This window comes from Canis lupus, chromosome 9 (genome assembly GCF_048164855.1).
Source record: "Canis lupus baileyi chromosome 9, mCanLup2.hap1, whole genome shotgun sequence".
NCBI classification, from domain to species: Eukaryota; Metazoa; Chordata; class Mammalia; order Carnivora; family Canidae; genus Canis; species Canis lupus.
This window is the reverse complement of record NC_132846.1, coordinates 25,158,948-26,312,380: the sequence shown is the minus strand read 5'-3', so window position 1 is coordinate 26,312,380 and position 1,153,433 is coordinate 25,158,948. Positions and strand designations below refer to the sequence as shown.

At 35.1% G+C, this 1,153,433-nt stretch overlaps 1 protein-coding gene, 2 long non-coding RNA genes and 2 pseudogenes across 7 annotated transcripts; 3 read left to right on the top strand and 2 right to left on the bottom strand.

The window, feature by feature from the left end:
• Window positions 1-154,312: 154,312 nt before the first annotated feature.
• On the top strand, window positions 154,313-156,075 carry LOC140640665 (pyruvate kinase PKM pseudogene; annotated as a pseudogene).
• A 13,449-nt stretch (window positions 156,076-169,524) lies between these two features.
• On the bottom strand, window positions 169,525-199,273 carry LOC140639908 (uncharacterized). Its single transcript, XR_012036560.1, has 7 exons — window positions 199,147-199,273; window positions 194,917-195,076; window positions 192,519-192,692; window positions 188,093-188,194; window positions 185,562-185,764; window positions 174,232-174,294; window positions 169,525-169,683 (listed from the first exon to the last, which is right to left on the bottom strand). It is a non-coding gene; the product is annotated as an uncharacterized lncRNA (long non-coding RNA).
• Window positions 199,274-220,167: 20,894 nt separating this feature from the next.
• On the top strand, window positions 220,168-1,004,662 carry MDGA2 (MAM domain containing glycosylphosphatidylinositol anchor 2). 3 transcript variants are annotated; one of them, XR_012036556.1, is made up of 18 exons: window positions 220,168-220,595; window positions 553,461-553,600; window positions 633,829-634,003; window positions 700,832-701,028; window positions 732,380-732,512; window positions 753,497-753,766; window positions 794,125-794,454; window positions 820,919-821,212; window positions 884,783-885,052; window positions 911,143-911,291; window positions 950,658-950,835; window positions 955,436-955,456; window positions 965,744-965,899; window positions 966,384-966,542; window positions 982,301-982,431; window positions 994,381-994,486; window positions 997,340-997,866; window positions 998,143-1,004,662. XR_012036556.1 is itself a non-coding variant. In XM_072838458.1 (17 exons), the coding sequence occupies exons 1-17, from the start codon at window positions 220,316-220,318 to the stop codon at window positions 997,426-997,428; spliced, it is 3,078 nt and encodes a 1,025-aa protein (XP_072694559.1). In that variant the 5' UTR covers window positions 220,168-220,315; the 3' UTR covers window positions 997,429-1,004,662. The 3 variants fall into 3 exon arrangements, 1 of the variants encoding a protein (XP_072694559.1); XR_012036555.1 differs by having other exon boundaries at window positions 998,112-1,004,662; XM_072838458.1 differs by having other exon boundaries at window positions 997,340-1,004,662.
• Window positions 524,367-553,920, bottom strand: LOC140639907 (uncharacterized). Of its 3 annotated transcripts, none has more exons than XR_012036558.1 (6): window positions 553,811-553,919; window positions 553,570-553,645; window positions 552,275-552,439; window positions 527,427-527,484; window positions 526,927-527,019; window positions 524,367-525,110 (listed from the first exon to the last, which is right to left on the bottom strand). It is a non-coding gene; the product is annotated as an uncharacterized lncRNA (long non-coding RNA). The 3 variants fall into 3 exon arrangements; XR_012036557.1 differs by having other exon boundaries at window positions 552,275-552,377; XR_012036559.1 differs by lacking the exon at window positions 553,570-553,645 and having other exon boundaries at window positions 553,811-553,920.
• A 123,450-nt stretch (window positions 1,004,663-1,128,112) lies between the features above and the next one.
• On the top strand, window positions 1,128,113-1,128,856 carry LOC140640611 (ER lumen protein-retaining receptor 1 pseudogene; annotated as a pseudogene).
• Window positions 1,128,857-1,153,433: the final 24,577 nt, after the last annotated feature.

The following is a 1,153,433-nucleotide window of genomic DNA, read 5'->3' as shown; positions in this document are numbered from 1 at the left end:
AATTTTCTGAGTTAAACACATGCTTGATGTTTCGAAAATTTATAGTAGTACAAGAAATGGGTTGAGATCAATAAAGCCTACTATATCAATAGTGGATCTAAGCTCCTATATAAATTCAATTGATTAATTATTCATTCACTCATTTGGCATGAATGCTGAGTTCCATTTTGTGCCCATCACTTTTCTAAATTTGAGGAATAGATCAAGAAAACAAAATAGTGGGGCACCAGGATGGCTCAGTGCATTTGGCTCAGGGGGTGATCTCAGGGTCCTGGATAGAGTCCGCATTGGGCTCCCCACAATGAGCCTGCTTCTCAATTTGCCTCTCTCTCTGTGTCCCTAATGAATAAATAAATAAAATCTTTTTAAAAAGAAAAAGAAAACAAAATAGAGGTGGAAAATCCTTAATTTTATGATAGAAGGAAACAGGTGATACATAATGCATAAGTCAAACAAATAGCATGCACATTGTAATATTTGTTTTCAGAAAAACATAACAGGAATGAAAGGGCAAGGAGTGCTTATTCTTAAATGGTAAATGAAGGGGATAAGTGATGTTATTAGAAAGAAATATCTTGGTCAATCAAACATAGGTTGTGGGCACTTGGGTGTGTTCAGGAATATCATGAAGACTAGTGAGTTTAGAGCAGTTTGAACAAAGGAGAGAGTAAATAAAGCCATTATCAAAGGGAAACAGGGAGGATCGATTATGTAGGGCTCTATAGGGCATTATGGGGCCATTGGTTTTTCTTTTGAGTGAGAGGAGAAGTTATGAGTATTTTAAACAGAATATTTTTAATATTACATGTTTTTTTTTAAAGAATCACTCTAGATCCTATGTAGAGAAGAGTCTATAGAAAGATAAGAGTGAAAACAACAAAACCAGTTAAAAAGCTATCACAAAATTTCTATTGAGGAATGACAGTGCTTGTATCTCTTGCAGAAGTAGAAATGAAGTAAAGTATTCAAAGTCTGAAAAAACAAAACAAAGTCTACATAAATCTTGAAAGTTCGGTCAACAGGGTTTGCAACTGGAGTAGAAGTTAAGTACAAAATGAAGAAAAATCAAAGAAGTTGCTGGCATGAACAAATTGGAAAGATGCATTTGACAATAACTAGGAATAGAAAGATTGTGGGAGGGACAGATTTGGGGGAAAAGTAAAGAGTTTTATTTTGAACGTGTTAATTTTGAGACAACTATTAAATCTCCAGTAGAGTTGTTATGTGTGTTTTTGGATATGAGAATCTAAAATTCAGATGAAAGTGCCTATATGGAGATATAAATTGAAGAGTCATCAGAGTACAGATGGTGTCAGAGGCCATAAAACCAAATGAAATTGCTGAGGGAATTAGTATAGAGATGTAAGAGGTAGGAGGATTGAGGTCTGGGTCACTCAAATATTAGGAGGTTAGGGAATAAGGAAAACCAGCAAAGGAGACTGAGAAGACACAGCCAAGAAGGTAAGAGGAAAACGTGGAAAATGTGATACAAGTGAAGATCGTATTTCAAAAAGGAAAGAGTAACCAACTCATAATACAAGTGAAGATCGTATTTCAAATAGGAAAGAGTAACCAACTCTTAATTCCTCCTGATAGATCAAGTAAAGATTAGAATCACCATGAGAGGGGCAGTAGGTGGCTCAGTAGGTTGAAGAGCTGGATGTCTGACTCTTGATTTAAGCTCAGATCTGGTTCTCAGGATCAGGAGAGTGAGCCCCACACTGGGCTCAGCACTCAGCAAGAAGTCCCCTTATCCCTCTCGCTGCCTGGCTCCCCTCCCCTCCTTCTCTCCAATAAATAATTTTTTTTAAAGGATCACCATCATACTTAACAACATGGAAATCATCAATGATCTTGAGAAGCATATTTTTTGTAGAATGGTGAATTTAAAAGCCTGATTTAAATAGTTTGTGAGAAAGTACAAGCAACACTTTGGAGGAGTTTTTGTTGTAAAGTGGTAGATAATAAATCAATAACTGAAGGGATATGTGAAGTATTAAGAATGGGATTTTCTCATTAAATATGGAACCATGTTTCATTGCTAATAAAAATGCTTTTGTAGAGAAGACAAATTGATAATATGGAAATTAGAGAGAAAAATTGCCTTCAGATGGTGAGATGGGGCTAGAAGCGGTGAACCAGTAGAATATTGCATTAAATAGAAACACAAAAGCTTCTATATTAATAGGAGGAAAGGCAGTGTATAAGAGCATGAGACTAAACAGATGTGTAATATGTTTAATATAGTTGTGGATCGGGCGTTGCAAGTTCTCTTTTCAGTGGAACAGAAAGAAAAATGATTTACTGAGGGTAACACTGGGGGAGGATGCATTGAAGGCTCAAAGAGAAAAAGGATATGATATGAGATAGTTTTCTAAAAAGATAAGGGAATAAGAGATTAATAATATCTGGTGCCACTACAGCTCCACTGGTAACTGATATTTGGTTTTCTCTAAGGTTGTGTTTTTGCTGTATACATACAAAACAGGAAGAAAAAGGCAAGGGATTCCAATGATTGTGCATGGAAGTGATTAGTATGACAAACCATGGACCTAAGTTGTGCATGATGATGGGAACAATTCATTTTTGCTCAGCTATTACATCAAAGGTTAAGCTTAACAAATTTTATTTAGGCACTGTCATGGTATTTACACACTAGTAAGTTTCTAATACGAGAAGCAGATATTAAAAAAATAATCAAAAATGTAAAGTTGTTATGGTAATAAGTACTACAAAGGAAACATGCATACATATTCCTATGAAATAATATAGTAGGAGGATTTAAACATTTTGGAAGTCCAGGGCACTCTTGGTAGTCAGGTTGTGGTCTGAAGGACAAGGAGAAATTGTTTAGGCAAAAAAATAATAATAATAATAAAGGGAGAGATGGAGAGGCCAGGGTAATGGAGTCTTAGACATAGCAAACAATACAGGCAAATGCATTGTGGGAGGAGAGTGTGGCCGGTACCAAGGAATGAATAAAAACGGGAGCTATGAGAAGAAGGAGCCAATTTCAGGATGGGACTTAAGACATAGAAAGAGGCCAGACAATAAAAAGTCTTATAATTAGGGTAAGCATATAATTTATTGTCCAAACTATGTACCGCTCTGAACGAAAAGGGATGTGAATAAAACAATTACACACTCACATAGCATGTACAGGCCCTAATATTTTATACTAAGAGTAACAGAAAATCATTGAGCATTTTTAATGCAGAGAGGTAATGTAAACAGTCTCAAATTTACAAAGATCACTTTGTCCACAGTGTAGAGATTAAAACGGATAAAATGCAGATTGGCTTTTTAAAAGGTAATTTAAGCAGATCATACAGGAAATAATAGAAAAGTGTTGATACAAATAGAGAGAAAGAATCAATTCAAGATATCTTTTTAAAAATTTTATTTATTTATTTATTCATGAAAGACACAGAGAGAGAGAGAAGCAGAGACACGGGCAGGGGGAGAAACAGGCTCCATGCAGGGAGCCGGATGTGGGACTTGATCCCAGGACTCCAGGATCACGCCCTGGGACGAAGGCAGGCGCTAAACTGCTGAGCCACCCAGGGATCCCCAATTCAAGATATCTTTATGAGGCAAAATTGATCCAACTTTGGAAATGTATGGTGTCAGAGGGTGTTAAAACAGACGACTGTATTTATGGCTTCAATAACTGTATGGGTTGTAGAAATATTTCTTGAAATAGGCAACATTAAAGGAGAATAAAATTAAGAGAAAGGCTACAAGACTAATTTTGAAAATGTTGCTTTGGGGGTGTTCTTGAGGCATCCAGAAATAGATATTTAGTAGACCGTTGGATATATGTGTGTAGAAAATAAACTCAGATTTTACACTGTATTAATTTTATCTGCTTCTTACATCAAATTAATTTCCAATTCTAAAGAGTAGAGATTACCAAAATGCTAAGAAATTTAATCTCTAATAGTAGAGATTACCAAAATGCTAAGAAATTTAATCACTAATAGTAGAGATTACCAAAATGCTAAGAAATTTAATCTAATATTTCTGCCATTTTCCTTCATTACTGGGTTTTGCTGCCCTTTGCTTCAAATATTCAACCACCTTTACCCTCCACCTCCATCCATGCTCATCACACACACACACACACACACACACACACACACTCTGAACCCCTGCAATCATTTATTCCTTTTATGTCTCTATAATTTTGTCTTTAACAGACTATCACAAGAATGGAATTACAGAGTAGTTAACGCTTTCAGACAGGCCTCTTACCTACAAATATGCATTGAAGTATATCCATGTCTTTACATGGCTTAATACAGTTCATTTCTTTTATCACTAAATAATATTGCATTATTATGCTATACACATAATAATATATTATGTATTACAGTACAGATGCATCAAAAGTTGTTTATTCGCTCATCTATTGAAGGACATATTGTTTGCTTCCAATTTTCGGCCACTATTAACAAAGATTCTACAAATATTAACATGTAGGTTTCTGTGTTGAACATACATTTTCTAATCAGTTGGGTAAACTCCTGGGTGCACGATGGATGGATTGTATGATAAAACTATGTTTAATTTAGCCTCATAAGAAAATGCCAAGGAGTCTTCCAAAGCGGCTGTACCATTTTGCAATCCTACCAGTAATGAATGAATTTCTGCTGCTCTATATCATTATCAAGAATGAATTTGTCCATTTGGAGATTCTACCCTTTCTGAGATAGTTGGTTAGTTCTATCTCATCGTTGGTTCAACTTACATTACCCTAATTTCAAGTGATGTTGAGCTTCCTTGGTGAGGTCTCTATTCAGACTTTTGTACACTTTTAAAATTGGATTCTTTTCTTGTTGTTGAATTTTAAGAGATTTTTTTCAATACATCTGGGGTACATGTCCTTTATCAGTTAAGTGTTTTGCAAGTATTTTCTCCAAGTCTTTTCATTCTCTTCACAGTGCCTTTCAAAACATAGACCTTTTTTAAAAAGTCTGACTTCTCAGCTTATGTTTTCATGCACCATATTTTTGGTATTTAAAACCTCATCATCAAACCCAAGTCCTCCTTCTAGAAGTTCCATAGTTTGCATTTTATACTTAGGTCTATAATCTATTTTGATTTAAATTTTATGAAAGATGTAAGATCTGTGTCTAGGTTCAATTTTTGCAAATGGATATTCATTTGTCCCCAATGCTATTTGTTGAAAAGACTTTCTTTTCTCTAATTTTGAAAGAAATTTCAATTTCCTTGAATTGACTTATACTTCTTAAAGATCAGTTGAATATACTTATGCAGGTCTATCTCGTGTGTGTGTGTGTGTGTGTGTGTGTGTAGGTCTATTTCTGAGCTCTCTATTCTAGTGCATTGATCTATGCATTAATTATTTTGCCTGTACCACATTGTCTTAAATACTATAACTTCAAAAGAAGTCTTGAAATCAGATGGTGTGACTCCTTCGGCTTGTTTTTTTTTCACTACTGTGTAGACTATTTTAAGTCTTTTGCTTTCCATAAGGACTTTAAAATGTTTGTTATTGTCTACAAAATAATTTTCTGGGATTTTAATTAGAATTATATTGAATCGGGGATCCCTGGGTGGCGCAGCAGTTTGGCGCCTGCCTTTGGCCCAGGGCGCGATCCTGGAGACCCGGGATCGAATCCCACGTCGGGCTCCCGGTGCATGGAGCCTGCTTCTCCCTCTGCCTGTGTCTCTGCCTCTCTCTCTCTCTCTCTGTGACTATCATGAATAAATAAATAAAATCTTTAAAAAAAAAAAAAAGAATTATATTGAATCTATAGGTGAAATTAGGGAAAATGTTAATAATACTAATGACATTTAACCTTCAAAACCATCAGAATTATTTATTTGAATTTTTTTATTTCTTTCATCAGTATTTTGTAATTTTCCATATTTAGGTATTCAAGTCATGCACATATTTTGTAGATTTACACCATAGTATTTCCCTTTTGTTTTTTGGGGTTACTATGATAAGTGGTATTGCTTTTTTAAATGTAATTTCAAAGTGTAATCACCAGTGTTGGTATACAGGGGAAAAAAAATTCCAGGCTTGCATATGTGAATTAATCCCTTAATTATACACCAATTATCTATGCTGTATAATTTTTTAAATCATTGTTGGATTGAATTTGGTAATATTTTGCTGAGGTTTGTTGCATCTACAGTCATGAGAGATACTGGTTTATAGTTTTCCTTTCTTGTGATGTCTTTATTTGTTTTTGATATTATAACACTGACCTCATAGAATGGATTAGGACATGGTCCCCTAGGTTCTATTTTCTGAAAGAGATTGTGAAGAATTGGTATTTTTTTTCTATGAATGTTTGGAAATATACATAAGTGAAAGCATCTGGACCTAGAGCTTTCTTTGTTTGTAAGGTTATTAATTACTAATTCAATTTATTCAGTAATAATAAGGCAATTTATGTTATATATTCTGTGTTAGTTTGGATTCTTTGTTTCTTTCAAGGAATTGTTTTTTTTTTTTAAGATTTCAGTTATTTATTCATGAGAGACACACAGAGAGGCAGAGACACAGGCAACGGGAGAAGCAGGCTCTACACAGGAAGCCCAACGTGGGACTCGATCCCACATCTTTAGGATCACACCCTAGGCCAAAGGTGGTGCTAAATGGCTGAGCCACTGGGGATACCCTCAAGGAATTGTTCTATTAAATCTAAGTTATCAAATTTGTGGGCTTAGAGGTATCCATTCTATTCCTTTATTATTCTTTTAATGTCCATGGGATCACTAGTGATGAACTTCTCTTTCATTTATGTTATTGGCAATTTGTGTATCATTTCTTTTTCATCTTATCATCAAGAATGAATTTGTCCATTTGGGGGATTTTACCCTTTCTCATAGTTGGTTAGGTCTATCTCATCGTTGGTTCAACTTGCATTATCCTAATTTCTAACTATAGGTCTACCAAGTTTATTGATCTTTTTATTTTTTATTGATCTTTTTAAATACCAGCTATTGGTATTGGTTTTGTTGATGCTCTTATGTCTTTGTTGTAAATTTCATTAATTTTTCTCAAATTTGTATTTTATTTCCTACTTCTGCTTAATTTACATTTTAATTTCTCTTCTTTTTCTATTTTCCTAAGACTAAAGGTTAGGTTATTTATTTTATATCTTTCTCTTTCTAATATATTCATTTAATGCTATGAATTTCCCTCTAAATATGGCTTTCTTGTATCCCAGAAACTTTAATAAGTTGTATTTTTGTATTGATACAGTTCCAATTTGTTTTAATTTCCTTTAAGACCCCTTCTTTGATCCATAAGCTATTTAGAAGTATGTTATTAATTTCCACATATCTGAGAATTTTCCAGCTATTTTATTGTTATCGATTTTTTGTTTAATTCCACTGTGGTCTGAGGACATATTTTGTACAAATTTTATTATTTTTTTAAGATTTTATTTATTTTAGAGAGAGAGAGGAAGAGCTTGAGTGAGGGGGAGGGGCATATAGAGAGAATTTCAAGCTGACTCCATGCTAAGCATGGAGCCTAACACAAGTCTCAACTTCATGATCCGAGCTGAAATCAAGAGTTGGATGCATAACTGACTGAGCTACCCAGGCACCTCACAACTTTCATTATTTTAAATGTATACTCGTGTTATAGCCCAGTCTATTATGGTGAATCTTCCAAGTGAGCTTAAGGATAAAGCATACTATGCTCTTATTTGATGGAGTATTCTATAAATGTCTCTTAGATCATATTAATTGACAGTGCTGCTAATGCCATCCATGTGCTTAGTAATTTTCTTCTGGCTTGATCTATCAATTACTGACAAGAATGTTGGAATCTCCAACCATAATTTGCCCACTTCTCCTTTCACTTCTATCAATTTTGCTTCATATATGTTGATGCATAGTTATTATATTCATTCACATTAAGGGTTGTTATTTCATTTTTTGAGAATTGACCCCTTTATGATTATCCTTGATAATATTCTATGATAAATCTACTTTGTTTCAAATTAATATAGCTAATCCAGCTTTCATTGATTAGTGTTATCATATTATATCTTTCTTCATCCCTTTGCTTTTAACTTATCTTTGTTCTATTATTAAATTAGGGATCATATAGACAACTTACAGTTGGGTCTTTTTTGTCTATTCTGATCATCTCTTTCAATTCATTTATTTATACTATTCTCATGTAAAATAATGGGTTACATATATTTTTAATTAATGTATATCATATTTGTTATTGCTTTCTATTTGTTCCATTTGGGGGTTTTTTTGTGTGTGTTTCTTTCTCCCTCTTTTTCTGCTGTCTCTAGTTTTAAGAGTATTTAAATAATTCTATTTTTCTCCTATTTGATCATATCATACTTCCTTTTGTAAAAAAACAGTGGCTTCCGTACAGTTTATAACACACATTTTAATCTAAGTCCACGTTCAACTAACACTATATCACTAGAGGTGTTGTATAGGTGCCTAATAAGATCTTTCATGTTTCTGTCACTCATCACTTGTAATAATGTTTACATTTATTTCACCTATTTATATGCTATAATCACCCAATAAATTGTTGCTGTCATTATATTAAAGTTACCTTATAGATCAAGATAAAGAAAATTCAAGGTTTTATTTTGCCTTTATGTAGGCCTTCTCCAATGTATTTATTCTCATTATAGATCCAGATTTCTGATCTTTGTCATTTTCTTCCTGCCTAAAAAGTTCTTCTAACATTCCTTTAAGAGAAGGTCTGCTGGCCATAAATTTCTTCTTTTTATCTGAGAAATATATATATTTGTTTTATTAGAAGATAATTATTCTAGCTCTAGAATTCTAAACTGCTTCTTAAAAAATGTTAAATATGTTACTCCATGTTCTTCTTCCTTGTGTTCTCATAAGAAGCTATGAGTCTTTTTCTTGTTCTTTTATTGGTTATATTCCCCTTCACTTTCCTTTCTGGCCTCTGACAAGATTTTTCTGTTTAAATATGAGTCTGAGTGTGGGGTCTTGGGTATTTATACTGCTTGGTCTTCTATGGTCTTCCTGTGGTTTTATGTCCTTCTTTGAGACCTCTTCACCATTATTACTTGAATATTTCTTCTGCTCCATTCTTTTTTCTTTCTGATATTCTGATTATATGTCTATTACATACTTTGAAATAAGCCTACAATTCTTGGGTGTTCCTTTCCTTCATTCTTTTTTTCTCTTACATTCCAGTTAAAAAGTTTCTATTGGTGAAGTTCACAAATTCTTTTTTTAACCATGTTAAGTCTACTTATGAGCCTGTTGAAGGCATTTTTTCATCTCTCTTGTAATGTTTTTAATTTATAACGTTTCATTTTAATCATTTCTTAGAATCTCTATCTCTCTGCTCACATTACCCATTTTTCCTGTATATTGTTTAGTCTTTCAATTAGAGCCCATTTGTTGACATTCATAAATGTTTCTCCAGTGATGTAGCCTTCTTCTCTATGTCCATACTCTTCCCTGACTGTATCATCCTTAATCTATTTCTTTGAATACCTGATATCTCTTAACTATCTTCCCCCTGCCACTTATTAAATGAGATAAAAAGGCTACAGGAGGCTGAAGTGGGAGGAATTTCCTTCCTCTTCCTCCAGTGAGCTAAGGTTCTAGCAAAGTCTTTTCTGCTGGACACTAGTCTTTTGTTAAGGACAAGGTTTGAGGGTATTTTATAGTGATTTCTCTTTCCCTCCATGAGGGGGTATTCTCGAATCTTCCTTATGAGGATCTGGTGAGGTTCTTTGAGAGAAAGTCTACAACAGCCTTGGGTCCACCAATAACTAAAGTCCACAGGATTTTCTCACTCTCATTCTCATCTACATGCAGTCTCCAGCAAGTCATTAATTAAAATTACCATTTAGTGCTAATATAAGTTTATGGCACCGGAGGTTTTATTCCATATAAACAGTTTTGGGCTGATTTCCTAGATGTGCCTGTCTTTCCAAATTCTGGAGTGGCAGTTTTATCTGAAAACCAAGCTCTCTTCTGGCTCAAAAAAATACATATTGCTTTTCATTTGTCCAGCTTTTTCTTGTAAGAATGGAAATGATGACTTTCAAGCTCTTTACATATAAGAACTGAAAGCAAATTTAAAAAATTTTAAATAATAATATTCGTCAAAATGTTAAGTAGTTCTGTAGTGATAGACCTTATGAATTATTATATTTTGTTATTTATATATTTTAACACATTTCCAACTTTGTTCGCTGAGCATCTAAAAGCATTAACAATAATGGGACAAATATTCCAAATTTATGAAAATAATTTGATATGGAAGTATCTCTGGGAAACTGTATTTGGAGCATATTAACACATAAAAATAATAGTATTCCTTTTAAAAGCAGGATGTTTTAACTTTTTATTATCTCATATAAAAATAATGGATTTTACATCTTAGTTTCCCTCTACTTTTTGATAAAAGACTATTATCCAAGCATCTTCAGAAATTGTTTCTACCTTTTAACACATTGTTGCCCAATTAAGATGTTAGTCAGTTTTATGCATAGGTTTTGTTTCTTTTTAATTACTTTTCCTCAGGATATAAAAAGTTATTGTATAACTAGAGGTAAAGTTATTGTATATCTAACCAAGACACAATGGAAAATACAGAAGTACTGAGCAGAATGCAAAATACTTGTAAACTAACCTAAATACATTTGAGGTGTGACTATACGAATTTGCTTCTGATTACCACTTTTCCTTTACCATTGCCTTAGATCTTTTAATATATACAATCATAGCATTTCCATGTGAATATCTGATTCCAGACTTTACTAGGTATTTGAGAATTCTTTACTAGATTAATGACAGTATTTACTTTCCACTGGTGATAATATGACTGCCAACACTTCCCAATTACCAGTTCTTCACAGGGGTTCTTTTGAACCAGAAATGAAAAAATATAAACAAATAACTAGGATTTTTTGCATTAGATGTCATGAGCAGAATGAGCATTCCAGGTGTATGTTTTCTCATGTGGCCTGTAACCCAGATTATAAGGTTTTTCAGAGGAAAATTAGATTTCATATTGTGAAATCAATCATTTCCATGTCTCCAACACATATCCACAGTTCACAAAATAAAGTAATGATCTTAGATAAATCCAACCAAACATTTTATTATAAATTTTAATGAGGCAAATGCAAGAGACTGCTGAGTCAAGCACTATATTTTGTTTGTTTGTCATTGCTTCAGTTATCAGCAAAACAAGATTTTGTGAGTGAAGATTGTTCAAAGATTTAAAGCTTAACAGCAGTTTAACAAGGGATGTTATTAAAGATATATATGCAACAATAGGCATCATGGATTTCATATTTGTCCCAATAATTGCTGTAGATAAAAACCATACCACTTGTTCTTTCATTTAATAAATATTGATCATCTAGTAAGTACCATGCAATATACATAAAGGATTTAGCACTTGTAAAAACCAATATAACCTCTTCTATCATAATTTATAGTCCTGGTTGAAAATAAATAAAAAGGAAATAGGCAATTAAAATATAGTCTAAGTGCTCTTAAATAAGAGATAAAAGCTCACCTAAATATGTCTTTCATTTTATAAAATATTCCTAATGATAAAGACTACACAGAAAAATCACACAAAACTATAAGGAAAAATTTCTTTTTCATTTTCAAAAGTGAAAATATACATACAATACAAAGTATATGTTAGGAAGCCAACATAGATTAAAATGATATGTTATTCTAGTAGATCTTATTTAATTACATAGAAATGTCTTAAAAATCAAATGTTTTTTATGTCAAACACTGCACTTAATTTTACATGTTTAATGTTTGAACTCTATTTAGTGCACATTAATAAATCGTGAAAATAAACTTTAAAAATAGAAAAATATTTGAGATGTTTTGTGAGTCCTTAGATACTAAAAATATATATGTAACATAGATATAGGTTGTGATTACCAGATGGAAAGAAGTAAATATTGGGCCATAAAGAGAGAATGATGGGGATATATGGTTGCTTGAGGCTTCTCCACAGAAGCAAATTTTAAACAGAAATTTGAAGAATGAGAATAAACCTGTCATTGAGACAAATGATGTAACATATTAAAGAGCTTAATGCATTTCTCAGAACAAAAAAAAAATCAAAGCGAATGGGAGAGTGAAAGGAGATGAGGTTGGAAAAGTACAGGAACTTCAAATCATGTAAGCAGTGTAGGGCACAGCAAGGAGTTCAGAATTTATTCTGAATAATAAAGAATGGAATTAGTTTAAGCAAAAGTATGTCATAATTGTATTCATATACTCAGACAAATGAGTGAAGAATAATGACAATGGGAGGTAGAGAGAAGAATAGAGGCAAGGAGACCAAAAATTCTTGGTGAGAGATGATGGTTGTTTGAAATCGGATGGTGTCCATAGGGACTGAAAAAAATGGTAAGAATTTTTAAATGTCTCTGGGAAAACTCATTTGTTTTTCACACTAGTAACTAGATAGGAGATGGTTCCATTAATTGAATTATGGAATCTTGGGGAATGGCTAGGTATGGAGATGAGAGAAAGAAATCTCAAGAATTTCAATTTGGGTATACTAAGTTTAAAATATTTGCGAGATGAGAGATCAGAATTCAAGTAGGCAAGTGTGCATCAAGTCTGCAGCTTGAGGGAGACATCAAGGCTAAAGATATTAAGTTGAAGTACTTAGCATATAACTAGCACTCAAACACTTGGGAATGGATGATAGTACCTAGAAAAGGAGAGTTAAAGTAGAGAAGAGCACCCATGAGCAAGACTTGATATGCTCCATTCAGAGGCTATGGGGGTAAAAGAGATTAAGAAGCAGTCAGTGAGCTGGAAGGAAAATTAGAATGAAGGATGTTCCAGAAACTGAGAAAAGAAAATATTTCAAGCACAAAGGAATGAACAAATAAAGTTTTTGGTTTAAAGCTTTTTTAGAAGAGATATTTCAAATTTTTTTTAATAAAGACTATGTAGGCTATTATACAAATGTTATCTTCCAATAGTAGTTTTAGGGGTAGATTAAGATAAAGAAATTGTAATTGAAATTTTTACATGACAAAAATTGTGAAAATATTAAGCTGCATTATCTCAAAATGAAGTATTTCCATTTTTTTTAAAGACTTATTTATTTATTCATGAGAGACACAGAGAGAGAGGCAGAGACATAGGCAAAGGGAGAAGCAGGCTCCATGCAGGGAGCCGGATGTGGGACTCAGTCCCGATCTCGGGATCACGCCCTGAGCCAAAGACGCTCAACCGCTGAGCCACCCAGGCTCCTCGAAGTATTTCCATTTCTATATGAATTTCTGTTTAGAAGATTTGGTCATTCACTCAACAAATATTTATTGAGCATCGTGTGTGTGGGTGGGTGTGTGAACGCTGTTCTGGACAAAAGCAAATATACCACCAAAGAAACAAGCTAGATACCCTTACTACTCTCAAAAATTTGTATGTTTTAATATATAGGCCTGAAGGGAGTGAGATATGTGTAATTCTCAGTCTACTTCCCTAAATCACTAACACGCATAAATCTCTCAATTCTATAAAAATGCTATTAATCTGCAACGATAAAGAAGCTATGAGCCGGGTGCAAGAATTGACAGATCAATGGAACAGATTATTTAAGCAATTACCAATAAAAATGATCAAAGGAACAGTCTAAGTAGGCCATATAAAATCAACAAAAATACTTACATAAAAGTCAAATGCTATGAAGCAAACAAAGAAATTATGCAAAACTAAAAAAAAAAAGAGAGAGAGAATAATGTGTGGCTATGTCCCACAGAGAAAGCTATTTAAATTATGAATTTAGAAAGTAATTTTTAAAATGTTCTTTTTATTTACCTAATTAGAATATTACAATTTCATTTCCTATTGACCAAAGTGGAATTTCACAAATAGTTGAAAGAGTGCAATAATAATTACAACCCATAAAACCCATAAATTTATTTCTAAAAATATGCCTATGCCCAATTGGAAGGGGGAATATCCATAACTTCTCAACTACATGTATAAAAAAGAATGAGAACCAGAGGTTAACCCCAAGTTAAGCCCAACTTCATTATGTATTAGCATTGACTTGTGATTACCCATAGAGCAAGTGCAACTGAAAGACATTCTGATAACTGCTTAGAGAATAGATGAATACACAGTTTAGTGTCAGTTCTGCAACTCATAACTCAAATTTGGAAACAAGTTTTTAAAAATTATTTTTGAAAAATCCGGGCATAGTTTGCATAACACTAATTTCCAGTACTCAATAAATGCAAGCATCCTTGCATTCATATAGTAATAGAATGTGTTGCTATATACACAAGGGGTTCAGTTATTTCCACAATATATCATAGGTATTTTAAAATTAGGACTCTAAATTGGTGTTAAATTCCAATAAAAAACTTAAAATTTTTTACTTGAACAAGACAAAATGACTTAAAATAAACCACCAAGGTAACAAAATGCTAATATATTTTTTTTATAAAGCAGGCAAGTAAACCATAAAAGTTAAAAATTCTTGAGTAATTACTGGGTACCAGACACTGTAATGAGATATCTTATTTCAATTAGTATGGCCTTACGTCTAGTGTGCCAGGCACACTCCTGGTTTATGCTGTTGCTCCAGCATAAGAATAATAGTACCCCCAGACACTGTCAAAATGTCCCAGCTTAGATAATAAACTGTATCACAATCAATATTTAATCTCTATCAGATAGATACTGCTATAATCATTCTCTTTTTTATAATAAGAAATAACTGAGGCTTAGAGAAAATTTATCCAATGTTCACACGAAAGATAAAGCTAGGCTACAAACCCATGTAGAAGCAAATCTTCCCCAAGTTTCTCAGTGCTTCTGTAAAAAGCCCTAGCCTACTGAGATACTGAGATGTATATGAATAGAAACATGTGTCTACACTTCCTCTGGAAGTATTTTTTTTTCTTTAAGTATTTTGTTTTTAACATACTCTGAGGATTATAATGATCTGTAACCACTTGTTTAGTTAATTATGCTGATCAAAAACATAGTAAAATGGAGTACCTTGGTGGCTCAGTTGGTTGGCTGTCTTGATTTCAACTCAGGTCATGATCTCTGGGTTGTGAGATGGAGTCCTGAGTCAGGCTCCATGCTCAGCAAGGAATCTGCTTGAGATTCTCTCTCTCTTTCCCTCTGTCATTCCCTCTGCTCACTCGTACTTGCACACACACACACTCTCTTTAAATTAGATAAATATTTTTTAAAATGTAGTAAATTTTTTGTTCTCTCCCCAAAAAGTCCAAGTGGTTATAGGCTAGGCTTGACTCTTAAACTAATCTCTTAAGGGGCCACAAACATGGGGGCTCTATTTCCTTAGATATTTACATTTCAAAGAAGAATGAGGTCCAGAACCTTGGAAATATCTCTAGGTCATAAAAGTCAGAGACACTGGAACTTATCATGACCTTGGAAGGATGAATTTACATTCCAGAAGGTTAAAGTGGAAACCTAGGATCCTTCCCACCCTATCTCCAAAGATGAAAGGGGAGGAGGAGGCTGTTGCCTCTCATCCCTGTACATTACATGCAAAAAAAGAGAAAATCCATGTTTCTCCATCTTTTACCTATGGGGTAACTTTCACTCATGTAGGGGATTATTCCATCTGGCTTTCATCATGTCACCCTAGAAGTAAGGACCAGAACTAGGGAAAGCAACACAATTATTATTATACATGTAATTATAATAACTAATATATATGTCTCCTATCCAGAACACCCTATGTGCACATTTAGGATAAAATTAATAAAGATGAATATTAAAAACTCAACAAATCCAAGCAGTGCAATTCAAGAATTTGTCAAACCACATTCTTTACTCATAAAACTAAAAATGCCATAAAGCCACAATAAAATAATTAATATATTAACAAAAAAGAGAGATTAATTGAACAAAACACATGAATAAGATATAGACATTAGCGTAAGAGAATTTTTAAAGGAATAATCCACTTTAAATTGATAGATATTTCCATTAATACCTTTGTATTAACTAACATTTTTTAAATATCAACTTAGACACTTATATATTGGATTTTTTTTATTTTGGATATTTTATAATAGCTTTTATGCATTAAGCCACAGAAAAAAATTAAAGGCAACTGGGTAAATTGTAATTAAATAGGAAGGAGTAAGTTATAGGTTTAGGAAGAATAAAATAAATTATAAAGCTAAAACATAAATTTTACAGCAAAAAATAATATATATGAAGAAAATAAAGATATATTAACATTTTACATTTGCCAAGTAAATGTGATAGTATTATTAAATAATATCTATGCAAAATAATATAAAAATACTTTAAAAGACAAAAACATAAACTTACAAAATGGTGAATTGTACTAGCCATATAATATGTGAATTAAAACAATAATGGAACAATACTATTGCATAGTAAACAAAAAGTGATAGAATCAATTTTTTAATTAACAGTAAAATTAGTACATTAATTCATAATTACAGAAATATGATCAGAATATTGTTTTTGAGAACAATATATACAATATTTAAAGACAAATAAAATATGTATAAAATTTAGACCAGAAATCTCATTTTTGTTATCCTAATAGAACAATAGATCTAAAATATCAAAACTTGAATTTTAAAATTATATGACCTATATCACTCAAGTTTGCTTGGTATTTATTGATGTTAACTTTGTGGTCTAATAGCCACTTTTTAAAACCATCACATGTGCTTTTGAAAAAGGATGTACATTCTCTACTTTGGGGCATAGAATTCTATGTCTACTGTCACATCAATGTCCTTATAGAATTCTATGTCTACTGTCACATCAATGTTCTTAATGTGTTACTCATTTCTCCCACATATTAATTATTTATCATTTTTTAGGGTTTTTTTAAGATTTTATTTATTTATTCATGAAAGACACAGAGAGAGAGAGAGAGGCAGAGACACAGGCAGAGGGAGAAGCAGGCTCCATGCAGAGAGCCCAATACAGGACTCGATCCCAGGTCTCCAGGATTGTGCACTGGGCCAAAGGCAGTGCTAAACTGTTGAGCCACTGGGCTGCCCCATTTTGTTAGTTTCTATCCATTTCTGACTTATATTAAATTCTTTTAGTTTGATTTTTTTTTAATTCTCCTTATAGGAGAATTCTTCTATGTTTTTCTTCTTTGGAGGATTCTTATTCTCAAATAGGAAATATACACTGTCATATGTATATGCCTATATATCATATATATTATACAAGCATTTTAGATGTTCTCATTACTCCTTGGTGTTCTGATATCTCAGTCAAGAATGTATTAATATTTTAATACTACTTAATACTTAAGGTTCTTATAATTCAAGTATGTGTCTTATTCAGTTTTAGGCACTTTTCCTCCATTGTGTCCTTGAGGTTTAACCTTATCTTCATTTCCTATTCTGTCTTTCTCAAAGTTCTTTTTACTAGATGTTATCAGTTTGGAAGCCATCTCTCCCATCCTTAACTTTTCTTCCATGCTTTCTATTTTACTCTTTCATTGTTGACTCAGTAAGAGTTTTTCCTATTGACATTACTGTTGATTAGTTTTCTCTTCATCTGTTCCAGTTGTGTTACTAAGCTATGTTACTGTTGCTGCTATTCAATTACAGTAAATGAGAATTATGAGACAGACCTGATGAAGCCACTGGAAGCATCCGTAAGATCCCTAGAATGTAACTCAGGAGAAAGTCAGAATTTCCTGGGATAGCATTAGAAAAAAAATTCCAGGATAATAAATGTACTATAAAACTGAAAGAAAGTAATTCAGGCAGAAAAAAATCGAGACTTCAAAAGGGAATATCTCCAAAGGAAAAAGAAAGAAGAAGACCTATTGTTATAGGGGTTGAGCTGTGACACCTCCCTCTTCAAACATGTTAAAATTCTAACCTCCAACACCTCAGAATGTGACTTTATTTGGAAAGAGAAGTGTCTTAGTTGTATTTAGTTAAAATGAGGTCATACATAAGTACAGTGGGCTCTTAATCCAATATAGCAGATGCCATTATAAGAGGAAGAGAGACACTGGGATACACACAACAGGAGGTGGGGAAGGAAGGTTGCAAGAGGGTGGGAATAGAAAGCCATGGAAGGAAGTAGAGACTGAAGTGCTGCAGAGGCAAGCGATAAATAAAGATTGCCAGCAAACCGCCTAAAACTAGGAAGGGGCAAGGAAGATTCTCTCCTACAGGTTTCAGAGGGGGCATTGGCCCTGCTGACACCCTGATTTTGGAATTCTAGACACCATAATCATAGACAAGAAATGTATGTTTTAAGTCACTCAGTTTGTGATAAGCTGTTATGGCAGCTTCAGGAATCTAATACATCCCATCAATCACATAATTGGAATACAACATGAAGAAAAAAATATTTTAAGAAGGTACTGAAAGTTATAAAAAAGTTAACAGTGAATACAAAGAAAATTAAATGAATTATGAAATAAGGTGATTATTAGCTAAACCAATAGTATTAAAGAATTATACCACAGCACACAAAAATGTTTAGCTATAAATAATGTTTGAATTATATTAACATAAACATTCAATATAGATTTAACACAAACAATATAATTACAGTAAGATACTGGGGGGGAAATGCAAAAAGAATAGCACTGCCAAAGATCTAAATCCACATGTACCATAATAGGAATTTAAGAATATGAAAGTCATTGTATATATATACCACATCTTCTCTATCCATTCATCTATAGGTAGACACTTGATTTGCTTCCATTTCTTTCTACTATAAACAGTGATGCAATTAATATAAGGGTGCATATATCTTCTTAAATTAGTGTTTTAATATTCTTTGGGTAAATATTCAGTTGTGGAATTACTGGATCATATGATACTTCTATTTTTAATTTTCTGAGGCATTTAATTTTCAAGATATTTTTTGATTTCACCTTTGATTTTTTTCATTGACCCATTGATTGTTTAGTTATTATGTTATTTAATCTCCACATATTTGTGATTTTGCCAATTCCCTTCTTGAATTTGATTTCTAGCCACATAACATTGTAGTTGGAAAAGATACCCAATATGATTTCAGTTTTCCTAAGTTTATTGAAACTTTTTTGTGGACTAAAAAAGTCCACAAAAGTCTGCTGTTTTGGGATGGGACGTTTTATATGTATCTACTAAGTCCATCTGTTTTGATTTTTTTTTAATTTTTTAAAGATTTTATTTACTTACTCATAGAGACAGAGAGAGGCAGAGACACAGACAGAGGGAGAAGCAGGCTCCATGCAGAGAGCCTGACGTGGGACTCGATTCAGGGTCTCCAGGATCACGCCCTGGGCTGCAGGCGGCGCTAAACCGCTGCGCCACCGGGGCTACCCTAAATCCATCTGTTTTAATGTGTCATTTAAGTCTGAAGTTTCTTAATTGATTTGCCATTCCCTACAATATGATCCCTGTGAGCACATCAATAGCATCTAGATATGTGGCAAACCTGAAGTCTGTCCCTCAGGCTAAAGCTCCAGGACAAGTAAGTAGGACTTTTTCACAGAAAGACTGGTGGTGCATTTCAGTCTGCTGTCTGTGAAGTGATCTGGGGATGGTAGCCTGCCAGGAACTGTCTTTCCAATTGTTACATTCCCATGGAACCCAAGAACACAGGTTCCCCTGGCCACCCATGACCGGTGATCAAGAAGTAACCCCTGTGTGGACTGCACACAGCTGCTAGCTTTAGTATGGCAGTGAGAGAACATAGCGTCATGGCATGCTCAAAGGCTTTTGCAGGACAGCGGGCAAGCACAAAGCTATCAATATAGAGAAAGTCATATCAAGATAGAGGAAGAGCATAAAAATGGCACATGCCAGTGCTCTCATCCACGGAGAGATTCCCAACAGGTCCCTGCCTCTCGGGCAGATGCTTAAAGATCAACAAATGAATCTTCTTCACACATAGCCTAGATGCATTTCAAACTGCTGCTTTAGCACTGGTCCTCAGGGCAAATGAATCTGTCTACAAGCTCTCTAACAGAAGTTTCTCAGTTCCTTATAGCTCTTCAGGCCTTCTGGATATGAGCCCCAGCGGTTTTCAAAGGCAAATGTTTTGAAGGCTCATCTCTCTGTTGCAGATCCCAAGAGCTGAGGTGTCCATTGTGGAGCACTTCAACTCCTTGCTCCTCAGGGAGAAGCTCTGGTCTTATGGGATTCTTCGCAATTGTGGGTTTCCATGCCAGGAGTGGAGTTTTGGAGAAGACCATGTCTCTGCCTCTACTATTCATCTTCACTTGGCCCTTTCACCATTTGTGGGGAAGGAGCTGTTCAGCTCCTAACCATAAATTTGGTAGGTCCACGCTAAGAGGTGAGTTCAGAATCTTCCTATGCTGCCATCTTGAACTGCCTCCTCCCATTCCTTAATTTTAAAATCAGTGGTTCATCATCATTTGTATACATCTGAAAAGAACACATACATCATGGTTTTGGGTTTCAAAACTATAATACCCATGAGCTATTACTGAGGGAAAAATGTCACGAGAGATAGTATCACCTAAAAGAATCACATTTAGAGCCTTATTCTTTAGACTAAAATATTCTTTTTAAATTTTTCAGGTAATCTACACCAAACTCATTTTTGCTAATTATTCAGACTGTGCCAAATACCTTAGAATACATATAAGGCACATTATTATTGTCTTTTTAACTGACAATGATTAATATATATATATATATATTAACTTCCTTGAACAAAAAGATATGAAACAAGGATAATATTGTATTTTTGCCCTTCTGTCAAAGCTTTTTCAGTCTAGTATATCAGATTTAAATTCAGCTCAAGTTCTTAGAATGTCTGCTTGCCACCTGGGAATGGTATCCCTGGGGATTCTGCAGATACACTGAGAGATTGATATAATGATAAAGTGCTCTGAGCATCTCAGAAAAATATTCTTAGATGGAAATAAAAAGAAAAGGATAAGCAAATAAAACACTTTAAAAAAACAATATTGGGAATGCATTTACATCTAAGCATATAAATACACCCGATTACCTAGCACTCTTTTGAATCACTGTCTGAAGAGTTGAAAAATAACTCAGAAGTGAAGACTGAAAATTCAGAACTCCTTCTTCATTGATTGCTGTTTAATAGTTACATCCTCATTTACTTTAACACTCTGAAAACTTGGTGCTCCCATTCCAAACCGGTCCTTAATATGGACATAACATTTTAAGGGAAAAAAAAAAAAACACTTTGGAAACTGAATTTATTTTTCAATGATTTCATTTTCAGATTACTTCTATGAGAGGAAAAAACAAGGGTTTATTTACTTTCTTAATAAAATTGACTTTCTACAGATTTGTAAGTAATGTTGATGAACTAGATCTACATATTTAAGAGCATTATCTTCTAGATATTTTAATTCATGTTTTGAATATATTCAGGTGACACATTTGTTTCAAGGATAAGACATACACATGCTGCACTTCTTAAGATATATTTTATATATTTTATCAATTATTACTAATTTGCAATATAAAGAAAACTATACTATACCCCTTTATCTATGCCTAATAAATACTATGGGCCACAATTAATATGGAGATATTTTCCCAATTTAAACTGAATGGCAGCAAACAATTGTATAGCTACTTTTCAGGAAATTCTGGCTAAACCAAGTCAAGTTAAATCTTTTATATTTTTAGATTATCAGGGCCTATTACAGCTCTCTGTTAGTCATAGTTTATCTTATGTTTATTTTTTAAAAGCATCACAAAAAAATCAAGATTCTTAAATGTGTTTCTAGTCTTTATATATTTATCTGAAAGACAATGTGAAGTACAAATTGACTCCTTTAAATGAGCCACTTGGAAAGTAATAGGGACTAACTCCAAATAGTAAGAGGTCAAATTCTGTCCAGGAAATATGTTTACTATCTTATGTTTTTAAAACTCTTTTTAGAAAAGCCTGTTAGATTGGGACCCACGTTAAGTGACATGTCAAATGCAAAATGGGAGTTTCTGCCAGAGGCACAGTGGTGAACTGGAACATTAGCTAACTCCAGGTATAAAAGGAAACTGGCATTGCAACCTGTATCCTCTACCTTGACAGAATGTAACATTTTGAAAATGCCTAAGGGGCCCCTGGGTGACTCAGTTGGTTAAGCGTCTGCCTTCAGCTCAGGTCATGAACTGGGTCCTGGGATTGAGTACCACTTAAGGCTCACTGCTCAGCACGGAACCTGCCTCTCCCTCTCCCTCTGCCTGTTGCTCCCCCTGCTTGTGCTCTCTCTCTGTCAAATAAAATTTCCTAAAATGCCCAGTAAAACATTTGTATCAGTGAGAAATGTGGAATTATAGGAAAGCTCCATTTTCTTATTACTACTGGAATTCAGCTCAATGAGATTTTGCTTACCAGATTGAGTTAAAAAAACTCAAATTTAAAACTCATGTTCAGGGGATACCAGGGTTGCTCAGTGGTTTAGCACTTGCCTTCAGCCCAGGGCATGATCCTGGAGACCTGGGATAAAGTCCCACGTTGGGCTCCCTGCATGGAGCCTGCTTCTCCCTCTGCCTGTGTCTCTGCCATTCTCTCTGCATCTCTCATGAATAAATAAATAAAATCTTTAAAAAAATAAAAATAAAACTCATTTTCATTCATATTAACTGGTTAATTAATCTACAGCTAGGACAGTCCTCGTTTTTCAAACTCATTGTTATTTTGTTTTCACTGATTTTTCTTTCCTTAAGATCTAAAATGGTATAATGTTTTAACAAGTGTTTAGGAGTTAGTACCTAAAAGTGGTGTAACATTTTTAGGTATTTTTTTTTTAATTTTGTTATTTAAATTCCAGTTAGTTAACACACAGGGTAATATTCTTTTCTGATGTACAATAGAGAGATGGCATTTTAAGGCTGCAATCCAAATGGCAGCCATTTTTGCCATTTTCTCCTCTTTTTGAAAATTTATGACTGCAACACACCAGTGGGCTCTATTTAGGATGACATTCACTATCAGATAGATTTTTAATGTTATTTTGCTCTTTAGCCAGTTATTTTATTAATATTGATATTAACCAGGTCTCATCAAAACATAAATGCCTTTAGCAAAAAAGCAAATAACTGAGCAGTAATTGTTTGTGTTTGTACTCCCAAGACTTAACACCTATTTAATAGAGGCTATCTATTATCAAGACTGTGAAAGTGCTGGTTGATCAGAGTTCTTCTCCTCCTGTGAGATACACATCATGAGTCACCCAAATGTTCAGGCCTCATGAACCTGTGAATTAATATAAAGTCATGTTCCCATATTATAACACCTTAGTCCCCTCTCATAATCGTGGCATCTCAAACTTCTCAGCAAAACAGAAGACTCTCTCAGTTTTACTGGGAGCCTACAAAGGAAGGTGTCACTTGTTTTTACAGTGCCGCAGTCCCCCAGGAGTTGCAACTCAGGGTCTTCCTTTACTACTGATCCAGTTCCTCCTTCCTTCCCATGGCCTGTTGACCCTTAAATCACTCTAAAAAATAGCCTCATTCCAACTTCCAACAGAGTTTCTTAAGAAATAATTGGCAGAGGACCCATGAGCATCTGCCTTTTGCTTCAGAGTGTAATACTGGGGTCCTGGTATCAAGTCCAGCATCAGGCTCCCCACGGGGAGCCTGCTTCTCCCTTTGCCTATGTCTCTGACTCTCTCTGTGTGTCTCTCATGAATAAATAAATAAAATTTTTTTAAAAAGAAAAGAAATAATTGGCAGGGCCATGGTATGAAGATGAACATTCTGAATTCTGAATCCAGAAATAAGTAATGTCCTTGCCAGAGATGTTTCTCCTGAAACCCTGAAACTTCCCACTCTCTGTGATAGGAGAGAGTGCCAGGTTCTGAGTAGAGTTGGAAAAAAATGGCTACCTTCTCAACTCAGAACTAAAACTATTTGTATCCGTCTCAAACCACAATATTTGGGCCCAAAATCGCAAGAAATTTCTCCCAAAAGTGAGTCTTTCTGCCTCTTCTCTCAGCTTCTCAGCTTCTGCAAGGAACTCTCAAAGTTAAAAATCAACAACAAAAACCATTCATGAATAAAAATCAGAAACAAAAACCACACACTCACTACAGAAATAAAGATTCTCCATTCAACCACACACAAAAATGTCTTTCTCCTACCTTCCCACTCTACTTCATATAGAAATAACACACACTCCCTGAGACATGCAGCTCCAGCATATCTACACCTTACTCTGGTATACATGTTATCTTCTGATTATCTGTAACCCTAACAAGTGATTAAAGCTAGAGGCTATTCAGGTAATTTGCCTAAAATGAAGGGACACCCTGCTCCAGATATAAATTGAAATACCTACCTCTAGAGACAAAAGAAAATACAGCTTTCAAAGCTTCTTTTGTCTATCTGTATACCACAAATAATAGGTTACAATCTCATCCAATGTCCCACTACAGGTGGAATTCAAATGCCATTATTCAACTGAAGTAGTTTCATTGGTTATGACTCCACCTGGTTTAACTCGCAAAGTGTGCCAAATATTTGTTTATCCTTGCATTAATAAAACACTAGTTCAAATCATTCATTGTAAATTATTGTATTGGAATACAATATATCTAACAACTTGACTATTTTCAGGAGGACTGCACTAAAAATATAAACTAGAATTCATCAAATATTTAAGCATATGACAAACATTGTGCTAATAGCTTTCCAATATTATGAAAAATACATGAAAATCACCAAATGAAATGGTGATTTGTGGAACTTGAAATGCAGTGGGTATGAGAAATTGGAAGTCATCGGGACACCAGAAGTAGGAACAACAAACATAGGGCAGCACAGAAACCAACAGAAAACGGCATGAATGTCAGCTTGTTATTATTGCTTCTAACTTAATTGCATCATTAACAAACATGCTAAACTTATACGCTACAAACTTTTTGTGATTTTTTTTTATTAGTCCAAACCACTTGCTACCCTTGAAGCACTATCTCACAGAGCTTCACCTTGGAAGACTGCTTTCCATTTGCCCACAGCTCACTGATGTTCTCTTTTGTTAAGTCTTCTTGCTCTGAATGTCTCATTTTAGATAGGTCTATTGCTGTTTCCTTTTATAGCGTTTTCTTCTACGATTTCTAATTTCTCATTAATTGCAATCAGTATATATTTCATCCCACTCATTGTAGTTTTTATTGTTTTTTAAGATTTTATTTACTTAGGGATGCCAAGTGGCTCAGAAGTTGAGAATTTGCCTTTGGCTCAGGTCATGATCCCATGATCCCATGTCCGACATCAGACTTCTCATGGGGAGCCTGCTTCTCCCTCTACCTATGTCTCTGCCTCTCTCTGTGTGTCTCTCTCTTCTCATGAGAGAAAGGGAGCAGGAGTAGAGGGGCAGAAGGAGAAGGAAATGGAAAAGTAGACCCCTTGCTGAGCATAGAGCCCCAGCAGAGCTCCCACGCAGGGCTCCAACCCAGGACCCTGAGCCAGTCAGATGCTTAACCAATTGAGCTACCCACACTTCCCAGTTTTTATCTTTAGAAATTCAATTCAATCTTCCATTTCTCTATTTAGCATATTGAATTACTCTCAGCCTTCCAGAACATATAAAATATAGTCATACTGTTTTAAAGATCTTTTCTACTAATGTTATCATTGTTATCAGTTTGGGCAGGTATTTCTCAAGTGAGGATTATAACTTTTTTCCCTTATTTTTTTCATGCCTGTAAATTTTCATTGCATGATAAATTTGGCTTTGTTAGGTGCTGGATATTTTTGTATTCCTTTAAAATTTTTGAAATTTATTCTGGAATATAGTTAAATTTCTTACTTGGAAATAATACAATCTTTTGGGGCTTTGTTTTTCAACTATTTTTGGATGAGACCATAGCAGCATATATTTGAAGTCTCATTTTTTCCTACTACTACATACTCTAGAGTATGTCCCACGAATTATAAAGTTTCCCACTCTGACTTATAGACAAAGGCACTATTTCTGGTCATGTGTCAACTGTGGAGATTATTTCCTTTAACTGTTTTTGGCAATTACTTCCCAACTTTAGGTAGTTCCCTCACATGCATGCCTCCATCAGTGCTCAATAGAATACTCATGGGGTACTGGCATCTCTGTATTTCTGTCTCTGGGCAATTGTCCTTTTTGGTACTCTAGGCTGCAAACTCCAGCCATCTTGGCTTTTTCAAACTCCCAGTTTTATCCCTTATGCCCAAGGACACTAGCAGGCCCCATTTATTTACTTTTGCTGTGCCAACATCTGCTCTCTCTAAGCAGTAAACCAGAGCAATTGAAATGGCTAAAGGGTTAATCCTAAAAAGTTCACCTCATTTGTTTTCCATCTTTTAAGAGATCATGGTCTTGCTGCCTATGTTCAGTGTCCTGAGAACCATTGTTTAATATATTTTTATTGTTTTTTACATTGTTTTAGACAGTTCTATAGACTGAATGTGCCCCTAAAATTCATATATTGAAGTCCTAAACCACAGTGTGGCTATTTCAGGACCTCGACCTCATAGGAAATTTTTAAGGTTAAATAAAGTCCTAAGAAGGGAGCCCTACTCTGACAGGATTCATGTCCTCATAAGAAGAAACACCAGGGGTTCCTGAGGGGCTCAGTCAGTTAAGTGTCTGACTCTTGGTTTCAGCGTGGGTCATGATCTCAGGACCATTAGATTCCTGTGTCTGACTCCACACTCAGCAGGGAGTCTGCTTGTCCCTCTCCCTCTATTCTCCTGGTTTGCACTCTCTCTCTTTCTCTTTCTCTCTCTCTCAAATAAATACAATCTTTTTAAATTTTTTCAAAAGAAGAAACACCAAAGCACTCTCTCTCTTTCTTTCTCCTCTATCTTTGTCTCTGTCTCTGTCTCTGTCTCTCTCTCTCTCTTTCTCTCTCCTTTCACAGGTGCAGAGAGGAAAGGCCATGTAAGGACACAGTGAAAAGACGGCTCTCTACAAGTCAGAAAGAGAGCTCTCACCAGAAACCAAATCTGGTAGCAACTTGATCTCAGACTTCTGGCCTCTAGAATTGTGAAAAAATAAGTCTCTGTTGCTTAAACCACACAGATTGTGATATTTTGCTGCAGTAGAGCAAGCAGAGTAATCCAGGCAGGTAAGTAAACCTGCTCCCTGTTACTCTATCTTGGCTGAAAGCAGAGATCACAGTTAGATAATCTAATCACATGCTCAAGACACAAAATATAGAAGCTATAGTGATAAAGAGAACATGGAAGTGAAAGCATGGATCTTGTATCAGCAAAGATCACTAATAGGAACACTAGTAACATTCATCAAGTTTTGAATCATGTATTCAACACAATGCTAAGTGCTAAGTGTTTTGCTTTCATTATATCACTTGTCTCTCTTCAAAAATCTATAGAGAAATCAAGAACTTCTACTCTAAATGAGACAAACTCTTCCTGGACCTCTAAACCACCACAGCAATAGTGAGAAGAGGTCTTGAGACTTTTGTGTGCCTCTGGTCCCGGCCAAGATCCATATGCTTGTTTTTATCTCTCATTCTTGACATTAAAATACTGCCTTGAGATATACAAATTAGTCTCTAAATAGCCAATTTCACCAAAAAATTGCAATTAATAAACTATAGTCAAGTAAATGTGTTAGAACTAAAGAAATGTTTTGAATTAGGAACTCAGCAGATAGAATTAACAGCAAATTAAATACAGCAAAATACAATTGACCCTTGGACAACATAAGTTTGAACTGCATCAGTCTTCTTACATGTGGATTTTTTTCAATGAATACAGTTCTGTACTGCAGTGTATTTGTACTGTAAATGTACTCTACAAATGTGTTTTCTGTTTCTTTTCTTGATAACATGTCTTTTTCTTGAGTTGAATTTATTATAAGAATATAGAATATAATACTATAACATACAAAATATGTATTAATCAACTATTTATGTTGTCAGCATGGCTTCTGGTCAACAGTGGGCTAATAGTTAAGTACTTGAGATGTCAAAATTTACATGGGAATTTTTGACAGCATAGAGGTCAATGCCCATAACCCATCTGGTTGTTCAACGGTCAACTGTAGCACATTTAAAAATGAAGTCAGAACAACAGAAAATATTGAAACAGCAGTAAAAAAGAAAAAAAGTATGGGATTAACATAAAAGTTATAGGATCTTGCTTCCATGTTCATGGCTGCTGACTGGTCAAGAATGGTAGCTGTCAAAGGCTGTGGTGATTGTTGCAATTTCTTAAAATAAGACAATAATGTTTGCCACATCCATTGGCTCTTCCTTTCATAAATGATCTCTCTGTAGCAGGGGATACTGTTTGATAACATTTTATTCACAGTAAAACTTTTTCCTAAATTGGAGTCAATCCTCTCAAAGTCTCCTGCTGCTTTATCAACTAAGTTTATGTCGTATTCTAAATCCTCTGCTGTCATTTACATAATATTCATGACATCTTCACCAGGAGTAGATTCCATCACAAGAAACCACTGTCTTTGTTCATCCTTTTGAAGCAACTCCTCATCTGTCCAACTCTTATCTTGAGATTGCAGTAATTCAGACCCATGTTCAGGCTCTACTTTTAATTCTAGTTCTCCCACTGTTTCTGCCTCTTCTGTAGTTCCTTCCTTCTCTGAAGTCTTGAACTCCTCACAGTCATCCATGAGGGCTGGGGTCAACTTCTTCCAAATTCTTTTAATGGTCATATTTGGACCTCCTCCAATGAATAATAGCATCTAGAATGGTGAATCATTTCCAGAATATTTTTAATTTACTTTGCCAGATCCAACAGAGGAATCATTACACTTAGCAGCTTTAGACTTAGATATATATATTTCATAAATAATAAGACTTGAAAACAAAATGATGGTTTTGCAAAATGGATGCTGTGTTTCTAGATATTAAAACAACATTAATTTCATTGTACATATTCAACAGAGCTCTTTGGTTTACTAGGTGCATTGTCAATGAACACTAATATTTTGAAAGGAATCTTTTATTCTGAGCAGTAGTCTCAACAGTGGGCTTAAAATATTCAGCAAAATTAGACTGAATTGTGTTTACTGTAGCCACCTTCCTTAATTATCTTAGCTAGATCTTTTAAATAATTTGCTACAGCTTCTATATCAGCTTGTGCTGCTTTACCTTGTTATAAAGACAGCTTCTTAAATGTCATGAACCAATCTCTGCTAGCTTCACATTTTTCTTCTTCAGGTTTTTCATTTCTCTTAGCCTTCGTAGAATTCAAGAGAGTTGGAGCCTTGCTCTGGATTAAGCTTTGGCTTAAGGGAATGTTGTGGCTGGCTTGATCTATTAAGACCACTACAACTTTATTGCAGCAACAAGGCTTTTTCACTTTCTTATCATTTGTTTATTCCCTGGAATTTTTAATTTCCCTCAAGAATGTTCCCCTTGCATTCACAACTTGGCTGTTTCACACAAGAGGGTTAGCTATTGGCCTATTTTGTGCTTTTGACATGCCGTCTTCCACTAAGCATAATCATTTCTAGCTTTTGATTAAAAGTGAGAGACTTACAACTCTTCCTCTCACTGGAGCACTTAGAGGCTGCTGTACGGTTACTAATTGGCTTCATTTCAATTTTGTTGTTACTCAGGCAATAAAAAGGCCCAAGAAGAGGAGAGAGATGGGGAAAGGGCTGGTCAGCAGAGCTTTCAGAACACATATATTGATTGATTAATTTTACCATCTTATATGGGTGCAGTTTGTGGTGCCCTAAACAATTACAATGGATCATAGATCACCATAAAAATATAATAATGAAAAAGTTAAAAAAAATTGTGAGAATTACCAAAATGTTACAGAGACATGCTGTGAGCAATTGCTGTTGAAAAAGTTAATTTTTAAAAGACCTTTTTATTTGAGAGAGAGAAGGAAAGAGAGAGAGTGAGTGGGGGGAGGGGCAGAGGGACAGGGAGAGAATACCCAGCAGACTCCCCACTGAGTATAGACCCCAACAGGGGATCAATCCCACAATCCTAAGCTGAAACCAAGAGTCAGATGCATAACCAACTAAACCATCCAGATGCTTCTCGAAAAGTGACTCTTACAGACTTGCTCATCAACACGGGATTGATATAAACTTTCAATTTATAAAAAAATACAATACCTGTGAAGTGCAATGAGGTAAGCACAAAGAATGAAGTATGCCTGTATTATCTTCAAAGAAACAAGATAGAAATAGAAAATATATCATAGAAATTTCTTAACAGAAATTATGACAGCCAAAAGATACTGGAGGGATCCCTGGGTGGCGCAGCGGTTTGGCTCCTGCCTTTGGCCCAGGGCGCGATCCTGGAGACTCGGGATCGAATCCCACGTCGGGCTCCCGGTGCATGGAGCCTGCTTCTCCCTCTGCCTGTGTCTCTGCCTCTCTCTCTCTCTGTGTGACTATCATAAATAAATAAAAATTAAAAAAATAAAAGATACTGGAATGACACTTTATAATGCAGAAAGAAAATAACTGTCAATCTAAAAGGCATGATCAATGGACTAATCCTTAAAATTATAGGTGAATTAATACATTTATGACAAACTAAACAAAGGAGAAAGTTTTTTTGTTTGTTTGTTTGTTTGTTTGTTTGTTTGTTTGCCAGAAAACTAGTACTAAAAAGTAACAGACAAAAACCCACTTACGTGAATTATGCGGGAAGGAAGCAATTGTCCAGAAGGAAAATAGGGAATGAAGGAAGGAATGCAGAACATAATGTTAGACGAGTAGGTATTAAAAAATCAGTAGGCATGTATTGGTCATATAGTGTATATGCATAGGACCATTCCTCCAATATGAGTGCCCATATAACAAACTTTTGTCTCAACATCTTAAGTCTAATATACATCTCAAACTTAATTTGTACAGAACTGAAATCATGGTCTTCCCTCCAAATGATGGCTTCTTCATAGTTGTCTGTATCTTAGCAAATGGAAACTCCATCTTGCCAATTAAATATCTTCAAATCAACTTTTACTCTTGTAATTTTTCTTTTACATCAATAATCCAAACTTTCAACAGATTCTACCTTCATACTATTGCCAAAATTGGATGATGTGACTTCCACTTTTACCATTCCAATTCATCTTTTATGTATCCCAGTAGCATTTTAAGTGGTATCTGTCTCTCCCTTTCCTCCAGTCTATTTTCTAAGCAAAAGCTAGAGACATTCTTTTCCAAACCTACATCAGACCTTGACCCTGCTTAAAACTTTTCAGTAAGTTTCCATTGCATTAGGAGCAGAAGTAGGGCAGCCCAGTTGGCTCAGCAGTTTAGCACTGCCTTCAGCCCAGGGCCTGATCCTGGAGACATGGGATTGAGTCCCACGTCAAACTCCCTGCATGGAGCCTGCTTCTCCCTCTGCCTGTGTCTCTGCCTCTCTCTCTCTCTCTATCTCTCTCTCTCTCTCTCTCTCTCTGCGTCTCATGAACAAATAAATAAAATCTTTAAAAAAAAAAAGGAGAAGTCACTTTTTTTTCAGTGGTATACAGCATTCTCTTAAATATACTTATTATTCCATTATCTATCTTGCCCTCTCTCATGAGGTATCTCTCTTTTGCCATCTCTGCTCCATTCACAATGTTCCCTAGCCTTAATGTTTCCCTGCTTTTTTTTTCTCAAAACTCCAAAACTGTGCTTGATTCAGAGCCTTTGCAAATGCTACTTCCTCTACCTGGAATGCTCCTCCCACAGGTATATGCACAACTACCTGTCTCTCCCCTTTCATCTCTTTCAAATCTGTCCTAGGATATCTTCTTTTTGGGCAAGTTTCCTCACCACCCCATTTTTTTCTCACCACCCCATTTTTAACACCAACCATACCCAGCATTCCCTATCTTTCTTCCTTATCTTATTTATACCACAGGACTTACCACCATCTGAGGATCTATGTATTCTACTTCTTGTGCTATTGTTTTACCCAAATAAAACCTAAGTCCCATGTAGGCAGTTATTTGACATATATATTATTGCAACTAGTGTATCCACACCATGGTATTAAAGCCATGAATATTTTGGCACCCATCTATATTCTTTCAATTAAAAGAAAGTCTTAGTAGGGCCCTTGAGTGGCTCAGTAGTTGCGCATCTGCCTTTGGCTCAAGTCATGATCCTGAGGTCCTGGGATAGAGTCCCACAGCAGGCTCCCCACAGTAAGCCTGCTTCTACCTCTGCCTAGGTATCTGCTTCACTCTCTGTGTCCCTCGTGAATGAATGAATGAATGAATGAATGAATGAATAAATAATCTAAGAAAAAAAAAGAAACCCTTAGCAATCCTAGAAAATAAGTATTATTTTTATAATATACATTTTACAAATCAGAACACAAAGAAAATGTTTTAGTTAGATTCACCAGAAAATAAGTACAGAAGCCACAAGTAATACTCAAAATACTATAATTCCTAGTCCTTTCTTTTTACCAGAATATAGTCTATACTATTTCTCCAAACCTCACTTCAAACTTTTGATAGGGAGACTTTAATCAGTCCTTACCAGCTGAAGAAAACCTGAAAGCTAGTGTACACAGGGGGATTTTAAGACAACGATGCGGTACCTATATGTTACTTTTAATCATTTTATCCCAGAGAGCTATTCTCTTAGAATATCTCTACTGAAATGAATCTGCTCATTAAGGTCTTTTGAGGAGAGAAACAATAAAAGGTATTTGAGGGACTTCCTAGTCTCAAGCTGAATTAATCAGAAAGTTTCACTGGGATTTTTGAATTTGACACATAGTTAATGGTGCCTAAAATTTTAAGTGATAAGCCTTGGGAGATATAGTAGCCATGTTTTCCACAAGAGAAGCTAAACGAAATGGCCTCCAGAACAAAAAACTAAAGGTGAAGCCGAATCAGAAGGGGTTGGGGGCACAGGAGAATCCTTGATTAAGTTTGAAATGTACTAGAACAGGATCCCTGGGTGGCGCAGCGGTTTGGCGCCTGCCTTTGGCCCAGGGCGCGATCCTGGAGACCCTGGATCGAATCCCACATCGGGCTCCCGGTGCATGGAGCCTGCTTCTCCCTCTGCCTGTCTCTGCGCCTCTCTCTCTCTCTCTGTGACTATCATAAATAAATAAAATTTAAAAAAAATAAAAAATAAAAAAAAAAATAATAAATAAAAATAAAAATGAGATGTACTAGAACAAACAAGATGCTGAGACAAAAGTTTGATATATGGCACTCAAATTGGAAGAGAGACCCTATGCATATACAATATACTACCAATACATGCCTATTGATTTTTAATTTTACTCGTTGAACATTATTTACTAGAAATATTTCTAGCGTGCTTTTCTTATGCTTAGCAGTTCATAAAAATTTTCATCTCTAATATAACCTAAACATTTTTGAGGTTCTTTATATATTAAATTGGTGTTGGTTTGAAATCTCTTTATTTGCATGAAATATATATAATTTTATATATATGAAAGTCAATTGCCAAACTATCATTTATTAAATTGTTTATATTTTCACAATGATTTGATATTTAATCAAAACAATTTATGTAATAAAATAAGCTTTACACATTTTAGTATAATATACTTTCTAGATAAGAGCTGAGGTACTGGATAGAAAGAAGGATTTTTTGTTTGTTTTTCTTCTTTTTTATTCTTGGGCATACAGTGGTTGTTTTGTTGCCCCGAGAACTTTAAAAAACCTATGTTTCAAAGCAAAATATATTTTTAAATTATTGAACAATAATCTTGCACATTATAAAGGACAATATATTCTTATTTTTAAGCTGTTTAATGAATCTATTATATGATTAAATTTATCCATTGATAGAACTAGGTACATAATAAAATGAACAGTTTTTTTTTTTTTTAAGGTTTATCTATTTACTTGAGAGAGAGAGAGCACTGAGAGGAGGGCCAGAGGGAGAGAAGAGAGAGAGAATCTCAAGCAGACTCCCTGCTGAGCACAGAGACCAATGCAGGGCTCAATCTCAGGATTCTGAGATTGCAACCCTGATATCATGACCCTGAAATCATGACCTGATCCAAAATCAGGAGTCCAATGCTTAACCAACTGAGCCACCCAGGTACCCCTGAACATTTTATGTTAAATAAGCTTCACCATAACACTTATGCACTCAAAATAAAAAGGAAAAAACTTAAAGCTTATTAAAAATGTAGATTATTCCATAATTAAGTAGTGATAGGCCTGTTTCTATATGTGAACTTTATGATAAAATTCTTGTTTTCTATCACTGTAAAAAACTTTCTGATTTCTCATTAATGCAGATATGAAATTTTAAAAATGATAATCATAGAAGGAAATGGTAGTGAGTTGTATATTTCCACATTTTTAGCACATATCTTACATTACATCTTAAGAAAATATAATATAATTAAAATGTATATAATATTTACTTCTGTAATAATTATTCTCTATTTGGAATAGTATTTCTTATTGTTTAAAAAGAATATCATGCTACTATTATTTCCAGAAATAATATCATTTCCTATACATCATTCAAGAAAGTATTATCTGAATATATACCCAATAGTTAGATGATAACCAACCTGTAATACCAAATGGAATTTGACCTCTAAACGTTGGAGAGGTCTCTTATCTAGGTTTAGAGAAGGGGATGTATTTATGATTAATGCATTTTCAGTTCCCTCTGAAAATTTCCAGTAGCATTCAATCAATATTCATTAGGTTCATCAACCAAACAATTTTGTTTAATTTATACATTTCCTCATATCTCCTTAGCCATCTGTCTTCTCAAAGATATGTTTTATCAAAAACAAAAGTAGGTCTTTATTATCCTCTTTTAGAGATAAGATTTGTATGAATTTCTATTTGTTTTTTTCAGGTAGATGTTTCTACTTTAAATTACCAAAGAGAAGAAACACTGGTTATATTTGATCTACCTGTATTTGAATAACAATGCATGTAATCTTATGACAATATTGATTCAAAATTATACAATTGCTGAAATCCAAGTTAATGATGTTCATCCAGGTGTTGCCAAATACCTTTAAGACATAGAACACATTTTTCAAGTGAAATCAGGAATATCTCAAAATATTTAACAGAGAAAAAAATAGATTATCTCTCTGTGAAACAGACTAGGAGAATGCAGGTCTGGGAATTTTTCTCCATCTGTATCTCCAGACCTCCAGCACTTACCTCACAAACCCTAAGGCACCTCCAGAGAAATTTATATGGTGAGAAAATCAACTTTGTTTCTTGGGAAAGTGGGTATGGAGATGTATGGGTTAGAGATACACATTCAGAGGCAAATGTATCTCTAATTCACATTCAGAGGCAAATGACTGGCCTATGCCAAGTGTTAGTAGAATGGTGGTTAAACACACACACATACACACACACAGGCACACACTGGTTCTGGAAGTATTCTGTAGATACAGACCTGCTCCCAAGGAAGATTTTACTCTGCTAGCTATGATATGCCAAAGCACTTTTCTAATGGATTTAAAAATCTTCTTTGATAAATCCCATTTGTAATTAATTCCATATTGTGATTTACACACAGGACATATGAATCATTTTTGTGCTATACTTATTTTTCAACTGAATTTAATGTGTTCAACATGATAATAGGTTTCATATATCATTGGAATAAATCATTATTCTAAGGGTGCTTTATGAACAAAATTTATTTTCCTCATTTTTCAAGTAGCTGTACTAGAAAATCCTAAGCTAATACTTAAGTGAATCCAAATAAAGAAGTAAAGTACATAAGAAAAGGACATTTTTGAGAGAACTTCTCTGATATCTTTTGAAACTAGAAGCATGGAAAAGAATATAATTATTTTATTCTTTTTCTTTAAAAGAATTTTTGTAAGTAATCTCTACATCCAATGTAGGGCTCGAACTCAAAACTCTGAGATCAAGAGTTGCATGCTCTACTAGCCAGCCAGGCACCCCAAAATAATTCTTTATCAATGTAAAATTAGGAGATCCCTGGGTGGCTCAGGGGTTTACCACCTGCCTTTGGCCCAGGGTGTGATCCCAGAGTCCTGGGATCCAGTCCTTCATCGGGCTCCTCACAGGGAGCCTGCTTTTCTCTCTGCCTATGTCTCTGCCTCTCTCTGTGTCTCTCATGAATAAATAAATAAAATATTTTCTAAATGTAAAATTAAATAATAACTGTATTTATACAATGAGATTATATAAAAATATAGTTATTCTCATATATAAGTAAATGTGCATAGTTAATAAACAGTGGTTTAGAAATATGTTATCATTTTTAGGAACATGTCATCAATTTCTGGATTATGTAGCTTTGCAAACTTAGGTTGTTTGAAAAGTATATTACAACTTTCATTGAAAGTTAAGTACCACATACTTGGCAAACTAAAAATGTTCTATTACAACTCATGTCATTTTGTATGTTTTCTATCCTGAACACTTGCTTATTATATTTGACAAAGCTTTGAAATTAGATGTATTCTCTATGTAAATGCACATATTTAGTTAATGACTTTAATTATTCAGGACGAAAGCTAATTTTTTTCCTCTTAACTGTAGTCATAGTTTGGAAGTGAAACAAACATAATTACTAGATTTAAGGTTTTTTGACAATATTGTTAAGTCTATAATATTAAGGTTTATTAGTCGGGGCCTCATTTAGGCCAGGGAAGACAGGCACCCACTGCCCTGGGGCCAGTGCTTTAGAAAGCCTGGATCTAGCTTTCCTTCACCCATGACTCTTACCATGTCCTTCTCTATAGTATAAAGAATCTTAAGTGTCAAGGATATGATATTCCCATCTGAAATCCTGGCCCCCTTTTATTTTTATTTATTTTTATTTTTTTTTCTGGCCCCCTTTTAAATCCTCTCTATGGATTTACAGAAACCTAGAATTTCCTGTCTCAAGGACTGTTGCCAGTGCACTCTGACTACTGCAAAGCTGTGCATATCTCTTAATCTCAAAGTACCTAGGAGGCACCTGTTGGTGAGGGTAGAGTAATTGGAGGTGGAGAGTAAAGCCCTGGGAGTATAAAAGTAGCAGGAGCACAGTAGAAGGCCATAGGAATTTGTAGCAGTTCTTCCTTAGCATTAACTCTTTGGCATACAACCCTGAAAAGTTTCAAGCAGTATAAATTCAAGTCAGAACTTCCAGGTTTTTATGAAGATGTCTATCAAAGTTGAAGGATAATATATATATATATATATATATATATATATATATATATAATATTTTATATTGTAAATTGTTGCCTTAATTTATAACTTTCAAATATTTATGAATATAGTATGTGGGCCTCCATATGCACTCTGGCCCTAGGCACTCCAGTATTGGACATGAACCTGACAATGACGACAGTCTACAGAGCAAATAAAAGAAAGAAAACATTGAGAATAAAGCATCCTGACAATGAATTTGAATAATTTAGTCTCCAAATATTTATTTTTAGCTTTTTTCCTCTTTTTAGATGAACTTAATTGGAAGTCCACATGATCTAATATGGATGGATAATCTCTTGTTCTATTTCAGAATGGGTGACAATTAAATGAATAATATAAAATTATTCCTTATTCTTTTTAATTTTTATAATCATATATAAATATACATATATCTCATGATAGTTAATATATTTGAAGATCTAATGTATTTTAGAATGAATTTTTCATAAATTTTATAGTTTAAAAATCTGAATAAAATTATCTTGATCCAAATGGTAAAGGTCACTGAGGAAAAAATCTCAATTTACATGAAGTCTTACATAAGAAAATAGAAGAATTATAAAAGATGATATTACTAATATATATCCTAGTAGATATTGAGTTACTCTTTAGAAAATAGGAATTTTAAAAATATTTTCTGAGAAATTATTCATGAGGTAATAATAATTTATTAATATAAGAATTCTGAATGATGATATAAATACTTCTAGTCTCAAAGTATATATATAATAATCAGATTTTGTTGATCATGAATCATATATGATTATATTTTCATGGATATTGCCAGAGCTCCAATTTCATGTATGATTGATCTTCAGAATGTGTTGAATGGAATACATTTTCAAGGTCCATTTATTCAAGATGAGGTTCAATTCACATAAAACATAATTTCTCATGAATTATAAAGACAATGGAGTCCCCTAAAACACCAGTTCATAAGGATTCCTATTAATAGAGTTCCTTTATTAAATGGTATAATATTTTTAATCAATTCTTTTTAAAAGTTAATACACATTTTTAAAAGTGTACTCTATAATCTGATTGTTTAACTTAGTTTCCTCAACCAGCATCCAAGAAACAATATTTGTTTCCCCTGAATCTTTCTGCACTGAATGAATATACCAAGGCTGCCCCATTTCATTCATTCATCTATTCATAGATCTATTCATTTACTGAACAGATTGTTAATTGAGACAAATTGTTAATTGTTAATACTGGACACTATTCTAGGTGCTGATATATAAACACATGTATACATATATGCACATGCACTAGGTTATTAAATAAGTTGAGAATGTAGAAAGATAGATAAGTATTGTAGATTGTTAAACCTTTAAAAGAGGAATGACCCTATCCCCAACAATGTCTCTATCTGCTATAAGTAACCAAAGTAACCTCATCCTCTCTTCAACATGGACAATATTATGTCTTTCGGTACATTAAATTTACCTCGTGGTTGTATATATTCTATACTTATATTCTGAATTTACATGCACACACCACAACCGCAAAACAAATGAATCAACTGAAATTAACTGACTCAGATTTGACATACATGTTAAAATTAACAAAGGACATAAAACAGTTATAACTATATTCCATATTTTCAGAAATTTAGCATAGACATGAAAATTTTTTAAAAGATTCATTTATTTATTTTAGAGAGAGAGAGCATGAGCAAGGGGAGGAACTGAGAGCAGACTCCCACTGAGTGAGGAGCCCCATATGGGGCTTGATTTCACAACCTTGAGATCAATACCTGAACCAAAATCAAGAGTCAGACAACCAGCTGAGCCCCCCAGGCACTCCCATGGAAGATATTTTTAAAAGCCAAGCTTATAAAGATGAAAATTTCAATGTCTGTTATAAAAAAATACTAAGTGGGATTAATAGATTAGAAATTTCAGGAGAAAAGAATTAACTTGAAGACATAGTAATCCAAAAGACAGAAAAAAAATGCTGTCTTGTGTTTAATAGCATTTGTTAGTTCTGGGACAAATTTAAGTGGCCTAAAAATTATGTAATTGGAGTTCCTAAGGGAGAAAGTAGGGGGAGAGGGATGTCAGAGAGGAAAATACATGAACAATCTTTTATTATGAAGAATATTATGTTTAAATATTTTTAAAAATCCAAGAATCCCCAAGCACAACAAATAGAAAGAAAACTATACCAAGGCACGTCCTAATCAAATTAGTCAAAACTAGTGATTTTGAGAAAATCTTATGGCAGGAAAAAAACATAAAGGACATACATAAAAACAAAGTTAAGAGTAGTGGCAGATTTCTTGTGGGAAACACTAAAATTGAAAAGAATTTGAAGTAGCATTTTTAAAATACTGAAACAATTTGCATAAACCGAGAATTCTATATCCAGTGCAAATATCTTTCAAAAACAAAGCTGAACTAAGGGACATTTTTGGATATTCCAAAGATAAAAGAATTAATCTCTAGCAGATCTGCACTATAAGAAATATTAAAGGAAGTTCTTTATGCAGAAATAAAGTTATACCACATGAAAATACAGATCAACATACAGGAATGAAGAATGCTGAAAATGGTAACTATGTAGCTAGAGATAGAAGGGTTTTTATTATTTTTTAACGTTAAGATGAGTATTTAACAAAAAATGATTTAACAATGCATCATGGGAGATTAACATATAAAGAACTAAATTGCATGATAACGAGCAAAAAGCTGGAAGAGAAGGAAGAGAAGTATACTGTTATAAGATTTTATAATATATATAAAGTAGAATAATATATTTTAAAGGTTAATTGCAATAAGTTAAAGATACATACGGTATACCTTAAAGCAATCACAAAAATAACAAGAGCTATTGCTTATAAGCCAACAAAAAGGTAGGCAGATGGAGTCATATTCAATTGATCCAGTAAAAAAAAGGAAGCAAAGAATGTATAAGACAAATACAAAACAAATAGTAAGATTATACATTGACTTGTATAATTACTTTAAAGGAAAAGTGATCCATCTATCACATTTAAAAAGCAGATATGTTTAGATGAGATTAAAAAGTAAGGCCCATCTATATGCTGCCTACGGAAAAAAAAACCATTAAATACACAATTATGTAAAAAAGTAAAAGTGATATATATTGTTGGCTCCCCTGAAGCTCAAATGTTTAATAAAACCTGCCTTGTTTTTTAACAATGAAGACAGAATCTGTGGTTTACCATAGAACCCATTCCCACAGGTAAACGTCAAGCACATAACTAGCAAGTAGGTAACATTGGCCCTTTACCTATTGTTCCAAGTAGACTTAAATGTATTTGTGCATATTCTGGGCTTGGCACTGAATATATCTAGTGACTGAAGTCAATGCTTGATATGCTATAAAGGACCAGAAATATTGAACCAATTTGAAACTCTTGGGTACCTTTCATCAGATCCAGGCACTTACTTCACTGCCTACTCAGTGCAACATGGGAGAAGAAATATCACATTCAATGGACTAATTATATTCTTTATTACCCTCAAAGCAATCAATTAGTAGGGAGATGGAATAGACTAGTGAAAATCTGCTATAAAGGTGGTGCTATAAAGGAGTAAGGGGAGACAAAGGATCAAAGAGCTGGCCTAGAAACCTCCAGTGTTATATGTTACAATGTAATGTGAAAGCATCAACATCATATAAATTATTAGATGTACATTATATGAATTGTTAAGCTTCTATTGAAATTGGGGCACAGGGGATGAAAGATGATACAGGAATATAGTAGAAATCTTTCTTACCTTACCATAACTGTTTTTTCAATGCAGATCTAATATTCCTTGTACCCAGCTATCATTAAGGATCCCAAAGGCTAGCACTTTTTAAAAATAAGGGACTTGTTCATTAAGCTGAACTTCTAACACTCGAGTTTTATTTTTATTGATAAGGCAACTTTTTAAATTTTTGAATCTAAGTATACACAACACAATAAAACAATGCCAAGGGATCCCTGGGTGGCTCAGCGGTTTAGCGTCTGCTTTTGGCCCAGAGCGTGATCCTGGAGTCCCGGGATCGAGTCCCACGTCAGGCTCTGGGCATGGGCCTGCTTCTCCCTCCTCCTGTGTCTCTGCCTCTCTCTGTCTCTATGTCTATCATAAATAAATAAATCTTTAAAAAAAAATTAAAAAAAAAATAAAACAATGCCAAGTGAAGAAATATCAATCTATTTCACAAAACGTGTGACCTAGGTAATAACACTGAAAATCATATGGAAATCAATCTGTGCACATAACACAGATTAAGTATCTAATAAAGTAAAAGCACACGGACTTTGGAATGAGAGAAGCACTGGAGACAGACCCAAGTCCTTTGCTCAGTAACTCTTCATTCATCTGTAACAATTAAAATCATGATATTTTATTTAGTCACTTTCCAAATGCGGTTACAACAGAACTTCGTATTGCACATGCTCTTTGGCAGGGTCTTTTCCAACTCTACCTTCAGGAGGTAGGTAGAGATTCATCCCTCTCCACTTGAATATGGGCCCACCCTAGTGACTTGCTTGTAACCAATATCATGCAACAGAAGTGATGCTATAAGATTCTTGGGACTGGGTCAGGAAGAGGCTTACGGCTTCTGCCTGGGTCCCATGGAATGTGGTTTCATGCTCATGAGAAGCCTGCCTCATGAAGAGGCCCCATGTGGGATCTCCAGTAGACAGCCCCAACTAGCTTAGACTTTTACTTACCCTGGCCCAGGAGCCAGACATTTGAGTGAAGCCCCCAGATGATTTGCCCCAGCAGTTAAAATCACTCCTGTTACTGAAGCAGAAAGCCTCAGAGGCCTCAAGTCATCAGAGAACAGGCACAAGCCCATATTCATGCCCTGTCTGAAATCTTGTTCCAGAGAATTTGTGAGGGTAATATAATAGTTGTGGTTTTATATTATCAAGTTGGAGGTAGTTTTGAGGATTGAAGAACTAAAGATAAATTTTAAAGATATCTAATTTATTAAACAGCCCAATGGTCAGCCTTGTTAAGGGTTAATCTCCTTTTACTTCCCCTTTGATCAAGAGCTTAGCCAAATTAGAGTTGGTAATACATTAAAAATGTGAAAAGTCCAAAAAAGAAATGATGACAAAATATACATCTATGGGTAAACTACTACATACATGAACGAGAAAAAGAAAAAAAAAAAACTACTGTTTTCTTAACAGCTAATAAGCTTGTTATTTTAAAGTATACAGAATGAATGAAATAAAAAAATCAGTTTAACCTACACTCAATTTTTCTATGTAGTTTTGCACTCTCTCTCTCTCTCTCTCTTTTTTTTTTTTTTTTGGAAAGACTGTTTTCTTTAGAATGTTAGAAGCCAGTAATAGCACCAACTTTGTTAGTTACACAGTTCAGGGAGTAGGCCTTGATTCATAGGAACAGTCACAAGCTAAGTTGGGAGCCTGCAATTTTCTCAGCGTGATCCTTGTATAGTGAACTCTTTGGGACAACATGCCATTTCATTAAATCATTTCTCTTCTAACCAGCTTAACTCCTATTTTCCCACACTGCTTTCCCTAAAAATGCAATCATTCTGTTACTTTCCATTGTATATACTTCTCAACATATAATGTTTGAATTTAAAAAAAAAAGTTAGGTGGCATCAGTTTTGTTCAGGATGGAAGACCAGTTCTAAGACCAACATGAACTGTCCTTTCTGTAAAACAGGACCTGACAGCCCACATTTACTCTACTTCTTATATTCTGGAGTCACAGTTAAGTTTATACTTCTTAAGAAAATGTTATAGCAGAATCTGAAATTATTGATGTTTATTAAATTTGAATATTAACATTTGTGCATGTTGGAAAAGACTCAACTTCCTAAACATAGGTAAAATGAAATGGTAAAAAATTAAAACTTACCTTGAATAAAAATAAAAAGAGAGAAAAGACTTTAATTAATATCAACTTTGGAAGTGGATACTTTCCTATAGTTTCTTTAGGTATCAAGTAATAATTTGTTAATATTATAAACAACTTTATGCTGGATAAATTCCAAATCTTTGATGACTTGGACAAATTTCTTGGAAGGCACAAATTAACTATGACTGTTCCAGAAAAGTCCAAAACTCTGAATAGCTCATATTAATCAAAAACCTTGGATTCATAATCAAAAACTTTCTCACAAAAAAAAAAAAGAAAAAAAAAAAAACTTTCTCACAAACAAGACATGGATTTCTGTTCACACTGTTTCTATCCTGCTTTGTACTGAAGATGCTAGCAGAAACAACAGAGGAAACAAAAGGTGTGCAGAATGGGAAAGAAATAGTTAAAGTGTCTTCTTCACAGATCACATGATTGACTATATACCCCAAGGAATCTATAACAAAAGGCATGTGAGCCTCCAAATGAAAATACAAACAATATTGTTAAGGGAAATTAAAGAATATTTAAATGAATGGGAAGTTATACTTTGTCCATAAGTTGGAAGATTCAGTCATTAATATGTAGATTATCTGCAAAATTTTCTATAGTTTTGATATAATCTCAATTAAAATATCGACAAGTATATCTATAGACAAACTGATAAAAAAGAGTTGGTAGAGTTGATAACAAAAAATGTCTATGGCTGTGAGAAGGACCTAGAATAACCAAAATAATCTTACAAAATAAAAATGTTGATAGACTTACACTATATCATTTTAAAATTTAATTAAAGCTAGAGTATTCAAAACAGTGTATGATATTGATGTAAAGATAGATGAATAGATCAAATGAACAGAATATAGAGCCCCTAAATGGACCTACTTATGTAAAGTAAGACAGATTCCAGAGCAATGCAGTGGGAAAGAAACTCTGTTCAACAAATGTTGTGGAACATCTGCATAAATGCAAGGTCATAAATTGCTTATCAAAAGTATTAAGGAAATGACAAAAAAAAATCTCACAGACTGAGAGAAATATTTACGATGCCTATAAATGACAAAATACTTTCATCTAACATGTAAAGAACTTCAGCAAATCACTTAAAAACTCCAATTAGGGGGGATATCTGGGTGGCTGGGGGATCCGTGGGTGGCTCCGCGGTTTAGCGCCTGCCTTCAGCCCAGGACGTCATCCTGGAGACCCCGGATCGAGTCCCACGTCAGGCTTCCTGCATGGAGCCTGTTTCTCCCTATGCCTGTCTCTGCTTCTCTGTGTGTGTGTGTCTCTCATGAATAAATAAATAAAATATTTTTTAAAAAACTCCAATTAGATTTGGGCAAAATAATTGAAAAGATATTTCACAAAGAGATATTTAAATGGGAAATAAGTATATGAAAAAGAGTTCTACATCTTCAGTCATCAGTGAAAAGACATTAAAAATACAATGACATAGCACTTCACACCTACTAGAAAAGTTAAAATTGAACGTCAACACCCATATTGGCAAAATTGTGGAGCAACTGGAGCATTCATACATTGCTGAAGCAATGTAAAATTGTAAAATCATTTTAGAAAATTGATGGTTTTTGAATCAAGCTAAACATGTATTTAGCTTATGACCCAGCAATTCTACTTGTTGGGCTTACCCAGCCTTCCCCCAAAACAAAACATATACAAGTAAAATAACTGCATAAAAAATATTCCATTCGTTTTATTATTTATTGCCAAAAAACAAATGTCAATCAACAAGAGAATGGATAAACAAATCCTGATATGTTCAGAGAATGAAATATTTAGAAAAAAAATGATCTGGTGAATCATGCACCATGTGTGAACCTCAACATTAGGTTAATATTATGTTGAGCATAGAAGCTTGCTACAAGAAAGTACACACAGCATGATTACATTATACAAATTTTGAGAATTGGCAAAATTCATGTGTTTTAATAGAATCTGTGTGATTGCTCATAGAAGTTGAGATTAAATTGTAGAGTCAAAAGGAAACGTCCTGGCATGATCGAAATACTCTATACTGTAAAATTCCTCAAATAGCATTAAATTATACAATTAAATATGTGTTATCACTCAAAGTTATCACACAAAGTTTCCCTCAAAAACATATGAAAAGTTCATGTGTTGGTGAAGAAGGTGAAAAACTGCATTTCTGTACATTGCTGGTGGGAGTGTAAACTGAAACAACCAGTTCCAGATACTCTTTGCCAGTATCTACCGAAATTAAACATACACAGACCCTATAATCTAGCATTCCCACACCTAATTATCCAAGAAATATGAATACATATGTCTCCCAAAAGAGATCTAAAAAATGTTCAGGAACGCCTGGGTGATTCAGCAGTTGAGGGTCTGCCTCCGGCTCAGGGCGATCCTGGAGTCCCGGGATCGAGTCCCACCCACATCCGGCTTTCTGCATGGAGCCTGCTTCTCCCTCTGCCTATGTTTCTGCCTCTCTCTCTTTCTCTCTCTCTCTCTCTGTCTCTCTCTGTCTCTCTTTCTCTCTCTCCTTCTCTGTGTCTCTCATGAATAAATAAAATCTTTTTTTAAAATATTCAAACTATTTCTTTATAATTGACATAAACAGGAAACAAGCCTAATATCCACCAAAGAAGACTAAAATTTCTCAAGAGTAGCAATATTGACATTGTAGATCAAATAGTTTTATGTTGTAGAAACTATCTTGTGTACTGTAAGATGTTTAAAAGTATCCTTGGCCTTTATCTATTAGGTATCATTAGTAACCTCACCGTTAGTGATAATCAAAAATATCTTCAGACATTGCCACATATACCCTGAGGGGGGAAACTTCCTTATTTGAAAACCTCTAAAATAAACAAAGATAGCATATTCACCCACTGGAATATTACTCAGCAATAAAAAGGAGTGTACTATTAATAAACATTTAACATGCATGGATGTAAAACAAAGTAGTATGTTGATAAAAGTTTAATAATTCCTCTCTGAGATAGGGTGAGGAGAGGCTGTGATGTAGCATTTGCCAAACTCTGTGGTTTCCACAACTATTCCGAAAACTAGCTTTTTTTAGTGGTATCAGATTTATGTTTTTAGGGAGAACATTTCTAATAATTAGGCTATCCAAAAATATTTGGAAAGGTGGCATACCTTCATTAGTGAGTTCACAGATACTGTGTGACAATCTACTGAGGATATTATATAAAAACATATGAATCCATAAACTTTGGAATCTTCTAATTTTGAAATTTTATAATACTAACATTTGTTTGCAGTATCCACTGCTCGTTTTCTATTTATGAAACTAAATGGACTTAACTTTTACTGATTTATTTTTTTAATTTAAATTCAAACAGCCAACATATAGTTTCATTAGTTTCAAATGTAGAGTTCAATAATTCATCAGTTACACATAGGACTCAGTGCTCATCAAATCATGTACCCTCCTTAATGTCCATTGATTTATATTTTTAAACATGTTCTCTTTATTTGTAAATTGAATATGTATTCTTTTCTCTCAAAAGAAATTACTATATATTTTCATAAAAGACATTTATTTATTATATACGTGTATGTACGTAAAAGAGTCTTTTTGTACTTACAAGTAAGTAAAGGTCATAGGAGAAAGGGTCTTATTCAGAAGCCGAAGATAACATTGAGGCCATGGTAACTATTTTTTCTTGAGACTATGGTGCTGGGCTGCTAGTAATAAGGATATAAAATGTAACACCTGATTCTACTACTTAGAGATGCGCTAATAATAGTAAAAGGATTCAAGAATGGTGATATAGTTTTTGACTCTAAAACATCTGGCATCAATTTGTACCTCAAGTCCAAATGCCAATAATCCAATGAAAATTTTGTTATATGGGTATACTATTTAGATTTTAAGTAAATATCACATGTGGATTCTTAACATTTGTCTTTCATTTTCTATGTCCAGTTCACTACTTTTTTCCTCCACAAACTTAAGATAGATGCTGCTTACAAACTACGTTTAATAACTAAAGAATTATTTAGTAAACTATGGTATTTGAAAGGTTCCCAGGTAGAGTCTTTTAGTACCTACCTCATAAACAGTCAATGAAGCCACCAATGTTAATTTGCAAACTGAGGGTTATTTTGTTACATAACTCCACATCAATGTCATTCAGTAATGAGATGTGGGGGCGGGGGGAATCCCTCTCTATAAACTACATTCACTCACATAACACCATGTACAATTTCTTAGAAAACAAAGGAAATATTGGGGTCCACCCTTTTCTTCATATTAGTTGGAGAATATAAATTAATATTAGTAAAATAGACTTGTGAATGACATTTGAACATCTATGTTACAGTCTTCAATAGAATTAAAAATATTTAATTTCAAGAGTATTTTGTAAAAGTTCTTTAAATTTTCAATAATGGTTTAGGCAATAGTTGTGTATCTATTTTCAAATACCTTAAGTTCCACTAACGGCCTCTACTGTCTCCTCAATTAAATTAGCCTCTTGTGCATTGAATAACAATGCACATGTTTTTATTTTTCTAATTTTAAATGTATTTTTATAATTGTGAAATATTGTTTATAGTTCACCAATAAGTCAAAATAAAACATAAGAAAAAGTCTGGTGATTTTGATTACACTGAAGTAAAGATATCTTTATTAGAGAAGACAGAGTAATCAGAATGAAAACTAGGAGGAAAAAACTGCAAAGCAAAAAATTCTCACAAATCTAATAGCAACTGGCCATAGCTACTTCCAAATTGGCTTTCAATTCTAATATTTCATTGTATACTCACCAATATTATATGAGAGCATATGTTTAAGTCCTCACATTATTGAATATTACCAAATTTTAAAATTTTTGTCAATCCAGTAAATGTTAACAGACATTTTAAGTGTGCATAAAAATAAATATCTTTTCACCTTTTATTTGGCATCTATGCTGTATCTCTATGAACTGTTTGTTCACTTTGAGGTATTAACTTCATGATCTCTTCTGATGTAACTTTTGTTTCTAGATGGATAAAAAGCTATAATTTACAATGAAGCATATATTAAGGGGATAATTGTAAGCAAGATGCATAATTCAATGACTTAAGTATATCTTTGGGAAAATGTGTAGGATTTGAATTTTATCCGAATTAAAGGTAAATGATATTTTTTGCTGTTCTTTAATTCTTTTCTGTAACTTTGAAATGAATTTGAAATAAGTAGTAAAAAAAAAAAAAGGAAAGCAACAACACAAAATGTTTTTAAAAGGAAGGAAATTGACATTGGTCTGGAAGTAACACTTCACATAGGTATATGGATATTTAAGTGTCTTTATTAAGGCAAGGCTAAGTTTGTCATGAGAGTAAAGTGTGAGCCCCTTCCAAATAAGGGAACATAGATTATTACACCTGGTTATAGATGTAACAGCATGCACTTGATTTGTGTTCAGAGTACCATACTATAGCTATAGTGAGCAGATTGATTTCTTTGAAAAACTTAGTGCCAGGTGATTAAAAAATCTTATTTCGTGTAACTTTTTATGCATTGTAAATATTAATTTTCACCTTTGTCATTGCATGCATAACATAGTTACTTAGCATTTCTTAAAACTTTGTAAAACTCACAATATTAAAATAATTTCAAAACATTCTCAAAGATATGAAATGCATTAAACTTTCTTATAATTCAGACCTAAATGCAATTTGCTTTATTCGGGGTCTTTCTGCCTCAGTTCTTCAGAATATGACCACAATGTCCCATAATTATGAAGTATTTCATACATTGAGCAAGTTTTACAGCCCACTAAAAAGCTAATTAATGTTAAGTTCAAATTGGTTCTCTTACACTGACATTGCTATGAGTAGTTGGCTTGGCTCAAATATGAAGTGCACTTTCCTTTTTGACCTTATATAACTGAATGCAAGGGTAGCTCATTAAGAGAATTTTAGCATTCCTCTTGCATGGATATATTACTAATGCTTGGCTTTCAGAAGCAAAAAGGAAAGTGGGGACAGGGGTGCAAAATAGTGAAAGTTCAGACAAGGGCAAATACCACATGGAGTTTAATGTCTTTATAGTTTGCTCTTGACATTGGGCAGGAAGCAACTCTAGAAGTCAGATCTCATAAAGGAAAGTGCTTATGGTCTTCCCTGTGCCGATCTTTCTAATTTTGGTCTCAGAGCATTCAACCTAAGGTTATTTAACCTTACTGAGAATTTACACAAAGCAGTATTCTTACTGTGCCTTCTAAAGAAATGTCTTTATATATATATATATATATATATATATATATATATATATATATATATATATATGATGCATCTGATGGCCCCTTCAAATCATCCTGGTCCCATCCTTCCTCCAGCCTATTCCTGCTTACCATTTCTTCGAAGACTCTGACCAGCTTTGTGAAGATAAAATGGAAAGAACTTTACCTCATGCTATTGCCCTGTATTTCTTCTGTTCTCCTCTCGGATGCATAGGTTACCTAGAACCCCGAGGAACTAACATTCATGAAACCACTCTACTTAATGAGAATAAATTATTCTCCTTTTCTTCTAGCTGCAGGGAGTTGTGCACTAATTTCATGAGACTCCTCAAGATGTCCACCTGGATAGAGCTCATGTGGCCAGTAGCAAATGCCAACTTAGTATTGCATCCTTGGATGATTTTCTCATTCCCCTGTTTTGTCTTGTTTTGTTTTGTTGTTTCCTTATCTTCTGTTCCCTGAAATCACTTACCACATAATCTGCATACATGCTAGAGTTTCTCTTGGTCATAGCTTTCAGGAATTACAGACAAGACATAGAGCAATGGACATATAGAGAGATTTTATTAAACATAATTATCTTGTGTCTTATTGTACGGCAAATATTCTGAGTGTAGTTTCTAAGGTTTTTTTTTTTTTAATTTCCTTGAATGGTAATCTTTCAAGTAAAGGATTAATATAGCCTTGTCAACATTTTTTAACAGGTATGGATATTTAAATATCTTCCTAAAACCCTAGATTCTAAAATTTTGCCTAAATGTGAATCTAAGAAATGCCATTTGCTAGAGGTATGACTTTGGCAAGCTGTTAATGTCTCTGAGCCTCTGTTTCCTCATTTGTAAAATAGAGATAGTAATAGCATACTAGAAAGTTATATGATGGTGGTCTCCCCTTATCCACAGGGGGTATGTTTCAAGACCACTAGTGGATGTCTGTAACTGCAGATATTACCAAATTCTATATATGTTTTTTTTCAAACATTTATGCCTATGATAAGGTTTAACTTACAAATTAGGTTCAGTAAGAGATTGGCAATAATAACTAATAATAAACCAGAACAATTGTAACAATATATATAATAAAAGTTATGTGAATGTGGTCTCTCTCTCTCAAAATATCTTATTGTAGGGGCACCTGGATGGCTCACTGCAATAGAGCCCCACATCAGACTCTTTGCTCAGTGGGAAGCCTGCTTCTCCTTCTCCCTCTGCCATTTCCCCCACTTGTGCTCCGGTTCTCTCTCTCACTCTCAAACAAATAAAATATATTTTTAAATATCTTATTGTACTATATCCACTCTTCCTGTGATGATGTGAGGTAATAAAATGCTCAGGTGATGAGAAGTACGGTGAAGGGAGGTAAATGACTTAGGTGTCATGACAGAGTTAGGTTCCCACTGACCTCTGATGATACACCAGAGGAGGATCACCTGCTTCCAGATCGCTGTTGAAACCACAGAAAGCAAATCCACGGACAAGGGAGAACTGCTGCAGTGGCAAATAATGATGTATATTATATAGCCCCTGTTGCATAACAAACCACCCCAGACTAAGGGGCTTGAAAGAGTAACCGTTCAGTTTGCTCAGGATTCAGCAAAATATTCCTTTTGCCCTCTCTCCTGGGATCATTCATATAGTTCATCATGTCATCATCAAGAAGTTGCAAAGCTAGGTACTTCAAGACGGTCAGACTCACATCTCTGGTGGTTATCTAGGGTACTTTGGTCCTCTCCCTGTGCCCCTTTGGAGGACCACTGGAGGCCCTTACATTGAGGAAAGCAGCATTTCAAGTGAGAGAGAGTAGAATCTATAAAAGCACCTTGAGGCTGAGGCTGGGAAGTAACAAAAATATTACTTCTGCCACTTTCTATTGGTCATAGCAAATCACAGAGATTTCAAGGAAAGAAAGTAAACTCCACATCTTAAAGAGAGAATCAACAAATCATATGTGGCCATTTTTTAAGATATTCACCTCCAGGCTAGTGTTTATAAAAAAGCTAAGAACAGTGCCTGGAACATAGGCTCTGCTATTTAAAAAAAAAAAAAAAAAACAGCTATTTTCACTACTTAATTTTTTACTACTATTTTATAAAAGAGTGATTTATTTTATTAAAATACAGGCAATTCATTATCTAAAAATAAAGAATAATTCTTTATATTTAATAAATTTACTGAATATTGAGTATATTTCTTTTTCACATTTCATGCAAAATATTAAGTACATATTCATAGATACGTAGGTATATATGTATGTGCATACACGCACACACACGCACACACACACACACACACATACAATTAAGACTAGTCCCAGCACCAGTGTTTAGTAGTTACTGGTCAAAAGCATCATTTTTCCTTTTAAATCCAGTCACATGGAGGCAAGTGTCCTAGTTTTTGAACAAAAGTTCTTATCACAACATGGCCATTCCCAGGATCCCCATATAATTTTCTGCCTCATCAGACCTATAGTATCCAAATATAAGAAGAGCACATCTATCCTGCTTGGGAATGGAAACAAATTACAGGGTTGGAGTTGTGTGTTTTTTTGTTCCACAAATGTTTCTGAGCTTCCTGTGTGAGTTCAGGCATTCACTTAATTCTGGTGATGAGCACGAGACACGTAAGCTTTTGCCTCAGAACACACAGTCAAGTGTCAAGCTCCATTCTTGTTCTGACTTCTTGCTTCTCTCCTCAATGTAAGAATAACATCTTCCTTGGGTGGTTTTAAATAATGGATGATAAAATTATCACAATGTGTGGTGTCTTTGAGAACATTTCATTGTATATGAAGTGATATATATAGATATCTGAATGTCAGCTATTTTTACTATGCAGTAATAATACACTCCATGCCTGGTTGTGAGTTGCTGAGTTCTCAGACTATGACATGAGCTCTTGACTAAATGGGGAATGTTGGTTCACCCATGTTTCCCGTGGGCATTTGATTTCTGCATCACTTGGTTTGCCTAATTTCATACTTCATATTTGTAGCCCTGAGTGCCTGACCACACCTTCCTGTCATATAAACCTGATCACTAGCTTAGATAACCTGTTTTACCTGCTAGCTTCCCCTTGGTTAAGTTAAACACACCTTTTGCCCCGTCCACTCCTGCTGGATGACCTTGTATCATCTGTACGGCGGGAGGATTCCGGGGACTTTGGCACTCAGGGTGGATGACCTTGCCACTCCACTGATATCTGTTGTATGTAGTGTAGATAATAGGATTGGCTATGCAGAAGACTTACTATAAACAGCAATAAAAATCCACCAGACACTCTAGAAAAAAAAAATCCCCCAGACACTCTAATTCTTATCCTAACACTGTAAGTCTTGTGATCTTGGTGGAAATCAGTTAAAAATCTTCTATACTCTAAAGAACCCACCTTTCAATTATTTACAATTCAGAATTTTTCCAGGGCACCTGTATCTACCTTCCAAAACTGATATAAAGCTGATAACATGCAAACTCCAAATAATATGTGCCTATTCACCTGGTTCTTGCAAAACAAAACAAACAAACAAACAAACTGGAAGAGTCATATGACTCTAATTCCAAATCAGCCACGGTATTATCTAACTACATTTCACTTTTTGCTTTAAGTGCTTATTTAGTAGGACTTACTTATCCAGAAAGTTGGACTTTGTGAAAAGTGTTCAGAATTCCTACAGTTTTTTAATGACCCTTATTTTATCTGGTATATATTTTCAAAATAGAAAAGCAAATGGGTCAGGCTTTTCCAAGTGTAATTTATAAGGGGATTTTTTTTAACACTTAGGGAATTTTAATCAAATAATACTTTTTTACGTGTGTCTATGCAGAGGCAACGGGGAAAGAAATGAAAGAGCTAGCAATTCAAATCATTGAAGCACTCAGATTAAGAAATCTGGCTCTTTACAAATCATTCCTGGTTATCACTAGTAAGGCCTTACATGGGTTTTAGTTATTGAAAAAAATTGAAGCTTTGTATTATTTTTCAAACTTCATTACTAAGTTAGGGCAAATAATTTCTATCAGGAATAGTCACAAAGTCTTATGTAAGAAAGGTGAACAGATGTAAATGCAGGTGGATAGCAGAGAATTAAAAAGACAATTCACCACATTGGCATTTCTGTCTAACAACCTTTCAACTACTTATGTAAAGGTTCTTGGAACAGAAGGTGGTTTAAATTTGAGGAGGAAAAAAGCCACATGAGGACGGTTGCACAGATTTTGAGAGAATTTGTTTTCCTCACAGGGCTTACTCAGAAATAAAATGTTTCCTTCTAAATATTGAGGTTTTTAAAGGAAAAGAAAGGATCCTTTACAAGATGAATGGAAACAGAAAGTAAAATACCAGTACAAGAAGCAAAGTTATAGTGGGAGCAGATGACTGTGGATAGAAAAGCAAGGAATGAAAGTGAATTGTAGGTTGTATAGAAGAACAAGAAAGCAACCTGTAAGACAAAGTGCAGAAGAAGTGGAAATCAGGAAAAAATTAATCTGGAGGACTATGTTGCAGGTGTAAGAAAACCTTAGAAACTGTGGTGATAGTAGGACAGCGAGACATTTGTGGAAGCAGCATTTAAGCCTTCTGAAACAAGACAAGAGGAAAGACTACAGATAAATCAACACAGTTCTTGAGGGACCATTACTACAGTCCCAGTGAACAGCACTTGGAGGCCAAAATTTAACTCACCTCTGAGTACTGCTGTAATTGAATTTGGAATATTTGCGGTGATAAATAGTCTACTAAAAATATTGATTGGAAGAATGGTGCAAAATGGAAAGCCCTAGGAATGTGCAATATGACCCAAAAAACTGGGGCTTAAATTCCAGCTCCAGCTCTTAATAACAATGTGACCCTGGGCAAATTATTTCAATTTTATGCACCTCAATTTCCTTATCTATGAAATGACATTTTAAATGTTGCATTCTGTTGTGAGTAAAATTATTAAGTCTAGTAAATTGAAATAATTAGAGATGCCCTATCTGGGCACTGCTTGGAGGAGAAATACTTGAGAGAATAGAATATTCCTTCAAATCAGTACTGTGTTGTTCATCACTAGAGATTTCATCTTCCCTCGTGTTTCTTAAAATTAGGAAAGTTTAAATAAAAATGATGGAAGTGACTGAATCTAATATCATTATCATTAGAGTATTTAAATTTGTGGAATGATAATTATATTACAGAATTTAAAATAGATTTTTAGGAATGCTAGGCAATAAACTACTTAAGTCTTTATTCCTTTTATAGTTTAGCCTATAATACAGCAATTTGCTATTTTATTTTCTCTCTGTTTTATTCAGTATTCTTAAAAGACAAGTGAGCACAAAAAATCCTATTAAATAGTTGCATAATTAATTTTCAAAGGTTATATTTTACTTTCTACTGTAAAACTTTTAGAATCATAGTGACTTAAAATAATTAGAAAAAGACGTTTTTCTAAATTCATAAACCAAATGTTAACCTTATGAAGAGTTTCTTAGAGCTTTGCTTTTCTTTTGAGTCATCAGTATCAGATAATCAAACAGCCCAGAGATTTTTCCTATAAGAGAAGGTATTTTGTTTTTCTTTACTCACTGCCCATTCCGCAGCACTTCCAGTTGAGAAAGGAAGAAGTTTTAGAACAACCTCAATACTATTTATCCATCCATAATGGAATTTTGGTAATTCAGGAAAGGCACATGTGAAAATTATTGGGTTGTGACATGATCAGATCTATATTTTTGTACTGTCACTGTTGGTAATCCTCAGGATAAATTACACTGGTGTGAAGATGGGTAAAAAGGGGCCAGAAAAGAGATGATACACTAGTATAGGAAGGAGACAGACTAAATCATGAGATCATTCATAACATAAGCAGCATATTACTCAGCCTTGTATTTCCCTGTACAGAATCAATATAACAGTTCTTCCATTAATCTATTTAAAGACCGAACTAGAACTACGTGAGTGGGATTGCAAAGAATCTGAGGTTTAAGAAATGGTAGGATTCTTGCTAAGGAGCATCTGAAAAGATGCAGTGAAATGGCAGGACACCTGCACCCTAATGTTTATAGCAGCAATGTCTACAATAGCCAAACTGTGGAAGGAGCCTCAGTGTCCATCGAAAGATGAATGGATAAAGATGTGGTCTATGGATCAATGGAATATTACTCAGCCATTAGAAATGACAAATACCCACCATTTGCTTCGACGTGGATGGACCTGGAGGGTATTATGCTGAGTGAAATAAGTCAATCAGAGAAGGACAAACATTATATGGTCTCATTCATTTGGGGAATATAAAAAAATAGTGAAAGGGAATAAAGGGGAAAGGAGAGAAAAAGAGTGGGAAATATCAGAGAGGGTGACAGAACATGAGAGACTCCTAACTCTGGGAAACGAACAAGGGGTGGTGGAAGGGGATGAGCACTGGGTGTTATATTATATGTTGGTGAATTGAACTCCAATAAAAAAAAATATATACAAAAAAAAAGGAGCATCTGAAAAAATGGTTAGCTATAGGTTTCCTCATCAAATGGAAAAGACAGTTGATTATGAAGCTTCAGGAACATACAAGGAAAATCAAGTGAATGAAGAGACTAAGATTAAGAAAAAAAAAAAAAAGGAAAAGTAGAACCAAGAATGGGTATGGAGAATGAACTATTTTTACAGGTTGAATTTGAGACACCAAAATATTCAACAAAAGTGTCTAGCATGGAGTTGGGAAAAGGTTAAGACTAGGAACATCCTTACAAAGTTAATTTATCTAGAGCTAGTTAATGACCTAAACTCCTTTGATCTGACTCAATGCTCTCGAGCAATCTCCTCAAATGTCTTGGGACTACTTTCCCTGTTATCATGATTAACATCAGACTATCAGTTCTTAACAGAAAAGTTGAAAGGAAAATGAAAACTTATTCTCAAACAATGTAATATGTGGATGTCCCTAAGCCACAGAAATTTCCCTTCTGTCTTCTTCTCGTACCACATATAAAATATAAATACGATGTTTTTCTTTTTGGCACTTTTAATTGTCTCACTCAAATATAAAATACCCAACTTTACTGTATATTCCATTAATGACTTTTATGAACTCCAAAAGCTCCACTTTTCCTGTTTTGAATACACCTACTTCCTCAATCAATTACCCTTTATTAGTTAAAATAAATTATAGCGCAATATAATTCTCATGACTCCCCCTATTTTCTAAGATAACTTTTCTCTGAAAGATGAGTCATTTGTGGTTTCCTGCCTTGTTAATTTTCCCCATTCTCACTGGTGTGAGGTGGTACCACAAATGTTGGAGAGGATGCGGAGAAAAGGGGACCCTCTTACACTGTTGGTGGGAATGTGAACTGGTGCAGCCACTCTGGAAAACTGTGTGGAGGTTCCTCAAAGAGTTAAAAATAGACCTGCCCTATGACCCAGCAATTGCACTGTTGGGGATTTACCCCAAAGATACAGATGCAATGAAACGCCGGGACACCTGCACCCCAATGTTTATGGCAGCAATGGCCACGATAGGCAAACTGTGGAAGGAGCCTCGGTGTCCATCGAAAGATGAATGGATAAAGAAGATGTGGTTTATGTATACAATGGGATATTACTCAGCATTAGAAACGACAAATACCCACCATTTGCTTCAATGTGGATGGAACTGGAGGGTATTATGCTGAGTGAAGTAAGTCAGTCGGAGAAGGACAAACATTATATGTTCTCATTCTTTGGGGAATATAAATAATAGTGAAAGGGAATATAAGGGAAGGGAGAAGAAATGTGTGGGAAATATCAGAAAGGGAGACAGAACATAAAGACTCCTAACTCTGGGAAACAAACCAGGGGTGGTGAAAGGGGAGGAGGGCGAAGGGTGGGGGTGAATGGGTGACGGCCACTGAGGGGGGCACTTGACGGGATGAGCACTGGGTGTTATTCTGTATGTTGGTAAATTGAACACCAATAAAAAATAAATTTATTTTTAAAAAAAGATGAGTCATTTGATTTCTGCTTCTGCTAAGTGTTAACTCTACTAGACTCCTTATTGTGTAGTAGAGCATATTGTTTAAGACCATCGCCTTGGGAGCTAGATTGTCTGGGTTCCTTTGATCCCATCCTTTGCTTAGCAAGTTGGTGGTAGAAATTATACAACCTTCTTTGTGGAGTCTTTTTTCTTCTTCTGTACCTGAATCTAACAATAATTCCTATTCCATAAAGTTTTGTGCTATGTATCTTATGTTTTCCCACCAGATTCCCCTCTCACATATCCCTAGCCTACTCTGTGCTTAGAAAGGCCTACTCATATGAACCAAATCATTGAATTCGCTTGCCTTCTACCTTAGACCAGAGATGGAGATGGTGGAGTGTGATGTGGGGACATTTCTCCTCCTCTCTTCTTTCCATGTAACTATAGATTGGCTACAGTCCCCTATCAAAAACCACAGTTTCTGGTTGGCAGCACTCTTTATATAGTTACATGTACTAGGTCCAAGTAACTCCATTTGCTCCTTCAGGTCTAAAGCTGGTAAAAATACCTTGCTATGCTAGCCCTATAAAATCCATATTCCTTAATAAGGTAGATTCAACTATCCTTACATTATGTTTCGAATCATGTTCCTGTTGGCAACTAGAAAGTAATTGAATGGATTAAATGAGGTAATATATGTCAAGTGCCTGGCACAGAGTAAGTTCTACAAAAAGTGTTACGTATTATCAATATTCCTGGGTATTTGAAGTACTTCTGACATAATTACAACTGTCATTTCTATAGAACAGGTAAGTTCTCAATGTTTAACATTAAATAAATATTTTAATACTATAACCCAATGAGGTAGCTTCTATTATTATATTTTACCAACAGGGAAATTCATTTAGAGATACAAAGATACTAAATCACTTGCCAAAGAACATACCTCTAGTAAGTGGGCAAACCAGAATTTAACTTGTGAATCAGACTTCAAAGTCAGTTCTCTTAACACTGCCTATTTTGTCTCATCTATATCCTCTATAGAGCCAGTAATTTCATCAAGATCAGAGTGCTGGTTATAGCAACCCCCTCCCCCTTTCCCAGTCACAATCAGATTCCTCATGGTCAAGCCCCAGAGAGTCCTCTGGAATTTCTGTGGAATGAGAATGGATTCAGAGCTCCCAAGAAGTAACCCACAACACTGGGGAAGCTGGATGTTTACCCTTGGCTCTCTTTTCCCACTGGAATACCTGTATGCTCAGAGAAGACCTCAGCCTGGGGTAGAGAAATGTCATCATGTGTAGCCACTCCTCTTACCTTTTTTTTTTTTATTTTTATTTATTTGAGAGAGATAGCACAAGCAGGGAGAGGGGCAAAGAGAGAAGAACAAGCAGACACCCTGTTGAGTGGAAAGCAAGATATGGGGCAACATGGGGCCAAATCCTAGGACTCCAAGATCATGATCAGACACTCCCTGATCTAAGATAGTCTGTCCTGGTCTTTGTAGCAGGAGGGTGTTTCAGCCTTACCCCTGGGTTCTAGGATTCTCTCAGTGGTGTCCATGTTCCTTGTCCTCCACCTAAAGAGGAGTCAATTCAGGAAAGAACTAGGTCTCCCACTATCTTGATGATACCACTGCCTTCTAAGCCAGTCATTTTGAAGTCTATTTTCACTCTGAGTGTCTTTAGTATTACTCTATTCCTATCTTCATTTATCTCCACAAAAAAATAAATAAAATATTTTTTTTGTTTTCATGCACCCTTGGAGTTAATATGTGCGCTGATATAAAATTTATTGACCAAATTCTAAATTATTGTGCCTTCTAAAAAATCAGGTGATATGAATGTATTCATACATCCACAGTGCACCAAAGAATAGAAGCAAGATTAAGTATTGTAAGCTCATGTTTTAGTAATGGACCTTGAACATGAACAAAAAAAAAAATCATATAACATTAAATGGTATTAGTACAGGAAAAAAAGAGTTACTGAGTTAATTCAAGCATCTTAGAGAAAAGTATTAGAAAGAAATTTCCAAGTGCAGAGAACTTCTTGCCATTTCAAAATATTAAACACCATAGCATGATCTTAGACATAATTCCAAAACTCAATTCTAATATCTTACTGTTTTGAAGTAAGGAATATCATTTAATTTTTATTGCATTTAGTTTAAGTAAGATATAGTTATCAAATAATAGCATATGTTTATGGTACATATTCAGCATGTTATTAATTCAAAAGTATAATTCTTTTATTTCCTAGGTTGATTTGTACTATATTTGTCTTAGTAATTGGTGCTTTTTGTGTTTTTCTCCAGTAGAATCAACTTCAGAATTTTAGACATGAAGGCATACTTGCTTTTATGAAATAATTCTTTACTTAAAATATAATTTTCTTTACCTTTAATTTAAGGTTTAACACACAAAGATTTATATAATTATTAATATTTAACAAAAATAAATGTCTTTTTTACATTTGTTTTTATTTAAGTATGATTTGCCAACACATAGTGTAACACCCAGTGCTCATCCCATGAAGTGCCCTCCTCAGTGAATTTAGTGTCACCAATTCTTGGAAGCTCTTTATCTCTCCTTCTATTCTGAATGAGAGTCTTGCTGGATAAAGTATTCTTGGCTGCATGTTCTTCTCATTTAGTACCCTGAATATATCCTGCCAGCCCTTTCTGGCCTCCAGGTCTCTGTGGAGAGGTCTGCTATTAATCTTTCTCCCCATATAAGTTAGGGATCTCTTGTCTCTTGCAGCTTTAAGTATTTTCTCTTTATCTTTGAAACTTGCAAGTTTCACTATTAAATGTCGAGGTGTTGAATGGTTTTTATTGGTTTTGGGGAGGGATCCTGTCTATCTCTTGGATCTGAATGCCTGTTTCCCTCCCCAGATTTGGGAAGTTCTCAGCTATAATTTGTTCAAATATACTTTGTGGTCTCTCTCAGCCTCTCCTGGAATCCCAATTAGACATATATTCTTCCTTCTCAAGATATCATTTATTTCCCTAAGTCTTTTTTTTTTTTGTGGGCTCTTAATCACTTTTCTCTTTTTTCCTCAGCTTTCTTTCTTACCATCAACTTGTCTTCTATGTCACTCACTCTTCCACCTCATTAACCCTAGCAGTTAGATCATCCAGTTTGGATTGCATCTCATTTCATCTATTTTTAATTTAAGCCTGATTAGATCTCAAATCCTCAGTAATGAAGTCTCTAGAATCATTTACACTTTTTTTCAGAGCCACCAGTAGCTATGTAATTGTACTTCTGAATTGAATTTCTGACATATTTAAATCTAAATTCCGTAGCTCTGTGGCAGAGAGTATTGTTTCTGGTTCTTTCTTTTGTGATGAATTATTCCTTCTAGTCACTTTGTCCAGTGCAGAGTGGCTGTATGAGCGGGCTGAGTCAAAAATATCAACCATGACATAGTAAAATACATGCTAAATGATTCCAAAGAGGTCAGAGACCAGGAAAAAAAAAAGAAAGAAAGAAGAAAGAAAGAAGAAAGAAAGAAAGAAAGAAAGAAAGAAGAAAGAAGAAAGAAAGAAAGAAAGAAAGAAAGAAAGAAAGAAAGAAAGAAAGAAAGAAAGAAAGAAAGAAAGAAAGAAAGAAAGAAAGAAAGAAAAAAAGAAAGGAAGAAAGAAAGGAAGAAAGAAAGAAAGAAAAATAAGGGCAGCCCGGGTGGCTCAGCAGTTTAGCACCACCTTCCGCCCGAGGTGTGATCCTGGAGACCCAGGATCGAGTCCCACATTGGGCTCTCTGTGTGGAGCCTGCTTCTCCCTCTGCCTGTGTCTCTGCTTCTCTCTCTCTCATGAATAAATAAATAAAATCCTAAAAAAAAGAAAAAAGAAAAAGAACAGAACAAAATAAAGCAAAGGACCACTAAAGTGAAAAACAAATTTTAAAACAAAGTAGTAAAAGTAAAAAGCCAAAAACCAAAAACAAAGAAGAAGAAAAAAGTAAAGAAAAAAAATGGGGGGGGGGATGGTGGTGGTGAGGAAGTCGTAGTGGAGAGAGTGTAGTCTACATGAGGGGTCCTAGAAGGTGATCCTCTTAGTTCTGAGTGTATTTTCTTCTGTGTGTTAGAAGATGCTCAATCCCAAATTTATATAAACCAGCAATACTTATATAAATCCCCAACATTGACCACAAAAACATAAAAAAAGATAAAAGATGGGGGGCAGAATGGGAAGGAAGAGAGAATATAATCTCACAGAATGAAGCAACATAGTGTTCTACTTGGTTCTGGGTATATTTTGGTCGTGGGTTAGAAGGTACTAACTTCCACCATTGTAAAACAAAGCGAAGAGAAAAAACAAAAAGCAAAAACAAATACCCACATCTTGTATTATCTACCAAAATTAAATTGAATACTTTGAAGGGAATACAGAAGTGAAAAATATATCTAAGACATATAATTGTAGAAATATTAAAGTCAAAAAGGAAAAAAAAAACTTAAAAATGAAGAGTTGGTAAAATATTGTAAGTAAGGTGAGAAAAGAGAAAAAAATATTGGATATTTTTAGTCTGATATAAAAATGAGTCATAACGGAGGTCAAAGAGGAAAAAGAGGAAGACCCTGTACTTCTATATACTATTTTCCCTCAGTTCTGGAGCTTTCCAATGCTACTTGTTCAGTAAACTTGCTCTTCCCTTGTTCTCCCAGCAGTTCTTCTGGGGGAGGGGGCCTGCTGTGCTGATTTTTAGGTGTCTGTGCCTGGGCAGAAATGCTCCACCCTTGCCAGGTGCGGGGCTCAGTATGAGCTATTTATCCTCTGAGGCCTCTGTTCCTTGGGGCCCCGCCTCTCCCAGGTACAAGGTGAAACAAAGAGGAAAAAAATGGCGGGAGCCAAATCCAGCTCTGGAGTCCAGCTCCCCGCAGGTACCTAACCAGAGTCTCCCAGTCCTCATTGGCCTAGATACTCCTGGGACCAGGCACAGGTGCACTAATCTGCACAGCTTGCAGGGCGCTCAGTGCAGGAGAGTTCTCACTTTCCTGTGCCCTCCCTGTTTCTGCCTGTCCCAGGGGGAATGGAGGATTGCCAGCCTTGCCAACGTGGGTACCCTGGTATCCAGGGCCTTGCGCAGCTGGACTCACACTCCCAGGGACCGCCTCTCCTGAAGGGAACAGAGTAGCGCCACCTCTGTCCATTGCTGGTCTCTATTGTAAAGGCGGCTCCAGAGCCCACCCACCTAACTGACTGGCTTCTCCCAAATGCCCTAGAGGGCTGCGGCACTCCAGCCCTTTACCAATATCGGACCGCAGTTTGCGGTGATCTTTCCTTTGGGGGCCCCTTCTCTTATAGTGACTCCAGGAATCTTGAGGCTTCACTGTCCCTCCTGCGATTCTGTCCGATTTTCCTGCTAAGCACTTTTCCATCATAGAAAACTCTGGCCTGGATTTTTAAAGTTCCCACTTCTCCAGGGCTGGGCTTTTGTGCCGCAGAGGCTTTCATGGCTCAGCTTTAGCCCTGCTAGTCAGGGTTTCCGTCCCCCCATTTTATTCTTTTTTGTTTGTTTGTTTTTTACTGCCTTCCTACCTTGTTAAAAGCAAAAACTTAGGACGCTTGGATGACTCAGCAATTGAGTGTCTACCTTTGGCCCAGGGTGTGATCCTGGAGTCTCAGGATCAAGGCCCACACCCGGCTCCCTGTGTGGAGCCTTCTTCTCTCTCTCCCTATGTCTCTGCCTCTGTCTCTGTGTGTCTCTCATGAATTAATAAATAAAATCTCAAAAAAAAAAAAAAAGGAGCAAAAAATTTTCCCTCTGTAGCATTCCAACTGTTCTCTCTTTAAATCTCAGGTTGAATTCGTAGGTGTTCAGGATGTTTTGAAAGTTATCGAGGTAAGTTTGTGGGACCAGATGAGTTGAGGACCCCTACTCTTCCACCATCCACCCTCCCTCCAAAATAAATGTCTATTAAAGACCTACTATGTGCCAGGTATTTTGCTAGTTATGGTGGTAAGAACTAAAAATAAGATTAGGGGGGATCCCTGGGTGGCGCAGCGGTTTAGCGCCTGCCCTTGGCCCAGGGCGCGATCCTGGAGACCCGGGATCGAATCCCACGTCCGGCTCCCGGTGCATGGAGCCTGCTTCTCCCTCTGCCTGTGTCTCTGCCTCTCTCTCTCTCTCTCTCTCTGTGTGACTATCCTAAATAAATAAATAAATAAATAAATTTTAAAAAAAGATTAGGGATCTGCTCCACAAAGCTTAACACCCAGTAGGGGAGATTAGATATAATAATAAAATATTTCAATAAAGGAAGAATGAAATACCCTGTGGGAAGCCCCAAAACGAGACACCTGAATAGTGACTGAAAATTATCCTGGAAGTTTAAAAGAATTGATCATTTGAGCTGTGGGGTTTTTCTTGTTGTTTTGTTTTGCTTTGCTTTGTTCTTAAAGATTTTATTTGTTGGGATGCCTGAGTAATTCAGTGGTTGAGTGTCTGCCTTCAGCTCAGGGGATGATCTCGGAGTCCCAGGACTGAGTCCCACATCAGGCTCCCTGCATGCAGCTTGCTTTCTCCCTCTGCCTATGTCTCTGCCTCTCTCTCTGTATATCTCTCATGGATAAATAAAATCTTTAAAAAATAATAAAGATTTTATTTATTTATTTGTTTATTTATTTGAGAGATAGACAGCATAAGCAGAGGAGAGAGAGCCAATCTCCAGAAGCCTCCCTGCTAGGCACAGAGCCTGACACAGGGCTCCATCCCAAGACCCTGAAATCATGATGTGAATCAGACCCAAAATCAAGAGTCAGATTCTTGACTGACTGAGCCATCCAGGTGCCCCTCATTTGAGCAGTCTTTAAAAGTTTAAAAAGATCTCAAAAGGAGAGAGCATGGGGATGACGAGAGAAGAACTATAGTTCTTCTACAGAGAGAGAGCTTAAAGCACAAGGACAGTGTCAGGGAAATTAAGGACACATTCAGCCTGACCAACCAAACTCACCTTCTTCTGAGGTTCATGGAATACTAAGTGGAAGAGTGGAGAGTAGTCCAGAACAGCGGTATAACTGACAAACCTTCTAGATTCTTGAATGCTAGCCAAGGGGCTTAAATATCCTTGTTGAAAAACTGACTGTTTCAGCTTTGGAAAATGTGTAACATCATTAGTATGTGGAATAAATTGAGGGTAGGAGAAAATAGTGGCAGAGATATTGGTAAGAAAGCCACTGCAATAAGCTCTTGAGTTCTTATAATGTCTTTGTGAATGTAAAGTAAGGGGAATGTGTAAGAAACATTAGTATGTCCTGTTCAAAGAGCCCATAAAGACTACATGGAATAAACTAGCAAAACTTCTCTCAATTAAGAAGTTTATTATTTGACTAGATGACTTTCTATTTTTCACTCAAGAACCCTGATGTGTAATTAGTTTGTATTTACTAAGGCAAAAGTGAAGAAAAACTGAGTAAGAAGTAGAGAGCAGGGATCCCTGGGTGGCGCAGCGGTTTAGCGCCTGCCTTTGGCCCAGGGCGCGATCCTGGAGACCCGGGATCGAGTCCCACATCGGGCTCCCGGTGCATGGAGCCTGCTTCTCCCTCTCCCTGTTTCTCTGCCTCTCTCTCTCTCTCTGTGACTATCATAAATTAATTAATTAATTAATTAATTAATTAAAAAAAAAGAAGTAGAGAGCAAAGTTCTGGGAATAAAATGATTTTAAGCAAAGGGGCAGGTATTACAAAGAATAACCATATGGACTTTACTCAAGAACTAAAGAGCTCCCTGAAGTGAAGCAAAGATGATGCTATAGGAGGGCCTGTGCATTTATGAATACTCACTCACTCTCAGGCACTAGAGCACAGTGGCTTGCTTGGATGTTGTCACTCAGACCCATTGTATTTCTGTAGGACCAGCGTTCACATTCTTTTTTGGTCTTTTTCTAAGATTTTATTTATTTATTCATGAGAGACACAGAGAGAGGAAGAGACATAGGCAGAGGGAAACAGCAGTTCTTACCTCTTAACAACCATTATGACCCTGAGCCCATGCCATGCATGAGCCTCAGTGGTTGGCTTCAGTACCCTAAGCCTGCTCTCAACACTTCTCTACAAGTCATTTTTCTGGACATCCATTATCTTCCAGCACTTAAGGAATTGGGATTCTCATGATACCAGCAAATAGGGAGGTGAATGTCTTGCTCTAGGCAAGTCTTATTAAGACACTCAGAGCAAACCCACAACCCTTAAAATACAGAGAGCAGATAAAAATAGTCTTTAGTATGGTTAATGAACAAGTGCATTCTTTGCATTCAGACAAATTTTTATTTCTTAGGAGGAGAGTAAGCTTCGAGAGTTTAAAGACCTACTTTAAGAAAAAAAAAAAAAAAACACCAAGCTGTAGTACTATTGTTTATTTTCCTATGGAAATTTTTAAAATCACCCACCATTTTAATGTTTATTGAAAATATGTTCTAATTTCTTTATATTCATAGTAATATGATGTATGCAGCTGTTTATTCATTAGAGACAGTTGGCTTATGATCAGTTTGTAAATAAATGTGAAAAAACATAGTTTTAACAACAATAATAGAAAAGAATATAACCTATAAATTAAATTTATGATTAATGCATACTATGGTTTCTCTTTTAAATAACTATTTTAATTAGTTGTTTATAATACCAAGAGTATTTAAATTCCCTTTATTATGGAAATAGATAATGAGAATATTTTCCATAATTTTGTAAATATTTAACTTATTTTTCTATCCAGTTGTTACTTTATTTTTTTATTTATTTTTAAACCATGGATTAATTTTTACATACAACGTTATGTTAGTTTCATGTGCACAGCATAGTGATTCAATGATTCTATACATTACTCAGTGCTCACCACAAGTGTAGTCACCATCTGTTGCCATATAATATTATTATAATATTGACTATATTCCTTATACTGTACTTTTTGTCTCCATAATTTATTTATTTCACAATAGGAAGTTTGTATCTTTTAATCCCCTTTACCTATTTTGCCCATTCTTCTAGTCCCTTAACTTCTTTTTTTTTTTTTTTAAGATTTTATTTATTTATTTGACAGAGAGAAAGAAAGAGCAGGCATAAGAAGGAGGAGCCACAGGGAGAGGGAGAGGAATAAGCAGACCCCCATGGATCAAGTAGCTCAATGTGGAGCTAGATCCCAGGATCCAGGGATCATGACATGAGCCAAAGGCAGACGTGCCTAACTGACTAAGCCACCCAGGTGCCCCATTAACTTCTTATTAATAAATAAAAGTTTGACTATTCCCAGTTGAGTTATTGTTCAAATACAGTTTACAATTCAAACACTCTAAAGATTACCCTATTTCTTAAAAATAGTTATGTTACTGTTATCACCATTATCAAACTTAATTGCATATATTAAGACAGATGAAAATAACATATGTCAAAAGACCACTCAAGTCAAAAAGTAGTCCCTCATTTGAAATGAAAAATCAAAGCAAAGATTTCTACCCACCAAAATGGATATGTTTGCTAAAATGATAGAAATGAAAGAGCAATAATTTTTACATTGATTTTCATTCACCATACTCAAATTTATAAGAATTTGAGAGTGGAAATGGAAAATAGAAATTGTATGTAAATAACATAGACATAAGAAAAAAGAATACAATATTTCCTAAAAAAGATTATTTTACCTTACAGTAGAACCTACAATTTTCTTCATAATCTTAAGTACATCATACAAACATCCATAGCTAAATTAAAAACCTAAAAATAAAATGATTCCTCAAGACTAGTATACAAAAAAACTTCATATTTTATATTTCGAATTCTCCAATGACATATTTTAGGACACTGGGCTGTATATAAATAAATTTTATAAACATACATAATATACCTCACTAAAATTCTTTGAATATTTAAGGGGATCACATTATTACATAAAGGAGAACTCTTCAGTATGGCATTTTCAGGTGAAAGAGTTTATTTCCCACATTCTAATATAAGTATTCTGGGAAAATCTATCTATTAATTCAGTATTTTCAAAATCTCCTTGTATGAATTTGTCTAATGTATAAGATTTATGTGATATCACTTTCTAGAAATAAGCTAGGAAGGAAAAAGTAATATGATTTTACTTCTTAAGTGAAAAAAATAGAAAAAGTTAAATAATGATGTTTAAAAATATCATAATGTTGCCACTATTAGAGTATCTTACAAATTATGTGAGGATAAAGTAGAAAAGAAAGTTAATACTTACAGTCAGAGAGGAAATGCAAGAAAATCAAAAAGTCAAATATATAAAACAAAATGACAGTAGACCAAGAAGAGTTATAGCAATGAATGTAAATCTGAAATTATGACATGAGCTGAAGTCAGATACTTAATGGATTTAGGCACCCAAGTGCCCCAATACAGAATTATAATTATATCACTATGAAACAAGTGGAAATGAAATATCTGGTAAAATGTCTAATATCTAAAAAAAGGAATCCACCTCAAGATATAGTTACTAAAATCATGTCATTGAAGTAGATGTAAGTTATAGGAAAATTCCCAAAATATGACGAGTAAGAGTATCCTAATGTTATACATTATATTATATTATATTATATTATATTATATAGAGAGTTCAACTGTAATGTATATCTAGATACTGTAGATAGCTCAATATGCAGAGAGATATGGATATAAAGAGTATATATTTATATAACAAGGAAAGCAATAAAGACACACACCAAAATATTAATGGTCATCATATCTGAATAATAGTAGTCATCTTCCTCATAGTTTCCTAATTATACTTCCTGCAAAATTTTTTTTTTATGACAGACCAAAGGGTGAGGAAGGTACAAGTTTTCTTTGTTTCTTCTTTAAAAAGGGAAGAAAAAAAACCATAATCATTTAAAGAAAGAATTATACAGTTATATCCTGGACTCAAAATTTAGTGACACTACTTTGTTTTGTAGAAAAACGTAAGCCACTAGTGCTTAGCCACTAATGCTTAAAACAATTAAAGAGAAAGAAATTACATTTTATTTTGCCCAAATTTTCATTTGTTGATATTTGGGAATGTTAGATTTCATAATATAAGCTGCATTTTTCTATTGGTGACCGTAGACATGTCATAACATATTTCTACCATTACTGGTCCCCACTTACACAGATAATTGATAGAATCTTTGTTTCAAATTTACTGCTTATACCAAAAAAAATTTTCTTGCAGAAAAACATAGTATTTCAATCTAAAAAAAATCAAATTTAATTATGATAGTTAAAATATCATATATGTATTAAAGGATAATTTTGTAATGTATTATAATTTAGATCTCACCTTTAGTTTGAAAATAAGTAGAGTTATACTATATGTTGACTAATTGAATTTAAATAATTTTTTTAATGTAAAAAACATTCTTAACTTGCAAGTCCAACAAAAACAAGAGTGGGCCAGATTGGGTCCATGGGGCATTGTCTGCCAACTTTTGTTTTATATGACAGCACTTCACGTGTTTGGAGAAAATTGTAATAGACTTTCTATAATTTCCAGTTGCTAATAAATATTCTTTTTAAATAAAATGTTTTGAATTGGCATGGGTATCAAGTTAGCTGAGGTGACTTACTACACAGTTATATAAGCAACTGAACTATAAATAAAAATGTAAGTTCATGAGTATAAAAAAAAGAAAAGAAGTGAAGTTATGTCCTTTCATAAATACCACTTTAAATCAGAATTTCCCGGGGACGCCTGGGTGGCTCAGCGGTTGGGCGCCTGCCTTTGGCTCCGGTCGTGATCCCCGGATCCGGGATCAAGTCCCGCATCGGGCTCCCTGCGAGGAGCCTGCTTCTCCCTCTGCCTATGTCTCTGCCTCTCCTCTCAATCTGGGTCTCTCATGAATAAATAAGTAAATCTTTAAATAAAAAAATAAATCAGAGTTTCTCGATACTGACACTATTGACATTTTGGACTGAATAATTCTTTGTTGTGGGGTGCTGAGTTAAGGATAGAATGATAAGAATTAGAAAAGGTTTCTTAGATATAAAAGATTGTGGAAGAAGGATTTGAGAAGCAGTGATTCATATCATTTACTAAACCATGTAGATTTCAAGGTTTCTAGAAATCTAACAACCATGCTAGGGTTTGAATTTTGATTTAGTAGATTGATTTTACCAGGAAGATTCCTTCTGACTCCAGGCCGGGCTTCCATCTGATAGATCACCAAAGAAGCCTGTTAATAATACATTATTATTAATACATCCAAAAATACATCCAAAGTGTTTTTTAATAGAGACCATCTCCTTCAGAATTGCCTAGAGTGGAGGCAACCATCACACATAAACATTAATGTTTGAGAGCTGATACTTTAGAGTTCTCTCTCTAGGTATGCCAAGGAACACCATTTTATGCATGTGTCCTAAAATCATTTTAGAAACATGCAGAACACCTCACAGGACCACTAAATAGATTTGGAGATGAACCTCATGAAAAAATATAGATAACAAGAGTTCATATGTATTTATTTCACTGCCAATATGAGTCATTTCGGTGATGTTGTGGTATTATTTTGAAAGCTCTTCTAGGATTTGCAACACCAATCAGCATATCGGTGATCCTGAATTTTTGACTTTGGAAGTTTACCCAAAATATAAAAAGTTCTCTGTGTCTACTTACATCTGTACCAGAGCACGATCACTGCAAATGAAGACATTTTATGACAAAGTATGGTAACAAGAGACCCTTCTAATAGTTCACCATCTATTATCTACCAAAAGTAAAGTCTCCTCGAGAATAGCAACATCACAAGAAGATAGGTCACATGGCTGTATACTCTAGAAAAGCTGAGAGGAATCACAACATACCTTTTGAATCTAACTCCCTTTTGAGTCTTCTATTTTCAAAGATTACAGAAAACTGATGTAAGCTTTTAGCTCCTTGCCCTGTATCAGTCCTAAATATACAATGTAAATGAGAAGACATTGATAGGTCAAAGAATAAAATGTTTCTCAGGGTGTGTAAAAATGGGCAGCACAGAAAAGTTGGCTAGTTATCCCAGATAAAGAATACTTGGGTGGATCCTTCAGTTTTCCTTTCCCTATATTTGCTAGAGAAGTCACTGCCTTCTTTAAAAATGAGCAGGTGGTTGTGATGGCTAATTTTATGTGTCAACTTGGCTAGGCTAACAGTACCCAATTATTTAATTAAATGCTAATCTAGGTGTTGCTATGCAGGCATTTTGTAGATGTGGTTAACATCTATAATCAGTCAACATTAGTAGAGGACATTATCCTCGATAATGTGAAAGTTTCACCCAATCAGGTAAAAATCTTAAGAGGGAAAACTCAAGGTTTCCTTGACAAGAGATTCTGCCTCAATACTGTCGTATCAGCTCATGCCTCAGTTTCCAGCCTGCCAGCATGGCCCTACACTCGGACTGGCCAGCCCTCCCACACAACCTACAATGATGTGAGCCAATCTGCCCTCTCCCTCTGTGTTTGTTTCAGTGTTTGTGGTCTCTTGTGCCTGTGTGTGTAACTCCTATTGATTCTGTATCTTTGGAAAACCCTGACTGATACAAAATATGGTACCAAGAGTGATGTTTCTAGAAGAACAGAATCTTAAAGATGAGTTTTTCTTAATTGGTTCTGTGAATTTACAATTGGTTCTCATTCTGATTATATTTAAAGATACTAATGACTATGTTTCCAGTGGCAAAGAGGGCACTGACTCAATAGAGGCAGAGAGAGTTATAGAGAGATATCCTATTCATTCTGCTTCTCTGAGAACTCTGTCTTGATACGATAGCCTAATATTAAGATTGCAATCAGCTTTGTTGAGCTAGAAAATGGATAAAATGGTGCAGGCAGATTCAGTTGCCTTTGATCAGCCCTCCACAGCCCCCTCCAGGCTCAACAATCTGAAAGATTAAAAACCCTATGATAAAAGCCTTAGAGGAAAGAATTTTCAGAGAAGTTTCAAATGAGGAAATTCCGATTAGAGAGAGTGTCACGTGGATCGTGGAAAATGGAAGTATGCCTTTCTCTTCCAGACTCTCTTTTCGGGCCATGCCAGCAGCTGAAAACTCAAGAAGCAGCTGATACTACAGTATTGAGGGAAAATGTCTCCTTCTCAAGGAAACCTCAATTTTTCCTCTTAAGGCTTTCAACTGATTGAGTGAAATTTTTCCATATTATCAAGGAAACTCTCAAATTTCTAATGTCAACCGATTATAGATGTTAACTCTAATATGCCTTCTTCATTCACCATCTTCAACTCCAAACTTATGCAGAAATGTACCAACCACAGATCAAACTTTAATTCATCTTTGCTCTTTTCCTCAAAGAAATATAGTCTAACCAGGAAAACTAATGAGACCTCTGAAGAATAAAACCTCTACAGAAGACCATAAGCTGAGCAAAAATAAAAGGTGAAGAAAATCAATGAACCGGTAAGAATAAAAAGTTAAAATAAGCAAAATGAATATCCTCAAAGAGATCAAAAAAGTTATAGTAACATGAAGCAAGGTCAGATCTTTATCCAAATGGACAAAGTGTTATATATAAAACACATAATAGCTGAAGTGAAAATATCAAATATGAATTTAATAGCAGAATAATAGTTACGAAGTTAAAAGATCAGGTCAAGAAATTCTAGAAAATACCAGAAGTGGATAAAGATAAATAATGTAAAAAGGAAAAAGTTAAGGATATAAATGGTAGAAGTATAAGAAAAAAACATAAGAGAAAATTTTTAAATAATAAAACCTGATAATTTCTAAGAAATAAAGAAAGACTAAGACTTTAAAAAGACTCTCATACACAAACACAAATCAAGAGAAATTATAACGAAATTCAAAAATATCTAAAATAACATGACAATTCTCTGGGTTTCTAAAGAAAGTAGATGTGCCTTAAAGCAAGCATCAGATTGCCATAGCAAATTATTGACACAGTAGGAGAGAAAACAGTATTACATTATTCTTAAATTACTGGAGACAAATAAATTAATGCCATAATTTTATAATAGCAGATGCTCATTTAAAGAAACACACAAAATAAAAATGTTTTCTAATACACAAAGTTTCAAAGTTTTCAATATAAAAGAACCTACTTGAAATTCTACATGGGAAAAATAGTCATAAAGGGTAGAAATAAATCCAGGAGGATGCTAATGCATAAGTGGTAAGGGTGAGTAATTAAATTACTGAACTGACTACTATCTATGTGCAGTAAACAAAAAACATTTAAAAGAACACATAATCAAACTCAAAATAGTACCAAAATTATGGTTTTGGATGTTGGGATAGAGAATGAGCAATCAGAAAATAAATTCATGCCAGGTATATAGAGAGGAAAGAAAATATTATAATGTCAAGAAATTGATAGAGAGCATGCTTTTAAATGATCTTGATTAATTAGACACCAGATGAAGCACAAAAAAGAGGAATTTATAAATTCTGCATACCTGCAAAAGAAAATTATATCTATTAACTTTTACACAATGAGGGGAGAGTGATGGATTTAAAAAGCTTATAGTAGGGGCACCTAGGTGGCTCATTCGTTTAGGCCTCCAACTCTTGATTCAGGCTCAGGTCATGATCTAATGGATACTGGAATTGAGCTCCATGTTGGGGGGGAGGGGACGGGTCCCTGCTCCTCAGGGTCCTTCTGCCCTTCTCGCCACTCTCTCTCTCTCACTAAAACAAATAAATAAATCTTTAAAAAAGCTTAATAGTAAAGGAATAGAGGAAGACATGCAAGGAGAGAGGAATCAATGGAAGGCAAGAGTAGAAATTTTAATAATAAACCCTCATTTTAAAAAAACCTAATAGTATAAGTAATCCTTAATATAAAGCTTCTGTAAATAAGCAAAGGAGGAATTTTTGGGACCTTCACTTTTTAAACTGTAACCATTTTCTTACAGGCCACAAAAATCATGAATCATTAAAGTAAAATCCAGACTATATAAACAATTCTTGCAATTCACTAATAAAAAGACAAATTCAATTAAAACACATGGGACAAAATCTCGAATGGACAATTCAAAAAAGAATGTATAAAAATGGCCAATAAGAATATGAAATATGCTCGACCTCATTAGAAATCAGGGAAATCAATTAAAACCTCAAAGATCTCTTTGTAAACATCTAGTAAAATGGCTAAAATTAAAAAGATTGACAGCACCAACTGTTGGCAAGGATTTGGAGCAACCAGACTCAAGTATAAACCATACAACTGCTCTGTAAAACTGTGGCGGTTAAACATCTATTATTTGACCAAGCAGGTTCACTCCTCGATATTTACACAAGAGAAAAGAAAGCATGAGCCAGAACACATCTAAAGGAGTTTCACAACAGCTTTATTCATATTTCTGTAATCTGAAAAGAGCCCCAACAATTGTCAACAGGACAATGGATGAGCAAATTATAGTATATTCATTTACTAGAACATTCTTCAGCAATAAAGGGGACAAATTACTAATACAAGCCAATGAAGATTTTCCTGCTGTTTTTATTGTGAAGATTTTAGTGGGTTTTTTTTAGCGTTCTTTCTTATTTTTTGATGATTCTCAAAAAGATTACACTGAATAACAAGACAGATACACTAAAGAACAAACGGTGTAATATCACTGTGTGTCAACTGCCTCAAGTGACAATTCCAGATGAGGCAGAAACGGCTTCACAAGAGGGGGAGTGGTTGCCTCTGCTGGCAAGAAACACTCACTGGACTTCTGACTGCAAGTACTAAGAAATATCTGAATCTACCAAAGTTCCCATTTCAATTCTTACAGTACTACTCATTTTCCACAAACACCCCAATTTTAAATAAGACCTTAAAGGAAGCTATGAATTCAACTTACTTTGGAACTCAGCAACCCAGAGGATTAGACTCTGTTTCTGGTTTTTTATATTACCATAAGTCTTCAAGGATAAGATTCTATCAGGAGGATAGAAGATCGCTCATCTTCTGATAATTCAGTGAGCAGAGATTTTAAAGCTTTAAGCTTATCCTTTTTTTTCTAAGTCCTCTAAAGGAGCTAAAAATATCCAGCCCATCCAACACACAGTATTTATATTACTTAACAAGCACTTCATTCTAGATGATTCCGGCCCATGACATAAGTAAGTCATTCACAGTTATGTGCCATAAACTACCATTGCATTACTCTCTGATTTTAAATTCTGGAATCTAGAAGGATATTTACTATTTTAAAACTCTACCAGATCAGTTCAGCTATCTCAGCCTTCTATTTTCTTAAGAATCTGACCTCTAACATCTCCAGGTAATATTTACTCTCTCAGTCTGTATTTAGTACAAGAAAGAAGAATCCATTCTAAGTTATTTATATAAAAAGAGATTTATTGCAGGGTATTAAGTGGCTTAGAAAAATTTTGGAAGGGATTATAAGAACCAAGTTTGAGCTGGTAGGAGTGAGCCAAAAGCCATCTCAAAGAATTAGACCTCCAACCACTCCTTTAGCCAGGATCAGGTGGCTGCCTGTCAAAATGGAAGCTGCCACAATGTACCCTCTGCTATACTCTGTGTTTCCATTGCATGAATCTGCTTATATATTAGAGTTAAATTAGGTAATACAAAAAGTATAGTATAAAAATTGCATTGGTTTACAAGAATTTTTCCCAGTTTATTAATCTTTCATACCAAACACCTGAAGGCCAAGTACACTTAACAAGTCCAGTACAGCAAACACCAATAGGTGGCACTCTCTCCCTGAACATACTATTCACCCCATCTTCTTCCTCTTGGGCTCAGTTTGCTAGGTATTCTTGGAAGGCTCTAGTGTGGGATTTTCTCCTGTTTCTGTGTATGTTACCCTTACTTCAATAACATAGCATAACACAAAAGGTTTGAGGAACACATAGCCATTTTATATCAGAAAATCCTATTCAATAGCCTCTGTTAGAAGACACATTATTAAAGTGAATGCCATTACACCTATTATTCTATTCATTTTTTGCATGACGCTTTGGATTGCTAGAACCTGAATCATATCCAGAGCACGAGAAATGAGACAGCTGAGCTACAGTCATTTTAGCCCTTTTGTTTGTTTGTTTTGTTTTGTTTTGTTTTTGCATATGAGAAAGCAGGGGAATGGTTGTTGAAGCAACCAACCTAAAATATCTATCAAACAGGGGGCTGTTGCCAGCTGGAACCAAAGAAATATAGAAAACCACAAGGAAAGAACTCTCAAAAAAAAACTAACTAAAATCTTCACAATAAAAAAAAAAAAAACAGGAAAATCTGCATTTGTCTCACAAAAGAATCTGATGTCATATCACTACCATATTGGTTATTTTGAGATGTTTTCTGTCCCCTACTTCTCCATGACTTCCATCAATCCTGAAAGCCTTCAACTCCACCAAAAAAAAAAAAAAAAAAAAAAAAAGCACCTAGCAAGTAAGAGAATGTGGGCAAGAAAGAGATGTCAAACATCAACTCCTCCTTATATTCCAGACTTCTATTTCTAGATAGGGTTTCCCTACTAAGGAGGGAGAAAGATTTGAATTATATAAACGGTAAGGTTACTATCTTAGATGTCATGTTGACCAAAAGAAGCATGGGATATATCTAATATTTCACCCAAAGCCAAGAAAAGTTTCTGCATATGGAAATCACAAAACTTGGAGGGGAAAACATCATCTTTTGCTTGGACCCTACTATGTACATCTCATTCAACAAATCTCTTATGTTACTTTAGATGATATTTATCTTAGATAACAGAGTGTTTTCAATTCTTTACATTTCTATGCTATAATCATGCAACTATGGCCATGATATAGCTTCCTTATGGGTAAAGTATACTTGCCTTTATCTTGACATTGGATTTGGACACGGAATTTCTTTGGCAAATGGGATGTTAGTGGAAGGTATAGAAGTAGAGACTTGAAATATGATTGTGGAGTTTGGCTTGCCTTCCTTAACTCGGGTGATGAATCATGAAGTAAAATGACTTTAGCAAGCCATTTTCTTTCAAGCTGGATCACAGAACAGAATACATAGAGATATCCACATGCACTGAGTAATTGCTGGAGCCAGAACATTGAGCATCATGGGGAACAGACCTGAACCCAGTCTGTAGTCTGAGTTGGAATCCTGAAGCCTAGCTTCTGGAACACAGCCTAAACCAGCCATGTGTTGTCACTCAATGACTCATGAGTATGAAAATATTTTTTTCTTTTCTTTTTTTTTATCTTTAAACCATGGAGTGATGTGTTATAAAGCATTATTGCAGTAATAGCTGACTGATACACATCAGTATTTCAATTAAATAATTTTATTCCTTACCAAAATACATTGTGATGACTCATCTTAGTTTATAAAATCAACATAATATATTTGGGTAAGGAGGTATGTTAAAACCACTGTGAAAGAAATAAGTAGAAAATAATAACTTTTCATAAGTAAAAATGAGAGTAAGACCACCCCACGGTGAGTGTTTGTGATGGATGCCTAGGGCACTGCTGCCCTCAGGGGGACTTGCGCGGCTCCCAGACAGACCGTCCTGTCCCTGGCTGAGTGAGCAGCAGGGCCATGACCTCTCTAAAAAAAAAAAAAAAAAAAAAAAAAAAAAAAAAAAAAACTGACAATACATTTTCTAACCTTGCACAAATATTTCTTGCTTCTGCAGAGTATCTCTTTTTTGTTAGTTAGAAGATCAGGTGAAAATGTCTTCACAGAAAAAAAATCTGAACTAATAGTAATAAATGTATAGGGGGGATTTGTTGTTTGTGGGGTGAATTTTATCAAAAACTGTCTTTACATAGAACTTATATTAATTATGCCAATCATCAAATGCCATCGAATGAATGCCAATCATTCATTTATTTATGAGATAAAATATATGCAAATTTCATGTATACGTTAAATTTCATATATTTTTTCTTTTGATATTTTATTACAATGCTGAGAAATTCCTCTTTTAATAATGATTCCTTTTTCACAGACAGGAAGACTGAGGTTAAATATTTTTGCCAAAAATGTTAGTAAACAGGCGGGGGCGGGGCAAGATGGTGGAAGAGTAGGGTCCCCAAGTCACCTATTCCCACCAACTTACCTAGATACCTTTCAAATCATCCTGAAAACCTATGAATTTGGCCTGATATTTAAAGAAAGAACAGCTGGAATGCTACAGAGAGAAGAGTTTGTGCTTCTAACAAGGTAGGAAGATGGAAAAATAAATAAATAAAAAAGAATCAAGTGGCAGAGGGGCCCCCAGGAGGAGCCGGGCTAAGGCCAGGCCGCCAGAGCCTCCAGAAGAGGAAAGCCCAGTCCCGGAATGCAGAAACTTTAAAAATCTTCCCGGATGATAAGGCACTCACAGGGCTCGGGCAGGATCCCAGGAGGCACAGTGGAGTCCCCAAGTTCCCAGGGTCACTAACAGAGGAAGCGAGCCCCAGAGGAGAGCGCACCACACACCACAGGCCAAGAGCAGTAAAGGGCAGGAGCCTACTCCTGGCGCAGCCCCAGAACAGCTCAGGTGGCAGCTCCACGCAAAGGGGGGTGCATGGCCCCAGGAGTGCGATTCCAGCAGCGCAGGCCCCAGATCCCAGGACGCCATGAAACACAGTCCAGGATTTTGTGCTCCCCTTGGGACAGGCGAAGGTGGGGAGGGCACAGGACAGCGAGGATGCTCCTGCTGCCAGGTGGCCCCGAGCTGAGCAGGTCAGCACCCCCCACCGCACCTGGGAGCATCCAGGCCAGTGCGGACTGGGAGCTGCGGTTGTTACTGCAGGAGCTGACTCTAGGGCTGGAGAGCTGGCCACTGCCACTTTTGTTGTTCTTCTAGGTGTCACCCTGTGCCTAGGACGGAGCTGGACCACCAGGAAGAGATGCCTCATGGGATAAACAACTCCCACTGAGCCTTGCACCTGACAGGGGCGGGGCAGCTCCCCCAGGTGCACACACCTGAGAATCAGTACAGCAGGCCCCTCCCGCAGAAGACCAGCTGGAAGGACAGGGGAAGAGCAAGTCCTTGACCAAGCAGCACTGGAAAGCTCCAGGGGAAGTTAAGGGATTTACAATATATGGAACCAGAGGGTACCCCCTTCTAATTTTTTTCTTTTTTTCTTCCCTTTTCCAAAACAACTCGTTTTTATATCAGACTCTAAATTCCCAATTTTTTTCTCTTTTCCCACCTTAACTACAATAGTTTACCACCTCTTCATTTTTAAGATTCTTCCTTTTTGACTTTCATATTTCTACAATTACAGGTCCTAGATGTATTTTCTACTTCTAGATTCCCTTCAACATATTCAACTTAATTTTTGGAGATATACAAGATACTTTTGTTGTTGTTGTTGTTGTTTTGTTTTGTGTTGTGTTGTTTTCTATGCCTCACTGTGTTCTACAATGGCGGAAGTTAATTTCTAAAACATGACCAGCATGCACCCAGAACCAAGTGGTATACCGTGCTGGTTCATTCTGTGAGATTCCTCATTCCCATTCTACCCCTTCTTTTATCTCATTTATGTTTTGGTGGTCAATGTTGGGGCTTTCTACAAGTATTTCTGGTTTATATAAATTTGGGACTGAGCATCTTCTAACATACAGAACTTAATATACTCAGAACCAAGAGGATCACCCTCTAGAACTCCTCAGGTAGACTACGTTCTCCCTCTACTTCAACTTGTTCATGACCACCATCTCTCAGCCCTCCTCCCTTTATTCTTCTCCTTTTTTTTTTCCTTTTTAACTCTTTATTCCTCTTTACTTTTACTTTTTTCTCTTCTTTTTTGTTTTCTCTTCTTCTTTGTGATTCTTGGCCTTTTATATTTTACTACTTTGTTTTAAATTTTATTTTTCACTTTAGTGGTCTGTTTTATTTTGTTCTGATCTTTGTTTTCAGTTTCTGGTCTCCAACTTCAGCAGAATCATCTAGGGTGAAGTTTACTTAGGTGATGGTTGATATTCTTGACTCAGCCCGTTCATACAGCCACTCTTCACTGGACAAAATGACTGAAAGGAAGAACTCACCACAAAAGAAATAACCAGAAACAGTACTCTACGCCACAGGGTTACAGAATCTGGATTACAATCTGATGTCAGAAAGCCAATTCAGAAGCACATTTATAAAGCTACTGGTGGCTCTGGAAAAAAAAGCATAAAGGATTCAAGGGACTTCATGACTGCAGAATTTAGATCTAATCAGGCCAAAATTGAAAATCCATTAAATGAGATGCAATCCAAACTGGAAGTCCTAACGATGAGGGTTAATGAGGTAGAAAAAAAGAGTGAGCGACAGAGAAGACAAGCTAATGGCAAAAAAGGAAGCTGAGGAAAAAAGAAAACAAAAGATCATGAGGAAAGGTTAAGGGAAATAAATGACAGCCTCAGAAGGAAAAATCTACATTTCATTGGGGTTCCAGAGGGCACTGAAAGGGACAGAGGACCTGAAAGTGTATTTGAACAAATCACAGCTGAGAACTTCCCTAATTGGGGAGGGAAACAGGCATTCAGATCCAGGAGATAGAGAGATCCATCCCTAAAATCAATAAAAAACGTTCAACACCCCACCTTTAATAGTGAAACTTGCAAATTCCAAAGATAAAGAGAAGATTCTTAAAGCAGCAAGAGACAAGAGATCCCAAACCTTTATGGGGAGAAGTATTAGGTTAACAGCAGACCTCTCCACAGAGACCTGGCAGGCCAGAAAGGGCTGGCAGGATATATTCAGGGTCCTAAATGAGAAGAGCATGCAATCAAGAATACATTATCCAGCAAGGCTCTCATTCAGAATAGAAGGAGAGATAAAGAGCTTCCAAGATAGGCAGAAACTGAAAGAATATGTGACCACCAAACCAGCTCTGCAAAAAATATTAAGGGGGACTCTGTAAAAGAAAGGGGAAGTCCAAAGAAACAATCCACAAAACAGGGACTGAATGGGTATTTTGATGACACTAAATTCATATCTTTCAATAGTAACTCTGAATGGGCTTAATGATCCCATCAAAGGACACAGGGTTTCAGACTGGATAAAAAAGCAAGACCCATCTATTTTGTCAACAAGAGACTCATTTTAGACCTAAGGACACGTACAGCCTGAAAATAAAAGGTTGGAGAACAATTTACCATTCAAATGGTCCTCAAAAGAAAGTTGGGGTAGCAATCCTCATATCAGATAAATTAAAGTTTATCCCCAAAACTGTAGTAAGACATGAAGAGGGACACTATGTCATACTTAAAGGATCTATCCAACAAGAGGACCTACAATCTTGAATATTTATGCCCCTAATGTGGGAGCTGCCAAGTATATCAATCAATTAATAATCAAAGTTAAGACATACTTAGATAATAATACACTTATACTGGGAGACTTCAACACGGTGCTTTCTGTAAATGACAGATCTTCTAAGCACAACATCTCCAAAGAAACGAGAGCTTTAAATGATACACTGGACCAGATGGATTTCACAGATATTTACAGAACTTTACATCCAAACTCAACTGAATACACATTCTTCTCAAGTGCACATGGAACTTTCTCCAGATAGACCACATACTGGGTCACAAATCAGGTCTTAAATGATAGCAAAAGATTGGGATGTCACCTGAATATTTTCAGACCATTATGCTTTGAAACCAGAACTAAATCACAAGAAGAAATTTGGAACAAATTCAAACATGTGGAGGTTAAAGATCATCCTGCTAAAAGATGAAAGTGTCAACCAGGAAATTAGAGAAGAATTAAAAAGATTCATGGAAACTAATGAAAATGAAGATAGAACCATTCAAAATCTTTGGGATGCAGCAAAAGCAATCCCAGAAGGAAATATACTGTAATACAAGCATCCCTCAAAAATCTGGAAAAAACCTCAAATACAAAAGATAACCTTGCACCTAAAGGAACTGAAGAAAGAAGAGCAAATAAAACCTACACACAGCAGAAGAAGAGAGTTAATAAAGATTCGAGCAGAGCTCAATGAAATAGTGACCAGAAGAACTGTGGAACAGATCAACAAAACCAGGGGTTGAAAGAATTAATAAGATAGATAAACCATTAGCCAGCCTTATTAAAAAACAAAAAAGACTCAAATTAATAAAATCATGAATGAAAAAGGAGAGATCATCACCAATAACAAGTAAATACAAACAATGTTAAAAACATATTATGAGCAGCTATACACCGATAAATTAGGCAATCTAGAAGAAATGGTTTTCTGGAAAACCACAAACTACCAAAACTGGAACAGGAAGAAATAGAAAACCTGAACAGGCCAATAACCAGGGAGGAAATTGAAGCAGTCATCAAAAACCTCCCAAGACACAAAAGTCCAGGACCAGATGGCTTCCCAGGGGAATTCTATCAAACATTTAAAGAAAAAACAATACCTATTCTACTAAAGCTGTTCTGAAAGATAGAAAGAGATGGAATACATCCAAACTCATTCTCTGAGGCCAGCATCACCTTAATTCCAAAACCAGATGAAGACTCCACCAAAAAGGAGAATTATAGACCAATATCCCTGATGAACACTGATGCAAAAATTCTCACCAAGAGACTAGCCAATAGGATCCAACAGTACATTCAGAAGATTATTCACCATGACCAAAAGGAATTTCCTCCTGGGATGCAAGGCTGGTTCAAAACTTGTAAAGCAATCAATGTGATAGATCATATGAACAAGAGAAAAAACAAGAACCATATGATCCTCTCAATAGATGCAGAGAAAGCATTTGAAAAACTATAGCATCCATTCCTGATCAAAACTATTCAGAGTGTAGGGATAGAGGGAACATTCCTCAGCATCTTAAACGCTATCTGTGAAAAATAAAGCCATCTATGAAAAGCCCACAGCAAATATCATTCTCAATGGGGAAACACTGGGAGCCTTTCCCCTAAGATCAGGAACATGACAGGGATGTCCACTCTCACCACTGCTGTTCAACCTAGTACTAGAAGTCCTAGGCTCAGCAATCAGACAACCTAAAGAAATAAAAGGCATTCAAATTGACAACGAAGAAGTCAAACTCTCCCTCCAAGCAGATGACGTGACACTGTACATAGAAAACCCAAAAGACTCCACCCCAAGATTGCTAGAACTCATACAGCAATTTGGCAGTGTGGCAGGATACAAAATCAATGCCCAGAAATCACTAGCATTTCTAAACACTGAGACTGAAGAAAAAGAAATGAAGGAATCAATCCCATTTACAATTGCACCCAAAAGCATAAGATACCTAGGAATAAACCTAACCAAAGAGGTAAAGGATCTATACCCCTGAAAACTACAGAACACTTCTGAAAGAAATTGAGGAAGACACAAAGAGATGAAAAAAATATTCCATGCTCAGGAACTGGAAGAATTAATATTGTGAAAATGTCAATGCTACCAAGGGCAATTTACACATTCAATGCAATCGCTATCAAAATGCCATGAACTTTCTTCAGAGAGTTGGAACAAATTATTTTAAGATTTGTGTGGAATCAGAAAAGACCCCGAATAGTCAGGGGAATTTAAAAAAAAAGAAAACCATAGCTGGGGGCATCACAATGCCGGACTTCAGGTTGTACTACAAAGCTGTGATCCTCAGGACAGTGTGGTACTGCACAGAAACAGACACATAGATCAATGGAACAGAATAGAGAATCCAGAAATGGGCCCTCAATTCTATGGTCAACTAATATTCTACAAAGCAGGAAAGACTATCCACTTGAAAAAGGACAGTCTCTTCAATAAATGATGCTGGGAACATTGGACATCCACATGCAGAAGAATGAAACTAGACCATCCTCTTACACCATACACAAAGATAAACTCAAAATGGATGAAAGATCCAAATGTGAGACAAGAATCCATCAAAATCCTAGAGAAGAACACAGGCAACACCCTTTTTGAACTTGGTCACAGCAACTTCTTGCAAGATACATCTATGAAGGCAAGGGAAATAAAAGCAAAAATGAGTTATTGGGACTTCATCAAGGTAAAAAGCTTCTTCACAGCAAAAGAACCAGTCAACAAAACTCAAAGACAACCTACAGAATGGGAGAAGATATTTGTAAATGACCTATCAGATAAAGGGCTAGTATCCAAGATCTATAAAGAACTTATTAAACTCAACAGCCATGAAACAAACAATCCAATCATGAAATGGGCAAGAAACATGAACAGAAATTTCACAGAGGAAGACATAGACATGGCCAACAAGCACGTGAGAAAATGCTCTGCATCACTGGCCATCAGGGAAATACAAATCAAAACAACAATGAGATACCAACCACCTCACACCAGTGAGAATGGGGAAAGTTAACAAGACAGGAAACCACAAATGTTGGAGAGTATGTGGAGAAAGGGGAACCCTCTTGCACTGTTGGTGGGAATGTGAACTGGTGCAGCCACTCTGGAAAACTGTGTGGAGGTTCCTCAAAGAGTTAAAAATAGACCTGCCCTATGACCCAGCAATTGCACTGCTGGGGATTTACCCCAAAGATACAGATGCAGTGAATCAGCAGGACACCTGCACCCCAATGTTTCTAGCAGCAATGTCCACAATAGCCAAACTGTGGAAGGAGCCTTGGTGTCCATTAAAAGATGAATGGATAAAGAAGCTGTGGTCTATGTATACAATGGAATATTACTCAGCCATTAGAAATGACAAATACCCACCATTTGCTTCAACGTGGATGGAACTGGAGGGTATTATGCTGAGTGAAATAAGTCAATCGGAGAAGGACAAACATTATATGGTCTCATTCATTTGAGGAATATAAAAAAATAGTGAAAGGGAATAAAGGGGAAAGGAGAGAAAATGAGTGGGTGACAGAGGGTGACAGAACTTGAGAGATTCCTATGTCTGGGAAACGATCAAGGGGTATTGGAAGCAGAGGTGGGCGCGGGGTTGGGGATGACTGGGTGATGGGCACTGAGGGGGACACTTGACAGGATGATCACTGGGTGATATGATATATGTTGGTAAATTAAACTCCAATAAAAAAATAATTAAAAATAAATAAATTAATTAAATTAAATTAAATCACACCAACCCTTAAAATAAAAATGTTAGTAAACAAAATTTATCTGTTTGCTACTTGGATAAAATATGCTCTTAATATGTTTAATAGATATAATTGAAAACATGTGAAGTTTTTTAAATTGTTAATATTATTTTCACCCTTTTAAAATCTATTTCAGCCACTTCCTAAACTTCAGTACTCCAGATGTATCAAGGTGATGATGGATAAAATATACTCTAAAATTTCTATCAAAGAAGTTCTTAGAAAAATTCTTCAAAGTAAGAATATAATGCCTATCTTTAAAATAAAAACAACAAAAAATAACCTAGAACTATTAGTTCCTTCAAAAACATGAGTGTTCTCCTCTGTAAGGCAAACATTTTAAGGAAATTAATACTGCTATCATCTTTACTTCTGTCCATGAAACTGACCCACGTGATCTAAAGAGAAAATATATTTAACTTAGAAATCTGTGAGCAAGTCATAAAGCCTAACAGGCAAATGGCTTCATGTGCTAAGAGCAAAGTGAAAGTAAAGGGATGTAAGAACGACAAGTTTTGGAGGACCAATGTAATTGGTGTGTGTATCTGAAAATAGTGAGGTTCTTTGCCTTTGAAATGTAACTACAGCCTTGTCATGCTCTAGTACTCCACAAGGCAGTAGAATGATTGGAGCCAATATTAACTTGGACAGTTCTGGGGAGTCTCTATTTAGCAACAGCTGTATGACTAACACAAACCTAATATTCTACAACCAGATAGATAGTGAAACAACACATAATCTTTTGGTCATAGGGCATTGTTACATAAAAGCATCTATGTTGTTCATTTGAGTTCTGCCAGCAATGGTTTATTAGATTAAAAATAAAGGGCCAGAGTAGAAACTACACAGCATGTGACTGTAATAATCTTCCCTTCCATCCTACACAGATGTGTTAGTGTAGAGCATCATCTGTCTGTTAAAAGCCCATTTTCTATTTCTTTGTGAGGTAGTGTATCAATGCTTAGGATCAAAGATTTGAGAAACTAAAGATCTGAGTGTGATTCTCAACTTAGCTATTTACTACTGATCTGACCTAAGACAAATACCAACTTCTTCAATCATAAAAGGGGAGAAACAATTATAGTTTCTTCAAAGAGTGTTTTGAGATATGTCAACTAATATGTTAAATCCTTAACATAGTAACTTAAACATAGTAAGTACTTGAATGTAGTTTTTCTCATCTTTTCATTCTCATACTATAATTAATCCTCTTTTTATGCTTTTCTCAGTATTTGAAGTCTTTCTCACTTCATGTTTTAGACCACTTAATTAGAAGACATTCTGATGTGCTCAGGAAAAAAAAAATGTGAAATGGACAGAAATGATGTCAAGAGGAGAGAGAGAGAGAAGAATCAAATAAAGAATGTCAGTGTAATAGCTGTAAGGTTTTTGCTATGTTCAGATTGGCACTGATGTAGTAGTTTAACAAATCTGGAAATCAATCAGTGATTCTCTCATTAAAACACAGTAAAACATGCCTTGTTCTTCCTGCCTCATACAGAAGAAAACCACCATTATTGTATTCACACAGATCAGTGGTTCCAAACCATATAACAAGTATTTTCTTAAGTTCCTTTATTGCCCAAAGACATTATCAGAAAACATAACCTAAAACTGCTCATTAGAATAATTAAAAGTCTCACATTATTGATGCAAAATCATACATTATATTGATTCTCCCGAATTTCCTAACTGTGAAGGAAAGAAAACATGATGTATAGTAAAATAATTGGCTGCAATATAAGCACCTAATGAAGTACTTACATTCCTATGCCTCTTTACAGCAAGTTTGGACTTTAAAGAAAGATTTTAATATAGTAAGTTCAGGGAAATAGAAGATCAGGGATGTGTGTGGATAGTAAAATAAGAACTATGTTAGGCTGACTAATAGTTGTTCATTGTTGGGATGCCTGGGTGGCTAAGTGGTTGAGTGCCTTCAGCCCAGGGCATGATCTCGGGGTTCTGGGATTGAGTCCCACATCCGGTTCCCTGCAGAAAGCCTGCTTCTCCCTCGGCCTGTCTTTGCCTCTCTCTTTATCTCTCTCTCTCTCTCTCTCTCTCTCTCACTCTCTCTTCAATGAATAAGTAAAATCTTTAAAAAATAGCTTTTCATTGTTGGTAAGAAAATGGATAATAGTAATAAACTAAAACTATAGACCAGTGATGTCCAATTTGGTGACCAATAGTCTTGAGTGGCTATGGAGCCCTTGAAATATGGTCCAGTGTCTGAAGAACTGAATTTTGTATCAAGGTGAAACATTATTAATTTAAATTAGGCTTATATTAAAAAATAAATCAGTGAAAGTATTTCCATAATGTTTACATTGATTATAGGTTGAAACAATAATTAAGAGATGTAGTACATTAAACATAATATATAATTAAAATTAGATTCCCCAGGTTCTTTTTACTTATTATAATATAGCTACTAAAATTTTGTAAATATATATATTGTTCACATTTATGGCTTGCATTATGTTTCCGTGGCACAGTGTTGCTATACAAATGGAATGGTAAACCCTTGAGGGTAGTACAATGAACAATTAGAAATCTTTCTAATTTACTTCAAAATATAATTTCTATAACCAAGACACATCATTTCAATAATTATTTTCTACAACCTAAATTTATTTCCGCGTTACAAAAAGTAAATTACATATATATAATTTTAAAACAATTATTAATGAAATTCAGTGAGAACCCTGAATTTTATATATATTATTGAAGTTGTTCAAGGTGTGTTAAAAGGAATCTCATATTTCCTTTGTTCTATATACATATTGGTGATAACACTTTTGCCAGAATTACACTACAGCCTGACAGCCATTTTGACCCAATATGTTACTGAAAATCTTGAGTAATTTGCTTCCAAAGAGTGTGTATAAATTTTAGCAGCATCCAAAATCTTCATAATTAGATTGATTAAAGTGTGCCTTGGCCCCAACATTGGATTTCAGTTCAATTAAAATTTTCTGAAAAATTTTGGCTAACATGTTCTTCATCTGCTTCAAATGGATTAATTACTCTATCCAGTTTTGTAAATTAAACCAAATTCTTAAAAAAAAAAAAATCATCCTCTTTTAGTAGCCATTCAAATGAAAGCAACTTATTTACATTCATCTAACTTCCGCAAAGATAAAAGGTGTAAAAATGTTTGATGCAAAAAAATCTTAAATAATACATGTTTGTTGAAAACTCCTATGATAAAAAAAAAGAAAACTCCTATGATTATTCTGTTCTCTCTGAGATTGATCTTAATTTCTAGCATCCTACAAAAGATCCCATTTAACTTTGCAAATTTATATCTGTAAGATAAGTCGTATCAATTAAAGATATTTGAATTATGATGCTTATTTTTTGTTGAATAATCAAAAATTCTTTGATTATTTTAAATAATAAAAAATTAAGACTGTACACTGAAAAGTCAGTTTAGTTTCTAGTACAAACTCTCTATATTACCAATTTCAATTTATTCTTAATTTTATTACTAACACTGAATACATTTACTGACTTTGGAGTATTTCTTTAGCATCCCTGATGTCAGTAAAAAAAAAAAAAATGAATTACTAAAGCACCTACAGCCGTTAATGTCAACTTTAAACTCCCATTTTAGACTCATCGTAGCTGCTATTGAAGCAGTGATATTCAGAAAGCTGATGTTTTCGCATGAGATATTTTTAAGGACATTGTTAGTTGACAATCACTGTGTGTCCATTCTCAGTAATTTTGAAAGCTACATTCTCTTCATGTTTTGACTTTTTACAAGCCCTACATATATATGAGCTATAATGATTCATTTTCACATAGGATACTTTTACATATTGTATGAAAATTTACTTGACTGCTGTTCATTACACAGCTGATTTTCAACATTTTCACAGTCTCATCAAGCCTTCTTGATAAAATGTCATTGCTCAGTAAAACACAAACATTTTTCTCATTTGAACTTCTTTCTATAAACAAAAATAAACTCTTAAACAGCTGTAAAGATTAATTTTCTTTAATTTTTTAAATTTTACATATCTTGTAATACATTGTGCTATTCTGTAAGAATTAATGAGATCTTTATTTTCTGATTAGGATATATTTAAAACAGTCTGGTTATAGTAATCCAGTTTTCGAACTTTTCCTATAAAGTTCATCAGTATGATATATCCTTGCTAATTTAATCAACATGTTCATGAAATTTGTATTAAATTTCACTAGTTTAAAGGCTTCCTTTTAAAATGTGTTGTTAATATTAAGATTATTGGGGTACCTGGGTGACTCAGTCAGTTAAGTGTCTGAGATCTGCACAGGTCATGATCCCAGAGTCCTGGGATCAAGGTGAGAATCAGGCTCCCTGCTCAGTGGAGGGTGGGCTTCTCCTTCTGCCCTTTTCTCCTGCTCATGCTCTCTCTCTCAAATAAATAAATAAGATATTTTAAAAATAAATAACTAAAAATTTAAAAAATGTGTTGTTAGATTAGTAATATGAGAAATTGTTACCCGATAAACTATAAAACCCAATGTTAAATGATCAACTGAATATCATTGATATTATTCAATATATATATTTATTGAATATATTTATATTGGCATTTTAAAATAAGAATTTTAAATAGTACATTTATCTTTATATAAGGAATTTCTATAAGAATAATAATTCTAAATATAAATTGACACAAGTATTTCACGTTGGTGACTCAAAATATCACAAGCAATATTATCTTGTAACCTAATTTCCCAAAATGGAGAGTGACTTCTGGCAAAATTTGAACAGGACAGTGGATAATGTCCCTTTAATTTATAATTTATAAATGAGTTCCAGAAAAAAATGGTATATATAAAACCATGGAAAATATTTTGTATATTCAATGGAGTTAGATTTTAGGCAATGTGAGACATTCAAAATTTGTCCTCAAACTGAATTATTTTTAATTATGCAGGACTTCTCCAAGCTTTACAGTATAGCGTTCTTGGTCTCTACCTACTAACACATCGGTACCTCCTAATAATTTAATAATTGAGGAAATGCCTCCAATAAATTTCCAAAATGACCACAAGGCGTGTACTTCTGCCAAGAGAGCACTAAGAAATAAAACTGAAATCTGCTACCCGTATGCAAACTATTGCAAACCATGTCTTTTATCCGCTATTTAGTGTCCTTTTATATTTAATGAATAATATTTGGTAAATCTCAATCTGTTTCATAAAAGCAGGAGTCATTAAAAATTTAGCCTTTGAAAGAAACTTAGGGATTTGTCACTGAAAGATGATATTGGGGGAACTTTTAACAAGTTCATGAAAATGAATTGTTTTTCTTAGATATCTTACATGAAATCTGTAGTGCCAGATTTATCTTTTTATACTGTTATACATAATGTATAGGTTCATCTTTATACATCTTTTAGACAAAGACAATAATTTTTAGCAAATGTTGCAATGATCACTGTGTGTTTTAACATGAGAAAAATCAACATGCCTTTCTCCTATGACACATATATAAAAAAGAATCATAGACTTGCTTCTGCAGGCAATATTTACATCTTTGCTTCAAACAGAGAAAGGAAAACTAACATTTAATGTGTACCTCATATTGACAAAAATTTAAAATACTTATTTAATTCTTACAATAGTCTCAGGTTGCTTTTTTTTTAATGAAGAAATAAGTCTCTGGGAATTAAATTACTGTGATGAAGGCATAGTGAAAATCAAGTTTAGTTCAGCCTTTTTACTCTACCACCTTGTCTATCATCTTGAATCCTTATAAAGCACTCTAAACTTTTCCTTTTAAAAGATCCCCTTATACTTGTAAAAATACCAGAATTCTTTTTCCCAGAATATCAAAATGATTTGGGAAGTAGTATTTTAGTATATTCGGTGATGATGATCATGGTGACGATGATGATTTCCATGTTTTACCCCCTTTACTCATTGTCCTTCTATTTAAAGTGTCCCCTGGTGAAGTATCCTGCTATTCTTAATTATGTCCTCTTCAATATAATGAGCACTGAGGTTATGGGATAAATGATATATGCATATGCGCCCTAAAATATGTTTAGTATAGTCTATGGATTAACAATATGGATTTTGAAGATAGAGCTAAGGTTACTGTGTTTTCTATATACATGTAAATATTGATTTTCCTTTAACAGGTAAATTTAAAAGTTGTACTACAATGGAAGAATTTTAAAGATCTTGATGATTTCATCATTAGAACTGTGGGGAAATTCCATTTGTGAAGGCTCATCACACCTCTTCAACAGTAAATCTCTTTACATCTTTTTAGACTCCTGCTTTTCAGTATTTTATTCTCCTGAGATCCCATCTACAGCCACAATTACTTTGGAATACCCATAAATCATCTATTCTATTTGCATTAGTCTCATTGACAAGCACATATATGATGGGATAATTTGGAAGGCTATTTCTCAACTTCCTGCGCTCACTCAGGCTTTTATCCCTTTCTTGTAGCCACATTTCTTCTCACCTTTATAGGGAAAGTTTCAGCCTAACCAGGCTATTCATTAGTCCCTGTATAAATTTGGGTTTTTAAGTACTTGCCTCTGTGAAGATTTATCCAATTTCTCTTGCAGTTTTATTCTGCTAATTGGTCCAGTCAATGTTCCTTCCCACAGCCTCTTTCCCAATCATCTTCCCTTAAATTTCTCACCACAGAGTAATTTTCCAATGTTACAGAATAATAAGCAAGTCCTCCCTCTGATTCTGATTCTGCTGTCAGTTCCTTAATACCTAAAATACTCCACATTCTATTCCTAGGCAAAATTCTTATCCTTTAAAAAAGAACCAGTCAACAAAACTAAAAGACAACCTACAGAATGGGAGAAGATATTTGCAAATGACCTATCAGATAAAGGGCTAGTATCCAAGATCTGTAAAGAACTTATTAAACTCAACAGCCATGAAACAAACAATCCAATCATGAAATGGGCAAGAAACATGAACAGAAATTTCACAGAGGAAGACATAGACATGACCAACAAGCACGTGAGAAAATGCTCTGCATCACTGGCCATCAGGGAAACACAAATCAAAACCACAATGAGATACCACCTCACACCAGTGAAAATGGTGAAAGTTAACAAGACAGGAAACAACAAATGTTGGAGAGGATGTGGAGAAAGGGGAACCCTCCTGCACTGTTGGTGGGAATGTGAACTGGTACAGCCACTCTGGAAAACTGTGTGGAGGTTCCTTGAAGAGTTAAAAATAGATCTGCCCTATGACCCAGCAATTGCACTGCTGGGGATTTACCCAAAGATACAGATGCAGTGAAATGCCGGAACACCTGCACCCCAATGTTTATAGCAGCAATGTCCGCAATAGCCAAACTGTGGAAGGAACCTCGGTGTCTATAAAAAGATGAATGGATAAAGAAGATGTGGTCTATGTATACAATAGAACGACAAATATCCACAATTTGCTTCGAAGTGAATGGAACTGGAGGGTATTATGCTGAGTAAAATAAGTCAATCGAAAAGGACCAACATTATATGGTCTCACTCATTTGGGGAATATAAAAATTAGTGAAAAGAAATAAAGGGAAAGGAGAGAAAATAAGTGAAAATATCAGTGAGGGTGACAAAACATGAGAGACACCTAACTCTGGGAAACGAACAAGGGGTAGTAGAAAGAGAAGTGGGCGGGGGGGAGTTGGGGTGACTGGGTGATGGGCACTGAGGGGGACACGATGGGATGAGCACTGGGTGTTATGCTAAATGTTGGCAAATTGAACTTCAATTAAAAAGATTTAAAAAAATAAATAAAAATTAAAAAGTAGACTTAGATCCATTTCTGAGGGAAATAAAAAGATAAACTATTCCTGGCCTGGGCATCCTGGAGTAAATATCTATGTTGGTCGGAGTTTAAGATTGTCTTCAAGGGCTGACTGGCTAGCTCTGTCACTGGAGCATGTGACTCTTGATCTTGAGGTTGTGAGATAGAGCCCCATGCTGGGTGGAGAGACTACTTAAGAAAGAATAAAGTCTTAAAAAAATTAAAAAGGTTGTCTTCAAGATAACTGATTATCTTCATTATCATGCTTTCTGGTTTCTCATTTTCCTCTCCTCCAAAAAGTTAACAATTTACCAGTCTCTCAAATCCATTGCGGGGGGGAAAAATGTCCTCTTTTTCCTCAGCCTCTTTTCCTCAGCCTAGTATTGATACGCTTAAGATTCTCTTTGTGCATGCAAGCATCATGAGGCTAGATAATTGCTTTTTTAAATTCTTTATATCTATAAAGCTCCTTTATTCAGTGCATAGTCCATATGTGTTTGATTTTTATTAAAAAAATTAATTAGAACAAATACAAGTAAAATTACAAAACAGCTTCTATCATTTTCCACCTTAAAAATACTTATAAATTGGCTTCTGTGTGTATATTTTGGTTTATATGACATTGACTGATGAAAGAAGGGATGTGACAAGTAGAAATTGGAGGGGGAAAGGTAATTCCTGTGATTTTTAAGGATAAAAGGAGAAACTAATAAGGAAGGGAATTAATACAGCCTATTTTGTCCATAACACAAAGCAACTAGTGTGGTTAAAAAGGAGAAAAGAAGAAAAAGAAAATCATATTACTGACTTGATAAGTTAGGTATAATATCAAATTCTTTATAGGAACAAAAAGTCTCATTTAAGATATATAGCAGAAAGTAGGTATAGAACTCCTAAAATTAAACTCACATTTATAATTAAAATATAATGTAAGGTAACTAAAAGCAAGAATCAAGAAAATAACTATATATATATATATATATAGTATATATATATAGTATGTATATATATATACACATACTGTACAAGAGTAAAAAAGAAAAAGAAAAAAAAAAGACTTGAAATGTCAATTCACTTTATGTTAGCAAACACATACATTGGGATACTTGTTTTCACATAATTAAAAGCAAGAACTGAAAACAATTTTAAAACATTTTATGCTGCAAACAAAGGGCTGTTCATAATAAGAGGACAGTAGGAAAACAAACATTCCAGAACAGATCCTCCACAAATACACCTTTTACTAAACCATTTCCACTTCTTACTTATATTCACGTTCTCTGCAGTTTTCATTGATTTCTGTGGAACAGAGAAAACATACATCTGCCTGTTAAGGTACACTTCATTTCAATGACTTCTGGAATGAAATGTGCTTGGACAACCAAACCTATGCAATACATTCAAAATGTTTAACTTCATTAAAAAAAAAAAAGAAAAAGATTAAATATCACTAAAATAGCAAAGATCTAAATGTTCAATATCACAAATAAACAAATACATGCACATTAAAACAATGAGATAACATCATACCCTATTAAATTAATTAAATTTAAAATACAATTTATTTAGATTTAAATGATTTATTTTATATATGATTCTAAATAATGTTTGTAAAATATTATAGCACAATATTGCCTTAAACATATATATTAAAATTGTCTATAGTATCAGAGTAAAAAAAAATTGTGTGAATCTCCAAAATTGATGCCAATAAAAATAAATGAGTAACCAAGGAGACCATGTGCTGTGGATGGTTTCTGAGTGGCTGTGGAGCACAGCCCCCTGATTATCCATTAGGAACATGTATCCTCAGAGAAAATTCAATGTAGCTTCCACACACTGAAATTGTGGGGTTATTTCCTATTATGACTCAGACTCCTGAAATGAGAGTTTGAAGCATATGTGGATATGCACTACTTCCTGAAGCTCTCCAACCAGAAGATCCTGTCCTTTCCTCTCAAATGAAAGAGCAGGACCTTACTGAGATCATTGCTATTTCTAAAGAGTTAAAGTTAGGATTAGTCGTAAATTTAGGGTTTAAATTAAGTCTTAGTTTAAGATTCTCACAACTTAATAGGCCCTCAGGGAACAACAACCTCAGAGGTACATACTTCTAAGTCTGAAGATAACATTAGGATATTGAAGAAAAATATACCTGAGTAGTTAGAAGGGTAAGTTTTGGAGTCAAGGAAATATGGATTTAACTATTTATCTCACCATGTATGAGCCTTGGCCGTGTGAACATGAACCTATTATAAAATATCTGCAATCTCACTCTGCTTACCTGGAAAATAGGGATAACAAATCTGTTCCCATGCAGCTGTTATTTAGGTTGAGTAAAGTAAAATAGGAAAGTGCTTGGCACAGGATCTAGTGTGTAATAAGAACAAGCAGTCATCATGTGCTTACTAAGTGCTCAATAAATAGGAAGTATTATCAACATACCTTGATTCTTCCACAGATTTTGTTCTATAACTCATATGTGTTGTAAAGAATTAGTTTTATTCTGCCTTTTCTCTTCTCCTTAGAAGTCTGAGAGAATATTAATTTTTATGTCATTCTAATTAATACTTTTACAGATTTCAGACTTGTATAATAAGATTATTACATGTTGGTAATTAAATATTTAATGTGGTCAAAGATTTCACAAAACTTAGCTATGATTTTGGCTATGAGTTTAACACAGTTTCTGGCCCATGGTAGGATTCAAAAAGGGTAGCTTTATAAACAAGTCAATGAATATTTTACTTGCAATTTTAACACATTAACTGAATAAATGGACATGATATCCTCTGGCTTTCATTATTCAGCATAACCTCAAGATCTCAGTCAAACAAAACAATAACCCTCTGGACTTCAAGTGGGGAGGTGGGGGGAGGGTTGAACCAAGCAGGAGTCCTTTTTGAGAAATGAGGTAAGTGAAAAAAATTCTAATTAGCAGATCTGTAATCTTGAATCATTTTCCTGTTTTGTCCAACAAACTTCTCTCACTGCCTGCCATTGAGCTGTGAGCCCCACTCCTCTTCTGAGACCTGCTTTACAACAAACTGAAAGTGTCTGGGTCACCTGTGTCTTTTCTCTACTGTCCCATTTATGACAATTTTCAATGATCCATCCATGTCACATTCTCTATATGTGACAAACTAGCACCTCTCACCTACAAAGCTATTTAAAGTCTCACATTATTCTAGAGTGTTATTTCACTTCCACAAAACACAACTCATATTTCAAATGGGATCACTGAAAGGCAAAAACACACAGTCACATTTTTTTTCCTTTTCTTTCTTTTTTTTTTTTTTTTACTATAAAATGTGTGCAGGTTCTAGATGGCAGTGTGTAGTCTCTTGAAAATCTGCCATGTTTTGGAGGAGTTTAATGTCAAATGATTTTGTCAACAGAATCTGGCACCGCCCTGGGCTGTGTTACATGTTTGTACTGAAATACAGCTCTGAAACATTCCGGGAAAGCAATCACTTCTGTATTGTCTGGCCTGAGGAATCTACCCTTCTTGTTTCTCTAGCTCATCTCTTACCTGCTGATTGTCATTTCAAGAAGGACCTTGATTACAAGTGGCCTTCGCGGCAGGATAGCTCTGGAGATATATATTTTTCTGTTTCTGGTATATGTTTTCTATCTTCTAGTTTTTCTGTATACTTTGGATTCCTGGGGGAAAAAATGAATATACATGATATGCTGTTGGGAAGTTAAATTATCATGTTTACATGATCACCAAAAAAAAAAAAAAGTTTTACTTTTTGTTTTTTTTCCCAATCTCATAAAAACAATCTTATTTTGAATTCTCTTCAACTTGAGTTATTCCACTTCTCTTTTAATTCATTTAGGAATCACAAAGCTTCCCAAATCTCCCTTAACATTTTTTTTTTTTTTTAAGATTTGTATGTAGGAAACATAGTCAACAATGTAGCAAGTAGGTCAGATGGAAACTCCCTGGAGGAAGTAGAAAACATATCTATCAGTTTCATATGCTTATTACCAGGAGCTCATCTGAAATCTTATTAGTGCTGAGTATGGGGATTTTTTATTTCCTTTTCCCTTTGGCTAATGACTTATTTACATACTGACTTATCCCATGGGATTCGGGAGGTGAAGGGGGGCATTAAATGGGTATTCGTCTGAAGAATATCACAGCATTCAAAAGTGTATTCTTCTTCTAAAATCCTGCTTTTGTTGCATTAACAACTTTGAAACGATCATTGTGTCATGAAATAATCACTAAATGACATATGGCTCCTTAATCAGCATTGTTCACTGCTGGCAGGATCATGGAGTCATTGGACTTGCAAATGCAGGTTTTGACTTATGGTGGCTTAGTGTAATGTATGAAAATCGGTGATGGGGTGTTTCAAACCAGGAAAATTCAACTCTGATTTTACATGCATGGATAGCACTGGCCTGCACAGCAAAATGAAATCCATTACCCATTTTATTGTTTTCTATTTTGTGTGAAGTTTGGTTCAAAATTTTTGTGTGAGATTTTATATGGAATGAAAGATATATATATATATATTTTTAATTCTGTATATTTGAAGGTAATGCTGCTAATAATATAGTTAACATCACCATAATGTTGATTCTCCAACCTACATACATTCTTCATATGATTTATAGAAATGCATTTCTTTCCAGGAAATATCAGCTCCCAACATTGGTCTAAGGTTATCACAAATAGAAATACTGTTTTTGATTAAAGACATTATCTCCATAAAATCAAATTTTTACCTAGATACAGTAAATATTAGAATAAATTGAAATATTATCCATCTCTAATAACTTGATGCTAAATACAGGAGCATTATAGTTTTATTTTTAAATGGCAACTGTATTACTGATATCAATAGCTTTTACAAAAAGATATTATTGATATAAAAATATATTAAGGATTATTTCAGTAAAACAGCATTGCATATATATTTATAAGGTGAATAGAAACTGCCTAGCACAAAACATAAATTTTGCTTGTATTACAGATACAATAAACAAGGTGATAGCACAAACTAGAGGTTACCTCAAAGTTGCCTCGATTAATTTGCAAACATTTTTGAGATAAACCAGGCATTATGAACATATGCTTGTTTTAATGTATTTATCTTATTTAAATTTCAGTTAAAACACCCAGAAATACTTTGTTTTTAAGAAAAATAAACTTTCACCAAGGTTAAGTGACTTTCAGAAATTTATACAAGTAGTCAATGAAAGAGTGAACATTATCATCAGTTCTGTGTTCTTTTCTAGCACATTTTCCATGAGCCTATTGCAAATTGAAGGGAGTAAAATCAATCTACAATAAGAACACATCAACTATGTCTATAATAAACAAAACTTGTATTTCCATTAAAATCTCTAAGAAAAATATCTTTGTGTAATGAGACAAATTTTGGCTTGCTGGCTTCCTGGATTACTTTGTTGGAATGGATTTTAAGAACTCAGTTTATTGCCATAGTTTAGAGTAAATATCTGGACACATATGCTGCTCCCTGGATTTGTTTCAGGGCCACAATTTGGCAGCCTGAGGCCTAGCTGGGATTGGTAACAAATTAAGAATGCCGTTATGGTAAACTTTGTTTGTAAGCTTAGGGAGAAGAAAGAAATAAGAAGTCTGTGAATTCGTATCCTTATTATTCTGTTTATTTCTAACTAATAATCTCTGAGACACCGTGGTTCAAAAATATCTATCTTACCTCCAGTAGCATTTATGCACACAAATCATGGAGTACTGGTCATGAGCCACTTATAAAAACTTTCTTTTGATATGTCTTTCACCTTTTCAGACTATAAGCTTTTTGATATCACAACAGTATTTCATGACTTTTGCCATTCATAGTATACCTAAACAAAGACTTTTCACAGATTTTTAAATATTTCGTGATTTAATTTTTGATTATTTGATTTTTGGATTTGACTTAACTTATTTAACATTTAAAAATTTATCAACAGGGATCCCTGGGTGGCGCAGCGGTTTCGCGCCTGCCTTTGGCCCAGGGCGCGATCCTGGAGACCCGGGATCGAATCCCACATCAGGCTCCCGGTGCATGGAGCCTGCTTCTCCCTCTGCCTATGTCTCTGTCTCTCTGTCTCTCTCTCTCTCTCTCTCTCTGTGACTATCATAAATAAATAAAAATTAAAAAAAAAGATGTTGTTTAAAAATTTATCAACAGTTTGGAAACATTGTTATTTTATCATGTATATCCAGATAAAATTGTTTAAATCATATTGCCTAATTTTTCCAATGATAATTCTCTCCATTTGAACTAATTTCAATATTTCTTTATTTCCAATTTTGTTAATTTGGTAATAAAACTATAATTTATTATCCTTTGCTTCACTAGGACTCTATTCATGTAACTATAAGAAATGAGTACCGTTAATTTACCAAAATTTTATACATATCTTCCGAGATTCGATTTTAATTAAACAAGTCACTATTAACCTTTAAAATTATATTTTAGTGCATAATTTATATAGCATACTTATATATTTTCAAATCAGTATTCATATTTTCCTTCACTAAATTACTCCATGTTTATTTATAAACATTTCCTATAATTGTATCTTAGGCATAGCTTTGAACAATTTATATCTTTTGAGATCTATTGCCCTAGAAGGGCCTGTTATCCTGCTTCTGATTCTATTTTATAAAACAATGAGATAATTGATTTAAGGCAGCAAAATATCCAGTGATACTTTTGAGCTTCCACAAATAATGTTATAAAGATATTCTTCTTTTTATTCCTCAACAGGCTTTTACTTTTAGCTCTTGTGTTAGATTTGTTATTCAAATTCTATTAACTTGTGAATGTGCAATAAGACAGAAGTCAAGGTTCTTTTCTAAAAATATGTATGGATACACAGTTGTTCAGGCACAATTTGTTGAAAAGAGTTTTTGTTTCTACACTGACTTGCTTTGGCTACTGTTTTATTTGAAGGGCTTTTATGAAGGTATTTTTTTTAATTTTCTTCTATTTTATTCATTTATTCTTTCACCAGTATCACACGATCATGATTAGTATAGTGCTATAGTTAATCCTGAAATCAATTAAAGTAAGTCCTTAAATCTTCATTCTTCATGTCAAAATTATTTTGCCTCTTTTCTATATAAATTTTAGAAACAGCAAGTCATTATCTTCAACTGTGCTTGCTAAGATATTGATTGTAATGATATTAAATCTATATAGCAATCTGGGGAAAATTGAAGCGTTAAGATATAAACCCTTTCATCCATGTACATGGTATACCTTTCCATTTTATTAGGTCTTTTTTCATTTGTCTTCCATCCCTAAAATGCCCTTATTAGATATTGATTGTAATGATATTAAATCTGTATAGCAATCTGTGGAAATCAAAATATTAAAATATAAATCCTTTCATCCATGTACATGGTATATCTTTCCATTTTATTAGGTCGTTCATTTCTCTTTCATCTCTAAAATGCTTACTTCATGCTCTAAACAATGAGTTTTCAGGGAATAAGTTTGCATATCTTTCACTAAATGTACAATGAAATATTTTATGTTTGAATGTTACTATAAATGCTATTTGTAAAATGTGTTTTTAATAGATTATTACTAATAGTAGAAATTCAGTTGATTTATGGATATTGACTTAGTGACTTGAATTGCTGCTTGAATTCACTTACTACTTCTATTGGGTATTTTGCAGATTTCATTTTTTTCTAATTAACTGATTACATTAAAAGATAATTAACTTTTATGTATTCACACTATGCCCTTAAGCACTGGTAAATTCACTTTTAATTCTTCTAAGTATTTTTTTTATTGTTAGATTTTTCAGGATTTCCTATATATATAGCAATAGGTCATGCAAGAAAGTCAATTTATCCTTTCTTTTTAATCTCTATGTCTCGTTTCTTTTTCTTGCCTTATACTAGCCAGTATCTCCTTACAGTGTTGAATTTTAAATTGACAGAAAAATTATTTGTTATGTTTCCAATTGCAGGAGGAAAGCATTTACTATTTCTCATCAAGTATGATATTAGCCACAGAATTTTTTAATCATTTCATTTAAGGATATTTCCCCATATTTATAGTTTGGTGAGACATTTACCCAAGAGAAGATATTGAATTTTGCCACATTTTTTAATCAGCTGAAGTAACTATATGATACTTTTTCTTTTTTTAATTAATGTGATGGTTACATTAAAATATGTTTGAATACTTTTGTTCGTTAGATGAATCTTACATTCTTGGGCTGAACCACATTTCCTAGTAAAATATCTTCTCATGTATAATGTATCTTATTGCATTCAATTTGCTAATTTTTTAAAATAATGTTTGATTCTCAAAAAAAAAAGGTTGCTCTGTATTCAGGAGGGATATTTGTCAGTAATTTTTCTCTGTTGAACATCCTTTTCTGGTTTTTGAAAGCAAAGATATACTTGCCTGATAAATTCAAAATACTTTTCCTCCTCTATTTTCTAAAATTATTTATATAATGTTACCATTAATGTTTCCTTAAATCTTTGAAATTTACTAATTAAGCCTAATGGCCTAGAGTTATCTTAGTGGAGAACTTTCATAATTAAAATTTTTATGTCTTTAATATATTTAATGCCTTTGAGATTTTCAATATTTTATTTTGGCAATTATGTCTTTCATGAATTATTCCACATCATTCAAATTGTTTAATTTATTCACGCAAAATTGTTTATTACATTTTTTATTATCCCATTAGTATATGTAGTATCTGTTTTGGAATCCATAGTTTCATTCCTTATCTTGGTAATTTATGGCTTCTTGCTATTTAGAGGATTCCAAATTTTTAATTTTTTAGAATCAGCTCTTCACTTGAATATTCTGTTTATTCAATTTTAGTTTCATTGATATCTACTCTTATCTTTATTTTTTGCCAGCTCATAAAATGCCAGCTCATAAACACAGTTCATAAATTTTACATGTTTTTAATTTTTAAACATAATTATTTAAAGCTTTAAATTACCCTGTAATGAATTTTTTGCTGCATTCCACAAATTTTGATATTTATGTTTTTACCACTATTCATATCTAAATATTTTCTAAATTTCCTTGTGATTTTTCTTTTATATAACACATGGGTCATTTAGAGGGTTTTATCTAATTCCCAACAAGTTGTAGTTTTTCAAAATATCTTTCAGTTACAGACTTCTATTTTAATTCCCATGTGGTCAGAGAGAACATATTGTGTTTATTTCTGCTCTTTATAACTTATGTTAACATATTTTGTTAGATTTACATCTGAGTGCCTCATTATTTGTACTTTTGCAAATTGTATTTCTTTTTCATTTCAAAGTACACAATGGTATCCATTTGTCAAAACTCATAGACCATTACAGCACAAAAGTAAACTTTAATATATGCAAATTTTAAAAAATTAGCCAGAAGACTATATCTAACACAACAAATACCTTGACAAAAAATTCTAACTGTACTACGAATTTATGCATATGCTCACTAAAATGGATAGGCAGAAAAGGAGCCAATCTAAGTAACTTTGGAAAATGGTGTTCGATTGGAAACTATAGGACTTAAGATAAAAGAAGCTGTATGTAAATGCTGTACTCCAGTTGTTTCTCTCAGGGACTTGGGTTAACTATTCTGAAAAAGCTGTATCTGTATAGTAGGTTTGAACAAATAAGGAAATAGATGGTGGATGCCATCTATTGGACAGGCAAGTTACACATAAGCAGAGGGAAGTGTGACTAGAATGAACCTTGTGGTAATGGATTTAGTGAGAGACTAATATGCTTAGCTTAATATAGATACAGAAATACAGAGTAATAATTGTATATATTTGTGTATACATGAGTCAGTGTACATACATATTTTTTCTGGTCCTGTCAGGTGAGAGGGCCTAGAAGCAACAATGCCCCAGAAGATTGAGCCTGATTCCCAGGTCTTGCTTTCTAAAACATTCTCCATGGGATCCCTGGGTGGCGCAGCGGTTTGGCGCCTGCCTTTGGCCCAGGGTGCGATCCTGAGACCGGGATCGAATCCCACGTCGGGCTCCCGGTGCATGGAGCCTGCTTCTCCCTCTGCCTATGTCTCTGCCTCTCTCTCTCTCTCTCTCTGTGTGACTATCATAAAAAAATTTTTAAAAAAATTAAAACATTCTCCAATAAAAGGTATCAGGATTCCTCAGAGAAATGGCCCAATCTAGGGATGGGGCAGGAAATATACAAAATGAACCTGGAGCATCTCATAGTGCTAGAAAGTGAAGAAATGATCAGAAAACCAAAAGGACTGGTACCTACAAAAGGGACACAGCTGCCAACATTAAAAGGCTCCCAGTGGCCAAAGCTGGAATAATTTGAGCAACAAAATAATGGCATAGTACTTTAATTAGATTGGGGATGGTAATACAAAGTATAAAATAAATATCCATGAGTCCATATTGATATAAATAAGTAATTTAATGAATGAATGGAGGATAAGACACAAATCTATTCAAACTAAGAACTCCAAATAATTTATGTTGATATTCCTCCCTCAAGGAGGTGCAGCTTAACTTCCCCACACCTCTTGAATGTGGGTTGTACCAAACAGTAACTTGCTTTTAATAAAGCAAAGTATGGAAGAAGAGAGAGTACTTTTATAGTGGAAAAACTTGCCAAACACTACCTTAATGAAGGTCAATACCATCAAGAATAAGTCATGTTACAGGCACCTGGGTGGCTCAGTGGTTGAGCGTCTGCCTTTGGCTCAGGTCATGATCCCAGGATGCTGGGATCAAGTTCCACTTCGTGCTTCCCATAGGGAGCCTGCTTCTCCCTCTGCCTATGTCTCTGCCTTTCTCTGTGTGTCTCTTATGAATAAATAAATAAAATCTTTAAAAAGAAAAAGTAAGTCATGTTGCATGTGCCCTTGTTATGATGCAAAGTAAATGATACTTCACAATCTGAAGCACTTTTTACTTAATTCCACTTCCTTTTATTTCTAGTTTTACTGGTATTAAACATATATTGGCAACATGAAGACCTTTCTTACTTACTCCTAATGACTCTCCCTTTTATTATTCACAGGTATTGCCATGAGTAAATATTTTGAGCTTCTAACTCTGTCTTGAGTAAATTTCCTGGAGGAACCAAATGACATTTACTTCTAATGTAATAATTGATATGTTTGTATTTAAGTCTACCAAATGGTATTTGTTTTCTATTTGCCTGTCTGCTCTTTCTTATTCTGTTCCTCTTTTCCTGCCATCTCTGGAGCGAATTGATATTTTTAGTATTCCAATTTACCTCCTCTGTTGACTTTTTAGTCATGTCTTTTTGTGTTATTTATTTTGTAGTTTCTCTTAATACATTTTTAATTTATCAAGTCCACCTTCAAATATAATCTACTACTTTACAAACAAAGCAAGAATCTTACAAATGTATCCTTCAAATCACCACCCTCCTGTTCTGTGTGCTTTCATTATGCATTTAATTCTACATATGCTATACATCTCACAATCTTTTTTACTTTAGAAAGTGGTATCTTACAGATATTTAAAGAGATAGATACAGGCATTAACACAAAGACATGGGCATATGTGTAGATATTTAGAAATATTTTTAAATATATGTTTTTTATATTTACTTATATATTTTCTTTTTCTGGTGTTCTTTATTGCTTCATTTTCTGTAGGTTGAAGAACTTCTTTTAGCATTTCTTATAGTGCAGATTTGTAGGTGATAAACTCCATGAGCTTTTGCTCATCTGAACAATTATTTATTTTACCTTTATTTCAAAAGGATATTATATTTGAAAGTAGAAATTTTTGTGCATAATATTTACTCTTCTGACACTGAAAGGATGCCATCCAACATCTGCCTTTAATCATGTCTGGTAAGAAATCAGAAATGCTCTTAATGTTGTTTCATTGTAATTTATTTTTCTCTATAGGTATTTTTACTTTTTTTTCTTTTCCTTTGGTTTTCAGAAGTTTGACTATCATATGTCCATGTATAGTTTCATCGTATCTATCATATATATTATGCTTAACTTTTGAAGTGAGGCCATGTCAATCTTGCAAAAATGTTTGCTATTATCGCTTTAAATTGTTTTTTCACTACATTCCTTTCTCCTGGTTGGGCTCCAAATAGAGGTGTTTAACCATTTTATATTCCTATAAAACTTGCAAGCTTTCTTCTCTCTTATTAACTCATTTTACTTTTGGGATTTCAATTTGGATACTTTCTACTGACCTATATTTAAGGACTCTGATTCACTGATTGTTTTCTCTGCTGTGCTCAGTCTGCTGATAAGCTCATCAGATGAATTGTTTCTGTTACCATATTTTTCATTTCTATTTTGACTCTATTTTTTAGTATCTTTCCCTCTGATGATATAACCAGTTTTTTCATGATTGTCATCTGCATTTTGCTCTAAATCCTTTCATATATTTATCATAGTTAATTTAGTATAGCTGGCCTTTTCCATAAGACCCTTTAACATTTTTATTAAGTTACTTGTAAATTGCTGATTGATAATCCCAACAGCTCTTGACTGCTTCTTTGTTGGTTGTGAGTCTCATATTCTTTTTTCTTCATTTGTCTAATAAATATTTATATTTTTAAAGGTGTTTTTATTATAGCACCAGGACAGGACCTGTGGACAGAAAGAGCTGCCTAAAGGGGGAGAGATTTTGTTTTGCTTTGTTTTTCCCCTTAGTAGGCTCCATACTCAGCATGGAGCCAAATGCGGGATTTGAAATCAGGACCCTGAGATCAAGACCAGAGCTGACATCAAGAGTCAGACACTTAACTGATTAAGCCACCCAGGCACCCCATGTCTAAAAAATGTATCTTAAATGCCAATTTTTGAAAAAAATATAGACATAATATTTACGTCTACAGAAGAGCACTTCCATCCTCCTGAGTCAATCTTATCTGTTATTAAACTTCGTCTTGTTGCTTTAGTTAGATTTAGTTCACCGAGTCTCAAATCATTTGAGGGTAAGTTCAGAACCTTTCCTTTAATGGAGTTGGGATCAAAGTATCTGCCCTATTTCTCTACTTTCCTGTCCTGAGACTTCAGCAGGCCCCATGATCATGCAATGCTTATGTACTCTAGAGAGTTTCATTTCCTCGCTCTTTCCCATACCCAGCCACACTTGACTTTTGCCTCGTGCTCACTGTAAGACATAGATGGTCTATAGAGATCCCCTCCATTCTTCTGCATGGTCCTTAAACTGTAGAAATCTCTGTGCACCCGCACCTTAAAAGTTACTCCAGCTCTCCCCCAGGCAGAGACAGATATGGCTCCTGACTCAGTATAAGGCATGGAGGGGCTGGAGGCTCTTCCCCTGCCTTCACATGTTAGCAGGACCTTCTTATCACTGCACAAGGAATACCTGAAATACCTAAGGGTTTCTCACAGTTTGATCATCCTCCCCCTCTGACTTCAGCAGCCTCTATACACCTGAATTTCCTGTGAAATCTGTTTCAGAGCTCCTGTGTTATTCACAGTGTTTCCCATGAGGGCTCTGTGAAGCTTGTGCAAAAGAGTTGGCAGGTAGTTGCAGATTTTCTTTGTCTCTGCCTCCCTGGGATTCTAAACTGTCATACCAGCCCATTATCAGTCTTTAACTTATTATAAGTATAACTGTTTTCCCTTTAGTCACAGCTATGATGGCTTCTTCCTCCTCCTTTTGTTTCACAAGACATGAAAACAGCCATGGATCACTTCTCTTCTAGGAAAGGTTAACCACTTAATGGGTTATAATTCATATCTCTGATGTGCTTTAGAAACTATGATTTTAAGATTCTTATTACCAAGGTGGAGGGAAATTCTCTTGCAATTCTATGTATCCTATCTGGAAGCAGAAATCCTCATTTGTTTGTTTATTTGTTTGTTTGTTTTTAAGATTGTATTTATTTATTTGAGAGAGAGAGTGAGAGCACAAACAGAGGGAGGAGCAGAGGGAGAGGGAGAAGCTGACTCCCCACTGAGCAGGAAGCTGTGAAAGCAGGAAGCTCAGTAGACCGCTTGACCCCAGGACCCCAAAATCATGACCTGAGCTAAAGGCCAATGCTTAACCACTGAGAGACCCAGGTGCCCCCCTCATTTGTTATTTTGAATGGACTAGTTTCTTGAATAATATCTTGAACAATGATTTAAAAAAGAGATTTTTTAAATATTAAAATATTTGTAATTAAAATATCTTACTCCTAGAAGTTTATTACTTTTAATTTCTCCAATAGCATTATTAAGATGTCCACCATTGGGATTTCTCAGAGAAATATACAATTTCTAGATCCTAGGTTTATGAAGCCTCAAATCATAAATCCAATATACACTAGCTGAGTAGCATACATAGCTAAATGCTGAGAGAATCCTTATGAGGGATATTCCCCTATATGTAAAACTAGAAAAAACTAGAAAAATATTGTTATGGAACTAAGAGAAGATTATGAATTCTGAAGTGTAAGTACAAAGGTTCAGGTGAGATTAAGGTAATTGTGGAGACGGTAAAAGTCTTGTTGAATACAAAGATTTATTTCTAAGTCTAATCCTAGGATAATAGAAAACCAGTGCAATTTATTTAAATAATAAAGGGCTCATTTCTTAGACCTCATATAAAGTGATGTATAAAGCTTAAGGGAAGCAAAACAATATGCTTGACATAACCTGAATATAAAATATTGTCTGCATTTTGAGATACAGTCACCTTGAATATAAGCTTGAACACTTAAAGTTGCTAAAAAATTAATAAATGGTTTGATCATCAAAATACATATTAAATGAATTCCAAAATGCATGAAATCACCCCAATATAATAACAAATTGATACTGCTGTATTTCAACATTGTTACTAGTTGTAAAGATATCTAACTGTTCAATCAAATCAGGAAAGTTCTGAGTTACAAATTAACAAGTTAATTCAGAAACAAAGCAAAGACAAATACTTGATTAAATATGAGTATAAATATACAACAAATGTTGACTGAAAATCACATTTGTTTTTTCAAGATTTTATTTATTTATTCATGAGAGATACACAGAGAAAGGCAGAGACATAGGCAGAGGGAGAAGCAGGCTCCCTGCTGGGAGTGCGAGGCAGGACTCGATCCCAGGACCCCAGGATCACACCCTGAGTGAAAGGCAGACCTTCCACCACTGAGCCACTCAGGTGCCCCAATTACATTTGTCCTTAAAAACCCCGATGAATGAGACCTTCAATACAAAAAGACTAATTACAGGGACTGCCTGGGTGGCTCAGCAGTTGAGCATCTGCCTTTGGCCCAGGGCATGATCCTGGGGTCCCAGGATTGGGTCCCACATCGGGCTCCCTGTGTGGAGCCTGCTTCTCTCTCTGCCTGTGTCTCTGCCCCTCTCCTGTGTCTCTCATGAATATATAAATAAAATCTAAAAAAAAAAAAAAAGACTAATTACAAATACAATAGGAGTAAAAGGGAAGTAAAATGTACTTACCTAAAGTGCATTTTATGGAACTTGTGGCTCAGAGGTCAGTGTCCTGGCTTAAGTTAAACACAAATAGGGCTTAGTTTCGAAATCAGGTAGGTATTGACTTTTAATTTCATGTCCTGAGAGAAAGAAATTTGGAGGTGATAGTATCAGAAAGAAAAGTAGAGAAGACCTAACTTCAAAAGTAGGAAGTTCCTATGAAACCACAGAAGGCATACATCAGAATGAGTAGAGCCATGTCGTACAGTACTATTCTCTCAGGTAGCATAAATCAAGTTTCGACCACAGAGAAAGCCGTACAATATCCTGGCAGCTCTATACACTGGTCATCTGAGAGTGAAACAGCTTGTGCAGGACTTCAAGTGTCACCAAATCACTGAGGGTTATGACCAGAAGCATCAGTCCAAAGGTGGCATAAAGAGGCCTCCTCGTTGGGTCTAGGGACTTTTGATAAAATAACGTTTGGTTAAAACACAGCTAGAAATGAGCAAATAGCTTGAATATCCTCCAGCAACACTCAAGGCAATTAAAGAGTTGACTATGTTCATATTCAAGCTTCAAGATGTCAGAGTAGTAGCAGTAAAGCTAGCAATTTAAAGACAGAATGACCCTGAAATACAAATCAGCTGGAAAAGAAAATGACCTTTTACTTTTCTGAATACTTGTCTTCCTCCTGCCACTTATTGCCTCCTGAACATTCTTTATGAAATTAATTAAAAGTTAACTTTATGCATATTGATTTTATCAACTCGGTTCACAAGCCATAATCTTTGTGATATACAAAGGCTCAAAAGAATGCTCTACATTTGGATCACAGATTTTATTGATGCCATTAAAATGTAGATGTTTGGGAAAAAATTAAGAGCTTTTTTCTGGCCCATATCATAGAACAAAAAGCATAAGTGACTAGAAATAGAATTTTGAATATCAGAATTCAAGCACATAGATAAATACACACATACATATGTAAAGTCAAGGACCAAATTAAAAGGAAGCTTTCCCATGATGCCAGAAAAATGCATAATATATCTAGGTTTATAACTCTCTCTGGAGCTTTCCTGGTGTAATCTGAAAATAGCCCCCACATGCTGAGGGCAAAGAGAGCCTAAAGAAAGAAACAAGCCACTCCATGTTAGTAGGTGGCAGTTTCAATAACAGCAAAAGAGACTTACACACAAGGCTTGTCCTGGGCTACAATAAGATGATTAGATTTCCGTACCTGTCCTCCAAATCTTAAAAGCTTATAAAGAGGCCCTAACTGGGCTCAGTCATGTGTATGGCACAGGTGTTTCCAACACCACATCACCATCTCAAGTTCCTTGGAGCAGGCTCTGGGATCAGGAAAGGCAAGTGGAACCCACATTCCAAGGACAGAAGAGCAGGTGAGAAGCCTCTGAGTGCCCAGGTCTAGCTCATAGGTCAATCTATGGTCATGATTTCTTTGATCATGTTCACCAACATGCTATGAAATATGGAAGTTTAAATACTATCTTTTAAGCAGACTTATTCTCCTTAAAAGCTTTGCCTGTAAAAATAGGCAAAATAAGTCAATAAGTTCGTTTTGAAGTATGGTTCAAAATGTATCACAGGAGAATCAAACCTACTAAGTTTTTGTCACAGTTCTTTTTCTCACAGAGACAGTTTGTTAATACAAATAATACTAATTATCAAAGTCTACGGACAGATCTGTGAAGATTTTTTATTTCTAACCATGGTAAATTATTTCCCTGCAAATAATAGAAAAAATAAACAAGATGCAAAACCATACTTATTTCACTTAGTGAAAAATTGCAGTTAAGCAGTTACTCTTTCCACGATGTGACAAAAGGATCAGAAATCTGAGTCAGCATCAGTATAAGCTAAGATTAGTTTGGATTTAAGGACAGAAAACCCAAAATAAAATGGGGGGTAAAAATACAGTACATCTTAAATACATAAAAACTCAGGTACATGGTCCTTGGCCAGGAAAGCTCTTATGGAATTGGAAATCTAAGCTCTTCCTGTCTTGTACCATTTTTTATATGGCTTTCCTTCCCAGTTCACCTTATAGAGGATTGTTTTGGCTGGAGCCATATAATCTGCATTCCAGACAACAATAGGAGAAAAAAGGGAGAAAGAAAACAATCAAAAGTTGCCAATCTTTAGTCAGAGTTTAATGGTGCAACAGTGACCAGCATCAAGAAAAGTTGGTAGATACAGCCTTTATTCCAAGCAGTCATGAGCACAGCTAAAAGTCAGAAAGTCTGTTATAAAGAAAAGGTTGGAATAGCTGTTTTGACTACAATATTCCTGCATTTTTTCATGTTTTTCCCTGAAATGTTAAACGATTATTCCAGCAACCACATATGAACAAGACTTTACTCAATGGCAGGAGTCTGGAGAGGCAAGAGCTATCTGCACATACTTATCCCTCTATTCTCTAAAGGGTGAGGTTGTATCTATTATCCTTTCCCGGTGCCAATTGCACACAGCCAATTGCAACTCATTTGGACAGAACGAGGTCACATGTTCACCTGTACATTCAAGGACTTCTGGCAGAGCAAGGGTCTGTCTAGGAGAATGAGAGGGGCTTTTTTGAGCAAAAGCAGTAATAATCCCTTTAGACTCTGGAGTCAGAACAAAGTTAGAGTTTTGTTAGTAAACAAGACTGGAGAATGGCATTGGCTAAGTAAACCATAGCATTCACCATTATAACCTGGTGTTTTGTGTGTGCTGTTAAAAATTAAAGTAAAACTCAATACCAGTTAAGGTGATTGTTCTCAGATACTGTTAAAAATTCAATGACATAATAAAGCCAAGAATAAAAATATTCAGCACACATTTTCAGTTTTGGAAAATGGTATTAGAAAATGGAAAGGAAAAACATAAAGAAAGAAAATCAATTTTTTAAAGTTCTTCAAATTTGCTTGGATTAAATAGGAAATCAAACTGTATTGTAAACTATTAGAATTGAACAAAACTGGGAATACAGCATATAAAATTACTACATTTTTCAGAAGGAAAGTAAAAATCTTAAATGTTATTGGAAATTAAGAAAGAATGAAAAATAAACTAAACATTTCATTTTGGAAGTAATAAAAACAATGTATTGAATCAAATTTTTTAAAGATACACAAAGATGAAAGTGAAAATTAGTTACTTAGGGGATAAAATCCAAGAACGTTTTAGAACTAAACATCTATTAGCCTAATTTAATATATTATTAGGTCAAAAGATAAAAATATTGAAGATGTCTCTTGCTACAAGAGAATTTAAAACCATCAATATGCATTCTTGATCTTTTAAAAACAATTCTTTGAAAAAAAAAAACAATCCTTTGACAAACTAAGAAGAGAAAAATACGTTTAAGAGTATTATGAATCAATAGGAAAGACCTTAAGGGTGAACAAATAAAGCCTCAAATTATCAATTATTATTCACATTATTGTTCTAATAAATATAGTATAAAAATAAGAGAATTTAGTTATCTAGATAATGGAAAGTTAATAAAAATGATAATTGTTATTACCATTAACAATAGAAAATAGAGGTACATTATAGGATATAGTATCATATTTGGGATAATGCTTGTTTTTCTGGGTGTCATTCTTACAATTTCCTTTTTTTTTTTTCATTCTTACAATTTCTAAAGGTATAAACTTGTGTACCACATACTCATGCTTCCAGAGATCCTTGGGAGCCCAAGAAGCAGCCGAGAACATTCAGCTATCTGGTATCAAATCAAGTTCCACCTTAAGAACCTGAACTGTCAGCCAATGCCTGGTTATAAATCGTAGATTTAAACTGAATATCTCTAGGTCTCCAGCTTTATTTTATACACCATTCTCAAACTTGAAATAAAATTCTAAACACTGAAACAACAGAAGAGTTTGATTAGCATAAAGTAGTCAAATTTACAAGAGAACTCAGAAAGATGCAAGACAAAAATACACCATACTCTATATTGTATCTTTGCTCTATACCATGGATCTCTAAAATTATGAGAAATAATCATTTTTTTATAAAGGTAATGTAGAAGTATTTTACTCACAATACAAATAAATAAGAGTAAAACAAACTCAACGTTAAGATACAACACTTCTATGAAGAAATAATAAATCTTTACTTTAAAACATACAACATGACCTTGAATAGAGAGATATCACATTTCTAGAAAAAAAAAAGAATCAGCGTGGAAAAGATTTCACTTATCTTCAAATCTATATAATTAAAGTACAATTAAGTCTTATCACCCAATAGGAAAGCTTATCACCCTAAAATATAAGCTTTACAGAGTTCCTAAAATTTAATTTGCAGATCCTGGGGAGCCCTCAATAAATAGCTGATCTGAGAAGCAACAAAAAACTTTGCAAGACTGCCAATTTCAAAAAAATGCATTAAAACATCATAGTTATGCAAAATAAGCCATGATTTCTATTATCACCACCACCCCTCTCCGCTACCATCCTTGCATGCACAAAACACTGAAGACCACAAGTCCAATATTCATATATTGTAATAATTTGAGATATAGCTGCTGTTCACAGTAGCTGGCTCCATATTGAGAAGCCATAGGACTTATTTTCAATAGTGGGTGATAGTTCCACTGAGCCAAGCCAACTCAGTAAATAGTAAGTTTAACATAACACCAATGGCAATCTCAAGATAATTTTTTAAGTTGAAAAAATGATTCTAAAGTTACTCTGGAAAGAGTAAATATATACATTTTAAAGAAAACTCACAATGGGCCATTTGCCCTACCTGTTAAATTCTATGAAGATACTGTAAATAAAAGGTTCAGTCACAATACCAGACAGTGGGACAAAACAGAAAGCACAGAAACAAATTCATAAGGAAATCTAGGATTTGATGAAGCATTGAAGTTAATGATATTTGTTCATAAAATAGTGTTGGAACAGACAACCACAAATTTGGGGAATAAAATCATTTATATCTGTTCTTCATATCATAACCAAAGATATAGTAAAGTAATAAACAGTTAAGAAACAAACAAAACACAGGCAAATTTTTAGAAAAAGTTATGCCAAATATTCTGATGGAAGTTTTTTCTAAGCATAGATGATCAGAGACAGCAAAGGGAAGACAACAAAAGAATATAAATTTCCAGACCCTTAACACTCTCTAAGAAAGCTCAAGATAAATCCTTACAGGAGATATCCCAACTTTTTTCTTTCCTAGAGCATGATAATTTGAAATTTTCATCAGCCCTTTAAAATACATATCAAATTATCTGATGAAACAAATATTTGGTGTTAGAAGTCAGTATAATGGTTTCCCATAGCAGAAGAATAGGAAAGAAAGAAAGAAAGAAAGAAAGAAAGAAAGAAAGAAAGAAAGAAAGAAAGAGAAAGAAAGAAAGAAAGAAAGAAAGAAAGAAAGAAAGAAAGAAAGAAAGAAAGAAAGAAAGAAAGAAAGAAAGAAAGAGAAAGAAAGAAAAGAATCAGTAAGCTCTTCTTTAACATTTAGAAATCATTTTTCTTTTTTCATCCTGAACTCATATTTCCATTTTATTTCCACAACTAAATTGCAAGCTAATATCATTTTATGATTAAAGATTTTTTATTTCACCCCTTCTTAATTCTATCACAAAATATGTATATGCACTAAAATTTTACATTTTATTATAGAAATCTTTGCTAAACTGTATTTCTTCTGGATTAAGTTGCATTACAATTATTTGTAGTAAATAATTGATCTTAGTAAAAATATTACAGATTTATTATTTTAAGATTTTATTTATTTATTCATGAGAGATACAGAAAGAGAGAGTCAGAGACACAGGCAGCATGAGAAGCAGGCTCCATGCAGGGAGCCGATGCAGGACTCGATCCTGGAACCCCGGGATCACGCCCTTAATTGAAGGCAGACGCTCAACCGCTGAGCCACTCAGGCGTCCCTATTACAGATTTAAAAGTAATTTTAACATGAAATTAAATATTTTAGAATGCATATGAGATTAATAAAGTGATTTTTAATTACTGAACTTATCCATGGATATGTATGAATTATTGCTAGAATATGAGTGTTTACAATTAATCCTACTGATATTTTTCATTTTATTACTTGAAGTACTAAAGAAACTTTTATATGTATATTGATAAAAATGAAAAAGTTTGTAATAATGTCACCCAATTCTCTGAACTCTTCAGAATTACATGCCAAAATAAAATAATACTCTATGATCAAAATTGTTTTAATTATAAGTCAATTGGCAAATGGATTAGGTAATGCTTCTGATTTGTGGAAAGCAAAGGACATGAAACAACCTTAATTACATTTTTAACCCAGATATTTTTAAAAATATTTTATTTACTTATTCATGAGAGACACAGAGAGGCAGGGACACAGACAGAGAGAGAAGCAGGCTCCTCATGGAGACTCTGAGGCGGGACTCATCCCAGGATCCCGGGGTCACACACGACCTACACCAAAGGCAGACATTCAACTACTGAGTCACCCAAGTGCTTCTAACCCAACTATTAGTATCATTCTTATCTTGAGCTGAGGGAGGTATGATGCTTAATTTTAGGTATCAGCTTGACTGAGTTAAGGGATGCCCAGATAGCTGATAAAACATTATTTCTGGGTGTCTTTGAGGTGTTTTTAGAAGAGATTAGCATTTGAATTGGTAAAGATTGCCCTCAACATTGCAGGTGGGCATCACCCAATTCACTGAGGACCTTCATGAATAGAGCAAAAAGGCAGAGGAAGAGCCAAGTTTATTCCCTTTGCTTGAGCTGAAACATAACATCTCCTGCCCTCAGATAAAACTCCTCAGGTTGGGGGCACCTGGGTGGCTCAGTGGTTGGACATCTGCCTTTGGCTCAGGTCGTGATTCCTGGGTCCTGGGATCGAGTCCTTTGTAGGGCTCCCTGCAAGGAGCCTGCTTCTCCCTCTGCCTATGTCTCTGTGTCTCTCATAAATAAATAAAATCTTTTTTTTTTTTTTTTTAAGAAACTCTTTAGGTTCTGGGGCCATAAGAATTGGATTGGGACTTACACTATCAGCTCCCCTGGTTCTTAGGCCTTTAGCCTCTGGATTACACCACAGGCATTCCTGGTTCACCAGCCTGCAGACAGCAGAATGGGGGACTTCTCAGCCTCCATAATCATGGGTGCTAATGTCTATGATTAAACTCTTTTTACATATGTCTATGTATAAATTATTGACAATGCTTCTCTGGAGAACCCTAATACATCAATACAATAAAACCCTAGGTTTAAAATCATCATAAAATGAGGAGTGCCTGGGTAGCTCAGTTGGTTGAACATCCAACTCTTGGTTTGGCTCAGGTGGTAATCTCAGGATCATGAGACTGAGCCCTATATTGGGCTCCGTGCTCAGCGTGGGGTCTGCTTAAGATTCTCTCTCCCTCTCCTTCTGCCCCCTGACCCCACAAGTCTCCTCTCTGATAAATAAATTCTTTTTAAAAAATCATCATAAAATGCTTATGGTTTATGCACTTGGTTAAATTAGTCATGCACATTGGGTGAGTTAAGTGGGAGAACGATCAGGAAAACAACACCGGCCAACAGAAACAGTAACACAAAACTTTTATTAAGTTAGGAATTGTATATCCATTTGAAACCAACACTCAATGGCATTTTGAACTATGAAACACTAGGAGCATTCCAGTTAGAATCTGAAACATGGTATCACCAACATTTCTTAGTTTTATAACAGAAGTTCCTGCCAGTAGAATCTCACAAAAAGAGAAAAGTAGGGATGCATTACTAGAAAGAAGCAATTGATATTATTCTTGCAAGCTATATGATTCCTCCTTGCTGGTAAACTTAAGACAGGAAAGAAAGAAAAGAAAGAAAATAAAAGAAAGAGAGAGAGAGAGAGAGAGAAGAAGAAAGAAAGAAAGAAAGAAAGAAAGAAAGAAAGAAAGAAGAAAAGAAAAGAAAAAAGAAAAAAGAAAGAAAAGAAAAAAAAGAAAAAGAAAAAGAAAAAGAAAAAAAAAGAAAAAGAAAAAGAAAAAGAAAAAGAAAAGGAAAAGAAAAAGAAAAAGAAAAATAGACCTAGTAACTGATTTCAGCTGATTACCCAATAAAGTGATTTGCATCAGACTGAGTAAAGAAGATTACTCTCACCAATGCAAGTGGTCATCATCCAATCTATTGAGGACGTGAATAGAACCAAAAGGTCAGAGAAAGCATAAATTTGTTCTCTGCTCCAGCAGGGACATCCAACTTCTCCTGCCCTCATACTGAGTGTTCCTAGGTCTCAGTCCTCAATATTGGCCTGACACTTAAACAACTGGCTCCCCTGGTTCTCAGACTTTTTTTTTTTTTAAGATTTTATTTATTCATGAAAGACACACATGGGGGGCGGGTGGGGGGCGGGCAGAGAGAGAGGCAGAAGGAGAAGCAGGCTCCATGCAGGGAGCCCAACATGGGACTTGATCCCGGGTCTCCAGGATCATGCCCTAGACCGAAGGGTGGCAATAAACCGCTGAGCCACCCGGACTGCCCAAGGTTCTCAGACTTTAGCCTGGAACTACCCACCAGCTATTCTGGGCCATCTTGCCAACAATAGAATCTGAGACTTCTGAGACTCCACAGTCATGTGAGCCAACTCCTCATGATAAAACTCTTTCTATATATTTAAAAATAAACAGATAACCTATTGGTTTCTCTGAAGAACCCTCACTAATACAGGAAGGATACCCAAAAATGCTTTATCCCGATTTTGCAAAGCAATTCATTGTACCTGTTATTCTTTCCCTTAGATGCATCTTGTTGAACTTGATATATTAAGAAAGGCCTTCCATTAGGTAACTTCTGTGTACCTTCAAAATTTATTCTCTCCTCTTTGCTCTGCTCTCTGTTCAGTTGTACCAAGTAGTCAGTGGACTTACACACCTCTTAATTTCTTTCTGCTTTGGCTAATAGGAAGCCTTCACAAATTATCTAAAAGAGAAAAGTGAGTGAAGTTAGGGTGTTTATTCTCCAGGATTTTTCCCCTTCAAGGCTGCCCCGGACTATGTCCCTGACCAAAAGTCAGTGCTAACTTCCAAAAGGCCTTGTCTACAAGATTAACTCTCTTTCCAGGTTCCAATAAGCTCTCTCTTCTTTTGTCCCCTGGGCTAAGCGATGGCAACAGCTTCCCTGCTCCCTGGCTCTAGTTCCCATTTTACTCCATTGTTTCCTTTATAACCCTGCTTTTCCCTCTTTAATTAGTCCCTTTGTAAATGAACTCTCCTCAAAAAACTAAATTCTGTGTCATCTGTTGACATCTTGAATGATACAGAATTGGAACACTGAAGATATTTTAACTATATTACAATTTTATAAACCTAGCATTTTAAAATATTCTTGAACTTGAAAGATATTTTTGTCAAGATATATTGGAGCTGCAGATTAAGTTCATTTAATCTATTAAAAATATCCATAATACAACAGAATTAGCAAAGCCAATTCTCATTTCTAAGCCAAATATCCAAGTCTTTGTCACATAAAGTCTGATTTCACTTATCAATTTGCATAAATATGTTATATGTTTCAAGATATATTATTAACAATACTAAGAAACTAATAGTGGCACACATCTTGAAAGATAAGTTGGCAAATGCTGCGCACTCAAGATTGAAATGTTACATATATGATAAAAATTAGTTTATTCATTCATTAAAAATTATAAAAATTAGATAATATATCAACATACTATCATATATATACAACAAACATGCAATCCCTATCAAAATACCATGGACTTTCTTCAGAGAGCTGGAACAAATCATCTTAAGATTTGTGTGGAATCAGAAAAGACCCCGAATAGCCAGGGGAATATTAAAAAAGAAAACCAGAGCTGGGGGCATCACAATGCCAGATTTCAGGTTGTACTACAAAGCTGTGATCATCAAGACAGTGTGGTATTGGCACAAAAACAGACACATAGATCAATGGAACAGAATAGAGAATCCAGAAATGGGCCTTCAACTCCATGGTCAACTAATATCTGAAAGACTAGCCACTTGAAAAAAGACAGTCTCTTTAATAAATGGTGCTGGGAACATTGGACATCCACATGCAGAAGAATGAAACTAGACCACTCTCTTTCACCATACACAAAGATAAACTCAAAATGGATGAAAGATCTAAATGTGAGACAAGATTCCATCAAAATCCTAGAGGAGAACACAGACAACACCTTTTTGAACTTGGCCACAGCAACTTCTTGCAAAATACATCCATTAGGGCAAGAGAAACAAAAGCAAAAATGAACTATTGGGACTTCATCAAGGTAAAAAGCTTCTGCATAGCAAACGAAACAGTCAACAAAACTAAAAGACAACCTACAGAATGAGAGAATTTATTTGCAAATGACCTATCAGATAAAGGGCTAGTTTCCAAGATCTATAAAGAACTTCTTAAACTCAACACCAAAGAAACAAACAATCCAATCATGAAATGGGCAAGAAACATGAACAGAAATCTCACAGAGGAAGACATAGAGATGACCAACAAGCACGTGAGAAAATGCTCCGCATCACTTGCCATCAGGGAAATACAAATCAAAACCACAATGAGATACCACCTCACACCAGTGAGAATGGTGAAAGTTAACAAGACAGGACACAACAAATGTTGGAGAGGATGTGGAGAAAGGGGAACCCTCCTGCACTGTTGGTGGGAATGTGAACTGGTGCAGCCACTCTGGAAAACTGTGTGGAGGTTCCTCAAAGAGTTAAAAATAGACCTGCCCTATGACCCAGCAATTGCACAGCTGGGGATTTACCCAAAGATACAGATGCAGTGAAATACGGGAACACCTGCACCCCAATGTTTCTAGCAGCAATGTCCACAATAGCCAAACTGTGGAAGGAGCCTCGATGTCCATCGAAAGATGAATGGATAAAGAAGCTATTACTTACAACGGACTATTACTCAGCCATTAGAAATGACCAATACCCACCATTTGCTTCAACGTAGATGGAACTGGAGGATATTATGCTGAGTGAAATAAGTCAATCGAAAAGGACAAACATTATATGGTCTCATTCATTTGGGGAATATAAAAATTAGTGAAAAGGAATAAAAGGAAAGGAGAGAAAATGAGTGAAAATATCAGTGAGGGTGACAAAATATGAGACACCTAACTCTGGGAAACAACGATAGTGGAAAGGGAGGTGGGCGGGGGGTTGGGGTGACTGGGTGATGGGCACTGAGGAGGACACTTTGTGGGACGAGCACTGGGTGTTATGCTAAATGTTGGCAAATTGAACTCCAATAAAAAAATTAAAAATAAATAATAAAATAATAAAAATTAGATAATATATCAACATACTATCGTATATATACAACAAATATCATTTAACTTAAAATAAGGCTATGTAATATATGTAGCCAAAATGAGTCATTTATGAAGCAAAGAACATGATAAAATATATCATAGTCCTCTGATATGAGTACATATATTTTTGGCTTTTAGAATGACTAAGAATTAAGAATAAAAAATAAGAAATAAACCCATTAAGTTTGTTATAATCAGGATCAAAATTTCTTATGTATTTAGTGAAAGAAACCACATCTATTGCTAAAGCTAATAGATCTGATAGCCAGAATATAATTTAATTTTTGCAAATTAGAGGTAAAAAATTAAATATTTTATAAGTAAGAATAAGATAAAAGTTACTTGTGATTGGAGATAGGGCTTTTGATATGGTTTAATAAAACAGATTTTAATTTCCTTATTAAATAATCTGAAACTACAAATCAGAAATCTCTCTCTCACACACACATACCACACACAACCACACACACACACACACACACGTTTACTTTAAGAACTTTTACCTTGAGAAATTTGTTGTACAACATTGCAGATTCATTTACATTGATTTTACAGTTTGATAGTGCTTTCATTATAAGGAAGAGTATTGAGAATAGCTTATAAAAATTGCTTATGTTTAAACACCTAGGGCCAGAGAGGATCGAAGATGTTGGTAGCATTCAGTAATTTATTTATGCTTTTTCTGTGCTCACAGAATTCTCCCTTAAGTATGATGAATTCCTTACTAGTAGCCAGTGGTCAGAAGAGGTGACGTTATTAAAGGAAATTTGTCATCATACAGACCACCCCATTCTACCAAATATCAGATTCATTACATTGTATCAGAGGTCAAATGTCCTCTCGCAATAAGCATGTTTTGTATGCTTCATATACTTCACTCTTAAAAGGTATATTTATGACAGAAGCAGACAGTAAGACCTTTGGGTTTGGGGTGTATTAATTAAATCATGAAAAGTAGTTATTTTTTTGTATCAAGTTTTTATTGAAATTCTGGTTAATTAACATAGAGTGCAATAGTGGTTTCAGGAGTAGAATTTAGTGATTAATCACTTACATGTAACACAACATTCAGTGCTCATCACGACAAGTGACCTCCTTAATACCCATTGCCAGGTATGCCTGGGTGGGTCAGTGGTTGAACATTTGCCTTCAGCTCAGGGCGTGATCCTGGGGTCCTGGGATGAGGTCCTGTATCGGGCTCCCTAATGGGAGCCTACCTCCCCCTCTGCCTATTTCTCTGCCTCTCTCATGAATAAATAAATTAAAATAATTTAAAAAATACCCATTGCCTCTTTAGCTCCTCCCCCACCTCCTCCCTCCATTAACCTTCGATTTGTTCTCTGTATCTAAGAGGCTCTTGTGGTTTGCCTAAAAGTCATCACTTCTGTTTGATGTCCTGAAGATTGTCAAATAATACATTTTTACAGTTAAGTAAATTCTCAAAACTATCTTGCCAGATTACATTTGAAATGTGTGTAATAAAGGGTTTAACTTTAACCTAAGAGAGGTTTGGCCTCTACCTTCAGCTATTGGGCAGTAGAAGGTGATCTACAGAACCTTAGAATGTCCTCCCTGATAAAAGCATCTTTATTTACTTGGAGATCTTTGGCACTAGACATCTAACAAAGTGAATTGTGATGAGGCCTTTGGGCCATATGGTATTCACTCTGCTTCCAAAAAGCTTGAGACTAAAATTTTGCTTCAGTAGAAACTCTGGATACCACCTCTCATATGAGCTTACCTGTTTGGCAATATTCTGGTTGTACTATTGCATGTTGATGCCAGGAGAGCAATATATCCTAAAGAAAATGAATGCTTCATGTTTAGAACCCTCTCTGACTCTGCCCTATCTCTTCCCTTAACTGATTGTAACCTATATTTTTTCCCTGGAATAAACCATACTGTGTGTATACCTTTGAGTAAGTTCTATGGGTCCTTCTAGTAGTATAGTAAACCTAAGAGTGGTCTTGGGAAACACCAAACTTGTGATTAGTTTTAGGTGTAAGAACAGTCTTGTGGACTGTGCTTCCTAGTTTCACAAAAAAATATCTTACAGATTCCCCCTCACAAGTGTTCCCTTTGATGACATTGTACTATAGGATATTTAATGCATGTAAATTCATGCCTAACATACATCCTTAGCATGTTGTTAAGAAAGTAATAATTTGAGGTGCCTGGGTGCCTCAGTTGGTTAGGCGTCCAACTCTTGATTTCAGCTCAGGTCAGGACTTTAGGATTATGAGATTGAGCCCTATGTTGGGTTCCACGCTAGGTGTGTCACATGCTTAAGGTTCTCTCTCTCTCTCTCTCTCTCTCTGCCCCTCTCCCATGTCTCTCTTCCTGTCCAAAAAAAAAGTAATAATAATAATATTGAGCTGTCCAGGTACCAAGAGATCATAAGGTGTAAAAAGATTTTCTTAAAGTCTTGTTCCAAAGGTACCAGTTACTAGAGGAAAGAGGAAACACTAGATCACAGAAGATACTGCTAGCAACTGCTATAACCTGTGCTGCTGGTATTTACTGACTGGGGCATCCACTGGGAAGACAACAAGCTAGAGAGACATTATTGACTGGAGGAGCCTGGTGACGTCCATCATCCCAAGGTATAAAACAATGAACATCCGGGGGAAAGGCTAAAGATGCCTGGGCTAAAAAAACATTGCTTCACAGAGGAAAGCTTCACCCTCCAGTAAGGTTGGCCTTGGGAGAATTGTACAAAATCACAGAAACAAGGTTGTAGCCTAATATTTAGGTTTTTAACAGATGATGTGGTCTACTAAAAGAACCCTGTAGTGCTATTTTCTAATTGGATTTCATATAAAATTAGAAATGCATTCATCTGGAAAATAATTTCCTCCTAAGAATTACAATGTACTTAACACCTTATAATTAAGTTAAAATTTAAAATTTACATACATGCATATATGAATATACAAGTGTTTAAAAATAATTCTAATAAATTAGTAATAATATTTAAGTAGCAATATGAGCTGTAATTTACATTTGGCAGAGTGGCTAAAAAGTCTAGACAAATCAATATAAGCTCAACTAAAAACAACAAAACTGAACTAAGTTCCCTTTGAATTACCTGACTTGTGTGACAGATGGTGAACATGTAGCATAGTCTTTGGTGGATCCTGTTTAATTGTTTCTGCAATGATGGGTTTTTACTAAGAAGAAATTTACTTTGGGCTTAACAGGGAAATCAAAATGCTGTGTCAACAATAAAAGATAGGGCTTTACTACTGTAAGGGAAGTTAAGGAAATAATGGGAGAAACATTTACTTTCAATAAAAGATAGGGTTTTACTACTGTAAGGGAAGTTAAAGAAATAATGGGAGAAACATTTATTAAAGTATGTGAATTTTTAAATATGTGATATTGACTCAGGCAACGCATATTTAACCAGGCAATGTTTAAAAATCCTATGACAGTGTATGTCTGAGTATTGTTTCCATATAGTAAGGTATAATTCAGTATTCCTAACAAACTACAAAAGTGAGGAAACCTATAGATGAATGTCATCTATCAACTTATTACCCAAGAATCCCCAGTACCGAGGCTGAGGGGAAAAAATTAGCCACTGAACGTGGTATTCAAAGAACCATTAGGAGAGGAAGAACTGGAAATACATTTGTAATATTTAGTAATAATTGATCTCTGATTATAAGTGCATTCCATGGGCTTCACACACACACACACACACACACACACACACACACACACGCTATTAATAATGACATTTGATCGAACTGGTAAATTATATGGAGTACTAGTTAGTGGCACAATCTGACTCTCCCACTCTCCAGTGGCAAGAAGAGGGATAAGAAATTTGCATTTGCCATTTTGAGAGCTTTCAGGGAAAGTGATCTTTGTCTTTTGATAAAATTAAGAACTGTATAACTTCCTATTATGCTAGGGGTTGCGGCTATCTTTCTTGGACTTCTGGAAGTTGTCATTTTAATCGCAAGGTCATAACCAGGCATAATACATGTTTCTGAATGGGCATAGTAGATTTTTGCAATGTTCTCATACTTAGAGATATAAGGCCATGAATGACAGCAGAATGACAAGGGTTGCTAAGGAATAGCTCACCAAAAACCTTCAAGGCAATCAGCTAGTGAAGAAATGTGATCCAATATTTCCACTGGGCTCTTAAATCATTGCATTTCGGCAGGAGACTGGGGAGAGAGGGAAAGAAGGAAGTGGAAAAAAAGAGCAATGACACAAAGACCAGAAATAATGAAGCTATAGGCATCTTAAGTGATTTTAAATAACTCCCTTTTATCAAATTTCACCTGTGTATGCAAGGCAATGTTGTCTAAGGTAACAGTTGAGAAGTAACTGTTTATTATTGATCGTCATTCAGGCTCTTTCAGAGGGAGGCAAATCTGAGCACTTCTCCAATGCAGCCTTATCTCTGTGAAGCAGCAGCCCTGAGAATATAGGCGCTCCATCTGTGTTATAGACTCTGATCTTTGCAGCTGAGAACAGCAGGTGATAGACTCTTAACCTCTGGGGAGCTGGAGCAATCAGACAGCAAAGAAATAAATACTCGGCACAAATAACTCATTGCATCATCACTGTTTACCTACCTAGAGCTCTTTAGAAATTATGCATTATCAGTTTCAAATCATACACCTTAAGTTGCCTGATGTTGTGGTGCTTGGCTGGTAGCCTGAATTTCAGTGGGTTATAGATTCCAAGTGTTTTATGAATATTGTGTCTTTGAGGCTTGTTTCATTTCATTATGAAGGACAACTCTCACATTATTTACTGCATTGCATTTTACACATTTGCCCCGTGTGACAAAATGTGATGTTTGGGTGAACATTTTTTGTAAAAGTAAAAGGAAGAATTGAAAAATAATTTTGGTTTTAAATTGCATATTATTATTTGTTCAGTTATTGTTGCTTTAATGAACTGTTTTGATTTTTGTCTTTGCTTTTTGCCTATTATTTGCTCTGTTTGATGAAGAGAGGAGCAGGTGTTTTTTTTTTTCCTTCACACATAAGTAGCCTGATAAAACATCCCAGCTGGATCAGGGAGAGAATATAGAATGCCTTGGGACTGAACAGTGGGTCTCTGTAATTATTTTAGGTACTCATTTTACTGATGTCTGTGACACAGAAATATATTGAATACTTTTTAAAGGGATACAGATTGCTATTTGTGATGTAAAAATTATGCTTTCTGGGTCATGAAAAATTAACAAAATGAGAAAGAGTAATTGTTAACTATGAGCTGGTGATAGTGAGTAAAGAATGTTTTAGTATGTTAGGACTGGTATGTCAAGCTTTTCCCTAGACAAGTGTTCATATCTCACTGGCTTCCCTCCATGCGCTAGCTCTGTGAACTTGGGCAAGTTCCATAATCTTTATGTTATCTCGCAGTTTCCTCATATGAAAAATATGCAAAAAGAGATTAAACAAGATTTTCATGAGGAGTAAATGAGATAACCCATGTTAACAGCCTACAATCATACCTGAGACATGGGGAGTGCTTAAAAAATGCTAGCTATTATCTCTGTCCAAATTCCCTTCCCCAGGTCACCAAGAAACTGATTTAACCAAATTATCAATCCAGTCATTCTAATTATTGGGATTTAGTAACAGGAAAATGTTCATTTTGTTCACTAAAGTCTTTTTTATTATGCTGTTCATAAAATTTGTATATAATACCTAGCATTCTATGTTCTTTCTAGTTTTTAATGACAATCATTCAGTTTTCAGGGAGTATAACATATCCATCGTGAGAGAATAAATTTTGTGTTTAAATTGGTAAACATTTGACATATGAAGAGATTTTTGAAGTTCTTTTGTAGTATTGGCACACATTGCCTATTTTGGATTTAATTAAAACTTCAAAATGTAATTTTCTTAGAAGTGGTCTTCTGAATGTCCACTTCCAGATACATTATTTTTATAAGTAAAACTCTTGGCTTTGTAGGATAGCAGACTATGCCACCCTAAAATATGCCACACTGGCATAAGGATTATTTTGAGCACAAGACAATTGAGAAGCACATATAAGAAAAGCTCTCTGCCCTCCCACTATATGACCCAAAGCAGGCCATAAGCTTGCAAAGGTGCTCCCCTTTCCCTCTCCATCAGGAAAGACAGAAGTTAATTATCAGAGATAACTCTATGTAATTTCTGAGGAAACCAGTTACTGGAACAATCTTTTTCTCTTTCTTTCTTTCTTTCTTTCTTTCTTTCTTTCTTTCTTTCTTTCTTTCTTTCTTCCTTCCTTCCTTCCTTCCTTCCTTCCTTCCTTCCTTCCTTCCTTCCTTTCTTTCTTTCTCTTTCTTTCTTTCTTTCTTTTCTTTCTTTCTTCTTCTTTCTTTCTTTCTTTCTCTTCTCTCTTTCTTTCTTTCTCTTTCTTTCTTTCTTTCTTTCTTTCTTTCTTTCTTTCTTTCTTTCTTTCTTTCTTTCTTTCCTTTCATTCTAGTAATCTCTAAGCCCAAAGTGGGGCTTGAACTCACAAGATCAAGAGTTGCATGGTCTACTGACTGAGCCAGTCCCACATCCCTGTTAGAGACAACTCTCTACTCTTATCCACCTGAAGTTTGCACCAGGGGAATCTCCGTCACAAACTGACGGAGCCCTAATCTACCATTAGTTTTCTTTTTTTATACATTTGCCTTCCCACAATTTGACTCCCCAGAAATTCAAAGTCCTTTCCCTTTCTTTTCTCAGTTCTCTAAAAATATGTTATTCTTTTGTTAAAATGCTACCAAGCCCAAGTTCTAGCCATCCCTTAGAGTTACTCAACTCTGGCTATTCTCAGGTGTATGCATGATGCACATGCTAATAAACTTGTGTTTGTCTTTCCCTTGCTAATCTGTCTTTGGTTGGTTCCATTACAGAACCCTCACAAGAGATCTAATTGGGTAGAAGGGAGAAGAATGCTTTCCTCCTCTGCAGCTTTTTAGGAAAAGTCATTATGTGTTTATAGTTTGTTATATTCCCAAATTGACTTTGTGCAGAGTTCAAGAAAAGGTAGCTGTTACAAAATTTTAAAGGGTTACAGGAATTTATTAAAGGCTTTATATGTTCACCAACCAGCTGGCTTATACTTCAGATTTAATATTTAGGGTTTTATTTTTGCTAGCAAAACTTTAACATTTGTAAAACAGAAACTCTTTCTGTACAGAGTACATAAAGCCCACTCAGCTGACATAGACTGTTTATACTTCAGAGTGAATGAGTTTATTCCACAAATTTCTTCAATGTTTAAAGTTGATAAGAGAGTAAAGTACTATGAAAAAAAATGTGCATCAGTGAGTGGGAAAGGAGCATAATTAGGAAGTAAAGTGATATAAAGGAACATGATAGGAATCTGAAATACTATAAAACATCTCAGCCTAGTTCATAATTCCCCAGGTCTGCCCTTCTGTACTTTGAAGGTCAGGGGAAGGAGACCCCACTGGCTACTGCAGAGGGACAGTGCTGGGAGGGAATCAAATCTCATAAATTTAGGTCATTGTGGTATAAAGAAAAGACTGTGGATGTAGTCCAGGACTGGGAAATACCAGGGACAAGGAGAATATAACTCATCATCAGTGTCATGCTGAGCCATGCCTGTGCTTGACATCCCTGATATGCACTCATCCAAAATATTAACAAATTCCACTTGTTAAACCAGTAAAAAAAGGCTCTACAATAAAAATTATAATTAGATACAAAGCCCTACATTGCCCAATGTGGTCCTATGATATTGTCAACCCTTATTAGCCCAATTCATGTGATGTGAGAGATCTGAAGCTCTGGTTGGAATTAGGGCTCATTAGAAACAACTTTTCCTCTTGCATAACACAGGGTGTTGAAGCAAACGATAGCCTGTCTTTATAATGTATTCACCATAGTTTTTTTCATTAACTTTTATTAATAAAATGTTGCATTAAAATATTATTTCTCTGCCAATTTTTTGGTTCACTCTTACATTTTAGGTCAAGTTGAGTGCTCCACCTGACTCACCCTAATCACGGCCCTGCTGCTCACATACAAGTTTCCAGACTAATAGAGGTAAGGGTAAGAGATTAGGACAAAACAATTACATAATTTGTGACTATTATACAACAAAGATATATCTATATCTTTATAACATGATTCATGTTTTTTTTTCCCATCAATACTTTTGTTTTTTTTATTCTTGTTTATTGTATTTCTGTAGTGATTAGGACTCCTATTACCATATTGATTTGAGGCTGACTTACTGCATCTTTGTCATATTCACAGTATTAATAAAATGTTTCTATTTTTCTTTTAAAGATTTTATTTATTTATTCATGAGAGACACAGAGAGAGGCAGAGACATAGGCAGAGAGAGAGAGGCAGGCTCCCTGCAAGGAGCCTAATGCGGACTCGATTCTTGGACTCCAGGATCACACTCTGGGCCTAAGGGAGACTCTCAACTGCTGAGTCATCCAGGAATCTCTAAAGAAATGTTTCTAATACCACTCACCATTAGAAATCATTATTACTGTAGGATATTGTTACTGTTTGTCAGGTTATGGAAGTCTACTCTTATTTAGCTAACAGTTTTCATCAGACATAAGTGCCAAATTTTATCGTTTTGCTTTTTATTTGGCTACTAAGTGATATTTCTCTTTAATTTATTTTATAATATAAATTACAATAATTGATCTTGTAATATTAAACAACCCTGTCACTGTTTTGAATCATGCTGATTAAATTTCCCTGTATTTTATTTAGGATTTATCCTTCTAATCAGCTTGTTATTTTATTTTCTCATACTCTCAGCTGATATTTATATCAATGTTACACTGTACTCAAAGGAGTTGGTAATGATGGGGTTTAGGGCAGGCTGCCCCAGAATGTTCCACTTTGGCATGCAGATTATTTCCAGCTGAAGACAATCAAATCACAAGGGAGTCAAGAAGAGCCTTTTACTTCTCCTTTAATTGCTTAAAAGAATTTAGATAGAGGGCCTTTACCAGGAAGAGGGCTATTACCAAAGATAAATTATTTTTTTTAACATCAAAAAGACTTCTCTCCATTGTTTGTTGCCCCCATCGTCCTGTGAGTTGTTCCCCTCCCTTTTAAAGTCCCAGACCTCCACTCCCTTCCCCTTAGCTCAGGGTGCCATATAAGCCTCATTTGCTTGCCCTGTGGTGGGTGTCTAAAGGGAAGAAGGCTTTCATTCATGCCAACCCCTTTGAGACTTTAAAAATAAATAAATAAATAAATAAATAAATAAATAAATAAATAAATAAAGGGAAGAAGGGAGAAGTTTTCCCTCCCTACAGAAAGCATTCTTTCATTTTCTGTCCTCTAGAATTTTGTATGCAATTTAAATGATTGATTCCTTAAAATTTTGGTAGAATTTACTATAAAACCATTGAGTCTCTTATTTTCTTTATGAACATATTTTTTAACATTCTGATTCTATTACTTAAAGTTATGTCTGTCTATGTATCATTTTTTCTGTTTTCAATTTTTTTTTTTTTTTTTTTTTTTTTTTTTTTTTATTTATGATAGGCTCACAGTGAGAGAAAGAGAGGCAGAGACACAGGCAGAGGGAGAAGCAGGCTCCATGCACCGGGAGCCTGACGTGGGATTCGATCCCGGGTCTCCAGGATCGCGCCCTGGGCCAAAGGCAGGCGCTAAACCATTGCGCCACCCAGGGATCCCTGTTTTCAATTTTTTTAGTGAAGTTCATTATGCTTCTATTTCTTTTAACATCTGTTTTGGTAAATTATGCTCTTCAAGAAGTATGTCCTTATCAAATTAAAAATTTTATTAGGATACAACTGTTCATAATACCCTCTTATTATACCTTTAACATTTTCAGGCTCTATAGTGATGTCCCCTAGTCAATTCCTGATACTTTAAATTTGTGTTTCTGTATTTGTTGGTCAGTCTTGTTAGAGGTCTATCATTTTGATTAATCATTTCAAAGAAAGGACTTGTTCCCTTGTTGATTCTCAACAAGAATGTTGTGTTGTGTCAAGTTTTGTTGTGTTTGTTGTCAAGTTTCGAAGTTGGGGATCATGGTCCCTGGAAAGCAGACTATATACAGGTGAAAGCACTAGAGGTTGACTGGGTAGTGTTTATAGAATTACCAGCTGCAGAAGGGAAAGGATTTAAAAACAAAGAAGTTGCATGCTGCTTCTTCCACAACAAAGACTTCAGTCAATCCCACAGAGAGTTCTGTGGATGGCTTTTAGAGTTCTGAGTTGATAAAACTGGGCCAGGATTTATATCCTGCTTTCCACAAATGTTGGATATGGTATGCTTTTGGGAAGGAGTAAAGACTTCCAGCAAGGCAGCTTTACCAGGCAGCAGGGCTCCAACAGCTCACAGAGTAAGAATCTTTTGGTAGACAGGTGATGAAGTACAATGTCCACTTTAGACTTTAGAATGTCTACGTTTAGAATTTATTCTTCTCTAATCTACCTCCACATGTATGTATGTTGGAAGCAGTAGCTTCTCCGTGGTTCTGGTGTGCTTTTGTTTTTGTTTGTTTGGTTTTTTTTTTTTTTTTTAATATTTACTTATTTGAGAGAGAGAGAGAGAGAGATCATGCAAGTACATGCATAGGAAGGGGAGAGAGGAGGGAGAGGGAAAGAATATCCAGGAAACCCCTTGCTGAGTAGGAGGCATATGGGGGCTTGACCTCAAGACCCTGAGATCTTGACCTGCACTAACATCAAGAATGCAGTCAGACCCTTAACCAACTGAGCCACCCAGGCCCCCCAGGTTATGTTCTTTTCTGTTGCAGATTCATAAGAGAAAGGCACCACAGCCATCAACTTCACAGCAGAGTCAGAGGCTACAGTTGATATTCAACATTACCTACCTTGTTATGGACTGAGCATTTGTGTCTCCCAAAATTCATGTTGAAGCCCTAACACCATGTGATGGCATTTGGTGGTGGGGCCTTTGGGAGATAATTAGTTTTAGATGAGGTAATGAGGGTAGGACCCTGTGATGGGGTTAGTGTCCTTATAATAGGGGGAATGCCAGAACTCACTGACATTCTTTCTCTCTCTCTTTTTCTCTTTCACTCATATTCTCTTTCTTCCACCATCATATGAGAACATAGCAAGAAGGCCTCTGTCTGCAAACTAGGAAGAGGACCCTCACCAGGAACCAAATCTGCCAGCACATTGACCTTGAACTTCTGGCTTCTAGAATTGTGAGAAATAAATATCTGTTGTTTAAGCTAGCCAGTCTAGGCCTTTTTTTTTTTTTTTTTTTTTTTTATAGCAGCCAGAACTGACAGGCACTCAACTCTCCATTTGCATTCCCTTCAGTCTTAAATAGCACCTCCTTTGGTCCAGATGGCCTAGCTTGGGATGACTCAGAACGTTATCCATGAGGGTAGTCCAGGTCGCTGTATCTTCTCAGGCCATGGCTGATGTATTATTACATTTACTCTTCTCTTATACAGGAGCTCTACTTTTTCCTGACATTCAGATCAATTAGCCTTATTAGTATGGGAATTCTCACCTGGCTCCTTGAAAAAAATTGCCTGAGAAGAGGCCATAGCTTAAGTTCATTAGCATTCTTGTAGGGTCCTGGGATCAATACATTTTATCTTTGTCAATCAGAACTTCTACACCATTCGAGCTCTAGGATTGTTCACCTGAAAGCTCCCAGTTTACTGAGTTTCTTCCATGGAAGTGCAATGTAGTATTTAGCAACATACTCAAGGGGACCCCTGTGTGTGATCCTGGAGCTCCTCCTTCAGATATTCTTTTTCTCTTTGGTTATCTGCCTTACACACTCCTCATTGCAGATATCTCAGCATTTCCTTATTCTGTAACTCAGTGTGATCATGCTAGGGATTATCCTTCTGCACCACTGTTTGGAAAATGCTTCCAAGCAGGTCATAGGGCTCACCTTGTTTGTTTCCTTTTCCCTTGGACTACAATTCTATGTTGCCTATTGTCTTGTTTCTGAAAGGACTTGACTCATACTTTTTCCATGTTTCCATATTTATAATTTTAGGAAAATTGTTATGCATCACAACCAGAGCAGAATTCTGTATCTTCTCATTCTCTATAACATTTTATAGTTCACTGATTTTTGTGATTTCACCCTTTGTTTGTTTCAACAGCTTATACATGGTCTTTTTGTGTTCTATTTGTGATCATTCCAATATCTGAAACCCTTAGGAATCTAAAGAGGTGTTTGTTGTTTCTACTGTTGCACTCACTTTGGCTTGATTTATTTAATTTCAATCTCTGGATATTCTAGGATCAACTTTTTCTCCAGGAATTGTTGGAAATGATTTATTCTGGAGACCTGGTCCCAGCTTACTAACATAATGCCAGGTTCCTAGACAGCTTCTTCAGGTTTAGTCTCTAGAACACAATGTTGATATCAACTTTTGTGTCGGGCTGGCTCCTTCTTCCCCTTTTATGTCTTGAAGGCAGTTCACTATTGATTCTTTCCCAGGATTAAGGTCATTTTCTGTATGTTTATTAGGTTATCTATTTTGTACGTTGATTAGGTTATCTAATTTTAGAGATCTATTTGTTTCTGTCTAAGCACAGCAATACACTGAAATGTAAATTTTATGAAAAATCTAACAGTTGTCCTCATGGGTGATTTATGTTGATTCTAAATATCTCCTTTATGTCTCGAGTGTTCTGGGTTTTCTACAATATATATGTGTGTGATTTTATTTATTTTATCTATGCTTCTCAAAGCTTAAGATTCACGCAACTTAACAATTTTGAAAAGATCATAATCTTTCTTTCACTTGTTGCATCTGTTCTATTTTAATCTGTTACTTTTTTTGTGTCTTTTCTCTCTCAAACTTGATTTAGTCTTTGTAAAACTTCTTGGCTCTTTTTTGCTAATGATCTCTTGTGAAGTGTCTTATGTGGTTTTTAACCATTGTGTCAGAGACACAATAGTCACATTCCCCTTTGTAGTAATGCAATTTCTACATAATTGAACACCTGCCTTGAGACATTTCCCAGCCTCAACTGCAACTACTTTATGGCCATAACAATGGGAAATAAGTAAAAATGATGTGCAAAACAACAATCCTTCTGTTTTTCTCTACCACTCAGGTACAGTGGGGTGCAGATGCAATGGCAGGATGTGAAGCAACTTTGCTGGACACAGATGTAAAAGCTTAATGGGAATGTTACACACACACACACACACACACACAAACTGGTTTGTTTGATAATGTAGAAATGCCTTATCAGTCACAGGAGCCCTGAATTTCTTGCATTTATGAGAGAGAAATAAATATCAATCTTATTTGAATTACTGTTTATTATAGTTTCCTATACCCTGTTCAAAGTGTATATCTTACTATTACACCCATGTATTGGAAGATTCATGTTTATTTAATATATCTTTCATTTTTATAACTTCTATTTGGCCTCTTTTATGCCATCGTATCTCTTATAGTAATTGATTTCTTCTTTCCTGCTTCATTCAATTTAAAGACACTTATTTTATAGTCTCTGTGTCAGTCAGAGTTTGATCTGAAAAGCAAAACCACAAGATTTGGGTATAATAAGGGATTTATTATAAGTATTTGCCTTTACATATTCGTGGGAGTTGGTTAAACAATCTTTGTGAAGCTGTCATTCCTGTGTCTTGTGCTAAGCCTGAAGTCATTGGGACATACAGTGAGGAAGAAAAGATGGGTATGAAATGAGACAGCAGGGACAACCTACTACCTGCAGGAATAAGCCAGAATCCATCAGAACAGACTGGAGCCAGGTTAGTCTTTTACTGCTTCTAAGTCTCCAGCCTCAAATTTGGGGTAAATTGCAGGAGGCACTGATGCCAGTTAAAACACATGTCATTCTGAAGGCAGAGAAGTTTCAAGGGGGTATCTGGTAGGTGTGTTATTACTGTGAGCCCAGCTTATTCCACTTCAACAAGGTAAGACAGCACATAAAAAACAACCTGCTCCAATGGCAGTAGTGCCTCATTGATTTCTGAGAATAAAGGGAATATAGCTCCTGCTTCATTTCATCCTTCCAAATCTCAAACAAAATATCTCTCATGGCCCTCACCAATGCAGAACTATGCTGAGAGAGGAATTCTGGGGAAAAATTGAATATAATTTGGCATAATACAAAACTACCACAGTTTCTGGGTTTCCCCAATAGTCATTGCCTCTGAGTATTCACACCCTTGTGAAGTCCCCTTGCACATTTAATAGGACTGACCAAAGTCAGAGTGTGTGATTTACTAGCTTAGGTCATTAAATACATTATAAATTTCCTCTTGGTTTCATCTCTTAAACTGATCCTTCTGGGTTACAGCTAGCTACCACATCATGAGGACACTCAAGCAGCACTATAGAGAAGACCATATGGAGAAGAGCTCAAGTCTCTTGCCAACAAGAACATCAGTTTCCTAGCTTTGTAAGTGAACCATCTTGGAAGCCTCTCCTCTAGCCCCAGTTAAGTTGCTATGGTGTGTGAGTGTTTGTGTCCTCCCAAAATTCATATGTCAAAAACTTAAAGCCCAAAGTGATGAAATTCTAAGGTGGTGCCTTGGGAGGTGATTGGGTAATGCCTGTGGAACACTCACGAAGGGATTAGTGCTTTTATAAACAAGGCCTCACAGAGTTCCTTTGTCCTTTCTACCTAATATGAACAGAGGGAGAAAGTGCAATATAAGTGGGCCCTCACCCAACACTGAATCTGCTGGGACCACTGACTTCCAGCCTCCAGAACTGTGAAAAAGAAATTTCTGTTGTTTATGCACTATTCGGTCTATGATATTTTGTTGTAGTGGCCCAGACTAAGCAAGTCTTCAGGTGGTTCCAGGTGTTGAGCCCCCAAGGCTTCCAGCTGATACCACAAATGATTTAGAAGCGGAGACCAAGTGTCTCCTCTTCACTGTGTTTGTAACCTATAGAAATTGTGAAATCATATGCAACAATTAAATAATAATTATAATAAATAATAAGCAACAATTAAATAATAAAATCCTTAGGTCTCTATACTGCTTTGAATAAATCATATCTTTTCATGCTTTATAATTTTGTATTTTGAGGGGCTTTATCTGAAATGACCTTAGATGGCTTGGTTTGAGAGTGTTTACCACTAGAATGTTTTGCATCTTTTTCTGTCAGGTGAATGAAGGGATTCACTGATCTGATAGAATTTGACATTGACACTTAGCTTGAGAATTCACATGAGTTGCATATATTTGAACCCCAAATTTACATGAGGTGAAAATCCATTGTTTTAATTTTTATTTCTCTGAAAGCATTACTTAATACAATAACTTGTATATCAATGTCATATTTGGGAGGCAAATATCTAGGCAGTCAGATTGAAGGAGTAAAGACAATAAGGCAAGGAAGGATGTAATACCGGTAATGGGCATGCTAGTGAGTGACAGTGGTCCATGGAGGCAAGTCTTCGATCTTCCTGGAGGGGTGGTCTTCTAAGAAACAAGGTGGGATATTCCTCAGAATCTTCCCTTGGAAAGGAAGGAGTTGAGAAATGTTTTTCCTGGCTCTCCATCTATTGATTAAGGATGGCCAAACATGTGCTATGAACTTTAGAGAAAAGCTGGGGGTAGGGAGCAGTAATTTGAGGTGGGAAATCTGCTAAATGCATGGAAACTGAATAACACAGTTGAAGCTGAAATTGAAGACAGGCCCAAAGCATAAGATATAAAGCATCTGCTATATAGATGATTTCAAATTCTAAGGGGGATATTTTTTTTACTCTCCACCAGAGACCAATCATAACTTTAAAAGTTTTTGGATTATCTTATTGTGCCAGTCGGAAGATTGTTTTTCAATTCCATTATCTCATTGAAGATTTAGTACTTTATGGATCCCAGTTTTACATGGCAGACTTAGCTGCATTTCCACTACCATCGTCCCTACTTCATCTATTGTGATGTGGACACTGAGAACCAAGCTACTAAATAAAGTTCCTTTGTTCCCTGACAGTAAAGCTGCAACATTGGCCTATAAATTTACCACTCTAATATCTCATCCCATCATCAATCTGAACCATAGAGATGTTCTTTACTGAAAGTTCAGCTATACAGGTACAAGATTTGTTTTCCAATATTTTTATCCAGTATTTTAAGTGTTTTGCAATAGGAAGATATTCAATACATCTAGTCCAACACATTAGTAGAATGGAAAACCCCGGTCTTCTTGATTGATTGTAGTATTGAAATTGTCTGGGGAAAGAGATACTACTCTGTCAATAAATTCTAATCACTCTTCAGTGATGGGGAAGGCATTCTATAAATAAAAATCCTCATATTACCCATGAAATAAAATTTTGGTTAGCGGGGAAGTTGAGAGGGAATGGACAAAAGCTGTTTTGGCTGCAAAGTTACTTCTCTAATGTTTAGCCTAAGATTGAAACCATACACAATGTCAAACTAAATGAAGTAGAACATTGCAGTGATCATCTAAATAATTCATACCAAAATAATACATAAATATGTTTTACATATACTATCTATTTTTAGAAAGTCATGGCACGGAAAAAATTATCTCATTGCTCTAAATTTCTACAACTATATTCTGTAGTCATATTTTATATAGTTATAGTATTTAGTTATATAGTTATAGTCTACATAATCATACTCTATAATTATATTTTATTTCCTTCTATCAGGATATAAGTTGAAAAAAGCACTTACTTTTCTCCACTTCATTTTATATTTGCTCAAGGTTCTTAGCCAAGTGTCTATCTTCCCCTCTTCCTTCTGTAGCTAAGGAAGCTTAGATCTCTTTACTAGGTCTGAGAGGTTATCTTATCTAAATTGTTAATCACAGTTGAGGCTCTCCTTTGAAGAAATGCATATCCTTGATCCTATAAATTGATGCAAATCCACCTTTCAATATTTTTCTAGTTCTTACTTATTGCTTCTAAAGAAGTCCTAAAGCTCAAAAATGACCAGTGGTTCCCAAGACTGCCCATGCATTAAGTATCAGCCCAGGAAACCTTTTTAAAAATGAAGGATTCCCCACCTCTGATAGGAATTAGAATTTACAAGGAAGTGGATCAAGAACTGATAATTTTAACAAAACTTTCCAGGTGATACCTCTAATTTCCTGTTGGTCCTAATCCTCAGATTAGTAGTGAGAATCAATGAATTAAAACAGGTAACCTATTGTCCCTCAAGGATATAGACTAAATCAGGTAGGTATTCTAAAATCAGAGGTTTTATACAGACTTAAAATGTCCTAGTATAATGTATTCTTGAATGAACAAGGGAACTGTGGCTTAGAGGAAAAAGTCAGAATTATTAGTGTCAAAAAAGGGTCCAATCACTAAAAAGATTGTTTAAAAGAAAGCAATCATGGTCATTTTTAGATAGAGTAACTAATTTGCTGCTTTATTTCTCTCTATAGTGTTGAGACTTAAATCATATTAAATTATATGAAAACATAAAAAATATTCCCCCAGAGCAAAAAATTCAGGTCAATTTCAGTCATTATTATATGATCTAACTGGATTTATATGTGAGCACAACATATGCATTTTTAGAATTAAAAGGCTGATTTTTTCCTTCAATTTTGAGGTATAATTGATATATATCAACTGCATGTATTTATAGTTAAAATTTATTTTTAATTAAGTTTTTAATTTTAATTCCAGTACAGTTAACATACAGTGTTATATTAGTTTCAGGTGTACAATATAGTGATTCAACAATACTATTCAGTGTTCATCATAATATTGTACTCTTTAATCCCCATCTACTATTTCACCTATTCCCCTACCTGCCTCCTCTCTGGTAACCATCAGTTTGTTCTCTATGGTTAAAAGTCTATTTTGGGGGTTTATCTTTTTTCTTTGTTGGTTTGCTTCTTAAATTCCACATATAAATGAAATCATATGGTATTTGTCTCTTTCTGACTGACTTATTTTGCTTAGCATGATACTCTCTAGCTCCATCCATGTTGTTGCAAATGGCAAGATTTCATTCTTTTTTATGGCTGAATAATATTCCTGTGTGTGTGTGTATCCTCTTCTTTATTCATATTTCAATGGACACTTGGGCTGCTTCCATAATTTGGCTATTGTAAAGAATGCTGTAATAACCATAAGGGTGCATATATCCCCTTGAATTCATGTTTTTGTATTTTGGGGGCAAATGCCCTGTAGTATGATTACTGAATCACAGGGTAGTTCTATTTTTTAACTTTTTGAGGATCCTCCATACTGTTTTCCACAATGGCTGCACCAGTTTGCATTCCCACCAAAAGTGCACAAGGGTTTCTTTTACTCCACATTCTTGCCAACACCTATTGTTTCTCATGTTGTTGATTTTAGCCATTCTGACAGGTGATAGGTGATATTTCATTGTTGTTTTGATTTGCATTTCCCTGACAATGAGTGATGTTGAGCATCTTTTCATATGTCTGTTGGCCATCTGTATGTCTTCTTTGAAGTAATGTTTATTCGTGTTTTCTTCTCACGCTTTGATTGGTTTATTTGTTTTTTTTTATGGTGTTGATTTGTTTAAGCTCCTCATATATATTTGATACTAACCCCTCATTGGACCTGTCATTTACAAGTATCTTCTCCCAGTCAGTAGGTTGCCTTTTAGATTTTTTTACTGTTTCCTTCACTGTGCAAAGGCTTTTTATTTTGATGTAGTCCCAATAGTTTATTTTTGCTTTTATTTTCCTTGCCTTGGGAGACATATCTAGAAAAATGTTGCTATGGCCAATATCAGAAAAATTATTCTCTGTGCTCTCTTCTAGGATTTTTATGGTTTCAAGTCCCACATTTAGGCTTTTCATCCATTTTGAGCTTATTTTTGTGTATGGTGTAATAAAGTTCAGTTTCACTTTTTTTTTTTCTTTTAAGATTTTATTTATTCCTGAGAGAGACAGAGAGAGAGAGGCAGAGACACTGGCAGAGGGAGAAGCAGGCTCCATGAAGGGAGCCTGACATGGGACTCGATCCTAGGTCTCCAGGATCACACCCTGGGCTGAAGGCTGCGGTAAACCACTGAGCTGCCCTGGTTGCCCCAGTTTCACTCTTTTGCATGTAGCTATTTAGATTTCCCAGCACCATTTGATAAGGAGACTGTCTTTCTGCCATCATATAATCTTTCCATGTTAAAGATTTATTGGCCATATAATAGTGGGTTTATTTCTGGGTTTTCTATTTGTAGCATTGTTCTATATGTCTATTTTTATGCCAATACCAGACTGTTTTGTTTACTAAAGCTTTGTAATATAACTTGAAATCTAGAATTGTGGTTCCCTCCAGTTTTGTTTTTCTTTTTCAAGATTGCTTTGTCTATTCGGGGTCTTTTGTGGTTCCATACAAATTTTAGGATTGTTTGTTCTAATTCTATGAAAAATGCTGTTGGTATTTTGATAGAGATTGCATTAAATGTGTAGATTGCTGAGGGTAGGATAGACATTTTAATAATATTTGTTCTTCTAATCCACAAGTATGGAATATCTTTCCATTTCTTTGTGTTGTCTTCAATTTCTTTCATCAATGTTTTACAGTTTTTAGAGTTCTTCACCTCACATCTTTCAGCTCTTTAGTTAAGTTTATGCCTAGATATCTTATTGTTTTTTTTGTGCAATTATAAATGACATTGCTCTCTTAATTTCACTTTCTACTGCTTCATTATTGGTGAAATTATTAGTGAAATCTGTTGCATTGGAATGCAACATAGGATTTCTGTACACTGATTCTAGTTGTTCTTTGCTGGAGTCTTTAGGGTTTTCTAGTAAAATTTGAACTCCTTAAAAACTGAGATATATTTGGCATACATTATGTAAGTTTAAGTTATATAACATACTGATCTGATACATTTGTATTGAAATATGATTCCCTAATGGAAGCTCTAGTAAATGTGGATTAGAGCACTATAAACCAGGAAATCTCACTTAAATATGTGCCTAATAAGTTTGGAAGGGCGACAGTAGAGAAAAGGCCAATATATTAGCACTGTAATGCCTCAACAGTATTAATTAATAACTATAGAAATTAGGAACATCCATCTATATTGGGTTGCTATGAGAAAATTTGGGAGAAAGCAAGCAGGGAAATGTGGAAAGGCTGACAGAAATGGATTTTAGAAGATTTAGAAGAACACGGAATTTGAAAATGGTCAGTAAGATTTTCTCCTTTCCTAATAAAGGGCTAAGGGGAAAAAAAGAAACTCCTCACAGTTTGGTTATCTAAACTATGTTATTTACAAAATTGCAGACTAGTTCAATTCCATTAGTAATTTACAAAGTATTGTCACATTTCCTTAGTTCATGTTAGCATCATAAGATTGTTTTGAGCTAGGAATATTCAAAATTACAAATCTGGCAGTAATTATAGGTTCACATAATCAATGATATCATGTTTCAATCTCACTTAGACACTTTAGAAATAATATTTTATTTCATTCAAACAAACTGAGCTGATTGGTTAGTAGGGAAAAAAATCCCTTCATCTGCTTAATTATTTGATAATCACTGTAATTATTCCCTTTAAATGTTAAGAAGGCTCTATAATGTGATTGATCCATTCTAACTAAACTTTTCATGTAGCAAATATTCAATATATTTCATGCCATTAAATTTATTCTTTCGTTTTTCTTTATATTCCATGTAATCATTTCATCTCTATTTATTTTTCCCAACATGTTTTTCTCATTAACAAATAGCCACATGGAGGGGCTTCTAGGTGGCTCAATCTGTTAAGTGTTCAACTCTTGGTTTCAGCTCAGGTTATAAACTCGGGTTGTAGGCAACCCCGGGTGGCTCAGTGGTTTAGCGCCGCCTTCCGCCCAGGGCGTGATCCTGGAGACACGAACGGGATCGAGTCCCATGTTGGGCTCTCTGCATGGAGCCTGCGTCTCCCTCTGCCTCTCTCTCTCTCTCTGTCTCTCTCTCTCTCTCTCTCTCTCTCTCTCTCTGTGTGTGTGTGTGTGTGTGTGTGTGTGTGATGAATAAATCAAACAAACTCGTGTTGTGAGATTAAGCCCTGTGTAGCGCTCTGTGCTCAGCAGAGATTCTACTGAAGATTCTTTCTCTCCTTCTCCTTTTGCCTCTATTCCTCTCAAATAAATGAAGAATAAATCTTTAAAAAGCCATATGGAAATCCAAATAATATTGAAAAATATAAGGAAGAATGTGAAATACATAAATATAAAGAATAATGCTAAAACTACCCAAAATTTCAAAATTGCAAAGTTTTTAATGATTTTTCTATACATATATAAACTCTGTCCAGAGCCAAACTATTTTCAAATAACGTGATCTTAGTACTAAGTATAGCTAAAAATGTTATGTCTTCTTTAGAGTAATTTTCTTCTTATAGGCCTCTTTGAGTTTTCCTTCACAGGTCATTATGATTCTACTTATCAAATATAATTTAGTATATTTGAACCTCTACTGGGATGCAGAAGAGTGTCCATTTGTAGTCCAGAAGTCTTTTAAACTTCACAGATGCAAAGACAGAAGAGGAGCACCTCCATACTTTGCATGGCAAGACCAAAACCACCAAACTCCACCTATAGAAAACATGTCTAAACTATGCCCTCAAAATGGTGGGGAGGAGCAAGCAATAGAATCAGTGTCCTTCTCCACTGCCTGTCTCCCTCTACTCCCCAATCTCTAAATTTCAGTCTCTTGGAGCATCTTTAATGATTTTTAGAGCAAATACATTTGTTGGTTGCAAATTTGGGGCTTACAGTTAACAAGCATTTTCCTAAAAGACACCACAGTGAAACAATCTTTATTTTCTTTTTTTTTAATCTTTATTTTCTTTAACTATCTTTGTATGGTAATTTCAAACATCAGGAAAAATAAGAAACTTTCTGTTTTGTTATCTAATCATAACCTGAAATTTTGGCCAATTTTTCCCCAAGAATGTTTATTTTCTTAGGAAAATAAAATTAAAGGGTCTTTCTTCTTGGCTATACACATAAAATCTGTTATTTAATTTATGTTGAATTTAATGAGGAATTAGCCAATGTGTTATAACATAGTCTGCTGTTAATGGGGAATGGCAGTTCTGTTTAATGATTATTACATAGCTTTATTGCCAAAATGCATCATTAATACACATTACTAAATTGGCATGGAATCTGAAACACAAACTGCATTAATCGTTTTCTTTTCATCTTCTCCATACTTTCCCTCTGCACCATTGCAAACAAGTGACACCTACAGAGAGCTGGTTGCAATGTCACCAGCTTTTTTGAAGCAGATGTCCGCCACAGCTTGGTAGGCACAATATCACTCAGGTTCACTCACATATCATATTCCAGAAATTAATCACAGAGGATGGGAAAGTAGATTATATGTTTTTTTTTTCTCTCTGGAAAATTTAAGTTCAAAAAGAGAGTTAATGCCAACATCATGCATCACCCTCCCAAAATAAGAAGAAAGGCTAATAACTAAATATAGTTTAGGAAAAGAGTTGATTCCGCCCTGCAGCATAACTGCTTGCAAGTAGCAGGAAACTATTTCCAAAATATGAGAGTCATGACAAAATGGAGTTGAAATACTAATTTTTTTCCTCTTGTTGCATTATTGGTACTCTGTTAGAATTCTCGGTATTTTTTCCCGGTGCTGTCATACTTCTGTAAAATGAAAGCAAATATGATTCAATCATTATAAAATAAGCACAACCACAGAGGGTAGCTAAAATGATATATCAGGGATGACATGGAAATGTGATTTAAGGAGAAAAAACTTACTTGCTTTTAAGCAGTCATTGTCGAATATATTGGTGAACAACGACAGCTTTCTAGTGTTTTCCATGGCTTCCATTATAAACTTCATGTGAGCTCTCCAACACTCCCAGCAGGTTCCTTCCAGTTATTGTTACTTAGTGTTTTTATGGGACAGAAGGTTAAACACATACCATTCTTCACTTTTCACTAATATATAAAAATGCAATATAAAGCTGTCTTATCATTGTTGTGAAGCAAATAATATATTAAAAGTTGAGAAACATTTTCTTTGTGAATCTGGACCTGAAATCATAGGACAAAAACAGCATTCTAAACTTTATTGCCAGATAATAGTAAATTATGAAATATTTATACTTCTCTTTCCCTCTCTTTCTCTGTCTTCTCTCTGTGTCTGTGTGTGTGATGTATAAAATTGTTTATAGTTTTGCTTTCTTTTCATTTCCATATTTCCATTAAAATGAAGCGGTATTTCCCCAGAAGACTCTATAGTTTGTTAGGAACTCATAAAATTAGAGACTAGAAGAACTGAAAAAGAAATGAGGAGAACCACATTTAGCTTCTCTTTATTGCCTATAACAGCATCACATAATACCAGTGATGAAACAGCAGTTCTCATTTCAATCTTTTGAAGTCCTATATGTGTACTGTATCTCAGCTTTGGCAATCATAGTTGTGTTTGCTAAAGATTCATTATGTTCTTTTGAGTAAATAAATACTATAATTTGACCCAAAATTTTACTTTACTTGTATTCAACTCTTATTGTCTTCAGTGATATTCTATAGCAAAATGGAAAGCATATCTCTGGGTTTACTGATGCCCCAATGATAGTATAAAAAATGTTGGGTACATTTGGATGTGAAGTATAACTCAGTGATTATTATTACATTTCGGATTGTAGTACACCTTTTTCTACACCTTTTTGCAACTCATAAATGTAAACAGTTTGGATAACTGGATTAATGTCATTTTAGACCACAGGATGGAGATAGGTTTCTATCTAAAAAAAAAAAAAATATTTCCTGAATGATAGCAACTAACTATTATAAAATAGGAGGACAATTAAAGCACCCCTTTAGTTTAATAATGTAGATAAATGAGTTTGATATAGATACATAGATGATGGATGGATAGATAGATAGAATATATATAGACAAGTTTCTAATTCATTCCCTTAACTCAGTCACTCTACAACTACTTCCTAACTTTGTACCCAGGTTTAAGTAATCAACCAATATATTGAGATGAAATGCAATCCACTGTAGTTATCTCTTACCTGACCTGTCTGCTTTGTTTCTAATGTACCCATAGAGTGAGATCTTGCTTTGACACCAGAACTATACACTATCTTGAAAGTACAATTTCCATGAATGAGTACCCCAATGCCTGCTGCAAATCTCTTTTGCTTTAACATATGGCTTTCTGTTGTCAGGTCTGCTATGCTTTTCTCTGTCCATTTTAGGGACATGCTTCTTGCATACTGAATAATTTGACTAACTCTAACAGCTTTTCTCCTAGAGAAAAGTTCTAGACTTCTGTGTAATATTCATATAACCTTTGCTAATTAGCTGCCCTGGAGTTGATAAAAATTCTGTCTGGATTAGTTTTCAGAGACTTCTAAATCTTTTTCTTAGTTCCTGACTGAGCCTAAATTCGGTTTAACTACAATCATGCTTGTTATTATAGTCTTTTATCTTACAGAGATGTTTACCAAAATAGACAATGTTTATGTTAATAATAATAGCAAATGTTTATGTTAGCCCTTTTGTTTTAAATATAATTTATCATGGAAAAGAAGATTTTTTTTGGAAGTATTATCCCATTGCAGAAACCCTTTCTATATTATAATGTTTTGTCTCTACATTGTACTTCCCCAATTTAAATACAAACACTTTTAAGAAAGAGACTATAGTAGATGAATATGAAAAAAAAAACATGTTTTGTATTGGGTCATATGGAAAGGCAGATTTCTGATCACATAAAAAGCGTTTTTTAATGGCTAGAGATACTTTAAATGGAATGAGATAGTTCAAGAACAAGTGGGCGAACTTGAGGAAATTAAAATATGGAATAGCCAATTACTAAATGATAATGCTATATGTGAGCCTTAAAATATTAGAGCGAAAATAGTTTAGGATATGATTTCTAAGAAAACTCTAATTTGATGATTATATAATATTGTGGAATGGTAAAAGTATAACCAAGATTACAAACCAAGTTTTTTCCACATGCTATATAGTTCTTTGCTCAATCTGCTAAGCTTTTCTGATCTTCCACACTCTCATGTGCAAAAATAATGCTTTCTTTCAGGGTTGTGGTGAAGATGAAAGAGTTTGTAAACTTCTCAGATACATTATTTGTAGGCAACATTATAACTTCATTATAATTGTTATTGAGTGTTTGAAGGTGTTTAAGGACCACCTAATTCAAATACTCCTTTAAGTACTTAAATTTTCTTTACAGCATTACTGCCAGATGATTATGTAATTCGGTAGCTGTAAAATTTTAAACCATAGATTTTTTTTTCTCTTTTAATCTTACAAAGGCTGGATACATAAAATATATAAATGTGGAATTGTTTTTATTGAGTTAGGGATGGAGGTCCCTTGTCCTAATAATTTGCCTCCTTAGTTCCATAATATTCTCTAAGCTTGAAATTATTAACTATTAATATATTTTCACAGCAGTATAACACTCACTACTTTTTAAGCTAGTCCTTTCCTTATTTGAATAGCAACCAGTATTACGCTTTTTCATGTGGTAAAAAAAAAAATCTGCCTCTCAGGCTCGTCCTCTTCATGATGGTGGCTCAATAATTTGGGGACAAACAGGACAAGTCTACATGTCCCTCCAGTGAGCATTCTCAAATGTTTGTAAACAAAAGTTAGTTTTCTCCCAAGTGTAATTTTCAATGGTAAAATTTCTCAGTATTAAGGAACATACTTCATACACATTTGTAAATGACCCTAAAGACTATCAACATTCTTTTATTTTGTTTTATTTATCTTATTGTTGTCACTCTAACACCTAGGACATTCTGGGACAAAGTATAATAAGACTATATCCTTTCTTATTCGCAAAATACAATGTAAATGTGTATTCTTTTTAGTAAGCATATACCATTATTGAGTAATTTTGAGTTTCTGTCAACTAAAAGTCCTAAGATTTTTTTATACACTGTGTGGCTAAGATTCACCTGTCTCATCCAGAATAGGCAGGTTATTTTATTCTTTTGACCCAAATCTACTTTATTTTTTTTAAATCTGTAACTAGGATAATAAATATGATAAACTCTTAACTCTAATTATTGATTAAAAGTGTAAAGACAGATGTAAATGCAAAGCTCACAGTGACAACCTCTGTCCGGGGTGACAATGAATGGTTCTGAATGTCATTGAACATGGTTATTTCAGCCACCCAAAGCATCCATGAGCATTCAGCTTTTATTTCTTCATCTTATGCATAAAGAACAAAAAAAGACATGTCCATAAGTTGATTAAAAAATGTTCATGTATTAAATTTGTTGTGCCTTCATCTACTTGTACTATGATTATTGATAATGACAAATGCAAAAGGTCAGCCCAAGTAAAATCTACTAACCATTTGTTAAATATTCACATCTTAGACTAACACAGAGTTAGAACATTTATTATGTGAGTAAAAAGCAAGGATGCTGAACTTTTGACATATATAGAATCTGAGACATGATCACTGGAGGATGATACAAATGCATATTTTGTATTCTAACACAACATTCGAGCTCAATCATTTATTATTATATTAATCGTTATGTATATCTATAATAAAAGCTTCATGTGAGATAATTGCCTTGTTAAAAAGATGTCTATAAAATAATTTCAATAATAAAAGTTTTTACCATTGCTACAGAATTAAAATTTATAGAGGATGGTCAATAGGTATACAAAAAAACCTTCAAGTTAACTCTAGTACTTAGGAAAATACTAGAAATATTGCATCTCTATTCCTGAGTAAGAAAATAGGCTGTGAGACCAATGGTCAATCATTTGAATTTAGATAAATAGACTAGTTCTGAAAACATCATAAACATGTAGAATATTTCTACAGAACATCATGCTTCACCTTTTGAATGATAAACATTCATTTTCTTCTTCTAGTGGAAGTAAAGCAAAGCATTTTTAAAGAAAATAGTTGTCAGGATGGAAATATAGGTGTCTGGGCTTATGCAAAAATGTATGTCAAAATCCAAGAAGAAAAATTGAAGATGTCTGATGCCCAAAAGGATATATGCTTTAAAATCACAAGTGAAGCCAATGGAGTTTATTTCCTCTGCATTAATGATGATCTTTATGCATAATTCATTTCAAAAGATCAAAATGTCAATCAAGCTTAGTATGTAGAAACTATTATTTCTAAAATTCAGAATGATAAAATTTTGTCATCTTTGAGTCTGTTTTTAAAAAGAATATGTCACAGGTTCTGAATGTAGTTTATCTGAATATAAAGAAAACATTTAAAATAGTTAGATCAACATTATTTTTAAATGTATTTATGTATAAATACATATATTTAATTTATTCTTGTTTCCTTTTCCAAAAATCTTTAAATGCAGGAGCAGCATTTTTTGAAGACATGAATAGTCTCTCAAAGTGCCTGATACCTTGATAAACAGTTTTTAATGATATAAGCTTCTGGAAAGTCTATTTTTAAAAATCATTGGCATTATTTCACTAAAATATATTAATTTCTTTAATTACAATTTAGAAATAGTAAACACCATAGAGACAATTTTTATGGTTGAATTAATACGGATTAATATGCATTAATTTATATTGTCAGTAATTTATTTTTTCTTATATTATTATGAAATTAGAAAAAGAGTTTATGCCATTTAAAAATTATGTGACTTCAATAACTGTTTATCTTCCTTTATTTAAATAATTTCTGAAATGGAATTTACTATTTTAATGGACTTCTGTAGAATTAGTTTTTAATAATCTATTTTTAACTATAACTGAAAAGATTTTATTTTTTAATAATCCACAAAACAGACAAAGTTTCAACATAGTAATTATTCATGTGGCATTTCATTATGTATTCCATTTTATAAGAACTGGCCATTTTATTCTGATGGGCTATTAACATTAGGGCAGATAAATTGAGTGTTATTACTAAATGTGTATATCTCCATGAAAATAGGGTAGATTAAGGAAAAAAATGTTATGACATGAATATTTGATATTTTTATGCAGTAGTTCCAAGCAAACTATTTTATAACCAAAGTGTTTAAGCTGCTCTATTTTGTCGTCTGTGTTCTTTAACCCTCTGAGTTACAATATAATATAATGGGACATAGAAAAACATTTGAATAGCAGAGTTTGCTTGTCTTGAAATCATTTATTGTTATATTAATTGTTTTATTTTAATAATCAAGAAGATTATATTTTGGGCAGCCCGGGTGGCTCCGCGGTTTAGTGCTGCCTTCGGCCCAGGGCTTGATCCTGGGGACTCGGGATCGAGTCCCACGTCGGGCTCCCGGTGCATGGATCCTGCTTCTCCCTCTGCCTGTGTCTCTGCCTCTCTCTCTCTCTCTCTTTCTGTGCCTCTCATTAATAAATAAATAAAATCTTAAAAAAAAAAGATATTGTAAATTCATTCAACAAATCTTACCACTAACTGCTATGTTTTTGGGATCTGGAGAAACCTCATGAATGAAACAATTGAAAACATTCCTGTCCTCAATCTTACATTCTAGTGTGTATGTTTGAATAAATGGGCAGGAAGTGTATGTCACCTTCCTTGTACACAATAAATATTTTGATGCTGTTGACAACTCCACTTTCTTGATAGAGTCTCTCTTGGATCTACTTTATTGCCAAGCCTCATTCATGGTTCTTCTTTTCAACCTACTTGATCTTAGTATTCTTTGCAAAGTCCTTCTTTCAGTATTGTAAATACTGGTGGTTCTAAAATTATGTCCCTTGGTACCTTTGCCCCTTTATACTCTTGCCCCAAACATTTCCATTTACTCCCAATACTTCATTTAACATCTTTTGCATGTGATGTACAATTCTAATCTCTTTTCTAACCTATGCTTTTTAATTCCAGATCATTGTTTTCCTGATCATATTCCCCTATGTATCCCAGAGTAAAGTTCAAGGCAAAAGCATGCTGTGAGGCAAATAGGGTAACTATAAGTGATAAATAGTAAATTTAAGAGAACCTTAAGTACCTAACAACATATCCTATGTAAAATACAAAAATTGACAAAAATATATGCATGTATTGAAAGGATAGCAATAAGTAGCCTTTAATATATCCCTCAATCTGTGATAGGCTATACTAATAAATGATCAGTACAATTACCAAACATCAGAATCCATTAATTAGGAGAAAGATATATATTTGTCAAATATTGTAATAAAAAGATACTAGATTTTTTCAAGAACTTGCAATGCCTTGACAAAATTTCAAATATAGAAAATGTGTTCCCATAAAAATCTGTAACTACAACAACAAAAACAGAAATTATATGTGAAAATTAATAACAAGATTCTGCTACATAAGAAGTTTTTTTTACAACAATTCCATTTCTTTTTTTTTTCTTAAGATTTTATTTATTTATTCATGAGAGACAGAGAGAGAGAGAGAGGCAGACACATAAGCAGAAGGTGAAGCAGGCTCCATGCAGGGAGCCCAATGTGGCACTTGATCCCAGGACTCCAGGATCACACCCTGAGCCAAAGGCAGAGGGTTAACTGCTGAGCCACCCAGGCATCCCTACATGGGAAGTTTTAAATATTCTCTAAACAACATTTAAGTCATGGTTAGAAAACTAAAGCCCTTAATAATTAAAATTAAATACTAACAAATTTATCTCAAAAATGTTTTTTTTTAATTTTTATTTATTTATGATAGTCACAGAGAGAGAGAGAGAGACAGAGACATAGGCAGAGGGAGAAGCAGGCTCCACGTACCGGGAGCCCGACGTGGGATTCGATCCCGCGTCTCCAGGATCGCGCCCTGGGCCAAAGACAGGCGCTAAACCGCTGCGCCACCCAGGGATCCCACAAATTTATCTCAATAATGACTTAAAACACTAAGATATTAACAATTAGAATCCATTATTGAAGTTAAACAAATGTACTAGTGTTATTGATCATATCTATAGTGAAAGTAGAATAATAATTTTTTAAACATTAAACTTAAGTTTGATTAAATTTATCTATTCCTCATAAAACTCTTGACTGATTTAAAATAGAAGGTAGGGATCCCTGGGTGGCGCAGCGGTTTGGCGCCTGCCTTTGGCCCAGGGCGCGATCCTGGAGACCCGGGATCGAATCCCACGTCGGGCTCCTGGTGCATGGAGCCTGCTTCTCCCTCTGCCTGTGTCTCTGCCTCTCTCTCTCTCTCTCTGTGAGTGACTATCATAAATAAATAAAAATTAAAAAATAAAATATAAGGTACTTCCATAATACATTAAGGAATAACATTTAAGACATGTAAGGAAGGCTTGTCTTCTCCTGCATCCCCAAAACTAGAACAGCGCCCAACCCAAAACAGGTTTGTAATAAAAATATACTGTGCTAGTCATTAATCAATATGTCTAGACACATCTCATCTCATAACTGGTTGGTGAAATCTCTAAAAGTTGATTTGTAGATCCACTGGTTGAAGGAATGTAATATCTAAGCCTGGGAAGAAAGAGTAGAGACTGGAGGAAAACTGGGTCTGTTTTGAAGACTACTCCCAGCTAGTCCTCACTTCTGCAGGAACCTTTAGGAGAGAGAAACTGAATGCTGCATCTGAGATCACTTTGGCCAGGAGGGACTCTGAAACACAGGCTTACGGATTGGTACTTCAATATTGTGGTGAAAATGTACGTGAGAGAAAGAGAGAAAGGAGTTGTCCATGTGTATGCAAAAAAAAAAAAAAATACCGTGTGTCCTTGGCAGATTGAGAACTCTCAGTATTTGAATATTGTTTATAGTGTCTTAGGCTTTTTAAATTTTTCAAGACGTAATAGACAACATACCTGGACTAGCTGTCGTTATCAAAGCGACTTTAGACAAAATAAGAATGAACGCATGTAGCAGGTAACAGCCATTAACAGCTTCTAGTGAGGTACACGTATAGCAAAGAATCCAGGAAAGCTGAAAAACACTATGCCAGATATTTTAAAAGTTATATGTGATTAACAAACTACTAGAAAAAGTTCAGTTAACAAACCACTTCAAAAACACATAGATAATTTGTATAGCCTATAACTATTAACAAAATAAGTTAGCAAGTTAAAGTCTTCCCACAATAACGCACCAAACTTACATGGTTTTATTTGTGAGTTCTACTAAATATTTAAAAAAAAAATAGATGATGAGTGGTGCCTGAGTGGCTCAGTGGTTGCGTGTCTGCCTTTGGCCCAGGGTGTAATCCTAGAGTCCCGGGATTGAGTCCCACATCGGACTGCATGGAGCCTGCTTCTCCCTCTGCTGGTGTCTCTGCCTCTCCCTCTCTCTGTGTCTCTCGTGAGTAAATTAAAAAAAAATTGTTAAAAAAATAGAGGATGAGGTTTTCCACAAAAAAGAAAAGGAGATATATGTCACAACTCATTTATGGTATTAGTATAATACTAATAACACAGATTGGGACACCATGAGAGAGAAAATTTTCAGATCAATCTCATTCTTGAATATAGATATAAAAATCCAAAAGGAAAATCAGCAAACAATAGAAAGCGTGATGAAGAATTTGAGGTTAACCCAGAATTTCAGGGTTGCTTTAACACAAAGAGTTTGTTAATGTAATTCACCACATTAAGAAACTAAAGGGAAAAATCTAATCATTTTGATAAATGCAGAGAGAAAACTGTAAAATACAAATCCCTTAACATAAGGGAAAAAAGAAACTTTCAAAGTATAATAATGAATATTTACCCTAAACTTACACAAAAATATATTTAAATAATTTATTCCAGATATTATAAATCCAGACTATGAACTTCCACTGTGAACAACAACTGAATCCCATCTTTTACAGAAGGTTCTGGCAGAGTAAGAGGAGAAAATAAAAAAAATAGTATGCAAGAATTTGAAAAGAAGAAACAAATATTCCAAAATGGGCACATTATGATACTTTCAATAAGAAACCAAAAATCTACAGATATTTATAATTAATATCCAATTCAAGGTATTGTCAGGAGAGCAAAGATGAGAGAGAGGGATTCAATGCCAGCAATTAAGTTACTAAATTGTTGGGTGGAGTATAGAAGCAATGGGAGTTTACGCAGAATCAAGAAGAGACCAGGCAGGACAGGGAAGGAAATCAGGAACTATAGGAAGCAAGTACTACACCAGAAAGAGATATGATGATCTACCCCAGTGGTGGGCACTCCTGTAGGAGACTCCAGCCCTTTGCTACCAGCCCTGCCAAAGTCTACATTCTTCTGAGCCCAAGTGCCTCTGCCCCAAGATACTATCTAGTCACCACAGAACCAGAATTTGCTTCTAGTTACCACCACCACCTTTGCTAGAATCCACAGTTTCTTATTAAAGTCATTCATTGTTCCTATGGCTGTTGCCATTATGAAAGTTTGCAGTTGCCTGTGGAAGCCTGTGGCTTCTACTTTACCCCAGCCTCCTTCTGTCTCCTTTCCTGACAGCCTTGCCTTTGGCAGCACCTAATCATAGCCTGGTTCTCACAGCATTCTGGGAAATGCATTTTTCAAGCATCTAGCTCCAGCAGTAGAGTAAGTATAGAAAGGTGAGTGTGGGCCTAGAACCAACAGAAAATGACAGGTGGAGTTGATAAAAAAAGATGAGGACGTATGGCTAGATTAAAGTCACCATATGAAAATAAATAAAATTTTCATATAAATCATCAGAAATTAAGCACTAAAATAGTATTTATAATACTAATAAAAATAGCATAGCTATGGAAGATGCTAAAACATTTAAAATAATTGGACTAAAACTAAAATTATAAAACTTTATTATAAGACATTAAGGACTATCTAAATGAATTTCAAATTATGGCAAGATTAGGCTCATCACTATACCAGCTATTTTGTCCGGGTTTTTTATTTGTTTGTTATAACAACTCTAAAATTCATATGGAAGATCTAGGTCCAAGTCACACCTGGAATAGAATTGTGAAATTGTTCTGCTATATGTTGACATGAGATATACATAGATATAGATAGACATAGGTATACAGATATTAATTCAGACCAAGTTATATGTGTAACAGACTGCAACTAACTGCAACTCCAAATTTACAGATATATGCCAAATTGATATATTATAGAACTATCACTCCCAACCAATAGGAAAATTACAGACTATTAAAAATATGCTAGCAAGATTAGCTAACATTACTTTAAAAACTAATTGAGATTCCTATCTCACATACTATACAAAATCATTTCCATGAAGACCAAATACATAGCAAAATTAAAACTTTTAAAACGAAACATGAGGTAGAGAAAAAATGATGCCTGTTAATCAAAAGTCACTACCAGACAAAACGCAAGTTGAAAAAACAAATATTTTAACAACAGCTGACAAATATTGGTACCCAGAAACTACAGAGAATTTTTACATATTAAATACAAATAATTGATTCAATAGAAAATTTAAAAAAAGCATTTCATGAAAGAGAAAATACATCTGTTCTTATAAACACATGTGAAGACACTCAACCTAATTAGTCCTTGTAAAATGCCTCTTAGAGCCACAATGTAATACAATCTAATACCCACCAGACAGAAAGTATTTAAAAGTCTGACAATATTAAGTGTTTGTAAGGATGCAGAATGAATGTTGCTAAAATGTAATTTGACAAAATAACTTTGGAAAATGATTTGACATTATTTGGTAGAAATCAAAGATCCACATATCCCCTGACACCAATATTCAACTTCTAGAAATAAAGTCTTGAGAAACTCTTGCACATATACATAAAGAGACATCATACAGATGTTCATGGAGGTCTGGTTTGTCTTAGCAAAACCTGAAAACAACCAAAATGTTTATTGAAAGGAAAATGGTTAAGTAAATGTTTATACAGTTGATGTACTGGTTCACTATAAAGCATAGAAAATTAATGATGAATAAATTTTCCAGGAATCTAAGACACTAAAATGCAGGTGTAGAGAAAATATATTTTTCAGACAATGACAGCAGAAGTACATATGGTTAAAGAATAAACTTAGATTACTTTATCCTATGGTCTAGCCATGCCAGATAATTTTCCGCAACTCCTTCCCCCCCACATACTCACACCCTGATCCCATCCCAAAATGTACTTTTTCACTGGTGGCAGCAACAAACTCTACCTCAGTTTTCTTTTTTAATTTTTATTTATTTATGATAGTCACACAGAGAGAGAGGCAGAGACATAGGCAGAGGGAGAAGCAGGCTCCATGCACCGGGAGCCCAATGTGGGATTAGATCCCAGGTCTCCAGGATCGCGCCCTGGGCCAAAGGCAGGAGCTAAACCACCGCACCACCCAGGGATCCCTACCTCAGTTTTCAAAGGAAGACTACATTTACCAGTCTCTCTCCCAGGAGGGTTAGTGGCCATGTGAATACATTCTTGTCAAAGTCCTTACACTAATTTTCACAGCTGTACACATTCTAACCACCATCTATCTCTTTGGCTCTGATTTCAACTCTATTTCCTATTTAGCTTTTTCTGTTCTATATTACTCCTCGAACCCACTCGGCAAGCTGCCAGCTCAGGGCCTTTGAACTGGCTATTCCTTGTGGCTAAAAGCTATCCACAGGCTCGCTCTCTGACTTTATTAAGGGCTTTTCATCACCACAATAATGCTTCTTTGATTACCTGATATAAAGTTGTAACTATATCCTTCATCCTCAAGAGTCCGTATACCACGATCAATGCTCTATTTTTTTTTTAAATATTGCCAGTCAGCTTCTAACTTACACTTTTGTTTTCCTTTTTACCTATTTATTCATTGGGTCTCTCTTCCAATTACAATATATTTGTCATAAAGTCAGGGATATTTTTTTTCCTCTTTGTGTAATGATGTATCCTTGCTCTACTTTAAAAAGTATCTTAATGTTGAATGAATGACTTATCAAATAGATATGATTATACCCTTATTAATTCTGGCTGTTACTATCAAGAAATGCCATCACTGTCCCTACTGCAATGAACAAATACAGCTATTCTTTATGTATATTTAATGTCACATTCCCATATTCTGGGATTATGCCAAATTACAAACTCAGTGAAGCTATTTTGCAATCAAAATTTGTTTGTTTCAGTCTTATCATGAATCACAAATCCTTTATCTGTAAAATTATCTGGCCCACAGATCTGGGCCAGAACATACTCCCCACTTGATGAACTTACTTGCATGCTTGTTGAAACACATAATGTTGGGCTACAATGCATTCTGTCCATGGGAAGCATTTATTCCAGTATAAGAAATAACTCTTCTGCTTACAATTTTTGAGATAATAGTTAGATTGCCACATGTCTATTTTCCCATGTATTGGAAAAAATCCTCCTAGGAGAAAAGTTCAATAAAACTTGCTCATCGCAGTAAAAAAAAAAAAAAATAAATAAATAAATAAATAAATAAATAAATAAATAAATCCTTGGCTTTGTTTATTTTTTGTAGATAAGAGAAATGAAACCTATCTAAGTTATCAACAACAGAAGTGCTAGATGACAAGTTGAGAACAAAACTGTAATAAATCTGTGTCATAGGGTGGCATTTATCTGAGAGTTTTAAAGATTCTAAAGTACAAACACATGTGCCTCCTGGACATGGACTCCCCATCCATCACGGCCCGGGACACTGGCATCATCTGGACCATTGGACCAGCTTCCCGATCGGTGGAGACGTTGAAGGAGATGATTAAGTGACGGGCACTGGGTGTTATTCTGTATGTTAGTAAATTGAACACCAATAAAAAAAAAAAAAAAAAAACTGAGAACTGATTTCCTCAGAGAAAAAAACTGTCCTGCTGACCTAAATCTAGCTCATTAGGAGTAAAATAAAAATTGGCTTTAGTAAGTTAGATTGAGAAAAAAAAAAAAAAAAAAAAAGTTTGGAATGAATGTGGCTCGCCTGAGCTTCTCTCATGGGGAGCACGAGTACCACGCATTGCCCATCAAGAAGGTGCGCGCAGCCACAGAGAGCTTCGCTTCTGACCCCATCCTCTACCGGCCAGTGGCTGTGGCCCTGGACACCAAAGGCCCTGAGATCTGAACCGACCTCATCAAAGGCAGCGGGACTGCAGAGGTAGAGCTGAAGAAAGGAGCCACTCTCAAGATCACCCTGGACAATGCCTACATGGAAAAATGTGGCGAGGACATCCTGTGGCTGGACTACAAGAACATCTGCAAGGTGGTGGAAGTGGGCAGCAAGGTCTACTTGGACGATGGGCTTATTTCTCTGCAGGTGAAGCAGAAAGGTGCTGACTTCCTGGTGACGGAGGTGGAGAAGGGCGGCTCCCTGGGGAGCAAGAAGGGTGTGAACCTCCCCGGGGCTGCTGTGGACCTGCCTGCTGTGTCGGAGGAGGACATCCAGGATCTGAAATTCGGGGTGCAGCAGGACGTACGTAGGGTGTTCGCGTCTTTCATCCGCAAGGCGGCTGATGTCCATGAGGTCAGGAAGGTCCTGGGAGAGAGAGGGAAGAACATCAAGATAATCAGCAAAATTGAGAATCATGAGGGAGTTCGGAGGTTTGATGAGATCCTGGAAGCCAGCGATGGCATCGTGGTGGCTCGAGGCGATCTAGGCATTGAGATCCCTGCAGAGAAGGTCTTCCTTGCCCAGAAGATGATGATTGGGCGGTGCAACCGAGCGGGCAAGCCGGTCATCTGTGCGCACAGATGCTGGAGAGCAAGATCAGGAGAGCCCGTCCCACCGGGCTGAGGGCAGTGATGTGGCCAGTGCAGTGCTGGATGGACTGACTGCGTCATGCCGTCTGGAGAGACCGCCGACGGGGATTACCCCTGGAGGCGGTTCGCAGGCAGCACCTGATTGCCCGTGAGGCAGAGGCCGCCATCTACCACTTGGCAATTATTTGAGAGACTCCGCTGCCTGGCGCCCATCACCAGTGACCCCGCAGAAGCCGCCGCCCTGGCGCCCTGGAGGCCTCCTGCAAGTGATGCAGCAGGGCCGTAATCGTGCTCACCGAGTGTGGCAGGTCTGCTCACCAGGTGGCTAGACACCGCCCCCGCGCCCCCATCATTGCTGGACCTGGAACCCCCAGACTGCTCGCCAGGCCCACCTGTACCGCGGCATCTTCCCTGTGGTGTGTAAGGACCCAGTGCAGGAGGCCTGGGCTGAGGACGGGACCTCCGGGTGAGCTTGGCCATGAATGTTGGCAAGGCCCAAGGCTTCTTCAAGAAGGGAGATGTGGTCATTGTGCTGACCGGGTGGCACCCTGGCTCCGGCTTCACCAATACCATGCGTGTGATGCCTGTGCCCTGGCGGCCGACAGTCCTTCCTCCAGCCCCTGCCCCACCCCCTTCTCCCAACCCATCCATTAGGTCAGCAATGCTTGTAGTGCTCACTCGGGGGTTGTCACGTGGCACTGGTGGGCTGGGATGCCAGGGAAGATGAATGCCTCTGTAAAACATGACTTTTTTAGGACCCTGTTAGGTGCAGGTGGCCCAGAGCTGGGCTGCACATCAGGTGACCTCACCCCAGCAACCAACGAGGGAAGGGTGCAAGACTGGAAGCCCCAGAGCTTTAACACGGAGGGCAACAGCTCCTGCTTCTCCTCCTCTGTGTACTCCATTCGGTTCCTGTAGAAAATGGATAAGCAGAGAACTCCCAGCCCTGGCCGGGTCTAGAGACAACCGGCAAGAATCGCAGCCCAGGGCAGTGGTTCCAGTTACACTGGCTCAGGCCCTTACTTGCTTCTCCATCCCCCTGTGTCCCCCACTCCCACCTGCCCTTCTGTTCCTATGCTCAGCTGTTGCTGCAGGCAAGAACACCACCCTCCATTTCCCCCCTCCTGCAGCTGCCTCCAGGCCTGTTGCTATAGAGCCTACCTGTGTGTCAATAAACAACAGTTGAAGCAAAAATAAATAAATAAATAAAAGAAAATAAATTTCATGATTTCTTAATGAAAATATGAGAAAATAATTAACCATGCACTATAGAAAGTCATTGATTAAATACTAACTGAGAGCTACAATACAAAACTAAAACCATCAACTAAACCCAAATTGGGAAAAAAAAATAGAATAGCATAGCAGTCATAGTCTCTATATTTGGGCTTCAATTCCTAAATATGAATTTAACACATGTATATATCTCTCCACCATGTATATTGAACCTTTAAACATATATGGTAATATTTGTTTAAGGACATTACATAAAATTATTTAGTTTCTCTCTTTTCTTAAAAGATTTTATTTATTTATTCATGAGAGACAGAGAGGCAGAGACATAGGCAGAGGGAGAAACAGGCTCCATGCAGAAGCCCGATGTGGGACTCGATCCAGGAACTCCGGGATCAAGCCCTGAGCCAAAGGCAGACGCTCAACTGCTGAGCCACCCAGGCGTCTCTAGTTTCTCTTTTATGCATTAAGATTATTGTATAGAATAGTGAAAATAACAAGTTTAAATAGTTCTTAAGTTCTTAGTATAGATAAGTGTGGTAAGCAACCTTTTAAGATGGCTCCCAAGGATTCCTGCCTCCTTATTCAAGTCCTTCTATAATTTCTCTCCTTGAGTAGGCTGGACCCAGTGACTTGATTCCAACCAATGGAATATTGCAAAAACAATGGGATATCACCCCTTCGATTAAGTTATAAGAGATTGCGACTTCTATCTTGCTAGCATATGTTCTCTCTCTATTGCCTTCTTGGCTTGTGCAGTTTGATGAAGCAAGATGCTATGATCAAAAGGTCCATGGGGGTAGTCCCAGGCCAACAAGCAGCAATAAACAGAAACTTTCAGTCCATCAACCTTTAAGGAGCTGATTCTTGCCAACAACCACCTAAGTAACATTGAAAGTAGCTCCTTTCCTAGTCAAGCCTATATGTAAGGACCCCTCCACCCACAGCTGACATTTTGATTGCAGATTTGTGAGAGAAGCAGAAAACCAATATAAGCTCTGTTGAGAATCTTGACCCATAGAAATTTAAGGTAGTAAATGAATTTCAAGGTAGTAAATTTTGAGGCAAGTTGTTATGTTCAACGGATAACTAATGCAATAAAAAATATTTATTTAACATTTATAATGTGCCAGGTATTTTTCTAAATGTTTACATCATTAAACTAATTTAATCTTTTAAACTCCCCTGTGAGATGGATACAGTTATTATCCCAAACATATGCTGAGACAAAGACACATAGATGAAACATCCTCAAAGTAGCATTCTCAGTTGTCAAGCAGAAGATAAAGAATGCAAACTCAGATTATCTTGGATAATCTGACTTTGTTCATTAAAAAAGACAGACATAAATATGTGGTCTTCACTATTCTATAGCACCATTCACTTCACTCTGACATCTGACATTTGTATATTTCCTTGTGAGAGATTAAATTATTTAGCTTATTTCATTCAATCCATGAAATAACTGAGTATTTTAAAAATCCAGTTTAAATTTTTTTTATTTATGATAGGCACACAGTGAGAGAGAGAGGCAGAGACATAGGCAGAGGGAGAAGCAGGCTCCATGCACCGGGAGCCCGACGTGGGATTCGATCCCGGGTCTCCAGGATCACGCCCTGGGACAAAGGCAGGCGCTAAACCGCTGCGCCACCCAGGGATCCCAAAAATCCAGTTTAAAGAAAGATGGAGGAGCTACCCTACCTGATTTCAAAGTTTAAGTTAACAGTAATCAAGATAATGTGGTAATGCTGAAAGGATAAATAGATCAATCAGAAAGAAAGAGTACAGAAAGGAATCCACAGGTATATGTTCAACTGATTTTTCACAAAGTCACCACATGAAGTCCATAGGTAAAGGAAAGTCTTTTCCACAGACACAAATTCTTGAATAGATAGATAGCATTATAGAAAACAATTATCAATTCCTATTTCACACCATACCATACCTAAATATTAATTTGAAATGGACTATTGACTACCATGAAAGTCAAAACAATAAATCTTCTAAGAAAAAAAATAGTGAACAATGTCTTCACAACTATGGTAGGTAATGATTCCTTAGGTCACCACCAAAAGAAAAAGTAAATTGGATGTATTCATCATGAAATTTTGTGTTCATCAAGAGATACCACTAAGAAAATAAATAATAGAGCCGCAAACTAAGAGGAAAATACAACACACAGAAATGTCAAAGGATTTAGATCTATAACATAACCACTATAACTTATATCCCCCAAATAAAAACAACCCCCATTTAAAAGTGGGCAAAACCACCTCACACCATTGAGAATGGGGAAAATTAACAAAGCAGGAAACCACAAATGTTGGAGAGGCTGTGGAGAAAAGGGAACCCTCCTGCACTGTTGATGGGAATGTGAGCTGGTGCAGCCACTCTGGAAAACTGTGTGGAGGTTCCTCAAAGAGTTAAAATAGATCTGCCCTACAACCCAGCAATTGCACTGCTGGGGATTTACCCCAAAGATACAGATGCAGTGAAACACCGGAACACTTGCACCCCGATGTTTATAGAAGCAATGTCCACAATAGCCAAACTGTGGAAGGAGCCTCGGTGTCCATTGAAAGATGAATGGATAAAGAAGCTGTGGTCTATATATACAATGGAATATTACTCAGCCATTAGAAACGACAAATACCCACCATTTGCTTCAACGTGGATGGAACTGGAGGGTATTTTGCTGAGTGAAATAAGTCAATTGGAGAAGGACAAACATTATATGGTCTCATTCATTTGGGGAATATAAAAAGTAGTGAAAGGGAATAAAGGGGAAAGGAGAAAAAATGAGTGGGAAATATCAGAAGGGGAGACAGAACATGAAAGACTCCTAACTCTGGGAAACGAACTAAGGGTGGTGGAAGGGGAGGTGGGCGGGGGGTGGGGGTGACTGGGTGACGAGCACTGAGGTGGGCACTTGACGGGATGAGCACTGGATGTTATTCTATATGTTGGCAAATTGAACACCAATAAAAAATAAATTTATAAAAATAAAAAAATAATTTAAAAAGTGGGCAAAAGCTTTTGACAGAAACTTCACAATAAAAGGTGAACAAATGACTAACAAGCACATGAATAGAGACAGCATCATCAATAGTCAAGAAAATGTAAATTAAAAAAAACATTACAGAGTATCTTACAAATACTACATTAGCTAACTTTTTAAGTTTGAAAATACTGAATATTTCTGGGAACGTAAGCACCTTAAATCCTCATGTTTTTGATGAGAAAGTATAATGGTTTAACCACTTTTACAAAGTGTTTGGCAATTCCTTAGATATTTCCTACATCTCACCTGTGATCCTGCAATTCTGTTTCTAGATATATATCCAAGAGAAATGAGTGCAACTGCCTTCCAAAATAAAAAGGCTTGTGAAAGAATGCTTGTGGCAATTTGCTTCATAATATACCCAAACTGAAAATGTTCATCATTGCAGGAAAATGAATTAACAAATTATGATATATTTATACAATGAAACACAAAGAAAAGAAACAAACTACTAATCACACAGCATACATGAATTTCAAGCACCTGGAGCAAAAGATTATTTGCATAAACTATGTAAATATTGTATGATTTCATTTATATAATTTTCTTTTAAAAAAAGCAAACTAGTGTGCCTGGGTGGCTCAGTTAGTTGAGCATTTAACTCTTGATCTCAGATTAGGTCACCTAGCTCAATGTTGATTCTTCTTGAGATTCACTCTCCCTCTCCCTCTGCCTCTCCCCCTGCTCATGCTCTTTCTCTTTTTCTCTCAAATAAGTGAATATTAAAAAAAAAAAAAAGCAAACTAGTCTATGTGATAGAGAGATAGAGGTAGCAGGTGGATGGGATTCACAAACAAAGTGTCATCAGGAAAGTTCTGGAGTAATGAAATTATTCTAATATTGATCAATATGGTAGTTGCATGATCCTAACACTTGTCAAAACTTAATAAAATATATACTTAAGATCTGTGCATTTTTATGTGTTAATAACACACACAAAAAAAACAAATAAACAAAAAGCTTTTCATATATTAAAAAAAAAAGAAACTCTGATAGATTAAGTAATTTGCCCAGCATCATACTGCTAAAACATGGCAATGTCTGGCCTGTGTCCTAGGTCTGCTGTTTCTAATTTATTGATATTTCTTATTGTACCAGTTGTTTTCTAGTGTGTTTTAAAATAAACACTTTTCACATAGATCAATGGAACAGAATAGAGAACCCAGAAGTGGACCCTGAACTTTATGGCCAACTAATATTCGATAAAGGAGGAGAGACTCTCCATTGGAAGAAAGACAGTCTCTTCAATAAATGGTGCTGGGAAAATTGGACATCCACATGCAGAAGAATGAAACTAGACCATTCTCTTGACCATACACAAAGATAAACTCAAAATGGATGAAAGATCTAAATGTGAGACAAGATTCCATCAAAATCCTAGAGGAGAACACAGGCAACACCCTTTTTGAACTCGGCCACAGTAACTTCTTGCAAGATACATCCACGAAGGCAAAAGAAACAAAAGCAAAAATGAACTATTGGGACTTCATGAAGATAAGAAGCTTTTGCACAGCAAAGGATACAGTCAACAAAACTCAAAGACAACCTACAGAATGGGAGAAGATATTTGCAAATGACGTATCAGATAAAGGGCTAGTTTCCAAGATCTATAAAGAACTTCTTAAACTCAACACCAAAGAAACAAACAATCCAATCATGAAATTGGCAAAAGGCATGAAGAGAAATCTCACAGAGGAAGACATAGACATGGCCAACATGCACATGAGAAAATGCTCTGCATCACTTGCCATCAGGGAAATACAAATCAAAACCACAGTGAGATACCACCTCACACCAGTGAGAATGGGGGAAATTAACAAGGCAGGAAACCACAAATGTTGGAGAGGATGTGGAGAAAAGGGAACCCTCTTACACTGTTGGTGGGAATGTGAACTGGTGCAGCCACTCTGGAAAACTGTGTGGAGGTTCCTCAAAGAGTTAAAAATAGACCTGCCCTACGACCCAGCAATTGCACTGTTGGGGATTTACCCCAAAGATTCAGATGCAATGAAACACCGGGACACCTGCACCCCGATGTTTATAGCAGCAATGTCCACAATAGCCAAACTGTGGAAGGAGCCTCGGTGTCCATCGAAAGCTGAATGGATAAAGAAGATGTGGTCTATGTATACAATGGAATATTACTCAGCTATTAGAAATGACAAATACCCACCATTTGCTTCAACGTCGATGGAACTGGAGGGTATTATGCTGAGTGATGTAAGTCAATCGGAGATGGACAAACAGTGTATGTTCTCATTCATTTGGGGAATATAAATAATAGTGAAAGGGAATATAAGGGAAGGGAGAAGAAATGTGTGGGAAATATCAGAAAGGGAGACAGAACATAAAGACTCCTAACTCTGGGAAATGAACTAGGGGTGGTGGAAGGGGAGGAGGGCGGGGGGTGGGGGTGAGTGGGTGACGGGCATTGAGGGGGACACTTGACGGGATGAGCACTGGGTGTTATTCTGTATGTTGGTAAATTGAACACCAATAAAAAATTATTTTATTAAAAAATAAAATAAAATAAACACTTTTTTCCCAAATGAAATCTTATTTTAAGACTTCGGTCATATATAATTTTGAAGAGGAAAACACAGCTCTTACATGTGTGTATCTATGTGTGTGTGTATGTGCAATGTGTAAACTAGCATAAACTAGTAATTTATCATCTATATATGATGATAAAGAAATATCCCTGAGACACAATAAGTGAGAAAGCAGAGTGCTTAAGAATTTCTGTATGGCAACTGTATTCAACTGGATATATAAACACACGGGTATATGTAAATGCATAGAATACTTCTGAAAAGATACAGAGGTTATTAAGGGAAAAGAATGGAAGGAGGACTCATTTCCACTGGATGACTTTTGGCCTGTTAAATATTTTTTAACAGACTACGCATATTTTTCTTTTGCAACAACTAAAAGAACACTGAAAGTTTATCCCAGCCAGCTCATAAACAACGGTTTCTTTTCTGGGGGGAGGAGTGTGTTGAGGTGGGTCACGTTCATGAGAGCAAAGGAGTCTCTAACAGCCATATGACGTGTTCCTTTCAAAAGCAAATTGAAAATATGTTAAAGATTGATTATTCTAGATGATGAGAATAGGAGTGATTGACATTTAATATTCTATTGTCCTACAGTTTTTTCTCCAAACTCAGGAAGAGAAGGAATGAATAAAAGAAGAAGAAAGAGGATAAAGAGGGAGGTAAGAAAGAGAGGACAGAAGGAACTAAAGAGAGGGAGAGTGGAAGAGGCCTATCAATAAGGGAAGAAGACAACGTGAAAGGGAGGAAGAGAGAAAGAGGGGAAAGGATCTTATGTGGAACTCCATGCAAAACAGTACAGAGCATCACGGTTCTTATTGAAGCTAGGAGGAATTCAGATCCCCAGGCTCTTTATCTGGTTCTATTGCAGCCCCTATGGTATCTTTCAGAATTTCCACACTCTTCAAAGCACAGTAAATAACCTCTGTTCTGTACTGTAGCACCTCTGTGTTTGTAGTTAGCATTCAGTCACTGGACACGCTAATATGGATAGCACTGGGCGATCTCCAGTGATAGGAGACTTGTTTACATGCAAATTCTGATCTTGAGAGACCACATTGGAGTTGCTTACCCTCTGCATGTATTAAGTTTTCCATTGGAAAGTTAATAAGGTACGCAAGGTCACACATTCACCTCATAATACTGGGGCTGGGGGAGAGAGGGAATAGAATTAGATATAATAAAAATTATAAATTCTATAATATAACCTCTATGGGGAAAAATGATTGCCTTTAGTTTGAAGGATATATAAGTTAGCATTTACTCATAATGGTCAATTTACAGGAGAAACCACAATCTGCTGAATTTTTAAACACTGGATAGTTGTAGAAAAGTAAAGAGAAAGAAATTTTATCTCAAGTAAGTGAGTTAACTGCTGACTTAGCTGGATCATAACCTGAATAATCCCCAGATTCAGCCATTTTTAGAACACTTTTAAAGAAAGCTTTCCTAGAGCCCATTTATATAAGAGTCTGAGAAACTTTCCTGAAAAGGAGTCATTCTATGGGAACATGAATTCAATTTGTACAACATCCTACAAGGTAAGTAGCTGGCCAGTACTGTGATGTTCTTGCTTGAGTTTTAGGGCAAAAAGTCTTCAATAAAAACACAGGCAGGGGCACCTAGGTGGCTCAATAGGTTAAGGGTCTGATTCTTGATTTTGGTTCAGGTCGTGATCTTAAGGTCCTGGGATCAAGCCCCACAACCAGCTGTATGCTGGGATGGGCATGTAGCCTGCTAGAGATTCTCTTTCTGTCTTTGTCCCTCTGCCCCTCCCCCACCTCCTCACCCTCACCCTCTCTCTCATGCACACATGCACGCTCCTTCTCTATTAAAACAAACAAACAAACAAACAAGTAAAACCTTTCTTACTCTGATATTGAGAAAGCAAAGAATACAACAAAAAATGGGTTCAAGCAGCTTCTCTGCAAGAAGTGGTAATGCTGGTAAAATTTGCTCTAAGGAACTGTGTCCAAAATAGCCAACAATAAGCCTCAGTTATAGACAGGCAGCAGGAGGGGGGCAAGATCAGTGATGGCAGCACCTTTGATGGGCTCTGGCAAGAATAGTTTCTTTGTTGCATCACTAGAAACAGGAAGTATCACTACAGAATGTTGGCATGAGAGAAGGATAAAATGGTATAGGTGCTAAAGGGAAAAATTAAAAGTTCACATCTGAAAGATTTAGTTTTAAGCACCATTCCATGGAGATTAACGATACATAAATAGAAATATATTTCCTTACTTCACATAATTAAATTAAAATTAGGGGAAGACTAGTATACAATAGATAACAAATATTAAAAATGAAGTGTTTGCATAATAATGTAAAAGAAATATTAGTTTACGGTGCATTGGAAATAATTTGTTGAAACTTGTAAGAGATAAAGCATCAATGAATGGTGGCATTTCATGGATATCTGATATCCTTTTCCAAACAGACAAGTTTTTTGCTTAATTTTATAGTTCCTAAGTCCCTGGTGTTTCCTCTTTACTCTTTCCGTAGGGAAATGCATCCATAGCCCTGCCTCATTTTCCATCTGTCCTATGACTTTAAAATGCATACCTTTACTGCAGGCCTCTCCTGTCTCTCCTCTGGAGCATTGTGGGCTCCAGACCCATAAAGCGAAATATCTATATTTCAGATACTAAAAAATATTGTAAGATGATATGTAGAATAATTAAGATCCTTCCCATACCTTGAAGATAGACATCTTCCAATGTTCCTTCCTTAAGTTGCTGATGTCGCTATATTTCCTGTGGTTTATGCTATAAACCTACAACCCACTTTTGGCCCCTCTATCATTGTTATCCATTGCAAACTCCCTCAGTACCTTTCTCTATCTCCTTAGTCTAAGCTAAATGTATCCCCTTAGTTTAAGCTAAAGTATCTCTCACCATGAATCTTTTTCCAGCCTCCTGATTCATCTGCCCTCATCCATCTTGGCCCCTCCCACCAATTTTTTTTTTCACAAATTGCAAAATATAGAATTATATTTTCAAAATTCAAGTATAACCATATTCCTGATATTTAAAACCCAACAGTAGCATCACATAATTTTTTGGATAAAGACCAAAATCCTTAACCTGGCATGACATGGCCTTGCATTGTCAGCTCCTGACGAGTTTTCAAGACTTACCAACACTTGCTAATCATCTGCTTGTTCCAGACGGTCTGGTGTTCTTTCAGAGCCTTAGATTCAACACTTTGCTCTCTACTGCAAGACCATTTCTCAGATTCCCTCTTCTGTTGGGAACATTCTCCCCTCCCCCAAGACCACCAGGCTTCTATTCCCAATTCACTCTAACTCCTCTATAAGATCATGGCATATAAAAAAAATATATATATATTCCTTGAGCTTTCCATTCTAAGCTAAATACTTTAATACATACTTTCAGAAGAAAACACAACTTTCCTCTCAAACATTTGTGCAAATGTGAATTATACATTAATCAATCTGACCATTGGTTTAACGTGTGCCTTCCCTATGAGACTGTAAGTTCTACAAGGGCAGAGATGTCCTCTGGTGTTTATATGAGCAGTAAATACCCACCATTGCCGAAAACAAGTCTTTATATAAGTTATAGATAGATATCATAGAAACTACTTTGTATTAGTCCTCATAGCTTCTAGAATAGTGTAGTAATATGAAATAGATCCTCTCTTTGTCTTTGAAACAGGGCCGTACACATAGTAAAGCATTCAGCACAATCCATTCCAATAGAACCTGGTGGCTTTCCTTTATTCCTCTCTGTGCACCAAATACATAGTTTTCTGTTTTGTGGATTTATATATTTCTTGAACCATTCAAAATTAGATATGCATAGAGGGTGATTCAAATGGTTTGCAGCAATTCTTAAAAGTCAGGCAGGTACTACCTCTGATGAACAATCCATAAGCAACATTCAGGCAACTGTTGATGATGACTGTCACTAGGCATAACCAGCACAGCTATCATGGCTTCTCAAAACAAGTGAAATATAGAACTAGCTTCCATGGCATTGGGCCATCTGCAGATGTCTTACAGATATCTCAACTTTTCTTAACTTCCCAATAGTACCAAACGAATGTAGAGACACTTCTCATTGCTGACTTTGTCTGCCTACATGGTCAATCAGATCCAATCCTTTGGGGTAGCCCAGAGGGCTCAGCGGTCAGCGCCACCTTCAGCCCAGGGCATGATCTTGGAGTCCCAGGATCCAAGTCCCGCATTGGTCTCCCTGCATGGAGCTTCTCCCTCTGCCTGTGTCTCTGCCTCTCTCTCTCTCTCTCTCTGTCTCTCTCTCTGTCTCTCATGAATAAATAAATAAAATCTTAAAAAAAAAAAAAGATTCAATCCCTTTATTGCTAGACCCACTGACCATATAGTCATTCTTGCCACTTCTCAGTCTAGATGATACTTACCTACTCTTCCTGGGGTCAATGCGATATTCATCTTATTCTATGCTAATTTCAAATCTATCAGATAATTTGACTTTTTTATTTTCAACAGCATTTTTCCCCTATATTCAAATACTTGTAGTTTTGTTTTGTTTTAGCGGTGGGGGGGGGGGGGGCGGGCGGAGAAGCATGCATTTGTGCCGGTAGGGAGGAAGGAGGGGCAAAGGGAGAGGGAGAGATAGAATCTTAACCAGCTTAGCTCAGCTCAGCTTGGGGCTTAATTTCAGGACTCTGGAATCATGACCTGAACTGAAACCAAGAGTTAGACACTTAACTGACTGAGCCACCCAAGCATCCCTATATACCTGCTTTTTTTTTTTTTTTAATGAAGAGTTTCGACTTTCAGAATGATTATATTGATGTGGCTTCTGGAGCTTACTTTAGAATTTTAAAACAAAGTATTGACTGGATCTTTCTCTTCACATTCTTGCCATAACAATTTTATTCTCCTACATATGATTTAAGTATCTTTGCACAGAAAAGGAAAAGGTATTTGCAAGTATTATAGTGTATCATCTCACTACATATGTTCATTAAGCACCCTATGCCAGGGAAATGGGACATGAATCTCAGGAATTTCCTCTCAATGAGTTTGTTCTCCTTCACTCACATGGTCAGCAGGGTAATACTTATGTGAATGATTTTAAAACTGAAAGTAGCCAGCCTTCATTTGCCACATGTGTGACACTTACAGCATGAATAAATGGAATACATTAAAAGAATATTCCTCCAAAGAGAAATTTAAAGACCATTTAAGTTACCATAAACAGGAAGAACTGTAATCATCAAGAACATTACATTTAGATTATGAGGTGGCATGCTCTATTTTTTTATATTAGCTTCATTTTAGATTTCATTTTATGTTCCTACTTTTGTGTTTTCATATTTTTCCTGTCTCATAGATTTCTAAATTATGTTGTATATATTATGTGTGTATCTTATGTTGTATAGTCTCTGTATTATTATAAATTTTAGATTTCCTTTATATATTTTTGGAACAAGAGAGTATATAAGTAACTAGGCCTTTGATACATAAATAGCTTATTCCAGAAAAAGTTAAATATATACACATGTATGTTAAGAGTGGAGAAGCAGATGAGCAGCAAATCTAATTGAACAAATCTTTGGTATATCTTACCCAAGTAATTACTGTCCCTGGAGGGACAGTATCCTTTCATAAGGGTACTTTTTATTCTTTCATAAAGTGTACTCTCAACCAAAATTTCTCAGTATGCATGGGACACCTGGGTGGCTCAGGTGGTTAAGCATCCAACTTTTGATCTTGGTTCAGATCCTGATCTCAGAGTCATGAGATTGAGCCCCACATTGGGCTCCCAGCTCAGTGAGAAGTCTACTTGACATTCTCTCCCTCTGCCCTTCCTCTGCTTATGCTTTTCTCTCTTTCTATCTCTCTCTCTATCTCCCTCTGAATCTCTATCTCTCTCTCAAATAAACAAATCTTTTAAGAAAGTAGTTCTCAGTATGCATTAAAAGCAGATGCAGAGATGACTGGGTGGCTCAGTGATTGTCTGCCTTTGGCTCAAGTCATGATCCTGCGGCCCTGGGATGAAGTCCCATGTCAGGCTCCCCACAGGGAGGCTGCTTCTCCCTCTGCCTATGTCTCTGCTTCTTTCTCTGTGTCTCTCATGAATAAATGAGTAAAATCTTAAAAAAAAAAAAAAAGCAGATGTGGACAAATTCACATGGGCTGAAATATATGAAGTAAGTTGAGAAGAATGTCTCCACATTGGGAACCTGACAAGCATTGCAGCCAAGAGAATAACTATTTGACAGGAGTTTAGGTCACTGGAGAAAGTAAAAGAAATGTTGATATCAGATCATCAAGAAGAGAAACATCAATGTCGGACATATACGGAGATAACAAAAAGAGATTGCCAGACTGTTGGTCAGAATGATGCACACCATCAGAAAAAGTACAGAAAACAAAACAAAACAAAAAAGTAAAGAGAAGAATACAATTTCAATTTCTTTTTATTGGATTAAATGGTGACAGATACAGCACAGGGTTAAAGAAAGGAAAATGGAATAATAATTGAAAATATTTAAAACATGTCTTAGCTCAGACTGCTCTAACAAAATACTGTAGACTGAGTGACTTAAATGACAGACATTCATTTTTCACAGTTCTAAAGACTGGAAAGTCCAAAATCAAGGTGCTAACAAATTCAGTTCTTGGTAAGGACCATCTTCCTGGCTTGTAGAAGGCTGCCTTCTCATGTATCCTCATATGGCACAGGGAGGAAGCTCTGGTGTCTCTCTTCTTGTAAGGACACTAATCTGATAGGGGCTCCACCTACAGGATCTCATCTAACTCTAATTACCTTTCAAATCCTCACTTCCTAATGCAATAACATTGGGGATTGGGGTTTAAACTAATGATTAGGGACAGGATCCTTCAGTTCATCACAACAGAGCATGTTGCAAGAAAATGAGGTAAAGATAATGAATCAAGGCAAGAATCTTGGACACTTACAGAAAACATCATGGGAGAAATGCCAAAATGGGTAATGTTGTAGGATACTGACAGCATGTATCTTTCAAAGGATCAAAGGCCTGAGAACACAGTGAAGTCTTTCAGTTTGAACCTAGACTTCCAGAGAGCAGCAGAGCTGACTTTAGCAACAACAATTTCCCTGGAGTGATGCAGGAAGTAGCCAAATTGGGCAAAATTGTAACTGTGAAAGAAATTTAGCAACAGCGAGAAGGAAGATAGGAGTAGAGAGAAGTACTACTCACTAAGTAACATCTTTGCACCAAGTTCGTGCTCAATACTCTGCTTGTGCTTCTCAGTCATGTCTCAAATATTGTAGTCACTAAGAATATTGTAGTACTAAGGGGGTAGAATCAAACAAAAACATTTATAAACTAGGAGACAGTTGGAATGTCACCAGTAAGAAAATGATCATTTATTTTTAATATTTAAAATAAATTATCAGTCAAACCAGGTTGAGGGTTCAAAAAACAACTGACCTAGAATCTTTAAAAATGCTAAGGTCGTAAAAGACAAAGACAGAGGAATGGTTCCAGATTAATGGAGACTAAGGAGACATGGCAGCTAATGGTCTCAGAGGGTTAAATAAAATACTGGAATTTTTCTAGTTTATGAGATCCTGGTAGTATTTTTAACTTTTTAAAATTTGTAATTTGTTATGATTTTTAAAATTTTGAAATAAATATACACTCACATATTTTTTTGTAATGCTGTATTCTTTTTCTTCTGTGGGGCCCCTAAAAATATCTGAGCTTCAAGCCCTCCACGGCCTTAATCTTCTCCTAGAAAAGGAATAAAAGAACATAATAAAAGGGGAAATGTTTGTATAGATAGTCATGTAGTGTAGTAAAGAAGAAAATGGGGGTGTTCATCCAAAACATGTGTTCATCTTCTGGCTAAAGTGATTCTAGACCTTGAGATGGGTATAGTAAATTCTAATCCTGAAGATCAATGCACAATATTTAAATGATCAGTTAATGTATACAGAGAATTTACAGATATAGTAGAGAACTATTTACCTATATTAGAGAATAGTTTTACAGAATGGCGCTTTCACTTAAGTGGAATGAATCATTAGGGCTCTACTGGAGTGTTTAAACTGTAACAGAAAAGAACTAATTTAAGGACTGCAGAAGTTAAAAATGCATAACTATAAAGTAGGATTACCCCAGATATTTGCATTTAATTTTCTAGGCTCTCTTTTCATCCTTTTCATCTTGTATTAGCCAATTCTATAAGGACCATGTGAGCATCTATACATATAGGCCCCACACAGAGGTTTAGTTACCCAATGTTTAAAAAATGAAAAATTTTCATCAGTGATTATAACTGTTAGCTTTCCTCTTTTATACAAGTAATCAAAAGAAGATCTGGCTTTCTTCTATTGTCAAATACTTTTTAAAAGTTAGCACACATGTTCTTTAACCATTTTAGTGCTAGTATTGCTCAGTAATCATTTTGTCCTTTTGGATTCTTGAGCTGTATCTTGGTGTTATTGTCCTAAAAACTAGGCAGCATTTATTCTTCATTGACAGAATTGCATATTACAGAATCTATAAAAGTTGATATATAATAGATTTTATTGAATTATATTTTTGTACACAGATTTCTGTGTTTTGCCCAAGTAAATGAATACTTTGAGTTTCAATAGCTTCTTCAGGGCTTTAAAATTACACGTGAGCCCCCAGAAGATATTCTTATACAATATTATGTCTTAGTCACCTGTAGGAGTGTTGGAAAGATTTGAGTATAGTTTCTAAGAAACAGTCACTCATTATCTTAAATATGTGGTGCTAAACTTTAAATTCATCAGCCACTCCATGAATGTTGTCTTGTTCAAAGAATGTCTTGTTCCTGGCTTTTCCCCTGAGTAAATATGATACCAGTAGGGTATTAGTACATTTGTTTGTGACATCAGCCATCAAACTCACCAACAAACTGTGACTCTGAAGGAAGAGATGGTCCTTTAGAAAAGAGCATTAAAAGCCTGTCAAAATTCCATTAAGTACTGATTCCTCTGGGAAGGCTGCCTTTTTAGCATCCACTCTCTGACATTGATTAGAAGCATGGGATCCAAGGGCAGCTCACTGTTAGTTAGCCCCAAAATTGCACTCTGGAAAGAGATACACAGCATCTGGCTGAATTCTGTCAGAAATTCTTTTAGAGCAGGGCCAGAAAGAAAGATTCTGTATCTTATTTCTGTGGCCAACACACTGCTAATTTCTAATCTGGTACAAAGATCTGATTAGTCAATGAACATATTTTGTTGATAAAAGTTCCAGAAAACAATTAAAATGCAAACTACTTTGTTTTGGAAACTATTGATGCTGTCTAAAAGACTTGCATCTGGCACCCTAAACATTTCAGCTTTCATCAGACTCCGCATGTCCCAGTTTTTTGGCTATCCCAGTTCATGATTATTCTCAAAATTTTTGGAAATAACCAAAGGACTAATTAGGTCATTTGTAGCTTGGCTGCAGTGCCAGGTCCAGGATCCCAGCTGGAAGTGAAGGCACTTAGGAGAGCAATCACCATGTCTAACACTGCCGCCTGGCTTTGGGGATGATTGACATTTCAAGAGCTGAACAAGCTTAACATTGAATGAAATGCATTGAGGCAGAGCTGACACTAGGAAATGAACACATTTGTTCTACAAATATTTGCCAGGCATTTGCTATGTGCTATCCATTGTTCTAGGTGCTGGAGATAGAAAGGTTAAAATGAAATACCCCTGCCCAAAAATAACATAGCTTATGGATTCAGACAAGTATGTGATTTGCAAGTTAGTATGATAAACGTCACAACTGAGGCAAAATGAAAAAAGGAGTGTGACCAGGATATAAAAGTAGGAGCGTAAAATTACTTTAAAGGAAAAAAAAAGAGGAGGGTTCTGTGGAGGGAGAAATATCATTAGGGGTAGGGGTTTGCTAGGAAGGAACAACACGTTTGTAAAGAAGTGTGACAATGGAAAACATGGCATCTTCTGGGGAATCAAACTGTTTATAGAGTATGGTGTACAAGCACCTTATCATGACTCTTAATGCTCTGCATTGTTCACCAGTTTCTCACATTTTTAGCATCCTTTAGCTGTTCACTATTCTTGAGTTGCTCAGGCCTTCCTGCAGATCCTCCAACACTTCATGCTCTTTGCCCACGTGGTTCTGCCATGACTGAGTCAATCTTATCATTCACCTCAGCTTATATATCACTCCTGCAAAAACATATTTAAGTAATAAAATCCCCCTTATGTTATTCTCCAGCATGACAACCTAAAGAATCCCCATAGTACCTGTATCTCATTTTGTAATTACTTCTTTTTGCATTTACTTATTACCTATTTAATGAAAATCTCTATCTGAAACTTGGCCTTGTTGCTTTCTCTCATACCTCTAATTTAGAGCAGTATTCAGATAAATTTTGAAGATTGACTTAATGGTCCCAGATGAAATGATCTACTGTTTTGTTATGTCCGATAGAGATGGCATTCTGGTTGTATAGTTTACTTAATATAATGTACATTTCAGCATCCACTGTAACAAAAAATAGTGACAGGTTCCCTGAAACTATCAATTTTTAATATCTAGATAAGCAGAAGAGAAAGTTATAAGACTGTATATAACTTTTAATCTCTTTTTTAGGATACATGTATATACCATGTAAGTGTGGTATATGACCAGAATTTCATAACAAGTTAGCAGTAGAGCTTAGGTTTGAAAGCATAATTCTTGTACATAGACTTTGGTTTGGTCTTAAACCAGGATTGGTTTCTCTTCATTTCTCTTTGCTTAGTATCTCCCAGATTCATCAGAAGAAAGAAAAATAAATGTGTCTCTCAAAGCCTTCCTTATTTAAAGAAGTTCTTTTTGCATTGCAGATCCTAAGTTTTTCATATGAGCATCTTGTAAGAGCTGGTGCCTAAATAAGCTGCATAGAACTATGTATTTATAAATCTCATTGTCTCATAAAAATTCAGAAGTCCTTAAGTGTGATTCAAAAACAACAAGTAATCAGGAAAGATACTTTTAAGTAAACAGTAAGAAAAAATGATATAGCAAGTGACTAACAACAACAAAACAGTAAAATTTGACCTACCAAACTAAAGTAAGATAAAATCGAGAATATCTTAAAGATAACAATTTTAATAGCTTTTAATTGTTACAAATCTTCCATTAACAAAGGATATTCGCTCATTTTTTAATTTGTGCTTATATGATCCATAAAATTAGAATCTGCTTTCCATAAGCTAAAAAGAAGACATCAGGGCAAGAAAACATTATGACTATGCACTTTTGATGTTCTATGACCTTATTAGAATATTCTAATTCTGAAAGGCAATTTAGTTTTATTTACTGCTATTATTTATACATCATTGATTTCACTTGTCAAGATCAAGTTCATTGACAGAAATCTTTACAGGATGGCTAAGCACCTCCTAAGGAACACAACCTGAAAGTGTATCCTACAGTTCTAACACAGTGCAAACACAGAGAAGATTGGACCTAAATGTCTAAACGTCTTTTGTCAGGGACAAAATATCATAAGGCAGTTTTCCATGGAGACAAGAAAATGAGTTACTGAAGCAGTAAGTCAGCCATATCACCCTTCTTTACAGACAATCCATATTTTATTGTCTGTCCAGAAATCTATAGGAACAGTAACCTGAATTAGGGCTCATGATCTATTTTGTTGTTGCATTTACTTTCTGGCTTTTTATAGTAAAATACAGCTTTTAATTCCATTTAAAGAATAATAACCTTCTATCTATTTTTAAGAAAAATAAAATTTGCCAAAAATAATTAAGCAAGAAAGTGGTTTTTATTGGATATTATTCCCACTTTTTGTTATATCATTGATTATTACATTTAAAAGACATTAAGAAAATCAATTAATAATACGGTTTAGGTGGGGGGAAGAGTTTCATACTGTTTCTAAAGCCTGTATCCTGAATTCATTTCTATGCCACAATAAAATGTTGTGATTGACTGAGTATTACAACTCTTAGGAGTGCAATCTAATGGGGCAGAGGGCAACAACTGGACAAGGGTCTTCCCTGTGAAGTCTAAACTCCACTCTTTTCCCTGGAAGAGAGGCAGAGTCAAACCACCACAGTGTTTCCTTTCTTGGAGAGTTCCCCCACCTAATAAAATAGAAAGATTGTAACAATATACCATAAGGAGAGTAATGTGAATGTGGTCTCTCTGTCTTCAAATATTCTACTGTACTCATCCTTCTTATTATTACGATGTGAGATGATAAAATGCCTACACAATGGGTTGGAATGAAGTAAATGGTATATAGTCATAGTGATATAGGGTTAGGCTGTTATTTACCTTCTGAAAATATGTCAGGAGAAGGATCATTTGCCTCTGGACCCTTAGTTGCTCCAGAGTAACCTAAAAGGCAGAAAGCAAAACTGTGGATAAGAGGGATAGCCACATTCTAGGGATTACTTCACCTTTCAGTTCCCAGCCAGCAGAGTACAATCAAACATATCTTTGCTGGCAAAGTTCTCAAGAAACAACTGATACAGTTCTACTACTTTAACAAATGCTGGGTTTAGATGGTGGAGTGTTTAGATGGAATACTGGTGAAATACACAGGTGCTTTCTTTTTAAACCAAAGGGAGCATTTAATACCATTGTTGATGTATTGTTTAATATGTATTCTTCTTTCCTCTCCCTCCATCACACTACCCACACCCCAACATACATACACCATTATTTGTGGCCCACCTCAGGTTCCATGAATCAGAATTTTGATAGATTCAACTGAAGGAATCTGACATTTTATTAAGGAAATAAAAATTTGAAAATCCACTGCTCCAAGCTTTTAGTAGACAATAGGCTATCTGCCTATGAATTTTAAGAATTTTTTTTAAAGATTTCATTCATGTATTCATGAGAGAGAGAGAGAGAGAGAGGCAGAGACAAAGTCAGAGGGAGAAGAAGGCTCCTTGCAGGGAGCCTGATGTAGGACTCGATCCCCAGACCCAGGATCACACAATGAGCTGAAGGCAGACACTCAACAGATGAGTCACCTAGGTGTCCTTCTTAAAGGTTAAATTACCACCAAACACAGAATGAAAGGATTATCTTACATCCCTAGTTAAGTTCTGAGAATATTATAAAATTTACATAATCAATGAATAACCACAATTTAAGCCATAACAGAACCAAATTTATTATATAATCTTAATGACAATACTACATATATTGACTTTATGTAAGTTTTCCCAAATAATAAGATGCAATCATGTAATCATAGTTCTTTAAGTTATCAGAAATGTGAACGCTTATGTCTATCCTATCCACTAACATCTAACAACTGATAAGTGTAGTCATTTTATTTTGCACATTTAAATGTGATCCCATCCTTTTACCCATCCGTTGTCCACTATCAGTGCAGTACTCCTAAATGAGCAACCTTAAAATGTTCTTTTAAAAATTTTAACATCATGAAGTTCATTCTATTTATTACTACATATGTTTTGAGTGAGTATAAAAATGGCTGCTAGCAGCTATTCAAGGTTTAATAAAACAGAGCGATTGGGAAAATGGTTTAAAGTTCACTTGATTTGACTTGATTTAGATAAATGGGATAGATTAAAAAATTAAAAAGGTGATTTTTATGTTTATGTGAATTGGCAGGAGAGGTGAAAGGTAACTGACCTGTTTAACCTTTCTGTAATAGACTGATAACATGTTGTAGTTGAATTAATACTGGCAGGCACAGGAGGCTCATAAACACAGGATGATTTGAACCCTTAATATTAGAAAAGTAAATGGCACTGTAAAAACAAACTCTTTTCAACTTTTAAATTTAGAACATACAAACGATTAATAAATGAAAAACATGCATTATACATAAAGAGACCAAAACGTTGCATTAAGAAACAGTCTGCCTTGTGGAGGCGGGGCAAGATGGTGGAGGAGTAGGGGTCCTCAACTCACCTGGTTCCACCAGCTTACCTAGATAACTTTCAAACCATCCTGAACACCTACAAATTCGACTTGAGATTTAAAGAGAGAACAGCTAGAATGCTATAGAGAGAAGGGTTTTTTCACTTCTAATAAGACAGACACACCTGAGAATTAGCACAGCAACCCCTCTCCCAGAAGATCAGCTGGAAGAACAAGGGAATAGCAAGTTCTTGATCAAGCAGCACTGGAAAGCTCCATTGGAAGTTGAGGGATTTACAGTATATAGAACCAGAGGGTACCCCCTTCTATTTTTTTTCTTTTTTTCTTCCCTTTTCCAGTACAACTCGTTTTTATATCACACTCTAAATTCCCAATTTTTTTCTCTTTTCCCACCTTAACTACAATAGTTTACCACCTCTTCATTTTTAAGATTCTTCCTTTTTGACTTTCATATTTCTACAATTACAGGTCCTAGATATATTTTCCACTTCCAGATTCCCTTCAACATACTTAATTTTTGGAGATCAAGATATGTTTTTTTTTGTTTTGTTTTGCTTTGTTTTGTGTTGTTTTCTCTACCTCACTGTGTTCTACAATGGCAGAAGTTAATACTTTCTAAAACATGACCAGCATGCACCCAGAACCAAGTGGTATATCATGCTGGTTCATTCTGTGAGATTCCTCATTCCCATTCTATCCTTTCTTTAATCTCATTTATGTTTTGGTGGTCAATGTTGGGGCTTTCTACAAGTATTTCTGGTTTATATAAATTTGGGACTGAGCATCTTCTAACATACAGAACTTAATATACTCAGAACCAAGAGGATCACCCTCTAGAACTCCTCAGGTAGATTACATTCTCCCTTCACTACAACTTCGTCATGACCACCATCTCCCAGTACTCCCCTTTATTCTTCTCCTTTTTTTTCTTTTTTTCTCTTTATTCCTCTTTACTTTTACTTTTTTCTCTTCTTTTTTGTTTTCTCTTCTTTGGGATTCTTGGCCTTTTATATTTTACTACTTTGTTTTAAAATTTCTTTTTCACTTTAGTGGTCTATTTTATTTTGTTCTGATCTTCGTTTTCAGTTTCTTGTCTCTGACTTCAGCAGAATCATCTAGGGTGAAATTTACATAGTTTGTGATTGATATTCTTGACTCAGCCTGCTCATACAGCCACTCTGCACTGGACAAAATGACTAAAAGGAAGAACCCACCACAAAATAAATAACCAGAAATAGTATTCTCTGCCACAGAGTTACAGAATCTGGATTACAATCTGATGTCAGAAAGCCAATTCAGAAGCACACTTATAAAGCGACTGGTGGCTCTGGAAAAAAGCATAAAGGATTCAAGAGACTTCATGACTGCAGAATTTAGATCTAATCAGGCCAAAATTGAAAATCCATTAAATGAGATGCAATCCAAACTGGAAGTCCTAACGATGAGGGTTAATGAGGTAGAAGAAAGAGTGAGTGACATAGAAGACAAGCTGATAGCAAGGAAGGAGGCTGAGGAAAAAAAAAGAGAAAAAAAAATGAAAAGACCATGAGGAAAGGTTAAGGGAAATAAATGATAGCCTCAAAAGGAAAAAAAACTATGTATAATTGGGGTTCCGGAGAGCACCGAGAGGGACAGAGGACCAGAAAGCATATTTGAACAAATTATAGCTGAGAACTTCACAAATTTGGGGAGGGAAACAGGCATTCAGATCCAAGAGATAGACAGGATCCTTCCCCAAAATCAATAAAAACCAATAAACACCTCAAAATTTAATACTGAAACTTGCAAATTCCAAAGATAAAGAGAAAATCCTTAAAGCAGCAAGAGACAAGAGATCCCTAACTTATATGGGGAGAAATATTAGATTAACAGCAGACCTCTCCACAGAGACCTGGCAGGCCAGAAAGGGCTGGAAGGATATACTCAGGGTACTAAATGAGAAGAACATGCAGCCAAGAATACTATATCCAGCAAGGCTCTCATTCAGAATAGGAGGAGAGATAAAGAGCTTCCAAGATAGGCAGAAACTGAAAGAATATGTGACCACCAAACCAGCTCTGCAAAAAATATTAAGGGGGACCCTGTAAAAGAAAGAGGAAGCCCAAAGAAATAATCCACAAAAACAGGGACTGAATAGGTATTATGATGACACTAAATTCACATCTTTCAATAGTTATTCTGAGCATGAATGGGCTAAATGATCCCATCAAAAGATGCAGGGTTTCAGACTGGATAAAAAAGCAAGAGCCATCTGTTTGTTGTCTACAAGAGACTCATTTTAGACCTAGGACACCTCTAGCCTGAAAATCAAAGGTGAGAGAACCATTTACCATTCAAATGGTCCTCAAAAAAAGCTGGGCTAGCAATCCTCATATCCGATAAATTAAATTTTATCCCAAAGACTGTATAGTAAGAGATCAAGAGGGACGCTATAGCATACTTAAAGGGTCTATCCAACAAGAAGACTAACAATCATGAATATTTATGCCTTTAATGTGGGTGCTGCCAAGTGTATCAATCAATTAATAACTAAAGTAAAGACATACTTAGATAATAAAACACTAATAGTGGGAGACTTCAACACGGCACTTTCTGTAAATGACAGATCTTCTAAGCACAACATCTCCAAAGAAATAAGGGCTTTAAATGATACACTGGACGAGATGGATTTCACAGATATTTACAGAACTTTACATCCAAACTCAACTGAATACACATTCTTCTCAAGTGCACATGGAACTTTCTCCAGATAGACCACATACTGGGTCACAAATTAGGTCTCAGCTGATACCAAAAGATTGAGATTGTCCCCTGCATATTTTCAGACCATAGTGTTTTGGAACTAGAACTCAATCACAAGAAGAAATTTGGAAGAAATTCAAACACCTGGAGGTTAAAGACCATCCTGCTAAAAGATGAATGTGTCAGCCAGGTAATTAGAGAAGAATTAAAAGGATTCATTGAAACTAATGAAAATGAAAAAAGAACCATTCAAAATCTTTGGGATACACCAAAAGCAGTCCTACAGGGAAATACATCACAATACAAGCATCCCTCAAAATATTGGAAAAAACTCAAACACACAAGTTAATCTTGCACCTAAAGGAGCTGGAGAAAGAACAACAAATAAAATCTACACCAAGCAGAAGAGAGTTAATAAAGATTTGAGCAGAACTCAATGAAATAGAAAGCAGAAGAACTGTAGAACAGATCAACAAAACCAGGAGTTGGTTCTTTGAAAGAATTAATAAGATAGATAAATCACTAGCCAGCCTTATTAAAAACAAAAGAGAAAAGATGCAATAAAATCACAAATGAAAAAGGAGAGATCACCACCAATACCAAGGAAATATAAACGATTTTAAAAACATATTAGGAGCAGCTATACACCAATAAATTAGGCAATCTAGAAGAAATGGACGCATTTTTAGAAAACCACAAACTACCAAAACTTGAACAGGAAGAAATAGGAAACTTGAACAGACAAATAACCAGGGAGAGAATTGAAGCAGTCATCAAAAACCTCCCAAGACACAAAAGTCCAAGGCCTGATGGCTTCCCAGGGGAATTCTATCAAACGTTTAAAGAAGAAACAATACCTATTCTACTAAAGCTGTTCCGAAGGATAGAAAGGGATGGAATACTTCCAAACTCATTCTATGAGGCCAGCATTACCATAATTCCAAAACCAAAGACCTCACCAAAAAGCAGAATTATAGACCAATATCCCTCATGAACACTGATGCAAAAATTCTCAACAAGATACTAGCCAGTAGGATCCAAAAGTACATTAAGAAGATCATTCACCATGACCAAGTGGGATTTCCCCCTGGGATGCAAGGTTGGTTGTTTCAACACTCGTAAAGCAATCAATGTGATAGATCATATCAACAAGAGAAAAAACAAGAACCATATGATCCTCTCAATAGATGCAGAGAAAGCATTTGACAAGATAGAGCATCCATTCCTGATCAAAACTCTTCAGAGTGTAGGGATAGAGGGAACATTCCTCAGCATCTGAAAAGCCCCAGCAAATATCATTCTCAATGGGGAAACACTGGGAGCCTTTCCCCTAAGATGAGGAACATGACAGGGATGTCCACTCTCACCACTGTTGTTCTACATAGTACTAGAAGTCCTAGCCTCAGCAATAAGACAACCAAAAGAAATAAAAGACATTCAAATTGGCAACAAAGTAGTCAAACTCTCCCTCTTTGCAGATGACATGATACTGTACATAGAAAACCCTAAGGACTCCACCCCAAGATTGCTAGAAGTCATACAACAATTTGGCAGTGTGGTAGGATACAAAATCAATGCCCAGGAATCACTAGCATTTCTAAATACTGAGACTGAAGGAAGAGAAATTAAGGAGTCAATCCCATTTACAATTGCACCTCAAAGCATAAGATACCTAGGAATAAACCTAACCAAAGAGGTAAAGGATCTATACCCTAAAAACTAGAACACTTCTGAAGGAAATTGAGGAAGACACAAAGAGATGGAAAATATTCCATGCTAATGGATTGGAAGATTTAATATTGTTAAAATGTCAATGCTACCCAGGGCAATTTACACATTCAATGCAATCCTTATCAAAATACCAGGGATTCTCTTTAGAAAGTTGGAACAAATAATCTTAAGATTTGTATAGAATTAGAAAAGACCTCAAATAGCCAGGGGAATATTGAAAAAGAAAACCAGAGCCAGGGACATCACAATGTCAGATTTCAAGTTTTACTACAAAGCTGTGATCATCAAGATATTGTGGTACTGGCACAAAAACAGACACATAGATCAATGGAACAGAATAGAGAATCCAGAAATGTCTCTCAACTCTATGGACAACTAATATTCAACAAAGCAGGAAAGACTACTCACTGGAAAAAGGACAATATCTTCAATAAATGGCGCTGGGAAAATTGGACAGCCACATGCAAAGAATGAAACTAGACCATTCTTTTACACCATACACAAAGATAAACTCAAAATGGATGAAAGATCTAATTTTTTTTTATTTTTTTTATTTTTTTTAAGGTATTTATTTATTTATTTATGATAGTCACAGAGAGAGAGAGAGAGAGAGGCAGAGACACAGGCAGAGGGAGAAGCAGGCTCCATGCACCGGGAGCCCGATGTGGGATTCGATCCCGGGTCTCCAGGATCGCGCCCTGGGCCAAAGGCAGGCGCCAAACCGCTGCGCCACCCAGGGATCCCATCACTCTGAATTTTATTTATCCAGTCTTATTCTGTCTGGAAAAGCTTCCACTTTCCAATCCTGGTCCCATCTACCATTGATCGTTCTCCGACTACACTATCCCACTTAGATCCCATCCTTTGAGCTTTTCTTGCATTTGTTTTTCAGTGCCTTATGGTTTAGCACTTAATTGTTCTCTATTTTTGGTTACAGTTGTTCACTGAGAAGCTCTAAATTATAGCAAAACAAAATAGTCAACATGAGAATTATGTTTTGGCCTCAAGCCCAACAGCTTATGAAGATTTCCAATAATGATTCTCAGTAGTCATTTGATCAGCTCACTGTATTTTTGGAGGATATGCTTCAGTGTCATCAACTTTGATACCAAGATCTCATTCTCCTTTGAATGCAAAGTAAATCAGTCTTGTCATTGGTTCAGCCAACTTCAGCCCCTTTCCAGGAGACCCTCCCATTCTAGAAGCTATAGAGCATTGGATTATAGACCCAATGAATCATAAAATCATCAAGACCAAGGCTAGCTCCACTGAGTTGTTCTTCATACTCTGCAGAGCCCATTTCTCTGTCTCCTGTTTCTCACTTAGGTAACTATTCAGAGCACCATTCAGGCTAATGATCAGGTTGTTACTGATTTGCCCCCAGACAATGGCATAATCTCTGTTGCCTGAAAAAAGACAGTGAAATGTCCTCCTTATTTTTATTGTGAAATGTCTCCCTTATTTTTATTGTGTCTCCCTTATTTTTATTGTACAGGAAAGCCTCAAATACAGACTTGAAGAACATGGTTCTTTCAGAATTTCACACAGCAGCTTATACCCATGGCATATACCAGCTTCCAGAAAGTCTAGGTGAAGACTGCCTCAGACCATGTTGTTAAAGCTGCCTCATTGTGCAGTACCTCACACATTCCAAGATAGAATTCTCTCTGAAAACTCACAGTCTTGCCCCCGACCTCCATTCTTATGTCTCAACCTATTCACTTTATAAGTCTACACATACCACTTTTCTATGAGGCATTTCAACTTCCATGTAAATCAGAAGTAAACATAGTCTAGGTGTCAGGAAGATAGGTGAGAGCAAGTCATTACTCATTTCTATAAGCCATTCTTAACATTCAACTATCCCAGTGCAAAAGAACTTCGCTGCTACAATGTACAAAGAAATATTTACAAATGAGTGTTATCAACTTAACAAGGTTTGTGTTGTTGCATATACAATTTTTTAATCTCTTAGAAAAGAAAATACTTACCTTGCTCAAAAATTCACCTGGAAATTATTTTCATGGTACAATGTCATCATCATGATTTTTTTAAATTTATTTTTTATTGGTGTTCAATTTACTAACATACAGAATAACCCCCAGTGCCCGTCACCCATTCACTCCCACCCCCCGCCCTCCTCCCCTTCTACCACCCCTAGTTCGTTTCCCAGAGTTAGCAGTCTTTACGTTCTGTCTCCCTTTCTGATATTTCCCACACATTTCTTCTCCCTTCCCTTATATTCCCTTTCACTATTATTTATATTCCCCAAATGAAAGAGAACATAGAATGTTTGTCCTTCACCGACTGACTTACTTCACTCAGCATAATACCCTCCAGTTCCATCCACGTTGAAGCAAATGGTGGGTATTTGTCATTTCTAATAGCTGAGTAATATTCCATTGTATACATAAACCACATCTTCTTTATCCATTCATCTTTCGATGGACACCGAGGCTCCTTCCACAGTTTGGCTATCGTGGCCATTGCTGCTATAAACATCGGGGTGCAGGTGTCCCGGCGTTTCATTGCTTTTGATTATCTTCTCCAACAACATCAATGAGAAAAACAAGCTTTCTGGCTTATACTGTTCTTTCCTCCATGGTAATAACATTTCACATATATTTTAGGATGCTCTGCTTTGCAACATCCCATTTTCTGGAGCTAGGAACATATCTGGAGTAGAGTGGACATTCGCAGTAAATATTTTTGAAATAAATAAATGAATAAACTCTGTCAGTTAGCCAGGTGCACCATAATAAAATATTACAGACTAAGCAACAGAAATGTATTTTCTCACAGTTCTAGAAGCTAGAAGTCCCAGATCAAGATGTTGGCAGGTTTAGTTTCTCCTGGAGCTCTCTCTTCTTGGCTAGTAGATGGTAGCCTTCTTGCTGTGTGCTCACGTGGTCTGTTCTCTGTGCACACATCACTGATGTTCCTTTGGGTATCAAAATTTCTTCTTCTTATATCACTAGTCAGATTGGATTAGGGCCTACCCTACTAGCTTCATTTTAACTTAATCACTCCTTTCCAGGCCCTATCTCCAATTACAGTCACATTCTGAGATATCAACAGTTAGCACTGCAACATATGAGTTTTAGGACACAATTAAGCCCATAACATGAACTATCAACATTTATACCATCCACTCAAATGTTACGATTATAATATGAGAAGCAGATACTAACTTCCTAATTAATATAATTTCATTACTGTTTGGTCAATATGCAGGCATATTCTACAAGAAATATTAACTATTTCAACAGAGAAAAAATTCAGTAAATATAATGAAAATTTAGTCCAAATGCCAATGTGCATGCAAAGAAACCAGTTAATGGTTTTTAGCAGTTTTCATAAGAACCCTTTACAAGTATATTAAGAAAGTAATCCTGGGAGAAATTGTGAAGAATGAAGAATACTAGACAAAAGTGGAAAGTGAAAACAAAACTCTAGGGCATCTAAACCCAAGGCAACATTTATAGCTCAGAACTTAATTATGTGCATGGGTTTAGTAAAAAAAAAAAAAAAAAAAAAAAAAAAAAATTCCTGAAAACATTGGGAAAGAGAAGCAAAATCCTGCAGTGCTTAAAAGCAGCCACAGGGGAGACAGCAGACCTGTGCCTGAATCCCTGACCTACCATACCTGGCTGTGATTTGGAGAGCTGTTTAATCTTTCTGAAACCATTTCCTTTTCCATAAAATAAACAATGATTGGAAATTAAGGAAAGAAGTTAAGGGAGGAGTTTGCATAGTGGCTAGAAAACTATGAATATTCAATGAATGACAGTGAAAAAGAATGGAATGTTTAGCATTCCATTTAACTTCCATCCATTACGCCATGCTAACATGATTATGGACATGTGGTTCATTTGACACATATGTAGCTCTGTAGCACAGGTACAGAGCCAGAGATATAACAGATTGAATCATTGTCTTCAGCAGCAGCAGCAACAACAATCTTTGTATGTGATTTATATGTATTGAAGATTTACTCTGTGACACAACATTCTTGAGGTTTTTACATGTTCTAATTTAATGCCATTTCTCTCTCTCTCTCTACACACACACACACACACACACACACACACACATACACACCCCTATGAGGTAGTTACTACCATCATCCACATGTTATAAATGAAGGAAAGCGATTTTCCCAATGTCATACACTTATCTGCAAATTAAGTCTTTATAATTACAGACCCCGAACTTTGGCTCAGCATAGTTACTGAACCAATATTCAGATTGAAGCATAATAAGCCAACCACAAAGTATATTAATCAGATTATTTAAAATGTCCAAGTTTAAAATATATCTAAATTCTCTCTCTATTGGAAATTTTAAAAAAGTCAAATGTTTTCTCTTGTGTCATATTTTACAAAGAAAACATATCTCTCAGACAGAAGAGTTCACTTTGGACACATACTTAAGAAGGTAACTAATCTAAAGCTCTTTCACTGAATTGGAATGGGCTATGGGACAATCCTCCTAGAGGAACTGCCTTTGCTATTCACCTTGAATAGAACCTTTGCACTAATAAAGAGATAGCTAGTCAAAGAGAACCCACACCCTTTCTTCTTGCCATCCTTGTTCACTATTTGGAAAGACAAGATGCTCGGAGAGGCATGAATGAGCTTGTCAATTGTCACTATGATAGGTAAAGCCAAGAGCTTCTCAGAGGTGTTGAATTCAAAAACTCTGAAACAATAGGTATTAATTTAATTCCTAAATTAATTGTCCTTATTTTTTAGGCCAGGTTTAATTGAGTTTTCTCTTAAAGAGAGCTAAAAACTTCCCTGAATGACCCAAGTTTGCTTCTCTGTTCAAAAATATTGACTAATCAAATGCGAATTAATGGTGATAACTCTGTATATTGATTGATTTTTCTCTCTAATTCACATACAAGCTTTCTATATTCCTTCCTGGGGAAAAGTAGATTATAATTTTAGAAAAGAGAATATGGAAAATTGTTCTTACACAAAAACTATTTTTATATATGATTAAATTAACAGAAAGGCCCTGGGCAAAAAATGAAAAATTTCAGCAAAAATAATTTCATAGATGATGTGAAAATTTTCCATGCAGCTCTAATTATGAGTATATTGCCCATAAAACAATTGTCATTTTCCTTTTTTAGGTCAATACCATGCCACAAAATAAAAAGCAAAGAATGCCTCTTGCCAATATTTTAGATAGTTTTGCTAGCAAGAAATTTAGTTTTGTATATACTGTCTCATCATCAATAATATAAGAATCCACTCTACCTTTCTGCAAAAATTGTCACACAATATATTCTCAGTGCAAACTGTTCAGAATTCGAAGGCTTGGTTGCCTATGAAACGTGTGTAATGATACTGCTGATATTCTCCGTGGCGCTTATTATCTCTGAAACACTTTCCGAAGTTTTCAAGCTATCATCACAGAATGACTCGACACCATGGCCTCTGCACCATCATTGAAATTTCTTCTAAGGGCAATAGAAAGAAGAGAAAACATTCAGAAGCCAAAAAGACATTCTTTTTCCCCTAAGAGGTTTAAAACTATCACAGATTCTCAAGCAGAACTGGGCACACGCAAATACATAAAAGTGGAAACGCATCACAGATTTGAAGTGTATATCACCCAAAAGCTAAATAGCTATTTTAATGCAAACATTTAATATACATTAGACACCCATGAGAATTTTCATAATTTACCACTTTCAAAAATGGTAGACTTTCTTTTTCCCCTCAAACCCTTCCCAAACTACATCCATGGTATACTGTAATATCCCTGAAGATAGGTAATGTGCTGTAATACAAAATAAAATGTTATGTGTTCACCTGTCTGCAACTGAGGTTTTAGACGTTTAGGATATATTCTTTTATAACTCTCTGAGTTTGACAACTCTTTATCAGGAGAGATTTTCCTTTATATTATGATTATATTTTCCTATTACATATTCAAACATAATTTCCTTTATGTTAATTATGGCAATACTAGCTGGCAGTTTGAGTGAATTGAGGCCTGCCAATAACCATGTGAATGAGATTGAAAGCTGATTCTTCAACCCTAGTCAAGTCTTGAGATGAATGCCTATCTAGTCGACAGCTTGACTATAACCTCATATGAGACCCTGAACCAGAATCTCTCAGCTAAATTGCTTTAGAATACTGAAACTTCAGCAGCTGTATGGGATAATAAATACATTAAGCTGCTAACTTTTGAGGAATTTGTTACACAGCAACAAATAACTTATACAGACAAAACAGGAACTATTTCCTTGGCCATATTACTTAAGAATAAATTAAAAAGGACTTGATGACTGATAATCACATTATAGCATTCACAGTTCATGGTGAATGGGTATTGGTAAAAAAGTGTTTATTTTAGTCTTCAGATTTGATAAGAATCAACATGTCCTTTTGTCTTTGCACAACAAAGCCCCAAGGTAATAAGGTATTATATGTTTACTTTTCCATCTAGTTGGTTTTCTGCCTATTTATCTATCTACCATCTATTTTTTAATCTATCTATCCATCAACTGATCTAAATTTCTGTCTAGATATTTGGACCAAGTGAACCCTACCTGAATATTAGTCAGGATTATTGGGTCTAGAGAGGGAAAAATCTTTTTGCATTACTGATTCTATCTTCAAGAGTTTAAATTCTTAATGTACTAATCATTATATAGTGATACTTTATGGTGTTAAGTGGCAAAATCATAGCATAATATCTTGGGCAAACAAAATGAAAAAAAAAACAGTTGAAGATCAAAAATATTCTAAGTAATAATAAAAATATGGCAAATACACCTGATCAGTCTTATTGAAGCAGGTATACTATGGGATCTTTGCTAACATAGAAGGTTTCCTTTAACCAAATCACATTTTATTTAAACTTTTCCTGTTTAAATAATATAAAATGATAATTTTAGATTCATTAATGTTAAAAATGCAGAAAACAAAGCCCTGAATTAATTTTTTCACTGCTAACATTAGCTCTCAATTGTATATTGCAGCATGGCAAGCCAACACAAAACTTAACAGCTTGAGGTACCTGGCTGGCTCAGGGGTTAAGCACCTGCTTTTGGCTCAAGTCATGATACCAGAGTCCCCGGATTGAGTATTGCATTGGTTTTCACTAGGGAGGCTGCTTCTTCCTCTGCCTATTTCTCTGTCTCTCTCTGTGTCTCTCATGAATAAATAAATAAAATCTTTTTAAAGAAACTTAACAGCTTAAAATACTAGCAATGTATATATTATTTCTCATGATTCTGCAACTAAGGCTGGGTATATCTGTTTTATTATTATTATTATTATTTTGTTTGTCTGTTTGTTTGTTTGTTTTGGTCCATAGTCATATGGTCTGACTTTTATCCAAGATGGCTTTACCACTTAGGATGGGCACAACAGCTAGGAATTGACAAGGCTTCTCTCTTTCATCATAGAGCCTCTAATATGCCTAACTTCTTCACTTAACAATGGTCTCCGTGCAAGATTTTTCACATTAGGGCTGACTTCCAAAAAAGAGGAAGCGGAAGCTGTCAGTCCTCTTCAAGGCTAGATGTGAAACTGATAGCTTCCTTTTTCATGAATTCTACTAGTCAAACAAGGCCAGATTCAAGGAGAAGGGTAACAAACTCCATCTCCTGATGTGAGGAGCAGTATGTACATGCAGAGAGGGAAGGAATCAATGGTAACCGTCTTCAGGGAACATCTACTGTAGTCCATCTGACCACACAATTCATAATCCTCCACATGCATAATGCATTCTTTGTATGTATATACAGAAGACATTCTAAGTCCTCCCAAACCTCAGTCCATTGTGGCATCAGGCTCAGATATGCTCAACCCAGCGTCTCATTATCCATGTTAAATGCAGAGACACAGAAATGCAATTCTTCAGGATCAGAGACCTGTGAAGTAAGATAAATTAGCTTTCGTCTCTACCCAATATACAGTAGTAAAACAGTGTATTAGTTTCCAATGTCTTCTGTAACAAATTACCAGAAACTTAGCCGTTTAAAACAACATAAATATATTATCTTACCATTCTGGAGATGAGAAGTCCAAAAACAGTTTCATCAGTTTCATAAAATCAAGGTGTTGGGTGGCCTGCCTTCCTTCTGGAGGCTGTAGGAAAGAATCTACAGCTTTGAATCAAAGCTTTTTCCAGCTTTGAGAGCTACCTGCATTGACTGGCTAGTGGCCTTTCCCTCCATCTTTAAGCCAGCAATGTGATTAATTCAAATCTTTCTCTCCTTCCACTCCCTTCTCTCTCAAATCTCCCTCAAAACCCCTGCTTCCATTGTCACATTCTCTTTACTCTGGCTCTGACCTATTTGCATCCCTTTTAGAGTTTGGCTGACCTGATTAATCCAGGATAGTATTCACACTTTATGATCTTTAATCACATCTTCTAAGTCCCATCTGCTGTATAAGTGAACATAAGATGCCATATGTTGAATAGTTATGATAACTCCCATTTAAGAAGGGGAAAGGAGATGACTCATATCAGTCTCACTAGACCATAGCAATTCTGAAATCCTGCAGGGAATATTTCCCAAGTTTTCTCTGTTCCAGAGTCAGTATACAAGGTATTTCCTTGGCTGGGGTCTCTGTATGCTCTCTGCAAGGTTTTGCGTGGCTCTTTAGTTCTTCCTGCATGTTGTTGGTCCTACCCTCTGAGATATTTTTTTTTCTTTTTCCATATGAAATGGTTTGTGCTTTCAACTAAATAACTTTCTCAATCTGTTTCCCGCCCATAGAAGTTTTCAAGCCCAAAGATTTTTTTCCTTTTTTTCTGCCTCTATCTCTTTAAGTCCACATTTGTTGGCAATTTGACCAATAAAATTCTCTTGAAAACACTGTGGATATTCTATAAGTCTTAGTGGGTTTTATTTCACTAGATCAAAATTATACTCAGATCTTTTTTTGAGGCAAGATCTTTTATACTTCATTTTGTGAGATATGGTGCTGAAGATCTGTGACCTTAAGATGGTTAGAAATACCTTTCTCTAGATAAGAGGTTTTAATTCTAGGCACTGCCTTAAACTTTTCTGAGATCTTAACTCTCAGTTTGGAACTGATGCTGCCTGACTCCATGATTTACTACTAGCAGCATCTTGGATTGGGTCTTTGTTCTAAACTCATTTTTGATTTGAAAATCTTTTGCTGTCTGGAGAAGATGGTGATTTAACTCAGAAAATTCTTGCATAGTCTCCTTGACTACGGAAGTATACCTTCTTTATGTCATTTTTCTTCTGTAATATGCTATCATAGGCAGTTAAATGTGGCCAGGTTTAGTTGCAAAACTCTGCCTGGAAATATATGCGTCCAGATCCACAACTTCACCAGCCTCAATTTTTATTTTCCATATCACCAGAGATGACAGTCTCAGCAGGTGTTTCAATAATACCTAACATAGGTTTCCCTGCATTCCAGTTATGTCTTCCCTTCAAATCTCCAGTTTCTTTGCTGCCTTTCAGACCAAAACTAATTCTATATGTTTCAGGGTTTTGTCATGACAGTATCCTACTTTTAGGTACTATTCTATCCCAGTTATCTAATACTGAATAAACAAACCCAAAACTTAGTTCATTTTATTTTATTTTATTTTTTTTCTTTTTTTTTCTTTTTTTTTTCAACTTAGTTCATTTTAAAAAGCTCAATTTATTATTTCTCATGATTCTTCAATCTGACCTAAGCTCAGCTGTGCAGTAAGTCTGTTCCATATGGTATCTCATGGAGCTGGATCACAAAAGATGGTTTCTTCATTCTCAAGTCTCGTGCCTCAACTGGAAAGGATTGTATGGTTTGCAGTTGACCACTCATTTTTCTTTCCCTGTTTGGACTATTCAAATGTCTAGCTTAGGCTTTCTAAGAGTATAGTGATAACAGACTTCTCATATGGTGTAAGATTATGGAAATTGGGGCAGACCTGGTGGCTCAGCTGTTTAGCGCTGTCTTCAGCCCAGGGCATGATCCTGGAGACCCAGGATCGAGTTCCTCTTCAGGTTCCCTGCAGGGAGCCTGCTTCTCCCTCTGCCTGTGTCTCTGCCTCTCTCTCTCTCTCTCTCTTTTAAATAAGATTATGGAAATTGAAGCAGCTGGTATTTTTAAAAGCTAGGTCCAGAACTGACACTATGTCACTTCCATCTCATTTGATTCCTCAAAAAAGTCAAAGGCCAGCTTAGATTCAAAGGGAAGGGAAGTAGTATATATGACTCTTTCATTTTCTAGCTTCTAATTCGCTCAGATTTTATTTAAGAGAAATATATGTGGTGGATAAACAAAATTGTAAGGAAAACTAACCCCAAAATTCAATCCACCAAGTTTTAGAGAAAGTCCTATTTGCCATCATTCTATTTTACATAACTGCTTATGACAATCATTTTAATTGCTGCCCACTAGTATCTTTTATTTAACTAGAGTCTCGGAGAACACAGTTCTCGTGTATTGAAAATAAACCTGAGGGGCACCTGGCTGGCTCCTTAGAATCTGCAACTCTTGATCTAGGGGTTGTGAGTTCAAGACCCACATTGGGGGTAGAGTCTACTAAAAAAATAATAATAATAATAAATACATCTAAGCAGTTGTTTTTCTTTTTACCTGTAATGTGAGTTTGTTGATTTTTTAAAATTAAGCAACAGCTAGACAGTCTTTCTATTTTATGTTAGTGTTCATGAGAAGCAGGGACTATGATCAATCAAATGTTTCCACTTGGGAGTTTGAATCTTGAAATTGTGAAGAAAGAAAAGAAAGAAAGAAAGAAAGAGAAAGAAAGAAAGAAAGAAAGAAAGAAAGAAAGAAAGAAAGAAAGAAAGAAGGAAGGAAGGAAGGAAGGAAGGAAGGAAGGAAGGAGAAAAAGAAAGAAAGAAAGAAAGAAAGAAAAAAAGAAAAGAAAAGAAAAGAAAAGAAAAGAAAAGAAAAGAAAGAAAAGAAAAGAAAAGAAAAAAGAAAGAAATTGTAAACTAAAATCTCAAGATGGTAAAGATAAAGTCTCAAGTGGAAGTCATTTTGGTGACAATTCAATTCAAGGGCCAGTATGAAGAGTTTAATGGTATATGGCAGTAGTAATGTCCTAACCAATGATTTCCATGACAAGACCTTAAGCATGACCTATGCTACCAGTTTCCACTAGAATTGACCTAATTTCTGAACTTCCTACCTTCTTTTTCAGTTTTGCTGAACAACCCAATAATCTTCCAAATTATTTTCTGCTTGAGTTACTAAAGATAAGTTTTCTTAGCCTGCAACCAAGAAGCCTAACTAATACACATGCTTAATCACAGTTTAACCCAATTTTATGTATTAATACAAAACCAGAGTATATCCAAGATGTTTCCTTTAATAGCTACACATTGTTCTCCAAATATTATTAGTATATTCTCTAACCGGTACTCTATTGTACCAGCAGAGCCATTGCTAAACTGTGGTGAAGATTTTTTTTTTACAAATCTCAACGGTTTTATTTATTTTCAAGTGTCCTTAGATGAAAAGACCTCAACAGCTATTATGAACTAGTGATCAGCAGTAAGATGTTAAAAAGAAGCTAACCTTTGGCAAGTCCTATAAACTCAAAAACAATAATGAAAAACCTTTGTTTATTTAGACATTCAGTAAATTAATTATTAAATTAGTAGAATTTTCTGGAAAGCTAAGTATGTATCCTTTCCCTTCAAAAGCCAAAATATTATTATTTTTATTATCATTATTACTTATCATTTATCTTGAAGTATTTGTTGAAAAGTACACCAGTCATAAGTATTTAGGTCAGTGAATTTTCACCAAATGATCACATCTTATAACCAGCACCAAAATAAACAAGCAGGCTGTTAGAACTTCACAGTAACCTTTGAGTAATCCTTGAATAATCCTTGGTTACTTTTTTGTGTCTGATTTTTATTTCTATGGTTGTTTATTCAATTTGTTTTCTTCTCTGCTTAACTATAATATATGTGAGAAAAGTAGTATTTTGCTCCCTCATTTTTTTTTCACTGTCAAATAGGACATGCTCAATAAATGATTAATGAATGAAATAATATGGTGGGGAGTGGATGGAGGTTATATGAATATTATAAATTCCCTATTACTATTCAAAGAATATTTGATTCCTGATTTTTACCTGAGTCTCTAATAACTAATTGCTATCTTAGTGTCTTATCTATTGGAAACCCTGTTTCTGTACTCATCATATAGTAGCAGTTGTTATTTGTAGACATATATATGTGTATGAACCTGTTGTCTTGTGGTCAGTAGAGACGACTTTTCCCCCCTCCAGGCCCCACTAAATCTGTGCACAGTGAGTGTATTTCAGTTAGTGCTTTTTAACCTTCCTCCAGCAAGTCATTATTTTCTTCAGGTTTCACGAAGTATCTGTTTCCTCCAAGGACTTTTTTTTTTCCTTAATTCCTAAATTTTAAATTAAGTTGAAAAAAGTAGAATGTAAGTTAGAAAGCATGCTTCATAGGAAACATTCTCATTGCAATAAGTGAGTAACAGAACCTCTTATTATTATTGTGATATTTTTTCTGATGCCGTATTATCTTTTCTGATTATTTCCAGTACTAATACATTCCATACTGGCAACACCAGGTAAATAGTCACATATGTCAAAAGTAAGAGGTGTACAAGTCACCATTTTATGCTGACTACAAAAATATTATATTGATTCTGTATCACTAAAGCCAAAATGTATCAAAATGCATTACCTCAAATCATTCAGGATTATATTATTCAATCGACTGATTATCTAATTACTCTCTTTGGTAATCAGAACAGATATCCTGGAACCATATTATGCAGTAATTAATATACACTCATGTTAATAACAAGTGTGGCTAACGATTTTTTCATACTTTGTTATTTGACTAATGAGCCCATACCTTAGAGATTTGAATAGAATTTGTTCAATATTTCTGTAAAAAGATTTCCAAAATAAACATATATGCATAGCAGGCATTTCAGTATCTGGGAAGCTGCTTAGTATCTGAGTCCTCTTCCTAATTTTTGGAGACTTCTCTATGAGTCTTGACTTGGTTATATTAATTAATTCTCAAATTCATTTATAGGTCTGTTGGACTTACCTTAGGATTTATAAAGATAGATACCTAAGTATCTGTCTATCTACATATTTATTTATCTACCTATCTATATACTTTCACCTTCTCATTCTATAAAGTTCATTGAAGGTTAACTCTTTAAGTCTTCAAAATATATATTATTTCTATAATTGACCATGACGAAATACCTATGAATTCATTCTCCCAAAACTATATTTTAAATTTCCTTTCCAACCTCAGGGAGTTTTGGTGCTTTACCTAGTAAGGTACATCAAATTGTCATTTCCGAAGGATCTGAGTACTTAATGGTTTTGACTTTTTGTTGTTTGTAGTCAGTGCTGTCATTTTCCATTAGCATTTATTTACCCGTGGTCATAGAAGCATTGAAAGTCCCCTCAGAGACTCCCCTGTTGTGTGGCAGCCAACTAATTTCTCTTTAATAATTAGGATCGATCCAATCACTCCACTCAGTGATATCAGAAACCTTAAAATGTGTGGTCTTCTCCTCAAAGTGAATGGAAGAATTATTGTGTTCCGTGGTGAAAATATTCTCTCTCTGGGAGCTAAGATCTCTAGTCCAGAAGATTTCAAGGTTTTCAGGATAGGAAGCAAACATTCTGTGACTGGATTACTAGGTAAAATAGTTAGAGCCCCTTCCTACCTTTGATTGTTGGAGCCATGTACTCTGGCTATGGGGGAGACACAATCATATAATATTGTGTTTAACTCAAAGTGTATTCTACATCCTATGAAACTATGTCACTTTAAACTGGTATCTTACAACTGCCACCATAAATGACTCCTCAGTAAGCCATTTCATCTTTGTATTAGGTCAACTGTGTCTAGGTGAGAGGGTAAGTAATAAGAACAATTAATTCCACAAGACAATTGTAGCTCATGCTGAGAAATTAGTTTCTTGATCAGAATCAATGCTGTGTAAAATCTCATGACAGTGATTAAGGTACTCTGTGAGTCTGCAGATGGTAGTACTAGAAGCATGATGGGTGTTGAAGGAAAATTCATATTCAGAATATATTTCTATACCAGTAAAGTTAAATCTTTCCTGCTTTCTCATGGTGAGGGTTCAATGTAATCAATCTACTTCCAAGTGGTAGATTCCCTATGTGAATGGTGCCATATAGAAAACTCAGTGTTATCCTGTATAACGGGCAGATTGGGCACTCAGAAGTAGCACTATCAATATTAACCTTGGTAAAAGGAAGCCCATGTTGTTAAAGTTTATATTTCATCCCTACTGTCATGATCTCTTTGTTCATGGGCCCATTGAGTAAGCACTGGGTTAGCTGGGGAAGAGTTTACTGACATTCATAGAGTGAGTCATTTGTCTACCTTATTATCTTGAGTGTCCTCCAAAGAGTCTGACTGTATAGGCATCCACAAGTAAAATAAAATATCTTCACAGTCTATGCCCTTTCAGAGAGTTCCACACATACTTCTTGACCCAAAAGCTCCTTCTTACCAATCATTCCTTCTTTTTTCTTCCAAGTTTGTATTCATCCAGCCAACCCATGAACAACCATTGACAACTATTGTATCAATGATATAATACATACCTCTGCTTATCTCTCAGTCTATGCAAAGTAAAATACATTGTCTAGAATTCTGTCTAGTGGGATGTTACACTTCACTACAGTCTTCCAGGGCCATTGTTGTGGTGACAGTAAATCCTAAGTGTTCATTTCCAGGTGACATGAGCATATTGTCCAGAATCATCTACAAAACAGTATAAAGAGATTTTTTTTCCCCTCTCAGTCTAAGAATCATAAAGAACTCCTCATTGGGACAAAAAAGTGATTGAAAGAGTAGATTGCAGTAGGAGTTGTTTCAAGTAAGTCTGAATCACCTACTCATATAACTCTTTTGTATCTTCGGGATCCACTTAAGCCCAGTCTCTTCTATACTATTTCCACTTGATAATATATTGTTTTTGTTCATGCCCAGCCTTTAGTTTTATAGATGAGAAAACAACAGTTCATGACTGAAAACCCAGACTCCATGGTCACCTGCTATCCCACGGTTAGTATTAAATCTCTACCAAAGCCAAGTAGCAAGTCAGAAGTTGTTTCTCATAAGAATAGTTATCTGCTAAATGCATGAGTTATGTCCAAAATACTTAAGGCTTATATTGCAATTATGCTCTGAATTCTTGCCAGATTCTCCATACAGCATTCTTAGTTGCCACAAATAATTTGAGTATCTTTGGATCTCCAGGATTATAAGGCCCAAGGGGAAAAGCAGATTGCATTGAAACCTGGACTTGTTTCAGAGCCTTCTTTGGGCCTGAAAGAGCAAATTTTCAGGTAATTTGTATATCGGTTAAAGCACAACACACAAATATATGTTTTTTTTTAATTCAAACATAATGCCTCTTTTGTGTGTGTGTGTCTGCGGTAGGTTGTATGAAATAAAGTAAACTGTGTTTCACCTTAAAGGATAAATCTTGTGTTCCAGGCCATTGGTCTTCCAAAAACTTCACTGAGGTGATAAGCTCCTGAAATTTTGTGGCATTTGTCTATGATGCTTTGACTCATATTTGTCTTATTAAGGCATCTAAATTATATACTACTTCCAGCTCATCCAAGCCAACCAGAATAATATCAATTTATAGAAACAATGTGATATTTTATAGAATGCCAACATGATTAAGATCTTTGCAGACTATGTTATGGCGAAAAGCAAAGGAGTAGACATCACTATAAAGTATAAAGTATACATACTATAAAGTATGACCCTGAGAATGTCCTAAAAAAAAAAAAAAAGAAACTTTCTAGTGGTCCTTATAACTTTTTGTATGACAAAAGAATGGATTGGCCAGGTCTATATTTGCAAACCAAGTCCCAAAAGCTGTGTTAATTTCGGCCAGTCAAAATGCTATAGCTGTATTATTGGCTACAAACAGAGCCACCAAATTCATTCTCCAAGATCTATCCAACTTTTGCACAGGCCAAATAGTCAAATTAAGTAGGAATGTGATAAGTATAACCATTTTACATCTTTACAATCTTTGATGACAGTACAGATCTTTGCAATTCTTTCAATGATGTAGTACTGTTTCTGGTTTAATATCTGAGTAGAAAGGGAAAGGCACAAGGATTTACTCTCATCATGGCCTATATACCCATGGGTCACAAAGCTAATGTAGAGATTCTGCCAGTTGCAAAGTTGTAAATAATTTTTTTTAATAATTCTAATTATATATTCATGAACCGGAAAAATTCCTTTAGGATTCATATGCTAACCATCTATGTGTCTATGGTGAGTTAAACTTGGGCTAAGAGTTGAGATTTCCCCTAACTACCATTAGCTTCTGATTTGACTGGTGAACCACAGTGGTATTTAGGATGGAGGAGAAATTTTCTACAGAGCGGGGGTTTCAGAAAAGCAATGAAAGTTGCTGCTATAGGATGGAAAAACTTCCCAGAAGGCATGGACTTCTAATCCATGAGAGCTGGTGCTGTGGTGAATCATCCCAGGATCTTGCATACCAACTCAGTGGCTGCCATGTTGAATGTAGCACACTAGTAAAGGAAAAGAAGTCCCTTCCTCCTGCTCTGATCTGCAATGGCCTTCCAGTGCCCTCTATTGGAAAAGTCTAACATCAAGCCAACTGGCAAAGTAGAAATGTCCAGAAGGTCCAGCTCCAGGATCACAAAGCAAAGCAAAGAAAGGTGAATGTGAAACTGAGAAGTAAAAAATAAATGACTGGCACAGGTGGCAAGGTTAATTGAATGTAAATTGTGTGAATAGATCTCTCATAATAGATTTAGAAAGTAAGAATAGATATATCCCAGGTAAGTAATAACCCAAAGACTCTCATTGCAGTAATTATCAAGTACAGAAAGTAAGCTTCTGTGTGGATATCATTTGATCTCTCTCCCCTGCCAACATGATATTTTATGAAATTTTAGGGTTTTTTTGTGTAACACACACAAATGAAATATCTTTTTCAATCCTTTAGCTTTCAGCCTATTTTGTGTCTTTGTATCTAAAGTGAGTCACTTGTGGACAGCCTACAGTTGGATAGTTTTTTATAAAACCCATATCTGCTTTTAATTTGGAGGGTTTGCTAGACATTTAAGCTAATTACTGATAAACAAAATCTTATTTCTGTCATTTTGCTATTTGTTTTCAATAAGATTTATATATTTTTATTTTTTCAATTCTTATTTTGCTTTCTTTTGGCTAAATGCCCTCTGGTATACCATTTCAATTTCCTTGTCATTCTTTTTACTATATTTAGTTATCTTCTTTAGTAATTGAACTGAGGATTACAATAAACATTAGTGATAAAGGAGTTTTTTAAAAATCACAAATTTGTGGAAATTAAACAACATACTCCTAAAAACCAATGAGTCAAAAAAAATCAAAAGGAAAATTAGAAAATACTTTTATATGAAACAAAACAAAACACAACAAACAAAAACATATGTAATTCTTCAAAGCCAGTACCCATAGGAAAATTTAGAGGTTAAATACATGCATTGAAAAAGAAGATCTCTAATTAATAACCTAATGTTCTACTTTGAGAAACTAGAAAAATGAAAGGCAAACTAAACTCAAAACATGAAGAAGGAGGGAAATAATAAAGATTAAAGACTTTACACTAAAATTTCTCAAACTCTTCAAAAATTTTTTTAAAAACAAAACAGAGAACGCTTTCTAATCATTCTATCAGGCCATATCACTCTGATACCAAAGCCAGATGAAGACAAGAAAAAAACCACAGACAAATACCTCTCATGATGATAATCCAAAAATCATCAATAAAATACAAGCAAACCAAATACAGCAATATATTAAAAGGAGTATACATCACAATCAAACAGCATTTATCCTAGGAATACTAGGATATATGAAAATAAACCATTGTAAAAAACCATGCTAATAGAATGAAGGACAAATCCACATGATCATCTAAATATATGCAGGAAAAGTATTTTACAAAATGTGACATCTTATCATGATAAAAAAAAAAAACATTCAACAAACTAGGAGTAGTAGGATGCTTCTTTCATTGGACAAAAGGCACCCAAGAACATATACTAACATCACACTTAACAGTGAAAAATTGAAATCTTCCCTCCCAAGATGAGGACAAGGATGTCTGCTATTGCCACTTCCAGTCATATTGTACTAAAAGTTCTAGCTAGAGAAATCAGGGAAGTAAATGAAATAAAAGACATCTAGATGTAAAGGGAGGGAAAAATCCTGGTTTGCATTAAACATGATCTTATACATTGAAAATTCTTAAGAATTCACACACACACACACGCACACACACACAATTTAGAGCTAACAAACGAGTTCAGACAACTGGCAGGACACAGGATCAAAATATAGAAGTCAGCTGTATATCTACACAATTTATTTTTATTTATTTTTATTTTTTTATTTTTTTTATCTACACAATTTAATTGAACAATCTGAAAATGAAATTAAGAAAACAGTTCCATTTACAATAGCATCAAAAGAATAAAATGCCGAGAAAAGAATTGACCAAGGAAGTGCAAGACATACACCAAAAACTATAAAGCATTATTGGAAGAAATTAAAGAAAAAATAAACAGGTGGAAAGATATCCCACATTCCTGTACTGAAATATAACATTGTAAGTTGACAGTATTCCCCCAAATTGATCTCCAGATTCAATGCAACACTTACCAAAATCCCAATTGCTTTTTTTGAAGAAGTGCACAGACTGATCCTAAAAAAACATGTGAATCTTAAAGAGACACTAAGCAGTTAAAACATACTTGAAAAAAAGAACAAAGAGTCACACTTACAATTTCAAAATTCATGGGATCCCTGGGTGGCGCAGCGGTTTGGGGCCTGCCTTTGGCCCAGGGCGCGATCCTGGAGACCCGGGATGGAATCATGGAGCCTGCTTCTCCCTCTGCCTGTGTCTCTGCCTCTCTCTCTCTCTCTCTGTGACTATCATAAACAAATAAATAAATAAAAAATTTCAAAATTCACAAAGCTAAAATAACAAAAAGATGGTGATTCTGGTACAAAGACATATATATAGGTAATAGAATAGAATTGAGAGTATAGAAATAAACCTTTACTTATTTGGTTAATTGATTTTCAAGAAGGATGCTAACACCACTCTTTAGGAAATGAGGAAGAAACAATGGATATCTACATGGAAAAGAATTAATATGGATCCCTATCTAACACCACAAAAAGTAACTCAACATAAAGATTTAAATGTAAGATCAAAATAAAAAAATCTTAGAAGGAAACATAGGTGAAATCCTTACAACCTTGGATTAGGCAACAGTTTCTTAAATATGCATCCCTTCGCAATTTTTGCTTCTTCCAATATAGCTGAGGGACATTGCCTTCAAGTTTCCTAGAGGCCATAGTGTGATTGAGGGGACCTTTGATGAACCCCTTATCATTCAGAGTCATGTTGTGTGATCTATATACACAGTCATTGAGATCTTTTGATGTCTCTGATGTTTTAAAGGAGGACTTTAGGGTCATCCTTAGTATTTACTCTAGAGTATTCCCTGACAGCATATTTCTTAATTTTGACTTCCTTTGTTATCTTGGAGGACCCATAATTTTCCAAATTATCACTTTTGGGTTTTATTTGTTTAACCATTTTCTCAACTTATGTGTTCCCTCAAATTTTACTAGAAGCCTAAAATAAATGAGGCCACATTTTCAACACTTAGCTTGAAAATCTCCTCAGCTAAATATCAGACAAATACAATAGTTTATTCAATCAGTCCCTGTTAATGGATATTAAGTTTTTTTCTATTCTACTATTACAAATATTACTGCAGTAGAGTTTCTTGTATATACATTTTTTTATATATTTTGTCAGTAGGTATTTCAGATGGATTTCTAGAAGAATTTGTTGATAAAGGAAAATTGCATAAGTAGTTTTGCCAAATTATTTAATTTCCATCCATATTTTTTATGTGATTTTGTAGTACATGTTAGTACCTATTCCACAAGTCTTGCTTACAAAACATTTTCAAACTTCAATCAATGTTTGGCATTTATTTATTTATTTATTTATTTATTTATTTATTTATTATAAGTAAAATATGAAAAGTTAGTGCAGTTTTATCTTGCATTTTGTGTTATTGTAAGAGTAAATATTTTTTTATTATCAAGATCTCTTCATTTCTCCATTTTTTAAGAGTATTTTCTCTGTGTATAGAATGGTTAACTTCTTTTGATACTTTGAAGATCTTATTTCCTCATGGTATGGCTTCAATTTTGTTTTTTCTGTTTCAGATATCTAGCTTCAATCTTATTGTGACTGTTTTGTGGGTACTTTTTTTTTCTGGATGCTTTTATCATTTGTCTGTCTTTTCGTTGATTTCTTTTTTTAGCACATTTACCTTGTTATGTGTAGGTACACTTTCTTTACTTCTTTTTAATCTGAGGCTTTATATTACCATCAGTTTGTTAAGTTCTCAGCTATTATATACTCAAATATTTAATATTTTTCTTTCCCCTTGGATCCAGTTATATTTGTATAGATCTTTTTTCTTCTTATTCACTTGTTTCATATGATTTTTTCTGTATTTTCCATCTTTCTTACATTTTCATGCTTCATTCTAGATTTTTTTTCTGAACTTATATCCAGTTCGATTTTCCATGTCTATATCAAATATGTTATTACATTCATCTCTAAGTTCTTAGTATCAGTTTCTGAATTTTTCAATTGGCTCAGCATAATAATTTTTTTATTTTAGTTCTTTGAATATATTAAGTTTAATCTTTTTTTTAAGTAATGGCTGAAACTCTACTATCTAGACTCTAGATATACTGTAGATATTTCTGTCTTATATTGACTTTGATCATTGTAAGGGTGTGTGAGGGCTATCACAAGAAAATGTCATAGACTGGATGGTTTACAGAACAGAAATATATCACCTTATAGTCATCTAGAAGTCCAAGATTAAGACGTTGGCAGGTTTGCTTCTTTCTAAGCCTCTCTTCCTGGCTGGTGGATGACCATCTTCCTCTGGCATCTTCACATGCTCTTTCCTTTGTATGTGTTTACATCCTAATCTCTCTTTCTCATAAGGATAAGTTATATTGGATTAGGGCCTATCCAAATAACTGCATTTTACTTTAATTACCTCTTTACAGACCAGAACCTATCTATAAACTGTTATATTCCAAGGTACTAGAGATTAGGACTTCAAAATATGAATCTGCAGGGACACAACTCGGCCCATAATTATCTCTTTGTCTTATTCTTCATATCTTTATAGGACTTATTTGAGACCTAAGATGATAGTGCCTTTCTCCAGAGGATTTATAGTTGTCTCTGGCATGCAGCCTGTGCATTAGCAATTCTAGATCACCTAATCCAATATGTGTTGGAGTTGAGTCAAAGCTGTGATTTAGTGAGGGCTGTTCTATTTCGATTTCATCCTTACTCCTAACCTGCAGTCTTTTGGGGTTCCAATTCAAACCTGGTATTTTATCAGTCTCTATTTTTTGGTGGCCCAAATTCTGCCCCTTCTTGGTCCTTGAGTTTGTTGAAATTTTTGCTTAGCTTTTCAGTTTCTCAGCCACTTGTTTAGGAATATGTTATTCTTCAGGGAAAGTGGATACTAATGTTGGACTTGGCTACACTGGGTTACCATCTTTTCTCAGCTCTTGGCCTTGAATTCTCACTGTACTGCTAGTTCTCTGTTGTCTACATAGACAGACAGATAGATATAGATAAAGATATCAATATGCAGAAAGTCACATTTCAACTTCACTTCCACTGTCAGTGGAAGTACTGATTGAAATTACCTAGACTGCCATTGCCAGGAACAAATTTCTACCCCAGCAATATCACTTTTAAAAAAAAAATTATCTTATATTTTTCCAGCAATATCACTTAACAGGCTCAAAGTAGACATACAAAATGATTCTTAGAAAGAGCAAAAACATTTAAACATTAATTTTATTTTTCATTTATATATAATCCAGTGTTAAAATCATTATTTGAGAGCTAGAAGATTAATGCTAGGGACTTTTACCATATCACTCTTTTTTGTGTATAACATCCCTGGAGATGTATATTCTTAAATATTTTCTTCTTTGGTTGATTTAGATGGACAGATTGGATGTCTGTGAGTAAGTAAATTTGGTAGAGACATGTGTATATTTTAGATATTTGATAAGCTTAAAACAATAAATGGCAAGTATATGTTATCTGCAGAATAAACAAGGTAAATGAAAGAATTTTCAATCCTGTATGCTGAAAGTCTGTTTCTGAGAATGAAGTCCTTAGATAGTTTGAACGTTAAGATGAAAATAATAGTTACTATAAATTATTTTCAATAATTAATAAATCTTGTGTACTTTGTACTTATTAATTTTTAACAATGCATAAGAAATCAATATTTTGTGTTTACTTGAATATTTTATTAACTAAAAATGATAATGGTATTAATTTAATAATGAGGAAATACATTTGTTCCATATAATTAAAGGAAGAAAAATATGAAAATTTTATTATGGGCCTAGAATTTCCAAAAGGGTAATGATTAGTCAGATATGTTTTTATCAATTTCTTTTTGTTTTTTTTTAATTTTTTTAATTTTTATTTTTTTAATTTATTTTTTATTGGTGTTCAATTTACTAACATACAGAATAACCCCCAGTGCCCGTCACGCATTCACTCCCTCCCCCCGCCCTCCTCCCCTTCTACCACCCCTAGTTCGTTTCCCAGAGTTAGCAGTCTTTACGTTCTGTCTCCCTTTCTGATATTTCCCACACATTTCTTCTCCCTTCCCTTATATTCCCTTTCACTATTATTTATATTCCCCAAATGAATGAGAACATATAATGTTTGTCCTTCTCCGACTGACTTACTTCACTCAGCATAATACCCTCCAGTTCCGTCCACGTTGAAGCAAATGGTGGGTATTTGTCATTTCTAATAGCTGAGTAATATTCCAATGGCCACGATAGCCAAACTGTGGAAGGAGATTCGGTGTTTTTATCAATTTCTTATTTATAATTTAATTTTTCTTTTAAAAAATTACTAATTCAAGATGTAAAAGGAACATAAAAGTTGGGCATTATTCTGAAATGCCAATAAGTAGCTTGATAAAGTTTCCTATCAGTTTTTCATTTCTGTATTAACAAGAAAGAAGTCTATATTTTATCAGAAAAAATAGTACACTGAGTCAGATGCTGTAATACTTGTTTCTTTTTGACATTTTTCCATAAGAGAGTACCGGGTGAATATGGAAATACTTTCTTGAAGAGAATGACTGCTACAGAAATGTAGTGCATTATGTTACTGTTAAAATTAATTACTTTGAGCTCTTCATAAATTTAAAACTAGTTTTTTAATCAACAGATGTATCCTAATAAAAAGGAAATTATCATTCTGAAATGCCTCTAGTCATCCTAAAATAAAACTGTCAACATAGATTATGACTTAAATCCAAATTAAACAATTACTTGCAAACCTAGGTTAAAGCTAGAATGTAATACTTCAATATTAGAAATTATTAATGAAAATAGCAAAATAATCCAGTTCAAGGTGGGAAGAGGTAGGGACTCTTAAAAAGTCTCTGAATTTATTGTATGACCTTTGAATATAAGACACAACTTCCCCACTTAGTTCAAACTCATAGAGTGAAAACATATTTTTTTACTCACTTATATATCTCTCTTCAATTCACTAAATCCAGGTTTTAGTTCATTTCTAATTGAGGAACGCATACTCCGACGACATTTTTGGAAAAATTTTATTATGTTTATATGTAAAATTTGGTGGGGTGGGAAGCAGGTACATCTTTAGATTAGATTTAATAATATACAATAAAGCAGGAATGATATGAAGTTAAAATGACAGGATGTGTGTTACTTGTTTAAAAGACTCATGCAAGGCAGAGGAGTGTGTATCTTTGTTAGTCTGAGTAGTAACTGAAAAGGAATGTGTAAGTTGGGAGGGGGAATTGGGGGGTGCTAGTTCTATTTATTTTATCTGGGCACTTCCACAAGTGTGTTCAATTTGAGAAAATTCATTCTGCTATATGCTTACAATACGTGCAGTTTTCTGTATGTATACTGCAACTCCATGAACATTTTAAAAAACAAATAGGATAAGATATGTAAATCAAGCCTGGTAAATATTGGTATTTATTGAAATTGGGTGACAGTTGCAGCATTATTCCCAATACCCAACAAATATCACAACCTAAATGTTTATCAACAGATGAATGGATAAAAATATTATTCAGGCTTAACAAAAAGGAGATGCTGCTACCTTTTGAAACAACATGGATGAATTTGGAGGACACTATGTGAAGTGGAAAAAGCCAGACACTGAAAGAAAAAAAAGAACTGGATATGTGGAATTTATATTTGCTTCACTTAAATGTGGAATCTATAAAAGTTGAATCTGTGAAAGCAGAGAATAGGAAGAACAGTGGTTAGTAGGGGCTAGGAGTGGAGGAGAAATGAAGAGATGTTTGTTAAAGGATACAAGGTTTCAGTTATTATGTAAGGTGAGTAAGTCTAGAGATCTAATGTAAGGTATGATGATTATAGTTTAATAAAACTCTACTGAATACTGTAAATATGCTTAGGGAGTAGTTATAGGTGCTCTCATTACCAAAAATAATGATAACTATGAGGAGATGATATTTTATTAGTTTGAGCGCAGTAATCATTTCATTGTATACATGTATATGAAATCATCATGTTGTACATCTTAAATATATTTGTTATTAAAATAAGATAAAGACTAAAAAAGAATTGGATGATGGAATATGTATTTCTACTCTACATTTAGAATTTTAAAGTAGTATAGTTTTCAAAATAAAAAGATTGTTTGTTTATTTATTTATTTATTTATTTATTTATTTATTTATTTATTTATAAATTTTAAATAGGCTCCATGCTCAGCAGAGGGTCCAATGCAGTTCTGGAACTCCTGACCCTGAGATCAAGCCCTGAGCTGAGGTTAAGAGTTGGACACCTAACTGACTGAGGCACTAGGTGTCCCAAAATAAAAACTTTTAAATGACAAAAGGCAGGTAGCTGATTCAGCAACTGTTGTTGACTTCCTGGTGAGAAGCTTTTACATGGAAGATTAATACTACTGTAATTGTGTAAAACAATGACTTGGAAAGAGAAAAATAAAACATTTTTAAAACAATGACTTGGAATAAACATTTGGTAAAACACTTTATGCTTTGATTGATGCCTCCCCCTAGTATTTATTTGCTATCACATATGCTTCTTGGACTTTCCTCCCTTTTTTGGGTGGGGTTCCCCTAAAAGCAGTACTAGGAAGCACTTTTAGGAAACTGAGATTAGAAAGGAAAGAAAGTCAATAAGAAATGCATTCATGAATGGGCCCTGCTGTGGACAATTAGAACTCAGACTCACTAACTATTCACTGAGAGAATTTTCCCACCAAAGAGCGAAGAAGCCGAGGTATTTCTCTACCACCAAACATCCTTTATTGTTGGGAGGCTGCTTCTATGGTCATTAACTCCCCCACATCTCTGACCTGCTCCTTGGCAGAACTAATGTGTTTCTACAGCAATAGAAAGTCTTCAGCCTGAGGTGTTTGAAGCGGGAAGCCATTCATTCCTTCAATGAATTCTTCTTTATAACAGCAGGTGACCTCCAGAGTGGACCAAGAGCCTAAGGCCGGAGCCTTACACAAATATTACACTTTCCTATATATAGGTTTAACAAACATTTGGAATGAATGAATATCACTCCCCATCCAATAACTTTTAATTCATGCTTTGTGGTTTTGATTCCTTTTCTTTAATACAAAGCTGATAAAAAATAAAATAAAAATTTAGAGCATATTAAGTACAGGGATTTTGCATGTCTTTATGGTTCTGAGTATTTTCTCCAAGGATTTGAAATAAGAATTCTCCCGCTTTCAAAGCTGATGACATGGACTGACTCCTCCTCCATTTCATTTCTGTTGCTCAAGAGTCAGATTTGTATTCCAAAGGATTTCACTTGTGATTCCATCATTCTCTTTATAGGTCTCTTGTAAGCAATAAGAATAGTTTAATTAACAGAATTCAAAATCACCTGAGGAGTAAAAACCAAAGAAAACTCTTTATGACTACCAAGTAACATTATGAAGAATGATACCAACTCATTCTAGGTTGCCTACAAAATGGAAGTACAGAAAATAACTTTAAGTGAAATAAGTTTAGAAAATTAAATGTGATAATCCCCATTTAAATAACATTTGGCTAATAGGCACTAATACAGCTTCCTTCCTATGGGAAAACATGCAGAAAAAGACAAAAATTAATAAGTAAGTAAAGCAGACACTTAACCTCAGGCTAGAATCTGGGAGAAACTGGCATACTTAAAATATAAATAGAAATAGTTGAGGGGGGAAAATGAAAGAAAGTAAGAAACTTACTGTGGATTTAATTCTTCATGTAAGTTAAGAGACTGACTGAAAGAAAGAAAAAAAGAACTAAGAAAGATGCTTTATCTGTTCCCTAACTAAATGGCACATTTCAGGAGCTATTTGGAGACAAAGCACCACAATATATGCATTTGGAAAGTATAGCTACTGCAAGCAAGCACTGAAGAGAGGACAAATATTAAAAAATCCTGTTGGGACTTATAATCTTTACCTATTTTTTTTGGTTTAGAATCACAGAAGCAGATTACGCAGGCAGGAGAAAAATCCTTAAAGTAGTGGGGAATTGCATGACCCACTCCAGTAGTATGTCCTTTGCTATCACTCTCAGATGAGAATTCCACCATTACTCAAGTAGAAAGGGAGAAGGACCTAAGACAATCCCTATCTTCTGTGAAGAAAATTACATCCTGATGGATCTAAACTCATTTAAGAAAAATAATCATCATTGGGCTAATAAAAAATTACTGCAGCAAAAGAGAAAGGGAATAGTGCAAATACGAGGACATCTCTGACAATTTATTGCAAGATCTAAAAGAAAATTACAATTACTTATATGAAAAGGCTTAGAGTCTCACCAGTGTCAGGTGAAGACATGAGAACATAGGATGAAGAAAAGAAAGCTACAAATGAGTTATCAGAGGGCTTTAAGGACAATTATAAATTAGTGATAAAGGTAAAATTTCCATTTGACCCTGGTCTGGATATCCACTGCTGTGGAAAATCAAAGCAGTGATGTGGACCAGAAGCATGGGAAGTCTTCCCAGGACACAGAGAAAAATGACAGATTTGATGAAAGAAAGTGAATACTCACGTAATATACATATATCAAAATGAATGTATATGGAGAGAAAAAAGAGAATAAAGATAAAGCCAAGAGAAGTTGCTCCCCAAACAATATAACCAGTCTAAACAGAGAAGACATAAATAAGAGAAAATAGTTCAGAGGTGAGAAAGGACTTACTACATACAAGGTATAATTTCTGGGAAAAAAATCCTCATCCAGATACATTCTGATAAAACATATGAATCACGAATGTAAAGTAAAAACACTGAAACCACCTAAGGAGGGAAATCAAATGTCTATAGCTAATAAAAAATCAAGTTCACCACAGACCTCTCCTCTACAGTAATGAATGACAAAATACATTGGTGCAACAGGCATCAAAATATTATTAAAATATAAAACATGTAAATAATCTAATTGAGAAGTTTGGTTCTATATATTTAAATGTAAAAACTTTGTGTCTTACATTTAAGATTACACAGTTATTTTCAGAGTCCATAAAATATTTACTTAGGAAAGATCTTCTAAATGGCCACAAGGAAAATTTCAACAAACATAAAAAAGTAGAAATTGTATAGTTCACATTGTCTTATTATGCAATAATTAACAGATATTTATGCAGATAATTAACAGATATTATGCAGATAATTAATCTCAGGCAAATATTTAAAAATTTTTCCTTGGCAGCTCTTTAGTCAACCAATATTTCAAGACTATAATTATTGCAATCTACATTGAAACTAACGAAAGAGACAACATGGTATGTCAAAAACAGAATGAAACAGCAAATTCTATACTCAGGACAAAAGGTATAAATCTAAATACTCTCATCAGTAAATAGGTAAGAATAAACATAGATAAACCAATTATTCAGTCTAAGAAGCTAAAACTGATATGCCAAAGCCATCCTAACTAATTTGAGACATAGGAATAAGAACAGATGAAAACTAACACAAGACTTACTTAATTATAAAGCATACAATGATATGATTGACAAATCTGAAAACTACTAGACTGAAGGGACCAAAAAAAAAGGTGAAAACTCGAGAACTCACAAAACATATACAAGGATACACATACACACAAAGAAAAGTATAAGTTTTAAGAATAAAAAAGTCATATAAGCATAGATTTAGAAGAGCTATTTATTAAACTTTAAAACCGTGCTACTCATAAAATTATATTTTAGTAAAAATTAAAAAAGACATGACTTACTATGATGCCACAAATTGAACAGACTAACAGGGAGTTCCCTTCAAAAATACGCAGGTCCAGAGGACTAGCAGGTGAGCTTTTTGAATCTTTGTGTAATAATTTCTATGATATTCTGAAGCTCATAAAAATTATAAATTCCCAGTGAACCTAAAAAGGAAATTTCAAACAAGTTTGAAATGAGAATATAAATATGAGACAATTCTAAATAAAATTATTAGTAACTCTAGTACCTTATTAAAGTCTTAATACAGTATTACAAGTTGGGTTCCTTCCTGATACACAAAGATATTTCAATATAATAAGCCCTCTGTGCCTCAGTTTCCTCATCTATGAACTTAATAATGAGAGGTTTCTACCTTTATTGTGATTTCAAAGACTGAATGTATTAAGTTTAAATGGCTTAGATATTTTATATGTGTGTGTGTGTGTGTGTGTGTGTGTGTGTGTTCTGCTTCTCAGGAGAACCCTAACAAATAGATCATTACAAGAAACCTAAGTTTAAAATGATTAAAAAAATAATTATAACTTATACCAAAAAGGCATTTGCTTAAATTCATTAGTCATGTACATTGGGTGGGTTAGTTGGGAGACAGCCTGGAAAAATCAAACCTAGAGCTAGAAACAATAGCACAAACCTTTTCATTAAACTAGGAATTGTATATCCATTTGAAACCAAGTCAATAGCATTCTGAACTATGAAACACTGGAAGCATTCCAATTAAAATCTGAAATATATAATCACTATTTTTTTTCAGTTTTATGACACAAGTTCCTGTTAATGAAATCACACAAAAAAGGAATGAGGACTCATGACTGCTGAAGAAAAATCAATAAAAATTATCACTATTGGCAGATTGTTTCACTAACTAATAAACTCAAGAAAATTGAAGAAAACTATCAAAATTCTACTACTGAAATTAATATAACACTATAGTTAAGTAACTAGAATGTATTTATTTTTTAAAAGATTTTATTTATTTATTTATTTATCCATGAGAAACAGAGAGAGAGAGAGAGAGAGAGAGAGAGAGGCAGAGACACATGTAGAGGGAGAAGCAGGCTCCATGCAAGGAGCCTGATGCTGGACTTGATCCGTGACTCCAGACACCCTGAGCCAATGGCAGGCGCTAAACTGCTGAGCCACCTAGGGATCCCCAGTAACTAGAATTTAAACAAAAACTTGAAACAAACAAACAAAAGAAACTAAAATCATAAACTCTGAAGTTGACAATAAGTTTTATATGGCCAGTACCCAAACTGATTCATTCATCCATAACCATATCCAGTATACTTGTTGACTACAGGCTTTTTTCTGTCTTGGGATAATTCTCTTTCTCTTCTCTCTTTCTCAATCTCTTTCTCTTCATCTTCTCTTTGTTTCTCTGAGTTGTCTAGAGACTTTCCCCTGCATGGAGAATAAAACCTTCTTCATGAGTTCTCCATAGTTGGTCTCTAACTACTTCTCAGAAAGCTATCTTCCTATTCCTTCAATGCATTAGACTCCTCGAATCCTTGTTTTTCCCTGTGTCTGCAGATCTCTACTTGTATCAGGTCACTCTCAAAATCCATTTTCTGATGATATATCTAATATAATCCCCAATCTTTTCATACTCTATTACATCACCTTTTCAAAAAGTACTTCTTGCAATCTGCAATTTTCATGTGGTTGGTTTGTTTGTCTGATTATTGGTTATTATCTGTCTCACCCTATTAGAATGTAAGCTTTTGAAACAAACCAAATGCTCAACCAAGGGAGCTTGGTTAGATGATTCCATTGCATTTACACTTTGGGATTATTGTTCAGTCATTAAAAATGTTGCTAAAGGGGCATCTGCGTTGCTTAGAAGGTTAAGTGTCTGACTCTTGATTTCAGCTCAGGTCATGATCTTAGGGTCCTGGGATTGAGCCTCAAGTCAGGCTCTGAACTCAGCGCAGAGTCCACATGAAATTCTTTCTCCTTCTCCCTCTGCCCCTCCCCTCATTCAGTCTCCTGCTCACTCTCTCTCTCTCTCTCTCTCAAATAAATAAATAAAGATTTTATTTATTATTTATTTAAAATGGTTTTATTTATTTATTCATGAGAGATAAGCAGAGGCATGGACAGAGGGAGAAACGGGCTCCTCACAGGGAGCCTGATGCAAGATTCAATCCCCAGACACCCTGAGCCAAAGGCAGACACTCAACCACTGAGCCACATAGGCATCCCTAAATAAAATCTTTAAAAATTCCTGCTAAGGATGATTGCTTATTACCAATGAAAGAAATGAAAAAGAAAGAATACAAAACAGGTAAAGAAGTATATCATTCAAAATATGTATCTTTAACAATGATCCCTTTTCCAAAGGCTAACCAATAAATTTTTTGTTTCAGGACATGAGAGATAGGATATATGCTCTTTTCAGAATTTTTCATTAGAAAGAGAAACTTTTTATTACCATCTTTAACAACATTTTTAAGCAACATTTCAGCATGTCAAAAAGACAGGCAATTTGCACTAAATATGCCGCGTTGCACATTAAAGAGTTATAGAATAAATTTAGTATGATTGGATCATACTTTTTAAAAATAAAATAATACAGAAAAGAAAGGAATTAAATAGAATAGAATATATCAAAATGTGTTGCTGCAAAGGGGAATTGTACTATGAGGAAAAAAGGTGGTCTGCATGTGTGTGTGTGTACTGAGTCAGGTTATAAAATATATTTATTATTGTGGGTTGAGGTAAATAAATGGCAAGAAAAGGAAGTTTGAAAGCTGCTGCTGTGAGTTTCACTTAAGGAGGGTTAGATGGGAAAAAGAGGGAAATTCTTCTCTTCTGGTTATGGGAGAGTAAGGAAAAGAGTGTGAAAGGGAATATGAAAGGTTTCCTCTATCCCGGGCTTTTGCTAAGTAGAGTGATAATGTTATTAGATACATAGAGAACAGAGGACAGAGCTACCCCTGCTTCTATTCTTTTCCAGGAGATCCCAGGCTTCCCACAAATATCTGGGAGTAGTTGCATCAGATTGAACTTGGAAAAGGAAGACTTCAAATCTAGTTTTCCTAGTTCTCTCTGGTTTCCTGAGAAAGGGCATAATCACCCACGTTTTACTAAGCACTATTCCATTTAGCTCTCACCAATATTATTATTATTCCTTCCTCTATCTTATTGTATTCTTCCTGGTTAGCCCTCCGACTACTTAGCCACATGTTTGGCTGGTCTTATTTTCTTTGCCACTTTGGTTGCAGGCTGGGATACTTGCTTGTTCAATCTCCTAGTTACCACTTTTCTGCCGACAGGGTTTTTTTTTTTTTTTTTTTTTTTTTCTTCCCTTCCTTCAAGGCACCTTTCATGAATTCCCCCTGGAAACCCCTAACCCTCCACTTCTTTGGATCTGCTCTCGAACTTTGAACTTGGCTAATAAGGCTTTGCTTCCTTGAGCCCCCTGTAACAGGCAGGACCTGGTCGTACCTCCTTGCTGACCTATTTATAGAGGGTTGGGCTATACTAAGCTGTAAGTCATATTTTGAAGTATTATCTTATATTCAACTTGTTTCTGATTTCCTGTAATTCTTTCTACTCTAAGGTTCTACACTTATCGAAGCTGAGCATACCTTCAGGGAAAGGGCAGAAGCCAGGGAAAAAGAAGTGTCAGGCATTTGAAAGAAAAAAGATTTTTTTGGGAAGACCTAGGCTTTAAATTATTAAGCTCTAGCTTGGAGAATTCAGACCACAGCAGTTTTTCTATAAAGCAAAGAGTAAAGGAGAATGCAAGATTCAAATGACTTTCATTTTTTCCTTTGGAAGGATAGTCAACTTCCCTCTGGCCTGGTGGGAGGCTTATGCCCAGGGAGAACAGAAAGGGTCCTACAGAGAGGAAGGAAAAAGTTGGCAGAGTTGGAAGATAGGGATATGTATGTTCCTGAGGAAACTTCCCTGTCCTCTCTCATAACTGAAAGGGAAAAATAACCTTCATATACTTTAGGGATTCCATGATATAAAAAGCTTATTTTTTTAATCTTGCCTTAACTACTATTGGATGAAAATGCCTCAGAGTGCATATCAGGGAATCTACAAGGGAATATAAAGATCAACATGGTATATTCAGGTAAAGAGAGAATGAAGAATAATACGGGATGGTTTCCCAGTGTGAATGGTGTAGAGGAGATTCAGACTTTCTTTATGGCCTCAGAAAAGAACGAGAAAGTTTTTCAATGACAAGAAGGCTGGGAGAAGTCTGAGGTCAGAATGAGGCAGGCACTATGTTCTTATCACTGAATGCCATTCAGTGAAGAAATGAGCATTGGATGCAGTAGGGCAAGTGGCAGACACCCAAAGATCAAATGGAATACTACCAATGGAAGATAAAAGAAGATACCTCTCTCCAATATAAGGACAAAACATGAACCAACCATTCATGGGGTGAGGACAAAGAGACATGTATGTTAGAGAAACCCTGAAAAACCAGGTACTTAGATAAAAGGTATTATTGTTATTTTTTTTTAAGAGAGAGTGTGTATGTGTTAGTAGGGGAAGGGGGAGTGCAGAGGGAGAGGGAGCAAGAGAATCCCAAGCAGGCTTCATGCTCAGTGCAGAACCTGGCATGATCCCATGACCCTGAAATCATGACCTAAGCTGAAATTAAGAGTCAGACAGCCAACTGATTGAGCCACCCAGGTGCCCCAAAACGTGCTAAATTTTAAACCAGGAAAAGACTGTGCTTCCTTGGGTTTTTCCAAATACTAGCTGATATGGGCAGCTTGTTAACAGGTCGTGTTTAATTACAAGGTTTAAAATTTATGTGATGTTATGGCATATTATATTGTATTGATTGTATTGGTGTTGTGAATCCAAATTTTGAACCTACTACCTGATAATGACCCAAATTTCCTTTCCTTTATTTCCTATTACCTGTACATCTATAAATTGCTCCAAATATAGAATCATGGGGATAGTTTTAGTTCAACTCCCTTTTAGTCCTTTTTATCCTATCTATAGCTTAATCAAATCACTTCCTTGTCAGAAACAGTGAGGCTTTTTATATTTCACCACAAAATTGCTAATCCAACTTTGATGTTGATCTTTATTCTAGTCTACTGGGAACCTAGAAGTGTAAGCATTACTTCATACCAAATATGTTTTTAAAAGATTGTAAACCAAGAAAAATGATAAGAAGAAAGTTCTCTGTGTTAATATTTAAACTGTGGAGTTTTCCAAAGAGACATCCATGTGGTACTTTCAAAAATAATCTTGAAGTAGAATTGTACTCGCAAATTTTCAAGTTTTCCGAAGATATCAAGCTATTCCTAAGTACCGAAATGCCAAACCACTACAGATAAATTGTAGAAAGACTTCAGAATTCAATGTGACTGGACAGAAATGGGACAGAGGAACTTTGAATGCAAGCAAGTGACATGATGCTTTTTAGAGAAAAACACTTAATCATACTTATGAAACTGAAGGTTCTGAGCTGTTAGCTAACCTCAAAATGGCAGAGATTCAAGTTACTGGCCCCATATACTAGTGATGCTCTCTAACAACCAACACATATTATCAACAAAAATATTAAGAGAAATACTGTATTATTTGAGCACTATGTGCCAGGTGCTATGTATCCTATGTGTATTACTTTAATTAAAACTCTCAATAAGCTCTTGCTCATTTTGTTTTATGAAATAAGGAAAATGTCAAGGTCAAACTGACGTCAGAGATACAAGCCCAAGGCAGTCTAGTCTGATGTCAAATATCAGACATTTACCTACTATGTGACACTGCCCTGAACTGAACATCTTCTACTCTGGAACAAATCTACATCTTTTCTGTTCCTGAAATAGTGTCAGAATCAAGGGAGACGTGCCAGAATAAGAATAGATCTAGGGCAGGGCTACTAAAATTGTCAAGGCTATGGTATAGGAGGGTAGGCTTTTTAAAAAATAATTATGAGTTCAAGATACAAACTATAGAAAACATGAGCAGTTCACAAAATCCTGGAGGTCTAGAACTACAGACTAGCCTGTATGTCTTAAAGAAAGAGGCTATATGAGAGAGAATTTTCTTTACCAACTCTCAGAGATTTGCTGCTTTTAAGCTGAAGATAGAATAGCAAGACTCTAAAGACCCTTGCCTCATGTTTTCTGCCTCTGCCTCTACTTTTCTGAGTTTGTCAGGTACTCCTCACTTGCAGCCACAATGTATCTGAGACCTTAGCCCCATCATCTGGTAACAAATTACCTTGGCATCCTCTCAAATCAGCCTTTCCTGGGTACTTCCGTTTTTACTTAGACCCTGGATTTGCTACCTCTAGTGATTATCCTTTGGGTATTTTGCTACTTCCTCAAGCCATATATCTCTCCTTGACTTCTCTCAGTCCATACAATGGGGATTTGATGTGCATCTTTATTTCTAATTTAGCAGTTGCCTTTCTCATTCCACTTTTTGTTCTCACTAAAGCCCTGTTGAGGGACAATCCTGTTTCCCAAAATGAAATCCTTGTCTCATACTTAACACCACCGTCTGAATTCTGCTGTTTATGAACAAGTGTCTCTGGCCTGCCTCCTAGAGTTGACTACATCGGCAATGCTATGCTTTGTCTCTCTGATAGTAAATCATGTCTCACTGACATCTGAAACAGTCAATTCTAGGTGACGCTGCTTAGGTTTTTTTTTTTTTTCTAAGCTTATGTGTTGCGAAGCTATTACTAAGTAGGAGGAAATGAAACTAGGTGGACAGGTATTTGGCTAGAGAAAACTTATTAGGATAGAAAATTCTATACCCTACAAAAATGGTTCCATTTTAGGGTTTAATCAGACCCTGTTATAATCTGGGTTAGCTTTATTTATTTTTTTAATTTTTTTATTTATTTATGATAGTCACACAGAGAGAGAGGCAGAGACACAGGCAGAGGGAGAAGCAGGCTCCATGCACCGGGAGCCCGACGTGGGATTCGATCCGGGGTCTCCAGGATCGCGCCCTGGGCCAAAGGCAGGCGCCAAACCGCTGCGCCACCCAGGGATCCCTGGGTTAGCTTTAAAGAGAACTGGTCCATTGGGCAGAAGTTGAGGAAGTCAAAGTTTGGGGTCCCAGATTCATGTGTGAGCCACAGAAAAATGGAGTTTGCCTTAGCTGATTTTGGAAATATCAGAAGTAGATTTAGACTCAAGATAAAAGGATTAAGCCAGGGGTCCATATACACAGACACCTGAGGTATGATTCAGGGTGGGTTATAGTCCCAGCAAGCTGTGATATAAACCAGGAATCTGTGGCCAAGAAGAATAAAGCAAGCACAAGGAAGTGTGGGGCAACAGGTTAGGATGTACAATTTCTGAGGGATTACCTATATACCTGATGACTTCTATATTCTTGTTTGGTTTTATAAAATGGACAGGGTATAGTGTATGTATGATTTAAAGGACCCAGAGGGGGGGGAAAACAGGGAGGAACCATAAAAGTACACAAGACCTCGTATTTACTTTGTGGGAACAAGCTAGGTTAGAAAGAAAGGGCAGATTTGCCATTGATAGTCTGCCTTTGCCCTATCCAGCTGTATCTCCAGAGTTACTAGTTTTCCTCTTTCTGTCCCACTACCTTGGGTGTATCTTGTACCAAGCCCTGACTCCCTCCATGACATTGCCTCCCTCTCATTACCTAGGTTGGAATGTCACACTCATACTGGAAGATGGGAGATAGACATTAAAGAGAAACCATAGTCAATAAAACAGGTTATTAAGATAATTAGGGTTGTCAGAGGAGAGCCCCTAAATTTTCATGGCCCTGTAATCACAAATGATAAAATGTTCATCGCTGCTCCTGTTAGAATACTCCTGAGTGGTGCCTGGCAATAATGCAATGTGGGGTTCCTTTGGGCTCTATGCAACATCCATATGCACATGCTAAATCCAAGAAGCTAGTGTTCCATAAAGTTATTTATACTGCTCCTATAGGAAACTACTCTAATTGGGCTACAGAGCATCTTGGGTTTGATTTCATTGCAGCATTTGGATGTGTTTTCTAGAGCTCCTCTCCTTCTTGATAAACCATCTCCCTGCCAATCCTTAAGCCTCAGCTCAGGCTCACCACCTGGAGGCCTTTAACAGCTAGTGCTATAGGTGTGGCCGTATACATCATGCCTGGTTGGTCAGGGCAGGTAAAAAAGAAAATGTTGAATTTTAAGAAGAAGAAGGAAAAAAAAAACAAGAAACAAGAACCTTGATTGGTTGAACTGGCCATTTGTTTCCATAAGTTATCTATCCGATATTTTCATAGAAACAACAACGAAAACATATTAAATCCAGTGACATTTTTATTCTCATGTCTTGTTACACAATTAATGGCTGCATGTAAAATCTGCCACCCTATGCCCTGCGACTGTTTATTTATATAATACTCATAGTGTCAGCAGAAGTGCATGTGTTGACCAACCCACCCTGTCCACTACGAGTTTCTTAAAGGAAGGAATTCCATCTTATATACCTTTGCATGTCCAACATCCAGAATTAGGCCCGGCCCAGCACAGATACACCTGGTTGTTAGCTCAACTGAAATAAATTCTACAATGTCCGGGTTCTCTAAGCTCTCTCTAAGCTCCAAGTAGTTCATGCAGGAGCTCCTGAGGGTTCCATGGATTTATGGTCCTCCCCAAGGCAGAGACGTGCACTACGTGGAAAATAAAGGCCCTGGGTTCCTGAAGCTTAGATCCTAATATGGGAGGTTAAGGAAAATAATCCCCATTAGGGATAGTCACTTAGTCTGGATTCCTTTGTAAATGCGATACCCTGACATTCTGGGATAACAAGACATTTCAATCTAGAATCCTGCAAACACTCAAAGAGCCTATGATTCCATAAATATGAGTCCCCCTCCCCCCAAAAGGGACGGTGCCAAAATGCAGGTGAAGTACTATTTGCACAACACGAGCAGCTAAAATCTGGATGTGCCTCACCGACAATACGCATTGTGAGCTGCCATCTGAGAGTTGCGGCTTACTGTCCCTTAAAGCTGCTGTGTTGTACTATGCAGGAATGATTTACTTTTAAAAGACAGATCTTCAGAAACTTAAGACAATTCCTATCCCTCACCCTTCCTACACAAATGACTAGGGAGAACTCCTCCTCTTTTCTCTTCAGAAATGCTATATGTTGAGTTTTACTTCTAAAATGATAATTAATTCCATCCACGAAAGTGGCATTTCATAAAGGGGTCCTCAACACCATGTGAGGCATTCATCGAGACCCTCTCAACAACCTTGATTCCTCCTATCTTGGAAATCCAGAGGGTAAGCACTAGATCGCAGCCTATAAAGATAATATACATATTTCACTTAAGTGAGTTAAAGGACCTCGGTGGAGACAATGGGGACTATTCATTTTTCTGGTGCTTGGAGTTCCCTCCCCACAGCAGAAGTAGCAGGGGAGGGGAGAGGAAACTGCAGTGTGTTATGCTAATTTGTTATGGGAGCAGATAAATGAATACTATGCTCCAGGTTTTCCATAGCAATTGCTTTTGTTTCACATGTATAAACGCACATTTTTAGCTATTTTAATGACTCCCCTATCCGTATGCTGCTTGAATGGTGAAAAAAACATATTCAAGAAAGTGAATTGCACGCAGGAAGCACTAATAATTGTGGTCATAGGAACAAATCACAAACCACTACCATATTCCCAGTTTTTCCCTATCAAAATTTGGTTAACTATTTCTACTCTTGCTCCAGGATAAATCAAAGATGCCTCGAATCTTTGAATCCTTTCGTAACTGTGAATTTCTTAACGCTCAATAGCAGAGCCAGCCAGCTTTGCCCCAATGAGAGACTGTCTCTCACAAAAGAGAAAAGATTTCCAGAGCGGCTAACTTTAGGAGGAGCCACTGCATATTAAATAAACTAAGCTCTGAACTCCCAGTGTTTCTCCCTAGGGAGGAGAGACACCTCATTGCCACGATGCCCACATTTCCATTTAAAGGGACGGAAACGGGAAAGCAAGCCAGCCCCTCGCAGGCGCCGTGGCCTGTTCTGCGCGCTAGTCAAGCAGCACGGGTCCCGGGAGACCCTGGGCGCGGGGAGCGTGCGCGCTGTCATTACCCGGGCCTGGGGTGGCCGACGGCCTTCGGCGCGCGAGCGCACAGGCTCATCACCGGAGCGGGTCCGCCGCGCCGCGCCGCGCCGCTCCCAGCGCCGGGGAGGGCCTCCGCGGGGGAGGCTGGAGGCCGGGTGCCGCCGGCCTCGCGGGGCCTCTCGGCGCCGTCCGTACAGCTGAGCCCCTCGGCCGCCGCGCGCAGGCGGGGCGCGGGCGGAGCGGAGCGGAGGCGGCCGACGAGGCGCGGAGGCAGGCGGCTGAGCCGCGCACCCGGCTTTGACGTCGCCCAGCTGCGGCTGGCAGCTCGCGCTCTCGGCACGTAGCGCACAACGTGACCACACACAGCCTCCCTCTCCGGCAGCCCGGCCGCCCGGCCGCCCGCTCTCCGCGTCGCCCTCCTCCTCCTCCTCCTCCTCCTCCTCCGCGGCGCGCACCCCCGCGCACACCCAGGGATTCCGGCCGGCGTCGCCACCCGGGCGCTCGGCCGCCCGGCCCGGCACCGCTGCCGCAGCTGGGGCCCGAGCGGCGGCCACGCGGCCCGGCGTCCTCCTCCCGCGGCCGCTCCCGCGTCCACCTCCGGATGCCACCGCTACGTTAGTCCAGGCGGGGAACCCCGTCGGCGGCTCCCTCCTGCAAACTCGCGCCCGTCCCGACCGCCCCCGCCCCCCCACCCCTCCACCTGGCGGGGGCGGCGCGGAAGCGAAGAGGACGCGCGCGGTGCGGGTGGGCACGCGTGGACGCGTGTGCGGATCCGGTCTCTGCTTGGCGTTCTCGCTCTCTTGCGAGCGGCGGTGCCTGGACTCTGCTCTCGGCTCCCGGAGTCGGTGCGGCCGCCCGGAGCCCCCCTCGGCCGGCGGGGCGCTAGAGGCTATTTTGGAGAACGGCGGCGGCGGCGGCGGCGGGTGCCGGGGAGAGCTCCAGACGCGCACTCCGCTCCTCGTCGCTCCCTCTCCTCCTCCCTTCCCGTCCTCCCCACCCCCGTCCCCAAGCCCCACTCCTCCTCTTCCTCCTCCTCCTCCTCTTCCTCCGCTCCCCGCTCGGCGATGCGAGCCTGTATCGTGTAACGGGATTGGCGTTGCAATGGCAACTGATGGAATGGGGGAAGGCAAGACAGCAGGGCTGGGGGCTCCGGACTGCGGGCGGGCGGGCCGCTGCCGCCGCTTGACGCTGCTCCGGGGACCTTCGCGAGTTACTTTGTAAAGGCGAACCGAGGCGAGGAAGCCCCTGCTCGGTGCCCGGAGTCCGAGGCCACTTCCTGCTCCGCGGCTGCCCGCGTCAGGCTCGCAGCGCCCGCGCCCCGGCCCCCGGCCCGCGCCCGCCGCCGCCGCTGCGGAGACTCGAGCCCGCTGCCCTCCAGAACACTTGGGCTCGCGGCCGCTCCCCATCACGCCCCCCCGCGCCTCCCCGGCGTCTGCCATCCCCCGGCGCCCGGTGTGAGTGCGGCGTGCGTGTGAGTGTGTGTCAGGGCATTGTGTGTGTGTGTGTGTGTGCGTGTGCGCGTGTGTGCATGAGTGCGGGGCGTGCGGGGCTCCCGCGCTCCGCTCACGGCCGCCGCCGGGGAAGGACGGACGGACGGCGCCTTCCGCCTCGGCGAGCGGTGCCCCGGCACCTCGGCTCGGCCCGGGCGCGAGTGGGGCGCGCTCGGCCGGCCGCCGGCCTCCGGAAGGTCCCGCTGCGTGCCCCCCGGGCTGGATATGTTCATGTTCACGTGAAGATGGATTTAGTGTACGGTCTCGTGTGGCTGCTGACAGTCCTCCTGGAGGGGATCTCCGGCCAAGGAGTCTACGGTGAGTGGAATCGCGACGCTATCGTGACCTTGTGCTTCTTAGGCGATCAGGCTGGCGAGCGAAAACGCACGACTCGCGCCGCGCCGCGCCGCGGCCCCTCCCGGCGTGCGGTCAGATCTGCACCCTTGGCGGGGTGCGGAGCGGCGGGGAGGCGGCGAGCGCGCTGCGGATTGGGCTGCGAGCCGCTCCCCCAGCGCCTCGGCTCGGGCCGGGACTTGGGGCGAGCCGGCCACGTTGCGCTCCTGCGAACGAGCGGCTGGCACCGGATCTATCCCCGCCGGGGGCCGGAGCTCCAGCAGTCTTTGATTTAATAATGATTTGGCTCCTCGCGTCGCCGCCGAGTCGGTGCCGCGGTTTCCCCTGAAGGGAAGCCTCGAATGTGACCCCAGTGAGCTCCCCGTCCCTCTCCGTCTCCCGCCCGCTCGTCCTCTCCACCTTATCCTTTTCTTTTTCTTTTTTTCTTTCTTTCTATTATTATTATTATTATTATTATTATTATTATTATTTATTATTATCATTATTTTTTGACGAATGCCTATATGACTTGATTTTCCGGCCCAGGAAGTGGGGTGACAGTTGAGTTGCGTTCTGCATCAGCGTTGCCATGAATACTGACTCGGGGAGGGGAAGATAGCGGGCTAGATTCTCGGTGCCAGACACAATTAAGGGACACGTTTGTGTGAATGGATGAGCAAATGCATGAATGAACGGATGGCCAAGTCCGCGCGTCTCGGCTCCGGGGCAGGACACCAGCTCGCTGCAACAGGAACACAGCCTCAGTTCTCTGGAAAAACCCAGATCTGGGCAGGTCAGGACCGAGAGAAGGGCGAGCTTGTTAATTGGGAGATTTTTAAGTCCTCAAGAGCAGATCCAGGTTCCTCTGCCTGTCAGCAGTTGGCACCCTTGGCTTTCAGGACTGAAAGACACACACACACACACACACACACACACACACCCAGGCTCTGGTTGAAATGTGCGCCTTTTCCTGGGTGGGACAAGCAGCCAGTGCCACAAAGGGAACATAACTTTTGTGATCTCAAAGGTATGGTAGCGAGGTTAGGAGAACGGCTCTTGAGGGTACAGCGGGCCGAGAATCTCCCACAGTTCCCCTATGTGTGCTGGAAGTACAACCTACTGCCTTTAGTATCTATGGCTGCTGGGTTTGGACCCCAGCCCTGCAGTAATGCTAGGTCAATGGCTCCCCGGGGCAAAGGGCCTGAGCATTTGTGGAAATGTCAGAGCTTTCCCTGCAGACCCTAGAACTTACTGCAGAGAGGGTTGTGGGTGCAAGGGGACCTTGAATACTCAAACTCTGTGGGAATGTGGAGTGTGTCCTGGGTAGGTTCTGGGAAAAAGATGTGGAAGATCTGACCAAACCTTCACTGTCTCCACTGTGTTCTTCCTGGGCTGAGCCAGTCGGAGGGGGTGGTAGGGAGGGGGTCTGGAGCATTGGCGTTCTGGCCCCTCCAGCAGCGGTCCATCTGCCACTCCTCTTTCCTGTCTTCCTAGTTCCCTTTTTGGCATGGGCCAGGAAAATTTCACTTTCTCCCACTTACACACATCTCAATTTCCTGTCTCTACCCACCCCCTCTTTGCCAGATGAAAGAGAACTTGCTTGATGGTGGTAGTGGTGGTGGTGGTGTGATGTAGAAAAGAGTGTTGAGACTCCAGCAGATCTTACTGCATGGCTGACAGGGGGAGGTGGGGCATTGAGGAAGGAAGGAATTCATTTAGTGCTCTTTTGACTTCTGCTGGACTCCGGTGTCCCTGAGCATCTGAGAGTGGCTGAGAGTCTAGGGAAGGAGGAATGCTGGCTATAGAGCCTTCTCCAGGAGCTATTCCTTAAGCATAAGGCAGTCTGGATTCCTTTTATCCCATGTCTAAGTCTTTTCTTTCTCTTCCATTTGTTCAGGCCATCCCAGCTAAAAGGATTAAAACCCCTACAAACTGTGTGTATGTATTGGTGTGTGTGTGTGTGTGTGTGAGAGAGAGACAGAGAGAGAGAGAGAGAGAGAGAATGAGAAGTTAGAAAGATGGGGGTGGGCAGGACGTGCTAGAACTGTCTGGATTAGAAAAGCATGGTACCATTTTCCTGTCACTTTTTGTCATTCAGATTATTGTCCTGGCAAGTTTCCTGTTGGGCAGTGGAAAAGGTAAGACCTAGGAGTGGAGATAGGAAACAGTTGCATTGAAATAATGACCCTGTTGCTTAACAAAGGGGGATGTGATGAAAGTGATGGTCTTTTTTCCCTGTTTTCTTTTGATATTGATGTGATATTAGGCACCTGGCTTGGAATAGAATGGGCTTTGTGTGAAAAATAATCAACATCCCTAGTCGTTACAAATGTCACAGCTAGGAGGTGGGTGAAAGAACATATTTATGTATTACTTTTTAAATATGTCTTAGCACAAGTTAGATTCTCACAGTATGAACCCCTACCCTTCAGCATCAGCATGGCTTGTTAGAAATGCAAATTCTTAAGCCCCTCCCAGACTTTCTAAATCAGAAATTCTGAATGTGAGACCCAGAAGTCTGTGTTCATTACCTTAGGCGATGACTGTGATTCTTGCTGAAGTCTGAGAATCACCAATATGGACTTCAAATTTCATTGCTTTGACTTTGTAAATCATGAGCTTTCTTAGTCTAAAGTAGTTTGAATTTTGTTTGGGAAGGTGTTTATAGTGAAGAGAACAGTTTTTTAATTTAGGTATAAAATATTGATGAATTATGAAAAGGATGTAGACATAAGATTAGTGTAAGGTTATAGATGTGTTTTGGACATTTTACTTGAAGAGCAATTATAATTAAAGCAGGGCAATTAAAAACAGAGACTTTAAAGACCTACATAGGAACTTGCTACCATAAAAATCTGTATCCCTTATCCCTTTGTCTGTATTTACAGATGTAAACTCATTCATGTTACACATAAAGTATTATTTCTTAATATTGTCTTCTAGTAGCCAAGTTAAAGGAGAAATAAAAATTATACATAAGCAAAGCAAAATTATTTCATTGTATCTTCAAATTAACGTCGTGATTTAGTAATTCAGTTTTTGTGTGTGTTTGTTTTTGCATTTAGGAACTGAGAATATTTGTTTTAGTACATGGGTTATAGTGTCTTGAGCTACTATGAATCTTCTTTCTCTTGTGCTCGGTCAGCTTGGTACTACTATGTGCAGTACTTATGTGTAAAAGCTTGTGCTATAGACCTAGGAATTTACTGTCATTTATCTTGGAATATTTTCTTAGCAAACTAACTGCACAATAGCTAAGATTTGCACATGTGTGGCATTTGGATAATGCCACCAATAATTCTAAGGTCATTTAAAAAAGACATTCAAAAACTGACTTTTTCCTATATATTATTAAAAACTCCATATCAGAGATGGCATTACAGTGATATAAATTGTTTGAAAACACTCTGAAAGGAAGATTGCAAAAAAAAAAAAAAGAATTCTTTATAATAGAGAAGCATCAAAAAACTTCATGTGGACTTCCTAAAACAACTGTTAACCGATTTGATGGGTTATAGTCATTTGGAGATATCTGTATTTGTATAGGTTTTAAAATCCATTTTCTTCAGTTATAGTTTTGACTTTCTTGAATTTTAGAAAGTTACTTGTATTCAACATTTTTTTTCCTGAAAATACTCTTGGAATTTTAGTGTCATGTTTTAACTTTGAAAACCAAAGTCATTAAATGAACAACAAAAGATATACATTTTTGGCATTATTTTGTTGGACCTCCATTGTATTAGGTTTAGGATAAGTGATTAAACATAGCCTCAAGGGTCATAATAAACCTCATCTATGTGTATAGTTAACTGTAATACCTAGAATCAAGTGATCCAAAACATTTTCCTAGTTTTGAAAATTTTCTTTGTAAGTTATTCTATAGTCATAAATTGGGCTATTTAACTATGTTTGCTTTTTTTTTTTTTAAAGATTTTATTTATTTCTTTAGCAGAGTTGGGAGAGGAGCAGAGAGACAGAGGGAGAGAGAATTTCATGCCAACTTCATACTGAACATGCAATAGGTTGTGAGGCTTGATCTCATGACCCTGAGATCCTGACCTGAGCCAAAATCAACAGTTGGATGCCTGACCTACTGAGCCACCCAGGCACTCCCTAACTGTATTTTCTAGAGGTCCTGTTGATAATGGCATCATATTGAGAATTGTATCTCCCATAAACTTCTGAGTTATTTTGCTAAAAAAAGAAAAAAACTGCTCCATTGCCACATACTGTATTTTTACTTCTGACCCATCATGCCCTTAATTTCCAAGGAGGCTCATAAAAGATTATAACTGCATTAGCACAAGACATATCTATAAATGAAAAAAAAATTAAAGTCTAAGTCTGAATGATTTTTAATGGAAGCCAAATCAACCAATGACTAGGTATCCTGAAATGGTTAATGCACCCTCTCTATAAATAGCTCCCAGGATGTGCTGGAAGCAATAAATAGAGTGAGTTTATCAAACATATGTCTATGACAAACTAGCAAGTTATATTCAGTCAATTCCGGTAATATTAATTAATATCATGTAATTTAGGAATGACATCCCAGGCAGTAGCTATATAGAGAAGACTTGGTGGAATTGAGAATCAGGGAATAAGCCAGATAGATAGGAAGGATCTGGAAGGTATTGCAGACTGTCTGTAGGTTGAATCTGAACGGACAGATCAACCCAGAAGGATAAGGGTGCTCTGGAATGTCTGTTGACCATTACATCCAGTCCCAGGATGTTGCTGTCCTCATGGCAAGGTTATCCCAAGTGCACTGAATTGTGATTTTTGCCCAGTTTGAATTTGGAGAGACCTGTTATCATATGCTGCTTTTGACTGATTTAGAGTTTCAGCCTATGGGAGGAGAGGGGGATATGACTTTAATAAATGTTATTGAAAAAATTGAATTGAAGCTGTACCACATATAGTCAGCTCTTTCTGTCTTTCCACTCCTCACCCCACTGTTCCTACATGCACCTGCACGTACACAGACTCATACTGTCACCACCTTGGCCACCATCACAAGGAAAAGTGGGATGTCTTTTTTATAAGGATTATTTTTGTCCAAAGTTGTCTCTGTTGGCCATGTTACTGAGAATTTGCATGGAAAATGGGCAGATGATTTTATATATGATATTACTTGCTCATGTCTTGTAAGTCCCTGGTAAAGTCCTTAAGTAGGCTATTAAGTATTTTAGATGGAGCAGGTTGTACATCAAGCCTAAGGAATAATTTTCTAGAAAATAAGTTGGAAAGGATACCAGGATTCAGGTAATTCAGAATCAGAAGTAAAAGTTTAGAGATGAAGTTCTGGTGAATAGATGTCACAAAATTGAATTGAAGGCACTTTTGATAATCTTGATTTCCTGGCCTAATTTTATTGTCTCTAGTTCTGACTCTTCATATTGATACTGTAGAATTACTTTTGTTTTTGTTTTATAAAGTGAACCACCTTCAGTCTTTTTTGAAAAGCAGGATACAAGCAAACTTTTCGAGAAAAAAAAATGCTCTGTATTATTTTAAACTGTACTGTTTTACTGTGGTTGTGGTAGGACTCACAGAGATGAGAGTTACCAGCATGAACCTTAGGAGTTTATGTCTTTTTAAGAGAGTGTTAGAAACTGTGGGCCTGGGTTGCCTTCCACTTGTAGAGGTGATTCGTCATTCACATCATCTGGCCTGGTCCTGGTGCTTTCGAAAGAGTCTTGAGAATTAGTTTTGCAGCTAAGGCTTGCTCATTCACATCATCTGGCCTGGTCCTGGTGCTTTCGAAAGAGTCTTGAGAATTAGTTTTGCAGCTAAGGCTTGCAACCCAAAAAGGCAAAGGCAAAGAGCCAGATATACCCGCCTGGTCCTGGAACTGCTGCTCTTTGGCAGCTGCGGTAAACTAAGAGTATGTGCTATCAGCTCTGAGTTAAATTGGAGTGTGTCTTACTCTCCTTTTTGGTTATTTTGGAAAGACAAACAAAGTATTATATTGAGTGCAATTCACATATGAATAGGGTGAACATTTTCAGCTTCATTGTAATTGCCGTTAACTGAATAGTCCCACAAAATGAAATTTCATTTCTTTGTTTCAGTAACTGTCAGCGTAAATATGTAAATATACTGCTTATAGCAGACTGAAGAAATGATTGCATTCATAGAAAACTGTATCCTATTTTTATCTTCAAATCCAATTAATAAACTTTTAGGCCTATATAATCATAAAGTAGTAAATGAGAAGAGACTTTAAGATGTTGTTAAATCTTCCCACTAATTTAAGGTACAATATGGCGGTCAAATGGTGGTCCTATATAGTTGGTGAGATTTCTTTACAGAAAGAAATTTCACAACCTTTTTCCAGAATCCAGGCACATCCATTGGATGGATATTTTTTTCTCCAACTTATTAATAGAGTCCCTCATGCTCCCTTATTGGTGCTTGCACTTATCTTCCATTTTATACTAGTATAATTCCATTTCTTTCCTAACTATACCACCTTGCAACTGATCCCAGGTAAGATCTTCTTATAAAGGTTTCTTACTACTATTCAAAGATACTATGCCTTCTCTAATCTTTGTTTTAAAACACTTTATTTCCTTTTCTGTTGATACCATTGATTGAATTCAGTAAGAAGATGACTTGCATTTCGAAATCTAAATCATGTATTCCCTACAAGTTTATAATCACATAAAAGGATTTCAAATATTAGGAACATATTTTTGGTTTATTATACATTTACTATAAATATGTTAATTAAAGACATATTGGTAGGTAAGGAGCAAGGGTACTGAAAATTATGATATAATTATGATGTAACTGATATATCAGTTTCTTACTGTTCCCACTCAAAACTATACTAAAGATTACTGTGTGGTTGACAGATGGGGTCAAGCATGTATACATGTTACCATATCTACAAGTAGAATATTTTTTGTCTTGTTTTGGATGAGAATGGGAGGAATAAAAATAATTGAGTGATTCTGTGGAAAGGGAAACACATCTGTCTGAAAGAGGAAAAGTTGGTTCATAGCCAGGCCTCCCAGAGTCCTAAAGGACAGCACAATAGGCAGCTGAGATCTCAAAGAGGTAAGTAGAAAATAGGATGTCAGCTTGAAAATTCTGTTAGAAAAATGTATCTGCCCTTTAAACAAATCATTTTTTTTCAAGATTTTATTAATTTATTCATGAGAGACCCAGAGAGAGAGGCAGAGACACAGGCAGAGGGAGAAGCAGGCTCCATGCACTGGGAGCCCGATGTGGGACTCGATCCTGGGACTCCAGGATCATGCGCTAGGCTGAAGGCAGTTGCTAAACCACTGAACCACCCAGGCGTCCCTGCAAATCATTTTTTTTTTTTCTACAGTAATCAGAACTTTGTTCATGTGTGTCAAACAGAAGAAGTAAAATGCTTGCTGTTTGACTGAAGGACATCTTCTGGGAGATTTTTCAAATCTGAAAGGAAAAGATGAGGAACTCTTAAATAGAGCCTGTGGTCCCTGTGGACCAGATTATCCTGCCTGCTAATTAATTGTATGACTAGGGTATATAAGGAGAGATAGGCACAGATGAAGGATCAGGGCATTCTATCGGTTGTTCTTAGTAGAACTGTGTACTGAGTCTTGTCTCAGGTAGATTTCCTCCTGAAGAGTAGGAGGCCCCTGTGAATATCCCAAGAAGAATAGAAAAATCTGAAGAAGATGTGCAACTTCTCAGAAACTATGGCCAGTGGGAATTCTGCACAGATTCTGGGCAGATGTAGGGTAAGTTCTGGTAATTCAGTCAACAAATTAAAGTATAACTGCTGTGGATGACACATGTTCAGCTGTGTAGTATGAGGGCTGTGAACTCAGAGTTTACAAGTTAATTGAGACAAAGCTAAATAGGAAAAAAAAATGAAGTAAGACTGTGAGAATTTTATAAGTTTGTGCCTAAAAAAGAGAGAGCAATTAAAATTTGGAGGAAACCTGGAAAAGCCAATACATCATAAGTCGAGCCTTGAAAGTGGATTGGCATGATATAGGTAAAGAAGAAAGAAAGGACACTGCTACAACATGGATCCCAGGTGTAGGAATAGTGGTGTAGAAGAAAAAATAACTCTAGAATGCATATCTAAGAAAGCCTGAGCTATTTCTCCGAAGTACAACCCAACTAGAAAGATGTTATCTGTCAAAAGTCTGTAAGTCCTGGAAATAAATTTCATTGTGTGATACTCTAGAACTTGCTCAGTTATTTAGGTCCACCAAGATTTTGGGTTTGTTTAGTTTGAAGCCAACTGACTACTCATTAAAAGATAAGACAGTTGTGTTTAAAGTTCCTGGGGAATACTAAGTCCTCCCCAATTCTAGGCAACCATGGAAAGCTTTGAACCTACACAGCCCTTCCTCTTGGACTTAAAGTCAAAAGACTTTCAAAGCCTTTTTAGAGTGTCTACTACTTAGAAGCAGAGGACTATGCATCCAAAATGACTTGAAATAGGGACCCCTGGGTGGCTCAGCAGTGGAGCATCTGCCTTTGGCTCAGGGCATGATCCCAGGATCCAGGATTGAGTCCCACATTGCGCTCCCTGTCGGGAGCCTGTTTTCCTCCCTCTATGTCTCTGCCTGTCTCTCATGAATAAATAAATAAATCCTTAAAAAATGACTTGAAATATCATGTTGATTTTTATAAATGTATAGCCTGGTTGATGAATGCATTGCCCTTAGGAAAAGAGAGGTGTGTGCTTTCACTCTTGTTTTTTTTCATCATTTTGCAGAGCAGCATAATGTGGTTGAAAACTGTCAGGGAACTTGGGCTCACTTCTTGTTCAGCTATTGCTTTACTGGATGACCATGGACAAAAGTCTTAATCTCTCTATCCCTTAGTTCCTAGGGAAGGGAAGCTGAGCTGTTACATAAAAGAAAGCAAGAATAAAAATGTATGGTGGCTTTTTTATACCTGGGATAGAGGGAGAGTGCATGGAAAGTGATCCTCATCTTCTTTTTTAAAAATATTTTATTTATTTATTCATGAGAAACACACAGAGAGAGGCAGAGACATAGGCAGAGGGAGAAGCAGATTCCCTGTGGGGAGCCTGATGTGAGCTAGATCCCAGGCGCTCTGATCATGCCCTGAGCCAAAGGCAGACACTCAACTCCTGAGCTACCCAGGTTCCCTGTTCCCTATCTTCTTCTTAAGAAAGTATACTCAGGTGCTCTAGCAATTGGACCTCATAACAGGGTGGCCATTTGGTTCTTAGAACAGTGTAAGGGGCTAGAAAATAAGAGAGCAAGTAATTTTTTCTGGAAAAAAAATATTCCAGTGCATCAATCTAGTAGAAAATTAAGTGGTATATTTTAAAACAGTGTATCTAATATTAAGCTGTGCATGTAAATGCTACTTGATATTGCATCTCATATGCCATGTAGGGGTATTGCTCTTCAGGCTAACCTTCTTCCCAAGTCTGCATAACCCTGGAATTTCTTCTTCTCCTTCCTACTAGTGAGGGTGGCAGTGGGAAACTGCTATCCCTTCTCATGTAAGAGCTCCACTGAATATTAGTTTGACCTAAACTTTATGAGTTTATTTACATAATATGTGTTCAAATGTATATATAAATCTTTTTTTTATGTCAAGGAGCAAGCATATTTCTAATGTCCTGTCATTTTGAGTCTAATTGAAAATTAGCAGTTGATAAATGAAAACTATCCAAGTGGAAAAAAGTAGGAATTATTTGTAAAAATATAAATATTTGATAGTGTAGGGAAAATGAGAATAAATTATTAACTGAGGCTATCATACAATTATTGTGTGGCATCTAATTTTGATCCCAAAGTGACCAAAATTGCTGTTTCTCACCTACTCAATCATTAAAAAGTCTTCAGAATCAACTGAAAAGCTCGGGATCTTTTCAACATTAAACTATGACATATATATATATATATATATGAAAACATTCATATATATATATAAAAACATTTTTCTACATAATGCATTTTAATTATACTTGGAAAACATTGTTTTTTGTTTTTTGAGGGTGAAAGATAATTCACATCAGTAATCCCTATTCATATAACTAATTACATGGGAAAAATTAATTAGGCTAGTCATTTGAGTATAAGGATATTAGGTATTTCTTGGGAAAATCGGTCAGATATTTCTGTAACGAAACCAAAAGATCATATTTTCTCACGACTTTAAATAAACAACAAAATTATTAGTTTAGAATAATTTTCCCTCTTATGTGGAATGAACAATACTAACTTTGTGAAGGAAGGCACCATAAGTGTTTACATGCAGTAGGTTCAGTAATGTGCACAGATTTAACTGATGTGTAGTTCTGCATAGTTTTGGAGTTGTCAGTCTTTCCTCAGTATCTCAGAATTAGTGAAGTTATTGTCAACATGCAGTATAATTAATATTTTTATCCTGGTTCTGAACTTGCTCCTTGTTTTTCATGGTTATTCTACACTGTGCTGTGATTCTCCCCTTGTTCTTTTAGTCACTTATATTTATCATTTGGTTCATTGTTCATACTGGACCATTCCACCTGTACCCTTTCCCTGTACAGAGCTGCTATATTAATTTTAAAGTTTTCAGTTTTATTTCACAATTAATCAAAGTGTCTTTGGCTAATTTTGTTCTCACTTTGTCATACATAGATTGATCTATGTATAATTGCATAAGGAGATGCAGCTCTCTTCCATTATGACCATTTCCTACAATATTGTAAGCTACATGATGACATCATCACTGTGAAAATTCGGGTTTAGAAACTTTCCATTCTTTATTTAAGACAAGAATATCTCCCAATGGGCTGCAGCCTTTTTACTCAGAGGCGACTTATTCTCTGATTATTTCCTGTGCTTCTCTACAAGCATCCCTCCTCTTGCAGCAGCTGGGATTGAAAGTGGCCTTCTTTCTGCTCACTGTGATTTCATAATTTTACTGTTGAACTCTATTCTAATTATATGTGATCTTGGTTAACATTTCTAAAAGCATTTAAGTTTTTAGTTTTCTGTCATCATTAAAAACTGGCTTATTAATGCCTCAATTCTTTAAGTTTACCTACGCAAAGAAGTACTTTGAAACCTTTATGCTTAACCACCAGTTTCAGAGAAAGGTTAAAAAGAGTTTTATCTATCAATCAATGTCTGTCTAGATATAAATAGTTATATAAACACTACAAATATATATTTATTTGTAGAGTATATATGTATGTGATCTAAAAATATATTCACATATATTAACTATATTTAAATATGTGTATATGTGTGAGTGTGTTTGTATATACACAGACTGGATGTCCTGGATTAGTAGTTACACTTTTGATTAAGCTGGGGTAATTGGATGGCTTTCCTGCTTCCCTCCAAAGGTGACTCTGATTCAGTATTGATAACAGGGCATGCAGTCTCTTACCTAACCAGGGTGCCTGGTGGTTCAGTCGGTTGAGCATCTGCCTTCAGCTCATGTCATGATCCCAAGGTCCTGGGTTAGAGCCCTGCGTCAGGCTCCCTGCTCAGTGGAGAGTCTGCTTTTCCCCCCGCCCTTCCCTCCTGCTTGTGATCTCTCTTTTTCATGGGCTTTTTCTCAAATAAAATCTTTAAAATAAATAAATATTCTTTTGTGATACTTTTATGTTCTTGTTGTTCACCAGTTTACAAGACTACCTCTAGGAACTTTATACAAGTTATATAAGAAGTTATACACTTCTCTTCACTCCTATTTTTTGCAATGGTTAGAAGAGAAATGTTTCTTAGCTACATTGCATGTGCAGCTTATTTTACTTGTGGTACAGTGATGAATACACTTGAAGCTCAGTGTCACTGGTATACTAAGAAGACCATCCCACTTGTTTGTTAGCCAAATTTTTATAGTAGGTCTTTTCCTCTTTTCTAGTGAGCTTTTAGAGCATCGGACATATCTATATTCAAATGAGGATGCTAAAATTCATGCATAAACTAAATTTAAGTAACTTGGATTATCTGCCTTCTTTTTCCATCTGTTATTGAGAAATAATAAAAAAGATATAGTAATTGTTTCATAAAATTATTGCTATTTATTAGGTGCCTACTATTGCTACACCTTGTACTAAGAGTTTTATATATATTGTGCTATGCTCTAATCCTTGAGATAAATGAGAAATTAACCATTGGTATAGTTACTGGTGGCTAAATTAGGAATCAGATATGAAGTATATGTAAAAATAAGTATTTGCATACATATGCGTATTATTAAAGTACATCACGTATCTGTGTGTTTATAACTTACTGTGATGAAAACATGCAGGTCAGGTCATGTTGTGCCATACATGAAACTTACCTTAGTGTATTTGGAATGCAAATTGGGTGGTAAATTCCAGCCTTTTGCCTGAGAAAAACATAGGTAGCTAATGTCAGCATTTTATATCATTCAGTTTTCTTAGAAAAGATAGGATTTATAAGTTGGGTTTTTTTTCCCCCTTTCTCTTTAGAATCGAAATGCCCATACTGAGGGCTCTCTCTGGTATAATTTATTTTTGGACTGGTAGGATATTTTAAGTTTATTCATAATTAGTGACCTGTAAAAATGAAGACATGGTTCTGCTAGATATTCTGCAGAAGTAGTTCTTTTCTTCCATGTAAAATAGTAGGCATGTGCTTATAAAAAATAACCACTGTCAAGTGTACTACTTTATTTTCCCCCAGGCTGATTAACAATCACTGGCCTTGGTAAGATTGATAGTTAAATGTCATATTTGGCCTGATTTTGCCTTGAGTTCCCTCCGGGTATTGCTTGGGCATTTTTCGCGCAGAGTTAATTGAGGAGACTATATCAGCGGGTTCCTTTTCTTAAAAATCTTGTTGTGCTCAAGAGGACAGTTGATTGCAAGCTCTGTCCTTCTCTTAGCTGCCAGTGAGTTCCTCAAACCTCAAAGCTTACAAATTAGTGCAGTTTAGCGATTTGTTTTAGGCTTTTAGCTACAGCATTTGCTTCCATAAAAGCCATTTTTTTCCTACGCTTTTTGAATGCAGTGATTGTGTCATATAGTATAACCCTGTACCATTCTGGCTATTGTGTGATTGATACAGAAACTGCTTCGATAGGAAACCATTTCAAGAGAGAACAGGAAAGGTATTATATTCGGCTGTAGTGCCATGCATTTCTAAGCAGCTGATGTTTTCTTTAACTGATAACCACCCCCTAAATTTTCAGAGGCAATTGAGCCTTTAGAACTTTAACTCTTAATTCATTCTGGCTGCAAAGAGCAATGCTCTGAAGTTCATTATACATTCATATTTCATTAATTCATTAACTCATTCTGTAGTATGACTTGTTGTATTTTCAAGTCAAACCTCTTAAAAAACATGCAGAAACATTAATTTAGTGAATTTTTCTCTAAACAGTGACTTCTTCATACCTGAGCCAAATGCTTGAAACTCTTGAGATACGACTTTTTGCACACGGAGAATTGTGATAATATTGTCAACTAGAGCGGGCCATCATATGTAGTCTTTCTTTAATTTTTTTTAAAGTAAACTCTATCGACAATATAGGGTTTGAACTCAGCTCCAAGATCCAGAGTCACATGCTCTACCAACTGACCTAGCCAGACACCCCATGTGTTTTGTAATCTAAGAATCTCAAATTAAACTGCAAACCTTTGTAAAGGCATAGAGTCAAAGATGAGTCAAATCAAATTTTGAAAGAGTTTAATCATAGATTTTATATTTTACTAACTCAAACATTTAACACTATATTTGGGAGTATTTACAGAAGATAGTACATCCTATTTTTTGTCTTTCTCCACTTAAGATTTTTGTATTTTGTGATCCCTTAGATACATACTTTATTGTGGATGAAGGTGGATAGTGTCTTAATGATTAAGATATAAAATTATATACCGAACATTTAAGTGCATCTGTATGTTACAGTTTATCATTTATTTCAATATTATATAATATTAGCAATTAATAACCATTCAGTTGAATGTCTAAAGAAACAGGAATAGAGATTATTAAATAAAATAAAGGCTGAAATATCTTCTGATTCAGAAAATGTCATTTAAATATCTTTGTTGTGACAAAAGTTAAAGTCTAGATATTTTCAAAGATTATTCTAAGATTGCTTTAACAATATTTTCTGGTGGCTTAACTATTGACTGCTCTCATTCACTGTACGTAGCTGTCCTCTTCCCAACAATTTTGATGACATTGCAGAGGTTTTCTCATTAGTAATGAAAGATTCAGCATTTCTACATATGGGAAGTTATTGATAAAGCAAATAAATGAAAGCCATTAATGCAAACTTCCAACATACTACTGCATGCTGCTCTAGGGGATTATGTTTCAACTTGCATGTGGAGAAGCAAGTATTTTAGACTGGTCACAGTGTTGGCCTAGATATAGGCAGAATGCACTGGAATAGATTTACTGTTATTACAAGAGATAGTTGGGCCAAGGTCATGGGAACTAGTAGGATGGATCAAGGCAAAATGAGGTGTTTACATATTAGAGACTGGTTTCCCTAGGAAATGAACACTGAGAGGAAGACTTACGTGCAGATATTTCGAGTGTTCTTGGAATAACCCCTGTGAGATAGGGAGGGAGCCTAGATTGAGTAGGAGAAGTTGAACTGTGATTCAGTTGCAACATAGTCCTAAATTGAGCTAATGGGACTCTGAAGCTGAGATTGACCTTCACAGATGTCCCAGATAGAGGAAAGGCCCTTTGTACCCACTTTTCTACCAGTTGTTGGATGTATGCTGCCTCTGGGTGAGGTGCTCCTTTTGGCTGAAGGCAAATCCTGGGAGGAACTCAACTGTAAGCAATCAGCAGGTAACACTCTCAGAAGCTGGGAGAATGAATCTTTTCATGCATGTAGAAGGGATGCTGAATGATGCATCACATTTTCTAGATGTCATTCTTTATGGTGTTTGTATTTGGTTGCTTATGGGAGTTCATTGCGTTGGGAAACTGGTCCTCTAGAAGCAAGTTTTTTTTTCTTAAGGAAACAGAAGAAAGAAGTTAGTGGAATGAATTTCAGCCGTTGCTGCTGTGCCAGATCTCAGAACCACTCCTGATGTTCATCACCCCTTTTTCTACCACCTCTTCTAGAACTCCCTCTACCCACAGCTAGCAACTCTGAAGTGACCAGGAAGGACCTGGGATCCTGGTCACGATGCCCATCTTGGGCTACTTCTACAGATAATGCATTAGTCATTTTGCTTTCAGAATCAGTAGGGGAGCATAAACAAATATTTAGGCGTGTTCCTGTGTACCAGCTATCATCCCCCCTGCCCCGTTGTGTTACAGCAGTTTTGCCTTTTCTTAATAGTCGGGGTTAATTATCTCTGTGTGAAAGGTGTCTCTTTTCTTGGCATATTTGTCTTTAGCCCATAGTGGCTAGGTGGCAGTAGTCACAGGAGTTCAGAGCTCTTGCTGTTGTCCCTGGGGGAAATGTTCCCTCTTTGGGAAACAGGGGGGAATTTAGAATTATGGGTATGGAAAGCACAGGTACCCCATGTAGGTTACTAGGAATGAAGTTAAATGAGGCTCTTGGATTTGTGTATTCTATTTACTAGGGATGCAGCTCCACATAATGCTCATTAATTTAGGGTTGTACCATATACTGGGCGAATGGTGCCCAGTTCACCCAGGGCATTGTCTTCAAGCTGCTATATCAGCTGCTCCTTCATAAGGCTGTTATATTATTCTTTCAGGCCAACAGCTTTTGAGTGGCACATGATGTAATATAGCCAGTGGCTTTTATGATCATATATTCATTGCTGCACATTTTTATCCTCTTCAGTGGATCCCTTTGTTCAGTGCAGTTTTATTAGGGCTCCTGTTTGGGTTGATCACGTATCCAGAAAGATCTTGGATTGAGGTGCTTGTAGAGACCCTTGAGGCAGTAGAGATAAACCCATACCCAGAATATGTGTCAATTCTAATCAGGATGACTCTGCTCCTTAATATATTAATGGCATCCAATGTAGTCAGTTACCACCAAATGGCTGGTGATTTTCCTTGAGGAATGGTGTATATTAGAGTCTGTCTTACTGCTTAGTTGGATACTTAGCAGTAGTTATAGCTAGGAGCTTATGTTGCACGGTATATGCCTGTTGCCCATACTTTTCTCTATGGCTGCTTCCTTCTTGCACCTATTGAACCAACACTGTGGTGACTGATGGCAAGCTGACTAATTTCAGCTGGTCAAGTCATTCTGTCTATTAGGCTGTTTATTGCTTTACCCTAATTACAATTGCTCTGTAAAAAGCCATCCTAACTTAGTGGTATAAAACAGCTATTTCTGTATATTCATGGATTGTGTGGGCCAGGAATTCATACAAAGGACAGTCAGAATGGTTTATCTTCTCCCCATAGTTCTTGGGCTCTTACCTGGGAAGACTTGAAAGCAGAGAAAGTCTCCATCTGGAGACTGGAACCATTTGGAGACTTCATTCATGTGCGAGGTAGTTGGTTCTGGCTGGCAGCTGGGCCTCCCAGCTGGGTTGGCAAATTGGAATGTGTATAATTGACCTCTCCATATAAGCTCTCTCATAGTTTGAGTTTCATCACAAGAATGATGGCTGAATTTTAAGAGCATGTATCCCAGGAAGTTAGAAGTGATCTTTTGATTTTATTTGAGATGTCACATGCATCAGTTCCATGGTATTCACTGTTTAAGGCAGAGACAAAGGTCCACCGAGATCGAAAGGAGGGGACTGTAGATCCTACTACTTGATGGGAATAGTGGCATGTTCTCATTGGAACATTAGAGGGATTAGAGAAACTGTTATAGGCTTGATCTTGTATGATTTAACTGACAAAATAGCTTATAATAGACATTTTTGATTCTAAGGTCTCTTAAAAGCCTATGGTCAGGCATTCTGCCTAAATAAGGCCTAGGGGTACATCATAAAGTAATTTTCAAATGATTTATAATTCTCTATTGCAAACGGCATAGGCTTGCTCAAAAACCTTAGGTGTCTATGTTGTGATTCTCTTTCTGGGTCTTGCCATGAACTCTACATGGTAACTTCTCCCACCAAAAATACTTCTCATATCATGGAGTTTATGGGGTCTTATGGCCCAAGCTTCAGGATGTCTTCAGTGCAACGTATATCTCCTGTAAAGTCTTTGATTTGCCTAGACCGTATTCCTCGCCCAATTGTGGTTAGCATCCTTCTGTGGCATATGGTAAGTGGGTGAGAGTAGTATTTCTGGCATGGGATATGTCCCTCCTGAATCAAAAGAGTCCTGTTAGATATTTTGCTTCCTTCTTATTGATGAGCAATGTGAGATGCAATAATTTGTTCTTTGGAAGAGCTGTCCTTGCATTACTGAGGCTTAGATCCATAAAACTTTCACTGATAAGGTGTTTGTTTTCTATCCTCAGGTTGCATGTGTCTTACGAAAACCTGTAAGATACTTGCCACTTTTTGCTTATCTGGCCCCCTAAATAGGATTTTATTGAAAAAATGGATTACTGTAATATTTTACACCATGTTCAGTAAGTTCAAATACTTCCAGAATATATTATGGCAGAGGATGAAAAACTTATAGTTTGAGTCAGCATGATAGTTCACTGCTGTTTGCCCTATACTGGTTCTGGTTATCTGTTTGATAGAGATGAACAAAAATGCATTTGCTAGATCGAGTTGCCAAGTACCATAAAGTGGTATCAGTCTGCTTTAGGAACAATACCACAACTAGCCAAGCACTTACAATTGGGGCTTATGCTTGGTTGAATTTTTGGTGGTCCACTCTCATCTTCCAGGAACAATCTGGTGGTTGTATTGACCAGACTAGCAATTGAAATTAGGACATAATGCTTCCTTTTAGGGTTTTAAGAGTGGTAATACTATCTTCTATTCCTCCCAATAAATAATATATTTGTGATTTGCTATCTTGATATAGGGTGGGGATAATAGGCATTTTAGAGAACCCTCTCACCCTGGCTGCCAGTCTGCTGCTCTTATGACTAATGGTGCCAACATTGCTTCTGATGCTTAAGTGCTTCAAACTGACCCATGTTATTTAGAGACCCTGTTGATCCTGCTGCCATGAGGATATCCAGTTCCTTTTTTTAAAAAAAGATTTTATTTATTTATTCATGAGGGAGACAGAGAGAGAGAGAGAGGGGCAGAGACATAGGCAGAGGGAGAAGCAGGCCCCATGCAGGAAGCTCCGTGTGGAACTTGATCCTGGGACCCTGGGATCACTCCCTAAGGCAAAGGCAGACGCTCAACCACTGAGCCACCCAGGTGTCCCAAGAGTATCCAGTTCTGTATGATACTTACTGGTGGTCATCACCTCAGCAAAGTGGAGACCCCCCTCACTAGTCTCTTACTAGTCAGCTGGTGAGTTGTCTGGCTTTAAGTAGAATATGTACTCAAACTTCACCACTTTCTCTTGATCTTTTAAAAATAGTCTTTCTTAGTCACTCTATGATAATAACAAATTGGTTGGTTTGTCCCATTTATAGAAATAAAACAATAATAAATATAAAAGTAATAAACTAATACTTTAAAGTATTAAAGTAATAAAACAATAATCATACCCCCTTTGCCCTCCTCAAATAGCCAGAAGTCTTGGTAAAGTTTTAAAATGTTTCATAGCCTTACACTATATTTCTACATCTGACCAATCATACTTTTGATTTCCAAGGGGGTTGTTGTGGACCAAATCATGTCCCCTGATTTCTTATGTGGAAGCCCTAACCCTCAATGTGACTGTATCTGGACATAAAGCCATTAAGGAGATAAAGTTAAATGAGGTCGTAAGGGTGGGACTCTCATCCAACTTGGGCTGGTGTCCTTATAGGAAGAGGAAAGACACCAGGAAAGTGTTCACACAGAGATGAGGATACAGCAAGAAGTGGCCATGTGCAGGCTAAGAACAGAGGCCTCTGGAGAAGCCAACCCTGCCAACACCCTAATCTTGGATTTCCAGCCTCCAGAACTCTGAGAAAATAACTTTATAGGTCACCCAGTCTGTGGTATTTTGTTATGGTAACTCTTGCTAATACAGGGGTCAGTAAAAGAAAGTGACTACAATTGCATAAAGCCATCCCCCTTATTAGGACTAAAACACACTCTGTCTTATGATCCCATTATACCATTGCCTGGATTTCTGTTTCACCACTTTCTGGATTTCGGTGACAGTGTCACTTGCAAGCCAAATTTGCAAGACTTTCCTACCAGTATCAATGCACCGTTTCCTGGGGTCCTCACAAGGATGTTAATAAATCCTTTATCCTGAGAGGATTCTCCCATATAAAAAAAGTCTCCTTTATCCACCTTTTTATGCTTTCCCATCTTAATCCAGCATCCTCAGGACCCATTTTTGTACATATGCTCCCAACTCCTGCTACATTATGGGCTACATTCATTTCCTTCAGAGCATATGTCTTTTTTTTCCCCCCTTGGCAGCATTAACATGCCTCCATGGCTGGGCTGTGCAGTGTTTGAACCCTGGTTATTGGATTGGACACCAGTAGGGGATTTAGGAGTAGATGCTAAGGGAGAAAAGAGTTGTATCGCTAGGCAGAAGTCTCAATCAATGAACTCTCAGTTTTCCAACTTTATGTTCCATTCTCTGTTGCCAGCATCTTCACACTCAGTCCCAAAGTTACTCTACTGACTTCAAGGGAAGTGTTCCCTAGATCCTGGAGCTCTTGTTGGGCATTGCTTGTTTATTCCTTTGCAGGCTTAGCATGTCCCCAGCCAGGTGTGAGTGACTCCTAGGTTTTGGCCTGTTAGGCGGGAGAGGACATGGTGGCAAATCCTGAGTAGAGCTTGTGTTCTTTTGCAGAGAATTGTCATCTGAATTGTCTTTGAAGAGGTACCAGGAAGCACTAGCCTTGGACAGGAGGGAGTGTACCACTTCTGTAGGCACATAGAGTCTAGGGGAGCCTGATAATAAGATTGTTGGGTGTATCAAACCCAATGTTCATTTCCTGAATTTCCAGGGCTCCATATTTTCCCAGTTAAGCCCTTTATTTTGGTGTAGCAGGCTTTTCAGATGAATTCAATTGTATCCAGAACTCCTAACCTTATAATTAAGTTCTGGACATGATCCTCAGGATTTTTTTTACTCTCTGTAGGAAATGAGATTGTTTTCATTTACTGACAATCATTAAACTGATGATTGTATTAGTTTTCTATTGCTGTTGTAATAACCAGGAACTTAGTACTTCAAAGCAATACAATTTTTCTTATAGATCCGTAAGTCAGAAGTCTGATATGGGTCTCACTGGCCTAAAATCAACGGGTCACTATCATTGATTCTAGAGGCTTTGATTGATTCTAGAGGCTTTAGGGGAGATTCTACTTCCTTGTCCTTCCCACCTTCTAGAGGCTTTAGGGGAGATTCTACTTCCTTGTCCTTCCCACCTTCTAGAGGCTGCCCTTATATCTTGGCTCATGGCTCATTTTTTTTTTTTTTTTTCATTTCTAAAGCTAGTACTGTTGCACCTCTCTGTTCCTTTCTTCCATAGTCACATCACCCTTTGATTACATTGGTCCAACCCTGATAATCCAGGATATTCTGTTTTAAGGTCAGCTAATTAGCAACCTTAATTACACCTGCAACCTTAATTTCCTTTTGTCATGCAACCTGATATAGTCATAGTTTCTGGGAATTATCAAGTGGACGTCTTTGGGGAGAGACAGTTTTCTGCCAAACACAGTAAAAAAAAAAAAAATAAAGTCAGCTTCCCAGTGTCTTTCTCAAATGCATTGGTAGTCTTGAGAAATAATCATCTAATTCTGAACTCCCTGATAATTAACTACTTACCCTAACCTCTCAAGTACCTAAGACATTATACACCTTCCTCTGGTATATCATTTCAGTTCAGCTAGGTAAGACATAGATAAAATTTCGTGGAACTCAGGCAATCTCCATTGTAGATCTCAGCAAATCTCAGCAAAAGGCTATTGCTTCCGCAGTGTTCACCTTTGCAAACAAATTTATTTTTTTGGGAAGCTAACTATTATCTTGTTTATATTTTTTGTGCTCTATAGAAAATGATTTTTTTTTTTACCTCTAAAGAACCTTAATTGTGGCAACTTCAGTTCTTATGGTAAGAATTTCTTTTTGTCCATTTAAGATTTTTACTGAATAATAAGAATCTGCCAGTATAGCACTCATTACCACCTGTAGCTCCATGAATTGGTTGTTAGAAGTTAGGGAGATGAAAATGGAGAGAAGATAGTCTGTCAGATAATACCTGTTTCTTCTCAGCCTAAATCTGGCTCAGACTTTCAGCTACTCTCTCTATGGTGTAGTGATATGTTGGCCACATGTGCCAACTCCTTAGGGATTTTTAAGATCCTTATTTCTGAGTTTGAGTCATAGTCCTTATTAATTTTAACTTTATTGAAAAAGTTAAAAGTGATATATTTTCTTTCCACTATCAATTAACAATTTCTGGAGGTGTGTATGTGTGTGTGTATTATGTGTGTGTATTATGTATGTGTGTGTGTATTATGAGAAAGATATTTGCATTTTTAAAAGTTATTTAAAAATTCCAAGATATTGTTTTCTTACCCAACCTCCATTTTTCTGGCTTGCTAGTATTTGACAGGACTTGTTTTCCCTCAAGAAATAATCATATGAATTTGAAACGATTTTAATGCCATCTTTACAAGCTTTACACTTACAAATCAGAGTTTAATTCTGTTTAAGAACATGTAAATATTATAAATGTTGAAGAAATTAATATGTGAAGATAAAGGAAAATCACTCAGTGAATTTCCCACCATTGGAGGTAGTCTTCTTTATATATAATTTAAGAACATTTATGTGTCATCTGATACTTTTATTGGTTGTTATGTATATATAATGAAAGTTCAGGTTTCTCTGTGAATAATTTATTATGTCTAATAGAACTTTTGATCTCAGGGATAATAGATGAGAAGAATATCAGCCATATTTAAGTTTTCTGTAAATAACTTTCCTTATTCCAAAGGAATTTGAGATGTCCTAATAGTACTTTATAGGAAAGGGAAATAATATTACTAACAAGAAATTCTTTCGTAGATAATGCTTCTCTGTATCTTTAGCTAGTTCTTCCTCTTCTTAATTGCAAGATATTGCTGATTCTCAGAGTTCTGTCCTTGTCCTCTTTTTCCTCCTCACTCTGTACCCTGTTGCCTTAGGCATTTTAAATACCATCTCTGTCTGATGACTTTCAGACTTGCACTCCATATCAGATCTTTGTTCTGGGCTCCAGACCAATATAGGTAATTGCCTTATTCACATTTCCACTTAGGTTGCTTAAAGGCATCAAAATTAATATGTCAAAAGTTGGACTCTTGATCTTTGCCTAAATCTTTTTCTTCAGCCTTCCTCTTCTCATTAAAGGTCACCTGTGTCTATACAGTTGTTCGTATCATCTACCTGGAAGTCATGCTTTTGACCTGGCTTCTCCTTTATGCCCTATAACTAGTCAGTCACCTTTGTTGTGGATCAGGCCTGCAAAACAGGTCTCAACTCTATCACTGTCACCACCCTGATCCATGCCATTTTTATATTTTGTCTCTGTAGATGCAGTGGTTTCTTAACTGATGTCTCCCAACCTCTGGACAACCTCCTGCCTACTCCATACACCTCCATACGGACATCACATCCATACATAAAGCCTGTATGATTTTTGAAAACATAAGTCAGATTATATCATTTCTCTACTTTAAAAACCATTCTACAGTTTTTCATTTTTCTGAAGATAAATCTGAAACTCTACTCTCATCCTTACACATTTAAGATGTGCCTACCTCTAGCCTCATCTTGAATTGCTTTCTTTCTCTATGAACTGTGCTGGAGACAGAATTGTTTTTATTTCATCCTGTAAAATAATTAACTCTTTCCTGCTTTACAGTCATTGTACATGCTTATCTCTTGCTCTTACATTTTCTCTCCTGTATTAGTCAGGGTTCTTCAGAGAAGCAGTCCCAAGAGAATGTCTGCATCAATATCTGTATCTGTATCTATATATCTGTATCTTTATCTATATTTTAAGAGATTATTATAAAAAGTTGGTTCATTTGATTATGGAGACTGACAGATCCTAAGATCTGCAGTTGGTAAGCTGGAGACTAAGAGAGCAGATGGTATACTTCAAGTCCAAAGGCCAGTAGCCTTGAGACCCAGAAACAACCAGTATTTCAGTTTGTATCTGACGGCAGGAAAAAAAAAAAAATGAAACTGATGTCCTCAAGGACAGTCGGACAGAAGGATTTCCCTCTTGTTTGGGGGAGAGTTAGCCCTTTTTTTATTTTTATGTGAAACTTTCAACTGATTGGATATGGCCCACCAATATTAGAGAGAACTCTCTGCTTTACTCATTTTATGAACTTAAATGTTAATATCACAGAAACACCCAACAGTGTTTTACCAAATAATTGGCCACCCAGTCAAGTTTACATATAGAATTAATCATCACATTTTCTTCCCCCCTCCCAGTCCTCTCTGCTTAATTCATTCTGATTTTTCAATTCTCAGTGTAAAAAGAGAGCAGCCTTCCATGACCATCTACTTGACTAAATTTAAGTCCACTGTTAAGCCTCTCATAGCTTTGTATATTTTATCTGAGTGCTTTTCATGGTTCATTTTCCTGTATTTATTTGTGAAATAATTTGTTTGATACGTATCTTCCCCACTAAATTGGGTGACCCAGAAGGACGGAGACTGCTCTGACTTATTCACCATTTATGCTACATAGAGCACTTTGTAGTTTGCCTGACACAACAGTTATTTTATTGGGGCTAGAGAATGAATGGATAGATATGAATGAATTCTAAATTTGTCATAGACATGGTCATCAAACAAACAGGAGGATAACAAACAGTAGGAAAGTTTTTCCTAGGTCAATGATTTTCTCCCTTATTCCTTAAGAACAAATTACCACATAGGTCTTTTAGTGAAAATTTAAAGTTACTCTGAATAACTAGGACTATAGTAATAATGATTAAGTCATCCAATGAATATACAAACATTTTGTAGAATTAATTTTAGAAATTTTCTAATGTATTAATATGTCTAAGGAATTAAGTGATCTAGATATAAAACATGAGGTTGGAAGACCTAGATAAATCATCTCTGTTAACATAGTGGCTCTAGAAATGACAACTGTTATTGGTATATTTTTAGGTAAAAATACAGTATCTTTCCTCCATGTCTGTTTGCATTCTAAAGAAAATTTGCCTAAGATGGTTTATTAAAGGAATATTGAGCACACATTAAAAAAACAGAACATTAGGAAGCCTAATTTATGAAAACTTCATTTGGGTTGAAATACACTTTCCTAAATGTGTTCTGTGGAGATCACTCTGAATTTTATTTATCCAGTCTTATTCTGTCTGGAAAAGCTTCCACTTTCCAATCCTGGTCCCATCTACCATTGATCGTTCTCCGACTACACTATCCCACTTAGATCCCATCCTTTGAGCTTTTCTTGCATTTGTTTTTCAGTGCCTTATGGTTTAGCACTTAATTGTTCTCTATTTTTGGTTACAGTTGTTCACTGAGTAAATCATTACTAGACATAGTATGTTGCTTTCTAGACATACAGGAAAATGTTCTAAGACTAATAAGAATGATATTTGTCCTCTAAGAACACATACTCATATTGAAGAGGCAAAGAAGTTTATAATCATGCCCATAATAGTACCAATTATTGCAAATGAACTATGTGGTAGAAACTTTATTTTGTAACTTCTCAGAATACTTCTTTAATAGTATCCCAGAATTCAGAGGAAGAAGCTGAGTCTCAGACAGATTGTATAGTTTGTGAAAAGTTGTGCAGCTAATAAGTGCCAAAGCCCAGATTAGAAGCTGAAATGTCTAACTCTACAATCTGTATTCATATCTCTTTAACGGTGTGAAATAGCACATCATGACATAGGCAGAGAATCAGAGGATTCACATAAAACATAGTTGGAAATTGTGTTATGTGAGTGGGTATTTGAGGACACAATCTGACATGGTAGTCATAGCATATTGTTTTCTAGGCTTTTAAAAATGTGTCTATATTAATCATGTGATTACTTGAAAGAGTTGAAGAAAAAATAAAAGGATGACAAGGTTGCTGCAATGCATACAGCTGATTCTCTGTTTCATTATATTCCAAGTTTAATGTTCCAGAATTTTTAAAACTGCTTTAAAATATGTATTCACGACATGTAGATATTAAATTTCTATGTTATTTTATATTAATAGAAAAGAGGCAAGCCACCATATCACACCAATATTTTTCTACACATAGGATGGTATAATTAAGTGTCAAAATGGGTATATGGCTACCTTTGTCCACAAAAGGTGATCATTTGGTCTGCAGTGTTTATAAAAGATTAAAGTTTGTTACTCAAGTTCAGTTTTACTCATACAAAATGAGATATCTTATATCCAGTCCCTAAGTCAAATGGTAAAGTGGAATTGAAATAAATTGTGATTTTTTTAACCTTATTAGCTTGTATCCAGTTATTGCATACTATTATAGGGAAAAGCTATCCCAAAGATGACATTACAAAGATGCATGCAGTGCAATAAAACAAAGAATTCCATGAAAAAGGCCACATGTTACTATTGATCATCTAATATAATGCACTGAAATTAATAAGAAACCTTTGAGACAAATTTCATCAGGTGAGGCTTTAAATTACACATGCAGACTCAAAAGACACTTAAACAATTAAAAATAGACTTTTAAATCTTCCTGGTTTATGAGTGGCATGCATTTTGCCAAATGGATGTGACATTTATATATTCTTTTGAGATATTGGAATACCATATGTAATACTAGAGCTAGAGATTAATCCAAACAACATTTTCTATCAGCAGCCAAATTTCCCGTGAGAGGGCAATGCGTTTTATTAGAAATCTCTGATTTAGATATCCATGCAAAATTGTAGTGCAGTAGCATATTCCTAAATAGTTGAGTTAAACTTAGACCAATGGAAACATGAAATTCAAACATAATTCATCAGCTATATACACATTAGAGAATGTAGACGTAAGAAACTAGTAGATTCAAGCTTCAAATTTCAGATTCATGGCTCAGCTGTTGAGTGTCAGCCTTTGGCTCAGGTTGTGATCCGAGGGTTCTGGGATCCAGTCCCACATCGGGCTCCCCGCAGGGAGCCTGCTCCTCTCTCTGCTTATGTCTCTGCCTCTCTCTGTATGTCTCTCATGAATAAATAAATAAAATCTTAAAAAAAATTCAGATTCACGAACAATTCCTGCTCTGACACTTCTGCCTAATTCTTAGAGGAATCCTTGTGACTGTAGGATCCTTCCATTGCAAGATAATCCAGGATAATCTTTGCATCTCAAGATCTTTGAATTAATCACATCTGCAAAGTCTCTTTTGCTACATAAACTAACGTATTCATAGGTTTCAGGTGTTAGAATGTAGACATCTTTGGAGGACTTTATTCTGTCTACCACAGCCAGTTACTAAAATATAGACTAAATAATTGTTTTCATATAAAAACATATCTTTGTAATTCTTATTGCATGTGTATAGATGCTCTAATAAAGTAATTTAAAATTAGCCGTGAGAAAACTCACCTGCTCTACACTCTGATCTACTGAATGACCTTTTAATGGCTCATTTCCTCCTTTTCACTATGTAAATTATACCCAACAAGGAGAGTGCTTGGTAATGAGCTTTTAGTGATTACTGCATTAAAAAAAAAGACCCATTTAATCAGTTTCCCTCACATTTTTTTTTCTGTTTAAATAAAGAAGAATGGAGGATCAACCATTCCATTTATATTTTGCATAGAATTTTCTTTTATAGTAAAACAAAAATGTAAAAACATTTTTGGTGTTCTGTATAAGGAAACTGCCAGTCAAATTATGACTTCTTGATATTTTTATGTGTACAGCAGAGCTTTTAAGGAGAGATTAAGAGTTTCCATCAAGTATGCTTATGGTACCAGCTTACATCCCATATTTTGAATGGCTGGTGATAAAAAGATGCAAGGTTTTATTCCAGTAACTAGGATGCTATTCCCTTGCATATTAAACTACTTCTGAGCGATGAGTATTGAGGAATTATTGGGAAGAAATTGCCATTTCATATTTACATCATTAGCCTCTCTACAGTAAACCTGACAGGCTTAGAGAAATCAGTGATTTGCATATGCATGTAGAAAAATGGTGAATGCTGGTGATTTCTGCATCTTTTTTATAATGATTGACAAGAAGTACCAGAGATGCTAAAATAGTCTGCTCATTAAATATCTTTTCAACTCGATAGACATTTATTAAAATGGTATAATGTAGTACTTTAAAATATTTTCCTTTTTTTTTCCCTTTTGCTTCGTGAACAGAATTTAAAATAAATGAACATGCACAGAATCCATAATGTATTTGGCTGGATTTTTTACAAGTAGAATATGATTTCTGACCAACAAAAGGAAGGAATATAGTCATTGTGCTTTATGAAGAATAACAATCATGCTAATAACAAAAGCTCACTTAGCACTTGCTATTTGCCAGGTAATATTCCAAGTGCTTTATATACATACATCCATACATATGTACGTACATACGTTGTTATCCTCATTTTATATATGAGGAAGTGAGGCAAAGACAGGTTAAGTCCGAGTTTCATAACTAGTAAATAATGTAGCTAGCATTTGAACCCAATGTGTCTCAAGACTCTGAACTCATAAGAAAGTAAGTCATTATTATATTTTTTAAAAATATTGTTAAACAGTAATTCTGTAAGAGATTTTTAAAAAATATTTTATTTATTTATTCATGAGAGACACAGAGAGAGAGGCAGAGACACAGGCAGAGGGAGAAGCAGGCTCCATGCAGGGAGCCCGTTGTGGGACTGGGTCCTGGGACCCTGGGATCACAACCTGAGCGTAAGGCAGACGCTCAACAGCTGAGCCAACCAGGTGTCCTACTAAACAGTAATTCTAATGAATATGCAAGTAGTTCCCTCCATATAGAAATCTTCTCATTATTAGATTTACAAAGTTAACTTTATTTAGTTAGCAGAGGTGAGAGCATGGAATTTACAATGTTTATGGTACCATGCAGTTATTCAGGAACTGTGAGGAGCAGTGAAGGCTCCATGAATTCTATGTGGTAAAGGTGCAGGAACACTGGAAGGAAGGATATGTTGTGTTTGCCTAGCAATGTGTGTGAGGTTGAAAAGATCTTGATTTTTGATTTATCTGATGGATAATGAATGGGAACTAAATCTCTAAGCCCTCCTGCAGAATTGCTGCTGGATGTAGGTTCTTGCCTGTTTTTTATCTGTTGAAAGTCATGTTTTGAGCTCATTTTGTTATCTTAAAATGCATATATGTTTACTTAACACACATAGTTGTATAGTGCTCATTAAGTACCAGGGCTGTTCCAGTTGCCTTGAGAATATTGATTTATTTAATTCTCATAACATCCAATGAGATAAGTACAATAATAATCCCCATTTTACTGGCAACTGGGAGAAATTAAAATACTGCCCAGGGTTGTCTGGGAAGATCCAGGATTTGAGTCGAGGCAGTCTGCCTCCAGAGTCCATCCTCTCTTTATAAATAAAGTAGTCCAAATCTTGAGAATGATGAGTCCTTTTAGGAGAGGAGTCTTTCCCCTTCTGATTTTACCCCAGGTCACACTTTTTCCTACTTTACTGTCTCAACTGGAATGAGATAATTAAATACTATGGCACTCTTCACCCACTCTTTACTCCTTCCTTGGGTTCTACTGTTTAATGGTACTGATTCCTTTCTCTCTTTTCTTCTCCTTTTTCCCCTATCTTTGCCTCTCCTTTTCTCTTTCAAAAAAGTTGAAGAAACTAAGGGGCTGGTAAATGAATTTGTAAACAGTAAACAATTTTACAGTGGTGTTCTATGTAAGGTACCTGAGAAGCTTCACTAAAGTTGTTGCATGGGGATGAAGAATTACTGTAAAACTTTCTGTTTCCTGTCAGGTTTGTAGGGTTATCATAATACCAACTTAAATTGATTTGTAAGAGGATTAAATTCTTATGATGACAAGTAACTAGTTAGAGGACAGCCAGCTGCCCATCGGTCTTTCCATTGATCTCTTACTGAATGTGATCTGGACTTTTGAACTCTTAGTCATCCTTCAGCTTGCTATTCAAATGCTACTTCGTTTTGGTATCACTTTCCTCCTCTTGAGTTTCTCTCACAGTCCCCTTTTTCTCTAATACTTGATCCCTTGTTATAGTTTTTTCATTAATTTACCTACTTGAGTCACATTTGCCTTTGGGATCAAGTAAGTAGCAATAGTGAGGCATCCTTAGAACCTTAGAAGCATTCACTGATCAGAGATTATACTCTCAGGGTGGGAAGAATTGATAATGTAAGTGAGGAAGTAATCTGTCATCTCTGGAATCAGACTTACCTATACTTGACAAAGGGACCTATTTTATTCTTTTTAAAAAAATATTTTATTTATTTATTCATGAGAGAGAGAGAGAGAGAGAGAGAGGCAGAGACACAGGCAGAGGGAGAAGTAAGCTCCATGCAGGGAGCCTGATGTGGGACTCGATCCCAGAACCCCAGGATCATGCCTTGGGCCAAAGGCAGGCACTGAAACGCTGAGCTACCCAGGGATTCTGGGACCTATTTTATTTTTTGCACCAGGCATGGTAATAAAGGAATCAAGGTAGTGATCCATATCTTTGATTATACTATGAACTTCTTGGCTTGACTTCAAGTATATCAAGATGAGACATACTTAATTTGCATTAGATGTACACATTTGTATAGGTGCATTCATCTACTTTTGCGATTTCTTAGTTGAATGAATTAAAAAGAATTGAATGCCTGCTTGTTTCATTCACTGGGAATAATGAAATGAGTATCTCGCCTTGAAGAGCTACTTGAAGAGAGATAGAAAAGTACAAAAAAAATTGCAAATTTGTTTACTCAAGAAATGTTTGGTATATATTTTAGGGGTGCAAGTCATACTAAACTTTGTATATGTAGTTGAAACCAGGGAGATAGTACTCCTGCCTCTGTTGCACATATGCTGTGATTTTATGTCATATGTACAATAAAAGAAATGCACAATGGGATTGATGATAGCACAAGACAGGAAGGCTTTTTCTTTTTTTTTAAGATTATTTGAGAGAGAATGAACAAGCAAGCATGCACATCCAAGTGGGGGAGGGGCAGAGAGAGAAGGAGGAGAGAGGGAGTGAGAGAGAATCTCCAGCAGACTCTCTGCTGGCCTGAGATCATGACCCGAGCTGAAACCAAGAATTGAACACTTAACCAACTAACAGATCCATGTGCCCCTAGACAGGAAGACTTTTTAGAAGAAATGATGTTTGAGCGAGTGTTTCTAAAAGCATCAGTATTATTGAGTGGGGAGAATGTATTTCAGACAGAGGAACAGCATGTGTAGTAAGTTGGCCTTTGGGAGACTGTAAATGGGAAAACTACTGGGGAGTGGATGGATGTTGGTGATTGAGAGAGCAGGAAAGAGACATGGGAGATGGCTAAAGAAGAGGTGGGGCCCTTAGGATGTGGGGCTTTATGTTGTATGCTAAAATCAAACTAGAAGCATTTTAGGAGGATGTAGGAAACTTCACAGATTTTTTTAGCAAATAATATGACATAATTTTACCTTAAAAAATAGTAGCAACCACAACAACATAAAGAACAGCCAAGTGGAAGATGATTAGGGTATAACTAGAGTCAGGGAGGACGCTTAGTCATTGCATAAACCTGGTAATAAGTAATTAAGGCCGTGAATTGACATATTTGTGTCAATGTTAAATGAGGGAGGACTCACTGAAAAAGCAATCAGAAGAAAGAGCCTATTAGAAGTTGAAAACTGGGTATGCATAATTAGAGAAGAAAGGTGATTCTTCAGGGCTTGGTGTGTGTGGATTTCATTTCTCAAGATGTGGGATGTAGAACAAGGGTCCATTTGAGGTTAAACCTAAGGATGAAGGAAAAAAAGAGTTGGGTCAATATATAACTTATTTTTGAACATGTTGTGTCTTACATGTTCAAGAACATTCAAGGTAAAGTCAGAAGACCCAATCAGTAGGAGCTATGGCTCTGAAAATCAAGGGAGAAGTCTGGCTTTGAGTTATGTAAAATTAAGCTGAATAAATCTGAAATAGTCTGGGAGATCTGTGATTCCTACTCCTATATGGAGGATTGGGGATTGCAGGCATTAGAGAGCCTCACACATGGTAGGTATTTGATGAATGTTTACATTAGATTCATTTTCACCATCAAGGAAGCCAGAAGAGAAAGTTCTGTTTAAGGTGCTAAGAATCACTCTAGGTACTGTTCCTTGTTGAATTCTCTCATAGCAGAATTGGATTTCTAAACTGTCATCTTCCTATGAATCCTCTCTGCCCCTCTCTCCTATTGCTCAAATTAAATTTATTTCGAATGATTTCAGCTGCACAATGGATTTTACATTGATATCTAAAAATTATGTCTGCACACACATCTGTATGCACAGACATATTTTGTGGATGTGCATTGAGTTATTGGCACTAATTTCTTCACTACTGAGTATTTCTGCCTCTGGAAGTCAGGGGCTTCATCTAAATTCTTTGTGTTAAGCATCATTAGGCCAGCTTCTTTGACTCTGTTGTAGCTTTGAAGACCGTAATCACATGTTCAAAGCCTGGCAGGATTTGATTGAGAATGATGATGACAAAGGAGACAGTAAGCAAAAGAATCAGAGTTGTGTCATTTCATCTCCTTGGGTAACCGCATAGACATTTAATCTGAACGTGTTGCTGTTTGCTTTGCCAAAGGCAGTGTGGAACAGAACTATGCAATTAGCATGATAGTTCATTCAAGAAGAACAATGAAATGAGATCAGCTAGCATTTAGGATTATATATATCACGTCTGGAATCTGACATTTGCCCTATCTAAAACCATCTTGCAGTCAAAATTTGAATAACACTTTCTGTGGTGACTTTATACTAGTTTATATTTCATATAATCACTACATGAAGGCATTTTTATGCAGAGCTGCACATTTAAAATAACAGTATTTTGATTTCTTGGAGGTAGGAGTGGTGTGTCCTTTTTAGGGCATTTTTTGACTTTTAAAAGTTCTTTCCGTAAAGTCTTTACAAGGATATTATTCTTAGAAAAGTATTTAAAATTATTATTTATACTAGTTATTTTAAATGACCATTTTGACTATGTTATTCCAGCGGGGACTAAACAATAGAAGATGCCATTTTCTCTCAAGGTATTTTGATATGTCTCTCACATTCATTTTCTTTATTGACATTTATGCTGATCAGTTATTTTAAATAACTTGGTGCCCAAAGTTAGATAGTTTATCTCTAAATTAAGATTGTTTATACTGAATTTTTAACTATGAGCATCTTAATTACATAGACAAAATCAGCACTGCATACTGCATAGAGTTAGAAGTTCTGGGCTGTTTTATTTGGATTTGAATTTTCTTTGTACATTTAGCCAGCTTGGTGATCTTGGGTAAGTCATTCAACTCTGTGTTCTTATCTGTGTGTATGCATGTATTTTATGAGACTCTGTTCCCGTACTGTTTCTGTTCCCATACGGATAAAATGTGAATATAATACTAGATTTTATAATGTTGCCATGTAGACCGAAATGAAAACAATCATCATTCTTAGCACATTGCAGGTACTTGGGAATGTCTTCAGTTGTTTGGTTTACAGGTGTACACGTTCATTTATTAAGGCTGATTTGTGGGAAATAATATCTTCAAATTGTGTAGATGTCTCTAGCTTTACAATAATTTTAGTAGATTTTGCTCTGATGATTGATTCAAATTTAGAGGTCTCTAGAGGGAGCAAAAGCTCCCTCCCTAATTTGTATTCAGTGAAGGCAGATTGGGCTATGTTGTGGTTTCATATATTTTCTTTTCACTTTTACTTAGAAGTTGTTGCTTTTAATAGTAGGATTAATATTCTGTGTTATCTTTTTGTTGAAGTTCAAGTTATACCTTTAGGAGGATATCTTTGTTTTCGGAGTTTTTGAGTCTAGGGGAAACAAAGTACTTGAAAATACTGTATTACCATGAAAAGATCAGATGTAGTAATAAGATATCCATGTTGTAAGAAATTATTGTTCTTCACTGGCGAACCTTATTCCCTCAGCAGCTTTTTGAAAAATATTTCTATGTATCATGCTTTCTCTTAGTTGCTCATGGAGAGTTTTAAAGTAAGCAGCTTTTCAAATGAAGATTTACTAGCACCTATGTTTTTTTTGTCAATAGAGTTTAACCTCTGACCTCCATTCCTTTAGATTGTGTATTGCATAAGCTGTGTCCGTTTTTTACCTTTTCTAAAGTGATACCTTTCCACAATTTTCTTGGATGTCTTATTCACTGCTTCGGATGAAACTTCTACCCTCTGGAAGGTAGCAACAAGACATGGATATTTTTCCTGACCAAAAAAAAAAAAAAAAAAAAACAACAACATTTAAGGCGCTTATTTTTCCTGAAAGTTTGAGTTGCCAGATTCCAAAAATTAACACTAGTGATTTCAAAGACCATTGAATTTTGAGGGCTAATTGTCTTCTGTAAAGATAGATTTAAATCAGATAATGACGACAGCCCTCTCTGTCCACCTATTGATATTTTTTTATATTCTTAAAGGAAAGTGTTCACACTCTGGCATCAGAGTACGTTAAATATGTAAGGGATAATGACAAGACAATTTGACTGGTTAAAAGTTTTTGAAAAAGTAAATTATATCCATGTCCCCTTGATAAACTATGCTTTTGCACATGTAAACCTCCTTTTAAAAATTATTATTTGCAAGCCATCTGTTCTTCATTAGAACCTATGCTAGGCCACATAAAATTTAAGAAAGAGTAGATTGATTACATTGCATTGACTTCTGTTATATGTCGTATTTAATCCTATCTGAAACTTATGATGTGGTATTTATCCCGTTTTATTAATGAGGAACCGGATTCTAAGTGACCTGCTTAGGTCAACTTTAAGATAAGTAGGGTTCTAGGGGTTTCTCTTTGTACAACAGCATAAAATTTATTTTTTGCTGTGTACTTTGTAGAATACTTTATTTTATTTTTTTTTAAATAAAGAAAATTTATGTTACTTACGATAGCCTGTTACTGTTCTAAGTGCTTTCCATCTAAAAACTATAGTTTTATTTTTTATTTTTATTTTTTTTAATTTTTTATTTATTTATGATAGTCACACAGAGAGAGAGAAAGAGAGAGAGAGAGAGAGAGAAGCAGGCTCCATGCACCGGGAGCCTGACGTGGAATTCGATCCTGGATCTCCAGGATCGCGCCCTGGGCCAAAGGCAGACGCTAAACCGCTGCGCCACCCAGGGATCCCTAAAAACTATAGTTTTAAACTATAGTTATTAAACTCTAGTTTAATAATGAGTAGGCATTATTATTATGCACAATAATAATCTGAACAAGTAATTTGAAACACAGAGATGTTAAGTAACTTGCCTAAACCTCACACAGTTTAATAAGTGAGCTGTGATAAAGTTTCAGAACCTGTTCTTTTTTTTTTTTAAGATTCTGTTTATTTGAGAGAGTGTATGAGTAGGGGGAACTGATGGGGGAGGGGATGGGCAGAGGGAGAAGAAGAGGGAGAAGCTGACTCCCCACTGAGCACAAAACCCAAAGCAGGAGCTAGATCCCAGGACCCTAAGATTAAGATCTAAGCTGAAGTCAGCCACTTAACTGAGCCATCAGGAGCGCCTCAGAGCCTGTTCTTAAATTTATTTTCTTTTCACATTAATGACTTCTTTTGAAAACAATTCAGTTAAAGGACAAGTACATAATAATGATTTTTATAGAAGATTCTGTGAACAGTGTGTCTTTTACCTAGGATCCTACATATTGTTCATTTTCACAAAATCAAAAAACAAAAATAGTTTACATGCTGTATAAACTGTGGCTGAATAACTCACAAAATTATATGAACTGATATTGAAATTAGCCTTCTTAGATGAATCAGTCTATGGTTTATTTATTTATTTATTTATTTATTTATTTATTTAAAGATTTATTTATTTATTCATGAGAGACACAGAGACAGAGAGGCAGAGACACAGGCAGAGGGAGAAGCAGGCCCCCTGCAGGGAGCCCTGTACTGGGACTCCATCCCAGATCTCTGGATCAGGCCCTGAGCTGAAGGCAGACACTCAACCAATGAACCACCCAGGTGTCCCGAAGTCTATGGTTTGGACATGAAATATAGCAGTGATCGTTTTATTTTACAAAATATGATTTCTAAAGCTAAAATAACCTTTTTTTTTTTTTTTTTTTTGCTGGAAACTAGGCTTATAAACTACTTTTTTTTTTTTTTCAAAATAATCCTATAGGGCTGATTTTTACATTTGGGGAACTTTAAAAATGGACAGATATTATAACAAATATGCATATTTTATAGAATTTATTACAAATGGCTGTTCACAGTTATACAACTCTAATAAATTATTGCTATCCATATTCTCATCTGTTCCTCAAAATATATCATTTCCACATAATTGAGATCAGTATATTTAAAATATGCTTTCTAAAAAAAATATGCTTTCTATTTGAGAATACATAGCAACATAATGCTTATGATGTAGACATAATTTTAATTTTAAGGGCTGCATATTTTCTGTCATGATACAAAACTGTTTCCTCATTTTAAGTATAGTTTCTAGTTTTTTTCCCCATTTTTGATAAATACCAAAGTAAACTTCTTGATGCATTTGGCTTTTTATTGTTTCAGAATATTTCTTATTTTTTTAAAATTTTTATTTATGATTATGGTAGTTACACACACAGAGAGAGAGAGAGGCAGAGACATAGACAGAGGGAGAAGCAGGCTCCATGCACCGGGAGCCCGACGTGGGATTCGATCCTAGGTCTCCAGGATCGTGCCCTGGGCCAAAGGCAGGTGCCAAACCGCTGCGCCACCCAGGGATCCCTCAGAATATTTCTTAATGTGAATTTCCTGAGGGAGGAGGACCGGGTCAGACTATACAAACATTTTCCAAGAAGACATGTACCTTATTTTCTTTCTAAAGGATCCATTTACTGGCTAGGTATACATTACTCTGTATTTCATCTTAGAAAAGGATAAACAAAATACAGAGTTTCTCATTTGAAATTCTCACCCAGTTAATATAGTTGGCACTATCCCTCAAATTACAAAAGCTCAGAGATCTTGTCTCTAACCTACAGGATGCATTATTAAAGGTGATTTGGGTAAGAATCCTAGGAAAAGGATCTGCTTTTACATTTCTTTACAAAGGACAACAGAACTGTCTTGCTCTGTGACCAACAGCAGTTACTTAATGTTTCCGTTTCAAATGTTGAATGGTCCTATAGGTGGGCAAACAGATTAAAACAGCTAGCAAAATCTTTAGAACATGGTAAATTCTCATAAATATAGGTTCTGTTCTTTGTATCCAAGTAGAAAAGAATCTTAGAAATGTGTTTTATTTCTAGTATCTGGCTGTTTCAGGTATTCAGGACATTAAGACAGCTATATTGAATGAAGGGAACAAATTCTGGATGTTCCTCCTCTCTTTAGTACTATTATAATAATCCATTTTCAGACTTACACAGCGCACATGTATGTATGACTTGTTTTGATGTTTGGCTATGTTTTTAATATTAGGCTCTTTAAAGTATAGATTTCTTCTTAGAAAGTCTCTGTATTGTATAGATAACTCCTTAAGCACAGAAAAAAAAATGAGATTTTTACAAAACAAGAGTAGTTTGTGAGTAATCAACTTGTACTGTCATTGTATCCCATAACATTTGGCATACAAAATTTGATACACACATACACACCATACATATATATCCACATTTCATCTTGAAAAGAGTTTCTGCACTATGAAAATAAGCTCCTGAAGTTCTTAATTGTCCCATGTAATTCATACTTTTAAGACGTAAATTTTTGTGGTTTACATTAGAGAAGTGGTTTTCATTTAGTCCCCACTATTCATTAAGGCTGACTGGGTTTCTGGTGTATGCATTTTTTAAAAAGATTTTATTTATTTATTCATGAGAGACACAGAAAGAGAGAGACAGAGACATAGGCAGAGGGAGAAGCAGGTTCCCCACAAGGAGCCCCATGTAGGACTCAATCCAGGATCCTGGGATAAGGACCTGAGCCAAAGGCAGACGCTCAACCCTTGAGCCATCCAGGTGTCCCTGTTTTATAAATTACAGTTAAGTCGCTAAGTGACTTTTTTTTGATATATGCTTGTTGTGTATATGTGTAATTTTTTCCTTCAAAAAATGTTATGTATCCTTTTTTCCCCACTGAGCAGTATATCAGAAATACTGTCTTCACATTCTGTGATCCTTAGTCGCATGTTTTTGCATTTTTGTATACCCTGGCTTCTCCAATTATGGTCCAGAGACCAGCAGAATCAGGGTGTTTGTTAGAAATGCAAGCTCTCAGGTCTCACCACAAACCCCCTGAATTTGAATCTGCATTTTAATGAGATCCTTTGGGTGATTTGTGTGCACAATAAAGTTTGAGCAGCCCAATTGCCTCAAGGGAAACCTGTTCTTCCCAGGTAGACATTTTCTAATGAGTCGCAGAAGAAGAGTGTATATTCCTTTAGAAGAATATGTGCCTAATTTTAATTGCTTAACTACAGAATATGCATAATTAAGGTACAAAACAGAAAGTAATAAGAGTTAAATTTTAGCTTAGCTAGCTTGCAGAAAAACAACTGCCAAAGTCAGCTGGATAATTCTTTTATAATAATAAACACTTATATGTTTTTTCTTTTGTGTAAGGAATCCCTTCTTATTATGAAACTAGTTACATCTTTATCCCACCACATTTATGCCTTTATAAGGGTGACCTTTTATTTTCTGGAAAGGTAAACAAATCACTGTGGTATGGTACAAATATGGCATATTTATTCTCTGTTATTTCCTCTCTTGACATGAAACCATCTTCAAAAATGTATTTGTTCTCTTCAGGCAAATACAGACCTCAGTGCCTTAATATTAAAGAAATCTTAAAGAAATCTTGACAGTAATGTTAATATATCTGTAAACATCCATTCAGCTCAAATTAATCCAAATTGCTATTGATATCATGCTATTGAAAGAACTTAATGGTATCCTGCTAAGAGCTTTAAACATTCTTTAGTAATAATATATACATCTCCACAACACTGATATGCTACATGTTCTTTATCTACCATTTTTATCCATATAGAATGCTTATGTTTTTTCTTGTCACAAATGGGTTTGCTGTGAAGTAGACCTTGAAATGGAGTTCAGTATGCAGGATGTATGTATGTTTCACATGCCAAGGTAATGGTCCAAAGGGGCCTAAATGAGGATTCCATTTAATTATGATTCTAATAGAAATGTCTATGTGGATGAAGGTAAAGTCAGTTTGTACAAAACCAACTTACCCTGCATTTGAAAGCAGTTTCATATGGTGCCTGCCATGTTATCTACTTATTTCTATGTGGTACAGTCTTTGTTTTATCTGAAAAGCATTTATTAGGTGTAAAGAAGATAAGCAGAAGTGTTTATTTCCCAGTTTGAGATCAAAGGAACTAGATTGGGTTTTGACTTCCACCAGTTCAGTGTGACCTCAATTTTAATTTAAAATTAGAAGCATGTAGGAAAATTGTTTACCATCTATTTCATAGCCTGGAGCATTTTTCAACTGATTGGATATAGGAATATTCATTTATTTTCAGGTCCTGAAACCAACCCCTTAGTTCTATTTATATCCTTATAATTTGATAAGATGTATAGATTTTTTTTTCTTAAGGGAGAATAAAAAGATCTCTCAAGCAAAAGGAACAAAGATCTTGAACTTTACAGGTTGTAGACACATTTTTAAAAGTTTACGATGATGAAATTAAAACACTATTTGTCTCAGAAGGGTAGACATTAAGGCAAAATTAGTGCCTCAAAGAGGATGTTAAAACTGACATAGATTAATAACTTCCTGAAGATACAGTGTGTATGAACACATTTATCCCTGGAGTGACCAGAAGCCAGCCATTGGCCTGTGGTTTGGGATGTGTTTGAGGTGATGGGCAATTTCAGTTTATACTAGTTTTTTTTTTTTTTCAAAGATTTTATTTATTTATTCACGAGAGACAGAGAGAGACACACACACACACACACACAGGCAGAGGGAGAAGCAGACTCCACGCAGGGAGCCCGATGCAGGACCCCATCCTGGGTCTCTAGGATCACATTCCCCGGCCGAAGGCGGCGCCAAACCGCTGGGCCATTGGGGCTGCCCAATACTAGGTTTTTGTCAAATGGTTAGTCTTCTGCACTTGAGTTTTCTCCAAAGATTTCTGCTTTGGGGGGCATGTATCAAGAGTAATAAGCTTGACTCATAATCTATCACAAACTCATCTTGGGAACTTAGGCAAGTTTTAAAATTTGCCTAAAGCTCAGTTTTTACAAGTTACAAAATGGAGATTTAATATTGCTCTTCCATTTCTCACAACACTGTAATGACAGTCGAATGAGGTATTTTCAATGAATGTTAAAGCACTTGAAATAAAGAGAAATGCTATGCAAGTAAAGTAATAATAGTCTCTTAGATCATCTAAGTCGTGCCTGTGTTTGATGGTTTACAGAGAGAAGTGTTTAACATATCCTGATGATACTGGTAGATAGCAATTCTGTTAGACAGTGTATGGAACCTGAATTAAAACAGAAAATCCATGCTTAAGCTTCACTGAGACCTCTGGTTCCTTGAAACCTCTACTTTTGCCATATCTAGGAGTAGAAATGCCTTTCTTAGTTTCCTGGCTTAAACGTCATGGTCCATAGCAGCAGCCACATTTGCCAGTCTCAACAATTCCACTTCCTTGTTGGCTTCAGTGCAACCATCTGGCATCAGAAGCTAGTCTGGCACAAGCCACCTGCCTGCTTCCCTGTGACTAAAACCAGTTTGAGTGCCACTTTCAAAAATCATACCACTCTGTAGATCAGTGCTGCTCTAATGCTATGCTTTCCAATAAACCAGCAACAGTGCCTAGAAAACTTCTCAGTCACCAGTCGCTTTCTCACTCATCACCTGTAATGGCAACCTCAGACCTTATGTATAATTTCTAGAAGATCAGCTTTATTTCCTCCACCCCTTTTAGTGACAACAGATGGTTTTCTCTGGGAAATAATAACCATCAACTTTGTTCTGCTTGAAACATTGTTTCCATATCCACATTTTCTCTCTTTCATCTCTCTATCTCCCATTTATTCTTGAGGCCACAACCTGAAGAAAACGTCCTTGATCCCTCTGTAGGTTTCTGAGTCACTGCTTTTCCACATGGAAGAACACATATAATTGCTGATTACTTTTTATTATTTTTGCATCTTAGTGAAGGCACCCTTGCCTCATTCACAGTTGTCTCCTTAATGCATATCACTGTATTTGACTCGTAGTTAAGTGTTCAACAAATATTTATTGAATAAAAAAGTGATGTCCACAGTCTTTCTTCCCTCCTGCCTCTAAATGTTGTTATTCTTCCTACTGTGGCTCTCTTCGGGTTACCTTTTTTTTACTTTCTACTTTGACTTTATTTAATACGTATTTATTAAGTACCTGTCACTCTTCTAAGCATATCTGGAATTACTCTTTACACAACACAGTTCTCTTTGAAGAATGTGGAAAAATGAAACAGATACCTCTGGAACGTTGCCAACTTGACGATAGCTCACATATATTGAATATTTCTTGTGTCACCAGCATAGTGCTTATTACCATTTACATTATCACATTTAGTTATCACTATAAATCTATGCAGTAAGGTACGAGTTTCCTCTAAATTATTCTGTACTAACAGATAATCCCAAAATTTCAGGAGCTTACAACGACACAAGCTTATTTTTCACAGTACATGGTGAGTGTGGTTTGGCTGTGACTCTGCCCTGTGTTCTCTTCCCTTTGGAGACTAATTAGGAGGAGGAGCCCCTATTTGGGACATACCTTCCTTGTGCTCAGAGGTCAGTGGCTAAGGCAAGTCACATGGCCAAGTCTTGATACCTATGTTTTGATGTGTTGTACGTGAAAATAAATACTGTTTGCTAGAGGGACAAGGTCGAGAAAATTTCAGGAAAAGAAGAAAGAATTTGTAATGAATAGGGGTTTGGCAGGATCCTCTGGGTATCTGAGTACTGAGAAGAGTAAGCTGGAAGAATGGAGAAGAATAATTGCTAAGGACTAGATTTTACACATATCTGTGGGGGATTATAGGGAATCTGTGAAGGGATTAAGAATAGTGAAAACGGGAAATTAAAGTTCAAATAATGAATGTTTAGGTCTGAATTGTGGGAAAGGAGAGTTGGAGTTAATGAGAATAGTAAGTAATGACAAACGTATGGATTCAGACATCAAGATTATTGAATTTAGCAAGTAGGAGGGTGGCCAGATTTTCAAATGATTTGCTCCATTTAATCTTCAAATATTTGTTACATTAAAGTATGCTAGAAATAAGTGACTGAACCTAATTCTCAATATTGGGGATGTTCAGTGATTATAGTTGTACTTAAATTTTAGGTGACAAATAGTGTGGACAGTTTTGCTGCACATACTTTTCATTGCCTTGATTAGGATGATGAAGCACCTCAACTAGCCTGACCCAGACAGAGTGAACACAAATATCCAACCATGAACTGCTGGGGGAAATTCATGTTTGCTATTCCAAAAGACTTGAAAGCTACTGCCTTTAATTATTTCATTCTCCCCTCAAAGCTTTATCCTGAATGCAAGCCATAAGGTTGTGATTTAATTCTTATATTCTTTACAAGTTTTGACACTTAAGAGCTAAGTGTATATTTGCTAATCTTACATTTTAAGATAAGCATATACAAAATTTTAAATAAGTATATACAAAAATTCTGAGACAAAGTTTACAACACATTAGGCATAAAGCATTTAGGTTCATCTGCTCTCTTATCATTATTTGAAGGAGGAAAAGCAGTCATAAGCATGGAACATATACCTATAATTAAGTGAAATGTATGTACATAGAAGCAGATCTTTATGATTTACAAACTTAGAAGTCAAATTTAAGAAATTTAAAAAATTATTATTCATATAGAATCAGTAATCCTTTCTCCATTTCTTTTGAGAAAGAAGTATATACTGCATTGATTTAGTATGATACACTGGGAAAAAGGGGAACTAAATGTGTTACTTTTAAAATTCAGAGGCTTTAACTTCATGGAATAATTTAATTTGCATTTGCCTTTATATGCGTTAACATCATTATATAGTACACTATATATCATATTGTTCCATATGGCCTTGAATAGGCCACAGTATGTTAACTACTGTTGTTCTAATTCAGAAACTGAGAGCAATTAATATTTATCTCTCCAATCAGAAACAATGATTAATAGTTTGTTAAAACATTGATATTAGCTTCTTGATAATTCATTTATTTTTAAAAGTTGGCATTTATTTGGTGCCTTGATTGTCATGATATAGTACTGTCAGAGCTTACTTCGTTCCATTGTCTGTTATTTAACTCTGGGTCTCAATCATCAGCATTAAGACAAGGATTGTATATACATCCATCCCAGAGCTTCCTGGGAACCTTTTGTCAGGGCCTCATTCATGGCCAAGATATAAAGGAAGGTTGAAGGAAGCAGAATGAAGTAGATGGCTGTATGCTGTGATGAAGACAGCAACAGATCAATCTGTGTATCAATCATGTTCCACTGTGGAGAGTGGAGCATCTGTGGCTAACAAAGTAATAAGTGAAATTGCAATCACATTGAGTATCAGTGTTGAAAACCTCATCAGATATTGACTGTGTGAGGAAGAGTGTCCAATCAGATGGCTGAATTTGTCATAGGAAAAAAAACATAAAATTGACAGTCTTTTTAAACGTCAGTACCAGGCTCAAAAAGGGCAATGTAGTTCCTTATGCTCAACCTGAGTACAAGGAAGTACCTACTCAGCTGTGAGTTGTGCTGTGTGGTTTCTTAAAAACCTTTCCAGTCATTCTGAGATTCTATCTCTTCCAACATAAAGCTTGAGCAGTGTTTCACTGTGTTCTTTATCTACCTCCTTATACACATTCCTACTGAATACACATCCCTGATTCATGACTACTTCCGCCTTTCACTTGATACGTAGTTTTAGAGAAGCCTTTGATTTACCTAAAATTACTAGTATTAGCTTTAATGTACTTCAAGCTCTTTGCTTACTCATTCAAAAAATCAATCACCCTGTTCTGTTAGCAGCCTACTTCATAGTGATGACAATGCACCTGATCACTATTCCATGAATAATACAGTTTTTATTAGTGTGACTTATATTTTGAATATTGTTATTATTAGGCACTAAAATTATTAGGTACTATTTATGAGTGTCTACTTAGAGTCTGACACAATGGTGGGCGTTTTACATATATTTTTTCAGCCATCTCAGTGCATTCCCAAAGTATTGCTATATATAATTAAAATTATTAATGTATCAAAAGTATCTAACTCAGATATTTCCATTTTTGGCTTTGTACTAAGACCTTAATTCTTTGAGCCTTTGAACATCAATAGAGAAGCCTGGGGAAGCCAGAGCCCCTGGATGGATCTCACTTGACTACCACAAAAGAGTTTTTTTATTACGTTCACTTGCTTTACAGATGTGGTCCTTCTCTATGAATGCCGTCAATAGAAAGTTTGTAAAGCTTCAAAACCTGCTAGGTTCTGGTACTGGAATTTCAGCTTAAGCCTGTCTAAATTCAAAGCTGCTTTATTTTGCCCTATCATGGCCAATTTTGTTTTTTGTTTTGAAACTCTAACTTTGTTTATGCTCTGAGTTTAGGACTCTGATTTTAAGGCTGATTAAAAGTCCTGGACCAGCCCTGTTTGTATACCAAAGCAATGAAAAGAAGAGACCCAAAGTAGTTAGAATATGTTCCAGGCATTCAGAAAGATTGCAAAGATGAGCAAGATAGGCTGCCTACTTACAACAGATTGCAAATGTATGATTTAGTACATGTTGTGTTAAGAAAGGTATAAAGGTTTAGAGTATTGAGAAAGGGTACATCACTTTTAGGGAAGGGATTGATTGGTGGAAGCATCTTGATTGATATCCAAACACATACATATCAACTTATATTAGAAACTGTTTACATTTAATGTTCTTTAGGCTCTTCCCCAATGGCGGCATTGTTTTGATATAAATTTTGCATTAATCCATTCATTTGTGTACAATGGATATGAAATGACCTGCTACTCCCTCCAGTTGAATTGTTGTTCTTCAGGCTGTTCCGAGCTCCATTCCTGTGTCTATATAGTATTTGGTGTGCACACACATGTTGTATGCAAATATGTAAGCATTATGCATCTTTTTAAAAAATATTGTGTTTATTTATTCATGAGAAACACAGAACGGCAGAGACAGAGGCAGGCTCCATATAGGGAGTCTGATGTGGGACTCGATCCTGGGAGCACGGGATCACTCTCTCTAAGCGAAAGGCAGATGATCAACTGCTGAGTCACCCAGGCATCCGAGCAATATGCATCTGATCTAAGAAACAGGCAATAACTATAAGTTAGTTTGCACCAAGCAATCCAGTAACATTTATATTTTTACAAGTCACCCATAAATTGTCTTAGGACAGAGACAACAAAGAACCTCTCTCTTTGCACCTCCACTCTCTTCGTATAAATATACATATATATATATATATAGTAAAATCTATAGTACTTGTGATAACTATTGATAGAAGCATTCAAGTTTGCCATTTCTTCCTTTGAAATAAACTAATAAAATTTAAATTAGAAAATTAGAAATGCTTTAGTATTCACCTAGCTTGTCAGTTTATATCCACTCTTCCCTATATATAAGAATGTTAGATCATTTGGAGGCATAAGAGTTGAACTCCTTCAAGTCTGTCATTTAACAATTAGGTTATTCCAACGATTAGGTTAAAATCAGTGCTGTTGATTAGAACATATTTTGATGATGAGTGTTTTCTATGTATTTACTGTCCAATAGGATAGTTGCTAACCACACTTGGCTTTTGAGCACTTTAAATCAGGCCAATGCAACTGAGGAAGTGACTTTTAGACTTTATTTAATTTTACTTATTTATTTACTTATCAAAATTAAAAAAAATTACTTGAGAGAAAGCAAGAGAGAAAAGGAGAGAGAAAAGAGAGAGAGAAAAGAGAGAGAGAGAGCACTCAAGTGAAGGGAAGCGCTGAGGGAAAGGGAGAAGTGAACTTCCTGCTGAGTGGGGTCCTGATGCAGGGCTCAATCACAGTACCCCTGGGATTATGTCCTGAGCTAAAGGCAAACACTTAAGCGACTGAGGTACCCCTAAATTTTGTTGAGTTTTAATTACTTTAAATTTAAGAAGTCATTTGTAATTAGTGACTACCTAATGGATAGTGTAGCTTTAAAGTGATAGATAAGGTCATATTTATAAGGCTTTAGGACAAATGTGTGTACAAATGAGGAAACTTGCAGTCCATTTTCTTAAAATTGCTGTGTTTGTAGGTTCTGGTTACTTAGGTACAAATTTTAGAAAACCAGTGGGGTTTCATTTACTCATTTGTGTAACAACCTTCAAAGTAACAGAAGCCACTGTGTGGCCCATTATATTGTGCTTAAAGCAGACTCAGTAATTAGCAGGAGAAACATAGAGAAGAGTATTTGGAAACTCAAACATGCCTCAAGCAAAAAAGGTTTCTGAGTTAAAGTGGTATGAACCTCAAAACTACACTGGCAAGTGAGGAAGAAGGAATGAGTTTAATGGCATTATAAATTTAGAATTTTTTTTGGTCCTGTTAGTCCAATGTCTAGATAAGTAATAAATCGCCTGTCTCAGAAATTTTATAAAGTAACCAATGCATAAGCAGATATTATTAAAACAAACCTTTTAAATAGCTAATGCAGAGTTTACTGCCAGGAACAAAGTAATCTGGGAATTTTAGCAGTACATCAAAGGAGGAGCAGAAAATGCACAGATACTCACTTTGATTCTTCCGTCAAATGTGACAGTAATGCCCCATCATATTTTATTGTCTGCTTCAAAAGTCAGAATCAAATGTGTTTTAGTGATAACATTTAAATGCATAATGCTTATTGGTCTTAGGCTGAGATTTTAGTGTCCTGATCGCTGCTCCTTCTCTCTCACTCCTCCCAGAAGAGATGGGGTGATTTCTCTTCTTGGTGAGATTTGAAGGAGAAACAAGGTTTATTCTTTTATGTTCTCAGGTCCTCCACTCTAATGTCAAAACCCAGCTCAGAGGGTGGAGGCCCAGACTGTTCCACTGATGTCAGTGTGGAGATGGTTAGCCTGTTCAGTTCTGGGGTCAGCCTCAGGAAGCCCATTTGCTGGCAGATCTCAGCTACATTTTTCAGTTTCAAATTTATCAATAGTAAAGATGAAGTTTGGTCTTACTTCTCAGTTCATAAGTCAGGTGGGAAAGAGAAGATATTTATTAGACTCCTTTGAAATCCAGTAGTTCTCACCTGTGCTAGGAAGGAATGAAGTTGAAGGTTGGAGATTGTCCATTAAAATCACTGGAGTTGCTTTTTCAAAGTGTATTTGTTCTCTTCCTTCTCTCCTCTTATCAACTAACCTCACTCCACTTCAGCCCCTGTACTGCCCCCATTGAGAACTGGCCTAGATATTGAGAAGACCCAGTTACAATTTTGCTTAGAGTAGATCTGCACACCCCACAATTCCTACTACACCAGGCTACTCTGCCATGAAACATCCTGTCTTGTTGGCTTGGGCTGGTCAAATATGTTAGGTTTACCTGGGCAGCCCCTCAGTACTTAACATAGCCATTGATCTAGGTAACTGGAATTATTGTTAAAATGTTCATGAATTTCAAATCCTACACTTATTTTAAATAACTAAGCATTATTATAGAATGGTTAAAATCATTATTTTGGTAGGAATTAAAAGCACCTCTAAGTCAAATACTATTCTTTTATATTCTTAATAGTATCATTTTATATTAATTCAGGGTCTATTCCTGAGGAAGTCAAGACAAATAAAATAAGTGCACTTGTCTTTTTGATGGCCATAAGTACATAAAAGAGAACCTAAAAAATAAAACAAGAAGTAACACACCAGGAAGATGGATCAACCTTGCTATAGGGTATTTTTCTAATGTATATAAATTTTTTTTCTAAATGAGTTTTTAGTAAGTTTTTAATCAGCCTACCAATTGGAGATTCCACTTTGTAACTACCAAATGATGATGATGATGATAATAATAATAATATTAAAGTCATGGGGAACCTATTGTGTACAAGATGTTGAGCCACCTTATAGAGACAATCTTTTAAAAATCCGAACCACACTTGAATTGAGTACTGCAATGGCAGTTTTATGGAAGAGAGACACAGAAGAACTTTGTCACGACTAAGCCTTTTAAACACATGAATGTTAACATCTTCCAGATGTTCTGAATGGATTGATATTTGAGATACATTAAAAAAAAAAAAACTGCTACCCTTATGTACCATCTCCTTCTCCATTTGCTCTGACTAGGTTGTGTTTTAGATACTCGCTCTACTAGAAGGTTCTAAATCAGGAAGCTTGACATTTTTTCACCTTTGGTATTTCTGAGGATTATCACTTAATGGTGATCTAATTAATATGGAGTCATGAGAGGATATTATATTAGAATTAATCCATAATTGATCTGTTGACTGGCACAATGAGTATGAACATAAATAACAGGAATATGCATAACAAAGCCAGTATTGGCCTTAAGTATGCTTTCTGCTCTGTAAAATTGAGTGGAATGCATCTGAGGAAAACATTGATTTAAAAAGTGAATAACTGATTTCTGGCCATACTTATCCAAAATTTTATTATGGGGAAAAAAAGAATTTTTCATGGGTCAACTTTCATCAGTTTTGTTTGTATACTTTTTACTATATTAACAAGTTTGTATACTTCTGAATAACATATATATATATATGGATATGTATATATATCTATAGATATAGATATATTTCCTCTAGACTGGTACAAATTATGTTCTCAGTTGCTCCAATAAAGTTATAGAAGCTACATTTAACACAACTTCAAATATAGCAAAGATGCTTTAAATGTGTTCATATCTGATGAAAGGAATTTAAAATATTTCATATAAAAGTACAAGTAAAATAATCCTAATAAATGCATGAAGGTTTATTTTTAGTGTGATATGAGAAGTTAAACATATGAGATTGAGATCTTTTACTAATAAAGAAAATAATATTGTTAACTTGTGTGAAGAATATTGACCTGGCAGATATGTATTATTCACAAAGGAAATTAGGAAAGCTATGTATGAATAAATGTATGTGCAGGAAACATACAGTTGACTTATGAGCAATGTGGGGATTAGGTGCACCAATCCCCTTGTGCAGTGGGAAATTGGTTTATAACTTTTGACTTTCTCAAACCTTAACTACTAATAGTCAGTCTATTGTTGACCAGAAGCCTTACTGATAACACAAATGTGTATTTTATATGTTATATGTATTATGTACTATTCTTACAATAAAGGGAGCTAGAGAAAAAATGTTAAGAAAGTCATAGGGAAGAAAAGATACATTTACAGTGCTGTATTTATAGAAAAAAAAAGTTATGTATAAGTGGACTGCAGAGTTCAAACTCATGTTGTTCAAGGGTCAACTATAAATCCATATTCTAGAATGGTTGGATGATATTGACCCTAACAGTATGAAATGAATCCCTCTTTCATGATAAATAATACTGTAGCAAGTTCAGGATTTGCTTTTTGGTGTGTGGATGTTTTATGTGTGGGCATGCATACATGTGTAATAAATTAAAGTTGCCAGCAAAATGTGAATTGAGAACATCTCTTCCAAAATAAGTATCCTCATCTTCTGGTGAATGTTTGAAATTCTACCACACAGCCTGCTTTATTTCTTTAGTTTAAGACTGTCCTAAGTGGGATCCCTGGGTGGCGCAGCGGTTTGGCGCCTGCCTTTGGCCCAGGGCGCGATCCTGGAGACCCCGGATCGAATCCCACATCGGGCTCCCGGTGCATGGAGCCTGCTTCTCCCTCTGCCTGTGTCTCTGCCTCTCTCTCTCTCTCTCTCTGTGACTATCATAAAATAAAAATAAATTAAAAAAAAAAAAAAAAAAGTTCTTAAAAAAAAAAAAAAAAAAAAATAAGACTGTCCTAAGTGACTAAAATGCAAAACTCATTGATTAGGAGACCCTTTAGGCAGTTTGCTATCTAATGAAAACAAGGCCATTAGGGTCAGATAGGCTGGCTGAATGGCCATAGGCAAATTATTTATTGTATAAAGCCTTTAATTTTCTCTAGGGAAATAAGGAGCAGTAGTTATTCAGATTTGGTGTGAAAAAGAAATGAAAAAAACTGTAACAGTAATCACTAGCTGGCATGTGGATGGTGCTTAAAACTCACTGTGAATGGCTGTCTGAAATTCTTGTGACTTGGTTTCAAAACTAGGTAATAAGGGAAAGAAAACATGGTATCAGGTTTTCAAAGGATGCTCAGAAAGAAATGTTAGCAAGGCCCTGGAAGGGGAAATCCTATAGTCAAATTTGGTCTACTTTTAAGTATGGTCAGGCAGATTTATAAGAATACATTTGCCTAACAAGTTGTGAACCAGCCCCATGCTTTAAACTAGATGTGAATCTTTGAATTTTTTTTTCCTGTGGAAATCGAGTATGTTAAAACTACACTTTATTTTCTGTGTATAACATATTTTCTGAGTCAGAAATGTTATTTTAACACCTTGTTTGGAAATGTTAACCTTAAAAATAAAACTCTCAATTATGTTACCTGCAGAAATGGGTTTATTTGGGAATAGGGACTCATAATTCTAGACAAGAAAGCTATGGTAAAACCCTAGGCAAGTCCAACAAACAAAGGAGAGCAACCTTATTTTACGGAGGAGGAGGAGAAAGCTGAGAGGGTTTTACTTTGAAGGAAAGTCCATTGGAGGAAATCAAGCTTTTGGGGTAATGATGTAGAGTTGCTGAGGTCATTGATTTCTTGTAGGAGATGCAATATACATCCTCTCCTGTTGTGACATGTAATTGATGATCCTCTCCAGTTGATCATTCTTTTGTTGTTTTCTGTAGCTGACAGTTCTTTTGTAATTGGCATTGGGTGGTAAGGCCCTTCTGGCCTTGGGACTCCACGATAGTGAGGTTTCCCTTTATTAATTTTCGCAGAAAAAAATACAATACAAATAGTGCTTAAAAGGCATAAAGAGTGGGAAATTGCTTGGAGAAGATTTAACACTTCACAAATAGAAGCACACTCAAATAGTTTTGCACAGCCGGTAGTGAAAATAATTGAATAGTAAACGCAGCCTAGGAAGCTTAAAGACAATTCACTCTTTGGTGTTAATAAAATGTAAAATTCACCTGTCAGCAGTTATAACCTTGGACATCTTGAAGTTTGAACAGCTTAGAAGAGTTATAGAGCCTGATTTTTTTTGTTGTTGTTATGACTTATATTTGATGAACGTTTCTATTTTAAAGTATTTCTTATATAAATTATTCTTTACACCTCTGATCTTTCTTCAAAGGTGTGTAACCTTTTAAATTACTTATGTGAAGTCTATGCAATAAGACTTTATCCTGCACTTAGTAGATGTTACATTGCATTCCAGAGACTGGCAACTAATAAAACACATAAAACAGGTACATAAACATATATTTAAAATATAAAATAGAGGGGTACCTGTGTGGCTCAGTCAATTAAGGATCTGCCTTTGGCTCAGGTCCTGGGATCAAGCCCAAGTTGGGTTCCCTGCTCAGTGGGGAGCCTGCTACTCCCTCTCCCTTCGCCCACACTCATGCTCCTTCTATCTCAACTAAATAAGTAAAATATTTAAAAATTAATTAAAAAATATATAATAGAATGTGGTGAGTGCAGTGCAAAAATAATATTGGTTTACAAATTAGAGGAACCATTATATCTTCGATTAAATATTCATTTTGAGACTTGGAAAATATTTCCAAGTAAGATAGCCAGAGTTTTTCCCTCTAAACGCTGTGAAGATACCCAAATAATGTTTTATATTGTCTGTTCTATGCTACCAGTGTCTTGTGAAGCACATGCTTCTACTCTTGGGAAGTAATAGGCTATGGTGTATCTCTCCTCACTGTAAAGGTACTATTTTACACGGGTGAGACACTGCTTGCTTTCCAAGATTGCTGAGAGCTAGCAGTTTTTGCCTGCTATGTTGGGTTTGTTGACCAAGAAGGAGAAGCTGTAAAACAACCAAAAGTGTTTATTTAGGGTTTTAGAGATTGCAATCTGGGAGATACAGAGTGGACAAAAATTGAAAATGTGCTCAAATGGCAAGTGAAGAGTATAGGCTTATAGAGGCAAAAAAACCCACAAGTTACATAACTTGCTTTGCAGGAATTATGATTGGTGCTGACTACATGATTGACTATTTAGCTAATAGGTGTTACATTATCCTTATTTCACCCAGAGTACAAAGGTGTGTTCCAAAAGTGTGTTCCAAAAGGTGGTCATAGGTGCAACTTGCAAAAGTCAAAAGTCCAGGACATTATAAAAATTGAAACCGATGTTCATGGGTCTTCCCTAGTATCCTCCCAGCCCTATTTTGAATGAATTTCTTAGCATGCTTGCTTCACTTTGGAATCTTCTTTTGCAGGTTTTTGGCCAAACAACTTGAAATTAAATTGTTCTATTATTCCTGTGCCAATTAAAATTTAGGATGATTTGTTTATATTAGTGCATGTGTTTTGTTTTCTTTACTCAAGCTTCCTTGTGTTATAACCTCTCCCAACACATGACATTCTTCTTATTCATTAAACTGCTAATAAAATGCTGGAGTTTAAGCAGTAGGCAAAACTGGTGAATTATTTAAAAAACAAAAACTAATTCTCAGTGGTTCATGGAGCAAGGCAGTTTAAATTTGCACAAAATGTGTGCTTTCTGACTCATTCACAGCAACTCTTTTTGTCCTACAAACCGTTTCTTCCCAGTGGGAAACAAATCAGATCATACACCTTTGTAAGTGTATTGTGTGCTATAGGGAAAGGTGTTGTCTATTCACAGTGATGTGGGTGGATCTGCTGACACAAGGCAAATAATACCTTTAGTATTTAGCCTTAGATGTAAGGTGTGAGCTAAAGGCCATGATTCTGGTGTTGCTGTGTGCAGTTAGGTCTCAATTACTTCTGCAAATGGAGAGGGGCAGGGGTCTCATGCCTTGACACAGTGATTACTAAAATACATTTCAAATATACAAGGTGTATATTTAGTTTTTGGATTCAATTATGTCTTTTTCAGTAGATAACATTTAAAAATAGTTTTGTGGCCATGTCAAAATTTTGCTTTCTTTTCTGAATAGTGGTTAGATAGAAAAGGGAAGTGATTCCAAATGGTGTTATGTGGTAGAAACTACATGGAATTGATTTTAGCCTGGTTATGCAGCCGACTCTGTACTTCTTATGTAGTTCATTTACCCATTCATTCAATAAATGCATGTATTCTCAGCATTAAGGACATAGTAGGGAGCAAGTCTCTAATTTCATTAACTGTATCATTTAGTTGAAAATAAAGAGATAAAATAACAAAAATACAACATGATTTCAGTTAGTCATTTGTGCTTTTGTAAAATTTTATAACCAGATTAATATGTACAACACTAACTGGGAGTGGGGGCACCATTAGCTAGAGCAGTTGGAACTGGCTTCCTTGAGACAGCAGCATGAAGGAGGTTTAGAGGGTCTTCAGGAGACAGTGGTGCAAGTGGGCTGAGCATATCAGAGAAAGACCATGACCTTGAAAAAGAAGGGCAGAGTTGAAGGACAGCAGGAGAGAAGGGGAAGGAGCTAGCTTCCTTAAGGTGTGACATTATGGAATACATATGTACCATATAAATCACATAGCAATGGAGACTGTGGGAACCTACTGGAAAATCTGTTTTTCTTTGTACAGGGGATGCTTAGTCTTCAGTTTGTGAGAAGGAATTTCACAGATTCCCTCAGAATTCATGTTAAAGTTATTTTTGGGTATTCTGAAATTCATTTCTTTCATTGTAGTCATTATAAAACTTACCTAGGCTATGGGGACATTGCATATTATTCTAATTTTGTTTCCTTGAATATTTGGTGGATTGATTTGATATGGTTTTCCCCATTCTTGTAAATAATGTTCTATCTGTAATGAAAAATAAGAATAAGAAATAAGAAGGATACAACAGTTTCTAATACCTTTTCTATCAGGTGACTCATACAAACCTGTATATCCATATGCCCCTCCTATAGATAGAACTTCCTATGTTTTACATAAATTTCTTACAGCTATAAGCAAAAGTGCATGTGTGTATATGTGTACATAAACTCAAGCACACATGTTTTGCCACATAACTATTTTTGCATCTTATCTGTTAAGTGGAAAAGTAGTGATTGCTTTCATTCTATCTCAGTGAAGTTAAATGTATTGATGGGTTTATGATTAATGCTGTGCTACTCATTAAAAAATTATTTAGGGGATCCCTGGGTGGCTCAGCGGTTTAGCGCCTGCCTTTGGCCCAGGGCGCGATCCTGGAGTCCCGGGATCGAGTCCCACATCGGGCTCCCGGCATGGAGCCAGCTTCTCCCTCCTCCTGTGTCTCTGCCTCTCACTCTCTCTCTCTATGTCTATCATAAATAAATAAATAAATCTTTAAAAAAATTTATTTACCAAAAACAAAGAAATAAATGCAAGGACACTCTTGTGACTAGACACATGTCAATAACATTGGTAGCACAGGGCATTTTAAATCACAGAGGAATAAAAAGAGAGCAAGAATGAAAGAAAAGACAGAAATCAGAGTGTAGTAGTTGTATGTACCTCTGTAACAAACCACTCCCCAGTGCAGTGGCCTGAAAACAATTTATTACTACTCGTGACTTTGTGGATGGTGTGGTGGTTCTGCTGTTCTTGCCTGCATTCTGTTATGCACACGCATCAAGCAGGCTGGTCAACTGTGATGGTGGTCCTCTCTCTGTGTGGCCTTTCAGCCTCAAGTAAGCCCGACCAACCTTTTCAAGGCATAATAATCTCAGGATTGTGAGAGGATGAGGACGAGACCTTCTTGTAAATTGCAGGATATCATTTCCATGGAAGTCACAGAGATGGCCCAGATTCAGGGGTTGGGAAAATAGACTCCCCTTCTTAATGGAAGACTCAGCTAACTTTTTAATCTGAGAGAGCTTGAATGAGATCATGATTAAAGAAGAAAGAAGGAACATGGTGAGTAGTATGGGGTAGGGAGAAGAGGGAAGAAGGGGGTGGGAAAGAAGTGAGAAGGGTGACATTTAAAATACTAAAGTGAAAGTTGCAAATATTTCTTCCATGTTTCATCCTGATTTGGCTCAATTACATGTACAAAGTCTTCCAAGGGTTTGGAGACTGGACCTGGAGCAGAAAAAGGAAATGAGAAAGGGGGTAGTGGGCAGAGAGAGCAACAAAGGGAGAGAGTTACTGAGAGATGAGTAGGGGATCTAGAAATGAACCCACATCTAATTTTAGCTCAGTCCTTGGACAAAATCAAAGCATTTGCTAGGCAGCATATTATAGAATACAGATCTCTTGTTCAGAGGAGCAACCTGGCACAGGAACACTTTTCAGTGTGACATCAAATAGTACCCTTTTTTGAAGTAGCTTTTCTTTGAGCAGTGATGATTTTATGTCTACTGTACATAATTTGAGGATGGACTCTCATGCTTTGGGCTAATGCATCACTACATGGAACTGGTGCAAACTGATGTATTAGTTTGATAAAGCATTCAAATGGAATCTGATAGTTTCATTAATGTCTGAGAAAGGACTATAAAAGCAAAATCAATTAGTAGTGAGGCAGAGGAAAAATTAGGATCCTTTTATTTAAATCATTGAAGATGGAAAGAGTAAAAAATATTGCATGTCTCTGTTTGTATCTTGGCAGACAGACTGTATTGTTGCTTAGAGAGCAGTGGTCCTCATTCTCATTAGGGTAGATTATATAATAGACCCATTAATCCTAACCCTTAAATTGACCAGCTGAATCTGTGAAGATAAACAGGCTCCTATGGCTTTGCGTGGACAATCACTGGATGGAAGTCGTATTTGGATTCTATTTAACATATTACTTATCTTTTTTCTTTCTCATTTCTTTTTCTTTAAGCTTTCAGACTTACCAAGTACTTCACTTGGACTCCAGAGAACCAAGTTCAAAAGTCTTAGGCAGCATTCAACCTCACTTTCTGCACTCTGGGGCCACTTCTATGTAGCACAATATATTTCACAGTCCCTGAGTCCTGTGCAAGGGAAGTATGGTTGTTGGGTTGTTGTTGTTTTTCCTTCAAGGTCTGTTTTTCATCAGTTTTGCATACTACAGACAAACTGTTGGTAAGTTTTTCAACCATTGGAGATCTCAAAGCAAAAGTCCGATATGAGAACTTTGTCACTTTTGTCCCACAGGGACAAAAATAAATTCCTGTTTAAAGTCTTCTTTGCTGGAAATAGTTTTCCATAGAGATATGATAGGAAACTAAACATATACAAATTTCAACCTAGTAAGAGAGGAAATATAGGTAGTCACCTTTCCTCCAGCTACAATTCCTACTGGAGGAATTGTAATTGTTTGTATTTTATAGTGCTCCCGAGCTCTGAAACACCCGCAAAAAATAAAGTGGAATTATTCTATCGTTTTAATGAGTGGTTCATCTGATCAAGATGAGTGCTCACCCCTCTTGGCACTATCTGATCTAAAACCATGCAATATTTCATGCTTCCACTGCATTCACTCTGTATTGGGCTTCTTGGTCTCCACTATTCTTTTGGATTTGAAATAGCTGGTATTCACAAGACACCTTTGTGATTGGGCCTGTCAGTTTGTTGGCTGGTTGTATAACATGATCATTTCATTAAAAAAAAACATTAAATTGCTGATACAAGAGAGAAGCAAAACGTGTGCCACTTATTTAAAAAATATTTTCTATTTAGATTTAAAATAGTCATAAAAAATAAAAATAAAATAGTCATAGGTCTCTACAGTCTTAGAGGAGCTTTTTTAGATTACATATATTAACATAATTATGGCATTCTTGTTCTTTCTAAATGAGTGAATTTCTTATCATTATAGGAAATTCAGACCTAAAACAGTAGTTGCTGAGTCCAGGAGAATAATCCCAAACTAAAACTCCAAAGCCACAGGAGAAAATATAATTTTTGTACATGCATGAATTGAAGAGATTTCAAGTTCAAGTTTTATTAAAGAGGGCTCAGACATACACAAGCTTGCTTTTATTCCCAGAACTACGTATACACTGGGCTAACACATCCAAGCACTATTCATTGATGTTTCTGGATCATGACCTTTGACCTTGCCTTAGATGCCGCTGAAACTGGAACAAAAAAATCTTTTACTTTTATCCACACTTTAAGAACAAAATTTGAGTTTCATCTCAGCTATGCATGTAATTCTGATTGAGTACTTTCTTTTTTAAAGAAAGATTTTTTCATAAAGCCATTTAATTTTAATGTTAAATAATGGACAAGGAAATGAATATAGCTATTTTATTCTAGACAAGTAGCTTAGTAATAGAAAATAGGTTTATATGTAAGGACCCTTTATAATTTAAGGGCCATATCTTAAACTCTTGCTCCCTAACCTTTTATAATTTTCTTGGATAACAACTGCCCTGGATCAATACATTTATTTTTTCTTCTACCCAGGATGCGGAGAATTGTTGGGAAAGTCACAAGTGTTGATTTCTAGTACAGTAGACACATATTCTTCTCCTCAAGTTCTTGATCTTACTCTGTAACCAAACCAAAGCTGTTCAAAACAATGCCACCTGATTACTCTCTGCAGCTATGAGACACCTTCAGTGTTTTTTTAATGCCTTCTGTCTGACTCCTCAGATCTAGCTGATGGCGTCAACTAGTATTTACTCTGCAGAGTAAAAAGACATCATCAATATATAGCATTTTGGTGCTCAAAAACACGTGTTAAATTAAATGCTTAATATGCCTGTTTGAGTTGAAATCATGTATATGTCAGCCTGGACTCTCTTTGAAAATCTTATGAAGGCAGGCTTATCCTATTACTTTCTATAGCTATACAGTCTTATAAATTGTAGGTATTCAGTGGAATGTATCTCTGTATGTTTTAAGAAGATGCTAGTAATAACAGCATGTAAATTTGCTACCCCTAAGTTAAAATTTCTTGTTAAGGTTGCCCATTAAATCATGGAAGACTTACTGGCTAACATGACATTTTTCAGTGTTTGAAGATAGCTATCAGAAAGACCCTTAATTTAAAGGTATTTTTTTTTTTTTTTTTAGCAGCCATAATGGATTTATACCAATTTGGTGCAGTCTTTCCTGCTCTTTTCTTTGAGGTGATGTACAGACATACATAGTGTGGTTTGCAAAGAGGACAATCATAGAAGCTGTGTATCCCCACTGATGGGTTTTGATGCATTTCTTTTGTCCCAAAAGTCTGAGACTTTAATGAGTCAACTACTGACAGCCCTAGAGAAGGTGTGGATAATAATTCCTATTATATACAAAAGCAGATATATCATGAATTCATAAGAGCTATGTAAAGTATTAAACTATCTTTCTGGGGCAACTGTATACAATGTTAAAGAAGAGAGAACCCACCAAGCCATGTAGCCAATATGACCACAAATCGAATATATCTCATTTCCTTGTAAATTTGAATTGTAGCTCTTTATTCCCTGTTGTATAAACTAAAAGTTAAGTCAATTATTATTTTCTCTCTGTGGTAGTAATATTACTTACTCAGGATATTCAGAACATACAATAGGTTATCCACCTAAATTTATATTAAATTTTAACTTTTATTTGAATGTATTTTAATTTTTTTTTTTTATTTATGATAGTCACACAGAGAGAGAGACAGAGAGAGGCAGAGACACAGGCAGAGGGAGAAGCAGGCTCCATGCACCGGGAGCCCGACGTGGGATTCGATCCCGGGTCTCCAGGATCGCGCCCTGGGCCAAAGGCAGGCGCCAAACCGCTGTGCCACCCAGGGTTCCCTTGAATGTATTTTATATTTCAAACAGATTTATTCTTTATTTCAAAACACAATGAGGTGAGTTTAAAATGACACAGAATAATTCCTCAGTGACTTGATGCCTAACCTAGCTCTATCCTTATCTAGCTGGGTGATTTTGAGTATGTAATTAATCCTCTCCTGGCTTGATTTATATGTGAAAGGGGGTAGGAGCAAGCTTATCTCTTAAAATCCATTCCAATTATAAATTGATAGAATTTTAAAGCACAGGGTGTGAAGTGCATAAAGGAGGTATTATATTTTCCAGATGGGGAAATCAAGGCAAACAAAATCATTTTTTTATTTAAAGCCATTTTTTTTGGGTGTGTAGTAAACTCACTGATGGACTTAAATGGAAAAAAAAAAAACCAAACTCATGACTCTTTATTCCAAGCACATGTCACTTTACTACTTCTTGGAAGAAATATTGAATGCAGTAAAGTACTCAATCTCAGCTGTGTGTAAGTGCTTTGAGTTCCGTGTATTGCCTTTTCTTTTTGTGCCTAAGTATACATCAGTAATTATCTTAATTTGATTTGCTGCCATTTGAATAAAATGGAAGAAACCAGCACTTGTCTTAGTTTCCAACTGACTTCATTCTTTCCTGCTAGCAGATTTTCTGTCTGGTTGTGTTTCAGATGGAATGACTTGACAGATTCCTTTTAAGTTAGAATCATTGACTCAATTATGGAATATCCTTCTTGTGCATAATGATGTTGTGAAGCATACTAGCAGAGGACAGACATGATGTCTTCACAAAATGATCATATTATCTAGTTTAGCAGATGAAACAGACGGGTAGGAAGCAAAGGCTGACACACTACTGGTGTAGCACCTCAGTTCTGTGCTTTGAACGGAGATTCCTTCTACTAACCTGCATTCTGTCCAGCTATTAAAAATAACTCTTCTCTCCAACGACAGCTCATTCTGAGTTTATTGTGTCTGTGGAGAAAGGCTCTGAACCACATTTGGGTAGAGAAGAGTCTGGAGCTGATTGTGTCTTTCTTTTTTAAAATTATTATTGTGGTAAAATTACATAACATACTATTTATCATTTTAACCAGTTATAAGTATACAAATTCAGTGGCATTAAATATATTCTCAGTGTTATATAACCATCACCACTATGTATACTAAAAACTTTATTGTCCCCAACATAAACTCTGTACCCATTAAACATTAACTCCCCTTCCTTTTCCTAGCCTCTGGAAACCTCTTCACTTTCTATCTCTATGAATTTGTCTATTTAGGTTCTTTATTTAAGTGAAATCATACAATATTTTCCCTTTTTATGTTTGGCTTATTTCACTAATTAAGCATGGTTAGACCTATTCATGCTAAGAATGTATCAAAATTTCATTCCTTTTCGTGGCAGAAAAATGCCTCATTGTGTGTGTGTGTGTGTGTGTGTGTGTGTCACATTTGTTTAACCATTCATCCGTGGACTGACACTTGGGTTATTTCTATATTTTACCTATAGTGAATAATGCTGCAATGAACATCAATATACAAATATTTGAATTCCTGCTTTCAGTTATTTTGTATATACCTAGGAATTACATTTTTGGGACATATAGTATTTCTGTGTTCAATATTTTGAGAAACTACCAAACTGTTTTCCACAGGGTCTGTACCATTTTACATTTCCACCATTAATATATGAGATTTGCAGTTTTTTAGCATCCTTGCCAACATTTTATATATATATATAAATGGCCTTCTTAGTAGGTGTGAGGCAGTATTTCATTGCGGCTTTGATTTATATTTCCCTAATGACTAATGATATTGAGTGCCTTTTTATGTGCTTATGAAAGCCTTTTTTTGTAGCATGTATAATAAAGCATACTTTGTGTTTATGTTATATAGATACATTACTTGATAAGCTTTATACACACTCTTGATGTCTTAATCAATCAATATCTGTCCTTTCCCTGGGCTTGGACAGTTCTATCTGGCAAGTCTAGACTCTGTGATTTTTTTTTTAAGAAATCTTCCATATATTTCATTTTCTTGTTGACTCTAATCTACTATATTGGAACCTGATGTGGGGCTTGATCCCAGAACCCAGGGATCAGTACATGAGCCAAAGGTAGAAGCTTAATCAACTGAGCCACTCAGGCGCCCCTACTATATTTTGTTAAAGAAAGCCATCTGTAGCAGCTCTTGAACCCAACCAAAGATATGTGAAAGCATTTTAAAGTTTTTGTAGTAATGATGGTTAGTGAGAAAGGTGTTAAGCAAGGGTCATTCATTTTGAATCAAATAACTATTAACCTGTCACATTTATGTTTATAAAATATCTCTTTGAAAGGGAGACATTATAAAATTATTTTTCCAGGTTTCAATATCTGAGATACAAAAATACAAGGTGAAGGCTAGTCATATAATAATTGGAATATTTTACCAACATTAATTATTTGTAGTTCATGTCGGAAAAGCGTGTTGGTGAATTTTTAGAAGAGAAAAAGAATGTGGGAAAGTTTCATCAAGGATATTTTTCCCCATTGATTTGAATTTTACTGAAGGAAAAATATACAATTAAAATATTCATTTTGTTTAAAAAATGGGCAGATAACTACATAGATATCATTTCTTGATAATGGAAACAGATAACTTTGATAAATCTATAAGGAATATCCTTAGTAATTTGTTTATTTTGATGGTTCCTTTAGTTTTTTTTTTTAACTGACTACCTAGAAAATTTAACCTTATAGGGAAAGTTTATGACCTCAGTTTCATAGTGATAAGGTCTCCTGACTACTTGAGTACACCTGTCTCTCAGAAAACATTTACATTTTCTTTCGAAGACCTTGTGGGATTTTAAGTGTAGCTTTAGTGTAGTAACACAGTGAGACACTGACACATTAGCGTGAAGGCTTTATTTGGTATAGCTACCACTTAATGCAGAGTAGAGCTCTTATAGAATGGGCTTAGGCATCAGAACACTTTGGTTATGGATACAGGCTCTTGATTTGAAGTTGAATCAAGATTCCCTAACTTACTAAATTTTAGAAATTTGGGAAGTTGCTTAATCACTACGTAACTAGTTTCTTCATCTTTATAATAGGCATAACAAAAATACTGACTTTGGAGGGACATTTTGAAGATTAAATAAATGAATCCAAGTAGCAGAATGCCTGATAAATATGTGTTGAGGAAGCATTAGCTGCTAATGAAATAGTAATAATTTTGGTAGGGGTATAAAGAGAAGAAGAAAGGGTATAAAATGCAATTTCTAGGCACTTGCTATTCCTTCATTCCAGTTGGAGCCCTACAGACAAGACAGAAGAAATGGATTTCCTGGGAGGAGACGGTGTAGAAAGTTATGCTAGAGGTGGAGCTGAACGGTGGGCAAAAGCAGACTTCCCTGCTATAATAATTCACCACGGGCCTGAGTATATGAAACATTGAAAACCATACATAAGGAAAAACATCATAGAAAATGACTTTCCAAAATGAGTCAGAAATGCTTTCTGAAGATGATGAAGAAAAAATCCACATGTTTTTAGGTTTTGGTTCTTAGAGTGAATCATTTGCGTGAATTTCTCATCAAGTCCTGTTCCTTGAGTATAGAATTACAAGGACAGAACTGAAGGCCTTGTTTTTTTTTTGTTTTTTTTTTCAACTTTAAAACAAATTTTGTTGAACTATAATTAATGCACAATTAAATCCAGCCCTCTTGTGAGGTACCTAGGTGGCTCCGTCAGTTAAGCACCTGACTCTGTTTTGGCTTAGGTCATGATCTCAGGGTTGTGAGATAGAGCCCCATGCACAGTATGGAGAGTCTACTTCAGATTCTCTCTTGCTCTCTCCCTCTACTCCTCCCCCTCATGCTGTCTTTGTCTCTCAAATAAATAAATGAATAAATAAATAAATAAATAAATAAATAAATAAATAAATCTTAAATAAATCTTATATATACCTGTGTAACCACTTCAACAATCAAGATATAGAAGTATACTTCTATTACTCCCCAAATTATCTGGTTTTACTTTGTAGCCAGTCCTCCCCACCATAGTTTCAGGCAATACCTGATCTACTTTTTGGAATTACAGACGAGATTGGATTTTTTGTTGTTCTAGAATTTTATTTAAATGGAATCCTATAGAATATACTCTTATATTTGGCTTATATCATTCAGCAAGGGAGTCCTATTAAAGTAAGTTTAAAAAAAATAAAGTAAGTTTTTTTCCTGTAGAAAAGGCATTGTACCTTATACAAATTCAAATTTTTAGCTAAGGCTTTAAAAACTACCAAACTGTGCAGGAAAATTGAAAATTAAAGGACAGAGATTACTATATGCCTGCATGGTTCTATGTAGCATGGGTATGGCCTTGGTGACTCATTCCAGGTGTTAAAATGCATGGCGGAGGGTGGCTTCTTCCAAGAGTATAATTAATGCCTCTCCCTCCATTATGCTGTCATGTCTAAGTAAATTCTTCACTTGAATTCAACTGGAAACATGGTAGGATGAGTTTCTGTGGTTTGCTTCTCTTTATTTCTTAGAGTTGATCAGTTTTGGTATTTCCCTTTGTGCTGGGATCAACAAGGGAAATGTCTAATCATCTTGAAATTCCCAATTATCATGTTGGGTTGTGTCCAAAATAATCAGTGCTCTACAGTATGCATAATTTTTTGTTAGGCACTTCAGTTACAGGCCTTGCTCTAGAAAAGCATGTATACATTGGGATGGGATTTGTGAAAGAAATTTAGGGATTTACCTAGACCTTAAAATTGATAATGTTTTAATTGTGACAAATAAGGAGGCATTCTTAGATGAGGGGGAAAAATAGCAATAAAAGCTAAAATGTTGGAAGGATATGGAAGAAATTGGCAAGACAGGTAATATATGATGTATACCATATAATCTGTTTTATCCATTGTACTGGAAGTAAATTGAGAATGGAGATGCTGCCTTCTTCCACTTTATTTGCAGCATTTAGCACAGTGCTAGGTACATAGTAGGTACGCAATAAACATTGTTTGAAGAAATGAAGGAGTGCATGGAATTTCATGGCAAGCACTGGGCCTAGTGGGGAGTAGCTCTGTCTTTACTGTGCCTATACAGTTAAGAACCAAGACCATAAGATACCTAGGAATAAACCTAACCAAAGATGTAAAGGATCTATACCCTCAAAACTATAGAACACTTCTGAAAGAAATTGAGGAAGACACAAAGAGATGGAAAAATATTCCATGCTCATGGATTGGCAGAATTAATATTGTGAAAATGTCAATGTTACCCAGGGCAATATACACGTTTAATGCAATCCCTATCAAAATACCATGGACTTTCTTCAGAGAGTTAGAACAAATTATTTTAAGATTTGTGTGGAATCAGAAAAGACCCCGAATAGCCAGGGGAATTTTAAAAAAGAAAACCATATCTGGGGGCATCACAATGCCAGATTTCAGGTTGTACTACAAAGCTGTGGTCATCAAGACAGTGTGGTACTGGCACAAAAACAGACACATAGATCAGTGGAACAGAATAGAGAACCCAGAAGTGGACCCTGAACTTTATGGTCAACTAATATTCGATAAAGGAGGAAAGACTATCCATTGGAAGAAAGACAGTCTCTTCAATAAATGGTGCTGGGAAAATTGGACATCCACATGCAGAAGAATAAAACTAGACCACTCTCTTTCACCATACACAAAGATAAACTCAAAATGGATGAAAGATCTAAATGTGAGACAAGATTCCACCAAAATCCTAGAGAAGAACACAGGCAACACCCTTTTTGAACTCGGCCACAGTAACTTCTTGCAAGATACATCCACGAAGGCAAAAGAAACAAAAGCAAAAATGAACTATTGGGACTTCATCAAGATAAGAAGCTTTTGCACAGCAAAGGATACAGTCAACAAAACTCAAAGACAACCTACAGAATGGGAGAAGATATTTGCAAATGACATATCAGATAAAGGGCTAGTTTCCAAGATCTATAAAGAACTTATTAAACTCAACACCAAAGAAACAAACAATCCAATCATGAAATGGGCAAAAGACATGAACAGAAATCTCACAGAGGAAAACATAGACATGGCCAACACGCACATGAGAAAATGCTCCGCATCACTTGCCATCAGGGAAATACAAATCAAAACCACAATGAGATACCACCTCACACCCGTGAGAATGGGGCAAATTAACAAGGCAGGAAACAACAAATGTTGGAGAGGATGCGGAGAAAAGGGAACCCTCATACACTGTTGGTGGGAATGTGAACTGGTGCAGCCACTCTGGAAAACTGTGTGGAGGTTCCTCAAACAGTTAAAAATATACCTGCCCTACGACCCAGCAATTGCACTGTTGGGGATTTACCCCAGATACAAATGCAATGAAACGCCGGGACACCTGCACCCCGATGTTTCTAGCAGCAATGGCCACGATAGCCAAACTGTGGAAGGAGCCTCGGTGTCCATCAAAAGATGAATGGATAAAGAAGATGTGGTCTATGTATACAATGGAATATTACTCAGCCATTAGAGAAACGACAAATACCCACTATTTGCTTCAACATGGATGGAACTGGAGGGTATTATGCTGAGTGAAGTAAGTCAGTCAGAGAAGGACAAACATTATATGTTCTCATTCATTTGGGGAATATAAATAATAGTGAAAGGGAAAATAAGGGAAGGGAGAAGAAATGTGTGGGAAATATCAGAAAGGGAGACAGAACGTAAAGACTGCTAACTCTGGGAAACGAACTAGGGGTGGTGGAAGGGGAGGAGGGCGGGGGGTGGGAGTGAATGGGTGACGGGCACTGGGGGTTATTCTGTATGTTAGTAAATTGAACACCAATAAAAAATAAATTAAAAAAAAAGAACCAAGACCAAGTCCTTGTTTCAATAATGAGCAGAATTGTATATGACTTCTGAGAATATGAAGACCATGTAGGAGGCAGCAATGCCCCCTCTAAACTCTGAGGAACGCTAAACCTAAAAACCTTATTTGAAAAAAATGACAGAGACCTACTTTTTTATTCAGCCTGAAACTTAATGTTTATATTAACATATACATTTCAATTGAAATAACTTTATGGGTCCTTCCCAGGAATCTCTGAAACAATCTATACTCCTATTGCAAAATTGAATTTATTTACGAGTTCTCAAGACTTAAAAAAAAAAAAATGAGCTCCACACCCAGCATGATGGAGCTCAACAAGGAGCTTGAACCCACGACTTGAGATCAAGACCTGAGCTAAAATCAAGAGTCAGACACTTAACCAGCTGAGCCACCTGTGTGTCCCTCTCAAGGCATTTTACTTTCCAACACTTTAAGAAAAAAAAAAATCAGAATAAGATCAGTCATCAGAAATAGTGAGTTATTGTAGAGAATAAGGTAAAATAGAGAAGAATATCCGTATCTGTGTCCTTACCATGTCCCAACAAGCTGGCTCTTTAAAAAATATGACCACTTAATTTAATGTTTATACTAGACAAAACCATGAACTCCTTGAAAGGAAGCAAGCCTTAATTTAGGAGTTAATTATACTTTGTCCAATGACTATTGTTTCCAACCCACACTAAATCGGCATTTCTTACTAAGAGAGAAAAGTACAGTGATTAATTTATTTTGAAAAATTTGTAAGTTTCAGTTTAAAAAAACCTCCTGGCACTTCTATAATTTGACTACTGTTTTTAGTTTAATTATATATATATATATTATATATTAAAGATTTTATATATATAATAATTTTATATATATAAAATGTATATTTATATATAATTTATATATAATTATTATTTAATTATATATTATATATATTAAAGGTTTTATTTATTTATTCATGAGAGAGAGAGAGAGAGGCAGAAGGAGAAGCAGGCTCCATGCATGGAGCCTGATGTGGGACTCGATCCCAGGTCTCCAGGATCAGGCCTTGGGCTGAAGGCAGTGCTAAACCGCTGAGCCACCCAGGGCCTCCCTAGTTTAATTATATTTTAAATGCCATTTAGGATGTGCATGTTACTGATAAAAGTCTCTCCTCTAGAAAGTATCTGGAGTTACTAAACACAAATAATGAAGCAAATGAAACAGAGTCTTTGGGGATCCCTGGGTGGCGCAGCGGTTTGGCGCCTGCCTTTGGCCCAGGGCGTGATCCTGGAGACCCGGGATCGAATCCCGCGTCGGGCTCCCTGCATGGAGCCTGCTTCTCCCTCTGCCTGTGTCTCTGCCTCTCTCTCTCTTTGTGTGACTGTCATGAATAAATAAATAAAATCTTAAAAAAAAAAAGAAACGGAGTCTTTTTTATTTTAAAATTTTTAATTTAAATTTTAGTTAACATATAGTATAATACTGGCTTCAGTATTCAGGAGTAGAATTTAGTGCAGGGTCTTAAATAAATTGCTGCCTTTACGTGAGACCGAGTGTTTAAAATTATTGAAATTAATCTCAAACTTTAGCAAATAAGTGTGAGAGCATCAATGGCAGATGCCCAATCCCAGCAGTAAAACCTGGGAATTTTCACATCAGAGATTATCAGTTTTCCTTTGCCATAAGGATGAGCAAAGAAAGAAATTTTCTTTTCTAAAACCGGCACTAAAATTTTATAAGATTTCCGTAGAAAAGAGTAATTTCTTATGACATATGAGAGTACTAATCATTCTAAGTATAAAGATGAAATGTCCTGTCCTATTCCAAAATTAGTTTGTAATTGGGTTAAATTTTCTTCAATAGTTCATCATTATTTGTTGGTTAATCATCATATTTCAAAAATATTTCTTTGTGAAGTCACTGGAAAAATTTCCTCGTCCTAACTGTGGCTGGTCAGTGAGCATATTATAAATATTGCTCAGTGCAGTATTGTCCCAGATACTGCATATGAAAATTACTTGGTTTAAGTAATCTGTACTATTTTCTTGGTATTTTATTTTATTTTATTTTATTTTATTTTATTTTATTTTATTTTATTTTTATTTTATTTTATTTTATTTTTATTTTATTTTTTAGATTTTATTTATTTATTCATGAGAGACACACACACACACACACACAGAGGCAGAGACACAGGCAGAGGGAAAAGCAGGCTCCCTGCAAGGAGCCCGATGTGGGACTCGATCCCAGGTCTCTAGGATCACACCCTGGGCTGCAGGCGGGGCTAAACCACTGCGCCACTGGGGCTGCCCTCTTCTTGGTATTTTAATAACCAAATTTGAAATATTGAAGACAGACCTTCTTTTTCTCTGTTCTATAAAAAATTCAGATATACCTAGTGTTGTTCATAGTCATGCCCTATACCTTTCTCCCTAAATATCTTTGCTTACACTTTTGCCTCTGCCTAGAATGTACATTACCTTGTCAAAATCCTACTCATCTTTTAAGATCCATTCATATTCTTTTATTCTTACTAATAAGTGATAACTGCTCTCCTGAAACTTTAGTTATTTGCATTTTCTTTTGACAATTATTGCATTCTGCTTTTCATTTATTTGTATTGAACATCAGCTATTAACCATACCATGAACTAGGCCACTGCTGAGTTTATATTGTGATAGGAAGGGTGGTTAACTTAACATACTATTAAAATAAAGGATGATATCTGCTGTAACAGATATCTGCTGTTCTATTCAAAATTAGGGTCTAGCTGGAGCAGTTAGTCAAGAAAAAGAAATAAAAAGCATCCAGATTGGAACTGAAGAAGTGAAACCATCTTTATTTGCAAATGACATGAGTTTGTTTGTAGAAAACCCTAAGAGAGACGCCTGGGTTGCTCAGTGGTTGAGCGTCTGCCTTTGGCTCAAGACCGGATTCTGAGGTCCTGGGATTGAGTCCCACAATGGGCTCCCTGGGCAGAGCCTGCTTTTCCTCTGCCTATGTCTCTGCCTCTCTTTTTCTGTGTTTTTCATGAATGAATACATAAAATCTTAAAAAAAGAAAACCCTAAGAAATAGATGTATAAAAACTATTAAAACTAATAATTGTATTCAGCAAGGTCACAAAACACAAGGTCAACATACAAAAATTAATTGCATTTCTGTAAACTGGCAATGAACAATCTGAACATGAAATTAAGAAAGTAACTTCATTTATGACATCATAAAAAAGAATGAAGTATTTAGTAATAAATCTAACAAAAGAAATGAACACTTAACCACTGAAAGTTGTGAAACATATTTGAATTCCAGGTCATGCCTCAGCTGCTCAACTACCTGAAGGCCGACAGACTGGGCAAGAGTGTCGATTGGGGTGTCCTGGCTATCTTCACCTGTGCTGAAAGCTGTAGACTGGGGATTGGCTACACAGAGGAATTTGTTTGGGAGCAAAATATAACAGATATACCCTAAAGACCTAAAGACACTGTAAAGCCTCACAGATGCTCTTAATCTCTTAGACCTTGCAAGTCCATTTCTACACTTTATCCTAAGAGACAAAAGTACAAAGTTGTTGTTTTAGGCGATGTGTAAATATTAGTGAAACAATAGTGTCCAGTGACAGGTAATTAAATAAATGTTGGTGAATCCCTTAAAAAAATAGTGAATAAAAGACAAGTGAAATAGATGAGAAAATGTTTGATGTTCATGGATTAAAAGATTTGCTATTGTTAATATGATAGTCTGCAAATTGATCTACTGATTGAACACAATCCATCTCAAAACCTACACTGCCTTTTTGCAGAAATTGACAAGCTGATTCATAAACCCATATGGAAGTTTAAAGGAACCAGAATAGCCAAAACAGTCTTGAAAAGGGAGAACAGGGATCCCTGGGTGGCGCAGCGGTTTGGCGCCTGCCTTTGGCCCAGGGCGCGATCCTGGAGACCCGGGATCGAATCCCACATCGGGCTCCCGGTGCATGGAGCCTGCTTCTCCCTCTGCCTGCGTCTCTGCCTCTCTCTCTCTCCTCTCTCTGTGCATTCTCATAAATAAATAAAAAATCTTAAAAAAAAAAAAAAAAAAAAAAAAAAAAAAAAAAAAAAAAAAAAAAAGAAAAGGGAGAACAAAATTGGATGACTCAATCTACTTGGTATCAGAACTCACTATAAAGCTACAGAAATCAATACAATGTGCTATAATATATTAGTATAGACCAAGGGAGTAGAGTCTGGCAATAAAACCTTATAGTTTTGGCAAATTGATTTTTGACAAAGGTGCTAGGACAATTTTTTGGGGGAAAGAATAATCTTTTGAACAAATGGTTCTGGAACAACTGGATATGTATATGCAAAAGAATGATGTTGAACCTTTCCTTCAGACCATATACAAAAATTAATTCCACATGAATTATAGACTTAAATATAAGAGCTAAAACTGTAAAACTCTTAGAGGAAAATATAGGCCTAAATCTTTGAGATCTTGGGTTAGGTAATGGTTTCTTACAAATGATACCAAGAGCACAAGTGACAAAAGAAAAAAAAAAATGTGGTAAGACATCTCCACAAAGATTTCGGTATTCACATCCCAAAACCTGTGGTTACCTCAACTCACATGATAAAAGAGACCTTAGAGATATGATTAATTTAAGGATCTCAGCATGGGGAAATTATCTTGGATTATCTGGGTGGACCCAATGTAAACACAAGGGTCCTTATGAAGGAAAAAAAGGATGCAAGAGAGTCAGAGGAGGTATTGTGAAGACAGCAGGGGAATTTCAAGTGATGTGGGACTATGAGCCAATAAATGTGTGCAATCTCTAGAGGTTGGAAGAAGCAAAGAAACAGATTCTCTCAGGAGCCTCTAGAAGTAATGTAACCCTGCCAACACCTTGATTTTTTACCCATTGAGGCTCATTTTGTACTTTTGATGTCTACAATTGTAACTCAATAATTTTATGTTGGTTTAAACCATTAAGTTTGTGGTAATTTGTTATAGCAGCAGTAGAAACTTAATACATAGATAAAATGGACTTAATTGAAAGTAATTTTTTGTGCTTCAAAGGACATCAAATAAGTGAAAGACAGCTTCCAAAATGGGAGAAAATATTTGCAAATCATATATCTAATGAATTGTATCCAGAAAATATGAAGGACTCTTACATTTAATCATAAAAGACAAATAACTCAATTACAAAATGAACAGAGGCTCTAAATACACATTTCTCCAAAGAAGATATAAAATAGTCAGTAAGCACATGAAAAAATTCTCAACATCATTAATCATTAAAGAAATGTAAAGGAAAACCACAACGAGATACCACTTCATAACCACTATAATGACTATAATAAAAAAGATGGGCAATAACAAATGTTGGTGAAGATGTAAGAAATCGAAACCCTAATACATTGTTGGTGGAAATGTAAAAATGAGTCAGGTATTTTGGAAAATGGTTATTTGTTCCTCAAAACGTTAAACATGGAATTACCTATGATCTACCAGTTCTGTTGTTATATACCCGAGAATTTAAAACCTATTTTTATACAAAAATGTGTACATGAATATTCACAACACTTTATTTGTTTAAGGCAGTACATATTTCTTTCCTTTTGTTTTGCTAAGTGGTTTGCTAAAATTGATGTAACCCTGGAACTATGGGATAAGAAAGACATATACAATGGAAAAGAATTGGAACAATGTACAAAGGGATATAATGAAGAGAAAAAGATGGCGAGGGGTAGGGAGAGGGAAACTGATTCTGAAAAAGAAAGAGAATTAATAAATTATGGCAACTTATTAGGCACTCTGTACTTCCTGGTAATAGGAACCAGTCAATCAATTCTTTTTGGCTTTTGTTTACATCAGTCTATGAATTGCTACTGAGAGTCCTACCTATCAAGTAGCTATCTTTCCTAAGCACCTACTGTGTGCCAAACTGTTTTCTTAGTACTGTGTATATATTCTCATTTAATCCTTAAGCAGCTTTGTGAGATATGTACTTTATATTCTCTATTCTGTTGATAAAAAGACAGGTTTAGAGATCAGTAGTTTGCTCAAGCTTAGAGAGTTGTTAGTGGTGGAAGTAGGCTATTAAACATAGAGTGCAAGTTCTTTCACTTGCATTTCACAGCATTGTTCTGGGATGAGTGGTGCTAATGCCTCACAGAGAATGTTGGCAAACCTACATCTGGAGAGTTGGAGAAATGGCAGCCATCACAATTCATACATATTTTAGTTCTCTATAGTACCTGTATGCTGTCTTTCAAATAGTCATTTATTCTTCAACATATTGTCATTGAATGCCAGATTACCCATGTAGAAGAAAGATCCTAACTCCAACACATTTATTCAACCAGGAAGGGATATACTTGTGTGCATATATATTTAAATGTATGTTAGAGTCTGAGCATTGTGATTTAAATCCATATTAATGTTTATAAGGAGCATTCGGGAGGAAATACGTTTTTAATTGAGAAGGGAAATAGAATTCAGAAAAAAGCTTTATCGAATGGAGTCTTGATGTAAATAAATCTGTGGTATTCAGGGTGAAGAGGAAGACATTCCAAGGAGAGAAAGAGTAAGTGACAAAAGCATGAAGCCATGAAACAGAATTCACATTATGGGAACTGTAAGGTGTCAGCTTGGCTGAGTTGTGGGGCATTGATGGGATGTAGACAATGATTAATTCATGGAGGAATGTCTGTGTAATTCTAAGAAGTTTGAACTCTACTCAGTGGAAAAGAAGGAAGGATTAAAAATTTGTATTCACAAAGATGGCATACGGAGATAGACTTAACAATGGAAGGTGATTTTGACTTAAGATGCTTGATGAAGAAGTCATTTAGAAGACTTTGTGATAATCCAGACAAGAGACTCAAAGTTTCTGAATCAACATTGTGGGAGAGGGAAGGAAAAGAGGGGATGAATGCAGATGTGAGGAATTTAACTGTGGGCTTTTATTTCTGAAATGTGGAATTTGGTTATCTGTACTGCAGTAGAACAAAGTTTTCCTCCATATACTTGTGAGTAAAGCTATATCATATTTGTGGTTCCAATACTAAGATTATATCTACATAGCAAAATATTATCAGTAAGCAAGTACTGACTGAACAACCATCCTGTGTCAGGTTAAAGGTTAATCTGCAGCAAACATTTAGATGGTTATTCACAGGTGTGATCATGTTTTACACTGTATAACATTACATTAAAAAAAAATACAAACAGTGATTGCCAGAAGAGACTACATTTAGTTCACGTTTGTGTCAACAATGCTTAACAGTGTCTCTGGATAATAGACGCTTGTCCACTGAAAGAGAGATGAACAAAGTTTTTGAACTGCTGCATTAAAAAAAAATGAAAAGTTTTATAAAAAATGGAGTGTTTCACTCTTTAAATAAACACCTATAAATTTCTTAAATATCCAGCCTGTTGTTATCAGGAAGGTAACTAGCTAAGGTGGTTACTTTCTATACAGATACTTTGAAACTATGAAAATACAGACTAGGCTAATCAAGAATAAGTAATTCAATTGCCCAGTGCCTCAGTTTACTCATTAGAATAGTTGGGATAAGATTGTTTTCCCTCTACATTACTAAGATGTGTTGAGGATTATTTGGGTTTAAAGTAATTAAAAATAAGTCTGAATGGATGACTAAGCTCTTCAGAGAAAATACTGTTTACACACAAGGTAATCATCTCAATTTCTAAAGTTGTCTAATAAAGAATTTGTCTTAGAAAATAATCACATGTTATCTGGGGATCATATCTTGGCTTGAAAACAGATGCCGTTTTATACTATTTTAATCCAAGATCCAAATACAGGGATTTAAATAAGTAATAGGTAGCCATTAATAAACATATATTTAAAATCTCCCATTTTCTCCATCCTTCTGAGAGTTAAAGGCAGGTAATTTTGTTCTTGGGACCTAAAATTTTCATCAGTTTTTCAAGGTAGAGAGGATTCAACATATGTATTTGAAATACAAATATACAAATATGTTTCAATAAAATCTTGATTATTCAACGCTCTAAAGGCTGGTACACTAAAGTCTCCAAAAATAAATTAGAAATCAATTATATAGTTTTAAAAAAGAATTGTCAAGATGAATCAGAAGCTCTAGTTCACATTTAAGCCAGGAGTTGTAAAACTGTCTGTTTCCACTGGATAGCTGAGCTGCTGCTTGTCATTCAGAGCTCAGTGTACATCTCACCTCCTGAGAGAGATGTTTTCCTCGGCCTTCTAATCTAATCTAGTTGCTCTCACAGCATTCTGTCTTAAGTTTCTACATCACACTACATTTATTCATTTATTTACTTGCACATCTGTTTCCCCTCAAGCTCTGTGAGACTGGAGACCTTGTCTGTCTTGCTTTACCTCTCTCTCCATTTCCCAAAACAGTGCATTGTGGGTTCTTGGTGAAGGTCTGTTGAGTTAATGAAATAGAATAAAAATCACAGCTTTGGATCTGTTGTCTTTAGAATAAATATCTTAAGTTTTCATAAGATGGTGTTATTTATCCACCAAAGAGAGTGCTGTGGCTAGTACAAGGAGATGCACAAGATGCTCAGTTGCCATAGTTAGAAGTTTATGGGAAACTGAGTTGAATAAGTCCAAGCAGCTGAAGTGGTGACTAATTCTAAATTAAGAGAAATATTTTGAATGATGCTATAGTATTAAAGGGTACTGATAAAATATAATTTTATTAATAATATAAAAGAACTTCAAAGAATACTGATTGATCCTTTGATTTACTAATTAGTTTGGGTTGAAAGATAGTCGTATGGTAGCAGAAGTCTAGCAACTATACATGCTGCACTCAACTTTCATCTAAGGTAAGCAAAGGAAAAGGTGTTATATAGAGTGTATATAGGAATGTAAGTTGTACCATCAGTTCTATAATCAGCATTGATGTCTCAAATTTATATTAAGATATAAATTATTGTAATTGCTAAAAATAAACTAAGACAGTCATGAAAAATGGTTAAAAACTTGAAATCCATATTCAAAGGAAAGGAGTTTAGCATATAATTAGAAACATTTCTATCAAAAGGATTAAAACTCAGTGGGAGAGAATTCATATTTAATCATATGTGAAAGTCATTTATTCCCAACATCACATTTTAAAAGTGCAAATTTGGGTGCCTGGGTGGCTCAGTCGGTTAAGCGTCTGCCTTTGGCTCAAGTCATGATCCCAGAGTCCTGGGACAGAGCCTTGCATCAGGCTCCCTCCTCAGTGGGGCGCCTGCTTCTCCCTCTCCTTCTGCCTGCCACTCTGCCTACTTGTGCCCTCTCTTTCTCTCTCTCTGTCAAATAAAAATAAAAAAAAATAAAAGTGCAAATTTATTATGATTCCTTTTTTGTTGCATTGTTTATGGAAAATCTTGAATGAAGTGTCCATTCTCATTGTATGGCCATGGAAGATTGGCCATTGGAAAGATGCCCAGCCCTTCCTTCCTCCTGCTTTCACTTCCCATTTCCTACCTAGGCCCTTATGCAGCTTGTGCCACACTAGTGTGTCAATAATTAAGACACAAGTAATTAAAAAAATAACAATACTGTACCTAACATTTTTTGGATGCCTACTGTATACCAAGCATTATACTGGAGACTCTATTATCCGACTTAGTCTTCACAATAATAATAATAACAATGAAATACATACTGTTATTATGCCAGTTTTACAATTGAATACATAGGTGTGCAGAAGTTAGCTTACTGAGGGTCCATCTTATTTCAGAGCTTGCATGCTTAACTGCTGTTGTTTTGCTTACTGGAATGAATGTAGCTCAAGGCAGAATGAGAGAAATGAATATGGAGAATAATTCTTGAAATACAATGTTTATTAGTCAATTTTATATAGTAATGGGCCCTGACTCACAACTTCAAAATTTCAGAGACTTAGAAAAACAAGAATATTTATTTTCTCCTTATGGTCAAGTCCCTCCACATGTTTTTATTTGGGAACTGGTAGCTGCTGGGGCATACTCTTCCTGCGGAGGTGCAAAAGAGCAGAAGAATTTTATACTAACTGCAGCCTGTGGTTTAAATAGACAGACTGTCACTTCTGTTCAGATTCCAGTGATCAACACAAGTCATGTGACCAAGCCCAACATCAATGAGGCAAGAAAGTACACTTCCCCCACAGAGTGAGAACTGTGAATGGGGTGATGTCTTCTATGTATTTTCATATGGCAGAACCTTCTTTGTTCTCTCCACATTTCTCTGTTTTGTGGGTCCCATAAACCTTCTCATTCTTTTTAAAAGACTATTTGCACATATTCTCATAAAAATTTGATTGCTCACAATCCCCGATTCTCATCTCCTTCAGTAATCAAAATAGTGGTCCTCAACCAGGGGCTGGAAAATTGGAAATTTAAAGATTGAGCAAAAGTATCAGGTGGAAGTGGTATGGAAATGCTGCTTCCACATCCTCCTCCTCCTCCAGATTTTGTTGAGTACGCTTTCTTAAAAAATACTACTTTTATCAAGTCAGGAAGTAGGTCCTAATGAAGAAAGTAGCATAGGATAGCTTAGAGACAGAGTTTTCTTTTTTATATGTCCATGGAGAAACACGGGTAGGGCTTTTATTAGCTTGAAAGCTGAATTAAGGGTCAAAGTCTTATGAAAAGCAAATTGCTAAAGAAATATGAAGCAAGGTGATAAGTTTTAAGTGCTTCCTGATTTCAGATGATCGAAATCTTGCTTTACCCAGTTAATGAGTCATCATGGCTTTAAATTTATTAGCAATCATTTTTCTTTTCTAAAACAATATGAATTAGAGAATTCTGCTAAGCCAGGCAGCTGTTGATGTGCCTCTTTGACCATTGTTGATAAGTTGGCTAAGAGGTAACAGGCAGCGTATTATGTAGCAGAAGCATTATTTCTCATAATTGCAAACCCATGGTGCAAGAAATCCAGGGCCTTGTTCTGACTTAAAACTTCAGGAAAATATAAATCTATATCGTTTCAAAGAAAAAAAGAATGGCTTCCCAGGAGCACATTGGCATTTTTCTTCTTTGTGCTTTCAAATATGTAGAAAACCCATATATTCTACTCTTTTCAGAGATTACTGGTAGGTGAATATTTTCTCTTTATATTCCTTTTCCACAATTTAATATTATTTCTTGATATGCTTTATAATAGTGTGTTGAGTGGAATCCTATTTATATGGTTACATATTGTGCAAATGAACTCTCCAAAACTTGAATTTTGGAGAATAAAAGAAATATAAAATAAAATAAAAAATATAAATAAAATAAGTTAGAGCAAAATAAAATAAATATAAATATAAAATAGGGTAAAATAAACATAAATACAAATACAGTAGAAATGTGTTCATATAATTGCTCTATCATTTAATTTTGATGTGAATTTAACAAAGAAAAGCAATTTCTTTGGATCTGCTTCCCCATCTGTTATATGAGAATTGTAATTTCTCCCTCTTGGACTTTACCTTATAAATGAAATAAAAGCATATTGCCTTATATATAGTGATAAGTGTCTAACTGTCTAACTTCTGTCTCTTCCTTAAAAAAAAAAAACTGTTTTAACTAGAAAATGAACATATAGGAAGAACTATCTATCCTCTGTAGACCATTAGGGTCCATTGGATCCAATTTTAGATTTTAGTGCCTTTTAAGAGGAGTTCTAACTCTTTATAAGGATTGATATATCATTATTTTTACTGTTTCTGAGAGGTCTTCCAAAGGAAAAAGAGAACATTTACATTTTTTAATTAAAATAACACTCATCCTATCTTGTAATTATCATATGAATCCATTGAACCCTTTAAGATATACTATGGGGATTTAGTGATATTATTTTTTTCCATATCTTGAAACATTTTGCTATTTCATCATCCCAGGAATTATTTCACCATTCATCTTTTATTCTCAATAACTCCAAAAAAAGACTTAAAAATAAAATTAAAAGGGAAGATATTTCACAATTAAGTGAGTCAGAAGGTGAATGAAAAAAGAGTGTACTATAGGTTTTAATGATGTTGCTGAAATTTTTTATGTACGTGAAATCTCAGGGCATGAATCTTCAGATTATGATATTTTATGTAAAGTTTCTCCAAATCAAGAATAGGTGTATGAATAATTCATTTTTAAGGACACAAATATGGCATTCTCACTTCATTAGCTATTCAACTGGAAGGACTTAATCATACAATACAACAAAAACATGATCCATCCCATTTCGATAAAAGTTTATTTTTTATAATATTTATATTCCAAAATTCACTTAAGAGGTTGATATGTTTAAATTCTTGTTATAAGTTATAATAAATTTTTCACTATTTATGCTTCTGTAAATTATTCATAAAACTTAAAAATATATATTAAAAAATTGGATGCAGATGGTAAATGGTGATGACTAATTTTCCTGGCATGGTGAGGGTAAAATATTCATACAGTAGTGCCTGGGTAGCTCAGTCTTTTCAGGGTCTGATACTTTATTTCAGCTCAGGTCACGATCTCAGGGTTGTAAGATTGAGCCCTGAATTGGGTTCTGAACTGGTCATGGAACCTCTTAAGATTCTTTTTCTCCCTCTTCCTCTGCCCTTTCCTCTAAAAAAAGGGTATTCATATACTTGGACCTAATATAGTACCCTCAGAAATTTGACCTGAGAAAATATTTCAAACCAAGCAAGAAGAAATTCACTGTGCCACAAAATGGAAACAAGTTAAATATATGACATAGAAAATGCTTTAATAAATTATGGTTTACCACAGGATGGTACATCATGTAGTCTCCAACAATAATAATTATGAAGATCATGGAAATTTTAAAAAATATTTATGATGCTAAAAATCCTACAGTATGTTAATGGATACAAAATTATTATAGATGGACTAAAAAGGCAAATATTAACCATGCTGTTCCAATTATGAAAAAGAAAGCAAATTATCAAAATTACCTAAGCTTAATTCTGCTCTTAATTATGTCTTACTATCATTGCGTGTTTGGGGAGCTGAACTCAGATTTTGAAAATTTCTACAAAGTAGAACTTCACCATATTTTTGGGACATTATTTATGGTTAAGTAGGTGATTCTACTCTTCACTTCTGTCTCCTCATTGACTTCCTTCTTTCCAGAGATAGCACAGTAGCATGAGTTATTTTGCAAACTTTCTTCAAGAATACTCTGGCTTGGAAAAAAAAAAAAGAAATAATCTGGTTAGGCAGTAATGTGGATGGACTTTCAAAGAAGGCCAGCATCTTTTTCTAAATTTGAGAACCTAAAGAATTTCATTTGATGCACAATAATGTATTCTGGCCTGTTTTTTCTGCTTCCTAATTAGGTTATATGGTTTTTGAGGGTAGAGATGGTTTCCTGGTTCGTATATGACACATGATTAAAACACACACAAATATTTTTCAGATTGAATAAATGTTAATGCTTCTGAGACTATAAACCTAGTGTGATGAGAACAATACATCTTGAGACAAGGGAAAATGACTGAAGAAAACTGAGATGTCTTGAGTACTTGAAGTGAGCCAGCCATGAATATGAAAATTCTGTCTCTTCTTCCAGTAATCTTCACTAAAATTTGTAAAATACATATTTTCATCTATATTTTTAATAGATAAAGTTTTGGTTCAAAATGTTATATGTTAAATATCACACTGTTGTTAAGCTTCTGAGCCAAATTCCTAATACCAGTCTCTATGTTCCACACCGTGTACATACTATGCACTGCTCCATGCTGTGAAAAAGTAGAGAAACAAAAATATTGGTCACCATTCTCTAAAATTTTGGCTGTTCTCTAAGATTGAGGACACTTATACCATTAAACGTTAAGTTAGCTGTCATTTTTTAAAATAATGACAAAAACCTAGGAAATGTGCAATGAATTTGACTAGCCCGAGGTTGTAGAATTGGCCACTGCGGGTTTTAATTCCCAGTTTTATGTCCTATAGAATACTAGACTCTTTGATCTTATTAAACATACACATATACACACACACAAATACACACAGGCCACTGTGATATCTTTACAGTGAACCATCTTGTTATTACTTAAAGCTGTTAAGCTGGATGTAGCAGCTCTATGGACATATGTTGTTCTGTGATAAAGTTCAAATAAGTGGGAATGAAAATAGGCTATAACTAGGTTACTACGACAAATGTTTTGGGACTTTTTTCCCCATTCTATTTTTATTTGGAAAACGTATAGCAGGTCATGGGTTTGTGTTAGCATTTTTACAGTCTGCACTCCAGAGAATCCAGTCACAAGTTTACAAAGCACTGACCTTGCAGTGGAGTCGGGAGTGCATTTATGGAATCTCACTTATAAAGAAAGGAAAAACTATGAATGTGGTGATTTGGAATAAATAAAAATTGGGAAATACTTCCAAGTTAGTTTTTCCTGACCTTACTACATATTATCTTCCTTTCCTTTTTTTTTTTTTTTTTTTTTAAATCTTCCTTTCCTATTGGATTTAATACCATTTCCCAATCTCCATTTGCCTACATAGAGCTTCTGGTTTGGGGAGAATCTCTGTGATATGAGCATTTTTTTCTCAAGACTATAATGCTGAGAAAGAGGAAAGATGAAACATACTGATGGAGAGACTGGAGTTAGCAACCATAATCTTGCATTCTTTGGAGTCGGCTGATAAGAGGTTATCAGTTAATTGAATATTTGGCCCACAGTAAGCTATTGGTGCTATTGCTATTATTGTCAGTACTAATATTTTATTTTCTTCCCACAATATCCATCCAGTATATTTATGCAAGGCTCTCTTCTCATATTTGGTTGTCATTGGCTCCTTTTTGTTTGTAGTCTTTCCGTATTTCCAGGTTTACTTTGGGACTTAACACACTGGAACTATGGCTCTTGGGTTTTTATACTGATTGAAATGGTATTTGTACCATCAAGTATAATTTGATTTTGTGATAAGTATAAATAGATGAAGAGCCAAAGTTGCAAAAAAGAAGGATCCTTCTATTTTTAGTTCTTAAGCTCGTATCAGTTATTCATATTAAGAGTACATTATAACAGCAGTTCTTAAAATATTGATCTGTATTCTAGAAAGATAGATTATTTTTAGGGTAAACTTATTTTTGCATTTATTTATGTTAAGGGCATCCTGTTCATTAAAGCTCTGAAGCTGGTGTTAAAAAAAATGAGAATCTGTAAAATATAAAGATGCCAAATTAGAAGCATACGGATACTCTCTGTGATTGACACTCAGATTTTGTTCTTAGCTTCCAGAAAGCAGGAGTTTGGGTTTAGGAAAAAGCAAACGTGGTATAATTATGTAGTTTATGATACTGAACAGAAATTTATATACCAGTTCTTCAGAGAAAACACAGATTTCTTTAGGACTGAATTCCAAAATGTAACATGTGGGTTTTTAATATTCTTGGATATGAATTTATATAATAGAGCCCTGAATTATATTTTATGTAATATTCAATATTAAATTTCATATATATTTTATATGCCACTCACAAAATTGTTAGGGTCACAATATTAAAATGTCTTTCAGGAAAGCTGATTCTGTGAGGGGCATAATGGATGTATGTCAAATATACATACTTACAGGAGCTAATTTTGATTTCTAATAAAATGTAAGGTACTGAAAAACAGATGACTTATACATCTTTTTCTTAAACATCACTTCTCATCCTTGAAGGTTTATTTCTGATGATAACCTATGATGCTGGCATGACAGAAGTAATTTTTTTCCTGGAAATACTTGAAAGTTTATATTAACAGTCACCATGTTCAGCCAGTTGATTAGTGGTTCCAAGTGGTCTGGTCCTCTTCTCTGTGAGTCTGATTAGTTTTTAACAGAGACCAAATGATTTTAGATGTTTGCTGGAAATAATGCTTTTTCTTTTTGATGGGATTCATGTTGAGCTATTACCTCTTTAAATATTTCGATATTGAGACTATGTTCGTATTTTTCGCTACTTTATTTGAAAGACATCCATTATGATAAAAAGATAAAGCATAGCAGTATTCAAAAGTGTATGATTCTTCACTATGACAATTTTTACTGTTTTTTTAGTTACTTAACAAAATGTTTCTGTATCCTTTCATATACTACAGTGGTGTCCTCTACAAAGTTAATATATTGATTGCCTTTTGTATGTTGGACATGGTAATTAGAAATTATCTTAATCCACTTACTCAGAAAAATAACTTGGAATGGAAAAGTCAGAAGCCACTCTTACTGACAGAAATAGCTAGGGGTGTTCTACAAGAGAAGACTGTTAGCCCTGCACACACACACACACACATACACACACACACTCATACACTCACGTACTTCTGTCCTACAGTGCCATGGCATAGCCTCAGTCCCTGCTGCAGTACAAGTAAAGAAGGAGTGGTGGATAGCCGTGCCACGTAGCAGCTGGAATGGAGTGGTGAAGAGCACACACACCGTGGCTAGACTTGCTGGATTCAAATTCAGCTCCGTGTGCCAACTGCATGACTTTAGGCAGGCTGTGTACTCTCCAGTGTGTCAGTTTCCTCACGTGTAAAAGGAGATGCCAGTAGCAACTACTTAGAGGATTAATGTCCAGATCCCATATTTAGCACATATATGTAAACTGTGTCGATCCACAGTAAGCATTCAGTAAATGTTAGCAGTTGTTTCTCTTAGTAGTAGTACTAGAAATGAAGGCAAAGAATATTGGTTATTTTAAGAGAAGAGTGTAGACAGTACAATTATGCTGTCATGCCTAGATTAACTAGAATTGGGTTACAGTTCATGATGAAAAAAAATCAAAGTAAATTGTTTAATTTTAAAAAGAATCATTGTAAGTTGTAGTCAGGCCATCAAATTGGAGTCATAAATACAAAATTGGGCTATAGGGATAAATGAAGTAGGCTGAGAGATCAGGGGAAAACAGGTGAAAAGTCCTGTTGCCTAACTAAGGACAATAACCCAGGGGAGCAGAGAGGTACTTCTGAAGCTGGCTTATGCACAGGATTTGGGCATGGGGATCTTATCTTAGGAAGGAACCTGGGAATACGAAGGAATAGGGAAGTATCACAACTTAGGCTCATGATATGGTAAGGCCACAGATGCCAGTCTTTAGCATCCTGAGTTCCTAATACATGCTTGGGTTTAATCCATTCTCCTCTTGATCTAACTCTAGTTTGCTAAAAAGCCACAGTGCACAGAATCCATCTTCTCCTCCCTAATAATTTACCCAGTGTCTTTGCTTGTACCAGTATACATCATCTGAATTTTATCAGCAGAACAAAGAAAAAAGAAACAGTGAAAAACCACAAATCATGTCAGTTTGGGTTCAAAAGCACTTTTGGTAGAACCCATGGAATTCCAAGTATTTTTTTCCTGTCAGTGTTAAAGCTTTACCCTCCACAAGGTGGTAAAGTTTCACCTTTCCGGAGTTTTAAAGATAGCAACATCGTACAATGAAAACACTTCTTAATTTTTAAAACAATGTTAACAAATTCACGAGTTGTAAACACTCCTTCCATGTCATTTCCTCCAATCAGCTCTTCACATGCGTTTAGCTGATTTCCTACCGCTTATTAGGAGCAGCTGTGTTTAAGCAGCTGGCACACAAGTTGGCCAGTAAATGCATGCTATATAGATATTTAATGCCACTTAGTGCTTTATCAGGCTTTACAGCCTCTAATTAGTTAAACCACAGAACACCCGAGCACATTAAGTAATTATTACTTTCCTCCCATTTCACAGATAAGGAAACTGAGCATGAGAAAGATTTGCTTCCTACCAGATTCTAATAAATGAAGATGCACATAAGCCGCACATCGGGTTTGTGAAAAAATGTGGTGTCTAGTGAGATGGCAGTCCTTGGGGCTCTAGCAATGAGAGGTATAATAACATGTCTCCTGCATTATCCAAGGATTTTAATGTGATTAATAACACATTACTTTTCCAGGGCTAGAAATAGTCTATGTCCATTATGCTCGATTCTCTACCCAACAGTTCATGCTTAACTGCTTGGAAAACACTCCCCCAAAAGAATAACGCTCATTTCTTCAGTGTTGTTATCTTAATTAAGTCTCATAGTATTTTATACTTGCATTGATAATTTGATGGAATTGATGTCTATTAATGTTTCCAGAGGTATAAAATAAAGAAGCATATTCCTTGATGAATATATTCAGTTATAGAATTATGTGTTAAATGAGAGAAATAACCAGTTGTAGAGGGGATTGGTGCCCTCTACAATCAATGGGTCATCATTTCAAGGGACCAACATGTTCAAGGAAACAAGATTATGGTAAATGAATTAAATTCTTGATTCTTAGCACTATTTCTGCTTTTAATTATAGCTTTGTACTGGAGACAATATGAAAATAATCAGGAGATAAAGAACGTTTGTATCAAAATGCTAATCAAAGTTGAGTAAACTTCTTTTTTTTTACTAAATTTATTTTTTATATAAAATTTAAAAGAACCTGTTGGTGTGGTTGATTTACACTATTGAGTAGTGCTGCTGAGACTAGAATGTCCAGTCCCATTTTTATATTGACAGGTTAATTTTCACTGAGGAAAAAAGAAAACTTTTCTGTTTCAGTAGTTTGTATCCCCAACTCCAGCTCTTCATCTTCCCAGGAACATGTCCTGAGCACGGAGGTGTTGAGATCCCCCAATGAAGAGGATTAAAAAAAAATGATATAGTGCCTATTACAGGTTGGAGGAATTTCTACTAGAAGTATGTTGTCACCTCAGCAAAAGCAAAGTATTCATTGGGGGAATACTACTAGTTCATCAGGTGAACAACTTAGTGAATGAGTCTAATGTTTTAATCAGGTCAGAATTTTAAAAATTTGTCCAACTAAAGCTGGAATCATATTCAGATGATCATTATAATTAATAAAATTATCACACATATTTCTAATTCAAGCAAAATATATGGCTAGAAATTATGAGGCTTTTACTGCATAAAGTATGGCTCATGATTTATATAGCTTAAAGTTTATATAGGGATGTTAAAACTATATAAGTGATTTTTATAAAGTAATGAGTGACATATAGAGGTCAGAATTATTGCTCATGGTGACTATCCATACACATGCTTTGTATTTAGTAGAGAAGGAACTAACAAAGTAATGAATTATAAATATCAGACACAGTGTAAGAATTCAGAGGAGCAAGGGACAGGCTTGGCTAGCCTAGGATTCTGTTTGAAACTTTCTAAAGTAGAAAGTGAAGTGAAAGGTGTGAGATGCAGAGGGAATAATCAGAGTAAATGGTGGAGGCCAAAAACCAGATACTGTATTATTGCTCCATTGCTTTTTAGATTTGACACATGAAAATGTATATGTGTATGCATAAGAATGTGCTATGTTAATGTGTGTGTGTTGATGTATGCTGTACATTTTTAAGAAAAGATGTGTTTTCTTTTGAAAGTTTGAAATAGAAATGTGGAAAAATACATTTTGTCTCATAAAGTGTGATATGTCATTTAATCTTCTAACAGAACTCCATAAAAGAGAGGATATAATCCTGATTTTACACGAGTATGCTGAGTTTGAAGCATTTTTTGTTCATTTTTTTTGTTTGTTTTGTGAGAGATAGAGAACCTATTCCCCAACTATGAAATGTAAATCCTCTCTTTTATGTGACTGGGCCAGATTAAAAAACAGTTGCCATGTTAATGCAGCACATTGGATAGCTCAGAGTAATCAAGATCCATTTCCAGGAGGCAGTGATGGAAAGGATATCTGAACAAAATTAGATTACAAAGAGGAAAACAATTATTAGATTTGGCTCTGAACACTACATATATGCATTTTTAAAAATCTGGTATCAGTGTTACTCTGATATCTACCCAGTTTTTCTATAGGATCTGTGATTGTGAAAGTTATTTTGAAAGGCAAATGTAGGCATTAACAACACAAGGAATACAGGATTAGGTTTTATTGTTTATTTCAATAATCAGCCAAGTTTATGTCAGGAATGGCAGTACTTTCATGTTTTAGATAAATGTGAGAGGAGAAACTTAGGTAGCAAAAAGAAGTAATAATCTCCAAATACTGGCTTAGTTCATGAGCATCAGTGCTATCTTGAAAGGTGTATTTCTTATAACCAATAAAGCAAGTGCCATCTAAAATTGATGATATGATAATTCTGCATTTAAAAAAGTTTTTTGATTCCAGTAACAATTTCAAATATGCCAGGCTTTTCTTTTTACATACCATACCCATTGACAGAAAGACAATTTTACCAGTCTACAATTATTTCTTAACAGCAGTTATCTAAATGTTCTTCATCTTTATTCTTCCCAAAGAAAATAAGTTGAATAGTTTTGGGGGCAGTTTTTATGATATGGAAATTGGAATAAATGACCATATAAATAGACTTCCAGTGGTGTTACTCATCTATGTACCTTCTCCAAAGACACATTTTAGAGTTTTCCTTTTTTTTTTTTTTTTTTGCTAAAAATTGTTAGTCTATATCTTGTAGTGTCATATTCATTACGTAGAAGTGGTTGTCACAAGAAAAGGATTCACAAATAATTGCATTTGTTACATTGGAGTGATTCATTCAGTTTTATATTTTATTTTAAAATAACCAGAAATGACTGATGGTGAATACTTTAAGTGGACAGGAATAAAGGAAGTTGAACAGCCTTCGTACTCTGACTTGTAGTACCGGAGTAAAATTCCCTAGAACAGCAGTTGGTTGATGACTTTAGTCTATATAGATGGCATGAGGTCCATAAAATCCACATGTGATTTTCAAAACTTTTGACTTTAATGACCTTCCTTGTGTCATTAACTCAGGCAGGCGGGAACATAATCCATACTGTTAGGGCCCCAGCAGTACTCACTAGTGAAGAAAGCAAGGGAACCAGGATCCTTTTTGGAAACATGGGAATGAGCCCAGGAAAATTGAGGGTTGGCTCTGTATGGGAGTAACCAGGAAAGCCCATAGTATCCAGGTATTTGGTGCTTGCCAACAAGCAGAGGGACAGGAAGTTTTAGTGAATCTGACAATTTAGAGCAGAATTCCAGTCAGATGTGGGAGTGCAGCAAATAAAATATACCTCACCGACAAAAGGGATTTCATTTGTTTATATATATGTGTGTGTAAATAAGTACTAAATATATTATATTTATATAATTAAATATGTTTATATTACATATCATATTTAACATTTAAATATATATATATATATATATATATATATAAATAACATCTAAATACACACACACACACACACACACACACATATATATACATGTATATACCCATACACAGAAAACAGAAACAAAGGTACAGTGTCAAGTTAAGTGGGCTGCTCTAGGATCAGACCTCCTGTCCCAGCTAGAATTAGAAGCCTAGGCATTCTTTGGGTCAATCAAGTGAAGATGGTAGCAGCTGCCTAAAGGGAATGTGTGACACTCAGTTCTCCCACCAGTGCTAATGCTGTGAGCACTGGATAGCATAAAGCAAGACTCTTAATGTCACCTTACCCATGAGTATTGACTGTAAAGGTGCTCCCCGTAGTGGTTGGGATGTGCTCAGAAAGTGGCTGAAATGTCACTTCTTGACAAGGAGTACTGATGCTTGGGCAAGCAGATGTTGAAGAGTTGCTAGAGTTTCACCATTTGCTGTCTCTGTGATAATATATAATATATGTTTGTTTCTCTAAGTTGATGTGTACCTCATTTTAGTAGTTATAGGTAAAGCTTACCATCTCATTCTACTGCAGACACTGATTCGGGACAGAATCTAACATAAGGATACATTGCAAATGCTTGTATGTGATGGATGTCTGAATTACCCTTTTAAATATTTTAAAATAGGGCTTTATTTTAACCTTTTATCTATAATCTTGGTCATTAACATTTAAAAATGCTTAAAAACTTGAAATATTTTGTGCAAAGCTTTTTTTTTCAAAACTGTATATATACACATACATGTGTAGAACTTTTAAGAACATGAAGTAAGATTTACAAATTATAGCTGCCTATTTTACTCTCTTAAAAAGGATAATATCTCCAAGCAGGAAATTCTCTAATCAGTTTCCATGAAAAGTTCTATTATAACTGTCATTATGTAATGTATATTCCCAGTCTGCCCTAAGGGAAAGAGTAAATTTATATGCACTTATAAAAATGCAAGCATATTACCATTGACTGGCATGCAACACTTATTGTAACAGAGGCAGAAAACTCATCGAAATGGACAAAGATGTGCATATATATGTTGTCCCTGAAGACAGAGGCTAATTATAAAATTCACTACATAAGGGCCTCTTTTCTTTTGTTCACATCATTTATTCCTGAAACCCAGAGATGTTTACTCATTATTTTTGGAATCTTGACAGTTGTTCTTCATTTTGTTTAGGTACAAATAATGCACTCCCCCAGAAAACTGCATGGTGAGTCAGTCATTTTCAGTAAACATTACTTTTCTATTGAAAATATAACTTCCTCTAGATGCTGGGTTAAAATCAAAACTGGCATTATACCAGACTAGACCTAAAATTTGAGGATATCAGAGTGGACTTATTTTCCAACCCCTCTCCACCTCTACTGCAGATCTCTTTAAACCAGGATTGGAAGTTATTTCAAGAATAATGTTATTTTTGGAAAGCATTAACTTTTATCCCAGGCATAGAGGAGAATAGTCAGAATCTTTGCCCAGTTATTAATCTTGTTTTCTGGGGGTTCTGGAATCATGGTCTCATTTATTCATCTATTCTTCCTGGCCCTGCTCTCCACTTGTCTTCTTGTTCACTGTTAGCTATGCCATAGGATTCCTTTTTTAAAAATTCATGACAATTCCTCTTTTTTTTTTTTTTTAGCAATTAGACCATTCTGATTGGTATCTTAATCATATAAGTGAAAAAAAATTAATGAAAATTGTGGACAATCCAGAAATCAATGTACTTAGCTTACAGATGTGTTTGTAATTCTTTTGATATGTGGAGAGGTGGGTTTTGCATGTATAAGCTATCAAAGTGAAGCCAAATCAAAATGGGTTATTTTTTTTAAAGATTTTATTTTTTATTTATTTATGAGAGACACAGAGCGAGAGAGAAAGGCAGAGACACAGGCAGAGGGAGAAGCAGGCCCCATGCAGGGAGCCCAATGTGGAGTCCCATCCCAGGACTCCAGGATCACACCCCGGGCTGCAGGTGGCAATAAACCGCTGCGCCACTGGGGCTGCCCTCAAAATGGGTTAAAGATCACTCCCCAACCACACACACACACACACACACACACACACACACACACCAATGGGTGGACCCTAGGGTAAAGCATACTGCTTCCTAACAAACAGATCTTTTGTTCACTGTTATAGCCATAGTGTCTGATACAGAATGGCACATGATAGGTATGTAGTAAAATTTTGTTGAATGGATGAATCATTTAACAGATTTAGTTGGACACAATATAACATTTGTGAAGAATTGTCTCTGATTTGAAATTTTGAAAGAAGACTCAAGCTTCCTAGTATTATGTCTTTCTACCCTCCTCTGGTCCCCCACCCCAGCTTGCCCAGGAGCTGGAAATATAATCTCTCATTCTCTAGTTCTTAAAGGCCTATTGTACCAGCATCTTTTCTCACATTTGATTTGTGAGCCTGAACTATCAGGAAGTTTTATAGACCTAGGACCCCAGATTAGAGACCCTAAAACCAAATTTACCAGGTTTATAATGGATTACATACTAAAATGTGTCCATCCTCATTTTTTTTAATTTTACCTCCATTTCACTTCCATTTCTATTTGTAAATCTTACCTCAATCACAACGCTTTTTGTTCCTATTTTATCACTGAATAATAAGTAATTCATGAAATGTGTATTACGTACTTGCTTTGGACAAAACAATGAGCTATGTGCTATGGGGAATAGAAAAATTTGGAAAACATGGTCTTTCCCTCTCAAGGAAGCTGTGCCATGGGGCAGAGTTTGTTGAGACAGGAGTCAGGGTGTGTAGTATTAATGAGGTATGTGTTTCATTGCATCAGGCACTTGATCTCTTGGAATCTTAGTTTTACTTATTGGTGAAATGGAATAACTTGCAGATCACAGCTATTATGTGGATAAAACTTTTTTAAAATTTGGAAATTTTCCCAACTATAAAATACCACATAAAGGTATTAAATGTCCTAGAAAAGCTTAGAAAAGGAGAAAAGTATTGTATACCCATTAACGTGTTTTATTTTTCTTATAGTAAAAGTATCTTAGAGATTTAATGTTAACAATAGCAAGTATTTATTAGACAAATGTTATATGCCAGACATTTTTATTTTAAACTCAGATTATCATTCCCAAAACTCTATGAAGTTGAGATTGTTACTATCTCTACTCTGCAGATTGGAAGATAGAGGCTAAAACAAATAACTTGACCAGTGTGTTCCAGCTGGTATTCTAGTGGACAAGCAGGGATTCAGACATAGATAGTGTAGTTCAATGCTGTTTTGCTCAAGGTGGGAAGGTTTTGGTAAATGAGAGTTTCCTTCTGGGTGTACTCTGGAAAAGTGGCCTTTTGCAATCTAGCCTTGAAAAATGTATGGGATTCTAACAGTGGAGATGAAATTCTGACAAGGGTTTTCTCAACTCAGGGAATTGTACAAGGGAAGCTACAAGGTGGGAAAGCTTGGGCAGAGTTTGGAATCACTGAGGCAGTTGTCTGGAGAGAAGTAGGGAGGAAACAAGTCATAGGTCAGATTGTAGAGTCTTAAATGTCAGTGAATGGAATTTTGTTTGATTTAATGGGCAGCATGGTCCCATACACTGTGCTTTGTGGTACTTGCAATGACAGAACCAAGTTTGGAGCCAAAGATAGGGCACAACCTAATGACCAATACTGGGAAACGCAAGTGAGCCTACCCACTTGAATGCAGCCCTGGTGAAAGTAGAACTGGGAGTCAGATAACAGGTATTTGGATGGAAATCATTCAGCAAGAGGAATTGTGAGAACCTGAGCCAAAGAGAGGCTTTGAATTCCAAAATGTCAGGATGCAAAGCAAAGGAGATCTTTGAAGTTAAGCAGCAATTTTATTAGGTTGCAGCCTGTTTGCTGAGCCAGTGCCTGCTCTCAGTGATGGGCGGGAAAATGGAGGACTTCTGGGGTTAAGAAATGGGGAGACATGGAAAGGAGGGTAAATGATAGAATTGTGTCTGTGGAAAAATTAACTAGATTATGAGATAGGAGACATTGAAGTCAGAAGGAGCAATTTAAAAGGTAACCTAGCTAAGTTTTGGCCAACTAAGTTATTTCATTGTGGTTGGTGGAGAAGATATCGTAACTCTCATTTTCATTGGCTCCCTCTTGCTCTCTTCTTTATGAGAAAAAAAAAGTGCCTTGCAGTATAGAAATAATCATTTAAAAAACTTAAAACAACACTGCAATGGATTATTACTTACACTTCTATACACTCCTATTTTTGAGTCTTCCTCCTGAAGATGTAGTCAAGTGTCCCAGCACACATATTGGTCAGAGTAAAAATGCTGTCCTTCCTAGAGTTAGGAGTATATATTCTTAGCTCCATTTCATACCTGATTTGAACAGTCTCTCTTAAATACAACTCACAAATTCTCCACAGCCCCACACCCCCAGTTTTCATGAGTATGAGAGTCTAGTGACTGAGAATGTCACAGTATTGATGAATGAAAAGTAATGGAATGTCAGGGTTTCTGGATTCTAATTCTAGTGCTAGTGCCGGCTAGTGTATGACCTTGGCTAAAAACATTTGCCTTAAGTTTGCCAGTTTAAGCCAGAGAAAGCATTAGTGATCCCTTCCCCCCCCCCCCCCCCCGTGAGAACACACAAAATACTAAGCCTATCTCTTGTGGCCAGCCTGTACTTGGACAAGGCCAACAGTCCTGCTGCAATAATCTTCTTCCCATAAGAGATATAGGACATAACTGAGCACTCAGAAAATTGCTTTTGGCTAGGTTGAACTTATTTATTTGTGTAGATTTGGCTTTATTCTGTAATTCTACTGGGGGAAATTAGAAAAGAGAAATATGAGAATAAGGAAAAGAGAGGTGAAATAGTGCCATGGCAGCGTGTGGAAATAACTTTTGGCCTCAGTTTTCACATCAATTAAAAAAGGAACTAGAGGTGATTGCTCAAGGCTACTCCCAAGTATAAAATTCTAATATTCTGTATTTGAATATAACAAAAGTGTCCTGAGAATAGTGGTTTGGGATACAAAGAGTCCAAGTTCAGTCACTGACTCAGGTAAAATGAAAAATGAATTTCTTTATTTTTAAAATTAGAAGATTGGATGAGCTTATTATTAAAACACCTACCATTTATAAAATTCTTTATAATGAATCCACTTAGGGAAACACAAATGTATTGAGAGTACTGGTAATAAATATAACCTACTCCTTGGAAAATTTTCCAAAGAATCATTATTAACTTCTCAGCCACCCAGTGTACCAGTATATGCACATCTTCATCCATCTGGGATAGTTTATTCTAATGTTGATGGGGTGGTCTGTAAAGACAAGATGATTTTCCAGATTTTTATTCCATTCTTCTGAGCTTATTTTTCCATTCTTATGTGCAAATATAGCCAAAAACAAACATATATTTCAAAAATAAGTTATTTTTTTCCTAGCAGCAAAATTTCCATCCATATCTCTGTTTCCCTGTGAAATAAAATACAAACAAACTGCTAGGTGTGCGACATACTCATCAGACAGTCAGATGGCAAATGTAGAGTCTGGCTCAGAGAAAGGAACTCAGCTCAAATCAATAACACTCGTAATGGAACTCCCACACTGAAACACAGGACACAGGCATCCAGGGAATCAAATGCTCTTCCATAATGGACAGTGATTTCAGCAACTGAACCCTTACTGAAAGTAAATGGATTTCTTAAATGATAATAGAAAAAAAAAAAAAGGAAAAAAAAATAAGAGGAAGGGTTAAAATAGCAAGACCCAAACTAAAGTGTATAGAACTGCCATAACTCTACCTGAAAATCAACAGAATGCTTGACTTCATTTTATCTGTGACTTTGATATTAGGAAAGCTTAGGGTGTTTTATGTTATGTTTATTACTAGTAAATATGTATTGAGTACTTAATATGTAGAAAACATTGGAAAGTTCTAGAGATGTAATAAAGTATAAAAAGGCCTGTAACTTCATATGCTATGAATAGGTAAATTATAGTTCTGGGAAGTCTTTGATGAATGATTCTAAGTGAATACAGACCAATTTGGAATGGTACAGTTAGCAAAATTATGTGGAAGGTAATTGGACTTGAACTGGTCTTTCAGATAGTGAACTTTCAGAAATGGTCTTTCAGATAACCTAAATTTCAACAATGTGAGATTGCCTAAATAAATTATGTCATTCAATGGACTTCTGTGGCAGTATTAAAATTCTTTTTTAGAAAAAAGATTTATTAATTTATTTCAGAGAGAACGTGAGCAGAGGGGCAGAGGGACAGAGAGAGAATTTTTAAACAGATTCTCCTTTAAACTTGGAGCCTGTCCTGTGGCTTCATCCCCAGACCCTGATATGACCTGAGCCAAAATCAAGAGTTGGCCACATATGCAACTGAGCCACCCAGACACCCCTATTAAAATGTTTTTGACAAATAGTTAAAGACCTGATAAGGTCTTTAAAATTCATTGTATTTTTCTTATTATGTATGAATTATATCTTACAGTATTGATGTAAGTATATAAGTATATCCACTTATATGTGTATGTGTGTGTATGTATATACATATATGCATGTGTAAGAGAAATAACAAATATTTCAAATTATCAATAATATTAAGAGTGACATTATCTTTTTACCTTTTGCTATTTTCTAAAACTTTTTTTTAAAAGAATTTATTTATTTATTCATGAGAGACAGAGAGAGAGGCAGAGACATAGGCAGAGGGAGAATCAGGTTCAATGCAGGGAGCCTGATGCAAGACTCCATCCCAGGAGCCTGGGACCACGCCCCGAGCCAAAGGAAGATGCTCAACCATTGAGCCACCCAGGTGCCCCTCTAAAAACTTTCTAATGATCACATAGTTTGAAAAAAAGGAGCTATTTATAATTCTTTGAAGATTTTATTTATTTTGAGAGAGAAAGCTCTCATGGGTGAGTTCATCTGAGCAGGAAGAGGGACAGAGGGAGAAGGAGAGAATCCCAAGCAGACTCCCCACTGAGTGTAGAGCCCAACTTGGGGCTCAACCCCGCAACCCTGAGATCATGACTCAAGTGAAACTGAGATCCCACACTCAATGGACTGAGCCACCCAGGTGTCCCCTAAAAAAAGAGCTATTTAAAAATTAAATAATAAAAGTTGTATATATTTCAATATAACTTATATAATTATCTATTTCAGTCACATAATGATACAAATTGTTGAATATCTAGCAGTGGTTAAAAGTGGCTGACCATAATATACTTGTTGACTTCCAGATGTCTCCATGCCTCATCACCATAGTTTATTGGGCATCTCCTTTCTGTCAACCCCCCCCCCCTTTTTTTTTTTCTGAGAAGCAATAATATAAATAACAAAATAGAATCCTTTGCCACCAAAAACTTCACATTCTAATGGAGAAAGTTAGGTACTGATAATTTAGAACACACAACAAAAAAGCCACATTAGATGATAAATATACTGACAAAGCAATAAAGTGGCACAGAGAGTGCCAGGAAAGAGGTCAGGACTGCACTTTAAAATAATGTGATAAGGGAAGGTCTCACTGAGAGGGTAATATTTCAACAAAGATCTGAATTGTTTGAAGGAGCCAGTCAGCCAGCATATAGCTGAGGGAGAAGAAATTCATAAAGGAAAGTGCAAAGATCCTGAGGCAAGAGCTTGCTTACTGTGTTTGATGTATGGAAAAGAGCCAAATGCAGAGTGAAGAAGACTAGGTTGAGAGTGGTAAGATTATCTAGTGTTTCATAAGAAACTGTAAAGAATTTGACAGTTACTCTGAGTATAATAAGCCATTGGTGGACTTTGAGCAAAGGAGTGACATGATCTGCCTTTCTCTCCCTTTCTTTTTTTTATTCTTTAAAGGCTAGAAAGAGAAAAACCAGTTAAGTGACTATTGCAATAATATGGTGGGGAATGGGGTGGTGATTTTAGGGCTTGCACCACTGTGGAAGTTGTGGGAATTAACAGATGTAATCAGATTCTGAATGTGTTTTGGTATAACATATAGGATTTGCTGAAGGATTGGATATAGGTCAGAACAACAGAGAGGACGTAGTTGTAATTTACAGAGGCCAGTGAAACTAGGGGAGAGCTCTTTCTTCCCTATTCTTTTTTTATTTTCTTCTCCCTTCCTTTCCCTTCCCTTCCCTTCCCTTCCCTTCCCTTCCCTTCCCTTCCCTTCCCTTCCCTTCCCTTCCCTTCCCTTCCCTTCCCTTCCCTCCCCTCCCCTCCCCTTCCCCTTCCCCTCCCTTCCCTTCCCCTCCCGTCCCCTCCCCTCCCTTCCCCCTTTCCTCTTCCTTCCTCTTCCCTCTCTTCCTCCTTCCCTTCCCTTCTCCCTTCCCCTCCCACCATTGATGATATTTAAAGCTTAGAATCAAGATAAGATCTCTGGTAGAGTGAGTGCTTATCCAGTAGTAAAGAAGGTCAGGGCTGGTTATGGAAGCACTATAATCTATAGGGTCACTGAAATGAGACGAAAGCAAAGGAGACTAAGATGGAATGGCTGGGGCGGGTGGGGGGAGAAGAAAATAAGGAGAGTTGAAATCTTGAAATATTATTTTTAAACAAATGTAAAAATAAACTCCAAATGACTGTAAATCTTTTAATAAATGAAATATACTTTCTTATTGGAAAACAATAACTTGAGTCCTTTTGTAATTGCTGTTGTGGATGTTATTTTTGCTGCTGCTTCTCCCTTTCCTCCTACACATATAATAATTTCCTCCTACTGCTCCAGTAATATAAAGATAGATTATATTGGGAAAGGACAGATGATTTTTTACCTCATAAACATTCCATAAAACATAGAAATTTTTAAAAATATGCTTACAATTCCTTTTGAAGTTTTGTTTTCCACTATGTCAAGGAAGAGATGTGAACATGTTGTAATATTAAGATCTTGGGAAGACAGGATGTTGAATCTATTTCTATTATTTTCTATTTTGTGTCTTAATTCTTGAGAGATGCTAGATTGTAAATATAGAAAACATCTGATAATGCAGAAACCTCCTCATTGGAGTTTAGTAAGAATCAGATTGGGAGAATAGTTGGAATTCTTACAAAACAGTGTCAGGGATACCTTTAATTTAAATAAAATGCTGTCAAGGGATTTCATGGCTACTCAGAGGAGCAATATGTATCTACTTAGTTGGAGTGTGAAGAAGTGAGAACATCATAGTATTCAGCCTGAACTGTAGCTGAATTCAGTAGAAATGTTTTAATAGAACAGAAAAACATAGAAAGCAAAAATGTGTATCCTCAGGCAAAGAGCAGGCTTAGCGATTTCTGAGCTGGTAATCAGAAATCACTCAGTAGATTAAAGGCTGGTTTGTGATAAAAAGTAAAATGAAAACCAGCCACGTATCTGGAGACAGGATTTAGAGGTATATGTATTTTGAAATATTTTTTGAGTCAAACACAGTCTCCTCTGCATTATATTGAATAATTATTATTTAGAAGATGTCATACTGTTTTAGTTTCTTTAGAAACTGGTTTTGATTTGTATCTTTATTGGAAATTTAACTAAATATATATTTTAATAATACATAGTTTAATAGAAAATGAATGTCTCTCATTAAAAAAATAGCAAAAAATGAGTAAGACTGTACCTTAAAAGGACTGGGTTGGCTTTCCTCCTTGATACTTCATAGGTACCACTTGGGTGGCCCAGAGTTAGCTTGTAAAGGGAAAGAACCCCTCAGGGAGACTCTACTACTCTTTCAATGTGTACCTTGAGCCAATGTATGAGCTTTTTTAAATTTAATGAGAGAATGTTTCTTGATAAATGCAGAACAGGGTCTATTTACAAAGGAACAGTCTTATGAAGACTATAGTAAGGTAGGAATTTGGTCATATTTATTATGTGTTTTCAGAAAAAAGTTAAAAAGTGGAAAAGAGAATCAATAAATGAAGCATGTATTGACTTACATAGCAACTAAGGTTTGTTGTGATTTTTATTCTTCACCAAACTGTCAGTTTTACTGGTAGGTTGTTTGGAGGTGAATAGATACACATTTAATATTAAGTCCTCATATGCATTATTAGTGGTGGTGATCACAGTTTTTGCCTTTGTATGCTTGATGATATTGATTCTGAAGACAGTGGTGGAATTATTAACATATTGAGCTGTCTTGCCAAACACATCATACTGTATCTTATAGCCATAGCCTCCAACATGGGGGAGAGTGTGCTCATTTTTTTTACTAAGAAGTCACAAGAAAAAAAAAAAGTGCTATGTAGCCTTTAATCCCCTTTTTTAGAAGTGGTCCAGTGGTCTCTGGAAAACATTTTTATAAAATCACCTCTGCTACAGTAGGAGTCTGGTTAGCTTAGAGTGAGAATCATTAGTAAAATTAGGAAAGGCAAGAAGAGTGCTGATTTACAGTTATCCGTTCTCGTTGGAACATGCTGAGATTATGAGACCAGAAGGACATGGAAGAAGTGATACCCAGCAAGAAGTTAAAAATATATGCTGGTAATTTACAAGTGAGTTTAGGAGCTGAGAAATAGATTTGGAAGATAGTTATATTCATCAGGTTGGGCTCCCAGAAAAAACTACCACAGACTAGGTGGCTTGTTTTCTCATAGTTCTGGAGGCTGGAAGTCTGACCTCAGGGTGCTAACATGGCCAATTTCTGGTGAGTTCTCTTCCTAGCTTGTAAATGATTGCTTCCTCCCTGTTGTGCTAATATGGCTTTTTTTTTGCACACACACACACGCATACATTTGTGTGTGTGTGTGTGTGTGCGCGCGCGTGTGTGTATGGAGAGAGCTCTCCATGGTGTTCCTTCATATTAGGACACTAGTCCTATTAGATTAGAATTCCGCTGTTATGTCTTCATTTAACCTTGGTTACATCCTTAGGGGCCCTGTCTCCTAATAACAGTTGCAATGGGAGTTAGGGCTTCAATATATGACTCTGAAGGGATGTAGTTCAATCTGTACCAGCCAAAGTCAGGGAGTAAGTGGAATCACTAATGTTTTATGTATAAAGAAGTAAGACCCAAAGAAAAAGTCTGATAGCCAAGTATACTGAAGACTAAAGAAAGCCATTGACTATAGATATTAAAGTGTCATCATGAAAGAAGCACTTTTGGAACGGCAAATAAGGACTACTCTACCCCCCCCACCACCACCACCAAAAACAAAACAAAACAAAATCCTCTGCTATTCTATTAAGGGAAAGAGAGAGTAAGAGATACACAGAGAGACACACAGAATAAATACTGGCAAAAACTGTCAGCCTGAACTTTTTCAGAATTTACAAATCAAAAAGTTGCAATAAACTGAGGAGTATTTATTCAAGAAAGATCATTGAATCTCTCTATGAATAGAGAGTTTTGTGGTTATTTTTTTTTTTTTTACTTTTTCTGTATACATCCACCTCTCTGTAGCTCCACAAGAGTTATGAAAACCATCAGCTTCCCAAATGCAGTAGCTATGAGAACTAGCAGCCTATTAGCCACTGGAGGGGGAAGACCATTTTGGAGCCCCTCAAATGTTTCCATCCCTTAAAACAACAATGATATACTACTATACATCTATTAGGATGGCCAAAAACTGGAACATGACAACACCAAATACTGGTGAGGATCTGGTTCAGTGGAAACTCTCATACATTGCTGGTGGGAATGCAAAACGGTACGGCTAGTTTGGAAAACATTTTGGTTGTTTCTTACAAAATTAAATATACTCTTACCATATGATCAGCAGTAATGCTTCTTGGTATTTACCCAAAGGAGATGAAAACTTATGTCTACACACAAACCTTCACATCAGTGTTTATAGCAGCTTCATTCATAACTGCCAAAATTTGGAAGCACTAACATGTCCTTCAGTAGATGAACAGATAAATAAACATTGGTACATCCAGACAACAGAATGTTATTCAGTACTAAAATAAATGAGCTATCAAGCCATAAAAAGACATGAAGAACCTTAAAAGAATATTACTAGATTTTAAGAAGCCAATTTGAAAAGGCTACATACTGTATGATTTGAAATATATGAAATTCTGGAAAAGGCAAAACTATGGTGACAGTGAAAGTATCAGTGGTTGCCAGGGGTTGGGGAGGAGAGGGGAAAGAAGGATGAATAGATGGAGCTCAGAAGATTTTTAGGGCAGTGAAAATATTCTTCATGACACTATAATATTGGTTACATGTCATTATACATTTGTCCATACTCTTAGAATGTATAACACCAAGAATGAATCTTAAGGTAAACTGTGAATTTTTCATGATTATGTGTGTTATTGTTGGACCATCAGTTGCAACAAATATACCACTTTTGTGGGGGATATTGATAATAGGGGAGGGAATGCATGTGTGGGAGCAAGGGAGTATAAGTGATATTTCTGTACCTTCCTCTCAATTTTACTGTGAACTCAAAACTGCTCTAAAAAGTAATGTGGTTTTTGCTTTTGTTTTTGTTTTTGTTTTTGCTTTTTTTAAAGTTGTATCAGCACTGAATTGCCACTATCTGACCTGTCTGGTAGATTCCTTGAAAAAGTCCATTATACGGCCTGTCTTTTTTTTTTATTTTTTTTAAGAATCATTTATTTATTTTAGAGAGAGAGATAGAGTGTGTGCAAGAGTTCCAGGAGGGACAGAGGGAGAGAATTTTAAAGGCTGCTGAGCCCATAGCCCAATGTGGGGCTTGACTTGGGGCTGGGTCTCAGGACCCATGAAATCATGAACTGAGCCAAAACCAAAAGTCCAGTGCTTAACTGATTGAACCACCCAGGTACTCCAATAGGACCTGTCTTTATTTGACCTGATTCAGAAGTTCCTTGGTGAGGAAAACCCTATCACCAAGGAGTCCGTTGAAAAAAAAAAAATTCAACTGCACTTGTTAACAATTGAGATGATGATACTAGTTGGGTAAACCAAGAGGCTGACCAAAATCTATAGAGATAATCTGAGGAAGAAGAAGTCCATAGGGGATATGAAACTCTCTTACATACTTCTGGGCAACTAGAAGCTCACAACTATATGTAAGGCTGCATGTGTGCTGAGGAAGTAATTCAGGAGACCTTAATTTCTTACCTCTGGCTGATCTTTAGGCTTTGCATAAAGAAGTGAAGTCTAAGAAAGAGTTTAAAATTGCTGTAAATTTTTTTTAAAAAATTTATTTATTTGTTTCAGAGAGAAAGAGAGTGTGAGTTCAAGCAGAGGGAGGGCCAGATCAGGGAGAGGAGCAGACAGAGAGGAAGAGGGAAAAGCAGACTCCGCAAGGAGTCCGAAGTGTGACTTGATCCCAAAACCCTGGGATCATGACCTGAGTTGAAGGCAGACACTTAACTGACTGAGCCATCCAAACTGCTGCAGTTTTAAAGGCATTCCTCCAATGTACATACAAAGCCTATCTTCAAAGGTTTAGAAACTTTATTGGTTCAAGGCATTTAAAGAAATCTCTATTAAGTTGAAACTTCAATGGCTACATATGACAAGGAATACAGACTTCCAGAATTAGTTTAGGAGATTCATTAAACAAATAGCAACAATAAACTGTGGGAATGAGGGATCTGATTTCTTAAATAGTATAGTATAGTTTCAATAGCAATATGACATATAGTGGGAAAGCATGACCCATATACAAGTTAAAAAAAAAAAAGTTGAAAGAAACAGTCCCTGGGGCACCTGGTTGGCTTAGTCAGTAGAGCATGCAACTCGTGATCTTGGGGGTCATGAGTTCAAGCTCCATGTTGGGCAAAAGATTACTACCAAAAAAAAAAGAAAAGAAAAAAAGAAACTGTCCCTGAAGAAGTTCAGATGATGGGCTCACTAGAAAGAAACTTTAAACCAACTATTATCAATACATTTATCAAACTAAAGGAAATCATGCCTAAAAAACTAAAGTATGAGAATGATGTTTCACTGAATAGAGAATATCCAGCAAAGAGATTAAACTTAAAAAATAACCAATTAGAAATTCTAGTGTTGAAAGTATAATCAACTAAATTGAAGAATTCATTGGGTGGGGTGGGGAGGTGGTGGTGATTGGCTCAACAGCAGATTTAAGTTTGCAGGAGAAATAATGTGCAAACTCAAGAGATAGGTGAATTGAGATTATTCATTCTGAGGAATAGAAGAAGAAAGAAACATGAACAGAGCCTCAGAAACCTGTGAAACACTATCAAGTATTCCAAGATACACATAGTGGAAATGCTATAAGGACAGGAGAACGGAATGTAAGAATATTTGACAAAATGATGGCCCAGAACTCGCCAAATTTGAGTAAAAGCAAAACAAAACATCAGTCTACACACCAACTCCAAGTAGGATAAACTCAAAGAAATTAATACCAATACACATTGTAATTAAACTGTTAAAAGCCAAAGACAAAGAATCCTAAACACTCCAGGAGAAAACATAACACACACAGAGGATTCTTAATAAGACTTTCAGGTGCTTTAATTAGGAACAATGGAGGCCAAAAGAGAAGGACATATTCAAAGTGCTAAAAGAAAAATATCAACCAAGAATTCTAAATCTTTAAAAAACTAAGGTGGAATTAAGAAATTTACAGAGAAGCAAATTGAGAGACTTTATCAAGAGTAGACATCCTACAAGAAAAACAGAATAAAGTCCTTTAGGCTGAAATGAAAGAACACTAGACAGTAACCCAAATCCATATGAAAAAATAATGAGCACAGAATAAGGTTAACTACATACATATAAAAGACAGTATGATTATATTTTTTTTGTTACTCTTCTGTTTGACTTAGAAGACAAATGAATAAGGCAATAGTTTTAAAATTGTGCTGATGGGTTTATACTATATTAAGTTTATACATATTATTGTATGACAATAATAGCACAAAGCCAGGAAGGAATCAGCTATCTTGGAGAAGAGTTTTTGCATACTGTAAAATTCAGCTGGTATTAATCCTGACTAGATGGTTTTAAGTTAAGACACTAATTGTAAACCCTAAGACAACCACTGAGAGAATTATTCAAAAATATAAAAAACACCAAGGGAATTATAATAGTCCACTTGCTAATGTCCATTTACCACCAAAGAAGAGAGTAATGTAAGAATAGAGGAAGACAAAAATATAAGATGTGTAAAAAGAAATAGCATGATGACAGATGTAACTTCAATCTTATTGATCATGACATTGAATGTAAATGGGTTAAAGATTCCAACCAAAAATAAAAATTGAAAAATGTAGCACAAAGGAAAATAGAAAATACCATGAGATGAATGAAATGAAGATAGAACATACCAAAATATACTGGATGCTCCTACAGTAGTACTTATACAGAAACTATAGATTTTTAGTTGTGAATACCTATATTAGAGAAAGAAAATATTGTCAAGTCAACAACCTTTCATCTTAAGGAAGCAGGTAAAGAAGAGCAGACTAAATGGAGAGCAAGCAGAAGGAAAGAGAAAGAAAGATTAAAATGGCCATTAGAAACGACAAATACCCACCATTTGCTTCAACATGGATGGAACTGGAGGGTATTATGCTGAGTGAAATAAGTCAATCGGAGAAGGACAAACATTATATGGTCTCATTCATTTGGGGAATATAAAAAATAGTGAAAGGGAATAAAGGGGAAAGGAGAAAAAATGAGTGGGAAATATCAGAAAGGGAGACAGAACATGAAAGACTCCTAACTCTGGGAAACGAATTAGGGGTGGTGGAAGGGGAGGTGGGCAGGGGGTGGGGGTGACTGTGTGGCGGGCACTGAGGTGGGCACTTGACAGGATGAGCACTGGGTGTTATTCTGTATGTTGGCAAATTGAACACCAATAAAAAATAAATTTATTAGAAAAAGATTAAAATGGAACTAAGTGAAACAGAGAATGGGAAAACACTAGAGAACTTCAACAAAACCAAAAGTGGTTTCTTTGAAAGATCAACAAAATTGGCAAACCTTTAACTAGACTGACCAATGGAACAACAATAACAACAACAACAACAACAACATAAAGGGGAAAAAAAAAGAGGAAACTCAAATTACTAAACCAGGAAATGGAAAAAAGAGATATCACTATCAACATTGTAGAAATTAAAAAGATTCTAAGGAATGCTTTGCATTGGGCATATTTGGTTGCTGATTCAAATTACCACAAATTTAGTGGCCAGGAAACAACAGAAATTTATTATCTTACAGTTCTGTAGTTCAGAAGTCTATAAGGAGTGTCACTTGGTTAAAGTCAAGGTATCTACCAGGCTGCATTTCTTTCTGGAAGTTTTAGGGAGAACTAGTTTCCTTGCTCTGTCCAGCTTCTACAGGGTACCTACATTTCCTTGCTTGTGGCCCTCTTCCATCATCTTGAAAGCCAGAAACAGCGGATGGAATTCTCATATCATAGCAGTCTGACTTCTTCTGCCTTCCTCTCACATTTATGTAATGTGGCATCACCCAGATAATCCAGGATACCTTCCCTAATTTTAAGGTCAGCTGATTAGCAACCTTAATTCCATCTGCTACCTAATCCACTTTGCCATGAAAGGTAAAATATTCACAGATTTCAAGGATTAGGACATGAACACCTTTAGAGGACCATTATAATGCCTACTAATTTTGTAAACAACCATATGCCAACAAATTACGTAACCTATATGAAATTGACAAATCTCTAGAAAGACAGAAACCACTGAAACTGACTTTAGAAGAAACAGAAAAACCTGAATAGTTATATAACAAATAGATTTTTACCTGTGGGAAGAATTTTTAAAATTCCCACAAAGAAAAGCCTGGGTACATATAGCTTCACTATGTATCTACTAGACTTTTAATTGATAATTATATTCCTTCACAAATTTCTTATCCTTCCAAAAAGAGTAGGAAATACTTAGAAACTGATTCTATGAAAACAGTATTATTGGTTACTAAAACCAGATAGATACCACAAGAGAACTAAAGGCAAAAATCGCTTATGAATGTGGATGAAAAAACCAACAAAATGCTAGCAAACCAAATCTAGAAACATTTATAAAAGATCAGATAGCATGACTAAGTGGGAATTATCATAGGAGTTCAAGGTTGATTCTGCTTCTGAAAATCAATCAATATTAGTAAACAACAAAAATTACATGATCATTTCAATAGGTAAATTCAACAGTCTAGGAATAGACATGAATTTCTTCAACCTGATAGAGAAGATCTACAAAACAAACAAACAAACAAACAAACAGAAAAGGAACTAACATTATACTTAATCATCAAAGATTGAACACTTTTCCTTTATAAACATAAGCAAGAATGTGTGTTCTCATCACTTCTATTCAACACTATTGAATAGGACTACAGGTCCTAGGCAGGGCAGTTAAGCAAGAAAAGGAAATAAAATACATTCATATTGGAAAGGAGGAAGTAAAACTATCTCTGCAGAGAACTTGATCTCATTTTTGGAAATGTGTAGGGAATTCTCAAAAATTTAGAGCTAGTAAATGAACTTAAGATTGTAGAGTACTAGATCAATGGAATATATGTAGATCAATGGAACAGTATTGAGAGTTGATATATTTTTTTAAATTTTTATTTATTTATGATAGTCACAGAGAGAGAGAGGCAGAGACATAGGCCGAGGGAGAAGCAGGCTCCATGCACCGGGAGCCTGATGTGGGATTCGATCCCAGGTCTCCAGGATTGCGCCCTGGGCCAAAGGCAGGCGCCAAACCGCTGCACCACCCAGGGATCCCGAGAGTTCAGATATTAACTTCTACCTTTATGGTCAATTGCTTTTCAGCAAAGATGTCAAGACAATTTTTTTGTGGGGTGGGGGAGAATAATCTTTATAAAAAATGATTCTGGGACATCTGAATACATGCTAAAGAATAAAGTAGGACCCTTACTTGACACCATATACAAATATGATTTCAGAATTGATCATAGATTTAAAAGCTAAAACCATTAACTCCTTAAAAGAAAGAAGTAGATTTTCTCAACTTTGAGTTAGACATTAGTTTCTTATAAACAACACTAAAAACAAAGCAACTTATTAGTAGGTACATTTGACGTAATTAAATTTGTGTGTGGGGGGCAGCCCTGGTGGCGCAGCGGTTTGGTGCCGCCTGTGGCCTGGGGTGTGATCCTGGACACCCGGGATCGAGTCTCGCATCGGGCTTCCTGCATGGGGCCTGCTTCTCCCTCTGCTTGTGTCTCTGCCTCTCTCTTGCTCTCTCTGAATGAATAAATAAATAAATCTTTAAAAAAAAAATTGTGTGTGTGTATGTTGTAAGCACAACATCAAAAAGAAAAAAAAAACATAGAATGGGAGAAGATATTTGCAAATCATATAGCTTACAAGGAAATTTATGTAGAAAAAATACATTCCTTACAATTCAAAAATAAAAAGAGAAATTATCCAATTTTCAGTGGGCAAGGGATTTGAATAGGTATTTGTCCAAGAAAATATATAAATGATTAATATACATGAAAAGATGCTGAAGAATTAAGTTCTCCGGGAAATTGAAATGAAAATCATGAGATACCACTTCACAACTGCTAGAATGGCTTATAAATTAAAAACGAAACAAAACAAAAACATAGAAAATAAACAATATTACTGAGAATGTGGAGAAACTCAGATCCTCATAAATTGTGAGTGGGAATGTAAAATGTTGCAGCCACCATGGAAAAGAATTTGGAAATTCCTCAAAATATTAATCAGTTATTGACCACATGACCTACAAATTCCACTCCTAGGAATATATCTCAGGAGAGTTAAAATGTATGTCCCCATAAAAATGTGTACACAAGTAGGCATAGCTCTGGTATTCATAACAGCCAAAAATTGAGAACAACCCAAATAGCTATTAACTTATAAACTGGTAAATAATATATAGTATACCAATACAATGGAATATTATTCAGCAGAAAAGCGAACGGAGTAATGATACTTGCCATAACATAAATGAATCTTGCCAATAATATGCTGAGGGAATGAAGCTAGTCACAGAAAACCACGTTTTATGATTCCATCTATGTGAAATGTCCTAAATACACAAATCCAGAGAGAAAGAAGTTCTATCAGTGATTGTCAGAAGCTTTGGGAAGGAGAGAATAGGGAGTGACTGAATGGGTATGGGATTGGTTTTGGGGGGTCATGAAATATTCTAAAATTAAATTTTTATGATATTTACACAATTCTGTAAAATTACTAAGAACTCAGTTGTACAATATAAAAGGGTGAATCTTATTGTATGTAAATTGTATCTTAAAAGCTTTCGGTTGAAAATGTCATCATAAGACATTTGGCTAAAAGGATGGTGAAGAGAAAAGGAAAATTGCAGAGAGGTTGAGATTGAACCAGAATAAAATATACTATCACCCTTTTAAGAATTTTCTCTGTAAACAAAGGAGAAAGAGGATGGTAAAGTTTAATGGAGAAAAGGAATCTTTGATAAGTTCTGAGGAGGCTGAAAAGTTTGCAGACAGAAGAGAAGAAACTAAGCAATGGAAAATGTAAGTGAGAGCGCATATTTTGATCATTTTATTTCATGTGAAAAAATCCCAACTTTCTTTAATACAGATACACTGCTTCTAATTATGATTGATTGCTGATGTTATCAAAGTAACTTATCTAATTATATAATTTATGCTTTTTTTCCCTAAAGTTTGCATGACATGTAACCCAAGCCAGATAGGTGAGCTAGGTCTATGCTGATGCTGTGATTAGAATATTTTAGAACTGAGTATTTTCAACCTTGACCCTCTGAGTCATGAGAGGTGGCCATGCCTGGTTAAAGTCTTCATGGTTTTCTCATCTTTCAGATATGCTGGTTCTTCAGCCTTTGTTGAATGGTTAACAGTTATAAAATGTTGAAAAAAGGAATATGTGAATTTCATTCATCTACTTCAACAATTTCATTGTTCACTTTAAAACTCCTATCCCAATGCTGTTATTTTTTGTAAATTCTAGGCAAAAAAAAATATATTAAGTATTTATTATCTTATTAGAGTGTGTGACCTTTGTATGTTTAGTCCCTGATATCTACAAACCTAAAATTTCTTGAAATCCAAGAAAATATTTAGAGGTTTGTGGCTAGCTGTATTTTCAATATATCAAAAGGACTAATGGAAGCCTACATTTACCTCTCATAAAGCTACAAAGAATACCTAAGGAACCAAGATAATTTGTTTAAACTGGAAATATATCCATGCAATGTGGCAATGCAGTCCTGTGGTTACATTCTGCAGAATAGATGCCTTGATTGTGTGTCTAGCTATCTTTCTATCAATATATTTAAAATGGAAAGTTTGTATGTTATTTCAAAAACAAATAAGTTGGTTAAAAACCCCTTTAAATCATTTTTAAAAAGACAATATAGAAGTTATATAGGGTGCCTGGGTGGTATAGTTGGTTTTGGCTCAGGACATGACCTTAAGGTCCTGAGATGGAGTCCCATGTCAAGCCCCATGTAGCATTGAATTCCATGCTTAGGAGAGAGTCTACTTAAAGATTCTCTCCCTCTGTCCTTCCCACTTGTGCACACTCTAACTCAAAAGAAAAGGGAATATAGAAGTCATAAATGAGAAGCTTCAGATATTGCAGTGATATTGCAGTACCTACCTTTTTAGAATGGAGAAAATGTGGACAAGTGTATCAATATGTAAATCAGGTCTAATTTTTAAAGAAATGATTGGCAACCACTTTTAAAATTAATACATTTTTGACATAATGAGTTCATTAAATATTTCTGGAGTGTCATGGTAAATTTATAAATAATGCATCTCAACCAGTATTTTTGGTTTGCTTGTGAAGTTTTTCAGTTGTAGTATAGTTTCTGTTATCTATGTTTATTTATTTTTATTTTTATTTTTTAAATATTTTATTTATTTATTCATGAGAGACACAGAGACCGAGAGAGGCAGAGACACAGGGAGAGGGAGAAGCAGGCTCCATGCAGGATCACATCCTGGGCCGGAGGCGGCGCTAAACCACTGAGCCACCCAGGCTGCCCTGTTATCTATGTTTAATGATAATGAATAGTTAACAAAAATTGTTCTCCCCAAATCTGGAGAGATTATGTAAGTTTACAATAAAAGCAATAAGAGTTAGTTTATACTCACCAGACAACATTCTAAGCATTTTTCTTTCCTTGTTAGCTCAGAAAATCATGATAGCAACCCCATTATCAAATGAAACATGGAAGACCAGAGAGGTAAAGAAGTAGTGAAAAGCTTGCCGCTAGTAAGTGGCTGAGGTGAGATTTGAATCCAGACAACCAGGTTCCGGTGCCTTCCTTCATAATCATTATTATGCATTGCCATTTTTTTCTTTGCTTTCATTAAAGCAAAATATTTTTCTCAATCCTCATTCCTCTCAACTTTACCAACATCCCCAAAGTAAATGCATTAAAAATATGTTAAAAGTGTGATTATGTATTCTTTTTATTCTTATAGGAAAAGTATTATCTAAATTTTATGGCATTAAAATTGTTGAGTTAGTCACATGATTTCATTTTATTTCTTGCCCAGTATAACACATGCACATTTAATGTTTAAATTACTCCAACAGATGAGCAAGTTCAGACCTTTTTTAGAAATACTGTGTGAAAGTGGGACTCAAATGTAATAGATTCATTTTTCATTCTGCACATGAAAATCAATCTCATTATTAGCATGACTGTAGCAATAGTTGATTTTAAAGGACACCACTGATTATAGAAGTATCTTTATATTTAACTTCTCTAAAGAATTAAATTTGACATAATTTTAAATTATAAAATAATTTTGTTCAAAGCTTGTTTAAAAATGACCATGCTCCTTTGAAACTCAAAACATTGTTATTCAAGGAAATGAGGGCATAACATTGGCACTATATTATTATCTCATTTTAAGGACAATGTGTGTATGTGTGTATTTTTAAAATTTAAATTTATTGAGCAGTTAAATGTTATGATTACTGTTAATCAGATATAAATTCTTATATTACTGGTAAGATTACAAATATGAATTTAGCTTTAGAAAATATACTATTAATAGTTTTTTAAAATATTTTATTTATTTGAGAGAGAGAGAGAGAATATGAGTGGGGGAGAGAGGCAGAGGGAGGGTGAGAAGCACTGACACAGGGCTTGACCCCTGAACCCTGAGATCATGACCTGAGCTGAAGGCAGCTGCTTAGCCTACTGAGCCACCCAGGTGCCCCTACTATTAACAGTTTTTATTCTGTATATTAAGACGGGACATTAAACAGTTTTCTAACATGAATAACCATTCTTTTAGATCTTGAAAACTATTGATAGCACTCATACATGTACCATAAAGTAAGTGAATTGTGGTTTCATTTTGTTTGTTTATTGGTTTTAACCCAAGTGCTTTTGCTCTCATCACATTTACTCTATGACACAAATTTCTGACCTTGGAACTAGGGACGTGGTTTATAACCAACAATTGAACACAGATTACTGGTCCATCTATTTATTTAACTGGTTTTCTTTTCATCATTGTTAAGTGTTACATAAATGTATTTTATTAAGAATCTGCCATAGAAGGGAGAAGAAATGGGTAGGAAATATCAGAAAGGGAGACAGAACATAAAGACTCCTAACTCTGGGAAACGAACTAGGGGTGGTGGAAGGTGAGGAGGGAAGGGGGTGGGGGTGAATGGGTGACGGGCACTGAGGGGGGCACTTGACAGGATGAGCACTGGGTGTTATTCTGTATGTTGGTAAATTGAACACCAATAAAAAATAAATTTATTATAAAAAAGTCTGCCATACATAAAATATAATATATAAGCTAAACTTTCATTGTCAGACATGAATCTTCATTTAATAACCACATAATTAATGTGTTATCCCTTTTTTTAAAGGTTTTATTTATTTATTTATTTATTTGAGACACGCAGAGAGAGAGAGGCAGAGACATAGGCAGAGGGAGAAGCAGGCTCCATACAGGGCGTCCGATGTGGGACTCGATCCGGAGTCTCCAGGATGATGCCCTGGGCCAAAGGCGAGCGCTAAACCGCCACAGTATGATTATATATTTATGTTAATGGACAATAATAGCAACAATATGTAATACGTGGTGTTAGTGCATTCTCCTTCAGTGCTACATATTTTAGATTAATCATGTTTAATAACAGCATGTTTTTTTAAAAAAAGATTTAATTTATTTATTCATGAGAGAGAGAGAGAGAGAGAAACAGAGGGAGAAGCAGGCTCCATGCAGGGAGCCCGATGTGGGATTCAATCCTGGGTCTCTAGGATCATGCCCTGGGCTGAAGGCGGCACTAAACCACTGAGCCACCCCAGCTGCTCAATAACAGCATGTTTAAAGTGAAGGATATGTCCATTTACAAATACTCAGCTGATGCTTTTAGAATTTAAGTAACTTGCTCACAATCCTACCAGGTGGAAATAGGGCTAGATTTTCTATCGAAGACTTCTTATTCCAGAACCTCTATGTTTAACTTTTTTAAACTTTAAACTTTGAAATAATTTACTAAAGCAGTAGCCAGCCTTCCTTCTTTCCCTTGGTTATACCTGGGAATGTCAAGTAGTTATGAAAATACCATTTCTCCCTCAGCCACAGCCAATTTATCTCCTGCTGTCACCTTACTTGGCATTCTGATTCCCAATTCCTACTCTCCCTTCTTCATTCTCTCTGTAGGCCAAATCCTGCATGGAAACTTGTAAGAACACCTGGGAAAAGAGGAAGATGAGGAATTTGAGGAGATGAAATTAGTTGAGTTTCCTCATTCACGTGTTGATTCTTTGGAGCACTTGTGATAACAAGTGGAGGTAGTGGGATGCAATGACAAGGGGCAAGTGTTCAGGGGTTCCACAGTCTGTAATTATGTAGGCAGCAATTGTTGACTGCAGTTCTGTCCATGCTTTTTATTGCCTGCTTGCATAGCCCTGCCCCTGTTCGGTCCTGAAATGACTAGAATACACCGAGCCCAGTTTTTCCTCTGAAAAGTAGCTGAGTCTTCATTCATTCTTGAATATACAGAAGCCCATGACAAGAATTTTTGCATTATTTGACTTCCACTATCTTATTAATAAAGAAAAAAGTTAGGTTGGGATTAAACTGGAGCTCTTTTATTACAGAAGCTCTTTTAGTGATGTTTATGAAACACTCTCATGAAAAACCTAAGGACCTAAGTACATGCTTCAGGAGAATATGCCTTGGGAAGAATTTGTGAAAGCAGTCTGTGCAGTTCCTCTGTGAGTAATGGAGGATAAATAATTTTGTTTAATATAAAAGTGAGACCTTCAATATTAATTCATTCAGTTTACTTTTTTGTCTAAAATGAATTAGGTACTGTTCTAAGCACTAGTTCTTAAAGTGAGCAAATTAAAGTCTTTGACTGTTTGGGAGTCTGCTAAAGAAATGAAAGAGGATAACCCAGGAACCACAGGGATCAAAAAACACTTTTGAGGTTTCAAAGTAATAGAAGCCTCAGACACTTAGTCCCAATCCTAGAGCTGTCCATCCCTCCTCTGGGATGACTGGGTCCCTGGTGAAAACCAGAGGCATTTTCTATATGCCTTACTTTGAATAGTTTCCATTTCTGATGTACTTTAGGTAGAGTTGGAAACAGAAGAAACAGAAGAAAATAGCCCATAAAATCAGTCCCTATTATTGGTTGATGAATAATTGTGTGTTCTATGCCTTCCCCATTATGGCCACCTGATACTGTTCAGTGCTCTCTGCCAGGACTCTTCCCAGCATACATGGTTACATGCTGCTCTCAAGACTGTGCTTTATTAGTTTCCGTTTTTTGCCTTTGCTAAATTGTCCCCCCATAGTTAATTAAACTATGTCATTTTGAATGAACCGTGTTTTCCAAGTTCCCATCGAAAGGAACTTTCTCCTTAAACTATTTCCCTCCACCATCTGTAACTCCTTTTCTTCTCAAGAATTATACAGTTTTGTTTGTATTTATTTCAGAGTAGTGCTCATATTCCATTTGATTAATACTTTTTTGTTCTTTTAGACTCCATGCATTTTTCTTCATTTCATCATCATACTGGTCATTTAAAAGGCAGGGATTGTGTTTTAGACATCTAAAATTCCCTCCAAGTGCCTAGCACAGCATTGTATACTTAAGTGAACACTTGAAACACAGCCTTTTCATAAACTGTGCTACGTTAATCCTAGGAAAATATCTCAGTCAGCTCACAGCATTCTTAAATCATTCACGTCAATGATGGACATGGCTGGCTTTCAAGTCTCCCCCAGAACTGTCGCCTTTATTTCTGTTTGTAGCATACTGTTGTACCTGAGACTGCTGCTGTTTTTTCTTATTCTTAGTTTTAAAGATGCATTGTAAGGATCCAAGCAGGGTTTTTTTTTCCACTTTGACCATGACAGAGTTGTTAAATGTCATTTATTGACACCGCAGATTTGAAATGTATTTTAAGGAAGAAAGCCTTGTTGGCAGAAAGTCACCTGTGTAAATAATATATCATAACTAGTACCCTGCATAGTTTTCATTGGCTTTTGGTGTGTACAGAACTTTAATCTATGGCTTTCATTCTTGTTTACAGGGTATACCAAATCATGAACCTATTCCTTTTTGAAAAATAAAGTGTTACCTAACACAGGATCTCTGCCCCCTCTCTAATCTTTTCTAATCTATAAAAACATGAGATGCTTTCAGACCAAATATTGAGTTTAGCTGACCACAAAATGGAGATTTCCTCTTTCAATAAAACTGTGTGTTGATGGATTTTATAGTGTGCAGTTTAAACTGCTTCCCAGCCATTAAATATGGACACTTAAATACATTTAGAGCTTAGCCATCAGCTTTTAGTGGTATCAGACTTCTTTTTTGTTCTTTTATTTGCGCAAATATTATTAAACACAGCCAACAGTGGCTTAGAATTAATTCATGGATATGAGACTCATTTTTTACAGAATTTGACAGATTTTCACAATACCAACACAAGGCCAAATTTTTTCACTTAAATATTGAACTTAACGTTTCATAGTTGAATAACAGAAATGATTCTTCTCTGGAAAAAATCAATTTTGGTTGGCAAAGATCATATAGATCATTATTATTATTTTTTCTAATAAATTTATGTTTTATTGGTGTTCAATTTGCCAACATACAAAGTGCCCCCCTCAGTGCCCGTCACCCAGTCACCTCCACCTCCCTTCCACCTCCCCTTCCACCACCCCTAGTTAGTTTCCCAGAGTTAGGAGTCTTCCATGTTCTGTCTCCCTTTCTGATATTTCCCACTTATTTTTTCTCCTTTCCCCTTTATTCCCTTTCACTGTTTTTATATTCCGCAAATGTATGAAACCATATAATGTTTGTCCTTCTCCGATTGACTTACTTCACTCAGCATAATACCCTCCAGTTCCATCCACGTCAAAGCAAATGGTGGGTATTTGTCATTTCTAATGGCTGAGTAATATTCCATTGTATACATAAACCGCATCTTCTTTATCCATTCATCTTTCGATGGACACCGAGGCTCCTTCCACAGTTTGGCTATCGTGGCCATTGCTGCTATAAACATCGGGGTGCAGGTGTCCCGGCGTTTCATTGCACCTGAATCTTTGGGGTAAATCCCCAACAGTGCAATTGCTGGGTCGTAGGGCAGGTATATTTTTAACTGTTTGAGGAACCTCCACACAGTTTTCCAGAGTGGCTGCACCAGTTCACATTCCCACCAACAGTGTAAGAGGGTTCCCTTTTCTCCTCATCCTCTCCAACATTTGTGGTTTCCTGCCTTGTTAATTTTCCCCATTCCCACTGGTGTGAGGTGGTATCTCATTGTGGTTTTGATATGTATTTCCCTGATGGCAAGTGATGCAGAGCATTTTCTCATATGCTTGTTGGCCATGTCTATGTCTTCCTCTGTGAGATTTCTGTTCATGTCTTTTGCCCATTTCATGATTGGATTGTTTGTTTCTTGGCTGTTGAGTTTAATAAGTTCTTTATAGATCTTGGAAACTAGCCCTTTATCTGATACGTCATTTGCAAATATCTTCTCCCATTCTGTAGGTTGTCTTTGAGTTTTGTTGACTGTATCCTGTGCTGTGCAAAAGCTTCTTATATAGATCATTGTTTTATACCCACCGCTCTTCATACCATTTTTTTTTGAAGAATTAATCCAAATTTAGAAAAACATTGGTCTACCTTTAAAAGTAAACCCAGCCTGAACCTACAGATCTCTGCTGATCTAAAGTAATTATAGGAATCACTTCTTTCATATTGGTCCTGGGATATGACTCTTACATTTATTTTTCTAGACAGGTTTGATTCCATTAGATAATCTTTGTATTCTCCAGTACAGATGGGCTGGAAGAACAGGACTGATTAGTTTTGCTAATTAGCTTCTTTCCTCTGGTGGGAAGGAAGAGTCCCTAAAGCCCAATACTTAGAAGATATTAGTCTGGGGATTTGGGATTTAGCGCACACCTCTGGACAGATAGTGACCATCCCTCTGTGAAACAAACAAACTAACAAATTAACAACAAAGCAAACACAAAGAAACCAAAAGCTCAGCACTAGATACAGTAGGAGGCAACTTAGTTGGGGGGAGATACTAGGTTTGGCAGACTTATGATTGATACATCCAGTGTACCCACTCATTCAGAAGTGGATTTGAGGTGGCTGTGATTATTTCATGTTATTTTTTTTTGGCTATGTAAAAAAAAAATCTGTGCAATTCAGGAAGCATGTATTTTATTATAGTGTGAGCCCATGACTACATGTTTGAAGTACACAAATCATGCATTTTACATCTAGAAAGCAGGTTAATAAATAAAGGCCATTCTAACCTGTTAATGCTTTTGTAAAAATCAGAGGTGCCTAAACACTTAGTTTTATAACTGGTTAAGCCAGTACATAATTACATTTTTGATTACTGTTATTTTCTCACTGGTGGTATTAACCCTGGCATTTAGTCTAGGACACATTTTCTATAATCTTTATATTTTAAATCTTTGGACATTAATTTATTTGAATATATTTACTATTAGAACTTTATATGAACCAATTTCAGACCTTGAAGATATTCCTAAAGAGTAGTGAAAGCGTTTGGCTAAATGGTTCATGGTAAATATAATGGAAAATATACTGGATTAAGTAAGTGGTTTATCACATTTTCTCAGAGCCTTTTTATGTTAATGTACTTTGAGACTCTTGCAGGGTTAATAAACTGTCCCTGACTTCTCACCTTTTTTTTTTTTTTTCTTAGAAAATCTCACTGGACTATTCTGCAGTATTCACTTTGCTGAATGATATTTTAGTGCTTAATATCTTACATAGCATCTTTCAAACACATCTCTCTGGTGAATTATAGATTTTTATGAGTCTGGTAGCTAGATTAGATGATTTAAGACTATTAACTCTAACAGGCTGGATGAGAGAACTCAAGATACTTTTGAATTATCTGAATAAATTCTGAAGTGCCAGAATAAAGGTCATTAACTTATTAACCACAGGAGAAAATTGGAAAATTAATGGTGTCACCTGCTCAGAAGTTATATTCCATTCACTGTTTTGGACCATGTTTATGTCCTTAACTTCCTTAAATCAGAGCATTATCACCTTTACCAACTTTCTCCTGTTTCAGAGTTAATGCTTACTCTCTGCTTGACCATTTTAGGGCAGTAAAGTGTTAATTATAGTAACTCATGACACAGCTTTGTATCTGAGAGGATTTTCTTACACTTTTGTAATTGAAATTATTAATCATATTATTTTCAGCATCTTTTTAATGTTTTTCTACTTCTCATACTTTCTTTTTTAAAAGATTTTATTTATGTATATATTTATTTTTAAAACATTTTATTTATTTATTAATGAGGGGCAGACAGAGAGAGAGGCAGAGACATAGGCAGAGGGAGAAGCAGGCTCTTCACAAGGAGCCTGATGTGAGATTCGATCCCCAAACTGGGATCATGCCATGAGCTAAAAAGGCAGACGCTCAACTGCTGCGCCACCCAGGCATCCCAAAAGATTTTATTTTTTTATTCATTAGAGACAGAGAGAGAAAGAAGCAGAGACATAGGCAGAGGGGCAGGCTTCCTGTGGTGAGCCTGATGTGGGACTTCATCCCAGGACCCTGGGATCATGACCTGAGCCAAAGGCAGATGCTCAACCACTGAGCCACCTAGGTACCCCCTTCCCATAATTTTTTTTAAGTGTGATGCATCACTTTTATAACCTGAAAAAGTGCTTTTATAAATCTATTTTTAAAGGTTTTATTTATTTACTTATTTGATAGTGAGAGCGAGAGCGAGAGCACAGGCACAAGTAGGGGAGTGGAAGAGGGAGAGGAAGAGGGAGAAGCAGGTTTCTCACTGAGCAGGGAGCTTGATATGGGGCTTGATCCCAGGCCCTTGGGATCATGACCTGAGCTAAAGGCAGACACTTAACTACCTGAGCCACCCAGGCACTCTTATAAATTTGTTTTCTAATTCAACTCTAAAAATGTCACATCTTTGCATTACCAGTTGTCAATATCCAGAAGTTAATAATATACAATATAAGAACATTTTTAATAGCAACACTTTAAAAATTCCGTCTCAAAAATATTTTAATCTAATTGACTACAGATAGAGAACAATTTTTCTTAAACTTTTTTTTATCAACACAAACTTACTGTTGTTAAACAAACCCTAAATGATGTCCTTATGTTTTCCGCCTAGGCATGATTTTAAATCATGTCACTCTTGACTGTAGCTATACTAGTCAAAGGCTGTAATAAGTGTTGATTCTGAATTTAGCAGCAATAACATGAAATATCTCCAAGGTGAAAGGAAAGCTGAAAGAACATCAAATAGACCTGTTGTAATCAACCTCTGACTTCCCTTGTGTGCTAGCAGTCTAATCAAATTTGCTTCCCAGAGGTTTTTACAAAACCCATGGAGAATTTGCTACTTGCACATCTTTTCAGAAATAAACACAAGTTTTTAAATGTCTGTTAAATGCATAATAAACAAAAGATATTGTGAGTAGAATACCCTTTTCATGGACTCTAAAGGAGAAACAGCTACTTTGTTGAAGATAAATATTTTGGCTCTATAAAATACTATTTCCTCTCAATTAGTTATTATGACCATGTATTCACAGAACCATGGAACACAAGTAGTGCTTTAACACCATGGAATCCATTCTTTTGCTTTTAAAAGGAGCTACTTTGTAAGAAAATAATTACTGATTTCTTCTCCCCCCCTTCTCTCTCTTTCCGGTCTGTCTAGTTGTCTTGTGTTAAGTGTTGAGGAAAGTAGATGATAATGAATTGAGAGAAGAGTTTGATAATTCTCAGTGTTAGTTGGTGGAATGGAGTTATAGTGCCAGATAGTTGACTTGTATAAGAGGACAAGCCTTCTGTGATTCTCTTATTAAGGAGAAATGGACTTAGGTTCCTCAGGGGAAGAGCAGACAGTGGCCTGGGGGAAAAACTAAAGGATTACATTGGGAAGTGATGGAAAAGCTTGAGAACAAAATGGCAAAGTTTCCAGGGGAATTCAAATACTGTGAGAATATTAAAGGTTGGACATAGAGAAATTTATCCAGGTTCTCATAACAATCAAGAGGTAGAGCTGTAAGTCAATTTCTTTAATCCCAAATCCATGTTCCCTCTGAAAATTTACTAAGTGTAGGCTACTGGTAAAATAATACTGAAAGAATCAAGGATATAAAGAAGTCAGAGGGAGAAACAATGCTGTCTTTATAGTGGAAAAACTTATTTGATATGAGAGAGGGTTGAAACATTAAGAATTTGAGCGTAAGTACAGAAAGAATGAATTTTGAAATCAAACATGGAATTTCCCTAATATATCAGTGAGAGAGAGACCTATGTGGTCTCCTGACTCTTGTGACTGCATTTTGCCTCCAGGTATATTTTGCTTATCTTTGAAGTGTTTAAGTTTTATTTTTGGTTTCTTTTGTTCTTAAATGTGTTTTTAAAAAGATTTTATTTTCATTTTTATGAGAGAGAGAGAGAGAGAGAGTGAGAGGGAGAGAGCCAGCACAAGCAGGGGAGGGGCAGAGGAAGAGGGAGAAGCAGACTCCCCACTAAGAAGGGAGCCAGGTGCCAGACTGGATCCCAGGATTCTAGAATCATGACCTGAACTGAAGGCAGATGCTTAATCAACTGAGTCATCCAGGTGCTCCTGTTCTTAAAATGAATTAGCACCTACTACATTTATAAGCCAAAAGATTATGCCTAAAAGTTCTTATTATTTCCTGCCTCTTTAGAAAAGTCTGAAAATGGCAAGACTTGGTTCTAATTCTTGTGTGGCTACAATTTCCAATAGATATGATGGATAGCTGCTCCCTTTGGACAGGATGTGCTATCCTCACTTTACCCAACTACTCACCTCAGCCAGTTCATCTATAGTACCTGTTTGGCATATGTACACATTTGGATTTTTTTTAACCTGTAAAGTAAGGAGTGAACAATAATCTGTGCTTAGATTATAGAATAAAAGTCATTCCACATGTATTTATTGATTACCAAGCATTTGTTAGATACTAATCTGGTACCTGAAATACAGTGTAATGAAGACACCAGAAAAGTTCCTTATTGGAGGTTATATTCTAATGGGGGTGGCAAGCAATTCCCAAAATAGTCAACTAAAATATGTGGTGTGTTGGTGATATACGCCAAGGAGAAAAAAAAGAGCAGAAAAGGGGACAGTTGGTATCAATGGGTTGCTATTTTAAGTAGGGTAGTTTAGGAGTCTAATGAGAAGAGGACATTGCTCAGAACCTGAAGAAAGTGAGTGAACAATTCCTGTGGCTCTTTGAGAGGTGAGTGTTTCAGGCAAAGGGAAAAACCAAGTGTGGTGGTCCTGAATGGATTTCTTAGTGTGTTAAAGGAAACTTTAAGAGGCCATTGTGGGGGGCATGCAGTGAACCAGTGGGAGACTAACAAGGATTTGAATCTGATCAAGAATGTTGTATAGATGATTGTTAGTGTCCCACCTTTCACTCTGAATATGAACTAGATGACCATAAATAGTAGGCCCTAAAGGAAGTGAGTTTATGCCAAACCTGCTCTAAGCTACACCATGAAGCTGGACAGGATTTGCCTTATCTGAGTACCCCCAGTTCTCTCAAATACAAGTAAAAGTAACTTGTGCCCTTTCAACTACCTAGATACACCATTGCTATAGATTTGTTGGAATGCCAGTAGGTCCAAAAGATAAAAGATAAAAGAATCAAAATGATCTGGTGCTAATAAGAGGTTTTTGTTGAGGACAAAACCTCTGGTGTCTGGAATTCCTCTTTTGTTAGTGATGTTCCAGTTTTTGATTCATTACCTCTGCTTTCAAGTCCACCCTTAATCACCTGCTCTGCGATAGTGGAGTTAGACCCTATAAGTATTTTTTTTTTTTCTTTCACAGTGATCTCAAAATTAAGCTTTGTCAGTAGAGGGCACTAGAGCAAAGTTGCAGAAGGAAGAGTGTTTCCTTTCTGGTTCTAGTATGAATCTGTTTTCTTCTATTACAAGAATGCCGGTTTAGGAATGTGCAGTGTTACTCTGCTTCAGCTACAAACCCAGAGCATGTGGTCTGATGTACCACTTTGCTGTGGCTCTCCCTGTGGGATACCATATATAGTGGTCTCCTGCTGATCTGCTGGTAAGCAGGCTTCTAGTGCTCTGACTCCATCTGTATACCCAACTGCATACACCTCAAGAGATGTATCCTGCTTCCCTGTCAACTGTAGACCAGCTCCGGTCTGGACAACTCAGCAGATTTCACTATCTAACAGGTTGCTACCATAAGTACAGAAAGGTATGGTTGCAACTGAACCTTTTCCACTGAGATATGAATTCCAGACATGAGGAGTTCTCCTCACCTATACAAATTGTGCCTTCCTTGGGTACACTCCCTCAGCTTGAGAGTTTTCTTTAGCATTCTTGTGACACCTTTAGAGTTAATTTATATTTAACAATTTTTATTTGATAATTTAAAAATTATTTAATTTTTCTTTGCTCTACAAGTAATTCTTTTACACTTTGCCTATTCAAATCATGTTATTTCTGAATCCTGATTAGATCCTGAATAATACAGATGGTTAGAGCAAAAAAATAATTCTGAAACTTACAGACACATTTTTATTTATTTATTTATTTATGTATTTATTTATTTATTTATTTATTTTAGTATTCTCAAGGGTGCATAAAGTTGAAAAACTCAGCCAAAGTGTTATTTGAGTTATAGTTATCAGAGAAGTGAAGAGTGAGACTAGCATGACAGGTAGAGTATGAGAGGCAACTGACATAAATGCAAAGGACTCTTGACTAGCAAAATGTTGTGCACTTAATAAGGGATAGATAGAGGTGGTTTAATTCAAGACCGTGCACATTTATTGAACAATTTTTTATATGCAGAGCAACTGTGTCACTTGCTTTGAAATGTACAGTGATCCATTTATTCAATATACAGTTGACCCTTGAACTGTGTGGATCCACTTATACATGGCTTTTTTATAGTGTATACTAAAAATATGTTTCTGTTCTTTATGTTTTCTTAATAATATTTTCTCTATTGTAAGAGTATGGTATGTAATACATATAATATACCAATTATGTATTAATAGACTAATAGTATTAGTAAGGTCAACAGTAGGTTATTAATAAACTTTTGGGGAGTCAAATTATACATGGATTTTTGACTGCATGGGGGTGCCAGTATCCCTAACCCTTGTTATGGTTAAAAATCGACTATGTATTTATTGAGTGTCAAGTAAGTTCTGGCACTGGATAAGTACAGGGTAATTACTATGATAATCACACAGGGTAGATAGGGAATTTTTACCTTTCAAGTAACATAGAGTTCTATGGGGGGGGGGGGAAGAGAGAGAGAGAGAGAGAGAGAGAGAGAAATAATCTCATCATAATATGATAAGTAATGATGGAGGTGACAGAGTAGAAATGTAATAGAAAGGTCGTGTATGCCTGTTGCTAAGACTTAGAGATATTTTAAGTGCAAGCAACCCTTCCATTAATGACCCTAGTCTAGAGATACTGCATTGTCATCTTTACATGGTGTAACACTAAACTTCAGTGAGAAAGGTAATTTGTGAGACCACTTACAAGACTTGGACCTTTTGATGTACCACTCACTGTTCTAGAACAATAATTTATTGAACCACCTGGTAGTTGAATAAGAAGTCAACTTCTGGGATGCCTGGGTGGCTCAGCGGTCAAGCGTCTGCTATCAGCTCAGGGTAGGATCCTGGAGTCCTGGGATCCGCATCGGGCCCCCTGCATGGAGCCCATTTCTCCCTTTGCCAGTGTCTCTGCCTCTCTCTGTGTGTGTCTCTCATGAATAAATAAGTAAAATCTTAAAAAAAAAGAGAAGTCAATTTCTTAGATGCTACTCAACACACATTGACAATTTATGGTCCAGATTCTGCTAATTGGAGAAAAAGATTGATTCACAAATTTGAAATACCATGCCAATCAATCAGTCAAACTTGAATGAAACATGAGTGCAGGAGAAGCTTCTAATAATTTTGTTACACCAATAAAAAAAAAAAATTAAAAAAAAAATTAAAAAAAAATAATTTTGTTTCATCAATAAGCCATGTGTATCCAAGGCATACATTTGCTTATGGTTAAAGTATTCTAGCACAGACTCAGAATATCATATCTTTATTTAACTACTGTCTCTTTTAAATAATTAGTACATAAAACAGTCTAACATTGTAATTTAAATTGCAATTAGAAAAACACAGAGGACCTATTTATCTGAATCTGTATTGTTTTAAACATCAGTGCTGGTAACAGTGCTTTTCATTTAACAATATTTTTTCCTATCATATAAATAATACATTAGAATATAAAACTGCCCACCTGTGTTATACATGGTTATTATTCATTATGTTATCCTGGGAAGTGTGGTTCCTAAATATTTATTAGTATGAACTCATTGAGTTGTTTTAATCCTGAAGGAGTGTGTTGAAATCTTAATCCTGTTCTTTTAAGACTCAGCGAACCCTAGAATTAATGTGGTAGCCAAAATAGGGGGAAGTTTAAATTGCAGTTCTTTGGCACAGGATCAATGGATCTGTTCCATTGTAAACAAAGGTTGGTTTAGTCAAATCAGCCATCTGTCTCTGATGAATTTAAACAGTTATGTGACATATTTCAGTAGTGTTACAAGTTTTGCTTATTTTTATTTTTATTTTTTTATAGAGAGAAGGTATCAATGGATAACAGGGCCCAGGTTTCTTCTTCAGATTAATTCTTGAATTGCATAGTGGCATCCCTCTTCTATGTCAACAATTGGTGCAGTTTTTTATGGTTACATGTTTGAAGAAACTTCCATTTCTAGATTCTGCAGTCCTTAAATTATTTCAGTCACTTCTCTTTAGTCTTTTTTCTCTGTGGATTTAACCAGTTAAGTCTGCCATTCTTTCATGAAGTGGTCTATAAGCTTTAATTACATGCTTAGATTTTAGTGCCATATTAAACTTATGAATAAATAGCAAGAGCAAGAAGGTGTTTATTTACTTTGCTCAATGAATAACTTTGGGGCAAGAGCATATATTTAGAGAAATTAGACTATCGAAATACCATGATGGCCAAGATATAGGGAATAGCATACTGAGCTGTCAGTATTGTTGGTGCTTAAAGAAAAGCCTTTTACTTCTTATAAAGAAGTTAGTAGTAGTCGTGGTTTGTCTACTGGAGGATTTTCACTTTGTAATCAACTTTCAATTATATCTCACAATGATATGGATGTATTCTGCTATTTATTCTATTCCACTGTTTCAACTGGTATTATTGACTAGTGTGATTAATCAATGGAGTATTTGTAAAATCTCACTCTGAGTAATAGAACACTTGGAAACTCTCACGTGATCTAGAAATGTAGAACTCCCAGAAACCTTATACTTTAAAATAGACATATGTAAGACAATTATTACTTTGTGTGGTTAATGTTTACATTAGATTTGTGCATATAACACCCAAGGTTATAGCTGTGCTTTATAAATATTGGACTACCTGCTGGAGGAGAAACCTATGTTTTAGTTCATTTGGGGCTACTGTGGCAAAATACGGAAGATTGGGTGAATTTTATTTTATTTTTATTTTTTTTAAAGATTTTATTTACTTATTTGAGAGAGAAAGAGAGTGAGCCAGTGAGAGAGCACAAGCAGGGGGAGGGGCAGAGGAAGAGGGAGAAGTAGATTTCCCGTTGAGCAGGGAGCCCAATGTGGGCTTAGTTCCAGGACCCTGTGATCATGACCTGAGCTGAAGGCGACAGTTAACCCACTGAGCCATCCAGGGCACCCTGGGTGAATTTTAAACAACAGAAATTTATTTTTCACATTTCTGGAACAAGATCAAGGTGCCTGCAGATTTTGGTGTCTGGCAAGGGCCCACTTTCTGGTTTATGGATACTTGTCTTTGGCTGTGTCCTCAGATGGCAAAAGGGGCATGGGAACTCTTTGGGTGTGTTTTATCAGACACTAAAACTATTTATGAAACCCACCCCTTAATGACCTAATCACTTTATAAAGGCCCCACCTCTAATTACTGTACATTGGGAATTAGAGTCAACATATGAATTTGTGCAAGTAGGGGAAACACATTTAGTGTAGAGCAACATTTGTATACCTTTTACTTGGTAATTTTCATTCATTTGACTATGTTTTTGTGGTAGATTAAATTATAGACCCTGATCCTTCCCTCTGTCCTATGTTGTCTGGTTCCTGGCCCTGAGATGATTAAGGAACAGGAATATTGTCTCCTGGGATTCAGTGGTCAGGTATAGGAGATATGGCTCTGAATTACCTTGCATATGGAAGGCATGCTCCTGGCTCAGCCTTTGCTGTTTCTAAGAAATGGCTAGCCCAGGAAGGGTCATTCTTTCCCCAGCCAGGAAGATTTTCAAAAACGTGAAACCATTATAATATATAGAGAGAAGAGAAAAAAGAACACACATACAAGGTACACTAGTTGTCAAGTCTTCAGGAATAAGAAGGTCTAGTTTTAGCATATCCTATTATATGAAAGAAATTGTGTAAGTGATATAAATGGAGTTTATATGACTACTTTTTAATTTTTTTTTCATTTTGCTAGACATAGCCTAAAATATAGCCTGAATCAATAGACAATACCTGGCAATTCTGATGATGACAAATAGATTCTAAAGAAACAACACTGAAAAAAACATGTTGTCATATTCATATGGTTATCTGGCACATGACTTTTCACAACTCAGTTTCTAATTTGGAGACACCAAGCTGTGTTTCCCTAGTTCTTACCTGAGTGGCATTCACAAAGGGCTACCATAAGAACAGCAATATTGTGTTTTTTGAGCTCTCTCCAAACTTATCCTTGAGACATCCAGGCACTTCAGTTTTTCTCCATATAGTTTGGGAGTTCCTGGGGAGATTCTACATGATGTGCTTCAGTGCAGTCCTCTAATCTATTAAATGTTGTTGTCTGACATTTTCTGCCTTTCCTGCTTTTGGTGCCCAATACATTCTCTAAAAGTCCACAGACCTGGTTCAGAGAGCCAGTGTTCTAACCAAGACAGACTGTGCCTAGGAAACTGCTGTGTTTGTTCTTGCCAAAGCTGTTGAACCCAAAGTCACCCCTTTTCATTGTTACTTGCTTTTTTATTGAAGCCACCAGCCTCCCAGTCGCCCGCACCTGCACTTTGGGATTTATGTGTGAATTCATGAAGAGTTGACTATAGATCAATTACAGAAACAGAATGTTTTCCCCAGTTTAAAGCACTCCAAACTCTTCAGCACTATCTCACTGCCCTTGAAACTCTTCTGAACCTCACATCTCCATTCATAAGATATTTTTTCCCTATTTTCTCAGTTCCATGAAGCTCTCTAGGCATATCCACACCCATTTGATTATTACGGTATAAGATTAGGCGGCTTAAACTAGGACCTCTTGTGAAATACAAAGAATATCTCCCAGGGATCAAGATTTTTGACCATTTCAGCTATATTTACTTGATTAATACAATGTCAAATGGTACTCTTTGCTTTTTGTCTTTACTAATTTAAAGAATAGAATAATAATTATTATTTAACAAATAGGTATTTGGGACTGATTATGCACCGTGTCTTCTGCTGAACTCTAGAGCTAACAAAATAACCAATAATACATGATTTATTCTTCTAAATATGTGTACTGTCTACTAAGGACACATGTACTAAGGATACATGTATGTATTTAAAATATATGGAAGTGATACAGTGGGTATCAGGGCATAGGCAATGTAATGAGGTCATAATTCTCAAAATTCCAAATTAGAACACAGGCATGATAGTATATACTGTTTTCAAATTATATTCTAGGCGTCCAATTGTGTTTTGAGCATCCTTCCTGTGTTTCTGGAGGTGGAAAAGATGGATGGACAGACATACACTCTTCAATTCTCTTGTTCCCCCAAGCATCTAACCTAGTCCTAGATGGATTTACATAAACCATTTGCTCCAAACATATCTATAGGTTGGATATTGTTCGATCCAGTAAATCCCGGCATATGTATTAAGAATCAAGTAATGGATGCTCTGCAGTATTGAATATTGTGGGAATGCAGGAGAAGTTTATAAGAGGGAAGGTTAGGATTTATACATGACCTATGTTCAGAGTTTTTAATCTGATTGGTACGTCTCAGACATGTGTTGTCTTTTTTCCCAGTGCCTGTTTCCATTTCTTTCAACACAGTATCCAGATTTTCCTTTGAGGGCTCCATCTGTTTCCATTCTAAGCCTTGTGTTGTGGGGAAACTTGAAGCTGCTTCTGACTTAGTAGACCCGTCTCTGATCTCAGTGATTGATTAGGGGGTATACATGTGACCTAAATCAGACCAAGAGAGAAATAATCCTAGGATTTGTGTGGAGGCTGTCAAAAAAGGATGCAAAATTCTGCTGTGGGGAGTGTGATGTGGGAATTGGGGACTTACAGCTAATGCAGCCACATTGCTACCATGAGGAAGGGTGTGCTGTTGCTTTAGTAGCCACAGTATGAAGGCTCTGATGTAATTCATTCTGTGAAAGATAGAACAGGGAAGTGCAGTGAAATCAGATCCTTGATAACACTGCTTGAGGCACTGGATGAAACCTCAAACCAAATCAAATAATTTGCTTGAGCCAGTGAATTCACTTAGTAAAATGAGTTTGGATTGGTTCTACTGTTACTGGCAAGAGAAAAAATCTTAGCTCTCAGAAAGAAAATATATTCAGAGGTATAAATAGTAGATAAGAGCTTAATATCAGGAAAGTTAAAGAAGAGAGCACCCCTGGAAAATACAAATTAATTCTAATGGGACGGTGCATGGAGATGAGTATGATGTAGTAGAAACAAACTAAAGAACATTTGCTCTGCCAGTCCCTGGAAATATAGGACTGGAGTAGGGATGATGGCAGGGCTAGAGATAAGGATTTGTGGGTAACAATTAGGATGATGCTTAAATTCATTAGAGATGAACTCATAGAAAAGAAACAGTAAAATGCAGTAGACTTCGAGAGGGGACTTCACTGCTAAGGCAAAACTGGAGGGTGAGAAGACCATGAAGGCAATAAAAAGAAGGAGGGAAAGAAGACAAAGTCAGGAACTGTCAAAGTTATAAAATTCAAGGAAGGAAGTTTTCATTTCCTGGTAAAACTGAACATTATAATGCCAGTTAAAAGGAATAGACCTAATGCATTTCTTTAAAACTATAGCTGTATTAGTAATTGACTTGGATAAAAACTGGATGATCTTCTTTGCCTTCAAATCAGTGCAGAGGGACTTGTAATCAATCCTAAGTGTGTCAGAATCAGAGGCTGCTGGGTGAGGTACAGTATAGGCTTCTATAGCTCCTCCTCACTCATTGTGCTCTGTTAGCCTCAAATTATGTGAAAGGCTTCACAGCCTTGAAATCACCAGCTCTCTTCCCCAACCTCCATGTCCTACAGACTCCAGAAAGGGTGATTTGTATTGAATAACCCATAAAGTGGTCAATTTTCTACAACACTTATTTTGATCATAGAACTATATGTGCTGGCCTTGTCTTCAAAAAATCACTTTCAGGATCTATCTCCCTTGATATGTCATTCTTCTGAATATTTATGCACACAATTTCCTGAACCACCTGGGGTATTTAACTTCAAACCTAAATGGTTTTTATCTAGATGGAGATAAGTACCACAGATAGGAAACCATTATTTCCTTAATTTCAAAGGGTAAATAAGTTCAGTGTTGCCATCAACATTTGACAAATCTTTACCAACGTGTCTTATGTATAAGCTCCCCAGTGTCCCAGTAAGATGAAGCAATACTGCTTAGTTTAATGCCTTAGAATAACAACACCAGGCATACTGTGTCCTCAGCACTGTTGTAAACGCTTCCTATACATTAATTCATTTAATCCTCATAACTGTTTTAGAAGGTGTATTATAATCACTTTTTATAAGCAAGGGACTGAAGCTCAGATAGGTTAGGTCACACATCTCATAGTATTGTTTTTATCCAAAGGCAGCAAAAAATAGTTCAGATACTTCCCTTTGTCTTCTAATAGGAGTCTTTGTTCATACTGCCTTTGAAGGACAGTGTAACAGGTACACATTTTGTGATTATACATCTTGTATCATTTTGAAAGTGATCATGTTTGAAGTTTTGCTAAAAGAGAGGTATCAGACTCTGAGAGTGGCATCTTCTACCCTGGAATTCAGTGTAAATTTCATGGGCATTTTTTAACCTCCTTTGCAAAATTAATTTTAGTCTGGAAACTTGATAGAATATGGATTACATGGGCTTAATTAACATAACTTGGATAAGGAAACCTTTAAGGTGAATGCTATAAGAAAATTACTCTGTTTTATTTTAACTATCATTCTGACTGCTGCTCCAAATTTCTAAGCAGCAAAAATTCAAGCTAAGGAAAATATGATTCACATAACATGTATGGGAGATGCTTGGGATTGTCTGTTATAGCCATACATACCCTGCAACTTCTGTGCAACTGTACAATTGTTTTTTTTTAAGATTTTTATTTATTTATTTGAGAGAGATAGCACACAAGCAGGAGCAAGGGGAGGGGCAGAGGGAGAAGCAGTCTCCCCTCTGAGCAGGGATGCTTAACTGACTGAGCCACCCAGATACCCCTGTACAATTGTTTTTCAGGACAAGATTTTCAAAATAGAAAAGTCTCCACCTGCATCTTGTATGACAATATTTAGTTAAATATAAGAAATGACTCCTACATGCCAAAAAAGATTGCCCTTCTAAATGTAGCTCTCCTTGACCATTCTCAATATTTTTCATGAAAGAGAAGAATTCAGAAATTCAGGTAAGGAGTTCAGAATGCTGAAATAGAGCTCTTTGTTGAAGGTCACTAAAAGTATGGAAATAATGAAAAAGAGGAATAACATTTTCCATTTTACCTTTAGAAAAATACTTTTTATTAATTAAACATCTTTTAAAAATGTAAATAATAAATATTCATGGTAGATTTTCTAAGAAAGGAGGCACCTGGGTGACTCAGTGATTGAGCGCCTGCCTTTGGCTCAGGTCATGACTGGGGTCCTGGGATATAGTCTCACATCGGGTTTCCTGCTGGGAGCCTACTTCTCCCTCTTCCTATGTCTCTGCCTCTCTCCCTGTGTCTCTCATGAATAAATAAATAAAATCTTTTTTAAAAAAAGAAAACTTAAAGATTTTCTAAGAAAGTATGGAGTTCATATTTTTGTCCGATTTGTAGTTTTTCTGGAATGATTATCCACGAGGGACTCTATGGCTGTACGGTAATAGCTGTGTTTCTGATGTAGTTTGTTATCGCTGATTTTAAAGGAGGTAATGCTAATGGCCCCTTGCTCAGAATCCTTTCTAAAACTTTTTCACGGAACACACATAGTTTGTCCCCAAGAATGGATGTTTAGATAGATTATTTTCTCTGTGTAGTAGAGAGGTTGTTTTACAAAATAAAAGCTATTGGTAATCCTTCTTCATAAGCTTTCCCATTAGATGCAAAAAGAGCATTTTATTTTAAGCTAGGTAAAATTATAAGAGCATTATTTGATTTGGCCAGTTCAGTCTAAAAACTAATGCATTTGAGAGAAAATAGATATTAACCTAATTGAACATTTCTATTACAAAAATCATTTAAAAAATCTGTAATTGTAACGTTTTAGACATTTGTGTCACTGAATAATAACTATGATTTTATTTTTCTAGTCTTATTACCTAAACATCTGCTGGAAACCTACTCTCAGGCAATGACAGAAGAGACCATAACTTCTTTCTATAATTGGAAGATGGAAAGTTGCTACTGGTTTCCACAGTCAGTGACTCAAGAGCTTCCATATTTTGGACATTCCTCAATATGGTGGTCTAATGGGAACATATGCCATTCTATAAGTGCTAGAAGGGCAGGAATGTGTCCATTTTGTCCATTACTAGATTCTGCATGCTAAGCATCACGCTCTGCTTTTAGGAAGCACTGATGAAATATTTCTTGAATGAAAGTACTAGTCGGGCAAGATGGTATTTAGCAATGCTGTGTCTAGTTACAAGAGAAAGAATGTGAACCTACTTAGGCACAGACAGATGGGGAAAGGCCTGATTTAGTAGCAGTTCTTCTGAAAAAGATGTGGTTTTATTTAGTGATAAGTTTGATGTGCACCTGCTCTGAAATGTGTATACCAAAATAAAACAAAACAAAAAGAGAGAATCATGTTCTCTATTATAACATCCAAAGAAAGGATCTTATTTGGTGAGCTTTGTGTTCTCTCTCATTCATTTTCAGTTTATGCCTTCTGATTGTTCCTTGTTTTCAATCTTTAAACATGCCCACGTCTCTCTTTCCAGAGTAAGAAGTAAAGAAGTGTTTGGGCTTTTACCCACTGCTTTGATCTCTTTCCTTTTTCTCAGGTCCAAATTATGAAGGGGAATCGTCAATGGTTGATGTCTTTTACTTCTCCTGTCTCATTTCTTCTTACTTTTCTCCAATCTAGCTTTGCCACCACTGCCCTGCTTAAAGTATTTCCATTTAAGCCTAACATTGGCATTTTGAGGGTCAAATACAGAGGGTATTTGTCAGCAGTTGTTACTATGCTGGAGTCTTCTGCTCATGTCCTCTTTCCTGAAATTACTGTCCTCTTGCTCACCAAGCACCTTCATAGTCTTCTCTATCTACTTCACCCTCACCACTCCCCAGGGTTTCCCAAGATTCTTCCCTGAGTTTCTCATGCACTTGTGCTTCAAAGATAATCCTCTCCACTGTGAGTATGTTCAGCACATCCTCTGTGCTTTTGGCTGCTCTTTTCTTCCTTCCATACCTCCTACCCTTTCTTTCTCTTTTCCTTCTGTCCTTCCTTTTGTTCTTTCCATGCATCTAGCTGTAAGAGTCTTGGTGCGTAGAGGATAAAACAGTGCCTATCTCCTAGTGGGAATTAAGAGGTGATTTCTAGTTTCTTTTTCCTAGTTTTATTCATTTTTCTGGTACTTTCACAATGAATATGAATCACCATTTTATCAGAAAGAAAAACTAAAATTATTTCTAATTAGAAACAAACAAAAAAAGAGAATCTGCTCAAGAATAAATGCTTTTCTGGACTCACCAACAGTCGCCTCACACACTTAACCTTGCTCTCTCTCTGTTAAACAAAACGAAGAGTGGGTGGGGTCCATATTGTAATCATCTTTGTAGATTGTTCATTGCAATGCTTAGGAATTAGTAAATGTTCATTAGACATTTTCGAACTATGATAACCTCATTGCATGCTGCACAATTAAAATAACATTAAAATCTTGAAGACACGAGTAAAAACCCAAAGCAGATAGAACTTGGGCCAATATTCTAGAGAAGGGAGACCATCATGATGATCCCAACAATCATCCTACTTTTCTCTCTCATAGAACCTGTAAATTTTCAGTAAAGAGAAGAGAGACCAAGGAGCAAGCCCCAGCCAAAGAATTGTAACAGATCTGCTGGTCTAGAGGGAGAATCTAGCTTTCAGGGCTACCAGAAAAATAGGACTTGATACAAGAAAGTGATCTCTGAAAACTGAACTGAAATGATGTTTGTGGTTTCCACTAAATGCATTTTCAGTTTTTAAGCTATATATTTGTAGGGTGAAGCTCCTAGAAATCAAGGATAAATCTGTTCCCAGGAGACCAGAGGGCTTCATAGGGATATTGACAGCCTGGTGGTCTTAGGGAGAAAACAGTGAGGTTAGGACCCAAGAAAGTGGAGCAGCCTTTGTAAATTCCACAGGCTTGCAGTCTTGATCCTAGAAGTACTATGACCTAAGAAATGAAGACAAACTGGAAAAAAGGTCAACCTCAACAAAACCCCAAACCCACACTTAGATGGACATGCCAGGATTCTTCTGTCCTTTCAGAATAAAATAATACTCTCCGGAAATTGTGCCATCCTTGAGCCTTTACAATATTTTATATATATTTAAAGTTAGCTGGCACGTGCAAAAACAAGTCCAGATCACCGAAAGTGAAAACAAATTTCTATAGACAGAGTCCCAAAAGATGATTTAGATATTGGAGTTATCATATAGGAACCTCTAAATAACTATGATCAATAGGTTCAAGAAAATAAAGGGAAAAAATGTGAAATTTCCCAGAGTCCTAGAATCTGAAAGATGTAGTGCATAAGAATTAAGGATTCGGTGGATGGATTAATAGCAAATTTGAAATGTCAGAAGACGGGATTAATGAAGTGAAAGATAAATGACGAGAAATATCTAGATAAGATCCTAGAGGGGAAATGAGGAAGAATATAAAAACATATGTGATATGTGATGATATTTGGAAGTTTTGGGGTTTGTGAGTTAATGGCCAAGAAAGAATTCTTGAGACATTTTTGGTGGAAAGAGGTGATTTCATTATAGCATAGGGCAGGACCCATGGGTAGAAAGAGCTCCCCTGGGGTTGTGAGGAGTGACTGATTATATACTTTTTAATTAGTGGAGGGGGGGAGTTAGGGACAGTGGAAGTCTCTAGAGAATTTGGAAGCAAGGTTTTCAGGACCCTGAGGGGCTAGCTGCTGTTAAGGTAAGGTTACTTTTAGTCTTTAGTAAAACATAAACATTAAGGCAATGAGGCAGCCAATGAGTTCCTTGAGGAAGGTCATGTTCTGCATGTTTCATGAAGTAAGCTATGAAGACACAGATTAAGACACAGATCCAAAACTCCTCAAACTCCAAGGGGTAGATACAATGAAAAACCACACCTAGATGCATTGTTTTAAAACTGCAAATGAAGAGGAGACTTTCCTTTTTTTTTAACGACTTATTTATTTATACATGAGAGACACAGACTGAGAGAGAGAGGCAGAGCCATAGGCAGAGGGAGAAGCAGGCTCCTCGCAAGGAGCCCGATGCGGGACTCAATCCCAGGACTGCAGGATCATGACCTGAACTGAAGGCAGGCACCCAACCTCTGAGCTACCTAGGTGTCCCAAGAAGAGAACTTCTTAAAAGCAGTGAAACTACATTTTAATTTTGTTCATTTTTGAGCTCCACATTTATAAGTGATTGAAAAACTGGAGTGTATCCAGTGCCAAGTGAATATGGCAACTGTCCAGAAATCATAAAAGACGTAGAGACTGGACCTGGAGGAGAGAAAATAATAAAAAGGCGAGAGAGATAGGAATGTTAAAACCAGAAAGGAGTAAGAAAGACGATTTTGGGAGTCTTAAAAAATTTGAAGTGTTGTCAGGCTGAAAAGGCAATTTACTTGTTCTGTGTTATCCAGGGGACAGAGCTACGATGCAAGTTGAAATGAAGCAGTTTGTGAAGTTCCAGGGTGACTAAGTGTCTGCCTTGGGCTCAGGTCGTGATCTCAGGCTCCTGGGATTATCCCTCAGTGGGGAGTCCGCTTCTCCCTTTCCCTATGTCCCTCCCCTCTCCTACACTCATGCTCTTTCTTTCTGTCTCTCTCTCCCCCCTCTTTCTGTCTCTAATAAATAAATTCTCTTTTTGAAAAAAAAAAAAAAAAGAGATGAAGCAGTTTTTGACTTAACAGATGAGAGTAATAAATAGACCTGAATGAAAATGGAACAGTGAACTCTCAATCATTGAGATTGTTAAACCGAGATTTAGATGACCCAGCTTCAGAGGGGAAGAAGGTATTCTTAAACTGAGTGTGAGTTTAATGTGCTCTCCTATAAGACTCTTGGTAACTCCAAGGTTAAATAATTCTGTAACGTGCATTCTGGTGAATGATGGTTGTATTTTCATGACTGCAACTGATTTAAGAAGCTGTTCATTTAATCATTAACTCGGCAGATGTTATTGACTATCCACGTCATGTAAGGCCCTATCACAGACAGAGGAGCTACCAAGAGACATAAGACCCAGTCCCTGCCATCATCTTGATCGTGGCACATTGAGAAAAGCCAATTCTGGAGAGTTTATAACTTATTCAGGTCACTATAATATAACTTAGTACAAGGGAAGACAGGACATATATTATCAAAATGGAGCTGAATAGTGTAAAAGAATAATTCATCTCCACTAAATGGGTATTTTATTCCTTTTTACAGAGGAGATTACATACTGTTTGTCAAATTGAACACAACTGCTATAAATATAACCCTTTTCAGGACAACTAGATGATTTTAGCATACTATTGCTTCAATGCTCTAGAAGGCATCCTTGAAGCCTCAGTGTTGTTGAACCATCTTGTGTATTTTCAACAGTCCCTAGTTTCTGTGTCAGTTGTTAATGCAATGGTTCCAGTTCTCTGTCATGAAGTGATCAACTATGTCCTTAGGTAATGGTAGAAGAAAGATGTTATTAATAGTAATTTTTAAATGCATTTTCTGTGCTGTTAAATCAAAAGACACTGCAATGTTTTCAACCCCAAATATTTTCTCCTAAGTCTAATGGGATTGAGGGTCTTTGATCCTATCATTTTAATAACCCAGGCTGAGTGGTTGGCTTACACTGTAGTCTAAAAAGAGAATGACACATATCTTCAAAAACATTTCATACCAAATTCTGTCTTTAAAACTATCTTCATAGTAGAAAATATATTTTATGTTTTAAAAGCACCTTTTTAACTAGAAGGGGAAAATAGGTTGGAAATATCACATGCTTTAGGGCTTTTTTATCTGTCCTTGATTTGCCCTCAAGCATTACTGAAAAATATTGTCCGTTCCACTGCCTGAAGATTGTTTTCTGGGGAAAATAAATGTTTCAACTGTGACATTGTGTTCCCATTTGATACACCTTTCAACTTGTAAACTGCTGAAGAAAGAAATAGGGATATTTTGTTTCAGTCACAAACTAAGGCAAAGGCAGCCTTTGATATGATAGATAGCAAAATAAAAATGGAGATGTCCTTTTGTTGGAATCATGTGCTGAAGGCTTAATGAGCCTATGCATGGTCCAGCCATATGCCCGTGTGCAGGAGACATACAAACTAGGAATTCCTGTGGGACACAGCTCCACTGACAGGGTGTCTGGAGATCAGAGCAAAGGGCTCTTGCCTTCCCTTCCTTCTAAATGAGACTTTCCCGTAGTCATCTCTCTAAGTTCAGGGGAACCTTGGTCCAGAGCATCTGACAATTCTGTGGCCTAGTTACAGATGTAACCTTTGTGTGTTCCCATTTTAGTCTCTATCATCTCCATTTTCCACTGCAAATAGGAGATTATGCTAAAACTGTACTAACCTAAGGGCCTTTTCTAATACTTCAAATATTTAAAAAGTTAAAATAATAGCTGATAATTTAGGGTCAGTATCAATTAAATTATATTCCCTCATTGTTTGTGTTAACCCCCTATTGTATGTCCAAAATGATTTTGTTGATTCTGATGAATGTAGGTTTTACTTTAATAAAATTGTGTAATTTTGGAGTGCTTTGTCATTTCAAAACTCAATGAGCAAGATAAATAGACTTGATTATATTTTCATCATTTTTTTTTTGTCCTCCTTGGCCTTTGCTTAATTGGCATGCCCAGATAGGGAGGACAGGCTGTTTCCTATTTCAGGAGCCTGTTGTTAGTGTTTGATAACTATATAATGTACACAACAATACTGATGAGCCAATGAAATTAAGCTTTTCAAAGGGCAGCTTTAATTTGTTGATTTGGAGCTTGAAAATGTGGGTTATTTTATGATTGAATAACATTCTTGAATGTTTAATGCATGGCTCCATTTACCTTGATTAGCTCAGCAATTCCCTACGCATTATTTCCAAAGATGCTAATCAATTTTAAATCAAAATAGATTGAATTGCCTCTGAAATTGTGAAGATTGCCCGAAAGTGTCAATCTCTTTGGGAAATTGAAATTCTGGCATCTTAATGAATACAACCTAGTTATGGAAGTACTGTATAAGAATAATGGGTTTTGGAAATACTGTAAGCCAGGGATAAATTTCTGAACATAATAGTTAACAATAAGTATCGATTTCATTCCACTTGCAGGAAATACCTATGGTATTGTTGTAGATCTTAGTCCTTGTAATTGATAAAATATGAAATTTAGAATTGTCATCTCACTACTTATTTGTTACCTCATTCACTTCTTCTGGACTGTTTAAACTTTATGATTCTAAATATTCTCCTTTATCAAACATCAGTGACATTGCTCAAAATTGCACATTTAAAATTAAAGCAGAAAGAGGAGACAATTTCTTTAGTGAACATATCCAACTGTGAATATAGCATTTCTTTTTTTTAAAAGATTTTATTTATTTATTCACAAAAGACACACACAGAGAGAGAGAGAGAGAGAGAGAGGCAGAGACATAGGCAGAGGGAGAAGCCTGATGCAGAACTCGATCCCAGGACCCTGGGATCATGACTGGGGCCAAAGGCAGAAGCTCATCTGCTGAGCCACGCAGGTGCCCCTGAATATAGCACTTCTAGTTACAATTAAATATAGCATTTAACTGTTTGTACACATATATATGTATACATATGTATATGTAAATACACATATTAACATATTTGGGGCATTCAAATATGGGAAGACAACATCAAGCTTTTTTATTAATCTATTTAGCATCTTAAAGATAAACATTTATACTGCAAAAGAAAATAATTTACTTGTCTATAGAAAGAAATGGCAATGCAAAAGCTTCTGACCATGACCTTATATTAGTTCATGTGTTTATTTTAGTTTAGAATATTTAAAATAAGAAGGGAATGAAAAGAGAGAGTGTGTTCCCACTGAAGATTTATTCAGGGTCTACAATATTAAGAAGTGGAAGGACAGGTTTATCAATTTCTTGAAAGATTTTATTCTTAAGTAATCTCCACCCAGTGTGGAATTCTAACGCCCAAACTCAAGATCAAGAGCCACATAGTCCTCCGACCGAGCCAGCCAGACACTCCTTGCTTTTCTTAAGTTTGGAGGTATTCTGAAGAATGGTTGTAGCATTTTGGAGTTCCTAAAATCCCATTTTAATCTTGAGCTCCTCTCATTACTGTCTTTGTTGCTTTAGTCAAATTATCAAAATCTCTACACCTCATTTTTCTCACCTATAAAGACCAATTATAGTTCTGTATAGTTTGCATGTATGTGCATGATTTTTCTTTCACTTTTTTGCAAGAGAGAGGATAGTGGCAAGATCATGATTTAATACAGTATATGTAAAGAACTTAGCACTGTAGCTGTGTAGATGTTCTTCTAATAAGTGCCCTTAATGCATGAATGATGAGCCAGGGAACTTTGCAAAGTAGAGTGAGTAAGGTAGAAAAGAAAACGTGTGCGAGCATCCAAGAAATAATTCTCCAAATCCAGTTTCTGTGGTCTCATTCAATAATTGAATATTAGGAATAACAGTCATTGTGCCAATCATTAAGATTCTCTGGAAGGAGGAAGCAAGTCTTTTCATGAGAAGATTGAGAATAGATTTGAAGGAAGTGGGAAATCAATTTTGGTTTTTGTGTATGTATGTGCCTGCAGAGTGGAAGTTATTTTTGTTAATTATTATATCTATGGCAGGTTTTGCTATCCTTGAATTTAAGTCACTGACAAAGTATCAATGCTTATCAATAAACATTAGAAAACAAATTTCTGATGTGAATTACAGTTCATTCTGTATTAAATATTCTTACAGATTATTTTTCCTTCTTTCTGGATGACATGATTTCTATACTTTAGGAATGGTTAATACTTTAACTTGGACTCATCTTTAATTTGGGGGAAATTTATTTGTACCTTTCATATAATGGATCCAATAGTTTGGAATCATATTTGAAGGAATGGTCACGGATTCCTTCAGTGTTCTGAAGTGTACATTCATTTCTAATGTGTCAAGTGCTTAATTTAAAACACTTATTGATTCTTGATTTTTGCTTGGCTGTGAGCTCATTTATTTTAATGGAGTTGTTAATAAAATGTCAACTTTCTCCTGTTCTGTGTTCTGTATCTATTTTCTGACTACACTTACTTGTGATCTGTCATAGAAAAAAAATGATTAATACAATTTCTCAGGGCTTGCAAACTACTTGCACTTTAATGTCCATCTTATAGATTTTTACATTAGAAAGTTCACATGGGTTCAGAACAGGCAGTTTTACTTATCATTGACATCAGCCTTTTACGGGAAATTAATCCCATGAGTAGCTTAGTGTGCTAATAGCCACTAAGGTTTTGGACAATTATTTTCATTTTTTTCAGATTTTAGACTTATTTATGTATTTATGTATGTATGTATTTATTTATTTTCAGGTATCCTTGAGTGCACTGTGTTTAGCAGGTTTCTGGAAGGGCAAACTCATTGAGTCTAAACATCATTAAAGACAGAATAGTCCTCAGTGCATGCAAATCCTTAAAGAATTCTTAGTGCTGAGAATAAGTGAAATAGGGTGATTCAGTGGAGTGGTACCTCACAAGGAGCATGGCTTAGCTATAGACCCTTCATAGATCTAGAGTCACCCTATCTATCAAGCCAAGTGCACAGACATAAACAGCCTTTGCCAAATCAGAAATGAATTTTTAAAAACTATTAGTTCTGGTATAGTGCTCTTCTTCTCACAGAGTGAGCTCAATTGTTTTAGTATCTGGCTTCATGGAGAGAGAGGGTGTGTTATCAACCAGAATGATGGCCTTCCAACTCGGTCAAGTGAAATAAATTTTAGAGAGATAGGGGGGAAATAGTTGGAGTTTTGAATTAGTTTAATTCCAGAAAAGAAGTAAAAAATAGTTCTTACTGAGTCAGAAGTCATTATCTCACCAACTATATAGCTGATTAGAGACCCAAAAGTAAAAATGCCTATAAATGGTATAAATTCATGATTTGTTTCCAGCTAACAAGCTGCCTTGAGAAGGTCCAGGCAAAGGGACTTGGAAGGTAATCAGAAAGATTAATGAGGGATAGAATACCTCCCCTGCTCTTCTGACAAAAGAGAAAATAAAAAACGTCAAGTGAAATCTTGGGAGAACTTAATCTTTGCTATTTCTGTACTTTTAACCACCCATTTTTCAAAGAAAAGAAGTTTTTCAATTAGGCATAGATGTAAAATCAAATTCTTTCTCTTAAAATGGAGTTGGAATTTATTTGTTCAAAACGAGGAGTATTTTTTTTTAAGATTTTATTTTTTTATTCATGAGAGATACAGAAAGAGGCAGAGAGAGAGAGAGAGAAGCAGGCTCCATGCAGGGAGCCCTATGTGGGACTTGATCCCGGGTCTCCAGTATCTTACCCTGGGCTGAAGGCAGGTGCCAAACCGCTGAGCCACCCAGGCGTCCCAAAACAAGGAGTATTTTTAAACCATAAACATAAAGTTGCACTTGAGAAGAATTACGTGAGAAAACAAAACAAACAGGTGGCCCAAGGCATGTCCATCTCCTATTCTATGAAAACCTGTGGAGAAGACTGAATAAAAAAATCTAGATCAGCTCCTTAAAGTAGAATGTAGTTATACATGAAATACAAAGCTAAAAATAAAATTGAATAAAATATTTTTAATTTGAAGGAATTTTAAAACTACTAGAGTAATGATGTTCTATGGTTTTGAACATTCTACATAAAATAAAAAGGAATATTTCATAAAGATACTCACCAGTACTTGCTAAATATGAAGCAAAATAGCACTAAAACATTTGGGTCTAATAGCGTGTTTTTCAATTAAAAAAATAACATGTGACCACCAGAACAGGCAACAGCAAGTGAAAACAGTAAAAATGATGATGGCTTAGCACATGGCCTGTGTGTCTCCTGAACATGTGTTTGACAGCTTCCCCTATCACCAGACCTTATAGAAAGCAGATTGCTGCTGTAGGTGGCTTGGTAGTTTTAAGTAACTATTTGTCAAATTCCTTTAACTGTTTTTAACATGTTCTGCTTATTTTTGTAAAGAAACCTTTTCTATAGGGATATCTAATGTTGTAGAATATCAGATAGAAAAAGCATATAGGCAGTTGTAAGATATCAATTATGTTTTCTTGGCAAATGCACTTGCAAATTATGCACACTTTCACATCTGTTCTGGTGTGTGATGTGTAGATCAAAATAGAAAGTCTAAATAGTGTTTTGTTTTGTACTAAACAATTATTGTCATGAAACAGTTTGTACCTATTTTTATACCTATATAAACGTGTATCTATGTATATATATGTGTGTATATATATATATATATATATATATATATATAATTTCAGCATGCCTTTTCTCCAGAGATTGTCATGTAGATATGTTTAAAAAATTGTTGCTATTATTTTCTTTTTGTTCAAAGGGAATTAACCAAATCTTTTTTACCTTAGTATCTATGCAGATTGTTGACCTTACCACCACCAGCCCATCCTCCACAACCACAAATTTAATATGATTTTTGTAGGTAGAATATTCTAGAATTCTGGAGTACCATCAGTTGGTTGCTGGGGAAAGATTATTTCTTTGATCAAGAATTATTTCTTGGGGATCCCTGGGTGGCGCAGCGGTTTGGCGCCTGCCTTTGGCCCAGGGCGCGATCCTGGAGACCCAGGATCGAATCCCACATCGGGCTCCCGGTGCATGGAGCCTGCTTCTCCCTCTGCCTGTGTCTCTGCCTCTCTCTCTCTCTCTCTCTCTCTCTCTCTGTGACTATCATAAATAAATAAAAATTTAAAAAAATAGAATTATTTCTTGATAACATAAACAATAAAAATAATTTGACTTAAGTACCTACAAAATAAGTGATTTTACGGACTTTGACACAGTTTGATTTGAATGTTCTCAATGTCATCCTGACTTTGGCTTTGTTTCTCTGTGATTCTTTAGCTGTGTACACCCTGTCTGTAGGCATAATACCCAGGTTAGCTTCCCACATGGTGATACACAGAAGTCAGATTTCATAACTTCATAGTGAAGTCCAGAGAAGAGAAGTTTCCCCTAAAAAAAAAAAGGAGGAATATTGCTCTCCTGAGAGCCCCGGCAGATGCTTCCTTTATGGATCATTGGCTTATAGTCATTCCCAAACCAAAGTTTGCAACTCAGAGTATAGAATTTACTATCTGGGTGAAGCAGTGTGCCCTCCTGAACCTGTGACTCAAAAGGCTAGGGGCAAGGGCAAGGGAATTTGCCAAGTCTGCTGAGAGAAATGGGGCTTAGATACTGAGGAGGCGACCGACATGTGTGTGCTACAGGTCTATGTATAAAAGACTGTTTTATATCGCTGCTTGTGAAAACCAATCACTGATGCACTAATGGTTTTACTTGGTAAAGTGTAATGCAGAGGGAAGATAGGGTTCCAGTACAGGTATTATTAAGACTTCGTGAGTATGTAAATGGAAGCCTTCCACAGTCATAAGCTTCCTCTACAGGATAAATCTCATTTCCAGTAAACTATGGATAAATTCAGTCAGTGTGTAGGAAAATATACTGAGTCTTTCAAATTGGGGTTGATGATTGAACTATGCTTCTTTTCCATTGACTCTAGCAATGAGGGGTTTCTAACTATGTTTCAGATAATTCTATTTAAGTTCCTAGCAGTGGAATTCATGCAGTCTTTGCCTTAGTAATTGGCTTTGATAACAAGATATATTTAGAGGTTCAGAACTTGTAATGAGTATGCCATTATTGATTCTGTACTATTTTCAGATGAGAAAACTGAGGTTCAGAAAACTTAGTGATTATGCCCAGGGTCACAAAGCTAGTAAGTGGCAGAAACAGTATTTACACCTGTGCAGTCTGTCCTGTTATTCAGCTGCATACACTGTCCTTCAAATGTAATGTGCTTTTCTCCTAAAAAAAATAGGTGGTACTTGATGATTCATATTTCCAGATTTGCCTGTGATGGCTTATTTATTTCTTCATAGTGCTAAAGCATGCTTGCTATTCTAAGACTTGAAATTAACCCTCCCCTCAATAAAGGAGACTCTCATATCTAAAGTATTTGTTGATATTTGGCACCTCGTTACTATCTATTTTATTTTTGCTGTGTCTGTGTGGATTCCAAAAAAGTCAGGAAGCATGCCCCACTGACCTCTGTGCAAAGACAGCAGGTATTTAATTTCCCTGTTTTCTATTTGCTGGAGTACCATTAGGTGAAGCAGCTTTGGCCCATCCACTGTGAATTTTGTATCTTGATTGTATGCAGGTTGTTCACAGGTTATCCCCGATATGGTGACTTAATTGAGAATCCGGCAGCACTGCTGTAAGTAACTGTATTGATGGTAGTGGCAGGGTCCTAAATATCCATTCCTGTGACATCACCTTTCTGTAAAATCAACTACGGAGCCCTCTTATCCAGGCCTAATTCTCTAGTCTTGTATGCAAGTCTTTGAGCCACCTGAAATCCTGAATTTCTTTCTGCTTCAGCTCATCATCGTTACTTTCAACTGGCAGAACCACTTTTTGTACTCCCTGTTCTTCAACTAACCTCTTTACGCAAGAAGCATCTATAAGTAAATAAAAAGTGAGAATATTTACATGGGTCAAACTTTGCATATATGAAGACATAAAGTATAGTTAGTCGATATTTCAGAGATAATTATATTTAGGTTATCTAGAGCATTTCATCACAAGAGATGGAATGAGCTACTGGTTTCTTGGGACACCAGAACAACTAGAGAAGTGAAAAAAAAGGAAGAACGTGGGAAGAATTTTTAACATTGTTTGGAGTCCTGATAATCACAAGTTTCTGCTGATAAAAGGTTTATCTGAGAGTTGCAGAGACGTAAATGGAGAGGAGAGGTGAAATAAGGAGAGGGAGACAGCTCTTCACTGGGACTGTTATTCTTAGGTGGCCATTCAGTCCTAAGGGAGAATTTACCTTATGCAAGTAGAGGTTAAGTACCAACCATATAAAATGTGCTGCAAGACATGGGATAGAACAGAAGATACTGATGATAGAATTACAAGGTATTCAGACCCAGTTCCTGGTGTTAATAGGTTTATAATTTGGAGCGGGGGGAGGAACATTTCATGAGTTTTCAGTGTTCTCATTTGTAAAACAGAGATCAGAGTCATCCATATAGATTCTTCCTTCTGGAAAACTCAGAAGAAAAACAGAATTCCAGAAGTTAATTTTAGCTTGGGAGGGCTTTGCATCTGAATTTGCTTGCTTTCTAAACCCACCAGAAGCTCACAAGTGAAGGCTGGCTTGTACATACCACCTTCCTCAGGAACTTGGGGACATTACCCATCTCTCCTTTAGACTTTGAAGAAGGCACGTTGTTAAAAGTGGGAAAATAGGTCAGGTGGAGTTTTTTTTCTTACCCTGCAGCTAGTAATGATAACAAATACCCTTCCACCTTTTGTGAAAATCAAAACAAAACAAAAACTTAGTAAACATATGTTAAGGTGCCCTGGCTAATATCGGAACTCCTTAAGTGTGCTCTTGGTTGCTTTGTTTCTGAGGTGCACTTCCCCATACCAGTGTCACTACATTCTAAACCACCAAGGTTTGTTGAGCATTTGCTGTATTTCAGATATTACACATTATCTCCGTATATCCTAATAGTATCGAGATAAAGAGGAAAATACATAATACAGGTATGCTGAATTGATTTACAAGTTTCTGTTTTAATTTGGACAAACCATATAAATATTATTTTTATAGCATTAGAAAGAGAGGTCAATTAATTCCTAACTGAGGACACAGGGAATGCTAACTTAATGTGCTTTTCAGTTCTTTGAATTTAAAACATTCCGTGGCTATCACTTATGTATGGTTATTAGCCTTAGGGACAATATGTATTAGAGCTTACATGCTAGGAAATGTTTACATCATAATTGATTCTGCTCTCCATTACTGATGAAATGCTCACTTACCCATTGATTTTTTAGACCCCAAAATTGCCACTCTATTTTTCTTTGTGGGTAGAAAAAGGATCACTAAAGATACTAAGTGGGAAAGAGCTTCATAATTCAACATTTTTTATATCAGGAGCCACAGAACAAAAATATTAAATTATTTCATGAGGATATTATAATAATTGTTTTAGAATGTTTCCTTCCTTGGAAGCTCCATTAGTACATAAACTATACTATTGCTGTTTCGTTCACTGCTATATTGTGCATAGAGAAAATTCTCAAAAAACATTTGAAGAATTTGAGACACTAGTTCTCTTACATAATTTGTTGAATTTCCTACTTTCAATTAGCTAGCACGTTCTCCCATCGCAGGTTTTACTTTAGTAACACAGCTATCTAAGAAAACTATTTTTGTACAATTCTTGCAGTGTATTAGATTTGTTTCAAAGAAATGTATATACTACAAACATTGTATGAATGGATATATCAGGACAACATAATAGGGTTCTAACCAAGGTGTACATGACATAAATTATATAATAATTAGGTCTTGGAATATATAGTATTATTAAAATTTTCTTTGTGATGACATTTAGTCAAATTTTTCATGCCATGTATAGAAACGAAGCAGAGTTTCAATAGTCAGCTCTGAATTGTGGTGAGCTTTAGAAAAGAAGATACGTTAAGTCATTATAATAACATGGACCATATTTTCTCCCCATTCTTTCATCCAACTCAAAGATGGCAGACATCCTCACAGTGAGAGAAAGCCATGGATTTTGAGTGGCTGTACAGAAAATCTGCTGTATAAGAGACTGACATTAATAATTTCAACATTATGCTGTCATCTCTTAAGAAAATCATTGAACTGTGGATTTAAATTAGCATTTCACAGTTGAAGTACTGTTAACTATGGACCTTGGCATAGACTATGATAGATTTATGATGTCGATAGAACAAGGCATCTCTTCATAAGTCATTCAGATCTTTGGCACTTGAAAGGTTGATACCGTTTCAGTAAGTAAAGTGGATAATTTGATTTATGATTTTGTAGTCCTCTAATTTTGGAATCCCTTAGAATCTTTATGAACAATTTTGAACTATAGCCAGATTGAGGTCATAGTAAATGTTTATATCCAGTGAATTACTATGCATACCAAAATTTTTAGTGATGTTTCTAATGTAGAAAATCAGGAGGAAAAATCTACAAGAAGTAATATACAAATCTGCCTTTTTTTTTTTCCAGTCTGACACTTGATTCAAATTTGAATCATTGTTGGGAGGTCAAAGTCAGATTTTGCACTTTAATATTTTTATGTGTCTGAGTATGTTACCTAAACTTAAAAAGGAAATATTAAACCAAGTAATATGCTGTGTTCACTGGGCAGTTTTTAGTAGGTCCCATGGTGTCCGATGAAACAGCAATGCATACTAGCTCTGTCTTTGGCCAGGACTTTACTAAGCCCAAGGTTTATTATTTGTGTGTTGTCCTCATGTATTCAAGATGGCTAGAACAGTATGGGGTATTGCAGGTGTTCATCATAAAAAAAAAAAAAAAAAAAAAACCAAGGAAATAGAAGAAAAAACCTTCTGTTTTACCGAGGAATAAATCTGATTTTGTGCACCCATAACTTGTTTAGCTGTAAACTTTATCATCATCCTTTTTCCTGATCTTCATGTTTTTCCTGCATACTCAGTACAATGAAGATATAGACTTGCTGCTTGAACTGGTTGCTTTCTCAGTTACATTGATATTTCTCATTTGGAAATAAGTCTGTATGTTTATGTGGAGTATGTGTGTCTTTCCTACCATTGCCTCCTCTCTCCCTATGCAATATCCAATAGTTACAAGTAAAAAATTGGTGGAAACATTTTTATTTTCAGGAAAATAAATGTCATGATTAGTTACACTAGAGTTGAAACAGTCAAGAAAGGGCAAATGAAAACAAAACCAAAGTCTTCTAATATTAACTGCTTGTACATCGAATATTTTTTAAAAGATTTAAATATGTAATAGATGATTCCTGTATTGTAAATTGTTAGATTTTTATACAGATATATTTGATACTCACTTTATGGTTGGTATAGTCTTTCAAAATTCAGTTTCCTTTTCTCCAGTAATGAGGTTTCCATTGGGCCGTAGTTATAAGTTGGCTTCACTTATTTTAAGCCATTTTTACATGATTTGTTTATGGAGGGCTTTCTACTTGTTCAGTACTACTCCAAAGTCTGGAAATATCCTAATGAATAAAACACAGTCCTTGACTTCATGGAGTTAATGTGTGTAGGTGGATTGCTAGACACAAATGAAATGAATAAAACTCAGGAAATTGTAGATGATGATTATATCTGCCATAAAGATTTTAAGATGGGGTACTGGAATAGAGAGTGACAACTTGTAGGGGGAAATCAACTTTGGCTAGGATTATTTGTGCCAAGAAAATAACATTTGAGCTGAGATCCAAACTATAGGAAGAAAGCATTCACATTCCAGACTGAATAAACAACAAGTGCAACATCCCTCAGGCAGGAATACGGTGAAGTATGCCAGGGACAGAAGAAAGGCATATTTGATGGAAGGTAAAATGTGATGAGATCAGAAAGGCAGGAGCCAGATAATGTAAGGACTTACGGACAACCACAAGGAGTTTGGATTTTATTGCAATAACAATGGGAAGACATTGGAGGGCTTCCCATTTGTCCTTACATCACTTGGATGACATCAGTCTTCAGTTCCAAAGAGAAAAGAGGAAGGAGGAGTAACTAAAGGAAACAAGATTGTTTGAGGAGGTGCTGATTATGTCAGATTTTTAAAAGAGACAGTGAGGTAGAAAATAAATAAAATTGCACAGAACTCTCAAGCTAACATCCATCAGAAAGGCTAAAGAGCAAAATAAGATGAGGTTCTTAAAACTGCTGACAAAAAGGGCTTTTTTTGAATCTTATTTATGCATTTATTTTTAAAAGATCTATTTAATTTATTAATGAGAGACACACAGAGAGAGGCAGAGACAGAGGCAGGGGGAGAAGCGGGCTCTCTGTGGGGAGCCCAATGCGGAACTTGGTCTGGGACTCCAAGATCACGCGTGGGCGGAAGGCAGGCACTTAACTGCTGAGCCACACAGGGATCCCCTTTCAAATCTTATTTGAAGCAACAAGCTAAACAAGGAGAACTTTGCCTCTTCTGTCTTTTTTCACTATCTGCCTCTCTTCCATATTTCATTGCCTTCCCACTTTTGAAATACAGGGACTACCCCAGCCTCTCTCTTCTGTGCACAACACTGCTTCCCTTGAATGAACTGATCCACTCTCATGGGTCACAATTGTTTATAATCCCCACACTGGTATCTTTACCTTATTCTCCTTTGTTACAGAAAAAGTATTCTAGGGGTGTTATTAGATATAGATATATCCACAGTCAGTCCCACCGTGTCTCAGAAAGCCTCTTCTAGCATTCTCTTCTCTGTGGTACATTTCTATTTAAGCACATTATATAACAAAATGGCTTTTGGATTAATTTGCTAATATGGAAAAATAATATCTGGATGACAGTGCATTAGGTTGATTTCATAAGTAGTTTGAATTGCTATACATGAGCTCTTATGAATGAATGTAGGTCTTCGGTGCTATCCTGGGTTTAAATTTCAATTTTGTTGTTCAAAAAATTCTTGTTTATCATTTTGAAAGGAAGATTGTTAGCATAATGGTAAGATAGGCGGATAAAGCAGTAATGAATAATCTGGGTACAAGATTGGGGTCCACCTACTTTGTGAATAGTATGAAATCATTAGAATGAGTCATCAAGGTAAAATTGAATAAGAATAAATGTATTTTCCTTAGCTAAAAATTTAACTTTACACATACAGTCTAGCATCAGCATATGTTTTAAAGACCTGATAATTTAAAATGAGTATTTTCCTTGTGATGTTATTTGTTGTTATACAGGAAGAGCCCCTAGTAAGTTTTAAGGGTTGCGAAATATTGAGCTGGTTTTAGCATAATGGTTTGGTAAAATAATGATTCCTAACTGTCCACTGATCAAACTCTCTTTCAATATCTGAATTGTAGTCATGTTGAAAGAGAATTATTTTTTTACTGGGAACCTTCTATAGAGGATTGAAATGATTACCACTTACTCTATCAGGAAAACTTCCTAACAAATAGAGCCATTTGAAACTAGGATTCTCTTTCTCTGATGTCAGGAAGTGACTGGTGATATTTAGACAGAGGCAAGACTTATCAAGAGAGGTGTAGAGGGATTCAAGCATGAGGAGGAGTTGGACAACATTAGATTTACAATCACTATTTCAATCACTGCTTCAGTGATTGCAACATATTCTGTGTTGCAATGGAGTAAAGAGCAACCTAGGCAATAAACTTTAAGCCAAAAATTTAATTTTGTCAGTCACCGATGTAATCTTGGCAGCCACAAAAAATTTGTATGAATTATTTAGGCAGTTCTGACAATGAAGATAAGGCCTATGTGAGTATTATCTGGAAATAATCCTTTAGGTATAAAGAACACTGAGAGAATAATGCATTACCTTTATCACTAGGGAAAAGTTGAAATCACTATTCAGCACCTTTCCTCTGCTGTCTGATAATCTATAGCTAACATGTTACAGCTACTTGAAAGGAACTTAAAGTGAGAGGTTTATCAGCTCCTTTTTATTTAGGATCAGACATGGATAAGTGAAATCTTGTCCTCTTCCCTATTCAGATCTGGCCTGGCTTATATGCTGTTTATGTTTGGTTTTATACTAAGCTTATTTTCTCAACTTATTTCCATGCAAAGGGTTTCTAAACTGACTTTTCAGTCCTACTTTGTTCTAGTTCCTCTTCTAATTTTTAAACTCACTATTGAAATTTTTCATGAACTATATTAATAATTCACTCTTTTAAGTCCTTTTCCCTATTCTGTTACCTAATCTGAAAGCAGCTGAATCTTTCTTATCTCCTAGGTTAAAATCCCAGCTAGATTGACCATGTGTTACAACCACAATTCTGAATCCCCTAGTTTCCTACTCTCTTCCTTCTTTTACACTCTCATCTGTGACATTAACTTAATTGATCTTGTAGTCTATCCTCACTTCACTTCATTAAATACACAACTGCCAACAAATGGTTTATCAAATTATAATGGAGTGCTAGGAAGAACACAGTGATGACACATTGTAAGGGTACAAAAAATAATTAACTACTTTGTTATTTCTTTTTCATCTACCTATTAAAAACTACAAAACAGAAAGAAGATCTAAACTTAGCCTGGCACATCAAGTCTGGATATCAGAGGTCTAACTTGGCTCCAGGGATCTTGGTTCCATTCTTCTCATGGCTCCATTATTTTAGAACATTTTTCTCACATATGTTCTTGAAGCCTATTCAGATGCCAGAAACTTCTAGCCGGTGAGAAAGAGAGAGTGAGAAAAACAAAATTTAGGGCAAGAATTTCATTTAAAGTAATGAAAAGGGATTTGCACATGATGATTGTATTTGTGTGCTATGAAAATAAGTTGGTCACATGGCCACATCCAGCTGCAGGTCAAGAAATATAGTTTCTAGATGGGTGGCCAAGGTAAACATATATTTTTCAGGGGACAGTTGACTGTGTGCTCTGTCCTTCATCAGTTCTATTTTCCATGTTTCTTTTAATGTTTATCTTATTCCAGTTCTATGTCTTTGGTCATTGTGATCAGTCTACTTGAATGTAGTCTCTGACATCCAAACTCTTATTTCCTAAGCACCTCAAACTGAATGCTACTTTCCCCACCAAGAATATGCTGATCATTGCAGACAATAGTAATCTTTTGAACTCCCCTGGTTCTTTATCTGTACTTTCTCACTACTAAAACCTTTTACGTTGTATTAGTTATTTATGTGCATATTTTCCCTTTCCTACAAGATGTTTGTTCAAAGATAATATAACCTTTGTCCTAGTAATAATTTTCTACTACTCCACTGAGAAGAGTATGCCATGTATATCATTTCTGCTCAATATTCGTTCAGGGAATACGTGAATAAGGTGACTTTTTTTTTTTTAAACATGGGTTCAACAGAAGGAAAAAAATAGTAAACAAGACACATAATAGAAATATACCGAGTAAAGGAAGACCTTTCTAGAGATTGGGAATTATTCTACAAATAAATAACTCTGGGTTCCAATTCCAATTATATACCAACATTAATTCTGAATAAGTGTCACAAAAGATTGTACTATATATAGGATGAAATTTGGAGTTTAACTGAAATAAGGGCAGGATTAGTCTGCATTTTGCAAATAATGGCATAAAAATCCCTAGCATTTTTTTACTAGAATGGATTATAATAACCTATATTATTCACTTGCAGGTTCATTAATTTATTCGTTCAACAATTATCGAGTTGATGATGCAACAGGCATTTTTTTAAGTGTAGTGATCTAGCATAAATAAGACAGATGCCATCTTTGAATTCTCCTTCTTAGATTATAATGTGATATAGTATGAGGGAGGATAGAGAAGATTGGCATTAGAGGATACATATATATATATATTTTTTTCCACCTTAATGTTGTGAATGTTATCAGAATCAGTGAGTGTAGCAGTTTCTTAGTTCATAATCTAGTACTCAAAAATGATTTCTGTGTCCAAAGAATAATTTTGGGACTATCTACTAAAAAGACAACTTTCAGAATGCAATAGTGAAAAAATGAAATCACTAAACCAGTTAAAGCACCAAAATCTTGGAAGAGTTGATGTAGAATTTTTTTTTGAATGAGTTAACAGAAGTCCTTGGCCTCCCTCAGATATATTGGTTTTATTATAGAATAAACATTAAAGCACATCATAAAGTTGCTGTGTATACTATGTTATTAAGAACAATTTAGGGTTATACAATTTATGCATTTCTTCTTAGTGCCAGGCAGTATAAAGGATGAGAACCTTTATTTGGACACAAAACTTAAAACTAAGTATTCACAAATGGGACATAGGCTAACTCTATTTTAAAAGAGAGTCACAGGTAAGTAGTGCAAAAGAAGGTGGTGAACAGGACATTAAATATCAGTATGACTCAGACATATTCCAGAGAACATGTATCGGTATTGACACCAGAGAGGGATGAAAAAAAAGCACTAAAACCCCAGAATGGGCTTGAGATAGTAGAAGGTAGAGTAGTGGGAAAGGGATGAATCAATTAATTTTGTTAATTACATTCCTTATATAAGACTGTTTTGGCTAAGCTACCTAAACGTGCCTTAAAAAAATGTTATCTAAGGCATTTTTTTTCTCTTTGACCCTTTGGTTGTCTTGAAACTTATTCTGAACATTCAACTCACTGCTATATTGTCAATAAAATTTTAAAACAGCATTATATTTCATATATATATATATATATATATATATATATATATATATATGAAAAAAGAGGGAATGGTCTACCTCTTTTTAATGTAGTCTGTTACCACAGTGGAGAATTGTCAGGGAGCTCAGTATTCCTTTGTAAGTTGAACTTGAGTCTGTATATTTTTAAAATGTTTCTAGTTCCTCTGAAGCACTCCAGAATGTTCTTTATGAAATAAAATTTAATTAGAAAAGTGTCTTTCATATTTAGTGTTTTGTAATGGATTGATAAAATATCTAAATTTTTTTCATAGTATTTGTAAGAACTTTTTCAGAATGTGAGTTACTAGAGTCAGCTTACCAATATTATAAAACAAATGGATTTGATAAAAATTGTTGTTATAGAACTAACAAATGACACTTTTCTGGCTAAATTCTTTGGTTTTATGCTTTTATCCTATACACATGAATCCAAATGGAGTTCAGGAAGGAAGACTTAATTTCAGCTGTATTTTGATGTTTTATCCTTTGCTTTTTAAAATCTTTGTTATGGATCTTTTAAATCACACCAAATAAAACAATATAGTATAACTAATCTTATGTACCCATAACTCAGCTTCAATAATTAAGAAGTTTTCTTATTTCAGTTCTTCTCTCAGCACATGTTTGCCAGATTTTTAAAAATATTTATGTTTATCTGAGAGAGAGAGGGAGAGGAGGTGAGAGGAAGAGGGAGAGAGAGAATGGGGAGAGCAGAAGGAAAGGGAGAGAATCCCAAGCAGACACCCCACTGAGTGTGGAGCCCAACGCAAGGCTCCATCTCATGACCCTGGGAGGATTTGGGGAAATTTGTGCCACATGGTTTTTACCCTAAATTTAAAATGGTATGAACCTCAGACTTAATGTGTAATTTTACATATTTTCACGTGTATTTTGTCATGCTTTATGATTATCTGCAAATGATTTTTCAGTAGACTAGACTCACAGATAAACAACAAAAACAACAAAACTTTAAACACTTATAGTATTGGTGTATTTTCCAACACTGCCTACCACTAAATTTCACATTTTCTGTCATCTTTGCTTTAAATATAGGTGAGTATTTCCCTGTGGTTATCTGGGCAAAGATAAATGCCAAAACACAAAACCAGATAATGCACAGTTTTCATAGACTAAATTAGATCTGATTGAAAAAAATCTATTTGTAAATTCTGAAGCCTGGATATGTGGTGCCTATGAACTATCTTTTTTCAGAAGGCAGTTCTTGGCTGTCCCGATTAAGTAAATACAAAAACTCATCAAAAGATAAGTGTGGGTTCTGCTTCCATTGTCCCTCTCATTATCTTTGGAATAGCCAATCTGTGCTCATCTTTGTTGCTGGGAGCTATAGGGATATAGGCTACAGTGGTAGGGAGCTGTGGCACAACTGCACAGTTAAGATTTTAGTAAAGCACATTAAAATTGATTAATTATTTGCTCACAATTTGTAAAACATTTTCTTGGTCTAGAAGAATAGAGAGGAATAGTTTATGTATTCTGTAGGTATAGATAGAAGGGCATTCGTCTGACTGGTTATAACTGCATAAATAGGAGAAGGCAAAACTATCTTTGTATATTGGACCAGAAAAATAAGATAATTTGTCAATAATTTTTCAACAGTAAAAGATAGATATACAAGATCTACATATAAAGGACAAAGCTCCCCTTGATAGCTCCAATATTCTAGGATTTGCTATTATGGGTCTAAGATATCTCAATCTAGCAAGATCAACCAGTGGGAAGAGAGCCAGGCACTTTTATGCAACTTTATTCCATTATATTATGGACCAGCTCCAGCTGGAATGATTAGGAAGAAATATGCCTAAATAATGAACATACACCTTTGGTTTTAAAACTGGACTAAGATTAGTTATCCTGAAGAAATATGAACATATTAGCACATGATACAATGAAAAGAAATCTTACCCAAGAGAAAAAGTGCCAAATTGCTAAGTATTAAAATCCTGGGTGACTCCTTTCCTGCTACATGATTCAGAAACTGTGGTTTCATAAACTGTGGTTTCATAAACTGTGAATGGTGATGTCATGACAATGAATAAGAAAACTCTTTCTTTCTTTCTTTCTTTCTTTCTTTCTTTCTTTCTTTCTTTCTTTCTCTCTCTCTCTCTCTCTCTCTCTCTCTCTCTCTTTCTTTCTTTCTTTCTTTCAATTTCAGACCAAAATATGTGATGATACATAGGATATTTGTATGCCAAAACCACTGTACTGGAATCCTTCCCTTTATAACATTTTCTCATCTTCCAGTGCAAGTCTTGACATGTGTATTTCTTAGTATTTTTATTTTGCTAAACATTGGGCACTCTTATTTCATATTTCATTTGCTACCATGGAAATAGTAGTTCCATTGCATTTAATAATAATTTAAATAATGCTATTATTTTTTTCTGATTTAAGAATGTATTTTAAACAGATACTTTATTAGGGAACTCCTGATGGGAAGTTTTCCTCTGTTCCCTTTATGAAACACTGTTTCACTTGTATCTACTATGGTGGGAAAGGCATTGTTAGCTCATGTTTTTATTTTTATTTTTATTTTATATTTTATTTTTTTAGCTCATGTTTTTACTAACACTAGATTATAAGAATAAGAATTCCTTCCTAATAGTACAAATGTGACTAAATGAAGATCTTCTATATCTATATTTTTCTAGTAACAGTGTCACTATAAAAAGCTTTTGTTTGCTCTTTGCTCAGGATTTTATAGTAGGAGTATTAGCTAAATTAACAGGTTAGCAATACATAGAATTGATAAGAGGGGGTAATTGTCTCTAAATACTCCATGGAAATGCAACAAAAGTAGGTACATGTAGGTGATGCTGGTATCCAGATGTTGATATATAAGTCAGAGATTTACAATTACTGTATCAGTTATCCTGGTCCATGTCCTGTTTCATCTGTACTCCTTCTGTCATTTGTTGTTTTCTCCTAATGGAGCTTATTGGATAATTAAGTAACTTTTGGAAAGCACACTCCAAAGAGAATATTATAACTGATTCTTACTTAAGAGAATTTTTACCAAAAAAATAATATACAAAATGCATTACTGTGAATTACCTTGTATTTTTCTGTTGATCTACACCCATCAGACCTATTTGTTAGCATTTGTAATTTATCCTCAGTTTTAAGAGCCTCTGACCCTGTATTTTTATAGCTTCCCCAGATTTGCAAACATCAGAAATTAGTGGTAATAGATAGTTCTTAGACAATACATAATTGATTTAAAGAGATTATTCTGATAACGTAATCATAAAAGAAAAATAGTCACACTAGTAATTTTACACTAATATTTTTACTTTTTAAAAAAGATTTTATTTATTTATTTATTTATTTTTTAATTTTTTTTAATTTATTTATGATAGTCACAGAGAGAGAGAGAGAGGCAGAGACACAGGCAGAGGGAGAAGCAGGCTCCATGCACCGGGAGCCCGATGTGGGATTCGATCCCGGGTCTCCAGGATCGCGCCCTGGGCCAAAGGCAGGCGCCAAACCGCTGCGCCACCCAGGGATCCCTATTTATTTATTTGACAGAGAGAGCGAGCATGCACAAGTAGAGCAGCAGGCAGAGGGAGAGAGAGAAGCAGACTCCCCGCTGAGCACAGAGCACCATATGGGGCTTGATCCCAAGACCCTGGGATCATGACCTGAACTGAAGGCAGATGCTACCAACTGAACCACCCATGTCCCCTAATATCTTTATTTTTAAATTTGAATTTTAATACCCTGTTGTTTTAAATGGAGCATATCCTATTCATAGAATATAAAATCAAATTTTAAGCCCTCTATTAAATTGAAGCACAAGTAAAGTCAGTGAATTATCCAGAATCCCTCACAAAGCCAATGAGTGGTAATGAGTGACTTGTTTTTTAATTGAATTTATGCATTTAGATACTTGATATTTAAAATTTCAAGAAGAGACAAATCTCATTCTCAATGAACAGTTTTTAGGGTTGCTAAATTTATGAAACAAAAATGACCTGTGGAAAGATAATTGAAGCAAATTTCAAGCTTTTCATGTTACTGAGATTATTATGCTTAATTAAAAGAGGATATGTCAGTGTATTTAATTTCTAATTAGAATGCAAATCAAATGTCTTCCTTTTAAAATGCCTTGCATAAATTTTCTCTTTACCTTTTCAAAACTAAAAGTTAGAATTTTGTAAAAAATAAGTAGGTAATAAGGATACCATTTGTTCCCTCTGCTTGTGATCCTAAAAATTCCTTACAGGCACACATTCATTCATTGGATCAAAAATGTTTGACTCAGGAAAGAAAAATGATGCCAATTATTAATATATTTAGTATATAAATACTAAAGATATATACCAATTAGTAAATGTACCAAGTATATGAAATAACAATTTACCCCAAAATACAAATATTGAATAAAACCTTTGAAAAATTAGACATCTGACTAATTTTTCAAAGAGGTTACAATTAAAATTTTAAGTAAGTTTTCAACCACCAAATTAACAAATGTTTTAAAAAATATATAACTCAGGGCCCCCTGGGTAGCTCAGTCGGTTGAGCATGGGATTCTTGATTTCAGCTCTGGTCATGATCTCAGGGTCATTAGATTGAGCCCCACGGGGAGCCTGTATGGAGCCCCTCCTCGGGCTCTGTACTCAGTGATTAGTCTGCTTCTCTCTCCCCCTCCCTTGTCCCTTCCTGCTGTGCAAGCGTATGCACACTTTATTTCTCACAAATAAATAAAATATGTAACTTACTGATTCTGAAAGAACAATGAAATGGACATTTGTATACACTGTTACTGAGAATGCAAATTTGTTTCCTCTTTTGATAAACAACCTGGAAATATGGATCTAAAGTAATGATAATTTCTCTGTCCTATTGAATGATCACCATCCTTATCACGTGTACTGTAAAATAACTTGAGTAGTTACACAACTACTTGAGACATAAAATAATGTTTAATCATCACAAATGCCATTCCATGATAATAAGGATAGTAGCTCTATTCCATTTTGGGGATAGAAAACTGAAGCCATGAAGAGTAAGTAAAATTGTTCAAAAAAATGAAGATGATAAATAGGGAATACATGATTTGAAAATAGGGTTGTTTGATTCCAAATGTGGTTGCTATGGCTTACTAGGTAATTATATGTGGAGGACTTATAGATAAAATCAAAACAACCTGGTACCTAATTTACCATAGCAGTATTATCAACTGTCTTTCCTAAATTTTGTTCATGATCCTCTGAAATAATGTAACATTGGCCATCAGCTGTAATTTCAAAATAGTAGGATAATTACCCAACTATGATCATTATGGAATGAATTTTGGGGAAACTAAGTTTATATAACATCCCTTACATGGATTTATGTAAAACTCAATTATATGTTTCACAGTGATCCATACCTATACTTTTCTCTTGAATGGCTTTCTTTCTGAAGCCTTGCAGTTTATATTTAAAATGTTTAAATCACAAGTTCTATTGGATATGTCTCATGTATTGGTAATGACAAAAATAACCAGTAATGTAAGTGTTATTAAATAATCTATGGGATAGGAAAATATTCCAAGGTAGAATTTTAAAAATTCGAGAGTTACTTTTTGAATTATAATTTTAAACAGATTCTTAAAATCTATTGTAGATGAGTTTAATATATCAGTGTTCCAGATACATTTTAATATAAAAGTATTGTACATGTGTATTGAACATCTGAGGTGGAGAAATAATTGGATAAATTGTAAGTACTCTGTATTTGGCTTTCTTTAGAAGTCTTACCTGAAAGTATTGAAGTAATTCTATTAAATGTTTCATTGATAGTTTAAAATGTAGAATTAATGAATTAAGTTAGGAAGCCACATTCATGAGAGCTATCACTGTATTATCATGATTCTGGTGATAAAATGTTATTGTAAGAGGTACAGTGTTTCCAAAATTTGTTTTAAGAGTGTAAAAAGCAATTAAATGACAAATGTCTGCAGTTTTGAGAAAATTAGAAAGTGAAACACAATTTCTCTAGATTCATGTAAAATAAGTATTATGCAAGTGTTTTCAGTTTGATTCATTTAAGATAGTGCTAACTCACCTTGAATTATAAACTAAAAGACTATGTGTTACATAAATCTCGTATCATGGAAATAATATTCTGTTATTACTGATATAATTCAATAGGGTTTTACATGGGGTTGAGAACATTTTTTAAAGTTTCTTATATGTTTTTGATAATCTACTTACAGAAGGAGTTGTATTCAATGCTTATTAAAAAATGACCACATTTTAACTTATATACAGTGATGACAAATCACTTAAAGGCTAACCTTTATTTAAATGAATGAACAAAGCCAACAAGCCATAAATGATCTTGGCTTCCATTGAAGTACCATTTTCTCTGAATCTCTTTTGTCCCTTTTCCATTCTCTGTTCCTGAATTACAGATTTGTATATATATATATTGTGACCACTCTTATTATAAGCTTGTTGAGAGCATGATCTTTTGTCAGATTAATGCTTATATTGTATGGAGAACTGAGCTTGAATGTTGTATTTAAATGTGATTAAGGAGGTACCCTATTCCAACATGTGAAAGTGGGTAAAGTTTTCCATACAAAAGCAAGCCAATTCTTCAACATCAGCTGGTTGTCCTACAGTTTAACTCCATTCTGACACTCTCTAACTGGAGATAATGATAGATCCCACAGGTTAAGGGGTCCTACAAGACTTCCCCCTGCATTAAATGATAATTGCAACCCCAGATTGTTACTTGTGCTTCTGTATGATCGACTGGCTATAGACTGGAGGTTCTCATGAGTTTCTCTTTGGGTTTCAGATGCCAGTCAGAAGTCCTGGTTGTTACTTATACTTTGACTGACTGGCTATAAATCAGAGATTCCCATGACCCCTGCCTTGGGTTTGGTTAATTTGCTAAAGTAGCTCATGGAACCCAGAGAAATATTATATCTACTAAGTAATTGGTTTATTATTTTAAAAAAAATGTAACTTAGGAACAGCTAGATGGAAGACATGCATATGGCAAATAGGAGGGAAGTGCAAGGAGCTTCAATAATCTCTCCCAGAAAGCCATTCTCCCTTAAATCCCTACATTTTTACCACCTGGGAAGCTCTCCAGACTCCATCCTCTTACGCCTTTCTGGAGCTTCATTACAAAGGCATGATTGATTAACTCATTGATTCAACCATAGCCCCTCCTTTTCCCAGAAATCAGATAGTGGGACTGAAGATTCCAATTCTCTATTCATGGTAGGTTCTTCAGGAAACCAGCCCCCATCCTTTGGTGCTTTCCTAAAGTTACTTCATTAACATAAACCCAGTTGTGGTAGAAAGAGTCTTGTTATGAATAAGAAGTTAGTCATTTCATCTCTATGGCTCTGGAGGAATTTTAGAAACTAAGGACAAGAGGCCAAATATCCTAACGAAAGATGCTCTGCTCTTATTGCTCTCATCAGTCAGAAATTCCAAGAGTATTTGGGATCTATGAGCCAATAACTGTGGATGAATACCAAATAGATATGAGAAATATAATTTGATCATCTGAATGGCCAACTAGAAATATCTTATAAACCATAATATTTCAGAGATAGAGGATTAATACAATTTTTAAAATAGGTGAAGAAATAAACTATTTCCACCTTCTGTTCAGCTCTACATGTTAGCTTTGAGACCAGAGATAGCACATTTGATTGGCATCTTTGGTTCTTTATAATAAAATCAACATTATTAATATATTAATACTGAAATAATAAAAATTAAATGAAAGTTGGAGACAAATGTGCAATTACAAAAACTCATTTGGGTGTTCTTAGCATGAAGAAACATTAGAAGGAAAGAGGAATTTATGTTTTTGTATTATCTAGGTCAAAGTGTTTAAATGTTCTTGAATGGTCACAGATTGATAGAGACTCTGTGGACAAATCCACTTGCTGATCTAATGTAGCTTCTAAACAATGTCATTGCCATAAGTAGAACTATTTATTTATTTATTTATTTATTTATTTATTTATTTATTTATTTATCTATTTATTTATCCAATGAAGAATGGATATTACCAGGAATGCGAAAATCCTATCATCATTCTGTGGTCTACTGTGGTAACATTTTGTTAGATTTTCTGAAGTGAGACTACTGTAAACTTTGAAAATTAATAATAGCTTTAAGATTTCTTTAAATCAGATGTATTACATAGCAACTATAGTATACACATAAAATAATAATTGTTCAAAGTTACTATTTATTGACAACAGATTTATCACCTTGGTAGTATTCCTGGGGAGAAAACAGATCATTGTTTCTTAATCATTGCTATACATCTGGGTCACAGTTCATCTTAAAAAACAAAACAACAACATAAAAACAACTACATAGGGTGCCTGGGTAGCTCAGTGGTTGAGCATCTGCCTTTGACTCAGGTCGTGGTCCTGGGGTCCTGGGGTCCTGGGATCGAGTCCTGCATGGGATTCCCTGCAGGGAGCCTGTTTCTCCCTCTGCCTATGTCTCTGCCTCTCTCTCTGTGTCTTTCATGAATGAATAGATAAAATCTTAAAAAAAAAAAAACAAAAAAACCAAACTACATCTTCTTAAGCCTTCATTTTGAATTGATCTCCATGTTTGTCATCATGAGGTCTGCCTTATTTAGGCTAAGAAGCAAGTCTCTTGCTTAAGTAGAGATTCTGGAAGATGAAGTGTTAGTCTCTCCTCTGCGTAAGCGCTTAATTTTCACGATTGATATATTGGTGTCCTTTCTCACCTTTTTGTAGCGGAAAGCTCCTCTCTTCCTTTTTTCCCAGAGTGAAAAGAAAATCTTTCTCTTTGTGAAACCTGCATTCGTCACAAGACATTCTAAGAAACTCTGGGGAAAAGTTGGTGCATTGGCATTTAGTGGTTGTTGGTCCAACTGTGCCCTCCTCAGTAAACTCAGTATGACATTTGGTCCTGACTGTTTGAGTTCTTGTGTAATCTTTAGAATGTAAACTAATTAATGACTTTCATTTTTAGCTAAATTTCATTTTCAGTCATAATTCTAGGGTGAGAGAAAAACTTTTCATCAGTATTCTGCTATAATTATTTCCTAAAAATCAGCCTTTATTTAGAAAGTGATATGAGGGACACCCGAATGGCCCAATCGGTTAAGTGTCTGCTTTGGCTCAGGTTATGATTCCGGTGTCCTGTGATTAAGCCCTGTGGTGGTGGTGGTGGGGCGGGGGCGACATGACGGGGGTGTCCCTGCTCATCAGGAAGTCTATTTCTCCCTCTTCCTCTGCTCTTCTCCTCCTCTCTCAAATAAATAAATAAGATCTTAAGAAAAAAGAAAGTGATCTGATTTGTTTATATAGCTATTCATCTATCTGTAAATTATCCTACTGTCAAAATACAAAGGGCCAGTTGTCCCAGTTTTTTTAACAGACAAATAAAAAACATGTAATTATTAGTCTCTAAACAAAGAGGATTTTCAACGTGAATCTTGTCACAGACCCTGTGAAATGTTTTTCTCTCTTATTGGATATTTCATTTTATCTCAGGAAGTGGCACCTGCACTAGACCTAACTAACTATCTGATTAGTATAGGAAAGGGAAACATTCTATCAATAGCAGAGAATTCTCTCAAAAGTGACAAGGTGATATTTTGCTTATTACATCTAATCTGACTTTCTTCATTGCCACCTAAGTCATATTTTTAGATTTTTGAGGTATTTCTTTTGTAAATTCTTATTCTATATTTCCTTTTACTTAAATTCTAACTCTACAGTGCAATAATTCCTCTCTTGTTCCTATTATAGCTTTTCAGCACCTCTTTCTTGTTCCCACAAGTACACATAACATTGTGAAAATGAGATTTGGCAATTGTTGAGTTAATAATGTGATCTGCATAGAAGAGATAGACTATTCTATCTGATTTGGTTTTAAAATGAATCTTCATTTAGTCCTCAAAGAGATATTATATGATGCTGTCAGTCACCAGTTATTGAACAGCGGCTTATTTTCTTGAAATGTATTCAAAATAAGATTCTTTCTCACAGCTTTTTGATTTCTTTAGGTTTCCTGATAGTATTTTCTTTAAATAAAATGTTTGCAAATCACGGAAAATAATTTCTCTCTATGTATAACGTATACTATTGTTATGGTAGTTACTTAGAGTTCAACTTTTCTGCAAATAGGGAAGTAATTTTGTATAAATAACAGTAACAAGTACAGAAAGCTGAAATTCAAAATATTTCATATTAGCTAACACCAAGTTAGAATTTATACACAGTTTATGGGCAAAAAGCGGCTCACTAGGTATTTGTCAGGGGAATAGATCTTATCCTGCTGTTGAGAATACTATTTCTCATTAAAGCAGCTATCAGAGTCTCATTTTCATTTTCCAAATTAAAAGTAGGTACACATAGTCATTCTTTGTTAAAATCCCTGTAGGAAACAACTTTCTGCAGAAGTGTATAAGAATGTGAAAACTGCTGAGTAATTTCTGATCTTCAAAGTTGTGTAGTTTTCAGATAGTAACCCATTAAGTTGTAAAGAACACCGACGATTAGCTTGAGCAATGTAAAACCCATCCCGATGAAAACTAAAAACTTACTGAAACTTGCTAAAATGTGCAGAGAACCAAGTGCTACCCAGCTCTTTCATTGAGTGCTTGTGTGACTTTGCCAGCCTTAGCTTTCTGTTTATTTTATTTTATTTTTTTAAAATTTTTATTTATTTATGATAGAGAGAGAGGGGGTGGGCAGAGACACAGGCAGAGGGAGAAGCAGGCTCCATGCACCGGGAGCCCAATGTGGGATTCGATCCCGGGTCTCCGGGATCGCGCTCTGGGCCAAAGGCAGGTGCTAAACCGCTGCACCACACAGGGATCCCCCAGCTTCCTGTTTATAAGATGGAAATAACTGTCCTGAATGCTTACAGACTTTTTAGTAGATAAACAGCATAAAAAACTAGAAAATTTTAAAATTATATTATGCAAATATTACATATGTAAAGTACTGTTTGGATTATCGTCTCATTGCCTCTCTTCTTCCGATGGTTTAGGCATTTCACCAACCACTGTGACCTCTCTGGGCAGAGAGTAAAAATGATAACCAAAAAGTAGCATTCACAAAATGTCTTGTCTGTTCTTGTCAACTAATTTACTTAGCTGTCATTTTTTTGGGTAAGATGCTCAAGGATGAAGCAAAAAGTGAAAGGCTTGTTCACTTTGTAAATGGGTGAATCCTTAAAGATATACCAAGAGAAGATGATTGTGCATTCATTATGTGACCTAATTTAATGAATCTAGAGAATAAAACATTTAAGATGTTTTGTTTTGGTTTTATAAATACTAGCTTTTGTTAAAGTCATCATCCTAGATTTCTCTAGAGTTACAGAAGTGCTTGTTTCTCTCTCGATATTTGTTGTTAAATCCCATCAATCTCGAAATTGTTTTAGCATAACAAGGAACTTCAGCTGTCCATATCTCTAGATATAGTTTTAACTAAACCCACATTAGAATAAATACCAGGACTGGTAAGCTTAACACAAACTACTCAGAAAATGCACAAGAAGAACCATATTTCCTAATTATATTGTTTGGTCAATTATGAGATCATAACTTTGTCTTGTCCCCTATGTGAGGGACACCTCTTAACAGCTAAGAAGAAATACTTTAATCATTTCTTTATGATATCTGTTTTTCATGGCATATTTTTTTATTTTTTCTAGTAAACCTGTGTCATGCAGAAGTGGATTAATTATCATCCTTGGTTCATTACATATTTTCAGTATTTTCAATGCATAGCTTGTATTTACTTATTTATTGTTTATTAACTTTCTTATTTACTTCTAAATCTTTTTTATAAGTGCTCACTAACTATACTTCAAATGAAAACTAGGACCTTGACCATGACCTACTTCTAGTTATGTGGTCCTCCATTATCCCATTCCTCCCGTATGTTTATTTTTCTCGTTCTTTTTCATGTAGTTTTAAGTTCATTAATATGTATGCATTAAAAATCCATTTATGTCAATTGTTTTTAACTTCATAAAAGGAGTAGCATGCCTTTTCATGGTACATTAATCATAAGAAGTTTTCAGACTTGTTGCAAAGCACACCTGTAAAGCAGTAAAACCATAGGAGGCAGGATGTCAAGAGCATAATCATTTCTTTGAATTTAATCTATAAACAAAATGCACAGACCAGATGCTTCATTGGGAGAAAGAGCTAGCCAGTTTATGTCTCATGCTTTGGAAAAGATGGCTTTGCAAACAGATTTTACTTACTGTAGTTTTGAAATTCAGGGGGTTCTATTTCTTCTCTGGCCAAAGCATATTCTGTCTTGGCTTGAAATTTCACATGTCAACTCATGGCATCTGACTGACAAGACAGCTCATAGAGTGACCTACTGGATTCACTAAAATAAGCACTTATACTTAGAATACACAAGGGTCTAACTAAGGTAAAGAATGAGTGGCCTGGAGCATGAAGATAGCCCAGAGAGCTCCTAGGACTCTATAGCATTAAATAATTCCTACAAGGTGATATGGATAGTTGGTATTCAAACAGATGTTCCTAACCTACCAATAATTTTATTTTCCTGCTATAGAAATCAGTACCCCATGGATAAGAAAATCATTGCATGATATATGAAAGTAAGAGGTAATTTTAAATCTCATTCATTCTCTAAAGAGCAGTGCAAATTAGACTTTTATAATGGACATTTTTGAATTATTGCCAATACTAAGTAAAAGAAGAATTTTTAGTAAAGCTAGGAAGAATGGTTAGTTATGAATCCAGATTCATGAATCAGCAAATGTGAAGGGTTAAACATTTTCTATTTCTGGTACTGCTTCTAAATTTAGAAATAAGCCAACAATGCATTTGAAAAGTAACATTAAGGACTATTAGGATCAAATAATTGTGTGATGTTCTTTTCCATTATTCCACTCTTTGAAGAGGACATTTATTTTTTATTTATTTATTTTTTAAAAGATTTATTTATTTATTTATTTATTTATTTATTTATTTATTTATGATAGACACAGAGAGAGAGAGAGAGAGAGAGAGGCAGAGACACAGGCAGAGGGAAAAACAGGCTCCATGCCAGGAGCCCGACGTGGGACTCAACCCCGGGACTCCAGGATCGTGCCCTGGGCCAAAGGGCAGTACCAAACCACTAAGCCACCCAGGGATCCCCAAGGACATTTAGCTGACATAATAATGGAGCCAAAGTGCTACAAATAAAACAAAAACAAAAGCAAAAAAAACAAAGTGCTACAAATCTGTGAATATTAACCACCTGCGAATATTTAAGTAAGAGTGATAATAAAAGTTTTCATTTACCATTGAGTCTTTTCTGTGCCACACATTCTACTTAACTTACTTCATTCAAGCCATACAACTGTGTTGGTTATATTGTATAATTTTTGTTTCCCACATGAGGAAACTAAGGCTGAGAAATATTTAGTAAACCACCCAAGTTTTAAATTTTGATAATGTGTTACCCATATTCCTTTTTATGGAGAAAATGATGATCTCTTGAAAGTCAGACCTAAATGGTTATAGCCTTGTGTCTGATTGAATGTGATGTACTGTATCTCTCATGATCATCCACGGTAATGTTGCAATGCCTGAACATCTATTTGGGAGATTTAAGTAAAGCAGTATTGCATAAGGTACTTATGATCCTTGTTTTGAACAGACTCTGTGATACTGTTTGTTTTCTCAAGGTTTGCCTTAGGAAGACATGATTGAGATGAAATTAGCAATCATTCAAACTGAGCAGTTATTTTTCATAACATATTGTAAACACAGAGATTTTTGTGTTTCTAATGTTGTGAATTGATGATGAATGCATCAACATTCTTAAATACATTTACACATGAGAGTGAAAAAGGAAAACAACAACAACAGCAACAACAACCCGTAGTGTTAATTTGGTATTTTTATGTTAGTTTTATTTTATTTATTTTTAAATATTTTATTTATTCATGAGAGACACAGAGAGAAAGGCAGAGACACAGGCAGAGGGAGAAGCAGGCTCCCTGCGGGGAGCCCAACGTGGGACTGGATCCCAGGACTCTGGGATCACGCCCTGAGCCAAAGGCAGATGCTCAGCCCACTGAGCCACCCAGGTGCCCTCATGTTAGTTTTAAAGAGCTGACTTGGACTGCAGAAATAGCCATGAATTTAACAACAAACAGGAAAGCAAAATTATTAGATAGTATTACATCCATTGACAATTTGAAAAAAACTTTGTTTTTAAACACTCCTTAAAAAAATAGGAGGGCGGGGGATGGGAGTGAATGGGTGACGGGCACTGGGGGTTATTCTGTATGTTAGTAAATTGAACACCAATAAAAAATAAATTAAAAAAAATAGGCCTATCCACAGATTTTTAACATATCTTCCCTTTTCTTATTAAGCATTAGTTTATGAATCATTCCTTTTTCAAAAATATTTTACTTATTTATTCATGATAGAGAGAGAGAGAGAGAGAGAGAGAGAGAGGCAGAGACACAGGCAGAGGGAGAAGCAGGCTCCATGCCGGGAGCCTGACGTGGGACTTGATCCGGGGACTCCAGGATCACACCCTGGGCCAAAGGCAGGAGCTAAACCACTGAGCCACCCAGGGATCCCCCAAATCATTCCTTTTTATTAACCAGTTTCCATCAAAAGCTGCTCTACTGAATGGACTTGAATGCTGTACTTTATTTTGCAGCCATATACAATATACCTCTATAAATGTATGAAAACTGAAAACCAACATGCATTGTTTCACATCTACATGTATCTTTGGTAGTAAATATTTTGGAAGTATATAAATATCTGACCCATAATTTTTGTATCATATTTATGGTGGCTTGGTATGATAATGCCAGAATTTTGTTAAAAACAATGGCTAACTCCAAAATATTATAAAATGATAAATGTATGTAGACATATACTTTTCATTTTGAGGTTTCTCCCACTCATTTACCCTTGAACTTATAGTTTAAAGATTAAACTGAATTATTAAAACAGTTAAACAACATTTAATTTTAAAACTAATGAAATATAGGTGCAACAGCTGCTGAATAGAGGGAAATTGTACTCAAGGGTTTTGACACAACAAACATGTATACTTGTCATCAATTCTGAGCAGTTAAACAAAAAAGTTGCTGAGGAGTGGGAATACTTGAATCCTTCTTGGGGGCTAGGATATGTCCTTGGCACTTGTCTTTATAATATCACACTGTTTAGAAAGTGGAGACTCAAGAACTACTACATGATGAAAATAGATGCCAACCACGCACTGCCTGCTGAGATCTGCCAGTGTGAGTGGAAAGTAAGGAGGAGTACTTGTAGGAAAATGAGGTAAATATGAATATGTTAGCAGATGGAAAGCCACTGTTATTTTGACTTCCGTGATGTACTCACGAGCTTTCAGCTTTGTCTGTCGCCATCTGTACTTCTTGGTACATACATGGTAGACCTCAGTGCTCTGTGAGAGGAGATCTAGAGCAGCTTCGTGTTGCAAATGTTTGAAATGTGGTATCTCAGATAATTAGAATAATCCTTAAAATTGAAGCCTCTCAGAATTGAAAGTTGGCTTTGGATGTGAGAATTATGGGGTAGGAAGAGTTAAAAGAAATGAACAAAGCAGCTGTGGTGGTCATGATTATGATGATTGTGTGTGTCAGTTGGAGGGAGGCTCTTGTTCATCAGCATTTCTGATTGAGGGTTTGACAGAGGCAGAACAGTTGGTGTAAAGGGAAGAGGAAGAACAACATGGAACATACAGAGTACATGGTCATTGAAAGTAAATGCAATATGGAATATCAGTAATACAAGAGAGTTAAAAAAAATTTTGAGATGTGTTTTAGAATTTGGAGAGGGAAAGATGGGGTCAGTAGAGAACCTGAAAATGATTGTTCTCTGGGGTTCCATCATGTAATGGTGAGCACTCTTGACTCTAAAAATGATGTTCTCATCCTTATGATTGCCATGATCTAAAAAATGTAAGTGAAAACCTTTTTAAAATGCTATTTTTTTTTTTACTTTTTAAAACTTGAAAGTATGCCATGAATGTCAGTCAATTCAGTATTGCAAAAAAATACTGTCATCAATTTGTAAACCTGAAAAATAAATGTCTGTAGAAGAGGAAGGGTTGGGATTGTAGAAAGGGACATTGTGGTAATATCCTCTATTTCTTTCTTTCTTTTGTTACCCCACATTCGGTCCCTCAGCAAATCTTATTGGTTGTATGTATCTTCAGAATATCTCAAGAAGCTGACCACTTTCTCACCACCTCTGTTAGAACGTCCTACTGCAAGCATAGGGTTGCACTATATATAGCCTCTTATTAGGTCTCCCTGATCCCATCATGCTTCTTATAGGCTATCAACACAAAAGTCAGAAAGATAGTAGCAGGAAGTCAATACTATTGAATGAATGATTAAATGAATGAATGAAAGGAAAATGAAAAGAATGATATTATATCTTGTATCTTTGATATCTTTCTTTTGTTTCACAATGTAAAACTTAGTTTCAAATTAAGTTTTGTGGAACAAATTAGTGTTACTTTATATTTAAAAATGAGAGATATCTGGACTTTTCAGGATTGGGATGAACTCTAGTCCTATGCTCTCTGTGCTAAATGAGGAAGCTGAGGGCCATTGAAAGAGGTATATGTAATATGTACTATGTCATAGTTTTATTTTTATCATGGAACTAATATCCAGTCCAGTGTTCCAATATGTATAACCACTACCAATATGGAAATGAAAACTGTTGGTAAAAAACTGGTTGGTATCCTTCCTGTGTCATGCAAAATACTGCTTTTGTATATGGTTCTATTGTAGAACTGTAATCCTTTATATAGCTGTTTGTTTTTAAATCTTACGGAAACTTTTGTCTATTCCTTTTTTTTCTAAATGTCTGTCATTCCTGAGACCATGTAATTTTTTTCCAAACTTGGGAGTCAAAGTTTCCAGAGCCAAAGGCTCCTTTTTGGTTCTTACATAGGAAAAATAATGCCTTTAAGAACCAGCTGTGGATCTACATTTCACTCACTATTACAAACCCATGATAAATTCTAGCTGTAAAATCTAGGTTCACCCTACAGAATCTGTTAATTAATTATAATATTTTACTAAAATGATGTCATAATAAGGCCTACTTCTGTACTACAGTTCATGCATATCTATAACATTATGAAAGTGTGGGGTAACAATATTATCATTCTTAGTTTTTAACTGCTTACTTCTGACAGTTTATTATTATTCCTTCATATACAGTACATGTTGGATATTTTCTTTTTTTATTTCTTAGAAATAATCTATTGCACATAGATTAGTAAAAGTTCTACATTTTCTGTGATGTTTTATTTTTCATCAATGAAAAAAAAATAAGTGTGATGCAACATTTTCATTACAAAACTTCGGAGTCAAATGTAAATTATTTTTGAGCCATAGGTCTTTCTCTGTTATTGAAGGCTTTCTCCTTAGAATGGACAAAATAAGCAGAATTTATTTTATGAAATAATAAAAAGGACTTAAGCCATTTGGTGTGGTAAGTGATTATATAAATTGAGGATAATTTGGTTACTTTTGTCTGTAGGTAGACTGGTTATTTTTAAAGCAGAACTATTTTGCACGGTGTTAAGGCACAAAGGACACATACTCACAATTAAGGATATTAGTATCTGTTTGAACTCATTCCTCTTGGCTATTAATATTTTGGACAAATACCTTGCATCTCTAAACCTTCTTTTACACTATGGTCAGCCATATCATTTGCAAATTTCATTTCCTGTAAACTAGTGTATCATGTAAACACTGTCAAACAGAACCCTGATAGTCTGCTCAGTTAGATGTTGTTTTTAAAATTTCTAAGTTGAAACTGTTTTCTGCACCCTGGAAATAGTACTGGTTCCTTGCCAAGTCAGATTTCCTCCTACGCTTACCACTTTTTATGTGGCAAAGGGAGTAAAAGAGTAGGAGGAATAAGGCTGGTATCTTTTCTTAGCATCACATTAACTTAGGCAAGGAATTGGATCTACTTAACTCACATTTGCAATGGCAGTGTCATTACTTATGTACCTTTTAGGGATATTACTAGTTCTCAAATGTTAAGGTGTTCTTATATAAAGACTTAGAATATCTTGGTTTTTTTTTCCCCTTCTTTATCCATTACTGCCCTCATACAATGTGAAATTACCAATATAATAGTGAGATAATTATTGCTATTGGAACAATTCTCTGGGGTGCTTCTGCCTATCAGAGTAAAAGTGAATCATATAATCATCCTATAGTTTGAGAATTTTTACAATAACACGTTGCCCTAATTACTACAGTAGAATTTACAATATCTCATTCTTCTTAAAGATTCCTATTAGGGGAAAAAAAAGAGTCTTTCCTAGTTTTTCTTAAAACTAAATTTCAGAAGGCAAAATGAATGTTTGGGGACTACTTTTGGTGGACTAAGTTTATCTATCTCTTCCTGTTTTGTGAATGATAGTTAAACAACAAACAGCATCTTCATCAATTTTTTAAAAAAAATGAGAAAACAGTATTTTTTCCATTCTCTTAATATGAATATCATAGTAGACAATCCAAACTGTTTTTGATTTAAAACATGGATTACTAGGGGGCATCTGGGTGGCTCAGCCAGTTAAACATCTGCCTTCAGCTCAGATCACGATCCCAGGGTCCTGGGATTGAGCCCCACATTAGGCTTCCTGCTAGATGGGCAGCCTGCTTCTTCCTTTCCAATGCTTGTGCTCTCCTTCTCTCTCTCTTTCTCAAGTAAATAAAATCTTTTTAAAAATTGGATTATTAGTACTTGTTGCTTTAAAATGTTAATTCTTATCATTTTTACTAACTGATAACAGAACTGGGGACTAAATGTTAATGCTGTTGGCAAAAATCATTTATTGTAGATACACTATAGATATTACTTAGAACTATGGCTACTTAGGCTTAAAAGATGTGTGTCAAGATCATTAATTATTTGTTATATTAAAATAGTCATCCAATACTTAGGGTAAAGGCTACTAGAGGCTATTTTACCTGAACTCATACAGTTCCTAACTCAACTATAAACATTAATATGTTAGGTTCTTTTTTCTGGGAATGTTTGACTTTATGTACATGTTTACGAATTGATTTTTATATGTGTTGAAGTTTGGCTAATTTTTGAAGAGTTGTCCATTAGAAGTTTTTAAATAAATGTTAAGGAGGGAAATGCACTACATATGGTATAATTTCCAAATAATGAAAATATTTGAGCCTTTTATTCTGTAATGGGTCTGCATTTTTTACAATTTTTTATGCCTAATTGAACATACACAATTTAAAAGAGATGAGCCTGGATGGAGAGAGAACAGAAAGAATGTTACTGCATAACCTTTGGAAGATGAATTGTGAATCTGAACAGTGAAAAGGGCCGTAGAAGTGGAGCAGGCGTGATGTGATTTGAGAAATAGTGCAGGAATTTGGAAATACTGCAGAAATACTGCAGGTATAAACTGGCAGGTGTAGGAATAACTCTGAGGTTTTTGTGTGGTTAGCTGGAGGCGTGATACCATCACTGGGGGAAAGAATATAGGATATGTTACAAACAATTACTATCTGGAATAATTTTTTCTTAAGCTATGTGAAATTGTTTCCTTACTTGTGAGGTAGTGAATGTTTACAGTGGTTATTTAGAAAGAAATTTCACCAAAGATAGTGTTTATATCAGTAAAAATTTTATGTTGTATGTTTTGGACAAGAATTGCTTCTAGGAAATATGCCTGTAATTAAAATTAGATGCCAAGAGGAGGCAGAGGTCCTTCATTAGATTGGATAGCTTGCACTTTGGGTTTACAGGTGATAGCATTAAAAGTGTTGTCAAAGTGTTTTCTTACCTAGAAAAAGCTAGACCTAGCTTTTGAGTTGATTAGAGTTTCATTTGAAACTTTTACGTTTAGCATTACAAATTATTGTTTAACTTATCGTCATTCCATTCTATATCTCAAAGGAGATGTTATTAACTTTAAGCTATTTCTTAGTTCATATCAAGATCTAAAAAAAAGATGTGCAGAGCACTTTGAAATTCAGTTTAGTTGGTTAAAATCATATTTATAGGTATGCTACTATACAGATCATGTATATAGTTCCTACTGTTATTATTCTCAAAAAAAAAAAAAAAAAAAAAAAACAACCCAAAAACAATTGTTTTAAAGTGAGCAGTGTGGATATTTCTTTCAGATGGAGCAGGGTACAGGGAACGACTGCCAAATCTGACTTACCTAGAAAGAGCCAAAGGTGAGGCTCTTTAGAAATTAGTTGCCATTTCAAAGGCTTCAAGATGTCAAAAGATCTCCAACACTTCAAAGCCGTTTCTTTTCCTCATCTATTTAGCATGATCTGTCATCCCCTGGTGAAATATTCTCCACTGAGTTCCTAATTTATGAGAGATATTTCTTAATGTATTCTCTATCAGAAAAGTGTCCTTTGGGCAGCCTGGGTGGCTCAGCGGTTTAGTGCCACCTTCAGCCCAGGGTGTGATCCTGGAGACCCAGGATCGAGTCCCATGTCAGGCTCCCTGCGTGGAGCCTGCTTCTCCCTCTGCCTGTGTCTCTGCCTCTCTCTGCGTCTCTCATGAATAAATAAATAAAGTCTTTAAAAAAAAAAGAAAAGAAAAGTGTCCTTTGAGTTGATTGTTGCTAGAGAGGTACTACTCTTGGATATGAAGACATATAAAATAATATTTGTAAATACAATGGGATTTCAGCTAAAGTATCACTTAATACACTTTTTGATATTGCATAACTGTCTTTACTTTAGCCATCAATGTATCCATGTAGAATATATGCACTATATCTGTGTTTTGTTCTTTTTTTTAAGATTTTATTTATTTATTCATGAACACACACACAGAGAGGCACAGACACAGACAGAGGGAGAAACAAGCTCCCTGCAGGGAGCCTGATGTGGGACTCGATCCTGGGTCTCCAGGATCACACCCTGGGCTGCACGCAGCGCCAAACTGCTGAGCCACCTGGGCTGCCCTATATCTGTGTTTTGAAAGATACGCTTCCCACAAGAAAGTTCAGCAATGAATTTTGGTTTATTTAGTATATGCAAAGCAAAATTTCTACCAAGTAAACTGCAACTTTTTAAAGCAGAACTAAGTTTTATTTTCTTCAGAAAATATATATAGGGTTCTGCCTTAGGCATTGTGAACTAGAATACCAGAAGTCTTGTCCATTTTTAAAACAAAAGCAAAGAGTGTGAGTTATTTTTAAGTTGCTTAAAAGCAGAAAAAAAAAAAAAAGAAAAAGCAAGATATTGGGGGAAGTGCAATGGCCTGGGAATAAAAGGGCCTGAACTCAGATCTCTTACTAATTAGCTGTTTAACCACAGATAGGATGCTTTAAATTTAGGGGCCAAAGTTTTTTTTTTTTTTTTTTTTTTTTTCTGTAAAAGAAACAGGTTGTGCTGGATGGTCTGTCAGGGTTCTTAGCCCTATATGTATGTTTCATATGTATGGAATACCATGGATATTTTTTTCTTTACTATAGCTAGGCAAGATCCTTCTAACACATAGAGTCTATTAGGAATTCTCTCTCTTTGCTTATACATGAATGAATGTCATTCTTCTATCTTAGAAGATTAGCGCAGAATGACAAAAGTTGCTACGATGGAGGGATGTTAGTCAAATATCACATGTGCTTCAGTGTACAAACTCCATGGTGGAAATCAAAGTTGAGATCCAGTAGTTACTTAAATCAAGTGAAGACAAAACCCTTGTGGAGTAAAAAATTCAGAGAGTCATTAATGAAAGTTTGGGTAAGAATCTGCAGAGTCAAAAGAATCAGGTTATGGATTTTGGCTAAGACATTATATGTGCCAGGAGCATGCTTTCCATATCATGTATTCATTTTTTTTCTTCCACTTAACAATTTTTTTTCCATTTAACAATTAATTACACTGTATTTGATACTTAATACTTCAGGATCCAGGGATTTTAAAATTATTAACATATTTCCTAACATCCGAAACTTATATTTCCTAACATATTTCCTAACATATTCGAAACATATTTTCCTAACATATTCGAAACATATTTCCTAACATCCGAAGCTCTTATAAATCAAGTGCCTAAAAACTGAACAAATATTTATTGAATAGTCAACTGTATGCCAGTCATTACCTCAAGCACTTTACATGTATTACCTCATTTAATATATATATGACTCTATAATATGGATGCTATTAGTATATTTTTTTAAACTGAGCTTTAAGTAGATTAAGAAGATTGTCGATGGTAAGACTCGCTCTCAGTGCCTGATTTGACTGTGTCCAAAGATCATGCTATTACGCCTTCAATAATATTTTGTCTATGATAAATTTATGTACACATGTCCACATTTATTATTAAGACTATAGAACAAAACATTAATTAGGGAAATCTTTCCTGCGCACACATTTATATATAATTTATGCATAAAAAACAAATGCCACTAGGTGTATTTTCTAATTTCCTTTCTTCACTTGAAAATATCTATTTTTATATGTCAATAAGAATTTATAAATTCAAGTTCAATATTAGTAAGCATTTATATTTTAATAAATATAATAAAGATATTATTTAGTAAGCTTTTCTAATAAAGTTCTAAGTATATTGCCTTTGTATTTAAACCTTTAATAACATCCTTATTTTACTGTTTAGGATACTTTAGATAAAGTTGCATGGTTACTTTTAAGAGCTTTGTTACATTTTGTCAAATTGTGCTAAGTATGACTGCCTCTTTCCTCATGTCCAACACTAGAGTTTTTATACATTCCATATTTATGCATTTTTGATAATATGCAATTTTTATGTTCATGGACCTTTGACTATTACTCAGGTTGAACATTTTTGTCAATGATTTTTTGTTACTCAGATTTTTTTAAATGAATTTTGTCCTTTAAGCTTATCCATTTTTCATTTTTTCCTTCATCTTTTTTCTTCCAGTTTTTTATTTAAATTCCAGTCAGTTAACATACAGTATAATATTAGTTGCACTTGTAGGATTTAGTTATTCATCACTTACATATAATACCCAGTGCACATCACAACAAATGTCCTCCTTAATGCTCATCACCCATTTAGGAATCCCTCACTCACCTCCCCCCAGCAACCCTCAGTTCTCTCTAGTTAAGAGTCTCTTTTATGGTTTGCCTCTCTCTTTTTTCCCCCTTATGCGTATCTGTTTTGTTTCTTAAACTCCACATATGAGAAAAATCATACAGTATTTGTCTCTCGCTGACATATTTTGCTTAGTTTAATACTCTCTAGCTCCATTGACATTGTTGCAAATGGCAAGATTTCATTCTTTTTGATGGCTGAGTATTATCTGTGTGTTTGTGTGTGTGTGTGTGTGTGTGTGTGTGTGTGTGAGTGTACCACCTCTTCTTTATCCATTCATTGTTGATGAACATTTGGGTACTTTCCATAATTTCAGAACGTTCCATAACATCAGAGTGCATATTTCCCTTTGAAACAGTATTTTTGTATCCTTTGGGTAAATACCTAGTAGTGCGATTGCTGAATCATGGGGTAGTTCTATTTTTTACTTTTTGAGGAATCACCATACTGTTTCCCGGAGTGGCTGCACGAGTTTGCATTCCCACCAACAATGTAAGGGGGTTCCCTTTTCTCTGCAGTTTGCCCATTTTTTCTATTGGAGTATTATATTGGAGCATTCATTTCAGAATTTGCTTTGTAAGTCTTTTTACATGTGATAATATTAACCCCTTGACACATTATATTCCAGTCCCCTCTCCCAGTTTGTCCTTATGCCTTTTAAATTGTCTTCATGATGCTCTTTTCAGGTGTGAAGGAAATCAAAAGTAATGTAGGCAAGTTTGCTGAGGCTTTCTTTGAAATTTCTGCCTTTGGTTTCTAAGAGTTTTATTTAAAATTTGAAAAGACTTGTTCTCTCAAAAAATTGTTCTAGAGGGATCCCTGGGTGGCGCAGCGGTTTAGCGCCTGCCTTTGGGCCCAGGGAGCGATCCTGGAGACCCGGGATCAAATCCCATGTCGGGCTCCCGGTGCATGGAGCCTGCTTCTCCCTCTGCCTGTGTCTCTGCCTCTCTCTCTCTCTCTCTGTGACTATCAAAAAAAAAAAAAAAAAAATAAATAAATAAATAAATAAATAAATAAAATTGTTCTAGAATATACGCGTATTTTATTGGGCACTGGTAAGGCTATTATATATCCAACTTAAAAGTCTACAAAACTAGACAGTTGTTACATCCATGGTTTATTGTAAGAACTATCCCACTCCATGACTTGAAGAAAAATTCTGATGTCTTAACTCAGATGAACAGAATTAGGAGTGGCCAGCAGAGCTACCAGCTGACAGAACTGGTGGCCTTTGCCTGCTGTTACGGGTTTCTTGCTCTGATCACTCATCCTCCCTATTGGTAACTGCTCTATCATATCCTCCCATTTATTCTGCTGATCTCAAGGTGTGCCTTACGTTCAGGTGTCCTGTATTATGAGTGGGTTTTCCTCTCATGTAAATTTGCTTCTCCTCACATTTCCTGAAATGAACCTCCTGGTTTCTCATGCTCAGTCATAAAACCCTAGACGTGGCTCTTAAACTGACTGAAGAATACTACCAACAACAACAATGAACATTTTTGTTTGTTTGTTTAAAATGCTCTAGAGACTCCAGGAAGCACCCTTGATGAATAAACTTGTTCAGTCTCATGACCATTCAATGAAGTAGGTATTCTAAATTTATTTTCATTCCACAGTTGAAGAAATGAAGGCTTAGGGCTTTGAAGGTTGCCTGGCTGGTGAAAGAAGTCTTCCCCCAGCTTGTTGGCCTGAACATCTTTATTCCTTCTCCATATACTTATCCTGCATGAGGATCAGTTTACCCAAACCTTACCTTGCCCTTTGCTTCTGCTATTTCTAGGCCATCCCTGGTTAAAATACTAAATCCCCTTTAACCATCCCATCCTTCACTACCACTGACATTAACTGAACATATCCTACCTGTTAACGGCTGTATAACTAATGGTATACTTCCTTGCTTTTGTGGAATCAATTACATATGTGTTTTGAAGAATTTTGTCTTACAAATTATTTTACCGTCCACTGTCCCTAAAATTAAGCAGGCATTATATATATATAATATATATTATTATTATATATTATTATATTATATAATATATTATATATTATTATAATAATATATATTATAATAATATATATAATTGTGTGTATGTATATGTGTATATATATATATATATATATATACATACCAGGAAAAAGAATAAAAATCTGAGCATCTCTGACAGCCACAAAAATGTTAATGATAACATATGGTTTATGGCTACAAATAATCAAGGAACTATAATTGCGTAAACGTTGCATTAAATTATCATTATGCTTTTAAGCAATCTCATGTTTTAGTTAAACACTTATAGGCTAGTTATTTCATAGAGTAGTATGTAGCTATTATTAATGGCATTAGAACATGGAAAAGCAAATGAAATAAATATTAAGTGAAAAAAAACTCTAATATTGTATATATACTATTACTGTAGCTAGATATTTGCAGCTAAAATATAGGCATAGCTAAAAACTGAATAAGCAATAATAAAGCCATTGTATTGGTATAATAGGATTATCCCCCCATTTTCTGGATTATTATTTGTTTTGATATGTTACTTTTACAATTTTAAGGGGAAAAAAGGAATTATATTGTTTTTTATTTATTTCCTGTTCCTCAGTATAGCTTCCTACATTACCTTGAATAAAATGAATAACCTTGAAGAAAATATAAACATAAACATTTCACTTGTAGAAGTTTGGCCTGTGACAAGCTATAAGTTATTTGAAGAAAGATATAAATGTTTTCTAAGCTCTCATCTTCCAATTAAGTAAATGATTTTCTGATAGAAAATTAGAACTCATGGAACAAAAAATTATTGTACTTACCGAGCCTTTAAAGTTTTCTACATTCACAAAGTTTATTACGAGGTTAGTTCCCAAAGAATAAATATGCCACTAAAAATATTAAGGCAGTTTTAAAATTTGGAATTGCATGAACATTAACTGAACAAAATTATTTAATACTAGTTATTTTATTTTGATTTGAATAAATCAATTTAACTAAGATTAGGTGTTTCTAAATGAGAAGTAGAAAACATTTTGCCAGAGAAGATCATTCTAAAAACGGAGAAGAGCTGCCATGATATAACTATTTTTTTAATAAATCAGCATTTTGCTAAATTATATTTCTTAGACTTGTTCACACGATAATTTTTCCTCCTCATTTTGCCTTACGTGATTTTAAAACATGTTTTAACTAGTTTAGAGTAAAAATAAGGTGATACATCTTTAAATGTCAAGACAGTTTTACAACTTTCTAAAAGACAGAACGAAAATCCAAACAAGCAAACATGCAAACAAAAGGTCTTTAGTTAATGTTATTAGTCACATGATATAAAAGAATGCTCAAGAATATCTCTCTCTTTGGGGGGCCTGACTGGTTCAGTTGGCTAAGCAGCTGACTCTTGGTTTTGGCTTAGGTCATGCATGGTCTCTTAGGGTCATGAGATCAAGTCTTGCATCTAACTCTGGGCTAAGATGGAGCCTGTTTGGGATTATCTCTCTTCATCTCCCTTTGCCCCTCCCCCTGCTTGTGTGCTTGCACTCTTTCTCTCAAATAAAAAAATCTTTAAAAAAAAAAAAAAGAAAGAAAAAAGAAAAAGAACATCTCTTTCCTTCTCTTGTATTCTATTCTGAGAGCTGTCCGGCTTTTACCTGGCAATATAAAACAAACAAACAAAATCCCCGAAAAGGGGGGATCCCTGGGTGGCTCAGCGGGTTAGCACCTGCCTTCGGCCCAGGGTGTGATTCTATAGAGTCCTGGGATCGAGTCCCACATCGGGCTCCCTGCATGGAGCCTGCTTCTCCCTCTGCCTGTGTCTCTGCCTCTCTCTTTCCCTCTCTCTCTCTCTCTGTGTCTCTCATGAATAAATACATTAAAAAATCTAAAAAAATAAAATAAAAAAATAAAATAAAAAAAATCCCGGAAAAGAACCCAACTTACTTGTTTCTCGCACTATTCACCCATAGTATTTGGGGATATTAAAACAGTGGTAAGAGTGATCTAGAGCTACCTCTCCAACACCACCCCAAGTAGGAAGGACAGTAATCTTCCCTCACTCTTCCCTCACCAACTTTGAGATGAGACATACTGCAAACAAATCCACTGTTGCTGGTTAATTCATAACACAGGAATTCACTCCATGAAAATTTCTATTACAAACTTTTGAGAAAAAATGCTTTCTCTTTAGCTAAGTATAAAATCAGCTTCATTTCTATGCTTTCATTGATGCCAATATGGCCACTAGATATGTCTACTCCTGGGAGAATTTTTCATTCTTAATCTTGACATACATACTGGCTAATCCTTTAGTGGATGTCCCCCCAAAAATGAAGAAACCAGTCCCATGAGAAGTCTCATAAAATCCACCAGCTGACACAATGATGGAACCAGACCTTAACAGTGAGCCTGGCTTTTGTTCACTGGATATTTTAATTTCATACAGAGAGGGGAGGAGAGTAGGAGGAAAGACTTTAACTACCTTTATAGACATTAATTTTTAGGTTGCCCTTCGAATATAACAAGAAGATGCTAACTTCTTCCCAAATCTAATTCAAAATAATGCTAAATAAGCCTGTTGAGATAGCAGTTTTTGAGTATTTATATCATGCTTTCATGTAGGTCATTGTATGTGATTTTCATATTTCTCTGGGGTATTTTACATATATAGCAATCAAATAGAATAGAATCATATTTATTTCTAGAGATCTCCTATGGGTGTAAAACCTGAAAAAGTTCTTTTTTCAAATTTCCAGTCCTCGGTGTGAAACAGATTTGACATTTCAAAGGCAATTTTAAGTGATTATTATTTGCATAGTAAATTCGCAAGATGCCCTATATGCTCAGACACTTTGCAATGAGCTGAAGTCGTTTGAAAAGGAATGCACCTGGCATTTATATCCAAAAGAGGTGCCAAATTTAACTAAAATATACTTTTAAAAATTTCCCCATTGGTTTAAGCTGGATTATGATATTTAAACTCTTTTGTTAAGGGAAACAGTTACCCCAAGAAATTCGATTTTTGAGGTCAGGAGAGCCTCTGCTGGGCATGGCTAAGGACTCCGGTCTACCTTTGTTTTATCTGATCAAGTATCATTTAGAATTGGATTAATTTTGGCCTCCGCTGCCAACCCTCATCACAATCAGTTGGTATCCACCTAAGTCTTTCCTTGAAGAGGTTTCAGGAAGAAAAACTACTTATTCCACTCAGCTGTGATTAAGAGTTTTCTAGCATATAGGGACAAATAATCAGTGTCAAGCTTTTCAGGTTAGAGAGAAGATGTAAGGGCAACAAAACCAATATGAGTGCCCATCTGCTTTGAAGCTACCGTAATTGTATTCAGTTTGTAATTTCCATAAAGAACACATAAAAAACAGGTCTGCTTATCTTTTGTGTCATTTTCTTTCAGACATCATTTGAAGATCACAAATAGGTAAGGGCTTTAAAAATTGGATCGGGTCTCATGACGTTAATTTGAGGCCATCCTATGACTGCATCCTAGGACTGCTTTTGTCACTTCTACCCGCCTAGAAGTGCTAGGATTTAGAGTTTTTGCAACATTCTCTTGATGGCTGTCACTCCTCAGCTATTTGCTTTCCTGTACCTAACTGATAGCAGTGTAAAAGCAACATTCCTTTCACTATGCCACCACTGTAAGCTACTAGCCCTCATGGATACCCTTATGGTGGGATCAGGTCCAGTTTTCTTAGCTGCTTATCTAGTGTTTCCCATTTTCTGCTCCATCTTTACATAAACATTTCATTATGTGAGAGATAGTGTGTTAGAATTTTCAACATCTTAGTCATCTATTAAGTATGGAGCTGAAATTTATTTTATATACATTATGTATAAGATGAATTAAGGTTGAAATACTAAATAATACTAAGTGATATATATATATATGTAAATAATGTTTAAGATGTATTAGGCTCTGTTCTAAATAGACACACACACATTCACTTGATCGTTAGAACAACCTCATTTATTCCTCATTCTGCAGATAAGAAAACTGAGGCAAGGAGGGCCAAATACCTTGCCCAAGGTCAAACAGCTGGTAAGTAGGAGAGTGTGGTTTCATACCAGCAGTATGGCTCTAAGAGACTCTCCATTTACTTACTGCATTATGCTGCCTCTTGGGCTACTTTTGAATATTTAAAACCATGCCAAGCCATCCAAACCTTTAAGTGATGCCCTCATTCATGCCATTGTAGGGCACATTGGTGGAGGAGGAGGATGAAAGAAGACAGTCTCCTTCCCTGGAGTTCTTATCCAGAACCTTTATTGCATGTCATGCTACAAAATTGGTGTCTCTCCACTCCCAGATTTCCTGTTGACACTTGATTGTGATATGTTTGCATTCCTGTAACACATGTACTTTGTCATTATTCTGATCACTCAGCTACCAACAGCCACTGACAAATACTAATGCTTAGTCTTTGAGGAGGGTAAAGGAAATCTTTCTCACATACTAAGAGGCTTCATTTTTTCCCCCTCTCTTCCAGCCTTATTTTGGCTTCTCCTTTTTACTGTTTTTGCAAGTGTTTATCATAAATCTTCGTGGCTTTTTGTTGAGAAAGTAGGAATTTATGATCATGGTGCCATTTTAAAGAATAGAATTACTTCCTTAGTGGCACCTTCACTATCTGTCTTTAGTATTAATTGCTTCAGTTCACACCCTCTGAGTTGTTGGCATGTCCCAAACATTTGGCTTTGTTCCTTCTAGAAGTGATTCAATTGCCCTTCCTCCTCCTCTGCAATTCTCTCTACTACTTACATTGTGCACAGTCAGGACTAAAGCTTTAAAGAGTGAAATTGAGGAAACCTATAGAATGAAGGAATGCATATGTGTGTATATGTATCATGTTATATGGTATTATGTTATTAATATACATTAGTAATATATTATTAATATATCAAATATATATACATCTCATGTACATGTGTATATGTACAGACTAACATATTTCAGAGGAAGATTTTGAGGACTTCGTGTTTTTAAGATTTTATTTATTTATTCATGAGAGACCCACAGAGAGAGAGAGAGAGAGAGAGAGAGAGAGAGAGAAGCAGGCTTCATGCAGGGAGCCTGATGTGGGACTCCAGGATCATACCCTGAGCCAAAGGCAGACACTTTCACTGCTGAGCCACCCAGGCATCCCTTGAGGACTTTGTTTTGAAATGACTTTTCTCTACAAGTATCTCTGTTATTCAAGGAACGGAATCCAGTCTTTCTAGCATAAGTTGAAAGATGACAGCAAGTTATCTCATGGACATCCACTTCCTGTAAGTACAGCGCAGACTTCTTAACAGAATGACTGAAACTGAAATTGGAAAATCAGAGAAGCCGACTCCTCCTTCTACCTCTTAAGGATAATAGCAGCACTCATTCTCTTTCTCTCTCTGTCATCTGCCTGTCTCATCTCTCTCCATCCTTCACTCTCTGTTTTCACACAGTCCCAAGTGACTATGTAAATCCCAGTCTGAGTATCCTAAGTCTGTGAGTATCAATTAAAGTAGCAAGAGAGAGAATTGGATTGATTTTTCCTAACCTCTGGGTTGTTTCCTCTTGGATGTCATGTCCACCTTTGGTCCATTGGTGGTCCAATGAACTGTGGCTCCTGTTTGCTGTCAACAGCAAAGCAACAGAAGCTGTGGTGGGTGCATATGCATAGTAAGTTAGAAATGAGTTTTAAACTAAACTACCCAGTTTATCTTGCAGTAAGTGTTCTAGGGAGAATTTGTAAGTATTGTTATAAAATTCTTATATTAGGTAGTTTGGGTGATCCGTCCTAGTGCAGTCCTCTCTTCAAGCATTTCGTTATTAAATTGAGCTATTAGGTACAGTATTATACTCGAAGTCATACCCATTATAGACTAAAAGTATATCATTAAATAAGGAATAATTGGAAGAACACTAGAGCTTCCATGCTATTGCACGAAAGGAGTCAAAACAGTAATATGAGGATTAAATGAGATGAAAATTACTTGGCACAATGCATGGCATTTAACTGGTGATCCAAAAAATAGAGCTATCATTTTAACAATGCTGTATGTATATATTCCTCTCCCTAGAAGTTTGCTTGACATTAAGAACTCTTAATTCCAGGGGCACTGGGTGTTGCAGTCCATTAAATGTCTGACTCTTGATTTCAGCTCAGGTCATGATCTCAGGGACCTGGGATGGAGCCCCACATCTGACTCTGGGCTCAGTGAGGTGTCTGCCTGAGGATTCTCTCCCTCTCCCTCTGCCCCTCACCAATCTCTCTCTCTCTCTCTCTCTCTCTCTCTCAAATAAGTAAATCTTTTTATAAGAAAGAATTCTTAATTCCAAAACATTCCTTATTCATCTGTTTGTGTATATGAATTTTCACAATTTTCAAAATTCACCTTTCCTATGTGAAGATTTAGCTGATCAGTAAGGCTCACATATGTGAAACTCCGTTCATTTTATTTTTCATTAGATGCCTCATTTGGATGATACGCAGTGTTTATATATTTAAACATAATATATAATATTCACTATAATTTGTTCGTATATAATTATTTGGAGTCTTGTGTTATCATTGACTGTTACTGTTATTTTAGTGTCTGGATATCTGTGCCTCCTTTTTCTCCACCTAAATTATGAACACCCTGAAAAAAAAAAAAAGCTACGGGATTCCCGGGTGGCTCAGCAGTTTAGCACCTGCCTTTGGCCCAGGCATGATCCTAGAGTCCATGGATTGAGTCCCACATCGGGCTCACTGCATGGAGCCTGCTTCTCCCTCTGCTTCTCTCTCTCTCTTTCTCTCTCTCTCTCTCATGGATAAATAAAATCTTAAAAAAAAAAGAAGAAAAAACAAAGCTAAAACCTATCCACACAGTATCCACCATTGCACCACTTGCTTGAAGCAAGCATTAACATGATTTCTTTCAGGAATTATACATAAATCATACTCAAAATATCACTAAAATGGGACAGAAAATATTAAAATAATTTTAATAGAAATTCAGTTTAAGATTCAATTGTTGAAAACTATTGTCTATGACATAATGTTTATTTTCATCAATTCTATGCTTAGTTTTTAAGGAATTATAAGTTTACTGAATTATTCATGATCTTTTTCATGTCGTAGAGTTTAATTTACTTTTTCAATACACACACAAACACACACATATGTATATTAGAAATTTCTTTTCTAAATCTATCATTAACTTACCTAGGATTTTTTTCTGTCAAACCACAGCTATGAATAAATGCTTTGATTTTACTAGTAAAGTCCAGTTTTGAAGTCTTACTCTATGTGCTCTGAGCATCTGGTGATATATTGCTAATATGTTTACTCATTTTAGTGTGGGAGGTGGGAAGGGGAGAAGCCAAAATAATCATTTAGTATGGAAATCTTCTAGGCCAAATTATAATTTACATTAGTTGATTATTTCCATTTAAAACATTACATTATTGGTATCAAGTAAATATTTCCAAAACTTCCATGTTGATGATACTTTCTTGGGGCCCTGAGCATTCAGCTTTTTGTCCCTTCCTGGAGGATTCTGAGTCAGTGTCTCTCTCAGATGGAAGTTGCAATTTTAACAAGAATTTGTATTTTTAACCATCATTTCTATTCTGGTAGAGTCTTATATTTTTAAAAATTACTTCAGGCAATTCTTATCATCCAGGAGGTTTAGAAAATCTCTGTATGAAGCAGTTATTCTCCTTGTCTGCTCCCCTTCATTCCTACCTACAAATCCTTGTAGACGTCATCTACCATAATCACTGGTTTTATTAGGAACATCTCTAGTGAGTTGGATTTAAAGGTGGCAAAGTGATTAGAATTTATTAAACTTCTTTTTATGGCAAAGACCTAAGAGTGCTATTAGCTGGTGAATTGTCTCATCACTTTTAATATTTTTTTTCTTTTTTTAAGATTTTATTTATTTACTCATGAGAGACACAGAGAGAGAGGCAGAGATCCAGGCAGAGGGAGAAGCAGGCCCTCCGTGGAGAGACCAATGTGGGACTCCATCCCAGGACCCCAGGATCATGAAATGAGCCAAAGGCAGACACTCAACCACTAAGCCACCCAGGCACCCACTTATGAGATATTTTTAATTAGAACAATTTACTGTCCTCCATAAAACACATAGGGATCCCATAGGTTTGAATTTAGGGACTGTTACTGAAAACACATTACTCACCTGTGAATTTCTTTTGTTCTTGTTGTTTCCGTCCTTTCAAAGAAGAACACTTTGAAATAACTTGAAATTGGGTTTCAGGAAAAGTGAATGGCTTTGAACTTCAGTAGTATCGTTCACTTCACATGACAATAAGAAAACCAGGATCATGTGGTATTCAAATCTCTTTTATATTAAGTATCCATCTTTGGTCTTTTTTTTCTTTTTTCTTTTTTGATGCCTTATCGTGGTTCAGTCTGTAGTCTACAATCATTACAGGTATTTGTGGGGCTTGAATATGTTTGAGCCTCCGAGCACAGAGTCTGTGAAGGAGGGAATGCTCACAGTGGGAAGCCACTTTCCTGAGAAATAACTGTACCACAGAAAATTTAAATTGCTTCTATTTTTTTTACTGTGCTATTCTGTTTATAAAACTAAGACATGCTCTCCGTTGTTATTTCCAGGTCTGAATTCCCCCTGTTCTAAGATTACAATTCTCTTTCTTATTTCTATTTTGAATAAGAAGTTTGACCAAATGTTCTTCCTGGCACAGCTGCCTAGACCCTGCTGGCTTTCTGCTTCCATCTCACACTGTAGATATTTTTTAACTTAAGGTGCAAGGAACAATAAAAGTACTTAATTTTGACTCTAAAGGAAATAATTAAGAAACTCTGGGGTTTTTCTGATTGGACTTCATGTTTAGACTCCTCCCTTCACCAACCTTAGCTAGAAATCGGGGTAGCAGAGCCAACTGTGCAGGGAGAGCTCTTCAAACCGAGGTGTAACTGATAAGCAGTTTTACGCTTGCATGACCAAGGTTTATTCCTTCAGATTTGGAAATATTTCCCCTCCCCCCTTTTTAAAAAATCAGATTGGAGGCATATCTTTGGTAGAATGTGAAGCTATGTGAAATGAATAACATTATACACACTCTTCTTATTTACATGTTTATAATTAATGTTTAGACAATTCTGGGGCTGCCTGAATTTCTACGGATGTGATTTGTGGACCGCTGTAGTTGGCTTGGGAGGTGTTCCTAGATGAGTAGATATGGATCAAGAATACTCACATTATCCTTTGTTCTAGACCATTTGACGGTCCCCATGTCAAACCAGTAGCTTCCTGGGCTCTGTGCTCAGTGCATCATGGCATGCCATTATCTAATAGTTCATCTTCTCACATGATTAATTATTAAACACTGCAATACAGTGCTTTTTTTTTGTATATGCTTTCAATTTTAGCACATTTTACTTCATTCCTGTTTTATTTTCAAACTATTTTGAAATAATTTCTAAGCTCCAAATTGCTTTTTCTTTCCTTACATATTCATATTTGCAGGCAGAACAGTGAAAGTATTAATTGCATATGATTCAGGATCATTTGGAGAATCAGACCCAAAACAGGAATGAGATGCCCTCAGAACATGTTCTGTATTAGGGATAGCTAAAATAGAATATTAAATCTCTTAGGAGTCAATTTTAATAATGACTGTGGATGAGAATGAAGAAAATGGCATTACCTTTTTTTCATAAAAGATTAGAATCAGATCAGGTAAAAATATTTCATTTTGTAATTTTGAAGTTCAAAATAAGAGATTCAAATTAATGTACACAGCGTCTACTATATTGAAAAATCTATTTTGGATGACACAATAATAAATTATCTGGGTTTGCAAATTATGAGCACATTCTTTTCCTTTTCCTATTTCTTCCCCCTACTCTGAAAATAATTCTTTTTCTTTGCATCTTTAACAAAACTTGGCAAGAGTAGCTACCATAAGACTTACATTAGTTCATCTTTGTATTAATTAACTTTCATAAAATTTTTGGTAAGATCAATAGAGTTTGAGACTTAGAAAATTATGAAATAAAATACATTTAGATTTCTTGGCATTTTCTTTTCAATGTATCATTTCAGTTTAAGATAATATACCCTTTCTACAAGTTTCTCCTACTGAGGAACACATACACATACACTAGAAAAGGAAAGAAAACAGGAAAGAAAAAGAAAGAAAGGTGATTGAGAGATAGATCTATGTCATAATTCTAGAAAACAAATGAAACTAATCATTGCACTGTTTGATAATGTACAGTGCCATAATCGAGGAGGAGTTCTTCACCTTTTATAAGATATTACACCTAGAGGTGCCTGGTGGCTCAGTTTGTTAAGCATCTGCCTTCAGCTTGGGACATGATCTTTGGGTCCTGAGATTGAGCCCAGCGTTGGGGGGAATCCCTGCTCAGTGAGAGGTCTGCTTCTCCCTCTCCCTCTGCCCTCCACTTTTGTGTTCTCTCTTTCTCCAATAAATAAATAAATAACATCTTTAAACATATGAAATAAATAAATAATATAAATAATAAAAATGATAAATAAATAATATCATTAACTAGTCCAGCCTAGTGCCACCAGCCTCCTGTAAGTAATTCTTCATGGGGATCCCTGGTGGCTCAGTGGTTTAGCTCCTGCCTTTGGCCCAGGGCATGATCCTAGAGACTTGGGAATCAAGTCCCCCATTGGGCTCCCTGCAGGGGGCCTGCTTCTCCCTCTGCTTGTGTCTCTGCCTCTCTTCCTCTCTCTCTCATGAATAAATAAATAAATCTTTAAAAAAAAGTAATTCCTCATTGGCAAGTCAGAGAAGTTTCCCCTTTACTCACAATCAATAACTGAACAATTCAGAGATATTACAGAGAATAATAGAGGGGGATTGATGACATCACTTTGCCTTCTGGAGGTATTTTTCCAGCAAGTTATGAACTACAGAACAGTAGAAATAGGCTGGGCCATGATGATTTAGACATTCTTCTGGTCAAAGAATATAGTCTGCCTTAAATTCACTAGGACATAAATATATCTCCTCCTAGTTAAAAAAACATCGGAAAGCAGAAGAAAATATACCTTCATTCCACAAAACCATACTAGTTGAATTCCTGGCCATTACTGGAAATTGAACTGGAAGCTCTGCATATCAACCCTGCCAAAAAGTGGAATATTCTTGCAGTCCCAGAGGACAGTGGATGTGAAAAGATTGATTCTGTTAGAAGACTTTCCGAATATCATTAACCCAGGATATCAGAGCAGGATAACAAAAGTTGAGTGGTGTGGTCTTATGGAAAAGAGAAAATGGTAAATATTAACTGCATAAAATGGTTAATATCTTCTTAACCACTTGGAAGAAGAATACACTTTGAAAATAATAATATAGTAAATCACTATAGTAACAGTGGGTGATTTTAGAAAATATCTGCCTGTGCCATTTGAAAAAAGAAACCAACAGAATTCAAATGAAAAGCAAAATAAAACAATAAAGATGACCATGTGACCTAAGAATAGGTGTAGCTATAATAAAAGATATATTTAAATATATATATATAAAAATATATAAAAATTATATTTAAAAAACATAGCTTGACTGAAGCTAATTTTTTTTAAGATTTTCTTTTATTTATTCATGAGAGACACACAGAGAGAGGCAGAGACACAGGCAGTGGGAGAATAAGGCTCCATGCAGGGAGCCTGATGGGGGGCTCAATCCTAGGACTCCAGGATCGTGCCCTGGGCCGGAGGCAGATGCTAAACCCCTGAGCCACTCAGGATCTCCTCAAGCTAATTTTTTTTTTTTTAAAGAAAAAAGCTAAATGTTTAAGGTAGCAGCAGAATTAAATTAAAACAGCATAACTAACTACAATTATGGGGCAAGGAACAGCACAGTTAACAGAGCAGAAAATCAAGGAAGTAATACAGAGGAATACCGTAAGAAGCTTTTCAGTCTTCTTCAGAGAAACTATTATCTTCTCCCTGTCCAATTTGTCCCCTAAGTTACTGTTTATAGCATTCCCAAACCACTTATCCCATGGCAGCTTGAATTGGAATTTCTCATTTTCATGTATTAATTCATTTCATGTATTAATTAAGCTATGGAAGGTAGTGAGTTTGCATCGGTTCATGTACTCTTCACTGCATTTATCAGATAGTTGCAGAAAGCTTGTCTTCTGAAATGCATGCTGATTACTAAAATATGATTAATACTTTCTCTTCTGGAAAACCACATACCAACAAAGAATGCTAAATTTTTTCAGTCTGAAATGGTTAAACATTTTAAAACATTTACAGTTAGTACAATTTATCTAACTTTACCAAGCAATCCAGTTCCTTTTGACTATATACCCCTTTGTTAATTCATGTATGCTTTATCAGAATATTCCTCATTCATCCCTGCAGCAATTAGATTCAGCCAGTTGTTGCAAGATATCCTATTTGGTTCTAAATATCTCATTATACTGGCTAATCCAGGACATCTGTAGTGCTGACATATTTTTATCCAGAGTCTACGCGTGGCATGACATTTTTTAGTATGTTTTAAGCTTTTCTTAAGTAAACTTGCTCAGTAAGGCCTAGTGCTGTTTTTAAAAAGAACACATCCATAAGCTGAGAGTCGTCATATTTCTACTGCTCCTGTATAAAACATTAACGAAAGAATGTCCTTGAAAATTTTCAGACATCATATTTCTTTCCTAAAAGAGGTTACTCCATTTAATCATTTGCATTTATTTATCTCTCACATAGGGACATTCTAACTTGCCATTTGTCTTCTGATTCATCCCTCACCCTATGGTTTCACATCTCTCTAACTCTTTAAAAATGTATACAACTTTCTTGCTAACGCTGACTCAATTGTCTATTTTAGTAGAAGCGTTAAAATATGTTCTTGAAAACTTTTCCATGAGCTCTTAATATTCTAAAATGTCATACCCTCTAAAACCTTGTAAAAAACATTTGAGCTTGAAGGCTTCTTCTTCCCTACTCATCTCCTTTCAGTTACAATATTTGATAAAAATCCATTCAAGCAACTTCATATTTTATTTACCAGAGCCCATTCTGACTCATATTCTAATATTTAACCATAAGAGTAAAATACAAAACAAAAAATCCTGTGTTTCTGTGGCATGTACTCAAGATCCTAACTTTGTGCATCAGAATTATTCAGTATATCATTTTATATTGTTTATATTTATATTATTTCTTCCCACTTTTTAGTGTAATGTGTACCTCTTTAATACACTTCTATTTCTATGAATTCTTAAAATCTAGAGAATATGTATCTATAAATACCTTCATAGTCATTTCATTATTTTATACTACAGAAATGTTACATCTTGCTCTGTCATTTTTGTTCTTACATATTGCCCATGCTTTACGTAGTCTAATGTTCATAGTTTTAAAAGGTGTTACATAATACTGTTTCCTCATCTTTTTAGATTGTTGAAAAAAATTGAACAAAATGTACCCATGCATCTTCAATCATATAATTTAGTTCACTTCTCCACTTCATTCTTAGTGTTCATTTGTTAGTGCTACCTCCCAAAGTTCTGCATTTCCAGGTGTTAATGTCTCCTGATTCTTCACATTATATCTTTTCTTGGTGAAGTGCAAAATTATCTTACTCAGAAGAGTGAATTCCAGATCTGAAGAGATCCTGAAAGATACCGTATTTTTTCTCATTCATTACTTAAGGCAGTCATTCAACACCCTTTCAGGTCCCCTAATTCCAGCTGTCATAATAGGTGCCCACTAGCCAGCTCCATATTTGAAATCTTTTTATCTAGACCCCACTATTGAAATGAGAAATGACTATATAGCTCAGAGGATCAGGCATATATGTAAAATCTTACTCTTACTGGGAATGAAAACTATATACACAGTTTAAAAAAATGGGAGAGTGAATAATAATTTTCATTGATCCCTTAAGGACATTAAGTATTATAGAGTTAGCTTTTGGATAGTTTTGGTACTACATTTTATATACTTTAAGTGTTAAAGAAATGCTGAGGTTATAAATATACTACAGACTACTCATTCTTTCTCAAAAGCAGAATGTAAAACTTCATGATTTATGATAAGCAATATTGCTTTTTTTCACCCAACTTCCCCTTCATCATAAATAAATGTTGATGCAGTTTGGAAGGGAAAATAAAGTCTGTCACATGAATTTCATTTGCTCTGTCAGACATCAAAAATTACAGAGTCTGCTGCCTACGACTCTCTCCCACCTCCCCGAATGAAATAGAAGCTTCAATCAATCATATGGATCAGCAATCTGAAGAACAAAGCAGCTACATTTATTAAGCTAAACCTCCCTATTGGGGCCTATTTCACAATTCTAGTAACAGAGGGAGTGTGTAGCCTATAATATGACAAATCAAAGATTTTCAAATACTCTATACTATAATTTCAGCATGACATTTAGCATCTGTTACCTCATCTTCTTAAATGTTCATCTATGTGGCTTGACTTTTCCATGGGATTAAAAGGCTGGCAGAAGTAGAGATAGTCTTTCTTCTACCATCAGCTAATAACACCTGTTTAGGGAGCTCACTGCACCTGTGGGGTGTCAGCTCCTGCGCATAGTAAGATCTTATCAGATGTTTCCAGCTCTTTCCAGCTCTTCAGGCTGTTTTATAAATTGGCTAGGGGTTGCACATTTATTTAGTGGTTACAGAAGTGTTTCAAACATACTATAACTCCATGATTTAAACAACTCTTATCAGGAGGTCTCTTCTAAAATTTAGTTAACTAATATTCCAAAGATTGTTACCCTTTTGGCTTGAAATTGTATGGGATTTCAAACCTTGCATTTTTCAATCTGGCCGATAGATGAAGGTAAGAGATGAATTTCCAATAGGGAGGGAAGAGAGTAGTAAGTATAGTGAGAAATACAAGTAGACAATTTAAAAAAAAAACACAAAAAATAAACAACTTCTAGAATATTCAAGATTTAAATTAAATACTTTGTACTTAATACATGAGGAAGATGCTGTAAAACTTGTTTCTTATCTTTCACTGAGTAACAAGTTACCCCAAATTTAATAATTTACAACACATTTTTATTATTTTCCAGAATTCTGCAGTTCAGATCTTGAATTTGTTAAAAACACAGCCCCCCAAAATATATTGAAACTCTACTGCATTCCTTTGTCAGGAAAATTTTTACTTTAAAACTAAGAAGGCAAAGACAAGGAAAATTAATATATAAGAAAGCTATAATGACCAAAAGCTAAACCCTAGCCTGGTCAATAGTTGACCATACTTGAAGAGGATAGATAGTTTTTACTTAAAATTACTCTTGACATTTCTTGCATTGGCATTATGGTGCACAGTAATAGAGTACCCAGTACATTGCAATATTATTAGAGCAAGCCTGTGTGAAATACTTTAAACTTTACTAAAGAAAGGAAAATTTTCTTGATTTCTATTACTCAAGGTGGACTGTTCTAACAAATAAACCCCAAAATGTGAGTGACATAACAGAAATGTATTTCTCATTAATGTAACAGTTACTATAAAATGCTTGTAAAGTTGGTGGCCTTCCACAATGCCTTCAGTTTTATGTCCCTACCATCCTCATAGTGTTGGAGTTTTTGCCTTTCTGCCAGAGGACAGGAAATAGGAGCATGGGGAGGGAAGGCATTCCAATTTCTTAGCCTTTCATTTTAGAATTGACATATATCACTTCTGTTAAAGTTCCATTAAAGAGAATTAGTTCGGGATCCCTGGGTGGCGCAGCGGTTTAGCGCCTGCCTTTGGCCCAGGGCGCGATCCTGGAGACCCGGGATCGAATCCCACGTCGGGCTGCCGGTGCATGGAACCTGCTTCTCCCTCTGCCTATGTCTCTGCCTCTCTCTCTCTCTCTGACTATCATAAATAAATAAATAAAATTTAAAAAAAATAAAGAGAATTAGTTCTATGATCCCATGTAGACACAGTGGGGCTGGGAAGTATGCCCTTGACTGAGTTGGTATTTTATAGCAACAGTTATTATGGTTTTTGGAAAGAAAACACAAATCTTTGTAAGACCCCTGTCATCACTGTTGCAGTATGATCAAATCTGTTTTAGGAAGGATCCTAAAGCCAATCTAATATAAGTCTGATACTTGAGTCCTTTATATGGAATTCAGTAAAGTGGTCACCTGTCTCAGAAGTTCTCAGTGAGCAGAACCTACTGGTGTATATCTATCTACCAGTCAGGACATAAGTTGAAATCAATGTTGTAAGTAAAAAAATAGTAAAGTACTGAAGTTTTCACAGGATTTACTTATGTTATAAAATTTACTTATGTTATAAAATGAGTGGATAGATTCATGGTTACTTTCACTCATATTTGTTCATGTTCTTTCTTTATTCATGTAACATGGTGGAGAGTCTACATAGTTTATAGGCTGCTTAATCTGTATGTTGGTTTCCTTCATCAAAGTCTGGGGAAGTTTGTGAGCATTTTGCAAATATCCATTTATATGTGTGTGGTTGAGGGAAACACTGAGAAACTTTTAACCTACCTATGGTAAATACCATACATGGTTGCGTACTTATTATCACTCAAGACTTTTTTTCCCCATTTTTAAGAAGATTATTTGAGGGGGTGGTGAAGGGGCAGAGGAAGAGGGAGAGAGAGAATCCCAAGCAGACTCCTTGTTGAGTGCAGAGCCTGATGTGGGGCTCAATCTCAGGACCCCGAGTTCATGACCTGAGCCAAAAATCAAGGATCAAATGTTTAAGTGACTGAGCCACCCAGGCACCTCTGTTTTTTTCCATCTTTAAAGGATTTTACTAGGTGACTGGGTGACAGGCACTGAGGGGGGCACTTGATGAGGTGAGCACTGGTTATGCTATATGTTGGCAAATTGAACTCCAATAAAAAGAAATTTTTTAAAAAGGATTTTACTAGAAAGTTATCTTAGTGATTAAAAGGCCTTTTTGAAGTCTTTGGCCCCAAATGTATACCATGTTTAAAACTTCTCCACTTTGGCCTTCTTCAGATATTTCCAAATAAATTATCTGTGTTCCTTCATCCTAATACATCTTATCCTCTGTCTTCATTATTTTCCTCTGAACCTTGGCCAGTCTTTCCAAGATCTTCTACTATTGCTCTATGTCTCTGTTTGGTTTTGTGTCAGTGTGAAAATGGCAAACATTTTATTATGTTATTCAGCCGTCATTTACATATGAAAGGATAAATAAAATCTATTGGCCAGGATCAAAATCTCATTACATTGAGCAGTGAACTGCCTAATGTATCAACTGTCACTTTTATTAGTTAACAAAGAATAGATGCATGGAGAAATCTGTGACTAAACTCTTTTTTATTCTAGGTTTTTGGCCTATTTTCTGCATCCATTTTCCCCTCCTGGTAGCCTGGTTGACGTATATGTTAGCATCACAGGTTCCTTTAGGTCAAGATTAGAAGGAGGTTTCATTGAGAGGTTCCATATTGCCTTTCCCCAGAACCAAACCTTGCTATTTCTGTGACTTTCAAATGCAGGGAAATGCAGGTGGACATTTTCTCAGTCTATGTGGTAACATCAGGTACCTATAGTGGAAATTATCAGAGTGATCAGAAAAAAAGAAGAGAAACCAAACCAAACCCAACCAAAACACAGAAAAATAATATATGCCGCAGTTGCGAATTATATGTTCCTTTATTACTCCCACAAAACCACTGTACTTTCTCCCTTTATCACTGTGGTCCACTTTGGGTGTTCTTAAAGAATTCTTGGTGGGCTTGGTCCTAATCAGGGGAGCTCCCTTCCTAGGTAGGAGAGTTTCAGCTTAAGGTTTCAAAGTGTGCTGTTCTAGCAGGTCTTTAGAATCTGCAGATAATAAGCATTATTGTCATATTTATGGAAGGGAATTTGGGATTTGGTGGAGTGATATGGTGAATAATCTCCTGAGGTACTTTCCTAAAGTGGCTATCATTTTAGATCCTTCTGTGGTAAGCTATGGTTACTGGCCAATGTATGTCTCTCTCATATTCCTGTGATGAATTAGGGAGTAAAAGAAGTTGAGAGCACCTGCACTATAAAAATGTTAATTCAGTAGTGCCTCAGCTAACTATGAATTTTGAATTTGAATTCTTAAGGTTATTTGAAAAGCAAGTCCTTAGGTTCTCTATTCCATTAACCTTTATTATAAATTCCAATAGCAATCACTTGAAAAAAATTATACTACTCACAATTTTGTGCAACAATTGCGCTTCCCTTCAGCTCGAAAATAAGCAGTCTTTATTCATATTCACTAATGCGACATTTCTTCCATTGTCATAAAAGCTATATGTAACTGCTCTGAATATTCTAATGCATCACACTGGAGTCTGTTCTCAAAAATGTCTTACTAAGTACTGGTAGATGAGATAAGAAAAATCCTAAATGACAGGCAATAAAAGATCGCATTATTTGACATTGGCATTTTTTAATTTTACCCTTACATTTATTCTGGAGGGTCTCTTCAATGGCTTTAATGGTGACAAATGATGTCCATGTAAATGTAACTGCTGGGAAGTTATTTCCCAATTTCTGGCCCAGCAACTCCCCTCTGCAGCTTACTTTAGGCTGGAAATACATGATGTTCCCTTAAGTCTGATCTGTGAGATAAACCCCTTCTCTACTTGCTTAGCTTGGAGGCAGTTAGTGTGTCTTTCAAAGGACTTTGCTCAGAGAAAGTAAAAGAAAAGTGCCAGAACCACAAAGCTATGTTTAAATACATTGAGAATCTAATATTTACTACCAAATATTAAGAAGCTCATATTTAAGTAAGGTGAGAGTAAACCTCAATAAAATGAAGAGCAATTTATTTTCAGATCTTAACAGGAAGATATGAATTAAGAGCATGTTGGTTGTCTTTCTGTCCATGAGGACTGCAAAAGCAGTATGAAGTGATTTGAATTTATGAAGTCCTGTTTAGACGGAGTAAATAGTTCTTGACATTTTTAGATAGTAATTGTTTTAAACCACTATTATTATTATTATTAATTTGCATAAGAAAAAACACATTTAACAGAGAACAACTTGGTGGTTCCCAGAGGGAGGTGGTTGGGGGCTAGCTGAAATAGGGTGAAGGGAATTAAGAGTACACTTATGGTGATAAGCTCTGACAAATGCTTAAAATTGTTGAATCACTATATTGTACATCTAAAATTAATATCATACTGTATGTCACTTATACTTGAATCTAAAAAAAGAAAAAAAAACACATTTATAGGAAGTTCTGATCGAGATCTTTTCACAAAGATGAAAGGAGTTGGTGTCAGTATCAGCCAGGAGCTTTGCTTCTGCTCTGCTGTTATGTATAATTAGAAATTTTGAAACTTAAAAAAAAAACAAAACAAAAAAAAACACAACTTTTTTCCACCCTTATTATTCTTTGGCTCTGTGATTGTTAATGACAAAATAATGTTATTGATCTTTCGAGTTTTCACTTTTTTAGGTAAATCTAAATTATTAGAGGAGGTAAACTAATTATTTCTAAGTTCACTTCCATTTCTAATCAAAAAGTTGTGTTCCTTTGAAACAACACACCCATGATGGGTCCCTTCTCATTTGTCCCTACCAAATGAAAAGAATTTGCTTGGCACAAAAATTAGTTAAGAGCTTGTCATAAACTTATTTGTAATAGGAAAGAATTTAACTGTATTTCTGTAGCAAAGGTCTCATGTATTCCTGCTTAAGACCATGTAATTTGGGATCCCTGGGTGGCGCAGCGGTTTGGTGCCTGCCTTTGGCCCAGGGCGTGATCCTGGAGACCCGGGATCGAATCCCACATCAGGCTCCCGATGCATGGAGCCTGCTTCTCCCTCTGCCTGTGTCTCTGCGCCTCTCTCTCTCTCTCTGTGACTATCATAAAAAAAAAAAAAAAGGCCATGTAATTTATAATATGAGTTTAAAATATGAAATACTCTTTCTTTGGTGTAATAGACTTTTTGGATATAAATAGGAGTGAGGTTCAGAATATAAAGAACAAAATAAGTTTCAAGTACCTCCACGTTATTAAGAACTGGACTGGACTGCTATTTCAGGACAGGCAAAGGCAGTGGCAAAATACCAGTTTTGTAAGTCTTCACTGCTCATCTTCTTCTGAGGTATATAAGAAGATGAAGAACCAAATAGAGTTAAGATCTCTTTGGAAAGAATTGGGGCAATGTTACCTTCTCACTCCCAATGAAATGAGAGGGTTTTTAAGGTATCTTTCATAGATCTTGCCATGGGTCACCTGGAATTTAGAGGAGCCCAAAGCCCTGATATTCTGTTTCTGACTGAGCAATTTGTAGGCAGTAGGTTCTGACTCTGGGTGCTGGCTTGACTGCCTCCCAAAGAGATTACTTATAGCATAAGAATGAAATCACTTCTACTAATGGTGGGAGCAAAACTCCTCATATTCTATGAACTATGGTGGAATACAGAGGAGGGGATCACTCCAAGGTGAATTTAAAAGGGATTTTTCTAGGAGTGCAGGCCGTAAGTACAGTTTCTGTGGAGTGAACTCCTGTATAGCCTAGTAGAATGATAAGGATTGATATCAGAAATGGCCAGCTGGTCAAGTACATTGCCGCATCTCCAGTCACAGTGGGGGATTTCCATGTGACCCACTTAAGCATCCAATAAGACTTGGTATTAGTACTGAGAAAGTACCTTGGAAGGGAGCCCCATCGCCTGGTGGTATGTGAGGCAGAGAAGGCCCCTCCTTTAGCCTTTTCCTTCCCTCAGTGTGACTCCCAAATAGATTCAGGGAGTAGAGGGAGGTAGTAGAGTAGGCATGAGAGAAGATTCTGACTTTTCCTTTGTCCTCAATGAAAAAGGCTAAGCAGTACCAAACTGAGATGGTGGAGATTTCAAGGGAAAGCCCTAAATTCTGTTGAGGAGAAATTAGGAGTTCCCTGGACTGGACATTGTTATTACTAAAATGGTGATATTTAGCATGTAAGAGCAGCATGGAAATATTTTATTATCTGGAAGTAAAAGGAAAATATTTCATCTGGGGGTTAGGGAAGCATGAGTCCGTGGATCAGGTTTAAGAGAAAAGTAAATGGTTTTCAGATTATGTTCCATGGAGTTCACCCCATTCTGTATAATGATTAAAGTCACTATAAAGATGCATGAGGTTCAGTCATGGTATGTAAATAGAATTCTGGTCTGCCATACTTATGTCTACAATAGAGGGGGATGAAATAAATGTGATGGATATTAACATCACGTACTGAAATTTGACTTTGGAAAGCAGCTCTCCTTCAATCTGATGCTCCCCCCTTTGTTTTTACTTCTCTATTTTGTATACCCATGTATCCTGGTTCAGGCTCTTTAATTTAACTTAATACTGGGTCAAAGATAAGGAGATGCAAAAGAAGAGCGTGGATGATATCATTGACAAGTGGGGAGAAACATCTTTTTGTAGGTTATATATATTTTATTTTACTACAGTCTTTCAGGTCTTCATGAAGTGAGAATGTTCTCTTTCCTTTTTTTTCCCTGACCACACTCTCTGCTTTCCTTTTTACAGAGAATTATCATTTAGGAGAAACTCCAATCAAAATGTTTCTATTTCCACTTCTTTTACTTGAGCCACACCCAAAATGGAGGGAAAGTTCACAGTATAGCTGCTTAGATAGAAAGCAGCAGCTTTCTATCCATATTGTGAGTTGTATGGAATTTGTATAAATTATGGATCATAAACACATTATTATTTTCCAGTAGCCACTGACTGCGTGATTTTCCACTCAGATTTCCTGTATAGTCTGCTCAACCATAATCACGAGAAATTTTTGCTTTGTTACAGCAAACCAGGTGTTCATACACATCTTCATATAAAGTTTCCTTGTTGGCAAACAATTTCCCTTAAAAGCTCCACACTGGGTTGACTCTGGTACGAGTTCTTTCTTTCTTTCTTTTTTTTTTTTTTTTTAAGGCAGTAAATATAAAATTGTGGCCAATGATTTTTATATATTATACTATTAACAAAATTTTTTTGAAAGTTGTAAATAATTACTTCCCCTTCTTTTGGCACATGGAAATAAACTCTGGGGCATGGAGAAGGTAACCTTGTGAGAGTTTCTTGAAAAAAAAATAACTAAGTGATTTTTCAGACTAAAACCACAAAGCTATGCATTTGTCACATGAACAAAGTATTGACTCACATTGCTTTCTGTGTCCTTACGAGGGTTATGAAAATAAATTATATTTTGCTTCATTGTGTTCCTTTCTTTTCTATTTTTGCTCCTTTCTTTCCTATTTGTCAGCCATCATGCCCTCTACTATTGTGGTATCAAGAAATGGAATTTCATTTCTGACTCATTGCTTTGCTTTTCCTATTTGTGCTTATCATTGTCCCAGACCATTTACAAAGGAACCACATGGCTTCCACTGAAGCTGGTGTGCAGCAATTTTGCTCTTTTCCTATCCTTCTCTCTTATCCCCCCAATAACTTCTTCATTTTCTTATTTTCTCTATTTCTTATTGCCATCTCCCTCTGGAATTTTTTTTTTAATTTTGTCTTATTATGTTTCATGATCTCAAAGGTTGAGAAAGAATGGGTAAGAATGCAAACTGAGAAATTAAAGTTCTGTTTTTTAATAATACTTTTCCATGAAGTTTTTCCTTGCCATCTAATAATAAAAAAATGAAGTTGGTGAAAATGAACTCAAATAATTAAAAAGAAAAAGTGTTCTTGTTACAATGTAAATAGAATTAGACTACACTAGGTGTGATTTGCAATCCTAATCATTACACCTTTTATTCTTTCAAATTGGGGGGGGGGTTATGAGGGGAAAAAATTTACTTTCAGAGCACATAGACTCTTATTACCTGAATGACATGCATACAGCAAAGGTAGCTATAGTCAAGTGATGGTGAGGTGGCCAAGAGCATATATTCTTTCATTGTCATTATGGAGCTTGACTGTGAGTACCAAATGCCCCAACCCCGAAATTCACTTATCTTCAGAAAGGGAAATCCAGTAACAGTGGAATGAAGAGATGAACAGAGCTATGCTTCTTCCCCTCAATTTTGTCCATCTGAACCCCAGATGCAGCACTTACTGACTTTCCTCCCTTCTTTCTCCATGCCTACCATATAAAGCAAATAACTCATTGTAGAGCAGATATAGTGAAGACTGTTTTATTCTTTGAAATATTCATCTTCTGGTAGCCAAACTAGGTATTATGACAATACTCAATGAAACTGTGATATATAATTATTTCAATGTGTAACTAGTACTTTAAATTTGAGAAAGGTGAGGCTTAGGTGATAAATCCAGTCTTAGTGACCCTTCCTGTAGTGTATGATTGCATACTGTTACAAGGTAAAACTATGAGGCTAAGTTCCTAGTGTATTTAAAACCTGCTGTCACCAAGTATGCTCTTCCTTTTGTCTGACAAGTCTGGTAAATAACCAAAGCTCCAATACAAGGAGACTCTTTGGAAAACTCACATGCATGCTTTACAGGCAATAAACCAAGAAGTTTTCATCTTCAGCAAGGAGATTCCAGGAAGGGAAGCTACCATCAAACGTAGATTGATCTCTTAAGGCAACTCGGTAGCTCAGTCAGTTAAGCATCCAATCTTGATTTAGGCTCAGGGTCATGAGATCGAGCCCTGCATTATGCTCTGTGCTCAGCATGGAGTATGCTTGAGATTCTCACTCTCCTTTCCCTCTGTCTTTGCTCTCTCTCTAAAATAAATAAATAAATAAATCCTTTTTTTTAAAGTAGGATGATCTGTCCTTTAGTAGATACTTCTTTGGTGTCTCTAATGTCACAGAACCTGTGCTATGGGTGGAAAAAACCTGCCATCACTGAGGTTGTGATCTAGTGAATATGTAATAGAAATGAAACAGAAAGGGTAACTCTAGAACCTATGTAGGGTGGAAAAGAAAGACTGCCAGGGAGAGCCTGGTACTGAAGAGTGTCCCCAGGTTTCCAAAACAGAGGACTTGGACCTTCTCTCTTACTACGTAGATATCTGAATTCCAACCTGTGCAGGAGACCCCCTCATCTGGGGCATCCCTAGTCAGTTGCAGGTGAAAGGTGTTTTCCCTTGCTGGGAATAATTTACTGGTATCACAGTTTTGACTCTGGATTTATTCTTCATCAAAACATTGTTGTATAACGCTGGTAGTTTCTATAGAATTTCCAAACCATGAAATAGTGAAATTTCATATTCCATATAATGAAATTTCAATACTGAAGTGTTTAGAGAAATAGAAACAGAGACAGAGAGTCTGAAAGAGAGAGACAGAGAAATGGAATCCTTTTCATTTTATGAGCCTGTTAACACTGCTATCATTTCCCAGTCTATTTTGAAGCTAAAAATCTCCTAATGCTTTATACACAGGCATGGTACCAACAAGGAGGTGGTGACTGTGGGGGTTAGGGCACATAGTCTTCACGCCATCCCCTGTGCCACTTATTTCATGTCTTTAAGCTTTTGTCCCAGTGGAAATATGTGATATAATAACACCTTTTGTACAGAATCATTGTGAGGATAAATACGTTAATGCTCAGCTCCTGCCTTCTCTACCGACTCATAGGCTACTCACTCTTCTTGCTCACAGCACCCCTGAGCACAGACCTTCAAATTGGCCTTTGGCCAGGTCAATGTGTCCCTTACTCCTGGCTTTCCCCCCTCCTCTTCCCTCTCAGAAATGCTGAGCCTTCAGCCTTCCTTCCTCTTTCATTTAGGTCTCTCTTTATATCTTCAGAATGGCCTCTCTTTGCCTCCGATTGACTCATTATTCTCTTATCCTACTCGATTTTACTTTCAGTGCACTTGTCATTGGAATGAAATTACATGCTTCCTCTTTTAAGTATTTCTCCCTCTCTCTCTACCACTAGAAAGTAAGCTCCAAAAGGACAGGAACTTTTTGCTGTTTATGCACCATTATATTTGCAGCATCTGTGACAGGGCCTGGCATTGAATAGACATTCAATAAATATCATTTCAATGAATAAAGGAATGAATGTTTAAGTATTCCTGAGCAGAATGCTTGTCATATAATTGGAACTCAAATTATGTTATCCATTACCTTTATTACCAGTATGATTATTACAAATTGATGCCAATCTATGATAAATCATATGATGAATCTTGTGTTTGATTCTCAACAATTTCTGCACATGCTCCTGTTTATCTTTACTATCTGGAGTTTTTTTTTTTTTTCTAAGTGAAAACTGGAATCAATATATTTGACTGGTTTATATATTTTCTGAAATCAAATAGAAAAATATTTATTCTGCTGCACAGAATGTGTGTATCTGACATTGTGAGTGTATACTGGGATAGACTGTGGCAGTTGCTTTGTTATTCTCAGCTTTGCACTTGTGGTATTGTGTCTCCTTGGTAGGTTTCATTTAAATTTCAGATACTGGTTTATATTTCCGTTAAGGCCATTCTGCCTATTAGCATAATAACCTGTATGCATATATATATGGTTTATCCACCGATTATTTATTTTGCTACTCTGCTAATTGTCATATGTTGTACCCATTATTAACCTGATTTTTGCAAAACTGTAAATTCTATGAGAAAAGGGAGTCTTTCTACATCAACAGTTGAACCCTAGTGTCTGTACTATAGGTGTTTAATATATGTTTGTTGACATAGTATTTGATGCTGATTGAGGTGTTTAAAACTAAATTATCCCTTAAGTTTTCTAATATATTCTTCAATGTAGCCAAAAAATGTCTTGCTTCAGTTGCTTATTTGACTATTTAAGAGATTTACATTATCAAATGATTTTCTGTGTTTTATGCAACTTTACTTTCCTCACGTTTGGAATTAGCTACCAAATGACTGTGGTATTAGTTATAGTTATAATTTCTCATCACATTTTAATTGTTTAAAATTGCTGTAATTTATAACTGATAATTATTTTGTTGGATCCACGAGTTTTTCCGTATGAAAAAAAAAAAATGGTTAATGTGAATTGCTAGTGTTTACTATTCTTCTCTTCTTCATCACAAGGAAGAGTACTTTATGTGTACATTTTGCTTTGTTATTCAATACAGTTTATGGCTATTGCAAATGCCTGGATGAAACTTTCAAAGTTTTAAGTGTGTAAAGTGTGTTTTAGGTTCCCCTGACTCTGTTTACTGCCTCACAATGGCCTAAGGAAGGAGTGACTTCATCAAATCCTTCCCTCTATCAAATCCAGCTGTGACTCAAAATATTTCAGAAATCATTCACTCTAAGATAAAAATCAGAGCTATGCTAAAATTACCCTTCTTTGCATTTGTAATAACCTAAGGTCAGTGGAATTCCAGTCACAGTGAAATTCAGCCAGGGAAGTCTTTAATGCATTCCTGAAAACTTACTACAGCTGCTGCCCTGACTCCAGTCTTGCTTAAACATTTTAAGCTGATGCTACCCACATCACCCATTCTGTCTCTGCTCTCAATATTTGCCTTCCCCCACCTGCTGCCCAGTTTCCATGCATCACATCATGTCATATTATTCTCACCTTGGATGCCCTCCTTGACTCATCTTGACCAAATCTCTTACATGAAAGGACTTGGAGAGCCATCTTGGCCATGTTGCTTTGCCTGACTACCCAGTTGTGAGTTCATCCATCTCACCTTTCAGTTCCCATAAGCATTTATTTGTGTTTCTCTGTGAGGTGTGTATTTTCTTCCTTGCTTTATAGTCACTGTGCACAAATCTGTCTTTCCTATTATACTGTAATACTGAAGGTAGGCAATGCTTTAGAATGTGAATGTGCAGTCCCCAAATGGAATCAGGGCTTGCCATACATATTCTGTTATTGGCTGTGACCTTGGATTTAATTCTACCTTTGGAAGAGATAAGGGGCTGAGATAGAAGAAGTGATGAATTTCTATAAAATAGTGCTTTGGATTCCAGGGAAAACAATCATATCTTTCCCTCATCTATGCATAGCTATGGAGGCAAAGGGCACCCTCAGAATGAGAGGAAGGTCTGTTTTCTTTCTTCCTTTCTTTCTTTCTTTTTTTTTTTTTTTCTTTGACACTTCTCTTCCCAGGGAGTCTCTAGAAGCCCACAGCAAAGGTAGAATCATGCTGAGTAAAATCATGGGGTTTATATTAGCTTTTCTTTTATGAATTGGGAGCTACCAAGATATACACTAGGATAGTCTATTCTTTTTCACTTTCCTCTAGAACAGAAGAGGATAAAATTGTCCAGTGATTCTTAGTTCTGCTAGGTCTTGGTGTAACACTCATGTGTATCTAAGTTTGCCTTAATTCTCCCCAGACGCAGACCCTAAGACAAGGTTTCATGAAAAAGGGAGTAAGAAATGGCAGAGAGATAGGAAGGTCAATAAGGAAAGATGTGAGATCAAACGGCCCCAGGACTGTGGAGGAGGGAGCCTAGACCCCTGTCTACTTGGCTCTCCTGCCTCCAGATGCTACTGAGCCTCATGGCCAGCTAGTCCATGACAAAGTCATCCTAAACTGGTGAATGTCTGCTTTGGTGCTCAAAGCTTAATAAATGTCTGTGGGCTGAAAAAAAAAAAAGTACCATGGAAAGTACCTTGGACTCAGGTCCCTCAGGGGGCTCTGGAGAGTGGAGATTACATTTCAGAGCTGTCCTTTCAGGGCATGGTATCTATATGTTCTCACTGAGATCTGCCCCCAAGGGTTTATCTCTTCCTGTGTGCAGGCAAAGCCAAGTCCATAGCTTGAGGCCATCTCTTCTATCAAGATCCACAGGTGCTTGCTGTTGGGAGTGAAAGCACATTGGAGCTGATGTACAGGACGGTAAAAGAATCCGTAGCAGTGTAGGTAGAGCAGTGGCATTGCCTAAAATACCCAGCCTGTCCCTGCTTTAGGTCTGTGCAGAGAATCCTGGCCCCAGGGGAGAGCTGATGGGAGCAGTGCACTCTAATGGGGCGGTGCAGGCAAGAAAGATGTACACTGTCAGTCAAGAATTTACAAACAAAAATAAAATAAAATAAAATAAAACTGGCCAACAGTCAGTCAGCTTTTTATTATCACCATGCACCAGCAGTTCCCAATACTTTAGCTGATAAACCATTTCCAATTTCCTTCTCCCCATCCCTCATACATTCTCTTGGTATGCCACTGTCCTGGCTTCCTATTAGGTACCCAGGGGTATCGAATGTGAATCCTGCCATGTTTAAAAATATTTGCATAAAATATCTCTTTAAAATTGTCACTCATTTAAAAAAGGTCAATAATTACCCCTATAGTTACAAATTATTTAGTATTCTTTTAAACCACATGAACAAAAGGAACATTTTCTTCTGTATTTCTGAAGTAAAATGTGTCTTCCCACTGCTGAATCATTGCAGGGATAGAGGGGGCAGGGGTAGCAGAGAGGGAGGACCTATTGACTATGTGGGAATGTTAACCTAGCATTTCAGTTCATCCATTTCACAAGTGTTTCTTGAGCAACTGCTGGGCAATTGCTGTGCACATTTGTTTTAAAAGATTATGTAAGTATAAATTATTGTATAGATGTGTATAGGACACACACAACATATATATGTACACCAATTATGCACATTTCCATCTGAACTGTGGTTCATTTCCTTATTTGACTTAACTCAATGCTGTGTCTCTCAATATAGCCTGCTATATTTATCTCCATCATACCAAAGTCTTCTAAAGAAAGACTCTTCTTGCCTTTGGAATAACTTTTCTCCTTTTTTTTTTTTTTTTTTTTAATTAACCAGAGCACTACTGCAGTTCATTTCAGCATCCTGAGCAAGACAAAAGGACCTAATTCACTACAGAAACCTAATGCATAGTTAAATTCTGCAGATTATTTGCTAGTGAGTCAGCCTATTTACCAAGATAATTCAACTTGCAAATTAGTCATGTAGAAAGATTTAGTTGGCGAAGATAGAGTAGGCACATTTGCCCTAAAAATAGACACACTATGCTTGTTCCTAAAGCAGTACAGTAGCACCACACATAAGAGACAGTGAGGCAGCGAAAGACTTTTTTTTTTTTTTTTTAGCTTATCTAAACGATCAATTCGTTTCCCTGATAGAGCTTGGAGCACATTGCCAAGCATTTGTGCCAGCTTTTCTCTACACTGGAAAATAACCCCTGGCCCATGCTAATGAATCAGGCACTAGCAGTACCAATTGGTCTGGTTCTTCTTTTGCTTTTTGCATTGCTGACATTTCCTTCTTCCAGCTTGTGAATCGCAGCTGCAGAGATAGAGACACAGCATATTCTCAACTCCTGTCTCTTGAAAATGGCATCATGGAGCTAGAGAAGTGAAGTAGCTATACTGGCTTAAATATCTCAGTGGTGGAAACTGTTTAGAGCCTGATTAGAAATATTTGAAATCCTTTGTAAAAATGTATTGTGCTGGGCTGTAAAGGTCAAAACACAGGGTGCCTCTACTGGGTTCTATCCAGTGGTATTTCTTTCAGGGTTGTGGAGTACATCTGAAGCTTCACGGACAAAGGTGCCAACTCTTCTTTCTGGAGCAGGACATTTGCTCCTGGTATGCTCTTGGCTCTTCTTCTCTGTGTCACTGCAAAAACTGTTTTTCTCATCTTGGAGATGAGCTAAAATATTTCCCTTTAGATTATTTTTTAGGCTTTAGGTTTGCAAATGTGGCAGGAAATTAAATCAATACACAAACAGCTAATAACAGAGTGCAGTTGGTAAATGGATAGGCTGTATGCATCCATCCATTGGTATGTCTGAGTCATGTCCAAATGTGGCCTGTAATGTAACAGTTCAGTTGAGGTACTTCAGGATGGGGTGCTGACACATGGCCCCATGTGTATTTGATAAGCCATCTATAATGGGAAACGATTCTTGACTAAAAAGACTGGTATTTTATGGGGAGAGACACTGTACGTAAGATATGACCTTATGTAGTACGCAGGAAAATGTTGCCTTTATTAGAGTATAGCATGACTGCTCAGAATAAACCAGTGCTAGAGCTCATTAATGAGGCTTCTTCAGTAAATTACTCCTACTGTGGATATGCTTGCATATTGCTGGACCAAAATATCAAAATTTGCATGTGTTTTTCCAGCTGTGCTTGTTTGTTTAATTTAAAAGATCAGCTGCAAAAGAAATTCTGATCATATTCTTAAATTACAAGAATGGTCTCAGTTCCCTGATCACATTTAAAGGCTGATTTGTTTCACTCAGTGCCTTCCTGTCATTTGTTGCCTCCACTTTACCCTGTACTCCATTTGAAATTTGGTGAATCCATTCTATGTACAAACTATGGATGTGTGTATGACTCTGATGAACACACAGAGGAGCATGAAAAACCCAGAGTAAGCCCTGTTCTCCTGGCAGGTGTAGATCAATGAGCTTGGATGGAGAATTCAGATCAGAGCCAATGCTTTCTTTAAGAGATGATCTGTCTGTGGGATACTTTGTATTGTTTCCCTGGAAACCTGAGGTATTACAAAGAAATGTGGAGGGTTGACCCATAAAGTATAGTATACTGTAGCAGATAGTGTATCCACTTTCCTGACTTTCTCCTTGCAACTCTACATATGAACTCCACTTGGGGGTTCCTTCTTTATAGATATTATATATAAATGTATATGTAGAATTAGGTATCTATGTATACAGTTTTATATTTTTTTTAAATACAATTTTTTATTTATTTATTTTTTATTTATTTATGATAGTCACACAGAGAGAGAGAGAGAGAGGCAGAGACACAGGCAGAGGGAGATGCAAGCTCCATGCACCAGGAGCCCGACATGGGATTCGATCCCGGGTCTCCAGGATCACGCCCTGGGCCAAAGGCAGGCGCCAAACCGCTGCGCCACCCAGGGATCCCCAGTTTTATATTTATATAGTTAAATTGTATAGTAATTCTTAATATACAATGTATAGTAAGAATTACAGTAAGAATTATATATAGCAATATACAGTGTAAGTAATATTGTATATGCTATACAAAAAAACAAACTGCCATCTGCTCTGTTTTTCCGGACTACTAGAAATAGGCTACAGTTCATACATAAGCATGAAGTGTATATAGTCCACATTAGACCTATTTCTAACCCCCATTCCTCTCGAATGCCTGAAGTGTTCATCCAGGACTGAAACCTCCAGCCATTTTTTCAAACCTTATCTCTTATCTTTCATTTATCTATATGAGAAGAGCAAACTTTTAAGTAGAGAAAAGAGAAGGCTCTGGATATTAGAGATGTATTCATGGACGTCTTTTCTGTGAGATGACCCAGTTTAAAGAACACCATAAGCTATGTTCTTAATTTTTGAAGTAATGGGTGCTCAGAATGCAGAGTCAAGCTTGAGGAGTCCTTTCCTGACAAGGATAAGCTGTCAGACAGAAAGAGACCAGCTTAGGGAGAGAGAAAGAGAAAAAGTCTAGAAAATGGCTTTTGATAAGTCAGGTGGGAGCAGTGTAGATTTTCTAGAAGATGCTGAATGATACAAAAACTGTTTAATGGGCCATGTTCTGCTAAGTTCATAAGGAATGAATTTGAGAGGGGTGAGTCCAAAGCATAAAGCCTCAGGGAAGTTTTTTCAGTAACCTGGTCATGAGGGAATGTGGTCCTTTATCACTGCATAGGTGGCGGGGACATAAAGTCATGTGCTCCCCAGTGGAAGAGAGATTCAAGATGCCTAAATATGCCTTTGATATCTGCCAGTTGTTACCATGAATACAAATGGCAACTTATGGTGACCCTAGAAAGTTTTACAGAGCAAATTAAACATTATTAAGGCAATGGCAGCTTTACTTCATAGGTCACAGAAAATGCTAAGTCAGGTGGTTAAACGGACTAAAGAGTTTTGTGAGTGAAAATAATTTGATACTCAAGAAGGCTGATGACCAGGTGTGCTAAGACATGCTGGTCTACATGTCATAGCCCAAACTTTCACTAATGTGTGGGTCTAGTGAGGTGAAAATCTGCCCAGTTCCCCATTTAAGAAATGATGGAAGCTCTGGGGAGAAATAAGCAGCAGCCAATACTTGCATTTCAGAAATGCATTCAAGAAATGTCTGGCAATACACAAAGGAAATCTTGGCTAAAAATTAAGGGAATCTGGTATTTTTAGGAATGTGCAAACACTCTTCCTCGTGTGTGACACTCCTGCTAGAGCTAAGTATAGTAACTGAGTGCATTGCTGTCATAAAGTACAATTTTATAATGCAGGATTGGTTTTAATCAAAAATTGCTTTCCCTTTCTTACTGGGTGTTGATGTATTGATTGGGACCTAGAGTAAGTATAAAAAATTTATATATCCCATACTCAGATGTTGCTCTTCAAATACTTATCTGTGTATGTGCCATACATAAATAGATGATAGATAGATAGATAGATAGATAGATAGATAGATAGATAGGTTTTACCTGTAATTAACACCAGATGATTACCTTGTCTTTTTCTTATCACTCATAAGTAAGTGGCTAGTCCTCTCTTTTATGAATGGGGAGTATATTTTTATGATTAGGCACTTTCTTTTCTGGTATTAAGATATATGGATCCCCTTTTCTGTACTTTTTTCTTCCAAATGACTCCTATATATATTTTTTTTTCTCCTTTCTCCACACTAACTTAAGTATACTCAATTAGCTATTTGTAATGACTCAGAAACTAGTATGTATTAATACTAGTACCCATGTACCAGATAGTAGCTTTACATGGATTGTTTATCTCATTTTAATATTCAGAGCAATTCATTTGACAGGTGAGGAAAGCGAAGCTCAGAATTTATAAGTCATTTGCCCAAGATAACACAGGTACTAATTGTCAGAGCCTTGATTTAAACTCCTCTCTCTCCCTCTCTCTTTTTCCTCTTCTCTCCTTCTCCATCTACTCGTCTTCCTCTGTCTTTCTCCCTCTTTTCCCTCCTTACTCCAATACATGTATATATGCTTTTCTGTCTTTCTCTTCTCTCTGTACTGTTCAACTTCAATATGGAGATTACATGGAAATGCAAAGTTAAGGATATATTCTTTGTATATGAAGATGCTTTATTTTCCTAAGTAGTTTTTAAAAGAGTCATATGGTAGAACTCAATATATTATTTTCTACTGAATTTTTTCAGTGACTGAGATTGTTAAAGCCAAATGTTATGTGTGTATATGTGTACACACATACGTACATACATGCATATACACATGTGTTCCAAGAATACTCAGTTTATCTCCTTTCACCAATTTAACCTTTATTTAATTTTAGGAGAGAATATAATTGAACTCTAGAAATATTATCCAGTTTTCCAGAGATCACTGAGTAAGTAGGTGGACACTTGAACCAAAGGCTCTTGACTTAAGTACTCTTTCTACTACCTAACTTCTCATGTGCATCAGGACTTTATCATCACTGAAACAATATAATTATATACATTAGAAACTGGAAGTACATCACTCCTAAGCCTTAAAATTGTGATCATGGTGATTATGATTATTACATAAGCAACTGGTGAAATTCTAGATGCTACATAGACTCTACAATAGTGTATAGTCAATGCAGTGTCGACCTACAGGCTCTTATACAAGAGCATTTCATATCTATGTGGTTTGGGTAACTGGTTTCTTCTTGTTTCTGTTTTCATAAGTTAATTAATTTCATGATTTCATAGACTAACCTGAAAGCTCACATCCTCCACTTGTCCATCCATTTCCCAGCTATCAATAATCCAGAGCAAACAACAACCAGTAATCTCATAGCTTTAATTTTTATAACTTTAAAGAAAACTGATGATGAAAAGGCATTATGTGTAGGTAAGTTGCAGGAGAAGCCAACCTGGAGTGTGAAGAAAGAGGTGGGGTATAAGAACATAGAGAGTTAGGGAATGCAGCAAAGAAGTAGCCCAAGTGTGATGGGAATTATAGCAGCTCCCAAGGTAGATCCTCAAACAGAAATTCTCATTTAAAGTTATCAGACGATTTAAATTTAGCTTATCTGATAAGTCTCTTAATCCCTTGTGTATTTCTGTAAATTTGCAAAATCCTTGTCCTTGAAAAATATGGTTCAATGTTAATGTCTTATTGGGAGAGGCTGCACCAACACTGACCTTCACATCACAAACTTCAGATTTGGGGATAGATCTTTTAGTACTACCTGAGAAAACTGGTTTCAAATAAATGTGTGCACATCTACACAATGAAAATAAGCAAATAAACCTTCACTTAATATTAGTAGGAAGTAAATGTAGAAAAAGTCACCTAAAAGGACAAAATAATAGTAAATTTCATTATAAAATCCTCAGAAGAGTTTCTAATGGGAACTGTTGAGAACTGGTCAATATCATGTCAATAAAATTTCTAGCAGTAAAGGCAATATCAAATACACACACAGAAATACCACAGAGGTGAGAAACTTCCAGGAACAGGAAGTAAAACTGTATAGGGAGGTAGAAGGATGTGAAGATATTTTTCACTAAACTGTTACTTTAAAAAGCCCACTTTCTTCAGAGGATTTAAGAAAAAATGTTCATTTTAGTGCAATTTTGACATAATATTCTGAGCCACTGTATATGTATATGTGTATGGATATGTATGTGCATGTATATATAAATTTTGACATGTTAGACTTCTAGAAGAGTTGAGAAATAGTGTAGTGTTCCCATATGCCCTCCACCCATGCCGCTTGCCCTTATGCTAACATTGCCCATAGCCACAGAATATTTATCAAAAATAAGAATATAAGCGTTACATGATACCAGTACTAGCTAACAAAATTATAGAACTTACAAAGATTTCACCTTTAAAAAAAAATAATGCCCTTTTTGTGTGCTAGAATACAATCCAGTATCCCACATTGAATTTAGCCATCACATCTTTGTCTCCTCCAGTCTTTGATGATTCCTTGTCTTTCATAGCCTTCGTACTTTCAGAATATTGCTATTTATTTTATAAGTATCAATTTTGGTGTGGCTGATGTTTTTTCGTGGTTAGATGTAAGGCTATGCATTATTAGAAGAATACCAGAGTGATAATATGTCCTTTTCATGACCTCATATCTGGGGGTGTACGGTGGTGGTGTGCCTTAATGACAATGTTAATCTGGATCAATTAGCTAATTTGCCAGGATTCTCCACTATACACTTTTTTTTTCCTTTTTGTAATTACTAAGTATATCTTGTTTTTAAGTCACTGCCATAATAGAGTACCACAAACAACTTAAAACAAGATACATTGATTGTCTTACAGTTTTTTAGTATTATACATAGGTCTCACTTGAATAAAATCAAGGTATCAATAGGACTGTGTACAGGCCCTAGAAGAGAATCTGCTTTCTTGCCTTTTTTAGCTTCTGTAAACCATCCATGTTTCCTTGTTTATGACCCCATAGCTTCCATCCTCAAAAGTGGTAAAAGTGGATCAAGACCTTTTTTTTTTTTTTTTTTTTTTTAAGATTTTGTTTATTTATTTGAAAGGGAGAGAGAATGAGCAAGAAAGAGCACAAGAGCGGGGAGGGAGAAGCAGACTCTCCTGAGCAGGGAGCCCTATCTCAGGACCTGGGATCATGACCTGAGCCAAAGCAGATGCATAACCAACTGAGCCACCCAGGCACCCAATGAAGACCTTTTCACACTGCAACACTCTGACCTCTTCCATTTTCAAGGACTCTTGTGATTCCGTTGGGGCACACCCAGATAACTCAGTATAACCTCTTTAGTTTTAAGGTTAGCTAATTAGCAACTTCAATTTCATCTGCAGCCTTAATTCCTCTTTGTCATGGAGAATAACATATTCACAAGTCTCGCGATTAGGATGTGGATATCTTTGATGGATTCTGCTTAGTGCGCAGAGTACTTTTTAGATGTCCTGCCCACTAAATTCTTGCTCACTAATTTAACTTCCATCAAAAGATCAGGCCTATGGCACTTAATTACAATGGTGATATAATGATAATTTTTAAATTCTCCCATTTCTTCTACATTTTACTAATTGAAATTTTATTTAAGAAATAATTGTCATTTCTCTTCATTTATGTATTCAGCTTTTTATTGACATAAGTAGAGAATCATGGGTATTTATTTTATTCTTTGGGTTATAATCTAAAACCATCATTATTAATTTTCTTCATCAAGTTGTTTCAAATCTGATCAGTGGGATGTGTTTCAGGTTGGTTTCTGTGCCCTTTTGATATGCCCACACTTTACCTTTTTAGCACTTTTTTTCTTTGACCACTTTGTTACTTTTTGGCATCACAGGATCATCTAGATTTGAAGTCCTTTTAATACAATTATAGTGACCCTTTGAACTGTGAAATTGCTTAAAAATGGAAGTTTCTAGAGCTAAAATACAGAACCTAAAATTAGTTTCTATAAAGGCAATAGGTTAATACTTTGGAAAAATATATCTTTGAAAAAGTCTCTCTCTCTCTCTCTCTTTCTGCATATAAATTCTATGAACAATCTAAATGTCCAATAGAAGATTAACTAATTTATAGTATTTGATACATGTAGCCTTTAACTTATGATAAAGATCCATATTTACAGAGAAGAAGGACATTCATTACATGCTGTTTGGGTAAGAATAGCAAGCTCTGGAATTCTCTACCTATTGCAAATTATCCTGTTACTTTTGTAACTTAGAATAAAATGTCTGGAAGTAAACACACCAAAGTAATAATAGTAGACCATGGCTGGTGAATGTCAGCTCTTAAAACTGTGTGATAACTTAAATAAGAATGTTACTGAATTTGATTGTTTTTAGATTGGCAGTATTTAAATAAATCTGCTCTTAACAAACAACCTCCCCATAAACTGCCATCATGCCACCATTTGTCAATATAGTAAAATGTTATGAAAAGCTATTACTTTTTTTGTACTTTTACAGAATGTCTCAGATGTGTTCTCTGAAGGCAAAAAAGAAAATAGCACCTATTATTTCTCCCAAAAGAGACTGATATTGAGGGGAAAACAGAGAAAGGTTTAAAGAAAATGGCATTTTTGGTTACAGAATAGCAAGAGAGCGCTGAGGGGTGGTAGGTAAAGGGAGAGGGGGGGATTACTGTGATTTCCCAGGGTTAGGGTTTGCAGAAAATATTTGGAACGCTATTCTAAATACTCCTAGCTCTCACCAATTTGATAGGTGTAATAAGGAAAAAGAAGTCTTTGGACCTGCTTCTCCATGACACTTTGTTACTATCTGTCCAAACATAAATTCCAAACACACAATCTCCTCATTCTCTGAAGTCTTTCCTCTCCCCCCCGCCCCCCAATGTTCTCATTTTAAGCAAGACTTAATTGCAACTGAGTAATTGTCTCTAAACTAGGGGAAGAAACAGAGTCAGAAAAGCAGAACCATTTTTCTCTTTCCTGGGACTTAATGTGATGCCAGATACTTCCTCAAGTGGTGAATTTGTTTCAATTGTCTAGCAATTCTTTTCCTTAGATAGTGCCAATGAGCGGTGAGTTAGGGGGAGCTTCACACAGTTCTACTAAACATTTGATTCAGCGCAGATTGTGTGAGAGATGTTCTTCTCATTATTGAGAGATCTATCGTTGGAACATGCCAGGATTAAAATTTATCATGCAGTTACTCTAGATCTATGGATTAGCTGCACCTAAGAAAGAAATAAACTGGTGCTAAATGCCTAAGAAAGATAAATTATTCCTTGATTTGACTAAAGTAGATTTATTGATCTTGCCAGATTTTTCTTTCCTTTTTTTTTTGAATTGGTATTTTAATTTGATGATCAGTTCACAGAGAAGCTTTTTAAGGGATGTGTTGCATTGAAAACATATCATTCTATTTTGTGTGCCACTTCAAACTGAATCCTTAATTGGAAACTGAAGAGAAAAATTTAAAGAGCCCCCCGCCCCCGACACTTTGTTGTTTGTTATTACTTATGAGTTAGGATAATTGATCAGGAGAATACTATATCAGTATTATCTAGTCATTCTCATAGTTGAAAAGTTTAATGTGCAGTTCTAAAGTTTGTGTTTCACAGAAATTGTTGTTACGGATTGTTTTTAGTTTTCAGTGAGGTATTTTCTCCTTACATTAGACAAGTACAGAAATTTTCGTGATGAGTTATCATGCATTCTCACCCCCAAATTAGGAAATTCTGGTTAGCCTGTATAAAGATTAATTTTCAGAATCAAGTTTATAAAACCAGAAATCACCATCACTTCTGAATGTCTTGTTTTTTTTTTTTAAGATTTTATTTATTTATTCATGAGGGATACAGAGAGAGAGAGAGAGAGAGAGAGGCAGAGACACAGGCAGAGGGAGAAGCAGACTCCATATAGGGAGCCCGACGTGGGACTCGACGCGGGAGTCTGCTCCTCCCTCTGCCTATGTCTCTGCTTCTCTCTCTGTGTCTCTCATGAATAAATAAATAAAATCTTAAACCCAAAATAATAAAGGCTTTTTAGGCGTAACTCAAATCACAAATTGGAATAGGACCATCCATATGTTATTGTATAATATCATTGAGGAAATCATATAAATATAAAATACAAGGATGGATGTATATATAATGCATATATTTTTACATATATACCTACATATACACACAAATCTCTATATATATTATCTATTAGTCTCAGATAATGGTGAGATAATATAAAGAGATAATATAGAGGTCTTTAATGTTCATTTCTAATTCTTTCTCACTAAGGAAATTGTAAACATTTTTTGCAATTGTATGTCAAGGAATGATTTTGCATCTTCTGGATTTCTCCTTTATTCATGTGTAGCATTCTTTTCTAGGACATTCACATTTTAGAGTATTCTGTTCTGGAATGAGCTTACTCTTGTTATAAAGCATGCATCATCATCTGTGTCTGTGCATTATGGGTTATCAAATGCTCAAAATTCACTTTAGGTACAATCTTTCTAAATTAATTTGTGCAGACTTGCTTTTCCAGGCAAAATTATTAATGCAGTCTCATTTATTACTCACAAAATGGTGTATTCATTCATTGTGAGAATTTTTATTTCTTTCCTCAATTTCCCAGGCACCATTCTTCATACTGAGGATAAATCAGTGAACAAGAGAAACAATATTGATATCCAGTGGGAAAGATGGAGCATTAGCAAATAATTTCGCATAGCAATGAATCCTAAAAAGAAAAGAAGATAATGTGATAGACTGAGTAGCTAAGTGGGAAATGAAGGGTGGGTATATCACAGGATAATGTAGTCTGAGGCCTGAAGATTGATTGGTGACCTGAACATTAATAACAAGAAAGAGCATTCTGGAGGGAAAAGCAAGGACAACATCTCTGAGGTGGGAAAGCAATAAGGACATTATATCTAGAATTCTCCCATATGTGGGAGAATGGAGTAGAAGTAAGAGGAGGTAGGCAGGGTATAGATTCTGTGCCCTTTGTTGACTCTACTAAATATGGTTTGTATTTGACTCTAAAAAGATTTAATATAGTTTTAAGCAGAACAGTGACATGATCTGTGATACATTTGTAAAAGACTGTTATTCAGGGAGAAGCAGTTAGGAGATTGTGGCAGTAGTTTGGGTGATAATTCAGAGATATAAAGTGATTCAGAATATATTTGGAAGTAGAGCCATTAAAACATGATGACTAATTGAATCAGCATTCATAAACGAAGAAAGGAATCAATTTATTTATTTATTTATTTATTTATTTATTTATTTAGTTTGAGCAAATGAGAGATGGTGGTACCATTTATTGAGATGGTGAAGACAATATCAAGTTTCCATCCTTGTCATTAGCCAAGTAGCATTCTGTGACCAGATTTGTCTTATCTTGCATATGATCTCTGCCGTGATCTGTGTTCCTTAATACTAGGCTGAAGAAAGTGCATATTTAGTTGATTAGAATGGGAAGCAACATTTTTATTGATGTTAGAATTTTTATTTTATTTTATTATTTTTGTTTTAAGATTTTATTTATTTATTCATGAGAGACATAGAGAGAGAGAGAGAGACAGAGATACAGGCAGAGGGAGAAGCAGGCTCCATGCAGGGAGCCTGACGTGGGTCTTGATCCCAGGTCTCTAGGATCAAGACCTAGGCGGTGCTAAACTGCTGAGCCACCAGGGCTGACCATGTTAGAATTTTTAGATATCTAAATAAAGGAGATTTATTCTCTCTGGGGATGAAAGTGAAAGCAGTATCATTATTTAAGGGAATCATGATTCAAAATCCTGCTCTAGACCACATAATAGAGCTACTCAAAACTCATTTCTGTTTAAACATGTAAGATACTGTATAAGTGTTGAATGATACTCTTTAAGTTTAAAGTCTCATTCAAATGATGGTGTCCCATCCATTCAAATAGTGGCAGTGCACAAGATGACCAAGTGTGAGATTATCCAAATTCAAATCTTGGTATCACCATTCTAACTGTTCAGCCTCAGACACATTATTTCATTCTGTTTCACTTTCATCAAGTGTGAAGTGTTATCTGTCTCATAGGGTTGATTTGAACACTGCATCAGTGCACATATGTGAAGGGCTTATAATTATTCATAGAGTAGAAACTCATCAGGCATTTGCTGTTGCTATTATTGTTTTAATATTATTATCTGTTTTGATTTGAAACTGTCTGTGTACACACACACACAGATACACATGATCTCTAGTGCAAATAGATAGTCATTAAACAAACAGAGGCTAAAAATACCAACATATGCAGTGGCAACTCATTTAATCTTGAGTACTGATTCACAGTGTAAGTTGCTGTTTTTTGTAGATTTTATTTTTTTTACAGCAATTTTAGTTTCACAGCAAAATTGAGCAGAAGTTAAGCAATGTAAGTTTTAATTACCTGGTTTAAGGAGGAGGAGGAATAAAGTTACCATGCAAAATTTTCTAACTTTAGTAATAATATGCGTAAAAGACATTTATATATATATTATCTTATCAGTCAACATAAATATAGAGTTATGGTACCCATATCATATGTGTATTATGAGAATTTTATGTGGTGATACATAAAATGTTGATCTTAGTGTCTAGCACATTAGATTTCATTAAATATTATGTTTTTATTGTTGTTATAATGGAAAAAGCATAATATTAGAGTTAAGTTCAAGTCCTGGCTTTAGAACTAATTATCTCTTAAAGAAATGTGATCCTAGGGGTGCCTGGGTGGCTCAGTCAGTTAAGCATCTGCCTTCAGCTCAGGTCATGTTCTCCAGATCATGCGATCAAGTCCCATGTCTGGCTTCCTGCTCAACAGGGAGCATGCTTCTCCCTCTCCTACTCACTTGCTATCTCTGACTCTCTCTCTCAAATAAATACATAAATAAAAATCTTTTAAAAATATTTGCCTAATGCAGCTTTCTACAACATACTTGACTAAACTCATCTATTTCAAATACTGTTGCTAACCTCCTGATCCATTACTACTTCAGGGAACAAAGAGGGAGATAAAAACATAGCTAGTACATTATTTATATCAACATTTTTTATCCAATGAAGATTAACATAAAGAGCCAGCTCTTGAAAGAGAATGTCCATTATGTCTAAATACTCTAAATAGTTTAGCCAGTCTATGGGTGTTTGTGCACATTTCTGTCTCTGACTTTTTAAAAAAGATTTTGTGGAATAATGGAGTTTCATATGGACATTTATACCTCATGATTTTGTGATAAAAGAAAATTATTAAAAGTCTATGACACAAAATAAAAGTGTATTTAATATTTAAAGTTGAACATATACTTGAATTAACTTCCATTTGTGATGATTGAGGAAATCTCACCCCTTATGTAAGGTCACAGTTCTTAAATTTTGCCCAGCAGTTGAAATGTCTCATATTATGTTGTCTCATGTATTTCTGCCAAATTATATTTATAAGCTCTTGGAATAACAATCTGTATATCCAAGTGATTTCAATGTGCACTTTCTGGCTCCTCCTCTTTCTCCATTATAGGAGGAAGGGATTTCTCCACAGTGTATCTGGCTGAAAATACATGCCAAAAATTGATAGGATCTCAGTTTACCAATATTTCCATTTTCACTTTATGAACAAAGGCCTTATGAACTACTTGATACTCTGTGTCTCTCTGAAAAAAAAAAATGAATGCTGTCTCAAATAAGAAATGTGAAGAGAAAAAAATAATATGAGTACTTTGAAAATTGCCCTCTCCGTCTCAGTATCACTAATATATGTACCAGTTAAATAAATCATATTCTAAATAATGGGTTTTTGGAGGAAGACATTTTGGAAGCTTTAGTTTAATAACTTATTTTATTTTGTCAGATGACTTAGGTAAATGCAGATAAGATTTTGAAAATTAATGATTATTGTGGGGGTTGTTTGCAGATCAGAAGGCAATTATTAACATAATTTTATTCATTCATTTCTTTCATATGTTTTGAGTACCTACCATGTGTCTGGAGTGGGGCCAGGTACTGGAATACAGAGATGAAGAGGAAGGACCCATTTTCTATTCTCTCAGGGAACTGTCCTCCTGGTTATGTGAGGAAGAAATGTACTAAGCCAGCGATTACAGATATAATTACTTTTTTCAAAAGGGAAAGGACAGGAAAGAACAGAGCAAGGAACTTGTAGAGCAAAAGTGTTTGAGGAGAGATATTAATTCGAGTAATTAAAAAGTGGTCACAGTGACAACAAACAGTTTTTCATTAAAAAGCACTTTGACAATATTAGACATAGAAAGCTTAAAATCATCAGAGATGCCTTTCTAAAAATAGATTCACCTCTTTATACCACGTGGTATCTTAGTCAAGACTGTCCTCTGGCAACATTAGACACCAATTGAGAAAGCAAGCGGCCTTCAACCTGATTGAATTTTTTAGAGAGTTTTCTTTCCCCCAACTAAATGCATAAGAAAATTCAGAAGACAAGAGGACTACAATAATTTAAAATCACTTTGAAAAATATTTATAAGTTATAAAATAATCAACATGACTATTGCCGGTTTTGAAGTAAGTAGCCTGATATCTTAATGGAGATATTCCCTAAAGCTTTACAAAACCTAACTCAGGACTGAAAAGACATTTGGAAAGCTATTCACTAAGGGCAATTAGAAATTCTGGATTCAAGACATCAGGGAATTGAAGTGTCATGGGGCCAGTGCTACCATTTACATTGTTATTCCATGAAAATGACATAAAGCTGTAGACTTGAATTGTAAGCACACTGAGAAAAATGAAATCATCATTTTGTTATTCAAAGCAGACAGAGCATTCTCTGCTATTTAAGTATCTCATCTGTTGTGCAGAAAACAAATGCATGTGCTAATTCAGGAATGTGTTGAAGTTTTACAGAGCATAGCCTGAGATATGGTCAATAAAACAGTTCTCAGACATTGTTGAAGTTTTGCATGTGTCTGAGAGCCATGGTGGACATATCAAAAATTAGCATCTGTACCCATGATTATTATTTTCAAGGTAATTTTGTACCACTGCTAAATAAAGGCAAAGTAAAATAAACGTATCTATTAAAAGATAAATAATAGACCTTTGGTACCTGAAGAGGAATCATGATATACAGAAGTCCCTATGCTAGCAAAAAAGGAGCTCCTTGGCTGTGAGACTGCTGTTAAGTTCCTCTATTTTAGGATCATTTAAGAACAACCTATCAGTGGGGCACCTGGGTGGCTCAGTCTGTTAAGCATCTGACTCTTGATTTCAGCTCAGGTCATAATCTCAGGGTCCTGAGATTGAGCCCAGTATGGGGCTCCATGCTGGATGTGGAGTCTGCTTAAGATTCTCTCTCTTTCTCGGGAATCCATGGGTGGCTCAGCGGTTTGGCGCCTGCCTTTGGCCCAGGGTGTGATCCTGGAGTCCCGGGATTGAGTCCCACGTCGGGCTCCCTGCATGGAGCCTGCTTCTCCCTCTGCCTGTGTTTCTGCCTCTCTCTCTCTCTGTCTCTCTCTCTCTCTCTCTCTCTGTGTGTGTGTCTCTCATGAAAATATAAATTAAAAATCTTAAAAAAAAAATATTTTCTCTCTCTCTCCCTTGCTCCTCCCTTCCCAAAGAACAACCTATCATTTATTGAATAGAAATATCCGTTTTTTCCTGCCAGATGGCTCCATTTTTTCTATCTTCAGTTTTGACCAAAGTTCAATTGTAACAATAGTATTCAGATACAGACTGCCTTGAAAATGTTACTTAAAACACCTTCCAGTAATTTGCCAGCTGTAGATGTCTTATGCTACTGGGACTATCACTGTTATCCTTTAATTTGCCTCAATAGTACAACACTACATTTTATAGGATGGAGATTATTTGTAGCATTATGAAACTCTCTTTTGAGTTCATAGATTTCCAATTGACTTTTCAGTTGGAATTTCAGTATATGGTTTATGCATTTATTAAATGTTTCATTTGCTAATTTTAGACTATCCACTTAGGTCACAGAGAAGGCAGTATATATCCTAAGTGTGCCAATCTGGATTTTTATATTTACTGCCTAAACAGTATTTTTCCCAGATAATGATAGTGTCTCCTAAGGATGGCAGGGATGTTCATTGAGCACACCACAAAGATATGTGGGAAATGGAGATATAGCCACTTGTGTTGGATAGGCTGATGTTCTTTCTATCTCCTAGACTCTTTCCTCCTGCGCATTGTAATTCAATCCTTATAAATGGCCTGACACAGAAAAGAGGCAGGAATTGTGGCTTTCATGGTGGTGGCATTTGAAAGGATCGGACTTATTTTTTATGCAAAATTTTTAGCTAAATGCTTTTAAACTTTATGTGTGGTGTAACCTGCTGAATGGAGACCTCGGAATATGAAAGTAGAGACTGAGAGAGATACAAAAAGTGTATCATAGAAGTTATAACATAAAAAGTTAGAAAACTTCAGGCCTAATATTTGAATGAGGGAAACAAACCTCTGCTCAATGTAAACATGCCTTGAAATAATTTGAGCTACTTTTTTGCTTGAGCCATACTTTTCAAAGTTCTTAAGATGCACTTCAGAAATATCCTGGCAGTGTTGTCATTTTTGGTGAGATATGTTCGTCTAACTCATTTTACCTTTGATAACCTGAAATCTGAAGAAGGGAAGTGAAGGTGGCCGGGAGACCAGAAAGGTCTGCCACATTTGCCTTGCTAATCGAAACCAATAGAAGACCTGGGTTTCACTAGTAAGAAAATTAATTGGACCATCAACATCACTCGTATATATATTTTTTTAGTCAACAGGAACTTTGCTTATGAGTAAACTCAAATCATGAAATTCATTGCTATTACAAAGTGCCTAGAACGCTTATTGTAATAGAGAGCATAAAATGTGAGTTTAGAGATAAAAATCAGAAAAATGCATGTCTGGAAATGTAGTAAACAGAAGAGAGAAGGTGAATATCTGTGCCATAGCACATGGAGGGAAACTTCTAAGTTTTACAAAGAGATGAATATTTTGTTTAGTGACACTACAACTTCAAAGGATAATGTAAAAGTTGTAAAACGCTTTATTACAGTCATCACACCTCCAAAATTGTCTGGTACGTGATTTCTTTTAACTCAGAAAGATGAATTGCAAAGTCACCACAATTTGCAGACAATTTAACACCAAAGCAAACACATAACAAAACACACATTCTGAAATATTTGACAAAATTAAGGATGTTTTGGAATAATCTGGTGTTTGCCATGGAAGTATTCAAAATGGTCTTCAGAGAAGATGCTCCATATATATTTCTTCTTTCCGGTGAAAGAAATAGTTTGTGCTCTTGTGACTTTATAATCTTTCATTTGTTTGTTTGTTTATAGACATTGCTTTTACACCTAAGGAAAAATAGGAGTCCTTATAAAATTAGTGCCTGATATTAAAAGTAAGGGCCCTTTTCACCTCTCAAAGCCTATCATCCCTGTGACTTCATGAAAAATGAGTTACAATGAAAAAGGATTCTTAAATGTTCATAGTCTTTGAATTCTTATGGCCATAAAGTTTACCTTTTAATCTGCTGTAAATGCTAGTGTCTTGTGTTTTATGACACCAAGAAGAAAGTGCCATTACATAATCAGATGACTCCTCTTCCATTTCCTTCCCATCCGTACCCCTCCCAGCCTCACTCCTCCCATGTCATCTCCCTTTTTTCTCTTTTCTATTATCCTAAGGTTCATTGAAAGACCTAAGGCACTTTTCATACTAATTCGTTATGTGATTTTATTCCAAAATACAGAATTTTTTTGAAATTGCAATATTGTCATGCTTACATAACATAGAATAGTGGGAGCTGTCTTAGACCTAGTCTGTTTCTTTTTATATTTGAACTTTTTATCATCCATCTTTATTTTTTTACATGGACAAGATTTATTTTTTGAAATGATTTATGTGAATGGATGAGTTGTTATTTGTCAAACTTGAATTCTTTATTGACTTTCTTTAATGATTAAAATAATCATTCTGTAAGTAATCTTTAAAAAATGGTTATAAATATATATTGTTACCATACATGTTGTATGTGAGTGCTGTACAGATAAAAATGGGCAACCTTTGGATTCTCTGATTACATATCTAGTACCTGTTTTGTTGCCCTTCCTTCTGTCCAACCCCACACTTACATAGTCTGTCCTGTTATCTTCCTTATAATCAGAGCTTGTCATCCTTTTAATACTTGAATCATTCCTTATACTAGCTTTTATTCACACTAGAAGGCTTTTTTTCTTATTACCTTTGTATAATTTTTGGATTATCCTTCTTCACATTTGAATGTTCTATGTGTTCCCTTACAGAGATTTCAGGCTTTAGTAAGTATGCATCCCAAAGAAATGGTCCTGATGGAAAAAAAATTTCTTATGCCTTATTGAATTATTAAATCAACTCTACATTTATCAATCTAAAATTTAAATTTAAATTCAAATTTAAATTTGAATATATGGTACATTTTGCTGAATAATAGACTTGATCTTGATCTTTCCTGTGCATATGGTATATTTTCTTTCCAAGATTTAAAAAAAATTAATTAAACAAATTCACTTGATGCTAGAATCATACTAAGCATATGTACATGAGCAGTGATCCTGTGTAAAGGATGTGTAAGGAAAGGCCAGGAGTAGTGGATATGAGAATATGAGTATTAAATTCAGTTAATCAAATCCATTCTTCTGTGCTCAGGTATGTTATTTAGAAAAGATACTTTAAAGAGATATCTCATACATTTTTCTTATGATTACTGAAAGCTTAAACATCTTTCTTTGCATTGTGTTGGTATTTCAACATCTAAATCCTTGATAGGACCAAGAGAGAGGACCCCATTTTGCTAAATCTGTCTCTCAAGTGAGCAATAATGATAACATAGGACAGTGGTATTTATTTATGGTCCTGTGCCTTTGCATTTAATACTTCAGCTTGGAATCCTCTTTCCCTTACAGATATATCTTTGGCAATCCCAGTAGTCTTTCATAGCATAGGGGTATTAACATAAATACGAATTCCAACACTGGCAGATGGATAACTGATATACCTATGTAGAGTGAATGACTTGCTTAAAGCTGTGCTTCCTAAAAATAAATTGGAATTACTTAGTTATGTGCCCGAATCTCTCTTTAATTTTAATTTCCCTTTAATATCTCTTTAATCCTTTTTAAATCTACAATCTCTCTATTTGGCAGAAAAGAAATATTACACTACTTTTTGTCACCAGAATTCATAGGGTGCTTAAAGTATAGTAACATGATTTTTATTGGACAACATTTCTGACCTAATACTCTTCCTGTTTTCTCAGACCTAGTTTCTGTTCCTCTAATACCAGCTAAATATAATGTGAAGTAGGAATGTTAATTGCAGTAAGATGTTAATAAAATACGTCGGAATATGTTTTTCTTATTAAAATTATGTTTGTTTTACTTTACCAGAAGTTGGGCTATTTAATTACAAGGGGTAAATCTCTACTGGTGAAATTTCAGATAGTCTGATAAACTGTCCATGAAGATAGTTTGATTAAATGAAACCTTCAACCTGGAAATTCTCCTATTTTTCCTCAAATTCAACCAGGATGGTGACAGCTTACTTCATTTGTGCATGGTACTTTTGGGATGTTTCAGTTTATGAAGGAAGTTCATTTTGCACAATGTCTTGAGTGTGTTCTGTTAAGATTTATACAATAATTCTTAAAGGGTTAGCAAGATTGGCATATCTGCAATGAAAGAAGAGTCTCATAGGTTTAGAAGAAAAGTTGAAAATAAGTCCTGAAGAGGGAAATATTTTAATTTACAGTATTTAGTAAGATTATATTTATATACATAATTATCTAAATTTTTTTACTTTTTTCTAAATTTTATACAATATATATATACACAACACATTTTAAACTAGATATTATGAGTAAAATTGACTAAATTGTAGAATATGTGAAGGTGTTTACTGTCTGTGACTATGAGGCAAATATAAATTACTGAGTTTGTCACTCGGAAGACAACTCTGCTGATTAATCCATATTTCTTCTTTATATGCTACAAACTAAGATCATATACACCCTAAAAAGATTATTGGTGTGTAGATTTCTCTGCACTTGGATCCACTGGGTTTTATCAACCCAAGATTTTCCAAAATAGGTTTCATCATGCCAGACTTTATGACATTAGTTAATTAGTTTTAAAGGGAATGCGTGAACTAAATAAGTCACACTAATAAAAATACTCTATATTATATGTAACTTTATACAAACATTTACATTTTAACCAAAGATTCTTTGAACAAAAATGAGTTCCTTTTTTTATTCATCATAGAATTGAATTTGAATCCTTACAGCCTTAGTAAAAATAATGATTGCATTAATCTTAATGATTATTCTTTTGACTTGCTTTTATCTCTTTTTCAATATCTGTTTTGTTGTATCTAAATTTTTGTTGGGTCCTTGTTACATGGTATGAATTTCAATCAGGATGGAACTTCATAAATCTTTATAATGGTCAAATGTTCAACATAGTAGTGATGCACACAATGAAATATGAATCTGAGAAAGTACTTTTGAAAACCCAAAGCTTGGCAGGGTTTATATCTACAAGTACAATGTGCATTAGCATTTTGCAATGCTATTTTTTTTCAGTTTTTACTTGAATTAATGTATTAGTAAGTATTTAATCTGGCTATAGTTATTTCCATTTTCTTGTGTTTCTGTATATATATCAAGAAATTTATTTCTAGGCACTGATTTGTAATTTGGCAAAGAACATTATCCTTGCTATTAGTAGCTAACATTTATTAAACACATTGATATATATAGGTATTATTTTTATGAATTATATAATTTAATTATAAAAATTAACCTATGGAGTATAAGTCTTATTATTCTCATACTATGTTGAAGATAACTAGTGTTAGAAAGGTTAAGTTATATGGCCAAGGATCCATCTTAAGGGATGGATCTTGAGTAATAACAAGATGTTATTTGTTGTTTGTCAGAGGTCTTGATTACCATGTTCATAAAGCTTATGGAGATGAAGAAATTTGATTCAGAATAAGCAGCTGATTATTACCCTAGGAACATAACTTCATTTCACAGCCCAAATCCACACTACCTTGTTTCACTGGGATTTCACCTTAATTCCTGTAATACAGCTTATCATTTTCACCTTTTGGCCTTTAAGAAATGCTACTTATCATTTGATAAATGCCATCTCCTGAATACTTTCAAGTCCTAGAGAGTCTGCATCATTTCTTCTTGTCTCCTTGGAACTTTAAAGAGTCTGGGATATAGGCCCTCTGTATTGTTAGTGATGCTGATAACACAACCAGAGCTTAACTTCTCTCTGTTCACCAAATTATTATTATTATTATTATTATTTTATTTTTTATTTTTTTGTTCACCAAATTCTAAAACACTGGTAAACTTGCTGTTGCCACAACCGACACACTTGCTCCGTCTCTATTCCCTTGTTTTCATAAAGTCCTTTTGCAGCATAGGTTTCTTTGAGCAGGTAATTTTGTTTTTAGTTCAAGCCCAATGAATTGGTATGATGCTTTGCTTTTTCAATTTTCATTTTTTTTAGTGTTTATTTTTTATTGACTATTGCTTGTAATAAATAGGCCCATCAATCAGGCTGACCAGTCTGTGTTATCATGTGTTTGTGGTTTCCTGGTAAGTGTTTGAATTGATCCAATTATTTTGAAGGCATTTTATAATCTTTATCGCATAGAATTGTTGAGAATATAGGCAATGGCTTTAATGATTTTTTCATTCCCTCTTTCCATGTAGCTTCTGTTGTTACCACTACTCTCCCCTTAGAAGCAGAGATGACATCTTTTCCATATATTCTCAAACACCTAATACAATGCATAAAACACTATAGGGGCTTCAGAATAATTTTCTGAGCTTAGCTTTGATAAAGGACATGTTCACAACCTCAGACATTTGGCAGGTACAGGTTCTAGCCTGTGTACCAAGAGTTTTAAGAATGTGCTTTCCTTGAGGTCTCATGTTTACTTCCAGTCAAATATTTTACAGTCTTGTGAAAACTTTTGTTGTTTGATAGATGTTTAGTATTGGCAGGCCAGGTTTAATAGCACCTAAAAACCCTGAAATACAGTTCAAATGTATAATCAGTGTGATGGAATGGTATTACTCACAGGGAGTAAAAAGGTTTTGACACAATACAATTTTCTGGACTAACACAAAAACAGTTCTGAAGAAGATCAAATGAAATTTTGATGAAATGTTGATAGTTTTCAAAAGCACATTAATAAATCTCTGGGAGATCAGTTTCCTTAAATTTCAATATTTCAACTTTTAAAGAACACATGGATGAAAATCTATGACTTATGATTAAGGATGAATGTAAAACTGTTTAGCTCAAAAAGCTTTTTTTCCCAAATCTCACCTTGAGATTGTGTGAGCAACATGTGGTTTGGTTTCTGTGTGCAGATCAACAGCAACTGGAAACCTTGGGTCCTCTTTCCCAAGGAAGTTTAGGAATCTGATATTGATGACAGCCTCGAGCACTACTTTCATTCCAGCCTGTCCTTCTTTAAGCAAATCTACTGTCAAAATAATTTATTTTACTGCATAATTTATACATTATCAGCAATCTACAACATTTCGAAAGTATTTTTGCACCTTCAAATATTTCCATTTCTATTTTGTTTATCTTCTAAATAATTGAAGAGCTTCCTGTCTCAGGCTTTCCCTGCCTCACATTATTCATCCTACTCCTTTCCCATGAAGATTGACAGACATATTATATCAGACAAACTGAAGATTATTGTGAATGCTTTGATGGTTGCATTTTCCTCCTTCCTTCAGAAAATATTAGCAAACTAATGGGAACTATATTGTATTGGGTTACTAGCTGTAGGACTTTAGGGAAGCTTCTTAATTTAGCTTTGAATTTCAGTTTCCCAATCTGTAAAATGGTAATACTGCTAATAAGGGTATTGCTAATAAGAGTACCTACTTCTTAGTGTGATTTAGTATGTGCAACAGTGCCTGGCACATAGCCATATTCTGTAGGCAACATGTCAGACCTTTAGAATTTTATCAAATGCCCTGGCATGATCAAGGCTCTGGTTCAAAGATAAGAGCCTATGTCTGAGGATCCATCCTAGAATATACATTGATAAGCAGAATGTACAAACATAAAAGAACAATAGAGCAGATGGCTGTGATCTTCCTGCTTTCCACATTGATTACTGTTGACATTTTTCTTACCTGCTCCTTCATGAGCCTCCCGCCAGTTAATATTTTTCATTTTCACATGCTTTATTTTCCTGTTTTCCAGTCTTCCATGAATTTTATTTTTTCAGATGTTGTTTCTTATTTCCTAAGACCAACTCTTATGGTCCCACAAAAGTAATGAAATTTAAATGTTAGCAATCAAAAGTTTGGATAAACTTATACTTAATCTTTTTAGGGCACACAACATGTGGCCACAGTCTTCCTACCCAAACTTAGAAGTAAATGGCCTTAATTCTCTCCATAATTATTTTATTGAGAGTTCCAGGGCATTCTGGAATCTTCCAATCCAATCCACATGTGCCTTTTACACATACTTTTGCTTTCTTTTTCCAAATAGCTTTATATTCTGTAGTGTACTTTCAAGGCTTAGGAGTAATTTTTGACCATTTCTGTCTAATCGCTATATATATACACACACATATATGCGTATACACATATGTGTACATAAACATGCATGCACACATCACATCTTCTTTATCCATTCATCAATCAAGACTAATTTGGGCTCTTTCCATAGTTTGGCTGCATATAATGCTGCTATAAACATTGGGGTGTATGTACCACTTCCAATCTCTATTTTTGTGTCCTTTGGGTAATAACCTAGTAGTGCAAATGCTGGGTCATAAGGTAGATCTATTTTTAACTTTTTGAGCAACCTACATACTATTTTCCAAAGTGTCTGTACCAGTTTGTAGTCCCACCAATAGTGCAAGAGGGTCCTCTTTCTCCACATCATGCCAACACCTGTTGTTTCTTGTGTTGTTAATTTTAGCCATTCTGACAGGTGTGAGGTGGTATCTCATTATGATTTTGATTTATTTCCCTGATGATGAGTGTTGCTGAGCATCTTTTCATGTGTCTATTAGCCATCTGGATGTCTTCTTTGGAGAAACATCTATTTATGTCTTCTGGCCATTTCTTAACAGGATTATTTGTTTTTGAGGTTTGAGTTTGGTAAGTTCTTTATTAATTTTGGATACTAACCCTTTATCAGCTATGTCTCAGGAAAAAAAAAAAAAAAACTCAAAACACAACCTAACAGTATACTTAAAGAATCTAGAAAAGGAACAGCAAATAAAGCCTAAAGCCAGCAGAAGAAAGTAAATAATAAAGATTAGAGAACAAATAAATGATATAGACACACACACACAAAAAGAAAACCCAGTAGAATAGATCAGCAATACTAAGAGCTGTTTCTTTGAAAGAATTAATGAAATTGATAACTTCTTAGACTTATCAAAAAGAAAAGTGAAAGGACTCAAATAAATAAAATCAGAAATGAAACAGGATGGATCACAACCAACATCACAGAAATACAAACAATCATAAAATAATATGACAAATTGTATGCCAACAAACTAGGCAATCTGGAAAAAAAACGGACAAATTCCTAGAAATATACAAACTACCAAAGCTGAAACAGGAAGAAATAGAAAACTTGAACAGACTCATAACCAGGAAAGAAATTGAATCAGTAATTAAACTCTGTCAACAAACTAAAGTCCAGGGCCAGATGGCTTCCCAGGGAAGTTCTATCAGATATTTAAAGAAGAGTTAGTACCTATTCTTCTCTAACTGTTCCAAAAAATGGAAATGAAAGGAAAAGCTTCCAGACTCGATTTCTAAAACCAGCATTATCTTGATTCCAAAACCAGACAAAGACCCCATTAAAAAGGAGAATTACAGGCCAATATCCCTGATGAGTGTGGGTGCAAAAATTCTCAACAAGATACTAGCAAATTGAATCCAATGGTATATTAAAAGAATTATTTACCAAGATCAAATGGCATTTATCTGGGCTGCAGGGGTGGTTCAGTATTTGCAAATCAATCACTGTGATACACCACATTAATAAAAGAAAGGATAAAAACCATACGATCTTCTCAATAGATGCAGAAAGAGCATTTTACAAAATATAGTATTCATTTTTTATAAATACCCTTAACAAAGTAGGGTTAGTGGGAACATACCTTAACATCATAAAGGCCATATATGAAAGACCCACAGCTAATATCATTCTTAATGGTGAAAAACTGAGAGCTTTTACCCTAGGGTCAGGAACAAGATAGGGATATCCACTCTCACCATTACTATTTAATATAGTACTGAAAGTCTTAGCTTCAGCAATCAGACAGCGAAAAGAAATAAAAGGCATCCAAATTGGTAGGGAGGAATGTCCATTTTTTTGATTACTCCCATTTCTGGAAGAGATTTGCTCTTTCTCCCTCATAAACTGATGCATCTCTGTCTACGGGGAAAAAACTTATACCCCACATATGAAGGAGCCCTAAACCAAGTTAGTCAATGATCTGCCAAATACATTATGGTGAACTTTCAAGCCCCATAGGACTTATATTTCACCCAGAGTTGAAAGCTTATTTACAGACTACTCTCAAATTAGAAAACTTGAGTTCATCAAAGGCAAGGCCTATATCTTAAACATATTTCGTTTAATTACTGGCATAGCTTGATGAATAGTAGTCATTGTATAAATACTTATTAGTTCAATGAAAAATAAGTAAATTCAATATTAAAGATTTTTTTTTTTATTTTTATTTATTTATGATAGGCACACAGTGAGAGAGAGAGAGGCAGAGACACAGGCAGAGGGAGAAGCAGGCTCCATGCACTGGGAGCCCGACGTGGGATTCGATCCCCGGTCTCCAGGATCGCGCCCTGGGCCAAAGGCAGGCGCCAAACCGCTGCGCCACCCAGGGATCCCGTAAATTCAATATTAGACCAATTTTATGTATGCTTTCTAGTAAAAGCAATGTTTACTACATAGAAAAATCAGGAATGGAGACACTTTGCAAATATTTTAGAGTAATATGCTTTTGAAAGTTCTTGCTCTCTGAAATGCAAACTTTTTCTATCTCTTCACCCATGTAAAAACAAAAGGAAAACTAGTAAATTCCAGTATCAAATTAGTACAATAAAGATGAAAGAAAAGGATATGGATGTTTTCTTCATCTCTTTAAATGGCTTTTAACATTCTTGTTCATAAAATTTTCAAAGTAGTGATAATTTTCTTGTCTTTCTTTCCTTCTTCCTCTTTTCTTCTTTTTTTCTTTTCTTATCTTTTCTTTCTTTTCTTTTCTTTTTTTTCTTTTCTTTTCTTTTTCTTTTCTTTTCTTTCTTTTCTTTTCTTCTTTTCTTTTCTTCTTTTCTTTTCTTCTTTTCTTTTCTTTCTTTTCTTTTCTTTTCTTTTCTTTTCTTTTCTTTTCTTTCTTTTCTTTTCTTCTTTTCTTTTCTTTTCTTTTCTCTTCTTTTCTTTTCTTTCTTTTTTTCCTTTTTTTTTCTTTTCTTTCTCCCTACCTTCTCTCCCTATTTCTTTCTTTCTTTTCATATTTCATCTTCCTATTAAGTAAGCTATAAAAAAGACCAGCTCTGGATTAATGCTTCTCTGGGTACTACATGGTTATAGCTGTTAGTGCCGGACATTAATTTATAAGTATGTCTTCTAACCAGTGAGTAGAATGCAAAATAGTGCTTATTCACATCCTGACAAGCTTCCTGTTTGAAGATAACATAAATTAGTTGACTTTTGTTATTGTTAGATTATTGGCAGGGAAAAAAAAAGTTTGTAAAACAAAATGAAACCCATAGACTATGTTGCTTATGATTGAGCAGTAATCTGTTGTTACATGTATTTCAGAGACTTCAAACATTTTTTGTCCTTGACTCCTCAGGGCTAGGTAAACATTGTGCTACTGCCTACTTTTTTTGTTTGTTTGTTTTTCCCTCCTGGGCTTTTTCTTCAGAATGCTCCAATCCAAGGAGGAGAAAATAGTGAATTGAAATCAAGGAAGCAGTATCCCATTTGGACTCTCTACTGATGATTATACTAATCTTGAGGTTTTCTTCCCCCTAAAAACAAATCAAAATAATACGAACCTGGTTTTGATATCTAGGCTCCATCTAAGTTGTTTGCAATGATATAACTTATGAGAGAAGAGGCCTGGAGGACTTCTGGTGCGTCATAAAAGATCACTCTTCTCAGAGACCTGGGCTGTACCTACAGTACAGATTAAAAATAGAGATGGATGCATGCAGCTTTTTATTAGGCTCACCTGAAAATACACATTAGGCTTTTTAAGGGTCCAGTATGAAGTTAAGAAAGAAAGAATAAACAGGTAATTTTAGATCAGTGTGATATGTGCTATGATAATGGTGTGATGTGTTAGGATAATTAAGTAAAACTGTGTAGAGGTGTCATGGAGGCTTCCAGGAAAAAGAATCTCTTAAATGTTTTATGTAAATTTAAAAAATTATTTCCTGAGTGGGATCCGTTCTCATCTCCATTTTTACTACTTTAGTTTCAGCCATTGTTATCCTTTGTGTGGATTAGTGAAGTAACCTCTGAACAAATCTCCTGGCTTCTGCCTATCCTCTGTATAGAAGCTTGATTGTTCTAGAAACATTTAAGTTAGATCATATCACTCATCCACTCAAAATCTTTTATTAGCTTCCTATTTCACTCAGAGTAAAAGCTGAAAGTTTCCCAAAGCTGAGATGGCACATGATACTGGTTCTCCTACTTCTCTGGCCTCCTCTCCACCTACACTGTCTAGCCCTAACCCACCCTACTTCAGCCACACAAGACCCCTTACTGTTTTTGAGAGATACCAGGTCTGTATTAAAGTCTTTCTTTTAGCAGGTTCCTCTGCCTGGAAAGACTTTTCTCATATGTCCACTTGGCCAACATCCTTACCTCCTTTTCTCAAATTTCACCTTTTGTGAGGCCCAACCTGGCCACCTATTTAATGCTCCATCTGCCCACACAAGCAGTCCTGATCACTATGACCTTGCATTAATTTTAATTCTTCCTAGAGTATTTGATGCCTTCTAATATATTATCTAATTTACTTATTTTGTATTAGTTTTGCATCGCTGTCAGGAAAATTACCACAGGTGTAGTGATGGCTTCTAAGAATACCAATTTATTATCTTGCCATTTTGTAGGTCAGAGGTCTAGATTGGCATGTTCGTTTCTCTGCTCTGGAATGCATGAGACTGAAATCAAATTGTTCATCACCTGGGCTTTTTTCAGATGGCTCTGGGCAGAATAGACTTCCAAGCTCATTCAGGGTCTTGGCAGAATCCAGTACCATGTGTTTGATGGAACTGAGGTCTCATTGACCTTGCTAGCTACCTACTTGGGGCTACCCTTAGCTTCTAGAGTTCTTTCTCCAGTTCTCACAAGTGGTCCCCTACCTCTCAGAGCCAGTAATTGCTTATCAAATACTTCTAAGGTGTAGATTATCTCTGACTTTCCCTCTGCCTCATCTCTCTTCCACTCCCAACCAGAAAGTTCTTTTTTTTTTTTTTTTTTTTTTTTTTTTAGGGCTTATCTGGATCTGCCAGGTAAATCAAGATAAATTCTGTTTTAAGGTCCAAGACCTTAATTATATCTGCAATGTCCATTTTGCCATATAAAGTAACACATTCACAGGTTCTGGGGACTAGGTTATGGACCTCTCTGGGAAACTGTTATTGCCTACTAACCATGTTGGTTGTTGACTATCCCTACTAGAATGAAGCGAAAACTCAAGCAGACAAGAATCTCCATCTGTTTTGTTTATTGATGTACTTGAAGCACCTGGAAGGAGGTCTTTCACTTATTAGCTGCTTACTAAATACTATTGCATGCATGCATGGAGAATAATAACTATCATTTTTGCTATAATACTAAATTATTATGCAGTTGCTTAATGGTGAAAAGAAAGTTTTAATTAGCATATAGAACATTTAACCTTACTTTGAAAATATGTAGAATTTGATTACAGAAATGGTAATCTGATTACAGAAATCTGATTGGTAGAATCTGATTACAGAAATGCATTCTCATACTTTTGTCTAAGAAAAATTAATATAAGAAAATCTAATAAAAGCCAAAACACCTCTAGAAATCTTGTTTTTAAGGTTAAGAACTATTTTTGGTAACATTTGAAGATATCACTGTAATCTATAAAGAATTTACAAAAATTATAGTTGGAAAGGCAACATATGAATAAACAATCATAGAATTAAAAGATACCTAATAAAAATAAATGATTAACTGCATTATGAATTGAATGATTAAAAAAACAAAAGAGTTCAAGTATCAAAAGTAGTAAACAACTTGTAAATGATTCTACAAAATTTTGGTTATAGTGCAATGAATATATAACAAGTAGGAGTATAATTTGCTAGATTTTACAAGGAAATAAAAAGAATATACCCTGAACCTTTGAATGACTCCTAAGTTTAGCCTATAATGCACAATGGAGGAAACATACCTAATGGAACAGAAACTTGAACCAAAATTAGTATGCAGATCTATTCATTGCAGTGTTCCAAGAAATTAGAATCAGCCTACATCATGTTCTGTTAAGTGAATGAATGGCATATTACAAATAATGCAATAGTTTTAAGTGACTTGAGAAAATGTTCAGAATATAATGTTAAATTAAAAATATAGAATTAGGGATCCCTGGGTGGCTCAGCGGTTTGGCTCCTGCCTTTGGCCCTGGGCATGATCCTGGAGTCCCAGGATCGAGTCCCACGTTGGGCTCTGGCGTGGAGCCTGCTTCTCCCTCTGCCTGTGTCTCTCTCTCTCTCTCTCTCTCTCTCTCTCTCTCTCTGTCTCTCTCTCTCTCTGTCTATCATGAATAAATAAGTGAATCTTTAAAAAATATAGAATTAAAAGTGTATATATAGTATAGTGTATGTTCTTCTTATTTGTATATCATATGTAACAAACAACATCAAAATGTCAAACTGTGTGACTGTCTCCAGAGAGAAAGATTGTGAATGCTATTTATGTTCTTTTTACCATTATGAAACTTTGTCATTCTCTTCATTGAGAATGTATTAACTTAATATTCAGGGGGACGGATGTTATTTAAAATATCGACAGAGAATACATATTATCTTCAACATAGGATGGAAGATTTATTCATTTAACTACATATGTTTCATCAGCTAAGTGCAAAGAATAAACACAGAGGAAACAACAAAATTATTAAGTAAAATATTTTGTAGCTATTTCTGTATCTTCTGCTTAAGGAATGCATGGAAGAAGAGGAAAAAGAAATGTAACAGGATGCAGAGGCTAGAAATGTCATGTTTTCTCTTTGTTTCAGCCTTTCTCAGGTAACTTCTGTTCCTCAGACTTTTTGTTTTTGCTTCCATGTTACTGCCATTCTAGTAATAATCTAAGAAGGCTTTCTAGATTTGTGCCACAATTAATTAAATGGATACCATACTGTCAGTCATTTGCACCATATATAATCAACACTTATCATAGTTTCAAAAATTTATATTGTTTTCATAATTTTGCTATCTTAAAGGATGCAGTGATGAATTATTTAACTTATATATGAGTTTCTGATTATAGTTTTGCTAGGACAGATTTCTTAACTGGGTAAAATTTATTAGGTTTATTGAAAATTATTTCCAAATTTCTCCAAAATGAAATACTAATTTGCACTCCTCGTGCAGTGTGAGAATATAACTTTTTCATGTTTTTGTTAATTCTTACAATTACAATTAATTTCTTTCTTGATCTTGGCCATGTCTTGCATGAAACTACTTGTAGAGCATTTCCTCATGAAGAGATTAATGAATTTCAGTTCCTGTGGACCACATAACCCACGTTTGGAAATTTATACGTTATAGGAGACTGTTAGTTTGTACTGAAAACTGTTGAAAAGCTGTGCCCAAGTTTGAAGTTCTTAATTATTTTTCTTTTATTCAAATATGGACTGTATAGGTGCTGTTAAAGTTAAGTCATGCATGTTCATAGGTTAAGTTTTTAGGAAGCTTCTTTATAATGATAAATCTTTTGACTGAATTTATGTGATTACTCCATGTGTCGTTTATCCTCGCATAATTCAAACATTTTAAATCTCCCTCTCATTGTCTTCCTGCTCTAAGTGCTTGGAAGATTATGCAAAATGATGTGACAAAGGCAAAGATTCTAAAATTAGAATCTGTAACTGTCAAAGTGATTTTGCAGTTCATAATTCAGGAAAGGTGCTTGAAAGAGACTCTGAAATTGGACAAACTATTGCACCTTCAAATTCAAGTGTGTAGCTTTGTTTGGGGATTGATAGTTCCATTTTCTTCCACTGGTGAGGATAGCAATATTGCTTAACATTACTCCTCGCCTTATCTTTGAAAAACATGCAAAGCATAAAAGACATGTCAGGAAAGGGAAATAAATGATTAATTCTCAAATATTTTTTTAAAAAACAGCATGTAACCATTTTTTTCATAGTCCAAGACTTTGTGGAATTTATAGATATGATAGAATATTACACTCTAGCAGTAATGCATCAGAGTTCATATTCATCAGGAGAGAGCCAAGTGGAGAACACAGGATGAGGATAGGACTTAAATTTTATTTAGGAATTCAGTAAAGAACTGTAAGATGAAGGATGTGTTACAGTTCCTTGATTTAAAACGTAGTTTAATTAATTACTTTGTACCCTTGACAAAGCTGCATCGAAGCACACTTGTTATTAATCATTTTTACATAAACACAATACATGTATACATCAGAGAATAAATATATAAAATAAAAAGTTCTTTGAGGTAATTGCTTAGTGCTGTTTAATTAATGATTGCTATAAAGATCAGTCATTGCTCAGATTCCAAAACTTAGGAATTATTTTTACTATGTACAGAAACCAAGCTGAAGATTTTGTTTTTGTGGGTTTTTTTCCCCCATTATTGCTGTCTTGGTTAAAGACTTTATGACACAAACAGATTATGTAAGATTCATTTTGGGATAATATAACAAGTTTGCTTAAAATCCTTAAAAGATATATATCGTAATTGCTTTTGTCAAAATTTATGGGAAAGTTAAATAAACCAACAATTCCATAATAGATTAAAAATGGTGAAGGACCCAAATTCAAAATTCAATTTAGGAATTGAAAGCTTTGATAAGGATATGGCAGTTAAGCACAGGTCTCTGAACACAAGTAATGGAGAGGACGTTTCTCGTCTTGAAGACATGAGGAAGGAACATGACGCCCCAGGGGAGAAAGACGTTTAGGTGAGTTAGACTAATGATGGAGGAAACTAAAAAGAGAGAGAGAAAGAGAGAGAGAGAGAGAGAGGAATAAGACCTTAGAAAATTTGCTTGCTATTTTGAAGAGTTCATATCTTGATTGCCACATAAAGTCGGAAACTAGTCATTTTATTTGGATCTGCACAGAGGATAAATGAGTGGCATTGATGGTTGGTGGTGTTAGAGATGGTTGAGAAAAAGCAGGAAGAATGGTTAGCAAACCATATAGTGGTCCCAGTGATAGAGGGTGATCAACTGAGCTATGGCAATGGTAGTGGAAATAGGGCAAATTGCAATTTGAAGTGATTACCAGTAGAATGGATAGTCCCTGGTGATCAGTTGTTTGCAGTGGAGAAAGGGAGAGCAACCCGGACTTGAATGTGATTTAACTAACATTCATCTAGAAAGCAGAGATATGGGAGTTTGCAGAAGAGATTGATAAGGAGTGTCCAATGTGGGGGAAAGGTGAAGAGAGTGGTTTTCAGATTCTGGGATGGCAAATGAAAAAGAGTTAAAGGAGGACCGCATTAAATGAAGCAGAGCAATCAATGCGGATAAGAAATGAAAATGCAAAGTTGAATTAGCAGTTAGGGAAGCTTTGGATTTACCAAGAGTGCTTTGATAGAATCGGGAAGGGTGAAATGGAGTTGCAGATGAACATGTTCCAGCGTCGGGGGATGGTGACTGGAGGTGAATCCCAAAAAGTTCTGAAGGCAAGAAGGGAGCACATGGCATGATAGCTAGGGAGAGAGAGTTGAGAGGAAAGGTGTTCTTTTTTTAGCAAGCTTTAGAAAATGCTCGAGGATGATTTTGTATCGAGGAGAATAAAGCGTCAAGAGGGAAAAAGTACATATTGGAAGAGAATTAGATGGTGCCGAGTACCTAAAAAAGATAGAAAGGTGAATAATATTAACCCATAGGATTAGGAACTCTTTTTTTATAGAACAGAAGAGAATGAGTTTTGAAATTAGCTCTCATTCTTAATGGACACATTTTTAATATTCCTTGTGTTTTAGTCTCCTCATTTGTAATTTCCCTATTGCATTTAGTTTTTAAGGCCAAATGAAATGTGTTTATATAATATTTTATAAATTATATAATGCTATAGGAATGCAAAATACCATTTTTTAAAGATTTTTTATTTATTTATTCATAGAGACACAGAGAGAGAGAGAGAGAGGGGCAGAGACACAGGCAGAGGGAGAAGCAGGCTCCATGCAGAGAGCCTGACGTGGGACCCAATCCCGGGTCTCCAGGATCAGGCCCTGGGCTGCAGGCGGTGCTACACCACTGAGCCACCCGGGCTGCCCGCAAAATACCATTTTTAAGGGAAAACAATACATACTCTTCCTTCTAATTTTGTTTGTTCTTTTATTTTTTACAGTCTCCTCTGCCATTTCCTTTTCCCATGTTGTTCCAGAAGTATTATGGAATAAACATGCTTTGTAGTCAAAAAGAGAGATTCTGTATCTTTTATGGAATTGCATTGGAGGGATAATGTACTCCTTGGTGAGATGGAAATGTGGCACCTGAGGACAATTTTACACCCTCTGCTTGTAGCAAATAAAAAGGGTGTGTTAGTATAGCAAGCTTTTTTTTTTTTTTTCCCCTTCTTCTTTTCCTTTTGTCTGTAGGACTTATGTCCTAGCATAAACCGGTCATTTATTTTCGGGTTTGCAGAATTATAAATTTTGTGGGTTTGTGGAAACATAGTAGTAACAATACCACTCAGTTTGTGATTTAACTTTCTCCTGACTTTGGAAGTATACTGGAGGCCCCTTGAGACCTTGAACTCTTGTCTTTAGTCGCTTTTTAAGATATGCTGATGCTACCCAGTGCAGATCTGTGAATCTGGGTGTAGAAACAAAGTTTAATTTGCTGAATGAGAAGCAAACCATGGGAAAGGCTTAAGTACTTCTCCTGGCCCCTGTAAGATAGACATTGATAAAATACATGTTGTGATCACTTTTGACCAAAAACTGGAACGTGATGGCCATTGATTTTTCATACATTTATGCCATATCCTAAAGTCAGACTGTCACTTGTTCTGAGGAATTCGAATAGTGTTTGTTCACTGTCTCTCACCTGTCATTTCTTGGAGATTCATTGCATTAAGTCTGCTTCACAGTAAAAGAATTTTACCCCACAGCAGACATCATAATTTATTACTTAATTAAATCAAAGAGAATATGCAATCAGTGGCCCAGCCAGGCCTAACATTGGCTGTCATGGGTTTCCAGAATAAGATCTCTCAGATGACTGTGCTGGAGATGTGGCTTAGGAAGATGGACCTCAGGTTTCTGAGTGAATTGATCTAGTTGAGTACATAGAAAGGCCACTCAGCAACTGTGGGATATGATCTGTGGGTTATGGTCATTTGCTGCCATGTAGCCTGATACCTAACATGATCATGACCCAAACTCATAGTTTGATTCCATTTATTCATTTAATGTTGACATGTAAACATAACCAAACTATAGGAATTTATTGGTAAAAATCCAAGCATTTTAGTTAGTGAGTACCTAACACTAAGATTAATCATGCTGGTTGTAGATGATAGGCTGCCTTATTGCCTTTCTTTGGCAAGCAAACAAGACCTGGTTTGCGCTCTCTCTCTCTCTCTCTCTCTCTCTCTCTCTCTCCATAACTCCCATTTATCTTATGGCTCTTAATATACCCTAAGCTTTCCATGTCTATTTTAATTATACATATTCCTGCCTTCTTCAATAATAGGCTTTCACTGCTTCAAAGGCTGGAATTCCATTCTCTCTTTTTATTCCAATAGTCCTGTTGGAATAAATGGATATGAGAATTAATGATACCTAAAAGATGAAACAAAAATGAGCAATTGTTTTGTTATTCTATTTATTTGGCATGTTTTGATTCAGATTCTGCTATTTATTAGGCAAGGAGAGCACTCAGAGCAGTTACTGGGAACATAGAAAAATATTTGCCTTGCTATCCCACTTTAAAACTGATTTTTTGTTTTGTTTTGTTTTTTTTCCCCAATGTTCTGTCCATTGTTGTTTTCACCAATATAAACGTATAAGGTGTATTGTATTACTGGCTAAACAAATATCATTGGTAGATTTCCAGTTGGAGCCAAATACAAATGTAGAAATACAGGGGTACACACGGAAATCTAAAAGTCTATTCTGCAAGTGATGAGAGAGGAGTTGCAGAAAGTAATTTTAAACAGATAGTCATGAAAAGCAGAAAGTTAAACATTGAGTATAGTGTTGGATGAGTTTGGGGGAGAATTCAGATTAAATGGTAACTTTGGAAGCCTGAAGCTAGGAGAATATATACTGCTGGAAAGTAAGATTTTTAACATTAAATTGTGAAAGAAGCAGGGGGGGGGGAAGGCAGTATAAGAATATGAGTATTTCAATAGATTTTTTTGTGATAAATATGCATTTTTAAATGCTCTAGACTTTGACTTTTTTCCCCTGTATATGATTGTTCTGTCAACAAGATTATTTTTACCAGAGCATTATGCATTCAAACTGGCAGAACATGGTCAGGAAAAAAAGGAAGTAAATTGGAGATACATGCTATTCTTGTGCCATGGGTCAGGCTTTTAGGTGTCACAGCTTAATTATATATTCCCGGTACCACACTAAGAGACTTGAATGATGACCAGACCCACCTCCTTATGGATGCCTTCTTTGACCATGTCAGCTGACCCATGGTGATTTTCCTTTCCTCTGAATCCTAACGCTTACTATTTTTACATCCCTAATTTGATACTTGCCATATATTGTTACACAGCATTGTTTCCCTTCTAAATAGGACATAATTTGTTTCCTGAAGTCTGTATAAGCTCCTCCTGGAAGTAAAGAAACATTTCTTGAACATCTAGGCTTTACTGGGCACCTCTCCCTGTAACATGCTTGGTCAGTCTCCTCCAGCACCTAATTAATATGCTCTGTGTGCCCTTGGGGAGAGAAAGGCATTTCCCCTAGAGCTGGACGCTGCAGTGGTATCCAGCTGTGGTGTTCAAATGTTTTAGAATCAGAGTCAATCATATTAAGAGTTTTCTAAGGTCTCTAAACAGATGGAAATAGATCTACTTCTAAGATAACAGAGAAGCGGTTACTTATTTTGAGAACAAAAAGGCAAATGCTGGATTATTTATTATTCCCCATTCTCCCTCTTCCTGCAAGGCAGATAGACATTCCCAATCCCAGGTTTCTTTACCTGTTTCCCATTGTGTAATCTCTGTCATTCTTTTATCTTCTAATCCCCACATGGTTGTGTACGATGCAATTCCAAGTAACACCTGTTCTTCCTTCTGTTCCTGTCTCCTACTCCTTGCTTTCTCGTCATGGTCCTTCTTTATGCTACTCTTTAAAATGGATGCTTCTTTCCCTCTTTTGTCTTTCTTTTGACCTTTTTCTTTTGCGTGTCTGACTGAACATTTCCCTTCTGTGTTGCCCATGACATCTGAAACTATTTTCAATAACAAGATTCCTGGTGTAACCAGGTATTCCTTCTTGGCTGGAGGGGAAGGAATGTCTGGAGACGCAGAGGTCCAGTCAGATCAATTCAAGTAGACCCACACTGTTGGTGGAAAGAGTAAACATTGTTCTATAATAAAATATGGTAAAGTTACTTGTTGAGTATACAGGTACCGTTGTGTAGAGATATCAGTTATTTTTCCCTTAGGAAATTTGCAGTTTTATGGCAGAAGCAACACTATACAAAGCTGCAAATAACTTAAGTACTAAATTGTAACTTTATAAACTGTATATATTACATAAATATTCAAAATCAAGAAAAAGTGATAGGAAATTAAATAAATAAGGGAGAGAATGAAAAAGATGAAGTTTATAATTTGCACTGAAGGAATTTTTGAAGCCATGTGGTGCCCTACAAATAGCATGGAATATAGCATCAGAGAACCTGAGTTCCAAACCCACAACTCCTACGTAAGAGCTGTGTGCTCTTAGGGAAATCCTTTAAGCTCTCTGGTCCTTGATTTTCTCATCTATAAATGGTAAAAATAATGATGGTTTAATAATAGCTATCATTTATAAAATATTTAGTTCTGTGCCAGAAAATGTATATATAGTTTCTCTAATCTCCATAACAACCCTTCTAAGAACACATTTTCCCCATATAGTATAAAATGGTAAAATGAGGCTGAAGAAGGTTAATACATTTAGTTGGAGTAATATGCACGTCTGCTGGGTTTCATTCTGCCTCTTCTAAGACTGTGGGGAGAATAAATACAGATGAAACTGCACCTCTCAGAATAACTTCAATTTCTGTACTTCAGTAGTTCCTTAGTTATAAAAAAACTGGATACAGTATGTTTTTTTAAGTTTTTATTTATTCATGAGAGACACAGAGAGAGAGAAAGAGGCAGAGACAAAGGCGGAGGGAGAAGCAGGCTCCACGCAGGGATCCCGACGTGGGACTGGATCCTGGGTCTCCAGGATCAGGCCCTGGGCTGAGGGTGGCGCTAAACTGCTGAGCCACCCAGGCTGCCCTGGATACAGTATGTTTAAACTCTAGGTCTGTATCATGAAAAATTTGGGTGTAGACAGTTAATTGAGGGACAATATAGCATAATGGTAGAGAGCATGGACTCTGATGCCAAATCACTTACGGGTTTGATTCCTTACCAAGGACCTCAGTAATGTTGCTTAAATTAATAGTGCCTCAGGTCTTCTTTTGTAAAACTGAGATATTAGTGATACTGTTCTCAAAAGGGTGCTTAAGATAAAATGAGAAGATGTAAAAGTGCTTAGAGCAGTGCTCAGTAGATAGTGTTAGCTACTGGATACTACTAATTGTTGTAGCATCTAAATAATTGAGAAAGATGCCCATAACTGATAATAGGAACTACATTCTTTGTATTACACCTTCTTAAGCTGGGTCTCTTCAACCAGCTCCCAATGCTACATTGTTGCATTTGGAACAAAATTATACAACATTGATTTTAAAAACAAGTGTGTGTGTGTTGTCTGCATTTCTATGAAAATATTTATCTACATTTGCATATACAAAATGAATATATATTTATATAAATATCTATTGAGATATTTATCTATTGATCTGTAGAGAGAAGAAACTCTTGATTTGCCTACTCTCTGTTTTATTTTGGCTTTTGAAAATCTTCTAGATAGTGTTGTAATTCAACGTTAGGTCTTAGTTCCATTACAGAATACATATAAAAGTCTTGTGAGTACAAATTGGATTACAATAATAAAAGCCTTCTGAAATATATAAAATATTAATAAAAAAAACCTTTAAAGTACCTTAACTTCGATTACCAGAAAATTTTTTAAGTGTTTAAAGAGGCCTAAATAAATGACAAGATATAACATTAAATTTTTTTCTTAACTTTGAAAATATACTTAAGAAAAGTTTGCATACTCACTTCAAGTTATAGGCTGTGTTTGGTACTGGAAATTGATTTGTGCACCCCTCTTACGAATATTAACATACAGTTTACTATCTCACCTCGATTTTATCCAACCTAACACTTATGAAACATGTAAGTTACCACATTAGTTGGAAGATATTTAAACTTTGCGTTTAGTTTCTTCCTTCCTTGCTCATTATACACAAAAATAAATATGGCAAGTGGTGTCAGAAATTGCTGCTTACCTCCCAGTTAGGAGAACAAGTCTTTTATTTATTTTGTAAGTAATATACGATTAAACATTCTGATTATTATAATGAATTTAACTTAAAATGGGTGACTATGCTGTTTTTATACATCAACATGGTTTAAAAGTTATGATTGTATGTAAGCTAATTTTTAAGTCTCAGAGAAAATCTACGCAGTGGGTATTGCTCACCTGATAATTTTTAATAAGTGAATTATTTTTTTTTATTTTTTTAAGTGAATTATTAATATATATATTGTCCATGATGTGGTCATGTTTAATGTGCTGTCATTCTGTATATTTTTAAATTGTCCTACAGTTTTCTCTGTAGTTTCTAAGAATTATATTCATATGGAATAATACCATTTTCTAATAACTCACTATTTATTTTAGACTAAAAAATTAACAATTATTGCTCACCAACACATTTAATATTGTATTTGTTAAGTATCTTAAAATAAGAAATTTAAGTGTATTACAGACAAAATGTTCTATGTAAATATATATTGTCATGTGACTCAGTGTTTACTGGTTCTATGCAGAACACTTCAGAGAAATACATGTACATCTGTACTTTGAGACAACTCCACTTTGGGAATTTATTTTCAAAACTGTTAGAAATTTTTTTTGTATATTTTTTTATTTGAGTTCGATTTGCCAACATATAGTCTTAACACCCAGTACTTATCCCGTCAAGTGCCCCTCTCAGTGCCCATCACCCAGTCACCCCATCCCCCCGCCCACCTCCCTTTCCACTACCCCTTGTTCAGTTCCCAGAGTTAGGAGTCTCTCATGTTCTGTCACCGTCTCTGATATTTCCCACTCATTTTCTTCCTTTCCCCTTTATTTCCTTTCACTATTTTTTATGTTCTCCAAATGAATGAGACCATATAATGTTTGTCCTTCTCCGATTGACTTAGTTCACTCAGCATAATACCCTCCAGTTCCATCCACGTCGAAGCAAATGGTGGGTATTTGTCGTTTCTAGTGGCTGAGTAATATTCCATTGTATACATAGACCACATCTTCTTTATCCATTCATCTTTCGATGGACACTGAGGCTCCTTCCACACAAAACTGTTATAAATAATTAAAAATATTCTTTTTATTCTGCACCAAGCTAATTTGATTAGGGGCCTTATTCATTAAGTCTGACATTTACGTTGCAATATATTAATATCTAGATATATCAGAAATTTTTTCAAGCCATTTATACATAACTTTACATTTGTAGTCAGTAATGTTTCATTTTAAACTTCTGATTAGTTGTGGTTTTCAGCATAATTTATGGTCATAATGTATTTTTGTTCTAATTGGCCACTTTATATTTTAATCATTTGAGTAAGTCCACACATTTTAATAGTTATGTGGTTATCAAATTCTCAAATAAAACTGTTATAATTTTTTAAGATTTTATTTATTTATTCATGAGAGACACAGAGAAAGGCAGAGACACAGGCAGAGGGAGAAATCCTATGTGGGCCTTCATCCCAGGACCCCCGGATCACGACCTAAGCCAAAGGCAGATGCTCAACCACTGAGCCATCCGGGGGCCCCAAACTGTTACAATTTTAAAGAGAGGGCAGCCCCGGTGGCGCAGCGGTTTAGCGCTGCCTGCAGCCCAGGGCGTGATCCTGGAGACCCCCATCAAGTCCCACATCAGGCTCCCTGTATGGTGCCTGCTTCTCCCTCTGCCTGTGTCTCTGCCTCTCTCTCTCTCAGTCTCTATGAATAAATAAATAAAATCTTTAAAAAATAATGATAATAATAATTTTAAAGAGAACCACTGAACACAAATAGGAAAACATGAGTATAAGGGATCCCTGAGTGGCTCAGCAGTTTAGTGCCTGCCTTCCATCCAGGGCGTGATCCTGGAGTCCTGGGGCCGAGTCCCACATCAGGCTCCCTGCATGGAGCCTGCTTCTCCCTCTGCCTGTGTCTCTGCCTCTTTCTCTCTGTGTGTCTCTCATAAATAAATAAATAAAATCTTAAGAAAAACATGAATGAGTATCAGAATGTATGAAGGGAAATAATATGTATTTTTTGCATTCAGTGTCACATGTATCCACTCAAATGGCAGTATAGAGCTTCTCTGGTTGGGGTTAATATATGCTTTGAGTTGTAATGAAATAACCATTCGATGTGAAATGTTTTCTGGTTTGGTTAAATGGCTAGCACAGTTGAGATTAACTTTACAATGATTTTTAACTGGTAAATATTTGGAGTTTAGGACATTTTCCAGGATGTATCAGATGACTTGTTGCTAATTTGTTGTGTTCAAGAAGCTTTGGTTCTGGTCCAGGCACTAATTAAGCATCATCCTTCAGTTGGTCATTCAAAGCCTCGATAATTTAGTTGCCTTAATATTAAAAACAAGTACAATGTATTGTTCCTACCTTGATAGATTGTTCATAAGCTCAAATTAATGAACAGATGTAAAAGCTATTAGAAAAAGAGTGTCAGATGCTAACAAATACATGTTTATTACAAATAAAGTTTGCTTTTTCTTATGATGTTAATTATCTTTGCAATGGAAGAAGTTGGGAGCTTACATTTTCATTCTCATGGTGGAGGGTGGTGGATAGAAGGCCAGAGAAAGGCAGGTTAACAACAGTTTGTTTTTGGAGAGCATGGCTAAACAGATTTAGTTTTCCTCTTTCTTCTTCCTAAACTTCTGCCCAGCCCAAAGGTGTAGTGACCAACTGGCCTAGTTTTTAGCACTGAATGGCTCTTTTCCTGAGAACACTCTCAGTCCGTGGGAAGGCAATAGAATGAGTCAGGGTGCGGATACATTTGTTCACTTCCTGTTCAAGCATAAATCACAGGAAATTCACTTTTGAAAGATAGACAAGTAGCAGAGGATCATATAGGTAGAATGTTAATTCATCACAAGTATCACATTCAGATTTTATTGGTCCCTGAAGCTTGCACAATTTTGAAGTTCAGAGGGAAAAGCTCCTGTAGAAATTGCATAAGGGCCTGTATAAATGAGGCATCTTAAGCTTAAGCTTCATGGAAAGTTTGCTTTTGTGGATAAATCCACATTTTTCCTCCTTCCATACACCCAGAATTTAAAGGAAATAGCTATTATTTGTGGTGTTTAATTTTTAAATATTTATTTTAGTATTTTAAAGATTCTGGTCTGAAGGTTACAGCGGTATTATTTAGAAGTAGATTGCATTGCTGCAACATGTATACAGATTCTTAAGGGGTAAAAGGAATGAATGCTTTGTATTTTGCAGTTAAAGCAACTCTAAAGTTACTTTTTTCCTCAAGCCTGTCAATTTAGAAAACAAAGTTTTTTGACACAGTTAGCTATTTGCATAACTTGTTGTAATTCTTTATTATTGTCTAGTCTATTTAGCTAGTAGCAATTTAAGGCTTATCTAACCAACACTTAAGTTTCTAAGACTTTGGAAGACCAATTTCCCATTTGCCACAAATGCTTTTTAGGTAACACTGGGCTCATCTGGTGTTTCTCTCCAGAATTTTCTTGGCTGATGAAGATATGAATAGTGAGACCCCCAAACTCACATTATTCCCATGCTCCTGAGACTTCATTTCTCTAATTTCATTTGCACAGGAACAGACTTGTGTTCTTTTTTTTTTTTTTTAATTCAGAAGTCTCATTCATCAGATTTTTTTTAAATGTTTTTTGTTAAAAAAATATACCTGCTTCTGCATAGTAGGCTTATATTTAAGTGGAAATATAAGCTAAGCCAGGCCACCATGCATGGCTCCTCTTTCTCTGCTCTCATGAGATGCTCACAGATCTTCACTCTGGCACTTCTTGTGTGCCAAGTCGAATTGAAGGGCATATACAGCTCAAAAGGCCTCTCTGGACTTTTTGTCCTGAAAATCCACCTGCTTCTTAAAGGCAGGGTCTATATTATCATTGTATTTTCCACTCAATGATGTTTATTGAAAGAACAAAGCTTTTTGTTGAAAGCTGGTCAGTGTTCAAAGGCCCAGTTCCATGAATCTATATTATAATGAAGGCAAGACACTCAATCACTGAGCCACCTAGGTGTCCCCGGGGGCGGGGGGGGGGGGGTTTCATAGAGCAGATAGGGAAGCAAAACACGGGAATTATTTGATTGGCTGTGGCTTGCTTAAAGGGGTTGCTTTAGTTGAGAAAGCCTTGTTGACTGTGACTTGCTGTTCTTAAATGTCATTGCCTCAGATTCCAGGGCATTGACACTGGCTTGGGTTTTGGTTGCTATCAAGGCATGAGAGCCACCTCAGTCTAATAACCTCTTGTTAATTACTTTAACATCACAAAAGTGGAAGGGAAAGAAAACAGTTTTAGTATCAAATAAGCATGAAACCAGAATGTGATGTACATCACAGGCAATCTGCTAAGAGATTGCAAAGACAGAAAGAAGTCACATACTTTTAGATGGCTCTTGCATACATGCTGTCAAGATAAACAATAACTGGTCCTTAAGTAAGAAGACTTGACAATCCCACTTGGCTCACACAGTTCATCCTAAATTCACTTGGTAATTGAGGTGACCATATGTTAAATGACTTGGCTCTATACAAAGGAAAAATAAATATTTCATTATGACTTCAGGAGTTTTGGTGCTAGGCACATGCCAAGGTTAGGCTTCTATCTGGCCAGAGACTAGGGGATAGGGATGCTATTTCCTTGATGATTACATTTCAAAGAGTTGATTCCCAGGTCCTTGAGAAAGACATTACTGGGTTGTAGAGCTGGCAAGAGGCTTATCTAGATTTAAAAAAGAGTTGCATACATTTCAAAGAACTTTGAATAAGAACTTAAAATACAAGTTTTCTAAAGAAAATACTCTAAGAATAAAGAGTGGGAAGCAGTGTCTTCCTTATATTCAATTGGGAGAATTAAGCCCTTAATTTATATTTGCCCTTAAGGGCAGGAGAAGGTATATAGTTGGTCAGCTACTTTTGGCTGATGTACAGAAATTTTAAAAATTGGGAGGGACAATAGAGAGACTCAGAGAGAGTCCTATTTCCAGTTCAAAAGAGGTCCATCCTTTGCTTCTGTGAGTATTGCATGAGCTTACTAAAAGAACCAGACTGCATTGTTTCTCTGTAAGAGCCAAAAAATTTACCACTAAATTAAATGGCTCTTTTTTTTTTGACTTTTTAAAAATCTTTTTAAAGTCATTTGGATTAATTCTTAAGATGTTATTTGTATTTGAGGGCATTATGTGGGAATCCTCTACCCTTAGGCATTTTGAAGTACTTGGCAGTGGCAACAATCTTTATTCACAACTCCCTGGGAAATTCTCTCCACCCCCCTTTTCCTTACCCTGAGGCCCAGGGATTGCAAAGTAGGGCAGAGATCTGCCTTATTTCTACATCTGCAGGGGGGGTGAGTAAGGCTGCTTTGCTGTCTGAAGGCTTTATTTTTTCCCCCAAAAGGGAAATCGTCAAGAACTTTGTAATTGTTCACACAGCATTTTATTTTTCATTTATTCCATTGTCTAAACACAGTCGTAGACAGCAGTTTTTTCAAGCCCCCATTACAGCATTAATGATATCAAAAAGACTCTCTATTTGGTTGAAATAATTATTTCTGTATGCCTTTAGAAATAACAAAAATTAGTAAGATCAAACTAAGAAACCTAAGCAGTGTATTATCACTTTTCTAGTCACTATACGTTAGTTTGGAGACTTTAAAAAATTATTTGTATAATACCTCCTCTCTTTTAGGGGTCAGAAAAACACAAATGGTTTTTTATGCAAAATTCCTATAACATCTATGTTTCCATTTCATCAATCAAATGTTAACCGTGAATATTAAAAGCTATTATGAAATAACAACTATTTGCTAGTACCATGATGTGTATATTGAGAAATAGAGAAAAGTAAAGACTTCATGTTGGTGGCAAAAGCTTATAATCTAATGGGTGAAATGTGACTACTAGATGTAGACTATGCATAGCCTTGTATCATTAATACAGACTTTTGTGACTCAAAGCCTCTTTTGCAATGGAATTTCCAAGACTGAGGAATCAATAAGCGAAATCCAGGAAACTTCATACAAATGGTACCTATGACCTTTAGTTTGAATGATAGTCAGTGCCTATTTTGGGGTGCATGGTTATAACTAACAAGTTGACTCAGCAGGTTTAGGCAGAGTAGGTCTTTGTGTGACCTGAAGTGATGATTAGGCATCAGGAGCTAAGAACCAGTACAACTCTGCTCTGTCCTCTTTTACTCTGGGGCCACCTGGACTTTTCTATGAATACTCTTCCACTTTCTCTTTTTCCTGGAATCAGTTTTGTTGACTTTCTGCACATGTGGTAGATTACAACTCTCCTCTCATCCTGAGTTTTTGTATCCTCAGTTTAAGTGCCTATGCAAATGCTGACTGGCATCGCACACTTCTGATTTAGTATCCTGAGACAAACTGGGTGTGACTTGACCCAGCAAGGTCGAAGGGGCAACAAGATTGGGTGGATACTGATGTAGGAAAGACTTTACAGTTCAAAACCAACTGCCAAGAAAGAATTCTTGAGATGTCTTTGGTGCAAAATGGTGGTTTTATTTAAAGCACAAATACAGGACACGTGGGCAGAAAGAGCTGTTCTGGGGTCATGAGGAGTGGCCTATTATAGACTTCCAGGCTGGAAGGGGGTTAGGGATAGTGTAAGCCTCCCAGGTTGTTTGGAAACCATGTTTCCAGGATCCTGAGGGGGCTAGCTGTTGGTAGGAAAGTCAGTTATTACTGTTTAGTAAAAACTCAGTCATGACACCCTTCAGATGTATATCAGTGGGCCATATGCTTGGGGATGTTTGCCAACATATATCTTGGGAGGTAGAGATAAAGGAAGTTTTCAAAGGAATTGTATATGTTAAAGTAGACTTACAAGATCCTGGGGGTTGGGCTAAGTAAGATTACCTTTTGCCCATAGCAAAGTATCAAGATGGAGGAGACAGTTTGAGCCTTAGAGGAATGTCACTCTGCCAGTTTCAAGGACTTGTCAGTGGGCTGTGAGTAGTAAGGAAAGTGAGGTAGGCAGGAGACAGAGCATTCTGGTAGAGATAGAAGTTGTGGGAGTGCAAACAAGCAGGAGGAACATTGATTGGGATGTGTGAGGGAACATAGCATTGTAAAACCCAGTATGCCTTTCTATGAAATGTACGAATCTTTCACAGAAGAATATCTTATTGAAAGTCTGTGGAATCTGACGATGTTCCAAGCTGAGAGACAAATAACAAAGTCCATTAAGGAACAAGGTGGTACAAGTCTTCTCCACTATTGCCTCTCCCGAGGGCCTCTTAACACTGCCCCTTTGCCCCATTTAAGAGCAGAAGATACTGGATTGTTTGAGTCTAAAACTAGAGACCAGGCTCTGGGAGGGAATTGGGCTTTCTTGAGTATAAAACAAAACAGGGTCTAAGTCAAGGTTCCAAGCAGATTCAAAAGACTTAAAAGATAGATTTGAACTCAATAAATCAGGCTAGTCAGTGTGTGAAAATAATGGACTTAAAGTTACTAAGATCAGTAACCCATATGAGAAGTTTTGTCCATAAGGGAGATAATCCAGGTCAGGATTGAGCAGCCTTTTAAGTGTCCTCTGTTAACAGCAAGAGACGATCTTCATGGCCTGAATGAATCATTGGCTCATGGTTTTCTTGGCTGTAGAATGAAAAGTAAAGGGATGAAAAGCAAGATATTTCCTGTTGGTTGGTAGAGCCTGATAATTCAATAGAGTTGAGAATCAGCATAAAGACAAGGGTTGAAATCATGAAGAGAAATAAAATATACATTATGAGTAGGGGCATGCAGAGCAAGAGGAATAAAAGATCTAGGATTAGCCTTGAGGAATGTTCATAGTTAACAGGGAAAAGAGGACACAAATCTTACAACAAAAAAGGGATTTGTCAAAATGTCAATGGAGAATCAGGATTTGAAACATCACACACACACAAAAATGTAATTCAAGGAAGAGGAGAATATATGTGTAATGCAGCAGAAAGATGAAGAAAATGAGATTGGAGTAAAGGCTATTGCATTTGGCAGTAAGGAGGCTGTTAATGACCTTTGGGAGAGTAGAATCAGGAGACTGATTTGTTCAGAAACCAGGTTTCAACCTGGTTAAAATGGGTTAAAATGATGAATGGATGTGAAGAATGAAGGCAGCAAGTAAAAATCAATGGTTTCAGATACTTGTCAATGTAAGGAAAGAAATAGGGAGTAATAGACTTTTTTTTTTTTTAAGTAGATGAAACAAATATTTGAAAAATGTGTCAACCTAGCTCCACCTTCCATAGTGTTCATTGTCAAATATCCTAGATTTCTCTAATAAATTGTTAGTAGTACAAAGAAGGTGGTTCCGACCTTCTTTGTGCTACTTATTTCTCTACTGGTTTGTATGACCTCCATTTCTCCATTACTGATAAAACTTCAAAGTCAAATTACTAACCTATACATTTTTAGGAGGAGTTGGAACAAAGTTTCAAACAGTTGATTTAGTGCTACTAAGGAATTACCTGAGGATTCAATTTAATTTACTACTCTTAGCATGGAAAATTGTGTGTAGTATTTAATTTCAAACTAGATTTAGAGAAGAAATTCTCACTAAGGAATCATTTGTACCACTACTTATTACGTGTATCTCCATATCCAGTACAATTTCAACTAGCATTCTGGGAATACTTAATGGAAGAAAGGTAACAAAAAACAAATGACAGCAACAGACTCTCAAAGCATCTAATGATGAGTTCTCAGGATGAGAAAGGAAAATATGCTATTACTTACTCTAGTTTGTGGTCTGTCAATAACCAGATATTGAGAATAGGGGACACAAGCAGAGTGGATGTGGCAAATGTTCAAAATTATGGTTTATTGATCAAAAGGTGTGTCTGATCCACATGTTGTTTATCATTTTCCCTCATAGTAGAGACAGTAATGTGCTTGAGCCAACACTGAATGCAAACTGGCTTAGAAAGAGACAAGGAATCTGCTTATATATAAATATACCCTCAATCCAGAAAGATAGTAATATCAGTGACTTTCAGAGATGTCATATACATTCTACAGAGGGCCTGGGGTGTGTGACATAAGAGTACAGGGTGTGTTTGCCCTGACACAAAGATATTTGAAGTACAAATATGTTAATCAAAATTATGCCCACATGATGACTTTTGAACAAAGACATGTTTTCTGTTGCAAAAGTTTTTAAAACAACTGAACACCAAGATGAGTTTACTAAACTCAATTTAGAGCAACTTTTAATATTTTTCTTTTTAACATTTTATCTGGCTGAAATTATATCAAGAGAGTAAAAGAGAGTAATACAAAGAAAGTTTGGGTCAATATAAGACACAACTGGTAGACAGTGATGAGAGACAGGGAGAAACAGTGAGCTGCTCTGGTATATTGATTAGAAATGAGGCAATAAAATCAAAACATTCTTAGTTCCCACCTCCAGCCTCTAACCATTCCCCCAAATGGTGGCATGAGGTATGGAAAGCGGTGGTGGGGCCAAAGCAACCACTTTACTTGTTTGTCTTGGTCTCAAAGTATCTGTTCATGAATTGAGAAAGGAAGCCAACTACAGAATCAATTTGGCCTACAAAATTTCAAAATACCTATTAGAGAAATCCTTAATATTTCCTGAGGTTGTACAGTAATGAATTCCTAAAAAAGGAACTCTAAAAATAGTATCAAAAATGGCAAAGTTTGCCCTTGGAAGATGACTTTGAAGAACGGAACTTACAGAGACATATAGTCTGCTCATACATGTTTGGTTGTTGTTTTGAATTCATTATGTATTAAGAGATGTCATTTATTGAGTGTGCTTTTCATGCATCAAATATACTTTCTGACATTTAATCCTCATTTAAAACCCAGTGAAGTAGGTTTTAATGTCCTTATTTTGCAGATGAGGAAAGTAAGACACTTTCCAAGATCACATGGTTAGTGAGTGGGGAGCAGGATTTGAAGCCAGGCAGACTTCCTTGTGAGTTCATCCTTAGCACCACTTGTTTACACTGAGCCATTCCATGATTCATGTATAATCTCTGAATCATCTAGAGGCCATTGTGGATAACCTCAACAGGTATTGGTAGCGTTGATACTTGACTGTTCATTTGTTTCTTTTCTCTTTACTTTTTCATTCTGCTTCTGCAGCTAATCAGTACCTTTCAGCAAGGTTCACATTTTATATTGTCATTTCCTAAGGACTCTTTCCCCTTGTAATTGTTACTTTTGTTGCTATTTTTTCTGAAATGATTACTACGTTCACATCTGTGAGGAATGGTGGCCATTTTATTGTGAAACTAATGGTGATGATTATCTCTTCGTTAACTGCATGTTATCAATCAATGGTTGCATTTTTTCCTTTGATAGAATCAACTATAATCAGTTCCTATGAAATCAGAATTATTGAAAAGATTATAAATGAAATCTATATTTTTTAAATTAAAAAAGTAACTGATGGATATAATATGGGTACCCTTATTTCATCATACTGTTCTGAATGATAATCTGCATTTATTATTTTCCCTGGGTCATGCATATGAATGAATGGATACAGCCCTGGGATTTATTGACATTATACAGATGAGGCAGCTGCTACCATTGTAATCATCACTGACTTTCTTTAGAACATCGTAGGGATAATTTGTTTCTTCACTGTGGTCACACAAAGCTCTCCATCTCTCCATTCCTTCTTTCTTCAAAAGAAAGCAAGTGTATGATTTCTCTGCTCCTAGTTTTTAGAGAGGGAAGGGGAGAGTATTGCTAATGGGCAAGTGAGGGGAGCATGAAGGAAGAGTCATTGATGGCCACTTGCCTTTCTTTTGAACTATCTAAAACACTGGAAAGAAAAAAAAATAGCTATTTAATTATCATTGTCTGTGTCTTAAGTTACCATATTATAGCCCTATCTTTGAAATGATGACCTAAGGTTCATTCTTAAAAATATTTCTTTAGGGATCCCTGGATGGTGCAGCGGTTTGGCGCCTGCCTTTGGCCGAGGGCGCCATCCTGGAGACCCAGGATCGAATCCCACATCGGGCTCCCGGGGCATGGAGCCTGCTTCTCCCTCTGCCTATGTCTCTGCCTCTCTCTCTCTCTCTCTGTTTGACTATCATAAAAAAAAAAAAAGAAAAAAGAAAAAAAATTCTTTAAAAATTTTTAAAACATTTTATTTTTTTTAAGATTTTATTTGTTTATTCATGAGACACACACACACACACACACACACACACACACACACACAGAGGTGAGGGAAAAGCAGGCTCCATGCAGGGAGTCTGATCTGGGACTCGACCCCAGGTCTCCAGGGTCATGCCCTAGGCTGAAAGCGGTGCTAAACCGCTGAGCTACCCGGGCTGCCGCTAAAACATTTTATTTTTAAGCAATCTCTACACCCAAGGTGGGGCTCCAACCCACAACCCCTTCCAACAGGAGTTAAAGTATTCAGCTGACATGACCGTGAGTCAACACTCCACCAATTAAGCCTGCCAGGCACCTCTCTTGAAAATATTTCTGAATGTGTTTGAATTTTCATCTGATAAGTGCTTTCATTTGCAAAATGTATGCTGTTTAATGTTACTCAAAATCAATTACCCTTCTCACTTATTTAGAAATTCTTTTTCAACTTTTACTAAAAAACACCTTATACTGTCTAAGGGAATGAATAACAACTCCTAATCTCAGTGTATATGACCATTTTGTTTGGATCCAGAAACTATCAGTGACAGTGTAGGTATTTATATAGTTAAAATCCTTAGGTTTAACATGCAGCTTACTAATAATATTTATAAAAACTCTTAGAATTTAAAAGTGTAATTTTATACTTCTAATTGGTTCCCACAGATTACACGTGCATTATATATGTGAGATGGGTCAGTATTATCACCTCCTTGGACTCTGCAGATTGCTCAGTTACTTTGCCCGAGGTTGTACAAACAGCTAATAATATAGCTAGGACCTTAAATCATGTCTTTTCACATCAAGAACAGTATTTGCTCCCTTTTAGGAAACCCTGGCAAGACAGATTTGAAATAGCCAAAGGCATCAGAAGTGTTCATTGTACGGCTCCTCCATTGTTACAGGCTCAGCTATCTTTGTGTTCCCAGGTTACATAGTTTCCTGATTAGCTCTGCAGTGTTCTGTTCATCTGGTCCACCCCACTGGGCTTTAACACCCCCATTTGTTCAGTGACTTTCAATTTGTTTTGCAATATTTTCTCCTGCACTGGGGAGTCTCTAAGTGGGTTTAACAGGTGGGATGGAGCCACTGGGAGCTGTGTGGAAGTACTGTGGCACCCACCCCAGCAATCAAGAGCAGTGATTTTGATGGCAGTAGGTGGTAAACTCGCTCTCTCAGCCATACTGCAGAACATAAAAATATGAGATATTCTAGGTTGTAGAGGAGGGGATGCAAATAATGGTAAATCTGATTAGTAGTTCCAAGTGTCATCACTACAATACCAGAGAGAAAATAGAAGGAGCAGGGGAGGAGAGGAAAAGTAACACAATCTAACAGTTCTATGAGAAATGATCTTAGAAAGTTAATTTGAAGAAAAATAAGAAAGAATGTCTACATTCAACTCTTTCTAGGTTTTAAGATTATGGAGTTTAAGATCATTATGAGTTTGCATTAAATGAATTAGAAAAGTGAAGGGAATTTACTTAGCTTTGGTACAACCTAACACAACTTCGGAGTTGTTTGGATATTAGAGCTCTTCTCATAGCTTGGCAGCAACTCTCGTAATATTCCATCCTCTTGACTCAGTCCCAATGCCTCTGTCAGAGATACCAAGTCTGAGGTCTCTACTTTCTTCACTGCTTCCTGAACTTTACTGCTATGACTATAGGATTATCAGTTTCCATTTTGCTGTTATTTATATGCCTCTGGGTATGTTTCTTATATTTAGATATCTGAGAGACTGATGGACTAGTAACTAACCAATAGAGCACACCGTATTATGTCTGTTAGTCTATGGAATACTATACAAGAGTACTTGCTGTTACGCTGCCTTTAACCACTGGGCAGTCCATAGATCACAGCGTTTTATCTGAGGCATGATCACAATCAGCTGATCATCCACCCAATGATAGAGTTACTTGTGCATAAGAAATTCTTAGCAATCTGTGTTCAGGAGGATGTGTTGTCAACCACGTTTCAAATAGAATTTTATTGTTTCCTTAAGTAATCACAAATTGCATGCAGTGGTGAGTTAATTCATAGACCTTATTAGACAAACATTTAATATGTACCACTAATTAACCTAGTATGTTCATCTTCAACTTTATCATCTTTGATCTTCTGAACTTTCTGCTTTCACCAATTAAATGTGTTATGCCCTAAATTTCAGTTTTCATATTCCTCCTCTCTACTTTTTATATACCTTCTCCCTCTAAATAGCCATCTCTTCCTTCCACAGAAAATCACAGCTTTTTTGTCATGTTAATTTATCTCATTAATTGCAGGGCTCACTACTCTAAAATTTCCCTCTTTAAATCCAAAGAAACTAACCTTTTCTTTATCCAGTTCTTTATGTCATATTTCACCAATGCTCTTAATGAAAAATTATTCATGATGCTTATTAAAGACAATTTAAGACAGACTTTATCCAAGAGGCCCAGTACATGCAGTTTTGTGTTAGAGGACAGAGATTGGGCTCAACTCCAAATACAATAAGAGTAAGTGGGAATTACGCCACTAAATAAAGCAAGGCAGGGATCAGTGGATGGAAAAATCACTAAGAGGAAACATTAGGGGTAAAAGGTAGGGTGGATTCTGGCTAAATAACCTAATAGAATTCTTGCTAAAAAGCAGGCCAGGAAGACCAGACATCACCTGGAAGATGGTAGGGAATGAGGAACTTGTTCACATATTATAGATGGGGGATTCTGGTTGAACTGACTCAGCAGGATTCTTGCTAAAATTGAACAATGCAGAGCCAAATATGGAAGCTAAAAAGTCAGGGCCTAGTGGAAAAGAGAATGCAGAGGAGCCTAATTTGACCAGGGAGAGACTGAATTTTCATTGTTACTCTAGATATTAAAATGTTGGGTTTTTCAATTGCTTAAAATTAATCTTTAGGAAAGTCCACGTTTGCTTGCTTATTTTTTTTTGCCCCAGTTGAATTTGAAAGCTATTCAAGACTGTGCACTTTTATTTTTCTTGAATCCTACAGTACCTAAGTCCAGTTCCCTACACAGAGTGACTGCTTAGTACTCTTGCTTTGGAAGTAATTACATGCTTTGCTGGAATGGCGTGGTATACACAACATGGCAACAAGGAAATGTACTGCCTTTTTTTTTTTTTTTTCAGTTTAACTCTTGGTATTATGCACATTGATAATCGAAACAAAATATGAGGGACACTTGGGTGGCTCAGTACTGTGGTTGAGAGTCTGCCTTTGGCTCAGGGAGTGATCCTGGGGTTCTGAGATCAAGTTCCACATGGGGCTCTTCCCCCCAACCCCCATGAAAGGAAGATGGGGAAGATGGAAGGGAGCCTGCTTCTCCCCTCTGCCTATATCTCTGCCTCTCTCTCTCTCTATTATGAATAAATAAATAAAATCTTTTAAAAAATGATGAAAACCCTAAAACTAATTAAAATGCAAGTAACATGAAATAAAATTGATGAACATGCTTTGAGATTGAGGCATTGGAATAAATTGTATTTGCTGTTCAAGTGAAATGTGCAAAATGCCTTTTCATCATTTTAAAGATATTTAACAGAATCTTCTCTGTCTTATAAAGTGAATGCAATGGAATTTTATTTTTTTTTGCTGGTCAGAAACATGCATTACCACTTCATCTGGCTTTGAACTGAAAGGAAAAAGACAAAGGAAGAGAAAATCAGGTTTTCCAAAAGGCCACTGAGCACAAAGTACTTTTTCTATGTGTGTTGTGCTTTGTGTCTGTGTGCGTATGAAAAACACAGGGATGATGCCCTTCGGCTCAGGGCATGATCCTGGAGTCCCGGGATCAAGTCCCACATCGGGCTCCCTGCATGGAGCCTGCTTCTCCTTCTGCCTGTGTTTCTGTCTCTGCCTCTCTCTCTCTCTCTCTCTGTCTCTGTCTCTCTCATGAATAAATAAATAAAATATTGAGAAAAAAGCACAAGAAGACACAAAAATGAAGAGAAACTATAGAAAGAAAATAACTTCTGAACACTTAATAATACAAAATTAACTTATGAACTCTAAAAACTACCATTTTAGAAGTTAGAAATAGAACATACGGCTTCTGGTTAGGATAATTAGGACGAGTTTTACAAAGTAGGTAAAACTTGCAATCTGGATAATTGTGATGATTGTTACAAGTAAAATGTCATTATATTGTTTAAGGGAAAATAAAATTGTAAAACATATGTAATCACAGAATTAGTGGTAAACAAATTAAAAGTTAATATTCCTTTTTTTAAAAGACTGACATTAGGAAAATGGCAGATTTAGGGGAGAACAGATTATCTCAAATATATATCAGTTTTACTGAAATGAAAGGAAGATGAAGCCAAATTAAGAAGGATCTTAAAGGTCAAGCTAAAGCATTTCCAGTTTATTTGGCAAGATAATCTTATAACCTGGCATTGAAGATTTTTGAGCAGTGAAGACATGAAGTATATTTTTAGAAAGATAAAACTCACAGTAGTATGTGGTATAGACTAAAGATTAAGTCAAGTATAAGATTTGAGTAAGATGGAAATCACAGGCTAAGGACTTAAGAAAAAGAGAATTAACTACATTTGAGTGATTTTCTGGGGGAAGAGACACTGTATTAGACTTTTTTTTATTAATGGTGAGTAATTTAACCCCTTTGCAGAACTACAGAGTAGTTCTAAGATCCCTAGCAGATACCTGAGACCAATGGTAGTACTGAACCCTATGTATACTGTAGTTATTCCTATACATGCGTACCTGCGATACAGTTTAATTTATAAATTAAGCATGGTAAGAAATTAACAACAATAACATAATAAAATAGAAGAGTTGTAAAAATATATTGTAATAAGATTGATGTGAATGTGGTCTCTCTCTCAAAATCTTACTATAAAGCAACTCACTTGGGTCACCTGGGCGGCTCAGCGGTTGAGCATCTGCCTTTAGCTCAGGTCGTGATCCCAGGGTCCTGGGATCGAATTCCACACCAGGGAGCCTGCTTCTCCCTCTGCCCATGTCTCTGCCCCTCTCTGTGTGTCTCTCATGAATAAATAAATAAAATCTTAAAAAAAAGGCAACTCACCCTTCCACTTGTGATGACATGAGATGATGAAGTGCTTACGTGGTGAGATGAAGTGAGGTGAATGATGGACACGCTGTGATGTAGCGTTTGGTTTCGGTGTACCTAACAATATGTCAGAAGGAAGATCATCTGCTTCGGGACCACGGTTGACCGCAGGTAACTGAAACAAGAAAGTCATACTTTGGGTAAGGAAAGACTGCTGTAGTATCTTCTCCATTTTTATAATGAGGAAATACATTTGGGAACGTTAAGTAAGTGATCAAGTAAATGCTTGGATTCTAGCTGAGCTAGAATTCAAGAGAAACTCTATTGGACTTCAAAATTCAAGCTCTTACCACTAGAACACACTAAAAAAAATTTTTTTTGTGGAAATGTTGATAAATGATTAGTTATGGGGATAAGGTCAGGTTAAAAGAAAATTGAATTGAAGATGACTGTGCCTGGGAGGGGGCACACTGGGACAAGTAATAGGTTTTATATTTAATACGTCTGACTTCTAATAAATGAATAGGTATGTGTATACATTTTGGAAGACATACAACTGCAAGTACAAAATTGGAACAGAAAGGGTCACATACATCAAATTCTAAATAATAACTTACACCAGCTTGAGGAAGCAATGTGCAGGAAACCATAGAAGCAAATCCAGTGTGTGTTTTTTCCAGCACCTGCGACTTTTTCTTGCTCACGTATAACACCCCTAAATTGATCTGTCACAGATTTTGAAACCATTTTGATGTTTAGTTTGAAAATGTTAGTGGCTGAATTCATTGCTGAACAAACCATGTTTTGAAAGCTGCAGTCTGAAAGTAGATATCCTGACAATAATTTTAATCCCTCAAGAAGTAAAAATAGATACGAGTATTTTAGCAATTTCAATACCAGACAATATCAGGAGCCTTGCCCAGATTGAAAGTTGGGATACTATATTCCATTTTTCTTATCATTTGACAACCTTACTTACACAAAGCAGAGAAGAACCACAATTTGAGGAAAATGACATCTGAATAATCAAAACTAATCACATAATATATTATGCATTTAAGGTCAGGTACATTATTTGTGGAAACTTGGGCTTTCTCTTAAATGAGATTTATTCTTTTACCCTTATTTAGATGTATATTTAATCAGCTCTACTATCAAAGAAAATTAGTGGGAAATCTTAGGGGAACTTTTTTTTGTAATCTTTATATTAATAGATAAATGATATATCTTTTATTTATATTAATATATAAATGATATATCTTTATTAGACATTGTTTAAGAAGTCAAGTAGGTTTATAACAAAGTTTCAAAATTTTCATAACTAAAATAATCTAAAATTGAAGAGAAAATATTTATATTTCAAGTGGAAGTGTTCAATCAACAAGAAATTTTACTTATATGGAGTACTTTATTCTTGTTTAATGTCAGTTATAGAGTATGTGGTTTAATGAGCATGAACATTTAAAACTTAATTTGTTACGAGACATTTTACATATTCATAAAAGGTTGTTATTTTTTCAGCTTTCTTTAGCTATCTTTTGAATATCATAGAATCCACCTACTAATGCGTACCTTTGAATGTTTTTTATATATTCACAAAATTGTGCAACCATCACCACAATCTAATTTTAGAACATTTTTATCATCATCAAAAGATACCCTCAACCTTTTAGCAGACTCTCACCATCCTCCTCTTGCCATCCTCCTCAGTCCTAGCCAAACACTAATCTACCTTCCTGTACCTATAGACATGTCTTTTCTGGACAGTTCACATAAATGGGATAATATACTATGTGAACTTTTGTGATGGGCTTATTTCACTTAGCATAATGTTCTCATGGTTCATCCATATTGAAGTGCGTATCAAAACGTTATTGCTTATTATTATTAAATGATACTCCATTATATGGATATGCCATAGTTTATTCGTCAAATTGATGGAAATATGGTCTACCTTCTGGCTGTTACAGATAATGATGTTATGAATGTTTACAAATTTTCATATGGATGTATACTTTCATTTCTCTTGGATATATAGCTAGGATCATAGATATTTTTGAACTGATATCCTGGGATTTATATACTTTATCTTTTACAGTCTTAATTTTAAAGGTGTCAAAATATTTTCCAAAGTCATTACATTGAATTAGTGTTGATACATATAAAGAAAAACAATAATCTCCCTCACTCTTCCTTTTCATCAGACCCTCCAAATAAGCAAAGGTAATTGCCTATTGTATGTCTATCCCATGCTGGTCTCACATGCTTACAAACATATAAAACAAATAAACTTATAAAAATACAAATTAATACATGCACACATATGAAGGGTTATTATATGACTTTTTAGAATGGGATAAAGATGGTGTTTGAATTACTCTGCAATGTAAATTGTTTTTCTCGTTTAAAAACATACCATGTGTATTCCTCCAAGCCAAAAAAAAAAAATGTCATAATTCATTCTTAATAATGACACAATATTCCATAAAGTTGGTATAACAAAATTAATATAAACATTTGATAATCAAAAGTAGTTATTTCACCTCTTAATTTTTTGCAACTGTAAGCAAAGCTACAACAATTATTCTTGTACATATGCTCTTTATAAGTAATGTATATATTTCTATAGGCTAGACTCCCTGTTTCTCACAACTATAAACAAAGCTACACAATACTCATCCTTGTATATATGCTCTTTATAAGAATATATTAATTTCTATAGGCTAGATTCCTTAGAGCAGGGTTACTGAATCAATATTATCCTTAATTGTAATATATGTTGCTAAATTGATTTTCATGAAATAATTAAGTAATTCATACTCCCAACCAAGAGTTCACGAGAGTAACTGTTCCACAGTGTCTCTACCAACACTGGATTTAGTAAATTTTCTTAAGTTTGCCAATTTTATATGTATTTCACTGTTGACTTAATTTACATTTATTTCTCTGACTACAAATAAGAGGGAACATTTTTCATGTTTTTCATCTTTCATATGTTGATTAGCAATTTAAAAGACTTCTTTTGTGAATTGCTAATTCTTTTCCTTTGCTCTTTCCTATCAAGTTTGTTTGCTTTCTTCTTAAAACTTATTGGAGCTGTTTATATATTAAGGATATTAACATTTGCTTATCATTTGTGTTGCAAATATTTTATCATTTTTTTACTTTGTTTTGGTTGTCTTTTAACATATAAATCTTAATGTACTCAAATATATACCTATTTTTTTCTTTCAGTCATTGTAGTTTGATCTTCTACCCATTAATAATAGAAATATTTTCATGCTTTTTTTTTCTTAAATGCATTTCAGCTAACATTATGTTTAACAAAGGGCATGGGGATCCCTGGGTGGTGCAGCGGTTTGGCGCCTGCCTTTGGCCCAGGGCGCGATCCTGGAGACCTGGGATCGAATCCCACATCGGGCTTCCAGTGCATGGAGCCTGCTTCTCCCTCTGCCTGTGTCTCTGCCTCTTTCTCTCTGTGTGTGACTATCATAAATAAATAAATTAAAAAAAAAAAAAGAAACAAACTAAAAAAAAAAAAAAACAAAGGGCATAATGTTTCTAAGGTATTCACTAATTAGAGATAATGTAATCACCACCATTTTCTTCACAATTCTTTTCTAAGTATTGAATGCTTTATAAAATCTTAGAATATTTTGTAAAATGAAATTATATATTTTTATGTAAATTATATTCAAAATGAATAATGTAAATTTGCATCATATATTATAAATGTTAAATTCAAAAACCAGAGTACTTAAAATGTTATCAGACATAAAATAAAAAAAAACAGACATTTTATCCAAAAAAGGAGAAATATGATTCTGTGATATAAAATAAAATATCAAGTTATAGACCTAGAAATTACCTTGGTTTATATTATTTTCTGTTACTCTTTCAATGAAAATGAGAATACATTGTTGTTATAATGTATTCTTAATGGTTGGAAAACCATTAAGGCTATGGAAAATTTAAAATTCAAATGCAGCCTCTCAATTAGCACATTTTGGGGATGAGGAAATTGCAGGAATATTACTATCTAGGCAACTACTTTTTGCATTATTATCCTCAAGCTATTTATCTGGTTCTGTGCTTCTCTTGGTTCTATTTAGAATATAAAAATGTGCCTGGGGCCAAAATGATTAATTACTATAATGTTAATATTTTATGAGAATATATTAAATTCTGCCTTGAATACAATTCATGGTTGGAGAGAGTCAGTACATTAATTTAGATGACTAAGAGAGATTGATATTTCCAAATAAGGAACTTGGGTGTGTGTTTGAGACTTTATGTACTAACTTTAGATTTTATAATTTTATACTATATTTTAGTAATTCATTGAATTAGAAAGGTCAGTATTTGAAAATGTCTTATGCATAATTTTAAAAGGTCATAATTGTACTCTAATAATACAATAAACTAAGTTTAATTAAACTAAACTTCCTGTAGGAAAAATCCAGTGTCATATCACTGACTTCTGGCTTACAATTTTGTTTGAGAGAAGAATAAAGGTATCTCCGACTTCCCAAGTTTATTTTAAATTGTAAAAATCATTTTTATTTTATGTGACTCCTTTTTCGCCTATTTTATTTTGGTGTCTTTTAAGGACTATTTCAAGTCAAGAGGTATTTTTTTTCCCAAGCCAAGACATATTTTTAAATTTCAGTTTTGCTGTCTACTAGATAAAGGTTATATCCCTAACTCTTGATGAATTTGTTATAAGGTTGGAGATAAAAAGCATACCCTCAGGAAGGTATTAACCAGAAAAACAGGAGACAAGATTTTATAAGTGTTTAGGTAGTATAAAATCAACTTAGTAAAATGGAAATACAGAAAAGTATGTACCATTTGAGGTTTGAGGTTTAAGTTTAACTGGAAACTTAAAGCAAGTATATGATTTTCATTAGTGTTTACATAAGGGGTGTCTTACACAGTGGGTATTGCCAGAGCAAAAGAAGAAAAGAAGAAATGATTAGCTACTATGCTGAGAAGTTGGAGTAGGTAGGATATTTGAGACTAGTAGTTTGCAAAATTGCAGACAGAATTCTATGAATTTAGCAATGGTGAATATTTCAATGACTAGAATTAGTTTGAATAATACACTATTCAAACTATTTTGTTGAGTAGCACATTATTTAAATTTATTTGAGGAGATTATTTAATACGGAATATGGTAACTAGTATATAAGTTTCCCTAGTGTTTGTACACAAAATTTTACACACATTTATACAGACATAAATAAGAAATAGACCTACAAAATATTTACCCAAATAGAGATCAGTGATCTAATCTAGATGGAAGAAGTATTTGATTTGTGAATGCATTTTGGTAAAGTCAGCATTCGCTAGGTCTGAAGCATCATTTATTCATCTCAGTTTCAGATTTTTTTTTCCAGTTTCAGATTAATGTGGCGTAACTTCCTTTTTTAAAGAGTGTGGGTAACATAGGGTAATTTACTTTGATCCTCAAGGGGAAAATAATAAATCTTACATTTCAAGAATATCTTACCTTCGCAAAGATATATTTTTATTTTCCCTAATAATAAGAATATCACCTTCGTAATTGACGGTCTTACTTAGAGTCATTAACCTGAAGTCAGGTTTGGAGAAATGCCAAAAGGAAGACTGGCCAAGCAAGGAAACTGAATTTCAGAAGGGGATTAGGAGGTCAAGATGCACATGCATGTAATTGTTGCTCTTGTTTAAATTAGATTTGTTTTGGTGTTAACAAACCGCAGAAGAAAAAGAATAACAATTTTTAGAGTGGTTCCCTCACAGAGGTCTGGTAGTTAGTTTATGACCTATCATTCTGTAGTTTTACTTTGCGAATGTGTTACCCACAACTAGAAAATCTACATTTGCTTACCTTAGAAATAGTATTTTTTTGGTAGTACTAGAATCAAATTAATTCTGTATGAAAAGTAGAAACTAATTATAACTTTAAGTTAAATGTTTTCCTGGCTAGTGAAAAGTTTGCTACACATTAGTCCTTTACAAGCATTTTGGTATCTGTCTTCTATTATTTACTGGAAAATGGTGGATTTCATGAAGAGTTTGTTTTGCTTTTGTTTTGTCTCTTAAATTTAATTCAAAAGCTAGTCTATTTTTCCAGAATGAGAAACTTAAAACACTTTTCTGCCCTTTCTGAATGTTGTTTAAGACGGAAAGTATTTTAGGACTTTATATTGAGTAGTATCTACTCCTAGTCAAAAAAGTGAGATAAAAATTGCTTCAGCAATTGACATCTGTGTACCTAAATTAAATGGGAGTCAAAAGCACATGATTTATGATTCAGAAGAGGTGGGTTGCAAATGGAGTAATACTGAATAAAATATTACTGGCTTGAAGACATTTTAAGAGACATACATCTGTAGGAAAGATATAAATGATTTTGAAAACTCTAGGCTTTATTATATGCTGAAGCAAAGATGGATGGGCTGTTATTGCAAAGACACGAAATTTAAGTTTATGTGAAATTACTCAAATAGTTAATGGATGAATTAATCCCACTGTGTTTCATCTGTTCCTGTAAAGTTAAGAACAATGAAGATAGCTCAGTTATGTTTGTATTCCTTGGTGATGTTAGCTCATCAACTCCAACTGAGTTCTTATTTACATCTCTCAGTCCTTCATTTGATGACAGATGATTAGATTCTGGAACTCATCTTTTATCACAGTTCTGATAGATTGAGGTTTCCGTATAGATTGAGGTTTCTGTTCATCAGTTCTTATTTTTACACACAGTTTGTTTTCTTCCTTTTTTTTTTCTTTTTTCCCCTTAGAAGCAAAACTAGTGGGCCAAAGTGAAACTGAAAATTATTGCAATATACCTAAATTTGGTAGAATACTCTATCACATATAATTTTTAAGGAGTTCAAATCTGCTTAGACAAAAGTATTGTTATGTGGATGGAGGTATATATAACATTTTTTAAAGCTCTGATGAAATAATATGTTCACTTTGCAAAGACAAATAATAATAATAATAATAATAATAATAACAACAACAAAAGACCTCAATCTGTATTGATTAAAGATAAATTAGCTGGAAGGTAAAATTTAAGTAATTATATATACTTTAAAAATATATTACATATGGGATACCTGGGTAGCTCAGTCGATTATGTGTCTGACTCTTGGTTTTGACTCTGGTTGTTCTGATCTCATGGGTTGTGGGATCCAGCCCAGTGTCAAGCTCCACACTCAGCACAAGTCTGCTTGGATAGTCTCTCTCTCTGACTCTTTCCCCAGCTGGGCTCGTTTTCTCTCAAATAAATATATAAAAATTTTAAAAAGGAAAATTTATAAAAAATAAAAAATGTATATTACGCAATATTTGTAACAGATGAACATGTTATATGGACCATTTTATTGGCTAATAAATAGACCACTTACTACCATATAACTTTCTGATATATAAGTAACCAGGTGAAGGATGAAGAGAATTAGGAAGGAATATCTATTTGACTGTTATTTTAGACTTTACTAAGAGAGACCATGGAAAACAGTTTCATCCTGGTCAATCCTGAGATGAGAAAGAACCACTCTCTCTAGGGAAACTCTGGAACAGATCCCTTTTTTCTTGGATATTTTGTGGACTAATAAATCATACCCAGAGTCCCTGGGGGCATTGTCATTTAACAACACCCTCTCTGCTGAAAAGATACTCTTACCCAGGAGGGATTGATACATGGGACTCTCCAATCCAGCACTCCCTAGTCGTTTTCCTTGCCTCCCTCATAGAGCCCTAAAGCCTTCAATGTGGGAAGTTCTCTGCTATGTGAAGGGACACTTGAATGCCCCTTGTGCTGCGGGAAGAGGTTGTGTTGCAATGATTGCAGCTACTGGAAGTATGACTTTTAAGAATGGTTTGGAGCTGTTTTTTGTTTTTTTTTTCCCTCCCCTTTTCTTTTTTCCTGCATGCATGGTTATTGAGATTGCCTTTGTGATTGAGTTTTTGGCACCTCAGCTCTAAAAAAGATTTAGATAAATTAAAAGAGCTTCCGAGAACAGCCACAAAAATGATGAAAGAGTTGGAAGTATTGATTTATAAGGAAAGATTAAAAGAATGAATATGTTTTGGCTTGGCATCAAATTAGGCTGTGGTGGCATACTATAGCTATAAATATTTGTAAACAGAAGGAGTAGGGAAACTTCTTTACAATGGGCCAGTGAAGCAATATGCTATGCAAGAAAGAGAAGGTTAAGACCATGTTTAATGCTCTTCCTTCTGGGTCTCCTTTCTACCATGGTCTGGTGATATTTCTACTTAGAGACAGAGTAAGTGACTACTTGCTATCTAGAATGACTGCCTTCTGTTGCCTAACGTGGGGGAAATAAGAGACTAAAACTGAAGAAATTACTATTTGAGTAGAAATGCTGAGCTTTCTTGACCTTTCCCAAGTTTCTGCCACCAGGGCTGGTCATGGCACCAAGCAGCTTAGCAGGAGCAAGGGGTCATGTGGTCAGCAGCATGGCTCTGGTGGTGCTGCCCATTCTAGCACAGTCAGCTCTTTGCGTTTCATGGAGTGAAGAGCTTCACTCATTTTATTCTGGGCAAAGTTATCTCTCCCTCAACAGCTATGCATACTGCCAGCTACAGCTTCCATGGGTAAACCTGAGCAGACGGGAAAGGCAGGGCTGGGACACCAAGAGGCACATTTTCCAGCTGTGCTCACAAAGGCATGTCTTTCTTCTAATCCAGAAGGAAAAAAAAAAAAAAAGAAAGAGCTCCATCTTGTCTTTCAGAAATAATATACTATTGAGGAATGGATGGAGGTGAAAGAATTGAATTTCATTTGATTTCTATGATAATATACTTGAGCACCTGTTTAGTTGAGATCCCACTGAATAGTGTAGAAAACAAACTGCAGATTCCCCCAAAGGAACTTTATTGTGTTTACAGTTAGATTTTGTTCAGATTTTCTTAGTTGTTTCTTAGAATCCATGCATATTATGTCATGAAAGCTGTGTTATACATGCTAATTCAGTTTTTAGGTGAAACCATGAAATCCCATTTTACCTATAAACTACTAATAATTCCATTTTGACTTTACTAGGCAACTCTTCTCACACTGTTTATATAAAAAAGTAAACTCCTAAGATCCAACTTAGAAATCAAGGAGGACATTTCTCTGGAGGGCTAGTACCCTCACTGAGGATTTGTGCAACATAGATTAGCATCAGTCACATTTGCTTTAAGGGAGGACCTCATGTGGTTGTCACTCAATCAGAAAATTGTACTATTCTAATACAATTCAGGAATAGCAGAATAGTGGGTTTAGTATACATATATAGAATTATATATACCTACTCTTTAGAGATGATGCATCCATATTGTTGAAATAGAATTGATAAAACTCAGAGAGATCACCACAGTAATTATGTGAAATAAAGATTGCAAAGTCAAACACTTGGTATGTCCAGATTCTATTTGAACTTCATCTGTAATCAGGTAACTTGATATAGGTGATTTTTCTTTTTTCTTTTTTTCTTTAATTCAGAATTTTCAAGAAGCTCATTTTTGTTCAGGCAGCTACTGTTTTGAAATATGTGAATATTTAGGTCCTAGGTTTAGGTCCTTCCTTCCTTCCTTTCTTTTTTTCCCTTCTTCCTTCTCCTTCTGCTCCTCCTGTTTTCCTTTGTCTCTTTCTTCTTCTAGTGCCTGTTTATTTTTTTTATTTTTTATTGGTGTTCAATTTACTAACATACAGAATAACCCCCAGTGCCCGTCACCCATTCACTCCCACCCCCCGCCCTCCTCCCCTTCCAACAACCCTAGTTCGTTTCCCAGAGTTAGCAGTCTTTACGTTCTGTCTCCCTTTCTGATATTTCCCACACAATTCTTCCCCCTTCCCTTATATTCCCTTTCACTATTATTTATATTCCCCAAATGAATGAGAATATATAATGTTTGTCCTTCTCCGACTGGCTTACTTCACTCAGCATAATACCCTCCAGTTCCATCCACGTTGAAGCAAATGGTGGGTATTTGTCATTTCTAATAGCTGAGTAATATTCCATTGTATACATAAACCACATCTTCTTTATCCATTCGTCTTTCGTTGGACACCGAGGCTCCTTCCACAGTTTGGCTATCGTGGCCATTGCTGCTATAAACATCGGGGTGCAGGTGTCCCGGCGTTTCACTGCATCTGTATCTTTGGGGTAAATCCCCAGCAGTGCAATTGCTGGGTCGTAGGGCAGGTATATTTTTAACTGTTTGAGGAACCTCCACACAGTTTTCCAGAGTGGCTGCACCAGTTCACATTCCCACCAACAGTGTATGAGGGTTCCCTTTTCTCCACATCCTCTCCAACATTTGTGGTTTCCTGCCTTGTTAATTTCCCCCATTCTCACTGGTGTGAGGTGGTATCTCACTGTGGTTTTGATTTGTATTTCCCTGATGGCAAGTGATGCAGAGCATTTTCTCATGTGCATGTTGGCCATGTCTATGTCTTCCTCTGTGAGATTTCTGTTCATGTCTTTTGCCCATTTCATGATTGGATTGTTTGTTTCTTTGGTGTTGAGTTGAATAAGTTCTTTATAGATCTTGGAAACTAGCCCTTTATCTGATATGTCATTTGCAAATATCTTCTCCCATTCTGTAGGTTGTCTTTTAGTTTTGTTGACTGTATCCTTTGCTGTGCAAAAGCTTCTTATCTTGATGAAGTCCCAAGAGTTCATTTTTGCTTTTGTTTCTTTTGCCTTCGTGGATGTATCTTGCAAGAAGTTACTATGGCCGAGTTCAAAAAGGGTGTTGCCTGTGTTCTTCTCTAGGATTTTGATGGAATCTTGTCTCACATTTAGATCTTTCATCCATTTTGAGTTTATCTTTGTGTATGGTGAAAGAGAGTGGTCTAGTTTCATTCTTCTGCATGTGGATGTCCAATTTTCCCAGCACCATTTATTGAAGAGACTGTCTTTCTTCCAATGGATAGTCTTTCCTCCTTTATCGAATATTAGTTGCCCATAAAGTTCAGGGTCCACTTCTGGATTCTCTATTCTGTTCCACTGATCTATGTGTCTGTTTTTGTGCCAGTACCACACTGTCTTGATGACCACAGCTTTGTAGTACAACCTGAAATCTGGCATTGTGATGCCCCCAGATATGGTTTTCTTTTTTAAAATTCCCCTGGCTATTCGGGGTCTTTTCTGATTCCACACAAATCTTAAAATAATTTGTTCTAACTCTCTGAAGAAAGTCCATGGTATTTTGATAGGGATTGCATTAAAAGTGTATATTGCCCTGGGTAACATTGACATTTTCACAATATTAATTCTGCCAATCCATGAGCATGGAATATTTTTCCATCTCTTTGTGTCTTCCTCAATTTCTTTCAGAAGTGTTCTATAGTTTTGAGGGTATAGATCCTTTACATTTTTGGTTAGGTTTATTCCTAGGTATCTTATGCTTTTGGGTGCAATTGTAAATGGGATTGACTCCTTAATTTCTCTTTCTTCAGTCTCATTGTTAGTGTATAGAAATGCCACTGACTTCTGGGCATTGATTTTGTATCCTGCCACGCTACCGAATTGCTGTATGAGTTCTAGCAATCTTGGGGTGGAGACTTTTGGGTTTTCTATGTAGAGTATCATGTCATCGGCGAAGAGGGAGAGTTTGACTTCTTCTTTGCCAATTTGAATGAGAAAGGAGAGATCACTACCAACACCAAGGAAATACAAACGATTTTAAAAACATATTATGAACAGCTATACGCCAATAAATTAGGCAATCTAGAAGAAATGGACGCATTCCTGGAAAGCCACAAACTACCAAAACTGGAACAGGAAGAAATAGAAAACCTGAACAGGCCAATAACCAGGGAGGAAATTGAAGCAGTCATCAAAAACCTCCCAAGACACAAGAGTCCAGGGCCAGATGGCTTCCCAGGGGAATTCTATCAAACATTTAAAGAAGAAATCATACCTATTCTCCTAAAGCTGTTTGGAAAGATAGAAAGAGATGGAGTACTTCCAAATTCGTTCTATGAGGCCAGCATCACCTTAATTCCAAAACCAGACAAAGACCCCACCAAAAAGGAGAATTACAGACCAATATCCCTGATGAACATGGATGCAAAAATTCTCAACAAGATACTGGCCAATAGGATCCAACAGTACATTAAAAAAATTATTAACCATGACCAAGTAGGATTTATCCCTGGGACACAAGGCTGGTTCAACACCTGTAAAACAATCAATGTGATTCATCATATCAGCAAGAGAAAAACCAAGAACCATATGATCCTCTCATTAGATGCAGAGAAAGCATTTGACAAAATACAGCATCCATTCCTGATCAAAACTCTTCAGAGTGTAGCGATAGAGGGAACATTCCTCAACATCTTAAAAGCCATCTATGAAAAGCCCACAGCAAATATCATTCTCAATGGGGAAGCACTGGGAGCCTTTCCCCTAAGATCAGGAACAAGACAGGGATGTCCACTCTCACCACTGCTGTTCAACATAGTACTGGAAGTCCTAGCCTCAGCAATCAGACAACTAGTGCCTGTTTATAAAGTAATTTAAGTATTTACCATTTCATTTACCATGCTGTGTGAGTTTCTGTTATAATTTAATAAGCAGGAACTTTGAAACTCAGATCTGGAGTCAATATTTGGTGAGCATACAAATTCGATAAAACCCAGATACTAAAGCATTCTTAATAAAAGTGAAAACCGGGGATCCCTGGGTGGCGCAGCGGTTTAGCGCCTGCCTTTGGCCCAGGGCGCGATCCTGGAGACCCGGGATCGAATCCCACGTCGGGCTCCCGGTGCATGGAGCCTGCTTCTCCCTCTGCCTATGTCTCTGCCTCTCTCTCTCTCTCTGTGACTATCAAAAATAAATAAAAATTAAAAAAAATAAAAATAAATAAAAGTGAAAACCTGAGAGTGTATATAAAAATATATGAAAATAAGGTACATACAAGTGGAAAAAGACATTCTTGCATAGCTTATCCCATCACCAAGATGATAAACAAAGACTGTAATATCTTTAGCTCCCACAGAGTTTTTCCTAAAGGAGAGAAAAGGAGGCTTTTTTTGTGATCATATGAAGTTGTGCTACTCTGATCAAATTTTTAACTGTTTTCAAAAGCTTTATTAATTGCTTTCACATCAGATGCATATATTTAATTCAAAATAAAAGCTATCAGACAGTTTTAGTCCTAAGTGCTCTTCCAGAATGTGAGAATACTGTTTGTTAATGGTATTCAATCCATTAGTGCTATAGTCTTTGATGCACTTATTTTGAAGTAATTCAGAATAAGTAAAATAAAATAATACATATTTTCAAAACTTGAAAAAAACTTTTGAGAAAGCTTGCACCTTGAATATTTTAATAACAAACAAAATGTCATATTGATAGATAAAAAATATGAAAAATAGTTTTACTAAATATGATGAATTTTGGGGAATACTTAGCAGCTGATGACTTTTAACTTTTTACCCAACAATTTTATAACATTATAGAGTCAGATAAATCTTTTCAGAAGAAAAATACAAGGGAGGGAAAATCTGTGTAGGCAGGTCAAAAAACAAAAGTGAAAAGTAAATGCACCTAATGCAGTCAATAACTAGATTTTATTAAGCATATTAAAACTATCAATACTCAAATTATCATTTCTTATAATATACTTAGTATGACTAACCCAGGTACAGTAAAGATAATAAACACCATATAATCAATAATTTGATTGAAAAAGTAATAAATTACTATGTCATTGTGTATGTACACATTGAACATCTTCAAAAGTATTTGATTTTTATTATTTTAAAAGTCTATAATTTCACTCTAACACATATGTGGAAAGGAGTCTTGCTTGAAGGACAGGAAAAATAAACTAAGGATACTTCAAAATTCAAGGAGATGTTAGTACTCTCTTTATGGGATTCAATTTAGTGATGCAAATGTCTTTGAATGAGCATGCATTAAATCCAAGGCCGCTTGGGACAGAAGGCCAAACCAGGCTTCTGGTTTAGGTCTAAGGACTATTGAATTTAATGGTAAAGTGATATATATGCAGATATATATTCTGTCTGTCCTGAGGTTTCATACTATTTATTTAGCTAAGTACGATGTTAAAAACAAAAACAAACCCTACTTATGTCCTTTCAAAGAAAGGACACATTTTATCAAAAAAAAAAAAATTAAGTAAATAGAATTATAATATCTTGGAATAAACAAAAGTATTTCAAACTGTATTACTAGATTTTTAAAAAAAACTTGCAATATTCTTATTTTTGTCTAATTTTTCTGTATTCTGGTGAAAATCTTCCCAGAGAGGACGCCTCAGTGGCTCAGTCAAGTTAAGCGACCTACTCTTGGTTTCCACTCAGGCTGTGAACTCGGGGTCCTTGGATCGGGGTTCTGAGATCGAGTCCCTGGTCAGGCTCCCTGCTCAGTGGGGAGTTTGCTTCCACTCTCTCACCCTCTTTCCTTTCCCCTGCTCATTCTCTCTCTCTCTGAAGTAATAAATAAATCTTTAAAAGAAAAGGAAAATCTTCCTGTAAATGAGACCAGGTGTATAGATTAGTGATTCAGCCAAACTTTTACTTATCTGGTTCAAAATCAAAGGATTCAAGAATGGCAGCTTGTGTAAACAGTCTGAGACTCAACTGGTCTAATCTCTTAATTTTAAGAGTGAGGGAACATGTTCTGAAGCTCATTTAGAAGGCATTGGAGAACAGTCATGCTTTAAATCTGAATGTGATGAATCACAGGTATGTGGGACAGAATTAGTTATTTTTGAATAAAGTCAACACGCCTTTTTTTTTTTTTTTTCCTAACCTGAAATCAGAAAGAACATTAAGAGTTTTAAATGAATTTACAACTTTCACTTCTTTTGGGCATGGTTTATTAGTTTGCTAAGGCTGCTATAACAAAATACCACACGTGAGGAAGTTGACAAAAATCTATTTCCTTATAGTTCTGGAGGCAGGAAGACCCAACATGAAGGTGCTGGCAGAGTTAGTTTCTTCTGAGGCCTCTCTCTTCTTGGCTTGTAGTTGGGCACCTTCTTGCTTCTCTTCACATGGTTGTCTCTTTCCCCAGATTAGTCCTTGATATCTCTCTGTGTGCCTTACTTTCCTCTCTTACAAGACTACCAGCAGTTTGGATGAGGATCCATAACAATGGCTTCATTTTAACTTAATCACTTTTTTAAAGACCTTATCTCCAAATATGATTACATTCTAAGGTACTCGGGGCTAGGACTTTTAACATATGAATTTGGGAGGGAAAGAATACAGCCCATAATACATGGTTTATATGATTATTTGCTAAAACATGAGGCATTGTAAAATAAAGGATTTCTCGAAAAGGGCTTTGAAATATTCACCACTCAGTATTAAAATTTAATGACAAAATGGGTGATATTAAAATGTAGGGAATAATATAGTTACTTTACTAAAAACTCTCATTAATATCTGTTTCGTAATTTATAATCTACAAAGAGCTTTTATATACATAATCTCACCTATTCCTCACAATAATCCTGTGGGATAGGTAAGCTAAGTTACGGATATATATAAAAAATATGACATTTATTTTTTGAAATCACCGTGTCGGGCATTATGCTGGGCATTTTATAAATGTTATCCCGACTATCCTTTTTTTTTTTTTTTTAAAGATTTTATTTATTTTTTTATGAGAGACACAGAGAGAGAGGCAGAGACACAGCCAGACGGAGAAGCAGGCTCCCCATGGGGAAGCCTGATATAGGACTTGACCCAGGGACCTGGGGATCATGCCCTGAGCCGAAGGCAGAAGCTCAACCACTGAGCCACCCAGGCATCCCATCTCAACTAATCCACTTAACTTCTTATCTCCACCTCCCATAATAAACCAAGACTGGAACACCTGGCTGACTCACATGCTCATGGAAGAACATGTGACTCTTGATCTCTGGGTCCTGAGTTTCAGACCATGTTGGGTGTGGAGATTACTTAAATCAATAAATAAACTTTTAAAAAAAGGAATAAACCAAGACTCAGGATAGCAAACAAATTTCTTTCCTAAAATATCATACTTTGAATTATAGGTCCTGTGGAATTATGTATTCATTTTAAGGGCATATAATATTGATAAGTCCTGTAATAAGAGGCTTTGTGTGGACATGATGAGGCTTACTAGTTACTGTTGTCATTTGTAGCTTCAAGTGTTTTGGAAACATCTGATTTCCCTAAAAGCTATGAAGTTATTTTCTTTGTAAGTCAGTTGGCAATCCATCACAATTAAAGGAAAGCTCAACTTATTCTTAATATGAAACCTATGATGAAATGACATAAGCAATGAAGAGCTTTTCAGATACAAGATGGGGATGATGATTATACAAGAAATTCATCAATTTATTTATTTATTTTTTTAATTTTTTTTTTTTTTTTTATTTATGATAGGCACACAGTGAGAGAGAGAGAGGCAGAGACACAGGCAGAGGGAGAAGCAGGCTCCAAGCACCGGAAGCCCGACGTGGGATTCGATCCCGGGTCTCCAGGATCGCGCCCTGGGCCAAAGGCAGGCGCTAAACCGCTGCGCCACCCAGGGATCCCGAAATTCATCAATTTAAAGATGTCTATGAATCTAAGCAGATGATATTCAGCCATTTGTATCTCATTTAAAACTGTTTTTGAGCCTTAACCAAGTAAGGTTATAATCTTAAAGATATTGAATCCTTACCCTTGAGAAGTTTACAGTTCACTAAGGTGAAAGAACAAAAATCCAGTCATAATGATAGACTTTTTTTTTGGCACCTATCAGCTTGATACAGACTATGAAATTCAAGAATACCTGATCATATAATAGAAATCTACATGCATAGGGCATCACTCTTCTTTCTCTGATTCTCATTTTCCCACTACACTCTGAGAATTCCCTTATCTTCTATTGAAACCTCTGATTGAAATTTCTTCCTGCTCCCCAGACCCAGCAACCAAATGAAACCACTTAGGAACTTGAGAGCTACTGAAATGGAAATTCATTAAAATTATAGGGTTATGTGTCTTTACCTTAAAGACATATTCTCTTGGTAGGATTAGGGAATTCAGAAATTCTTTGGAAAGTTTTCTGAATGAAGGCTTTATGTATGTAGGTATGAGGAATGTCTATATAATATATATTACAAAAATGACCAATGCATTTTGAAAACATGCTCTATTTTATATATTTGGAATTTGATACATGACATGATGTTTAAATATGTAATTTTGCATAGTTCAAATGTTCCATCAATGTTCTGACTCCTTAGAGTCTTAATCTTCTCACCCTCTATTTCCAAATCTCTGCCTATCTTTCAGCCTAACTAGAGAGCTCTACTTAGTCTAGAAAATGCCCTGTTGGGACACCTGAGTTGCTCAGCGGTTGGGTGCCTACCTTGGACTCAGGTCGTGATCCTGGGATCTGGGATCCAGTCCTACATCGGGCTCGAGGAGCCTGCTTCTCCCTCTGCCTATGTCTTTGCCTCTCTCTCTCTCAGTCTGTGTCTCTCATGAATGAGTAGATAAATCTTAAAAAAGAAAAAAAAAAAAAAAAGAAGGAAAGAAAAGAAAAGAAAATGCCCTGTCTTCTTTGACTTTACTATTACTCTTGTTAGAAAAGGAGGGCCAGTAGATAGAAATCTTCACTTTTTTTACTGAACCAGAAAATGCACTAGTGCCCTTGAGTGGATTGCCATATAAACAGGGTTGCAAATCATGGGTCAGAGGGGCAGTGACAAGTGACTGTTTAAAAGAAGGCAGATTCAGGATCCCTGGGTGGCGCAGTGGTTTAGCTCCTGCCTTTGGCCCAGGGCGCGATCCTAGAGACCCGGGATTGAATCCCACATCGGGCTCCCGGTGCATGGAGCCTGCTTTTCCCTCTGCCTGTGTCTCTGCCTCTCTCTCTCTAATTGTGTGCCTATCATTAAAAAAAAAAAAAAAAAAAAAAGGCAGATTCTTAGAGAAGTGATAAAGTTAACAAAAAAGATTTCCAGAATGGTATCAGAGCAGAAATAGAATAAAGTCAAGCACATATTCAGAGGTTCATATGGACACACAGTCATCTCTATGCTGACTTTAGGATATTAAGGTCTAGGTCCCAATATATAAAAAGAGGCTTAAATCAGGACAGGTGCTATCTTTGAGACATTGATATATCTAACATGATGTCAAAACAACAAGGAAACCATAGTAATTGCTTAAACAACCATGGCAAAAAAAAAAAAAAAAAATAGCAAATGACCTCAGCAAGGTAGAACTATCTCTGTGGTGAAGAAGCTAGAAGTCTGTTGAGGATTAACATAGTTCTTCATGATGTCAGAGACCAAGAATTATTTCATCTATTCTCAAAGCCATTTGTTATCCACGGTAGCTGTGGGAACGCTGATCATTGTTACCTGTTTTTTAGTCATCAGGGTGGAGGAAATCATGAAGAAGGGCTTGCTTCCACCCGGTAAAGACTTTCTTGGAGGCTATATTTGTAACTGTTACTTATATTCCATTGGACAAAACTTAGTTATGCAGCAACAGATAGTTCTAAAGGAGATTGGGAGATGGAGTCTTTTGTCATATCTAGTCCAACATTTCTGTGGCAAGTTAAAAAATAAATATAAAATCTGAAGAGAAAAAGGATAGGAAATAATGAGACTAATTGGCAGTTGGTCACATGAATGAGATAGAAATCACCCTTCTAGAAATAAGATGAGGCTAACCTAAGGCTGAGTCATCTGGCTCAGTCATTTGGCTGATCTAGGTTTTTAAAATTTTCCCCGGTAATAAAGGACTAGTCTCAGAGCTTGAAACATACTGAATTTGTAATCGGAGATCAAATATCTATAACTGGACAGTAGAGTTTTATGGAAACAAGAAATCAAATAACTCACTTCTAAGATCTTCCTCTGGGATTGGGATGATCAGAAATAGCAAAATCTTTTGGAAGAGGGATACTTAAGAGACCTACAAATTGGCATCTTTTATAAATAAATCTTAATGAATCGTTTGCTCTAGCCACATCTGTTGAATAGAATTTCACATTAAATTCTACTTTTTATTCACCAAAATAGCAAGGATAGGCTTTCTGCCAGAAAACGATTAACGTTTAATAAGGTCTAGTTAAAAGGTCAGCATATTTTGCATACTTTCAGATGTGACCTAATGAGTTCCCTAAATCTAAATGGATAAAGCCACCCTTATGCAATATAGGGTCCCAGCAGAGTTTATTCTTTAGTGTCTGTCCCATCTTTCAGGGCTATCACAATGTTCTGACAGTCTAGACTTCTAAGATCATACCTCATAACTCAATTATCCAATAATAAAGCAACTGTTACCTCTTTTGTTGATTATTTACTACATCTAAAGAACAGGAGTGTGTATTGATAAGAATCTCAGCAAGAAACAGATGGAGCAAACAGGGTAATTTTAAAAAATTAATAAAAAGAGTCAAAATAAAGAGGGTGAAAGATAGCTGGCCCTGATAGGACAGGAGAAAGAAGTGGTTCTTGCCAGCGTGTGAGTGCCATAGCTGAAGGGGAGTACTGCCTAACAGGAGTTCTGGCCTTTGGTAGAGAAACCACAGCCAGTACAGAGGAAGCCAGGAGAATAAGTTCTTGGGTTTGCCTCTTCTCCTGCCCTCTCATATCCTGCCAGTACCTCCCACTGGCTGAGCAGAGCTAAAAGGCAGAGGAGAAGGGAGAGCCAGGTTGATGCCTGAACTGAAAGATCAGCCTTCTGGAAATACTGCACCACGTGAGATGGGGAAAAAACAGGCATGGAGAGGTCAATTGTTCTTTTATAGCTCAGAGAAAAACACAAAGAACTGATTTTATTACTCATTTTTCATTTCTAACAGTGCATAATTTATCTTTAGGTGATAAGACATCCCCCCCATTCCATTAGTCACCAAAATTAATGATCAAACCTCTTGGATTATCTCCTGGATTGCAGTTGATTTGTAAGAATCAGGATGCAAACAAAGCCCACATGTTTCATGCAGTTGATATTTCACTTAAGTCTCTTGTGATCTGTAAATGCCCCTTCTCTCTCTCTCTCTAAAAAAAAAAAAAAAATGTATTTGTGGGAGGACTTGGGGAAGTTACCTTCTAGATTACCCCTGTTCTACATTTTGTGTATTTCATGTGTGTGAAATTTAGCATGTCCTCTATCCTTTGTATTTCCTGTAGACAATAAGTTAGATCTATTGCCATGAATAGATTTAGGTTTATAATTTGCTGAAATTACTTCCTAGGGAGTGTTGTGAAGCAGTGATTCTATCACATCAGCAGTGAGATGACATCTGATTATGACTGAGCCTTTAATGGGAAATGTCTGGAGATGGTGGCATTCTCTGATCTCGAATTATGCCACATGGGTTACTTGCAGTTTTTTGCAGGAGCTCTTCCTCAGAAGTGGGCTATTAAAATGTTTGTTAAAAATGACTTTTGGGGACACCTGGGTGGTTCAGTGGTTGAGTGTTTGCCTTTGGCTCAGGGTGTGATCCCAATCTGGGGATCGAGTCCTGCATCAGGCACCCTGTGAGGAGCCTGCTTCTCCTTCTGCCTATGTCTCTGCCTCTCTGTGTCTCTCATAAATAAATAAATAAAATCTTTCAAAAAATTACTTTTGTTTAGGTAGATAACATGTCAAAGGTCAGATGTGTACATTTTCCTGAGTTAAAATCATGCCTTTGTATAGGCATTTCTCTTGCCAAATGCTTTCATATAGATCATTTGATCATCATAATTAGCAGATAGGGTGACAGAGAGTCTTACTTTGATGCTAATATCGTTTAATACAAATCTGCTCACTTGCTTGAGTCTTTTTAAAATACCATGTACCATATTTGACACATATATTTTTATATATTTTCATAAAGAGGGATCTCTTTTATTTTGTAAACCTTTGGTACCACAAATCCTGAACTGGCTATTGTTGATGTGATGAAAGATGAACATGTTTGGTTACTCTCTAGAATCCCTGAAAGTAAAAGAAGACTTCTTTACCTTAAGATTTCCTAGGTCTGGAAGGCATCCCTTTGCACCTAGTAGAAGATGGTTGTTGAGAGAACTTCACTTATGTTCTAAGAAAAATCTAATAGTCTTCTCTGATACCACTGTTTTCAAAAGACAGCTATCCTCCAGCCTTTGCAGCATCTGGTCTCCAACCCAGGCACTGTAGCCCTGACTAGTTGGCTTTGCCTTCTATACCTGCATTTTTCACAAAAGCAGTGAAAAATGCCAATTGTCCTCGTCCCCCAAATGGGATTGCTTTTGTCATTGTTAAATTATAGTTCAGTCTGTAAGACCATGCTCATGCTGAAATTCTACCCTCCCTCCCTCCCCCCTGTCATGGCCATTGATGAGAATGTGGCTATTAGTGCTTTTTCCTTTCTCTCAGAATGCAGACATTGCAATTTTGTCATTATGCTCTCACCACTTTCAACTGACTAAAGTCAGTATATTTTATTCTGCAATTCATGTTATTAAAAAAATAATTAAAAAAGAAACCGGGGATCCCTGGGTGGCTCAGTGGTTTAGTGCCTGCCTTCGGCCCAGGGCGTGATCCTAGAGTCCCAGAATCAAGTCCCATGTCGGACTCCCTGCATGGAGCTTGCTTCTCACTCTGCCTGTGTCTCTGCCTCTCTCTCTCTCTCTGTATCTCTCATGAATAAATAAATAAAATCTTCTTAAAAAATAAAAATAAACCAACAATCAAGTCATGACATTCTTCTAAAATAATGTTGAAGCCAAACAAGAAAAGTCTATTATTTTGAGGAGATAGCATAATTTCACTGAATGGTTACATATGTTTTTCTAAGGAGGGAAGCTTATGTTCACTTAACTAGTTGGCATTTGGAGATACTTATTACATGGTTTCTATTAAAAACTTCCTTTTCATTGGGACATTTATGATGGTATTGACTTTGTCAGCAGCAGTAATGATGGTAATCTTTGTTGAATGTTTGTTGTATGTCAAGCACATAACTCTTACCTAATCCCTGTGTTGCAAAACTGTAGGGGCATTTTCCCATAAATTACATGTTATCTTACTTAATCTCATAACCACCTTATTAGATAAGAATTATCCGTCCCATTTTTCACACCAGAGAATTTACAGAAGTGTTAGTCCACTCTTGCAGGTCCAACAATTGGAAAGTGACAAGGAGGCTTTGAACTCATGTCTTTGTCAACCCAGCTCCAGTATACCTTACTGTGCTCTTATGGCCCTCTCCTGGTATTCCTTCTCTCCCTGTCCTCTTTAGATGTCTTGGTCTGTCACTTCAGGTAGGCTCTTGGAATACTTTCAGCTCCATTTCCTATTAAAAACATCTAAACATGTTAAGGATTCTACTGTCACAGCTGCTTGTCGATACCTGAACCTTAGATCAATTCAAGAACTTAGTTTCTTCACTTTTACACCATTAGTTCTGTATATAACCAGTGGGAGTCTAGTATACAAAAAATCTGATTTCTGTATGAGTTTATTTTCTCCACTTGTTCAATCTCAACCAGATTCTCAGTACATAGGAATTCTTTTGTATTTCTCAGTGATTTTCTCTCTTTCTTCTTGGGAGCTTTTTCAAACTTCTTCAACTTTTCTCTGCTTGCAAACTAGTTTCTTACTCTATCATTAAGTTCATGCCACCATATCTACAAAGATTTGTGTTTCTGTGCTCTTTTTCCCTCCCCCCACCTCCCTCCCGTTCTGTTAGAGTTGAGGAAGTGTTCTATTACTTTCTAAATCAAATCCATCAGCTGTACTATGGATTTTATCCTTTCTCTCTTTCTCCAGGGAACTCTCTCAAGAAATTATCTTGGACCTTTCATTCTCCTATTTCCCTAATTATCACTTAAACATGCTGAGGGATAGTCCTGTCTTAAACCCCCACAAACACACACACAGCAATAAAATGATTTCCTTTAATCCCAAATATTCCTACAACAATAAGAGCACAGTTTTTCTCTCCCATCACAGCCAGGCTTATTCAAAGTATGTTTACGTTCTAACTTTATTTTCTTACCTTGAGTCCCTACTCAACCCTCATCAGTTCATGTCTTCACCTAAATCTCCACTCTTGCCTTTTTCCTAGGGACCTTTCTTTTTTTTTCTTTTTTTTTTGGGGGGGGGGGGACCTTTCTTAATTCTTATTTTACTTGATCTCTTCCTAGCATTGGATACTGTTGAACATTTTCTTTTATCTTGGATTCCATAACATCACACTTTCCTCATTATATGCCTATGTATCAGACTATTTCTTCTCATTTTGTGGACTCTTTCCTTTGCCCATTCTATACATGTTGATGCTATTCATAATGATGTCTTTAACACTTTTTTCCTTTGCTTCATATACTGTCAATGAACCATTCGTTAAATTCCCATGACTAACTTCCACTGTATGCTGATGATTTTCAGTCTCTATCTTCAGTCCAAATCTCTAGCCTGTGCTTCAGGTTGAGGGGCTATATATGCATCTTAAATGCAAGATATTGAAATTTGAACATATAATCTTCACCAAGCCTGTATTTCCTCTTCTGTTCTCTGTCTCAGTGAGTGAATGACAACACCATCCACCTAATAGTCTAAGCCAGACACCCTGGGATCGTTTGTCCATTTGACTCATAACTGATTCTTCCCATCCCTTATGTCCTTTCCTACTCATAATAAATAATAATGTAGGTTCTTTAATACTACCATCATTTAAACATCTGTTAATATTTGTCCCTTTTATGAATTCACACTGCTACTTTTTCTGCTTTTTTTCTCTAATACCTACCACCCTCATTTCTTACTGGAGTTATTCCCATAGTTTCTTTTCTTTCTTTTTTTTTACTTTTATTTTTAAATAATCTCAACACCCAACATGGGACTCAAACTTGCAACATCACAATCAAGAGTCACATGCTTTACTGACTGAACCAGTCAGGGACCCCTGTTGCCATACTCTTAAATAGTGTCCTGACCTTCACTCTTACTGGCTTAACTTATTACCTACACTTGCTCTCAGAATGAGTCTTAAACTTGAAAATCTGACTCTGTCACTTATAACCTTAAAATTCATTGCTCTTAAAACAAAGGCCAAACTTTTTATTATGGCCACTGTGCTCTGTTTCGGTGGCTGCCTGCTTATTTCTGATAACTCCCCATTTCTTCTCTCTACACTTCAGAACCCACTGTGCAGACATCTCAGTTCCTCAAGTGTATAGTCTTATGCTCACTCTGGGCCTTTTATATTGAATGTTCTCTCTGCTTGTGGTGCACTCCCCCAACCCACTTCTCCCTCCACCAGGCTCATCATTCCATTCTCAGACATTAATTTCTTCTCAGCCTTCCTTGGGCTCAAAGACATGGAAAACTGCTCAAAGACATAGCAATACTGCTTTATAATTGCCTATTTTTGGTGTTTATCTTATTTGAATTGATTCTTTATGGATTATAAGCCTTGTGAGGGTGGAAAGTATGTCATTTTCATTCACCATTAAATTCCCAGCACTTAGAACCGTGCCAGGCACAATAAGTGCTTAATAAATATTTTTTGAATGAATTCATAAAAATAAGCTATGTGTCATAATCCAGTTGGAGGATTCATGTGTCATATGTAAAGTGTTTTATATACCTTATAACATGCATTCTTAAAAACAGCTTTCTGAATAGGAAAGACTGCTGTTTTACACGAGGACTTAGACTTTTAAAATGTTCACTGTCTTGCCTAAGGTCGAAAAGAAAGGGATTTAATAAAAGAAGAAGAATTAGAACTCCAGACTTCTGGTTTAGTGTTGTTTTGCTGTATCACACTGGCTGAAATTCTGAAAGTACAAAAGTTGAATACATTGTTCCTTTAGACAGATTTATATGATGCACAAAACTAGTGGGGCCAACTGATTACTGGTAACATTAAAATAAGAGTAATAGTTACCATTTATTGAATGTTTCCCATGTTACTTGCCAGTTGTTCTCTAATAGATGTCAGCTTAACTATTCGAATAGAATGACTTTCAACTTACTAAGTTAACTATATGCAAATGTATTTGTTTATATTGAGAAGAAGACAGACAACACACACTTCACTTCTGCAGAATATAAAACATCTAGTATTTGGGTTAGCTAATTTATGACTATTCTTTGAGCCTCATTGTAATTCATCTGTAGTCTTACAGTGGAAGAATTCTCATGCTGTGGAAATTGCCAGATCTCTATGGTTTTACAGTTTAACCAAGTAACTCTATTTGTTGGGAGATGGTTGTGGATGGGTGGGGTGGATTTACATTTGTAAGTTGTAAAGGTACTATATAGTTGAGAGTTGTCATCCAGAAATTACTAGAAGTGGGAATTCAAAAACATCTTTGAGATTTTTAAAAATCTTTTATCCTTGTGATACTTCACTTGCAAAGGGATAATGTAAGCTGTTGTTTGGGGAGATTTTTATTTGCATAATGACTATTGATTCAGTCCTTAAACTTATTGTTTTATAGACTGAGGTTGTAATTCTCACCTTCCTATTCATAGCACGTGTGGGAAGTATATTTTAATAGAAAAGGGACAGTCTGAAGACCATCTTTGTTTCCTGTTGGGGCATTTCCAGATTGGATGAAATTGAAGGAGAGCCATCTGTTGAATATTTAGTATTCAGAACAGTAGAACTACTCCTGGCATCTGGTTTTGCCAAGTCCTCGCTAAAAATAAGTATTAAATAGAACTTGCTTCCTTTTTTCATTGGTTTTGAACTCTTTTAGAAAAGGTTGTAAATTCCCAAAGGAAAGAAATGTAGACATTTAATTTTCATTTTTGTTTATAAAACATTAGGTTGAATTTTAGGATCAAATATGTTAAGACATTTCTACTTTCATTTCTCTATTTCTCCTGTGAGTTTTTTTATAAGTTGTTATGAAATAACGGTTACCAATTCATTGATACTGCATATATCACACTGACACACCTTTTCCATAGTCTTACATTAAATTGCAATTCCATGGTAATATAATAAATATTTCAAATTATGCTATTTTGCTGGTTTGGGGGAAAGTATTTTTCATATTTAACTCATGACCATTAGTTCATTGTCTTAACTACCATCTAACTTACATAAACCCCTTAAGACATTAAATAAAATGCTTTATTAATAGAAGTATCCCACTAGATGTGAAGTTACATATAAAAATAAGAGACAAACTGAAATAATGCATATGTTTATATAGGTTAGTAGATACTGAACTCCTTCTGTACAGAATAATAATCTTATATGCTGCAGAAAAATTAAGAAGTTTCATAGAAATTATCTGCTCTCAAGGAGCCAAGGAGATAATTTGTTTTTTAAAAAGTGGTACAAAAATATTTGTATTTTCCTGTTTTATACCAGACTGTATATAGTTTGTTGATATTAGACATCATATACCTTGAAAAATGTTCCCTCATATTGACTAGGGCTTTGATAATAGAATTAAAAGAGAAAGAGAGTGGCTCACTCTTCAGTCATCTTTCTAGGATACCAACTACTGTTTAAAGGAAGAATAAACTATTTCATAATTGGCTGTGGTTTTGCTAGGCAAAACATTGCATCAAGACTGATTGTTCTTGTATTATTGAGGGGAGGTTCTTTACACAAAATAATGTCATAGGCCCCATCCTCGCTAATCTTTAACAGTAGGGTGAGAGGCAAAACATTTGTCCTGACAATATGGCATTGTGAAAAATACTTGGCTTATGCTCATGCCAAAACTAAAAATGCTTTCCTCTTTATGAAATAAAGAATTTTCTTACTCCTCTGAAGAAATGTTTTTGATAAATGCCAAGGATAAAGAAGGCAGAAGGAGATTGGGAAGAACATGAGGGAAACAATTGTGGTTGAGCATGATTGTGTGGTAAATAATAATCAGCTGTTGGCACTCAGGGAGGCTAGCAATGACAGTTTAGTTAATTCAACAAGTGCAGAGGTACACACTCTTCTGATTTCTCCAAGAGTCAGGTTGTAAAGTAGTGGATTCCACTGTTGAGTTGAATACTGAAAAAGTTTGTTGAATTTTTAAATGCATATGGCTATTTTATTCTAAATTATTGCATATTATTATAACCATTTTAATGCATTTTAAAATGCATACAAGTCATATAATTCTGCAATACTTCAATACACAGGGGGTAAAACAAAAATAAAGACACAAAGCACTAGAGAAAGCTTTAACAAATCAATTAGCAAAACAATATGAAATTATCATAACCTAAATGCAAAACTTTTTTTTTTAGGAAGAGAAACAACTTTGCTGTTGTGTCATTATAGTTAGATAAGGAGTGAAAATGGCATTTTTGTTCCTTAGGGTCTGCCTTCTTTGTTATAGAAACTATTTTCATTCTGTGGCAGTTAATAATGCCATATCAATTCCAGATAAAACTAAAAAGAAATCGTCGTGAAAACATTAGGAGCAAAATGACACAAAGGAGAAAAGAATAGGAATGGTGGTTTCTAGATGAGACTGATAAGTGAAATCCACTGATGTTGATAGAATGGATGTATTATTTGGGTTTTAGAGTTGGGATTTTTTGCTCAAGGTTATGCCTTCCTTTGAAATGTGGACGCAAATTCATTTCATCACAAATTCACGTCTCTTTGGCTAATAATATATGGCTACTCATAATTTAGGTGACATTGCCTTCCTGATGTAATGCAGTGCCCAGGATTCATTAGTCTGTCCCTTAAGAATTAGACCATGTCTCCTTTTAGTATCCTAAGATGTTACCAGAAGGATTATCAGAAATAGTCCTTGTCAGAGTAACCTCAGTTATTTCATTAATCCATCCACAATATCTTGAGCACCTGTTCCCTGAGATGTGACCTTTCAGTTCAGTTAAGGATCCCTTCAGATCTGTCCTTCACCTGCTAGCCAAGCTGCCTGCTTTTCCCACTCTGTGGCAGGCTCCCCTGAGGGAGTGTTCTGCCAAACTGAGCTTTTCTTGCTCCAGCTACTCTGACTTCAGAGGAAAGGATGTGGCTTTTACTAATCTATATCAAGTATGAAAAAAAATCCTCCCCCCCCCCCCCACAACAGCAGAAAATAGCCTTTAAATCTTTCAGGAATTTTTAATGGATAATAGAAGTACAATATGGAAATGACCTTACTAGTACTGTTGTGAGTGGCTCCTTTCTGGCCACCTGAATCCAAACCCCTTTTCACAGTCTCTTAGGCTGCCCTTTTGCTCTGCTCATAAACTACTTCATGCTTAGGTTTAGGAACTTTTAGCTCCTCGAAGGAGGATAGCCTCAATCAAGTGACCATTCTCCAAACTGCAGGCCCTCCTGAAAAACATTGCTCCCTTTCTCCATGTCAATACTGTCACAAGACTCCACATGTTCTGTCCTTTGATAGACTTTTTCCTAGTAAAATAGGTAATGCTCTCTTGAGAGGAAAACCATCACCAGCTTCATCTTCAGATGAAAACAAAACAGTAATCTGAAAGGAGTACCTGTTTCTAATTCTGGGTTATTCAGTAAGAGGCACCAGAGAATGTAAGAATTTGAACTTGAAATACAAAGGTTTGTATTGAGCTCCCCTACTCACCAGCTATGAGCCTCATTTTCCTCATCTGTAGAAAGCTATTAATTATTATTCATTCCACACAGAAATACACATATAAAATATTTTGTCTGATGGGGCACCTGGGTGGCTCAGTGGTTGAGCATCTGCCTTCGGCTCAGGGTGTGATCCTGGCATGATCCTGGCATCCTGGATTGGTTGCAACATGGGGCTCCTCACGGGCAGTCTGCTTCTCCCTCTGCCTATGTATCTGTCTGTCTCTCTGTGTCTGTCATGTGTAAATAAAAAATTAAATTAAATTAAAATGTTTTATCTGAGCTAGGCATACATTTTCATGAACTGTCAGCAAATTTAAATAAGTAAAATCTCTAGGTGGGAACTCAGAGTGTTCTTATGAATCTCTAACTAAACCAGGTCCTGATCCTAGTCCCAGCCTCTCCTGCAGGGCCTCCATGCTGTTCTGTCCACTTCAGCTCTCCATCTTCTACACAGTGCTGCCCAAAGAATAACTACACAAGAAAAGTCCCTTACTTCTGGGGAAAGAGAAGAAACAAGTTAACACTTTTCCCCAGGGAAACATCAAAGCTTGCTGAGATAAAATTTTAAAACTCTTAAGGTAAGGCTGATTTGTCAGGTATATCCTAAGGTAATGAAATATGCATTATCAAAACTAACCTTATTTGCACTGAGGTATCTTCCCTTTTTCAGACTTTCCCAGAGAATTGAGTATATTTGTTGCATTTTTGTGATACAAAAAAAAAAAAAACCCACCCCAAAACAAAAAATGACAAAACAACAAAACAAAACAAACAAAAACTTGACTTATGATTTACTCCAAAGTAAAAAATTACATATCAAGGAACAGATATTTCTTATACTTTTAATATGATTTATTTTCCATTTCATGATTACCAGTGTTGAAAAAAATAGCATTAATGACTCCATGACATTTAAGGAAAAGGCTTATTTGGCCATATACTATTGTATCAAAAAGCTCAGAAACTTTGGATTTTTTTTATGGTAGATACTATACAAGTGAAACTTCACTTGTATTTCCTTAAAGATAGTTCCCCAGTCCAACCTATTATGCAGAATTCAACTGTTCCTTTGCAGATCATTAAATCGCGATGTTCCTTAAAAGGAAAATTTAGAATAAGATCAACGTGGGAGGAAGTGCAAGATTATGTGATAGCAGATGGTACTAAGTACATAGAAAGCAACAGTCAGCTGCCCCCCAAATTTGAAGATAAGACATTCATTGAAAATGAAGTTACAGAGTATTAAATATAGAGGGTGAGAACAACTATGTGTATAAGAGGAATCAATATTCTGTGAATGATGGGTCTGTAATCACAGAAACAACATACCACAAACTCGGAGGATTCCATGCCATTGAATCTTGGGTGTTTGAATACATAATGCATCTGAAACTGAACTCTAACTCTGGGATGACAATTAAATTTCAAAATGACGTTTATAATCAAATGATAGAGATTCCTTGCTACTGTGAGAGAGTCTAAGACTAAGTCCAGATTTATCAGAAAAGAAGGCTGTAATTAACATCTGCTATGCTATAGCATCAAAGAATGGCAGCAAACAATTAGCTTATCCTCTTGACTTTCTCTCTTATAAAGGTTAAGTTCACAAACTCAAGGAGATCAGTAAGATTTTGTAAGGCAATTTTGAGATGAATTATTGGTTGGATTCTAGTGCTAAAAAATGAAAATGCCATTACTATTAGAAACCCTCCTGGAAGGTTATATCCCTGTGATTAAAATGAATTCCACAAAATGGCATAACTAGATAGTACTAACTACTGATGTTATCTAATTACCTTGGGTTCTGAAATCATGATTAAAGTCAGTACTCTGGATATTTTTTATACCCCATATTGGTTTACTCAACGGGAAAGACCATTCTGATCAAGTATATATAATGAGTATTTAGTTCGTTTGACACTCATATTTCTCATAATACATTAATAAGTAGGAAATATATTTATACCTTGGTTCATGATGAGTGTCTTTAGAGTTTGGTTACCCAAAATGCTTCCAATTAAGTATACCCTGCTTGATCTCTGGTTATGTGACAAAATCATGAAATCTATGAAACTGAGGACCCGAAGCTATGAGTATCCTGTCCAGATTGTCTCTGAAAACCTCCACAAGTGGCCAGCCAGTGTCACTGCAATAATATCTTTATTTTCTCCTAATAAAATTCTAAAATCAAAAGCAATTCATTAACTGCCCATTTTTGGAAGGCATATGTTTGATGAATTCCATTATTACTATATAAATCATGGTATTTGATTTACATAGTAGGCATCAGTAGGGAAAACATCTATGTGTATACAAACTTATTATTATTTATGTACATGTACATCTGGTTGTGTAAATGTAGTCTCATAATCTTGTTTTCTCAGTTATAAAAGTTTTAATGTATACTATTTCCAAACTTTTATTAACTTATGTCCCCTCTTTATGAGAAACATGAAATCTCCTTTAATAATATTAACTTATTTGATATCTAATAAAAATACTAAAATAAAAACTATCCCCCAAATAGTGATTCATTTTCTTACTACTCATGCCAGTTCTCTCATTCTGTTACAACCCCTAAAGATGCTATACATACCCATGAACTGGATGATAACAAAAGAAGACATTATAGCCTATTTTAAATGGACTGTCCCTATAAAAGATATGGTGTTTTTTTTTTTTTGAGATTTTATTTACTTACTCATGAGAGACAGAGAGAGAGAGAGAGGCAGAGACATAAGCAGAGGGAGAAGCAGGCTCCCTGTGGGGAGCCTGAGGAGGGACTTGATCCCAGGATCTAGAGATCACAACTTGAGCCTAAGGCAGACACTCAATCACTAAGCCACCCAGGTGCCCCCAAAGATATGTTTATTACCAGTGATTAGTTTCAACCAGAATAAACTAGACATGATCACGATTTTTCCCCTAAAATACCTAATAGACTTATAGAAATTTTCAGAATATGCACCTCCTAGTGAAGGTAATGGCTGTGTTAATTAATTTAGAATTTTGTGAGCCAGTCATAAAGGACTGTACATATATGAACAACAGTGCTTCTCCTAATATTGCCTAACACCAAGTTTCAGGAATAAAATGCTTACTTTTGGGCTTCATATATTTGGAAATGTTTCAGAGTTAAGGATATCAATCATAGTATACCATAGATCAAAAAGCCTATGTCTTTCAAATTGCAATGCTTCTATGAAATGCCCTTATTTGAGTCAATAGATATCTTTTGTTTCTGCACAAAGAAACTGTCCTGTTGTAGGTAGAATTTTGAGGTATGCATGAACCTACAACTGCACCTCCACAGGGACTCTTGACTCAACAGATTGACCAAAATGGCCACTCCTGTTCACCAACTGGTTTGAACATTTTCCTAGACTTGGTTCTTTGTTTAGGTGTTATGTGACCACTGCCTTATGTTGTTAATTCCAGCATACAACTGGGTTAATGATGTGACCTTTTAAAGACAGAGACTAATATTTATGACTCTCAGAAAACAAAGAACTGGAGCTTTAGTAACATCATACTACTGTAGAGCAAAACCAATCTGCTAACGCAAAGAGGACAGCTTTTCATTTTCAGCTTTGAGCATGAGTCAGTGGATTTCTGAATGATAGCTAACACCACTACTATCAGAGTCTGTAGATGTGCATAAGCTGTTTAGGATGTAACCAAGATTTTTGCTATTTTCTTAAAACCAAAATCTAATAAATATGTCAAATCCATCTCCCTTGCAGTGCTTGAAAGCTTTACAAGCTCTGAAGCACTTAACAAATTTTATTCTTATTTAATTGCACTATAAATTTGCATAAATCATTGAGAGTGTGATCATTCTTTTATGCTCAGAATTGAATATCTGGAACACACACACACACACACGAAGATGTTGTAGTTCACTTACATATATATTACTAGTGACTCTATTCAGATATACCTTTTGTCTTTTTAGCAACATGTTCCTTCCTCTGATGCCATCAAGCTCGTAAGAGAGTTCTTCAGAAACTGTATTTGATATATTCTATCTAAACAATAAAATTATTTCCATATACTTAAACAAACTGCCTGTTTAAAGCAGACCAAGTGAAATACAATAAAATCTAATTTACTCTGGTCCTCATGATCTAGTTTGATGACATGCTAATTAAAAGGAACAAATACACCATTAGGGTATAACAGTTACTGAAAACTTGGCTTGTCTCTCCTAGATTATTTGGAAGAATAAAGTAAATATACAGATTATTTTAAGATACTTTAAGAACAAAATTGTTCTGTTACACCATAAAATTATTTAAGCAACTCCCAAAGGAAAAATCAGACTATGTAATAGAAACTACAGTATAGAGTTCTGGGTGTGTATATAATTTAAAAAATTGTATCATGGGGTCTGAGACATTTTAAAAATGAATGTTTATAGATCAGCTTATTTCAAATAATGGGGAATATAGTGACATATTTCTTGATATCTCCCAAAGTATAATCATACAATAATATGTGAAATCTGATCATGTGCTATTGAATACTGTGTAATCCTAAATCTACAGTGTTCGATATCATAGATTATGACATTGGGGGAAAATTATTGATGGTACCTAGGCAATGGCTACCATATGAACAATTTATTTTCTCCTTTTGTTTCTTTTTTTTTTTTTTTACTATTTCCCAGCTGTTTTATTTTTTATTTTTAAATTTTAAATCCAGTATAGTTAAGATGCAGTGTTATATTAGTTTCAGGTATACAAGATGGTGATTCAGTATTTCTATACATCACCCGGTGCTCATCACAAGTGTCCTCCTTAATGCCCATCACTACTTCACCCATCCTCTCCATCTTTCTCCCCACTGGTAACCATCAGTTTGTTCTGTATAGTTAAGAGTCTTTTTTTTTTTTTTTTTGGTTTGTCTCTTTTTTGTTCCCCTTGTTCATTTGTTTTGTGAACATGGGGGAAAAAGTTTTACTGAAATCATATGGTATTTATCTTTCTCTGATTGACTGATTTGGCTCAACATTATACTCTCTAGCTCCATCTATGGTGTTGCAAATGGCAGGATTTCATTCTTTTTTATGGCCAAATAATATTCCATTGTATACTCCACATTTTCTTATCCATTCATGAGTCAGGCATTTGGGCTGCCTCCATATCTTTGCAATTGCAAATAATGCTGATATAAACATAGAGATGCATATATCCTTTTGAATTATTGTTTTCATATTCTTTGAGTAAATACCCAGTAATGCAATTACTGGATCATAGGGTAGTTCTCTTTTTAATTTTTGAGGATCCTCCATACTGTGGAAAACAGTGGCTGCACCATTTTGCATTCCCACCAACAGCACATGAGGATTTCTTTTTTCCACATCCTCGCCAACATGTGCAGTTTCTTGCCCCCCTTTCCTTTTTATTATTTTTTCCTACCTCATCAAAGTTCTTTATGATTTTTCTCAATTTTATTTTTGCAGCTCCTTCCCCAGTAAACAGTATTGTATTATCAGTTGCTAGGGCTCATATGTTGAGAAATTTAAAAGTATCACTCCTCTTTCCCATTATTTTCTTTACATATTTTTCTATCTCTTTTTTACTTAATTTAATTGGCATGAGAGGTTGTTATTCTTGTCAACTTAGTCAGATAGATGGGAACTTCAATTTATAAGCAGATTTATGTCCACATTGGTCAGAAGGAAACATGGCCAATAAGGCAAGCTGGTACCTACTTTTCTTCTTTTTCTCATGATGTGAGCCTTTGTTTTTTGGTTTGTCAGTGGAACCCAAACCATGTTCTAACTGAAGACTCTCTATGTTGTAAATACTATAGGTGGAGAATGTGGGCAAGAGAACGATGAACAGCAAAATTAATTGTTTATTGTTTGGAGCTAATATAATTCTTTGGGCAGATGCTTCATAAGTAAATTCCTGTGAATAATTCTTATTGTGGCTGTATATGTAATATTGTTTAAAGTGTTATCATTACTGAAGTTCTAGAAAAATGAACTAATTTTAATGTCTGCATGTCTTAATTTAACATATTCTATTGACATTTCAAACATTTTTCATTTTTTTTGTACTTTTACTTTATTTCACTGGTTATTTTTTTGAGAAGCTGAGTGAATAATAACAGTTTGTATAAAAACATTATCTCTATAATTTAATGTAATGTCACATTCACAACTAGTATTATTGTTTGAAATATAAATGAAATCAGATTTTAGAAGAGAACTAATAAAAATTTGTAATTATTTTTTCTGCTAAAGATAAGATAGGTATGTATTCCTTTTCTCTATATTGGCATGACTGTGTCTGGAGTGAATAAAGGAAAGTTATTAGTTATTCATTCAGTGAATGTTTACTGAGTATATACTAGCATAAGCATCGTGCTAGGTACTGTGAAAAAAAAATATGAGCAGGTCTGAAAAGATTCCTGAATTCATTTATATTTGGGAAACTAAGTAAATAAGCAAAAAATAAAGAAGTGAAATAGCTGTACATTTTCTCCAGTACTGCTACAGAAGTGTAGTCTATGATGTGGTGGAGTTTTGAGAGGGCCTACTCTTCTTTAAGGTGTGACATTTAAACTGAGTTCTTAAGTACCTACCGTTTTAAAGATTTTTATTTGACAGAGTGAGCAAGAGAACACAAGCAGGGGGAGCAGAGGGAGAGGAAGAAGCAGGGAGTTGGATGTGGGGCTGGATCAGGACCCTGGGATCATCACTGAAGCTGAAGGCAGAGCCACCCAGGCACCCCAAGCATCTACCATTTTTAAGCTATTGCATTAACATTAAAACTCTCTCCTCAAATCCTCACATGCTAAGACTCTAAATAATTTATCTAAGGTGGTGATTCAATGTAGCACTTTGCTTTTTTATTTTTATTTTTTAAAGATTGTAATTATTTATTTTGGCAGGGGGGAGGGGCAGCGGGAGAGAGAAAATCTCAAGCAGTCTCCATGATGAAAGCAGTGCCCCATGTGGGGCTCAATCTCACAACCCTGAGATCATGACCAGAGCAGAAACCAAAGGATGGACGCTTAACTGACTGAGCCAACCCACGTGCCCTTCAAAGTGGCAATTTAATTTAAATAAAATAATTTGTGGTTAGATACTGTTTCAACTTACTGGTTTTGTAATTTGGACCATGTTACTTAAACTTTGTCAGATAGGAAAAATAATGCCAACGTCAAAGGATTTTTATGAGCATGCAATTATTTCTTCTTCTCAGTGATACCTTTTCTACCATATTCTCCTTGTTCCCACTCTCCATTTTCTGTTTCTCTACTCAGCTAAATTCTTGAGCAGCTCTGTAGTTGCTGATGTTAATTTCTCTCATTCCTTTCTTTCTCAAAATCACCACGGCCAGGCTTTATCCCTCTCCACTAACATTATTCTGTTGAGGTCAGTTATGACTTCCATGTTAAATGTAAAGGTAAATTTTTAGTCATCATTTTACTAATTTATGAGAATCACTTAATATCATCAAGTCAATCATTGGCTTCTCTCTGGTTCTTGTTCACTTGACCTCCAGAACCCATGAGTCTGTGTTTCTTCAGTACTGCTCTTTATTATTATTTTTTCCTTTATTTCTTCTTTACTTTTGCTTCCTTTCCTCCCTCTCTCCCTTCTGTCCTTCTTCCAATATATGCCTCCTTTAGTGATGCCCCCTCATTTACCCAGGATGCAATCCTCTGACCTCTTCCCTCCTCTGCATGCACTCCAGGTCTAAAGAGAATTGATACATGAATAACAAACATCTAAACACATTTCTTCAGCCTAGACTTCTCTTGGAACCCCTGAACCATAGATCTAGCTACTTCCTTGGCATCTCTCTGTGAACTCCAAAAGACATCACATCAATGCTGATGCATACTTACCGACCTTTCCCCTTACCCTGAACCTTCCTCTCCTACACTTTTTCTTATCGGTATTAATGGAAACTCCAAAACTTCATTGTTCAGGTAGAAACCTTGGCGTTATCCTTGAATTCTCTGAGACTGTTAACCTGTGCAGTCACACCAGGCTCCATGCTCAGAAAGTCTCTGTGCTTGGTTTAGTGTTCTGATATCACTGTATTAAAATGCTTCAATTTTTTTTCAACAAAGACCTTACATTTTCATTTTTCACTGAGCCCCACAAATAGCTGTCTACTCCTCTTGCTTATACTCTATATTCAACCTATACATCCACTATCATGTCTTGTCTGGATAAAACTGACAGCATCCTAATTGGTCTTCCTGCCTCAAGTTTTGTCCCCCTCCAGTCTATTTTCAACAGAGCAGCCAAAGTGATCTTGCGTGTGTGAATCATATGTAATGATGCATATATAATGTGTGTTACGTGTGTGTATTACATCATCCCACTGTTTAAAATTATTTAATGACTGATGGTTTCCCATCGTGTGCAGAGTCAATGTGGTTAGCAGAGAGTCCTAAGTGACCTGATCTCCCATAACTGTTGGCTTCATTTGATATTACTCTCCTCTCAGCTGGCCTCATTCTATAAACACTCTCCACCTCAGGGTTTTTGCATTGCTGTTTCTGCAGCCTGTACGCTCTTCCCCTACATACCCATGTGGTGTACTCTTTCATCTACATTAAGACTAAGTTCAAATATCTTCTCTTCAGGAGAGTCTTCCATGATCACTCTATTTAAAATTGTAATCCCGGAACCTCCTGATATGCTTTTCTTTTTTTTTTTTTTTTTGCCTTTCACAGTATGGATCATCACCAAATCATATAGCAGATATTTTATTTATTTGTTAGTTTGTTTAAGATGTCTGTCTCCACTACTACAGTGTAGGAGTTATGAGGGCAAGGATATTGTCTGCTTTTTCACTTCTGCCCCTCACTATTATAAAGAGTAAGGAGTTCACACATGATGGATGTTCAGTAATAGCTTTGAATTAATGACATTAAATGAGGCAAGATACATAAAGGGCATGCTATTTGGTTTATAGTAAATATAATAATATATGACAATAATAATTTGATACTTTCTTTAAAAACATCCAATTTTAAAGCTAAATGAGATCAATTTTGGCAATTATGGAGCCCAACATTCCTAACAGTCTTCTATGTGGGAAAACCAAGTGTTAAAGATTTTAAGTGCTTATTTAATGGATATTGCTCACTCACTGCTGTCAGATCAGTTCTTGACTCTCCCTGTAGGAATCCTTTCACCACATCAGACTAGCTTTCTGAGCACTCACAATCCCTTGCCTTTGATTCTACTTGAATGATCAATCATGCCACAGCCTGAATTTTTCTGACCCTCAAAATATGCCATGGAAGACACTAGTACAATGTTTACAGAATTAGCAAAATATAAACAATTCAAATAAACATAATTTTCATTTGTTTTTAACATTGAGATAATGAAAAATATTGAGTAATGTATTTAAGTAAACCTGAAAATATAGCCACTATTCATGGTATGCAGTTCGAAGGGATTATCTCATTAATCCTATTAACTATTCTATAAGGTATCACTATTTCCCCACTAAAGCAGAAACGTGATACGTAGGGATGTTCAGTGACTTTCTTTTTTTTTTTTTTTCAGTGACTTTCCTGTGATTATTTAAGTAGTAAATAAAATTTGAACTTACAACCATGCTACCTTACTCCTTGCATTTTAAAAATGACATTAAACAAAACAGATTCAATCCACTTTAGATGCAGATTTCCTACTAAAAGGATTTTTAGAATGCATAATTTGTGTTTTATCATGGATGAGCCAAATTCGTTTGACCCAGAGTTTGAAAATCTCTGCTTGCTATATCTCAAATCTACATGATTTTTATATTTTTCCCCTTTTCTCCAATGAGTCTGTACTATAGAGCTTTCCCTCAAAAAAACAGGAAGATTTTTGCTTTGTTTTTATATGTCACCTGAAGATTTCAAACAGTTCTAGGTATCACCTTTTGAGTGTGATGAGTCATAACTCCATTATGGACTTATTTTTAGGTTGTTATTATCATCCCAGTTGAGAGCTGTGATTCCCTCAAATTCTGAACACCAGCATATTGCTAGAGGGAATATCTTAACCATAACTTAACCTACACAGGAATCCAGAAATTTTAATTATTTGTTAACCTGGAACTGAGAAATCCTTTCACATACAAACTATTACAACTAATATAATGAATATTTTAAAATGTGGGCTTAGGATACTCTTCTCATTCATTTGTCAGATCAAAACAGAATTGAATATATTTTTTTGAAGATTTTATTTATTTATTCATGAGAGACATAGAGAGGGAGGCAGAGACATAGGCAGAGGGAGAAGCAGGCTTCCTGCAGGGAGCCTGATGTAGGACTCGATCCCAGGACTCAGGGATCAGGATCTGAGACAAAGGCTATCCAGTTAAAGGCTCAACCACTGAGCCACCAGGTGCCCCAACAGAACTGAATATAAACATTAACACATTTTGCTTCTTAAATAGATTTGGAATGATTATATCTGTGAAATCACTTTTTTAGGTTATATAATAGTGAATTATTGAATTTGTGTATGTGTGAACATCAAGGCTGAGGATGGAGATTGGGAGAAATGAAGGAGAAAGGTTATTTTTGTCATTTGATTTATCATTGATAGAAAAACTATAATTAAATTCAGTAACTCTAAAAGCTAATTCTGTGTTATATCACTAAATCAAAAATTCATATTGTTGAAATAAAAATTGTTAGATCATTGGATTCTAGTGATCAAGACATCATAGCCAAAATAAAGGATTTTTTTTTTCAAAATAAAGGATTTTGATATTTGCTATACCTTGGAGATAAAGCACAAATCTTATTCTGTTTGAATTATCTGCTATGGTTATATATTAGAATGTAACTAAATTTAAAATTCTTGGAAAAAATGAATCCTTTACTATTATGATACTTTGTGACACTTTATCTTCTTTTTTTTGTTTGTTGCTATCAAGTTTTTATTTAAATTCTAGTTAGTTAACATACAGTGTAATACTGGTTTCAGGAGTAGAATTTAGTGATTCATCACTTATATATAACACTCAGTGCTCCACATAGCAAGTGCCCTTCCCTTCTTAATACCGTCACTCATTTAGCCCATTCCCCACTCACCTACCCTCCATCAACCCTGAGTTTGTTCTTTATTATTTAGAGTCTGTTTCCTGGTTTGCCATTCTCTCTTTGTTTGAGGTGGGGGGTATTGAGTAGAGGCAGAGGAAGAGGGTGAAAGAGAATCTTAAGCAGGCTCCAAGCTGAGCATGAGCCCTGCACAGAGCTTGATCTCAAGACTCTGAGATCATGACCTGAGCCAAAATCAAGAGTAGAGCACTTAACCAACTGAGCCACCCAGGCGCCCCTGCCTCCCTCTCCTTTTTTTCCTCCTTTCTCCTGTGTTCATCTGTTTGGCATCTAAATTCCACATATGAGTGAAATCTTTGACTGACTTATTTCACTTACACTCTAGCTTCATCCATGTGGTTGCAAATGGCAAGATTTCATTCTTTCTGATGGCTGAGTAATGTTTCATTGTATGCATCAGTGTGCATGTGTGCGTTTATATGTGTATACACATGCACATCACCTCTTCATTATCTGGTCATCAATTGATGGACATTTAGGCTCTTTTCATTTGGCTATTGTTGGTAATGCTGCTATAAACATTGGGGTGCATGTATCCCTTCGAATCAATATTTATGTATTTTTTAAAATTTTATTATTTTGGGCAGCCCTGGTGGCTCAGTGGTTTAGTGCCGCCTTCTGCCCAGAGTGTGATCCTAGAGACCCAGGATCGAGTCCCACATCAGGCTCCCTGCATGGAGACTGCTTCTCCCTCTGTCTGTGTCTCTGCCTCTCTCTCTCTCTCTTTCTCTGTGTGTCTCTCATGAATAAATAAATAAAATCTTTTAAAAATATATTTATTTATTCATGAGATAGACAGAGAGGCAGAGACATAGGCAGAGGGAGAAGCAGGCTCCTTGCAGGTAGCCCAATGCAGGACTTAATCCCTGGACCTCGATCACTCCCTGAGTCAAAGGCAGACTCTCAACCGCTGAGCCACCCAGACATCCTTGTATTTTTATGTCTTTGGGGCAAATGCCAATAGCACAATTGCTGAGTTGTAGGGTAATTCTATTTTTAACTTTTTGAGGAAACTTCATACTGTTTTCCAGGGTGGCTGCACCAGTTGTCATTCCCACCAACAGTATAAGAGGGTTCCCCTTTCTCCACATCTTTGTTACCTAGACATTCTGATAGGTATGAGGGTGTATCTCATTGTAGTTTTGGTTTGTATTTCCCTAATTATAGTAATGTATTTGTTGGCAATATGTATGCCTTCTTTGGGAAAATGTCTGTTTGTGTCTTCTCATTTCTTAACTGGATTATTTGTTTTTTGTGTGTTGAGTCTGATAAGTCTTTTATTGATTTTAGAACTTTAACTTCTTAAATTGGTTTTTAATTTAATTTTGACTTCAAATTTAAGACTGACAATGTTTTTCATTTTTTAAGTTTTTTTTTCTTTTAAATCTCTAAACTCAATGGGGGGTTTGAATTTATAAGCCTTATAAGCCCAAGATCAAGAGTCACATGTTCTACCAACTGAGCCAGCTAGGCAACCTCACAATGTTTTTTGAAAGAAATTTTACATTAGTGTTGAACTGGCTTTGTATTCAGTCTTGGATTCCTTTAAAGTACTTTACACCTTTTTCTTTGCATATGACTTGGTGAGGACCAAACTTCCCTCTCTTCTACATTGTAAGACATGTGCTGTTCTTTTTCTTGACAGGGTCACATGTCTGAATTTTGATAATGTGTGCTTACATGCAGCTGCCAAGATTGACTGGAGTAAGGCCTATGTGGTTACTTGGCCAATTACTGAATACCATCTAATCACCGATTAACTGAATGTGAGAGTTTATGGAAGACTTCAGAGTTGTCTATGCTTCAGCCTTCCAAATGAGAAAACTGAGGCTTAGTGAATATAACCAGCTTGTAGAGAATCAACAGAGAGTTATTGGAGGAGTTTTGACTTAAATCTAGGATTTATGGGATGACCTAAATGGGCATAGGCAAACTTAATTATGTGCAGAAGACGTAGAAGATTTTATGACTAGTCATGAGAACAACTGGATTTTATTTCCTCTTATTCCATTATCTGTGTCTCCTTAGTTAAATTGTTTGACTTCTTTATGCCAAAATATCTCTTTATACTAAATGAGAGTTGGAAATTAAAGTTCACTAATGGACAGAATTAATCATTAGTGGAAAATTAATCATTAGTGGTGTCATTGATCCAGTTACTAAGTATATACAAAATAAAGCACTTATTAATGGTCTTTATTAATCCTATTATCAAATACTCTAATAAACATCTCCCTCTTATTATCCTAATAGACTAATTTGTTAGCAAAAATCAAGCAGTGTTAAGGAGACTCCCAGAAAAGTATTAACCCAGAATAATGTCAAGTGATTTGAGAAAAGTGAGGAAATATGTTTGCTTGAGGTATGAGATGAGAACATAAGAGAGTTTACAAGGTGTGTGTGTGTTTATCAAGAGGAACATTTTTGTGGAATAACTTTTTTTAGATATCTCTGTTTATAAAATAAACAGTATATGAGTAGATTAAATTTTAATTTCTACAGTATAAATTTTATTTTAGCGCCTTTTCATTTCTTGGCATAATGACATATAGAGTAATTTTTCTGTTGATTTTTCTTCCATGCTTCACACCAAGCTGCTCAGGGCTAAATACAGAAAATTACATTTTCTTTCTAATCTGAGTATTTGATTGAAGAATTATGTCATCTTATAAGAAGAGTGTTTTTTCATAAAATATGATTTCTTTTAATGTTGGAAACAGTTGCTTTTTAATTTTTAAAAGAATTTATATAAGTAATGCAGCTATGTATGTTCATCTTTAAAATAACATAACTTTTTGTCATTGATCTTTAATGAAATTTTTCATGGACTGGTACAGCAATTCACAAAACTTTCATTATAAAAAGAAAACTTTGATTAGTAAACTTATCCTGCATTAAGAAGAATTGGATTTTTAAAAGATTTCATTTATTTATTCATGAGAGACAGAGAGAGAGAGACAGAGACATAGGCAGAGGGAGAAGCAGACTCCCTGCAGGGGAGCCTGATGTGGTACCCAATCAAGGGCCGCAGATTATGACCTGAGCCGAAGGTAGACTCTCAACCACTGAGCCACCCAGGTGCCCCAAGAATTGGATTTTTAAACATCAATAAAAACAAGGTTGGCACATTTTTGAGGCCCCTTTCTGCCCTTCCTCACCTTCTCTCCTCCCTGTCAACCACCATTGTATTTTCTGCTTTTGTGAATTCGACTGTTTTAGATATCCCGTGTAAGTGAAATCACACTGTATTTGTCCTTCTGTGATTGGCTTATTTCACTCAGTATAATGTCCTACTGGTATATCCATTTTTTAAAGGCTAAATAGTATTTCATAATGTGTATATACCACATTTTGTTTATTCATTCATTTGTTGATAGACACTTTGGTTGTTTCCATATCTTGGCTGTTGTGAATATTGCTGCAGTGAACATGGGAATGCAGATTTCTCTTTGAGATCTGATTTCAGTTCTTTGGGATATATATCCAGAAGTGGGACTGCTGGATCATATGGTGGCAGAAGGGAAATGGAGGGTCATTGTTCTGTGTGTATAAAGTGTCAGTTCTGCTATATGGATAAGTTCTAGTTCTGTTGACTATAGTTAACAATACAGTATTATACACTTCATAATATGGTATAAGAAGACATCAAATGGGGATCCCTGGGTGGCGCAGCAGTTTGGCGCCTGCCTTTGGCCCAGGGCACGATCCTGGAGACCCGGGATCGAATCCCACGTCAGGCTCCCGTTGCACGGAGCCTGCTTATCCCTCTGCCTGTGTCTTTGCCTCTCTCTCTGTGTGACTATCATAAATAAATAAAAAATTAAAAAAAAAGAAGACATCAAATGTTAAGTGGTCTTACCATATGCGCACCAAAAAAACAAAGGGACATAAGGAAACTCTGGAGGTGTTGGATATGTCTATTCTCTGAATTGTAGTGATGACATCATGGATATTTGCATTTTTCCAGATTCATCAAATTGTACACATTAAATATGTACATTTCTTTGTATATCAATTATATCTTGATAAAGTTGTTTAAAAAAATCCTCTAAAATTAGCCCAGTCTAAAGTTCAGTAATAATGGCCAAATATAGGTCTAAAACTCACAAATATATGCAGAGAGGTTACATAGTCCATAAATATATAATTCTTTCATAAAACCTGCCTTTCTGTCTTTCTTTTCTTTTTGAAAGATAGGAATTTAGATAGGAAAGAAATCTGGAAAATGTCCAGTAGAACTATTTGAGTTGTTTCCACATTTCACTCCTATATATTTTAAGTGTCACAAAGGAAATACATTCTACAGAATTATTTGAGAAATCATTTACATAGGTTTTTGGATCTAAGTATCATATCTTTGATTTTTTTCTGGTAGCTGCAGTGAAGTATGAATCATTATGATTTGGTTCTCTGCCTAATGTCAAGACTGAACTTGACCTGGGAATACAAGTTATTCTGATTATATCTTGTCGTAGATGGAGAAACACACATGGCACATTTAAACACCCTTTTCAAAAGCATAACTGCATTTCACTATCAGAGTTCTGCTTTTCCAATTTAAAATTTACCAAATGTGTGTGGATTATTCCCTTTGACGTTGTGTTGAATTATGAGGCATGTCACGTAAATACTGTTTGAAAGATATATCCTTCTTTCTCTGTATTTCATTGTATATTCCAGTTATTTAAAGCATAGTCACATACCTGAAACTATGGCAGTTAATGCTTCGAGTAGAAATTGCGTTGTAGACTAATGTATCACAAACAATAGAGGAATAATAGTGATTCCCAAAGTGTATATAAATTTAAATCTAGGTTTGTAAAAATAAATCAAATTGACGTATAAGGTACCTGATGTAAATTAAAATTTTGATTAGGTAACCTGTAACTTGTAAAAATGAGCGAAATTGAACCCATTTAAAATCACTATTAATGAAATATACATATAGATGTGGATATATTCATTTTACTATTCTTCCTTTCAAATTGCTCTGCCTTAGTATTTCTGGTCCAAGTGGTTTCCTGGCAGCTATTTCAAGAAAATAAAATAGAAAAATAGCAGTTTGAATAGTATTGAAACATTTGATTTGTGCATTAAAAGTATTTGTTTTTTTCTTCTCATTGTAAATATAGAGAAATTCTTTCACCTCCTATTTAGCATTTTGAACTTTTAAAGCCTATACTGTCAAGTCCAAAGGAGTGACTTTGGGCAAATCACTTAATTTTCTTTGCTTCAGTTTTCTCATTATGCGATGATTGCTAGACTTCTGTGATTCTTGATTTGATATCTGTTTCTGACTCTCCCTTGACAACAGGTTGTACATTGTCACTAGCAGCAATTAGTTCATAATTGTTAGCACCCAGCATTTTTACTGTGATAATTTAAGAATGTACAATCCAGTATTCATGACTTGTATAGTTTTTGAAATTTCTTAGAGGTCACAAAAAAAAAAAAAGAAGAACCTATTGAGTGACTATAAACACCTCTACTTTTGTATCTGGAAGAAAAGAAACCACCCATGAATCTTATAGACAAGCACTATGTTCATTATCGGGATGTTTTGAAGACCATCAACCTTGAGCAGCTTGTACAGAAGCACCTATTTTTCTATGCCAAGAACTATGTATAGAAGGTTCACTGGAGCCTTCTTCTAAGCAGATTGGCACCCTCACCTATGTTCTTATTCTCTTCTTTTTTCTCTTCCTCTTTTCCTCCCTCCCCTCTCTCCTTCCTTCCTTCCTTCCTTCCTTTCTTCCTTCCTTCCTTCCTTCCTTCCTTCCTTCCTTCCTTCCTTCCTTCCTTCCTTCCTTTCAAAATAAGCCATATTTAAGAAAATAAAACCCCCATGGGATGCAAGTGCTAGTCTAGCGATGCTGCACAGTTTGACTTTAGAAAGGTCTTACATGGAATAAAGAGTGCGAGAAATAATGATAACTGAGTCACCTTGAATCCAATAACAAAAGCAAAATTTTGCTTACCTTAGACTGTAAATCATGTGAAGAATGGTTTGATCCAGTTACATAATTTGTTAACTCAAAGTGAAAATCAACCAACCAACCCACAACAGATTGTGGAGGTTTGTTACTGGAAGATAATCTGAAACCTAGAAATCTGAAATGGAGAAAGTTACCTTAAGAATCAAGAAACAGGGCAGCCCTGGTGGCGCAGTGGTTTAGCGCCGCCTGCAGCTCAAGGTGTGATCCTGGAGACCTGGGATCGAGTCCCATGTCAGGCTCCCTTTCACGGAGCCTGCTTCTCCCTCTGCCTGTGTCTCTGCCTCTCTCTCTCTCTGTCTCTCATGAATAAATAAATAAAATCTTAAAAAAAAAAATCAAGAAACAACCAAATGACAGAGAAGACAGTTGCAGACATAAGAATGATGTCTTTTATTTATAATTGAAGGCACAGCTGGGGGTCTGTGGACTATTGCCCACCTGCACATGTGTGTGGCTTAGAGTACTGAATACTTGTGTATAAAGTGTCTCAAACATTTTTGCATCAGTTGCCAATATTAAAATGGGAAGTTTCCCAAAGAATATGTATATATCTTTCTCTCTTCTTAAAAAAAAAAAAAATCTGTTTCCTGCATTCCATCCATTCTGGTTCTCAGCAGAATCCATCTCTCTCTCCTTATTGTTTTTAACGCCTAGTCTCTTCCAGATGATACCTGATCTCTTCCCTTAGGCTTGTGAATTTTTCCTCTAGTTTAAATAATATACACCATTTTAAAAGTATTGATTAGTTTAATGGGCTATCACATATGTGGTATTTATCAAGCAAGCAATTAAGATCAAAACCAAAAATAAAGAAGTGTGTAACACCTCCTCTGTTTACTTTATCCAAAACGTGAGTTACCCATGTTGCCATAATTCTTATCTTCTTTTTTTGGAGGACACAGCATGCTCCAAAACACTTCTATTCTTCACAATCTGAGTTGGTTAATGGGGCAGCAGGTCCTAAACAAATCCTTAACTTCTATTTCAAAAACACTGGAGTTGTATACTTGTAGTTTTTGTCATATATTTATAATGGGAAATGACTCCAGTAACATATTTTGTGCCAGGCTTCTTCTTTGATGATTGCTTGCTATCAATCACATCTGATACCTGGAAGAATAAAAACAAGGACAAATTTAAAAATATCAAAACCAGCTGCATACATACACATTGAGGACAGGGTTCTTTCAGATAGACCAATGAATTCACAGTTGCCACTTTGTTCCAGGAGGATAGGCAGTGAGAATGTAGTGTGAACAGCGGCTCTTCCAGGAGCACATAAAATGTGCACATTGTAAAAATTGAGTTGTATTACTTACCATCTTTAAAATGAAGCATGATATTAGCATATATTTAGATTGTAGACTCTAGAAGAAAAACAATAGATCCCCTCATACGTGATTATCCTCTCTTCACACTTTTTTCTACTGCATCAGCTGATCATTAAATTTTCCCCGGGTTGATGGAAATACTGGGTTTCACAGTGAGTGACCAACACAGGGTGGAGAAAATCTTTCCCTTTTATTTCCTCAGGAATTTCTGTCTAAATGCACATTGTCTTCCAGATGGTGATTTTGTTTATTTCTTTTTGCTATGGTGGAGTACTCAGATCAAAAAAATAAAAACATGTAAGGTGATGTTTAAATAATCACTTCAATCCTTTAATCATGAAAGAGATTTAAGAGAAGACTGAATTTGTTTTTGTTATCATAGGGTAAGCAGCATTTTTGTTTGTTGTCTCAGAAAGAAAGGTATGATAGTACATTTCTCTATGTGATTCAGCAGTTATAGGTGGGAAAATGTTGTGACTAAGAATGCAACTTAGCATTAGGTTCCTGTGATTTGAACTCTAGCTTCCACCTTTTCCTGAACTTGTGAACTTTTTTTTTATTTGCTACCTTTCTTCAAGCATCAGGATTCTTCTGTGCTAACTATAGATGATATACATTATCCAGAGTTATATGAACAGTGAGTAATTTTATGTGAAATATATAACAGAGAGCTGGGTATATTTAAAAACATGAAAACATTCATGCACACACATATATGTACATATATTATATGTATATATAATATGTATATATAATATGTACATATATGTGTGTAATTATATTTACGTCTTGTGTAGTAGTTTATATTATACAGTGTGAATAAATTATCTCGGTAGCAATTCTAAGAGCCACTAGGGGTAAAGAAAGTGGTATTTCTGGAAGAGGAGTACACTAATCTGGTTTTGCTCTGCATTACGATTTATTTGTTGGCAGTAAGCATTTATACATGTCTCTACCTGCCAAAAATCCTTGATTTTTGTGTAGGTGAGAGGCAAGACGAGTCTAGCAGTAAGGCAAATGGGAAATGGAAGCCCAACAGGCCTTTCTATTGATGAGTGTCAGATGCTATGCTTGTTTCTTATATTCACATAGGCCTTAATTTACATTATTTATTTTTTTAATTTACATAATTTAATGTCAAGAACAAGACTGGCATATATCAAAAACAAATGGCTGGATATTCCTCCATTAGTGACTCCATTCACACTCTCCACTGTTGTCTCCCTTCCTCTGTTCCTTGAGAAGCTGACCTGTGTGGGCTGACTCCAGTGGGCCCCCTTATCTTCCAGCTTCTAATTCCATTAGACTAGTGAGACCAAAGGGGATGAGATTGGTTTGTAGGAGACTAAGAATTTATTCACCTAGCTTACTCTCTGAGGAAGCCACAGTTTGTTAGTAGCTCCATTCCTCTGCCTTAACAATGGCCCTTGTTCTGGTGCCCTGTCTGGCCACTGGTCTAGCCAGGTGTAGATATCCTTGTATCTTCAGACCCCGGTTAGGGATTGGCTTCCCACTTTCACTAGTCCCACTCTTTTACTTCCTTGCTTTTTCCTTATCTTTGGCCTTTCCTTGGTAAACAGTCTCTTCATTAATACCTCTTTAATCATGCTTTTTGAGAGCGGCATACGATTCCTGACAGGACCTTGACTGATAAAAATATCCTCGGTGAAACAAAATTAATGATTTCTCTGTAGAAAGAAACGAATAATACATTATTCTACTCCAGGGATCGTTAACACTTAATATCTCTATTTTTAAAGCCAAGACAAGCTATAACCGATTTGCTTGAATTTCTCTCTGTGATTAAGAGTTTATCAGAATGCTACAACGGTGTGTGTATGTGTATACTATTGTATTCGCCTAAGGGCAGAGTAATGCTGCGGCTTGCATTTCAGAACAGCTGATGTAACCGCATAATGGAGAGTGGCTTGAGAAGGGATAAAAACTAAAGGCTGAACAGCTATTCAGAGACTGTTGTGTAGTTTAGGTAAGAGATGAGAGTAACTTTGACTAGGTCAGTGGTAGGAAAATGTAGTGGAAAGGAATACTTTAGAAGGTATCTAAGGCAAAGAATAGTACAGTGGTTACTTCTTACCAGCTCTGTGACCCTGGGCAGGTTCTTTTACTTTTCTGAATCTCTATTTCTTCTCTATCTGCAAATTGAGGAGAATAGTACCTCTATCAGAGAAGTAGTGTGAGGATTAAATTGATATGTATAATGAACATAGAACAGTTCCTGGCACATGGCAAGCATATAACATCCACTTTAAATATTACTAGTAGTATCTTTATGGATGCCGAATATGGGTGGAGAGAATGTGTCTGGATAATACAATTCAGTGGAGTATGTGATTTTCGACATCATTCATCATTCTGCTGAATAGATGATTTAGCAGAAATTTGAGATCTTTAAGTTTTTCTGTTAATTCCACATAAATTTATTTTCAGATTCACATTGCTTCCATCTTGCATTACTGTCTGTTGCTGTCATCCCCATGCTTAACATATAGCTAAATAAAACCCACATTCCTTAGTCTAGAATTCCAAATGCATTTGAGGGATCTTCCACACTGCCTGTGTCTTTTTAAAAAAAAAGATTTTATTTATTTGTCACAGGGAGAGAAAGAGAGAGCACAAGCAGGGGAAGAGAGAGGAGCAGAGAGAGAAGCAGGCTCCCCACAGAGCAGGGCGTCCTATCTTGAAGGGCTCAATCCCAGGACCTTGGGATCTTAACCTGAGCCGAAGGCAGAGGATTAGCTGCCTGAACCACCCAGGAATCCCTTGACCTGTGTCTTAACTGAGCCTTTTATCCCCAACAGAATCCCCCACAGTGGTCAAGGGCATTCTCTTGCAGTTCGTCTCACCTAAATTGGCCTCCTTATAACTTAATCTGATTTAGTCGTATGTATCCTCAGAAACCTTCTGTGGTTCCTTGTTTGTCCAGAGTATATGGTCTTAGATCCTGAATCCAGAATTCATAGCCCTCACTAGTTTGGCCTACCTGTCATATTGTTTGATTTTCTCATTCTGTTCCATTATTGGATATTTACATATCCTTCAGAGTTTTGATTTATTTTGTGGTAGCTATACCCTACACCTGATATCTATCCTCCTTTCCTGCACGTGCCCAATGAAGTTCTACTTGTCTTGAAAAGGTCAGCACAGTCCCAGTTTCTCAGAGAGATCACCTTCAGAATTCCTCCTGTTTTCATTGTGTTTCTTCCTCCCTTTTCCCTTTGCTATGCTAAGTGAAGATCTATTACAGTACTTTCCAAAGTGTTTTTGTATTAGGAAACAGATTCTCAGATTTTATTGTGAATGTCAGTCATTAATACAGCTTCTTGGGTCACCCGATCCAGAAGATAGACTCTTTAAGTCTGCAGGTTTAAAAAAAAAAAAAAAAAGTCTGCAGGTTTTAATGCAGATGCTTATCTTAGGATGATAAATGGAGAAATATCAGAAAGGGAGACAGAACGTAAAGACTGCTAACTCTGGGAAACGAACTAGGGGTGTTGGAGGGGGAGGAGGGCGGGGGGTGGGAGTGAGTGTGTGACGGGCACTGGGGGTTATTCTGTATGTTAGTAAATTGAACACCAATAAAAAAAAAAAAAAAAAAGACCCCAGGTCAAAGAGAAAAAGGATTGACCCTGCCTGTCACCCAGCCCCACAGCTTCTTCTCATGGCATGAAGCCATGATTCTCATGATTGAGATGTCTGCTTTCTGGGATGAGTGAATGGTACAATCATCCCAGTGACAGATTCATGACTAAGCATTGCTGAATTCTCCATTTCAGTTTCTTAGTTAAGGGTAATTTGAGAAATCAAGTCAGATCCTGAGTGTCCAACCCCCAAATCAGAATCTGTGACCTGTCATGCCCATATCTTCCATGTGATTTCCCGATCTCATTCTTAGCACATTCTACTTCTTATTCTTTCCTATTCCCTCTGCTGCTTAGGCTCGCCTGTACTTCCAAAATTTTGCTGGGACACTGTTGTCATGCCCTGTTATTTAGTCTTGTAATAGTACTCTTCTGTTTTTTCTTAAGATACATGAGCCTATTTTTCCTTGCTCTGTCTCCCCCAAGTTTGCTTTGCCATATATGGAGCCTGCATCTTTTTTATTTAATTATTCTGAAGGCTGTGTAATTTCCCCTCCCTCCCTTCTCACTCTCCTCTCCTTCACTTCTTCATATGATGCTGAACATTGATAGCACTTTGCATCATTTCTTTTCTAACCAAGGTAAGATAACTAGTGAGCAGAAATCAAGACAAAACCCTTCACATTTTAAGAATTTCAAACAACTTCTAAAAGATGACAATTTAAACAACTTACAGAACTTACACAACTTAAACAACTTATATCTGAATCTAAATGAGGCAGACAGAGGTTCCTGGTGAAAAAATAAATGTGAATGAATTTCCTTTGCATAATCATCATATTTGTCAAGCAAACCAGAAAGGAAAAAGTCATGAAAAAATTTCTTGTAATAATTTTGGTAAAACAATGATTTGGTTCAACACTTCTTGGCCAGAAAGTCCACAGAAAATTCCAGGGTCTGTACTAATTTGCACTGAAGAAAGAAAATATTCTGACTTTCTCTAGATAAAAGGTAACTGTAATATTTTCTGAGTGAGGGATCCCTGGGTGGCGCAGTGGTTTGGTGCCTGCCTTTGGCCCAGGGCGCGGTCCTGGATATCCAGGATCAAATCCCACGTCAGGCTCCCGGTGCATGGAGCCTGCTTCTCCCTCTGCCTGTGTCTCTGCCTCTCTCTCTCTCACTGTGTGCCTATCATAAATAAATAAAAGTTAAAAAAAATATTTTCTGAGTGATTAATATAATGTCATTTTTAACATGCATTCCCAGTGATTCTGATACAGCTGGTCCATGGACAACAATAATGCATTTACTCTTCTTTCTTTTTAAATTTATTTTTTCTTTTTTAAAAGATTTTATTTAAATTCAAGTTAGTTAATATATGATGTATTAGTAATTTCAGGGGTAGAATTTCATGATTCATCAGTTGCATTTAACACCCAGTGCTCATTACATCACATGCCTTCCTAATGCCCATCACCCAGTTACCTCATATTTGTCTTTTCTAATTATATTTTGAGCTACAAGAGAAAATGTTTTATACAATTTTGTCTTATAGATCTTAATACATTTTGGATAAAGTATCTGCTCAATTAAGTATTTCCTACATTGAATTGAATGGAATTATTCGGCATTGAGTTTTTCTAATACCTATTTCTTTCATGCTATTTCATGCTCTTATTCTTACTACATTCCTTTCTAGTTAATTTTACATTCCCTCTGTTCCTATTCCCACCTCACTTATGCCAACCTCCACTTTCAAGACTGCATTTTAAGCTAATTCTAACTGAGGATGCCATTTCAGTTGAAAATGTTTAGCAATTCTTTTAAAGTTATAGGCAACGTTTTTTTCTTTGTCTTTTTTCTTTTTCTCCTATTTAGGGAATGAACTGTTTATTTTATCACATCTATTAATCAAGTCTAGGCAAAGGTCACTTCAGAATAACTATGATTGAGCCCTTTATTTTGAATCTTTGCATAAAGTCACTCAAAAGTGTTATATGGAAGTATATGCTGTATACTATATACACGACTTAACAAAATTCATTCCAAAACAGTGGCTGGAGTTAATCTTTGAATGAGGAGAAGAATCTTATACTACTCCAGAATTTGCCCCTATGCTTCTCTGACAGTCTTAAGGCTTTCTCTCATTTATTATTTGAGGCAACCACAAACTTCCTATTAATACTAAGCAGTTCCCAAGGGAGAGAGATGTATGTGTTTGTGAGAGCAAGTGAGAGTTGTGCTAGAAAGCATGGTGACGAGGAGTGGTGTGGGGAGCGGTTATGCTAATATAATCCAATGCTGGTAAAATATCTCATGTATTTGTATCATGGCTCACGGTGCTGAAAAAATATCAGATTTTAGTTAAATAAACAAAATTTAAAAAATAATGCTAGTCTACACTTCATAAAATCTAGAATTATTGTACTCTGTCAATCCAAATGGAGAATCTGAATACCCACAGATGATGCATAAAATCTGAGATATGGATATGGCATTGAAATTACTTTTTTTTATATGCAAGCCATGTTTTTTTTGGGTAGTGTTGCATTAAAAGCCCTGCCTCCAAAAAAAATTTAAAAAAAAAAAAAAAAAAAAAAAAAGCCCTGCCTCCTCTATTCCAGCCTGTTCCTGAAGGATAAAATCAGATTGAGTTGTTTCTCCAGGATCTGTATCTCCTTATCAGGTTGCTTGAGTTCATTAAATTTTAGCAGTAAGTTTTATTTTTCAGTCTGTTATTTTCTTTCTAGAGATCACTAATACTAAAATAATGATAATGATGATGATGATGATGATGGAGCAGTAACAAATTACATTGCAAACCTATTTCCCAAAACTGCTATCAGATGCTGACCTAATTTTGACACTTCAAAACATGTCAGTAAAGGAAGATTAAGGAAGAAAAAATATTATTTTATATGTAGGGCCCCTTGGCTCCTCCCCTTACAACTGGTTAGTCTGCCATTTATGGCAATTTCTGCTGCCTAAGTTTTTAAAAACACATGCTTTGTGACATATGGGCCCCTGTCTGATCAGTCTGTGTCTCTGATGACAGGGAATCAATCCAAATAGAACACTGTGAATAGAAATACTTTTCTTTATATAGAATATCTTGGAATCTCTCTATTTCTTTCCTTACTCACTTTACTATTACATGTGAAGTTCAGTATTTTGGAAAAAAGTCATTTTTAGCATTTTAATAACAAACAACCTAGCTATTTCTGTCTAAGTAAAATGCATCAGGCAGTTATAAAATCATTATTTCCAGAACTGAAAGGGGCCTTGTTAAATCATTACAAAACAAATTATTAAACAATTGCTATTCTCTTTCTGAAAATAGTGATCAATAGCTATTAATGGCAGAGAAGATGAACAAAGGAGATATCAATTTTCCAGACTAAAATATTGTAGAAGCTTATTTTGGTAATGTAGTGTGACTACATCCTTATAAAGATCTTGTGTCCTTTTTTATAAGCATCTTTAACTTGTATAGCCAAACTGTTACTTGTTACATAGTATGGCAATTTTTCCTTTTTCTCTGGCTCAGATAAAATCATAGTAAGTTTAGTACCACAGAGTACTGGATAACTGTTAGTTAGCTTTAATAGTTCTTGCGAGATCTTTCTGTAGTACAGGAGGATCCACTCAAAAGGAGAAGATAACCTCATTCCCAGTTTGAGGACAACTGGCATTGAACACTGGCAAGGCCAGCAGCCTGATGTCAGGTTTCAGTTGACAGTCTTTAAGGCAACCAGGGTATGACAACTAGCAGTGGAATGCATCTTTTGGTCAAGACATTTCATTTGATAAATAAAATTTGTGGTAATTATTACATGTGATCTTAATGCTCTATTGAATACAAGCTATGTCAAAAAGCAATGAATTGAAAGACAAGTAAAAATACCAATAAACTATGTCCTAATTGCCATGACCTTGGTTAGTCCTGCCACCACACAAGAGAGAACCTCAACAGCCAATGTATAGGATTACCTAGAACTAATTGAAAATTCACCTTGGGGTTTGTGTGTGTTTGTGTAGGTGTGTGTGTTTGTGTAGGTGTGTGTGTTTCCACTCTCAAGCTAAGAAAGAAGAGCCAGCTAATCACTCAGAACCACAATCTACTCTATCTGCTTTCTTTCACCTTCAAATATGTCATTTTGAGACACATATGTGTTTTCTGTTTTTCCTGGAAAGGTGTAATCATTTCCATAGTATTCCATAGAGTGTTCTTAGAACTCCTCTGACAATGAAATCTGTGCTTATGTCCCCTTTGGCCTTTAACTCTTATAAGTTTTGGGTTAGTTTTATATGGGTTAAGTGTTTTATGAGTAAATGGCAGAGATAGATGGCTTTCTCCTAACTTTAGTATAAATACAGATACTCAAGTTAGTCTTAAATCTCTTAAATCCAGGCTATTCCCCTCCAGGAAAAATAGAGGAGAATTTATGTTTTTGATAAAATTTTTAGATTTTAACTATTTCTCCTTTATTCTTACTGCATTTAAGGATAAAATAATGGACTTCTCTACTCAGAAAACTCACGTTTCTTTTTTAATAGCATTCTTGGAGATTGAGACTGTGATATTCATCATGCTATCTAAAAGAAGGAAGGAAAGAAGGAAGGAGAGCAGAGAGAAAAAAAATAGCACAGGAGGGAAGGGAGAGTGGAAGAAAGAAGAAAAAAGAAGGGGACAGGGAGGAAGGAAAGATGAATGGATGTGTTGCTATCCCCTATCCATTTTGGTGACTGTATCATCACATTATCAGGGAAAATGCCAAGTTGTGAACATCTCACCTCTCCCATTAATTGTTCAGTAATGTATTAGTTTCCTAGGGCTGCCATAAGAAAGTACCACAAACTGGGTGGCGTGAGTAATAAGAAATTTATTGTATCACAGGTCTGAAGGCTAGAAGTTTGAGATAAAGGTATTGGCAGGATTGGTTCCTTCTGAGGGCTGTGAAGAAGAATCTGTTTAATACTTCTTCCCTAATTTCTGGTGGTTTGCCGGCGATCTTTGGTGTTTCTTGGCATGTCTGGATGCATCAATCACCTCAATCTCTGTCTTCCTATTCACATGGTGTTCTTCTGGTGTGTATGTCTGTGTCCAAATTTCGCCTTTTGATAAGGACATCAGTTACATGAATCAGGGCTCATTCTAATGACTTCATTTCAACTTGATTACCTCTGTTAATTTCTACCTCTAAATAAGGTCACATTCTGAAGTATTGGGGGTCAGGAATCCAACATATTTTGGAGGGGTTACGCATTCAGTCTATAATAAATAACATCTTTTTTGTTATAATACAACAACTTTGAAAGCATTTGAAGTATGATTCTTTTACTGCTGTCATAACCCAACATAATTCAAGGTAGTAGGCTATAATGTTACCTTATCCCCACCGCCCCCCCCCACATCAAAATTAGTAGTTTAAGACATCAGTGAATATATCCATCATTGAAAAATAAACCTCTGCTAATTTTTAGCAGGTCTACAGAAAATGTAGAGATGAACCTGAAGAGATGAAATATCCCTGACACCTTCTTTCTGAAAATTGGAGTTCAGTAGCATGTGCTGATTGAAAATGGGGTATACTTTCAATTTTTTAGTTTATAAGATATTGATGTACTAGAAGGACTGACATAAACTTAACAGGCTAATAAATATCTAACTCTAGGTAGAAACCATTTCATTATTTGAAAGCCGATAGAATTTTGTAGATTATAATAGATATTTTACAGTTTGTGTGCAAGTCGGAAATGTACCATTTCAAAGACTGATTGGGAAGAGATGGTTGATTTGAATTTTGTCAAGCTCAAGGATATTATTTATAAATGTCAGTATTTGTGCTTTGCCTTCATAAGGCAGATAGTCTGTTGTTCTAGTCCAGAATAACAGATGACTGAAGATCCACCAACCAGTAAGAAGGATATTGTAATGTAACACTTAGTAAAGATATTATATTATAAATCACAATATGCATTTTAAGCAGCACATTCTAAGATATTTCATATGTAGAAATAGCCACATAATAAAGAGACTATGGGGAAGATAGCAAAAGGCTGTGCCTTCAGGCTAAGGAAAATTATGATGTAAATTATTTTATCAGGAAAGATATGAACCTAAATTAGTCCCATTTGTCAGAATGACAATCAGTGAGGAAAAGATAGAACTTTTGAAAATAATCATCTGAGTAATCTGTAAAATTATACTTCTAGAGTATGTATATAGTCAGGAATTATGTGTAGCTTTTTTGCAATGACCTTCATTCCTTCCTCCCTTTCCTCCCTCTTTTGTACTCTATGTCTTTCTATGCTGTTGTTTTTCACTGCATCATACATTTATTCAGTAAACATTTAAAGAAATGTATCATGTGCTAGACACAGTGGTAAGCATTTGGGATATAATGCTGAGTAAAATAAGTCACAGTTCCTGCTATTATGGAGTTTACTTCTAACTGGAGGAGACTCACATAATTAATAATAACCACATAATTACATTATGGAAGTGTATGTAGAATTGTATCTATGATGAGTGCTATGAAGAAGAGGCCCATGTTGTTCTGAGGGCCCATGAGTAAAGGATTTGATTTATTCAGAGGAGCCAGGGAACATGTTCCTGGGGTGAAAACACTGGAAGGAGTTGTAAACAATAACTAGCATAAGGTCAGAGGAAAGGACTTTGGAACCAGAGAGAACAATATGGGCAGAGGCTTTGGGCCAGGATGAAATCCGGCAAGTTCAGGGACTGGAAGGGAGAATGAGGAGAGTTTGAATGCCATGTGGAAGCAGGGAAAGAATTATCAGGGTTTCCACAATCCTAGTCATAGCCATTTTATTTTAAAAGCATTAGGGAACCACTGAGGATTTTGTTTTGTTTTGTTTTTCTGAGGATTCTTAAGTAAGGAATTGATACAGTCATTTCAAAATACCACTAATGTGTTGTCTGGAGATGCAATTGGAAAGGGGTCATCAGAATGATTTTGTAGTCGCCTGCATGACAGATGATAGTGGCTTGGGATGGTATGCTTGTGCTGAAACTGGAGCAAAAGAGTCAATTAAGAGGAAAAGTCAACAGCTCTTGGTAATGGTGTCAAGGGTGAGGTCTAGGTATCTAGTACAGGAAACTTTTCTGATGGTATTGCCATCCAATGACACAGAGAAAGCTGAAAGAAGACATCTTTTTTGAGTAGTGAGAGGTGTTGAGTTATGGCTATATTATATATATTATATAATATAGGTAAATTAATTTAGGTAATACCTAAATTATAGGTATATATTATATATTTTGGATGTATTAGAATATATTAAGATATTCAAGAGAAACTGTCAAGTAGACAGTAAGATTTAGGGACCTGGAGGGCAAGACCACAGTCTATGTTGGCAGTTTGAATTTGTGAGCCATCATATAGATGATACCTTGGCCAAATCATAGGTTAATGCTTGTGTACTCTAGAATAAGAATAGATGAGAAGAGTCTAGAGTAGAACAGGCCTTACAGTGTTTGACACTTTTTCCTAGATAACCAAATTGAGACCCCTCCGCCTGTAAATGGCTTATGGAAAATAAGATTGTTCCAGGGGAAGACTTCCTCAGTGCTGACAAGCACTATAGGAAGCTTTTCTTGAGAAAATATAATTGGAAGCTTTAGACAAACTCTTTCAGAAAGTATAAAAGCCCTTACCTCCTCAGCATGCTGTTTAGCAGTCTCCATTTCAAGAATGTTAAAAGGTCACATATCTTAACCTGTCATCTTATATGAAGAAGAAAAAAATAGGGACAAACGTCACGCCAACCTGAATTTTTATTTGAGGTTCTCGTGGGCATATGTATACATATATCATATCAAAGACTTTGTACTTAGATCTCTCAAAATTATTTTTCATTTACTTAAAGAGAAAGTTTAGCCTCTGTACTAAACCCTAAGTAAAAGGAAAAAAAAAGATTCTGAGCATCTCTAAAAATATTTATTATATTCAATTTTTCTCTAATGTCTCATCAAATAGAGTTGAAGCAGAGGTATTCATGTTTCAATGCTATTGAGGTGCTCTTCTAAATGTTTGACTAGAGATTGTAATCTGAATTATTATTGTGTGAAGCCATTAATTTGCTGTCATATTTGATATACTAATGTAGGTCAGTGACAAAACACCACTTAAAGGTACTGGTAGCTAATAGGAACATATCGACATGAGAACCTGTCAAAAGGCCTTTAATTGGAAATTAAGGAACATTTGATATATGTCAAAATAGCTCTGGATTTAGACCCTCAGATCTCTTGTTCTAAGCCCTTAATTAAAATAGAGGCTTCATCTGCATAATAACATTTTTGGCTTGTGTCATTCCTCCATTATTCATTTTAGTTCTTGAAACCTCAGTATTGAAAATGTCATTTTATAATTGTTTGGTATGTCTTTGAAATTTTTGCAAATGTTTGTGGGTTTTTTTTAAGATTATCGTAGCAAAGCAAATGCATGCTTTGCACTTTGAGTATTAAAATATATTTCTAAGAATGCTGATTAGGTGATTAATTAGATAAAAGCCTATCTGAAATACTTCTCTGTAAATATACCTACTTGTTATTCACTAAGTTTTTTTTTCATTTTTATTTATTTAAAAATGGTTTATGATACTAAGTCAATTTATTCTTGAAAAGCACCAGTTTCAGTTGAAATTTTCAGCTATAATTTTCATTTATTTACTTTATCAATGGGCCTCAAAAAGAGACGTTTAGATTTGTTGACAAATTTGATCATTTCATTATGTGGACAGTTTATCTAAAGTTAGTATCATTTTTACAGATTTTTTTCATTTTGTTTTAGGTAAATTACTGGGAAGAAAATGTAATGATTTTACTAATTAGCAGTAATATTCCTTCAACGTTTGTTGCATACATGGAAATTTCAGGCTGCCAACAACTAAAACTTTGAATGCTTAGTGCTATGAGCCAGGTGCCAATGTAATCTTCAGATACACATTATCGAATATGATTGCTACAGCAGTGTGAAGTAAAAAGTTTTATTGTTCCCATTTTATACACAAGGAAGGCAAGACTACCCAAGATTTTATGCTAGTATTTCCAACGCAGGAAACCCAACTTCAAACCCAGTACTTTATTTATTTATTTTTAAAGATGTATTTATCAATTTATTTAGAAAGAGAGTGAGAAAGAGCATGCAGGCCTACACTTAGGCGGGGGGGGGGGGGGGCGGGGGGGCAGAATGGGAGAGAGAGAGAGAGAGAGAATCTGAAGCAGAATCCAAGTGCAATGCCAATCCCAATGTGGTGCTCGATCTTACGACCCTGAGATCATTACCTGAGCTGAAATCAAGAGTCCTAACACTTAATTTACTGAGTCATCCAGTGTCTCCTATTTATTTATTTATTTTTTTGAGGTTGGGGGGAGAGAGAGAGAGAATGCACACATGCATGCAGGAGTAGAGGGGAAGAACAGAGAGAGAAGACAGAGAATCTTAAGCAGACTCCATGACCAACATGGAGCCTGACTTGGGGTTTGATCTCATGACCCTGAAGATCATGACCTGAGCTGAAATCAAGAGTCAGACATTCAACTGACTGAGCCACCCAAGTGCCCCCAAACCCAGTACTTTAAATTAGCAACATTAGAAAGATTAAACTTTTTTATCTCTAGGAACATTTTTTTTTAGATTTTATTTATTTATTCATGAAAGACAGACAGAGAGAGAGACAGAGACAGAGACATAGGCAGAGGGAGAAGTGGGCTCCATGCAGGAAGCACAATGCTGGATTTGATCTCGGGACTCCAGGATCACACCCTGAGCCAAAGGCAGACGCTCACCCGCTGAGCCACCTAGGCATCCCTAGATACTTTACTTAATAAAGATTTTATTTATTAATTAATTATTAGAGAGATAGAGAACAAGCATAAGCAGGGGGCAGGGGCAGAGGGAGAGGGAGAGGCCTAGTATGGGTCTTGATCCCAGGACCCTGAGATCATGACCTGAGCCAGAGGCAGCCTCTTTACCTACTGAGTAACCCAGGCACCCGCGGAGACTTTTTAATTAAGGGGATACATACACATTCATTGTTTTTATTTACCAATAACGTTAAACAAGTGTGGGAGAAATTACTTGTGGCAGAAAATTGCTGTTGAAAGAATAAATTCCAGTTTTCTTTTCTTAAATCTTTGACAGTTTTAGTGATTTATTTAAATTATATTGATAATGTAAAATTATAATATTTGCCTTGGTAAGGTAAATCCCTAAGGAGAGTGGGCCAGTAAAAGTTGAGGTGTAAGATAATACATGAGTGATGATTCATTATAGGGCACCTGGAAAGGTGGACACAGCTAGTGATCTGAATCACAATTAGCTTCGTCATTCATTGGAATTTATCTATCAAACGAACTTGGCAGGGCAGGGAAGACAGTGGGATATTTAAATCCAGAAACATAATTTAAGAAAAATCAGAAGACTCTAAATCAATTTTTTTAAATGGCCCTAAGTTCATGAGGAAAAAAAAAAAAAAAAAAACAGATAAATAAGCGCCACCTTTATTCATTGAGATTAAGAGAATTAGTGCAATTGTGAAGTAGAAGCAAAGAATGTATGTTTTTGAGATTGCCAAAGCTTAAGATTTAAAGAAAAATATAAGGTGAATGATATTTACTAAGAATTGCTTATGTTTCACATTGCATGATTTAGACAGATGTTTTTACTTTGGCTCTTATGGTACCAAGTAATTTTTTTTTTAAGATTTATTTATTTATTCATGAGAGACAGAGAAAGAGAAGCAGAGACATAGGCAGATGGAGAAGCAGGCTCCTCAAAGAGAGCCCAATGTGGGCTCAATCCGGGATCCCGGGTTCCGGGATCATGCACTGAGCCAAAGGCAGACGCTCAACCACTGAGCCACCCAGGTGTCCTGGTACCAAGTAATTTAATAAAAATATGTTTTTCCTATCAGTATATACATGGCTGATAATTTTATTTCTGTATTCCCTTCTTTCTTCCTAAATTCCAAAGATATAAAGGAATATCTGGCCTTTTAAAAATGAAGTTGCAGCATGGCAAAATGAAACAAAACAAAATTTGTTTTTTAGAGTAAAATTAAAAATAGACTTTGAAATTTACTAAGCCTCACTGTAAAGTGTCTCATTTTGTTAAATGGAAATAAAAAAATATATACATTTTTGAGTTAGAGAACTAGAGATTGTCAAAATCACATGTGTTACCCATGTTCTGGTGTTTGCTAAATTCTCAGTCCGGGAGAGTGGAGTCTGACTCATTCTTGCTTAGTGATAATCACTCTTCTGCTCTGTTTAGAAGGGGACTTTGGGTGTGGGTCACTGTCACACTGATTTCTGCATTCTGGGTTCTGAAAGGCATTTTTCTGACAGGCTGGGGACGTTGTCCTTCTTGGGGTTAGTCACAAGCAGTGGCAGTGATTTCTCAGTGGAGAGAAACATTGGGGAAATTGGCAGGCCAAATCCTAAAGATTCTCTGCCTGCCATTGCCACTCTGGAAGAAGCAAATTGAAGTTTTCATTTTTGGCATATTCTGTAGTAAATCTCATTTGTTTCCTTGATGAGCTAGACTGGAAGAAATAATGGCCATCTCTAAATACCCAATTTGTGATTAAGGTAACAGCACAATGATGAGATAAATTTCATTTTAGTTAGTATTTGCTGCATGTAGCTTTGTTAAGTTCTTTCCAAGAAAGCTGAAAAACTCTTAATTTCAGATAAGGACAAGTGTATTTAGGTATACATTTCAGCCTGAAGGGGTAAAAAATGATGTAATAATACCTGTAGTTTCAGGACTCCTGATCTCATAAGATGCAGTGATAATTCATAAGAGGCAAGGAAGATGTGGTTCAAAGAACCTTGGAGGGTTCACTGACTGCATGATACATGGCTTCTGACATTATTAGGAGGAAGCCATTTCACAAGTTTGATTTAGAGGGAAAAGACCTAATCAAAGGTTTTAAAGATTAAATGCTGCTCTCTCTTGCAGTGTTACAGTAGTTTCTGTCTCCTTCACTGTGCCCCCACACTGACTCAATGCCCATAAAGAACAGTGCCATCAAAGCAAGAGTGTGTTTATTTCAGATTTTTGTTTTTGTTGTTGATAGTCTAAGGCTTAGCCCTAGAAGTTTCTGGAGTAGTTATTTTTTATTTTTCTAAAATATACTATTTGGAGACATGATTCAACTTTTAGTCAGAAACCATTTGGGAAGTACCATAGGATCCAATAGAAAAGTTGTGTATAGAGTATCTCATTCATACCCTGGGGCTGGGGATGCAATTCCCCATAATATTTATCTTCAAGTTGAGGTACCCAGCTTAGTTCATACAAATCCCTGTGAGCAAATTATGAGATTAATGAAATGTTTGATGGGCTTTCAAATATTCCCACTGTGCAGATCAGCTGCCCCTGAGAAATACCAGGAAGAATATGGTGAAGGGTTGATGTGAGAATGTCCATGTAGATACAGGAGGGTGTAGATTACTGGTGGCTGACTCAGACTGGTTCCTCTCGGGCATACACACATACAAGAGGTCATCAGATGTTCTATTTTGAGAAAAAAAAGTGTTAACAACCTTAGATTCAGTGAAATGTGTATTTTTTCCATCTATAAAACATACAAGAGTATTTAAGGTTTTAGCTGTAGATATTAGTAGATTATACTTCCAGGTGAAAACAATGAAAAGTATATCTGATGAACTTCAAAGTTGCAAATGTAGAAAGCTTCATGTAATAAAACTTCAAATTTTTATACTATTTCCCTTAAGAAAAATAGGACACAAAAATGTCATTTTGTGGAAGATATTTAGATTAATATTTTGCTGTTATGTGTTCAGTTTTCTATAAAGTTAAGACCTTGATTGGAGAATGACATTACAAGATCGTTCTTTTATACAAAAACATTATTGCTTTTACTGTTGTTTTAGCATTACATTTTAAATTGCACTTTGCATTACTGCTTTCTTTTTTTTTCTGCATTACTGCTTTTTGTATTTAACTTCAAAGTTTCTTGTACATAATTATATTATTATTATTATTGAAGGTGATTTTCTTTTCTGTTCTTTTTTTGCTCTTCTTCATGTGTTTCACTGTTTTTCTACACACCCCACTCTGGCCCCCAGCAGTTTGTCCTCTGCATTTAAAAGTCTGGTTTTTTTGTCTCTTTTTTCTCTTTGTTCATTGTTTCTTTTTTTTAATTATTTTTAAAAAGATTTTATTTATTTATTCATGAGAGACACAGAGACAGAGAGAGAGGCAGAGACACAGGCAGAGGGAGAAGCAGGCCCCATGCAAAGAGCCCGACGTGAGACTTGATCCCTGGTCTCCAGGATCACACCCTGGACTGAAGGCGGTGCTAAACTACTGAGCCACTGGGGCTGCCCTCATTTATTTCTTAAATTCCACATATGAGTGAAATCTTATGGTATTTGTTTTTCTGTGGCTGACTTATTTCAGTTAGCATTTCACTCTGTAGGTCTATCTGTATTATTGCAAACAGCAAGATCTCACTCCTTTTTATGGCCAAGTAATATTCCTGTGTGTGTATATGTGTGTGTGTATGTGTGTGTATACCACCTCTTTACCCATTTCCATTTATCTAGGGATGAACACTTGGGCTGCTTCCATAGCTTTGTTGTTGTAAATGCTGCAGTCAACATAAGGGTGCATATATCTTTTCAAAGTGGTGTTTCCATTCTCTTTGGGTTAAGTATCCAGTAGTGACATCAGTGGATCATATGGTAGTGTTATTTTAAATTTTTGAAGAACCTTATTATTCTCTTCCACAGTGGATGCACCGATATGCATTCCCATCAACAGAGAACAAGGATTGCTTTTTCTCCACATCCTCACCAACACATATTATTTCTTGAATTTTTGATTTTAGTCATTCTGACAGGTGGACGGTGATATCTCATTATGACTTTGATTTGCATTCCCCTGATGATGAGTGATATTGAGCATCATTTCGTGCGTCTGTTGGGCATCTCTATGTTTTCCTTGGAAGAATATCTGTTTAGATCTTCTACCCATTTTTAATCAGATTATTTGTGCTTTTTTTATTTTGAAAGAGAGAAGGGAGGAAAAGAAGAGGGAAAGTGGGAGAGAAAATCATATGCAGGCTCCATGCCTAGCACAGAGCCTGATGGAGGGCTTGACTCTATAACCCTGAGGTGAGGAGCTGAGCCAAAATCAAGAGCCAGATGCTTAACTGACTGAGCCACCCAGTGCCCTATTTATGCTTATGTTTTTTGATGTCAAGTTGTATAAGTTCTTTATATATTTTGGTAAGTTCTTTATATTTTATAATCCCTTATCAGGTATAATATCATTTTCAAATATCTTCTTCCATTCAGCAAGTTATCTAGTTTTATTGTTTTCCTTCACTTTGCAAAAGCATCTTATTTTGGTGTAGCTCTAGTAGTTTAATTTTGCTTTTCTTTCCCTTACCTGAGAAGACATATCTAGAAAAGTGTTTTTATGGCTAATGTTAAAGAAATCATTGCCTTTGTTTTCTTCTAGGGTTTTTATAGTTTCAAGTCTCACATTTAGGTCTTTAGTCCATTTTGAATGTATTTTTATGTATGGTGTAGAAAAGTGGTCCAGTTTCATTCCTTTACACATAGCTGTCCAGTTTTCCCAGTATCATTTGTTGAAGAGACTGTCTTTTCTTCATTATATATTCTTGAACACTTTGTAATAGATTAACTGACCATATAGACTACGGTTCATTTATGTATTCTTTATTCTGTTCCATTTATCTATGTGACTGTTTTTGTGCTGAGGTACTATTTAGAGTAGTCTTATAGTATATCTTGAAATCTGGGATTGTGATACTTTCAACTTTCTTCTTCTTTTTTTTAAAAAGATTTATTTATTTATTTGTAGAGTTTGGGAGTTGAGGGACGGAGGGAGAGGGAGAGTGAATCTCAAGCAGATTCCCACTGAGCACAGAACCTGACATAGCACTTGATCCCACAGCCAGGTGATCATGACCTGAACTAAAGTCAAGAGTTGAAAACTTAACCAACAGACCCACCCAGGCTCCCCTAACTTTATTCTTCTTTCACAGATTACTTTGGCTATTCAGAGTCTTTTGTGGTTCAATACAAATTTTAGTAGTATTTGTTTTAGTTCTGTGAAAAATCTGTAATACAAATTTTAGTAGTATTTGTTTTAGTTCTGTGAAAAATCTGTTGGCATTTTAATTAGGGATTGCATTAAATCTGTAGGGTAGTATAGATATTTTAACAATACTGGCTTCTCTAATCTATGAATATGGAATATCTTTCCATTTGTTAGTGTCATCTTCAGTTTATGTCATTAGTGGTTTAATGTTTTCAGAGTACAGGTTTTTCACCTCCTTGGCTAGGTTTATTCCTGGTTATTTTATTATTTTTGCTGCATTTGTAAATGGGATTGTTTTCTTAATTTCTCTTTCTGCTACTTCATTATTCATGGATAGAAATGCAACAGATTTCTATATATTAGCTTTATATTCTTCAACTTTACTGAATTCATTTATCAGGTTTTGTAGTTTTTTGGTGGTCTTCAGGGTTTTCTGTATAGAATACCATGTCATCTGCAAATAGTGAGGATTTTACTCTTCCTTACTAATTTAGATGCCTTTCTTCCTTGTTCAAGTGCTGTGGCCAGGACTTCTAGTACTGTGTTGAATAAAAGTGGTGAGAGTGAACATCCTTGTCTTGTTGCTGATCTTAGAAGAAAAGCTCTGTTTTTCACCGTTGAGTCTGATGTTAGCTATGTTTTTTATAGATGGCCTTTGTTATGTTGAGGTATGTTCCTTTTCAACCTACTTTGTAGATGGTCTTTATTATGAATGGATGTTGTACTTTGGCAATTTTTTTTCTGTATATATTGAGATAAGCATATGGTTTTTTAACCATTTTCTTTTTTATGTGATAGATCACACTGACTGATTTGTGAATATTGTACCACTTTTGCATCCCTGGAATAAATCCCACTTAATTGTGGTGAACATTTTTTTAATACATTGTTGGATTTGTTTTGCTAATATTTTGTTGAGGACTTTTGCATCTGTGTTTTTCAGAGCTATTTCATATACATAATTACATTGTTATTGAAGGTTATTTTCTTTTGATGACAAACTTTCTTCCATCTTAAATAGTATCTATTGCATATAAACAGATAAGTTTAAATTTTTAATTCATACTGCTTTAAATTCCTGGCTAACATTAACCTAAAAATATCAACACCTGTTATTTAGAAAACATTAATAGCTCCTTTCTAAAACTAAAGGCTTCAAGGTTTAATTTTCTTACCTTGGGCTTTGGAGTGTCTCTCAGGGAAGTTCAATTAATTTATAACAATGCTACTCAACATGCACTGAAGAAATGATGCAAATATTCAAAACTTTTCAAAATATTAAGAGTCTGTTACCAAAATCATATGAGATAGATGTGATATCTTTTAAAAAGATTTTATTTATTTATTTCAGAGAGAAAGAGAGAGCATGTATGCATGAGTGGGGGAGGTGCAAAGGGAGAGAGACAGAGAAAGGGTGAATCTTCAGCAGACTCTCCACTGATCATGGAGCCTGACATGGGGCTGAGTCCAGGATCCTGAGACCGTGACCCGAGCCAAAGTCAGCTGCTTAACCAGCTGAGCCACTCAGGCGTGCCTAGATATGATTTTCTTTTGAGTAAATCCAGCATAATCAATAGGATCTTAGTACTTTTATTTTATAGGTCATCAAATTAAATGTGAAAAATTATTTCTCTCTAATAATATGGGACTATTGTGTTAACCAAATATCAGGGTTGAGGGGAAAGAGGTAGGGAAATAAGTTCACATTGATGCTGAAATAGAAGCTAATTAAAAGTAACTGATGAATCAGACAACTCAAATGAGCTAAAAGGTAAATTATTTATTTTCTTGAGCTAAAAGCTGAGTAAAAATAATCTGTATGTTGTTTTTGTATCAAAATATTGCCCTATTTGGGGTTACTTAAATGACAATGACAGAAGGATTTTAACTATTTTTTGAGGACTATTAGAATATACATACAAATTGAACATTCTGTTTATGTGCATGTTTGGATGTGTGTTTATATTCATAAGTGTGGTAAGTATATTAGTGGGATGTAATAAGTTTATATTGTTTTGAAATGTAGAGTAAGAGTATAATTTCCTAAGATCTTTACAATTTCATGGAAGCAAAGGCAGATAAATTAAGATTGAAGGAGACACAAAAGATCAAAATAATGACAAAAAAATAGCACTTTACCATCTCCTCTTTTCCTGCCTTATTCTTTTATAAATACAAGCAAAAGACAGAATCCAAGCTGCTGTGGTCTGAGGATTGCAAAGCAGGTGCAGAAGGATGGCTTACAGAGTGTACCGTTATTTCTGATCACTAAACTGTAAAGGAAAGACAAGAGGAGGCTGCAGTGGGAGGAAAAAAAATGCTGTTGTTTTATCTCTATATTTAAAATATGGGTTCATGTAAGCATATTTATATGCTGGGGCAATTAACCTTGATTGTATTTTTATAGAAGGGATTCGATAGTTTTGCAAGAGATTTCTGCATATGTGGTACAAAAGTTGGCAAAGCTAAACCTGTACAAGAGGAAACAGGAAAAAAAAGGAAGGAAAAGAAAAAAAAAGATGGAATTTTAGGGAAGTTAATTTTAAAATAACGATGAACGACAGTAGAAAATAATATTGCAAAAATTGGGCCTGTGGGAAATACAAACATTATGGTTTTATTCTTACACTGTAAATTGTCTTTGTGATACTGAGATGGTGGTATAATATTGTTAAAGTATTCCATTTTATATTTGCCATTCTATTTTACACATAGGTAAAACTCAATAGCAGTTTTGCTTTTTTCCCCACACTTGATGACCTACTAAGACTTTTCTCCTTCTCAATCAAACCTTATTATCTCATTTGTCTTTTGCTCCACTACTCTACCACCATATCTCACTCAAAATTCACAGACGCCATCCTAGCTGTCATAGGCAATGACCTTTTGCCTGTGATCTTCCTAATTTACAACTTTGTTGTGACAATTTTGGACAGTTCACCATGCTTCAGCTTCTCTTTATGTAACTGTTAAAGCCCTGCTTTTTCTTTGTTTTCCTTCTATTTCTGTGACTTTAGAAACATAAGTCTTTTTCTATCGCCTTTATTAAGAATTCATGCTACTCATGTTTCTATCATTATCCTCTTAATTTCTCATTCTACATTCTCTGTTTTAGAGATTTCTAGTATTCTCTTGTCAACCACCCACTATTATTTAGAAACTCTAAATTTTTGTGTCCAGAACTGATTTTTCGGCTAATAATCAGCTTATCATCAGCATCTTCACCTCCTCTCTCAGCTCTTCCTACTTTCTTCTTCCCTATCTGTGTTTGTGATATCAGAATATGTAATATAATGAGCCTAAGGAGAAGGATATTAAACAAAGGGTTATAAACAAGAAGAAGAATAATTATGGACTATGCCTATAGACACAATATTTAATTTAAAAGTTGAATTGGGAGATCTTTGTGAAAAAAGGTGGGAGGAGAAGACTTATCCAGTACCTTAAACTAGTAACTCGGGTAGGAAAGACAAAATAAGAAAGGAAAACATCATGTTTTTATTTTTAGAATTAGTATTCAAATGTACTATATTGGAGATTGTGAAATAAGCAGAAGAGTCCAATTATTGGCAATGTTCATTAGCTAAATGTAAGATATTGCAGAAAACTGAGAAGTGTTTTATGAAAGCAGGTAATCACTTAAATCAATAGAAGAATGGAAAGAAATTTGGTTATTGTTATGTTCACTTTAAAAGCATAACCGAATACTTGCTGAGAGAATGGTGTTAGTAACAGTGTCAACTGTATTATTTCTTGCCGCATGAAAGCAGTAAGGTGTGAGACATCCCCTGTGTCTCTCTGTCTCTGTGTCTCTGGGTTTCTGTCTCTTGACAGAAAGTGTGAAGGATGCTTGTGCAGAGTGGTTCACTGATGTCTTCTGACAGTGAGCATCCCTCTCTCTACACTGCCTATCCCAGGAGATCTGTGACCTATGTCAAAAATAAGCTGTCTTGACCTGGTGTTGAAGAGTGTCAAGATTATATTGGCAACTTGAATTCCCAGAGAGTTGTTGCATCAAGGATTTGAGGGATTTATCAAAGTACAAAGCTCTTACTTGGGGTTCTTAGATGAGAGGAAACTCCTAATACCAAACCTATTTACTGGCTATTAACAGTGTATCCTTCAGGAACAGTGCCTGCTGCCTGAAAAAGTGTTATCTTTCAAAAAAGCTCACCCTGATTTGGACTCAGAATTCCTCATCTCAAAATCACCCACTTGAGAATAATGTGGAGTCCGTAGTGATCAAGAGAGCATTTTCTTTCTTTCTTTTTCTTTCTTTTTAAGTGGGGTCTGAGCTCAACATGGGGCTCAAACACATGACCCTGAGATCAAGAGTTGCATATTCTACCAACGAGTCAGCCAGGTGCTCAAGAGAACATTTTTCTCTTAAAAACATGATCTTTTCGGGCATCTAGGTAGTGCAGTCAGATAGGCATCTGACTCTTGGTTTCGGCTCAGGTCATGGTCTCAGGGTTGTGAGATCGAGCCCTGCGTTGGACTCTGTGCTCAGTGTGGAGTCTGCCTGTGATTCCCTCTCCTGCTCCTCTCCCCTGATCTCTCTCTCTCTCTCAAAAAATGAATAAATCTTTTTAAAAAATCATCTTTCACCTAGTTAACTGAGGTATAAACTTCAGTGTCATCTTAACTCCTCTTCCTTCACCCCACTTCTGTTAACCTTCAATTCCTGTCTTACAAAACCTCTAAAGTAGGTCTCTGCCCTCATTTCCATTCCCAGAGCTATGCAGCATCTCTGCTATGTCTGGAGACATAATGGCAACTTGAGAGAGTGGCGCCAGTGTCAAAATTCAGAGTAAGTTATAAACTACATGGACCACATTTTAATGTAGTTATTTCCTAAACACTGCAGGCAGTCTCTTACAGACGTGCCGTGCCTTTGAACACACTGCTTCCTCTCTCTGGAATGCCCTTCCCCTTTGTTTCCAACCACATGTATCTTTCCAGTCCTATGTTACATGTCATTGACTCCGTGAAACAAGTTAGAACCCTCCAGGCAGATTTAGGCATCTTCTGTTTTGTCCTCTTACACTACTCTTCACTTCGTTCTGTTAAGTACATACCCCATTCAACTTCAATCTTCCTTCCTTCCTTCCTTCCTTCCTTCCTTCCTTCCTTCCTTCCTTCCTTCCTTCCTTCCTCCTTTTTTCCTTCCTTAGAAATTGTATAGACCCAATAGGCTGTAAGCTGCTAAAAGGTACAGCTCAAAGCATTAATTTTTATAGCCCCACAACATAGCCTCAGGCCTTGTCTATAGTTGTTCAGTAAATATATGCTTGAAAGTCTATGTATGAGAATGAAAGCCTACAAGTGCTCCTGGTTGTTGCCATTGGAGAATAATTTATTTATTTGTGTTCTTTCTCTGACAGAATACAGAGAGAATTTGGTTTAACTTTCGAAAGTATACACTAACAAGGTAAAAGAATATCTCTCTTTTGCCCTTTTAGGCTGACCTTTTGAACCCAAAGCCAATTCACTCGAATTAAGGGAGTTGATGTGATTAGTGTTAAGAAAGATTTTATGTAATGGGATTTGGTTTACTTCAAACAAATGTGGATGAATATGAGTCTCATGCAATATTTTAACATTTTAATTCATTGCTGAATCTATAGGGCAAAGGGGATCATAACCCTTAGTCCAATTGCAGGATGATGAATTGAGGCTTTTTTCAACAAAGCAGAGGATAAAAGATTACTTGCTTCGGTTATAGTACTGGAAATTGCATTTATATTTAGAGTAAGTAAATTCAGTATGTAATAGTTGATATGTTTCCTAAAATAGGATGTTGGTGTCATTATAGTGATATTTACTAAAATATAGATTACAAATTAATTATTAAATTAAATTATTAAATATAAACCTAGTCTGTGCTCTGAATCATGTGATATGAAGCAGATGCCTAAAGGGGTGCTCATCCTGGCAATGATGTGCTTAATATACAGTTAGAACGTTAAGAAAAAGGAGAATAACTGGACAGTACCTATCTCCGGAAGACAAGAAAAGAGAATCATTGCTAAATAATCCAAGAAAGTGTCAGGAGCATTGATCTAAATATCAGTCTGGGAATTCTAGATGGGAGAATATTGTGAGTAAAGGCTCTCATGTCTTATGTATAGTAATTGCTCAAAAAATATATGTTTGGAAGTCTGTATATGAGATCAAAGGCTTGAAATCTCATTGCTTTTTACTTTCCCACTGATGTTGGGCTGATGTTACAGAAAAGTAGGATTTGGGTTCTATAGTCAGTTTGAGGACCTTTACAGAGCACCTAGAAGCATTAGACCTCTGGGAAGTGTCATAGAGAGACATCAGGAATCCTTAGGCAGGAAGAGGACATGATGAAAATAGGAATTAGAAAATATTTTGGCAGTTGTGAGATTTTGTGGGTTTGTCTGGGACTGGAGGCAGGATGGTGAATTGAAACAATGTTACATTGGTTGTTTGCAGCAATTATGATATTTATATTGCTCATCTACTTATGGTGCTCCAATGACATCATAAACAGTTTCTCAGTCTTTTTTTTTTTTTTTTTTTATTCTCCTAGTCTATTGAATGTCTAGTTTAGGAGTTATTTAGAATCCTAATCTAACTATGTCAGACATTGTTTTAATAGCAAGAAGTAGTGCAAAAGAACAAAGGACCACTGGTTCTGCTCTCTTTTAGGCCACAACTAGCTACAGGCCTGTGAGCAGGTCACTTGATGTTCTCAATTTGGAAATAAGAGCGTTGACCTGGATGAGCTAAGACCTTTTCAGTTGAGCTTTCTGCACACCAAAGGAGTCTTTGGAAGTTTCCAAAATATTCACCTTATCATTGAGCAGCGAAAAGTACTCAGCACATACTTAAATGCATACTAGGAAAAATGTATCTTCTACTCCTAAAATTTGGCAGAATATTCCATCCTCCCATAAGAGAGATGGTAGGTTCTTAATGATTACAATATATAGGCAATTCCCTTTCCAAGAATGTGTTAAAATATAGACGAAAATAGCTGAAAATTAACCCTTCTAAATGAACACAATGTGCTTCCTGTATAATTTAAATGGTTTAAATAAAGCTACTTATTTGCATAATGATACTTTGGAAAGATGTATCTTAAAAATAACAATACTATTCATTGATTTGAAATTAAAGCAAAGATAACATGTAAATTTATCTGGAAAAAATGTGTGTCATGATACTCTATAATTAGAAGCATTAGTAAACATGTGCTATCACTTATGAAGCTAAATTTGGCATATTTCAAAGTAATGAATCTGTATTATCTATTTATATTTTGCAGATGTTTTGATTGTCATCAGTTTGTTAACCTCTATAATATGTATACAGTTTGTATGATAGATGTTTAAAAATAAGTAGCTCTCTAGTATTACTTATCTAAATTGAAGTTTAAATTTGATTACTGTAGGCAATGATTTATAGGAAACATTGTGTGAAATATATCAGAATGCTCAGAAAAACATTGCAGATAAGGATTTCTAAAGTCATAAAACTAAACAAATTATTAGTGTCTAGACAGAGTCCAAAGACATGGTAAAAATTTATTTGATAAGTAAGTTTTATAGACCAAACAAAACATTTGATTTGTTTGAGCATCATTTAATTTTTCAAACCAGTAAAATAATGCATAACATGAAGTTTAGTTACTTGAAAATATTAAAAGGAAAAGTATATTTTACCCCTTGGAGTATTTTCTTTAGTCAACAAATACTTACAAGATTTAGAAAATTATTCCTAGTATTCTGGTCTAAGCACTGGTATTGTTATCATTTTGGTGTTTGGCAAAAATGCAGATCCCTGGGTTTTTCTGTATATATATTTCTGGCCATGCCACTGAAATCTGTATTTTAAGCAAGTTTCGGGGGAGCTTTATGTGCATACTGAATGTAAAAACTACTAAATCCTCCTCTTATTCTTCTTCTGGAAATTTTTCCATCATTTGCTATGGAGCATTGGAGAATGGGATCCTGAATTTGAAAGTTGAAGAACAGAACTCTGCTTGGATATCCAAGAAAATCTTGAAATACCCAGTTGTTTTATTATCTATAAATAGGATTTTCTGCACTTCATTTCTGCTTGAAATTGAGAAGGATAATAAAATCTGTTCTTTTCAGTTGTTAAGTGCTATGAGTGTTCTATACATTTGGCTGCATAAAACAAAGCATTAGATATTGGAAACTTTCTTTTGTATTACTTACAGGATGCAGATTTTTCCAGTTTTCCCATAGCCTGGACTTTATATTCATTTTATTTCCTCCATAGAATCACCAAGTTTATCCAAATTCTGCAACATTCATGATCCTTTTAATGTTAAACAAAAAATTCCAAGTGTGTTCTCATTAATTTTTAAGCAACCATGGCCTCTGCTGACAAAAATGATGTTTAGGTTAAGATTGCTATAGGAAATTCTAGAGATTATTGTCCTTTACTTGTAGATCTAACCTTTCCACTAGCCTTTAATTAAAATAATCCTTTATTCTCCACTCCCAAATGTATTTTTTACAAACAAAATTGCTGAATTCACAAATGGGATGATATCCACTTTGAAGCTAATAACTGACAGTCATCCCTTGGGTGACAGGAAGCATATCCTATTATCTAATTGTTACTCCTGACCAAAAGAGTTTTCATATAGTGGATTTCCAATGACATGTAAATCACTGAATGCTCGTCAAGTTTTATTGGCCTTTGTGGTATTAAAAAAGGAGAATTATACTTAGGAATTTAGACAACTTCATGAAAACTAAATCTCTCCAATCACAATTTTATACTTGGGCATTAATGATTTATTGCCTTCTTCAGTGGCTTAATTCAATGATCATCTTTTGCTCATAGCAACACAGGAGCCTATAAATATTGAAAACTAAGTTGGCTTCAATTCCTACTATAACCAAATCTTCTCATTTGTTAGCTCCCTATTTGCATCATGAGACTTATTAAATGAATGGAAAACTGCCAATATCTTTCATTCAAATTCCTTTTTCCTTTCTAATAATCTTTTGAGTTTGCACTACCTAGATTTTGGACAGCATCCTTTACTATATTAAATTTTGGGTTTCAGAAATAAAAAGACCTGTCACATTTTAGCAGTCAGATTTTATCGTGTAGTCTTATAATGATGATGATTTCCTAAGTTACCAGTTTTCTCCCACCATCCTCTTCCCCTTTGCCATTTTCAGATTGCACTGGTGACTGTTAGATAAATTTGAAGCTTTCTGTACAGCAATATCTTTAATCCCGGGGGGTTGCTCAAAGTGTTAAGACTGATGGATCTGACTGTGGTAAAGTCTAATAAGAATTGCTCTTACAACCAGGGTGATTCATGGAAGGACGATTGACTTATTTTTTTAATGTATCTTGTCTCTCTTCTTCCTGACTCGACAGCTCCCCCAACGGTTCGTATCGTGCATTCAGGATTGGCCTGTAACATTGAGGAGGAGCGCTACTCGGAAAGGGTCTATACCATACGGGAAGGAGAAACCCTAGAACTGACCTGTCTGGTCACAGGACATCCACGTCCACAGGTGAGTCCCGAACCGTGTCATTAAGGGAAACTCTTTTTGACCTTTCTTGAAATCAGAAATGTATATTTTAGAAGATTTAGCTAATCGTGTGTGTGTGTGTGTGTGTGTGTGAGAGAGAGAGAGAGAGAGAGAGAGAAATTCAAGTAATTGTGTGTGTGCAATGCAGGATAAGGGTGGTGATATCTGAACATTCATGCTTGATCTACTCACTTGGATAAGATGAAGAAAGAAATTTTTGTTTTGGTATTGTGAGAAATTTGGGAGACACTTCTAAGGAAGCTGTTAAAAGACAACTACAAAAATATCTCAGTAAGATAACAATTCATATGGCAATGAGTTTATTTTAGAATGTGGAGCATGATTTCATGATGACATAATTGCAGCCAAGGAAGCATTTGTTCTGAAGAATGTGGTGCATGAGGTCACATGTACTTTCCTTACTCCTAGTCATTATATTCACAGAAAACTTTGAAAAATAAATGTTTGCAAGTGTATGCATTCAGGCTTTCAGAGTCATCTACTACAGCTTTCATAAGCTACGTTAGTAGCAGGAACAGAAATTGAGACTTTCAAAGAGCACTAAAATGATAAATAATAAGCAAAGTAAAAGTTTGTAGGAGTGAAAGAAAGAGTTAGGCAGAAGGTAATATAGTCTGTGTATTCATTATGTAAAAATTTAATTCCGATGTAGTACAGAATATTCAGGATATCTTAGTCATTAATTGGCAATTCTTATTGTTATATATTTAACCTGAGTAGTTCAAAATATACACAGATAATCAACACAAACACTATGATGGAAAAGAGGTCTCAATTGGTAGAGAAATTACATATTTTAAATATTAGTGTTGCAGGAAGAAAAAAAATCCAGCTAACACCACTACATAGAAGAAAATAAAGAGCAATATAGAGATTTTATGAACTCATTATTTTAATCTTGTGTTTTGCTCTTACCACCCTTAACTCTGATACTCAAAGATGTTTGACCTTACCATTTTGACAGAGCAACAAATAAAAACAAACATCTGGACTTCACAGAATGAAGCAATAGATTGATAGATAAGACTATGACTACAACTAAAAGGGTAAAATATATCTAATAAAACTTTACACTGTTGGTAAAAAGTAATATATAATAATATTAAAAATTAAAATTCACAGTGGCTGAGATTGCAAATTATACCATTTGCTTTTAACTAAAAATTGCTTAAAGAATAAAATTATTTTAACAAAATTGAGTTCTATAAAATTTGACCTATTATGATTAGATTATGTAGAAAAAATGATTGTAAAGCTAAACATATAAGGACAGAAACAATAGTTATTAAAATTTGATATAGATGAGTTGATATGTAAAGCATTTTTATTTTAACATTTATACAGGAAACAATGGAGTCCAGTGAAAATGATTTTACTTAAATTAAAAAAAAGTGATAGCATTAACTCAAGAATATTATCTCAAAGAAAAAATTTAGTGTTGTTAAGATTTTATTATAATTTTTCAATTCATATACATAGTGCAAAAATTCCAAGATCAAAAAAGGATTGTCCAAACAAACCTAAATGAAGCCACAGACTGCCATATGAGAGGCAGTTTATGTCAAGAGAAAACCCATTAATGCTTCTGTTATTCCTGCACTGAATGTGCCAAATTCAGCGTCTTCTAAACTACAAATTTTACTTTAAAATACCACTTTTTATCTATTTTAAGGTTGCCCCTGCTCTCCCTCATCTCCATCCTTATGTTCCCTTAATATTAGGAATTTCTTATTTTCTCCATACATTTTCTCTGTGATGATTCATTATCTGGAATGTAATCTCTGATGTCTGGCCAACTCAAAATAATTCTAAAACAAAGGAATAGGGATGCCTGGGTGGCTCAGCGATTGAACGTCCACCTTCAGCTCAGGGCGTAATCCTGATCCCAGGATCGAGTCCCACATTGGGCTTCCTGCATGGAGCCTGCTTCTCCCTCTGTCTGTGTCTCTGCCTCTCTGTGTGTCTCTCATAAATAAATATAAATCAATTTAATTAATTAATTAATTAATTAATTAATTAAAATAATACAAAGGAGTAGATTATTGCCCTATTTATTTTTTTCTAAGCAATTCCATTGCTGGAACCATTTCAGTGTGTTCTGATGCTAAGTAAAATTTATTTCAGTATTGTTATTTCTTCATTCCTAGAAGTAATTCAGGTATTTACAGGTGAATCAGTTTCAGTTTATATTGCCTGTTTGAAAAATTAACTGGGCCTCTTCTTTGTCAACAAACTGTATAAAGAAATCTGACAGAACAGCTGGGCCTGGCATCCTGGCCAAACACTAAAGGGCATGCAGGTGGCAGCTGGTCCTGAGGATGGGTTTTCTTGGCTGATATCATGAAGCTGGAATGCCTTTCTTGCTGCCTTGTCTAACCTGGATTTGATCATAGTTGGGGATGCAGTGGGAGAGAGAAGCTCCTCACTGCACTCTTCAGGAGATTTCTCAGTTTGTTGCCTATTCCTGTGGCAACAATAATTAAAGGTCTCCACTTCTAGAAGGATTCAAAGGCAGCATTTTTTTTTCTAGATTTAAAACATTTTTCTTCAGAAATACATCATCTGGCTATGTGTAATGGCCTGAAGATATTATTGTCTCCAAGGGAAATTAGAAGTTACGATGCAGTAGTTCATAGTGTGGCACTGGAACCAGACTGCCTGGATATAAACCTGGAAGCACTGGGCCTACTAGTGTGACTCTGGGAAAGGTCCCCAACCTCTCTGCTCTCTCTGCCTCAGTTTTCTTATCTATATAAAAGGTAATCATCATGCCTAGATCATAGACTCCTTTTGAGGGTTAAATGTATATTGTAAATATATAGGGGCATGTATTTTGTATATACGTACATATACATATGTACTTAGCATGTAATGAGCATTGTATTGACACATAATAAAACATATGTTGGCATTTTATTATTTCTAAGTAACTTATACCTAGACTCTAAGGTTTAGAATAGAATGTGCAAGTATGAAAATAAAATAAGTAGATTGAAAAAAATGGTTCTTAGCATTCTACTTTAAATTAGATGCATTTAAATAAATTTCAGTATTTTTGTATTGAAATAAAATACTGATTTTTAATACTCTTTAGAGCCTTTACATCTCTGTTAAAATTATCTTTTGTTTTAGCTTGCAAAGACTGCAACTATGTTCAGACTACTTCATTTAATGAGGGTTTATTATAAAGATAGATGGAGAGATAAGAAAGAAAGGAGGTAAAGATTTGTTATTTTTTTTAAACTTTTTTTTTTTTAATTTTTATTTATTTATGATAGTCACACAGAGAGAGAGGGGCAGAGACACAGGCAGAGGGAGAAGCAGGCTCCATGCACCGGGACCCCGACGTGGGACTCGATCCCAGGTCTACAGGATCGCGCCCTGGGCCAAAGGCAGGCGCCAAACCGCTGTGCCACCCAGGGATCCCAAGATTTGTTATTATACCTACCAACCTAATAGTACCTCTCCATGCCCATAATTTCAGGATTCAGTTACCCATTCTCTTTCTCATCCTTTGTTTCTTTTCCCCCCTCCCTTTCTCCCTCTACTTTCTTTCCTTCTCTTCTTCCTCAATATTACCACTTCAACACCGAATGAATTGTGAATATAATTCTCTTGTAAATGATTTAAGCAATGAGATATTTAACCTGAATGTTCCCCATTACTCTCCCACCCACCTCCCAGAGGTTAATATTAAATAGTTTGATGTAATGTCTTGTAGTCCTTGTTCAGTGCATTTCTATAAATATGATTATATATGATTATATTTTATTTTAATTTTTTAAATTAGATAATGAAGAGTATTATTTATTATTCTGTGACTAGAATATTTCACTTTGCTATTTGTCCAAATCACCAAGTATGGATCCAGCCTACTGGTTCTCAATGTGTGATCCTTGGAGACAACTTGTTGGAAATAAAAGTCCTTATGCCCATCACATCAGGAACTCATGTGTTTGGGCCAGCAATCTGTTGTCACAAGCCCTTCAGGTGATTCTAATGTACACTAAAATTTGAGAGCCACTGACTTAGATAGTAGCATTATCCTCACAAGGGCTAAATTGTACTCTGTACGTGTGCAATAGGTATATGTAATTGCTGCTCTTTTGTTCAAAATTGAATTACTTACAGATATTTACTATTACAAATAATAATTCAGTGAACACTTCTGGAATATGAATGTGTTTATGCACATCTTTATTATACATATGACAGCATCATTATAGGATAGTTTTCTTCTTTAAAATGAAATTTAGCCAGGATCCCTAGGTGGCTCAGCCATTTAGTGCCTGCCTTAGGCCCAGGGCCTGATCCTGGAGTCCCAGGATCTAATCCATATCGGACTCCTTGCATGGAGCCTGCTTCTCCCTCTGCCTGTGTCTCTGCTTCTCTCCCTCTCTCCGTGTCTCTCATGAAGAAATAAATAAAAATACTAAAAAAATAAAATTAAATTAAAAAATAAAATGAAATTTAGGGCATTCCAGGTGGCTCAGGAGTTTAGGCACCGCCTTCAGCCCAGGGTATGATTCTGGAGACCCCGAATTGAGTCCTAGGTCAGGCTCCCTGCATGGAGCCTGCATGGAGCCTGCTTCTCCCGGTTGGCTGCTTGACTTCTTGAGGAACTGTGGGGACTTTCTAGGTACTATAAAGATAAATTCAGTATCTGCAAAATATGTTCCAAATTTTATCTATGAGGATATATTGGTCTTTTAATATTGTTTATATTACTTTAACCAGAGATTTTGTTTTTAAAAGATGAATCATTATGATTTTTCAACTTTAATTTCTAAATTTTGTACCTACTTTAGTAGATCTCTTTCATATCCATGTATCTTACATTTTATGCTTTTTTCCAATAACAGTTTATATAGTTGCTATATACTTGATAATTTAATCATTAGGAAACATATTGTCCATAATATGAATATTAGTCTAGTGTTCTCTCTCCTTCTTCTTCCCTCTGTTCTGATCCTGACAGGGTAGTCAGCATTCCATTTTACAGCTTTAAGGTGCTGTTTTTATTCACTTTTTTAAAAAATCGAGGTATAATTGACCTATGACATTATACTAGTATCAGGTATACGATGTAATGATTTGGTATTTGTAAACATTGAGAAATGACCACAGTTAAGTCTAGTTAACATTGGTCCCCAAATGTGGTTATAATTTTTTTTTCTTGTGATGAGAACTTTTAAAAACATTTTAACATTATATAATGTTTAATGTTAAATATTAAAACATTTTTAAAAGTTCTTAAAAACTCTATTTTTATCATTTACAAAATTGTGTTGTTCTTTCATTCTAGTTATTCCTTCTTATACCATACCATGCTATTTTAATTTCTATAACTTTATTTTATATTTTGCTATATAGGAAAACAAGTTACTCCTTTGTTGTTGTTTTCAGTATTTCCTTGCTTGGCCTCAAATGTTTTTCTCTTCTCCTTGATGTTGAAAATGAGCTTTTCATAACCCCCCACCCAAATAAATGTTGAAATTTTAATTACATTTCATTTATCTTGCTATGAAACCATGTGGTAGAAAGTATGGAAAATTTTACAAAGAACTTTTCAGTAGGACACTATTTCAGACTTCTCAAAAAGGAAGATAGTTTTATTATAATCAGTATAATATGAAGGTCTTTGAATTTGTTTTAATAACAAACATGGGTATGCATAGTTGGGAGGCTTTCTTTCTCTTTTTAAAAACAAAACAAAACAGAGAAGAAAATATGCATCTAACCAAAATAGCTCTGCATTTATATGTCTTGTATGTTGGCTTTCTGGGTAAGATTTCATTTGAATATTATTTTTCATCACTAAAATATTTTTGAAAATGATTCTTTAAAAAGTAATTATGTATATCCAAAATGTTAACCTAAGAAGCATTAAAATTGTCTACTAGTTTGTTACAGTTCATCTTTAGGGATTGTTAATTTTTTAGATTAAAAGTAATAAGGATAAGACCATTTCTCAATTTCAAAAAGGGGTAATATTCAGTCATTTGATTGTTTTATACATACATACATATATATATATATATATATATATATATATATATATATATAATTCTTGACTATCAAGACTCTGCTGAGCTTTGGTGTTTTTATCCTTGTTAATTTTGTATGCATATTTTAAAGTGATAAACTTACCATAATGACAATCTTAGCAAACCTTGGTAACAGGTTCTTTCATTCAAAACCATTACTACCATCTGTGTGGTATACTTTGCAAATATTTTGTACATGATGTTTCATGTTTCTGTATATTTTTTCTAATTCAGTCTGTTAAATTTCTTACAATAATAGTAATGGATGCACATGAAAAATTGATGTATTAGATTTTTTTTATTTATGTCCAGTGAAATGGGCAGAATTGGAACTTGTTACCTAATCAGAAATCATCAAATATTACACTTATTCCTTCTCATGGTTTATGGAATTCAATACAATTTACTATTTTCATCTATAATAAATCTATCTAGACTGGATCTATCTGCTACATCATGTAAGAGACTCTCCAATTAAAACAACTAATATTTTTTCAGTGAATCTTTGGATAGGTTATAGGAAAGGCTTAAGGATTTATCGTATTCAAAAATAATCACAAATTCCATTATTAATAACCACCCACCTTCACAGTCTGTCCTACACATATACACACACCTCTTATTTTCTCCTGGCGATCTACATCTTCATCAAGTTCATGGTTACATGACTAAATGTACTCACCATAGCTCATTTAGGAGGAAGCACTTATAGTCTTTTTGATCGTTGAAGTCATACCTTCAAATAGTTTTGTTGACACTGATTTTTATACAGAATGTGGGAAATCTTTTTTGGTTCAATACTTTCTAAAACTGCTGATACCTTTTATTCCCAGTATATTAGCAGTAACCAATAATTTTTTTAAAAATTTAATGAAAAAATTTAATGAAAATAGTCATTACATGAGGATTACATTACAAATAGTCATTTTTGCTCCTTAAGACATCTGAGTCTGTTTACAGTTATTTCAGAATTCATCTTTTGTTTAATTCCATGGACAGTCTTTATACATATAAGAAACATTTATCATACGTTCTAGATGGTTACTAAAAAAGTGTTAGTTAATATACTTAATGAAAGCTCGAGGAGAATGTTAGCATAGATTTATTATATGAGATTTGTTTTAGAGTTCCCAAGGAATGCTCCTGTTACTATGAGAAATGCCCTGGTCAGATGAGCACTGGCATCTTTGAGAAGCTCAGGGGTGACAGTCCATGGGAGACCAAGGTTGCAGTAGGGGATGCTGCCATACAAGTAGGATCTCAAAAATTAGCAGAATAATAGGATTCTAGAGTGGCAGAGGTTGGGTGGTACACTTCACCAACAGACTCAATGTAGATATAAATAGTGTAATGAGCAGCAAGGTTGGAGTAGCAACCAGATGCCTTTATCTACAGGGCTTTGTGATGAATGATAGATTATGGTGGCTTTAGGGGTAAAATAGGGGTAGCTGACTAGAGTGGTACTTGACTCATAAACAGACAAAAAGGAGATGAGGAGGTTGATATTTTCCAGTGTAATAAAAAAAAAATCACAATCACTCATTCAGTTTCCAAATCTAAGTTAACTCACAGAGCCAACACTCATTGTTTGAAAGAGAAGCCAGGTTTCTTCGAGGAAAGATCTACACATATTACTACAAGCTTACACCAAAAATAGTATCTAAATACTTCCTTAAAGGGATTTGTGGCCATTTGTCATAGTAATTTACATTGGAGAAAGAGAAATATCAAGACTTCCTGAGGGCTTTTCAAAGTACAGAGATTGACCTGGCACTGAAATCAGTGGATTTGTAATACCCACATAGAGTAGAGGCTTCAGAAGCCAGATGATAAATGGAGTCCTGGCCCAGAGAAGTGCGTTTATGGTTATTTCTCAAGACTCCCAAATGCATAATTGGGAGGAACATATTTAACATCTGGCAGGATCCCCACATTGATTACCTGATCTGTGGAGTAAGTCAGAGTCATTATGGTAGGAAGGACCCAGTGGAATCCTATAAAATTGCCCCTCCCAAACCAAAATATTCTGCATCTCAGAAGAAACTTCAGAGCATAGGTACTGCCATCCAAGCTTTGACAAGGAAGGAGCAGTAGTCTCTATCATATTCTGATTTCTTTCACTTATAAGGTACCTAAAGAGCCAGGCAGATTATGGCAGATGATGATGGACTATGGTAAAGAATCAAAACACTGCTGCTATGCCAGATGTCGTGTCTTCATTGGAGCAAATGAGCTGGTATGCAGCTAGTCATCTGACAAATAGATGCTTTTCATTTCTCAACAAGAAGATTGTAAAGTTTGCTTTTATGTGGGATGGACAGCAATTCATATCTCTGCCCTGGGTCAAGATTAACTCTCTCACTCTATGTGACGTTATAGTGCACAGGGAACCTGACTGTCTTGGTAATCTACAGAACATTATATTGACCACGTCATGTCATTTTGACCTAAAAAGGAAGTAACAAGTACTTTGGATGCCTTAGTAAGATTGAAACATGCCAGAGGGTGAGAAATAAAGCATCCCAGATTTTACTGATCTGTCAAATTGGTTAAGATTTTTGTAGTCCAATGACGCATGCTAGGATCATTCCATCTAAAGTTATAAAAAAGTTATTGCTTCTCACAGCCGTACCACTAAGAAAGAGGCACAGCATATGGTGGGCTTGTTTGGATTTTAGAGTCTCCATATATTACTTTTAAAGTTATCCAAAACAGTGACTTGGAACAATATTTCCAAAAGTTACCAGTTTCAGAGCAAGATAGGGCTCTGCAGCAAGTCCAGGTTGTGGTGTAAACTGCCTTGCTGTTCAGACAATCCTACATTCTAGCAGATTTTGTTTTGGATGAGTATGCTTTGTGGATTCTTTAAGTCGTAAGAAGAGGTCACAGCTCACAACTTTAAATTCCGGAACAAGACTAAACTTTCTACAGCAGAGTATTAGTCCTCTTTGAAAAGCAGCTCTTCAGTCAATAGGGAGTAGGATTCAATTGATATGTTCCTTCTTGGTCAGGCAGTTCTGTGACACATTCTACATGGCTCCTCAGAGGGTCATGGTAGAATGGAGCCCCAGTCACTCTCAGCAAAGACTAACACAGCAGTTTGTTGTATGTTTTTTCTTCCTCCTCTGTGCCACTATTCACAATTCCAGAATTCTGTTTACTTTGTTTACCCAGAATTAATTGAAAAATAAACTCTTTGTAATCGCTTATCTCAGACTTTCTTTCTCCCCGGGGCAATTCTACAGACAATACACATTTCCTGGACTCAAACCTAATGAGAAATGCATTTACTATCTAACCCTAGATTCTTCTTTGCTGCTAACTTTATTTGCTTAATTGTGATTCAGAATTATTGCACTTTCCCTGAAGACTTGCAAAAGAAAGCCACAAGTCATTAGCAAAGGTAGGATGTTCAGTCAAATTTTACTTTTATTTCTTAAGACTTTAATTAATATAATTAGCATGGATATAGACTATATCTTCATAATTTATTCTCCTAATCTTTAAAAAAAATGTATCTTTTACTTGAATTAAATCTAAGCAGTGAAAATTTGCAAGTCCCTGCATAAGGAATTTCATGTGATGGTGATTGACTATAAATGCAGACTGAGGACTTGTTTGGTTATGACAGCTTTACCTCTCATGGTCAAAATTTGATCTTCAGAGAGATCAGAAAATGGATCTCAAAACAGAGTCAAAATTTTAGGTGTATAAATCATATACAAGTTTGAAATTGGATATCTTCTTTTGAAATCTACATATTTAATGAAAATATTATAAGTAGTAGTGATAAAGCCATAATTGTTATTTTATTGTTATATTTATGTCATTGACATAAAATAAGTATTTTTAAATTATCAGGGCACTTCCAGGAGATAGAAGGAACTCAATACTACCTATTAACATATAATTGAGAATCTGTTGGTTGGGTTGTTCATAGTTGAAATGTATCATTTTAAGGTAAACAGTTGCAGTTCTTTTACTGTAGAAGTTCTGAATAATTACATGGACATTGATGAATTGGATTTTATATGTTTATTATTAGAATAACACTCCTATTGGAATGTTTTCAGATAGTCTTATTTAGCTGGGGTGGTCTCCAAATGGTAGATATCTCACAGTAGTATTATTTTCCCCTCAGATTTTACAATCTTTTTTCCTAGTAGTTATTGAACTGTCAACAAATCTAAATTCACAAACCTTATATAATCTGAAGTGAAATTTTTTCATGGTGCAATAACTAATTTATCTATTTTTGGGTCTATATTAATTATATACATATGTATGTATATCTACACACACATACTCACTACATATATGTGTTGACATATATGTACAGATAAAGATAAATCTACAAAGTATGAGTCATTTGGGCATGTTCAACATGTTGTAAATAATCATTTATAGTTATATCTGACCCCTACTATTTTCAAAAGGTAGCATGTGGGATCCTTGGGTGGCGCAGCGGTTTGGCGCCTGCCTTTGGCCCAGGGCGCGATCCTGGAGACCCGGGATCGAATCCCACGTCGGGCTCCCGGTGCATGGAGCCTGCTTCTCCCTCTGCCTGTGTCTCTGCCTCTCTCTCTCTCTCTCTCTCTCTCTGTGTGTGACTATCATAAAAAAAAAAAAAGGTAGCATGTAAACAAATATAGTAGCTGTCTATGTGTGATCCTATTGAGTGAAATTTATTCTCTGCACTTATGGCTAGGACATTAATGATACCAATTAAGAGAATTGGATTTACTTAAATTTTCAAACTCCAATCTAATGGAGCATTCCTTAAATTGACTTTAAAATGTACAGGTTTCAGGGATCCCTGGGTGGCACAGTGGTTTGGCGCCTGCCTTTGGCCCAGGGCGCGATCCTGGAGACCTGGGATCGAATCCCACATCAGGCTCCTGGTGCATGGAGCCTGCTTCTCCCTCTGCCTATGTCTCTGCCTCTCTCTCTCTCTCTGTGACTATCATAAATAAATAAGAAATTTAAAAAAAATAAATAAAATGTACAGGTTTCAAATTTAAGTTTAATAATTTCAATAAAATAATAGAAAACACCCCCTATCTACTTCTATGCTAAAGAATAACCTGTCACTGGTAATTAATAATCTATATCACTGCTGGTTGTAAACATGACATATTTATTCTGAATTAGGCTCATCAGTGTTTTTCCTGAAATGCTCAGAGATGCTTCCAAAAAATCAATAAAGAATAAAAACCTTTCTGTGATCTGAAAAAGTTAACTGAAACTACACAAGGAAAGTGCTTGTAAAATATGTGTATTTCCAGGACTGAAAAATGAGAAAACAGTTATTAGGAATGACTCAATCAATTCTTTTTTTAGGAATTATTAATCTTTTATTTTTATTTTCTCTTGGTGCCAAAGTCTTAACAAAAACCTAAAAATAACATTTATTTTCCTGACAGTTTTATCTTTTCCCATCAGCAAACATTGATTTCTACCTTTTTCTGCTCCTCATGGTACACAAGGAAACATTATCCCATACAACCTGGCACCTTCTTGTTTTCTTACTTGCCTTTGGCAGAAATCATTAAATGATGTTGGATAAGCTTGAGCAGAGCAAAATCCTTAGTTAATTAGTACTTTTTCTGTTGAGTGTCTGTATTTTTTAAGATTAACTTTTAGTCATCCAGGTCTGCAGCATAGTGTCAAATCTAAGTGATCATTTGCATTGACACCATGTATAATTAGAACTGACCATTTTAAATAACTTTTCACAGTGCCATCAAGAAGATAGATTATGGCCAATCATTTTGGAAGGAGTTTTCTGAAATAGCACAGGATCTCTGCATGTTGTTATTATATAAAATGCATGTAAACACATTTTATGAGATCTATAAATTCTACATCAGCTAAATGCGTAATATGAGCCTAAACAGTCCCTAATTCCAAAATGGTACAAGTGCCTGAATTGCATGATTGTATATCTTTAGGTTTCTAAGGCTGCCATAACAAAGTACCACAAACTGGATGGCTTAAAACAACAGAAATTTATTCTCTCACAGTTTTGAAGGTTAGAATTCTAAAATCAAAGTGTCAGCCAGGCCATACCTCCCTCTGAGATTCTGCATAGAATCCTTCCTTGCCTCTTCTAGCTTTGGGTGGTGGCCATCAATCCTTGGTGTTCTTGTCTTTCACCTGTGTCATTCCAGTCCATGCCACTGTCATCGTGTGTGTCTGTCTTTGAATAAAGAAACTAGTCATATTGAGTTACAGACCCAACACTCTAGTATGACCTCATCTGAACTAATTACCTCTGCAACAACCCTATTACAAATAGCGTTACATTCGAGTTACTGGTTGTTAAGACTTCAGCATATCTTTTTGGGGCACACGATTCAACTCATGACATATGTTCTTTTAACTTAAATAGTTCATACCTTCACTGGGCATGTTTGGGGCTGCCTTTAAAGGGCACATTATCTATATAATGATTGCTGCATACCATTGATCTTGAAGAAAGCTGCAGTGTTTTGCCTACAGATTTTATATGTGTTGTGCCTTCCACTTGTCTGCACCCCTTGCTATTGACTAATTGAATAAATGACTTATTTGTCACCTCTTCCTGAAAGCCTCACTTGGTCTAAGAAACTTGCTTAAATGCCATTTCTATGTGGCCCCAGAATACCCAGCCATTTCTTACCATAATGAATGCATCATAGGATGCTGCTTCGGGAAGTGAATGAGATTTTAGGCTCCAAACGCAAACTGCATGGTTTTGAATGCCACTTTCTCCACTTTCTAGCCCTACGAATGAGAGTAATTTATTTAACCCCTCTTTCACTTATTTTCATCATGTATAGAATGATGACGATAGTAATGATACAGTAAGCTTCTTACTGTATCAAATAAAATCACACAAGGGAAGACTTTTAAAATATCTTGAAAAATGAAAAGGATTATAAATATAATAAAATAGAATAAGTGTATTGTTTTTCTATTTCCTATATTACTTAGTCAACTCCTAGAAATGAAGGACGGAGTCTTGCATTCTCATTTTCTATCATCTTATAGCGAACCTATGTTATGATTTGCCTGAGATGGTGCTATTTTATGGCTACTGTGCTGATACACTTACTAGTGTTATTCTCGTTCAATCCCTAAAAATGTCCTGTTGTGGAGAATAAAATGTATGGGACATTAAACATAAAAGCTTTACACATAGAGGATCTCAACTAGTTATCAAATGAGTGAATGTGGCAGGCATTATCACTTTGGGCTAATTCAATATTTCAATTAATTCTGTTCTCATTTAAAAAATACTAAGTTTTTTTTTGCCTGTACCTATGCCATTTACCTCTTAGTATTAGGCATTTAAGGAAACCTTCAGATTCATTTGTGTAGGCACCGTTGGAAACCATATACCTCAATACCTGCAGGAATGCATTAAACATTCTCTTGGTGGTCTTGAAGACTTAACATGTGTTCTTATTTTACTAGCCAGCAAGAATTTAAAGACACTTGGAAAATGGGACTCAATAATATGAAACTATTAAAGTCCTTCAGTAGGAGAAGATTCTAAGGTTAAACACTCCATGCCACTTTTGACAATGGTATACATATTTAATTACAGATGTTACAGTGCAACAATGGGATCTCACATGACTGGAGCAAACTCACAAAGTATAAGACAGAAATTCAATTCATTGCTTGGAATTTGTTGCTGAAAACCAAACTACAGAGTTGTAACCCTATATTTAAATAATATAAAGATGATAGATCCTAGTTTTCAGTAGAAAAAGGGAAAAATCAGTATCAATAGAAAGTAGAACAGAGTTTGAAAAAGTGTATGCTAAGACAGGTTCAACTTCATTTTCCCAACTAGTCAGAGTTAATTTTGCTAGAAGCTTTTCTTTTAGAGGGCAAGCAGAGGGAGGGGGAGAGAATAAGCAAGCAGGCTCTATGCCCAGCATGGAGCCCATTGTGGGGCTCCATCTCATAATCCTGGAATCATGACCTGAGCTGAAATAGAGAGTTGGATGATTAACCTACTAAGACACTCAGGCACTCCTAGTAGCTTTTGAGGAATATAGCCTCTGTTGTTCATTGGGGTCTAAACAGAAAGTCCAAGGATAGAGTTACATACTTCATAAGTGCAGGGAATCTGGATGCATGAAGTAAGATGGGTGATCTAGAGATTTTTTTTTCTCACATATCTTTGAATCCCCTGCCTGGAGGCCAGTTAACTTCCTTGGCCAATATGTTAATTAATCAAAGTGGTAAATGTCCCAATATTGTGATCATATCCTCTAATACCATGTTTATCAGTCTGAATATTGCCAAACATTTTAGACTAGCTCTCTAGTGATATAATATGCTTACAGATTAAACTAAAAACTTCATTTAGTTTGTTATTAGACATACACATAATCTAAGTCTGCCCTTACAGTCTTTCGTCTACTTGAGATTTTTTTAAAAGATATATATATATATATATATGTATATATATATATATATAGAGAGAGAGAGAGAGGCAGAGACACAGGAGGAGGGAGAAGCAGGCTCCACACCAGGAGCCTGATGCGGGACTCGATCCCGGGACTCCAGGATTGCGCCCTGAGCCAAAGGCAGGTGCCAAACTGCTGAGCCACCCAGGGATCCCCCTACTTGAGATTTTGATTCTCTCTGACTATTCTTTGATCGCCACCATGAGCCACATACTTGGCTCTTGACTACTTAATGTGACTGTCTAGTATAATTTACCAAAAAGGTACAAACCAGAATTTCTACTGGTTTATATGATTTTATAATGAATCTCTATGTGTGTGTCCATGGTCACATGGGTTGCACAAGGAAAACAGAAACCATTCTGATTATTTAAAACTCTGAGTTTAGAACCGAATAAATTTAATGTAGGAAATGAGTTACATCAGGATAGCAGAGGCTGAGAAGTGGGAGACATATACTTGGCTTTCATTTTTCTGTCTTCGGGTTCCATGCTACTCCTAATTCATTGGTTAAAACCAGTGAGATTCTGGGGAACATAGTCTGCAAGTGTTTAGTCTTTCCCAATGATACATAGTAGAGCAGAGGAAGGTTTAAATGTTTAAAACATGGATTTGTGGGCAAACTGGCCACAACCAGCCCTTATAGCAGTGCAGAGAATACCACCTGGGGAACTCTGGGTTGCTTTCTAGGTAGTCATTCACAAAGGGACACTTTTGCCTTGGTAAGTAAGGCCATTCAGGTTTTAAAACTCATTTTGCAGGTTCATACACCTGATTTTGTTAGTATAATGAAAGCAGATTATGGATGACTTTGCATTTTTTAGGCTCATAAAGACTCTACATGTACAAACAATGCAAAAATCAGGTTAGACATTTGTAATGGGAAGTGTAATTGGAGATCCTAGCAGATTGTTCCACTTATAAATCAGTGTAGGTAAGCTATAAATAAGGCTAGATTATGATCAAAGTGCCCCTTTTTAAGCCTATAATGGCAAATTGATTGGATATTGCTCTTGTCTAACAGGTTCACTTCCCTGATAGGCAAGCCAATGAAGAAGCCAAATAAAAATCATGTTGGTGGGCAGCCCCTGTGGCGCAGCGGTTTAGCGCCGCCTGCAGCCTGGGGTGTGATCCTGGAGACCTGGGATTGAGTCCCACGTGGGGCTCTCTGCATGGAACGTGCTTCTCCCTCTGCCTGTGTCTCTGCCTCTCTCTGTCTCTATGAATAAATAAAATCTTTAAAAAATAAAAAAAATCATGTTGGTGAGCAAGGACATTCAACTGAGGTAGCTGAAGGCCATCTAATCTATTATGGAGTAGAAAACCATAAGGCTTGAGTCCAATAGTTACGATTTCCCTTTTTGGACAGTTCCCGAATAGTTATCACTTGCCAATTTATTCTCCTGAAAGCTTATTTTTCCGTTCCCAAGGCTGACCAATTCCTGTTTTGATTGGCACATTCTTTCTTTAGGTATATTAATATTAATACATTCAATCACATTATAGTCAATTCCCAGAGATGTGTTAACAATTTGCCTTCATTATGCTGACTTTGCATATCTCTATTCTGAATTGCTGTGCTTAATTAATTATAACTGCATTCTCCAGGGAGTCTTAGTTTCTATATTTCTAATTTCTTTAGAATGGGTGCACCTTATTATATTTTATTATAACCCTAAAACTCTGGTGAAACTTCGAATATCGCTTATCCTTTCTTCTGTAATGCACACATGTGCAGGTTGAGGCTGGAGAAGAGTGACTAAGCCCAGGCCCCCTGGATTGTTGGGGTTAGAGGCTGGATTACTAGGTGGTTGTCAAACCACTGACTTCATACACCTCCACTCTACCTGTCTGTGTTTTTGGAAACATCTGTACCCATTCTCTCCCCTTTTAGGAATTGCACACTTTTCAGCTTGGTAGCCTGAAAGTGATCTTACTTGATCATTACTTTGATCAGATTTTATTGGTACTCAACCTAAGTTATGGTGCCTGAGACAATGGTATCAGTATCATTTGGGAACTTGTTAGAAACACAAATTCTTGGGCCCCAACCCAGATTTACTGAATCAGAAACTCTAGTGGTGGGGCACAGCAATGTATATTTTAATAAGTCTTTGAGTGAATCTGATGCATTTTAAAGCTTGAGGGTCATTCATTTAATGGACTTTTATAGTGATGTATCCCAGAATATCTCCAGAGATGCTCATATGTATTATCAGAATACCCCTTAGACTACAGGTGTATACAGGCCCTAGATATTTACTTACCTTGTAAGAGTCACAGGGTGGTCACAGCTTGCATCGGTTCATTTCCACATGCGTGCCATTCCCCTGCAGTCAGGGATGGTCCTTCTGCTGCTAGAGATCAGCCCTTCACAGAGGTCCTCCTACTGAGCACACTCATTGGTCCTTTGGAGGCACTTCTCTTGCAGCGCACAGTTAATGCAGGATGACACTTCATAGATTGTTTCAGACTTACTCCCTTGCACATAGCAGAGTGCAGTGGTTCATTACAGGCTGTAGGGAAAGATAGATTTAGATTCTAGTTTTTACTTTGCCTCTTAAAAGGTTTATATGAGGATTAAATTACATAATGTGCGTAGGAAATTTTAGCATAATTCCTGGCAAATGTTAGGCACTAATGTAGATGCTAATGTCATTACTGCTATTATTACTAATACTACACAGAGCGCATATTGCTACTGGAAACTACTGCTGTCTTTGACACCTATGCCTGCTTTTGCAGCTGAATCACGGAGATTATTTTTTCTTGTAGCCCCCAATGATGTTGCCTCAAAAACGTATTCTCTTATATATTTATTATGATCTCAATAAAAAAATTAACATGTTTTTTAAAATTAGGCAGGTTTATTCTAAAATATATGTGGAAATAAAGAAGAAAGCTAAAATGGCTAAACATTTCTTAAAAAGAAAACTAACTTGGGAGGATTTAACCTACCACTTTTTAAAACCATATAAATAATGATTAAATAACATGTTGGTCTGTTGCATGAATAGACAGACTGATAAGCAGATTATAAAATACTGGTAAAGAATTTTACATAGTAATGGAAAATAAAAGCAGCATTTCAAATGATTAGAGGAAAGTTCTATCATTTAATAAGTAGTTTGGGCATAAAATGCTATCTTTCTAAAAGAAAATACATTTGAATCTTTACCTCAAATTTTACACTACTGGATAAAATATGGTCCAACTATTTAGTGGAACTCTAAGCATCTATGAAAGAAATGAGGAAGATCTCCATATATTACAGTAGAGTGATCTCTTACTGAGATCTATCTATCAATCTATCATCGGTCTATCATTTATCTGTATTAATTTGTCTACCCAAGTTTTTTTATGTTTTTAGAAAAAAATAATACAAAAAAAAAAAAACTAATGAAGATTGTTACCTTTAAGAAATAGAAGGGAACACGGTTGAAAGAGTAGAGATTAAGCTAGATACCTTTGAATGTATCTTATTTTATTTTATTTTTAAATTTTATTTATTTAGTTCAATGATAACACATAGTGTTATATTAATTTTAGGTATGCAATATAATGAGTAAAATATTCTATATATTACTCAGTTCTCATCATGATAAGTATACTTTTAATCCCCTCCATCTATTTTCACCCATCCTGCCACCTACCTCCCCTCTGGTAACTACTAGTTTGTTCTCTGTGGTCAGGAGTCCGTTAATTTTGGTTTGTCTCTTTTATCTTTGTTCATTTGTTTTGTTTCTTAAATTCCATATATGTATGGAATCATATGGTATTTATCTTTCTCTGACTGACTTATTTCACTTAGTATTCTACCCTCTAGATCTATCCATGTAGTTACAAATGGCAAGATCTCATTGTTTTTTTTTTTATGGCTAAGTAATATTCTAGTGTGTATATTTGTATACACACAGACACACACACTACCTCCTCTTTATCTATTCATCTGTGGAAGGACCCTTGTGTTGCCTCCATGTTTTGACTTTTGTAAATAATGCTGCAATAAACATAGGTGTGCATGTATCTTTTTAAATTAGTGTTTTTATTTTCTTTGGGTAAATACCCAGGAGTGGAATTACTGGATCATATGTTAATTCTATTTTAAATTTTTTTAAGAAACTGCCATTCTGTTTTTCATAGTGGCTGCAGCAGCTTGCATTTTTACCAACAGGGCATGATGGTTCCTTTTTCTTCACAACCTTGCAAGCACTTGCTTTTTATTTTAGCCATTATGACTGTGTGAGGTGGTATGCAGATATGATTAAGTTAAGGGTCTTGAGATGGGAAAATACTCTGGATTATCTGGATGAGCCCCATGTAATCATAAGAATCCTTAAAAGAGGAGGTCAGAAAAAAGAGAAAATGTATGCTGCTGGCTGTGAAGATGGAGGAAGGTAGCCATTATCTAAATGATGTAGGCAATTGCTGGAAGCTGGAAATAGCAACAAGCAAACAAACAAAACAAGAAAAACCAGATTCTCCTCTGGAAACTTCAAAAAAAAAATCAGATTTGTAATTTATTTTTTCCCTCCAGAAATGTAAGATAATAAATTTGTGTGTATTTTAGCCTCCAAGTTTATGCTATTTTGTTACAGCAGCAATAGGAAACTAATACAATAGGCTGAAGAACATATAGAAGAGATATGTAAATATGTACCTAGGCAATTTAAATGGAAACTATGGTTTTAATTTTAATTGGCAATGTCAGTATGAACTCATTATTTTTCTTTTCTAAAATATATGCATTTCCTCACTCAGTCTAATGAAAAGTTCTAAAAGTAATGTAGTGAAGAATGCTCATGGCACCTGGATTTCAATCTCTAAATACAATTTTCCAGTAAATGGGACCAAGTCTCCTTGGAAAAGTGGTTGATTCCTTTCCTAGGGGAGAAAATATATAAGGTGAACCTTAGGTTTTTATTCCAACCATAAAACAAGGAAACAATCAAAGATGACTGCAGATCATTTCCAAAGAACACAAAAGCCTATTGGAAAGGGCTTCCACTGGTAAAATAAGAAATAATATGAATCTTAGAATGATTGTATTAATGCCAAAAGAAAAAAAAATCTTTGATATATAACGATACTGACATGCTGAAACAAGCAACAACAAAATGAAACAACTAAACCAACAAAAACTTAATGGTACATTCTGAATTTGCTAAGGCATACACATGTTTTTCTCAAAATTGAAAATAGTTGAGCATTTTTCTTGATTTTCTCTACAAACTGCATTTCAAAGTAAGCAAATACTTGTTGACAAAAATGTCTTCTTCAGAGATGAATTTCAGCTAATACATGCTGAAAAATGATAGAGTTCAAATATTACCATTTGCAACTGCCTCAAAAAATAATTGTATAGGCAGGGATCATTTACAATGGGTAACATCATTAGGTGAAATATGTTGAGGAAATTTAAAGTGGATGACTCAGTATAACAACACCTGCACTCTCTGATCAGTCTTAACCTAACTAAAAATAGGACAACAAATATTATATGCCTCTTGATGAGAAGGACTAGGAAGTACACAGTGCCATCTGTGAATTATTCTTGCTGTTTTCAAATAAATTACGAATGAACCTATATAAGGAAGCTTCTAGAACTAACTAGCAATTTCTAGAAAATATAGGGTTAGAGTGAACAATGCTAAATGACATCAGGATGCAGTCACCTAGATACAGAATATAGGAAAGTGTACAGGACAGATCACCTAGTAGACAATATGGGGTGGGGGGAGAGGGAGAAATGTTACTGATTAAGATAACTAAGGGTCATATCATTCTTATGCAATATATAGACTTTTTCAGACTCTGACTGAAAAATACATATATTTAATATGACGTTTTGAGGAATTCAAGGAATATTTAATACAACCTAATTATTTTATATTCTATTAAGGATTTTTTGTTAATATTACAAGGTGTAATAAATGGTATTATGGTTATATTTTTAATGTGCTGTTTGATAGAGGTAATATGACATATTTCTAAAGAATATGATACATCTGAAATTTGCTCACTTCAAGAAAAAATTAGTGATTTTTTCTTTTTTTAAAGATTGTATTTATTTATTCATGAGAGACACACAGAGAGAGGCAGAGACATAGGCAGAAGGAGAAGCAGGCTCCCTGAAGGGAGTCTGATGTGGGACTCGATCCCAGGGCCCCAGGATCACACCCGAGCCAAAGGAAGGTGCTCAACCACTGAGCCACCCAGGTGCCCTTGATTGTTTCTTTAAATGAGAAGGATAGGAGAAACTGAATGGCAAACTATTGTTTGTTGAAGCTGTGTGATGGATATATACAGATTCGTTAGACCATTTTCTTCACTTTTGTGAAGGTTTAAAATTTTCTGAGATACGATAATAAGCATCAAAAGTAATATTGTATTGCCTCTAGTACACAGGTGACCAGAGACTGACCGTGCAGAGTCCTATAACTCGGAGCTTGGCAGTCAGAGTTTTAGCCTGGAAGACATTTTAAAGCAGAAAATGCCAAATATCTAGAACATTTTTTAAAATTGTGATATAATTGACATATAACATTGTGTACATTTAAGACGCACAGCGTATTGATTTGACATACGTATATATTGCAATATGATTTCATTCACAATGTTAGCCAACACCTCTATCACATCACATGATTAAATGAAAGTCCATCTTTTTTTTTTTTGTGGTAAAAATACTTTAAAATCTAGTTTCTTAGCAACTTTAAAGTGTATGATATAGTATCAATACAGTGACTACAATCACTGTGCTGTGTATTAGATCTGCAGAACGTATTTATCTTCTAGTTGCAAGCTTGCACCCTTTACTAACATCTTCCCAATTCCTCTACTTCCTCTACTACCTCTCTGGTAACCACTGTCCTGTTCCCATGAATTTGCTTTCTTTTTTAGATTCCTCTTGTTAGTGATACCATACAGTTTTTGTTTTGCTGTCTTTCTCTATCTATTCTGTCTCACATAGCTTAATGCCCTCAGGGTTCATCTATGATGTAGCAAATGGCAGGATTTCCTTCTTAATTCACCATGGGTGAATAACATTGGTAGATAGGGAGAAAGAAAGGGAGAGAGAGATAGATACCATATCTAGTGTATTTACTCTTCTCTTGATAAACACTTAGGTTGTTTCCATATCTTGGCTTTGGTAAATAATGCTGCAATAAACATGGAAGTGCAGGTAGCTTTTTTGATATCCTGTTTAGAAAATATTATTTTTAATCCCACTAAAACACTCATAACAGTTTTAACCTAAACATAGTAACTTCCTGTTACATTTATCATACAATGAATTATAAAATATTTAATAAATTATATGCAAGATTTGACTTGCTTTTTAGTAACTAGACAGGTGGATGTCTGAAAATATCTTTCGAAAAGTAATTAGGACTTTGGATTTAGAAATAATTATTCTCTAGTCAGTCCTTTTTATTACTAATAACTAAATAGCAAGAAGACCTTTTTGGTAAAGCCATATCTAGAGTCCAAGATAAACCATTTCATCTGAATTTTTAAAAAGGAGGTGTGTCTGTGTCTGTATGTGTATTCTGAAGCTATCTAAGAGCTAAACATAAAAAAAAAGAAAAAAAAAAAACGAGAGGAAACCAGGAGGTTTTTTAAAAAATCTCAGAATAGATTAAACACTGATAACATTAAACCCTGAAGCCATAAATAAAGACTGTTTAGTTTGAGTACACTAAATATGAAGATGATGATGGTAATAATAATACAAAGTAAGTTTGAGGGAAAATCCTAAATTAAATTAAAGGCAAATGTCAAACAGGAAAATATTACAATATTTACAATTTATATCCAAAATAATGTTTCAAAAAAAGAAAGTAAAAGCACAGCATATATAAGAAAAAGTACTACAGCTGAAGAGAAACATAGTCAAAAAAATGTGAATAGACAGAAAAAGAAAGACAAATGTCCCTTAAATAGACAAAATTAGTTTAGTCTGACATTTATATAATAAGGTTGATGAAAATTGAAAATAGAGACTTGAAAAAAATCCATTAGATTGACAAAGATAAAAATCTACATGATAATGCAATATCTGACAAAGATAAAAATCTACATGATAATGCAATAACTGCAATATGTGTGGGAATGAAGTCTATATTGCTGGTAGGAGCATAAATTGTTAAATTTGTGGTCAGTTTGGAAGTGTAAATAAAAATAATGCACCTAGATTTTGTCAGTTACTTCATTTCTATATATTCATCTTACAGACACACTCACATGTGTTTGTAATATTACATATTACATACATATATCTATCAAGGATATACATTACAACACTTTTGTAGTAGCAAAAACATGGAAACAACTTAAGTATGCAATAGAAAAGAACTAGATGAAAAATCTGTAACAACAACAACAACAAAACCCCACATATATAATGGAATACTATGCACTTATTAAAAAGAATGAGGTCTTCATATATATTTTGATTTCAAACTGTTGCAAGATACATTGTTAAATGGCTTGGTGGGAAGAGGAGGTCAGACATGTAGAAAAACAGTGCTGGCATTTGTTTGAAAAATTCATGAAATAGCCCCCAAAAAACAGAAAAACTAAAACAGTGTGTATTATCTTAAGCAGGAGAGCTGTGAGGCAGAGGATGCAAGGAAGAGTATTTATTTTTAACTGTATATATTTCTTGTTTCTTTTGAATTGTGTCTGTATGCATATATTAACTATATAATAAATTAAAAACAGGTAGTATTTCCAAAGGGGTTGCCGGGAATTAGAAAAAGAAAAAAAAAAATCTTATTCTAATATGACCTCCTTCAGTAAGCTCACTACCTAGTGCAGGTCTTCAGAAGATTGGACCAATGTTTGGGGTCCCCTTTGAGATTTCATTGAGGATCCCAGGATGCTTGGCAAGTCTGAGTCTGTCTCTAGGCTACTATAGGCTACTACTATTTTTTTTTTTTTTTTTTTTTTTAGGCTACTACTATTTGTGAGGGAAACTGGTCTCTTATATAGGACCTCTAGGGGGCAGTGTTTCCTAACACCGCTGCAAGGCCTAGGGTAGCAGATCTAGCCTTTTTTTTTTTTTTTTAAAGATTTATTTATTTTATTCAGAGAGAGAGAGAGACAGAGACAGAGGCTGAGAGGCAGAGAGAGAAGCAGGCTTCATGCAGGGAGCCCGACATGGGACTCGATCCTGAATTCCCAGGATCACACCCCAGGCTGCAGGCGCCAAACCGCTGCGCCACTGGGGCTGCCCCAGATCTGGCCTTCTCAAACAAAATATCTTCCAAGAGTCATATTTTCATTGTTACTACTATTATTTTGCATATATAAGTCATTCAGCTACTTCTCTGGTTTTCCACATTCATTCTTCTAGCTATGTAGATTTTAAACCTTAGTTGATTTTCTTTCCCTTCTCTAGCCTTTACCCACTTTGATAGCTTTGAGTTTTCCTTCTCAAACTCTGCTTTCCCCCTTTGTTAGCAGCTGCCTGTAACCTCCTTCCTCTTTTTCTTTCTCTTCGCTTCATCCCTGGGCCAGACCGGAGTGACTTCTCACTTTATCACACAGCAGCACAAATACAGATAATTTTTTTTTATTTTTATTTATTTATTCATGATAGACACACAGAGAGAGAGAGGCAGAGACACAGGCAGAGAGAGAAGCAGCCTCCCTGCAGGGAGCCCGACATGGGACTCCATCCTGGGTCTCCAGGATCAGGCCCTGGACTGAAGGCGGCGCTAGACCACTGAGCCACCCGGGCTGCCCGAAAAATTCTTTACTTAGGTTGAGGTTTAGAGTAATCAGCATTTCCAGGAAAACGGGGTGATAAAATTGTCAGCATGCTCAAGGCTATCTAATTCCTGGTGCCAAAACATTCAGGAATGGTGCATGAACAATTTAGACTTCTCAAGTTTTGAATTCATCTTAGTCCACTTCCCACTGTTTCTTGCTCCTCTAATTTCTGGGGGAGAAACATTTCATAGTTCTGACAGATTAAGTCCGAGTGATCTGTATGCTTTACCGTAATTGATACATTTAATTTCCACTAATTAGTATTAATCCTGCCTTCTGCAGTTAAATAGATTTCTTCTCTGAAATCCCTCTTGGTCAGTATTGCTCAATCAGAGGCATAGGGTGTAGTCATCGGGTATACATGTTTTATAATTGTACGTGATTCTTCACCCCACACAGACTTATGGAGCATCTGCTAGTGTAGTGCTAGTTAAAGCAAGAGGATAGATGGCCTCATTGTGCAAAGAGTTCTCTAAGTCTAGCTTCCTTGAAAAATGTAAATCTGTCTTGTTTGTTGTGTATCTTCATGGGTGGATCGTGTTTCTATGTTTTTCCTCTATCATAGGGTCTTAGTTAAATTCCCTAAAAGCAATTCCCGAGGTGAGGTTTGGTGTGTAAGTGATTTGTTAAGGAAATGCTCTGAAGGAAGACTGGAATGGTGAAGCAGGGTGGGCGGGGGAGGAAACAACTCCAGCCTGTGATATCAGGCAAAGGCCCTTTAAAGGGTCGCTTTGTCGAGACCCTGAGGGGAGCTCTGCAGTGTAAGCTATGACTCCATTTCCCTGGCTCTTGTGGCGTTCAATCTGACTTTGTGCCCTACACACAGTGATTTAGATCTTATAAATATTTATTTGTTAGATAAATGAATGGAAAATAGACATGCTAGGAAATATCAAGGAGCTTGGACTCTAATCAAAGGTTAAGATCAGGAGGAGTGTGATCAAAGCTGTAAGAGGAGGACAAATAAATATTGGGTTCAGAGGTAGAACAGATGTCTTTTCTTACCTACCATCTTTTTCATATAATGATGATATTTTTTAAAAGCTCTTAAGGTATACTTGTCAGTCTCCTAGATATAGTGCAGAATCCACAATTAAAACTAAAGATATGTAAACTGGGCTTCGCCTCTGGGCCTCCAAATTAGAGAACACAAATCTTTTAATTATTTGAAGAAATAGAAATATTTTTTTAAATGTTTACATTATGTCGACCTTCTTTCCACATGTCTTGTGGAAAAGACATTCACTCCTTGAATGAGCGGAACCTGCAGGTAGCAATAGGATAATGTCAATAATATCCTTCTGGGAACCACATTGTACATCCTAAAGCTGGTATATGGTGTGCCAAAGTTGCTCGGTATGGCTCTGTGGGACTCTCCTTTATTCTAAACAAACAGAAGAGGATTTCAGTGTATTGCTTGTTCTATTACCTCTCCCTGGAATGTGCTTCTACTATTCTTAATCTGATTCTTTATGCAAGGCCTAATCTCAGATATTTTCTTAGGACATCAAAAACACAAGTAACAATAACAACAACAAAAAACATAAATGAGACTGTAGGAAAATTAGAAACTTGTGTGTTGTAAATAAGATCAAGAAAGTGAAATGACAACCCACAGAGCTGGAGAATATTTGTACAAATTATCTATCTGGAAAGGCTTTTGCATACCGAATCTATAAGTAATTCTTCTAGGGGCACCTGGGTAGCTCAGTCAGTTAGGCATCTGATTCAGTTTCAGGCTCTGGCTCAGGTCATGATCTTGCATTCCTGGGATCAAGCCACATGTGGGATCCCAGGACCCTGAAATTTTGACCCACGCTGAAATCAAGAATCTGCCACTAAACTGACTGTGACATCTAGTCTAGGTGCCCTGACACAGATGTTCTTAAAGTATTACTTATTTCCATCCCCCAAATGGAAACAACCCAAATTTCATTAATAGTTGAATGGTTGAATAAACTAGAGTATATCCATATGATGGGAAGTTATTCAACAATAAAATAGTAATAAAATACCACATGCTACAATGGGATGAACCTTAGAAACACTATGCTAAGTAAAAAAACTCAGTAACAGAAGACACATAGTGTAGACTTCCATTTATATGTAATAGCAAATCCCTGGAAACAGAAATATTAGTAGGGGGTCAGGGCTGGTGGGGTGGGAGTGGAACCTGGTAGTATATAGGAAGAGATGATAAGTGACTGTTAGTGGCTGTTGGGTTTCTTTTAGAGGGACAGAAAGGTTCTAAAATTTGATTTTGGTGATGGTTACACAGCCATGGGAATATACTAAACATTGAATGGTAACTTTTAAATGAGTGGATTGTATAGTATGTGAATTATGCTGCAATAATATCTCATAGAGCTCTTAAAAAAAAAAAAAAAAACCTGAACCTTAAAGTATCCCCTAGAAAAAAGTTTTCTGAGGGGTGCCTGGCTCCTTCTCTTCTTCCTCCTTCTCCTCCTTCTACTATTGGTATGTTTTCAGAGTCTAGAGTAGTTTCTCATGTATAGGAAACAAACAACAGAGTTTATATTATTCCTTACATTTGTACAGCCTTTTGAGGCTATTTTGTAGTATTAACACCAAGTTTAAAATGCTTGTAGACAGGAAAAATCCCTTCCTAAATGTTAGAAAACGCTATGTACAGTACTCCTTTTTCTTTCTTTGTTTCTTTCTTTCTTTTTTTTTTAATGGGGGAGCTTTTTGCCTTGAAATTGGTGATGATAAAGACAAATTACAAGAGTATATAATCAATATTTGCATACAAAAAGCACAGCATGTACTGGGCCATTAATATTATTTTATGAAGGACAAATCAGATCAGACTCATTTTACTTTCTTCTCATAATACATACCTTATAAATTAAAAAGAACTTATGATTATTTTATCTTGTTAAAGGACTATTAAGCTTTTTCAAACACTTATTTTGCTCTGACTTTGCCTTGTGTCAGTGTACTTCAGTGAAAGAGGCAGATCAAACCACTAAAACCTTGCTACTTAAATATTATTATATGGTTTTACTAAAGAGTTCATTGTCATCCTGGTTTCATTTAACACCAGAATATAATTTGATGGGAGCTTTGAAGACAGTGTTAAGTAACAACTATTAATTGGTTTTATATTCAAAATTATGTTTGGAGAAAATGAAAGTCCCTTACCTCAGTGATTTTCAAGATTTTTTGAACTGAACGGTTTCTTAGCCAAAATCTTACTCAAATTCTGGTATATAAATCATGTAGGAACAGAGTCACTCTGCTAATTAGAGATTGAAAAAGAGGGTCAAGAGACCCAACCTCTAGCTACAGTTGTTCCCTAGGGCACCTCCAAAGATTGCTTATGGCTCCTGAGAGTCAAAATCACTGCCTTAGTTAGGTGGAAAGTAGGTCTACGCATCTCCCTGCACCTGGGGAATTATATTTTTTATAGTAACCAATTACCTTGAACTAAGCTAAATTAATGGCATTTTGCTAACTGATTAGCAAACACTGGAACCTACCTCATATGCATATTGTTTAATATAGACTTTTTTTTAAGATTTTATTTATTTATTCATGAGAGACACACACAGAGAGAGGCAGAGACACAGGCAGAGGGAGAAGCAGGCTCCATGCAGGGAGCCCGACGTGAGACTCGATCCGAGGTCTCCAGGATCACACCCTGGGCTGAAGGCGGCGCTAAAACACTGAGCCACCCAGGCTGCCCTATATAGACTTTTAATAGAAAGGCAGTATTGGTTAACTCTATGGAACACACTGAGGTGATGGAAACAGCTATGAAATGGGTTAAATGTAATTAGTTACTACTAGTGATATTTAAAGTGCCAATTTTTGCAAATGGTTCACTTGAAAAAAAAGAAAATTCAAGGTTATTTCTATTAAAATTTTCATTCTTTTTATTTTCCTTCACTGAAAGCACTAATTGGAGAACAGAGAAAGAAGCAGAATAACAGCTGGCGTGGGAATTGCTTATAAGTTGAATATGAATTTGGAAGTGGGGGAAGGAAGTGAACAGTCCATCCTCTTCTTATCTTCATCTCCATCTCAATCTCTCTGTCTCTCTCTCTTTTCTCTTCTGGATCACATACATGGCTATCTGTGTAGGTCTCCCATTCACCCACAATGGAATCTTCAACAAGACTTAGCTTTCATTTCAGTTTTCTTCTCTAAGCAATTTATAATCATGTTGCCTTCCACTTGGGGGAGTGTAGGAACTATATTATAGTCCATGGAAAGCACTTAGTACAGTGTATGGCTTGTAATTGGGGTTCATTGAATAGTAATCATTCAATGGTTGCTTAGCTGCTTCCATTCCCTTTGTCCTCCCTTACTTCCCTAAATTTCACTTGAACATTTCTTTTACTTTATACTTACTAAAGAAAACAAAAGCACTAGGCATTTTTGTTTGACTCCTTAAAGTTTTGGTTTTGGTGTGTTTTAATTTGTAAAGAGAAAAATACAAAATTGTGTGCATGATTTATAAGAGAAGGACAAAGCATTGTTACTCATGAATGTCTAGATTATAAAAACTAGGAGAGCACAAAATAGTAAAATATCAACAGAGATTAACAAGTAGTGATTTTCAGTATACTGTGACTCATCTAAGAATTAGGTCCTAGATTAAACAGTTTTTATGGGAGTCCATCACTCTTAATGGAGCAAGAAAATTATTTCAGACATCCGGGGAAAAATAAGGAACAAATATTTGCTTGCAGGGGGAATCATTTATGAGCACAATTTTATTAATAATTAAATTATATATAATTCCAATATTTCTTTCATTTTTACACTTTTTATTTAAAGTTGTATATAGATTACTTTATCCCTACATCTCAATTGTTTCTTCCTTATATTTGCCCTTTTCCTCTCCTTCTTGATGGGATTTGGCTTTATGTTCAAAGATCTTTTTGTGATCTCTGTCCAGTTTTAGTCTAGTGATACCACTTTGCTGGAGTGAATGCCCACATGGTCAGTTGCACCATTTGCCTTCTCTCACTGTACTCATTCCTATAATCCTGGACTACTTTATACCAATTTGCTGACCTTTGTAGTGTCCTCACACTGTGTGTAGTTCTATCAATCTTTTGGATAGTCATGGATCAATGTTTCTTCTGTCTCAGCTTTTTGTAAAGGGAGGAAGACAACATATTACTGCAAATGTGGAAAGGTGCATTGAAATGCCTTTTATAGTTTTTGTTCCCATCAGAAAATCACCAAGGGATTGAACTTCACTTTGGCTACTGGCACTTCAGCGATGGTGGCAAAAAGAAAGAGAAATTTTAATAAGTTTTAAATAATTATCTTCTAATATTATTGGTGTTGCTGTTTCTAAAGTGAGAAAATAACGGTCTCTTCAGCTTCTGTGATTTATCCACAATCAGGAGATTGTGGAACCAGCCACAGGGCTGGGGAGGGAATTCTGACTTTATCATTTCCTGTACTACCTGATGCCTCTATACAAGGTGGTTCTTCTAGCATCTTCGCAAATTGCAGGCTCTGTGTTTTTCCAGGTTCTACTCGTACTCATTTCTCATCCTGTTCAGAGATGAAGCTCTTGCTAATATCAGTACAGTGAGGATTGAAAGGGGGGTTGAGCCAAGCCTTTGGGAGAAGGAGAAGGTTAATTGTGTAGATATTGATATTTGGAACCATTTTGAATTTTGATATCCTCTCTGATAGTGAGGATATCCAGATTTAGACTGACTCCTATCAGAAATATGACTTCACTTCTAAGGAGAGGAATCCCACATGGGAAAGAAAATGGGCAAGTATGACAGAAAAGGAGAAGTAACCTCATCTTCACCTCAAGAAAGCATTAATCCTGCTAAATATAGATTTTCTTCACACAATTATTGTAGTGGAAGTCACTTGAATAAACAAATCTCCAAATCTCTGGTTTTGAAAATCAAATCAAGTAACATATCTTCCCTAGATATCTCTATTATTTTGAGTGTATATTAACACACACTCTCACATACGCAGTCTGTCTCATGCATAATCAAATATATACTAGTTTACTAATTTGAAATATATATATCAAATATATATATATATATGATTTGTAGTGTTCTTGCTATGATGATTACCCTCTATAAAATATTTAATATTTAAGTAGCTTGGTGTTTTTCCATCACTAGATTTTGTCTTAAAAACACTATCAAAAAACTTCATCAGATCTCACTTCTCATCCAAGGCTATCTTGTCATTTGAGTGACACATAAAAGAAGAATAGATGTAAAATAGTATCATAATTCCCTTTCCCTATTAACATTAATCTATATGCTTTGAATATATTTGACTTTTTTTTTTTTTAATTTTGTACTTCCTGGGCCTGTTACATTACAGCATCTAAAGCTTTTTTTCTCTCTGGTTTCCTAAATGGCATGTGCCCATATTACCAAACATGAATATTAATGCTTCCCTTCTCAGTTCTGCCTCTTTAACATAACTAGTGTTCTCTAGTTTATGTAACCAGTTAGTCTGTTCTATAAGGCAAAATCTGGATTGCATATACATGTGATAGAAAATTCTCATCTTCTGGAATGAGAATAAAAAAAAATTACACAGCCTTTTTTTTACAGCACGAATAACCTCAATATAGTGTTTAAGTGTTTAATATTGCTTAATGGAAAAATCCATGGTACAGTTCAAACTAAATGAAATAATGATGTAAGTTAGGGTTCTCCTTCAAACAGCATCTTAAGTAGATACTTATGTAATTCTGAGTTCAACCACACAGCAGCCATGCAGCCTTAGAGCTTGTTATGGAATTTCATATTCCTTTAATGGAGATGGCCCCATGCCGGGCTTTTACTTTTCCAACTGTGGCAATAATAGTTAGTAATCAAGTCATAATGTAATAATCACAACTACAGGGAAATGCTGGCTGATGTAATAGGTTGCAAGACAAAAAAATATTGGTGTTTTTCCAGACCTTATCCCGTCTTTCTTTTTGTTGTGTGTTGAAAGAATCTAGGCTTGTAGGTGTAAACAGCCCCTCAAAAGTACCTACACAGATAAGACTATATCACTTGCATAATCCTAGTGAATTTTTTTTTTCATTTGTGTACTCACAAAGAGTCATACACATGGGGATTTTATGTTGAAATCTGAAGAGTCTGCTCTGAGCAACAGCCAGAACATTCAGAATTCTCAAGTCCCTTGCATATTTAACTGATATTCTAATGAAACAGTCATCAATAAAATATTTATAATCTGTATCTTGAAATCATCTGACTTTTATTAAAAACTGCTTTGATTCGTATAGAAAATTGCTACTTGTTGCTTAGAAAGAGTTATTACTACTGCTTCTTATATTCTGGTCCCCAAAATTATCTCAATGAAAGTACAAAGTCTTCTAACTTAGAAATGTTATTTGTGCATTCATTCTGTAAAAACTGCCTGGTCCATTCTTTTTTTTTTTTTTTTTTTTGATAATGGCCCCTGGGAAGTTAAACTATCCTTGTGTTTACTTGCAGAGTGATACTAATGAATATGGTTAATTAGATCATCATAATGGATCATTTCAAATGGCTGATAGCTTCTCTCCTATAAGAACAAATATATGATATAATCTAGCTGAAGAAAATGTTTGTGCAAGGGTCCACTGAATTCCTGCCATATGTAGTGCTTGGCACCAGAAATTTTAAGTTCAAATTTCAATAATTAACCATATCAAAATGAAAGTGTCGGGGAAGGGTAGGAACAGAAGATTAGCCCCTCAGGTGAAGAATATTCTTGTTTAAAAGCCAGTTGGTAAGAGCTTGGCATCTTCCGAGAACTAGAAGGTGGTCACTATAGAAGAGGAAGTTGCAATATCAGAGCCTGAAAAGCATATCCTGAAGAGCTTGGAGAAATCCTTTTAAGGACTTTGGTCTTTGCTCCAGCCCTCCCTGAAATACTTTAATGAATATATTGACATAATCAGACTTTAATTTTAGAAAGATTATTCTAACTTCATGCTGAGAATGATTGAGCAAGAAGATGCAGGGGATTGTGGCAAGATGGAAGGAATGGAAACCAAGCAGAAGATTATGGTAGTTTGCTAGGCCAGAGAGGAGGGTGGCCTGGAACAGGATAGGAACAGTAGGGACAAATAAATTTGAGACCTATCTGGAAGTATAACATATTGGTTTTAGTGATTAAGTGTAAGAGACAAAAGACTACACAACATTAAAAAGTTTAGGGTTTCTAGTTTGAACACGGGGTGGAGTACAAATGAGATAAAGATCACAGGGTAGAATTAAGAAACATAGTGGAATTAAAGAAGTGCTTGGGAGTTAGGTAAGCCTGGGCTTGGGTTTCAGCTTTATTCCCAGCATTATTTAGTCTAATTATTTAATCTATGTAAACCTCACCTGTTTGCTCACCTTTACAATGAGGATGATAGGGAGTGCCTGGGTGGCTCAGTGAGTTGATCATCAGATTCTTGATTGTGGCTCAGGTCTTGATCTCAGGGTGGTAAAGATTGGCCCTGAATCGGGCTCAGTACTCAGTGTGGAGTCTGCTTGAGATTCTCTCTCCCTCTGCCCCTCTCCTGTGTTCTCTCTCAAATAAATAATAAATAATAAATAAATAAATAAATAAATAAATAAATAAATAAATAAAATCTTTTAAAAAAAATCAGAGTAGCAGAAGTACCTCTTCCATGTGGTTATGAGGATTAAATGAGGTGCTATATATAATAGCCAAACCAGTGCTTAGCAACAGTGTTTGCTACTAATAGCATTAGTTGCAATAATTATAGTAAAGAATTTTGGAGTGTGAAGATTATGATTTCTGTATACTTTATGAGGAAGATATTATGATTTGTGGCTTTCTTTTTAAAGCCTTGGAAAATGCCTGATTAGAAAGTACTGAACTTCTGTGCTAATAGGAACTTGAGCTCATTAGTTTAGTTTGTATTGACATCGAAGGCTTCTGAAGTGAGAAAAGATTATTCTGATCATCATTGATCCTCACAGTGGCATTGTGATTTTTCTGGGACTTTTCAGAGATTTTCCCAGCCAGTTTTATTTTTTTAACAACTTATCATATCATAAATCAGCCAAAGAGAATGTAATTTCTCAAACAAAATCAAACATTGACTTCCACAGTAATATCAAGTTCATGTCCTGCATTTAGTCTTTTCCTCCATGAACTTGAAAGAATATAGCAACATATTCTAACTATCATGAGTAGAAATATAGCAACCAATAAAAAAAGTGTATAGTATATTTAGATGAATGTTTAAAATATGGATTTTACTATCATGAAGAGAGTATAAGCTTAAATCTTGATTAACTGTCATAATAGAAGAAGTGGTGTACTGGAGCCAGCTCTTAATGGCTTGTGAAAGATGATTGTTAAACACATACATTATTGAGAATTAAATATGATCTTACAATTAAATAAATTATATGAAAACGAAAGGTAATACATCTTCAAAATTAATCACTTATTAATTATTTTATTACATCTTATCAACATTTTTGACATTATTTCTGTTGTACCTATATGGTAGAGATATCTCTTCCTAACTCTGCATTCAATATCATTATATTGGTAATTTGAAATCAGCTCTGTTGGAAGTATCTATACCACCGGAATTGGCAGATGTTATTAGTGAAGGCTTTATGTTTTATTGTGTTTGTTTTTGTTTGGAGAACTGGTTGTTAAACATTTACTAGCACACAACTGAACAAAGATAACCACTTGCAAATATAACCTGAAAGATAATAATTTGCCTTTTCCTTGAGGCAAGAAATGGAAAGGCACTAATCATGAAGAAAAAGTTGAAAAATTCTTTGGAGCTTCCTTAGAAGATAAAACTTAGAATGCAGAACACTTAGGTAAGTCTTGTGCTGTAGGTAAGATGGAGAATATATTGGACATCAAACATTTTTCAAAAGGTACCCTCTTGGGATCCCTGGGTGGCGCAGCGGTTTGGCGCCTGCCTTTGGCCCAGGGCGCGATCCTGGAGACCCGGGATCGAATCCCACGTCGGGCTCCCAGTGCATGGAGCCTGCTTCTCCCTCTGCCTGTGTCTCTGCCTCTCTCTCTCTCTGTGACTATCATAAATAAATAAAAATTAAAAAAAAAAAGGTACCCTCTTTCAGCAGTGCCAGAGGACGAAAATTTTATTGTGTTCAAACGCTTCAAAAAATGTAAAAACTACAGTTAACCCATTATTAACCTACTTGGAAGAAAAAATTATGAATTTTAATAACAGTTACTTTATTGGTTTTCGTTCACCACCTTTTGATGGTGATTTCTATAAAGACATGACAATTTGCAGTGATTTGAAAGCAGAGAAGTGAAGATTTCTTTGTGAAGTCATTTTCAGCAAGACATGAGTTTTTTAGTGAGCACCATAGAGATGAGGCTCAGAAGTACAAATATAGGGGAGGTACTCAGAAATAGGACTGCTCTGCTCCTTGAAAGTAGTCATGGTTATTAAATTATTTATTAAATTATTCTCCAAGGATATCTTGACTTAAAGAGTTTGCTTCTTGATTTTTTTCACGGGTTCAAGGAATGGTAATAATGGTAAATTCTGTGAAATAAAAAGTACTTCGAGTATCACCGCTTTTAGATAAATCTGTTACAAAACGGAACATGACTTTGAGAGTTTACATAATGAATGCCACAGAGGCAGGCTGACTTAGTTACAAGTTAGTGTTTCTTAGGGTTTTTGAACTCAGGGTCATATTGTTATTTTTCTTTGTAAAAGAGAAAAAGAGACATCGTGACCAATGACAAATCATAAAACTTAGGATAAGGTGAATCTTTGTTGATTGTAATGTACGGATAGCTTACAACATAGGCTGTGAGTGGATGTTCAGACAACTGTAAGGCAAATGTGAATGCTTTTGCTGTGTTGTGATCGCTGCAATGATGTGAGGTCTGGAAGTTGGCCTAAGAGGGTCTGATACAGTACCAGTGACCTTGTTGGAGCTTTCTAGCTCCTTTCCATGTGATGACATCGTAGTAATAGTCCTAAATATAGAGCATCATCAGTCATTTTACTGTATGTGTTTTTAAAAGATATCTTTTTTTAAAAAATTTTTTAAGAGATCTTTCTAATACAAAGGATGACCTCTCACAAGAAAGGATTTTCAGGGCCTTGAAAAATATTGTTCAATATCATTATTTAACCATGGCTGCCTATTTTTCTTTAGCTCTTACCACAATAAGATTATAAAACTGAAAAAGGAAAAATAAACTTTGTAATTTGAATCTACATACCTAAATAAATCTAGATTCCTTAAATTCTAAAGTTTGAAACTACAGAGTGTCAGTTCTCTACAATTCCACTTACAGGAATTTAAGGCAACTTAAGGTATCTTAGTAGCTAGGATGTCACCAGGAAGAGGCAGCCTGGTTGGTGAGCTGGCAAGTACCACTAGGAGGGATTACCCTGGCAAATTTGCCCCCACCAGGGGTTTGCCCCACAGCCTGGTAGGCCCTAAAACTCAAACTTTTCAGTGAATTTGGGAGACTGATTCATGCCCACAAAGATCACAATAATTTGAAGTTTATAAGCAGAGTGACATTAGATTTCAGAAATCTATTCTAGTCACATGTGTGAGTGAAGTCCAAGATACCAGGTACTGTCAGGACAAATATTAGCACCTTTTTGTCTTATCTTTCCTGGTCATTGCTTGAACAGGGATGGGCATCTTCATCTTTTGACTATCCTTTGTTCCCAGGTTAAACTGTCCCTCAGATTGTTGTCAAAGGTGGAGTTGTGCAAGCAAATTCAAATATTAGAATTTTCATTTGTGCTTATCTTCATTATGTACATAATATATAATGGTAATATAAATGGTTTACGGTGAACAGTATGTATTGGTCACTGTTCTAAGGACTTTAAATCCATTAGCTCATTCAGTATTTAGAATAGCTTTGTGAGAAAACATGCAGATGAAGCTCAGGTTAGTCACCTGTTTTGTCCAGAATAGAGATGCTCAGATTCAAATCCAGGTTGTCTGGCTCTACATTCCATGCTCTTAACCACTATACCATGCCACTATTCCAAGGTAGTCCCTAGGCATAATGTATACATGAATAATAAATCCAGATCCCTGGGTGGCGCAGCGGTTTGGCGCCTGCCTTTGGCCCAGGGCGCGATCCTGGAGACCCGGGATCGAATCCCATGTCGGGCTCCCGGTGCATGGAGCCTGCTTCTCCCTCTGCCTGGTCTCTGCCTCTGTCTGTGTGACTATCATAAATAAATAAAAATCAAAAAAAAAAAAAAATAAATCCATATATGTTAGTGAATACTATTTATTGATAGGGCCATACAAGTGAATCATTCTATAAATCTCAGACTGTTCTTTCTGATTTGGGAGATTTTTTTCACATGTCTTTGCATTTACCATGCTTCGATCTGCTTGTTGTGTGCTGGTCTTGTAATAGAAATATCTGTGGGTGATCATAGCTCACTGCTCACACCCATTCCCATGTGTGTCCATGTTCTTGAAATGATTTCCTGGCATCACCTTTAATAATCTTAAGGTCACTCCAGCAACATTTACTGTCACAAGAGATAATGAATGTTTCTTTCTTCATAACTAATTCAAAGACCAGAGAATTCTCCAGTCAGCTTGTTTAATGTACAAAAAAATTCTCTGTAAGAGAATTCTACAGATAATTCTCTGTAGCACTTTCTTCTAGGTTGTGTGTTTAGTTTCCTCTTGTTTATCTCCATCACACAGGTAGGCTCATAAGATAAGGAGCTCTCATTCAAGGAGAGAGGTTAGTTTCTTTCATCTGAGCATGGCAAGTACCCAGATGCTTGAACATATGCAACAGACCAAGAGTAATTTAGAAAATAGCATCAAGTGTAAGGGGGAAAACCTTTTTCTGAAGTGAGATTCTTCCTAAAGGTATTTTTGCTGCTGTACTTGGCATCTTGTTAATAAAAATATTACTTGGGCTATTTTAGTTCTTGTTTCCATACTTATGTGATGTAGCACTGTGACTTAGGCCATCTGTTTTTAACATCTTATATCATTCTTTGCCACTTTTAGCAGATGAATTTTCCAAATAGCAGTTCATGAAACTTGATCCTTTCTTCTTTGTTGCATCACCTTTTTCTTTGTTAAAATCCTCTGGATATCCGAGAGCTAACTCTGTATTCCACCCTTGACCATGTGCGTGAAGATTCAAACAAGGAATAGTTAATAAGGTGAAGACCATAGAGTTCTAAAATATTTTAGCTAAGTATCAATTTTTTCCATTCCATTTTGACTATTTTACTTTGTTTTGTTTAAATTCTGAACTTAGATTTTTTTTTTTTAAGATTTTATTTATTTATTCATGGCAGAGAAAGAGAGAGAGAGAGAGAGGCAGAGGGAGAAGAAGGCGCCATGCAGGGAACCCGACATGGGACTCGATCCCGGGTCTCCAGGATCACACCCCAGGCTGAAGGTGGCGCTAAACCGCTGAGCCACCGGGGCTGCCCTGAACTTAGAATTTTAATGAACATGAAGAATATGGTAGGCAGAAGACGTCAATAATATGCCATAGGTTTCTAGATCTACTGATTGATTTGTCCTTTTAACTATGTTTCTCCAAACCCTCTTAAGCCCACATGACTTTCACTGTCATTGCTATGTGACATGACATTGAAGTAATTTGCTTTGCTTAACTTTTATGCCATTCTTGTCCGTATTATTAACTCAGTGGGCTAGAATGCTAATAATGTTAAATAGCCCATTGGTTGTCATAGTAACTGATATTAAAGCTAAATATAAGTCTGTCTCTTGGATTTCACATTTAAACCATTACTGGGATTTGCATTCTTTAGGAACTCATTGGACTGACGAGAGGACTTTGTACAAAGGGGGCTTTGAAAATTTAGGTTTGAATTAGGAAATGATTCAGTGACATCTGTTTTCAGCCCAGTTTATGATTTGTTTAGACTCAGTCCAGTTCTATCAGATATATGTTCATAGAACCCTAAGAAGGATGCTCATCTAAATATTACAGGGGTTATATAGACAAAAGTGTTACTTTTCTAAATTGTTGCTATTCACTGTGGGTATTTTCCATGCTGTTTTTTTCTTTTATTTACCAGTGTGATGATTTCTATAATGTTCTTAAGCGATTTTTAAAATGACACTCTAAGAAGGGGCGCCTGGAAGGTGCAGCTGGTTAAGCATCTGACTCTTGGTTTCAGCTCAGGTCATGGTCTCAGAGTCATGAGATCAAGCCCCATGTTGGTCTCTACACTTAGTATGTGTCTGCTTAAGACTCCCTTTCCCTCTGCTCTTCCCTCCCCCTATTATCCCATCATACTCTGTCTCTCTAAAATAAATAAAAATAAGTCTTTAAAAAAATAAAATAAAATCACAGTCTGAACACTGAGATGTTCGGTGTTTAGATGGCTGCTAGATGCAACCTATGCTTGTCTTGGGTGGTTTCTGTTCCTCCTATCTAGGGGCTTAGTAAAGATTTCACCTCTAGCTTAAAGCCTGACTGTCCTCTTTCACTTCTCTTGTGTCACTCTTTTCCCAAAAATATGTGCACTGCATTGAGCACACAAAATTTTGTTATAGTTCTAGGCAGTTTCTGAGAGAAAGCTGACTAGATATTAATTTATGTTGCATTAATTTAAATAAATCATTACTCTCATCCTGATTGTGTAATCTTTCTTTCCAGGTAGTTCACACATAGCATTATATTTTGGGCTGTGCTATCCTTTTTTTCCCCCCGAAATTAGCATTTTTTCCCCACCTAGCACCAGTTTGAGGCTGAATGAATTTTCTCCCTTAATCTCTGGAGATGCAGAGTTATTTTCTGTCTAGGTTCCCACCCCCAGCTTCCAGAAGAAAGAACACTCTGTTATCAGCAGCAGCTTATCTGTTGAATATGTATGAAGCATCCTAGATGTTGGACAGTCTTGTCAGTCTCTTATATAATAATTTGGTGGTGACATTGAATCTTCTCCCTTCCCCCATATTTCTTGAACTAACCCTTTTTCTGTTCTGAATATGCAATATCCTGTTCTGCTCCTGGGTCCCCATCTACTCTCTCAGATTTCTTAGTTGCCTGAACTCACTTTTCAGTGGCAGCAAGATCTTATTTTCTAAAATGTCAGTTTTTTTTTTTTTTTTTCTCAAAGTTCCTATTTTACACACACACACAGACCCATGTCTTTCATTAGCAACATCTAGCATACTGTTAAACATGTATCAATGGAATATTATATCTGTGGGTTGTCAAATCATGTTACAGGGGGAAAAAGTTCTGTGTTCAAAAATGATTTAGAAAACCTGAGTTAAAAAAGGCAAACAGGTTTCCTCACCAGAGATCAATGAATATTATGAATCTCTTGAGAGGAGAAGAACAAAAGAATTTCTGAGACATGTCTACCTCATAAACATTTTAGGGCTTTGATTTCTGAGATTTCGTTTTCTTTCCTCTCTCTCTCTCTCTCTCTCTCTCTCTCCCTCTCTCTCTTTTATTGGAGCAATCTTCAAACAAGGGTCTGTGAGTAGAGGGATAGTTTTAAGGGAATCAGTGTTAATATTCTCAACTTCCCTAAAATTGCTATACTTCAGAGAGGATTGGTGGGATTTAAGTTTTCCCCCCTTACCACCCTTGATAATCACTCTTACCTTTTTATACAAAACAAACAGCAAAACAACACCTACATCAACAGAGTTAACAGCCTTAATCTTATTATGGGTGCATTACCTCAGGGTGAAAAAAAAAATGGAAATTAGTTCTGGAGTTGAAAAGGTGTGTGCCTTCTGTTTGGTTATGATTCTTTTGCAGCTAAGATAGTTTCCAGTTTTTTTTTGCTTTCAACAAAATTGGAGGTGATCTTAATAAAGTTGTCAGTAGGCAGGCTACCAGAAATAATTTTTGATGGTGTAGCATGGCACTGTATGATATTCTTGCCAAAGCTAGAATTTCAAAGAGTTAAAATTCTTATATTCTTATTTATATGAGCACATTTCTCCCATGTGAATTAGGAGAATGAAAACTACAAATAAGAATGATGTTGAACATTTAGTTTAATTCTAGCCATAAGTGGTGATCATTTAGTATATGTGGATTAATTTGGAGAAAAAAAAAAGTAGCCCTGTTCATCAAATTAAGAGTTGTAGTTCCAATAAATACTTTTCAAAAAAGTAAAATATTTATATTGTTAGATCAATTATGTACTAGTATCATTTTAGTGATAATTCAAAGAACTTTAATCTCAACCTCAAAAAATATATTCCATTTCTCCCACAGGTAATATGAAACATTAATCAGTGAATGACTTTCAAGCACTTAAACATATTACTTCAAGATAAAATTATCTTGAGAAAAGTGGATTGAAACATGATTCAAGGAGAAAATGAAATGGTGTAAAATGTCTATTAGGAAGACCATGTTTTCTTTTTGTATTTTAATAGATGATATTGAGCATCAAATGGTTATATATTCATGAATCCCTTTTATTTTTCCCAATAAGTCACAGCCTTTTATTGAGCAAAAAGTTGTTACAAAGCCTTTTTCATCTCATCTGGAAGAATAAGTCTTCCTAAATGTAAAATATCAAAGATGTTATTGTTAAAAGTGGTTGCTAAAAAAGGGAAAATAATGAAAACATAAATGTTCTCTTTTAGTTATGGGTGAATTTATTTAATCTCAAAGTCAGAACTAGCTTTATGTTGGCAGAATTTAGTTTGGAGGCAGGCCCAATGCATACTTGCTTAGTCTTTTTTTATGTTAAAAAATTTGAAATTAATGTATATTTGATATTTCATAAAGTTCACCCTTTTAAAATGCAACAATTCAATGGTTTTAATATCATCACAATCCATGGATCCCTTTAATTGAATGGTATAATCATTTTATTCTCAAATCTCAATAGTTAGAGTGCGTCTTTGCAACTAAGCTTATGATATAATGTTAGAAGTTAACCTGAAAATATGTGAGAGATACCTGGATTTTCAAGTCTTTTAAGAGACATGTGGGCCAAAAATGTTTGAAGGCCACAATTCTGCTCAAGATTTGGGAAGCATTGATCTGAGACTCCAGGTTATTGTTCTGGTTCTTAGGTTTTCCATGTCCTTCCACTCTTTTCAGGCTAAGTAACTGTTTCTTTGTAGAGCTCCTGAAGGACCATAATGGATTGATTATGCAGTTTATTTTTTTTAAGGTTTTATTTATTTTTTTGACAGAGAGAGAAAGAACACATAGGCAGAGTAGCAAACAGAGGGAAAGGGAAAAGCAGGCCCCCCGCTGAGCAGAGAGCCCAATTTGGGGCTCCATCCTAGGATCCTGGGATCATGACCTAAGCCAAAGGCAGACACTTAATCAACTGAGCCACCCAGGTACCCTGATTATGCAGTTTATATAACAGGTAATAGATGTAGGGTTCAACCATTACAAATATTTTATTAAGCAACCCAATGTATCAGGTACAGTTCTAGGCACTGGAAAAACCAGAAGTGAATAAAATGACATGAATCCCTGTTCTTAAGAATACTCTGATAAGGGGACACAGATAATGCACAAATACCTAAGGAAAGTGTAAGAGTAGGAGTTGTGGAGAGCTAGAAGAGGTATATTTCAAGTTGCAATAAAATGTTTAGGGAAAGCCTCAGTGAAAAGCAGATTTTTGAGCAAATACTTGAAGGGAGGTATCAGGGTGTACCAAAACATTTTCAGAAGAGGACATAGCAAGGACACTATCCCTGAGATGAGATCACACCAACTGTTAATGAGGAAAAGGTCAGAGCGGCTGGACTGGTATGAGCTACCAGAGTGTAAGAGACAAGATCTGAGAGACAAGAAGGGCAGAAGCACAGGGTCGTATTGGCTGTTGAAAGGACACTGCTCTTTATTCTCAGCTAGGAAGTTATTTCGAGTGTTTTGAGCAGAGGAGTGTATATGCTGCAAGCCACAATGTCAATTATCACTAAATTTATTTTAAACCTAAGCTTTCTTATCCTAACACTATCTTTATATATGTCTTTTTCTCTCCCTGTCTTTACCTCTCTATCCTACTACTGTCTCCTTTATTTTTTCCACTTGTTCCCCCACTCTTTCTCTTTCCCTTTTTCATATCTCTGTCAATATGTAACCAAATTTTTAAAATTTATTACATTTAATAATATTTTGTGTCATTTTCTCCCACGTTAAACAGCCAATGACTTTGAAGCCAATCAAATATGAAAAAAAAAATACTCTATTTAAAATCACAATTAAGTAGAATCACTTCTTCCCCTAAGGTGTATCAGATTTCTCTTCTAGAGAAATGATCTTTGTGTAGCAATATTATCTTTCATAAGTATATAATATGGGCTCTTGCACGCCTGGTTTGGTTGGAAGGAAGAAGCAAATAGGTAAATTGTTCTACTAGAGAAATGCACTAAAATTTGCTAGTAAGGGAAGCCAGAGAAAAGGAGGAGGGGAGTCAGGTGATGAGGCAAAAGGAGAGAGCAAATAGAGACAGATGGGTCACTGAGCATCAAGGGAGAGGAGGGCAGTGTGGGTTAGTGACAGCTACTGATAAACTCCTGATTGGAATGGAGGGAAAGTAGCTGAAAGATTTTTGGAGCTATGAGTATTTAATATTTTATTTTCAGCTCTTTGCTTGGTAATCCTACAATGTAACCAGTGCCTCTTCTCCCAGTTATTCCAAAATTCAGTCTCCTCCACATGTTCTATATGAATCATTTTAACATCAAGGTAAAGGGAATGTATTATAGGTTGGTGTGGGGCATGTAGAAAAAAAAAAAAAAAAGGCCATGGGAGTGAGATATAAGTGAGATCAGGGGTTCAGAAAAACCTAGAAATTTGAATTAAAAAAACAAAAACAAAGAGCTAAAATAAACCAAGCCTTGAATTCATGGAAATCTGACAATGAGCCTCAAAATTCCCACTAAACATAGATGGAGGAGTGAGGAGACAGGGTAAGGGTCAATTTAATTTTATGTAAAACTCTTAGTGGGCAGAATGACCTCAGCTGGCATCTGGGCTACGTGTACAATATAGTAAGTACTTGCTTCCAGTTAACACCTATTCTCTAATCTCATGTACTAGACAAGCAGGATTAACATGAATATGATGCTCAGACACAAGAATAGTGCCCTGGGAACTTGATTTATGTTAGAAATGCATTGAATGAAACCAAGAAATGTGAATAGGAGAAGGTATAACTAGCAGATGCCAAAATGTGAGCCATACAACTATGAAACCAAATTGCTATTTTTAAGTAACAAGGAAAAGAAAAATCCAGTTTCAATGACATCTTGTCTTGTGAAAATTGGAGAAGTCAGCAAAAAAGTGATCATTAAAAAGAGGATAAAGAGGGTAGATTCTGGAAAAATTCCTTTTGGAGATGGTATTGCAAATACATTTTAAAAAGTTCCTGTAGATGATGGAGGTATAGGCCAGGTGGTTAAAGCTAAGTGCTAACAACCTGGACCTAGACACATATATACACTAAATAAACACACAGATCTCATGTCAATCCTTGCTTAACAGCACCTGTTGGACCCACACCTGTGGGTGACAACTCTTCCTTCATCCCTCATGACTCTGTGTTCCAATCAAACCCATTGCCAGGCTCTTCCTCTGACATCCAGTTTTCCTTCACAGTGCGGTATTTTGGCTAATATTTGGAATATTCTTCTTTGGCTATCTATAGCGTCTTTAACACCTTAGGTATTTAAACATTTTGAAATCTTTTGATGTTTTAATAATTTGGAAACTTCAATTATTTACTAATTTTCAAGGATCACAATATTTGAATTAAACTTTTTCTCCACCATTTACTAGCTGAAGACCAGAATCAAGTTACTCAACCTCTATAAATCTCTCAGTTCACCTAATTTCCTCCCTTACCAACTGCAGTGGCAAATTCAATTTTATATAATGTTGAGATAATTAAATGAGATAATATATATGAGGATCCACCAGAACAGTACTGAGAAAACAGTGCCTACTAAATAAATGTTTGTTTTCTTAAATTACTGAATTGCCATTTTTCAAAGATGACATACCATTGACCAACAAATATATGAAAAAATGCCTTATACCTCTAATCATCAGAGAAAGTCAAGTCAAAACCACAATGAGGTATCACCTCACACCTGCCAAAATGGTTAAAATAACAACTCAGGAAACAACAGATGTTGGCAAGGATGGGGAGAAAGGGGAACCCTTTTACACTATGGTTGGGAGTGCAGACTAGAAAACAGTATGGAAGTTCCTCAAAATGTAAAAAATTTAACTACCCTCTAATCTGGCAATTGCATGACTAGGTATTTATCCAAAGGATACAAAAATACTGATTTGAAGGAATACATGCACCCTGATGTTTATAGCAGCATTATCAACAATAGCCAAATTATGGAAAGAGCCCAAATGTCCATTGACTGATGAATGTATAAAGAAGAAGTGGTATGTATATATGTTTTATATACATATATATGTATAAATATATATATATATATGTATATATATGTATATATGTATATATATAATGGGATATAACTCAGATATTAAAAATAATGAAATCTCACTATTGGCAATGACTGAGTAGAGCTAGAGAGTAGTATGCTAAGTGAAACAAGTCAGTCAGAGAAAGAGGAATACCATATGGTTTCACTTCTATGTGGTATTTAAGAAACAAGAGAGAAAGGGGAAGAAAAAAGACATGCAAATCATAAAACAGGCTCTTAACTATAGAGAACAAACTGAGGGGTGCTGCAGGAGAGGTGGGTGGAGGATGCACTAAATGGGTGATGGGTATTAAGGAGGGCACTTGTTGGGATGAGCACTGTATGCAAGTGATGAATTACTAAATTCCATACCTGTAACTAATATTACACTATGTGTTAACTAACTGGAATTTCAATAAAAATGTGAAACTAAGAAAAACAAAAACAAAAGAATAAACCTCACACTTATTTGGATGACTGCTACTTAAAATACAGAAAATAACAGGCATTAGTGTGGATGTGGAGAAATTGGAACCTTTGTGCACTGTTGATAGGAATGTAAAATGATGCAGCCTCTATGGAAAACAGAATGGAGATTGCTCTAAAAATTAAAAGTATAATTGCTATCTGATCAAACAATCCCACTTCTGAGTATATACCCATAATAATGAAAGCAGAATCTCAAAGTAGTATTCGCACATCTATGTTCATAGCAGCATTGCTCACAATAGCTTAGAAGTTGAAGAACCCAAGTGTCCAGCAACAGATGAATGGATAAACAAAATGTGTGGTATATACAGGGGGATATTATTCAGCCTTATAAAAGGCAGGAACACTTGCCACATACTGCAATATGAATGAAACTTCAAGGCATTATGCTTAGTGAAATAAGCCAGTCACAAAAAAGGTTAATACTGTATGATTCCACTTATATGAGTAATCAAAATCTCAGAAACACAAAAAGGAACAGTGGTTGTCAGGGGCCAAGAGTAGGGATGAATGGAGAGTTGTTTAACAGATACGGAGATTCAGTTTTGCAAGGTAGAAAGGTTCTGGAGATCTGTTGCAACACAATGTGATTATGCTTAATAGCATTGAATTGGTAACACCTGGGTGGCTCTCTCTATCTCTCATGAAAAAATGAATAAAAATCTAAAATCTTCATTAAAAAATATCATTAAGCTGTACAATTAAAAATGGTTTAAAAAATTAATCACCAAAAAATTGTTAGTTTTTCTACTATTTTGATTTCACTCTTACCTTGTCCTGTTCTAATCCCTTTGAAAACTCCTTCTTCTTTATTAGCAATTGTTCTTTTTTTTTTTTAAAGATTTTATTTATTCATGATAGACATGGAGGGAGAGAGAGACAGAGAGGCAGAGACACAGGCAGAGGGAGAAGCAGACTCCATGCTGGGAGCCCAACGCGGAACTTGATCCCGGGACTCCAGGATCACGCCCTGGGCCAAAGGCAGGCACTAAACCACTGAGCCACCCAGGGATCCCCTATTAGCAATTGTTCTGATGCATAATAATAACCTCTTTACCTATTGTATTTCTCACAAAAATCTAAGCTTCTTGAAGGTAGAATTCAAGTCCTATTTCCCCTTGCATTTCCATAGCTTAGAAATGAATGACTCATAATACATGCCTAGCATTATCTTGATGATAAGTGAATGGCAGTAAAGAATAAAATCATCAGCCATTTGCCATATCAACCGTCAACCCAGATTTTTTTGAGGATTTATTTATTTATTTGAGAAAGAGGGTAAGTGGGCCCTGTACTAACAAATGGAGATGTCCTAGGTAGACTTTTCTTTATATTCATTATATTTGTTGGCCTGAGGTTGTGTTTTGTTTTTATATGGAAATATTCTTTTGTCTTGAATGATATCCCTTTATTTCCAAACACCTTCAAACCTAGCCATAGACTTCTATGCAAATATGAAAGTCTTAATGGTTCACTGGTAACCTAAGCCTCTTGGGGTGCTTTGTGTGAAAACAATGAACAAGTAACATTTACTTATAGTCCCCATGTGATAACAGTGCGAAATTTATATGATAGTTCACTCATTTTCAGAATAACAGTGCCCAAGGTATGGCATATATGCTTCAGGGCTAGTGAGTCATACTAGACAAAATACTGTGTTCCTTTTATTCATATAATTGGTATTATTGAGGGCACAGACAAAAGCTTACATTTTAGTTGAGGAGACAGTGGATAATGAACAAATACAGTAAGTCATAACTTGGAATGGTGCTAAGTAGAATAGAGTAAAAAAAGTAGGGGAATGAAGTAGAGAGGGATTGGGGAGTGGACAGGGGTACTACTCCAGATGGGAGGGCCAAAGAAGGCTTTCAGAGATGGTGATACCTTGCTGAGATCTAAGTGATGAGAAATTGCTGAGCCATGTGAAGATCTTGGTGAGGTATATGAGGCAAGAGATTGAAGGGAGACTTTCTAGATAGATGAGCTAGTAAGCAGAAAGGCCCTGAGACAGGGACTGGCATTAAGAATTCTAGGAACAGAAAAGCAAATATGTATGAAAACAAAAGGTGCTATAAGCACTTTAAAGCTCCATTACAGGTAGGAGTTATGGGAAGAGCATAATAAACGTATCTTGGTAAGTATTTAACAGTGTTATTTTTCTTTCTTGGTGTGTGAAGAATGGAACACAGGGTGAATGAATTTTTAGAAGATCTTAGTTTTCAACCTAACCATTACTAGTTTATTGTGATCTTGAAAAACTCATTTAACTTTATCCTCCCCTCCCCCTGCAACATGGGGCTTGAACTCAGGATTCACATGCTCTACCTACTGAGCCAGCCAGGTGCCCCTCATAATAAAAATGATCAAAATATTTGAGAATAATAACATGAAGGAACTAATTGACTTTCTGTGCATTCTTTTGGATCCAGAGCCCAATCAGAAAACAGAATTATATCCAACTACAGCCAATCAGAGAACTCATGTCAATGATACAAATCCTTTTTGATACTGATGGTCATGCATGAATACCTTACCAATGACCCTCAAAATAATTTATAATATTGGGGCAACTGGCTTAATCGGTTGAGCATCTGCCTTCAGCTCTGGTCAGGATCCCAGGGTCCTGGAATCGAGTCCTGCATCAGGCTCCTTGCTCAGCAGAGAGTCAGCTTCTCCCTCTCTCTCTCTGCCACTACCCCCTGCTTATGTGTACTCTTTTCTCTCTCTCTCTCTCTCTCTCTCTCCCTCCCTCTCTCCATTGGGTAAGTATATAAAGTCTTTAAAAATACAATTATAATCTTATCAGTGGAATAGAACTTTGGGGTTTTAATCACTCATTCATTAGGGCAGTAAAGCAAATTTAGAAAGTGAATCTTAGCCCTGTCCATAGATTTCTCTGTTCGCTTTCTGGTAGAGGTGTTTTCCCCTTTCTTGAGACATAGACTTGCTATACTCCATAATTTTCCTTAAAGAATGTCAAACAATCTTGGCTTCTGTTGGATGTTAAAGGATATATGTTAAACCATATAGGAACATATTTAGTTTGCAATGTTAAATAGGTATACACTGGACCTTTGACAGGCAATAAAATTGAATTCACTGCTCCTTATCACCATCCAATGTATTTATCCAAAGATACATGAGAAAGCTTTGTTTTTTAAAGATTTTATTTATTTTGAGAGAGAAAAAGAGAGAGAGAGAGAAAGCATGTGAGGAGGGGGGAGGGACAGAATCAGGGGGAGAGAGAATCTCATGCAGACTCCATGCTAAGTGCATAGCCCTATGCAGGGCTCCATCTCATGACGCTGAGATCATGACCTGAGCCAAAATCAAGAGTCAGACACTTAAGTGACTGAGCCACCCAAGTGCCCCAAGAAAACTTTTTAAAGCCATTTTAAGGATTTGTTTTCAGTAATACATTTATTCCATTCTGTCAAAAAGTATATATTAAACAGGTATTCTGTGGAGACATTGTTCTAAATGTTGAGGGTATAGTAGCAAATAAGTTGGACATGACTAGGACGCTTGTGGAGTGTGGAGTCAATAAAGGAATGTAAGGACATAAGTGTCTCATGTTCCTGCATGTATTAAAAGCAGAGGCAGAGTGTCTGGGTGGCTCAGTCGATTGTGTCCAACTCTTGATTTCAGCTCAGATCATGATCTCAGGGGCTTAGGATCCAGTCCCGCATTAGGCTCTGTGTTCAGCAGAGTCTGCTTACGGATTCTCTCTTTCTCTCACTCTGCCCCCTCACCCCACTTGTGCATGCACTCTCTCTCTCAAATAAAGAAATAAGTCTTAAAAAAAAAGCAGAGACATTGACACCTTTTGTTCCAGACTATCTTTTCAAAGGTTTTTATATAGCAAATAACCTTGAAAATGAGAAATAGTGTTTGTCTGAAATAATAGACAGACATGCTTACTATCTAGTATTAAAAATCTGGGTTCTTTGGGACAGGAAAATGATGTGGATCAGGGAATTTCTCCCCAAATTCTCATGGCCGGTTGTTCACCATATGGGTGAAACCTGGGGAAAATGTGATGTTTCTTCATGAGAACATTTATATGTGTCCAGTCCTCAAGTGCTCAGAAAGGCATCCTCTCAACCACTGGCCATTCGACCAACTCTCCTCTCCATGGGACTCCTACCAGGCCCCAAAGCACTAGATAAACTGATGGATAAACCCATAGGTAGCCTCACTGTGCCCGTTGGATAACTGATAGCATTTGTCTCAACATAGAAAATAAAAAGCATTTCATTAGGTGAAAAACAAACAAAAACCTGGACCTCCTTGTGCCATTGTCCTGTGGGAATAAATACTCAGGGAACTGAAGCAAATATGGGCACACTGATGACTGCTAATGCTGTAATAGCAATATTGGGCAATTAATTTCTTTGTCTCTTACCCAAGGGTAATAATGCCTTTTGTCTCTTATCCAGGAGCCTTTGTCTTCTGCCAGCATTTTTCAAAATGTAGCAGGCTAGTTGAGCTTGTCAGTTTGCAAGTAGGGTAAAATAGTAGCACTTCTACAGATCTTGATATCAATTAATAATACTGAAGAGTTTGTGCTATGCTACAGAAGAGAATAGGGAAGACCAAAGTTTGGGAAGGGCACTCGTGGAAAATAATATTAAAGTTGAGACATCAAGGATAGGGAGCCTAAGAATGATAGGGTCTTGATGACAGTAGTGGTTCCAGACAGAAGTAGGTAAGTAGATAGATAGATAGATAGATAAATAAATAAATAAATAAATAAATAAATAAATAAATACAGTGCCATCCAGAATTCACTAATAGAAGTCCTGCTGCCTGAATCATGCATGGCCTGTTCCATGTTATCTGCCACAGATGTTGAGTACTCTGCCCCCTAAAAGTCAAGAGACTTGTCCTGTCAGCAATAGGGTGTTTTCATGGAAAGGTTCATGCAAGCTTTGCATTCTTTGCTATACCCTAGGTAGGGATCCATTGACTTGTTAATATAATATAAAATGTTGTGATGCTGCAGATACAGGTACAGTGTTAACAGTGATAGAGACACTGCCCTTCCACCCCAGAATTTCCCTACATAGCCCTGTGTCTCTGACACATCTTCCTGAGGAGTTTAAAAACATTTCTTAGGTCCTTTAGATATGACCATAGTAGACTGTGAGTATTCTCTTACAGCTCTCACAGTGTCAAAGTCTGTTTCCCTGCCAGAGAAGTGCCAGGTTATAGGTGAGTGTCTTGCAATACCTTGTCTAGTTAGCGATTCTCCAGGAACAGGATCTGCTACACAAAGGGAAATATAAAGATCAGTTTTTGAAAGTTTTTTTTTTTTTCTTCAAATAAGTGAATGTCTTATTCCTCAGCCCTTGAGCTGGTTCCTGTCCTACTTTTTACAGGAATATCTGGAGCTGTTTCTTAAAAAAAAAAAAAAAAGCCTATGTTAATCCCTTTCTTGTCTTAACAAACTCTGGAGAAAGTAGAGTGACCACAAGATTTTGGTAGAAAAGATTAATTGAAACATAGATTTAACTTGAGTTTCAGACAATGGTTTTAACATCAAATATACTAATTTTTCTAAATTCTTGTAGCAGTGTTAATTGTAGTTAGTCTAACAGTGGTAGTTGAAATTATTTAGCTATTAGAGACATAAAAACAAGATTTTTTTATTTGATAAGTTTGATATTGTGTTGCTTTGAAGCAAACTATTTTGTTTTCCAGCCACTAAAAGCAAACATAAACAAAACGGAGACACTATTATTTTCCTGACACCAACTGGTTGCCAAATATAAGACTCATTTTGTTACTATGAAACTATATAACTTCAAAGGACATTAGGGATTTGTCACATAACTTTATAAACTGATGTTCTTTTTGGCATTTGTTTGTTCATGTTCTGAATGGGCTATAGAGTGGCAAGTGTATAGCAGTGTGGTGTAGTGGGTGAGCTTGGAGGGCTCTGGACTCTGAGCCCAAGTACCTTCGGCTAAAGCTCACCTCCACTCCTGTGACCTTGAACAACATACTTGATCTCCCTTTCCTCAGTTTCATCACCTGCAAAATAGAGGTTACAAAGACAACTACTCCATCGTGTTCTGAATATTAAACGAGTTAATTTTATAAAGATGTTTAAAAAACACCCTTTCAGGGAATTATAGCTTTATAAATGATTGCCATTATTATTTTCTTTAGGAAAATGGTTGCATAGAAGGGCAGAACATGGTAATATTTGCTGGAACTGTTGAGTGGGTGATGAGCTATTTTAATGTTTCACAGAAGTATGATATTTTATATTGGAAGTAAGGATAAACTTAAAATCCTATATATTTACAAAAAAATATAACCCCTCTGTACCTACAGTTTTACAGCTTTTTTTTTTTTCATTTAAAATATATCTTTGACATTTTTCCATGTCAGAACATATAAAATTTTCTCTACTTTCATAGTAGTTTAGAGTTTGGAAGGAACTTTGAGATAATTTATTTTACCTTTCTCTCTCTGTATCATGGATTGATTGTACTTCTTGAAGGAACTACAGTTTTTCAGATTTTGTATTGCAATACGCAGTTTGCAATTCTCTTCAATGTGCCATAGTCAGCATTCGGTTCTTTCATTGTTTAGTGACTCCCCAGCCCCTCCCGAAGAAGAGAAAATGTCTGTTGTTATTAATAATACCCTGAGTTCTTTGTAGTGGATCAAGCCTAAGCCTGTGTAATCACCTGATATATTGCACACAGAGCAGTGGCAAAAGTTAATGTGGTGCAATATAATCTTTTAAAACCCGGTTAAAAATAATGGATTGAACACGTGCATTAAGACTGTTTTGTTAGAAGGTTATAAAAATGACAATCAGAATGAAGAAGGAGATTTCAGCAAACAAACCATTGGAATATAAACAACAGCTTGTCAGCAGAAAGAGGAAGCTAGAGCTGAACTCTGAGCCAGCAATGTTCAAACAGTAGGGAAATGTGATTTACATTACAATGTCCCTCCACACCATCAAAAGCTTACAGGAACTCAACTCACAGCACCCGGTACTTGTGAAAGTCGGAGATAGCAAGGCTACGAAACTGGGAGAAGGGGATAAAAATCTGTTGGAAAAGCCATTGGACCCTGATTCTCTCTCCTTGATTCTGTGTATTTGAATGATCACTCCTCTCATGCTCTGAAAGAAGATGAAGATCTTATATTCTGGAAAAGGTAAAAGAGAAGATCTCTTTCTAGATAAATGAGAGGGGGCACTAAATTAAAATAGGGAGAGTAAGTGACCACTGAGGTGATGAAGTTGAAATACCTGGTGCCCTGCCCTATCCTCCTGCCACTTCACACCAGGATGCTGGAAACATGCATCCTTCAGGTATGAAACTGGAAGGTAGTTTCACTGGGAGTCTGAGGTGGGTGGGGAGAGAATCTGAAATATACTTACTGACATCAGAGATCCCCAAGCAAGTGGCCCAGGAAATCATCATATAATGAAGACCGTAGTTATTAAGTCCCATTCATGGGCATGAAATTTCCAGGCAGTTTTTTGGTGTTCTTCTCTTAATATGAACAAGCATAATGGATCACTACATATTTATGGAAGTCATCTGAGATGAAAAGTGGAAGCCAAAAACCCACAAACCCTCCCCCGCCAAAACCCAGAAACCCATGTGGGAAAAAAACATGCTAGAGAGTGAAGATATCTTCAAAACTTTTTTATTAGTAATCTTGAGTGATAAAACATATTATAGCATCCATAAAAATAAGAATAGTTTGCTATTAAAAGTAGTTATCGGGATCCCTGGGTGGCGCAGCGGTTTGGCGCCTGCCTTTGGCCCAGGGCGCGATCCTGGAGACCCAGGATCGAATCCCACATCAGGCTCCCGGTGCATGGAGCCTGCTTCTCCCTCTGCCTATGTCTCTGCCTCTCTCTCTCTCTCTGTGACTATCATAAATAAATAAAAATTAAAAAAAAAAAATTTAAAAGTAATTATCAAACATAAATGAGTTCTTGGCAATTAAAGATCAAATAGTTGTGAGGGAAGTCTCAGTAGGAGGTTTGGAAATTAAAGAAATCTCTCAGAAAGAGCAGATAATGAAATGGAAATTAAGAGACAAAAAAAATGGAAAATTTTTCTAAGAGGTCCATATCATTTGAATAACATGAGTCTCAGGAAAAAAAGTAAAAAATGAAGATGGAGAAAAAGTGATTATAAAGAAAGGGCAAGAGACCTTCCCAGAACATAAAGAAAGAACACAGGAGAGAAGCAAGTTGAAACTGATAATGGTAAAGAAATATCTAAGATTACAGCTGCTAAGCAGATTCAGAAAGCAACCCATGCAGACAAGAGACATAGACTCTTTTGGCAAGGATTTATTTCACAAGAAGAAATGAATGAAATACTTAATGTATTTATATATACTGAGACACATAAGTGCTCTGATGAGAGTTGAGAGTGAATTAATGATAACTGTATTTCAAAAAAGGGATCAAACAAATAGAATCACAATTATTTATTTCAAGGAAGACCAGAAGCGGTGCAAGAAAGAAGATATTTCATAGTATACTATATGGCTCAGCAGTGAATAGCATCACCCAGTCGCAATACTACAAATTCTGAGTAGTGATTAAAACTATGATATAACTACATTTGGGAACATAGGGGGATAAAGAAGTGCATTATGTGTACATCTGTGTATCTTTGTGGTGGGGTGGGTGAGACCGGACAGGATAGCAAAGTCCCCATTGTCCATAATGGAAAGCCAACACAGAATGCTCCAAACAGAAAAACCTAGAGGAAACAATATGAATATGTTGTATAGATTTATGGAGGCAAATATCATAAAAATATACTGAAAGAGTTTGAAGTTATTCCCTCTGGAATGCAGGAAATGAGTTTATAGGACTTTGGATGACATTCCAATTTTACAAACAAATAATGTAAAAATCATTTGATGTTAAATTGTATATATAATTTTGAAAAATAAAATTATAGGAGAGAAGTGGTTGGCTTTCTTCAACTTTATAATACAGATTCCTCATAATTAGATTGTAGGAACAAAATATGAAGGGGCCCTTCAAAAATTTTTTTCACTTATAAAAAAGGGCCTTCATTTTCTGCTGTCCTATTCAGGAATTTGAGGAAAATACCACAAGAAAAGATTATAAGAATTCTCTATCATCACTTACACCACTGTTGGTCCCAGAACTAATTTCTTTAGGAAGTGAGGGAGAGAAACTTAAATATATTTCTATAATGCATGGGAGAAACCCTGGCATAAATGTGGTACTAGTTTACCTGTCAACATATGTTTAAATCTGAGACTACCAATGGTAAATCTCTATAAAACTTAGTTACAAAATAGTAATTCATATCCAGCAGTCATTGTTCTCTGCTCCCTATTCCTCATCTTGATGATGAAGAGACTATTTGTGCTTAGTCTGTTTTTATTATTTCATAGTATTATTTTTAAGACACCAAGGGAACCAAAGACTGTTTGGGAAGTGTATATCAAAATATACAGAGAGCCCACATTTTCTTTTTTTTTTTTTAATTTTTTTTGAGCCCACATTTTCAATTGCTTTTTCACAAGATAGCATAGTCTACACCTTTAATCAAGATGTCATGTCACTGAAGAATGCCAGTTGGTCTGTGTGCTGTAAACTAAACAACACTTTTTGCCATAAAGACTTGACTCTATTTTATAGCAGCTTTGAAAAATCAGTATTGACATAGATACAGGAATCAAATCTGAAGGATAGAAGGAAAATGATCTTAAAGGATTATTATAATATTTGTACAGATGTAAATAAGATTTTTTTACTGAACATTCATTATTATATGTGGCCAAAAATCATGTTAGATACCAGAGGCCAAAAACAGGCTTTCAAGGAGCTAAGCAAGTCTAGTATAAAAGATTGATATATAAATTACAGGAGTATAATATTATATATATAGTCTTATTTATTTTATTCCAGGAAATACATGACTTCTACTGAAAATAGATTGCATTATGGCAAGTAGAAGAAATAACAGCATTGAAATTAGTAGACTTGTATTCATCTTCTCTAATATGTTAGGTGTTTGTTCATTCATTAAACTATTTCTTTATAATTCTACAGGTAATTTTTAAGAACCTACTATGTGTCAGACAGTTTGTTGGCTGCTAAGGATAAAATATAATCAAGGAGAAAGTTAGGTTTCTTCCTATAAAGGCAGAATCACAAGGGAGAGACAAATAAAGAAGTGATTATCAGACTGTGGTAAATGCCATTAAGGGAAAGTCATCAGGATGGAAATGGATTCTTTATGGACCTTACATTTTTGAATTTTAAAGGTTATATAGAATTAGTGTATAGAACCATGGAATTGTAAAGAGCTGATGTGGTCATCTAATTTTTTACAGACCAGTAAAATGAAACCCAGAAAAAGTATAGCTAAACAATCACATACATGTTCTGATACCACTGTGATGTGGTCTCCAGTCACCACTTGGAATGGTTGGAATGTTTGGCTACATAAGAGTTTAATATCCGCTATGTAAGGTAATATTTTATCAAGCTATTCAATAATTACATAATTACTGAAAAACAATGGCAAGTATGTGTGGCAAGGGATTGCAGTTTGAATGAAATGTTAGCAGTAGTAATTATTAGAAGAAAGTGTGAGTTTTAGTTAAGTGCCAGGGAAACAGTAAAGATACTAAAGTGAATAAAAGTATGTCTTATTTTCATTTTCCATTCTCTATCTCATCTTTTTTTCTTCACAGTAGTCCTATGAGTCAAATATAATTGTCTCCATTTTACTGATGTGGAATGTGAAATTCTGGAGAATGGAAAAAAGAGTAATTTTCCCAGGATCACAAAGCAATTTCATGGTGGACAAGGGATTTCAATCATAATATTAGCAATGTTTTATTTTGTTTTGCTTGTTCCCCTGTTTAAAAAATGTGGGCACACATAACTTTGTTAATTTGAATACTGTGTATTGTGACCCCAATGGAAAAATCTTAGAATGTATGCTCTAAGGTATTATGATACAATGAAATATTCTGGAAAACAGGACAATTAGAGAAAAGAAGGTTGGAGGATGGGAGGTTTGAAGAAATCTTCATATTCCCTCCCTGTAGGATTTCATACAAATACTTTTGGCCACGGGCACCTGAGTGACTCGGTGGATGAACAACTGTCCCTGGCTCAGGTTGTGATCCTGGGGTCTTGGAATCAAGTCCCGCATCATGCTGCCCACAGGGAGCCTGCTTCTCCCTCTGCCTATGTCTCTGCCTCTCTCTGTGTGTCTCTCATGAATAAATAAATAAAATATTTAAAAACATACTTTGAGCCAAAAATAATTCACAGGATACCTAGTCTTTTAGTTCAAGGACTGATCAAGGACTGATCTTCAATAAAAAGAAACACCCTTTGTTAAAGACAAGCAACTAAGACCTTTTCCATCATTAACAAAAATCAATATTTGAAAAAAATCCTTTTTGTTTCTATTGACTTCAGAAGGAATTGACATTTTAATGGAGAAGATAAGATTTTTCTGAAGCTAGATGGGAGTGTACCCAAGAAGACAGCCTGAGATAGTATGAAGATGTTTGGTGTGTATCAAAAAAAAGAGATGGGAGGCTGAAGACGAGCAGTGGCTTTATTATTTTGCTTGTTGTAAGCCAAACACACTTGTTTTTGTTATCATCAACACACTACCCAACCCCCAATACATAGTAAAGGTCCCAATAGTTGAGTCACACCCGTTTTTAAGGAAGTATTAAAGTAGCATTTTAAATGCTTAATCCTGTGACATCCAATGACTCTGAATGCCCATCTCCTGGATTGGGCATCCAGTGATAAGCATTAGGTGAATAGAATTTGAAAACCCTCAATGATTATCACAATACCACACACACACACCTTTTCACACTCTCTATAGGTATAAAATTACCTAAAATCAGCTGATTCAGTGAATGTTCTGAAGAAAGCATCTGATTAAAGCAATTGGCAATAAAGTATGAATAATCAACTGACACCAGCCTCCTTAGCGGCATTTGCTTTCAAGAGGTTGGCTAAGTGCTCACTAACTGGTGGATCAGGAGAGAGCAACAGCAATTTAGCTGGCTGCTTCTGCTCTAAACTGTCCTTTCTGGATAGCGTGCTTTTATCTAAAACATCTCAGTTGTGTATCTTCTGAAACATGTACTACCTCCATAGCAATAATAGTTCATTCATTTTTGTCATAATTTTCATTTCTTTTCAAATATTTCTTTTTTTTTTTTTTTTTCCCACTGCCACACTGTGCTCCTTCTCATTTTCAATTTGTACCTTCTTCCACATGGGATATCCACAGAGACAGGCACATTTGATGGTTCGTTCCTTGACACTGCCAATGCACTATGCTTATTAAATCCTTCTAATTACCTACTCATTGTTGTGATACTTATTTTATTGAGTATTCACTAACTGAACAGATTCTTATGACCTGAATTGAGAAACAGAACATAGCACATTATTCTCCTGAAAAATTTTTCTTATTAAGAATAGTGCCCATGCTCCCATTATTTTTGGTGAGATCACTTTGTGTTTTATCTGATATTTAATGACAAGATTAAAACAACTGAATGTGCCCAAAATGTTTCAAGAACTGAAATACTTAGGGAAAAAGATCACTATTGTACTTCAGAAAAAATAAATGTATACCCAAAAAACGGTAGTATAAAATTTTTGTATTAAGCCCATCGTTTCAAAAAGTGAGGATGTAGTAGCAATTGTGAATGTGCAAGGGAAAAAAAAACTAATAAAATGTTTGTTAAAATAGTGTCTTTTTAAGTAGATAATTTAATTTAGAATGATCTGATTTGTCAAGAATTGAAGCCTTTTTTCCATAAGGAAGACACATTTTCAATTTATTGCAAAGGTAGTAATAAAATAGCCATTTGACTTACAGCTGTTTTTGGTATGTGTTCCCTTGAAATGTTAAAAATTAAGAAAAATTGTCCTTAATTAAATTTGTATGCCTGGTACCTGCTTAATACGAAATAAGCCTTTTATGTTTCCCAGCAAGTTGATCAAAGCATATTGCCTGGCTTTTTCTAAGCAAACACATCTTTTTGAGAAGGCTGATTTTCTCATCTATATGACAGTTTATAGATCATTTTATAAAATGAAAGTGATTTACATTAGACATGTTAAAGTAGAAGCCTATACTGAAATATTTAGCACTAAAATATTGATATTTTCCCTTAACTCAGCATTACTAGTCCTTGAAACTAATGCTGTATGGCATAACTTGTCCATAACTTAATTGAGCACTTATCAGAGCCATTCTCTCATAAATTTGGGCTTTCTTATTGTTTATGGTCCTCAGGATCACAGAGGATTCTTGTTTCCCCGAGCTGGTCTGAACCTCTCATTAGGTCTTCAGTAAACCTTTGAGTGGTGGCAGTAGTTGCAACAAACTTGTGGCAGATCTTTGGTAGCAATCTAAAAATAGCCCAACCGTATTCATAAATGCTCATGATGGAATGTTTGGTAAAGAATAAACAGAAAATTGCAGAGCTGGTCAAATTAATTTACATAAAAATTATAGATTTTCTTACTTATTTTGGGCTTTCTATCTCTTCATCTTTTTATTAATTTAAAACTATTCTTCTAAATTATTCTGTATTATTTAGTGTCTCTAGGATTGGTCATATTTGGCTAAAAATATTGTTGTTGTTGTTTTAGTTTTGCCAAGTTTTATTTGTTTTTACATCATTAGTTGTGGAGAAGTTACTAGAATACATTTCTTTTTTGTTCCTAAACTTTCACTTTATTTTCTTCCTAAAACTGCTGAGTTTTAAAGTCTTTTCATAAAACTTCTTCTGTGAATAAAATGCCCTTCTGGGAATACGGTGTTTCTACATTTATTTGGAGAGGTCTATAGGGTAACTTAAACCACAAACATTTTAATTAATAATGTTGATGCTTTTATTATTGCTGAATGGGTAACCCCTTTTTCTTGCGAGCCTTTACAAAGTTGAGTTTTAAATAGAGTGCACATTTCTCTCAGAATTATACAAAGCATTAATGGGGTCATTTATACTTTCTAATGCTTACCCAGGGAGTTGTAAAAAAAAAAAAAAGGCAGCTGGATGCCATATGGAAGGAGTTGAGCATTAAGCATCTACTAAGTGTGAGGCACTATTTTGGTCTGGGGATATAGCAATGAACAAAACCTACCTACCAGAGCCTAGCCCTCATGAAGATTATACTTTCTAGAGGGAAATGGGCAATAAACAGATATACATATATATTCTGATCTCTGCTACTGATTAATATCCTGAAGAAAATTAAGCTAGAGAAGATGACTGTGAATAACAAACCACTATTTTATTATATAGGATGGTTAGGGAAGGCTATAGGGATAAAGGGGTATTTAAACAAAAACTTGAGTAAAGTAGAAAGAGGATAACAAAGGCAAAGGCCCTGAAACAAGAGGAATATTGATGTGTTTGAGGAGGGAGTTCAGTGTGGCTGCAGGGCAATGACTGTGGGGCCATTGGAGATGAAAAAGGATACAAGGCCTGATGAAAAAGAATTGGGTGCCATCCTACTTGCACCCAATTTGGGAAGCCAAAGAAAGGTTTAAGCAGAAGCTAATACCTTGTGACTTATGTTTTAACAGGATCAATTTGACAGCAGCGGAGGGGGATAGATTAGAGGCATTGAGAGTAGAAGCTGGGTGCTCTGGTCAGAGAGAAATGATGGTGACATTGGCAATGGAGTTCATGTTGGAGGTCGTGAAAGAGAGTAGTCGATCAAATATATTTTGAGAGGTTTTGAGGATTGATTGGATATGAGAGTGAGAGGAGAGTCATCAAGAATTCAAGAATTTTAGTCTGAATGATAAGTACCATACATATAGATAAGGAGTTTTGGTTTACTATTTTTTAAAGATTTTATTTATTTGAGAGAGAGAGAGAGAGAAAGCAGCCGAGGAAGAGGGAGAAGCAGACTCCCCACTGAGTAGGGAGCGTGACAGGGGCTCAATCCCTGGAATCATGACCTGAACCAAAGGCAGGTGCTTAACTGACTGAGCCACCCAGGTGCCACTTGATTTACTAATTTTTTGGCAATTAACTTGAAGGTCGTCTACATCCATTATCAACAGAGATACTTGCATAACAAATTTTACTTTTCTAATACTTCTGTGCTATAAAGTAATAATCTGTGACTCGTTCCAGAAAGATTATTTTGGCTTTTGTTTCCATTTCACCCCAAGTTGGTTTTTTTTAAAGATTTTATTTATTTATTTTAGAGAGTGTGCATGCACACACTCATGCACAAACTCACAAGAGAACACAAGCAGGGGGGGCGGGCAGAAGGAGAGGGAGAAAGACAAGCAGACTCCCCAGTGAACTTGTTGCCTAATACAGGGCTTGATCTCAGGCCCCTGAGATCACGATCTGAAATAAAACCAACAGTTGACTCATAACCAGCTCTGTCACCTAGGCATCCCCCATTTCACCTCAAGTTTTAATAACTGAGGAGGAACATAATTTTTACCTATAAAATCAGGTGTAGAAGACCTACTCTTCATTCAGAATCATTTCTACTATGTTGTCTCAGGTGCTTTTGGAAATGTAAAGAACAGCTTGCATGAAAGGTAAAGCGTGGGAGACCTGCGTGTGAAATGTATTTAGTGTGTATTGCAACTCAGTTGATTATGTCAGAAATTAGGTTTCTTAAATTTGCTTAATGTGACTTTAAATTTTTTTATTAGGAAATTAAGGTGTTTTAGATATCAGGACCTTACTTTATTCAATCAGACCCAAGGAGTAAGTGACTTCTTTCTTTGCAAAGCTCTCCTTTTTATGCACCAGATTTTCTGACATTCTGAATTAATAATAAGCATGTCTAAATTAGATTTAGGTTGTGGGAAAGGGAAAGCTTGCCTTACTCTAGGGGAGGCAATAGCTATTTTTACAGGAACCTGAATATTGTAAGTACTGCATAGTTAGGGTGTTTGCACTTGTAAGTTATATTAATAGGTGACTTGATATCAAATTTCTGAGAACTGGGTCAGAGAAAAATATTAAATTGGTGCCATGTAAGTTCTTCTAATAGCTTGGCTTATTTTGCAAGCAAAATTAAAGAGTGCATTTTCATGGAGGCTCTCCTTTATATTTTATGGCCTGGCTCAGGAAAAAGTTTCTTGAAATATTATTTTTTCCTTCCTCACTTTCTTCCTTTCTCCCTGCCTCCCACCTTCCCTTCCTTCCTTCTTTTCTTTCGATATTACATGTTAACGTGTTTTAACTATTTTTAAACAAGTAGATTCCACTAATGTGGAAAAAGTCACCATATCCTTTCATCCTCTCCCTGAAGTCATTGAGGAGGCCATTCACTCATTTCACCATCACTGAAGGGTGCTATAAGATGCCTGCAGTCATTGCATCATCAGTCCTTACCCAGCACCTAGGGGGGCATTTGGGAAGACATCAGTACTGAAGTCAGGTATTTGAATGTAAGCAGTTTGAAAGACCTTATTGTAAGTGATTTTTGAATCTTTTCTCTTTCAGGTGTTTAATAAATAACATGCACTCTTAAAATCAATAAGATGAAGATTTGATCATTTCAATATACTCTATAATTATATAATTAGATATTATAATTACATGTTCAAATGATTACATATATGAACCCCGATTTCTTAATTAAAGACAATTAAGCTGTGTAAATATACATTAATTGACTAAAGTGATAAAATCAAATAAATACGTCCATCAAAAGAGTATTAAGGGAAAGTAAAAATACAGTCATTGAAAATACCTTTCAGTGGAATCTTTCTATTTATTAGAAGTTTGATGTGAACTGTATTCATTTTGCAGTGAGACTTGTAACAAGATGCATCATAACTGAAATTGCAAATGTATAAATTTATTAGAAGAGGCAAAAATCGTTTTCTTGAGGTGTCATAGTAGCATCTTGGAATGTGTGTCATATTGTTACCAAATACCAGATAAATTCAACATACATTTATCTCCTTTTGGTTTTGTGTCCTCCACATGTGCTATTGCCAGAATAGCAACATTCTATTCCTATTGGCATCATGGCACCAGGCATAGAAGTAACATTGGTGGATGCCTTTGTATATCTGAATAATGAGATCTTAGGTATTTAAAATTTTCTTTACTTAATAGAATATATGAAAACCACTGATAAAACTGAAGTATCAGATGTGTTCAAATCTTAATTGATATTGAGAACTAGTGTCTATAATTGGTCTCATATTGTTTTGTATGTTTTCAGGATTATACTAGAGGATGTATGATTATAGTTTTATATGTATGCATATATGCATGCCTACATATATTTATATATAGCATGAAATATAAATAAACATTTATAATGAGTATATGTTTATACACATGTATTACTGCAGCAATATTCATTAACTATGAAGAGGCTGGTTATTGTATCTGTCACTGACCATGTGACTTTAGTTTTGTTATCTAAATGTATAAAATGAATAAAAAAATAAATGTATAAAAAGGAATCAGTAAAAAGAAAAAGGTGTTTAAATACGATATTTTACATTGTGTGTACTGGTTTTAATTTGAATTAGCAAGATAGGAAAAAAAACCCAAACATTTTAAGGGTTACCCTTAATAGCTCAGGAAGCAATAGGCTGAACTAGTTTCATTTGTGTCACCTGTTTTCCTAAAGGACCTGAATTCAAAGTATGGGCTACAGGTGGCATTCTTTGGTAAGGGCCCTACTTCATGATTTCAGAAAGATTCAAATTCTCCCCCCGCCCTGAGGGTAGAAGTGAAATATTCTCAGAAATTTCTCGGTGTGAGTCTGAATTAAGTCATGTATGCTGTTAGGTTAATATTCTGTCTTTTGTTAGGGAATGTTGTATCATTCTTTAACAAACGTAAAAAAGTATAGTTTTCCTGTACTTTGTATCACATTTTCTAGAGCAGCTTCTTGTTTCCATGTTCAGCAGTCTTTCATGTGTTTTCTCCACCTGCCGGGCTTTCTGTAATGCCTCCCTTCACATCCTACACGCCCAGACACTCGTATCACATATCACATGGAGAGTATTCAAACTCTGACATAGACTTAACAGAATGGCAAGCAAGGCCTAAAAGTGCAAAGTCTGTCTTTATTTATTTAAAAGTAAGGACAATACATTGATATGAATTAAATATATTTCCTTGCATTTGCTGGCTTGAAAAGTAAGTTTGTTTGCGGGGAGGGATGAACAAATCTTTATTGTAGGCATTGTGTTTTTGACCTACCTGGTGATAGTTTAACTTTGTCGTATTTTATTTCTATTTTACCTGAAATATAGTTTAGTTTTTCATGTGTAGTTGATTCCAAATATTGTGAAGTATATCTTAACTTATGTCAGGATTAAACTAAGTATTCATGAGGGTTTTTTTGTGTAGATATTGGTGTTAACTTCATATGGGTAGATGAACTTATAACATGATTTAGTATCAAATAGCAAACATTTATTTTTAAACTTCATAAAATAATTTATTGAAACGTAAATACAGTAATATTTTAAATACTGATTATGAAACTCTCTTAGAGTAGTGCTTAACTTCCATTGAAGACACACTTAAGTCTTTATGAATTATGCAGAGTAGCTTCTGTATATTTCCTGTAGCCCCAGGTACTGTTTCTATTTAGCAGAATATGACTTCTGACTGCTTACACTCTGTTGCAGGTGCCATTTTTTCTTTCACTTACCAGTGCCAACCTCTTCTCCTTCATTTCTTTCTCACTCATTAAAACTAGAAAATTGGAAAACATCACTTAAACTTGCAAATTGATAATATTTAGGCAGCCAAGAGTTTGTGTCAATATAGTAATTCCACTGGGTCCTTAGATTTTATGGTGCTTATTATATTTGTGAGATGTTGAAGTCTCTAGCAGATGCTAAGCCAGGTAATTCTAAGGAGTTGAGCATTCATCCTGGAGAATTGAGGCCCCTGAGAAGACATAGTGCTGACCTTATACTATTAACTCTGTGTGGCCTTGTTTGAAGGTAAACCTGATTGAGGACAAGTGATAATGAGGAGAAAGGAGGTGTATCAACCAAGGTTCAGTTATAAATAACAGAATCTGTTCTAGCTAGTTTAAGCATAAATGAATTAATCTAGATAAGTTCCTTACAAAACTAATTATAAGGGTTGCCGGTGAAGGCCATTAGGCTAGACCTGTAGGAATGATTCCTACAATTAACATCATAGGGTCTGCCCACCAACAGCACTGCTTCCTGCATGGGAATCACTGTATAGCTCTCCCAGCCCTTGACTTCAAGAGAGACATACCTTAGTTATGATCAAGGGATTGAGACATCTATTCCAGAACTGTTCACTGTTTCATAACCATGTCTACTGTGATTCACACCTGTAAAAATTGATTCTCACAAAATACCTCTCTTCCCATTTAATTTGGTTTTCAGAATTATTATTGATAAAACTCAATTCTGTCCACAACCTTAGTGCAAGAGAATCTAGTTAATATATCTAGCTTTCTAACTTTTGAATTTAAGAAGGCATCCTACTCAAAAGTTGGAGGAGATAATAAGTGACCAATGAACTGTGTCCTGGTGGTCATATGGGACAGTTATATGGGGTAGTTTCCCATCCATCTATTCCCATAACCCATTTGATTTCTACTACATTTGGACAAAAGTCAAAATTTCTAACTTGCTATTGAAGACCTATCTTGAAGTTATTAAAATGTTGAAGATTATATCTTATCAATTGCCTATTGTGGACACCACTCTATTTTAGGACAGGCCTGTCTGTTTCTAACTTTAAAATTCCTAATCTTTCCCTTCTCCTCCCAGCATACAGATTCAAGTTCCTTTTCTTATTTCTTTTCCTGTCCCAGGAACATTAAGTCCTAAAAATCCTAGGTAGTAATATGATTTTCTGCTTTATTCTTCATTTCCATTTCAATTAGGAAACATATTCTAGTAGAAATATAAATACGTGCAGAAACTGTTACAATGGATGGGTAGTCAAATGTGTACTTTCTTTGCTACGAGTTAGAATAACTGTCTGGTTTCACTTGCTCTTGGAGGAAGGTTCTCAATCTGGCTTGAATTAAAGCCACCAGAGTTGTTTTCTGTCAACACATCAGAGTGAGACTAAAAGCAGATTCTGACTTTAGAAACAGGGAGACCCTTGTCCTAGTTCCTCCCATATATTAGCTATGGGATCCTGGGCAAATCATTTTACTGTCTTCAGCATCAGTTTTCTCAGCTGTAAAATGGAGATATAGTACCTAATTGATATGACAGTTATAAGGATTAAATGAGATACCTTCAGAAAGCATTTGGGAGAGTAACTCCTTAACATATATTGGCTATTTTTAGTAGAAATAAAGAGTCATACAGATGCTTGCTAAAATCCTGGAACTACTATTTACTAATTGCATGGTTTTAGGAAAATTAGTTAACCCTTTTGAACCTCAGTTTAGTTATCTGCAAATTGAAGATCACTGTATTTACCTATAGGGTTGTTATAAAGAGACAATAACCCAGATGTGCCTACTTACAGAATCTGAGGCAATACTACTTTCCATTTCTTCCCTTTCTAATGTTTATTCAAAACTGAAACAAGTTAAATATAAATACTTGCAATAGTTAACCCCAGAACTAATCTAGTAGGCTGAGATGTTTCACATGTATACAAGATTAAGTTTTTATGGGTCCTGAAAAGGGGCACTTGCATGAACATTTAAAATAGTCCATTTTCATAGATATTATTTTTGATGCCTCAGTTTAGTTCTGCATGCCTTCTTGTTGATAGCTTTCAACTGCCTGGCTGTCGAATGAGTTTAAGTTCCAAATTTGCAGCTATGAGTAAAGGTCCATTGCATCTGTGAATGTTGCAAGGTGTCCATAAAATGCATTATTGTTCTTGTGTTTTCCAAAAATTGCTCAAATATTTTAAGGAATAAGTGTGAGATAAGATTTTTCCATAAAATTGAAAATGTACCCATAGGAATTGTCCATTTCTCTTATCAATCAGTTCCAGGTGCCTAAAATAATTCAGAAAGACAGTTAATTCACTCTAAAACATTTTTTGGGCCAATTAAATGTAACTTTTGGGGGGTATTTTAGATGAATTATTAGAAAACATGAAATGGAATCACACTGAATTATTTATTTGGCACATCTGGCTGAATTTATCTGTTAGGGGAATCTAGAATACTGTAATTACAAATATCCTTGTCAAGTCTATATGCCAAAACACATTCTCATTTTTCTATAAGTGTGTGGGTGTTTTCTTAATGCCTTAAATGGCAAAGTTCATTTGGTTATCTTATGAATAAATTTAGTGATGGCTTCAGTAGAGCACTATACTGGAGTGAGTGGAACAGAGCAATTTATTTTTTATTACATTTCTAATACTCTGCAGTGTCTGCAATACTGTTAATTTAGATTATATTTTATTATAAAAATCATTAAGGAAATTACTGTTTCACTTTCAACAAGACTGAGAATGATGGTAAAAAAAAAAAAATCCCATAAGAAACCCATAAGGAAGAAGATGGGAAGCTGTTCAATGGCAACAATTTAAAATAATCCTTAGTTAGTAAAATTTGTGGTCAAATAAATATTGATTATTAAGTATAAATGTGCTAAATTTAAATTAGGGAGCTCTTTTAAAAGTCCTGGAAGAAACATAGAGAAACTTAACTACCCTCCTCTATTTATTCACTCCGATTACAAAAAAAAAAAAAAAGAAAACACATGCTTTTGGGATATACTGTATGTCATTACAGCATCTCCCCCTTCATAAAAATGATGTATGGATGATTAAGTTGTAAAAGCCCAGTTTAATGATTTTATTTTTTAACCAATAGTCTATTCTCATGAATTGGCACTCAGATTTTTTAGATGCTTTAAATATGGCATTTCCAATGCATGCAATTTATTTCTTTGAGTACTTCTAGTTTCTTCAAGAGTATTACTTTCATTATTTCATATTTGAAAAATAGATCTTTTATCTATAGAGTCTACAGATGTACAGATGGATTTCCTATGTTTTGCTTAATTTTTTCATGGCAAAATGCGTTTGGCTGCTAATTGCTGAATGCAGAAATAATAGCTTAAATAAGATAAGCATCAATTCTGCCTAGAAAATAAATTTAGACATTGAGAATACTGAAATGGTATAATGGCATCATGGTGCCATAGGGACCCATCCTTTGCACATGACTTCTACCTTGGAGGTGGCCCACAATCTGAGATGGATCCTGGAGCTCCAGCTATCACATTGGAATCTAAGGTAACATGGAAGAAAAGGGGAAAAATAAATGAACCCATGCCATTCTCCCATAAGGCGCTTCTTCAGAAGTCCCACACAACATTTCTGGCACAAGGTTTATATGTATACAGAAAAGCTTAACCTAGCAGGCCTGAGAATACTATCCTCAGAAAGGCTGACTTGCAAGGTTGGCCCTTGGTTGTCATCTAAGAGCTAGGATTTCAGGAAGGGTCCCACCATTCTCTGATTAGAGTGGCTTACTGTGCCTAAATTGGTATCCAAACAGTAGGATGAATGCCTAACACTGGCTTTGCTTCTGAGGCTCTACATTTTGGTACATGCTAGGCAGAGGGTGCTTATGTGACCAGCCTTCTATAAAACTGAGACTCGAATGCACTTCTGTGGTAGACAGTTTACATGTGTTGTCATAATTTAATCCTGGGGGAATTAAGTGCCTCCTGTGTGACTCCCTGGAGAGGGGACTTGTAGCTTGTGCCTGTTTCTCTCTAAACTTCTCCCCATCTATCTTTCCTTTTGTTAATTTTGCTTTGTATCCTTTTACTATCTATCAATAGATCGTAGTCCTGACTATGTAATGGGTCTTGTAAGATTCCTGTGAATTATCAAAGCTAGGTGTGGTCTTGGGGACCCAGACAAAATGTGAAAATTTAGTAAATGGTTATTTTACAATTTCTCCAGGTATAAACCAAATTTTAAAGTTTATCAAAGGTCTGGTATGATTTTTTAACTAAAATTAATATGATTTTGTACTTTTATTCACTTCTTTTTTCATCAACATAACTGCAAATTGGGGGTCTGAATGACTGGAAGGAGGAAGTTGCTATTAACAGAAGTGGGAAAGACTGGGTGAGCTGGTTTTGTTGCAGGGGGCTGGTGGGGAGAACAAGAGCTAATTTTTGATATATTGTGGTGGAGATGGTGGACAGATGATGGTGGTAGGAGACTGGCCTGAACTACTAACACCAGCTTAGGAGTTAGCATCATGTAAGTGGTCTTTAAAGTACTGGAGGAGATGGCCTGGAAGTGAGTATAAATAGAAAAGGCCATGTTTTAAGGTACGCAACCGTTCAGAGGTCAGGAACATGAGTAGGAACTGCTAAAAAAAAGCCTAAGAAGGAGTGGCCAGGGTGGAAGCAGCTAAACAAATTTCTTACCATCTACCTTGTGAAACACTTGGAGAATATCATATACTTTTTTTCCTATTTTTCTACAGCATGTATGAAATGTAATCTTTAAACATTTAGATGATGGTAAAAAATGAAGTCAAAATTTTACATTTCAATCATTTTTTAATATATTTAGCAGAGTGTTTAATATTATACCAGCTGTATTGTACTACTGTTGGTTCACTTAGTAGTCTGTGTCTATTCTAAAACTTGAGTGTAGTGTTAAGATACACGATTTCATAACTCATGTCATCTATTTTTATTTTATTTTTGTATTATTTTTCTTCAATATTGCTGGTTCCCTTGAATAAATATATCTTTACAAATTCTTTTTTTTCCCCATCTATCCTACTTGATTTTTGTCCTGCGTAATATTGCTAATTGCTGTTCAATAATAGTTCAAATGCTAATTTGACACTAAAAAAGTATCATTTGATATCTTCCTCTAACTTCAACCACCCATGTACAAAATAAAATCCTAGGCTTATAAAAAGTAAAGGGCAAAATATTTAGACAAAATGATAGAAATTCATTAAAAATATAGATTAAATAAAAATACTTTGGTGTATTATTTCAAAATGAAAGTGGATGAGTAAACTCAGCTTACATTTGAAGTATGTATTAAAAGCACATCTCAGTTAACCAAAACTTACTATATTGTAAGTGCCTTGTGGAGTGGGATTTTTGTCTAATTTATGTTTGCCTTGTCAGCAGAATTATAGTGCTAGGAATTTATTCAAGCAACAGTGATTTTGTTAATGACTATTATGCCCCAGACTCTGTGCTTTGGGCAGAAGACCTCAAGATCAAGAACAATGGTTTAGGGCAGCCCGGGTGTCTCAGTGGTTTAGCGCCTGCCTTCGGCCCAGGGCGTGATCCTGGAGACCCGGGATTGAGTCCCACGTCGGGCTCCCTGCATGGAGCCTGCTTCTCCCTCTGCCTGTGTCTCTGCCTCTCTCTCTCTGTGTCTCTCATGAATAAATAAATAAAATATCAAAAAAAGAGAACAATGGTTTACAGTTTGTTAAAGGTAAAAGAATTGTGTCCTAGGTCTGGTTCTTTGGCAGTAGAGCTTGAGATAAGCATTCACATGCCAGTGATTTATTGAGGAAATGCTCTTAGGATAAACTGCTAATAGGGCAAGAAAGTGGGAGGAGAAAAGGAAGAAGGAGCGCAGGAGTGTGACTTTGGGCGATTAGGCTCAGCTGGATGCTGCAGCGGAACTCTGGAGGGCAAAAGATGCTTCTGAATCCATCCTAATCAGAGGCGGGTGTGCTGAGCTTTCATGTCCACTCCACTGTTTCATTGCTTAGAGCCACAGGATGAAGGTAAACTCTGAAGCTGCCTCTGAGAGCAAAGTGGCTCCGTAGCCCAAGGACCTTCTTGCATTAAAAACAGAGAATCCTAAGGAGGCACATATGAGGAGGATAAAGGGGCTCAGAGAATCAGGCAGAACCAGTTATCTGTGACAACATATAAATAATTTCTATAGCACGTGATGAATATACTCTCATAGAGGGAATTGCAAGGTGCTATGGCCACAGACAGATAAAATAGAGATTTCTGGGGGAGGGAAGGCTTTCTAATAAAATGATATCTAGATGATCAAAGGGAGTTAATAAGATTAATAATAGCAAGGAAAAGAACTTTCAGGTCAAAAGGAGCCCAGTGAACAAAGGCACAGAGTCATATGGTCCCAGAAGAGCTGGAGCTGTGAAATGGGGAGAAAAGATTTTCCTATCCTTTAAAGCCTGCCATGGGATTAAAATAATATGATCAAATATAAAAGCATTTTGTAACTAAAAAAAAAAAAAAAATGGGGCTCCTGGGTGGCTTAGTGGTTGAGCATCTGCTTTTGGCTCAGGGCATGATTCCTGGGTCCTGGATGGAGTCCCACATCAGGCTCCTTGCTTTTCCAAACTCTGCTTATGTCTTTGCTTCTCTCTCTGTGTCTCTCATGAATAAATAAAATCTAAAAAAAAAATTAATTATTGCTTAAGTACTGTCTATAACCAACATAGGGCTTGAACTCACCACCCCAAGATCAAGGGCCATGTGTCTACCAACTGAGTCAGCTAGGTGCTCCTGTAAATTTTAAAGAAGTAAAGTTTTATTGCTGGTTGTTTGGAGTCCATGGTTAATATATTGGTTATGCTACAAAATAAAAACCCTTCCATGAAGCAATCTACATTAACCCCCAGCATTTTTTACTTATGAGCATGTATTTTTTTGCACCAAGATGTACTACCCTCTCTATCAACTTTGGTTTGAAATAATGCTTATAGGCCCTACTGTAGTGTGCTGTATACATTAGGAACCCTGGCATTGTCAAAGGTAAGCACTACATTTGTTCACTTTCTCTCATAGTTTAGTCACATAGGAGTAAGTTGTTGAAAGTTTAAGTCCAAAGAAAAGCCACAGCCAAAAAGAGTATCAGAAAATAGATCTTCAGCAATTGCACTGCTGGGGATTTACCCCAAAGATACAGATGCAATGAAACGCTGGGACACCTGCACCCCAATGTTTCTAGCAGCAATGACCACAATAGCCAAACTGTGGAAGGAGCCTTGGTGTCCATCGAAAGATGAATGGATAAAGAAGATGTGGTCTATGTATACAATGGAATATTACTCAGCCATTAGAAATGACAAATACCCACCATTTGCTTCAACGTGGATGGAACTGGAGGGTATTATGCTGAGTGAAGTAAGTCAGTCGGTGAAGGACAAACATTATATGTTCTCTTTCATTTGGGGAATATAAATAATAGTGAAAGGGAATAGAAGGGAAGAGAGAAGAAATGTGTGGGAAATATCAGAAAGGGAGACAGAACATGAGAGACCCCTAACTCTGGGAAACGAACAAGGGGTGGTAGAAGGGGACGTGGACTAGGGGGTGGGGGTGGAGGCGGGGGTTACTGGGTGATGGGTAGAACTTGATGGGATGAGCACTGGGTGTTATGCTATATGTTGGCAAATTGAACACCAATAAAAATAAATTTATTATTAAATATATATATATATATCTTCTCTTCTTTATAGCATATCAGTGTTCAGAAATATCTAAGTCCTCATCCCACGACTTTCCTTCCTTTTCCAGTGAGTTTACCATGATGATCCTTTCCCCACCCTCCTATTCACTGGTGGGTGAGAAGATCCCTCACTGATGCTCAGACTCATGTTTCCTTATTGCTTCTCTAAGCATATTTGCACTACTTACACTGAGAAATTCTTTCTTATCTCACTGTGAATAGTTATCAGTAACTCTAACACATAGAAATTTCTTAAAGATGTCTATTATGAAAAAAAAAGATGTCTATTATGTTGTTACTGTAGTAGTAATGCTGGTAGTAGTAGTGATCTCCAATATTCTGAGCATATGAGAATAATATGATGTTTTATGCAGAGTATAGAAGTTTTCAGGTTAAATTTTGTTGCTTTGTCAGACAATTGTAGTTCTTTTTATATAATTGAATTTAGAACAAGTATGACATTTTGCTATAATTTATGGTAGATGGATGTGACTTATTAAAAATTGAACCTATAAAAAAAAATAAAATAAAATAAAATAAAAATTGAACCTATATGATCTGGAGTCTGTGCCACTCAGAATTCTATTTATTGTATTTAGTAATTCAAAGAGAACACATTTCCTCTGTAATTTTCCCTGATATTAATGCAAGATAATGCATATTTTTCAAATGTAATGAATACTGTCTGCTCATACCTACCATAGATATCCCTTTATGCTCCTTCAGGCTGATGCCCTGTAACCAGCTTTGTTTACTCCCAAAACCTTTGATGGCAAGCCACCAATATTTAAGGCAGATCAGATGATCTTTATCTTATTTTTTCTTTGGCTTCCTTTTATTGATGAGGGGTCATCTTTCAGAGTACAAATAAGGCTGGGACGAAGCTCAGATTTGTCTCTACAAGTTGACCTGAGTATATATATGCCCTAACTACTTGACTACTGTTAGAAAGTAACTTCATTTCACAAATCCTCATTCACTAGACCTTAATTAAAGAGAGGAGAAACCTACAAATCTGAGCATTATTAAAGTCTAAATCCTTATTGGGTTCATAGCATCTATGTAATATACTTTTTTAGGTTTATCCCGGTCTATCTTCAATCTATGCTTCAGGTTCTTAACATTTTCTCGAGTTATCTCAGTTCACACTGGTTTTATTTAAGGCTACATAAAAGCAATGATGTTCCAGAAATAGTCTACCAAAAAACAAAGTAGAAAATTCTTTTTTGGGAGTTGGAAAACCCTAAGTTAAGGGTTATGTTCTGCAACCTAAGAGGATCTCCATGTTGTTTGTTCAGATTAGAGAGTTACAATAAACATATTTCCTAAATTGTAGTATCTTTCTTTTTTCTGTTCATGTTATTTTAAGGAAATGATTATTTAATGTTGTTACAGGATTTAAACATTAATGTCATCATTACAGGATTTAAACACAATCATATTTAATAATGCAGCTGATATGAACATTGGACATGTTTTATCCCCACTGTGGGAGCAGCAGTAGTCACAAATATTCTCCTTCCTCTTTTCCACAATTTTCGAACCATCAGATTATAGCAGAGAGTTGAGAGGGTAGAGTGCTATATAAGGTAAAGTATACATTTCCCAACCTTCCTTGTAGCTAGGGATAGGATACAACTATAATGATATTAGCAGAACTGTCATGAGGCAACATTCTAGAAACTTTTGTAAAGGACAAGTAGCAGGCACATTTTGTTCTTCCATCTTCCTTCTGCTGAGAATGGAAAATGAAAATTAAATGTCTGGCTACTATTTGAGGTCTTGAGCCCAAGCAACAGATGGTAGAGAGGTTCTAAAGAATCTGAGGCCCTGATAGGGCCATAAGTCAGCACTGGCTTGCCTCACTCCAGATATCTTTTACATGACAGAATTTAACTTTCATCATGTATAAATCACTGTTAGTTTTTCTGTCTTATGGCTGAACCTAATCCCCACCATTATATCTACCAATCTCTCAAGTTCAAACTAAAGACCCATATTTTCATTCAACATATCTGTATTAGTAGTAGTACTTGGAGCACTAGTACTAATCTACAGACTTTCTACCGAACTAATTCCTGGGGATGCAGAGTTGAATTATCCAGAAATCTTCCAGTGGTACTTCCTATTTTATTGTCTCCCCAATGACTCTCTGTAAATCTGTGCCAGGCTAGCTCTCAAGAATCTCTGGGAGAAGAAATTAAAAATGAAGATGAATTAGTTCTACTTGTATGGCTTAACAAGCAGTAAGTTAGAGTAGAGCCCAGCAACTTACATTAAATTAAAATAAATTAGATGAGTACTTGTTTTATTTATTATTTATTTATTCATTCATTCATTCTTAATATAGAGGTACTTTCAGTTTATATTTTCTTCTATGTTACTCCTTTCACTGCATTCACAGATTTTAGTGTGAGATGATTTCTGTTCGTTGACTTTTAGATTGCTAGCAATTCTCCTTTTAATTTTCTCTTTAACAATGACCAGATTTCCCTGTAGTAGTCATCTTTTGATAACTTATTTATAACTGTATTTAATTGAGACTAGAAAACATCACCTGTACTGTCTCTGCTTTTTTAATTAAGATTTTTTTCTGGTCTAACTACATGATCAATTTTTGTAAATGTTTAATGGACATAAGAAAAAAATTTGTTCTATGAATGAAAGATTTTGTTATATTTTATTAGTCATATCATACATGTTGATTATATTTTTCAGTTCCTCCTTGTCTTAGTTATTTTTCAAGTTAAGGAAAAAAAAATGTTTTACCTAGAACTGCCTAGTTTTCAGAGAGATGTATTGTAATTTCCCAGTGCAACTTCATGTTTCTCAAATTCTTCTGTTTCTAATTTTGTTTGTTATGTCTTTAGCTTCTCTGTGCTTTACTGCATACCAATTAATGATAGTATATATTTTAAAGACTTTATTCATTTGAGAGAGAGAGAGCACTTGTAAGGGGGGAGGAGCAGAGGGAGAAGGAGAAGCAGACTCCTCACTGAGTGGGAAACCTGACATAGCACTTTATCCCAGGACCCTGAAATCATGACTTGAGCGAAAGGCAGACACTTAACCCACTGAGCTACCCAGGTGTCCCGTGACAGTATATTTTCACTGTTAGTTATGACTTTTAATGTTACACAAAGTAATGACATTCTTTCCAGTTAGTGTTTTAAAGTGTTAATTTGTTCTTATTAACTTAACCTTATTGTGTATATTGTCACTTCTGATTGACCGGTTAATTGATTTTAGTTTACATATTCTTGTTACTACTTTGTCCATGCCTTCTTGGTTTCCACAGTTTGATTACCAATCTTTTATGGTCACTTTATCTGCGTGTATATATGTATACACACACACGTTTTATATATATCCCTAAGTCATTAAGTTTCATGTCCCCTTTGTGTCCTACACTCTCCTCAAACTCTAAGACTTTGCTGAGATATTACAAGTCCCCTTATTCTATGTTTTTTAGGTTTAACAAACTTTATTTAATACTTAAATTATTTATTACCTAGAAAAACTATACTTACCCATTAACTGGACATGTATGGACTGCTCACCACCAGATGCTTTTCTGTATCTTCTCTAAAACCAAACCCTCAGATCCAGTTTATTTGATGGGTGATTAGAGTATTGTTTCAAGTATTTTTGTCAAGTGGGATTATTAGAACCCTGAGGTTACTACATGTTTTTATATCACTGAATATTTTCTTTCACACTAGATGAATGAGATATTAATTGTTTGATATGGAGATAGAAACCTTCCCACCAGCTTTTTGAGTAAATTCTGGTGCTATTCCACTGTTTTCAAGCTGTCAACATTGGAAGTGAGATTCCAGAGGACAAGCTGACCTTCTGTACCACCCTAGGCTTATCAGTTAAATTTAAATTTGGCTGTAAGTTCCAGAAAATCTCCCTCAAAAGTATGATGTAAACAAGTATGAATTTTATTTCTCTCTCATGTAGAAGGCCAGGGCTATAAATAGTTCAGGGCAGGTAGGTGCAACTCCATGATGTCAGAGATTCAGATTTCTTCTGTTTTATTGCTTTGCTGCTGGACTTTCATTCCAAATCAACTTATAGTCCAAGATATGAGCCAGTGGAATGTGCAGAAATGAGCAACATGTAGATTGCTGCTTCCCCATGAGGACATTTCTGCTAGAAACACTCTGGCAAGAATATAGTTGAATAGATAGCAGAGGAATGTTGTCTTTGTCCTGGGCAGGCATGTGCCTGATTAATAATTTGGGGTTCCATTACTGTGGAAGAAGGAGAGAGTCAGCTTTAGGACGTGAGCAGGCTCTGACAAATTATAACAGTTTGTTCCTTCTACATGGAAGTCTATACAATTTTCTTTGTAGACTTTGAAGTTACAGCTTTAATGATAGTATATCTGGAGGTTTCTTTTCTCATCATTGAGATATATAACTTGGTAAGCCTTCTCAATGAGTAGATGTGTCTTTCTGGGGCTCAGTAGTATTTCCTTTTAGTATTTAGTTTTTTTTTTTTTAAATAAAGAAAAAGAAAAAACTTTTTCATAAGTGATTATTTCCTTTTTTCTCTATTCTTTTTTAGCTTCTCTTATTTCCTACATTTCACTACAGAATTATATTTCTTTTTTAAAAAAACTTATAATAAACACAGTATTTGTTCATGGTAAAATAAATTGTAAGTAAGAATTCTAAATAAGAATTTTAAAAAAGAAAACATTTCACTATCTTCTTTGTTCCAGCCACACACATAGTTAATCTTGTTAAATTTTGTGTTTCATTGTTAAATTTTGTGTTTCTGTGTATAATTCTAACAAACATATTAGTATATGTGTGTGTGTGCGCATGCACACATACTCTTTTTATACAGATGAGAATATTTTCTTTTGTTCCGTTTTTTATTTAATAATATATTTTGTATTTTAGTTCTTTTGATGACTACATTCAATTTAATTTTAGAATCAATTAATTTACAACTACTCCCCTATCATTTGATATTTATATTGTTCCCAGTGTTATACCATTATACATACAATTTTCCGCATTCTTATGGAAATGATAGTAAGGTAAATTTTAACAGATAGTTGCTAGATCGGAATGTGTTACCATTTTTTTGACAAAGTTTTCTTTCAAAAAGGAAGCTCCTTCCAATTTATCCTTCCAGTCCTTCTGACTATGAAACCTCAACAATACAAAGATATTATCAGTATTTGTGACAATTGCATCTAGAATTTATTTCAGTGTGATGGGTGGGTTGGAGAGTCAGCTATTTTTTTTTTTTTATTATTTTAATGGATATACAGTCAGTGGCCCTGACACCATTTATTAAGCAATAAATGGCTAGAGATACAGATAGAGATATGGCTGTTTTTCTATTCTTAACAATCAATGTTTCTTGGAGTGATGCTGCTAGATCTCTAAGGGGACCTTGTGATCTTTACAGGAAGCTTAGGAAGAAAATGTTATTTTTTTCACTGTTGCATTGGCAGTGATGGTGCAAAGCAATGTTGGATAAAGCAGGCCGCACCTTCGCACAAAACAAAGCTACAGCCCGGAATTGTACTTGCAGTCTGTATCCTTCCCTACTTTTTTCACTAACATACCCTCACAGTGAAAAAACAAACAAAAGCAGTATCACTCAGAATATCTTCAATGAATCAGTAAAAATGATCACATTTTAACAACTTCAAACTTAAGTGCTGTGTTTTTAATATTTTGTATGACAAGATGAAGAAGTCCTGTAAAGCATTTCTGCTACTTCCCGAAGTGCAGAGTCTGTCTTAAGGTAAAGGACTTGTATAATTGAGTTTTGTACTGAACTTGCCACTCTTTTTCATAGAACATAAAAGGATGACTGTTATGCAAACTATGGTTATTCAGACTTGGGTATTTAACAAATATTTTCTTAAAAATCAGTGAAGTGAACCTGTCGTTCCAAAGAAAACACCTTAGCTATATTTCTTACTAAGTATATAATTCAGTTTTAAGAGAAAAATTCGAATTTTGGAAAATCTGCCCATATAAGCATGATGCCTTCCCAACACGTAACGACTCTCTCTTCTGAAGCGATTGGCAGTGAAATTCATAAAATATGCTCCTTTTCTGATATTACATAATGAAATGTGTCAATATTTGGAAGATCTGCATAACTCAGTAAATTCTTATTTTCAAATGACTGATGCATAATGTTACAAAATCATGTATGAGTAAAAGATCCAATCAAAGTGCAAGATAAACCAGTGAATTTTAATGTAACAGAATACAAAAAGCTCACTGATATAGTTTGAGAATTTACTTTGCAAACAAACATTAAGAAACTACCATTGGGGAGTTTTAGTGTAGTATCAAAGAAGATTATGCACAGTTATGTACTCCTCCCTTTCAAAATATCAGTGTGAGGCCAGATTTTCTTTATATTTGAAACAAAGCAACTTGTTGCAACAGATTGCATGTGGAAGCTGATATGATTATCTAATCTAGTTAGCTCTTTTTCATTAAACTGGATATTAGATTTGCAAAACTATAAAACAATGCCATTCTTTTTACTCAATTATTTTTTTGTTTTGGAAAATAGTTTTCTGACTAAAATTCTCCTTGTCAGATGTCATCAATTTATTAATTTAATTTTAAATGAGTTAATAATACATAGTCTAACATTGCCTCAGTTTTAATTTTTAATAAAATAATTATGAATGGAAATTATCAGTCTAAATAAACAAAAGTTATTTAGGGTTGCTCATAATTTTTAAGAGTAGAAAGGCATTTTAAGGCCAACAAGGTTAATAACTGCTGGTTTGCATCACAGTTTTTTCTCTCCCTGTTTTTCTCTCTGCCTTCCTCTCTGTCTCTCTGTTTCTGTCACACACACACACACACACACACACACACACACTTGCTTTCTCTATCCATAATTCCTGAATGATTTCTAGTACTGTACTAGTATAACTAAACTTAATCATTGTATCTTAGTAACATTTTTAATATCTAAAAGGACTAGGCCATTTCCAAAATTGTTTTTATTTTGAACTCCTTTTTATTATCTGATATGTATATTATTTAAAATCAATTTTAGTATTATATTATGATAGTCAAAGAAAACTTGATATCTTAATAGGAATTGTGTTTTACTGATCTCAGATTATATTCTAGAAATGATTATTGTAGAATTACTATCTGCCTATACAAGAACAAAAAAACCAATGCCCTGTTAAACGTTGTCTGTTTATGAGCATATTAATAACCAGCTTATAAATTGCCTGAAGTCAGGAGTCTTGCCATTTAGTCTTGTGTGTATTCCATGCACATGAAAGACGTTGAATAAATATTTGATATTTATTTTTGTGAATTAGTTCTAAGTAACATTTTCATTTCATTCACAATTAAGGACAGGCATGCTTATATTCATACTGATATTTTAATGATTGGAGAACTTTTGAAAGATACTTTTAATGTCATTAGATTATAAATTTTAATTAACATTATAGCATAGATGGCAGTATTATAGGATTTCAGTTTTTAAGAGTCAGCCTTTAGTTCATTTTTCCATGTATCTCTTATATGTTTGACCAAAGATTTCTATTAACCATTTCTCCATCCAAATATAAAAACAAACAAAAATAAACATTCTGTACAGCAGGGACAAGGAGAAAAGTAAAACCAAATCCTTTTTATTTCCTATTTTGTATCATTTTGAGTACCATTATGTGCCTTTTGTTCAGGTTTCATATACTAAGATACACAAAATTGGAGTTGAATGCCAGTCTTTATTGCTAGCCAAAACTAAGTCTATTGTACACAGCTGTGTTTAAGAGAATGTTATTGTTTATAATGAAATGTTTTAGATATTCCAAGTGTTTTGGCAGTTTAATAGAAATGCTCTCTTTGGAAAAGTTTGCACATTTTTTGAAAATAATTATTGATATAAAGTGAATTCTAATTATCAAAACAGACAAATCATTTGTGGACTTATTAAAGCAAAGCCATAAAGAAACCCACTTTTAACATCCAAGTATATATAATTACACATAATCTCAATAAGCTGTTATAGGGTTAGCATTCTTAAATTATCCAAATCAAATAGGAAATTTAAAGAAAAATAACAAAATATATCTGACAAGACATTAGGACCCTGTCTGCTCTAAATAAATATAAAGTACCTTAGGAGGGTTTGAAAAATATGAAAGAAAGATTTAAATTCTCAACAAAAAGAGAAACTAATCCATATTTTCAACATATTACATATACTTAATTCTAATTCCCTTTATATTTATATTGCCCCCCATAAAACTATTCATGAATTCTATGTAATTGAATTAGAATTACATACACAATACACTAATGACATCACATTCAAATTTTTATAATTCCATTGTGCATATAAATTTAAATTTTTTCCAGTATTTGCCAGGAATGACATATAGCATCTCCAAAAGCGAACTCTTTAAATGAGTAATGCCTATTTGATTTTTCTTTGAGAAAACCAACCTAAAGTAACAATCTTTGTTGATGCTTGCTCAGATCAGGTGGACCAAAACAGCAGGAAGTGCCTCTGACAGATTCCAAGACTCAAGTGTCTTCAATGAGACTTTGAGGATTACAAATATTCAGCGACACCAAGGAGGCCGGTATTACTGTAAAGCAGAGAATGGCTTGGGGTCCCCAGCGATAAAGTCAATCAGAGTGGATGTATACTGTAAGTAACTTTCCCAGAAAACTACAATTAAGTCTTCTATGGCTTTCTGTCCTACAACTTGAGATCTATTTTTTTGTTTATTGAGAAAAACTATGATTTGTTCCAAAACGTAGCATTCTGTTTAGTTGAGGATAAAAAGTATATAAGACAACTCTAGCTTATATAGTATATTTACTGAAGAAAGAATCTCTGATAAGAATTTTCATAATTTTTATGAGACAGTAATACATTTTCATCATAGAACCGGAGTCACAAGAAGACAATAAATATTATTGCTAATCCCACCAATGATCATTAGGGTTTGAACATATATACTTTCTTTCTTTATATAGAGGTATATAAGTGCATTTTTATAACTGCATAAAGAAAATATTAGGCTATACATACTGTAACTTGCTCTGTTAACTTTACCCCTATGTGAATTCAGCTGTTCTTGTTTTTGTAAAGGCATAAAATGTAAGGTATTATTTGAATTGGCTTGTGAATGACCCAAATCTCCAGGTAGAGTCTGTTTTTGATCTACCTCTGTTGAAAGTAATCAGTACCTTGGGCAATGCTGTGCCACCTAGAAAGTGTTTGTTGATTTATTTTGGTTCTTACTCTCATTTTTCCACTCTTTGCTGTTAGCAAATATACTTAAAATTTTCTTGGTCTCCTTACTTCTTCCCCACCAAAACAAATCAAGGGCCTATATTCAATTTGTTCTTTTGCACAGGTTTAATCCATCATCATACTGTCTTTTTATGAGAACTTGCCTTTTTTTTTTTTTTTTTTTTTTTAGTTCTCTACTGTTAGAATAAAAAGATTTTTTCTCTGCTCTAAGTAATTCAGACATAAGTAACAAATGAGGAGTTCCTGTTTTTCTACCTATCTTGCATTGGGTCCCTTTCTTTTGTTTTTCAATGTGGGACAAGTATTGCATGGTTAGGAAGGTGACTGGAATTGTACATGATCTATTGATTGCACCATTTGTTGGATCTCATTTAGTAGTTCAGGTGAATGGGAGGGCTGGAAAGGCCGCATTTCTGATTTACCTTGCACTCAGATGCTTGTTCCCTTCCTGGAAAGGATAAGAGAGAAGTCCGGTCCCATTCTATCTAACCTTTTCTAGTGCCTCAGGCGTCCCTTGGCATGACTCAGGCACCGTCAGCCTATGTGCTATACTCAGGGCATACAGGTTGGCCTTACCCATGCATCACCTCACTACAGTATAGCCTCTGACCCTTCTCCTGATCAAATATTCCCAGTTATGTATACTTAAAAACAACAACAGCAACAACAGTATTTTTACTAGTTTTGTTCATATGTATTACTTTAAAGGGGGTTTCTTTATTTATTTATTTGTGAGAGAGATAGAGAAAGCACAAACGAGGGGTGGAGGGCAGAGATAGAGGAAGAAGCAGACTCCCCACTGAGCAGGGAGCCCAATGCCAGACTCGATCTCAGGACTCTAGGATCATGACCTGAACAGAAGACAGATATTTAATGGACTGAGCCACCCAAGCACCCCTATTTTAAAGTTTTTATTTAAATTACAGTTAGTTAACCTAGAGTGTATTATTAGTTTCAGGTATACAATATAGTGATTCAACATTTTCATATATCACTCAGTGCTCATCATAACAAGTACCCTCGTTAAAACCCATTGTGTGTTTAATCCTCCACCTTCCTCCCCTCAGATGACCATCAGTTTGTTCTCTATAGTTAAGAATCTGTTTCTTGGTTTGACCCCCATTTTTCCCTTTGTTCATTTGTTTTGTTTCTTAAATTCACATATGAGTTACATTATATGGTATTTGCATTTCTCTGACTGATTTTGCCAACATAACACTCTTTAATTCTACCCATATCATTACAAATGGCAAGATTTCATTAAAATTATATGTGAACAGCCACTCTGGAAAACAGTATGGCTGTTCATATCTAATTTTTAATTAAACTGAATTTAATTTAAATAAATTACATATTTCTATAATAAAACTTTCTAGAATATGTAACTGCTTTTTTTTTTAAGATTTTATTTATTTATTCATGAGAGACACAGAGAGAGAGAGAGGCAGAGACACAGGCAGAGATAGAAGCAGTCTCCCTGCAGGGAGCCCGATGTGGGACTCGATCCTGGGTCTCCAGGATCACACCCTGGGTCTAAGGCAGGCACTAAACTGCTGAGCCACCCAGGCTGCCCTGTAACTGCTTTTTTGTTATTATAGTTTTGATCATTAAATTTAAAAAAACTTATTTATTTGAGAGAGAGTGAGCAAGAGTGAGTGAGAGAGAGAGCATGAGCACACAGGAGCAAGAGCTGGGGCAAGGGCAGAGAGAGAGGGAGAAGCAGATTCCCCTGCTAAGCAGGAAGCCTGACACAGGGCTTGATCCCATGACCCCAGGATCATGACCTGATCCTAAGGCAGATGCTTAACCAACTGAGCCACACAGGTGCCCTTTGGTCATGAAGTTTTAAAACACACAACTCCAATACCTTAAACACAATTCTAAAATCTAAAAAGTTCTGAAAATTGAATGAGCATATTTGCTACTTGCTTTGTTGGGCTTTATGGATAAATGTTTTCAGCAAAACCTGATGTGAACTAGTTTGGTGGCAACATCTGATTTTAAATTACTCAAATAGAAAAATAGAAAATACTTCATGTTCTTTATTTACCCTACTTTGTATGAATAATCATATGTTTTGCTTAGGAAATAATGTATCTGATTACACAGTATTGCCACAAAGCCTGCTGGGTATATTATGTAATACATGGTATATGTACTGTATTATCTTTTGAAAATCTGCAATATTCTGAAAAACATTTCCCAAAGGTTTTGTACAAAAGATTGTGACTTTCACTGCTGCCACAAGAGGTATGTTAATAATATATATAAAATTATAATTATTATATATAAATATTATATAAATATATATATATTATATATATAATTAAACAATTATATTGCTGGGTTAAAAATCAAATACAAAGGGGGAAAGGACATTTTTAAGGACTTTAAACAATACATTTTTTTCTCCTCCTCTTACTACAGAGTCATTTCTGTACTATTCTGCATTATACTCCTGCATTTCTATCTGTTCATATCTCCTGCTCTCCATCCTCTGTTGTACCCCAATATTTTAGTTTACATCGCACACTTTGGTAGAGATGATAGCACTGCTCCCTCCAGCACTCCGAAGCCTTGTTAATCTTTTAAGACTTGGGTTCTCCTCCAAGCAGCCAGGACTCAAGGCACTAACTTGTTTCCTTCTTCTTTGACTTCCTTTGGGATTTTTCCCTTACAACCAGGACTTACAGGGATTTTTTTTTTTTTTTCAGGGATTTTTCCCTTACAACCAGTCAAGTCCCTTACAACCAGGACTTGACAAACATCTTATTTTATGTTGTTTAAGCGAAATGTCACTGGGATACATGTTATAGTGAAGTACTATTTCCAGTACTTTTCTTTGTGCCCAAGATTTATTAGAAAGCTTTCTAAAATTATATTATTTGAGAAAATAACATGTATCAAATTATGGGCCCTATGAATAAATGTGACATTGCTCTAATCTAAATTTTCCATATAATGCCTTGCTTTCAGGAAAGAACTTTCTTATTGGGATCTAGACATGTGTTTCAAGTGGTTATGCCTATTACTAAAGGTTTGGAGAAATAAATTCCTCCAGATAGTAAATTGTTAAATGTTTGACTAATAAGAATACTTCATAGTAGAAACAGGTAGTCCTACTTGAGAAATCCATGGTTCCATATATAACTTTTATTGGAGATTACAGTTTTTAGGCTCAAGTATGTGTTCTCTACAGGAATCTTTAGAACTTAAAACTTGTTCTGTCATTGTCAATAAAAACACAACTAGCATATAAGTGCTGCATTTAAATTTAGCAATTCCATTGTCTAAAATCGTTATTGTCTTAAGATTCATCTGTGCTTGGATTTTGATTTGCTGTTGGACTACTTGATTGAATAGATACTCATTTTTATAAACCATAAACAAGTGAACAACTTTATTTCAGGTACTTTAACTATTTTAGAAAACGCTAAAATAACAGCACCAATTTTTCTGTTTGGAGCCATGGTATTTGAATCATCACCTAAACTGTAGATTTCTATTTCTTTTCGTAACTAGTTCCCTGAGTGGAACCTGTTATCAATATCAGTAGAACTTGGAACATAAGATGGGCAGAGAATACAAAATACAGAAAAATCAGCAGATGAAGATTATATTTGTAACAAGAAACTGAGGCTGATGATATCTTGAATTTAGCAAAAATCTTAATAAATAATATCGGAATTAAACCTTGAATCCCCTGTAATAGATTGTCTCTAAAATGTGCACCCAAAAGTATTACTTTTAAAGTCACCATTTTTATGGAAGTTTTCATTTCAGTGAAAATGTAGATCTCTCATTATCTAATCATAAATTTCTAGACCTTAGAGCTAAATCCTACCTAAGATAAAATTTAGTGATAGCCCATCATTATTTTCATGAGGAGATTTAGTTTCACAAGAAGCACCTGCCAAAATGATGACTGATATAAAATGAGGTGGTTTTTATTAGATATTTTGAAATATTTGTGACACTGTATTAACATTTTGATCAATTTGGGAAGATTTATTAATCTGAATTAGCAATTTTTCCCACAAAATTTTCTTAAATTTCATGTAGTAGAAAAATTGGACCATATAAGTTTTATAAAGCAACTACAAAATGTAGTTTTATTTATTTTTACTATTTCAATCAAGAATACTGTTTCCACTGTTACTATTTTGAGAAAATATAATGATGTTCTTTAACTTCTGTGACTTATCATTTGTTTTTTTAAGAGTTATAAAAACATTCCAAGGGTTCTAAGGGCTATAATTCTTAATAAAAGTATATTTTATACCGAGGCAGATTTCATGACCACATAATATTTTACTTTTTTTTCTAAAATCTGACCTATCATTTATACATTATTTCTGATCAAAAGCTAATTGATTGCAAGTCTTAGTTTGCTGGGATATGGCTTCTGAGAGTCTAAAACTAATAGTTGTATGCTTGACAGAAATACGTAGAATTAGTTCCACTTAAGCCACTGCTTTTTTTAAAAATAAATTTATTTTTTATTGGTGTTCAATTTGCCGACATACAGAATAACACCCAGTGCTCATCCCATCAAGTGCCCCCTCAGTGCCCATCACTGTCACTGCGTTCTTCTTGTCTTCTCCCAAGACCCACGCTAAAACTGGAGTAAAGGAATAAAACTACAACAACAAACCCAGGATAGAGACAATGGGAGAGGAGATGAAGGAAAAACCATTTTGAAGGAAGAGAATCAGATCAGGAAATGGCCATTGCTTAGCATACTAAAGAAAGCTTAAAGCCATCAGTTTAAAGAACATTGGCATTCTCATGCTGTGGAATCCTTAAAAAGCTCAGTAATTGGAGACACCACTTAGTTCTGAAGTAGGAATGTATTTAGTGTAAAAACAGGAGAATTAACTAAAAGTCTGTGTGAGAAGAGTTACATACCCAGATGTCCTTCCACGTTTTTCACAATTGTGTGCCTTAACCACCTCCTTTTCCCTGCCAGCTTGCCAGTCAATTCCTACAAAAGACTAGAATTTTTTTTTTTTTTTTAATATGAGATGTTGAACTGGAGAGACTTTGAACTAAGAAACCAGGAGTCATCAAAAACAAGAGGCAACATACTGTAGTTAAATCATGGTTATTAAGTGAAAGTTTACATAGTCAACATGGTCCCTTCTCCAGTTTATTTCTGGGAATGCCTTCCAGGCATAATATTGGAGAATTCTTGTCTAGGAAAACTGATGAACTCCAGAGGAAAGGCTGTGGATCCTGAGAAATATGGGACTTGATGACAGCAGTCCAGCTAATACACTTAAAATAAAGCCTACTATTATTGATCAACAAAACTACTAGTAGTAAGCTCTTTCATAACTAATTCCTAAACGGGAATATACCATATACCCCAAAATTTGAGACAAGCTTCTAGTAAAAAAAGAAATAAAAAGAAATAGGAAAGGGGCACCTGGGTGGCTTGGTGATTGAGCATATGCTTTTGGCTCAGGTATGATCCAGGGATCCTGAGATTGAGCCCTGCATAGGGCTCCCCACAGGGAGCCTGTTTCTCTCTCTGCCTATGTCTCTGCTTCTCTCTTTGTGTCTCTTATGAATAAATAAATAAAATCTTAAAAAAAGGAAATAGGAAAAAAATTCAGAAAACAAGGATAAGTCAGGGGGCCAAAATACAAAATAAAACACAATTATTGATTATTTTAATTAGTTCTCTCAGAAAAAAAAAAAAAAACATTGCACACATGTAGCAAGAAACAAGGAATTTTCAGAAAACATCGAGGAACTCTTGGAATATTAAAAATGATAACAAAAATCAATAGAAGTTATGAAAGATAACATTGAAATCTTAGAGTAAAACAAAATTTAATAATCAAAGAGAACAAGAAAGAGAAGATAAGAAAATTAAAGAATTAGTCTAGCTGATCTAATATTTGAATAAAAATTCCAAACAGAGAAAATGGAGGTGAAGAAATTATTTTTTTAAAAAATAAGAAAATTTCCCATCATAGTTGAACAGATGTTTTCAAATACTAAGTGTCTAGTACAATGCAATAAACAAGATCCACACCAAAATATCAATATGCAATTCAGAACACTAGGAGAAAAGTTAAGATCTTAAAAGTTTCCAAAGAGTTTTTTTTTTCCCCAGAATGATCACATGTAATAAATTAGGAATTAATATGGCACAAGTCTTCTCAAAGAAATGAGAAAGCTAATAAACAACTGAGTAAAAGCTTTTGAAATTTGGAAGAAAAATTATTTCCAACCTAGAATTTTTCACATGGCAAGACATTGTTTTTTGTTGTTGTTGTTCAAATATCAAAGATCTTTTTTAGGAGACATTTTTAGACCTTATAAAATTTTCATTTTTTTTTTCCTGCCTTGTTCCCTTTCTCAGGCCACTGCTTTTATACATGTTGCACCAAAACTAGAAATTATATCAAAAAAGAGGAAGAGATATAATAGTAATAATAACTTTAAAAAGGAGATTGTGTACAGGAGAATATAGAGGGGAATCCCAGGATGATAATGAAGCAAGACACCACGATGATAGCTGTGTATTGGGTCTCAAGGACAACCAAGACAGACTGAAGCTGGAAGAGGCTCCATGAAAGATGTTTTCATAAACCAGACACAATTGGTGGGTTGCCTGGTTTTAGAGAAGAATTTTATGCTTTTCAGGGAAAGCTTAATAATGGGGTGATGATAGATACACAACTAAGGAAACAAAATACGGGTGTTAATAATAGAAAGCAAAAAGAAAGTTGTGTAAAATGAAATGTAATTAAAATATATTACAAGGTTCAACTGTGAAGAATACTTGCATAGTGATCTATAACAACAGCACTTGACTTAAACAAAAGAATAATATAAGGAAGATGGGAGAAGATTAGCATAAAGGGGTTAGTATAGTTTGTAAAGGCTTCTCTTGAACAGGAAATAATCAACAAGACAATAGGAAAATGAAAAAAATGCAGTCTATAAATAAACATTTAGAAATATGAAGGCAAAACTAAGACTGGTTAAGTGATGAATTAGAAAAGCTTGCCTCTGGGTATTAGAAATACTTGAAGTTGTGTTTTTTATAATTATTTGGATTTATAAATGGTGTGCATGTATAATTTGTTGTAGATTTGAAGATTTTGAAGATTTTGCCTTGGAGGCCCTTGTTATTAAGTCTTTACAAGTCAAAACTGATTTCATTCCAAATTGTATCAGAAGGTTATTATCTTCTAAAACTTAAGATGAGATTTATATTCACACTTTTCTTTAATTCTTCAGAAGAATTGATACTCCTTGATTTTTGACACCAAATAGAATTGGCTGAAACGATATCTTAGATAGGCAATAACAAGGGACATTGATAGCACATTCTAACGAATTTTACCCCAGAACTTGATAGGTTAAAACTGGGGTTAATCCACTCTACCATTTATTTGCATGTTGTTTAGGATGAAACTTTAACAGTAAGTTTTGACTCTTCATTCAGCAAATGTTTAAGTGGCTGTTCAAAATATAATTCATTTAAATTTGTGAGGCTACAAAGAATTATCACATAATTTGTACCTTCATTGAGTTTAAACTGCTTAAAGAGACAACATGAAATATATAATTCATTTAAGTAGAATACAAATGTTAAGCAAGAAGATAAATAACATAAATTATACTACATAACATGGATGATGTGTCATATGGCACAGAAAATGTAGTTCTGGGAGTGAGAGGGTCCTATGGACTCTTAACCATAAAAAGAAGTGGGGTTTACATTGTAGTTTGAAGGATGAGATTTCAGAGAAGATTCGTCATGATATTTCTACATGTCTTTTGGCAGTTTTTGTTCTGAACTCTCTTTTCACAGATGTCTGTAGCAAACAGCCTCTGATATTAGAGATGATGTCTGTCTCCAGGGCAGAGGGCAATTTGTTTCCTGACCAGGATAATAAAGGCAATGTCTTCCTCAGGAGCAAAGATTGGGCAAGTTTGCTGGCAGGAACTTTTAAAATTGGAAGTCCTAAGCTCAGGATCCCTTAGCTGTGTCACAAACTGTATGTGCAGCATTCATCTGGACTGCCCCAGATCACTCCCCTGGAAATTGAGGGAGAAGAATCTATGAAAACAAGAAGCTCATATATCCATTGGAGACATGAGTCATAAAGTCCTTTGTCTCTGACCCGGATATCTAATGTCTTTGTAGAGCGTCCATGAAACTATGACAGGCTAACACGTTAGCCAGCAAAATTGGGAAAATAACCAAATTCTTTTCTTTTAAGGTTTTATTTATTCATTCATGAGAGAGACACACACACACACACACAGAGAGAGAGAGAGAGAGAGAGAGAGAGAGAGAGAGGCAGAGACACAGGCAGAGAGAGAAGCAGGCTCCATGCAGGGAGCCCAATGTGGGACTCTATCCCGGAACTCCAGGATCAAGCCCTGGGCTGAAGGCAGGTGCTAAACCACTGAGCCACCCAGGGATCCCAATACCAAATTCTTAGGAGTCTTGACACAGAGTTTAAACAAGTAGAGGGGAAGTCCAGAGGTATTCCACAGTGAGTGAGCATTTTGATTAAAGACACAGAAGAGAGATGAAGTGAACTGTATTTTGAGGGGAATACTGACTAAAATGGGGGGATTAGAGGAGGAACGAGGGCCTAATTGAGAGATGGGCTGCCAGATTGTGTTGAAATCTTACTGACAGTGTTTTAAGCCAAATGAATGATTCTCTGCCATGTATGCTGAGACCTAAAGAAATTATAATTTTAGAATTTCAGAATTACTAATGGGATTTAGCATTCTCCTAATACCAACACTGCTTCATTTGCCCTCTCTAAAAAGCAATGACCACTATTAGGAGCTCCATGACCCATTTTTGGAGGAACATAATAATTTATATTTATATAAATATATGTACACTATATATTATATATAACATATGTAATAATATGTATATATACACAATTAACATATATACCCAATTTATATATATAAATTATGCTTCTCTAAAATTATATAAATTATTTGGTATATACTTATATATAAATGTAAATATATAAATTTATATATATATTAATATAAGTATGTATATAAAGCAGGCTCATAGAATTTTGAAGAGTTTATACTGAAATATATTTGTTACTTTGAGATTCTTGAGGGCTTTAAAACAATTTTCTGAGAATGTGTTCCCCTAATTCTTCCACTTATTCTTAGCCATGACTATATTGCTCATAGGGTAATAGAGGTCATACAACTTTAAAGGTTAGGGTTTGATTAAAGATGATTTTTAATTCAAAAAGAAATTAGATTCACAGGCATTAGCTTAATAAGTTTTCATGTGTGCAGACACTGTTCACACATGAGACAAATCTTTTTCAATATCCATTAAACATTTTGTAAGCATTCTTATTCCTGAAACATTTCCCCACTTTAATTTCACTTAGGTAGATTGCTGCATTTCATTATGTTCAGACCAAGCAGTGACTTTTTTCTTTTTACCCTTGTCTGTTAGATTTATTTATTACATTTTTATCTGAGAAATTAGTAGGAAATTAGGATGACATGTAACCAATTTATTCCCCAAATACAATTTACCTGTGTTAGAAAGAATTATAAACTACATAGTTAAAAATTGATGATGAATTGTTTCAGTTTATTTTTATTAACCCATCAGCATGACTTGTGGATAACAAAGTTTAGAAAGAGATCTAGAATGAAAAATGGTAAAATGGTAATTTTGGTACCAAGGCAAGAAAACTAATGCCTTAAATCAATCTCATTGGGATCCCTGAGTGGCTCAGTGATTTAGCGCCTGCCTTCGGTCCAGGGTGTGATCCTGGAGTGCTGGGGTCATGTCCCACATCAGGCTCCGAGCATGGAGCCTGCTTCTCCCCCTGCCTTTGTCTCTGCCTCTCTCTCTCTCTCTTTCTCTCTCTCTCGTCTCTCATGAATAAATAAAATCTTTAAAAATCAATCAATCTCATTAAGGATGATTTTCTCACTCACCACCCCTCCTCACAAAACATCATCCTTTGGGTTGGAAGGTCTTAATAGTGTTTGTTGTGGTAACTACAATGCTTATTAAAACGAGTTACTGTCATTATAATTACCCTATTAATAAATTTCAAGACAGAATTTCACAATATTTTATACACTGCAGGTGAAGAATACTTGCTTATCAGAGTTACTTGCTCATGGAGCACATGACCAGTCTCATCCCATATAGTGTTAGAGTTACTAATAAAAGAATTTAGTAAAAAATATCCTTCATTGAGCATGTAGAAACTCATCCCAAGGCAAGAACCATGTCAATATCATGCTGAGAAGGCTTGATTTCCTGTAATCTTACGTATGAACAGGCAGATAAAGATATATATTCCTTTAAATCCACCTAATTTCTTCTTCCCAGAAGCATATATATATGCATATATGCACATATCAATTATGTTTATAATTATGTTTATAATTATAATGTTCATATTATATAATATGTTTATGTTTATTATATAATATATAAGTATATGTTTATATATAAGTATATGTTTATATTACATATAATATGTTTATTATGTATAATATATGTTTGTGTATATGTGTGTATGTGTGTGTGTGTGTGTATATATATATATATATATATATATATATATATATATATAATTGGTACGTAAATACCTCAGCTCCCTTGCTCCTTGAATAGGAAGACTCAGGCTGTTTCATGTCCCAGAATTCCTCAGGAAAATTAAATTTTTTATTCTCTATTATTAGTGAGTTTCATGTACTCTTGTCAAACTTAATGGAACAGATTCTGCAGCATGTCCTTGGGTCTATAGAAGACTTAGCTTTTCTTAGTTCCCCATAAACATTACCTATTTCATACCCAGTCACTGATTCTTGTTCAGAGAATATATTGGAAGAGTTGCTTTTAAATCAGTGTAGTCTTATCTTTATCAAGCTGATAATTATCTATTCACTACTGATGGAACATAGTAGTGATATTCATGGAGGACCTCCTGGAATTCTTCCCTCATTCCATAGGTACACAATCAGAATAGCTCCCAGCAGCTTCTCTCAGTTGCTCCACACTGTTCCTAACTGCCTTTAGGTTGTTGTGCTTATTTAACCTGATTCTGAAAATCCCAAATGTTCTGTTCGCCTTCTGGATTGGAGGTCCCAGAAGACCATTTCCAATTAGAGTCTGTCAGTTTGCAATGTTAATTGAGAACTCACTATTGCAAAACATTCTGGTAGAAACTATGCTGAGAAATAAAACAAAAATACAAGGCCTTTGCCCTAAAAGAGTTTGTAATTAGTTGGAGATTTTTAAAAATAGACATAAAAACGAACTTAGTTAAGAAATAAACTGGTGAGTAAAATTAGTATGCATATTAAAAATACTAAAAGAAAAGTGATGCTATGACATTAATCAGAAAATACTACTAAGTATATTCAAGAACTCAAGAAAACATATCACTGCTATACTAATGTACATTTAATTTCTAGTTTGTTAGTTTTATAAAAACTATCAATTCTCGAATAAACTTATTCGACTGAAAAGTAGCAGTTTCACAAAAGATCATGACTATTCAGGCAAAAAAAAATGTGCATCTAAATTCAGTAAAGAATCTCCCTCATACCTAAAAAATCACTTATAATTTTTATCTGTCATAGTAAAGTGGTAAATCCATTGATTAAACCAAGTAAAAGGCTCTTAAAGAAATAGACCATTAGGGATCCCTGGGTGGCTCAGTGGTTTAGTGCATGCCTTTCGCCCAGGGCACGATCCTGGAGACCCAGGATCAAGTCCCGCATCGGGCTCCTGGCATGGAGCCTGCTTCTCCCTCTGCCTCTCTCTCTCTCTATGTCTATCATGAATAAATAAATAAAATCTTAAAAAGAAAAAAAGAAACAGACTATGTAAGATAGTAAGGGCTATGTAAGATTCTTTAGTCAAAGTTTAATGGCAGGCAGATATTCCTGCTGACTCAGCTAGAGAATTGGAGTTGGCATTCAGTGTTGTGATTTCTAGTTAGTTCCGGAAGTGCCTGAATCCAGTTTTTTCCTTGAGGGCCAAGTCTGCTACTGTCAACTCTGTATTACGTACATATTTCATTAGAAAAAAAAAAAGGAGAACTGATATAATTTATACAAATACAGTGAGTTAATAAAATGATTTGTATCTGAAAAATGTGTAAGAAGACATTTAATTAAATTTATTTCATATGTTTTTAAATCTAGCAAATTCTGAGTCTCACTGAGAGGATAAAGTAAAAGTTTGAATAGTAAATTATTCCTCACATATATTTAGCACTTGAGGCGGTTATATGACTAATACTTCCTCTGAATGTATTCATAATGTATTATACTATCTAATTTAATTTTTTAAAGGATTTTATTTATTTATTCATGAGAGATACAGAGAGAGAGAGAGAGAAGCAGAGGGAGAAGCAGGCTCCATGCAGGGAGCCCGATGTTGGACTCAATCCGGAGTCTCCAGGATCATGCCCTGGGCTGAAGGCGGTGCTAAACCGCTGAGCCACCAGGACTGCCCTAATTTAAGTTTATAACAGGCCCAAGAAAACCTAGTGAACTTTGCTTCTGCAGTTCTGTCTATACCATGAGTCAGATGAAAAAACTTGACATATTAATTCTTGACTAGCTTTATAAGGACAGTGTGGAAAGACTCTAAGAGAGTAAAGAAAGCCATTAGATTTGTACAAGATAAGAGGCTCTTCAAAACTAAAATGATTTCTACCTCCAACTTTCAATGAGAGTTTATTTTATTATTTTTTTTTCCACTTGAAAACTGAAGAAAATGGTTCTTGTCAGTCTGGTAGAGGATATTAGAGAAGACATCTGGCCTTGTCCTAGTACTTTATATTTTCAAAATCTTAGCTCTGTTGTTTTAATACAAAGAGAAAAATGTAATTAACATTCTTTAGCATCTGAACTGTATTTGTATGACCGAATACCAAATATTGAAGTATCTGAAAAGTAGCGTACTTTCAAGTTCTTGGGTTGAAAGTGAAGTGAAAACATCTAAACTCTGATAGAAAACAGTGCAGTTTTTTGTTGTTTTTGTCTTTATTTATTTATTTATTTATTTTTGTTCGTGGCCACTTGAGTCTGTTCTCAGGCTTGGAATATAAAAATCCATGTGTCACGAGATAACTATGACATGCATTGAAGACATCCAGATGGCTGTGAATAAAGTAAATGAAGGGTTTGTTCATTTTCAGACATTTTCAGGTGTCCATCCCTAAGAGTTATATTCAGAATGTGGAGTGAACATGTAAAGTGAGGCTTTTAGAAATCCTTTTTAATTTTCAGAATGAGCTAAATTAGAGAGAGTAACAGATGCCATTTTCTAAGCCCACCTTCCACTGTTATTCTAGGCCCTGTCACCTCACACCTGGCTTCAGCAAAAAGTCTCCCAGCAGACTTCTCCTACAGTAATAGCACTCTCCTGAAATTTATTCCGCATATCATTGCCAGGTCAATCTCTTAAATTCAGAGCTCATCTCAGTGCTTAGCACTAAAAGTTCCACATTCATGGTTTACTTTTTACTAATTAAAACACAATTTCCTGTGCTTGTTTTTTTTTTTTTTTCCTATTTTGTTGAAATTTAATCCCTCACCTCTCAAACCAATGTTTTCCTTGTCCTCCCCTCTCCTTCCCTGCCTTCCTCTTGCCCCTCTCAGCTACTCTAGTTGGCCTGGCCCTCTTCCTGCTGCCTTAAGAGCCTGGTCTTCCTTCCACCTCCACACTGCCCTGTCCTGTCTCCTACCACATCCTCATTTCTGTTGTGTCCAGTTGCCCCAGGTATCTTGCCTCTCCTTCAAGTTTCCTTGCTGACTGCTTGAGCTCTTGCTATATCTCCTCTCCTGGGGATTGTATCTTTTTTTTTTTTTATTTTTATGCCTCAAAAATGTAGTGTGATTGCTTGCCTCTTTATTTTACATGTCTACAATATATTTTGTGAAGCCTTGAGGCCATTTTAAGACTCAGAGCTTTTCAGATTTTAGAAAGTTTATTGTGAACATACAATAGTTTTTGTAACATTACAGTGAGACCTGGGGCACTTCATGATGAAAAATATTAATATTCTGTAGTTCTCTCTATATCCTGAGTCATGTCAATCATGAGATGGAATAAATGAACTTTATAAATATCCTCAAATCATTTGAAGGCAGCTTTTGTCATCAAAAGAACTCAGGTCATGTTCAGACTTTGCTTTCAAATGGCTTATGGAAACACTTTCCTTATTGAAAGCTTTATATACTTCAGAATCATGTAGAAGAAATTGTAGAATTGTATATAAGGTGCTGTACACCTATATTAAAAGTAACTGTGTATGTTGACAGGTATTACATAATGATTCGCACCTCTAAATTTTATTTTTCCAAAGGTCTTGTAGACCCCTGGAAAGCAGAGATCACCTTATGTCATTACTTAATATAGTCCTGTCCAAATGACGAGCTCTGTGACAAACCTAAGGCAGGGTATAAGAAACAGGTGTTTGTAGAGGGATAGATTAATTACTTAATGGCACCCAAAGATAGAATCAAACTCCTTGATCTTGATTCCTTCAGAATGTATATCTGAATTCATCCTTCCTTACACTTACTGCCTCTCTTTTATGACCTCTGCATTCTTAGAAATACCCTATAAATTTCCTCAAAGCAAAGACTCAGATGAAGAAATGATGGCAGGTGTCCATATTTCTACTGGGAAAAAAGATAAATGACTGGTGTTCTTAACGGAAAATCACTGAGAGTGCAGAATGCTATAGTTGGAAAACCCGGAGTTAGAATCTTACTACTTCTTTCCTTTTTTTTTTTTTTTTTTCCTCTCTCTGTAAGTATTGAGCAATGTTTTTAATGAGAAGCTGACATCTGGAAAACAATCATTTTAAATAGTGCCCTCTGTGGGAGTGAAATTCTACTTCATATGTTGTTGTATATATTGAACCATTTAGTATTCATTCAACAAACAATTCTCAAATGACTTACGTGTGGCAGTGTCTGTGTGACTCAGTGTTAAGAACAGAGTGTTCAAACAAAAGCAACACAGTTCATATCATCAGAGAGAGTGTGATCCAGAGCAGCAGACTTAAGATACTTGTTGTAGTAGCTGAAATGCTGAGCTGAGATTGAGGAATCATGGTTCTATTTCTTCTTATGCTAACCCTGAGACTTGTTAAATTATGACTTCAATAGAGAGACAATGTTTCTGGTTCTGTTTTTTTTTTTTTTTTTCTTTTTTCTTTCTAAATGAATAGATTGAACTAGAGCATCCTTAATTACCATAAAAAATTTTAGATTCTTTGATTCTGAATTTCTTTTTTATTGAAAGGATTATTTAAATTAAACAAAAAAAACAGAGTGGAGATTTTGAGTGTGTGCTGGGGCATGGAAAAGAAAAAATAAAATCTCTGATACACAAATATTTACTTTCCTTTTCTAATAAATAGTCTGAAAAATTATATGATCTATCAGTAAACATTTTCTGAAAACCTATTTGGCTTGAGGATATTTAAAATACATAAAGCATATTACCTGCCCACTAATAAGTTTTGGCCTCTTTTGGAAGTAAAAATAGATGTAAAATCATAAATAAAAACGTGTATTATAGAAGTTCAGGGGAAGAAATAGTCTGTAAAGATTGGCATGATTGGAGGAACGGCTTGAAGCTCTAAAGAAAGAGTAGACTCGGGCCAAGGTGAGAGAGGGAGAATATTTTTGAATGGGAGAGTGGGACTGGCTCGGTGTGGGTAGGGAATTTTGTATGAAATTCTTAGGGGAGCATGATTCTAGTTTGTTGGCAGGAGAGACTGATTTTGTTAAGGATTATAGGGCAAATGTTCTCTGAATATTTAGGCAGTGTCCCAGAATGCCAAGGTAAATAGTTTGTATATCATAGTATGGGCAATGAAGAGTGTGATAGAATTGCTAGGCAAGAATATATATGCACTTTATAACGTGAAAAAAAAAAAAAGCTTCTAGAAATGTGAAAAATGAAGAGAGAAAGCATTAAGACAGAAGCTTCCTTTTTTCCCCCTTGTGATGTGGGTCACTCCTCTTTTAAATAGTTTATTTAAGGGGCACTTGGGTGGCTCAGTCAGTTAATCATCTGTCTTGGGCTCAGATAATGATCCCAGGGTTTTGGGGTTGAGCTCTGCATTGGGCTTCTTGCTCAGCAGGGAGCCTGCTTCTCTTCCCTCTGTCTGCCTCTCCCCCTTGCTTGTTCTTTCTCCCTCTCCCTCTCTCTGACTGTCAAATAAATAAATGAAATCTTTTAAATAATAAATAAATAGCTTAAGTCTTTATAGTATATTGGTGACATAATAGGGATTAGAAATGAATCTGCTACCTGTGTGCCCATGGTATCACCATGAAATTGTCTTGGAATCAAATAATGTTGGTAGTAAAGAAACAGAAGTTTTCCTTGATAATGTGTTATTTTTCACGAACTCAGCAAAACACTGTGGACCTGAGCTGCTTGAACTATTGTTAATAAGCTTGTTCTTCAACTTAAAGAACACTACTAAGTGTGGAGAGGGTGTTGCAACTAATAGGGATTAGAAAGAAGAATGAGAGAGTATATTTGAAAGAACACAAATATAGTCGTCAGTGCAGTTTGGAAGAAAATGCAAAACCTACCTAAAATGAAGTAACATTATTATACAGTGTGCCAGTAAGTACGTGAGTAGGTGTGTGAAAAGAGGTAGCCTTGTTTGCTGTTTCTGTTTCATAATGTCCTTTCCTGATGAATTTGTGTGTTGTTTTATTTGAAGGCCACGTAAACACACACTACACATCCTCTGCATAACTTTCTAATGAAGGTCAATTTTAATTAATTGTTGATCTTGAATTTTCTCACTCCTCACTCATGACCATTTAGCTTTGTCTTCTATACACTTTTTCCTTGCAAGGTAAGCATGAAGTGTTGTGCTAAAACAGGAATGAATCACTATAATTGGTAGTTCTGACTAGAATTGATAGGAAAAAGTGAGGTGGAATTGACCACACTTAATATGCACAAAAGTTATTAATTAGTAAGCTTTTCATTAAAGATTGTATAATCCTTTGAAAATGTTCACTATGTATATACTTCTTTCTAATTCTTTTTTTTAATATCCCCATACTTTTCTACATATTATACTGTGCCAACTCTAATCTTTCCTGCTGGCACCTCTCAGGATTCACCCTCTCTGTAACCTTGTTTAAAAGCCTCAAATCTATTTGTCTGTTCCTTTGCAACCACAGTGTGTACTCAGGAAGTGTTGCAGAAACTTCTTTCTCCCAGCTCTAAAGCCAGTGTGGTTCTTATCTGTGGTTATATATCTAATCTCTTGTGGACACTTAAACAATTACAGATCCTTGGTCCAAGTCCAGGATATCATGCCTGATTCAGAACGAGGCATATGCTTCAACATCATGCCATTTTCATACTCTCTCAAAGTCCAAAGCTCTCCCTCAGGATTTCTGAGAATCGCTTTGGTTTATAAAGCCCTCTGCCTCTTGGGCTTCTCCTTTGTCTCTTTCACCGTGAAATCCTGTTTTGCCTAATTAGGAAGTGTGGTCCCTTGATTTCACACAAAACTCTGCAATCACAAACACTCCAGGAACATAGTAGAGTTTATTAAAACTTGTCCAGATGTGATGTGACGGAGGCCGATTTGTATCCAGCAATACAAATGGCCTTACCTGGACGGAGTGGAATTACTGATCTTGGTTTCTTGTGGCCCCTCAGTGCATCCAGATGTCTGTATCTTCCTAGTACCTTCTCTACATTCCTCTCTCCTTTTTCCTTTCTGGAGCAGTACAAGAGTCTCTCTCTCTCTCTCTCATGTGCCGTCAAGTCCTCTGTCATGAAAAATAACATTGCCCTCATTTGAAGCCTACTAGGATCTCCCTTTGGCCCTTCTGGTTTCACCTTACCTTAATGTATTTTTAAAAAGAGTAATCTTCTTGGGCGAATTGTTTTCAGATATTAGATCAATAAAATGTCTCTACCTCATTATAGTTACATAGAAGTATCTGGATATAGGTATAAGTATATGTTAAGACTATAAAGGCAAAACTTTAGCTTCAAATCACATATGGCAACTGAGAACTCTTTTCAAGTATTTAACCCTCCAGAACTGGATAGAAAAGTTGTTTTCTGGTATTTCAAAGATTTCTCTTAACTTTTTTTTTAACTTTTTATTTACTTATTTGAGAGAGAGAGAGAGAGAGAGAATGAGAGACATGGAGGGGCAGAGAGGAACAAGCAGACTCCCTGCTGAGTGGGGAACCCAACATAGGGCTCAATTCCAGGACACTGGGGTCATGACTTGAGCCGATGTCAGACACTGAACTGATGAGCCACCCAGGTGCCCCTCCTTAACTATTTATTTATTTATTTATTTATTTATTTATTTATTTATTTTATTTTTTAAAATTTATTCATGAGAAACACAGAGAGATCAAAAGAGAAATAGAGGGAGAAGCAGGCTCCCCGGGGGGAGCCCAATGTGGGGCTTGATCTCAGGACCCTGGGATCACGACCGGAGCCAAGGCAGATGCTCAACCACTGAGCCACCCAGGTGCCCCTGGTTACTTATTGTTATAGTGATTTTGGCACAAGCGTTTGTTCAACCACCGTGTATTGGATATCAATTAGGTGCCACTAATCTGGACATGAAGGTCAATAAGGTGTCATACTTATGAATACACACAGCCAAGCTACTGAGTTCCAGTCTTGGATTCATAACTTGTCAATTCTATAATTTCTGTAACCAAATGATCCACAGATTTTTACTCTCTGAACCTCATGCAACTAACTTTGCTCATTTAAAAAATGGAGATGATAATAATACTGGAATTATACAGTTGTGTAAGGATAAAATTAGTTGGAGCAGGTAAAGTTGCTACTGCTTCAATGGCTGACAAAAGTCAAAGTTCTGGAAGGTCATCTCCAGACTGCTACTGACAGTCAGTATGCTAGGGATATGGGACAATATGGAGTAGTTTCAAGAAGGATGGTCAACATTGTCAGTATTGTAAATTTTAGATCAATGGAAGCCTGAAATGAAATGATTTTAAAAAATCAGGAAGGTAGCATACTGCTGCCAAGGGTAGGGAATAAGTGAAATAGAGTCAACGAGTTAATTTAATCACAAGTGTCCATCTCTACCATTACTAGCTTTATGGCCTTGGGAAAATTGCTTAGCTCCTTTCTATTATTTATTTATTATTTATTTATTTATTTGTTTGTTTGTTTGTTTATTTATTTATTTATTTATTTTTGCTTAGCTCCTTTCTAAAGGGCTAATGATGATATCTAACAGATATCTAATTTATATAGGTGTTGTCATTATCTAGTGATCATAACTATATTTCCTAACCTTAATCAAGTGTCTGCTATTCACTTGGCAAAGTGTTAAGCCATTGTAAGGATTTTGTTATTTAATTCTTACAACTATAAAGGTTTAGAATGGTGATTGACATATTAAAAACTCAACAGAGGATGTCTAGAAGAAAAATGTGGGAAGGAAAAGAAGAGGCAGTGGACGTATCATTCTGATTTTATTTATGTGTAAGTACAAAAGACTGTATCAGGCATATAAAAGTAATTGTATCACTATCAATAGTATCACTACTTAACTAACAATAATAAAATACAACATTTCCTAGTACTCTGCATGTACCATACACTATGTCAAGCACTTCATGTGTGTTAAATTAATTAAATGTGCACCTGTTCCATCTCACAGATACTGAAACTGAGTACAAAGAAGACAAATGATGCAAGACAGCAGAGGTATTTGATGAGATTGAGATTATGAGGGAATAAAATCAAAAGCTCAGACAGATAATTTGGGGAAAGACTTTCTGCTTTGTAATAGCCAGGCAAGCAAGAAGGAGATAGGAAAAGATACAGATAAAGTAGCCTCACAGTGGCTGGGAAGCAAAGCAGTGCATATCTGTTGACCATTTCGGTCTACTAAAATATAAGGTCACCTTTGGTGAGAATGTGGGTAGAGTTTGGGTTAGACATATGAAGAAGATTTTGCATATCCGGAACAGATATGAGGATTGGGAAATTTCATTTATTTGGAAAAGAGGCTTGTGAAACAGCACGGAAGGCTCAGTTAGTTTAACCTGCAGATGCACAGTTAATGGGCATAGAAAATAGGAAGCCCATGTAGAAAGGAAACATCTGCACATTTACAGTGACAGAGACAGAATGCCTTTGTGGGATTTCACGATCTAGGTAATGATCTGAGAGGGTGGCTGAGCTGGAGTGCAAGTTATCATCCTTTAAGTAATGGGTAATTGGGGAATATCGAGCTAGTAAAGATGGATACAGTATTGATGTGGATATTGAAAGCACTGACTGAGATGGCAGGAATCATGGTGGAAAGTGAGGTTGTAAACTAGGTGCAAAAAAAGTTCCTCGAGAAGTTGATGGAGTGGACAGATTAGCAGATGATGTAGTAAGAATAGGAAGAGAGGAGAGACTGCACATATGAGTAATGAAAAACCAATCTGGTACATGAATTAATCAATTATTACTTTAGTACTTTCACTAAACCAAATCTGTTCTGTATAAGTTCTAAAAATATAATATCCTTTTCCATTGTACTTGGTGTGCTTTTATATATTCAACAGGGTTTTCTAATTATGTTTTGCTGTATTAGTTTTTGTAATTGATATTTTTTACTTTAGAGAAAATAAATTTAAAAAAACCTATGTAGTGACATTTGATGACATTTTTGTGTTAAGGCACTCTCTACCATTCATATTCTTTCTTCTTCCTTTTCATCCCTTGCCCATATGTATTGTATGCACATTGTATATAGAAATATGTATATATATGCACATATATGTAACATAAAGGAAATATTTTAATAACCATTTTATATTTTTATTATAAATCAACATACTAATAATATATATCATGTTATATATTATATATGTATTGAACATCTATTCTGTTTTATTTATTACTCTACTTTTCATAGTATCTGTTCTCTTTGTTTATTTTTTAATTTCCTAATTTTCTCTCTCCTTTACCCCTAACCTTACTGGGTCCACATGCTAGTTTTAATATTATAAATACCATATGCATTTTTATACTACTAAGATCCATGGTATGGTTTTGTATTTTAAATTTATTGAAGAATCTGTTATAATTAACAATCCAGATTTTGCAGTGACAATTTGTTATACATTTTGGTCTTCTCATGCTTGTGAGTAACAAATTTATCTCTATTCTTAGAAACATTAGCAGCAATCTGAGAATACAGTGAGGGAAGAAACTGTCCTTATATAGCCTCTACTTAAATTATTTAACAGACACTTACATGCCTATTATGTATTTGTTTTTGTTTTTGTTTCCTATTATGTATTTGGCATAATATATGATCTTCGATATGCATGATATCAAAGAGTACCTTATTGGTAATCAGGAAGCTAGGCCTCATCCAACTATGTCATTACTTGTATGAATAAATTAGTAGTCACCATGAAATATGAAGAGTTGAGAGAAATATTCTAATATTCTAAGGTCCACTCTAGCACTAGCATGCTATTGCAGCTGGTCATTTCTGGTGAAAATACAGTTTTAAAGCAACAAATTAGTGAAATAAAAACATTTGTAGAAAATGAATATTTTACATAACTATTATATTTCTGCCAGAGATGCTTACTTTAACTTTTTCATAATGCTTTGTTAGATTGAGAGAATAGCACTACGTAAAAATCCATCTCTTTGTATTGTCACATGGCAAAGATTGGAGAGTGAGAGCAAGTTTTGGTGTCTTTTCTGATAAAGGCACCAATACCACTCATGAGGGCTCCATCCTCAAGACCTAATTATCTTCCAAAGGCTCCATCTCCTAATACCCTCATGCTGAGGGTTTATATTTCAACATAATAATTGGGAGATGAAGCATAAACATTCTGTCAGTAGCAGTAGTGAATCCTTATAAATATGTATTATAGAAATGCTCAAGTTGTGTATTATGACACAGGAATCCAAAGTTGAAAGGATACTTTTAAGGAATGAACATAATTTTTAATTGTTTAAATGTGAAGGTCTTATAAATGCTATTATATTTAGCTGTTTAATGTTATGCCACAAAGTCTGTGTCTATACTATATCTCCTGTGATATACTACCTAAAGTTATTGTACAGTGCAAAGTAGTTGCAAAAATATAAGCTTGGGCAACAGATAGTATATTTTGAAATTCTGGCTCCAACACTTAGAAGCTATTTCATCTTAATTAAAGTATTGAAAACCACTGAACATCAGTTTTCTTATATAATAAATGGAAATAATGATTTCTGTATCTCAAGTTTCTTGAGAGGATTAAATAACAAAATGCAAACCAAACTTGACCTGATGTGTTAACATATAGTAAGTGATCAATCAATTAATACGATGCCATAGTATTAAAATAGGATTATCCCTCTCTGGGTTGAGTAGATTAAAGCAACAACAACAACTACTACTACTGCTACTATTATTGCTGTTTTTGCTTATACTACTATTATACTATTACTACTCCAACTATGTATTACATTTCTTGTAATATACTTAATGAGTAGTGAATGTTTTCACATGACAGGATTAAGTGTTTTACATAAATTTTTTATTTCAAGGGAAAATTTGTTTGGTAATCCTTCTCTGAAAAGGACTAATGAAAAGCGGAAAACATATTTTCTTTTTATGAATATAATATTGTTAGAAATTAAATAGCTTACAAAATAATTATGTAAAGATCTTATTTTAAAATTATTCCTTATAATAAGCATAATATTTAACTTGTGTCACATATATCATTATATAACTGTAAATATAAAACTATATATAAACTAGCTGTAGTTCTAAAGTTTGAATGTCTGGAATGTCCCAAAATAGAATATATAAGAAGAAATGATCATTAAATTAATATTAGTCTTAATATTAGAATGCTCAAAAAATCATAATTTGCCGATTTTTCTGTTTGTGCAGGCTTTAAGTGCAGTTTTTAATTTATTATTTTCCTTTGGTGGGCATAATTTTTAGATGAGTGTTATAGTTATTTTCTGTAGGTCTCATGCATTTAAGGTGTCATCCACAGAATGAAGAAAATATACAATTTACTTAAAACTTCCTTAGCTCTCTTCTTGACACCCAGTTGTCAGTTACAGACTAAAGCAAGCTTTGAATTCTTGTTGCAATAGCATTTAAATACCTATCTGAGTTATATAACAAAAATCAATGAACTGTTAGAACTTCTCATTCTTAAATATTTTTTAAATCAGCAATTATTTCCTCATCTGAATATTAATAGGAGGTTAATATCTGAACCTAATATGAGGATAGTTAAACTTTGTAGATATAAGTTCCTGTTAATCATTTTCACATGGCACAATAAAACCAGTTTATCAAACACATCCTGCTGTGAGATGTAGTATAGATTCTAGGCCTTAATGTCTTCCACATTTCATTAATAGGTATTTTCAAAGACTGGAATTTTAAATTAATGTAAAAATTTTAAATATGTTCCTAGGGGGACATATTTCCTCTATTCCCTAGTTAAATGGTAATATTATTATCTTTGGATTATTAGGCCATAATTTTGTTGAAAGAGGATGCTTTTCATAGTAGTTCAATAAATGTAAAAACTAGTGCCAACATTGATGGAAATTTGAAGAATTAAATACAATAATTGAAACTCAAATTATAAGTAATGTGTGGATGAAAAGAGTGCATCTTGAAGTTGAAAGAATGAAAATTTTCACCCTACTGGTTTTAAATAGAATGCATACTATCTTTGTTTAACCAATATACTGAAGTCTGTGCTGAAATGTAGGAATTGCACTTTAATGCACAGGAGAGAAAAAGTTTAAAAAAATGAAAAAGATAAAAAAATGAGAGCTTGTGTGTTTTATCACATTCATATCCCAGTCATTCCAGAATACATAAAATAAGTAAAAAAGTGATAGGTTGTAATAGAAAACACAAGCAATACATTCATTGGTCCTGCCTCAGTGTTTTTTTTTTTGTTTTGTTTTTTTTTTTTTTTGGTGTGCCTCAGGGTTTTTTAGCTAAATGGCTATAGAAAGTGTCTTTAAACTTGGATTTTTTATTGCTAAAAAATGAATAATGGTTATAACTTTGTACAGTTGTTGCAGAGAGAGACAGAAACAGAGATCCATCTATTTACCTAATTGCAATCCTAGGGTAACTTAAAAACATCTTTATCTATGTGTTGTCCCTTTATCTGAATCTTCAGTTCAAAACCAGAGTGTGTGTGTGTGTGTGTGTGTGTGTGTGTGTGTGTGTGTGGTTTCTTGGTTTTATTATGAACTTGGTTTTATTTTTATTTCATCATACCCAACAACTTATCATGAAACTGCTTCCTAGAGAAGGCTTTAAGGGGCCAGTTAACTTAGTCCAATGAGAACTCTCTAGTACTCTTTCTCAAAATGGGATGATCCCAAGATAAGTTTTTTTTTTAAGATTTTATTTATTTATTCATGAGAGATAGAGAGAGGCAGAGACACAGACAGAGGGAGAAGCAGGCTCCCTGTGGGGAGTCCAATGTGGAACTCAGTCCCAGAACTCCAAGATCATGCCCGGAGCCAAAGGCAGAACCTCAACCACTGAGTCACCCAGGTGTCCCATCAAGATAAGTATTTTTAAAAGGCACAGAATACTGGTAAAATTCTTTTTGTTAAGGGCAGAAAGGAAAGAAAAATACTTAATAATTTGTATGCCATCATGATCATCTGGACATTATAAGACTAAAGGTTACACGTTGTCATACAGATATGGCAATCTCATAGAGATGTGTTCATTTTTTTATATAACCAAAGATAATATTTTAAGGACTGTGTCATTTCTGAGAACTTTGACCTTACATTCAAGTTGATCTGTGAAGCAAATTATTGAATTTGCTGATATTTATGTTTTTCCACGGGAGAGTCTGAGAAGAATTCCAAAGAACACACGCCTTGAAAACAGATGTGTTAATACAGTACAACATGTCTTAACTGCCTAATATTTCAGCCCAGAGGGACAGGCAGGCCTTCCCACCCATGTAATTGATTTGGACCTGGCTTGCTGTCCTGGGAGGCTGTGTATATTGCTGTCTGTGAGACTCATTACACATTCATGCTATTTTGCCACAGCAGCATTGCAAAGGGTCATTAGGTTCTGACTCCTAGATCAGCAAAGTGGTCATTTCCAGACATTACATGGAAACAAAAAGAAGATGCTGTGCATTTCAATTTGCACAGGATCAGCTCTAGCCTCATTTTAGATGTTGTGATAGGTCAAACTGATTTGAATTTATCAGAGCCCTGGTAAATAAGGAAGCCAGAAATCCAAGCACTACTGTAAGATGTTGCCACTACCCTACAGCAAGAGCAACAGATAAATGAGAGAAACAATGAGAGTTGGCAGACAAGTGAAATCCTGGAGAAGTAATTGAAAGAGTGATATTTTACTAAGGTGTTAGAACACAGCCTCATTATTTTTTTTTCTTGCTACACTGAGGTGGGTTTTCAGTGTTAATTATCACCATATCAGTGGGAAAGACCACTAGAAATGATCCCAGACTGCTAAGTCCATCTCCTACCTGACATGGTGATTGAAAGCTTAAGTCTGTTACTCTTCAAGAACCATGTATCTGAGCTCTGCCTCTCACATTAAGGGTTTAGATATAAATTGAAATGCAGTAGCTGTTTTCATGATTTAGGAAATAAATCTGGGTTTAAAATTAAATGATGCTTGTTTGCCCAATGGTACAGGCATTTTACAGTCATGATTAAAGCTAAAAAATCAGTGATGGCATTTTTGTTAAAGAGATGATTGAGAGGAAGAAAAGCGGATGGATTCAGACTACATGTTTTATGAGGAAGAGTAGAAATGACAGCAGCCAACTCAATGTCAGCAGCTGTGGTTACCAGAAATCATATTTTTGCCTATTCTTATGATTCTGGACAGCCATACGAGATGTAGTTGAGGCAAATCTATTCCATGACTCTTGGGGCAGTATCATCACCCAATGCTTTCTTGTCAATCATTCTTGGGGGAATATTTTTTACAAATATAATTTTACAATAAAAATTATTTTATTTTTCACAAAATATTTTACAAAATATTTAAAAATATTTTTTTTATTTTTTACAAAGGAACAATCTATCTGATGGTTTTAACTCTGGTTAGAGTAGTAGCAACTGATAATCAATTGCTGATAAATTTTAATGTGTATTTGTGGGTGTGTATGTTGTGAGAGGGGGTGGGGAAGGAGAGATACAGACAGAAACAGAAACAGAGAGAGACAGAGAGACGGAATGTATGCCACAGAAGGACAGAGTCAGATCAGGAGTGCAAACTTAGAATAGCAGAGCTGCTGGCCCTCCTGCGTGCTTAATTTTCTCTGAAAACACGTCAGTCAAGCGAGCTGTCTCTAGCAACAGCTGTATAATGTGTTTCTAAGACTTGCTTCGACGTCCATGAAGATAGAACCTGGTTGGGGGTATGGGAGTAGCCACAAGCATAAACATCACAGATTCATGCTCTTCTTATCTAAAAGTTGAGTAATTATTGTGAATAAATATTTCTCAGTTTGTGGTATAGCCTCGATCAAAATTGACACAGGAGTTTTGGAATGTTTGTTGCCTTCTGGGGCAAGGATTTGAGGACTTGTGGATCTCCTTGCTCTGTAATGCTCGAAATTATCTCGGCTAATCATCTTTTTTAATTTTTATTTATTTATTTATTTATTTATGATAGTCAGAGAGAGAGAGAGAGAGAGAGAGAGAGGCAGAGACACAGGCAGAGGGAGAAGCAGGCTCCATGCACCGGGAGCCCAATGTGGTATTCGATCCCGGGTCTTCAGGATCGCGCCCTGGGCCAAAGGCAGGTGCTAAACCGCTGCGCCACCCAGGGATCCCCATCTTTTTTATGATATTAAAAATATTTCATTTTTATTCTCTTTTACTGATAGAATTTTTTAAAAAAAATTTCATAGTCCAGTTTATGTTCTTTTCCTAAGTATAATGTGTTATTTATTGCTGAATAATATATTACCCCAAACCTACTAGCTTAAAATAACATTTACTATTTCATAGTTTATGTTTCTCAGGGATCCCATCATAGCTCAACTAGGTCATTGAGTTCAGAGCCTCTGGCTGTCACCAAATAGCCAGGACTGCAGTCATCTCAAGGTATTCTTGAGGGAAGATTCTCTTCAAAGCTTACTTATGATTCCTGGCAAGCTTCACATCCTCCCTGCCTGGTCCCTAGAGACAAAAGTTCCTTGCCACATGACAGCTCACAATATTATAACCAGCTTCTCTTAGAGCAAGCAAGCAAAAGAATAAGAGTGAGCACCCGAGTAGAAAGCCATAGAATCCTTGTAACGTAATCTTTGAGGTGAAGTCCTATTACTTATGCTATATTCTGTTTGTCAGAAGTGAATTGTTAGATCTAGCCTACACCCAAAGGGAGAAGCTTACAGGAGGACATGCATACCAGAAGGAGGGAATCATGGGGGGTCATTTTAGAGCTATTTACCACAGATTGTGACATGTAATCAACGGCTTTAATGAGAAATGACAGTTTACTAAATCATTTTTATGAAATCTCAAGTGGGAAGACATTTTTGTCCTTCAGATTATTCTTACCTTAAATTTTCACCTAACTTAACTTTTCAACTTTTTGTTAATTTGTTGGAATATTTTGGGAATATACAAAATGCAGAGATATAGGAGAACAAACGCACACTTACATGTATCCTGCCTTACTAACAAGGCCAGGGTAGTAAAAATCCCATTTGAACCCTTTCTTTCCTATGGACAATTGCTGTCTTGACTTTGGTATTTTAATTTTCAATATACTTATTTATATTTTTACTATATATATGTGCATTTTAAATTGTATATTATTATTTCACTTGTTTTAAAACCTCATAAGAATAGTACTTCTATTCTATATATTCATATGCTCCCAAGAATATATGTTAAAAGTTGTTGGAAAGAGCATTATTTGTAACAGCAAAACAAGAAAAAAAAGGAAGCACCTATGTATCCATTAACAGTAGAAAGGACATATAATTCATAGTATAGTCATAAAATTAAATATTATACACAGTGAAAATGGATGAACAGAAGTCATAAATTAACATGGATTCATTTCACAAGTCTTGACTTGAAGATACAAATTTTTTTAAGATACAAATTTTTAATCATACATATTTGCACTCAACTAATGTTTAAGTCATGCAGTGTTATTCTAAGTTACTTGTTTAAAATGAGCATAAAGCCATTTTTTATTAGTTGACTAAAAAAATTATGTTATCTAGTACCTTATTGTTCTTTACCAACTGGCTATGTGGGGTAATTAAACAGACATTTCTAAAAAATCCCATACGAGTATAAACTTTAAAAAATTACTAATTACAAGCCTGTCTTATGATTATGCTTATTATATTTGTTAGGTATTGATGGGATTTATGTAGGTCCATTCAATTTGAAGTTTGGTGCCCTGGAAGCAAATTATTCTTACTTGGTCTTTTTTTGTATTTTATTTTGAATGACTAGAGAGTTAATAGATGTATTTGTGCCCTCCTCTCCCTGCCTCATTTTTCTGTCTTACAATTGGGAAAATTGCAGCAGCTGTGGCTAACTATTTACATTGAAAATAATAACATGCGTAAATAGGATCTTTCTAACTCTTCGTTATTGGCAGCAGAAATAAGTGGGGATATTGGCCCAGCCTCATCAGAGAAACAGAGCCACATCCAGAGTGAAATAAAACAAATGATTATAAACTCATAGCAAAACAAGAGAACAAATTAACCAAAGAAGGCAGTAATAATGATAATCAACAATACGTAATAATCTGAGAAAATCCAGGCTCTCCAGCAGATACATTTCTTTTTGAGAGGATTGATTTCCATTTGTCAAATTATAAATTCTGAGTTATTTGAGCGACCAGAGGTCCCAATGACAATTAAAAGTCAACTTGTGTTTAGGGCACATTGAGATTCAGTAGAATATATGGTTAATAACATAAACTAGACTGTCTGGATTTAAAAATCAGCTCACTTAGCAGTAGTCACTTAGCAGTTATGTGACCTGGAGAAATTTCCTAAATGCTCCAGACCTGTTCCCTCACTTATAATCCTCATATGCCTCATATTATTTCTTCAGTGTTAAGTGTGTTAGAATTTATAAAGCTTGTAGAAAAGTAACTAGCCTATAGTAAGTTATAGGCTATGCCTATAACTGCCTATGTTAATTTTTATTATTAGTTAGAAGTCAAGAATGTGTGATTTTCTAATTATTTGAAAGCAGTTTATATATTGCTTTTAAAGCAAATAGTTATATTTCTATAATAATCCATTCACTACTTCTCTTGGATGTCAATACTTATGTATCTACAATATCTAGAATATTAAAATTAAATTTCTAATGAAAAATTATAATTAAACATTTTTGTTAAAATTTACTGCATTGGTCAAATGACATTTGACAGATTTTCGATGAGACAAAATTTTTGTTTTTGTTATCTGTGTTTTGATGTATTTGTCATATATTTTTGTGTGCAAAAATGATATATAGTATTTTTGTATTTTAATAGTTTCAGAAATATTATGAAACTATATGTATCCTTTTGCAACTTTATTTTTTCATTCCACATAAACTTTTTGGGTCTGTGCAAGTTAATACATGAAGATTTAGGGACGGCTCAGTGGTTGAGCATCTGCCTTCGGCTCATGGCATGATCCCGGGACCCGGGATCTAGTCCACATCGGGCTCCCTGCAGGGAGCTTGCTCCTTCCTCTGCCTATGTCTCTGCCTCTCTCTCTGTGTCAAATAAATAAATAAATAAATAAATAAATAAATAAATAAACAAATAAAATCTTTAAAAAAATACATGAGGATTTAGCCCCATTCATTGAATGGCAGTATAATACTCTAGTGAATGAATAATAATGTTAAAATATTTTTTCTAATTTTCTACCAGGAAATGATGGAAAATATATGTATATGCCTGTGTGTATATCTGTAATATTTTTCTCGATGTATTCATTTAGAAGTAGAATGATGTGGTTTAACTCTTGACGTCTTTCTTCAGCTTTACTCAGTATTGCCAAAGTGCTTTTCAAAGCGGTCGTGTCAAATTATACTCTAATTAGAAGTGTATTAGAGGGATCCCTGGGTGGCGCAGCGGTTTGGCGCCTGCTTTTGGCCCAGGGCGCGATCCTGGAGACCCAGGATCGAATCCCACATCAGGCTCCCGGTGCATGGAGCCTGCTTCTCCCTCTGCCTGTGTCTCTGCCTCTCTCTCTCTCTCTGTGACTATCATAAATAAATAAAAAAAAAAATTAAAAAAAAAAAAAAAAAAAGAAGTGTATTAGAGTTTTTGTTTCCCAAGTCTTTACCAACAGTTGTTATTTTCGCCAATTATAAAGATTATTATTTTTTTTACCAATTTTCTTCTTTTTGTCAGTCAAAAGAATCAAAGAACCTAAAATAGCATCTTATGATTTTCATTTGATATTTTAATTACTAGTCAGGACACAGGTATTTTTCATATTTATTAACACTCAAGCCTCCTTTTCATGTAAATCTGCCTTCCATCCAATTTTCCAATTATCTTTTTAGGCTCTTTGTTGTTGTTCAAGAAGCATCTAATATTCTTTTGACCTTACTCATTTTATATATATTACAAGTATTGTTTCTCAATCTGTGACCTTTAGTCTTTATCTTTGGATTTATAGATTTAAAATATTTTTCATAAAGTTAACCTGACCAATCTTCTTATCAGAGTTTGTGAATTTTATACTCATTTAAAAATATTTTTCTTTACCCTGACCTCATAAAATAACACTCTGTATGTTTTCTGAAGGCTTTAAAATCATGATTTTTGGGACGCCTGGGTGGCTCAGCAGTTGGTCACCTGCCTTTGGCTCAGGTGGTGATCCCGGGATCCAGGATCGGATCCTGCATCAGGCAACCTGTGGGGAACCTGCTTCTCCCTCTGCCTATGTCTCTGTCTCTGTCTCTCTCTCTCTCTCTCTCAGTCTGTGTCTCTCATGAATAAAAAAATAAATCTTTTTTAAAAATCATGATTTTTATTTTTAGGGCTTTAATAGGTATCTATATTTTATAAAATGGTGAAATTTTGTAGCGATTGTTTAGGGCTGCATAATTAAGGGGACATGCAAATTTCTACAATGTGTATTCACATAATGTTTTAATAATTGTAGAAAACATGACACAATAATTGATAAAGCATTCACAACCTACCATAAAGATGGAAAACATTCAAGTGTTTCCCCCCAATGTAGTTCCTTGGTTGCACAAGATGTACTTTTCTTCAGATTATGAACCAACCAAGATATGTGCATGGAATCTTAGTCAAGTGCTGTGATCAATTAAACCAGGTGAAAATCATGACTACGTAATGCTGAACTATGTGGACAAGCTCATACATAGTGCTTCAAGGAGAATTTCAAGCTTTATTTTAATTTTATTTTATTAAGAGCACTTAACATGAGATTGAGACTCTTAATTTTTAAGTGTACAATACAGTATTATTAACATAAGGACAATATTGTATAGCATATCTCTAATGGAGACTTTATGTCCCCCACCTTTTTTTAATGTGGGGCTTGAACTCACAACTTTGAGGTCAAGACCTAGACTAAAATCAAGAGTCAGACGCTGTAGTGACTGAGCCACGCAGGTGCCCTGAGACTTTATGCCCTTTAATTAGCAACTGCGATTTCCTCTTACCCTCAGTCCCTGGCACCTGTCATTTTACTCTCTGATGGTATGATTTGATTATCTTAGATGCCCCATGTAAATGAAATTATGTAGTATTTATTTGTCCTTCTGTGACTGGCTTGGTTCACTTAGCATATGTCCTCTGTGCTCATCCATATTGTCCTATATGGTAAGATTATCCTTTTTTTTAAGGCTGATTGATATTCAATTATATGTATATGTATATACCATATTTTCTTTACTAATCTGTTGATGGACTTTAAGTTATATCCATATCTTGGCTATTGTGAATAATGCTGCACCAAACTTTGAAGTGCCAGTATCTTTTTGCAATTCTAATTTCAGTGCTTTTGGGTAAATATTGAGAGAGAAGGAGAGAATTTACCTTTCTCTCAGCTTCATTATCTGCAAAATGGGAATATTAGTAATCTTAGAGTGTTTTGTGGAGTGGTTATGGCAATGAATGTAATGTGCTTAAGAACACTAACTGGAATGTAATCTTCATTGTTTTCCTGAAAAAGTATTCTGTGTTATAGTGACACAATTTGTTGATGTTTTTTGCCTTATTTTAGTAATAATAGTGCTGCCATAATCTGGCTAATATTCATCTTTTCTCATTCACCTTTTTTTACGCAACTACTTTGTAACATTATGCTAACATGTTTATGTATGTCTTCTGTAAAGAGCTCATCATTAGATATTTTGAAAGGCATATTCTTGTCTTTTATTGTCAAGTTATATTAGTGTGATAAACTTATATTTGACATATTTCTAAGCTATTATTCATTGATTTCTGTTTTATTGAGTTTCTTTGCTTTGTATTATTTTTAATACCTTATATTTGATCGCTCTAGTTTTACATGTTCTTTTAATGTACTTTAAAATCGCAATTCTATTTTTATATTTTAATGGCTAAACCTAACTTTTGGCATACATATTTAACCTCCTACATTAAACATTAATCAGTATCTCTGTTCTTTTAATAATGCATGGGTTTTAGATATCTTGAACTCTGCAGTTCAATCTTCTATGTGCTACAGGTCCGTTGATATAATTTTAAAATTCTACATAGTGTTGTTAGTACTGAGAATTAAACAGAGAACATCATGCTCTAGTTTTCATAAAACATGTCTCTTACCTCGAGTATGGTCTAATTAATGGTATTTTTAAAGAAGTAGGAGGATACTGTCATAGAATGATCTTTACTCTGCAAAGCTCATATTGATATTAACTAACCTTCCTCTGAAATGCAAATTTTTCTAGTCTTATATATTAGAAAATATTGCAGCAACTTGTGAAGGAGGAAGGGAGGAAGGAGAAAAAGGAGAGAGCAGCAGAAGGAGAGGCAGAAACCGAGTCAGAGGGAAAGAGAAGAGAGAGGGAATGAATAAAAAGCTACATCTGCACCACATGACTATTTAATAAAGTAACCCAAATTTATACCATTATATGGGCTGATTTCTAATTAACTACATGGACAAAAAATGTTCTGAAATATCCCAATAGAGGTCTAATTTGCAGCTGTTTGATTGTTTTTCCCTACTATTATCTGCAAAGCAATTATGCATGAATAAAGACTTCTTGACTAGCTTTCAAGGAAATATTGACCACTAATACATTTTAATTAAGGAATATTGAAGCAGAAGAATTTAAATTAACAAAATAAACAATGTTATAACAGGGTGGAATTTCAACAATAAGCAATTCTAAAACCTATTAATTAATGTTTCTGTTTCACATTTGTAAATATATATGCATGTCTATATATATACACATACCTGTATATATACATATGTATATATATGCATGTAATTACAAATTTATTTCTATAGGATATGTATAATGAATGTATAATAAATATAGTGTCTTTGCCCTAAATCAAATAGGGGACTAAGTTATTATTTCTTGGTGTAGGTTCATTATCTTGGAAGATTCATTCATGGAATTGATGTCTGAGACCTTAGAAAACCAAAGGATAGATAGTGATGCTAAAAGGGGATGAAGATTTGTGGGTAAAGGGAAACGTATAAGCTATAGAGGCAGAGGATGCATGCGAATCAGTATAGCCTCATACATCAGTGTCCAGTAGAGTTAGATTTGAATTCTAGTGCTGAACTATTTTGGAGAGGTAATTTAAGTTAAGTAAATGGTAAGTCTGGTAAATTCCAGTGATAATATTTTCTATATCAAAATTATGTTTTGGAGATTTGACATGCTTGTGTATGTATGCCTTTCATGCGTTACTAGCCCAGAGTAAGTAATCAATAAATATGCTATCAGTAATTATCATCATCATCATCATCATCATCATCATCATCAGGTTTGCTGTAGCTATTACTGCTGCCCATTTAAGACACTAGAATTTTTATTATTTTAAGGCACTAGAATTATTTAAACAGAGTTTATCATGCTTCAAAAGATAGAGTAGTAAGAATTAGGATAAAAGAAAGAGGTAATCTGGGGCAAATTACCAGAAAATGGGACCCATTTTCTAAACCTCATCAGAACATTCAAACAGTATTTTGGGGCAAAAGGAAGCTATTGAAATAAGTGTTCAACCTGGAATATAGAAAGCTCTCCCCTGCTGTACAAAGAATGGATGCAGGGATGTGAGGAGTCTAGCTGGAGGGAGAAATGCTTATAAGTTAGAGATGATGTTTGCCTAAATATGGTAGGTGCTATAGAGATTGATAAAATCTGAGATATGCTTAGGGTGTAGGCATATGTTGGCTTAGAAATCTATTAAATTCAGCAATTAAATGATGAAGATAACTCTAATGTGATAAATCAGATCTATAATGATTCTATTCCCAGGAATGATAAACACAGAAGAATTAGCTCATGTGAAGGGGGAAGATAATGAGTCCAGTTTTGCACATGTGTAGGTACAGATGCTCAGAAAACAGCAAAAGCTATATGTCTAGCAAGTGTTTTGCTGAACTGGATTTGAGTTCTGGATATACATCAGCTGAAGATAAAGAATTAGAAATTATCATCTTAGATCAAAATTAAAGTCATGGTATGAATTAAATTGAATGGAGATACTGTAGAGTGAGAACAAGGGGCAACTGGGTGGCTCAGTCCAGTCAGTAAAGTGTCTGCCTTTGGCTCAGGTCATGATCCTGAGTCCTGGGATCAAGCCCTGCATGGACCCTGTTTCTCCCTCTCCCTCTGTTGCTCCCCTTGCTTATGCTCTCTCACTTTTTCTGTGTCAAATAAATAAATACAATATTTTTTTAAAAAATGAGAACATACTTGAGGAACATCTACCCACATTTAAATACCAGATGAGATAAAAAGAGCTCATAAAAATCTCCAAAAAAAGCTATTCTGACTTGTTTGAGAAGTGTAGACTTTTCTTTGAGTTTCATTAGGTAAGAGGAATATATAACCTGGATGAGTAATAGTTCTTCTAGTGTGTTGGTGTCATTTTCTACTACTTGGAAACACCTTCTGTGATTAAAACCATTCTCTTAATTTTACATTAAAGTGTACATCTTTGGTTACTCTCTTAGTCTACCTGGGGTGTTGCAATGGAATACCACAGACTATATGACTTGAACAATAGAAATTTATTATCTCAGAGTTCTAGAGGCTAGAATTCTAAGATTCAAGGTGCTGGCATGAATTGTTTCTGGTGAAGCCTCTCTTCCTGGCCTGCAGATGCCTATCTTCTCACTGTGTCCTCACAGGGTCTTTCCTCTACTTAAAAAGACACCAATCCTATTGGATTAGGGTCCTACTCTTATGACTTCATTTAACCTTAATAACTTCCTTAAAGGCCCTCTATCCAAATATAGTCACATTGGAGATTAGTGCTTCAATATATGAATTTTTGGGGAACACAATTCAGTTCATAATAGTTACAGTATCAAAATAAAATTTTGAATATTTGAATAAGCTGTATGATGAAAACTGCTTCAATCAACAAAAAAATAATCATAAGAAAATAATCTGTCCTTTGAGCTCTATTTAAAGAGATAACTATTTCGATGTCACAGATAAACAGAAGAATCAAGATATTATGAGAAGTGCCTCTCCCTCATGACATATACTTGGTAAAATTCCTGGCATAGATTAAGGTGTTAAATTACTGTTTTGAAAGAATGTTGAATGAAAAAGTGACATTGATTAGTTCCCCCCAAAATAAATGTAGGAATGTAGACAATGAGAGGTTTATATAATGAGATTAAGAAATCAGTTAGTTGCAACTTTTAATATAAATATGCTAAATTAAAATTCAGACAGGCTAGATGCTTTTTATACTGTCATAATTTTTAATAGTAAAAAATGAATCTAGAACTTAGTTTTTCTAATTTATATTTCACCACACCTAATCATGATATATGATGAAAATGGATATAATGATTTGAAAAGCAAAGTATGAAAATAGAAAATGGAGAAAAGAAAGAGAAAAGAGAAGACAAAGGGAAGTAATATTCACATATTAAATAAGAAAGAAAATTAAATAATTGAAAAAACAAAACTTAAATTGAGTCTCAACTAAAATGGGTTTTTATCTATGAATTGAAATAAGAAGTAGTAAGCTACCATCTGTAAAACCACAAGTCTTGGGATGCCTGGGTTGCTCAGTGGTTTGGCGCATGCCTTTGCCCTAGGGCGTGATCCTAGGGTCCTGGGATCGAGTCGCACATTGGACTACCTGCATGGAGCCTGCTTCTCCATCCGCCTGTGTCTCTGCTTCTCTCTCTCTCTGTCTCTCATGAATAAATAAATTTAAAAAAATAAATAAATAAAATAAAAATAAAAAATAAAACCACAAGTCAGGATGATCTTAATATAGTTACGATTAAGTAAAAAGCCAAGTGAAATAAGTTTAAGAAATGAAAAATAGGATAAGATAATCATACCATAAACAGAGATGACTAAAGTATCTTTTGGACAATTAAACCTTTTTTTTTTCATAACTGTTTGTTTAAAATTCTTCACCTGCCTTTGTGTTCCCCTAGAACCTACTTTACTTTTTAAATTAAAGATGCTATATATCCATAGTACTCTGTTAGAATATAAAATGAAAAACACATGTAATTTTATAAAGAAAACTCCCCAAACCTTTAATGGTCTAATAGGACTTGAATTAATATAGATGTGTATTATGAACATAGTCTAGGTGTCTTGAGTAGTATGGAGATGTCCACTTTTCACAAGTAGACAATAATTTATATGGAATAATAAGCAAATTTTATTTATTTATTATTTATAATAAGCAAATTTTAAAAAGACAAAGCAATATGAAAACAAAAGAGAATAGCTGGCCTCAGATATTTTTAAGCTACAGTGCAGATGTAAATAGAGGAAAAATAGTAAAAATTTCAAGTGATGGCAATCTATGAAATGAACTATAAATGAAAATATTGATGTTTTAAATTATTTTTAAACATTTTATTTATTTATTCATGAGACAGAGAGAGAGAGAGGCAGAGATACAGGCAGAGGGAGAAGCAGGCTCCATGCAGGGAGCCCGATGTGGGACTCGATCCCGGGACCCCAGAATCACAACCCAAGCCAAAGGCAGATGCTCAACCACTGAGCCACCCGGGTGGCCCTTGATGTTTTAAATTAGATATTAAACTTTATGCCTCCTGTTGATTTGGCTGCCCTCTTATATCATTGTGCACCTGTAATTATTAATTACTTATAATTATTTGTTTAATATTTGTCTTCCTCATGAGAACAGTCATTGCACTTGGTCATAATTGCTTCTCCATGGTCTAGCAAAAGGCCAGGCTCAGTAGAGACCCAATTAAAATTGCTTAAAAAGCAAGTTAACATTATAATATTTAGATATGTATTCATCATTTCCCAAAGGCTTTGGTGGATCTTCTTTGTAAGACCAGTACTCCTATGTGTTAACTGTAACAACTTTGAACTGTTTGTAATTTCCTCATGTACCTTGTTCCCTTATACTTCCAGGTGGTTACTGTTTACCAGAAACAGCTACTATTCACTTTTCCAGCCTCAGTTCAAGCTCCTTCTCTGTGTTTCCTCTTCAGGCAGGATTTGTTGCTCTTTCTGCCTGGGTCCCTGGGGTCCCTGCATAAATTTAAATAGGTTGTGTGATTATAGATCTATAATATGACTGCTCCTGATAGTTCCCAGAGGACTCACCACATGAAAGTGTTTATTTTTCTATAGTTTCTGTCTCACTGAATTGTGAGTTCTTCCAAGATAGAGATGTTCTAGTTTTGTATTTCTGTACCTAGCTCAGTATCTGGCACACAAATGGTAGACATGAAACATTTTTGTAGAGTAAATGAATTAACCGAATAATGCATTTTATAAAATTTCTTTGAGAAGAGGGAGAAGATATTCTCCAAGATCCCAAAGTTAGAAATAGAAGACAATATAGTCAAAATTTTACTGGCATAGTCCCAGGCTTAATATTCACTAGGAATAGTGAAAAAAAAAAGTTTGGTGTCAGTCTGGTAGCTCCGACTGAGTAGAGATATTTTGGAATAGTCTTTATTTATGAAGGGAAATAATAGCTTTAAAGAAGCCCTGGGGGATCCCTGGGTGGCGCAGCGGTTTGGCGCCTGCCTTTGGCCCAGGGCGCGATCCTGGAGATCCGGGATCGAATCCCACGTCAGGCTCCCGGTACATGGAGCCTGCTTCTCCCTCTGCCTGTGTCTCTGCCTCTCTCTCTCTCTCTCCTCTCTCTCTCTCTCTGTGACTATCATAAATAAATAAAAATGTAAAAAAAAAAAATTAAAGAAGCCCTGGAAATTTGATGGATTGCCAAATGTGCATTTCCAATGCTAAAGCAGAAAATGACACTCTCCTCTTGGTTACTTCAAAATAACATAGAGGTTTTGTAATTAATTTCAATACTATTTCATATCTTTTTTAAAGCCTCTGGGAGTCAAAATGGAGCTATTCATTGGGCTGTTTTTAGGTTACAGAGTCTATAATATCCACTCCCTTCAACATACTTCTTAAGCAATGGATCTCCAAGATACATTCCAAGGGGAATCTTGTTTGTAGCAGTATTAGCCATGGAGCAGAATTGGTTATAAAATTTTAGTATGTACTTTTGTATTTAATCTGCTAAGCATTTCTATTAACTATTCTTCCTAAACAATTCCCAAACAGAAAATTAGTAAAGCGGATCTTAAAAATATATTCATATATCCTAAGTTGACATAAAATTTCTGAAGGAAATTAGATTCAGAAATAATTACAGCACCTATCTGTAATAAGTATTGTCAGTGAAGAAATTATATCCCTTTGAACAATAGAAAATCACCTACTTTGGTCTTATTATTTGTCAATAATAAACACTGAAAGAAAATTTTGGAGAAATAGTAATACTTTCCATGTAAACTGACCTTTGTCTGAGGCCAAGAACATATGATAACTACTTTTTTCCAGTTGAAAAATCCTTTCCAAGGATTTCCTCAATAATCTCAATGAAAGCAATGTGATGTTATTTGACATAATGTATTATTTTTAATTATTTTTTCTAGTGTATCAAATTAAAAGGATTTATAACATAGTCATTATGCTTTGGACCATAGTATTATTGAAGTAAAGAAAAAATATTTTTGTACTCTTGGAGTTCTTTTATTGAACATTCATATTTAAACCTCTGGTACTTTTTAAAATCTCTTAAGAGATTATATGACTTTTAAGATTATGAAAACCATATTTTTTATAAAAATGAGAAATTCTCTAATAAGTTATGATGTCTTAAGAAATTGTTTTAATTAACTATGCAGGGGTTGTGAGCTTATGAGGGCTTACGAGAAGTATATAACTTTAGACTTTTATATGGAGATTTAAATTAAGCTGCATATATTAAGCCAGTATATAATATGTCAAACGTCACATCTTTTGATATTTTAATTTAAATATACATGCAGAATCTCAAAGCAAAAACACTTATAGGGTCACGACAGTTTAAAAATCAGATCCTTTTATTCACTTTTTGTTAGGATAAAAATCAATGGAACAAAAAATTATTTTGAAATTAATCTATAGAAATATGCATCTTATATAGACTTGTTAGAATTTTTTATAAAAATTTATAAAATGTTTTATCAACTTCCCATCTTAAACAATGTGATATCTGTATCCAATTGAATTTTACAAATTCTTAAAAATGCATTGAAACCCTATTGAAGTACAAAGTATGTAGGGTTTTTCCCCTCCAGACAAAATATCCATTGGGCTCCAGGTTTTCATTCTTGCAGAAAGAGCTTTCAAGCTCAGTAGACTTGTTCTTGAATCATTGTTCTGCAATCTTTGTCAAGTCACTCAACATCTCTAAGAAATTAAAAGTGAGTAGTTTCCCACCTGTAAACTGGCAATGATTATGCCTCCCTTGATGTAATCTTATAAAAATTGGATGAAAAGTCAAGTGTCTATACAGTGCCTAGTCCATTGTAGGTTCTAATAAATGATAGCAAATAATTTAGTTTTATTTAATATGGTTTATGATTTCTTTCTTCACTGTCAGTTTTTTAAATACCATTTCTTACTGTCATTGCATCATTTTTCCTCTTCCAATTTACTTTTGGTTAACTGAAGATTTAGCAGTTAAACCAAGAAGCAATTATGATTGAATATAGAAGCTTGGAGTTATGTTGGAGGAGGAAGTAAAGGTGTTCACCCTATGAGTAAAGGGTATGTGTTTCTTTCTGTTTGGTCAAATGTCCTTTGTCTTTATGTATATACACTAAAGTTTATTCTAGTGGTTGACAGTATAGACAAATTAACTCAAGATAATTGAAGTGTTATGATATTTATCTACTATTTGATATTTATTTAATAATACACTGCATTGCCTTGGCCTGACAGGAACATTGTGAATGTGGAGAAGGGGGGAAGGTCGTTCTATAATATACATAATTTATTTCTTTTAATTTCTAAATGACTTTATCAATATATTTGATTTGTAATTATTAGTATTTCATAGAATATCATCATTTAAAAGTCCCTTAATCAAGAAAGAATCAACTCAAGTTGAGGTGCAAAGCTATAAAAATGTTTGGATTCAATATAGAAAATCTTATGTGTTATAATTCTTGTCATTTCATCCTGTCAAGTAGAAAGACTCATTTTGTTTTATTAGTAAATATAAGGCTTATTAGTTCTTAAAATAGTATTATGTTTACTTCTTTCCAAATTAGTAATAAACTTTTGTTCATTTATTTAAGTAATAGTTTATTTCAATTTGGTAATCTTTGAAAATCCTTAGCAAAGCTATTGGTTACCAGTGAACATGAATCTTTTTATTAACATTTATAGGAAAATGAAAGCAACCAAATAAATTTTAAAAATTATAGATGCACTTTGATTATAACTATATAAATATCTGTGGGTGTTTTAGGAGCAAAGAGTGGAAGAAAGTTTTTTGAAAGGAAACTAGTTGTTAAATATAAGTTGCTGTGTGTTATTCTTGGTCATAGTGTTGAACCTGTAAGCTGAGTTTCAATATAATCTGCATGGCTATTTTGAAATATGTAAATATAGCAAACTAGCTTTTACTTATTTATTTAGCAGACTAGCTTTTAAGTTGTTTTCTGTCACCCCATTACACCCATTTGGAAGGAGAATTTTATTACCCGGGATTGATGGACTAAATAAATATATAAAATTAATTAATCTCCTTTTGTATCCCTTTGAATAAACCAAAAATCAGACCAATTAATTTTATAACCTAAAGGACAGTAAAAGAGTAGTGTTAAGTATCATCTTATTTTACTTATATCCATAAACATCAGTTAAGTCTTAATGTTGCTGAGATTTAACACACTGAAATACTTTAGGTGAATCAGTTCTCAGTCAAAGGGAAACTGTTCTTAGGTACATGTAACTTTCATTGAATTAGTGTCTTGAAGGCAGAATTTCTTCCATTAGCTTTATTAGCATTTTATTACTTCGCTGTGAAATTCCAGCTTCTTAAATTTAATGTATAAATATAATTTGAGGTGAATTAATTTGAGTTTGAGGCAGTTCCTTAAAATTGAACTTGGTTGATAGCTTAATATTAGACTATAAAATTTAGCACATACATTTATTGAACTTTATTCTTTTCTAGAATTCAGTACGTTACTTAGTTGCAATATATTCTGAACTATATAATATAATGTTATTTTAAAATTTCTTTTTAGTGGTAATTTTAATTAATATTTTCTATCAACCACTAAATGAGAATACATGTAGTTTTGGGAAAAGAGGTCAAGCAAGAGAAAAACATAATTTATACCAGTTAAAGTAGCATACTCAACTTAAAGGAATCTAAAGGGTTGTGTATTGACTTGGCAGCAGTTTACCCAATTGTGATAAGGAAAGGATGAAAAATCATATGGAGTAGAGAATTTATTGCAAATCAAACAGAAACTTAATTATGATCAGGATGTTAAGCTTTTATGATGGGATTTTTCTCTAACATAAATAATGTATAGACTATAAGACTTCCTTCACATACCTAGAATATCCCGCACACACATGGATGCATACATAAGCCTGATAGCTTCATTCTCAGACCCTTTCCTTTGTCCGTCTTGCCTTTGTAAGCAGAATCATGGCCCTGATTTCTAGTCCAAAGCAATATTGTGAAATATTCTTAAAAAAGGAAAAAAGAAATGTGATCATTTCCTTAAACAAATAAAGAAGAAAACCCTCTATTTTTTGGTAAAATAATACCAAATTTAAGCAATATCAGATGATATTACTCATTATTGAAAGTGAAAATTTTAATTTTCAGATTCTTTCCAGTGGTCTGAATTCTTGCTAATAGCTGACTTTGATATTATTTCCTTGCTAGGAATTATTTATAAACTAATATGGAGAGATTGTACCCTATTCTCACTAATTCATAAGTAAGTGACCATCAATCATTTGATTGACAGCCTCTGGTTACACTGAAACAATAAAGTTTACCAAAATCAATTACCTGAGTCCTCATGATCACCAAACTTAGATTCTTTTACCATTTCCAACAAGAGAACATACCTGACTTCCTTTTCTTGTATGTTTTGGGAAATTTGAATGGTGGATCTACAGACTATACTGCAGATAAAAGAAGGGGATTGGCATGAAGCAGGACAAGAACATTGTGAAGTCACTCTCAGTCTGGTTACATTTCTGATATTTATGATATTCCTGCTGAAATCTCCATTGTTTGGATGAATATCACTGTATCGCTCTTGTTAATTGGCAAGGGGTTGCTATTAGGCTGTTTAAAAATTTTTTTTCTTAGAAATCTCATAAAAGGAAAAGCAAACTGAAATGTCCAAGGAAGACAATTGCCAATCAAAGAGAGACAGAGCTAATCCCATAGTGTCCAGGCAAGTTACAGATGCATTGGTCTTACAGATGTCTAATATATTGAGGATGGTCAGTTGAGAATAGAGAAATAATAGGGACACTTATTTATAAACAACATACATGGTTAAATGCACTGGAGTTGTACATTTTGTCTAATTGAAATATGCAATAAAAATATATATGACCATGTTGGAAATGCAATTAAATTGTTCCTATGGGACATTACAAAGGCATCAGTCACACCCATTGTTCCAAAACTGGTCTACCAAGATTTTAAGGTTTTATTAGATTTTGAATATAAATAAAACAATTACATGTAGAATAAGCTCCCACTTTGTCCATATATATATACCACTCATTTGTTAAGCAGGGAACTTAAATCTCTTTCTAGGAAGTATCTTCCTAAATATTTCCGTAACTCCCTTAGATGCTTACATGTGTGGTTAGAAAATGTTTTAGCACATCTAATCTGATGTCCCAGAGATGTGTGACTTAATCACAGCTCCTCCTGTAGCTTGTAAATCCCTCAGTTCTGCTATTCCTGCTCCCCTGGGTTTCTACTATTTTCTCTCTTGTGAGAAGAATGCTCACTGCTACATATTTTCTCCTCCTGGTCAACTCCAGTGCTCTTCCCCCTCTTCCAGCCAAAAAATCCTTCGTGCTATTCACAATCAGCTGGCTGAAAGGTGCTTCCACAAGCAGAGCACATATAAAGTGAAGACGTGGTGCAGATAAAGCTTAAATAGATTGCCTTATATTGTAATATTAGTAAAGACCAGAGCAGAGATCTGGGTGATTACCCAGTTCTCTTCGTAACCTGCAAGTTAAATTGATTCTTATTCAACTTCAATTAGAATTAGTTTCATCCAGTTACTTTTTAAATAGTTTTCAATGTCAGAAATAATAGTGGGTGGATTTTTATAAGTGGAGCATGCCAGCAGTGACTGGTCAGGGTCTACATTTGAGAGTACTGCTCATTTCTCCCAATTTTTGGAAAGCTCAGTCCAGACTGTTAGGGGATGACAGCTATAAGCAGAATCCAGTGTGTCGGATACTTGCTTGATTGCCTGATATATTCTAGACACAAATCATTTTGTCTGCCTGTGTGAAACCCCTGTTGATTAGTTTTTCAATTAATAATTAGAGTGAGGAGCATTTGGTATCAGTGGGAGGTACAAAGCTGGTTATTTATTTATTTATTTGTATCATCAAGTCAGCCCTGGACTTGTGTTTAAAACATTCTTTACCTCAGGTGAGGTTTTTCTCAAGTTGGTTCATAATTTTGATTTTGCTTTTAAAAAAATGACTTGTTGTTCCTTCAAAATTTTTCATCTAGAACAGGTACAGGTTACCCTCAGTTATTTCTCATTTTGAGATATCTTTCTTTTATTCTAACGACCCATTGTTACACAGTGTGCTACTAGAGCTATTTTTTTTAAAGTGCAATATAGAAGATGCTGATGCTTGTACTTAGGATGAAATAACTAGTGTTTAAAAAGAAGGAAAATGCACATTGTTGTATCCTATGAAAAGATGAAGAAATGAACAATTAGATATCTAGAAATACATGCTGTTGGAATGATGAGGTAAGTGTACTATATATGTGTTAGCTATAATTGAGATTACATCTTTCTAAAAAGTTTCTAAGGATAGATTAAAGATTAAAATAGTAAACAAGGTTGCTTATACAGCTGAAGAAATCAAAACTGAAAGCAGAAGGTGTTTACTGACCTACAAAAATGGAACTGTCTTAATATTTAGCCACCGACACTATTTTTAGATATGAAATCAAGTAGGATAAAAATGTGTGTTTTTATTGTGCCTATCAGTAAATAAGGGCCTCACTTTAGGAAAAAAAAAGTTTATTAGAAGGCCAAAAAGCTTTGTGTAAGGCCTCATAGTTGCAAGAGTAACAGAATGCTACTTTGCAATATTTCTTTATCAGTTTTGGCAGAGACCTAAAGGCTGATATCAACTTAAAATTTGCCAGGTGCTTCTGGCAAAGCGAATTGCTAGACCATCTATGCTGACAGGTGGAGTCCACTCCCCATCTCAGTTTTATAAGCAGGTGAGATTGGAACCTAGGGATGGAAGACAGGGAATTTTTTTTTAATTTTTTTTTTTTTTTTGCTAGGGCTTCAGTGTTCCTACAGGTGGATGAGAAGGTTATGCTTCTTTCTTTCCTCCAGCTGGATGAGGGAGTGTTTAATAGTTCTACCCTAAGATCTGCAGACTTTTTCCATCTACAGAAGAAAGGGCCCCATTTTCCCTGAACAATTCTCCTTTAGTCATCATCATGCCTATAATGCTGAAAAGACGAGCCCCCATGGCTATGAGAGTAGAAGGGAAGAATCAAAGAATAAAGTAGGCAGAAGGATAAAGGGGGTTAAGTAAGCCTTCCACTATCTATTATCCCCCCCCAAGCTTTCCAGATATCAAGCTTGAATGATGAGTACATTATTGGAGGGGATGGAGATCTAAATTAGAGCATTCATAAGTTTGTTTTTTTAATTATTGAACTGGACATTTTAATTACAGAATTGGAACTGTTCTTGGAAATTACTATAGGAAACCGGAAAAGCTGTGAAATATGCCCCAAATTTCATCCAATAGCAGTAAAAGCAATAGCCTATCAAGTAGGCTTTAAGGGCCAGTGGAAGAAAGAGCAAAGTGGATTTATAGCTACCTCCTCTTACACACTGCTATTTCAACAAACCATTGCATAGAAGCAGAAGAGTTCAACTCTGGCTAACTTTAACTAGATTAATGAATAAAATTAAATTTTGTAAGTTTGTTTTCAGGCTCCAGAATGAATTTAAAAAGCAATCAGGGGGACATCAGGTGGCTCAATGGTTGAGCATCTGCCTTTGGCTCAGGGTGTGAACCTGGGTCCGGGGATTGAGACCCACATCATCAAGCTCCCTGTGAGGAGCCTGCTTCTATCTCTGCCTGTGTCTCTGCATCTCTCTCTCTCTAATGAATAAATAAATAAATCTTTAAAAAAAAGCAATCAGGGACAAATGAGGCTAAACAACATGGAGCCCAACACCAATCCCACCACGAACCAGGGATGCCATCTCTGTGGCTACAATACATTGAGTTTCAAAAAAAAAAAAAATCAAAAAAAATACATTGAGATTCATAACATGTCCTACTGTTGCTAATGCAACATGGGCTGCTGTCACTAGCACAGTTACCCCTGCTGCCCAGGAAGCTCAATATTGTTGCTGCTACCTCTACCACCTGCCACTGGAATGGATCCTTCATGGTTCATACTTCTTTACATGAATAATTCCCAATTCAAGGCTTATGGTGGATGCATCTAATTGGATGACCTGTGTCATGTGATTATAGACTGGCTTCAAAGAGGTTGGGAGAGAAATTATCTAGGATTCCATCTTTTTTTTTTTTTTAATGGGAGATGGGAAATACCCGAAAGATAAGTTTGAATATTATCTCCCATACTTGATGAAACCTAGCAATTTACTTGTTTTTTCAAAAATTTAAATATCTCAAATCTGAGAACCATAACATAAGAAACCCAATTTCTGAGGTCTTTGACCCTCAAAATTGTGCCCTCTTCTTTCCTAGTTAGTCCCAGCTCAGACTTCCTGTCAGGATTTGCATATTTGTCATTTGTAAAGCCTGTATTTTCATTACAAAGAATAAAGTCAAACGATATTAGGACAGTGTTTATTTATATTTCACTAGAATGTAAGTTTCCCAAGGGTAAGTGAATGCTGGTCTTTCTTTTTCTACCTTTCTTTCTTCCTTCGCTACGTCCCTCCTTCCTTCCCTTCTTTTAAAAACTCATTGCCTAGAGTAGTGCCTGGAACCATATTAGATGCTGATTAAATTGCAGTTGAATGAATGAATGAGGGAAAAATAGAGTGAACATTTATGAAAAATATATCATAAGGAAATGCTTAAGATATGTTATATGCAATATGGTTTTTGGACTGGAAGGAAATATATCCTAATTAACTAAAATTGGATTTATTTATGGATGTATTTTTACTTCCTTTCTTGTACTTTTCCTTATTTTTTCTGTTGTTTGATAGATAGCTGTTAAGGAGGAAAATGCATTTAAGGAAGGAGTTCATAGTATTTCATCAAAATTCATTATTACTTCCAAATGTTTTTTACCAAAAGAGTGTACAATTTTGAGTTGGATACGCCTGTCCCCTTTATGTAAGCTTAGTGAATTGAGGTACTTCTTCATTAATATTGCTTATAAATATCTGTCTTTGAGGACAAGAGTGCTATCTGGCCTATTTATTTTGTTGTTTATGTAAAACATATTGTCATATGGAAAATATATTTATGAAATTTTCCACACAATTCACTAATTATAATTTAAAATTTAATATATTATTGAAGTATACATTTTTAGACTCAAATCTTGTAAAGCTATATAATGGAGAAAGAATTATATAATGCTATATATTAGAATTTTGTTTTCCATAGACATTAGATTTATATTAGCACTAATGATTTTGTTAGCATAGGTGGTATAACTTATTGAAAATCATACTTAGAATACAAAACCATATTCATTAAGTAGAGGTATTTTCTTATAATCATTAAATTAAATTAGATATCCAATCTAGATATAAGGACAATTAACAAAATAAAGAGAGAATTATAGATGAATTTTATGGCAGTGAATGCAAAAATTTTAGATAAAATTTAACAAATAAATTAACCAGTAGAATAAAGGTGTAATAAATATTACCAAAAAAAGTCTATTAAAAGAATGCAAGGTGTCTTATTACCTGAAAATATATAAACATATTACCAATAGATGTTTAAAAAGCACTTAATACCTTTTTACAGCCCTTCCTAATTTAAAAAAAAAAGATTCTAGAAGAAGTAGAAATTACTCAAATCAAGAATATTTAATTTGAATTTTGCTTAAATGACAAAAAGAGAAAACTAAAATAATTTCAGTTAAAATTAGAATCTAAATATCTATGCTTATTTGCACTATTTTTATCAGAATGTCTTCAATTTCTAGCAAATGTTCTAAGAAATTAAAATAAAATTATTGATGTAAACTTAAAGAAAAAACTGATTTTGCAGATGAATTATAAAATATTTTAAAATATAAAATACTTATACTTTATATCCATATATCTATATCTATCTATCTATCTATCTATATATGTATCTGTATAATATGGACTAGGAAAAAAGTTCTAGAACATTTGGAAAGATGAGGAGGTGGAAAATTTATATTTAAAAATAATAACTTAAACTTGCCCAGTTTGGGGAATGAAACAAATCCAGATTCAGGGGCTCTAATAAAAATAATCCAACTAGGTCTACACTAAGACACATAATAATTAAGATGGCAAAAAATTAGTGATTAGACAATTTTTTTCATTTGTTTTTATTGAAGTTCAATTTGCCAACATATAACACCCAGCGCTCATCCCATCAAGTGCCCACCTCAGTGCCCATCACCCAGTTACCTCAACTCCTGACCCACCTCCCCTTCGGCAATCCTTGTTTCCCAGAGTTAGGGTCTCTCATGGTCCCTCTTTAATTTTTCCCACTCAGTTCCCCTCCTTTCCCTTATAATCCCGTTTACTATTTCTGATTAGAGAATTTTAAAAGCAACAAGAAAATAAAAGCATTTACATACAAGGGAAACTTCATAATGCTATCAGTTACTTTTTTCAGCAGAAACTTTTCAGGGCAGAAGGAAATGACATGATACATTCAAAGTGCTGAAAGGAAATGATCTATAACCAAAAATACTCTATCCAGCAAGGCTATCATTCAGAATAGAAGAACAGATGAATAGATAGTTTCCCAAATAAAAGCAAAAGGAATTCATAACCACTAAACCAGCCCTGCAAGAAATGTTAAATAGGACTCTGAGTGGAAAGACCATAAGCAAGAGTAGGGAAAGTAAGAAGCAGAAAAGCAGTAAAACTAAGTATATCTGTAAAAATCAGTGAAACGATTCACAAAATAAAAAGATATAAAGTATAACAGGATATATCTAAAATTAATGGAGGAGAGGAGTAACAAATGGGTTCAAACTCAAGTGGCCATCAACTTCCATATAGACTGTTGTATACAGATATTACATAGAAAGCAAGTGGTAATCCCAAATCAAAAACCAATAATATATATGAAGAAAATAATAAGAAAGGAATCCAAATATATAGTAAAGAAAGCCAAATAACTGTGAGAGAAGGGAGCAAGAGAAGAAAGGAATAGAGAAATCAAAACCATAAAACAAGTAACAAAATGGCAATAATATATACATATTAATAATTACTTTAAATGTAAATGAACTAAACACTCGAATCAAAAGACATAGGGTCACGAAACGGATTAAAAAAAAAAAAAAAGACCTATTCTCTCTCTATATACTGCCTACAAGAGACTCACTTCAGACCTAAAGATGCATGTAGATTGAAAATGAAGAATTGGAAAAGCACTTGTCATGCAAGTGAATGTGTAAAGAAAGCCAAGATAGTAATAATTATACAGGACAAAGTAGACTTTAAAAGAGAGACTGTAACAAGAGACAAAGAAGGTACTATATAATCACGAAGGGGAAAATTGAACAAGATGTAACAGTCATATTTATGCATTCAACATGGGAGCAACTAAACACTTAAAGTAGTTAATAAGAAAAGTAAAGGAAGGGATCCATAGTATAATAATTGTAGGATACATTAACAGCCCACTTATATCAATAGGTAGAACATCCAAACAGAAAATCAGCAAGGAAACAGGGGGTTTGAATGACAAATTGGAGCAGATGGATTTAACAGATATATTTAGAACATTCCATCCTAAAACAGCAGAACACACATTCTTTTCAGGTACACAGAGAACATTCTCCAGAATGGATCACATATTAGGCCACAAAACAAGTCTCAACAAATTCAAAAAGATTGAAATCATCCCATGCATCTTTTCTGACTACATAGTGTGCTAGAAATCAACCACAAAACCTGAAAGGAACACAAATACATGCAAGTTAAATAACATACCTACTAAACAGTGAATGTGTCAACCAAGAAATCAGAGAGGAAATTTTAAAAATACACGGAGACAAATGAAAATGAAAACACAACAGTCCAAAATCTTTGGAATGCAATGCATAAAATCTGTTCTAAAAGGGAAGTTTATAGTAATACAAGCCTACCTAAAGAAGCAAGAAAAATCTCAAATAAACAACCTAACCTTACCCCTAATGGAGCTAGAAAACAAGTAAAACCCAAAACTAGTAGAAGGAAGGAAATAATGATTAGAGCAGAAATAAATGATACAGAAACTTAAAAAATATAAAAAACTCCACAGTACAACAGGTTAATAAAACTAGGAGCTTGTTCTTTAAAACTATCAACAAAATTGATAAACCTTTAGCCATCCAAAAGAGAGAGAGAGAGAGAGAGAGAGAGGACTGAAATAAAATCAGAAATGAGAGAGGAGCACCTGAGAGGCTCACTTGGTTAAGCATCTGCCTTTGGCTCAGGTCATGATCCCAGGTCCTGGGATTGAACTCCACATCAGGTTCTCTGCTCAGCAAGGAGTCTGCTTCTCTCTCTCTCCCTCTGCTTGCCACTCCCCCTGCTTGTGCTCACTCTGTCAAATAAATAAATAAATAAAATCTAAAAAAAAAAGAGGAGAAATAAAACTGACACCATAAAATACATTGGATTATAAAATAATATTGTGGAAAGTTATATGACAACATATTGGACTGCTTAAAAGAAATGGATAAATTCCTAGAAACATATAACATCACAAAATTGAATCAGGGAGAAATTGAAAATTTGAACAAACTAATTACCAGTAATGAAATTGAATCAGTAATCAAAAACTCCCAACAATCAAAAGTCCAGGACCAGATGGCTTCACAGGTGAATTCTATCAAACATTTGAATAAGAATTAGTACCTATTTTTCTTAAATTATTACAAAAAATAGAAGAGGAAGGAGAACTTCCAAAATTATTCTATTTAGCATGCATTACCCTGATACCAAATCCAGATAAAAACATTACAAAAAGAGAGAACTATAGATCAGTATCTCTGTTGAGTATAAATGCAAAAAATCTTCAATAAAATAGCACACTAAATCCAACAAAACATTAAAAAATCCTTCATCACAATCAAGTGAGATTCATTCCTGGGATGCAAGCATAGTCCAATATTTGCAAATTAATCAAGGTGATACATCACAATGAAAGAGAAAAGATAAGAACTATATGGTTATATCAATAGATATAGAAAAAAACATTTGACGAAGTACAATGTGCATTAATGATAAAAAAAACCTTCAACAAAGTAAGTTTAGAGGGAACAGACATTCACCTTATATAGGCCATATTTGGGATCTCTGGGTGGCTCAGTGGTTTAGCACCTGCCTTCAGCCCAGGGTTTGATCCTGGAGTCCCAGGATTGAGTCCAATGTCAGGCACCCTGCATGGAGCCTGCTTCTCCCTCTGCCTGTGTCTCTGCCTCTCTCTTTCTCTCTCAGTTTCTCTCATGAATAAATACATGAAATCTGAAAAAAAACGAATTAAAGGCTATATTTGAAAAGCCTACAGCTAATGTTATACTCTATGATGAAAAGCTGAGTGCTTTCTCCCTGAGATCAGGAACAAGAGAAGGTAGTCCACTCATACTAGTTTAATTCAATACGGTACTGGAAGTCGTAGCCATAGAAATTAGACAAGAAAAAGAAATAAATGGAATCCAAATTGGTAAGGAGGAAGTAAAACATTCACTATTTGGAGGTGAATGACACTATATATCGAAAAACCTGAGGACCACACACACACACACACACACACACACACACACACACACACACACAAAACCACCAGAACTGATAAATGAATTCAGTTAAGGTCACAGGATACAAAAATCAGTGTACAGAAATCCACTGTATTTTTATACACTAATAATGAAGCAACAGAAAGAGACATTAAGAAAGCAGAAACACAATTGCACCAAAACTAAAATATCTAGAAAAAAACATAACCAAGGAACTGAAAGACCTATACTCTGAAAACTGTAAAACACTGATGAAAGAAATTGAAGGTGACACAAATGGAAGGATATCCTATGCTCATAAATTGGAAGAACCAATATTGCTAAAATATCTATATTACCCAAAGCAATCTACAGATTTAATGCAATCCCTATTGAAATACCAATGTAATTTTTCACAGAACCAGAACAAATAATCCTAATATTTGTGTGGAACCACAAAAGATTCCAAATAGCCAAAACAATCTTAAAAAAAAAAAAAGAGGGATCCCTGGGTGGCGCAGCGGTTTGGCGCCTACCTTTGGCCCAGGGCGCGATCCTGGAGACCCAGGATCGAATCCCACGTCAGGCTCCCGGTGCATGGAGCCTGCTTCTCCCTCTGCCTGTGTCTCTGCCTCTCTCTCTCTCTGTGTGTGACTATCATAAATAAATAAAATTTTAAAAAAAATTAAAAAAAAAAAAGAAAGAGAAAGTTGGGGGTGTAAAAATTCCAGATTTCAAGTTTGCTACAAAGCTGTAGTAATAAAAAAAAGTTTGGTACTGGCAGAAAAATACATAGATCAGTGGAACAGGATAGAAAGCCCAAAAACAAACCCACAAATGGTCAATTAATCTTTGACAAAGGAGCCAAGAATATGCAATTGGAGAAAGAGTGTTCAACAAATGGTGTTGGGAAAACTGGACAGCTACATGCAAAAGAATGAAATTGAACCACTTTCTTACACCACACACAAAAATAAACTTAAAAAGGATTAAAGATCTAAATGTGAGACTTGAACCATTAAATTCTGGAAGAGAACACAGGTAGTATTTTTTCTGGAATTGGCCATAGTAACATTTTTTCTACATATATCTCCTGAGGCAAGGGAAATAAAAGCAAAAATAAACTATTGAGATTATAACAAAATAAAAATCTTCCACACAGTGAAGGAAACAATCAACAAAAGTAAAAAGCAACCTATTGAATGGGAGAAGATATTTGCAAATGACATATGTGATAAAGGGCTGGTATCTAAAATATATAAAGAAGTGATACAACTCAACACCTCCAAAAAATAAATAATTCAATTAAAAATGAGAAGACCTGAACAGACATTTCTCCAAAGAAGAAATACAGAAGATACTGATCTGTAGTTCCTTCTTTTTTTTTTTTTAAACACAATTATACTTTATTTATTTGAAAGATAGGGTGAATCCATCTGGTGACTGGAGCTCTGAGGCTTCACATTCTCCTACAGGAAGTGGGCTGAAATGGGGTGGGCTGCATTTGGTAGGGACTTTGGTGGTTTGAGATCTGCCTGGCTCCCCAGCTGGGTCTCAGGCCATTCTCCCCAGAGTAGATAATCAGTATAATTAAGGAAATGATGGCTGTGCTGGCATGTTAGGGAAGTCTGTACTGTCCGATCTGTCCCCTGCTCAACACCACTCATCATCCCAGAAATATTAAATTAAAACTAAAATGAGATATCACCTCACACCCATTAGAATGGCTAAAATAAAAAACACAAGATATAAGAAGTGTTGTCAAGGATGTGTAGAAAAAGGAACCCTTGTGCAGTGTTGGTGGTAATGCAAACTGTTACAGTCACTGAGGAAAAGAGTATGGAGGTGCCTCAAAAATTTAAAAATAGAACTATCTTGTGATACAGTAATCACACTACTGGATGATTACCCAAAAAATACAAAAACACTAATTCAAAGGGATACATGCACTCCTATGTTTATTATAGCATTACTTACAATAGCCAAATTATGAAAGCAACCCATATGTCCATCAGTAGACGAATGGGTAAAGAAGAGGTTACACACACACACACACACACACACACACGATGGAATATTAGCCATAAAAAAGAATGAAATTGTGCTGTTTGGAACAGCATGATTGGAGCTAGAGAATATAAGACTAAGCGAAATAAGTCAATCAAAGAAAGACAGAAACCGTATAATTTCACTCATGTGTAGAATTTAAGAAACAAAGCAAATAAAGGGAAAAAAGAGAGAAACAAACTAAGAAACAGATTTTTACCTATAGGGAACAAACTGGTGGTTATGTAGGGAAGGTGGGAGGGGAGATGGATGAAATAGGTGATGAGGATTAAAGAGTACACTTCATCATGATGAGCATTAAGCAATGTCTTAAACTGTTGAAACCCCATATTGTACACCTGAAACTAATACAGCACCATATGTTAACTATTCTGGAATTAAATTTAAAAACTTAATAAAATTTAAAAATTACAGAAGATTCAGTGTAATTTGTGTAAGTAGATCCATAAGAACAAAATTTCAGATAAGAATGAGACAAAATATTATAGATAGCTTCCCTCTATAAATGTCCCATTTTTGAGAATTTGGTGTCAATTACTCATTTTTGTTTGTTTTCTTTTATGAGTTATCAGATAAAATTAGTCATTGTGTATGAAACATTATGTAGGAAAAGATATGAAACTCTTCTTGTGAATACATGCACAAAATATCTCATTGATTTATCTAAGAAAATGTTGCTTTTATATTAATACCTGCAGAAAGGGCTGCAAATCATGGACATTGATGCTTTGTTTATAGCGAAGTACCTTCTGCTTGATTACTGATATGTCTAATAATTATTTAATAAGTTTCTTTTTTGTATAACTTTAAGGCGACTTAATTTTATTCAGGTTAATTAACACTATTTATTATCCTGCACATTCATCCTATAATTATAATAGTGACATAAATTCATATCCAAAAAGTGAGAAACAGTATACATGATGAACTTTCATTCCTCTAAGAGTATTAAGTGATTATATTCCTTGAGAAAACATATTCAGATTTTTTTTTTAAGATTTCTAGAACTTCCCAGAGGGGAAGATGACATCCAGTACGGTATTTAGTATGTCTTTGCCATCTGGGTTTTCAGATTCATTTGGTTTAATTCAAAGATTAAAGAAAGAAAAATTGGACCAAATGGTGGAATAAAGCCCTGTGGAAAGCATGCCTCTGCTGTGATTATTTTTGAGATTAATTGATTCTTTAACTTGTAACTACGCCCCATGATTTTGGTTGCTGTTAATAAGTGATTTACCATAAGCACATAGATTAATTGTGCCTGTGCATGCTGGGAGATGAGTTAACTCTTTGAGGTCACTAGAATACCCTAGTTTAAGTGGAGAGTAGACTAAACAAATGCTCCCATGATTTAGTGAACCTTATCTCAAACAGGACTATTGAATATATAAGCACTAACTTTGGATTTTTTCAGGTAGAAAATCTATGTCTTTATTAAAAAAATAGAGGTCAAAAATAATTCCAAGTTTTGTAATCTAAAACATTGGAAGCTTGGGTGAACACCTCCTAAAACCAAGAATATACTACCGATAAGGTGAAAAATCCATGTAATTAGGGGTTCCTGGGTGCTCTTTCGGTTAAGTGTCTGCCTTCGCTCAGCTCATGATCCCCGGGTCCTGGGATCGAGCCCTACATCAGGCTCCCTGCTCAGTAGGGAGTTCTGCTTCTTCCTCTGCACCCCCCCTCCTTTCGCATGTACACACACACTCTCTCTCAAATAAAGGCATAAGATCTTTTAAAAATAATCCATGTAAGGTCAGCCCCGGTGACACAGTGGTTTAGTGCCGCCTGCAGCCCGGGGTGTGATCCTGGAAACCCAGGATTGAGTCCCACATCGGGCTTCCTGCATGGAGCCTGCTTCTCCCTCTGCCTGTGTCTCTGCCTCTCTCTTCGCTCTCTCTGAATGAATAGATAAATAAATCTTTAAAAAAAATAAAAAATTAAAAATAATCCATGTAATTATACCATTAAAATAGTTCACATATTGACCATTTTCGTAAAGATACTTATTATCTTATTTTTTTCATATAAATTCTTGGTTCTTCCTTATTTGGACTTAAATATATGTCTGTCAGCTTAAAGGAAAACAAAGCAAAGCAAACAGCAGGATTCCTATGATCACATGCTATCCTCTAGCTACTCTTCTAATTCTTTCTTGTCAGAACCAAGTTTCTTGTAAGGATTATATCTATGAATCTCTCCATATTTTCACTGGCTTTCACTGCTTTAAGGCACAGGAAAATGACTATTGGTTCTACTATTCCTCTGACAGAACTATGGTGAAGGCCACCAGTGACCTATTTCTTGCCAAGCTTAAAGTGATTTATCAGTTCTATTCTTACCTTGATCTCTTTTCAACATTTATTCTGGTTTCCAACTCCTTCATGGCAGTGGAATTACTTTTGAATTTATTTTGTTTCCTTTTGATTTGTTTTGTCTCTACCTTTTCATGAGTTTTTATTCATTTTTTTTTCCAATGGTTTCCCCTTCTTTTTTCCTCCACTTGGTGTTGCCCAGGGCTCTCTCCTTGGATCATCCCTCTCTTTGTTCTGCACATGCCTTGAATGGTCTCATCCCTCACACAGCATACTGATGACTCACAAATCCATATCTGTAGCCCAGACTTCTTATTCTGCCCAGTCTATGTACATTGTAACAAGGAGAGCAATATGTGCTTCAGCATGATTTAAACATTTAGCATGATTTAAACAAAAACATCTTCATCTTTCATAATCTCCCCTGTCTCCTCTGGCCGGAAAAAGGTTTACTTTACATTTCATATTCCTGTTAATGACTGTCTACCCATCTGCCCAAGCCAAGTCCTTCCTTAACTCCCACCTTTCTCCCAGTCCTGTAGTAATCAGTCACCCCGTTCAATTCATAAATTTTTCTAGGGTTAAAAATGTAGTTTATATCATCATAAATATGTATATGACTTTAATTTGGCAGTTCCTGACATGTTTAATCAGCCAAAGAGAAAGTTTCTAGAAGATTATTTCAGTTAGACAGGAGTAGTTGTTCTATTAATGGGAAGAAACGAATTTTCCTTAGATTAACTTTATTGTATGTATGCGTAGCCTTGCTGAAAATTGACATTGATCATAATAGCTACAGATCAATCTTCTTTACATTTACTGTGTGGATACTTTATATCCACATAGTTATATTCTATATAAAGCCATGCTATGTTATTAAAATATATTCAAAGCAGATACTCATATATTAAATTATATATCAGTGATTTTTATTATTTCATGAATGTGAAGAGTTTTGGCCTCTCTTAAATAATAAAAATAATATTCTCTTTACTTCTAATAATATTTTGCATTTATCAATAGATATCATCTCTAGGTGTTTGAATTTCACATACTCAGCTTATTAAATTAAAAGAAATTTGTTTTAAAGAGAAGAAATAATTCCAGATAAAATATCAGCAATAATAGAAAATAGTAGAGTGTGGTTTTATAATATTATCAAAGCCATTTAGTATGAAAACTGAATATTAAATAAAGATCTTATATTATTTGAACTATATATAAAGACTGAAGAAAATTAGAAATGATAACTCAAGATCCTTGGATAAAACTGTATGTAGTTAGTATTCTGTCTAAATGCTGGGTGTGCTGAAAGATGTTAACTTTCAAGTGACTACCTCTCATAAAATTATCCTCACTTGGAAAGAGCTACCAAAGATCAAGTCTTCTCACCAGAGAAGCCCTAACAGTGATTTATCAGTGTCCTTTATAGAACAATCCTTTATAGAACATATAGGATAACTATGAAAGTTCATCCCAATTCTAGAGCTCCTTCTGGATCATCTGGAGACTTTGTAGTGATGCATCACAGTTTAACTCCTCCCACTGCCTAATATTTCCTACCTTTTTTTTTTTTTTTTTTTTTTTTTTTGCAATTTTGTAAACCAACACAAGAATTGGTCCTGAGGGCACTCCTCAGTAAGTTTCCTGAATGCATGTCTTCACCAAAGAATCATATTTTCAAGGAATCATTCTAAATGGTCTCAGATGTCGACTCTAAGATAGAATGTTACAAGTAGATGGGTAATCTACCCATCAGCCCCCAACTGGCTGATAGTGAGGACTCCATTTCTAGTAGTAGGTGAACCACTGATAGCTCTTGAATACTGTAATGGTGAAATTGTTAAAACCTTCACTGATGATGAACAAGGATAGGTACTAGTGGGAGATAATGCACTATGAATTCAGTATCTTTGGCTTTTGAAGAATTCAAGGGAAAGTAATTATTATAATGATGATCAAATCTGTTTCTGCTGTTCTATTCATGCAGTGGAGAAAAAGAATGAAAGACTGAATGTGAATAATAATGAATTGAAGGTGATATGTGAGAATAAGATCTCTTTCATCGAATATAAAGAGACTCTCATCTTTAGTCAGAGATCATAAAAGCTGATAGTAAGTGAGGCTTAGGATGTATTTAAAAGCATAGCAGAGCTTTATAGAAATTTGAATCCTTACCCCCAACAAATCAGCTAAGCCAGTATCTTAAACCTGGTTGAGAACAAGTAGAACTCTGATTTGGAGTACATTTGAGTTTATCACTTAAGATAGCTTGAAATTCAATACTCCATAAACCTTCTGGGCCTGCAGAAGTGGTCTTTTCCTTCAAATTAAGGGCTATCATGACCACCTTGCTTAAAGATGATTCAGAAACTTCTTCCTTTTATGGTAATACCCCTCTGAAGATATACCTCCACCTCCATTCCTGGGCTCCAGTTCAATATATAGAGTCAATAGATGTCATCACATGGCCACAGAAATGCTGTAAGGTAGGAAAGGGTCTATACTTCAGATGAGTGGCAATATTTACTGGCAGGTGTTGGGAGAGTATATATGGAATTGGATCCTGAGGCTTCTGGATCAAGTGGGTTGGAGAATAAGATTGAATAAGATTGAGGATGGAGAAGATCAAATGGGGATAGAGAATAAGAGTTTATTTATATGATAGTATTCTCCCATGTTATAAAATTTGACAACTTGACAAGGATAGGAGAGAGTTGCTGCTGCTAGATAGCTGTTGGAAGCTTGAGGAAAGCAAGCTTTCCCAATAAAGGAAGTATAAATGTCAGAGCTGCTGTGCATATGGTAAAAAAATGTATCAAAAAACTCAGGTATCTAAATATGCTAAAGTGAATATACCCATTCACTATCTTCTTTGTAAAGTCTTTGAAGACATCCCTAAAGCATTAAGAATGTGCTGGTGACTGAGATTGAACAGCATTGAGAAGCTCAGAGGTAACTTGTTCTTTGTAGGCAAATGTTGATGGTATATGATGCTAATACAAAATTGAGATCCCTGATAGGAATGAGAATGTCAAGATCTCAACATAATAGAATCTAGATGTCAGTGCTTAGTTGTCACAAGCAAGGTTGGGCAGAGTTATCTTAATGAGTAGCTAGTGAAAATGCACCCAGCGCTATAGACAAACAGAGAGCTCTAAAGATGAACAATAAAACATAGCATCCTACAGGGAAAAATAAGTGGACAGTCAACAAGGGAATTATCCTGTCTACACTATTAAAGAAATCAGATGGATGATCAGGAGGCTGAATATGGTCACATATTTTTTTTGAATTATGCTATTCTTTGCCCAATTGCTGCACCTAAGGTAATTTTCATACTTTGAACTCTTTGACTGAAGGGGAGATTGAGTCACTAGAAGGAACCCAGCAACACCATTCCAAGTGTATATGGTAATGATTCTCCAAATTCTTTGTTTAAAGAATCTATATCTCCTTACTTGAATAACCATTTTCTAGGAAAAGCAAACTTGTGAAACATTTTGAGGACTATGATACACAGCATCTAAGTTGACCTTAATACCTGATATTCTACAGAATTTTCAAGCCCTTATATTATTAGAGTTGGACATATAGGTGCCAGGTAATAAATGGAATTGTGGCCTATGGTAGGCTCACATTGGGTCTACCGATCCATAGATCCACCCTGTTGTCATTTATCTTGTCTCCAGTTGTGTAATTGGAATGGACATATTTGCTAGTTGTCAGAACCTCCATATTGATTTCTTGATATTTTGAGGTAGAGCTATCCTAGTGAGAAGGCCAAATTGAAGCCTCTGACACTTCCCCACTTTGAGCTGAGATTTATTGAACATAATATTATATCCCAAGGGAAATAGAGATTAATGCCACCCTTAACACCTTAAAAGATGTGCTGGTGGTAGTCCATATCATATTTCATTTATTGATAATGTTGTCTCCTGATGAAACCAGAGGGAACCTAGAGGAAGACAATGGACTATGACAAACTCATCCAAGTAGTGCCCTCATTGCAGCTTCTACCAGATCTCTATTTTTGCTAGAGTAGGATAACATGGCCTAGGTACATACTGTGTGTCCATTAATAACTGTTAATGTGTTTCTTTTCATTTCTGTTAGGAAAGAAGATTACAAATAATTTGCATTCACTTGAGATGGACAGTATCATATATTTGCCCTAAAGCTAAATTAACTCTCACACTCTTTCATAACATTCTGTTGAACTTGTTATTGGTCCACTATACCAAAGAGATCATGTTTATCAGTCCAGATAAACAAGAATTGGCAAGTACACTGAATATCTTGATAAGACATTGCATAATCCAGAGAATTGGAATAAGCCTATGAAGATTCAGGGGCCCACAGTATTAGTAAAATTGTACAGATTCTGTTGTATGTGCCTTGCCAGGTTATCCTCTCCAAAGTAAAGCACCAATTATTGCATCTCACAATTCCTACCTTCCGAAGGAAACACAGTGCCTGCTAAGTCTTTTTGGGTTCCACAGCACACTCCACACTTGGAAATACCATTTCAATCCATTTATCAGGTAATTCAGAAGGCTTCAACTATCAACTTCAACTATGTTTCACAGTAGGAAAGGGTTCTCTAGTTTGCCTATGCTGTGATGTAAGTGACCCTGGGGCCTGAGTCATATAACCTATCAGTGCTGGAAAAAATGTATGGTTTACAGCAATACTGATAGAATTATAAACTAAATTTATAGGATTATTGGTAAGACCATGCTTTCTAAAGTCAAGAATAATTCCCCTTTCATAAAATAGCTCCTAGTGTACTACTGGGCATTGGTAGAGATGAAGTATCTGAATATGGAATATCAAATGACCATGTGGTCTGAACCACCAATCACACATTGGGCTTTGTCACATCTACCAACATCCAGCCATAAAATAGGTCAGATGATAGAATATGGCAGTGGGAAATTCAGGATAAGGTATGGCCAGGATCCAAGGACCCAAGTAAGTTGTACAAGAAGGTGCCCAGATCCTCATGGTATCTATCAGTGTTTTGCCAGTTCCTTCTTCTCAGGTCTTATCTGCCCACAGAGTGGGTTACTTAGAAGTTGATGGTGAAGAAAAAACGCTAGACTTTTTTATGATGGGTCACTCAGTATATGTATGCAAGCCAAAAACTGGACTGCTGCTTCAGTACTGCCTCTCTCTGGGTTGTTCCTGAGAGAACAAAGGGACATCTTTCCAGTGGGCAGAACTTTGGTTTAGGTAGTGTCCCTCATCACCTGCTTTGAATGGAAAGAGATGTGTTCGGGTATGCTGATGGATCTATGGGAGTGCATATTATTGAAGACCAAAAAGTATCTACCACAGAAGCACAAAAGGATGAAGCAGAATTGCACAAACAGTTGATAACAACCAACTTCTGTTACTGGCTTCTCATAAATAGCACAACAGGCTCATGAATAGAATTGCCATAATGGTAGGGATGGAGGTTATGCATAAGCTTGAACCATGGGTCCTCGTCCATGAAAGTTGATCTATCTACTGCCATTATTGAATATCTAACCAGGATGCAACGGAGACCAACACTTGACACAGTAAAAGTGCTATCCTTCAAATTTCCAACCTATCCCTTGGTAGCAAGTTGGTTATATTAGTTAGACCTCGTTTACCCTTGATGTGACTACATCATTTGGACTGGATTTGACATATATTCTGGGTATGGATGTTTATGCTGATGTCAGCAACAGCCCTATCCGAGGGCCTTTAGAATGTTTTATTCTTAACTACTCATGGGATGAAAAGCACATCTTGCATAAGTGAAGATAGAGCATTGGAAACATTGCCATGGAATTCTCTGGTCATATATTCTCTATCACCTAAAAATTCCAATTTACTAGATTGATAGAATGGCCTTTGGAGGAGGCAACTGAGTCTCAGAGAGATAATGGCTGGTAAGCAAGGGGTCCTATTCTCCAAGATAAAGTGTGCATTCTAAATCAATGACTATTGTTATATAATGTGCTTTTTTAAAAAATATGGAATACCTAGGCTTAAAATCAAAGAGTGACCCACTTACTACTATCACATTCAATGATGCACTTGAGGAATCTCTGTTTCTCTTCCTGAAACTCTGAGCTCCACCAGTTTAGAAGTCCTAGTTCTCAGAAGAGGAAAAGCTTCTATTAAGCGATACATCAAGAGCCCCATCAATCTTCAAGCCATTGCTGCTACTCATTTACTTTAGGTTTTCTGTGTTAGGAAAAACAGATAAGAGGAATCACCTTTCTGGAGGGAGTTAACTGGTCCATATGACCAGCTGGAGGTAGGACTGCTGTTACACAGTGAGAGAGTATATAATATGTTGATACCCAGATAACCCACTGAATGATTTCTTGGTATTCTCTTGAGAAATTTTGGTGGTAAACAGATAAGTGCATCAGTAATGACTTGAGAAGAATGTAGTGACCTGAGGAGTAACCTACTTATGCCAAAGAATTTACTAGACCAGGATGGGAACAATTTAGAATGGTAATAGTAGAAAGAGATGAGGAATACCATCTCACCACAGTTGCTTGTGACAGTTTTCCCGGGACTAACCAGCATCTTGAAATAGCTTTTCCCAGATAGAGTGAATTATCATATCTAGAACATGTATCTAAGCAGATGCTATAGTGTACCAGCCAGACCCCTTCCTCAGTACTGAAGGACTCATTCCTCCAGCTGCTGAGAGTTTAAGCAGCTGATGGCTATCAGCTAAATCCTTCTTTAGAAATTGCCCTAAACCAAACAGAGCTATCCCTCCTGAGGTCATGCACCCTAGGTGGGAATAGCACACAGTCAAGGGCTGGTTGATGGAGAGGGGATGGGGTCTAAGTCTTAGTTCCCTTGCCTTAGGGCAGGACAGCTCTGAGGAGATACTACAGCTCCATCACTTCTCTAGAGGTACAGAGATTTTTGTTGCAACTGTGCTGTAGCTCAGCTCTCCTCCTTGACAATCTTAAGTCGTTCACTCTGAGTGTTGATCAAGAAGGTACTTCCCAATACACGGGTACCTATATCTTAGAAACTCTTTTCCAAGAAACCTGACCTAAACAAATACACATATTCAGTAATACTGTGTAGAGTTTATATTAAATGTATATACTGTTTTAAGTGATGTATATGTATGTATATAAAACTACATATAAATGTATATGTGTGTACAAACCCACACACACAGAAAATGTATTTTTAGGCATGCCATTATTTGACTTTTCTAGAAGATATCTTGTTTTTGTCATGTTTGTTTTTTAGTCTAAAAAATATCATTTAGGAGTTTTGTGAAATAGAAATTCCTAAACATGGGTGAATCCAACAGATAGTTCTGCCAATACAATATTCAGTAAGCCATTGTCACAGGATTAGATTCTCAGAAGGCCAGTGATCCAAAACTTACAGAGATCAGAGAAGAGCATGTTTAAATGTTTGTTCGCGTTTGGTCTATTCCTGACTGAGTCCATTGACACCACCACCTAACAAAGAAAGAACTGGGTATATGCCAATAAATGGATGTTGTAAAGTACAATAATAGCTATATGGAATCCAAGGAGAATCATCATTGTTACATTGATTACCATCCAATTCTGTTTTCTTCCTAAACTTGCTGGCTTCAGAATTTTGTTTTTACAACATAATACAGCTCATGTCTTCTGAAAATGAGACTATGACTAAAAGAAACTATGTTTTGAGTAAGAAAAAAAATAGTTTACAATCAACTCACAATACCTTTTTTTTTTTTTCAAGTCTCTAAGACTGAATTCACCAAATCAATCTTCTTTAGGATTTGATTTGTATGTGAAGGACTAATCACCAAATAAGTGAATGTTTTGTAGATTTAAAAGGCCTTTAAACATTTCATGATAATGATGCTGGTATCCCTAAGTTCACTGATTATTAAAACCACATAACATACATCCCTACACAGCTAATAGAATGAATTGAAACTGAAATTTCCTTAAACTTTACCAAAAAAGCAGCAGTCGGTCCGTAAATTTATACTACTATAATTAGAGGCCTTTGAGGTAGCTGTGAAAAGATTCTAATGTTAGGGGGAAAAAACTCAGAATGTTGCAAAACTAGAAATTTAAGTAGGACTGTCAAGCAATTCACATTTGGAAAAAACTTTTTTAAAACTGGGAAAATTTGGGATTCTGTTCTTTGATTCCTTAGGGCAGCTATTACTTCACTACTTTTGTTGGCTTTTATTATTTTAATGCATCACGAAGAATCTTTTCTAAAGAACAGTGCCTTTTAAATATTCAGGGTAGTATGTGCTCACACACCACTATTCTTATATTTATATAATATTGTAGCTTCTCTTCAGTGTTCACATGAAAGTATTGTCATGTAAAAAATCACTAGCCTGAACAAATGACAAAATATCACTTTTATCTATTTAAAATGAGAGTTGAGTGCATTATGAATTGGTGGATAAAGATAAGGAAACAACGTAAAATAAATGGAAGTCTAAATGAAACTCCAATAATGATGAGTAATAATAATAGCTAACTTTTATCGAGCATTTACTATGTGCTTAAGGCTTTAAGGACTAGCTCATTTAATTCTCTAACAGCCCTAATAGTATGGTACCATTATTATTCTCATTTATTGATGAGGAAGTCTAAGAGCACAAAGTAATCTTTGAATTACCAAGAGCACTAAGTAATCTTTCAGTTAGAAAGCCAAAAGGGGCAAAGCTGGATGAAATTAATATTTAAATACAGCAAATGTTTGCCTCATATTTAGTAAGTACATACTAGGTTAATAGTTGCACATGGAACCAAGAGCTTGTTATTGTTGTTATTGATTTATTTTTCCCCATTTTTTTGTTGAGGTATAATTAACATATAATATTATATTAGTTTCATGTATATATGATTGTGTATTTGTACATATTGCAAAATGATCACCACAATAAGTTCAGTTAACATCTATCACCATGCATAGGTACAGATGTTTTGTTTTGCTTTTTTCCTGAGATGACAACTTTTAAGATCAATTCTCTTAGCAACTTACAAATATACAACACAGTTGTTTTAAAGCAAGTTCATTTTTTAATCTCTTCTTCTTTTAATGAAAGAAACTGGAATATGGTAAATCAGGAGTTGGCAATCTTTGGCAGACTATGGCCCATGAGCCAAATCTGGCTGAGGCATTTGCATTTGTAAATAGTTTTACTGGGACTCCGCAACATTCATCATCCACTCCTTTACTTAACTGTCTTTGTTTTCACACTACAATAGTAGGATAAGGTAGTAGAGAGAAAGACTCTATGAACCCAAGTTCATACAAAGCCCAAGATTGTATTGTTTGTTTTTTTACCCCCAGAAAAGTTTACTAAATATTGTGGTATATATCCCTTCTTTAGAATACATGTAAGATGGCAAAAATTTAGTGCCCATCACCTGTAGTAGGAACATTAATGCTTTTAACACAACCTTTTATTAGCACATTTCAAATTAGCAAATATAATCTGGGAAATAAAATCTGAGATGAAGGAAAAACTTAACCCAGTGTAAGATCATATTTTCTTAATATAAGAATAATAATTTTTAAACATAATTCTTGATTGCTTTGAATATATTAGTTATAATTGTTTGGAAAAGAAGTGTATTAAGGGAAAGAGTCTGTTGAGCTGTTTGGTATTTATTTCCCTGTCACTGTGTTTCATTGTTTCGGCTAATCTCTTGAATTTAAAGGTCTTGGATTCCGATCTCTCTCATGGAGCTCTGTTGGAAATATGCAGTCATTTGCACTATCTCAGCAGGCAGAGCTCTTAGAAAGTAGCTATTGTCTTCTCTGCCTATCATCGGAACTTTCTCTAAATGAGTTCAATAAACTAAATTTTAAAAAAGTGAGTCTAATGATAAGCAATAAAATCCCTTATGAAAATGCACCTTTGGTCAGATTTTATATGTTTAATACCTATAAAAGCCGTGTAACTCATAATAGTGTCATTTGGTTGTTTTTATTTTTTTATTTATTTTTTTTAGATTTGGATGACCCAGTAGTAACTGTTCATCAAAGTATAGGTGAAGCTAAAGAACAATTTTACTATGAAAGAACAGTGTTCCTCCGGTGTGTTGCCAATTCCAATCCACCTGTTCGGTATAGCTGGAGACGTGGCCAGGAGGTATTACTCCAAGGATCTGATAAAGGAGTTGAGATTTACGAACCCTTCTTTACCCAGGTAGGAATTAAGGTATTTACACCCCATTCTGCTAAAATATATTCCTAATTCAGAGAGCATGCAATGTTACGTCTACTTGAAGAGTCTTTCCAAATCTGACCTTTGACTGAAAGATAATTCAAACAATAAAAGGCAATTTGTTATTTTTTATATGGTAATTAAATTTAAAATGTTAACATTTGAAAAAAATTAATGTGTCCTAATTTGTATTTCTTTATAAATAGGTTCATCTAGGTTTCACTAAAGTACATAATTTTACATTTGCTGACTACTTTGTTTTTTGTGGAAAATATTTCTTAAAGGGAGTGATTTTCATTTTCTTATTTGCAGTGGCAAATATATTTTAAAAGAATGAAGAAATCTACTTGAAATTCATTTAATTTTGATTTTAGGAAAAAGTGTCTTCCATTTCTTTTGTGCATTTTGGGTTTTAACTTAGTTTAAAAATAGATCCTACTCATGTAAAAACTAAAATATCTAATGAGTCATTAACTTATTTAATTAAAAAATTGAGTTAATTTTACATGGAGTGAATGTGATATGAAATATTCTTTTATAATATGTATCAAGTAGAGAATCAGTAATTCTCAAAGAAGACACTGAAATTTGTAAGAATATTTGAATGCCGTTATATTATAAAGCTTTTCTGGTGACTAGAAAGAAATACAAACCTAACAGACAAAGTAAAATATTTTTAATAAAAATGTCTATGGAAAATACTCAAAATATCTGTGACCATGAATAATAATTTTAAAAAGATATAGGCAATAAGATAAACAAGTATTTGACCACATTATCTGTAGCTTTGAGATTCTATGTGATTGTAACTAGGACAATATACAACTAAATTTTATATATTATGAATATTCTACTTTGAAATATTAAGGATAAATATGTTTCACTTCTCAACTCTGTAATAATAGAAGGTCATCCTGAATTTGTAAATTTCTCAGCATCTAATTTTTCACCATTAAATATATTTCCTTATATAATGAGCCGTTTACTTGTAATGTCTGAGTCCAGACCTCTATGATTAATATAATTGCCAATGTTTAGATATTAACTGTAAAAGAATGCATGATTATATAAAAACATCTGAACACATCATATATATTATTATATTGCTATTTGTAGTTATAGATTAGCTGGGACTTGCCAAGATATAAATATCTGAAAATCATTGTTACACATGTGTTACTACTGAGACTACCATGACACAGCCTGTTTCGATCTGACCCTCTCCTGACTCAGGACATTGCAGTATCAATAGCCTTCTGTCAACAAAGAGGATCAGGTTTTCCCCATACATTCTATGTACTATAATAATACATCCTTCAGTTTTTAGTAATATCATTTATTTTCTTAGAAAATTAACAAAATATTTGTTACCAGTATTTAGTTGCTTGGGTGCATCTAAGGTTTTGAAATCAGATAAATTATCACCTACCATTTGTTTTTCTATTGTCAGTGTTTTTTTAGAATATGTATGTTGTTTTTTAAAAAGTTCTTATTTTAATTTCAGTTAACATACGATGTAATATTAGTTTCAGGTGTACAGTATAGTAATTTGATACTTCCATACATCACCTGGTGCTTATCACAAGTGCATTTCTTAATGCCCATCACTTTTTAACCCACTTCCCCAATACCCCCCTTTGGTAACCATCTGTTTGTTCTCTGTAATTAAGAGTCTGTTTCTTGGTTTTTCTGTTTTTTACCTATTGCTTGTTTAATTTCTTAAGTTCCACATATGAATGAAATCATAGTATTTGTTTTATTCTGACTGCCTTATTTCACTTAGCATACTCTGTAGCTCCACCCATGTCCTTGCAAATGGGAAGATTTCATGCTTTTTATAACTAAATAATATTCCATTGTCTTCTTCATCCACTCGTCAGTTGATGGACACTTGAGCTGCTTCTGTATCTTGGCTCTTGTAAATAATGCTGCTATAAACAAAGAGGGGGGGGGCATACATATCCATTTGAATTAGTGTTTTTATATTTGGGGGAATACCCAGTAGTGTGATTGCTGGGTCATAAATTAGTTCTATTTTTGATTTTCTGAGGAACCTCCCTACTGTTTTCTACCATAGATGCACCAGTTTACATTTTCACCAACAGTGCATAATCTCCAACACCTGTTGTTTCTTGTGTTTTTGAATTTAGCCATTCTGATGGATGAGAGATATGGTTTTGATTTGCATTTCCCTGATGACATATGATAATGAGTATCTTTTCACATGTCCGTTGGCCATCTGTTTGTCTTCTTTGGAGAAATATCTGTTTATGTTTAATTGGATTACTTGGTTTTGGGGTGTTGAGTTTTATAAGTTCTTTATGTATTCTGGGTACTAACTCTTTATCAGATGTGTCATTTGCAATTTTTTTCTAATTCTGTAGGTTGCCTAAAATGTGTATGTTGTTAAAACTTAGAAAACAATTTTTCCTTTAGAATCTTGTGAAACGTGGTAGTTTTACAGATACTGAGGTAACACTGTATAGCCGTTTATTACCTGTAGGTGGGTCTGATCTCTTAGGCATATGTACACATGTGCCCTGTCCAAATTTTGGGGGGAGGGAATTATACTTTCAAAAATATTAGGTGGGGCGGGGCAAGATGGCAGAGGAATAGGGTCCCCAAGTGACTCGGCCCCACCAACTTACCTGGATTACTTTCAAATCATCCTGAAAACCTACGAATTGGACCTGAGATGTAATGAGAGAACAGCTAGAATGCTACAGAGAGAAGGGTTTGCGCTTCTAACAAGGTAGGAAGGCGGAAACAAATAAAAAAGACTCAAGTGGGTGGGGGACCTGCGAGGAACCGGGCTAAGGGGGACGGTGAGAACCTCGGGGACAGCAGAGCCCAGCCCCGGAGAAGCGGGAACTTTAAAAATACGCGCCAGATTCTTCCTGGAGGGAAGGGCGCTCAGCAGGGAACTCGGGCAGGACCCAGGAGGGACAGTGGAGCCCCAGGTTCCCGGGGTCACTAACAGAGGAGGTGACCCCAGAGGAGAGCGCACCGCACACCACGGGCGGAGCTCAATAAAGGGCTGGAGCCGCCCGGCGGGGCCTCGGGGAGAAGCCGGTGGGTCAGGCGGGGGCTCCGGGCGGAGGGGGCTGCGCCTGCTGCCTTCGGGAGCCCGCCCGGGGAGTGCGATTCCAGCGGTGAAGGCCCCAGAGCCCAGGGCGCCGGGGGACACAGCCCAGGATCCTGTGCTCCCCCCGGGACAGGCGGAGGTGGGGAGGGCACAGGACAGTGGGGACGCTCCTGCCCCCGGCACTTCGACTGTGCAGATCAGGACCCCCGCTGCCCTGGGAGCATCCAGATCTGTGCGGACTGGGAGCCGCGGTAGTTACTGCGGGAGCTGACTCCAGGGCTGGAGAGCTGGCCGCCGCCAGTGGGGTTGTTCCTCCTGGTGTCACCCTGTGCCTGGGAGGGGCGGGGCCTCAGGGAACAGGGGCCTCACATGATAAACAGCTCCCACTGAGCCGTGCACCTGGCAGGGGGTGGGGCAGCTCCCCCAGGTACACACACCTGAGAGTCAGCACAGCAGGCCCCTCCCCCAGAAGACCAGCTGGAAGGACAGGGGGAGAGCAAGTTCTTGACAGAGCAGTACTGGAAAGCTCCAGGGGAAGTTGAGGGATTTACAGTATACAGAACCAGAGGGTACCCCTCCTTTTTTTTTCTTCTGTACAACTCGTTTTTATATCAGACTGTACTTTCCTTTTTTTTTTCTCTCTTTTCCCACCTTAACTACAATATTTTAGCACCTCTTCATTTTTAAGATTCTTCCTTTTTGTCTTTCATATTTCTACAATACAGGTCCTAGATGTATTTCCCACTTCTAGATTCTTCAACGTACTCAATTTTGAGAGATATACAAGATATCTTTTTTTGTTTTGTGTTTTTTGTTTCCTCTGCCTCATTTTGTTCTACAATGATGGAAGTTAATACCTTCTAAAACATGACCAGCATGCACCCAGAACCAACTGGTATACTGTGCTGGTTCATTCTGTGAGATCCCTAATTCCCATTTTGTCCCCCTCTTTTATCTCATTTATGTTTTGGTGGTCAACGTTGGGGCCCTCTACAAGTATTTCTGCTTTATATAAATTTGGGACTATGTATCTTCTAATATACAGAACTTAATATACTGAGAAACAAGACGATCAGCCTCTAGGACACCTCAGGTAGACTACATTCTCCCTCCACTACAACTTCTTCACCTCTACCATCTTCCAGTCACCCCCTCCCCCTTTTTCTCCTTTTTTTTTTTTCTTTTTTTTTTTTCTCTTCTTCTTTAGGATCCTTAGTCTTTTATTTTATACTACTTTGTTTTAAAATTTGTTTTTCACTTCAGTGGTCCTTTTGTTTTATTTCGTTCTGATCTTTGTTTTCAACTTCTGGTCTCTGACCTTGGCACAATCATCTAGGGTGAAATTTACCTAGATCGTGGTTTATATTCTTGACACTGCCCACTCATACAGCCACTCTGCACTGAGAAAAATGACTAGAAAGAAGAACTCACCACAAAAGAAAGAATCAGAAACAGTACTCTCTGCCATAGAGTTACAGAATTTGGATTACAATTCGACATCTGAAAACCAATTCAGAAGCACAATTATAAAGCTACTCGTGGCTCTGGAAAAAAGCATAAAGTATTCAAGAGATTTTATGCCTGAAGAATTTAGATCTAATCAGGCCGAAATTAAAAATCAATTAAATGAGATGCAATCCAAACTGGAGGTCCTAACGGCGAGGGTTAATTAGATAGAAGAAAGAGTGAGTGACATAGAAGACAACTTGATGGCAAGGAAGGAAGCTGAGGAAAAAAAGAGAAAAACAATTAAAAGACCATGAGGAAAGGTTAAGGGAAATAAATGACAGCCTCAGAAGGGAAAAATCTGCTTATAATTGGGGTTCCAGAGGGTGCCAAGAGGGCCAGAGGGCCAGAAAGCATATTTGAACAAATCATAGCTGAGAACTTCCATAATTTGGGGAGGGAAACAGGCATTCATATCCAAGAGATAGAGAGGTGCCCTCCCCTAAAAAAAAAAAAAAAAAAAAAAAAAAAAAAAAAAAAAAAGTTCAAAACCTCAACATTTATAGTGGAACTTGCAAATTCCGAAGATAAAGAGAAGATCCTTAAAGCAGCAAGAGACAAGAGATGCCTAACTTATATGGGGAGAAATATTAGATTAACAGCAGACCTCTCCACAGAGCCCTGGCAGGCCAGAAAGGGCTGGCAGGATATATTCAGGGTCCTAAATGAGAAGAACCTGCAGCCAAGAATACTTTGTCTAGCAAGGATCTCATTCAGAATAGAAGGAGAGATAAAGAGCTTCCAAGATAGGCAGAAACTGAAAGAATATGTGACCACCAAACCAGCTCTGCAAGAAATATTAAGGGGAACTCTGTAAAAAAAAAAAGAAGAAGCCCAAAGTAATAATCCACAAAAACAGGGACTGAAGAGGTATTATGATGACACTAAATTCTTATCTTTGGATAGTTACTCTGAACGTGAATGGGCTTAATGATCCCATCAAAAGACACAGAGTTTCAGACTGGATAAAAGAGCAATACCCATCTATTTGCTGTCAACAAGAGACTCATTTTAGACCTAAGGACACCAGAAACCTGAAAATAAAGGGCTGGAGAACCATTTACCATTCAAATGGTCCTCAAAAGAAAGCAGGGGTAGCCATCCTCATATCAGATGAATTAAAGTTTATCCCAAAGATGTAGTAAGAGATGAAGAGGGACGCTATATCATACTTAAAGGAACTACCCAACAAGAGGACCTAACAATCATGAATATTTATGCCCCGAATGTGGGAGCTGCCAAGTATATCAATCAATTAATAACCAAAGTAAAGACATACTTAGATAATAATGCACTGATACTGGGAGACTTCAACACGGCGCTTTCAGGAAATGACAGATCTTCTGAGCACAACATCTCCAAAGAAACAAGAGCTTTAAATGATACACTGGACCAGATGGATTTCATAGATATTTACAGAGCTTTACATCCAAACGCAACTGAATACACATTATTCTCAAGTGCACATGGAACTTTCTCCAGAATAAACCACATTCAGGTCTCAACCAATACCAAAAGATTGAGATGTCCCCCTGCATATTTTCAGACCATAATGTTTTGAAACTTGAACTCAATCACAAGAAGAAATTTGGAAGATACTCAAACACATGGAGGTTAAGGAGGATCCTGCTAAAAATGAAAGGGTCAACCAGGAAATTAGAGAAGAATTAAAAAGACTCATGGAAACTAATGAAAATGAAGATAGAACCATTCAAAATCTTTGGGATACAGCAAAAGCAGTCCTAAGAAGGAAATATTTTGCAATACAAGCATCCATCAAAAAATTGGAAAAAAAGTCAAATACAGAAGCTAACCTTGCACCTAAATGAGCTGGAGAAAGAACAGCAAGTAAAACCTACACCAAGCAGAAGAAGAGAGATAATAAATATTTGGGCAGAACTCAATGAAATAGAGACCAGAAGAACTGTGGAACAGATCAACAAAACCAGGGGTTGGTTCTTTGAAAGAATTAATAAGATAGATAAACCATTAGCCAGCCTTTTTCAAAACAAAAGAGAAAAGACTCTAATTAATAAAATCATGAATGAAAAAGTAGAGAACACCACCAATAACAAGGAAATACAAAATATTTTAAAAACATATTATGAGCAGCTATACACCAATAAATTAGGCTATCTAATTTATTGATATATCAATATCTAAGAAATGGATGCATTTCTGGAAAACCACAAATTACCAAAACTGGAACAGGAAGAAATAGAAAACCTGAACAGGCCAGTAACCAGGGAGGAAATGGAAGCAGCCATCAAAAACCTCCCAAGACAGAAAAGTCCAGGGCTAGATGGCTTCCCAGGAGAATTCTATCAAACATTTAAAGAAGAAACCATACCTATTCTACTAAAGCTGTTTGGAAAGATAGAAAGGGATGGAATACTTCTAAACTCGTTCTATGAGGCCAGCATCACCTTAATTCCAAAACCACACAAAGACCCCACCAAAAAGGAGAATTGTAGACCAACATCCTTGATGAACACTGATGCAAAAATTCTCAGCAAGATACTAGCCAATGGGATCTAACATTACATTAAGAAGATTATTCACCATGACCAAGTGGGATTCATCCCCGGGATGCAAGGCTGGTTCAACAGTTGTAAAGCCATCAACGTATAGATCATATCAACAAAAGAAAAAACAAGAACCATAGGATCCTCTCAATAGATGGAGAGAAAGCATTTGACAAGATATAGCATCCATTCCTGATCAAACATCTTCAGAGTGTAGGGATAGAGGGAACATTCCTCAGCATCTTAAAAGCCATCAATGAAAAGCCCACAGGAATATCATTCTCAATGGGGAAACACTGGGAGCCTTTCCCCTAATGTCCACTCTCACCACTGCTATCCAACATAGTATAGAAGTCCTAGCCTCAGCAATCAGGTAAAACAAACAAACAAAAAAAAAAAAAAAGAGAGAGAGAGAGAGAGAGAAAAGGGCATTCAAACTTGCAAAGAAGAAGTCAAACTCTCCCTCTTTGCAGATGACATGATACTATATATACATAAGCCAAAGAATCCACTCCAAGACTGCTAGAACTCATAGAGCAATTCAGCAGTGTGGCAGGATACATAATCAATGCCCAGAAATCAGTGGCATTTCTATACACTAACAATGAGACTGAAGAAAGAGAAGTTAAGGAGTCAATCCCATTTACAATTGCACCCAAAAGCATAAGATACCTAGGAATAAACCTAACCAAAGAAGTAAAGGATATATACCCTAAAAACTACAGAAAACTTCTGAAAGAAATTGAGGAAGACACAAAGAAATGGAAAAATATTCCATTCTCTTGGACTGGACGAATTAATATTGTGAAAATGTCAATGCTACCCAGGGCAATTTACACATTTTTTACATTTATTTTTAAGTTTTTTTTTTTTAAGATTTTATTTATTTATTCATAGAGACACACACAGAGAGAAAGGCAGAGACACAGGCAGAGGGAGAAGCAGGCTCCATGCAGAGAGCCTGACGTCGGACTCAATCCAGGGTCTCCAGGATCACGCCCTGGGCTGCAGGCGGCGCTAAACCGCTGCACCACCGGGGCCCCCCCAATTTACACATTTAATGCAATCCCTATCAAAATACCATGGACTTTCTTCAGAGAGCTGGAACAAATTATCTTAAGATTTGTGTGGAATCAGAAAAGACCCTGAATAGCCAGGGGAATATTGAAAAAGAAAACCAGAGCTGGGGCATCACAATGCCGGATTTCAAATTGTACTACAAAGCTGTGATCATCAAGACAGTGTGGTACTGACACAAAACCAGACACATAGATCAATGGAACAGAATAGAGAATCCATAAATGGGCCCTCAATTCTATGGTCAAGTAATATTTGACAAAGCAGGAAAGATTATCCACGGGGAAAAGGACAGTCTCTTCAATAAATGGTGCTGGGAAAATTGGACATTTACATGCTGAAGAATGAAACTAGACCATTCTCTTATACTAGACACAAAAATAAACTCAAAATGGATGAAAGATCTAAATATGAGGGGAATCCATCAAAATCCTAGAGGAGAACACAGGCAACACCCTTTTGAACTTGACCACAGCAACTTCTTGCAAGATACATCTATAAAGGCCAGGGAAACAAAAGCAAAAATGAATTATTGGGACTTAATCAAGATAAAAAGCTTCTTCACAGCAAAAGAAACAGTCAACAAACTAAAACACAACCTACAGAATGGGAGAAGATATTTGCAAATGACCTATCAGATAAAGGGCTAGTATCCAAGTTCTATAAAGAAATTATTAAACTCAACAGGAAAGAAACAAACAATGCAATCATGGAATGGGCAAAAGACATGAACAAAAATTTCATCAAAGAAGACATAGACATGGCCAACAAGCACATGAGAAAATGTTCCGCATCACTTAACATCAGGGAAAGACAAATCAAAACCACAATGAGATACCACCTCACACCAGTGAGAATGGTGAAAATTAACAAGATGGGAAACAACAAATGTTGGAGAGGATGTGGAGAAAGGGGAACTCTCTTGCACTGTTAGTTGGAATATGAACTGGTGCAGCCACTCTGGAAAACTGTGTGGAGGTTCCTCAAAGAGTTAAAAATAGAGCTACCCTACAACCCAGCAATTGCACTGCTGGGGATTTACCCCAAAGATACAGATGCAATGAAACGCCGGGACACCTGCACCCCGATGTTTATAGCAGCAATGTCTACAATAGCCAAGCTGTGGAAGGAGCCTCGGTGTCCATCGAAAGATGAATGGATAAAGAAGATGTGGTTTATGTATACACTGGAATATTACTCAGGCATATAGAAACGATGAATAACCACCATTTGCTTCGACGTGGATGGAACTGGAGGGTATTATGCTCAGTGAAGTGAGTCAATCGGAGAAGGACAAACATATGGTCTCATTCATTTGGGGAATATAAAAAATAGTGAAAGGGAATAAAGGGTAAAGGAGAGAAAATGAGTGGGAAATATTAGTGAGGGTGACAGAACATGAGAGACTCCTAACCCTGGGAAATGGACAAGGTGGTAGAGGAAGGGGAGGTGGGCAGGGGGATGGGGTTACTGGGTGACAGGCACTGAGGGGGGGCACTTGACGGGATGAGCACTGGGTATTATACTATATGTTGGCATATAGAACTCCAATAAAAAATATACAAAAGAAGATTATTAGGAATTTGTTTATTAAGCCAGCACTGTGAAACTTTTCATTTATTCCTTTGAATCTATTTCGTTTTTATGTTAGCTGTTCCAAAAAACCATCTTATGAGAACTTTCAAACTAATAGCTATTGATTCTGCCTTATAAAAGTAACTTTGTTTTCTTTTCCCTCTTTCTCTTTACCTCTTCTTTTATGAGGTAACAACACTTTTTTAATTTGAGCATTTCCTTACTGATACTTCCTTGTATATGAATATCAGCTTTTACTGTGCTATATAATGCAGGCTTTCTCTGGTGGATGTCCTCCTGACTCTGCAGCTTAGACCATCTGAATCAGTTCTCTTAAAAAATATTTAAGAAACAGACTTTTCTTGCAAATTCTGTCTTCTGGATTCACCTGCTGTAGTTGATAATGGCCAATAACATGCAATTTAGCTCCTTTTTAAAGATGTCTTTCCTGCTTTTGGTTACTTGACAGTGTTGCTTATCTCTCCTTCTGAAATAGCTATTATGTATTTGTATCTGTCCTAAAAATTCATGTTGCAGCAAGGAATGCTTCAATAATTCTATGTTATGTATGTACTCGATTTGTTAATATCAAATGTGTTATGTAGGCCAAACTGATACGAAATTTCAAGTAGCAGCACATGGAAAATTTAGTTCTTACAGCCATAGAGAAGCTTTTTCATAGATTAAATATTATCAGTGGTTGTACCTCATATCACAGGTGTATACTGCACATATGCCTGATATACACAAGTCCAACTATATCATAAAACTTTCATTATCTCTCTATGGAATTGTGGAATATTGGAATAACTGGCTGCCATGCTTTATAACCCCAAACAGGTGATTTATTATTTAAAAATGTAAATCTTGGACACCTTGGTGGCTCAGTTGTTTAAGCTTCTGACTCCTGGTTTCTGCTCAGGTCATGATCTCAGGGTCATTAGATGGAGTCTCGCACTGGGCTCTGCACTGGGCATGGAGCCTGCTTGGGATTCTTTCTCACTCCTCTCTTCCTGTCTGTTTGCCATCCCCCACCCAACACCTCATGCAAGCACACACATGCAGGTGCTCTCTCTCTCTCAAAAAATAAACAAAAATGTAAATATAATCTTTTTTTTTTTTTGCTTTAATTCTCCCAGTGGCTTTCAAATACTTAGAATCAATGCAAATAATGTATTTTGACCTAGATCATGTTTGACTTTGTTCTGCTTCACTCTCACTTATTTAATCTATACTTCACTCACTCTTCTGGTCGCATGATCCCTAGAAGCCAACCTTGTCTATGCCTAGGATCTTCATGTTATTAATTCTCCCTCATATTTACTTAGGTAATATGGCAGGGACTTCTTAACACTGAAGACTTACCACCTCAGAAACACTTCCCTGACAGATCTCTCAAGTAATATCCCTTCCCTTCCACAGTTACACTTTTCCAAAACTCAGTTTTATTTTATTTTTCCCATAGCACTGAATCCATCAGATTATCTCATTTGTGTGTTTGGGCATAAACTCACTAATTATAGAGACTGTGTCTTTTCTAGAGCTCAAACAGTGCCTGACACGTGGAAGATTCTCAATAAAAATGTGTTAAAATTGAGCCAGTACTTCCATGGAGACATCTGGATTTCTGGCTATGGTACAAAAAAATAGTATAAAAAATACGTTACACAAAAATTTTTAAAGTCCAGGTTATTTGTAACTCTTGAGTCACTCTATAAGTCCATCCTTCTTTATCCCCTAAAGAAGGCTTAGTGAAATGGGAAAGAGAATGGTGTTCTAAGTGGATGCATGTTGATGTATATAGTTTCCAAACTGTAATGATTTTCTAGTTACAGCTTTTAATTGATTTCTAGTCTAATTTCACTATGTCAGAAAGCATACTCTGAACAATTTTAACCTCCAGAAATTCGTTGAGACTTTCATTATGGTAAGCCTGTGATCTATTTTCATAAGTGATCAATGTGCACCACAAGAATATGCACTTCATATTTGTTTTATTTCAAATAGGCTACATTTGTTAATTGTGTTGTTCAGATTTCCTTTGTATTTTCTGATTTTTGTGTCTGCTGTTTTAAAAACTATTTAAAGAAGTTAATATCTACTAATATGGCTGTAGATTTGTCTTGTCTTTATTTTTATCAATTCTTGCTTTATATATTCTGAGGTATATTATTAGTACTTACAGATATATAATTATTATAACTTCCTGATAATTATCTAAATATATTATCTTCTGGATATTATGTCTTCCTGGTAGATTATCATTAAGAACGTCCATTTTGGGAACCCTGGGTGGCGCAGCGGTTTGGCGCCTGCCTTTGGCCCAGGGCGTGATCCTGGAGACCCGGGATGGAATCCCACGTCGGGCTCCTGGTGCATGGAGCCTGCTTCTCCCTCTGCCTATGTCTCTGCCTCTCTCTCTCTCTCTCTCTCTCTCTCTCTCTGTGACTATCATAAAGAAATTAAAAAAAAAAAAAGAACGTCCATTTTTACTTCTAAAATTGCTTCTTGCATTAAAGCCTGTTTTGTCTGTCATTTATTTAACTGCACAATTTTTTTGCAGTTTTTATTTAAATCCCAGTTAGTTAACATACAGTAATATTTGTTTCAGGTGTACAATAGAGTGATTCAACACTTCCATAAAATACCTGGTACTCATCACAAGTGCACTCTTTAATCCTCATTGCCTAGTTAACTCATCCTCCACCCACCTCCCCTCTGGTAACCATCAGTTTGTTCTCTATGGTTAAGGGTCTGTTTCTTGGTTTGTTTCTCTTTTGGTTAGTATTTGGTTTATTTGGAGGGTTGAGGGAAAATGGTAAATATTCACCTCTTTTTTTTTAAAAAGATTTTTATTTATTTAATAGAGAGAGAGAGAGAGAGAGAGAGAGAAAGAGCGTGCACAAGTGGAGAGGAAGAGCAGGAGATAGAGAAGCAGACTCCCCATTCAGAAGAGAGCCCAAAAGGGGGCTCAATCCCAGGACCCTGGGATCATGACCTGAGAGCCCAAGTCTCAGCCACCCAAGTGCCTCCTCTCCTTTTTTATTTTTCTTTAAAATTTTTATTTATTTATCTGAGACAGAGAGAGTTTTAGTTTCAAATTTACATCTTTATAATATGTCACTTGCAATCAGTATATAGGTTTCGTTGTTTTAATCCAATGGGACAAACCTTAGTTTTTAGTATATTTAATTCTTTTTTGTCCACATGACCCACCTATTTTATTTTACTTATCTCTTTTCTTGCCTTCTTTTGGATTTATCAAATATTTTTAATTATTCCATTTATTCCTCTATTTAAGGGTTTTAAATTATCTTAGTATCTTTTATTGGTTCCCTTAAGAATTACACCTTGCATCTTTGATTATTACTTCATCACTTACTTAATGATGATAGAAACTTAGAATATTTTAAGAATATTTACTCTTTTGTGGATCCCTGGGTGGCGCAGCGGTTTAATGCCTGTCTTTGGCCCAGAGCGTGATCCTGGAGTCCTGGGATCAAGTCCCACGTCAGGCTCCCTGCATGGAGCCTGCTTCTCCCTCTGCCTATGTCTCTGCCTCTCTCTCTCTGTGTGTCTCTCTCATGAATAAATAAATAAAATCTTAAAAGAAAAGAATATTTACTCTTTTTGTATTTTATCTTATTTTTGTCTAGTATTTTAATTATAATTTAAAATCAACAACATATTATTTTGTTCTTTGGAACAGTCATTATTCACTTATATTTACCAACTTTTCTTTCCATTTTGAGTTAATTTTTCTTTATAGTGTGAGGGAATGCTTGAAGTTCATTTTATGCAGATAGATATACATGTGTTCTACCACCATTTATTAAAAAGATCATTCATCACTGAATTTCTTTGACATTTAAATTGAAAATCAATTGACCCTGTATATTAGGGTCTATTTATGAACTATTTATTTTGTTCCATTGATTTATATGTCTGTCTTTATGCCAATACCACAGTGTCTTAATTATTGTGGCTTTATAGTAAATCTTGAAATCAGAAAGAATAAATCTCCCAACTATGTCCATTTTTTTCAAAACTGATTTTGATGTTTTAGCCTTATATTTCCACTTAAATTTTAGGATAATTTTGTCAATTCCTACCAAAAGTCTAATAAGATTTTGAATAAAGTTGTTTTGAATCTGTAGATGAGTTTAAGGAGATTGCTTTTGAACCGAGGATGATGGATATTGGCGATGTATTATAATAAAGCAAAGAAAAACTTGATCCTCCTCATTTTTATTTTAGTGCTTTATCATGTGTAATATTGCTTTATGAACAATCTGAGAGCATATTTAAAATTTTTCAGTTAATTTTATTTAGTCATCAACTTGTGAGATACAATTTTTGAGTCTCTTTGTGCATATGTATGTTTATCGTAAGTGTATAGCAAGCTGGCCATTTACTTGAGAAATTCTGAAGAGTTTCTTATAAAGAAATTACATCTCATGGGCCAGGCAGCCATGTGTAGGTAGCCACCTGGAAGACCCAGGGTTTCTTTTTTAATGGGCATAATCGGTTTACTTTTGTGCAGGAAACAAATTCAAATGTTCACTGAGACTAATCTGGTAACATATATGTGTAAATCTTGTAATATGAAAATAAGAATTGATGAAGCTTGCTGTGCATGCCCACATCTTAGAAACCAATACAGTGCCCGTTGTTGCCAGAGATCTGTATTTGGCCCTCTGGGCTGCCATTTTGGAGTTCTGTTTAAATACACAATTTCTCCAGAAGGGATGCAGTTAGTACTTATGATAATATTACTACATGACTTCAAATATAGACAGCTAAAGAATGGGCAGAGTTTCTCTAAAAGTTCTGTTGAATGACAAATTTAGAATTAATAGATTGATAATTTCAGGGCTAGAATTTTTATAATACAGATGAACATGATGCAGGGCCTCCCCCCCCCCCCCATGAATCTTCTTGATGGCAAACAACAACCTCTTTTTAGCTTCTTGCCACCTTGGAAATTTGGAAGGACTGTGAATTATGGTTGGCAGTAGAAAGCAGCAAAATGAACTTAGCTTGTGGTCTTTATTTTCACAATGATAAAATGTAATTTCTATGTAGGTTCTAATTTACAGTGTTACCATATGTAGTTGTTTTTCTCTACATTGGAAGATAAAGTCACACGTTTCTAAGTAACTATCCAGAATTATGTTACTGAATTAAAGGCATTAATTGTTTAGTCTACATATCAAATTTGCTCTAGATTTAAAATTAATTTTGTGTTGTATCCTTGAAATAGTTCCCAAATAAAGAATTTGGTATTTGTAATGAGATAGGAATAGTATTTAATTTTCTTTTGCTTATTCTGCCTGTTTTTATATGTATTTATGTAAATTATAAAATTCTTAGCTGTTCTTGATTTCTTGGTTGGTTGTTCCCTATCAACTACCATGTGTACTTTATGTTGGAAAAACTTTCCATATTAGCACCATTTGTATTGTAGTACTTTAGTAATATTTTAAATTATTTCCATAGATCCTGTGGCCTGTGGCTTCAAAGTGTAAAGAAGATCCAGTTAAAATAACTTAGATCCATTATGTGTAAGATATGGAAAACTCTCTGCCAGAGATATAGAAGTTACTAGGCATGGCTCCTCCTCTGCTAACTTTGTTGATCTGTATGGGGAGGACTTAAAGTAAATAATCATTATGATACAAAGTAAAAATCATTGTCAACATAGAGGCACAGAATAATGCCACTGAGAGACCACTCAAGGTGGAAAACAATAGTACCTAAAATAATGCAGAAGGAAGACAATATCTCTTAAGATAGGCTGTGTGTCTCTGGTTGGCTGGAACAACAATTGGTATAGATGGGAAACAGTGGACTGTAAAGCTGGGGCAGTATACTGGGACTATGTTATAGAATGATTCACATTACAGATCATAGTGTGCTTATTTTTTAACATTAGAAAGTTAATTTTTTAAGGATACTATGTTTTGCTCTTCAATAATAATGTCTTGTTTTTATTAAATAGAATTTTCCCATTCATATTAAGTTAATTACATCCATTTGAATCAAATATTTATTTGATCATTCTGTTGAGTGAGAAAATCTTATTTATACTTTTTTATATAGCTCATGTTTCTGAGGTGAAATTGGCCTGAGTTCCTAAGTCTGAGAGAATTTATAAGAATCTAATGTAATAAGGGGCACCTGGGCACCTCAATCAGTTAAGTGTCTGCCTTCTGCTCAGGTTGTGATCCCAGGTTCCTGGGATGGAGTTCCAGATCTGGCTGCTTGCCTAGCAGGAAGTCTGCTTTTTCCTCTACTCCCCACCCCTGTTCTCTCTCTCTCTCTCTCAAATAAATAAAATCTTTTTAAAAAGAATATAATGCAATAAGTTTAAGAGGAATAATTATGCATTTATACTTCCACTCAATATTGAAGATGTAAGCTAACATACAGTGTCAGTTTATAAGTTCGTAATAAATTAGCTGCTAGAGATAGAAAAATTATTGTGAACTAAAAGGTTTTCATTTTTTACTGATAGCTGAAAATAAATATTTGAAAAGTTCTAAGTTCTTTTATAAGGAAATTAGAACTCGTGCTTGAGACTGTGGGTATTATTTCACTATACAATGTCAACATTGGTAAGGGCCACAGACTAATACATAAAATGCCTTCTCTTTTTTATTTTATTTATAAAAAGTAGATTTAAAAGCTTAAATATAGGTGTTGCAAATAATTTGGTCAATATTAAAGAAATATTTACTTAAATATTACAAACTACACACATTTTTGCTATTTTTCTAGAACTTTCATAAAGATATTCATGACATCATCTTGTGTATTGTAATTACACCATCTAATTACAAGACTGAACATATTTACATCAATTACATAATTAGTTATAATTAGGCTAATTAGACTAATTATATAATTAGACAATAATCAACTGAAAATTCCTTTTTACAAATCATGGAAATTCACATGCAAAAAACCTTCTATCATCACAGAATATTAAATGTATATGAGCAAAAGAATAAAATTAATGTTATGTGATTAAACCAGTTAAAAGTAGTCGTCTAAATAATTATAAATGTATACATTCAAATATATATACATGCTATTTGATAGCATATATATGCACACATATATTGATATTTTATGTTTTATTATGCATTATGCTATACATTTTTTAAATATTATGGATTTTGGGAGCTGTTTCTTGAGGGGAACAGGGTCATCCTTAATGCCTTCATCATTTCCTGAATGTAGTGAATTAATTAAGTAGGTAAGGTTCAAATTCTCCCATAACTCTGCATGTTATTTTCTGTATTCCTTCAATAGGCTTTGTCAGTATTAGCTCTTTTCACTCTGACATGCTGCCTAGGTTTACATATCTTGGTACTCTGTTTTCTGACTACTAGATATAAATTAAGTAACTTAGCTCACCCAGAGTAATTCTCCAATCCTATGATATCTAAATCCTTCGGATATCATGGATCTAGAGTGCACAGTAAAAGTTATTCTTTCTCTTTTGTCTTTTTTTCTCATGTGCCCATTTTGCTGTTCTTGTTCTGCATAAGAATTAACTAAAATATGCTGTGTGCAAACCATTATATTTATTGGGCCATACTTGTGGAAATCATCTCAAGGGGTAACATGAATTCTCTTTTTAAGCCTTAAAAATATTACTTCCTATTTGTATCGTTACTTTCAGATAATGTAAACACCAGGCACATACCTAACTACAGAACCATAGGTATACAAAACATTTCAAGAATACATCCAGTACTGGGGCACCTGGGTAGTTCAGTGGTTGAGCATCTGCCTTTGGCTCAGGTCATGATCCCGGGGTCCTGGGATTGAGTCCCACATCAGGCTTCCCCACAGGGAGCCTCCTTCTCCCTCTGCCTATGTCTCTGCCTCTCTCTGTGTGTCTCTCATGAATAAATAAATAAAATCTTTAAAAAAGTAAAGAATATGTCCACTACAGTAATGACCTCTATATTTTAATGACCAAAGCATCTTTGCTGTTGGTTCACATATATCTGATTGTTTTATATGTATTTTAATACCTAAAATATATCTTTTATGTATTTCCTTCCCTTGTGGCTTACTCCCCATTTACATTTCTAATTCATAACTGACTTTAATCCTGTGGGTGGCCCCTAACTCAGCTTTATAAATCTATGTTTCAGCCTCTCCTAATGTTAAGATTTTTTAGTCCCCTAATGTTAAGAATTTATTACTATTTGAGTCAATATGGTTAAAAACTGTTTACTGAAAACTTATGTGCAAGACAATGAGTTGGCTCTATTTTTTTCTAGTCAGAAGTCTACTAAATTGACAACATGTACCGCACAAATGATAGAGGTGGAACTCAAAGGGAAGTTATCTTCCTGGAAAAGGCAGATCAATACAAATATATAATGCAGAAAAAAAGCAAAATAAAAGCTGTATACATATATGTTATATATATGTGTGTGTGTATGTGTGTGTGTGTGTGTGTATATACAGAAAACATATACAATTCGTCCCCGATTTATGATGGTTCAATTTATGCTTTTTCAACTTTACAATGATGTGAAAGTGATACTCTTCAATAGAAACCGTACTTCAGATTTTGAAGTTTGATCTTTTCAGAACTAACAATATGCAGTTAGATACTCTCTTTGTGATCCTGGGCAGCATCAGTGAGCCACAGTGCCCAGTCAGCCACGTGATCACGAGAGTAAACAACTGATTCCCATATAGCCATGCTGCTTTTCATGTTAAGTATCATATTCAATAAATTACTCAAGATATTCAACACTTCATTATAAAATAGGCTTTATGTTAGATGAGTTTGCCCAAGTGTAGGCTGATGTAAGAGTTCTGGGCATGTTTAAAGTAGATTAGGCTAAGTTATGACATTTGGTATATTAAGTATATTAAATGCATTTTCAACTTATGATATTTTATTTAAATTCAGTTAATTAACATATAACTTATTATTAGTTGCAGAGGTAGAGTCAACCTATGATATTTTCAACTTAGGATGAGTTTATCAAAGATCATTGTCTCTTCGCGGCATTATATCAAGAAACAGAATTTCCAAGCACATCATTCCCTCTATGGTTGTAGTTAATTTTAAGTCAAGAAACTGGCTATTGCTTAATATTTGACAGACAGGAAGTACTGTCACCAGCATAACATTTAAAGGAATTGACTTTTTTTCATATAATTTTTATTTTTTACCAAGAACAGGGAGAAGCAGAAGAGTTGGCCGTGTATCTATTCTAATAGTCCAAGTGAAAATACTTCAATGTAGAAAAATTAGAGACAGAATCGGTATCTAATTGATTATTAATATGACAAGTTTTATAGAAACGGTAGAGAGGGACACCTGGGTGGCTCAGCAGTTGAGCATCTGTCTTTGGGTCAAGGCATGACCCCGGGACCAGGAATCAAGTCCCACATCAGGTTCCCCACAGGGAGCCTGCTTCTTCTTCTGCCTATGTCTCTGCTTCTCTCTCTTTTTGTGTCTCTCATGAATAAATAAATAAAGTATTTTAAAAAGGGAATAGAGAAGTGAGAAAGTAATGAGGGTGATACAAGAAATATAGCAATCTAACCAAAGGACCAAGTGCTTAGAGAAAAAGAATGAAGTCTAATTTTTATAGATTTTATATTTTTGCCTTTTATTTTAGAAGTCATTATGATTATATATTATGACATTTCTTCTTGAAGGATATGATGGTTGGAAAAGACTAAACTTTAAATGCATTCTGTCAAACAACAGATATTTATTAAGCAATGGATATGAAAAGTTTCTTACTATGTATTGTTTGAGAAACAGGGTGACTATCTTAGGGGCCTTAAGATTCAGTTAAAGAACATAAGGTAATAATTAAATGGTAACTCATAAACAAACACTAAATAGCGATTTACAAATAGATGTCTTAGCATACAAATATAATAAAAGTTCCAAAGAAAATGAAAATTTACTTCTAATTGAGAAGGTCAGAAAAGACTATAGAATGTCTACAATTTTTTTTTTTTTGAACCGCACTTCAGTTAAGACAGGAATGAAAAAGATGCATATTAGGGGGTAGGGTGTGTTCTCTCTCTCTCAAAGATTATTTATTTTAATGGGGAGAGGCTTAGGGAGAGGGAGAAAGAGAATCCTCTCAAGCAGCCCAATGCAGGGCTTGATCTCAGAACCCAGAGATCAGGACTTGAGCCAAAATCAAGAATAAGACACATCACCAACTGACCCACCCAGGTGCCCCAGGAGTGTTTTCTTAAAAGATGACAGAGTTGGATATTATAAAAAGATAGCTCAAAATAGTGATGAAACTAATTTGATGGGAATAAGGAGTTTGAGGAATAAGGAAAAACTAATTTTGCTTAGACTACATAGGGTCTCAAATGACATACTAGCATTTTTGCAATGGTATTTCAGATAAGAGCTGGTTAGAGTTTTCTAGCATGGACATGGTATGATGAACGCATGTCTGGTGGCAGCTATGGAATGATTAGAATGAAAGAGAGCTGCAGTTCTCCAGAGTAGACAGTATATTACCTTATCCAAAATGAACACTCAAGCACTGTTTGTTAAATCAATGATACATAAGGGTCTAAAGCAAATTTTATGCATAGGTTCGGAAAGGAAAGGTCATTTCATGAAAAGAAAATTAAAGAATAATCTAAAGCTCTCGACATCATCGAATGTGGGGTAATGAGAAACCTAAAAAAAATGAATAGTGACAGGACTTCTGAGTCTGGATTATGGGAGAATGATGGCAGCTGGCATTAAAAATAACAACATCAGAACAGAAAATAGGTAGTGCAGCCAGTATAATGGAGTATAATAGTGAATTCACTGAGTTTAATAGGACTTTGTATGCCTAACTGATGAAAATCTCTTATCAATAGGTTATCAAGAACATGAGCTGAGGCTAGAAGTCAGAGGTGTGATAGAGGAGAGGACATGCACAAAGAGGCCAGGGGCATACAAGAGAAAAAAAAAAATACAATCTTGAAATAGAAGAGGCAAGCCTAACTTGTTAGGCAAAGTATGAAGTGATTTCTTTTTGAAGGGGGGGAAGGGTAATGCAGGAAAAATAGAAGTCAATACATGACATTAATAAATATGTAAAAAGGAATGTTCAAAAAGAATTAGAAAACCAGGAGAGATTATCTTAAGAGATCCAGAGTGAAGGAAAATACAAGTGCAAGATCATAATTACTAACAAACATTGCAATTAAAAGTACAGGAAAAAATTGGAGAAGTTAGATTTTATTAATTATAATATTATTGATGATTTTTTCAAGTGTATTTTTTCTGTTGTTTGTTTAGAGATTTATCAGGAACCTATACATTGACGCTAATAAAAACTATAATAATGGATCAGATTCCACTGGGAGTATATTAGTAGAAGATTGAAGACTAAAATTCATACAATGGATAAAAAATGAAATGGAAAACAACCAAGAAGTGACTAAATTATGAAATAATTACCTACACATGGGGCTGTCAGAGTAGCAAAGGCAATCTAAAGTGTTAGAAATAAACACGGAAGTATAGAAGCATACAAAAGAAAGATGTATTGAATTGTAACAAAGGAACATCAGTAATGACATTGGTAGGTACAATTACAGTGTAGTGTTGAAATATTATTTTTAAAACATGGATTAAAATAATTTATCAGTGGAAACAGAAACAAGTACTGGCAGAATTAATTAACTCTATGTGAATAAAGAGACTTTATCACTAAATATACATCTAAATGACACTGTTTCTCCTCTGTATATATTTGAGAATCATTATCACTGTATGATTGCTTTTAGAATATTGACTATACATATATTAACATCTATTGAATTCGTATTGGGCACAAAACAGATAATAAATCCTGGAGAAATAAATATGTGCAAAGCAAAGTCTTGAATGGCAAAATATAGGTAGTTATAGCACTTTTAATTAAAAAAGTATTCATTTACAAACCATCTCTCCTATGCTAAGTCCTGTGCTAGATGCTTGGAACATAACACTGAGAGCAGGACAGACATCCTGCCCCCAGGTACTTACTGGCAAGAGGATGAGTCTGGCAGAAAATAAATCCATTACTGAAATAAATGGAAAAACGAGAATGTATTATGAAGAGGTAAAAGCACATCTCATGAAAAGAATTTCCCCTCTTCTAGAAAGTGAGGCAAAGTTACCTGTAGAAGTGAGGAGTATTGGGATCTAAGAATGAGATGAAATTGATAAGGCTAGAGAGATGAAGAGCCAAGCATGTGCAAAGGTTCTGTGGTAGAAGGAAGCTAGATGTAAGGCACTAAGAGAATGAGAGGAGACTGGTGAGGAAAGGAGAATGCAGATAATATACAGCTGACTGTCACGTTAATAGCTGTTGTGTTCATTTTAAGAACTATAGTTAAGTCATCCATGTGATTTAAGCAGAGAAATGGCATGATCAGATTTGTATATTAAAAGAATTTCTGGTTGCAGATCATTATGCTTCTGTGTGTTTGTGTGTGTGTGTGTGTGTGTTTTAAGATTGTATTTATTTTAGAGAAGGATGGAGAGGGAAGAAAAGAGGGAGAGAGAGAGAAAATCTTAAACAAGCTCCATGCCCAGTGGAGCCCTATCTGGATCTTGATCTCAAGACCCTGAGATTGTGACCCTGAGATCATGACCTGAGCTGAAACCAAGAGTCAGATGCTTAACTAACCGACTGAGACACCCAGGTACCCCGCTTGTTTGTGTTCTTAAATTATAATAAGCATCATCAAGAATTTATTAGCAGAATGTAGGGTCTAGAGCATTACATTTAAAAATAAAAAGAATGGTCAAGAATGAACATGTTTCAAAAAAAAAAAAAGAATGAACATGTTTCAAAGTCAAATGAATCTGAGAGGAAGATACTGAATATATGAATAAGAAGTAATTGAAAGTCTAATAGTCTCATTATTAAAGAAGGAAGAGTAAATTTAGAGGAATAGATCTGAAGTTCATTTTAAGATGTTTTGGGTGTCTGTGAGACATCAAAATGTACATATTGAGGTGAAAATTTGGTCTGTGTAACTGAAACTTAAGGGAGAATTCTAGAATAGAGATAGAGACCTGAGGTGGGGCAGGAAGATAGGGCTTATAGTAGCAAGGAGAAGATCACCTCAGGAAATTTACCACTCAGAATTAGCTGTGGAACAAACAAGAGTTCCAGTGAATACCCACAGTTAAATGTTGAGAAGAGAAAGAAAATTGAAGAAATCTAAGTGGTGACAGTCACAGAGGTAGAAGGAGTAAGATATAGCAATAATCTCATTCAAAAATTATCTGAATCAACTGGTTCTTAGTATGACATTTTCTTTCAACCATGCTTTCTAACCAAACACGCACTTTTTTAGCCATTGTATTTAGTTAATATAAATGAGAACTCTGTAATACACCAAGAACATATTTTAAATTTAAGTTCTAAGGGAGTTCCTGGGTGCCACTGTAGTTGAAAGTCGGCCTTTGGCCGGGGCATGATCCCAGGGTCCAAGGATCAAGTCCTGCATCAGACTCCCTACGGGAAGCCTGTTTCTCCCTCTGCCTATGTCTCTGCCTCTCTGTGTCTCTCATGAATAAATAAAATTTAAAAAATCTTTAAATAGGGCAGTCCCGGTGGCGCAGCGGTTTAGCGCCGCCTGCAGCCCAGGGTGTGATCCTGGAGACCCAGGATCGAGTCCCACATCGGGCTCCTTGCATGGAGCCTGCTTCTCCCTCTGCCTGTGTCTGTGCCTCTCTCTGTGTGTGTCTCTCATGAATAAATAAATAAAGTCTTTAAAAAAAATAAAAAATAAAAAAGCTTTAAATAAATAAGTAAAAGTTCTAGAAACACACACAGTGACTATGTATATTTGTGTGGGATGTATCTGCATTTGTTTATATAGAAATAATATGTCTTTCCTAAAGAAAAATTAAAAGATAGTTTCTTAGCCCACTGGGGAAAGTAACTGACTTAAGACCAGATTTTGACAGAGAACAAATGGAATTATGGCCACAGTGCACTTGCATACTGAATGAAGGAGAGATTCATTTGACACATTTGGAAAATGAAATGTGCAGGCCTATGTGTGAGCAAGCTTTTTAGCAAATGATCAGGCAAAGCCTTTGTTACTAAGTATACTGATCCTTCTAAAGAGTGTATGAAGAATTGCAATTTTTAGGATTTGAGTAATGTTACACATAGTACATATAGAAGTTATCTGGAAAAAAAAAAACATTTTGCAAATTGCTATACCAGTATGATTTCACTGGGATACTGTTTACAGTTTTCATAATTAAGTTACTTATGAAGAGAACTATTTTGAAAAGATGCATTAATGACCTTAGAAAGTGATGAAATCTCTAAAGATCTATTTTAAATTGGGCAGTAGTTTTTTTTTTTTCCTTTGATTGTGGTTGTTTGTTCTGTTACTGTTTGAACAATTTCAGTGTTTTATGTGGTCTTTCCTGGCTCATCTAGAGTTTGTAAGATATTACTGGCTACCTGCCTGATTTGAGTCTATCTACAGTTTTGCAGATTTACCTGGAAGATCTAGACCTTTAACTTCTGAAAACTAAAACAGCAAGAACGATAATGATTTAGAAACATTCATGAATGCTTCTTTAAGGACGTTTTACATCTGTCATCTGTCATTGATATGTATCCACAAAATATTTATTTATTTTTTTTAATAAATTTATTTTTTATTGGTGTTCAATTTACCAACATACAGAATAACACCCAGTGCTCATCCTGTCAAGTGCCCCCCCCCAGTGTCTGTCACCCATTCACCCCCACCCCCACCCTCCTCCCCTTCCACCACCACTAGTTCGTTTCCCAGAGTTAGGAGTCTTCATGATCTGTCTCCCTTTCTGATATTTCCCACACATTTCTTCTCCCTTCCCTTATATTCCCTTTCACTATTATTTATATTCCCCAAATGAGTGAGAACATATAATGTTTGTCCTTCTCCGATTGACTTACTTCACTCAGCATAATACCCTCCAGTTCCATCCACGTTGAAGGAAATGGTGGGTATTTGTCGTTTCTAATGGCTAAGTAATATTCCATTGTATACGTATATTACATCTTCTTTATCCATTCATCTTTCGATGGACACCGAGTCTCCTTCCACAGTTTGGCTATCGTGGCCATTGCTGCTATAAACATCGGGTGCAGGTGTCCCGGCGTTTCATTGCATCTGTATCTTTGGGGTAAATCCCCAGCAGTGCAATTGCTGGGTCGTAGGGCAGGTCTATTTTTAACTCTTTGAGGAACCTCCACACAGTTTTCCAGAGTGGCTGCACCAGTTCACATTCCCACCAACAGTGTATGAGGGTTCCCTTTTCTCCACATCCTCTCCAACATTTGTTGTTTCCTGCCTTGTTAATTTTCCCCATTCTCACTGGTGTGAGGTGGTATCTCACTGTGGTTTTGATTTGTATTTCCCTGATGGCAAGTGATGCGGAGCATTTTCTCATGTGCATGTTGGCCATGTCTATGTCTTCCTCTGTGAGATTTCTCTTCATGTCTTTTGCCCATTTCATGATTGGATTGTTTGTTTCTTTGGTGTTGAGTTGAATAAGTTCTTTATAGATCTTGGAAACTAGCCCTTTATCTGATAGGTCATTTGCAAATATCTTCTCCCATTCTGTAGGTTGTCTTTTAGTTTTGTTGACTGTATCCTTTGCTGTGCAAAAGCTTCTTATTTTGATGAAGTCCCAATAGTTCATTTTGCTTTTGTTTCTTTTGACTTTGTGGATGTATCTTGCAAGAAGTTACTATGGCCGAGTTCAAAAGGGTGTTGCCTGTGTTCTCTAGGATTTTGATGGAATCTTGTCTCACATTTAGATCTTTCATCTATTTTGAGTTTATCTTTGTATGTGGTGAAAGAGAGCGGTCTAGTTTCATTCTTCTGCATGTGGCTGTCCAATTTTCCCAGCACCATTTATTGAAGAGGCTGTCTTTCTTCCAATGGATAGTCTTTACTCCTTTATTGAATATTAGTTGACCATAAAGTTGAGGGTCCACTTCTGGGTTCTCTATTCTGTTCCATTGATCTATGTGTCTGTTTCTGTGCCAGTACCACACTGTCTTGATGACCACAGCTTTGTAGTACAACCTGAAATCTGGCATTGTGATGCCCCCAGATATGGTTTTCTTTTTTAAAATTCCCCTGGCTATTCGGGGTCTTTTCTGATTCCACACAAATCTTAAAATAATTTGTTCTAACTCTCTGAAAAAAGTCCATGGTATTTTGATAGGGATTGCATTAAACATGTAAATTGCCCTGGGTAATATTGACATTTTCACAATATTAATTCTGCCAATCCATGAGCATGGAATATTTTTCCATCTCTTTGTGTCTCCCTCAATTTCTTTCAGAAGTGTTCTATAATTTTTAGGGTATAGATACTTTACCTCTTTGGTTAGGTTTATTCCTAGGTATCTTATGCTTTTGGGTGCGATTGTAAATGGGATTGACTCCTTAATTTCTCTTTCTTCAGTCTCATTGTTAGTGTATAGAAATGCCACTGATTTCTGGGCACTGATCTTTGTATCCTGCCACGCTACCAAATGCTGTATGAGTTCTAGCAATCTTGGGGTGGAGACTTTTGGGTTTTCTAGGTAGGGTATCATGTCATTGGCGAAGAGGGAGAGTTTGACTTCTTCTTCTTTGCCAACTTGAATTCCTTTAATGTCTTTTTGTTGTCTGAAAGCTGAGGCTAGGACTTCCAGTTCCATGTTGAATAGCAGTGGTGAGAGTGGACATCCCTGTCTTGTTCCTGATCTTAGGGGAAAGGCTCCCAGTACTTCCCCATTGAGAATGATATTTGCTGTGGGCTTTTCATAGATGGCTTTTAAGATGTTGAGGAATGTTCCCTCTATCCCTACACTCTGAAGAGTTTTGATCAGGAATGGGTGCTGTATTTTGTCAAATGCTTTCTCTGCATCTAATGAGAGGATCATATGGTTCTTGGTTTTTCTCTTGCTGATACGATGAATCACATTGATTGTTTTATGAGTGTTGAACCAGCCTTGTGTCTTGGGGATAAATCCTACTTGGTCATGGTGAATAATTTTCTTAATGTATTGTTGGATCCTATTGGCCAGTATCTTGTTGAGAATTTTTGCATCCATGTTCATCAGGGATATTGGTCTGTAATTCTCCTTTTTGGTGGGGTCTTTGTCTGGTTTTGGAATTAAGGTGATGCTGGCCTCATAGAGCAAATTTGGAAGTACTCCGTCTCTTTCTATCTTTCCAAACAGCTTTAGTAGAATAGGTATGGTTTCTTCTTTAAACGTTTGATAGAGGGATCCCTGGGTGGTGCAGCGGTTTGGCGCCTGCCTTTGGTCCAGGGCGCGATCCTGGAGACCCGGGATTGAATCCCACGTCGGGCTCCCGGTGCATGGAGTCTGCTTCTCCCTCTGCCTGTGTCTCTGCCTCTCTCTCTCTCTCTGTGTGACTATCACAAATAAATAAAAAAATTAAAAAAAAAAATAAACGTTTGATAGAATTCCCCTGGGAAGCCATCTGGCCCTGGACTTTCGTGTCTTGGGAGGTTTTTGATGACTGCTTCAATTTCCTCCCTGGTTATTGGCCTGTTCAGGTATTCTATTTCTTCCTGTTCCAGTTTTGGTAGTTTGTGGCTTTCCAGGAATGTGTCCATTTCTTCTCGATTGCCTAATTTATTGGCGTATAGCTGTTCATAATATGTTTTTAAAATCGTTTGTATTTCCTTGGTGTTGGTAGTGATCTCTCCTTTCTCATTCATGATTTTATTAATTTGAGTCTCCTTTCTCTTCTTTTTAAAGGCTGGCTAATGGTTTATCTATCTTATTAATTCTTTCAAAGAACCAACTCCTGGTTCTGTTGATCTGTCCACAGTTCTTCTGTTCTCGATTTCGTTGAGTTCTGCTCGAATCTTTATTAACTCTCTTCTTCTCCTGGGTGTAGGATCTATTTGCTGTTTTTTTTCTCTAGCTCCTTTATGTGTAAGGTTAGCTTTTGTATTTGAGTTCTTTCCAGTTTTTGAATGGATGCTTGTATTGCGATGTATTTCCCCCTTAGGACTGCTTTTGCTGCATCCCAAAGATTTTGAACGGTTGTATTTTCATTCTCATTAGTTTCCATGATTCTTTTTAATTCTTCCTTAATTTCCTGGTTGACCCTTTCATCTTTTAGCAGGATGGTCCTTAATCTCCACGTGTTTGAGGTCCTTCCAGACTTCTTGTTGTGATTTAGTTCTAATTTCAAGGCATTATGGTCTGAGAATATGCAGGGGATGATCCCAGTCTTTTGGTATTGGTTCAGACCCGATTCGTGACCCAGTATGTGGTCTATTCTGGAGAAAGTTCCATGTGCACTTGAGAAGAATGTGTATTCAGTTGAGTTTGGATGTAAAGTTCTGTAGATATCTGTGAAATCCATCTGGTCCAGTGTATCATTTAAAGCTCTCATTTCTTTGGAGATGTTGTGCTTAGAAGACCTATCGAGGGTAGAAAGAGCTAGATTGAAGTCACCAAGTATAAGTGTATTATTATCTAAGTATTTCTTCACTTTGGTTATTAATTGATATATTTGGCAGCTCCCACATTCGGGGCATATATATTGAGGATTGTTAAGTCCTCTTGTTGTATAGATCTTTTAATTATGATATACTGTCCCTCTTCATCTCTCACTACAGTCTTCGGGGTAAATTTTAGTTTATCTGATATAAGGATGGCTACCCCTGCTTTCTTTTGAGGACCATTCGAATGGTAAATGGTTCTCCAACCTTTTATTTTCAGGCTGTAGGTGTCCTTCTGTCTAAAATGAGTCTCTTGTAGACAGCAAATAGATGGGTCCTGCCTTTTTATCCAGTCTGAAACCCTGCTTCTTTTGATGGGGTCATTAAGCCCGTTCACATTCAGAGTTACTATTGACAGATATGAGTTTAGTGTCACCATGATATCTATTCAGTCCTTGTTTTTGTGGATTGTTCCACTGAAGTTCTTCTTAAAGGGGAATTTTAAGAGTCCCCCTTAAAATTTCTTGCAGAGCTGGTTTGGAGGTCACATATTCTTTCAGTTCCTGCCTGTCTTGGAAGCTCTTTATCTCTCCTTCCATTTTGAATGAGAGCCTTGCTGGATAAAGTATTCTTGGTTGCATGTTCTTCTCATTTAGGACCCTGAATATATCCTGCCAGCCCTTTCTGGCCTGCCAGGTCTCTGTGGAGAGGTCTGCTGTTACCCTAATACTCCTCCCCATAAAAGTGAGGGATTTCTTGTCTCTTGTGGCTTTAAGGATCTTCTCTTTATCTTTGGAATTTGCAAGCTTCACTATTAAATGTCGAGGTGTTGAACAGATTTTATTGATTTTAGCGGGGGGGAATCTCCCTATTTTCTGGATCTGAATGCCCGTTTCCCTTCCCAGATTAGGAAAGTTTTCAGCTAGGATTTGTTCAAATACATATTCTGGCCCTCTGGCCCTTTCGGCACCCTCAGGAACCCCAATCAAACGTAGGTTTTTCTTCCTCAGGCTGTCGTTTATTTCCCTTAATCTGTCTTCATGGTCTTTTAATCGTCTGTCTCTTTTTTCCTCAGTTTCCCTCTTTGCCATCAACTTGTCTTCTATGTCACTCACTCGTTTTTCCACCTCGTTCACCCTCGTCATTAGGACTTCTAGTTTGGATTGCATCTCATTCAATTGATTTTTTATTTCTGCCTGATTGGATCTAAATTCTGCAGTCATGAAGTCTCTTGAGTCCTTTATGCTTTTTTCTAGAGCCACCAGTAGCTGTATAATAGTGCTTCTGAACTGGCTTTCTGACATTGAATTGTAATCCAGATTTTGTAACTCTGTGGGAGAGAGGACTGTTTCTGATTCTTTCTTTTGAGGTGAGGTTTTCCTTCTAGTCATTTTGCTCAGTGCAGAGTGGCCAAAACCAAGATGTATTGGGAAAAGGAGAAAAAGAGAGGAGAGAAAGAAGGAAAGAAAAGAGAAAAAGAAATAAGGAAGAAAAAAAGAAAAAAAGAAGAAAAAGAGAAAGAAAAAGAAAGGAAAAAAGGGTGGGGGAAGGAAACAAATCAAAAAGCAAAACAAAACAAAACAAAACAAAACAAAACAAAACAAACAAACAAAAACAAATACGGGGGAGTATCTTCTGATTCTGTGTACTTTAAGTCCCTTGACTTCCCCTGGAACTTGTCCGCCTCGCTGGTCCTCTGGGGGAGGGGCCTGTTGTGCTGATTTTCAGGTGTTAGCACTTGGGGGAGCTGCTGTGCCCCTGCCTGGTGCAGGGCTCAGTGGGGGTTGTTTACCCCGTGAGGCCCCAGGAGGAACAGCCCCAGTGGCAGGGCCAGCTCTGCAGCCCTGGAGCCAGCTCCCGCAGCAACTACAGAGCTCTGGGTCTACAGGGCCTGGAGGCTCCGGGCGGGGCCGCTGATCTGCTCAGCTGGGGCAGGAGCGTCCTCGCTGTCCTGGGCCCTCCCGGCCTCTGCCTGTCCCAGGGGAGGCCGGATCCTGGGCTGTGTCCCGGCGCCCTGTGCTCCGGAGCCTGCGCTGTTGGATTCGCGCTCCCGGGCCGCGCAACCCCCTCCGCGGAGCCGCCCCCGAGCCCCCCGAGCTGCTCCGGGTCCCGCCGTGCGCGCTGCAGCCCTTAGGGAGCTCGGCGCACTCTCCCGGGGCGCAGGTGTCTGTTAGTGTCACCGGGAGCCCGAGGGCATCCCTGCCCTCCTGGGTCCTGCTCCACCTCCCCGCGAGCCCCTTTCCGCCCGGGAAGGTCGGTGCAGCTCCTGCTCCTCCGGGACGGGGCTCTCCTGTCCTGGGGACACTCGCCCCGGCCTCAGCCCGGCTCCTCGCGGGGCCCCTCCCCCTTGGAGGCCTTTTGTTTCTTTATTTCTTTTTCCCTGTCTTCCTACCTTGATAGAAGCCCGAACTCTTCTCACTGTTGCATTCTAGGTGTTCTCTCTTTAATTCTCAGGCTGAATTCGTAGATTTTCAGGATGATTTATTTGAAGGTTATCTAGGTAATTTGGTGGGGACAGGTGACTTGGGGACCCTACTCTTCTGCCATCTTGCCCCTCCTCCCAAAAATATTTATGTATATAAAGTTAATTGCCTGTCATTAGATTGACTTTGATAACTTTGTTCTACCAACAGTGTTTCATTTATTGGCTCTTCTTCAGAATCCATTCCTTTGAAATCATTTCATGTGGAAGTCTGCATAGATTGCAGCATTTGTTGAATAAACTCCATTATTAAGTACACTGTTCTGATCTTTGCACAATAATTTGCATAACTACCACCAGAAATAGATTTCTCCCCCTAGGAAGCTGGTTTGCAAAGAAAACATTATGAATTTTCATTGTACTCTGTTAGTTTCTATCTCTGGGCACATTACAGTATTATTTTTAAATGCGTGTTTTTTGGTTTGTTTTTTTTTTTTTTTTTTTTTTTTTAGGGCATTTTCCTTAAAAAGATAAGACAGTCTGCCACATTTTGAAAAATACATGATTTAATACAAATTTAATGCCATTCATTCATTTTGGTTACCATTGACTTTTTCTAATGACCTTTTCTACATTTTCAGGGTGAAACCAAGATCTTAAAACTAAAGAATCTTCGACCTCAGGACTATGCTAATTATAGCTGCATTGCTTCAGTGAGGAATGTATGTAATATTCCTGATAAGATGGTGTCATTTAGACTTTCCAATAAAACAGGTATGGAGCGATCTCTCAATGTTTTATGTCTGTTATACACAACTAATGTTTAAAAAGGTTAAGCTTCATATAGACCAAATGATTTCTGTGGTATATGTGGGAACAAGTCATCTCTGCTCCCCACCCCCGAGAAGACTGTGATATCTAAAATGCTATTGGTAAATGCACACTGTAAAGTTTAATTGCAGTATGTTCCCATGTAGTGTTTGTTTATGTAACATACAAAATTATAGTTCCTTAAAATTGTGTATTCATAAATGTCATAGTCATGGCCATATCCTTTTTAAAGAACTTCTGAGAAATATTAAATTCTCCATATAAAAATTTATGGTCTAAATTGCTAAAAGTGTTTTGTGATTCCAAAGCTAAATAAAAGAATCTCTCTCTTACCCTGTTTCAAGTCAAGAAAGTTAATTGGTAATTTCAGGTAGGTGTTTTTAGGAAAGTATTTTTGTAGAAAATGTCAAAACATTAGCATGATTGTGACTTAAGTTAGTCTGTGTTTAGTAATAAAGACCTCAGAATAACTGCAAGCATATTAAGGAGGAATTGCTAAATGAAAGAGCAGAGAGAGAGCGTGGGAATGGATTGTCTTTTGCACGAGTGTGTGCAAAGAATCACCATAATAAATTAAAATTTGAGCTGGTTTTGAGAAACTTTCAGTGGCAGTTAATGTAAATTTTTACTTTCAAATAATGTTATTAAAATAGTTTTAAAAATAATTTTCTTGTTAACAAAAATCTCGCAAAGTGTGGGTTTGGTGTGCCTAGGTATACGTTTTGATTCTGCTGCTTATTAGCTCATGGATCTTCTGGAGCAAATCGCTTCATACTTATTTGTCTTGGTTTCCTCACAAAATTATAACGTTGTAGGGAAGAGTTAATGAGTTAAGATACATAAAGCACATGGAACATAATTTGTCAATTTTCCAATAGAAGGAACTTTATTGGAAGACGGGACTTTATTGGAAGATGAAGAAAACATGTGCTCAAATGTTGATTCCTCAACATAAGTTCCATTGAGTTGTTAAAATTTTGAAAGATAATTTTTAAAATGTATTCATTCATGTATTCGTCAGAGACATATTGAGTTCCTATTATGGGTCTGCAATGATACTTGCTAAGATGTAAATTGCCTTATACTAGAGAAAAGCTTTAGTAAGAGAACGGGTAAAAGTCATTAGTGGAAGGTAAAAGAAGAATGTGGGAGATTAAAATAAACTTTATTAAGAAGGATGAGAAAGGCTTGCAGGAGAGGGCACCTGGGTGGCTCAGTGGTTGAATGTCCGCGGATCACGGGGTCCTGGGACTGAATCCCACATCAGGCTCCCCCCTGGGAGCCTGCTTTTCCCTCTGCCTATGCCTCTGCCTCTTCTTTGTGTCTCTCATGAATAAATAAGTAAAATCTTAAAAAAAAAAAAAAGAGGGAAACTACGTTACAGGAAAAAGATACAAATATAAAATCTAAGTGGACCTAACACATGCAAGGTTAATAGTCTCATTTCACTTAAAAAAAGAAGAAATAGGATATTGAGAAATAAATATCAGAGGTTAACATAGAAGAAATGGGTGTAATTATGCTGTTGTTCTTGGCATGAAATACTTGGTGAATTATTATATTATAATAATTATATTATTATAATTTTGTTTTTCTCAGTTTCTTTAATGTATTTTTAAAATACACATGATCCAGAGAGAAAAATTAGAAATAAAATGGAAGTAGGTCCTATGGGATGGGTAAAGGTATTCCAGTAGAATAAGAACAAAGAGAATAGGTATATTATTACATATGTTACAACTTTGCCCTTGAGCTGTGCTTTATTACTTTCAAAAGTATTTCACATTTACTATCTCAGTTTATCTTTATAACTACTGGGCTGTAATCAGGTAGATTTTTTTTGTGTTTTGTTTGTCTCTTTTATCATGTCTTTATCATTCGACCTGTAACACACTGGCCTATATTGATTAAGGTATCCTCTTTAGATTGTTTTGAGAATGAACTAAATCAACTAGAAACAACATTTCTTTAAGGACTGGGAGGTACAATAAAATCATACTTAACATTTTTTCTGCTACAGGAATGTATATTTTTATTAATTGTCAAAGTCCCACAGCTACTAATGAGTGGGGACAAAATTTATCCCAATGATTGAAGAGTTATTTTAAATAGGAGACTGACTAGCTATTCAAGACTTTTGTGGAGCCAGAGAAAATGAACCTAAATCTCAGCTAGAGTTTTATTAGGAATAAATAAGCACTTCTTTTCCTAAAGCTGAAAGAAGATTACCAAGAGGTGATAGACTTTCCAATTCCTGAGCTCTTATAAAGCAGCTGGGTGACTTTATTTCTGAGGTGATTTTTTAACAATTGTCAGCTCAGAAAACAAAGACTCACTCCCTGTTCTCTGGAGAGAGTGCAGTAACTCTGTAATATAGATGTTTTAACTCTTCAGCTTTCTGTTCCATTCTTTATTTTTAGGCTAAAGTGTTGTATATCTAGACTGAACTAACAAAATAACCTATTATTTTTCTTATAAATTATCTCACAAAAGTTTTAGATTAACATTCACTGGAAATGAACATTTGGGTTATGGTAAGTAATTGGATTTAAAAATATAAGCTGGTCCCTTTTGTGACTCTTCAATAACTATAATCAAACATGTCATGTGCCTGGTGCTTTACATATTCAAACCAGGTTTGCTTCAGCATTTTTCCCATCTGGTTGTGCTCAAAGTTGGAAGAGTTGGTGCATTTCAAATAGGTAAAAATCATTGGGGTAACTCTTAAATTACAGCAGGAATAAATTAAGCTTTCACAATCTTCATGCAAACACGTCTATAAACAGACAAGTGCATACCGGCTAGTCCATTGCTTTCTAACACTGGGAGAGTATCAGGAGTCACCATTGCCATAATCAGTGTGAGACACAGATACTTTTTATGGTCTCACTCTTGTGACTCTTTAAATAACATAAGGTCTTATTTTTAAATCTTGGTTTGCAAAATGTCAAGTAAAATGTTGAAGATATTGAGAGGGAGAACATTCTATAATAAATATTGTGGTATGTTTGATTACTTTTTGTTAATTAGTATGTTGAAGGTAACTTTGGAAATAATTTTTGTAATGGAGATGAAATAATTGACTTAAATGTATTTTTGGTAAAAATAAAATTTTCTTTTAACATCTCTATAGTAAAGGAAATTTTAATTGTCATCAGTGTATTGACTTGATTTACACAATGCCCAAATGACATAGCATATGAAGATGGGAATAGTGTCTGCTGTAGATAAAGTATTTTAAGAGTTTTGCAGCAGAACAATAGCATCATGGAATATAGTTTTCTGGGCCGTTCCCTGTACCTGCTGAATTAGACTTTCTGTGAATGACCTGCAATACATATACACTTTAAACCACCTTTAAACCACTGTAAATGATTACTTTGGAAACAGGTTTGTCTGCATTGTTAGGGTGTTCTTCACGAATCCATTCTACTTTGTGAATAGGAACTTTTTTTTTTTTTTAAGGTCTATTTTGGTAGGTCTTGTGTGGTTCAGTCACTTAAGCATCTGCCTTCTGATCAGGTCATGATCCTGGGGTCCTGAGATCAAGCACCGTGTTGGGCTTCCTACTCAGTGGGGAGTCTGCTTTTTCCTCTCCCTCTGCCCTCCCCTCTGCTTGTGCTCTGTCTCTCCCTCTCAAATAAATAAATACAATCTTTTTTTTTTTAAAGTCCATTTTTTTATAACTGCTCAGAGAAGCCCATGTTTAGATGTCATTTTAAAAGGCAATATCATCTGTAGGTTTACCAACATGTTTTCTTAACTTTCCTACTATGATTGACATTATAGTAGAGTTTAAAATTGTATGTCTACCATGGAGTATCCAATCCTTTGTTGCCTCCTGTTGATTACTTGGTATACTATGAAAAATTCTGTGTCACAGAAATGTCATGATTTATCATAGCTAATCTAGCTGTCTTAGAACTTATTATGATAATTCAAACAGTGTTATAAAACCAGAGGCGTTAGATTTATTTCTTTATCATCATAAATTTGTAGCAGGGTCCAAAGTTTGTTTGGTTATTTTTCTCCTCCCATTTGGAAGCAAAAGAATATTAGCTCTTGATTGATAAATTCTCAATGTGGCTGCATTTTTCTTCATTAAAACAGGACTTTGTTTTATTTGTAAATTTAGAATAAATTTGTAAATTTATAAATTTAGAATATTGATAAATATAAGTATATATTTTAAATTATCACAATTATGGTAAGTGAATATTATATATTAAAATTTCTCAGATTATATTTCTAACATCAGAGCGTATAGAAATTATGATAAAACAAATTTATTTTAATATATTTCAAGCACTTATATGTTGATGTCTCATGGTTTCAAAGGCAAATAAGAATTAAGTAGTTTACTTATATTAGGATAAAAAACATCTTTTATATCTGCTTGAGACATTATAATGCATTCGTTCTATAAAGAAATGGGACAGGTGGGGCTAATTTTACTTAATTACATAGGTCCTTTGATTCAGGATGTTCACACATAGCATTTGTAAAAATTATCTAATTATCTTTTTTTTAAGATTTTATTTATTTATTCATGAGACACAGAGAGAGGAAGAGACATAGGCAGAGGGAGAAGCGGGCTCCCTGGGGGAAGCCTGATGCAGGACTTGATCCTGGACCCCGGGATCACGACCTAGCCAAAGGCAGATGCTCAACCACAGAGCCACCCAGGCACCCCGATAATTCAGATTTTCTAAAAAAACAGTATTAGTACTATTAGAAACACCAACAGAACACACGTATTGTTGATAAGCTGTCATTAGAGAATGTTTCCTCTAACTCTTTTGCATGAATTTTGAAATTCAGAAGCCTTAGATTCAAATTCTGATTTTCTGAACTTGGAGATGTTATTTAGCTTATCTAAATTTATTTTTCCCCTTCCTAAATGAGGATAAAATAAAGTTTCACCTTATTCGGTTTTGTAGGCTATCAATGCTATAAAATGAAAAACTTTTTATAAAAAGTATCTGGCACATAATAAGTATAATATATAGTAGCTATAATTGGGTTGTTAACCTAGATAATAGAAAGAAGGAATAAAATGGTACTATCAGTAATCATGGTGAGATGGTGACAACAATCTTAGATTTTTTGTTAAGACAAAATACAGCTTCAACCATTGATGACTAATCTTGAAATAAATTCATAACTTTTTATAAATTACTTTTAGCAGTAGGCAAATTATATTTCTCAGAAAAATCTATAGAAATGAATACATATTCTGGTATATTTCTATCTAAACTATTATTGGCAAAAATGTTTAACAGAAATAAAAATGTTATTTTGTGAAATTAATAATGGTATATAAGGAAAATTGGAAAACTTTGCAATTGTGTTGATATGCAGCAGATTCTTAATCTGAGTGCTCATTATTTCCTAAGGTAATCAAACTGATATATGTCTTATTCTCATTAATGTATCTTCAGAAATGTGAAAATACAGATGATGACTAAGCAGTGTATCTGGGGATAGAAGCAGTGGTCATTATGGGGTTTCAACTTTGGTCTTCCTGAGACTGTTTCCACAGCAACAAGGTGACCCAGATTTTCCAAAATCCTATTACCATAGTAACAAGAAGTTTGCATGTTGTTGCGATCTCCCTCCACCTGTGTATTTTGTTGTCCTAACAATGCATTTTTCTGGTTAGTTATATCCAAAGTTATACTTGGACCATGAGTTCTTGTATAAAATATTCCTCATGAACTATCAACTCTCCCAGAAGGCATCATAACCCAGACACAGTAGATATCTAAAAACAGAACAAGAATAAAAAACACTTTTAATCAATGGAAAGGAAATGCTGTATATTCATTAAAATGTATGTAAGTTATTAGCATGCTATCTTCCAACTTAACACAAATACTTTGGAGCATATCAAATAGTTTGTGTTTTAGCAAACATCTAGAATAATTCATTGGTAAGATTTTTGTAACTTTAAGGAGTTGCTATTTTTCATATGCTATTATATTATACTTAAACTGAACAATTTGAAAATTACTCATAAGAATACAAAAGTTCAAACCATGTGTTTTATAATATTTCCTTCAGCAAGTTGAGTGAAGATATGCTAAAATGAATAATAGGATTTTTATATACCTGAAAATAATTAATTTTTAATTTCAAACTGTTTCTAGATTATGGATTTGTAGACCATGGGTAGTACTTTTCAAAACTCTCTTGTTCCATTGAAACTGCCCAAATTGCAATATTATAGGTACTAATTAAATTGGTATAAATGCATTTTAGACTTTTTCATGGTTTTTGATTTTACTACACATAACTTCTGATACAGAATATCTCCATGATCATATACCAAAAAATTGAATTTATAGATTATTGACTCTCATGATGAAGATACAATAATTTCCATTAGTGTGTGTACCTAATTCCATTATTTATTAACTTAATACTATAATTGATTATATCAAGTGGTGTCCTTTAAGGTAACCAACCATCCCTGTTTGCCTAGACTCCGTGAAAGTCCCATCCTAGAAAACTATAATCCCAGGCAAACCAGTGATCTAATTCAACGTACAGCCTGCCTCCATATAGGATACTAGTCTTCATTACAGTTGTTAATGCTGGTGCATATAGAGCTTTGAGCAAATCTATGTAAAAAAACTTCAGTGAGAAGATCTGGGTGTGGACCCTGGCTCTCATCAATCTGAAGTGCTATGACCAATTCTTTCAACTGTTTGAACTTGCTTTTCTGCTCAGTCATGTTGTTAATGTGCTCTGAGATGGGTTTCAGTTGATGAGAAGACGAAAATTCACTCCAAAATGTTTCATTTTTATTTAGCAAGATAACATCAACAACAATGAAAACTTAGATGAAATGAGATGGCTGCAAAGAAGTAGAATGCAGCCTCTTTACAAACAGATACTCTTAAATCTGAAGGCCCATGCAAGAAAGGTTCAGGTTTACACAATTTAAGAATTGTGCTGTTATGTTATCATTATGCTGTTATGCTTTTATTTATGGAGCCCTCCATTACTATTCAGGAAAAAGCGAAGCTAATAATCTCTGAACCTAGTGCACCTATTTGAAGGAATCTTAGCAAATATTGTGCTTCTAATATTTCCTGTACACAATTTAAAGGATTCACTGGCAGGGAGGCTTTAATGTTCATCAAGAGAAGATGCATCCCTGGCTATTGTCCTCCCTCAAGCTCTAAAGCATTTAAAATTATCAATTTTGTTTTTACCTTGTTATACATTTTGGTAAGTTTAAGTAAGATTAACCATATTACTCATAGGATTTAAGGCTCTGTGGTGTGGCTAAATTGTAGCCTTATGGTCACTTTTACTATCATGGAGTCATGGGAGCCACAAGTAGCCATAATTTAAAAAGTTCACATTGGTTCATAAAGACTTTTAGTTAAATTTGAAAGAAAGAGAGAGAGAGAGAGAGAGAGAGAGCCTGTAGTAATTTATACAGTAGTAAGGTATCTAGTGTATTGTTAAGAGGGACTGGAAGCTGAGAGGAGATTGGAAAATGGGAAATAACAGACAAGCTGAGCATCAGAAATGCATTAACATCAATCTTTTGATTTTAAGTCCAGACATAACATGTACTTTTGGTTTGCTATTGTGGCAGTTATTTCCAAAGCATCACAAAGATCTCAGCTGTTCCCTCAATTTCCATTTTCTGAAAGTCTGTTTTAAGAACTACTTTTTTTTCTGATAGTGACATACTTCTGTTGATTTATTTGCTACTGTTGTATTCCCATAGAAAATAGGTATGTCCAATTGTTTACTAATATGCTTTAGTTTATCTTTTGAACAGCATTTCTTTCTGTCAGCTCCTCTTAGTCACTGTGCTTTTTGTTGCTGTATTGTTACTACTTGAGCATTTTATTGGCTGCATCTTTTAATCACACATGATCCAGTGTGTGATTAAATGTACAGGCAAGTCAGCAGCATTGATTTCTGATAGACACATTATGTAATAGGAATTTATTGATGATAGCTTTGGCCTCTTGTTTTATTAATGGCACCCAATATCCTGATTTGACAAGACTGGATGTTATCAAAAAAACAGAAGAATAGTTTTCATACAACTGTCACATCTTTTTACACCAAAGTTTTCACTTTGGTTTGGCAATCCAGCAAAGTGCTCAGCCAAGCAAGAGGCAGGGTTTTAGGTCAGCCAAGGAAAACACTACAAAGTAGTATTTTGTCTCTAGCAAAATCCAGCAACCCTAGTTTGCGTTAGTTCTAACATGGTGAGATATAGGCAATTTCAGATAGTTTGACGTAACAGGTAACAGGAGGTAAGAAATTCCTTCAAAATGATTGTCACATATTAAATGCAAATTTTAAAATATATTTCCAGGGATCCCTGGGTGGCGCAGCGGTTTGGCGCCTGCCTTTGGCCCAGGGCGCGATCCTGGAGACCCGGGATCGAATCCCACATCAGGCTCCCGGTGCATGGAGCCTGCTTCTCCCTCTGCCTGTGTCTCTGCGCCTCTCTCTCTCTCTCTCTGTGGCTATCATAAATAAATAAAAAATTAAAAAAAAAAAAAAATAAAATATATTTCCAAAGTGAAGAGAAAAAAATTAAGCACAACAGGAAATTGAACAAACTACTAGGAAAATGAGCAGTGTAATATGTTCTTGTTAAATTTCTCTGGGATTAAATCGACTAAGACTCTTACTTAAAGGGAGCAAAAAGGGGGACAAGAAGATAAACTCCTCTTCTTATATCTTTCCAATTCACCTGATGATGTTGATCAGGAGTACTTAATAACTCAAGGCTTGCCTCATTGCATATTGTCTTTCAACTTTAAGTTTAGTTCAATCTGATAAAAATTGTAATATGTGTATCTTTTTCATTTTGGAACCATAAGTAAAAAGCAATATGGTGTGACATCCATATATTATGACACTATGGTTTGTAGAAAAATATGATACTACTTTTCAAGGAATCTGAAAATTCACTGGCTATATAGTGTCTTCATGTTAAACATTGTTTTGTGTGTTTAGGCAAAATGTTGAATATGAATATAGGCATAGAAAATATTATTATAGATATACTGATCCACAGTCAATGTAATATGGATTTAATTTTCTTTTTTTTTTTTTGCCGGATTTAATTTTCAAGTTACTAAAGATTTAAATAGGCAAATCAATACATATCAATATTAGGAATTTGAAGAAAAACAAAAAAATCATTCAACATTGAAAACAAATGGCATTTGTATCTTCTGCAAAGACATTTCAGCAGTTCATAATTAATCATGTCAAATGGGAAAATGTGGATTTACTGAAATTTATAGTGAAAATATCAGAGCTAAAATGTAAAAGCTATGTTTCCAATAGCTTTGAGAAATAAAATACTGTCAGGACATTTTGTATGTACATTTCTTATGTGTAGAGAGGAATTGAATTCAGAGGCGATTCAGTCAATGTTTTATCTCTCATATTAAAATAGTATTAAAAAGGTTTTATTGGCTTTTAATCTTTCCTTAAGCAACATTCCATTTTGTGCAGCTTATTTAGTTCTTTACACATGCTACATTACATTATTATCTTATTCAAAAAATAAATACCTCCCTTATCATGTAGCAGCATTGTCCTAGAACATGGCAGCAATATATTTAAATATTCTCCAAGTGTCTGAAATCCCAAGATAAGAAGTGTAGCTTGTTTAATGGTTAGACTTGAATTGACTCTCGTTGAAATTAGATCTGTAATGACAATGTTAAGCAGCAGGTACTGTTTACAGTATGTCAACATGATACCATAGTGACACCTCCTACAAGGTCTATAGTTTAAAATTGTCATTTTCTTCAGGGTAAACCAGAGTTGCATGGCTTTGTAATCCAGTCCAGTAAAATGGCTCCTGATCACACACAAAACTTGAAATTCAATTTTTCTACTTCACATTTATTTTTAACAAATTATGCTCTGATTCTTTAAGCCTTCCTTTTTCTTTTTTTTTAATTTAATTAACTATGGGGAAGGAATATCAATATAAACCTAATAGTAAGAAAAATACTTAATACATCTGCACTTGAAAGGGTCTCCTAAAAACACATTAGCCCTTTGTAAAAAAAAAATCTGAAAAATTCTAGGGTTTCCCAGGAAAGATTTTTTTTTTTTAAGATTGTATTTATTTATTCATGAGAGATACAGAGAGAGAGGCAGAGACACAGGCAGAGAGAGAGGCAAAGAGAGAGAAGCAGGCTCCATGAAGGGAGCTCAACGTGGGACTCGATCCTGGGTCTCTAGGGATACTCCCTGGGCCGGAGGCAGGCACCAAACCGCTGAGCCCCCCAAGTATCTCCCCAGGAAAGATCTTAATTTAATATTAAGGCATTCTTACCTACTATAATTAGATGCCTAATTCAGCATTTCCAAATGCTCACATGTCCATTGGAGGCTAGAGCAGAAATCTCAACTGCTAGGTTGGAAACAGATACTTGCTAAGGGCTGAGGAACTCATGACACTACTGATCTGGGTTGTGACCCAATTCAGGCAATCAAGATATGATATCCTATTCTGTAAAACCACTTCTAAAATCCAACCTAAATAACTGTTATAATATTCAAGTGTGTTAAGTACAGATATATGTATGATTTTCTTATTTTATTTTTTATTGTCCTTTGGTCTACTACTGTATTCAGCAAAATATGACCACTTTTGTCTTTCACAAAATAGTATTTCATAGCAAACTTTAGAAGCATCGGCAGAAATATTTCTCTCTCTCTCTCTCTCTGCATCTTATTACTAACATCTAAATATATGGATGTATTACTTCTTTTCTTGCTTTTTAAAATTATACCTTCCTATTCAAGCATTTTGGGGAGAATTGTTGAAATATATGGAGGCTTGGTTTATCTTTGTGACCACACTTACTATGCCATGTAATAATGCACTTATTTCTCTTTCTCTTTTCTTACTGGCAGATTGTCAACTATCACTGTCTTTCTTCATTTTTCTGTCTCATGAAGCCTTTCTGTGTTTAAGTTCCTCCCCCTATCCTCTTAAAATCTGAGAATTTAAATTAGCTGATTCCATAATAGTAATGTATAAGTTAGGAGTAAACACACCCTGAGCAATGGCCTAAGAGCCTTTTCCAAAGACTCTTAGGATTCAGGCTTTTTTTGTTTGTTTGTTTATTTGTTTTTTTGTTTTTTTTTTTTGTTTTTTTTTTTGTTTTGTTTTGTTTTGATTCAGGCTTTTTAATTGTGACTTAGGTGGTTCACAAGTCCTTTTTGCCTTATTTTCTGAATTGTAGACATTTCTAGAAGTCCAACTAGCAAACCACATTTGTTTTTGCCCTGCCCATGTTTTTATAATGTAATAATGGATGATACTAATATTACCTCTTCTTTTTGTTAAAGAGGCAGCACTAAGTCTTCCTCTGGCATAAATATCATCAAGAATTCAGTTAGAACTTAGAAATTATCAACCTCCTTTACTTCACTCTTGAGTTTATGAACAATGATTTATGTTCATCTCAAGTCAGACTGCCTAAATTAGAATCCTACCTCCCCCATTCACTACCTATATGACCTTGGGCAAGTTATCTAAACTATTTCTTAGATTGGTAATAATTAGAATGGATAATAATAGTACCCATCTCATACAATTAAGTGAGTCTATATAGGTAAAGGGTTTTGAAGAGGGTCTGGCACATATTAAAAGTTATAATCGTCTCCATCTAATCTTTGCTGTATCTTGGATCTAATTTAGTTGTTTGAATAAAGTGAGTAAGATGTGTCATAAGATTAAGAGACTGCATGTCCAGATTTTTTCATAATCAAGATTTTTTAATCAATCTAGGCAGTCTATTAAGAATTATTTATTAGAATTCCCAGGATGTTTAGAGAGGCAAACAGAGGCCTAGTAGGGTTAAATCTATTGAGCATTATTCTTTAAGATTAGCTATGAGCCAATCTTAGTCAAAAAAGCTAAAAAATAAAGTTATAGAATCATAAAATGATTCAAAATAGAGCACTATAATACAGTGTCTCTCAAGCTGGGTAATAAAAAGAAAAAAATTAATCTCTATCAGATCAGTAAGAGAATAACCAATAAGAGAGTGCTTTTTTTCATGGATCCCTCTGTGTTATATTCCTGGTTTTAGAAATACCAGCTGCCCTCATTTCAGCAGCTGTGGTAGCCAGAACAGAATTATTGTTTTGTTTGCTTTGCTGCTCTGGTAAGGCTTCAGTATTATAGCTGCAAGATCCACACCAGATGGTCTTAGAGGTGATGTCTTTATCTGTTCTGCTGCTACACTATATCACTCTTACAGAAAAGCCTTAAGTCCTGATTTTTTAAGCCCATATTGAATTATCTACAGACTATCTTCTTATGAAAAAGGCCATTCTCCCTTTATTTTAGTTTTAGGGATATAATTTAGCTTAATCACATAGTTTATTAATAATAATGTACATGTCATAACTGAGCAAAGACTTAAGTATAAAAAAGTATGGATAATATACTATATTCATTTCATATAAGTAGCATACTTAATTTTGATAGAGAAATTCCTTGTCATCACCTTGTTAGTAATGTAAAGCATGGTTAAATTTAGATAGATTGAACAATGAAAGAACTGGCAAGTCTTTAGAAGTAGTATTTTTCAATGAATGACTCATGAAATCCTGAATCATAATGTCACATTCTTTCATATTATTATCTTTTTGGGTTAAGTTTATAATGAATAGTTAGGGCTTCAGTGAAATTTCTGTTCTCTAATCTTTATTTTTTTTATTTTTTAAATTTTTTTTTAGATTTTTTTAAATTTTTATTTATTTATGATAGTCACACACAGAGAGAGAGAGAGGCAGAGACATAGGCAGAGGGAGAAGCAGGCTCCATGCACCGGGAGCCTGACGTGGGATTCGATCCCGGGTCTCCAGGATCGCGCCCTGGGCCAGAGGCAGGAGTTAAACCGCTGCGCCACCCAGGGATCCCTCTAATCTTTATTTTTATTGTTTTTTTTATTTGAGTACAATTGACACACAATGTTACATTAGTTTCAGATGTACAACATAACGATTTGACAAATTTATACATTACCACAAATCTAGCTACCATCTGTTATCATACATCACTACTATAATATCACTGACTACATTCCTTGTTCTGTGACTTTCATTCTTATGACTTATTCATTCCATAACTGGAAGCACATAACTTCCACTTCCCTTCACCTATATTGCCCATTCTTCCACCTGCTTCCCCTCTGGCAATTGTCATTTTGTTCTGTATATTTTGGGTCTGATTCTGCTTTTTGTTTGTTTATTTGCTTATTTGTTTTGTTTTGTTTTTAGATTCCATATATGAATGAAACCATATGGTTTTCAGTCAGACTTATCGTACTTAGCATGCTACACTCTAGGTGCGCCTGTGTTGTCTCAAATGGTACGATCTCATCCTTTTTATAACTGTGTAATATTCCATTAATATCACATCTTCCTTATCCATTTGTCTAATGATGTACACTTAGGTTGCTTCCATATTTTGACTATTATAAATAGTGGTACAATTAACATAGGGGTGCCTATATATTTTCAGATTAGTGTTTTCACTTTCTTTGGGCAAATAGCCAATAGTGGAACTTGGGGGTCGTATGGTGTTTCTATTTTTAGTTTTTTGAGGGACATCCATACTGTTTTCCATAAGAGCTCTGCCAATTTGTAATCCCACCAACAGCAATGTGAGAGTTCCTTTTCCTTCAGATCCTCGAAAATACTTGTAATTTCTTGTCTTTTTTTAATTTTAGCTCTCCTGACAGGTGTGACACAATATTTTATTGTGGTTTTGATTTGCATTTCCCTGGCAATTAGTGATGTTGAGCATCTTGTTCTCTAATCTCTAAATTTTTAAAATTATTTTTTAATTTAAATTCAATTTGCCAACATATAGTGTAATACCCAGTGCTCATCCCATCAAGTGCCCTCCTTAGTCCCCATCACTCAGCTACCCCATCCCCCCATCCACCTCCACTTCTGCAACCCTTTGTTTCCCAAAGTTTGGAGTCTCTCATGGTTTGTTTCCCTCTCAGTTTTTCCCACTCACTTTCTCTCCTTTCCCTTATGATTGCTTTCACTATTTCTTATATTCCACATATAAATGAAACCATATCATGATTGTCCTTCTCTGATTAACTATTTCACTCAGCATAATACCCTCCATTTCCATCCACATCAAAGCAAAAGGTGGTGATTTGTTCTTTCTGATAGCCCAGTAATATTTCATTGTTTATATAGCCCACATCTTCTTTATCCATTCATCTGTCGAAGGACATCATGGCTCCTTCCACAGTTTGACTATTGTGGACATTGCTGTTATAAACATTGGGGTGCAGGTGTCCCAGGATTTCACTACATCAGTATCTTTGGGGAAAATACCCAGTAGTGCAATTGCTGGATCATAGGGTAGCTCTATTTTTAATTTCTTGAGGAACCTCCACACTGGTTTCCAGAGTGGCTGTACCAGTTTGCATTCCCACTAACCATGCAAGAAGGTTCCCCTTTCTCTACATTCTCTAATCTTTAAATTGAAAATTCTTTCATTTAATGAAATATTATTGAGCAATTAATCTTTGTGAAATTATTTTCTGGGTGTTGTTGGTACGAACACAAAAAACATCACCCTTTTCACCCTGATATCCTATTCCTAAATATCTCACAGTGAAAGAGTTGAGGTAAATTCTCTAATTGTTGGAGTGGAGCTTCAGGGGTGGATGCTATAAACAGCTAAGGTCTTATAAAGGAGGAAGTAACTCTATTGGCTTAGACAAAAAAAAAAAAAAAAAACAAAACAAAACAGAGGAATGCAGTGGAATTGATATTGATATTTGACCATGATAAAGTACTTGACCACTGGTTTACCAGGTGGATTAGCACTGGAAGAGAATTCCAGGAAGCTGATAATAGTAAATTCATTCTCTACTGATCTTGTGAAGAGCACATCTTTTCACACTAGCACTATTATTAACCATCTTCTATCTTCTATATGAACAGGAAAATTCCATGGACAACAAATTCCTTAGTTGGAAGTGTTTTTTAGCTTAGATTTCTCTTCATGAATGATAACCTTCTGGGATTTGGCTGTGGGAGATGAATGCTTCAATTCTTATAAACTTGAATGAAACCAAATTTTGCCAACATTTCACATTTTGGCAAGAATAGTTAGGGATTGTTGACCAAAGGGTGGAGATATGTGTGGTTTTTAAAGTTGTTTTTCATCACGATTCCGAAGGTTTATGAAGACATTTTAGGCCATTAAGTATTAGAATCCTAACTATTGACATAACTTATTGACTAAAATAAAGCTTTTGACTTTATTGTCTTTTGCTTACCTTAGAACACAAGCTCCATTTCTAATTTTTTCATTATCTTGTTCAGTGATTAGATTCAAATGTATATAACACTTGTTCTATTTTGTAAAGTTTCATTTTATTGAAGAATATATTTTGGAAAATTTCCTTCCTCATTTTGCTCATATGGCATAAGTATCTTGAACAGGGATCATAAATGCACATAACTTCAGAGAACAGGCAGGTGATGTAAATATATGAAGTTACCTAAGACAATAGGAGTAATGGGGAAGGGGCTGGTTCTCTTCCTGTTAGGATGTGAGCTTCTGAGTGCAGGGATTCTTTGCCTGTTTTTTCCACCAATAAATCTCAAGTGCCTGTTACAGGGACTAAATACATATTAGGTGGTCAGTAAATACTTATTGAATGGACAAATGTGTTGAAATCTGTTATACTAGGGAAAATAAGCAACACACCTAAAAACATTCCTTCCTAAAAACAGCAACAACAACAACAAAAGATATTATGCCAACCTGTTTTGTAACCCTGTTATTATGAGCTAAGTCTCTTCTAGGAGACTTTTCTGTAAATTTCCATGAAGGAATATACTTGCTCTGCCTTCTCAATGATTTCCAGATATATTCACTCTGTGAATATTAACATAATGAGAAATGCATGTTGGTTTCAATATCTGTAGCAAAGCCTCTCTCTTGAATTAGAGACTATTTATGAATACTGTTCTGAATATTGCCACATCCTAGAGCATTGTTTTAAACAGAATTTCTCAAAATGATATCATTCCTGGACTTCATGAGAACAAATCAATATGTCAACAATGATAATATTTGAAGGGTAACCCAATTAAATGAATAGATTATTTTCAGTCTTCAAATCAACTTCTAAAATATTCTTTTATTTTTACTATGTGAAATGTTCAACCTGTATTTCAATGAAATGTGTGTTGACAATGGATCCCAATGAAAAGACAGTGATTCCTGCATTTCAGTGAAGTGAGTAGTTCTTCTAAGAGAAACTTTTTTCTGTTCCTCGAATCTGTAAGCACAGCTTAAGCTGTATCTCACCACATAGAAAGAAGCTGGACTTGGTTTGTCTGTCATCTGTATTTTTTTTTTTTTAGTTTAAATAATGTAGGATCAGGGGATCCCTGGGTGGCGCAGTGGTTTGGCTCCTGCCTTTGGCCCAGGGCGCGATCCTGGAGACCTGGGATCGAATCCCACGTCGGGCTCCCGGTGCATGGAGCCTGCATCTCCCTCTGCCTATGTCTCTGCCTCTCTCTCTCTCTCTCTCTGTGACTATCATAAATAAATAAATAAATAAATAAATAAATAAATAAATAAATAATGTAGGATCATAGCACAGAAACAGGAAGTTAATCATATGCATTTTTAATCCCCTTCCTTCAATTCATACTGTATTTATTCTTTTTGTGCCTATACCCTAATGGATAAAAATGCCTCCAGTCACCACTCATTCATTTCTTAGTCTTTCTTTCTTCCTTCCTTTCTTCATCCTCCCTGCCTTCTTTTCACATTACCTTCATATAACCAGCTGTTGATTGCTGATACATGGAAGGATAGTCTAGCAGACAGTGTGTAAGCCCTGCCTTCTCATCTTAACAAGTTGTGGAGGTTACTACTATTTCTTTTGACAGGCTCCACATTCAGTATTCTTCTGTCTAAGGACTTTCTCTAGACTCAGTAATGTGTTCAGTCAATAATGAGGTTGGAAAGCTCAGAACCACAGAATAATCCTCATTAAGTAATGAGGTATGGGAGTTGGTAGACAAACACCCCACCCAGCCTTCTTGCTCTTCACCAGGAGAGCTCTGAGGTGTGTTCTACAGAGTCTATCAGAGAGATCCAAGTGGCAAGAGGTCAGGCTTCTCACAGTGATGGCCTGCTCATTAGTGCTTCTTTACTGGCTTTTTTCCCCATCACTAGTCCCCATTCTTACTTCCTTCAATATGATTCCTGGCCTCTGCACTCAGATTAACTATGTATATCAGAAACTATTTTGGGAAAGATTCAAACTAAGAAAACTACCATTCTAGCTGAGATCTCTCTGCTTCTTCCATTCCTTTGTAGGGCTAAAGACTAGTTCCCTTGAGTCACAGAGACTTTCCTGTGAGATTCCTACATCCTCATCTGTCTAGCCAGTCACACTTAGGGACCTAAAACCAGGAAGGGACACATAGCTATTCTCTGCTCTGAATATCCAACTACTTGGGATTTGGTGTGAGAGTGAACAGGCCAGTCCTCTCTGTCTGGAACCCATGGAAGTGTCTGTTGCTCAGCCCAAGAAAACTCTTCTTTTTGTTTACCAGGACAGGGGGAGCTGAAGGGAACATGGGAAGAATTCCCTTTCTCAGAGATATCTCCTAAAATATATTTTCCTTATTGCTGTTATTGAAGTTCTATTAAACATTTAGGATTTTGGAAAATAGAGACAGAAGACTGGCCTTTCCTCTCTCTTACTTCCTTTCCCTTTCCCTCTCTCTCTCTCTCTCTTTGTTGTCCTACTTCATCATATTTCTCCCAGGACCAATAATTTATCTATCTATCGATTGATTGACCAATCATATTCCTACTACAGAGTACGTCAGTCATGCTACAATGTTGGCATACTAATGTTAAAGAGGAGAGAGTCAAATCTCTGGAACAACTGCTATGGTGACCCATGCTTTCCATAATTAAGGAATGGCAAGATTGTCTTTCTGAAAATCTGATTGGCACCACAGTTATTTATAAGCCCTGCATACATAAAGAATGTTTATAGCTAGTGGTATGTGTATCTATGTATGTGCTATGTTAAAAGCTAACTTAGTTGGAATTGCTTTTATAATTTGAGGCACATTTTGGTAATAACTATAAAGCATGTTTCAAATAACCTATGAAATTTCACTTTATTTGGAAGATTTCCTTTATTTTTATGTATTTCATTTTTTTTTCTACTTTTGCTTTGATTTGATGAAGATCCCAAATAAAAATTATACTCTTTTCAGTGTTTCTTTTGTCCCTTTTTCAACCTTCATATTTAATTTCTTTATCACTTAACAATGAACTTAAAATAGTAATCTCTCTCTCACATGTTGCTGTGAAGAATGTATGGATGTCTAGATCCTGCAGTATGTTTTAGGACACTGCACTTTTCTCATAGTAAGAAGGAAACTGATGACATCTGGGGTCTTACATGTTTTATGCTGATAAAGTGAGGGAGTAATCTGGCCAACACATGCTCTAGGCATTTACTGAATACTCAGCTACCTACATGGTTTAATGTAATGAGATATATCTTTCCTATATACCTATTTAGGCGCTAAAGAGGACGCTTATAATGCAAACTCAGGATGGCTGGATGGTTTAAGAACACTGAAAAAAATAGCATTCATTTGCAAGGTAGATGATGAAATGGATATAATAGAGCTTTGAAAAGGCCTATGAGAATGTTGAATTTAGAAAAATGAGAACAAGTGAGGGAGGAGAAGAGGGTGAGAGAGAATCTCAAGCAGTCTCCATGTCCAATGCAGAGCCCATGTAGGGCTCATCTCATGACCTTGAGATCATAAGCTGAACCAAAATCGAGTCAAGCACTTTAACTAAGTCATCTGGGTGCCTCTGGGGTATTTTTGTCAGGGATAATATTAGAAAAATGAATGCCATCTTCAACAAAACTAAGTTGGACAATATTCTTTTTTCAATTCAGATTTGGAAAAGAGGGTTTTTAAAAATAAGATTGTGAATATGGTTCTGTATAATGCATTACAAGTAGAACAATGGTCTTGTTATATATGTATTATTTTTTGAACTTTAGGATTGGGGGGGTTTCTTTAAATATTATCTGTCTAATAGAAAAACAGCTCATCTTTGTACAAGTCTTTTTCAGAGGCAAGTAGTTCTTGAGTTAATGTCACCATTGTATGTTTCCATAGTCTAACATATGCTATTAATGGCTCCTAAGCTTTGGGACATTTAATTTTACTAAAATATGGTATAAAACAAATGAGCTTTGTTAATATGATATAAAAGTTGGAATCTCCAGAATTATATTTTAACTAATTACCTTTGTAAATTATACTATTTACTTCAAATTGGGCTATAGGGATTTCTTTTACTTTTTTGGCAATATATCAATAATTAATTGATATAATATTTAAATAGTAATATCAAAATATTTAAATAGTAATATCTCTTGTCAGCTTAACAACCTTAAGTAACTCTTGAGAAAATTTTCTTTCTACTTAACGATTGCTATGTACATTTTCTAATTTTAGTCATGAATCTTTATAATTTAACGTCAACAACTCACAAGGGCTATTAAGACACTTTGAAAACTTCCATATTGCTTAAAATGATGTTAGAAAAATCAACATGCAAAAATGATGTTTAAAAATGTCATCCAGGCAAACTGCCTATCCCAAACTGTGCCAATTCCATAATAATATGGAATTGTTTTCTTGCTCTCCTCTGTTTGTTTTGTTTTAATAAGGAAAACAAATATTAGGCTACACAAGAGTTTACCTTTTATTCTGAGAAAAACACTCCCCAAGTCTTAAATTGAAGTTAATAGCTTAAAAAAATCACATAGTACAATTGAACACTTTACGTGTAATATGGATTGATTTCAACACAGTTTTGACTTTGGCATAAAATATCTCTGAATATGTGAGATCAAACACTAGCATACTGCACCCCCCACCCCATTTTTATTTAGAGATGCATTGTTGTTGGCCAGCACTGCAGTGTAAGCAGAAAAGAAGTGCTGTATGTGAACATACATATTTTTGTGCTGTTTCTACTTTGAGTGTTTAATGAAAAGTCTAACACAGCATTTTTTTAATGGATATTTTATCTTTTTATTTTTTTAACCTGAAAGACTGCAAATGACTTATTTTCAATGGGGAGATTATTATAAACTAAACATTCGAGTGGTAGGAGGCATAGTTTGGTGACTATGTTTGAGCTCTCATTTCTTTGTTTTAAAGCAGTGCTTATGAAACTGTCTAGACCTTTTATGAATGGAGAGGTTAGAGATGAAGTATGGGGACTGCATTAGAATTAGATGATATCATTATTCCTTTCAAGATCAAAAATCAGGCCCACTGCTTGGTAAAAGACTGGAATGATCTGTGCCTTAATCTCTTACTCTATTGTGTTCAGGTGCAAAAATGTATCATTTCACCTCAGAATGATCCAAAAATTAAATAATTAACAATCTTCACCATGAAAATACAAGGACTAAACAGCTGCAATACTTATACCTGGAAGGACAAAAACAAATGGTGATTGTCAGCATTAAAAGGGAAAGGGATTTTTGTTTAAAAACTTTAATCCTTTTTATCATTCTAATTTTGGAACAGTAATCTCAGAATACACAAATTTTAATTCCTCTCTCTCTGTGTAAGGTACTTAGTACACTTCTACAAGTTTATGCCATGTAATTAAAATATGTAACCATTATGTCTGGTTTAAATTTGATTAATACAATGTGATTTTGGCAAAGGAAAAGAATATGTCCTTTAATTGTTTGAATAAATATAAAGCATGCTGTTGAATTCCAGTTGTAACAGATCTAAACAGTGCATTTTTTTGTTTGTTGGTTTATGTCTTTTAGCATCTCCGTCAATTAAACTCTTGGTGGATGACCCTATAGTTGTAAATCCTGGAGAGGCCATAACATTAGTGTGTGTTACAACAGGAGGAGAGCCTGCACCCACTCTCACTTGGGTCAGGTCCTTTGGGACTCTGCCTGAAAAGACTGTTTTGAATGGAGGAACGTTGACCATACCTGCCATCACCTCAGAAGATGCTGGTACTTACAGCTGCATTGCCAATAACAATGTAGGAAACCCTGCAAAAAAGTCCACCAACATCATTGTGAGAGGTAAGCTGGCCTAGAGAATGTTACCAAAAAAATTTCTGGATAAACCAGGTTATTGCAAAGCAAATAATGTTTGATATAAAAACATTTCCTCAAATATTGCATGCATGTGTAACATACATAGAAAATTCTTTATAATTGATGAATGATGTCTAATTATAAATGGAAACTAAAATTTCTGAATCTTAATAACCATACTTCATATTTGCATTGGATAGTTTTCATAACACATTCTTAATGATACTATGAAACTATTCCATTGAATACTTTTTATATGTTCTTAGTAAAAGAAATCATTAAAATGCAAATGTGGCATAGGGCATTAAACATTATTATACAGATTGTGTATTAGTTCAGGAATTTAGCAAATGTATCAATTTAATGTTTAATAAGCATTTATTGAGTCTCTATTACAAGCAGAGCTCTAAATTGTGGGATTATATAGAGATCTATAAAACATTACCTTGTACTCAAGGATTATACTGCGAAATAAAATATCTCAATTAACAGCCCTATAATACAGTGTTCAGGAGGTAAGCAAAAACTATAGACATGAAACTATAGACATGAAAAAAATTACAGTAACTACTGGCTGAAGTTATTAGGGAATATCTAATATCATTTTCATAAGGTTCTAGAGGCTGGGTAGATTTTTAACTGACTGAGATTAGGGAAAGACATGGAAAAGTCAGAGATCACGAAAGACAAAGTATATCTGAGGTATTGGCATAAAATATGGGTCACTAAATCAATAGTGGCACTGAAGTACTAGTGTGGATGCTGCCAGCTGGTGGGCTGGTACTACGTGGAAGAAATGTTATCCCTCCAGTTTGGAGGATGTAAAGTTATGGTTCAAGGAGTTTGTATTTCTTTATGTCTCACTTCACCTGGCATGGTCCTGGGTTGGGAGTGGGGGATGGACACCAATGGCTCTAAATTAAAATAGATATCCATTCTGCCCAAGAGGACACTTCTCATAGGCAAATGGAAGTTTTTTTGTGATGAAGGATTATAATGGAAACAAAACATAATTGAGTGTATTGAGATTATCATTTGTGATTTTGTGAACACGAATTATGCTGGTTTTGAAGCCTGTTCGTATCCAAACTCTTAGAAATATGCTACTTAACCAAAAATATGCTCTAATCAAAATATTGCAAGGTGTTAGATATAAATCAAGACACTTGGAAAAATACTCTCTATCTGCTGCAAAACTGTAGGCCATACAATATTTAGTAGTTGCAAGATATACCATTATTTTATGTATCACTACAAAGTAAAACATAATGCCAATTAAACTACCGTAGTGTTTTCTTATGAGATAGAATCTTATTGAAAGAAGTCTTTCAGATCTGTTTATGCGTAGGTTTTCTTTTAAGCCATATATCACCCATTAGTAGACATAAAAAGGAAAATAAAGAAAAATAAATTGCTTATTTTTCAAACTCCACACTTAGAACCAATCCAACTGCTTTAATCTCAGTCTTAGATGACTATGATTTTCTACACAGCATCTTTTTTTCTCATTAAGAACATTTACAATTCAGAATTACAGAGAAATATCGTCTCTGATTTTCTCCCAAGGCAGACCACCACTGCTGTGCCCTGTTGATAGCAACCGTAAAAGGATATTGAATGTGAGGTACATTCTGATTTTATGTGAGCGTAATAAGGATTTTGAAACCAATGAAATGTGATCTCTATCTCTGTTGTTTAATTTTAAAATTTTCTACTGGACAACTAATTATATTCTAATGAATTAGCAAATTTGTAAGGGATACATGAAGGTAACTACAAAGAGCAGTGTTCCTACCCTCAAATCCCTACCTTCAAAGGGTTTTACAATTCTGTAAGGAAGATAAGAACACAAAGGAATAATATATGGTAATAAATAAAAAGACATGGTCCCTGAATGGACGTATATTAACTTTTCTAACTTAGATATCAGTATTGGTAAAATGCAACTGCTCTAAGCCTTGTCTCAGTGACTAATCAGATTCTGTTCCTCAGCCACCACAATTTTCAAGAAAAAAAAAAAAAGGAAAGAAAAAACAAAACTGTACAAATCACCATGTTTATTATTTCTGATTTTTATCTGTTCACCTTTAAACACATACTTTCCCAAGTAGCCATGAAATAGTGCTACCAAATCTTGCAACAAAAATTGTGAGATTGATTAAAGCATTGCAAGACTATTTTTAAGACTCGTGGCTGCAGTGGGGGACCTTTCATTCCATTATTTAATCAAGGATAGGAACTCACTAGAGAAAAATAATGCCATTAGAACAGAGGATCATCTGCAACTACATTGAATTCCTACAAAATTGGCAGAATCTTTAGCATAAAATGTCTGTGTTGCTCAGGCACCCTCCAGAAGGGACTGACCATCCGCAGCCCATACATACTCAGGAAGTGATCTGCTCTTCCCTGTTCCATCTAGCGGGTTTCATCCAACTTCTTACAAAGGACAGTTTCCAACTTTGACAGGAATGGTCTAAAATAAATAGAGCCTAAAAATGTATTTCCCCAATTTATAATTTATTTTTAGGCCTTTAATTTATCTGAAGTACACATTTGCATCACCATATAATATTACCAGCGAGACCTCTCTGCAGTGGCATCCACATCATTCATAAAATCAAGTTTGTATAAAATCCTGCTGAATATAGAAATAGCCTTGGTTAGTGAGTCCTAGATTGCATGTGGGGAGAGAAATGGCTACAGTAATGTGAGACATCTGATATCTGCCACAAAGACCAAGAAATTCAGCTAAAGAAAATGGTTTTCTTTTTATTGTATCAAAGAAATCATTTTCAAGTCTTCTGAATTTGTAGACCTCTACAGTGTCCCAGATTAACTGTATCATGGATACAGTAAAACTAGAGTTCTCTATTTATTTTATTCTGTAATTAAATCAAGATTTATAGACCAGGTTTTCTGGGCAAGCACAGGGATATTTTGTGCACAGAATTTCCATTACCATTGGAGAATATTCATGGACAAAAAAAATACAAGCATAGGGTGCAGACAGGAATAAAACTCTAGAAACATTTCTGAATTTGTCTTTTGATATTTTTTAATAGGAAATACTTTAAATAATGTAGACAATACTTCAAGTAGAATGCAGGCTCAAAGCATCTCATATGTTTTAATATTGTGTTAGATATTTATAAATATAGCTGCTATGTCTTTTCTTATGATTCCTTAAGAAATTGTAGTGATTGAGCCATATTTCTCCCAAGTCAGGAGAGAAGCAGGGTGGCTTGGACTTGGTGCTCTCCAAACTCCTGTTCAGTATGTCATTTTCACATTTCTCATTTGTTATGAATTGAACCGCTGTGCTGAAAAAACATGGTTCATAACCTGACCAAGATATTATTGTATTTTAGTTTCCTGTGGTCTTTTTAAATTTTATTCAGTGGTGTGATCATCCCCTGTTTCCAGAAGAAAAGTCAGGCATACCCCATGATGCTTATGCTCATTATTAGAAATAGAGAATCTTACAATGCATTCAAATCACAAACACAAATTTAGTTCAATGTTTTCGGATGCATGATCCAAAATAGTAGAAAAACTCCAAACTTAATGCAAAAATTTCTCTCCTGCCTGGCTTGGGTCCACATGGGGCTGGGGACCTGCAATGGGAAAGCAAGAGAAGGTGGTATGGTTGGCTTCTTCCCCTTTGTCTGTCTGTCCTCCACCTCCTTGACAATGCATTCCAGCCCTGACCTGATTGCCAGGTTCTGAAGTCCCTGGCTTCGGGTGGGGTAGAGAAGTCTTCTCTATATAAAACATCTTTCTTTTTTATATGGCACAATAATGTACTCTTGGGAGATTACTCTGTCTAGAAGATCTATGTGGATCAAGGACTGAGCTCTAGTGATGGGATTTCCCAGGAGTCCCTTAAAAATACCACGTTCTCTGAGCACAAGCTCTTGTGAAGTATCCTTTCCTCTTTTCTGCTGAAGGCTTCTCTTTCCTCCAAGCATCCAACTAAACAGAGCCCAAGATAGGCCTGTACCACTTCTCCTTCCCTGTGACGCACATCTGTTTAGCTTACCAGTAAACTCTGTGAGAGCCCACAAATTCCAGTTTAGCCACCTCTTTCCTATTGCCACATGGGTTTTGGCTACCTCAGATAGATCAGGTACCTTTTCAGAGAGAATATTTCAGAGCTCTGACTGGTCTTATGAAAAGCTCCTCAGTAAGATTGAGATTCTCCTTCTGCCACCATTGTCCACATTGGTTCTGTCTTCAAACTATACCTGCATCTGGTCATGTCTCGCCACGTTCACTGTTACCACCTTTAAATAAACTATCAATATATCTCCTGTGGTTGATTAAAATAGTCTTTTCATCCAACTTTCTGCTCTGGCTCCACTTTTAGAAGCCCCTCCTTTATCCACTTAGATAAGGTAGACTAGGCTGTTAACAAACAGACCTATAGCTGTAATCACTTTAAACAAGAACACTTGAGATTTTTCTCATGAAAAAGTCCAGGCGTTTCCTAGTTGATAAGGCTAGTGATGGTGATGTATATATGATTGGTGTGTATAGAGGTGAAGAGCCTGCTCCATGCAGTCATTCAGATACCTAGATTGATGATGTTTCTGTCCTCATGCAAAAGCCAGAGTGATTGGAATTATGTCATCCTCCTGACAAAAACTCCAGTGGATTTCATCTCACCTAAAATGGAATTCAGATTCCTCATCATCATTTCATATACCTCTCTTCTTTACCTACTATACTTCAGACACATTCTTTTTCTTTTCCCACATAGGACTTAAATATTTGCTGTTCTTTGGCCTAGAATGTTAATTTTCAAATACCACCTTCTGGAAAGTGACTTGGGCTACCCTTTCTGAAATAACCCACCCCTAGTTCCCTTACATGATTTGTTGTTCCTTCTTATCACATAACTACCTAGAGTTATTTTATATGTATTTCCTTATTTATAGTCTCTCTCTTTTATGGGGACAGTGGGGACAAAAAAATTTATCCATTGTCCTATTCAGTGATGTATCCCTAGAACTTAGAAAACTACCCAACGTATAGTAGATGCTCAATAAATATATGTTGAGTAAATGGATCTCTTTTATAAGTTTACTGGCTTAAACATTTCTTACAGACATCTATCTCCCTTTGAAATTCTAATTATGTACTAAATGACATTAAGGTAAATTAGGAAACTTTATATACATATTAAATCATATGAAACATCTGTGTGATGTTTGAAAGGCATCATTGTTGTTATTATTTATTGCTGTGTAATAAGCCACCCCCAAAGAGTAGCTTAAAATAGTGCTGTCATTTGTTTTGCTCACAAATCTGGGGGTTGAGAGGCTCAGCTAAAAAATTAATGGTCTCAAATGATTGCACTCAGCAGCTTGGGCTGGAATCAACTTCAAGGCTTCTCATTTAGATATCTGTTGCTAAACTAAAAAGTTTGAACAGCTGAATTCTTTAGGTTAATCTCTGTCATTCACTCTCAGTAGACCCTTTACAGTTTCTCCATATGTCATACTTACAGTAGCTAGACTTCTACTGGATCACAGGGCAAAGAGCTGTATGGATTTTTTTTTTTAACCTGGGCTCTCAAGTCATGCATTGTCATATCTGCATTCTATTCAAGGCAGTGATAAAGCCTGGCCTGTTTCCAGAAGGGGATAAAAAGGAGGAATGTCAAATAATCTACAGGCTTGTTTTGTAAAAGGCAGCATGATATGTGGTGTACTCCACAAATCATATTCTTCCCCTCATGTTCCCATGCTTCCTCAAGCTCACTCATGCCTCTTATTTTGTTCCCATTTTCTCCTTAATTTCATCAGCCCCTCTCTTAAACCCCTGGCCTCTGCTAAGTGACATTGTAAACAGGTTTTTTTTTTTTTTATTTTTAGAAATATTCCAGCCTATTTTTGTTGGCTATGATCTCAGATTTCTAATAAGGAGAGAGAGAAAAAGTTGTCAATATTGAAATAGATTTAACCTTTATGGAGGAAGTCAATATGTATTCAGTGAGGCATACATTTACAGTTCCCTAACTGCACAGAAATATTCTGTAACCTCCAGGAACATCATAACCCTCTGTTCTGAAAAGTGTTGATTTGCCTAACTCTAATGTATCCATGTGAAATAACTAAGTTCTCACTAATAATCTGAATTGTGATATTAAATATGTTTGTTCAGAACTCACTTAGTGGAGATACCTCAAATATTAGCACACCTAACATTTCAAAATGATCTTTAGGCTTAATACAAAAAAATATAATTCTAAAATTCTGGGAGAATAAAAATGTGAACAGTTGAGTGTATCAGTTCCACTTAGATAATAGTAATAGTAATAGTTATTATTTATTGAACACTTAACTATGTACCAGGCTACCAGAGAGACTGTGTACATTAACTTTTTAATCATTCCAAAATATTTATGAGGTAAAAAATATCATTATTCCCATTTTTTTTGAAAAAAATATAAGTGAAGAGGGAGCAATTAAGTAACTTCCCCCAGACAAGCCTAATTTCAGCAGCAAAGCTGAGATTAAAAATCCACACAGTATGATTCCAGGGCCACTATCTTAACCAAGGTACCATAGTGCCTTACAAAATTTAGCCAATTTTTTAAAAAATGTATAATCTACTCCTCATCCCCCAAATTGAACTGACTAATGTCCTTTATTATTTCCTTTATTCTTGCCTTGCTTAGAGACTTACTAGGGATTATTTCTTAAATATATACCCATTTGTGATTGGAAGAAGTTCTGTTTTTGTTACTCAGCACTTTTTTCTGTGGTAATGGTAGGCATACTTCAAGTTCTAACCAAGTGAGTGTTTATAGATTATGATTATCTAAATAATATTGCATTGTGAAGGACTTAGCATGACTTACCAGCTCTTACAAATTAATGTACAGGAATTTTAAGAATTTCTATTACTTAGAAGAGACCAGTTGAATCACAGAAGACAAAGACACAAAACAATTGCACAAATAAAGCATGGAATATAAACAAGGAAACAAATAAGTAACCTATACTTTAAAAAGTATGTTCATTGTTTTTGCCAGAAGGCATCTATTTCAAGCTATTGATTAGAAAGTCAGTCAGAATTGACAATTTTCCATAAATAACTGATTAAATTTAGCTTTCAGTGTTTCTAAAAGTAAATTATTTGTGAATTTCCAATAACAAGGTCATTGCACTTCCCAAGCATTTAGATTAATCAAATTAAATTTCCATTTATCATATTTTCTTTGATGATCTGTCATTAATAAAAACTACAAGGATAATAGCTGAAGTTGTAGAAAACCAATCTTTAACATTTTCCAAGAGCAAAGCTGTCTGCTGTGTGCAGGTGTCCCAATTATTCATGTAGATTAAATGCTTTATTTCTGTTTTCCCAATTTAATATTCTGTAGTAATTACATCTCCCCCAAACACCAGAGAGAATTTTATTATATTATGTTTTATAGCTCTGAAATGGTTTCATTATTATTTTTTAAGAAATTAATCTGGGCTATACAAAATATGAAAATTATCAAATTCAGTAGTTCTCATCTAAATATAGATAGCTCAGTTTCTTTTCATAAATAGGATATATCTAACTTATCTTTCTTCATTGAAATAATATATGAGGAATTATAAAATATAATTTCAAGTAAGAGAAGTTTGTATAGATATTGCCTATTCTTCTTGTTATTTTTAAAGATTTTATTTATTTGAGAGAGAGAAGGGGCAGAGACAGAGAGAGTGAAAAAGAGAGAACGCAAGAGTAGGGGAGGGGCAGTGGGACAAGCTGACTCCCTGCTGAGTACAGAGCCTTCCTCGGGGCTAGATCCCAAGACCCTGGGGTCATGATCTAAGCTAAAGTCAGACTTTGATTCAGTCACCCAAGCATGTTTACATCATGGTAACATGATGGGTAACAGCTTAGTTATACATGTTTATTTTATTAAAGCTTACATCATCCTCCTTGGTAGATGGTCTCTCGTGTTTAGTCAAAAAGAGATGCGCCAGTTTGTAGTAGTGCTTTGAAAGGAAATACTTGCTAATATCCAGAAAATAAGAGTCTTATTCAAATAACATTATTTTAAAAATATTTTAATCAGTTTCTTTGAAGGTGTTTTATGTATTTTGTTTTTTTTTTCTTCAGTTTTTGGTTTTGTTTTGTATACCCTAGAGTTGTAAAATAGATCCAAAACAATGATATTAATTTGAAAACATCTAATTCAGATGTTTTTATCCTATTATTTTTTTAACTATTTAATTTTTATTGAAATTTAATTTAGTTAATATATACTGTATTATTAGTTTCAGGGGTAGAGTTTAATGATTCATCAGTTGCATATAACACCCCGTGCTCATTGCATCCAGTGCCCTCCTTAATGCCCATCACCCAATTACCCTTTCACCCCACCCACCTACCCCTCCAGCAGCTCTGTTTATTTCTAAAAGTTAAGAGTCTCTTACAGTTTGCCTTCCTCTTTGTTTTCATCTTATTTTTATTTCTCCTTCCCTTCCCCTATATTCATCTCTTTTGTTTCTTAAATTCCACATATGAGAGCAATCATATGGTATTTATCCTTCTCTGACTTACTTTGCTTAGTATAATACCCTCTATGTCTATCCATATCATTACAAATGGCAAGACTTCATTCTTTTTGATGGCAGAATAATATTCCACATTATCTTTATCCATTCATCTGTTGATGGACATCTGGGATTTTTCTATAGTTTGGCTGTTGTGGACACTGCTGCTATAAACATTGAGGTGGTACCACTCCGAATCACTATCTTGTATCCTTTGGATAAATACCTTAGAAGTGCAGTTGCTAGGTCATATGGTAGTTCTATTTTTAACTTTTTGAGGAACTTCCATACTGTTTTCCAGAGTGGCTGCCAGTTTACATTCCCACCAACAATGTAAGAGGGTTCTCCTTTCTCTGCATCCTCACCAATATCTGTTGTTTCCTGAGTTGTTAATTTTAGCTATTCTGACTGGTGTGAGGTTATATCTCATGGTGGTTTTGATTTGTATTTATCTGATGCTGAATGATGTTGACCATTTTTTCATATGTCCGTTGTCCATCTGTATGTCTTCTTTGAAGAAATGTCTGATCATGGCTTCTGCCGATTTCTTGACTGGATTTTTTTGGTTTTGGGTATAGGTTGCCTTTTAGTTTTGTTGATTATTTCCTTTACTCCACAAAAGCTTTTTATCCTGATGAAGCCCCAATGGTTCATTTTTGTTTTGTCTTTGTTGTTATGGCAGGTACTTATTTCCCAAGCCTATTGACTCACCACACTGGGTTAGTGTGGGTTAAATGGTCTGTAGGCAGTAAGGTACCAGGAAAGAGATCTGTGATATGGTTCTGGCATCCCTTCAGTTAGCTATCAGATCATGAGTATGTAAATAGGCTTCTGCTTACTTTACAACTAAGATTTGTAGTAAATAAACTCTAAGATACTTTTATTCTAACCACCTATGATTCTATATTGTCAAAATGTACCTTAACCTAGGCCCATTTCTGGACTTCATCATTCTTTTTTTCTGTTTACAAACTTCCCCATGGAGATGCACAACTACAAACACATGGTCTGCAGATTTACACATCAACACAAATATTAAAGAACATTAAACTTTAAAACAAAATTCTATTTTCTATATTTTTAGTTACATACCTCAGGATATTAAACCAGGAAGATAAATTTGAATGATGCTTTCAACAGATATTTAGAAAATTTCTGTTCCATGCTGTACCTGCATCAGTTGCTATGAGGCACAAGAAGAGGAATGAGTGCAGTCCCTGAGCTCACAGTCTTACACTTGCATGGAAAAAAATATCAGGCAACTATTCCCTTCATAGGTCATAGGAAAACTATAACCATAATAGAAGCATAGGCATGAGCTGTTGGAACCTCAAATGAGGAAACAATTAATTCTGATTAGGGAGAAACAAGAAAATTCCGTAGAGGAAGGTGACATATGAACTGGTCTTTGAAAAGTGCGAATCTTTTCATATTTAGAAACCAAGTGTCTCTTTCCTATGCTATGTAGAATGGTGACATTAACTAGCTTTTTGAATTAACTTATTTTCTTATTCATGAAATATTAGAAATTGTTGATAGCCTTTCAAAGAAAAATCTATGTTTAACTTCCATCTTTTCTAATAGAATATTTTCAGGAATTAATTTATACATTTTATTTTATTTTTAAATGATGCTTAGAAGTTAATATTCTGGGGACACCTAGGTGGCTCAATGGTGGAGCATCTGCCTTCAGCTCAGGGCATGATCCCGTGGTTCTGGGATCGAGTCCCACATTGGGCTCCCTGCATGGAGCCTGCTTCTCCCTCTGCCTCTGTCTCTGCCTCTGTCTCTATGTCTCTCATGAATAAATAAAATCTAAAAAAAAAAAAAAGTTAATATTCTGCAGTCTTGACTTGTGTGAGATTTTATGTACAATTTTTAATTGAATTAGTCAACCTGTCAAATTTTGCTTGCTCTGTTTTTCTGTTTCTCTTTGAGTTCTGTCTAATATACTTCCAAATGAGTGTTCTCTTTAAATGCTTCAGGAAATTTCTAAGTAGAATCAATCAAACATAATTCTTAAATTATTCTTCTCTAGACTCCATAAGATGATATCTTAATTTTAGCTTTTAAAGAATCTTTTCTTGTTTTTTTCCTTTTTGCCTCAAATATACTTATCTGAAAAATTTGTATGCATGTAAATCATCAACACAGTAATTCAAACTCATCTTAACCAGAATTCATCTGTTAAGATTCAAGTGTTAATGACTAGTAAGTGAAAATTTATCCATGACAAGTCAATACATGTGTTCCAAACTATTTAATTAATTTTCAAAATCTCAAAGTTGGGAAAATACTTTACAAATGTTTTATTTATGGGCATCCCAGGTGGCTCAGTGGGTTAGCGCCGCCTTCAGCCCAGGGTATGATCCTGGAGTCCCGGGATCAAGTCCCATGTCGGGCTCCCTGCATGGATCCTACTTCTCCCTCTGCCTGTGTCTCTGCCTCTCTCTCTCTCTCTATGTCTCTCATGAATAAATAAATAACATATATTTTTAAAATATTTTATTTATTAATTATAGAACGCTTACATCATATAAACATTAGGATTAGTCTTTCCATGCTTTCTATAACTTATGCCCACATACCTTTTACTTACTTAACATTCACAGAGATAATACAATTCACATTCGAGTTTCAGCCATGATATAATGGATGATGTAAACCCATTGCAAAAAAAAAAAAAAAAAAAAAGTAGAAGAAGAAGAAGGAGAGAGGTGGCATTTTATTTATCTGCTTAGGTTAGTTGTTCTCAACTGGAAGCAGTTTTTCCTTTTAGGGGATATTTGATAGTTTATTGAGACATTCTTGATTGTCATCACTGGAGGTGGTGGTGTTGTATGGATATCTAAAAGGTAGAAGCCAGGAATGCTGCTGAACACCCTACAATGCACTGGACAGCCTTCATGAAAAAAAATAATTATCTTGTCCAAAATGTCAGTAGTGTTCCTTTCAGGGTGCCTGGATGGCACAGTCAGTTAGGTGTCTGACTCTTGATTTTGTCTTGGGCCATAATCTCAGGGTTGTGAGATTGAGCTCCATGTGGAGCTCCAAGCTGGGCATGGAGCCTGCTTAGGATTCTCTGTCCCCTTCTCTCTCTTCCCTATTTTCTCTCTCTTTCTCTCTCTTTCTCTCCTCTCCCTCTTTAAAAACAAAACAAAACAAAATAGTACTGGTGTTTATAAACACTGCCTAAATAAAAGTTTCTTTTAAAGCCAATGTAAAAAGTGCATACACATGCACACACAACAAAATAAAAACAATTCTAAAAAAATCAATGTACATTTTGATACCATATTAATGTCAGATTGTATCATTTTTTGACATATGTCTTAGAGTTTCAGATGTCAGTACTTCTTTACCGAACACTCATAACTCTGTAGAGTTGTCTTGGGAAAAGGCTGTTGTCTGGCCTGTGTAGGGAGTGCTTACTGGGAACTTAGCCTCTTCCCTGTGGTCCATGTTCATCACCAGTTCCTATCTTCTGCATTATAATGATCTCTTTCTCTGTCTCAGTGGTTCACCTAATTCACATCCTAAGACTCTTTCTTCTGAAGTGCTGTACTCCATTTGATAACATTTCTCACCTCATTTATTAAAGTTTGTTGAGGTGCTTTCTAATTTTTGAAACCTAATTTTTACTATAATAGTAAGAGCTCTTTTTTTGGGCTTCTAAAAGATTCTCCCTCCCCCATGTCATCCACTGAGTGCCATGGAGTCAATGAACACAGTCAAATGGACATAATATTGCATTTATGATCCTCTCAATTCCTATAAAATCCTTATATTTCCTGGAGCACTAGAAGATATGCTGTCAGGCTTTCCAAGACCTGAAACTAGCATAATGGAAAATGAGATAATGGATATTTATGTTGCCTTTCTCAATTTCCTTCCTAAATTTTCTCCTAATTATTCTGGTGCATGTGCGTGTGCGTGTGTGTGTGTGTGTGTGTGTGTGTGTGTGTGTGTGTATTTGACCTAAAGAAGATGTAAAATGTCACATTACGGCTACTTCTTATTGTACAGGTTAAATGCAAACTTTCTTTACAGAAACTTGTTTTGAAGGATTGTTTCTAATGTAGCATATTTCCTTTCCTTTCATTGGCTATCAGTTTCTCTTAACAGAAGTAGAGAAAAACTCGAAAAAGAGGCATGTAACAAATTGCATTTGGCCTATTGATTTAGAAGTTGATTTAGTGTAAGTGCTCAGAGACATAAATGATGATATTCATTTGGATAGCAAGATTCTGGTTCAGTAATTTCTTCCTCTCACAGTATTAGAAGTCTAGACTCAGTGTCTCCATTAGTTCATTATTAGTTTTAATACCTGATCATCATATAATGCCCCCCTGCTTGCTGATGATATAATCTAAGCATATTAAAGGACTATCTTAAAAATGCAGTGTGAGATATTACTTCATTTTAACTTATTAAAATATAACAAATTGTGGAAGTTATAAGTATATAGCTTAATGAACTTTTCACTGTGAGCATGTGTGTCACCAGCACCCAAATTGAGAAGCAAAGAGTTAAGCATTCCTCATGAAGAATTAACTTTCCTCAAGAAGCTTTCCTCCCGCCCTTCTTCCTTAGGCCCACTGACATGTGACTTCTATTCTGACTTTGAACTTCTTTGATTAGTTTTGCTCTTTTAAACTTTATATAAAAGAAACTATACAATGCAATTTGCATCTAGATTTCTGTCCCAATATTATATTTGTAAGATTTCTATGCTGCTGTGTGTAGCAAGAGCCTTTTTATTTTCATTATAATGTTTCCCTGTATGCATATAACAAAATTTGTTTATTTGATTCTTTATGAACTCTTATTTCCAGTTTGACACCTTTATGTGAATAGTTATGCTCGGAATATTTTTGTACCAATCTTTTGGTGAACATACGAATGCATTTCTATTGGACATATACCTAAGCGTGAGTTATAGGGTAAGAAAATGTTGATATCTAATACCAAATTTTCCAATTTACACTTCTACAAGCATTTTTTTTGTTCCACGTCTTTGTCAACACTTGATATTGTCTGTATTTTTTGTTTTAACCATGCTATTGGTACTATGGAATCGTACTGTAATTTTAAATTTTTTTTTAAATTTTTATTTATTTATGATAGTCACAGAGAGAGAGAGAGGCAGAGACACAGGCAGAGGGAGAAGGAGGCTCCATGCACCGGGAGCCCGATGTGGGATTCGATTCCGGGTCTCCAGGATCGCGCCCTGGGCCAAAGGCAGGCGCCAAACCGCTGCGCCACCCAGGGATCCCTGTAATTTTAAATTACATTTGTCTTATCTGGATGAGTTGAGCAACTCTTCAAATGGTCAGACCATTTGATTATCTTTTCAACAATCACTTTTTCAAGTATCTGGCCCATCTTTGCCCGCACACACACACACCCCACACACCTTTTGGGTTGTAATTCTTTATTTGTAGAGTTCTTGGTGTATTTTGAAATACCATTTATTGAATATATTTATCAAAAAACATTTCTTCCTACTTTATGGCTTGCCTTCTCACAAACTTAATGTCCTATAATGCATAAAAGTCTTCATTTTGATGAGTCTAAACTATCAAACATTTTTAAGGTTAGTGCCTTTTGTATCCTACTTAAGAAATCTTTTCTAACCCCGGGTAATAAAAATATATGTTTTCTGCTAAAAGTTTGACTGTGTTACCTACAACATTTAATCTTTAATTCATTTCGAATTGATTTTATATGTAGTTTGTGGAAGGCATAAAGTATTTTTTTTCAATTTCAATATCTAGTTAACTCATCACCAACTATAGAATTGACCGTTCCTTCTCATTACACTGCAATATCACCTTTGTCATACATAAAAGTATCAAATATGTGTGGCTCTGTTTCTGGACCCATTTTGTTTCTGTTAGTTTTTGTTAATACTTATACTAATACTGCTGTATCTTAATTACTATAGCATTATATTGAACTTTAAATTCTGGTAGAGCAACTATTCTGGCTCCCCCCGCCCCCCGCTTTTTTTTAAAGATTGCTTTGGCTATTCTTGGCCAGTTGTGTTTCCACATACATTTTCTGAGCAGTTTGTTAATTTTTATTTCACCACTACCCCCAAAAAGCCTCTGAAACTTTTATTTGGATTGAATTGAATATGCAAGTATTATGATCTATCAACATTATCAATCCCTTCATTTACTTGTCATCTTTAATTTCTTTCAAAAAGTTCATGATTTTTCAGAGGAACGGTCTTACATCTATTAGATTCATTTTTAGTATTTGATAGTTTTGCTGTTCTTGTTGTTGGTAATGTAAATAGTATAATTTAAAAAATTTCACTACCTTTTTATTTTATGCTGGTATATAGCAATGGAAATGATTTTGTATATTGACCTTTTATCATTCAACCTTACTAAATTTACTTATTGATTATAATGATTTGTCTTAGATTCTTTAGCATTTTCTGTGTACAGAATCATGTTGGCTTCAAATAATGAAAGATATGTTTCTTCCTTTAATCTTTACATATTTTATATCTGTTTCTTGACTTGGTTTATCACCAAAGATGTCCAAATTACATTTTTAATAGAAGTGGAATATCATGTATCCTTCTTTTTTTCCCAATCCCCAGGAGCGAGTTTTAAGTAGTACACCATTAAGCACAATGTTTACTGCTGGCATTTTAATTATATTCTTCTACTCATAATTAGTTAAGAATTTTTAATGAGTGCTAAATGCTATCAAATAATTGATTCATGCTGATAAACACAAGAAAAGAGGAATAAGGGAAACAAAGAATACATGACACATAGAAATGAAACTCAAAGGAGCAGAAAGAAAATAACTTGAAAATGGCGTATGTCAATGAAATATAAAAAAGACAACAAAATAAAAAAAGCCAAAAATATGTTTTTGGTTAACATTAACAAAGTTGATAAGCTCTTAAAAGGACTGATCAAGAAAACAATAGATAAAATACAAGTTACTAACATCAGGAATGACATAAGGAATTTTTAAAAATTCATATTCATTATTCATGTTTGAAATATTCACCATTTCTAATTTTCTGAAAGAGAAAACATGGCCAGCTGACTTCACTAGTGAAATCTATTAAAGATATAGGAATAAATAATTCCAATCCTATACACACAAACAAAATTCATAAGGTCAAAAAGGAGAAAACACTTTCCAACTCCTATTACAAGCTGCCATAACCTGGTAGTAAAAGAAGGCAGTAATATATTACAAGAAATGAAAATTAAATGCTAGTAGCCTTCATAATCATAAACATAAAAATCCTACCAAAGTATTATCAAATCAATTCCACCAATACATTAACAAGATAATACAGAATTATCAAGTGGATTGTATCCAAGAGATGTATATTGATTTAACATTCAAATAGCAATTAATGCAATTACTGCATTAACAAATTAAAATGAAAAATAATATTTCAATTAATACAGAAAAACTTCTGGTAAAATTTAGCATCAATTTTAGAAATAGGAGACACTCAACCTAGTCAAACACAACTACAAAAACCACGAAAACCTACAGCTAAGATAATAGTAAAATACTTCCCTTCGTAATACTGGTAACTAGAGAATGATGTCTATTCTCACATCTATTCAACATTATACCTTCTGCAGTTTCCACTAGTGAAATAAGACAAGAAAAAATAAATAAAACCTTGTGGATTGTAAATGAAGTGAAACTGTCATTATTGTCTAATGAAATATTTATAATAAGTCTGTAAAAACAAAACTTACAATAAAAAGTTGAGTTTTATAAAATATTAAAAACTTTTGTTTATCAAAAGACACCTTAAGGAAATAAGCCAAAAATTGAGAGAAATTATTCTCATCATATAGTGTGTAGTTAACTTAAAACCTAATTGTATAAATAACTCCTGCAATTCAGTAATAAAACAAACTAATATTAAAAAATAGATTTGAACAGATATTAATATATGAATGGACAATAAGCATATGAAAAGTGTAAATTACACTTCAGTACCAAAAAGTAAAAAAAAAAAAGGCAGCAAACATTTCTTTTCCTTTTTGTTATCTTAAGTTTATGTAAAATCAGTGTTAATTACTCCTTAATTATTTAGAAAACAATTCTCAGGAGAAGCCTTCAGGGCTTATAGATTACTTCTGTACAGAGATTTTTTTTTTTAAATGTTTTATTTATTTATTTACGATAGTCACACAGAGAGAGAGAGAGAGAGGCAGAGACACAGGCAGAGAGAGAAGCAGGCTCCATGCACCGGGAGCCCGATGTGGGATTTGATCCCGGGTCTCCAGGATTGCGCCCTGAGCCAAAGGCAGGCGCCAAACCGCTGTGCCACCCAGGGATCCCCTGTACAGAGATTTTAAATTACAGTTTTAATTTCTTTGATAAATAAAATATTATTAAAATATTATTTTTAAGCCTTTTCCCCTAAGAAACTGAGTAGTTTTCCTTTTTAATTTTCAAGTTTATTGGTATAAAATTGCAATAATTAATGACACTATCTTTCTATCTTTTTAAGTTTATTTTTAGTTCAGTGGTGTGCTACTAAGCCAGTTTTCTGGGCAGGGGGGCAAGAAACAGTTTCATATATAAGACTTAAAATTTTCCGTGATGTGTACAATCAAACCATGGCCAATTTCAAGTTGTGTCGTTGGGAATGCATGCACACAGTTTGTTGTCATGCATGGGTATGAGGTAGTTCCAGCATACTGCTGTTGTAATCTGTAATGAAACCATGAAGTTGGTAATTTATTTCTTCTTTGTTTGATTTTCCTTGATTAGTTTTGCTTAAGGTTAGTCGATGTCATTAGTTATTTTAAAAAATCAATTTTTAATTTTTTGAATTTCTTTATTTTTTAGTTTTCTCTGTTGTGCAGATGTTTTCTGTTACAATAATTTCTGCCCTTGATTATTTCTTTCCTTTTGTATCTTTGGATTTAAAATGCTAGTTTCCAACTTCTTATACTATTGATTGGATTATTGATTTATCCTTTTCTCCTTTTCTGATATAAATTTTTAGGCTATAAAATCTTCCTTTAAAGATAGTATTAACTGTATCTCGAGAGTTTTGATATGTAATATTTTTGTTATCGTTCAGATTGAAATTCTTTCCAATTTCCCATGTGATTTTGTTTCTTTGATCCAGTGGTTCCTTAGAATTACATTGCACAAGTTCCAAACACCTGTGATTTTGAAGTTATGTTTTTATTATTGATTCTAAATTAACTTAATTATGATCAGAGTTCATATTCTTAAGCAATTTTATTTTTATCTTATGACTCAGTGTTATATTATTTTTGCTTTTTTTTTTTTTTTGGAGCTCCTGAATTTGGAGCTTACATAATTTACTTGAAGTTTAATATTTTCTATTGTATGCATTTCAATGGAATAAATTTACCTCTCAGCACTGCTAGCTGTGTCCCACGCATTTTGAAATGTTTTATTTTTATTTTCATTGAGCTCAATGTTTTTCTTCCATTTCCTTTGGTACGTATTCCTTGATCCATATTAGAAGTATGTTGCTTGGTTTCTAAGAGGTTGGAAATTTTCCTATTATCTTTCTTTTATTGATTTCCAGTTTGATTCTATGTGGTTTGTGAATTCACTCTGGATGGCTTCAATTCTTTTAAATATATTGAGGAAGACAAAGTAGACAAAGTAGTCTACTTAACATATTAAGTAGACAAAGCCTACTTTGTCTTCCTTAATATGTTCCTACTTCCTACTTTGTCTTCCTTAATATGTTTCACAGGCATTTAAGAAAAATGTCTATTATGCTTTTTGGTATAATGTTCTGCAAATGTCAATTAGATCCTCTTAAGTTCTTCAATATCCTTAATGATTTGCTTTCTAGTAGTTCTACCAATTTTAAGGAAGAAGTTTCATGGTTTAACTTATGTGTTTGTCTGTTCTTTCAGTGTTACCAGTTTTCACTTCACAAATTTGGCTGCTCCTTTTCTGTTTTGTTTTGTTTTAGGGTTTTGTTTGTTTGTTTGTTTGTTTTGCTGTATACACATTTAGAAATGCTATGTCTTCTTGGTGGTTGGATCCATTGGCAAAATATAATGTCTCTCTCTGAATTTGGCAATTTTCTTTGCTGTGAAGTGAAGTTAACTTTATTTGATATTGGTATAGCTTCTCTTGTTTACCTTTTATTTTTTTTTTTGTAAGATTTTATTATCTATTCATGAGAGGCACAGAGAGAGGCAGAGACACAGGCAGAGGGAGAAGCAGGCTCCCTACAGGAAGCCCGATGCGGGATTCTCCTCCCTCCTGTTTACCTTTGATTAAAGTTTGCATGGTAATTTTTTTTTTTTACTTTTAATCTACCTATATCATTATATTTAAGTGAGCTTCTCATAGACAAAAGATAGTTGAGTCACTTTTATTTAACTCACTGTGCCAGTCTGTGTTTTAATGGATGCACTCATACCATTTCTGTTGAAAGCAATTATTGAAATTTTAAAGTTGACCACTTATCTTCTGTTTTCTGTTTGTTCTGATATTTTTCTTTTTTATTAATTTATTTTTTTCCCTGCCTGCCTGTGGGTTACTTGAACATGAGAAACTTCTACGTCCTGGAATAGGGAGTAGATGTACTTTTCCCTGTTCTTTCCTTTAACTTTAACTCAGTTTTTAAAGCTTCCATTTAAATTTAATGAAATCTGTAGTGTTTTTTACTATATCTCTTTGTGTAGTTTTGTTTTGTTTTGTCTTCCTAACTGCTTTTCTTCTTTTAAAGATGTTTATTTATTTATTCATGAGAGACACAGAGGAGAGAGAGGCAGAGACATAGGCTGAGGTAGAAGCAGGCTCCATGCAGGGAGCCCGATGCGGGACTCGATTCCGGAATTCCAGGATCACGCCCTGAGTCAAAGGCAGATGCTCACCCAGGTGTCCCCTTACTGGTTTTCTAAAAGTTTTGTTTGTTTGTTTTATCTTTAGATATTTTAGGAGTTTTCCTACTATGTGCTTAGATGTGTTTTTTTTCTGCTTATCCTGCTTGAATTTCTCTGAACTTTCTGAATTTATAGGGTGTCTTTTTTTTCTTTCCTCTTCTCTCTCCTTCATTGATTTCATTTATACTGAATGTTAGACCTCTCACTGAGTTTCATGTATCTTTTATACTTTCTCCTATCTTTCCTTTTTTTCCCTCCGTGTTTCAAAATTTATTGTCCTATCTTTTAGTTCTCTAATCCCGTATTCTCTTGTTTCAAATCTACTATTAAACATATTTAATGTTCTTAATTTCATTTATTGCATTTTTCCTTTGTAATATTTACCTTTTACTTAGTTTTATAGATTCCATTTATCTGTTGAAACTTTCCATCTTTTTATTTAGCTTTCGCCAGTGTTTTTATATTATTCTGTTGAGCATTTGAATCATAACTATTTTAGTATATTTATCTAAGAACTCCAGTCTCTTGGTCACCTGTGATATGTTGTTATTTTGCTTATGTCCTGTCTCTTGACAAGCTTTATTTTCTTATTAGTTGCCAATTATTTGATATTAAAAATTGCCTTGAGATTATATTATATTTATTCAGAAATATTTCTTCCTTTTTTAAAATTATTGTTGTTTTTAGTTTTATTGCCTCAATTCAATCAGATGCTGAATAGATTCAAGGTGGGTTGGTAATGCTCTGTCCCCTATTTGCTGACACCTAGGGCATGGATTTTTCAGAGCTTCCAACGGAGTACTCTAGACTATCCAGCTTTTTGCCTGGATCTTCATTCAGGCTCCTGCTACAGAAAAATGACTTGAAAGAAAACTGGTTATTGTATGTTAGCTCACCTTCATTGTTTTTCTCTTCTTTGGGATTTTGACCCCTCAAAGTTCAGGTTTCCGGAGCTGATACTGATGCTTTCAAAAAGGACTTTTAAGAAATCTTACTGACTTTCCTAATTTTTCCCTGTGGGAGAGATGGTCATCTGCCAGTGACCCCAGTAAAGTAAGAAACAGAAACCTGATTTAATACACTTTTTTGAACAGTGTATTTATAGTAATATAGACTAACTTTGTATCTGAGTATTGGATGAATAAGGATGATAGAACACAGAAAACTCAAACATCATGGGCAAGGAAAATAGAAAATAACCAAGTAGCTTAGACTTTTCCACCATAAAGTTGATACTCTAATTTCCTACTCTTAAAGGAAGCATTTGTTACCTCTATTTTTAAGGAGCAAAACATGTAATAGAATACACTAAAAAAAAAAAAAAGTAGAATACACTAAGATTTGCAACCTGATGTATGTGCATGGTAAATAGTAGCACAATTTTACAATATAATGATCAGCGGTACAGGAACAATAATTGACTAATGGCTCCATCAACAAATAATGAAAAACTTAAATTGAGCAATAAATTCACAATTCTTTCTTCTCTAATTGGATATGTCTTAATTGCAGGCACTGTGCACCAAAAATAATATGTTAACAGATACGTGTTTTTTCCAGTGATTATTTAGGAACTGTTCATAGTTACCGGTTATTATGGTATAGCATTATGTGTAATTCAACCATTTTATTTAAGGAACACCTAATTTCCAAAAATAAACTCACAACGATAGTCCTGTGCTTAATAGACTTTAGTGTTTTGTTTTCCTGTGTGTTTTTTTTTTTCCCTGAAAGTACTTTGTGTCCAAACTCTCTATCTGATTTCCTGACTCTGCAGGAAAAATCCAAGTGCACAAATGATATTAAACTTAAAGATTGCATTAATGCTTGGATAACATTCTTTTATAACCATTTTGACAAAATAATATTTAAAATATTACTTGACTTGAAATTATTATTTTATTGTTTTAATGCTTACAGACATCTTTCAGTAAGTTGTTCTTTCTGTTTCATCATCTATAGATTAAAGCAATATAGTATACACAACCCAGAAATGTACCTTTGGAAATATATGCATTTGAGGGATACAACAATTTGTAAAAATTGAGAGAGTTGTGAGGTAAAAGGTGAACCAGAGACAAATATTGTTTCAAAAGCAAAACAACAACATTAACAGCAACAACAATAACAACAACAAATAGACTTCACAAATGATGGCATGGTCAACAGCCTAAGTGCAATATACCAGATGGTTAACAAGAATTGAAACTGGACAATGATGCCACTGGTGTACTGTGACCCACAAGAGGTGGAGCAGAAGCCAGATGTCAGCAGATTATGGGAGTACCTGGGTCTTGAGAAATAAATGTGGTGCAGATGGACTATTTGAAGAAGTTGACAGTGAGTAAGAGAAATAAGAATGAGTGGAAGATTCTTTTTAAGATGACAGTATGAATGACTGAACATTTGTGAAATCTCGACTAAGGTAATCAATTGCAAGGGGGTGTTGAAAATTGAAGAGAGAAACGGATGGACAAAAGGAGAACCAGAGCCAGAGAGATCCAGGCCCAGGCACAATCAGGGTAGCACATAGAAGGGATCATCCTGAGACAGAAGGTAAAGGGTAAGAAGAGGTGTAATCGTAGATAAGTTTTGTCTCGGTTTGGAATGCATCTCGGGCATTTGTACCTAATGCCATTTCTTTTTCTCACTGAAGAAAGAGGGCATACCTTCTGCTGAAACTGGGAGATGGGTTCAGGTAGAAGTTTGAGGATAATGATAACAGATTTTGGAGAATGGATAAGAACATGGGAAAAGATAGGAGCATCAGGCATTGCTGACCCACAGAGATTATAGCATTTTAAATAACCATGTTCCTAATTAGTGTTCATTAATAATAATCACAGTATCACTCAGAACTAACCTTTAATTTTTCATTATAACATGGCAGTGCTTGTTGATTCTACCTGTTTTTCTAAAATAATTGAATTTAACCAAAGTACTGGTTATTGAATTCTTGCAATATAATGACAAGATGTGCTTGGTGACCACAATTCCAAATGGAAAAATATCTCTACCTTTTAAGTAATGTGTTTGCATCCTATTTCTTTAAAAAAAAAATCAAGTCAGGGATCCCTGGGTGGCGCAGCGGTTTAGCGCCTGTCTTTGGCCCAGGGCGCGATCCTGGAGACCCGGGATCGAATCCCACGTCGGGCTCCCTGTGCATGGAGCCTGCTTCTCCCTCTGCCTGTGTCTCTGCCTCTCTCTCTCTCTCTCTCTCTGTGACTATCATAAATAAATAAAAATTTAAAAAAATCAAGTCAAATTGCAATAATACATTCAGTATGGCTCGGGGAAAATAAATAATAATATGAAAATAAGCTGTGTCTCCCACCAGATTTCATTTATAGAAAAAATATTTTTAAATTGATAGTTGCAAGTGGTTTTCTCATTGTAGTAAAACTTCCAGAGTTTCTGTAGAAGAAAAATAATCTGGTCCCTTGTCCCCAGATAAACTAGTGGTGGTATAAATAGAACAGACATCTCTTCAGCCGAAATCATTGAATTAAACATAAGTGCAATATAAATCAAGCTATTTTTACTACTCATGGTCTGTAGCATATTCAGTTTTGTTTTAGAATCATGTTTTCTTCCCCTGTATAATGACAGACCAGGTCCCTCTAATGACTAAATTATGTAAATGATACTCAGTAAGTATCTGTTTAATTGAATTAGACAGAATGTTAACCTTCACCTTTCTATAGTTCCTTTATTCTGTTTTATTTAATTCCAGGTGGACTGTAAATAGAAATTATGAGAAAAACAACTGACCCAAATTATACAGTATTTGACAGCATTTGACAGCATTCATTTTTTTTTGTCAACACACCTAAAACTACTTACTATCAGCATTTTTATGGACAGTTAGATCAAGTAAATGTTTCCTATAATAAAACCGAGTGCAAAGGGATAGATAGCTTGACTGTCTTTGTCATGAAACTTTATTATTAAAATAATGGTATAAGAAATTATCTATATTTTCATATATGATTTGCCTGCATTCCAATATTATTTTGTGCCAGCTCCTATCTCAAGTAATATTTGGCATGAAGCTATACTTAATAAAAACAGAATTCCATGTTGATACATTCTGCTGTCTAAAAGGTCGAAGTAATGAAATTTCATCAATGCTTGGATTCTTCTCAATTTAGCAAACAGAAGCTTAGTTTCTTAGAGAATTAGTAGCTGTTCATCTCTCAACCTATTAAGGACACCTTTTTTTTTTAATGATACCTTATCAATGTGATTTTTCCATCATTTATTTTACTAATTTGTGCCTTCTTTAAGTGGCAAAAAAAAAAAAAAAAAAAAAAAAAGGCAATCAGCCAAACAATCTACACATTATGGAGGATCCTTCATTTAAGGACTTAGATGTCAAGTGAAGATTAAGTAACTGTCAGGAAGGTCTATTCATGGATGTCAAATGCTGATCAAATATTAGTGACTACTTGTGGAACTACCATTAGAACACCTAAATAAATGATTTTAAGGTGTTACCTAAACCGATTGAGAAGGATGGTTAAGGTTAAGGTATAATAATGGCCATAGATATATTAAGAAATAGGAATGCAGAAGTCATTTAATTGTCATGCTGAGTAATTAACATATTTTTTTCAAAACTTTACTTTTGAAAGATTGTTTTATTAATTTTATTTCTCCAGAAAAATTATGAGATAATATAACTTTTATTTTAATAATTTCCCCTCAAATCTGAGAAAGAATTAATGGTGTATAAGTTGTGGGTTGTGCTGTACTAACATTTAAATTAGATTTATATTTTAAATATTTGATATGGATGTTTTCCTCTTATATGTTGCCATTCTAAGGAGTTTGTGTCTTCAGTATTCAAAGCTAATTTAGGGTAAGCTTCTACTTATAAGTGAGCTTTACACTATACAGTTTCTGTGGGAGGTTCTCTTGGTTTGGCTGACTATTGAAGTATAGGACTCTGTAGTTAGCTGTCAGTATAGACTAGTTGCCTTGTGGTTACTTGTCAGGGATTGTGATCTCAAAGTTATTGCTGCTCCATACTTTCAGAATGGAGTATGAGTATTTAATTCAGAATATCAAATATATGAAGAAGTTCATGTAGGAGTGTTTTTCAACTATTTCATTAGGTCAGTAGTCCCCATCCATCTAATTCTCATGAATCAGACTCTTTGCTGTAGCCTGAAAATGCACATCCCCAAACTGTACCCTAAGGTAACTTATTTGGAATCACAGGTGGATGTACTTCGACACTGGGACTGTAATGTTTACTTTCAGTTAGGAACCACTGGCCTCACTGCACTCAAATCTGTCCCTATATTGACATATCCTATGTTGCCTCATCCCTCACATATTAAATCCCCTTTGCTGAATTCCCCTTGGCCTGGTGTTTTAAGCCTGTATAGAGCAATTTTTTGATAAATAGCCTTCCAAAATTGTTCCCTGATTGTTTCAAGAAAATGTTCAAAGATATTGTTCATTAACCTATACCCTTCATGTGATGATCATTCTGAGGAATAGTTATACTTTCCTTGTACAGCTGTTTTGTTTTTACTCGACAGAGACTATCAATTTTACAACTTGCCAAGTTTTCCTCATTGTTTTTGGCTGCTACAATGTTTAGTATATAATCTCTGGCTTGCTTCTATCAAATAAATATTAGAAGTTTATTGTATTTATTTTTCCTATCAGCTTCACTTTTGGCTTTGTCTTATTTTCTTAACTTGACTTTATCATTGCTTCTTGGGTTCTTATTGTTTTTACTGAAAGATGCAAAATATTAAAGATAAATGTTGCAAGCCTCTGAAATCCTTCTTAGAATATGGCAAGATATAAATAAATGAGCAGCTGCCTTTGACCACACATATATTGCAACCATACAAAGCCCCCCCAAAATGACTAAAAAATGAGAAACAACAAAAAAATGAAAAAATAACAAAATATAACTATGAAAAAGGGAGAATACAACTGTATATGATAAAGCCCATGTACATCTTTGATTAAAGGGGTAGAGTAGCAAATTAGGAAAGGAGTAAATTTATTTCACTAAGTCTAGGACTAGTGAGAATAAGAGCTGACATTTCTCAACAAAGAAAGTAACAAAACCAAAAAGAAGCTGATACAAATTGAGAGTACATGCTTCTCTATAGCCATTCATTGAAGAAAAAAGTCATCTTGTCATAAGCAGAAGATACCTCATGTCTACCTATGCAGTTCAGTAAAGTAAATTGGTGGTGATAGGTTCTCAGATTTTCAAGAAAATGCAAAACTATGTTCTAATTTTCTTTAAAAGGCAAAGATGTAAATGTAGTCACTGATACTGTAATAGCATTGTATGATGATGATGTTTGTGATCATTATAGCATAACGTATATAGAGAGATGTTGAATCACTGTGTTGTACACCTGAAACTAATGTAACATTGCATGTCAATTCTAAAAAAATTAAAAAGCAGGAATATATGTACTACATTTTAGAGTAAACACTTTTAAATAGCTTAATCTTTTAAAGTTGTGGCCTTAAAATGATGTATTTTAAGTTCTAAAAAAATTTTTTTAATAAATCCAAAATGTCTTCTCTGAGTTTCCAATTGAGTGTATTTTAACTTTGCTGCAAGGAAAGGTGTTTATCTGTTTAAAAAGAAAAGTGAATAGAATTGCACAGGATGTCCTGATAAGGAAATGTTTTCCAGATCAGCTAAATTTCAATTAATACTCTATTTGAATGAAATAAAACATATGAAGCTAATGTCCTATATGATCATCCAGGTCTAAGGAATGGATTCAGGAGAATTAATTTTGAGACAGTCTTTGGAATCATAGTCTCATAAAATTCTCATTGATTTGTTTCATGTGGACCTCCAAATAAAGGTGCCTGGTCCATCCAGTATGCTCTTAAATATGTATTTCTCTTATTAGATCATATTTACAGATAAGAGGATAAAAGGGGAATCAGTAGTTAAAGATGTTTTAACATAGTGCTCATTGGTTAGCACATATAATATATATATATGCACATATGCATATATACATATACACACATACATGCATAGGTTGAAATTTGTCCTACTTTGATAAAACACGGCACCCTATTTCCAGCAGCCCCATTTATACATCTTCATCTGCTCTGAGATTTCAGAGTCATACATTGGCACATATGTGTGGGAAATGTAAGAAAAAAAATGTATCATTTTAATTTCAAATGACAAGGAATTATAGACACCAGTGAAAAATGTGGCATGTGTTCTATTTTAGATTATTCCACATTTTTAGATTTTTGTTTAATTTTTCCAAAATGTCTGGAGAATTACCAATACAGAGAATCAATAGTTTTCTTTCTTTCCCCTATTGTTTTTCAGAATGACGGATCAATTTGTTATAATTCAGTTAAGAAAATATTTGGCAACAAGATTTTGAGGATTAGATCACAAAAGGCATATATGTATCAGGTGCCATCACTAATTGGCACCTACTTGTATAAGAAGGATTAATCCATTTTCTGAAAAAATACTTTATTGATTAAAAGTTAGTTTCCTCACCTAATTTTATTTGCTAATTATGTCTTGTATTTTATATCGATATTTGATAATGATTTTTCCATTTTTGATGATTTTCAAAGGGTCATAATAATTCAATGTAGTTTAATATAAGAAGAGTAATCCAGAGATGTAAAACACAAATGACATTGTTGTCACTGGGGTTACCGATTTTAAATTTGTATGTATAAATAACAATAAATTAGTTGCTTTTTCAATTCATTTATCAAACAGCTTCTTAAAATAAAAAATAATTGACAAAATTAACTATATTTGTTCAGGTTAATATTAGGTAATATCAATTAATATGATAGCTACTTGGAAGTAGTCCCAGATATGTCTCCAATGGATGAAAAATTTTACATCTTTGTCTATCCGATTTGTTTCTTCCTATCACCAACCTAAGTCTAAGACTTGGAAGGTAGAATGCTTAGGAAGACAGCGATATCACATATGTCTGTGTTCTGGAAGATTGTACAGAGAATACAAATTATTATGAAAACAACTTTGTGGAAGAGGATTTTCTGACATATATAGAAGAGTGACAACTGTTGTGTATAATTGTATGAATCGGGGAAAGTATTATCAAAGTAATAACATTGGACCTGGGCTTCGGTGACTGGGTTAGACTTGTACGCATAGCATAGCAAAAATGCCCATACTAGATGAATGCAAGAGCGATGGCAAATTGTGGGAGCCTGCAGGCAGCAAAAGACAAAGGAGAAAACATAATTTCTATAGAAGAAGGTGTCATTAATTGGGGAAGGGGGAATGGTTTTCAGATATTCCTTAAAGCAATTAGTTTTAAAGGCACAAAAGCTCTGAAGTGCTGCATCACATAGAAATCCAGCAGGTGATAAGAAATAACCATAACTCAGAGCAGTTGGGCCAGGAGGTTTTCCTAAGATGGCATCTGTGCTAACTCAGAAACAATGGATGTAAGAACAGTTGTGAAGTGATAGTGTAGACGAGAAGAGAAATGAGGAGCCCAGATTCAGGACAGAGGAAGTAGGAATAGAGTCGGTCTGGGAGTTAGAAACAAAAGATCAGGACAAGTTATACATAGCAAATGCTGCAGGAGGGTGAGCTGAACTGCAGCTTCTGGGAACATACCTTCACTGGCAATTGTTAAAATTCTGGTACTGGTGGAAATCAAGACTAATTTGAAAGAGGTTAAGGGTGAATGATTTACATGTTAATGTTTTGACAATGAGAATGGGAAAGAAAGTAAACAAGAAGTGACTGCAGGGTATAAAGTTGAGGGAAGGCTTTCTGTATTATTTAGTTGTTGTTGCTTTGATTTAATTAATGAGGAGATTATGATCATGTTTATAGATACATGGGAAGGATCTTGTTATGAGAGAGAATTTAAGAGAAAAACAGAGGAGCAAACAGAAGGTGTGTGATAATCCGTACAGAGCTGGGGCTGTGATCAAGAGCACAATTTAAGATGTTCAGCTTGAAAGAAGGACCAGACTTGTAGCCTGAGAGACAGGAGGGGAATGGAAACGAATGGCTGAAATCACAAAGAAATACATTTTGTGGAATCAAAGTGATTTGCTAGAATTAATGAAAGCTGATTAGAAACAATTGTTGGTACAGTAAAAATCTCTGTTTCACATACTTATGATGGACTCCACTCTCTGAAATGACTTTTCAGCATCTTCAACCTTTCTTCTCTTTTTCCCTAATTCTCAGGCCCTCCCTGCTTTCTCCATGGTAACTAGTTGTTTTGTTTGTTTGTTTTCAAGTATTCCCCTGTGTAAGAGCTAGTACTCTAAATCCTTGTCTTTATGGCACTGTAAATAAAATTTATTTCTGTGCTTTTCTCCACCACTAGTCTCTTTGTCTTTGTACCTTTGGCCGCAAGCTTTGCAATAGATAGATTGTGAATCAGGAAACATCGAATAGAAAGCAGCTTGTATCTACTGTTTGCTGTTTCTGGGTTAGCATCACCATACTCAGAGCTTCATGGTTCAATTTTATTGTCTCTATTTTTTTCCAGACTAGGGAGACTGAGTTAATTGCAGAAGATCACCTTTAATAAGTGATAAATTAATATTAGAACCCAGACAATCTGACCCTGGAATACTTACTTACTCTGTACTCTTTATTGACTCTCCAAGAGGTCATTGACACTCAGCTGAAAGTTGATGGGCTATGAATTTCCCAATCCTAAATTATGAACATATTAATTCTTTTAGATTTTCTTTAAATGAGGTTTAGATTCACAACACTTTGAGAGTTAGAATTTCTTAGATAAAGAATGATGACCTTAAGGTACTGAATATTGGTCATTCTTAATATCTTTATTAGTTTGTGAAGACATCTGTAGATCACTGGTTTTGTGACACTTTCCTCAGGCTTTACCTATGTTGAAAGGAAGTAGTTACATGTAAAGTTGTGTGAGGTCAATTTAGATAATTTTGTTATCAATACTTACAGGAGGGGAATCCCTGGGTGGCGCAGCGGTTTGGCGCCTGCCTTTGGCCCAGGGCACGATCCTGGAGACCCGGGATCGAGTCCCACATCGGGGTCCCGGTGCATGGAGCCTGTTTCTCCTTCTGCCTGTGTCTCTGCCTCTCCCTCTCTCTGTGACTATCATAAATTAAAAAAAATAAAAAAAATAGAATAAAATACTTACAGGAGGGATGCCTGAGTGGCTCAGTGGTTGAGCATTGCCTTTGGCGTGGGTGGTGATCCTGGGGTCCTGGGTTTAAATCCTGCATCAGGCTCCCTTCAGGGTGCCTGCTTCTCCCTCTGCCTATATCTGCCTCTCTCTGTGTGTCTCTTATGAATGAAAATTAAAAAAAAAAACCTTACAGGAACTGTATCTTAATAATATTTCAGGTGTTATAATCAGAATAAACACTCTCTTGAGGGTCTTGTAAAGTTAAAAAAAAAAAAAAAGAAGAAAGAAAGAAAAAATTGAAAAAAATCCACTGTGGCCACTGTTAAGCATGTCCTTTAATAACTCAGTCTTTCTGAATGAGCTGATGACCCGCCCTTTTCTCTTCTGCCTTTGCATTTCTGGAGGGTGGAAAGATAACTGTTGTCTAAGACAGTAGCTCTTAAACTTGAATGTACATCAGAATCACACAATGTACTTGTTAAAATGCAGATGGCTGTGTCCTATCTCAGTAAGTGCAGATTTAGTGTGAAATGGAGCCTCACCCCAAGAAGTGTAGATTTAGTGTGAAGTGGAGTTTTACCTCAGTTACCATAGATTCAGTGTGAGGTGGGCCCCCACCCCTGGAAGTGTAGATCCAGTGTGAAGTGGAGACCTACCTCAGTTACTGTAGTTTCCATGTGAAGTAGAGTTCTACCCCAGGAAGTGTAGATTTAGTGTGAAGTGGGGCCTTACCGCAGTTACTGTAGATTCAGTGTGAGGTGGGGCCCTACCCCAGGGATTGTAAAGTCACTGTGAGATAGTACCCAAGAACTTGCATTTCCAATAGGTTCTCAAGTTATGCTATCATTGCTGGACTAGGGTCCATATTTGGAAAATTACTGTTCTAAACTACAGATGTCATATTTTCAATTTTCAATAGTAATAATAATTTTAATGGATTACTGACTTTATCATCTCAAAATTTCCTTTGAGAGTTCAGATCATCTCTTTCAACACAAAAGTCATTGTTTCTGGTAAATATATTCTAACACTGAACTGGTTTATATCCAACAACTTTGTAAGCAAGGCAACAGTTGATTTAACATGAGGATATATTGCGAAACCATTTTTTTTCTTAAAGTGCTTAGCATGTTTCATTCCTTAAAGGATTTTAACTGGATGTCAGTGCATGTAGCCCTCCCTATCTTGTCCTTCTCTTCAGGTATTCTGTTATCTACCTCTTCACAGAATCTGGCCCATCATTCAGCTTTTCTCCTTCCTAAGGTTATGTGAATCTTACTTCTATATCATTTAACACTTGAAGTATATATTTTCATATAAACCTGAACGTGTACTACCACCCCAACCACAATCTCCCTGGATCATTCTCATAGAATATATTAAGCTTGTATTCACTCCTGCTGAACAGTTACCAAGACAAATCTCTGGACTTTTCTTTGACTTTAACCTGAACCCTGTACATCTGGACTGTACTCCTTAGGTTCCTATATATAAAATTTCTGTAATTAAGTCACCTTGGGGGACAGACTGACAACTGGTCCTGTGAATTACATTGTTATGATCACCAAAGAATATGATTTAAAATTCTGCTTATTGTGAGTCTTGTTTATACAAGTTTGGAAGGTAAATTCCATTCATATCTTGAACCAGTAATCTTTTTTTTTTCTTTTTTTGTTTATTTAAGAGGTTGGAGTATTTTTTTTTAACTCACAGAAATTGTGCAATATGAAATTAGTATTTTCCTCCTTCCTTTTATTCCTGTAAAGAGCAGAGTCAATTTATAGACCAACTACCAACTGTATAGGCTGTAAAAACTTTTCTGCACCACCCTCAACATGATAGTGTGCCTCTTGCTTATATGCCACAATTTTCTCATTAAAAAGAGAATAAACTATAATATGTATTTCTAAAATGTGCTTTAAAAAATTCTAAAGCAAGTAAGAAGTACTTTTTAAAAAGTGGATGTTACACATTTCTCTTTATAACATATATTTGACTTAATTTAGTGCCTCATTCACACCTCATTTAGCATTCTTGTCATCTGCTAGTTAACCTGTAAATTCAGATACCTGTTCTATAGTCTAGTATCAGAAACTCTAGAACTACAGGGTATTGTAGATTAAACAGGGTTTACCACTTTGGAGAAAGCATACCTCTATAAAGGAATTAAATTAACTTCTGTAATCCTCAAATGCACTTGTACTCACATGACATTTCATCTTTGAAGAACATACCATGTGTGTTTGTGTGTGTGTTATAACCATAGCATTATTTTCTTGGTGTTTGAAACTTTGCAACAGTGACTTCTAAATTAATCCTACTTTCATCTGTTTCAGTAATGCTTGCAACTACATCTATTGGTCTGAAAGAAAAATTGCTTCAGACATGTTATAAAACAATAAGGAAGACTGTATTCAAGACTATTGGAACAGGGGGTCAAGACTACTAGAATAGAGGAGATAAATTAAACTCAACTCCACTGAAACAAAAGGTGGAAGGATTCTTAAATATTGGAGTAAACTACTGGAAAAGTACTGGAAGGTATTAGAAAGGAGGATGGTCAAAGGGATTAAAACATTTGTGCATCTAAGTGATCCTTTCAGTTTTCAAAGTTAGGCTCCCACCCTCCTATAGAGACTGGGAGATAGCTGCACTATCTTATTCAGTGATAACTGTTTAAAGAGATGGCTCCCAGAACTTTGAGAAGGACAAATGTCACAAGACATTCTGGCTTGTAGAAGATTTATGTCTCAAAGGGGCAGATAAAGAATTCACTACTGCAAGTTTTCTAAAAGTAAATGCTCTAAGAAAAGGGAAGTCAGGGGCCTAGAGTTTGGAAGAAACCTGTATAATAGTTGGTCATGCTGAGAGGAATGCTTAGTTGGTCTCATCAATGGTATTGACTCTTCAAATTCTCACAGGGCAGGAGAAGATAGTTTAGATAATTTATATTAATTCCTAGAGAAAACAGATACTTTTTTCATTTGGTCATTTGATATATCTAGGTTCTTTTTCTTGCTCTTTAACATTAAAATTAAAGAATATATGTAAATGGCTTAACCATTGTTTTAATTTAAATTGAAATGTGCATGCATCTGGTTGCAATATTTTGTGTATCAAGAAACAAAACAAACAATAATCTCATGTCACCAAACATGGGCAGCAAAATGGAAGGTAGACAATTAAGGAAAGCATCTGTGGTCTACAATTATGGCAAACCATGATATAAAAATTCTTTCGTTCTCAACAAAAACTGACTTTACAACTATATATTAATAATAAAATCCAAATGAACTAAAGAACTAGAGAATATGTCATGAAAAATGTGGTGCAGAGGAGCAAAGCCACCTGATTTATTTTCATAAATATTATCTCATATTTTACCAGTCATAGAAACCAATATAAAAGAAATTTTTGAGAGGGAAGAAAGAATCAATAATGTAAAGTTATATGAAGTACACAATGTAAGTGTTCTATAAAAATGGAAGAGAACTGGAAAAAGTCATCATGTTAATTGATTAAAGTTATTGCTAACCTTCGCGTCTTCAATGCAGTAATAGCATCAGTGAAAGCCAGTGTGAACTGGCCAGCTGAATGAGTGCAAGTTGAAACAGTGAGAGTAACTGATGTTTCATGTTTGTTTGTTTTTTAAGAAATATGTCACAAATAGTTTGAAAGACTATTGGGGTTAAGAGAAGTGTTCTAAATTTAGAGGTAACCTAAATAACTTTCTACTCAAAGAGTAAATAGCATACTGAAAGGAAACTATTGAAATTTCAAGAGCAAGTGGATAACCAAAAGAATACCAGGCATCAGGGTAGTGAGAGGGGTTGACAGATGGGCGGAATGAGTTTAGAAAGGAAAAAGGCCACAGCTTTGAGACAGGAAATAAGGAAAACCAGAAAAGTAAAGAAAGATTTTTAGTTTCAGTTAGTCTCATTATTTTCATACAGTTTTCACTGCTACGTGATCGAGTCCATAAATATTAAAGATGTACTATTTTCAAAAGGACTTCAAAGGAACTATATTTAGCACAGGCCTTTCAAAGCTGCAGTTCATGTTATAGCTGTTTCTAGTCCTGAGTCTTTAAAAAACTAACAAAAAATATAATTCACCCTGGACACATTCTTATTTCTCATAGCAAACAGGTATTATTAAATTGATAAGAAAGGCGAACTCGAACTACCTGCTAATTTGTGACATCATAGGGAGGTAAGTTGTGCTGCTTAATATTCTCCTATTCAGATAACGGGTGTGAAAACAGCGTGCCATGTCAAATACCATTTATATAGTAATAGCTATATTTTAAAAGTATTTGTGTTTATTTAGGACATTACATAGACATTTTGATAGTTTATTAATAATTTAGGGATTAAATGATAAGAATGACAAAATCATAACGATGATGATATTATTATTTTAGTCTCCTTCTTTCCCCTTTTCTCAAGGAAGTGTTTATACCAAAAAGCAGAATTTGTACCTGTCTAAAAGATCCTTTCTTATTTAATTCCTACCCAAAATACTTACCTGCAATAATTGTATTGAGCAAGGACATTTAAAAGACAATTAAAATTCAACCATACTTTGTGTAAACACTTATAATGATTAGCTATAATAATTAGTTTCGAGTAAATTCATAAAATAGAGCCTTGATACTTCATAATTAAATAGAACCCCAACTTCCTTCCACCATTTAATTTGGTATTCAAATGATCAGGGGTGCTATTTTAAAGTACTTTCAGAAAATGGGTGTAATGATTTTGTTGTTGTTCTTGCATTATGAACTTTCATTCAGACTACAGATTGGCAATTGGAGTTGTTAAATAAAGGGAAATGAGTATACGAATACTTAAAAATATATACAAAAATAAAGGTCTCCCCACTTCTATCCACCCTCTAGAAGCTTTACTTCTAATAACATTTAAGTGCTTTTTTATACCACTGTAAGGTGTAAATAATAAGTAAATATTGTTATTACCTCAGGCAACTGAGCTAGATCAAGTCATACTAATTTATACCAATAATTGCAAATTGTATAGAAGCTAATACACTTAATTCCTTTTTAATGCTATTTTCATATTCTAAAATGCGCATTTCCAAAATAGGAACAAACTGATATATTACTTTTTTTTTTTAAAAACACTAGTTGACTGGGAAAGGAAAGGGATGACACAATGCTGTTGGTGCAGATAGGTTTATGATATGGCTCTGAAATATGGTTTTTAACTTCAGTGTTCCATTAAATACATCTGAGTTCAAAGATATTTCCTTCCCTTTAGTTTTGCAGTTATAAGTTTTATTTTCACAAAGAGTCTAGTCTTGTCAATTATTTTGTGATGCTTTTAATGGAAATTCCTGAAACATCAAGAATGGAATCTAATTTTAGAGTCTTCTCAGTGATTCTCATCAATTGATAGATTCTCTTACTTTATTCTGTGAGATAATGGTTCTGAAAGATACTACACAAATAAAAGTTTTTAAAAATATGTATTATGAGCCCCTCTAGGGGTATTGCAGTGTGCGTGTTAACATGTTTAAAGCTCTGAAAAGTTCTGCAGGAAAGCACACTTTTATTCATATAGTCAGTCCCCAAATTTTATTTGTTCTGCTTTCTTTTAGCATGATCCCTTCTGATGTTTTTCTGAAATAAGTTTCGGCAAATACTTTTTCAGATTAATAAAACTGTGCTTAGATGTCAGTTTTTATCATTCTTTCATCTCTCCTTAGAAATGATCATCAACTGAGCTGTAAAGCATGTAAACAGGCCCTTTTGCATGAAATTCCTTACAAAGGAGGAATGAGTAACAGCTATTACATTTAATAGACTTCCCTGACACATTATATGATTAGGATACATAACTAGCTAGTCAGGGGACATGATGGAATGAGGTCTCCTGAGTCTTTCTGTACAGAATCCTCTTCCTTACATATATTTCTATATTAATACTGTTTATTCATCAAGTATTTTTCTGCTGCACAACAAAATCCCCGAACCTTAGAGGACATAAAATCTCTTCTTCTTTCTCTATCCTATTCCTCATGCCCCTATGCATCTCAGAACACGGGACTACCAAACAAAAAAGAGTTAACATGGACATAATGGACTGAATGGAAATGATTGGAATTTGTAAAGTTAATGCTTTGAAATGTCAACTTTAATTAAATTTGACAAAAGCTCTTGAATACCAACTCTACCAAGGAAGCAGCTTCAAAATTTGGGACAATAAAGAATGAGGCATGGCCTCATTCCCTAGGTGTTCACAGTCTCCTTGAAGAGAAAGACTGGCATCTAATTATATTTGGGCAAATTGTATATACTATCATTTACTATTTCTTAAGTTGCTTTGCTGATGTAATTTATTTCCAACTGTTTATTCAATTGACATTATGTGGGACTGGCAAATACTCGTTTTTACACTTAAATATTCTTATTGTCTTTAATAAATAGAAAATCAATTTTTTATTTGTCTACTATAAATGATCTCTAGATCCCTCTCTCTCAGCAAGATTTTGCCACTTTTTTTTGTTGTCCAGAATCCTACTGATATTATAAGAATTGATATACTTGGAGAGTTTTAGCTAATTTAACCACTTAGAAGAGTGGGCAGTGGTCACTCTGTCTCATCATCCTTCTAAAAGAGATTCTTAGCAAAGGTTAAAAAGCTGACACTTGATATTTCATATCTGCAAAAAGATGCTTCCTCATTAAAATTTAAAACATTTTTAATGCCATTTAACTTAATGTCACTTTGTTCTGTCTACAAATTGTATTTTGTTATGGAACTTCTGTGTGCCGTATACTTGTGGAACATTTGACAATCAATCAGTGTATTTCATAATTTTAAGTCTATAGTTACAGGCAAGATACAATCTCATAGCCTCCTCTTTGTCTTCATCTGCATTGCACTTATATTCCTGGGAGCCACAAGGCATAGACTTCTCCAAAGCCAGTAGTCTCTTACTCAAACATAAACTCAAGAAGTAATCTAATTTTAAATAATGGAAGTCTTCTTCAGAACTGTAGACATTTGTAGGTAAAAGTTCACTTTCACCTCTAGGGAGAGGTCAGCAGCAAGAACCACCCAGATCTCTGCAGTGGCCTTGCCTTTATATTCTGGTTTCATTCTATTCACAGAGCACCTACCTGTGAGTGCAATTAGAGTATCTATCCTCATGAGTAACTTGTCAAAAGTGAACATCAGCCAAGTTTGTATTCAGTTCTTAGAATATTAAAAAACCCTGGCTATGGGTTATATGGCAATGTTTCTAAACTGATTATCCAAAATAGAGGCCCAGCTTGATCCCAGTTCTTTACATGAACTGCCAGACGGAACAAGTACTTTTTGAGGTTCATCCATCACAATTTATGATACATTAAGCTAAATCTAATGTTCTCTCAGGCTGGTGTTAGGGGATTTTCAATAGTCAGACTAAGAAATTGCATTTGGGGAAAGGGATTTCTCCTTTCTTTTTCAGTAGAATTTCTTTAGTTCTATAGAGTCTTGTTATATCTATTGGATCCTTGTTATATTCTGGTACTAATCACAGATTGATTTTAAGCATTTGAAATCTTAACTGGTTAGCCGGAAATGACTTTAAATTAACATTGCCTGAACTACTGTAAATTGTTCACTGGAAAAGAGAGTGTTTAATTATAAACGAAGGAACCTGCTTCCCAGTCGATTAACTATATTAAACACTTTATATTTTCAAAGCTCTACTCTATTGCTAATAAGCTATTTCTCACAATGGGTCTCAGAGGGAGCCTAATACTATCACCTCGTATTTTTATAAATGATGCACTTGACCCATAAAAATTAGATTGCCTGTATTGGACTACATAGAAATGAAAAACTAGAATTAGTTTTCAAGATCTTAATGTACCTGTGCTTAGTTGACAGAGACATGCTTTTAGTTTTCTAAGCAGCCAGAGTTAGAAAATCAAATAAACTTAACTGTCCATTGTTACCAGAGATGAGCACACGTTACGGGCACGCGTGCACATTTGTGTGTGTGTGTGCTTACAGACACACAGTATTTCTTTTTCCTTAGAACGTTTCTGTTCTGTATGCAAAAGTAGGTATTCTGTTATGCTGTAACAAAACAAACTGAGTAGGCTTTCCAGCCAACTGATCCATGCTATTTCTTCTGATGTTCCTTAATTTTTAGCCCACTTGCTAGACTGACTTATCCGTCTTTTCCTTTTAGAATCTGTCATTTGCAAGACTAATGCGAATGATACTGGCCAAGTTGTAGAGGGTCTGATACTGAGAAAAACAAATATTTGTAGCAATGAGTTCATTTTAAAAGTTCACTTGATTATATTGTTTTTTATCAAAAAATATAGTTGTATATCATATTGAATTTTATTTATTGATTATTAGATTTATGATCTTTAACATTTTTTACATTGGATTTTAAATGTTATTTTCCATGAATAAAACAGTTTGTAACACAGAACATAAATTGTGATTTTATGTTTTTATTTTTAAAATCCATGGCTTTTGGATTATTTTGTTCTATCTAACTAATCTAATCAGTTTGTAGTTCTCTCAATGGCAATATCAGTTTAATATGTGACTATGCAGGGATCAGAACTAGACAACAGTAACTGCTTAGTAAATAAATGTCACTGAAACAGAATTTTTTGTTGTGTTTGTATAAGGCCACCAACATAATTCTGGAATGAAATTTATTCTAAATATACCTCCATATGAAGCTATTAATAATTATATACTTAAAAACTAGGGGCAGCCCAGGTGGCTCAGTGGTTTAGCGTCGCCTTCAGCCCAGGGCCTAATCTCAGAGACCCAGGATCAAGTCTCACGTCAGGCTCCCTGCATGGAGCCTGCTTCTCCCTCTGCCTGTCTGTCTGTCTCTCTCTCTCTCTCTCTCTGTGTCTCTCATGAATAGACAAAATTAAAAAAAAAAGAAACTGGGATCCCTGGCACAGCGGCTTGGCGCCTGCCTTTGGCCCAGGGTGCGATCCTGGAGACCCGGGATCGAATCCTACATCGGGCTCCCGGTGCATGGAGCCTGCTTCTCCCTCTGCCTGTGTCTCTGCGCCTCTCTCTCTCTCGGTGACTATCAAAATAAATAAAAATTAAAAAAAAAAGAAACTAAAATTAAGAATTGTCTGTTTAAAATTTTTATTTAGGCATAAATTTTTCTATAGAAACAGAGTGTGGTTACCCTAGACATGAGTATCATAAATGTCAGATGGATAAATTGGACTATAATCTATAAGTACACAATTTGCTGTACCAATACATGAAGGTAAGGGTTATGTCTGCTTTGTTCTTCTCATGTAATAAGAGCCACACCTAGTACCTAGTGGTGAATAGGAGCCCTATAAATTTTTTCTTGAAGAAATAAAAAGATATAAACATCATTTTTGATATTCATTTATCTCTTCTCACTAAGATGCAAACAAAAAAAGCAAACGAAAATACTTGCAGCTGACGAGTAAAAAATTAAAAGCAAAATTTTTAAGATTAAAACTGTATTAATCTCTAATGCATTCTTACACAGTTCTGCAGATCTCCATGGTATTTCCTGACCTTTATGAATGAGCTAGGGAAAACTCAGGGAAGGTTACCCAGAATGCAGTTAGAAGGCCTCCAATATTTGTGGGTCTTCTAAATTCACATCATTTTGCTGCTGTCGCTTATATATGGTTTAATGGTAAAAAGCGGATGGACAATATTTTATTCTGCTAATTATGTTGCAGTGCATATTCTACATATTGTCATACAGAGTTACAAAGTAATATTAAGAGAGAGGGAAATGGGTAGGATGTTAGTAAAGAGAAGAATGTGTGTATAAGAATCACTGCCAGAAAAAGGAGCAAACCCTATTCTTTATTGAATCCCACAGTATCATTCAAAGTTCAGAGGTGGAGCCCTTAGAAGACAGTAGCTGCTCCCCCAGAAGCCTCTGGTAGTCTTCACTACTGCGACAGGTTGTGAGAACAATCCTGACCTTGCACCCAGAAAGCTCTACTGTTAGGATACAAACACAGCATGTTTTCCAAACCATCTGCTGAGAGTTTCTTCTGGCCATCTGCAGGAGAGAGCCAGCAAACAGTTTCAACTGGAAACATCTATGTATGGTGAAATAGAACAGTCACAGCAAATGTTTTGAAAACAGTTTTCTTTTTCAATTCAGATTATTTCAGTATATAAAAATGCATTACGAATGTGAACCGACTCAATTCTTAACAAATTTTGATCAGCAGGTAGATACAATCTTAGAAGAATTTTCTTTAATCTAACATTTGTGCAATATTTGAGTTGTCTGGGAAATTGTTCCATAATTAAGGGATGGCATAGATATTGAATTGGGCTTAATGATCCACATTATTTTTAACTCTAATACCTAATGATGTTATATAAATAAGTTACATCATTTTTTCAAAATTCAATGGCAACCGATTTAAATATCACATATAGACTTAAAGCATCCTTTCTATCACTGGAAAATATTATCCAATTCATAAAAATCATGTTTAGTGTCTCTAACTGACTTAGGTCTTCAGATACTTCCAGATTATTTAAAAGAGGTTTACTAACATGTTAGCACAGCACTTGGAAATAATAAAGAAACATATATACATTTTATTTTATTTTGTTTTACTTTATTTCAGCTCAGAGATGATTACCTAAAGTGAATGAATCCTTAACATTATGGAAGTAACACTAACTATTTATGGAATTTTTATGTTTTAGCATTAAAAAAAGGACGATTTTGGATCACACCAGATCCTTATCACAAAGATGACAACATCCAGATTGGGCGTGAGGTGAAAATATCTTGCCAAGTAGAAGCTGTTCCTTCTGAGGAGTTAACATTTAGTTGGTTTAAAAATGGTCGTCCATTAAGAAGTTCTGAGAGAATGGTTATTACACAGACTGATCCTGATGTCTCTCCGGGAACGACAAACTTGGACATCATTGATTTAAAATTCACGGATTTTGGGACATACACATGTGTAGCGTCTCTGAAGGGAGGAGGAATATCTGATATCAGTATTGATGTTAATATATCCAGCAGCACAGGTAAGAAGCATGTTTGTGATGCAAAAGATGTTTGCATTGAGAATAATTTCTTAACGTTTAGCAAAAAAAGTCTTCAGCCAAGCTAAGGTCATTATTATTCTTAAAGTTTCATACAACCAAATCCTAACGTTCTGATTGCCCGATAAATATCATATTAAAAGACACTGTTATTTCTATTTGGATTTAGATTTACCTGAGGTTTTACAGAAATAGTGCAAATAAAATTGATACTTTGACTATGATAGGTATAGGCTCCCGGATTAAATGACAGATTTTTTAAATTGCTAGGAACCCTCTGTAGACTCTAAAATTATATTAATTCATAAAGTCAAGCAGCAAATGCCTAAAAAGCTAAGGCAAATTTTGGAAATGTTAAACAAATAAAATGTTTAGTTCTAAGAAGAAAATACTGAGAGATAATTTAAAAGTATTCAAGTATAAGATTTATAAGAAATGTATTTTCCAGCAATAAAGGTGTTAAATTTGTAATCATGTGATTTTTTTTGAAGAATGTGATGATAGAATCTCTTCAGAGTGAGAATGGTTAAATGAAAAAGTATGTTGGAGTGAAATTCCTTCTTTTAAAGTTAGAAGTGAAAAATGTTATCTATTTTCCCTCAATGAAATATACATCTGTCGATGAGGTAAGTTCTAGGATATGGTATGGGATGACACACTGGCTTACCTCTTAGGATATTTTAAAATCCTGTGACCCATGAACTACAATCAGTATGCATCCGGACAACACCAAAGTAGCTTTATTTGTGATGCCAGCTTGTTACCGGACTGAATTTCAATTTAGGATTTTTATATAATTCTAGGGTGAATACTATGTGTTGAGAGCACAAATGTAGCTGGCAGACATACTTTTTTGAGAACACTTAAACTGCTTTTCCTTTCCTGTCAGGTGGCATTTTGACTCTCGTACGGTAACAGATTGACCTTTGATTTTGTGTTGTCTCATGATTCTAAATTGCAATGCACACTAGATTGATTTTACTCCATCAGGGATATAGGTCCATTCTTCAGGCTGACAAAATGTGCTTACTCTTCACCATTCTGCATTATTTCCAAGAGATGTTACATTTTTTATCAGCTACAGCTAATGTATAAGGAGATTAGAGTGATGAAAGTTACTTGTGTTTGGACAGACATCCCTTTCTAGGAAAAAATAACTATTTTAATAATAACTATCATCTAACCTTTATTTCCAAATTGGTTCTAGCACTAGGAGATAGATTCATTTTAGGACATCTAATGGAGAGCTGTTGATATGCGTGGTCATCATTAGTTGAATTTTTCATTCAGTCAACAAATACCCATTGGTTGCCTACAATAATGTGCTAGGTGACATCCAACAGTGATATTTCCTATAAGAGTGAGAACATTATCTGTCTTATTTATGAGTGACGATTTTCCAGAATTGTGAGCATTGCTTTTTTTTTGTTTGCATGTTTTTGTTTGCTTGTTGTTATTGTTTCAGAACCAGTAACACAAACCCAGATCCAAAGAATCCATGCTGCTTTCTAGACAGACTTGTCTAATAGTAGCACTATTCATACAACATTACACAAATGAAAGAGGGAGTGTGGAATGGGCAGAAGAAAGGAGCATTATATAATATCTACAAAATTAGTTCTAACATTTATTTTTAATTATACTACTTACCTATTTCAAACTATGTACTGTAAATGGCAGAGAAGATAACTAGCATTGATTCAAGAACTTTCTAAAAATCCTAAAAGAAAAATGCCAAACGATGATCAGAAAAGCAAAAAATATTCGAGAAATGCTCCTTAGTAATAAAAGTTTACTTATAATGAGTAAAATTTCTTAAGCAGTTATTATTTTGTCTGGTTACCAAAAGTAGGTAGAGATAAAGGAGATATATGAAGTCCTCTTTCAAAGCATTCCCGTTCACTGTCGCCCACCGTCACAGGCCGACTTGGTTATTCCATCTCCTCCTGGGAGTGGAAGCTCCCTGAAGGCTGGGTCTTTGTCAGTATTGCTCATTGTTGCAACCCCAGCATCTGAAACAATACAGAGTACTTTGCAGGTACTCAAAAAAATTGTTAAATAAAGAAATGAGCTAATTTGTTCACGTAGCTTCTAGGTTTTCTTTCCTCCCATTTCCTCTGAAAGATAGACATTTGATCTGTTTCTTCCCACTCTTGTAATTCCCTACTGACTTAAAGAAAAGTTATTCAGTACACCGATTTATACTGTGATTTAAGCTATTATCACTCTTAGGGGCAGGATGGCTCCATGATTTGTGGTGTCTGGTGAAAATATAAAGCAGATCCCTTGTTCAGAACTTGCAAAGAATTCCATGATCCCAACATTCAAGGCATTAATTTATGCACAGGGCCCTTTGAAGTGAGGCTGCACAGGTGGGGCATGGTCATGGGGCTGGGGATTGTATTTTGATAAAAAGGCCTGCAGAAGATGATGTTTAACTGAAGCATATTCTTTTTTTAAAAAAATATTTAATTTATTCATGAGAGACACAGAGAGAGAGAGAGAGAGAGAGGGGTAGAAACGCAGGCAGAGGAAAAAGCAGGCTCCATGCAGGGAGCCCGACGTGGGACTCGATCCAGGGACTCCAGGATCATGCCCTGGGCTGAAGGCAGGCATTAAACCACTGAGCCACCCAGGCGTCCCTAACCAAAGCATAATCTATCTTTATGCCAAAACCAGCTTTGATGTTCTATTTTGATTACAATAGAATGGAATACCAGATTACAGTATAAAGATTTATAGATCTGAGATTGTGCGATTCAATTGGTATCTAAAGAATTATTTTTATCCTCACATAGTAAAAGACTACACTAAAGCAGTGATTTAACATGAAATATATAGATATTCCTGGGGGTAGAGTTTGAGCAGTGAGAATGAACAAGCTATAGCATGTTTAAAATCTTAGACTGTATTAATTCTATGAACCACACAGGATTCAGAGGAAATTCCCTTAGATTGGGTGAGTAACGTCAAAGAGAAGGAGACTACTGTTAAGATATAAGTCAATATGTGGGGACCTCTTAGATTCTGGATTTTGCTAGTAATATTAGTAGTAGTTTGGGGAATTTAGGATTGTTCAAGTAGTCAGTGATTTTCTTGTGTGTTAGACATTTTCTATTATATTAAATGTAAGCTATTCAGTGTGACAATTTAAACTTAAATCACACCCTGAGCCAAAGACAGACGCTCAACCACTGAGTCACCCAGGCATCCCAGGAAACCATTTTTTTTAAATGATATTTTTTTTAGACCATTTTTTTTTTAAACCACATCTCTAAATATGCTTTTGAGGACGTTTAAAATAGAACTATAAAATATCGGGCAGCCTGGGTGGCTCAGCAGTTTAGTGCTGCCTTCGGCCCAGGGCGTGATCCTGGAGACCCAAGATCGAGTCCCACATGTGGCTCCCTGCATGGAGCCTGCTTTTCCCTCTGCCTGTGTCTCTGCCTCTCTCTCTCTCTCTCTGTGTCTCATGAATAAATAAATAAAATCTTAAAAAAAGAGAGATAGAAAATATCTCAGGAAGGTAAGTCCTAGTTTACAGAATTATTAATATTTTTAAAAGATAATGATTTGATTTTAGAAAAAATGAAGAGAAAAGCTACATGTATTTTGGAGTTCACCTCATGCATTTAATTGAATAATAAAAGCTATGGTACATGATGATAGATTATAACTTATTGTCACAATTCAACATTAGAAGCTTTTTTCTCACTCTATAAACATTCAGATTATTATAAGCATTTGTTGTTCTGTCTATTCAAAATCCATATTTCTGGCAGATTCTTCTACGGCATCATAGCTTTGTTTCTGGCTCCATGTCATGTGGTGACGGACGAACGAGTTTGCTCTTAAGGACCTTACTAAGTTTTCAAATTACCTAATTATCAGATTATTTAGAAAGTAGGCACAATATACAGTGGGAAGGAAGCTGTATTTACATTTAATCAGATTTGTTTAGGAATTCTGAATGCTTCCTCAATATTGGCCCAGGAACATTTCAGAGGAAAATGACATTTGAGTTAAATCTTGATGAACATAGCATTGTGACAGTGGCAGTGGAGGGAGGGTACAGTTGGCAAAATACACAGGATGAAGGAAGTCCCAGGAATCTTACATGATTCTCCATGTTCTGCTTTTACTATAGGATTAGTATTGATATTAATATAAGCAAGTTATGTTGGCTTATTTCAATTTTATTAGTATCATTACTGAGAATATATTTTATCTTGCTAGCCTGCAGAACTTTAAAAACCACATTGCAGAAACTGAAGATGACTACAGTAATTTAGTTTCAGTTAATTAATTAATTAACTTACAGTAACTTATCAGTTGTAAGTAAATATACTGAAGTTTTCATTGTTACAATTCAATTTTGTAAAATGAAAATCTTCCACATACTTGCCAGAAAATGCATGCGAATTTTAGCCTAAAATTTCAGCATCAGCTAAAATCAACCCTTAAAATATTCTCACTTGATTGTTACTCATTTGAACAACTATAATTGTTATCATAGATATTTAATTTTCAGAAGGTTTGCCGAAAAATATTCCATTGCTTCCTCCAGTGTTGCTCTGTGGCAGAGTCCTTGGCTTGCACGTACTCCTCTGCATGACCTGACAAACTTGTAGGTTTATAGGAAACTCAGAAGCATCTGCATCATGGTAGAAAATATAAACAGTGAGACTGGTGCTCTGTGGAATTTCTGAAATGAGACATCTGGTGGGCAAATAGAGCAGAAGATTCAATACAGATTTGATGATTTTTTTTCCTTCCTTGTTAGAATACAGAAGTATTTTGTATAGCAGAAAATTGAACTAGATTTAGGGGATTAAACCAGAAGAGGCAGCAACATAAACATAGGTGCTGAGAGGTGACCAATTGAGAAAATCAGTTTGAAATCTTAGCTTTGCTGCTGTGTACCTGACTGGTTACTATAATTATGATGGTTAGCAAATGTCTGTACAAGTATTTACATCGGTGAAATGAAAGTTCTCGTAGGGACATGATACACAACTAGTAAGAATAGTTAATGAGCTGGAAGGCAAAAGAAAAATGATTAAGTCTGGTTCACTGATTGCTTTTTTGCCCTTTTCCAGTTAAGGAAGAATAGCAACTCATAAAAATCTGCTGATTAAAACTGAAGTTCTGTAGGATGACTATAGTGAATGATAGATCCTTTTATGTAACAGGAAGCCGTAAGAAAGGCCAGCACATGTAAGATCTGACAGTACTTTGATCAGAGGAAGCTTCCATGCATTCAAGAGTTATGTAATTGCTTCCTAAGTTACTGGACCCAGAAAAATTCATTTTCTTCCTTGACTCCAAAATTATGAAGTTTAATCCATAACTTCTAAATTAATGGTGAAGAACAGAGGCCAGAAATCTTTTTCTGTGAAGGGCCAAATAGTAAATAGTTTTAGCTTTGTGGGCTATGTGGTTTCTCTTGCTCCTATTCTACTCCACTGGTACAGTGGGAAAGCTGCCACAGACAATAAAATGAATGAGCTTGATGGTATTCCAATAAAACTTTACAAAATCCAGTGGTGGGCTGTATTTTGTCCACCAGCCATTGTGTGCTAATATCTAACCTAGATTTTAGAATTCTGTTAAGAATTAGAATAATAACAAAACTGAACTCTGTGGACTTATTAGGAAACTAAGTTAAACCCACAAATAACTAATTGAGACAGAATCTCAGTCTCAGTATTCCTCATTCATCTGTATATTTTGTTGGGTTCCTTGTTAAGCTAATCATTATCTGCTAGTGTGGTCCAAGCTCTAGAATTATACCTCAGGGTCTCCTGAGATTACCTGAAATTGCTCAAATCTCATTCCTAATATATAAGATTTTTCTGCTGCCATTCTATTCTGCTCGTGACCTCTCCCACCTATCTTTTATCTGTTTCTGGATTTAAAAAATGTTCTTTGGATAACTGAGGAGACAATGAAAAAAAAACAAAACACACCTTTAAAAAAATGAGTTACACTCTGAATTTCAGAGTCTCCTGATTATGAGGTCAGTTTGTATTTTTCTGAATGGCTGATAGGCTACTTTTCACACTGGCCTCCAGCAGGACTGGTTCTCTCAGTACTGAAACTTCCTCTCGCAGTTGACTCCTGTGCCCATTGGAAGGGGTATTATATCGTCCTTGATATAGGCCAGAAAGAAGCACTACATTGTAAGCAGTGTGTCAGTAGGGGAACTGTTGCTCTAAGAAGCAGTAAATTATCTCTTCTACAGCCTTTCCCACTTTCTTCTCATAGACTTTCCTCTTCACTTGCAGTATTGGGACTGGAACTAAATTTGGCTAGCATATATCTTTACTGTGGTACTTAGATCCTTCAGTTGCTGTTGCACTTAGTGAACTTTACAGAGAGACACTGAACTGCAACATACTGTTTTTAATCACTATGTACACAGAACGTTCTTTGGGAAATATTGGGCTACATTCATCTATACTCATAGAGATATCTAATTCTATTAATTTGTGCTTTTAGTAAAGGATGGTATTAATGGTAGCTTGTCTGGTGGGCATGGCTATATAAATTCATATTTAGATACAGTAAATTTTGCCAACAAGAATATTTTATGCTTAACATTACCTACTTGAAAATAAGTTTTAGGGATCCCTGGGTGGCGCAGTGGTTTGGCGCCTGCCTTTGGCCCAGGGCGCGATCCTGGAGACCCGGGATCGAATCCCATGTCGGGCTCCCGGTGCATGGAACCTGCTTCTCCCTCTGCCTGTGGCTCTGCCTCTTTCTCTCTCACTGTGTGCCTATCATAAAAAAAATAAATAAATATAAATAAAGAAAATAAGTTTTACTCCTTAAATTAAATGTTTTATTATAAAAAATTATTTAATAGTTTGGAACTATTTCTTCTATTCATTTATGTAAATCTTATATTGTTCAGTGGCTGATGCACATGTTCTACAAAGGAAATATGTAAATACAACAACCTAGAAGTGTTGGGAGTGGCTAGGTAACTTGTCTGGAATCTATGTTTCTATTAGCTATTATGGCTTTTATTTGGATTATTTAAAATAATAAAAGAAAGATAACAGAAATAGCAACATATTATACAGATGGTTACACTTGCTCTTAAATAAGTTTGAGAAAATATCAGTTGTCTATTTGCATTCTTCTTCCTATTGTCGTTTACTTTCAAGTAGAATTAATGGATATTGTGGCTCTGGAACTTATGTCCAGTTCTGTGTTACCTTTGATAACAATCATTCAAATAGTCAAATACCCACTCTTGAATGTTTTTAAAGATACCTTCAGAATGCTTACCGAGTACCATATAAAATGTGCTGAATGACCTATGAGAGAAATTGTGAAATTATACAAAATTAAGGCAAAGGCCTTTACAAAACCTTCTGAACTTCTGAAATTTTCTTAATGGAGATAGGAAAGCCACTACAAGAAGTGTACACAGTATTTATGGCTCACTTCATCAGTATTTTTTCCTTCCCATCTGGTATATCTGACCTTTATTTCAGTTTCTCAGCCCTAAAGAAACTGCCCTAAGTGGAGGAAGATTGAGGCTTGGAAATTTAAATTTGAGAGGCAAGGTCAGCTGACAGTGCGGGCAGGAATAAAGCAAGTATTCTAATACAGCAAAAGAAATTAAGTATAGCTGTCACCTGTAATTCTAGGATTAAGTAATGAAACATAGTGCATATTCAATCCAAAAAAGTTTTATTCAACAACCAGTACAGGTAAGGAGATATAGGAAGAAATAAAAATGCACAGAATCTAATTCATAGTTGATTTGATATCCTAGTGAGAATACACTTGAAAAACATTAATAGCAAATGAAGTCTAGTATTGCTTTATGGACAATCAGACAAATATAGAAACGTGTAGGAAATTAATGAATCTGGTCAGCAAGAATTTCATAGAGCAGATGGCATCTGAGCTAGATTAAGAATAAGGATTATTTGTGGGGTGCCTGGGTGGCTCCCTTTAAGCGTCTGCCCACAGGTCAGGTCATGATCCCATCGTCCAGGGTCCTGGGATTGAGCCCTGCATTGGGAACCTGCTTATCCCTCTCCCTTCCACTCCCCCTGATTGTGCTCTCTCTCCCTGTCAAATAAATAAAATCTTAAAAAAAGAATAAGGAGGCACGCCTAGATGGCTCAGCGGTTGAGCGTCTGCCTTCGGCTCAGGGCGGATCCTGGAGACCTGGGATCGAGTCCCACATCGGGCTCCCTGCATGGAGCCTGCTTCTCCCTCTGCCTGTGTCTCTGCCTTTCTCTGTGTCTTTCATGAATAAATGAATAAAACCTTTAAAAAATAATAAGGATTATTTGTCACTAGATCTTAGAAGAAATGAATATAATTAGACCTCATACATTCAATCGAGAATGATGAAAGAGTTTTATCATGGGGGTGGTATGATCAGATTGGTGTTTAGAGGCCTACTCACTGGATTAATGTTAAGAGTTCCAAAATGATACAGAGGAAGAATGGTGGAGAAATAAAGCAGTTTCATTTAGAGATAATGTGAGAGAGAGCACAGAAAATTTTTGTGAGGAAGTGATAAGGCAGTGGGGATAGGCAATCCTTTATGTGGAGGTGTCATCAGAGAAGAAAAGATAACAGAAGGTTTAGCTAATAGAAAAAGCAGGAGCCTCACTCATGAACATCATCTGAGAAGTCAATAGACTTCTTGGCATCTTAGATTCTTTCTCTCTCCACTACAGCTTTGGAATATTTTTAAGGAAGAGTTTGAGGAAATAGAATGGAAAAGAAGGAACATTAAAAAAAAAAAAAAAGTAGAAATTGGAGAGGTGGCAGAAGGACTCCTATTCAGCTGAAGAGATTGATAGGAATCAGATGAAGCCCTGAGTAGCACTCATGATCTCTCCTGTCAAGAGGTGATTTAGTCAGTGGTCAGTGCTTTCAGGTGAGTTTAAGAGAGAGCCTGACTGTCATCAGGCAGTGTATGTAGTACAGAGCCACAGACTTAGGGTCAGACTTGTAATTACCACTTATTACCACTTAATAACTTTATTAACCTTGAGTCTGGACCTCATAATTTTTCATCTATAGAGTAAAGGGATCAACTGGGTAACTGATTTTTAAAGGGCATTTCGATGACAATTAAGAATTTGAGGGAAATATTTCCTAGGGCTACTGTACTGCAGAGGGATGGTAGCTAACCAGCTGAGAATTTATCCCCCTCCCCCACTTTTTTTCCCAAATTCATTCACATCTAAGCATCTCTCTCTATTAGGACTTCTATGTAAGATTATTTTTGGACAAATATTCTGACCCAGATTCATACACATCTTACAAATGGTATTAAACACACATAGTTGAAAACTACTTGCTTACGTAAGTTCTTCATCCCGTCCAAAGTATACTGTGCCTCTGTGATTCCAAAATGTTATATCCCAGTTGTTTAGAATATGGTAATGCCACCTTCTGAGTGAGAGATTTTAGGTTGTAGGAGAGGTTTGAAAGGACAAATCGATCTGGGACTATTTATAGCCAAGGGGTTGGTAAGACATCCTTGTATTTCTGGTGACCAATTTAAAAATCAAGTCTGATGACCAGGAGAAAGGTCATGAGTAAAACATGGATTTCGCAAGCAGTTGTATTAATTAGAACTGGATGAGCTAACCCAAGAAGAGAATATGAAGCAAAGATAAAATGGTGGGAAAAAGCAAAAACCATGAAGTAAATGAAAAAAAAAAAAAAGTAATCAGTGGAAATCGGGGGAAAAGAGTGCCTAGTTTGTGTGGAACTGGGGAATATCCAGGGGAAACCTTACATATTTACAGCATCTTTAGGACCTTTAATAACTCTTCATCAGTATGAAGAGGCATGTAAAAGAATATATTTGTCCCAGATGCTTTAATAATGATACATGGATTTTGATAATGGAGGCAGCTCTTATTTTCCTTCAAGTGAATTGTGAATTGAGAGAGGGAGAAAAGGAGAGTACAATGGAGGCGGGGGTGGGAAATAGAGATTTACAGAAAGTAACATTTACACTAATTCTCTTTGCAATGAGATCATTTAAAGGAGTTATGGGGAACATTTGAAATGATTTTAGTTGGCCTTATCAGTAAGTTAGAAGTTGCTTTCAGAAGCAAGAATTGTATCAATGTTTCTGCTACTTATCTTTTTGGGAGGGCATAAATGCAAAGATTTGCTGCATTGAATTAATTCTTTATTTTTATAATAGTCCAATAAACATTAATCATGTTTGTAATTAGAATTTTCTCACATAGAATTGAATGTCAGTAATTATGGAAATAAGATTGGATTCATAGTTTTCCTCCAATTATTCATCTTAAAAATGACTTTCTTTCCCCTAAATACCAAAACAAAATGTCTACCTTACAGGTTATAGTTTAACAGTAATTAATTAGCTATTGTATAATTACTATTCCTTGTGTTGAATATTTTTTTTTTATTTGGTAGAGCTAAACACTTTTTGAAATTCCTGGATTACATTATAATAAGAATGGGTCAATGAGAAATACAAAAGAATACCCAATTTATACTTCCTATACTCTTCATCATCCTTTTAAAATGCAAGCAATGAGGACATAGGAACTTTCTGAATTTTAAATAACTAAATATTTCTCTAATCTAATGAGGACTGAACACCGTTAGTTTCACAATTTTCATTTAAAACTGTAATACTTACCAATAATCTACTAGAGTTAAGACTTATGACAATATATTCATTAACTGATGGACAATAAATGTCTCCATCAAATTTTTACTTAAGAATGGAATATAAATTAGGTTATATTATTGAAAGCTATAACACCAAAACTCACTCTTGATCTTTTGCCTATAGGAGAAGAAAGTTGTGGGAAGTAACACTATAATGTACTATTTATGTAATTATGATTACACTTCAGAATTCTATGCTTGTAGATGACATTACCAATTTGCCATTATCAATGTAGGAACAGAGAAATGAATAGAAGTAGCCACAGAGACTAGGTCCATAGACTAAATAGTTTGGTCACCATTTTGCTCTTGTGGTAATAGAAACTTTCGAATCCTAGATCTTCTAGCATCAGAACAATCACTTTAGTGATTTAATTTATTTGCAGTATATGGGTTTCATTTTACAGTTTAGAATGTCTTAAATCAAAGCTATTTTTTTCAAGAGCTCCAAAATAGAGATTATAATTCCCATTAGTGCAAAGAACTTTCCCCAAAGAATATGCTTACGAATGAATACATTTTATTAGTAAAAGACTTCATTAATTTTCATAGTCTTAATTTTTCATCCTTCATTGTGGCATATCAGTGAGGTTAGGAAAGAGATTATAAATTTAGAAAATCATCACAACTGGAATTTTGGTGATGTAAATTTTGGGATGTTTATAAATTATGAACACCTATTTTTTAAATAAAAGATTATTGGGGCAGGTCCCCAAATACCTATGTTATAAAACATTTCAAAAAGATTTCTAAATGTCTCATTTATTGGCATAATTTTTAAATACTGAGGACACTTCTCAATAGGCCCCAAAGCTTAGCTACTTACTTACTTCCTCAAGCCGTATTCTGATTTAAGCTTAAAATCTCAGATTCAAAATCCACGATAGGAGCTTGCAGCATGCTGTAAAATGTTATATATCATAAGTGAATATTTCCTGCTACTATATCAGTGATTCTGAATTCAGTCACACTCTGTGACAAGGGATTTGCATGAAAGATCACTAAAGGCAGATCTTAAAATATTCCGGAAGGGATTCAGGTAACACTCTACTTGGATCATGTGGCCATGCCCTCTGTTGATGATGAAACATGACATCCTCCCCTACTCTGATAACACCACTCCAAAGAGTATTAGGATGTTACATTCCATTTACCAGTCTTATATTCCAGTCACAAAAGCAGAGCCGGCCCTACCCTATTCTAACTGAGGCACATAGCTTGAACAGTATTCATTTCACCAAAGAAGACCACTTTCAATGTTATGCTAGGTTAAAAATCCTCTTGTGCAGCTCAACATAGTTACACTTATCCTATCTGCCTGAGAAGAGTGGACCCACCCAGGGTTTGGGTCTTTATTTTTGTTTATTTATTTATTTTAAGATTTTATTTATTTGAGAGAGAGAGAGAGCATGAGATGGGGGAGGAACAGGGAGAGAGAGAGAAGCAGGGTGCCTGACAGGGGATCAGTCCCAGGATCCTGGGATAAAGACCTGAGCCAAAGGCAGACGCTTAACTGAATGAGCCACCCAGGAGCCCTGGGTTTGGGTCTTTAAAATACTACTTAACCGCATCTGGTATCAAAGTGGCATACTTTAAATATTAACAGTAACCCCTGAATATACATTAAAGCTTAAAGCACACAAACATAGATCACATTGTCTATAGTAAAGCACTTAAAAAAATTGCAGCATAACAAAAGCACAGACAAATGCATGAAATATAAGCATGTAGCCTAGAAAGTGAACACATGTTATATAACTACACAAAATTTAAGAAACAAAGCATTACCATATGCTGAAGATTCAAAGTAAATTATAGACTGCATAACATAACAATAATCTAAGATGTTTGGAATGTTTATTATATTCCAGTTGCTAGGCTAAGCATTTATTTTTTTAAGATTTTTATTTATTTATTTGGGAGAGAGAGAAAAAGAGGGAGAGATAGCATGAACAGGGGCAAAGGGTGAGAGACAAGCAGAGTTCCCACTGAGCTGAGCAGGGGAGCTCCCTCCCGGGCTTGACGTGGGGCTCAACACCAGGACCCTGAGTTCATGACCTAAGATGAAGTCAGACACTTAACCAACTGAGCCACCCAGGCACCCCTCAGCTAAACACTTTAAAATTAATACTTCACTGAATCTTCAAAACACTATTTGAAGTAGATACTACTGTGATTATACCCATTTTACAGATTAGAAATTTGAGCTTTAGAAAGCAAAAGTAACTATAGCAGGCCTCAGAGTTTCTGAGTAGAACAGTAACTTCTTGAACATAGGTCATTTCTGGCTGCAGAACTCTGGTCCTTTATAGAAAACACACAACCTCTCAGTGGAATGTACACTTGTAATGAGATTTCAGGCTCCCAAGGTAAACTGTGAGAAATGTATTTTTGATAAGTGAACTCATCTCAGAATTCTCAAATCATATCATGTCTGCTTTCATTTGAGGCCCAAGAAAACCTTTTGGGTGAAAGTCAGCCTATGAAGCAGCTTAGGACCAGGACTGAAATCTTTAGAAATGGAGGCGTGACAGTTGTTTGCAGGAACATTGTAGAACACTTCTGGACTGCCCTCAAGTATGCAACAGGCAAATAAATCAGAATTTCCCAGATTCTAGAGATGTTCGATCAGTGGCAACTAGATTGAAAAGATGTGAAATGTGAAGCACATATCATTGCACTTTAAAGAAAGTTTCTATGCACAGTATGAAATGTACTGGTAATTTAAATATATGAAGTAGAAATAATAAAATGACAGGTAGCTCAAATGTCTGCATCTAAAAGGCACATAGTATGAATTACAGTCCACTATACATGAAATATAAGTAGTCCACTTTCACCAAGTCTGTCTAAATAATATTTGTAAACAAAAAAATACTTAGTTGACATTTAAGCAGAAATACCCTTGCTTAGGAATAAAATGCAACATAAAACCATATTAATAAAATTCCAATAAACTCTATTCACACTCATGTATTAGCCCAGAATGAGTTATGTATCATTCCAATCAATGGCATTATATGAGTTTTTATGTGGTTTTAAAATTAGGCTCATGTTTTTATTGTATCCTTCTATACTTCTACAGACTGACAGAAGGGATAATAAAATGCAATCATGCATTGGTAGAGTATTTGTTAATAAAGTGTTCATGTGTTATAAAAGAAAACCCTCCTCCTATTTTTTAATTGACCAGTTCATTTCCTACTAACAGATCTGTTAATTAAACCTCATTTGCCCTAAAGAACATGTGGCCTTGATCTGTTGATGGAACATTGTGTTCACTGGTTGTTTCATTTTGCTCTTGACAAAGCGTGAAACAGCCAGCCTCATTTTATGTCAAAATGTTTATTAAAATGGCAGTAGTGTCTATTTCCACAGGATAAGGCATATTCAGTGATACACAATCAGTGGCATAATTAGGGAATTCGTAAACCACAGGCATTGTCCAGAGTGATCATTTATAAAGGGCCTAACAATGTCACGTGGATTCTACAAGTAGACAAATGGCCTTTTTATTATAGAAGCAAATTGATTTTTCCAGCCATTCTGCATTGAAGAGTTTACCACTGTGAGCAACAGTTGCTCTAGAAAGTAAAATAAATTGTGGATTGCTTGAAAGCATCTCTCTTTTGCTATGCTTTCATAAAATGCATTTGATATATAATTTATAGCTTATCATATTCTTTCATCCACAGGAAAGCAATCACATAATTAACATGATGAGACAGCTCCTTTTTACTTACCGTTCCCTGGTTTTCACGGCAACACCCTGACCTTTGTGATAATGGATAGCACTGACATTTTGTCATCCTCAAAATGGAGGAATAGATGTATTTAGGAATGTCTAAACCTCTTTACTTGATAGAAGCAGAACGAGAGCTGGGATATCTGTATTATGTGCCATTTTAGGATAATATCCAAACACATATCAAATTATTATGTCTAATGATAGAAATTGGCGACCTTCTTTCCTTAGATGGCAGTGGGGGATACTTGTATTCAAATTTTTAGAAGTTCATTCTTGTCCTTTCCAACATGTTATCATCTTCAAAAATGTTTTTGTCTGAAATGAATATATATCTGATGGTCTTGATCTTTTCCAGAAAAAAAATGCATGTATGTCTACAAAACAACTGACAATGGCAATGTGATTTATTTATACATTTGTAATTTATATATATATATATATAAATACATGTATATTATGTATATATACATATATAGTTTTATAATATTTCTTTAACCCTGGGTATACCCACTTTCAATACTTGAGACATCATGGGTATGGATAAAGCAAGACCTTTGCCTTCAGTAGAAATATATGTATAACAATAAAATACATTGATATTACACCAATGAAAGGCAATTATAAGAAATGTATTGTTTACTCAGTGCTAGACCTTGTGCTTAATACTTTATGTATGCTTTATTGTTTAGTCCTATGAAATGTGAAGCTACTACTATTATGCTCACTTTATATAGAGTAAACTGAGAAACCTAGGTTACAGAACTTTCCCAAGGTTATGCACCTACTAGATGGTAGAGCTGGGATCTAAATTTAGGCTGCTAGACATGAACTTTGCTCTCTATAAGTATATTACACAGTTCCAAGTGCAGAGGATATTCTAATGTGCATTATACTGTTGTATCTTTAAATTATCATTAAATTCTCCTTTTCATCAGCCTTGTATGCAGATTAAGGAAGCAGATTAAGGTGACATAAAATTGCACAGCTGGGAGATGGGCTCGGTTGAGCCCAAGTAAAATTTCTAATCTCTTACACTTACAACTCTTCTAGATTCTCTACGTCTATTAAAAAGGGCCTTCTGACTTAAAAATAATTATGTGAAATTACTGCTACAAATAATCCTCCCTATTTATCCATTTCCATAATCCATATTGAATTTTTTGAAAGTAGTGAATGGCCTAATTTATCTCTTCTGCCCTTAGTCTTAAGGATATTTATCTATTGAAATGGCTCTAAAAGATGTGTTAAAATGAATCGGTGTTAGCTCTAAAACAACATGTAAGTTTTCATATATGCAGTCCTCCTTTTGTTATTCCCAGGATGTTTGCTACTGATTTAAGGGATAGTGCATTTACACACACATAGAAATGTATTTGGATAAATGATTTTAAGAGCAAGGAAGCAAGGACACAAATACGTTACTGAATATAAGTATTGCAGGAAATTGGTGATCTTTCTCTCCTGCTTGTTATTTTTAGTTTCTATAATAGATGTTTAGAATGTAGTATTCAACTTTTAAAGTTATAATTCTTAATTGATTGCTTATACCCAAATAACTGTCATTTTCTAGCTTTACTCTGCATTATTTAAAAAAATACCTACGAAAAAATGAAATGGAATTTGAATAATAGAAAGTTAAATTAAAGAAGTAATTCCCTATTTCCCGGAAATGGTTATAGATTATCTCTTTATCAAATAACTTAGTCATATTTTAGCACTTTATTTGATATTTTAAATCTTATAGAATACCTCCCTTTGGGGATCCCTGGATGGCTCAGCGGTTTAGCGCCTGCCTTCAGCCCAGGGCGTGATCCTGGAGTCCATGGATCCAGTTCTGCGTCGGGCTCCCTGCGTGGAGCCTGCTTCTCCCTTTGCCTATGTCTCTGCCTCTCTCTCTCTCTCTCTCTGTGTCTTTCATGAATACATAAATAAAATCTTTAAAAAAAAAAGGGAATACCTCCCTTCTTATTACATTAAAAATAAGTGCTTCTTTTGCAGTCCATATCTCTTCCAACATTCTCAGTCTGGTCCAGATTCCTAACTTGCTAAAATTTTAGCATTATTTGAATGACTAGCAAGCAGAACTATCTTACTTCTGTTTTTTTTTTTTTTTTAATTATTTTTTTAAAGTTTTCTATGTAAGAGACTTTTACGTACTTAATCAGTGACCAGTCATTTCTATATTTCAGTGCTTGAGAAACACATACTGTAAATCAGGGAAGGGAAGTTAAAAAAAAAAAAAGAGATATGCTTTCATATCTTCTTCCAAAGAGGGGAGTAGAAAATTCTCTTTCTCTCTCCCTCTCTCTCTATCAGATTTTATTTATTTATTTGAAAGAGAATAAGCAGGAGGAGTGGTTGAGGGAAGTGGGAGAAACAGGCTCCTCACGTCTGAGAAGGGAGCCCAACTTGGGGCTTTTTTCCCAGGATCCTGGGATTCTGACCTGAGCCTGAGGTAGACACTTATCTGACTGAGCCACCCAGGAGCCCCCAAAATTCTCTTGATACAGACTTACCTTAATGATTCTAGAAGATATTTTATTATAAGCTCATGTTAGAAAAGCATATTACATGAAGATCCTAACAATGCAAGATACTTGAAAAAGTACATTTAACCAAATGCTACATAAGCAATCTTAACTTAAGTCCCCATTCACTTATGTATTTATGAGGCTGCAAGAATGGAACCTGTGTTTCTTTGCAACTGGCCTTGTAGCTTGTGTAGCAGGGAAAATATGAATGCCACTTAGAGAATGATTTTCTATTTTGTTCTTTCATCTTACACTTCGTGTTCTATTGAATCCCTCAGAGACTATTCTTGTGCCATAGCAACACCTGCTGGGAGAGGGAAGTTGGAACAGCCACACTGTTGCCTGCCAAAGTTGTTTTCCTGATTGAATGGCACTGCATGTCCTCCATCTTCCAATATTAAACCCTCCAGAGTTGCTACCCTCCAAGATCCTGCCTCTCCCCATATGTTTCAAATAACTAACATTGCCATTGTAACAAGATTTTCTACAAGTCTTTCAAAAATAAGTAATGTATATGTGTGACTGTATGCATGTACATTTCCCCTTAGAATTTCTAAATGCAAATGCCCTGGCATTTCAATCTCATGTCTGTTTTTAATATGTGTTTTTATTTCCTGTTCTATCGCTAGATTTGCAATATATTGTCAATTCTGTTTTATTTGCATCTCCTAACTTATAGGTGAGTCAGTAAAAAAAAAATTTGCATGTCAGTGCCCCCCCAAAAAAAGGAGTTTTATTTTATTTACAGTGTGTGATAGGGTAAGTATTTATACGTATTCATATCATGGACAAAAACAGTAGGCTTACCATCTGGTGTAAGGGAATGTTTAAAAATAAGTGTCTGTTTCATATATGATTTACCCACAAGACTATAAGTAATACAAGTCTCAGAATATGGGTCCCCATGGACATTCTGTTGTAGAGCCAAATAGCCTCTTCTTTACTGCTAATAAAGGAAAGCCATAGCATGGACAAATTACTCAGTACTACCAAATGCTTCTGATATTTTACTCCTTGTATCATTACTGTGACCAAATTAAAATCTAGTAGAATTTCTAACTTTATAGAAACCAATTGTTTTTTTGTGTGTGTGTGTGTGGTTTTTTAAATTAAAAATAGAAAGAGTTCACGTGTGAATAATGAGATTCATATACTTTATAATTAAGTCTTGGATAATCAAGAGGTGATTATTCATCAATAGTTTCCTTACTTTGTCTTCTTAATAAGTTCTTCCCATTTCTGAATTGGTGCTCCATTCATCAGTCAAGAATTTATCAAGCACTTTAAAACATCACATGATGTGTCAGCTACCAAAAAAGTAGATAAAACCTGGTGCTGGGCAGCCCAGGTGGCCCAGCGGTTTAGCGCCACCTTTGGACCAGGGTGTGACCCTGGAGACCTGGAATCAAGTCCCACGTCAGGCTCCTTGTGTGGAGCCTGCTTCTCGCTCTGCCTGTGTCTCTTCTGCCTCTCTCTCTCTCTCTCCTTCTCCCTCTCCCCCGCCCCTTGTCTGTCATAAATAAATAACATCTTTAAACTGTTGCTGACCTCAGGACACTTGAGCTATATTTGTAAAGGAGAGAGCATTTTATCTTGGTATCTGTAGAATAAATTAGATAATGCTGTGATCAGAGACATGGGGTATAAATAAAAGATACAGAATATGGGACACCTGAGTGACTCAGTGGTTGAGCGTCTGCCTGCCTTTGGTTTAGGGCATGATCCTGGTTAGGGGATCAAGTCCCACATCAGGCAACCTGTGAGGAGCCTGCTTCTCCCTCTGCCTATGTCTCTGCCTCTCTCTATGTCTCTCATGAATAAATAAATAAAATCTTTAAAAAAACAAGATGCAGAATTCAAAAAGACTTAAGGGAACTGGATAAATTAAATTGGGCCTTAAAACAATGGGTAATGATTGGATGGGTATTATGAAAGTAAAGTAATTTCTGGAGAGAAGGAAGGAAGGGAATGAGCCAAACATGTTAAGAGAACCCAAAGACCTGCCTCAATTGAGTAGAGAATTTTCACAGAAGCATTGTAGCCTAATAAAGTTTGGCAGATAAGGGGAAAACAAGCAATGGGATTTAGACCTCTAGCCTAGAACACAAAAACTATTTAAGATATTTGAATGGTGGAATGACAAGATTTTTACTAAAGATTAATGCAGAAATGGGAAGAACTTTTTAGGAGGAGAGACATTAATTAAATTTTAATAATTAATTTATAAGAGGGAATATAATCCAGAAAGAAGCACAACATTCAATATGTTTATATTGCATTACACATTATATTGACCTATGGTTCAGAGAAGTTCTGCATATTTTAAAACTACTATAAAAACATTGTATGTGCTTCCTATCACATAATTCACCCTATTATCTATCTCTATGATTTTACAAAATAGGAACTAAGAAGTATCTGTGGAGGATTTTTATTCCTTTCATGAGAAATGTGCTATAAAGTGTTGCTGTCTTTCATCAAACATTTTGTGTTAGCAGTCTTGGTCGCTCAAAGGAAGCAAATATCGGCAAGTCCATTCATAAGGGAGAAGTCTTTAGCATGCTGGATTTCCTTTGTCACCTTGGAAATCTTTTAAACACACCTTACTAAATATTTTAATTGACACCTATTAATTAAGAAAATGGGTCAAGCGTATTAGTTTAAAAAGTACTTTGGTGGCTTGGATTGAAATTATTTTTAAGTTGAAGGAAATTCTCAAATTTCCCTTATATAGTCATGTGAATATTCTAGTGGCCACAGAACATCGCGTTCTTATGTATTTCCTGTCTTAAGACAGTTATTCCCACTCCTTAGTTGTGTGTTATTATCAGATGTGAGGTTTAGATTAGATTAGAATTTTCAAATATTAATGCCTGGAATTCTTAAAATATGAGTAATGATATTATTCTCATTTATATTAAATATACTTTTTTGAGTGGAGAGAAATGAGTAGTTACAATAAGCATGCTGACAAATTCACTAACCTAATGGTTCATCTTGCTTATCCATAAATCCATTATGAGAAATCATCACTGATATACAATCAATAATTATTGCAATCACCAACTATTTCATTCTTTACATCCATGTAAAGTTATTTTTTGTTTTTTTTTTTCAAAACTTCAAAATTTGGATATATCCTTGTGCCTGTCTCATGGTTACAAAAAGATAATCTGTGATGAGTCAGCAAAAAAGAGATTGCACTCAGGACCAGTCTATAGTAAATTTTTAATGTTCACATGTTATTTTTGAAGATTTGATTCATTTGAAGTAGCCATATCTACAAATTCAGTATTTACTCAAGTCTTACTCTTTTACATTTCTTTATATACATTTGGTCAGTTTGAGAATTACTGAATTCTGACCTCTAGGGGTCACTTTTATAAACACATTTTTTAAAGTCTATTATGTTTTAAATATAGTTTAAACAAATATAGATTAAACATCTTAATTTAAAACATACATTAGGGTTATAAACTGTTTCTCCCTAACATTCAAGTATAGGGCAGCCTGGGTGGCTCAGCAGTTTAGTGCCTGCCTTCAGCCCAGGGCGTGATCCTGGAGTCCCGGAATCGAGTCCCATGTCAGGCTCCCTGCATGGAACCTGCTTCTCTCTCTGCCTGTCTCTGCCTCTCTCTCTTTGTGTCTCTCATGAATAAACAAATAAAATCTTAAAAAAAATAAAAATAAAAAAATAAAATAAAATTCAAGTATAATTAAATTAATGCCATGCTTATTTTAGGATTCTTAAAAAATGGGAGTCTGGTTGTCCTTCTGGAGAAAACTCTACTTATTACTTAATTGTATTTTTTATGTTAAAAGAAATATATCTTTTATTTCAATATCTACGATTAAAGTACACTATAAATAGTCATGTGTCTTAAACCAATAAATCCATAATAAGCAGATTCTGATGCCTTTGTTCTAGACAGCATATTTTCTCATACAGTTCAGATGAGCTAACTTTCCCCTGAATTCTTTTGAGAAAAATAGGCCAGTAATTTTCTGAGTAATGACTAAAGATTAAATTTACTCAGCTTCCTTCTCAATGAAGAAATGAAAACATTTGAATTTTCTATATTTGTTTTATATCAGTCTGTGATACAATGGAAATGTTGACAGAAATCCAGTTTAAATTACTTGTCTATTTATGTTTGGAATGAGAAACTTTGGTGTCATATGGTTTTCAGGTTTCTCTGATTATAGCATCTTCTACAGTAGCATTTCAGATAAGAGAAATCAAAATAAAGGCATGTATAATCTATGTCATAAAATGTACCTTTGTGTTTTTACCAGGAGGAAATGTTTTCTACTGAGTACACTGTGGATAAATGTGGATCTCACAAGGTGCAGACATTTCAAATTTTTCTACTTAGTTTGATGCTTTCCCTGGAGACAATATTTCAAGAAAAAATAATTTATTTGATTAGAGAAAGGATTAAAAACATTATGACAAATGATAAATGGCATGTCCTCAAGCTGGCTCTTTCCTTTTTCTCTTTCCTTTTTTTTTTCTTTTTTACAACTTATCTATTCCGATTTTTAAATGAAAGGCAAAAGAAAAGCTAGAAGACTCCGTGTTTGACTCTCAACTTTCTCACACACCCACATGCATTTCAAGATATACCGCATCTAAAATCTATACTAACAACCTATTTTGCAGAAGATTCTGCTACTTATATGGGCTACTAATTACAGAAGTACTATATCTCATTATTTATTGCTTTTGTTTTAAAATATTTATGATTTATGTCTATTATATTTATTTCTATTAATATTCACAGATTTTTATCTCACCTTCTTACTCTTTTCACCCTCTCTCCCTCCCTTCCTTCTTCAGTTATTTCATGACTTCCTGATTTGTGCTAAGCAGGGAAGCAGGGCACTGTGGACACAGAATGCTTCCATACAGTCTGAGGGACTGCTTTCAAGGAGATGTCCGGTTAGGGAAAAAGATGTGGGAGAAAATAGAGAGTAAACCAAAAGTACATGTCAAAAGAGTACACAGTATAATATGTGGCCTGGACAAGTGAGCAACCAACCCAGCGTAGGTGTAGGCAGTTATGACAAAAGTGGTAGTATCTGAACTGAATCTCAACACATGAGGTAGGCAGGGGCTCCTAGAAGTCAGCAAGGGCCAAATCCGCTGAACATAGGACAGAAATGCGTATTCAAGAGCACTGAGGTTCACCAGTCAGTGAAACTGCAAGAATTAATGTTTTAAGAGTGAGCGTTTTTCAGACTATGTTGCCCAGATTACCATACCCAGGTGATACATTTGTGTTATTTGTGTTAAAAAATGGAGTTTTTATCAGAAGAGCTTTGGAAAATAGGTTGCATTAATATTTTAGGTTTCCCTAAGCTTCTGGGAGTCTGTAAGATGCTAATATACTTTGCATATATTGTAGAAGAGTGAAAGAGGAAGGGAAATGTACAAGGAGTAAAATTCATCAATAATCCCACACTCTGAGAGAACCACTGTTAGTGTTTTGGTATAGTTCCTTCTGGATTTTCTTTTCCTCTAGATTTACCATATATGTATCTTGCTCTTCCCTTAATCAGTGCACAATTACCTTCTTGTCTTAATTTGTACATTCAGCATAACATGTTTTTCTACATTCCTATCACATGCAAAATAAAGTGCTGGATACTAACAATATAAAGTCTATGTTTTCTTCCCTTTAATAAATTCCTTTGTAACATTCATCGGCATGCCTTTTTTTTTAATATAAAAATTTGACACTATTGTTTAGAGTGCTTAGTAATATCTTTTACTCACTAAACCATGGTGGTTATAACTCTTCATACTATGCAGGAGGATGCTTTTCTAACAATATGAGCATCTTTATCAATAAATATAAAGTCTATTATATCATCATTCAAAAGGCTGCATCATATTTTATTGTGTAACTACACCAGGATTTATTTAATGAATCTGTCAGGCTGTTTTAAGTTCTTTCAAGTTAAAACAGTATTGTGATGAACACTCTCAATGAGTATTGTAATTTTCATAGTGGCATGGAGAAAAATTGTATTTAAGATGATGAATCTAATGACAGGGTAACAGGAAGGCTGGAACAATTAGGCTGGTAACAGGGACCACTTATTGTGGTGTCACAAGAAGAGAAAATGATTGATTTTGCTGAGAACTCTACCTATAGCCATGAAAAGAAATAAGCAGATATGGGAGACATTTTTGATGGAGGAACCAATGCAGCTGATTGGAAGTGGTGAGCAAGAGGAAATGATAAAACAAAGAAAACAGTGGCTTTCAGTTAGCAGATGAAGTATGTTGAAAATTAACTACCAAACTAAGTCAAGAAATAAATAGCACTTAGGTTTGGGGATTTGAAAGACTTTTGGGATATAGAATTAAGCTGCAATCATAGACTGAAAGCCTTGGGATAAAGTTAGAATTTGTATTTTCAACATATAAAAGAGAGAAATCTATGAGAAAAAAATGAGATTTCTTAACAGGGAAATTTATAGTAATAATTAAGAGAGGTGACTGCAGAATTCTGGAGAATGAAAAATGTAATGAGGAGAGGGAGGGAGGAGCCTATCAAAACTTTGAGAAGTGATAAGGTCTTCTTCACCAAGAACATTGCAAAGAAAGATTAACTCTGATTCCAAGATTTTAAACGCCTCATAAAAGAGTTGGAAAATAAACTGTTTTTCAGTTGGACTTTGCTATTTAGCAAAAATTGGGCTAATTTATTTTAAAAATCTATTTTTATTTTAATCCAGATTAAAACTGAGGCTTACATTTCTGTAATTTTGATTATGTAGGAAAGAATGTTTCCTAGTAAATAACATAACATAAATTTATAAAGGGAGTTTTTGAACTTTGTAGCATGTAAAAGTCAAAAAGTTTATATAGCTGGTCCACTATCTTTTTTTTTTTTTTTTTTTTTTTAGAATGGTCTAATGTATTTAGGTGAATATTCATCCTGTTTCCCTATTCAGAAAATAAACACTTTAATTTAGCACCATTCTGTCCTTCATGTTCTATTATTTGTTTTTACAGTCAGGACATTAATAGCCTTGGAGCTTATAAAGTACAAATTCTTAGTTTCAAAAATGAAGAAATTAATAGAGTAATTAAGCTTGGTCAAGGTCATATGGCTTGTTTTTGGAAAACATGAGGAAAAAAGATCTCAAACAAGAGCACTCCATTAAATAGTCTTTTATCATTTATTTTAATTTATTTCACAAAGATTCATCAGAATTTGGACATATATTTGGCTTGGGTATTTTATAAGCAATTTTGACATACATATGAAATATTCTAATATATATAGAAAAATATATTTAAGGTAAATTTTTTTTATATTTAAGGTAAATATAGATATATAAGATATAAGATAGATATGGTCATTTGCAAAATATGTGTAATTTATCCCTTCACATTTCTACCTGAGAATAAAAATCGGTCCAATTTATCCCTGGGAGCACAGCAGTCCTGAGCAGGAGGAGGGCGGTGTCCAGTGCTAACTCAAGCTATTCATTCCAGACACCATAGTTTACTGGAGACTGCTACAGAGGTCACGTTTCAACGTTGGCCATCTGGTATAAATTAGCTTCAATTTGACTTTTGTTTGAATCAAAGTATTTATCCTGTCTTATTCTCAATGTTCTCACTTGCTAAATTTTAATATTAAATATTCGATCCTTAGGATTCAAGGGAATGAAAATGTAAAACTTCTAATTATGCCTGGCACACAGTAGGGGCATAATTAATATTAAATGCAGAGGTTATTGCTGTCATTCTGTGTGCTTTCTAATAGAGGGTGAGTAAATATTACAGCTTCTTCTACATGGTACTGCTTAGAATTGCATCATTCCCTCGTGGTTCATTTCAAAAAGAACAAATTACTTAACTAGATCATTTATTTTTTATATTTACAGAAGTTAGCTATTTAATCAAAATAGTTACCATGTAGGTTTTCTAAATGTTAGCATTTTAAAAAATATATTAATGCCAAATTCTGGAATGTATGTATCTACTTCAAGAAGGTGGTGGTTAATGTTTCATATTTTCTAATTTCTAAGATGTATGCATTACTTAACTAGTTTTAAAAAAATAAGAAGTAAGGAATTAAATGAAAAAATAGACATGAAGATACTTAAAGAGCCAGATAATTAACTCTCCTATCATTTTGGACTTGAATTTATTTTTTCCATGTGTAATAAGAGCAATAGCATTTCAATTAAGTTGAAAAATAATTTAAAAATTAATTATGTTTGGTTTTGTTCCTGGGCACTGGAACATAGTAATGCTAATAAGGAGAATAAAACAGTACTTTTTATCCATATACACAGTATTACCTCCAAAAGGAGCATATGGCATTTCTCAGAAGGATAGAATTATTCATATATTTCTTGTTATTCTGGCATTCAAAGTTAGCCATACTTTTTTGATAGATATTTTATTGCACAAATACAATGGATTTCATATATATTTGTATAACAAATAAAAGTCTTCAATGGTACAAGTGATATGGTTTGTAACAAAACACTTTGGATAGTAGTTGCCTTTTATTGGCTCATGCTTTTCACTAAACCCTAACATAAATGCATTCCAGCACAGTAAAGTAATTTCCAGTAAGATGACCCTCTCATAAACATGTTCAGTAAAATCAGAAATTAGCTTTACTTGAAAAAATTACAATATTTATATTGTTGAATATCTTTTGGAGTATTTACTTAAAATTAATTCTACAGAAATAGAGGCAAATTATGACAAACTATTTGCAATTATGTCAAAATGTCTTAAAAGGAAATTATATGAAATTCAAATGTTAAAAAAATATTAAAAGTCCAAGAAGAAGAATATCGTGAGTGGATTCTCAGAGTGTGGCCTTGTAAGTCATTTGTTCCATTCCATTTCCGTTAGGGAGAAAACAAACCGTAAACTTTAGCAATTCGGCAACAGTTTCTGTACCAGAGTCAAAACTTCTGGTTTTATGTCAGAGTTTCTTCTTTTTCCTTTTCCTATTATTTGGTATTTACTGTGCCAGCTAAGTTGATAATGTCTCTTATCCCTTTCCTATAGCATCCGTGGGAAAGAGATAACAGCATAGGAAACAAGACTGAAAAGCTGAATCCTACCTTCAGCAAGCAGGATCACTCTTCTGTGAAATGCAGATATTAAAAACCCAGTTAATGGCTGATAATGACAAGTCATTGAGTAGATTGTTCTATGTTGACCATTTATGTTCCAATTTAATGCTTTATCTATTTTGCTAATGTTTGAAGACCTCATTTGTGAGAGTTATAGGAAAACAATTCAGAATTCTTTTAAGTGAGAGTATGTGCCACTTACTCCCAGGTCTCTATTGTTTTTGTCATCTGAATTGTCACACTTCTTCAACCAGCAGAAATTGTTTCCTTATGATTTTCTGTGTTTGAATATGCTTTACCAGTTTATACTAACCTTGAAAAATTTTCTTTTTCCCATTTCAAGTTCCACCCAATCTGACTGTTCCACAGGAAAAATCACCTCTGGTCACCAGAGAAGGGGACACAATAGAACTGCAGTGTCAAGTAACTGGAAAACCTAAGCCCATCATCCTCTGGTCTAGAGCGGATAAAGAAGTGGCAATGCCTGATGGGTCAATGCAAATGGAGAGTTATGACGGAACACTGAGGATTGTGAATGTATCTAGAGAAATGTCAGGAATGTACAGATGTCAAACCAGCCAATACAATGGATTTAATGTGAAACCAAGAGAAGCCTTGGTGCAGCTCATTGTGCAGTGTAAGTATATTTTTTTTCTTTGTGTCCCATTAGGGGAAGGGAAGAAAAGATACAGTTATTCTGCTAGTGAAATGAAGTAGATTTTGTGATTGGGTTAGGGTAAAATGTTTCTATATTATCACTAGACAATTTAAGCTATAGTTTTTCCTAAATCTGCCTATTGCTTGAGCTGGTACTAATAGAAAAGAATAGTGTCGGTGTGTGTGTATGATGATTATGATGGTATTCTGTGGTTGGTTAATGCCAAAGAATCAACACATTTAATGGTTAAAAACTGGCTATGTGCAATGAACCAAAGTGGAGACTGGAAATAATTGCCAATTCAGATTACCCTAATATTTTGTTTTCACAGTTCTTATTTCCACTTCAGGCAAGTGCATGCCCTTTGCCCAAATTATCCACCTATTTCCAAGCATCCCTTCACTTAAATTGTAGAGACTTGATCATTGAAATGCTATGTTTGCATATCTGAAGTTGTAAGAGTAGGTTACATAATTATCTAGTAAAACAGAAATAATTCAAATATTCCGTACTGAATTTTTGCTTGATTTTATTAAGAGAAAACGGTTTAACTGTGAGAGTTAAATATAATAGATTTTAACTCTTTTTATTGAAATTACAGTTCTGACAAAAAATTGTAGATATCATGTGCTTTGAATTTGCTTTTAGAATTAAAAGTATCTAAATTCATAAATGTAAGAAAAAGTTTAATGATGTCCCTGGTGCTGGGTTATTAGAGGATGCTCTGGTAATTTGGAAGGCAGGTGGTACTGATAGTGCCAAAAGAGAGAAGTAAACTAAACACAATCTGCTCAAACTCCAATAGTGCTACTGGGAGTTTTAATTGATATATAATTTGTTAAATACATGGTGGCAAAGTCTTTAAGAATATGAATGAATTAGATGAAACTATACACTTCAGTAAACAATGATGTTGTTTCTTTTCTATGGCTCTGTAACTCAGAAAATGGAAAATAGAATTTAGTCCAAAAATGTCTCTTTTTATATTAGATTTAAGGATGTTGGCAGACTGAATTAACTGACTTTAAATCTGAAAGGATAATTGAAATATGAAAGGATTATGTTTGGAACTGATAATTAAGTTCATTTGCAATGAGTTATGTGAATTGTGGGGGGAAGAGCAAGGTTCTGGGCACTGCTTAACCATTCCTTGTCCCCATGCTATAGAAACACAGATTCTAGTTTGCTATCTGTGCTATAAATTTGCAAACTGATATTTGCCAAATACCTTGGCAATTGATTATGACTTTGTTTGTTTCCAAATAACACAGCTTTTAGATAGCAAGTTTTATTCAGCACTTTAGTATTGCTTTTTCCTACTGGTCTTTGTACTTATGACAAACTCATGGGTCGGAGGGTCGTGTGAAAACAGCTTCCAGACAGAAAAAAGAAAGAAAAGAAAAGAATTAAAAAAGAGAAACTTCTCTTCAATTCTCAAAAAACAAAAAAAGATACTTTCCAGTGACCTTAGAGGAAACTGATACAGTTTGGAATGCTTCCTCTGGATTAGGCACAAAGCTTCCAAGTTCCTAAAGCTATTAGGGCTACAAGTTTCACTCTGCTCACACCTTTTCAGGGAAGCTCCAATTCAAATCAAAGTTATGGAACCCATTGATTCTAGGGAATTTTGAATTAAAGCTGGATTCCAGCAGTCTTGCCAGTTTCAGGTGAGGATGCCATCATGTCTTTGAAGAAGCTCCCTTTCATGTATTCCCAGTTCTTGTGAAGAATTTGATTATGTGTCTGAGGGTTTGCCAGGTACAAATAAATGGTAACAACTCAAGATTATTCCTGAGTGAATCAAATGTTGACTTTCTAGGCACGTAATCCCTGCCAGCAAGTCCAACCTGCATGTCTAACTAAGGCTTATTCCTTCGTAATGAATAATGCAGGAATTCTGATTTTTAAAAAAATTATAAACATTTCAATTTTTATAGTGATTTCTTAAAATCATGAAGATAGGGGATCCCTGGGTGGCGCAGCGGTTTAGCGCCTGCCTTTGGCCCAGGGCGCGATCCTGGAGACCCAGGATCGAATCCCACGTCGGGCTCCCGGTGCATGGAGCCTGCTTCTCCCTCTGCCTGTGTCTCTGCCTCTCTCTCTCTCTCTGTGACTATCATAAATAAATAAAAATTAAAATAAATAAAAATAAAAAAAATAAAATCATGAAGATAATATGATAATTGTGCTTAACCTCAGTCATGCTAGGTGTGGGAAATATCCATATCAATATAAAATACTAAGTTATTTCATATACATGTGCACACACGTATGCATATATGTATGTGCATGTGTTTATATTATCTTCAGCAAATAGTTACATCACTGCAGCTACAAGCTTGGCTTTACATATATTTTGTATTCTCAGCATAACATATTTTGCATTTAGCTATCCATTAGCTCTATTGAGTAAATATAAGTGGTAACAAATGGAATGGTAATAAGTGGAGTAAGAATAAATATATTGCATACTCCTTCCTTATTACATGCCTGGTTTTTATTATTTAGATTTCACGAGTATTTGAGGACTTGTTGCATAGAGTATGACACCTAAAAGTGTTTGAGTGTATGAAGAAGATGTAAAAGTATTCTAACATTTATGAAACACCTTTTTCAGGACTTGAACTCTACACTTTATTATGATTTCTTTTCTTATAATATTTATTACATTGGCAAATTCTGGGACAGTCCACTTTACACACACATGCACTACATAATACATACATGTACTTATATTTAATTTTATGATCTGAAATGTAAAGAACGAAAAAGGTGATCATCATAGTAAATAAGAAACAAACAAAAACTTGGTGTTTCTAAGGCACGTATTTTTCCTTGTTTAGTTTTACTGTGTCCAATTAAACAATAGCTGATCAAAAGGAATAAAGGAGCTTAGAAGTAATTGTATATAGGACTTTAATGAGATTGTACATGCCTATATATATATATATATATATATCCATATTCCATAAGTGATGGAATACTCCATTTATTTTAATGTTCTAAATTACCAAATGAGATTTATTGTTACCTAATGTTTAATTAAAATTATAAAGCAGTCATTTTACTAAAACTTTTTGAATTATTTACTATCTGCAGTTAATTTGCTTCTTCTTAAAAGGTGTAGATAAAGAATGATTTAACAAGTTACAGAAGCTTCAAGGTATTTTACATCATTCTATATCCTATTAAGAGTAGCTAAATCACCAAAATGAAGTAATTCAAATTATTAAGTTCCTGTGCACATTGCTCATTCCTGGAAAGAAAAAAATATTATAATATTTTTAACTATGAAAATTGACAATTATCACAAATAATATGGGCCAGGATAGGTAGTTGCAAATATAATTATAAAAGTTTGAAAAATAGGGACGCCTGGATGGCTCAGTGGTTGAGCATCTGCCTTCAGCTCAGGGCACAATCCCAGGGTTCTGGAATTGAATCCTGCATCAAGCTGCCATTAGGGAGCCTGCTTCTCCCTCTGCATATGTCTCTGCCTCTCTGTGTCTCTCATGAATAAATAAATAAAATCTTAAAAAAAAAAAAGTTTGAAAAATAGTGACAAAATTAATCTAAATTTTTAAAAAATTTCTAGGTGAAACTACGAAGTACAGTGTAGTTTTAATAACCGGCCATCAAATTTTCAACTATTATTTAATTTCATCTCTATGTTTTTGGAACTGTATATTAATTATTTTCACTTTCAAGTTCATTTTTATTTGAGGCATTTTTATTCTATTACAATAGATTCTTTGAAAATAAAAGTTATATGTGTTAATTGGTCTGTATCATTTAAAAATCATAGTATGTACAGAGCTTATTGAACAAAACTAGAACAATTTCCTAACAAAGTAACAGTAATAATATAATAAAAATTAAATAATGTTTCATTTACTCATTAGAGTACTGATCATTTGAATATTGAATATTATTTAAATAAAAATGCCATTGCATGAATATTTTCAAATACATATTTATGTATATTAAAAGATGAAACTAAGATATGCCTATTGTCTTCTTAAAGGAAATTGTTGTTTTCCTTTTTTCTTTTAAAGTACACAAGCTTTATTGGTGTTTTTCTTATATTTGTATTATATAAGTCTATTTATTATGTACTATGAATTTAATTTCATAAACTAGAACATTTTATTTTAATAAAAGCTATTTTTTTAAATGGTTTCATCTCAAAAGCACTGGTAATATCTTCTAGTAAAATGAATATATTTTGAAATACACTTTCTTGAAAATCAGTTGGAGAAGATATATACTGCATTGAATGTCACTTTTATTATTAAAGCTTCATTATATATATGCACATTTGTTGTGCCTCCAATACAGATTAATAGGAGAAAATAAAATTTAATTTCATTTATACAGGGTATCCAACAGACATGGAAATTCCAGAGACACTCAGGCAAAATGAGGTACCTGTGTCATTCAGAATGAGAAGAAGGGGTTAGGAATGTGATACTCAAAAGAGAAGGGATGCAATTCACAGAAAGATGACAAAGAGTAAATGTTTGTTCAACAAATGTTTGTTAGATTACTGAGAAACAAGGGGACATATAGGACTTTGGTCAAACAGGCCTTGCTAGGTTCCTCCCTGCCTATCCTAGTCTAGTTTATAGCATAATGTAGTTATCCATGGTGATAGCTCTCTTCCTGGAGAAGGCTCTCTATCTAAATTCTTTGTAGGCAATTGACAGAGAAGGTCAAGAGTTTTTCCTGAATCTACTGGGTTTGGATTGCTTTTTAATTCAAAATAATCTTCATGCCAAAGTGACCCATCTTGGGGCGGTTTGTCCTTGGCCACTAACAAGAAGATCATGGACCTTATAAAAAAAGAAAAGAAACCTTAAATACAGATCAGAATGTACTGGAACCTACTTGCTTATTATTTGTAGACAACTGGAGTAATTTTCTATAGTATTAAGATATATAGAATGACTGTATTGAGTGACTCTAACTAATTTTTGGATTTTTTTAAAACAGCAAAATTGCTCTGAAAATAACAGTGTGACTAGAGATTAAAGCTAATACAAGAGAGAAAGTAACTATTAATAAAAGAAGAAACAAGGGAGCAATTTATCTTTACACAGCAAGATGTTAAAGGCTATTCAAAGGAATTTATAAATGAATGGACAAGAATTTTAATTTATTAGTAGAACAACAAAAGGGCTTCCTGCTCAGTAGCCTACTTACCCAGATGCCTTTCCTAATTTCATATTATTCAGTATATCCTTTCTCAGCCTATTATTAGACAAGATAATTCAGCATTGAGTCTTTAGGGATGCTCTTACTCCTCCCTTCTGTTCCCACCAATTCCTCAACTGTTTTTCACTATTCTAGTCCTGCCTAAGTCCCACCACTTTAGAAAGCCTCTTGGTATTTGAGAAGGGTCCTCCCTGATAGTCTTATGTTCAGTCTACTCGAGACAGGTTAGGGGACGCCTGGGTGGCTCAGCCAGTTAAGCGCCTACTGTCAGCTCAGGTCATGATCTCTGGGTCCTGAGATCAAGCCCAGATTGGGCTCCCTGCTTGGCAGGGAGTGTGCTTGCTTTCCCTCTCATAGATAGATAGATAGATAGATAGATAGATAGATAGATAGATATCTTTAAAAAAGGTTAGGACTTCAAAGTAAAACATTGTTTTGAACATATATATTAGATGATATACTTCTTTGAAAAGTATTGGTCATTATTTCATCATTGCCTTCCTCAAAAGTCACTTGTCAAATTGGTAGATTTTTTACTTCTGATCCATTTCTAGGGTTTCGATATATCCTTGGGAAAAGTTTAATGCTGAAACTCTACTTGGTAAGAAATTATTCACACCATCTTCTCACTGGGAGAATTTTTAATATACTCCATTAGCATGTGGGTTGGGGAAAACTTTTAAGTTTACTAAGAATATAATATTTTAAGCATTTGTTTTTCATATTTTAACATTAATGATTATTGAATAGAACTTAGCATTTATTTTCCAGTGCTGTTTTATTTGAATTAAATGGCTATGCTTTTTTGTTGTTTGCAGCAGTTATTAGAAATATTAATCAACTGAGCCCTAAGGTAATGCTAATATTCTAAAAACATTAATATTTATGCTACTTTCTCCCCCCCCCCCCCCGCCCGCCAAGGAAGTTAAGATCTTTTCTTTGGAAGAATGAAACAATAGTATTAGGAGGTGGTGTACAATTTAAATTGTATAAAATAAAATTCTTGACTTTCTACTTCAAGTCAATATGTCATATAAATATATCTTACGTCATTTCCCAGTGGACTTAATGAGGAATTATAATGGAGCTGCCTTGAAAACAAATATGTTTAAACATTTTATTTTTATATTACTCTTGAATATATTGAAAATTGAGCTTCCCAAGTGGGTGAAGCCTTTTTAGAATGAATTTACTTTGGCTGAACTGCTTTTGCCATCTCAGGCAATCTGCTTGCTCCCTGTTTCCTCACTCTTCTAGAGAAGATAGCAGGGTAGATAACCATCTAAGGAAATTGTCAGAGAAAACTGAAAGTCTCTCTCTCACTAAAGAGCTTCTCAGTGTAGAACGCAGATGTGATGTCTTTATTGAGCAACTGAGTATAGATTGTCTGGAACAAGAGTAGGTTTATCCAGTAAGTACATAGATATGTAAAGAAGCTGAATTTATAATTTTTCCTTGTTGCATCTCTGGTGCTATCCTAATGTAGAGCCAAGCATAGTTTAATATTTAGAAAAACTTATCCATTAAAATTTTTGTTTTCAGTGCCTACACAAAGGAGACGGGGACCAGCCTGCATTAGTAGAGTGATTAAAAGCAGTCCAACTCTAATCCAGCCAAATCTTGTGTTTATTGATGTTATTATTTAAGTCCTCCTGTCCACTCTTGTAGTGCATAAATAGATTCGGGTGGATGATAACAGCATTTCCATAATACTGAAAAGACATTTTTTTCCCTGAAAACTTTTAGATATGTGATTAAATTAAGTGCATTTTGAATGAAGAAAGTTTATGCTGTCTCTTTTCCCAGGATCTTTTCCTCATTTCTCATTGTATGGAAGTATATTATCTAAGAAAGGTGAACATAAATACATATATAAGTATATATGTGTCACAATAAAAATTCTGTGACTTTTTTATTTCAGTTAAAATGGGATTTACCTCTCATCCAAAAATAAGTGTATTCTTTCCAAATATAGAATTCAGACATTTTCCAAATACCATGCTCTTCTCTCATGAAAATAAAAAGGTACTACTACTAATAATAATACATTCAAATAAATTGTGCACAGTTTACAATAATAAACCCCATGAACATGCCTGTGACTTTATCAATTTATTTTAAATAATAGATCACCAATAAAATGCTCAGTACACAGGAAAATATAAAGTGGGCAGAAGAGATGTGTCTCTGGTTAAGGAAAAAAAAAATTTCAAAAGTTAGGTAACAATGTAAGAAACAGAATGTCAAAAAGGCATTTAATCCATTTTACATAAAACCAATCAGGAACTGAGAAATCATAGGCCAGTATTGTGAGAAAAAGGCCTGATTTTGTATCCCTTCAGCAGAAGACACACATTTAAACCAGTATTTAGTCCACTTGCAAAAAATAGAATTGATATAGAATTTTAGATTGTCTATTGTTAACAATTTTGTCTTTAGTGATTATCAATTGTTTGATCCAACATCAGAGTTTGATATTTAATACCAGTCCCAGATTTTTTTTTGTCTTTGCATGCATTATGTTATTTTGGGTTATATTCTATTCTATTGTGTCAATAACTTTTTACCTAGTAGTAAACTCCTTTACTGTATAACTTACTGGAGGGTTTTCTAAGGTTCAATTATATTCAAGCTCATGGGACTACCAGGGGCAGATATGGCATAAAATTCACTTTACAGCGATAAGATTGGAACGACAGCTTGCCAGCATGTCCTCTCACTCCCTACTCCTAAGGACACTTGAACATTCTGAAAGCATGTTTGATTGTCATGATTGGAGAAGGTGGGATGCTCTTGGTATCTAGTGCACAGAGGCCAGGGATGTTGCTAAATGTCCCAAGGCACAGGATAAACTCCCAACATAGAATTATTCTGCCTGAAATGTAATAATTTGTTGTATGTGGGGGTTATATTAATTTTCAGGTATTTTTAGACATTCCCAGCCTCTAATCTTGAGATGCCAGTAGCACATCTCTTCTCATGTCATAACATAAAAAAGAAATCTCTTTAAACATTGCCAAATGTCCCAGATGTTAATGGGTAACATTACCCCAGGTTAAGGCCCACTACCCATATAATGGTTCCTAAATATGAAGAGAAGAGCAATATAATTTGGGGATGGGAACTCGGGTGGAATCATCTGCCTCACAGGAACCAGTGTCTTTTGCTCAAAGTTATAGACACAACTCCCAGTCCCTGGAGTTACATTAACTACACTAAGCTCAAAGCTATGGCATCCTATTAGATATTATTCCTCTATTCCTATCCCTCTCAATCCAGAAGCAATTTAATACAGAAATGTTGCCTAAAATCATAGTTGACATTCTTCCCTTGTCAAGTTACCAGGGAAGCAGAGCAGAACTTTGAAGAAGGTCAGATTCTCATGCAGCAGGGGAAAAGGATTTTGTCATCCTTTCAAATGCATCTACTCTTCATCTGCCCTGTTAAACTTTCTTAGTAAATCTTCTACTTTAGTACTTTTCTTCATTTGATCATAATAATTACAGTTGTATGTATTGAGCAAGTATGTTTCCAACATACCTTACTTTTTTTTTTTTACCTTACTTTTTAAAAATTCTTTCGCTCATCTTCTGTGAACTGCTGTGCCTATATTCTTTCTCTGTAAGTTTTTTTTGGCTTTTTATCTGGGTTTGGAAGGGAGTAGCTGTATTTCATGCTGTTCCATCGGATCATTTGATCTTCTATGAATTCCTTTCTTCTGGCAAATGAGTATTTCCTTGAAGCCTTAAAGATTCTAGTAGGAAAAAGCAAAAGTTCTTCAAAAGAAAACTTTGAGACTTAAGCTGACTGTGCATTGTGAAATTGAAAGAAATTCTCCCTTGATTTTACACTTATTAGACTTATTTTACATGTGAAATTACTCTTTATTCTTAACTCCAAACTGTTTTCAAAGCAAAAGAAGGAAAAAACTTTCTTGAAAATTGGGAAATGGTGGATTTTGTTCTTTAATATTGTTTCTCAATGAAAGGAATAAAATGTTTTTCCTTGAGAAAGATTGTTATGTAGCTTGAGTAACATTTTTTTTTCAATTAAAGAGGGATTTAACTTTAAAAAATTAATCAAGTGTGGAAGATACTAAAAATTAATCAGGAATTGAAAATATTTAAGAAAAAATGAGATACAGTTTCTTAGCATTTTAACTATTTGCATGAAATGTATGAAATGATAGGGGCACCTCGGTGACTCAGTTAGGCAGCTGACTTGATTTCAGCTCAGGTCATGATCTGAGGGTCCTGGGATTGAGCTCCCTTAGGCCTTTGCGCTCAGTGGGGATTCTGCTTGAGGATTTCTCTCCCTCTGCCCCTCCCCCACCTCACATGCACTCTCTGTCTCTCTTTCTCAAGATCTTTTTATACAATGGAATATTACTCAGCTATTAGAAATGACAAATACCCACCATTTGCTTCAACGTGGATGGAACTGGAGGGTATTATGCTGAGTGAAGTAAGTCAGTCGGAGAAGGACAAACATTATATGTTCTCATTCATTTGGGGAATATAAATAATAGTGAAAGGGAATATAAGGGAAGGGAGAAGAAATGTGTGGGAAATATCAGAAAGGGAGACAGAACGTAAAGACTGCTAACTCTGGGAAATGAACTAGGGGTGGTGGAAGGGGAGGAGGGCGGGGGGTGGGAGTGAATGGGTGACGGGCACTGGGGGTTATTCTGTATGTTAGTAAATTGAACACCAATAAAAAATTTAAAAAAAATAAAAAAAAAATAAAAAATGTGTGAAATGGCAGAATTAATCTGATAGGCCTTCAGTTATTCTCAGTTTCACTATCAATGTCAACATTTTTCCAGTGGTTCTAGTATTTGAAGATAAATGCTGTTAAGCACAAGCTAAATGCTTTGTGTACAACATATATTGATAAATATAATACTTTATTTCTAAGTTAAAAGATTTAAGTAATCTGAGTATGTGAAGTTTTTACTGTAAGGAATGAATTGAAACCTTAAGGCACAAAGGTATGTAAATATTTAGAGATGTAAATGTGTATGATGCATGGCTGCCTGCCTATTATCTACCTTTCTATCCATCCATCCATTCATCCATCCATCTATCTCAATGTTGGCTTCATGCAAAATACATTAATAAGAATGAGCGTTCATGGAAATTGCATGTTTATTGAGTGAACACTCATCCTTAGTAATGAATTTTTCTTCTTTGCCTTTTCTGATGTGTATGTGCTAGCTCTGTTTGTATCTTCTGCTCATGTCTTTTTTGTTTATTTTAGAGAGGCAGAGTGTGAGAGCAGGGAGGAGCGTGGAAGGAGAGGGAGAGAGAGAATCTTAAGCAGGCTCCATGCTCAGCACAGAGCCCCACACGCAATTGTATCTCACGACTCTGAGATCATGACCTGAGCTGAAATCAAGAATTGGATGCTTAACTGACTGAGCCAACCAGGCACCCCACCACTCATGTCTTTATTTCTACTTATTCTTCCTTTCTCTGATCAGGTTTTGTTCCTGTTGTGCTATTGTTCTCTTACTCCACACTCCCTTGCATGACAATATAAGGGCTTAAGCCATGACTGTGTACAGATCTTCCCTGAATTTGTATCTGAGGCATTCATCCAGCTTCTGTGAACTTCAGCTTACTTTCCTGATTTATTCTAAACTCCAATGTGACTAAAATTAAACTTACAGTGATTCTTTATTTTTTTCTTCTACGTTCCTTGCCCTACCTGAAAAGATCTCTCTCCCCTCTGAGAGTTACCATTCTGTCTTCCTTTTTTCCCAAGTCGATTTGAAAATCAGGATATTGGATTCTGAGATTAGTGACCTGGTTTAAATTCCAGCTTTGCTACTTTAACTGTAATTTCTCTCAGTGTTCATTTTCTATATCTTCCATGATCATGATTTATTTTCATCAATTATATTACACAGGACTGAATTAAATGATGCCAAAAAGTGTTTAACCTAGTGTTTGACGCATAGATAGTACTTCCTAAAAATTAGCTCTTAGTTTTCAAGACCTTCTCAGAATCCATTCTTGCCTTTCCAGTTCCACTGTCATTTTCAAAGCTAGACCCTTTTATGACATGCAAGAAATTCCTACTGTTTTTCCCAGTGCTGGTCTTCCCTTTCCCCCTCAGAACATTGATGTCAGATGAACATTCCCCGATGAGCAGGAACACTTTCAGTTGCCAGTGACAGAAAATTCCTATCTGACTGTTGGGGACAATAAACTGTAGTAGGTTCCAGGAACTTAAACATTAGCATCTTCTCAACCATTAGCTTCAATTTCTTTTTGTCTATTTTTCTATTAGTGGTTCTCATTTTTTCCAGGTACACCTGGAAAAAATAAGTGTTTTTATTTGTCTCTCTCTCATCCAAGAATTGACTCCAGTGGGATATGATTCACTTGGCTTAGGTAGCTATTCTCTATAGCATAGGCATGACTGTAAGTATTCATTATTTCTCCTTTGTTTAGAAATTCTACATAACTGTTCATTACTCATGATTCAAAGTTCAGACTCCTAGACTGGCAAACAGAACCCTACACTGTACTCTGAGATCATATACCATATTCCAGTCAAGGTGAACAGTTCATTATCCTATGTACTTTTGAATTTGATGCTTTTTGTGATTTCATTTTTTTCCCTCATGAATATGCTTAAAGTCACCTCTCCTGAACCCACTCTACCGTTTTTAAGGCAACAGTTAAATGCCATTTTGCTCATAAAATTTCTGTCTGAAAAAAAAAAAATTTCTGTCTGAAAACTCCAACTATATCTAATATTCTTATGTTCTAAACTGACATTTTTCTGAACTTAACAATTTAGAGTTCTACCCCTAAATTATATATATAGGAGATATTTATATAGGTATCTAGATAGATAGATATAGATATATTTTCTTTTTTCTCTTTTTTTCTCTCTGCCCCATAAGAGAATATAAGTTCTTCCTTTTGTGAGTCATAATTGTATCTTCCAAAAAGACCTAGGTCAGTAAATGAACAAACTAATGAATTACTTGAATTATGTACTTCCCGCTTTGGTCATGTTTTTTCAGCTGCTGTTTTGTTAATGAAAATATAACACTACATCACAGTTTTTACCATAACTATGAATATAGGTACAATTCTAGGGGAGAAATAGACTATAAATTATAGGATAGATTCTGATTCTGACACTGGTTCTAATGCTAGCTGTTTTTAATGTGTGACTAATATCTCTACCACCAATTTCCTTATGCAAATGAAGAATTTAGTACAATGATCTCTAAGTAATCATCAAGTTTAAAATTATTACCAACAAGTGTCTGATTTATAATTAATGCATATAGTACAGAGAACATATATTTTAGTAGCCATATCAGGAATCTAGAAACTGCATATTTGAATTAAAAATATACATGATGATATCTCCCAGCAATAAGTTCCCAATGTTAAATGTCTGTTCTAAGTAAAAGATGAGTAAAAAATAAAAAAGATAACTTGAAAAAATGTAGTACATTATTTATATCTGCTTTATATCTATCGCATCTAGAGAAAGTATGTTTGAAATCATGGGAAAAGCATTATTTTTTAAAAAATGATGTTATTTATTTATTCATGAGAGACACACAGAGAGAGGCAGAGACACAGGCCAACTCCCTGCGGGGAGACTGATGCAAGACTCTATTCCAGGATCGATTACAATCTGAGCCAAAGGCAGACGCTCAACCACTGAGCCACCCAGGTGCCCCTGATAAAGCATTCTTAGTATAGGTAATGACAAGATTTTTGTGCTGTTAATTAAATTTTTTAAGTTTACTAAACATCGTGTCCTTGTGAATTTTATCTGAATCCTTTCCTTTGGTTTATGATTAACTTCACTTTAGAATAGCAATGATCAGCGGGTACAATACTGAATCCATATACTGGTCCAAATATCATACGTATAAATATGTGTTATTTTGCAGTTACTTACTTTTAAAGACTGTGGATCTGCTGTCTTATTAAGGATACTGCTATTTGGTTCCTTCTTTAGAAAAAAAACATGATATTGTTCAAGCAACTTAAATTCTTTTAGTTTTGTTTGTATGTCTGTTTCTATGTAGATATCCTTTGCGACTTGTCTGTAAAGAAAATAAATTTTACAAAGCAATGGAAAGATATGATAGCTTGGAAATTAGTACTTTACTCTCAAACACCATTTCATCTAAAATGCCTAATTTAAAAATTAGATTGCCTGTTTGCTTTAGCAAGAAGCTTTTTCCAAAAAGTTTGAGTCTTTTTTTCTTCAGAGCAATCTGTTAAAAAGTTTTGCCTCCAATTTTTAAATATATTGTATCAGCTCATTTGGGTAAGAAAACCCAATTTGTTCAGCATACACATTAGTATTTATCTGGAGTTGAAAAAAAATTTAATTGAAATGGCCATTTTTGACCTTGGACAATATTAAAAGTAGCATTTAATAAATCATGTGACAGTCCTACAGTATGTATTTTGGTTCCCTTCAGAAGTCTTGGGAAAACATGATTATTTTCTGAGGCAGCTTTTGAACATTCTTTTTTTTTTTTTTAAGATTTTATTTATTTATTCATGAGATAGGCAGAGACACAGGCAGAGGGAGAAGCAGGCTCCATGCAGGGAACCCAATGCGGGACTCAATCCCAGGTCTCCAGGATCACGCCCTGGGCCAAAGGCGGCGCTAAACCGCTGAGCCACCCAGGCTGCCCTTAACATTCTTACCTTCAGAAAATCTCTCTTCCTTCCTCCCTCCTTCTTGCCCTCTCCCTCTCTTTCTACACACACACACACACACACTTTTAGGGAGTTATAATTTGAGTCTATTATTCCTTCTTTGAAGATAGAACTTACCTTGTCACTTGCCTGTTTTCAGCAGACTGGTTTTCTCTAGAATTCTACACGAGAAATTCATGATCTTTTCCCTTCTTCATAGTCCTGAAGATGAACACCATGCCATCCCATGCTATAGAGTACACTTTTTACATTGATGACTAAACAAACCAGTGTTTCTTAAGAATCTTATCTGACCTTACCCCGCAACTCTAAACTTCTCTAATATTTTCATATTTCATTAATTCATTTATAGAATGAATAGCACTAATGTGTTTATTTTTGTGATTGTTAGATAGAGAGGCTTCCACAAACGAAAAAAAAAATAAATTTGGCAATCTGTATATGTATATTCTTTTGTTGACATTCCATTTCAAGTTAGTGCCTTGAAATTTCAGGTTTCAAGGTGAGTGGGGGCCTGAAAGGTTGTGCTCAATCTATCCATAAAATTTGAATCAAGTTTCTATATTTATCTGTGTATACTAAAATTAATAGAAATAGAAATGCATATTATTTCCCTTTTAGCAATAGTAATGCCATATTAATTCAGTTTAGATATGTACATGTTTTCTAAAGTGTTACATTTCTTTCACCATTCAAATAATAATTTCCTTCATTTTTTCCATAAAAATGTGGATTGTTCCAAATGCCTTTCCACATTGTTAAAATAACATAGCAACAAAAGTGAACTGACTTAAAAAACAAAGCCAAATTACCAAAGAACATCTATTTGTAGTGTATTTTTTGTTTCACCATGATTCTTTTGTATACTTTCTTATTTTTTTCTAGTTTGGTCAAAATAGTGACTATTTTTCCTGCATTATAAGCTAAAAATATTTGTCTTGCTTTGATTCTTGGCATAGTTATGTTTAATTTATTGCTAAATGCTTCATTCTTTTCCAAAGTAATAAAACTATCTCCCCTGACCCCAAATTTGGCCATCTAACATGAAAACAGTATTTATAATCTTTTATTTCTGTTTTCCTTTCTTTACTTCATTCCCTTGTTTGACACTAGTTTCTTCCCTAGCATCTTGGTTGTTAAGCTAGAACTCCAAATGATCTCCATTGTTTGACCTACCTCCTCACACTGCTGTGAGCTCCTGTGCTTCTAATCTTGTGATGTTAGTTTATGGACCTTTGTTCTTTCTTCCCACCATTAACCACTGAGGAGTCCGTTGTTCTGAAGAGCCTTTCTTTTCTTTCTTTCTTTCCTTTTTTTTTTTTTTTGAAAATGCATTATATTCAACTGTCAGTATATTTTAGTGTGTGCAGCATCATTAAGTCTATAAAATTGCTGAAACTATGCATGTGTATATTTTTATTTTTTAAAGATTTTATTTATTAATGAGAGAGAGAGAGAGAGGCAGAGACAAGGCAGAGGGAGAAGCAGGCTCCCAAACCCCAGGATCACACCCTGAGCTGAAGTCAGATGCTCAACAGGTGAGCCACCCAGGCATTCCACATGTGTATATTTTTAGCATACTTTTTTAAACAAAAGACATAGACAAAACTTGAATAGTTGGTGTAGTGTTTTCACTTATAAGGGTCTGTTCATGAAATATAACACTGAATAAGACCTTCTGGGCTTATGCATTTGCAGGTACTTTCTTTTTCTTTTTTTCTTTTTGTTTCAATTTTTAATTTAAATTCTAGTTAAGATATAGTATTGACTATTTTTTCATAAACAATTGCTTTTTCTTGTTGCTGCTTGGTAGGGCACTGCATTTATTTATTTATTTCATTCTAATGAGTATTCAAGTGGGAAAGCTTTAAATAATTTGGTCAATAAATATTTACTGATAGTCTACCAGTTTCTGTGATAGCGTAGGGGAAATTCAAATAAGAAAGAAAGATAGTCTATATGCTAGATATGATGTGGAACCAGACAAAAACTTTTAACACCAGTAACCAAACACATACTACATGAGCACAGAAGAAAGGGTGATAGTAGCTAATTATGCTTTGTCCTGAGAGTCGATGTTTGGTTTGGTTTTGGTATGTAGTTTTACATTCGAGTTCACCAATATTGACAGATATGGATATGAGGGTGTATTTTACACACACAGTTGGTTGTTTCAACTTAATCTTCTTTATAAAATGGCTTGAGCCCTACAGTTAACTATGAGACCTTTTAGCCGTTCTTCCTCATATTTCTGGAGGACCTTGATTCTTTTGTGAATCTCTCACTCTGCATTTTTCCTGAGTGCTCAATATCCATTCCACTGTCATCCCTCCCTTAGCAAATTTTAATTTTCCCCACACGTAATTTCACTTTGCACTCACAGTCTCTTCTTCATAATTTCCCCAAAGCAGCCAGTATCAATCAAAGGCTGATAGGCAGAACAGATAACTGAAGATTTCCAGAAACTGGGGGAGGAGGCAGATTCGAGATGGAGATACTGAGAATGAACTGTCAGTATCTCCAGATAACCATCATTAGCAATTCTCTCTGATGGGTTTAGATCTTTCCTAAATTCCCATCTGGGTAAGATCTTCTCTCGCTAGACTTGAGCTACTAATAGAAAGCACAACTCATATATATCATACTTATGATATATAGTAATTTACTTTGTTTCATAGTAATGACCTCTTACTTAGACTCCCTGTCACAATCAGAAAGACTAGTAAAAGCGTTTCTTTTAAAGGGAAAAGAAAGCCAATTATCCCAGTAAAAATATATGATGTTTCCCAGGATCTATAAATCTAGCCTTCAAGACTACATTTTTTACCTTCCTTCTCTGTATGATGTATAAACAGTTGTTGCTGTGTATACTGGTGTGTACACATTTCTGTGTGTGTGTGTCTGCAGGTATACATATCAAAGATAAAGCAGACAGAGTACATTGAGGAAAGAACAGAGAATAAATGCCACAACTATTGAATCTAAAATTCAACATAGTGATAAAAAGGTAATACCAAAGCAAAGGTGACATTTTTCTTGGGTGTCCTCTCAAACAGCTTGACAACATGTAGGTCCTATTTTGTACAATGTTTTAAAAGGTGATTAGGAGCAATATTCAAATCTAAACGAACAGAAAATGGTTATATTAATTCACTTATGTAGAATCCTTCCCTTGAAATTTGAGAGTTTATATTCTTCCTGCATTCCAGAGCAAGTGGACAGATATTGTCTCTCTAATAAATGAGAACAAAAAATATTTCTAATAGTTTTATTTTTCAAGGTTACTGGAATTTTAAAGCCATTTTCTTAAGAAATCATATGAATATTTTCTTGTCTCTTTTTTTCTCTGAGTGTGGAAGATTGCATATATATAATATTATATTATATGTAATATATATATATATATATGTATAAATGTTTAAGCTCTGATTTTAGGATTTGATTAAATCCTGAGCCTGTCATGTTTCTTTCTCTGGTTTTCTTCACTTCTCTCTTTTTGTGTTGGTATCTCTTTTATATTCAATTGGACATGATATAGAATTAGAAAATATTTTACTACTCATTATATATTTTTTCTACTTGATTTAAAATACTGGTTAGTGGAATATTTTTTTCTCTCTCTCAAAAACAATGCAAAATATATTCATATAACTGTATTCTATATAACTAGATCTAAATTGTATTCCTTTTCTTTATGTGAACTTAGATTACTTCTTTTTGACCCTTTGGGTACAGTTTTTTAATGGAACTAGGTTTCCCTAGCTAGATTTAAAATAAAACCTGTCTCTTGGGATCCCTGGGTGGCTCAGCGGTTTAGCGCCTGCCTTCAGCCCAGGGTGTGATCCTGGAGTCCCGGGATCGAGTCCCACATCGGGCTCCCTGCATGGAGTCCTGCATCGGGCTCCCTGCTTCTCCCTCTTCCTGTGTCTCTGCCTCTCTCTCTCTCTCTGTGTCTCTCATGAATAAATAAAAAAATCTTTAAATAAAAAACTGTCTCTATGGGCAGCAAGAGAGCATGAAGTCAGGAAGTGTTTTCCTTTGATAAGCTTGAAAAGTCAATTTCAAGCATAAAGTACCTTGATAAAAGTGAATCCAACTAGATAAACACAAATGGAAAACAGGAGAAATAGAGACATAGATAAGTGGCTCCTTCTACTTCTCATAAATAAGAAAGGTGGTTACATATAAAATGCAGGTGTTTTGCAAGATGAAAACATTAAAAAAAAAAGAGACCTCCCAAAAAGGATAGAATGTGGACAAAAATAATACAAGCTACTACAAATGAGAATGATAACAATATTTAAAGCAAGTGTTCAGAGACATGTGTGAATTATGTAAAATTTCAATAATTCTGTATTGTTAATTTTGAACCCATCCTAGATGTATTAGCAAAGATGTCAGAAGTTTAGATTATTACTTGATTTCTTTAATTTTCAATTAGAAACATCTAATTAAGAAAAAACAGGGATCCCTGGGTGGCGCAGCGGTTTGGCGCCTGCCTTTGGCCCAGGGCGTGATCCTGGAGACCCAGGATCGAGTCCCACATCGGGCTCCCGGTGCATGGAGCCTGCTTCTCCCTCTGCCTGTGTCTCTGCCTCTCTCTCTCTCTCTCTCTCTGTGACTATCATAAATAAATAAAAATTAAAAAAAAAAAACGAAAAAACATAATGATGATAAATCTTCATTTAAAAGGTACCCATGTTAGCAATAGTCTCCATGAATTTATGTGGTAAGACATTTTGCAGAGCTCCAAAAGTCCAATTGCAGACTCCACATAAATAGAGTAGTAATGGAAGTTTCAGGCTTTTTCTTTTTCCAGTGGAAGTTTTAAAAGATATTCAGAGTGAGTCACTGAAATGCATACAATCACAGCTTCTCTAGTGCATTTATTTTAATTTCATATTTAGAAACATTTTATATAAAATGATAAATCTATGTTGACTTACAAAGTGAAATGTGAAGAACGACTTTTATATAATAGAGAAATCAACTCACCTGGTGTGCTCTGTGAACCCTGAAAATCTGACAGATTTAAAGATGATAGATAATGATGGATTTTATATTATTTAAGAAAATATTTGTGATATTTTTAATAATATAATTTGGACTGTATGTTTTTAAAAAGACTTTCTGTTCTTCAGAGTAATCTTGTGAGGAACACACACCTCATTTTTTTTTTTTTTAATTACTAGGGAATTGCAAACTAGAGAAAGTAAATCTTTTACCTGAATTGGCAAATGTATCAAAGAAAGAGATGGATCCAAAGGACAATTTTCAGGCTTTTTCCACTATACCCCCTGCTGACTAGGTACTACTAAAATATATAATTAAAGTTATGAATTTTTTTAAAGTTTTAAATGGATTTCTGTCAACATCCTACTAGCAATGTTATGTCTCGACCAAACAAACCAGCACGCAGAGCTATTTAATGCTTTACTGGTGTCACGTTAGTGGTTAGTCTGTGAGACTCCTTTTTCTCCTTTGTCATCTTGCTTCTCCACATCACTTAATTTTCAAAAAATCCTGGTTTCTAAGATTTCTGTAATTCTGCATTTTGGTTGTTCATTCTTTTCCCTGTCTAGTTTTATAAGTATCTTCTCAGACTCCTCATCCCTGAAGTATATGCTACATTCTTTTTTTCACTTCCCACATCTTAAGTTCAGACCCCCCCTTGCCCCTTGCCTACTCTTTCTTTAGTCTTGCCCTCCGTTTCTGAGATTACAAACTCTTAGAGTCCCATATTTCTCATTACCTCATAAATTAATTACAAACCCTTTAATCTGGGTTTTTGGCCCTGTGTTGTTTGCCGCAAGCTTCTCAGATATTACTTTTCTACATGTGCTCCTCATTGTGGACAACTCCATTTTCATGGCTCTTTTTTTCATGCTTCCACCTATTTCTCTTGTTAGTCCTTGTTTGACGAATACCTCTCCTTTGCTCTTTTACGTAATAGAATACTTGATAAAATACATGCCAACTCCTTCACAATACCTATACCAACCCTCCCCGCTGAAATATGATCTCCTGACTCTAAACCCAAGTTAACAATGAAAACACCATTACTATTAATAGAAACCAACATCTGTCGAACACTCACTTAATGCTAAACACTGTAGTAAGTGATCTTTTTGCATTATTTAATTCAGTCTTTAAGTCACTCTCCAATGTATGTCATGCATTTTTATATTTGGTTGTGTGTTTGCTTGAGTCCATTATGTCCCTTTTCTGACCTAGAAGCTATAGGTGTATTTAAGCTTGTTAAAGGTAAAGCCATGATTGATTCATCTTTGTACTTTCTGCTATAGACATTTCGGTGTTAGGCACTAAATTGGTATTTGAAAAAATTATATAAAATGATTAAATTATATGATAAATCAATGGACAATACCCACCTGAGAATTCAGGCTCTGAAGTCTATGTTTGAACTGATTTATCATTTGCATCATGAAAGTTGATATAATTGATCATTTTGATGACAAGCCAATTCATTTTATGTAGTTCCCTCTTACCACAAACAGCCATACTCAGCTTAGAGAGAAAAGATTTTCAGATGTGTAATAAATCTGTTCTCTATCTATGCCAATTTTTTTATTTTTCACTACTTTGCTTTTATATTTTTTCTCTGACCTTACCATCTTACACCATTAATTTAACACAATCATGTATGTATACATGGGGATTGAAGAAAACATCAGTATCTTAATGTTAAAAAAAACATGCAAATGACTAAAAAACTAATGATAATATAGTTCAAGAAAGTGTTAGTGAAAATAGCATATAGTCAACTTAGAAAATTGGCAAATATAGAACTAAGAAAAATTATAAGTTATTGCATAGTTTCTACTTTTAAATGATCTACAAAATATATCCCATTGATAAAAGCAGCAACTTATAATTAATTGCAATTTACCCCAGGATTAAATTGTCACTGTTAAAACCAGTAAATGTTATTATTTTAACAGAATTAAGTTATGTGATGTTGATATTATTTACTCTTTTCCAGAACTCAGTTTTTATAACTGTTATATAGTATTAAAAATACATTGTTGGGGCACCTGGGTGGCTCAGTCAGTTAAGTGTCTGCCTTCAGCTCAGGTTATGATCTCAGGTCCTGGGATGGAGTCCTACGTCGGGCTCCCTGCTCATTGAGGAGTCTGTTTCTCTCTCTACTTCTGCTCCTCCCCTCCTTTCCCACATTCCCCTACTCATGCTGTCTCTCTCTCTAAAATAAATAAGTTAGAAAAAAATTTAAACAAATGCACTGTTAAAATACTACTTGCATATAGCAGAGACAATTGATTTTAAATATTATGCATTTTCAAGCCAATGATTATTGTCAATGTGACATTTAAAAAATTCTAAAAAAACATGCTGGTGTAGAAGTAATGGACTACATATGTAGCTAGTGGATACTGGGAAAAAGCTCATCTCTTGAACTCCCAATACACTGCTTTGAAAATTTTGATGGAATAGTCTGTGGGCCAGATAAGATATGGAAGTTCAATAGAACCACAAAATAAAACTTCTTACTCCCTTCTCAACATAAAAAGAAAACACAGATTTATTGTTACTCTCTAAAAGTTCATTTATAAGGCAACTATTAAAATTTCAGAATATATGTCCTCAAAGAAATAATGTGATGAATGGTATATATATTCTTAAGATACTTTACAGACATATGTACTGTTCATGAACCATAGTAAGGGCCATGTTACTTCAAAGTCATGGTTCTAACATGTTATGTGGAAGTAAATGCTTTTTTCTTTTTTCTTTTCTTCCCCTGAGCATCAGTTCTGCGGTAGGGTAAGTTTTTCTTCCTTTTTTGGGGTTTTTTCTATCTTCTTTCTGATTACCTTAGTCTAGCTCCAAATTCCTTTTTTCCTTGTGATGCTAAAAAGTTATCTATTACTTTTATCCTCCAAAATCAATTACCAATCACCAACTTCGAATACTGTCTCAAAATAAACAAAATGTAAATTATAAATTAATAAAATAAAACTCAACTTTCATAGTGTAAATGGATGTTACTAAGAAATTAGTATGATCAAATTGATTCATATGTCCATGACTTATATTCATTTAATTATAATGAAACACTTTCATTTCAAAACACCATGCTTAATTAACACACTATTTAGGTGGTGAACAAAAGGAAATTAAACATTCAAAGGATTGAGTGAGTTAAATGAAGACATTTCTATACAATTCTTTATATTCAATGACTAGAAAAATTTAAATTTTGCATCATATTCATGTCATAAGGAATATATCCTATTCGTTGTCATTTTTTAAATTTAAATTAAATTTATTTATTTATATAATAAATAAATAAATAATAATTATAAATAATATAAATAATATAATATAATAATATAATTAATATATATAATAAATAATATAAATAATAAAATAAATAATAAGTAAATAAATTAATAATAATGCATTAATTTTATTATTTTATTTAAAGTACTGTGGATGGTAAAAATGGATTACTAAGATGTAGTTATGAATTGAGGTAATTAGTTCCACAATGTGCAGATTTAAAGAAAAAAATATTGATTTGTTTACTGAATATGTCAGAAAGGTGAATTCTGCCCTTATGTTAACCAAACAGGTGCTTCAGTATTCCAATTCAGAGTGTATACATTTAGCTTTAATTGGCTATAAATTTATATTATTTTTTCATATCTAATCTAATTTCCTTCTGAAGAAGATTTCCAAACCTTATTTGATTAACCTATTTCTTTAGATCTGTTCAAAAAGCATATCTTGAGCATCTGCCATGTCAGCGATTGGACTCAGTGCTCAGAATACAAAGGTTATTAGAGTCTAATTCCTATCCTTAAGAATTTCCAGTGTAGCTGAGTGGTCAAACAGTCATGGATCATTTGCATGCTAGTCTTGCTTGAGAAGGGGAAGGATTCTACAGGGACTTGATCATCAATGGAGAACTTAAACAGAGATGCAATCTTGCCTAGTAGAAAGAGGGAATCAGAAATCTTTCCTTAAGGTGAAGAGTAAACTGGCTTTTTGAAGGATGTCCAGGACTTAATTGGTTGGGACATGTGTAAAGGGCAGCAAACCAGCATGAGTAAGGCTCAGAAAACTAGACACAGCTTGCGATATATGAGCAACAGGAGTTAGACTCAGTATTGAGAGAGTGAAAAGTGAAGACTGAAGAGGCATTTCAGTGGCTAGAGAGATATGTGGGGATCGAGTCATGGTATGCTCTCTCTTTTGGCTTAGCTAAAGAGTTAACTGTTTCTTACTATTGCTTTTCTCTCCCTGGGAGACTGAATTCAGAATCCCCACTCACACCTGATCAAATTCAGTATGTCCAACAGGGAAAATTATATGCGCAGCTTACCAGGAAAAAAATGAGATAATAATTTAATGCTATACAAATAATGCTTTTCATTTGTATCACATCGATCATAGCAAAAGAGTTCTGAAGTCCTAGTCACCATATGTCTTTTTTTTTTTTCTTTAACTTGGTACTACTGATAGAACTTAAAATGTCTGTCCATATGTACTTAGCTGGAGAAAAGTATATTACTGATAGATGTTAAAGATTGAGAAGCAACAAACCAGGGAGATCAGTTAACAAGTCAAAAGATTCCAGAATTACCAAAGGAGGCAGAAAAGATTCAGGTAATGTCACCCAAAAGGCACATTTGTAAAGGGTGGTCAAATTGAAATCAACTATGTTTGTGTTTTTTCTAATAGTGACCCTAAGAAAAACCACAGCATATTAGAACAACCAACTTTATTAGGACATCTAATCATTTTATTTGAACATTTGCATAATATGTGTTATTGCCCCAATGCTTATTCAAGAGAAAAGAATACTCTTATATATAAGTCAAAAAATGGTTGCAATGGCAACTCTATTTATGGTAATATAAACTCATCTGGAGGACTATTTGAGTTCTATAACATTCTATTTTATTTATTTATTAAATGAATGTTACATTAAATTGTATTGCCTGATTAAATAAACTTAACCTAGAGATATTTGCTAGGAAGTTTGATTTATGAGTTGGGTAATGGGAATATTTTCTTTAGTTCAATGTTATTAGATTGCAAATAGAAAGGTGTAGATATTAGTTTAATTTCCTAAATAAGATTGAATTATTAAAGAGCTAAAATGTGCTGAGGGAGAAATAAACCTTGGAATTAATTCTTAATTAGGATCTTAGATGTTTTTAAGCAATATAAATATTATTGCAAAAAAGAATAAAGACACTTTATTGAGGGCACTGTGAGATCGGATAGAATGATATACAGTTATAGTTATGGAGTGTTTTAATTTTTAAAAACTCCTTCAAGTACATTATTTTGTTTTATCCTTACTTAGAGAAGATATTTTATAGATAATGACATTGTAGTAAATCACACACCTGATTAGTGGTGGAAGTAGGGCCAGAATTTCTAGTCCAGTATCATTTTTTACCTCATGCTGCCAAATTCTGTATAAGATTTAAATGTGTAAATCTGTACCGGGCATAAATGTAAAATACGTCATGCTTTTTATTTTTTTATTTTTTAAAGATTTTGTTTATTTATTCATGAGAGACACAGAGAGAGGCAGAGACACGACAGAGGGAGTAGCAGGCTCCATGCAAGGAGCCTGATGTGGGACTCGATCCTGGGATCCCAGGATCACACCCTGGGCCAAAGGCAGGTGCTAAACTCCTGAGCCACCCAGGTGTCCTATGTATCATGCTTTTTTAACTGTAGAGCCCAAAGGATATGATAGAATGGGTATGCTCAGATCAGTTCTAGGAATACAAGAATGATTAGAAGGTGGCACAGGGTGTATTTGATGTCAAAAATGTACCCCCACATGCAAGATATAGAGGAGAGCTACCATTTTTCAGCTGCTTGCATGAGTAGTCAAATACAATAAAAATAACAATTAAACATTGGCAAATTTCTTCCACACTACCTGTTAGGAATCTTCTGATCCACCTTTAGCTTTGAAATTTTTATTTACACTATGTTTTTGTATATGAATATGTCCTTTGTATATGAATACATCCTTCATATATATCCAGGTACCCCTGAATTGTTTTTCTTCCTTAATAAACACATGTCTAAACCATAGGTCCCCTGCCTTTATAACATATGTATAGAATGAGACCTCAATACATTTATTCATTATGGAATATTCAAGGCATGATTATACAGTAGTTGTTTAATGTTTGCCATCTTATGCTAAATAACTTGAAATTTGAATTGTAGACACAAATAAAGGTCCCAAATAAAACAAACATATTTGGAAATAGGATGCTTTCCAAAATAATTTTCATAATGTTACAATTCAGCCTGTGCTTATTTTATTTCCTTAGATTATAATTGGAAATGAATATAATTGAATATTTTTAGAATTTGATTCACCTAAACTTTATAATATAATTCCAGCAGAGGAAACAACTCACAGTGTTAAAATCAGCATTACTTACACAATAGACAAAACAATCTGGTACATGTTTATATCAGTAAAAGTTTATACTCAATCAACAAGATAATTGAGCAATTGCTAGAATGTGGAAATCATTGAAAAGTATCAGTGCTCTTACATCCTGTTCCATTTCTCTCCCTGTTTTCTTTCATTGTCTAATGAGAGGAGAAACAAATAGACTTTCTACAGTCATGATGGTAACATTCTGAACCATCCATGTAACATTCTGAACTGTCTATGTAGTTTTATTCTTTACTTCTGAGAGTAGCAAGATGCTGTTCATTTTAAGCATCACCAGTAAGTGATTCATATTGCTTTCACATGTAACAAGAAGCCATGTAATCTTAATGTTGACTGAAATAATCTTTATGTGTAGATGTATGGCAAGCACTTTCCAACCACCAGATTCATTCTTGCCACCTTCACTTACCAAATCCTGTAGCAAATACATCATAATATAATAAAAACACAATATAATAAAATCTCAACTTTTGATTAAGATTGGCCTGAATAATGGTAGGACCAGCAATAATTTTTTATTGGATCTTTTTTCCAAAGCATTTGTGTTAGATGTTTATAATTCTGCTTGATCGACATATGTTGTTCATCATAAGACACTTCTTCTGTGCAGTAGTCCTTCCTTTCCGTAAATATCTTGATTTAGGAGTTAAATCCCTGAGACCAGAATTATCACCCCCATATGATATAGATCCTATAAGAAATTCTCACTGGTCTTTCAATCTGTTTCCTTAGTGGAGGTTACCTGAGTCCATCACTTATCCAAAATGGTGACCTTTCTAAGAAAATGTTGCTCCCTAAAAATCTCTTGGTGTCAGTATAAATCTATGGAAATAGATGATTGCATTAAGAAAGAATATTGCCCTAATTGCCCCCCAAAAACCTTATCTACATCTCCAGGCTACTCCACTCCAAATGACAGTATATGATACTATTCTTCTAGAAGATTGCACACTTCCTCCTTTACATCTGCATAGCTAAAATGAGCTACCCAGGTGATTATTTTCAGATGTAGGAACTCTGCTTAAAGATGAGATTATGTATTCCTTTTAAAAGAAAGGAAAAAAATAGCAAATTTTAAATAACTATCTTCTAGTTTAAAAAAATAACAAAATAAAAATTCCCATTCCCAGGTCTCATTAGGTGATACTCCAAATAAGCCATTCCTGGGAAAGAGCTAAGTATTAGACACCATCAGCTTCCTTGACAATGGAGTAATTAAAACATTTTTATTTTCCTTTTCTATACTTACATCACTTAAATTCTCATGTGGTAGAACATTTGAATACTCAGAAATTCACATTTTGGATTCATATTGGAGTGATGTTCACTTTTAATCTTATTAATGATATTCTATGTTTGTAAGCATTTATATCATTTTTATCTTTATTATATATTGTAATGAGCCATTTTTACACCATCATTCTGTTTGGAGTGTGTGTGTGTATGTGTGTGTATGTGTCTGAAATGGAGATTGGGTGTTTATTTCAAATTTAGCTATTGTAAACATTAATACTCAAATATCCTGAAAATAATTTGGGCTGAAGTGAATTGCATCCGTGAATTGCATCCTGATAGCTGAAATATAACTGAGATTAACTGACCAGAATAGTCCTCTCAATGCATGCTCAACCCTTAAAGATCTAATTATTATTAATAAGATACTATTTTTGAAGAGTTACTAGTCTTTCATTTCAAATTCATCAACATGAGTGAAAAAATTTGGATTTACTGTTATTTCCCAGAAACAGTCATATTTACTGATGAATAGTCATATTTACTGATGAATACTTTACAGGACTTTGGATAATTCAGCAGTTCTCAGAAAACATGTTGAATAGCATGGTCTTACAGCAATCAGTGTAAGTGCTGACAGCATCCATTTATTTAACTACAGAATATAATTTTATGGTTTTTAAAAATACCACATTATATTTATAAAACATATAACCAATGCATAAATATATAAAAATATAAACAAATCACCCTAATTCCTAATACCCAGCAATTTGTATCAAAATCATTAGATTGGCATATATGTATATATGCTGAGAGATGAAAAAGAGATAAATATATGTGTACAAAAATGTTTATCAAAATTATTTTATATATAAGTTCTCTCAGAAAACTTAAGGGTAGGGAATAATTCCCAACTCATTTTACAGTGCCAACATTACTCTGATACAAACAAACAAACAAACTTCTATAACCACACACACAAAAAAATCCACTACAGACTAATGTCTCTCATGAACATAAACACAAAAAATTATAGGCATAATTTTAGTAATTGAATCTAGTAATATATAAAAATTATAATACATTATGACGATAAGTGTTTTATCCTGAGAATGCATAGCTGCCTTAACACTCAAAAATCAATTAGTATAACTCACCACCTTAACAAACTAAGGAAAACTCATATGCTTCTTTCAATAAATGAAGAAACAGCATTTTTTGAAATCCAACAACTTTTCAAAACAAACAAGAAACCTCTTAGAAAACCAGCAACGAAGGGGAACTTCCAAACCCTGATAAAACCGCATCATGCTTATAGTGAAGACACTAAATGATTCTAAGACAGAAAAAAACACCAGGATATCTTTCTTAAGAGGTCTATTCATTGTCAACTGCAAGTTCTAGCTAGTACAAGGCAGCAAGGCTAGGAAAATAAGTAAATGGCACCTATTTTGGAAAGGAAGAAATCAAACTGTCTTTATTGCAGATGATGTGATCATCTGCGTAAAGAATCTGATGGAATCTACAGAAGATACTAGAATAAGTGGCTTAGCAAGATTGTGGAATAAAATACCAACATACAAAATTAATAGTAATTCTATATATAATAGACAAACAGAAGGTGAAATTAGAAAAGAATCTTATTTACAATAACAATTAAAAATGTGGTGCTATATGATTATATGGAGGAAAAATTTTTTAAAAGATGTGAAAGATCTTCACTATAAAATATTGTTGAGAGAAATTAAAGACCTAAATAAATAGAAAGAGATATGGTATTCATAGATCTGGGAATCAATATTATTAAGGTTTTAATTTTCCCTGTTTGATCTATAGATTCAAACAAGCTCATGTGAAATTCTATAATTTTTTTTGATAAAAATCACCAAGTTGATTCTAAAATTTATGTGGAAATACAAAGTAACTACAATAGCCAAAATAACTTTGAAAAAGAACCAAGTTAGGGACACCTGGATGGCTCAGCAGTTGAGTGTCTGCCTTCGGCTCAAGTCATGATTCTGCAATCTGGGATCGAGTCCCGCATTGGGCTTCCTGCTAGGAGCCTGCTTCTCCCTCTGCCTATGTCTCTGCCTCTCTCTCTCAGTCGGTGTCTCTCATGAATAAATAAATAAATCTTTTTTTTTTTTTAAAGAATAAGAACCAAGTTAGGTGCCTAACACTACCTGATCTTAGGGTTTATCATAAAGACAAAATGGGTATTCATGTAAAAATAGACTAAGAGATTGGTGGAAAAGAATATAGACAAGTCCACGTGTATATGAGACACCTTCTTATTGGCAAATGTGTAAAGGCAATTTAGTGGACAAAGGATAATCCTTTTAGCAAATTGTACATAACAACTGGACTTCTATACACTACAAAATAAACTTCAGTCCACCCTTTGCTTGTTACATGAAAATTATCACAAAATGTCATTAATTTGCATTTTATTTATGAGAAATAATGTTGAGTTCTTTTCATGTGATTATTTTCAGTCCATACATCTTCTTGGTGAAGTATCTATATCTTGTCCAAATTTTTATTAAGTTTTCTCATTATTGAGTTTTGAAAATTCTTTATATATTCTGGATATACATCTTTTATCAAATATAACATTTTCAAATGTTTTATAATAGCTGACCAGTCCTTTCATTCTTTTTGTTTATTTTCAATTTTGTTTCAACTTTTTATTTAAATTCTAGTTAGTGTATAATGTTATAATACTTTCAGGTATAGAGTTTAGTGATTCATCACTTACATACAACACCCAATGCTCATGCCAACAAGTGCCCTTCTTAATTCTCATCACGGATTTTGCCCATTGCCCCACCCACTTCCTCTCCAACAATCCTCTTTGTTCTCCATAGTTAAGAATCTGTTTTATGGTCTGCCTGTCTTTTTTCCCCACTATGTTCATCTGTTTCATTTCTTAAATTCCACTTATGAGTGAGATCATATGGTATCTGTCTTTCTCTGACTTATTTTGCTTAGCACAATATACTCTATCTCCATCCATGTCATTGCAAATGGCAAGATTTCGTTTTTGTCTTTCAACAAGTTTTTACGTTTGTTTGATTTAATTTTTATGATGATGGCTAATTTATCATTTCTTTTATGGATTGTGTATTGGGTATTGCATTTAAGAAATCTTTGCCTAACACAAGGTCAGAGCAATTTTCTTCTCTGTTTTCTTCTACAAGTTTTACAGTTTTGTGATTTCTATAGTAAAAAAATTAAAGAAGTGATAAATTTGTTACTATATAGAAGAAAGCTTATGTTCTTTAAAAGACACTTATAAAAGAATGAAAAGAGAAGCCACAGACTGGAAGAAACCCTTTGCAAATCTAGAATATGTGAAGAATTCTCAACTCAATAATGAGAAAAAAATAATAAAATATGGTCAAAATTTGAAGACACTACACCAAAGCATTATATGGATGGCAAATAATTACATTACTATTTATTCAACATTATTGCTCATCAGGGAAATACAAAATAAAACCACAATAGGATATCAGTGTACAGTTATTATTAATGGCTAATATTAAAATGACAAAATACTGACAAATGTGAATAGGTGATGGAACTCACATACCCTTTGATGAGAATGTAAAGAGGCACAACTGTGGCAAACAGTTTGATAGATTTCTTTTTAAACACTAAACATTGACCTATCATGATCCCGTCATTCCAGATATAGATATTTACCAATGAGAAAATAAGCTATAAGACTACTCACAGACTTATGCACAAATATTCACAGCATCTTTGGTTATAATAGCCAAACACTGGAGACAAGCCAAATGTCCATGAATAGGCGAATGAACACACACACTGTGTTATGTCCGTAGAAGGAATAAACTATAGACACACAGCATGTATGAACCTCACGTAATTATTCTTAGTGAAAAAGCCAGACAAAAAAAAAAAGAGTACGTAATACTTGATTCTGTTTCCACTGAACTCTAGAAAATGCAAGTTAATCTATAGTAACAGAAAGCAGACCATTTCTGTGGGAATAATGTGGGGAAGAAGGAGCACAAAGAAACAAATGGGTGATTGATATTCGTGGATTGTGGTGAGGGTTTCACAGGTTTATCAAAATATATGTCAGTACATGTCATATTATACACTTTAAATGTGTAAAGTTTGGTTTTTGTCATTTACACCTCAATAAAACTGGTAAGGTAAGCTAACACAAATAATGCATATATTCATCTCAAAAAAAAAGATCATGATAAATATGCTACACCAAATATACTAAAAAATAAATTAAAGATTATTCAATATAAAAATTAAAAAATTATTAAACTGCTTAGTTTCTAAGATTGACTTCTTCACTACAACAGATTTTATATCCTAAAAGATTTCTTAAGTTTAAAAAAAGAAATTCCTGCATTAAAAAAAATAAATTCATACAATTAATTATGAGAAAAATAAAAAGACTGGAAACATATATTTTTAACAACATATAAAAAGTTCGGACCATACTCATGAATTTAAGCCTTTTTAATCCTCAATCTCCTTTTATTACCCTCCTTTTTATGTTATAATTTTTATATTGTGAAAGTTTATGTAATTTATTTTGATTTATAATCATTATTTTTAAAATTGCATATTTGTCTAATATTTGTATCACATGAATTCAGTGCCCACCACCAATCCTTTTTACTTGGCTTCTCCATCTCCAATGTCATCATTTTGATCATCCCTCAACTGACTGAATTTTATCAATTAAGACCACTCCACAATATGAAGATAACAGGTATTATATATCCCAACTTTATATACATTTGAGAATCTTTTACTGTTGCTTTTATAATTTAAGGACATTTCTATTTGATATATATTGCATATGTAGATATATTGACTGTTACAATGAAAATGTGTAGAACTTATTAACCAGTGCTGTTGCTGTCATTCTCCCCCAGGAAATTTATGCAGTCTTCTTGTTTTGCCCAAGAGCTATATCTTTTTGATTCTTTTAAATTCCAGTATAATTAACATATGGTGTTATATTAGTTTCAGGTGTTAAAATATAGTAGTTCAACAGTTCTATACATCACTCAGTGCTCACCATGATAAGTGTACCCTTTAATTCCCGTCACTTATTTCATCTCCCTCCCTCTGGAACTGTTCAGTTTATTCTCTAGAATTAAGAGTTTGTTTGTTTTCTTAAATCCCACATATGACTGAAATCATATGGTATTTGTCTTTCTCTGACTGATTTTACATAGCATTATACTTTCTAGATCCATCATGTTGTTACAAATGGCAAGATTTCATTCTTTTTTATGGCTGATTAATATTCTATTATATATATATGTTATGGCATATATCAGCTGTTCTTTATCCATTCATTCATTCACCAGATTTCCACAATTTCACTATCGTAAATAATGCAGAAATAAACATAGGGATTCATATATTCTTTTGAATTACTGTTTTTGTATTATAAATACACAGTAGTGTGATTACTGCATCATAGGGTACTTTTAATATTCTGGGGAACCTCCATACAGTCTTCCACAGTGCCCCACCAATTTGGATTCCTACCAACAATGCATGGGGGTTCCTCTTCTCCACATCTTCATCAACACTTGTTTCTTGAGGTTTTTATTTTAGCCATTCAGACATGTATGTGCCGATATCTCATTGTGGTTTTGATTTGCATTTCCCTGATGATGAGAGTGATGATGAGTACCTTTTCTTGCGACTATTGGCCGTCTGTATGTCTTCTTTGGAAAAATGTCTGTTCATGTCATCTACCCATTTTTAATTGGATTATTTAGCTTTTTGGTGTTGAATTGTCTGAGTTCTTTATATATTTTGGATACTAACCTTTTATTATTGGATATGTCATTTGCAAATATCTTCTCCCAGAATGCTTTCTTTTTTATATTGGATAGTATTTGACATCCCCATTTATAGTTTCTTTCTGATTTGTAGTTTTCCTTTTTGCTACATACATGTACCCTAGTTACATTAAGTCTTTCCACTTTATGAGTTACTCATTTTTCAGCCACATGTATTTTGTTTCTGATTTATTTATTTTATTATTTTATTATTGCTTGTTTTCATCCTTATTTTGTTTCTATAGGGTTTAATTTCCCTTTTCATCCTGTCTTATGGTCTATAAATATTTTACAGAATTAAGTTTCTTAGTAAACTATTTTATCGATCACTTATATAAATTTTTTCTTTGGTTCCTGAAAGTATGCTTTGTTGTTGTTGTTGTTGTTGTTGTTGTTGTTGTTGTTGTTTTTCCCACTCAGCTGAGTTTCTTTTCCACATTTGCACACTCTTTCGTAATTTTTGCTTATACTCTGTATTCCTAATGTGGTTCTATAACTGGCTTCAAATTTTTTCCTACTTCTTCCTGATTTAGTAGGTTAGAATAGGCCATTTGTTGGCTCTGATATAGAGTGATTGGCTTCCAGACAAAATACATGCTATCTCTTCCCCTAGGCTAGTGTTCGAAACCTGAGTAATATTCTGTCCACATTGTGAACCGCTGGGCTGCTAAGATGGCACTTTGTTCTCTCTTAAAATACCTTGAAAAATTAACCTATTCTCTTTAGCTATCACATTGGAATAATATATATACTGTGCTTAGTTTTAAAACCAAACTATGCTTAGTTTAATAGTCAAAGGATAATTTAGAATTTAACTGTTATTCTTTTTTCTACCTGTTGATACTTGAAAGAAGATTATCCATGAAATTCAGATATTGAGGGTATGGTTTACTTTGGGATGTTAAAAAACATGGAATTAGAAATCTAATATATTCAGTTCTCTTCCATGATCTGCCACTACCTACTGGATATCAGATATTTCATTTAACTATTTTGTGTGTTATTTTTGAACTTATCGATTACAGTGGCCTAGGTGACCTTGAAAACTTCTGTATTGTTTCTGATTCTAAAACTCTGTAGTAATTCTATACTATTTCTTCGTGAATTTAGGGGTTAGAATAACTGCTCTTCCTTTTAAAAGCTTATATTTAAATTCCAGGCTATATCAGCTAACATCTCACAGTTAGCAATTTAATTTGCAAAGATCCTACACAATCTTTTTATTACATGTTCACAATTATATGGAAGGTAGGTAAAAATGATATTATTATCCTTAATAGCAGTTATGTGCTTTGAAGTCAGACTTTCTACCCTTCATCTTTGTGTATCAGATAGATGTCACAATATCTAACTTAGCATTGTTGTGAGATTTAAATATCCCTGACATACAGGTAAGTATCATATAAATGGCAACCATTAATATTAGTGTAACATTTTAGCTATAATAATTTTGCTATTCTTTTACATTTAACTGCAGTTATTTTTAGGCAGGGAAACTAAAAGTTGCAAAGGATAAATAACTTGTAAAATTTGTACAGCTAAGAAAGGAAAATGCTAGGATCTCAATCCAGGTATTTCATGTTAAACTTCATCATTATTGAATCCTATTCATTATGTTTAATGAGCATGTATCATTCTCATGAAGCCCAATGACCTAATCATGTGTGCAGATAAATGATCTGGCATGTCCTAGTTTTTTTTAGATATGTGTACCCTCCTAGGCAATCTCTTCATCAATTTAACTTGTCATGTAATTCAAATTTCAGAAGAGGAATTTGATGTCCACCAAGAATCTGAGTGGCAGAGAGTGAGGAGATTGCCATTTTTTGTGGTTTCCAAGCTGACAGAAGAGGGGAAGATATGACTTTCCTTATTTCCTTCAAAGTCCTCTGCCTTCTTCCATAGTCAATATTCTAAATATTTAAATAATGTTAGATTTAATAACAATAAGACATTTTTATGAGAATAAGTTTACCTCATTGTAAATATAACTATCAATAGTTTACAAAGTGGCATAGCAAGAAAAAAAGATTTTATGCAGGCCAATTATACTGTAGAAAACATTACTATTTTTTTGGGATGTTGCATCAGCTTTAGAATCAGGTAATTTTACGTCCGTGTGGGCTGTTAATGGTAAATCTGTAATTTTGAAAACTCTCTCTAAATGCTTGATTATAATGATTGTTTTTAAAAGATCAAACACCCTGTTATGTAACTACCTAGAAGTACTAGTGTTCCATTAATGCTTATGATTTCAATGACCAAAAAAATTGTTTATACTGAAGATATTGGTTATTACCTTTATTACCACTATCAGGCAAGATGGGGGACTGCGTTGCCACTTTTTTCTTACTGTGATAATGACAGAATTTTGGCCCTCTGATTCTACAACTTATTCTTTTTTCTTTTTTTTAAACTTATTCTTAAATTGTATTTCAAGTTGCCATTTTAAAAATTTGGCAAAAAAATTTCAAGAGTTTTACTTGAGCTAGGGAGTAAAAATAGTGATAATTATCTATGACTAAGATAATATTTTTCAATCATTACATCCATTAGGCACTTCTACTCCACTGTGTTTATTGATAGATATTTTGGTAAACAGTAGACTCTTTCCTCCTCAGAAGGTTAGGTTCCTGAAATGTCCCATGGTAGAACAATTTATAGTAGGAAAAACTTAAAATTATATGAGAAAAACAATAAAAGGAAGGTCAAGGTTATAAATGAAAATGTTAAACCCTTTGACCATTTTATAAGCCTTAAAATAATATAAAGTCAACTCCCAAGTTTAAAATCATAGAATTATAAAAAAATAATAAATATAAAATCATAGAAATACACACATTTAATTGCTAATGGTGTTAGTGGATAATTAGTGTCCACTTATTACTTACAATTGATAAAGTAAATCTCAAATTCTTCTCAGAATTTGAAAGAGTGCTTGAATTTATTTTATTTTTCAGACAATACTACAAGGAATTTTATATAAGCATCTGATCTTCTATGAGCCTTTCTCATTTTATAATTCACTGCTATTGGTTTCCACCTTCTGCTTCTTTTATTGGATTCAGAAATGCAGAAGAGCTTGATCATGCAGTTTTAAAGAGTGGATAGAGTTTATGTAACCTTTATTTAAGGTTACTCAGCTACTTGGCTTTATTAAACTTGTCGGGCAATCTATTTCTAAACCTTTCTCCAATACATGTTTACATAACCCTAGGTCTCCCAAGATAGCTTCATGAGCTCCACCTTTCTTACAGGTGGCTTTGTTTCCTTACTCTTCATACACAGAGAAGTGATTTTCTAAGCCTCATGTTATTTTACTTCATTTCCTTCTTTTTTTTTTTCTTCCTGAGGGCTCTTTTAAAATAACTCTCTTTTTCTTCTCTGCCATCTGTTTCTCTTTGTCTAAATTTCTCATTCTTGGCTCTTATTTTTGTTATGATAATAGTCAATAGAGATTATTCACAATCTGCAAGTACCAAAACCATTATTTTTCCAATAAAAATATATGCTCAAAATATTTGCTTTGATAGACCTTTGAATTTGGAGTGTTCGCAACAGGGTTAATTTTTTAAGATACTGATATTTGTCACACCTAGGAATTATCCACCCTACTTCCTTCCCATTATCATGGAATTTCACAAGTGATACAAAGGACAAGCATTTTAAATTCCCTCTGCATTTTGAGTATGAGTAGTGGTAAGCCCATAGAGATTTAAAGCAATAATTCAAGAATGGAATATAATTTTCTATAAGCAGAAATTTGGTGTTAATTAGAAAGTAATGGCAGAACTTAGAGAATAAGAAGCTTTTATTGAAATTTATGAAAATAATACTATTATCTCATCATTCTTAAGACACCACTTAAGGACTTGACAACCTATTTTCCCACCCCCTTGACCAATGGTACAAATAGTTAAGACACTGACCACTGGTTTAGAAGTGAACAGATGCTAGCCATAGACCAGTTTTTTTCATCCCATTTTTTCCACTCAGCTGAATTAAATGCTTCACTTTTATAAGAAACATGTTAGAATTCAAGGAACTTGTTCTTTAACTTGCTCTAATCCCAAATTCTTACTCAGATTCGCATTATGTTATCATATGAATAATGTAAGGGATAGTTTTAAGTTAATGAATCAAATATAAATGTTTATTGTTACATTAAAAATGTTCCATGACAGGGGACCCCTGGGTGGCTCAGTGCTTTAGCGACTGCCATCGGCTCAGGGCGTGATCCTGGAGTCCCGGGATCGATTGCAGCATCTGGCTCTCCGCATGGATCCTGCTCCTCCCTCTGCCTGTGTCTCTGCCTCTCTCTCTCATTCTCTCTCTCTCTCTCTCTCTCCTTGTTTCTCATGAATAAATAAAATATTTTTAAAAATGTTCTATGACAGCTCCCTTATAATTATTTCTTCCTTATTTTAAAATAAATGAAGAGCTAAATTTTCATATTCATAAAATTATGTTGGAGATGTTTCTGCTGAACAAAACTGACTTAAATATTGTCAAATGAAACATTGAAACATTCAGAATGATTAGCAAGAGTTCATGTCTCATAACAAATTCAGCAAAAGTGCTGTTACATCAATTGCCACAGAAATATTTTGGACCCATATATTACCTGACAAAAATTACAAAAATTAAACTATCTTTGTTAATTAAATAGTATAGTGTTTACAATTTTTAATTCCTAGAATACAACTAATTTAAATTCCATAAACTTTATTTATTGCAAAGCAGTGTGCTAAGGTCCAGTTCTCAAGAAATTTTTAATTTAGTTGATCAGTAGTTCTTAAACTTTAACATTCAACAGAATAATTTAGGGAGCTTGTTAAAATGTAGAAACCCAGGATCCTACCCAATCTGCCAATTCAAATTATTTTAGGTTAGGATCTGGGCACCAAAAATCTCCCTCACTAGTTGTAATGGACACTGACTTGATAAGTCAATATAGTGGATGATGATTTAGTAGTATATAAATGAAAACAGAGTAAATGGAATTTTTAAAATTTTACTTTAAAATTTCAATTAGGGCAGCCCAGGTGGCTCAGCGGTTTAGCGCTGCCTTCCACCCAGGGCGTGATCCTGGAGTCCCGGGATCAAGTCCCACGTCAGGCTTCCTGCATGGAGCCTGCTTCTCCCTCTGCCTGTGTCTCTGTCTCTCTCTCTCTCTATCTCTCTGTGTCTCTCATGAATAAATAAAGAAATAAATCTAAAAAATATAAGTTAAAAAATAAAATTTCAATTATAATTTATCAATTATAATTCATCATTTAATGCTGTCCTGGATTCTTTTCATAAAATGATTTCATGGTCTATCATCTCTGACCAGAGAAGTATCAATCTACTCTGATGAAACTTAAGAAATATTGGTTTGCTCTGCACTACATAGGCTAAATTTGGAATTAGGAATTCCAAATACTTTTAATATTGGTATTGACAAATGTAGATGCACCCACAAGAATTAATACTGTAATGAGGCAAGGATTGAAAGTGATGTAATAAGAGAACTGATTAAAAGAAATACTCTTGTGTTGTTTTTTTCATAACATTTTTAAAAATAATTTTTGTTTTTTTTTTTGTTTCAAGTTTTTATTTAAATTCTAGTTAGTTAACATGTAGCGTAATATTGGTTTCAGGAGTAGAATGCAGTGATTAGTCACTTACATACAACATCCAGTGCTCATCCCAGGTGCACTCCCTAATCCCCATCATCCATTTAGCCCATCCCCCATCGATCTCCCTTTCTGTTTAAAAAGAAAAATGGAAAGGTTACAGGGAGTTTTATTTAATTGCATTTTGCTACTATGCCATGTGGTTATTTTTGTATCAAGACATGAAATTAATGTCTTAATACTTTCAGTTCTAGAAGTTTTATATTTAAGGGTGTTTGTGCTCTTATGTCTAAGGTTGTTTTGCACTAACACTTAAGGTAGCTATTAAAATCCATTTATATTATCAAGAAGCATGAGAGGAAGCACACATGACACTGTGGCAGTAAGTTACTGAAATATATTTGTCGGTCCATTTTTATGTTTGGACTGAGTTTCTGGGTTATGTATTTGAGTGTGTGTGTGTGCGTGTGTGTGTGTGTGTGTGTGTATGAGGTTTTGTCTTTTAGTTGATGTATCATCTAAGCACTTCTGCCTGGGAGTTAGTCAAATTGTGAAGTTTGGGGACACAGATCTCTGCAGACTGTCCTCACTTTTGACACTGATTGCAGTGTTTGGTTCAGGGGTCTCCAAAACTACCCTTAAGTTGGACAGTTTGCTAGGACTCAGAAATGAAAGTAACTGTATTCAAAGTTGCAGTTTATTAAAGGGAAAAAGACAGATTAAAATCAGTCAGGAAAAGAGACATACAGGGCTCCAAATGTGAGGCCTCTATTGTCTTCCCCAAGGAACCAGGATGCTTTACCCTCCCAGCATTGATATGTGACAAGCTGCTACACGGGGTGTTGCCAGCGAGGGAAACTTATCCAAGCTTCAGTGTTTAGAGATTTTATTGAGGCTTCATTGGGTAGGTAGGAGTGGTTGATTGAGTAATTGTCCAATGGTTGAACTCAGTCTCCAGGTCAACCAATACTGTGTCACTGAAAGACCCCACTCTAGGTCACATGGTCTTTCTGGTGTGACCAACCTAGCATTATTTGCTGTAGCCTCCTCCCACTCTGAACAAAGACATTTCTGTGAGATATGGCTTACCTTCCAGAGCCTGAGGATGAAGGCCAGCCCTCTCTGAGAACACAGCTAAATTCCTCACTTTTACTATATAGGTTCTTAAAGTAGGAAGATAAAACGCTTGAATTAATTAGAGATAATCAACATGGACCCCAACATGTAAGAACAACTTAGGAAAAAAGTAATAATTGTGTAAAATTCATTTTAAGTACTATTTATTTATTTATTTATTATTTATTTATTTATTTTAAGTACTATTTATTAACAGTGATTTAAGTGCACAGAATTTGGAACTGATTATTCAATATGAAGTATTTGAAGCTAAGAACCTAACTAGGTAATGAAGGATAGTTCTGCAAATAAATGTTGATAGAGAGAGTGAATTTGTTTTCAGATGTTTTTAAATAATTCATATTCATTTATTAATAACTGGGATAAAGTTGAAAAACATGCTTAATAAACAATGTGATTTTATTGAAAGAATATGTTGCATCATCATACCACTAGAGAAATAAAAAATGTTTTCCTTTTTCTAATAATCAGTTAACATCCTTTTCATCAGAGGGGACTTTCCTAGTGTATGATAAAAAAAATATATATATATATAACTTGGGGTTGAATAATTCAGTTATTGGAGAAAGAAGTATTATAATATCAGGATATTTGGTTGAAAATGTTTTCATTTCACTCATCTCTCCTTGTCAGTTTTAAATATTCACATGATTAGGTTAGCCAAGGAATATTACCTTGTCATCAGTAAACTTCATGCATGGCTCAGGAATCATCAGGACAATTCTGGAAGCTATCTGGGTCTCACAATTCATTTCCTAGAGCTGAGCTCAAATTTAATTTCTCTGACTATACTCACTGCCAAATAGCTTTTAGTGAAGTACAAATAAGTATAAGATTACCTGTGGGTGCCTGGGTTACCCAGTTGGTTAAGTGTCCAACTCTTGATTTCAGCTCAGGTCATGACCTCAGGGCTGTGAGACTGAGCCCCACATCGTGCTGCACCCTGGGTATGGAGCCTCCTTAAGATTCTCTCTCTCTCCCCCTCCCTCTGCTCCTCCCTCTCTTCCTCTCTCCCACTCCAAAATAAATAAATAAATAAATAAATAAATAAATAAATAAATAAATAAAAAAAAATTCCTGGAGAACCCGGGTCTCTATCTAGCTAGTGTAGAAATGTATCAGTATCAGAATGATATGACCAAATATTCTCCTCAAGAGTGAAAAACATTCTACAGGGGCAGCCCGGGTGGCTCAGCGGTTTAGTGTTGTGTTTGGCCCAGGGCGTGATCCTGGAGTCCCAGGATCGAGTCCCACATCAAGATCCCTGCATGGAGCCTGCTTCTCCCTCTGCCTGTGTCTCTGCCTGCTTCTCTCTCTATATCTCTCTCTCTCTCTGTGTGTGTGTGTGTGTGTGTGTCTCATGAATAAATAAATAAAAATCTAAAAAAAAAAGAAAGAAAAACATTCCACAAATAAAAATTACTATACTGCACTATTGTAAATGTGTAATAAATTTAAGGCATAAGCGATTACCACCAGTTACTATGGTATATACAAAATATTAGTTAAGTTGTTCTGTAGCAATTCATTGTAACAAATATGGAGCTATAGGTAATTATCTTCTCCTTGGAAGAAAATAATTGTGAGATTTTTCATCTTTGTTTAAAAACCTTGGCTAGGGGGCACCTGGGTGGCTCAAATGGTTAAGCCTCTGCCTTTGGCTTAGGTCATGATCCTGGGGTCCTGGGATCAAACCCTGCTCAGTGGGGTGCCTGCTTCTCCCTCTCCCTCTGCTGCTCCCCTTGCTTGTGTTTTCTCTCTCTGTCAAATAAATAAAATCTTTAAATAAATGAATAAATAAATAAATACTTGCATACATACATACCTTGGCTAATTAATTTAAATAGAAAATTGTCATGAATGTTCCAGTAATTTTGGTAGAATTTAAATTTCATCTATTCTTTAATAAAGATTTAATTTCACAGTGGAACTTTAATAACTTTCAGCCACCTTCAAATATGAAATTCTAAGTTAGATTTGCCATGGAATATCATTCTCCATTTATTTCTTTGCTCATGCTCACCCAGGGATTTGAACTATCTGGCAAATTTTAAATCATTGTCACTGAGAGAGTTTTGTTGTCATAGTGTATACCTCAACTGCTGATCGCAACTGTTGGTTTCACTTGTTAGACAGAATATATTTACAACTAGCTTTTCTCACCACGTCATGGAATCATGAGTTGAAAGCAATTAATTATACTATTTACATCAATTATGCAATTATACTTTTTTCTTTTCTTTTTTTTTTCTTTTGTCCATGGCAAAAAGCCAAGGTATAACAAGGTGTTTTTGTGTTTTTGTATTTCAACCTTCAGATGGGATCTAAGAGAGTCTGGTACTGAACTTTGTGATGTGACAGGTGATGATCTAGCAAAGTTAGTGTATTGAATGGACAAAGATACCTGAAAACTTAAGAATTTATTCTAAAACAGAGTCACATTAACTACTTCATTCTTGCAATCACAAGGAAAAATGACTGCCTTTTAGTTTCAGTGAATAAAGGAAGTTCACTTTTGTTGTTATTAGAAACATTCAAGCCTGAGGAGAAAAATTGATCAGATACTGCTATAAGCTATATGTTTGGAATTGCTCTCACAGACATCATTAAATTCTTTCATGAAAAAAATATCATTGCTGTTTTTGTTTGTACCACACAGTATATATAAAATTGCCAAATAATATAAATATTAAAGCCCTAAATTATTAAACTTTGCTGCTTCAAATCTTAGATACAAATGAAAAGAAAGGGGCATTAGGGACTATTAGGGTAAATTATTGAGTGATGACTGGTGTAGCCATTTGTCAGATGTTCTATTTGATAAATAGCCTAAGAAAGTCAATCATTGACCAAAAATATTGTTTTCTACGTATCAAAATGAGAATACTGATTATTTTCTTTCTGAAAACTATAAGATCTTCTTTACATTTCATTAGGGGTTTAAGTAATCCTCAAGAGATGACCTTTCTAAAGAAGATGTCTTTCCTATTATTATTCTGTATTCTGAAGTTTCTATTGAAGTATGTGACATTTCCACGGACCTTTAAATAGACATGTTAAAGGACAGAACAGGAAGTACGTTCATTATAATAAAAAATGTCTGGCCATATGACCCCAATAAAACAAGTTAAATATATTAACACTACTTATTTCATACAGAAGGACCAGATGGTAGCCAGAAAAAAATTACTGAGCAAAAAGCCAAATTCAGTGTATGTGCTGTGATACTTGTAGTCATAATCCCATAATCTTTTACGAAGATGAACAACCTTTTTCTCCTGTATTTTCTGCCTCTTTCTTTGTATTTGAGGCCATAAACGGAGACATATCAATAACTAGAATCTTGATTTTCTATATGTTCTCTAGCACTTAAATTGTTAAGCATATTACTATATATAACAAAGTAAAATTTGATGCATTTTACAAATAAAATTTATATTTAATTATCTATCTGATTCTAGTATCCTTACTAGAAATTATTTTAAATCTTTGATCTTACTTTTTTATATATAACCTTTCAAAGACACCATTTTCCAATGTGCATTGCATGCAACTCTAGACATTAGCAGAAATTCAAAAAAGGAGTGGTTAACATTTTTGGAAAATGATTAACAAAAATAGACAAGTTTTATTTACCACAGTTCTTATCCGTTAAAGCATATCATAGATTCCTAACAAGAGAGTAGAATCTATGGCATTTTCCAAACAAAATTTATTTTGAAAATTTTTACTTAAGAAATATTTAATGAGTTCTTGGACCACCATATTGAGTAAACTTGAACAAATCCTACTCTTGTGAGGGTTATTATGTTCTAATAAACTAGTCTCTCAGGACTAGTGCTCTATAGAACCTGTACAATAACTAGCAAAGAGGGGGGCAATGGAATACATTAAATGCTATACATATGCTATATCATTAATTGTTAAGACAGACCTATGAGTTAAGCACAGTTATTATCCTCATTTTACAGGTGTGAAAATTGAAGCCTCCGAGAAATTAAGTTCACATATTTTAAGGTCATATGTCTAGCAAGTGATAGGGTCTGGACTTGAACCTAGAGCTTTTAACTACACTGTGTTATATTAAGGACTGATCCTTTGTAAAAAAAAAAAGCCTGCCCTCCATGAGAGATGACAAAGCAAATGTTTATCATATATGTGAAATTTAGAGCTGTAATTTTAGTTTCATAATATGGATAAATTGAATAGTAGGACACAGTAACAGGAATTGGGGCATTAAGTGAGCTATGTTGTTGAACTGCTGATCTTTAATGTTTCTACCAACTCAGAATTCTGTGATTTCTAAAAAATATTCATGGCCTACTTGATGAGTCATGGTTTGTGGTCTCTACTACCTGGTTTGATCTGAGGTAGCTAATCATGTAGAGCATGTATAATGTCTGTATGTAGTTCCATCTCTGATAAAAATCTAAATGGAAGCTACTTTGAAAGAAAAACCAACCCGTTATTCATATTATCTGCACTTTTTACTCTCACATTGGCACAGCCACTCAGGAGTTAACTGGATGTGTTTTGAATAGCTACTGCCAACAGACTATTTAAGCTGATGTTATATTTAGTTTCTCCCATTAGTACTAACATTATGTAATTCTAGCCATGTTGAAAAAAAGATTAGTCACATACTGTCAACTACCAAGATTAAAAATATAAGCTTTCCACCTTGTATTTTTATTTACCTTTAGTTCATTCTCCAGTAAGAAATATTTTCCCCAAGCATGTCTATTCTATTTTCTTCACAAGTGTGCTTTTAGTTCACGGCAGCTATCCTATCTTGATATATCAGGGAAAGTTCCATTTCCCATCGTTTTCCTACAAGTATTCCTAACCAGTCTAGATATAACAAGCCACTATGAGCTGCTAGTAGAATTAGGGCAAACTATGTAACATAGAGAATTTGTAATGGTATTGGAATTCAGAGAGCTATATGGACAGATACAAAGAAAAGTAAAAATGGGACAGAGAATTATAGTAATTTCCTATTAGTATAAAGCACTGAAATTTATGCCTTTTGCTTGCTTTTTAAATATAAATGAAAAGAAATTAGAGCAAATTTAAGGCTGTGCCTTAGATATGCTTTCTCTAGGATAGAGTTAACAAATGCAGTATAAGAACTGCATATATTATGTAGCATTTTATAATTCCTGTCCCTAAGCTCATACTACATGGGATTGTGTTGTACATGAGAGTTTTCTCCAAGTATCGTGGTGGAGAAACAGTTGAAAATCATTCTTCTAAAAGGATCTGTTCTGAAATGGATCTTCTTTCTATTGGCAAGATTATTATGGAACACAAATTTCAGTTTTACCCAAGAAGAGACAGGTCAATTAGATCTTCAGCGATTTCTTCAAGTTCTGCTCCATCCATCTCTCTTCCCAGCTTATATGTGATATCCTTGCCAGTACATTTGAAGGCAGTACCTGTTCATTGTCTTCACTAGTATTTAGTTTTCTGTGAGTCCTTCTGCTACTTGTTAGCTTTTTCCTGTCCATACTATGCCTACTCCTGTGTCAGACTCCTACACTGGATCTTCTGAAACATTACTGTCACCACACACAGCATCAGCAGCCTTTCTATCAGCCAACATGTCAGAATCTAACCTTTGCTCTCCTGGTGTCTACATTTCTATTAAGTTGCTTATGTTCAAATTAGACTTTATGACAGCAGCTGTTTGAACTGTGGAGCTAGAATTATGCTACTTTACTTGGTTTTTTTCTTCCATCAGTTCCTTTTTCTTGTCCTGTAAGGTAAATATAAATCCTCAATTTTTCTGCTGCTTTTTATTTGACCCAGATTCTCATTCCTATTTCTCATAATTTATGAAATAATCAACACAACTCACCCACCATGAATGTGAGGACAGATTTATCAACCCTACAGAAAAAGGGCAAAGACAAGTCCTCTCCCACATACCTACATAGTTTTGCTAACTAGTACCATCTTAAAAACCCATCTTCACTATGACAGTAGTGAGAATATGTCATAAGAATTTGAGATGTAGTCTTTTTTTGAAGAGAAAGTTCATTAGAGATACAGTAAATCAGTTTATGTACTTTATAATGAAATAACATATTGCTTATGGCATTTTCAAGAATTATATTTACTGTTTTTATGCTTATTTGGAACCACTTCCACATTCCTTTTTCCTTTTATGCTAATACTGTCTTTATGCTGAAATTACAAATTTCATTGAGAAATTGGAAGGTGAGGGTTGTAAGAAAAAAAAATAAAGGAGAAGAAAAACACGGAACAATAGGAAATAGAGAGGGGGATAGGTATGAAGAAATTCAAAGTGGTGGACAAATAGAGGAGTGTAATCTGACAGGAATGGGGAGGGTATAGTGGCCAGGTGAGAGAGCAGAATGCCTTTTTGGGAGTGAGCTCTTTAGTTTGTCTTCTTTTGTATTCCTTCCTTCTACTTTCATGATTATGATCAGAGGAAGGAAGATGAAAGACAGAACAAGTGTTTAGAATAAGGAATGACAAAGACAGAAGACAGGGAGTGTTTAAATGAATGAGCTTATTGATTTGAAATATTGGGATTCTCAGCTTGCATCCTTTGAGCGTTTGATATCCCTTTGATGCCAATTTATGTCATAATTCTTTTCTGAAAAATGTTTGAGTATAGTTGACACACAATGTTACATTAGTTTCAGGTGCACAGTGCAGTGATTTAGTAAATGTATACATTATGCCATGCTCACTATAAATGTAGCTACCATCAGTCTCCATACAATCCTGCTCAAATACTATTAACTCTATTCCTTTGATGTGCTTTTTATTCCCATGAATTATTCATTCCATAACTGGAAGCTTGTATCTCTCACTCCTCTTTTACCCATTTTGTCCATCCCCACACACCCTCTCTCTCTGACACTTCCCTTCTGGCAACCATCAGTTTGTTCTCTGTATTTATAGGTCTGATTCGACTTTTTGTTAATTTGTGTATTCATTTTTTAGAGTCTACATATTAGTGAAATCATATTTTGAACTTTTAATAATCTGGGTTTTTTTTTCAAAATCTGTTTTGACATATATGATTGGTTTTTGGTGGTCATCACAACCTCTTTACTTCTTGGTTTTAAACTCTTGATAATAACCTTTTTCTTGACCAGAATGCTATGCTGACAGCATTTTCTCTGAAGGGCTACAAAGTATATTCTTAGTTTTTTTCCAGATGGTTGGAATGTTATGAGATTCTTCAAGAAATCCAATAGGTAGTTTATTGAAAAGATTCAGTCTGATTTCTACTTTTAAAGTAGAGACTTTCCTCTCAGACTTCTTTTCTAATCCATCTCCATGACTGGCAGGAACTCTTACATAATATCACAATTAATAGTTTCTAGTTTCTGTCTACTCTGGTCTTTACTTTTCCTCTCCTCAATGATACTGTCCACTTTTTATTATTGTTTTTATGATATATGACATGGTATTATGACTATTATTTATCTTTCCTTTCACCATCACATTCTGTAATCTATGGCATAAATAGCTAGCATACTTCTATAGTAAATACACACACACACACACACACACACACACACACAAGAGCATTCTGTCTTGATACCCTTTGCCGTACTTACTTCCCTTACCTTGCAAGAAATAATGATTTATCAGTATGGAGGATGTCCTCTTTTGAGGCCCTAATGATGTTATATTACTGCGTTTAACTCTATTTAATCCAGGTTAAAATGTCAATTACATAGTAGGAATTTGGTAAATATCATTGGCACTCGTTTCCCCTGGGTACAAGGGTGCTAGTTCTAAAGGAAATGAGTACCATTTTTCTAATCTTTCTGTGAATTTTATGCATATTTAAGAGACTAATTAAAGAAAATCTTTCACATATGGTAGTATTGCTCTTTAAAATGATTTTCTTTTTTCAGATCATCAAGGTAAATTCATTCGCAGTTTATTGATATGGTGATTGTCACGTTGCTGCATTTTTACTCTGGAAGGCTTAGAAAATAGATTTTATGCTCATATGCATAGAGAGAATCTCTCTCTTTAAAGATTTTCTATTCCTTTAATTTACAGAATTCAGTAATTCCCCAATAATTACTAATTCACAGTGCTTTTCTATTGACATGTAGTTGAAATACAATGTTACATTAGTTTCAGGTATATGACATAGTGGTTCAACAAATCTATATATGTTATGCTATGCTTACCACAAGTGTATTATGATACACAATGCAGTTATACCATTGACTACATTCCTTATGTTGTACCTTTTATTCCCATGGTTTATTGTTTCATAACTGGAAGCCTATACCTCCTGTTCCTCTTCACGTATTTTGTCTATCTCTCCACCCACTTCCCTCTGGCAACCACCAGTTTGTTCTCTGTATTTAGGGGTCTGTTTTGCTTTTATTTGTTTATTTGTTTTGTCTTTTAGATTCCACAAATAAGTGAAACCATATGGTACTTATCTTTCTTTGTCTGGTTTCTTTCACTTAGTATAATACCCTCCACTTCCACCCATGTTGTTGCAAGTGCAAAATCTCATTCTTTTCTATGGCTGAATAATATTCCATTGTATATATATCCCACATCTTCTTTATTCCTTCATGTATCCACTGACATGTGAGTTTGTATCCATATTTTGGCTATTGTAAATAATACTGCAATAAACATAGGGGTGCATATATCTTTTCAAATTAGTGCTTTTATTTTATTTAGGTAAATAGCCAGTAGTGGAACTACTGAATCGCGTGGTATTTTTATTTTTAATTTTTTGAGGAACTTCCATACTGTTTTCCACAGTGACCGCACCAATTTACATTTCTACCAACAGTGTGCAAGGGTGAAGAGAGAATATCTTAAACTGCTCCATGGTTCCTGATAAAGAATAAATCTTGTGGGTATCATAATTGCATGTGGATAATGATATTTTTTAACTTAGACATTTTTATGTCAAATTCTTAGTTATATTTTAGCAGAGCAGATCACAAAAACAATTTGTGACATTGCTCCAATAATAACGAAGTTGACTCATCACATAGACTTATAAATTAGCAATGAGAAATCTAGCCTTGTTTGTTTTGCCAGCCTTTTCCCAAAAATTCACCTTGAGCCTATTAATACTTTAATCAGTTACTTGAGAGAACTGTCTTTGAGAATGATACTACAGATAAGCTTTCTGTGAGTAAATTTCTTAAAATATGTTGAGATATCTCAACTTTTAAGAAATTTACTTCAACTATCATGAACTATTACGATAGATGATAGATAGATAGATAGATAGATAGATAGATAGATAGATAGATAGATAAATGATAAACAGGGACAGAATTGTGAAAATCAGTTTAATGGTTTAAAATCAAACTAAAGCTACTTTGAGTAAATGTGATCCATTGCCTTTAAGAGTCATAACATCCTCCTCCCAGAATGCTCCTGGAAAATCAAAGCATTCTGAACCAAGGCTTCTAACTATTTTCTGATAGAAAATCAGAATTCTTGACAGATTATGCTAAGAAGTATAAAATAAGTTACTCAGTTCTACTGGCTTCAATAATTAAATTGGTCCTAGGCAGTCACTTAGGACCAGTTTACTGCTGATAATTTGGGGCAGACAATTTGCCAGTATGTTTGTAAAAGAACTAAGATAGCACATTAAACATCTCGTTCTCGTGTCTTTTGGGTGGATGATGTCCATTGACTCTAATTTTGTTTTCTAAACACCCTGTTTAAGACTTCCTAGTTTCTAGCAAGTTAAACATGAATTTAATCAGCCTGTAGATGAAATCAGAAAATCTTACATCAATATTTTCAGGGAATGTGGTTGGGTATATTCTGGGATCAGTGTTGGCAGATGCTCAGGCTGTCAGCCTTCAATATTGTTCTTCCATTTTATGTGGTCATTAGTGTTGAGCAAAGCACTCCAGTGCTTTATAATTAAAGGGAGTAGCTTAACCTCAGAAAAAATCCCTAAAGAGGTTTTGTTGATACAAATAATAAAGGCACAGATGTAGAGGTAGCTGATAAAACTTCTTGTACAAAGGGCTTCTGTATCCATTTTTGCATAATTGAGTTCTGTATGTGACACTGTTCTTGAATGAAAAACAATTGATATCTGTGTGCCATCTGTTATTTTGTTTCTGTGCCAAGTGCCAACACCATAAGGTAAAAACAATAGTCTGTGAGCACTGCAGTGTGCTAATACTCACTTGGAACCTGATATTCCAGCAAGCTTCCCCAGGCTGTCAAAACTATCAAAATATAGTGATGCTTTTTAGTAGGCAAAGATAATATTCACGATATTATCTCTTGATGAATTACATGGATGGAGCAATCTGTGAAACCCAAGAAAGCCTGAAGTTTTATTTTTTTTCCCAGAAAAAAAAAAGGTCCCAACTGCAGATAGCTAATGGTTACTTGATAAGATGGAAACAGCAGTGTTAATGCAGTAGGATAAGTTGATAAGATCTGTGTTTCCTACATCATCTGTCTCCTGTTTCACTTGAATACCTGATTATTGAAATTATGTAAGGTTCATGGAGGTGTTCCTTGACTTCATCCTGTGTTATTTTTATGATCTGTATATGGTACCATCACAGAAAAATTGAAAGCAGATTTACTGATGCCCAATTCCTTTATTCAGGTCAAGAATGAACGATTCATGTAGAGGTTTGCACCATTGTCGGGAGAGATGTCATGTTCCATTTGCTTAACACTGAGTGTATTTACTCACTGGGGTCTATTTCTTTGGGGGGGGGGTGTTTGTTTATTCAATGATTTTCATTTGTTTGTTTGTTTTTTTGTAAATGTATAATATCCTTGTTGCCAGCACATGTTATTTCAGGTAGATGTTAAGTCCAAGAGGGGATGAGTATGCCCTCAAGAAAACTGCCCCACAGGGAGCCTGCTTCTCCCTCTACCTATGTCACTGCCTCTCTCTGTGTGTTTCTCATGAATAAATAAATAAAATCTTAAAAAAAATTTATCTGGCCTAACCATACTATAAATCCCTGTAACATGCTTACCAAGATTAAAACAAAGTAAAACATTAGCAGGAACTTACACAGGAAATGCAAGGTATTGATTTATCAATTTAGCCTTCCATGGGATCTAAAAACTTAAAAGCTAGATGTGTAATTACATATAAATGTATACCCCTTGAGGGTCAGTGCAGTTCTTTCAACAGATTTCTAGGAGAAAGACTTATATTCAAGGATCAGTACTGGATTTCTTAAACAAATCAAATAATCAGTAGAAACGTTGATAAATTATGTCCTGCCATATTATTTTTATATTTTTTGTTACTTCTTTTTAATTGCTTTCACATCTTAATTCATTTAATGTTCATGAGGACTCATTAATAAAGACAGAAAAGTTCTATACTTAAAATTCACAAAGTAAAGACTAGGAAAATGAATCTAATGGAAGGTCTGTGGCTTGGTCCCAGTCACCTAACCCATTAGCTTCAGCAACAGAAAGAGACTTCTGGTTCTTTGCAGCAATTTCTACACTATTCTTCTTCCCTCGTTCCTTTGTAAGTATCCTCAGAAGGCCCCAAAGGGGAAAATGAATGAGAAAAGAAAAGAAAATAAGCTAATGGGTATTAAAGAACAATTCCTACTTAAAATTTGAAGAGAAGCTCAGCAAATACCTACTTAGAGATTTTAGTATTAACTGTAATTTAGAAGGACTATTATTAAGTCTGCTAAAGTTTTGCCAGTGAGTTGAGTATTAGGGATGAAAAAGCAAAATAGAAACTTCAGTTATGTATAAAGGTTGTACTTTTGTCAACAGAAACTTGGAACACTAAAAATAATTCTTAGTTCTTTTGCAAGTTGGCAATCACAACTATTTATCTATTGCAGTATTTTGATATGGTTGCCAAAGGAGATCCAGTTCAATACTTATGGAGAAACTGTAATGTTATTAATCAGCTGTGTAAGATTTTAGCTGGTGAATCAATGGACTATGTAAAGATTCTTGAAGAATGTGATGGGGATCATTGGGTACAAATATCCACTAGAAACCATTGTCTTGATTTGGATATAATGACATTGATTTGCTGGTTATAGATATGTGAGCAGGAGCCATTTATTTTCTATGTGAAAATATTATGGGTGATTTGATTACATTTTGTATATTTGTGTGATAAATAGGACCATTTCACTCAACAGTCTTATAGGAGGGAACATATATGTAAAAAAGAGCAAAATCAACAGATGATATATTCCATAGTGCATAGACAAGCTTCAATGAGGCCATTCATTATAAATTAATCCAAAATCTGGGCCAAAGTTATTTTTGGAAGATCATTGTTAGGTAAAGGTGAAGCAAGAAATCTTGAGGAAACCTTGTGAAATGATTTATAAAAATTCATAAAAATAAATTAAAAGTGGAAATATGACTGTTAACACTTCCCAAGAGATTATCATTCCTGATTTTTATTTCCTTAGGAATTGGAATACATGTTTGAGGAATTGGAGATGCATGCCAGATACTTAGTTTCACACCAGGGAAATTAAATACTGGGTATACTTTCTTGTTTTTGAGAAAATAAGTAAAGAAGGAAGGCTAAGGATGTGGAGGCTAGCTAGGAATACTTCCAAGAGTTGGAAGTCAGAGATTTGATTTGAAATGTTCAGTGGAATCATGAAAAATATTTTGATGTGTCTTATTACAATAATATACCTATATTGTTACTAATATATTTATAGCCTTCCTTATGTGTATACTTATTATTAATGATACTCTTAGTTCTGTATTAATTATAAATTAATATTCAAACTAATTTTATTGAACACTTCAGTAGGTACTTTGAGGGCAGCATTTTGCTGGATGAAGAAGAGAATTAATCAAAACTCTCATCATCCCCCCCCACACACACAAAAAAAAACTCGTCATCTCTTCTCTGTTTTAAATGGCATGAATAACAAATATAATGTTAGTGAAAAGTACCATACAGCCACTAATTTTTTCAATGTGTGGAGTGCCAAAAACTTTGGCTTTTGAAACTTTCAGTACAGTGACGTTACTGAAAGTAAGGCCTGCAACCAGGAAAATATTGAAATTCATCCCTACACAGCAAAGGGAGACTGAACAAATGAAACAAACACTCGAATGTGTGACATTTAATTTTTAAATCTTTGGCACTTTAGGAAATCTCTGCTTTTGGTAGCAGTATTTTGATAGTGCTCCTTTGGAAGCACATTTAAAGAGACTATTTTCTTAATAGTAATCTGATTGACAGAGAAAAGTAAATTGAATATTACCTTAATTGAAATTTGTTGATCATAAAATGCAACTGTGATGTAAATTATAGGAAACTTTAGGAAAAATTCAAAATAAAAAGATCATATGGAGAAATACATTTATTAAATAAATATTAATGACAGATAAGTATTCAGTTAATTCCTAGGTATCTTATGCTTTTGGGTGCAATTGTAAATGGGATTGACTCCTTTATTTCTCTTTCTTCAGTCTCATTGTTAGTGTATAGAAATGCCACTGAATTCTGGGCATTGATTTTGTAACCAAAGAGGTAAAGGACCTATACCCTAAAAACTACAGAACACTTCTGAAAGAAATTGAGGAAGACACAAAGAGATGGAGAAATATCCCATGCTCATGGATTGGAAGAATTAATATTGTGAAAATGTCAATATTACCCAGGGCAATTTACACGTTTAATGCAATCCCTTTTTGAACTTGGCCACAGTAACTTCTTGCAAGATACATCCATGAAGGCAAGAGAAACAAAAGCAAAAATGAACTATTGGGACTTCATCAAGTTAAGAAGCTTTTGCACAGCAAAGGATACAGTCAACAAAACTAAAAGACAACCTACAGAATGGGAGAAGATATTTGCAAATGACATATCAGATAAAGGGCTAGTTTCCAAGATCTATAAAGAACTTATTCAACTCAACACCAAAGAAACAAACAATCCAATCATGAAATGGGCAAAAGACACGAAGAGAAATCTCACAGAGGAAGACATAGACATGGCCAACACGCACATGAGAAAATGCTCCGCATCCCTTGCCATCAGGGAAATACAAATCAAAACCACAATGAGTTACCACCTCACACCAGTGAGAATGGGGAAAACCAACAAGGCAGGAAGCCACAAATGTTGGAGAGGATGTGGAGAAAGGGGAACCCTCCTGCACTGTTGGTGGGAATGTGAACTGGTGCAGCCATTCTGGAAAACTGTGTGGAGGTTCCTCAAAGAGTTCAAAATAGATCTGCCCTACGACCCAGCAGTTGCACTGCTGGGGATTTACCCCAAAGATACAGATGCAATGAAATGCCGGGACACCTGCACCCCGATGTTTATAGCAGCAATGTCTACAATAGCCAAACTGTGGAAGGAGCTTCGGTGTCCACCGAAAGATGAATGGATAAAGAAGATGTGGTCTATGTATACAATGGAATATTCCTCAGCCATTAGAAACGACAAATACCCACCACTTGCTTCGACGTAGATGGAACTAGAGGGTATTATGCTGAGTGAAATAAGTCAATCGGAGAAGGACAAACATTATATGGTCTCATTCATTTGGGGAATATAAAGAATAGTGAAAGGGAATAAAGAGGAAAGGAGAAAAAATGAGTGGGAAATATCAGAAAGGGAGACAGACATGAGAGACTCCTAACTCTGGGAAATGAACTAGGTGTGGTGGAAGGGGAGGAGGGTGGGGGTGGGGGGTGACTGGGTGACAGGCACTGAGGGGGGCACTTGATGAGATGAGCACTGGGTGTTATTCTATATGTTGGCAAATTGACACCAATAAAAAAAATTTATGAAAAAATAAAATTGAAAATAAAAACGTATTCAGTTAAGAAATTAGATACATGATTATATACTCAAAATGATTATTCTGCTTATTTTAATATTTCTTTAATATAATATTAAAATGTCTTCAGGAATGCATATGGATATGTGTTAAACTTTTAAAAATATTTTAATTAGTTTTAAAAGAAACTAAATTTTTATTCCATCAATATATTAAAACTAATTTGTAAGCCAATAATTACATATTTCAAAATTCATATAAATTTAATAATTTAGGGACCTCTTATGCAAGCTTTAGGAGATTAATTACATGGTTATGCACCTTGTCTCCATGCTAGCGCCTGTATGACACTGTGTCTTGCATTACAGTCACTACTGAGTATGTCTTATTCACTGAGGAAAACTGCAAGTGGGATCTGAGAGTGGGACTTGTGTCTGACATAACTCTGGAATACAATGCCCAAAGAAGATTTGATTTTTAAGTTATGTTCAAATACTTTGAATGATTGAATGCATGGATCTTGTTCAATACCTATCAAATATTACTCAACCTCTGACACTATGCTGCACTGAAAATCATACCGTCCTGACCATCACTGTAGTCAACATGCTTTTGGGATTGCCACCTCTCTAATTTTGTTGACAGAATCATTCACTTCTGTGGTCAATCCAAATCTTTGCATGAACTGAGACCCAGATATTTTAAGTAAAAGTTCAAGAAGGGTACAATGCCTGTATTTTCAGTCCCAGCATCTTTCCACAGTGTTACTTTTGTGCAATTTTCGTGGCTCCTTCCTCTCTGTTTACTCATAAGATTGTTTAAAAGCTACCTTATGAAAACTTAAATGATTCCATCCCCAGTGACGCTCTCCTTAAAGCATTAAATCTTTATACCATTTATTTCACACCCACCACTTGGCCTTTTTCAAGCTCTATTAAACTTATCCATTATGCTATTTAAATATTCATATATTTAAACCTTATCTTCTCCAACTAGACTATAAGCTCTATGAGGTAGGGGCTTTTATTTCTCACAGTGTCTGACACACTGATTTGCATATAGCTGTATTAATAAGTATACATCCTTCTATTTTTCATTTTTTATCATCAGTTCAGATTCCAAGTCTTACATGGTGCTTCACATAATTCCTTTTCTCAACAGATATTTATTTATTGACATGAATATGTGGGGGGCTTCAAGGAAAAATAATGAGGGCTTTTAAATTCAGAGATGGTCAGAATTTTTCAATCTGAAATACAGACATTTTACAAAGTCAAACACTAACACAAATGTGTTTACATCTCAATCAATGTATCTACCTACAGAAACTCTGGGAAAGGACCTATTTTGCAAACTCAGTATTTAATATAAATGTACAATTACCAAAAAACATTTCAAAGTGTGTGAATAGGGATATAAATACTGTTTTACATCTTTGAATCATTCTTTAAGAAAGATTTGGCACTTTTTAATGGGGCTTCTGTAACATTTCCCAATGTTTGCAAATGCAGCAACTATCGCTTGGCAGAAGCAATGAAAGCATTTATCCCTCTGTTACCAACAATAATCACAGAAGCTGAAACTTCAGATGTATAGTTTTTTGATATACAAGAATTTGCAGCATATTAAAAAGAGCTTTGCTTCTTTTGTCATTACTACTATGTGAAATGCAGTGAAAAAAATGGAGTCTTTTTTAGGTCATTATTAACTATTTTGAAGTATATAGTATATCTTGAAAGCATTCACTAGAGATCCCTGTAATTTATGTCAATATTATAACTAGGGCTGTCTAAATCACTACCTATATCTCCCATTTCTACATGAATGATATTTAATGTACTTCTTGACTATTAGCATCTATAGTAGTGTTTCCTTATCCACAGGGGATACTTCCAAGATTCCCAGTGGTTGCCTGAAACCATAGATGATGCCAAACCCTATATTCTGATGCTTTTTTTTCCTATATGTAGATACCTATGATAAAGTTTACCATAAAAATTGTAAATTCTAAAATTACAATTTAAAATTTAAAAATTTTAAATTTAAAAATTTTAAATTTAAAAATTACAATTTAAAAATTGTAAATTGTAAATAAGTTAACTAATAATAAAATAAAACAATTATAACAATATACTGTAATAAAAGCTATGTGAATGTGATTTCTCTCTTTTTCTGTTCTTCTTTCTGTTTCTCAAAAAGTATCATATTACATTGTACTCCCCTTCTTGTGATGATGTGAGATGAAGTGAGGTGAATGACACAGGCATTGTGATGTACCATTAGACTGCTATTGTCCTTCTGTCTGACTTTATGTCAGAAGGATCAGATCCTTCAGGGTTGGTGGTTGACTGCAGGTAACTGAAACTGGATTGTGAAAAACCACATATCAGAGGGGCCTATGGATTACTAAATATTTTTGTCAAATTATAGTAAATGAAGAAGCCATTTTTGATGCCCAAATTAGATTAGAATGCTATATTAATTTAAGTGCTTTCTGGCTATGAGTGGTTCTTAACAATTTTTTTCATGAGAGTGTTTATCTTTGTTATGATAAGGCAGGCAAGTAAATTAAAACAATATATCTTATTTGCATATTGGAACTACAACTCTATTTGATAATACAGTTTTGTACCCACTGGAATTATAATCATTTTGGTTTTCTTATTTGTTTATTGTTTTTGTTGAAAATATTTTATGTATAAATACATGTACATAAAGAATGTTTTCAGCCTTGAAAGAAAGATAACTAAAGTATCTACTAAATATAAAAACACTATTTGAATGATATCATAAACCAAGAGCAAAAACTGAAAACTCTGCAACTTCTACTCTAACATTTTCAGTGTTGAAGTCCATTTTTTATAGTTCCTTTCTACCAAGACCATAGCAACACATCATACACTTTTAGCCTAGATTAGGCTTCATTATTTCATATCAAGATCTTCGAGGATAATTCTTTGTCAGGTCTCCCTCTTTATTTCTGAAAATTTCTTTATATACTCTGTTCACTATCGTGTTAATGATCTATGTTATCTATATATCTGATTTATAAAGGATAAATGAATTCATGTTTCATTTGTCAAAGCATACATCTGTTTTCAGAAGTAAAATCCTATGATTTAGCAAGAGCAATCAACATATGAAATAGCTAGACATAATGGGCTTCCAGATAGAAAATGCAACATTTTAAATATATTTTTGTTAGACCAACCGCTTTAATGATTTACTTAATTGGGGCTTTATCAAAACACCATTTCTCCTTCCTTAAAAATGCAGGACTTCTACTGTATTGAATGTCTTAACTTGCCCTTTGTTTCCTTTATTTTTGTATCAAATCTGTTTGTATGTACCATCCTCTCTTGCTTTGCCTTTACTTACTTCACTTTCCTACTCCCAATGTCATGTCTTCTTTTCTAAACATCCCCAATGCATGTGCTAGAGGAGCCTTCAAGTCATATCTATAAATCCACATCTTTTATTCCTGTATCCTATTTTCATACCAGAACCACAAGAATATTCAAAGATTTTTATTTTAAATTATTCAAAGTTTAATCTTCTATGTCAGAACCACTGCTGTATAGATCTTTCAATTTCCCTTTAATTCCATCAGAAACTGTAAATCCTCTTGGGAAAGAAAGAACTTCACTTCCTGAACTTAAAACTAAATATAAAATGTAAGCTCTTATCCAAAAGTTTTGAGAATTGGCATCATGATCATTGGTAAGCTACTGCAGCTTCTGAATGCAGATTCTTCTTTTATTATATACAAGTGAACATTAGACGGTTTCCTCAGTTTTTTCAGTCCTAAAACCTATTCTGAGGTGGTAGTTGAAGAAATGATTCTATTTATGTTCTGTTTTATTTTAAACTGAGCTAATTGTGAAACTGAACTTTTATAACATATATCAATTTTTAAATCACAAGGACAGTTGCATCACATCATAGTCTGTAGTCCAGATTCAAAACTTGTCCAATTTAGTCACTCTTTTTTTTTTCATTTACTATGAATTGTAAATCAGACATCAGCACAAATTGTGGATATTGCAATTTCATTTTCTGTGAAGGTTGTTCTGCTTAGGTTGACTTAGAATTAATTAAAAGGCTAGTTTTATTGAAATGATCCTTATTGCTTATGTTTCTGAAATATTCCTTGCATTAATGAATACAAAGGACAAAATGGGTTGAGGTTGTTTTTTTCTTTTTTCTTTTTTTTTTTTTTTTTGTATTTTTTGGGGGGTTGAGGTTTAAAGGATTTAGTTTCTTGCAGTTCTTCTGCTTCTTCCCTAAGAACTCAACCTCAGATATCGTTTTACTTTGTGGTTATGAGGCAATTTTCCAGGTTTTATGGAAGTATTTTAGCTTTGAAACCAGCTTATTGAGTTATATGGACACACAAGTAGGCTCTAAGAGGCTGTCAAGGAAAATCAGAGTAGATTTTAGGGCTGATTTCTTCGATGAAAGTATCCAAATAAATAAATCAGTTGGATTATTAAAAACTTCCTTTGATTATCCAGAGTTGGTTTATTCTTCACTTTCTTTTAGGCCTAGAAACAGGATGGCTAAATAATAAATAGTATCTATTAATCTTATAAAGTAAAGCTTCCAGAAAACAGGAGTGCTGAGTATACTATCACTTTTGTTATGAGGAAGCAATTGCAGTGGTTCTATACATTATCCATTATCCATTATCCATTATGTGCCATTAATAATACAAATATACAAATATTTTCAATAGTGCAACTATTTAATGGTTCTACGCAGTAGCTTCAAAATTCTATCTTGATGAGACAACTGTTAAGGATGTGAAATAATTGTTACCAACAATCTCAAAATGTGGATAGAGGTGAACACTAATTTTGTAAAGTGTATCACCAAATCTTTGGTGTTGCTTTCTTGCCAACTGTTTACAAATGCTATAGACGATTTTGTTTCTAAACTACATTTCCCTATATTGCCAACTTCTGAGGTAGACTAACATTATACTAAAGACTAATTTGTAATTTGCTTTTGATACTGCTTCCTCAAGTTGCCGTGTTGGAAAGAACATGGACTTTGAAATCAAGCAGTTTTGGATCTAAAGTCTGTCACTCATAATGTGTGGGATGCTCAAGAATGTAACTTCCCCCATTTAGTTTCTTTATATGTAAAATGGAGATCATAATATAACTTTAAAAGATTACTGTAAGGGAGTGCCTGGGTGCCTTACTTGGATGAGTATCAGACTCTTGATTTTGACTTAGGTCATGATCTTAGGGCCCTGAGATCAAGCCCTGGGTAGGGCTCCATGCTCACTGGGGAGCCTGCTTAAGATTCTCTCCTTCTTCTTCTGCCGTCCTCCTCTGCTCTTATGCTCTCTATAAAAATAATTAAAAATAAATAATTAAGATAGTTGTAAGGATTAAATGAAGTCACATGAAATGTCCTTGCACAGCCATAGAGTAGATTAATACTATAAGTATTGTTTCAGTCCCCATTTTTTAATATACACTTAGCCAAACCCTATAAACTTCTTGATATATTTTTCTAAGTCCATCTTTTTTCATATCTTTCTCTGCTGAATAAATTGGACTTATCTTAAGACTTGGTTAGCAATTCTCTTGTTCTTTCTGACACCAAATAAGTAGTGTGTTTCCCAGCAGCAATTCTCTGATTCTTTGAAACCTCTAGGAGTCCAAAATTCAATTCAATTCCAACACTAACTGCCTGAAGTTAGTAAAGATCCCACAAGTTAAAGGGCTTAGTCCTGCAAGATTACCTGCATGTCAGACACCAGATACAATTCCCAATAGCCACCCATACCTCTAACCACCCAGGTATAGCTTTGAGAGTTCCCATGACCTCCTCCCCTTCCAAACTTGATAATTTGCTAAACACCTTATTGAACTCAGGAAAACACTTTCCTTAAATTTACCAGTTTATTATAAAGGAAGTAGCTCAGAAAAGGCCAAGTGAAAGAGGTGCATGTGAATTTTTATTCATACACTGGGTTAAAAGAAGTCATGGACTCCTCTCTGATCCCCTTATGAAGAAATAAACACAAATACACATTTCTATATAGTTTGGTGTTTTCATGGATTATTCTTTCCAATAAGTTAGACATTTATATATGGATTTAAAGATTTAGAACCAAACCCTACTTAGAACACTTGCCAGACAATCTGGAACCAGTAGATACAAGAATAGTAAATGCGAAAAACCTAATTGTGAGCACTTTCTACTTAATATTTTTATCTCAGTGAAAATCCTTAATAACTTTAAAGGGTTACACTTTTACTTCCAGATAGCTAATCTTCTACATGCCCTCATCATATATATTAATATATGTATAAGACAGAAATTTATTTACTTGAAGTGCTTTGTAACATACACTACATTTTGAATCTGGTTTGAAATCCATCATTAACAACATTTTTTCTTTAATCTAGCAGTTTTATTGCAACACTTTTCTACTTTCCATAAAACATGATTTCCATTTTTGACCTATGCAATTTATACATTCTAAATGATATTGTGAATAGACCAATGTCTATTTTATTTATTTATTTATTTATTTATTTATTTATTTATTTATTTTTATAAATTTATTTTTTATTTTGTTCAATTTGCCAACATATAGAATATCACCCAGGGCTCATCCCATCAAGTGCCCACCTCAGTGCCTTTTACCAAGGTCTATTTTAATTGATAACTGTAATAACCAATGTTTTCAAAGGAAATATTGTGGGAAAGCACTAAATCATGAAAATTTGGTAGCATTGTAATTGAAAAGAATGAAGCACAGGTCATAGTTAAGAGCCTCGTCTCTGGAGTCAAGTTGACTTCTTTGAATCCTTATTCTGTTACTTTATAGCTTCATGACTTTGCTTAACTTGCCAGTGCTTCATTGTCTTCTTTAAAATGGTTACTATTATAAAAAGATAAATCATGTGACTAAATAACACAATACCTAGAACTTAGGAAATATTCAATATCAACATATATAATTATTATTTTTATTACCATTGCTCTTCAGTATATATGTAGGGAGATGGTTTGACAAGGAAACTTTTGAACCAGAAGTTACTAATGTAAATGAATACAGTTGGTATAGTATAATGGTATATTTTTAGAATGTAATGGTATAATTTTAGAATCATTTGTTCAAATGAACAAAACATAATTACCTATTTATTTCTTCTAAAGAATCTTTCCTAAGTGGGGTTTTCCTCATAACATTTTTTTTTATTTACAGTTTCTTAATTAAATATTTCATAATACAGCATACTGAATAACTCTTGCACCATGAAACACTAATTTTATCAGAATAGTGAACTCTAACTTTTTTCACATCTAAAGCTTTCTTTCATCATATTTGAAGTCTTTATACCACACCATTTAATCCTAACTGTGAAGGTCTATTCTTCTCACTGGGTATTCCAAGGAATGAAATGCTGAGCTCATTAATACCTAGTTTGCTAAAGTGAGCCTTACATCACAGAAGTTTTCCATAGGCAGATGTAACTGTATTACATTGAGTGTGCTCAGTTTCACATTTTCTCGCTTATTTTGGGATTAAGGAACCACCCCAGAATCCAAGTAGTTTGGGCATTCTATTAAATAGCAGTAATGATTACTTTCATTTAGGGTTGTTTTCCAACTCAGTCTCTGTTGAAATTTTGAAAACACCCTGTGTTTGAAGATATTTAACCTAACACTAGCTTTTGTAGGCTGTTAATAAATGGGTGGACTGAATCTTCTAGATTTGGATGAATGACACATTCATGGTCCCAAAAAATCCATTATTTGAATAATCTAATAGGTCAGATACATTCAAAGAATTCCCACAGAAAATCATTCATACAAAAAGTAAATAGTATTTTAGGATATTACCCTGGTAAGTACAATTAATTACATTTTGACCTTTGTCGTTTAAAAACAAATTTATAAGAAGAAAGATAAGCAGTTGCACTGTTAGACAAATACAAATATAATGAGAGTAAATGTGTATTCACTTAACATATTTGCATTTGACTCTAGTATCATTAATCTCTCCTCCATTTCATCTTTCCATTCCAATGAGTATATCTCTGATCCTATAATCACTCCAAATTTCCCTACTTCTGAATTATTAAATTCCAGAAAATTTGGTTTATCAACTACAACTTTCTGGCCTCCAGACTCCATTGTTCTCAGTGTACTTGCTTTTCAGGTTTTCACCTATTTCCTATATATCCTGGAAGACAAAGATGCCTTGCCTTGTCAATACTCATAGTGTTATTCACTTCTTTTATTTCTAACCTAGAATTATCTTTTTTGTCCTGCAATTTTGTTAATCAAAACTATTGGCAACTATTTAAATATCTGCCTACTGTGTTAGAAATAGGATTTTTTTCTCATTCATTTTTTAAAAAACTCTTAGCACTTACATAGAAAGAGCTCAAAAATCAGATTTTTGAATAAAATTAGAGTTAGTGGGAGACATAGTTGTTGAAGAAGCAAGAAGGGTAATTCAACAGATCGACAACGATAAGGGACAGCAAGAGTATAAAAGGTAGATGGAATAACATGTAAAGATTACCAGAAGGCACATTTGTTGTGGCAGTCCTAAGACATTTTAGCATTTTGATGGAAGGGATGCCAAATAGAGTTGTACAGCATTTATACTGCACAACTCAAGAGGGTGTCATACACATCTACTCAAGGATGCGATTGTGCTGTAAAGGGCAATACTGAGTTGTCACATAGTTTATATGATTAAATGAATCCCATCATTGCTGCCCAGGAAGTAATTGTTATTTATTTTAACTATTGAGAGTCATTATGAAAAGGATTATATTTTGCATATGCTACCTAATGAGAAGTATGTAACACTTTTTAGAAATCTTTCTGTCAAAACAAAAAGGTTAGGACCTAATATAGCAAGTTTTAATTATATGGAAAAAATCACAATTAAAACAGATAAGTGAGTCTTTGCAGTGACTTAGAAACCATGTCCACATGTGGTATAATTTGCAAATTTTGCTTAAGGTTTACACATGAATATTATGACTATTAGTCAAATAAGTTCAGACCAGATAGTTTAGGAAATACATTATATCCTTGGGTTACATATTCTATTAAATAATGGATATTCTGAAGCCAAACTGGGAATAGTTAGAATTCACTGACTTGAACCAATGGCTTTATCTGTTTCAAAGTCTCATGCTAGTTAGGTGACTACATTTCACACCTAGAGCATCATTTGGTTGCTGACAGTGTAAACCAAACATTATCAATATATTTTGTTCTGGGAAGTAGCTAGAAAGAAAAAATAAACTCTGCTACTTTCACCTGCAAATGCTTTTTTTAAAGTAATGAATCTCATTCACTGCCCACAGTCAGTGAATGATGCTTCCCATTTCCCATCCCAAGTTGAAATGCCGGCTATTGTTCTCCAACCACTTCTTACTCCTTCCCTGTTGCTAGATGTGTCTTAAAAATAACTTCTTGGCTTATTGCAAACCGTGTGTTTCATCTGTTGTAACCTGTCTTCTACAGATCCTCCTGCTGTAGAACCAGCATTCCTGGAGATCCGGCAAGGACAAGACCGAAGTGTTACTATGAGCTGCCGGGTCCTGAGAGCCTATCCAATACGGGTGCTGACCTATGAATGGCGCTTGGGCAATAAATTATTACGGACGGGTCAGTTTGACTCTCAAGAGTACACAGAGTACCCAGTGAAGAGTCTTTCCAATGAAAACTATGGGGTTTATAATTGTAGCATCATAAATGAGGCGGGAGCTGGGAGATGCAGCTTTCTTGTTACAGGTAAGATTCTAAATATTTCACCGTTTGTATATTTTTGATCAAGGGATCTTAGGCTTAATCAATATAAGAATTAAAGTGTACATATCCATGGAACATACTTTGAGTAGCTTGTCTGCTATAGTTAGAACTACTCATTTATTTTCAAGACAAAATTATTTAGTAGTTAAAACAGTTTATGTGCCTATAAAATTAGAAGTTTATGTGAATTCAAGAAGATTTGGTGAAGAGGTTGGTTATTTTGAGTGTTTAAGTAATAAAGTGACAAATCTTAACTAGCTTTTTAACATCAAATTGCAAATATTAATATTAATACGTATTTCTGTCTACAAAAATTGCTTGTTAACCAACACCTGCTTTGATTTTCTTAATAGCAGAAAGAGTGTTTTTTCTTCTTTGTATTTATTTACTAACTATATGTGTGGTTAAACTCAATTTTGTCTTTGGCTTACCATTGGTTTACAAATAGTCAAAGGAAAACAATAGACCTAGCATAAAATAAATTAGAAGTATAATCAATACTGATTGATTTTGATCAATCAATACTTGTCTTCCAATGTATCAAAAGAATATTAAGTTTGTATTAAATTTTGGGTAATCATGTAAATTATTTTATACCCTATATAATAAAGTAAATTTGTGTGATTTTTGAGCTAAGGTTAGACATACATTAAAAGGACATATTCCTTTTATTCCTTTTCAGTATTATTTCATTCTAGGTAAAGTTAGTTTAATAGTTGGAGTGTTCATGTTAGTAAAAGAAGAAACTGGACATTGTGAATTACCTAAAAAGCAATTGTAAATATTATGATTAAAATGTTTCAGACTTAATTAAAACTTGCTCATTGGTAATAAAAATTTTTATTCATAAGTTCTTATTTTAAAAGAAAATTTTGTTTTTGCTACCTGAAATGTGATATTAGATAAAATATAGTGAGCTAACTAAAGCATATGAAGATGTCATCTCTGCTGGATCTTACCACCTCTTGGTTTTGCAATCCATTTTATCAACATTCAGGTGTACTTAAAGATTTCTACTTTGATTCCTAAAGTGAACTATTCAAACAAAACCAGAAGTCATAGGACAATACTACTTATATGGAGATCTCTCTGCTAATTTTTATCCCTAAGAATATTTACAAGGGAAAGAAGAATGTAGTGTACTATTCTATGGAGTAATTTAAATGGTATGATGTACTTTCACTTTTTGATTACCTATTATTGTCCCAAAGCAATAAGAATCTTTCAAAGGTAGTTGTTTCCTACTTATTGGTAGAAAGAGGTCATCTTTTTTTTTTTTTTTAATTAGGCCCCCAAAACAAAAACACTCCATAAGATTAATTGCATCCTTTTCTTCAAAGTTTTGGGACTTAAACACTTCTAATTTTTGTTGTTGACATTGTTTTTTAACTTTAGGCTAGTTCAGACCATGCTGCCTCTGTAATATTTTCATTTGTTCTCTATTACTTGACCCAAATCCCATTTTCTGAACTAGAAAACAAGCTGAGACCAGAAGAAACACTTTTCCCAGAAGAAAACATTTTCCCATTCAAGATCCATGGGGTGTAGTAAGTAGATTTTGATAGCTCCAGAAAGGAATAAATCTGTTATGGGTGGCCCACAAAGGGAGAGAAAATATCCCCATGAATTGATTTGTTTCCAGTGTGCTTTTTCTATCTTCAGGCCAGCTTCATTGTTTCAAGATTTCCACATACAATCTAATATAGTTTTGAAGAAAAAAGGAAATAATTGAATTCCAAGTATTGTATGATCCAGGAAGATATACATTTGACCCTTGAACAGCACAGAAGTGTAACCACTCTCATATAGTGGTTTAGTCAAATTTGCATATAGTTTTTGACTCCCCCAAAATTTTACTAATAGCCTACTGTTGACGAGAAGCCTTACTGATAACAGTCTATTAACACATATTTTGTATGTTATATGTATTGTATACTTTATTTTTACAATAATTTAAGGTAGAGATGTTCTATATACTGTATTTTGATAATAAAGTAAGCTAGAGAAAAGAAAATATTCTTAAGAGAATCATAAGAAAGAGAAAATACATTTATAGTACTGTGCTGTTAAAAAAAACAAAAAACCTCCACATGAAAGTGAACTCACAAAGTTCAAATCTCTGTTGTTCAAGGATCAATTGTATAAAGAAATCAGATTCCATAGAATCCGAGGTCTGGAAGGAACTTCAAAAAAGTATTTATTTCATCTACTAAAACACATCACAATTAGTAATCTTTATGAATTGCCCATAATTCAAAACCTTTTGAAGCTATACTGAAGGGAACTAAGGAATAGGATATATAAAGAAGACATATATCCTTTATGCATATATTCTTTATACACAAAACAGATATTTGAAGACAATTCTATTTACTTCCTGACAAATTATGAACACTTTAAATTTTTATTATTATGAATATTTTACCAAATTCAAGATCACTCTTCCACTACTCATGAATGTTATACAGTCACCCGAAAGTGAACTTGATCTCACTATGCATCAAAATATACAAAGTTGAGCTAAAAGGCAATGACAGCCCTCACATTTATATTTACTTTAACTCCCAGGAAAACTAAAAAATTCACACTTCCTTTTCCCAGTTTTATCATGTGTATTTGATGTGTGTGGGAGTATGGAGGTAGTTGAGTGGGATTGTGTTTACTGAGAAATCAGAGTGTGAGAATATTCTCCTATAAAGGAAAAGAAGAAAGTAAGTGCAGATATTTTGGGAACAGTAACATCTAGCTTGTAGTGCACTGTCCACATAGAAAATATTAACTATAATACCAAAAAATACCATGTATTTTCATTTATTCTATTTACTAACATTGTTATGCTAAAGATAAGCATAGTTTTTTGTTGGTTGATTGGTTAGTTTTGTGGTTTAAGTGAGCATTGTGAACAATAGTAGGAATCCAAACCATTAATCGTGGTTTTCTTTTTGTGTGTGTGGTTTTCTATACAGAATTTTTACAAGAATATATATAGTTATATAAAATTTAGACTTAAAAACCATTTAAGAATTTGATCAACAGATAATTTGAGATTCTTTAAAATGAAACTTATTAAAGGAATGGTGTCTTCTTTAACAGCTAACAGTGTATATACTCTATAAGAATTTGTATTACATAACTACAAATTATAATTGAAAATAAAACAACCTACATGTATTGTCTCTTTACTGATGACAGTTTTGCAATCTGGAAAATATTTAGCAATTATTTATTGTGTAACTACTACTTGCCCAGTACTAGTATAGACACCAGAAATAGAACCATAAATACTGTCTCCCAGAAATCTTTCACCATCATGTCAGTTTCCAAGTCTTGTCAGTTTTATCTTTGTTTGGAGTTTTGAATCTATCATTTTATTTTATCCCTATTTTACCTGTAAAGCTTTATATTATATTATCCAGAATACTATACTAAACTTTTATCTGATATCTGAATTTTCAGCCTCTTTCCCTTTCAGTCCATTTTCCATACTGTGGGACTTTATTTTCCTAGTAAATGTATCTTACTCTTCTCAGTGGAACACGTTGATGTTCTTCATGGCCTATAGGTGATATATAAATTCATTGCTATAGATTTTCAAATCTTTCATTAATATCCCAATTAGAATATATAGAATCATCTCTCCTTCATTACTACCAGTTACTCCAAACTCTAGTCAAATTAGATCGTGCTACCTCCCACTCAATCATTACACATTTTCAATACTCTCTGCCTTTGTTCACATATTACTTTATTCTTAAAAACTAGCCCTTTGAAAAAAAAAAAAAAACTAGCTCTTTGTGTGTTCCTCTACTAGGGTTATGGTGATCCTTGTTTGTGCATTTACTTGGGTCATTTTCACCTTTGCTCCATAGCCAACTAGATTTGTGTAGGTTGTAATACTATATTATTTCATAATTTACAAATTATGTTATTATTTTTCAAGTATCTGAAAATTATCAGTAAAACTGCAAGTAACTGTGGTTTGAACAAGACAAAATTATTACACTCAGGTTGAGTCTTGAAGAATCATCACAGAAACTAACATAATGGCTCTTCCACAAAATCTTTAGGGATTCAGGTTTCTTCCATCTTATTGCTCAGTCGTCATCAATACATGGCACATCTTATAGCCCTAATGGCTACTGAAGTCACAGCTATTACTTCTACATTTCAGTGAATTATCTTTTTTTAAGTAAACTTCCTTAAAAAGTAGTAGTTTTAGAATTTTTTTCTGTTTGAATCTCATTAGAGACATTCCTATTGGTATGTCTGCAATAAAGGCTATGGGGTATAGATTTTATTCTGAGATTATATCACACTTGTTCATATATATTTTAAATTGCCTTATTGAAAATTTTGCAATGCAATTAAATGGAAATCTACAAGGAAAATCTAGGGTTTTTTTCCCTGTATAACTTAATACCATTACTGATAGTCAACTTTTCAGGAGGCATAGCCACTCAAGTCTTAGAATAATTTGAAAAGACAAGAATAGGTTTAATCAGAGACCTCACAAGATATTTTTATTGATGAGCAATGGAGTTGAGGATACTGTGTTACTTACTGCTGCATAACCCATTACTACAAACTGAGCATCTCGAAACAGTGCACATTTATAATCTCACAACTTCTGTGTGTCAGGAGTCCAGGCATGGCTTAGCTAAACCTCTGTTCTGAGTCTCACAAGGCTGCAAAGAGTTGGCCGGAATGTTCTTATCTGGAAACTCATCTTCAGATAGGAAATTGAATCATGTCCAAAATTATTAAGGTCATTGAAATAATTAATTTCCTTTGGTTAAATAATAGAGGGCCCAAGTGTTTTTACTCATTATTGGCTGAAGCCACTTTCATGTTCTTGAAGATGCCTACATGTTCTGGAGACCACCTGTAATTCTTTCTCATGTGGGCTGTCCCAAACATGGATATTTATTTGATCAAGTCAGCAAGAAGAATCTCTAGCTCTGGGCATCTCAGATGGAATATTTTATATTATAACATAATTACTGAAGTGACACCCCATCACCGTTTCTTTCCACTTTCAGTAAGAAAGAATTACACACAAAGATATGAAAACCAGATATAGTAATCACTGCAAGTCTGCTTAGGGTCTCTCTCTGCCATAAATATCAGCACTTTCTCCCACAAAGAGTACTTTTTTAAAAAACAGCTTAGTAACTACTTTATCTATGGCAATATTTAAAGAGATCCTTCAAATTAATCTCTTTCAATAAACATGGCAAAGAGGGTTTTATCAAGCAAAACCTCTCCTGTAATTGTTACTTTTGCCTCTAGTTTGGAAATGTTTGTACTAAGATTGTGCACAATTTTCCTTTTAATATAGTACAATATTCAGATTTACATATTAGAACTACTATTTTCACTTTGTTCAGCAATAGCAGATTAGACATAGAACTAAAATTAGATTCTAGAGAACAAGTAAGGCAAAGAAGAGACAATTTTATGAAATTTGGAGTACATGTTATCACTCAGTGAATGCAAAGAAATCCAGGTTGACTGGGAGCGGTAACATTGCCCAAGACAGGAGAAAATATTGTTGGAAGACTGTAGCATTGTTTGGTTTTGAAGAATGAAGAAGAAGAAATAACAACCAAGTCAGATTTGACTCAAAATATTTTGATATCAAAATATTTTATTCTTGTTTTCTAATGTCAAATTGAATTATATACTATTAGGTAGAAAATATGTTTTATGGGATGCCTGGGTGGCTCAGTGGTTGGGAGTCTACCTTTGGCTCAGGGCATTTCTCCGGGATCCGAGAGCAAGTCCCATGTCAGGCTTCCTGCATGGAGCCTGCTTCTCCCTCTGCCTGTGTCTGTTCCTCTCTCTCTGTGTCTTTCATGAATAAATAAATAAAATCTTAAAAAAAGTTTTATTCTTTGGCAATCCATATGTTTTTTCTATTCAGCCAGATACTTAATTTCTTGTGAATATCTAAAAATGAGCAACATAAGATTATAGACAAAGCATTAACAACTATCAGAAGTAAGAGCAAATGAAATAATGGGAAAATATCTAGTACAATTTCCTGTGATAACTTGGGGTGCCTGAGTGGCTAAGTGTCAGACTATTGGTTAAGTGTCAGGCTATTGGTTTCAGCTCAGATCATGATCTCAGGGTCTTGATATGGAGCCCTGCCTCTGGTGCTACTCTGCTTGAGATTCTCTCCCTCTACCTCCCTCTGTCACTTCCCCCCGCACCTGTGTGCACCCATGTGCACACACGCACACACACACACACACACACTTTATTTCTCTCTTAAATAAATAATATTTTTAAGAAATTTCTGTAAAAATTCTAAAAGACAAGAAAACTGCTTATAAAATCAAATATTTTTTCAGGGAAAAGTTCTCCTAAATTTATTAGAACTTTATTTATCATAATAGATAAACTAGTAGATGCCAATGGTTCAGCCAGATTATAAATTATAGTTATTTTTTTTAAATATAGAGCAGAAAATGCACCATACATTCTAACATCTCTTGATATATAGCATTCTATAGTGTATAAATTGATTCCACTTACATCTTTTTTATCTCAAGCAATCCTGCGAATTGTGAGGAGGAGGTGGTATCATCTTCCATTGACAGACTTGACTGACAAAGGCTCAGGGAGCCAAAAACAAAATGTGTGTCTTCTGATTGTAAATTCAAGCTCTTTTGACACACTTCAGTGACTCTTTTACTAATAGTCCTAAGGGAATTTTTTAATAATTAAACTAGATAAAATGTAGGTGAGTTCATGCTGAATCTGAAAAAGTAGAAATAAAAATGTAAATATTGATTAAGGAAATTAATGCTATCACTTAGAAAAAAATGTACCAAAATATTTACTTTAATCTTATCTGATGTACACAATATTTTATTTTTATTTTTTTAAGTTTTTTTAATTTTTATTTATTTATGATAGTCACAGAGAGAGAGAGAGAGGCAGAGACATAGGCAGAGGGAGAAGCAGGCTCCATGCACCGGGAGCCTGACGTGGGATTCGATCTCGGGTCTCCAGGATCGCGCCCTGGGCCAAAGGCAGGCGCTAAACCGCTGCGCCACCCAGGGATCCCTGATGTACACAATATTTTAGACAAATTTTATTTTTTCCCTGTAGTTAACATTTTATGAGTAATCCATATTTCACATTATATCTTAAAATTTTCAGTTAAAAATTTGTTGTAGTTAATTTGATGTAGAAGTTTGATGGTTCCTTAAATTCTCTCATTACTCATTTTCCTCATTATAAAATGATGTGATTCCTCCAATGAAAGTTTCAAAGCAGTGTGAGCATCAGAAGCCTATTATGGACCCAAAAATAAAACATTGCAACATAAAAGAGCAATTTAAGATAGATTTCATGCCCTTATATTTCATTAATTAGAGATAGTTGAAAATGTAGAGAAGCTGAGAAAGTCAGGATTCTCATCTGATACACTAATTTCTGAATTACCCACTGTTATTCATTATAACATACTATCTGGTCTAATAGAGCAAAGAGAGAGAAAGTTCAAGTTAGGTTTGTTTTTTTAAGGGTATAAATAATTTTATAAGGATGGAAAGTAACTGAATTAAGTAAAATTAAAATAGATTTGAAAGAGTTAAATATCAAAATCATAAAATTTGGCCCTGGGAAGAGGGAGGGACGCATAGCTAAGAGATGGACCCACATAAAGTTGACCACATTTTGGAACCAGAAAAAGAAAGAAGTAAATATCTACATGCAACTAGACGCAGAATATAAGACTCAAACTAGGGATGACTTGTGCTATAGACTGAACTGTTTCCCTCAAAAATGTGTTAAGTTGCAGTCTCTCTCCTCCAACACAAACACTGCCCCAATGTGATGGTATTTAGAGATGGGGACCTTGGGAGATGAGTAGGTTTAGATGAGGCCACAAGAGTGGAGTCCTCATAATGGTATTAGTACCCTCATGACAAGAGATTCCAGAGACATTGCTCTCTTCCTGTTTCATGCCACGTGAAAACATATCAAGAAGATGGCCATCCACAAGTTAGGAAGAGAGCAGTCACCAGAAACTGGCTATGCTGGTGCCCTGATTTTGGACTTCTATCCTCCAGAACTGTGAGAAAATAAATGACTAGTTAAGCTTTCCAGGTTATGCTATTTTGTTATGGCGGTGCATGCAGACTTAATATAGCCTGTCACAATCATAAGTGCCACACCATGTCAGAAATCACAGTATCAAATTATAGCAAGGAGCAAAGCAAGCAAACTTTCATGGTCTGCATGGAACTTTCTGGATAATGTTTTGTGAATGTAGCTGTCTTTCCTTCTTGATAACTATATAAAGATAGGTCTTGGTTGCCTGAAAGACGTTAACAATGTCTATCATTCAACTTTGTTTAGGCCATTGAGTTCTTTCTGGTCATGGCCTCTTTATCTGTAGAACAAAGAACTGCTTCCCATAAAACGTAATTTTAGATTACAAGTAAGCTATTGAATGCAAAAGCGTTTTAAAAGCAAAATAGTACAAAAAATTTTTGAGATGGACAGATTTTCAAAGTTAGCCATAAGTAAGCTAACCCTTTCTGTCTCTGTAACACAATAATGAAAATGCCACTTAAAAAACTGGGGGTGGAAAGATGACTGATGGCAGAAATATTGTCAGTAATCAATACACACCTGAGCTCTGGTCAAGAGACAGATGTGTGATGAAACAATCAAGCTGGTGTAGAAGACAGTGACAGTTTGGAGCTAATCTGAGAGAGGACTTTGTATTATAGGTGAGTTTTTTTTTTCTTTGTATATTATTCTAGATGGATTAATACCTGACATTACCAGAAGGCAAGAAAGCAGACTCTGACTTGCAACACTAGAGGAAAAATTGAGAAAGAGAACTAGAGCCTGGCTAGGGTATATAGTATAAAGTGGTGAAGTCAGCCAATATGCCTGGCTCCTGCATTTCTTCTCTTCTTTCCCCTCCACCTCTTCAACAGACAACTCCCCAAAGATAGTACCTGGAATTGAGGTATTAGAAACTGGGGATACTGGAGGAAGAAAATCCCTGAAGAAGACCAGGATGGGAAGATGGAGAATTATGGGACTGATGCTGAAACCAGAATCTTTCTGTCCTAAAGCACCCTTTTCCTTTCCCTAGAGGAGCACAAACAAGCAACTAGGCTATCTCACCCTTAAAGACATTATCAGACAAGGAAGTTAGGGGTCTTCCAGGAAAAATGTGCATGATCAGAAACAAAATTATTATGAGAGAAAGAAAACAAAATAATCAATTTCATAATAGATAGGAGTAATAAGAAACAATACTATTTTAAATACCACAAAACAACATTTTCAAAGAAAGGGATGATGTAAGAAATAGAAGAAAGGTAACTAGCAGTGAAGAAAAACCACTTGGTAATAGTGGATATGAAAAAATGTAATTGCTAAAATAAATAGTAAATGTAAATGACTAGCTTAAATATACAGAGTAGAAATAGCCAAAGATTGAGTAGGTTAGCTGGAATATCTGGTTTAGAAGCCTTCCCAAAAAGCAGCAATAACAAACACAAGTATAATGTGAAATTTTAAAAGGTGGGAGAACAGGAGCAAAAGTATAAATATAACTCCTAACCCAGCACCTGTAGGAGTTCTTGGCACAGCATACACTATTAATGAACATGTGTTGAATGAATGGATGAGGGAGGGAGTGAATAAAGTCATAGGAAGAGAAGAAAACATTTAAATTTCATATGTGAATTTTTATGCAAGTTAAATCAAACATATTACTTAAATCATAATTTAAAGTTTTTGGCCACTTTTTGTGGTTTATATGTTATAGAATATTTGTCAGCTTTTTTCTTTATACTAATTTTCTTTAATTTCTAATGTAAGCAGTATCGTATGGTTAACCATATGTTAACCATGTCTTTAAAAACTCCTTTATTTAATTCAGTCCCATGATTTCTGATAACTTAGTGGTGCATTAAATTGATTTACTTTTAATGAAATTATTGGTATAATTGGATAAAAGATTACTATCCTACTTTTTATTTTCTTCCATCAATATTTTTATTGTTCACATATTGCTCTTTTCCTGTGATATTTTATTCAAGTACATTTTAATAATAAATAAATAAAATCTTTAAAAAGTATTCACTCTTATTCTCCACAAATATTATCCTGCAGGCCCCTACCACTGCATTAACACAAGAAAAGTAAATAAAATGCATAAAAAAACAGAAAGTAAGAAGTAAAAATAATTCTATTCCCAGATCATACTTTTTTTTAAAATAGACAATCTGGGGCAGCCCCGGTGGCGCAGCGGTTTAGCGCCACCTGCAGCCCAGGGCGTGATCCTGAAGTCCTTGGATCGAGTCCCGCGTTGGGCTCTCTGCATGGAGCCTGCTTCTCTCTCTGCCTGTGTCTCTGCCTCTCTCTCTCTCTCTGCATCTCTATGAATAAATAAATAAAATCTTAAAAAAAAAATAGACAATCCTACTCAAATTAGCAGGATAATTTACCAATATTATAGGATACAAAATCAATCATATTTCTGTTTAAAATGCAATATGTAAAATCAATCATTTCTGTATAAGACATAAAAATTGGAAATTGAAATGTCAAAGACACCATTTCTGATGACATCAAAATATAAATAAATTTAATAAAACATGCAGAATATATACACTTCACAAATTTTTAGAAATTTTTAGAAATATACTACATTCATGGATTGGAAGATTCAATATTGTTTTGACCTTATTCTCTCTAAATTGATCTATATATTTAATGCAAACCCAACAAAATTCTCAGCATTTTATTTTTTTTAATAGAAAATGAAAATCTTACTCTAGTTTTTATTTGGAAAAATAAGGTCCAACAATATGTTACATCTCTGTTGGGGAAAAAGAATAAAGTTGAGACCTCGCACTACCTGATTTCAAGGCTTACTGTAAAACCACAGTAAGAAAGATAGTGTGGTTTTTGTATAAACACAAGGAAGGATCAATCAGACAAATAGAGAATGATGAAATAGACCTCTATGGTTATATATATGATACATGTAAAGTCAACTGAGTTTTTCAAAGTCACTGGCATAATCCATTGCAGAAACAATAGTTTTCTGAATAAATGGTGCTAGAACTGAATTTCCATATGGAAAAAATAAATCATAAATAACACCTTACACTGTTCACAAGATTAAGATAGACTACAGATGTAAATATAGGAAACTGAAACTATAAACTTCTAGAAGAAAACATAGAAGAAAATCTATACAAATCTGGACTAGGCAAGGATTTCATAGAAAGTAAACAAATAAAAACATAAGTCATTAAAGAATAATACATCAGAGATCATTAAACCTTTCTGCTCCTTGGGGCACCTGGGTGGCTCAGTGGTTGAGCATCTGCCTTTGGCTTATGTCATAATCCCGGGGTCCTGGGATCTAGTCTTGCATCAGGCTCCCTGCAGGGAGCTTCTCCCTCTGCCTATGTCTTTGCCTCTATTTCAGTGTCTCTCATGAATAAATAAATAAAAATCTTTAAAAAAATAATTAAAAAATAAAAATTTCTGATCCTCAGAAAACATCACTAAGAAATAAAAAGTAAAGACACAGTTTAGAATAAAATGTATGACAAAAGGTTTGTATTTGAAGTATATAAGTAATTCTTAAAATTCAATAATAAGACAAATAGTCCAATTAAAAATTGACAAAAAATTTGACTACATAAAAGAGCATATGATTGACCAATAATTGTGTAAAAACTGGATGCTATCATTAGTTACCAGGAAAATGACATTTAAATCACAATGAGATAACACTACATTCACATTATAATGGCTAAAGTTAAAAAGACTGACAATACCAAGTGTTGACGAGGTTGTAGAGTAACTGAAATTATCACACACTGCTCCTAGGAATGTAAAATGACATTACTTTTTGGAAAATAATTCATCTGCCTCTCAGATTTTAACATAAATTTACCAAGTAATCTGGCAATTAAATTCCTAGATGACTGTCCAACAGAAATGAAGGCATATGCCAGTATAAAAATAATTTATTTGTAATAGCCTCCAATTAAAAGCAATTCAAATATCCATCAATAAACAAATGAATAAACCACTTGCAATCCACTCATGAGATGGAATTATACTCAATCATAAAAATGGAAAAATGGAAAAATTACTGGTAAACACAATATATGGTTGGATAGATTTCAAAAACTCACCCAATATATCTTGTGTCAGAACGTGACACAAAAAGTGTATTATTCATTATTCCATCTATACAAATTCCCTGAATAGGCAAAACTAACCTTTAGTAAGAAAAACTAGATTGTTATTTGGCTGGGACTGAATGGAACTGATTGATTACAAAGGGGCAGGAAGTAACCTTCTGCAGTGATGGAAATCTTTATCTTGATTGGGATGATGATTACCCATTAGTACATATTTTTTCAAATTCATCAAAATCTGCACTTAAAATATATGCATTTTATTGTATCTAAATTATACCTCAATTAAATATTATCAAATAAATGATATTTGCCAACTAAGGTAGGGTTGCAAATAGGAGGTATTTTATAATATGAAGGTGCTTGTTCTATTTAATGTTAACATGTATATAATTTTCCTAATCCATATTATGTTAATATATTTAAGATAATCTAAAAAATTATTGTTTTTCAAGAATCCTTTGTTCCTTTTTCCTCCACCAACCTCTAAATTACTTCTTTAGATAGAGACACTAAACTGGTTATCTTCACAGCTTTCCCCTCCCCATGATAACCATTGGCATCTTTTCCTAATGATATCTCTTAACTGTTGAATTAAGGCTATAGACCACCTAATATGTTGACAATGAAGGTCATACATAGGAGTTTAATGAGAGAGCTATGAATCAGGTTTTGAGGTTTTTGGAGGATTACTATATTATAAGCAAGACTTTAACTGCTAAATAGAATGAAGAGAAGACAGAGATAGCCTAGCAAGGTAACTCATTGGATTCCAAAGCTATTTCTCACAGCTTCCTGATATTTTGGGCAGGCATTAGATCCAGTTTGTAGAAGATGAGAAACAGTCTGAAATCACAAATAGTTTCCCCTGAGAGAAAAGAGTTCTCATAATATTCATTGACAACCAGAGAAGAATCAAACAAAGAAACCCAAATGTAGAAATGCACACCTATATATATGAGTGTTATATGTTTAGTATTTTTATCACTAAGAAAATAATAGCCTTTAAGAAAGGATCTGTTTAGCACTTAGTACAGTTTAATTCTTTAGGAGCTATTGGGTGGTAATAAAACCAATCTTTAAAAGAATCAAAGAGGTTTTTAGTTCAGTGGAACCAAAGCCAACTCCCAAACTTCCAAGTGTCTGTTTAAGCACCTGGCCTCTGTTTATCACCCTGAAGGGATGATTAATGGATGAGAACAGTGCAAAACTTGTTCCAAAGGCATGCCAAAAACCAGACTTAAAGTGGTCAGGAGAGAGGCTCACAGATGATGGCTCACAATCTTATCCATCGTCTTTTCTCAAGGGAGATTTTGTGACGGAGCCTGAAATTGAAAAAGTCAATAGAGGTTTTATTTCTATAAATTCTTTTCAGGTTTTAGACCAGAGGATATAACCAAAGTCTTACAATCTTATATTGGTTAAGTAGCATAACTTAAGAAATCCCCTTCTTTCATCATTCTAATGAACTTTACCTATTCCAAAAGAACTTCAATATGACAGTTACTAGAAGCCTCAGAATCTGGCTGCTGGCAGAGAGCCGGTTTGCGGTCAGATCCAGACCAGTGCTTCTTAGCAATATGATAAAAACAGTTATTTGTGCTCTAATCTTTTTCTTATGCTAGGAGTCTTATTCACAGATCTTTTAGTTATTCTTAGAGAATCACAGTGATTCAGTTTCAATAACTAGTTTCCTTTATTGACATCTAAATCCATTTTATTAATTCAAGTTATATGTTTGGAAGAAAATAAATGTTCCTAGAAGATAAACAGCATACCTTCTGGGCTCCTCTCCAACTCACTTGAACACCTCTTGCTCCCTGCCTAAATGATATTCAGCACATTTATATTCAGCAATGGACCACCCACATGTGCAGCAACAGCACTTGCCAAGAAGTTAATGTGGTCTATAAGTACGCCATTGAACATTCAGCTGTCTCAGCCTGAGAGCCACTGGGTCAGTTCATCCATCTGTTCCCCCTCTGTGCGCACATCCCAACCAATGGTCCTATAAAAGAACACAAGGCTTTAAGATATTTGGAGCTGTTAAGTTTTTAGGGAATGTATAGCTTTAGGACAGAATGAATATGTTTGTTTGCAACTTATTGTATATTCATTATTCCTGAGTTAAATATTTAATAAAATATATGTAAGTTCTCATTCTAGAGATTTAATCAATCCCTTATTCTATGAAGTCCTGAGTTGATAATACTTACAGACAACAATATAGCATGGCAAATCTGGTTGAGTACCAAGGATAAATTGTAGTTTCAGTTTCTGTACTCACAATGGACAAAGTAGGAAAGCAGGGATACTTTTTAGATTAGTGGAAGTGACATCTTATCAGGAAACCCAGCAGCCTGACAGTACTTGTGTGTGAATTGGGGGAAAAGTCCCCTTTATTGAACAGATGTGGCTCATATACCACGGCAGAAGCAGTTGCAAGAGGAATAGGGCCTGAATTTCAGTCCCACTCACCATTTCAGTCAGGCACACTTGGTCATGAGTGACCATTTCCAGAGATATTGGATGTTACAACAAAAAAAGGGCTTTGGATTGCATGGATTCAGAATGTAGCTGTGTTACTGGATGATTGCTTACTATAGGGCAAGCTGTTTAAGATTTCTAATCTCCATTCTAATCTTTTGTAGAAAGAAAATAATAAGAATATTCTCAACCTGCAGGGGATTGTGCATTTTAAAAACCATAATGTGTGCAAGTTGATTAGCATGGTGACTGACAAACAGTGAAACCTAACAACAGAAGTGCCTTAAGAAGTTATTTTTGCCTAGGAGAGATCAAGCATCAATTCTTCCTTAAGCTTAGAGAGAATGGTTTTATTCCCTAGATTAAGCTTTTTTTTTTTTTTTTTTTTTTTAAAGCTTTGGACGCCACAATTGAAATGTTTTCTGTTACCAGGTAGAAGAACACTACAAACAGGTTTATAGAGTTATGAATAGGAAGACGCCAGTGGGGTCTTCATGAGAAGTTACTTATCTAGATGTATTTGTGGTATATGAAGAGAATAAAAAAAATTCCTTCAGTGTCTGAAATTACAAGACTGAAGAAAAATATATAGAATCTCTAGTATTACACTGCCAGTGGGAATTTTATTCCCTTTTAGACATACTCCATTGCAAATTTTGTACATTGGTAGTTGCTTCACACAGTTTAGTTATATAATTCTGATTCAAATAAAACTTCCTGATACTATACACAACCTTAAGGGAACTGACTGTTTCTTTGAAGGAAGCTAGAATAAGAAAGGAAGGCAGGAAAGCCTAAAGTGATTGGCTTTTGGATTATATGTGAGAAGTCTTTTAGGGGTTTCCAGAAAAAGCAAGAGAAAAGTTTGGAGGCAGATAAAAATATGGGTGCTGGTATATAAACAGAATATACGGAATGTGGTTAGTATTTCTGCTTCCTTTCTGGACCATTTAAGAATTAGCAATTGACTTTGTAAATAAATGGTTGCTAGACACTTCACTGATTTGATTCTCCAGCAGTATTTCTTTGGTTAGGATGTATAGGATGAGCCAGGGAAATAAAATTGGCCAGAGAACAAGGATATACTCACTACAAAATAGAAAGTTTGTGTTTATCCCCAAGATTGGACACCATGCATATTTAACCATTTTCTATTTCTAAATCTTCTTTTGTGTTGTGAAATTTAATGACATCTATGTAATTTCTTCTGCAATCTCAATTATATCTCTGCCCCCTATGCCACCATACATGCATATCTATGCTAGATAGATAATGTCTAGCTCATTCATAGGCATTGTTGCAATATGAATTAACTGGTATAATTCTTGAAGGATTAGCTATAGACCTTCACCTACCAACAAAAGAGAAGCACAAAATCAGCCTACATCCATCATTGTGACATAGCCAAATATAGCATTCCAGATAGCTACCTTGACCTTGTGCTTCTCTCACCTGCTGACAGTTGACATGTACTATGTATCAATGAAATTTTTTAAATATAAAACAAAGCAAAATGATTTGATATTTTCTCTGCCTTGAGAGTATTTCCTGCAATGTTTCTAAAAAGAGAGATTTCTAATAATTTTCTAATAATGGTAGGATTTTTAATCCTACCATTCTTAAAATAATATACACTGAGGAAGGTAGTAATGAGATCCGCTGTTTGAAAACCAGCTTTCTCTGTACATTTAGGTGAATGATGTAACCCCCTCTTCCCTCTCACAAAATGTTCATTCAGATCTTTTTGAGTGATGATCTGCAAATTAGGCAAGGAAAGTAGTGTGCATTCGTTAAGTAGTTATGATGTTCAGATTAACTTACAAGATTTGCAGCTCAAGGATATTAGTAATATCCCTTTGCATATTTGTCCTTCTCAACCTCTGTGAAGATTAAAATAAGTTAATATCTGTGAAAGTACTTTGTAAACTCTGAATTCTTATATAAATTTGAGATCCAATTTTTGTCTCTTTTTTCTTCCTCCATGAGTCCATGGTTGTAATGGTAAATTATAGTAGAATAACTTTTAAATATCAGCCCCAGATGTACAATTTTCATATGTGTCTTAAATACTTGACAGGGTGGTGGGCAAGATCTATGGTATACAAAGGGAGTAACTGAAGCACAGAGCCTTTTCTTCTTCATACACATCTCTTCTCTACCAATAATCAGCCATTTTTATTTCAAAAGGACCTCTCCACATTATTTCTCTTTAGAACATGTGGTTTTTATACACATAACATTTACTTAGGTATTTCCTTGTAAAATATCAGTAGATTTATAAGTTTCATTTCCAAACTTTATCTAAACCGTAGGCAATTTCCGATTTACATACCAAACGTGAAAGCTAATGTTTTCATCAAATCCAAATCATCTTTTAAAATTTTGGACCAGATATAATCTAAACCTGTTTGGAAAAAAATCATATTATTCATATTTTGCATAATTTCTGCCAAAGTACTTTCAGAGTTTTAGACTTAAAGGGGTATTCATTTAAGTTGAAATATTACCTGGTATATACATATATTTATTTTATATTGCCCAAGAAAATATATCTTTGGCATGCAAGCCAATAACTACTTTGTATAAATATTTTGTTTTCTAGGTCAGAGGGTGACTTAATTGTGTTGAAATATTGCTTCATTTAAGTTTACAGAAAATAAATAGGCATTCATTTAAATTTGTCCAGTTGAGTTTTAAAATTTCTTCAATTTCCTGTGCATATACCATAACAATAAACCAAATATGGAACTCTTCCTAGAGAGTTTTATTTTACTTTTTTTCCTTTCCTTTTTTTTCTGGAAAGGATACAGCAAGAAATTAATATTTATTTAAATCTATTTCCCCAGTGCTATGATAGGTATTTTATATAGACTATATCAAATTATATAAATAAAATAAATTGCATATGCAGATCCACTTGAATCCCCAGTGACAGCTTTCTAACCCAGCTAACTTCATAAAATAATTGCTGTTATTGAGAACTGAGAAACCTAATTGAAAGAGTCCTTGGCAGTAACTAAATAGATCTATTATTAGTAATAATTGCTGACTACACAGTATTTATTAATTTTTATTGTGTTAATAAAGAATTTTGACCTTGTGTTGCATATCCCTGCTCAAATGAAATTATGAACTCCTCTGAGAAGTGCCTTGAATTGGAGGAGAATTCTTACAATATAAACATATCACATTACCTACTGATGTGGATATGTATGGCTTGAGCATTTAGTGGTTTAATTTGTTTTTTTTTTTTGCTAGAAGTTATTAGTAAACCATGTTACTTCTGAAAACCCTATCTGGTTGCCTACCTATTTCAGTATGAGCGGGTTTTTTTTGTTTTTGTTTTTTGTTTTTTTTAAGATTTTATTTATTTATTCACGAGAGACACAGAGAGAGAAGCAGAGACGTAGGCAGAGAGAGAAGCAGCCTCCATGCAGGGAGCCTGATGTGGGACCCCATCCTGGGACTCCGGGTTCACGCCTTGAGCCAAAAGCAGACACTCCACTGCTGAGCCACCCAGCATCCCAAGTATGAGCGATTTCTTTCTTAATAAGCAACCACAGGATTCTTGGTAAATTACCGTCTTTGCTTCTGATCATCATTTTCATTTAGTAAATAGGCCTAGAAGCCATTTTCTTGGGCCATCATTTTAATGGCCTCTGCTTTCCTAGAGATTAAGGAAAAGGCTAAAGTATGGATACTTGAAGATGATTTTAGATTAATTTGTGAAATTGGGTCTTTTGTTCATTCTACATTTCAGATATTGAAGTAAACACATTTTATTTAGACAATTTGAACTCATGATAGTTAAATAATTTTCCAAGTAGATATTTTTATAAACATACTTCCTCTAGATATCTAATCAGTTAAAAACTATCTGTAAGGGGAAATTGAATTGTATGGTAGGATATTATATTCAAGTGAACTTATATTATTGAAGCAAACTATTAAAAAACTAAGTTAAAAGTTTGCACATATGTCTAAGTACTTTCCTTCACTAGACTTTTGTTCATTAAGAAAAGAATATTGGAATCTCCATAATTTTAATTACTTAATAACTCCTGTATTTTACTCTAACATATTTTAATAAAGGATATGAATTGTATGACGCTATAAGCATATCATGAGAATCCTGTCATATGGTGGGAGGGGGCAAAATAAGTGATAGAGAGTGTCAGATACAGGTTTCCAGTTATGGAATGAATAAATCACGGGGATAAAAGGTACAGCATAGGTAATACAGTTTACAGTATTATAATAGGGTTGCATTGTGGTAAGAATAACAGAATGTATACACCTGTGCAATCACTGCATTGTACACCTGAAATTAATGTAGCATTGTGTGTCAACTGTTCTTCAATAAAAGTACTCATTAATTCAAGTCTAAAAAATATTACTGAAAAAATAATGTCATAACAATGACTGATCTTTTGAAAATGTATTGACTGTCTCTAAGCAGGAAGACAAAGTATGAATAAACATTTCTCTGTCTCAAGTACAAAGGCATTTCACTTATTTCACTTAAATGATCTGGTTAGGTTATAAATTGTTACATGTCTTGCATTCTTTTTTTTTTTTTTTTTACAAACTCTAAACAAATCATTAACTGAAAGATGTCATTGACTTTACAGCTGTATAATTTAGTTGTTACATTTTTGTTTCCAGCACATATATTGACAAGTTATCACTGTTGAAAAAACTCTTAACATTCAGTTATTGCTGCTGTAACATTCAGTTTAATTCAAACATAAACTGTTCTTTATTAGGTACAATAGTTTCTTTTGTCAGTATTACTTAGATATTTTCCATTTCTCATTCTTTCTTCGTATTAATTTACCACCTTTCTAGTCAAATGAAACCATCAGAAACCATCAATTCAGCAGTAATTCTTTTGTTACTTCTTTTTTAATAAGTCCTAATATTAAATATCAAATAGGTAACACAGATGAGTATACTGATTCTTTTTAAAAAAATTTTTCCTTTGACTTAACAGAATGAAACCTTTTTGGTCCTCTGAATACTACTTTGCCTCCACTTTCAAGATACTTTTGTATATTTTTGAATCAAAACACTTAGCTTTCAGGAGAATAGGATACCAAGAGGTAATGGACTTTGTCCCTCATGCAGGATGAGATGCATACAGTATTTTCCATCTCAGTTTGAGACTTAGTGTCCATTCAATGTCTGATGACTGAAAATTTAGGAGTTTACCCACAGTGTCCAATCAGAGGATAAGCGCTAATTGGATGTTTATTTGCAATGATTTTTTAGCTTCTTTGTTTCCCAAACCATGTTTGTTTGTTTTTTTTTTTTTTTGTCACGTTTTGTTTTAACATTATCTTCTTCTTCTTTTAAAGATTTTATTTATTTATTCATGAGAGACACAGAGAGAGAGAGAGGCAGAGACATGGGCAAAGGGAAAAGCAGGCTCCATGCAGGGAGGCTGATAGTGGACTCAATCCCGGGACCCCGGGATCATGACCTGAGCTGAAGGCAGATGCTCAACCACTGAGCCACTCAGGTGCCCCCATTAACAGTATCTTCTTACTGGTTTCCTGCCCAGGGCTTCTCAGTCATCCAGTCCACTTTTTTCTTTGCCTATCAGTTATTGTTGTAAACTATAAAGTGGATTTATAACATATTCCTGATTAAAAACTTAGAAAAATCCCCATTTCTATAGAAGCATTTCTTTGCTTTTCTTTTTAAAAGATTTATTTATTTATTTGATAGAGAGGGAAGGGCGGAGGGACAGGGAGAGGGAGAATCTCCAGCAGACTCCTCACTTAGCACAGAAACTGACACCAGGCTCCATCCCAGGACCCTGCGATCATGACCTGAGCCAAAATCAAGAGTCAGACACTTAACTGACATAGCCACCCAGGCAACCCATCTTTTCTTTTCTTTTTAATATGACTCAAGATTCATTAATTTGAAGAGAAAATATTTATGATGCCAATGATCGCATGTTCTTTCTTCTGTCCTGTGGAGGAGTGACAGAGCTGCATAGATTTTTGCCATATATCATGTCTCTTAGGTAACAATGAGTAATCTACTGCCTTAGCTGGCCTATGAGTCTGACTGAATACAGTGTGACTTTACTGTGTTTGTTAGCCTCTACTAAAAATGCATACAGGCACAGAGCTGTGATTCTTGTGATTTTTAGAAGTTTTTTTTTTTTTTTTTTTTTTTTTAATCAGTGCATCATCAGATTCCCATGGATTTCTGTGGCTACTCTTCTTGTGATAATAAATATACATTTGAAAAGTTTTAAATTGTTTTATTATTTTTGATACTTTGCAAGTGTATTTTCATGAATTCCTTGATTATTACCATTTTGATTATTAATTTAGTTCTCATTCAATTTGTTGATTTCACTGAGTTCACTCTGGGATGTGAGAATCAATAGAGAACACTATAAAATCTTTTCTCCTATTTAAGTGAGTACTGGTTAAAATAATTGGAGGGTAATTGGACTATATGGTAAGTAGCAAACATCTTTTTTTTAATTTTTTTTAATTACGATAGTCACAGAGAGAGAGAGAGAGAGAGGGAGAGAGAGAGAGAAGCAGAGACACAGGCAGAGGGAGAAGCAGGCTCCATGCACCGGGAGCCCGACGTGGGATTCGATCCTGGGTCTCCAGGATCGCGCCCTGGGCCAAAGGCAGGCGCCAAACTACTGCACCACTCAGGGATCCCAGTAGCAAACATCTTATATCAAGACTCTTCATAAGTTAGACTGACCTATCCTTCCTGTCTTATTCAAACACAGGAGTGTGTTAGCAGTTATACAAGAGCTGATAAGACATCCCTCTTTTTCAAAAGTGCAGCGTTTGGTAGGAAGTGTGGGCACTGCACGCTATAGTCATACAAGTTCCTGTGGTGGTTCTAAAATATTATCTATAATACATTCAGTGTTCTCCGCTAAAGACCATGCTTTATCTCCACTCTTCTTTATCCCTCCATGAGCCATCCCTGTCTATCTGAACAATTTCTTCTTTAAGAAATTGACATCTATAAAGATGTCAGATATGTGTCCTGTGAAGCCTATCTTTGATCCCAGGAGAGTATAATTACTCTTTCATGGAAAGTCTTATATTATTTGTTTAACATTCTGTTATTGTATTTCTTCAGTGGTCTTGGGCATTTTTATTTATATATTCTATTTTATGTTTCTGTTATCTACAACTAATCCAGTTGTTCATTGGCTTTCTTAGTCATTCATAGTTGAACATTTTCTTGTGGGTTAGTTTTGTTGTATTCTGAATTCATATTCATTGAGGATTAATTAGGAGAAATTTCCTGTAGTCCAAATTGAGAGCATGTCTTTCATAAATAACTTGATATCATATTTATACAAGTGCTCCAGTGGTGTCACTGAGCAAGGATGATTTTTCTTGTTAATGTAAATATTTTTGACATCTTCCTATGCTGGTGAGGGGAAAGTTGTTTCTAGTTGACCCTATGTCTGAGATAGCTATTTGATCATATGTTGTGGCCTCATTTCCACCTTCTCATCTTGCATTGGCCCATTAATCACATCTCCTATGAAACTAAATTTCCATTTCCCAAGGGTACAATGACCAACAACACTCCTTTCCTCCTTAAACTCTTAATTCGGTGTCTGGTTTTCAGTTCTGTGCTTTTTGACCCTCACGGAATAAGTCCTTGCTTGCAGGCTTAGAGAAGCATCTAAGAAAGATTTTTATTATACTTTAATATTCTTAGACTTAAGAAAGTGACATGTCATAGCTTATCATATCTTGAACTTTTAGCTTATGCATAAAATTATATTTTGAAATCTCAATTTAATCACTTTTCAAAGCTATTTGCAAAATAGAATAAATGTATTTTATATAAATTCTATTTAAAATTTTGAACAATAAAATATTTATCCACATATATTTTAAGGTTATTTTAAAATCCAAGATCCATATACATAATGTATCTAAAAATTATCTGCTAGTTTAGATAATGAATGTAGTTCTAGGTCGTTTAGTCTAAAAAGATTTAAACTGGGACAATGTTGCATAAAAATGAAACTAGAATATAAAAGAGAAAGAATTTTCTTGGCATGCTTGTTGGAAGGAGGAAAAAAATGCCCAGAAGATAAAAAAGAAAAAATATATTATGATTTTTTTCCATGTTCAGCCAGCAGATGTCATGTTTGGTTGTCAAAGCCTAAGATTATTATAAGGGCTTTCCCTTACTACTACAGTGTGCTTCTTAACAAAATGGTTGTATAAATATTAAATATGATTGGTTCTGAAATCAGAGAAAAAACTGACGTACTTTTTTTTACTTTTAAAAATTATTTCTTAAATAAAATTAGAAAATATTTTTTCTTTGGTAGTTAATCCAAAAGAAATTGAGTATACAATATGTTCTGAGACATAAGCAATAATATCTATATTTAACTGTAACTGATCAAGATTATGTCTTTATTTTTCAAAAGATTTTATTTATTATTAGAGCAGAAAGAAAGGGACAAGCAGACTCTATGCTGAGTATGGAACCAGACTCTGGGCTTGATCTCATGAGGCTGAGATCATGATATGAGCCAAAATGAAGAATCAGACACTTAACCAACTGAACCACCCAACTGCCTCAAAATTATATCTTATCAGTGATTATTTATTACTAGTTGATGTTACTCACAAAACATCTAAAAACTTTTAACCTTTAACTCTAAGGTGTTGCAATTCAACCAAAATTTAAAAATGGGGCACCTGAGTGGCTCAGTCAATTAAGTATTTGCCTTCAGCTCAGGTTGTGATCCTGGGGTCCTGGGGTCCTTGGGATCAAGCCCACATCTGGCTCTCTGCTCATTGAGGATCTTGCTTCTCCTCCCTCTGCCATTCCTTCTGCTGTTCCTCCTGCTTGTGCTCTCTCTGTCAAATAAATAAATAAAATCTTAAAAAATAAATGAAATGAAAAAAATTTAACTAAAATAAAACTTTCTCTATTAATCAAAGTCAAAATTTGTAATGAGGCCTGTTTCATTTGATTATGCATTAATATGAATTGTCATACATCATCACTATTTCTATTTTGTTCCTAAATTTATCTGCTATATAAGATGTTAAAACAGATCTTCTCTAAATTATTTTCTATACTGGTGTTCCATGAGAGATTATTATATTATATTACTTATAGTAATACAGATATATCAGTGCACATAAAATATTTTTAAAATATACTGGAAAAATATACTGGAAAGCCTTAATAAAAGGCTGCAATGAAATGTAAAGATGATGGAATTTTACTGAAATTTGATCTATTTGGAAAATTTAAATAAGGTTTAGATGACCTTGAAAATTGACTTGATAAACTCATTTTATTGACGAGTCATGAGGATTTTTTTTAACTTCGAGGTTAAACTGCTTCAATAAGCTTAAAAGTATTTATTTAGATAAACAATCACTTCTAGAATTATGGCAATTTGCATTTATGACAGGCAGCCAGTTTTACTCTCCTGATAGTCAACAAAAAGTAGGATTAGACTACAGGTAATAGAAACATGAAATGGAATTTATAAATTAGTATACTTAGTACAATTAAAGTAGTACAATAAACAGTAGGCAAATGTTTCATAGCGCCCTATGGATTTGAGACGCAGAGGTGCTTTACTGGCCACCTTGTGGAAAGTCACCCATCTCAGCCCTGCTAAATGACTGGTAGGTAGAGACAAAAACCACTAATGAAGAGAAAATCATAGTCTCCTAGGTAGGTCATCATTCCATATTCAGAAAGGATTGGTAGAACCTTTCAACATCAAAATGCATTTCCTTTTAATGGTCATGCACTGAAATTCATCTTATTTCATAGACCGGTTAAAATTTGTCTGATTTTCTTCTCTACAATAAAATTTCAAATCTTAGAAAACTCCATCTGCCAAATAGATTTTTTTGTTCTTTTGTATGCTAAACAGCCACAGTTTGTGACTCTCCTCATTCCATTTGAATGCACAGTACCTTTTATGAACAAAGTGATGGCTTGGAACTATAAACTGTATTTCCCTCCTGGTTAAAATGAAAGCAACTCCCTCCCCATCCCCCACCTCGAAAACACCCACTGAGACTTTAACTCCTTTAATTCAATGTAGACACTAGGCTCTACTGAAAACGCCCTAGGTTTACATTAGTCACTTAGGCAACTCATTATTTCATTTATAGATTTTAGATGCTTTTTTAAAAAATGTTTTATTTATTTATTTTGAGAGAGAGCATACGAGCATGTATGCGTACACATGAGTGAGGGCAGCAGCAGAGGCAGAGGGAGACGGAGAATCCTAAGCAGACTCCATCTCAGAGGACCCTGAGATCTTGGTCTGAGCTGAAATCAAGAGTCAGGGGCTTTACCGACTAAGCTACCAGGCACCCTTGGATGCTTATTTTTAATCAAAAGCCCTAGCTCTTTATCCAGGCTACTACTAAATGCACATCCTCAATAATATTTTGAGAAATTTGGTCTCAAATACAAGTTGTCCGTAACATTTGGGTATTGATTTCTTTGTTCAAAATATTCTTTTCCTCTCATCTAGATTTTGCTCTAGTGTTGTGAACATGAACTTGTGCCATCACTTAGTAATAAGTAAAAATACAATAAAAAGATAAAAGAGGCAATAAAGTGAATGTGATGGCTCTTTTCTAGAGATCTCCTTCTATGCAGGAGATCTTTTAATTCATTTTCAATTTAACTGAGTGAATATCCATAGAACATTTTTTTCAGTGTTGATGCAGGAGAAGTTCTCAAATGTTACTAAGATTCAGATATTTAATTCCATGTATTTATTTCCACTAATTAGTTTATTAAAAACCAAATTCAGTTCATCTGATATTATTTTTTTCTTCTCTATCTACTCACAGTTCCTCGGCAATCTCTTCAGTCTTACGGCTTTAAACTTAAAATCTATCTGTATGCTTATGGTCAACAAGATTATAACTCTAATCCTAGCCTTGCCTGAATTCTAGACTAGTATATGACTAGTCTGGACTATTCTAGTATATCTCACTTGATGTCTCTGTTTAGATTATTCAAATTGTTATAAAATAACTTTCTGAAGTTCTCCCCCAAATTTGATCCTCCCATAGTTTTTCATCTCATTTGATGGAAACTCCATTCTTTCAGTTCTTTAGACCGAAACACTTGGAGTTGTCCTTGATTCGTCTCTTCCTCTCACACTGTTCATCTAATCAACCAAGAAATCTTGCTTCTATTCTCAAAACTCTCCAGAAAATTGGTTAGATTTTAATAATATGACTTTTCAAATAGAAGAATTACTCATGAGACACATTCTAGAATGTGGTAAAAGGACCGAAAAGAATAAGCATGTTTAACTATCATATGTCATAATTCAAATTTAAGCACTCTTTCTATTTTTAGGAAAGGCCTATGCTCCAGAATTCTATTACGATACCTACAATCCTGTGTGGCAGAACAGACATCGTGTTTATTCTTACAGTCTTCAGTGGACACAAATGAATCCTGATGCAGTAGATCGGATTGTTGCATACCGGTTGGGTATTAGGCAGGTGAGAAATTTAATTGGTGCCTCTTTTTTCTCTTTGTGGTTCTCTGTGAAGACCTTGTTATTCTGATATGTTGATATAAATTTTTAATCATTTTGCATAAATCCCAGGATATATTTTCCCATATGGAAGATAATTGTGCTCTACATAAAAATGTTCTCAACTATCCACAAATGTTTGGAATTAAGGTTGGCATTTTCTATTGTGACAGGAGACATTTTAAAGTGTAATCCTTTGAGTCTTCTGAAATCCTTCATCGCAAGATATGCTATAGAAATTACGCTGTATTCTTGCTATGAAAGAAACTTATTAAAGATTTGTGCACAATTACCTAAGTTGCATAATTCTTTGTCTTGCTTCCTAAGAAGCTGGAAGTCTTACTTATTTTTACTTGGGGGGTTTCAAAGTATAGAGAGAGGATGTGTTAAGAGTGAATTTAATTATCTGAAGAATAGAAATATTTTACTAAAATGAGCAGAAACAATCAAGTACAATGTTTTCTTAAGATAGCTGAAGATCATGGGTTTTGTGAAGATAGATCTTTTCAAATGAATCATTGTTAAACCCTATATCATTTGTTGGCATAAATGGTATTTTTGAAATGTAAATGTAGGTCTTTATATTGTTTCCTGTCACAGAGTGTATTATCTTAAGTGACTGTTTCTGCATAAGAAAACATTTTCAAAATTATTTGATTACCATATAAGTATTAGCTTTCCCTCACAACTTCGTATTATCCACAGTTTTGTAAGGTGTTGTTTTCCACTTCCTTAATGAAATCACAGAACAGCATTTTGAATTTCCACAGTAAAAAGGACAAAATATGCTTGGAGAAACATCGATCAACCATCAGTAATCCACTCAGTTGTATTCTAACACTAGTGTTTTTCTACCATGTTCAGTAAGTTATAATAAAAGACTAGGTAAGATACATCATTCAAATTAAGATATTTGTCAGTTAGATGTTCTTGTCCATCTGTCTAATAACCAAAACGAAAGCAAACAAAAACAAAACAAGACAAAAGAATCCCTTTTCTAGTGAATACATCCTGGCATTTGATAATCACTACTTTCCTGGCTAAGTATTCACAGATCGCTGATAAAGCAGACAGGACTGGATCTTTGAGAAACATTCTTATTATCCCTCTTTTATTTCAGTTCCTAAGGAAATCTGAGTAAATCCCAAATCCATATCAAAATAGTTCTACTCATTCTAATTTGATGATAACTTCCCTGATAAAGAAAATATAAACAAGAAAGAACAGCATTCTTTTCTCTCAGCTGGTGGGCTCATCTTTTTTCTTTTCTTTCTTTCTTTCCTTCCTTCCTTCCTTCTTTCTTTCTTTCTTTCTTTCTTTCTTTCTTTCTTTCTTTCTTTCTTTTTCTTTCTTTCTTTCTTTCTTTCTTTCTTTCTTTCTTTCTTTCTTTCTCCTTTTTCTCTTTCTTTCTTTCTTTCTTTCTTTCTTTCTTTCTTTCTCCTTTTTCTTCTTTCTTTCTTTCTTTCTTTCTTTCTTTCTTTCTTTCTTTCTTTCTTCTTTTTACCTTAACACAGCTAACATTTTTAGATCTTTTATATTTGGAGCTTCTTAGAGCATTCTTGTCTTTGGACATATCAACTCATTTTCTAAGTCCTTACCATTTGATTTAGTCATTCATGTTCATCTTATATTACCTATATTTGAAAATACCTAAGAACCAAATACCAAATTGCTGTTTGTAAAATTAAATTCTTTCTCTTAAGTATCTTTTCCTTTTGTCTGGTTATAGCTTTATTTGCAATGAAACAGTCAGAATTTCATCTTTGGTTTCTCACTTTCTTCTTCAGTTATGTTTTTTAGAGTATCTTGGTAATGACCTATTGCTCCCTGTAAATAGAAGGACTGTTTTCTGTCTGCAGAATTTACCCAACTCTGCTCCTTAAAACTTTCAGTCCCAAAATCTCCACCTTCTCTCTAAGTCAAATTTAGTAGAAAAGTAGTTCCCATTAGAGTCCTCCCCCCAATACATTTTTAGTGAATCAGATTTCTTCCTAAGAGGGATCCAGCTAACCAAAGTCCTTCCTTCTCATCCACATCTTGTACCCATTATTAATAAACTACTTTCTGTATTATGTTTTGTTAGGATCGATACACTATTTTCCAAAGGCAGCTTTTCTTTTTTTTTTTTTAGATTTTCCTCTCTTACATTAGCATTTCCTGTAAATTCCTATCTTTATATTTCTGGATCATAAAACTAATATATAACTCTCTGATATGCAGTGACACTCACTTTTCAGTCACTGTGTTGTTCCTTGTGAACAAATTAGATAATTTCCCCTTACTCTGCTATTTTAGAATAAATTATATATGAGTGCATATGTGTGTATAAATTTTCCTGTGTTTTTCTAAAATTATGAATTCCAGACATACTTGGCTTCCAATTCTAGATGATATAGCCTCATCATTTTTTAGCTAGGTAACCTTGAGGTCGTTTCTGAACATACCTAAGCCTAGGCTCCTACCCTGTAAATTGAAGATAATGATACTTATTGGACAATTGCATGTGGAGTGGAATATGTTCTGCACTTGCCCCACAGGTCAGATTCCCTTGTGCAGGGCATTCCTTACATAAACATATGTGGCAGTTCTTGCACTCATCCACCAGAGTTGTATAAGCACTAAAAGAAAAAAAAAGTGCATTTCAAGACCATAACACATTTACTGTGGTTTTTTTGTTTGTTTGTTTGTTTGTTTGTTTGTTTGTTTTTTCGTTTTATTCAGTATACCGTATATCCTAGGCCTAGGGATTATTCCAACCCAAGATTTTCACAAAATAACTTCTGGACATTTTTGTCACTATGTCTTATTTTCATTTCAAGCCTATTATCCTCCATAATATCCATTTTGTGGATTCACAATTTTCTTTTCCACCTTGAGTCTTAGTTTAAAGCCTTCTTGATCAGATCAGTAAGGCTGCTACTAATACTATTCTTTTCAAATTTGTGAGATTCATACCATCCACTAGAGGAAAACATACTTCTGGTGTAATAACCATGGTCTGGAAAACAATTCCTGCTTCTTTTACAATTTTTGAAGCTAACTCTTTCCTTGCCAAGCACTCTTTCTGGGCTCCTTTATTCTTAGGATTTTCTTCTATATTTAGAAAGAAGCATTATTTTTTCCTAGGGTGCTTTTTTATAATGCTCTATTGTAATTGATAATTTTACTCAGATTCTATGTCTTGCTATGGGAGAGAAAGTTTGATATACATTTTGGGGAGATCTCAATAAAGAGTAATGGCCCCATGCTGTTCTGCCAGGAATAAGAAGAGAACAGAAAGAGCCTGTATATCCACTTGTCTTTTCGCCACTACCATGTTCTTTACACTTAACCATTACATGAAAAATCTTTACATGCAAAATAGCCTCAAAAGACAACATTTCTTGTGAAGATCTCCATATACACTGAAGCTTAGGATGGTAAGGCAAAAGCATCCCAGATACTATGAAAATGATACAGTTATTTTAAAAATATCCCCTCTTAATAATAGGAAACAACAGTAATGTTGTTTGTAAATGTAATGTAAAATGAGGTTATTTCTTCTGTATTATCTTAGTAAATTAGATTGCTTCTTTCTCAGGCATGTACATTTAGGTAACATGTTTTATGACACAATTAGATACCAGCATTAAAAAAAAATCACTCTTGAATTCTGATCTGATGATCATTGTAATGAAGATTTTATATTACATACAAATGGCTTTTTTCATCGTCCAGCTATCTCAGAGTCTTGAATCAAGAGCTTTTGAATATAATCACTATAATTTGGATGATATTTAAATAAACAATGTTAGGAATACCGTCAGAAACATGTTTAAAAAAGGGATGTTCTTTCATATATTTTTATTTTGAGCATACATATCAAGATAATTTCTTCTATATGCAAAATATGTAGGTTATCTAGTGCAGAGCACCTCCCCTTTTTATATTGAACATGGCTTTACCCATGCAATACATTTCTGTATTAGACAAAGTCTGAAAAACAAATTTGATTCTTTAAAATTAACAATGAATTCAATTCTAGGGAGCCCTATTTTGTTTTTAAGCCAGAAACTGTTAGAAACCTTGTTTATCTACTCTTAAATTAAGGTGATAAAATCACTGCTCTATTATTATAACACAGCTGGATGGAGTTGGTGGACTGAACCCAGCATTTCTTCAGGTTTCTGGTAAAATTGGTTGATTATTTCAATTAAACTATTTGGTCTATATTGAACTATGATGAGGAAAATTTTCTTCAGATTTGAGTATTGGCTTACATACTTTTCATAGATGTTGCAATGCATTAAAAAAAACACATATTCTGGAAGCACTGTTTTAAGAGACTTAAAAAGAGAACAAATATATCATGTGGAGTCAAAAATATTAATGTGTGGGAATAAAGTTTTCTCAAAATCTTAATATCTTTAATTCATACTTTCTAGGCTCAGCTAAGCAATTGTTTAATCTCCTTAGACAGCCACTAGTCTCCAATTATTTGCTTCATTTGTTGCTTAACAGGAAAGAAAAAAGGTTATTTGAATGTCTGCTTTCCTTGGTATCTAAGGAATTAAGAAACAAGCAAAACTGAAACAAGCAAAACTGTTTTTAACTCATCTGAATGTAGTATAAACAACATAAACATTATTTGGCTAACATTCGAAATATACACAAATATAGTTTCTAATAATAAAGAATTTTAGAGTTTTACATAGTTTCTTTTTTACATTCTGCCACAGACATGCACAATGAGTGTGGCTTTCTGACTGTCCTCTTTGGAAAGTAGGATGTTTTATTGTTAAAATAAAATTGCCACTGTTCCTGTCTTTTTGAATCATGACATATTAAAATTCTTAGGATTATATTCATTTGTTCACATTGTCAATAAAACTTTCAGTGAATTAATCCTACAATGATTACCAAGAGTTCAAAAAGGAAGCATTGCCCTTAGAGCCTTGTTAAAGCAAGTGCTGCAATAGGAATATATACAAAAGGCCAGAGAAACAAGTAGAGGAGCGTTACTACTGCAAGGTAACAGGGGTTAAGAGATGTAATCACCAAGGTAGAGACTTGTTGGTTGGTTTTTATAGGTTTATACTCATTTGTTTCATAAATAGTAATCATTAATGATGACTAAGCAAGAAATCACCAATTGCAAATGTACTGTTTGGTATAATTATTAGATGAATTTATTATAAATTTCATTTTGGTCTTCATACATGTGACTATAGTGACTGAGCCATAGTTTATTTTCCCCTCCAGTTTATTTTCCCTTCCCTTTTTTGTTATTTATTAAATAATTTGTTACTTTTTTTTCACTAAAGACCTCATGTTATAGAGATCATAGTAATTAAAATGTATAGATTTATTATATACACAAATGACCATATATGTGACAATTGTGGTTATTAATATTGCTCAGTACCTAGATGAAAGTGTTTATAGCTAAAGCAGGAAAATTTAAGGAAGAGACAGTATATTTGGTTGGTCATGGGGGATGACTTTTTATGCTTTAGCAACCTGTATAAAGAAGTACTGGCAGTCTGCAAATGCTGAAGTAAGTGAGATTAGAGTAATGTACATGATTGACGTAAGCCAGCTGGACGGATTTCACTGAGAGAGATGTTTGGAGGAACCATTTGACATAGGGCATTTAGTGCCAGCCCAGGGAAATCTGTGGAGAATTATAGATAATCTGGATTCATTGTATAGTATTAAATCATGAATAAAATGACATCTTCCATATATTAACCTGATCATATCATATATAGTATATTAAATGATATTACAATAGAGGCAGAGAAAAAAATTAGGCACTTTTGAAGTAAGGTTGAGTAAGCTTTAAATTAGAGTCATGAAGGGGGAAAAAGGAAAATTGAATTAAGAAAATGTTGAAATGGGCAGAACTTGAATATTGATTTAATCTTTTAGAAACAATTTTTTAAAGTACAGTGAGCTTTGTTCTCTGCCATTTATTCCAATCTCTTCAGTGAATGTTCTGAAAATCATCAAATACATAGATGAAGAAGAGAGCAGGTGATAGAGAGAAAGGTAGAGAAGCCATTTTGTTAATGGTCTTCTTGGCTCTGGAAAAGAAATAAGCCAGTTTATAAAAAAGTGGTTATCTCCATCTTCCAAATGAAGAACCCTACACGTATACTCTTCATTCATTCCCATAAATACTAACTCCAGAGTGTATTTACTAGAAGGAATAAATACAATAAATTCAAGAGACCCACATGAGCCATGGGCCTTTGATGTGAAAGGTTTTGTGAAATAGGGGTACTTTTGTCTTAGAAAATTTCAACTACTTTCTGAAGAGTTTTTCTCAAATCTGTGGCTCTTTGTACATATTTAATTTTGTATAGTAATACTGCTCAGAAAAATTAATTAGTATTTTCCTATTTCTTGACTCTGAAAGTAGTGGAAAATGAACAACCTCAAAAAGACTTTTAGAGCAAAAGCATGTTAAATTATTGACAAAAGTAAGATATTGGCTCAAAGTTTGCAAGAATGTTCAGATTTTTATTTATTTTTTATTTTATTTATTTATTTATTTATTTATTTATTTATTTATTTATTTATTTTTTAATGCTCAGATTTTTAAATTGGAGTTGTTAAGTTTGAGTGATAGTGAACATAAGACAAAGGGAGCCTGGTTAGGAACATGCAACTAGAATTTGAGTGAACATTTACCTTTGATAATGTAAAGTTACAGGTCAGAAGCATTAGACAGAAGATCTAAAGGCAGCAAAAATGTAGAGACACAAATTTACTGCATGAAGATAGCAAGGATAAAAGTTCCAGTGAAAAAGAATAACTATGAGATAGAAAAATCTGCTGGGTCATGGAAACTAAGAAACAAATGTGTGAACATGTGCATGATATTTGTACTTTTACATAAATTTTAAGTTTATAAAGGCCTAAAGTTAAAAAATGCTGTCAAACCAGGGTCGCTTTTTTATTTAAGGTAATTAAGTTAAGAAGGCAATGGAAAAAAATGTATCTATATTTTTTAGGTTTAATATTATTACAAGGTCAACTGATTACAAATCTAATTAATTTGATGAGAGCCTATCCAGGATGTTCATTTGAATCACTATTTCATTAAGAAGAGAAGACTGATATATTTTTCTTTTTTTTATTTATTTATTCATGAGAGACAGAGAGAGAGAGAGAGAAAGAAAGAGAGAGGCAGAGACACAGGCAGAGGGAGAAGCAAGCTCCATGCAGGGAGCCAGACATGGGACTTGATCTCAGGTCTCCAGGATCAGGCCCTGGGCTGAAGGCGTTGCTAAACTGCTGAGATGGGCTGCCCTGATTGATATATTTCTTTGGATAAAAGAACACTTCTTAAATGTCTAAATTGTATATCTTACAGTCTGTAAATACATGGTTATTATGGATTCCAAGAATTTGCTCCAAGTCAAAGAAACTATTCAGTAGACATATGTGTATAATATACATAAACAATATACTATGTATGTTATATATAACATAATATATTCTGTGCTATTATATATATATTCAGTCTTAAATGACTAGGATTATAAAGTTCAGTGGAAAACAATCATTCATTCATCTACTGTTTTTTAAAAGATTTATTTCTTGTTGTCCGGGAATGGATAGCCAAGCAGGCAGTTACAGTACTGTTTGATAGGTATGACGATAGGTGTGGATGTAAGATATTGTGGGAAAACATTGAAGGGAAACCTAAGATAACTTTGGGATATGAGGAATGCTGACGGAAATAATAGCAAACTTACAGGGAAGGGTGAATAGAGAAGTTACCCAGATCAAGGGATATGGAGGGAGTTAACATGTGCTGGATACAAAGCCAGCATGATAAGTTTAGAGAACTGAAAATAAAGCAGTTTATCTGGACCATAGTGCAAGAGAGAAGGAAAAGAACAAGCTGGATGTATGAGGGAGCAAGGATACAAAGGGCCATATGAAGTGTTCCACAGGAGCTAGACTTCCCTTGAGAGAAATGGGGAGACTTGGAAAGATCCAAAACAGGAGTCAAATGATCACTGATGTGGTACAAAATTAAGAAGAGACAGCACAGAATGAGAGCTGTTACTTTATTTTAAATGATATCTAACAACCCAAATCAGTGCTGCTGCTCTGGTGATTGGAGAGAAATTGATGTGGCAACATCAGGAGGAATAGATGCTTAAATATAGGTTGGAGGAAAGAAGGGAGCAAAAAAACAGAAATGACAAAGACGCTCGCTACTTATATGCTTGTTGTCTTTTGAAAATCGTCTGTCAAAACATGGATATTTGTTTCTCATTTCAGTATGTTAAAAACTATTCTTAAATTTAATTGTTGATACTAAGAGGAAAATGAACTGCTCTTGAGATGAATGGCAGGCACATACTTAATATAATGTTTTCAAGGAAATGTAAAATGACAAAATTTAAAAAACAAAATTTGAGAGAAGTTTCATGTTATAATGTAAAATAACTTTCATGTATCCCTGCAACTCTTTTTTTTAATGTTCTAAAATTTATTCTCAGAGACTCATACCTTAGCAAAATGACACACACAAAAAAACTCATAGGAAGTTGCCTTATATTTAATAAGCAGCTTTTCTGGTTAGGGAAGCTAATTTTGAACATATGTGTGTTTATGCTTATGGTATAAGGTGCTGCAATAATAGGTCCTAAAATGAGGAAAAAATTAGAAGAATAGTTACACTTAAAATATATACATATGTATATACATATATATGCAAATATATGTATTTTACTTTATACTGTCTTCTTTATAATTCTTATTATCTTTTCTTTAGAAAGCATCTTATTCCACAGATACTGGCATACTAGGTTAAAGCTTCTATACATTAACACAAAATGATTTTTACAGTATCAGTTGTTTTCTGGAGAGAACATGTTTAAGCATGTACCAGCTCCCGAATCTTACTCTTGAAAGGGGCACATATCACTTCTGTTCATTTTTCCTTGACCAAAGCAAACCCTATGATTTGATCTGAAGTCAAAAGGGCAAACAAGTGCTATCCTCATGTACCTAAAAAGGTAAAAGAAAATACTTGTGAAAGGTGAATTACTACCCAGATTTACCTTTCTAGTCAGCAGTATTTGATTGAATATATTAGTAACACCATTTGATGTCCTGATAAAAATTTAACCTCAAAAGTTTACTTCTAGAATATTAAAAGAACGAGTATAGATTTTATTAGGAAATTGTACCATTTAGTTCAAATAGTGAAAGTGTAAAGAATTCAAAGGGGCTCAATAAATGTCTTTTGAGTGACGGAATCAATAAATAAATGTTGAAATAAATGCCCCTGTGTATATATACGATCTGTGTAAAGGAACGATAAAATCTGAAACATGGTCCTGTGTATAATTCATCAAAGCCTTAATATTTTTTTATTTTTCTTTTGTAATTAGATGTTACATGCTATTAGATATGCATGGGATAAGGAGTGAAGCAGACATAAAATGTCTATGAACTCATGAAGCTTATATTCTGATAAAGAGAAGACAAAAATATATAAATGGATAGAATAATTTCAGAAAGCAACTAATGCTATACAATAAATAAAGCAGAGATAGAGGAAAAACTGATATTATTAAAATTCATTCTGAATTCAGAGAATCTCATGAAAATCTGAGAAGGTAGCAAAAGTCTTGTCTTTACTTTTCCCACATGACATCAAATTTCAAATCATGCTGAAGTTCACCTAGGGGAAAGAAGGAATCTAATTTTAAATAATTAAGTACATTAACTAAAATGAAACAATAATACTTTCTGCATTCATTTGCCATTTAAGTTTTTCTTAAAACTAAATGAGGTAAGGTAAGTGACCCAAAAATTCAGTGGCAACATTCATAACTCTTAATTATATTCAGGGATATGAAATACATCTGAGTTGGAATATAGTTTAAATCTATGTATTTGGAGGACATATTGTGACTGGTCAGTCTGTAGAAACCTGTTAACAATATGCAAGATAGGAGGTCTCTTGCACAAAAACAAACTGCCAACTGAGGAATATATGACGTTCTAAGAGGCATTATCGAAAGGATAACTGAATTTTCTTGCTTATTTAAACATATAATTTATGGTACACTGAGTGGCTTAGTCAGTTAAGCATCCGACTCTTGATTTTGGCTCAGGTCATGATTTCAGGCTCCTGAGATCAAGCCCCGAGTCAGGCTTCATGTTGAATATGGAGCCTGCTTAAGATTCTCTCTCTCCCTCTGCCCCTCCCCGAAGGCACCCTCTCCCCTGTGCACTCTGCACTCTCTGTCTGTCTAAAAGAAAAAAATATATATATGTATTTGAATTTTGTATTCCAATATCACAGTTTTTAAGTTGAGATAGAATGTTCCTGAGTAGCTCCCAAAAGCTTGTTAGAGTTTCAAGTTGGTAAGAGGTAACAAAACAAAACTGAGAAGAGTTGCCCAGGACAGCATGTTTATGACTAAGAAATCAAGAACTAGAGCCTTAGCTGTTTGCCCCTTTAACACAGCTCTGTATTGTAATTGGACTATTTTTTTTTTAAGCATTTAGTTTCTGAAATTCTGGATGATGCATCCAGTGCTCTGTATTTCTAGCCCATATTTTTAGATAAGCACCAAAAATGGTAATGTTAAGGATAATTCTGGTTTTATTGGTAATAAATGGATAGATGGTATGTGTGGCTTTATTTCATAATTTGTTTTATTGCCAAGAATAGTATGATGATTGGGTATTGTTTGTGAGACCTTATGTCAATGTAATATGTTACCTGGAACTTTTTCTGTTCCCTTTAAATTGGTACCCAATACCTTACTAAAGATGTGCCTTCCACCCTGGGCTAATGAGAAGTCAAAAATAGCCCTAACAGTATACTTAGGAAAAATTCCTTACCTTGTGAAACTCCTTTTATTTAGGAAGAAATCTGTATACAAATAAACAGCTATTATGATTTTAGGTAGAAAAAAATTTGGGAAGAGTGGTGGAATGCAGATAATGGAGTAAATAGTGATCCTGGTGCTATAAGAAATAGTGTGGTCCAGGGAACTCCTTTTCTTTGGGGTTGACATTTCAATATAGACATAAATGAGGTCAAGAGATAGGAGCCACAAGATGATTAAGCTAAGAGATTTAAGCACCTCATAAGTATATCAAAGGAAAATAAAAACATGTATAAATTATACAGATTTTTTTTTTACATTTAGTTTTGTGGGCACCAGATCTTTAAATGCCTATTAGACAAATAGAATATTACAAGAACAGTGGAGATCCAAATTAAAAAAAAATTAGTGTGAATCTGATCGTTATAATAATGCAAAGGCCAATAGAAAAGAATTGGGCATTTTGCTAATTAGAAGTGTGGTTAGCAGATATTTTCATATTGTTAGAATAAGGGAACTGATAAGACACTGGTTTTGTGGAACAAGACAATACAGATCCCACAGTGGATTTGCTAGAAAGTAGGACAAGCAAAGAATGAAACTTTGTTTGTAATTGGGATTGCTCAATGAGAGACAGTTGGTAATTAATATAGGTGTTGGGCTTGAGTTTTTATTAGCTATCTGTCAGTAAATCTAAGTAAAGGCACAACATTTTGCCAGGATGGGCAAAATGCCTTCCTCCTCATCTAGAAAATAAGACGTATCTTCCCACTGAGTAACCAGCTCAATAATGTTTACGCGTGAATTCAATAAATACTAGTCTGGAATGTGAGAATATTACAGTGACTCAATAAAAGAAAATCTGTTCCCTTTGTGGAGTTGAATTATAAAGAGTAAACTCATTGTCAGAGAGTTGCAAAGTTAACAAATAGCAAGTAGATATATACTGTAACTCACATCAAACCTAGAATAGTGAAATCTTTCTGATCCTAAACAGAACATGTATTCACAATGTAATAATCTTTTGTCATTGTTTTACAAAAAAAAGGGCCATGACAGGTTCTATTTTACAAAATAGATGGTAATAGCAAGGTCCAACTCTTCTATCAATATCCAGATTCATTTAGCATTTATTAATTTGCTTTATCTCTCACAAAATGCAAGACTAACTTTGGTCCCAATTATTATTTCATTTTTTAGATATCCAGAGGCATATAAATTTAGAGGCACATAGTAAAGTATGCAGGAAGTATGAGTTGTTATTATTTTAAAAGAAAACTCATCTCATTTTAAGATAAGTGAATTTAAGCAGTCATTTTGTGGGAACAAACTGTTCTGCAGATTAAATGAATGAGGTTTTTTCAAAAGCAAGAAAAATGTTCTTTTCTGAACTACATTTCTCCTTTCACCTGCTGTTCTGCAGTGTATCTAGTTCAGGGTGGCCTAGACTAAATACCCGATACTTATCAATTACTTATGCCTATTTTATAGAATTGCCAGGAGGGAAAGTGGAATAGGAAGAAATCAGAGAGTGAGAAACCATAAGAGACTCTTAACTCTGGGCAAGAAACTGAGGGTTGTTGAAAGGGAGGTGGGTGAGTGGATGGGGTAACTGGTTGACAGGCATTAAGGAGAGCACATGATGTGATGAGCACTGGGAGTTATATGCAACTGATGAATTGCTGACTTCTACCTCTGAACCTAATGATGTACTATATGTTGAATAACCGAATTTAAAATTTTAAAATGAGGGCAGCCCGGGTGGCTGAGTGGTTTAGTGCAGCCTTCAGCCCAGGGCCTGATCCTGGAGATTCCGGATTGAATCCCACATCAGGCTCCCTAAATGGAGCCTGCCGCTCCCTCTGCCTGTGTCTGTGCCTCTTTCTCTCTCTCTCTCTTTCTCTCATGAATAAATAAATAAAATCTTTAATAAATAAATTGTGCTATTACTTAAAAATAAGAAAAGTTTCATGAATTATATTAATGAACATGTTATTTCATTTTTCAGCAATTTTGTTTATATATTTATGCATGCTTTCAGTGCCCATTATATGACTGTTGACTGTCAAGGATTTATGTCTACTCCAGTTATTTCTATAATCACCAATTTAGTTCACTATGGCTCCTGGCTAAAGAGAGGGCTTTGTTCTGTTTTGTTTTAGTTATCTAATTTTCAGAGAATTCAACAAACATGGCTTGTCTTCTTGTCATCCTCATGAATTGAACTGCATGCTTATGAGTGCTTCATTCTGTTTTTTTGTCCCTGGCTGATCAGTTATAGTATTAAAAGAACTATCAAGGGACATGTGGGTGGCTCAGTCAGTGAAGCATCTTCCTTCAGTTCAGGTCATGATCCCGAAGTCCTGGTATTGAGCCCCATGTCAGGCTCTCTGCCCTGTGGGGAGCCTACTTCTCCCTCTGCCTCCGTAGCTCCCCATGCTTGTGCTTGCTCTCTCTCTCTCTCTCTCTGTGCCTGTCAATAAATAAAATCTTTTTTAAAAAGCAACTATCAATAAAGGAATTGTAGTTTTGCTATATTTTAATGCCATTTTGTATAACCAGATAATAACTTGATAAATCTTAATGTTTCAGAAGTATTTCACATTCCTCTATTTCAATTTATTTTCATTTGCTTCTATATTCATTTTGTGTGTGGCTTAATGTGTATATGCATAATGACACAAACTGATTCCATTAATCATGAATGAGATAGTTTGCTTTCAACCTCGAAAAAAAAATAGAGATGAAGTGTAAAATGGAATTTGGAAAAATGAGTACATTTGCCAAGTGAAAAAATAAAATATGGTTTTATTTGTGCTTATGCAAATATTAGTACTAAGTACTTTGACATGGAATTTCAGACATCCCACCTGCTCAAAAACAGCTTTCTCAATCTTGAGGTTGCACCTCTGGGAATTGCTTTGAATATCTGAAATGTTTTATGTCATTATTAGTCTTTTGTATAAAGTGAAGATGAAATTTTGGACTTTTCATCTAAGTTAAAGCAACTTATCTCATATTAATGAAATAGGAAATGGTCTTATGAGAATGAAATCAGATGAAGGATAATCACCTAGGTTTAGAGTCTTCTGAAAGATTAAAAATGTGTCTGATTGTTTTGCATAATGCTGTCCCTGCATGTTTCATTAATTTTGTTTAATTAAAAAGCCATGACTTCTATATGCCACCTCATAGCTGCAAAGATCCACAGTTATTTCCAGTGGTTCTACATAGGTTACCCTAGTAATACCCCTTCAAAGACTAGAAGGTTGTCTTCCAAAGGTTCAAGTGTGAAATTTTTAAGAAGCAAGAATGCTGAGACTCTGAAGTTGGATATGTTGAAAGAAAACTTACCCGAGTCCAAAGTTTCTAGTTATTTCATGTTGTGAGTTTAAGAATTTTTAAAGAACTATATATATACAATTCTTTAATTATATAACCCTATTTATTTAAGAGAAAACATGCTGATGTGAACACTGAAACATGTTAGTATGTGTATCAGAGACATCAAAAAGATTTGATGAAAATAAATAGCTCTGATCTGAATTTTCTCAAATATTCTTCGCATGTTTGAAAACTCATGAATACTTCCATTTTGAGTTGTTCATCTGAGAATTAGATTAGGCTCAGAATAGTACTTAGTCTGCCTCATTGATGCTCTAGATGTCTATTCTTTTATAGATTAGACTGAAGTTTTTAAATTAACACTTTTTGTAATGATGCCATTGTCAAAAATAATAGCAATGTTGAGATCTTAAATAAAATAATTCCGGGGCACCTGGGTGACTCAGTCAGTTAAGCGTCTGCCTTTGGTTTTAGGTCATGATCCCAGGGTCCTGGGAGCCTTGCATCCATAGGGAGTCTGCTTCTAGCTGTCCCTTTGTTCCTACCCTCCACCTCCACTTATGTTCTCTTTCACTATCTCTCTCTCAAATAAATAAATAAATAAAATGCTTCAAAATAAAATATTTCAAAGAAGATTGTGTAGTTTTTATAATTTTTTTCTTTTTTGAAACCATTCTTGTTTATAAAGTGATTCTAATTGACTCAACATTATTTAAAATCTTATTCTTCCCTTTAAATTAACATAAAATTCCTTATAAGTTAATATTAAATTATTTTATATTGTGGTCTATATTTGATGATTCTAATTAGATGAACACAATAAAAAACAGTAGTCCAGAAATTGCTATATACAGAGGTATATTTAATATAATTTCAAATTAAAAAAACTGTTGCTTGGAAACTAGAACCATTGTAATAAATGATCAAGTACTGCTCAGTTAAAGAGCAAAGCCACAACCCAAGATAAAGCAGGAACTCTCTATGGTAGAGTGAGAAGAGCACTCCAATATGACATATAGTACAAATAATGTAATAGGCACATATTAGACTAACAATAAGTTCAACTAGGGTTTGTTGGAAATTTGCTCACATAGTGGCTGTATAATGGAAGTGAAGAAAGGAAATACTTTATTTGTTTGGAAACAGAAATAAGATTCCTGAGGTCAACCATAAAACTGGACATTTTGGTAAAGATTGGAAAATAAAACTTTGAAGTATGAAAATACAATTTATTGTTCTGGAGTAGTAAAAAGTTAAGGAATATAACCAACTATCAATTTTATCTGTAAAAGCTATACTAGCCTAACTCTGCCCCAACACTAAAATTAAGGGTATATCTTTTACATTAAAAAAACCCATAATTTTCATTCTTCTGGGGAAATTATTACAAAAAGGAAGTAAGGCTGTACAGCAAGAAGAGAAACACTGATTAATCTGTATATTTAGATAGAAACACTGATTAATCTGTATATTTAGATAGATCTGTGGATTCTTGGTGCCTTAGAGATTGCAGCAAATGAAGTACTACTGTACAAAGTAGTGTAAATCTTGAGAAAATGCATATTTTCTCTCCTATAAATTGCTAGATAACATTACCTTCAACATAAAGCAGATACTTAGTCATTATTAGTTGATAGTCTGAGGATATTATAGCCATATATTAAGCAATAAAGACAGACAAATAGTGAGAAGAAACCTTGTTTTAACTCTTCTGTATTTTCCATATCAACACAGTGCAGTTGTTTTGAAAACAACCAAACCAAACAAAACTCAGTGGTAGAACAATTCTATTAGCATAGCAAAAAACGCTAATATTTTGGAAGATACTTCCCACACACACACCAGTATAACTTCCATGTATATTTTTTTTGTTTTTTTTGTTTTTTTTTTTTAACTTCCATATATTTAAACATGTGTTTGAAAAAAGTAGAAGTGTGTTTGGGAAAAGATAAATAGTACTTCCTGCATCCAGTTCTTCCGTGAAGATTGAGAGAGGAAAGAAGTGTATCTGGAAAGAGGTAGAAGGTGGAGTTCCATAAATCTGTAAAGTTTCATCCCTTTTTAAAGAGATATTGGAAGTAAAAAGTAATAATTCAAATATTAAAACTTTTTCAAAATCCAGATCCGGATGACACTTTAAAAAATGAACTAAAACTAATTTTAAAATAGAAATATCTATTTATATGAAGACAATATACTACTACATTTGCATATGGTTTACATAAAACTTTCTTGTAAGGTAAGGGGAGAAAGGGAAAATAATAAGTCGTGCTTATATATCCCATGAGAAAGGGAAATGGAAGAATGAAGCTCATCAGTGACTCTGGATTTGGACCATAATAGCAACTATATGCCTTATGAAATTATTGCTAAAAACTCCAGAAGGCCAAGCAACATTGCTCATGGCGATGAATGATGAAGATCATTGCATAAGCCACTATTATCTCTCTTTAAGTTTACTTCCAGGCTTAGCCATAGTTCTTCAGTTAGGATTACCATGCCAAGGTGGTCCAGGAAGCCTCCAGCTTTGGCCACAGGCTCGGTTCTCCATGTTTAAGCTCTAGCTGGGAGCCTGGGTCATTAAAGGAAAGGGAAGGTGTAAACATAGCTTTCTGAAGTGCTTGGGAAAGCTACAGACAATTACAGATTGTTGAAATAGCATTAACAATGGTATAAAAACATGGAATAAGAGATTTGGGTATATTTTATTCATTGTGTAATTCCCCAGTGCCTAGAACAATGGCACATAGTTGTACAGTACTAAATTATTCGGATTACAGTACGGACTCATTCATTGTACAATAATTTAGCTGGACAATAATTTTAGGACTTTCCCCCCCCTTTCTTTACAGTTTAAAAATACGGCTTCATTATCTTTTGTATGCAGTGGTGCTATTGAGAAGCATGATGTTAATGTGATTTACCAACTTTTATTGTTGAATAATCCCTGCTTGCTAGGAGCTTCCAATATTTTCTTTGATGTTTTTAAGTTTTACTATAACAAGTTAAAGTGTGCTTGTGTGTGTGTCTTTTTCCCATCCTTCTGTGTACCATTAGTAGTTTCGAAGTCTTTTCAATATGAATTTTTTAAAATTTTAATTAAAAAAACATTATTTTGAAATAATTATAAAATCATCAGAGGTGACACAGAAACACATAGGGAACTTCCGTGAACCACTCCTCCATCCCATTGCCAAGCCATAGTCTCACACAAATAGGGTATATTGTCAAAACCAAGAAATTGACATTGGTACAATCCATGGAGTTTAATGAAAATTCACCAGTTATGCAGGCACTCACTTGCCTCTCAGTGAAACCTATTTTACTCTTATTCTGGAAATGCTTTGTCATATGTCATTATTTTCTTAGAGAAAGAAGAATAGGGTGGAAAGAAAATACTTGGGTTACCTATCTGCCTGCAACTGTTGTTATCCATTCCCAACCTGTTGTACCTGGTGTGATTGATCTTTGGCTTTTCAGCAGAAAAAGCATGAAGAGTCATCAATCCATAACAATGATGGGGGTTGGGGGCAGGAGAGAAAATAAAATATGTGCTAAGATATCTCCTTTTTGTGACATGACCCTTCTTCCATTAGGGTCTGTTAATCAGGCCCTTTAATAAACCTCTTACTATCATGGTTTCTTGAGTGTTGGGTTTGATGAGAGGCAAAAATCCTGTTAAATTTCCTTTCTATGGAGAATCACATTAACTATTAAATGATACCTATGCTTATTTGACCTAAAATTTATACTGTGTTCTAATTTTTTGTTGATGCTATCTAATTAAAATGATTGGCATTCTTTGTCTGAATTACTCAGATGACCTTGATGTAACATTTCATTTTCCTGAAAAACCCCTATTCCCTAATCAGTCTTGCCATCTTACCCTACAGTATTTGTTTCTAATCTCTTTCTTTCTCAACTTCCATATATTTCCTTTAAAAGAGCCACCATACCGTATGTGGTTGCCATTACTTTACATTTTTTATCAAGGACCAAAGAACATGTCAGTAAATAATGTTCTTGGAGTTTGGATTTTACTTCCCTAGACCTACCCACTTTACTTCACTCAGCTGTTTTATTTGCCTCTTTAAGATAACATGTCTAAATCATGAACTATTCTGTCTCAAGCCAGGTCCCCATGACACTGAATAGTCTCATCATCCTTCCTATTGCTCAAGCCAGATAGAAATGGGGAATAATTATTGACTCTTATCTTTATTTCATTTCCCATATCCAGGCCATCCAATTTCTATCAATTTTATCTCTCAAATATCCCTCAAATCCTTTTACCTTTATCCAATTCTTCCATGATCATCAAGTCCAATTTCTTGCCAGAGAAATTACCAGAGACTTGCTGAATAAACTCTTGTCTCTTCCAAATTGTTTTCCAAAATTAACTATACATTTTTAATTGCTAAGATTTTTCCTTTTGATTATCCAAATTCTTCTGAATATATTAAGAATTCTTCATATACTCTACAAATATTCTTCCATAGGCTTATATTCTCATTTATATGTTATTTTTATTATGCATATTTTTAAAGTTTTTATACAATTGAATTTTTCCATCTTCTGGCTTCTGAACTAAAAGTCTTCGTGTAATAGTCTAGCACATTCAAAGATATAAACAAAATCTCAAATGTTTACCTCTAATACTTTTGTGGTTTCATTTTTTACTTTAAAATTAGGATCCACATTTGAGTGAAATCATATGGTATTTGTCTTTCTCTATTTCGCTTACCGTATTACTCTGTAGCTTCATCCACAGCATGGCAAATTAAAAAGCAAAACAGATAAAAATAAGATAAAAAAGAGAGAGGTGAACCATAAAAGAGACTCTTAACTGTAAGAGAACAAACTGAGAGTTGCTAGAGGGGAGGTAGGTGGGGGATGGGTTAAATGGCTGATGGATATTAAGGAAGGCACTTATGAGCACTGGGTGTTGTATGGAGGTGATGAATTACTGAATTCTACACTCGAAACTAGTATTACAGTGTATGTTAACTTACTGGAATTCAAATAAAAACTTGAAACAGAAAATAAAAATAAATAAAATTATGATCTAGCTGTAATTTATACAGGCAAATTTTCCAATTAAAGAAGATGGATAAAGATTATTACAATCCCCAAACTAAGCCAGATCCCCATGTTAATCATGTTATGCATCCCCAGTTTATTATTACACATTTTTCAGTGATAATTAAATTAATCTCTCTCTCACTGTACCTTTTCCACATACATACCACTTGCATCTCAATAATAGCAACACTAGTTGGAGGACTAGCAGATGTAATTATTATTACATTAGCTAACACATATATAAAGTTTACTTGGTTTTAAACATTGTTTTGAGTGCTTTACATGATTTAACTTTTTAAATCCCTACAACAACTCAATAAGCCAGTTACTAGTTTTGATTTTAAGTTGTATGAAGAACAAAGATTCTATCACTTTTGTTTGAGTAATAGGCTTTCAGTAGATGGCTTTGAATGAGAATTAATCAATAAAGTGTTATCAATGAACACTTTCCATTAAAATAAAATATAACTGACATTTTTTATTTTAAAATGTAGCTTCAAAATGTAAATGTCCTCAATATACACCTTTGCATAACATATTCTCTGATTTTTTCAAAAGTAATATTTTAAGAACACTGATGATTAAGACACTTTTCTGGAAATTGATAGGAATACAGGGCATAGATGTGAGGATGATATCAAGTGTAAATAATATTTAAGAACAGGCATATTTCAGTACTGGGCAGTGATATTAGATTTTATGTTTAATAAATGCAAATAAAATACATTGATAAGGAGTAATAATCTAAATAGGGATTTCCCATATAGAGATATGAGTTTTCTGGAAAAGACTTTAACTATACTTATTGTGTAATAAGACATCAATTGCTTCAATGATCAGTATATTTTGTGACATTTTGGGGAGCACATAAATAACATTTCTTTAAACAAAAGACTGCTGATAATCTGTCAATATTTACTAAGGACAAGCTATAGAACAATTTCAGTAATTGTCTTTTTGCTAAAATTGGAATCAGTTCTGTGTATAAAAAACGCATAGATATATATATATAGCTACTTAAAGTTCATGGCAATTTTTTAGAGTGAGGTACATGTTGGATTCTAAAAATGTTCATTTTAAGTGTGATATGTAAAAAGAAGTATAAAGATATGATTATATGGCAGTAGGACACATCTTTAGTTTAAGTTCTGAGACCTTACATATGTTGATACGTTCCTTTTATTAAGAAAACTTTGTTGCTGAACTATGTTATACATTCAAAGTTCTAATACAGCATTATAGTATATTAGATTAATATTCACTGAAAATTTATTTGTCCCCAATTCTGGTCTTTGGGAAGAGTATATCCTATAATCACAGATGTGGAACTTGGCTATGTGGTTTGCCTCTCTCATTGTGGAATATGTGTAGAAATGATAGATGCTAGTTCTAATTACAGACATTAAACTACCTTGCAAAATTCTACTTACCCTCCAAAACCATCTGACTTCATCAATGAGAAAACCGGTCTTAGGTAGCTTGGTGGTCCAAGAAGAATAAGAGACATGTGGAGCTGACCTGAATTCAATGCATTACTGCAGGCAAGTCCAGTTAGACCAAGATCTGAAACCCACCCAACCTATAGATGTACAAGCAAGAAATAAGTACTTATTGTTTTATGCTATTGAGAGTTTCTGGTTGTTACACAGCATTGTTGTACAATAGCTAGATAAAGATATTTTTATTTTGCCTTAATATATCTTACTTTGCAATTTTGCCAAGTGAATCTTTGTTAGAAACCAGTGCGAACAAACCTATACTCTAATTTATTAGAAATGTCCAGAAAATTCTATTTTACAGATTTTACATTGAGTAAACTCAACAGTCAGGGTTTTGTGGGGTTATTTGGGGCTTTATTTTGTTGTTGTTGTTGTTGTTGTTGTTGTTGTTTAACTTAAGGTATATGGAAAAAGATATATACTTAAGGAATATGGAAAAGATATTATGGTATCAATAGTAATTATGATTATGTGTAGCAGTATGCAATTGAAAAAGAGCAAAATAATAGGAACCTATATGATATATATGTTTATTTCTCTCACACAAAGACTCAGTTTGGATATCAGCAGTCCATGCGTTCTCCACAGTATCATTAAAGACCTAAGGTTATAGGTTTTTGGGTTTTTTTGTTTGATGTTTTGTTTTTTTTACTTAGAGGACATGACTTTCATGCTTGAGGTTATTCAGTGATCTAAGGTAGCTGCTACAATTTGAGACATCACAGCTGAATCACACTCCATAATCAAGTAAAGACAAAGATTTTCAAAAAATAAAATTCTTAAAAGACAACAAATGAATAAAAACCCTTCCTAGTTGATGAGGCTGTCTTCACTAACCTTCCCAGAAGCACCAAGCAGCATTTCCACTTCAATATCTTTGGCCAAGATGAGGTCATATGACCACATCTTGTTTGAAGGGAGGCCCAAAAATGTAGCAGCCCTAAAATCTGGGTTCTCTTGCAAAAGAGCAAGGGGACTGGAAATGAGTAGGAAAGTAGCAGTTCCAGTGACATTGCTCTATTTTTTTCACTAAGAAAAGTGTTCTATCTCATTGGCCATAAAATCACTAGAAAATAAGACTTTATATGTTAGAAAATTTTAAATCTAAATTTTCTAATACTCAGAAAAAAATGTCCACAGTTTGAAGTTATATTTAAACTGTTTTAATATGTTTTATTTGTTTTAAAAAAAGATTTTATTTATTCATGAGAGACACACACACACAGAGAGGCAGAGACATAGGCAGAGGGGGAAGCGAGCTCCATGCAGAGAGCCTGATGTGGGACTCGATCCTGGGACTCCAGGATCATGCCCTGAGCCAAAGGCTGACACCCAACTGCTGAGCCACCCAGGCATCCCATGTTTTAATATGTTTTATATAACACTTCAATATTGTTGTCCACTTATCCTTCCACTCTCAATTTAACACTGATACTATATAAAAAGAAACTGCTCAGCTGGGTTCCTCATTGTTATTGCTTTTTCATGCAACCTATTTAGGTGAGTTTGAATGAATAAATAAATGTATCAATTAAGTTGTGTAATGTTTTCTGTGAAAAGAGAATATTATCGACTTAAAATCCAAAATACAGTAAGAGATGCTAATCTCTATTTATACATCATATAAGCATTGCTTGCTTTTCTTGCTGTTTTTTCTTCTAAGGCTATAATTTGAGAACATTTTGATGATTAAGACTTTTATCATTGTCAATAATTGAATTAAAGCTATAATAACTAATACATTTATATTTATATATCATTAATATAAAGTTTATGAAAACATATTAACCTGAGGCTTCTCCCTATGAGATATGTTAAATTGATTGCCCAAGTGGATATCTACTTAAGTCATATCAATATCAAGCTAAAATAGTCCAAGAAAACTTAGAATATATTTTGGAGACAGTATAGATTTCAACTAAGTTAAATCAAATAATTTGTCAAGTACATACTGAGTGCTCAATAATGTTAGCTATTATTTTAAATAATATTACAAAAAAGTGATCACTCAGCTCATTTAAGCAAGGAAATAAGATTCAATTACTTCATTGGCAATATGTAGGATAGGTAGAAATCAGAATTTACTGGAATCAAGGAATTCAGTTAAAAGGCTAGTAGAAGAAGTTGATGAGATATGGAAATCAGGTAGCATTTATAAGATCAAAATATTAAAAAGCTACTAGTAATAAACCAGAACATTGCAGAAGTAAAATATCTTATAGATGTCTAGCAGCATACCAGGTTATTCATAAAAATAATTGAAAAAGTGATTATTATCCCCCTGTATCAAAGAAATACCAAAATGAAATGCCAGAATCAAAACCCTAAATACTGATCTATTTGTACATTCTGGAAACAGTAACTTATGAAGAAAGATGCTGACTAAGCTGCTTAATTCCAGTTTATTAAGGTTGAACTCTATAATGAATCAATCTTTAGGCTGCAGTGTCCTTTCACCTGCTGATCCAGCATGGCAGGAAAATAATTAAACTTTGTTTTTCCAAACTTGATAGGAAACCGGTTTTTCTTCTATAATAATTTATCATTACCTGCTTAAGAATGATTATTTTTACTGTTATACATGGTCTTTTGGGTGGTTCTCAATGTTGATGTTTTGTTTTAACAGATGAAAGTAATAAATTAATGGTGGAGGGGATATGCCAGTAATACATGCAAATTCTTTCCTAAGGCGATATGAAATACCCTGTCACTTAATGATTTATATAACAGTTATGATCACAGAACTCAGCCCAGCCAGAGCATACATTCACTGGAGTCCTGAAATAAAATTCAAAAGCAGAATGTGAATTCTCTTAAACTGTCAAGACGCAAAATCAAAAGCTTTTTGTATGACTAACGCTCCTCCTAAAGAGAAAGCTTCATTATCTTAAATCTGTCATGTGTTGCTATGTAATTCAGTTCAACATAATTAGGCCCTCCCTAGTGTAAAAGTCCTTTATCCCTTTTCTAAGGGAATGTGAACAAAAGTGCATGTTAGTCACAAAAACTTGTAAAAACAACACATTTAATATGATAATAGGAAGTGGAGAATAGTGATTAAGATTAGGAAAGTAGCCTTGAAATTGGACAATATTGGGTTTCTGTATCATCTCTTGCTACTCACCAGCTATGTGTCCTAGGAAAGTTTATCAGTTCTTTAAGTTTCAGTTGCCTTGACTGAAGAAATAAGGATACTAACCTCATTGGATTTTTATAAAAATTAAATTAAAAATAATGTGTAGAAAATTTAGTGCAATACCTGAAAAAAGAGTCCTCAAAAAGTTGATAGCTATTATTAATTTTTTTACTCTTCTTAGTAGACAAAAATACTTTGAGTATTCCCAACAGTCATTTCAAACTTTAATTCCATAAACTGTGGAAGATTAGTCAAATGCACTTTGGAAGGATTCAGCTTTCTTGGTGCCTGGTGGTTGAATTAAAGGATATACTATACAGAAGTCACCATGTTGGCACCCGACTGGCTGGGGTCACAATGAACAGGAGGAAGCCTATCTTGGTGATTTGTGCTAAAAATACAGAAGAGAATCTTTAACCTTATTTTTTCCAATTGTTTTCTTAATTTCTACATAAAGAACGTTGTCGTTGTCAGATTTCATCCTAGAAATTTAATTATAGTATTGAAATATGAATGTAATAAAACTACATTTTTATATTTAAAAATGAATATTGTGTCATGTTCCTTAAATGAAGTTTATATTTCATTCTTAACAAAGTCACAGTTTGTGTCTTGAAAATTCATGTTTCTCATAATAGGACACTTTCCCCCAGGTAGTCATATATTAGCGTGACTATGACCAAACTGACAACTTTTCTGAGTCAGAACCACCTGTATTCAGTTCTGCTACACATAACACATTTGCTTGTTTAAGTCTAGATAAGAACTTTTATCAAACAAATTTTGTTCTATCTTTACCTTAAAATTTTTTTATAATTCTACTATAAAGAAAAACAAGTCTCATTATCAAAAATGTCCAACAATCAGGGTATTCTTTAGGTGAAATTGTTTTGATGAAATTGCAGTTACTGGAATTATACATAAATTCTACTATTTAAACCAAAAGAACTTATTTTTTACAAACTGAAGAAAGATTATTTATTTATTTATATTTTTTTAGAAAGATCATTTAATTATCACATCAATATTTATCTAAACCTGACCTTCATATATTTTATCCGTTATACATCAAGTCTTTTAAACTCTACCAAATCACACATCTAACCTATGTTATTCAATGTAGTTTACACCATCGTGATTATAATTCATAAATAAAGTTATTACTAAGTAACTCCATAAAACATAAAATAATACTTTCCTTCTTTTCCTTTTTTCTTTCTTTTTTATGAAGGCCTAGTTGACACATAATATTACACTAGTTTCAGGTGCTCAGCACAGTGTTTGGAAAACTCTATACATTATGCTATACGCATCACAGTTGTGGCTCCGCTCCCATCTGTCACTATACAGTGCGATTACAGTACCATTGACTGTATTCCCTGTGGTATACTTTTCATCCCTGTGATTTATCCATTCCAAAACTGGAGATCTGTGCCTCTCAATCCCCTTCACCTATTTTGCCCACCTATTTTTCCTTCTCACAACCACCAGTTTGTTCTCTGTATTTATGGGTCTATTTCTGTTTTGGGTTCAGAGAAAAAACATCTTTACTCATCAACCTAAGATAAATGTGTTCTGCAAAGTTTAAAAATAAAAATGTTTCCTTGAGCATTCCCTAAGCTACTAGCACTTACCTTTCAAATGCCACGTATGTTACAAAAGCTGCAAAATGTTCATGCAAGGGGTGGGAAAAGAAGAAAAACAAGACTCCCTTGAACATTCAGTCCCTTCTGTATGTCTTCTGGATATTATATTTATTCTTTCTTTCTCCTCGTTTATTTTACTTTTTGAGTTTTTATTTTTAGAAACAATAATTCTAAATATGTTAGTATGATAGGTGAAAATATAATAATAATGGATTTAAAGTTAAATGTAGAGTTATTTAGCTACCTCATCGAATAATTTGGGATTAAATTAAACAGTGACTACAATGTTTAGAACAGATAGTAGTTACTCAATAAATATTAGTCATTTAATAATATCCTCATGTAATTCTAATATATTTTAAAAGGTTACATTGGGAATGTAAAGTTAAGTCACATAAAAGATACATACTAATAGTTAAGACTGTGTAAAATGCTAGTATTTGTTTTCAACCCCTTCACTTAGTGTTTAGCTGTCACAGAAACTAAATTTTTTTCAGGGAGCTAAAAGACCTCCTTTTATTCAAAGTTGTATTCTAATATTTGTCTTATTTTTTTCTGGGACTACATTTTTAACTGTAAGTCATAAAACCCTGAATATATTTAGAACGTTTTAGGCTAGATTTTTCTTCTCTTTCTTCCATTTCTGTGGTCACTGAGCAAGAATGTTTTGTTTAGTTGTCACTGAAGACTTTGTTCTATGTGCTAATGTTGAGTTCTTATTTTTTTTAAAATCATCCTTGATTTATGTTTACAAGGTCTTTCATTTATATACTGGTGATATTTTCCAGAGACTGCCAAATCTCCATTTCACATCCCTACAGAGAGCAGTGGCTCATTCGGTAGATAAGAAAAGAAAACTTAGCAAACTGCATGAAAGACTAAAATTCACTGAGGCTGCGGACGCATTCAGTGCTGTCTTTACCTGAGAGTTGTTTTGTTCTTTTCTTTGTTTTGTAATCAGGTAACTTATGATAAGGAATGTAAATTAGGAAAACTACAGAGAATAAATTTCAAGACATTCAAAGCTAAATGCAGTAGCTTTCTAATGCTCCTTCTTGATATTAGTTTACTGTGTAAATTACAAACTTTGATTGCAAAAGGACAGTTAGGAATTTGAAATATTAACAAGTGCATTTTTAAAATTGTTGTAATCTCTCTCTCTCTTTTTTTTTTTTAATCAACTGCTCCATTATTATTTAAAGTTACAACAGAGGATGCTGAGGTTATGGTCCATGAATGTGAAGACAACCCCACAAACACGTACTAGCACAAAATTAAAAAGATGGCAAATAAGCTTTGAATCGGTTTTTTTAAAATCTAAGCAAAATGAATGTCCTTGGAAACCTAAGCTTTACATCAAATGGAGGTTGTAGTAGTGGAAGTGGGCAGGCAGAGGCGGTTGAGAGAGAAAAAGCACTGAGTTCCAAAGCCTTTATGTCAGGAATAAAAAACAGTGGAAGAAATTTCAATGCAAATACACAGAATCCCCCCACAGGAGGAATATTTTATAAGGTGAGAGAAGACCAAGAATAAGTCCTAAACATTCCTGAGAAAGGCACCTATAACCCAGGTGAGTAGAAAGGCTATGCTCACCTCTCAGTGTGGAGTCCAGGAAGTATGCAAGACCGGTCTGGAAGCTCTGGGTCCCAGTGGCGCTCAAGAAGCAGTTGGAATTTACCAAACCTCTGAAAATAGGGCAGACAGTGCTTAGACCCAAACAACCTGTGATTTGCCAAAGATGTAGCCTGAATAGAAATACTGACCCAGAGGCCAAGGCAGTTCTGAAGATATAAGCAAAGGATGCCAGCATAGGACAAGACACACCAAGTTTAATTGACTAAGTCTGAGAGAAGATCAATAGGAAACAGGATAATCTAAGCAATAGGCATCCTCTACTACCATGCCAGGAGCACTGAAACTAGGGAATGGGCTTAATTACTTCCCCACGTAGTACCCAATACTCCAAGTGATGGAGTTTAAAATCTGGGTTTATCAAGTTCAATTTTAGAAATATAAAGAACATTCAATTTCTAGGAAAAACAAGTTATGAAATCTTCAGTTTCTCTAATTGCTAGTGAATGTAACTTTCTAATACTCCTCAATTATATGCTGTAACACTACTCTGAACCACACCCTTTGGATTCAGATTTCCCAGATATTGTATAGTAGTTAGTTGTCCCCACATCATTTAATATAATATCAAAGGAATTTAAATCATTCCTACCTACCTAAGACAGCTGTTCTTATTTTGCACGACCTTTCAATGGATTTGTATATTTTATACAGCCACAATCATATTGTTTACATTTTGCACTCTGCTACTTTAACTTTACATTATATCTTAGACATTTTCCATGTTTCTCCATAGTCTTACAAACTATAACATTCATCATATTGGTAAACCATAATTACTGAAATCAGGCTTTCCTAAAATAAGTTATTAACCAATTATTAACTGAGATCACTATTAAGTGGCACTTATTATTTTGTTTATAGATAAATTTGAAGTTAAAGTATACATGAATACATGCATTACCTATGTTAAATTATGAGAATATATTTGAAAGTCAAAAGATTTTAGCGTCATTATGGCTGTTAACGAATTTTACCAGATAAAATTACAATGAAATACAAGGCCATCCATACTGAAAGACAGCACTGCTGTAATTCCTCAATTCTATCTCCCAACTCCACCTTTCTAATGTTCCATATTTAGAATCCATTATATGGTGGTAATTAAAATGAACTTGCCAGCATTTAGACACTAGAGTAAGTTATTTAGCAAGTTATTTAGTAAGTTATTTAGGATAGACAATATTGTTTATCCAGATACAGACTTTGCTCTGTATGGATTTCTGTCAATCTGATTGTCACCACAGTTGGGTTATTGGCATTCTTTGAATACTGATTTAAACACAGATCTCTACATGCTTTCTAAAAAGCTTTTAATATTGCAACACGATCTACATTGAGAGACAAAAGATACTATGTACTTGGCAATGACCTATCCTTTTTGTAATAATGGAAATGCAATGAAAAGCAGTAGGCTTTGCCCACATACCTCAGAGGACAACACAAAATCTTCAGTCAGTAGATAATGATGCAGTTTGTTGAAAAAGTAGTTACAAATCAATCTGCCAAAAGCTTCAGGCTAGCTTTCAAGAAAAGCTTTGTAACTTTCTCGAAACATGATTCAATTAAGAAAAATTATACCAGCTTCCAAAGAGGAATGACACATAAAAAGTATTAAACAGCTGTATATCTAAAAAAATATATACTGTCACTTCCAAAGGCATTGATATCTTGAGCAAAGTCTGAAAAAAAAAAGGCTGTTGCAGAAATGTCTCTAATTCAGAAGATTTCATACTGAGTATGAAAAGAACAAGACTCAATTTTGTATTAATGAAGGAAGAAAGGGTATTAATTAAAAGATAAATATATACTATTATTAGTGGGAAATAGAAATAAGGTGAATATAATGCCATGTTATTTATTAACCCTTTATCCCCTAAGGAGTTAGTTATTAAAGTAATAATGCATCTTAAAAAGTCCATGTCACCCTTATTTGAGGTTATAAGACATCCGGATTTTAACCCATCAAAATGGTATCTAGTTTAGATTCTGTAGGATAATAATATATGATTTAGGGTCTATATAGTATGCCTGGGTTTTTAATATCACCTGCTGTTTTTACCAGCAATGTACCTGGTAAACACGAATGGAAGTTTCTGATAAAATGAGTGTATCAGTATCTCTCTCTCTCTTTTTTTTAGATTTTCATTTATTTATTTGAGAGAGCACATGCATGCATGTGCTCACAAGAGGGGGGAGTGGCAGAGGGAGAGGGAGAAGCAGACTCCCCGCTGAGATCACACCCTGAGCTGATGACAGACACTTAATAAACAGCCTCCCAGGCACCCCTATCAGTATCTTTCTTATAGGTTACGTCAAAATAGATGGTATATGTCTTTCTTTTCTTTTTTTTAAGGTATTTCATTTATTTATTCATGAGAGACACAGAGAGAGAGAGGAGGCAGAGATACAGGCAGAGGCAGAAGCAGGCTCCATGCAGGGAGCTCGATGTGGGACTCCATCTCAGGACTCCAGGATCATGTATGGGCCAAAGGCAGGCACTTAACCACTGAGCTACCCAGGGATTCCCATAGGTGGTATATGTCTTATATTCAGTTAGTGTACTCTCTCTTCTCCTTTAGGTTCTTACTTACACAGTATCTTTCATTGGAGTTCTTTATCATGCTGAAAGAGGTTTATGTACAAAAAGAAAAGGAAAAGGTAGCAGCTTCCCCTCCCCCAACCACATTTCAGAGTCCATTGCAGACTTCTACTTAAAGGAGCTAATTTTATTCCTTTAAAAAAAAAAAAAAAGTGTTTTTTTCCCTCCTGAAACCTTTTCAATAATAGCCTTTTAGCTATCTTCTGTGGTAAAAACCATAAACCACAGCTTTTAATAAAATACTTCATTGTAGGGTATTTCTAGGTTTTAAGGCCACCCCCTAATTCATTTGAAAGGAATGTATCTCCTAGGAAAAGTAAAAGTTAAGTGGAAATTTTTTTTAAAAACTTGAAGTGGTAAGAATTTTTTAACACATTACTTTCATATGAACATGAGTATGGGGTACTCTCACAGTTGGGGTGCCACTTTCTCTGAGAATTTTATGGTATTACCTCCAAATAGCCAACTAATGTTGCTTTTTTTGTTTTGTTTTGTTTTTAATGTTGCATTTTCTTTTTTTTTAATTTATTTTTTATTGGTGTTCAATTTACTAACATACAGAATAACCCCCAGTGCCCGTCACCCATTCACTCCCACCCCCCGCCCTCCTCCCCTTCTACCACCCCTAGCTCGTTTCCCAGAGTTAGCAGTCTTTACGTTCTGTCTCCCTTTCTGATATTTCCCACACATTTCTTCTCCCTTCCCTTATATTCCCTTTCACTATTATTTATATTCCCCAAATGAATGAGAACATATAATGTTTGTCCTTCTCCGACTGACTTACTTCACTCAGCATAATACCCTCCAGTTCCATCCACGTTGAAGCAAATGGTGGGTATTTGTCATTTCTAATAGCTGAGTAATATTCCATTGTATACATAAACCACATCTTCTTTATCCATTCATCTTTCGTTGGACACCAAGGCTCCTTCCACAGTTTGGCTATCGTGGCCTTTGCTGCTATAAACATCGGGGTGCAGGTGTCCCGGCGTTTCATTGCATTTATCTTTGGGGTAAATCCCCAACAGTGCAATTGCTGGGTCGTAGGGCAGGTATATTTTTAACTGTTTGAGGAACCTCCACACAGTTTTCCAGAGTGGCTGCACCAGTTCACATTCCCACCAACAGTGTAAGAGGGTTCCCTTTTCTCCGCATCCTCTCCAACATTTGTTGTTTCCTGCCTTGTTAATTTTCCCCATTCTCACTGGTGTGAGGTGGTATCTCATTGTGGTTTTGATTTGTATTTCCCTGATGGCAAGTGATGCAGAGCATTTTCTCATATGCATGTTGGCCATATCTATGTCTTCCTCTGTGAGATTTCTGTTCATGTCTTTTGCCCATTTCATGATTGGATTGTTTGTTTCTTTGGTGTTGAGTTTAATAAGTTCTTTATAGATCTTGGAAACTAGCCCTTTATCTGATATGTCATTTGCAAATATCTTCTCCCATTCTGTAGGTTGTCTTTGAGTTTTGTTGACTGTATCCTTTGCTGTGCAAAAGCTTCTTATCTTGATGAAGTCCCAATAGTTCATTTTTGCTTTTGTTTCTTTTGCCTTCATGGATGTATCTTGCAAGAAGTTACTATGGCCGAGTTCAAAAAGGGTGTTGCCTGTGTTCTTCTCTAGGATTTTGATGGAATCTTGTCTCACATTTAGATCTTTCATCCATTTTGAGTTTATCTTTGTGTATGGTGAAAGAGAAGTGGTCTAGTTTCATTCTTCTGCATGTGGATGTCCAATTTTCCCAGCACCATTTATTGAACCATATGATCCTCTTATTGGATGCAGAGAAAGCATTTGACAAAATACAGCATCCATTCCTGATCAAAACTCTTCAGAGTGTAGGGATAGAGGGAACATTCCTCGACATCTTAAAAGCCATCTATGAAAAGCCCACAGCAAATATCATTCTCAATGGGGAAGCACTGGGAGCCTTTCCCCTAAGATCAGAAACAAGACAGGGGATGTCCACTCTCACCACTGCTATTCAACATAGTACTGGAAGTCCTAGCCTCAGCAATCAGACAAGAAAAAGACATTAAAGGCATTCAAATTGGCAAAGAAGAAGTCAAACTCTCCCTCTTCGCCGATGACATGATACTCTACATAGAAAACCCAAAAGTCTCCACCCCAAGATTGCTAGAACTCATACAGCAATTCGGTAGCGTGGCAGTATACAAAATCAATGCCCAGAAGTCAGTGGCATTTCTATACACTAACAATGAGACTGAAGAAAGAGAAATTAAGGAGTCAATCCCATTTACAGTTGCACCCAAAAGCATAAGATACCTAGGAATAAACCTAACCAAAGATGTAAAGGATCTATACCCTCAAAACTATAGAACACTTCTGAAAGAAATTGAGGAAGACACAAAGAGATGGAAAAATATTCCATGCTCATGGATTGGCAGAATTAATATTGTGAAAATGTCAATGTTACCCAGGGCAATATACACGTTTAATGCAATCCCTATCAAAATACCATGGACTTTCTTCAGAGAGTTAGAACAAATTATTTTAAGATTTGTGTGGAATCAGAAAAGACCCCGAATAGCCAGGGGAATTTTAAAAAAGAAAACCATATCTGGGGGTATCACAATGCCAGATTTCAGGTTGTACTACAAAGCTGTGGTCATCAAGACAGTGTGGTACTGGCACAAAAACAGACACATAGATCAGTGGAACAGAATAGAGAACCCAGAAGTGGACCCTGAACTTTATGGGCAACTAATATTCGATAAAGGAGGAAAGACTATCCATTGGAAGAAAGACAGTCTCTGCATTTTCTTTTGTGTATATGCAAACACTGCTTTTAGTTTCACATTTTTATGTTTTGCACAGCTCACTGAGATACAATATGAAATATTTAATTGCTTATTCCTCAACTGCTGAAGTATATACTTTCATTACAGCTTTAAAATTAAAGACTTGGAATCAAAGTTATTGCTTTTTTAATACACATATGAAGTAATGTACTCTTGAGTTTGTAATAAGTAACAACATCACTGTATCTGCCAACTAAAATTACTTGAGTAGAGCATCTCATTATAACAACAGAATACCTACAATCCTCCCTTGTGATGTACTACAAATAGTGAGTGATTTTGAACTTATATTAACATCCAAAAAAGGATACATTGAAAAAAAAAAGGATACATTGATTAAACTTGCTTGTCTTTAAATAATAGTTAAATGTTAAATTATTCTGTATAGTATATATTTTTGTGAGTTTAAACTACTTTTATCTATATGATATGATATGATAGTACTTTGCTTTTAGCTTAAAATCTAAAAGCAGTGAAAGATTACATTCTATTATTTTTTAGAACACTTGGCCTCTAGAACTAATAGGAACTTTGTAGTGTCTAGTATCAACTATGCATGACTAAAATACTTTCTGTTCAATTAGGTCTTTTGTAAATTCAGTGACTGTTGTGGTATAGGTAAGTTGGATTGCCTACTGCACCCTTTGGAGGCCAGTTAAATATACAATGCATGCTAGAATTTAACCTGACCACATCTTTATCAAACTAATGACCAGACATTGCAGGTATAAAAATTATTAAGAAATTGTTTCTGGCTTGTAATCTATACACAAAAAAATACTATAAGTATATTGTAACTAAATAAAGGCTCTGGTGAAAAAAAAATAAAGAACAATAAATTCTGGAGAAGCAAGGAAAAAGTGATAAATGAAAGAGCTATTTTCGGTGTAACCAAATTTGCAGTTGCTACTCTCTGGCTACATGACCTTAGAAGAGTTACATTAAATTCTCTCTGCCTCATTTTCCTCATTTGTAAAACAAGCTCAGTATTAGTTCCTACTTACTGGGGTTGTGCTAGATTAAGTATAAGAAGTGCAATATAGTTAATATAGTGCTTGGTACATAGTAAGAACTGATAGATATAGTGGGGTTTTTGTTTTTATTATTTTTTTAACTTGACTTAAAGGTGCAAGTTAGGCAGTAATCAATGTAGAGGTGTTAGAAGAATCTACTAGTCTCAATAAGGTGGTCTGAGCTGTGCCTCACCAAATGTTATCATCAGCATTTACATTGCCCTGTAGGGGCACCTGGGTGTCTCAGTAGGTTAAGCATCTGACTCTTGGTTTTAGCTCAGGTCATGATCTCAGGGTGATGAGGTCGAGCCCTAATGGGGCTCCCCTTTTATGAATCTGCAGGAGATTCCCTCTCCCTCTGCCTCTCTCTCTCTCAAAATAAGTAAATCATAGAGTGCCTGTATGGTTTAGTCAGTTAAGCATCTGCCCTCAGCTCAGGTCAAGATCCCAGGGTCCTGGGATCAAACCCCACTGCCAGGCTCCCTGCTCAACAGGAAATCTGCTACTCCCTCTCCCTTTGCCCTTCCCTCTGCTCATGCTTTCTCTCTCAAATAAATAAATAAATAAAATATTTTTTAAAAATTTAAAATTAAAAAAAAATCTTTAAAAAATAACTAAATTGCCTTATAAAGGGAGAGGTAGTTTTTTGAAACTATATTTCTCAATCATATTAAAGCAGAAACACTGGTGCTTAAGACTTGGAATTTTGGTGGTTTTTAACAAGATTGTCCTGTGATTCTCCTGCATGTGAGAACAACTGACACAGAGTATCAAAAAACACAGCATATAAAGCTCTGGTGACCATCAACAATCAGGACTCAGGAAAAGAAAAAGCAGCTCAGCAAGAGGAGGAGAAGTAGCCACAGATGTAGATGTAGGAAATAACCCAAGACCACACTGCCTTAGAGTCTAAGGCAATTCACTATTGCCTGTCTCTAACTTTTATTTTACAGTCCTCTCTTTGAAAAACAAAGAGAAATATTTCAGGCATACAAAAAATTAATATAATCATGGGACACCTGGGTGGCTCAGGGCTGGGTGGCTGCCTTCGGTTTAGGTTGTGATCCTGGGATCCAGGTTCAAGTCCCACATCAGGCTCCTTCGAAGAGCCTGGTATTGTTTCTCCCTCTGCCTGTGTCTCTGCCTCTCTCTCTTTCTGTGTCTCTCATGAATAAATAAACAAATCTTTAAAAAATTATATCATCATAATTTGTATATCTATCACCAATCTAAAGAAACAAACAAAAAAATCATGAAAAAGAGTGAAGTCCTTTGTTTTCTTTCACTATTGCATCTTCTTTTAGTGCTCTCCTGACCCCCTGACCAGTATTTTGAACTTAGCATTTACTATTTTCTGCATTTCTTTATACTCAATACATAGCTGTGAATCCCTCTTCAAAATGCATACTTTAAATTTAATTTTTATGATATGCCTGTCTCAAAATTAAGTTTAGTTTAATATTACTTTTGTGAAATTCGTCCACGATGATGCATATAGCTTAGATTCATTTTTTCATACTATATTTTGTAGTACTTTTTATGAAGAGTCTACAATTTTATTATTTTTATCTCTTACTGAGATTTAGATCATTCTCTGTGTTTTCCATACCATGAATATTTGTTTCCATGTGTATAAATGCAAGAGTTTATCTATTCTCATTGTAATATTTTTTTTATTGCCAAATTGCTCTTCAGTACTCATCAAGACTATATTTTTAGAAGTCAATTTCCCACGGATGTCTTGCTTTTTTTTTGCATATCATGTGTGCAGAAGCACTGTCTTTTGATTCCATCCTACTTTTGACGGTCATTTGTATAGCAAGCATCCTTGGAAAACAGAGATATTATCTCCCTCTGGAGCAGAGGAAGGTCTGTTTAATGTCCAGTATAATAAATATAATGTTTCCTTTTTGGTAATGGCTGAGCAGATTTTGTTACTGTCAGTAATAAAATACTGAGGTTTATTTTTTTTTAAGTTTTTATTTAAATTCTAGTTAGTTAACATACAGCGTAATACTAGTTTCAGGTATATGATATAGTGATTCCACACTTTGATACAACACCCAATGCTCATCACAAGTGCCCTCCTTAAACCCATCCAACTAGTTAACACCCCCCCCAACAGGTAGCCATCAGTTTGCTGGTAGGCATCAGTTTGTTCTCTATATTAGGAGTCTATTTCTTGGTTTGAAGCTAGAGAGTATTATGCTAGGCGAAGTAAGTCAGTAAGAGAAAGACAAATACCATATAATATCTCTCATATATGGAATTTAAGAAACAAAACAAACAAGCAAAAGGGGAAAAAGAGAGAGAGGGACACTAAGCTCAGTCCCTCAGATGTGATACAAACCAAAGGCATGTGCAAAATCCACCTGGGTCCTTCTTCATCCTGAGACTCTGGAGACAAGGGAAACAATGTGAAGGTACAGCCTATGCTATATGGTATGTCCTGAGTCTTTCCCTTTGACCCAGTTGTCTCTAGTCTTCTGCTTGTATCTGTAATACGGTTGCAGGCTAACTTCTTAGCTTCTTAAGTGGAGTCAAATCTTAACCCATCCTTCCACTCCTCTCACCCTCTCTGTTCTTGACATGTATAAAAATTCTCAGTTTTATATCTACACAAAACTTTAATATTATTATTTTATAAGTTTTTGTTTATCTGATAGTGGGAAATGGTGTTATGATTTTAATTTTCATTTTCTTGATACATGGTGATACTGAGCCTTTTCTTTAATTAGTTATTTGGATTTCTGCATCTATGAAATACCTGTTCTTATTAGTGTGAAATCAAAACCCAAGGTCAAGGGATCATCTCCACTTTAATCTGTGACACCAAAGCGTTTTATAGTGAAAGTAAAAGTGAACCATATTGCTGATGTGCTTAGGAGCATATCAAAACCAAAAGTATATCTCTTCTAAAGGAATATAACTATGTCTTACGTGGTAAAGACCCCTCCCCAGACTAAAAATCATGGTATTTTTGGTCACATGATCAACACATAGTTAATTAAACAAGAAAACAGAGAAGTGCCAAGAACAAAGATACTATAGACTTCACATATAAAAATATTATAAAGCAACTATACCTATACTTACACTACTTCTATGAATAAAAGAAAACTGAAGATGTATGCAAATAAAATAAAATTATGAAGTGGCTCAATACATTTTTTTAAAGATTTTATCCATTTTTTTCATGAGACACACACACACACACACACACACAGAGGCAGAGACACAGGCAGAGGGAGAAGCAGGCTCCATGCAGGGAGCCTGATATGGGACTCCATCACGGGACTCCAGGATCACACCATGGGCCGAAGGCAGGCACCAAACCACTGAACCACTCAGGAATCCCCAGGCTCAATACATTTTTTTAAAGACTTCATTTCCTTAGAGTAGTTGTAGGTTCATAGTAATACTGAGCAGAAAGTACAATGATTTCCCATAAACCCCCAGCTCCGGCACATGCATGGCCTCCACAAGTAACAACATTCCTAAACAAAGTGATCCATTTGTTACAATTGATGAACCTGCACTGATCCATCATTGTCAGCCAAAGTCCATAATTTACATTAGGGTTCACTCTTGGTGTTGTACATCCTGTGGGTTTATAATAACATGTATCCACCATTGTATCATCCTACAGAGTAGTTTCACTGTTCCAAAAGTCTCTGTGCTCAGCTTATGTATTTCTCCCTCCCCCCAACTCCTGGCAACCAATGATCTTTTTACTATCTCCAAAGTTTTACCTTTTTTGGAATGTCATATAGTTGGAATCATAGAGTATATAGCTTTTTCAGGCTGGTTTCTTTCACTTAGTGTATGCATTTAAGTTTCCTCTATTTCTTTTCGTGTTTTAATAGTTCATTTCTTTTTGGCACAGGTTTATTTGACCCATTGTCCTGTTTACTTGTCCATTCATCCACTAAAGGACAACTTGGTAGCTTTCAGGTTTTGCCCATTATGAATAAAGCTGCTATAGACATCCATTCACGGGCAGATTTTTGTGTCAACATAAGTTGTCAGGCCCCTTGAGTAAATACCAAGGGACACAGTTGCTTGAGTAGATGATAGTGATGTATTTAGTTTTGTAAATAAAAACAAACAAACAAAAAAAAACAGCTTATCCTCCAAATTGGCTATACCATTTTGTATTTGCATTGGCAATGAATGAAAGAAACTTTTGCTCCACAACCTCAACATTTGGTATTGCCAGTGTTCTGGATTTTAACTATTTTAATAGATATGCAGTGACATCTTGTTGTTTTAAATGCATTTTTATGATGACATACAAGTGGAGCATCTTTCTGTCAAGTTCCATGGTTCATTTTTTAACTGGGTTCTTTGTTCTCTTATTGTTGAATTTTGAGAGATCTTTATATATTCTGGATGTGCCTTTTGCAAATATATTCTCCCAATCTGTGCTTCTCTTTCAATTGTCTTGAAATTTTTAATTCAAAGAAGTCCAGCTTATCAGTTATTTCTTTCATGGGTTATACTTTTGATATTGTATCTAAAAAGTCATTGCCAAGCCCCCAGTCATCTAGCTTTCCTTTTATGTTATCTTCTGGTAGTTTTGTAGTCTTATGTTCTACATGTAGGTCTGTGATCATTTCCAGTTAAGTGTCATGAGAAGTATAAAATTTGTATGTAGATTCAACATTTTCCATGTGGATGCATAGTATTTCATTGCAGTTTGCTGGAAATACTATTTTTGTTCCACTGTATTATCTTTTTTCATTTGTCAAAGATCAGTTGACTATAAAGAAGATATAAAGGTATATATACAATGGAATATTATTCAGCTATAAAAAAGAATGAACTCTTGCCATTTATAATGACATGGATGGAGATAAAGAATATTATGCTAAGCAAAATAAGTCAGTTAAAGAAAGACAAATACCCTATGATCTCATTCATATGGATTTTAAGAGCCAAAACAAATGAGCAAAGGGGTAAAAGAGAGAGGCAAACCAAGAAACAGACTCTTAAGTGTAGAGAACAAACTGATGGTTACCATGAAGAGGTGGGTGGGAGGATGGGTTAAATAGGCAGTGGGATAAAGGAGCACACTTCCTGTGATGAACACTGAGTAATGTATGGAAATGTTGAATTGCTATATTGTACATTTGTAACTAATATTACACTGTATGTTAACAAACCAGAATTTAAATAAAAACTTAAAAAAAAAAAGAATATCTGGGTGGCTCAGTGGTTGAGCATCTGCTTTTGGCTCAGGTTGTGATCCCGTGTTCCTGAGATTAAGTTCCATCGCCTGCTTCTCCCTTTGCCTATGTCTCTGCTTTTCTCTCTGTGTCCCTCATGAATAAATAAATAAAATCTTTAAAAAGTAAAAAAGTAGTTAAGCTTCTATCTTCACACAGAAAATTGAGACTGCAGTTCAAACTATTTTTTTAAAGAAACTATTGTTTTGTCCTCTATTAATATTAAATATTAATTAAATCTGTTTAAGCCAGCCAAACAAGTCTGTGATAATTTAATAATTATCTGCAACCATCTATAAAATTTGTTTGCTTATTTTAGAAACTTGAACTTTGATAAAATGTATTCATATAATACAATATCACTTTGTTACTGAATAAAATGTCAGAATGCTTTTTTGCCCATTTTGTTAGAAAACAGAAAGTATCACTGAAGAAAATATTGGGAATATTATCACATAATTCCTTTGATTTCAGGCTGGACAGCAGCGTTGGTGGGAACAAGAGATTAAAATAAATGGAAATATTCAAAAAGGAGAACTAATTACATATAACTTGACTGAGCTGATTAAACCAGAAGCCTATGAAGTCCGACTAACTCCTCTCACCAAATTTGGTGAAGGAGATTCAACAATTCGCGTTATTAAATACAGTGGTAAGTAGTCTTTTATTTTAAAGTATTTATTTGGATATTAAATGATCTGAAATATGTGCACTGCAATTATTTAATAAAGTTAGATAAAAGCTAAAATTCAAATTTAGCATAATGATCTTCTGGATCATCAGCCAAGACCAAAAAAAAAAAAAAAAAAAAAAAACCCAAAACAAACCCAGGAAACTTAATCATCGTCAATTGTAATATTTGCTGTAAATGTAAGATGTTTTAGTTAACATTGAATCTATGTCATAATGTCAACAATAAGTTGACATAAATTATGATACAGTAATTCTGCATTTCTTTTTTAAATTCTTGATGTCTTTAAAATTTATATGATTAAGAAGTTAGCAAATGTTATCAAAGCTTATTTTTTAATTGATAGACTTGATGTTCTTTTTTTTCTTTTTTTATTTAATTTAATTTAATTTAATTTTATTTTATTTTTTAATAAATTTATTTTTTATTGGTGTTCAATTTACCAACATACAGAATAACATCCAGTGCTCATCCCGTCAAGTGCCCCCCTCAGTGCCCGTCACCCATTCACCCCCACCCCCCGCCTTCCTCCCCTTCCACCACCCCTACGACAAATACCCACCATTTGCTTCAACGTGGTTGGAACTGGAGGGTATTATGCTGAGTGAAGTAAGTCAATCGGAGAAGGACAAACATTATATGTTCTCATTCATTTGGGGAATATAAATAATAGTGAAAGGTAATATAAGGGAAGGGAGAAGAAATGTGTGGGAAATATCAGATAGACTTGATGTTCTGAAACAGTTTTAGATTTACAAAAAATTGAGCAGCAAGTAGGAAGAGCTTCCATATATGTCCTTTCCCCTCAACACAGTTTCCCATATTATTAACATCTTTCTTTAGCAAAATTTCATGTAAAATATTGAATCTGAATACAAACGTTATGCATTTTATGATATTTACCTGAAAATTGATCACAGACCAAATTACAAAACATGAAACTACAAAACTACTAGAAGATAAGGAATATTGACATATTGTTATTAAAACAACTAGTTTACATTAGTGTTTATTACTGTGTTGTACAGTTATATGAATTGTGATAATTTGATAATATTACTTATTCACCACTACAGTAACATACAGAATAGTTTCATTGCCCTAAAAGTCCCCTGCTCCACTTATCCATTCCTATCTCCTCCAACCCTGACAACCATTGATCTTTTTATTTCTATAGTTTTGCTATTTCTAGAATATTGTACAGTTGGAATAATTCAACATATAGCTTTTTCAAACTAACTTACTTAATTTAGCAATATGCCTTTAAGGTTTTTCCACATCTGAGGCTTAATGGTGCGTTTTGTTTTTTTTTTTATTCTTTGATATCCTATTGCATGGATGTACTGCAACCTGTTGAAGTACACCTTAGTTTATTTTTTTCATCATTTTTTCTTTTGGATTGCTAATGTAAAAAATATCCAAATGTATGTGGGTGTGTTTGTGTGAATGTTAGTGAAAAAGATTAATATTTTATCAATTGAAATTTATGTAACTTTTTAGTTGAAATTTACGATATTCAGGAACTACTTCTAGAATTGTCAATATATTTTTCAGGTTGAATGGATCACTGGCAAAATATTTCATATTTATTTAATTACTTTAGTAAAATATTATTCTCTTTATCATGCATTACTAGGGCTTGAATTTAAAAAAATAATAGAATGTAGTTTTTGCGGTTGGAGTTCTCCAGTTTAGCATTAAGCCTGATTTTCCTACTTAAGAGGGAAACTGAATACTATAAAATAAAAAATACAGTGAAATATCAAAATCTCATTGCGGTCATTTTTCATATGAAATCATTTTTTCACTCTCTTCTCATCAATTAAATATATTCAATTTTCATTAACAAGAAAGTATACAATGTAGCATAGAATATCAATAGGAAATTATGGATGTAAAAGCATCAGAATAACTTTTTCTTGAATATGGTCCTTTAAAAATATACATTTTTAAAAACATTAGAATCACTGCACATCTTTTCTTGAAAGTGGTTCTGTAAAAATATCTTTTTTAATAATATAAATATTAATATTCAATAGCAATAAATAAAATTTAATGCAATGACAATTGTTATTCTGTAATTACTTCCATGATTCTATTGGGCACACAATTAGATAGCATCTCAATATATTTATTCTAAAGTTTTGGTTTTGTGTTTTATAAAATATGAATTATTATCTCCTTTTATCTAAGTTTTATGCTACCTGTCCCTAAGTTATATAGCTGTAGACAATTCAATATGAAGGAGCATTAGAAACAATGCACTAATATCCATTCATTTAAAAAAGGAGATATTAGGACCCAGAAAGTTTCAGTATCCTTCTGAGTTAAACAACTATGAAATGACTAACTCTGAAAAGAACTAAGGCTAGTTCACCATATCATGGCAGAGCATCCATGTTCCTTTGCTAAGTTTAGAAATTATATGACTTTTCTTAAAGAGAAATAGAGAAAAAATCTTTATAAGCTCAGTAGTTTTATTGAAAACTCTGAGGCAACAGAGTAAAATGAAAAATAATTATGGAAAATAGATGTTATGATAATTTCAACTTTAGCTTTATTCTTAGGCATACTTACTGAAATCTTAAATATTTTATTTTATTTCTAAAGATTTATTATTTATTTATTCATAAGAGACAGAGAGAGACAGAGAGAGAGGGAGAGGCAGAGACATAGGCAGAGAGAGAAGCAGGCTCCATGCAGGGAGCCCAATCCCAGGACTCCAGGATCACGCCCTGTTCCGAAGGTAAGTGCTCAACCACTGAGCCACCCAGGTGTCCCATATCTTAAATATTTTAGTTAAATTTTCTTTTTTATAATATAGATTTAGGTAAAGTTTATGTAAATGGTATCTAAATGTTTACAAAAAATACACACAAAACTTCATTTAATAAAAGGAAAAATGGGGATCCCAGGGTGGCTCAGTGGTTTAGTGCCTGCCTTCAGCCCAGGGTATAATCCTGGGGTCCTGGGATCGAGTCCCCACATCAGGCTCCCTGCATGGAGCCTGCTTCTCTCTCTGCCAGTGTCTCTGCCTCTCTCTGTGTGTGTGTGTGTCTCTCATGAAAAAATAAATAAAATCTTAAAAAAAAGAAAAAGGAAAAATGGGATCACTACAATATTTAGAATTTAGAACAGCAGATTTTCACAAGGTTAAATCTAATTATAGTGAATTTGATGACTAGTTATATTGTAGCAGAAGACTCAAGTAAAACTTAGTATGGACAGAGATTAACTGTTAGGTATGACATTCTTTTTTAGAACTAAGTCATAATTCAAAGATGCTTACTTCTTTGTGAGGTAATACATAGTCAATTTTATAATTTCATATGATTTTGATTATGAAATTATTTTCATTTTTACTAATTAATTTTCAAATTATAATATATTGATATCTTGCAAGAAAAAGAATTATTATTTTTTCTCCACTTCAATGGAACTTATAATATATAGTCCCTTTCTATTTACCTATTCATAATTTACAATAGGGAAACAGAATCAGGAAAAAAAATAGTAGATATAGTCTATCTTTCATACAAAATACTAAAAACATTTGATTGAGAAACTAACTCACTTCGTTAAAATTGGTTTCAATGTAATGATGTGACAATTATTATGAACATGCTTTGTACATGTGTATGCATTTTTTACCATCTACCATACTTTACTTGTAACATCCAAGTTTAACTAAAGTGGTTAATGGTAAACAGTAGGAATTAACAACAGACCAGAGAAACTTCTGCAAGTTAGATTAACCGCCTATTGCAATCTTGGGCGACTACAGCAATGCTTTACTTCATCCGGAATGAAATTTTCTCTCAAAGTGCGCAATAACTAATCAATATACACAGTTACCATTTTGTCCGTTAGATTAGATATATTTTGTAGTTGTTTCAGTAAAATGTGAAGTATTCATTCTGTTTCAGGTAGAAATCAATTGTCACTTGTAAATACGATTTGTTTTTTAGATAAATATGTCTCTGGTGCATAAAAAAATGTATTGCTGTTTATTTAATAACGATTTGTGTGTGTGTATGTGTGTGTGCGTGTGTGTTAATGTAATTAAAGCAGCACTAGTGCATATAATAATATGATATAAGGATTAGGATATAAGGATTGCTTTATTTTCATATACACCATGTTATTTTCACCAGAAGTAGATAATAGCAAAAAAACTTAGGTGTAATCTCTGTTGGATGATTGCTTTCAGTGTTAAAACATCTAGATTATAGGTTGGCCTACTGTCAGTTTGAGTTTTGATTTCTGGGGGGGCTTTGCACTAGTTAAGATATAAAAGATTAGCAACTCCATTCGTTGGAAAATGAACAAATCCTACATGCTATTTAGCATTGATCTTTTGGTATTTTGAGACTGTTATTGCTGAACTCCAAAGTAGATTCTATTCAATCCTCTAGAACAGAATGGATTGCAGACATATTTCTCCATGGTCACAGTGGGGAAGATCATTAAGTTTTGATAAGGATCTATGAGACACTGATTAGACTTTTATTTATAAGAGACATTCAAACCATGCTAACATAATTTTTTGCTTTTCTTGTAGCTCCTGTTAATCCTCATTTGAGTAAGTATATTTTCATTTTAATAATGGTACAGCATTTCACAGTTAAGAAAAATAGAAAACTAATAGGCGTACTAAGATTATTTAGCAACTGTTCATATGTGGTTTTAAATGGAATAGCTTAGAAGCAGTAAAACTGGCATTAAATATGAATTGTGAATTTATACATTTTGATGAGTATGGGTACAAAGACAAACTATTTAATGTTGATCATTGGTTTTTTTAAGTTTTCCTAAGTATGGAGCCATTTCCTCCAACTTAACATTTGTTATTTAACTCTGGGATTATGTTTTTCTTTTGTGGCAATAAATATGTTTATGCTACTATTATGTGTTTCTTTAATATTCTTTTTAAACTTCTATATTCCAGTTACAAAAGACTATAGTTACTTAGAAAGTTGGCATTTGAATGGTTTAATCAAGATTTTTCCTAGATCACTAGTCTATATCCTCATTTTTAGTGAAGAAAATGTACAGGTCTTTTTTTCTCATTTCACTGTGTTTCCTTTTCTACAATGGCCTTTCACTGATTATATAACCCAAGACCAAACTACATAACCTGTTGCTACCTTATTTTCTAGCAAAGATACATTTTTAAGTGCATTTCTGCATATCCAAATTATAATACTGAATACCTTTATAGATCTTTAACATTTTCATATTGCTTTCTTGCACAATCCATTTTATTCTCACCAGTTACCCTTTAATATGGATAGCCTCAACCCTTTGAGGTTTCACTTATAACGTTTAGCACAAGTGCTTCTTTCTTCACTAGGTATTTTCTCCATTTGATTTCCTATAACAGCTTGTACTCATATGTGATAAGCTATTTTTTATTTTGTCAAATTTTATAATAAGTTATAAAATACTGAAGAGCTGGACATATTTCTAATGTCTCCTACATCTCACTGTCTTTTGGTCTATCACAGCAGCTTATTGTTAGCAGGTGTTCAATGATCATTTGTTAAAAGAACAAATACACAACAGCTTTAAGATGAATTAATTGCACAAATCAGATTCTCCCTGGCTTCTACCCAGGGTACTATGCTACTTAATTATTATAGTGATTATAAGTCTTTTGAACCTACATTCTGACTATAATTTCAGTAGAAATGTTTAAAAAGAAATGTCACAGGAAGATTAAAACCTGATGCAGAAAAAAGTTAACAAAAATTTCAATTCAAGAAGAATTTTTGAGTAGTTTCAACCTACTGGGAAAATGCATATATAAAGAAATAATAGAGATATTGTTTGCTAACAGATGACTTCCATATAATGTAAAAAGTACTATTAATTTAATGGCAAGTGAAGTTTTATAGAAGACATGCTATTTGAACTGGGTCCTGAAAGTTGAGTAGAGGTCCCTTAGGTGAAGAAGGTGAGGAGGGGCACACCTGTCATCGAAAGGAAGGTCATGTTCCCATAATAACTGAACAAAGCTCAGTGTGTCTAGAGTATGATATTCAAACATTACAGAAGCCAGAAATGCACCCTGAAGCTGAACAACATTAATTAGAATTTGAGCGCTTGTTTTAAATGCTGTATATTTTAGGTCATAGTTACTGACTTCTCCAGCAAGGTTATTATTATTTTTTTTTTTGATAATCAAGCAATGAATTGGATTTTCTATTTTTAAAAATATTTCTATTATAACCATCTATTCTAAAGCTTTCCATTGACTGTACCTTTTAAATTTTTTTACGGGGATCCCTATGTGGCGCAGTGGTTTGGTGCCTGCCTTTGGCCCAGGGCGCGATCCTGGAGACCCGGGATTGAATCCCACGTCAGGCTCCCGGTGCATGGAGCCTGCTTCTCCCTCTGCCTGTGTCTCTGCCTTTCTCTCTCTCTCTCTGTGACTATCATGAATAAATTTTTTAAAAAAAGTTAAAAAAATAAAAATAAATAAATAAATTTTTTACTAAGTGCTCAATATGGTAATAAAAGATTAGAATTGTTTAGAATAAAGACTTTTTAGTAAACATTATACAATGATTTTTCTATTATCGAGAGTAATTATTTTTATATTATTGACAATCACATACATTTCTCCCTTATTAATTGATTTCTTTAACCCTCTTAAAGAACCCTCCAGGTCCCAAAGACATAAAAAAAAAAAAGTGTTATCAAGCAAATTCATCATTATACATTCAAGCTCTTAATAAATTAGCCAGACGTTATTCTATAAGAGGAAATAGGCCAACATGTAGAAGAAGGTCATGTTTTCTTTTAGATTTCTCCATGGAAACTTAAATTTTCTTTCCCTCAGTTAGACTACATTTGCCTGAAATCTTCTTAAGTGCTATTATGTCTTAAATTTTGTCATTGATTTTCAAAGCATAAAATTAACACTTTTTGCATACACTTCTCTAAGAAGTGTTGACCAATTCATACAGTTATATAACAATCACCACAAAGTTCCTTCATCTCTAACATTTTTGTTATTGCTTCCTTGTAGTTAAACCTTTTTGTATCCAGCCTCAGGCAAACTTGTTTTTAATTTCTATATTTTTGCTGTAATAGTTCAATTAGTTATAATATACTTAGTATTTATCCTGCACATTTCATTAAAACATACTTTCACAGTAATGATATTAATGAAGTTGAAGAGAAAGTGAAAATTAAGGAGTTCAGAAAAAAAGTCAATGGTGAAAAAATGATATTAAAAGCATTAAGTACTTCTGATAGGATTCTAAGTGATTTCTTAAAATGAAGAAAATTCTGCCAAATCTTATGTTATTTATAATTATGTGTAATGAATTCTTATAATACCATTTAGTAATACTTCTTCTATAAAAGATTATTGTCTTGATAATAAAGTTCAAAAGTCATTTGAATATATGTTGGCTTAATTGTAAGTTATGGTTTACCTGAAACATCTTGATAGAAAAAATGTAGGACTATATTGGAATATATACTCTAATACAATACATGTGATATGAGACACATATTGTCAACAAATCAAACTAATCTTAAATCCTCTTTTGCATTTTAACAACTTATATAGTCTTTAAGTGAATTTACTTATCCTAAGTATCTACTTCCAATATATCTATAGAGAGTAAATCCATGAAATTTTGTCATAGTATGATTCCTCATTAGACTCAAAATACTTTTTTAAATTTAAAAGAGGAAAGCCTTTTATTTGTGTTTTTTTAAAAAAACTCTTTTGATTGAAATTTTAAACTGAAGAAAAGATGATTTGTTGTCAATAGAACCATATTCTACAGGCTCCAGTAAGCACCAGCAGTGTTAGTTGTCCTCATACATTGCTGATTTCCTCAGGAAGGGTACCCTTGGACAAAAGCTGAAGGTTAGTCTGTGATTGGACTATGTTAATTGACAAGAAAACAGAAAAATATTGAATCAGATTGAAATGAATTCTGAGATCTTTCAAGTATCGCAACAATGGAGTTGAAATTTTCTACTGTAAAGTAGAAAGTAGTTTTAAGTTTTTTGAAAATTGTATTTGATCTGATTTAGGTTCTGAAGTCTGTCAAATTGCTAAAATTCAGAACTTCGGAAAAGTTTTTTGGACTTCTGTTTTGTATTAGAGATTATAAGTACAAGAAGGTATATGTATATATGCAAGATATATAAGATATAAACATGTATAATATAATAATAATGCTTATGCATGACAATCTCACTATCTCTAGAAAAAAACTTAAAACTTAAAAGAAAGTTTGCCATAATAGCCCACTCTAAGATATAATCCAAAGTTAGAACTAATAAACAAATTAAGAAAAATGAAGTGACAAAATCAACATACAAAAAACAGTGACACTTCTGTACATTCACGATTACCCATCTGAAAAGGAAATTAAGAAAAAAATCCCATTCAAAATAACAACAAAGATAATAAAATACTTAGTAATAAACTTAACCAAAGAAGTGAAAGACTTCTACACCAAAATTATGACATTGTTGAAGGAAATTAGAGAAGACAGGTAAACAGACCCCCCAGGTTCATGAGTTAGAAGAATTAATAATATTAGAATACCCATACTTCCTCAATCTATGAATTCAGTGCAATCCCTAATGTCCCTATTCATGATGTTATTTACATAAATAGAAAAAATAGTCTTAAAATTCATACAGAACCATAAAAGTTCCCAAATACCTAATGTGATGTAAAAATAAAGCTGGAGGCATCACACTTCCTGATTTTAAAATATATCACAAATCTATAGTAATCAAAGGAGCATGGTACTGGCATAAAAACTGTCATTTAGACCAGTAGAACAAAATGGAGAGCTCACAAATAAATTCATGAATTTATAGTCAACTGATTTTTTATAAGAATACCAAGAACACACAACGGGAAAGGGGCAGTCTCTTTAATCAACCATTGCACATTGTTGGCGAGATTGTAAATTGCTACAGCCATTATAGAAAACAGTATGGAGATTCTTCAAAAATTAAAGATAGAATTACCAAACAATCCAGTGATCTTACTTCTAGGTAAATATCCAAAGGAAATAAAATCTCAATCTTTTTTTCTTAAAGATTTTATTTATTCATGAGACAGAGAGAGAGAGAGAGAGAGAGAGAGAGAAAGGCAGAGACACAGGCAGAGGGAGAAGCAGGCTCCATGCAGGGAGCCTGACGTGGGACTCGATCCTGCGTCTCCAGGATCAGGCCCTGGGCAGAAGGCTGTGCTAAACCGCTGAGCCACCCGGAATGCCCTAAAATCTCAATCTTGAAATACCAGTAATGTCAAGTTCATTACAGCATTATTCACAATAGCCAGGATATAGAAATAATCTAAACATCCATCAGTGGATTCATGGATAAAGAAAATGGAGAATGTTAGCTTTTAAAATGCTTATCCTGCCATTTGAGACAACATGGATGAATTTGGTTTATTATGCTACATGAAATAAGCCAGACACAGGTGGACAGATGCTGCATGATCTCATTTGCATGACATCTAAAATAGTCAAACTCAGAAGCAGAGTGTAGAATGACAGCTGCCAGGAGGGAGAAATGGGAAAATGTTGGCTGACAGGTATATATATATACTTTGAGTTATGTTAGAGGAGTGAGTTCTGGAGATCTCATGTACAGCATGGTGACTATGCTTAACAATACTGCAGTGTATACTTGAAATTTGCTAATAGAGTATATTTTAAGCATTCTTACCACCAAAAGAAAGAAGAAAAAAAGTGGAAAGAAAGAAAGAAGAAAGAAAGAAAGAAAGAAAGAAAGAAAGAAAGAAAGAAAGAAAGAAAGAAAGAAAGAAGAAAGAAAGAAAGAAAGAAAGAAAGAAAGAAAGAAAGAAAGAAAGAAAGAAAGAAAGAAAGAAAGAGAAAGAAAGAAAGAAAGATAGCTGTGTGATATGTGAAGTGATATTAATTTGCTTCATTGTGGTAATCATTTCAAAATGTGTATGAAAATATCAAATTATAGATCTTAAATATATATAATTTTTGTTTATCAATTACATTTCGGTAAACTTGAAAAAATAAAGAAATAAGATAGGTCAGTGCGAGAGGGAGTCGTTGGGCTAGAGGACTCTTGGGCATCAGGCTGCTTATACCCATGTTTTATTCTTTCTTTGCTATATTGAGAAGAATTGGGCTAAATAAAGCACAGTTTTGGAGACTGTGTAATACAGAATATTTCAAATATATTTCTTTATTTCCATGTAGCTTCTGAAACTACCAAGAGCAGTTAGAAAATCAGCAAAAAATTCAAGATCAAGTCAGTCTTCAGTTGCTTATCTTTGTGAGAATCCTAAACTGTATTACTTTCTTATTTTATGAGATCTTTTAATATTTAACATTACATAGACTTTTGATAAGTTTTTACAGACTGATGCATTTTCATTATCTATCAAGATAGCCCTTATTTCAATAAAATTTTTAGTGAATAGCCTTTTGCATAATTACCCTACATGTAATGACAGGATAATCATAAGATTATTATGGTTTAAAATGGGAGTTTTTTCCACTTTTATCTTCTACTTTTTATAAAATCTTTCCAGTAATAGGTTTCTTCACTGTAAAGATGAATGTCTACAGAAGTAATGAAGAACTATTAGGATTACTTATCTTTGTCGAATGTGAATTACTGGAGTTTTAAGTCTTCTTCACATTTATTGTAAACAATTTGCTCCATCTGTAAAATAATAGAATTATGAAAAATTTTAGATATATCTAAAATTATAAACATATCGTAGGTTCTCATAAGCTGTATTGTTGCTTAATTTTAATATGAGAGACTTAAATTTTCAGGTTTTAAAAACTCTTGTTTGTTTTCTGTAGGCAAGTTTTTTTTCAAATAAGGATAAATTACACAAAAGAAATTTAAATGGTCTTTAAAAATTCATTATATATAATTTTAAATGACATAAAAACTAAGATTTGGCAGCAGATTTATAAACAAATCCTCAATTTTTACGTTTGTCTTTTACATTTTCTGTGTGTCTACAATATGTAATCAAACAACTGAAAACATTTAAAATCAAGCATTGCTTTATCATGACTCCAAAGTAGCAGCTAAAGGAAATCTCCTATTGTGCCTACAAAGATATTTAAAGAAATATAGCCATGTGTATAGCTACACTGCTGTCACCAACATCAGATATGAACTGACAGTATCAAGCAGTCCTGTCTTCTTTAGTACAATATCTATGGCATAAATATGAGCTGGAAAATATTTTTTATGGAGTATTGTTCATCCAGAAATTACTAATTTAGAATTCACTAAATGCCTATATTCCCTGTAAATATTCATATTCATAGTATGAAATATAAATAAATATAAAGTGGTACAGTGAGTCTTCAATCTGAAAAAAACAAAACAAAACAAAAGTTTATTTCTTAAATTAAAAGGCAAAACCTTCTGTTTTATTTTTATACGTATATGTCAATGGTTTTCTTCCTACTTTCCCTCCCTTCCTTCCTTCCTTCCTTCCTTCCTTCCTTCCTTCCTTCCTTCCTTCCTTCCTCCCTTCCTTCCTTCCTTCTTCTTTCCTTCCGTTTCTCTCTCTCTTTTTTTTTTTTTTTTGAATTGTGATCAGGACTCTTAATATGAGATCTACCTTCTTAATAATGTCTAAGTATATGATAGGGTATCCCAGCATAATGTTCTACAGCAGATCTCTAGAGCTGACTCATCTTACAGAACTGAAAATTTATACCTTTTGACCTATATCTCCCATTTCCATCTTGCTCCAGCCCCTGAAAATCACCATTCTACTCTGTTTCTATGTATTTGGATATATTAGATACCTCATAAGTGTAATCATGAAGGATTTTCTCTTCTAGGACTGGCTTAATATAATGTCCTTAGTTAATAATGTCCTCCAGGTTCAACAGTGTTGTCATATTTGGCAAGATTTTCTTCTTTAAAGCTGAATAATACTCCATTGTATATATATCTTCTTTACCCATTCACCCATTGATGGACACTTAGGTTGCTTCCATATTTTGGCTATTGTGAAATATGCTGCAATGAGCATAGGAGTACGACTACCTCCGTGAGGTAATGTTTTTATTTTTTTTAAAGACTTATTTATTTATTCATGAGAGACACAGAGAGAGAGAGCCAGAGACACAGGCAGAGGAAGAAGCAGGCTCTCTGCAGGGAACCTAGTGCAGGACTCAATCCCGGATCCCAGGATCATGCCCTGAGCCAAAGGCAGACACTCAACTGATGAGCCACCCAGGTGTCCCTCAATTTTTTGGATAGATATCAATAAGATTGCTGGATTACACATTAGTTGTTTGTTTGCTTTTGTTTTATTTTTGTTTTTGTTTTAAGTAGACACCATACCCAGCATGGAGCCCAGCATGGGGCTTGAACTCACAACCCTGAGATCGAGACTTAAGCTGAGACCAAGAGTCAGATACTTAACTGACTGAACCATCCAGGTGCCCCTGGTTGTTCTGTTTTTAATTTTTGAGGAACTCTATACTGTTTTCCATACTAGCTGTACCATTTTACATTCCAATGGCAGTTTAGAAGTGTTCCAATTTTTCCACATGCTTGGCAATGCTTATTTTTTTAATTGCCATGCTGACAGGTGTGAAGTGATATCTCATTGTGGTTTTGATTTGCATTTCCCCGATGAGTAGCAGTGTTGAGCTACCATTCATATACTTGTTGGCCCCATATATATGTCCTTTGGGAGAAATCTTTATTCAAGTCCTTTGCCTATTTTTTAATAGGGTTATTTCTATTTTTACTATTGAGTTGTAAGAATTCCTTATAAAAAACATTCCCTTTTCACTCTGTTTTTTTTTTCTTTTACTGTGCAGAAGCTTTTTAGTTTGATGTAGTTCCACTTGTTTATTTTTGCTTTTGTAGCTTGTGTTTTTTGCTGTCATATCCAAAATATCATTACCAAGACCAGTATCATGAAGCTTTTTCCTACTTTTCTTCTTGGAGTTTAATAATCTTAGGTCTTACATTTAAGTATTTAATCCATTTAAGTTGTAAATTATACTTTACCCTCAAACTGCACAAATTTGAACTGTGCAAGTCCGCTTATAAGATGGATTTTTAAAATAAATATAGTACATATTGCAGATGCATTCTCTCTTTTTATGATTTTCTTAACATTTTTTCTCTAGCTTACGTTATTGTGAGAATAAGTAATTCTCACAATACATAATACATAACATAATACATATAACATGCAAAAGGTGTTGACTGTTTATGTTATTGATAACATAACATAACATACTGTATGTTCGTAATATACTTTAATAGTATTCAATGTGATGCCTCCAGCTTTGTTCCTACTCACAGCTCTTTTGGCAGTCCAAGGTCTTTTGTGGTTCCATATGAATTTTAGAAATATTTCTTCTACTTCTATAAAAAAAAAAGTGCTATTGGTATTTTCATAGGTATTGGATTAAATCTATAGATCATCTTAAATAATATGGACATTTTAACAATATTAATCTAATCTGTGAACACAATCTTTCCATGTTTTTGTGTCTTCTTTAATTTCGTTTATCAATGTTTTATAGTTTTCAATCCACATGTCTTTCATCTCTTTAGTTAAATTGGTTCCAAAGTATTATATTGTTTTTAATACTATTGCAAGTAGGATGATTTTCTTAATTCTTTTTTCAGATAGTTCATTGTTAGTGTATACTCTTAATACACAAAATAATTCAGGGGCATGATCTCAACTTCAAGGGCTCCACTCCCAAGGATGACTGTCTGATAAGTCTAATTCATTGCAGAGGGAAAAGTGAGACTCTGTCCTTTAGATATTTATCTCTCTATGAATTCCAGGAAATCTCAACTGGACTCTGAGTTTATCACTTACTAGCTAAACTTAGCCAAAGTTTTCTTTTCTGTGAGCCTCATAAGTCAGTATTTTGTGATTTCATAGAATTGCTATGGTTTTAAATGAAATACTAAAGCTATGTTTAATTTTTCTCTATTTAGATAATTTTAGTTTTGTGCCTAGTTGACATGATTATCCTCCTTATTTACTCCTATATTTCAAGGAGGGTATATCCTAGTAAGAAAACCCTTTGATATCTAGAAACATACTCCTACCCTCATTACAAGGACAGTTGAAAAAGGTTCTCTCTGAACTTCTGGTTTGGTCTGAACTCAGCATGAGGCAGGCATCCAAGAAATCTCAGTCCTTCTACAGTCTTAATAAAGGCTTTTCATCACTTTATTTCTAGTAGGTTTCAACCATACCCACATTAAAAAAAATTAAAGATAACTACTTTTTAAAATATTTTGCCATTATCTTTCCCTAAGTAAACTTCCAATTCTGCAAGTGGGTATACATAAAAACGTCTCTGGACATGGTGTGAAAAAGTATAACCTCAAGGTATATAGCTTTAAAGTGTTGTCAGAAAAAAATAAAATAAAATTAAATTAAATTAAAAAAAGTAAATAAAATAAAATAAAGTGTTGTCATGGAAATTAAGAAAGCTCATTTTGTAATTGACAGTTATGCTTTGTTTGGATTATTTCCATACTTGAAAAAAGTTCAGAAAAGTCATCAGCCATAATTCAAGTGTGAATTATATTATTTAATTTCAATTATTTGGATATTTCAGAGGAAAATGGTTTGGGTTCAAGTTATTAAACCAAGAGACTGATTTGTATATCAAGATTACTTTTCTTTTTTGTTAATACTTAAATAGTTTTATGTTTAGTCATAATCTTGTACACTATTATGGCTTTGGCGCCACTATTCCAATCTCATATTATTATTGCTATATAATGTTTTAAACATATTTAGAAGAATATTGCAGTGTTTATATTAATTTAATTAATATTAATTGCTTTAATAAAAATTTATTAACAGGAGAATTTCACTGTGGATTTGAAGATGGTAACATTTGTTTGTTTACCCAAGATGACACAGATAATTTTGACTGGACAAAGCAAAGTACTGCAACAAGAAACACAAAATATACTCCAAACACAGGACCTAATGCTGACCGTAGTGGCTCTAAAGAAGGTATGAGGGTATGAAATGTTGTGTTTATAACAATTATACTCCAGTCTTATACTTTTAGAAATTAATGCCATTAATGCCATTAATATGACATGCAACAGAATGCTATAGATTTGAAGGTTATGGATAAAACATTAAATTTTTATTGTGCAGTCAATAATTCAGATATTCACAAAGTTTGTAGACATTAATTTTCTCTCAGAAATCATTGGCATATATAGTTGAGAGATTCAAATTATTTTAATAATTCAAGTGTTAAATTCCAATTTTGTCTAAAATTTTTATACATTTTAAGCAATTTCATTCTTAATTATGTAAATCATTTACTTATTCTTTATATTATATATATGAAGATTTCAATGAGATCAAAATTCTCCTATGAATCTATAATTTACTTCATATAAAAACTCTAAAACTTCTTAATGGTTTCAAACTTCATATCACCTAATAATAATGTTTTTAAACATTTTATATTGTCTTTTTAAAGGTTTTTATATGTACATTGAGACATCTCGACCCAGGTTGGAAGGCGAAAAGGCTCGACTTCTCAGCCCTGTTTTCAGCATAGCTCCTAAAAACCCTTATGGCCCCACGAACACTGCATATTGTTTCAGCTTCTTTTATCACATGTATGGACAACATATAGGTGAGATGGCAAGAATTACTATGTTTCTTCTAGAGTAAATCATAATTAAGAAGAAGAAAGTTCACAAACATGAGCATGAAGTCGATTTTAGTCAAAGAATATCATCACTGACCTTTAAATGACTTAGTTTCAAATAGCAAAATAAGATGCTAAGACTGTTCCCCTGTCATATCTTAATTTCCAAATTTTGGATTAGAATTTGAATTTTGGAACATTACCTATCCCTTCTAGAATCCTAATTCAGGAAAATCATTAGTAGGTTAAATTCTTTATGATCTTTTTCTGAAAGTAATACCAATATAACTCAGGCTGCTGCTTTCAAAGAAATTTGCATGAGTAACACTTCAATGTGTGTTAAAGACCACAAAAATGAGTATTGTCATACTTGCAAGGCAAATACTTTCAGCACTTTCTACACATTTGGAATACTGGTATCATATTTTCTTGTTTATAAAGTATGCCTAACACACTTCGTAAGATTTAAGGACATCCTTGGTCCTGGAGAACATGTAAAGATGAAGACACCCTCCCTGCCCTTATAGACCCTGTACAGGAATGGAGGCTAAGAGAAATAATCATGCTGGATAAAATATTGCATATTCTTTAGAAAGAACCTAGCAGGGGTGCCTAAATGGCTCAGTTGGTTAAGCATCTGCCTTCGGTTCAGGTCATCATATGGGTCTTTATGCACAATTCTAAAATCAAACAAACTGAACACACAATTTTTGAACGTATTTGGCAATATATGCCAGCCTGATCTATGTGCCTTAGAATATAAACTTATTTATAGTCTTTATATATCAAAACAAATGTGAAAATATATACCATTTGTAGCAAAAATATTATTGTGCTTAATTACAAGATTCTGTTCCAGATCCTTCCAGAGACTGTCACATAATATACGAGATACACATTCTTTACCTTTCTAAAATAAGACAAAATTCTAAATGGCGAAGCATCTAAACCCACAAAGCTTGGACCAGGGCCTGTGGATCTGTATCTAGCTGAACAATAAGGCAATGTTTAAGGATAAAGGAAAACGTTTCTCTATGAAAGATGAATACATTTTCATTCGACAGAGTTGAGCACAGGGAAGATTAAGCCACTGATAATGAGGAAGTAAAATGTGGGAAATTAGGAAGATATTAAGTGTTTTCATATAAATATATAATTATATAAACTACTAAAATTTTGCACGTGATATATTCCAGCTACTGCATTTTTTAAGCGAAGTAACCCCCTTGATCAGTTCATAAAAAAGAGCATTATTGTTTATCTTTTACAGTAAGAAAACTGAAGCTCAGAGCATTTGTATGAATTACAAGTAACTTGCTATGCTGGGGCATAACCTCACTGCCAGCACCATTAACCAGTACTTTTCACAGTGGAGTACTAGGTAACAAATCTAGAAGGACAAACTTGTACAGTAAAAAGTACCCTTAGAATGAAGTTAAGACCTGGGCTGGAACTTGGCTGTAGCACTCAGGCACTGCAGGAATTTCGAAAATTCACTTAAAGTGTCTGCATTATGGTTTCCTCATCTGTAAAATAGGAATAATAATTCCTGTTTCAGAAATTTATAGTTCAAGTTAAATGAGATAACATATATAAAATTCCCCCATCAGATGGTAGACACTCATAATCTTAGGCTACTTTGACTCTCAAATAGCAGCAATTATGGCAACACTCAAGTAATAGCTAATGTTTATGGACCAGGTACTATTCCTAACATGTCATGGATTATTTCTTTTCATTTTCACGATAAACATTGTGCTCATTAAATCAATTATTTCATAGATAAACAAACTGATACAAAGAACTTCATTTTACTTGCCATATCATCATAGCCCATAAATAGCAAAGCCATGATACCAATCTGAGAAGCTAGACACAGAATATGCCTGCTTCTCCACTCTGCAAGGAGACTTATGAAGTGTCAAAAAAGTTTATCTAATTTGTTGGTTGAGGAGACATTACAGATTTTGTGCAGACAATGTGCATAATGAGATTTTTGATTTGGGAAAGTAAATCTTAAGAGTGGGTAAAATCACTGAGAAACAGAATATAGACCAGAAAAGCAGTTAGGAAGTTATGACAGTAGTCATAGGTTCACTACAGCCTGACCTATGAAAAGAAATAAATTTCCACACCACTACCAAACCATCTTATTTATTGTGAGATTATGATCTTATTACAAAGGTATGATTAGCTCAACTCTAATATTGCCCATAGCTAGTGATGTATGTTTTACTTATTTATTTCAAATATATTTCTCAGACTTCCTTTCTCTTTTCCCAGTATACCCTGGAATAGGCTTATTAAATAAGCCTATTTAAAATTGATTTTTAAATAAATTATTCCAAGATTAATATTTTGAACTACTTTAATGAATAAAATATGCAGTTACTATTTTTATGAGGCTAGCCCCCTTTCAAAACTTCTGCATATTTATGTTGCTCCAAGATAGTTTTAATATACTTTTAACTTCACACTTGTTATTCTTTTTCTCTTGATTGTCAATGAATGTCCAGGTGACTTCTGCCAGGGTTATTCTGAATTGTTTGAGGAAGAAAGGCAATTCTCCATTTCTTCCATGTGCCCATACATTTGCCACTTTGATGCCTGTGCCATTTCTCTGTCTCATCATATGTTTGAAGTTTGCAGGTATCAGACCTGTCACTTGAGTCCCACTTGGCAGGATATAATCATGCTGCTTAATAAAATCTAGGCAAAAATGTTTGTTTCAGACATTGACTAATCAATGAGGACTAAATGAGTGAACCTCATTAGGGAGATTGCCTATAGCTGAAACCTTCCCTCTTTGCAAATATTATTCTAAGACACTCATTTATCTGAACACCCGGGGGGGGGGGCATTTATAGCCACTGGCTTTACAAATAACATTCTCAGTTTGATGGATTCTCTTAGAAATCCAGATTAAAAAATGATTTTTCCTGGATTTCTAAGCCTAATTGTGGTTATTCCTTCTTGAGTAACTATAAATAATCTTTGCAGTCTAAACTATGACTAATGCTCAATATATTATTATAAAGAGTTGTAATTTTTTAAAACAAAAATGGGTGATCATTTATGCATTACTTAGAAAAGATTCCTCTTTAAAATAAAGTCAAATATGGCATATTACTTAATGATTACTGCATAAAAAAATTCCCCAAAATTTTGTGGCTTGAAACAACAAAACATTTACCTCTTAATGTCTGTGGGTCAGGAATATGGGTGCGGCTTGGCAGAGTGTCTGTGGCTCGAGGTCTCCCATGAGGTTGCAGACAAGCTGTCAGGCATGATTGCCCTCAAATTTGAAGACTCAACTTAGGGATGATATATTTTTAAGCCCGCTCATTTGGTTTTTGGCAGGCCTCACTCTATCATAGTATCAGACTAAGGACATTGATTTCTTGCTGGCTGTTAAATTCCTCTTAGTTCTCAGTTCCTCGGCATATGGACATCTGTCTGGGATTCTATCATGGCAGGGCAGCAGGCTTCCTCCAGAGCAAGCAATCCATGACAGAGAGCAAATACATGCTCAAGACTTTTAACTTCTGTCTTATTCTAACAACTGAGCTGATAATTCCAACCCACACTTAATGGGAGGAAATTACAAAAGAATGTTAATGCTAGGAGGTGGAAATCATTGGGAGGCACCTTAGCGTTTATTTGCCACATTGGTACAAGTTCTTGTTAGTTTAATGTTTCATCAAAATTGATTGAAGAAGAAAAAATTGATTGAAGAAAAAAGTAAATGAAAACTACAATAAGCTAACTGTAAATGAAAACTACAATAAGCTAACTGTTGATTTATATGTACAGGATACAATATCTAGCTCTTGACAATAGTGTGATTATTTCAGCAATCCTGTAGGCATTTTGATTCATGATTAATCAGCTGGATTTCTAATGTTCGTGAGAGGAATTGAACTTCACATGAGGCCACATTTTGTTTTTGATACAACAAAAGCTTATTAAATTCAGTAAAAAATGAAATTCATTTATTTCTAGAAAGAATGTGAGTTATAAGCATCATCATATTATACCAGGAAATTAAGGATAAAATTACAAAATGCACTTATGAATACATCCATTGAACTTGATAAGTATGGTTCAATAAAGTTGTGACTCTAGAAACCCAATTTCACTGTGGAACAACTGGGAAGCAAAGAAAAAGAATCCATTAATGGGATCTATTGTTTCATGAATTTTGAGAGTGGGGAAGAAGTGATAAAGTAGAGATGTAGTGTTGTAGATGTGCCTATTTTAAGAGGAAAAAAATAATAGAAAGGCAAATTTATAGATACAAAAGTCAAAAGGAAGAAAGTTTCCTGAAGAAATGGAAATTGAGAGTTCTAGTAGAATTAGCCTTGAAGAAGGGAACTAATGTCACTTCCACTGAGGTGAGAAGAAAAGAATTAAGTAGGAATGTGGCTGTTGAGCCACTCCTAGATGCAAGAATGGCAAGCGGACCTAGGAGTTGCCTTTTTAACAATATCTATTTTCTTCTATAAAATAAATGCAGCTGTTGCATGTTCCAAGAGTATACCATTTGAGGAGAATGGTAAATGGAAGCAGAGACCAATCAGTGATACAGAGGAAGTTGAAGCAGGTGAAGATCAGGATATCAGTCTTCAGTGTCTTAAAATGTGTTTTAGGATATAATGCTCAGTTTCAATGCCAATTACTGAATTCCCCTGCTAACTGATTTCCTTGCTGTCTCTTGGGCCCATAGTTTCTGGGGTAAAGATCATGCTCTAAAACCAGTAACATAAGAACTTTAAGTATATATGTCCCTCTGGCTTCTCCTTAGGGCAGCTGCATAGTCTATACCAGCTAGTCAGGAAGTTCTCCAAATGGGCTGTCTTGTATCTGGGACCCTTTTCTAGGGTCTATCCTTGTTCTGCTGAACTACATGAAATTAGGCCTCTCCCCATTACATGGTGCCCTGCGAATGTAAATATTTATTTGCCCACTATATAAATATTTATTAAGCAAATGAATATTATTTTAAATCAGATGACAGAATAAATACTTTTGCCCTTCTTAAATCACCTAAGTAACTCACATTCTTCTTTCAAAAGCTAACTCAAGGACAGATGCTGAAATTTTCCCCCATACTCTTACTCCTTTTGTTCCTATGACAGCTGGTGCCCATCTCTATCATATTTGTCACTCTGACCTCTGAGAGACTGTAAGCCCCCGAGAGCAGTAATGATGATTGTTTTCTATTTGACCCTCTGAAACAACTAATGCTCAATAGATTTTTTAAGAAATAATATAAACTAGATATTTAAGCTTATGAGTGTGCTAGAAAAATAACAAAGCAAGGGAATTAAAAGTATTGGTGCAGATTGGAAACAGATCATTTCACCAAGACTTTATAGAATATGTTGGGGGAAAAAATAAATCATTCGGTTAGCTTGAATTTGAATCTAAGTGTTCTGGCAACTAAAGCACAGAGGAAAGCAAAAGTGTCACATATTTCTTAATGACTAATTCAAAGAGAAATTTATGTTTATAAAAGTACCCTTAGTAGTATAATGGGAAATGTCTTCACTCGGTACTTTTAGAAAGATATAAAACGGGTTCAAATAAAAATTTTATATACTGACAGGCCATAATACATTACAGTTCATGTTTTGGGTTGCAGTATCATGGTCCAGATATTTCATTTTGTGATTGACTAAGAGAATACAGAAATAGAATTTAACAAATCTGGAATTAACCTCTAATTAAATTTCTTTTAATAAGATATCTTATTTACCTTTTAGCGAGAGTGGATTAAAAACTCTCTCAGTGCTGGCAAAGTTTTTAAAATGGAGATTTCAGTGGTTTTATACAAGATAAGAAGGACAATGGTGACAATCTTTTGCATGATCCTAGAAGTCTGATTTTTATTCTCATTTTGGTTAAAGACCATATTTCTTCTGTTTGAGTAAAAAATAAAGATGCTTGCTTTTATCTCAAGTATGTTCCTCAAATAGGAAATTAGCTCACTTTTTTTTTCCACTTGGAGTTAAACATGATAGGAAAGAGAGTTTGAGCTTGTTTTCAGTAAAATTCTATTTGTATATAATACTAATAATGCCAAGGTCAATCAGTGTGAGAATAATGCTGTAGGTGGAAGACATTCATTGATTAAATTGTTTTCTTGAATTAAGACATATTTTTTCAAGTGGGGTTAGATAGAACGGAACTCTGATTTATAACCACTTGTAATTAAAATGTGTTATTACACACACTTGTCAACAGACTGTCTAATAAGACTGTATGTAATATCTAGTGCACTTATCTTTTAAGTCTGTGTTTTGAACCACCAACAACCCCTAAATTTATTCTCCTCCTATTTATTTCTCAAACAATGTGTAGTAGAAACTGAAATGTTTAAATAAAATTAATGATATGACTGAGAATGACTGGTGTTTCAAAATATACAAGTCTAATTCTTAGTGTAATAAATAAAAAATAATATTTCATCAGTTGAATTGATAGTAAGTAAATGGGTTGACTTGCTTTTGTTTCTCACTCAATGTACCAAACTTTTTAAACTAACTTCACTGAAAGTATAGATTTATTGTGATGAGTATTTTTACCCTTCAATCTTGAATTTACTCATTTTTGTTCAACAGAATGAATTGCACATGCTATGTGCCTAGTAGTATATAGAGTTCTATAGAAAATAAGAAATAATTGTAGTGAAAGGTCCTTATCCTTCAAATAGTTTGTCATCACATTTAGGATAATAAATTACTGAATAAAATAAAAATCAGAAAGTAATATTCATCAAAATACATGACAAGCCTGTGCTGTGGGTGAACAAGGGAAAGGACACTGAAAGCAAAGTTAAAATAAAGTTTCTATGGAAGAGAAAAAATGTAAACCATCGTAACAAGTATTCTGCTGAAGGCAAAGGTTACAGGATGTAAGAAAAGAAGCCACATGTTGGAATGGAGAATAATGGTCTTACCATAGAGAAGGGGAAGTGGTATAGCCAGAGCGTCAGGGTCTACATAAGGGATGTGATACATATCAGAGAAATAGAAAGCCTGATGAAGGCTATGTTTGAGGAAAATTTATTGGACACTAATGTAGAGATTCAACTGGATACAAAGAGGCATGGTGATGACTGGAGAAAATGAACTGACATTTTTTTTAAGATATCATTGCAATTATATATTGAAAAAAATAATAGTAGATGCTTGCAGCCATTTATATTCAAGTAGAAAATGATTTTATAATTTCCCACTTTTGTCTGTGTGTATAAAACAAATGATACTAACAATTACCTATCAATATACATGGCTCTTGCCTGAAGCTAGATGATTGTGGCACATCCTCATCTTCCATGAAATGTGAAACACGAATTAATGTCTATATTACTGATTAAAATAAAAATGTGATTTATATGCAAGTGATCCCTAGGCCTTAGAGTAAACCAAATTACAAATTAATTTCTATGAACTCAGTAATTTCAAGTAGCTGTAGGAAATATGTATGCACATATATTTCAGTTGTTTATATAAAACATATAAAATACATATTTTTAGTAAATAGTTAAAAGTAAAATTATGATAATGACTTAGAGAAGAGAACTAGGTAATAATAATTATAGATAGCATTTATGCAAATTATATTTACACAGTAATTTCTATGAAATAGTATCAAAATAAGAATCATTCTATTTCACAATGCCATAAATAACTCCAAAACGTTGGTCAATGTTCATGAAATAATACAACACTTAGGTCATTTAGCCTTTCTGACCATAGTCCTTAATGTGAGGTCAGTTCTCGAGCTCTTGCACCTGACTTTAGAAGGGGTGGTGATCAAAAGATGAGAATTGAGGAACCAAAGAGAAGAAAAAGACAGTTAAATTTTGCTTAGCAACTTCAAACTTGTATCTTGGAACTAGGTAGCATTTGAAAATCCTTGGGGATGATTAAATTCTTACCTTTTGATACCTGGTGCCTACTCAAGCATAAACACAGTGCCTCTAAGGGCTTAAAATTACTTTTAAAGGGTATTAACACAATCCATCATATTCACTTTGGAATTTTCGTACTATAATAGTATAATAATGTGCTGAATCAGCTTTGCTGAATCTAACTTCTCTTGAATTGCTTTATTCTGTTTCACAAGTTCTAATTTCATTGACCTAGATGACCTGAACATAAGTTTAGATAACTATTGTCACTGAATTCTCTTTTGTAAACTTAAAAAACTGAAACTTGCTTGAAAAAAGTCCTAAAATTATTTATCTACTAATATTGCTGTTGTCTAAAATAAACCAGTGAATCAATAGTTTGGATTCATTGATTTGGATAATGGAGTATAATTAAGACTATGTGCATTAGAATATGATGCTTAAATTATAATATATTTTAAAGAATTTATATTACTCAGTTATACTTTTAGTGTCTTTTTAAATAAGTAATGCTTGCCTTTTAAAATAAAATCTGGGGCAGCCCAGATGGCTCAGCGGTTTAGTGCTGCCTTCAGCCCAGGGTGTGATCCTGGAGACCCGGGATCCAGTCCCACGTTGGGCTCCCTGCATGGAGCCTGCTTCTTCTTCTGCCTGTGTCTGTTGCTCTCTCTCTGTCTGTCTCTCTCTCATGAATAAATAAATAAAATATTTTAAAAAAAGTAAAATAAAATCTAGCCACAATTGACCGTAGCTCATATAATCTATTCAAAACCAAATTCAAATCTGAGATAATTCAGACCTGGCTTCTTTAGATCTAGAACAAATATTTTTCACATAATATTTATTCAGTAAACATAAATTGAAATAATTCAAGTTTGAATTTTTATTATATAGGTAAAAATATTAATTAAAAATATAAACATGATCACAAGGAAAGCATATTCCCTGAGAAAATATGTATTTGATCCTGATACAATAACTTATCACTATTGGTATAATAATGATAAGTTTTATATATATATAAATGTGTAAATTTTGTTAAAGTATGTATTTCTTTAAGTAAATTCTGAAAGACTTACAGTACATGTTACTTTTTTTGTCTAATTACAACAAATAAATCTAAAAAAGAATGTTAATTACAACAAATAAATCTAAAAAAGAATGTTATTTTATTAACATTTGACATAAATTTCCAAGTATTGATCCAATGATAGGACTGATTCCTGTCACTTGAATCAAAATAACTGGTCACGCTACTCAAGAGAAATAAGACTTAAACATAAAATGGTAATTCATTCATTTCCATATATTTACATTAGCACCTCACATTTACATTTACCTCACATCTACTGGTAACTTTTAAAGTATGGAAAAACTTGAACTGCCCTAATAGCTTAGAGAGTACATCCTTGATTCTTTCTATGCAAGATATTGAAGGCCTTCTATTAGAAAGAGAAGTTAGGTGTTACATTTAAGTAATTTAAAAAAAAGATAAATGATATTTTTCTTTCTGTAAAAGCAGTTCAATTAGCTAAGAGATCAGTAGAGAATACTACAGCTTAACCCAATCAGTTATCACTAATACAGCTGTAGGCTATAGCAGACAGAGGCCATGGAAGAGATGAGGAGCCCCTTTTCTATCTAATGCACATATAGACTGTTTCTTCAAATAATTCCTAAAGGTGTATGTTATATACCCACTTTGTAAGTCCAATGACAACTAAGAAATTCAAAAAGTATTATAACTTAATTTAATGTTTAACACAATTTATTTTTTTATTTCAGCTTGATTTCCTTGTAATCCCTCCTTGTTGTGGATTTATGTTAAAAATTAGAATTCAGTTACATCACACAGAAATATGTTCTGCAGTGTCTTTTCCTTTTGGCACAAGGTTGCCTTTCTGGTGTACAAGGTACCAGTACCAATGAACAAGAAAAATTGAGCCTCATTGAGTATCTAAAAAGGAAAATAGATGGATTCAGAAAGCTACTTTTTGCCACAAGGGATTACTGAGCACAGTGGGATAGTCCCCCAAATTCAATTCTTAAATAGCACAAAGACATAAGTGCCTTTCCATTATTCTCAGATTGCTGAATCTTGATGTAGTAGTGTATCTCACATTAACTGGCTCTGCTGCTTTAGATCTTACAGGAGAAGCAAACAAAATCCACACCTATCCTGTGGAGATAAAATAAGCTCCATAAATTTTGGGGGGGTTTAAGAATGAATAAAGAGGATTAAAATAAGAGAGAGAGAATGAGAGAGATTGAGAAAATAAAGCTCCAATGAAGATTCCACAGAAAAAAACAAAGCTAATATGCATATAGTAAAGGAAACACATATTGTTGAAAAAGACTTACAATTCAAGTGAAAGTACAATTTGTCCTGTATATGCTTTATAGATTTCAGTATATTCATAAGAACATGAACTTTATTAAACAATAAAAAATCACAATGACATAACAGTGGATGAATTTTTAAAAATGAACTGAATAAAAGACAGAAATAAAGGAGAGCTTTATGAGATCAGAAAGGAATGTAACATCATAAATTATAATAGCCAACAAAAGATGACATTGGAAACAAAAGAACAGAATCCATACAATGGAAATTAAAATCAGTACTATGGAGGACAAGCCTGAGATTCTTTTTTACATTGAAGGGGAAAAAACAAATAGTAGATTCTGGAGCAAACATGAACATGTGACAAGATAAAATAAAAAACAAAGCTGTGGAACATCATGTATACATATGCATGCATTATTCTTAAATATAATACTAACAAAAGGAAAAAATCATAATAAAAGAGTGGTAGTCCACTACCAACTAAAACTTATTCCTGTAATATAGTCGCAGTTCAACATTAAGAAGCGTACTAATACAATCTACTCTATCAATAGAGAACTAGAGAAATATTATTTGACTATCTTGAAGATAATAGTAAAACATAGTGAAGACTGTATGAAACGTAATATAGTTTAAATGCTTTAAGTCATTTTAATTCTCAACAAAAGCTTATGCTAGTTATTATTATCATTACTTACATGATGAGGAAATTGAAGCAGAGAGATTAAAATACTAAACCAAAGTCATCCAGCTGTGACAACTATGATGTAAGGAATGCAGAGGTTCTTGTTTAAAAAGTAGGTATTCATATTGATGGATTTTTGCATAATATGAATATGTGTGCTTATGTATAAAGAATTAAACAAAATTTATCTAAAAATCTGAAAGAAAAACTATAATGTAATTGTACACATATAGATAGATATATATTAAAAAAAAAAACAACTGAAGCAATATACACCAAAATATTAAGGAGGCTCCCTCTAAGAGATCAATTTAATGGTGATTTTTATATTGTCTTTTCTGCTTTGCAGTGTTTGTGTGCAATATTCACATAAACCAATGTATATATTATATGGAAAATAGATATAGATTTTAAGAAGAAAATGACTATTTGTAAAACTTATCAAAATGAAAGTATCTTGAAGTCACTGGCTCCAGATAAAGAGTTACCATAAACAACTATTAAAATGGGTGAAATAGATTAAGTAATGGTTTTCAGAAAATGGAATAGGCAGGGCAAGCCTGAGATCTATGGGGAAAAAAGAAACTAATGAGATCATTTCTACAGGAGCCATTTCTTTGCCTGAGAACAATTTCCTGGCCCTAACATAGAGTCTGGAACTCAAGCATAACATGAAAGTGTTACTGAGTTCAGGAGGTAGAGATGAGAGTTCTGGGCAGCTGAAGTAGTTAGAATCTGTGAATCAGAATAAAAGAAGGGAAGTGTGCAGAGTTGACTCTAGAAGTATATGTGGGGTTCCATGTAACTCTTTGTCTGAAGGCTATTCTGTACTTATATAAGACTCATAAAACCCAAGGTTTATGGTATGGCAACCTAGAAGCTTTTATGGACTTGGCAATAGAACAGAGATGGGAAGGCCAAAGAGTCCTGGGAGAAGAGCAGTAGGGAATATTGAAGTTTAAGCTATTTTAGGGTGAGGAGATATCTTAATGGCCTCTGACACATGAAAAAACCAGACAGGCTCTCCCTTAGTAGTTAAGATGATTCCCTGGAGAACTGACCTCTCTATACCTTTCCTTAAAAAAACAAAATCTAAGCCCCAACAAGATCCACAGTAGAGACAGATTTGGAGGTTGATTCTCATAGAGTTAAGGGGTTTAGAGCAACAATTTGGGCTTTCAACAGATCAGTATTGTTACTGTAAACCAAGCCTATCTATGCAAATTTGACATTATGAGTCAGTAATTCAATGGTCTGCTGAAACAAAACTGCCTTCTGAGAAATATTATAAACCTAAGGCTCTATAACGTGATATTCACAATGCCCATTATTCAATGAAAATGATTAGATATACAAATAAACAAGAAATGTAATCCAAAGTAACTTAAAAAGTAAAAACCACTCCATAGAAATGAACCTGAAGAGGGCCAAACATTATACTTAGAAAATAAAAACTATAAAAAGGTCCAACAAATATGTTCAATGACATTTGAGTGAATATGTTAAAAGATTCACAGGAAATAGTCTTAATGATTGGACAGGTAGGTCTAGCAGGGAAAGAGTAACTATACAAAAGAGCTAAATAAGAATTATACTGGAAAGTAGTAGATAAGACATAAAAAATTCACTGGAGGAGCTTAAACAACACCGCAGAAAGAAAAGAAAAGCTAATCAACTTGAAGACAGACAAAATTTTCCAACCTGAGAAATGAAGGAGAAAGATTGAAGAATAATGAACACAGCCTCCGGTGACTGGTAGAAGAATCTTAAATTGCCTAATATATATATATATATATGCCTTATATTATATTATGCCACATATATTATGAATGTATATGACATAATATGCATTTTCCTTTCCTCTGAAAAGGAAAGGAAAGGGATGACACAAGGGAAAACCTTTATATATATATATATATATATATATATATATATATATATATATATATATATAATTGGAGTCTGAAAAGTAGAGGAAAGGGATGAGGCAGAAATAAAGGAAAAGCCAAAAGAAGTTCAGCAAACTCTACATAAAGATGAATATGAAGAGAACTGTATTTAGGCTCATTATAATCAAATTACTGCAAAAGTAAAATAAGGGAAAATGCTCAAAAGCAACCTGAGGGAGAAAGAAAAACATACAAGGGAACAAAGATAAAATGATAGCTGACTTCACATTAGAAACTGTGCTATACAGAAGAAAATAGAACCACCTTAAAGTACTCGGGGAAAAAAAGTGGCAGAACTTAAAATCTCACAAAAACATTGGAGTGAAATGAAGTTGTTTTTATATAAACATATCTGAGAAACTTTATCTCCAGCAGATCACCACTACTACAAGTACTAAAGGATGTCCTTCAGGCCAAAGGGAAGTGGTGCTAGATTTTAACTCAGATCTACAGATAGAAAAAAGACTGTCAGAAATAGTAAATAAGGGGTTCCTGGGTGGCTCAGTCAGTTGAGCATCTGCCTTTGGTTCAAGTCATGATCCCAGGGTCCTGGGATAGAGTCCCACATTGGGGTGTTTGTTTCTCCTATCCCCCCTGGTTGCTTTGCATGCACTCTCTCTCTCTCTCTCTGCCAAATAAGTAAATAAAATCTTTAAAAAAAAATGGTAAATAAGTGGAAAATTTAAAAACTATGTTCTTATGATTTACATAAACTACATCTGACTATTCACAGTAAGGTGAGGTTTACAATTCAAACAAAGGTAAAAGATACAATTACTATTAAAAATAGAAAAAGGAGGGATCCCTGGGTGGCGCAGCGGTTTGGCGCCTGCCTTTGGCCCAGGGCGCGATCCTGGAGACCCGGGATCGAATCCCACATCGGGCTCCCGGTGTATGGAGCCTGCTTCTCCCTCGGCCTATGTCTCTGCCTCTCTCTCTCTCTCTCTCTGTGACTATCATAAATAAATAAAAATTGAAAAAAATATATTAAAAAAAATAGAAAAAGGATAAGTAAATTAATTATACTATTGTTAGGTTATTACATGTGTGAAGTAAGATATAGAGTATAAAGTATGAACTTTGAAATGAAAGGAGGAATGTAATAGTAAAACAAGTAAGGGAGGTAAAATGGATGAATTTTGAGCATGAAGAATAAAATATTGAAATAATTAGACTACGAAAGTTATGAGTACCTTTTGTAGCTCTGAAACAACACTAAAACACAATTTAAAAGGAAGATTTAAAAATCAGTAGAAGAAATAAATTGAAACCTAAAAAAATAAAATAATATCAACTGAAAAGAAAGAAGGGAAGGAGCTGCAAAGGACTAAAAAAAAAAAAAAAAAAAAAAAAAAAAAAAAAACAAGGGACAAGTGGAGAACAAATAAGATGATATACATAATTCCAAACATATCAAAAACTATAGTAACAATAAATGAACTAAAATTAGAAGACAAACGCAATAACATAGATAAATATAACAGAAGTTACGTTGAAGAAAAGTAGCGAGGCACACAAAAATATGCTTACTGCGTAATTTCAGTAATATGAAATTCTAGAAAAGGCAAAAATCATTAGTTAGTCAAGAAAGTCTTGTCAGTAGTTGCCTGGCAGAGGAACAAGGGCTACGAAGATTAACTGCAAAGGAAAGTGAGGGAGCTTTTTGGGAAGATGGAAATATTCCATATCTTGATGGAGTGGCGCTTACACTACAATACATATCAATCAAAAGTTATTGAGCTGTACATTTAAAAAGAGAGAATTTTATTGCATGTAACTTATATCTCAATAAAACTGTTTAAGTGTATCAAAATACTGATTGCTTAGTGATCAATATATCAGACTCTAATCTGTGGGTTCAAATTTTGCCTCTGCTATTTACTTACTGTAGGAACTGATCAAATAACCACTCTAAGTTTTCTCTATAGTTGTACTTCATAGGATTGTGGAGAGGATTAATTCCTTATCTGGAGTAAGTGTTTAACATATAGTGTGTTTTATTAGTATCATCAGCACCACTACTATTTTTACTATGTGCAGAACATGAAACTGTTGAAAGAAATATATCAAATCATGTAGCGAGCTTATTCTTATTTTATCTTCAAATAATTCTTTTAGAAGAAAATGAGACTTGGATGAAAAGTAAACTGAAAAAGAGATTATAATTGGTAATATAAGACAAGGCAATAAGAGTCAGACTTTGTGCAAGTCACTCAGTACATACACATCTGTTACAGCCATAACAAAGAAGTTACCATAAACTATATGGCTTAAAACAAGACAAATGCACTATCTTACAGTTCCAGAAGACAGAAATCCAAAACGAATATCATGGAGCTAAAAATCAAGGTGTCAACAGGGCTAGTTCCTCTAAAAGCTCTAGGGGAGAATAATCCCTAGCTTATAGAGCCTGCCTCTGTTTGGCTTGTGGCTTCTTCTTCCATCTTCAAAACCAGCCACGTAGTATCTTCTTTTTCGTTCACAAGACCTTCTTCTCTCCTGTATCAAATCTCCTTGCCTTCATCTTATAAAGATATATGGGATTACATTTAAGACCGACCAAGATAATCTAGAGTAATTTACCCATTTTAAGATCCTTAATTTGCTCACATTTGCAAAGCTGCTTTTATCATATAAAATAACACCACAGATTCAAGGGATTAGGACACAATAGTCTTTAGAGGCCTACCAAATGTCATAAAAGCAAGATTAGGAATGAAGAAAGGAGGAAAGACTAGTGTTCTGAGGAATTTTATTGTTAACAGTTTACAAGTGTTAGGTCAAGGAGGAACAAATGTGAAACAAAAATAAATATACAAAATAAAATGTCATTGTTATTTTTAGGTGTTCTAAATGTTTATCTGCGTTTGAAAGGGCAAACAACGATAGAGAATCCACTGTGGTCTTCAAGTGGGAATAAAGGTCAACGGTGGAATGAGGCTCATGTTAATATATATCCAATTACTTCATTTCAGGTAAGAAAAGAACCATCATTTCTGTGAAGAGACTGCTGCACATGAGCATAATTTTAAAGGCATACCTTGAGTAAACTTTGGGATATGAACATTCAGAAATTCTGTGATATGAGCATCACAAAAACGACAGTATTAAGTTTTTCTTTAGTTCTAAAAGCTGTTTTTACAGAGAAAATGCCCCCTTTTTATTAATACCTAGCAAATAACATGTTTGAATAATAGTCTTTCAAAATCCAAATGGTTTGCCTGGAGAAAGTATAATCCATTTCTATAAAATCACATGTGTATATTTTGTTTCCTGAAGATAAATAACACAGGTTCTTATAATAATGGAAGCTGGATAGTCAATTCTCAATTAATCTGTTTGAATTTTACTTGATGGAATTTTACATACTTTAACAAAATGTGTCTCTTTGAGATAATGCCGTTTTAGTAGTTTTAGTAATTTATCACTTTGATTATCAAAGTCAGAGAACTTTGAAGAAGCTATTTTTCTTTATTTTGAAAGAGAAGTAAGCTTACTTAGAGAAATAAGGCTTAATTGAATTAAGAAAGTTAGCTGAAAATATATGATAGACATTTCAATGACTATAAAAATGGCCATTATGGCTTGAGATAGTATTTCACAAAACAGTTTCAGTGAAGAAAATAATGTAGTTTAGTGATTTTATTTTTTTTTCTTTTTTTTTTTTAGTTTAGTGATTTTAATAACTATATATAATACATGTATTTTATGTACTCACCTTGAGTGTTTGTTTCAGATCAGTGATTTCTTCAAAGTACTTCAAGAGATATTTTTGCTTCCTATGTGACTGCCTCACTAACATAAACGTATACGTCTAATATATATACAATAAGTAAGAGAATAGTTATATTAATGTTTCCTTCAGGATACTCCTTTATTGCCATAGACATCGGTTTAATAATTGAGCACTTTCAATTTCACTATTGAGCACTTCTTTATTATCATAATGAACAGTTCAATAAATACTTTTTGAGCTACTCCTGTGTGCCAGGAACACTGCTAGGTTGAAGATCTAAAAATGATTGTTTACCTCAGGTTAGTAGAAATATACATGTAAACACTTACATCTCATACTATAAAAATTGCAGTAATGGAGGTATGTACAAGGTTCTGTGAGCACACCCAACCAACAAGAAGAGTATGGAAGAAAGTCAAGAAAAACTTACTGTATGAACTGAAGGCTGAACCAGGGAGAGGGATTGCAAAGCAGAGAAAAAGCTAACATTAGTATTGCAGCAGAGTTCAGAGTGAACAGAGAGAGACGTTGACATTGTATACCATACAATTTGTCAGGGAAGCAGAAAAACTTTTCTGGACTTTGATACATAAAGATAAATAAGACTGATGTTATTGGAGGTTAAGGAATCTATGGAGCTTGGGTAATGGGGGGGTCACTAGAAGATTTTACTCTGGGGATTACCTGGTATAGCAGTCATGTTGCTGGTTCAAAGAGGCAAAACTAGGTTGGCAAACCAATTACGACCTGTAAAATTCACATAAAAGATGTTGAAGGGACAAATTGGGGAAGTGGTATAAAAAAAAGGGATGATTTCTAGATATACTTAGGTGTGAAAGCTAGCAGAACAATTTTATGTTGGGAATTTGGGAAGCAGCCATAAATGACTAAGAAGTTTCTAACTTAGGAGTCTTGGGTAATGCTTGTGCTACACATTACCTTAAATAACAAAAAAAAGGAAAAGAGACAAGCTTCAGGGATGAATATGGTTGCTTCTATTTTAGACATGTTAATAAAAATGCCTATGAAGTAGCCTTTTAAAAGTGTGCAGGTTGCTGTACACGTTTATCTGAAGCTTTGGGGACATACACATTTGTGAGTCAACGGATTGTCTGTGGTACCTAGAAATATGGGAGTGGTTGATATTTCCAAGGGAAGGTGGACATATGTGAACAGTGATTAAATGATGGAACCATGCAGAACACTACCTAGTAATATCAACTGTGGGAGAAGACCTCAATCCTAAGTATTATTTTTTAGTATGTTTTAGAGTTAAAAGGAAGGAGATTTGGGAAAGTTTGATGCCCACAGAGTTTAAAGACAGTGATACTCAAATAAGAAGCAAGTTGAGTCCAGTGGGCTAGTCATTACAGAGAGTGCCTACCTTTGAGAGATCTGTGTGAGGTAGTTAGGAAATCAGGAAAACCAGCATCTTAACTAAGATTATTCACTACTCTAGGGGTATCTGGGTGGCTCAGTCACTTAAGCTTCTGCCTGCAGCTCAGGTCATGATCCCAGGGTCCTAGGATGGAGCCCCATGTCGGGTTCCCCACTCTATGGGGAGTTTGTTTCTCCCTCTGCCCTCTCTCCCTACTGCTTATGTTCTATTTTTCTCTCTCTTTCTCTCTCTAATAAGTAGGTAAAATCTTTTAAAAGATTAACTACTCAGATTTAATAAAATAACCTACAGATAGATATTAAATTGTCATATATATGCAAATAGTTATTTTATTCTATAATTGTTCATATTAGAGAAAGTATGAATTTTGTTTTATTTTGTTTTTTGTTGTTGTTGTTCTTGCAAGGGAATGTTTCTTCACTCAGGATGTAACAGCATGGAGAATCCAGAGGAAATGCCCCCCTGAATATAAGCAATGAGGGGAGTTTCATAGGGAAAGAAATGAGAGGCAGGGTCAGCCCCAGTTTGAGATTGCAATCTGAGAGAAAGGAATTGTTTTGCTTTGTGATTTGACCCATCTTACTCCACTGCATCTTGTTACCAGAATTATTGATTTAGAGAAAGGATTTCAAGACATGAATTAGTCTTTTGTTATCAGGAAAGATGTGGTCAGTGTAAATTCAGAGTAGAACATTTTTACAACTCACTACAAATGACAACCAATTTTCTGCAGCCTTGAGAATTTACATATTAAATTCACAAAAAGAGATCTATAAGAATGTTTAAAGCAGATGTTCAATAATGTTCAAATGAATAAAGCTTTTTTCACAATAGTCCAAACGTTGGAGAACTCTCTTCTCTATAATCTTCTCCTCATTCCAACTGAGAAATCGGACTGTGTTTGCATAGTTGGTGCTCAAAGTAGTTAACATTTCTGGTACTTTTTGTTCCTTTTTGTAGATGCATATTTCCATCTAGTATCAATTTTATTTTGCCTGAAGGACTTCTTTTAACATTTATTGTAGTGTGGGTCTGCTAAACATAAATTCTTTTCACCTTTTGTACTTCTGAAAAAGTCCATTTCATCTTCATTTTTTGAAAGATATTTCCTCTGAGTATAATATTCTAGTTTTTCCTTTTGGACTTTAAAGAGGCTCTGCTGCCTTTTTGTTTGCATTGTTTCTAAGAATAAATCTGCTCAAACTCTTATTTATCCTATATGTAATGTGACTAGTTGCTTTTAAGATTTTCTCTTTATAAAAAAAATGATTTTCTCTTTATCACTGGTTTTGAACAATTTAACTGTGACATGCTTTTAGGTAGTTTTCTTCATTTTTAATGTGTTTGTGGTTTATTGATCTCAGATCTGTGAGTTTATAGTTTCTATAAAATTTAAGCATTGTCTGGCTAATATTTCTTCAAATATTTTTGTTCCTCCTCCTCTCCTTTAAGACTCTAATCCAACACCTTATGTATTTATATAAGACTCCTTATTTATGTGCACATATGTAGTATTACACAACTCATGGATGCTTTTTTAGTGTTTTTAAATATATTTTTATTTGCCTTTCCCTTTGTATAGTTTCCATTTTGTCCTCACATTCACTAATCATTTCTTCTGCAATGTCTAATCTGTCTTCAGTCATATTCGGTGTATTTTCTATCTCAACAATTATATGTTTCACCTCTACAAGTTCAGCTTGAGTCTTTGAAAAAATATTTCCCACATCTTTGGTTAATGTTTTGAGTATATGAAACCCAGACCATTGTAGGTGTTTTAATGTCACTGTGTACTAATGCTAACATCTGTGTCAGCTCTTGGTGGATTTTGACTGTTTTTTTTCCTCCTCATTACAAATCATTTTTCTGCTTTTTTTCATGTCTGGTAATCTGATTGGGTGTTAGACATTGGAATTTTACTTTGATAGCTAAAATCCTTATAGTTTTACAAAACACTTGGATATTTTTATACTTCTAAAAATATTCTTGAGCTTGTTTGGAATGTAGTTAAGTTATTTGGAGAGTTTGATCATTTTTGGTCTTGCTTTTAAGATTTGTTAGGAGAGACTGAAGTGGTGTTTAATATATGGCTAATTATTTCTCACTACCAAGGCAAGAGTCTTTTGAGTACTCTGTCCAATGCCCCATGAATTATGAGGTTTTCCAAGTCCGGGTGAGCTGGGTACTGTTACCTTAAATGCATCCCTCTGGTTCTTTCCCAATTGTTGGGTGGTTACTGCACATCCACGTTCTGATCACTACCTTGCTTAATACTCGAGGGAGACTCTCTGCAGATCTCTGAACTCTGTCCTTGCTTGTATTTTACCCTGCACACTCTAGCTGCCTTGGAGTCCTTAGACTCTCTGCTCTATCTCAACTGAGATTTTCTACCAAGCTCTATCTTTCTGCTTGCACCATGATTTATCAGTTCTATATAGGGCAGTCATAGGGCTCACTTTGTTTGATTCCTATCACTCATTGATCATTGTTCTTCATTACCTAATGTTTATTGTTTTATATATTTTATCCAGTTATTTGTCTTTTTCTGATGAGGAGATAGATTGAGTTCCTATTAAATCTGTCTTGGCTGGAAGCAAATGAAGAGTAGTAGTTTGTTTGTTTGTTTTAAGAATAGCAGTTTTTAATGAAGCATTGTAAAGCTATTTAAATTACCAGTCAAAAATAAGATACATAAAATCATATTCTTATTTTGGATTTCTACGTTCTTTTATTCTCTGACATAATTCTAGGTCTGTTGACTAAAGGTCTTAGGTCTGTTGACTAAAGTGTTATGACTATTGTGTCATTAGTCTTGATTTTTGAAGGAGACATGAAACACAACTACATCAGTCTACCCCATATTTTGCTTTTATTCTGTTTGGTTTTGAGTTTTTCATTGTTTTGAACTTTTTTTCAGACAAAGCATTTTTTACTCAAAAATCATTTGTAAACTGTCAAGCTTTTCAGAAATACTTGCTTTGGTATGTGATGCCTACCAGGAAAGCACAGTCAAAACTGTACAGAATATATTAACATATAAATTAAGTTCTGAGAAGTTTTAATATTACTCAAATGTAGCTTTGTGGCATTGTAGAATGTTTTTAATTCAAGTGGAAAGGATATCCCATACCTCTTGGAATTTTAAATGAAATATAAGTGATTTTGAGCCTCTGCGGCACTGACACTTAGGTTGTTTTATTTGTTTGGAGTTGCATGCGTTTAAATTATTTTGATTTATAAACCCTTTAAAAAACAACCACTTTGTTTGAATGTGTCCAATTAGTTTGCTTAGATGAAAATAAAATTATGTAGTACTTTTCAGGGTAAATAGAAGTTTTATCCTACTGAAATTCCCTTTGGGGCTCTTTGTCAAGAATTAATTTAGTATCATCAGTGCTTGTGATGAAAATATATTTTGCAGGATTTGGGAGGATTACAGCAAAATCTCCAAAAAAGTAAAATTGATACAGCGTTATCTTAGAATGTTGTTTATAATTTATGTTACACCAAGAAAAATATTTAACCATCCTCTTTAATGCTTTAATTCTTTTCATAGTATATTCCAAATGCTTTCCAGGGGGAAAATATAGAGACTTTCTGAAAACATAAAATACAGTCTTTATGTTTTCTTGTTATAGGTGAAAGGAATTCTGGATATCTTCTACTCTTATGCCCTCATTTAAAGATTTCAAAATGATTTTGAGACATTTTGACGTTTATCTTAAATCACATAAATCCTTAACATTAAATAGGGATTGAAAAGAGATTTTAGTTCTCTTATTACATTGTGCTGCCTTCATGCTTATCTAGCTAATAATGATAATGATCTGGAATATATTGTCCTCCTTACTACATAACACATAACATGTAGATATATATCTGGCATTCTGAGCCAAATTCCAGGGCCATTATATAGACATAGCAGTAGCTCCCAAAGTACCACTGGAAACATTTTCCAATGTTAATAGCTATTTTGGACTTTATTTGTATCCTGGAATTTTTGCAAGTGATGTACTCTGTCAGTTTTCAAACTGCATTCTTAGACTTTGTGCTTGCCTTAGCAGCAATAATCAGAAGCAATATATCTCTTGTCTTGAAGAAAATATGCTGTGAACATTTGCAGAAGGCATCATTAACATTGAAGTCACATCATCAGAAGTGCATCGTATTCTTTGACTCCCTGTCTTTCACTCATTAGTGTTGCATGGAGCTCTTCCTTCCTTACTGAGAACACAGTATTTTGGAACACAGCCTTTAATAGCATCATTTATATACATCTATACTGACATATGTATCCATAAGCTTTAAAGCACTATAATATATGTAAGAAATTGTCAATCAATGGATTAAAATAATTTTGTGTGGTGTCATTGTAATAACACAAGTCCACATATATTTTATTAACTTCTTATTTAAATGTTCCCATCAAGAGCTAATTTTCTGATCATGCAGTATTTCTTGCGTATTAAGTTTGCCGAATTGCAAGCACATACTGTGAAAACATATAAAATTTAAAACATGTCATTTCAGTTAAGGCAAACTATTTTAAATAATATCAGTGTGATTGTGTGACAGGTTTTGCATAAATTGAGCCCCCTCTTAGGAAACCTAAACTTTAACAGTTTCTCCCCAAGTATATAGATGCCATTAATTCCTTCTTCATGGCAATTAAACTAGATGCATTTCAGAAGTACTGAAGAAGAAAGGAACATAGTTTTATTCCTCTAATGTAATAGGAATCAGAATCATGATGGTACTTCTTAAAAATATGACAAAATTTAATCTATTAAACTAGAGAGCATTTTTCTAAATGAATAAAAATCAGATGGTTTTTCATTGCATACAGATTACAGCTTCCAAGTTGAGATATATCATAATGAATTGTTATGGTTTCTCCTTTTTATGACTGAGAAAGAGATGTTTGTCACCAAGTATTTATTTTTATAAACAATTGAAAGTTTGGCCAAGGTACATGTTTAAATTGAGTTTTGATGCATTTTATTTCTATTATCTACTTAACAATTAGAAATATAAGGGAAAAAGTATTCCTCTAGGACTTAGTCTAGAAGCCACTTATGGGTGTATTAGAATCTATAAAATTTTGTTATAATAATTCAAAGATATAGTTGGAATTGGAATTCAGAACATAAAAAGAACAACGCAATAAATATCTCTTTGTGAGAATTAGTAGGAGGTAAAAAAAAAAAAATCTGTATCTTCTTAAAAGCCAAACTGCTATGGAAATTAAAAGTAAACAAACATCCTGCACAGGATCTTTTTCTTCATGTTCAAATAGGACCCTGAGGAGGACTACAGTATTTCTCTCACATACCGAATTGGATTCCCTATCGTCACAAGATTACAAATAAATATTAAAAACACTAATTATGTAACTGTCTCAAGAGACTAATTGCCAGAAATTATTTTTATCATCCTACTAACTACTGTAATTCTCTGATTTATTTCCACACATAATATACAAAACATCTTTAATTTATTTCCACACATGATATATAAAACACCCGCTATGCTTATACAGAAAGTAATTCAGTTGCTTTACTCAGTGACAAACTGTATTATCCATAGTTGTACAGATGAATGTAAATAATAGGTCTACAAATCAGCCAACTTTTATTACTGTAACACTTAACTCATTCAGGATCAACAAGGGATGAAATATGCATAGAAGAGAATGTTCTAGATTTAGGCAGTCCTTTGGACACATGACAATTCAACTTTCTTTGATTTGTATTTTTCTTGTCCCACCAGCTACCCACTTACAGTAAATATATTGCAGGGAGGCAGCACACACATTAAATTGCATCAGTCCATCTACTCTGACATTTAACTCTTCCTCTCAAGAAAGTATAGCAGCATCCTTCACAACCTCTCTGCTTCAGGACTCTGTCTTCGACCTTGTGTTTAAGCACAAGGCTAGGTCTCACTTGCACAAGGAGGCAGGAGGAAGGGAGGGTAAATGGAAGTTAATGGGAAAAGGAAGCATGATTAATAATTTAAAGTCAGTGTAAGAAATTTTGAAATGCTTTGAGCAATGGCAGCATCATTCCAGGGCAAGAAGCTTTGAAAAGTTCAGAAAAAAATATGGTGATTTAAACCGTTTAGTTTTCATTGTTTTTAATAATCCCACCTTTTTTATGTTGACACCTACCTCCAGGTTACTAGAACTTGCTAAGTGAAAATAATTGTGTCCTTTAAATGACAAAAACTACTTGGATGGATAATTTTATCACTTATTCACCTCTACATACCCAAGATGGAAAATCCATGTATTCTTAAACCTGTTTCACCAGCGTTCTTTCCAATGAAAAGATTATGATTTCAACTTTTTCTGTTTAAATTTCAAGTGTGATCATGTGCAGAACATTCTCATCTACCTTATCCAGTCTCCTCACCAACACCTCACTTTCCATTGAAAGCATATGGGAATGCGGTCCTCTTCTTTGCTGTGGCTGCCTTGCAAACGCCTTAATGCACTCTACAAGTGAGGCTTACAACTGTCCCTACCCACACCATTTTTTAAAATTAAAACTCTTGTTTGCTGAGGAAGTTTCCTCTTGACCAAATCACATTTTCCAGACTAATGCATTCCTATTCCTGCTTCAGTCCAGGATTAAAACCTGACTAGGAGGCAAAAATCTATCCTTTATTCCATTTGATCCTTTATAATACCTGCAAAAAAGAAAGAATTGCAATAATAATGCTCCACTTTTATTCAATTAAGTATTAGCCAAGTGGCCAAAGTGGAGCATGTTGGATTTTATGGAATAAGACTCATATCAGCACGAATCTGTGAGTTCTGACTTTCTCCAAGATAAAACTCCATTCATGTTGTTATCTTCAGGAGAGAAGATTCAGCATCACATGATTAAAACTAAGAAGGGGGTGGGAATAACCACTGATTTACTCTAACATTGATTCTTGACCAGATAAGCAACACATATCCCAACAAGAATAAATACCTAATGGCTTAAAAAACCATGGTTGATAAAGGCAATAATGCTGATAGAGGCAGTTTATGATAATCTTAAAGAGCCATGCACTCTTAGAAAGTGTGTATATTAGTGTTTTTAAATGCATTCATCTTGGGGCATCTGGGTGGCTCCATCAGATAAGCATCTGACTCTGGATCTCAGTGCAGGTCTTGATCTCAGGGTCATGAGTTTGAGCTCACATTGGACTCCATGCTACACATGGAGTCGACTTAAAAATAATAATAAATTAAACAATATAAAATAAAATATAAAATGCATTCATCTTAGCCTTATTCAGAAAAGTTGAAAATAATTTTAATGTCTAACAATATCACTAGGGCAATGCTTAAATAAATTATATGATATCCATAACGTGCAGTATTCCACAGTCATTGAAATGACTTCCCCTTTTCTGATTTCAGTGCTCTTCAACTTTTATAGCATTGATTTGTTTTCTTTTAATTCTCATTTTTGGACCTTGTTATTTAAACAGTCCTCTGAGGATTTTTTAACTTTCCAGATAAGTTTCAGAACACTACCTAAGTCAGTGCAAATCTTTATTTACAGGCAGCCAAAGTAATGTTTCATTGCCAACTTTCTCTGAGGACTGAGAATCCATATACTGCTAACTTGATTCTATATCATATTTTAATTCTAGTCCACCATTTTATTTTGGCTTCAGTGATACATGACATTTTGGATGGTTTTTAAAGAAATGGCTTTTGGCAATCTCTATTAACTTATTTATCTCAACACAGATAAGCAAAAAACCCTTTCTATACAAATTAATAGTAATAAAAATTTCTTAAACTTTTTTTCCCTACCACATCATGAAAATTATTTTTGCTCATATGGACTATATTCAAGTGGGGGAAAGGAACTCAATACAAAAGTTGATAACTAATGCTTCTACGTACCACTTAGAGATTTCTATTGATAAAATTATGATAGCATATCAGAAAACAACAGATCTGGGATCCCTGGGTGGCGCAGCGGTTTGGCGCCTGCCTTTGGCCCAGGGTGTGATCCTGGAGACCCGGGATCGAATCCCACATCAGGTTCCCGGTGCTTGGAGCCTGCTTCTCCCTCTGCCTATGTCTCTGCCTCTCTCTCTCTCTCTGTGACTATCATAAATAATAATAATAAAAAAAAAGAAAACAACAGATCAATTTCTCAAAAGTAGCCTAAGTTTTCTGAGAATCTTCCTAAACTTGCCTATAAGGAGCCATATTAAGATACTTTTAAAGACAAAAAAATGAAAATAAATAAATAAATAAAGACAAAAAAATGAATCCAAAAATTTTGACATTGATAAAAATAGACTTTCCCTCTAATTTGTTGCAATGCAGTAAGGCTAGAAATTGTATGGAAATGCACACATCAGATTGATTTTGAAACACCTCTTCATTAAGCTAATTTTTCCTTGGAAAGACCAAACTAGATATTTCCTTTTGGCATGTAGAAATTTTTGTGAATACAATCACTAAATGCATAGGTTGCCTTTTCTTTTTTTTTCTTTTTATTTATTTATGATAGTCACACAGAGAGAGAGAAAGAGGCAGAGACACAGGCAGAGGGAGAAGCAGGCTCTATGCACCGGGAGCCCGACGTGGGATTCGATCCCGGGTCTTCAGGATCGTGCCCTGGGCCAAAGGCAGGCATCAAACCACTGCGCCACCCAGGGATCCCTAGGTTGCCTTTTCATATAAAAGGATTAAAAGGTTTTGCTAGAAGAAAGGAATAATTGTGGTGTTATAGAGAAAATTTTAAAGCAGTCTTATTTCTGTAAAAATGAAATAATAAAAATTTGCTAATTGTCCTTATATTGTCATTGAATTTAGAATTCAATTGAGTAATAAAAGGAGACTGATTTAACTAATCTATTCTTTCAACTTTCATGTATTAAACCTCAGTGCCAATCACTGTTCTAGATATTGGAAATGCAAAAGTCTGCCATTAAACACTCAACATAAGTAAACCCATAAATATCTTCAGGTGTTTAAATATAGAATGTGAAAAGTGAAATCATAGAGGTATATCATAACATAGGGGAAATATGAGAAACTTATTCACATTTTTTCAAGAGAGTAAACAAATTTCACAGAGATGGTAATCCCTTATTCTGGGCTTTGATAAACATACTACTGTTGTAAAGAATCCAGAACTGAGGGATCCCTGGGTGGCGCAGCGGTTTGGCGCCTGCCTTTGGCCCAGGGCGCGATCCTGGAGACCCGGGATCGAATCCCACGTCGGGCTCCCGGTGCATGGAGCCTGCTTCTCCCTCTGCCTATGTCTCTGCCTCTCTCTCTCTTTCTGTGACTATCATAAATAAATAAAAATTTAGAAAAAAAAAAAAAGAATCCAGAACTGATTCATTCCATAAAATATTTCTAGAAAACCAATGTTGTATGTGTAGACAAATTTGGAGGGCGTCTATTGCAGAGAAGTACTATTCAGATAAAAATTTTTCCCTAACCCTGAAAATGAAAAGAGCTAGGGGTTATAATAGTAGTAGTTTTTTATTATCCAGTTAAGTTTAGTTTTGTTTTAAAATCAACATGGAGCTTTTGATGTGAAAACTAGTTTTAAGGAATTAAAACTAGTTTTAATTAACAATCCTGTTAATTGGTTTTGTTAAGAACATTTTTTTTTTTTGTAAGTAACAATTATGAAGACTATTGATGATAAATGATGTCAGAATTGGTGTCAATTTTAGGTTTGGCTTTTCAATTTCTCAATAAGAATCCATCTACAAATCAAAGATCTACACTTAGGTTTGTTTCATTCATATTTGTAGCTCATTTTTGAAGGTATTCGAGGTCCTGGCATAGAAGGTGACATTGCCATTGATGATGTATCAATTGCAGAAGGAGAATGTGCAAAACAAGACCTAACGACTAAGAGTAAGTGTCTATTCTTAGATTGGTTTGATATGATGTTGAAGGAACATAGTAACTATTAAACTAAAATTGTCTATTTTTAAAACCCACTTATTTTTAGTTTGTTAATTTAGAAATTCTTTATATGTGAGACCCTACAATTTTGAAGACATCTTTAAAACAAGTATTAAATTTGATGGTAGGCATATTTGGTCTAAGATAAAATAAAAGTAATTTTGGTTTTGGTCTGTGTAAGGCAAGCACACTTTGATTTTTAATTAAGATTTTTAAAAAGTGTTTAATTTATATTATTATTTTCAGAGGACTTTTTTACTTTTATTAAAATATTTAGCTAAAAGAAAAATATTTGGCTGATCTATATACTCAGCATACATTTATATAGCCATAGCTGTTTTTATCCTCCCTCCCCCCATTTATGAACATATTTTCTAGGTCTGTCTTTTGCCAGTCATTTTAACAGATTCACTATTGTGAAGAGCCTAACTATATGCAATAAGTAATAGATAAGCACATTTTTTTCTGGTATTCTGGTATAATTCATCTATGTGCATCACAATCTCGTTTAGCAATTGGTTTCATTTTTTACTTTGGATTGAGTTTAACGATATCTTCAAATTTTATTTTGTCACCACAAATATGTTTTGGATAAGATATAAATTTAAGACTATAAATAATGCAAAGAAATATCAGAATTATGTGTTGTTTCCTAAAGTCTTCATCTCCGTATTATCCACGTGAACTTGAGAAAACTAAAATCGTGTCTTTTAAAGATCCTTCCACTTGAAGTATTTTCAAAGGCCCATCAGGAATCTTTAATTTTGTGGTACATAGAGGGGTATCAATTAAGCTAAATTTACACAAATAACTCATCAATTATTTAGTATGTATAAAAGAGCATGAAAATCCATTTTAAGTCTAGAGTAGACCAGAGTCTTTGTTGAGTATATTTAGTGAGAAATTAGTCTACATGTTAAGAGTTAATTTTCTGCAACTACCTACTGATTGTTCATGTGAACTGAACTGACTCCATTTTTAAGCATTGTAAAAAGACAAAACCTAAGATTGTGTATAACAATGAGCCACTTTGCTCAGTTTTCACCTTTTTGTCATTACACTTAGCGTTTCAGGTAACAAATTTAATAGAAATGTCTCCCCATGTCTGGCTAATTTTGCTTTAAAAAAACAGTAGCAATACCAAAATGAAGTAGGTTTGTCAAATGCACAGAAAAACATATATTCTCCTTGTTGGAGGAGAATGGGATTTCTTTTGGATTTCATAATGTGAATCAGTCACAATAACATTAAAGTAACTGACGGTAGTTACCATCTTACACAGAAATCTTACATTTAGATAATTTAATCACCAAACTATTACAAATTAAATTCAAATTTTGAATTAAACTTTCCAAATGAGGAATGCAAGAAAGAATATACTCCCTCGTGGAGAAAACAGAACTGCTAAGAGTAGCAGCAGGGAAATAATGATAAAACCCCAAAGGACCTTATTGTTACAGAGTAGAACACTTTCAAAATCAGATTTCATCTCCTCTAAAGTCAGAGAAATGTGTGGCTGTTCTAAATAAGAAATACCTGTACACATTGGAAGTATTTTTATTTAGCTTCTGTAAATCAGAGGAAACAACCCTAATTAAACAAAACCCTTCTCTTTGGCATGAGAAAGTATTCTATATCCGTTTAACTAGCATTTATTAAGCTCATTTTGACAATTAGCGTTTGGGGAATATTAAATTAATGTTAATTTCTAAGTACAAACCGGCTTGGCAGCCAAAAGCCTCTTCTTAACTGCTCAGGTTCCCATTTACTTCTCAGGCAGTAAACGGTACTAAGGCCCACACTATCAAAAGCTGAAGTTGTCTGTTGTCTTCAAAACCCAGCTTTCTCCTAGGTAAGAGCCATTTTGTGATTTAAGCCAGGTGAATGAATTATCGGGCTTGGCCATGTTAGCCCTCCAGGGCAAGGTATACATTCTAAGGAGGTATCACCTGGATGTAAAGCTCTACTTGAAACACCAATTATGATAGGACTCTTAAGGCAGAATGGTGGAAAGGATTTTTTAGTTAAATAGATGACATAGTGCTTCTAAAAAACATACTAAAGAGATAATTATTTATTCAATTTAAAGATATTGGATCATTCTAAGCATATATAATCCACGGTCCATTGTAGCTGATTTTTCTATCCATGACAATCCCTTCCTAGTTTTCATAAAAAGTAGTTTTTCACTCAAGTCGTTAATCTTAATCATTTCTGGAAGCTTGGAAAAAAAACTGAACTCAGGATTTCCAAGACTTTTCTATGTGAACATATTTCCCTCTTTATTTTTTTAGCAGAGCTTGCCAAATGCTTTATGTTTTTTACTTTTTAGATGTTAGATAATATTTTTTGTATATTTTTTATCGGAGTTCGATTTACCAACATATAGTATAACACCCAGTGCTCATCCTATCCAGTGCCCCCCTCAGTGCCCGTTACCCAGTCACCCCATCCCCCCCGCCCACCTCCCCTTATGTGTACATATTTCCATGTGGCATGCAGAACTCTGAGGTTGAGCTCAGCCACAAACACAAATACCTTCTGGATAAGTTTTCACAGTATATCATATCAACTTAAAATATTTTATTTTATCAAATTTCTAGCCACACATTTAAGTTATTTTCCTTTTCACATGTCTCGGAAATTGACTAATAAAACAAATTTAAAAAAGTATTTTCCAAAAATGTTTCCCATATACTACTATTGTTTTATTAGTTTATCAGAGTTGTATCGGTAGCTACGTGGAATATTTATTCTCTTTTTTTGTTGTTTGTTTCTTGGCATTATTTTCCTTGTCTTTAGATTCTGTTGATGGTGCTGTTGGAATTTTAGTACATCTATGGCTTTTTCCAGTCATCGTCCTCATCTCTATCTTAAGTCCTCGAAGGTGACCTTATCCTGGCAGAGGCTATAAAAGATTCACCAGGCACTGGCATGAAGAAAGAGTCTTTGTAAATGGACATTGAAAAAACAAACTACCAAAGATTCCTCCACTGACTACTGACTCAAAAATAAAATAATAAAAATGAATTTTTTAAGGCACTGGGGATAAAAAGACATCATGGAAGTATAACTTATTCCAAACTGCATATAAAAGATAATCTTGACCTGAGTAGAGAAGAGACCTTCAGGTGCTTTTGTGGCTAAAAAGATTACAGCGTCATCTGGTCATCTGGTTGAACTCTGGAAAAAAAAAAAAAAAAAAAAAAAAAAGCTATAGAAATCCTTGTCAAAGCACAAAGTCATGGCTGGTTTTGTTTCAAATGAATAGTTTGCTTGTTACCATGGAAACCTAATGGCCTGCCAACAAAAACCTCACTGTAAACAGGGTACGTGAAGAGCTGGCATTTATTTTCCTTTCAAGAAGGTTTTACGTAGAGAATTAAATAAATGTAGGCCCTTTTACCTTTGGTTGTTACCCTTCCTTGAAAATAACCCGAACTCAGAATTATTTAAAACATTCATGCTCCTTCCCAACTGTCCCCATCCCACCTTTATTGTTATTATTTGTTTTCCTCCCATGGCTAAGCTAGATAACTATATGCTGTCTCTTTTTGCATGCATTACTATCCAGGATGGTAAACCTGGGCTTACATATTACACAGGCTTATCGGAGTTTGCTTGCGGCCACTTGAACACCCAAACTAAGTCATCTGTTCCAATGAAGAAACCAAACCACCATCTTTTATAAATTGCCATGGAAACCAAGTGCCTTCAATGAAACAAGCCTGAATAATTTTCAACTCAGAAGCTTGCACTGCTGAGAGTGGTTTGTGTAAAACTATTTTATAAACAAACTACAGAGCCGAAATGTGCAAATTACAGGCAACCCAACAAAAGCCGCTTCTGAAGAAAGGACCGGAGCTGCTGCGTAAGCCCATGCAGACGAGATATTTGTTCTTTGACCTCCTAGACAGCCATGGCCTTTCAGCTTATTGTCCATTAGAAAATAACTTCCATTGAGACCAGACATGGGAGCAACACTTTTTTCTTCCAGGTTATTAAATGGGTCAACCAGAGCAAAAGGTTGTTAAGATAATACTTAGCGCAGAAGGTGGTAAAACACAAGAGTGATTTTTTACTCTAACCTCCATTTGAAATGAAATTGGCCCTAGCTTTAGAGGGAGCAAGAAAATGTTTGTGATTGCAGTGCATACAAACTCTACAGCGGAACTGGGCCTGAAAAATCTGGCTTTATTCTAAACACTGAGGGTAATATGCCTCTGCCCTTTAGTCAGACTCTGTGCAAATTGTGAAATATTATTTTATTATTTTACCAAGATTAAAAACACTTTTACAAAAAAACAAAAACCTGTAAAAATGATTTTGAGCTACCTGAGGACAAATCATACCTTTAACCAGCCAGTTTTCCAATGCATTGTAAATTTCACTTAAACCTGTTGGCTATGAAAATTTGAAGATCTTTTTCCTTAAATTATCTCAGCTTTTAACTTCATTTAAAAAGACTTTTGTCTAAAGAAGAAGATTATTATTATTATTATTAATTATTATTATTATTATTATTATATGTTCTTTCAACACCCCAGGATTAAAAAAACTGATTATGCAAGTAATTGGGATATAAGTATTAAATTATAACATTTGCAAATATTAATATAAAAAGCACAACAAAATGTAGTGGAAAAATGACAAAGCTTGATTTTTAAAAGAAAAAATTCTGTAGAAATGTTTGTGCAAATTCAGTAATTCAACTTAAAAGATAATTTTACAGCTATGTTCAATAAAGCCTCTTTCCAGGTAAGGTATGCAAAGCGGTATGTGTGTTTGTTGAGCAATGTTTACTTGTCACCAAAATGAGACTAGTTATACAATTTATTGGTTCTGTTACCATGGGATTAATCTTCAGGGCTTCATAAACTTTAATGTCTGCAGGATAGAATTTAATAGGAACCCCTGATGCATTCTTCCATATTTTTCATACATGTAACAACAACAAAAGTCAAACTTGTGAAAGTAAAATATGAAACAAATGTGAACTTGGAATTTAATGCATATTTTCATAGTTAAAGAGGGGACCAGTCGGAATATCTAGGCAGTGACAAAATCAAGTTAAACCAAGTCCTTTAAGTTAAACATACATAACTAGTAAGCTTTATAACTTATCTGAACAAATCAGATATATTGAAAATTTTCAAAATTACAGTCAACCATCTGTTTTATCGAACCAAAGAGATTAAACAATATTTGGGGCACTTAGCTAATTATTTACTAATTTTCCTTCACCTTGGCTTCCATTTTGTGTGGCACCTAACTTCTTCTCTACCCTCTTATTAGTGGATCATCCTTCCTAATTGATTTTCTACACACTCGTCGCTGGTAATATTAATAAAATTGTTTTCATCTAAAGAGAGGCTTAGTTCATTTCTGCCTTCTTCCCTTATCTTGAATTTGATTTGAGAGAGACTTTTGCAAAAAACTAAAAAGAAAATCTATATTTAGAATATTTGGATAGACATTTGTCGTTTCCAGGAAAATAATCCTTTTCTCCTTAGTAACCCTGCATACAGAAATTGTTGTAAGTGAAAGTTTTAATCCTCTACAAGACACTCATGAAACAATAAAGTCTTTCTATAACCTTTCACGCAGTAAGGAATACACAAGCTTCAGAAGTTCCTGAGAACTGGCTGGTACTTCAAAAATTAATTTTGATTAAATTTTTGAAAAATTGCAGATGAATGCCAAGAACAAAGGGGTAATCAGAGGAACAGCAAAACAATCAGATTTATTGATATGATAATAAATTAGAATAGCTGTCTCAAGTGGGTTCTGGATGACTTATATAAACCAACAATCTTAGAATCTGACTCAATGTTTTTCACTCCAGATCAAATGTTTAGTTGCTTTAATTTAATGAAAATGAATTTTGAAAAAAAAAAAGAAAGAAAATGAATTTTGAAAAGGGAAATTTTAAAAGGTTGGGGTAAGTGAAATGTAAACTGTGTTAAGTAATCTCCTGTTTAACATTAGTTATAATCATGATGACTTTCAAGGACTTATAACTGCCTTTCTTTTCCTAATATTTCTTGTATTTATTATGAGTTGAACTCACCAATATATTTCCCCTTTTCCTTTTTGATAACATTTTGAGTGTATTGATGCCCTTTTTACTGTTGTTGCTTTTCTTCATAGGAAGGCATCAGGCAATGGAGCTTTTAATTCTCTGGGAGAAAGATTATACCATGTAATCTCCTAGTGTCAGTAATTGATCCGATTAATTAGGAGCTTACTGTGTTACAAAGATGCTTATTCTTCCACATTTTAACATCTGTGCAACTGGACCTATTTTAATTCCAATTGGTAGCATTTCTGTGTAGTGATATATAAAATAAAAGTGCATATTAAAGCTGATGACATCTTAGATATGTTGAAATTCACCAAATTCACTAAAGTCTCCAGAAGAGCCAAATCGTGCCCAATATCATTCCTTTTCAACAATCTCAAAAGAGAAAATGATGCTTTATCATATTTGTAGGACACTTATATTAAATACTCATTGCCTATGCATTATTCAAAAATAACATAACTTCTATTTTGTGCTTTAAAAAAATCTGAGTCTTCTCTTACATACATTATATACATACCTAGCCCTGTTGTCATTTTTTTCCTGCTACCTATTTTTAGTTCCATCATGAATTACAATATGCTATATATCCCTGGTTTGAAATGTTTTCTTGTTTTGTATGATTCATAGTATTTAGTCAGAAGTTTGGCCTGCCATTAAATTTTCTTTAAGAGATTTGAAAGATGCATGGTACACTACAATGTCATACAATAGGCTAAATTAATGGTACTTCCTTTCACATATATCACAGAATTGACTTTGGCATGGCAATGAATTGTGATAATTATAATCAGAATTAAAAAGCAGCTAGTCAGTTACATCATGTTACAAATAGTAAAAATAATCCCACTCTTTTATATTTTAAAATATGACAAAATATGAATGACAACTGTACTAACTTTTGACCAAACATGCATTTTTATTTTAAGACTTTATAATAAACTTACTTGTCAAAATGCATAACTTGAAGAACAATTAATTAATTCAGTTCTATACCTAAGACTGTATGAAACTGGCTTTGGTATTTTTCATGACCTATTTTGTCTGATTTGATTAGTGATTTGAAAGATGATGACAGACTAAGATGATTTTGATAGAGTGATTTTCAAAGGATTCTTTTGAATGAGATTTATTTAACAACCACAAAACAAACGAAACTTTTTTTTAATGTGCCTTTCAAAGATCAGGGCCTCATAACAGCATTTAAACTGGAAAAAAATTCACTTCAAATTCATTTCCATCTTGGTTGATGCCTACTTTTTACAAATTGCTTTGCCTCCATCTCAACGAAGCAGAAAGTATATACTCTTCTTGCAACTGGGTAGTTGATATCAATGAGGAGTTACTGCATTTTCTGTGAAAACAATAAAATCATAGGGTTCAATCCCATGCTATTTCCTTTCATACAACATTCCTTTTGTGTCTACCAGTTTAATTCATTTTCTTAGTGCTTATTTTTAAAAAGCTGTCTCTGACACTTTTTTACTTTAACTTAGGAGAAAAGCTACCATGAATGAACAGAACTTTTTTTCAAATCTGATATTAAAAAGCTTTCTGCTGAGTATCCATAATATTTACAAATATACATTATTACATAGAAAAAGTAGGGCTCGAAGATTTGAAATTTTAATGGACCAATTGTCAGTTCACAATCAATCCATTACATGTTTGTGTCTGCTTAGGAACAACTAAAAGTTAGGGAGATTTAACTATTCCACATATTTCTATATGGACTACCTAATTGGCATTTTTAGAATAAAAGTTAATAAAATATGAGTCATGAGTTCACCACCCTGAACCCACATTGAGTATATTTAGATTAAGGGATTGGTATTCAAAATTTTGAGCCAGATAGAGGCTAAACTCTGGGTAGAAATGAAATAGTTTTCTTAAGAGAATATTTACAACTGAATGAATTTAATTTTGACTGTTCTAATTTTCCATGAGTTGAGTTAAAAAATATTCTTATTTTTCAATAAAGTGATGAGAAAGTCTATGAAATAGGGATTAGCTTGTTAGTTTCAGTTTGTTTTCGTATGGGTCTTCACTGTTGTCCTGGATTCCCAGGATATCATTTTTATTTCTTGAATCTCATCAGTATATTTAAATGTATAAGTTTAATCAAATATATGTTGTCTTGAATTTATATTGAATGTTAGTTACATTTTAGATCTCAAAGTTTAGATTTAACTTACTTTTCATTTTGATATTTTACTTCTGCTAACTAGTGTCAGATAGCTGTATGTCATTTTCCCTTGGATTTTCTTTCAATAAATGCAATTATGTTAAACAATCTATTAGTGTTTTGGGGAAATTTCTGCTGTCAATAAGCACTTAAGTTAGAAACAAAAAGCTATTTAGAATGGCAATTATATTTGCAAATTAAGATGAAAATGCCATCATTTCTTTCACTATTAAAAAGCTTTTATAGACTCAACACTGCAGTGAAGCACAATTAGCCCATTAAAGTTATGTGTTGATTCTTAACATCCTTTGTGAGGAATAATTTGTAAGAGACTGTGTTAAACAAGTAGGCATTAAAAAAGTCTTCCTGAATGAACTGTGATTTAAGAATTACAGTTCAATTTAGTAACTCTGGGCTTCGGCATGATAGGTGAAATATTGACCAAGGGTTACAGCGCTCATGTTCTCTAGGAAGATGGTTTCAGCCACATATTCCTTGGGGGCACTCTGTAGGCTTCATGTGTTTCTTCTGAGGGAAACGAATAATAGTGCTTGACAATGATTTGTGTGAACCAAAGTATAAATGGAATCCTAACAATTAACTTGCACAGCTTAATTTCCTCTCACCCTTTGGTATTGTATTTCTAAGTGTATCTATGAAATTTTAGAAAAGTGAATACAATTATCATTAGCAGACCCATTAATTGTCTTTAAAAGTCAACCCCTAACTGTGTATTAAAATACTGTTTATTCTTTATAAGCTATTTGGTTTAATAGCAAGTTAGGGATCTTACCCATCTTTTGTTTTCCTATGGTACTATGTTCCTTTAATGGATTCTTTAGTTGTCTGAATATCTGCTCCCCAACTGATATTGTAACCTACTCCAGGACAAGAACTGTGTCTTTTAACAAGTTTAAGTACTTCCAATTTATCTAGGTTCTATGGAGATTATTGGATTAATGATGATTGAATTAATCCACAATTTAGAGCTAAGTTTAGTATAAAACTTATTCAATGAACCTAGGAATTAAGCAACAGTGTCACCTTTCAGTGGTAAAATCAATGAAATTTCACAGACAGAAGAGGTCTCCTGTGTATGAGAAAAATGAGAAGTAAAGGCAACTGAAATACCAATGTAATTGCAACACAAATTCCTGGCACTTCTTAGTTTAACGGAAAGTGAATATATTTCTTAATAAAAGGGCAAATGTTGTCAGTGTTTTTGCAAACAAAATTACTATGTGGTTAAACTAAGGAAAATGAAATTAATTCTGCATGTTTTGTGTCACATGCCATCACTATACGTGAGACTAATACTACATAGGATCTCTGCTTTCAACCAAAATATATTAATTATACAATATTATGCTTAATTTTATATTAGATAGATCATGAGCTCTAGCTAAATTTAATAGCTCCTTTCTAGAGTTTGTTGCAGTATATGTTTCTTGAGATCCAATCATCCACTGAACTCAAATAAATTATATTTAAACAACCAAATATTTATAAGAATTATATGATAATTGAAATATAAGATAAAATTTTAAAGATAAGACATTTATTTAGTTCTGGGAATATTTTATGTAGCATCAGCTATATTCTTATATATGGAACAAGTAATGGTAAATTAATTTTCAAATTTGGGAATTGTGTTGAACAGAGGTAACTAATTTTTGTTATTTTAATTGTTTCTGTTTTGAATTATATGTTTTAATTTCCAAAATTAACACCATCCAATAGGCCAATGAGCCCCAAATAAAAGGTGATACAGTGTTAGTACATGGCAACTACATAATGATTGTTAAGTAAGTGACTGTATAATTTTTTAATGAAATAAACTTGTACCTTTCCTTTCTCATTGATTTAGTTTTTGACAATGTCATGTACAAGACTGGGATTTTGCATGTACTCAAAAAGCCTTTCCAATTCAGGGGTATTTGAGAGTACCAGAAGTGTATCCATTCTGAATCAACATCCTCTACTAGGGCCTGCCATTTCTCACCCAACAGTCTACTCCTTCACGCTTAGTATTGCTTAATCTTTTTTTTAAAACTATAACTACTCTCATTAAGGAAGCATATTAGAGTTCTCTAAAATTTGGAGATAACATTTTATTAGTTTACAGTTTTCAAATATTCTAGCAAAATAGGCTAAGAAAACACTGACCTACTGGGAGGGGCTAAGAAACAAGGAAAGGCATGTAAAGAGGAGAGGTATGGCGTTTCAAAAACTGTTCATTTCACAATTTTCCTGAGGACAGTTCTAGATTTCATATGTACTACATAAAATATAGACAGGGTGAACGGACTGTCAGCCAATTACATGTGAAGGCTCAAAGAACAGAATGATAAATCTTTTAGGACAGAAATATAAACAGTGAGGTCACCAGGAGGGGGACAAATGAACAGATAAGGAGAATGCATTGAAAAATTAGACTAATCAAGCTAGAACCTTCAAGTTAACAGAAAGGAAAGTAAAATTACATAACAATGCATTTTGGAAAGTTATATAATCTAAAAAAATGGAACTAAAATATTTAGATGAAGTAAATTTGAAAAAGAACCACAATAAATATATATGCCAACACTTTACCACACACTTTTCTCGCTTTCTCTTCTTTACCCTACTGGGACTATAGTTACAACTTGTCCTCTTTGTCCACTTTCTCCTTCCTGGGTATGTGGATACACAGTATGTAAGTTAGTCCAGAGTTGAGAATTGTTGTGTCTGTCGTACATGTGCCAGTTTGGCCGTGAGCATTTCCAAATTATTTCCACTTTCTGTAATAGTCTTACTTCAAGCCCACACATACATACACACTATTTATATAATGACTTATCATTTTCAAAGTATTTTCAGTTCATCTCTTCTAGCCCATAATGGTTAGTAAATCTCCATGGTACACATGAACCTATGTATAATGGATGTGTTCCGGTCTTCTTTCCATCACTCTATCTCTCATTGCATGTGGATGGTACCCTTTCACAGTGCAACCCAGGATTGACTAGAACAGTGTTTAACAGGCAAAGTATTTTGTATTTCATTATCAGTGAACCTCTATACTTTATCAAATCTAAAACAACATAATTTTACATACCACTGAATGAAAAAAAAATATTTTTATTGTGATTGTAAGACACCATTAGTTCTAACAGAAAATCCTATGTCAGAGATGTTAAATTGCAAAAATAATAATAATAATCTTTAGACTGATGAAATACAGCCTTATTTATGAGTATAGAGGATATTTCATTTGACAACCTCACAGGCAATCTTCACATGGTGTAATGCATTTGAACTCTGTAATGTGAATCAAAATTTCCTAGAACAGTTGCTGAAAACAGATTCCAGAATCTTGGCACCAGTGGTTTTGTTTCAGTTGATCTTGAGGGAAGAGAGAAGGGACAGGTTTTTAAAAAGCCACTTAAATAATCCTGATCTACATGATCAAAATAACCATAATTTGTTAAAGATTGGAGTGCTGAAAGAACTAAAGTTCAAATCCTGATTTTACCACTAGGAGCGGTGTGACCTTGCATAGATGGTTTAAAATCTCTGTGCCTTAGTGCCCTTGGAGATACCATTGAAAAGTGTGGCATCAGACTACCAGGGTTCTTCATTGCATCATCTCCCTCAGTTCCCTTGGCTATAAAAGGAGGTTATGTTATTAATTAAGGAGCTAATATGTGTAAAAAATTTAGGACATTACTGGCATAAAACAAGCAATACATAAGTCTTGGCTCACCTGTAAAAATGGAATGGTAATAACAGTACCCACCTCATAACGCCATAATGATTAAATGAGGCAATGCAAATTAAGTATTTAGCAGAGACAGAAATTAGTTTTTTTTAACATACTAGTTTAATAAAGTAATGAATCTTTTAAAATAAGTTCTTTAAAACCTCTTCTAATAGCTAACCCTTATTTCCTTGTCCTGTTTTAACTTGAAGATAGGGAAGAAAGAGTTCCATAATATTTTAATGATTCAAGTATTTTAATGCTTTTATTTATCTGACAAGAAGTGTAATCGCCCCCAAATGAAATAAGCTCTCTGACATTACTTTAAAATGTAAATTATTTTTTGAATAATCATGCTATTTTAGGGTATAAAAAAGAAAAATGCTAGTAAGGAAGCATATGTTTGGCATTCTCCGAAAGTTACCATTGAGAATCACATATGTGTTTATATTCTAGACAGAAATGCTGCTCACTTTTTAAAAATAAACTTTTATTTTGAGATAATTCTAAATTCACCTGCATTTGTGAGAGATAACATAGAAAGATCCTGTATATATTTTGACCCGGATTCTCCCACTAATTACCTCTTGTAGTTATATATTTGTGTGTATTTAGCTCTGTGTATTTTAATCGCACCTGCAGGTTCAAGTACCCACCACCATGGTCAAGATACACAGTTCAATCACCTTTAGTGTTTGTTATCTTTTACTTTATATATTTCCCTTCTGCCTCCCCTCTTCCAACCCATTTTCTACCTATCCCATTTTCCTGTCAACAACTAATCTGATCTCTTTTCTACAATATTGTCATTTCAAGAATGTTACATTATGGTATCATATGCTATAGAAATTTTAGGGATTGGCTTTTTACTGGCAACAGAATTCCCTAGAGATTTATCCAAGTTGTGGCATGTAAGCAATAATTTGTAACTTTTTATTGCAGAGTATAGTATTGTGTAGTAGTTTTGTAACCATTCACCCATTGAAGGACCTCTGAACTTTTGCCAGTGTAGGGCCATTACAAATAAAGCTGCTCTGAACATTCATGTATATACATTGTTGTGTGAACATCAATTTCCATTTCAGAAATAAATGTACAACATTATAAAAAACTGCCAAATTGTTTTCCACAGTGGGTGTACCATTTTTCACTTCCACCAGCAATGCATGAATGATCCAATTTCTACGCATTCTCACCAACATTTGGTATTGTCACTATCTGTTTTTATTTTAACCATTTAGATGGGTGTGTAATGTCTCATGACTTTAATTTTCCTTTTCCTAATGACTAATGAAGTGAATACCTATTCATTTGCCATCTGAATATCACGATCTGTGAAATGTCTACCATAACTTTTGCCTATTTTCTAAACGGTTCCTTTGTTTTCTTTTACTGTTGAGTTTTGGGAACTCTTTTAATATTTTACACATTAAGTCATTTGCTGGATTTACAGCATTCAAGTAGCTTCTTTCAGTCTGTACTTTGTCTTATCATCCTTTTCACATGGTATTTTGCAGAGCAAATGTTTTTAGTTTTGATGAATTTTATTGTTTTTCCATAAATCCATATGGATTATGCTTATAGTGTCAAGTCTAAGAACTCTGTAGCTCAAGGTACTAAAGATGTTTCTCAATTATTATTCTTTTATAATCAATGTTATCTTTATCTTAAGAGGGAAAATTGGACAAATTATAAGTCCTATTATAATGTTAGGTACACTTATTTTAGTTCAAAATACTGACATTTTCTCATAGTAGTGATGGAAGTTATAAAATAAATAAATGGGGCTAACAATTTAGTTCTGGTGTTAAATCTAAATTTAGAATGTTACATTTAAAGTTACTTATATGATGTATGAGAATTCCACAAAAACTTTCATATAAGGACAAGGAAATTGCCTCTCTGCATCCCAGACATATCCAAAGATCACTATCCTTAATTTACAAATTCTTCTTTAATTCCACTTACCGGGATTGTCATAGAATATCAGACAAGCAAGCAAATAATCATGCATAAGGATATTATGGCAGTTTATAATGGTGAAAAAGTCGGAAACAATATAAATGACCATCATTAAAGGAATAGCTAATTAAAGTATGGTTGTGTTCTTCCCATATCTATTCTAGCTTTAATAGGGTGGGCTTGAACTTCAACATATAAATATGTCTACAACATATTATTAGGTTAAAACACATCATGTTACATGTCATCTGATATATTTATAAAAATATGTATACCTCTAACTGCTAATATTATCCTGTCTGATAGATATGGTTTAGCAAAGTTTCATTTTCTGTTTTATTTTTAAAATTTTTTTAATGAAATATATACAAATTTTATAGCCAGAAAGAAAAAGAAATCCTGGAAAAAAAAAAAAAAAAAAACTTCGTGTATGGGAAGATTTTCTTTGGGATTTTATTGTTCAGAAATAGATACTGTCTACATCTGCATGGCCTAGAAAATAGGTGTGCAGCCACTTTACACGGATGTATAAGACAACAAGGAGAACCATGTCTGCCTGGTGAGTTCTCAAAGATGTGCTGGGATATCATAAAGAGGATAATTGTCAAGGGCAAGATACCACTTACTGTTGCCCACTGGCAGAGGAAATCAGGTAAGATTGTAGAGTTAAAATAAACTCTACTTAGTGAGGTATACTTGGTTCAAAGTTCAGTTGGGAAACATTAATCAGAAAAAAAAATGAAAATTTTGTATGTAAGTTAATGAAAATGATTAATTAATGATTCCTGATTTATGAAGAACAATGCAGAGTTCATGTGCCAGGAGAAATGTGCAGAATTTCTGTTTTATGATGTAATGTACATGTTCCTAAAGACTTTTTTCACTTTTATCTCTTCTTTCCTGTACACTAATTATTTGTCGATCTCAATTGTAGTCTCTCAACTGTATTTATTTGTTCTGGAAAATAGTACATAGGACATGAGAGTAATCTCCGTCACAATGAGCACATTTCTTTTCATCTTTTCTGGCCTGGTTAGCTCTGTTGATTTGGGCATGTGCTAATGAGGCCAATCCTGAAGATTCACACTCCGTCCTAATTAGCTCTTCCTAGAGAGATGTACTCCGTGGACACACACGGGTAGTCTCAGCCAACCACCTGACTAATGCTTGTTAGTGGTCAGAAATAAAACTACAGTTGTGTGGCTATACTGATGGTTTTCATTATTGCAGCTGAATAAAAATTTCAAAAACATGTTTTACATTGGTACATTAATAGATGCTGATTCTCCAGTAGTCCTCATATCTATAAGCAGCAGCAATCATAATATAAGCCAGAAACCTGAAGGCAACCTGGATGCCTCCTGAGTCTTTATCTTCATTTCCAATCCATCACCCACATCTTGTTGGTTTTTGCCTCTTGAGTATATCTGGAAACTATGTCCCTGCCAACATTCCTGATGTCACTACCCTCAAAAAAGTTACCATGAACTCTCACTAGGATACTGCTCTAGCTTCTCACTGTAGACTTCCACATTCAATACTGTAGTTTATATTCTCATTCTCCACTTGTAGCTTATATAATTATCTCTAAAAATGTATACAAATATGAGTTTACTCTCTTTCTTGCCAAATAAAGACTGAATACCTTAAAGTAGCATAAGAAATCTTCATGATCTGGCTTCCTCTCACCAATCCAGCCTTATCTTGGGTACTGACACTCCCCAGTACCTATCATACTACATACTCTGTAGTTGGCGCTTAACCAAACAAAGATGAAGAATGAACAACTCTCCTGCCAGTCTCACTCTTGCTCATGTTGCTTCAGAGACAGAGATTTTTTTGGTTTTTCCAATGCCGCCTCCATAACCAGGGCCTTGGTGTCAGCTGGTACTTGTCTCAAATACTCTAAGCCCTCCTTCCCTGTCACTTGGTTCATTCTCCACCTCATCTTATACAGGTGTTCATCTGGGAAACTTTTCTTCATCATTTAGATCAAATCAGTGTCTTCTATTATATGTTCCCTCTAATGTCTTTTAGAACACTTCTCAGATGTTTAATTAAATATTTGTGTATTTGGTTATTAGGAGCTTCCCTTACTGCACTGTAAGCTCTGGGAATCCAAAGGAAACATACTTATTTTCCTTAACATTTCTTTTGTATTTTATTTAAATTCAGTTTGCCAACATTATAACACCAAGTGCTCATCTCATCATCCTTCAGTTTTTAAAAGAAGATTCAGAGTAGTGTATCAACTATTTTATTAAGCAGCAATGAATGACTACATTTCCCCCACTCTGACCCTGTTGAAACTACTTTTAAAGACTTTCCCAAAGATTCATTCTCTTCAAGCAATTTATTGTTTTTAATACTGCTTATCACACTTTTTTGAAATTACCAACTTCTTTAAATTACCAACATTGGTATATGTTATCACATTTGCTAGCTTTTTCTCACTGTTTTGGATACTATCAATTGTCTCACATGCCATCTATCCTTCTATCTTTAACTTTTTCCAGTGGTCTAAGTTAATTTTTATTAGTTCTGTCCCATCTAATACAAGAACTACCCATTCACGGATGATGTCTGAATTGACCTCATTCTCTGGGTCTGCATCTTCTATATAGATTCAAGGTTTATGCTGAATACTACTCTTTATAGTCAAAATTAGTAATAAACTTCTTCATCTCTAAAAGTCAAATTCTTCTCCTGAATTCTTTATCCTATTAATTTGTCCACCATTATGCTACCATTTTTCTAGTGAACTATTTTCAACCATGTTCAAAACCTGTTGAACCATCTTTGTCTCCATTTCCCTTGTGTCTTAAATGTAAACAGTCCTGCCTTCTCATTTTTGTCATTTTTAACCTTTTTTAAAATTCCATTCTGCTTCACAGAAATTAATATGAATTTTCTCCTGTCTACACAATGTAATAGCATCCTGACTCATGTCATTTCCCTTATGCCCCTGTTCCCAGATTAATCACAACTCTGTCAAATTGGTCTTCCTCCAAAGAGTCCCACTGTCTTAGAAGAATGTGGAGCCTCAAATATATTGATCCCCTGGCTCAGGGTTTCTTAGTGTCTACATTTTGTGTTCTGATTGAAGTACAAATGCCTAACCATATACCCACAACTTTCCTTAAATATATCTAATATACTCTGCCAGGTTACTGTACATTGCAATTTTACTAGAAAGCAAAACTTTCCTAGAACATATTCACCCTCTCTAAATTCTTTGAGTTTTAACTTACTATTTCACTTGACTGAAGTGATTTATGGGCTTGGGACAGAGAGTAAGAAGGAAGAGTCCTACCCATCCTTGAACATTCATGTCAAATGCTACCTTTTACCCTTCTTGAAATTCATAAACCTTTTCACACGTCTTTTATGGAACAGATATTTTGCTTTATATTATAACCTTTGGGCCCTTGTCTTGTTTCCTTAATAGAGACTGTAAGCTCCTTAAGAGCAGGCATTATTTCTTATTAATTTTATGTTCCCTGCAATGCCAATTTCAGAGATTGGCATATACTAGGTGCTCAATTAATATTTGTTGAATTAATCTAAATATGTAGGAAACCAAACTAATAAAAATGTATATATAGAGAAAAATACTCAAGAAATCATTGAAATTTGTACAACATAATGTATAGAATAAAAAATTATTGTTTCTTCTGTATCATTTGTTTTATTAAGATTTTATAATATTATTTATGTTTATAGGATTTAATTTTCTTCAGATTTCCTAATAAAGAATTAATGTGATGTTTTCAAATGTTTTGTTAGATAGAACACATATTCACATGCTCATTACATACATCAGGAAACTGGTACACAGAGGTTTTATAACTAACCTACTTAAGATTACATATAGACTGAGAAAACACCCAGAATTAAAATCAGGGTCTTTTGACCTTTGTCACCCTAATGTATTGCCTTTTAATCCCAGTCTTATTTATTTGCAGACATAAAGTGAATTAATATATTAATGTAACTTAATGGTTCCATTTCCAAGTTCCATTTCACCTAAAGTTAGAATATGTATAGAATACATTCTTCTGAATATTCCAAAAGATGATGGAAGATTGAAAAAACTCTTTAATACAAAAAGATAGAATGCCAGTAATTTGAATGTATTAGTTATTTGCAATTACATATAAATGCACACAGTTGACTGTATATGTGTATACATGTGTGTATCAGCATATATACATATATCATATCTGATTGAAAATTCTAGGCACATAATTATCTCTCCCAAACTCATGATTTTAGGATAAAGATTTTAGTGACTGTTTCTCAGAGGCCATATCCATCTCTTGACAAGGAAACATTAATCTTATACAGAAGTTCAAGAGAGACAAAATTGAGAAAGGATTTTATTCTCATCAAAATTTAATCATATTCACTTTAGGATGAAATTATCTGTATCGGATCAGCATAAAATAAGGTTCATATAACTGCAACCAGTTCCATTATTTTCGAGTTGTTTGTGTACAGTTGCCTGAACTGTACAGAAATAACCAGAACAAACCAGATTCAGATCTTCTATGACATTCTGCAATTTTGGACCCAAACTCCATTGGAAATTGGACAACGAAGACATAGTGTTTAAACTTCAATAGTCATCTTCATTCATCCATAGCACTAAATGCAGTCTCAGCAGAAGAACTGGAAATGCCATGGTGGTAACGTGAAATGTTCTTATATCAAAACATACATAAAACATTTTTTTTCTGACACATTCACACTGACACCTGGTGTGACTAAAAGATTTAAGTGCATGCAAGGGCATTGATGTTGATGAAGAAATGATATGACTTAGTAGGAAAAAAAATCCATTTTTGTTATTTCTCCTCCCACAAAAGAGCTTGAGAAGTACCATGGCTATTTACAGCTAGCTGTATCAGAAAAGGGATTTCAAGAATGTTAATTCTGTGCTGAAATTGAGAAGAGATCAATTTCATAAAGGTAGAATTTAAATAAGTCAAAGGTTTAGGGGAGATAAATGTTTATACTTATAATAAATAATCTAAGAAGAATGTCTCGTGTCTTTATAAAGATTTTCTAATTTTGCTACTGCTATTCCTTAATTAATTTATTTTCTGTCTTTAAGAATAAGATTAGAAAAATATTGATTTTTGCAATTCGAGAGTATAAGAGCAGTACCCTATATGAAATGTAATCCCTTCTTTTAGAAAGGAAAATATGGTTCTAAGGAATGTTTGCTTACAAGGGCAACATTTCAGTCTTTTAAAGGTAGTTTTAATTGATTTGTTAAATTTCCCAGAAAAAAAAATAGTGTTTTACTTTTGTATTTTTTTCTTTTAATTTGCGAGTTGGCTGGGTCTTTATTGTTGAGGGGAAGGTAAATAGATTGCCTTTATTAATTAGAGTATAAGCTTTAGAGCTTACTCATGTTGAGTTTATAACTATTCTTATGCTTCTTTTACTTTGTGATGCATTCCTTCAATCGTGCATTAACTCAACAGTTTTATGTAACCCATGCTGCTAGGATCCAAGCATAGTATTAAGATCTGGGAATGTGGTGTGAGCAACATGGATAACACTGCCTCTTCTCAAGTTAATATCATTAATTAAAATGGGCTTTTGCTCTTTTTTATTTTTAAGGTAATCTAGTCTCAGTCATCTGGGTGGGAAAAAGACAGTACTAAACCTTGAGTAAAAGATTGATGTGAATGCTTTAAGTAACTAGCTCTATTCAAGTCTCAGTAAATATCTTTTAAATATACCTCATCCACCTAGTATTACTTCATGTTGATTACACTCTTGTATTGCACTGCAAAACTTGTACAGATCACATTGGAAAATAGAATATCACTCTATCTCCACAGATAATACTTAGAAGAGCTCAAAGCATTTAGCCCATTAATCCAGCATCCCTTTATGCTGTGAAGCTACTGTAGTGGCCAAAATGGAGTAATCACAAAAGGCAGGAAGGCCATAGCTCTGAAGTAGGATGCTGGGGACTTTGTGAAGGTCATTTGCTCAAAGAGCCCTTTCATCTCTCAGTCCTGATCTTTTGCAAACTTATTAGAAAAAGTTATAAAGTAAATGCATTAAAAATTCTAAAGATGTAGTAACATAAGCAAACTATCTTTTTGTAAAGTTAGCTCTGAATTGAAACTTACATTTAATTTTTTTTTAAAGGAATATACTTACCAGGAGTTTAATGAAATCTGCGATGCTGTGCAGTCAATTGAGAAAGAAGCTATCTTGAAAGAGTCTTTGGTTAAATATGTCCATTTCTAAAGAAGCTATTACTAGTCTAACTTTCCTTATCCTTAAGTAAAGTAATAGTTATCTGATTAGCTATTGCAAGCCAACCTTCCAGAATTGAGTTGCAAGTATAAAGAAAGAACAACCTAGAAATTAAATCATTGGATTTGAAGGACATTCTTTTTTTTGTTTCAAATATTTCTGCAAACGGTAAAAATTGCTATTAGTTTCAAGAACTTTGTTAAGTGATAGCTTTTAATAGTGACATTATAGTCAAAGTAGTTTAATTTCAATTTAATCAAATATTAAAATATAATGCATGTAATTAAATGTTAGAATGGTGGATACATGTATGCAACAACAAAATGAGTGATTTCTATGAGCCACATATTGACAGACAAAAATACTTACTCTTGGGGTACTTGGGTGGTTTAAGTGGTTATACCTCAGACTCCTGATTTTGGCTCAGGTAATGACTCAGGCTAACGGGATCAAGTCCCATGTTGGGCTCAGTGGGGAGTCTGCTTAAGATTTTCTCTCTCTACCTTTGTCCCTCCCCACCACACATGTTATCTCTCTCTCTTTCTCAAATAAATAAATAAAATCTTTAAAATAAATACCTAGTCTTATGGAGCTTATATTGTAGTGGAGCAGAAAACAATCATAATCCCATCATCACAAACAGCAACAAAGTAACAATAAAATAATAAAATAACTATATTATATGTTAAACAGTGCAAGTGTTACAGAAAAAGTAAATACAGCTGAAGTAAAGGAGTTGGAATTTTAGAATGCTATATTATTTGCCCTTAATATGTTTGAGAATGATTTAAGAAGTAAATTGATAATGATCCGTAAGAAAACAACAAAGAGAAAAAAAAATCCATTCTCTGTCAAACCACCAAAAGATGAAAATCACCTGAACACTTGTTTTTGTGGGGAACACAGTTGAGGGAGCAGAAAAAAATGAAAACCAAAGACTTCACATATCTAAAACTGATTAGAAATTAAATAGCTCTCAAAGGATTTTAAAAAGCTAGAATTTATTTTTAATAAATAGAAATTTAAAATCAAAAAAGTCTTGTTACTGAAATTTGTACTTCAGATATATAATCTCACATGCATCTATGATTATTGTACACATTTCCCTTCTGCTGTGTGTCACCCTTTTTTTAGAAGATGTATAAAATGGACCATTAAGCTCTGACTTTTTGGCCACAGAAAATTTAGAGATGCATTTAAGCCATATGAAACTTCTGATGTGTTAAACACATTTAGAGAGGAGAAAATAAGTAAAACAAAAATAAATTTCCTGCTTACTTATGATAAGTAGTTTAAACATTACATTTAATGTTTAAATGACTAGCTTACATTTAGAATGTTTTTATCATGGTAAATCTGCATTAGTTACTTGCAAATATAGCTCAACTAGTTGCTTCAACTACATATTGCATACCAATTCAAAGTCGGGTTTCTTAATGACTTTAAACCTTCGTATAATGAGCAGGGCATGCATTACAATTTTACATATGGGTTGAAATGGAATATACATTTAAATATGCAATCATTTTTAGAATCAATATGAAGATGTGTAAATTTTTCTCATTTTGAATATAGTAATCATGTTTAAAATAAGATTTCTTTGAGGACTTTGATTTGCACACAGTATGATTTAACAGATATTTTTAATAAATGATAAATATTTAAGAAACATCTTGCAGGTAATGAATATTTTAAATCCTTTACCTTATTTAATATGCAATTTAGTTATTATTATAAAATAATAATGCTGTGAATTAAATATTATCGCTGTGTCCAATTTAAAATAAGTGTATTATATTAAATAAGGTATAGCCTGAGTATGAATCTCACCTCTACTATTAGTAGCTGCCTTACTCATTTATTTACTTACATATACCTTAATTTCCTGATCCGTAAAATGGGGATAATAATAGTATCTATCCCATGACTAATGTGACAAATGAATAGATTATAACATGTAAAACTCTCCAAACAATGTATTTGCATATTAATTACTCAGGATATGTTAACTACTACGGTGGTGGTAGTTAGTGTCATAGTAAGGACCTGAAGATTAAAGAGACGAATTTAGCATAACTAGAAAGCAATTGAACAAAGACACAAAATCAAGTCTCTTACCTTCAAATCTAGTATTTTTCCAAAGTTCTATGTGGCCCATTACAGTCTGGATGATTGAAAACTTGAGTTTCTCTGGATGTAGAAAAAAATATTCATAGGTATAGAATTGTCATCAGAGGCTTTGTAAAATCAAATCTCTATTTTCAAATGTAATTTTACTTGAAATTTTTCTCATCTTTTGAGAATAGGTCATTTGAAACTTTATCAGTTTAAGTTGCCTGTGCCTTTATTATATTCTTGTTTGAGAAAATGGATTCAAGAATGTAACATTTTAATAGAAAAAAAAAAGCACTCTCTATTAAATTAATCTTACATATTTTCCTAATTGATATAAATTAGAAATGAACCCTGAGCCCTAGAACTGGCTTTACATTAGTGTAATATATACTTTTCTTTGTGTGTTTCTATTTGATTTCATTTTTGGCACTATTTTGTGATAGGACATGTCCAAAAGAATACCTTACCAACAACTCATCATTACCAACAAGTACTCTGACCTTCAAAGGGTATGACTGAAGTAAAGGGACATAGGACACCACACAACTCTATTTCCACTTACCCATCCTTCTCTTCCACAAACTGATGACCTGACAAGCCTGCCTTAATTCCTTCTCTGTGCATTTTCCTGATCTTTATTATTGACCTTGACTTTATTGAGTTCTGGATCGCAAAAGTTGATAATAGACAACAGTTCTAGAAAAACAGGGATCTAGATGTACAATGTCCATCCTAGGAAGGTAGGTGAATTCCTGAAGATTTTACATTTCTTTTTTTTTTTTTTTTTTTTTTTTTTTTATGATAGGCACACAGTGAGAGAGAGAGAGGCAGAGACACAGGCAGAGGGAGAAGCAGGCTCCGTGCACCGGGAGCCTGACGTGGGATTCGATCCCAGATCTCCAGGATCGCGCCCTGGGCCAAAGGCAGGCGCTAAACCGCTGCACCACCCAGGGATCCCTACATCTCTTAATATGTCTCTTTTTACTAGTAATATCTAAAAAACTTCTACCTAGAACAGTCAGATAAGGCTACCCTCCACAGTCTCACAGATTTATTCGATAGGTAACAAAGGGCTTCTACCTGGATCCTCTTAAATGCATAAAGTTTTGACTCTAAGTCCCTTTATTTCATGAGGCCAATTTTTATTATACAGCAAACAGTGTTCTATTAAAGCGTGAAGAATGAGCTGTGATTTAAAAGTCATCAGTTGGGGGTATCTGGGTGGTACACTTGGTGAAGTGTCAGACTTGGTTTCTGGCTCAGGTTGTGAGTAGTCGTGAGATTTAAGTCCTGCATTAGGCTGATGCTCAGTGTGGAGTCTGCTTCAGATTCTTTCTCCCCCCACCCTCTCCACTTGTTCTCTCTCTCTCTCTCTTTTGCTCTCTCTCCAAAATAAATAAATCATTAAAATAAAAAAAATTATCACTTGATGATTTAGTAAAATCTTCAAATATAAATTAGATTCTATTATTTACTTAGTGACAAGTGTTTTTTGATGTTGTCTCTGCCAAGGCACATGAATGTGAAAAAGAAGGGACATAATTTTAACTCTGTATGACTTCTAAATATGTGTGTACATACATAAATACAGATATCTTTACCTTTAAACATTATCCAATCTATATTTCCAGATAAAGCATACAAAAATTTGGAGAAATTTCAACTCCAATTTTTTTTGCCTCATTATGTCTCTATAAGTGAGCAACCTACCAATTCATTGTTCTTTTCACCATTTTGCATTACTGATTGTTATACTCCTTCTTTTGACTATATAATTTTATTCATGACATTTTCTTTTCTATATTTGTTTCTTTCTTTACAAAACGGCCTTATGCATACTTTTATTTCAACATTTGTCTTAACTATTGGTTTTTCAAGGAGTTGCCCTTCACTAACTGTTGCCCACTAAAATCACGTTCACTTGTCCATGTTCTCTCATCGTTCATGAGCACAGTTTATATTATTTTGTCTTGTTCTAACGATATTGCTTTTAATTTATTAGAATCTTGGCAAATGCTGGGCGTGCTATTGCTTACTACAGTGGAAAAATGAAGCCTTAGAATTCTATCCATCCTCTGACATGGGTGGGCTATGGGGAAGGTTGATATCCTTTTTTTTTTTAAGATTTTTTTCATGTTTTTATTTATGGGAGACACAGAGAAAGAAGTAGAGACATAAGCAGAGGGAGAAGCAGACTCCCTGTGGGAGGCCTGATGCAGGACTCGATCCCAGGACCTGAGCTAAAGGCAGACACTCAACCACTGAGCCACCCAGGTGCCCCAAAGGTTAATATTCTTGCAGAGATTGAAATCCCGTGTAGCAACTCAAAATTAACCACTCTTTAAAACCCAGTTTCATGTTTCCCTCTTCCATGATATATCTCCTCAGCTGAGTTAGTTTTAAATTTTAGTGTTCCCAAACTACAGTGTATTCACCTAAATTGTTTTGTAAGTATCTCTTTAGACATCTTACCCCCCTCTTGATTGTGGACTTCTTTTTCAAATTTGGCCTCCAAAACTTAGACAGTGTCAGGCATATATTTTTTTAACAATTAATAGGTTGTTGAACTAAATTCTATTGAGTTAAAACACAAATAAAGATCCAATTGGCAAGAATGTGAACTTGGTGACAAGATCCAAAATCCTGAATCAGAGTTCCTTGAGTCCTTCTGCCTAATACCAGTTTGAAATGGGCTGAGTTTAGAATTAGTTGTTTAGTTTTGAAGGGGAAAAACAAACAAACAAACAAACACTGTAGAGCAGGTTGCTTAAAAAATATGTGAAAAAAAAGGAAAAAAATTGGGAAAACATTGAGAACAGAGGGATAGAAAAAAGTAGTTTATCGTGTCTCAGAGAGAGGAATACATATGGAGAAACGCTGAGTCATATATATGATAGAACCTTGCAGATTCTGTTGCGTTATCCAGGAATCACAACTAGTGCTCAAAAAACCTGGCTCCAGGGCAGTCTCTGTGTTCCCATCAGTTTTCTTTTCTTTTTTTTTTTTTTTTATTGTCCTTATTATAGCTCACATCCTTACAATAAAACATCCTTTAATTGAGGGATCCTTGGAGAGTTTCAACTTCTCCCAGCCAAAGACTGGGCTGAAAAAAAGTGCTCATGTATTTAATCATTTGACAAATAGTGCTATATATTGTGTTAGACTGTGTGAAGGTCCCATAAGATGCGTGATGTGTTTCTAATACCTGTCTAGTAAGCCATAATTATTATTTGATTCTTCCTGTTCAAAAATATAGTATTTTATGTTACATAGGCTGATGAATAATAAGTTCTCTCCAAGTAAATAATGAGAGAGCCATTGATTTACTATTTTTTATAACCTTCTTTCTTCAAATATGACTTGAAGTAACTAAATAAAATATAATTGACTGGAGACTTTATTTGAAATATTTCTTAAATTAAAAAAATGAAATTATTTAGTACAGATCCTTTTAACCTACTGCATTATTATAAACCTGAGGGCAGAAGCATGTTTTTTTGTTGCTGATTTCCCCCCTTAAGCATTTCTTAAAGTCTGATTCAAAGATAATTTCACCAGAATCACATGGAGTGCTTGATAAGACATGTATTTGAGACTCCACAGTGAATGAATCAGAAATTTAGGAAAATGGAACCCAGGAATCTACATTTAACAGACACCCCAAGTTAAACTTACACATATTACAGTTTGCAAACTCTACCTAAAGATATTGCCCACAATGCTTTAAAAGGAGACAAGCAGAGGAGCACTCAGCTGCCAGGCTGTGGGGTGCCATTTCAGCCAAGATGACTTGATAACAAACACTGAGAGACAGGCTGCCTGAGACTGCCTCTCCAGTTTAGATTCCTGAAAAGTAGTGAAGACAGATCTCTGCTATTTCAAAGGCATCAAATTTGGGATATAAAGAGTAGATGAGATTTCTAGAGCTCTACTCTTCTGTAATGGGCCAAAGAGTGTTCACATAGAAGAATGCAATGTGAAGCCCCTGGATGGGAGCCAGTTGAAAGTTGTGGCCAAAGCCAAAAATAATCACCAATGGGAGACTATAAGTGAGTGCCTTCTCAGTGAGGTTTTTGCCTTTCTTATTGATTCTGTAAACCACAAAAAGATGAGCAATGATAACCATCATAAAAAAAATACCACAGCCTCACCACTTCCAAATGTGGCTGCCTGTGTTATGATGCAAGAGATCAGCTCAGTTGCCACGGGCACGCAAAATCAGTCTCTTTTCCCTCTTCCTTCTTGTCCCATCATCCCCTGGGAGTAAAGACACAGGAAAGACCAAATTCACCCACCTCATAATATGAGCTACTGGGGCCTCAATGAACCTACAAAGGGGGAAGGGCAAGAGCTTTAAGTCTACTACAGACCCTTGTTTTAAAACGTATAGGATAGACTCTCAGCAGCTAAATCAACAGTTTTAACCCAAGGTGAAAAGCAACATCTGAAATTAGACCACAATATCAAAAAGTAATCTTGATGCCCAGCAAAAATGACAGCAACTGAACAAAGTAGATAACAATTATAAAGAAAACCGTTTTCTTTTTATACCTTAGAGGAAACTCTTTACAGTGTACAGCAAAAAATTTACAGAAGCATAGCATAAATGAAGTGATTTCACTATCAGGCTTAAAAGCTGCCTCATGGGGATCCCTGGGTGGCGCAGCAGTTTGGCGCCTGCCTTTGGCCCAGGGCGTGATTCTGGAGACCTGGGATCGGATCCCACGTCGGGCTCCCGGTGCATGGAGCCTGCTTCTCCCTCTGCCTGTGTCTCTGCCTCTTTCTCTCTCTGTGTGTGTGACTATCATAAATAAATAAAAATTAAAAAAAAAAAAGCTGCCTCATGATGCATATAGGCTACCCTCAATGACACCAGCATGATAGAGGAACACCATATCTCTAAGGACAACAGCAGTTTCCAAGCAGTTCTAAACTCCGAATTAAACCAGCCCTTACCTCATTCCCCTCAGGATTACAGAGGCTGGTGGTTTACTTCTCACTGACTAATTAAGAAGTGAATACCAGGAAATTTGGATGCCTGAAAACACATGATAATTCTGCTGAGCTTTTAGAATTGGGATGTGGAGGGTGAATTGGATCTTGTGTAACATTAACATTTGCTTATGCTTGGGAAAGTGCATATCTTAAAGATGCTTCCTCTCAGATTGTTACATTGACAAAGGTGAATCATGACTGTAGTGAGAGATAATGGGTGGCTTTAAATGAGCCATAAAGCCAGTCTATTGACTAAAACTAATTACTTGGCACCAGTGGTTGCCTCTGATAACACAGTATTCATTTAGTACAACATAGAAAATTAGAATTATGTGATTATGCCTTCAATTCAGGTAAGAAACTAACCATTGTTTTTTTGTTAGAAAAATTGATACCTACTTTGACATTGTGGATTGAATTATGACCCATTAACCCCTTGCCAACCTAAATTGTTAAACACTTTACCGTGCCAATGTTCCAGGAGACTACAGGAGGTTTTTAAGGAGGTAATTTGGCTAAATATGAGAAGGAAATGAAATACTGCAACTCATGTATGTAGTTTCTCTTATTGAAGGGGGAATAAACTTCTTATTTTGAGAAGAACCAAAATCTTTGGCAACATCTTGTGAAACATCCATTATTTAATATTGGATGACAAAGGGGTTTATTATAAATTTAAGAGAGCCTACATAATTCTAATGGCTAACCATGTAATTCTTTGGGCACAAATTCTTTCTTTATAATCATTACTAAGAAAATCTGAAAGCAAATGTACTACCATCACTGGCAATTACAAGTGCCAAATTATTAAGTGCATTAACGATTTTAGGCAATTGGAGTCCCACTTAATGCATTGGAGTAGCAATTTACTAAATGGACTCAAGTGGCCTGAAAGATCTAATGCACCCCACAAGGGTAAGCACTCAATCACTTTATTTCCATTTGGATCATCCCTATATGCAAGAAGAGCAGTATTGTGGGAGTTAAAAATTACCACTGAGAAATGAAAAAGAGAAAAATATACCATAACATTTGCAATTCAGGAGTTGCTTCTTCTTGAGAAGTCAAAGATTTTAAAAGGCTTCTTTTTAGAATATTAAATTTATTAAATTTGATGTGACAAATTACTGTTAACAAAGTCGGGTCTTTTTGGGTAATAAAGATCCAAAGAATTATCTTCAAATCTTACCTGCAAATGATAAACACCGGAATGTTAAATTACGCAAAGGAATAAGAAAACAACCTCTCCTAAGTAGATAGCTAAATATTCAAGGTCATTCAATTAACAAGCAAAAAACACATTTGACCTTATAAACCTAACAGTTAACTTTTGTAAAAACATGCAGAATGCAAGAGTACAAAATAGTCTACATACTGACTATTTAAGAATATTTTTTATTAATTTGGTTTGTTTTAATTTGTATTTCAGTTCAGGCTTCAAAGATATATATATATATATATATATATATATATATATATATATATATATATAATCAGGTTAGGGTTAGGGTTAGGGTTAGGGTTAGGGGCGCTCAGTCAGCTGAGCCACCAGCTCTTGATTTTGGCTCAGGTCCTGATCTCAGGGTCATGAGATCAAGCCAAGCATCAGGCTTCGTGTTCAGTGGAGAATCTGCTGAGAACTCTCTCTTGCTCTCCCTCTATCCCTCTCCCCCACTCCTGTGTGTGTTATCTCTCTCTCTCCCTCCCTCTCAAAAATAAATAAATAAATAAATATTTTTAAAAAAATTACTGATATAGAATCCTGCAACTGGCTATGTTCATGCAAATCTATTTTGAAATGTGGTTTTAATTGATGAATGTCAATGAGTACATTTAAAATCAAGTCTCTTGCATGAATATTCCTTAATTATGGTTATATAAGTTCATCATATATTAAGTGGGGTCCAAAATTATTTCAAAGTAGATTTTATAAATGCTTCATTTCATAGTGTAGGAAATATGCTTGTATTTTTGCTAGACAATGGTGATCATAGGAAATAACTCACAGGATGTTACAGGTAATAGAGGGTAAGATTAAGGACATACATGGGTGTAAGAGATCCTGAATATCACACATATGTCTAAGAGGAACTTTTGTGTTACTGGAAACTAGAATTCTTTTTGGATCCAAGTCTTTACCAAGGTCCTGGGCAGCAGGACTTCAAGGATGTGCATGATAGTGCTCTGCATTTACAGTGGCTCAACTGTTCTGTGTCTGTTTCTTTCCTTTTTTTAAAAGATTTTATTTATTTATTCATGAGAGACACAGAGAAAGAGGTAGAGACACGGGCAGAGGGAGAAGCAGGCTCCATGCAGGGAGCCTGACGTGGGACTAGATCCCAGGTCTCCAGGATCACACCCTGGGCTGAAGTTGCCACTAAACCGCTGGGCCACTGGGGCAGCCCTGTGTCTGTTTCTATATGAATCTGTCTTTGTCTCTTTCCATTACCAATTGGCTGCTTTATTCATGCAACAAATATTGATTGTCTACTATATTCCAGAATCTGTTCTTGGCACATATAAATATACTGGTTCAGACACAGTATAAAAGTGTATGAACATTGGTGAACCCAACAGATACACATCAGACATCCTTGAGTAGTTATGTAGTTGTGCAAATATTGAGAATAAATATCATATTTAAAGTAAATTATCTAGTATATTAGAAGATTATATACGTTATTAAAAAAAAGAGTATAAATACATCTTGGCAAACCAATAAGAAAATGTGGTTCTCCTTCCTTTGGCATGGATAGATCGGTAGTTCAAGCCACATAATCCCTACATAAAGGAATTTATGTTCCACCTTTAACGCCAATAAAAGCCGAGACTCGACACTTTTCCTTGCGATCTCAAGCCATTTTCAGACATGTCTGGTCATCATGTTAGTAATCAAACTCTTTATATCCTTTTAGTGTGTGGTCATCAATCTTGATATCCTACCAATTTTGGAAGGGTTTCCATCTCTCTTCTGAGGAGTGAACACACACCCATGATCAGCTAGGGACATACTCATTTCTCTCATATTTATGGCTCACTTTCCTTTTCATTTCAGACAAATTAGACATTCTAGGTCCTTATGAATATCTGTGATGTTTCTTCTAGGCTACAAAACATGATCAGGACATTACTTTGATTATGTTTTGCTGAAATATATCCTATAAGAATTTATCTTCTACTCTTTGAACCATCACAATTATATTTGGTAAAGTTATCAAACCAATTTCTTTAGAGATGACTAGAGAATGTGCCACAGAATATAAAACTTGCAATGGACACTGTGCCCCACTATATGCCCTACTCTTAAAAGCTATTAACATTTCAATGCCTTGCTTCCAAAGAGATATTAACATCACTATGATATTAATTAATATCAAATGACATTTGTAAAGTCATTTTCTTTCCCACTTTCATTTCAATCCCCTGAAATAGGAGAGAGAGCAAGAGGAATTTCTCAGATGCCTGATTAGAACTTAAGTTGTGTTTGGCTTTGTTGTTTGTTTTCTTTTTCACAGTGGCTGAGAAATGAGACAACTCCAAAGAGAACTGATACTGTCCCTTCAACATCTGCCAAGCTAGAATTATCAATCTTAAATTATTCCATGCATTTCAACATTCCAGATTTCCAAGGAGAAAATGATGCATAAGAATCTTTTATCAGTCCAGGATTATTGGCTTTAAAATATCATAATCAGATATACGGGTCAATGCCACTTACCACATGGAAATATTTTATAGCAATATGTAAATGTAAATTATTACTAATAGTAGTTTTTGTTATTAGTAGTAAATATTTTATTAATTTTATTTGGAAGGTTATTTTAGTTTTCTTTTTTTAAAAAAGATGTTATTTATTCATGAGAGAGAGAGAGAGAGAGAGAGAGAGAGGCAGATACACAGGTAGAGGGAGAAGCAGGCTCCATGCAGGGAGCCTGATGCGGGTTTCCATCCCAGGTCTCCAGGATCAGGCCCTGGGCTGAAGGTGGCGCTAAACCACTGAGCCACCCGGGCTGCCCCAATTTTATCTGGAAGTTACAAAAATACAGCTGAAGTGTCTACTCTTCCAAAAGACTCAAACTAGTAAATATAAGTCAGACAAGCTAAAGTCATGTATTTTAAAATACCACTTTAGGGGATGGCTGGCTAGTGCAAGTTGGTAGAACTTGTGATGCCTGATCTTGGGGTCATAAGTTCAAGCTCCATGTTAGACAGAGAAATTGCTTTAAAAAAAAAAAAAAAAAAAAAAACTTTGAAAAAAGTTAAAAATAAAAAATACCATTCTAGAATAGCTTTACAAGTTATCCTATTCCCAATATATAGGAATATAATAGCTAACAGATATTTGAGGAATTGAGTCAGCTCTGTTTTAAGAAACACTAGATTTTTTTTTCTTTTTTTATTGTTTCCCAAACTGATGAGTTCAATTTTTAAGGACACACACATTATTCAAACTTTTCCTCATTTTTGACAGTATCATATAATAAAAAATTCTTTCCTAACAATTATCAGATATGATAAGCCATTCTAACCACTTTAAAAAAAAAAATCTATGCTTATGTAAAACAGAAAATATAGGTTTGGTCTTTGTCCCTGGCACACAGCTCCTAAAAGTCTTGGAATTTCCTGAGTAATAAGAGTGTCTTTGGTATGCTCATAAGAAAAATCTTAGTTGAGGGACTATCAATAATCTGGGAATTCCTCAATCTGATAAAGGACATCTACAAAAAAACTCTACAGCTAATAGTATACACAATGGTGAAAGTTTATTTCCTCTAAAGCAGTGAACAAGGAAGGGATGTCCTATCTCACTACTCCTATTCAACATGTGTTGGCAATCCTAGCCTGTGCAATAAGGCAAGAAAAAGCAATAAAATGCATAAGTTTGGGAAATAAAAGATATAAAATGGTTTTTATTCTGTGATAATATGATTACCTACATAGAGAAACCAAAAAAATCTACAAAAATAGTTGTTACAATGTTAAGTGAGCTTAATGAGATTAATATATGCAAGATTAATATACAAATATCAATTACATTACTACATAACAATAAAATTAGAAATTAAAATTTAAGAAACAATAAGATTTATAATAGCACCAAAAATATGAAATACTCTATAAATCTCAGAGAAGATATCTATATGCTGAAAAGTGCAAAACACTGGTAAAGGAATTACAAAAGGCTAAATAAATGGAAATATTTATAGGTTCAGGGATTGGAAGACAATATTTTGGGGATTTAAAAAGTCCCTAAATTGATCTGTAGATTTAATCCATCTCAGCCAGAATCCTAGTGAATTTTTTTTGTACAAATTGACAAGCTTATTCTATAATTTACATAAGAAATACAAAAGAACTATTCCAACACAATTTTAAAGTGAAGAGCAAAAATGAATAATACAGAACTCCTTGACTTATGAGAGGGTTACAACCCAATAAACCAATTATAAATTTAAAATATTGTAACTCTAAAATGCACATAATATATCTAACCTATTGAACATTATAACTTAGCTTAGCTAAAGTTAAATGTGCTCAGGCACTCACAATAGCCTACAGTTGGGCAAAATCATCTAATACAAATTCTATTTATAATAAAATGTTGAAAAATTCACATAATTTATTGAATACTGTACTGAAAGTGAAAACCAGAATGGCTGTATAAGTATAGAATTGTTTGAAGTGTTACTGGCTGTTTACCCTTGTGATCACATGGATGATTGAGAGCTATAGCTGCCACTGCCTGGCATACCTGTGTATGTATAGTACACATATTGCTAACCTAGGAAAAGATCAAAATTCAAGGTACAGCTTCTACTGAATGCATATCACTTTCAAACCACTGTGAAGTCAAAAAACCCTAAGTTGAACCATCACAAGTTGAGGACCATCTGTACACAGTATTTGAGTTTAAGACAATGTTAATTAAAAGAGTGTAGTATGGTGAAAACATGGGTACATAGATCAGTGTTAACAGAAAAGAGTATTCAGATATGCACCCACACATATAAGGTAAATTAATTTTTGACAAAAATGACAAGGTAATTTAATGAAGAAAAGACAAATCTTTTCAACATATGGTGCTGGTGTCTGATCATAAATTGTTTATAATCCTGTGGCATGCAAAATACTTCTTCCCCTTCCAAATTTGTCTAAAGTCTCACCTCATAATATAGTCAGCAAAAAATCCATAATTTGTTTTCTATATCAAATCCAGATGGACAGACCTCTCTCTCTCTCGCGCGCGCTCTCTCAATTTAGTTACTTTAGCTACTAAAGTGTAACCTAAGATATAAAGAGACATGCTGGCTGTCCACCCACACTCAACATACAGTTGTAGGACAGGCATACTGTCCTACAGGATTACAGGATTACTACTAAAAACATTACTGATCCATACTGATTCAGAAATCCATATGAATGAATGTCAAAAGTTCCTTGATGCCCATAGCTTCTTTAAAATCCTCCAATTTGTTTCAGAAGATTCATGAGATGATCTATTAAATTCTTCAGTTGGCCTTTTCTGTGAGGTACCACCATTAATATTTCTGATGCCCTATAAACAAGCATTTTGTATTTATATCCTTGGTTTCATATTTAGACAATGATTTCCTTGCAGTGCCCTCCTTGCATTGGATCTTGGAAGCCTTTGCTTAATTTTACCATTGTTTGTCTTCTGGAAAGCCTGAGAATTCTCAATGCTATAAAACTACTGATCATTCAAGTATAACAATGCCTCGATTGTTTGTTTCTTTCATATTTTACTGTAAACAGCAAGATACACCAAGGCTGAATTTTCATCATGTAGGTCAACAGCTTCCTTAGCTAGATCATTCATCTCATTAAGTATATTTTGTTATACTTTCACCATTACAAGTATCCACTTCCCTTCGATTTTCAGTAAGATTTTTCTCACTTTTTTTTTTATTGGAGTTCAATTTGCCAACATATAGCATAACACCCAGTGCTCAACCCTCCAAATGCCCCCCTCAGTGCCCATCACCCAGTCACCCCAACCCCCCGCCCAACTCCCTTTCACTACCCCTTGTTCATTTCCCAGAGTTAGGAGACTCTCATGTTCTGTCACCCTCACTGATATTTTCACCCATTTTCTCTCCTTTCCCTTTATTCCTTTTCACTAATATTTATATTCCCCAAATAAGTGAAACCATATAATGTTTTTCCTTCTCTGATTGACTTATTTCACTCAGCATAATACCCTCCAGTTCCACCCACGTCGAAGTAAGTGGTGGGTATTTGTCATTTCTAATGGCTGAGTAATATTCCATTGTATACATAGACCACAGTTTCTTTATCCATTCATCTTTCAGTGGACACCAAGGCTCCTTCCACAGTTTGGCTATTGTGGCCATTGCTGCTATAAACATTGGGGTGCAGATGTCCCAGCGTTTCACTGCATCTGTATCTTTGGCGTAAATCCTCAGCAGTGCAATTGCTGGGTTGTAGGGCAGATCTATTTTTAACTCTCTGAGGAACCTCCACACAGTTTTCCAGAGTGGCTGCACCAGTTCACATTTCCACCAAGTGCAGGAGGGTTCCCCTTTCTCCACATCCTCTCCAACATTTGTTGTGTCCTGTCTTGTTAATTTTCCCCATTCTCACTGGTGTGAGGTGGTATCTCACTGTGGTTTTGATTTGTATTTCCTTGATGCCCAGTGATGCAGAGTATTTTCTCATGTGTTGTTGGCCATGTCTGTGTCTTCCTCTGTGAGATTTCTGTTCATGTCTTATGCCCATTTCAGGATTGGATTGTTTGTTTCTTTGCTGTTGAGTTTAATAAGTTCTTTATAGATCTTGGATACTAGTCCTTTATCTGATAGGTCATTTGCAAACATCTGCCATTCTGTAGTTTGTCTTCTAGTTTTTTGACTGTTGCTTTTGCTGTGCAGAAGTTTTTTATCTTGATGACGTCCCAATAATTCATTGTTGCTTTTGTTTCTTTTGCCTTCATGAATGTATCTTGCAAGAAGTTGCTATTCAAAAAGGGTGTTGCCTGTGTTCTCCTCTAGGATTTTGATGGAACCTTGTCTCACATTTAGATCTTTCATCCATTTTGAGTTTATCTTTGTATATGGTGTAAGAGAATGGTCTAGTTTCATTCTTCTGCATGTGGCTGTCTACTTTTCCCAGCACCATTTATTGAAGCAACTGTCTTTTTTCCAGTGGATAGTCTTTCCTGCTTTGTTGAATATTAGTTGACCATAAAGTTGAGGGTCCACTTCTGGATTCTCTATTCTGTTCCATTGATCTATGTGTCTGTTTTTGTGCCAGTACCACACTGTCTTGATGACCACAGCTTTGTAGTACAACCTGAAATCTGGCATTGCGATGCCCCAGCTATGGTTTTCTTTTTTAATATTCTCCTGGCTATTCGGGGTCTTTTTTGATTCCACATAAATCTTAAGATGATTTGTTCCAACTCTCTGGAGAAAGTCCATGGTATTTTGATGGGAATTGCATTAAATGTGTAAATTGCCCTGGGTAACATTGACATTTTCACAATATTAATTCTTCTAATCCATGAGCATGGAATATTTTTCCATCTCTTCGTGTCTTCCTCAATTTCTTTCAGAAGTGTTCTGTAGTTTTTAGGGTATAGATCCTTTACCTCTTTGGTTAGGTTTAACCTAGGTATCCTATGCTTTTGGGTGCAATTGGAAATGGGATTGACTCCTTAATTCCTCTTTCTTCGGTCTCATTGTTAGTGTATAGAAATGCCACTGACTTCTGGGCATTGATTTTGTATCCTGCCACACTGTTGAATTGCTGTATGAGTTCTAGCAATCGTGGGGTGGAGTCTTTTGGGTTTTCTATGTACAGTATCATGTCGTCTGTGAAGAGGGAGTGTTTGACTTCTTTGCCAATTTGAATGCCTTTAATGTCTTTTTGTTGTCTGATTGCTGAGGCTAGGACTTCTAATACTATGTTGAATAGCAGTGGTGAGAGTGGACATCCCTGTCATGTTTCTGATCTTAGGGGAAAGGCTCCCAGTGTTTCCCCATTCAGAATGATATTTGCTGTGGGTTTTTCATAGATGGCTTTTAAGATGCTGAGGAATGTTCCCTCTATCCCTACACTCTGAAGAGTTTTGATCAGGAATGGATGCTGTATTTTGTCAAATGCTTTCTCTGCATCTATTGAGAGGATCATATGGTTTCTTGGTTTTTCTCTTGTTGATATGATCTATCACATTAATTGTTTTATGAGTGTTGAACCAGCCTTGCATCCCACTTGGTCATGGGGAATAATCCCAGTTGGTCATGGGGAATAATCTTAATGGACTGTTGGATCCTATTGGCTAGTATCTTGTTGAGAATATTTGCATCTGTATTGGTCTATAATTCTCCTTTTTGGTGGGTCTTTATCTGGTTTTGGAATTAAGGTGATGCTGGCCTCATAGAATGAGTTTGGAAATATTCCATCCATTTCTATCTTTGGGAACTGCTTTAGTAGAATAGGTATGGTTTCTTCTTTAAACGTTTGATAGAATTCCCCTGGGAAGCCATCTGGCCCTGGACTTTCGTGTCTTGGGAGGTTTCTGATGACTGCTTCAATTTGCTCCCTGGTTATTGGCCTGTTAAGGTTTTCTATTTCTTCTTGTTCCAGTTTTGGTAGTTTGTGGTTTTCTAGAAATGCGTCCATTTCTTCTAGATTGCTTAATTTATTGGCATATAGCTGCTCATAATAAGTTTTTAAAATCGTTTGTATTTCCTTGGTATTAGTGGTGATCTCTCCTTTCTCATTCATGATTTTATGAGTTTGAGTCTTTTCTCTCTTTTTTTTTAATAAGGCTGGCTAATGGTTTATCTATCTTATTAAGTCTTTCAAAGAACCAACTCCTGGTTATGTTGATCTGTTCCATAGTTTTTCTGGTCTCTATTTTATTGAATTCTGCTCAAAAATTTATTAACTGTCTTCTTCTGCTGGGTGAAGGTTTCATTTGCTGTTTTTTCTCCAGCTCCTTTAGGTGCAAGGTTAGCTTTTGTATTTGAGTTCTTTCCAGTTTTTGGATGGATGCTTGTATTGTGATGTATTTCCTCCTCAGAACTGCTTTTGCTGTATCCCAAAGATTTTCAACGGTTGTATCTTCATTCTCATTAGTTTCCATGAATCTTTTTAATTCTTCTCTAATTTCCTGGTTGACATTTTCATCTTTTAGCAGGATGGTCTTTAACCTCCATGTGTTTGAAATCCTTCCAAACTTCTTCTTGTGGTTTAGTTCTAGTTTCAAAGCATTATGGTCTGAAAATATGCAGAGGACAATCCCAATCTTTTGGTATCGGTTAAGACCTGATTTGTGACCCAGTATGTGGTCTATTCTGGAGAAAGTTCCATGTGCACTTGAGAAGAACGTATATTCAGTTGTGTTTGGATGTAAAGCTCTGTAAATATCTGTGAAATCCATCTGGTGTATCATTTAAAGCTCCTTTTTCTTTGGAGATATTGTGCTTAGAATACCTGTTGATTGTAGAAAGCGCCGTGTTCAAATCTCCATGTATAAGTGTATTATTATCTAAGTATGTCTTAACTTTGATTATTAATTGATATACTTGGCAGCTCCGCAATTGGGGGCATAAATATTCATGATTGTTAGTTCCTCTTGTTGTATAAATCCTTTAAGTATGATATAACGTCCCTCTTCATCTCTTACTGCAGTCTTTGGGATAAATTTTAACTTATCTGATATGAGGACGGCAACCCCTGCTCTCTTTTGAGGACCATTTGAATGGCAAATGGTTCTCCAACCTTTTATTTTCAGGCTGTAGGTATCCTTAGGTCTAAAATGATCTCTTGTAGAGAGCAAATAGATGGGTCTTGCTTTTTTTATCCAGTCTGAAACCCTGTGACTTTTGATGGGATCATTAAGCCCTTTCAGGTTCAGAGTTACTATTGAAAGATATGAATTTAGTGTCATCATAATACCTATTTAGTCCCTGTTTTCTGGATTGTTTTTTGGACCTCCTCTTTCTTTTACAGAGTCCCCCCTTAATATTTCTTGCAGAGCTGGTTTGGAGATCACATATTCTTTCAGTTTCTGCCTATCTTGGAAGCTCTTTAACTCTCCTTCTATTCTGAATGAGAGCCTTGCTGGATAGAGTATTCTTGGCTGCATGTTCTGCTCACTTAGGACTCTGAATATATCCTGCCTGCCCTTCCTGGCCTGCCAGGTCTCTGGAGAGGTCTGCTGTTAACCTAATACTTCTCCCCATAAGGTTAGGGTACTCTGGTCTCTTGCTGCTTTAAGGATCTTCTCTTTATCTTGGGAATTTGCAAGTTTCACTATTAGATGTTGGGATGCTGAATGGTTTTTATTGATTTTAGGGGAGGACCTCTCTATCTCCTGAATGCCAGTTTCCCTTCCCAAGTTAGGGAAGTTTCAGCTATGTTTTGTTCAAATACACTTTCTGGTTCTCTGTCCCTCTCAGCACCCTCTTGAACCCCAATTAAATGTAGATTTCTCCTTCTGAGGCTGTCATTTATTTCCCTTAACCTTTCCTCATGATCTTTTAATTGTTTTTCTCTTTTTTCCTCAGCTTCCTTCCTTGCCATCAAATAGTCTTCTGTGTCACTCACTCGTTCTTCTACCTCGTTAGCCCTCATTGTTAGGACCTCTAGTTTGGATTGCATCTCATTTAATTGATTATTAATTTCGGCCTGATTAGATCTAAATTCTGCAATCATGAAGTCTCTTGAGTCCTTTATGCTTTTTTTCTAGAGCCACTAGTAGCTTTATAATTGTGCTTCTGAATTGGCTTTCTGTTGTTGAATTATAATCCAAATTCTGTAACTCTGTGGGAGAGAGTACTGTTTCTGATTCTTTCTTTTGTGGTGAGTTCTTCCTTCTAGTCATTTTGCTCAGTGCAGAGTGGCTAAAAACAAGTTGTACTGGAAAAAAGAAGGAAAAAGAGAAAAAAAGGGGAGAGGAACAAAAAAGAAACAAAAAAGGAGCAGTATCCTCAGATTCTATGTACAAAGTCTCTAGACTTCCCCTGGAACTTTCCAGCGCTGCTTAGTCAAGAACTTACTCTTCCCCTGTCCTTCCAGCTGTTCTTCTGGGGGAGGAGCCTGCTGTGTTGATTCTCAGGTGTGTTCACCTGGGGGAGCTGCCCCACACCCTGCCAGGTGCACAGCTCGGAACCATTTATCCTGTGAGGCCCCTGCTCCCTGGCAGCCCTGTTCAGTCCCAGGCACAAGGTGACACCAGGAGGAACAACAACAGTGGCAGCGGCCAGCTCTCCAGCCCTGGCGTCAGCTCCTGCAGTAACTACCGCAGTCTCCCAGACTGCAGGGGCCTGGATACTAGGGGGCAGAGGACGCTAATCTGCACAGCTCAGGGGCACCCCGCTAGGGGAGCCTCCTTTCTGTCCTGTGTTCTTCCGGCCTCCGCCTGTCCCAGGGGGAGTGCGGATCCTGGGCTGTGTCCCCCGGTACCCTGGGCTCCAGGGCCTGCACCGATGGAATCGCGCTCCCGGAGCCCCACAGCCCCCTCCACACACAGCCGCCACTGGAGTCTCCACCTGAGCTGCTCCCGGGCCCCGCTGGACACGCGCTGCAGCCCTTTAGGGAGCTGGGCCCAGGTGTGTGGTGGGGTCTCCCCGGGGATGCGCCTCCTCTCTTAGTGCCCCCGGGAGCCTGAGGGTATCACTGCCCCTCCTGGGATCCTGCCCGAGCTTCCTGCGTTTGCCTTTCCCTCCGGGAAGTTGGCTAAAGCTCCTGCTTCTCCGGGACTGGGCTTTCCTGTTCTGGGGGCTCTCGCTGCCCAGCCTTAGCCCAGCTACTCCTGGGGGTACCTCCCCCTTGGATGCTTTTTTATTTATTTATCTTCCTACCTTGATAGAAGCACAACTCTTCTCACTGTAGCATTCCAGCTGTTCTCTCTTTAAATCTCAGGCTGAATTCTTAGGTTTTCAGGATGATTTGAAAGTTATCTAGGTAAGTTGATGAGGACAGGTGACCTGGGGACCCTACTCTCTCGCCATCTTGCCCGCCTCCTTTTTTCCTTACTTTCTTTAAGTGTTCACCTATAGTTTCCTCAAAAGCCATGATGCTTCTCAAAGGATAATCATTACTATGATAGTTTTTAAAAATATCTACTAATTTTTGACTGTCCTGCAACAAATTTAGTAACTCTTCTCTTGAATAAAAATTGACTTCACCAATTGTTTTTAATGAATAGAATGCAGTATAATTGATGTTGCATGGCTTCTTGGGCCCGATTTTAAAGGTCAATGCAGTTTCTACCCAGCTCTGTTACAGGACTATCATTCTTGGAATTCCATCACTGGCGTAGGGAAAGCCCAGATCCATGGAGAAATTTCCAATAGATGTTCCAGTAGGTAGCCTCTGCTAACGTTGCACCTCATAGCCAACATCAATGGTCTTGCATGTGAATGAGGAAGACTGAGGAGAATCCAGCCCTGGTCACCATCTGCCTACAACCTAATGAAAGGCTGAGAGCAAAAAACACCCACCTGTGCCATCATCCTTTAGAACCTTAGAAATAAAAATGAAGGATTTCTTTTTTATTACAGCAGCCCTAAAATTAAGGTGGTTTGTTATGTAGCAATGGATTAAAAAAATCATTTAGTTCAAAAATCAATTAATCCTATGCACCACATTAATAGAATAAAGGAATATACTCATATGATCATTTGAGTAGACAAAGTGGTTCAAAATACAAGCATGTAACTAAAGCCAGAAAAAGAAACTTATTTCCATGGGTTTTGTTCAATGGTATCTGGGAGAAAAGAGGCCTTTTATCATTGATCACAAAGCTGTGAGTACGTGATATTAGAGTTGCAAAGTAAATGCATGTAGTTTTCTGATGAAATACAGTTGAAGAGAATAAAGCCAGAATACAGATGGATATAGAAATGATATTTGGAGAGAGAGCCATGAATATATTTTAATCTGAAAGTCTGATCACCAGTGCTTTTCCTTTAATTTTCTCATGTGTACCAATAAACTATCTCCCTGACATTTTTTCATCAAAGATAGTTCAGGTTGAATCATTGCACTTGCAAACAAACCTCATTCTTTCCCATCACCCTCTTTATTTCTAATGTGCTATTTTATTAATAAATTTATTTTATATAAGGACAATGCAGGAGACTTAAAAAATGACAGCAATCATGATACTGTAAACTAATATTGTTGTAGAAGAAAAAGACAATATTAAAGGCTTAAGTAAATTTTGTACAGAGCAAAAGAACACAAACTGAGAGCCATTCTCCATTTTGTTTTCTTCTGACTTGAAGAAGGCAAGCCAGAGAAATGCTGGGCCCTGAAAAACATAAAACACTTAAGATTGCTTTTCTTGAGATATTTTTAAAAAATCCTATGTCACACTGGGGCCCAGAATGACTTTTAGTTCTTTTTCCCAAAAAGTAGCAAACACAGATTAAAGGATAATAATTCTGAGAGCATAATATTGAAAGAGGAGGGATGGCAAACACAACACAGAAGCAGAGGAAGAAATGGTGCTAAGGTTTTAAGAGTCTCACAAAAGTGCTGGAGGAAAGTTGGTAGATAGTACATCAATAGTTGCAGAAACCAGAGACCTCAAATGGACGTGTAACAGGATTTATACCCTAGAAGGAGGAAGAGTTGAGGAAGAACATTCTAAGTGTGAGGGATCTATAAAACCTATAGAATGAATTGCTTGTATATTGAAAGACAGATTTTCATATTTCTCTTTGCTTTTTGCAGTTTTTTTTTTCACTTAAAAAATATATATGACAGTGTCATTGATCCATTAGAAAATAAAAATAAAAATAAAAGCTGCAATGTAACATGCACCTTCTTCCTGGGCTAAGGCCCTTAGTATAGATTACAGTTCTTGAGTACTGGTTCCCTTCTATGTCTAAGGTTAGATTTTACTGATGATTTCTCCTGGAAGTAAAATTTTTAAATGTGGTTTTCCACATATGAAGATAGTAATTCAGGCCTGTGTCCTGTATCATACCATGTTTATAAGAAGAGGAACACTATGTGTGAGCTATGACTCCATTAGTCTTCAGAGTTAATTTGTGCAACAATAAAATGATAAAAACACCGGCAGTGACAGGCACCACAGAAATATGTGTTCAACTGCTCCTCAGAGATGCAGTCATGAGGTTGTGGGAACCAAGAGACAGCCATCCCTTATAAAATTGTGAAACACTGTAACCTAAGGAACAGTTAGATCTTAGTCAGAAGCAACTCAGATTGGCCCTGATCTTGCCTGCAAGGGACTGAATGGACTCCTTGTGGCATGCTCAGTAGCCTACATAGCTGACTGCGGCAGCAGAGGGTGCTTCTCTCTGGAAGCTGTTGTGCGAGTATCTGTTTCACGATGGTGTCTAGAATTTTTAATGGGAAAGAACTTAGCTGTCCCGTACTTGAGACCATCATAACCTTGAGATTTTTCTGAATATTGCCTTCCCTACTATTGTCACATTATACTTAATAATTTTCTTTGGACTCACTTTTTTTTAACCTAAATGAATATATTGTAAAATAATATATTGTTATATCCAAAAACATTTTAAGATTTCCCTAACACCTAGGTGCCTGGGTGGCTCAGTTAGTTATTTGTGGAACTCTTAGTTTTGGCTCAGGTCATGATTTCAGGGTCATGAGATCAAGCCCCATGTTAGGCTCTGCACTGAGCATGGAGCCTGCTTAAGATTCTCTCTCCCCTTCTCCCTCTGCCCTTTCCTTCAACTCATGGTTACTCTCTTACCCAATCTCTCTATAAAAAAAATTCCCTAACATCCTACAATGCAAAGTTAAATAGCATTCCTTATACTTACTCACATCTTTATTTTTACTTATCATATTTCTTTGCCACTCATTTTACATGTCATTCTACTATATCTAATTGTGAGCTGCTTATGGACAGAACTGTGCCTCCTCTCTTACTTTCCCTCTCTCTTTCTTTTAATCTTTAAACTTCAGTGCCTGTTGAAACTTAACAGGTGCTTAATAACTATCAAAGAATTGTTCAGAAACAATTAATAAGACTGAATACTCTCAATGTACTCTATCAAAAATGGATAAAGACAATAACTTGGTATCCTAACAATGGAGTGTTAGGTGTTGGATTGCATATCTTTCTGAGGAATATCTAATTGAATATGATTGTGCATCTTTCATTTTTTTTAACTAGGCTGTTTATGTTCTAAAGGATAAAACAACTTAGATTATAGAAAACTGATGGCAATGCAAATGCTTCTTGTATATAATAATGGAAATATTATGTCCAATAGACTATATATATGTTAAATTTTTATTTGAAGCCATACTGGTTTTCTCAATAACTAAGGAGACAAAATTTTTGACATGCATTATTTTTATTTTTGTATTAGAGTAATATTTATATCATTTTGAAAATAACACCTTATCAATTCACATAAGAGAAAACATCTCAATAAAAGCCACAACTCCAAACAGAGGCAAAATTACATCTTATTAAGGGAAAGCTCAAAATATTTTACAAGAAAAAGTGGCAGTTCTGTTTAGTCAAGTTTGTGACTGACAATTAGGATTGGTGACTTCAAAAAAAAAAAAAAAAAAAAAAGGATTGGTGACTTCACAGGAGTGTTATGTTGGCTGATTACTGACCTGCCCAACTCTTAAGGAGTGAATTCTCCATACATACTTTGTAGCAAAATCAAGTCAGAATAGTAAGCCAGACCAAGATGGAGTTCAACAGGATGGTTCAATACCTTTCTCTTAATTTGTCTTATATGAGCCATCATTATGTGACTCTCCTGTCATCATGGAAGACTGACGTAGGAGCAAAGAGTGTAGTTAGAACAACCGAAATTTTGAAATTTCAGCATAAAGAATATAGAAGGATAAATAATTATGTAAATACTTATCCCTTATTATTAATTATAAGGAGTTTGGGAATCCAGAGGATAGTTAGCACTTATATTTTTAGCCACGATTTTATGCAAAAGATAGACCTGAGTCTATAAAAATGGGATAGACAAAGTATAGGAGGCAGATTTTATGGGAAAAAAAACATAAGCAGGGTCACAACAACAAAGGATGAATGTGGCTTAGAATGGCAGAGTGAAGCTAGGAACCTGAGTGGTACTTTCAGACTTCCTGGGATGAATGAAAACCCTGAGGTGTTGGGATGGAGAATTTCACCTAGTAAAGCAATGGAAATTAGCTTGTTGTGTGGATACAAGGCAAAGAAGAAAAGGAGATGTTGGGAAAAGTGAAAAGCAGCCTGGACTGTTGATTGGAAGAGTAAGAGTCAAAAAGCCCAGGCATTAATTAATTAATTAATTAATTAATTGATTGTATGATTTTGAGAGCAGAGCATAGAGTTTTTGCATGAAAAATCTCTGAGACAGATCAAAGTAGAAAATCAAAACGAGTTGATACATCATAAAAGGAAATGGGAAGCAGTTTGCTAGGAAAGCAGCAACCATAAGAGTGGTCTGAGAACAACATGTTATTTTTTCATGTTGTTTGATATACAGAATGCACTTTTGAGAATAGGAAAAATATCCAGTCAATGGGAATAGAGTTTTGAATTTCTTAACACTTATTATAAGGATGGTAATACCTGCAAATACATTTTCAAATTTAAGTTAAATTAAGTCAAGTTTCTTTAAACAGTTTTCAAGATGATTGAAGGTGACTTGCTAATCTTTCAATCAAAATAAGTCACTAATAATGTTAATGGACACTTTTCTTCTAAATTATTTTTGGAAATGTTTGTATATTACTTTCTCTCATTTAAAGAACCAAAATAATGTAGTTTATCCTTGTTTTAAATACATATGCATTTATATAGAATGATAGAATGTATTTATCTGTATAACCCAAGGGTCTAAAAATGAGAAGGAAAAGCAAAAATTTCTGAAATTAATATCTGGATGAGAAAACACTGACTTCAAAATTTTCTTTGATGTCCAAATATTATATTTGCATCAATGAATACAAGCTAGGGCTTCCCAAAGCTTTTAGCTGATTACTACTGCTTGTGATTGCCTCTTTTTATCTCTCACTTAAAAACCTATGAAAGTGTTAAAAAAAATAAAATGACAAACAGATAAACAAATTGTGGAGGCCCCTTTCTCAAAGACACCTGTTCTAATTGTACAATGTATACTGAAAACACTTGAAGAGTCATAAGAGTCATACCACTTACCCTGAAGATCTGTTCTTGGGGCGGAACTACATTTCCTTTAAGTAAGCTGATAGAAGGCATCATCAGTTCTGGAACAAATTAGACACTCTGGCAGTTATTAGTTGAATGATAACATGAATTGCATGAATGAATGGTTGCATGGTTGAGGAAGACAAGCTATGACCTTAAAGAATCAGGGTTTTAAATTAAGGTCTTCCATTGGCTAACCAAAAGACCAGAGTATGAAATTTATGTAAAACATAATCCTTAGTTTCATCACTTGAAATATGAGTATAATTATACCAGTTTTGTAAAGTTCTTTTAACATTGCCATAGAATAATACATATAGATCATTCAGCACTGGTACTCAATGTTTACTACATCCAATTTCCAATGAATAGGAAGATAATTGCAAGTTAACATTAGCAAAGTGAAAAAAATCAATTTATGGAAATACCTACAATATATTTTAAAACAAAGAAAAAAATGAAGAAAAATTTCAGCCCTTAATGAGAACTCCCACAGGGAATGCATGAATATTGAGGGAAAAAAAATTTGTTTGTTCATAAGCAAATATAGGAAATATCAGTCATGAGTTTTAAAAAAGGACATGTTGAATATTGCTGTGAAACAATTAAAATAATCAATGGAACAAATAAATAAAGGAATTGGAGCTGCATAAAATTTGATTTATAGACAAGTATATTTTCTGAATGTGAAAAGTATTAAAAAAGAGAGAGAGAATCATTCCTTTATGTATGCTTTACAGAACTCTAGCCATTCTAAGAACGTTTTAATAATATTTGCAAATTTTGCTAATTTAATGAGTATTAAAAAAGAGAATATATACTTTTTATATGCTTTATAGAGTCTGGCCATTCTAAAAACAAGTTTTAATATAATTTATATAATTTAATAATGAATGAAATTTATTAATTTTATGAATATAATAGTAGGTTAACATAATATTAGATTTCTTTTTTAAATATTTTATTTATTTATTCATGAGAGATAGATAGAGAGAGAAAGAGAGAGAGGCAGAGATAAAGGCAGAATGAGAAGCAAGCTCCCCATAAGAAGCGGACATGGGACTTGATCCCAGATCCCAGGATCAGGATCTGAGCCAAAGGCAGACACTCAACCACTGAGCCACCCAGGTGTCCCAATAGTAGATTTCTATGTGATATTTATCCTATAACTCTGGAGTTAAAAACAGAAGTTGCTATAACTAAGTTTTATTTTATGTGAATGACTTTAAAAATAAATAAGAATAGAATTGTTGGTGAATGTTGTCTTATTTGCTCAATCATAATTTTTAAAACATAAGATCATGACTCTCAAATATAAAATAAAGATTCGTCAAAGATTTTTTTTAGCTCATTATGTAATGAGGGACATAGTAACACTATTCACATGAGACTTGAAATTTATATTCTTTATCACATACAATTCTTTTTCATTGCTATGGATAGAATTGTTTGTACTACAATTAGATTTTTTTTCCTCTTTGTCTTTTTATTCCTACAACTAAAAGTCTATTTCTAATTATTTCATTTAATTTTCTGTAATTTTTACTTTTGACCCTACAGAATAGTAAAACAGCCTAGTTAATAGAAAGCTGTACAAAGCTGTATACTATGAGAAAATTACATAATTCCCTGATTTTCACTGAAACTATATCTGGTAAAGTCTTTTGCTAATTTCCAAGTCTTGAGAAAGTTTCATGAAGCATGCTAGCAATAAGTAATATTGTATCAATAAATAATGAGCTATTTGGGAAAAAAATAAGTCTGATTTATTTTTTTAAAGATTCATTTCAAATATCATTTTACTTTTCACATTTGATAATCATTTATCGAGCTATTTATAGAGCTAGAACAAATAATCCTAAAATTTGTATGGAACCAAAGCAATCTTGGAAAAGAAGAACAAAACTAGTAGTATTACAATCTCAGATTTCAAGATTTACTACAAAGCCATAGTAATAAAAAAAGTATGGTAGTGGCACAAAAATAGACACATAGTTTAATAGAACCAGAGAGAAAGCCCAGAAACAAGCTCACAAAAATATGGCCGATTAATCTTTGACAAAAAGAGGCAAGAATATGCAATGGGAAAAAGACAGTCCCTTCAACAAATGGTGTTGGGAAAACTGGAAAGCTACATGCAAAATAATGAAACTTGACCACTTTCTTACACCATACCCAAAAATAAATTCAAAATGGAGTAAGGACCTAAATGTGAGATCTGAAACCATAAAAGTCCTAGAAGAGATTACAGGCAGTAATTTCTTTGACATTAGCCGTAGCAACATTTTTCTAGACATTTCTCCTGGGGCAAGGGAAATAAAATAAAAAATAAATTATTGGGACCATATCAAAATCAAAAACTTCTGTACAGCAAAGGAAACAATTAACAAAACTTAAAGACAACATACTGAATAAAAGAAGGTATTTGCAAATGACATATTTAATAAAGGGTTAGTATCCAAAATACATAAAGAATTTCTACAACTCAATACTCCCAAAACAAATAACCCAATTAATAAGTAAGTAGAGACATAAGCAGACATTTCTCCAGAAAAGACATACAGATGGCCAACAAGCACATGAAAAGATGTTCAACATCACTCATCATCAGAGAAACGTAAATCAAAATTACAATAAGATATCAATTCACACCTGTCAGAATGGCTGAAATAAAAAAACAGAAGAAGCAAATCTTGGCAAGGTTGTGGAGGAAAAAGAATCCTCATGCATTGTTGGTGGGAATGTAAACTGGTGCAGCCACTGTGGAAAACAGTATGGAGGTACCTCAAAAATATTAAAAATAGAACTACCCTATGAGCCAGGATTCACATTACTGGGTATATACCCAAAGAATACAAAAACACTCATTTGAAAGGGTATATGCATCCCTATATTTATTTCAGCTTATTCACAATAGCCAAATTATGGAAAGAGCTCAATGTATAAATGAATGGATAAAGAAAAGAAAATAAAAAAGATATATAATAAAGATATATTAAATATATATATATAAGAAAAGAAAGATAATATATACATTATATATAATATTTGTATATAATATATATAACAGAATATTAGCCATAATAAAGAATGAAATCTTGCTATTTGCAGCAATATGAATGGACCTAGAGGGTATAATGCTAAGAGAAATAAGTCAGAGAAAGACAAATACTATATTATTTCGCTCATATGTGGAATTTAAGAAACAAAATAAAAGAACAAAAGAGAAAATGGACTCTTAACAATAAAGAACAAAAAGATTACCAGAGCTCAGTCCTTTACAACAAAAGATTACTGAAGCACTACTTTCTATGAGGAAAGGATACCTTCTCCAGAAGCATCCCTTTATAGATTTTTACATAGACTATGCCAAAAATCATAGACTTTCATTTTTTGTCCGGGTAGTTACATGGTCAAGCCTAACTGTAAGGTAGTAAATGTTTAATTATCCAACCTTTATAGTAAAAGAAAGAAATCAAGGAAGCAAGGAGTTGGGGTCAAGTCTCAACTAAGTCTGCCTTTGTTATATAATACAATGTCCCCGCTGTGTTTGTGAGTTTTGTCCTTCCCTACACTGGGGAACTCTGAGGAAAGAGTGAGTTATTCTATTACTCCTGTCCTCTAGCAAGCAACACTTGATGCTGAGAAATACTCAAATTCTCTTTGTGAGTCAACAAAATAAAAAGTATCATCTTAATTAAGTTCCAAATGCAAAACTAATCCATTAAAAATGATTATAAGATCTAGCTTATTTCACCACCTTCAGAAGTATATTCCAAGTCTGTGATCACATGCCTCTATTACCTGTGAAGAAATTCACTTAAAAAAAAAGACCTGTCCTAATAAAACTCTACTTAAGAAAAACTGATACTCCTTTATTCTAATTAATATAGAAAACTAAACATCATTTAATTTACTCTTTGCAGTTGTAAAGATGACAATGTCAGGTTACATTATTATCCAAAGAACCATTCACTAATTAATAACCTCAGAAATAAGTTATGTTAATGAAGGCCAAATTCATATTTGCTATTAAATGTCAGCTGCCCTTGAAACAACATTGCAATCTTCTCCAAAGCTGACTAGCCAGTTCTTCAATGTCCTAAAGGACCATAAATTCAGTCACTCTGTATTTAAAAAGAAACATATATTAATTTAGAAATGAGATAACCCTCAAACTCTAAGTACTTGATTATGAATAAATCATAAAAATATATTTATATCCCTGAGGGAAATAAGCGCCAAATCATTTAGACAAATAGAATCTTATTTGAGGCAAAGAAAAATTCTTTTTCTGTATATAAATTTTATATATGTTAAATTTTTAAGAGTGCTTTAACTCCTCCTTATATATATTTATCAAAGATTTATTTATTTGGGATAGAGAGAAAGAGATCACAAGTGGGAGGGGCAGGAAGACAGAAAGAGAATCTAAAGCAGACTCTGTGCTGAGCTCAGAGCCCAAAGCAGGTCTTGATCTCAAAACCCTGTGATTACAACCTGAGCCAAAACCAAGAGTGGGTCACTTAACCAACTTAGCCACACAAGTACCTGGAACCTACTGATCTCAACTTAGGTCTTGATAGCCAGATGTGAGTTCAGCCCCACATTGAAAAAAAAAAAAAATGGGATCTACATTTCTCTTTCTTATGAATTTACTCTACATATATATTCAACATTATATTATGGTGACATTTTTCAAACATATGAGATTGAAATGATTTAAGAATATCCATTTATCCTACCAAGGTTCTATCACTAATATTTTACTGTATTTGTTTTTTCAAAAATCTACCGTGTATCTATTCATCCTTTTATTCATTAGTGTACTTTCTGCTAAATATTTAAGCATGAATATCAACTTGTATTCAATATTTGCTTACAGATTTTTCTTGTGAGATCACATTTACATAACATGAAAAGTATAAATCTTAGGTGTACTTTTGTTGTATGCATGCATTAAAAAATTCATACACTGCGGTAATATAGAAACCCATCGAGACATAGAACTTCACCATAACTCTAGAAAATTCCCTCTTAAAACCTTGCTTAGTAAAACCCTACCCTGCTTTCCATAAAAAAATCATTGTTTTCATTTTTTTCACCACTGTCTTTTGCTATAAATCTTGACACAAAGAATATTATACCAAGATAAATGTATGTGTAACTTGTTTGGCACAGCTGATAGATAAATGATGATAGCTAGATAACTAGTTGATTGATAAATAGATAAAAAGATCTATCTATGTTGTTGCAGGTAGCAGTAGTTCATTCCTTTTTATCACTGAGTAGGATTTCATTGTATAGATGCTGTGCCACAATGTGTTTTTTCATTCTCTTATTGATGCACAGCTGGGCCTCTTCCAGTTTTTGCCTTTTGGGAATAAGATTGCTATAAACATTGTTTTTTCAGATTTTTTTAGAACATTTGTTCCCATTTGTTTGGGTAAACATCTATGAATGGAATTGCTTGGGCTAAAGGGTATGTGTGTGCTAAGGTTATTTTGTGTTATCTCACAGTTTTATTGTACATTTTATATATGTTGAAATAAAAAAAAAAACTTCATAAAGTGTGAGTATGGAGAAAAAGTTAAATTACATATATAGTGATAACCACTGTTAACATTTTGACATATGTCTTTCAGAATTTCTTCTCTAAATATATATTAACATTAATACTGAGATTAACTTTTTAATTAAAAATCATCCAAAAAATATTCTTATAAACCAATTATATGCAGGGATACAGTAGAGAGTAAAACAGACTTTACGTGGGGCTTACAATTTACATGGGACTTGCAATAAAAATAATACTTAACTCTTATACAGATGAATGTCAAATACAAGATTTGGTGTCCATTTGCTTGAATTAGCTCATTTGATCTCCACATCAACCCCATGAAGTAAAAATAATTTAAGTTTATGCAACTCAGATGTGGAGACAAAGGATAGGAAATAAAGAACCCAGGGAGCCTGGACCACTGAAGTGCCCCAGGATGCCTTTCACATTATATTGTATGTAAATTGTGCTTCTGGATTGTACAAAGCAGTGATTCTCAGTGCCTTTTATACTAAGAATAGTGTATATATGTGTAATCTGCTCCCCCCTAATAATAAATAATGAATGAACATTTTAAAGTATTTCACTCTAATTTATTTTAAACATAAAATAAATTTATGTTTGACTTTTGAACATTTTAAAGTATTTCACTCTAATATAATGTATTTTAAAAATAACATTTTAGGACAGCCCGGGTGGCTCAAGGGTTTAGTGCCGCCTTCAGCACGTGATCTTGGGGACCCGGGATCGAGTCTCATGTAAAGCTTCCAGCATAGAGCCTGCTTCTCCCTCTGCCTGTGTCTCTGCCTCTCTGTTTCTCGAATAAATAAATAAAATCTTAAAAACAAAAAAACATTTTAACAAATAAGCCCCCCTGTTAGAAATCATGCTTACTATACATGTTTGAACATATGTCTCTGTACTCATGTTCTGTTGCTTTTTTAGCATAAAATTTTGCGTGTAAAGTTGCTGGGTAGCTGGATATTCATATTGAAAATTTTCATTAATATTTTTGTTTTTTCCTCCCAAAATATGTCAATAAGCATTAGTTAATAGACTATTAAAGTGGCCATTTTACAAAACCTCTTTCAATACTGGATGTTATGAGTCCTTTTAATCTTTGTAAATCAAATATTTGAAATTTAGTTTTACTTAATGTACATTTCTTAAAGTTCTACCAGAGAGCTAATGTCTTCTTTTGTAAAGAAAGTGTTTGGGATACCTGGGTGGCTCAGCGGTTGAGCTTCTGCCTTCAGCTCAGGGCCCACTCCTGGAGTCCTGGGATAGAGTATCATATTGGGCTCCCTGCAGGGAGTCTGCTTCTCACTTTGCCTATGGGCTTTGCCTCTTTGTCTCTGTCTCTCAAGAATGAATGCAAATCTTAAAAAAAATGTTTGATGCTGGGCCCATTTTTAAATACACACACACACACACACACACACACATGATTATCATTACTTAGTAAGTTATAAGCATGAAACAATTATTTTTAACACTTTATTCATGCATTATCAAGGAGCAGAAAGTAAAATAAAATGACTTACCATGAATTGTTCTAACTTCTGTTTATTGAAGTAATTCATTCATTTATATTTATTGAATGCCACTAAGAACCTGGCATTGTTTTGTTTTCAGTGTATATATCAATTAAAAAGAAAGTAAATAAAAATTCCTGTCCAAAAGAGCTTACACTTTAGTGAGAGAAGATGGAGATTGAAGATGTTAAAGAAATAAATAATTTAGCAGCTCATAAAATGATAAATACTCCTGAGAAACAAAACAAAACAAAAGAACAGAGAAAGAAGAATGTGGAATCTCAATGGGAGATGGAATGGTGGTAGGGTTGTAGTTATAAATTAGGAATACCAGGGAGGGACTCACTAAGAATAATCTTCTAGCAACACTTGAAGTATATTATATGGTATGTTTATCAAGTAGTGATTTGGCTTATTAAGCTACCTGTCCAGGTCTTTTTTTATTTCCTTGGTATATGTGGGAGTGAGGTATGTCTCTAAGAGACAACATTTATTAAGTTTTTCTTTTAACTTTGCCTCTAGAGAGCAATGTAATACCTTTTAGATTTTCAAGATTCATAGAGAAAATGAAATAAATACATATTTGTGGGTAATATGCTATTAAAATAGTGTAAGTATATAAAACTCCAAAACATTTCCATACATTTTAAGGTACCACATTTGTAGAACAAGTATTGCTTTTTTTGTTTCAATGAAAACTTTTGTTTTATGTGAAACTCTATTATGGAATTCTTAGTAGAAATCTGTTTTTTATTTAAGAGTGTTCACAGTAGCATTCTGAGGAAGCAATTTGTTATGAATTCCCCTTTTCAAGCCAAATGGTAGTACATACTACCTGCAAATCCAAATGCTCCACTGCATACATTAAGACACTTAGCAAGCTCATGGGTAATTTTAAAAGAAATATATATTATTAAAAACATTCTACCATTTGTCTAGTATTTTTGAAACTCTATAACAATAGTGCATTTAACTCTTTCTGTATTTCCTGATTTTGGACTTCAAAGATAGTTATAAATAAAACTTGAAGAGAAATTCAAATTTTTACATATATTTTCAGTCCTTTGGAGTTCTGCTAGTGAAAATTGGTATTAAAAATCTAGTGTGAATAAAAGTCTAATCCACTTGTGCATCTCTGCAAAATTGCATAGGTTCATTGAGTATTCTGAAATGAAAATATAATTTCTATACACTAGAAAAGATATTTTTCTTGAACTCACAAATTGAAATTAGTTTATGCAAGTGCAACATACTGTTTTTTTCAGGCTGCTATGCTGAAAAGGATGACAATTCCTCTGAAAAGGCAGAGTTGGTGTTTTTAGACAATTAAACACATGGAAATAATCATTCCCCACTTCCATAAGAAATCTTTCAAAAATGATTAATTGATTTTTAACCTTAATTATTAAAAAAATATAAATTATATTCAACCTGACATCATGTGCTACTCGATGGAAGAACACATCACTGCCTATGAAGTAATCTTGCCAATGTTCCAATTTATAGAAAATGTAGAGACAGGAAAATCTATTAAATAACACCATGGGATTCAATCAACAGAATCCAGACATGTTGAAAAATATGCCGAACAAAAAAACAAGTTTTTTCATCAAATAATCTTCAAGAAAGAAAGTAGAGGGGGTAATGACAGATTAAAGAAAGACTTAACTCTATGTACTTTACATGGACCATGATTCAAATGAACAAACTTTCAGTAAAATGACATATGTGAGATATTTGGAAATTCGAACACTAACAGGATATTTGTTGCAATTATTTATTTTGGTAGCCATGAAAAACATAATGAAATCATATTAATTTTAAGAACTAGGAATTACATATTGAGATATTTACAGGTGGAGTTGTATGAAGTATGAGGAAATAGATCAGGATGTGCAAGTAAGATTGGCATAAGTTGACAATTACTGAAGTTAGGTGATTTGTTCATAGGGCTTAATATGATATTTTTTTCTTTGTTATACATTTAACATTTTCTATAATATTTTAATGTAAATTAATTAATGGAATTTGATAAACTCACCCAAGAATTTTGACTCTGCTATGTCACACACCCCATTGACAAACAAAAAGCAAAAAAAGCCATTCAGAAGTAAATGCATATTTAATGTACATTTATTGAAATTATTGGTTAAATGGAATTTCTCTTCAGGAGATTGTCAATAGGAAGCTGCATTTTAGGGCGGCCCTTGGGGGCTGAGCGGTTTAGTGCTGCCTTTGGCCCAGGGACAGAATCGAGTCCCAAATCAGGCTCCCTGCATGGAGCCTGCTTCTCCCTCTACCTGGGTCTCTGCCTCTCTCTCTCTCTGTGCCTCTCATGTCTCTATACATAGAGAGAGAAGATGGAAAGCAGAGGGAAGATAGAATGATTGACACAACAGAGCAAAGAACAGTGAGGGGCAAGCAAGTACAGAAGAGAAGCCCCTGAATGGCCAACTGCTTCACTCTCTAGAAACTGACTCAGAAATCCAAGCATAAGGAGCTAAAGTAGATCGGGGAGAGAGCAGAGCTGAAAACTGGGGAAGATGGTTTAAGACATTATAAGGAACAATTAGATTTCCAGTTTCTCCGTAATTCTGTGCAGATAGAAACCATCAAACTCCCACTTCAGGAAAAATTGAGGCTGAGACTTCGGAGCATGAGATGTTGAGGTATTTTACCCTAAGAATAGCAGTGATCTCTTCCCTCCAGTCCTGTCTTTGGCTCAGTTCCCAGCAACAAAGTAGTTAAATATGTAACTCTTTAGGTAACACATTACAGGATTCATCTCTGGAAAAACTTAAGAATCCTGGAGAGAAAAAAAAAAAAACTATGCATAGTGAAACATTGTAATGTTCCAATGAAATATTTGCAAGCCACCCTGAATGCTCCTGTTATCCGCCCACCATGCATGCATGCAGGCTCTCTCTCTCTTTCTCACCCTCTCTCTGTTACACACACACACACACACACACACACACCACACCACACCACCTATTTCAATCATCTTTTTTAGAATCTCACTAAATGAGTAAGAAATGTGAAAGAAATCATGAAAGAGAAATAATAACATTAAAAAATGAAAGAAGGTCAAGTAAAACCAGGAGATTAGAATGATAAAGTATCTCATTCATGGGGCCCTTGGGTGTCTCAGTCAGTTAAGTAACTGTCTTTGGCTCAGGTCATGATCCCAGGACCCTGGGATTGCGTGACACTCCATATCGGGCACCCTGCTCAGTGGAGAGCCTGCTTCTCTCTCTCTCTGCCATTCTCCTTGTTTGTGCTTTCTTTCTCTCTTTATCAAATAAATAAATAAAATATTTTTTTAAAAAGTATCTCACTCATTGCAAATGTCTACACATGCTTACAAAAAAACAGGAAAGCTAAGGGTTTCTAACAGCTTAATTACTAATATGTGTCAGATCTGATTTTTTTTGCACAAAATAAGAACTCCTATTTATTTTATTTATTTATTTTTGGACTAACTCCATTTAAAGAGGAAAGTCACATGCATTATATCAGCCTAATGTTTCTATATTCTCCTGAGTAAACTGCTATTGTTGAGAATTATTTTGATAATTATTGAACTTCTTCATCCCCATATGGCAATTAAATGATCAACTTTCCAGAAGGACCATGAATAAACCAAGGTTTAAATTCCTACCACCGATTCCATATTGGTCATTGTTTCGTGGTACATTTTGTTACTTTTAGATTGGCAGGAACAGCTTAAAAATTTAACACAATAGTTTTCACAAAATGCAGTTATGCAATAGTAGATTGGACACTGAATGAATCAATAATTCTTTTTATGTGAATACTTACATTTGAAAAAAAAAATTCCCAAGAGATAGGACACATATTCAAAAGAGACGTTGTAAGACAAAAGTAGTTATAATTGTATTGCACCTCTTAAAGTAGTTGACTCTGGATATAAATCTTTCCTAAAAAAAAAAAAAATTAGTCTTTTCTATATTGGTTAGATATATAGTAATAAAATCCCACAGGATATAAATACTAGCAGTGTTTTTTGATCATTGTGGCTGATATCTTTGAAAAGAGAAAAAAATTTAAATGAAAGTGGTTTATTTCCTAAAGGAATGAAAATATAATTTGATCTATGCTAAATTGGAATCATTTAGTACATCCCATATAGGATGCTAGCCTGTAGTGATAAGATAAAATGTTTGTAATCCCAATGGATGATTTAAAAAAGAAAAGAAGCTTCTCTTACATGCAAATATGGCACTTTTTTATTTTGAAGCATTTATAAAACTAACACATATGTTCGGCAGAAATACAAGGTAATTTATAGATGTTGAGAATATTTAAAATGCATTTAAATGTGTAATTATCATTATGTAAAGGGAAAAAATGGACTTATGGGTGATATAAACATACAGTTTGAAAAAAACTTCCATGTTTTTAAGAACATGCCTTTAACTTATATCTTGATCTTTCTTTGTTGTCTAGTATAGCATAACTTTAATATTTAGTACATACTTACTAAATCATTACAGTTGACTTGAACAACATGGGCTTGAACTGTACAGTTCTACTTATATCGTCTTTTTAAATACATGCAGTAATTTTCTCTTCCTTATGATTTTCTGAATAACATTTTCTTTTCTCTACCTTACGTTTTTGTAAGACTACCATATTTAATACATATAACATATAAGACATGTGTTTAACAACTGTTGATGTTATGGTAAGGCTTCCTTCCAGTCAGCAGAGGCTATCAGTGGTTAAGTTTGGGGGTTTCCAAAGTTGTATATGGATTTTTGACTAATCAGCGTCCCTAACTCCTCATTGTTTAAGAGTCCATGTATAATGAAAACAAGTAGAAAATCTTTGACATTAACTTATCAGAGAGCATGGCCTGATTCTGAAATACATCAGTATTTTGGTAGAATAGTTTTTTCTAGGATTTAAAATTATATGCATTGGGCAATACACATACTTTCTATCCTGCTGCAATGCAAGATACTATTCCTTGTCTTATAGCCTTTTGCTTCACTCATTGTCTGTATTCACTGGTCTTCATAAGCATTTAAGTCTGTATTCTAAAGTATTTTGCACTTGCACATATAGCACTAACTTAGAGAATATTCACATCACGTCACAAAATCAAGTATTTTGTTTATAAATCTTGAGTGGCATCCATATACATGGTAGCAAAACAATTTTTATCAAATCAATATGATGCATTTATTTAATCGTCCTTGTATTTGAATAAATCATAGAAAAATTTCAAAATACATCTCATCATGTAAGTTCTATTCAGTTGTTCTATTTTCCCAGAAAAGCTCTCAGGCAAACACAGCCTTGTTTTATCACATCGGGAAACTTTCTCTACTCACTAAACAGCATAACAAAAAAAGCAAACTACTTCCCTCAAGAAGGAAAAAATCCAAGCACTTTCACCATATCAAACCCTTTCAGTGAACAGAATTAGGACTCATATGTATATGTATGTTCATACCTACTTTCATGTCTGTACACATACATGCATCAGAATTATTCAATATTGTTATGGGCTGAATTCTCTCCTCCCCAAATGCATATGAAGACCTAACCCTCAGTACCTCAGAATTTAATCATATTTAAAGATAATTAAGGTAAAATGAGGCTATTAGGGTGAGTCTTCATCCAATCTGACTACTTATAAAAACAGGAAATGTGGACACACTGAGAGACACCAGAGATGTGTGTGCACAAAGGAAAGATCCTGTGAAGACACAGAGAAATCTTTCTATGTTCAAGTCACGGAGTGGAAAGTCTAGTGTTAACAAATCGTTGACACCTTGATCTTGGACTTAGTTTCCAGAACTGCGAGAAAATTAGTTTTTGTTTTTTAAGTCTCCCAGTCTGAGATATTTTTAAAATGGCAGCCATAGCAAATTAATACAAATATAATACCACCGATTCTTATCCAGCGACACAGGGTTCATTCTCCCCATCCCTTTTCAATATTTATAACTCCTTTTTCTGACAGTGAGAAATCAGGCTCCCATCTTCTTTAACATATTTACATATCTGACAAATCCCCCCATGAAACCAATTTCTCATGTCTGCCTTTACACTTCCCACCTTCCACCTCACAGATGCTCTTCTCACTCTACTTAGACTCTAGGACATCACTACTGTGTGAGAGCATCTTCCTCACCCTGTTTGGGCTCTGATATTTCCTTGTAGGCATCTCAGCTGGGATCCTCTGCTAACCCTGCTCAGCTCTGATAACCCACAATATGTCATCTCTCTGCTGAGGTGTCCTCTTACATTTCCTGGGCTCTGATATAACAGGCCAGGCCCACCACATCCTTCTTACCCCATTTACTCTGTGACACTGTGCTAGAATCACCGTGGCTCTTCTCACAATCTCCCCTAGCCCAAATGGTCATAGGTGCCTTCTTTTCATTGCCTCATTTAATAGCTTTAATACATAATTATTCAATAAAGGAAAGCTACAGAAAGGAGAGGAAGAGCTACACCCCTGTTTTGGAGGGATTTATAATTTTCAATTTAAGAAGTAGATACAAATATTGAAGCAGGAAGTAAGTACAGAGATACATGTAATAAAAACCATCAAATCAGTAATTTCACTTTATTTCTTTTTCTGGCAGGTTCTGAGAAGGTGAGAATCTTAAAACAGAATAAATTTATGCCATTAATTCTTTTGGTGAAGAGTAGGCAAAACTTTTATCTGATTCTCTCCCATTACGTTGTGTAAGTAAGGGATTATAGAGATTTGAAAGGCTCATCAAGGAAAAAGATGACCATGAGATGGCAGTAGCACATAGAAGCTTTACTGGGTGATGATGTTTTGACAAGTTTGTATGTGGGGGAGGTCAAAGGGAAAGTCCCTCACAAGAGTCTGTCCAGAAGCTAGGGTACAGGGGTCTTTACTCAGAAGGGGAGGAGTGCAAGGAAACTCCTGGGAGAGAGGAGAATAGGAGAGAAGATCTGCACCCCTAAGTGATGTTACTCAGCAGAATGGGGGTGGAGGGGTCTCAGTCAGATTGCTCAGAAGGGCAGTACCTCCAAAAGGGCCTTATAACCACAGGGCTCTTCTAATTCATCATTGGTCAGCAGATGTTAGTTGATGTTTTGTGGAATATATAAAATCCAGAGGGTCTAAATAGTTAAGAAAGTACCTGCTTAGTTCAGGCTATTTAAAAAAAAAATAATTGGATGTTGTGAGAGAATAAATACAGATTTGTTCTCTGGATCTGGTTTCTGACACAGTTCTTAAAAAAACCCATAATTGCCTGAGTGGTATGGATATTAGAAGCACCTTTTGTTCTACTACCATTGAGTCTTTGACCCCAGTTTCTTACACTAAGTTCCAAAAACCCTTGTAATCTTCTGAGTGATGAGAGATGGTAGGAGCATCTTACATTGAGTGCCTAAATCCCTTGGCATTTCCTGGGTGATAGGAGTATCTTTTGTTCTAATGAAGAAACTCTACATGGACACCTGGGTAGCTTCAGGATGGGGGCTGGTTACCAGCAAGACCAAATCATGATTAAAAGCTTAGAACTTTCAGCCTCAACCATTAAACTCCAGGAAAGGGTGAGAAATTGCAAAGTGAGCTAATACTTGATAATGCCTATGTGATGAAGCCTCCATAAAGTTTCCTAAACTATGGAGTTTGAAGAACTTCTGGATTGATGAAGATATCCATGTGCCTAGAGGGTGACACATCCTAACTCCATTCAGAAGCTACTGAGCTTGAAACCCTGCCAAATCTTGCCCCATGTACCTCTTTTCTGGCTGTTTATTTGTATCTTTTCTAATAATCTTTATAATAAACTAGTAAACATAAGTAGTGCTTCCCTGACTTCTGGGAGCTATTATAGCAATTGTCAAATCTTAGGAGAGGGTTATGAAAACTCTCAGTTTACAACTGGCTGGTTAGAAGTACAGACAACAACCTGGGCCTTGTGACTTATGTCTGAAATGGGGGCAGTCTTATGGGGCTGAGCCCTTAACCTGTGAGGTCTATGCTAACTCCAGGTAATTATTGTCAGAATTAAATTAAATTGTAGGATACCCAGTTTGTGTCTGGAGAGTTGGAAAACTGATTGAAAATCACACACATATGGTGTCAGAAGTGTTCTGTGGGTAGAGAAGCAGTTTTCCTCTAATGTGCAAAAGTTAGAGTTTGGAGCCAGTGGGCTTTTGGGTTAATGGGTCTCAGCCTGCAGTGAAGAAATAAGTTAGAGGCCAATACACAGTGTCCACCGTTAGTTCATTTATAAAACAAGTTCTAAGACTTGTGAGGGAGGGTATCATTTCTACTTTTGCTCACTGTTTTCTTCCTTCTAAGTGGTACTTAGTGGATGAATACTAATTTATTGAATGGGTAAATGATGTCAGGTCACTCATTTTTTAATATTAGAATTTTCCAGGTTATATTGTCATCTCCTTTTCTATTTGTGACAATTTGATTGATTTAAAACATAAATCATTCTCTTCAGGGGCAAGGTACTACAAGGCCTGCTATGTCTGAATGCTTATGCCTCCCTCCCCAATTAATACATTGAAAATATAATGACTAATTAGAAATGATCACATTGGAAGATAGGGTCAATGGGCAGATTTTAGGTCATGGGGGCAAAGCACCTATCCAGAGTAGGCTTAATGCCTCATAAAAGAGAGCTAGTTTATCCCTTCTACCATATGAGGATACAACCAGAAATCTGCAATGGGAAAGAGGGTCCATACCTCACCATGCTGGCACCTGGATTTTGGACTTCCAGTCTCTAGACTGTAAGAAATAAATTTCAGAGCCAATGTGAGGTATTTTGTTATAAGAGTCAAATTAACTAAGACAGAAAATTGGTACTGAGAAGTGGGGGTACTGTAATAACAAATTCCTAAAATGTGGAAGTAATTTTGGAAGTGAGGAAGGGGTAGACGTTGGGAGAGTTTGGAAGTACGTGCTATAAAAACACTACATTGCTGTGAATGAACCACTAAAAGCAATTCTAACGAGAGCTTAGGAGAAGAGGAGAGCTGAAGAGAAAGCCTCAGTCTTCCCAGAGGATACCTAAGTGGTCGTGTACAGAATGTTGATAGAAATGTGGACAGCAAAGGCCATTTACATGAAGTCTCAGACATAAAGGAGGAACATGTTATTGGAAACTGGAGGAAAGACAATTTTTAATAGAAAGTGGCAAAGAGCTTGGCTGAATTGTGTTCATGTCCAAATGTTTTGTGGAAGTACTTGTGAGCAATGAAATTGGATATTTGTCTGAGAAAATATGTAAACAAAATGTTAAAGTAGCAACTCATGTCCTCCTGACTAGTCACAGTAAGATGTGAGAAGAGAGAAAAGATTTATTTTTTTAAAGATTTAATCTATTTATTCATAAGAGACACAGAGAGAGAGGCAGAAAAATAGGCAGAGGGACAACCAGGCTCCCTGCAGGGAGCCCTATTCGGAACTCAGTCCCAAGACCCTGGAATCACCACCTGAGTCAAAGGGAGACACTCATCCACTAAGCCACCCAGGCGCCCCAAGAGAGAAAAGATTTAAAAAGAGAATTACTAATAAAAAATGAAGCAGGGTTGAATCACTATGTTGCACACCTGAAACTAATATAACATTGTTATCAACTAAACTTCAATAATATTTTTTTAAGAAGCAAAACTCTAAAATTTGGAAAACTTTCAAACTATCCATTTCAAAAGAATCTAGGAACTATTCATGAAGATAATGGGATGACCCCACAGAGATTTTGGAGATCCTCAGAACTGCCTTTTCCATCACAGGCCAAGAGTAGGGCAGAAAGATGTCAAAGGAGGGGTCACTGCTGCCTGGCCAATTTGCAGGTGGTACCATGCTCCTTGATCACGTCAGTGAGCCATGATGCAGCTTTTGCTACATCCAGCAAAGACCAGTAGCGTGGCTAGCTCTACCTAGATTTTTGTTTTTCCACCTAGATTTTGAAGGGTGGAGCAGCCTTGAGTGTTGGGCATGCAACCCAGGCAGAGGGCTGCTTCAGGAGTGCCAGCGGCAGATTCTTCACTAGGGTAATATGAGCAGAGCCACGGTCAGGGGCTATGGAGTGAGGTTGTGTCCCCACAACCTAGAACCATCTGTAGGCATCAAAGTGCAATCCAGCTAGGGAGATTTGTAGCATGGGCTGCTCCCAGCAAAGTTATGCAGATGGGGTCTCTGGAGCTTTGGGAACTTGACTCTTGTTCCAGTGTGTCCAGAGGTATGACTATAGCCCCTGTGGGTCCAGAAGGTAGGGCTAGCAGCTGAAGAGGAGTGGGATTTATTGTTATTTGCTCTGCTTGGTTTTGGATTTACCTTGGGCCTGTTGTTCCTTTTTTCTTTTCTATCTCTCCCTTTTTGAAATGGAAATATCTATTCTATGCCTATCTACCACTTGCTTTGGACATATATGATATGTTTTATTTCACAGGTTTACAGCTAGAGTCTCATCTATATCTAATTTAGATGATATTTAGATGAGACTTTTGTCTTAGACTTTTGAGCTGATGGCATGTGAGAAGGGCATAGATTTTGGGGCCAGCGGCAAAATGCTATGGTCTCAATGTTTGCATCCCTCCAAAATTTATATGTTGAAAACCTATCATCCAAGATGGCAAGGTCTTAGTACTGAGGAACCAGTAAATCAGAAACTTGCCCTTATTCTAAAAGAAGAAAAGGCCTTTCATTTCCCAAAGGTGGTATCTTTAGGGAAAACAGTGCTGTTATTTCCACCAGTGTAGATGAGGAAATGTTGCTGTTATGGCACCCTGCTCTACACTGGACATAGTGAAAATAAAGCATATGAACCTTGGCAGTTAGCCTTGTACATGACTGTCTTCTTTTGAGGTGTGCCAATTTAATTTTCTTAAAGATACCCTATGCATTATCACTATTTTTTAGTTATTTATTTACATCTATTCTTTTTCCTATGCAATGAGATCAGAATGCATGTCTTAGTCATTTCTACTTACCTGGTAAACTAGTTTTCTGATATGTGAATGAATGAATGAATGAATGAATGAAGTCTGACAGATGAGGCTTCTCCAGGATTAGAAAAGTGTTTGTAGAATTACTTAGTGAAACTTGACCACAAGATGATTAACATAGGCTAATATTTCATATAGTTCAGTGGCATGGAATAACATTTCTAACCAAAAGCATTATGATATTGTATAAGACTGTCAAAAACTCTATAATAACTAATCACATTTGCTAGAATTCCCTCACTTATCCTGCTAAGCTTCAATGTCATAGCATAGGGGTTTCATCTAGAACAAGACTTTGTCACTTGTAGTCACATAAAGGTTACAAAACTTGAATTGGATTTGAACTTTAGTTCAGATTATCAAAACTCCAGTTTATTTCAAGCTAAGTCAGTAACTTCATCAGTAAAAGAAGATGGCTTAAATGTATCTTATATAAATTTACAGCTCACTAATTACATGATTCTAGGCAGATCTCTTTCATTAATAGAAAATCCATTTACTTGACTATGTTCCTTAGAGAATGAAACTCAGAAATAATCTTATCACCATATATATAACATAGTTGTATAAGATGTTTAAAATTTTCCTTACAACAAAGTGGTCATGATACTGAGAAATTCACAAAATACATGATAGATTTTTTTCTTGACCAATAAAAGTATTTTTACTGCTTAATAAAATTAACTGTAGCATAAAAAAGATATGAAATGGTAAATTATCAGCATATTAATACATGAAAATTAGAGGGAAAGCTAGCAGATTTTTTGATAAGACACTGTATGTTTTTACTATTAGTTAAATTCTATTATGCTTCTCATAAGACAGTGAAAAATTTGTATAAGATACATAATTGATGAGCTACTACATTCTTAAGCAATTTTATATTTCCAGCAAAGTGATATCTACATGAAAAAATGCAGCAAATATTAAATGAATTGCATGTCTCAGAAAACATTTTTTCATTAAAGTATTTATTATCTAATTCAAATTTAAACATCTGGGCATTCAGATATCATTGAAACATCCTTTAAAAAAAAATACAAATCCTACAGCTGATAGGCACACATGATATGCAAACCAAGATAAGAATATGCATGGTTGCAAAATTATATCAATTTAAATTGGAAAATGAAAGTTGTTGATATCACAACAGTTCAAAAAATATATGTCATTGAGTTTTGTAAAATCATTCCATTTAAAGGGGATATCACCTTAAGTGAAAAAGCTCACAGGTTAACCTTGTCTAAAACAGTTCATTTCCTGATTTTCCCAAAGAATTTGATTGTCATCATTCTATGTTACCTCCTGACATCCAAAATAGTTTGGCCCAGTAGCACACTTCCACCATTTGTTTAATATCAATCTAGACAATGTTTGAATTCCCACTTTTTAGCCTCAGTTATGAAACTACCCCTGCAACTTGTTTGCCAACTTCTTTTTCTTGATGTTCTAGGAAAAATACACCCACTAAAATGATCTCAATGAGGTCAGGGCTTTTGAATTTTGCTCATTGCTCTATAACCACTACCAAGAACAGAGTCTTACACACAAGAAGCATTCAATAAATATTTGGTGAATATATTGTCTTAATAAATTATTTTCTGATGCAGCAAAGATTCAGGACTCTCAATTTCAATAGCACAAGTCCAAATTAGCTTAAGCTAATGAGACACAGGAATGTGAACATATAAACCATCGGGCAGTCCAAAGTTGGAACTACTTTCCAGCACAGCTGGATCCAATTGAAACGAGATTATCATGGCTTTCTTTCACTCTCTGTAGTTGTTTCTCCCTGGATACATTAACAGGTGAATCCTTATGCTCCACAGGATATGCACTTCCAAATTCTAGAAAATACTGTTCACATGGGCTATGAAGTGAATGCTAACTTCTAAAATTGTAAAGTACACAACCTACAAAAGCATACAAGATAGTCTAAGATTCTGAACTCATTCAGTCCTTCATTTAGCCAGGAAAATGGCTGTTAATATTGGTGGTAAGTGGTATTACTCAGTATCAGTAGAAAATATTCTGTGTGCATGGGTGTGTGTGCACATGTGCACATGCTTGCAAGCCTACATGCCTTCATGTATGGTGTATCTCAAGATAAGATTCTTATTATCCTTGACCATATGCAGTATTGTCCTCAAAGAAATGGAATAACTGGAGTTATTTTTCTACTGCTGTGGATGCAGTCAATAAAATATACGTCTAAAATAAGGGGAATGGGAGAAAAATGATAGGCAACCACAGGTAATTGCTCTGTCCAGAGGAAAAATACTATCTCCTCTTACAAAAGATACCTGCTTCTGATTCTTAGCTGTGCAAATCTTTAAGGACTGAACTGCTTATTAAATAGACTGACTAGATAAAACAACATATCCCAGGCTGTTAGAAACATCATGCTAAATACAAAGTCAATGCAATTGGCTGTCTATATAGAATTGATTAAAAACATAGTTGTAGTAAATATGTATGTGTGTGTTCACTGAGCACGATTCTAGTTATCAAAAAGTTATAGTGATTTTAAGTATTATTATTGACAACTACATTATAAAAAACTGGTCTGGCAATAAAATTATGGATCTAAATAGAAGGACTGATATGATACTTCTCTCTTCTGTTTTTTTTTTTTTTTTACTTTTTGCCCCAATTAATATTTCTCTATTTTACGTTGCTTTTGATTCTTTTTCTTCTTAAACATAATCAACATTCTCCATTCTATTTCAGTTCTACTCTATTTCTGTTCTCGATTCTCATAGCCTATCCTACATTCTTTTCTAGAACTACATGCTTTTCCCTATCATATCAATTTATGTTAATTTAACCTCATTGTATATGTTGAGGATCCCCAAGTATATACCGGGTTAACTCCAAATTCTATCTGATTCACTTCTAATATGTTGCTAAGAACCTTCTCTTACCACTAGCTGTATTCCACATTCTCATCATTTCCTGCCTTAAATACTGAAATGGTTTTTAAATAATCACTGCTTTATTTGCTGCCTTCAGATTCACACTACTCTTATCCCTTCATGCTGTTGCAAATTAACTTTTCAAAAACAGAGATCAGGTCATATTATTTTTTTCTCACTAGGCTGGTTCCCTAAAGACTAGAGAATCAATACCTGATTTTTAACTGTAAAATTCAAGGATTTTCACAGTTTGGGCTTAACCTGCCTATCTAACTTCTTTTTCCATTTTTATCTTTCCTGTCCTCTACTCTGGAGTACTAGTCATTCCCTGATTCCATCATGACCCTCAGGCAGCCTCTTGGATGGGACTTGAGATGATGACCTTGTGCTAGCATGTGGATCAAGACTTGAATCAATAGGGAATACTCTGAGATGTGTACCACACTCAGTTTGTTTTCAATGCAGCTATCAGGCTTGTTTATCTCCTGTTAAGTTGGAATCAGACCCTACTTCTATGAATCTGCTATGCTCAAAGAAAACATAGCAGTCATTTCAATGGTCTCTTTAAAGTCCCTCTCTCAATAGAGATAAAAAGAGAAATAAGATATCCCTGTGAATATCTGGGAGTAGGGGGGTTAGGGAGTAGGATGTGGAGGCAGATTTTCCTAGTTTTCCTTCCACAAATCCTTCATTAACCATATTTCATTGGACTTGAAGAGCCACTGATTATAAGATTCTTTAGTAATATATATCTCTGATAAGGAAGACAACATGCTGCCAAAAAAATATATGAAGTATTATTGATTTTAAGATATTCTATGATTTCAGAGATGTTAAAATAATCACCCACTCCTTTTTTGAGGGGGGAACATGGATGTTAAGGGTGAGACTCACGGTCCACTCTCTCTGGAGAATCATCTAATAGCTTTTCCTGGCCACCTGTTTTGGCTTCAGACAAAAATTATAACATTGCTACCTGTGCCATTTTACATAGCAATTTCTCCTACATCTTTTATGATTCAGGAGAAATAGAAATTTTTCTAGAAAGTATTTTCTGATTCTTATCTTCCAAACTCTTCTCACTGCCTGAGAGCATAAATCAGTTAAAAAAATTCTTACTGTAACTGTTTTTTGTTAATACCTGTTATGACTTCTTTTCTTTTCTTTTTTTTTTTTTTTTTTTTTTTTGAGGGAGCTAAGAACACTCAATAGGGAAAGGATGATCTTTCCAACAAATGTGGGAAAACTGGATAATTATTTTTAAAAAAGTGAAATTGGACCCCTATCTTGTACCACTCACACAAATTACTTAAAATGGATTAGAAATTTAAACATAAGACCCAATACAATAGCACTCCTATAACAAAGCTTACAGAAGAAATTCCTTGACATTGGCCTTGACAATGATTTTTTTTTAATTTTTATTTATTTATGATAGTCACAGAGAGAGAGAGGCAGAGACATAGGCAGAGGGAGAAGCAGGCTCCATGCACCGGGAGCCCGACGTGGGATTCGATCCCGGGTCTCCAGGATCGCGCCCTGGGCCAAAGGCAGGCGCTAAACCGCTGCGCCACCCAGGGATCCCGACAATGATTTTTAAATATAAACCCAAAGTGCAAACAATAAAAGCAAACTAGACAAGTGGAGCTACATCAAACTAAAAAGTTTCTGGACAGACAAAAACAATCAACACAATGGAAAGACAATTTATAGAATGGGAGAAAATTTTTGCAAACTGTGTATCAGATAAGGGATTAATATTCAAAACACATAAAGTACTCCTACAACTCAATACCAAAAAAAAGGAAAAAAGAAAGGAAACTACCATATGATCCAGCAATTCCACTTCTGGGTATATCAAAAGGAAATGAAACCATGATATTGAAAAGATATCTGCACCCCCAAATTCATTGTAGCATTATTCACAATAGCCAAGATATGGAAACAACTGAGGCATCCATCAACAGATGAATGGATGAAGAAAATGTGTTGTGTGTGTGTGTGTGTGTGTGTGTGTGAGAGAGAGAGAGAGAGAGAGAGAGAGAGAGAGGCAGAGACACAGGCAGAGGGAGAAGCAGGCTCCACTCAGGGAGCCTGATGTGGGACTCAATCCTGGGACTCCAGGATCACACCCTGGGCCAAAGGCAAGTGCTAAACTGCTGAGTCATCTGGCTTCCCAACACAGGTTCTATATCTGTTGAAAAAGTGAATGCATCGAAAGTCATAAAATAGGAAGCCATCTGCTATTTCAGATATGACCTAGCAAGGTTTTAGTACTTTCCTGTGATACTTGCACATCTAGTCTTTACATGTTCAGTTTACAGTGTATTGATTTTACTAATACATTTGGAAGTAAATGGGCTTTGTGCCAATTGACATGCTAAATTAAATCTGATAGACTGATTTTTTATTCTTAAAATATATTCGATTATGCTGCTAAGTATAAAAGCCAAGTGGACAAAAACTTAACATAGCCTTGCCAGATTATTCCTTTACTTTTAAGGATCTCTACAAGGGAAACAAAATTACAACCAGATGTTTGCTAAGCATGTGCATTGTGAAAAACCATAACCAAAGTTGTAACAATAGCTCATCATATGGAAGTCTGGTAAACTCTCTGGTTAAATGTGTCAAGAGGAAAATGATAATGACCTTGTAAGCTGGACAAGGAGTTTTCTACTCTGAATCTTGCTGGAGAAGTATTATCACTTCTAACTAACTAGATTTTTGTTTATGCAGGTTAGTGGTCCTTTGCTTTGTCAAAATAACAGTTACCTGATTCATGTAGCTGACAGTTCTCTCAGTGACAATGTTTTCAGAAGCTCGCAGACTCAATAGAGATGACAAAACATTCTCATTAAGATTTGATTTAGGGGTGCCTGGGTGGCTCAGTTGGTTAAGCGGCTGCCTTTGGCTCAGGTTATGATCTCAGGGTCCTGAGATTCAGCTGCATCAGGCTCCCTACTCAGCAGGAAGTCTATTTCTCCCTTTCCCTGCTCATGCTCTCTAGAATACACTCTCTCTTTCAAATAAATAAATAAAATCTTTTTAAAAAATAATTGATTTAAAGATTATCTCTTAGATTGTGATAAAGCTGCAAATCACGGATATCTTTATGTGTTGATTTTTATAATTTTTGGTTGTAGAGGAAATCTTTACCTTAATATTTTTTTTATCTTAATGGGAAGAATACATAAAAATTGCAATGCAGGAACACTTAAAATTCTGCTCTACAAAGAGGAAAGAAAATGATTTACACTGTTAAGACAGAGTTGCAATGTAATTAGGTATATGGGGTAAAATGACTAAGTGCATATTTGGACTAGGTAATAGAATGTATTTCTTCAATAAGAAATTTATCGGATCATAGAATAATTTCTCTTGGGAATTTCTGTGGAAAAAAAATGAGTTTATTTAGAGTATTGATTTTCTTTCTACCTAAGCAAGTGACTCATTGAATTCTATATTAAGAAAGAAGTAATCCAAGAAAAAGCTGTGATAAATCTAAAATTTGATTGCATTTATTATAAAAGCAAAGTGATTCACTAGAAAATAAGATAGACTCTGATAAAAAATTTTGGCCTAGTTTAGTTACAGACACTCAAATTTTTATTCAATAATCAACCAGATAGCCATTTCTAAACCAAGGTAGCTAGTTTTATATTTATTTTCCTATGAAAATATTCATTCTAATTTCAACAAATGTATCTCAAAAAAGTATATAGAAAGTTTACCAACAGTTTTCCTTGGATGATTGAGTTGATTTGTTTTGATATTTTAGTACATGAATCAAGTCATCAAATTAAGTTGTAGGTATTCTTATCAAAAGATAGCTACAGTACAATGCATATCTTTCCTCTTCTAGATAAAGAGGCAGCAATTTTTCATTTAGTTTTATAATATATATGTGCTGCTATACATTTTAGATTCACGTTACTTCTAAAAACTACTCTGAAAGTAAAAATGAGATCACTGCTGAGGTTTTTGAAAGGGAAGCTGTTTTATGTATGTTCTAAGTTAAAACTAACCATATGCTTCCAGCTAGAAAACATCTGTGGTCACAGCTAGACCTAATCCATTGGGTTATATTCCCCATATGGATAGTGAAATATCTTTTGATTTCCTCTGCATGAATTCTTTCTACTACTCCTACATTACAGATCTTTTTTTCTTAACTGACACTAATTAAATATAATTTTTTAAAAGGAAGTTTCCACTATTTTGCTTTAAATGTTATCTCAGGAGAAATGATATTATTGAAAAATGGTAAACTAAATGTGAATAAACTACCATGACCTTAACATCTCTTTCTCTTCTTTCCCCAATGTTTTCATTGTAAATTATCACTGTTCTTACTCTACAGTGAAAAGTAATTTCTTCCACAAATGTTGTTGTTTTTTTCTCCGCCAAAATGTATTATTATTTCTAAAGATAAAAGGGATAAAAGATGAAAGACCAGTAATCTTGTTGGGAAAAAATATATATAACTCTCTCATATAGGTATCACCATTGAACTTGGTTCCTTTTATTGTGATGTAAAGATCTTTAAGCCAATTTTCTCTTTCTGTCCCTAGAATCACTATCTATAAATAAAATGGCCAATAGTCACCATATTTTACTATGACTACATAGGCTTTGTCTTTCATAAAAATCACTTCTTCTTGAAGGTCAACAACTGATCTGTTTTAATACAAAATACCACTGACATTTGTGGTCAGTTATAAAGAAATATACCCATTCCCAAAATGCTATACCTTTTAAATAGATATATTTTTATGTATCTAACATCTGTTTCTTTTCTATGAATAAAACTATTTAGTTTTCAGATTCATAGTATAGAAAAATAATTGTAAGACACCTTTTAGTCTTAAGAGATTACACTTAATTTAGTTCATTGTTGTATTTTTGCTGTCTTACTCTAAAAATGTCTTTTGTTCATATTGTTGTCATAAGAGGTGGAAAACTCCCAATTATAGACTTTTAAAATATGCATGAAATGTTGATTAAAAAGGATTGGGATTCCTCAGATTTCTATTATGTTAGATAGATGTGGCTGAAATTAAACCAAAATCTCAAAATCTGAAGTTGATACTTCAAGCTGTTCAGTCAATATATAAAATTTTTCAAATGAGTTAAAGGGAGAAAAAATTAAGTAGGACATTTGGTAATCATGAACAAGAAGTAAGGTTATCTGAGTTCAATTTTTAATAAGCATACATTCATAGATCTTACACATAAGCTAGATAAAGTTATCTCTCAAATTTGTTAATCATAAACCAAAATAGGTTTAGATTTAGAATCACAAAGATTACCATTATTTGATCGGAAAGCATGTGCACTATGTGCATGTGCAATATTTGTTTCCTAATATTTGTTTCAGCACTTAGAGAAATTTCAGTACAAGAAAAATGTTGCTCTGATCTCATGCTCTGTATCCTCCAGAGAAGTAATGCTATTGATAGACCATGGCATTTTATTCAGACACTTTCTTATTTTTTACATTGTTTGATTGTTTGGGATAGCAGTATAAAATAGTGTCAGTAGAGGGACACTTAGATGGCTCAGTGGTTGAGCGTCTGCCCTTGTCTCAGGTCTTGATCCCAGTTCCTAGGATAGAGTTCCACATTAGGCTTCCCCCAGGAAGCCTACTTCCACCTCTGCCTATGTCTCTGCCTTTCTCTGTGTGTCTCTCATGAATAAATAAACAAAAATCTCTAAAGGAAAAAGAATAGTGGTAATATAAAGCAAAGAAGTTTTATGTCTATTTGAAAATGACATTTAACTTTGTTAAAATAGCTGAACTATACATTTAGAAAATTGCTTAACTTTTAAAGACATTTTCTAAATACACAGAATGCCTATCCTACAGAAGTCACTCAAAAGTTTTAAATGAATGAATGAATGAATGAGTACAATTTCTATTGATGCTTTTCTAAAATTAGCATTTAGTATTGTGTTGGGGGTCCCTAAGACCACCCTCAAGTTCAGTATTTCACTTGGAGGACTTACAGGATACTATATATATACTTACAGGATAGTATGTGTGTGAATAGTATATATACACTATTCATGACTGTGGTTTAGTATAGGGACAGGATTCCCAGCTAAATCAGCAAAGGGAAAAGATGCATGGGGTAAAGTCCAGAGGAAATGAAGCACAAGCATACAAGAGTCCTCTCCCAGAGGAGTCCCACAGGGTGAGCTTAATTCCTCCATCAATTAGTTGTGATAACATATATATAGTGTTGTCTACAAAGGAGGCTCTCTTGGGTCTAGTATTCCAGGAATTGTATTGGGAGTTGGTCACATGATTGATCATAAACACTGAAACTCCAGTCTCCCAGAAAGAAAGCAAATACTCAGGGGTGCCTGGGTGGTTCCCCTGGTTAAGTATTAGACTCTTGATTTCAGCTCAGGTCATGATCTCAGGGTTGTCAGATGAAGCCCCACATCAGGCCGAGGACTAGGCATGGAGTCTATTTAAGATTTTCTTTCTTCCTCTTCTTCAGTCCCTCCCCCACCCCTCTAAAAAAGAAAAAGAAAGAAAGAAAGAAAGAAAGAAAAAAAAAGAAAGAAAGAGAAAGAAGAAAGAAAGAAAGAAAGAAAGAAAGAAAGAAAGAAAGAAAGAAAGAAAGAAAGAAAGAAAGAAAGAAAGAAAGAAAGAAAGAAAGAAAGAAAGAAAGAAAGAAAAGAAGGAAGGAAGGAAAGAAGGAAGGAAGGAAGGAAGGAAGGGAGGGAGGGAGGGAGGGAGGGAGGGAGGGAGGGAGGAAGGAAAGAAGAAAAGAAAGAAAGAAAAGAAAAAAAGAAAAGAAAAGAAAAGAGAAAAGAAAAGAAAAGAAAACAGCATAGCTCAGCATAAATTGCATTGCGTAGGTTAGGCACAATGAGCCATTCTCATCATTTAGCAAAAATTTTTGGCTGTGAGAAAGTTTTTGCTAGCTAAGTTTCTAGACCAACGCCAAGGACCAATTTGACAAGCTGCTCTCTCTAAAGATAGCAGTATCAGGACTGCTATGTTGCTTTCTGTACTTGGATGAGAAAGAACAAGCGGATGTCAGCATCTGTATTAGACGTTTTATAATGAACATTGTTATGATTTTATTATCAAGGAAGAAAATTGAAATCAAATACTATGTTTAGAGCTTAGATAGTAGGTGTGCTGGATATCCACTTTCTTCTTCAGATTTACCCTCCACTTTGTGACTCAGAATCATCAATGGACTGCATCAACCAGCTGTCTGTCTCCTAGCTTCTACTTGGGTTTGGCACAATCTTTTGCAAAAGATTGGTAGGTGAGTGAGTTTATTAAATTTATGAATATTGCATCAAGTCCACAGAACTTCTGCCAGGGCTCTGACTGATGCAGTGGTAGGGAGCAAGAATGGCCCCAGGACAACCTCTCAGAAGGAGATTCTGGGATCCTTCTCTGAAAAGCACATCAGTAGCTTCCTATCTGAGAGATAATGGCATATTTGTATACCATGCCACATATTGAGACCATTATGACTCAAATTATCGCCAGTGGGGCCTGAGATAGCATATACATGGTGGGCAAAATATTGGGAGATAAAGTAGCTATGACAGTCAGTCACTATGGTGACAAAAATGAGTATAAATATTATAGCTTCCTCTGATAGCCCTAGAGAAGAAGCCCTAAGAAGGAGACATTTAAGGCTGTAAATATCCAACATAAAATACAAATGGAAAATCAGAAAACTTTGAAAGTAGCTTTAAAGAAGTACCTCATCTCCTACTGGAATAGGGCATCAAAAATGAAGAGTACACTCACACGTTGATTGTAAGTGTTGCAGAGTTGCAGCACTAATTAGATGTCCAACCATCCCAGATGTATGACACATGTCTGATTCTGACATGATAGGAGGCAGGGTGAGGGCTGAAATTCCTCCTGAACTTCTGCTGCTAGAAGCAGTTGGCTCTTCACATCTACTCTGTTGAAAAGACCAGCCTTCTTCTATATGAGACTTTTAATAACTACACTGACGTAATTGCCACACATGGAGGCTTATACTCACCATTGCACAATGGTTCTGTCCCTTTCTCTCAATGGACAGACACAACTAGTGGATAGGTGTGACTAATTATCTTACAATATTTAATTCCATCCTTTCAGCAAGAAATATACAGTCCTTTGTCAAACTCAAATTTTAGACTGTTTCCATAACTATACACAAAGGAAGGAACCACTAGAGATTGGGGGTGGGGGATGGGCAGGGGGATGGACATAAAAAAGGTCTTTGTTGACTACATTTCTTGAGCTTGAGTTTTCTATGTTTTTAGTTTCATGGAATTCATAGTATCTCTTTCCACCTGGGCACTCTGAAAATGCCTTCTCTCAGTGATTTATTTCCTGGAAATGTTATCTACTAAGCTAACACTGTGCTATTCTGTTCTCTGTCTCTCTTGGACATGTTTGTGCCCTTGGCCAGCTTCTTGTGAGTTCTGATAGAGTTGCATTATATCTTCCTCTTGACAGAAAGATTAAATTCCATGTTGGTCTTAACCTCTTAAGAATCCTTCTATGGTACAAAAACATGAATGCCATGTTACTTTCTGTGCAACACCATTAAATACTTCCTCGAACTATAGCAAAGTGCGACTTAACCCTGTAAACACTGTTTTATTAACTTGATTTCCCTTGCCTTGGGTAAATGTTTCCTTTTTAGACTTCACAACTGCTTGAAAATATCAAGGGCACAAATGAATATTCACCTGAATCTTTTCCCTTACTCTGACATGGGTTGGATTTAATTTATTCTAAGTGCCAGGAAACCATCTTCCCCTAAGAATAGTACTCCTAAAATAGTACCAGGATCATCTAGAGGGCTTGTTAACATATAGAGATTGCTGGGCCACACTCCCAGAGATTCTGATTCAATGAGTGTGTGGTGTGTTTAGGTCTGAGAATTAGAGCCTCTAGCAAGTTCTCTGATGATCCTGATGTATCGGTTGGGGATCTCCCTTAGAATATCACTGCTCTAGAGTGAGCCTCACTTCAGCCTGAATAACCTTATTGGACTCCATTCTTCCGGATGAAAGTGAGTTTCAAAATTAAAATAGGGTGCTGTCATCTTGACACAAAGGGATAGTTCAACTTGTGTGAAATATTGTTAAAATCTGAAAATTGGTCATGGGGGTGTTAATCATGCTATCGGGGCTCTCCTGAGGGCCACCAGTCATGAGGATGAAATGTACTGGATTTGTTTGAGAATTTGTATTGTATGTAATCATTCAGGGACTCCTAGTTCTCATTGAGAAAGAGAGTCTTGCAGTACTTAAAGTGTTTTCAATTAATAGGGACCAAGGGCAGTGCTCACCCAGAAGGTGCCACTTTGGTATGTTGATTATTTTAAATTAAAGTTATTAAGATACAGTCTGTGCAAGAAGGACACTGAGATCCTCCTCTGTCCCCTTGGAAGCAGGTTATAAAATCTTACCTGTGAAAGGAAGCCTTCTGGTACCAGGAGATAAAGAAATAGCCTTATTATCAGAGATGGGAAATGTAAAACTGAGAAGGCTGTATAAACAAACCTTGTAACTTTTCACTTATTTACCACCCCAGCCCAAATTCTGTTTAGAATCCCTTATTAATTGAAGCTACCAAACATAGGTTTTCTTTGTCCTGCCAGTTCCTCACAGATTCATTATCTCTGCCTAAAAAAGACTATGGAAAATTGGTCATTTCTTTGGGTTTCAATTTAATTATTGGACTCCCATGTGCATGTAAACTTTGGTTGAACAAGTTCAACTTTGCTTTTTTTCTCCTGTTAGTCTGACTCATGTTGATTTAATTCTTAGACCAGCTAGAGGAGACTTCAAGGGTAGAATAAAAATTTTCTTCTTCAACAAATTCAACAGAAGCTTGTAAAAGGCATATTCATGGTTAGACATAGGGACAATTGTGACACAAGCTGTTGAAGTTCAGCAATGCAATGTTTAGAGCAAGAAAGAAAGAATGTTTGCTTTTTTGCTGATGTGCTTGTTTTGTATGGGGAAAAATGATAACATATGAGACCAAAGGCTGTAGCTAGACTCAAGATATAGAACCAGGGGTATTTAGAAGTGGCAGGATTAAAGACCTCTGCCTCTCTTTTCCTCTGTCTCTCAAGTGGTTAAAAGAAATGAGGCAATCAAGAAAGTATAAATAGAATCAGACGTTGCTAACATTAGGTTTAAGACAATCTTTACCTGGGTCGTTCTTGCTGTAAAACTACGTATCTTCTATTCCATGGAATCTGCAGCAAAGAAAGCATCTTTTGTTTTCACCTGCAAGTGAGAAAAGAAATACCAGGATATTAATGGAATTTTGAAAATCATGGCCTAGAACAGTGTTTGTTTTTTTTTTAATTGACTGCACACTCAAATAATCTGAAACAGAGAAAATTCCCATGCCCACCATACATCTCAGATCTGCATCTCCATGAATGGGAATCAGACATTCCATTTTTTTTTTCTTTTTTGTTAGTCTCCCCAGGTGATTCTATCATACAGCTAAGATTAAGAACAAAACTGACTAAATTTCCAAATACTTAATCTTTGACAATGTAAGCAACAGTACTTGCATGGTCTTCTGTTTTTCATGAAATTTAGTTTCAACCATTTGGGATATTTGTAGTAAAATAAAGAACTTAAAAGGCAAAGATATTTACATTAAAACCCATTTGTAAGTAGGAAAGTTAAGGATAGAGATTAGTTCTGGGATTCTATTCAAATGACTCTTTCCTTGTTTTCTTGAAGTACTCGTTCAAACAACTTTTAATTTTTTTTTTTTAATTTATGATAGTCACAGAGAGAGAGAGAGAGAGAGAGGCAGAGACACAGGCAGAGGGAGAAGCAGGCTCCATGCACCGGGAGCCCGACGTGGGATTCGATCCCCGGGGATCGCGCCCTCCAAAGGCAGGTGCCAAACCGCTGCGCCACCCAGGGATCCCCTCCAACAGCTTTTAATCCTTCCCAAAAGTGATCCCCTTCTATCAGCCTAGAGCTGATACATTTATGTTAGATGTAATTGGCTTTTCAAGACATTGAAAGCTGGCACACTTGAAAATGTGCTTTAACTAGCCAATTAACCCCAGGTATCAGATTTCTATATAACTCTTCAAAGCAACTTTTAGAATTGCATTTTTTCTTTAACGTGTTTTACAATGAAAATTTACTGTTTAAAAACTAGAAAAATGGATGTACTTATCAGCAAATCATATCTGTACAATCTTTTTTTCAACCATTTGGAAATGTTACTTTGTTCTACTGGTAATGATGCGAAAGAAACTTAAAAACGTGGTAAGTGCTTCAGGAAATAAATAAAGCCTGTTATCTAACCCTAAAATATTCTGCTATTGCAAACCAGGGAATGGGTCATTTCTTTCACATATTATGTAACAAATATTTACTGCATATTTACTCTGTGCAAGGCACCCTGCCAAACGTCACAGAATATTAAAAAATGATCCAGACACATTATCATCTGTTCATTTAGAGAAAGATGTACAGGAAAATGGTTTTTAACTACAAAATTCTATAGATTTGAAAGAAATTGAAAGAATGACTAAGCAGTCATTCACTAGTAAAATTACAATTGTTTTGCTGTCCATTTATTGGGAATAAGACTGGGATTCAGAATGCATATTTAAAAATAATTATAATTTGAATATTTTCTTGTACAAAAGATTGGTGTTAGGCTATCTCAGGCAAAATCACCTGAGTAAATAGTTTACCTTTATAAAGCTTTAAGAACCACAACCTAAAATGCCTTTAGGATTGTACTGGTAAGTTGAATGAAAATAGGTCAATAGGGAGTGAGGACTGTAGCAAAACTAAATCCACATGTAGTTATGAGAACATATATCCCATGAGTCTTCTAATTTTTAAGAAAAAGTAAAACTATAGACATCCCATAAAAAATTTACTAATTTTAAAAACACTTTATAGATGAAACCACGGATATTGAATGGCAACATTTAGTGAGGCTAAGTTTATAAACTTTGGCTTAAAACAAATAAAAAACCTAGCAGGTTAATACAGACATCTGAGATGACTGTACTTTTATAACTAATCAGTGAAGAGCTAATACTTGCTGAGTCCTTGGAGCATCCTAGGCACTAAGTACTAAGAGTTATATTCATTAATTGATTGATTCAACAGATAGGTGTTTTCCTGTAACAGAGGAAAAAGTAAATTCCATTTTGGAAGATTTGTGAATCAGAGCATCAACATGCTGGCAGTGCACTGGTTGCTTCCCTCCTTGACATTAACACTGACCTACTACTAATCTTTCACTTTGTCCTTCTTCTACTCTAGGAGGATAGAAAGACATTTTCATAGAAAGGACTGTATCAACTTTCTAATATTTTAGAATTTTTTCTCAGAACATTGCCATGAAAAACAAATCATAAAATAGATGAGTACACTAAATCATGAAAATAGGATCATCAATTAAGAGGTGGTATGGTAGGCAGCCTGGGTGGCTCAGTGGTTTAGTGCCGCCTTCAGTCCAGGGCCTGATTCTGGAGACCTGGGGTCAAGTCCCACGTCAGGCTCCCTGCATGGAGCCTGCTTCTCCCTCTGCCTGTGTCTCTGCCTCTTGATCTCTTTCTCTCTCTGTGTCTCTTATGAATAAATAAATAAAATCTTAAAAAAAATTTAAAAAGAGATGGTATGGTTTAAGAGATGAAATGAAGAAGTGGCATTACAGATGCTATTTATAACCATAAATAATCTATGTTTTCTAAGTGTTTAATGTTTGTCCTCAAGGACACTGGCATGTAGTTGGTATTTAATATTCAGTGGTTTTCTTTTAATGAGATTATAGCTTTTTCAACGTACCTTACTATTTATTTCACGAGAAACCAATGTTTTTTGTGCCATAGAAGCCATTGAAAAATTATTAATTATATAACAAGTCATTTTATGTCTAATTTAAATAAATTTATTTTTCTAAATGTTTTGTTCCTATTTCTATTTCTCTTGTTAATATGAGCTAACTTAAACACCTCATATAATTCTTGAGATCTTAAACTTAGGAATTTATTAGTTCTCATTTGCTATTCTCTTGTAACACTCCAGAATATATATAAATTTATGTTTATAAAATATCTCAGATACTAACAATGCATTAACAGCATTTAAATCTTTCAGATAGGGCAGCCCGGGTGGCTCAGCGGTTTAGCGCTGCCTTCAGCCCAGGGCGTGATCCTGGAGACCGGGGATGGAGTCCCACGTCAGGCTCCCTGCATGGAGTCTGCTTCTCCCTCAGCCTGTGTCTCTGCCTCTCTCTCTCTCTCTCTCACTCTGTGTTTCTCATGAATAAATCAATAAAATCTTAAAAAAAAATCTTTCAAATATAGGGGTTTGATTACATCAAATGAAGAAAGAAGTATTCTATTAGGTTTTAAATTGAATGCATGATACATGGTTTTAAAAAATAAAGAACAGCAAAGTATCCTTTTTTTCTTCTATGCCCCTAAAGTGTTATATCACACTTAGTAAGCTATATCCTCTGTGTGAGTGTGTGTGTGTGTAAGAGAGAGAGAGAGAGAGAAAGAGAGAACTACAAATAATAGTAGCAGCTATTCTAGGAAGCAGAACATTGGCTTGCTTCATTGCACACATCCTATTTGAGGAATCTGTCATGTTATGTGACTGGCCGCACAGTAATAGAAAGATTAAAAATTTTGGCATCAAGTTATTTTCCCTAAATTTCTATAGAATTTGGATAAATTATTCTCCATACTATTTACAAAAGTATTAATCATAAATCAAAGGCAAACTTTGATATTTCCTATTTTAATCTCATCTTCAGCCACTGCTGTTGTTAGATGATACTTAGATTATACTTAGTCTAGAGCCAAGTTAACTTGTTTAAACAAGATATTTTTGTCCATTATAACTTTTATCTCTAAGAAATGTTTTTTTCTGATAGAGAAATTGAGTTTTACATCTGTGGCCATGCTTGTACAAAAAACATACAATTTTTATCTAAACAGTAAAAAAACATACTTTCCAGTGTGTTTAAGATTCTTTCAGTTACAATAAACTGTTGGTTTAACAAATAACTATATTTTAATATATATGCATTTGGAATACAAAATACATATATGTTCAGCAAACTCTTAATAAAATATTAAACCTGCATCTCCAGAACATTAAAACTCCATAAATGTTATTTAAAAAAATGTTATAGAAAAAAAAGTTATAGCTAAAAAAATTAATTTTAAATGGTAATTGGATATCATTTTCTGGATTTTTAGCTACTTTATCTCATAATGATTTATACCTAACTTAGTAATAATGTATTTCTACTAAATATAATATATATTAAAATTATAAGTACTTTATGTGACTTTTTAAAATATCATTTTGCATATCCACACAGAAATCTTGTGATAAATAAAATATAATATTAGGCTATGTCATTAAATACTATAAGTCATCATATATTGCTCTGAGAAATATAAGATTGGGTAGTATTTCATAATTTTAATTTTATTACTATATATCTCAATAGTTTTTTGCAACCTACTACATTGGCCCAAAATCATTTTAGTATGAACTAAGTCACCAGAATAATGAATATTTGGTGAACCCCAAGAACTTCAAATAGAAATACAATGAACTCATAAGTATTTAACTTGTTTTGATTTTATTTCTTTTTCTGGGCTTTTACAAGTTTTACAGTTTTCTCCACTGTTCACATTTTTAAAGCCATGCAAGTTAACGTCAAAAGAGGGAAAAACCTTCTCTATTTAAGGGACACAAGCTATATGCAGAAGATAAGAAGAATGGGTTGCCTTGGGTGCAGGTCAGTAAATATATTTATGCATATGATTCAAAGTATTTCAGATCTAGATTCTATTGTCTTTAAAGGCCTGATGTGGACCTCCTGCTTTACTTAGTTATGAAAGCTGGGTCAAAAGCAGCGTGTTTGTGTGTGTGCATGTGTAAATGTACATACGTGAGGATATTAAGGTGATAGTGGTATGATCAAAGACTGTACTATAGCAACAGTGTTGAAAGTTGATAAGGTCAGTAGAAGGAGATGTCAACAGTGGCTAAAGAAGTAAGGACATTATTGAAGGAGTTTGAACGTGCAGTGAAGTTTTGAGCTGAAATGGATATCAGAAATTTTAATAAGCAATGACAGAGAGAAATAACAAAGTGGAAATTTAAAGAAATGAGTGAAAAGTTCATAAGAGAAATTACAAAGAAGAATGGTAATGATTGACAGGTCCATACTAAAATTTTAAAAATTAATTGAATGATGGAATAATTTGTAGATATCACAAGTGAGGCAAGGAGGATTTTTAAAAAATATGTATTTTAATTTTGAACCAAACTCTTTTTATTCTTTTTTGATTCTGTCAGTACTATAATTTAACTTTTTATTTTGAACAATTTTGATTTTTGAACAATTTTAGAGATACAACCAAGTTACAAAGATAGTACAAAGTAACTAGTACAAAAGGATGCTTTTCACTTATCACTATATACTCTTGTCCTTTCTTCCATATTAACGTCTTATGAAACCATAGTATAGTTCTTAAATATAATAAATAAATATTCATGCAATACTATTAACTAAACTGCCTTTATTTGGATTTTGTCAGTTTTCCCTACTAATGTCCCTTGTCTACTCCCAGATCCAGTCTAGGACACCAAGATTGCATTTAGCAGTTAGATCTCCTTAGGGTTACTGCAAATTATTATTGTTTCTATTACCATTTTTTCTTACTTTTTATGAACTCATCATTTTGATTTATGTTGGCCAGTTGGTTTGTAGAATATCCCTCAATTTGGGTTTGTTTAATGTTTTTTAATGATCAGATCTAAATTATGGATTTAGGGAGTAAAACAGAGAAGAGACCTTCACAAAGCATTGGACCAGGAATGAAAGTACAGACATAACTAATTCTAATGATGCCAACCTTGCTCACTTGGGTAAAGTGGTGTTTGCCCGGTTTCTCCACTGTAAAGTTACCACTTTTCCCATTCCTTAAATCTTGGTTAGAACTGAGTCTAGCTCAAAATCAAAGGGAGAGAGGTTAAGATCCTCTTTCTTTTAGTGACAGTATCTACATATGTTATTTGGAATTTGTCTATAAAAGAGATTTATCCTTTCTCCCTCATTTATTGGATTTGTCCAATCATTTATTATGTCAACATGGACTTATGTATAAGGGGTTATAATTCAACACTATCATTATTTATTTTTTCCCATATGTGACCACTAGGTGCTCTTATGTGTGATATTTTTTAGAACTATGTTTTAAAAGAAAACAAAATTGGAAAAACACACATAGCAAACACGTGGCTATTAATTAGCATAAGGTAACCATCCTTATAAACATCACTGAGAATAAAAAGTAGAATTGTGTTGGCTACCCCAGGACTCCCTCCTTCATCCCTGCTCCAGTCACAGCTTCTACTTTCTCCTGAAATAACCACTATCCTAACTAGTAATCTCTTCCCTGTGTTTCTTAATTGTTCTGTCATCAAATTATGCATTTCTGGACACTATACCTTTAGTTTTTCCCATTTTTTAACTTGGCATGTTCTATTTTTTTAATATTTTAATCTCTTTGTATGCTCAAGAACTTTTCTTTTCATTTAATTTTACCTATTAAGGAACTCAGGAGGTTACCTATACCTATATAACTCAGGATATTACCGTTAGAGTTTCTCAAAAACTGGACTTTGCTGATAGCATACTCATGATATAGCCCTGCATGTTCATGGATCCTTTGTATTTCCAGTAAATTGGTAGCTGGATTCAGACTTCATTAGTCTCATATTCCTTTCCTTTGGCAAGACTACAAACTTATGTTTTTCCACCCTCAGACACATAATCTGATTTTTTTTCTTTTTGTAATGTTGATAGTCTTTAATATTTATTGCCCAGATCCATTAATTAATGGGAGCTTGCAAAACTTTGATATTCTTATCCTTCAAACTGTTATCTGGAATAATTTTATAAGAAAAGATAGAAAAAGTAACTGATTTTTTCATTTCATTTACATAGTTTTCAAGATAGTAAAATTCATTTTCTGTCATTGAACCGTAGTTAACCTATTTTTGTTTTTGAATAGCAATATGAACTGAAGATTATAAATATATTTGATGGCAATCTATCCATTATTTTTCATATACCAATTGAATTGCAATTGTCCCGTCTTTGGCCAGTAGGATGCTCTTCAAATTGGCTCCTGAGTTCTATTAACATGACAATAGTGATCTTCTATGACTTCCTTGAGATCTCATTTGACAGATCTTGTATAATTCCTACCTCCTTTTATACATTTTCTGCTCCAGACCAGAACTTAGCATTATTACAAGAAGTCTTTGTTTCTTTTACTGGAATTTATATTTTAGGACTACAATTTGGATGCTTGCAATATTAGGTTGGTCACATTTGTAGATCTGTAAATAATTGTAAAAATATATGCATTAAATATATATAGATGCATAATGGTAAAATGCCTGTGAATCATACTAATATTTCCAACTCAAATTCAAGGCTACTTCTTCATCATATTTGTACCTCCTTTATTCCACACCAAGAATTCTGATTTTTAAGGACACAGGTTATGAAAATGAATTACCCATAATTAAGCCTTTGCTTTATCTTACTATATATAGGGCAATTTTTTGGAGTATGTTGTTATTGGGTTTTAGTTTTGCTATCTAGATGCTATTTTGTTTCTTTTTAATGTGGATACCTGAGAAGATAAAAATCTATATTTTAACTGGGGCCACCTTTCTAGAATCTTCGCACTCATTTTTATTTTATTTTTTTTAATTTTTATTTATTTAATAGTCAGAGAGAGACAGAGAGAGAGAGAGAGAGGCAGAGACATAGGCAGAGGGAAAAGCAGGCTCCATGCCGGAGCCGACGTGGGATTCGATCCCGGGTCTCCAGGATCGCGCCCTGGGCCAAAGGCAGGCGCTAAACCGCTGCGCCACCAAGGGATCCCTCATTTTTATTTTAAATGCAAACATATGGTGAGACTATTAGTTAGTGATTAAGAGCTTACAAATAGGAGTGATCTTAGTGTCGAAGGGATGCTTTTCACTTATCACCCATATGACCTTGTGGAACTTATTCAGCTTCCATTATGTCTCATTTCCCTATTTATTATGTGAGATCTATGTTGGTCTACATCTGACTGTGGTTGGGAAAACTTAAGAAGTTAATAAGAGTAGAGGTCATAGAATACTAAATAAAAGTGAGTGATGATGATGAGCACTGCTAGGCCCTCGAGAGATTATATACAGAAAGAGAAAAGGACAAACATGGTTTCTGTCTTCAGATGCATGTCTGGTAGAATTAAAACAAACAAACAAACAAACAAACAAAAAACAGGAAATTACAGTTTAGTTGTATGCTAAGTCCTGTATATTATAGAGAAAGTGCATAATCTTAAAGATAAAATGCATCAGATAAATACGGAGATGGTTTTATTGAGGCCATTGCAGTAGGGAAACTGTCCATGAATGAGGAACAACTCAAAGAAAAGGAAGGGGATCTGGGGTCTTATAGAGGCAAGTAAACAAGGAAAGAGGAAGTGTGGCAGTAAGTGTTATCTGGGCATATGCCAGAGCATGATGGTCCTTTGCAGATAGCCATTTCTCAAAATGTAAAGAGTGGGAGTATTTCTCAAGCATCTCTGCTTTCTGTGATAATAGAGTCAGATAAATATCAACATTGTCCATAATGTAACAATACCAAATACAGTGATCGATCTAATCTAGACTTAGGAGGTCAGGAAAACTCCTTAGAGGACATGACATCATGTAAAATGTTAAGAGTTAGTAGAGATTAACTAGATGAAAGAGATAAGGCAAAAACACTTAAAATTGTGGGGGCTAGAGACTGTGGAGAGTTGGACAAATTAAAGTTTAGTATAGCTAGAAATTGTATGAGATGTGGAGGCAGGAAGGATGGGGTAGATCATATTGGTAGGTAAGCAGGAATGAGAATGTTCAGGACTTTACTGAGCATTTTAAGGAGATCAAAACTTATTCACAGGGCAATAGATTTCAAAATTTAGAAAAATAAATTGATTAGATATGTGGTTCAAAAAGATCAACCCCATTCCCCATGAAAAGTAGGCAACTTTTCTTTTTTCACAAGGCTAACTAAATTTCCAGGGAAAATTCTGTATTTAATTATTGGATTTTTTAAAATTTATTTTAGAAAAAGAGAGAGAATGAGTGGAGGGAGGAGCAGATGGAGAAGAACAAGCAGACTCCCCACTGAGTGTGGAGCTCAATACAGGGTTAGATCCTAGGACCCTGGGATCCCTGGGTGGTGCAGCGGTTTGGCGCCTGCCTTTGGCCCAGGGCACGATTCTGGAGACCCAGGATCGAATCCCACATCAGGCTCCCGGTGCATGGAGCCTGTTTCTCCCTCTGCCTATGTCTCTGCCTCTCTCTCTCTCTCTCTCTGTGACTATCATAAATAAATAAAAATTTAAAAAAATTAAAAAAAAAAGATCCTAGGACCCTGAGATCACAATCTGAGCTGAAATCAAGAATCAGAGGCTCAACTGACTAAGCCATCCAGGTGTCCTGGGAAAATCTAATATTTAATTAGACTTTTAGGCATTACCAGGGTGTCTGGAATTTACATTTTGATTTGACAGTTGAAATAATTTTGTCTGATATGACTATATACTCTACTCCTATGAGCTAATGATACTGACCAAACATATACTTGCTCACATTTCAGCCAGTCACCTTCCCAAGCTCTCACAGAACAATGCTAATGACTTCACATCCACCCTGTCAACGGCTTCACTCTGAAGGAGGATCTAAAGTCTTGCCATAAAAATGTGTGGATCCTCTCCTGGTCAATGCAAATTGGGGATTTGTCCAATTTCACCAGGTCTGTGGTGAAAATCTAACTGAAGTGAACTCTGCTGCTACAACTTGTAAAGTATATGATGGTGGAGTTTTTCTTGGACCCATTATTTGGAAACATGTTAGTTACTGCCAATTACCACATTCAGGTGGTTATGCAAGTGAATGATATACCAGCTCATTGTTCAGGTTCTTGTTCTTTCCATACCTGAAGGGTAAACTCCCCAGGTCTACTCTGTTTGGTATTCCCTTGATAGTGACATTGACCTACTGGTTTATATTTCTGGAACTAGTTTTCTGGTAATTCCTAGGCTTTGTAGGGTATAGTGAACAAAATGAATTACAAAATTACTTTCTTGAACCAAACAAATGTTTGTCAGACCTGCTACTTATTGGAGTGCATCAGACCTAGAGGCTGGTGAGATACTCTGATCTTGTCATCAATGCCAGTAGAGAAAGACTCTTCCTAAACATGGAACCCAGACTGGATGCTGTGGTGTCTCCCTGAGCTGCAGAAGTTGGTAATCCAGGGAGGACCCTACATTGCTATTGCATCTGATGCTCTGTAGCTAAAATTCTTGCCCTATGTGAGAATCTAGTCCTGCCATGTAATAAATTCTGTATCTACTGTGAAAGAAATAAAGAAGGAAAGAAAGTTCATTCCAGTGGCAAGATGAGGAATAAATTGAATGCCTAAAATTACAGACACAGACCAGAAAGAAAGTTGTACATCCATGTGAGAAATAATGAGGAACGTAAGAGAGAAAAAGGTTTCATCACTGATATTGGTAATTCAGTTTTGCATATGTTGTTTTAAGGTGCCTCAGATAGTCACATGAAGAAATTCAATAAGTAATTGAGTACATATGTTTGAACAAAAGAAGAAAAACCTAGACTAGATCTATATATTTGGTCATTGTCAACATATAGAATGCTATAGAATGCTATGTCTTCTCTCATTTATATTCTCCTTAACTCTCTCTCTCTCTCTCTCTCTCTCTCACACACACACACACACACACACACACACACACACAGACTTCTCTACACTTTTCACCTACTGACCTAATCAAGATCCACTGTGAAATCCTCCTATAGCTTCTTTCTCATTTGGAAACTAAATCCTAGAGACAAGTGATAAAAACTAGTATAACTTGTCTCTTTGCTATAAGGATTTATTAATATTGATGGTAATATAAAATAGCATAAACAAATGTGTATGCCATGTTAACAAATCCTTAAAACTACATGTAAGAAGAAAAGTATATTGTAGAATTTTATTATCATCTCTGCTCTTCCTAGTTATCCTCTACCTACTGAGATGTTTTGTTTGTGTTCCTCTTATGCAATAGAGAATTTGATTTTTTAATCTTATGGGCTTACAAACTCATTTTCTCTGTTTCTCCTACTTAAACTGCATAATTCTTAAAATAAGCTATTTCCATTTTTAAAAAATATAGATTATATTTTAAATTGTAATCCAAGACTCTAGGAGAAAATTCCTGGAATAAATGAACCACACTGAAAGAAAGGCACACAGAATGAAGCAAGAAAGGGATGGAAAAGAAGAGGGACATGTGGGTAAAGAAATAAAACTGAAAACAGTAAGACATTAATGTTCCTGTTCCTCATTGTATGCTTTTATTACAAAGGAAGAAATAGGATTTCCTGGAAAAATAGAGAAAAGATTGTGGAGGTGAATTTATCTCCCTTATAAAGGAAAGGAGAAAGTTATAATTCTCCAAAAGGTATAGCTGAATAATAGGTTGGTAAAATTTAAGGAGGATAAAACTAAGTGAAGGAGAGAACAAATAGATGGATCTCAATTGCAAGGCAAAAGCACCAAACAAAGACATACCTTCATATAACTACCACCTAGATCAAGGAATAAAGCATTGCCAAGACCCTAGATTCCTACCATGTGTCCTTTCCCAGTTGCAATATCTTCATTTGTCTCTAGAATTGTTATTCTGAATTTTATGGTAATAATTTCCTTGGTTTTCTTTATCATTTTAATATCTACATATACATTTGTAGAAAATATGGCTTAGTTTTGATATATACATTTTTGTAAATTGAAACATACTGTATTTACTCTCAGTGTCTTACTTCTTTATCTTAACATTATATTTTTGAGATTCATCCAGGCTATTTAAATGTAACTAAGGTTTATTCACTTCTACCCCTATTTATCCATTCTACATTTGAAGACTTTTGAGTTGTTTACTGGATTAACTTTCCATAAAATATTCTGCATACATTTTTATGGGTGAACTTTAAAAGTACTTAAAAATCTCAATAATTCCAAAACAACATCAAAGGGAGGCAGCAAGTGCAATTTTTTTGGTTTGTTTTCAGATAAGAAAAAAATGAGGAAGATAATATGAACAATGTTACTAGCACTTTACAAGTTGGCCAAGACATTAAAGTAACAGTCACATATCAGTATTGCTCTAGCTTGAATCACTATTGATGTTTGAAGGGACTTGATAAATATTTCCTCTTTCCACACTCTTAAATTCTGAAGCAATTGAGAAGATGAAAGTAAGACAGAATGGGAGTTCAAAATATATTTTTATTACTGATGAACCTGAAACTAAAGAAACTGGCTCTTAGACACATGCAAACAATAATATATTTCTTAATATACTGGCTCTCAGAATTGGGAGGAACTACTGAGCCTGACAAGGGCTGTACCAGTAGACCCCAGGCCTCCTCACATGGTGATGTGTCTTTGAAAACATTTGGTGCAGGGAACATTACTGAAAGTCTGACTTCTGAGGGAGAAAGATGACAAGGAGAAGGGGATGAAAGAAGAGACTAGGCTTCATTCCTTTGTTTAATTCTCCATTCAACTTACTAATGGAAACTACTCTTCTCTCCCCTCACTCCTCACCCCTAAACAGGATGATGAGAGAGATGAGAAAAGGGCCAAAAATATTACATCAGTTGATGCCCTTCCCACAGAAATATAGAAGAGGAAAGGAACTTTCTCCTCCTGAAACCTCTACTTTATTAAAACACTAGAGTCCCTTCTTCAATTGTTGTGACATGAATCCAAGAGGGATAGCTGAAGGAATAATTCATATCTGTTTTTTTAATTGTCTTGGTTATCTCTGAGCATCCATGTTTTTATTCCCTCTCTGGGAGTATTTTTTGGTCTCTCAGATGAATGAACAGTAGACACTTAGCTGATTTAGCTCTGGTAGATTTTCAGACATGCCTGAATGCTACAGAACATTTCAGACATGCACACACCTTCAGCTCAAATGGAGTGTTCTCACAGGAGAATTCATAGATTTAACTCAGCCCCCTGGCTCCGGTTTGGTTCATGCTTTTCATTCAATTTAATTTAATGTATCCTTTTCTGAGTTCAAGATGTCTAAATCCTTCTTTTCTTTCCATATGAATCCCTGTGCAACTTCTCCTAGGATTTCCCTGAATTGAATAACTGGAGGTCTTAGAAGACAAAAACTCAGGGGCTGCTTGCATGGCTCAGTCGGTTAAATATCTGCCTTCAGCTTAGGTCATGATCTCAGGGTCCTGAGATTGAGCCCTGTATCAGGTTCCCTACTTTTCCCATTTCCTGGCTCATATATTCTTTCTCAAATCAATAAATAAAATCTTTAAAAAAAAAGAAAACAAAAACTCAAAGTCTAGTGCAAACACACTTATGATGTTCAAAGTTTCTCTATGTTAATACCACCAAATTGTTGTCCTGTTCACTTCAAAATAATTCCTTCTTTTAAAAGAAGCCTATACTTCTTTTGGATGACTTTGGAAGATATGTTTCTTATTTTAAGGTAAATTATGTGCTGTGATCTGGATGTTTGTGTCACTTCAAAGGTAATATGTTGAAATCCTAATTCCCAATGTGATGGTATTAAGAGGTGAGGTCTTTAGGAGGTGTTTAGGTCATGAAAGTGGAGCCCTCAGGAATGGGTTTAATGTTCTTATACAAGAAACCCCACAGAGCCCCCTTCCTTTCCACCATGTGAAGGTACAATGAGTGGTCTGTGACCTGGAAGAGAGCTTTCACCAGACCATGCTGGCACCCTGATCCTGGATCTCCAGCCTCTAGAACTGTGTAAAATAAATTTCTGCTGTTAATAAGCTACCTAGTCCATGGTATTTTGTTATGGCAGCCCAAACGGACTAAGACAGTATGACCTCCTATAATTTACATGTATTGGTTCTGTCTTAGTAACAGAGAACAAAGTATTTCCACTTCCAAATAACATATCCTCAAATGTTTAAATACAGTTGCCATAGTCCTAATTCTTTTAATTTTGTTTCATTTGACTTTTTTCCACTTCTATAGCTATTCTAATTTCTTTTATCTGAGCATACTACTCTTTATACCCTAATGTGATTTCTAGAACTAAGGTATTAACAGTCTGGTTATAGATTGGCCAGTGCAAGGTTATTCTTTTGAACTTCTAAACATTTCTCCTGTATCTATAGTAATACATAATGATGTCTCCATTATCTCTCCTTTCTAGTATATAAGCTTCTTTAAAAAAAGATTTTATTTATTCATTAGAGACACAGAGAGAGAGAGAGAGAGGCAGAGGCAGAGGGAGAAGCAGGCTCCATGCAGGGAGCCTGATGTGGGACTCCAACCTGGGACTCCAGGATCACCCTGAGCCTAAGGCAGATGCTTAACCCCTGAGCCACCCAGGCATCCCTAAGCTTCTAAATACAAAATCCAGGTCCTTTTAAACTATGGATCACCTAAAACATCAGTGCATTTAAAAAATTTGGTGCTTAGTAAAGATCAGAAAGACAGTGTGAGGTAGGCTGTATAACATTCCCCAAAGATGTTCATCCATGTCCTGATCCCTGGAACCTCTGAAGTATTACCTTATATGCAAAAGGGACTTTATAGATGTGATTAAACATCCTGAAATAAGAGTATTCTGGATTGTCTAGACCCACCCAGTGTAATGCAAAAGAGAGAATGTGGTATGAAAATGGATGCAGAGGCCAGAGTTATTCAAGACCACAAGCCAAGGAATGCAAGAAGCCTCTAGAAAACTAGAATAGGCAAGGGAATGTTTTTTTTCCCCCAGAAGAAAAAAAAACTTGAGACTTCTGACCTCCAGAACTATAAAGTAATAAATGTGTATTGCTTCAAGCCACTAAATTTGTGGCAACTTGTTACAACAACAATAGGAAAATAATACAGAATGAAATAATAACTTTAAATATTCCAAGTTGAATATTGTTCCAAAATAATACTTTTAGAAAACAGATATTCATTTTGTGGGTTTAAAAAATGCACATCAATTAAGATGACCTCTAGAGTACCCATATTTGATTTGCATATGTAATTTTGTTTGTGTAATACAGAACTGAAAACCAACATTTTAAAGTATCAAAGATTATATAAATGTCTCTTAATATGACCTCTTCTTTTTTTAAAGGATCACTTTATTGAGAATATTTCATTTTCTGGTAAGAAATATAGTGAGTAGTGCTGAAACTCTAGGGTTCATCATCCTCAACTGTTAATTGAAAAATAATTGCAACCAAACGGAAACTAAAATCACCAAGGTTTTATTTTAAAAATAACTACACTAACAGATTATTATAATTCCAGCAACCTTTTCACTAATTACTTCCTCTGGAGATACAGACAGAAAGTGGTGTGTGATGTTCTCTAAGCTCATCAAATTGCTCCTGGAGTAGTAATTTCTCATTTGTAGTCTGAGTGCTTCGTTCAGTACAATATTTGTCAAATCTGACATACAGGTATGAAATCTAACAGCTTTCCACAAGGAGCTGAAAGGCAGGAGGAAACGTCATTCACCAACAGTCTGTTATGGTGCCAAAGTCTATAAAATTCCTTTAATTTGCTCATATTCACACTGAGTTACAATGGAAAATCGATTAAGGTTTTATTTTCTAATTTATAGTTAACATTTTTACCATATGTTATTCAACCAGTTCTTTACTGTCTGAGACAATATTCATCAAAGATTTTTATAGTAATACCCGGAATTAATTTCAAAGTATGTAATCTGTAAACAATGACAGGCAAGAATTTACCAATGATCATCAATGCATGTGTTTACTCCTGGTAATGCCTTAACTCAGCAATGAGTTCCAAACTTTCATGATATATTAAGCAGAAAGGGAAAATGAAGACATTATCTGGATAATTCATTGTTATCAAAGTTTCCCTCAAGGGTCAGATATAGTATACAAAATCATGTTGGGGATTCATAAATCAAAACATATCCACAACTCTGAAAAGATTTCTATGTCCTGAATTAGACTTTGTAACCTCAAAGGATCACATACCAAATATTATAATGCAGTAAAGACTGGATCTATATTATGGTTCATGTGATCACATCCAAACACTAAGTGAGGCAAGTTTTAGACAAGTAAAAACTGTATTTACTTTAATTTGAAATGTTCAGGTATCTGAAATTACTCTAAAGCTTCAGAGATGAAGAGACGTGAGTTTAACAATTTTCTAATTGTGTGAGTCGGAACAATTATTTAACTTCATAGCTATCATTTATTTGTAATATACTAAGTAACACTACCTATTTCATCTTGTACTGATGTTCAGATTAAACATAAACATCATAAGACCAGACTTTGTTGGTGTTGTTCTCTCTCTACCTGCAATGGCTAGCACAGTGCAAGTTATAATCCTCATTTTAATACTGTCGAATAAATGAAGGAGTAGAATATATGTCACCTGATATATATAGCTATTAATATTAGGTATATAACTTCAATTTTTCATCTCATTAAGTTCCATTCTGTCTTCAGAGATATCAGAAACCAGAGAAAAACACTTAAATTACCGTGACCTTTGCCCCCGTGTTCTACCAGGCTTTGCATGTGAATTTATTATTTATTTATTTATTTTTATTTATTTATTATTAAAAATATTTTATTTATTTATTCATAAGAGACACACAGAGAGGCAGAGACATAGGCAGAGAGAGAAGCAAATTCCCTGTGAGGAGCCTGATACAGGATTTGACCCCAGGACCCTGGAATCACGAGCTGAGCCAAAAGCAGATACTCAACCACTGAGTCCCCTCCATGTGAATTTAAAGAATGCATATGTGTTAATGTGTATTAGTTACAGTAACACTAGGTGCTGCAATCTGTTATCCCCAAAGTCACAGAGATTTAACGCAATAGAAATTCGAACTTGTTCTCTTGTAAAATCTAATCAGTGTGTGTGTGTGTGTGTGTGTGTGTGTGTGTGTCTGTATGTGCAGAGGTGATGGTAGGGGGGAGTATGGTTTGTGGTTGAAGAATGCTGTGCCTCCATCATCAAGGACTCAGGCTCCTTCCCTCTTGAGTCAGTCCTTCCATATACCCTTACATTGCTGTTCATTTGACAAGTGATTGAAGAAGTGCTATATATCTGTCTCATCCTCTTTCCATGTTCACAATTTCATTTATAGAAACACCAAACCCCAAGAGAAGATAGGAACAAGAGTGTGCCTCTGAGCTGGAAGGAAGAGGATCCAAGTTTAGTGAACAACTAGGTGTTCTCTATCATAGTCTGCCCTTGTGGTCACCCGTTATCAATTCATTTCTTGTCCCATACGTATGACACAAAACTTACTTCTTCTCCAAGCAAAAAACAACCCAAAGCCCCATGCAGTCACTATATCAATGAGAAATCCAGGCTCTTTTGACCTTACGTCATTCTTTCTATCAGGCCATGAGGTCTAGATGTACTTTAAGGCTGTAAGGACCAAGGACAGGCCGCCCCACAATGGACAGCATTGACAGAAAGATCATTTTGAGTTAAAAAGTAATCAAAACCCAGCAGATTCAGGAAAAGCTCTTTACTTTCCCTATCACTGCCTAAAAAGAATTTAGATGGAGGACCTGCTCTAGGAAATGAGTTATCATCATAGATAACCATATTATGCTACAAACTAACTAGGAATGGTATACAGGAAGGAACCTAGCAAGGCCTGTTTGATCAAAGTTCTCTATGTCACACTTTCTGAGCAACATTTACTTGCCATTTACTCTTTTTCATCTTCCTGTGAATTGCATTCCTTCCCTTTAAAATCCTTACCTCCTTTCTCTTTAACTCAGAATGACACATATATGCCTCATTTTGTGTGACTGTCTTTGGAATTGCTAAACCTATGTTGCTTCTCTATACCTACAAAGTTAAATTTGATTTCCTCCTGTTAATCTGTCTCATGTCAACCTTATTCTTAGTCTGACAAGGTCTGATGACTTATTAACTAAAAGATAAGCTATCTCTCTCCCCAATATCTGATATGGAATGGTGAAATAGGAATAGGAAAATTGCAATGAAATCTTGCACTTGGAAAGGAGATGAAGAGGAAGACCAAAGCAGTCACTGATCCCTATCAATTCCGATATTTTGCTGGGCAGACATTTGATGGGTCCTCTTCCCAGAGACTAGAGAATGTTCCTTGATTATACTCCAAATTTCTTTCTTTTTTGCCTGTTATCTCCCATGTACACATAAGAAGTGTAGGAGAATATGCCTTCCTAATGTATCCTAGGATTCACAGCTGATTTACTATTTAAACATGTTTGGACAATTGAAAGTAATTTTGAATTTCAAATAATCCAAGATATTTCATCTGTTTGTATGTGCATACATATTTGTGTGTTCTATGATCTGAATATTTGTGTCCCTCCAAATTCATATGTTGAAATCATAATGCTCAATGTGATGATATTAGGAAGTGGAGCATTTGGGAGATGCTTAGGTCATGAGGATGGAGTCCACATGAATAGGGTTAGTGCTCTTACAAAAAAGAAACCCCACAAAATGCCTTAGCCCCTTCTGCCATGATACAGTGTACAGGGAGTCTGTGACTCAGAAAAGGGCCATCATCCAACCAAATGTTGGCACCCTGATCTCAGACTTCCAGCCTCCAGAGCCATAAGAAATAAATTTCTATTGTTTACAAGCTACCCAGTTGTGATATTTTGTTTTCAGCTAGAATGGCCTCGTGTGTGTGTGTGTGTGTGTGTGTGTGTGTATACACTTGTACACACATTACATTTCCAAGGGCCAGTAACTGTTCCCAGTTTTTTCCTTGACATAATTGTCCTTGTTTTATTTCTTTAATTCCTCGCTTAGATCTTTTCTCTCACAACTTAAGGGGTTAATTTGAGATCATTTGGAATGGTACTTGACAAGAATGCAATACCTCTCATGCTGATCTTTACCTCATTGTAGTCTCTTTGTTCAGTTGGGAAGTCTTACTGTGACATTATGGCTCATATTTTTTTCATTTTATATTCTTACTACTTAACTTTCAGTAGCAGTTGGCTTTTTAAGCCTGCAAGGCCCACCTTCTTTCAACTCTTACTAATGTCTTTGTTCTCTGAAAACAAAGCAATTTCTACCTACACATATTCCTTTCATGAAGTGTATTTCTAAAGGTAGAGAGTAAAAGTCACACACCACACCCTTTGACTATTTCTAACCATATTCCCTAGCGTTGCAGGGTCAGTAAGCTAGGTTTGACTAACTAAATGTTTTGCACTGCTTAATGTAGGTCTCCTTCTTTACAATTTGCTGCAGTGTCTTTATGGCTTGAATTTATAAATCTGTATTAGTCAAAGTAGGATTATAAAAGACAACTCCAAAATCTCAGTGACTCTTAGTTCTTGACTAAAGTTTAGTCAGGGGAAAGGTGTATGAGTCATGCTCCATTCAGAAAAATCAACTCCTTTTCTAGTGTGAGTGCCTCTCGCCTGTGTATTTTTGGAGTTCTCACAACCAAAAAAGTATGGGTGAAGGAGGAAGAAGGGAAAATCATGAAGGTATTATCATGAGCCAATCTGGAAATACTTACATTACCTGTTTTCACATCTCAATGGTTAAAGACCACTAGACACAAATGACTGCAAGGTAAGCTGGGGAATTTGGTCTAGATGTGTGTCCAAAAGAAAATAAAAACTGGATTGATGAACAACTAGCCATTCTCTGCCCCCATGGTGTGTGTGTAATGTATATTTCTTTATGCTCTTTAAAGTCTGACAAGATAGAGCTCTGTGATAAGTTGTGACCATCTGGCTCTCAGTCTAATAACAATTTTTTTCCAAGTCTCTGGAATCAAAATACAGTTATTATCAAAGAAAAACTGTTAAGCAATAAAATTTAAATTCTAAATTCTAACCAGCAAATGGAGTAGAAAAAGTCATGCTATTCTTACCTTGTTTTAAATTTTACTGTGAAGTACTTTATTACATTTATGAAAGTAATTGAGTGTATACCGATCTCTAATAGCAAAGAAAAAGAAAACTATCCATTTCTATACTGTTGGCTTGACCTGTGTTAATTTGATCCAGGCACTTTAAGAAACATCTGATAGTGTTGGCTAATTTTGGCAAGAAAGAATACCTTCTCATCAATGACACTACCATTTCCCTATATAAAATAGAAAGTATACCATTTAATAAGTCAATTTATTCTGTAACGTCACAATGTGCTTACTCATTTCCAATTCACCCGGTAAGCTCTTTAATATCATCTCTATTGAAAGTCTAACAGTCTACAAGGTCTTAGAGATTTTTCTTTTTTTGACTTACATGTACTTTGGTAAAATCAAATTTTAAAATCTCTTAAGCACCAAGGCATAAGTTTTACAACGTGGGGTTCAAACAACTGTTTTCATATCCTTGTTCATGTGTTTGAAAAGATAATTCTGTTTTTGAAATGAAGATTTAGTAAATCTTTGCTGGTAATGATGACCACTTTTGGACACAATTCAGGTGGTATTCAGTATGCAGGGGGAAAAAACCTGAGCAAAATCTCATATTTTCACAGGAAAAATGTCAAATCGCCGCAAATCAACCTGACATAAAAGTTTAAATTTCTTATAATTAATCATAAACATTGTTTTCTGCTTTCACTTATTAAGGGGCAAGTGCAACAATCTCTTTTTTTTCTCTCACTAAAAACAACAATAAAAGTAGAAAAACATGAAAGAAAACAGTTTTCAGATGTCAGACAGCAGTGGATACACAAGGAAGATCCATGAGAGAAGGGAGAACACAAAAGAGGAATCTTATAAAGGCCAACTTTCTACTGAAATAAAATGTCTTATTCTTATAGGAAGGGAGAATATTGCTAAGAATCTAGAAGTCTTGATGAAGTTGAAGAGACAGATCAGAGTTTAGGGAGGCTAAGAAGACTGGAATTTGCAGAGCAGAGTACTAGAGACAAGGGAACTATGTTGAGAAAAAGCTTCGGAGATTCATATGATATTCCTTTTGAGTCTTAGACTACATACGAATCTGTACATAAATAGGATAAAACTCCATGAGGCCAAGAAAATAACAATTTCCAGGGATTTATAAATCAAAAAACTGTCTTAGTTACATAGACCAAGAAGCTGTTGAGATTTTCACCAGTCAGAGGAAAGGTATGCTGACTACCTGGGGCAATCAGTAAAAACCCAAAATCATACTGTAGGAGGAGACATGAATTAGCCCTAAAGTAAAGGCTATTTTAACTGATCCAAACAAACCAATCTACAAGTAACTATTTACAAAACAAACTTCAACACTCTTTAAAATAAATGAATAGGGGTGTCTGGGTGGCTTAGTTGGCTAAGCATCTGGTTTAGGTTTAGGTAATAATCTCTGGGTCCTGGGATTAGGCTCCCCACTGAGCAGGGAGCCTGCTTCCCTTTCTCTCTCTGCCCCTCATCTCTGCCCCTGCTTTTCCACTCTCTTAAATAAATAAATAAATAAATAAATAAATAAATAAATAAATAATCTTTAAAAAAAATAGATAATATGACATATAGCCAGGCAATAAAAATAGTTATAGGCATGACAGACAAGATAGCTAGGAAATTTTGTTAGATGGTTTAGGGATTATTTCTACCAACTCATTCACTATAAGTGCTTCTGTATCTATCTTTCTCATTTCATTTTTTTTATGATTTTATTGATTTTATTTTACACACACAGAGAGGCAGAGACATAGGCAGAGGGAGAAGCAGGCTCCATGCGGGGAGCCCCATATAGGACTCCATCCCGGGACTCCAGGATCACACCCTGGGTTGAAGGCAGACACTCAACCACTGAGCCACCTAGGCTCATTCATTTTTAACTGGTGATTGGCTTTTATAAAATGTAGTATTGTATATGTCATAATAAACAAATTAAATCAGTTTTAATGTTTAAGATATGTCCAGATCTATTTCTCAGAAAAGAATTAAGTGGGAAAATAATGTTTTTACAAGATGTTTTTTCTTATCAATAGGGTAACACTAGACGCTAGGGGTAGAAAGGAGTTTCATCTTGCATAATCACCAATTTAAGACTGATTATAAAACATATATTAACATTAATTTCCTCTGAGAAAAAGTTTAAAGTGTTAAAGTCATGTGAAAAAATTTTCATACCAAAGCAATATAGAATTCTCTGTACTATCATTTTTTTAAAATATTGAGTTTTAAGTTCTGAATGTTTTAAAATTAATTTCAGTTGATTAATAAGTTTTAATAAAGATAATTTTCCACTATTGAAAATGAGTTCTGTGGGTAGTTGAACACACTTAATTCTGAATTTAGCATCTGAGTAAATAGATATAAATTAGCTAATAATCCATATAAGTCCTACTATCTACAATAAAGTACTAGATATCAAGGAATTTATTGAAGGAATTAGTTACTTAATATTAGCATTTCTAGCATTAAAAAGAGTCTTTCAGAAATTGAACTGTAATTTGTATATGCAATCTGGTATCAGTGTAATTATTTATAAATGCCATTTTGGCATTTGGCTCATGTCCATGCATTAATGTTGCTAAATTGCTCATTTTTATAAATGTAAATTTAGGAAGGATTGCTCCCAAATAATTATTGCTCCTGATAAATGCATAAACAACCCACTGATGTATTTGCCAGGATTAATGACTATATTCAAGTTTATTTCTCAACTCATGTTAAATTTAAAAATATGATACTGAAAGGAACAAGAGCATTTGAAAATTATAAAAATTCTATGTAAAGTTTTCACTTATCAAAATGCCACAGAATATGGGAACATTGATATAATTGCACATAGTTGATGCAGTTTAAACACACGCACACACATGCACACACACACACACACACACACATACTCCTTTAGATACTGGAAAAGATAACAGAAAAAGTTCTTATTCTAAAATTGGATTTCACTTTAATTTAAGTATCACTTATCACTTTCCAGATGAAGTCAGGTACTTTGAAGCAGCATGTAATAGTAACTGTTTGAATTGTTATATAATTTTCTTGAAGGGTAGGTCCATTTTCAAGACTTTTATTAGCACATTTTTCTTAACAACATTTTAAAGTATTATAGGTCAAAATCAATTTCAAAATGTAATACTCACCAAAAATTTCTAGGGGAAAATGTTTTTAAGACTTGATAATGGTTTATTTTCCAAGGAGTGTAACAATTGAAAGGAAAAACCTTTAACTTTGTTTCAGTAGGATTTAATTTTTATTATTTGTTGCTAATAAGACCACATTTTTCAGTTGTTTAGGCCTTTTTTAGTCCTAGAGGAATGTAAAAAAAAAATCACCAGAAAAAAGTTTTGGAAAAACTAGACTTTTTTGTGAGATGTTTCCTAATTTGGAGTGTTATTATTTATTGACATAACCATGATAATAGCAATTTTTTAATATCCTTACTTAGGAAAGTATAAACTTTAATCCTGTAACAACTCCCTCATCCTTATTAAAACATCTTATGGATTCTTAATATCACAGAAATCCAATATCCAGAGAAGATATGAATTGAAATAAGGAGGGTAGAGTCAAGAAGATAATTTAGACAATGGCTCTAAAAGGGCATATCTAAGGTAAGATAGTAATTGTAGAGGAAAAGATATGTGAAGCATATTAAGTTTAATTTGGGAGAAAATCCAAAATATGAACAGTATGACTGATTAATCATATCTGATTCATTTTAGAACCAGATGATATCCTAGAGTTCACTTATCCAACCTCTTACATATTCACATGTGAGAAAAATGAGGAACAACTTAGCTGGAGAAACTTGCACAATATAATTTAGCTACTTAAAATCAGAACTGAAGTACCAATGGAGTCAAATGTCTAGTGAGAGTTCTAGACCTGGCACTCTTAGGATTCTCAATGTCAAACTTAATTTTTTATGTACATGAACATTTACTCACTTAAAATCATATTTTTTATGGCAGCCTGGGTGGCTCAGTGGTTTAGTGCTGCCTTCAGCCCAGAGCATGATCCTAGAGACCCAGGATCGAGTCCCATGTCAGGCTTCCTGCATAGAGCTTGCTTCTCCTTCTGCCTGTGTCTCTGCCTCTCTCTCTCTCTGTGTCTCATGAATAAATAAATAAAATATTTTTTTAAAAAAAATCATATTTTTAGTTTAATTCATCACTTTTTTAGATAGTATAAAGCATTACAGAATAAAAATGCTACACTAATAGGAATTTTGGGCTCCTACTCAGCTACTAGCCAATTGAGTGAACTTAACCTAGTAATAATAGTCTATCTCTTTTCATGCAAAAAACGAATTTGATGGATTTGCAAGTCCATAAATTATATGGAAGTGTGAGATTCCACTATATTTATCAAATTTGTACAAATAAAAGTATCTGTTATATAAATGCTCATTGTGCACTTTCTTCCTAAGAATATAACTTTCGTTTCTTAAAAAAATTTTATTTATTTATTCATGAGAGATGCAGAGAGAGAGGCAGAGACACAGGCAGAGGGAGAAGCAGGCTCCATGAAGGGAGACCAATGTGGGACTCAATCCAGGGACTCCAGGATCACATCCTGAGCCGAAGGAAGATGCTTAGCCACTGAGCCACCCAGGCATCCCAAGAATATAACTTTCTAGACACAGAGTATTTTTCTAGGAACCAATGCCTTCCTAAGTGTTATCACCAATAAATGATATCTCTGAGATAATACATATTAATTGTACAATGATAAAAATGATCCGCAATAGAAAAAATCATTACTTGTGTCATAATCTTTACATATGAGCAAATATTGTGTATTTTTTAAAGAAATAGATTGTTTTGCAAAAACAAGCAAATTGCCTCTGAAGAATAAAAAAAGCAGAATAATCCTTCATCTGATAAATGGTAAAATGTTGTGGGCAATGAGGGAATAAGTCAAATTTTTATCTTTTTTTTCCCTCAAGGTAAGTGAAAGAGATAATCTCAAACTGGCATGCATTTTCCCAATAATTAGAGTTCATGACTTTACTATTCCTTGAAGGATTAACATGCAACTCTTCTATGAATTTTTTTTTCCAAAACAAACACTATAACTGCTCAAACTAAAAAGGAGAAAAATGTAAAACAGAAACATTTCCTTTTTGTAGTGTTTGGTTCAATCACAAGGGATGCACACCTTAGATGAGGCATTTTCTGAGCAAAAATATTTCTACCAAACAGGTGAAAACTTCCTGTGGATATGGTGGAATCACTTATTCAGAAGTGCTAATGATAAAATCTAAGCTATGGTGTCCTTTACAACCAGGAGAAAAATGCCATTTTCCACATGCAATTTATCCCTAAAATTTTAAGTATTTCCAGGAAAACAAACAAACCAAAAATATGAAAAAAAAAGCAACTTGTCACCACAATGACAACAACTGCATGCCTTTTATTTTAGTTTTTTAGTAGATGATGATGATGATGAATAATAATATTGATATAGGTACCCATCCAGTAAGGAAAACCACCTTGAGGTTAGGAAGGCAGCTGAAAATAAGGCTAAAATTAATGCTTTATAATAATGAGTACCATTTTCCTCTGTCTACTCAGATATACATTTCACTAAAGAAACCTAAAGTCTGGGATTCCTGGGTGGCGCAGCGGTTTGGCGCCTACCTTTGGCCCGGGGCGCGATTCTGGAGACCTGGGATCGAATCCTACGTCGGGCTCCCGGTGCATGGAGCCTGCTTCTCCCTCTGCCTGTGTCTCTGCCTCTCTGTCTCTCTCTGTGTAACTATCATGAATAAATAAATAAAATCTTTAAAAAAAAAACAAAAAGAAACCTAAAGTCTAACTGAAAGAATAAAAATGATAAATTTTGTCATTTTAAAAAACTTTTAAAAAAGATTTTATCAAGAGAGAGAGCTGGGGGAGTGGCAGAAGGAGAGAGAGAAGACTCCCCACTGAACGGAAAACCTAATGTGGGGATTCAATCCCAGGACCCTAGGATCATGTCTTGAGCTGAAATCAAGAGTTGATGCTTAATGGGCTGAGTCACCCAGTGTCCCAAATTTTGTCATTTTTACATGCATGAACTATCTACCATTAGTAGACTTTGTGTGTGATGGAGGAGATGTGATGAGGAACTATAATCCCCTTCAATCAATGCACCATCATTTGAATGTAACCTTCATACCTCCAAATACTTTTTACAGAGTAATTTCAGAGGCACTGGATTTCTGGAAAAACTGTAGGCTGTGCTACAACTGCATGGGTTGCAAATGGGTTGCAATATTTAAAACTAGGAATTGATGCTAATGAGGAAAAGGGAGATCAGCTGTATGCCAGAGTTTAAGGTCGATGACAGAGAAGGGAACCAGCAACCTGGGAATCTGAGCAGCTGGTACTCTGAAGTGGGAGTAGAGGACAGGAAACAGGAAAGAAGATGCCTAAGACACATAAAATTTCTAAGATTTTCCTCCTCAATAAGTGAATCCCAATCTCCTTAGCTTGATAGACATTCAAGGCTGTCTATAATCCTGGTCTTTTATATCCTTCCAATTAGCTTGGTCTACTTTACCTATAGTTTAGTCAAATGAGCTAATTTTATTTCCTAAACATGCATCTTTGCTCATGCCCTCTCTGCCACCAGAAATTGCTTTCTCTCAATACTGTGTGCTTCAATCCAGGATTGAAGACTTAGATCAACTGTTATCTTATCTACGATCTTTTCTTTTCTGTGACTAACTTCCGGCTCCCTTTCTTTCTCCTTGCCCTGCAGTGATCAAAAAATTATCCAGCAAGACCAATTTATGCCTTCCTTTAATTCCATAGCATTTCACTTACTTTTCTTAAGGCACTTTTACCTGTTCTCTCCTTAATGTCCACTTTAATATAGATAAATTAATAAAAGAATAACTTGATAGTAAAAGAAAGAAAAAATGACTTGGGAAGATAAAAAAAAAAAAAAAAAAGACAACTCCATAGAGGAGTTGTGTTTTGACCTAGGGTTTGAAAAATGAAAATAATTTGGACTAATGGAAATGAGAGAGAAGATTGGTCCAGATTAACAGAACAGAGTGAGCAAATCAGATATCAATGGAGTACTGCCTGGAGAGCCAAGAGATACAGCATTAAAATAAGAATTTAGGGCTACCCTATGACTCAGCAATTGCACTACTGGGTATTTACCCCAAAGATACTGATGTAGTGAAACACCAGACACCTGCACACCAATGTTCATAGCAGCAATGTCCACAATAACCAAATTGTGGAGGAGCCATGATGTCCTTTGACAAATGAATGGATGAAAAAGGTGTATATATATATATATATATATATATATATATATACACACACATATACAATGTAATATTACTCAGCCATCAGAAAGGACGAGTACCCACCATTTGCTTCAATGTGGATGGAACTGGAGAGTATTATGCTGAGTGAAGTAAATCAATCAGAGAAGGACAATCATCATATAGTTTCACTCGCATGTGGAATATAAGAAATAGTTAAAGGGACTAAAAGAGAAAGGAGGGAACCTGAATGGAGAAAAATTAGAGAGGAAGACAAACCATGAGAGACTCCTAACTCTAGGAAACAAACAAAAGGTTGCAGAAGGGGAGGAGGGTGAGGGGAGATGACTGGGTGATGGGCACTAAGGAGGGTGAGTGCTTGATGGGATGAGTACTTGGTGTTATACTACCGGTTGGCAAATTGAATTTAAATAAAAATAAAAAAAGAATTTGGGGCTAGATCTTGCTCTTTAGTAACAGAGCTGTATATTTTGTTCCAACTTGCTCACCCAGTGCTTTGCTTTGCTGTGCCCAAGATTGCGAATCCGAGAAACTATCAAGGAGCCAACACTAATGCAAGTACATAAGGATTTATTAGCAAGCTCAACCTTGGGTCCAAGTATACCCAACACAGCAGAGCAGGGACTGGAACCTGAGGTGGGTTCCAGCTGAGTTTTATGGGCTGGTCTAGGGGATTTCCAGAAGGGGTGGAGGAATTTCTCAAGTTCTGTTTACATTCTGATATGGGGCTTTCAAGGGCATTAAGCTCTGTTCTCACTCTTGATTTGGGACTTTCTGCCAGGGGCCTTGAGCTCTGTTCTCATTCTAATATGGGGCTTTCAAAGGCGTTAAGCTGTTTTTTTCCTGTAACTGAAGTAAGGTAAAGTTCAGCTCTTATTCACAGGGGCCTGAAATGGCTGTACTTGTGCTAATGCTGAACTTAAGGTGGAATGGCCCTAATTTTCTCGGCCTCCACAGCTTAACAGTGTTATTTGGTGTCTCTTATTTGCTCTCTCAGCACCCATTTTCCTGGAGATCTCTTTTTTGGCCCAGCCATGATCCATCTGAGAATGAGTGATTTTCTAAGACACAAAAATGACGATTTGGTTTCTCCTGTTTAAAACTCTTTAGTCTTTGTTGAAAGTTCCATTGTATCAATTTAACCCCAAATTCTTAAGTAGTGCACACCTTAAAATATTAGTTCATGCATGATTTTCCTGCTTACTTAGTGTTTCCCAAACTACTGGTTTTAGATACTTTGTTTGTTGTGCCCAAGATTGCGAATCCGAGAAACCACCAAGGAGCCAACACCGATGCAAGCCACGAGGGTTTACTAGCAAGCTCGAGCTTGGGTCCAAGTATACTCCACACAGCAGAGCAGGGACTTGGACCCCAAAGTGGGTTATATTTTATAGGCTGGTCTAGGGGATTTTCAGAAGGGGTGGAGGAATTTCTCAAGTTCTGTTTACATTCTGATATGGGGCTTAAGGGCATTGAGCTCTGTTCATTCTAATATGGGACTTTCTACCATGGGCATGGGCTCTGTTGTCTTTCTGATATGGGATTACCTGCCGAGGACATTGAGGACATTCTGCAGTTTTTCCCATAAAATTCAGCTCTTATTCACAGGGGCCTAAGATGGCTGTACTTGTGCTAATGCTAAACTTTAGGTGGGATGGCCTTAATTTTTCTCGGCCTCCACATGTTTTTGAAGAGTCTCCCCCGCCAACATGTCTATAAAGGAAATCATATTGATTGTTCAAAATTCAATTCTTGCTTGTTTTTTTTTTTTTGTTTTGTTTTTTTGTGAAGAAATTCCTGACACTTACCCTAGGAAACTGAGAGCCTTTAGGTGCTCCCATTTCTCTCTCTCAAAACCCTGCATATGTATCTGCTATTCAAAGTGTTAACACATGTTAGTACTTGTTTACTTAGGCTTTCTTCTTTTACATAACAATAGGTTGGTTTGGATAGTGTTTATTTTTGATGTTCTAGGATTTTGTACAGAGCAAAGGCTCAATACAATAATAAATGTTTGCAGAATTTTAAAAAAATTTCATAAAACTGACATGATAAATATTGAGCTTGAGGGAAATTTTCCTGGCAGGAGAAAATGGAGGCTTCTAGCCCAATTATAGTAGAGAGCAGAGAGTGTGGGAGAATCATACTGATGAGCTATTCTTTTTTGCTACTTTGGGAAACTAGTCAGCATTATTAATATCATGTATATAAGAAAATTTTAGGTAGGGGAATTTTGAAAGGTTAAACAACTCGCTATGAATCTCCTAGATAGACATTTGTATATATTTCTTATAGCTAATTCTCAATGGCAATGAAAAACACTCAAAAACTCAAAAACTGTGAACAGTTAAATGCCAATAAATTAGGTAACCTAATAGAAATGGACAAATTCATAGAAACATGCAAACTACTGAAACTGAATCATGAAGAATTGGAATACCTGAACAGATCAATAATGAGTAAGGAGATTTAATCAGTAAACAAAAACTCCCAGCAACAAACCCTCCCCCACCCCAAGAACAGATGGTTTACTGTGAATTTTACCAGACTGAAAGAAAAATTAATATTAATCTTTCTCAAACTCTGCCAAGTAATTGAAGAAGAGGAAACACTCCCAAATTCATTTTAGAAGGCTTGCATTATCTTGATAACAACAGATAAAAATAGTAAAGGGAAAAAACCTCCAAAACTCTCAGACAGTATTCTAGTTCAATATAGATGTAAAAGACCTAAAAAAAAAAAAAAAAATACTAGCAAACTGATTTCAACAGCACTTTAAAAGTATTATACACCATGATCAAGTGGAATTTATCCCTGGGATGCAAGGAATGGTTCAGCACATGCAAATCGGTAATTGGGATACATCATGTATTTAGAATAAAGCATAAAAATCATATGATAATTTCAATAGATGAAGAAAAACATTTGAAAAACCCAACATCCTTTCATGAAAAAATTCTCAACAAACTGATTACAGAAGAATGAACCTTAATATGATAAAGGCCATATATGACAGACAACTCCATTGCTAGCATCATGTTGAATGGTGAAAAGTTGAAAGCTTTTCCTCTAAGATCAGGAGCAAGACAAGGTTACCTACTCTCACCACTCACATTAAATATGTTAGTAGAAATCCTGGCCAGAGCAATTAGGCAAAAAAGAAAGAAAAATCATCCAAATGGTAAAGGAAGAAATAAAATTGTTTTTGTTTACAGGTAATATCTTATATATAGAAAATTCTAAAAATTCCATCAAAAACCTGTTAGAAATAATCAACAAATTCATATATATTGCAGGATACAAAATCAGTTTACAGAAATTGAGTTTCTACACACTAATACGAAACATCTGAAAATAAAGGAAACAATCCCATTCACAATAGTATCAAAATAATAAAATACTTAGAAATAGGTTTAACCAAGGGGAAAGATTTCTACACTGAAAACTATAAGACTAAGTTGAAAGAAATTATACACAATTAGAAAGAATCTCACGTTCACTATCTGAAGAATTAATATTATTAATACTGTTCATACTACCCAAAGCTATCTATAGCTTCAGTGCAATCTCTATTAAAATTCTCTTGGAATTTTCCTCAGAAATAGAAAAAAAAATTATAAAATTTGTATGAAACTGCAAAGGACTCCAAATAGTCAAAACATTTCTGAGAAAAAACAAAGCTAGAGAGATCAAGCTTCCTGACTTCAAACTACACTACAAAGCTGTAGTAAACAAAACAGTATAGTATTGGTATAAAAATAGACATATAGACCAATCGAAGAGAACTGAAGGCCCAAAAATAAGCCCTCTGTTAAATGATCTGTTAATATTTGACAACAGAGCCACAAATACTCAATGGGAAAAGTATAGTCTCTTCAATAAATGGTGTTGAGAAAACTGGATAATCACATGCAGAAGAATTAAATTGGATCCCTATCTTGTATGACTTATAAAAATTAACTCAAAATGGCTTAAAGACATAAATATAAGACCTGAAACCATAAAACTCCTAGAAGGAAACATAAGGGAAAGCCCCTTGACATTGGTCTTGGCAACGATTATTTGGATATGACACCAAAAACACAAAGAACAGCAAAAATTACCCTGAAATATATCAGACTAAAAAGCTTCTGCACAGCAAAAGAAACAAAATGAAAAAGTAACCTACAGAATGGGAGAAAATATTGGCAAATCATATATCTGATAAAGGATTAATATCTAAAATGTGTAAAGAACTCATACAACTCAATACCAAAAACAAAAACAAAAAACCCAAATTTGATTCAAAATGGGCAGAGGGACTGAATAGACATTTTTCCAAAGATGGCTAACAGGGGCATAAAAATATGTTTAGCATTACTAACCATCAGGAAGATGTAATCAAACCACAATGAGACATCACTCACCACTAGTAGAATAGCTACCACCAAAAAGTTAAGAGATAGGGGTTGAAAGGGTTGGACAGAAAAGGGAACACTTTTGCACTGCTGGTGGAAATGTAAATTTGTGCAGCCACTATGGAAAATAATATAAAGACTCCTCACAATATTAAAAATAGAACTATATATGATCCAGCAATCCCATTTCTTTGTATATATTGGTAGGATATGAAATCAGCATCTGGAAGAGTTATATGCACTCTCACTCACTGCAACATTATCCAAAATAACCAAGATATAGGAACAATGTAAGTACCCACCAACAGATGAATGAATAAAGATGTAGTACATATACAATGGAATATTATTCAGGCATAAAAAATGAAACCTTTCCACTTGCAACAACATGGATCAACCTCAAGGTTGAGACTAAGTGAAATAAGTCAGACAGAGTAGGACAAATACTGTATGATATTACTTATATGTAAAATCTAAAAAAGTTGAATTCATCAAGACAGTGTGGTGGTTATTCAAGGTGCTTACTGGGGCCTAGAGGAGGGAGGATGAGGAAAATGTTGGTTAAAGAGCACAAACTTTCATTTATAAGATGAAAAATTTTTGGAGATCTAATGTGATTATATGGTGATTATAGTTAACAATATTGTATTCTATGCTTGAAAGTTGCTCTGAGAATAAATCTGAAATGTTCCCACCAAAGAAAGAAAATTATAGTTATGTGAGGTGATGGGGGTATTAGTTAATACTATAGTAGTAATCATTTGCAACTTATAAGTGTATCAAATCAATGCATTGTATACCTCTAACTTATACAATATTATACCGAAGTAAAAAAAAAAAATTAAAACATTTGATAAAGAACATTTGCTTTCACTGTGATACAGGTAAGTGCAAAAATTTAACATCTATATTGGAATGGAAATAGCAAACCTTTTTTTGAAGTTCATCAGTCCAACAAAGTACACATATTAGGTCCAACTACATTTATTAAATTTAATAACTTAAATGACATTTACTGTGAGGGCATTTGGGCATATACCCACAGGGATGATATGCAAAACTCCTTTTAACTACCTGAAGGAAACTTATTCAGAAAAAATGAATACTGAATGATTTTCGCTTTTTCTGATAGCTTGCTTTTAAAGTGTCCTGCCACTACAAATCATAGAAATAGTTTAGACGGAACACAATTTCTGTCATGCAGAACCCAATTTCTGTCACACAGAACATAGTTTCTGACACTTTTGGTCACTAAATATGTGGAGATATTCCCATGCAAAACAATTCACCACCTAGGTATCCTGCAATTCCACTTAATTCCGACATTCTTTACCCAGATATAGCATCAGCTCCCACAGATGAAGACTTCTGTCCTCTAAGACTGCCTACCCCAACCTTCAAATGCTAATCACATGCCCAGATTGTTACCTGTGCTTCTGATCAACCTAATATAAGCCAGAGATTCCCACACCCGCCTCCTTCGGTTTGATTACCAAAATGGTTCACAGAAATCAGAGAAACATTTACTTACTAGTGCTGGGGAGCAAGAATTCTGTTCCCTCAAAGATCCTTCTAGCTCTACTAAGAATCAAATTAAAATGAAAAAAAAATTAAATTGACATGAAACAGATTAACAGGAGAAAATAAAATATAATTGGCATATGTGCAGGGAATCTACAGACATGGAGATTTCAAAGACAGTCAGGTAAAATGAGATATATATGTTATTCTGAATTAAGGAGAAGGGGTAAGGGTCTACAAATGATTTCAGAGGAAAGAAATGGATTTCACAGGGTGATAAGAAGAGCAGATGTTTGGTAATTAGATATTGTCCTTACCACACAGATGGGTCACTCAGATAAAATTTATCTCTGCTAATAACTCTTATTCTGGGAAAGATCCCCAGTTTAGATTCTTCTGTGTGATTAAGGGAAGGACAAAGGACTCTATGTCAAAGTGGCACCTTCTGGGGAGAATGTCCTGAACCTCTTCACTAGATCACCAGTTTATTATAAAAGGACCTAATTCAGGAAAAGCCAGATGGAAGAGATTGCAGAATTGGAAAAAATGTTCCTTTCTTCCCTTCTAGGTTCTTTGGCTGGTCTAATAATTAAATTGATATAAACTAGATTAAGAGGAGAAAAGTAAATGTCATACATACAGGAGCCCCATAAAAATATGAGATACAAAGGGCAGTCAGATAATTGAGGTTTATATAATATCCTGAGCTAAGGAAAAGAGTAGTGGTCTGAGGGTACAAAAGGAAGGAAGGCCTTTCACAGGAAGGGAGAGGAGATGTTTGGAAAACAAAGATTGCCTTGAACAAAATTTCAGCAGATACATTTTTTTTAAGGTAAAAGCTCTCTCTGGTAATAGCTCTCTTTATGGAATAGACCCAGTTTCCAATGTAAATGTAGGCAACTGAGGGAGAGGTAAACAGTTTTTCCAAATGATTTAGGTTGCCTTTAGCTCAAAATAATCTTTATGCTTTCAAAGAAACATATTTTTGGGTGGCAACATCTGTCCTCCATTAAGATGCATAGGGCAAAAGTATGTATGTGGAAAGGGCATGGAGCTTCTTGTGGTCTCTCCAGGTACACATTCTTCTAGACCTTCCAGGTTGTGTTCACCAATCTGGAAGCTCTCCAAACACTGTCCTTGTGGATTTTTAATGGAGGCTTCATTACACAGGCTTGATTGATTAAATAATTAGCCATTGGCAATTGAACTCAATCCATAGCCCCTCTCCCTTCCCCAAAGGTGGGGGCCAGTGAGGAACTGAAAGTTCTAATCACATAGTTGGTTCACCTGTCAACCAGCCCCTCCAACATCCCCCTTTCTTTAGGCTACCTATGGGCTTTCCAAAAGTCACTTCATTAATATATCAAAAGACATCTTTATTGGTCTTATCACAGGGTTTTAGGAGTTGTGAGCTAGGAACACTGGACAAAAACCAGAGAGGTATGATAGCTACATTTTGGTCATTCAGATGATTAACTATGTATTTCTTACAAATCACAATATTGTAGTCCAGTCTCTGGTCTTCAAGCACAGATCCCTTACAGCAAAACAATCATATAAGTCAAGAGATCCTGGTATATTACTAGAATATTAGTCATTAATAATTGTCCAGTCCATCATCATATCCTCTGAAAATGTCTCCCAAATTCAGATTTGCAGGCTTCTATTTGATCTGCTCAGGTTGCAAAAACAGGCATGGTTTGAACAGTGGCTTCACCCCTTCAGACATTTGGTATACTTGGTCTACGAGACAACATCATCTCTTGCTTTGGGCCTCTTTCAAGGTATAAATGGTATACTGGATTTCTCTCTTTACATAATGTGAAATTGCATAAAAATTCTAGACATAAGAGATTCTATTTTGAGAAAGTCTCCATTTTCCTTCCTAAAACATATGGCTAATGAATTCTTGAACTGAGCAAAAAGATCCTTGGACTGGACAGAAGCAACAACTGTTTTACAAGAAAATGGGCATTGGACGTCCTGATTGTAAATCTGTTGGTTGTGGACTCTTTGAAGACAAAATAGCTAACTAATGCATAACCACGAATAATTTATTTTGTTAACACCAATAGAATAGTAGATCAACCTGTAATCAAAAGCAGGTCAGCTTCTTAGTACCTATTGACAATATTTTTTTCTCTTTAATTTAAGTAAAAACTTGCCCCTTTCCTCTTTCTCATAAAAACCCCTTGCTTTCAGCCCACAGGTGGGACACTGTTCTGGTTAAATTTCTGCTGGACTTTGCACCCCCTGAATTGCAAACAAATATCTAGGTAAAGGCCTTTGTTCTTTTCCAGTTTTGCCTCCTTTCTTGGTTGATGATAATGTGAAGGTCAAGTGCAGGCCACCCCGACATGGGCCACTGTGACACACGACTATTTTGACTTTGAAGGGATTCAGCACAGGTCCCCTCAAAATATGCCACTTTGGTATGTGGTCTCTTGAGCTGAAGGCAAATGGGCTCTGCAGACTCAAAAGAAACTTTTGCACCTCCCTTTATTACATAAAAGAAAATTGGGGTTCTTTCCCTGAATAAGGGTTATTACCAGAATAAATTTTATTTGAATGACCCATCTGTACGACAGGGCAAACATGTAATTACCAAACATCTGCTATTCTTATTGCCCTGTGAAATGCATTCCTTCCCTTCAAAGTCCCAGATCTCTGCCCCCTTCCTCCTTAATTCAGACTGACATAAACACTTTGTTTTGCCTGTCTTTGGAATTTCCATGTCTGTATGGATTGCCTATATGTACAAAATTAAATTTGATTTTTTTCCTGTTAACTGTCTCATGCCAATTTGATTCTTAGTCCAGCTAGAAGGACCTTGAAGGGAACAGGAAATTCTTTTCCCTGACAGTAACATAATCTATTCATTCCTTTACCCTCAGCTACTATTTTTCCTTCTTTCCATTTACAGCCCAACTTTTCCACCTGTGGAAGGGTCATTCATTTTGGCTGCTATGCTGGTCTAGATTGCAGGCAGCAGTCCTTCACTCTCTGTTCACTCCTATTCACATAGAATAAGATTACTTAAGTGCAACTAATGGGCTATTTTTATCACCAGGCAATACAGCTAAATTCACTGTTAATCCCAATTTAACAGAGAGGTGAAGGCACATCCCGTCCCATCAGGCCCTTAGGAATTATCACATTAAAGTTAAAAATATAGTTAGAGTTTCTTGCTTAAGAATCATCCTTGCTTCTAGGCCTTGTAGTTGCAAGTCTGGTCCTAGGATCACTGCATCAAGTAGAGCAAAACATATTGAGATGATGTAGGGAAGAAAGTAGGAAAGAATACCAGCAACTTCCCCACCCCTTCTTCCTCAGAGAAAAAAATAAAGGAATATTTCCACTGGGGACACTTATTTACTCCCTTCATGTTCATATTGGGTGTGAGCACACACTCCTGAAGGTATGCTACCCAGCTCTTTAAGTAGTGTTTCTAACAAGTAGTGTTTTAACTAGTGTTTTAATTGCCTATTTCAGTTTTCCCTCAAACTACCCAACTTGTCTGAGGAGGATATCTCTCTGCCTTCTGTTGGATATTATTCATTGTAAAGTGAGTTCCTTGGTCTGAAGAAATGATGGTGGGCCATCCCAAATGGTACAATATATTCTGTTCCGGTTCTTTCATAGTACTCTGGGTATTTGCGTCTATCACCAGGTAAGCAAAGCCCAGTCTAGAGACAATATTATTTTTATCTTGATAAAAATAGACATTTAGTCCCCCTCACCTACTCTAGGGCTACCAGCATCAGTCTGACTTGCCAGCTATTGTCAGGCCCTTCCCACCAGTTAATCTGCTTCATAGCTATTTGTAATCTGCCTGTTTTGCTTAAATATGACACGGTTCTTTTTTTTTTAATTTTTTTATTCTTTTATTTGGGAAAAGTGCTTCTATGACACAATTCTTATTGGCATTTTGTGCCTTTGAGAATACAAAAGGAATATGTCTTGATTCAGCCCATCTCTGCACTGTTGCAGTGGTCCCTGTCAACTCATTTCATGGACCCATGTGGCCATCTCAAAGAGCACAGGGGGATATTTGCTTGTTGATTCCAGTTACCTTCCAAACCTGGAAAGGATTTCTGATGGGCACTGACATGTTCTACTGTTTAATGTGTGCCTTGAATCTCCACAGTGAGTTTCACAAGACTATGCTCCATATGGGTCTCCCTTTAATAGGCAGGTTCCATGGCCCTCCTGCCTGAGCATATAGCCAGGTCATTGGCCACTGCCCATGAGTCAGTAAAACCCCAAACACATGAGCTTTTACCACTGCCTGATCTTTCTATTGCTGCTAGGAGCACAGCATGCAATTCAGCACACCAGACTGATCTGTTTTTACCTTCTTTGATCAGAGTGGTGGCCTTCCAAACAGGATGTCATCCATTCAATTTAGAACTGCCACCCATAAACCAAAGAGCTCTTTGTTGCTCAGTTGACAGCTGTACATAGGGCACTGTCTGTGTGGCAATTAGTTCTGGCAGCTCCTCATGTAGCTCCCAAGTCAGTCTGAGGGGAAAGACTCTCTTTGCTTGTGAGTATCTATCTCCTCCTTGCATTCTCCAGGAAGTATGCATTTCCATTTTATTATAGAACTCCTCTGGGCACTGTCATCTTCTTTACAACCATTCTAATTACATGCCTTTAAAAAAAATATACCAGGTGGAGGAAAGGTTCCTAGTCAGACAGAGTGTCCATCCCCAAAACAAAATCAGATAAAAGAGACACGATTTCTTTACATAATATCTGCTTAAACATTCCAACTTTCATAATCCTACCAAACATTGCATTTTTACATTCTCTCAATCTGTAGCATCCTTAAGGGCTTCACCAATGGGCTTTTGTACCTCAGTTTATGGAAGTCCCATATCAGTGAATTCTGGAAACTTCTCCAGTTCCTAACCATTTTGCCCAATCTTGTACAAAAAGCTTCGGGTACCCAGTGAGGGGTGGAGCCAAGGCACCTTGGCCCTTTTGTTAATCTTTATTTTGATTAACTTTCCTAACCAGTTCCCAAGCAATTGCTGGTCAGATTTCTCATTGCAGTTTTTGCCTTCCTGCTTTTTAAATGTCTTCAAATTGAAGAAATAGAGCATACTTGTTTGGGGCCCTTTAATGTTCAGGGACCAGCAGAGTTTGCCTCTGGCCCATCCAACCTTTGGTAGTACTATATTAAAACTTGTTTTAACCCCATCAATGTCTATTTTATTCATCATCACCTTTCTAAATAGCCATCTAAAAATTTCCACTCTACCAGAATGTCTTCTGACTTTACCCTTTCTGTTTCCTCTTTGTTTTACCCCATCAATATTTGCTTTGTTCACTTTATTTCTTTCTTCTTCACCATATTAAGAAATATTAAGAAATAACTTTTAAAAATATTTCCAACTTTTTTGGAAAGGTATCTTGACTATCCCCTGGCTCTCTCATTATTCTCTTATTAAATAACCTAATATTTTTATTGCAAAACTGCAATAAAACAAACTGCAAAACTCTTGAGGGGAAGCAGCAACATCAAATATGATAAGGTTTCCTGTTCTGTTTTTCAGTTTTGTAGCAAAAAGGTATATGGGGTGCCCGTGTGAAAGAAGCCCTTTTAAGCCACAGTATTTATCATGACCTGGGGAATGGGTATTTTCAATGGATGAATATCCTGCTCATCAAAAACAAATCTCACTTGGCTTGCATAGGAAACATATCAGGTGCTTCAACCGGGGTGTTGCATTTGGCATGTATAGAGGGAGTTGGGAAACCCTTCTTCTCAGGATAAACACACTTTCCATGGATTTTATTCCAGTCTATCAGGCTGGCTGTTCCCTTGGGAATTATCCCCCAAATTATTAGCCTCCAAATTAGTACAGGTAAATTAAATGTGTGATGATCAAGTGATAGAAAAACTTGGTGGCAGGTACAAAACTTGGTTTTTGAAATGAGTATAACTAGGGTAGCAATTGATAACCTTACCATAGTCTATTCACTGAGTCAATACAGAATATTTGAAAATACATCATTGCTATTTTCCCAGACATTTAAGAGGATTTTCTAAGTGTGAACTAGAAGGATATTAGACAATGTGCTATTTGCTTTCACTAAAATGGGGTTGAATTGGTCAAACATATTCCCCCTGAGACTTAGGAATAGCTAACTATCAGAAAATGGTGCATTACTGATTTTTTATAGCTCACATTAATTTAATAAACTATTTAGTGTCTACTAAAATCAATGATGGGGAGTAAACGATGAATAAAATTTATATTCTTCTATGGGAATTTAAATTTGAGTGAACATAATATTGATACAATACAGCAAACAAAAAATGTAGCTAATTTTCTGATTTAATCAACTGAATGTAAAATAAATTTTCATCAAAACTATTAAAATAAGGCTTTTCCTATTATGCTTACATTTTACTTAAAACAGTGGGCTATTGCAAGAGATAGAGGATATATCTGGAAATATCAAGAGAAAAATAAAAATTAAGTAGAACTTTAATGTGTGCTTTTCCAAGGAATTATATCTGATTGCTATTTGACTACATTTAGGATTGTAATAATGATTATCATTAGGATAATAGATAAAAGAAAGAAAAAAAAAAACCTTGGCTGAAAGCATTTCACAGATGAGCCCTACAATATGATAAGCCCTTATGCTGAGTAGACAGGTACAATACTTTCTGTTCCTCCTAATAATATGAGTTACCACCATGAGTTTTAGATTAAATGTATGAAGAAAAACATGCATAATTATTATTTTTGTTTTATGGTTGTTCCCTGATTTCTGCACTTTCAGGGTTCCTTTCATATTATAGCAGATACTTATCCTATCCTCATTCCTTCACTGCTTCTTCCTCACTTTACATACTTTACATAAGCTCAGGAAAGGAAGTCCTTTCAGTTTTACAGAATGAGCTTTGACTAATCTCAACTAATCATGGTTGTCTCACTCTTATTGTTAAATCATTGGTTTAGACATGTTGTGTCCCATAATTCTGGCCAACAAACTATGAAGGTTGGAGGGCTTCTTGTAGGTTATCCTTGCACCTAAAATGTATTCAATAGAAGACAATTTCTTTCTAACTCTGGACATTACAATAAAATGATGTTTGGAATTATGGATGCCATCTTTGAAGGGCCAATTGAAGAGGAAAAGTCAATTCATTGTGGCAGGCAGGATGTAAAACCAGGAATTACCTGGTTTCTTGACAAAATTTTTGTGCTGTTGAATGCTTTAACTGCCCTTCTTTCAGATTCCTTGTTATGAAAAATAATTAACACCTTGTATCTAAGCAGCTTTTAATCAGTCTCTTCTTTGCAGTTAAATCCATCCTATATCATACTGAAGGATAGTTTTTCTAATCATGGATAAACTTTTCCCAATATCTAAGACTCTCACCTTTCCTGGTTCTGAAATTCATTCTGTATCAGCCTTTTTTCTACATAACCTTTTTTTGACTGGTCATGTACTTTATATCTGGGAAATCTTGATACAGAACATAACTAAATTGTTTTTATATAGTACGGAAATTCTTCCATGGATATCAGTATTACTATTCACTTACAACATCTCGTGATTCATCACGGAGTTATACTCCTTTGATTTTAGAAGAGATCTATATTTAAATAATCCAAAACTTGTCTACATAGCTCTTTGTAATAACCTAAATTTAGATATGTCATTGTTAAAATCTGATAATCTACTCTTATCCTTAATAAAACTTACTATAAAAATAAAAACACATCTTTTAAAATATGAACAGAAATCCTCTAGGTTTATCATGTGCTTACTTTTTCTTGTTATAATTTCAGAGGAGCATATCTGATTATCATATTATAGATAATGTATTGAAAATCATAATTTAATTATTTTTGTTTAAATTACTGAAGCATGAACTGATACAAAAAATTATTGCTATGATTCCCTATGTATGATTGGTATTTAAAAAATAATTATATTTAAATATGTACAGTATTTATCAAAATCCCTGTAGAATCAAAAGGTAGGAAATCACTCTCTTGCTCACCTATTTACCATCAACACAAGTTATAAAGATGACATCACTTCTACTTTATTAAAGTATCTACATAAGAGGGGGAAAATTCTCTTAATTTGAGAATTTTTGCTATGAAATTTCTGACAGTGGATATTAATTAATTTACTATAATTTGCATTGCTTTGCATTTTATTCCCTTATTAAAAATATATTACAAAATATATTCTTCAACAGTTGAAAAACATCTCTAAGCATAAATTCTAATATTAGGCCATTGGTATCTTTTCTTGTTATTACATTTAGTGTAAGGAAGTAATTATACTGGTCATTATAAAACAACCAAAAAAAATCATTGTCTCACAATTATTGCATATAAGATCCTATGGGAAAAATGTAATTTTAATTCAGACTTTTATATCCACATACAGAATATTTTCCCTAATCATCTCTTAGAAATATTTTCAAAATTACATCTGCTAATTTAGCACATTTTTCTACTTTTAGATTATACTTAAAAAATTCTGAATTTGTCTAGTTTGGAATTTTTTTTGACTAAATGTTCAATTTAACTTTAAATTTAATTTGCCATTTTAGATTTAAGTTTAGATGTAAACTTTCCTGAAATTTTATATATATTTTATACATGTCTTTATTACATATTATTCTTTGATATACATGAATGTCTTTACAACTTTAAGGATTAGATTATTTTCAGGACACCTGGGTGGCTCAGCGGTGATGCCTGGGTGGCTCAGCAGTACAGCGTCTGCCTTTGGCCCATGGCATGATCCTGGAATCCTGGGATCAAGTCCCAATCAGGCTCCCTTCATGGAGCATGCTTCTCTCTTTGCCTATGTCTCTGCCTCTCTCTCCCTCTCTCTCTGTGTGTCTCTCATGAATAAATAAATAAAATCTAAAAAAATAAAAAATAAAAATAGCTATCAAAAAAGTAGATTATTTCAAAAACCTACATAATTAACATTTTGTTAAATAGCTTTTCTCCTGCTGAGACATCAGAGAATAAGCTACAAGAATTTCTGAACTTTCTTTTCTCTTTAAAGTAAATATACTTAAACCTGTAATGTGAAACTTACTCTTAGTTTGGTGAGTAAACTAAAATTTAGACAAATATACTCAGTAGTTAAAGGCTCAGATGCAAATCTTTGCTTGAAGATAAAAAGTGTGTTTCAAAAAAAAATTTTATAAGAAAAACCATAAAAATTTTAATTATATTTTAGACATCAGTTTTAATTGTTTAGATTTATTTGGGTAACCAGATTTCAGTTAAAATGTTTTTAGTTACAAATGATTGCATAGTGGGCTTAAATGCACTTATTACATAATTGAAATTTCATCCTATGGCTGAGATCTTTACAAAACATCTAGGTTTGAAATAAATAAATGGCTTGGGTCCTCTTTCTGATTTATTTAAAGGATTAGAGTGATATTGAGAAAGACATTGTCTATGTCTTCAAATTATTTTCAATTTATTTATTTTAGAGAGAGAAAGAGAATGGTGGGGAGGAGAGGCAGAGGGAAAGGGAGAGAACATTCCAAGCAGACCCCGCATGGAGCCTGTTATGCAGCTTGATTTCATGATCCTGTCATCAAGACCTGAACTAAAACCAAGAGTTGGACTCTCAAACAACTGAGCCACTCAGTGTCCCCTCAAATTTTAATTTTTAACTTTGGTCATATATTTTTCAACCACTTGCTCCTTGTTCTTGCTTATTTCCCTTCCTGGAGATTGGAATTTTACTGAAAGTAGAGGGAATTCCATCAAAATATTGTAACTTCCCCACATTATATAAGAGACCTTGCATAACTCAGAACTATCAAATAGACTAAACTGCCTTTTTTCCTCAGTAATTTACTATTGACATAAACCAGAAAACATTAAATACCTGGTCAAAATAATACAACTTCATTAAAAAGTATTAACTAACATGTTGAAAGAACACAAAACCTCTGAAATTCTTGAGTAGTATAATGTCACAGTGAAAAGGGGGGCCAAATAGAATCACTAGAATCACTTGTTGTTATTCAGAAACCAGTTTATCATTTTCCTTTTATCTGAGAAAGGATATTAAGACTAATACAAATGATATGTATATTTATAAAGATATAGTAAATGTATTTCCATGCAACTTCATGCCAATTGCATTGACTTTAATTATAACATCTATTTTCTGTACCTAGAAAACATCTATTTTCTGTATCTAGGTGAAATTGAATCTTGAAGATCACTTCTGTATTTAAGACTTCTTAATTGTTTTGTCTATGCAAAATATAATATGAAAGTAATTATCCAAATACATGAAATCTTCATGCCTCCTCCTTTCAGTTATGTTCACGTATCAGAGACACATTCTTGGAGGTTTAGTCTGGCTACTTACTTCAATTCCGTATTTCTCTGTGGGTAAATATTTGTTCATTTGATAAACAATTATCTTCTGCTCTCTGCCAAGAGTTGAAATAGTCATTATTATATTGGGAAAATATATGTCTTGTACCCAAGAATTACCTCCCAGTCAAAAGGCATACATGTTAGCGGGTAAGTTACAAGAGAATGAAGTAAGTTCTTTTGAACAGTAAACAATAAAATACATAAACACAGTAAGTCCACAAGCTCTTCCTGGAAGAACCATAGATAATTTTACTTAAAATATAATATTTAGGGCACCTGCGTGGCTCAGTCGGTTAGGTGTCTGCCTTCTGCTAAGGTCATGATCTCAGGGTTCTGGGATCAGCTAGTCTGGGGCTCCCTGTTCAGTGGGAGTCTGCATTTCACTTTGCCCCTCCCCCTGCTCACTCACTCTCAAATAAATAAATAAAATCTTTAAAAAAAAAAAGAAAAGAAAAGGTAATATTTGATGTGATAGATTGATAGATGTGAAGGAATTTGCCTGGTGGAGAGAGAATCCAGAGCATTCTGGACTGAAAAAAGTACATCTTGTAATTACAATGTGTAGATAGATCCTCTATGGCTAGTTACAGTCCTGAGTGCTTTTGTGCAAGAGGTACCTTTCTTCAGCTAACTTTCTTGATATTTTTTTCCTGCTATTTCAAAGCTTACCTCTATAATGTAATTCTTGGCTCTCCACCCATCCTCCACCCCTCTGTTACATCATAAAATTTGCTCTATAGCTCATCTCACATTATGCTGAGACACATTAATAGTTGTGTCTATTACCCAAGCACCTAATTTAGAGCATGGATTATAAAAGGAACTTAGTCTACAGGAGTTAACGAAGGGGTGAATGAATAAATGAATGATTTTTTTTACCCTAGAGAAAGAAGGAAAGAATGGGGTCACCTGTATAAAGCATAAGCCTAGAAGAGAAAGACAGATTTTTCTTTAAAGCAAGCATGAAGGAGTCAGTAGACATTCACTCTGAGTAAGAAAGAAAATAGTACCAAAAGTGTATACTTGATGCTGCTTTTTTTCTGAATTAGGAGGCACATTCATTGCCTTAATGGAAAAAGGGCAGGAGCTGAGGCCATTCAATAATGAATGGCAAAGTAAGAATTGCTGAGCAGAAACATGAATTTAGCTGAAGTCGGAAACACCAGTTAGCTGTAGTACTATTCCTCATGATTGGAGATTTTACTCTATTAATGCTTGACAATTCATTCAAATATGTTCATCGGAGCTTATCACATTGACAAAATATTCTATAGAATATATTATTTATATATTACATAAGTATTAAACAAAAACTTTGTGCCTGAAAAAACAAACACTCAGTCTCCCACAGTTTCTGTGGGAATCAGAAAACGGGACTGGCTTGTTAAGTGATTCTGGCTCACTCTCCCATGTGACTCTCAGGATTCAAGGAATCCTTTCCAAGGTCACTTACCTACATAGCTTTTGCAGAAGACCTCGATTCCTCACCATCTGAGCTTATTCCCACTGGCTGTGTGACTGGTTTTGGGACATGGCAACTAACTCCCCACAAGCAGGCTATTCAAGATGAGAGAGAGAGTGGGATTGTAGTTTCTTTTAGGATCTCACATAATATGTGGCACACAATCATTTCCACTTAAGAAAAATTGTTAGAGGGCAGCCCCGGTGGCCCAGCAGTTTAGGGCAGCCCCAATGGCCCAGTGGTTTAGGGCCACCTTCAGCCTGGGGGGTGATCCTGGAGACCCGGGATCGAGTCCCATATCAGGCTCCCTGCGTGGAGCCTGCTTCTCCCTCTGCCTCCTCTCTCTCTGTGTCATGAGTAAATAAATAAAATCTTTAAAAAAAAATTGTTAGAATCGAGTTATTTAGTCCAGGCCCAAACACAAAAGTAAAGGAATGAAGCTCTACTTTTTGAAGCAGTCTCAAAAGTGTGTGGGCATATTGTTAATCACTACATGGAGTTACAGTGGTGAACAAGGCAAGCAAAGTTTGACCTTAAGGAGATCTTATTCTACTTGAGTAAGATGAAAAATCAACAAACAAAAATCTCTAAGCAAGGCAATTTCAGATTGTTTTAAGTCTTGTGAAAGAACTGTACAGGTGTCTGTGTTATTGGGGACCTAGGAGCACAGACTAGTCAAGGTAGACTGCTTCCTGGAGGCTAAGTGTGACTATAAGATGAAGAGAGAAAGGAGCCGGTGAAAGAACTTTTCAGAGAGGAGAACCCACCCAAGGAAGGAGCAAGATTCTGAGGCAGAACTGAGGCAGATAGTTTGAGGAACAGAACAAAAGCCATACTGAATATAGTATGTGATTCCAGTTGAGGCAGAAGAAGTAGGAAAAGACAACATAATACAGATGTTTCTTTGCTGCCCCAGGGAGGGAATCCCAGTTCCATTATATAATGAGAAGACACTGAAGAGTTTATACATGAAAATAAAATGATCACTAACGTTTTAAAAACCAAAGTAGGAGTCACACTCATAAAAATATACAAAACCCCATTTAGAATAAAATGATTTTTTTTCTGTAGAACTATGTGCAAACTACAGTTGTCTTCATTATCAGACTCTAGTAGCAAGATGAGACTCAATCTTCCTTCATTTTGGTCACAAATGTCACCCAATGAAAGACAAAACACAAGTTGCAAAATAAAAAGTGTGCCTTTATTTGGGGTGTTAGGGAGTGCAATCTAGGACACACAGAAATGTCTGAATTTGAAAGTGTTCTCTGGTGAGACAAAGAAGGTCAGAATTTTTAAAGAGGAAAGATAATTTACTTAAATTGTTTTGAGGGAAATATGATACTGGTATAGCTACAGCTATACTAATCTATATATGATTAGCTGCTAGGGTTAGTGTTAGGTAGAAAGTCATTTGTGTTAATTTTAATATACAGCAGATGCCTTAACTTTTAGCTAAGTTCAGCAAAAATTCTGCAAATTTGAAATAGAAATCACGCGTAAGCCCCACTTGTTCAATGTCCTCCCGGCTCTATTTTAAATAACCCTCTTAAGCAATGCCTACTCCATTTTACTCTCTCTGTATCACAATGACAAAATATGTTTTAGCTTGAGAAAAAGAGGAACAGCTGTCAAGGCAGACAAAACAATACATGCAAATATACCAAATAATCAAAGAGCATGGGTGTTATTTTTTGTCATCCATGCACTGTATTTTATGTGAATCATGTTTTATATCAAATGTGTGCAATAAAACTTCCACATGTATTTAACTCTGCATTTTCTGATTTGATATATTACATCCACATCCAGTAAGAATACACGAAGTTATAGCAGCCATGACAGCTGTCCTTTTCTTCAATGTATGAAATGGCATACTGAGTCTTAGGGAACCAGCTGTACTCAAAACCACTATACCTATACCTTGAAAATTCTTAGAAAGCACTTTCAGGGGCAAATCTGATGCTTTAGAAATGTCAAGCCTATGTGTTAACTCTAGAACTCCTAGCTGCATGGAGATGATAAAAGCAAATGTGTAAAAAAGCATTCAAAGGATAAAAACACAACACAGGTAACTTTTTTTTATTATTATTTTGGTTTTTTTTTTGTTTTTTTTTTTTTATTTATTTATGATAGTCACACAGAGAGAGAGAGAGAGGCAGAGACATAGGCAGAGGGAGAAGCAAGCTCCATGCACCTGGAGCCCGACGTGGGATTCGATCCAGGGTCTCCAGGATCGCGCCCTGGGCCAAAGGCAGGCGCTAAACCGCTGCGCCACCCAGGGATCCCTTTATTATTATTTTGAAGTAATAATGAGCCACAACACATTATCAACTTGGAAATTCCCTTTTCTTGTAGTATTTCCCTGCTTTCTTTCCTCCTTCCCTCTGGCCCTTCCTCTCTCCATTCCTTTCTTCCTTCCCTCCTTTTTATCTTTCATTTTTTTGTTCATTCTCTGTCCCTTTCACTGTCTCTCATTGTTTCTTCTGCTTTGTCTTATTCCAAAATGCACTGAAGGTGGATCTCAGACATCCACTTAGCATATGAAAATACTTCAGACAAAATAATTCAACATTGATTTATTCACACAACAAATATTTACTTGGAGCCTATCTTGTCCCAGGTACTTTGTCAGTCATTGATGCTAATTTAGTGATCAAATACAGGCAGCATCCCTTATGAAAATTACTGACTAAAGGGGACAGACATTAGTTAACCTTCTAATTAATGTCTAATAGCACACTGACATAATGGTTCTTAAGGAAAGTGTTCTTGAGTGTGAGAATATATAAGAAAGGAATCTGACCAAACTTGTGGAATATTGGCTTTACTGAGGAAGAAATACTAAAATTAAAGAGTAAGATTTAATGAGGAGAGAAAGGACCCCAGTCAGTGATATAGTATGTCCCAGGCTCTGTTCTGCAGAAGATGAGTGGGTAGTTGAGAAAGGGATTGCAAGAGAGAAACAAGATACATTTGAAGAACTAAAGAACCCTGTAGGCACTGTAGGCATATTAGAAAGAAATGTATACCATTTTATGGGATAATTCTAAAGTGGCTAGCACCAAACATATCTTTTGGGTTACTTGCTGATTTGCTCACTATACTCCTTCATACAAAAATGCTATAACAATCGAGAAGCATACACACAAGTATGAAAGGGATATATAATATTAACTTCATTGTGAAATAACCAATTGGAGAACACAGCTTGAACCAGCTTTCTATTCCAGTCTTCTCAACCAGATAAATAAGTCATCCTTGGTAAGGAGCAAGGAAAGGAGAATAAAGAAGAGTAGAAACCATCCTCTTGTCTTCTAAGAGGATGGAAGTTTCTTAGCTAGTAATGAATAAGAATGGAAAGTGTTTCCATTTGGCCTTATAATCCTCAAGGATTTGGTAGTTTTATATCTTCTAAGGTAATTAGAAGAGTTTGAAGATTTTTTGTGTGTGTGCTTTGTTTTGTTTTGGCAGAATCAGAGTATAGAAGCACACAATTAAAATTTCATTTTGAAAAGATTATTTGCCTGCAGTGAGCATAATGGATTAGGGGACCCAGAGGGAATGTGAATAACTCAGTTTTAAAAGAGAGATGCTAGGAAACTGTCTTAAGATGATTTTATTGGAAATTAAACAGTTTAAGAGAGATTTAAATGCAAAAATCTTCACAATTTGATGACAGATTGAGTGACAGTGAGTTGGGGGATGTTAGATACAGTAAATTAGGATGAAATTTCAGCAAAAAAAAATGGTAAAAACAAGAAAAGCAAAACAACAAAAATAGGAAACAAAAGGTGAGATTGCACACAAATTGCATGGTCCATGACTCTTTCTAAATGTGGGCCATATTATTACCTCTGAGGTTTCTAGAAAACTACACAAAGAAGGAACAACATTAATTTCTTATAGGATTTGTAGGTTAAAAGTGAATCATTTGTTTAAGAGAAGCATAAGAATTCCTGACATTGAGATCCAAATGACAGTTTCCCAATGGTTCTCTATAAAAAGAACATTTTATAATTCAGCAAGTAACATCCTAGCCAAAACCTTAGCAATAACTACATTAGTGAGAAGCTTATGCTCAGTTCAATTCAAGGATAAAAATTTTAAACTGTCTTAAAGTATGAAATTTTCGCAATGTTTTGGCAATCCTGCATTAGCATTTACTCTCTGAATGAAGTATTAAGTTGCAGCAGAGTTGGAGGTGATAGCTCTGACAAGAAAATAGAGTCTAACTCTCCCGTGTTATTAAGTTACTCACCAGACAGCTGAGCTGGATGTAATGCTCAGCATTTGCTTATGAAAGTTGAGACATTTAATAAGAACATGCATTGGGATGTATAACAAGAACAGTATCTAGGTAGAAGAACACCATACCATTGCTTAGAAGATTTCTAAGATAACATCTTTGTCTAGGGAAGAGATGAAAGAAAGAAAGAAAGAAAGAAAGAAAGAAAGAAAGAAAGAAAGAGAAAGAAAGAAGAAAGAAAGAAAGAAAGAAAGAAAGAAAGAAGAAGAAGAAGAAGAAGAAGAAAGAAAGAAAGAAAGAAAGAAAGAAAGAAAGAAAGAAAGAAAGAAAGAAAGAAAGAAAGAAAGAAGAAGGTAATGTTTATATAAAATAATTAGCAGGGAAGGTAGCTGACAATATGGCCACAACTTCCTTGAAAATGTAAATTCTTAGATAAATGGGACCAATATTTTTGGTAGTTTGAATGTTTAACTGGATATGTAAGAATTTCCAAAGAATAAAATAATCTGGTTTTCTGGTATAGAGGACAAGGGCAATCTACCCCAAAATGTGCCACTTTGAAATATTGGTTGTTTTAAATGAAAGTTACTTAAGAGACAGCCTGTGCAAGAAAAGCACTCAGACCCTCCTCTGTCCCCCTGAAAGTAAGTCTCCTGTGTAGAAAGGAGTTTCCCTGTACCAGGAGGTAAAAAGACATCCTTATCAACCAGAGGTAAGACAGAATGCCAAGAAGGCTCTATAAACAATCCTTGGTACTTTTTATTAATTTATTACCCCAGCTGGAAAACAGAAAATGGAGGCCCTGATGTTCTGTGAATGGTACAAAACTGTAGCCCGGGGCACCTGGGTGGCTCAGTTGGTTTAGCATTCTGTTAAATTCTGTTTAAAATTCCTTACTAATAAAAGCTCCCAAAGTTAAGTTTTCTTTGTCCTGCTAATTCCTTACAGATGTATTGTCTCTTTGTCTGAAAATTATAAAAGCTACCTGCCTTAGTTATTTCTTTAGATACCAATTTCAATATTGGACCTCTATGGGCATGTAAAAAAACTTTGATTTTTTTCCCCTCCTGTTCATATTTTACATAAATTTTTAGTCTAGCTGGAAGAATTTGAAGGGCAAATGAAGAATTTTTCCTTTCCTTACATGGGTAAGGAAAATGAGGAACTGTTTTATATACCAGATGATTCGGTTTCATACAGTAACATCCCCAGTGCTTTAATGGATTTAGTTTGTTTTATTTTTAATGTATATTATAAATATATAATATTTATATTATAAATGTAATGCTATTTAGAAGTAGATAGATAAAAAAAAGAATTAGACAAATATATTTTCAAAACTACCTATATAAGACAGTTGGATACAATGGATGGGGTTTCTTTCAGTTATAACCAAAGACTCAAATAAAAGTAGGTTAAATAATAGGTCTTTGTTTTCTTATACAATGAAGTCCAGAAGAAAGGTCATTGCAGGATGAGTTAATTCAGAGCTCAATGGAGTCCCAGTGTTTTCCACCTTTCTTCTCTGCAGTACTCAGCATGTCAATGATGTCTTGCTCTGTTAATGTATGATAAATTCCCGGGCAACTCTAGGCAGCACATGCAGGTATAACATCATCCAGGGGAGTAGTGGGAATTTTTTTTTGCTCATCTCTCTTTTATCTAGCAAGAAAAATCTTTCCAAGAAGCAAGATTTCAATCTCACCACACTGGTAAGGATTGCACATATATTCATGCATAAGCCAATCAATGGCTAGACTAATCAGACCTTTATGATTGATTTAGATCATTCATTATTCACTCCAGGGCCTCGAGGGTAGGGGTGGGCTATGTATGTCTTCTGAAACACTAATTACATATCAGAAGACTACCCACACAAAATTAATGTGTTTTCAGTGAGGAAGAATAATAGTAGAGGGTATGCCCAATGGGTTGGCAACCAGAGTGGCTGCCACAGTGGGTGAGGGCATTCATTGTAAGAAGTGAGATAAAATGACAAATCAAAAATATCATAAATGTTTTATTTTATTTTGTTTCTGTTGCAGAGAAAAACATTTATCCATGCTTGCTGGCTTGAGGAGATAGAGGAAGAGAATGAATCGAAAGGAGAATAAATGGATTAACTATTATTCTAAAAGAGTAGCCAGACCTTTGGGAAAAAACTAAACAAGCTCTTTGGTGATTGCTATTGTGTTACTGTTGTTTTGCTGTAAGGAGAAAGGCTCTTGCTGATGGGAGGTCAAACTCTACCACAAAGAGGCAGGATGCATTCTTTGTGTTTCTAGGAGTTGTTAGAAAGTTGCCAAGACCCTCATATGAATCCTGGAAGATTAGGAAAAGGGACAAGAATAGTGATTTCATTAAAAGTTGATTACTGAGCCTTTCAAGTTAATCTTCTTCAGAATGTAAAAACCTTAAAGAGAAATGATCCTAGTCTAACCTGTTTTATATTAAATTATTTATTTTCATTAAAATTCACTCAAAATTAGAGTTATTGCATGACACAGTTTCTCCAGATATGTCCTGGCTTATGTGGGCTAAGCCAGTATATTTTTTTTTTAAGATTTTATCTATTTATTTGAGAGACAGCTTGAGACACAGCAGGAGCAAGGAGAGGGAGAAGCAGATCTCACTGAGCAGGGAGCTCAATATGAGGCTTGATCCCAGGACCATTGGGTGTCATGACCTGAGCCAACTGAGCCACCCAAGCAGCCTGGGCCAGTATAATTATTAATAACTCACATATTTTTAAAATATTTTATTTAGGGCAGCCCGGGTGGCTCAGTGGTTTAGCGCCTGCCTTCAGCCCAGGGCCTGATCCTGGAGACCCAGGATCGAGTCCCACGTCGGGCTCCGTGCATGGAGCCTGCTTCTCCCTCTGCTTGTATCTCTGCCTCTCTCTGTGTGTGTCTCTCATGAATAAATAAATAAGATCTTTAAAAAAAAAGATTAAAAAAAGATTTTATTTACTTATGAGAGACACACAGAGAGAGGCAGAGACACAGGCAGAGGGAGAGGTAGGCTCCCCGCTGGGAGCCTGATGCGGGACTTGATCCCAGGACTCCAGGATCATAACTGAGTGAAAGGAAGACAACCACTGAGCTACCCAGGTGTCTCAATAACTCATATTATTTTCTCTTAAAATTGTCCTGATTGGATAATAAATCCTATGCTTAGCTTATCAGAACAAGGAAGATATTCAGATACCTGGTAACTAAAAACATAACAAATACCTACTATGTTATCAGTCAAAATGTTACCATAAGTCAAAATAAGTTTCGTACTCTAACAAGGGATTAAACAACAGTCAATAGCATCATGCAGTCTGCCCCACTGGGCAAGAAGCAAGTTCAGTGTAAGCCATCTCTTTTTTCTATGATGGCTGTCACTTCCTAATGCATTAGATTAGTATACTGACCAGCAGTGCCTCTCTCAACAACATCCTTTCTTTTGTCTCTGAGAAGTGGAATGTCCTCAGAAATCATATTCCAGTCTCAATGACATGCTCATCAAGCTTCTGATCTATAGTAATCTGATTTATGTATTAAAAAATTTCTCTGTTGAGCTTTAACCTAGAAAACAAAGGCTATGAAATCTAAATATCCAACTTACTATTGGATATCTCAACCTGAATATCGTTTATTAAATTACTCATTTAGTTGTCAGGAAATTCAATTCCTTTCAATTATATAAGTGGCTCCCAGTTTTCTTCTTGCCACCACCTTCCAGAATATGGAAGTGGTTGTATTTTTCTCCTTCTTTAGAAAGATTATTCTAGGGCAGCCTGGGCAGCTCAGTGGTTTAGTGCTGCCTTCAGCCCAGGGTGTGTGATCCTGGAGACCCGGGATCAAGTCCCATGTCGGGCTCCCTGCATAGAGCCTGCTTCTACCTCTGCCTGTGTGTCTGCCTCTCTCTCTCTCTCTCTCTCTCTCTCTCTGTGTGTGTGTCTCATGAATAAATAAATAAAATATTTTAAAAAGAGAAAAAGAAAGAAAGAAAAAAAGAAAGAAGAAAAAGAAAAAGAAAGAAAGAAAGAAGGAAAGAAAGAAAGAAAGAAAGAAAGAGAGAGAGAGAAAGAAGGAAGGAAGGAAGGAAGGAAGGAAGGAAGGAAGGAAGGAAGGAAGGAAGGAAGGAAGGAGAAAAAAAGAAAGAAAGAAAAAGAAAGAAAGAAAGAAAGAAAGAAAGAAAGAAAGAAAGAAAGAAAGAAGAAAGATAGGTAGATAGATGATAGATTATTCTAGTGGCAAATTTGGAATTTGGACCACTAGGTATTTCCAATCTGATAGGACTTGTCTTCCCTGAAGAAGAGTTGTCTGTCAATGGCTGAATAAGGTTAAGAGTTGGTTAGAAGGCATAAAGAAAACATGTATTTAGAAAAACTACTGATGAGTGGGAAAGGGAATTAACCAAGAATAAAGAAAAAAATTTCAGAGGATAACTGGTAAAATCATAAATTTGTGGTGACAATGGATGACTTATTTGGGGATATCTATATCAATATGTATATATGTATTTTTTCCCCTAGCAACACTACCCAACCTAGAATACAATTGATCCAGATAGATCTCAAGATAGATTTAGAGTGAGTTGTTTTCAAAGTAGAAGTGATGAAATCAGGAAGAAAGGACTTCGAGAGAGCTAATTTAAGAGATTTACAATAGTACTGGACTCTAGAGAAGGAGGTTTGCACAAAGGTGGCTAAACATGAAAATGTGTAGAACCCAAGGACTTTAGATCCTGTAGAACAAGGTCATAGGGATAGAAAATTGGACTTAGAGAACACTGTTATTGGTTTTTGGAATTTGGGCATGAAAAAAGCTTAGAATAGCAATAGTTCTAAGAAAATCTCAGATTGTCTCAAGAATGGTGTGGGCTTGTACTGCTGAAGTTAAGGAGTAAATTTTACTGCTATTTGATATGTTAACAAAACTAAGACTATTCTTAATCTTGGGTTCTGCCTTGGATAGACTTTGAGATGTGTACTTTCTGGGGAAAGTCCATGGCTACCATCAGATTTTCAGGGGCTTTAATAAGCACCAATATGTTAAGACTGAATTAGATTTTTAGATGAGGCTACATTTAATGAAAAAGTTTTTCCAATATATTTATGGTTTTTCTGCTATGGGCTGTAAGGATCTTATTTCAAGCAGGTGACTTTTTACCTGCTCTAGCCTTATTAGTTACTCTCTACAGGTTTCAGAAGGAATTTTGAGCAGGGTCCAGGATATATTTGCTTTGTTCTTTTTTCTTCAACAGTTAATTTTATTTTTCTAGAAACATGGTATTAGACTTGTTAGAGAAAAAAGTCATATTTTTTGAAACATCAAATTTTAATGAGACATGCAATAAGTTTTATGTGACTATATTTGATCAGAAAGTATCTTATTAAAATGTATTTGAATCAAAGAATTTCCTATATTCTCCTTTACTTCAATTAATTGCTTAAGAAGTTAATTCTGAAATAAGTTAGATTTTATAATAAGATGATATAGGAAGAAATATATTAATTAGAAACTTCCTAGAGATATATCCTCTTAATCTGATTCTGAGAACTTTTAAAGGTTTTCCTTTAGGTTTTAAAACTTGGTTTTATTTTAGTTATTCATTAAAAGATGAATATGAAACCTAGAGGAGCATAGAGTTATTTGAAAATACCTAAGACATTTCTTATTGTCTACTTTTGTGGAAGAAGAAATTTAGGATGAATTTGGATTTTATAAGCTGCTTTATAATGGGAAGAAAATGATTCTCATAAAAGGAAAAGAAGTGATCATTTGTAAGCTTGAAATGAAACATTTAGAAAGCTTACCTTTTGTAACAAAAATGTAATCCTAAAATTGACAGTTGATTGATTTTACAAATACCTCAGTGTATGGAAATCCATCAGGAAAATGACAAAATGATAAAAGAGAATGTTGTACAGGAATATTAGTGAAGATTGAAACTCCTGCTAAAAAAGCCATGCTACCGCTGAGAACATCATTAGAGCTATTAACCAACCAGTATGCAATGCCAAACCCACATACTTGTAGTGATTGATTAGAAAGTAACTGAATTTATACTTTGTGCACTGGGCCAAAAGAACAGAAATAATATAAACTTGCTACAAAGTAACAGGTTCTTTTTATATAATATATATCAAGGAAGCTTGTATATTTAATGCAATGAAAAAGTGAAATATTTCAAAAAATGTCACCAAGATTTTTAGGGAAGAGGAAATAAATTAAAGTAAGACATAAACAGGAGTAGGGACCAGTGATGAGGGAAGGATGTAAGCACCTTATATATTTTATTATCCATCACTACTTTGATTATAATTCTTAAAATTAATTGAACACTTTCTACTTGTCACCATTCACAATATTGTTTATATGTTAATCATCACAATTCTACAAAGTGTTAATGGTTGGCTCAGTCTACAAATAAGGAATCAGAGGCAAAGAGCAGATAATTAACTTTCCCAGTGGCATATGGTCAGTAAATGGCAGAACAAGGATGTGATGCCAAACTAATTCCAGGACAGATGTTTTTTACCACTCTACCATGATAGGCCAGATCCCTGCCTGTCCATAATATAACCTGATTTTAAAAATATATACTGTCTCCAAATCTAAGAAATTTGGAAGAAGCATGATCATAACTTGTACAATTTGGTGTTTTTAAGTGGTGTTCTTGTATGACATCTTTCCAAGAATATAGAAAAAAAAACACTGTATAGTATATTAGAAATAACAAATTCATTATAAAATGCCAAATTTTTATAAAGAATTATGCATATAAGAATAAGGCAAACTGTGTGATATTTATAAAGAAGCAATAGAATAATTTCCTAGTTATACTAAATAAAATGAACCCAGGTCCTGATTTAAACCTACTCAAATTCCAACTTTGCCACTTAAAGTTGTGTAAACTTAAATGAATCACTTAGCCTCAATGAGCTCGTGTTAAATGAGAACAGTAAATTAATTTATTTAACAGGGTTATATTGACAATTCCATGAGTTAACCTATATTGAATGTTTAGCAAAATATCTTACAAATAGTAAGCAATTAAACCAACCACCATAATTAAAAACTATGAAATAAGGGTTATTTTAGTTTTCCGTTGTAGTTAAACATCGGTATGCAAATAATTATAAGTTCATTCATGAGCCAAGGATGTATTTTAAAATAATATATTACATTCATCGAATTTTTATTTCTTTTAACATTAAAATTAAGAATAGTGTAGATATAATGAAATGGCAAAGGAAAAGAGTGCTTGACTGTTAAAATATTGTTAATATGCATAAAACACAAACAAAAAATTATTCTCATAGACTTGAGAATTTTTGGTATCAAAAAAGAAAAAAATTTGTACCAATTAAGAAAACTCAATTTGAGCCCTCCTCCCTCTTCCCAGCTCCTGCTCGGCCACCAGCTCCGGCCTCAGCTCCTCGTCCCAGAGCCCCCTCCCGGGAGCGGAGCCCACCCGAGGGCCCCTCTCCCGCCCCCCAGCCCAGCCACCGGGCCAGAACATCAGCCCCGGGGGGCAAACCAGCCCAGCCTGCCTCCCACCAGCCCTGCCCTGCCAGACCCCCCCCCCCCCCCCCAAAGCATGAATCTCTTCCGATTCCTGGGAGAGCCATCATCTTGCCATCATCCTGGTACTCCCACCTCCTAGCCATCATCTTGCCACTGCTCACAACCTGGAAGTCCGGCTCTTGTGCGGGGATTTCAGGGAAGAGCCAGGTCCTGTTTGCTGTGTTCACTGGCCGGTACCTGGACCTCTTCACCAACTGCATCTCACTGTACAACAGGTGCATGAAGGTGGTCTGCACTGCCTGATCCTTCACCACAGTCTGGCTGATTTACAGCAAGTTCAAAGCCACTTAGGATGGGAACCACGACACATTCCGAGTGGAGTTCCCCGTTGTTCCCACGGCCATCCTGGCATTCCTGGTCAACCATGACTTCACCCTCTAGAGGTCCTCTGGACCTTCTCCATCTACCTGGGGTCGGTAGCCATCCTGCCGCAGCCGTTCACGGTGAGCAAGAGGGCGGAGGCCGAGACCATCCCCAGCCACTGCCCGTTTGCTCTGGGCGTCCACCGCTGCTTTCTCGCTTCCACTGGCTCTGGCGCTACCTCTCCGAGGGCTTCTTCGACCTCATTGCCATCGTAGCAGGCCTAGTCCAGACTGTCCTCTACTGCGATTCCTTCCACCTCTACATCACCAAAGTCCTGAAGGGGAAGGAGCGGAGTTTGCTCGGCCATCCCTCTCCTCGGCACCCCGGCAGCCTGAGAGACCAGAGGAAGGCAGCGAAAGACCCACAAGAGCCTTCCCTTCCCGTCCAGGGGTGACTTTTTAAAGAACCAACCTCTCCGCACTCCCCAGCCCCCCCCCCCCACGCCAGGTTTCGAGGGGGGGTGGTGGAGGACCCAAGTCTTGGGGAGCTCAGGACCTGGGGTGTTTGTAGTTTTTTGCCTTTTAGAAAAGAAAAAAAAAGAATCTTTCCACTATTTAGTTTTTGATTCTGATGACTCCTTTCTCTTCTACTCTCTGGCCCCCAATTTTTATAGACTGTTTTTGAATGTCCCGTGGGGCAGGGTCGCATATCTTTTCCCTCCTCCAAACCGCTCGGCTCCCTCCCAGATCCTACCCTCCAGCCTCGCCAGTTGCCAAACACTAAATCTGCAGACACTCACCTGTCTGACCTCCCACCATGGCCATGAACACAGCCTTCCCCACAAAACCCCCCTCAAAGTTCAGGATTGGGAAGAGGGAGGAGGGGAGGAACAGTCTCCCTGATTTTTCAATATAATTTTTTTCCAGAGTTTGGGTTTTTTGGGCTTATCCTCATTTTTTGACAATTTAGGGGGGACGAGGGGCCGGGCATGGCAAGGGGGTTGGCCTGAGGGTCACCATTTGGCTCAACAGCCAAGTTTTTGTACAGAATTGATGGTTGATTCTTTGTTCTGTTGAAATAAACCAAGGAAAATGATGACTCTTTCACACACACACACAAAAAAAATCAATTTGATATTTGACTTTTAATGAAATGCATATCTTAGTTTACAACATAGGTAAGTAGTCCTTGTCAAATTATTCCATAAATGGTTCTATAATAAATACTTAGGTAAACAGATTTGATTGGCAGTTAATACTTCCCCAAACTAAGCTTTATCTTTATGCATTATAGGCATATTTTAAGAATAGTTCAATCTGTACATATTGACAAAAACTGACATGGAGTATATCAATTCAATACCATTTTTTTCCTTCTAAATATTTCAGTCTTTGAGTTCTAATAAAATGAAATATTTAAAATTTTATCTAATATTAGCTTGAAAGAACTTTCTGTAAAAATACCCTATACAGGATATGTTCTCTAGCCTATATTTTAATATATTTGCTTCAGGCTTTTTGCCTTTTAGCTCTATTAGTGGAACATCAGATCAGATTTTGCAAAAATACCAGTAAACAAAACCCCATGTTCACACTGTAATAATTTATTCTTAATCATAAACCCTGCTTAATCTCTATTGTACCCACAGCTATCCATAAACTATATTCTATATTTATGCTTTCTTAAAACATGAAATGCTTCAAAGTAGTTTATGCCTAATATCAGTTTATGTTTGGTACTAAAGTTTAGACTAAAAATGTGAATATGATTCAGTTTTAGCAAATAATGCGAATCTTACAGAGAATTCCAAAGAGCTTTATATGACTCATGTTTCTAAAACATAATTTTGCCCCACAGAATTATTCAGTAGTCAGATAGATGAAATTTTAAACTTCCCTTGACCAAATAAAATAGTGCAAGTAGCACAATGACAAAGGCGATAAAATTTGATCCTATAGTTAATCCTTTTTTTCTATTTCTAATCCAAATGCCAAAATATATATTGTTATTTTTTTCTACAACAGTATTCAAACACTGTCTAGTCAACCTAATGTGTACATGATGGACAGAAAATGCATTAGGAAGTGAGGCTCATTATTAACTTGTGCTTTCCTGCTATTTCCTACTTTTAGAGTAGAAAAAGGTTTACAGGATTATGTATAATTTTAGTTAACAAAAAAATCCTACCAAACTTTTACTCAATTTTGACTTAAATGGAATAACAGCACATTAATGCTTAATAAGGTAAAATCACCTATCCATAACATTAATGAAGGTCACAATTGAAATGTATGACTTTTATTTATCATGTGGTTCTTAAATTTAATGATTGAAAATCAAATTTTGAACAAGATGTCTAATTTTTATAACAACTGCCCTTAATTTCTGAAGAGTAAGTAGAAAATTATACAAATAATATGTATAAAGATGTAAGAAATGACTCTTTCAAAGTAAAAAAGGTTGTCTAAATAATTTGTAATTATATTCCTTAACATTTGTGTTTTCTTCATAGTATATATTTAATGCTGACATTCCTTCATGAGAACTTCTGCTGCCCTAATCATGGAATAAAGACATTGATATGCATATTCTATTACATTATTTTTTTAAAGATTTATTTAAATTTATTTTAGAGAGAGAGTGAGCAGGGGTTGAGGGCGGGAGACAGGACTAGAGGGAGAGACAATCTTAAGCAGACTCCTTGCTGAGCACAGAGCCCCATTCCGGCTCAATCACAGGACCCTGAGATCATGACCTGAATAGAAGTCAAGAATTGAGCATTTGGGCCACCCAGACACCTCATGTGTGTCAGTTATTTTAGATGGGTTAGGCCTTTTTAGAAGCAATTATGAAAAACAGCAGTCAAGGTGACAGCAAAGTTCCTCTAACCAAAACCAAAATGAGTAAATCATTCTTATTGTGGGCTAAATTCTTAAGTTATAGGAAAGTCAAGAGGCGTGGGTTTCTCTTTTTATGACAGATCCAACTTATTTCCTTTACCTTTGCCTGCTTTAGTTCCTCACTGCAGGCCCATTGATGGGCTCATGCTCAGCCTGTATCCTACCAAGTCCCAGAACAGAAGGGGGAATCTTACTGGAGGAAGACTGTATATGAACAGCAAACATCCTCTCCATCTAAAGTATATCTTTCCTCAGTTGAGGACTCAGTGTATCCAGGAGGCCCAGTCCAGTGTACCGCCTTTCCAGGCCACACATCTTCCTCCCATAAATAACACATTGTCCTAAAAAATAAATCATATAACACAAAGGAGAATAAATATCACTTCTAATCCTAGTGCACAGAGAAGCACTGTTACTTTTTTTGCTGTATATTCCTCTTGCTTTATGCTATATACACAACAAACCCACACACACAAGCCATACAGTATATCCCAAAACATTGCTTTAGGTTGGATTCTCTTATAAACAGACCCTGACTGATTTGGAGAAAAAAACCTTTTTTTTTTTTTTTTTTTTTTTACAGTAAACCCAAGAGCACCCATAGAGAAGAAGAGACATGCAGGTAGGAAAAAGCCCGCTGTGGGGGAATTAATAGATAAAGGATCACTGTGGGAGACCAAGGGTCAGTTCTGCTGGGAACCTCCTGGAAACAGTGGTGAGCATAGCTTAGAATTGTCCCACCCAATGAATGAGGAGCCAGGAGTATTTATTCACAAACTCATCGAATGTTAGCTGTGGGCTATCCTCAATGGTCTGAACTCTCTGCACTCCAGACTTGCCCTGCATATTCCTGCCGCCCGAGAAAGGCCTCAGGCAATTGGAGAATCAGTTCGACAGTGTCCAAGGATGGTGGGGAAGGGGAATCCAATATACTTATAGAATAATCCAGATTATTCTTACACTGCTTTATTGTATAAGCTTTCATACCAGTGTAGCCTTATCTTATTTTTACATAGTTTTAACATCTTTATCAGCATAACAGTTTTATAACAGGATATTACTGTATTATTTATTTCCTAGTTCCTACTACAGGAAATATACATATTCTATAAATTTGCTATTTTAATTAATAATACACCAACTTGTTTATTATTTCTTTAGAATAAAATCTTAGAAGTAGAATAGTGGAGTCAGCACATGATAAATTTTGACCGACATTTCCTCATTATCCATTCTAAAAGATGTACCGTTTTATATTCTCACAAATAGAACAGCTAAATGCCTATTTCCCCACATCTTTTCTGTGGCTTTGTTTTAACAACATTTCTAAACTTTACCTGCTTTTTTCTTTTAAATCTGAACTAGTCATACCGTGAAAGGCGAATTGCTCATTTATTTTGTTACCATGTTACCCATCAGGATGTTAGGTTTCTTTTCTGTAGAAACCCTGAGGAAACTCTTCCATCTTCTTTGATGAAGTCCTCTAAAATTTGAAGAACTTAATGTCATACTTCTGACATTCAGTATCTTCATCTACAATTTGAAAAGGTACTGCCATATTTTCTCTAACTAGACTTTTCCAAGGCAGTTGGTCTCTTGCTGAACCCAGAAGAGCCTTCAACACTTTTAATAAAAGTTGTCTTGACTTCCCCATGTTGCTGAAGTTGGCCATACAGATGAAGCTTAGATGTCATTCTCACATAGATAATACTCAAAACATATTTGTTGTTTTCAGTTTTATACCTTTTATAATTATACACATTTTTAAAACAAAAACACCTTTTTGTAATTGTATACGTTTAAAATTCAATGAAAATTATTTTCCTAGGCATTGATCAAAATTTTGCTTTAAGATTTTAATCATGAGTATGATGCAGAAACATTTCGAATTTGCTAGTGTTAATATATTCCACTATTTCACTGGGATGTTTGCAAATAATATCCAAGTAATAGTTATTCTCTTTATTTTTTATTTTTTTATTTTAAATTTAATTTTTTAAAAATTTTATTTATTTATTCATGAGACACACACACACACACACACACACAGAAAGAGAGAGAGAGAGAGAGAGAGAGGCAGAGACACAAGCAGGCTCCAAGCAGGGAGCCCAATGTGGGACTCGATCCCAGGTCTCCAGGATCACACCTGGGCTGAAGGCAGTGCTAAACCCCTGAGCCACCTGGGCTGCCCCTAGTTATTCTCTTTAATATTTTTAAACTCTATCCCAAGCTTTAAGAACATTCAAATATTTTATTTTTCAAAATATTTTGTTTATTTATTTTAGAGAGGGGGAGAGGAGTGAGAGAGGGAGAGAGAAAGAGAGAGAGAGAGAAACAAACTCCCTGCTGAGTGTGAAACCCTACAAGGTGCTCTATTCCACAATCCTGAGACAATGACCTGAGCCAAAATCAAGAGTCAGAAGCTCAGCCAGCTAAGCCAACCAGGCTCCCTAGAACATTTGGATATTTTAAAGAGAATCTGTTTTCCTACCATTTCTGGGTAGAAAGCTTCTGAATGAACAAGAAGTATTGTAACACTATATTTTGCTGGGGATATGTTTTATTAGTTATGCACCCAAGGAGCTATTTTGTTAATTTGAATCATACCATCCAAAATATTCTGCGACAATGGGGAAATTTCTGTCAAAATGTACGATTACTAGTCATTTAAAAAGGAATAAATTCTATTAAACTGATATGACATTTGATATCATTAAAATTAAGTAGACTTGGTTAGGTGCACTTAGAGACAGCTTAGGTTCTGCTTGTGGATCTTCTCTGCCTTTTATACCTGAGATAAGTACTAGAGCAAAACAATTAGGATAAAGCACTGATCTCAGCTAATTAATCAATACATAGTTCAAAACTTTTACAATACAACAAAATAGTGTGCCACTTAATATTAATATGTATATACATCCATTTCAGTTGGCTAACACATTCTCTCTACAAAATAAGCTCTGAATTTAAAAGTCAGGGTATACACCCATTCTATAACTTGACTCAAATAGGTATAATTCCTATCTCTTCTATTTTTTTTTCTTTTTAGTTCTCCTAGGTTCAGTAGCTGAAGCCTTTCCAGTAGAAGTTAAATTTTTAAATTGACTTCTCTTTTTCCTGAATAAGAACTCTTTGAAGCCACTCACTCTAAAACGCTAAATGACAGAATAAATACTGTCTACTCCCAAGTGGAAGTACTTGACTTTATCAGAAATAGTTAACTATCCCACTAAGAAAAGGTCTCACTCTCTCTGGTAGTGAGGTCTAGATAACCTGCAGAGTCCTTTCTTGACCCTGCTCTTAGTTCTAACTAAAAAAGGAAACTTTCTCAAATATGTCACTCTGCTGCCTGTCACTCTACCTTCCTTCAACCAGCATGACCTAACACCCATCTGCTGCATACCAGAAATACCATGTTATTCCTCCCTCTCCAGCATGTCCTTTGGAGAAAAAAATGTTTTGTTTTGTTTTTTTCTTAAAATTCTAAGTATCTAAGCTTGGTTGAAATAAAAGACATAAATTTGACAGAAGTGTCAACCTGTGTAGAAGATTTTTCCTCTACTAAATATACTCTTGTTTTATTCCTTTTGTCTAACAACTCAGATAATTGTGCTTTATTTTTTAAAAGATTTTATTTATTTATTTGAGAGAGACAGAGAGAGAAAACATGCAGAGAGAGAGAGAGAGAGAGAGAAAGAAGGAGACTCCCTGCTGGGCAGGGAGCCTGATGGGGAGCTCGATCCCAGGACCTGAGATCATAACCTAAGCCAAAGATAGATGCTTAATGAACAGAGCCACTCAGGTACCCTGATGATTGTGTTTTAAATAGAAAGAAATATATTATAGATAAGAAATAACCAGTATTAATTAATACTATCCAGACAGAATATTTTTATTTTGTTCTGTTTTGTTTTAGCTACTACAAACTTGCTCCTCTACATCACCTCCACACACCCCACACACATGCTATGGTTCATGAGATTTTGGAGGCTGAGCAACCCTAAGACTTGCAGTTGCAAGCTGGAGGCCCAGGACAGCTAATGGTGTAGTTCCACTCTGAGTCCAAAAATTTGAGAACCAGGGGAACTGATGATGTGCATTCTAGTCTAACAGCTGGTAGGCTTGAGACACCAAAAGAGCTGTAGTTTCTTTTCTTTTTTTTTTTTTTTTTTTTTTGTAGTTTCAAGTATAGTCTGAAAGCAGGAAAACACTGATGTTCCAGCTCAACAGTCAGAGGAGAAGTTCTTTCTTTTATTCTTGGTTCTTGGGATGATTAGCCTTTTTTTTTTTTTTCTTTTCTGTTTGGGCCATCAACTCATTTGGTGAGGGTCACTCACATTAGGAAGAGCAATCTGCTTTACTCAGTCTAACAACTCAAAAGTTAATCTCATCCAAAAACAGCCTCACAGACACACCAGAATAATGATTCATGGTTCACAAATACCTTGGTACCTTGTGTCCCAATTAGGTTAACACATCAAATGAATCATTATACCATAGGTCATCTGGCCTGAATGAATAATCTAATAAAAAATAAGGACCTCATTTTTTTTTTCTGATGCAAAAAAAGTTTTATTTGTTGTTGCTTTTTTTTTTTTTGTAGTTTCAGGTTTTTAATTTAAATTCCAGCTAACATATTAACATATAGTATAATACAAGTTTCGGGAGTAGATTTAGGGATTCATCACTTACATACAACACCCAGTGCTTATCACAAATGTCCTCCTTAATATTCATCACCCATTTAACCCTTCCCCTCACCTACCTCCCCTCCAGTAACCCTCAGTTTGTTCTCTATAGTTAAGAGTCTCTTATGATTCTCTTGTTTTTCTTCCCTTACGTTAATCTATTTTGTTTCTTGAATTCCACCAGTGAAATCATATGGTATTTGTCTTTCCCTGACTGACTTATTTTACTTGACAAAATTCACTCTAGATCCTTCTACATCATTGCAAGTGGCAAGATTTCATTCTTTTTGATGGCTGAGTAATATTGTATTGTATCTAGATCTAGATCTAGATGGATAGATAAATCTCACAACTTTTTTTTTTTATTTAAAGATTCTATTTATTTATTCATGAGAGACAGAGAGAGAGGCAGAGACATAGGCAGAGGGAGAAGCAGGCTCCATGCAGGGAGCCTGATGTGGGACTCGGTCCCGGAACTCCAGGATCAAGCCCTGGGCCGAAGGCAGGAGCTAAACTGCTGAGCCACCCAGGCATCGCCGATCTTACAACCTCTTTATCCATTTAAAAGTTGATGGACATTTGGGCTCTTTCTATAATTTGATTATTGTAGATAATGATGCTATAAACACCAGGGTGACTGTTTCCCTTTGAATCAGTATTTTTGTATCCTTTGAGTGAATACCTAGTAATGCAATTGCTGTTTTATAGAGTAGTTCTATTTTTTAACTTTTTGAGGAACCTCCATACTGTTTTTCAGAGTGGCTGTACCAGTTTTCATTGCCCCGAATGGTGTAAGAGGGTTCCCCTTTCTCCACATCCTTGCCAACACCTGTTGTTTCTGTGTTGTTAATTTTAGCCATTCTGACAGGTGAGAGGTGATATCTCATTGTAGTTTTGACATAATAAGCACTTGGAAGACATGGTCAAAGAGAACTTCACTGTAATGTAAAGGAAGGGCAGGAGTTGGGCAGAGTGGACGTGGGGGAGTGGGTGGGTGGTAGGAGGTGAAGGATAAAGAAAGGAGCATCAACAAAGCCAAGATTCTGGTTACAGAATGTAGCTGCTGAGACCAACCTTAGCCTCTCAGGGTGTCCATGATTAAAAACAACAACTACAACTACAAAACAATCTGGAGGCAAAATACAGTCACTTTCTGATTGATCTGAGGTTTCAAATATATACTGATAGGCAGATCTACTTTGAGAGGGATGGCCCAAGATTTAAAAGATAAAGATATCCTAGTTTGATACTATGAGTGAAGAAGCATCAATGTCATCATTGTGGTTAATTTATCCACCCAAGTCCCAACACATGATGATAAAGTTTTCTCTACATTAGTGTTTAATTAGGTGCCAAGAATTCTGACATAGCTAACATAGTGGGAAGCATGGAGATGGGCTGGGGAGAATGTAAAGAGGTTCCCTGTAAGCTATTCAGCTAGTGTGAAACGGTTTTGCTGCATTGGCTCATCTTGCAGAGCTTGAGAGCTACCTGCAAAGCCATTCACTTTAAGTAGATGCACTGCTGAGATGACTTTCTTTTTAAATCTACTTGATTTCTTACTTTTAGGAAACTTTTTATTAAAATATAATATTCACATTAAAAAGTGCACATCCAATAAGTGTAAATATGAATTTTTCAACTGCTGAGCATACCCCTGCAAGTGCTTTCAGAACAAGAAATAGAACATTACCATCCTACACAAGTACTCCTTATGCTTCTCAGTAACGAACTGCCCCCTGACAAGGGTAACCATTACTTGAACTTCTAGACAGACAGGTTAGTTTTGCCTATGTCTGAACTTAATTTAAATGGAAAATATACCAATCATTTAAACATGTTTTTAAGAGCAGTATTAAGAAATCAAATATTATACTTTGAACCTACACTCTATCACAGCTCTTAAACAAGTTCTTCAGCCCAGATTATTATTATTATTTTTTTGGTCTTACATAGGGTTCTCATTTGTCTGGACTAAGGTCTCTTTTACTCTGTACTTGTCTTATTTTGGCCACTTCCTCATCATTTACCTTAGAACTTGCCTGCAGATTGGTCCCAGCAACTGGACTCTGATGTTTCTTTCCTTTGTCACTTGCTTGTATATGCCCTGTGTTCCTCCTGTTTCCCAAATGGCCAGTTGAATCTCCCCAGTCAGTGAAACTCATCTCAGTAACAAGATTGAAAATGATCTTTGTCTTGATTTGACTTTAAGTCTATCGATGTATTTCTGAGTTGCTCAGCAGTGAGTCCACGCAACTTTTCCCTTCATCCCTTTCATCTAAGTGACACAAGCCTGAAAGAAATGTAGAGAATCTTGATCCTCTAAAACTGAACATGAATCAGTCCTTCCACACCTGATTAAGGTGTGTGGGATATATTTAGCAGTTATTAATAATGATAATTAAAATCACCATGAGTTGTTATTAAGACATCAAAGTGACAAAAGGACAAATAATGATAATTTAGTGGGCTATTTATCCAATCCAGTCTCCCAGAAAGATTTGAGCATCCTGCCAAAGTGCTTGAAAGCATAAAGTAAGTTAGGCAAGACCAAGGACAGCAAGTAGAAATAGTTTGCAATCCTCCATCAAGGGTGATATGCTGAGTTGAAAAAATATGACAAGTAGCTACAGACTCTCATGGCTGTCAAACAAATAAAGTAATATTTATCTAGCTGAGGTAGTTCCGGTAATGATAGAAAAGTCTCATAGAAGACATATATTTGCTCTCTGGGAGCAAATAAACTATTAGAAAAGCTGCCTTCAACTTTTCTTCCTGTTAGAGCTAGGCCTTGTTAAATGTCTCCCATCTGGGCTTCCAGAAATAAATGGATAAAAGTGAGAATATGTGTGTGCCTGAACAATTGTTTATTATTAAACATATTGAAAGTCTAATTTTTGTGCCTCACTGATGACTAATAGCAAGATTTGTCTCGGCACTTCTGACATAAAGAAGAATCTCAATCATTCTAGCAGACAGTAGGGAACTGAGAAGGGCAGGGAGAAAAAAGAGAAATACTGGAAATATAGAAAATTAAAAAAACAAGTTTTCCATCAGACACTACTCGGATGTATCTTTGAGGAAGCAAAAGAGGACTGTGCTTGGATTCATGATGGGATGATAAACTTTTCCATAAGATAATTTTCACCACCTAAATTTAAGGAATTGTTAACTTGCATCCAATTTTTAGAGCTTTAATTGGTGCATACAAACTATCTGGTAATTATCGTAGTGTATCTTGAGTTTTGAGTTATCTTTTCATGTGCACACATTCTATCTCTCAAATTAGATTTTTCCATATCTATTTTCATGATATTCTCCAATACATCTGGCACAGAGTAGAGTAGAATTGAGTATTTGGCACTCAATAGATGATGGTTGATGGGTCATTTCAATTCTGGGTCATTTCAATTCTATAGAAAAAAATTTACTGTTTTAAATTTGATCCAGATAGAGTAGCTGAAATATAAATAATGTATTTGCAACAGAATGTCATGAAAACACTTCTGCATGAGGATATATCTACAGTATTAATTTAGTAACATCAGTCCTCCAATCTTTCAACAAACTTCAAAATTATTTTGCCTGTTGCCTGTTGGCTAACAAATAAGGTTTCAAGAGAAAAAGCATATAACTCACAACCTAGATTTTATCTCTGTTTAGGTCTAAGTTAAAACTGGAGACTGGGCTTAAGAAATAGAGAAAGAAATACCATTCAGAACACTGAGATTTAACAAGTTTGGAGCTGTCAGATCCATGCAGCTGTACTCAGGATATAGTGCCTGATTTGCTGTGCCACTGATTGTATGAGGAACTGCCACTGTTATAATTAGTCAGATCCATGCACTGTCAGATCCATGCAGCTGTACTCAGGATATAGTGCCTGATTTGCTGTGCCACTGATTGTATGAGGAACTGCCACTGTTATAATTAGGAAAGAATGTGTGAATCTTGATATACCAGACAATGAAATCCTTTCCATAGGCCATTTTCCAGAAGGAGGAAACTATCTGTCACCTAATAAACATGAGTTGGGACAGTGACATTGGATCAATGATGAGAATTAAATATTAATATGATATAATATTTATGTCCTTATAGATTTAAATCTAAATATTTATATTGTTCATCTGAATGAGCCAATTAACTTATTTTGCTTAACTTAATTTACTTATGTCACTTGATCATATGAGTGATGAAAATAATTTGGACAATTTCTAAATACTGTAGCATCTAGAACATTAAGAATTATATCTTTTAATAATGAAGTTTTGTGAAAAAAAAGTCCTGAAATGCTTGGTTGGATTTTTTTCAAAATCAGTAAGAGCTGCATTAGCAAATTAGTAAGAGTTGTTAAGAATATTATTGTGTGTTAACCTTAATTGGTCATTAAAAATTTATTTCCTTAATATTTCATATTTCTTTAAAAGATTATTCTTAGATTTAATTCTATCCACATTTTATTTTTTTAAAAGTACTCAAAGAAAACAGAGACACTATCATTTATTTCCAGAAAAAAATTAATCCTGAGCTAAATATGCATCAGGCAGAGTTCTTCAAAATACTAATATCGGGGGAGGGCGGGGCAAGATGGCAGAAAAGTAAGGGTCCTCAATTCACCTGGTCCCACCAACTTACCTAGATAACTCAAATCATCCTGAACACCTATGAATTCGACCTGAAACTTAAAGAGAGAACAGCGGAATGCTACAGAGACAAGGGTTTTCACTTGTAGCAAGAATCATCTAGAGTGAAATTTACTTTGGTTGTGGTTGATATTCTTGACTCAGCCAACCCAAACAGCCACTCTGCAATGACTAGAAGGAAGAATTCACCCCAAAATAATCAGAAACAGTACTCTCTGCCACAGAGTTACAGAATATGGATTACAATTTGATGTCAGAAAGCCAATTCAGAAGCACAATTATAAAGCTACTGGTGGCTCTGGAAAAAAGACTTCATGACTACACAATTTAGATCTAATCAGGCCAAACTTAAAAATCAATTAAATGAGATGCAATCCAAACTGGAGGTCCTAACAACAAGGTTTAATGAGGTAGAAGAAAGAGTGAGTGACATAGAAGACAAGTTGATGACAAGGAAGCAAGCTGAGGAAAAAAGAGAAAAACAATTAAAAGACTATGAGGAAAGGTTAAGGGAAATAAATGATAGCCTCAGAAGGAAGAATATACATATAACTGGGGTTCCAGAGGGCGCTGAGAGGGCCTGAGGGCCAGAAAGCACATGTGAACAAATTATAGCTGAGAACTTCCCTATTTTGGGGAGGGAAACAGGCATTCAAATCCAGGACATAGAGAGGTCTCCTCCCAAAATCAATAAAAACTGTCCAACACCTCGACATTTAATAGTGAAACTTGCAAATTCCAAAGATAAAGAGAAAATCCTTAAAGCAGTAAGAGACAAGAGATCCCCAACTTATATGGGGAGAAATATTAGATTAACAGCAGACCTCTCCACAGAGACCTGGCAGGCCAGAAAGGGCTGGCAGGATGTATTCAGGGTCCTAAATGAGAAGAACATGCAGCCAAGAATACTCTATCCAGAAAGACTCTCATTCAGAATAGAAAGAGAGATAAAGACCTTCCAAGATAGGCAGAAACTGAAAGAATATGTGACCTCCAAACCAGCTCGGAAATAAATATTAAGGTGAACCTTGTAAAAGAAAGAGGAAGCCCCCCCCAAAAAAATCCACAAAAACAATGACTGATTAGGTATGTTGATGATACTACATTCATATCTTTCAATAATTACTGTGAATGTGAATGGGCTAAATGATCCCATGAAAAGACACAGAGTTTCGGACTGGATAAAAAAGCAAGACCCATCTATTTGCTGTCGACAAGAGACTCATTTTAGACTCATTCAGGACCTCCAGCCTGAAAATGAAAGGTTGGAGAACCATTTACCATTCAAATGGTCCTCAAAAGAAAGCTGGGGTAGCAATCCTCATATCAGATAAAGTTTATCCCAAAGAATGTAATAAGAGGTGAAGAGGGATACTATGTCATACTTAAAGGGTCTATCCAACAAGAAGACCTAACAATCATGAATATTTATGCCCCTAATGTGGGAGCTGCCAAGTATATCAATCAATTAATAACCAAAGTAAAGACATCCTTAGATAATAACAAACTGATTATAGAAGCCTTCAACACGGCACTTTCTGCAAATGACAGATCTTCTAAGCACAACATCACCAAAGAAACAAGGGCTTTAGATGATACCAGATGGATTTCACAGCTATATACAGATGGATTTCACAGATATATACAGAACTTTCCATCCGAATGCAACTGAATACACAACTTGCACATGGAACTTTCTCCAGAATAGACCACTGGGTCACAAATCAGGTCTCAACCAATACCAAACGAATGGGATTGTCCCTTGCATATTTTCAGACCTCAATACTTTGAAACTGGAACTCAATCACAAGAAGAAATTTGGAAGAAACTCAAACATGTGGAGAGGTTAAAGAGCATCCTGCTAAAAGATGAATGGGTCAACCAGGAAATTAGAGAAGAATTAAAAAGATTCATGGGAACTAATGAAAATGAAGATACAACGGTTCAAAATCTTTGGGATACAGCAAAAGCAGTCCTAAGAGGGAAATACATCTCAATAAAAACATCCATCAAAAAAATTGGAAAAAAACCTCAAATACACAAGCTAACCTCACACCTAAAGGAAATGGAGAAAGGACAGCAAATAAAACCTTCACCCAGCAGAAGAAGAGATATAATAAAGATATGAGCAGAACTCAATGAAATAGACACCAGAAGAACTGTAGAACAGATAAAAACAAAACAAAACAAAACAAAAAAACAGGAGTTGATTCTTTGAAAGAATTAATAAGATAGATAAACCATTAGCCAGCCTTATTCAAAACAAAAGAGAAAAGACTCAAATTAATAAAAATCATGAATGAAAGAGGAGAGATCATAACCAATACCAAGGAAATACAAACAATTTTAAAAACATATTATGAGCAGCTCTACACTAATAAATTAGGCAATCTAGAAGAAATGGACATATTTCTGGAAAACCACAAATTACCAAAACTGGAACAGAAAGAAATAGAAAACCTGAGCAGGCCAATTACCAGGGAAGAAATTGAAGCAGTTATCAAAAACCTACCAAGACACAAAAGTCCAGGACCACATGGCTTCCTAGGGGGAATTCTATCAAATGTTTAAAGAAGAAATAATACCTATTCTACTAAAGCTGTTCTAAAGGATAGAAAGGGATGGAATACTTCCAACCTCTTTACATGAGGCCAGTATCACCTTAATTCCAAAACCAGACAAAGATCCCCCTTAAAGGAGAATTATAGATCAATATCCCTGATGAATACAGATGCAAAAATTCTCAACAAGATACTAGCCAAGAGGATCCAACAGTACATTAAGATTATTCACCATGACCAAGTGGGATATATCTCTGGGATGCAAGGTTGGTTTAACACTCATAAAACAATAAACATGATAGATCATATCAACAAGAGAAAAAACAAGAACCATATGATCCTCTCAATAGCTGCAGGGAAAGCATTTCACAAAATACATCATCCATTACTTACCAAAAGTCTTCAGAGTGTAGGGATAGAGAGAACATTCTTCAGCATCTTAAAAGCCATCTACAAAAAGCCCACAGCAAATATCATTCTCAATGGGGAAACACTGATAGCCTTTCCCCTAAGATCAGGAACACGACACGGATGTCCACTCTCACCACTGCTATTCAATATAGTACTAGAAGTCCTAGTCTCAGCAATCAGACAACAAGAAGAAACAAAAAGAAATAAATGGCATTCAAATTGGCAAAGAAGTCAAACACTCCCTCTTTTCAGATGGCATGATACTGTACATAGAAAACCCAAAAGACTCCACCCCAAGATTGCTAGAACTCATACAGCAATTTGGCAGTGTGGCAGGATACAAAATCAATGCCCAGAAGTCAGTGGCATTTCTATACACTAACAATGAGACTGAAGAAAGAGAAATTAAGGAGTCAATCCCATTTACAATTGCACCCCAAAGCATAAGATACCTAGGAATAAACCTAGCCAAAGAGGTAAAGGAACTATACCCTAAAAACTACAGAACACTTCTGAAAGAAATTGAGGAAGATGCAAAGAGATGGAAAAATATTCCATTCTCATGGATTGGAAGAATTAATATTGTGAAAATGTTCTATGCTACCCAGGGCAATTTACACGTTCAATGAAATCCCTATCAAAATACCATGGACTCTCTTCAGAGAGTTGGAACAAATCATCTTAAGATTTGTGTGGAATCAGAAAAGACCCCAAATAGCCAGGGAAATATTGAAAAAGAAAAGCAGAGCTGAGGAACCACAATGCCGGATTTCCAGTTGTACTACAAAGCTGTGATCATCAAGACAGTGTGGTACTGGCACATAGATCAATGGAACAGAATAGAGAATCCAGAAATGGGCCCTCAACTCTATGGTCAACTAATAAATTCGACAAAGCAGGAAAGACTATCCACTGGAAAAAGGACAGCCTCTTCAATAAATGGTGCTGGGTAAATTGGACATCCACATGCAGAAGAATGAAACTAGACCACTCTCTTTCACCATACACAAAGATAAACTCAAAATGGATGAAGAAGACAAGAATCCATCAAAATCCTAAAGGAGAACACAGGCAACACCCTTTTCGAACTTGGCCACGGCAACCTCTTGCAAGATACATCTATGAAGTCAAGGGAAACAAAAGCAAAAATGAATTATTGGGACTTAATCAAGATAAAAATCTTCTGCACAGCAAAAGAAACAGTCAACAAAACTAAAAGACAACCTACAGAATGGGAGAAGATATTTGCAAGTGAAATATCAGATAAACGGCTAAGTATCCAAGATCTATAAAGAACTTATTAAACTCAACACCCAAGAAACAAACAATCTAATCATTAAATGGGCAAAAGACAAGAACAGTAATTTCACAGAGGAAGACATAGACATGCTCAACAAGCACATGAGAAAATGCTCCGCAACACTGGCCATCAGGGAAATACAAATCAAAACCACTATGAGATACCACCTCACACCAGTGAAAATGGTGAAAATTAACAAGATGGGAAACAACAAATATTGGAGAGGATGTGGAGAAAGGGGAACCCTCTCGCATTGTTAGTTGGAATGTGAACTGGTGCAGCCACTCTGGAAAACTGTGTGGAGATTCCACAAAAAATTAAAAATAGATCAACCCAGCAATTGCACTACTGAGGATTTACCCCAAAGATACAGATGCAGTGAAATGGCAAGACACCTGCACCCCAATGTTTATAGCAGCAATGTCCACAATAGCCAAACTGTGGAAGGAGCCTCAGTGTCTATCGAAAGATGAGTGGATAAAGATGTGGTCTATGTATACAATGGAATATTACTTAGCCATTAGAAACAATGAATACCCACCTTTTGCTTCCATGTGGATGGAACTGGAAGGTATTATGCTGAATGAAGTAAGTGAATCGGAGAAGGACAAACATATGGTTTCACTCATATGGGGAATATAAAAAATAGTTAAAGGGAACATAAGGGAACGGAGAGAAAATGAGGTGGAAAAATCAGAGAGGGTGACAAAACATGAGAGACTTCTGTGGGAAATGAACAAGGGGTAGTGGAAGGGGAGGTGGGTGGGTGGATGGGGTGATTGGGTGATGGGCACTGAGGGGGGCACTTGATGGGATGAGCACTGGGTGTTATACTGTATATTGGTAAATCAAACTATAATAAAAATATACAAAAAATACTAATTTTTAAAATACATGTATTTTATTTGTATTAACATATCAAAGCAGAAAGGAGAGGCAAAATATCCAAGCCAGCTCCTACTGTGATATGCTATTCATGAAAACTCTCTGTATACCTTTATTTTGTTTTAAAACCTTCATTAAAACAACTGTTAGAATTATTCCAATGTACATTTAGACACATTTCCAATATATGCTAACATTTGGTTTAGGTCACTTAAAATTTTTTTTCAGAGCACACTATAATCGTTAAATCTATGTATAAAATTAGCCAGAATATGCTTATCAGTGTGGGTAGATATATATGTAAGACATATTCTCTTCTATTCCATAGATTATTTTTTCATTATTATGAAGATGTCCTTTGAAACACAATTTTTTTTAAATTGATGGAGCCTAGTTTACCTAGTTTTCCCCATAATCACTTATGTTTTCAGTATTATCTAAAAGGAACGATGAAGTTTTACTCTTATGTTTTCTTCTAAGAATCTTGGATTTTTGGTTCTTATTTTTAGGTCTATAATCTATTTTGAGTTATTTCTTATGTCGTTTGAGGTAGGGCTCCAACTTTCTTCTTTCACATGTATATAGCTATTGTCCCAGAACCATTTGCTGAACAATCTGTTCTTTCTTTCCATTGAGTTTTCTTCACACTTTTATCAAAAACCAGTCACCCATAAAAAAAGAGGCCACTTTGATGGGAAAATGCTGGTAGGGCTTAAGACCATTGATAGAATAATCCTAAAGGGCTTTGACACGCTTTTGATGGGTACGTAACAAAAAGTGAGAAAAAGCGCTATTAGAAGTTAGAGTCGGTTGTTATGACCTGGCAGAAAGTTTAGTAACATTGTCACCTGTGGTAGCATAGAAAATGTACTTAATGAACTGGACATCTAGCTAAAAGGCATTTCCAGGCTAAGTGTTGAAACTGCTACTTGTCTCCTATTTGACAATGAAAAATTAATTAAGAGGGAAAGAGATTATGTGGTGAACAAATGGTTAGATAGAGCTGAAATTTGCTAGTTTTGAAATAAAACTGCTTCTTATTCTCAGAATCTCCAGATGGCAAACATTTTTCAAATTCAGAAAATAGCTTTCTGGTGAGGCACCTGGGTGGCTCAGTCAGTTAAGCATCAGACTTTTGGTCTCAGCTTGGGTCTGATGTCAGGTTCGTGAGTTCAGGCCCTACATTGGCCTCCACACTGGGCATGAAACCTACTAAAAAAACAAACACCAAAAAACTAGCTTCCTAGCAAGCACAAATCCAGGACACTGTAAGGAAGACAATCTACAGACAGAGCCAAGAGAGTATGACTATGAAATTCTTTTTTAAGACCTAAGAAAGACTTAAATTAATGCCTCAGACTTTTCTAAAAGACAAAATGCCCTCTAGGGATTTTAAGTGTGTTCCTTGCAGATCCTGTCAAATACTAGGGCTTCTAAGAGATCTTAAGATCATTGCCCTATATAGCCTTTCAGTGAGTCCAAGGTAGATTAGGGTTTATCTCAAAGAAATTTGAGAATGGGGTTTTCACCAATGACATAAACACAAATAAAATTCACAGAACTCTACAAAATATTTAAGGGAATTGTATCACTGGAAACACTATCACATTGGACTAAAGGAGACAGACATGATACCAAATGAAAATAGGCTTTTAGATACCTGAACTTCAATGGACATGAATTGTATTTAGAATAATACACAGCTAAAATAAAAGCTCAAGGCTCTTTTGGTGGGAAATGAAACAGTATTCCAAGGGCAGATATTAAGATTTCAGAGGATGCAGCCAAGACTTGTACAAAATTATTATCAAGAAGTATCAAGAACTGGCAACATGTGTTTGAATGCTTTTCAGACTTTCTGTGGACCACTGGCCTCCCATTTTCATGCTTAATGAATGCCAGTGTCTTTAGTAGTTGTGTTATGCCTGCTCCACCATTGTATTTTGGATATTTGGAGACAGGTTACTTCTTAGTTCATGAATCTTCAGATGGAAAGGAAGAAAGTCATCTATGTTTGGACCTAATTTAGGTTACAAAAACCTGGACCTCAAATCTGAACCCAATGGCACCACAGGCGCAAATTTAGGTGGCTACAGCGGGGCTGTTTTGCTTACAGGAGAATGTAAATTATTTGTGGCCAGAAGGAAGATTATGTTGGATTTAAAGTATGTCTGCCAAGTTTTGACACTTTTTGTCATGAAAAGGAGTCTAATTCCTTCTCCCTTGAATATGAGCGGGCATTGGTGACTTACTTCTGATGAAAAGCATGCAACGAAATTGATGTTACATAATTTCTGAGATTTGGTGATAGAGTTTTCCACCTGTATTTCTCTCTTAGGATGAGTGCTCTAGGAACCCGGTCACCATGCAATGATGGAAGTCCAGGCCACATGGACAAGCACATGTCATTGTCTGGCTGGTACATCAATTGAAATCCTGCCTAATAGCATCGACCATCAACTATGGAACTGATGTAGCCTTCTAGATGACTTTGGTTACAGCAACCATCTAACTGCAATATCATGGACAGAGCTCAAGAAAGAACTAATTTGCTGAGACCAGTCAACACTCAGAACCATGACAGATTAAAAAAAAAAAAAAAGACTTTTTAAATTTAACTTCACTAAATTTGGGATGGTTTTGGATGCATTAACGGATAACTAGAACTCCTTTAATATTATGTTTTCTATGGAATTTTGCACAACACATATCTTCCCTCCCTCTCTCCATACATATATGTAGTGTCTGTTCATCCAGGTGAGTGCATGGGTGTGTGTCTATACAGGCACATACACACACTTATTTGCTTACTTATTTTAATCTTACAAAAGCTTAATTTTTAAAAAGATTTTATTTATTTATTCATGAGAAACACAGAGAAAGAGGCAGAGACATAGAGGGAGAAGCGGACTCCCACCAGGGAATCCAATGCTGGTCTCTTTCCCAGGACCCTGGGATCATGACCTGAGTGAGCCAAAGGCAGATGCTCAACCACTGAACCACTCAGGTGCCCCTAAAAGTCTAAATTTCTATGAGGTCACAAGTTTTCCTTTACAGTTTCTGCTCTTTGTGTTCTGCTTTAATAAATCTTGATTATTTCAAGACTGTAAATAAAGTCATGTGTCATTTTTTCTAGTATTATATTTTATTCTAATGGTTAAACCATTGACCCATCTGGAATCTATTTTGTTATAAGACATTCGGTAAGGATCAGGATTTTTTTTAACTGACAAGCCAACATTTACTGAATAGTTTTATTCCTTCAAGTATTTAGAATATAAACCATGAATTTAGAAGCACCTGTATAGTTCCATGAAGTAAAATATTCTTACCAATTCTTTGTTGCTTCACATTATATTATTATTACTCAATTCTTTCTTGTAAGGCTTTACTCTTGAAAAACTGTGTGAGAAAAATTTTAAGTTGGAAGCTACTTTTCTACATTTTAGAGTGAATAAAGGATTTAAGCATAGTTAGGGTATTAACCTTGTTAGAAAACTTTGAAGCCTTGTCACTGTAGAAAGTAAATGAGAGGAAAACCACTTAGGGAATAAAAATGAAAACCGGTATTAAGAAACAGAAAGTAGTATTACCTGCTCAGAAATGAAAAGATTTCTTTCTTTTTTTTAAAAAAATTATTTACTTATTCATGAGAGACACAGAGAGAGAGAGAGAGAGAGGTAGAGACACAGGCAGAGGGAGAAGCAGGCTCCATGCAGGGAGCCCAACCTGGTACTCTATCCTGGGTCTCCAGGATCAGGCCCTGGGCTGAAGGTGGCACTAAACTGCTGAGCCACCCGGGCTGCCCAAAAAGCTTTCTAATAAAATTAATGAAGCTTCAGATTCATAGACATTCACTTACACAGGCCCTTCCAAGGCCCTAGGTTGGGCCCTAGCAATGAGTTCATACATCGTTTTTATACAACTTGCAGTTTCTTTTGCACTTCTATTTCCCGTCTTTTATACTTTCCCTGAGATCAGACAACATTGGAGTGGCCTTGCCAATACGAGGATCTGGCTAAAAGAAAGTTATTAGAAATCGCATTTAATATGGGCTTAGTAGAGTATATTTATATGGTTTGTGGTTACATGGTATAAAGGTAAGTTATTGCTAATTGTTCTGGTGTTGAAATTGCTTCTGAGCATATTCTGCCTACATCATGTGCCTATTCTCCCAGCACTGTGATACAAAGATATGTGGCCAAAGAGATAAGTGTTTTTTTTAAATATTTGAGAAAGTATGTGATAAAGTGTATTTTGCTATTATTAAAATAATATGAAGTACATTTATTCTTAAAGAAAATGCTTAGAATATAAAAAATCAGTAAAGATGATACATATAAAATTATTGTAAGAAAACATGTCCAAATATTGAATTGTCTATATCTCTATATTTTTGTCATGTACATATCCTAATTTTTCAATAAATATACATTATATATTTTTAAGATTTTATTTATTTATTCATGAGAGACACACAGAGAGAGGCAGAGACATAGGCAAAGGGAGAAGCAAGATCCCTGCGGGGACCCTGATGCAGGACTTGATCCCAAGATCCTGTATCACGCCTTGAATCAAAGGCAAACTCAACTACTGAGCCACCAGGTGTCCCTATGTGTTATATTTTTAAGCAGAAGAAAAACAAGGACTTTTTGAGACAATCTTTAGTTCTTATTGTTAGACTTTCATATTTCAACTCTACTAGGAATTATAAACTAGACTTACATTCTTCTTTATGTTGCAGTGCTGTAACCATTTATAAATGGTTTATTAGGTTTGTGGGGTTGAAGGATGGAAATTACAGAGAGTTTGAGACAACCTCGAAGTTAGAAGGCACAGTCCTCAAGATTCTCCTCATTTCTGACATCAACTATAGATTTGGGGGATTCCTCAAGCCAACTTTGGGTTTGATAATTTGCTGTAAGGACTCACAGAACTCACTGAAGGCAATTATGTTCATGGTTATGGTTTACTACAGGGAAAGAAGACGGATTAAAATCAGCTGAGGAAAGAAGTACATTGGGTAGAGTCTGAGACATTACCAAACCATGGAGCTTCCATTGTCCTCTCCCTATTGAATTGGGATACATTACTCCTCTAGCATTAACTCGTGACAATAGGTATAGAAACCAACCAGGAAAACTTGTTCAAGGCCCAGTGTTCAGAGTTTTTACTGAGAAATGATTATGTGGCCATAATTGATTGTGCACATGATAAATTGTAAGTCTCCAGGTCAACTAATACCACTGACCCAAAGACCTGCTTCACATTGTTGGCCCTTCTGGAATTGTCAGCCCTCAAACTCAATCAAATTGTTAGACTATCTAGTATTGCCAAATTCCCTAGGCAAAGAGTAGACCCTAGATATTACTTCCCAGAAGCTTTGGGCAAGGCCAAATTCTTTGCACAGGGACTAAGCTGATCAATAATGTAGTGATTTGCCATGTATCCCAAACAGTATGGTATTTTATTTCTGATCTAGTCTTCAGTATTTGCTGATATAGAGGAACACCAAAATGTGAATGGATTAAAATTTTTGACAGATGAGGTAAAGCTTTAAAAAAAGGAAACCTTCCAAAGTCAGTGTTTTATTAATTAGACTACTTGTTTCATAATTAAGAACCTTTACAGCTAATTCCCAAGGTTGATTGTTCACTTTCATTGAGAAAAAAAAATCTATTCCATGGATAAAGGGGTTGTCCATTAAACATGCAAGATTTATTTAACCTAAAATATGTTTGGATGTTATGGCATACATGATTAAATAACATCAACGTTTATTTAAATATTTGCTTCATGTATGTTTGTAAACCTAGTAAACCATGTATACTTCATATCATTGGCAAAAAACTGGGCAGTAGGCGAAATAATTACATTGCTCACAACATTATGGCTTCTACATAAATGGACAGGGACTTAAATCTAAAGCACAGAAAGCCCATGCATTCAATATATGGGAGGATAAGCCTCACACATAGCACCCTAACCCCAGATCAGAGTTTTCATATTGGACCATGTCCTTTTAAATACATATGTAGATTCTTTGTATTGAGTTATCTTTAGTGTAGCATTTTTATTATTATGATTTATTATAGCATCTTCATTGTTCTTTTTTCTTTTTTTAAAAAAAGATTTTATTTATTTATTCATGAAAGACACACACAGAGAGAGAAAGAGAGGCAGAGACACAGGCAGAGGGTGAAGCAGGCTCCATGCAGGGATCTTGACATGGGACTCGATCCCGGGTCTCCAGGATCACGCCCTGGGCTGAAGGCGGTGCTTAATTGCTGAGCCACCCCGGATGCCCAGTATCTTCATTCGTCTTTAATAGAAATTATATCTTTAGATAGCATTACTTTAATATTTATCTAAAATCTACACATCAATTACTTACTATATAAAACTGATTAAGGTAGAAGTATGAAACCTAAACGAGTAAACAAGTAAAAATTTACAAACAAAATTCAATCAAATTCTAATGCACATATTTATGTGTTACTTCTCCCTCTTTTAGGAGGAACTCATGCTATACTACCAAAGCAAGAAGGTAACTGTATATACTCAGTTCCCATATTAAAAAAAAAAAATTTCCCCCCAAAAGAATAATCAAAATGAAATGTCATCCAAAAAAGAAAATGCATTAGACCCCTAGGACTAAACATTTAAAATCATTTGACTATACTTATATTCAGACAATGTGAATTTGACGAAAGATAAGGGAACTGTTGTGAAACAGGTACATGAGAGACAGGCAGCATGACCACTCATTAGCCATAACAATAGACACAATCAGCTAACTGAAGAAAAGTCAGCCATAACCATGACTCTCTTTTACTACTCAACTCTAGGAAAATATCAAGTTGCTCATCTAGGCTATCAAAAATTTTGAGATTACAGTTCTGTGTGAAGTTACTAAGAGACACAAGTGAAAATGACTGTTCTTCATCAGTGGAAGCTCCACACCTCATTGAGAATCCAAGTGGGAACATGATCTCTTAATTACAATACACCTTCAAACACCAAGTGATGAGACACTACATAATGACTCAGCGATTAGCAATGTAGATGGTTCCAGCAGCAGGAGAAGACATCCAGAGTGCATGTCAGTATTAGCATATTTGTATTTTTTTTGTATATTTGTATTAATATATTAGACTCCAATTATCTTCTTCCAGAACGAAGTCCAGGTTTAGCTCTTTGTGAAATGGTTGTATTGTGATATTAAAGAAGGAAAGAGTGTGCTGCATTGAACTGATACATAGGACTATTCTTTCCAGTCTTTGAAGGCAGAAGACACTGTAATTTGATTGTCTTGTGTTAATTCCAACTACATAAAGTCTGCCTTGATGCATATCTAATCAACAAGTACAAGTATATATTGCTTTATTGTGCTTCATTGGATTATATTTCACAGATATTACATTTTTTTATAAATTAGTTTGTGGCAACTCTGTGTTGAGTAAGTTTATTGGTGCCATTTTTCCAATAGCATTTGCTCACTTTTGTCTCTGTGTCACATTTTGGTAATTCCTGTGATATTGAAAACTTTTTCATTATTATTATATTTCTTATTGTGATCTGTGATCAGTGATTATGATAGCCTGAAAGCTCAGATGATGGTTAGCATCTTCTAGCAATAT

Coding starts and splice junctions, on each gene's coding strand:
- MDGA2 (XM_072838458.1), top strand. CDS start 220,316: ATGAGTGCGGGGCGTGCGGGGCTCCCGCGCTCCGCTCACGGCCGCCGC. Junction 701,029..732,379: donor ACGAACCCTTCTTTACCCAG/GTAGGAATTAAG, acceptor CTACATTTTCAG/GGTGAAACCAAGATCTTAAA. Junction 994,487..997,339: donor ACAAGACCTAACGACTAAGA/GTAAGTGTCTAT, acceptor CCTTGTCTTTAG/ATTCTGTTGATGGTGCTGTT.